This window comes from Macaca fascicularis, chromosome 1 (genome assembly GCF_037993035.2).
Source record: "Macaca fascicularis isolate 582-1 chromosome 1, T2T-MFA8v1.1".
NCBI lineage: Eukaryota > Metazoa > Chordata > Mammalia > Primates > Cercopithecidae > Macaca > Macaca fascicularis.
Window position 1 is genome coordinate 34,005,322 of NC_088375.1, and position 910,784 is coordinate 34,916,105.

The 910,784-nt window shown below is 40.8% G+C and overlaps 4 protein-coding genes and 1 long non-coding RNA gene across 17 annotated transcripts; 2 read left to right on the forward strand and 3 right to left on the reverse strand.

The window, feature by feature from the left end:
• Positions 1 to 89,028: 89,028 nt before the first annotated feature.
• PAPPA2 (pappalysin 2) lies at positions 89,029 to 392,290 on the forward strand. 2 transcript variants are annotated; one of them, XM_005540072.5, is made up of 22 exons: positions 89,029 to 90,952; positions 127,877 to 128,948; positions 210,476 to 210,621; positions 227,510 to 227,803; positions 229,504 to 229,696; positions 233,153 to 233,274; positions 236,544 to 237,033; positions 240,031 to 240,159; positions 243,774 to 243,865; positions 247,462 to 247,655; positions 249,335 to 249,481; positions 276,545 to 276,680; positions 276,899 to 277,115; positions 306,686 to 306,857; positions 310,678 to 310,855; positions 312,039 to 312,252; positions 330,190 to 330,358; positions 331,736 to 331,871; positions 333,822 to 333,931; positions 345,925 to 345,996; positions 386,853 to 386,951; positions 389,061 to 392,290. In XM_005540072.5, the coding sequence occupies exons 1-22, from the start codon at positions 90,037 to 90,039 to the stop codon at positions 389,133 to 389,135; spliced, it is 5,373 nt and encodes a 1,790-aa protein (XP_005540129.3). In that variant the 5' UTR covers positions 89,029 to 90,036; the 3' UTR covers positions 389,136 to 392,290. The 2 variants fall into 2 exon arrangements, with proteins under 2 accessions (XP_005540129.3, XP_073876963.1); XM_074020862.1 differs by lacking the exons at positions 89,029 to 90,952; positions 127,877 to 128,948 and adding an exon at positions 135,904 to 136,120 and having other exon boundaries at positions 389,061 to 389,499.
• Positions 149,929 to 150,441, reverse strand: LOC123573669 (protein tyrosine phosphatase type IVA 1-like). The gene is made up of 2 exons (XM_045393096.1): positions 150,115 to 150,441; positions 149,929 to 150,039 (listed from the first exon to the last, which is right to left on the reverse strand). Exons 1-2 carry the CDS (start codon positions 150,439 to 150,441, stop codon positions 149,929 to 149,931), a joined length of 438 nt encoding a protein of 145 aa, XP_045249031.1.
• Positions 336,978 to 714,361, reverse strand: ASTN1 (astrotactin 1). Of its 6 annotated transcripts, none has more exons than XM_074021135.1 (23): positions 714,048 to 714,361; positions 610,442 to 610,629; positions 581,808 to 582,201; positions 580,164 to 580,310; positions 578,989 to 579,096; positions 573,977 to 574,126; positions 572,815 to 572,982; positions 563,901 to 563,985; positions 512,513 to 512,587; positions 505,702 to 505,839; positions 504,701 to 504,851; positions 496,233 to 496,399; positions 492,981 to 493,175; positions 490,966 to 491,093; positions 482,994 to 483,098; positions 480,898 to 481,086; positions 440,621 to 440,889; positions 434,156 to 434,289; positions 430,413 to 430,564; positions 428,957 to 429,092; positions 423,225 to 423,325; positions 415,540 to 415,723; positions 336,978 to 337,524 (listed from the first exon to the last, which is right to left on the reverse strand). In XM_074021135.1, the coding sequence occupies exons 1-23, from the start codon at positions 714,328 to 714,330 to the stop codon at positions 337,449 to 337,451; spliced, it is 3,723 nt and encodes a 1,240-aa protein (XP_073877236.1). In that variant the 5' UTR covers positions 714,331 to 714,361; the 3' UTR covers positions 336,978 to 337,448. The 6 variants fall into 6 exon arrangements, with proteins under 6 accessions (XP_073877236.1, XP_065385825.1, XP_005540130.3 ...); XM_065529753.2 differs by having other exon boundaries at positions 572,791 to 572,982; XM_005540073.4 differs by lacking the exon at positions 336,978 to 337,524 and adding an exon at positions 407,731 to 411,174.
• Positions 714,362 to 720,626: 6,265 nt separating this feature from the next.
• Positions 720,627 to 831,291, forward strand: BRINP2 (BMP/retinoic acid inducible neural specific 2). Of its 2 annotated transcripts, none has more exons than XM_005540074.4 (8): positions 720,627 to 721,424; positions 778,683 to 779,027; positions 805,130 to 805,320; positions 806,394 to 806,602; positions 822,345 to 822,450; positions 825,057 to 825,293; positions 827,409 to 827,631; positions 829,247 to 831,291. In XM_005540074.4, exons 2-8 carry the CDS (start codon positions 778,759 to 778,761, stop codon positions 830,361 to 830,363), a joined length of 2,352 nt encoding a protein of 783 aa, XP_005540131.1. In that variant the 5' UTR covers positions 720,627 to 721,424; positions 778,683 to 778,758; the 3' UTR covers positions 830,364 to 831,291. The 2 variants fall into 2 exon arrangements, with proteins under 2 accessions (XP_005540131.1, XP_045249069.1); XM_045393134.2 differs by lacking the exon at positions 720,627 to 721,424 and adding an exon at positions 731,761 to 731,853.
• On the reverse strand, positions 793,905 to 879,858 carry LOC102138902 (uncharacterized). Of its 6 annotated transcripts, none has more exons than XR_012426482.1 (8): positions 879,758 to 879,858; positions 858,712 to 858,853; positions 827,014 to 827,799; positions 825,735 to 825,840; positions 811,768 to 811,901; positions 805,682 to 805,882; positions 805,111 to 805,250; positions 793,905 to 794,031 (listed from the first exon to the last, which is right to left on the reverse strand). It is a non-coding gene; the product is annotated as an uncharacterized lncRNA (long non-coding RNA). The 6 variants fall into 6 exon arrangements; XR_012426472.1 differs by lacking the exon at positions 805,682 to 805,882 and adding an exon at positions 856,882 to 857,004; XR_012426460.1 differs by lacking the exon at positions 805,682 to 805,882.
• Positions 879,859 to 910,784: the final 30,926 nt, after the last annotated feature.

Below are 910,784 nucleotides of genomic sequence, written 5' to 3' on the forward strand. Positions count from 1 at the left end.
TGCACAAGGCCCTCTCTGTGTACCCTCATATCCCCTTATCTTTCATGTGAAGGCACACATTGATTTTAAAAGCGGCTAGTCATTGGCCACAGGGGTTGACTTGGCCACTTAGGTACCTATCTCCTTTCCCCCTCCTGCTTCCAGGTGTGCCTTTTCTCAAGAAGAGTTTCCCTGACAGAGGAATGTTGATCCGTGCTAAGATTTCTCTTTGTTCTTTGGGACATATATGCTTTAAAAAGTTTTATCTCAATAAACAAGAATACTATGTTTGTGGAACATACACTACCTCTCTGGTACTGTTTTTGGCAATTCAAATGCATTATTTCATTAAACACTCATCAGATGTTAGTAACTTGTAAGAGCTGGTAGGTGGAAGAATCAGGATTCGAACCTGGAATTTCCAACTTCAAGCTCTGTTGCTAACTGCCATCCTATCCTGCCTCCGGATATTTGCAATGCTTTCATACACTCAGTCGCTTGCATGGTGGCAGCCAACAAGAAAGGAAGAGCATTGGTCTCAATAACTAACATTTTTTGCTGCTTCAATTTCCTTGATAAGCCCAAGTCTTTTGGGTAAGAAAATGCTTTTCCTTCTTCAGGTCTTTGTGGCTTTCTCTTAAACCTAATTGTTGGAAAAATACTTTTCTACCGGAAAAAAACAGTTTCTGATCACTCTCTGGTATCTATTGAACGCACCAGTCCCTTCTTCTCTCCCTCACCTTGCTTTCTCTTCTGTTTCTGGGAGAGGGAGTGGGTGGGGTGCCACTGAACATGAAATCCAGGCACACGCTATAACACACATGCTCCTCTAGTACCCCACCAACATGCCTGTGAGTGGAACATGGCAAATAGCCCAGGATTAACAGCACCATGGGCAGAAATGGGGACTACAGCTTGGGTGATGCCTTGGGAAGTGCTTATTGTCTTTCAGAATTAAGTGAGCAGTTGCATACTTTTCATCCAACTAGGGAGAACACCTCCCACTAGAAAAGGCAAAGAAAACTGACTATGGTATTTCTTGGCAACTGGCCTCAGTGACTGCTTTTGATAACATCCATTGGACCAAAGTTCTGGATTGTTTTGTAGCAAGACTCTGCTCTCACCTCCCAGATACAGGAGGGTCACTTCACACCCCTGCTCCCTTCTTAGGGGTCCACAGCAGTTGTCATCTGGGATGCATCAGACACTTCACCACAGCCCACAGTACACATTCCAGGGCCACAGACACGTGGCTCCCTGAGCTCTTTGCTCACTCTAACATGTGAAATGTGTATTATGGGCTGAAATGTGTACTGCTGGCCATTGGTTCCCATTCCATATTGATACTCCTTACATGCCTTTGCAGAGGAAGCTGCCAACAACTTGATAGGGATTTTTATGGGGTCGAGGAAGGGACTTTGCCTTCCAAAATACTGTCCAGAAAACATGATGGAATTTCTGTAACAGGAAACAAAACGTTCAGTTTAGTTAAGTCTCGAACTGCGAATAAGAACAGAAATTCACACTAATATGTCAAGAAAATCACCTGCCTCCTTCTCCAAGCGAGAAGGTTCACAGTGAAAAAGGTCCGGGGTTTACCGGTGGGGCTCACTCACACAATCACAGAATTAAGCCAGGAACTCTGGACACTGAGAATAAGCAGCTTGGGCTGACTCTCATTTTCCCCTGGTGGGCATCTATTTTCAGCTATTTCTCTGCTTATCAGAGGCCACATAGACAAAAAGGTAAGAATTCTCACCTCTGTCCTCACCTCAATGGACGTTGTGGAAAACAGTCTCCTTCCTTTAGTTCCTGGTGAAGATGACTCCATATCCATCCACATTTTTCACCTAGCCTTTCTAGACCTAAAAGCTGGAAAGGCAGATCAGAAGGACGTGTTCTCAATCCAGGGGAGAGGAGTGATCAGGCCAGTAGACACCAGCCAGAAGTTAGGCTGACTCTACACTGCATGGAACACTCCTAGAGAAGGAAAATAGAACTAATTGGAGGAAAGAATGCTTTCCTGAAGAAAGGCCCCATCTCCCTGAGGGCAACGAAAAAGAAAATTCAGAGAAATACTCAACTCCCAGTGAAAATGGACAAGAAGCAACAAAAATGTGAAATAAAAACACCATCATTTTAAAAACATCACAACAATTCCAAGAATACTTTGTGCTTATCAGCTTTGCGCCAGCCTTTTCCAAGTGGCGTCTCTTCTAATCGTGGCTGGGGCTGATTTCTAATCTGGGGACCACTGCTTTGGGTCAGTGGATTTTTTTTTTTTTTTTTTTTTTTTTTTTTTTTAGTTTTAGGTTGAAAGAGAGCAAGAGCTGGCCCCATGCTTTAGTTCCAAGTCCCCAGTGGCTTCTCAGGTCAAATAGCACATCCTCAGCATGTGAAGGAGCCATTGATTCTAGGACCCAGGGTTTGTCTTCTCTAGCTTTTACAGATAGTGGGTGATAGCTTGTGATATGCCTCTATGAGTGGGGTTCATGCCTTAAATCAAGAACATGGGAAGGGAAGTATTTGTTACTTGGTACAACAAGAACCCATATGGGGGAAGTGAAAAAATAGCAAAGCTCAGTGGAGGAAAATTATGGTGGATTCTGAGCTTGACTGGCTTGGGCCTGAGGGATTTGAGGTACTGCCACCAGAAAGATGAGTAGCTTACGCAGGGTTCAGAGGGACTCCTTTCCCTCTAAGTCAATTAAATTTTCATTCCCAACTCTCATTTGCTTTGCCATTTAAGACTGAATTCAGGCTATACTACCTCTGTGAAGCTTCTCCAGAGACCTCAACACACTGTGTGTGTCTGTGTGCTTTTAAAGTTTAAAGCCTTTGTAAAAAAATTATAAAATAAAACACAAACATAGAAAACCAAACAAAACAAGTGTAGAGCTTAATAGATTGTTATAAGGCAAGCACTCTGTTAATCATCAACCAGATAAACAAACAGAACTTGGTCAGCCAAATCAGAAGCCCTCCATGTGCTTTGTCCCAATTACAATTTCTGCCTCCCTCCCCATGAAAGTAATATACTGACTTTCATAAAAATCACTTTTCTTTCACCACAACTTTAGTTGTGGTTTTACCACCCAAGTGACATCCCTAAACATTATAGTTTAGTTTTTTATCTATTTAAAAATCTTGTGATATATCCTTTCAGTCTCTTTAAACCTATAGTTTTCCCCTCCAAACTTCTCTTTTTTGTACAATGTATCTGTTACTCAGGGCATTTGACCTGTAGAGTTTCTCGTAGGCTGGATGTTGCTGATTGGATGCTCCTGATGTGATTCAGCATTTCCTCCAGCCTCTGTATTTCCTGCAAACTGGCAGCTGGATTTGGAGGCTTGATGAAACTATCTCTTTGGCAAGGATATGGGTGGCACATCAGATAGTATGTAATGTCTGGTTGTCTCTCTTTGTGACTTGGCAGACATTGATTGCTCAATGCCTAGTGGGCTGCAGAATATTATCGCATATTATTTCTTTTCTACTTATTTGTTGGAATATTTTTGTAAAAATACTCATCTCTTCATCTATTATTTGATTTATTGGTGTTACAATTCATATAGGAAAGGCCAATAAAGGCTTGATTCTTTTATTCAATCATTTTCAAGGTATTGAATGTTTCATCTTACCCTCCAAGGATTAATTTTTATCTTAATTATTATGAACTCACGTATCCATGTGTTCCTGTATGTATTCAACATATTTGGTGGATTTCAAGTCATTGTAATCATTATCTTTATGCCATTCAATTTGTCCCATCTTTGGCCAATGAGCGCTTCTTTCATTGGCATTTGAATCCTTTTCACATGATCCTAGTAGTCTTTGATAGCTTCTTTACTATCTCATATGACAAGTCAGTCTAGGCTCATCTTATATATTTTCTGCCCCAAACATGGAATCTGCCATTTCTTCAAGAGTCCCTGGTTTCTTTTAATGGGAAATGGTACTTAGAAACCACAATCTAGGCACAAAGTGTGTTTATCCCGGTTGTGTTGATCATTGTTTCCAGGTCTTTTCAGTGGGCAGAGCTAGGATATATCTATATATTTTTAGAGAAAATATAAACTTATGAGCTCATTTGGAAACTTCCAATACAACTTTTGTGTGATAGGTTTTTACAAACATAACAGGTCCAGAACAGTAATATTAGTAGTACTACCATCAATATGATTACTAAGGGTTACATTTTAAAATTTTCTCTCTGCATTTGCCTCTACTTTTTGTGATTTTTTTGTTTCAAAAATTTCAAATAAACTTTATTTTCTCGAGGAGTTTTGCATTAATAGCAAAATTGAGCACAAGGTACAGAGATTTCCCGCATACTCCCTTTCCCCACATATATGCCAATTCTCTGTCAACATTTCACTCCAGAGCAAAACACTTGTTACAATTGATGAGCCTACAATGGCACATTATTATCACACAAAGTCCATGGTTTACATTAGGGTTCACTTTTGGTGCTGTACATTCTATGGGTTTTGAAATTCATAATGACATGTATCCATAATTATAGTATCCTACAGAATAGTTTCACTGCCTTAAAAATTCTCCATGCTCCACCTATTCATCCTTCCCTCCTCCTAACCTCTGTCCTTCTAACCCCTGACAACCACGTATCTTTTTACTGTATAGTTTTGCCTTTTCTAGAATGTCATATAATTGAGATCACACAATATACAGCCTTTTCAGATTGGCTTCACTTAGTAACATGCATTTAAGTTTTCTTCATGTCTTTTATGGCTTGATAGCTCATTTCTTTTTTAGTGCTGAATAATATCACCTTGTCTGGATTTATCATAGTTTATTTCACTTACTGAAAGATAGCTTGGTTGCTGCAAAATTTTGGCAATTGTGAATAAAGCTGCTATAAACATCTGTGTGCCCATTTTTGTGTAGACATAAGTTTTACAGTAACTTGGGTAAACACAAAAAAATGGAATTGCTGGATTGTATGGTAAGGGTATGTTTAGTTTTATTAGAAATTTCCAAACTGTTTTCTGAAGTGGCTGTACCGTCTTGTATTCATGCCATCAGTGAGTGACTGCCTGTATTGCTCCTCATCCTCACCAGCATTTGGCATTATCAGTGTTTTGGATTTTAGTCATTTGAATAGGTATATAGTGGTATCTCATTGCTGTTTTAATTTGCAATTCCTGAATGATACATGATGTTGCACATCTTTTCATATGCTTATTACCATCTCTATCTTCTTTGGTGAGGTTTCTGTTCCAGTCTTTTGCCCCTATTTTCTAATCTCATTGTGTTTTACCTACTTCTGAATATGTGTCATGTTTAGGATCAGAGTGGTAGGTAGGTGAAACATCCAGTGAGCCTAAGCTGTATCAACCATAGACTTCTGATATTTGATGGAATTTTTGGAACAGGTGGCTAGAATTCTGAAAACAGTAAAGTATGTATTGCTTCTGTTTACCTCATATCTGATTTCTATAGAGGGTGTTGGCTATATATAAAAATGTTTTAGTTCATTCTTTTAAATGATTTCCCTAAAAGCTGTATCTAGTAGTAAAAATAGGCCATGTTATGATGCAGTAACAAATAAGTGTCAATTCCCAGTGACTTATTTTTTGCTTACTTTGCATGTCCAAGGTAAGTTCATGGGGGCTTCATTACCTCAGTCACTGGGGTTCTAGGTTGATGAAGGCTCTACTATTTTTTGATTGCTACTATCTGGAACACATAGTCTTCTTGATCAGAGAGACACCTCAAGAGTTCCACATTGACCTGGCCTGGAAGTGACACACATCCTTCCCATCCATAGTTCATTGATCAGCACTGGTCATATGGCTGCCTAACTGCAAGAGGGCAGGGAAATATGGGAAAGCAGCTGGATGTCTTGGTGATTCTGTGGTCTCTGCCATACTGCATCAGATTTTGTGGGCACAATGGTGGTGATGGCAGTGCCCACTTGGAGACTACAGAGTACAGCAGGAAATGGTGGTATCTAGTAAAATTTAAAAGGATGCCCAGCAGGAGACATCAGGGAATAGAGGGAAATGAGGACATTTAGTTCCTATCCAAGACTCACACAATTACTACAAGTTCTATAATTATTATATTGCTTCATATAAAAGCTAAAATTGTCAACTCCTTAAATTCATATAGTATAAAAATGTGAGGAAGAGGCTACCAGAAAATATGATTGTTTTCAAACCTGAATTGTGAATGAAGAAGCCATAGGAACTATTTGGTGACTTGTCATGGCTCTAGAAATACCTGTGTCTTCAAGTCCCAGAAATAATTACTGGGAAAAGTCATATGTTCTGTTGATAAGTGGGGAAAACAAGCAGCATATAAATTATATGTACAGTATGAATATCTCTTTATAAAGCAAATAAAATTAAAACTGAATACAAAAATAGAATAAAATATAATCAAATATAAGTGGTAGTCATTGTTGGTTGGTGGTATTAAGAGAAATTTTATTTTTTTGTGTGTTTTTTATATTTTTTTATATTGATAACACAGAATGAACTTACACAGCAAGCACAGTACACAAATGCTATGCCATAAAACTGTTCCTGGGGTACATGGCTCATCTAAAGCAAGTGCAATAGGTTTCCCATGGTGAGAAAGCCACAATGTCATTTGCTTCTGGCTGGCACAGAGTAGGTGGTCAATAAATATTTGTCAAATGAATGGATGATTATATATGTGTGTGTATGAGTATGACTTGGCTTACAAATAAACAAAAGCCTAGTATAGGTGAGGAGTTTTTAATGGAGTGTTACTGAAAAGAAAAAGCCCAGATTCTCTGCTCTTGGCCCAGCATCAGTTGTTACTGGCCTCAGTGCATCCTTACAGGAGGAAGGTTACACTGGGGAGAGAGGGCTGCCAGTTTTAGTAAGCACTGAGAACCCTATGTACTTTCACTTTGTCCTCCTGATACCTGGGGATAACCCTGGCTACAGACATTTTTGTCCATATGAAGTCCTCCAGGACGGGAAATGGGAAAAAAAAATGCCAGACATATTTACTTTCTAAAAATCCCACCAGACAAGTTAAATAATTGAAAAATGTCATCCAGTAATATCTTGACTGGGCCAAGAAAATAACCCAACATTTTATATTCCTTTTAATAGAGATTAGCAATTTTAGGGTGTTCTTTTGCTTTGTTTTTTGGAGGATGGGAGAGGGAAGTGGTTTAGGGAAGAGGGAAAGAGTCATGGCCATTTGTCCACTTAATTTAGAAAGTCTGAAAAATTGGAGTGGTGAAATGTTAGAGGGAAGAAGCTGAATTATCTCCATTGAGATACCTAACTAATACTTATGATGAAAATGGGAAACAGAAACCAAGAATAGTTACTGGGCTTGCAGGCACTGTGCAATTTTTCAATATTAGTAGGGCACTGGCTTTTCTGAGTTACTGTAGTTATTTGGTGCTGTGACTTTAAAAGGTTTTTGTAAATTTTGGAGCAAACACTAATTTATAAAGCTGGATCATTTTCCATGCCCCTGATATCTTTTCTGGTTACCATACAGCATCCTTTTAGAAGAGTTAGAGGAGGGAAAATATTGAAAATCCAGTCTCAAGAAAGCCCCTGTCTCTCTCCTACCAATACTCCAATGTCTGAGTCCTTAGTGTTGTAAAATGTGGTTCAAAAAAATATCAGCAAGCATCTGGGTTTCTTGTTTGGAATGTGTGTTCCAGGAGAACAGAGACCTTGCATCTAGAATAGTGTCTGGCACACAGAGGAATTCCATTGTGTATTGTCCACTAAATATACTTTGTTTTCTGCCATACCTGTGGTCCTGAATCCAAAAGCTAAAGCTCATGTCCCCACCATGATAAGGAAAACAGATAGTTACTGTCATTTGCAGTCCTATTTCTGTGCAACTTGATTTATTGTAATGGGACAGTGTCAGGCATGGAGTCTGAGTGGGCCAGGTCAGTAGCAGGAGAGTATAAAGAATCTGTCTGGCATTCCTGCTTAGACTCAAGAACTCTGGCTCACTAGTACAGTTGCTCTAGATTGCCAAAATGCAAAGCTAGCACTTTAGACCTTCACTTCAAGAGGCCTTTTCATTTCCATTGATCTCTTGGCTCAACTGCCAGTTTTGGAACCATGACTAGGATGATTTTATCAACATGATTTAGAAAGATTTTAACAATGACAGATTCCTGGGTTCTTCTTTAGAGGTTATGATTCTATATGTATAAGGAGGATGCCCTGAAATTTGTATTTTTAGAAAAGACTCTAAAATGAAATCAGTTTGAAATCAATAGTCTATTGTCCTTCTGTTTGCACTTGGATATTTGCCTGGGGAAAGCTGGAGTCATGTGCTCTTGGACCTGATGCTATGTTGGTGAGGCACCGGGACCTCGAAAATCCTCTAAATGGTTTTACAAGAACTTTTACATGAGCCACGGTCATCCTTAAGCAATCTCTGTGTTTCCTGGGCACTTTTCTCATCCCATTTAGCCTTTCAAGGGAAGCTTTTCAATCTTATCTAACTGCTCTCGGGAAGAGAAATCAGTTCTACATGAAAAAGTTTTTTATTCCTTTATTTCTACCACCAAAATCTACCACCACACTTCCTCTCAGGATCATAGTCTCATTGCATTTCCTTTCTTGTGACCTTGCTGAATGCTCATACTTCCCTTTGAAGGCTCAAGAATTGGGGGATGTGAGGCTAAAATTGTAAAACCAAGGCTTTCAAACAGTTTTACTCATGATCAACAATAAAATATGCATTTTTTATTGTGATCCATTATTACACACATACACACCAAAATAAGATTCATGTAACACTACTTACTCTAAATACATGTGATATATTCCATTCTCTAAACTATACTATTTAGTTTAATTAAAAATTATGGCCAGGTGCAGTGGCTCACACCTGTAATCCCAGCACTTTGGGAGGCCGAGGTGGGCAGATCATGAGGTCAGGAGATCGAGACCATCCTGGCCAACATGGTGAAACTCTGTCTCTACTAAAAATACAAAAACTAGCTGGGAGTGGTGGTGTGTGCCTGTAGTCCCAGCTACTCAGGAGGCTGAGGCAGGAGAATCACTTGAACCTGGGAGGTGGAAGTTGCAGTGAGCTGAGATTGCGCCACTGCACGCCAGCCTGGGTGACAGAGTAAGACTCTGTCTCAAAAAAAAAAAAAAAAAAAATTATGCTGGCCTAGACATACAAAATTATTTTTATGACCCACAAAAGGGACTCAACCCATTATTTGAAAAACATTGCTATATGGATTCACCTCTCTCTCAAGTATGGGTGAGGAGAGAATGAACAGCAGAGAAGTCAAACTATTTCCAAGTTAACAGCTGGGTTATCTGCTCTTAAAGGCATGGGACAGTTATGGAGGTTCTATAAGTAGCTGTTAGACCATCTAGGCAATACCTAATGTAACAGATCTGGAAGCTGCTGGCCTGATCACCTTGGGTAGGAACTATAGCTGAATATTTTGAGTGGCTTCTCCTATTAAAAAGACTGTAGAATAAGAAGCTTGTGTCAGACTATGGGTCATGAGCCATCAAAGGTGCTTTATTTTCAATAAGAAGACATTGAGAAATCTTTGTCAAGAATCCAGATTGATTTCACAAAACCATTCCAATGGAATATATTCTGATATTAAAAAATTCATTTTAAAAATTACTTGAATGTAATTTGGAGTAAAGGGTAATGGCTAAGATCATAGACTCAGAAGGAGTTGGATAAACCTCAATTTGGTTCCTGGCTCTGCTACTTGTTAATTGTGTGCCCCTGGGCAAGTTACTCAACCTCTCCTAGTTTCAGTTGCCTCATCAGTAAAATGGGGAGAAAAATAGAATCTACCTACTGATGTCATGAGCACTGAATGAAAGAACATGAAGTATTTGGCAGGGTGCATTACAGAGTAACAGTCACAGCCTCATGATAGTTACTGGCATCACATCTGATCCCAGATGTAGGTTCAAACAGTGGACTCATTTTTATCTCAGTTGGGTTTGAGAATGTGTCTTAACCATGAGTATTGTGCCACAATGTTCTTGAGACATTGATTAGGCAAAACAGAGAATGGCCAGGGAGACTGGCCAGTCCTCTCCTTTGAACCCAGTTCGTTGCTCTTGAGTTCAAAGATAAGGGGTAGTCTTGCTCAACCATTGTTGAAGCCTCTCCAGCTGGTCTTGGATGAGGACCAAGTCCTCATTTACATTTATATATACAGATCACATTTTAAGTACACATATTTATATCACAGTCACCTATTTATGTCACCGGAGTTAAACTTTGATGACCCTTTGGTGGTGCTGGATCAAGTTGGATGGAGATAAGATCTAAGTTATATAGGGCCTTGAGGGCAGACTGACTCTTTTAGTATCTTTACATTAACCCATTGATGAGGATATTTTTTCCACAAGTACTTGACAAGGATTTTTTCACTCAAAAAACATTTTGGACCCACCAATAATAATAAGTTAACTCATTTAATGATCACAGCAACCTATCAGGTAGATACTATTATCAATATTTTGAAGATGAGGAAATTAAGGCACTGAGAGGTGAAATAATTTTCCCAAGTCCACACAACTAGTAAATGAATTAAAGCATGGGCCCAGATTCTGGGAGTGTAAGCCAGCAGCATTAGAACCATCTCTTTTGGTGCTCACTGGTTTTTGTCTTGTTGTTCTTCTTGTGGAGGTTTTGGTGGATGGAAGGTGGGGAGAAGCATCTCTTAAGGACTCACCAGATCTTTAAAAAAAAAGGCAGTGGTTATTCTTCTTTGGCCTTCACAGCATCACAGCAGTGAAGACAATTGTATAGCAGACTCTCTGCTCACCAGGCTAGCAGGCAAGTATCCCTAGGAAATCGCACCCCCTGACTTAGGGGACTGCCTTGGGAAGGGAGAGGTGTTAGGGAGGAGACAGTGTGATTCCAGGGCAGGAGGCTATGCGGACCCTTGGGCATTCCTCTAGGTATTTGCTGGGTAATTTTAGAGGGGGCTGGCTTAGAGAAATATAATGAATAGAGGAGGATCCTCTCATGGTCTGTACATTCCTTGCACTTTTCTTCTTGTAGGTCATCTACAATATTCACTACTTAGTAAGTTTGAAGCTTCTATAGAAAAAGTTAGAATACCTTGCTTTCTGCATGAAATATAGGAAATTCCCTTCTTCAAGCACTGCAGTCAGGAAGCCTCAGCATGCAAGGTAAAATACAATAACTTGACTTGTAACATTGACTGTCCTTGTTGTAATTCCCACATTTATAGCACATCAATCTTAAAGCATAGAAAGTTAAAAAAGAATTATTTTCACAAGCTTGGATTGGAAGATTTAGCCTGTAGAAGAGAAATACACAGGGAAGTGTCCGAAGCTGAGTCCCTCTCCCCCTCCCCCTGGCCACAAGTGGCATTTCCAGCTGCTTGACAACCTCTGTATCCTAGTTTTGAACACTGGTGCTCACCAGCTGCTGCTGGAGAGAAGCCGGCTGGTGGGGGAGGGGTCTGTGTGGAGAGCAGCCTTCTCCCCATGCCCTGCAGCCCACACCTACCTCTCTCGACCTGTAACTGGGCCTCCTCCGTGCCCAGCTTGGCTTGGCAGTACTGCTCTGTGCAACAGTCTCCAAGAAGTCTCTATGCGTCCCCAGCTCCTGGGGCACCTGAAAGGGCAGTGCTGCATAAGTCTCAGTAACACAGAGCAGCCCCGGGGAGAGGGCCGCTCCATGGCTTTTGGGCAGGCTGACCTGGAATGAGCTGGCAGGCCTGATTCCAGCCCTGAGGGACAGGTACCCACATCAGGAAACCACTATCCTAACTGGCCCCATTTTTGGCAGTCCCAACTGAGAGGCTAAGCAGGGAAAGGAGAATGTAGAATTCCACCCCACCTTAAGGGAAGGCAAGTAGGTGGTGGGGCGTGGAGGCAGGAAGGCTCGAAGGGCCAGGTGGGGAAGGGGACATGCAGGGGACATCATGAGCACCGGGAGCTGTCTGCTGGGCAAGGTCTGCCCTTACAGATGCTCATCCTGTACCTCTTTCCACACTCATGAGGGGCATCCACATTTCACAGAGAATGGATGAAGGAAAATATTTTCTTTCTCCTGCAGTAATTTCCTTCCGTGACACTAGTTAGGACCACCCCTTCTCTCTCTCCCCACCCCTCCCTCAGGCTCTTGCCAGGAAGGAAAATCCTACGTTCATACCTGGAATCATAGAGCAGACCAGACCAGACGAAAACACTAAAGCCAGTCACCCGACTGTGCACATATTCTCCACCTTCCCGGAGCAGCCGCCCTCAACGCCTCTCCTGGGCATACCTGTGACTGCATCTAGGAGTGCCCCTCTCTCCTAGGCCTGCACCTCTACCCCACAGTGCCTTCCTCTTGTCACCTCATTCTGCCCTTGGCCTACCCGCACCACCCACCCTATTAATGGAGCAGGATTGTGAAAGAGGGGAGGGTTTCTGAAAATAAGTCTGAACTCAAAGTGACAAAGGGAGAAGAGAAGCTTTCTGAATATTGGATTAAGACTGGCTCCAAGAATATTGATATTCCCATAAGGAAGCCGTTAGCTTGCCCACTACTTTAGATTCCATGAATATTTCATTGGTTGATTTAAGCGCTGAGATTTTAAAGCACACATGCACGCACGGACACACACACACACACACACACACAAAGCACCTTTTTGGCAACAGGGCCATCATGCTGTCCTCCTGTGCCAGGGTCTTCGACATGACTCTGGAGTGATGCCATGTGGCAGCTTTGAGATAGAATAATCTGTCTACCTCACAAAGATCTAAATTTATATCCAACCAGGGACATCTCCTAGTGTGGCCAGGGCAAGGTATCCAGAAGAAAAACAGTGGTTTAACATGCACTTGTTACTCACTCAGGAAGTAGATTTCCTCAGCTACCCATTGCTGAGGTGATCAGTTGTCAAATTAGCTGGCTGACTGCTGCAGACTTAATAAAAGGGGCAAATCAGTTCTAATCCTAGCATTTGGGGCTAAGAAAAAAATTGAGGCTATGACTTATACTTCTCTGATCCTGGACAAGAATAGATGCTTTTATTATTTTGTTTTCTTTGTTTGTTTTTGAGATGGAGTCTCACCCTGTCGCCCAGGCTGGAGTACAGCGCCGCGATCTTGCCTCACTGTACCCTCTGCCTCCCAGGTTTAAGCAATTCTCCTGCCCCAGCCTCCTGAGTAGCTGGGACTACAGGTGTGTGCCACCATGCCTGGCTAATTTTTGTATTTTTTTTTTTGGTAGAGATGTGGTTTCACCATGTTGGCCAGGCTAGTCTCCAACTCCTGACCTCAAGTGATCCACCTGCCTCAGCCTCCCAAAGTGCTGGGATTTATAGGCGTGAACCACCACAGCTGGACAAGAATAGATGCATTTAAAAGGTTCTGTCTCTACACATTTCCTAATTAATATCAAAATAAAGAGTTTTTCTAATTCCTTTGATCACAATGCCACACAACTCTGAAATTCTCTTTTCTTCACTGTGAAAAAATCTCATCGCATAGAGGTAAAAGAGGACAGCCATTCAACACAATTCAGAAAAGTCTCCCAGTCATACTGAAATCTATTAGTCCAAATCCTTCTCTTCCCTAAGCTGAATAATGGCAGTTTTTAGGCTTTCTGTGTAAATGTCAGTCATAATGAATGCAGCTGCGTTTATTAGAGGAGCGTTTGATATAGTGGCAAGTACTGTTTATTTAGAGTTAGGAGACCTGTCTTATAGATTCAACTTCGTCATGGATACTTTGGCCCAGTCACTAAACTCATCAATTGTTTTTATTTCTATAGTCACTAATTGAACATTGTTAAGCTATTTTGCTCATAACTTTGTGGTGTTAAGTGAAGATCATTAAATTCTAACTGGCATGAACAGGAAAAATGAGTCTTTTTATGTAACCAAAAAGCCCAGGGGCAGCTTCAGGCTCAGCTAAATACAAGGATCACCGAAATACCATAAGAATTTGTTTTTTTTCCTGGCTCTGTTTTCTCTCTGTTGGCTTCATTTTCAGGCTGACTCTACGCTTTTGGTGGTAAGATGACTGATAGTATCTCTGGGCTTATAGCCTATCTTCTCAGCTTGATGTTCAGTGGGGAAAGAATTCCTCTTTCCCAGATGCTCCAGTAAAAGTCTTTGGTTTGAATCTTATTGGACCAACTTGGGTTATGTGCTCGTCATCCCTGAACTGATCACAGTAACCAAGAAGTGTGGCACTCTGACCAGGCTCTGGTCACATGCCCTGCTATGGGTTCGAACCTACCCAAACTGCATGTAATGAGGGAAGAGGATGGGGGCATCCTAAGGAAAATCAGAGCTCTAGTACCATTAATTGATGAACTGATGGCAAGATGCTGCTTGGTGAAGGTGACGGATGCCCTTTCCAAGGTTACCAAATGTCCTTCATGTGGCTGAAGGCGTGGTCAATTCTCATTCCTCCTCGTACGTGATCATCACTGTCACTGGACATACTGGATCACTTCTCTAGTCTTGCCATATTTTCTGTACTTGGGATTCCAGGTCCCCTACCTGTCTTTGTCCTTTGCTGACTGCTCCTTTGCTGGTTCTTTTTCCCTCTCTGTGACTGTATCAGTCAGCACCCAATCAGAAACTACACTAGTGATCTGAACAGAAACAAATACAATACAAAGAATTGTTTTATGCTAGCCTATTGTTTTGCTAGTATATTGGTTAAGAGAAGAGGTAAAAAAAGGACTCTGAGGGATATAGAAGTACTAAATGCAAAAAGGAGCTACTACTAGGGTCTAGGGAAACTGAAAAAAGGAAGGAACCCTTCTCCTCCCTTAGGTGAAACTCAGATATTTTGTTTTTTTTTTGAGACAGAGCGAGACTCTGCTGCCTCCCAGGCTGGAGTGCAGTGGTATAATCTTGGCTCCCTGCAATCTCTGCTTCCGGGGTTCAAGCGATTCTCCTGCCTCAGCCCTCTGAGTAGCTGGGAACACAGGTGCCCACCACCACGCCTGGTTAATTTTTGTATTTTTAGTAGAGACGGGGTTTCACCATGTTGGCCAGGCTGGTCTCAAACTCCTGACCTTGTGATCCACCCTCCTCGGCCTCTAGAAGTGCTAGGATTATAGGCATGAGCCACCACACCTGGTCTCAGACATCTTTTAATGGGGCGTGGCTGCCTCAGGAAAGGGAAGATTGCCAGTGGTGAGGAGATGTGATAGAGGGAATGGGGAGAAGCTGCAACTTGTCCACGAAGGCTCCTGACGGGAGGGCTTTCCACCCTGTGAACCCAGTCTTCAGTAAATGGCAACTCTACCTTTGTATTTGCTCAGGCCAAAACAGTGAAGTGAACCTTTCTTTCGTATTTCATATTTAACCTGACAGCAAATTGTATTGGTTCTACATACAGAATGTACCCAGAATTGGACCACATCCACTGTCACCTCCCTGGTCCAACCACCTTTATCTCTCACCTAGACACTGGCATTGTCTCCTGACTAGATTTCCTGCTTTGGCACTTTTGTCTCAACACTTTAATTTCAATCCATTCTCCTCCTATGTACATAGTTTCTGAGGACATGTCAGATGCAGTTTTTATCTTGGCTCCTTTGTAGGTAACGTTTTCCCCCCTCTGGATTCTTTCAGGACTTCTCTTTGCCTTTGATATTCTGTAGTTTGAAAATAATATATATGTGTATGTGTAGTTTTAATCTGGCATTTGCCCTTCTTGCTATTGTCTGTTTCCTGGATCTGTGGTTTAATGTGTGACACTAATTTTGGGGAAATTACCAGTCAGTCTTGCAAATATTTTTTCTGCTCCTTTCTCTTTTACTTCTCCTTCTGATATTTTCATTATGCATATGTTACACTTTTTGTAGTTGTACTACAGTTCTTGGATAGTCTGTTCAGGTTTCATTTTCAGTGATTTTTCTGTTTCCTTTGCAGTTCAGAAATTTCTATTGATGTATCATCAAGCTCAGGGATTCTTTCCTCAGCCGTGTCTAGTCTACTACTAAGCCCTTCAAAGGCATTCTTCATTTCCCTTAGTGTTTTTGATCTCTAGCATTTCTTTTTGGTTCTTTCTTAGAATTTTCATCTCTCTACATCTTTACATTACCTATCTGTTCTTGCATGTCATCTGTGTTATCCATTAGAACCTTTAGCTTATTCATCATAATCGTATTAAATTCCCAGTCTGATAATTCCAACTCTCTGCCTTATCGGAGTGTGGTTTTCATTCCTGATCTGTCTCTTCAAACTGTGCTTTTTGGCTTTTCACTTCTTTCCTGCCCGAGCACCAGTTTCTGTGGAGGTTTCTGCTCTGGCAAGTTATGAGTCTCTATATTCACCTATCAGTTTCTCCAATTTAAGGGGCAATGGTTTGCTCTGTGGCTCCACTTCTCTTAGAAGTAAAAAGAGTTGTTGATTTTTCAAGTTGTTCCACTTTTTACTCGTTAGTACAGAGTTCGTACAACTTCCAAGCTTTCCATACTCTGGACTGGGAAACAAATCTTCTGGCCTTTTTGTTACCACAATCTCAGCATCAGCAAGGCAGCTAAAGCGTCCTTGTAAAAATATAAGATAGATTACATCAGTCTTCTGCTTAAAGCCCTCCAGTGATTTCCATCTCACTCAGAGTAAAAGTCCTTATTAATGGCTTTCAAGTCCCTAATGATGTGTCTCCCCATTACCTCTCTGATCTCATCTTTTTTCTTCTGCGTCACTTCATTCTAGCCATGTTGGACTTCTTGCTATTTCTCAAACTCTCCAGGCATATAACTTTTCAGATCTTTGCATTTATGCTTCCCTGTGCCTAGAAGCCACATGATTCACTCTCCCACCTCTTTCAATTATTTGCTTGTATGTCACCTTCTCAGGGAAGCATTTTCTTATAACCATATTTGGACTATTTTTAAAGAATTGTTCACCAACTTTATTTTCTTCATAGCACTTACCACTCCTGGCATACAATATATATACTATATATCTATATAGATATAGATAGATATATAGATATAGACAGATATAGTTTATTATTTATTTCCTACCACCCTACTGAAATACCTAGATATAAGCTGCATGAGAGCAGGATTTTTGTTTGTTTTTCTCACTGATGCATTCCTAATGCCTGTCATATAGTAGGCGGGGGGAGGAAAAATTTATCTTCTATCTTCTTGAATTCAGTGACTGGGAATTTGAAAATTAAAACGACAAAAGACAGATTAACAAGAGGAAAGGCATACAGCTTTCATTGATGTTAATCTTTTTATATGCATGAAATTTCACAGAAAAGAAGTGAAAACTCAAAGAAGCATTTAGACTTGGAGGCTTATGTACAAAGGGCAATAAATTGTAGAGGAGTGACTACACAAAGGAAAGGGGATTGGGCTTCTAGAGGTGACAAATTGTGGGAAAATGACTAGGAAATATATGGAAGAAATTAATGGAAGTTAAGGGTTATTTTAGTAGGGTTTGTTTATATAAGCTCATCTTGGTGTCACTCCCTGTCTCCCGTGATGAATCAGTCTCTTCTTCCTCGCACCATGAGGTACCCTCCTCAAAGGGAAATTTATGCCCTGCTTTTAGGCACATAAAAGAAGGATGGATAACTTTTCTTGCATGTCTTGTTTATTAATTTCCTTTAGTTCAAAATAATCCACATGCTAAAGTAGCATGTTTTGGAGTGGCATATCTTGATCTCCTTTATAGGTTCTCAAAAATACTTTAAAAAATCAAAGAATTAATGTCTTCTTTACTAGTATGTGTGAGAATCTGTGCCAGAGCCTGGGATATTTTAGAGATAGTATAACACATAGCCCTTGACCTCAAAGAGTATACAGTCTAGTAAGGATGCTTAGACAGGTACAGACATCTCTACAGTGCACTGTAGAATATGACATGTACAACAAGAGAAGTTCTAGGCAGCAAGTGTTACTGAGATTTGGAACTTAGAGAAATTGTATCAACTTTATGAAATTGAGAAAGACTTCACAAAGAAAGCAGCTTTTGAGTGGTATCTTAATTCTCTAGGTGGGGAGCAAACTGAGGGCTTTCAAATGGAGGAAAATCACAAGCACAGGCCTAGATGCGGGAAAGCACAGGTACTTTTTGAAACCATTGAGCAGTCCACTGTGAGTATGCATATAGGCATGGATCCAGCAATGGACAATGAGGGGGAGAGGCACACTGGGACTAGATTGTGGTTGGTCTTAAATGTGAGCATGAAAAAAAGTATGCTTGAAGTTTAGGAGGCCTTGGAGAGCCAGTGAGGATTTCCGAAGAAGGGGGCTTTGTAATTAGATAGCTTGATAATGTTTACAGGTGGAGGGAAAGGAGCTAATGTGGGAGGGGAAGCAGGTGAATTTTTTTTAAAAAAAGGAAACAATTGAAGTTAAACCAAATCTGGAAAAAGTGTGAAGTATGAGATTAAGAACCAGGAAAACATGGCCAAAATGGCCTCCACAGATCCTCATAAAAGGAGAGAGCTGAAAAGTCCTCATCTTCTCTCCTTCACCCCACCACCCTCAGATAATTTGACATAAACTATTTAAAAACATATCTTATAAAATATAGGTAAATGTAATTGTTAAGAATCAGCAAAATAAGCATTTCTAAAAAGGTAGCCTTCTGTGTCAATAGTGGCTGGGTTGCTGGTGAAGGCCATCTTGACCAAAGTCTACCCTAGAGTCATCATTCCATGTGCATCCCTCTGAAATAGGCTCTACTTGCAGCAGCATTCAGAAAGTTGCAACTTCCAAATCTCCATATCTTCCCTGGAGCCTACCTTCTTACTGTGGAAGACTGACTCCTGAAAGACCTAATTACCTTGCTACTGTTCTTTGCTAGAGTTCGGTTTGACTTTGACAATCTTGGCCAGGTACTCAGAATCCAACTGGGAAGTGAATTGTTGAATTTCCAAAGTAAAAGTCCTAAACCATGATTAGAAATCAGAAATGGCCAACTGAGTGGCCAGGGCTGGGGTCAGTATCCATGGAATAAACATGGCCTGTTCTGCAACAGCTAGACCTAGTGAGATAATTAGGCTGGATTGGTTCACCAAGAATTCATTCTTTTGACTCTAATAAGCATTTATTGAGTGTGACTATTATAAGGGCCTTGGCTAGGACCTTGTAGGGGTAGAGGTTGAGGCCAAAGACAAATAAGATGTGATTCCTGTTCCCCAAAAGGATTTAGAGTCAAGTAGGGGTCAGATGTGTGTAAATAACACAAGAGAGGCAATAAAAGGGACAGGGAAGAAGTGAAAAATAAGATAAGTTGAGCCAAGGCTGATAGTATCTAGTCTCTAAATTTTAAACTGAAATACTGAGTTAAGAGGACACTTCTAAATTCAACAGAAACAATGAGGTTGATGTGGAAATCCTACCTGGGATTTTAGGCAGGCAAGTAGAAAAAATGGAGTGGGCTGTTTTAAAATTCTGTTTTAAGGATAAGCAGCCAAAGTATCTATGGAGATATTAAAACCCTCATGTTGTTATTCTATTTTCTCTGTATTGTATGATTGTTTCTGTAGCTGTTCTGCATGGATAGAAAATAAGCCCAGGTATTCCTCATTTCCCAGTGTAATTAAACTTTTGTACGCATCTTCCCTGTTTTTTGTTTGTTTGGTTGGTTGGTTGGTTTTTTTTTTAATATAAGAGAATGGTAGAGCTGGTTGGGTCATAAGTTATTACCTCTTAAGGATGTTATAGCTTTATCCAATAAATATATGAATTGAATTGTGGAAAATAATGAGGATTTGAGATTTTATATCTATCTATCTAGCTAGCTAGCTAGATAGCTAGCTATTCCCATATATATTGGCTTATATAACATATAAAATTAACTTAGAAGTATGTATAGAGAAAAAAATGATCATAGAATGGGAGCCTCTGGAAACAGGGTGATGGTGGAAAGAGTGTAAGAGTGGCTTCTAAATTAGATTTGGCTTAGTCACTGAGTAGTTGTGTGACTTAAGACCAGCCCCTAACTCTCTGAGGTTCCCTTTCCTCACCTGAATAATTGGGATGATAAGATTATCTACTTTATATACGGTTCAGGTGCAAAACATCCAGGACAGTGGAAGGCCCATAGCAAGCGGTGAACACTTTGTAAATACTATCATTTGTTCTGCTCCTTTTTGAATGAAACATGGTTGTTCACGGGCTTCAGAGAAATATAGTGTAGTTAGTGTATATTGGTGAGAGAAGACCCAGAGGTTTGGTTCCTCTCTCCCCTACTCCCTCCTTAATCTCTTTTTGTCTTCTACCATCACCTGCCCTCTCTATCACAATCTTGGGTGGATTGTGCTAGGGTTGGGGAGGCACTGAAGTGGGAGTCTGGTTCTAGATTTAGCTAGAACACTGAGTTCTAGTTTTAACTCTGCCACTAATGAACTGTAAAACTCTGGGCAAGTATTTTAACTTCTCTGGATCTGAGCACTCTCATCTGTATAATAAGGTTGGAGTACATGCTAGGAATGTAGTGATTTTCAAACTACGGATCAACACCCATACTTTACATAGTGACCCAGTGTATATGCATGTGATGTGTGCCCATACACAAACACAAGCTGTCACATTCATGAATGTAACAAAAATATAAGTTTTATAAAACAGTGATTAACCCTGCTATGTATGCTATATTCTGATATTTTCTGTCCTGCCCTGTTCTGTTCTCTAATACATAATTTAAAAATTGCATGTTGTGGCCTCGTTAATTGATTTCAAGACCAGCCATGAGTTGGGATTGAAGTTCAAACAACTGGTCTTAGCACCTCCCCACTCTAATGTATGGGATTTTAATGCATAGAGGAGCTTCCCAAGGGCTGCAGTCTCCAAGGCCTCAAGTCAAATACCCTTTATGAATACTTTATAGAAAGTAGATTTCACTCAGAAGTAGCATGCTTTGGAGACGTTACCATATTGATCCACTTAGTTCTCCAGAGAGGCTGGTGACACGTTATAGTTGGCAGGTAAATGCCTGAAATCTGCAGCAGCTGTCCATCTCTTGGAGTCCCATGGCAGCTACTGCAGATTTGGGGCAAGCTTTCTGACTATGTAATCCTCTGTGTCTGCTCTCCCTATAGAAGGTCAGAATCATGTTAGGATTATTAGTTTTGCAGTCTAGGTATATGGGTCTCCTTTTAGTGATTTATTTTTAGTGCTAAGAAATAAGTTTTGAAAAATTGGACAACCTCAGGCCCATTGGTGGTTCCTCTGTAATTTCAACTTTATATTGCCTATGGCATCTATGGCACTAAATTACACTTATTTGTTTATATATGTGTCTACCCACTATTAATTCCTTAAAAGCAAGGACTGATGCTCATTCTGCTATTTAGATCTACATCTTATCAAAGGGCCTAGCGTTTGGTATATGCTCAATAAATATTTGTCAAATTGGTTTAGGTGAATTTGTGAAACAATTTCAGACAGGAGCTCCTTCCAGTTCTTGTTCTATGTCAGCTAGACCAGACTCCAGGAAAAGAAGGCTGGAAAGAGGCAAAGTTTCTTTGAAGTGTCTTTTTTTTTTTTTGCTTTGGTTCTCCTTTTCCAATAATGATAAGCCTTTCTTCCATTGAGGTCCCAGGACCCCTCTGTTCTATCTTCTATCTTTCAAAGGATTTGATAAACTAGTTTATCCTATGATGAATGCATTATCCCTTCCAGGGGAATTTAATAAAAACAAGAAGTGTCAATTCAAGTGAATGATTGACTTTTAATATTGGATCTTCAGTTCTCAGGCAGCCTGATAATGGAGGTATTTTGGGGATAGGGCTGGCAGAACAGGAAAGGTATTTCCACTTTGCTGAAGCTCCACAACAAACATAGTTATCCTCTCTGCTTGCCTGTAAAACTATCCCAGGTTATATTTGTGTGATACAAATGTAGAATCATAAAACCAGGAAACCTATGTCTGTTTGGCATAATTTGATCCTAGGTTATATGTTTCTATGCATTTTCTTCCAAATATTTCATATGTGTTCATCTTCTCCCTCCAGGGATGCAGACTCCATTAGTTCATGCAGATTGCTCAGGAAGCATGTTTGTCTGAAATGACCAGAGTTCAAAGAAGCCAGTGCAGGAATCAGCTGGCTCCTTCATGGCTCAGTTCTCCCTAGTGTGGACTTCCACTATGATGATAAAAGTTCAAAGGACCCAGGCCACTTGACTGTTTCTCCTATGGTCATACCATATCTGTGGTAGGAGCCCACAGTCTAGCTCGACCTCAGGTTCTCAATGCCCCAAATAGGGCTTTGTTTTGGTTTTGTTACCATGCATCCTAGTCTGAAATATGGACTATCTTACCTACCACAAGATGTCTGGTGACTATGTGGTGATTTCCTTAGCCTGAAACCTGATTTACACATGATCACAAGTGCTGGCTCTGCCTGTAACCTCACCAAGGGCTAGTTCTGTAACTGGCTTAGCTGCCCAAAGGAGAAAGAATGAATCTCTACTTCATAACCTTGTTAAAGACTGTAGCTCTTGAGAAGTCAAGATAACTTTGTTCTTTGATCGGACATTTACTACATGCTGACTAAGTGCCAGGCACTATGGAAAGGCTGGAGATTCAAATATACATGGGTCAGTCTCTGTCTTCAAGAGGCTGACAGTCTGGTGAGGGAGAACATAGAACTGCGATATATTCTGGTGTATGTCATTAACTATCTGTGTGGATTAGATGCTATAGGAGTCCTGAAGTGGGAAAAATTAGTTTTGTTTGGAGAGGAGATGGGAGCTGTCTTCTTAGATGAGGTGTGACATCTGGGCTTGGCTTGAACATAAGCATGGAGTTAGAGGAGGGAAGAAGATATTTGCATGAGAAAAAACACAAAGTTATGAACATGTCTGACATGTTTGGAAAATGTAGAGGCTGAGTGTGGTCACAGCATAGAATGAGCAGAGTAGGGGGAAAGATAAAAAAATAAGTTTAAAAATGTAGGTAGGACCAGATTGTGAAAGGTGATCTTTGTCAAAGGAAGTTATTTAATTGATAAGATGTATACATGAGAAAAATAAACATTGTTGCTATTTTATATGCATGCTAAAGACAGATATCAAAAGAGAACGTATTTATCATTATTATTAGTTCCTTAAAAACACTAGTAGTTATTTGTTTTGCTTCTATTAGCAACATTCTGTTTTGGGAAATGCAAGTATTTCTAAGTTTTACTCACTGCACTTTAATCCTGGAGTTTCTGTTTGGTTTCATCTGATACTATTGAAGGAGGAAAATGTGACACAGAGACATGAAATGATTTAGCAAAGGTCACATGAGGAAGTGGCAGAAATGAAATATCAACTGAGGCCTTCCAATTCTATGCCCTGCACTTGTCAAACACAGCAGAACCCAGGCTCTTTTATTCTGGGAAAGCTTGTGGTTTTATGCCCACAGGATGCTCCTGAACACCAAGCATGGAATCCTGTGTCAAAATGCCAATGGGTCAAATGAATGAGATTGGAAACAGCAAGATGTGAGGATTTGCGAATGACAAACATCTCTACAACTCGAGGGCAGACTCAGTGGTGCTCACAGAGCATGGGTGCAGAGAGCCCAGTGCTGTAGGTCTCCCTTGCACAGCCATGAACAGACGGCTGAAGAGTTGGCTTAGGCATGGCCATTCTCCTTCTTTTCTCTGCTGTGCTGCCTCTTAGCTTAGGCAGGATTTCTGTCTCTTCAGTGACACTTCAGTTTCTCCACGAAGAGTAAGGAAAATATTTTCTTGATATTTCCAGAATATATAACAATACTTGTTTTGATGATAATGGTATTCTGAGATGCCAAAAAATTAAATAATTTGCCTCAAGTCATATAGTCAGTCAGTGGAAAAGCTAAATTTGGATCCCAGTCTGTGTAACTCCAAGGTTTGTCATAACTATTATCCTTTTCTGCAGTATAAAGGTGCTTCCAGGTCAGAATTTCCTTTGTTTCTAAGCCCAGCTGATCTGGGGCTCTGCCCATACACTGCGTAGCATCAGTGGCTCCTTAGAAGAGTGTGAGTGTGGTGGTGGTAGTGGTGGGACTGCGGCTACTTTTTCATGCTGGAGAGATGTACAGATTTGAAAGTCAGCTAGCTCAGATGTTTCTCAATTATAATCATAAAATAATCATAAAGTAAGCATAACTATACCTTACATATGGTTTGAGCTTAATGGTTTCCAAAGCATTTTATTTGCATAATCTAATTTATTACTCCTTGGCTTGGTGGATAGAGTGTGTATTATCATTAAGGAAACTGAAGAACAAGTTGAAGGTTGAGTAGAAAGTTAGCAGAACTGAATAGATTTGAAATATTTTTAATTACAACCCACAATAGAAAATATATTTTCTGTTGTGAATCAGGATAATACCCTCTAGTGTGATCTATTTTATCCCATTCTATTTATTTCAATGAAGAATGTTGGTCACAATCCAATACATTGATTATATAATATGCTAACCAATTATGACTTTCAGTTTGAAAAACACTGGATAAGGAAACCTATTAAAGTTTCTCCTACTGCAATGTGTTATGATTCCATGATGGAGTGTGGAATCATGAATTGTTCATGCCATATGAAAACAAGTTTGAACCTTGAAGTAGAGTGAGGGCAGTGATCTCTTACTCTTTCCTACTTTGCACTCCTGAATCTGATTTTCAATGGCAACCACTTTCGACCCCTGATATTTGCCTCCCTATTTCTAAGTAATGGTCTTAGACTGTTAGTTTTTAATATGTCAGTTTCAAGCATTAGCTAATGAGTTTTTGTATGGCAACCTCCACTCATTAAAATGTTGAATTGACAGATGTCAAGATGGCAGCTCTGTTGCTCCTGAAGCTATTGCGGAACATGGCTTATGTGTGCTGGATTTGTGAATACCAATCTCCTGAACAAAACAGACCTCACCCCCAGTCACAGGCAATGCTGCCTCCCTTCTCAGGAGTAAAATCAATAGCATGAGAGCAGAGAAGAATACATATTCTTTGCAGGCAGGAAGATATCACAAAGAGCGTAAGAAGAGGAAAGGGCTGGATTAGATGTGTTCTATTCTCCCAAATTTACCATCCACAAAACCCAGTCTTCCTCTGGAGAGGAGAAAGTGAGAAGTAACAAGTGGCTCAGAAGGCTCTGCGAGGTTATGTCATCCACAAGGAAAATCATCACATGGGAGACACACTTGGGCATGCATCCATCTAAGTTCTAAATAAACAGTTCAGGAGAAAATCCTACTTCTCTGAACTCAAAGCAGGAAATAGGACTTTGAATAACTGGTTAAAGGAACTAGAAACATCTTAGTTAGAGAATTTTTTTGGATGATTGGTCTGGCTCAATATTGCTATTTAATTGTGTTTTACCACTCAAAATCTTATTACCAGATGCTCAGGTCTGGGAAACCCAATTGTTAACATCATTGCATAAAATTAAATTAAATTTCCAAAACCACATAAATATTAAGACAAAGCTATGGGTATGTCTGAACATAAATTAGACTGAAACTTAGACTGAATACTCTAAGAATGCTAGGCTTCTAAATGTCATTACATAATTCACCGATCATCTAAGGTGGGGAATGGAGTCTGTTCGGCACCACCAGCTGATTTCGGTATTGTTGTTAAGGCCCAGCCTAGAAATGAAATCTACAGCAGACAATGAATTAGGGCTATGTGTTAGGCTTTTATCTGAAGCCACAGACCAAATCTTGGAATCATTCTTAAAGGTCTGACTGCAATGGGAGGCCACACACAACACATAGGCACAATAGCATAGGGCCTTCCAAGTTAAGCTTGAGAAATTTAGTCATTTAATTATATGGCCTGTGCAGAAGATGAGATTGCCAACAGAACAGTATTCTGTTGCATTTTCCTGACCCTTGGGGATTACATTTGCAACCTGCACCAGCAAAACTTTTGGCATTTAATTCTATTAAAATCAAAGAGCCAAATTTCTGCCTCCTGTTACATGAGCACAGTTCTTACTGACGTCAATGCAAGCTGTGCATGCATAACTGAGGGCAGATTTTGGCCTGGGCTATAGACATGTGAGAGCTGGCACACCATACTCACATCAGAACTCTGTCCCACCCGGCCTTCTGATAACACGGCCTCCTCATTCGTCACTCTCTCTGCACACACTGGGAGCTGGGCCTTAACCCAAAACACAAATTAGAAGCATCATCTAATACAGAAATCTAAGCCAGATGCAAATTTAATGTAGATGTGGCACAAGCGACCTGAGTGGGGAACCATCTAACTGTAAATTTCAGCAACAGATTGTGGGTCACCTCCCCTTGAAGCCAACTCAGTGTCATTTCTAATTTATGCATTTAATTAGGTAGGTGAAGGAGGCTTGCACCCACTTCCATCTTACTCTTTGATTTTTTGCACTTGAGAATGCACTGCCTACACTAAAGTCAGACCCCTGCTGCTGGCTTAGAAAATGCTAAAAATATTACTGTGCCTGGTACAGGGCCTGGGTCAGAAGATACAGCCTGGTGAATACGTATTGGATGAATGGATTTTTGTAAGGCAACAGATGATGATAATAATAGTTCGCAGTACACATTGCTAACTGTATGTCAGGTGCTGCCTCATATCTATTACTTAACCCTTATCACACCCTAGGTGTAGGTACACATCAGGTAGGTTTACTCTTTTATAAATCAGGAAACTATTAAGAAGTTAAGAAACTTAACAGCTACCTGTAACCCCAGCACTTTGGGAGGCCGAGGCAGGTGAATCACCTAAAGTTGGGAGTTCAAGACCAGACTGACCAACACTGAGAAACCCCGTTTCTACTGAAAATACAAAATTAGCTGGGCATGGTGGTGCACGCCTCTAATCCCAGCTACTCAGGAGGCTGAGGCAGGAGAATTGCTTGAATCCGGGAGGTGGAGGTTGCAGTGAGCCAAGATTGCGCCACTGCACTCCAGCCTGGCAACAAGAGCGAAACTGTCTCAAGAAAGAAAAAAAAAAAAGAAACTTAACAGTTAGTAAGTGGTGACTGGGATGTGCATCCAGGCAGTCTTACTCCAGAGGTCAGGTTATTATTCACTCTGCTGAAGTGCCTCTCAGTTAAAATATAGCTATTTTTTATTACTAATTAGTTATTAGTCAAATAATATTTATTGACAGCTGGGCAATCCCACTGAGAAAGACAGAAATATCTTACCAGTTAGAAAAAAAATAAATTTTGGTGTGAATTTCTTTTTTTTATTAGAGATGGGTGGTGCGATCATAGCTCACTGCAGCCTCAAACTCCTGGGCTCTAGCGATCCACTCCATCTTCCTGAGTAGATGGAACTGTAGGCATGAGCTATTATGCCTGGCTCTGCAGTGAATTTGTGGAACAAATTTTACATATATCACATTTAAACAGATTTTAAGGTTACACTGACTATTCAACTAATGTTTCTGCAGTCACTGTTTTATTTATAAATTAAATATATTCAGGTTATGACAATGTTAGGAGGATTATTACAACTGTTTTTAGTCATGGTAAAAAAAAAAAAGGTAGTGGCCATTTTTTTCTTTGTGGGAGCATGTCAGAAGCTGTAATTGAGTTTAATAAATATATATGACTTGATATATAAATATTCACTTTTACATAGAGGTTTGAGGGGCACAGCTACAACCAGAAGATGAAACCTTTGTCTTTGCCCAAAATTCCACAGACAAAAATGGGAAGAGAACGGTCCTGGTCTCAGAAGTTACCTGTTCTGTGTGGAGGAGTTTTTGAGCTTTGGTTTGGTTTTTGTATTGCTGAGTGTTCCTTTACGAGGCCTGTGGCCTATTTCTCATTTTGGGCACTTCATTGTCTTTGGTGTCAGTTGGAAGTTCCTTAGTTTGTCCTCCTACACTGTGAACCCAGATTTCCTCTTTAGCTTATTGCTCATGAAGTCATCTCAGAGATGTCCCTCGTCATAGTGGGCAAATGATGCACCACAGGAATCTAGGAAGAGGTCGAATTTGACTGCTTCACATGAAATGGGGAAGTCAAGAAAGGGAGCCTAAGAAGAAAGGAGAGTAGGGGATATTATTTTAGCAATATTGAATTTGAGATGATGGTAACTCATTCAAGTTGTTTGGGGAGTGAGGCATGGGGCTTGTCCACGGTCACATTACTCAAGAGTAACATGAGTGAGGACATGAATCCAGGACACTTAACCATCAAAACCTTTATACTAAACATCCCAAAGCATGGCATAGGGCCAGAAACACCCCCTCAACCTTTTTTTTAAACTAGACAGAAAGAGATTTGGACTTATGTCCATTACAATCCTATCCCATTGCCAGGACATGTGACACATATATGTTCCATGTGGTCTTTCCTGTACTTAGAAATACTGTATTGCTTTGGCTTTCATTATGACCTCTTTCACCAATGTGTCTAAGTCCCAGTTAGATTATATAAAGTCTTCACGTGTTCTCTTCTACTTCTTTAGAATCTCTCTCAGAGAACATTTTCTGATCTCATTTAAAAAATTTCAGAGTCAATCTGTAGACCTTCATTTTGGGTTTCTGTGACCACCTAATGCAGAATTCATCTCCACAGTGTTCCTTACTGATGAGCAGCAGCTTCTCCATACATGTTTCTGGGGACAACATACTTACTACCTCACAAGGCATCTACTACATCATTACTGAAGACTTCTAATTATTAAAATATAAATAAATTATAAAGATGAAAAACTTGTCTCTTAAGAACTTTGAGTCACTAGTTCCACCTTTTGGAGCAGGGATTTCAATCTGGAGCCCCCAGCGGGATCTTTTTCAAAACTGTATTTTGCTTGACCCACAGGTGTTTTTTAAAATAACAAGCCAACGTTGAAGAAATTGAGAGATTTCACATAAAAATACGGTTTTTGTGGCTCTTTTTGGAAAAGTAAGGTCTTGCAATATTGCACCCACATTTCCACAGGGCAACAATTAACTGGACCTGAGTGGGGGTTGCCTCCTTTAGATGAAAAACAAGTTCTCCAGGTCTCAACGGCCCTCCACTGCCTAGAGATTTGCATATGCTGGGGCTAATACTTGCCATTCATTATCATGCATGTACTATCATTTTTTTCAACATCTGGTTAGCTTCACTCCCTTATGTTACCTTTCTGAATCCTATAGGCAATTATTTACATTTCTGAGCCCTAGAATTGGGCAACACTGACTAAATATGCATCTTTCCCTACAGAAAAGACTGTTCAAATAATTGAAGTCCATTGTGTCTTTAGTCCTCCTTTTTGTAAGGTAATAAGTTTCAGTTCCTTCTAGTGCCATCACTCCTCTGCACATCCCTTTAATTGTCTAGGCCTCTTTTAAAACATAGTACTCAGAATTGAACACAGTGGTGGAGAGTTGGAACCACAGACTCCCATTATTCTTTTCTTTTTTTATTTTTTTTAAATTTTTTTAATTTTTTATTATTATTATACTTTAAGTTCTAGGGTACATGTGCATAACGTGCAGGTTTGTTACATATGTATACTTGTGCCATGTTGCTGTGCTGCACCCATCAACTCGTCAGCACCCATCAACTCGTCATTTACATCAGGTATAACTCCCAGTGCAATCCCTGCCCCCTCCCCCCTCCCCATGATAGGCCCCGGTGTGTGATGTTCCCCTTCCTGAGTCCAAGTGATCTCATTGTTCAGTTCCCACCTATGAGTGAGAACATGCGGTGTTTGGTTTTCTGTTCTTGTGATAGTTTGCTAAGAATGATGGTTTCCAGCTGCATCCATGTCCCTACAAAGGACATAAACTCATCCTTTTCAAGGATCTAGAACTAGATGTACCGTATGACCCAGCCATCCCATTACTGGGTATATACCCAAAGGATTATAAATCATGCTGCTATAAAGACACATGCACATGTATGTTTATTGCGGCACTATTCACAATAGCAAAGACTTGGAATCAACCCAAATGTCCATCAGTGACAGACTGGATTAAGAAAATGTGGCACATATACACCATGGAATACCATTATTCTTTTCAACTCCAAAGTTAATTTTTTTTTTTTTTCAGAGTCTGATAAACCTTGTATGTTGAGGAGATAGGGTGGATATTTTCTGTTTTGTCTGCACAGTGTTGTTTTCCTCAGGGCATAGCACTCTCCTCTTCTCTGGGACCTGCTCCTCTTTCAAGTCCTACTCTGGGAATTGCTAACTGCTTGTGAGACCCTCTCTCCTTAGCCACCGAGATTCATCCCAGCATAGGCACCTATCACAAACCTAAACAATCAGATTTTCTTTTCTGTGATTTTTCTAACCAGAGCTTATAATTTTGGTTTCTGAGATGGTGAGGATAGAAATCTGAAGCTGGCCAGGCACAGTGGCTCACGTCTGTAATCCCAGCACTTTGGGTGGCCACGGCAGGTGGACTGCTTGAGGTCAGGAGTTCAAGACCAGCCTGACCAATATGGTGAAACCTAGTCGCTACTAAAAATACAAAAAAAATTAGCCAGACATGGTGGCAGGTGCCTGTAGTCCCAGCTACTCCAGAGGCTGAGGCAGGAGAATCACCTCAACCCAGGAGGTGGAGGTTGTAGTGAGCCGAGATCCTGCTGTTGCACTCCAGCCTGGGTGACAGAGTGAGACTCCATCTCAAAAAAAAAGAGGAAAAGCAGAAGAAGAAGAAGAAGAAGAAGAAGAAGAAGAAGAAGAAGAAGAAGAAGAAGAAGAAGAAGAAGAAGAAGAAGGGGGAGGGGGAGGGGGAGGGGGGAGGGGGAGGGGGAGGGGAAGGAAGAAGAAATCTGAAGCTACAGGTGGCTGGCCTCCATGCTTTTTGGAAATGCTGGTCAGAAGTGGCACAAGGAAAAATATCAGGTAGCATCGTTGAAACCTCTGGAGCCACTCACACCTAAAACTGTCCTTTCCACATTTTGCTTGTTTCAGCCAGTGTATTACTTTCCCTTGTTTTTCTTCCTCCCTCTTTTTTTCTCTCCCTTCATTTTTATTTGTTTTTAATTTTTTTTCTAATATTAATTTACATTGCTTTTCTCTAACTGGCAACTAAGTGAGAAAATCCTACCTAGCATATCGGGTGACTCAGGGTGATATGGTGATATGACTGCAGGAAAAGAACACATAGTTACCTGGCTGAATGAGAAACTCTTCCGTTACTAGAATGGGTTATGAATTTTCTATGATTTCTAGTCTATACCAATTAGTTCAGGAACATGTAGTTTTGGGAAACAATTATTTAATAACGTGATTTCAACTATGTCTTCTTAAATTCTCATATCCAAAGACTAGTAAATTAACCGTAAATAATGGTTCAATTTAACTGAGTAGAATTTTGGGCTATGTGGCAAGTCATGCCATGGTCTCAGAGTAGATAATAATTGCCTAAATCTTTGCATATTCAGAATTCTGCCTCAAAGTTATTCCAAAGACCTATAAAAGTCTGCCAGACAGTTCACACACATTTTAGGCAAGTGGTTTTTAGCTTATCCTTGGGCCTGGAGACATGTATTTAAATGATCTTAGTGAGGAAAAGGATGGGACTGCTTTGGATGCTCTGATCTCTACTTCTGTGGAGTGTATTTGTGATCTCCTGAGTTTGACTTCTAGCCCAGATCTGGTTTCCAGCGGGGGAGGGGAGACCATGGTGAACCACTGGCTCTGCCAGCTTTCCTTCATACTGCTTCCCTCTCCTATACACAGAAAATGATTCTGAGGCCAGAAAAACCATTACAAGGAGAATTTGCCTAAGGGTTGGTCTTATCACAGTCTATCATACTTTCTGGACAAGTTGGCTAACCCATGATTTAATTTACTATGTGGATAACTACCTTTTGGGGTTGTGAGTAGGTTACTGTCCCTGTCTTAGCTTGTGTTAACTGAACAAATGCTTGCAACATTTTCCTGGGTCTGAGTCGTGATGTGTCCCTCTGTGTGTATGTATGTATGTATTAGGAGGTCATCGTGTTCTTTCAATAATAAATGAGAACAGCCTGCTCTTGGTTTGGAATGTTTACACCCTTTTGCAATTTAATTAGAAATAAGGATTTTAAGATAAATGAGTGTGTGGGTTTACATGGATAATTGTACTCAAGTCAAAGGAGAGGTGACATTTGTGAAAATTTTCATATTTAGAAATTTGTATAAGTACATAAAAAGTTGTGAGGTTTTGTTTACCCGGTAAAAATAAGATAACTTTCTAGATATTTTCTTTCTTTTCCCACATCTCTGAAATTGGAATATTTTCCTATTTACTTTTTCAGTTCCATGTATTTTATTTCAAAAACAAGAAAAACAATGAGTTTATAGGACAGACCAAATTAAACACAGTATATTATTTTGTTCTTAAGCAAAAGGAAAAATGACTTTAGATACGGAAAGTCACCAGAAGAAAAAACAATTCAATTTCCTAATACATGATATTTCTGAAAGCTTTTTTAACTATAATTGAATTTTAAAAGAAAAGTTAGACCTCTAAATATGTGTACATATTTGTATATACATAAATTTATATATATAATTTATTTTATATATTTATACACATATAAAACTATTTAACTTAGTTCACATCCTATTTATGAACTCTTTACTGTTTGTAATAGCACTTATAATTTAGGCCTATTTATCTCAAATCTGTTTTGAACAGCAACATGAATTCAGAAAATTTCTAGGTAAGATTAGAGGTACATTCTGCAGTCATGCAATAAGTCAAATATAACCAGTTCCTACTGGAATTAACCTTTGATAATGATTCAATAACAATTTCCCCTAACCTATGTATGTGATAACATAAATCTAAACCATAGTTACTGTTGACGTCATGGCTAACATGTCATTGAGAAATCATCCGGAGGCAGCTTATTTAAAATATTGACTAATATGTGCTTTACTTTGCTAATAGCCTTAGCAAATTGGTTTTCATTTATAGTATATTAGTACCCGGAAGGCTGCTAGGTTAGCATTAACTGCATACTGTCAACCTTACTAGTTTCCAAATATTAACCATAAAATATGTTTTATTTTATAGTATATATAGGCATATATAATATATTAATGAGTATATATAATAAATAGAATATACTAATATTTATAATATAATTATATGATATAGACATATATCATAAAATTACATGAAAGAAAAAGAAACCCAGTGGAAAGACTGACTCCAAGAGTTAAAAGCACAGAAGTAGCAGCACCAAAGCAAATTCCCAGAGTTAATGGAAAAGCTTTTTCTAACAGCTTTGTTATCTCTTAAAAGTTAATGGCTTCTAATAAATATCTTCCTATTTTTTAGTTATCACATTTAACAATTAGTCTCTATTATTTTGAATGGTAATTACAAAGAAACAAGAAATGACAGGTCTTTGCTAGAAAATCTATTATTACTACAAAATTGATCTAGGTAAAGTTGTCCTGTCCCTCTTTGTCCCCATTTCCATCCCTCAGGCCACTTTTCTGCAAACCCTAAATTTGCATCCTCACTTCTGTCCAAATTGATGAAACATTTTAAAAAATGACAGAAACTTAAAACGGGAGCAAACAAGCTAGTAATGTACTACTTCCCCCTTGGCACTTGTAAGACCTTTTCTCTCTTGCTAATGTAATTTTCCAGTAAGAAATGGGGAAGCCTTTCTCAAGGTTATGTCAGTATAAATGTTTGTAGAAGAGCCCAGAGACTCCATTTTACTCTTTGTAATAGTCAAAGAAGAGCGATTGCTTCCTTGACTTTGTGGCCTTGACCATTCCTTAAGTGGCTGAGTAAAAAACAACAACATGTCTCTAGAGGAGAGCTTTCTAATGGTTTTCCTGTGGTCCATCGCCCCTGGGATGCTTCCATCACAGCAAATCACCATGGTGATGCCACAGTTCAAGCCTCCCTCTGAACCTTTTGCAATAGTGACACCAATATCTCATTTATAAAATTAATGCACCGTGGTTCAGCGGCATAGTTGCTAAGAAAAGACAATCTTTTATGGAATACATGAGTGAAAAACCAATGAACATAGACTAACACAAACAATAACTTCTTATGTAAGTTTTCTATTAAGCCTGGAATAGCTCTTAAGAAATAAGCAGGATTGACACTACCCGTTTAATGTAGGAATGACCTACTAAACAATGAACAAATCTTGCAAGTTTTATCATTTACTATTCTCCAGACATCTGATTCAAGACTTGATAGCTGTCTGCACCACTCTTTCAGAATCTAATGAACAGTTTGTTTGAAAGCATTGAAACGAGTTGGCAAGGCCCCAAACAAGGTTTTTTGTCCATATATCTTTAAACTTAAACGATATTAGTGAAGTCTATGTTTGTCATTTGGGTGTAGTATAAGTAGCTATAGCATAGCTGTGAAGATAGGGATTGAGTTACTTGTATTTTCAGCATTTCTGATGTACTTATTCTATCTAGAACTTCCTTCATTGGAAATGGCTAATGCAATTGATATGATCAATTTTTAAGAAGCTTTTCTTAGAAAAATATTTATTTTGTTCGGTTATACCAAATAAGCTTGTATGTATTATTCTTAATAGTATCCTTACCTGTGTCTTGCTCCACCCTCGATGAACAACTAGATACTGCATCTGGTCAAACTTTCAAGTAAACAACTAGGTATGTTTCAGGTGGTGGGGCTAGATATTAGGACAACAGTGCTATCTCTCCATATGAAAGGCAAGTAAGTGCTATGGAAGGTGTGCATGGCAAGACTAACTTGTTTTTCCTTCAAACAACTTACTTCACATCTAATTGAAACATGACCTATTATTGGATCTTCCAAGTTACTTGTGTGTCTTGACTATCAAGAGGACTTCCAACATTTAATTCCTGTGAAGAAAAGGGGTACAACCTGATTAGGTGCCTGTAGAGTCCATGTCATAGGTTTTTCTTCCAGTCAATAAAACCGGTTCATGTCCTGAGTATGATGCACCTAGTAATCTATATAGTTAAACACTGGGGAATAAACATTGTATTAGTTTACTATTGCTGCTGAAATAAATTGCTACATATTTCATGGCTTAAAATGACACAAATTTATTACCTTGTAATTCTGCAGGTTAGAAGTTTGAGGTAGGTCTCACTTTTACACTGGGACAAAGTAAAGGTGTCAGAGGGCTATGTTCTTTCTGGAGACTCTAGGAGAGAATCAATTTCTTGCCTATTCCACCATCCAGACACTGTTGACATCGCTTGGCTTGTGAACCTCATCCATCATCAAAGCCCATGGTGACTGGCTGAATCTTTCTTATGTTTCATCACTCTGACAGTGATGAAGATGAGGTATCTTCTGCCACTCACTTCCACTTTAGAGAACGCTTTGATTACATTGAGCTCAAGTGGATAATCCAGGATAGCTTCCCTATTTTAAGATCAGCTGATCAGTAATATTAATCCCATTTACAATCTTAATTCTCATGTAACATAATTTCTTTCCATAATTTGCCATGTAGCACAACATATTTACAAATTTCAGTGATTAGGAAGTAGACATCTTTGGGTGGCCATTCTTCTGTCTCCCACATTAACGCAGAAGAATTCTAAAAGATAGTTAATTAGAATCATAAAAAATTTAAAACATAGCCATAGAGGTAGTTGTGAAATTTCTTGATTCTCACAATAAAACTCAGAACTTCTTAGCTAATATGTTCATTATTCCAGTGTGGCATTGACCTTGTTCTTGTGCCACAGCTCTAATATTGTGAAGTGAATTCTGGAGAAAGTAGTGTCTGTTCTTTGTAAGGGTTAGGCAGAGGATTGGCTCTTGCCATTCTGGAAAGTCAAGTTCCATGCTCAGAAGACAGATATTGCAGAATGGCTTCTCAGATTAGGAATAGTTCATCAGTGGCAATTTTTGCGGGAGAAAAACATAACAGGAAACAAGTAGTACAAATAAGCATTAAGCTCTGTTTTATTTATTTGATAAGGGTATCATGAAATAAACATCTCTACAGAAGTGGGATGAAAAAACTCAGCATCAATATCAGGACCTAAGGAAGTCACTTGAAAGTTTTATTTCATGTATATTTTTTAATAAGTTTAATCTCTGGAAACTATGAAGAACTTCCTTAAGTTCATCTTGGTTATGGTCTTTCTGTGGTATGGTTCCATATCTTTACCCTCTATCACATACTATAACACTGCTGGGGAAATTGACTGACCAATATCAAACTCTTCTATGTACACTAAGCAACAATTTTTTTTTTTTTTTTTTTGAGATGGAGTCTCGCTCAGTCACCCAGGCTGGAGTGCAGTGGTGTGATCTCGGCTCACTGCAAGCTCTGCCTCCCGGGTTCACGCCATTCTCCTGCCTCAGCCTTCTGAGTAGCTGGGACTACAGGCGCCCGCCGCCACGCCAGGCTAATTTTTTGCATTTTCAGTAGAGACGGGGTTTCACCGTGTTAGCCAGAATGGTTTCGATCTCCTGACCTCGTGATCCGCCTGCCTCGGCCTCCCAAAGTGCTTGGATTACAGGCATGAGCCACTGCGCCTGACTGAAGCGCAATGTTTAAAAAGTCATCAGGAAAAAAATAAATAGCCTTGAAAAAATTTAAACAGTACAAAAGGGTGTATAATATGAATATTTCTCTGAATTTACACTCCTATATTATGTTTCAGAGAAACATTTTCCTGCATATTATTTCAGCAGTATCAATTTTCTGTGCATTCTTTTAGAATATTTCTATGCTATACATGCAGATATATGAATATATTCTGTTCTTAACACAAATGAAAGTATGCTGTGTACACTATTATGTTATCTTCCTTTTGTTCACTTAATATATTTTTGTGGTCTCCACGTATCAGTAGATATAGATCACTTTTTAGTCTTGCTAATGGCTGTGGTAGTCACTTAAGCAGAGACTGTGTTCAGGATGGAGTCCACATTCAAACGCTTAGCTGCATTCCCTGATGCTGTGTGGTTTTTTCTATAGGAACTAATCCAAGACAGAAGATCAGTTGCTGTTAATATTCACAAAATATTGTTTTCTTATAGTTCCCCTGTCTTTGGAAAGACTTTGTATTTTTGGCTTGTTAAAGTAATGGATGGAAATGTGACCTGCTTAGACCAATGCAATGTGTGATTTTCAAGGCAAAGGTTGCAAGGGCCATCTCATGGTTTTCCATATCTCTTTTCCTCTACCATAAAACTGTTTATGTCTCAGATGGGTACTGCTCCTTCAGATAGATAATGAAAAGAAGATAATATGGAACAGAGCTATAATCCACCCATAATGGATGGGCAGCATAAGTGAGAATACAATGTAGTTATCTTAGGTAACTGCTATTGGAAGGTTACTTGTAACCACAGAATGATCTAGCCCATTGTATCTAATAGAGGGAGTTACCTAAGGAACAGTAAAAGAGTGTGAAAATGCTTTAAAAAATAGTTCTTCCTGTTGTGAAATGACTTTCTAGTGGCCTTGTCTTTCCTAATTCCTTCCTCCCCAGTTCATTAAATAAAATGACCAAAAAAACCCATTAATAAATAACACAACCCAATACTCATTGACATCTGTAGCATTTTCATTCTATTTAATCAAGTCCTTCAACCCTTCCAAGGCTATTTTGTTCTCAGATCAAAATAATCAATGCGTTTGTGCTTTAAAAGCAAACAAAAGCACATTCAGAGTCAATGTCTGCTTGTGGTCCTCATGGAGTTATTGGGTCCAGATTTCCTCTCCCATTATACACAACTAAAACAACTGAGCTAAGTACGTGAGACAACTGTTTTTTGGAGTTTGGAAAACAGGCAGCACAGGACTATGATTCTTGAAAGTGGAGAAACACGTGAAGTGAGCCATAGATTGCCCAACTTTTGCCTGGAGACACTTTCCACTTTTGGTTGAAAGAAGAATTCTCAAACCAAGTAGTGCAGAATTGCTGAGTTGCAGAGATAGAGATTGGAGTTCATACAATTAGAAAAACTTAGATTGGAGGTTACACAATTAGAAAAAACTATTCTAAAATTCATATGGAACAACAACAACAAGAACAAAAAGCCTGAATAGCCTTTTACAGGGACAGAGTGAGACTCCAGCTCAAACAAACAAACAAAAAAACACTGAGGTGACTTCAGTTTTCAAGATAGAGTATTGGAGAGGAGGGAGTTGCACAGGAAATGAGGTTCAAAAATATCATAGGGATTCTCTTGAGTCTGTTGTTGAATACTTAAACATGCGTGCAAAGGAATAAATCCTACAAGACCAGTAAAAAATGAAAAACTGAAGGGTTCCCAGAGCTCACAAAGGGCTAGAAGATAGTCAGATTTTAAGCAGTTAGACTGGAGAGTTCTTATTAAGAACTTGGGACATCTTGGGTTAATTTGTGTATATAGTGAAAGATAAGGGCCCAATTTCATTCTTCTGTGTGTGGCTAGCCAGTTATCCCAGCACTATTTATTGAATAAGGAGTCCCTTCTCCATTGCTTGTTTTTGTCAGCCTTGTCAAAAATAAATTAGATGGTTATAAGTGTATAGCTTCATTTCTGAATTTTCTGTCCTGTTCCATTGGTCTGTTGTCTGTTTTTGTACCAATACCATGCTGTTTTGGTTATTATTGCCTTATAGAATAGTTTGAAGTCAGCTAGTGTGATGCTTCTGGCTCTGTTCTTTTTGCTTAGTATTGCTTTGGCTATTCAGGCTTTTTTTTTTTTTTTTTTTTGGTTCCATATGAATTTTGGAATAGTTTTTTTCTAATTGTGTGAAGAATGACATTGCTAGTTTGACAAAAATAGCATTTAATCTGTATTGCTATGGGCAGTATGGCCATTTTAATGATACTGTTTCTTCCCATCCATGACCTTGGAATATTTTTCTATTTATTTGTGTCTTCTCTGATTTCTTTCAGGAGTGTTTTGTAGTTTTCCTTGTAGAGATCTTTCATTTCCTTGATTAGCCATATTCCTAGGTATTTTATTTTCTTTGTGGCTATGTAAATGGGATTGTGTGCTTGATTTGACTCTCAGTCTACTCACTATTGGTGTATAGAAATGCTACTTATTTATGTGCATTGATTTTGTATCTTGAAATCTTGCTAAAATCATTCATCAGGGCTAGCAGCCTTTTTGTGTAGTCTTCAGGGTTTTCTAAGTAGAGAATCATATCATCAGTGAAGAGAGATAGTTTGGCTTTGTAAGACCTCAAACTATAAAAATCCAGGAAGAAAAGCTACAAAATACGCCTCTCGACATTGGCCTTGGCAAAAAATTTTTGGCTAAGTCCCTAAAAGCAATTGCAACCAAAAATTGACAAATGAGACCTAATTAAACTAAAGAGTTTCTGCACAGCAAAAGAAACTATCAATAGAGTAAACAGACAACCTACAGAACAGGAGAAAATATTTGCAAACTATGCATCCAACAAAGGTTTAATATCCAGAATCTATAGGGAATTTAAACAAATTAACAAACAAAATAACCCCATTTTAAAAAATGGCAAAAGACATGAACAGACACTGCTCCAAAGAAGGCATGCAAGTGGCCAACAAACACATAAAAAATGCTTCATATCACTAATCATTAGAGAAATGCAAATCAGGCTGGGCGCGGTGGCTCAAGCCTGTAATCCCAGCACTTTGCGAGGCCGAGACGGGCGGATCACGAGGTCAGGAGATCCAAACCATCCTGGCTAACACGGTGAAACCCCGTCTCTACTAAAAAACACAAAAAACTAGCCATGCGAGGTGGCGGGCGCCTGTAGTCCCAGCTACTCGGGAGGCTGAGGCAGGAGAAAGGCGTAAACCCGGGAGGCGGAGCTTGCAGTGAGCTGACATTCAGCCACTGCACTCCAGCCCCGGGGACAGAGCGAGACTCCGTCTCAACAAAAAAAAAAAAAAAAAAAAAAAAAAAAAAAAAAAAGAAATGCAAATTAAAGCAACAATGAGATACGATCTTACAGCAGTCAGAATGGCTATTACTAAAAAGTAAAAAGGTAACAGATGCTTGTAGAGCTATGGACAAAAGAGAACTCTTCTATACCTTGGTGGGAATGTAAATTAATTCAGCCACTGTGGAAAGCAGTTTGGAGATTTCTCAAAGAACATAAAACAGCACTACCATTTGACCCAACAATCTCATTACTGGGTATATACCCAAAGGAAAATAGATCATTATACCAAAAAGACACATACACTTGTATGTTCATTACTGTGCTATTCACAATAGCAAAGACATGGAATCAACCTTAATGCCCATCAATGACGGAATGGAAGAAAATATAGTGCATATGCATCATGGAATACTACACAGCCATAAGAAAGAATGAAATCGTGTCTTTTGCAGCAACATGGATGGAGTTGGAAACCATAATCCTAAACAAATCAATGCAAGAACAGAAAGCTAAATACCATATGTTCTCCCTTATAAGTAGAAGCTAAACATTGAGCCCAATGAACATAAACAGGGATACAGTAGACATTGTGGACTACTAGAGGAGGGAGGGAGGGAGGCATGGGATGAAAAAGTACCTGTTGGGTACTATGCTCACAACCTGAATGCAATATACCCATGTAACAAACATGCACATGTACCACCATATCTAAAATAAAAGTTGGAATTTAAAAAAATTATATGAAAAGCAGAAAAGATACCAGAATAAAAAAGTAAAAATTTGAAAAAAAAAAAAACCCTACAAAACCCTAAAAACCTTGGGGCATTTGGTCAAGACCTCAGAGAAGTCATGCCTTCATAGTGGGGCTAAACTATCCTTATAGTAAAGGCTACTCAACAGAGACTTTATAAAGCTTAAAAACAGTCTTCAAAAAGATCAAGCTGATCTTCTAGTAATGTAATTATCTACCAGAACAAGTGCAACACTCTTTAAAGAAAAACTATAAAATCCATCATTCAAAGCACAAAATTAACCAAGTACGTCATTCCATGAAATTACTAATCATGTGGAAACAGGAAAATATGATCCATATCCATTAAAATAAATCAGTTGGTAGAAACATACTGAAAATGACAGAGATGAAAGAATTAGCAAACAATTTTAAAACAGCTATTGTAAATATGCATAATTATATAAAGAAAAATATAAACAGTATGAGGATAAAAATGACATGTAGAGAAAAACATAAATCATAAATTCTAGTTCTGAAAAATAAAATATCTTGAATGAAAAATCACTGCATGGAATTAATAGCCAATTAGACAATGTAGAAGAAAAAATAGGTGGGGAACTTGAAAACATAAATGAAAACTATCCAAAACGCAGTATATATAGAATAAAAACTTAAAAAAAAAAAGAACAGAGTCTCGATGACAATGATATGGCTTGGTTCTGTGTTCCCACCCAAGTGCCATGTCAAATTGTCATCCTCACATGTTGGGGGAGTGACCTCGTGGGAAATGATTGAATCATGGGGGTGGATTTCTCCCTTGCTGTTCTCATGATAGTGAGTGACTTCTCATGAGATCTTTTTGTTTAAAAGTGTAGCACTGTCCCCCTTCACCTTCTCTCTCCTGCTGCCATGGAATATGTGCCTTGCTTCCCCATCCTCTTCTGCCATGATCATAAGTGTCCTGAGGTTTCCTCAGCCATGTGGAACTGTGAGTCACTTAAACCTTTTTTTTTTTTAAATAAATTACTCAGTCTCAGGTAGTTCTTTATAGCAGGGTGAAAACGGACTAATAAATGACTTTTGGAAAAATTTCAAGCAGTCTAACATAAATATATGTTATATGAAATATGTGTATAGTGTTTATTATATCTAATATATAATTAGATAATATGTAATATATATTTAATTAGAGTTTCAGAAGAATGGAGGGGGACAGAAAAATATATGCAGGATTATGGCTTAGCTGGGCGTGGTAGATCATACCTATAATCCCAGCACTTTGGGAGACCGAGGCTGGCAGATTGCTTGAGCCCTGGAATTTGAGAACAGCCTGGTCAACATGGCAAAACCCCATTTCTACAAAAACAAACAAACAAAAAATACACATTAGCTGGGCATGGTGACATGTGCCTGTAGTCCTAGTTACTTGGGAGGCTGAAGCATGGAGATTACCTGAGCCAGGGAGGTTGAGACTGCCATGAGTTGTGATCATGCCACCACACTCCAGCCTGGGTGACAGAGTGCGACCCTGTCTCAAAAATAACAACAAAATAAACCCCAAAAACAAAAAATAAGAAAAACAAATATGGCTGAAATTTTTCAAATTTGGTGAAAACTATAAGCTCACATATTTGAGAAGTATAAGGCATTTCAAGGAGGCTAAACACAAAGACAAATATACTAAGACACATCATAACAAAATTGGTAAAAACCGGCAATATAAAGATAATTTTAAAAAGCAGATGGGGGTGGCGAACATGTTATGAACAGAGCAACAAAGATAAGAATTATCATAGTTTTCTCGCCTAAGGCTATTTAAACCAGAAGACAATGTAGCACCATCTTTAAAGTACTGAAACTAAAGCAAACAGAACAAGAAAATTAAATAAAAATCTTCTGTTAAACTAGAATGCCATATCGAATGAATATTTCTTTTAAAAGTGGAGTTTAAATAATGACTTTTCAAAGAAAAGTTGAGAGAACTTGTATTTATGAGATCTGAACTACAAGAAATGCTATAAGATATTCTTGAGAAAGAAATTAGAGTTACATACAGACATAAAGAGCCCTACAAATTGTAAATATATGAATAAATAAAAAATTTTATTTAAGAGTTTTTCAAAAGATAACTGAAGCAAAAATAGTAGTGTGTTGTATAGTCTATAATACATACAGATAAAAATATATAATAGTACAAAGAATGGGAAGGAAAACATGGAAGAATGTCACTGTAAGTTATATAATAGCACTGAAGGTAGACTGTGCTAAAATGTATATTTTAAAATTTAAAGCAACACACACACACACACACACACGCACGCACCCAAAAATGAAAAGACAGAGGGAGAGCTAATAAGCCGGAGATAAAATCCAATCATAAAAATATTTAATTTAATCCAAAAAAGGCAGAAAAAAGGAAAAAAAAAGAATTAATGGGACAAATTGAAAACAACTATTAAGATAGTTAATTCAAACATAGCCATATCAATAATCATATTAAATGTAAACTTTCTAAGCACTTCAATTAAAGGGCTGACATTATTAGAATGGATTAAAAAAAAAAGAACTAATCGTTCTTGTTATGTGTTGTCTATAAAATGTGTACAGTAAATGCAATGTCACAGGTAGGTTCAAAATAAAAGGATGGAAAAAATATACCATACAAACACTAATCAAATGAAAGCTGTAACTGATATATTAATATTAGAAAAAAGGAATTTTCAGAGCAAGGTATATTACCAGGGATTATGATACAGAAAAAGCATTTGTAAAAAATACAGCCCTCATTCATGATTAAAACTCTCAACAAATTAGGAATACAAGTCCAGTTTTGTGTACTTCTGATTTACAGGGAATCTGCAAAAACTTACAGTGAATATCATACTTAATGGAGAACAATTGAATACTTTCCATTTAGGACTGTGGCCGAGTCAAGGATGTTTGTTTTTATAACTTTGATTTAACACTGGTGGTCCTAACTGGTTGTGATAATTTTATGTGTCAATTTAACTGGGCTAAGCGGTACCCAGATAACTGGTGAAACAAAATTTCTGTGAAACAGCTGTGAAGATGTTTCTAAAAAAGATTTGCATTTGTATCAGTAGACTGGGTAAAGATGACCCTGACCAATGTGAGTAGGCATCATTCAATCTGTTGAGGGCCTGAATAGAACAAAAAGGCAGAGGAAGTGAATTTGCTCTTTCTGCTTTAGCCTAGCATATCCAATTTTTCCTGCCTTCTGACATTGGCACTCCTGGTTCTCAGACCTTCAAACTTGAACCTGGACTTCTACCATCAGGCTTCCAGTTCCCTGGTCTTTGAACTCAGACTGAAACTTACACTATTGGGTTCTCTCCTACTCGGTAGGTGATGATTGGACTTTATAAATATAAGGTTTTTTTCTTTAAAAGGTGCTATTAAAAAATTAAAATTAACTCCATAGATTAGAATATTCAGAATACCTAGGTCAGACAAAGCACTTGCAACTAGAATATATAAGGAACACTTAAAACTTGATAATAAGAATAAAAAGAATCCCCCCAAAATAGCAAAGTATTTCATACCATTTTTCAGAAGAAGACATAAGTGGCCAATAAGCACATATAAATATGTTCAATAAAATTATTCATTGGGAAAAGCAATTAAAACCACAATGAGATTCCGCTACATCTTTACTAAGACTAAATTTGCAAAAAAAAAAAAAAAAAAAAAAAGACCACATTCAGTGTTGGCAAAAGTGTGGAGCAACTGGAACTTTCATACACTGTTAGTGGGAATGTGAAATGGTACACCACTTTGGAAAAAATTTGGCAGTTTCATTAAGTGGCAAATTATGATATATCCATGAAATGGAACACTACTTTGCAATAAAGGAAATGAACTACTGCTAACATATGTAACAGCATTAAGGAATTTCAAAAGCATTATGCCAAGTAAAAGAAGCTGGCCAAGTAAAAGAAACTAGATACAAAAGAGTGCAGCACTCTGTTTATAAGAATTTCAAGAACAGATAAATCTAATTTATAACAACATAAAGCAGATCATTGACTGTCTGAAACAAGGGGTGAAGAAATTGACTACAAAGGAACATGAGAAATCTTTTTAGGGTGATGAAAATAGTCTGTATTTTATTATCGTATTGATTACTCTGATGTGTGCATATATATATGTCAAAACTTATTGAATTATATACTTCAAATGGGCATTTTAGTTTATAAAAATCATTGTTCAATAAAATTGATTAAAATATTTTTAAAAACATTAATAAAACATATTGGGCCCTTTACATTTCAGCCGGTGTTTACAAATTAAAAAAAGCAATGTAAGAGGTGCAGCACCAGGTCATAACACAATCCTTCTGGGTATCAGACTGAGTACCATTCTCACCAGGTATTTTGCAGGAAGCTGATGAATTTCTACAGCAGTTTCAAAATTTAGGGATAGCCTGATCCTTCTGCAAACTCTGAAAGATTATATGAAGGACTGGAACTTATACCATCGGCTCTCTTGCTTCCAAGGCCTTCAGACTTGAACTGAAACTGCAAAATCAGCTCTCCTGGGCCTGGACTTAGCCTCCATAATTGTGTAAGCCATTCTTTATTATAAATTTCTGTCTATCATCATTATCATCATCATCATCACCATCATCATCACCACCATCGATATCTTCTACTGATTCTGTTTCTCTGGAGAACGCTAACTAGTACAGATTTTCCTTCACTTGTTTTTCTCACTCATATTCCATAGCTTTTTGAATAAACTTGTTACTTGCTAATATTTTTCTAAATTGTTAATAATTTTTTTCTTTATTTTTTCCTTCATTTTTCTTTATTCAACACAAGCACAAAGGTTTTTCCTGTTTCTTTCTTAAATGTTTCGAAAAGAAGAGTCTACCTCTTCTTCTTTCACCCTCCTCTGATTTTCCCTCCCTGCTTCTCACTTGAGACATTTATCAAAATGGAAATAGAACTTTCATTTCTGAGAAGAGAAAGCCAGCACCATATGAATAGAAGTTGGAAGATCTGAGTTCCCATCCTAGTTCTTCTGTGAACCAGTTGTGTTATCTTTATCCAGTTGGCGAATCCCTGATTCACCAGAAAATTTTTCTGATTCTGGTCTCAATTTCGTTATTTGTAAAATGGGAGAGTTGAATTCTATGATCTCTTCTGTCTCTTACAATTATTCTGTGAAAGACTCTAGAACGCTCACAGTTATTCTCTTCTCATTTATACACTACATCATCTGTTAGATAGCAGTTTGTATCTTGCTGGAAGCCCAAGAGGGGTAAGAAAATGCATTTTAGGTATCTGTCTAGGACTCAGTCGAAGGCAGGCAGCTGAAGTGAGCATGCTGTCCGGGAAGTCATGACTGTAACCACTTTCTCCAAAGAGCACCATCCATCCACATGCAGCACAAAAGGCTCTCATACATGCCATCTCAACATGAATGAGTGATGGAGGCTTATTACCACAATTTTATGGATGACTATTTTAGAGAGACAACAAGATACACCCTGTGTTTGTCTGTTTTGCATTGCTGTAAAGGAATATCTGAGACTGCATAGTTTATAAAGAAAAAATGTTTAATTGGCTCACAGTTCTGCAGAAGGTACAAGAAGCATAGTGCCAGCATCTACTTCTGGTGAGGCCTCAGGAAGCTTACAATCATGGTGGAAGGTAAATGGGGAGCTGGCACATCATACAGTGAGAGAGGGAGCAAGAGAGAGGAGGAAGTATCAGACTCCTTTAAACAACAGCTCCTTTAAACAGCTCCCATGGGAACTAACAGGAGGGAACCCACTAGTTACATTGGGAAGGGCACCAAGCCATTCATAAGGGATCTGCCCCATGACCCAAACACCTCCCACCAGGCTCCACCTCCAACACTGGGGATCAAATTTCAACATGAGATTTGGAGGGGACACACACATCCAACCCACATCACTCCTGGATCCCCCAGACCTTAACCCAGGTCTGCTTCTGCAGTCTTTCCCTTCACCACATGGATTTGACTTAAGTCAAAACCCCAGCGGAGCAATCTCGGGCTTTCAATCATTTTGACTCAACCCTTGTTTCACTGCAGCCTAGGCTTGTTACTGACAATAACATTTTGACAAAATATACGACTTAAAAAAAGAGGTGTAAACTTATTTATCCATAGCATTCTTCATGGGATGAATCTGTTTCAAGGAAATTTTGACTTTGAATCAAATTTTAGGCATGCCTAGGACGAAAAGGAGGCTCAGCAGAAATGCGATGACAAAGCCCATGGATTACAGAAAGCCTCTCCGGCTTGTGCATGTTCTGTGGTAGAGTTTGCCCATTCCAGACTGGCCTTGCTGTCTGGAGGCATTTTCCTCCATTCCATCAAGATGATTCTTATTCAGTGTTTACATCTCTATCGAGCTCTTAGTGTATATTAAGCATTGAGGAAGAGATCAGAATGAACACATTGGTCTCTGGAGTCCAAATACTTTGCTGCTAATCTTGCTTTGTTAGTTGTATATTAATGGGCAAGATATTCACAAAATTCACTAGACTAGTTTTATCGTCGGTAAAACCGGGAGAATTAAAATATATACCTCCTAAGAGTAACTGAGATAGTGCCCATAAAACACTGAGTGCAATATTTGACACTTGGAAAGTCTTCAATAACTGTTAGCAAATATCATCATTATCACTGGGGGAGAGGGACTTGCAAATGTTAATAGAGCAGAACACAAAATAAAGAGTCATTATTTCTGACCAGCCTAACAGGAATGGCTTCCCAGAAAGAGAGACACTTGAACTGCCCTGGAGGATGGATGGGGAGTTTGATAGCCAGGAACTGTAAAAGGGCATTCTGGTTGGATGGGTCAGCAATACAGTCCCCATATGATACAATCTAGGAGGATTGTGATCACCCAGACTTTTTAAAAATAAAGAGCCTGAAGCTCACAATGGGAGCAACCACGGTGGAAGGACAATTAAGTTGCAGCCTGTTCACGGGCTTCCTGCTGAACCTAAACAGATTTCTCAGACCAGTGACTCATCAACAAGACAAACTACATGTACCTGTTGCATAAATCCGGTGCTTTCGGTTTATTTTTATCTTGTCCCTGTGACCCCTGTTTGCTCCATTGTTAATACCCACTACACTGGGCGAGGCTGGCTTAGAGACGCAGTAAGCTTCATTTTGGTTTTTTTTTTTTCACTTTTGCATTTTGCGACCAAAAGAGAGTGAGTTCCTTACCTCTCCATCCTTTCTTCTTTCTAGAGAAATGTTCACTGTGACATGAAGTGGCTGTCACTTATGCACTCCATTCCATAGTGTGGAAGACATTTCCCTCTTGCTGGGATAAATAAGTGGAACTGATATTTACTGAGTCTTGCAGTAGGCACTTGAAGACTCTCATTTAGTCCCCACAACAGTTCGCGGAAGGAAGCATTACTAGCCCATTTTATGGATGAGACTAAAAGCAGAGGAGTAAACTTGCCAAAGTCAACTAGCCTAAATGTGAGATATTTTGCTTAGTGACTTTCTCTACTGGCTCTTGTTCTCATCACAGGACAACATGTTCTCAAGATACCCACAATTGGGAAGAGCAACTGTGTAGGGGAAGGTAGAGCCCCCAAACCATTTCTTCCTTCTTTTAATTCAGATCCTCCCCAAGCTCAAGTCCATGGTTGTTGAGTGTCTCATCACAAATGCTGCTCAGATTCCCTTTTCTGTCCTCAAAGTCAAATGAAGAGTTTAATTTTTTTTGTTTGTTTGTGACAGGCTTTCATATACCTGAAGAAAGTTTAATTTGAATACCTCATTCTCATCGTTTACCATCCTCCCCACTCCCCCATCCCCTGCCTTAATATTTCCTTTTTAAGGCAAAACAGTTTCCATTTAGAAGCAAAGAAAGGTAAGTGATTGCTAAGATTTGAATGTTTGTGTGCCTCCAAAATCCATGTTGAAACTTAACCCCCAATGCAATACTATTCAAAGGTAGGTGATTAGGTTATGAGGGCTCTGCCCTTATGAATGATATCAGTGCCCTTATAAAAGAGCTTGAGGGAATGAATTCTGTTCTTCCATCCCTTCTGTCATATGAGGACATAGTGTTTTTTCCTTCTGGGGGACCACATCAACAAGGCACCATCTTGGAAGCAAAGAGCAAGCCCTTATTATACACCAAAACTAGAATAAAGTCCAGAACTGTGAGAAATAAATTTCTGTCACTTTCAAATTATCCGGTCTGTAGTAATTTGGTAGACCAGTGAGAATGGACTAAGATAGTGGCCATGTGTCTATCTCTGGCAATCTGATTGGTTCTCAAAGGTCCTATGTCGGTGAATCACATTCATTTGTGTGGATACTTTTTCTCAGCTACTGTCACTGCCATTTTCAGCTTTATTTCTCTTAAAAATATCTATTATCTGGTTCTCCAAGTTTCTGTTTTGTAATTTCCGGTGTGAATGAAACTTATAGATTAGTAAAATTTCAATGTGACCGATTTAACCTACAATTCCTATCTGTTCTATTCCTACCATATTTATAGAGACTCTTCCTTAACCTTCCGCATAAACGAGGAAAAAATTTCTGTTAGTTAAAATGAGCTTTTTCATTAAAAAGCCAGCACTGCAATGGTATTTCCCCCTTTCTTTTCCTGCCTGCCTTGCTTTGACTGGTGGTGGGATTAATTGGGTCTTGATCAATCTGCTAAAAGACAGCAAATCGGGAATGGCAGGTGGAAGGAGGAAAGCATGAATATTAATTAGCTAAGATTCCAAACAGAAGCCTTTTAATTATATTAAAATGCACAGGCCTGCAGGCAGTGAGATAGTTCCTGCTATAAATCTGTCGACAGGCCATTACCTCAGCAACGTCAATGTCTTTTAATGAATGAATATATACATTTCAAGTGGGGGAGAGAAAAATACTTTGGTGTTTATAAATATTAAAAAGGAAACTATCAATGTGAGGAGATACTCATGACAGCTCTTCTCAGGCAGGAGGTGTTTAGGGAAGGCAGTGAGTCATCCCAGGCTGTGAAACCAAAGCCTGTGGCTAATATGGGGACTGATGCAATTAAAAACAGGTGACCGTGAGGCAGGGCAAGATAGAGGCTCAGCTTTTCTGTAGGTCAGTGAGTGAGGCATTTAATAAAGTTGCCTTGACTTTTCAGCTCACTTTGGAATCACTCACCACCGGAAACAAGGCAGTCAGGCGCCTTTCGTTGGTACTCCTTACATGAAGAGAACATTTAAAGGTTGAAGGGTTTCTGGCCACCATGGCAGAAGGAAACGAGAAAATGAGAAGAGCTCAGAATTCCAGGGCAATAAAGAAAGGAAATTTATGAAAGCAGGTTTCAGTAGGTCTAGAGTTGCCTTGAAAAGATCCATGGAAGAGGACCTCAGGACGAACCAGAAAGTTAATGAGAAGGAAAGACCAGTCATGGATTACCAGACTCAAAGGGCTTGAATAGAACTTAGTGACCAACCATCTAACCCCCTTCATTTTAGAAAACTTGAAACAGGCCAAGGTGGGAGGATTGGTAGGGAAATGTTATTTATCTGCTTACCTACATATCTACCTACCTACTTACCTATTTGCCTGTTCATGTACTACTTGTTTCTATAAAGCCTTTGAGGCCTCCCACAGGTCTCTGACTCACAATCTGGAGAACTTTCTAGGACTTCTTGCCACCTTCCTAACTTTAAATAAGAATGCACTTGAGGAAATTAGGAATACCACATGCTGTGTAGACCTTATGTAATCGTGAAAGCATCCATGTCCCAAGCCAGAATAGTTCAACCCAAATGCAAAGAGTTGACAAAGTCCATTCTGATAAACTGGAATGTCCAGAAGGACTTCAGTGCCTTTATGGAGTTATCCGTAATTGTGGAAAGCTTCACAGGTAAAAAAACAAACAAACTTACCAGAAGACACCCTGAAACTTTCAGGCCTTTAAGTTTGACTTGGTGGGTTTGAAAGTAAGCTAAACAGAAAATAATCCCTTTAAGTGTAGTTAAAAATAATACTAGGCATTTGAAATCCAATCAAGTGTCCTTATTTTGAAAAGTTGTTTTTGTTTTTTAAGGCTAAACTCAGGAACCATCTGCATTTAGTATATTCCTGAACATGAGCCCACATGTGTGTGGAAGTGTGCATGTAAAGGGTTGGTGAAAACAAATCATATCTTGATCCCATCAGCCTGTGAGACTGCATTCCCAGAATGGACATACATCTCAAAAAAACCTGCCTTAGGCTGAATAGGAATTCAGGAGAAAATGTGGATGACTTTGCAAGAGGTACTTCTTACTGGAAAAGCAACTTAAAGGGCACTTAAAAAAAGGGTAGAAAAATACTACTGCTATATCAGAATGAGATAAAAAATGTTCACATATGTTGTTCTAGAGAGTGGAGACCAGGAAGACTTAAAATGTCTGAGATGTACTTAACTTACAATCATAACTATAAGACATACTAATATAACTTATTTGGTAACATGGAGGAGAATGAGGAAGATGGTAAAAGTCACACAGAATATGGTAAATATCCATGCAGTTCAATTCAATGTGGCTTCAATACCTTCCATGTGCCAAACATGAGATTAGAATCTAATTTTGCAAAATAGAGTAAGACATAATCCTGCTCTTTATCAGCCAACTCTTCTCACAAGTCACATGAACAGGTAACTTCAGTACCATGGGTCAAGTGCAGTAGTAGTAGTGTGCACAGGGAACAAATGAGCACAGAAGAGCTATACTTGGCCTACTCTGTAGGACTGGGTGAGACTCCTGGAGAGTACAGAGTCTGAGAATGAGTTGGATAGGTGAGGAGGTGGGGCTGGTGGAAGTGAAGGAGGCAAGGAGAGGAGACAGCATGACCTTTACACCTAACAGCAACAGCAAAGGTATGCTTTTCCTGGCGTATATCATTTTTCTCATTAGGGAAACGACTATTTTGCTGTTCTTGCTTCAGATGAAGGTCCAGGGTCATCTAAACTAGAAATTTCCCTCTCCATGCCATGAAGACAGGAAAAACTAATAAAACATCACATTATATGTGCATTGTCCTGAGTTGCTCATGTTTGGAAGACTTGGCTGATGGTAATCCCCAGGAAGTAGAAACAACATGAGTGCCTGTCAGCTGTTCACATAATTAATCACAACTAATTAATGTAAGCCAAGATATGGTGATTTATCACAAACTCTCTACACTTGCTGGTAGTATTTTTTTTCATTTTTTCCTTTTTAATATTCTTAACCAGACAGTGAAGTTGAAAGTTGGTAGTTGGCTGGGAGCTATAGTGAAAAGAAACCCTTGGCATTGTCCCTTTGGTTATTATCAAGTACTCTTCTATTTGACTGTGTTTCTTCTATAAGGTGAGCAAGAAGCAGAGAAGTTAGCACTGAGGAGCTTGGACTGGAAAAAGCTGTACCTTATCTTTGGCTTAATTTGTTTAATCAGTGATAGTCCTTGGGGCAAGGTCTTAGCAGTTGGCTCAGGTCAGAATTTTGGCTGCACAGAGAGGGGATGAGAAGAAGGTCATCCCTTTGTAATGTTAGCAGTTTTGTCTTACTCTAGACAAGGAACAAAGTGGGAACAAAAAATGTTACATTTCTCTTCTTCCTCCTTGTCCAACTCTGCCTCTTGCTTCTCCCCTTTCCACTCCTCGCTCCTGCTATCTTGGATCCACACACAAGGCTGGTTAGAGACTGTACCATGCTGGAGATTTGTTTCTGGTCAAACGTGTTCACCCTCTTGCTTCTCAGAACTATCAGAAAATTCTTGAACTACCCTAATTCAGTTGGGTTTGGAAACTTGACTTACTGGAAGTCTTTCTAAAGTCATCCAGGTTCTAACAGTTAAGTCACACTTTCAGAGAGCAGAATTATTGAGGTAGAAATAGATCTGGGGAACTTCCAGTGATACATGGCTACCACTGACATTGAAGATCCTGTCATCTCTGTGTCAGTGTTGGATCAGTAGCAGGGACATTTCATAGTTAACACTTATCGAAGATGGCACGTGCAGATCTTTCTGATTACGGTGAACTCATGCTTTTTGGGGTAAGCTAATGACATACAAGTTTCAAGAAGACATGCAAACCCTGTTATTGCAGGATCTGGCCAGCAGCCTGCAATGCAATGGGCCTCTTTCTTTGTTCCCAGGTGGATTGGCAGGTTGAGAAATAATAGATACACACAAGATAGTGAAAGCTGGATACAGGGGGGTCACTGCCTTCTGGTCCTGTGATGCCACCAATGCACTGGATATACCAGCATTTATTACTACATTTAGTGAGGGTGGGGGTAGGTTAGTGAGGGATTTAAGGTCATTTGATTATGAGGTGAGGTGGTCACATGGGGATGAAGTAATTCTTTAACATAACATCTGTATGCAGAAGTACAGTATACAGAGATAACAATATACAATATAGTGTGGGCATCAGTAATTTCTAACAGAGTCTTAAAACAGGAACACAGTCTTTCCATAACCTATGATTAGCAAGACATTAATCAGCAGTAACAGTTGTGGCAAAAGCTGATTGCAAACAATCCATAGAAACAGGACGTGAAGTTAGACAACCAGTTAGACCAGAAATTCTCAGAAGGGAGTATGCCTTAACCCTAAAGCGGCCTAGAAGAGCTGTGGCAAGATAAGGGCGTTTATAGCTCTATCTTATCCGTATGAATGGGCGCCCCTCATGCATCTGTTTATAGGCTCTCCACAAGGGTTGCATTCCATTCCTAGAGCTATGAACATCTGCTTTTCTGGGATAGGAATCTTGGTGATGTGAAACCTCCCTGACTGCATGTCCATTCATAGGCTCTCTGCAGGGGGAAGCACATCATGCATCATTGGCTCATTCTGGCAGTCCAACCTGGCATTGTCTTTACACAATCCTGCATGCAATTTTGTATGTACAATAATCAGGAGCATTTCATCTTTTATTCAGTAGCAATAGTTTCAGGGGATCTCCCTACATCCTATGATAATTGAGTTGCAGAGTAAGTGTGAGTGACTGAAAAGCAAGGGAGTTAGGGGAGAAGAAGACTGCTTGGTGGGGAAAGACTGATTTAGTGGACTGGTCTTGCAACCAGATTCTCCTGGAATTGTTTCTAAGGCTTAAGGACCTGCCAAATGTAATAGGCCAAGTGAGTTGGGCACAGTAGTGCATGCTTATAGTGTCAGGTACTTGGGAGACTGAAGCAGGAGAATCACCTGAGCCCAGGGGTTTGAGGCCAGCCTGGGTAACAGAGCAAGACTCCTTTTCTAAATAAAAAAAATAAAATAAGAAAGAGAAATAGACCTAGTGGTTCTCGTAAGACTTTCTCTTTGCAAGAGCTTGAAAGTGGAGGGATGCCTGAGGTTTGATGTAAGAAAGCATAACATTGGGATGTGTGTGTGTGTGTATGTGTGTGTGTGTGTCAGAAAGAAGGAGAGACAGAGAGAGAGAGAGAGAGAGAGAGAGAGACAGACAGACAGACAGACAGTAGAGTGGTTTAGTGGATTAGAGATAACTACAACTTTTCTTTCCTTTTCCTTTTATTTTTTTCCACTCTTCCCATTAAGAAGCAAAGTTTAGTTTCCTTCCTCTTGGACTTCACCAATATAATGTAGCAGAGATGATGCTATGTAACTTTTGAGGCCAAGTCTTAAGAAATCTACAGCTTCTGCTTTCACCTTTCATGGAATGCTCCTTCTTGGAACTCAGCCACCACCCTGTGAGGAAACCCAAGAAACCACATGGTGAGACCCATTAGCAGGAAACCAAGTCTCCCAGCAGCAGCCCACACTAACTGTCAGCCATGGTGAACGAGGCCATTTTGATCTTCCAGTCATCCCAGTGCCCAACCTATACCATAAGAAGCAGAAGAAATGCTCAGTCAACCCAAGGATCATGAGAAACAATAAGTTGTGTTTTAAACCACTCAGTTTTGAGGTAGCTTGCTATATAATAACAGATAACCAAAACCTCTGGAATTTCCATATTTTGGAGGGAATAGTTTAACTGAAGTGCAGCTTTGGCCAGAGAATGGGAGGACAGCCACCAGCTTACTACACCTGTGATAAAAGCTAGGCCCCCTCACGAGGCAACTGGGGAAGCGGGAAAAGTGATGGCCACCAAGTGGTGGCAGATAGTCCTTATACTAGAATGCATGAAGAATGCCCTGGAGAAACTTCTAGAAAGATTTGGGGGGACTTTGATGAGACTGAAGGTGAGACTTAGAGATTGAACAATAATGAGGAGGTATGAACGAGAGAACCCCAGCCTGTGCTGGTTTTCATGTTAGTATTGTAATCCTGATATTACAATCCTGATATTAGGGCCTCCCTTCTCCTTGAGATCTGAATAAGATTGGTTTAAGTCTCAAATTGCATATCCTGAGGAAGACTCCCCAACATTACTATGAATTTCTAGGGGAACTATTTTCCTCTTGTTAGACCTAGATCCAAACTCTGGCTTCTTCCATCTGTGGAAAGTCTCACTGTTCTTTTTATACTGTTTCTGTTTCACTTAAAATCAACCTGAACATAGCATTTAAACATTCCTTTTATTTTTACAATTTCTACTCATAAAAGCAATCTTTGTGACTAACAGACTAATAAGAAATTTGAGGGTATAAGGAGAAGATTTGAAGTTGTAGCAATATGGACTTCAAATTGAAATTGAGACTATCCTCATTCTTCAAATGCCTTTGGTTGCCCTGCCGCAGGAGATTTTTCCAAGTGACAACTCTGTTAGTACTGCCTGAGCCTCATTCTATGTCATGGTTCCTCTCTCTCCCTTCCAACTTTCAAAAGAAAAAGTCCTCTCATTTTCTCATATAGAATAGCTATCTGCTTATTATACTCAATGCTTTACCCTCCATCCTAAGCAACTTATCTTGGTATGTTACTCCGTAAAGACAGTTGTCCCCCAAGAGACAATTATGATATCAGTTGTTATAGTAATAAAATTAGTCTTGCACTTTCTGCCCTACTCAAATCACTGCAGTTTCCTGCAAGAGTGCCCAGTGCTGGTCTCTCTCTCTCTGAGTATTGGGCAAGAGGAAAATCAAACATAATAAGCCTGGGCTTCACCTGACTCATTGCCATTCCTCTTGCTTCTTCCTCTTAGATGGGGGAGATGAAGTCCTAGTAGGTGCCCTTTAGGGTGTTGTTTCTTTCTAACTCTTCCACTTTGTGTAGATGAAGAGGGAAGAGTTTCTGCAACTCCTGACACAGAGGATCTCTCACCCCACATCAGCCTTCTCTGCTAGACTGGGGGACATCAGAGCATCCTTGTGGCCTTTGGCAAATGAGGGGCAAGGGCGGGCATTTCTCAGGATCAAACACAGCAACTTCTTAGCTTGATATGAAGTATCCCCTTTTATTGCTCTGGATTCATCAGGCAAGGTTTCCCCTGATACAGCAGCTAAATATGACTTCTTGGTATGCCTGTTTACATGTGCACTTGCTTCTCTGTGGGTATGGTGGGCTGAATCTCTAGCCTAGATTTCAGGGGCACCTTAACCAAACCAAATCCAAGCAATTTTGTTCTTGGTGAGCTATTGAGTAGGCTGATGAGTTCTAGCATCTTTTTGTGAAGTCTACACATGTCTGAGGTATAACTGCTGCTATATCTTAACTGATACCAGCCTTTTCCCACTTACCCTACCTCTACTTTCTCCTCCCAATTTCCCAAGAAGTCTGTTCCCTAATCTGGACATGGAAAGAACTATTCCCTTGGATGGTAGCTAAATTTCCCCCAATTCTTCCATTAATCACATTTTAAATGCCCAGAGACTGTTAGATTATCAGATTATCTCTGGTTTCTAAAAGTAAGACTATGACAAGCTTGAGCCTCTCTGCACAGGTTAAGCCTGATTCATCACAGGCTCAATATTATTTCTCTTCTTTGGGAGACCCTGACACTTGGGAAATTTCTGACAAAAATGATCTGTGCTCACAACTTTTGAGTTTGATTTTTTAAACAATTTTTCTAAGTGACATACCAGAGATAGTGAGTGGTCTCTTTCATTTGGAAATTCATTTATTTATTCATTGAATTTTTATTTTTTTGTCATGACTCTGTAGTAGACATTCGAGGAAGTCAAATATGAATGAGACATGGGACCTCTTGTTAAAAGAGCTTACGATTCAGAGAAGAAATAAAACAATTATACCTAATCCATTTAGCAAGGTTGAGGCCCCTGTGGAAATGGGAACTGTAACTGAATCAGAGACATAAGGATTACTTATGGCATAGTCCCTGTAGAATTACATCCCCTTTTGTACCTTGGCAAATGGCTCTTCTCTTCCCTCCAGATTCTCTGAAGTTGTGAACTGCAGTGTTACTTCAGCTTCATTCATATAATTGTTTGCCACCCTGTTAGGTGACAGTGATGTTTTAGACCCTGTAATATATCAAAGAACTCCCACCAGTCCCTACTTTCCCTCTCTGTCTTCTCATTCATGGCCATTTCCTTGAAGAATTTTCAAGCTGCTCTAAAACTTACATTTTAACATTCAGAATGGTACTTTTGCATTTCTTCGCAGCACTGTCATTTTCAGACTTTTTTTTCAGTCATTCTGGCTTAAGACTATTGTCTATAAACACATGGCAGATAGCAGATCTGATGTAATAAGCCATATACACTACGGAGTGCACTCAGCTCAGGGTAGCATGGCAGCACCTTCTCTGGCAGGGAGAATTTGCAATATGGTGCCATGACAATGTCCAAGAATGCTGGAATCTGGCTGCTCTGTTGGCTTTCATGGACTGGCCCTCAGGTCACAGGAAAGAGAGCTATATGAGTAGCACACTTTAATTTTTTTCTTAAATTTTCAAAGAAAACAGCATTATAACAACTCAACACTACAAGGAAGATGATCTTAAAATAAAGATGCAAAAGTAGGATAGTGACCTCAAATAAAACAATATTATAGAATACTATTATTTTTGGCTCTGATGATCGGGGAAGACTTCCTGAAGGAGGAAGCCTTTGGTATGACACTATCTTCTTTTAATGAATAATGAGACTGTTCAGCATGGGGTAAACAAGTTTTTTCTAACTAAATGAGGGGTGATTAAGAGAGCAGAAGTCTGGTTCTTTCTTGTGGAGCTGCATTTGCTCCTTGTAAAATGTTACAGCCTTAAAATTTTAGGAGCATTACACAGGACACTTCAAAGAAGCAAGCTGTGGCTGTAGATTTTCTTTCTTGAAAGATAGGAACTATTTTTATAGGAACTATCTCTTACTTATATTTATATTCCTAGACCCTAGTACAGTTGCTGGCAAATGGCTCAATCATAACTTGCTGATGGATTGGCTGAATAAATAAATGAATCAATCACTCTGTTAAGGAAGACTCTTCTGGTTTCTGACCAGTTCCATATCTTCATTTCAAGCATTTATCTGTGAAGTTTAAAGTGTCCATACTCACAATGGTGCGTTTGCTTGTGTAGTTTGTCACTCCAGAAGGTGTGATACATTAGGACAGTGTTCTGCTTTATAATTACAAAGTAGTTAAATAGGAATATCAAAAAGATGTTCAGGATTTCTTTCAGGACCTTAGGATAGTGGCTCCTAATGAGGTTCATGTAAAAATACCTGTCTGACTACCTTAGAATCACCTGGGGAACATTTTAAAAATGCAGATTTCTGGGCCCCACTTCCTCTGTAATTTTGAAAAGTTCCTCAGACGATTCTGATATACAGACAGGTTTGAAAAACACTGCCTTAATCTTTAAAATACAACTGAAATTTCAAAATTCCTAGTTACTGGAAAATTTCTAGAAATCAATCATGTGGCAGAGGTCCACTGAGGGTATAGCCAGGTTGCTGTTGAGAAGGAAGTCTGGGTCCCTCTGAAAGTTACACTCCTTGCTGCAGGTATTCACTTGGTTCTTCCACTAACAGTATATTTCTTGTGTGTTCAATCTCTTGGAATGGTTTTAGGTAATCCTCTACTTTGGAATTTTGAACCAGTTCTAGTTTTAGGTACTCTTCCCTGTTCTTCTCCTGAGTAGAAGTGGGCTGCTAGGATCTGTATTTTAAGATGAAGCTCCATGCTTATGGAGGTTATAAAAGCTGCCCAGTGACCTGAAGCTCTTGAGGCCATGTTTGCCTCACTATATCATGTTGCCTCTCCTTGGTGACTGTTGACTGAGGGCTTACAATAACTGAAGTTGTGTATGGATTCCTCTACTCGTTGCGATAACCCTGCAAAGAAGATGGTCTCTGGAGTTGTCCATTTTGTGGATAGGGTGTTCCAAGAGTTGATCACCTCCAGGAGATTGCTGCTATTTAAATGCTGGGGCCATTGCTGGCTCTGGAAAAGACTGCTTTGTATTCACTAAACCCCTTGCTGTTTCTTATGACCACACAGCTGCCCTATGTTTCCCAGCATCCCTTGCAGTTAGGTGTGACCATGTGACAGAGTTGTGGCCAGTGGAATATGGGCAAAACTGGTTTAGCACTTTAGGAAGCTCCAGTATAATCCTTTGGGCTTGTTCTCTTTTGCCATCTGTAGGCTGAATGTGGCAAATGAAAAAGCCCTAAAAGATGACAGCACCGCATGGAAGGAGAGCTACTGTGGAGGGAGCCGTGTCTCTGAATGATTGTGTGGACCCTTAGTAGATGATCTTGTGGGGAGAAAACCTTTTACTAAGTTAAGACACTGAGGTTTCTGGGTGATTTGCTACAGCAGTGAGCTTCCCCTGACCAATAAAGCTGCCCTCCCTTTTTTCCACACCTCTGTAGCTGTACTGACAATTTTTGATCTGAGAGTCCTAAGCCAGTGGGCAAAAGGAAGAGGTCTTTCACAGGAGCTACTAGGAAAGTGACACGGCACAGGGCTTGAGGTTGGAAGATGTGAATTCAAGTCTCACTTTCTGCCCAATTGTGTGACATAAACTAATTGCTTGTCCTGCCAGAGATTCTTCCCCTGTGAAATGGGAATAATATGAGATAACATATGTAAAGGTATCTGGCAATGGTGCTCAATACAACTTTTTATTTTTACTTTTTAATTTGTTTTTATTAAACTTCTTTTTGTAGAGATGGGATCTTACTACATTGCTCAGGCTGTGCTGTTGTTGAACTCCTGGGCTCAAGCAATCTTCCTGCCTTGGCATCCTAAAGTGCTCGGATTACAGGCATGAGCCAGCATGCATGTCCTGAATAAACTTATTTAAACCTAAAGAGTCTTTGGAAATGCAGCAAAAGTTTAGCAGAGGTGAAGGACATTGTATTGAAGAAGAACAGGTTGTAGCTTCAAATAGCAAGTCCAGAAAGCCAGTGGATGCCACCATGGCCATATTGTGCAGAGTCTATGTGGCAGGCTCTGTAGCGAGGGCTTAACCTGCATTATCACATTTGACCCTACGACAACTCTGTGAGGTATGTGTTATCATCTCCACATTGGAGATGAGGAAATTAAGGCTCATCAAGAGTAAGTTTGTAGCTGGATAATTTTTTGAGACATTTCTTCCTGCTTCTGCTTCTTTCTTGGTTCAGGATAAAGATAGATAGAATGTAAGTTCCATGAGGACAGAGCTATTGTCTGTCTTTTCCCCCTGTATGCCAAGCATCTATCACAGAGCCTGGCACAGAGTATATGCTCACTGTATATGTTTTGGGCTGAATGATTGGTTAATATCTCAGAAGAATAAAAGAGTGATTTGTTCCTTTGCTTTTGTCCCCACACTCTATTCCTCTCACTTGCAGGTAGAATGGCTAAGCCTGTATATTCAGATTTCTAGACCCCTGTGTTCCTAGTGTTATTTGATGACTGTTTTAGAGCCAAAAAGAAGTTTCCATTCAGAAGAAACCCTCCAACAAGACTGGTGCTTGAGTTAAAGGGGCAGAACTGGCACTGAGAGGAAGGTAGAAGCAAGTCCATTGAAGGCTGGCAGCTCTGCCCAGCTCCCTGACAGAGCTCTGTGTGGGAACAGAGATTCTGCTGGAGTAGATGTAAGAGTCATTAGTTTGGTGGACATTGAATGCCAGGCAGGGTGGCCAACTCATTTCAACTTGCCCTAGACTTTTCTAGTTTTAAAACCCAAAGTCCTGCATCATGGAAACCCCTTTAGTCCTGGGTAAACCATGACAGTTGGTCACTCTACTGCTGTATCTGAGGATTTATAGTGAAAGAGTATCATGCCAAGCTTGGCATGGGGGAAATAGCATGTACTGCATTCAAATGGACCCGGAGGTCTCTGACATTAATAACTCAAGTGGTCCAAGATGGACTGAAGAGCAGAGGCCCTTCCTCATAGTCTGGTGACTATATACTCCTTCTGAGATTTTTGAACTTTCCTATGGAGGGCAGCTCATTCCTTGACCTTCCCACCCCTTACACATGATAGAGAATACATTTCTTGCTTCCTTGTGGAGATCCAGAGCTAGATTTAATTTGACTTGAAGAAAGAAGCAATGTGATGTTTCTTACACCTAAAGAGGTGAGCAAATTCATATCAGCTACAAAAGACGTGCCCAAAGGCCCACAGCTAAATAATAGAACTACCATTTGAATACAGGTGTGTCTGGCCCAAATGTTGGTTTTCTTTCCCTTAGGAGGCACAGTGGCTCCAAACACTGAATGAAAAGTAATTTGTCCATTCTAATGGACTTTTAGATATGCAGTCATTCACAACTCTCTCTTTCTTTGTTTCATCTGACTAATTTGATTTACATACGCACCAGTTTCCCTTCCCTCCAGTCCAAATTTCTTAGTCTCATGTTCAAGACTCCCCTGGTTTCAACCCTAACCTATCTTCTCAGGTCGACAGTCCATGATTTCTTCCACATACCTTTTCCTTCTCCAAATAAGGCTACTTCATGCTTTCCCCACCTTGTGTGTCTACTTTGCCATGACTTCAACCTGGAATGCCCTTTCCTCCAACCCTCTTATCAAGATGTTGCCATCCTTCAAATCCTCGTGATGCCTTCCTTCTTATGATTCTCTGCAGTTAAAAGCACCTTGCATCCAGTTATTGCCACAATAACTTGTCTTGCTTATTGGATTCCAAGTTCCTTGTGGGCAGGAAGCAGACCATGCAGTTTATTTTGTAACCTCCAAAATAACTGAACATAGCAATCTGCACTGAATAGGCACGTACTCTATAAACATTTGTTGAAATGCAGTGGAAGAATTAAGAAGAAAAGGGAGTCTTTAGATTTTCCCTGGAGTGTGACTTAGAATTGGGACAAAAGCTAATTTGGTGAAGTGCATTTGAGGAAAATCAGGTGGGAAAAAAGAGACGATAGAAATAGAGGTGAGAGAGTGCAGCCAGCAGCCCATTTTATTCTGAGTGTCCCTGAAAGTCTCAGAAGGAGCCAGAAACTGATCTCTCTGACCTTTATCCAAGTGTTGGAACACATTGCCCTGTGGTTTGAAAGCCCACTCCGAAGCTCTCCTTCCAGCCTTTAGTAAACCAAGGGAGGCAGACAATTAGGGGAATGCTTTGGATTTGGTCTCCTGGCTGCCGATTTCACCGAGGTCCGCACTTTGAAGTGCTGGAGATGTCAGTTACATAAGGTTGTATGGCATTTTCTTCTATCCTGGGGCAAGGGGAGGAGGAGGGAAGGAGAACAGCTATCACAGCTCAAGAGAGCTACTGCACAAGCTGGTGCCCAGCAAGAGACCAGTGCTGCCTTCCCTTACCACATACACATCTCTTCTAAATACGCCCTGACGTTGCATTCTCCAACCCAAACAAGACACCTGGAGAAAAATAATTTTGTGGCTAGCTCTGTTTTCAATACCATGGAACATTTGGCAGCATGGTGATCCATCACCAAATTTTTTTTTTTTTTAAACCTTCAAGATGGCCACTTGCCTTTTTTATCAGCAAGTTTGCATGCATGTTGCTACTTACCGTCTCTTGAGGCCAATTTTTTTCCCCTGATTTTTTGCCATCTGTGCCATATTTTTAAAGAGTTTTTCTTCTCTAATCCCTTCTTTGATGCCAGGAGAAGCAATATCAATGGGCTGGAGATATTCCAAAGCTTAATATACGGGGACCAGCTAAAAACCTCAACAACATTACTTCACACACATTCTCTCTCTTTCATTTTTGCAAGTGGGCATGTGATAGGGGCCACAAGAGAAGATAAATAAAGCTCACAATTCAACAGGACCGGCAGGCTACCTGCACTTGAAACATAAATCAAGATGCCCAGGGTCGGCCGGGCGCGGTGGCTCAAGCCTGTAATCCCAGCACTTTGGGAGGCCGAGACGGGTGGATCACGAGGTCAGGAGATCGAGACCATCCTGGTGAACACAGTGAAACCCCGTCTCTACTAAAACTACAAAAAACTAGCCGGGCGAGGTGGCGGGCGCCTGTAGTCCCAGCTACTCGGGAGGCTGAGGCAGGAGAATGGCGTGAACCCGGGAGGCGGAGCTTGCAGTGAGCTGAGATCAGGCCACTGCACTCCAGCCTGGGCGACAGAGCGAGACTCCGTCTCAAAAAAAAAAAAAAAAAAAAAAAAAAAAAAAAAAAAGAGGCCCAGGGTCCCGGCTGCTGCCTGCAGTCCCAGGGAGACATGATTTTCCCAGTCATTTGGAATGGCCAAACCTGCAAGTCACAATTTTAAGGAAGACAGGTAAAACCTCACATTTTCCTTGGGCTTTGACTTTTGGCTAAAGTCAGTAGCTATGAACTCTGTGAAGCTTAAGACTCATCTATATTTTAAGAAAACTTAGAAGACCACTGTAACCCACATAATATACTCAATGGGACAGGAACAGTGAGGAACACAAGCAAGGGCCAAGCCAATTAAAAATTGATTAATTAATTAAAAAGAAAAAAACAACTCCAGAAGTTAGCATCCCATCCTCTAGAATTCCTGGCTTACTTTGTGCCTAGAGAGCACTTGGTAACTATTGTTCATTTTTAAGTCTTGTTAAATCAAAAAAATAAAGCTTTGGTAAATTTGTAAAAATATATTCATCTCATGCAAAAAAAAAAAAATCTGTAGAACTCTTCCTTTCCCCTTAAATTATGTGGTAGAACGAAGTTGAGGCTAAGAAATAGCAACGTCCACCAAATAGCTCTGTGGTCTTGGAAAAGTCATTTAAAGTCTCTGGATCTTCACTTTTTGATTGATAAATTACATGAGTTGGAAAAATGACATAATTCTATATTAGGGGCATACATTTCATGGAGTTCCCTTAGAGATAGGGGGTTGAATTAGCATGGAAAATAGGGTCTGAACACTGGAACCCCAAGTTTGATAAGACTAAGAAAGTTTATGCATTTTTTTTCTTTTCTTTTTCTCCCTACTTTTATACATTTCTACTTCTTGTTTCCAACTGGGAGAATCAATTCTATGACCACATGAAAGTCTCATTAGTCCCAATATCTCAGGCCACTTTGGTAGTTCATAAAAGACAACTAAAGTTTTAGTTCTGTCTAGATGAGGCTACCAGGCCAAACTGGAACTGAATGTTCTAATTTGTATTGAATTATTTGCCAAGCAAATATGGAGCTCTTTTGATGTAAACAGGAGTGTTCACACCAACACGGTTTCTAGCAGCAGGCAGGCAAGCCAGATCCAACTTGGATTCTGCCTGTTTCCAGTAGCTCTTCATTAATGTTGATGTAAGTAAATCCAGCTTGCTCCTGTGGGATGTTCAAGGTTCACCATCATTGGTTTTCAGTGTATTGTATCAAAGTCCAAGGCTGCTGGACACATGACTTCCTGAACAAGGCTGGGATCTGAGAAAAGACTCTGTCTGGGCGCTAGGGTGTTGAGAATGCTTATACCATGACATAAAGATGACCCTAATCCTGGAATTATAGTCTGAGAATTAATCAATATTTATTGAGAACCTATCCTAGGTGCTGGGAACATAGCATTGATGACTTTCTGGATGTAGTATTTGTCGGTTTCAAGTTTTCCCATAGTGTCTAGATTTTCAGTCAATTTTATCAAGGAAACTGGCTACTGTTCTACCTTCATGAAGAACAGTAGCTGTGATGCTTTCCTTCCTAGCATTTGTGGGTACTCCTTACAAGGACGTGCTAAGGTCACTGTTGAACAAGCAACTGATATCTGACTTTGGTTAGGGGGTCTAGATGTCAGTATTTCTCTTTACACAGATCCCCAGGATTCTCCTCCCAACTGAAGTGGTAACGGTATACAGATCAGTTAAAAATGTAAAAGGCACAAACATAAAATGGAACGAGTATTCTTTAGTATTTTAAAGCACTCATACTGAATGTTCGCTGGCTCTCCGGCACATGTGGGCACTGACTGACGATTGTTGTTAATGATAGCACATCCATTTCTTGGGAATGGGGCTTCCTAGAGGCCTCCTGTGTTAGGGCTGCCTGGCCTGGGGCTCAAGAACTGGCCCTGACATTTTGGCAGTGGTGCTGAAGAAAAGCTGTCTCTCACTCCGAGGTTTTTCAGTCCATAAACCAGGAGCAATTTGGTTGTGGAAGACCCCGGCAGAAATAACAAGAGAAAATTGAAAACACATAAGCACATTTACCGGTTTAATAGCCCTGCTCCCTCTCTCTACCTCCGGTACCTTAGGCATAAATTGCTGACCTCTATTTAATTTTCTGAACTGCAAGAATTATGGGCCCAAAGTTCAGTGAATTGGAAGAGGTAAGCTTTTATGCCTCTGAGCCAGCTTCCCCATAAGCATTAAGTCTACAAATAAAAGCAGCATTTCTATTTATACTTCCTGGGGTTTGTGTATTAGGGAAGCCAAGCACGTCCCTGCAGCCCTGCGAAGGTGACTGCATGGTCAAATCTGCGTCCAGGTAATGCAGCGGAGCTTTCCCTTCTGGGCCAGAGGAAACAACCAAAGCAGATGGACAAGAGATATTAAAAATAACACACGCAATTTCATTTGGAAAAAGGCACCTGCTTAAACAGTGTTTGTTTGATTCTCCTTCTGGCCGTGGGTAACAAATGTGTGCCAGGGGAAGTCTTACGTGTATACCCTTCCTGGGTACTCACCTTTAATCAGGACAAGGGCCAAAAGGCAACCCAGCTTCCTGTCCCCACGTGGCTGTGGGTCAACGTAGCATCACCCTCTCACGTCAGACGCAGTAGGGGTGTGATCCTGGCTGCTTCCAGTCATGCCTGACACACACCGCCATGTCATGTCATGTTTTTATGTGGCCTGGCCTGACTTTGCTCTCGGCTCCCTAGATCCACCTTTGCCTCTGTGTCTGTCTCCGTCTCTGACACTCAGCATCAGTATAATCACTCAATTCCCCACACACGTATTGCCCACCCCCTGTGGGTGCCCTGCACTAGACTTCCAGCCCCTCTGCTCACTCCAGATTTGCCCATGGCCATCCTGTGGGTGGTTCACAGTGAGGCATATGAGGGTTGTGAGGTTTCTATTTGATTCCTCTCTGCAGCCCCTCTGCCCTTCCTCAAGGTCATTCTTTGCTTGCTTTATAACTCAAAACTTTCCCTTATTCCTGTCGAAGCTTTGTTTTTCTACTCCTTTCCTCTTGCCTGTGTCCTGCCAAACAAATTCTGAACATGGTGTAGGTAAGCCTCCCTCTCCAGGGGTGAACTTTGCATGTTGCCAGAGGCTTTCTGGAAATAACAACTCAACGCAAAGGTGTGAGTCAAATGCTAAGAATGTTAGGCACCTTGGCAGGGTGCTGAAGAAATTATTTTGGGGGCAAGTACATGGTTCTGCTTGAAATATTCCCTGTGACTCTGTCCATAGATTCTGCCTTGGCAAAAGACTAGGTCGCAGTCACCACCACCATAAGCCATTTTATTGAAGCTGAGCCCAGAGTGCTGGATCACTGAAAGGTCTTCAGCTACTGAGGAGATAGTAAGATAAGTGTTTTGTTTCTTCAGACCACTCCATCTGGATCTATTTGTTATTCAACTGTGGTGCTATTTAAATTACTTTTCTTTGACCAACCAGCTGGATGAGTGAGGATGTTTTGTACCTCCTCCCTGCCACTTCTACAGCCATGGTTACACCTTCATAAACACTTGTCACCTAAAATTTCCTTCTACAGGGATTCTGCCTTTGCCCACAGCAGCATTTCTCAATCTTGAATGTACCTATCACTTGAAGAGCTTGTGAAAATGCAGATTCTAATTCAGTGGAATGGCCCTCGATTCAGCAATTTTAACAAGCTGTCAGGTGATGCTGATGGTGCTAGTCTCCGGACCACACTTTGAACAGAAAGGGTGTAGGCCTACGCTGTCCAACAGAGCAGCCACTAGCTGCACGTGGCTATTGAGTTTTTGAAATGCTGCTAGTCTGAACAGGGACTTGCCATAGTGTAAAATACACACCAGATTTTGCAGACTTAACTCATATAAAAGAATGTAAACTGTCTCATTAATCATTTTTAAATGTTGATTTACATTTTAAAATGATAATATTTTGGATATACATATTTGATTATACAAAATTTTTATGTAATGTTTCTTTTTACTTCTTTTAAAAATATAGCTAATAGAAAATTTAAAATTATACAAAGGGCCATTATTGGATAGCCCTGATCTAGAGAACCGTACCCACAGAAAGCAGTAGGGAAAAGTAGCTTCTGTCAGAATGATCCCATGTTCTGGTACCCCCTAGCATTTCTCCCCTGTCGCCCCAGGATATTGGATTCCCATTAACTCCCTGCCTATTTTTCCTAGGTTCTAATGTTAGAGTCTGAGTTGACTGCTAATTTCTCTGTATTCGCTGGGCCCAGCCTACTCACTTGCTTCTATTCCAGTCCCGACCTCTCTCCGTATCCATGATCCCTAGCTTCCCACAGCCTCAGCAAGACAGTGGTTAAAATTTGCCCAGATTGGAAGAGCTATTCTGGCTGCCTAGAACAGGAAAAGAACATATTGTAAGGATCGGCTGTCTTTAGATAAGAAAGACGTAAGAAAACGAACACATTTGAAGATATTTGATAACAGATAGAATAGGCTCACAACTAGGAGGGAATCATATTACTTAGGACTGCTAACTGCAAGAAAGTCAATATCAACCTGAGCTGTGGCTAGTCTGAATGGAGTATATGAGAGGTGTGTGCTTGAGAGAAGCAATGTGGTTTATCTCTGAGAGTAGCAAGAATTCCAGATTCAGAGTGGCTTTCTCATGGGCATCCATTTCTAATGGAGACTCCTAAAACTTTGTGAATCATGTGCTTCAACTGCAAGTACATACTAGATGTGACTTTGAGGGTATCTTGAAAGAAGAACAAAGGAGAAGAAGGAAGGTCAGCAAATAGTTGGAATAGAGATGCTTAGCTCTGGGAATCCTGCTTGAATTACACTCAAATCCTTTGCAAATTGCTGAATGTCTTGCTTACTGGGGTGCAAGAAGATCCAAAATTACTCTTCACTGTGTTCCTTGTGCTCTGGTTCCCATCAGGAATTAGAGAACTAGAGGGAGACTCTAGAAGGCTGCCATACAAAGTAGAGAGTACCAAGGAATGAATCAGCTTGCCACAGGGTGGAGAAAAATGGGAAGAAGGAAGCCAAAAAGAGGTAAAGGATAAAAGAATAAAATATGAGAAAAAAAGTGTCCTCAAAAGAAATGGGCCTATTGTCTTCTCCTTTCTTCCTTACTGCTGGGTAGAATGTGGATGTGATAGCTGGAGCTCCAGTAGCCATGTTGCACTATGAGGCAGAAGCATGTGTTGAGGTTGTAGAACAAGAGAGAGGGAACCCAGATTCCAGATGACTGGGAAGCCCATACCCACCCTATTTTGCTAACTGCTAGATTTCATTTTTGTAAGAGCTGAATTCGATGTTTTCTACCACGCTTTCTCTACTACTTTTTTGAGTTTGCTCTCCTTTGCAGATAAACTAATTGTACTAATAACAGAGACATAACACACAAATAACTTGGGAAAAGGAGTGTGGTTTCCTAAAGGTACATGAGAGATGTGGGGGCCAGTGTTCTGGTATCTTCTGAGAACAGGTTTTTATAGGAGACAGAGAGCAGAAGAGCACCAGGCCAGAGGGAGAGGGTGCAGTGTGGGGGCAGAGAAGCAATATCTATAGCAGCTATGAGAATGGGATCAGACAGACTGAGTTCTAATCTCAGCAATATCACATACTAACCATGTAGGCTTGGAAAAGTCTGTGTCACTTCTCTAGGCCTCAGTTTTCTCATGTATATTTTGGGAATAAGGGTAGTTCTTGCCTTTCAAATTTTTGTGAGAAATACATGAGATATCGCACAAATAGTGCTTATCATAGGGCCTGGCAAAGAGTAAGTGCTGCCCGTCATTATGTGAAAGTGAAGGCAGGAAGCCCCAGGACATGTTCCACTTTGTGCCTTCGATTTTGATGGTCTCCTGACAAGTGCTTTTTTAGAACCTCACACTGTAACGTCCCAGGGAAAACATACACGGCTAGCATCTCAGCTGATGGAAGAAGCTCTCTGCTCCTCACTAATTAAGCTAATTAACAATTCATCATAACAGCCTGTAAGGTTCCCCTGTCACGGGTATCTACTCACAAAAAAATAATAGCATCATTAGCAACAACCTGTCAGGAAAACAAGGCACAAAGTTCTGAGGAAGCAGTCACTTGCTTGCTTTGTCTGATGTTTTCTTTTTTCTCTCTGGAAAGAATAACAAGTTGTGAGAAAGACATTTTGCCTTGGACAGCTAGGTAGGGTCTGGGTGAGCTTTTCTGCACTTCTTTTAAAAGTAATGACTGTAAATAATAATGACAGTAACAACATTGATGCTGAACAACATGTTCAGTTTATCTGTTGCCACCATCATGCTACATAACAATCTTATACAAAACCTCACTGACACACATGGTATAGATTTATTTAGCTCATGAGTTTGTGGGGTTTAGGTGATCTGACTTGGCTGATCTTGGCTAGGCTTGTTCATGCTTTTGAGGTTGGCTACAGGATGGCTGAGTGGCTCTGCTGATCTAGGTTAGATTTGGTTACCTGTGTAGGTATTGGCTAGATCTAGAATGGCCTCAACTGGGATGACCAGGAGCACTTCTTACTGTTCCATGGTTCCCATTCTCCAGCAATTAACCTGGGCATCTTCTCAAGACCATGGCAAAGCAGCAAGAGAAAGCATGCCCAATCTTGCATGCACTTTTCAAGCATCTGCTTGGTCACGTTTGCTAGCGTTCCACTGACCAAGCCCGGAGTCTGAGTGGGAGGGCACAGCAAAAGCCAACCCAGGAAAGAGTAAAGAATTGGAACCATGAAGCAATACAGTACAAATGGCATTGGATACGTATGCTGTACATGAACACTGTGCTAAGCTCGTGTCACATATTACCTCATTTAATCAGTTCATAACCCTATGAGAGAGGTACAATACCATTCTGATTTTGTGAATGAGGCCTGAGGCTTAAGGCACAGACATAGCATTTGGTAGAGTTCGGTGTGAACCCTAGTTATTTAATTCCAGGGCCCATGCATTTAGCCTTCATAACATACTTTCCCCATTCATGACCCAATTGAGGTAGAGCAGATATTTTCCTAGCGATTTGTTTTCTAAAGGAAACTTTCTTTATAGATTCTCCTAGACCTGACTAATAATGAAGGGTAAGCATGTTGTTGAAATAATTTTGTACTCTCGTTGCTCCTTTGCTCTGAGTATACATGGTATGGATTTAATTCTGTTCCCCAGGGCTGACTCAGTGGATAGCCACTAGTTGCTCCCCAGCCCTACTCCTATCAAGGCAGTGGACAAGGCTCAGGTGTTAGAAAGTGAAGGTACTAAAATGTCATCATCTGTGCTGTACCATCTTGCAACTCTGTATCCAATGCTTTCTAATTAGTCCCTTAAGACTTTAGTTCCTTTCATGCCAATTCATCTGGCGTGTATTTTAAATGGGTCCTCTGAAGACAACAGATGCTCAATAAATTCTATACTCTGACATGTTTTAAAATTCCTACACAGTTGCCTGGTGCATCAAAGAAGGTGTACAGAATGGAATACAACTTTCACCTTGTCCATGCACCAAGTCCTGTGTTCTAAAACTTATTTTCCTTCTTTTTGGCAGTTAAGGAGCCAAGTCTTTTGACTTTTGGCTGAAAAGAGAAAGTACACAAGATGTCCGTTTCAAAGCAGAGTAGGTATGGAGTGTGTGTGTGGGGGTGTGTGTGTGTGTGTTAATGCTGTGACCTCTGGGACCCTGGCCCTGATACTCAGGGCCATAATGTCACCTTGATATTTCTGCCTTTTACCCTCTTGGCTACTTGGACTTCTGTTGCTTTTTTCATCTCCACCCACCCCTGCATAATTTAATCTCATGTTTCATGGATTCCTTCTTCTACTGGAGTTCTATGTCCTGAATCCAACCATTCAGCCAGAACTACTATATTTCTCTCTCTCTCTCTCTCTCTCTCTCTGTCTCTCTCTCTCTGTCCCTCTTTCTCTCTCTCTCTGTCTCTCCTTTGAGACCCTGAAAAGCTTTAAGGAAGACTCTCGCCTCAACTCTGCTTATTCATCTTCTCTGCATAGTAATCCAGAGTGTTACAAGCCTTGTTTTGACCTCACAACTTCTCACCTTCTCTTCCTAACATTTCGTTCTGTTCATACACACTCTCACGTGTCAGGATTACCTCTTCCAAATCTCCCCTTTCTCCTTTCCCATTCAATTCCCCAACAGTTGGGATGGTCTCCAGGACTATCACTCTTCACATGTCTTGAGCATGTGTTAGGTGTCAGGAGTGAACCAAGCACTTCACATGTATTTTATTCAATCTTCACAACCACCTGTGTGGTCAGTGCTATACTTTCTCCATGTATAAAAGTGGAAATGAAGACATGGGGAGGTGAAGGCATTCATCCAAGGTCACATTGATAGTAGATGACAATGCCAGGCTCCAGAACCACATCAGAATCATGCCAAGGTCTGTGCCTTGATCCACTCTTCCAATTCAGATTTCTTCCTGAAGTCAAACCAAGTTAGATTTTCCTCTGAACAAGGTCCCATGATTGCTTTTAGAGAGGAGGGGGAGAAATGGAATGTATAACCTTTCTCCGTTTCTTTTCTGTTTCCCTCAGTTTTCTTCAGTCTCTTTCTTTGTGCCTTTCCCCATCTCCACCCATGGTGGCCCAAGTTTCCTCAGCAGAATTCACTGGCAATCAGGCAATCTCCTTTAAAAGTTTCTTTGCCTCATCACTAGACAATACCCCACAAACTCAAGCCACCTATAAACCCTATTGTCAGATCTTCATTTCATGGGTCTTTAAAAAGCAGACTTATAAAAGAGGCCAGCTGAGATCCTGGTTCTGACAGTCTTACAGCCTGTTTTTGCTTGACCTCACAGATTTAAAAAGTTTTGGTTAAAATTATGGCTGTTGACATAACCTTTAAGGATTATCCCTCAGATTCTTGACGAGGCTTCAGTCATCTCTGAGCCCTTTTCCTTTCACCTACATGGTAATTCCCTGGCTGGTTCTAAGGCTCACATATTGATGAGTGAAACGGAGATTCAACTTTAATAGGTTCTAAGTAAAGTCTTTTATTTCCCTTCTGGATAATCCCCTCACCAAACCCTTTCATCTAGTTCAAATGTCTGGGTGCTGGTGCAGCTAGGCAGACAAGAATCATTCTGACAGCAGAGCTTAAAGGATTCGGGAGTTGCTCCAATTTCCTCATCTGGCTGCCAGGATTTGTATGGAACATAGGGTATGAGCTAGGGCTGAATAAATTGTATGGGGTCCAGCCAGAGAGGGGAATGCCAGGGGTAGGCTGAAGGCATGTGAAGTGAAGCACAGGCTCACGTCATGGTGGCCTGATCCAGGAGGAACCACAGATGCCACCCTCAGCAGAGGAGATCCCTTACACATGGCCTCTATTCCTGTTCAATTCTACAAACATTTACTGTAGCTCCTATTTTGTTGTCCAGGCCCTGTTCTAGGCCCTAGGGACATACAGCTAAATAAGGAAAGGTCTACTCCATTAAGTAGCTCACAGTCTGGGGTGGAGGGAAGACCTCTAGAAAGAGAAAGGAATGTTCAAGGTGCTGGTTATGACTTCAGCTGAGTGTCACGTGATTTTTTTTTTCCTAACGAGCTATAGTATGCTTTGGGCATATGAGTAGGAGATTTGTGTACTAGGAAGTGGGTGCTTCTACCCCAATAAAGCACTCTTCCCACTGGGCCAGCAAAGATGCCTTTGGACACCTGATCTTCTGCCCTTTATCCCATGGGAACTCTACTTTAGTCCTGTTCCATTCTCAGGAGAACTCATGCTGGATGGAAAGTCACAGAACATTTTGCTGTGGCCATGCATTGCTTTCAGGTCTAGCCTTGGCTGAGCCTGATGCTGAAAGAAAAAATGCAGATCAGTTAGCTGTTTGCTATTCAAATAGTATTTGTTTTCATTGTCTCTTGGAAAGCTGTGGGTATCATTCTAACCTATGTATACCCTTTCTGATCTTAGTCTGCTGGGAAGGACTCCAGGCTCTTTATTAACAAGAAGAGGAAAGGGAGGGACAATTTGCTTCTCTCTAGGAATTTCTTCTCCTCAATGGTCAAAATTGCACACAGTTTCATACTGAGAATGTTTTTTTCAGATCTCTGGTAATACACGAGTAATAAGACACAAGTACCATCCTCAATTGCTGTGCAGGGTCATTGGGTAGACAGACATAACTGTAGGTAAACTGCAAGACATTGCAATAAATGCTATTTTGGAGGCTTGAATAAAGTGCTACTGAGGCTACCTACATAAGCTGTTACCTTTCTAGACATAATTGACAAATGGGGTCTAATTAAACTAAAGAGCTTCTGCACAGCAAAAGAAACTACCATCAGCGTGAACAGGCAACCTGCAGAATGGGAGAAAATTTTTGCAATCTACTCATCTGACAAAGGACTAATATCCAGAACCTACAAAGAATCAATCAAATTTACAAGAAAAAAACAAACAACCCCATCAAAAAGTGGGCAATGGATATGAATAGACATTTCTCAAAAGAAGACATGCATACAGCCAACAGGCACATGAAAAAATGCTCGTCATCACTGGCCATCAGAGAAATGCAAATCAAAACCACAATGAGATACCATCTTACACCAGTTAGAATGGCAATCATTAAAAACTCAGGAAACAACAGGTGCTGGAGAGGATGTGGAGAAATAGGAACACTTTTACACGTTGGTGGGATTGTAAACTGGTTCAACCATTGTGGAAAACAGTATGGCGATTCCTCAAAGATCTAAAACTAGAAATACCATATGACCCAGCTATCCCATTACTGGGTATATACCCAAAGGATTATAAATCATGCTGCTATAAAGACACATGCACACGTATGTTTATTGCGGCACTATTCACAATAGCAAAGACTTGGAATCAACCCAAATGTCCATCAGTGACAGACTGGATTAAGAAAATGTGGCACATATACACCATGGAATACTATGCAGCCATAAAAAAGGATGAGTTCGTGTCCTTTGTAGGGACATGGATGCAGCTGGAAACCATCATTCTCAGCAAACTATCGCAAGAACAGAAAACCAAACACCGCATGTTCTCACTCATAGGTGGGAATTGAACAATGAGATCACATGGACTCTGGAAGGGGAACATCACACACCAGGGCCTATTATGGGGAGGGGGGAGGGGGCAGGGATGGCATTGGGAGTTATACCTGATGTAAATGATGAGTTGATGGGTGCTGACGAGTTGATGGGTGCAGCACACCAACATGGCACAAGTATACATATGTAACAAACCTGCACGTTGTGTACATGTACCCTAGAACTTAAAGTATAATAAAAATAAATAAATAAATAAATAAATAAATAAAAAGAAATGCCCTTCACTTGAAAACTCCCTGTTCAAAAACACTCTGTCTTTGAAATGCCCTTGATTACTGCATGAAGAGTTTATCCTTAGTGCTTTATCCTTAGTGCCTAGCAGTGCTTCATTAGAAATTCTGAGATAGCATTGATAGCAATATCTTACAATTTATACACTCTGTGTCTTTCTCCCTAATGTATCTGTGAGGCAATCCAGAGCAGTGCTAGTATGTCATTATTGGTGTATCCCCAGAATCTACAGTGATGGCTCATATCTAGAAGGGCTCAACTTATGCTTCCTGGAAGATTAGGTAAAGCCACAATGACTTAATTTTCTTTTCACTCAAGATCTAGTTCAAAGGGCAAGATGAGGCCAAAACGTGAAGTTGAAGTTGAGATGTCTCAGCACATACACTAAACTCTGAGCCATGTGACCAGTTAGCCTAACCTTCTCAATTCAGCCAAGTAAAGTGAGAGCTCCAACACCCCTCAGCAGAGTGCATGTGTAGCATTTTATGGAAATCATCTCCCACCAGAGACAACTAAAACCTGCCCACCATGGCTTCTGAGTTCTTACTGGCTTACCTCAAGAACTTCTCAAAGCCTATGTTGATCCTGGACTCTGTAACTAACATTTTCCAGTGTTAATTTGAGGCACATTATGTGGCACTGGGGGCTAAGAACCAGAGTCAATGATTGGAGTTTCAAGATCTATAATCCTGGACATCGTTCTCTATTATTTTTTCAGTAGTGGGAGCTCAATGGAACTGAGTAAATGGCTACTTGAGCAAGGATAAGCTTCCTGTATGATATTTAGAAAGGTGATCACTTGATAGAATGTGCTGTATACATCTGTGTATATATAGGGGACACACAGTTCTAACCACTATTGAGGAGCATATGCTTCAGCTTTATCTCCACAAACCATACAGAAATGCAGTTAGAGGCTTCCACACGATTTCTCCACTTGTGGATTTTGACAGTGCATCAACAGCAAATACATTTGTCATCAGGATTTAGTCAGAATAATCTGCACAGTATTTTGGCCTTAGTTTAGATGTGTGGTTCTCAATGGGGGAAGTACTGTCCCATAGGGACATTTTGGAAAGTAATAAGGGTAGTTTTGGTGTCACAATCATTGGAAATTACCACTGGCATCCTTACTAAGGTCAAAATGATTGGAAATTACGCCTGGCATCCTTGGGCAGGCACCAGGGATCATTGATATTCCTCTAGTGCATAGATAGTGCCACTGAATAAATTTTCCTGCATCCTGCTTGACTCTTGAATGCCATGCAAAACATCCATGCAGATGAAAAATGCATTTATAATGATCCACATCGAGAAGCTAATTCCATTTTGATATAAACACTTTAATGAAAAGTATTTTTTGTACTCTTTAAATATACATTCCCAAGAAGGCAGCTACCATGTTACTGAAGGAAGCTTGCCTTTTGATTTGTTCACTAATTTCACTAAGACTTGTTCTCCATTTTGGGAAGTCACACCATTGATGCAATGCTGCCCACAGTATCTGAGTCACTCAGACCACACACCAGAATCAGTCTCATTTGGAGCTGTTGTAGTCATGCTGACTCTACAAATACATGCTGATACACTTTTTAGCACTTAATTCAAAATGTCAACGTAAAGAAAAATACCTATCATGTTTGTTGAATAGTTTCTTATTTTCCTGAAGTCTGAACAGATTCACAGGAAGTAGGTTCAAGCATTTGATTACTTTGCCTTTTAATGTAGTTGTGTCAGAAGTATTTACACATGAACATTTTTATTATTTCACTGTAAATTATTTCCTCTTATAGATAGAGCATTCACCTTTTTTGAACTTACATAAGGTAGGTCATACTATGTTTGGATTTTCAATACCAAATGTTTGCAATAAAAATGGGATTTCTGAGACTGACAAGATTGACAGTTTTAGACAAACATAGGAGCAACTGGGACATAGGAAAGGATTAATTATTTGAGTATGGTGAGAATTGATATCAAAATGGACCCTTGGGAGTGACAGAAAATTTAAAATTAAAAAAATGTAGGACTGAAGATTTGAAGCAGCTGACTTCTTTACTAATGCTAATGTATATCAAGTGCTTCCTTTGTGCTGGATCCATTGCTGAGAAATGTTCTTTGTTACAGGCTCTCAGACAGCCTGTGCTGTCTGATGCCACACAGGCAATAGGGGCAGAGCCCAGATTAGAACAATGTTTGCCAGTCTACCAAGCCTGCCCTCTCAACGATACCCCATTGGCCAGTTTAATCTGTGGAATACAAGCTTGAACCTCCCCCTGGTCCTTACTGGACAGGATCTCTGTTGAATGAGTAGGAGGACATCTGACAAGCTTATGGGCTCAGACTGCCTTGGTTTGATTTCCTGCTCCCACTATCGCTGTGATCTGTGGAAAGGTTAGGCTGGAATGGGATTTAGGAAGGGTAAAATGTCCTGTTCAGTAGGTCTGCTCCTTTCCCCAAAGACATCCAGGGGGCATATCTATTTTGAAATGATATTTACACATGAACCATGTTTCATCAGTTAAACAAATTGTTTAATAACAGACCAGCAACAGGAACTCCTTTTCAATGTATTTAAAATCTTCTAGGCTCTACAAAAGTTCTCCAGTATGAGTTCTTTTAATTCCTTCAAAAAGACAGTTTTAACTTTGCATTGCCACAAATTCCTGGACTGTGGCTCCTTTCCTTGGAGTTTCAAAGTGTGGGAGGAATTCCACAACCACCTACAACATCTCTGTTACTCTATTTCAGATAGAGGGAAAATGAATTCTAAAGATCAGTGTTGGCTTCTTCAGGTTCCCCGTCATCTTGGGGGTGGCACTATACAGAAGTGCAGTTATGACGAAGAGGCAGCTAGGCTTTAGGGAGTCCATGTGTGGCCGCCTATTCTTCCATATGTGTGTCAACGGAAAGTGCCACTCTCCTGTGCATGCTGTCCCCAGCCCTGGAACCAGCCCACTCTCACCTCCATTGCTTTGTACACAAGCAGTAGACTCTGTTTAAGAAAATCCTTCCAGAGTCCCCACCTGGAGTTTTCCCTCAATCCCCTTGTTCTCCTTTCTCTGCCTTTTCAATATTGAGCCCCACATTCCAGCTTCATCTCTGCACCTGGCCTCTTCTGTTTGGTCACTTTCTGGAGCCTCAGACTCCCCTTCTAACTTTGTGGTTGATGTCTTTCTGTGTTTAGCTCAGCTGCTTCTTCAATTTTGACTTCTTTGAGGAACTATCCCAAGACTTTCAGCACCTCACTGACTAGGTCAGGACACCCCCTCCTTCCTCTGCTTCATCTCCAATGCCACACCTGGAGATGGGGGAAGGACTGAGCATGTTTCTCGTGGCACAAAGTGTCTGTCAGGGATTCTACGCCCCTTCCATGGTGTAGAGTTGTAAGGATGTTGTTGCCAGCAAGGGATTGTATTTTCAGCCCATTAGGTTTGAGGTGAAGACATTAACTATTTCTTTCCAATGATGTGTGATCTGTGTCACTTTCAAGCTGGAGTGGTTAAGAAGTGGGCCATCTCTCTTTCCCTACTTAGTAGCTGAAGGCAGTGGACTTCAAGGCTGTAAGGGAGGGTGGAGCCCAGATGGCAGGGGTCTGAGTCACTGAATCACCACTCATCAGCAGCAAGTCTTGTACTGGGTCTCAGTGAGCAAGAAATAGACTCTATCATTTAAGTTACTTAGGTTTGGGATTTAGTGTTAGATCAGAGAGCATTTCCCTAGTGTGTCCCCAGTTTCCTCACCTCTAGATGCAGGACTTTCATGAGGATAGGCAGAGCCTAGGGAATACCCCAATCTTGATGTCAGGCTTGTAAAGGCACCATGTAACTGAGACCTGCTGATTTACCTCAATCTGGTTGCTTGCAGTCTGTAATAGTCTTGGACAAGTGGCTTAAGTAGTTCAACTGTCAACCCTTGTATACATAAAAATGACACTATTAATAATATCTAGCTCTGATGCCATGATGCATGGCTAGTGCTTAGTATAGGAATGTAGGAGTTGTTCCATACATACCAATTGTTATATTAACACTTGATTCTGAAACACTGATGGCCTATCTTAGAGTCAGCTCTGATCTAGAATTCCAGGTGTTAGCTCAGGTTCTAAATACTGAGTGGTACTCAGTGTCATTCCTCAACTACTTTTGAGTAGGAAATCCCAACTGGTTTTCTTTATATTCGTATGCAGTACCTCTGGCCACCAATTGAGTGGGGTTTTCTTTCACACCAAGCAATTCTTCAACTCTGTAGATGACAACTGAATGTCCTGCAATTCAATTCAATTCCCACACTATCTACCTGGGCTTAGTGCAGATTCCACAAGTTAAGGGCTCGGTCCTACAAGATTGCTCTCCCCCAACTTTCAGACACCAAATGCAATTGAGGGATTACCCACAACTTCTCTTCAACCTGGCTACAAATCTGAGGTTCCCATAAACCTCCCTGTTTAGGTTCAATCATTTGCTTAGAAAAGATCACGTAATTCAGGAAAGCAGATTATTACTAGATTCCTGGCTTAGTGAAAAAGTATACAACTCAGGAACAACCAGATGAAAAAAATGCATACGGCAAGGTGTGGGGAAGGGGCACGGAGCTTCCATGTCCTCTCCAGCTGGCCACCTGCACAGCTTCTCCATGTGTTCAACAGCCTGGAAGCTAATTGTACCTCTTCCTTTTGGTTTTTTACGTAACTGTGATTGATTAAATCATTAGCTGTTGGTGATTAAACTTAATCTCCATCCCTTCTCCCCCTCTTGGAAGTCGAAGAGGTGAGGCTGAAAATTCCAACCCTTTAACCATACGGCTGGTTTCCCTTATAATCAGTTCCCAGTCTTAGGGCTTTCCAAAAGTCACCTCCTTAATCATGCTCAGGCGTGATTGAAGGACCTTGCTATGAATAACAAAAAATGCTCCTTTCACCTTTGTCTCCCCTATCACTTAGGAAATCTTGAGGGTTTTAGGAGTTCTGTGCCAGTACCTGGGATAAAGACCAAATATAGTCACCACTCTCTGTATGACTGTGTTCTGCATCCATGGATTCAACCAACATCTGAAATAAATAAATACATAAATAAATAAATAAATAAATAAATAAATAAATAAGTAAATAAATGTACCTGAACTGAAACTGTGCAGGATTTTTTTCTTGTCATTATACCATAATCAATATAGTATAACAACTACTTACATAGCACCTACATTGATTTAGGTATTATAAGTAATCTGGAGATGATTTAAAGTATCCGGGAGAATGTGTGTAGGTTATATGCCAATACCACATCATTTTATATAAGGGACTTCAGCATCCTCAAATTTTGGTCTCCTCAGGGGGGGTCCTGGAACGCATTCCTTATGGAAACTGTGGGATGACCATGCATACTTCTTATTATAAACCACAATGTCATAGCCTTCTTTTAGCTAGGATGAAAAGGTGGGCAGTGAACTAGAGTTTCTCTCACTCTTTTTCAGTCATAAATTTTTTCTTCCTGCTTGCCTTCTGGCATCAAATTATTGAGTCTCAGTTGATGCTCAGCCCGGTGCCCGGTTCTTAATGCACCCGAGTCTCCGTCATGGAAACGTAATTTCTTTGGATTCTTTTGATGCACACTTACCAAACTGAGGAAGGTAGCAGTGTGCAAGAGGAAGGCAGAAACAGAGCATTAATATGGCATTTATTCCTGGAATATCAATTTGACTCAAGGTTAATTAATGTCAAAATAAGTATGGACAGATTGTATTGTAGAGTAACATGCACATTTTATTTATTTATTTATTTATTTAAAATAATAGAACATGAGATTTGCTCTCCTTTGTCTAGGGCTGCTTCCTGGACAGTTGGAGAAACACTGCTCTAAAACCTGTAATGCCCCTTGCTGAAGTAGAGAGATTTTTGCTACCCATTTTAATGCTGTAATTTAGATATCCACCTCACCTCACCGCACTCACTCTACCTGGGACATTTTGGTGGTGTTATTTTATTTTCTCTTCTCCTCTGGGGTGGATAGTTGAGTAATTGAAAACAATTTAGGTGGGGAATACAATAGGGCAATCAGCCCTGGATAAGAGAGTAATTCTAGAATATTTGAGAAAAATTGCTCACATTTTTCTATTAGTCAAAAATAAAAATAAAAAACTTTACCCAACTCCTAATGAATATTAACAATAAGAATGGTAGATAAAATCAATCTGATAAGGAATAAAATAAAATTGCACATTTACATATGAATTTACATATGAAAAATTTGTCCTGGGAAAATTGGACTCAGTAGCAATAATTATTACAAAAGATAATGCACAACAGTTGAAGCTGTAATTGATAAGTCTCATGTGAACAATAGCTAAGAATTGGTTTGGATGAAAATTGATTTTAGTAAAATAAACATACAAATAGAAAAGAATGAAAATGCTTAACCACATCGATAGGAATTGATCAAAGAAGTAACATGACTTAATACATTTCCCTCTTGAAATATAATTAGTTTTGGAAAAATGCTGATTTTGTGATTTCTTTTTATTTCTAAATCAATAAATTTCAAATTTTAGTGTGCATTTTTGTAATTTGAGGTAAAATTATTTCCATGGACCAAAAATGGTGGCATTGAAATGATTTAATGGGTCAAAATGATGAGATAAAAATTAATCAAAACAGTGGGCCAAAGTATTCTGAACCTTTGGCTTGCATGTGGAAGTTTTCCTGTAAAAGTTAATTAATAACCACAATCCTCATGAGTGTCTCTGTGCCACCCACTATACAATGAAGTTCCCATTTCATGAATCCTTTGGATAATCTGTGTGATAGATGTTAGCACCTCTCTTTTGCAGATACAGAAACTTCATGTCAGCCTGTTCATATAGCTCATCTGAAAAGACCCAGCTTTTTACGGGTCTCTCTCCTAAGCCTTCAATACATTTTACCCCACTGCCACCCACCACCCACCATTCTTGGATAGCTTGAAACCCTAGGGCATCATTTCATTCATTGCCTCAATTCAGTTAAGTAAATTGTGGTTGATTACACTACTGTTCCCAATAATTTGCTCCTATCCCTGTAGGAAGATTATATAATCATGTCTATTGCTGTGTGACTTCTTGTAGTTTCCTGCCCTGCCTCAATGACATCTGCCTTGGTTGTTCATGACTTACTTTGGCCAATAGAAAACAGGTAGCAATGACCTGTGCCAAACCCATGCAGAAACTTTAACAGCAATTGCATGGTTTGTCATTGCTCATTTTCCCTCTACACAGGGTCTCTCAGGACCAGATAATTCTTGTTGCTGGTGGAGATGGAGTCTGTCCTATGCATTGGAAGATGTTAAGCAGCATCCCTAGCCTGTACCCACTAGATGACAGCAGTATCTGTCTCTCAGTTGTGACTACCAAAAATGCCTGGAGATAATGATAAAGTATTCCCTGGGAGGTGACATCATTTCTGGTTAAGAACCACTACTCTACCACAACAATGGTATGTCCCATAAGAGCTGTTTCTTTTTTCCAGGATTTTTTTTTAAAGTGGAGTGCCAACCCACAACTACATGTAACATGTATGAAAAATCAACCTTTTCTCTTGTCTTTGAGATTTTTGGGTTGGTTGTTAGCACAACATAATCTAGTGAAAGCTGACTAATACAGACATGTAGAGGAAAGTGCAGGATACATTAGAGATGGTCATATCTTATTAATTTTTTAATTAGATGAAAATGAAATATTTTAATAAATGTTAATAGACTATCAACTCAGCAGTTATTAGTATAAAAAGTCAGTATCAGTTAAATAGACAACATAACATTTATTTATCTTGTATGATTCCTTCTAAATGGGATTAATGAGTTGGGGAAATGACTGGTTTTCCATTTATATTTGGTTGGCTATTTGTCTCTTAGATTTTAAAGGGGGCATGTTCGATCTGGGGAGCAAGGGTAGTAGGAACAAGAGCTCTTGGGGAATCTGTGGAAGATACTCTAGCACTGGCAGAAGTGGGACTTTCCCTGACTGCTGCTGTTGGCTGGGCTACATTTCTTGGAGGCATTGGACCCTCACTCAATAGAGACTTTAGGAAAAGACCCAAGAAAGATCTTTCCATTACTCCAGAGGAATTACTGAATTGTCCTCACCAGGAAAAGTCTGGTTTTGTCATGCTGGGGGTCAAATCATGGCGTGTATTTACACCCTTCATGAAAAGGCAGTGCAGTGTGGTGACCACGAGTGAGAGCTCTGGAAACGGGCACTTCTCTTCCAGGTGAGTAAGTTCAGTTGCTTGACTCTATGCTTTGGTGTTTCCATCTAAAAATGGGGATCATAGTGGAGCTATATCACAAGTTTGTTGTTGAATTAAATGAGATAATTAATAGATTTACATTGATGCTACACTGGGCATGTGGTATGCGCTTGATAAATGCTAGCTACTACTGTTACTAGTTGTAAGTGGGGATGAAAATGGGCTACATTTCTTGGAGGCATTGGGCCCTTACTCAAGACAGGAAAGCCTGGTTTTGTCATGCTGGGAGTCAAATCATTTGAAAATGGGGATGATAGAGGCACCCACCTCACAGGACTGTTGTGAGGATTGAATCAATTAGTATATATGAAGTGGTCAGGACAGTGTGTAAGTAAACATTTTTATTATTGCTAATACTATTACCATCTCATGGAAATCACCACATTTTAAAATTCTAGTGCAGTACCAAATTTAAAAAAGCTGTTCTCATGTAAGTGTTTTCATACTAATGCCATGTGTTCTATATTTGAGTTGCAAAATACGTGATAATGCTACAGATGCATAGGACATCTTTTCCCCTACAATAGCAAAGCTCTAAAACTCTTCGCATACTACCCCTGTTTCTGCACATCAGTGTTTTAATAAAGTCACATTTGAATATATGGCTTTCTCTAAGGACCAAAATAAATGTCATAGGTGCCCACTGCTAATGTACACTTGAGTCTCTGGTATATTTATAGGAAGTGAGCACTGGCTGTCTTTTATAAATGAGAAGATAGAATGTTAGAAAAGTGTTGGGCTGAAAAATAAGAGAATCTCATTTTACGGATAGCTCAGAGAAGTTCATTAACTTGCCCAAGATCAGGCAGCCGTTGAATGGCAGAACAGTGGCATAATTGTTTATTTGGTGATAGAGTATTTGATTTATTGAGGCCATCTGGGCTGATGGAGCTGGAACTTTAAGCCAGCTAAGTGCTCCATCCAGCCTGGCTCTGAAGGGTCCCCTCAGAGTCTAGGCGAGATGGCCAGTGAAGAGTTCGGGCACAGAGCAGTGCCTAACCACCACCAAGCAATGTCACACAATCTTTTAGTCTTTGGGCACTCGCAGGATGTAGATAGAAGAATACTGTATTCAAAATTAAAAGACCCTAGACTTACCCCTGGCTCTATCTGCCCACCCCCACCACATCTACTGAGGCATCATCTACCCATAGCAAGCTTTTTTAGTACACAGTTCTTTGAGTTTCGACAAATGCTTACAGTCATGCATCATCACCACAACCAAGATAGAGAATAGCCATGTAAGCCCCAAATCTCTTTGTGCTTTTTCTATTCAACTATTTCCCCAACCTTCAGCTCTTAGTAACCACCGATCCATTCTCTGTCCTCAAGGCTTTGCCTTTTTCAGAATGTCATAGAAATGGAATCGCACAGTTTGTAACCCTTTAAGTCTGGCTTCTTTCACTTAGCATAATGCATTTGAAACTGTTTCTGGCTGTGTTCTTATTGTCTGCAGGTCTGTGGGTAAGTAGTTTAACCTCTTTCAGCCTCAGTGTCCTCATCTGTAAGATGGGCATTAACACTTGCTTTGCATTCACGTTGTTGTGGTTAGAAAGAAAGAATGCATACAAATGTGGATTAAGTAAGAGGAAATGCAAGTGTACAAACGTACTCATTATTTTTGTTATGAAGTTGCCTTTTGAAGAGATTCCAGCTACAAAAGCAATCCTAATTGAAATATAAACCCTGCAGAGCCTTTGTTTGTCTGATGAGCAGGGCAGAACCCAGCATCACTGTTAAACTCTCCCCCAGCCAAAGGGCTCCACAGGCTAGTCCCAAGCCTCAAAATCTTACAGAAAACACCTACCCAATAGGGACTGCCACCAGGGAATGTAGATCTCTGGCATATTGCTTTCACCATACTGCTCCCCTGAGGTGCTGGGAAACCTAACCTGTCTATGACATACTTTGATCTATTTGGATGGAAAGTAGCTTTTAAAACATGACCATTAACACTGCTAATAAAATATAATGGTAATTGTGTTCTGGAAAAAATATGAATATCTGACATATGGAGCACCAAACAGTTCCACAAGAAGATAGGGCTTGTCTTGGCTCAAAAAGCACAGGGAGGAGGGTGAAATCCAGATTTGCATTTCCTTCTGAGTGTTATGTGATTCTGAGTTATAGAACACATATGACCAACATATATTCCCTGGGCATTTTTGCCGGGATGTGGAACCTGGGAGGTCAGTGTCTGATACTGTCTTCCCATCCAATTGACAAATGGCTGGCAAACCAGCCAGACAGGTGAAGACAGTGCATAGCCAGAGAAGGCAAAAAAGCTGGGCAGGGATTTAGGAGACCTGATGCTACGTCTGGCCCTGCCATTAATTGTGTGACTTTGTGCTTGTTCCCTTACCCATGAAAAAAGGGGACTGTCGTAGATTACCCTGAAGGAATCACAAGTTACACCCGAAAGATGGAGCCCGACTCCCATCTCTGAGCACCAGAGTAAGGGGAGCAGAAAGCAGCAACCCTGAGCCTCGGAGTGAAATCCTTCAGAGAAGCTCCCTGTTTCCAGCACTAGCTGAATAAGATTCCAATAAACATATTGCTGAAATGTTTGTTTCCGGGTGTCATTTTAGACTGCAAGTAGCTAAAACAGATCTGGCTTCTATATATAGATTCCGCATTTGGTTGTGTTCTAGGAGGCTTTTATTACTACGCTCCCTGGCTGGCTCCCAGCTGAGCTTTTCCTTCAAGGGATCAGATTTTGGAACCAGAAAGTCAAAGAGGATCAGTGACCATATTAAGGGGCATCTCTCTCTCTCTCTCTCTTTCACTCTCGCTCTCTCTCTCTCTCATTCTCTCTCTGCTAATGCTGTATACTGCAGGTGGATGCCAGCGTGGACTGGCTTCTCTCTTTGTGCAAAGACTCTTAATAATAATGATGACAAAGCTAATGAAAACTGACCAGCCCCACTATGGGAGTAAATACAAGCAAAACACTCCTGACGTCCTGGGCTTAAAGGAAACATCATATAATTTGGGTTGAAATGAAGTGCAGATGATCACAAACAGCCCATTCTTTAGATAAGAGGACCCAGGAACCTCTGTGGATAGAAATAAAGGAAGGGGCTATGAAGAATGGGTTTCTTTGGGGGAGTGGGTGTCTGAATTTTACTCATGAATTCTCCAGGGGAAGATATGTTGGAAATGAAAGGTGAAAGAAGGAAGGTGGAGGTGGAAGTTGGAGGCAGAGATGCAGGGAGGGAAAGCGGAGGGAAGAGGAGTTCCCTTAAAGAGACAATGTTGAAGCCTTGCAATCGGATTTTGTAAAACGTGTCCAGTCACTAAGAGACAGTCCCCTACTGTGTGTCCTTTGTTTTCTGTGCGTAAAACCTAACCTCGATCCCATGTGATAGTGTCTTTTCCCTTCACCTGCCTCTGAGATTTCTTTATATTTAATCATCATGGATCTAACTGCCTTCCTGGTCTCCATATTTTTGTGCCTCACCTCTTTCTAGTTTTTCTTCCTCCCTGTTTCATTCTTCCCTCTTCTCTTCTCTACTTCTCTTTTCCAGTTCTTTCTCCTCCCAGAATCTTCTTTTTCCTAGTCCTCCTACCCTCCCCCTTCCATTTTACCCTTTCCTCCTCCATCTCTCCCCTCCCCCTCGCCTCACTCCCTTCCCTTTTCCCTCTTTCCCCACGCCTCCTTCTTTCTTCTCTTTTCTTCCCCCCTTACCCCTGTCTGTCCTTCTCCCCTTCTTTTCTCTCTCCCCTTTCCCATCTCCTCATCCCCTCTCCTCCCTCTCCTTGCTTTCCTCTTTTCCCTTTCCCTCCCTTTCCCTCTCCGTCCTGGTCCTTGTTTATCTGTAAGCTCCAATTTCTTGCCTTATAGATTTACCTGCAGAACAAGACACCGCTCCTCTTGCAAAAAAACTGTTTAAGAAATCCATATCCTCTCCCTTCATTCCTTGGGCATTTCAGAAATGATATTCCTCCCCCAACTACCCCCGTCAAAATAAAATGAATCCAGCCAGCTCCTGCTGTGTGTCCTTAAATCCATTCCCTCTAGCTTCGCTGGTTTGAAAGCCTGTACCCTAGAAGGGGCCTCCTGCATTTGCTGGCAACCCTGCTCAGTCTGATCGCCACAGATAGTGCTTTGGAGTGAAAAAAAGGGGGAAAAACCCTCTCCTTGGAGATTTCAAAACAGATTCGACCAGCTTTCAAGTCTGTGCACTTGCGGAGTGGCAGGGTTTGGGGAAGAGGGGTAGGGGACTTGGGGTGTGGGTGTTTGTCATAAACAAATAGCAACAGAATTTATGTCTATATAAATTTGGGTTTCCCTTGGCATGTCTGGTGTCTTTCTCCCTGGCATCGAGGGTGGGTGCTGTGCAAGCCTGACTTCCCTCACACTTTTGCTCGGGGGTGTGTATGTGTGATGGAATTGAGGAGGGGGTTGCTGTGTTTTTGATCTGATTCACTTGACAGATTATTTGAATCCAGCCCACCTTTCCGCACATGTCAAACAGATGGGATCATTGTTAAAAGCCTTGAGAGAGCCGAGGCTGAGCGGTGGGTAAGGCAGGGAGGGGGAAGAGAGGAGGGGGGCCGAGGGAGGGAGGGGGCACCTTCTAGTAGCTTTGTGTTTTTCACACATTGGAACTGACAGGAGCCCTTCTTCTCCGTGGGGGTGTGTGTTGCGGGTATGGGGCTGATGAGGGGTGGGATGGAAAGGAGAGGGAGGTGGGGTGTTGGTGGGCAGGGTTATGATGTCACAGCAAAAGTTACAACAGGAGGAAAACACAGAAATGGTTCAACATTTTTTTTTTTAACTTGGGACTGCCAAGAGCTGAAGGAGAGTGGTGAGCAAAGGAATGAAGGGAGAGAGAGAGAAACTAAACTGGAAGCTTGAGTTTTGTGTAGCTTCTTGAAACCTTATGAATGGATTGCTAGAAGCTGAGAGCCAGGAGAGACCTATAGGGGATGCAAGATCCCTTACACATTAAAAGGGGGAGAAAAGCAGGCGGAATTCTTCTTCCTGGCTGTGTTATCCCTCCTTCCTGAAATGAATGGTAGGAAACCTTTTTCTGAGGGTTATGGGGTGGCATGCGGGAGGGGGAAGTTTACTTCTTTTCTTACCTGAGTATCTTCCCTTTACTTGAACTAAACCTCCTGTCTTCCTTCCCTCCTTTCTTTTCTGCTTCCTCTCTCTGTCTTCCCTCTGCTTTCCTGGCTTTCTTTATATCCCCCTCCCCAGAGCCCTAATCTTTATTCTTGAGCTGCTTCAGAAAGAGAGGGAGAGAGAGAGAAAACTGAGTCAAAAGTGAAGGGAAGGAAGAAGGGCAGTCTAGGATTGAGGGGTATCTGCTTAGTAATAGCCACGTGCCTGAGTTGATATCTTCTTGGGGGACTTGCATCGAGGCTCCAGTGGATGCTACATAAGGAAACAGGACATACTGGGAATGAAGTGTTTAAGATACAGCATTTATAATGCAAACAAGTCAGTTCTTAGTTGGGGTAGAGGAGTTTAGAAGATGATGAGGAGACTCAAGGCAGAAGAGGCAGTGTGATCTTACTCCAGAGTATGTGGACTGCATGTTTTAGATGTGGGCAACACAAGCAGTGACTTTAAAAGTGTAAGTGATTTTTCTTATTATGTGAATGAAGGACACAATGCGTTTCTCTACTGTTTCATACCACCTGCGGTCAGACATCCTTACTTGTGTTAAGAATTCAGAACCATGCCATGTGTTTGTCCATGTATACATGTATGTATTTCTGTACATGCACATGCTTTTGGGGGGTGGGGACCCTTTGAGAAAGCCTTTATCGAGGCATTTAGGCAAACATTGCATAGGTTAAAATTATGACATTTTCTTCCCCATCCTTTCTATCCATTTCAAATCAATTGGAAACATGGTTGCTTGGGTCTAGCTGTTCATTTTGGTAAATTACTTATTTTGAACATCTCATTTGTTTATTTGCTCACTCAGCATATGGTGACTTTTAGTAACTTGAGATTGAGAAACTTCTGAGATAAAAAGAAGATCTATGTAGTATGAATTCATGGCATTTCCATTTAATACTTCTCACAGCAGGATACTTGATTTCTCCTTTCTCCCATGTCCAATTTAAAGTGAATTTAAGATATTGTTCTTTTAAATCCCAAATGATTGATCAAAGTGAGAAAAAATACTTCATTTGTTTTGTTTGTGACAAAACAAAAGAAAGATACAAGGGATCCCTGAAAGGTTAGTGTGGGCTTGTTAGGCAGTAGGTAGATGGGTTCACAGTAAGTGTGTGTGTGTGTGTGTGTGTGTGTGTGAGAGAGAGAGAGAGAGAGAGAGAGAGAATACACACAGAGAAGAGTACTCCAAAACAGTATTGATTCTTTGCTATTGATTGTGTAGGCTGCGGCTGCTGAAAGAGAAAGCCCGAGATGTTTACTGGGGAAACCAAGAGTAGTGTCTGTCCCCTGTGCCTTGGTGAGGTGGGGAGGTTTTCAGGAGGAAGGAGGGGACAGGGAGGAGTAGGTGGAGTGATGCATTGAACTTACTAGCTTTGACATCATCATTGTCTTTAAATGAAAAACAAAACTAAACAAAACAAAACAAGAAGATATCTACAGGCAGAGAGAAAGGGAACCAAGGGGAGCAGGAGAGACTGGAGAGAATAGGTCCCCTGAAGTATATACTCTTCTTTTTGCTCTTTTCCCGATCTTCCCAGGAACCCATAAGACTCCTAGAAGGTGAAGTTAAGAGCTCCCAGACTCATAAGGTTATTAGAACAGCAAACTGGCACCCCAAAGAACTTTACGGAGACTTGCAACCTACCAACAAGTTGTATGAGGGATTAAAATCCTTCAACAACCAACAACCCCAAGCATCAAACTGAAGGAAACATTCTAACCCTCACGGACAGACTGGAAGCTGGATGGGGACCTGACTGAGGACATCTGGAGAATGAAAGTTAAGTACCAGCTTGGATTTTTGTGCCCCTAGATTATTTTTGCATTTTAAAATAAGAAGCATGAAATTGCATGTTTCTGTGTAAAAGTTCTAGCAATTTGTTTTAAGGTGAACTTATTTTGACTTAAGGACTACAAAAAGAGAAGGTAATTCACAGGGAAGGAAGAAGAGAAAGAAATGAAAATTAGAGAATAAGATTATTTTGAATGACTTCAGGTAGCGAAGAGTGTTTGTTTGTGAGTGTGTATTTGAGACACTTGGCTCATGCCTGTGGGTCTCTCTTCTACTATCAGTGAGGGGAGGGATTATTGAAGAAGAAGGAAAAAAAAAAAAAAGAAATCTGAGCTTTCTGGGAGGAAATTCAAAGGAACCAAGAGAAATTAAGTTCGTTCTGCAAGGACTAAAATAGAGCAAGAGGAGAGAGGTCAAGGGAGAAGCGTGCAGGAAGCACACGCGCCGGGGAGGCATAGAAGCCACGCTGGCAGAGTGGCCAGCACAGGTAGCCAGCAGAGGCATTCTTGGGGCTATTTGAAAAAGTTTGGTCTGTGAACAAAACAGTTTCCCTGGTGACTGCAAATCCATTGCTAGCTGCCTCTTTCTCATCTGCCCATCACTCTGGTGTGGTACCCAGAAGTTGACTTCTGGTTCTGTAGAAAGAGCTAGGGGAGGTATGATGTGCTTAAATATCCTAAGAATAAGCCTGGCGATTTTGGCTGGGTGGGCACTTTGTTCTGCCAACTCTGAGCTGGGCTGGACACGCAAGAAATCCTTGGTTGAGAGGGAACACCTGAATCAGGTGCTGTTGGAAGGAGAACGTTGTTGGCTAGGGGCCAAGGTTCGAAGACCCAGAGCTTCTCCACAGCATCACCTCTTTGGAGTCTACCCCAGCAGGGCTGGGAACTACCTAAGGCCCTACTCCGTGGAGGAGCAGGAAATCCGTCATACAGGACGCAGCAGACCAGACACTGAAGGAAATGCTGTGAGCCTTGTTCCCCGAGACCTGACTGAAAATCCAGCAGGACTGAGGGGTGCAGTTGAACACCCACCTGCCCCATGGGTAGAGAATAGTCCTACTGGGCAATCTGAGCTGCTGGGAGATGATGACACTTATCTTGGCAATCAAGGATCCAAGGAGTCTCTAGGTGAGGCTGGGACTCAGAAAGGCTCAGCTGTGGCTGCCACCACTGCCACCATTTTCACAACCCCGAAGGAACCCAAACCAGAGACCCAAAGGAGGGGCTGGACCAAGTCCAGGCAGCGTCGCCAAGTGTGGAAGAGGCGGGCAGAAGATGTGTGGGGAGACTCCGATATCTCTTCACATTTCCAACCTTGGTCCAAGCACTCCCTTAAACACAGGGTCAGAAAGAGTCCACCAGACAAAAGCAACCAAAATGGTGGAGAGGACTCCTACCGGGAAGCAGAGACCTTTAACTCCCAAGTAGGACTGCCCATCTTATACTTCTCTGGGAGGCGGGAGCGGCTGCTGCTGCGTCCAGAAGTGCTGGCTGAGATTCCCCGGGAGGCATTCACAGTGGAAGCCTGGGTTAAACCGGAGGGAGGACAGAACAACCCAGCCATCATCGCAGGTAACACCCCTCTCCTGGGCTTTCTGAGATCCTGAGGGTTTGGCTGGCTTTATTTCTGACAGGTCAGATATAAGGAGCGAGGATGGGAAGGGGACCCAACAGGAAAGCCAGAAAGGGCTAGCCAGGGAGAGGGGGAAGGGCCGTTAGTAATCAGCCCAGCAGGATTCCAGACACCATCAAAAAGGAGATAGTGACTCTAGCCATATCAGCCTCTGTACCTTGTATTGATCTCATGTCCTTCTATACATTGTGCTTGCACTTAGGAGACTTTAGCTCTCTTACCTCTGTTTGAAGTCATAGAGCTCCTTGGTTCTTTGCCAAAAGAGAAGGGGTTTCACACTCCATTGCTGGTAGACCAATATGAAATACCCAGGCAACCTTGAAGACAGATGAGAATCCAAGGACCTGAGCAATGAGTCACACCTGGGCTGGTCCAGGCGGTGAGGAAACAAGGCTGCTAGGTACACAGCTGTCAGGTCCTGCCTGGATTCCTTTTCTCTGAGTGCCCTGGATCTTGGCAGAAAGTTACCCTCTGGTCCAGGTCCTGGAGTTCCCTTCACTTTGTCCCAGCAATCATGTGTCCAGCTTAGGAACAGTAGGGCCCACTGGAAAAAGTGAGCACTTATAAGCCAAGATCCCGACTTCTAGGCCTGCTGTTGTAACGACCTAAAAAATGAAACCTGTATAACTCCATGGTTTTGATCAGGAGCACTTGCCTGGGAACATGACCCACATTTGTTTTCCACTATACACAGATCTTGGTTTTCATGGAGAGTCACCCAGAAGGGCAAAGAAAAATTAGGTTAAGAGTAACTGTTTCCTGTTGCCTTACTGGGAAGGTTGTAATGAAGCAAGGGGTCATGGATTAGACATGATATTTCATCATTTAGTACCTTATCCTTTTGAATTCCCCATGACAGAACCTAACACAAAGCAAGGTGCATAGTAGAACCATATAATCTGCTTAATTTGAATTATCCACAGTGCCCTTTCATGTTTTCCAGTTCCATTATATTGATAGGGAAACTGAGGCAATAAAAGGCATGCAATGCAGGCTGGGAATAGAACTCCAGGACACTTGAATTGCTTGAAAAATTTCCAAATTAAGAAAAAATTCTCAGGTTACTGGTTGCCTGCAAGAAAGTTTCAGAAAGAAGGAAAGAAGTTGGCAAGGAGGGAAGTTCTTTCAAGGGGGGTGTTGCTGGAACATCCCTTCCGGACACTCTGTCTCCCCCCCTTTGGCTGTGATTTCTTCTTCGGAAGCTGGGATTCCCAGACACTGAGCATCCTCAAGTCTTGTGGTTTTGCTGTATTTTATTTTTGGGTGGGAGAGGGGGTGGGGAAAGGGGAGAAAGAAGGGTTGGGCTGTAAGTTAGGTGGGGAAGAGAAAGAGTAGAAGGAAATCCTTATTCTGGGGCCAAATGGAAGAAATAATGAGATGATTATCTGATCAGAGTTGGCAGCTCCACAGTTTCTCCCAGATGACATCTTTGTGCTGCTTAATCTTGCTTCCTAGTACCCATCTGCCAGGGAAACTGTGTGCTTGCAGTCTAGACTAAGACCCACAACTCTGCTTTCCCCTCCTCTTGCAGTAGCAACGTAAAGACCTGGGATCAATTCCCTGGCTGAAGAAAATGAGAGAAAGATCCAATAGGAGTCTATGTGGGAGGCTCTAAGGGGCTACTGCTTTGGGTTACTAGAGGCCAAACCTGGGGAAACTTGACTCCTGCCCTGTCCCTCCTGTGTCCTGTCTGATGCTCTGCATAGAGGAAAGCAGTGTCATGATTTGATTCCAGTTACAGCATTTCTCATGGCACCTCCCTCATCCCCACCCCAGGACATCTTTCTCCCTTGCCCACCTGTCCACTGCCACCAACCGCTGCCAACACTGCCACAGCACCCACTCAGATCCTTCTCTAAAGTGCCCATCTGAACTCTTTTAACTGTAAGCATGTAAAATTGGGCAGGAAATCTTTTGCAAACTGTCTAGCTTCTGAGTTTTCCTTCTCTTCAAATCAAAGTATCCTTGTGGTGTACTGACATTTCCCCCCTTAGGTCTACAGCAGAAAGGTTGAGGGCAGGGAATGCCCAGGGCTATCTCATCTCCACCTACCACTCTGTATTTTTCTTTCAATTTCTGTACATCAGAAAATATTCAGTAAAGATGTAGGGTAAAGGTCTGGGAAAGAGGGAGGTTGGGAACATGGTTTCATTCTTCAGGATTCTAGCAACAGGGCTCCTGAGGGCTTGGGCATCCTTGCGTACTCACTGTGTTTAGCTGCTTACACTTCACCTGTGGTCTCCATGCCTGAGAACCATAATGTTGCGAAAGGCATTTGCCCTAATCTACTCATGCCTATGGACAGACCAGACCATCTTCCTTCTCTTCCATACAGCACTTGCCCCTGAGCTGGTCATTGTCTATTCCTAGGATGGTTGGCCTTCACCTATGCAGAATGACAATAGAATCATGTCCCCCTATGCAGAATGACAATAGAATCATGTCCCTGGGAGCCACATACAATTCAGCAATTCTGCTGTTCCACTGGGAATGATCCGAGGTGTTGCGAGACTTGGCCCCTACACTTTTTCAACAGCTCTCAAAGCGTAGCTTCTGTCTACTCAACTTAAACCCAGTTTCCCAATCCTTAATCTACCCAACTTAGGGCATTTTTTTCTTCAACAGAGACTTCAAGCAATGCAGCCATAGCCATTTACAGAGGAACATTCTCCTCCCCAGTCCCAGATGCGGGTGTCTTAGAGGATACTTTCTACACAGGACACTAGGTGGCAGTGTTGCTTCATTCACAGGAGAGTAGGCAGCCACGTAGTGGGGAATGTCTCTGATTTCTTGGAGGACTGTCCTGCCCTGGCTCTGGGCTGTATGTATTTAATTGTCCTCTCCCAGAATGTTGTTCGTAGGCATCCCTTGGGGTCAGCTTTATGCAAGTGTTTTTTGCGGGGCTTATGTGAAAGGGCAAAAGTGTCATTTTTGGGGTTGTGACTAACTTGCACTTTAGCAAGTGGTAAAGAAAAGAAAATCAACTAAAGTTTCCCCTCTCCCTCCCCCACTCCAAACTTCCACATTCTTCCAAAATAGAAAGTTGAATTCCAGAATGAATTGCCAGAATACATTTATTTAGAGTTGAGGACAGCACGGAGCTCACAGGCTTTGGGTGCTGAACGTCTCTCTGGCCCTCGGAAGGGGAGACATGGTACCTGGGTCCCTGCAAGACAGATCTTCTGAAGCGGCCTATTTCCCGTAACAGAGACGGAGCAACCAAGGTGTAGGAGAGGACTGTGTACAACTGCTCCACTGTAGAGTCCTCCATAAGAGTCGCTAGGAAGGGGCTTGGCAGTTCAGGACCATGTAGCCACCTAGGAGTAGACTGAAGTCAAGAGCCCATTTGGTTGGGCCATTGGAACTGAGTACTGGATGTAAGCCAAATTCTGTCCCATCCACGTGTGTAACTTTTAAGCTCCAGCACCCAACCCCGAAACCATCCTGTTCCTTTCCCTCCTTCTCAACTTCCTTTCCTCTCTTTCAACCCCAACATACACAAAAGAGAAGATTTTAATAGGTTCCTCCTCACCCGTAATTGATTTCAAATGTTCCCTGAAGTTGCCCAGCTGAGTAACCACCTGCAGCTCCAAGTTGCAGGAGACTGAGTCACTAAGTCCATGGCAGAATTGGAGCCTGAGCCCAGGATTCTTCATTCAACAAATATTTATTGAGTGCCTTCCATGCAAAGCATGGCAAGGCCCTGAGGGGAGCACAAAGATGTCTAAGAAACTGTCCCTGACATGAAGACAAGTTTTTCTCCTCTGAGGATCTGAGCATTAGAGTATATGCTCGTGTAGAACTTGGGAGGCAGGCTGACCCGGCATCAGATTCCATCTCTGACGCTTATCAGGGCTGTGGTCTTTGGCAATCCATTGAGCTTTTCTATGCCTTGGTTTCCTCAAATGGAAAAAGGACAAAAATATATGTGTACAAAATATCATTCCATTTAAATAAAAATGAAAAAAGCTCCAAAAAATGAAAACTAAGACGATGTCTTGCAGAGTCGTTACAATACTTGAACAAGTCATGCATGTAAAGTGCCCACCACAGGGTTTGGCCGTTGTGTTTACTCATAGCCTGGCAGGAGCTAAGAGTCGGAGGCAATCATTACTGGGAGCAGCAGGTTAACCTGCTCGTCTTTGGTTCTAACCCACTAACCTATCATTTTTCCTTAGGTGGAATATTCACTTTAATTTCTTAGGAATTCAGTTTACTAAATTGTAAAATGAGAATGATAGTAAACAGACCTTTTTACAACACAGTCTAATGTGTTGTAAATGCAGTAGAATCAGAGGCCCCAAAGGGCTCATTTATTTTATTTAAAAAAATCCATTCTTTTTAGCCTGAGCAGTACTATTTTGAATAAATTGGACAATGGTGCTAAAGTTTTTTGGAGGCCATAAAACCTTTTAAAAATCTGATGAAAGCTTTGTCCACTCCCTAGAAAAATGAACATGTTCACATAGTTCACACAACGTTCAGAGCTGTATTAGTCTGTTCTCAAGCTGCTGATAAAGACATACCTGAGACTGTGTAATTTATAAAGGAAAGAGCTTTAATGGACTCACAGTTCTACATGGCTGGGGGGGTCCTCACAATTCCACATGGCTGGGGGTGCCTCACAATCCCACATGACTGGGGAGACCTCACAATCATGGCTGAAGACGAACAAGGAGCAAAGTCATGTCTCACACGGTGGCAGGCAAGAGAGCGTGTGCAGGGGAACTCCCATTTATAAAACCATCAGATATCATGAGACTTATTCACTATCACAAGAACAGCACAGGAAAAACCTGCCCCCATGATTCAATTACCTCCCACCAGGTCCCTCCCACAACATGTGGGAATTATGGAAGCTATGACTCAAGATGAGATTTGGGTGGGGACACAGCCAAACCATATAAAATGACCCTCAATACTCTTCACGATTTCCTGACGGCGAGGGTCTGTTGACATTATGTATAAAACCCATTGTTTAAGGCCTATATTGATAAGTGTTTTTTTTTTGACATCTAAGAAATGAGATTTCACAGAATGCTGAAACATCCCCTTCTCCCAATAAGAGAGATTTATACACAAGGTGGAGGGTGCCATCCACGTAGAATATGGAGCTTCATAGAAGGCAGATTCACATACATGTGAAGAGAATGTAAAAGGCAGGCCATATGTGGGATCTCTCCCTTTATCCGATAGGACTTAGTGACAGATGAAGAGACAAATCTATACTTTTCCCAGAATCTTCCTGAAGATGAGGTTTGCACAGTCATCTCCTTAGTTGCTTCTTCCTATATCACAGCAAGGTTTGAAGTCAGAGTGTTCGTCCTCCAAGAATCCTGTGGAATTGTGCAGTTCCCTCCACATTATAACCCTGCTCCCTGGTTAGGATCCACATGTGCAGCAAAGTCATGGCCACCTGCCCTAGGCATGGACGACCCATGAATGTGAGGGCTTGCTGTTGGTTTCTGGGGATGGATTTACCCACAGTGATGAGTACGAGTTGCACAAGTTGTCTTGTGTGAATAGGGCATAGCCCCTGATGGTTGTAAATTAGCATCTCTGTATAGAAGGTTTTATCATGTGGCTGCATGGCCCCCAAGAAGAGAGGAACGTGGAGAGACTGTATGGTATCTGGTTTAAGAAGTAAACCAGACTGTGACTATGACCCTTCTTCTTACAGCCTGTAGCCATGCCCCTCATCCATATGGGAAAGTAATTTTCTCTATGTCTCTGCCTCCAGGGCTCTTCATGTGTGGTTTTCTAGGGTGCATATTGATTCCTGCCTTATTTGTTATGTGCATGTCTCATTTCTATCCACCGGTAATTCCTCCAGAGCCAAACGCATGTCTGATTAACTTTTGTCATTCCAAAATATCTAGCACAGTATTAGAGACTCTCAGTTATGTTTGTAGAATAGAAAAAATAGAAATTTAGACTGCTGACTGCCCATTAGGGATGAATAAAAGGGTGGGAGGAACTTTCTGAAACTGGAGTCTCTTTGTGGAATCCAGAGCAGTGGCTTTCAGATTCTGTTTTTGCTGCCTACTGAGGTATCTTCCTAGCTTCTGAGGGGAAATCACTGAGTGCAGGGTTCCCTTTCCACCTTCAATAGGAGCATCCCTTCCTTACCTGTTTCACGGGAAGGAGGGGCTTAATTACTTTAAGGAAGTTTAAACCCCACAACTATAGAGCAGGGGTTGGCATGTTATGGCCTATGGGTCACATCAGGTCTAAAGCTGAAGCTTGTTTTTGTAAATAAAGTTTTATTGGCACACAGCCACACCCATTTGGTTATGTGTTCTCTGTGGTGACTTCCCTGCTAACTGGTGGAGGTAAGTAGTTGCAAAAGAGACCTTCTGGCCCACAAAACCCAAAATATTTACTGTCTGGCCCTTTGTGGAAAAAGTTTGCCAACTCATGCTTTAGAACATTGCTTCTCAAACTTCAATGTGAATAGAGATCAGCTGAGACTATTCTTAAGCTGTCTGCCATGGCAATGCACCTGGTAGCAGGTGCAATGTAAGTACGTCTTGCACACTGCAGGGAGTTTCATGGACCAAGGACCCCAGGCGCTGTGCTCTGAAACACATCACTGCATTTGCACTGAGGCCACGGATCCCTGGGGTGGCATGGATAAAGGCAGGCCAGTTCCTGAGAGACAGTCGTTGACTTTGGCTGGAGGACTCAAAAAGGCCTTGCAGGAAATTCCTTAGACTGCACTGTAGTCAACAACACTTCCATCCCACCTTCCTTCCCTCTTTTTTTTTTTTTTTTTTTTCTTTTTGCTTCAGAGTCAGACTTGCAGCAATGACTGATGGCTCTCCCAGCCTTTTCAGGATCTCTCTATATTTCTTCAGAGTTGTCTCCTCCAGTAAGATCCTACATATTTAATCCTGTATTGGCATCTACTTCTTGTACTAACACAACTACCTTATGCAAATGCAGATTTGGGTTCAACAGGTCTGGGGCAGCCTGAGATTCTGCATTTGTAACAAGCTTCAGGTGCTGTTGCTGCTGCTAGTATGTGGACCATGATTCAAGTTGCAGGACTCTAGACTCTTGAGTCCAGGCTCTTGAGTCCAGGGCAGAAGATAGCAGACTTTTCCTGTAAAAGGACAGATAGTAAATAATTTAGGCTTCTTGGGCCATGCAGTCTCTGTTGCAAAAAATTAAACTCTGTTGTTATAATGTGCAAGCAGTCATAAATGATATGTAGACACATTTCTATGCCTGTGTTCTAATAAAACTTTATTTACAAAAACAGGTGGCAAGCTAGATTTTTCTCATGAGCAGTAGTTTGCCAACTGCTTTTTCCACCATCCTTTTGTGCTTTCCTTTCTAGTTTCACGCTATGAAAAATAACTCCAACAGAGAGACTGTGGCACTGTCAGTGGTAGGGACATACCTTTTGTTGAAGTATAAACAAAACTTCCCAGATATTTCTTGCAGGAAACAAGTCATGCTAGTTTCTTGGTATGAGCACTCCAGGTAGAGTTTATATTTATTTCTTTCCTTTTTTTTAAAAAAAAAAAAAAAAGCATACTGAGATGTGACTTATCTTAAAGTTCACATGTTTAAAGTGTACAAATAATGTCTTTAGTATTCTTACAGACTTATCTCAATCTATTATCTCAATTGTCTCAATCAATTATCTAAATCTAATTTTAGAATATTTTAATGGCACCTGAAAGAAATGCTGTACCCATTAGCCCTACCCACTTCCCTCCCTTCCTTTCCAAATTCACCATAGCCATAACCATTGGCAACCTACTCTTTATCTCTATACATTTTGCCCATTCTGTACATTTCATAAAAATGGGATTATACAATATATGATCTTTTGTGGCTGACTTCTTTCACTTGAGACTTATCCATGTTGCAGCATGTATTGGCACTTCATTCCTTTTTATCGTTAAGTAATATTACATGCATATACTACATTTTGTGTATCCAATCTTCAGTTACTGGATATTTTGGTTGTTTCCACTTTTTGGCTTTTGTGAACATTGTGTACAAGTGGATATTTTTTCTATGTCTTTTGGTTAGATACCTAGGAGTAGAATTTCTGGGTCATATGATGACTATATATTTAACATTTTGAGGCCCTCCCAGACTGTTTTCCAAGGTGGTTGCACAATTTAGTAATCCCCATCAATGCATAGAGGCTTGGTTTTATACCTCTGACCCTCTAAAATGAAATGGGGGCTGGGCACAGTGGCTCACGCCTGTAAATCTAGCACTTTGGGAGGCTGAGGCAGGTGGATCACTTGAAACCAGGAGTTCAAGACCAGCCTGGGAAATATGACGAAACCCCATCTCTACAAAACATACACAAATTAGCTGGATGTAGTGGCATGCACCTGTGGTCCTAGCTACTCAGGAGGCTGAGGTGGAAGGACCACCTGAGCCTGGTGAGGTAGAGGCTGCAGTGAGCTGTAACTGTGCCACTGCATTCCAGCCTGGGGGACAGAATAAGAACCTGTCTCAATAAAATAAAGTAATAAAATAAAATGGGCTTCTGTGACATCACTGGTGAGTATGGTTTGGCCACTGCCAGCATCTGAGAGCACCTCAGTGGTCTTGGAGAAATGTGCCATTATTGCACAATGAGAAGAGACACCTGGGGCTCTGATGCTGAGGCCTCTGCAATCACAGGGAGTCCTTCCTAGTTGAAGTGGGTTCTCTCACCAAGCTCCCTCTTCTAGCTTCTTGAAGGTATCCTAAGATGGGCTTTTGCTTCCCTGAACCTTCACCTTTGGCCTGTAGCATATTACTTCCTATTACCTGCAACCTGGCTGAATCCCCAATGCTAGGCATACAGAAAACACTCAGGCACTTAGAAGTCATGGTGCATCAGATTCTGATGCAGCAGCACCTTCAGAAAGAAAAAGAGAAGAGAAACCAAGGGGAGAAGGGAAGATGAAGCTCACATAGCTCACATAGCCATGAACTTTCTCCTAGATTCCAGCTCTATGTCTGGCCCCAGCTGGGTTCTTTGGCAGACTGTTCAGGGTTTGGTGTCTGACTCACAGGGTTAGATCTGGGCCTTTGGGGTCGTCCAGTTGTTTGGGGTGCAGGTGGGGGAAGGAGAATCACTTCCAGGCAGTGGCGTAGAGGGATTTTCTGTAAGAATGGCCTGTGATTATCCTATTCACCACACTCCAGCTTCAGTGCCTGGCACCTGTTACTGCCTTTCCTCCCCTCATACCCCAGTTTTCATTTACTGTAAAATATACTATTCTTGGTCCTTTGCATCTCAGGGAGACAATACAGTGGATGAGGCTTTGACTGACCAAGGTGGCACCATTACTGCTCATCCGCAATCCTCTGGGAGCTGTGTGTTCTTTCTCAGACCAGAGGAATGAGATGGAAACCCACAGAGACTCTCTTCTCGGGGTAGAGCAAAGATTGTCAGGTTGGAAATATTCAGGAGTGACAGAGACAGGGTTGGAAAGTAGGAATCACTTTTGGCAGCCCAAACACATCCAACTATTCTCTTGTCAGCAGCAACAATTTGTCCTTCCTCACCTCCTGCCTCCTCCTTTGTGCACTTCCTTCTTGTTTCTTTGGGCTGACCATGTGATTCACTCAGAATGTGTGTGCCAGGAGGTCTGACTCCTCTTTCCTGTTCTAATCTGTGCCTTGAGGAGGCTAAATAAACACTTTATTTGGTGTTTACTAACAGAAGGGCAACACCTTAGTTTGGCTCCTGAACCTGTATACCGTGCACATCCATTAGCTTCAGTTCCTGATGTCATAAACAAGGACACAGATTCCATACTTCTGCTCTTGAGTACATGGAATTACGTTGCTCTGGGGGCTCATCAGATCAATTTCAGCTCACATCGTACACCCCCTTGCCCTAGCACCTTCCAGAAAGCATATTTCTACGCTGTTTGTATCCGAAAAATAACAGCATCGTTTCTTTCCCATGTTTACTACCTGTCTCAAAACAATCTTCCTCCTTGGATTTTTAAAAGAGAACATCCAGTAAAGAAAACTCAGTGGGCAAACAAAAACATCCTAGTTCTCTTTATGAGTCAGAATTGAGTGGGGAAGAAAAGTGGTTCTGCCCAAATATAAAATGTGGAACCGGGAACCCAAAGTCTCAGAACATTTGAAGTATTGCCATGGCAACTGGTTAGGCCATCAAGATGAGCAAGTATGTTCATTTCTGCATTAGAAATCCAGTTACCTGATCAGAGGGAACATTGCAGAGCCTATAAGTTAATCAGTTAGTGAGTCATCATTCAAGTGGTGACTCAGCATTTGCTATCTTTCCTACAAATAATTGCTCTACATTCTGGGCAGGTTATAAAAGTAGTTTAGTTTGTTCATTCATTCAATATTTATTGAGCTTCTATTAAGTGAAATATCAAGCCTTTAACCACATGTTGGGGAATCAAGAACTACTAAGGCAGGAGTTGTGCCTGGAAGGTGCTCAGAGTTTAGGCCTATAAACTGTAAACAAATTATTAAATTTGTTTTAATAACAGATTATATGTGTATATGTAAACAGATTATTACAGCCTGGCTACTGAGAGTGACCAGTCCTGCCTGGATAAACCAAAGGATTTGTTGAGGCTAGGGAAGGAGAGCTGGTAACCAGAGAAACAAAAAGAGTACTGGGAAGTAGCAGAATTAGGACAAAGAGAAAATGATAGAGTTTTCAAAGTGTCAGATGGCACAGGAGCACCAAATAACACATCAGGCCTAAAGTAGGTGCATTGGATTTACCAGTCAGGAAATCATGGATGACTTTAGGGAGAGTAGTTTCACACCTCAGTTATGGGTGCATCCATATCACATTAAGTAGAGATATGAATGAGAGGTAAGGGAGTGAAGACGGGGAGCAAAGTCTATTGCACTCTATGCAGAAACTCGGCTGTGATGGAAGGGGCAGAGGAGATGTCAGAAGTAGATATGGGTTCAGAGAGATTTTATTTTAAATTCAGAAAGATCCAAGACTCAAGGTCTTGTATTAAAGAACTGGTCATCTAAAGTAGGAGACAGCATAAACACAGGAAAATGATGGTAGATAAAGTAACAGAAATGTAAAGCATGCAAATGCAAGCTCAATCACTCTAAAGAAACTATTGCATAAATTTTCCTTTGACAAGTGGTTCTGTAGCACTTACTCTGTGCCAAGCATTACTGCAGTCTGTTTACAAATATTAACTCACATGCTCCCCAGGACAACTCAAGGAAAAAGACGGAGAATCAGAGCATAGAGAGAAACAGGATACTGTCCAAGGTCACACAGTTGGTGCAGGCAGAGCCAAGATGTGAACCTGGACATTTGTCCTGAGAGTTCTTTTCCACTGTGCTATATTGTCACTATCTTTTATCTCAGGAGCAGTAAGGATTGAAGAGCCCCAACCTTCCTCAACTGAACCCTTCATCCGTCTCACAACCATTGCTTATCCTGTTTCCTCTATCTCAGCACACAGCCAAGAACTCTGGGAGTTCCTGTCTCACATCACTGCCCCTCGCTCTCCACATGACATGTAATGCCAGTAATCAATCACCAAATTCTGTCTGGTTGGCCTCTTCAGTTTCTTTTGGCCCTGTTGTATTCATCCCAATAACCAAACTAAAGCTAAGTTTTGGTTACAATAATTCCGACCATCTCTAAACCAAGGGATCAATTTATTCTTCAGCTGTTTGATTGCAACCAAGAAGAGCATTTTCAAATACAAAGCAGCTCAAGTCACTTTCCTGCCTACAACCATCAGATGACTCCACTGCACCCTCAGGATAAAGTTCAGCTTCCTTAAGTTGTCATATGAGACCCTACTTACCTTTTCAGTCTCATCATTGCCTCTACAATAGACACACACACCCGTGCATACTCATGTGCACACATGCATGCACATATATACAGGCACACTTACACAAACTTGCACACCCATATGTACACATGTGCACATGTGTGCACAGATATACATGCACACCCACCACACACCCACACCATCATATATGATATAATCATGCTCTCACACCATACTCACATGCACTCACACATATACTTCCAGTCCAATTTCTAGCAACACCAAACCACTAGCAGTGACACAGACATACCACTGTCCCTGGCATCTAGCCCCTGATGTCTATCCTTTGTAATTTTTCTCCTAATATGAAACCACTCTCCAAAACCAAATGCACCTGAATTGTTCTTACTTAACCCCCTAGATTTTTAGTGAATACGACATCTCTTTCAGGAACTCTTCCTTGACCTCTCTAAAGACTGATTTAGGTTTCCTCTCCAGTACGTTTTCCTGATACCTTATACTGTGCCTTATCAAGACACTAAGAGAAACCTACTGTAATTTCCATTTTACTTCTCATTAATTGAACACAAGCTCATTGAGCTCCTACTGTCTGCTAGGCACTGGACAGAGTGTTTGATGTTAAATAAGCAGACATGGTTCCAATGCCCAGTCATTTCTATTCTAGGCTAGCTCCCACTGGGCTGTAAGCTGTCTGGGGTCAGAGGCTGCATCTGGTTCCTTGCTGCCTTCCTAGCACCTAGTGCTTTGTCAGTTAATAACAAACAACTCATTCAATATGTATTTGATAAGAGGATGAAGGATAAACTAATTCTCTTTGGAAGTAGGCACATGAAAACCTGGTAATCTTTAAGTTCTATTGATGTTGAAGATGGCTAGGAAGTTTAAATTCCCCTCAGTAGTATCTAGAAGGAGGAGTTATCCTTACCTTCTACCTGAACTCCCCCTTTCTCCTCCCCACAAATCTACATATATCTGACAAATGTGGACTAGGAATTTGTCTCATAGAAAAACTGGATATAATTTACAACTTGGTTTAGCTATGTTTATTTCTAAACTTTCAGAAATTATCTTTTTTATTTATTTACTTCTTCTGGGTTGTCTTTTTCTCATTCTCATAGAACTTTTGTTTGGTGCACATTATTCCCGTGGGTGGGAGGAAGAGGAGGAGTGTATATACCTAGAGAAATGTAGATCTTGCTACCAGAAGAAGAAGCCACCAGGGGGCCAGGAAACACTCCTTGAGTTCGAAGTCTCTCCAACTCCGAAGTTTGCTCCTTCTCCGGCCCTTTGAAAATCTGGAGTTTTAAAAACTCTCTCTCTTTTTTTTTTTTGATGTGAAGATATTTTTTTTTTATTATTATACTTTAAGTTCTAGGGTACCTGTACACAACGTGCAGGTTTGTTACATATGTATACATGTGCCATGTTGGTGTGCTGCACCCATTAACTGGTCATTTACATTAGATATATCTCCTAATGCTGTCCCTCCCCCTCTCCCCCACCCCACAACAGCCCCTGGTGTGTGATGTTCCGCTTCCTGTGTCCAAATGTTCTCATTGTTCAATTCCCACCTATGAGTGACAACATGCAGTGTTTAGTTTTCTGTCTTTGCTCTTTTGGGAGGGTGAAATTATTTTAACATCGAATGTGTTTATAGACTGTTCCTAGCTCAGTTTATTTATTAGCCGTTCGCTCACTCACTAATTCATTTATTCAACTGATGCTTCTTGAGCACAAAGTAGGTATTCAATTACTATTTTTGAAATTAACTCCAACTTTATGCAGAATAATAGTAAACACTAACCACAGCAGAGCTCTATTTTAGACATTGTTTGTTTCAAGGCACATTAGTAACTTGAAATAATTGCACAATAGAATATCCTTATAATCCTTATAATAAAACCCATGGCATGGATCCTGAAGATAAAAGGAAACTTGGGCAACACTCCCTCCTGGGTGTGGCAGCCTCGCTGGGCCTTTGGACCACCTCCTTGTGTCCCCTCCTCTGCCATGGCTGGTTCTGGGCTAAGGTCAGGCAGGTGACAGCCAGGTGCCATGGCAGAGGAGGGGGCACAAGAGGTGGTCCCAGCCCCTCTGGCTCTCTGCTTACAGCATTTCTGGAAACTTAGCATCTATGTCCTCTACTGTGGTGTGCTGCCAAAAGCCAAGCACATTTGAAGAAGGCAGCTGTTCATTTTGCCATTCCCAGCCCTTCTGTGAACATCTCCTCTGCTGACCCTGCCTCCCTACACTGCTACTGTCCTCCTCTCTCCCACACTGTTCTCACTTCCTGAAAGTCCAAGCTGCTTAGCAGTGGAAGCCTTCAGATAGCCTGTAGGCTTCTGGGGGCTTCTATGGATCTCCATCATCTGTGTGTCCCTCCAGCACCTGGGCCTGCAGCCGAATGGGCAATAGCGTTGAATGGACGCATGGAGGACAATCTAGCTCCTCATACACACAGAACTTGATCTCTCCTGACTCCCTAGAATGAATGATGTTCCTTTCTCTTCTCTCCACATGACTCACTCATTAACTGCTCCTTACCTTTGTGCAAGCCATCACCTTAATTTTCCTACCTCCACCTCCTCATCCATTTAAATTCTTTCCCTCACTGTATAGTTAGGAATGCAGGATCTGGAGCCTGAAGGTCTGGGTTCAAGCCCTTTACTAGCTGTGGGAACTTGGCAAATTGAAATCCCTCATCTGTAAAATGAGGCAATGGTAATTTCCGTCTCAGAATTGTTGTGGTTAAATACATTTATACAAACTGTGTGTTGAGTGCCATGCCTGGAACGTTAGGGCTTGGTTAATGCCTGTTGCTATTTCACCCTTCTGTGATGATGTGATGTCACAGAAGGGACCCAGGACTTGCCCCAAAGATGCTGCCATCCAAACTGGCCAGGTCTGGCTCATATTCCTCATTCCCAAGGCCTTCTCTACCCGTTCTAGTCCATGCAAACTCTCCTCCTGAATGCTTGTTGCACGTATATTAATGTGATATAACTTAGCATGAAATTATTTGTAGTGAGATTTTGATTACACAGATTCCACATAACCACTATCCTTAACGAACTCTAATGTTTTAATTATTCTATTTCGTAGGAGATAGAGATATGTGACTGCAAGATAAATTCAAAAGAAGAATCCAGTAGAAACAAAACCTGCCCATTAACTTATGGGTTCAGCCCAATCCTTTTTACCTTCTCTGGCCACAGACTCAGGGTATGGGGTAGTGAGAAGTGGTTAGAAGGCTGATGATCTTAAAGCCCTTCGAGATAAACCTCAAGATGAAGACTCTGGACATGGGCTGTCAGAGCATCACAGCCCAGGTGACACCCCAGCCCATCTCTCCTTCACAGATGGGGCAGTGAGACCCAGAGAAGGAAAGGCAGTTTCCTGACATTACACAGGGGCAGACTGAGACCCCAATCCAAGTTCTTGGCTCCTAATTTGGTGTTATTTCCACTCCTCCAGGATGCCTCTGACTAATTTAAGCCTCTTACTGGAAAGCAGAAGGAAACATGTTAGAAAGATTTTCAATAAGAAAATGTATGGCTTTAGTCCTTACTTAACCTGTGTCAATTCCTCAGATCACTTAGTTTCCTTGACCTTTCTCTTTCTCACTCAGGGGCCAAGCAGCCAAAGCTATTGCACAGCAGAGGTTGACCCAGAGGTCAGCTTTACGCATCCTCTTTGAACACTGGGCTCTGAAGACTCACCTGGGTTCAATTTGAGAACACACAGACTCTGTATCCTCTGGTTTCCTCTCAGACTCTCAAACCAGTGGGGAAAAAAAGAGACTCTGAGCCTTTAGGTTCTGATTGCCATAGTATTTGGTTTTGTGTGATCCCTGGGTTGCCTAACCTCACCAACAAGTTGCTTCTTAGAAAGCAGTCAGAGTCTCCTTGGGTTATTTGTGACCACATGGTAGAGACAAAAACAAAAAACAAAAAACATTCAGGTATTATTGAGTGCGAGTAGGATATGTACACTGAAGCAATATAAGACACATTGGACAGTTACTAAGGCTGTGAAAGTCACACCATATTTCACTTTAAGAAAACCTGACATGCTAATGTCTAACCTTAGCTGATGGGTAAGCTTAGAGGTCATTTTCATTGCAATAGGATTTTCTTCACACTTGCTTTGAATAATGTCTCCTGTAATGTCCCTGGATCACTGAGTATATATTTAACACTATTTAAACACTTTTTAAGGGTAGTATTAATTCTATAAACTGTACCTGGTAACAGGAACCCTGAAGAAAATTTCCGAGAGGGATCTCAAAATTATTTATTTGACTGAGAAGAGGAAAATCTGGGAAATTGGTGTGGTGCTGCCTCATTGGAGTTATCAAAGAGTTCTCAAAAGAACCTTGAGAGAGATGGGGTGAGGGTGGAGAAGTGCTGAGGCACCTTGCTGTGGGTGCCACCAGGTCTCTGTGTCTCTTCCAGGATGACAGGTGCTGGGCAATAAGGTATCTTATGAAGGTTAAGGAATGTGACCCACTTCACGCCCCCTAAGGTGTATGACTTCCTGGCTTTTGCATGAGCTATCCTCTGCATTTGGGGATGTAGATCCTTTCTGTTGTGCTACTGGAATTCCACGCACATGAATTCCTATTTTCGTTTAGGTGGAAGATCATCTTGATAGAAAGAGAAGCCTACGGGTAGCTCTCCACCTCTGTTGAGGAACAGCGCCCGACACCTCCTCACATTCTATATGCTCATTATGGAAACTGCAGCCAGTTAGCCATTGGACATTGATGTGCTGTTTATGGAATTCCATAGTCACAGGACCAGCAGAGAATATAGAATGCTCAGGAAATTTCACACTGGTTGTTCTTGAAGATTATTGAAAATGGTTGAAATTACACTCCAAAAAAATCATGTGTTTAAAATTACTCAGGAAGTTTCTCTTTTTCTCTCTGTCTCTCTCTCTCTTTTGGGGGTAATGACTAGACATAGAAAATATATTACTTTTTCAACTAAATAATTTAGTTGGAGGAAAAATAATTTAAAGTTTCTCAAATGTACTGAGATAATGGATGGTATTGGAGCAAAGTATTGACTCTAGAGAAAATTGTCCAAGATGAGTGGGGAGTGACAAGTCTGGTCGTAACTCTTGATTCTTCCTGATCCCTCGTAGGTAATATCAAAGGGGATGAACAGCTGGCATGCTTTTAGAGGGGAGCACTGTGGGCAGAGCTGTGCTAGGTCAAGTCAGTAACTGTTCTTGTTGTGGAGAGTGACTGGTGTATGTATGTGTGTGTGTGTGTTGGGTGGGAAAGGGTAATAAAGGGATTTTTTTTTTTAAATTAGGGGAAATGGAGTTTTTAGAGTGTCATGTGACACATCATTGTTTTGGAGGATACCATCGACATCTCTGCTAACTATCTCTTGTCGATTCAATCCATTAGTGAATTACTTGTTTTTACCATGGGCAAGATGTTGGCCTTGATACAAATGAATGTGGAGAAGTACAAGGCAGAATTTGCCAGCTGTCAAGTAACTTACAATACAGTTGAAGACATAGGCCTATATATGTTAAGATGATAATAATATTAGCCAGGAATAATAACATGGAGTATTTATTATGTGCTGAGCATAATAAGTACTGTATTTTACATGTACAAATTAGTTTTGTCTTCTCCAAAACTGTATAAATTAATACTATTAATATCTCCATTTACTGGATGGGGAAAATGAGGTATTGAGGATTTCTCTATGTTGCTTGAGATTGTAGAGCTATTATGTTTAGTTTATCTAGTAATTTAGCTAGTTGATCCAGATGGTGGCTCTAGCCCCACCATTTGATGTTTTACCTAGGATATCGTTTACTATTTTAAAAAAATTTTTCAAATGACTGCTGGGCAGCTCCCTTTGGCTATTCTTGGGTCTAGATCAAGGCTTAGAGAGTTTGGGAAGTTGAGAATGGGGCAGACTTGTCCTGGGAGATTCTCATGAGGCTCCTGAAGGTATTGGCCACTCTCTGGAAGGCACAGGATAACTCCAGGTTGACTACCTAGGTAGCTTTTACTGATCCCTGTGGGTTACTTTTTCAGCAAGAAAATACACGGATGTTTTGCATAATGATGTTTTGGTTAACAACAGACCATGTATACGATAGTGGCCACATAAGATTATAATACCATAGCAACGATACTGTACCTTTTTTATGTTTAGCTATGTTTAGATACAAAAATACCATTTGTTTTACAGTTGCCTGCAGTATCCAGTACAGTCACATGCTGTACAGGCTTGTAGCCTAGAGGCAATAGGCTGTACCATATAGCCTCGGTATGTTCTAGGTTTGTGTAAGTGCACTCTATGACACAATGACAAAATTGCCTAATGACACATTCTTCAGAATATATCCTGGTTGTTAAGCAATGCGTGACACCCAGGCAGTAGGTGATGAGCACCTAAAGCCATGTTTATACTTGCTGGATGGCCAAGGAAGCTTCTTTAGGAAGGAGACCCCTGCTGCTCCAGATTTATCTCAGGTCAATGGCATGCTGGACCTGGTTCTTTGCAGTTGTGGGCTTCCCAGTGACCCAAGTCCTTTGCTTTCTTGACTTTCCACAGTGTGCAAAATTCCTCTAATTAACCCCAGGCCCATGCAGAAATGGAAATGGTCGATAGGCAAGCATGTATCTATTTTTGTCCTTACATTGTCATTATTATTATTATTTTTTAATATAATCACTACAATTTTTGACAAATAAATCCGATTAGATCACCATCTGCCATGTTTACCTTTGATATCCTTCAGTGACTCCTGATTTGTTACCCAGAGTGTAAAGTCAAATCTTGTTCACTCTTATTCAATGTCCTTTATGATCTGCTCCAATGAACATATCTGGTTTTCGTGCCAGTGCCCTGCATGCCTGTGTGTAATTCATTCATGAATTTGTATATTCAACAAATATTTATTAAGTCTCTAATATGTGCTAAGTTCTGTTCCAGGCACTGGAGATATGGCAGCAAACCAGACAAAAATGCCCATAATTAATAACAGCTAACATTTTTGAGTGTTTACTATAGTTTGGCTTTACGTGTATTAATGTATTTAATCTTCAAATGAAGTAGATATATCTTTAGTTTTGTTCTAGAGATGAACAGACTCAGATAAGTGGTTTACTGTAGAAGTTTAAAAAATGCTTTTCCTGTAAATCTGTACTTAGGAAATTAACACCTATTTATTATTTTATACCATTTGGATCAGAGCATACGTATTGTCCCAGAACTTACTTTGTTTTCTAATAAGTAGGCTGTGAATATTTTCCTGTGTCCCTAAATATTCTTCTCACGTGTGATTTTTTAATGGTAGGGTAGTAGTCTATTGTTCAGATGGACTGTACTGTTTCTCTATTATAAATAGTGCCGTTCTGAACATCCATGTTCATCTTTAGTTCTTGGGTTGTTTCCCTAACAATGATTCCTAGAAGTGAAATTACTGGGCTGGAGGGTGTGGCTGTTTCTGGCAAATGGTTGCTAAATGGTTTTCCGGAATGGTTTACTAATTTTCTCTCACTCCAGCCGTGCATGAGTGTGCCCTTTTCCCCACAGTGTCACCAAATCTAGAGACTGTTACTATTCTTCCTCTTTGCCAACTTAAAGGACAGAAGTTTTAATCTTGACTTCATTTACATTTTCTTGAGACTAAAGACTTAAAATTTGTATTTCTTTTTTGAGTTACCCCATCAGTGTCTTTCCACCCTCTTTTTTCCTATTGCTGTCACCCAATGTTACTGTGCAGGTGATATGTAAGTAGAGAGAAGTGTCCCAAATGGTCACAACGCAAACATGTCAATGGCGGGGGCGGGGGGGCTGTGTGTGTGTTTGTGTGTGTCTGTCATAAGTGAGATGAAGGTAGGAGTGGAGACTAGCCTGAGGATGTTGATTGTATTGAGCCAGTGGATAAGTCTCTGTCCATTACTCACTGCTAACAAAGGGTCATCCTCAGGACACAGATCGTGGTCTGCTCTGATTTGGAGTCCTGCTCCTCAGTGTATGCTTTGAGATTCAGCAGCATCAGTTTCACCAGATAGTCTATTGGAATGTAGAATTTCAGGTGCCATTTGATACTTGCTAAATCAGAATCTGCATTTATTCAGATCCCCGGGTTGTTCATATCCACAGTAAAATCTGAGAAGCTCCAGACTTGTCTTTCAGGAGGTCTGTGTGCGATTTCAGCTTGACTTCCAGATAGGTGCTGCTGATTTTAGATAGTGTAGAAAATGTTGGTGCTTCTGATTTAGCTCCCTGCACTTCCCCCATTCCTAATAACTAGCAATAATAACTGTAAGAGTAGCTAATATTTATTGACACTGTGCCAGGAACCATGCCAACTGCCTTCTATGGGCATCATGTGCAGGCCACCTCTTCAACTCCTTTAGATTCTTATCCCCCATCTCACCATTCTGTTTTCCTGTTCTCTCAAGCAATCACAAAAGCAAGCCCCGTGCTCTCCCTGCAAATCTGCTTCATTGACTTCCACCCTGCACACGGGTGGCCTAAGGAAGGCCAGGGGAATCTCTTCTCCTGTTTTCTATTATCCTTGCACATGAAAGCATGACTACAATAAAAATAGACTGTAATGAGAAGGTGAAAAATTTACTGGAAAGGTGCTAGTGAAACAGTCCCCAGGAGGTTTTTCCCACTCCGTGCTCTTATTTGTAAAAGCTTGGAGTCACAGACAAAAAGCTAAGCCTAATCCTGTCTTAAAGGAAAGTTATCTAGAACAGCTGAAAAACACCTCCCCAAGCTTCTTTTTTTCACTTTCTCCCACTCTTCCTGCTCACACGGTCCTGCTCTCTGCCAGGTTTGCCTGATCTTTGATGGATGGCTTTTTTTCCTTCTCCTTCTCGGTTGTTTTATTCCCCTCAGGCTCTCTCTGGGGGGTCAGGGTGTTGGATAAGTAGTTCTGCAGAAGGCCGCACGTACGTGTGTGGGACAGCCACAGGCATAACATCCTGAGAGAGGACCTTGCCTCGTAGGGTGTTGATTTATGGTCATGACCTAACCTGGCCCTGTTTTTGCTCATTTTCCTCCTAAAAACAAACTTGCACCACACAGCATGTTTTTTTAGTTACCAGAGTTGATGACACTGCATGACTCCTCTGTTTTTTTGAATAGAGCTTCACCTTCCTGGAAGCTGATGGGGCTTCTTGGAGAAGGAGGACTCTCACTCCTAACTTTAGTCCTCCCAGAGGTACAGAGCAGAACTCTGCCATGGGGGTTTCCTGGAAGTGAGATTCCATGGATGTGTCTGTGCCAAGAGCAGCATTTCTGCCTGGACCTTATCTTCATCTTCTGCCACCTTGGCTTGTTGTTAAATGATCTCCTCTGCGAAACTCTGCCATGGATAAATGTTCCCTCCAGAATGAGGCTTTGTCCAAGAAAAGCTGTCAATAAGATTTATCACATATGCTGTAATCTAACTGTGTAGGATCTAGAAGAAAGCATCTTAGTATGTGATGGCTGTGGAAAAGCTCATCTAACATTATGGGGAAAATCAACCACATGTAGTTGCAGAGCAAGGGGCATGCTTGGTCCCCTTGGATCATTCTTCTAGGTCAGACGCACTTGCAAGGTTACTAGCATTCCCCAAGACTTGTGGGAAATGCTCGTTTTCTGGGTCAAGTCTCTCATGACCCCATTTGACTTCAGGAGCAGAGTGGGAACAAGGAAATACAACCCATCCTTTCTTGCTCCTGTGGTAAATTCATAGATGTCTAAGATAGGCTCTTGTCATCAGGGGACTCTCAGATTGCTTCACAAATAGCAGCAGCTCAACAAAGTTCAGCAAAACAAGATCACTTTGACTAAGGTAGTCAAGGAAAACTTCACAGACAGGATGAAACTTAAGGTAAGTTTTGAAGGGCATATCCATAGAAGGGAGGCATTTCAGACAAAGAGAGAGATACATATTGATAATGTATATCAGGCCTATATAACCTATATAAAAGGGGCAGTTTTTTGCTTTTCCATTCATTTGAACACCCTGGAATAAGTTGGCACAATGTTCCTGAAATACCTGGCTTTGAGGAAGAAAAGGGTATGAGACAGTGCCTTTCCTCTTTTGCACTACCATCAAATAAGAACATCAAATAAGGAGAGATGGATTTCTGACAGTTCTTAGAAGATATTTTCCTCACTTTTTAGTTGACTATTACAATTCCAAGGGTGGATTATACTTTTCCTTCTCATTAGGGTGGTGGGGCACTGTTGAAGCATACCCAGTCTATCTGGTCTTGTGGTCAGGTGACTCCATTCTGTGAAAACCCACAGACAGAAGGTTCCAGTAACTGAGAAGGGAGCTTTCCAGTAGAGAAAGGGTGAACAATTAGAGCATTTGAGGGGCAGAAGCAGTTCCTAGCTGGGCTATCTCACTTTTTTTTTTGTTACATTCCCTTCAAATACAGATTCTATTCTGCCAGGTACATACCAAATGGGGAAACCAGGAAAAAGGAGGAAGTGGGGATTGAAGTCACCTGTTTGGAAGTGAGTTTTCAGTTGTTTGCTCTTCCCATTAGCCCCTCCTTATCTTGGGGTCCTCTAGAAGTGATTACTAAATGTTATGTGTCAAAAGTCTGCAGGGCCACCCAGAAATTTTACCAAATGTTTGGCAAGGCAGCCTGTCAACTTACTAATGGCCAACAGGGAGATATAAACAGCTGGGCCAGCCACTCTGTTCTGTCCTCCAAACTTTCCAGGTGTGGATGTTAGTCTATACATTTTTTTGAGTCAGATTCCAGTCATCTGCAAGTAATGGTCTGCAAATTTGTTAATGTCACACTCACCAGCCCTTGTCACTCTTCTTGCCCCAAAACAACAACCAAGAACTAATTATTTCGTATTTAAAATGTTTTAGTGTAGTAGAAAGAGCATGGGCTTTTTGGTCAAGTAGACTTGTTTTTGATACCTTTCTGGCATTTGCTAACTGTGAGATGGTGGATGACTTGCTCAACTTCTCTGATTCTCAGTTTTTTGGTCTGATACACTCAGCTCATACATTTATGGTAGAGATTAATAGAGTGGCACATGTGCAGCATCTAGAGCAGCAACATTAACAATTTTTCGTTTATTTTTAAAATTGATATGTAATAACTGTATATATTTATGAAGTATGTAGTGATCAAATCTGAGTAATTAGCATTTCCTTCATCTAAAACATTTATCCTTTTTTGTATTGGGAATATTCAATATCTTCTCTTTTGGCTATTAAGAAACATATATATTATTTTAACCATAGTCATCCTATAGAGCATTAGAACTTATTCCTCCTACCTAGCTGTAATTCTGTATCCTTTAACAAATTTCTCCCTATCTCCTTCTTCCTGCCACCCTTCCAAGCCTCTAAAACCTCTATCCTACTTTGTACTTCTAAGAGATCAACTTTTTAGGCTTCTGCATATGAATGAGAACATGAAATGTTTAACTTTCTGTTGCTGGTTTATTTCACTTAATATAATGTCCTCCAGTTCTGTCTATGTTGCTGCAAATGACAGGATTTCATTTTTTTTTATGGCTGAATAATATTACATTGTGTTTATATACTGCATTTTCTTTATTCATCCGTTGTTGGGCACTTGGGTTGATTCTATATATTGGCTATTGTGAACAGTGCTGCAAAAACATGCTGATTTCCTTTGCTTTGCATAAATACCCAGTAATGGGATTGCTGAATTATAGGATAGTTCTATTTAGAGTTTTATGAAGAACTTCCATGCTGTTCTCCATAGTGGTTGTACTAGTTTACACTCCCACCAACAGTATGTAAGAGTTCCTTTTCCTCTTCATCATTGCCAGCATTTTTTTTTTTGTCTTTTTAATAATAACCATCCCAACTGGGGTAAAATTATATCTTATTGTGATTTTGATAGGCATCTCCCTGATAATTAATGATGTTGAGCAGTTTTTCATATATTTGTTGGCTATTTTATGTCTTCTTTTGATAAGTATCTGTTCAGATCATTGCCCATTTTTTCATCTATTATTTGTATTTTTGCCATTGAAATGTTTGAGTTGTTGTATATTCTGGATATTAGTCCACTGTTGGATGAATAATTGCAACTATTTTCTCCCATTCTATAGATTGTCTTTTCACTCTTTCAGTTGTTTCTTTTGCTGTGCAAAAGCTTTCAGTTCAATCGTTTTTTCATTTGTTGCCTGTACTGTTGAAGTCTTATTCATAAAATCTTTTCTCAAACCAATATCCTGAAGTGTTTCCCCTATTTTTTCTTCTAGCAACTTTATCATTTTGTGTCTTACATTTAGGTCTTTAATTCATTTTGAATTTTTTTTTAATAGGGTGAGTGGTGGGGGTCTAGTTTCCTTCTTCTGCATATGGATATCCAGTTTTCTGAGGTGCCCGCCACCACGCCTGGCTAATTTTTTTTTTTTTTTTTTTTTTTGTATTTTTAGTAGCAACGGGTTTTACTGTGTTAGCCAGGATAGTCTCGATTTCCTGACCTCATGATCCACCCACCTCGGCCTCCCAAAGTGTTAGGATTACAGGCGTGAGCCACGGCACCTGGCCTAGGTTTTTCTTTATTTAAGATCACTTCATTTGCCAATGGACAATTTTACTTGCTTCTTTCCAATTTGGATGCCTTTTGTTTTCTTCTCTTGCCTAATTGCTCTGGCTAGGACTTCCAGTGCTATGTCAAATAAGAGTGGTGAGAGTGGGCATCCTTGCCTTGTTCCAGTTCTTAGAGAAAACACTTTTTGCTTTTCCCTGTTCAGTACATGTTAGCTGTCACTTACAGCCTTTATTGTGTTAAGGTACTTTCTTTCTACCTAATTTATGAAAGTTTTTATTATTAAAGGATGTTGAATTTTATTAAATTATTTTTCCGTAAGACATTCATTGAAATGAATAAATAATTTTTGCACCATTTTTGCATGTCTGGGATGAATCCCACTTGATCATAGTGTATGCTTTTTTTGATGTGCTATTGGATTTGGTTTGCTAATATTTTGTTGAGGATTTTGACATCTATATTTATTGGATATTGGTAGGTAATTTTCTTTTTTTGCTGTATCCTTGTCTGGTTTTAGTATTAGGGTTATGCTGGCCTAGTAGGATGAGTTTAGAACTACCTTACCCTTAAACTTTTTTGGATTAGTTTGAAAATAATTCATATTAGTTATTTAAAGTTTCATTTGAATTTTGTAGTGAAGCAGTGAAGACTTTTCTTTGTTGAGATACTTTTTAAATCACTGATTCAGTCTTGTTACCTGTTATTGATCTGTTCAAGCTTTATATCTCTTCTTGGTTAAATCTTGGCAGGTTGCATGCGTCCAGGAATTTATCCATTTCCTCTAGACTTTTTAATTTATTGGAGCATTCATAATAGTTTGTAATGATATTTTGTATTTCTGTGACATCAATTATAACATCTTCTCATTTCTAATTTTATGTATTTGGGCCTTTTTCTTGTTTAACTCTAGCTAATGGTTTGTCCATTTTGTATATCTTTTCAAAAAACCAAGTTTTTGTTTCATTGAACTTTCTTAGTCTCTCTTTTGTTTATTTTTCCTTTTATTTTTATTTATTTCCTTCTACTAATTTTTGGTTTTGTTTGTACTTGCTTTTCTCATTCTTTCAAGTGCTTTGTTACATCATTGTTTTTTGAAATATTTCCAATTTTTGAGGTAGGTTTTTATTGATGTAATCTTGTCTCAATACTGCTTTGGATGTGTCCCATAGGTTTTGGTATGTTGTGTTTCTATTTTCATTTTTTTTTGAGAAATTTATATATTATCTTATTATTTCTTCATCCATTAGATATAGGAGTATCTTGTTTAATTTCCATGTATTTTTATGGTTTCAAAAATGTTCCTATTGTTATTATTGATTTCTCATTTTATTCCATTGTGATCAGATAAGATATTTGATGTTATTTATTTTATTTATTTATTTTTTTAGAGACATGGTCTCACTATATTGCCTAGGTTGATTTTAAACTCCTGGGCTCAAGTGATCCACCCGTTTTGGTCTACCAAAATGTTGGGATTACAGGCATGAGCCACTGTGTCTGGCTGACATTGATTTTTAAAATTATTTTGAGGCATAATGGCTCACACCTGTAATCCTAGCATTTTGGGAGGCTGAGATGGGAGGATTGCTCAAGCCCAAGGGTTTGAGACCAGCCTGGGCAACATAGTAAGACCCTATCTCCACTAAAAAAAAAAAAAAAAGGGAGATATGGTGGCATACACCTGTAGTCCCAGCCACTTGAGAGGATGAAGTGGGAGGATTGTTTGCACCCAGGAGGTTGAGGCTGTACTGCCACTGAACTCCAGCCTGACCGACAGAGCAAAACCCTGTCTCAAAAAAAATTGTGTTGACATCTGTTTTGTGTCCTAATGCTTTGCCAGTACTGGAGAATGTTACATGTACTGATAAAAAGAATGTGTATTCTGCAGCTGTTGTGTGAAATGTTCTGTAAATTTCAGTTAGGTCCATTCAGTCTATGGACCAGTTCAAATCTTATGGGCTTTTTTTGTCAATATTACATCTAGCTGAACTGTCCAATGCCAAGAATGGGTATTGTGGTCTAGCTATCCCTTTAGATCTGATAATATTTGCTTTATATATGCTTTATATATCTGGGTGCTCTTGTATTGGGTACATATATACATACATAATTGTTATACCCTCTTACTGAATTGATCCTGTTGTTATTATATAATGCATTTTTTTTTTTTTAAGTTTTTGACTTAAAATCTGTTTTATTGTATATAAGTATGGCTTCTCCTGTTCATTTTTGATTTCCATTTCCGGGAATATTGTTTTTCACTTTCAGTCTATGTGTGTCTTTACAGGTGAATTGAGTTTCTTATAGGCAACATATAGTTGGATCTTTTAAAAATCCCTTTGATCAATCTATATTTTTTAGTTCATTTTATTGATTGTTTCTCAATGTTTTGTATATTCTTTATTTCTTACTTTCATTGTTTATTTTTATGTTTGGCATGGTTTTTGCAGTGATAAGGTTTGATTTCTTTCCTTCCTTCCTTCCCTCCCTCCTTCCTTCCTTCCTCCCTCCCTCCCTCCCTCCCTCCCTCCCTCCCTCTCTCTCTTTCTCTCTCCCTCCCTTCCTTCCTTCCTTTCTTTCTTCCTTCTTTCCTTCCTTCCTTCCTTCCTTCCTTCCTTCCTTCCTTCCTTCCTCCCTCCCTCCCTCCCTTCCCTCCCTCCCTCCCTCACTCCCTCCCTTCCTCCCTTCCTTCCTTCCTTCCTTCCTTCCTTCCTTCCTTCCTTCCTTCTTCCTTTTTTGAGATGGAGCCTTGCTCTGTTGCCCAGGCTGGAGTGCAGTGGTGCAATCTCAGCTCACTGCAACTTCCGACTCCCAGGTTCAAGCAATTCTCTGCCTCAGCCTCCTGAGTAGCTGGGATTACAGGTGCCTGCCAGCACACCTGGCTAAGTTTTGTATTTTGTATTTTAGTAAAGACAGGTTTTCACCATCTTGGCCAGGCTGGTCTTGAACTCCTGACCTCATGATCTGCACACTTTGGCCTCCCAAAGTGCTGGGATTACAGGCGTGAGCCACTGTGCCTGAACTGATCTGTTTCTTTTTTTTGTGTATTCACTCTACCTGCAAGTTTTGTACTTTCATATGTTTTCACGAACACATGCAGTTACTGTCTTTTTGCTTCCAGAGGGAGTCTTCCCTTAAACATTTCTTGTAAGACTGATCTAGTGGTGATGAATTCTCCAAGTTTCTGCTTATCTGAGAAAGACTTTATTTCTCTTTCATTTCTAAGAATAGCTTTGCTGGGTATAATATTCTTAACTGACAGATTTGTTTGTTTTTTTTCTTTTAGTACTTCGAATATTTCATTCCATTCTCTTCTGGCCTGTATGTTTTTTGCTGAGACATCTGCAATTGGGTTAATGGGTATTCCCTTATTTGTGACTTGGTATTATATTTTTCTCTAGCTATTTTTGTCTTTGACTTTTGGCAAAATTCAAATACGCCTTGGAGAGGACTTATTTGGATTAAATATATTTGGAGACTTTTGAGTTTATTGGATCTGAATGTCTACCCCTTTTCCAAGACATGAGAAGTTTTTCACTATTATTTCATTAAATAGGTTTCCTTGATCTTTTCTCTTCTCTTTCTGCAACCCCCATAGTGCCAATATTTGTTCACTTACTGATGTTTCATACATTTTTGTAGGTTTTTCTTTCTTTAAAATATTTTTTTGTCTGCCTGAGTTATTCCAAAAGATCTGTCTTCAAGTCAAAAAATTCTTTCTTCTACTTGGTCTAATCTGTTGTTTAAGTTATTGATTATACTCTTTGTTGTGTTATTCATTGAATTATCCAGCTCTAAAATATATGTTTGGTTCTTTTTTATGATATTTCTTTATTGAATTTCTCATTCAAATAATGAATTTTTTAATTTTGTTTAATCATCTATCTGTTTTCTCTTGTATCTCACTGAGTTTCCTTAAGATTATTATTTTGAATTGTTTTTGCTATTTTGTATATTTCCTTATAATTGAATTTCGTTACTGGAGAATTATTTTGTTCCTTTGGAGGTGTAATATTTCCTTGATTTTCTATGTTTGATGTGTTCTTACATTGATTTCTGTGCATCCAGTAGAACAGTCACCTCTTGCAATTTTATGAAATAGATTTATAAAAAGAGACTTTTCTTTTTTTGTGTGTTTGTGTGTTTTGTTTTTTATTTTTACATTTGTTTTAATTTATATCTTTGATAAAAATCATTCAAATGTTTTGCCTCAAATACAATTCTATTTTTTGGCAGCAAATCCAGGTAGGATTATTTTTTATTAGATTTTCTTCAAAAAAAAGAAAAGAAACAGGGATACATGTGCAGAATGTGCAGGTATGTTACATAGATATTTGTATACCATGGTGGTTTACTGCACCTATTGACTCATCCTCTAAGTTCCCTTCCCTCACCCCCATACCCCAACAGGCCCTGGTGTGTGTTGTTCCCCTCTCTGTGTCCATGTGTTCTCAATGGTCACCTCCCATGTATGAGTGAGAACATGTGGTGTTTGGTTTTCTGTTCCTGTGTTAGTTGGCTGAGGATGATGACTTCAAATTTCATCCATGGCTGTGCAAAGGACATGATCTCTTTCCTTTTTATGGCTGCATAGTATTCCATGGTTTATATGTACCACATTTTCTTTATCCAGTCTATCACTGATGGGCATTTGGGTCAGTTCCATGTCTTTGCTATTGTAAATAGTGCTGCAATAAATACAAGTGTGCATGTGCCTTTATAGTAGAATGATTTATATTTCTTTGGGTCTATATCCAGTAATGTGATTGCTAGGTCAAATGGTATTTCTGGTTCTAGATCCTTGAGAAATCACCATACTGTCTTCCACAGAGGTTGAATTAATTTACATTCCTACCAACAGTGTAAAAGCTTTCCTGTTTCTCCACATCCTCACCAGCATCTATTGTTTCCTGATTTTTTAATAATCACCATTCCAACTGGCATGAGATGGTGTCTCATTGTGGTTTTGATTTGCATTTCTCTAATGATCAGTGATGTTGAGCTTTTTTCATATGTTTGTTGGCCACATAAATGTCTTCTTTTGAGAAGTGTCTGTTCATACCCTTTGCCCATTTTTTGATGGGTTGTTTGTTTTTTTTTCTTGTAAATATGTTTAAGCTCCCCACAAATTCTGGATATTAGACCTTTGTCAGATGTATAGATTGCAAAAATTTTCAACCATTTTGTAGGTTGTCTGTTCACTCTGATGATAGTTTCTCTTGCTGTGCAGAAGCTCTTTAGTTTAGTTAGATCCCATTTGTCAATTTTAGCTTTTTTTGTAATTGTTTTTGGCATTTTTGTCATGAAGTCTTTGCCCATGCCTATGTCCTGAATGGTATTGCCTAGGTTTTCTTCTAGAGTTTTTATGGTTTTGGGTTTTACATTTAAGTCTTTAATCCATCTTGAGTTAATTTTTGTGTAAGGTATAAGAAAGGGGTTCAGTTTCAGTTTTCTGACAATGGCTTGCCACTTTTCCCAGCACCATTTACTGAATAGAAGATCCTTTCCCAATTGCTTATTTTTGACAGGTTTGTCGAAGATCAGATGGTTGTAGGTGTGTGGTGTGATTTCTGAGGTCTGTGTTCTATTCCCTTGGTCTTTATGTCTGTTTTGCTAACAGGACCATGCTGTGTTGGTTACTGTAGACTTGTAGTATGGTTTGAAGTCAGGTAGCGTGATGCCTCCAACTTTGTTCTTTTTGCTTAGGATTGTCATGGCTATTTGGGGTCTTCTTTGATTCTATATGAAATTTAAATATAGTTGAAGGGTGCAGCAAACCAACATGGCACATGTATACCTATGTAATAAACCTGCATGTTGTGCACATATATCCTAGAAATTAAAGTATAATAATAAAATTAAAAAAATAAAGAAATTTAAAATAGTTTTTTTCTAATTCTGTGAAGAACGTCAATGGTAATTTGATGGGAGTAGCATTGAATCTATACCTTACTTTGGGCCTTATGGCCATTTTCATGATATTGATTCTTCCTATCCATGAGGATGGAATGTTTTTCCATTTGTTTTTGTCCTATCTTATTTCCTTGAGCAGTGGTTTGTAGTTCTTCTTGAAGTGATCCTTCATATCACTTGTTGGCTGTATTCCTAGGTATTTTGTTCTCTTTGTAGTGATTGTGAATGGGAGTTCATTCATGATTTCGTTATCCACTTGTCTGTTGTTGGTGTAAAGGAATGCTTGTGATTTTTCACATTGATTTTGTATCCTGAGACTGCTGAAGTTGCTTATCAGTTCAAGAAGGTTTTGGACTGAGATGATGGAGTTTTCTGAATGTAAAATCATGTCATCTGCAAACAAAGACAACTTGACTTCCTCTCTTCCTCTTTGAATACCCTTTATTTCTATCTTTTGCCTGATTGCCCCGGCCAGAACTTCCAATACTATGTCAGATAGGAGTGGTAAGAGAGGGCAATCTTAGAAAAAGACTTATTTCTATAGATAGGTCTTAGGGTGTCAGTTGGGTAGGGTGTATTGGCTTTAATTCCACATGGACACAGTAGTCTCTAGTCAGTTTCTTCAGCTGTAATTCATGCTAGTGATTTTTCTATCTCAGTGGCCTAGGCTGCAAGAGTTTGTGGCAGCAGTGGCACAGCTTTGCTGGGTGTGTACTTGCTGGGCCGTTTCTTAGGTGGAGGGAGGGATGTGAGTGCACATAATGCCCATGGTAAGTCAGTCAGCTGGGGGTCTGGCTCACTGAGGTTAGGGCTATGGGCCTTTTACTCTGGCCAGGGGTATGGGCATACAGCTCCTTGGCTACCCTGGGGATGTGTCCTTGAGGAGCAAGCCCACTGGGCTGTTTTTCAGACCTCAAGAACAGGCACACAGTCATTTGGTCAGTCTGAAGATGTGTCTGCCCAAGGTGGCCTGCCAAGCTGTTTTTCAGGACTTTGTTATGGGTGGCAGCATGTCCACCAGGGATAGAGTTGCACATAGTAGACAAATTATAAAACACAGTTCAAGTCTCTTTGTCTGTTTTTGGCATAAGCAGCAGATATCCTGAGCATCAAAAAAGAAAAAACAAAAAGCAAAAAACACTCAAGTAATGGAAAGAAGCAGGATTACTACTTTACAGGGGCCACATTAAAAACTTTTGTTTTCATGAAACAGCTGTTTGTAACTCTATCTATGATGTTCAGTGCTTTATTAGAATTTTTCGTAGTTGCTTTGGAGGAATATATTCCAGTTTGAGAGACAATCTTTCTCCTTGAGTATAATTGACTCTATCAATTCCAAGTGCTGGTAATTAATGATAGTAGAGAAGTGGATACAAGTGATGTTTGCTAAGACCCACAAGAGCATATTGCTCTGTGAGATACCCATGGTCTCTAAGTACAATTTTTGGAGTTGAGAGCAGGTATACAATTAACAGGATATCCTCCCTTAATTTACTTTTCTTTCTCTCAAAACTCAGATTAAATACAAGGTAAGGTGCTTGAACAGTTTTAAATTTAGTTAACATATATGATGGAAGCCAGTCACAAGAAAGAGCTGAGAAAATGATTCTTAGTAAGATGATATGGTCCAAATGTTTGGCTTCCACACTACCACCATCTTTTGAGTTACATCATTTGATCTGATTTTTCTAATCCATGGGCTACCATGGTTCAGTTTAGTGTTGAGTAATTTCATAAATCATATTCATGTACTGGTCCCTCTGTTCTTTCCAAGAATGTGGCTTTGATGAATAAACAATAGTTATAACATGTTTGTTTCTATCTCACGTACATCCAAAATTATAAAATCTCAATGTTGCACAAACTCAAGAGTTTCACCACGTATATTGTGTTGGCTTGGACTTCATTGGTTTTGTCAGTCTTTACTCTGCTAGACTGAGAAGAAGTCTCCTAAATGTGGGATTCTGTAATTTTTCCTTTGAAACAAAGTTCATCTTGCTTTTGCTTAATGAGGTCAATAAAGTAGGACTGAGGGTCCCTCCTGAGAGCATGTGGGGAGCTGTGCAGGCTGCTCTATGACCCCAATTTGTAGCTAAAGAATGAAGAAGAGCAGGCCTGGGATGGACACATTTTGTCCACAGGTACAGTTGGTCACTGGGTCTTCCAGTAGACATGTTGTGGCTGAAAACTCAGATTATAGGTAATATTTACCCCCTTTTAAATTACAAAAAAATGATATTATCAGCAAAGCAGCCACATCTAACTTTGTAGTCCAAGGGAAAAGGAGACATTTGGCAGCTTGCAATTGCTTTCCTTTTTAGTCTTTACAGTAATGGAATCGACTCAAACTGGTTCATCAGAGAAACTTGTACATATCTCTTCCCAAATCCATGTTCAGTGACATCATACTGGTAACTTAAAATTGGCCATTGTGGCAGTAATTTATATCACAGAAATTGGCAAATGTTGCAAATCAGGACTTGGATTTTTTTTTAATCTTCAGAGGACCAGTTGTTAAATATTTACTAGCATACCACTGGTTTTATATCTAATTTATTATTTCCTTTGATAACACATCATGAAAGTCCTTCTCCTCATCATAGCTAATGTTTATTAATCACTTTATTTGAGCTGAACACTGTGCTAAGATACTTCGCATATGATATTTTATTTAATTCTCACAGCAACCTCATGCGGTCTAAGGTCTCAGCTTGTGGTTGAAGGATGCTGAAGATGCACAGATTTTATTTCTCAGGTAAAACCTTCAAATAAGGAAACCAGAGCTCAGCAAGGTGATATAACTTTTTTTTTTTTTGAGATGATACAGCATGTAAGTGGTAGATTGTAGAATATAATTTCTGGCTGACTCATGCTTTTAACCACATGCACTATGGTCTTTCCCGCATAGGGTTTGTAGAAAACTGTTCTGGGCTCAAAATAATGATATCTTGGTTCTAGTGTACTCTCTGCACCCAGTCTGACACCTGATCTCTCAAAGCCTCAGTGTCTGCATCTATAAAAGAAGGCCAATGACAATAACTCTGCCTGCCTCAGAGGATGGTTTTACCACTTAAATAACAGTATGCAAAAGATTTATTTGGAAAGCTCAAGGACTATATAAATGGGAGATAACATTATAGGCTAAGTAAAAGTAAATAGAGTCACACATACACAGGCACACACACACACACATACATACACACAAAATTCCAGTGTAGAAGATTTGGCTGAAGTGAGTAATTTATATAAAGGCAGGTTCTGAGGACTCTTGCAATGAATATTACTGGGTAAACTGGCAGGACGTTGAGCTTGGCAATGTCTGACCTTATCTCTTGGAATTCTTTGGCTTTGGTGCTCTCTAGCCTTCCCAGACAGTCTGACTGGTGATCAAGGTAGTCCTAATCTCGTGGGCAGATTTTTATGGTGGATACCTTCTAGGAATCAAATTATTAACAAGACAGGTCAGTGTTGGGAAGTTGACATTTAATGGCTTTAGGGAGAATTTCTGCTATGTTATGTCCATGTTTTAATAAAGAGGTCCTTTTGCTGCACCCATAGCTATTTATACTTTCAGTAGTCAGCCTATTCCATTGTTATTCATTTCAGGTTTATTTTCTGCATTACATTGAACTCTCCATGATATCATATAATTATTTGATCACTATAGAATCTCCAGCACTAAGTACTGAGATTGGCAGATAGTATTGCTTTGTAAATATCTACCAAACTTGCACTTGCATGGGTGAGCTAACTTAGTATGCTTCTGTGCGCTTATTCATAACAGGTCCTATGAATCCTAACTACTTCGTTTATCCTAACTACCCCTCATTCCATTAGTTTGCTGAATTAATGAACAAGTATGTATCACTGTTGCATGGACACCTTGGACAAATCTAAGATTCCTGATCTAGTATAATTTTTAAACAAATGATTTAAAAGAATTCCAGATGATCTTTACATTTTCATGTCTGATTTAACTTACCATTGATATCAATCTTGCTAACTTTCCTTCACTGAATGAAAAATACTAAGGCTCTCAACTTCTGTCTTCTACATTTCATTCTACTAAGCAGCAGTGAGGAACTTGATTTCTTTTGTAATATGGGATAAGCTCTCCATATGGCTTCAAAATAGTCTGTATTTGTGAAAGCTTCACATGTGACTGATTCACAACTAGAGCTGTTGGCACTGAATCAGAGAATTCTATTTGCTAAGTATGCCTTTTTAACTGGAGGGAGTGCAGGATAGTGCTTCAGCAACTATATACTCTATTTCCCTACAGATGAAGTATGAACAATGGTAACAAAGCAAGTAAAATGTAGTTATCTAAGCAATATAGTGAGGTTTTTCATTTGCTGTTTGAACATCCTAAATTAGAGAGCAAATAATCATTACTTTGGTAATCATTCAGAATAATACCTCTACATACTGGCTACATCTCACAAGTAATATAGATGATCTTAGTGCTCTTGGCTATAAATATTTTTTGATATAATTGCTAACTTATATTAATCAGAACTAGACTAGTATAATCAGAGTTTTCCATCTTCTATTTAGTATTTCAAGAAGTTAGAAATATCATTTCAGATACACTATTAATAACTTTATGCCTTTCTATGAGACAAATAAGAACAATTATTTTTTTGATAATAGACTAGAAGTTCTAAGGACAGCAAATTAAAATGTTTAAAATTGCAAGTAGATGCCTGGCAGATAATCATGTTAATTATCTGGTAACTTATATGTCAAGTCTAACAATTTATATCTGAACTCATACATATACCTGTGTGTATGCATCAAATATAAAGTAACCTCCCCAGTACTTTCTCTTAAAGATCAGCAAATAGCTGATAGATGAGTAACTCCATGGTCCTGATATTCAGTATTGCAGCCCATGTGATCATAGGTCAGATAGATAATTAAAACTACTTACTACTTATTAAAATAAGTGGACCAGGAGAAAATATGAATCAGGGAACTTAGTGTTAATCTCACTAGATTTATTTGCTTTTTTTGAAAATCCGCTCAATACAAGAGTTTGTAGAGGAGTATTCCTTACACTTCTTTAACAGATAGACCCCAGTGTGAAAACAATAACAACTGAAATCCCGAAACCCAAATCGGAATACCCCATTGAACTGTAGCTAGTCATCACTAGTAATTCAAAGTATAGTTGCTAGAATTACTGGGTTAGGGAGGAAATATTTTTGCTAAAAAGTACTTCTATTTTGTAAACCATGAGTTATTAATTTATGCTGAAGACAGAAGAGAAGATATTCTATCACTTTTGGAAATATAACTACTTGTAAAGCACTTGCCTACCATCAGAATAGGAATCCTCATGGCTTATAAATCTAGACTGTCTAAGAAGAATTATTGTTGGACTGGATTGCATAGGAGGTCAGGGAACAAATAAAAGTCTTATTTAACAAGCTTGGGGAGAAAGACTCTTGATGTTTACCCAAGTATCTGATCAAAAGGCTAGTATATTTTTCCATCATTTATTCATCGGTGCAAGCAATATTTATTAAGCATTTCCTATGTGATGTACTGACTTCTTGTGATTTATTAGTAAAAGCTATTCCTGAGAGACTATGTACTAGAAGAGGTACTGAGGAAGAGATGGTGGCTAAACTGAAGATGGGTTACTACGAACATTTAAGGCCTCCAAACTGCCTGAGTCCCATCTGCAATCATGCCACATCTGAAAGTTTGTGCCCCTTCCTGCTGCCAACTTATTAATGATCTAACTATTTATGGGTGTTCTATCCTTTGTTTATTCAATTAGATTTAACAGCCCTGTGCCTGTTAAATGCCCTGTGCCTGCTCTGAGCAAGGCAGGTAGTGTATGATAGGACCTTTATTAATCTGGAAACAGTCTGCTTCTGTACTGTGGTGGGTGGTATTGGGTATAGAACAGTCATTCTACTAACTCAGTGACTAGATTTTTAGGCTAGGACCATGGGGCAGTGCCATATTGCTTTCTCTGGGGAGCAGTTGTTCACTGTGGATGGGCATCCTTACCCATGAGAGGTGTTAGAGGGAATAGTGGGCTAGGAATGATGTCTGGGATGTTATCATCTTCTCTAAAAAGAGTCCCTGATTAATCAACTCTTTGTTTTCTCCATGAGTATCATCTTTTTAACGTTCAGTAGAGAAAAATCACCTTCCAGAGGGTAGGAAATGGCTGTCATTTGCAAAAAGTATGACTACTCTCAGGGCTTCTGAGGAAATGGAAAAGCGCTAGGATCAGTGAGGAAAGGCATGGACTCAAAGCCAGTCAGCATGAAGCACATTTGTGATGGAGTGCTAGAGAATTCTTGCCATTTGCATTGAACATCTGCTTTCCAGCTTCCATTTTGGTTATGTAAACATACCAGAATGAGTTAACTTGGCTGGAATCTCAAATCACTCCTTTTGGGGATAGGATATGCCAGAACGGCCTGATATAGGGATATGAGCAGGCATCTCAGATGAGAAGTCTATGTCACTTACTTTATTTCCCATTAAAAACCTGCATTCCTGTTATTTACATGGGCTTTCTTCTCCCTTTCTCCATTCCCCTTTGTATCTGGTATCTCTTCCCTCGATTCTTCCTTCTTTCCCAGGTGTGTTTGATAACTGCTCCCACACTGTCAGTGACAAAGGCTGGGCCCTGGGGATCCGCTCAGGGAAGGACAAGGGAAAGCGGGATGCTCGCTTCTTCTTCTCCCTCCGCACCGACCGCATGAAAAAAGCCACCATCTTGATTAGCCACAGTCGCTACCAACCAGGCACATGGACCCACGTGGCAGCCACTTACGATGGACGGCGCATGGCCCTGTATGTGCATGGCACTCAGGTGGCTAGCAGTCTAGATCAGTCTGGCCCCCTGAACAGCCCCTTCATGGCATCTTGCCGCTCTTTGCTCCTGGGGGGAGACAGCTCTGAGGATGGACGCTATTTCCGTGGACACCTGGGCACACTGGTTTTCTGGTCGACCGCCCTGCCACAAAACCATTTTCAACACAGTTCTCAGCATTCAAGCGGGGAGGAGGAAGCGACTGACTTGGTCCTGACAGCGAGCTTTGAGCCTCTGAACACAGAATGGGTTCCCTTTAGAGACGAGAAGTACCCACGACTTGAGGTTCTCCAGGGCTTTGAGCCAGAGCCCGAGATTCTGTCGCCTTTGCGGCCCCCACTCTGTGGGCAAACGGTTTGTGACAACGTGGAATTGATCTCCCGGTACAATGGATACTGGCCCCTTCGGGGAGAGAAGGTGATACGCTACCAGGTAGTGAACATCTGTGATGATGAGGGCCTAAACCCCATTGTGAGCGAGGAGCAGATTCGTCTGCAGCACGAGGCACTGAATGAGGCCTTCAGCCGCTACAACATCAGCTGGCAGCTGAGCGTCCACCAGGTCCACAATTCCACCCTGCGACACCGGGTTGTGCTTGTGAACTGTGAGCCCAGCAAGATTGGCAATGACCATTGCGACCCCGAGTGTGAGCACCCACTCACAGGCTATGATGGGGGTGACTGCCGCCTGCAGGGCCGCTGCTACTCCTGGAACCGCAGGGATGGGCTCTGTCACGCGGAGTGTAACAACATGCTGAACGACTTCGACGACGGGGACTGCTGCGACCCCCAGGTGGCTGATGTGCGCAAGACCTGCTTTGACCCTGACTCACCGAAGAGGTAAGGGACTGGGGTTTGGGGTGTCCTACTTGTAGGGTGCATTTCTAACATCATTTTATCTGTTTGGTTTTGGAGACAAATGTGTTCACACAGTCCCTGAATACAACATTAATCCACCCCATCAGACAGTATTAAGCTTTTGTGAAGTGCTAGGTGTTCTGTTAGGTAATTAGGAACACAGATGACTGAGACAAGAGACAGCCCTCACAGAACTCACTATTTGTGGTGCAGAAAGCTGTGTACACAGTGTAGGCATATGTACCAGATACTTGGGGCACAGGAAAGCTGAACAACTTGCTCTACCAGAGGAGGCCAGGAAATCTTCGTGGAGAATGAACAAGGTATCCAGACATAGAAACCAGTCAATACTTATTACACGTGACAATACTTCCTATAGTCTTAGGGTCTTGGCAAAGTAATACAGATCTGTGAAAAGGTCTTAGGTCTTTTTAGTCTAAGCAGTTCAACACTTTCGTAAAGTTTCGTGTGACAGCTAGCCACTAGTCTCCTTTAGGTGACTGAGATCTTTCACTGTTGCCCCATTAAATTCCATTCTTTGTGCAGCATCCAGAAGGATCTTTTGAAAAAGGTAAGTTGGATACTGTCATTTCTCGTCTTAAGATTTTTTCCTCCACTGCACTCAGAATAAAATCTGAATCCCCTACCTGACACACAGGCTCTTAATGCAATCTGCCCCCTGTCTGCCTCTCCATCCCCACCCACATAGCACAGCCTCACTGACTTGATTCTATTCCATTGAACAGATCAAGCTTTTTTCTGCCCTCAGGATTTTGCATTTGCTGTTCCATCTTCTTGGAATCCTCTTTTCCTTAATATTCCCTTGGTGGGCTCTCTCTTGTCATTCAAATGCCTACTTAGATGTTACCACCTGGGAGGCCTTTCCTAATCCCTCAGATTAAAGCAGCTATCAATTACTGTTACATCAACTAATTTAAATTTCCTGTTTAACACTTAGTACTTCTGATATTTTTTCTTTCACATTCATGTATTTGTCTGTTTTTCCCCTATTTGGAATATCAGCTCCATGAGATCAGGGCTCTTATCTATTCTGTTAACTACTATATTCCCAAGGCCTAGAATAGCAGCTGACATTTAGTTGTTTAAGTTGATGAATAAATGGATCTGATGTGTCTCTTGTTCTGAGACAGAAGCCATAAGAAGATTCTCATTTGATGGCTGATGCAGGGGTTGGACATAATAGAGGAGGGTAAGAAAGTAGGTAGGTAACTAGTGAACTTGTTAATATGTGTTTGTGGACAAGGTATCCCCAGTACACAACTGGTGCCTTTGTTCAAATTATGAAAAGGCTTACCTGACCTAGGGTACAGGGCTGGTGGGAGTTGGGGGAACAGGATCTCAGCTCCCACCCAATGTCTTGATGGCTGCTTTTGTGTTGGACACCATTTGTACAAGTAGTTCCTGGTACCCCTGTGTGTGGGAAGTCCTCTTGGTATGAGTTACCACTAATAGAGTGGCCTGTACTTTAAGCATGTGGTGTAAAAGACTGAGTATACGATTTGGAATCAAGGGACACGATTAAATTTTGGAGTCCTCACTACTTAACTAGGTTTACAAGTTACGCAAGTCACTTTTGGAAACTCAGAAGTCTTCTCTATGAAGTAAGGATGATTGCAGTAATACCTTGCATTATCAGTATTTTCAGGTTATTTTGTAAATCAAATGAAAGTATAGGAAAGTAGCTCTAAAGTTTTCAATGTACACAAATAGTTCTAAAATAACATTAGTTCTTATTATTAAGGCTGACAGATAGGAAGTCTTTATTTACATAGTGATGCAAAGAGAACTAATCAAATTATCAGAACTATTTGTATAATAAAATTCTGTTTAGAACAATGAGAACACATGGACACAGGGAGGGGAACATCACACACTGGGGCCTGTCAGGGAGTGGTGGGGCTAGGGGATGGATAGCATTAGGAGAAATACCTAATGTAGATGACGGGTTGATGGGCGCAGCAAACCACCATGACATGTGTATACCTATGTAACAAACCTGCATGTTCTGCATGTGTATCCCAGAACTTAAAGTATAATTTAAAAAAAGAAGAAGAAAAGAAAATTATGTTTGGGTTTGGTTTTTAGATTTTGGTAACCTCAAACAGAAGCTAAACCTCACTAACAGCAGTGGTTAGCAACACTTAGGATCCCCCGGAGAAATGAGAAAGTCTGGTCTCCCAGTTTATAGTAATGACCTCCTGCCCTGTCTGAGAGAGCTGTCTTTCAAGGTACCCAGGTATTGTTCTCCTCAGAATTTCCCTTTCTTTCTCTAAATTCCTATCACACTGCCCTTATCTGGGTGTTTATGACTTACCTCACTGCCTGCAGAAGAGGAACTCACTCCTTCTATTTATAGACCCAGTAGTGTTTTGAACCTTTATTCATAAGTGACTCTTTTAGCCCCACATATAAAACCTGCTTTGTGGAATACAAAGGAAATATTTATACTTTTTGATAGTTAAAAATACTAACTCAAAGTGAAAATTGCTCATGGTTTAAAATATCAAATTATACCAAAAGACAGAAGGAAGAAAATCAGTCACCTGCCTAACTCTTCCCCATCCTTCTCCACACTCTGTCCTTGCTTTGCACAGGTTACTATATCTATTTTTTTCACCTTTTTTTTCTGGTAGTTTCCTGTACACCTCCAAATATTGTATTTATATTGCTTGGTTCATCAATTTTAAACATTATCCATTGATTTCTTAAGATAGAGACGGGACTAACTCCCTTACATTATCTCCTTCCTTGTCCTTACATCCTTCCATATAATTACTTTACTATTTTTGTTGAATCAATTGTATGTATTATAGTATTATGACTGTGAAATGTTATTTGTTGCAGAACAAAGTACTATTCTATTATTATATTTCTTTTCTTGCACAGCTTCTTCCCATTCCCAGCCCAACCCCTTGAGTCTCTATTTATTTCCTTCCTTCCTTCCTTCCTTCCTTCCTTCCTTCCTTCTTTTATTCTTTCTTGATATTCTTGATTGCTTTCAAATGCTTTATTTTACCGGCTAATTTGTAGAATAAATTTATAAAAATGTTCCCCTCCTCTGAAGTGTTCTAACACTAAATAAAACTCTTCTTCTTTACCCTTCAAAAAATGTTTTTTACACTCCTCTAGAGCTCTCCCTTCTAGTTAATTGTATTCTCTTCTTCCAATCTTGGCCAGTTATCTTTAGGTCTGCTGCACAGTTGTCATCCTGGGACTTCTCTTCAATGTGTTTTTTTGGGGGATAGAGCCACTGTGTCCTGAATTACATGAATATCTCTTAATTTACTACCTTATTTTACTGGAAAGCATCCTCAAGTAAATTTGTAAGAAAAGATGTTTTAGGTAATCTTTTCTGAAAATGCACTTCTCAGAATGTTTTTGTTCTACCTTCATACAAAACTGATAGTTTGACGGTATAAAATTTTGAATTGAAAAACAGTTTATCTCAAACTTATGAAGAAGTTCATTAATTACTTCTAGCGTCTGTTCTGATAATTGTGTGTACTTTTATAGGTGTGTGAGTATATATATACACACACATATATATATTTATATATTCTTTTAGAATCTTAGCCTTGTTACTCTAGGAATTTGTAAGATTATTTTTTAGGGATTGACTTTTATTGTTCTTTTGTTGAACATTGTTCAGTTTGGACACTTATGCCCCTTGTCTCTGGAAAAATCTCTTAAATTGTTACTTTGATATTTCTTCATTCAGTTTTCTCTATTCTCTTTGTTACCCCTGATACTCCTGGGGATGAATCTACTGAACTCACTGTCTCTTTTCTCTCCTACGTTCTCTGTTAGTTTGTTCTACTTTTTTTTTTTTTTTGAGATTTCTTTGAGTCTTTCAATGCTTTTATTTACTTTTATATTTTAACAATCATACCTTTAACACCTTCTTATTCTTTGATTATTTTTAATATAATTTTAAAAAATTTTAAGACAGACATTTTCAAAGATAAAAACGTGATTCATTTGGAAATTTTTTTGTGTGTGTTATATCTGATACCTCTGAAGTCAACTTTTCTTTTTTTATTGTATTTTAAATTAATGACTGTCCTTTATGCTGGTGACTTTCCTTAAATGTCTAATGCTTATTCACAGTAGAAACCACACTTTTAAATCTCTACCTATGATTATCTGAGAAAGAATAATTATCTATGAATTTTCTCTTTTGAAAAAAGAAATTTGAAGGCAGAAACATAGTGGAGGAGAGAGGCTTTCTTCTCAGCTCTCTTATACTTATTTCATGTGTCGGTCTTCTCTGCCTTCCCTATCCTATTTTTTGTGCTGAATTTTTATTATAAAAATATTAATTTTTTATGACTCTTGGCAAGAGCAATATTTTGAAAAGTAATTATTTATCAAGCTTCTATGATATGCCAGGCATGGCAGAGGGACACATGTAAAGACTACGGAAATGGAAAGGGCTAACAATTTAGAGAAGTTCAGTAATTTTATCTAAATTCTCTGGGTTTAAATCCAGGCTGAGGCATTAAGAGCAGAACATGAGGAATGGCTTTTCTTTGCCATGGCTTAGATTGTTTGAAAGGACTTTTGATTCATAGAGATATAGATCTTTGGGTTTCCATAAGGTCCTGTGACTTGGTGGAGTTAGTCTCTGAACTAGATTGCCTTTGTAGAGCCTGCCTATTATTACAGTTAAATCACAGAGCTCAAGCTCACAATTCCATTATACTGTTACTCTGAAGGGACTCAACTTTGACAAATGCTTTGCCAGGCATCTATTGAGCGGAGTGCTCCAGGCACAGAGTCTTTCCACTCACAGTGGAAGCACCAGAAGCTCACAGTTTAGGGTTGGGGGAGAGTAGTAGAAAGTGGGGGACAGACCTACAAATAGATCACTAACATTTGAGTGCAAGGATTGATGTATGAACAACTCTCCTTACTTCCCAAATCCTGTTCAGTCTTCCTGCTGTGGTTCCAATGTGTCTCCCAAAGTTAAGAAAATGTGGCACATATATACCATGGAATACTATGCAGCCATAAAAAAGATGAGTTCTTGTCCTTTGTAGGGACACAGATGAAGCTGGAAACCATCATTCTGAGCAAACTGTCCCAAGGACAGAAAACCAAACACCGCATGTTCTCATTCATAGGTGGGAATTGAACAATGAGAACATTTGGACGCAGGGTGGGGAACATCACACACCGGGGCCTGTCATGGGGTGGGAGGGGGGTGGGATAGTATTAGGAGATATACCTAATGTAAATGACCAGTTAATGGGTGCAGCACACCAACATGGCACATGTATACATATGTAACAAATCTGCACGTTGTGCACATGTACCCTGGAACTTAAAGTATAATAAATTTAAAAAAAAGAAATTTAATCCCTAAAGCAACAGTGTTGAGAGGTGAAAATGTTAAGAGATGGTTATGTCATGAGAGCTCTGCCCTCATTAATGGATTCATGCTGTTATCACAGGAGTGAGTTTCTGATAAAAGGATGAGTTTGCTACCCCTCTCTCGTGCCTGCTTTCTTGCACTTCTGTCTTCTGCCATGGGATGATGAAGCAAAAGGACCTTCACTAGATGCAGGCCCCTCAACCTTGGACTTTACAGCCTCCAGAACTGTAGGAAATTAATCTCTCTTTTTCATAAATTACCCATTCTCATGTATTCTGCTCTGGCATCACAAAACAAACCAAGATGCATTCCCACCACCCCCAGCAAGAAACCACAAATCTAGCCCAAAGTAGTTCCTCTCCCAAATGCTCTGAGAGGAGAGAAAGCCTGAAGAATTCAGCATCAAACATCTGTAACCCAGATGAGCCTATCAAAGGGAGAGTACTTATCAGGCTCTGGACTGGTCAGGAGGAGATATGAATTATAGATACATTACCCAGCCAGTTGAACAGACCTACCAAGATAAAGGAACTTGGAACTAAGCAGGGCTACATAAGCCAGATGTCTGTTTCTACATAGTAGCTTCCCTGAGAGATGATCTGCAAGAATTAAGGGAAGGAAGGGTGTTGAGTGTCCACTTCAGTAAAATCACAAATGTCATTGACTGTTCCCTGTGGTGCATACTAGGGAGCCGAGCCCAAAGGAATTTCTGTACCCTCAGGGGAACCTGTCTTCCCTGACCTTTGCAGGCTTCAACTTTTTTTTGGTTATTAATTGTTTCTGTCACATTTCTCCCTAAAATTATGTCTCAGAGTTACAGTTCTTTGCTGCTGCACCTACTTTCCATCCCATGCTTTCTCTCCTTTTCACAATAGAGTTGAGCAAGTATTTCACTAAGTCTGGAACTCTGCTTGTCTCTCTTTTTTGGTTTCTATATCTCAGATCTCATAATATTGCTATAATGTGAAGAAAAGTCTCCAAATAAAAACAAATAGTTGAACAAGGATCAATCATTTAGTGTCTGACCATGCTCTGAAGCAGACAATGGGGATACTGTATATTTGTTTTCTGTATATTTGTTTCTGAAGCCTGTGATGGGCTAACATCTCTATATGTTGGCAACTCATTGTCTCTTCTTTGCCTCATTTCCTGAGGTTTCACTGGGGAGTTCAAGGGCAGAGGACTCTTATACATAGCAATACTTGCCCATGGCATACTTCCCTCTATAGAGGTCCTCAAGAGGGTGGCTGGGAATTGTTCTGGGGGATATGGCAGAGAGTGGTGTCTGCAGGTATACACTAGAAAGGGTGTTTCTTGGGACAGGAAGGCAGAGGCACATGGCATCAAAGGGAACAGGTGGAGAAGTTGGTGCTGCACAGACCTGGATGCCTTGGATTAGCTGTGCTCACACTCGTAGGCTGTTGAGCCAAAGGCATGGTCAGGCTGGGCTCTTGCAGTGGCTGGTCTGTTAAACATCAGCCAGGCTTCATTATAGGTTTCTTTTGAAGTTGAGATTCAAAGGTCCCTGAAGCCAAAAAAAACACACGCAGGGAAAATAAGCATAAGGGGTAGAAGAGGGCAGGAAGAAAAGAAATGGAGGAGAAATTTTAAAACTAAACAGCAAAAAACTGTCAGTTCCCTCACTTCAAAATTCACAGGCAGTGTGAACTCTAGAGCGAGTGTCACCTTCTCATGGTCACGTCAACTGGCAACGGGAATAGAAGGAAAGAAATAAGAGGAGGTTCCATAGATAAGCACAGTAAGTTTACCTACAAACAGAAATGTCTCTTATTTATTTTCCTACAAGCCAGTTTCTCCACAGTTCCAATAGGCACTGTATTATGGAGCAAATGAAATCCAAAGTTTTTCTGTTCACCTGACTTAGTGGACTTTCCTTCTCAGGTTAGTGGGGGGTGGGGCAGGGTGGATGTTTTTCTCCTTTTCATAGTTTATTTCCTACCCAAATAGACAGACTGGTGAGTGAGCCGTGTAGTCTGTCTGGGTTAAAAATATTTCCTCTTAGAAATTTTTCAGGAGAGACCCCAGTCTCCAACTATACTCAGTTGTTCAAAATACTTCGGCTTTTTCCTAGGAGTTGGGGTGCTAGCCCTGGTGCCTTGGCCAGATGCCAGTCTGTCTCAGATGATTTCACTTAGAGGTTCCTTCCTAGGATTTAAGCCTAAGAGTTTGAAAGACAGCTGCACACTTACACATTTTCTTTCTTTTTTCCTTTTCTTGGACTCTTGTTTGTAATGACTTCAGTGACTGGTTATAAATGAAATCTTGTTGGTCGGTCTTCCCCTAACCAGGCCCTCATTCCCTTGATGTCAGAGTTGTCGAGTGGGTAGCGGGTGGCACATGTAGTTAGCGTGGCCGTCAGGGGTTTTTCTGAGGTTCCATCAGAGCACCAGCCTCTGGAGGAAGCTCCTGATCTATTATTAATTTCAACTCCAAGGTTTCTCTCACTGCCTACCCAGAACGCTGTCCAATGGTTGTGGATCTGATTTCCAGAGCCAAACACTTAAACAACTACTACTTATCCTTCAAGTCTCAACTAGGATGTCCCTTCCTAATTCTTGGAGCATTCTGTTGTCCTCAAATACAAATTAGCTACCTCATTTGAATCACTTCTCATCCCCCTGTAGCCACCACCGTAATCCAGGTCCCCATCTTCACTCACCTGGATTATTGCAATAGTCTTTTAACTGGTATCCCACTATTGCCCTTGCACTATTGCCTTGAGTCTATTTTTAGCACAACAGTCAGAGTAATCCTATCACGGTATAACTCAGATCAAGTCATTCCTCTCCCCCTAATTCTCCAGCAGTTTACCAGCTTATTCAGAGTCAAAGCTAACAGCATGACTGATCTATACGGTCATATAGCATCAGTCATTTCTGTGGCTTCACCTCTTACCATGCTCCTTATTGCACTCCAACCACACTGGCCTTCTGACTTGCCAGACATACTCCTACTATGTGACCTTTTCAGTGGCTTTTCACTTTTCTGGAATATTCTTCCTCCAGATTTCTACATGGCTAACTTTCCCACTTTCTTCTGGTCTTTTTTCAAAGTTGCTTTCTAGGTGAGGCCTTCCCTGGAGACCTCACGTAAAATTGTACACACTGTCTTGGCTCTTTATGAATTCTTCCCCTGCTTTATTTTTCTTTTTAGAATTTATCACAAACATGCTATTTTGTTTATTTTGCTTAATATTCATTTTCTCCACTAGAATGTAAATTCTACCAGGGAAGGGGTTTTTATACGTTTGGCTGACTATTATACTCTAACACCTACAACAGCAAAAGGAACTAAGTATTCAATAAATAATTGTTAAAGAAAGGAATGTTCTTACTCTAGTACAGTGGTTGGCAAACTATGGACCATGGAACAAATCTGGCCTATCATGTGTTTTTGTAAAAAAAATTATTTTGGAATACAGTTACACTCACTTGTTTACATATTGTCTATGGCTGCTTTCATGTGGCAGAGTTGTGCAGTTAAAAGAAAGACCACGTGGCCCACAAAGCCTAAAATATTTACTATCTGGCCCTTTATGAAAAAAATGGCCAACCCTTCCTTAAATACATATTTATTATACCATACTGTAACTTCCCACTCCTGTCTATCTCTTGCACAAGACTTTAGTTTCTTTGTTCATAGTTCTTGGAACACATTTGATATTTTTAAAATGAATTAGTGTACATATATAAATATATATCTATATGTAGATGGAAAACCAATGACATGGGGAAATGACAATGTAGCTCAAGGGTTTTAGGAGGGTAAAAATTTGTAGGCAGAGTATAATACTATGTATGGGAAAAGAAGGGTATTCAGAAACTACACTCTAGTCAACTTCTCTACTGGTCTCATCACTGTGGTAGCACTGCCCCATTTAGATCTAGTAAGTAAAATAACTGACAATACTTATGGAAGTGTGAACATGTTAGCTAAGGAGGGAATGGCTTTAAGCCATTTTCTTCATTAACTTGTTATTTGAGTAACTGGGCCCCCAGGAGGCTCCAAAAATCTGAAACATGGAGTAAATTTTGATGAGCATAAACACAGCTACAATAGCCAGAAAGTATTTATAACATGAATCCTCTTTACCTAGGGAGTCAGTGAATGAGAGAAAGACCAGATTCCAAAAAAGGAATACAAGATCTCTTGGGCATGATGTTACAGATTAGGCAAGATCCTTGTCAAGCATTTTAGTTAGGATTTTGCAATTGTAAGGAACAGACCTACTCATGTTCACTGCAGAAAATGGATTTATTGTAAAATTACATATGGGCTGGAAGTGGAGCTAGAGAGTTGCAGAGACTGTGGCAGTCAGGAGCTCCATCTCTCTCAAAGCCTACATATTTCGCTACGTCTTAGTTAATTTGCACCATTCATGTCTCATTAGCAATCTGCTAGATTACTCATAGTTTTTGCTTCCTTATAGCTTTAGTTTAAACCGTTGCTTCAGCTTGCTCTGGCTCGTAATTTATCTCATAGAATTTTTCCCTTCAGATTTTTATCCTATTGCTAGTTGCCACAGTTTCTCACAGTACCTTGGTTCAAATTCTAAAGATAGTCAATGTCAACTGGCCTAACTCATCTTTACATGTTAGTTCAGAAGTCATAGGTTTCTGGCCAGCCTTGGGTTTAAGAAACTGTGGCCAAAAGAGCAGGATAGCTGGAGGGCTCCTCAGGGCTACAGGTCCGCAACCCTCTCTCAGCTGATGTCGACTCTGCTCGGAGTAGAATGAGCTCTCTTTTTTTTTTTTTTGAGATGGGGTCTGGCTCAGTCGCCCAGGCTGGAGTGCAGTGTCACAATCTCGGCTCACTGCAAGCTCCGCCTCCTGGGTTCACGCCATTCTCCTGCCTCAGCCTCCCGAGTAGCTGGGACTACAGGCGTCCACCACCATGCCCGGCTAATTTTTTGTATTTTTAGTAGAGACGGGATTTCACCATGTTAGCCAGGATGGTCTCGATCTCCTGATCTCATGATCCGCCCACCTCGGCCTCCCAAAGTCCTGGGATTACAGGCGTGAGCCACTGCACCCGGCCGAATGAGCTGGTTTTTCATCTTTACTTCTTAAGGATGAAACTTCTGGCATGTTTAATTTCTGGTAATGTGCTTTTCTTTAGACCTTAGACCCTGGTATTCTTGGTGATATAACTCCTACTGAATTTTAATGCTAATTTTAGTCTTGGAATTGCATGGTTTAGATTTCAAACCCAAATATGCTAGGATATCCAAGTAAAGTACCTGGTTCATAGTAAAATTATATATAATATTATATATATATATAAATATATATATACACACACACATATATATGTATATAAAATACCAATGAAACAAAGCATTTTGCATGGATTATTTTATTTAATGCTCACCATAGCTCCAAAAAGTAAATATTTTGATTATATGTATTTTATGCTTAGATTTAGATAGTCAAATAACTATTATGCAGTAGCAGACAGAAGTTAAACTCCAACTTCAGAGCTTATTTTTCCAACTGCCATTCTATATTGTTTGTTAAGTATAGGTCTTACACACCAGCAAAATGTTTAGCCTATAGTGGATTAAAAACTAAATATTTGTTGATTTTAACTATGTAATGATTATTTCAGAGAATGCATTCTTGGAGAATGAGGGGAAGGAAAGGATAACTACTATGGGCTTAGGGGTTATGAAATACTTTATAGAAGTCCCTCCCTCCCTCCCTCCCTCCCTCCCTCCCTCCCTCCCTCCCTCCCTCCCTCCCTCCCTTCCTTCCTTCCTTCCTTCCTTCCTTCCTTCCTTCCTTCCTTCCTTCCTTCCTTCCTTCTTTCCTTCCTTCCTTCCTTCCTTCCTGATGGAGTCTTGCTCTGTCACCCAGGCTGGAGTGCAGTGGTGTGGTATCAGCTCACTGCAACCTCCGCCTACCAGGTTCAAGTGGTTCTTCTGCCTCAGCCTCCCGAGTAGCTGGGACTACAGGTGTGTGGCACCACGCCTGGCTAATTTTTGTATTCTTAGTAGAGATGTGGTCTCACCATATTGGCCAGGCTTGTCTTGAACTTCTGACTTTGTGATCTGCCCACGTTAGCCTCCCAAAGTGCTGGGATTACAGGCATGAGCCACCGTGCCTGGCTGAGTTTCTTAAAATATGTACAGTAGAGAGCAGAAGAAAGGTCAATTACATGAACCAAAGTACAGATGTGCAAACATGTTAAGGCCACTCTAAAAAGAACAGCTTGAAAGGAGGAAAATTTCTTAGAGAAAAGTGAGGAAGAAAACTGGAAAAGTTATACTGGACAACAGTCCCTAGATTTTGGGCTGAGGGATTTGAACCATAAGCAGTTAGGAACCATGAATGATATATGGATATATACGTGTCTGTTTTAACAGATATATGTGTTTTCTTTTTCTTTTTATTATTTTTATATTTATTTTTATTGATACGTAACATTTTATGTATTGACTGAGTGCATGTAATATTTTGTTACATGTATAGAATGTATAATGATTAAGTCAGGGTTTTTGAGGTATCATCACTCTGAGTTTATCATTTCTATGTGTTGAGAACAATTCAAGCTCCTCTCTCCCAGTTGCCTTAAAATATACAATGCATTGCTGTTAACTGTAGTCACTCTACTCTGCTGTTGAACAGTGGAACTTATAGCTTTTATCTAATTGTATGTTTGTACCTAACCTACCTCTCTTCATATCTGTTTCCACCCACCCACACTTCCTAGCCTCTAGCATCTATCATTCTACCCTCTACCTTTGTGAGGTCAACTTTTTTAGCTCCCACATATAAGTGAGAGCATGCAGCATTTGACTTTCTGTGCCTGAGTTAGTTCACTTAATATGTGACCTTCGGTTTCATTCATGTTGCTGCAAATGGAAGATGTCATTCCTTTTTGTGGCTGAATATTATTCCATCATGTATATATACATGTTCTTTATCCAGTCATCCACTGATGGACACTTAAGTTGGTTGGACTTTCTATTAAATATATATTACTACCTCTCCCTCTGTCCTCCGTGTGCTCTAATATCTCTTCAGTTTTTCCATGTCTCTGCTGTCCTGTGCTGCATTTGAATAGCTGTTTTTGTATTTGCCCAGCCGACTCTTTCTTTAGGTTTGGCTAACCGGCTTTTACAACCCACCAATAAACTGTTAATTTTTATTAGTGTACTTTTAATCTCCATAAGTTATATTTAGTTCTTTGTCGCATCTGCCTAGCCATTTTTTATTTATTTTTGTTATTAATTCATCCTTTGGATATGCTTTTTTTATTTTTAAAAGCATGTTAAAGTGGTGCATACATGAACTTGCATAAGTAATAAAAACACCCACAAACAAGTATGAGTGACACTGGAGATATCTGAACAAGATTGATGGATTGGATCAATGTCAGTATCCTGGTTGTGGTATTGTATTATAGTTTTTCAATATATCATCATTGAAGGAAACCAGGTAAAATGTATACAAGGCTACTCTGTAATATTTGTTACAATGCGAATCTACAGTTTATTTCAAAAGAAAAAATTTAATTGAAAACATTAAGCATTTAAAAATATTTTACATCAGCTAGTCTGATTCTGTTATTTGTTATTACTGCTTGCTCTTCCTCACAGTGTTTTGTTTCTTCATATGTGATTTTTGATTGTAAGTCCATGTTCCTTAAAACTTTATCTGTTCAATTTCTTTCCAACCTGAGTTAAATATATGCTGTATTACTTCTGGCAATTGCCTAGGGCACTACCTGCATAAAACCACTTTAAAATATATTATCGGCATAATTTCTTAGACCATACCATCTTATGAATTTGAGGTGCAAATCTGTGATATTTGGCTCATAGCTGTAATTGTCAGGGAAGATTTTCCCCCTATATTTTGAGTCAAGGCCAAGGAATACAGGTTTTCTTGCTGTACCTCTTGATAAAGCGGGCTTTTTAATTTTTAATATTTTTGGTACTCTGTTTTATTGACAGTGCAGTCCTCAGGAATTCTGGCTTTATGTGAGGCTGTCTTATCGAACACCCTATCTTGATAAGCCCTTTTTTATCCAAGATTCTCAAAAGGCTGTCAAAGAAGTTCTTGGGCATTAGGAATAGGGAGAGCCCTCATACAAGTTAGTGGCTTCAGAAAATATTTATTTTCTAGATTCCTGTTTTTACTTTGTATGTGGAGTCTGAAGATATCCTTTAATTTCTTTCCAACTTTACAATGCATTTAAAATTTATTTTTGTATATTCACTGGTTTTAGTTGTTTTCAGTGGAGGGATGATCAGGAATTCTAAACCCTTTATACTAGAAACAGAAGTCTTAAGCCATTGAATATTGAATATTTGACTAATTATTCAGAAAACTAATCTGGAGGCGGTATCCAGAATCAGTGTTACGGACCAGCGAGCCTAGAGGCAGGAAGATGTGTTAGTAAGTTCCTATAGTAATCTAGATAGAAAAGGGTAGCAGGTCGGAAATGGTTAGAAAAATTATTTTTGCACTGTGAAAAGAACTAGGAAACTAGAAACAAGAAGAATTAGATTATAGTTTTTGCTCCAGTGTAGTCACATAATTTAATTATTTGCTTATTCATATTCATTCATTCATATTCAACAAATGTTCACTGAGTACCTGTTCTAGGCCAGACACTGTTTTAGGTTTTGTAGTGCAGTGTGGTATACTGTAATGAAAATAAATTTTTCTTCTCTTACGGAGCTTACAATCTATGAACTGTAAGAACGGCAATGAATAAACAAGTGTGTACATCATAGGCCAGACAGTGGTAAGTGCTAGAGAAAGAAATTCAGCAGAAATAATGGAAACAGAGAGTACTTGCCGTGGAAGCAGGGTAAAGTGTATCTGTAGAAAATCTTACTGAAAAGATTATATTTGAGCATATATCTGAAGGAAGCAAGGTAGTGAGCCACATGGAATCTAGACTTATTCTAGGCAGAGGGAACAGGAAGGAGCTAGCGTGCCTGAACTGAATGAGCTAGGCAGAGAGTGGTTGGAGAAGACAGGAGACATAGAGCTCATTAGGCCATTCTCAATGAGCTGTGAAGCTTCCAAGACTTGGGCTACAGAGGGCCATCTGTGGTAGAGTGGGATCTGTGGAGGATGTGTAAAGAAGTGGCTAACTGCCCTGTCTACCTCAGAGGGATATTGTGAAATTCACATGAGATAATGCTTGTTGAAAGTGCCTTGTGACTTAAAGATACTTCATAAGTGAAAGTGTTTGGTGAGACACTGCATTGGATTCAGTGGTGGATTTGATGAGATGATGGATATTCTCAAGAAGACGTTAAGGTAATTGAAGAGGAGATGTGAAAAAGGTATTTATCTCAGTATGGAATTTTACAAGGGCAGGATCATACCTTATATAGTAATAAGGATTCATCATGAGGCAGAAAGCATGAGACATGAATCATCCTGCCCCATAGGGAATCTGTGCCCTATCTCCCCTCAGAGGCCTTTTTCCTATTTGAGTGTGAAAACATAAAGCTGAGTACAATGAGCACGTCCTCTCTACTGTACTCTGTTTTCAGGCAGATGTATTCTTCAGGAATGGCTATGTCTCCTATTCCATAGCCATTTCTAGGAATGCCTATGTCTCCTAGTTGTGCTCAGTACCAGTAGGTACTCAGAATTGCCTGCTGAATTAATGCTTCAAAGTTGTGTGTGTGTGTGTTGGGGGGTAGGGTTTATAGGAATGAAATTAGAGTTTAGGATATAAAAAATGTGTAAACCAAGCTGGTGGAGACCTATGTTTGCAGCATTAAATAGGAAAATAATCATGGGTGTTGGGTGGCTGTAAGCGTCATGTGAGGTCAAAGTGTGATGTGGCCGTTAAAAATATCCAACAATCTTGGGCTCTGTTAAAAAGGAGAAAGAGTACAGATTGCTGAAGGAGATGCTCCCCTTAGACACAGTCCTGGTCAGATTTTGTCTGGAATCTGCACAGTTCTGGGCAGCAGGTTTTATGAGGAACATCAACAACCTGGAGCACATCCAAGGTCTGGGGAAGAGTGGTGATGATTAAGATAGTAAAATGGCCCTGTTCTCTTTTTAATATAGGTTTTCACTTTCCTCTGCTTTGCTGAGGAGCCAATAGAAAATAATTTTAAAAAGAGTCACAATGGCTTTTTTTGCATCTCATTCTATTTATTTATTCATTTACTCATTCAGTTTATAATAAACATTTATTGAATATCTACTACGATTTAGACACAGTAGCAGACACTAGGGGTATGATTCTTGTCCTCAGAGTTCAGGTGGGAGAGACAGACATGTATGCATATAATTGCAATATTGAGTATAATAAAACCAAGTGCTATCTTTACTTATCTTTAGCCCTCTAAGTCTGAATTTTTATGATAACTAACCAACTTGTCTTTCTACTTCCGGGCTCCCTCCATGTTAACCCCAAATTAACCCTGCACACCATCATCAAAATAATCATTCTAAGAATCATTTCTATATTGAGTGCTTTCTGACTAGAAGGACTCAATCTGGGAGGGAATGGGATTTCAGGTTGTTCTTGAAAGATGGGTAGTGAGACCAGTAGAGAGAGTATATTATACGGGGACGTAATGTCACAGAGAATTGGCATCTGGCATCTATAAGAAGGTTTAGGATAATAACCGTGATAATAACTGTCATTTGTTTAATAACCTAACCATTAACAGTGAAAATAGGGTAGCATTATGAGGTATTCACAGTCCAATATTAAAATGGCAATTAATCAGACTAACTTAATGTGGCACCTAATACTTTTATTAAATGCTTGTAATTATATGTAAGTATTCTGTTCAATAGTTTGTTCTAGCCCTTTTCCATAGATTTTAATATAATGGAAAAAGTCATCATCCCTAATTCTGTCATTTCTGTACCTTTCTGCATGATCATTGATCCTTGGTCAGCAAATTGATAAAAATCACATTTTTTTCTTTCATTAGTAGCCTAGTCTGCCACAGGTAGTTTTGATAAGGATATGTAATGAAGATATCCTATGCAGTAGTAACCGCTCCTATCTGTAGCATTCTGGGGGAGCTATTAGAGAATCTTTATGAGATTAATTTGAGTGGCTTATAATATTTCAAGACTTTATTGTGGCCAATATTACAATAAAACTCAAATCTAAGGAATCTTTTTCTAAGGCTTATTCCAATGCCTTTCTTAGTTTTACTTTCTTTCATTTATCCTATTCATTCATCCATTCATTCATTAACTCATCTGAATTTTATTTCCATGCCTAGAGAAATTCTTATATATTTTGATACATATTTCTAAATTAAAGGTTTCTGAAAGAAGTATCTATTCATCTGTTTAGGTGCTAGTTATGCCATACCTTTTTGCAGGTAGGACTTAAGTTGGATTTTATATGTTCATATAATACAAGAATTTAATATAAGAAATATGAATTTAAAAAGGAAAATGAGGACACATAAGAAAAGACTGGCCAAGTGCGGTGGCTCATGGCTTTAATCCAAGCATTTTGGGAGGCTAATGTGGGCAGATCACATGAGGCCAGGAGTTTGAGACCAGCCTGTCCAATATGGTAGAACCCTGTCTCTACTAAAAAATCTAAAAATTAGCTGGGCGTGGTGGTGCATGCCTGTAATCCTAGCTACTTGGGTGGCTGAGGCACGAGAATCGTCTGAACCTGGGAGGCAGAGGTTGCAGTGAGCTGAGATTTCACCTCTGCACTCCAGCCTGGGTGACAGAGTGAGACCCAGCCTCAAAAAAAAAAAAAAAAAAAAAAAAAAGACTAAGGCAGTGGCAAATTCAGTATACAAAATGACAAAGTGATTGCCCGTGCATTAGAGTTAGAGTGCTAGAGAGAGGCCACCATTTTAGTTCTGAGCTTCCCAGAATCAATACAAACAAGGAAGTAGGTAAGTTACATTGTTTATTCTATTTACAAGATGAAAACAAACAGCTTCTCAAGAGAACAACTGCCATAGGTAATCATACTGGACAGAAATTTCTCCTGGGGACTACATATAGAGGAAGCTATGTAGTGTAATGAACAATGCTCTGAACAATATCTTTATGCAAAAATCCAGTATCATCTTAAAGAATCAGTTTTGGTTCTACTCCTAAGTGCAAGAAAAAGGCCACTTTATGTCCTTAATGTCCTTTTCTAGAAAGGTTAAAATAATTGTATTCCAGGACAATTTTAAAGAAGAGGAATCAAGAGAGTAGCCCTTTTCTGGAGGTCGAGGAGGAAGGGGGTCGGAATCCAAGCACTAGTGGCAGACACAAACTGAAGAAAGGACACATCTTTCTCTGAGACTGGAAGGAAGGAGTGGAGGGTGGATGCAGATTTATGAGTTGTTGGCATGCAGGTGGAGATTAGAAAAAGCTTTTCCTGGTAGCCTTGATCTTCTTGATGAAGAAGGCTGTTGTCTCTTGGGAGGGAGAAGATGGCTGGCAGGGTAGAAACTTGAGGGAAGTGGAGACTGTTCACAGCAGCCTCTTTCCAGTCAATCTTCAAGTGCTGAAATGTGAAAGAAACTTTATGTGTCTAACTCCATTTCCTTCTTTCCAAGTCATTGTGGAAAAAAAGCAATTCTGAACCAGCTGCTGCAAACTTCTAAGGAGGTGCAACCAAGGTAAATTCTGAAAGACATAATGAGTCCACTCAGATTCAGAGCCACAGAACTTCATTGCTGGACCTCAGGGACCATCTAGTTCAACCATTTCATTTTATTTATGGATGAGGAGGCATCTCTCAAATTACAGAGCCCGTTGATTATTGGATTAGATAATCCAAAGAGAAGTCATCTGACTCTTGTTTGTTTCCCCAATGCACTGTACTCAGCCACCCAAGGTATTAGGCAAGAGGCAGAGGACACTATGTCAAAGTCTATGACTCAGTTTCTCCATTTCATTCCATGCTTCCACTTCACTCCATAGCCTCAAAAGTATCTTTTGAGGCTCAGAAGGAGAAGTTTGAAATCATAGATTTCTGTCTTAGTAGACTCCCTTGCCTGTGTGGCCATAGGTTTATCATAGTTTTTTTCATCTAGTTTTACACAAAATAATCATTAATAAAGTAGATGATGCTGGGGAAGAAAAAAAAATAAGGAACATGATCAGGTTTGTGAAGAGCGTATGAAGAAAAGTTCAGAATAAGAATAAAGCCGAGCACTGCCTGTCAAATGGGTAATGTGACTTCCAGGAAATTTGAATGAGCTAATTCAGTGTTGTCTGCAGTGGGGCCCCCAGAGAGGCTGCAGGCTTGGTGACCAAACAGCATCTCTTTTTGCAGTTGGCATGGAAAGCAGCCTGCAAGTCCCAGCTTAAAAAGAACAAAGAGCCATATGTCCATGCTTCATTGCAATTGTCGCAGGAGAGGTTGGGAAATAAGGAAAAACTCCAATGATGAGTGAGCTGAGAAAGCCATATCCTTTTTCTACAGCAGGCAGTATTCTCCTTTGAAAAATGAGTAAGCTACTAACCCAACCCAGAAGCAGAGCTGAGAGGGCAAGAGAGATAAAGCAGTTGGATAGTGAAGGGAAAGAGGGGAATGAGAGGAGGCACTTTGTCTTTCTTTTCTTCAACTTTAACTTGTTTCTTAGTTTACCAGCCTTTACTAAGTGTCAAATGGAGATCAGATTGACCCATCTATTGCCACATGGAAGGTATGACTTAGTCATTTTCCTAGAGACATGGAAGCTAACTTAATTGGGCCGTGTACTGTCTTGTAGCAGGATCTGGTGTTAAGTCACCCTTGCTTGAAGCCTGATAAATGTTCGCAGTTATTACATATGAAAACCTGAAAAGTTGGCTGGGAACTAAGCAAACCACTTGAGATCATGTTTCTTTCTTAATTTCCTCCCTGTCAGTTTTCATGCCAGGGCCTTCTCAGATATCTAGAAACTTCATATTGTGACTAAGCAGGGTTTCAAGTATGGGTTTTAATGATTTGGTCCATTATTTCATTTTATTTCAATAGTTTTTTGGGAACAGGTGGTTTTTGGTTACATGGACAAGTTCTTTTATTTTTGCATTTCATTATTTATTTAGATGTTTAAGCTCTCGCACTACATTTTTACAAGCTGGTAAACACTGACAAATTATTTCTCCCACAGTACTGTAACCACACATCCCCAGACAGTATAAATATATGGTTGAACTAATGTTAATACACATCACCATTTTATCAATTATATAATAAAACAAATTATCAAGTATCCAAATATTAAGTTACACAGCTCAAAAGGCATATAAAATATTAGATGTCTGCTCAATTCATGAGCAGATACCCACTTCTTTTTTTGCAAGCAAGGTTGGGAAGAGAAGGAAAAAAAATCACACTTTCAAACAAAAATAAGTTGGTAAACAACTTCTGATAAGTATGGAAAAAAATGCAAGCATTTCAGGAAGTTTATGATTATAATAACAAAGCATCTCTACCTTTAAAAATATTTTACTAAATTAAAGAGCATATTCTGCATGTTCTGCACAAGACAAAGGCAACATTTTGCTAAAAGTAATTAATAGGTCCCTCCCATTTTTTTTTCTCAGGTCCTCCCTGTTAAGCTGCACCTCAGAGTGCAAACATTAAATTAACTGTAAGGCTTTTTTGTCTGAAGACATTAAAGACATGTGCTTTTGTACAATGTAGATTTTCAAAATGGAGGTTTTTTTTTTTTTTTTTTTTTTTTTTGCCCAGGCTGGAGTGCAGTGGCACAGTCTCGGCTCACTGCAAGCTCTGCCTCCTGGTTTCACATCATTCTCCTGCCTCAGCCTCCCGAGTAGCTGGGACTACAGGCGCCCGCCACCATGCCTGGCTAATTTTTTGTATTTTTAGTAGAGACAGGGTTTCACCATGTTAGCCAGGATGGTCTCGATCTCCTGACCTCGTGATCCGCCCGCCTTGACCTCCCAAAGTGCTGGGATTACAAGCGTGAGCCACCGTGCCTGGCCTGGAGGTTTTTAATAAAAGCACAAAGTGAGATTTATAGAAATACATGAAATAATCATTGTAAGGCTTGGTTAAAAAAATATCAATGGCTAAGCAAACCTGATGTCTACTGGTATGAATATGGGAGACGTAAACATAAAGTGAGCAGACAAATCACCATGTAGGCCCTACTTTCAATGTTTGAAATGATTGAAGGAATAAACCACATAAAATCTAAAGTGTTCATAGTTCCTGAGATTTTAGTTCTGTATGGTGCAAAAAATATACAAGTATAGTGCTGGGTATTTTGGTACCTAATTTTCCTAAATTTCTTATGTATCGATAAGATTCTGGCATGGAAATAGATTTAAATAAGTCATAACTCAATACTGCCTGATTTTGGGAAAGGTCAATTGGTACGAATGACAAGCACATTTTATATGCTGACAGAAAGAATCTTTTGCCAGGTGTCCAAATAGGTTGACTGTAACCCAAACACAGAGGTTGCCAAATCTGTCTAGCTTGTGGCCTGGTAAAACTGCCTGTCAATACTCCTACGGAAGCTTCATTAGACTACTCGCTAAGCCAACATGCTGGCTAATGTGTGTAACAAATTAGGTCCTAACTCAAGTTCCACTTCCAAGAGCATTAGGCACCCCGGTTTTATTGAATGCAACAGTTGTTTACATGACCATTGGAATCTTTGAAGTGCAGCCGCATTTTAGGATGATACTTCTCCAAATACAAAAGTTGCTTGCTTTTAAAAGCTCCACGCTGCTTTTATCCTCTGAATTGTATTGCATCTTCATGTTTCATTCCACCTTCAATTAATGCTGGGGCAACAAGTACTGGAGCTCTCCCAAGGCCTGCAATGCAATGAACAGCAATACAACAACCAGGTTCTTCATGAAACTTAATTTTTATGAAATTTAACCTATCAGCAACTCTCTGGTTGGATGGTGGTGCACCATCACCAAATGGCCAATCGAGGACATAGGTACCTTCTTTCTCCACAAGAGTAGTGTCATAAGTTGCTTCACATACTCTTACGATTGTGGTAACTCCATACTTCTTAAGTTCCTCTATAAATTTATTTAAGGTCACATTGTTTGGATTGTGTGCAATAGGAAATCTCATGTTCTTGTATGTGACTTCCACAGGAGCTGGGTGGTTCATTCGAGCTGTGTAAATTTAGCTAAAGAAGACTCAATAGGATTATGAAATAATTAAAAAATGATGCAAAGAAACAGAAGTCTACTTCAACATATTCCACTTGAAATTCTCAGTGCTTTGAGTGTGAAGTTGTAAGTAATGATAAATGAAATGAAGCTCCTAACAAGAAGCAGCAATTCTTCAATCCAGTAATACTGAGGCAACAAACAGAAAAGAAGTGCACTGAGATTTACCCCTTTCAGGTCAGAACTCTTGTAAAATGCTCTGTGGATTTCAATTCAACACTTCTGTGTCCAGGATAACCACTCCTATAGGGGCTTCTTGGTGGAGTAGTAATTAATTTCTACAGTTTACTTGTCTGCATAGAGATCGCACTGTGCCTGGCAGTAATCTCCACTGCCTTTCAGAAACTCCATAAATGTGTGACCAAGAACACCGTAGAACTGAGGAATGTATTTACTCCCTGAAGATTATGGCCTAATCATACAGTTGGTCCCGAGGCAGCAGTGACACAGGGGTTGGTGGGGGCTACAGGGCAGGAGGCAGCAGTTGTCATGGCAGAGTGGAAAAGGTGGTGGCGATACAGCAGACAAGTTCTTTAGTGGTGATTTCTGAGATTTTGATGCACCCATCACACGAGCAGTGTACACTGTACCCAATGTGTAGTTTTTTAATTCTCACCCCCCAAGTCCCCAAAGTCCATTATATCATTATATCATTTTTGTGTCTTTGTGTCCTCATAGCTTAGCTATGATATTTAGTTTTTGATTCCTGAGTTACTTCACTTAGAATAATGGTCTCTAACTCCACCTAGGTTGCCATGAATGCCGTTATTTCATTACTTTATATGGCTGAGTAGTATTCCATGGTATATACATATATATCTCACATTTTCTTTATCCACTCATTGGCTGATCAGCATTTAGGCTGGTTCCATATTTTTGCAGTTGCAAATTGTGCTGCTATAAACATGTGTGTGCAAGTGTCCTTTTCATATAATGACTTCCCTTTTTTGGGTAGGTACCCAGTAGTGGGATTGTTGGATTAGGTCCATTTTTTGAGTAAACTATGGCATATGGAGAAGGAGTCCAAGTAAACTCCATAGGAAATTGAAAAAGTGCTCCTTCTTAGGGAATCAGGACATCTTATTGGTTGAAATGACTTGTCTGAAAATCTAAGCTGACCTAAACTGTGCTCTATAAAGGAAGGTTGAGGCCTGTAGCTATTGGTTTTGGAGCTGTGAGAGTGATGTTTGGAGCAGCTAGATGACATACTAAGTGTGAAAGCTGGAATTTGAGGAATGTAGTTAAGTTGCATCATGAAAGACTATTCCCAGGATGTTTCTGACCCCAGTAAGTACTGATTAGTGTGGCCTCTTAGCCTTAGCTTTTCCATTTTGGAATGTTGGATATTTTGATATTAAGCTAAACCTTGAAGTTAGCCACTATAGATTGAATTTTATGACCTCCATGCATAGTTCATATTCTGAGTCCCATTTTGTCAAAACAGTTTTCCCAGATGTGCCACCTAAGCCTTCAAGGGTCATCAGATCTATGTCTTATATTCAGAGATGGACCACCATTGACCCAATGCTTCTTAGTTACCATACCAAAATACTCAAAGAGACTTAATTGCATTTCAGTCAACCACTCAAACTGAGAAATAAGAAAAGATGTTAGTCTTGTTTGGTCCATATTAGTGGATATTTTAATTAATGAGTTTTAATTAATGAGTTTATTTCTCTATAGTGTTGTGAAGGACAACATGAGAAAAATTATACTGTGTCCATTAGCTCATTTGTTCATCCATTCAAACCATTTTGTAAACACAGATGATGGGGGGTGTGCCCAAGATGGCTGAATAGGAACAGCTCCAGCCTCCAGCTCCCAGCATGAGTGACACAGAAGACAGGTGATTTCTGTATTTTCAACTGAGGTACCAGGTTCATCTCACTGGGGCATGTCAGACAGTCGGTGCTGGTGTGCGAGTGCAGCCCGACCAGTGAGAGCTGAAGCAGGGCGAGGCATCGCCTCACCTGGGAAGTGCAAGGGGGAAGGGAATTCCTTTTCCTAGCCAAAGGAAATTGAGACTCACAACACCTGGAAGATAGGGTAACTCCCACCCTAATACTGTGCTTTACCAAGGGTCTTAGCAAATGGCACACCAGGAGATATATCCCACACCTGGCACAGAGGGTCCCACACCTGGCACAGAGGGTCCCAACCCCATGGAACCTCCCTCATTTCCAGAACAGCAGTCTGAGATCTAACTGCAAGGCAGCAGTGAGGCTGGGGGAGGGGCGCCCACCATTGCTGAGGCTTAAGTAGGTAAATACAGCCACCTGGAAGCTCAAATTGGGTAGAGCCCACCTCAGCTCAAGGAGGCCTGCCTGCCTCTGTAGACTCCACCTCTGGGGACAGGGCATAGCTAAACAAAAAGCAGCAGAAACCTCTGCAGATGTAAATGTCCCTGTCTGACAGCTTTGAAGAGAGCAGTGGTTCTCCCAGCATGGAGGTTGAGATCTGAGAATGGACAGTCTGCCTGCTCAAGTGGGTCCCTGACCCCTGAGTAGCCTAACTGGGAGACATCCCCCATTAGGTGGAGACCAACACCTCACACCTCACACCTCACATGGCTGTGTACACCCCTGAGACAAAGCTTCCAGAGCAAGAGTCAGACAGCAACACTCGCTGTTCAGCAATATTCTGTCTTCTGCAGCCTCCATTGCTGACAGCCAGGCAAACGGTCTGGAGTGGACCTCAAGCAAACTCCAACAGACCTGCAGCTGAGGGTTCTGACTGTTAGAAGGAAAACTAACAAACAGAAAGGACACCCACACCAAAACCCCATCAGTATGTTACCATCATCAAAGACCAAAGACAGATAAAACCACAAAGTTGGGGAAAAAGCAGAGCAGAAAAGCTGGAAATTCAAAAAATCAGAGCGCATTTCCCCCTCCAAAGGAACACAGCTCATTTCCAGCAACAGAACAAAGCTGGACGGAGAACGACTTTGACGAGTTGAGAGAAGAAGGCTTCAGTTGATCAAATTTCTCAGAGCTAAAGGAGGAACTACATAACCAGCGCAAAGAAACTAAAAACCTTGAAAAAAGAATGGATGAATGGATAACTAGAATAATCAATGAGAGAAGACCTTAAAAGAACTGATAGAGGTGAAAACCATGACACAAGAACTACATGACAAATGCACAAGCTTTTGTCACTGACTCAATCAACTAGAAGAAAAAGTATCAGTGACTGAAGATGAAAAGTATCAGTGACTGAAGATGAAATGAATGAAATGAATAGAGAAGAGAAGTGTAGAGAAAAAATAAATGAACAAAGCCTCCAAGAAATATGGGATTATGTGAAAAGACCAAATCTACGTCTGATTGGTGTGCCTGAAAGTGACGGGGAAAATGGAACCAGCTTGGAAAACACTCTGCAGGATATCATCCAGGAGAACTTCTCCAACCTAGTAAGGAAGGCCAACATTCAAATTCAGGAAATACAGAGAACGCCACAAAGATACTCTTCGAGAAGAGTAACTCCAAGACACATAATTGTCAGATTCACCAAAGTTGAAATGAAGGAAAAAATGTTAAGGGCAGTCAGAGAGAAAGGTTGGGTTACCCACAAAGGGAAGCCCATCAGGCTAACAGCAGATCTCTCAGCAGAAACTCTACAAGCCAGAAGAGAGTGGGGGCCAATATTCAACATTCTAAAAGAAAATAATTTTCAACCCAGAATTTCATATCCAGCCAAACTAAGTTTCACAAGTGAAGGAGAAATAAAATCCTTTACTGACAAGCAAATGCTTAGAGATTTTGTCACCACCAGGCCTGCCCTACAAGAGATCCTGAAGGAAGCACTAAACATGGAAAGGAACAACCGGTACCAGCCATTGCAAAAACATGCCAAAATGTGAAGTCCATCGATGCTAGGAAGAAACTGCATCAACTAATGAGCAAAATAACCAGCTAATATCATAATGACAGGATCAAGTTCACACATAACAATATTAACCTTAAATGTAAATGGACTAAATGGTCCAATTAAAAGACACAGACTGGCAAATTGGATAAAGAGTCAAGACCCATCAGTTTGCTGTATTCAGGAGACCCATCTCACATGCAGAGACACACGTAGGCTCAAAATAAAGGGATGGAGGAAGATCTACCAAGCAAATGGAAAACAAAACAAAACAAAAAAGCAGGGATTGCAATTCTAGTCTCTGATAAAACAGACTTTAAACCATCAAAGATCAAAAGAGACAAAGAAGGCCATTACATAATGGTAAAGGGATCAATTCATCAGGAAGAGCTAACTATCCTAAATATATATGCACCCAATACAGGAGCACCCACATTCATAAAGCAAGTCCTCAGAGACTTACGAAGAGACTTAGACTCCCATACAATAATAATGGGAGACTTTAACACCCCACTGTCAACATTAGACAGATCAACAAGACAGAAAGTTAACAAGGATATCCAGGAATTGAACTCAACTCTGCACCGAGTGGACCTAATAGACATCTACAGAACTCTCCACCCCAAATCAACAGAATATACATTCTTGTCAGCACCACATTGCACTTATTCCAAAATTGACCACATAGTTGGAAGTAAAGCACTCCTCAGCAAATGTAAAACAACAGAAATTATAACAAACTGTCTCTCAGACCACAGTGCAATCAAACTAGAACTCAGGACTAAGAAACTCAATCAAAACCGCTCAACTACATGGAAACTGAACAACCTGCTCCTGAATGACTACTGGGTCCATAATGAAATGAAGGCAGAAATAAAGATGTTCTTTGAAACCAATGAGAACAAAGATACAACATACCAGAGTCTCTGGGACACATTTAAAGCAGTGTGTAGAGGGAAATTTATAGCACTAAATGCCCACAAGAGAAAGCAGGAAAGATCTAAAATTGACACCCTAACATCACAATTAAAAGAACTAGAGAAGCAAGAGCAAACACATTCAAAAGCTAGCAGAAGGCAAGAAATAACTAAGATCAGAGCAGAACTGAAGGAGATAGAGACACAAAAAAACGTCCAAAAAATCAGTGAATCCAGGAGCTGGTTTTTTGAAAAGATCAGCAAAATTGATAGACCACTAGCAAGACTAATAAAGAAGAAAAGAGAGAAGAATCAAATAGATGCAATAAAAAATGATAAAGGGGATATCACCACCAACCCCACAGAAATACAAACTACCATCAGAGAACACTATAAACACCTCTACACAAATAAACTAGAAAACCTAGAAGAAGTGGATAATTTCCTGGACACTTACATTCTCCCAAGACTAAACCAGGAAGAAGTTGAATCCCTGAATAGACCAATAGCAGGCTCTGAAATTGAGGCAATAATTAATAGCCTACCAACCAAAAAAAGTACAGAACCAGACGGATTCACAGCCGAATTCTACCAGAGGTACCAGGAGAAGCTGGTACCATTCCTTCTGAAACTATTCCAATCAATAGAAAAAGAGGGAGTCCTCCCTAACTCATTTTATGAGGCCAACATCATCCTGATATCAAAGCCTGGCAGAGACACAACAAAAAAAGAGAATTTTAGACCAATATCCCTGATGAACATCGATGCAAAAATCCTCAATAAAATACTGGCAAACCAAATCCAGCAGCACATCAAAAAGCTTATCCACCATGATGAAGTGGGCTTCATCCCTGGGATGCAAGGCTGGTTCAACATATGCAAATCAATAAATGTAATCCAGCATATAAACAGAACCAAAGACAAAAACCACCTGATTATCTCAATAGATGCAGAAAAGGCCTTTGACAAAATTCAACAGCCCTTCATGCTAAAAACGCTCAATAAATTCGGTGTTGATGGAACCTATCTCAAAATAATAAGAGCTATTTATGACAAACCCACAGCCAATATCATACTGAATGGGCAAAAACTGGAAGCATTCCCTTTGAAAACTGGCACAAGACAGAGATGCTCTCTCTCACCACTCCTATTCAACATAGTGTTGGAAGTTCTGGCTAGGGCAATCAGGCAAGAGACAGAAATAAAGGGTATTTAGTTAGGAAAAGAAGAAGTCAAATTGTTCCTGTTTGCAGATGACATAATTGTATATTTAGAAAACCCCCTCGTCTCAGCTCCAAATCTCCTTCAGCTGATAAGCAACTTCAGCAAAGTCTCAGGATACAAGATCAATGTGAAAAAATCACAAGCATTCTTATACACCAGTAACAGACAAACAGAGAGCCAAATCATGAATGAACTCCCATTCACTGTTGCTTCAAAGAGAATAAAATATCTAGGAATCCAACTTACAAGGGATGCAAAGGACCTCTTCAAGGAGTACTACAAACCACTGCTTAGTGAAATAAAAGAGGACACAAACAAATAGAAGAACATACTATGCTCATGGTTAGGAAGAATCAATATCATGAAATGGCCATACTGCCCAAGGTTATTTATAGATTCAATGCCATCCCCATTAAGCTACCAATGAGTTTCTTCACAGAATTGGAAAAAACTGCTTTAAAGTTCATATGGAACCAAAAAAGACCCTGCATTGCCAAGACAATCCTAAGCCAAAGAACAAAGCTGGAGGCATCACGCTACCTGACTTCAAACTATACTACAAGGCTACAGTAACCAAAACAGCATGGTACTGGTACCAAAACAGAGATATAGACCAATGGAACAGAACAGAGCCCTCAGAAATAATAGCACACATCTATAGCCATCTGATCTTTGACAAACCTGACAAAAACAAGAAATGGGGAAAGGATTCCCTATTTAATAAATGGTGCTGGGAAAATTGGCTAGTCATAAATAGAAAGCTGAAACTGGATCCTTTCCTTACTCCTTATATGAAAATTAATTCAAGGTGGGTTAGAGACTTTAATGTTAGACCTATAACCATAAAAACCCTAGAAGAAAACCTAGGTAATACCATTCAGGACATAGGCATGGGCAAGGACTTCATGTCTAAAACACCAAAAGCAATGAGAACAAAAGCCAAAATTGACAAATGGGATCTAATTAAATTAAAGAGCTTCTGCACAGCAAAAGAAACTACCATCAGAGTGAACAGGCAACCTACAGAATGGGAGAAAATTTTTGCAATCTATCCATCTGACAAAGGGCTAATATCCAGAACCTATAAAGAACTCAATCAAATTTACAAGAAAACAAACAACCCCATCAAAAAGTGGGCAAAGGATATGAAAAGACATTCTCAAAAGAAGACATGCATGCAGCCAACAGACACATGAAAAAATGCTCATCATCACTCACCATCAGAGAAATGCAAATCAAAACCACAATGAGATAGCATCTCACGCCAGTTAGGATGGCAATCATTAAAAAATCAGGAAACAACATGTGCTGGAGTGGATGTTGAGAAATAGGAACACTTTTACACTGTTGGTGGGACTGTAAACTAGTTCAACCATTGTGGAAAACAGTGTGGCAATTCCTCAAGGATCTAGAACTAGAAATACCATTTGACCCAGCCGTCCCATTACTGGGTATATACCCAAAGGATTATAAATCATGCTGCTGTAAAGACACATGCACACGTATGTTTATTGCAGCACTATTCACAATAGCAAAGACTTGGAATCAACCCAAATGTCCGTCAGTGACAGACTGGATTAAGAAAATGTGGCACATATACACCATGGAATACTATGCAGACATAAAGAAGGACGAGTTTGTGTCCTTTGTAGGGACATGGATGCAGCCGGAAACCATCATTCTCAGCAAACTATCACAAGAACAGAAAACCAAACACCGCATGTTCTCATTCATAGGTGGGAATTGAACAATGAGATCACTTGGACACAGGAAGGGGAACATCACACACCGGGTCCTATTGTGGGGAGGGGGGACGGGGGAGGGATAGCATTAGGAGATATACCTAATGTAAATGACGAGTTAATGGGTGCAGCACACCAACATGGCACATGTATACATATGTAACAAACCTGCACATTGTGCACATGTACCCTAGAACTTAAAGTATAATAATAAAATAAAATTAATTAATTAATTAATTAATTTTTAAAAAACACACACAGATGATGTCCAAAGCCCTGTGCCTCTGTGAGGTTTACCAGATGAATGAGGTATAGTTTTAACTGTAAAAGAATTTACAGTGTCAAGCAATTCAGGAAGTTCTTTCTTCCAGTTTAGTATGTGTGAGGCACAATGATTAAAAGAGTAATGGGATTTGTATTAATTGCATCTCTCTTTTGTAAACCATGAATAGTGAAATATAACTTCTCTCAAAGTGTTTGTAATCCAAACTGGGAAGTGGGTTGTGGGGGCATAAATTATAACTAGAAGTAGCTATTATACAAGATAAATCATTTGTCACATTTGAGCCATTAAGTATTATAGGGGTTTTAGAGACAAGAGAGGCCTCTTCCAAATGGGGCCATCAATAGGATAGCTATATAATTTTTCATCCAGATTGGGACACCACTGAGAGTGAAAGGGGGTATGGTTGCTAATTATGGCAGGATAAGAGAAACGAACTGGTATCAGTCAGGTAAACCAGGACGTACTTCACACATCAGGGAATGGCTCAGGGAGGAAGTTGCATTTAAACTGAACCTTGCAGTAAATTTAAACCAGAATCACAAATCCTTTCTCAAATACAATATCCCATTAGTACTGTCTTTCACATGTGTGCCTTGGAGCTGCCTTAGAGTTAAACAGATTGAAGTTAAATTATTTCAGTAAATCAGTAGCCAATCTATTTTAAAAAGAAATCTGAAACCAACTTATATCTACATATGCTGTAAAAAGACTACTATATGGCAAGGTGTTCTCTATGTCAGAGAAAGTGCATAAGTTTTAACTGAGGTGCTAATTTTGACTGAATAACATTAGATTCCTGAAGCATGGTACTGAGAAGGATTCTGAGACTGTAACCTGATTCAGTTGGAAAGAATGCTGTATTTGATTAACAATGTCTACTATGGATACAGAAAGTTGAATTGGTGCTGCTCATTTGCTTTCTTTCATAAAAGCGTTTATATATAATTCAGCAGGTAATTTTTGAAAGTAAGTATACACTGTTCAGCTTACCACTTTCAATTACTAAATCTCTGAACAAGAGTAAAAATAATAAAATTAAATTGAATAACTGTTCTTAGTGCTAGATGACCTGTTCTATGGGTCTTTCCATAATCTGTCATTTTTCTTTTTCATATACTTTTGAATGGACTTAAATATATCAAGTAATATGGTCATCCATTAAGATGTCAATAACATGTTCATGATACTACAGTAGTGCTACAGGAAATTGAATAAAGGGAGCTGCAGTGACTTACTTAAAGTAACAGTAAACTCATGATGAAACAATACATTGATTTTGATGCCTTATCTTACGGAAGGTAGTATGGTATATTGAAGAAACCACTGGATTGAGAGGTAGATGTCTTAGTCCATTTATGCTGCTATGACAAACTATCATAATATAGGTGGCTTGTAAGCCACAGACATTTATTTGTCATAGTTCTAGAAGCTGGGAAGTCCAAGACCAAGGCACTAGCAAATTCAGTGTCTGGTGAGCATCAGCTTTCTGGCTCACAGATGGCACCTTCTTGCCATGTTCTCACATGGTGGAATGGTGTGAGGGGTCTCTCTTGATCATCTTTTATTAAAGCACTAATTTTATTCATGAAGGTTGTGCCTTCATGATCTAATCACCTTCCAAAGTCTCCACCTCCTAATGACCATCACCTTGGGCATTAGGATTTCAACATATACATTTTTTTTTCAGAGATAGGGGAAAAAACACAAATATTTAGACCATAGATACTTTGGATTTCTTGTCCAGCTTTGCTATTAGTTATATTAATGCTGTTTAGGCCACTTACTTCTTAAAGTCACAATTGTTTAATCTGCAAAAAATGAAAATGGATTTCTGATATTCATTTTTCAAATTGATAGTCTAGACATTTCAAATCACACTTCTTCTATAATTATATACTTTCTCAATGAAGAACTAATAGTAAATAATTTAGCCTTTGCAGACCTTACAATTTCTGTCACAAGTACTTCATATTATTGTTGTAGTATGAAAGCAGTTGCAGACAATATGTAAATCAATGGGTATGACTGTGTTCCAATAAAACATTTACAAAAATAGTTTCTTGCCTTAGAGCTTTAGTTTCCCAACCCCTATGTTAATCTGTCTTACCAGATAATAGTTATCTATTGCTGAATAATGAAAAATTATAGCTTAAAACAACAAATCTTTATTATCTCACAGTTTCTGAGGGTCAGAAATCTGAGAGTGGCTTAGCTGAGTACAAAAAGTAATTCAAAGTTTATGTACGTTGTCTCAAGATAAACATTACTTGGTTTCCCCTTTTCCATATTTTCCTTATAAAAGTATAATAATATTTTTATGGACTTCATACTAAAGGTACATTCTGACTTCAGGTATAGAGATGCCAGAGATACCACCAAAGAGGTTAAAGTTTCCACAGAGAGGGATCAAGAAAGAGGAAGGTAGGTGGGCAAAAGAGTGGCTTCTAAGTGAGAGAAGACAGCAGGAGTAGAAAATCCCAGGCCAGAAGGAGTTATTGAAAGACTAGAAGGAAGCATAGCTAATATATTCATAACAGGTAAGAATGTTGCTTCATGAATATGTTAATAACTTAATCTGTTCTTCTGAGGTTGAAAACATCTGATAATCATTGATCTTAAAGCTACTTGGGGTCTTCTGAGATGTTCCCAGACTAAGTCATTGTGTTACTTTTTTAATCTAACAAGCATTTGTTGTAATGAAAGATGACAAGCCCAAAATCAGGAAGGATGTAATGTGCTCATCAAGAAACTCAGATTTGGCCTTGGGCACAGTGATAGACAAACGGGGGACATCCTACCTACCGGCCAAAGCTGTTGTTCTCACCATCAGCCCCCTTGGCACCCTGGCTCCCTAACCCAGTTGGAATGACTGACACCTCTAGTAGCTTCTATCCAGACTTTCCCATGAGACCTCACTCTTCCAAGTAATTTAGCACACCAGGCCTTATTTAAGAAACAATCTGAAACAAAAAGAGAAAGAATGCAATGGCAGTTGTTTTTGACAAAGCCAATTTCTTTGAAGTAAAGATTGAAATTTCATTCAAAACCAGAAATGACCAGTTGATGACAACATTTTTTTTTTTTTTTTTTTTTTTTTTTTTTTGCATAAGCCACTACTGTGAGGAACCTGCTCTGTCAGTGAGGAGTTGATTAGGTTCAATGGCCTATTGTAGTAACTGCCTCTAGTGAACACACCACTCACAAATGCCAGGAAACATTAGTCTTTCTTTAAAAAAATAACAATTAAGAACACTTTGTATGAATTTATAGAGTGTCTTTTGCCAGAGTTTTTATTAATATTTATTATCATTTGACAGCACCTGTATGGTGTTCTCATTAATCAATTATACTTAAATTTAAAATATTTCACAGTTTTCTTTTAACTTAACACCTATCGAGGGTGGTAGAGTTAGGGTTTGGAACACATGCAGGAGAAAGTTCTCATGGTGTTCTCTGCCCAGAATGCTGAGAATTAGAACTAAATTGAGAGTTGTTACTTGCAGAGATCATGAAAGATCAACTATCTGTAGTTCATCTCCATTTCATAGTGCTTCTGAGACACTGGGGTGATTTCGGGCAGCATTTACACTGAGTTCCCTGAGGGAACAGAAGTGTACCAGTTTATCTTTGTACTGCCAGAAATGAAAGAAATGATATGAGTACTGATTTTTGTGTCAAGCACTGAGGTAAATATTTTACATTTATTTCATCATTTAATTTCTATACTGTGAAATTAGTTTTATCCTTATATGATGGATGAAACAACCTGAATCTCTCACAGTTTGCTAGGATAGTATAGCATACAGAACGTGGTAGGTACTCAACAAATTTGTGCTAAATAAATTTGTTGAAGGTACAAATATAAAAACTGTGATCTAAGAAAGTCAAGAATGATCTCTAAAGATCTAATGGGCCTTAGAATGATCAGCTTAGACCATCAACTGTCCCCAGAGGTCACTTACCAGCTGTTTTTCCTCTTGTTTGAGATCAAGGTATCTTGAAGCAAATGCCATTTCTAACTTCATAATGGTAAGCCATAGGAATGCAAAGCTCTTTCTGAGGTTAGGGTGTTGACTTTGAGCACAGCTGATGTATAGAGAGTTGGTAAAACATTGTGTGCTTAGTACAACATAGTGGGACTTCCAAAATCATGCTGCTCTAATTAACTCCAGTTTTGCCTATTTAAGTCCAAGAGAAATAAAAATGGGATAAAATGGTATCTTAGTCCATTTGGGCTGCTACAACAAAATACATTAGACTGAGTAATTTATAAACAATAGAAATTTATAATTTACAGTACTGAAGGCTGAGAATTTCAAGATCAAAGTGCCAGCTAATTAAGTGTCTGGTGAGGACCTTTTCCTCAAAGACAGTACCTCTGTCTTCATATGGAGAAAGGAGAAAGGCAATCCTTTGAGCCTCTTTTATAAGGGCACTAATCTCATTCATAAGGTTGGTACCCTCATGACAATCACTTCTCAAAAGCCCTACCTTTTTAAACTATCACATTGGGAATTAGATTTCAACACAGGAATTTTGGAAAGACACGTTCAGACCATAGCAAATGGTAAGAGAACTCACTGACTAAGAGCTCAATATATTTTGTTGCATTTATTATTATTATAATCATTCTACAGCTGCCCCCAAGAACTTCCATTTTCATTCCCACTCTCTGGCCTATTGATTTTCCCTTTCTCATTCTTCTCTGAGCAAAGTCCTTTTGGTCGGATTAGTCAATGTATCTTTAATTCAGAGAGGTGAAACTCTTCTGTGTGTTTCTGATAATTTACTGTTGCCACACAGCTCATTGGGAAGTAAAGAGTTTCTGAAAGTCAGGAGGGCATTGAAATGAATAGTGCAAACTTTAGCAGTGCCAGGAAGCATTAAAGCCAAACTCATTATAGTAGAGGCATAAAAACAACTAGTCCTCCTTTCACCTGGGACTGTCCCTAGTAAAGACATCCCTCCTGGAACAGCTACATTTTCTTTCTTTCTTTCCTTTCTTTCCCTTCCTTTTCTTCCTTTCCTTCCTTTCCTTTCCTTCCTTTCTTTCTTTCCTCCTTTCCTCTCCTTTCCTTCCCTTTTTCCTTTTCTTTTCTTTCTTTCTCTCTTTCTCTTTCTTTCTTTCTTTTCTTTCTTTCTTGCTTTCTTGCTTTCTTTCTTGCTTGCTTTCTTTTCTCTCTCTCTCTCTCTCCCCTCTTTCTTTCTACAAGGTCTTACTTTGTCACCCAGGCTGGAGTACACTGGTATGAACACAGCTTGCTACAGCCTCTACCTCCCAGGATCAAGTGATCCTCCTACCTCAGCCCCCCAAGTAGCTGGGGCTACAGGTGCATGCCACCATGTCCAGCTAATCTTTCTAATTTTTTGTAGAGATGGGGTTTTGCCATGCTGTCCAGGCTAAAGTTGCATTTCCTACAGGGAACAGATGAGATAGCTGTCCTGGCACTCAGATGAATAAAATAAAATAAACAGAATTATTGGGAGACTTCCTAAGGGACCAGGTTTTTGTTTGATTCAATGTAAATACATTCACCAATACTTCACTGAGCATCACCTATGCTCCTTCCTATATGTTATGTCCTTAAATACACCCACCAAAATTGCTGCATATCTGGGCAGATGCTCTGCCTGTTTCTAGCACCTACCTGAGGAAATAGTATGGATGACTGAAGTAGTACTACAGGGGTTCAGAGTTCCTTGAAAACTAAGCCTTATAAATCATGAGAGTGAGTGAACACTAATTCCCAAATAGCAGAATGCATTACGTTGTTTGAGGTCAGTAATAGCATCATTTTTTAGTGATCAGAATACATTAAATGCATGCCAATTTTGTCACCATTTTTGTTAGCAAGATACTTAAGAACTTCATTTTCCTCTTATCTATCATTCTACTCTCATCTCTCGTCATTGCCTAAATTCTCATTATTTTCCAAACACATCAGGCTTCTTCCCATTTTTGTTTTTTTGAAGAAGTCGTTCCTTCCTGCTGGCATACTGTTTTTCTCTTCTATTTGATAAACTTATTAAGACTCAGCTTAAGTATTCCTTCCACTTCTATCCCCATCCCAGTCCTACCTCTATGCTTTCAGTATCATATTTATTTATATTGTAATGATTTTAGGATGTTTGGGAGCAAAGTCTACTGGGACTATTCAGGAGAAAGGTGAAGAGAAAGAGAACTTGGCAGGGCTGGGACAGATCAACTTAACCAGGTTGCAGGACAGATCCCCAGGAGGGCAGGCAGGAGAGTATTCAGTGGATATATAAGTGGGTGGACAACAGCAATAAGCAGCCAAGGACACTGTGACCAACAGGCACTGAGCCTTCCAGAGTTCCTCCACACAGGGAAGATATCTGGGGTCTATATTGCGGGCGATTATTCAGATCAAAGGACTGTTGTCTGTAGGCAATCCAGCTGTCAGAAGGAGTTTAAGGCCGGTGCTAGGTAAGGAAATTGGCCAGTAGACTTGGTCAATACCACAGGAGTAAGAAAGCCAGGGCTCACTCTGACCCGTTGGACACTGAGTCTGACAGCATCATCAGTTCCACCCTGCTGAAAAAACTCCTGTTCAGATAGTTAACTTAGAAGCTGAAGAGGGAGAGAAGACAGGAGGAGAGTGTCAGAGTCTCCAGCTAGGAGTGAGGAAGGCAGAGAAATACTGTCATTTTGGCAATTTGGAAAGGTGCTACTTTCCTAGCACTAGAACACACACTCAGATTAGTCCTCATGTCTCATTTGTCTGTGTCTCCCTAGTGCCTAATACTCTGCCTGACATGTAACAGTCTTTCAATAAATGTTAAAGTGAAGCAACACATCAGTAAATACACAGATATTCCTCAGCCTCTATAAAACACACTCTCTGTTGCACTATCTATCATCAGTTGAATAGAAACACTCAACTAATATGTTAGTGACACAATACATAATTGTCTGATTATAATTCCTATTCTTAATTTCTCATCCCACTATCTTCCCATACTGAAAAGTATAGTACGTCAAATTTATTTCAAAAATAGGGTTGGCAGAATTTACTTTTTATTATAAAAATATCGTATATGGAGAAGAGTATATACTACATACTTGGCAATGGCTCACACCAGTAATCCCAGTAGTTTGGGAGGCCAAAATGGGAGGATCACTTGAGGCCAGGAGTTTAAGACCAGCCTGGGCAACATGGAAAGATCCCTGTCTCTACAAAAAATTTAAAAAGTTATCCAGATGTAGTGGTGTGCACCTCTAGTCCAAGCTATTTGGGAGACTGAGGCAGGAGGATCACTTGAGCCTAGGAGGTGGAGGCTGCAGTCAGCTATGGCTGTGCCACTGCTCTCCAGCCTGGGCAACAGATTGAGACTCTGTCTCTAAAAAGATTTGTAAAAATAAAAAAAAATTACGAAATACCACATAACTGCATTCTTTAAATAATCTACATAATTTAAATAATTACAAAGTTCACACCACCACCCAGGTTCAGACATAGAACATTGCCAGTGCCTCAAAAAGGCCTGTATATATGTTTCTGTCTGATTTCACTCCTTCTCTTCCCTGATATCCTAATTTTTCTGATGATAATTTCTTCCTTTTTCTTTATGATTTTGTCATTTATGCATATGTTCCTAAAATATATATTTAGTTTGCCTGGCTTGAACATTATTTGAATAGAATCTTCCTATATATATATATATTTGTGTGTCACTTGCTTCTTTGGCTAAACATTAGATTCGCAAGATTATGTTAATTTATTTTGAGATTTTTTTTTAAACATCTCTGTTGCTTAGAGGACTGGAGAGTACGTTTGCCTTTTACCCTTTGGGTGGAAATTTCTGAGTGAGCTATAGTGTACAGCCATGCCCCTCTCTCAGAAAAGTCAAACTGACAAAACAAACATTGAAAGTGGTTATTTATTTTACAAAAATTTCATCATAGTAGTCATTTAAAATGACTGGGTTAAAAATAAAAACTTAGTGTTTTGGAAAGTCTTATCAATGGAGTTATATTCGAATTGTTTCACATGTAGGTCAAAAGGGAGTGCATATGAGAGTGTAATTAGCATGAGGATTAGGGAGGACAGCTGGAAACTTGATGTCCAGACAGCATAAGGTGATGAGAAATCTCACTACCTTTTTGGGCCAGGAGCCCAGAGAAGGAAGTACTGTATTTTTGGCAATAAGATTGAGTGTGTGAACAGCTGAAGATAATACCTGTCTTTCTTTTTTTTTTTTTTTCCACTATGTTGTCCAGGCTGGTTTCAAACTCCTGAGTTCAAGTGATCCTCCCACTTTGGCCTCTTAAAGTACTTGGATTACAGGCCGAGTCAACATGCTTGGCTTGTTTTGCCTTTTGTATCTGAGGAACTTCCTTTATTTCTTCCTATTTTCTTAACAATTCAGGCCTGTACATCCAGACCTATGCTACTGGTACTAAAAGAAAGACTGGTTCTGTTTTTGAGGCATTTAGCTACCAAGAAGGTGCTGTTAATTACTCAAGTGATTTCAGCTATATAGACTTGATAACATTCATATGTGTCCACTGGTTTGGCAGCAAATCCAAAAAGTTATCAAATAAATAACCACTTCTGAAAAAAGTTTGTTGGATTAAGTCAACAACTTGTTACCCATAAGTTGTTTTTTAAAAAGCTATCTGAAAGAATTCAAATTCTAGATAAGAATCTGACAGCTGGATGGGATAGCAAAGATCTCTAAGTCTAATCCCCTTAGCTCAAAAGAAGTTCAATAAATTGCACAAAGAGCAGTGACTAGACCTAGGTCTCTTGGTTCCTGGTCGAAAGCTCTATCCACTGCCTCCAAGTTTTCATTTAATTTATCTGGTGTCTATAACTGAATTTGATTTTAATGCTATTCTTTTAAAAAGAATCTAAAGAAAAAGGCATTATTTTCATTATTTAAAAAATACATTTTTACATTGTAATGTAAAAATTTTACATTATCCTTTCCTATAAGAAAAACTCAAGATACTCTTTGAGGGTGTAGCGTGTCACCTTTAAAATCAGTCTGTTTAGGGGAGAAACAACCTATAGAAGGTGAGAGAGAAATCTAGTGCATGATAGGAAGGCTGTTTTTGGGTTAGAGCCTGTGAAGGTCACCCACGTAACAGTAGGAAAAGCAGAGTGTAAGAGTCCATGGAGAAAGGCAGGTCAGATGTGAAGGTGAGAACTTGCCTAAATGCTCTTCTCAGTTCCACTTCCCTTTGAAATAGGCATTAAGGTAATCAGTTGAGGATTACTTCAGGTTGTGAGCAGAAAGGTGCTGGGGGTTTGAGGAGGGAAGAGAAGGTATGAAATGGTCATTAGGCGAGCAAGAGAATGAATGGGCCAGAGAAATGTAGTAGGATCTGGACTGCAGAAGGGCCACTTGAGATTAAAGACCATGCATTCAAATTGAATCCAGAAAGCATATTTCCATGTTTTTCTCTGGTCACCATAAGCTACATGGGTGCAGACAGTTTGCAGAAAGGTTGATTTATCTAGGTTTGGGATTTTGCCAAGGGAGTACAATGAAATAGAGAAAGCAAGGGCAGAGGGTTCAGAATGTATGCAAGGGAGTGATCTGATGATGAAAAATTATTATGTCTGTGTCTCAGAAATCCTTGTGTCCTGTAGACCCATTTGCCAAATTCAGAGCTGTGTTTAGACAGGGATATAGTAGACTCTCAATACATATCTGTTGAATAAATGTCTTTCAGTTAATGAATTTGTTGTTAATCATAGATTTATACTACCATGTTATGTACTGTGAGGGAGACATAAAGAGACATGTCTTGATTTCCACTCTACAGGACTTTATAATCCAATTGATAAATAGAACATGATGTGAAAAATGTAGTAAAATAGAAAACAAAAGCCTTTTGTGTTTGTATGTTTTGTAATGCTATTGTTTAATTCCTATTGGATATTTTCTTTGAATACTTGCTGCCACTTGAGCATATACAAATACATGTTGTTTTCTGGTTGATAAACCCAAGCAAAGTAGAAGTAGATATGATGAACTGTGTGAGATGGTTTTAAAAGTTCCTTTAAAAACATAATCTTGTTTTTGCCTTTTCATTTGTTTTACCGTTTGAAATTGAAACTGTCTCTCAGTGCTGAATAAGGATTTGCAATCTTCTATTTTTAAAGAGTTTGCTTACGGATACAATTCAATCTTTCTTTCTGGTTCTGCTCTTCACAAGATATATTGCATTTGACAGTTCTTTTATGTTAAGAGTTGAATATGGAATCCTAGGTCGAAGTTGCGATTTATGCTACCCATAAAACTTAAGGCCTTCACTGGCAATGGAAAAGCAATCAAGAATTGATGTAAACAGACCAATCTGACCCCCATCTGTTGCGGTTTAGTATTTTCTCAGAGAGAGACATTTACTCCAATAACTCCCTGTGATGTTAACAGGAGGTTATATACAGTATCAGAGCCAGCCTCTTTTTGAGTAGGGGGATATACGTGGATGCACAGTTGTCAGGATTTCAGAGTCCTCAGGAGAAACTTAGTCCATCAGAAGGTGTTTCCCCCATCATAATGATAATGCCTGACATTTAATTGTTTAGAATATTGTTTTCATGATTTCAGTGAAATAATAATTTGTGATGTGTTAGAAAATGTAGCCTTATCATCATTTAATGATAAATGAAAATATTAAATAATGAGATATCCAAGTGGGTGACCACAGTGATGATGGAAAATTTGGTATTTATATATGAGGTCTGTGGAAATCCAAACATGCAGGTTGGCAGGTGGGCAACTGGCAACAGATGGGTCTGCCAGAGCCTCAGATACCAAGACAGATGGGTCTGCCAGAGCCTCAGATATCAAGATTGGGTTTAGAGTTTTAGACCCTTAAAGTAGTCTGTGTTTGAATTGGGCTGGATTGTAATTCTGGGTGGGTTTAAGGTACTGAGCAGGTAATAAAGAAAGGAACCTAGGGACAATAACACAGACACAAGTTCAGTGGTCAGGACTGTGACATATAGCAGAGGCTGGGTCTTATGATATAGGTTTTCATTCATATATTCACCCTCATTCTTGTATTCTTTAATAAACAAATGTATATTGAACATCTGTGTACCAGGCATTAGGGAGGATACTGGAAAATAAAGACAAATATAACTATTTTGTAATGTGATCAGTGTGACAACAGAATACATAGGTTATATTTTAGAAGCACTTGAGTGAATCATTCAAACCAGACTAGGAGGAAGGGGAGAGAAAGCTTTCTGGAAAATGTAAGATGTAACGGTGTAGTGGCGGGCATCTGTAGTCCCAGCTACTCTGGAGGGTGGGGCAGGAGAATCACTTGAACCTGGGAGGCAGAGGTTGCAGTGAGCCGAGATCGCACCATTGCGCTCCAGCCTGGGCGACAAGAGCGAGACTTCATCTCAACAAACAAACAAATTATTGAATGTCAAATATATGGCAACTAACTAACTGTAGGACACAAAGTTAAGTGGGAGGGAGGGTCCTTTCTTCAAAAGCTTACAGCATCATGTGATCATTATGTAATCAGATATCACTAATGAGAATTGGCTACATCAGATAGGAAAGTGAAGGAAACTTACCTACATAGTAAAACTTGAGTGATGGGAGAATTAGCTAGGTGAAGGTAGAATATATGTTTACATATATTGTGTACAACATATAAATATATTCTAGGCAGATAAGAAGTTTGTGCAAAAGCACAGAGATGTGAAATGACAATCAAGGTTTGTAAAACTGGAGCAAAGGATATATTTGGGAAAAAGCCGATGGTGGTGCCAGGGAAAAAGGCAAGGACCAGATAACGAGAACCTATGTGCTAAGCTATGGAGTGTGGCACTGAACATTGTTTAAACAGATGATGTGACAGGATCAACATTTTGTAGAAGTATGGAGAATGGGTTGGGGGGGGGCATTGTAGAGGTTATTTCAGTAATTCCCAGAAAAAAAGGACAAATCCTTAAGCTGAAAGAAAGCAGTGGCAGTAAAAGTGGAGAAAAAAAAGATGGATGTAGGAGGCATTAAGAGCTAACTATACAGACTCTGTTAGAGGGGCTGACAGGGGAGGTGACACATGTATTCATGGCATTGATTACATGGTGAACGCTATTTGTCATCATAAAGAATTGATGAGAAGCAGCTCGTTTGGGAGTGGGAAGTGTGTATAAGAGATAAATTCAACTTTATTGAGCTGCATTTGAATAGCCCGGGAGTAAATGGGCAAAACTGTCCAGTAGAAAATTAAATATGCAGTTTGAAACTGAGAGTATAGCATGTCGATCGGAATATTTTTTGAGGGTGATCAGCAAATTGGTGAGGGTTTATATTATAGATTTGGATGAATTCATTCAGGGAAAGCCTGTAGAATCTGAACACCAGACAGTTAAATGAGAAGACGTTAGAAGAAAAATCCTTAAAAGAAACTGGAAAAAAGCAGAGGTGGAAGAAAGCTGGGAGGCTATGTGGTCCCAGGAATTTAGAATAAGAGAATTTCTCAAATGAGTATGGGGTCAATAAACAAAATACAGTATATCTATACAGTGAAATATTATTTGGTCACACAAAGGAATCAAATACTGATACATGCTACAACATGGATGAAACTTGAAAACAGGCCAAAAGAAAGAAACGAGTCACAAAAGATCACTATGATTCCACTTATATTACATACCCAGAATAGAAAAATCTATAGAGCAGAAAAGAGGTTAGAGGTTTCTTAAAGCTGGGGAGGATGGAAGGATAAGGAGATAGTAGCTAAGAGAGACAGAGTTTCTCTTTGTGGTAATAAAAAATATTCTAAAATTGACTGTGGAGATGATTGCACACATCTCTTAATGCACTAAAAACATTGAATTGTACACTTTAAATAGGTGAATTGTATGTTATGGAAATTCTATATCAATAAAACAGAAATAAAAAGAGTATGGGTAAAATCATAAACTGCAGTAATGAGGTCTAGTAAAATAAAGACAGGAAAATCTTGATTGAATTTGACAATATGGATAAATCATTGGCAAACTTCATGGGAAATTTTAGTGATAAGGAGGAGTGAAATACAGATGACAGTGGGTGAGGAGTGAATGGAAAGTGAAAATGTGGAGATGAACTCTTTCAAGAACCTTGGCTGAGAAAGGAATAAGGGAACTAAAAGCTAAGGGTAAAGGCAGTATTTCTTTAAAAATGGGGGAGACAACAAAACCTTTTCATAGGGAAAGACCCAGGAGAATATGAAAGTTTTGAGATTCGAGAGTAAGGGAGAGATGGAAAGTGATGGGATCTATTGCACAGGTGGAGGAGAGAAGAGGGGGAGTGTAAGCAAAAGGAGAAAGGATAGAGGATGATGGAGATGTTTGTAGCCGGGAAGTAGCAAGTTAAGCGAAGTGTTGTCATGTAACTTCTGTTTTCTCATTAAGCTAGGAAGCAAATCTGTTAAGGTTGAGTGGGATTTGGCTTGGTAGATGGTTTAGGAAGACAGTGAAGATTTTCACTCATGAAGAAAATGGAGAAAGATGCTTGTTAGAGATATGGATTGCTAGGCAGCAATGAACTTCAACTGAGGTTGAAGACCAATAATTAGTAATGGCGTGTGTGTGTGTGTGTGCGCGTGTGTGTGTGTGTGTGTTTGTGTGTGTGTGTGTGAACAGCTCTTAGGAAACTAGAAACAAGACAGAATGCTGCAATTGATTCAACTTTGAAGTTTTGTGGACTACTGTATGTAAAGAGAATCAGAAAATCAAATATCAAGATGAATAACTAACATAGTGGGGAAGGGATCAAGAAAGTGAAGTCTGAGAGTGCTAATAGTAGTCTAGTGGTCTGGGAGACAGTTACTTAACCCTTATTTTAGCAACAGACCTATTTTGCTTAATGAGTAAGTTTAATAAGTAACCCTCCAAGGGAACAAACAGAGCTTCTTTGGTAAAAACAGGACAAATGACCTGAAGGCATATCTTTAAGCATATTCTTTCCCTCTTCAGCAGTCCTTGAGTTGCCTCACAGGGTCCTAGGGCTCTTACAACAAAATTTAAAAACCACTGGTCTATGGAAGACTTAATGGGGTGAAATAATAAAAACAAGATATGGAGATAATAACAACAACAACAATCAATAAGATGAAGATGGGAGAGGAGGAGAAGGAGAGGAGAAAGAAGATGAAGATGAACAACATAAGAAGAAGGAGGGGGAGGAGAGGAAGGAGGAGAAGAAACAGTAACTGAGCACTTCCTTTGTACTAGGCCCTGGTTTAAGTATTTTCCATCTAATCTTCACAATAACTTGATGAGTTAAGAAAACTTATCATCTCTATTTTTATAGATGAGGGCATTGAAGCAGAGAGAGGTGAGTCACTTACTGGAAGGCACTTGCTAGCATGAGGAGCGGCAGTCAGAGTACATTATGAGAGTAACTTAATGCTGATTATGAGATGCATGCTTTACTCGTAAAGTCTCCTGTGTTGGTCCACAGATGGGAGCTATAGATGGGGCTGAGTGTGGGAATCAAGTGATGCCAGCTCTGGAGAGGATGAAGGACGTGGAGGTTTGGAAACAAGCAAGATCTCAGAGGATAAACAGGACTCAGTGAATGACTTAGGATCAAGGGACAGCAAGGAGTCCAGAATTATTCCAATAATTATTCCAATAATTCCAAGTCCTGGAGAAGTGTTGCATCTTGTAAAATTTTGAAAACCTGAAGAGGAATTTGGTTTAAGAGGGTAGGGAACAATTAGTTGTTATGAAGTACTTAATGAGTGCCAGGAACTATTATCCTTAGTAGACATCATTGTATTTAATATAAGAAAATACCATTACCCAGATTTGACAGATGAAGAAACTAAGGCTTTCAAATATTAGATAATTTTTCTCAAGCGATAGTCTGAAGACTTGAACCCAGGTGATTTTACTTGTAAATGCATTGATTTTGGGAGTGACAATAAGGCGCTATTGAGTACATAGATGAAGATAGATGTCTGTAGTCTGGGAAAAGATACATTCTAGTAATAGAAGTTTCATAAATTTCCACTTAGGACTAACAGATGTAGTTAAAATTTCCAAGGAGATAGATAGATAGATGATAGATAGATAGATAGATAGATAGATAGATAGATAGATAGATAGATAGATAGATGCACAGCAGAGCAAAGGACTGAGGACTAAACCTCGGAAATAATTACATGTTGGAAGCCAGGAAACAAAAGAGGAGCTATCTAAGAAGACAGAGCTGACTTAAGAAGCAGAAAACTTCACTGCTACAGGCGGAAGCTTTCAGGTTTTTATCACCCTGACATCCAGTTAGAAAAGCATTTTGCATGCCAATCCAGTATGTATATGGGTGTATATTTATGAATGTAGGCAAATCAAATGTTTTCAGATACAATATTTACTGTTAACAGTGTTTGATGTGTGCTGACATTTTTCTTCTCTTTTTCTTCATAAAAATACACTTGGGATAACAACACCCTACAATTATTTTGTAACTGAATGATGGGGTCACAAGCCAGTATTTGAAAACATTGCCCTATAGCTACCCTCAAACATTCAGGGTACCACAATGACGTGGTGATGCTGCAAGTTCTCAGGTTTGGCCAGCCGTCTTAGAATAATAGCAAATATGAATGACTCTCAAATGGCTGCCTTCATAATTTATCTTGAGAAATTGTGGGCAATAGTTCCATCTCTAAGATCCACTCACTTTCTAGTTTTCTGACCCAATATTTGTTTTCTCCTCTCTTAATTTCTTGTTTTCCACTCAACTTTCCTTGTTCCCTTTGACTTGGAAATTAATTCTTCCTGGGGTTGTTCTTCTTTTATTGTTTTTTTTTTTAACTAAATGAATTAAAATACTTTACAAGCTGACCTTTCCATGTCATTTCCAATCTTTCCTTGTGGCTGTTTTATGCTTAAGTATACTGTACCACCGTAGGAGAATGAACATTTTATTGTGTGGTACATAGTTTTCATTATATAATAATTTAATTATATGACAAATGAGGTTGCAAAACTGATGTTACTCACAGCACCTCGCACAGATGCCCCTGAGTTAACCTGACATTGTCAAGAATGAATCCTGGAAACCCAGAACCCACAGATCCTGGAATGCCAGATGAAGTTTGTCATCAATTCTGAAACCAGAGCATCACAGTAAATAACATGAAACAGCTGTTCTTCTATGCTCTTTCCTCCCTCTGTGGCATCTACAAGAAATGGCTTCCCCTTGATGCATTCTGCTGTTGAGAACATGAAAGGGACACCATCAATAAACACAATAGTATAGTGACGGTCATATAAATTAACAAAGAAGTTCTACTGGAACTTGCTCATTTTGCAGAGATAATTATAAGATTTTAAGAAGTATTGACTTTGCCAATTTCATTGTTTCCATATTTTAATTGGAGAGACTGAGGTTTGAGAGTCTAAGTGACTTAAACTCAAATTTCTCTGCTATTAATTTAAATAGCCAAACCTAGATTCCAGTAGTGGACTTGAATAAGCTCCAAATGTAAATCTGTCTGAACTCTTTCTCAGACAGGATGGCTGTGTCTGTTAATTCCTACCAATTGTATAGAAAGTCAGAGGAGGAACACTGGACAAACAAACGAATTTGACATGCCTTACAGATGGACAAGTTTTTAGAATTAGTGGGCTGATATAACTTCTAAGTTGAACCTAAATATTTGGGATTGCTGATTCAAACTTTTTTCCCCATTGCAAAATTTTGTAGATTGCTCCCTCACAAATTGTATTGTACAGCAGATTCATCAGATTTTTGAAAAAATTCTGGTGCTTGAACTCTACTAAAATGTATTTTTTAACAAATCTCAGAGGTGATTGTGATCCTTGAAAAACATTGGAAATCTCTGGTCTAAGAAGTAACACATTTCTGGCACATGAAGACCTAGATTTATTCATTTATAAAATAAATAATTATTGAGTGTTGTTTTTAAGAACCTAGGTTCTTCATGAGAGATAAAAAGCAGTCAGGCATGTATGCAATGAACTCACAAAGTGGTAGTGGGAATAGATAAAATAGAAATATGAAACAATGTAAAATATGATTATGTGTTAAAATAAGATATGGGATGTCATTGTAGATATCATACAACCAGAGTGAAGAGGTAGGAATTAGGTTGTACTTCTGAAAGAGGTAAAATCTTATCTGGATATTGATGAATCAAAAAGACTTGGTAAGGGGAGGATTGTAGGAAATGGGGGATAGCATGCATGAAAGTTTGGAGAAAATGTCTAGGTGGAATCAGGGGATAGACAGCAATGTCATTCAGCTGAATCGGGGCACTTGCAGAAGGATAGGGAAATAAAAGATTGAAGAGCAAGATAAAAAAATCTTTAATATAAAACTAAGAGTTTTTGGAACTAATTATTGAGTAATGAAGAGCCATGGTTGGCTTTGAGCAGACTGGCATGACCAGCACTTATTTCTTAAAAAATTAATTTACAGCTGGGTACAGGATGGGTTGGAGGAGGGATAACCCAGATATAAACAGGTGGGTTAGAAGACTTATGATGTTGCCTCAGGCTTTAGCTTCCCCAATGCTTACTTGAGGCCTTTCATCTATAACAATGCACAGAACAACATGTTTCACACGCTCCTTCCCTGCCTTTTGAATCACTGAATTTGTGGGACAGATTCTACAAAGTCTGAGTGCTTTTGATCAAGTGGGTACTGAACCAGTGGAAAGTGGACCTATAGTCCTCAAAGAAAATTGAAAGACTTTGATAGCTTTTTCATGACAATTTGAAGGTGAGAAGGCATGGGATCTAATCCAAACTGTCTGGCTTTAATTGCTTTTCTTATTCTATGTTGTGCATGGGTACTATTGGTAGACAACGCTGGCTCTTGATTCAATTGTTAGTGGCCTTGCTGTATTACAAACATGTTGATTTTCCCTTCTCTCTGCCTACTCTTTTGCTTCTTTTCTTATTTCATGTTCTAATCTCAACTTTTTGTAAAACTCATTTTTCTTTTTTTTCTCCTGACTGCTAGCCTCTTCTTTAGGTTAGCCCAAGAGGGTCACCATGACCTTTTTCCTTTGGGAAAAGAGGGAGTGGGACAACTTGATAATTATTGTTTAGAGTGGAGACTTTTTCTTTTTAGTTGAATTATCTTAGTGTCATCCCAAGTGCCTTGCACAGTACTAGAAAATAATAAATTCTTAAAAAACATTTTTGAAAGGAAGTACAACATACAACATCAGGCATATTTATGTCCTTAATAGTGAAGGTTTACTCAGATTTTTCAGGACAGTCGTGATTTCAAATATTCTATCCTATTGTTTAATAAAATGCCTTTATATTATAAAACCATCTATCCTGATTTTTGGTTTGAAAATATGCATGCCATACCCATTAAAGATAAATATGAATCTGTACCCCCAAACATAATACGTATTAGAAAAAGACAATTCTTTGGGTATTTTACATACTCATCTTGGAAAAAGCCAAAATGAAAAAATAGAAAAAGAAAAAAAAACAAAACAAAACTGAGTGGCAAGAAGAGGAGGTGGTGGGTAGAGATTTGGCGGGTTTCGTTGAGCTCCGGTAGAACGCTCTCTGGAACAGTTTAGCCAGCGTTTTCATTGGCAGCCTCAGCAGAGCCATTAGAACTATTAAACGAATGTATTGTTTTGAGTTTTCTTTGGCCCAGTCTCCCCCAATATTTAGGGAAACTGAATTGCACATTCTCGGGAAAGAGGGAAGGCTGAATGCCAGTGACTTGAACCCTCCTTCATGGCGCACTGTAGATGAACAGGCCGGATTGTTGGGGAGGGCTGAGAATATCTAGCCCCTGCAAAGTCCCATGTGCCAAGTGCTCTACTGGATCTGATCAGGATTCTTGGATTTTTTTTTCTCCTTCTGGTTAACAAGTAATCAGAGTTTTGTGAAAGTTCCTCTAATAAATTATATAGGCCTTTTTATATCTGGCAATGAAACCTTTTTAGAATGTCTGCTCAGGAGCAGAGGGCCCTGATCTGGAACATCCAATCTCTCTGGCCTAAAAATAAACCTGGGTTTTAAGTAACTGTGGTGTGTGTGTGTACATGTGTGTGTGTGCGCATGTGTGTGTGTGTGTGTGTGTGCGTGTTTGTAGGGGAGGCAAGTGGAGAATGCTAAAGGTCCAAAATACTTGGTTAATAGATCCTGGAGTTAGAAATGCTGACTTTAAAAAAATATATAAAAGATGAGGCTAAACAGACGACCCATCCATCCTTCTTTTTAGCTTGTCAAGAGTGTCTCTGGGAGAAATGCCAGATGAAAAAAACTAGGATGAACTCACATGGTTCTTTCTCCATTATGTTTCCATTCTCTGTTAGTTATTTTTGGTTGACCCCACTTTTTGTTCCAAATACTAGAGTTAGGATAATTAGAGATGAAGTAGACCAAATTCTGCCTAGGGAAGCTCTTACACAGAGAAGCATGGCCCCACCTAGTTGCATTTGAAAGGCCCGTTGCTTTAGCCTATGCATACTGGCCCCTCCATTGTGTGGCTGCTTTTGTTACATCATCTAAAAAGATTGCCTGGTATAGGATGAATATTCTAACTTAAATCTAATTTGGCCTTTTTATTCTTTAAAAAATGAGCTTTTCTTCAGAAATAATACATTCTGCTTGTAAATTTTCAAGCAGTAAAGGAATAGTTCTAAGTTCTGTCTTTCTTCCATTTTCCCTGCCTACTTCTTCCCATCTTTCTACCACTTTTGAAAACAAGCCTTATTCTGAGTCTAGACCAGTTTATAAAAGTATGTTTTATTGTTTTTTTAAATAGACACTGTTTGAAACCTAATAAAAGTGGCCCATTTTCTTTTCTTTTTCTTTTTCTTTTTCTTTTTTTTTTTGATACGGAGCTTTGCTCTTGTTGCCCAGGCTGGAGTGCAATGGCATGATCTGGGCTCACTGCAACCTCTGCAAGGAATGCTGGGTTAAATAACAATTGCTTTTTACGTACTTGGTGTTTTGCTGTGTGCTTTACATACAATATTTTATTTATTTAATCAGTGTGGCAGTTATAGAAAGCAGGTATTATTATTTTTATTCTCATATTTTACATTATGTTCATTTTTATATGATCATGATTATTTTTCTAATCATGAAACTAAGACTTAGAGATATTATAAAAATACCTGAGCTCATACAAGAAGAAAATGGCAAGCCTATATTATCTCAGGTTATTTAAACTCACAGCTACAATTTTTGTCACTACAGTTCCTATGCCATTCCCTGGGAATTTTAACAGATTTTGGGTTTATTTAGTATAGGAAGTCTCAGGATTTTTAATAATTTGCATTTTTTATAATAAAGAAACGAATACACTCTTCTCCTATTTTTTGACCATGAAATCCCTTTTATGAAAAGCTTCTTGAGGAACCACTGTTTCTCTTAAAACTTAATATAGTCTGAGCCAGCCTCATCATCAATTTGGTCCTGACTCTGGGTGATGGAGGTGTTATTGAGCTAAGTGTTTACACAAACACTAAGAAAAGTCAAGGACATGTAGGTCAGTGTGTACAATTTTGCATCAAAGCCAGTTCAAATAGTCACATTTCTCCTAGAACTGCCATTTGACTCCATAATGTAATTACTACTTATCCCTATAAGCAATCTGAGATAAAAATTTTGAAGCAGAAAGATTTCATGTTCCCAGAATTTCCTTTTCATTTTAAGCCCTACTGAAGGATAACAATTCTAGTTCTCTAGCTAGTGCCCAAGCCACCCTACCTTTTATAGGAATGTCTCTGAGTGGTATGGAAAAGTATTTTTCTTTAAAGAGTACATAACTGAGGAAGGCATGATTAATAGTTGTCTATGACTTATTTTAATTTAAATAACAATAATTGCAAAGGATACTTGATTGCATATTTGCTATAATTGCATATAACTTTTAAAATTCTTTTTCTGTATTCTAAGTTATTTGATAACATACATGTAGAACTTTTAGAACTAAACAAGAAGCGGCTAGGTAGAAATAACACAAGCAAAAGAGAAAAGACACTAAGCAGCATAGGTGAGTGTGGGTGGAAAACCACAAGTAGTTTGATGTTATTGGAACATAATGCATCAACCTGATGGTGACAAGAGATGAGGTGACTGTAAGAAAGACCAGAGTTTGGTCAGATTTGTGGCTTAAATGAATTGCTTCAGATGCTATGTGGATGACAGTGAAGCAGTAGGCAAGAAGATAGAAGACCACTGCTATAGTTTGAGCAAGAGATAATAAGCCCATGATATTTAAGTGAAGGGGATAAAATTGAACATAACCCATAGCTAAAATAAGTAAGCATCAGTAATTGAGTGTATGTTAGGGGTAAGAATGAACATGGAGGAGAAAGGATCACTGTCAAGTTTCTACTTAGGGTGAAAAGGAACAGAAAATATAACTCTACAATCTTCTCCCACTGAGATATTTGGAACCATATGTGGAAACATTAGTGTCTTGCCTCTAATCTTTGTAGAACCGTATAGCTATAACATTCTCTTCGTTGTTTTTTTTTTTTTTTTTTTTTGAGACGCAGTCTGGCTCTGTCGCCCAGGCTGGAGTGCAGTGGCTGGATCTCAGCTCACTGCAAGCTCCGCCTCCCGGGTTTACGCCATTCTCCTGCCTCAGCCTCCCGAGTAGCTGGGACTACAGGCGCCCGCCACCTCGCCTGGCTAGTTTTTTGTATTTTTTAGTAGAGACGGGGTTTCACCGTGTTAGCCAGGACGGTCTCGATCTCCTGACCTCGTGATCCGCCCGTCTCGGCCTCCCAAAGTGCTGGGATTACAGGCTTGAGCCACCGCGCCCGGCACATTCTCTTCTTTTTGAGAATGAAGAAATTCAATCACAAAATAGTTAACAGACTGCATTCACCTATTGGTCTGAAAATGCCTTGCCTTTTCTGGGGGTCACTTTTTTTCTATATGAGCATAATAAAAGTATAAGACCTCACTGAATCCAAAATTAACAATAACAAGGAATAGCTACCACTTATTCTGCCCATCTTATAAGCAGGCAAAGTGCTTTATATAGCGTGCCATTTTATGTTCACGTCAATCAGGAGAGTTAATTATTACTTTATGCCACAGTTGAGAAAATTGAGGTGCAGAGGGGTTAAATAATGTGTCCAGGGTCACATAGCTAGTAAAAAAATGGCAGAGCTGGACTGTAAATTCCTGTCTGTCTAAATTCAGACCAATGCTCTAAAAACATACCTTAGTGTAGAAAAGAGATTAGTGAATATTTCTGTAAATGGCCAAATAGTAAATATTTTAGGCTTTGCTGGTCTGCAAGCTACCTATGATCTCTTTTGCATTTTCTTCTTCTTCTTCTGTTTTTTTTTTTTTTTCAATGCTTTAAAAATGTAAAAACCATTGTTAGTTCACAGGCCATAAAAAACTAACCATAGGCTGAATTTAGCTCGTACCATCATAGTTTGCAGATTCCTGGTCTAGAGTATACCAGGAGTACCGGTATACATAGAGACCTTTCAGAATCTATCAGTGGTGAAAGGGTCATGTAGGGAGTACTAAAGGGAAAGGAGAAAAATGGAGAAAATGCTTAGCTCTAGATTTCCTGGGGAAAGGGAAATCCAGCTGGAATAGAATATCCATGGTAAACACAGGAAGACCACAAGAGGGTGAGTCATCACCCGGCCATAGTCTGAATACCATCACTCAGCCAACAAACGATCCTCAGATGGCTTCAAAACACTTGTGTTGGGCGGGAGAGGGGGAGATTGATTAGAAGAGATGTGCTCTCCAGAGAACACAGGCTCTGTCCTTCTGGAGGAGGAGCCATGGTAGAGTGGATGAAGGAGGTGTCTTTATGGGCACCAAATCTTGGAGGAGAGGAGAGGGTGAGGGACAGCCAGGTGGTGCGAGTGAGGTGTACCTCTGTGGGTGTGTATGGAATACTCTTTTTTCAACCACCTCAACACTTGCAACTTTCAGATGGATAAGGTTGGTCTGGCATCCTTCTGGAAGGAAATTAAAGGTTACAAATGATGATATAAAAGGCAAGCAAAAATTATTGACAAAAGCTCAGTGTCTTCACCGGGAGGCTTGTGTACTGAATATCTGTATGGAGTCTGTGTGTTTACGAAAACTTAGCAGGGGAGAGGGTGAATTAGGTGCCCTCTGTTCTTTGAGATATGATAATAAATGAGACTCAGGTAGGTTCCAGCAACTTCTGGGGAAGCGGTGAGCACCATCAGAAGGGCCCAAAGAGCTTTCGTGGATTTGGATCTTTTTGTATTGTGTCTCCTTATAACCCAATAGGACTTATCCTGGAGTTTATGAGTGACAGGATTTTAAAAAATGCCTATTTTATTATCCAGCCACTCGTGGCACTTAATTATTTCATCAAAAGGAGTTAAATACGGATAAAAAAGGTTGTTTTCTGCATTGTGATAGTCCATTGTACATATGACAATGGAATTTATTTTAATTCCTTTCTGAGTCTCAATATTGAGAAATATGTAGTCTGTCATTAAAGGCAATATGCACCATGGATAGAGAAAGGGCTGGGGAATGGGAAGAATCTAGGTTCAAGTTTCGGTTTTCCACAGGTCACCAGCATAACGTGACAAGTGCTGTGCTGCAAGAACACAGAGTGTGCTAAGGGAGTACCTAAGCTTGGAGAGAAGTCTAGGCTCAAAGGTTGGGGTGGATTTCAGGAAAACCTTCCTGGATAAGGTGACATCTATACCACCTTTTGAAAGAAGAGTAGTTAGAAGAAAAGGACACAGGAAAATAAAGCATTCTCGGCAGAAGAAATATGCATGCAATTTTATGGAAGCAGGAAAAAGCACAACACAGGTGTAGAGCCATAAATACTTCTGATTTTATTTAATTTCAAAAGTTTTACTTATGTAGAATAGTTGTACATATTTTCAGAGTATGTGTGATAATTAAATACAGTCATATAATTTGTAAAGATCAAAACAGTACATTGAGATATCCATCACTTTAAATATTTGTCTTTTTTATCTTAGAAGCATTTGAATTATTCTTTTTTCGTTATTTTGAAATATACAATAGGTTATTGTAAACTATAGTCACTCTACTGATCTTTCAAACACTAGGTCTTATTTCTTCTTTCAATTTGTACCCATTAATCAACCTCTTTTTATCCTCCCTCCCTTCTATCCTTCCTGACCTCTGGTAACAACAATTCTACCCTCTTTCTTTATGAGATTCGTGTTTATTAGCTCCCACATATGAATGAGAACATGCAATATTTGTCTTTTTGTGTTTGGCTTATTTCACTTAACATGATGACCTCCAGTTCCATCCATGTTGCTGCAAATGACAGGATTTCATTCTTTTTATGGCTGAATAATATTTCACTGTGTATCTATACCACATTTTCTTATCCATTCATCCATTGATGAGCACTTAGGTTGATTCCATATTTTGCCTATTGTAAATACTGCTGCAGTAAACATAGGAGTGTAAATATCTCTTCAATATATTGATTTCTTTGATTTCTTTTCTTTTGGATATGTGTCCAGTAGTGGAATTGCTGGATCATATGGTAGTACTAGTTTCATTTTTTTTAAGGATCTCCATACAGTTTTTCATAGTGACTGTACTAATTTACATTCACCAACAGTATATGAGGGTATGTATCCCTTTCTCCATATCCTCACCAGCATCTGTTGTTGCCTGTCTTTTTGATAAAGCCATTTTAGCTGGGGTAAGATATTATCTCATGTGGTTTTGGTTTGAATTTCCCTAAGGATTTATGATGTTGAGCATTTTTTTTTTTACATGCCTGTTGGCCATTTACATAGCTTCTTTTGAGAAAGGTTTATTTGTTTTTTTGCCTCATTTTAAATTGGATTATTATTGTTATTTTACTATTGAGGTTTTTTAGTTTATGTTCTGTTTATTAATCATTTGTCAGATGAATAGTTTGCAAATATTTTATTTCATTCTGTGGGCTGTCTCTTCACTAGTTGATTGTTTCCTTTGCAGTGCAAAAGTTTTTTAGTTTGATGTAGTCCCATTTGTCTATTTTTACTTTGGTTGCCTGTGATTTTGAGGTTTACAGAATAATCTTTGCCTAAACTGGGCAAATGTCCTAGAGCATGTTTTCTTCTAGTAGTTTCATAGTCTTAGGTCTTAAGTCTTTTATCCATTTAAAAAGTTTTTATTTTTAATTTTTGTGGGTACATAGTAGGTGTATATATTTATGAGGTACATAAGATGTTTTGATTCAGGCATACAATGCATAAAAATCACATCAGGGTTAATGAGGTATCTATCACCTCAAGCATTTATCCTTTCTTTGCATTACAGACAATCTAGTTATACTCTTTTAGTTATTTTTAAATGTATAATAAATTATTCTTGATGGTAATCACCCAGTTCTATAAAATACTAGATCTTACTGATTTTATCTAACTATATTTTAGTACACATGAACCATCCCCCCACCTGACCCCCACTACCCTTCCCTGCCTCTGGTAATCATCATTTTACTCTCTATTACCATGAGTTCAATTGTTTTAATTTTTAGCTACCACAAATAAATGAGAACACAAGAAGTTTGTCTTTCTGTGCTTGGCTTATTTCACTTAACATAATGACCTCTGGTTCCAGCCATGTTGTTGCAAATGACAGGATCTCATTCTTTGTGTGGCTGAATAGTACTCCATCACATCTACGTATCACATTTTCTTCATCCATCCCTCTGTTGATGTACACTTAGGTTGCTTCCAAATCTTGACTATTGTGAATAGTGCTGTGATAAATATGGGAGTGTAGATATCTCTTTGATATACTGATTTCCTTTCTGTTGAATGTATACCTAGCACTGAGATTGCTGGATCATATGATAGCTCTGTTATTAGTTTTTTGAGGTAACTCTAAACTGTTCTTGATAATGGTTGTACTAATTTATATTCTTACCAACAATATACAACAGTTCCCTTTTCTCCATACCTTTGCCAGCATTTTTTATTGCCTCACTTTTTGATAAAAGCCTTTTTAACTAGGCTGAAATAATCTCCTTGTAGTATTGATTTGCATTTCTCTGATGATCAGTGATGTTGAGTACATTTTCACATACTTGTTTGCCATTTGTATGTCTTCTTTTGAGAAGTGTCTATTCAGATATTTTGTCCATTTTCAAATTGGATTATTGGATTTTTTTTTCAATTGAGTTGTTTGAGATCCTTATGTATTCTGGTTATTAATCCCTTATCAGAAGGGTAGTTTGCAAATATTTTCTTCCATTTTATTGGTTGTCTCTTCACTTTGTTGATTGTTTCCTTTGGTGTGCAGAAGCTTTTTAACTTGATATGATCTCATTTGTCCAGTTTTGTTTTGGTTGCCTGTGCCTGTGGGGTGTTACTCAAGAAATCTTAGCCCAGTGCTATGCCATGAAGAGTTTCCTCAAAGTTTTCATATAGCATTTTCATAGTTTGAGGACTTAGATTTAAGTCTTTAATCCATTTTGATTTTATTTTTGTATGTGGTAAGAGATAAGGGTCTGGTTCCATTCTTCTGCATATGGTTATCCAGTTTTCCCAGCACTATTTATTGAAGAGACTGTCCTTTCCCTATTGTACGGTTTTGGTACCTTTGTCGAAAATGAGTTGGCTATAAATGCATGGATTTATATCTGGGTTCTCTACTTTGTAATATTGTTTTATTTTCCTTGCCAGTACCATGCTATTTTGGCTACTATAACTTTATAGTGTATTTTGAAATCAGGTATTTTGAGGCCTCCAGCTTTGTTCCTTTTGCTCAGAATTGCTTTGGCTATTTGGGGTCTTAAGTGGTTCCATATAAATTTCAGGATTCTTTTTCTATTTCTATGAGAAATGTCATTGTTATTTTGATAGAAATTGCATTGAATCTGTCTATTGCTTTGTGTAGTTATTTCAACAATATTAATTCTTCCAATACATAAGCATGAAATACCTTTCCATTTATTGCACCCTCTTCAATTTCATTCATCAGTGTTTTTTATAGTTTTTTGCGTAGACTTTTAACTTCTTTGGTTAAATTGATTCCCAAGTATTTTATATTCTTAGTAACTACTGTAAATAGGATTGCTTTCTTTATTTCTTTTTCAGATTATTTGCTGTTGCTGTATATAAATGCTACTAATTTTCATATGTGGATTTTGTATCCTGCAACTTTCTGAATTTGTTTATCAGTTCTAACAGTTTTTTGGTGGAGTCTTTTGGTTTTTCTAAGTATGTGGTCATGTCATCTGTGAGCAAGGCTAATCTGAGTCCTTTCTTTCCAATTTGGATGCCCTTTATTTTTCTCTTGCCTAACTATTCTGGCCAGTACTTTCAGTACTATGTTTAATAACAGTGGTGAGAGTGGGTATCCTTGTCTTGTTCCAGATCTTAAAGAAAAGGCTTTCAATTTTCCCCCATTCAGTAAATGTTAGCTGTGAGTTTGTCATATATGGCTTTTATTATTTTAAGGTATGTTCCTACTGTACCCAGTTTGTTAATGGTTTTTATCATAAAGTGATGTTGAGTTTTATTGAATGCTTTTTCAGCTTCTGTTGAAATAATCATATGGCTTTTGTTCTTGGTTATTTTAATGTAATGTATCATGTTTATTGATTTGCATATGTTGAACCATCCTTGCATTCTTGGGGTAATCCTACTTGATCCATAGTAAATTATCTTTTTAATTTGTTGTTGAATTTGGTTTGCTAATATTTTGTTGAGGATTTTTGAATCTATGGTAATTAGGGATATCGGCCTGTAATTTTCTTTTTTTGTTGTGTTTTTGTCTGGTTTTGATGTTGGGTAAGGCTGGCCTCGTAAAATGAGTTTGGAAGTATTCTCTCCTCTTCAATTTTTTTGAAGAGTTATTTGAGTAGAATTTGGTATTAGTTCTTTAAATATTTGGTAATTTTGGACAGTGAAGTCATTAGGTCCTGGGTTTTTCTTTGATGGGAGACTTTTTATACTGGCTTAAATCTCCTTACTTGTTATTGGTTTGTTGAGATTTTTTATTTCTTCATGGTTCAATCTTTGTAGGTTGTATGTGTCCAGAAATTAACTCACTTCTAGATTTTCCAATTTGTGGGCATATAGTGAATCACAACAGTCTTTAATGATTCTTTGTATTTCTGAGGCATCAGAAATACAGAGGCGTCTTTATGCTGAAGTCTTTTTTGTTTCTGGTTTGAGTCTTCTCTTTTTCTTAGCCATTCTAGCTGATAGTTTGTATGTTTTATCTTTTTTTAAAAAATCTTTTGTTGATTTTTTTTTGTTCTCCTTTTAGATTTAATTTTATATATTTCTACTTTGATCTTTTTTATTTCTTTCTCCTAACTTGGGGTTTGGTTTGTTCTTCCTTTTCTAGTTCCTTGAGGTGTACCATTAGCTTGTTTATTTAAAGTCTTTCTAGTTTTTCATATAGGTATTTATTGCTATAAACTTCCCTTTGCTGTATTATAAATTTTGGTATGTTGTATTTCCATTTTCATTTGTTTCAAGAAATTTTTAAATGTCCATTTAAATTTCTTCATTGATGTAATGGTCATTCAGGAGCATGTTGCTTAATTTCCATGTGTTTGTGTTTTCTGACATTCCTCTTGCTATTAATTTCTAGTTTTATTCCATTATAATCATATAAGATACTTGACATGATTTTGAGTTTTGAAAATTTTTTGATACTTGTTTTGTGTCCTAACAAATCATCAATCCTGGACAATTCTATGTCCTGCTTAAAAGAGTGTGTATTCTGTAGCTGTTGGGTAAAATGATCTGTAAAGGTCAGTTGGGCATATGTACTATAGTGTACAGTTTAACTCTGATATTTCTTTGTTGACTTTCTGTCTGGATAATCTGTTCATTACTCAGAATGGGCTGTTGAAGCCCCTTACTATTATTGTATTGCAGTCTTTCTGTTTACATCCATTAATGTATACCTTATATAATTGGGAACTCCAGTGTTTGGTGCATAGATATTTATAATCATTATATTATCTTGCTCAATTGTCCCGTTTTTCATTATATGGTAACCTTCTTTGTCTCTTTTTACATTATTTGATTTGTAATATATTTAATCTGAAATAAATATAGCTACTCCTGCTCATTTTTGATTTCTAGTTGCATGAATGTCTTTTCCTACACCTTCAGTTTCAGTTTATGTGTGTCTTTATAAACAAATTGAGTTTCTTGTGGGCAGCATATAATTGGGTCTTGTTTCTTTGTCCATTCAATCACTATATGTCTTTTAATTGGAGAATTGAGTTCATTTATATTCAGTTAGTAATAAATGAGGACTTGCTACTGCCATTTCTTGCTTGTTTTCTGGTTGCTTTGTAACATATTTTGTTCTTTCTTTCTTCTTTTATTACTGTCTTCCTTTTTGGTTATGTGATTTTCTCTGGTAGATTGTTTAAATTTGTTGCTTTGTAATTTTCATAGGTCTATTATAGACTTTTGTGTTGTGGCCACATGAGGCTTCAGGAAAACATCTTATAGATATAACAAGTTATCTTAAAGAGATGACACCTTAGATCACAAGGAAAGTAATACAAAGAATTAAAGAGAAAACTTTTTAAAAGTTGATACTTTATCCCTTCCACATTTTAACTGTATGTTGTCTCAATTCACATATTTTATATTGCCTATCTCTTGTTAGATTGTTGTAGCTCTTATTAGTTTTGATAGATTTGTCTTTTGGGCTTTTTCCTAGTGTTATGAATTGATTGCACACCATAATTACACTATTAGTGTATTCTACATTTTTCAGTATACTTAATTTTAATAGTGGGTTTTATACCTGTAAATGTTTTCTTTTGCATATTAGTGGGGGTTTTTTTCAGATGGAAGAACTCTAGCATTTCTTATATGACAGGTTCAGTAGTGATGAAGTTTCTCAGCTTTAATTCATCTAGGAAATAATTTATCTCTCCTTCATATATGAAGGATAGCTTTTGTAGAGACAATATACTTGAATGGCAGTAGTTTTCTTTCAGCTCTTTGAAAACAATGTCCCACTCTTTCCTGATCTGTATAGTTTCCCATAGGGAAGTCTGCTGCCAGACAAATTTGAGCTTCTTTTATGTGCCATTTGTTCTTTTAGAATCCTTTCTTTGTCTTTGACCTTTGAGAATTTGATTATTATATGCCTCAGAGTAAACTTACTTGGTTCAATTCTATTTGGTGTTCTTTGACCTTCCTATATCTGGAATTTTATCTCTTTCTCAAGAAAGTTTTCTTGAGGAAAATTCTCTTTAGAAAGTTTTCTATCAGCCAGGAGTGGTGACTCACGCCTGTAATCCCAGCACTTTGGGAGGCCGAGGCGGGTGGATCATGAGGTCAGGAGATTAAGACCATCTTGGCTAACATGGTGAAACCCCATCTCTACTACAAATATAAAAAATTAGCCAGGCATGGTGGTGGGCACCTGTATTCCCAGCTACTTCAGAGGCTGAGGCAGGAGAATGGCATGAACCCGGAGGCAGAGCTTGCAGTGAGCGAAGATCGCACCGCTGCACTCCAGCCTGGGCAACAGAGTGAGACTCCGTCTCAAAAAACAAACAAACAAACAAAAAAGAACGTTTTCTGTCATTATTTTTTAAATAAGCTTTCTGTCCCTTGCTCTTGCACAACTTGTTTTTAAACACCAATAGTTCTTAGATTTGGTCTTTTGAGATAATTTTCTATACCTTGTTGGCAATCTTCATTCCTTCATTCTTTTTTCTTTTTTCTCTTCTGGATGTGTATTTTCAAGTAGTCTGTCTTTGAGCTCACTATTTTTTTCCTCTGCTTGCTTCATTCTGCTGTTGAAAACCTCTAATATAATTTTTAGTTCAGCAAATATATTTCTCAGTTCCAACATTTCTGTTTTTTAAAAAATTATTATGGCAATTTCTTTGTTAATTTTTTCTGATAAAATTCTGAATTGTTTTTCTGTGTTATGCTGGAGATCACTCAGTTTCCTTAATGCTGCTATTTTGAATTTTTGGTTAGAGAGTTCACATAGAACCATCTCATTAGGGTCAGTCACTGGTTCTTTGTTTTGTTGATTTTCGAGGGCAGCGGTGGGGGTGGTCCTGGTTCCCTATTTGCTGTTGTTTCTTGTGGATGTACATCTATGTCTTTGCATTAACGAATTAGCTATTTACTTCAAACTTCTCTTTTTGGCTTGTTTTGTTTTATACTGGATATGTTTGCTTAGAGATTCTTTGTAATGTACCTAATTTATCGTTGCTTTTCTTTGTTTTCCACTAGGTTGCTGCCTCCTTTTCAACACTAGATGGCACCTTAAGTCCAGATTTACCTTGGTTCTAGTAAACAATCAGAGTGTGCCCTGCACCAAATTGGAGAGGTCCTAAAGGAAATATACCAGTAGTGTGGGAAAGCTGGCTAGGGATTCATGCCCAAGGCACTGTGGAACAAATCTGCTACAACATGGTCCTGCTGAACAGACACTCTGATTTTGCATCTTCTTTGGCTAAAGTACAAAGCAGAGTTTCCAGGTCTGGGGATGGTAGTTTCACCTCTCTTCATTGTCTCTGTTTTGTTCTCTGTTTTGTCTCTCTGTTGCCTTCATTGTTTTGTATGATAATTTTGTGTCCTAAAGCTTTACTAAATTCATTTATCAAATCTAAGAGTTTATGGTGAAGTCTTCAGGGTTTTCTAGACATAAGATCATGCCATTGGTAAACGGAGATAATTTGACCTCTTCTCTTCTAATTTAGATGCCTGTTATTTCTTTCTGTTGCCTGATAGCTCTGGCTAGGTCTTCCAGTACTCTTCATTGTCTCTGGCTGTCCTCAGGTATGTTTCCCCCTTCAGTCACTCCTGATGCTTCCCATGGGTTGAGACAGGGACAGTTAGTTCTCCTGCCAGGAAACCTAAGATACTGGGGAAGCTAATTATCCATCTTGATCTTAATTTTTCCAGTGTAGAAACCATGAGTTGGGGGAATTTTCTGCATGCATGGTGCTGGGCAGGTTGTAGGGACGAGCATCTTAGATATGGGAGTCCAATTCTCACCTCTCTGTGACCCTGGGAATTGTCTCCATCTCATTTTGGTTCTGGGACATTGCTAGTGATAACCTCAGCAATTTATATTTGTTCTTGGTTTTCTCTCTGGAGAGGAGTGGGAGTGAAGCCAGCTTGCTTCTACACCACCATTTTAAATGCAGAAGTCACTTCTTAGTGACTTAGTCTGCTACTTTTAAGCAGGAGTTACAACAGGATTTGGGAAAAGGTGAGCATGGAAGTATATGTTTTGAGTACCGTCCAACCAATCCTCCTATGTCCCCCTAGTAAGTTGTTTCCTATTCCTTGTTCCTCACAATGTGTGTTCCGTGCCTTCTAAGTCTTCTCAGATCTCCATACTCATCATCTCACCACTCTTAGAGGATCATACCCCTTCCACTTCATTCAGAACACAGCAAAAACTAAAGGAACATTCCCTCACTGGAAGGACACCAATCCTCAAAACTCTGCATTCTTCCTTCCATTACATCCTCGCCTTTTATTGCATTAGCATGTATTCCTCTTTGTCTTTGAGGAGGTTCACAACAAGTGAAGCCTGAGACAGGAATTTGGGCACATGTGATTTATTGAGGGGTTATTTTAGCTAATAGCAATGAGGAAAACAGGATAAGGCAGGACAGGGGGCTAAGCAAGGATGTGGTCTCAGCTGGAGTCTAACTTCAGTCTGATCTTACAGGGAGCTCTGGAGAATGAATTGCAACATGGATTTAGTCCCACCTTGGGGCAAAGAGATTGGCTTTTTGTGCCCTTCTGTCAATCAGTCATTGTCTATGAACTGCTCCTGAGAGGAGGCAAACATAGCCTCCTGTGAGGCAGCTGCTTTGGCTAAGGAAATTCTCTAAAGAAAGGGACCATCCATGAGCTGTTAGCAGTCAATAATCACAGCAGGTAGGAGGTGGAGGTGCCTATTTGGATGGGGCACCAACAGTCTCCTCAACATTCCTATCCAAGGTAGATCTCCCCTGCTGGGCTCTGCATCTCATTTTCTTTCTTATATGGTCTTTTCTGTTATTCTTCATTTTCTTTCTCTTTATTGGGTTCTTCCTTTTCAACAAATTTAGTAATGATTAAGTCTTTTATTATAAAAAGCTTTCAGTTTTTCTCTGCGTGCTGACTTATCTTTCCCTTTCCTCCTTATGGTCTTTCTTTGTGGCTGAGATTCTTGTCTATGCCCGATACCTTTTCTTCCTTATGCCCCATTCTCTCTCGGACTCACTGCAATCTGATTCTGTCTCTATTGCTCTTTTGGAATTGCATTTGTCAAAGTTGCCAACCTTTTCCTTGTTTCTACTTCTGATGGATAATTTTCTGTTCTCTTACTTGAATTGCCAGGAACATTTAGAATGATCTTCTCCCTTGGCTTTGGAGATGCCAATTCTGCTGGATTTCTTTGTATCTCTTCATTATTGTTTCTCAGACCTCTTTGCCAGTTTCTTTTCTTCTGCCTATTTTTTTTAATTTACTATTCCTGTTCACTCTGTTGATTATTTCTTTTACTGTGCATAAGATTTTTAGTTTAATTAAGTCTCATATTTGTCTATTATTGTTGTTGTCGCCTGTGCTTTTGAGATCATAGTCATTCATAGTCATTGCCTAGACCAATGTCCAGAAGAGTTTTCCCTAGGTTTTCTTGTAGTATTCTTATAATTTCAAGTCTTACGTTCAAGTCATTAATCCATCCTTAGTTGATTTTTGTATATGATGATAGATAGGGGTCCAATGTCATTCTTCTGCATATGGCAATCCAACTTTCTCAGCAACACTTATTTAAAAGGTTATAATGTCTCCAGTGTATATTCTTGTTGATTTTGTCAAAGATCAGTTGACTATAGATATAAGGCTTTATTTCTGGGTTTTCTATTCTGTCCCATTGATATATGAGTCTGTATTTATATTGGATATAATATATATAAGTATATACATTTATATATTTTGGTTACCATAGCTTTGCAGTATAATTTTAAGTCAGGTAATGTGGTGCCTCCAGCTATGTTTTTTTCTTAGGACTGCTTTGGCTGTTCAAGCTGATTTTTGTCCCAAATGAATTTTAGGATTCTTTTTTAATTCTTTGAAAAAAAGTTGGCATTTTGATAGAGATTGCATTGACTCTATAGATTGCTTGGGCAATATGATTGTTTTAATGACATTACTTCTTCCATTCCATGAGCATGAGATGGTTTTCCATCTACAATTTTATACATTAGTATTTCATAGTCTTCTGTGTACAGACTTTTCGCTTCTTTGGCTACGTGTATTTCTAGGCTTTTTTTTTTTTTTTTTTCATAGCTATTGTCATTGGGATTGCCTTCTTAATTTGTTTTTCAGTTTGATCATTATTGATATATAGAAACACTACTGATTTTTGTATGATAATTTTGTGTCCTAAAGCTTTATTAAATTCATTTATCAAATCTAAGAGTTTATGGTGAAGTCTTCAGGGTTTTCTAGACATAAGATCATGTCATTGGTAAACAGAGATAATTTGACCTCTTCTTTTCTAATTTAAATGTCTGTTATTTCTTTCTCTTGCCTGATAGCTCTGGCTAGGTCTTCCAGTACTATGTTTGAACAGGAGTGGTGAAAGTGGACATCCTTGTCTTGTTCTACTTCTTGAAAGAAATGCTTTCAACTTTTCTGCATTCAGTATAATGTTGGCTGTGGTTTTGTCATATATGACTTTTTTATTTTGAGGTGTGTTGCTTCTATGCCTAGTTTGCTCATGGTTTTTATCATGAAGTGATGTTGACTTTTATCAAATGCTTTTTCTGCATCTATTGTGATATTGAACAGACAACCTGCAGAATGAGAGAAAATATTTGTAAACTATTCATCTGACAGGGAACTAACACCCAGACTCTACAAGAAATTCAAACAAGTCAACAATAATCACTTTAAAATGGGCAAAGAAAATAAATAGGCATTTTTCAGAAGACATATAAATGGCCAACAAGTAGATTAAAAAATGCTCAACATTTCTTATCATGAGAAAAATGCACATTAAAACCACAATAAGATGCCATCTTACATCAGTCAGCATGGCATCTTCTCACTTATAAGTCAGATAAAAATAATGTGCCCACATGGACACAGATTGTGAAATGATAGACAGTGGAGACTCGGAAAAGTAGAAGAGTGGAAAGGGGGTGGATGACAAGAAATTACTTAATGGGTACAGTGTATGTTATTTGGGTGACAGGCACATTAAAAACTCTGACATCACCACCACACAGTATATCCATGTAACAAAATTACACTGCTTCCCTGTAAATTATACAAATAAAGAAATACAAAATAAAAATTTCTGTTCCTAAGAGTTTATCCTCTTTTCTCTTTTGATTCTACACATCTTTTCCTGGGCCAGTTTGAGGGCTTTGAGAACCTCAGAAAAGATCCCTTCCATCACTGTCCCAGGATATATAAATCAAAAGTAAACGTTTAATTTTTAAAATAAAGCAAAATTAATATTGTCTCTTTCTAGATTTTCAGAATATATTTTTTCAGAAATAGATTTCTGAATATACTTTCTTTTTTTGATGTGTTGTTCTTTTTTGTATATTATTATTATTTTTTTATTATACTTCAAGTTCTAGGGTACATGTGCACAATGTGCAGGTTTGTTCCATATGTATACATGTGCCATGTTGTGCTGCACCCATTAACTCATCATTTACATTAGGTATATCTCCTAATGCTATCCCTTTCCCCTTCCCCCTCCCCACAGTAGGCCCTGATGTGTGATGGTCCCCTTCCTGTGTCCAAGTGATCTCATTGTTCAGTTCCACCTATGAGTGAGAACATGAGGTGTTTGGTTTTCTGTTCTTGCGATAGTTTGCTGAGAATGATGGTTTCCGGCTGCATCCATGTCACTACAAAGGACACAAACTCATCCTTTTTTATGGCTGCATAGTATTCCATGGTGTATATGTGCCACATGTTCTTAATCTAGTCTGTCACTGACAGACATTTGGGTTGATTCCAAGTCCTTGCTATTGTGAATAGTGCTGCAGTAAACATGCGTGTACATGTGTCTATATAGCAACATGATTTATAATCCTTTGGGTACATACCCAGTAATGGGATGGCTGGGTCAAATGGTATTTCTAGTTCTAGATCCTTGAGGAATCGCCGCACTGTTTTCCACAATGGTTGAACTAGTTTACAGTCCCACCAACAGTGTAAAAGTGTTCATATTTCTCCACATCCTCTCCAACACCTGTTGTTTCCTGAATATACTTTCATTATTGAACTTTCTCTCTCTTTTCTGGTTCCCTGAGCACAGGTCCCAGCAACTTAACACATCATCTTGCATATTGTCAAGTGCTTATTCAATAGTAGTTGACTATATTAATGCTGGAGATGAACTCTAAATGGAAAACAAGGCAGATAATACTTCATTGCTCCCTTCTCCTAGGTTTGCTGATATTGCTCTGCTGTAGAATTCCCTGAAACCACAGAGTCTAGTTATATCTGAAACAGCTAAACTCCAAAGAGCAGTATATAGGACCTGCTGCCACTGGTAGGCAGCAAGAAACAAAACTACACTCAAAGCCCAACCTCTCTCCCCACTCTGTCTTTGACAACTCTTTGTGTGGTGACTAAGGGCAGAGCAGATTCTTGGCAAAAACACTCTATGATGATAAGCTCTCAGAGCCTGAGTGGGAATGGGCAATGTAATTCCACAGGCATTACACTAGGGTTAAAAATAGGAAGCTTTTCCCGGGAAGAGTAGTTATTGTTGGTAACTGGAGCGCACATGATGTGTCTCAGCTAATGGTAAAAACTCGTGAAGTCATCCAGTGTTTTAGTCATTTTCTTGTGTTTCTTCTCTCTTCTGTTAAACCTCTTTCCTCAATTGCTTTAGAACATTTTAAAGATTTTCTTCAAATCCTGTTTTCAAACGAAGCATTCTTTCTGTAATCTCTTTCTCTCTCTCTCACATATACACACACAGAGACATACACACCAGAAGTCAGTTATTTTTGACAGCATACATGCACTAAACTGAACTCTAGACTTTCTATTTTATTGAAATAGAGAAAGTAAACTGGTCTTATAAGAACATTGGTCATTGAAAGTTCTTTACACTTTGACTTTAGAGGCGAGGGGGACATACTCATTAATTCAGAGAGGAATTACTGAGCAACTACTAAATCTCAGACCCTGTGCTGCATACTCAGGGCACAATACTGAACAAGCCCAGACAGCATTCCTACTCCCACAGTCTGTGGTTTAATTGGGGAATCCTCAAGAAGCAGCATTCTGCCAGGTGCTCTGGCAGTGAAAGTAAAAGGTGTCACAAAAGCTCATGGACAAGAGCACCTGACCAGGATTTAGGGTATTAGGAAAGCCTTCCCAGAATTAATATCTATATCAAAATCTGTCAGGTGGAAAGAAGTTATCCTGGAGGTAGGTATGGCAGGGAAGGAAGAAGCTATTGGTCCAAAATCCTAGTGGCCTGGATAAGAGAGAGGGAAACATTCATGAGAGTTAGAAGGAAGTAGAAAGATTGATGCCTGAGAGGTTACCAGCAGCCAGATCCAGAAAAGTCTTGTAAACCATAGTAAGACATTTAGAGTTCCTTAAAGCAGAGAAGGAACATGATTAGATCTGCCCTTTTAGAAAGGTCAGTCTTAAGAAAGCATGGAGTTTGTATTCAAGGGGTGCAAAACATGTAACAGAGAAGCTTACTAGAAGGCTGTGGTCGAATTTAAGAGACATTTATAAATAGAACCAACAGAAATTGGCAATTAATTGAATGCGGTGTAGTGAGGAAGAGGAAGAATCCAAAATAATTTCTTAGTTTTTAAATTGAGTAATTGGATAGCTCAGGCAGTATGAAACGGAAAGAACAACAAGTTTGGGTGGGAATTTGAGGCCTGTGTGGTAATCAAATTAGAGATACTTATTACTTATTATCTGTGTGGTTATGTAGATCTGAGTATCATATAAATTTAGAAAATATTAACATATATATGATAGCTAAAGCTATGGGGGTGAATAAGGCATTGCATGGCTAACATCCTAATAGGGGATTCTACAGCAGGACAATATCAGTGAACCTAGGGGAGGGAAAAAATGAAGGATTATCTGCCTTATTTTCCATTTGGAGTCCATCTCCAGCATCAACATAGTCAACTACTATTGAATAAGCACTTGATAATATGCAAGATGAAGTGCTAACTTGCTATCACGCTGAGAAAGGAATGATACTTGCCTTCTGGGATCTTTCTCCAGCTAATGAAATAAGGAATGCTCTCTATTATATATATATGTACATATGTATATACATATGAAATCCACTAATTCAATGAATGCCACAGTGGTGCTGGCCACACCTGGGGGAAGGAAACTGAAAGGAAATCTAAGTTCTTTATTGTGTAGGCCACAGGGTATCAAGAGTAAATAGAGGAACACCAGTGATATTAGAGGCAGAAAAACAATAATACACTATAGAACATCAGAAATAAAGAATCCATTCCAATACTACATATTTTTGATATTATACTATTGTGGTTGATGCATAATTGAAATTCATATAAATATCTTTTTAAATATCTAGAAGTAAGATCTTTATTGTTTGCAAATATTGCCAAAGCAGGCTTAAATATTATTGCTATATTGTGTGTTTAGATTAGACTAAATGACACAGGGATTCAGATATAGGCTGAGTAGATATAGATATATAGATATAGATATTAGTTTAGGCTGGGGTGATCAGTGAAGGCTTCATGGAAGAAGTGTTATAGAAAAGAAGCCTTGAATGTCAGTTAGGATTTTGATAATTACAGATGTAGAAGGAGGACAGCATCAGCAAAGCAGGGAGGTAGATAAAAAAGCAAAGCCATACTTGGTGTTAATGAGTAAATCCACTCATTCAATCAATGCCACAGTGGTGCTGGCCATACCTGAGCAAAGGAAACTAAAAGAAAATCTAAGTTATTTATTATGTAAGTCATGGGGTATCAAGAGTAAACAGAAGAACATCAGTTTTGATGCTGTACAGGGTGGACTAGAATGGATGTGATATTAGAGACAGAAAAATAAGAAGACATTATTGAACATCAGAAATAAAGAATCTGTTCCAGATAGTGGCAGTGGGACAGGAAAAATGCAGATATATTATACATTAGACTTTGGGAAAGGAAATTCTATAGAATTTAGTAAATATTTGGATGTATAGGTGTCTAGCTGTAGCTTAAGCTAAGCAACTAGCAGAATTTTTATGGCATGAATAAAAAAGAAAACTAAGAATGGAGATATGGGTTGGGTAGGAAGATTATACTAATGAGATATATGACCTGTTGACTGAGGTCATGAGGGCTATATTAGTTTCTTAGGGCTGCTGTAACAACGCCCCACAAACTGGGGGACTTAAACCACAGAAACGTATTGTCTCACAGGTCTGGAGCTATAAGTCCAAGATCAGCAGATTTGGTTCTTTCCGAGGGCTGTGAAGGAGATTCTGTCCCAGGTTCCTCTCCTAGCTTTTAGTAGTCTCAGGCATTCCTTGGCTTGTAGCTGACATTCATTCTGTGTCTCCACATAATCTTCCCTCTATGGGAATCTGTTCCTGTGTCCAAATTTCCCTTTAGAAGGGCATAGTCATATTAGATTAGGGCCCACTCTAATGACTTCATCTTCACTTGATTATCTGCAAAGACCCTATTTCCAAATAAGGCAATCTTCACAGGTATTCAGGGTTAGGACTCCAACATCTTATGGGGCACACATTTAACTCATAACAATAGTTACCCCAGTAGGTGCATTCAAAAAGTATAAGAAAATTAAAAAGAGGATATACAGATACATAAATCATTTGTATTAAGATAATCATTGAAATAATGAGAATGTGTTTAATCTTCAAGATTGTGACAATTCAGAATTTGAAGGATGGTTCAATTTAGTATTCTGCTTAATATAAGAACTTATCTTTTTAATATATCTGCCAAATAACCCATTAGCTGCTGCTTAAATATTTCTAGTGTTAGGGATGTAATTTCTTAACAACTATAATTTGGTAAGGCTCTCTGTATACTGAGGCAATATATGGATGTGTATAATTTTGCTCATTGGCCCCAGTTTTTTCCTCTGGAGCTGCACAGAGTGAGGCTCTTACATGAAATCAACTTTCAAATATTTAAACAATTTTAAGATTGCCCCCACCCCTGGCATCTAGACTACATGTGCACCATTTCTTCTACTATTCTTCCCATGGCATGGTTGCCAGATTTTCCTCCTTTTTAGTATACCTCTTCTGGGCATGTCTTCCAAAGTTGTAATGTCCTTAAAGAAGCATAGCATTGATCCAGGACAGATCTGTTCGTGGCAGTACACAGTGTTTGTGCCTAGGATTGCAGCCTAAGAGTCTATACATTTTCCCCCAGGAGAGCCATGGAACACTGTTGGCAACTGAAAGCTATAGGCATTTTCCTCCCATTGATTGGTGTTAAACCCAGAGTTTCTAATGCTGTATTTTAGTAGTTGTTTACGTGTGTGTGTGCTTAAGTGTAGATTTTTTACATCAGAAACTTTTAGATTTTACTTTCTGAGTTTACTCTCATAATTATAACTTTTTTGAGGCCAATTTAACAGTCATGTTGTTTGCAAATTTGACAAACTTACATCGTATGAATTACTGCAAGACATTGATTAAATTACTGAATGAAATAGGGGCAAATACAGATATCGGGTCTAGGTATATAAAAACTATTTTGGGGACAGTCCCAGGATTTAGTGTGAGTTATTATAAATCTATAATTATAGGCCGGGCGTGGTGGCTCAAGCCTGTAATCCCAGCACTTTGGGAGGCTGAGACGGATGGATCACGAGGTCAGGAGATCAAGACCATCCTGGCTAACCCGGTGAAACCCCGTCTCTACTAAAAAATACAAAAAACTAGCCGGGCGAGGTGGCGGGCACCTGTAGTCCCAGCTACTCAGGAGGCTGAGGCAGGAGAATGGCGTAAACCCGGGAGGCGGAGCTTGCAGTGAGCTGAGATCCGGCCACTGCACTCCAGCCTAGGGGACAGAGTGAGACTCCGTCTCAAAAAATAATAAAAAATTTAAAAAAAAACTATAATTATACACGTTTTCCACCCTCCTTATAAAGATCTCATGAGAGATTTATCCAACTTCCTGTTGAATCAAGGGTACACTCTCCAAAACAGTGTCTTGCTCTAGAAAATTCAACAAAATAATCAAAACAACAACAATAAAATGTGATTCGTTTTGCATGATTCTTTGTTCCTGGTGAGCTCATGATAGTTCCAGTAATTACTTCTTCCTTGTCTAAGTAGTAAAAATTTGTTTATTTAATAATGCCTTGAAAATATTTCTGGGAATTGACATTGAGCTGACTAATTTATAGTTTCCAAATCTCGCCTGTTTCCTGTATCAGCAGTTGAAATATCTTTCAGTCTTTAGCCTCCTTGCATCACTCTATTATCTACAAAGATTGGAATTATTTGTTATATAAACACCAAAACAGATCTTTTTGGGGTCTTATGAGTAACTCCTATGATTCTGGAGACTGATTCATTCAAAAACAGTTCTCGCACTATTTCTTCAGTCAGCTATCACTTGTAATTTCTCTTTGTTGCATTGTTCTTTTGCTTAAATATATCTTTCCTGACCTTTCTACCACGAGAATGAATATCAAATATTGAAAACACAGTTGGAATAATGTCTCTGACTCAGTCAAGATATAGTTGCAAAAAACAGAAACCACTATAGCTATTTTAACCGAAAAGGGATTAAATACAGGAATTGAATTGCTTCCAAAATCTTTGTAAGGGCTAGAGTAGTAGAATTTAGGCTGGATATCTAGAACTATCTCTCAGAGTAAGATTATGGAACTGGTCTGTAAGTGGAGCTGCTATACCTGCCACAGAAAGGGAGGTGGGAATTCTGAAGCTTCCATTAGAACTGCCAGTTTCAGGGACACGCTGGCCAGCAGCTGTCTGGAGATCAAGAAACCACTGATGTCATCGCTAAGTCATGCTGTGCCTATATAGATCCACACCAGCAAAGAGGGTTTGCCCCATAGCTTGTCTCTGAAGACCCATATTGCTCATGGCTGGATGCCAGAACACTATTGCCCAGCCATTGCAGGCAAAGTCAGTGAAGGCAGTGAGAAGCAAGGTGATCATCTCACAGTCACCTTTTAGCTCTAACATGAAGAGCTACTGATGGTAGACTGTAAATCTCCTCCAAATCCCTGGGTGCAAAGGAGCTGGAGAAATGTAAAATTTAGCTTCTCTGTCCTCCAGAACAGTGAGACAGACTAGAAGGAAGGTGGAATAATTATGTGCTGACTAATACACAAGATCTACCACATTAATAAGTGTCTTATTAATGTTTGATTATCTAAGCATATTTTTCACTCTGTCCTTTGTTCTTTCATGTAATTTTGTACACACTTCTATTATGGTGCCTGTCACATTGTATTTTAATTATTTGTTCACATAATTGTCTTGCTCATTGACTGAGCTCCTTGAAAACAAGAGCCATGTCTTCTGTATTTTTTCATTGCCAGGGTCTAGCACAGTGACTTGCAGATAATAAGGGAAACCAATTTAAGGTTAGAAGAAAGAATGCATGCTTTGGAATTAGAGGAATCCAGGTTTAAAACTTTCCTCCAAAACTTACAATCTATGTGATCTGGGGGAAGACACTTTACCTCTGAAAGCCTTAATTTCTTTTCTGTAAAATGAAGTAATTGTGCTAACCTCATAAAGTTGTTTTGAGATTTACAGGAGAAAATATATACAAAGCATGTGGCATACAGTTGGGACTGAATTAATTGTGATCACTATTATTAGTAGTAGTAAATAAATGGTACCAGGTAAATAAATTATTGAGCGGATTTCCATTTTCATAATTATTCATCTTGGTAGCAAGGCAGATTTCTAAGAGTTCAGGTTGTTTTTCTTTTCCCTTCTGTATCAGTATATTATATTTTTATCAATGCTCTGAAACAAATACATTTTAAAATTTATCATTCTTTGTGTTTTTTCATGCTTATGTTGGTTCAAGGCTTTATTTTTTTGCTCTATTTTTAACCATTTTATGCTATTACTCCTTCCAAAATCTACACGTGTTCTCTTAAAATTTTAGCTTCCCAGAGAGTTCTCTTTTAATACCTGGTTCTTTTTGATGCTTTATATCTCCTTTCTGTTTTATTGGGACAATCTAGGATTAAATTGATTTTTAAGGTTTCTATCCTTCCACCTCCAAAGGGCCATTTTCCCCTTGAGAGTCCTACGCATTAAATCATTTCCTTTTTGGAAATCTAATTTGCTAAAGCTTGAAATTTTAGTGTTATCAGCCTGAGCTGTTATAAATACTAAAAATATAGAGGTTTATTTCAATAAGGAAATTTACTCACTCAACATCACCAGCTAGTTATTTCTCATTAGTGAGAATTAAAATCAAACTATTATATCTCTTTGTTGTTTCTTGAAATTTTTGAGAGTCAAGAAAAGTATTTATTGGAGGTGCTGTTGCTATTAGCAGAAGCAGCCTTCAGGCAGGGATCATCTCACTTGAGGTTGGGGTTAATCACTGTATCCCTCTTCTGTGACCATTTTGGAACTTGCTTTTGGGAGGTTTCAGAATCACTAATGCAAGTTCCACACTACTCTGTGTCTTACCAGGCCAACGGTAGTTTGTGCACAGGAGAGTTTCATTTCTACTTTATTGTTGTTGAAAGGTTCCCATCATGGATTGACTTTAGGGCGTGAATGGAAGTATACTTTCTTCCTCTCTGCACTGTGGGATTGTCTCCATTCCGTTGCACCTTTTAAGCAAAGTATACCTGCTCCTTAGACATAAGCTATGATTAGCTCTCTTCCAAGTCTTGGAAATAACACTTGCTTTCCTACATTATGACATTTGAACTTTGTTTCTGGCTAAGTAGATATTTGAAGCCATAGGTATTGGTATTCATAATAAAATTTATTGAATGTTTATGTGTGACACTATAAAGTGTCACATTTATGAAGATATTATCCATTTTTTACCTGCCGATAACTGTATGAGGTGGGTTTCATGTAGTTATTTTCATTAGTTACTATAACTATATATTTGTGTATTAGTTACTATATTTTCATATAGTTATTTTTATTATTCCTATCTTACAGTTGAGGAAGCTGAGATACATTGATGGCAGGTGCCTTGCCAATGCCACATAGCCATTGAGTGGGGGAGGTGAGCCTAGAGACTAAGTTCTTCCGGCCTGAGAGCCTGTGCTCCAGACACACTGGCTCCCTCTTGACTGTTTTCTCTCAAGTTCTCCTGGGGACCTCTTTCACTACACTTTTCTTTTGTGTGCTTTATATTTTGTCTTTCTAAGTATCTGTAAATGATGAGTTATCTATTTTTATCCTACCCTTCTAAATAAATTTTACTATATGGCTCTCTTGATATGGTGGGTAAAATATTGCCAAAACCTGGAGTGGTGGAGTACGTTCTTTTCCTCCTCTTGAGTCCATAATTCTGGTCTCAGAGGTTTTTTTTAAACAAATATTTTCCTTTGATACCATCTTTTAAAGCCAGATGTTCACTCTCTTTATGCTCTTTTATTTTCCAATGGTATTACTTTGAAGTGAAAAGAGATGTATTAGCTTTCAATTCTTGCTGTAATAAGTTATTGTAAGCAAAGTGACTTAAGATTACATGAATGTATTGTACTTGTGTAGGTCAGAAGTTTAACATAAATCTCACTAGGCTAAGATCAGGATGTCAACAAGGCTGCGTGCCTTTGTGAAAGTTCTAGAGGACAATCTACTGCTTTGTTTTCTGCAGTTTCTGAAGGCTGCCTGAATTCCTTGGCTTTGGGCCCCTTCCTCCTTCTTCAAAGCCTGCATTCTAGCTCTCTCTGATCTTGTTTCCATCACTACATCTCTTTCTCTGATGACACGTAGGAAAAGTGCTTTTAAGGACTTGTGTGATTAGATTGGGTCCACTGGGATAATCCAGAATAATCTCCTCGTCTCAAGGCCTGTAATTTTAGTCAAATCTAAACAGTCCTTTTTGCCATGTAAGATGACATATTCCCAGCTTCCAGGGACTAGGACACGGACATCCTTGAGAGCATTATTCTGACTACCTTAAAGTGTTATGACACCAGACTTTGAGTCCTTTCAATCTCTGATTATTTCTTTTATTTCAACCTCAAGTTCTTACAACACAAATATTTCTAGAGAAAATTCCATTTTGCTTCTAGTAGTATTCATTTCTACATGAGTCAGCAAACATTAGTTAATATTTTGTGTATAATGTCTTGTCAGGTTTTCCATATTTGAATTTCAAGAAACAAATATATTCCTGGTTGATGATATTCTGGTGATGATACTGTCTGGTCTCTTGTGTGGCTTTCAGAAGGGAAACAATATTCACCACCATGTCTCTTCTTTCTGGGGTCATCAGCAGTTGGTTGATTGTACTGAGGGGGTGGAGTGAAGGAGAGCAAGGAATGAGGGAGGAATTCTGTGTTTTCTACTGGTGTCATAGAAAGAGTATTCGAAGTGGCACCACTTCAGAGAGGGACCAGGGAGGAGAAATGGGTATGGGGAAGATTGTGAGCATTGTCTTAGAGAAACTGAATATCCACAGTCCACATAATGCTGTGGGCATGAATGAGCTCATACTACCATTAACAGTCAAATTACATTAGCTCAATGTGTAACTATAAAATCTTATCCTCATACAGTGTACCTTTTTGGAGTCTCCGGAAAGGTGTGCCTTTGCAATTCATGCCCACCGGTTCCGTGGCTCTCCTGCTATTTACCATTCAACACTGGCAATGGTATTTACCTTGTCTGCTGACACTCAGCATTTCCAGATGATGCGCTGCCCTATTTCTCTGGGGAAAAGCTGGCCTTAGAGAGTTGGCACCTGATGCAATCCAAGGCTGTAAAACTCTCAAGAGTCAGAATGGTGCTGATGTCCCTTAATTCTTGCCAGAAATGGAGACAGCAACCCTTATCCTCATTAGTACTTTGTTTTGTTGTTAGGACTTCAAGCAGAACTGCTTGTCTATCCTGGATTTATAAATTTTTTTTTATGAAGTTTAGTTTCTTCCTAAAAATCTCAAAATCCAGTTTGTAAGATTAGGTAGAGGACAAAATGCCAATGTGTTCCTTCTCTTGTCCTTGATTTTTAAATCTTTCCATGGACACAGGCATATATTTTCTCTGTATTTAACCAAAACTCAATCCTTCTTGCAAATCTACTCATGGAAAAACAAGTCAACAGATTCACCAGCTGGAACATTATGTCAGATGCATTGAAATTCACTTTGTCTGACTTTCTTTTGTACTCAGATAGAACCACCAATTACACTGACATGCTGACTTCAAGGTTTCTGTGCACAAACCAGGTAGAAATATTGAATTGCTAGGAAAAGAACAAGAATCTAATCTTAGAGGAGAGGTAGTACTAGTTACATTTATGTTGGGGAGTTACTCGAATAGTGATGGTGCTTTGAAGTTTAAGAATAGAAAGGTTCCCAATGGTGAGCATGGAGAGTGAGAAAAGAATGGACCACAAACAGAACCCTGGGAAATAACTTTTAAAAATTATAATGGAAAAGAGGAACTCACAATGCAGACTGAGATTGTTGGTCTCTAAAGCAGAAAGAGAACCAGGAAAGAGCATTGCAATGAAAGCAAAGGAAGTAGAGAGTTTTTGGAGGGAGAAATAACTAATAATATAAAAATGCAACAAGAAGTTCCAATAAGAGAATGATTTTTTTTTAAATTTTCTGGGCAGAGAATCTTAAGTAGTCAATGATAACTTCAATGAAAGCAATTTTGATAAAGTGGTACAGATGAAAGCCAGATTATAGTGGGATTAGGAGGCACATGGAAAAAAGTGAATGGGAGATGAAAAAATTATTCCTTTAAGAAGTTTGAATTGGAAAGGAAGAAGAAAAAGGACAGGGTGTTAGCTAGGATTTTCTCGGAAAACCTCATCTTGTGGGATCGGGGAAAGGGAATACAAATAGGTAAGGAAGTAAATGTGTGTGTGTGTGTGTGTGTGTGTGTGTGTGTGTGTGTGTGTGTGTGAGAGAGAGAGAGAGAGAGAGAGACCCAGTGACCCAGTGATAAAGTTCATGATGAATGGGCTTGATTTTATCATCAAAGAAGGAGGTATGAGCGTCTACTAAGAGTCATGAAAATAGAAAAGTTGAGGTGAGAGGAGCAAAAGAAGAATATTGAAAATTTCAGATTACCCCTGGAGAGGAGATGGCCATAAACAATTGAAAGTACAGACAAGTGGAACTGAAAATCTTCATGAGATTAAAAATGAAAAATAAATAAATAAATCTTAATAAGGGTGACAATGAGAATGGATAGGCAAAGGGAAGTGAGTGAAGATCATTAGAAATAGGGAGGTCAAGAATAAGACTGTGTTGGCCAGGTGCGGTGGCTCACACCTGTAATCCCAGCACTTTGGGAGGCCGAGGCGGGCGGATCATCTGTGGTTGGGAGTTCAAGGCGAGCCTGACCAACATGGAGAAACCCTGTCTCCACTAAAAATACAAAGTAGCCGGGCATGGTGGCACACGCCTGTAATCCCAGCTACTCAGGAAGGCTGAGGCAGGAGAATCACTTGAACCTTGGAGGCGGAGGTTGCGGTGAGCTTAGATCGTGCCACTGCACTCCAGCCTGGGCAACAAGAGCAAAACTCCGTCTCAAAAAAAAAAAAAAAAAAAAAAAAGAGAGTAAGACTGTTTTCAGTGGATGCTTCACGCAAGTGTTGAAATTCCTCGGCCGGGCGCGGTGGCTCAAGCCTGTAATCCCAGCACTTTGGGAGGCCGAGACGGGCGGATCACGAGGTCAGGAGATCGAGACCATCCTGGCTAACACGGTGAAACCCCGTCTCTACTAAAAATACAAAAAAAAACTAGCCGGGCGAGGTGGCGGGCGCCTGTAGTCCCAGCTACTCGGGAGACTGAGCCAGGAGAATGGCGTAAACCTGGGAGGCGGAGCTTGCAGTGAGCTGAGACCCGGCCACTGTACTCCAACCTGGGCGGCAAAGCGAGACTCCGTCTCAAAAAAAAAAAAAAGAAATTCCTCAGGTGATGATAGGAGGTGGAGTAAGGGGAGAGCCCAGGAATCAGGTACCGGAACTCTTTACTCCAGAAAACAGAAACCAGAGAACAGTAACCAGAAAACAAAAAATGAAAGGAAGTGAGGAGTATATGGGGATGAGTAGAGTTCCATGCACCTAAGAGCAAAAGGAATTTTACAGGAACAGAGAAAACTATGTGTTTGAGGTTGCACTGAGCAGCCTGGAGAATGCTTCCAGGGGCCCACAAGTCCCAAGGTGTGGGCCCACTGAATGGGGTGGGGGATCAGGTCAAAGGTGATATTCCCTAGAAAGATGAGACATAGTGGGAGAGTGGATAGGGGATGGGAATGGCAGGGGACCCTCCTGCATATTTTGGATAGAGAACCATATTTTACAGTAATGACAGGAAGCCTTAGGATTAACCAAACCCAAATGTCTATGAGGCACACGTTGCTTCTGTGAGGGGAATTGGTTGAAGGTCCTTAGAGGTATCTGTTTTCCTTCTGCAGGTGGCTGCCGTATCAACTGTGGAGTGCGGTCAGGCTCCTCCTTTGGCGTGGGTTTACTCTGACTGTGGGAAGTAGGGCTGTGGGTCCCAGTCTCAAGGTGCACATCCATCCTTTATGTCTTGTTTTCTACATGCCAATTTTTGATACTGATTCAACTTCCTTCAGACAGCAGACAGCTCAGGATCTTTTGCTTATTTCTGGCTTCCTTCTTGAATAATTTCTATCAATGTACAACGAGGTTTTTTAACTGACTAATAAACTACAGCAAAAAGAATCACTTTTCCTACACTTTTACTTTGTTTAGTTGGGAACTAAGCAGTAGTTGCAGTTTGTGTGTACATTTAGATACTGGGATGTGGCTGGAGAGCCAGCTGTCAGGGGCATGGCAGAAGCCAGAGAGAATACACTAAGGCAGGGAGGCAATGAAACATGGTAGACTAGAAACCCGGCAATGGCTAATCCCAAACCAGTAGGTGACAGTCATAGAATGGTGAAGCAGATGTGCACTCTCCTTGGGGCATGTCAGAACTAACAAGCTGGAGCAATGGGGCAGAACAGCTTGATATGTCAGCCCCAAGGACAGCCTGTTACTGAGATAATATTTATAAAAACCAAGACATAACTTTGGTCACTCTGAGTCCTTCAGGGAGACATGTAAGTGAGTATCCTTATCTAGAGTGTACAGAGCATGAGGAAAGGTAGGTCCTGGCAGAAATTAAGCAGATTAATGCAGTTTATCCCCTTTTAATACAAAGTTCTGGTCAATGCATGCCCTTTATGCATTTCACTGCATTTATGTGTGGCATTCTGCCTTCCCTTGAATATTAAGCTAATTTGAATGGCACGTCTATCTCTTAATCATTTCTGAAGTAAGGTGCTAATCTCTAAATTTGAAAATAATGTCCATTTTTTCTCATCCTAAGCCCATGAACTGGGTTCTGGTCATATTGGTTGAGAAGCTAAGACATATATCTTCATTAGCTCCGATTAACTTTTGAAATGGTTACCTGTGTTGCAGTAGACAGAGCAATCTGCATGCAAATCAGACACACTGACTTCTGCATGTTTGCTCTCACTGGTTTAGAGGAAGGTCTGGACGGTAGTCTTTGTTTCCAGCAAAATAAGGGTTTCTTCTATCAATTCAGTTAATGACTCTTTCTAGATTTTTAAAATTTATTCTCTCCCTTATACTTGATGACGTATATCTCTATCTCCAGGAAGTACAGGAGTCTGAGTAACCATACCCAGTTTGCTACCAGCATGACATAAATACTGTGATCTGGAAGGGTAATTTATGGCTGGAGAGAGGATTGGGCAAGGAAGAAAAGGAAGATGAGGAGAACCAGCTAATGAGGTTGGGGGTGGAGGAGGAGGCCCCTTGGAGGTTGCTCAAGAGAAATTAGTGGAACTGCTGGGTTGAGGGAGGGTGGGAGGATGGTGTCCAAGACTGCTAGATGGCAGGCAAAGAAGCCAGTAGCACACAGATAGCCAAAATAAGCCATGCCAGGAGCAGGGAGGTTGGAGAAGTGCCTGCAGAGAAGAGAGAGAAAGCTGTCAAGTTACCAACTCCCAATTTTAATTGGAATCCAAGAATAGGAACAGAGAAAGGGTATGGCTTTTCTTCCTTGGTACCCTGAGCTGAGCCCATGCTCAGTCTCTGATTCTCTCTTCCCCCTTCTTTTCTTTTCTTCTCTTTCTTTTTCTTTTCATTTATTTTATTCTCTTTTCTCTTCCCCTCTCTATCTTCTGACCTATTGAAACATCTCCACGTTGAAGACTCACTTGATATCATCGCCCCCAAACCATCAATTCATCAATAAAGGAAATTATACTTATTTCTAATAAAGGAGAAAGTAAAAGAGAATGTGACTAATGTATCAGGAAAACCAGGCAACAACTCAGAAAACATTGTGTCTTCAGGAAAGCAACAAGAGAACTATCCCCCGATCACATATGACGTCATCTCTTGGAGTTTGGTGATTTCTTGCAGCTGAGAGCTAGTTTTCCAAGATATTATAAGTCAATAAAAGATGGTATTTTAAAAGGTCTTTTCTCCTAAACATCTTTCGTTCTAAAGCAAGATCTTTTTTTTTTTGGCTTTCCTTTTATTCCTATATTTGGTTCTGTTCCAGAAAACAAATAAACAATCTTTGGGATTGCCCTTTCTCAGGTGATTTTGCCAGCACATCTTACACTTGGATGAAATAGATGGCATCAACAGTCGGGAGGCAGAGCAAGCTAGAGGGGAAGGGTCATGCTGTCCTAACATGAGCTTCTGGGGCGGTAGATTTCAGTGTCTGCAGCTTGTCTACTAGAATAGCATCAACAAAGCATAATCTGTAAAAGAAATTTCCAACCTGTGTGGCCAGGCTGTCTGCCCAGCTGACGCTGTGATAAGAACATTCCTATCTCTGGAATGGCAGACCATGGCCACTGTGGGGAGCATCTAGTAAGTCTAAGGGGCCATTGAGCTCTGGTTTAGTTGTTCCTTCTTAAAATAACACTTCAGTGAGAATAGAAAGACCCTGTTTGCTTATGGTAAAGTTTTAAGTTTCACTGATGCTGAGAAGCTAAAGGTCTTTGACTATATATGAGTTTAGAAAGAGACCAAATGTTTGTGTCCTTTTCTATAAGCCACAAGTCATGTGTTTTTAACAGACCTTTAATTCTGTGCATCAATGCAAACATAATATTGCCTAGTGCTTTCAAAGTCACCAATAAACATACTTGGTAAATATCATAAGGTAATAGGAGTACGGTAGAGTTTCTATGGATTAAGGGACTAGAAAGAGAGATGTCTATATAATTGTTATTCTTTGCAGTAGCTTTATTATGTGCTTCCCTGCTTTTAACTCATCTCATTTTTTCCTCTTTTACTTTATGTTTTCTATCCTCTATTTCCTTTTTTCTTTTAAAAAATAATGCTTGAAGTAGGCATACACTGAAAAAGAGTTTGAACTGGAATTCAAGGATCATGCAGTGTGATGGAAAGAACAAGAAACTGAGAGTTGGAAGGCCTTCTTCACTGTGGCCTGAGAATAATTCTCAAGACAAAGAATTCATGGGATCATTAGGTTTATCTTGAAGAAATAATCTGGGTGTAGGGTGGGGAATTGAGTATGATGTTAAATATGGAGTATTCATACAAACATTATAGTGTTTTAAAAGGTCATTATGCTATTTATTGGTATGAGCATCCCAAATGTGTATTAGTGCCTTTTCTTCTGGTCTTCACGATAGGCTGGTCTCTGCCCCATGTCCCTTCAAAAGGTAATGCTGGCTGGGAGTGCCATTAGAATCTGATTAAGTCTGGCTCTGCTATTCTCTAAGTACCAATTCTTTGCTGTGACATTTTCTCATCTTGCACGCTCTCTAGGGCATACATGAGTGTGAAGGAGCTGAAGGAGGCCCTGCAGCTGAACAGTACTCACTTCCTCAACATCTACTTTGCCAGCTCAGTGCGGGAAGACCTTGCAGGTGCTGCCACCTGGCCTTGGGACAAGGACGCTGTCACTCATTTGGGTAAGTGAAATGAAGACCAAACATGGTAGGAAAAAACAGAAGACTGAAGGAAGCTTGTGAAAATAAGTTTGGGGAAAAAAGAAAGACAGAGAAAAAGTAAATTTACACAGTGAATTAACTGCTTTGCGCTGAGAGTGGCTCTTGATAGAGCCTGTCAAAATGTTTCAATATAGACAGGTAAGACGTATTAGAGCAAGCAATGACAAATGTTCAGGATGTTCTAGACTGAATCTATAATTTAGGTGAAAATAAATTGCTGGCATAGAATAAGATCATTTTAAGTCTTGCAGAGCCCCAAGTGGGGAACTATCAAATTATCAAGAAGGTGGCTGGACTGTGAAACCTGCTTTACAGTGATCACTGTTCCAGAAGACTGGTGGGCTTCTTGTATGGTAGGACTCCTGAGGAAATCCCAGGAAATTCAAAAAGTGGGGTTTGCCTGCTCACTGGGGAAAACAGTGGATACCTTAACACCAAGTGCAACTACTGAACACAAGAAAGATAATCGTTTTTACAATGTCTTATTATTATAAAGGGAAATCTTACTGAGCAAGCAATAAGAGTGATTACATCCATTTTATAAACATATGGATAAAGAGTAATTATTGAACGTAATTAGTATATATTTCCAAAAAGTCTTAGATAGCATTCTATAAAAATTTATTTTAAAATAAGTTACTGTAATTGAGAGTAATATTTTGTGTTGGAAAAAGAATGGTTAGACAGACTGGAAACAATTTTATGAATGATTTTTAAAAGGTACTGCAAAGTTGGTCTTCCTAGTAATCATATAAGAAGCAGAGAGGAATAAATTAAAGTAATAGAACATAATGCTGTATACGTCAAATACTTGGTCATAGTGAAGTCTAGAACATATTGACTTGACAATCATAGAAAATATGAGCAAGTATTCAAAAGATAACCAGTGTTGTAGATTGGGGAAGGAGGAAGATGAGCAATGCGTTAGCAATAGACAAAAAAAAAAAAGGTTGCTGTTCAATGCTGTTCAAGTGTGAAATGGTGGTAAAAATCCACAGAGTGAATCAGGTTGAGATCCAAAAGGGTTATATATACCAGAAAATGGAGGATATATGCTAATGTATATATACACATATATGAATGACAAACATGTAAGAATCCAAATTAAATGCTTTGCTAGCATGCATAGCTGGGTTTCATTGGCTCTATAGTATCTGATTCAGTTTTAGAGCCCTTTTATCACTAAACTGTATTTTTAGTTCTCAGTACATCAGAAATCAGAAATTTGTGATGTTAGTGTTGGCCTGAGGCTACCAAGGCAAGAGCATTGCGTGTGTTGATAGCATACTGTCAGGTTCCTCAAGTAAGGACCTGATATTTCCAGGGATCCATTATAAACCAAAGAAGGCATTCAGATTTATCTACAATTACTATGAGTGAAAAACTAGGGAAAGAGAGGTTTCTGGGTGGGATGAGATGTTTTGTTGGGCCTGTCAGAAAACAAATTTGTAAGTCATAGGCTGCACTTCATGGCTATTGGTTTCAGGAAAAGTTCTAAAGGATTTTTGATACAGCTGACAGAAAGGGGCTGTAGATTTCAGTCATATATTTCCAAGATGGTCACGTAAACTGGAGACACCCCTGTGCTTTCCAGATGAAAGCTAGTGTGGGTCATTCTAGCCTTCCTGGTAGCAATGGGTGGACTAGAAAGTCATATTCCTGTAATTCATTTAATAGTGAGTACGGGTGTTTTGAGCTACGCTAATCAAAAGCAACAGTAGCAGAGGGGGCATATAACACTATAAGAAAATATCTCCAACTTGGTGCACACTCCAATCACCAATAGTAACCTTTCTGGTGTATGTCTATGGAGGTCCTGACAGCAAGATTTACCCAGCAGTGGCTTCCATAAGGCCAAGGTCTATCAATAGGAACTGAATCTATTTGGTTAAAAGACCTTAAAAAATTATCTTCCTGGCCATTATGGAGACAAATGATGACTTCTTGATAAGAATTGTTGGGCTGGGGCATACCATTGAATGTTTTCTACCTTTATTAGAATTGGGCATTGGCAAGACTCATTCAACTATAAAAAATGGATAAAATACTTTAAAATTATTTATTTGAAAGCATCAGACTGGCTAAGGCAACAAGGATATGAGGAGTCCAATCTCAGAAAGAAGAAAAATGCATTGAACTGAGTCCTGTATATAATTCAGTCTTTTTCCTTTCAGGGAAATTGCCAAATTCTCAGTGGAAGACATAGAGGCAAAGCAGAGAGCAGCAGCCTAGAGCTTGCTTTGGTCTCAAGACAAAAATTAGAGTTCAGGTTTTCAGGGTAACCAAAACTTGAGGGACCAGCATCCTAGAGAAATGGAAATCAGAAAAAGTAAGCCTGATTTTCTGCTTGTGATTTTCTTTTAAGATATTTGTTACTTACTAAACTTACATTCTCAGGGCCACTGGGCAAGAAAATACGTAGAAAATAACTTCTAAGATATTAAAAAGCCAAACAGTGATTTTAGGAGTCTCATAACAGAAGAGAGAAAATTGGGAGTTGAGGCCTTGTCGAGAAGAAGGGGCTCTGAGACACCCTCTGTGCAAGGGTAAACAGAAGTAGCACAGCTTATACAAAGTCTAAAATCTAGCCTGAAACACTTTTATAAACGTTTCAGTAGTTTTTTGGGGAACAAGTGGTGTTTGGTTACATGGATAAATTTTTTAGTGGTGACTTCTGAGATGTTGGTGCACCCATCACCCAAGCAGTGTACACTGTACCAGTGTGTAGTCTTTTATCCCTCACCCTGCTCCCACACTTCCTCCTGAGTCCCCAAAGTTCCATTGTATCATTCTTATGTCTTAAATCCTATAGTTTAGCTCCCACTTATAAGTGATAATATATGATGTTTGGTTTCCCATTCCTGAATTACTTCACTTAGAATAATGGTCTCCAACTCCATCTAGGTTGCTGCAAATGCCATTATTTTGTTCCTTTTTATGGCTGAGTGGTATTCCATGGTATATACATATACCACATTTTCTTTATCCACTCATTGATTAATGGACATTTGGGCTGGTTCCATATTTTGCAATTGTGAATTGTGCTGCTATAAACATGTGTGTGCAAGTGTTTTTTTCCATATAGTGACTTATTTTCCTTTGGGTAGATACCCAGTAGTGGGATTGCTGGATCAAATGGTAGATCTACTTTTAGTTCTTAAGGAATCTCCATACTGTTTTTTCATAGTAGTTGTACTAGTTTACATTCCCACCTGCAGTGTGAAAGTGTTCCCTTTTCACCACATCCACATCAACATCTATTAGTTTTTGATTTTTTTAAATTATGGCCTTTCTTGCCGGAGTAATGTGGTATATCATTGTGGTTTTGATATGCATCCTATCTACTTTTCTTTGTTTTTGTTGCATTTGCTTTTGGGTTCTTGGTCATGAACTCTTTGCCTAAGCCAATGTCTAGAAGAGTTTTTCCAATGTTATCTTCTAAAATTTTTATGTTTCCTCCTGAAACACTCTTAATCCCTGTTTGGAGAAAGTTTATCTGCCTATATTCTAACTGCCTAGAAAAAGAAAGTTAAATATTCTTTGGAGAAAGACATAATTGAAAGCCTCTACAATTGTTCATGCACAGTGTCTAGCAATCAATAAAGAAATACCAACTATTTCAGGAGACAGGGTCAAATGATGATAAACCAAACAAACAAGTCATACAGAATCAAAACTTATCCAGGTATTGGCATTATTGGGCACTGGCTTTAACTATGATTAATAAGTAAAAATAGATGAAAATGCATAGTTTGTTCATAGAACTGGAATCTCTAATAGTGGATCAAATGGAAATTTTAGAACTAAAAATAGATACCAGTAAGAAAAATTAAGAAATTAATAGATGGGTTTATGAACAGAAGAAAGAATTTAAGAACTAGACCATTTTAGAAAATTTACAAATTGAAGCTCTGAAAAAGGAAGTGCTGTGAAAATACAGAAGAAATCTCAGGTAACATTTAAGACTCCATGAAAAATTTCTATTGTAAATTGGAGTTCTAGAAGAAGAAAAACAAATTGTGGGCAGAAACAATATTCAAAGAGATAATGACTGAGAATCTTGCAAACTGACAAACAATATCAAACCACAGATTCTAGATATTTTACACTTGCCATACAATCCAGTAATTGGACTCCTGGTCATTAATCCTAGAGAAATGAAAAAATATATATCCACTTAAAAACTAGTACATGAATAAATCTTCATAGCAGTTTTCTGTTTTCTATATAGTAGCCCCAAACTGGAAATGACAAAAGTGTCCTTCAGTGCTGACTGCTTAAACAAACTGTGTACATCCACACAATGAAATACTACTCCACAAAGTATTAATGTTGCAAAAACTTGGATGGATCTCAAGGGCATTATGCTAAGTGAAAAAAAAAAGCCAATCTCAAAGTTACATGGTATAACATTTCACATTTGCAGTATTCTCAAAATGGTAAAATTCTAGAGATAAAGAACAAACTAGTGGTTTCCAGGGTTTAAGAATGAGGAGGCAATACATGGTCGGAGGTTGAGAAGAGTATGGATGTATTTGTGACATAAAGGATAGCAGGTGGGACATGTTAATAGTGATAGAACAGTTTAGTATCTTGACTATGGTGTTGATTACACAAATGTATGTATGTGATAAATTTCATAGAACTACAAACACACATACACACACAACTGCATGTAAAAACTGGTGAAATCTTCTGATAGACGTCTATGATCTCTATAAATAAGCAAGGTACTTTGCATATAGCAGGTGCTCTGTGAGTGATCATTGAATGAAGGTATAGATGAGTAAAAGTATTAAATTTAAATGATTTCAAGAAATGCTTAAATTATCTCATGAATCACTGACTTCTAGTGGAATTGTGAAAGAAGCAAGGGATATTTATATTTTATTCTTAATCCTTTGAGAAATAACTGTACTCCCCTACAACATGATTGTTAATGTGCTTTTCAGAAGTAAAAGACTAGACTGAACAGCTCACAGATCTGATTCAATAGAAAATTGTGTTCTTATTTATTTCTTCTTGTTCAATCATAGCTGATTAAACAAAGGAACTGTATTGATTAAAATCAGGTGTAGAGTAGTACAGACAGCTGACATACCATGATAGAGGAAGACATTCAGAATTTTCTAAATAGAGCCTTTTTGAGACTCAAGATGGGATTACCTGTTTGTGTCAGCATGTAAAGGCCCTACATTTTCAGGGTCTGTTGAGTGACCTAGCGGATAAGCACACTAGCCTGAAAGTTTGAAGACTGAATCCAATTTCTGACTATCAATGGCTTAAGTCACTATGTGAAAAGACCAAGGTAATTTGTCATCGTGATTTGCCATCAACACCATTTCTGCCCTTTCGTATGATTTTGTGCTTTCAATGCTGTGTTAACACAAAGAAAAATCTTTTTGCAGATGGATGAATGAGTGGGATCTTCTTGAGCTCTAATATTCAGTAGTTTGAACATTTTTAGCCATAGTAAACAATGCCTGAATTGAAAACATATCTTTAAAAGCAGAACACTTAAGTTAGTCATAAACTAGCCTTTTTATAAGCCTTGGATGCCATACTCATCATCATTGATTCATTCAAAGAAAAGCTTGACTGTGTTTTGTGGCAATGCCATAGATAGAATAATGAAAACAGTCGCTCTTAAGGAATGCACAGCATGATTGGGAGACAGATATGTAATACAGATTTATAATACTATGTGATGGCACCATACATGAAGTTAGGCAGGAACATAGAAAAGAAAGTGCCTAATTGTGCTGAAAGTATTAACAAAGAGTTTCCAGAGGGGCTGAGGCTTGAGATGGGAATTGAAGGATAAGCAAGAGTTTGCTTGGCAGACATAGGAGAGCATTCCAGAGCAGAAGAACTGGCAGATGGCAGGGTTCAGCACACACTTAGAAGTGGGGGTGCTTTGCATGGCTACAGTATTGCTCTTCAAACTTATGTTTTCCCTTGTACCTGTGAAGAGACTCAAAAAACTCAGCAAACCTTCATACATTCTCAAAGTAACATCTAAACATCTAATAATAGGTTTAATAGTAGCAAAAAGAGTAATTGGGGCATGTAATTTTATTTCAAACTACTATCATTTAAAAATAAATCTTAAATTTAGTTTCCTAAGTGTCCTCTCAGTACCATACCAATTTGAAAATCACGATCATTTATTTTTTTAAAAAAATCATGGTCATGTACTTTTTAAACATTGGGCAAGTGTTCATTGTTTTCTTTTTTTTTTTTTTTTTTTTTGGTCTCTTTAAACTTGTGTTTCCATTTCACTTATATAGAATTTTATACTAATGTAACATACACATGTATTTTTTTCAGAGTCTAGTTGGTTGCCTGTTTCTCAGCTAAAAACATTTTGAGTACAACTCTTTTGTGATCACATTTTGTTAAACTAGACTTTTTATTTTGAGATATTATACATTCACATGTAGTTGTTAGAAACAATGCAAAAACATTCTGTATAACCTTTACCCATTTCCCCTAATGGTAACATCTTGTAAAATAATAGTACAGTCTCACAAACAGGATATCAGCATTGAAACTAACATAAGTTATTAAGCGTTAAAAATCACTTCTCAGTTGAGTTCTCATTTGCAATGATTACTCTTCTACAATTGATCAAAACAGTATTTTTAGATGTTGGTTAATCACTAGTAAAAACAAATACTTGGGAAATGTGTATTTTAAGGAGATAAACATGGCTCTCCCAAACCCAAAGTAGTTCTTGTGTCTGTGAATGAATAGTAATTATTGCTGTAATGAGAAAAGATTTAACATAAATTATATTGGTTTCTTTCTCATTTATAGCTGTAAGTGCTAAGAAAACTTGTTCGAATAAATGAGGGATGGGGAAAGAGAAGTTCTGTTTGATTGACTAAGTGGATGATGGTGCCAAGGTATAAAATGCAGGAAAAGGAAAGGCAGATGGGGAGCCAGTTTGCTTTTGGATATGTTGAGCTAGGGGTCTCTAAAATCAACTAAGAAGGGGCTTCCATGGAAGAGGGAGGAGGAAAAGATATCAGGGGGTGTACCAGAAACCAAAAGACAGAGAGTTTGAGAAAGTCTCATGGGGTCCACAGCTACTGCAGAAAGATGAAATCAGCACACAGGCATTTTGGCCAAGTTAGAGAGAAGAATCACTGTGGCACAGAAGCTAGATACTTCCTAGTGTTCTGGTCTGCCACGTTCCTAATTGTTCTAGAGAATGTCTGTACCACCACAGAGCAGTGAGAGCACCCAATCAGCTCACAAGCAACATGCCCTCAGGTGCATGGGACCTGAGGACACTGTGGGAGGAAACTTGAACCTGGATCATGGGGGTTTAAACATAAGGGATCTTCAAATGAGTCTGGATGAAGTGATTCTTGACTGGGGGAAAAGAAAATATTTGAATGATGGAGTGGGTTATGGCTTCACATGGATAGGAACAAACGGGACCTGGGCTTTTGTTTCATCATATGTAAAATGGGGATAATAAGCATGAGGAAGAGTGTCTGGCATAGAGCAGGAGTTCAGTAAATATGAGCTTTAATAGTAGTAGTAGAAGCTTCAAATACAGTGTATCTGTGGTTGCCTTTCCTGATTGTGCCTTCAGCCTTCAAGATAGAAACTTTTTCCGTGCCCTGGAAAAATCTTGGCTCTTTTATAAAGGAAAGAAATGTGTTTTTAGGAATGCATCTGCTTGCAATGGTAGAACTGCTTGTAAGAAGCAGAAAGAGCTTCCTTACAAATCAGAGAAGGAAAGGGTAAACAGTGGTGGGTGATCTGGGGAGGTGAGCGGTCTGTGAATGTCCTAGAGCCCAGTGGACTGCAGTGGAGTAGCTGTCACAGGGTTGGTACGGGTAGGACCACTACCTGGGAGAAGGTAAAGCAGCAGCAGTATAGGTGGCAGAAACTAGCTTGGAGGTGAGATACCCCTTCCTCATGCAGAACTTTTGCAGGGGTTCTTCCAGGACAAACTTCAGCTTTCTTTCAACCGAATAGTTAGATATTGAGATTAAAGTTTACATCAGTTGTGATACATAGATGCACAATGTGAATGAAGCCTCAGGTGCTAAGAACTATTCATAGATATGGTAAGTGGGAAGTCTTTGATAACATCAACCAGATTGTTTTTGTGGAGTCTGGGTGCAGAAACCAGAGTGGGACAGGTAGAGGAACCCACAGAAGGTGAAGAGGGGGGTGTGGATCTTTCAAGAAGTTTGACTGTGAAGGCATACAGCACTAGGGTGGAGAAGGTGATGGTTAGAGGGTGATGAAGAAAGTTTTGGATTGAAAGAGACTTGAGCATGGTTATAGTCCACAACCTGATGGAGGGAGTGCTCCGAGGCACACCAACATTTGTAGATCATGAAGGTGTTAACTGGATTCCGTGTCCTCTGAGGGTATTAGTCATTAAAGGATTGGGCTAGAGCAAAGCCACCATTGAGAGCTAAGGAATAAATAAGATGTGTAAACTGGAGTGCACATGTAAATATTAGAGCTCATAGTCATTCATTAGGCAGCCTATATGACATAAACAAGATGAGAACTGTTCCTGATAATTACCCCTTGGCTTCTGTTGTAGATGATTTAACTGTCAGAAGATGACATTTAGTAAATGACGCTATTCTGGGTGCCTTGGAGTTTGGAAAACAGGGAGCACTCTTGGATATTAAACACTTTAAACAAAATTAGCATAGAATTTGAATGCTGTACTCTGAAATTTGGGTGCCCCAAACAAAGATTCCTACATTTAAAAGCATGTGATGTAAATACCCACTTTTATATATGGTGATTTGAAAGGTCTTCTCTTCTAAAACATGTCCTAGTACTCATTGAATCCTTGATACTCCAGAACAGTGCCTGGCATAGATAAATGCTCAATAATGCTTAATGAATAAATGAATTATAGGAAATATCTTCCCCACGCATACTCTGTAGTGCCTAAAATTCTGTCATGATTTTCCTGCAAAGTAGACAAAAAAAGAATCCATCATGAGGTTGTGTGTGTGTGTGTGTGTGTGTGCGTGCGTGCACGTGTGCGTGTGTGAAGCATTGCCCCCATAATGGAACAAGGAAAGGGTTATATATTAAGTCTCTAATGCCTTGCTAATAACATCTTCAGTTTTAATTCAACAGATTACTTTTCTCCACAATGTGGGAGTGGCTAGCGCTCCCTGAGTGCTTGACTGTTGCAGATAGGAGTAACTGAAAGGGTATACAAGGAGACAAAAAAAAAAAAAAAGACACCAGATTCAGCAAAATCTTCACACTCTACACATGCTTGTCTTGGTTCAGTCTTAACTGGAACAAAGACTGCCTTCTAATGAGACCACAAGCTGTAAAATCAAGCCAATACGAGATTTGGAGATGAATGGCTCCTGGGCTGGTTCTCTTAAAGATTCACTTCTTTTTCTAGCTCCAGTTATTATTATTTTTAATTGTCCCCATTTCCTTCTCTCCCCTTGCCTACCAGTCCACCTACACCACTTTTTCTTTCCTTGTCCTGCCTTGAAGTGCTCCTTCCCTGGACCCCAAGGCACGGTTTTATAACTTTGTCCCTTCATTGTGGACAGTATGTTTTGAGGAGCAGTTTCACCAGTCACTGGAAGTAATTACATAGGCACTTGCAGACCAGCCCTCAACCTCCCCATTTTATGGGCATATAATATTCAGCCCTAAAAATTTTACAGAACTGTTTTAGAGTTTTTCAACCAATATCCTTTTCTGAAGCTGCCCAAAGCTATTTTATTTATGTATTTATTTATTTATTTATTTTACTGAAGGTGGCTTTGGGGATCATTCTCTTTACCGTGAGCCACTTGGGTATTCTTGTGTTAAAGCCTGGAAAAGCCAGTAAGAACTTAGAAATATAGAATCACTTTGGAAGCTTGGCTGTTTACTACTAAGATTTCATCTTCTAATTAGCAGATTCTTTCTTTTCTTCCTCCACACCATCCCCTAGACCACACAACAACTCTGTCTTATTGTTTTGGCTTGTCTTTTGTAATCAAGGCTGAAAGATCTTCTAAGAAGGCATGTGTTCTCCTGCTGCCAGTCCATTAAGGAACAGCTGTGCCACACATGGCCCCCAGTTGCTGGGAGCCCATTCATATTGCGTTCCATGTACAAGTTGATGGTACTGGCACACACTGGGTTCAAGTCTTGGCATACACATTCAGGCATGCAAGAAATGTAACTTACTTTATTCTTCTGTCATTAAACTTTATTTCTATTTTGAGCCCCCATGCTACTGAGTAGTAGTAATTTACTCTCAGTCAATTATGCCTGTTATGCTTGGGGCTGTACCTAACTATGGAGATGGCTTGTATGTGCTGAGACCACAGGGAAAATGATTCATTTTTGTCCTTGGTCACCAGGTGATGCTGGTCACCTGAGATGACCCTGGTTCTCATCACAGGGACATCCTCAGGGAATTTCTGGCAGGCTGTGTTGCCCTTCCTGCTTAGCTCTGGTGGTCAGTGGTTCCTCTCTAGGGCTAAGCCACTTAGGAATCTATTACCGTAATGAAGCAAGATCCCTCTGCTGTCAGATCACACAAACCTATTGTGGGTTTTTATCTCTTTTCCAGCTCGAAAGTCAGGGTACAGTCAACTTTATTGGACCCACTACCAACTATTCATTTCCATTATTTACCTTTCGCCTCTTTCCTCTTCTTTCAGCTTGGGAGAATCATTTCTAGGCTAATGTGGTAGTGGTCGTGTTGGTAGTGTGAGAGCGAGGGTCCCTGTCTTCAATCCATCTACCATGCTGGCTAAACTGTGGATGGAGTCGTTTCAGGACCCAGGTGGCAGAGGCTTAGAAACCCCACAGCCAAAAAAGGATTTCTTGTTTCCTTGCTTTTCATTATGTTGTATTACTTCCTAGTGAGGTTAATACATGTGGAAAAGTCTGGCATTGTGAATTGAGTGGAGTAGGGAGAAGAGAAGCATGGAACCACTAGGGTAAAATGTTAGTATTTCCAAATTTTTTCCATCCTTTTACACTAGTACTTTAAAGTTTCCCCTGAGTAAGTATTCCTGGTCTTGTTATCAGTCCTTCGACAGTCTTGCAGGATGGGCATTGGGGAAGTGAGTGAAGGTGGGGGGCGCCTGAAAGTGCCTCAGAGTGGAGACTGAAGCATTGTGATATAGTTGAAAATATGTGTGTGCATTTCTTTTCTCTTCCTGTTTCAATGTGTCAGACAAAAGCAGGAACACCAAAGAAGGGATTCAACTGTAGGGGATGGAATCTCATCCCTACCCCACTCCCCATTCTACTATCATATTTTATCTCTCATCTGTGTTTCAATTTTGTCATCCAAGATAAGGAATGATAAAAATTAATGGTTTTGAGTATAAAAATGATAATCATATTCCCCATAACTAGAGAGTTGGAAGGGAATGATTATTGGCACTATAGAACAAAGACATCTAGTGTAAATCTGATCTAACAATAATTTGAGGTCTATGAAGAATTATGCCAACAGCCCCAATTTGGTAAGATTTCCTTTCCTCCTGCAATTAGCAGCCTAATTTCAGACTGCCAGGAATAAATTTTGAACCCTAATATGTTGTCTATGAAGAGAATGGGCACTTGTCTATTTGCGGCCCTCTCAAAGTCTTGCTTGTCTTCTGGATGCCTGCAGTTGTTAGGATCAGAACAACATGAAGACAAAGTATGAGCAGCTTAGAGGAAAATCAGAGCTTCTTGTTGAGGTTGTTCTCCTACTGTGCCTGGCAATGCCTGGTTTCACTCTGGGAGGTCTGTCTAATTTATGGTCAGGCCCCACCTTCTTTTTTATTTTTTTATGAATGAAGGTTAGGTGGGAGCCAATGAAGGTTATAGGCAAATGAACGTGTACTGCCAGATTGCACATAGAATAATAATATTGACAAATGGTCTAATACATATTTTGAGTCTCTTTGTTTTAGGAGATAAGCTAAATGCTTATTTATTTACCTTACTACTTTAATCTTCATGAAAATCCTTTGAGGTAGCATCTCTCATTATTACCGTTAAACAGATCAGTAAACAGCCTTGAGAGCTTCTAAGGAGTGTTTCCCCATATCAGGATCAATACCTTTACAGTGCCAGCTAAAGAAGGAGCCCTGGCCCCTCCAAAGGCTACCTTGTGAGAGAGAAGCTTCTGCCCAGTGGTGCAGGAACCACATGTAATCACGCATAGTCTGACCCATGTAACTGGAAGAAAGTGTGTGTGTAGATTCTAGCTTCAGAAGATAATGCTGGTTCATTTGAATATATTACTATAAAATGGTACTGACAAGTAGCATTTCTGACTATTTTTTCATTATTCCTATGATCTTGCCCCTGAGAAAGGATTGCAGCTTTTCCTGAAAGCAGGGGAATGCACAGTCCCTCAGGCCCTCTCCTCCTCATTGGGGGAAGACTTAAATGCTGGTGATGCTTGGAAGGGATTGCCACTCTGGCCACTCAGTTTTTATTTATTATTTATTATCACATCTTGTTCCTTTTAATGAAAAGAAATGCTTGCATTCCTCTTATTAAATTTTGGGCAACATGTCTTTATGCCTCAGTCTGGCTTTGGCATGAGTTCATGTGTATGTGTAACTTTTATTGAAACATGAAAGAACTTTTCTAAACTAAATCACCAAATAAATTTAATGTCTTTCCTCACCCCTACATTGATATGAGTGTGTGTGTATCTCAGTGAGTAATGAAAACCCACTCCTTAATAATGTGAGTATGTGTGTCTGTGAGTGATTAAAACTCATTTCCCTAATAACGTAACAAGTTTGATTTGGTTGGAATAAAGGGTGGGTGGGAAGAAAAGTGTGAGACCCCGTATCTGTGAGAGTGGATGAAGGGTGCAAACCGGTTGTATTAGTCCGTTCTCATGTTGCTATGAAGAAATACCTGAGGCTGGGTAATTTATTAAGGGAGGGCATTTAATTGACTCACAGTTCAGTAGGGCTTGGGGGGCCTCAGGAAACTTACAATTATGGCAGAAGATACCTCTTCACAGGGGGGCAGGAAAGAGAATGAGTGCGAGTATGGGAAATGCCAGACACTTACAAAACTATCAGATCTCTTGAGACTTACTCATTGTCATGAGAACAGCATGAGGGAAACTGCCCCCATGATTCAATTACCTCCACCTGGTCCCACCCTTGACATGTGGGGATTATGGGATTATGGAGTTTACAATTCAAAATGAGATTTGGGGTGGGGACACAGCCAAACCATATCACCAGTGGAGAGGGAGTGAGGATTAAAGGGTGGCTAATCCGGGTCACTTGGAAATCCACAGCAGGTCCGAGAGTAGGATGGCTGGCTTCTCACTGCCAGCTTTCCCCTTTCCCTCAGGCCACTGAGAGTTGGGAGTCTTGGAACACAAACTGCAAGGCCGAGGCAGTGACAGTCCAGGACAATACAGATTCCTTTACGTGTATGTGTTCATGACTGTCCCACAAAGCCTGCATGTTAGCTCTCAGAGTCTGGGAATACAGATGGGAAGAAATCTTAGTGATAAGTCAATCTACCCCCTCATTTTACAGATGAAGAGATTAGGGGAAAGGTTGAACAGCCAAGGCCATGGAGTGAGTGAGGGTCAGCTAATGGTCCACACTCCAAGCTCCTCTCGTTCTAGTCCAGGGGGATAATTTTATAATCTGGTGCTGTAGTAGATATAGAATTACTATAAGAGGTCTAGGACCTTGGGATTTTTGTTCTCAACATGTGTTGGTGTGCACAACAGTCATCCCTAAATTAGAGCAATATTTTGTTCTATATTTTCTGTATTTCTTTATTTTGTGCAATATTCTAGTTAACACACATGTAGTTACTAAACCCGTTGCCATGTCTTCCATATAAGTGAGTTATTAGCATAAGTACATCTCTCTGCAATTGAAAATATAACTTGCAAATGTGTGTTAAAATGCTTATGTTTTTAGTGGAAATGTAAGTGTTGTTTGATTAAAATTTTATTCTTCTGTGTTGGAAATGTGCACCAAGAGTGCTACACTGGAGAACCCTGGCCAATTGTCCTGGGTATGGAGGGGATTTCCTGGGAGTGTCGAGGGCTTGCATTTTTATGCTTCTTCTTCCAGTTATAAACAAGCTGGTTTATTGAAAGATGGCTGTTGCAAAATATTTTTAGATTTGGAAACATCTCATTTGGGGTTGAGGTAGAGACTTCTGCTGGTTGATTAGAAGCCCAATATTATAATGACTGCGCCGTATTCTCAAGTGTTTCCAGTCCACACTCCTGGTCATCCCTCCTTTCTTGGCACATGTTGATTTTGCCATCCTTTCTTCCTAGAACCATCTTTCTTTTCATCTATATTTTCTTTATCTATAACTGAAGGAGATCACAAAAGGACCTGGACCTGGCTGGCCATAGGATGTGGGGATATTTGATGTTTTGCTCAGAGCTAAAATATATGAGCAGAAGGTAACTATTGATTTGAACTTTTTTTTTTTTTTTTCCATCTTTGGTAGTGTTTCTTGGATTGTGCTCTGAGACATCTGGTACTCCAGAGATGTCAAAAGATATTCTACCTCGGACATGTTCTGTGTTCAAATAAGTTTGAAAAGCAAAGGGTAAAACTCAATTGATGAAGGACTTTTCAGGGCCTTTAATACAACAGCTCACTCTCATGTACATTATGGATTTTTCAGGAGGATAGTATGGCATGCTGCATTTTCCTCAAGCATATTTAACCACTGATGCCACTTGTTTTTTCAAAGTATTACCCTGGTTCAGATTTTATAAACCCAATTTGGGAAGAAAGCTAATCAATGTAGATACTTAAACTTTATAGGTAAATTGTGTAGCCTTTCAAAATCCTATTTCTGAATATTAGTTTTATTTTAAGCCAAAACTTACTTAGAAATGGGGGAAAGAAAGGAAAGAGTAGGCAGAAAAGGGATTAAACATATGTAGAGGTTAGAAGTGTGGTGGAGGAAAAAGGATGAAAAAGGCGAAGGCACCTGGAAAGAACAGAAAGCTGTTCTCTTAGAATTATCTCCACTGATGCGAAGGTCGATATTGCCATTAGAGGACTGGAGGAATAATTGTACATGAACATTGGTGATGATTACTGCTGCCATCGGATATGTAAACATGAAGTGTGGGCTCTTGGAAAGTGGAAATACTGTGTTTCTCCAGGTTTATTCAAATAACAGGCACTCTCGAATCAGACCTGTTTTTAAGTTAGTTTAACCTTATGTTGACATCATGATGCACAAATGAAATAAATATTCAGAAAATAACTTTATAAAAAAAGAGAAATAAAAAAGGATAAGTTTAGAGAATAAAAATTTTACCAGAAGTAGTAGAAATAATAAACATGGGAGGTGAGGTCTAGTTTCACCTGAGATGTGAAAGGAGACACTGTATCTTAGATGAGTTTGAGCATGGCTTGAGTAAGGTCAGTATGTTCGAGTAAACTGGGAAAGACTGGAACTTGGACTTAAAAACTGTCCTGTGCAGTAAAGTAGTCACAAGAAAGTCAATTTAGCTGCCTATTAGGTAGATCAGTGGGTGTGGTGCCAGATATCCTGTGATTGTCTCCTGCCCATAAAGCTGTGTATGTGGTTGTCTAAGGGATGTTGAATGGAGGCAGGAATAGGACATAGTCCTTGGAATATGACCTGGCAAGAGAAAGAGCTATTCTCCTGGAGGACCTACTATACTCAGAAGACTATTGATATAGGGAAGACTCAGGTGTGAGAAGTGAAGCAAGTCCTGGGAACTGGGATCAGACCTGGGACAGAAGGGCAGGGCCAGCTGGGCAGCACAGCCAAGGGTGACCTTGGACCCCAGAGGGTTGATCCAAGGATGTTGACATTCCCTGTTTCATCTTTCAGAGATAAGACTAGGCCTGGTCCTGACAATTTTGGGGTGTAAAGAAGGAAAGCTAGGTGGCTCAACCATGGGAGAGGAGGGAAGCAGGAATTAGGATTCCAACAAGCTACACAGATAGAAGTTGGGTCACTCAGAGATCCTTAGCCTTTCCATTTGTAAGTTTCCAATGATACCATTAAGTCTCCCATCTAAGCCTGATTGGATGCAATGAACTCTTCCCTGAAACACATCCCTTCGTGTTCTCATGGAGATTTAGGGGGAGTGAGGGTGGGGAATATTCTCATAGTGACTGTGACATTCCCAATTTTGTGGTAGTTCAGTTGAACTTATCTTTTGTCTAACTAGTTGTTGAGAGTAGGGATTGTTAAATCAGAAGCAGCCTACACAGCTGTCATTTCCTTTATGTGCCAAACACTGAAAAAAAAACAACAACAAATTTTAGTGTTATCATCCCCACTTTACAGACAACAAAACTGAGTTCCAGGAGGTAAGACAGCTGTTTAAGCCCTCAAAGCTGGGATGTGGAGGGGCAGGAATTAGATCAGATTTCCTTGACTCCAAATCCCATGGGCTTTTGCCTAGAGCAGTGATTCTGAACCTGGGAAGTTTTTAAAAATGTCAGTGCATGAACCTTATCCTCGAATGTTTGGACTCAATTCATCAGGGGTAGTATTTGAACCCCTGTATGTCTTCTTTTAACTCTCCAAGGTGATTTTAATATGCATACAGTGCTGAGAATTCTGGCTCTCTATTATGTCAACATTGCTATCCCAGGCCTCTAGTATAACACTCACCCATGTAGAGGATAAAGAAGTGTGTATTAATTTGTTTAGAGGGTTTCTGTGGCAAGAAAGAAGAGCAATGACTGTATGTCATCAGAAGTTATAAAGTGACTCCTTAGAGGCTGAAATGGAATATTTAATGTTTATCAGAAAACACAATTAAGGATTGGAGAGCTGCTGTTCGTTCTGTGTTCTGAAAGGCTTTTCGAAACTTTCATTGCAGGTGGCATTGTCCTCAGCCCAGCCTATTATGGGATGCCTGGCCACATGGACACCATGATCCATGAAGTGGGACATGTTCTGGGACTTTACCACGTCTTTAAAGGGGTCAGTGAAAGAGAATCCTGCAATGACCCCTGCAAGGAGACAGTGCCATCCATGGAAACAGGAGACCTCTGTGCCGACACCGCCCCCACTCCCAAGAGCGAGCTGTGCCGGGAACCTGAGGCCATGAGTGACACCTGTGGCTTCACTCGCTTCCCAGGGGCTCCATTCACCAACTACATGAGCTACACGGGTATCACCACTGTCTTGCTTTGTTTTCTATTAAGAATACATGGGGGCCTTTGAGAGCTGGGAGAGTGGAGGTGTGGGAGCTGATGGGAGAATGAGTAAGTGGTCCTTTGTGTCAGAGAGTTGAAGTGTATTTATTATAGGGTATTATTATTTTTTCATGTCTTTGAAGAGCTTGAAGAAATACTGAAATATTAAGGTACTTTGTTCACTGAATTCTCCTCTACTAGATATTTAAAAATATACTTCTATCCTTGGTAGTAAAAAAGGCACAGAGCTGAAAGCCCTCTTGTGATCCCCTTGACTTCTAGAATGTAGTTTTTTTTTATTTTTACCCACATTCTTAGACATTTACTCTGAAGAAGAGTCCAGTAGAAATAAAGGAAAAGAGTTTATGGGTCAAGGTGGCCCTTTATACTATTTTTGAAGTTGGTCCACGAGGTGGCTTGGTTAATTTAGGCTCAGGATTTTTTTTTACTGTATGTTATTAAAAACAAGCAAAATCAGATTCTCTTTTTCCAGCACTGGCCAAGTACTAATTCTTAGCTGCCTGCCACCCTCTCTCCACCAAAAGGTGACATCTAATTAAAAAAAAAAAATGGCATCTTCCTGGCCCTGGGAAAAACTTGTCATCTGATTTTCCTTCCTTAATTTAGCTTCTGTACTATTCTTCACTGTCTCTCATGCCTTCCTTGTTTCTGGTGAAAAGTAATAGTGACTGGTTTCCTATGATGGACTCAAATTTTTCCCTAAAATTAAAGACTTATTTGATTTGATTACCTAGTCCAATGGTGAAATAAGATATTTTTTTCTATAAGTTTTGGGGTCTTGTTTGGTGACATACTCTTCTAGAACTATCCAAAAAAGAATAAACCACCACACCCTGATCGTGACTTTGAAGGGAAGAAAGCATCATGAGCCGGTTCTGTCTGTCACCTTTCAAGATGTAGGTCTATCTGAGTTTCATTGCGGTGAATAATTCAGGTGTGTCAGACGTGTAAGCACCAGCACCTTTCCTCCCCCATCAAGGGGCAGAGACACCAGACGATGCCATGCAGAAGGCAGAGGTCTGGAGGCAGCACCTTTGAAGTGGGAAGAGGAAACATTTAAGAAGCTGAGTGAGGCAGTACTTGACTGGTGTGTTTTCACTGAAAAAGTCCCTGGCACTAAGAAAACTCCCTTTCCAACCCTATGCAAAATGTACCTGCTAAAGAGACCTTGCCAGATCCAAAAGTAAAGCTGAGACCACCATTCCCAGCCCTGCTGTCTCCTTGACATTTGGCTCTCTTTCCCCTGGAGCAGCTCTGAATACTCACCAGTGTCACTGGGCGATAAAGCAGGTGTCTGCAACTCCACAAATGTTCACAAGTGGAAAGGCCATCTGTTGAAACACTGCCATCTTGTGGTTTGCTGAATAAGCAACCATCAACTCAGAGCAACCTTAGTCTCACCCTGGGATGCCCAACTTTAAGGTCATGACCCTGCTTTAGATGTAAAACTGCTACATCTCTGGTCTCTGTCTTCTCTTACCCTTTCCAGCTTAGACCCTTTCTGGAACAGATTGCATTTGTTCATTCATTTAACAAGTGCTCATTGAGCCTAATAAGTTAACTCAGCTATGAACAAGGCACAATTTATCCCTGCCTTGGTGGACTTGATGGGTTAAAATCTCCATCTCTTGTGCTACCTTTTTTGTCTCCACAGATGATAACTGCACTGACAACTTTACCCCTAACCAAGTGGCCCGAATGCATTGCTATTTGGACCTGGTCTATCAGCAGTGGACTGAAAGCAGAAAGCCCACCCCCATCCCTATCCCACCTATGATCATCGGACAGACCAACGAGTCCCTCACTATCCACTGGCTGCCTCCTCTTAGTGGAGTTGTATATGACAGGTGAGAGAGGCACTGACCGTGGGTGAGCTGTTTTATTTCTCTATGGCGTTTCATATAAATAAGAGGAAGAATATGAAGCCAGGGGAACTCTAATTTGGAACTATAAATGTGTGCACCACTGCTCAGAGCTGCTGCTCCAGCCTGCTCTGTTCTCGTTGCTTTAGCAGAACTCATGGGCTCTCTTGGGAGCCAGTGGCTCATCCTAAGTGCTCAATCCCCCTCAGGGAGGCCTGGAGAGGCTGACCAATGTGACAGGGATAAATTGGCAGAACTGAGAGGGCATCTGCCATTTGCCTCTGTCAGCTGTTCCTTCGTGGCATGAGGGTGGAGTGGTGGCTTGCCACTTGCAGAGTGGTGTTGGGGGAGGGATTACAGCATACTTCTCCAGGCACTTCTGGGTGTGGGTGGATGGGAGTGTGCTCACTGCCATAAGCTGTGCATCAGAGGGCTTCCCTGACTTATGAGGGTGCTTCTGACACCTTCTCAGCCTCCAATGCCTCCCCCTCTTACGGCCACTATCTCATGGAATTGTCATCCTCTGCTTATTTTCCTATCTGCCCCACTTGACTGGTAACTATTGGGGGAGGCAGGATTCTTTTTTGTCTCTTTGTCTCTTGCCCTGCCACAACAGACACCTAATATGTGTTTACTGAAGAAAAGCATTACACCTAAAACTTTCATTCATCCTTTGCATATTGGTTTGAAAGAATATCAGATAAACTGTTGTAGAAAGGAAAGGGAGGAAAATGAATGACATCTGATAATTGGTGGGGGATGAGAGAATATGGTTTCACTGAGAAGGACCAGAACCCCTTCTGTGACCTGTGCGGGCTGACCTCATTCAAAACCTACTGCTATATTCTAAATAACGACAGTCCCTTATCTATTGGTTGCACTGTATGTGAAGTGTTGTGCGAGGTATTTTCCTTGCACTTGTCTTATTTAGTCTTTGCAATAAACACAGCTCCTGCTAAAGAAGTGAGAATTCTGAGGCGTAGAGAAACATACAATGACAAGCCCAAGACCCCACAACTGACTAGAGGTGAACTGGGGAGTCCAGTGGAAATTTGGGAATAAGGAACACGGAATGGATGATTTCTTTTAATTTAGAGCGTTCTCATTTAGCATATCTCTTCTTTGTACCACACTTTCCCTCTGGGTGTCAGGCCTCAGCTAAAGAGAAGGGTGTCCCTGGAGCAAGTTTCCATGCCCTTCAGCTTTGCTGAAGGCCTAGGGAGAGTGGCAAGAGAGAGACAGGGATAGGAGGAAGCTGGTGAATCCTCTTTCACAGTGGTGTTTCAGCCTCTTGGGATCTTGATACCTGTCCCTGATACCTTGATACATACTTAGTGTGTGACACCACTTAGACCTCACAACCCTACAAAGTAGTTTCATGGTCATCAGTGCCCAAACCCTCATGGGCTCTGTTTGTGAGTCAGCACACATCTATGTGATGTGTGTGAGAATCGTCTTCCTGCAAGTGTGACCTTGTGCAGCTTTGGTCGCACTGCCTGAACAGCAAGTCCTCTTTGGGTATGTGCAAACCAGAGTTTTACATCCGTTTATGTAACACATGTAAACAATTTAATCTTTGAATTCTCTCTCTGGTACAAACGTTACGATAAAGCGGACATCAGTACGGGTGTGCTGAGAGTCTGTTGGCAGAAAAGCCTGCAATTTGCTTCCTTTTCTCAGCTAGGTGGACTGCAGTTTTGAGACCTCCCAACATGTGTGTCAGGGGGACTCACGTCACATGCCCAGCAATTTGTGTCATGCTTGGAGTTGTGTTTACTCCACCCCAGCAGGTATTTGGAACCCTTATGTCAGAGAAGAGCCCCAGCTACGCACTTAGCAGCAGCCCCGGAAGGGCCAAGTGCATCAAAAGAATGAGCTTTGGAATTATGTTCACATTAGAAATGAGTGCTGATTGGAGTCGGAGGTTGGATCTTAACTACACCTTTTAGTTTCCAAAGTATTGGACTCTCAATGGTGTTTGGGAACTTGCTCAAAGGAATTAAGGAACTTGTTGTGACCTTAGGCAATTTACTTAACCTCTCTGAGCCTGAGTTTTCTCATTTGTAAACATAAGGTTATTACAGGAATTAGAAATCATTTATGAAAAGCACGACATAGTGGCACAATGCCAGTTATGTGAGGTACTTCAGAAATGGGAGCAGCTGTCATAATCACTACCTTTATTTTATAATAGTATTTTTCTGGCATATTACAAGATGTTATTCTTGTTTTCTTACCTTTTGAGAGACCCTGACTTGATGCCTCCATTTTCAGATGCGTCATTCACAAGTGGGCTTCTAAAAAGATTCTAAGGATCAGAGGCAAGCCCCATGAAGTGACTTACCGTTATTATGTAGTAGCTATGATTGCGTCTACCTCTTCCAGTTACCTCAGTTACGGTACTTGTAGAACTTTTCATAAACTGTATTAATCACCTCATGGATATCCATAAAACAAGCATTCACAGAGGGACTGCTGGATCCAATCCCTGTGCTACCTTTCGGGAATATAAACAGGAATAGGGTTTTGTCTGGACCTGCTCACAGGCAAAGGAGAGGAAAGAATGGGAATGGAAATTCTCAACACCACATAGCAGAGTCCTAAGAGAGGAGCCAGCAGGTGAAGTGGGTGCACAGAGAAGGGAGTACTGGCCACTCAGAGGAGAGAGGCTTAAGTGCTACTGCAGAGTTTACACTTGAATGGTTCTTGAAGGGTAAGTAGGAGTTTGCTAAACAGAGAAGCTTGGAAAGGCTATTTGGCAGCAGAGACAACAGCTCCATGTTTTATGGAGCTGAAGAGCATGATGTATTTGTGGAATGGTGATCTGTTCATTGTGCTGGAAATACAAAACTCAGAAAGGAACTGCAGTAGGTGAGGCTGGAGCTAGCTTGCGAAGGGCCTTGAGTCGTGATAAATAATTTGGATATATCCCCAAGGGCAATGGTGAGCCAAGAGACATTACATTTCACCTGACTTTTATTTTATGTAAGTGATTTAAAGTAGGGAGCTTAAAACATAAGGACACATATAGCTAATAAGTTTATGTGGGAAATTATTGTCTGTTTTAGTGGGGGAAATTCAAGGAGGCTTTGAATGACTTATTGAGAGTCAGTGTAGAAGGGAATTTTATGTTGAAAGATTCAGATTTTAATTGTTTGGTGTTTACTTAGTTCCTAGGACAGAAACTGCCCACTTTCATCTCCAAAGGCCTGTTTTATGACTTAGTTAAATTTTTCTGCTTCATGATCTTGAAATTTTCATGTCACTGAATATTGCAAAGATGAGATCCACACAAGAAAAAACGATTGAGATACAGTTGTTCTAGGTCCTTACTAACCATCAACCCCTCCCCTCCCCACACAAAGGTCTATCTAATTTTCTTATCCCAACTCATCTGATGAACTCTCCTCATCTCCCATCTCCATCCCTTCATCTCCCCAGGGCCTCAGGCAGCATGTGTGGCGCTTGCACTGAAGATGGGACATTTCGTCAGTATGTGCACACAGCTTCCTCCCGGCGGGTGTGTGATTCCTCAGGTTATTGGACCCCAGAGGAGGCTGTGGGTAAAGTACCATGATGCTTTTTCTTTATAACCTGGTGACCACTGAGGATGGGGGTGGTGGTAAAGAGTGGAGTAGTGACGTGGTGAGAAAAAGGCAATGTGTGTGTGTGTGTGTGTGTGTGTGTATGTGTCTGTCTGTCTGTCTGTCTGTCGTCTGTATGTGTTTTGGCTGGATATCTTCAGGAGCCTTGCAAACTGTCTGGTGCTGCTGTGTGCAGAATGTCCCATATGTGTCTAACATAGAGGCCCCATGGCTGTGGTGAAGCAGAGATCAGCATATAGGACAGAAGGGTGGAGAAGTCAGCTGAACTCAGGGTGTGACTTCAGGGTGAGATAGCTGGGAGGTGTAGTGTTATGTGTGCCTACTGGTCCTTGGAGCAGCTGTGCCACGTGACAGTATAAGCTGACCTCTTACTCCTGTATATCAGGAGAGTAATAGAGAACACAGTGCAGAGAACACTCATGCACTGGCTGAGCGAGTCTGGGTGGGGTGGGGGGAACCAGGTGTTCCACACTGATCGTTCTTGTCTATGCTATTTTATGAGTCTATTAATCACTGGTACTGGTTGTGCTTTGGATATGATCTGAGTTAGGCTCCAGGAAGCGGAAAATATTTTTTGTTATCTTTTTTTCTGTACCTCCCCTAACTTTTCAAATAGTCACACATTCACTCACATATGTACGTTAATGCCCCTAAGATAAATTACAGCACGAATCTTTTCCCAGTTCAAGTCAGAAAATACTGTTGACAGGATTTAGCACCTCCTAATGAATGGCTTGACTTCTTCCATCATCATCATCTTTAATGTTTACCTAATTATCATCTTTTTTCTTTGCCTTTAAAATATTAAGACACTAAAAACAATTAAATAAGATGTGTTGGGCAAAGTCCTGTTTGAATTAATCTGCAGTCTTGATTGTGACATGAAAAAAGGAGAATATTGGTCTGAGAGTCTACAGTATCTGCAAGATATAATCCTGAGCTCCCAGTCACTCAAGTGACAGGGCTTCAGGGATAAATCTGGAAGGAGATAATTTACTTGATTGATTGTATATGACTTTTTTCAAGTGAGAATTTTCAGGGAAGAATGGAAAGTGAGTATGAAATTTACTGCTTTGGACTCTAAACAGAGATTCGCATTTCATAAAGAGCCATTTTGTGTGAGTGTGGCAAACAGTCTGTCCTATGCTGGTGTTTTAATGCCTGTTTGATTCCCTGGCCCAGTATTTTTTTCTTTTTTAATTCTAGGGAGGAAAAAAATCAGTTATCTGAGAGAGGTAAAAGGAATTAGAAGTTCTAGGTTCTAATTCTTGTGTCTTGAGGCAAACCAAGTTAACTTTCAGGGCTTCCATTTCATGCTTTAACATGAAGTCATAATAGAAACGTTTTGACTGTCAGTGCCACTGTTAGGCTGATTTCTAAGGACCTTTATTCTGCTAGTATTGGGGGCTTCATAATAATAGTTAAGAGACCAACAGAAGTTTTTAGGACTACTAACATTGGACTTCACAAGCATTAATTCATAAATCATTAATAAACTAAGTATATATGAATAATAAGAAATACTGGTCTTCCTTTACTTTGAAAGGGTGAGGAACCAGGTCATATTTAAAATATACACTATAAAAGTAATTGAATCTCTAACAGAGCTGGCATAAACACATGTATTTATAAATATGTCTAATGAGCACTACTTAACCACCAACTGTTTTCTAAATGCTATGGGGATTAGAAAACTAAAACAGACATATGCCCTGCTTAAGCGTCATCTTCATGGTGAGAATTTTCTGGCTTCATAACCTAAAATAGCTCCCAGCCTCACCTCGTAATTCCGTATCCCTTATGTTCCTCCACTTGTCTTCACAGATATCATTACTACCTAGTATTATACTTTATATCCCTTTATATATTTATTGTTGCATCTATCACTTTGTTGTAAGATATAGAAAGGCAAGACTTTCGTCTCTCTTGTTCACTCCTCTATCTCTAATACCTAGATTAGTATCTCTAATACCTAAATTAGTTCTAATACCTACATTAGAAGTACACTACCAATTTTTGTTGAATGAATGAATCAGCTCATAATAAATAAATCAACTCACAGTATAGGTGAAAAACAATAAAAACCATAAAATGTAACACACCACACACACACACACACACACACACACACATAGTTGCACACACATATTTTTGAAATTAATAATATGTGTTTATGTTTCCTGCTGTAGTTTCTCCCTGCGGCTACCTCCTTGCTCCCCATACCTGAACTGAAAGGGAAATTGCAATGTTTGAACTGGTTTTCTCTGGGCTTTGGGACATAATTCATTTTCCAAATTTTGAAGGGCTAAATACTTCTACTTTGGTAAATGTAGATATTTAATTTCTCTAGAACATTGTATAGATCTACACTGCCGTAGTAAGGCAGAGGTTAAACATTATCGCTTATTTTCTAAAAGAGGAAACTTAGGCATAGAAAGATGTGCCACAGCCACTCAGCTAAGGGCACAGGAGGCCTGACTCTGCTGGTTCTCGATTCAGCACTCTCTCTTCAACTCCCCTCACACGACAGAAAAGAAAACCATTTGGGTAGATTATTTCCATGGAGCTGACTTTCATAGATTTGTGATATTTGATTTTTTATCATTACATTTTTATTGGCTACTGAATCTTCATTTTTTTCCCGCTCCATAGTATGTGTTTCTATTTCCTGTCTGCAGTTACCTACCTGCTTACACATACCTGAACTGAAAGGGAAATTTCAATGTATGGTTTTAAAGTTCATCTAACCATCAGTTGAAAGGATTGCCAGGGTGGGATCTTAGGGAATGAAAGGAGTTTTGTGAAGAGCCCTACAAAGATTGCAGTGACAGGGTGAAATCATTGGTCTTCAGAAGCATTAATTTATCGTAAGTTATGAATGGACTAATCACATGTAATTCTCTCCTCAAGGATTCTTTAAGGATATGACTTTTCTGCAGCAGCCTTATGTTTCCACCTAGGATGTGGGTTGCTCCCTTCCCAATTCCTGGCTGGTTGCCTCTTGCTAAGGGCACCATGTACAGGAATGGGGTAACAAGAGTGTAATGCTTTTTACTTTTACAACTTTGTTCTTACTAGTACTTAAGATCTAACCTGCTGAGATGACCAACTTCTACAGGAATTCTAAGCGTTCTCTCTGTAGTTCCTCTTTCTGGCTGCTAAGGGCTACTCATTTTCTGACTTTTAATGGCTGCTACTGATGTATCTTTCTGCTGATCTCCCACCAGGGCCTCCTGACGTAGATCAGCCCTGCGAGCCGAGCTTACAGGCCTGGAGCCCTGAGGTCCACCTGTACCACATGAACATGACGGTCCCCTGCCCCACAGAAGGCTGTAGCCTGGAGCTGCTCTTCCAATACCCGGTCCAAGCTGACACCCTCACCCTGTGGGTCACTTCCTTCTTCCTGGACTCCTCGCAGGTCCTCTTTGACACAGAGATCTTGCTGGAAAACAAGGAGTCTGTGCACCTGGGCCCCTTAGACACTTTCTGTGACATCCCACTCACTATCAAACTGCACGTGGATGGGAAGGTTTCGGGGGTGAAAGTCTATACCTTTGATGAGAGGATAGAGATTGATGCAGCGCTCCTGACTTCTCAGCCCCACAGTCCCTTGTGCTCTGGCTGCAGGCCCGTGAGGTACCAGGTTCTCCGCGATCCCCCATTTGCCAGTGGTTTGCCCGTGGTGGTGACACATCCTCACAGGAAGTTCACGGACGTGTGAGTTTGGTCGCATGACTATGGGGCTTCCTGGGGCTCTAGGGGTGGGTTTTGTTACTTTTTCCCCGCTTTTTAATATTCAGTCATGCCCTTCGTTGGAGGAATGTTTAGACTCTCAGAGGGGATTTTACTGTAAAGTGACGTATCTGAGGTAAAGAAAAACACTTCCCAGAAAGGGGCAAGCAGGTGTCTGATTGCTGATGCCATCATCATGATTATGGACAAAACAGGTTAGTGTATGAGATTTTTCAGTTGAACTGAACATAATTGCCACAAATGAGTTGATCAGAATCACATACTCCTGTCTGGTGACAATTTAATTTCTAATTCTTTGCTTTAGCTGTCTGATCATCTGCCACAGACCTCATAACATTTATAAGGTATAGTCAATTCTTCTATTGCTATGCAAGGAGGCCAAGGGCCCAGCAGACAAGACGATGCACTCAGTTCCATGACTCATTCATGATATGCATTTCATTCTTTCCCCTTCTCTCATTTCTCCCCCCAACCCCCCATCAACCAACTCTCTTTTATCTTTCTCTTCCAGCTCTCCTCTTTCTCTTAGTTCTGTCTTTTCTTCCTACCTTTAGTGAGTTCTGCTATGTTCCTGGCACTGCATGTTCAGTGCTGGGGGCACAGACTAAGATGAGGTCCTTACTACAAAGAACTCAATGTCTGGAGCAGGAGGCTGGTACCTCCAAAGGCAAATTCTCTCAACCGCATAACCTTCTTTGGAGACTGCCCTGAGAGCAGAATTAGGGCAAAACAAAGTTTTATCAGAGATGCTGTCAGTTAGTTTTTGCTGCATTAGAAATCATCACAAAATGTAGAAGGTTAAAACAACAAACATTATTTCCCATAGGTGGGTTGAGTGTTCTCATCTAGACTGATGTGGCTGGTGGTAGATGACCCAGGATGACCTCCCGCACAGCTGAGACAGCTGGCATGGCTGGAGAGATGAGGGCCTCTTTCCTCATGGTCTCTCAAGACTTGGCCTGGGCTTCTCATGATAGTGGAAGGGTTTCCAGCAGCAGAGAGGGCAAGCCCCCAAATGCTTACCCTTTTCAAATATTTGCTTTATGTTATTCATGATAATGTTCCACTAGCCAAAGCAAGTCACACAGCAATTTTAGACTCAATGGGTGGCAAAATAAACCCTCCCTTTTGATGAGAGAGGCAGCAAAGTCACATCATAGAAGGGTACATCGGGGACAGGGTAGTCATTTGGCAATCTACCATAGCTACAAAAAAAATAGAGATAAATGTCCACCTTGAACTTCATTACATTTTTCTTCCCATATTTGCCTGTCAATTAGAATTAGAAGGTAGTGAAATGACCAAAAAGCTAATACAAATGCAAAGGTAGCTTTAAAAAGAAAAAAGAAATGCCATTTTGAACTTCTTAAATAAGGCAGTTAAGATGACGTTTGTTATCTAGTTTGCTACACACACACACACACACACACACACACAAAGACACACACATGTTTAAGGTCAATAATATCTCATTTTATAGATGAAAAATCTGAGGCTTAACTTTGACTTGGTTCAATAGCTAGTAAATAGCAAAATTGGAATTAAAATCCAATTTTTCAACTGGATCTCATTTTGATCCTCTTGCTTCAGTAACACTGCCTTTTACAAACTCAGATCCTGGAGGGCTTGGGCTACCTGCTGCTGAGTTTTTCCTCAAGAAAAATAAACACATGCTGATGTTTCCATCCAGTCCTTTCCCCAGCCACAGAAAAGTGTGAAGCTTTTATGCATGGCTGGACAAGCCGTCTGACGGAAACCGCCTTGTAAAGGGAAACTGTCAGCATTGATTAGGATGTAAAATTGGTTTTGCTTTAGAAATATCTGGCATTCTCATAAGAGGTTTGCTTCCCTGGGGAATGTGGGGGTAACTAATTTGGAAATTTAAAAGACTTTAATATCTAGGTTTCTTTTCTATTTAAATATTTAAAAGCCAGCACAGAGGTTTTTAAAGATATTTTTGAAACCCTGAGACATTTCCTGGTTGCTGGTTGCTGCATCAGCTGAGGGAGTGGAGGCTTTGTGGGTGAGCTGAAAAGTCTGTTAAAGAGGAGAGAACCATGTCAGAATACTGATGGCAGCCACTCACGGTAGTCCCAGCAACCCTTTGAGATCCTGTTTCACTAAGTAACTCCCATCCTAGCTTGACTTTGGTGATAGTTTTCCAATTAGGGTAGGCACTGGGCAAAATTAAGATGAAGATAGAATTTGTCTTTCGGATCAGAAGCTCCCCTTCTTGAGCCCTTTTCCTCTTCTCAGTGTCCTGCCTTTCACCCTCACCACACAATCAGTGCACCCGGGCTCTAGAGAGTCTGACAAGCCCCTTCCATCTCCAGGGTCAACTGATACGACTCCATTCCTGATACCTACATACTGTAATAGGTTTGGAGGTGAGCAGTTGTTTAACGCATTTCTAATTGTGGAACTTCTTAAATTCCCCAAATTGTGACCAAAGGTGTTCCTACCTTCTGTTATGAGACAGTTTATCTTACTCCTAAGGATTCAGTCTCCTCAAGACAAAAATTCTCTTGAGAGAAAACTATGGTCGCAGACCCGAGAAGGGGGCCTTCCTGAGCCCAAACACTGAAGCTTTAATCTCCAGTTTCTTTGATTACTTTGATGATACAGAAGACTGGCTTTTAAATAGTTTTGTTTTGCTTTAACATGGTAAAAATGCACTTGAAATACCATCTTCCTAGATTGACTAGGACTGTTAAGTTCAGTGTTAACACAGCAAGCGTTTACTGTGCATTTACTCCGTACAACGCACAGGGATACAGAAATAAATATGGTTTCAAACCTGGTAAGACTGTGCCTTGATCTTTGTTTTAGACAATGCAGCATATGTTTAACTTTTATGTTTCCCATAATATTTCCCTTCAACTTCTGCAAACCATCAACGAAGGACTCAGGGCATGCCTCACTTTGTGGCTGTAGTGGTCACAAACCCTTTGGTTTCCATAGGGAGGTCACACCTGGGCAGATGTATCGTTACCAAGTTCTAGCTGAAGCTGGAGGAGAACTGGGAGAAGCTTCGCCTCCTCTGAACCACATTCATGGAGCTCCTTATTGCGGAGATGGGAAGGTGTCAGAGTGAGTATTGTGTGTGTGTGTGTGTGTGTGTGTGTATGTGTGTATCTGAGCAGGGACACTGCTCTGAACAGAAGTTTCAGGAGTCTGACTTGTTTTGGAAATGTAGGGAGCAAGGCACCATTTGATTCTAGTGTTGAAATTCTAAAATCTGGGACTTGGTTTTGTCAGGTCTTGAGATCTGGCATCTCTAAATAGTTATGGAGGAACCCACTTTTATAGCTAACCCCAGAGTATTGAGGTATTGAGACTGATTATCTGGGAGCCCCTTTTATGGCCTCAGCAAGCAACTGCTGGACAGTGATTCAGGGAAGGAATTTATGCAGAAGGTTACTCATCAAATGATGCCGAAAGACGATCTCTTTTGAACAAATGGCCTATTCTACTAACTAGTTGTGTGATCTGAGGAAATTCAGTATAGCTTTCGGATCTTCAGTTTCTCATGTAAGCCTTAGTAGAACTGATAACAATATAATTTCCAGCTATTCTGTAAGCATCACCAAGGTAGAAATGGAATCACTCTTTCTATTTCTTAACATATCATGTTACTTTTCTTGTTGCCCTTTTGTGACATTAACATAGAGGACTAATTAATTCATTCTGGTTTGCCTGGGACTTTGCCGGTTTTAGCACTAGAAATACCAAGTCCCAGGAAATCCTGGACAGTTGATCACCCTACATCAACCTAATTTTAATGCTCATCTAGCCTTATTTATTACTTATATAAAGCTGCTGGGATTAGGAGGCTGGAAGACAGACACTGTGATTTGTCTTAGATTTTGCATCCTAATGAGATGGGTTATTTGTATTTTCCCAGACCAAGTGAAGATATATCGTATCTTGAAGCCCTATTGGGAATCAATTCTGTAGCCTTTCTTGGGATTCCATCCCATCATTTAGCAGTCGCTAAACATTGTTTATCTCCTCAATCGTCTAAGATCCTGAAACTATAGTAAGTCTATTCCTTGTCATAGAAGTATAAACACTAAAATGTTCCCAGCCCTCGATAATATGTAGAAGCCATTGAAGTCACCTCAACCTTGTTCATGTGCTGTCCCTTGCCACCTACCTCAGCCTCAGCCTGCCACCTTCCCTCCTTCATTTCAAATCAGATTTCTCCCTGGGATGCTTCACATTGCAGAGGACAGGTCCACTTGATACTGTTGTTGTTTTCTCTGTTTTGGTTGCTTCATTTTAAACCTACAGCCCACCAGTTAATGTGTTGGGGGGCTGGGTAACCACTACTACACTGGCAGGACCCTCCTTGAACAAAACACTCTGCCCCCTGCCCTAGCGTCTTCCAAGGCAGCTGTCTAATGGTGGCCACCCTGCAGCCCCAGGGTGCCATTTCTGCCTGAAGCATGTGGGGCTGAAAGGGTTGGAGAGCTCTTTTCCTACCCTGGTTTTGCACATTTTCTCACGTGCCTTAAAGCAGCTTCATCTAAGGCAGCACTGCTTGGCTACTGGGTCTCACGAGGTTTCTTATCAAAATGTTCCTTGAAACTTCTGCCTGTGTTTTCTTCTCTGTGTAACTAGTGCTTCCATCCAATGAGAAGGTATGTAACTCCAAATCTGGCTTAACCAAAGGCACCACATTACACATAAAACAAGGAGCCATACAAATCATTAGTGATCACTTAGATATCACTTGTCAATAGGACCATCAAAACAAGCACAATGCAGGGCCCTGAAATTATAAACAGTATTCATACAGAAGTTACTCATTTCAATCTGTGCTGTTCAATATAGGAGCCGCCAACCATAGGTGGCTCTTTTTGCCTTTAAAATATACCAAATGCACCTAAAAATCTGAATACTGAATTTTATTTAATTTTTAGTAATTTACATTTGTTTTAAAAACCAAAACTCAATTTGGTTATTGGAAAATCTTCAAGTATATTTGGAACAACTTGGGCAGGTAAATCTTATGTTTCAACTATAAGTATTATAAAATTTAAATACAGATCAAATAGTTAAATTCAGATGTGTTGTAAGTGAAAAATACACACTAGATTTCAAAGACTTAGTATGTAAAAATTATGTAACATGACTCATTTTATACTGATTGCAGATTGAAATAATATTTTGAATATCTTGGGTTAGGTAAAATATAGTATTAAAACCAATTTTACCAGTTTCTTTTTACTTTTTAAATGACTACCAGAAAAATTAAAAATGTGACTTTCACTACATTTCTGTTGGGCCGCATGGCACAAGATGGTACATAGCATGCTTATACTGATTGTTTAGATTATCTTCAAAATGAAAATATAAAGTTGGCGACCTCCAAGATTATTCCTGCACCCCTTGTAGCAAAACACAGATGAAGGTTAATCTTCTCTCCATAAATAAGCACATTAAGGCATAAAGTATTTGGAGACTTCTTGGATATAGCACACATTTAATTAGGTCCCCAGTATAGTCTCTTTTCATTGAACTGCATTGCATTTATATAGAAAAATGATTTGAAGTTTCCTTAATTTCTTCAATTATGTTGTTTTTATATCTCTTTTAGCCTTCTCCACTTCCAGCTTGCCAAGTAAAATATGATTACTATATCACTGTATTCATAGCATACATTTAATTCATTTTAAACCATTCTCATTTCTAATTATTTAATCTTTCATTCATCCTGGTGAGGAATACTTTAAACAATAGATTAGAGCTATTTGTGATGTTCGGGGTCTGAAAACACTTTAACATTCCAAATCCTTTATCTATTGAGTTAAAATACATGTCCATTTTGAGCATAAACAAAGTCAAGGAGAAAAAAAATGGTAATCCTCATGCATTTTGCAATAGCCAAATGTTGGTTCTTTCATAGGAGCATCAACCCAAACTTATCTATTTTGTTTCCATAAGTTGCTTCATGTCCCTTTCACTATAAACTAACTCACCCACCTCAATTCAAATTTTGTCATCTGCTGTATTAGCTTTTGAGATTGGAAACTAAAAACGTTTTTCTTCTCTTAGCATTTGTTTCTTCCCTGCAATATATGTTAGCTGTCACCAGGTGGTAGTAGGGAGTAAAGACAGGGACCTGAGCCCTAGAGATGCCCTAGACGGAGAGATGGCCCCATAGGGCTACTTAAGTCTCTAGGTATATGAAGAGGAGATTGAATTTTACAAAATCCTAATTTTTATAACAACGGCACCTTTATGTAACAAAACAATGAAATCATAAAGAAATACTAGATAAAAATGAATAGATGAAACCACAGAGACAGGCAGGCTTTCTCCTTACCGTTGTCAGCTATTTTAAGCCTTTATTCATTATAGGGCTGGCAGGGCTTTTCTAAGCTTAAGACCCTCTCCCGAAACGCCATCAAGACCCTCATGGATCTCCTAGATGTTTCTGCGCCATGAGCTACCTGACTTCCAGGAATTCCCACAACCCACTGGATATGCCAATCAACAATCATTGAATAAATTGTATCTACTTTATATATACGTATGTTTGTTTCTATTTTCTGTAAAAGCATTCTTCTAGCTCCTACTTTTTTCCAACTTGCACTTTTTAATATATACTGAGAAATTGTAAGAATTTTAAACAATGGTAGCTAAACAAGAAAAATTATTTTTTTGTGTTATATATGCATGTATATTTTACCCTCTAGGAGCCTGGGAGAAGAGTGTGATGATGGAGACCTTGTGAGTGGAGATGGCTGCTCCAAGGCGTGTGAGCTGGAGGAAGGTTTCAACTGTGTAGGTAAGTTCAGGAGTTCCAGTCTAAGATTGTGTCCTACTTTTAGAGGTGTATTATTTTGTAAGTTCTTGATACCTTGTAACATCTAGCTTAGTGATAATAATAACCTTTGATGTGTCCCTTGTATGCCAGACATGAATTGTTTCACAGGTATTATCTCATTCAATCCTTAGAATAATTGTGGGGAAACCAAAGTGAGCTTAAATAACTTGATTTCATTTATGCAGCTAGAAGTGGTAAAGTCAGCATTTGAACTAAGGAAGTAGAGCTTAAATTTGAACTAAGGAAGCAGAGCTTAAATAACTTGATTTCATTTATGCAGCTAGAAGTGGTAAAGTCAGCATTTGAACTAAGGAAGTACAGCTCTAGAATCTGCATTGTAAACCACTAGGTTATTTTGCTTCCTAGTTTAATGTTACCAAAGATTTCTCTTGGGTCCTCCAGGGTAACGCCAATATGTCAGGTAAGTAGCACAATCATATGGACTCTACATACAAATTACAGTAAGGAAACATTCTAAGCCAAAGCAAAGGCAAGACATATTTTGGTGACTGTGTGTCATAGATTCAATCATGAAGAATAACAGAGGATCCTAACACATTTTAGCCTTGGAGAATCACTGGTAAAAATTTTAACTCTAGAGTATAAGGTGCTTTTTACTCTAGACTCTTGCCACTCCGGGGAGGCAGTCTACAACACTTTTCCAATTCTGATTAAAGCTATCATCACCAGGTTCCTTAGATGCATATATTTTCCATTGTCATCTACATAGATTGCAATTATTTGGTGGAGCATAACCACACATTGAAGTTTTTTTAAATAGCAGTGCATTTAAAACTATTTTAAAGTCTTGAAATCTTAAGATAAAGTAGAATGTGATTACAATTATATATAATTTATTAACGTGTTAAGTACTACACAGAATATACAAATGTCCCTGCTCTCCAGAGCCAGACCTGCATCATAGAATGTTGGTGGTCCTCTCTCCATGCATTCATCCATCCATCCATTTGAAAAAGGCCCGTTGTGTACTATGTGTTCAGCGGTACCATGTATTCTGTGCATGTTGTGTACCATGAGTCTGATCGAGTCCCTGATCCTTTCTTGAGTACGAGTTTATCAGTGACTTAGAGCACAGCTTCTGTCTTACATAAATGCCTCCTACCAAAGCATGAGAGATGAGTTTCTAGCTTCTGCTTACCTAACTCTAGCAGTGAAGAATGCACCTTGAAACAGACCATTCTGTTTACAAATGGCCTTATCTGTTGTAAAATTTTTTCCTTTTTTTCCAGTTTGGAAACTGAGGCTCAGAACATTTTAGTGACTCATCCAAGGGCATACAATGAAATCTTTGCAGAGCCAGCCCTGGAACTCAGCTTTCCTCATGCTTAATCAAGTGCATTTTCCCTGCTATGAAACTACAGAGGATATATATTTTTTTCTGTTTTATTTGACTACCATTCAGATATTTGAAATACCTCTCCATTATTCTCCTTTCCAATCCAAACATCCCCTCATGTGATTAGGATTCCAGACCCTTTCTTATTTACCCCAAACTGGCATGCTTCATGTGGTCAATGCCCAGAAGGAAATCCAATACTCCAGATGTGGTCTGGCTATGCAGAATACATTGAACCGATTACCTCCCTCTTCTGTACACAAGTATTTGTTAACACAACCTCTGTTAGCATTATTTCTTTTTGGTAGCCACATAGTAGTCTCATATTAAATACAATATATATTCTCCAAACACTAAACTTTCCTCAGTGCAGCTCAAGTCTTATTTAACTTACAAGGAGACCTTATATTGTGTCTATCACATTTGATCTCATAAAGTTTGGCTATTTCCTTCAACCCCAGTAAGACTATATTTAAATGGTTTTAACTATACAGGGTAAGGTTAAATGATATATTCCACCATTAGACTTTTTTTAGTGAATCGTAAGTTCATCATATGCTAAGCACATAGTTATATTCCATTATTTCTCAAAAGTTCAGGTTTGAAGAAACCATTGTAAAATATATTTTTAAAGTATTCAGTTATTTTCAGATGAATTTGAAAGAAACATAAACAAAAATTTTAAGTCTGTGCTCAAAAAAATAGAGACAAGAAGCAAGAAGAGTAGTTACTGGGTTATAAGTAGAAAAACAAAACAAAACTATACACACACGTAAAGAGAGAGAGAATTATCATGGGAAAGTCATTCCAAAAGCACATACATTGGCTTTGGAGAGTGCTTTGAGTAGGTTTGATGAAACGTATGAGTTGAAAGCCCAAAATAGATTTTCAACCAAGTCCTGTGGACAGTGGCTTATATCTGGCAAGTAGAGATAGATTTACCACAGAAGGGTCTTAGAGGAAATTATTAAGAGAATAATTAATAACTATATGTTGATGGACAGCTGGCAAATTACTGGAACAGTCCTGTGGTATTGCTATGAAGAATTGAACATGAAAAAAAGGAAATAGTAACAGTAAATTTTAGTAATGCTCTCACTGAATATATACGTAGGTGTTATTTTGAATCTTAATCTTACTTTCATGTCCTAATTTTTAAGTAGAAAATAGAAATTTGAATTGTTCCATTAATATTAATTGCCTCATATTTTGGTAAAAAATGCAACAGAACTTAAATGGCTTTGTAAGTGTTTCTCAGCTATCTACATTTGAAGGCACTGTGTCTATGTATCTATAAAGAGTCAGTGCTATTCATTTACTAGGAGTTATTATATGAGCAAGAATGGAACTTGTCCAGTGCATACCAGCTGGCTTTACAACCCCAGTATATTTTCTCAGATATTCGTTTCTCACCTGTTTGCTTTTGAAGACAGCCCCTCTGTCTTAGTTTGAGGCAGTGTGGAGTAATAGCTGCTGAACCTTCATTCTGGCTCTTGGATTTAAGCCTGACTCAAATTAATGCTCTATTGCTTACCATTCAAGGGTCCTTTATGAAGTCACATAAAATCACTGAGACTCAGGCTTCCTATCATAAAAGAAACAAAATACAAACCTCACAGGGTTGTTCTAAGACTAAAAAAAAATCAATACATATGTAACCCTCATAAGCCTGGAGCCTATATTCTCCAGTTTAATAGCAGTCACGCAGTTGAAGAAACACAAGCAACAAAAAGTGATTGAGAAAAATCCCCCCTAATGCTTTAATATTTCAAAAACTATGAAAAAGATTCAAATATATAATATATGTTAGGATTTATTTATATTCCTTTCTTCTTTTACCATATTATATCTCTGGCTTCCCCTAAATATCTTACTCAACTATTACTTAAAATTTCTTTCCACACCCAGCCTACAGCTGCTTTTTTTCTCCCTGTTCTTTCTTCCCTGATCTCAACCCTTTCTGTACTTTTATAATGTAGATGGTTTCTACCTTTCTCCCAATGAGAAAAAAATCCTTCTTCTTTAGGGATGTGTGGGATGTATGTGTATCTGTGTGTTTGGGGTAGGCACTAGACTGGCAGGCAATTGCAGAATTCTCTTTAGTGGGCTGGAGAAGAAATGTCGTGGACATTCCCATGTTCATTTTTATCATGACATTTATGAAAACACTCTTTCTGTGTCACACAATATTTCTTGGCAGGAGAGCCCAGCCTTTGCTACATGTATGAGGGAGATGGCATATGTGAACCTTTTGAGAGAAAAACCAGCATTGTAGACTGTGGCATCTACACTCCCAAAGGATACTTGGATCAGTGGGCTACCCAGGCTTACTCCTCTCATGAAGACAAGAATAAGTGTCCTGTTTCCTTGGTAACTGGAGAACCTCATTCCCTGGTAAGTTAAGCCAGATGAATAGAGTCGAGGCTGTGCAAATTGTAAAGTGACTCCCCCTACGCTTACACTTGGGGTCTGTGTTTGGATAATTAAAAGAAGAAAAAGAAGAAGAAAGGAGTTAGAAGGCCTAGGCAACATTACTGGATCTACCAGCATTGCTATTATAATTACATGATGTTGGACAAGTCACTTAACCTCTCTGGGACCCAATGTTCTCACATGGAAAATGGGTATAGTAACACCTTTTTCATGTTCAGTGGTTTACTACAGTGATCAAATAAGCTTTAAAGTGTGTATTGAGGATCAAAGTATAAATTGATTTAAAGAAGTTTTATTATTGAAGAAACTGTAGAGTTTTTGCTAGAAGTAAATCCTTGGGTATATAATTTTTTTTCTGAATATCCACCTAAATAGATAGGAGATCCTCTGACAGATCTAAAATGCTATACCAATGACATCTATGAGATAACGTTGAAGACTGAAAAGAAGATTAAAGGCTCATGACTCTTGGGACCCATTCTAGATGCTTCTGTTGCAAAATAAACTCTTCAATTTATTAGAATAGGCAATACAGTCCTTTCACAGAAGTGAGATTTAGGCCTCTAGATAGTGTAGGCCAGAATGAAATAATATGATTTTATACTTGAGAAGACATCTTTGAAGAGATTGAGGAGCCAGCTAAGGTTGATGCTCCAGTTCAAGGATTTCATCAAGGACCCAGGGTCTTCTAGATTCCAGCTCTTTCATCCTCGAGTGCAGCCTTCTTCCTCCTGCTCAAAACATGGCTGCAGTTCTCCTAGGTGTGAAATCAGCATTTCAAGGAAGGAGGGGACAGGCCAAAGGGAAATAGGTGCATGTCAGCTGAGTCTTTCCCTTTTTATTGAGAAAATGATAGCTTTTCTGGACATTCCACACAATAAACTTCCACCCACCTCTTACTGGTCAGATCTAGGCCACTTCATCACCTTTAGTTGTAAGGAACCCTAGGGAGATGAGCGTTTATAGCCAGATACACTGTCGCCTTGAACAAAATTGGAGTTTATTAATAAAAAAGTAAGGGGAAATAGATACCAGTCGGCAGCTAGCCATTTCTGCCACACTCTCTCAGCCTAAATTCTGGCATCTTGCTCCTTCAAGTCCTGGCATCCGATGACAGAAAGCCAGGGAAGTTGGGAGATTCTGAGGTAATGACCGCTCTCTGAAGTGGCTTTTAGTCTAGCCTGTCTGTCTTCCCTAAGTGAAGTGGGAGAAATTTCCTGGAGTTTTACTTCTCTGGCTCCTTTACTTAGCTGAATCCTCAGTGGTTCCCCAACTCAGTAGCCTCACTTTTGGGGCAGTCGATGCTGCCTGGTAAGGGCTTCATCATCACCCCAGACAGACTCCCCTGCTTTGTCCTGGGGCAGTTACCTGAAATATGCCAGGACTATTTGTAACCACCCAGTGGGCAAGACCCGTGGGCTGATGATAAACTGAGGCCTGTTGTGTTTTCTACCCTTGTAAGTTATATCTTGATGTTAAAGAGAGCACTGAGAAATACTTCAATGTTGAGAAAAGTTTTCTGCCAATAATGTGATCATTAGGCATTCAGAGAGAAAAACTTTGCTATGAGCTGGAGAGTTTCATTGTCCTTATATCTTCACACTCCATACTTCAAATTGTTGGTTGAAATTGTATTTCAGATTTGCACATCATACCATCCAGATTTACCCAACCACCGTCCCCTAACTGGCTGGTTTCCCTGTGTTGCCAGTGAAAATGAAACTCAGGATGACAGGAGTGAGCAGCCAGAAAGTAGCCTGAAGAAAGAGGATGAGGTTTGGCTCAAAGTAAGTGGCCCAAATGTTTCTTTTGTGCGTGTGAAAGGTGTAAGCATGTGTGTGTGTGTGTGTGTGTGTGTGTGTAAATGGTGCATTTGGATGACCTGTCAGAAAATTTTCTTTTGTTATCTCAAAGTGCTAATATTGAGTTTATTTTCACCTCTCTGAATTGTGGACTTCTTTCTGTTAATACATGAGTAATCAGTTTATCAAAGTGTAACATACACACAGAAAAGTGCAAAAATCAGAAACGCACAGCCCAATGAATTTTTGCAAAGTGAGCATCCTTTCTAATCACAACACAGATCAAGAAATAGGACATTTCCATCACCGCCCCCCTACAAGGCTCTCTCATGTCCCCTCTTAGTTATTACACCACTGAGGTGGATCTATTTCTATCATCATAGATTAGTTTTGTCTGCTTTTGAAATTTATAGGAAAATGCTTTACAGTATGTACTCTTTGCAACTGATTCTTTCTTATTTGGCATTCTATTTGTGGGATTCATTCATGCTGCTTCACTTAGCAGTAGTGTTCATTTTCATTGTGGTATAAGCATTGCACTGTATGAAAATGCCACCATATATTTAACCATTCTAATATTCATGAATATTTGAATTATTTCTGGTTTTTCTCTATTGTGCTATTATAAGTCATTCTGCTATAAGCATTTCTGTACATTTTTGTGGTGAATGTGTATAAACAGATGGGTATATTTGGAACTGCCAAATCATAAGTAGGCCAGCTTTGGTAAATAATCCCAAATAATTTTCCACAGTGGTTGTACTAATTTATACTCCCACCAGATGTTTTGAGTGTTTCAAATGTTTCACATTTTCATCAACATTTGGTATTTTAAGTCTCCATTTTAATGTTTTATTGAATATGTAAAGGTATTGCCCTGTGGTTTCAGTTTGTATTTGCATGATAACTAATGAGATTGGGAGCCTTTCATATGTATATCAGCTACTCGTACATATTTTTTAAGAGCATAGTCAAGTCTTTTGTTCAATTTTCCATTGAGTTGTCTGTCATTTTCTTCATAATTTATATAATTTCATCATAATTGTATGCATGTTAATTATTTTTCAGCAATATGCTCTTTCATATCTTCCAACACTATGACTAACTTTTCTTGCTCATAAACACATCTTTAGACGAACTGAAGTTCTTTTTTTTTTTTTTTTCGAGAGACGGGGTCTCGCTCTGTTTTCCAGGCTGGAATGCAGTGGTGCCATCATAGCTTACTATAGTCTTGAACTCCTGGGCTCAAGAGATCCTCCCACCTCAGCCTCCCAAGTAGCTAGGACAACAGTTGCTTGCCACTACACCCAGCTAATTTTTAAATTTTATGTAGAGATGGAGTCTAGAAAAGGCACCAACTCCTGCCAGTATCTAACATCAAACTCAAGTTAACCAAAGCCTCTTCTTTAAACCTGAGCAAAGGGATAATCAAAGTAAACTGCTTTCATGAGACACAGGGGCAAGCTTGTATTCACTTAATAATTTTGCCTTTACCTAAATTAATATAACTTATTATAGTCCTTGATACCAAATAATTTAAATGTTTAGCTACCTGTGAAATTCCTTTCCTGTCATTTTCAAAACTAGGCTGGGCTTATGACCTTTTTGTTGAAAGCATTGCTAATTCTTTATGTTTTATTTTGCCTCTAAAATGTAAAACTGTTCAGTCCCCCCAGGCCCAAAAACAATTATGGAAGAAGTGGGCGTGTGAGATTATATGGACCAGATTTTGAGAGATAAAATTAATTGAGACCCTCCAAATCAAAGACAGGCACATAGATGCTAACAAAATGCTTGTGTTTTATATAACTAATTACTACAAGCCAAGATTATAGTAACTCAACACACATAAATTAGTTTTATAACCTTATTTTTTGACTTTTAGTTTTGACTCTTATATTACTTAAAAGAGGTTTAAGAGTTAATAAGTGTCTGCCCACCTTTGTTTCCATCTGGCCTAAAACAATTAATTAGCTATAAGTCTTTTAACTCTAAGTCCCTTGACCATAGGGATCCCAACAGAGGACATAATGGACCTGGGGCAGATAGCACACCACCCCAGCATCAGGGTGAGACAAGAGGAAAGCTTGACTATTAATAGTATTTCTGGAGTGCCTTGACAAAAAGGGAAAATATAAACTGAAAAAAAAAATCCATAGGCCCTCTACACACTGAGTAGATCCCCCACTTTGGCCAAAGGGAATTCCCTCCAAACACTAAAAAATCTAATTCAAGCCTGATGAGAAATAAAGGGTCAGACACACCTCACTATGCTCCCAACCCCTAATGTTTAAGCCAGGATCAGAGGCCATTCCAAATTATAACAATAAAGTATTGCCCTTTCCTACACAAAAAAGAATACTTTTTTTCTTCAATCAGGAGACTTAGCCTTACTGGGAGAAAAAAAAAAAAAAAAAAGGATACCTTAAGGATCAATTACAACCAAAAGGGAAGGGCCCCTATCAAGTATTATTAAATACCCTCACCATATTAAACCTTTAAAACATAACTACTTGGGTACACCTCTCCAGAATAAAACGTGTTTTTTTATGAGTCACAGGCACCATAATGTACATCTGGGAAAGAAGCCATGACCTTTGAAAGACCTCCGCTACCTATTTAAAATAACACACGGCTAAAAGTAATAACATGATACTGTGGATGGGAATAGGAGCATTAATTCTTCTCTTCTTCTTGATTATATTTCTTTTCTATCACTTTGGCCAACTACCTTCTCCTAGAAAACACCTCTTGTATCCTTATTGGGTGTAGAGACTCTTCTAAGGCCCAACTAGACACCATGTTGGCACTATTAATCCTGTTTCCTCTCTCAATTAACCTAATCCAGGGTGGGTGGGAGTAAAACTCTATAATAAAATATTTCAAAAATTATAGCATCAGGGAATCATCTTTGTGATTACTAAATTTGTCATCAACATTTCCAGAATAGCAAATTCCACCTTCTGGCCTATCCAGAAAAATCTCATGGCCATCTCCCCAGACCTCCTGACTAATCACTGCAATCTCAAAGTACCCAGTCCCCTACTTGTTAGGTGAAACTCTTCCCCACTTAATGGATTCCACGTAAACCCCCTGCCACTATTACCCAGACCTGGAAAGTTGGCTATCTTTACCTCTAGTGCACTAATAATTCTATCTTTTGTACCTACTGTTGTGTTAATGACACAAAAACAAAAGTTTCCCTTCAGTGCTCTAATCTAACTCTAAGTTGCCAAGTTCCCAAGGTCATAGCAAGGTAAATGGGATTCCACTTGTGTGCAAAAAATCTGTTTGTAGGTCTTCTCCTCAATCAAAACACACAGGGGAAAAGCAACTGCCTAATTGGGGAAGGTGGAAGCACAGCCCCCTTCTAAAGAACAAGGATAGTTTGACCACCCCCACTGGAGCAGGGGAGAAATATCTCTACAGACCCAATTTGGCCACAAAGGATAGACATCACACCTTGTGGAACCTCTGTGCCCCAACTGGGCTCATTTTTGTTTGTGGTCATGAGTGGGAAACATTCATATCTCATAACCATTCCCGACTTGCTGGGGAGCCACGTGTTCTTTTAGGCATAGCTTTCCCTTATATATCAAAAAGGTGAAATGGGTAAATATACATTAGCCATGCTTACCCCTATGGAGATCACTGTCTATAACCCCTTAAGACCCAGGAATACCAGAAATAAATGAGCAATAGGGTTGATTCTGGCAGGAATTGGGGCAGCAATAAGACTAATGGACCCCTGGGGTGGCTTTGCCTACCATGAGTTAGCCCTGAAATGCTTGACTCAAACCCTACAGTCATTAGCCACCAACACAGATTAGGCATTAAAGGAAATTCAAAAATTCCTAGACTCTTGGGCAAATATAATTCTTGATAACAAACTAGTGCTGGATTATTTAGTAGCTTATTAAGCTCTTGGGCAAATATAATTATTGATAACAAACTAGTGCTGAATTATTTAGTAGATTATTAAACAAGGCAAGTCTATGCAGTTATTAATAAAATCTATACATATATTAATATTAATAACTTTAAACAGATTGAGGTTAACCTTCAAAAAAATCTATGAACAAACTACCTGATAACATAAATACAATGAGGACACTGGCCCCAGCTGTATTTGGTTGACTATCAAAAATGTTCTCCCAAGTCTTACCTGGTTCTTACCTCTCCTAGGACTTTTATTATAAAAGCTAATGATAGCTTTCTTGTTGTTACTAGTTTTTGTCCTTTGCTAATTTAACCTCTTTCTTCTTTTTTTTGTTTTGTTTTTGAGATAGAATCTCGCTCTGGCTCTTGTCGCCCAGGCTGGAGTGTAATGGCGGGATCTTGGCTCACTGCAACCTCTGCCTCTTGGGTTGAAGTGATTCTCCTACCCCAGCCTCCCGAGTAGCTGGAATTACAGGTGCCCACCATTACACCTGGCTAATTTTTGTATTTTTAGTAGAGATGGGGTTTCACCATGTTAGTCAGGCTGGTCTCGAACTCCTTACCTCAGGTGATCCGCCTGCCTCGGCCTCCCAAAGTGCTAGGAAAATAGGCATGAGCCACTGCACTCCGCCTCAATTTAAGCTCTTAAGAAAGTTTGTATCTTCTAGATTACAACAATTCCATGTAAAAATGATAGCGGCAAAAGGCTTCCAACCCATCCCATCTTCTGAGTCGAAAAATAAAAACACCCTCCCTTTAGGCCCCTTAGGCCAGCTATCCAAAGATTTTTCTTCCCCCATTGCTAGGCAGAAAGCAAAGTAAAATTAGCAGAAAGTACTCAGAGAAGATAGACCTCCACCCTTCTGCGGCCCCCTAAGGATTAAGGAGGAATATCTAATATCTGAGGGGGGCAGGTAAGGTAGAAGATCAGTAGGACTTGTTTTGTAAGCATTGGTCAGGGCCCTGCTAATCACAGCAGGATCTGGTTGAAACAGGCTACAGTGAAGAAGCCAGCCAAAACCAGCAGATGGCAATAAAAGTGACCTCTAGTTGCCCTCACTGCTCATTAGCATAAAGACACTTCCAGCAGCACCATGGCAGTTTATAAATGCCATGGCAGCATGCTATGGCAATGACCCAAAAGTTACCCTATATAGTTCTGAAAACTCCTTGCCCCTTTTCCAGAAAGTTCTGAATAGCCCATCTCTTAATTAGCATATAATTAAAAGTGGGTATAAATATGACTGCCAAAAGCTCCTAGGCTGCTACTCTAAGAACACTGTCTATGGGGTAGCCCTGCTGTGAGAGGAGTGATACCTCTGCTGCCTCTTCATAAAAACTGCTGTCTAACACCACTGGCTCACCTTTAAGTTCTTTCCTGGGCAAAGCCAAAACCTCTCCTTGGCTAAGTCCCAATCTGGGGCCTTGCCTGCCCTGCATCAATTTTCTGAGAAAGTGGAGTTGAATTTTATCAAATGCTTTTCCTGCATCTATTGAGATGATATTTTTGTCTCTTTGTTCTGTTACTATATTAACTCACATTAAAAAAAAAATTTAATGTTAAACCAACCTAAGATATTTGGAAAACCAACAACCAATCACATCGTTTTGAATTCTGTTTGAGAATATGTTGTTGGTTTTTCATCTACATTCGTTAGAGTTTGGCCCTAATTTTCTTTATTTTACTATCTTGTCAGGTTTTATGATCAAAACTAAATAAATAGGTTTCTTAAATACGTTTCTTTTTTCTCCAGTTCTCAGTTCTATGAAATATTTTGTGTAAAGTTGGTGTTAATTTTTTGAGGATTCATTAGTGAAACCATCTGAGCCTGGAGTTTTCTTTGAGGAAAAAAATACAATTATAGATTAAAATTGTAAAACAAAGGTGGAAAAATTTGTGTTTTCTACTTAAGTCAATTTTAATAAGTTGGGTTTTTCAAATAATTTGTCTATTAAAAAAATCTAAAATATCAAATTAAGTTTTTCATAATGTTCTGCTATTTTCTTTGTTGTTTCTACAGAATCTGGTATACTTTTTCACTCATGCTATTGTTAGTTTGTGGCTTATCTCTTTTGTTTTTACTGCTCAGTCTTGCTAGAGAGTTATCATTTTCATTAACCTTTTATTAATCTTTTTATATGACCAACCGAAGATATATATGATCTTATTTTTCATTATTTCCTTTATATTTGCATTAACTTGTTCTTTTTCTAGTAATTTGAGGTGATGCATAGGTAATTGATTTTTGTCCTGTTTTTAAATTTTATACATGAAGGCCATACATTTCCTTTTAAACATGACTTTAGCTACATTTCATAAGTTTTCACACCTTATTTCTGTTACCATTCAATTCAAACCATTGTTATTTCTTTTTTTATTCCTGAGTTATTTATAAGTGTGCTGTTTAACTTGAAAACATATGTGGATTTGGGATTACTTTTTTTAAAAAAAAACTTATAGCTAGATTCTTCTGTGGTCAAAAATATATTCTATGTTTCAATTCTTTGAAATTTGTTGAGCCTTGAATTATGGATCAGTCTATGGTCAATATTAGTAAGTATTACATGTGCTTTGAGAGGAATGTGTGGTCTGCAATTGTTGGATAAAACATTCCATATATTTAAAATTTCCTATTTGTCGATCGTGTTGTTGAAATTTCCTATATTATATATATTTTGTATATATTGATTTTTCCCAATATTTTGTGTACTGTTTCCATCAGGTACTGAGAGATATGTATTATATTCCTCCAACAAAATCTTGGACTTCTTTGTTTCTCTTTTAGTTTTGTCATTTTTGAGACATTTAGAGGCTATATTATTAAATGTGAAGGCAGTCTTTCTTTACTTTGCCTGGTAGTGTGAAACCACAAAATGACTATACAAGTTGCAACTATGCAATGTAACCTTAATAATCAATGAGAAAAATTACACTTATTTCATGATATATAAAAGGTTTTTTTGTAACATTAAATGCTCTCTTATTTTTAGTTATAAGTATGTAGAAAAATGGAAAAACAACTAGTGAAACTGATACTTAGTTCACTAGAATTTGAAACAGAAACACAAAGAAATAAAGTGTTTCCTTTTTTGTGAAAAAAAGAGAAAACTTACGAAGACTAGTTTAAACATTGTTTACCTTTTCCTCTTTATATGACTTACATTACAAAGCAAGCAGTTCTTCTGTGTGTTGATGAATTGTCATGTTTCTTGTGAAGTTTGAATCCACTTCCAGCATTTTATCCTTTGCACTTTCAATGTTATGAAATATCTCTGAGAGTTCCTTTAACATACGCTTTTTTCTTGACATCACTTCTGGGACAGCTTCTTCCTTTTTGTCACAACTTATTTTTTTATTTATATCAATAATTTCACTTTCACTGACTTTCTCTGGCTGTATTCCCAGAGTCTCTTGAATGGCAGTAGAGAGTCAACATTCCCAGAGTCAGCTATTTCTTTTATAACTCCATTTATCTTTGATTCAAATTTCACTTCCCAACATTATCATTTTTCATTTATTTGCTGCATGTTCATCATTTTTAGCTAATTCTCTCTTTTGATTATCCATTTTTGTAAAGTGTCATTTAAGTTTATCACTAGGAGACAAAATGGTAACATAAGTATACACTTTTTAGTTTCTGTATGAATGAAATAACAGATACCCAGTGACCAGTCAGTGACAGACTTTGAGTGAAATGATGTGATTGGTCACCCATCATTATTCACATTTGTAATTCACCTGGTGATTTTTGAATTGAAAGACTAATAGTGAAGTGGGTACTTTATACAGTTAAAATTAATATATTGTGCAAACTGAAATATGAATCATGTTCTTGGGAGACTGGTTTTAGTTAGCTAAATTGTTATAACTGATATTCATCCATGTGAGAACTGTGTAAACTGGAAACTGTCAGTATATAATTTTAGATTTTTTTATCTTTTAGGTGAATTATCTCTTTTAAAACTAACTTTAAAAGCCATCTAGCAACACTTCTTGCTTTATCATAACCTTTGTCTGGTTTTATTGTAGCCATGCCGATACTGAATAACATTTTATATTTGTGTATTGTGTCTTCTTTTATCCTATTACTTTTAACTTTTCTTTATAATCATATTTAATATGCTTAGTTTGTTGTCAACATATTATTTTTTATATATATGCAATCTAAAATTCTCTGTTTTCTAGTTGGAGAACTTAGTACAATTACGTTTAATGTAATTAATAATGTTTAGTTTTAAACTTACCAACTTACGGTTTCTTATTCATTTGTTCTTTGTCTCTTTCTTGTTATTTGTCTCTTTCTTGCTTTTTTATAAAATACATAGTTTGATTATGTGATTTCTCATTCTATTAGTTTGTTAGTGTATTAGTCAGTGTTCTCCAGAGAGAAATAATATGATGTATCTACATATAAATAGATAATAAGAGGGTATTCATCAGGAGAATGGCTCACACAATTATGGAGGGCAATTGGTTCACACAATTAAGTCTCATGATAGGCCCTCGGCAAGCAGGAGACCTGGGACGCTGGTAGCATGACTCAGTCCAAGTCCAAAAGCCTCAGAACCAAGGAAGCCAATGGCATAATTCTGAGGCCAAAGGCTCAGGAGCCCCACGAAGCTGCTGGTACAAGTCCCAGAGTCCAAAGGCTTAAGAACCCAGAGTTCTGATGTCCAAGGGCAAAAGAGAAAGAGTTTCCTGCTCTAGAAGAGGAAGAAAGAAAATTCTCCCCTTCTTTCACCTGTTTGTTCCATCTGGGCTCCCAGCTGATTAGATGGCACTCATCCACATCTTCCTCTGTCAGTCCACTGACTCACATGACAGTCTCCTCCAGAAACACCATACAAGCACACCCAGAAATAACGCTTTACCAGCCATCGAGGCATCCCTCAATCCAGCCAAGCTGACATTTAAAATTTACCATCACAGTGAGCTATTACTTTTATTTTCTCAGTGGTTAGTCTTGAGGTTGCAACACACGCACTAACTTGTTAAGAGACTGGTATAAATTAATACTCTCACAATTTTATAATACCTTAGAATGCTTTTCCTCCATTTATTGCTTTCTGCATTTTTAAAGTAAAATGAATTTAAATTCCCTAATATTTACCCTCTCCAGTGCTCTTTAATCCTTTCTACATTTCTATGCTTCTATTATTTTTGTTTAGCTTGAGGAAATTCACTTTTATTATTTCTTTTAATGCGGGCCTGCTGACAATGAGTTCTTTCAGTTTTTGTGTGGCTAAAATATTTTTAGTTGGCATTCATTTTCAAAGGATATCTTTGGTACAAAATTCTAGGTAGCCAGATGTTTTCTTTTATCCTTTGGAAGATGTTATCCTGTTATCTTTTCACTTCTATATTTTGGAGAGTTAGCTGTACATCTGATATATATTTGAAGGCAATGTCTTTTATTCCCTGGTGCTTTTAATATAGTCTCTCTGTTTTTTGTCTTCAACAGTCTTTCTATGATGTTCCCAGGCCTACCTGTCTTCGCATATGTCTTGTTTGTGAAGCTTCTCCAATCTGTGGCTTAGTGTCTTAGTTTCAAAAAAAAAAAAAAAAAAAAAAAAAAAAAAGTTTTGGATATTCCTTCTGCTCATTTACTTTTTTTTTCTTAGTTGCCAAATATACATACATTACACCTTTTTGCTGTGTATCTTTTTAACTTTTCTATTCTTCTGTTTGTTATTCCCTTCCTTTTCATGCTGTAGTCTGATTACTATACACTGAGCTATCTTCTGTTTTAATAATCCCAAATTTTGCTCAATATAATCAGCAATTAAACTATTTATTAAATCCTTAGTTTTGCTATTGTATTTTAACTCTAGAATACCTATTCAGTTTTTCCTGTGTATTCTTTGTGAAATTCTTCATCTTACAGTCTATTTAAAAACATATTAATCACAATCATTTTTAATTCTGCATCTGATAACACCAATATCTTGATGGAGAGGTCTGTTTAGGTTGACTTTAAAATATCGTATTTATTTGGGCTTTTCTACTATTATACTAATAATGTTTTAAGTGAATATCAGATACAATAAATTGTAGAGGCTCTGACTAATAATATCTTCCTTTCAAGATTTTTTTTTGGACGCTTGGTAAGATTTGGGAAAGATCACTTTAATTCAATGAATAATTAAGATAATTCAAGCTTGTGCTTTATTTGTGAGCCTTTATACATTCTTTTTTTCAGTTTTTTCTTTCTTCTAAGGCTTGACTCTTCAGGAGTCTCAACTAAAAGCTTGGATTAGGACCTCCACATTGACAGTCTTTGAAGTACAATTTCTATTTCATCAGCAGTGTGTCTGCTAAAAACTCTCCTTAGTTTTTTGGCCTCTCTATTGCCAATTTCTACTTGGCCTTTTATACTCTTATTTTGCATTGCTTAGGATTTGAAGAATACCTCAAAGGTTAAAGTAACACAGAATATAAAGTTCCCTTCAATGTGTTCTTTTTTTTTTTTTTTTTTTTTAGACTTTTAAGTCCTGACTACTTGGTTGCCCTCAAATGCTTTTCAACTTTTTTGTATACTTAATTCATGTTTTATGATTGTTCTTGCCAGGACAGTTTGTTGTATTACACGCTACTCTATCATAGCTGAAAACAGAAATCTCTGGAATTGTTTTAATATATGTCAATTAGCTACATCTTACATTTCAGGTATGTACCTTGTTTTAGTCTGCCTTCTGATGCTCTAATAGAATACCACAGACTGGTTAGTTTATAAAGAAAAGAAGTTTGTTTGGCTCATAGTTCTGGAGACTAGAAAGTCCAAGAGCATGGCACTGGCATCTGCTCAACATCTGGTGAAGGCCTTGCTGCATCAAAACATGGTACCAGGGTAGAAGGGCAAAAGAGAGCATGTGAGAGAGAGCTCACTTTTATATGAAAGACACTCCTATGATAACTAAACCACTCCCACGATAATGGCATTAATCTATTCATGACATCAGGGTCCTCATGACCCAATTGCCTTTGAAAGGCTCTGTCTCTTGACACAGTGCAAGTAAATTTCCAAGACATTAACTTTTGGGGACTACATTTAATCTATAGCATACCCAGTTCATACTAAAACTGATTCAGGAGTAATAGTCTTTGTATTAGAAAAAATTATTAATATCATTGAAAGTTCAGTTACTATATAAGACCTATTAAGAAAATTTAGTCTTCACAAATCAATACAACACCCAATAACTTAGAAAGTGATTTTTAAAGATAAGGTGGTTAGCTTTAAAAAAAAAAAAAAAACACACACACACACACACACACAAAAACCTTTCAGAGAAATATAGGATTTCTGACTATTCTTCCTTTCAGTACACTTTAATCCTGATTTGATACACAAATATGATTAGTATGCAGTAGTTCAGAGACAAGTTTACTACAAATGAGAAACAATGATAGTGGAAAACATTAGTCTTGAAAATATCTTCCCAAAATCTTTCATTGACTAAAATCTTACTTGCCAAAAAAAATTTCTGTCATTTTAGTCTACATTTACTGAAGTAATACTCTTAGTTTTTCTTTTCTTCTAATCTTGAGCCAATAGACAAAAAGCGTAAGAATTTTCTTAAATATAAAATGTAGAGTCTTATTATTTACATAATAAGCACATTTTATAGCCATTTATGGTTTACAAAGTACATTCTCTTGCACTATTTGTATTTGATCCCTAGTATAGCCTTGTGAGTTTGGCAAGGTAGGTGTTTTCCAGTTTTACAGGTGAGTAAAATAAGAATCAAAGACTCAAAGTACTTTTTCTACATCACTCAAGAATAAAATAATAAATCGGACGCTCACATTTATGCCTCTTGATTCTAATCCAATGTTTATCCATCTATACTATGTTCCTTCCTTCAATCAGCATTCATTAAGCACCTATAATATGCCAAAACCAGAATTAAACACTGGTGACAGACAAGAACATAGCACGAGCAAGAAAACAAATTAAAACATATGTTGAATTGTAAGGAAAGGCATCCTATCGTCTTTTGCTGGGTTTCTTCTAAATTCTTGAAAGACCATGTATCTATTAATCTAGTTCACAGGATTTGTTAAATACTTATTGTCAACTCTTGGTGTCATTGGGGGATTGAGAAAGAAACAGAAGGCATAATTCTTCCCAGAAAGTCCCTTGTATCTAAGTAATATCGACAACAAATGAAGCAATTTGAGAAGCAGATACTCAATAAGTACTTCTTGTTTGGTTTCATAGGGAGCCCGTCAACATATGCAAAATCATATGTTCATGTTTATTTTCATGGCTCCTCTAAAATGTCTGCAATTTGGAATGGTCCCATTCAGGCTGGACTGGTTAGCAATCCTAAAAGCAACCACCACATGCTCACAGTATTTTAAATACCAGGGTCTTCCACATCAGTTATAAATTACAGACCACTGCCTGGAAACCCTTGCTACAATAAAGCCCAAAGCCTCTTAACCATAATTTCCTCTCTTCCTTTGTTTGGGTTCGACTATCCAAACACTGACTGAATCTTTAACAGAAAATGCAATACATGTTTAATTGATTGAATTTCAAAGATGAAAATTTCTAACACCAGGCATCAAAGAAGAAGAAACGCATTGATTGAAATTTACTCTATTCCTGATTTTTTTAAATCAATTCTCATATAAATTCTTACCAGAGATATAATTTTTCTCATTCTAAAAATGATTATCTTAAAATTCAGAGATGGCTAAGCACTTTAGATAACATGGCTAGTAGAGCTACAGATAGGATTAAAATTCAAATCCAGTTTATGGAAAAACTCATGGTCCTTTCTCTCAATACCAGGAAACATTTTCTATAAAGAAAGCAGAGAAAAAAATACTTTAGGGTTTATGGTCCATACAGTCTGTATCACAACTACGTAACACTTCCATTAGCATGAACGTAGCTGTAGTCAATATGTAAATGAACAAGCATAACTATATCTCAACAAAATTATATTTATGAACTCCGAAGTTTGAATTTCGTATGATTTTCATATTATTCATCTTTAAAGTTTTTTTTAACCATTCAAAAATGCAAAAACTATTCTTAGCTCACAGGATGTACAAAAACAGGCAGTGGGTCAGATTTGGCTTGTGGACAATAGTGTGCTAGCCCCTATTCTATATCATGTTTCCAGTAAATATTAAAGATATTTATGAGTGTTTGCTTTATTTCCACACCATGACAACATTCACTTTTAATTCCACTTAGTAAACACTGCCTCATATGAACAATATGTTGTGATATGGAGGGATCCAAAGAATGAATGAATTACCATGTTCACCCTTAAGGTACATACATAGCAGTGAACATGTTTACAAAAATATGGTAGAAGACAGAAAGTTGTGAGTCGTGTGCTACAGATACAGTAAAGTGAAAAACAGACTTGAAAGAACCTGGTAACTGATTGGACATAAGGAGATAGAGATAAGCATTATCTCAGGCTGAATTATTTCATTTGTCACATCTTCCACACCTGTTTACACACACACACACGCATGTGTGCTCACGCACGCACACACACACACACACGGGTTTAGTCATTTTAATCATAACAGATTTATTTTAGTGCTGAAATATGTCAGAGTTTTCACTTTTCTATAACATTCCTGATGGGAAGCTCATATTTTTTTCCTTCTCTGTAAATGATTTACTCATTATGTCTCCCCAAGAAATACAAACTTACCTTCTACTTCTATCATTTAGCTCAAGGATTATTTCCATTATAGAACCTAACCCTTTCTAAACTCTTCTCCTGAGTCCCAGGTGGTATAATTGATCGCTTCATCCTCGATACACACTTCTCACAAAGTGCCTGTATACTCCACTTTTCTTGTTTACCTATTTCTTCATCCCGTGAACTATAAGGATCTCAGGGCAGAGGCCATGTGTGGTCAAGATTGTGTGTTCAACACTGAGTGCAGAACCTACTTATTGTAGTGCTCAAAACTGGTGAACGCATGAATAAATGATGGGATATTAAGTCTCAGCCTTGGCAATGGAGAGTGTATTGATAATATTATTTATGGCACAGAACAGAGGTAAATAAGTATGACTGTACACTGGTCTAGATTGAAAAGAGGATGGCCACTACCATTTCTTCTGAGGCCAGATAATAGTGGCAAACCACCTCTTCTTGCAAAGCCTTTTAAAAGATGGGCTGCAGTTTGAGTGGAAATCACATCAAAGGGAATTTTTCAAGAATGAGGAGAATTGGTGATTCTCTTTGTTTGTGGCAGGTTGGATTTGGATTCTCTAAGAAATATATTCTGAGATGGAATTTGGTATGCAGGCCATTTACTAAGGAGTGGTCTAGGGATCACCATCTGTGAGCAAGAAGGGAAAGAAGCATAAGTGGGTAAAAAAGGAAGTAGAGCAGCTTTAATGTTAGACTCAGCTGACCTCTTCTATGGGAAATAATATATATGATCACAAAGGGCAAGGCAGTTCAAAGTAGAATAATACTGCTGTAAGGTTCTAACATTATTCATGGGGTAGTAATATTTTTTGGAAGTAGATTGCAATAAGCTAGAGATGCAAATTGTAATCTGTAGAATAAAAATACACATATGCACAAATAGCTATAGAGGAAAAGTCAAAGAGAAGATTAATGGAATAATAAAATTAATTGATTCAAAGAAGGCAGGAAAAGAGGAACCAAGAAATGAATAATTGTTGGAAACAATAGAAAATAAATACCAATATGGTAGACTTAAACCCACCTATATCATTAATTACATTATTTAAATTATCGAAAAACTCCATATAAAAGGCAGAAATTGTCATATAAAAAGAACCAATTACAAAAACTGTTTATATAAAACACACTTCAAATAAAAAGACATGTACATCAAACATAAAAGAGTGGAAAATTATGTACCATGTAAATCCTAAACATAAGAAAGTTGATGTGCCTTGTTAATATCTGTCAAAATAGATTTCAAAACAGTGTATTACCAGAGATAAAGGAGCATATTTCATAATGATAAATAGGTTAATTTCTAAAATAGACATAATAATCATGTTACAAATTGAAGCACTTAAGAAGAGAAGCTCAAAAGAAGTGAATTATAAATTAACAGAAATAATGAGCAAACAGCCAAATTCATAATCATAGTTGGGGATTTTTTTCACCTATCTGTTAATAATTCATTTAATAAGTAGGCCAAAAAATCAGAACAGATATATAAGATTTGAAGATCATTATCATATATCATGACCTAACTCACATTTGTAGAAACACTACACTCAAAATAACTGTAGAATGCTCACGGAACGTTCACCAAGACAGACCATATACTAGACCATAAGACAAGTCTCAATGAATTTGTAATGTTTGAAGCATACAGATAAATTATAGCAAGATATCTAGGCCATCTCCAAATTAAGCAATACATTGCTAAATAATTCAAAGGCCAAAAAACATTGTATAGAGGAAATTAGAATATATTTTGAGCTGAATTATAATGAAACAAAATTGAAATTTGTGGATGCAATTAAAAACAGTACTTACAGGGAAAGTTATAGCATTTAAAATGCTACATTTAGGAAAGAATCAAAATAAGATAAACAATCAGAGTTTCTACCTTAAACAATTAGAAAAAGATCAAATTAAAATCAATTAAAATATAAAGTAAAATCACGGAGAAAAGCAGAAGTTAGTAAAATAGAAAAAACTTCAATATCATTACTATTATTTTACTTTCTCTGGAAATAGAATCTAGCCAGTGCCGTTAGACTTTTGATTTTATACTTTATGAGATGTAAAGGAAGTTAAACATCAAATATGAAAGAAGGAAGTAAAATTTTAGTTAGCATTGAAAAGAGAACAACCTGAAAATTATTTCACTTGGTATCACAGTTTAATACAAAATTAAGGTGAAAATAAATATGCTGACTAATTTAAACAATCACCAGTAAAAATGAAAATATCTCAATAGCAATAAAAATGGTAAAATAATTAGAAATAAAACTAAAAATAAATTTGAAAGATCTATATGAAGAAATGCTACTGAGAGATAACATGAGGGCTTGAATAAACGAAGAGGCACAAACTGGTCCTGTATAGAAAGACTCAGTATCATATGAATGCTGATTCTCCCTAAATTTTAAATTTCCCATAATCCCAGTACAATCCTAACAAGATTTTTAAAAGAATTACAGAGTTGATTTTAATCAGTTGATTTTAATGTTGTTGTTTTTTTTTTTAATTTTTTTGTGGAGATTCTGAAAAAGATGACTAATGGAGGCCTGGCCTTATCAAAATATTAAAATACATCCTAAAATTATAGTCCTTAACACATCAAGGTGCTAGAACATAAATAAACAGATCAATAGAACAGGGAAGTTCAGAAATATGCCCAAACATGTACTTAACCTTAAACATAGCAGTTTAAAGACAATGAGACTAGTACATCATTTCCACGTATCCTTGCCCAAACCCAATATTACCCAATTATCTAAATTTAATTAAGATGATGGGAAAAAAGGTGATATCTTTCTTTTGTTATATTTTTTATTTTTCTGATTATTGGTAGGGTATAGCATCCTTTACACAGTAATTATCAGGCATTTAGGGGTTTTTTTTTGTCGCTTTAATTATTAGTTTTTGCTAAGATTGCAAAGATGCCTTTTCATTTTTAAATTGGTTTTATGCTTTTGCCTGTCAAACTTTAGCCTTTAATATATTCAACATTTGTTTTTGTATATAGAATAAGATAGAGATCTACTTTTAAATACATGTATAATCCAATTTTTCTAGTATCATCTGTTAAAGCATCCACCCTTGTCCTAGTGATTGTAGAGTCCTGTGTTGATTACACACCAAGTTCTAGATGTTACATTATTCTAATTTTTAACTCTCTTTTATATTCCACTGGTCTTTTCACCTGTTTCTTTTACCAGCAATACACTGTTTTCATTACTGTAGCTTTAACCATATGAACATAGCTAGCAGGACATGTCCTCTCTCCCACTTTCTTACACGTCTTTTTCAAAACTGAATTAATTTTGAAACCAATGAGAATGAAGACACAACGTACCAGAATTTCTGGGACACATTTAAAGCCGTGTGTAGAGAGAAGTTTATAGCACTAAATGCCCACAAGAGAAAGCAGGAAAGATCTAAGATCGACACCCTAACATCACAATTAAAAGAACTAGAGAAGCAAAAGCAAACAAATTCAAACTTGAATTAGCTATTCGTCATTCATGAACACTTACTCGTTATTTGTGTGCCACTGTGCCTGGCCAAGAAGTCATTATTAAACACACACACACACACACACACACACACACACACACACACACACAATTCAGGGACTTGCAACCTATACTCCTTGTTGAGAAAAAATAATAAAACCAGCCAATTTCAAAAATAAAAAGATTTGAAATTTTAGAAGAAGCTTTAAGTCATTTTTTCTGCCTCTGAACTTAACCTCTTCATTTGTATTAATTGATATGATCGTGTGATTTTTCTCCTTTGATTCATCATTATGTTAAATAGCCTTGGTAGATTTTTTTTTTAGCTGCCAAATCATTTTTGCCTTTGTGAAGCAAAACTACATGCTTATTGTATATTTTAAACATATTGTTGGATTTTATTGGGTAATCTTTTATTTTTGACTTTTGCATGTAGAATTATTTTATATATTTGTTTTTTGAATATTCCAATTATAGAAGCCTCATAGAATTGGTTGTACAATTTTCTTTTTTTATTTTCTGGAACCATTTGTATAAAATAAGGATGATCTGTTTCTTCAAAATTTGGCAGCGCCTACCTGTAAAATCAACTGGTGTGGGGCTTACCTGAGAGAATACTTATGACTGTCACTTAAGTTTCTTTGATTTTTATTAATGTCTTATTTTTTCTATTTGTTTCCAATTTTGAATTTTTTGTTATTTCCAGAAATTTATTAATTTCTTCCACATATGCAAATTTAGTGCTGATATTTGTTCATAATGTGTTTTTATTATATTTCAACTCTTTTAGCTGTAGTCGCTACATCCTTTCTTGTGTATATTTTTGAACCTTCTTTTTCCCTTTTTCTTTTTCTTGATTACATATGCATGGGGTTTAGTCTGGCTTATCAGTGTCTTCAAAGTATAACTTTTACTTTCGTTCATCTCTCTTTTTGTTCTCGTTCTTTTGTATTTCATTGATTTCTACTCTTATCTTCATTATTTCCTTGCTTTTTGTTTGTCTGGATTTACACTGATGTTCTTTTTCTAGGTTTTTGTGTTGCAATGTTTGGCTAATTTGTTTTTGGTGTTCCATAATTTTTCCCTCTAAGTATTGCTTTAATTGTGCCTCATAAATTTTGACATATAAAGCTTTTATTGTCATTCAGTCCTAAGTATTTTGTAATGCTCTTATAATTTCCTTTTAAAACCTTAGATTTTTAATAGCATTTTGTTTGTTTGTTTCTAGCACTTATTTTTCAAGGCATAATAACTTTTTATTATGCCAACTGTGTCTTTATTAGAGATTTTTTTTTCTCCTTCTCTTGGCCCTACATTTTATTAGGAAGCACTTAAATAGTGAGTCTTTATTTATTCAGGAATTAAGGGCCAGTCCAAGGTGAAAATATGTGCTCTGTATCATTCACTGGCCAAAAAGTGTCTACCACTTTTACCAATTTTATCTCTATTTTTGTTTTTATACATAAACATCCACAAGATCCTTTTCTCTATTGCTCTTTTCCTTTTTAAATTTGTGTTCCTTATACTTCTTCCTTTTCTGTCTTCATTTTTGTTTTCCTAATTGTGATTTTTTTTAATTGATGTGTTTCATTTTTTATTTTCTTATAACTGACCAAAAAACCCCCACACACACACACATTGTACACTGTAAATGTACCACTTTGTTGCCCAGGTTGGAGTGCAGTGGTGTAATGTTGGCTCACTGCAACCCCCATCTCCTGGGTTCAAAAAAAGAGAAAAGCGGTTCTCTTTTCTCAGTCTCCCGAGTAGCTGGGATTACAGGTGTGCACCACCATGCCCAGCTAATTTTTTTGTTTGTTTGTATTTTTAGTAGAGACGGGGTTTCACCATGTTGGCCAGACTGGTCTCGAACTTCTGACCTCAAATGATCTGCCCACCTCAGCCTCCTAAAGTGCTGAGATTACAGACGTGAGCCACCACGCCCTGCACAATGTGATACTTTTACACACACACACACATTGTGAAATGATTACCACAATCAAGTTTATTGTACATTCTTATATCTTTTCAACTTTGGGTTGCAGAAAAAAATAGAGCAACCATTTAAATTTAAACTTTAGATACACAGTGAAATTTTTTTTTAGTATAGTTATCTCCATGCAATATTCGGGCATATTTAAACCTCATTGCTTATCAGATGGTCAAATTCAAGTGCCCATCGTGTGTTTTGGTTTGTTTTGGCTAAATCTGGCAAAATAGTTTATAATTTTAAAAATGTAATTAGTCAGATGCTAATCAGTTATTCCTAGATGACTTCAACCATCCAGGAAACTGTCCAGATATCATAATTTAGCAAAATAAGAAAAAGCCCATGTACAGACGGCACCAAGTCCAATTACTACTTTGGATTATTTGACTGTGCTCATAGGAAAGTTGACAAGACCCTTTGTTAGAGCTGTTTACATTGAATTCTAAGAATATTTGTTATCTGAATTTTCAGCCTGTTCTAGAAAAGGAGCAACAAATTAGTAGGGGATTTAGAAACTGGGAGAAAAGATACACTCAGAAGACCAGTAATATAAGCCTTGTTTTTACCATTAACCAGTTAAGTGACCTTATAAAAATCATATTACCTCTCAGGGCATCAGTTTTCTATTCAAATTTGTTTCAAATGATGCGTTTGGATTAGATGATTTCTTTTGGATCTGCATTTAAGTTTAAGCTTGATGGTGAGTTTATAAAAGAAGATAATAAGCAAATATGATGAATGAAAGTATTACAATCTTAGACTACTAAGTGCTAAAGGCAAAGATAATTATATCTATTAAATAACTTTAAAGCCTGTTACTCAAAATGTGGTTGGCATGAAGAAACATTGGCATCGCCAGAAAACTAGTCAGAAATGCAGGATCTCAGCTCTAGGAACTCATAATCTGCATTTTCACAAGATCCTCAGGTGATTTGTATGCATATTAAAGTTTGAGGAGCACTGCTTCAGAGGACTGTTATCTTAGCATTTAGTAAGATAATTGATGTTCAAAATGGTTTGAAATTGTCTCCAATTCATCAAGTGAAAATTCAGTTAAGTACAGCAGGGATTCCCAACCCTCAGGCCATGGAGCAGTACTTGTCCATGGCCTGTTGGGAACGTGGCCACACGGAAAGAGGTGAGAATTGGGTGAAAGAATATTGCCCCCCCCTGAGCTCCACCTCTTGTCAGATCAGTTGTATTAGATGCTCCTAGGAGAGCACACCTTATTGTGAGCTGCATGTGTGAGGGATCTGGGTTGTGGGCTCCTTATGAGAATCTGATGCCTGATGATCCGAGATGGAACAGTTTCATCCTGAAACCATCCTCCTCCATTCCCTCCATCTCCATCTGTGGAAATAATTGTCTTCCATAAAACAGGTCCCTTGAGCTAAAAAGGTTAGGGACTGCTGAATTTCAGGATTCTCTGCTTAAAGAGGCAGAAAATTGTCTAAGGTGCATTTAAATTATTGCTATATCCATGACTGAAATTTCTAAAATGGTCTTGTGCTTCAAAAGAAAATCTTCTGTTGTTTGGAAAATGAACCTATGTGGATCCCTGCATTTTGTGGGAATCCTGCAAAAGCGCAGATGACTGTGTGTATGTGATTCTCATTTCCATCAAAAACTAACTGAGTGCACTGACAGAGAAGCTCCATTTCTCAGTGGGTGAATAGTTTATTCTGAGGGTAAAGCACTCATTTCCTTCCTTCCTGTTTCATTGTTACTAATCTTTTTACTGATTTTTACATGAAAGCTTTTTCCAGTCCCAGACATGGCAACTTCACAGACTTATGAATAATTGGGATAGCAATGCTTTTTTATCCAGAATAGAATCCTACCCAGCTGGGGAACGCTCTCATGACTTTCTTCGTTTATGCATTCTTGTTCCCAAAATAATCCTCTCCAGCTATGTTCCATAACACCTTTTCTCAATTTCAGGCTTTGTCTTAAATGGGGTTTCCCCAGGATTCAGACTCTGAGAGGAGGATTTGCCAGCAGATAGTTTATTGAGAATCTGACTCAGAGCAGCATCTGTGAAGGAGTGAAAGAACCAGCATTGGACAGAGGAAGGAGGGGAACTGAAACAGCCCCCCGCAGGTGTCAGCATCCCACAGAGAGCTGGGATGGCCCTTCAGAGTTGTCCCACTCTGTATACCACTCACCCCAACCAAAAGGTCATTGGACATTGCCTGTCCACTCCACCACCCACTCCAGGAAAATGGCATGGCCTTGTGTAGGGAGGTTTTCCCCCCTCTGAGGGCAGTTTCTGGAAAGATTCTTTCCAATGAGCTAAATGCCAGAGTCATAAAAACGGGGATGCAGATGACACATCACAGTACTCAATACAAATTTGATTTTGTCTCTTTCTGACACTCCTTCCAAGTTCTATAAGCTCTTCTAACACAGAATCTCTGCAGACTTAGCCTTGATGTCTAAAATCACAGTTTGAGGACATGCTCTCAGAAAGAATTGAGCCAGCCATCTGATTCTGATCTAACCCCCTTCCATGGACTTGACAAATCATACATTTTTGAATGTCTACCCCTAGTTGGGGTGGGATTATAGTGGTTCCCCCTTCATTTCAAAATATTATGGGTTGATCTCACCCTTCTGTAAACACACACACACACACACACACACACACAAACTCATGATGTGTTTGCAGCCTCTCTTATACTATGAAAGAATAATACAGGAAATCAGCTGGGTTTTGGCCATACCAAGGTAGGCAGGGGCTGAAACATCAGAAGAAAGTAAAAACAGGCTCCAACCACACCTACCCATTTTGACCCACATCCCCAATCATGTAGATAACCATGGAAGCTCACTGCCTTATACCCCCATTCATCCATCCTTGTAAGAGACATGCTTAAATTAATTTTACATTGTACATTTGTAGAGTTAGATTTCAGGTACAATCCCTTGTAGATTACATCTACATTTGTAGATTTGGATTTCAGGTACGATCCCTTGAAACTTTGATTGTTAAGCTCTTCCTTGACAAAATTTCAGAAGTCCACACAGATAGCAATAGTATTAGATTGAACCAGAAGAAATTGCCAATATTTGATAATTCTTCACCTATAAAAAAAGTATTATGCCAATATTTGATAATTCTTCACCTAAAAAAAATCAACAGTGCAAACATTCTTAATCTGATTTCTTTCAACCTCTAATTGGACCATGAATGGCTTTTAAAAGTGTCTCTCAGCACTCTTAAAATTGTGTAAAGCTTTTATGACTAAGAGATTATGTGACTTTATTTCTGGCGGGGGGTAAAGGCACAAACAACAGTAAGTTTTCTAATCTATGGTTTCCTGCTTACCCCAAACTAAGAACATTGGTTCAGTCAACAGAATATAGAGCTTAAAGTGGGAAAAACCAAGTTTCTTCCTCTCTAGCATTTACCTAGGGAAAGTCACTTAAGCTTTCATAATCCTAGTTTCCTCTTGTATAACATATCCTTTATATCTTGAGGCTACTGTTGTTCAAAAATATCAAAAAGGAGTAAAATCACAATGAGTGCAGTGGACCCACCAGCAGAGCCTATAATCAGGCTTGACAAACTGTGAAGTGCTATACAAACAGAAGGTGATACCTGCCTACTTTCTCCTGTTCTAAGGTCTTCCGTTTCCCTGTGGAATCAGGAAGTGCCATAGATGAGTGAAAATGAAAAGGCACAGAAAAAAAACAACAACCCAGTAACCAAAAGCATTTTAAAACCTCAGAGAAGATTCTTTTCAAGTTTGTGGTGTAGTTTCAGGATCTGCTATCCAGTGAGCACCACAAAGGATGACCTGGAAGTTGAAATGCTTGGCTTGGGAGCATATTGAGTGTGTCTGCACCCAGCAGGCAGATTGAAGGGGGATTTCTTAAGCCCAAGCAGTTCTGCATCAGAGACACTTTCTTTCGATCTTACCCCTCACCGGTGACCAATGGTTAGATTGTGTAGTTAACATGCAGCCTTTGGATGAAAAATCAACTGAGTGTGTGAGACTGGCTTTCCCCATCTCTCAGAATCTATCTATCTATCTATCTATCTATCTATCTATCTATCTATCTATCTATTTATCTATCATCTATCAATCAATCAATCTATCTATCCTTTGTACATGTTCTCTTTGTTTCAAAATATTTTGTAATGAATTTACTGAGCTAATTTTACTAGCAATCCCTCTATCATGATACCAGTTCTCAGACCTGAGAATCACTTGCTTTTCTAACAGGACTTGTCTCCTACCTGATACCTAGCTAAAGTTTTTCTTCCTTGTAAGAGACATGCTTAAATTAATTTTCCATTGTACATGTAATCTATGAATTTAATCTCTTTGTTAAAACAAATAATAAAATGTTGGATATAGCTAATAATTCTTTTGACTTTCTAGCACTTTGATTTTTTTCTTATGGGGCATCAGTGATGCACATCTCAGATCTGAGTAGCCCCTGAGAGGTCTTTCAGGAGAGCTTTGTCATGAAGAGGACAGCTGTTCACAAGCATGCATTTGGAGTGATCAGAGGAGTGTCATACTTGCAGTGGCAAAGGTGACACAGGCGTACCGCAGAGCTTCCTACTGTCAAAGTGTCTTCCTGATGTTTCTGCTTGTCTTTCATGTCTAGGAGCATAAAATTCATTATTTGTCTCTAATAAAGTAAAAATAGTCTGGACTCTCTTTATATATATATAAAATGTATTTCTTTTGTACAATTCCTTATATTTCCATATAAAATGTATTCTATATATGTATGTATTACTCATTTAAATGTATTTTTAAGGTTGCTCTTTCCACAGCCAAGTCACAAATGTATATGTAAATATATATGTATTTATATATTTTTATATATGTTAAAATATATATTTATATATTTCTAAATAAATATCTTATATGTAAATATATTTCTATTTAAATTAAAGTCACATATACATATTTGTTACTTGGTTGTGGAAAGAGCAACTTAAAAAATATATTTATGAATATAATAATGAATACACTTTTAGATTTCTATTTATAGTGCCAATTCTAGAAGTTTCTGTGTCTCTATGTACAGTAAAAATAGATTTTTAACATATACATTTTAAAATAAATTTCTGAAAAACCTGTAAGAAAAGTTATATATGTATTTTTAAGGTATAATTTTATTTTTCATAGACTCAATTTATAAAGTAGAGATATATTCTATACCAAGGGCCTACAATACTGATCATTTCCATGGAATTAGATCTTGGAATACCAATTCACATTTCTACAAGTATCACTTGAAAATAGCATATATGAAATATTTTAGGCTATACATTTCAGAAAATCACAATTCCCTATATATTAAACATACAAATGTATGTTTAATTAAAAATTTTTTTTCACCTTTTTCCTACATTGTAAATAGGCTAATTTTCTTTTTTGAAATACAAGTTATTGAACATTGAATTCTTACTAAATAATAGTCACCATTCTATGTATTTTTACCTGATTTCATTTAATATTCATAGTCAAGCTATCACTGACATCTCTATTTCTTAGTTGCAGAAAAGAGAAACCCTAGGCTCAGAGAAGAGAGATATATTGCTCAGATTTACCAGCAAATAAAGATCAATCCAAGAATTGAACCCAGGGTTTCTGCCTGGCTTACTCTCTCTCTAGGACTGTGAATTTACTTGGTTCCTTTTGCCTCTGCTTGAATTTATTATACATGTATATGCAGATTCATGCTGGTTTCTATTTTTGAAGATCCAGTAGCTGTATGAGAGTTCACACTTTCTTGTGCTAGTTGCTGTTGTGAACGTACATGGGGTCCGAGTGAATAACACTTGGCTACCTTTCTGTGTCCCTGTGAAAGGAAATGCCCAAGACTCAGCATTCCATAACTTGATCAAACACTTGTCTCTGTTTGCTTTGTGTAGCCTAAGACTCCTCTCTGCCTGTGTCTCCTTTGTAAGCCTCACCTGGGGTTTTCCTACTTAAGCCATGGCCTGGAACTCCTGGCATAGCTTCTTCCCACAAATCATGGCACAGAGACACTGCCACCAGGAACAGGCAAAGTGATTTTATATTCAAAGACCCATGGAACAAGGAGGCATATTGCTAGGAGATGAAAAATAGGTTGGAGATTTAGGCAGGACCTTCAAAATGTAGAAACTCACACCATAAGACCTACCTTTATTAACTAGTTTCAGGTGGGTGAGATCTATTTGGGGATCCAACAGAAGGTGGGAAGGCTGGGCTTCCTCCTTGTTGAAACCACCCTACTCTTCATGCCTGAGACAATGGGGTGAAGTCACCGGGTACTTGTTTGGATTCTGTTCCTGGCTCAGACAATGACACAGAACTTTCTTCCAGTACTCAGGTCTCTTTTGTGGTGTATGAAAAGGAAGAGGTTGTGGGAATTCCCAGGGAGCTTTGATGTCATTTGCTGCTGGAGCTGAGGGCATTGAGTTGGGCTCTTGGTTACCTTAGGGTGTGTTTCATGTCTAGCCCTCATCCAGACAGGGACAAAGGACTTCATATGGCAAGCATAACCTTGGGTCTGGATGTTTCTTAAGTTATGAAGAAATATTTGTTACTTCAAAGAGGAGAAATAAAAAGGGGGGAAAAGACACTGTGAAAAGAGAGTGTGTAGCTGGTCTTTCCCTCAAAGAAGGAGAGAAAGAAGGGAGAGCTGTGCTGCTTTGACCACTGAAAATCATAAAATAATCCTAATTAAGCCAGCAGTGCAAAGGAACACTGTAAACACACTGCCAAAGCTCAGGAAAAATCAGTCTGTGGACAAGAAAGAATTCTTGTTAAAATGAAAAACATGTTTTACTCTCCTGCTCCCCACTTTTAGAGGAAGGCCCTGTCATTAGATGTTGTACCCTGCTTTTACACTGGGAACAATTTTCCTGGAGCTTCATCACTCTTAGAACCTGATAAAAAGCTAGAGAAAGGCAGGTAGAACTTTGTAAGGTTCAGTTCCAGATTCTGATCGTACAACACCCATATAACACCAGGGACAGTTGGGATTTATTCTCAATGGAAATTAAGAGAAATATTCAGCTATGGGAAATAAAATGAAAGTAGAATTACCGTATCAAATAAGTCCGGTGTGGAAGATGAACACTAGACTCTCAGCAGTAGCAAGAATCTGCTCTTCATCATCCAACATCTCTAAGATGTTTTTCTTTTTCTATCAAAGGATTTCTAAGGACAACACTTCCATAGCTCACTCTGAAAGCCTGTTTTAGTGTTAATCACCCTAACCATCTAGGGACATACCTGATTAATACATGAATTTTCTTGTGTCCCATTGTTGGCTCATTTTCCTGGCCAGGGACTGGGTATACATGCTTGGTGCACCCAGAAGATGCATAAGGATAAACGGTTGGGCAGATTCTAATTTCAGAAGCAAGAGACTCTGCAACAGCATCTCTACCATGTCAGAGTTCACAAGCTATGTGAGAGGTTCTGATACAGATTTGGGGGAGAGATAGGAAGATGAGGAAAGATAACTAGACATGGCAGTTCAGAACTTGGAACAGTTTAGAGCAAGATGCTAGTTTGATGATTCTCTACTGCTTTCACTTTGGCAATAAGGAGGTACTTATGGCACTGGCTATGCAGTGATTTTATTGTCTCTGGCAATGGTTTCTTTAAATGATTCTTTTGAGAAATTGGTTCAAGTGAAAAAAAAACAGTTGAGGTATCAGTCTCAGAAAAAGATAAGATGTTCAGCATCTAAAAATTATTTTTCCATGTGATCTTGATGTTTGATACAACCTTGAATACCTTTCTGTGTCTACTCCAAATTTTTACCATTTGTGGAAAAAAAAGGAAGCTCTTACTTTATAAATGGTGAGCTCTCCAAGAAGAATAAAAATGGTATGGCACATGTCTTGATAGCTCAATGAAACAATGACTCATACGTAAATGTGCTTATGCTTAGGTGTGTTTCAATAGACCAGGAGTGGCCAGAGCAATTTTTATTTTTTTGACAACTGATGGCCTAGTTCCTGGAGAGCATCGGCAGCCGACAGTGACTCTCTACCTGACCGATGTCCGTGGAAGCAACCACTCTCTTGGTGAGTCTGACAAATATCCCTTTAGGGCCACTGGAGGACAACCCGGTAGACCCAGAAGTCAGCTTCATGTCTGTCTTTTATGTTGTCTGGGATCTCGCCTACATCATACATCTAGGTTTTGGCATCATACACCTATTAAGAGGCTAAAATGAATATAAGATATGGAAACATGGTACTAACAATGGCTGAAAATATGATTCATCTCCATTTATCTTCAGGAACCTATGGACTGTCATGCCAGCATAACCCACTGATTATCAATGTGACCCATCACCAGAATATCCTTTTCCACCATACCACCTCAGTGCTGCTGAATTTCTCATCCCCACGGGTCGGCATCTCAGCTGTGGCTCTAAGGACATTCTCCCACATTGGTCTTTCGGCTCCCAGTAACTGCATCTCAGAGGACAAGGGGCAGAATCATCAGGGACAGAGGTACAAAGTTCCCTTTCTTTCTTTTGTTTCCTTTTCTTGTGGCTGTAATGAATGGCTCACATTTACATAGTGTTATGTATAGAGTGTTTGCTCAATCACTAACTGAAAAATGAATTTAGGAACTACTAAAAAGACATAGGAAGCAAGGAAAGAATAATCTGTGGAAGGCACACTTGGGTTTTATATTTTGTTCTTCTTTCCTTCGCTGACCACAATTTTTATGTAAATATTTAATGTCTTTACAAGGTCTTAACATCTTTTTTACATATAAAACCACCAACTTCAAATCAACAGTGTTATATAAACTGCCAAAAATTCTCTGCCAAAAACTCAATGTTCCCTAAGCAATGTATATTTTTCCACTTATTTCTACCTGGACAGTGTATATAGCAAGTTTAACAATTACTTGCTAGGGCGTGTCATATAATCATTTAGAATTATATGTGGAAATAGGAAATGCATTAGCTACATATGTCTTTCTGTGGATGTCTGTGATTGTCATCGCCTAGACAGATGTGGCTATGAGGTTCACTGGCATCTCAGCAGCAGCTATTGGAGGGATTGTACTCACAGTGTTGGTGTGCCCAATGTTAGGGGAAGGAGCCTCCCAAATACAACAATCTGTTCTGCATTTCAGCTAGAATCATTCTATACATGGTCTAATCAATTGAGTGAGACTACAGGTGACAGGGTTCATTCCTCAGAGAAGGAGGTGAGATCACTTACTAGTTACTAGGTGATTATGATCCTAGTGACAAAAGCTGGGGTTCCGAGAAGTACTCCATCACCAAAAAGAAATTCTGGTGCCACAAAGCTTATTCAAGGTATCCCAGACACTCAGACCTCACAGGGATGGGCAGTAGAGAGTACTAGTATAGTATGTTAGTTATCTATTGCTGTGTAGCAAGTTATACCAAAAGTCAATGGCTGAACACAATAAACATTATCTCACAGTTTCTGTGGTTGAGGAATCTGGATACAGCTCAGCCGGGTATCTCTGGCTTAAGATCTCTTATGAGGTTGTAGTCAGGCTGTTGGCCAAGGCTGTAGTTACCTCAAACCTCAAGCAGAGCTGGAGAATTCACTTCCAAGCTCACTCCTGTGTCTACTATCAGGCCTCAGAAGATCCGCATCCAAGCTCACTCATAGGTGTTGGCAGTGAGCATGCTCACACAGAAGTGGCTCAATTCCTTGTCAAGCAGGCCTCTCCACAACTGTCTGAGTGTCCTTGTGACATGGCAGCCAGTGATCCAAGACAGAAAGAGAGCCAAAGACGGTGAACACATGAGAGGAACACATGCCCAAGAAAGAAGCCACAGTCTTTTCATAACATAATATTGGAAGTGACAGTCCATTACTTCTGGCATATTCTATTCCTTAGAAGTGAGTCAGTAAGTTCAGTCCTTACCCAAGGGGAGGGGTTGGCATAGGGGCATGAATCTCTGGGGGCCAGTAATAATAGTTTATGTTAACTAAGCATTAACTATAAGCCAGGTATTGTTCTAAGTGTTAGAAAGGGATAAACAGTAAGGGGTATTGAATATCATAAGGTTAACTAGTTCATCTGCAACTTTAAAGTCTTCTTTCTTAGTGAACAAATGCCTCCAAATATTAACACAAGAATGTAGACTATTAAAATAACATTTATTAGAATTATGGCCTCTCTCTCTCATATATTTTCAAATTATATTCTCTACTGGCTCTACGTCTGGCCTTAAGCCATACAGCATTTCTTTCAGGTCCCTGAAACATGTGTTCTTGGTGAGCTTTGCACATAATGTTCCTTTCCTACTTTCTTGACTGCCTTCTAATCCTTCTTTACTTAACTCATACTCTACCATCAAGATTCACCTTCTGTGAAGTTTTGGCAAACTTCCTCACTGTTCCCATAGGACATACTGCATGATGCAAACTCTGCAAAATCAGCTGTCACATTAGGTGGTAACTATTTATTTACTTGTTGTTCTTTCTCATTAAACTCTGAGCTTCCTGTAGTGGATAATTCTGCTCAGTATCTCTGAATACCTACAGAGGGCCTAGCACATAGTAGGTATGAGAAACTGTTTTGGATGACAGTTGCCAGCTTTATCTCTAAATACTCCATGGAACAGAACTGAACAAGAAAAACAAAAAAGTAGAAGTTACAGCCTTTCTAGACAAGAGGAACAAGAATTCCCCTTACAATCATAGCTGTGAAGTTTCAACAAAGAAGTTGATTAATTGTAATTACTGCTGCTAGTTCTTTACTTCTTCTCATGTGGCACTGTGGGAAAAACAAGTTTTATATGCATGCATGCAAACCAGGAGAAATAGGATATGATTCTCCAGTTTACACTGTGTATCTGGAATGCATAAGCATTTCCAAACCACATGTGACTGACAGGAGCCATGCAAATTGACTTTTCCTTGTCAGCCAGCAAATCAGTGCAATGTAGTAAATTTTGATATACAGGGAGCCTAGTAAATCTCATATACTTTAATTGTGAAGATATCTGAAACCTAAACCCCTATGTATTCTCAAAGAGTCAAAGTGTTTTTGCAGCCTGTATCGATCACGGTTGTATATGTAGATGTACCACAATATAAAACCCTCAAATTCTGGGCAGTGAGAGGGATTCCTGGCTACCTCCTTCTTACCCCTTATGACCTGAATTCCACTGATACTTACATGGGCAGGGGAGAGCTGACAGATGCCTGCCAGTAGAAGATGTGTTTTCCATTTTGTATTTAAACATTACTGACCAGTGGCCCATCCCTCCTGCAACACTACACTTTAACATCAACCTGATTGGCCCACAGAAGCTCAGATGAAAGCCAGGAAACCTAAGTCTGCCTCTCCAGTGATGTTCATCATGATCTTTGTCTTGGACAAAGTAATTTCTCCTTGCTTCCCACTTAACTACTAACACCACAGAAGAATACGAAAACTCTTATCAATAGGAAAAAGCAAGGCTGGCAGCCAGAATCTGGGAGGATTTCCTCCTGATTACAAATGTATTGGGGTTAAATTGAGAAATATAATTGGAAATCAAAGCATACACTTTTTATTTTCTGGAAAGAAAAAAGCATTTAAAGAATAGAGCCATACTAAAAGAGGAGAGGGAAACAGGTTATTCTTCATTCCCTGGCTCCCTTAACTTTGTTCTGTCTCAGTCTTGTTTCCCATTCTGTTATGATGACTACCCAGTTTATGACCCTTTGGGCTTATTCTACTGATCATGAACCCCTTAGTCTTGAAAACCAAGTTTAGTTTTCCTGATTTTGGCTACCAGTGCTCAAGAAGAGCTCAATTCATTCTTACCCTCCAATTGTTTCCAGCTCTAGCCACTTTAGGGATAGGTTCTGCACAACTTGCCACAGTATCAGGAGCAGGCAAACCTCCAACCATCCCAGGATTGTGTTGATGGCTTTGGGAAGTGGAAACCATCTATTTTATTAACGTAATGGGATTTGCAGTGTGTCTGAAATATAATCCAGACACCATTATGTTAACATACCTAAGTGAGTGAATTCATTTACAGACAAACAGGACTCTTTCTACTTTGGAAATTTACAAGGTCAAGATAGAAGAGTTTACCAGTAGGCAAGAATTGCTGATGGGCATGTGGTTTCTCCTATCGAATTTTGTTCTTCCAATCCAATGGATACAATGAAAAAAAATGATTGTAATTTCTGCGACTTACCTGATAATATATCCATAAGATCTCTGAGTGCTGAATCTTCAAAAGATATAGAAACATTTCCAGGACATGGATTGATGACAATAATTGAGACTTTTGACTACTCTACTCATCTCTTTACAGAATTTACGCTTTTTCTTCAATCTGCATAGATTTCCCTGTTTAGCTGGTTGAGAATGTGGTGTCAACCTTTTATGCAATTGTGCTTCTTTCATTTTTCCCTTGTATTCCAAACTGTTTTTGATTTACATAATTTTATGTTAGATAGTTAAATATATAATTTTTTTGTGAGCCTTTTGTCTTTATTAGGATCATACATCTTGCCAATCCTTTTACCCCTTTCAATGCTTGTGTCTTTGTATTCTACTCTTTCTGGAATTAAAATTTCTATCCTTGCCTTCCTTTTGTTTGTATTTGTTTGATAAATATTTGCCTTTCTTTTATTTTTAACCTTTCTCTGTCTTTGCTGCCAGTGAGCCCCAGGCACATAGCTTCACTGCACTGTTCACAAAGACACTCAGATTTTGCCATGTCCAACTACTCCAAGATTTTATTCCAAAAGTGTATCCCATGATCCTCAAGCTTCTAGGATTCTTTAGGACTCAGTAGCATTTTACCTTTAGGACGTTTATCTCCCAATATATAACGGCTTTTGCCACTAGTTCCACACCCTACCCCAGCTCACTAAGACTTTTATACTTCCTAACCTGAAGTCTTGAAATGAGTAAAGAAAAGGCAATACTGATAGGAATAATGGCTGGAGAACAGATCTCTGACCCATGCAAAACAGGGCCCAGTTTTCTGGTCTTTACAGGGGCCAGGAAATGAAGAAAGAATGACCTGTTTTTTTCTTTTAGTATGGATTCATTACTTATTCTCTCCTTTTCAGGAAATAAAAAGTACATGGTTTGGTTTCCAATGCTGTTTCTCAATTTAACTCCAATATATTTTTCAATCAAGAGAAAATCCTTACAGATTTTGGTTGCCAATCTTGGTTTTTGGTATTGAAAATAATTTTCATATTTTTCTATATTGTTGGTATCTAAATGGGAAGCAAAGAGAAATTACCTTATAGTATTCTTGTGAGATTAACTGAAAATAATACATGTGAGATTTGTAGCACCTTCTAACACCAGGTTGGAGTACCACCTGGGGCAATTTTCACAGTATTCCCCATCTTTATTTTTTGCCAATCAGGTGTGCTAGTTATCAGTAAATTTGTTCGTTTCCTCTTGGTTCCAAATCCAGCCGCATCACCTATGCTGTAATAGTAGAGCTGGATTTTTATCACTATTTATCCTTTGCCAACTGGCATCATGTTACGCATCATCAGTAGAGGGTGCTAGAGAGACAATGCCAGAGGAGGGGTTTTCTCTGCTGTTTCTGGTGTGATTTCTTCTCTTTTGTTGCTGTGACATGCTTGGCCAGTGGTGTGCAGCACACCTACAGTCAAATACAGCAGACATTTTTTCAGTTGGCTCTTCATCACAATCAACCAAACGTGGCAGCTTGGGAAATTGTGATGCTGCTGAATGCCGTGGATTACTAGCATCCCATATTCCAATGGTAAGGGACTCAGCATTGTACTCAAGACCAAACGCACAATCAAACTTGTCCCCAAATCCCATCCTTGTGAATCTATCTTCTAGTATTAACCCCAGTACCATTCCATCTCAGTTGGGATCCAATCAGGACACAGTAATTAAAATAGAGAAGTTCATAAAAGTAATTATTAACCAGTAATGGAATTGACTACTAAAGGGTAGGGAGAACTCTAATGAATAAAAGAATGATTGATAAAGGCAGCAACCATTACTTTTAGGAGTGATAGAAGAGTATCCAAGAAAGGAACAAATATGGAAGAGGCCGCCAACCCAAAGCTGAGGTTCAGATCTCATTGGAAGAGGTGGGCTGTGGCACGTTGTGTGGCAGAGAAGTTGTGGAGGTTCTACAGAATGGAATGGGGCTGGTAGTCAGTAAATGCTCACTGGGGTACACGTAAAAACTCATGAAGAAGCTGGCTCTGGAACACAATTGGGACTTGCTGGAAAGCTGTCACTGTGGTGCTGCTGGAACTTTCTGGGAGTCTCCCCACTGGGCACTAATGAAACTTGATGGGAGAGATCCACGGGGTGCCACTGAGACTTGTTGAGAAGCCAGCTAAGATGCTGGCAAGACTTGCTGGGACATGTGGAGTATCCTTGAAACTCACTAGGTGGTGAGCACCACTGGTTGTCCCACGCGTGGCTGGAGAAGCAAGGAGAGGAAAGCACATAGGAATGAAGGCAAGCCTCTTCATCCTGCAATGTCTCTCCAGTGCCATCTACTGAAGAAAAAAGTGACATGCTAGCTGGTAAAGAGAAATGTTTTCATGGTCCAGCTCTAGTATCATAAAGCAGAGCAATGAAGGGTGGATTTGGAACTGAGAGGCAGTAAGTTGAAAACCAGCAGAGAAAGTCTTGTTAAATAACCAAGAAGAAACCCCTTTTCTCTGTGTCTTTTGTGTTCCACACAGGAGTTCTTTCCTGGCTTCAATACTATTTTTCTTTTTCTTTTTCTTTTTTTTAGAGACAGAGCATCACTCTGTCACCCAGGCTAGAGTGCAATGGCGCGATCTCAGTTCACTGCAAGCTCCACCTCCCGGGTTCACACCATTCTCCTGCCTCAGCCTCCCAAGTAGCTGGGACTACAAGCGAATACTATTTTTCAGTATAATTTCTGAATAGATTTGAGCTAATTAGAAATTCTTTTTTTAATGTTTTGAACTTAAGTCCTAGACCAACATAAAGTATAAATACCTTATTAGTTTATTCAGTATAAATACACATTCTGATTGAGATGGAAAACAAGTAACAGATACTCATAAATATAAAATCCTAGTGGGTTCTAAGGTTTGCCTTAAACTATAACTTATCAAAGCCAAGTGTTCCAGTATAAAATTGAATAGGATATTAATCTTTTAAAATAAATATCCATGTGGAAACTAGGGTTCTTTCTTCTCTCTCTTGTTCTCACTCTCATTATATGTGTATATGTATGTGTGTTTGTTTGCATGTGTGTATTCATGTGTGTTGGTGTATAGAAAGAGATAAACTATTTGTTGTTCAGAAACCATTTAAGTGACTCAGTTGAACAGGAATAATTTTTCAGTTTAGGAAACTGAGACTTAAGTGCACAAATTTACTTTATTTGGGATTAGCAAAAGTAAGACTAGAATCCAAGTAACTTGTTTCTAGGAAGGAAAGCTATTATATAAATGGCAAACTATTTCAGAAATCTACTATCATGTCTACTACTCTTCAAGAAATCCTCCCACTCTCTCTCAAACCATATTTTGATTCAGGTAACAAGAGTTTAACTAGCCCTAGAATAATCAAATGACAGCTGTATTTTACATCTACTTATGTAAACGGGCATATTGGTTTAGAGGAAATGATGACTTGTAAATTCAGGCTCCAAGTAATACAGGTGAGCTGGAGAAACCTGATGGAGTAGGTTACCAAGGGGAAAATTGTAAAGATACTTTGGACTTTTGGGAAAGTGTAGGAAATATTTAATTCAGATTAGGGCAATTTTATGGGCACAACCCAGAGGATTTGAGGTCAATAGAAAAAGAGAAGTTTTGACCCAGCTCCTCTGGGGTCCTAGCCCAGACCAAAAAAAATTTAAAAATAAAAATCTTGTTTCTTAGAAAAGAAAAAAAAATCTGAAGAAACATATTCCACTCTCTCTGAGATTTAAGTACATCTAATCCAGGAAAAGAAACATAATTTTGAAAGCCTGGCTTTTGTGTGTATTAGTTTTCTAATGTTGTGTAATAATACTACTATAAATATAGCAGCTTATAACAATGCTTATTTATAATCTTACAGTTTCTGAGGGTCAGGATTCTAGGCAAGGCTTAGCTGGGTCATCTGTAAGGCTATAATGAGGTGTCAGGAATGTGTTCTCATTTGAAGACTTGACTGGGGAAAGTCCACTTCCAAGTTCACATGGCTGTTGGTATTTGGCTCCAAAAGACTGTCACACTGAGGGCTTCAGTTTTTTTTGCTGGATGTTGCACAGAAGCCACCCTTACTTCCCTGCCACATAGTCCACTCCATTGGGAAGCTCACCTATGGTAGCTTGTTTCTTCAAAGTCAACAAGACAAAGAGTCTCTCAGCAAGTAAACTACAATCTTTTGTAACATAATCACAAGTGTTACAGCTTGTCAACTTTGTATTCAATTGATTAGCATCATGTCACTGGTCCCACCCACACTCAAGTTGAGGAGATTATGCAAGGGTAGGGATTTCAGAAGGCAGGGATTATTTCCATCACAATAGTTTAGCCTGAGATAGGCGAATGTACGTAATACCCTTGGAGTTAGCTGACTACATGTGTCTCATATCCTGACAGAGCCACATGCTATAGCCATGTAGTTTCAACTTACTAGACAGCTTAGGACACAAGGGATACACAAATAACTTGCTTGTAGGAAAAAAGCATGAAGGAAAAGTAGTGATTCCAAGAGTAAGGTCTTTTCATAGAAATTCCCCAGCTCTTGATAGGTAGATTATCCAAGCAGTTCTCTACCAGAGAATGTCCTCGCAACTCTCTTTCATCCAGGAAAAAACACATCTGTTTTATGAATGATACCTGTCCAGATTTTTTCCCCTTATTCTTTAGTCTGCTTCAGAGCCACCTTCTTCATGGCTCACCTGGTATTTTTATAGTATCATCAAAATGAAATTTAATCAGTAATGTTAATGTGTTTCCTAGAAAATAAGATTACAGTCATGTACCACATTACAATATTTTTCTCAGTGAAAGACTGTATATATAATGATGATTTCATAAGATTATAATGCAGTATTTTTTGCTGTACCTTTCCTATGTTTAGATTTGTTTAAATATACAAACACTTATAATTGTGTTACAATTGCCTACAGTATTTGGTACAGTAACATGTGTACTGGTTTGTAGCCTAGGAGCAATAGGCTACACCATGTAGCCTGTGTGTGTACTAGGCTGTATCATATAGGTTTGTGTAAGTACACTCTATATTTGCACAATCAAATCACCTAACGACACATTTCTCAGAACATATCCCAATGTTAAGTGACACATGACTGTATATGAAAATACAAAAATTAAAAAGTTGTGGTTACTGTTTCGATTACGTTTATTCTGATTATTTTTATAATGATGGATAATTGAGAGTTAGCAATTTTGATCCAGTCTGGATCATACGCATATTTGACCACATTGGTGGTCATACACATACACCAATGTGGTCATATATCTGTATGAATATATGTGTGTGTGTATGTGTGTGTTTGTGAATATGTTTCACTTTATGCAAGACAGTCTTGAAAAAGGTTAATGCGATATGCATTGAATTATAAAACTAATTTTTAAAATGATTTAAATTTTTAAGTGGTTGTGCCATTCAAAAGAGCGTTGTTGTTTTATTTTTAAGGTCTTTATTCTTTTAGAGCAGTTATAGGTTCACAGAAAAATTGAAAGGAAGCTACAGAGATTTCCCATATACCCACTGACCTCACCCATGCCTAGCCACTCCTGCTATCAACATCCCCCACCAGAGTGAGACATTTTTTAAAACTGATGAACCTACAATGACATGTCATAATCACATCAAATCTATAGTTTGCATTAGAATTCGCTCTTAGTGTTTGTTGTGCATTCTATGTATTTGGGCAAATGTGTAATGATATGTATCCATCATTATAGTATCACGCACAGCATTGTCACTGCCCTAAAAATCCTCTGTGTTCTGCCTATTCACCAACATACCCTACATCCCTGCTGTCCCAAACTTCTCAGAACCATTAATATTTTTACCATCTCCATCATTTTGCCTTTTCCAGAATGTCATATAGTTGGAATTACACAGTGCATGGAATTACACAGTTTTCAGATTAGTTTCTTTCACATTGTTACATGCATTTAAGTTTCCTTCATGTCTTCTCATAGCTTTATAGCTCATTTCTTTTTATCATTGAATAATATTCCATTGTGTGAATATACAACAGTTTATTTATCCATATACCTATTGAAGGACATCTTGGTTTCTTCCAGGTTTTGGCACTTATGAGTAAAGCTGCTATAAATATCCATGTGCTGGCTTTTGCATAGACATAAATTTTAAAATGTCTTTGACTAAATACCAAGGAATGTGATTGCTGGATCATATGGTTAAGAGGATGTTTAGTTTTATATGAAGATATATCGTTTTTTAAGAAAAACATAAATATTGTAAAGAGCAATGGCATCCTCAGATCTTTTTCCTCTTCTCCTTCTTTTCTTTTTTCTTTTCATCATAAATCTTTATTTTTCTATTTACTTAAATAAAAGTAAGCCTGTACTCTTGAACAACATGTAAATTAAGAGTACCAACCCTGTACAGTAAAAAAAAAATGCATATAATTTTTGACCTCCCAAAAACCTAACTATTAACAGCCTACTGTTGCCTGGAAGTCTTACTGATAACATAAACAATTGGCCAGGCGTGGTGGCTCACGCCTGTAATCCCAGCACTTGGGAGGCCAAGGCAAGCAGATCACCTGAGATCAGGAGTTTGAGACCAGCCTGGCCAACATGGTGAAACCCTATCTCTACTAAAAATACTAAATTAGCCTGGCGTGGTAGTGGGCACTGGTAATCCCAGCTACTTGGGAGACTGAGGCAGGAGAATTGCTTGAACCCAGGACACGGAGGTTGCGGTGAGCTGAGATTGCACCACTGCACTCCAGCCTGGGTGGCAGAGCAGGACTCCGTCTCAAAAATCAAAATGAAACAAAACGACAACAATAACAACAAACAATTAGCACATATTTGATATACTAAATGTATTATATACTACATTCTTACAAAAATAGTAAGCTAGAGAAAGGAAAATATTATTGAGAAAATTGAGGAAGAGAAAATATATTTACAATTTGTTGAGTGGAAGTGGATTATTATAAAATATATAAAATCTGAGTCAAGGAAAAATAATGAATTCATGCATTGTGTTATTATATGGTCCTATATGCAAAGCAAAAATCCTTAAACCGAGAATTTACCTTTTGCATTAAAAACATTTACCAATAGGCTGTTATTATGGACATCATTTGGAGTCCAGCCTCTAGCTCTTGTATATTTATCATAAACCTGAACATATACATATAATTAACATACCTGCCTTACTTTGCTAACCATGCTTATGTAAAGAAGAGTATCAAGTAATTTTCAAAAATGAGTAATCAGTGAATAATGTGTATTTGGTTTGGCTTGCAATGCCCCAGACTCACAGATAGAGACCTACAAATTTGTGACATGAATACTAATTTAGTCACCTTCATCGTCTCTGTTAGCCTCTGCTCTTCAGGTTACTGTTCCCTGAAGCAGGGCCTGTGAAAATAAATAATCCTGGTAGAAAAATCAACAATTAGTCATCCAAATGACCCAAATTTTCCCTTTGCAGTTTATGAATTTGGGTAACATGCCATGTTAATCCTATCTTCAGGTTGACTTACTCCGGCTGCCTGGACTCCTCAGATCCCTGCCAATGGCACTGTGTGCTAGTGACACAAAAGATGTCTTTAGCCTTAGAAAGCTATTCTTAAGAAGGTGAATCTGCTGGCAGAGAAGACATAGCCTTACTCATTAAGTCCAATGCAGGTGATTTATGTGTTAACCTCTATTGTTCATGGAGAATTCACTGTAGACATGGAATTATAGTTAGGAAGTGGGGGGATGTGGTAGAAAGAATCGAAACTTTTCCGTAGAACTTCACTTTTATGTCTTTAATAGTCCCCAGAGCGTTTCTGGGAGGAAGTGGCTGTCTCATTTAGGAGATGTAGAGACTCAGGTGTGAATATGTTTCTTCTTGGTTATACTATAGGTTACAAATTGAGCTGGAGCTAGCTTATAGGACGTCTGAGCCCCAGTCCAGGGAGAGGAAGCCAGGGCACAGCTCAGTACTTGGCCATTCCATCCCTGCTGTGATCAGTCTCTGAGTCTGGTCTTGGGAATAGCATTATTTCATCTCTATTATCTGTCATTCTGCTTCATGCTTTATTTTTCCCTGGAACCCTCAGCTGCTGCTTTACAGATTCACATTGTGTTTCAATTACTTGGAGCTCAGATTTGAAATGCCAATTCTTTTCCCTCCTCTTCCACCTGGATTGGGTTCCAAACCTTTCCAGCCTTCTTCTTCCTCTGCTCGGTCCTATGTAGAACCCCTTTTGATAGCCTCAAGATGTGAAGGCTCCTCCTTTTTTTTTTTTTTTTTTGGCTTAGGAACTGCATTTTAAAGCATTTATTTTTTGACTCCTCATCTTTTATTTTTATCATCAGGTTTCCTTTTAATGTTCCTGAGTGACGGGAAATGTTCTCTCTTGCTGCTGGGAAAGGCACTATAGAAATGAAATATGTATTGCCTTTCTACTTATTTGATTATCTGCTTCCTCAAAGCAGTTTAACATTGAGTCTCTTATTTTCTACACAGTTTCTTTTAAGCAAGGAAAGAATTATAGCTGCTCAATTGCTCCCTTGCTTTCTTGCCCAACTTCCTTTTCCCAGAATGATTTGTCCATAAAATAAGAAGGAAGAAGGAAAACCCACTGGAGAGGATTCTGATTCCCCTGGCAGATGATGGATGGCCGGCTGGATGACAAGTCGGCTTTGGGAGGCACAGTGAGCTATTTGAGCCTTTTCAACTGTTGTTGTTTTTTTTTTTTTTTTTTTTTTCTGACTCATGAGGTTATAGAGGAAAAATGAAGGGGCCATGGACATGGTCTTTTGGGTGGGCTTAATGAAGTATGACTAAGACAATTCCAGAATAGCCTTTATTGAAACATTACTTTGTCTGAGATTGTTCTTAGTGGGATACGTTCTAAGAACTAACTAGTAAAAGCATTGGATCAAATGCTAGGAACAGGTGAAACCAGCTTAGGAAGACTTAGGGTTGAGGTCCACCCCCAAAGGAATAGACTGATTTTAAAACAACTCCTCCCTAGCGACTTATCATAGTGCCTGAAATTCCATTATTAAGAATTATTTTCTTTAAGTCTCTACAATCTCCAGATGTCTCTTTAAAATAGTAAATAACTATATACTAGAACTAAAAGTGTTTTAAGTCTTTATCAACTATTTATAACAGAAGTATTCTCTTGGGGGGGCGGAGCAAGATGGCCGAATAGGAACAGCTCCAGTCTCCAACTCCCAGCGCGAGCGACACAGAAGACCAGTGATTTCTGCATTTTCAACTGAGGTACTGGGTTCATCTCACTGGGGAGTGCCGGACAATCGGTGCTGGTCAGCTGCTGCAGCCCGACCAGCGAGAGCTGAAGCAGGGCGAGGCATTGCCTCACCTGGGAAGCGCAAGGGGGAAGGGAATCCCTTTTCCTAGCCAGGGGAACTGAGACACACAACACCTGGAAAATCGGGTAACTCCCACCCCAATACTGCGCTTTAAGCAAATAGGCACACCAGGAGATCATATCCCACACCTGGCCGGGAGGGTCCCCACACCCACGGAGCCTCCCTCATTGCTAGCACAGCAGTCTGTGATCTACCGGCAAGGCAGCAGTGAGGCTGGGGGAGGGGCGCCCGCCGTTGCTGAGGCTTAAGTAGGTAAACAAAGCTGCTGGGAAGCTCGAGCTGGGTGGAGCTCACAGCAGCTCAAGGAAACCTGCCTGTCTCTGTAGACTCCACCTCTGGGGACAGGGCAATAGCAAACACAGCCGAAACCTCTGCAGACGCAAACGACTCTGTCTGACAGCTTTGAAGAGAGCAGTGGATCTCCCAACACGGAGGTTGAGATCTGAGAAGGGACAGACTCCCTGCTCAAGTGGGTCCCTGACCCCTGAGTAGCCTAACTGGGAGACATCCCCCACTAGGGGCAGTCTGACACCCCACACCTCACAGGGTGGAGTACACCCCTGAGAGGAAGCTTCCAAAGCAAGAATCAGACAGGTACACTCGCTGTTCAGAAATATTCTATCTTCTGCAGCCTCTGCTGCTGATACCCAGGCAAACAGGATCTGGAGTGGACCTCAAGCAATCTCCAACAGACCTACAGCTGAGGGTCCTGACTGTTAGAAGGAAAACTATCAAACAGGAAGGACACCTACACCAAAACCCCATCAGTACATCACCATCATCAAAGACCAGAGGCAGATAAAACCACAAAGATGGGGAAAAAGCAGGGCAGAAAAGCTGGAAATTCAAAAAATAAGAGCGCATCTCCCCCGGCAAAGGAGTGCAGCTCATCACCAGCAACGGATCAAAGCTGGACGGAGAATGACTTTGACGAGATGAGAGAAGAAGGCTTCAGTCCATCAAATTTCTCAGAGGTAAAGGAGGAATTACGTACCCAGCACAAAGAAACTAAAAATCTTGAAAAAAAAGTGGAAGAATTGATGGCTAGAGTAATTAATGCAGAGAAGGTCATAAACGAAATGAAAGAGATGAAAACCATGACACGAGAAATACGTGACAAATGCGCAAGCTTCAGTAACCGACTCGATCAACTGGAAGAAAGAGTATCAGCGATTGAGGATCAAATGAATGAAATGAAGCGAGAAGAGAAACCAAAAGAAAAAAGAAGAAAAAGAAATGAACAAAGCCTACAAGAAGTATGGGATTATGTAAAAAGACCAAATCTACGTCTGATTGGGGTGCCTGAAAGTGAGGGGGAAAATGGAACCAAGTTGGAAAACACTCTTCAGGATATCATCCAGGAGAACTTCCCCAACCTAGTAGGGCAGGCCAACATTCAAATCCAGGAAATACAGAGAACGCCACAAAGATACTCCTCGAGAAGAGCAACTCCAAGACACATAATTGCCAGATTCACCAAAGTTGAAATGAAGGAAAAAATCTTAAGGGCAGCCAGAGAGAAAGGTCGGGTTACCCACAAAGGGAAGCCCATCAGACTAACAGCAGATCTCTCGGCAGAAACTCTCCAAGCCAGAAGAGAGTGGGGGCCAATATTCAACATTCTTAAAGAAAAGAATTTTAAACCCAGAATTTCATATCCAGCCAAACTAAGTTTCATAAGTGAAGGAGAAATAAAATCCTTTACAGATAAGCAAATGCTTAGAGATTTTGTCACCACTAGACCTGCCTTACAAGAGACCCTGAAGGAAGCACTAAACATGGAAAGGAACAACCGGTACCAGCCATTGCAAAAACATGCCAAAATGTAAAGACCTTCGAGGCTAGGAAGAAACTGCATCAACTAACGAGCAAAATAACCAGTTAATATCATAATGGCAGGATCAAGTTCACACATAACAATCTTAACCTTAACTGTAAATGGACTAAATGCTCCAATTAAAAGACACAGACTGGCAAACTGGATAAAGAGTCAAGACCCATCAGTCTGCTGTATTCAGGAGACCCATCTCACACGCAGAGGCATACATAGGCTCAAAATAAAGGGATGGAGGAAGATTTACCAAGCAAATGGAGAACAAAAAAAAGCGGGGGTTGCAATACTAGTCTCTGATAAAACAGACTTTAAACCATCAAAGATCAAAAGAGACAAAGAAGGCCATTACATAATGGTTAAGGGATCAATTCAACAGGAAGAGCTAACTATCCTAAATATATATGCACCCAATACAGGAGCACCCAGATTCATAAAGCAAGTCCTTAGAGACTTACAAAGAGACTTAGACTCCCATACAATAATAATGGGAGACTTCAACACTCCACTGTCAACATTAGACAGATCAACGAGACAGAAAGTTAACAAGGATATCCAGGAATTGAACTCATCTCTGCAGCAAGCAGACCTAATAGACATCTATAGAACTCTCCACCCCAAATCAACAGAATATACATTCTTCTCAGCACCACATCGCACTTACTCCAAAATCGACCATGTAATTGGAAGTAAAGCACTCCTCAGCAAATGTACAAGAACAGAAATTATAACAAACTGTCTCTCAGACCACAGTGCAATCAAACTAGAACTCAGGACTAAGAAACTCAATCAAAACCGCTCAACTACATGGAAACTGAACAACCTGCTCCTGAATGACTACTGGGTACATAACGAAATGAAGGCAGAAATAAAGATGTTCTTTGGAACCAATGAGAACAAAGATACAACATACCAGAATCTCTGGGACACATTTAAAGCAGTGTGTAGAGGGAAATTTATAGCACTAAATGCCCACAAGAGAAAGCAGGAAAGATCTAAAATTGACACTCTAACATCGCAATTAAAAGAACTAGAGAAGCAAGAGCAAACACATTCGAAAGCTAGCAGAAGGCTAGAAATAACTAAGATCAGAGCAGAACTGAAGGAGATAGAGACACAAAAAACTCTCCAAAAAATCAATGGATCCAGGAGTTGGTTTTTTGAAAAGATCAACAAAATTGACAGACCACTAGCAAGACTAATAAAGAAGAAAAGAGAGAAGAATCAAATCGACGCAATTAAAAATGATAAAGGGGATATCACCACCGACCCCACAGAAATACAAACTACCATCAGAGAATACTATAAACACCTCTACGCAAATAAACTGGAAAATCTAGAAGAAATGGATAATTTCCTGGACACTTACACTCTTCCAAGACTAAACCAGGAAGAAGTTGAATCCCTGAATAGACCAATAGTAGGCTCTGAAATTGAGGCAATAATTAATAGCCTACCAACCAAAAAAAGTCCAGGACCAGATGGATTCACAGCTGAATTCTACCAGAGATACAAGGAGGAGTTGATACCATTCCTTCTGAAACTATTCCAATCAATAGAAAAAGAGGGAATCCTTCCTAACTCATTTTATGAGGCCAACATCATCCTGATACCAAAGCCTGGCAGAGACACAACAAAAAAAGAGAATTGTAGACCAATATCCCTGATGAACATCGATGCAAAAATCCTCAATAAAATACTGGCAAACCGGATTCAGCAACACATCAAAAAGCTTATCCACCATGATCAAGTGGGCTTCATCCCTGGGATGCAAGGCTGGTTCAACATTCGCAAATCAATAAACATAATCCAGCATATAAACAGAACCAAAGACAAGAACCACATGATTATCTCAATAGATGCAGAAAAGGCTTTTGACAAAATTCAACAGCCCTTCATGCTAAAAACGCTCAATAAATTCGGTATTGATGGAACGTACCTCAAAATAATAAGAGCTATTTATGACAAACCCACAGCCAATATCATACTGAATGGGCAAAAACTGGAAAAATTCCCTTTGAAAACTGGCACAAGACAGAGATGCCCTCTCTCACCACTCCTATTCAACATAGTGTTGGAAGTTCTGGCTAGGGCAATTAGGCAAGAGAAAGAAATCAAGGGTATTCAGTTAGGAAAAGAAGAAGTCAAACTGTCCCTGTTTGCAGATGACATGATTGTATATTTAGAAAACCCCATTGTCTCAGCCCAAAATCTCCTTAAGCTGATAAGCAACTTCAGCAAAGTCTCAGGATACAAAATTAATGTGCAAAAATCACAAGCATTCTTATACACCAGTAACAGACAAACAGAGAGCCAAATCATGAATGAACTTCCATTCACAATTGCTTCAAAGAGAATCAAATACCTAGGAATCCAACTTACAAGGGATGTAAAGGACCTCTTCAAGGAGAACTACAAACCACTGCTCAGTGAAATAAAAGAGGACACAAACAAATGGAAGAACATACCATGCTCATGGATAGGAAGAATCAATATCGTGAAAATGGCCATACTGCCCAAGGTAATTTATAGATTCAATGCCATCCCCATCAAGCTGCCAATGAGTTTCTTCACAGAATTGGAAAAAACTGCTTTAAAGTTCATATGGAACCAAAAAAGAGCCCGCATCTCCAAGACAATCCTAAGTCAAAAGAACAAAGCTGGAGGCATCACACTACCTGACTTCAAACTATACTACAAGGCTACAGTAACCAAAACAGCATGGTACTGGTACCAAAACAGAGATATAGACCAATGGAACAGAACAGAGTCCTCAGAAATAATACCACACATCTACAGCCATCTGATCTTTGACAAACCTGAGAGAAACAAGAAATGGGGAAAGGATTCCCTATTTAATAAATGGTGCTGGGAAAATTGGCTAGCCATAAGTAGAAAGCTGAAACTGGATCCTTTCCTTACTCCTTATACGAAAATTAATTCAAGATGGATTAGAGACTTAAATGTTAGACCTAATACCATAAAAATCCTAGAGGAAAACCTAGGTAGTACCATTCAGGACATAGGCATGGGCAAAGACTTCATGTCTAAAACACCAAAAGCAATGGCAGCAAAAGCCAAAATTGACAAATGGGATCTCATTAAACTAAAGAGCTTCTGCACAGCAAAAGAAACTACCATCAGAGTGAACAGGCAACCTACAGAATGGGAGAAAATTTTTGCAATCTACTCACCTGACAAAGGGCTAATATCCAGAACCTACAAAGAACTCAAACAAATTTACAAGAAAAAAACAAACAACCCCATCAAAAAGTGGGCAAAGGATATGAACAGACATTTCTCAAAAGAAGACATTCATACAGCCAACAGACACATGAAAAAATGCTCATCATCACTGGCCATCAGAGAAATGCAAATCAAAACCACAATGAGATACCATCTCACACCAGTTAGAATGGCGATCATTAAAAAGTCAGGAAACAACAGGTGCTAGAGAGGATGTGGAGAAATAGGAACACTTTTACACTGTTGGTGGGATTGTAAACTAGTTCAACCATTATGGAAAACAGTATGGCGATTCCTCAAGGATCTAGAACTAGATGTACCATATGACCCAGCCATCCCATTACTGGGTATATACCCAAAGGATTATAAATTATGCTGCTATAAAGACACATGCACACGTATGTTTATTGCAGCACTATTCACAATAGCAAAGACTTGGAATCAACCCAAATGTCCATCAGTGACAGATTGGATTAAGAAAATGTGGCACATATACACCATGGAATACTATGCAGCCATCAAAAAGGATGAGTTTGTGTCCTTTGTAGGGACATGGATGCAGCTGGAAACCATCATTCTTAGCAAACTATCACAAGAACAGAAAACCAAACACCGCATGTTCTCACTCATAGGTGGGAACTGAACAATGAGATCACTTGGACTCAGGAAGGGGAACATCACACACAGGGGCCTATCATGGGGAGGGGGGAGGGGGGAGGGATTGCACTGGGAGTTATACCTGATGTAAATGACGAGTTGATGGGTGCAGCACACCAACATGGCACAAGTATACATATGTAACAAACCTGCACGTTATGCACATGTACCCTACAACTTAAAGTATAATAATAATAAATAAATTAAAAAAAAAAAGAAAAATGTTAATATTAAAAAAAAAAGGAAGTATTCTCTTATGGATTTTGATAATTCAAAAAATGAGCCCCATGGCCCTGCTGAAATGTAACCTAAGGTAGCCATTTAGAAGTTTTAGGGAACAAGAGAAGTAGAAAAAAGTGGTATTGAAAAGAGGGATGAATTAAAAATGTCACCTACTTCCCATTTTGCTCAGGACTGGCCTTGTCGGTATAGTCTGTATTCATGGCAACTGGTGGAGAAAGCACAGAAAATAAAAGGAAACCAGTATTTCCAAGGTTCTGTCATTTTGCCAGCCTGCCAAGGAGACAGATGCTGTAGACAGATTTGACCATAAGCTCTGGTTGAAATGACTCTCAGGCCGTGTCTGGTTTTGTGTGCAACCATAGCTCTGCCGGCAGAGGAAGTCTGGAGATTGAAGTGGCAGCAAACCCAATGCCCAGACCCCTGCTTCTCACTTTTGTCTACATAATTTAGTCTCACCGCATGATTTTAGCACAGTCTATTCCCTTCCTCAGCCCTTGATTTCTCCATAAGCAAATGAGCCATCAGTGTTGCAAGGCTCCAGCGGGTTAGGAAGAGCAAAAGAACAGAAGATAATAATACTCCAAATCTGATATCAACCAAGGACTGGTAAACTCTAGGATTAGAAGATGACAGAAGCAACATGAAGCTTCTGTTGGGGAGTCTAGAAATTTACAAGGAAAATAAACCAAGGAGAAGTAGGGAGAGGTAGAGTCCCAAAGCGACCCCACAGGTGTTTTATGTTCTTCTTACTTCTGCATGTGAATTTGAGAGCCATTCAAGGAGCTGGATCGCAAATCCTTAAGACTTCCATTTAGCCATAGCTTATGTACAGCCCACAGAGAAGCCAGGCTACCCTGTCTTCCTGCCCTGTAGGTACTGTTCTAGGAGTGACACAGTCTGAAGCGTATGCCCATTAAACTTCATCACGGGGCTGTGTTGTTCTCACCTAACTCTATGTTTCACAGTTTCCCAGGCTCAGCCTATGAATGTAGCTGGGGAAGTGTCATTCCCTAGTGAATAGCTTAATTTCTGTGCAGGAATAAATAATAGAGAGAGAGTCGGCAGTGCAGTCCCTTGGAGGGTGCCAGTGATCATTGCTCTTTAGGAAGTGCCCCACAGGGAGACGGCTACTGCCTTTGCAAATCATGTGTGTTGGGAGGAGAAAAGCATGTAGATTTGACGTTTGAACAGCACACGAATAAGGGCCACTGACCTTCATACAGTCAAAAATTTCCCCATAATTTTTGACCTCCCCACAGTTTAACTACTAAAAGCCTACTGTTGACTGGAAGCATTACCAATAACGTAAAGTCCATTAACACATATTTGACATATCAAATATATTACACACTCTATTTTTATAATATTGTAAGCTAGAGAAAAAATCTTATTAGGAAAATCATGAGGAAAAAAATTATTTACAAATTCTTCTTATTTAATTATTTATTTATTTTTGAGAAAGAGTTTCACTCTTGTTGCCCAGGTTGGAGTGCAGTGGTGCAGCACAATCTCGGCTCACTGCAATGCCCACCTCCCGGGTTCAAGCAATTCTCCTGCCTCAGTCTCCCAAGTAGCTAGGATTACAGGCATGCACCATCACACCCAGCTAATTTTGTAGTTTAGTACATGGGGTTTCACCATGTTGGTCAGGCTGGTCTCGATCTCCTGACCTCAAGTGATCCACCCACCTCGGCCTCCCAAAGTTTTGGGATTACAGGCGTAAGCCGCTGCACCTGGCCATATTTACAATTTATTAAGTGGAAGTGTATCATCATAAAGATCTTCATCCTCATTGTCTTCATGTTGAATAGGTTGAGGAGGAGAAAGAATAGGAGGGGTTGGCTCTGCTGTCTCAAGGGTGGGAGAGGTGGAAGAAAATATGTATGTAGGTGGACTGGCAAAGTTCAGACTCACGTTGTTCAAGGGTCAGCTAATATATACATATCTTTTTGTCATTTTAAATAAATGATTCTGCTTCCCTGGGCAAGTGCTAGGAAGCACATTAACTGCATAGTAGTCTGCAGTTTGAATTGTTTTCATTCTTTCTTTGGTATTCCAGAGATTTTATAATCTATGTTAAAATCATGAGTTCTGAAACTTGGTGACAGACAGGGCTTTTGAAAGAGAGCACTTTTGGCTGTGTGATGTAAATCTGTTTCTCTTCAGAAAGGCAGGGGGTCTGTAGATGATACTCTTATTATTATTATTATTATTATTATTATACTTTAAGTTCTAGGGTACATGTGCACAACGTGCAGGTTTGTTGCATAGATATACATGTGCCATGTTGGCTTGCTGCACCCATCAACTCATCACTTACGTTAGGTATTTCTCCTAACGCTATCCCTCCCCCAGCCTCCTACCCTCCAACAGGCCCCGGTGTGTAATGTTCCCTTCCCTGTGTCCATGTGTTCTCATTGTTCAACTCTCACTTATGAGTGAGAACATGCGGTGTTTGGTTTTCTGTCCTTGTGATATTTTCCTGAGAATTATGGTTTCCAGCTTCATCCATGTCCCTGCAAAAGGCATGAACTCATCCTTTTTTATGGCTGCATAGTATTCCTGGTGTATATGTGTCACATTTTCTTTATACAGTCTATTATTGATGGACGTTTGGGTTGGTTCCAAGTCTTTGCTCTTGTGAATAGTGCCACAATAAACATACGTGTGCATGTGTCTTTATAGTAGCATGATTTGTAATCCTTTGGGTATATACTCAGTAATGGGATTGCTGGGTCAAATGATATTTCTAGTTCTAGATCCTTGAGGAATCACCGCACTGTCTTCCACAATGGTTGAACTAATTTACACTCCCGCCAACAGTGTAAAAGCTTTCCTATTGCTCGACATCCTCTCCAGCATCTGTTGTTTCCTGACTTTTTAATGATCACTATTCTAACTGGCATGAGATGGTATCTCATTGTGGTTTTGATTTGCATTTCTCTGATGACCAGTGATGATGAGCATTTTTTCATATGTCTGTTGGCTGCATAAATGTCTTCTTTTGAGAAGTGTCTGTTCATATCCTTTGCCCACATTTTGATGGGGTTGTTTGTTTTTTTCTTGTAAATTTGTTTAAGTTCTTTGTAGGTTCTGGATATTAGCCCTTTGTCAGATGGGTAGAGTGCAAAAATTTTCTCCCATTCTGTAGGTTGCCTGTTCACTCTGATGATAGTTTCTTTTGCTGTGCAGAAGCTCTTTAGTTTAGTTAGATCCCATTTGTCTATTTTGACTTTTGTTGCCATTGCTTTTGGTGTTTTATTCATGAAATGTTTGCCCATGCCTATGTCCTGAGTGGTATTGCCTAGGTTTTCTTCTAGGGTTTTTATGGTTTTGGGTCTTACATTTAAGTCTTTAATCCATCTACAGGCAAATATGGTAAAGCCCATATCCAGAATCAAAAATGAGTGAAGCAATTTGCCCAGCACTGGGACCTCCAAGTCTAGTTCTGAACTTGCAAATAGGTCACATTCTAGGAAGAGATGGACATTTCCTGACAGATCTATTTTGAGGAGCCAAACTCTGTGCTGAGACTTAAATAAAGGGGCAGAGAAACTTCCACTTTCCCAGGTTACAGGAATGGAAGGAGAAGTCGGTTTGGCATAATAATTCAACATTTTTCTATCATGCGAAGGAAGAATCAGAATTACTGCTGAGATTCCTCTGTTTCCCTCAGATGAGAATCTTCAGAGGAGAAGAACTTGAATTAATTTTATTTTCCCAGTTAGTAGGGTTCTCAACACCTCAAAGTACCAGCATTGGTCCTCCCAAGAAGGAAATATATTTAACATTTAACCTGGTTCCTGTCCTACAAAGCAGAGATGAAGTCAGATGAGGAGGAAGCAGAATGGGGAGTCAGAATCAAGACTTTTTTCTCTGTTAGTTTGGATAAATAGCAAAGCTATCTAAGTATGAATGCTGTTATTGTCATTACATTTGGTTTTCAGTTGGTGGTGGGAAAATTAAATGAGGACTCTGTCTCATCCAGTCCACTGTGCATTCTATACATCCGACTCCTATCTGCTGCCAAATTCAGAGCATGTATTCCTTCTTAGCCCATACCCTCTTATTTCCATAAGAATCAATACAATGAAGTAAAATAATAGAGAAAAATCTGATCCTCTTTTACTACTTAACCTTCAAAGAGCTGTTTCTAGAAAGACCTCTGGGATTGCTATTTAGTCAGGGGTGGTACTTCTTGGATAAATGAATTACAATATTTTGTTTAACTAAAGAACTGAAAAGTTGGGACATTACTCTAAAAAAATACACTGGGCAAGAAAGATTATGAGAAACTCTTTCTTGAGTTCTCTACCACATCCTGCCTGTTCATGGGTTTTCTGCACTCCCACCCCAATACCACCATCACCTCATCTGTGAAACTCAATACCATGTTAAAGCTGGAAGGGCCCTTTGATAGAAGGCAGTTCAACCCCATCATTTTACTAATTTGCAGATGGAAGGCCAGGATGGTTAAGATACTTGCCCAAGGTCCTAGAGGCCAGCAGGGGCAAGCCAAGACCAGAACCCAAGTCATGTGGCCTTGGTCTACTACTTTCTTCATCACACTGTATTGTTTCTTGAAAAGTATGGTACAGATGCCAGTTTCTCTTAAGCAAAGCTAGATGCTAGATAAAAGTTGTGATCAGACTTTTATGAATGCCTGGGGGAGGGTGGATATTGACTTTAGAAAAGTTTATGAGCTGATGTCACCCTGATTTTAAGTCTGAGCTAAAACTCAGTTAAGTGCTTCTTTGTTGTTACATTACAATCTTAGTGTTGCAGGAAGTTCTGAAATATCCCATCATTTCTTTTGGGCTAAGTTTTCTCATTTAATACAAGAAATTTGAGTTGAATTCTCTTTAAGATCTGTTTCCATTTTAATGAGCTCTGGTTCCTCTAAAATGGTTGTTAAATGCCCACCATCCCCCACCTCCATCACAGTCAGGAAATGGGGTCTTTAATCTTTCACACATTCTTACATAGGAGAAGAAATGATTTTAGTACTGATTCTGACCGACTCTGATGTATTGTTGTAACCTTCTGAAGTCCTTTCAGGTTGGCTCAGACCCTCAGGGGAACCCTGAACCAAAGCTTCAGGGCAGCTGTAGGCAGAATAACAGGACTTTGCCTATTTGTTAGGAACTACTGAGCTCCGCAAATATGGACTTGGGTTGGAAGCTGTGCCAATGTCCCTGTGATGGTCTCAAAAAATGGATGACTAAAAGAGCTGCCTGGTTTGGCATTCTCTGGGGGACAGTTCTTGGAAAGTTTGTTGGTGGGGCTGGCCACTCTATCTGCAAAGAATGATGTCTGTTTTCTGGTGTCTACCTTACCCTGTTCCTCGCTAACTATTGAAAGATGTAGGAAGACTTTGGGAACCTGCCCCTAAGCCTGAACCTGCCCCTACGTCTGTCTTCCGATATAAAAGTTGACTCCTTTCAGTATAGAATTATCTAACGTTGTTAGTCAGGAGTTAAGAGATCTGCACACACTGAATTTTCCTCAGTTCACAGTTTTAGGGGAAATGATGTTTTTATCCATGTTTTGAGATTTCTGCTTTTCCTTTGTTCTGTCTGTAAAGAACTGGAGAAAACTTTCCAGGCATCTCTTGCCTTTCCAAATTGCACTCATTCATTAAAGTCACATCAAATTCAATAATAAAACTTTCTCAGAAATAGCCATGAATTTATAAGCAGTAACCCATGATTTAATTATTTTTTTCTCTTCAGCTGTATTCAAAGTTTCTTCAGAACAGGGGATATGTTTTATGCTTTTGATCTACCTTGTGGCTTCTTTGTGATAATTTGAGTTTAATATAATAAAACATAATGATGAAGCAGTGAGGCCAATGTTTCCTTCTGGAGTCAGTCTTGGCCTATAGAATTTATTGACATATCTTTCAGGTTACATATATCTAGATCTTTATGGGGTTGAGCTTTACTCCTAGTGAGTATCAACACTTTGAAACTTATAAACATCAAATTCTGGAATCCCCCTGCAGGCCTACAGAATCAACATTGATTTCAGAGGATAGAGCAGGAGTAAATTTTTTAAAAAGCTTCCTAAGTGAGTCTAATGCACAGCTATGGTAAAGCCTGCCTCATGGAATAAGAGGGCCACTCTTAAGGGAGTATGCCAACAGAGGCTTCCCAAGTGCAGGCATCATTCACGTACACAACTAGCAAGGGAAAAACACACATCATTATTGCAGGGCATTGCTAGGATTGTGCCTGGGTGCCCACAGGCAGGTTCTGTACAAGAGGACAATAGCCAAAGGTTAACATACATTTTGAACAGAAATTCCTCAACCAAAAGCATGTTTTAAAACCTTATAACACAATGGCATTGGAAGTGAAGACCAGCAGAAAGAGAGTAGAGGCTTATCAGAGTGGAGAGGTAAAGAGCAAAGCTAGGGTTATGTGTAGGTGGTCATCCACATAGTATGATTTGTAAAGACCTACTGACTTAAACCTCCCTTGTGAAAAAATCATTTGGCTTAAAACACTGACTCTTGTGAGATGGAAATACCTGCGAATCACATCTGACTGGGTACATCATATTCTTACCTGAGAACACATTGTAATGGGGTGGGGAAAGAGCTGGAAACATAGATGGAAAGAGAGAGGGTGTTGCCAAAAGAGGATGCACACTGGGCAGGGCATTGTGCAGACAGTGGCAGCTGGACAAATATCATCACTTGATTTACTGTTATTTAAAAGAGAACTGCTCAAAACTATGGGACTATTAAATATGCTATGTTTTTCTCTTGCCTACCCTGCTGAGAAGCTCCTTGGCTCACTCTGGCCTCTGCTGCTAGCTCCTGAATTGGGAAGAAAGCAACAGGAAAGCAACCTCATCCCACGGGAGATGGCCCGGTGGTCTAGGCTGGCCCTGAGAGTGAGGGCTCTGAGATCCAGCCTGAGGATTTTCCTCTGACTCGCTGTGTGGCCTCCAGCCAGTCTCCAAACAGCTTTAGTTTCCTTGTATGTCAAACCAAGATAAATACCTAACTTCCCACTTCTCTGGGGCATTGTAAGGCTTCACTTCTGCCACTTTCAGTAAGGTTTGTCCAAAGACCATAAGAGGAAAGCTTTTGAGTTTTAAGATGAATTACTTTTAGTACTTATGTAGCATTAGGTAGAGAGGAGAATGTACTGGGAGGGTGGGATAATGGAGAACACAACAACCTCACTCAGAGAAGCAGTGTTTGTAGTGGAAGAGAAACCCAAAAGGGCTTTTGGGGTTGGGGTGCAAGGGAGAGAAGTCTACAATTGGTACCAGATGCCATCAGAAGCTAATGACCTGACAAACTCCGTCCTCATAAAACAAATTCCTTAAAAAGGAAGCAAATGGAAATATAAGCTAGTGAAAGAATTTGCAGCAGCTGCCCTAAAACCATTTCTCACTTCATAAACAGGTCTGGGTTTGGTCCTTTTCTTTCTTTTTTTTCTTTTTTTTTTTTTGGTGTTGGTCTTATTTCATGCCACTTTCCCCTCTCATATTCTCCCCTGTCTCATTCTTCCTCCCTTGCTGCTCCTGCTGGATGGACTTCTCACACTGGCAGTCATAACAACAGTAGTTCCCATTTTGATGGAGGGAGGCTCATTCAGAGCATTTGTTTTGTGTCTTGTCTCAACATGTATTTGTCTTCAATGATGGCATGGATTAATTGGACGAAGTCACTCAAAACAGCACTTGCTCTTTTCACCCTAACTTCTTTCCAATAAACTGATGTGGACGAGAGTATTAATGACTCTCTGTTTTCCAGTACTTCCTGTTTAGCATGCTGAAGAAGAGATTACGTTTGGAACATCCGTGGCATGTGGCATCTAGAGAACTGGAGTTCTTTAGCATCACTAATGAAGCATCATGATCACATTTCGTAAAGGATAGTCAGATTTTAGCTTCCTTGTCAGATAGATTAAGTAAATATTTGGAGACAAAAATGTATTTCCTACATTGCATATCAGCATTGAATTTGGGGAATTGGGGCTGACTCATTAACAACCCCCACCTTATATTTTTCTTCCTTCATCAGGTCTCAGAATGGATACTTCATCATCACAGGAAATAACCAGGGCTTAAACTTGTGAAAACATTTTCTTCACACCGATCACCTCCAATTCTTCCAACTTATACATAATAAACATAGAGAAAAGAAATGAGAGTATCGTTGGCATATAATTTAAATCCCAAGGCCATAAGAGCAGGGTCAACAACTTTAGCATGTTTAATTTGAATCCATCCTTTTGGGGCTAGTGCTTTTTAAGTCAAGACTCAATTATTTCAAGGTAGTAGGTGCATATTCAATGATGTTTATTCTACTTTCTCATATCATTGCCCAGATCTTTGATAGATCTTTGATTTGACCACTAACACAATTCAGGGGGAAACAGAGCACACTACTGATGACAAGATTCATAGTAGTCATATCTTTTGGGCTAATAATTAGCACCAGGGACAACAACATCAAGAGCAAGAAAATATCTTGTTAGTCTTCCATACTAGACTATGTATTCCCTAAGAGTATGGTTCTTATACCACTGGTACTCAGATCAATGCCTTCCCAACAGAAAGTGCTCAGTAAATGCTTATTAATGAATGAGTGGAGAAAGATGGTTGAATCAGTGTTTAATGATATTTTCATATTTCAGATCCCTATTTGTCATTATAACATTTAACAAATTTCTCATTTTGATAGCCAAGGACTGACTTTGCTGTCTATAACATGAACAATCTTAATTTGGCAAATTTTTATTGTGTCGATTACAGCAAGTCATGTATTTAATGTGAAGTGGGTAAGAGCCAGTTTTCCTCTTCAAAATGTCCATAATCTGGTTGGAACATTGAGCATTTAGGAGACACTCATATACTAATTACCTTGTGAATAAAAGGATAAATAAGTTAATTCACTGATTAAAGAATGAGAAAATGCATACATGACTATAATACAACATAAAGCAAAAGAAATGCTAGAAGTGAGCATTTTACTCACTGGGAAGTTCAAAGGAAGAGGGCATCTGAAGGGACTCTGAGAAGGAGGGTGTCTTAGCTCATTTTGTGTTGCTATAACCAAATGCCTGATTGTGGGAAATTTTTAAAGAAAAGAGATTCATTTAGCTCATAGTTCTATAGTCTTGGAAGTGCAAGAAGCATGACGCTGGCATCTGCTCAGCTTTCTTGTTGTGTCATACATAGCAGAAGCAAACACATGCAAAGGTGCAAAATTTGAGAGGCACCCTGACTTTATAACAATCTGCTCTCATGGGAACTAACCTATTCCAGTGAGAACTAATTCAGTCACCACCATGAAAACAACACTAAGCTATTCATGAGGGATCTGCCCTCATGACCCAAATACCTTCCACTAGGCCCCACCTACCAATACTGCCACATTGGGAATCAAATTTCACCATGAGTTTTTTGGAACAAACCATATCCAAACCATAGCAGAAGGCCTTGTAGAAATCTCAACAAATTGAGCAAAGGTACTGAAATGGGAGAACAAAGAAATGGGGTGACTAACAGCAAACAGACCACTGAGGCCTTCTGCAGTGAAGCAGTAGAGGAATAACAACTCTGTGAGGTTGCCATAATTATCCCCATCTTATAGGGGAAGAAGCTGAAACACTTGGGAATGAATAACTCACTCCAAATCAAACAGGTGGTAAATGATGGGTCCAGGATTCAGTTCCAGAGAGCCTGAGGCTAATGCCCTTATTATTAACCTCCATGGTTCTGCCATGGCAAGAGGGTGACACTCATTTTGCTCCAGTGTATTCTTGCTGCTGTTATGGTCCAGGCTGAGTCTAGATTGGCCCTGGCAATCCAAGATAGCAGTTCTCTGCTGAGAGGATGTCTGTGGAAGCATCTAGCATAAGTTAAGCATGGGACATGGATTCAAGATGTGTGAGTTTCCTCTTCCAGTAACCGGTTCCATTTCTGCTGAGTCTGTGCTACTCTTCAGTGGTATGTACTGCTATGGCTTTAGCAGTTGTCAAAATATTTCCATACCAATCGGTAAATTGGTGTTGCCTTTCTGTCATCTCAGAAACCTAGGCCCTTCAGGCGTGGCCTTCTGTGTCACCTTGTGATCAAACATTTGAAAGACTGATGCCTGACATAACTAGGGGCCTTCCGATTTCACTCCTGAGCTTTGTTCTGGATTTGTTCTAATTGCTTGGGACCCAGCAGTACTGGTTGTTAAATATTTTGAGTGTCATCCCATGATCTGTTCATTTCTGAACCATGCAGAGCTCTTGGAATATGTTCTCCACCTCATTTCATCACCATTTGATCCTTCTGGAAGAAAAAACCATAGAAATTCAGCTAACTGTTACTTGTTAGCTGTTAGTTTTTATGTTTATTATTTGCTGCGTGGTGTTGGATAGTAGAGCAAAAAGGGGATGAGTTAAATATCGGTTTTGGAGAAAATTGTTCTCTCTGGTTTAGGAGCCCTCCCAGACGGAGCTGCAAAGTCATCGCTGCTCCTTACTGGTTCTCAATGAGTCCTAAGATGCTTCTGTTTCTCTCATCCCAGCTGTGTGCATCAGCCCTGTGGGAAGCAGGACAGCTGTCCGTCATTGCTGCTTGATCACGCCGATGTGGTGAACTGTACCTCTATAGGCCCAGGTCTCATGAAGTGTGCTATCACTTGTCAAAGGGGATTTGCCCTTCAGGCCAGTGGTGGGCAGTACATCAGGCCCATGCAGGTGAGTGGAAAGATCATGATCACCAGGACCAAGTTCCTGGGAAGGGGGGGTATTCACACTCTTCTCTCTGGCTCCACAGGGAAAGAGCAGATGTTTTTAAGCCATTTGAAAGGAAAACATGGGGGCTCTAACAAGCAGAAAGAAGGATGGCTTAATAGAAATGCAAGGTATATAAAAGTATGTACAGTGCTGATTAAGTGGGTTTTAAATTTCTCCTAAGGTGGGCAGTAAATGGGAGTGCTTATTCTGTTCTTCTCCCTTGTTTGTCTTTCTATCAGAAATTATTTTCCCTCCTTTTACCTTTAAGATGAGAATGCCAAAGTTCAGACTTGTCTGTAATTTTCAGGAAAGATCGGTTGTAGTCAGCATGTCTGTGGTTCACACTGTCCACCCACCCCGCAACAACCCTCCAACAAAAAGACTGAAGAAATAGAATCTGATTTTCTCCCCAGAAGCATTAAAGCTGTTACTGAGGCAGAGATTCTGTCATGATTCTAACTCTGGCCAAATTTTCCAAATTTCTACAAGCTTCATTTCAAATTTCTACAGCACCATTTTCAGAATTTCAAGCTGGTCTGGAGGTAGTAGAATATGTAGATTAACAGGATGGCTCAGGAGACAGATCAGAATTAAATTTTGGCTCCACTGTATATAAGATGTGTAACTTTGGATTAAAAAATAAGCAAAACAAATTAATCTCTTTAAGCTTGTTTTCACATTTTAAAATGATTAGAACAGAGTGCTTATCTGATTGAGTTATGATAATGACTGGAAATAATGTAAATGCTTTTAGCAAAATGATAGGTACATAGCACCCTAACCGTTGTCAGTATTATGAGCATGATCATGTATTCTCAACTAAGAATTCTGTTTTCCATCTTTCCTTTAGAGAGTTCAATTCCCTACAGAGAAATTTTAAACATGATATCAGCCATTAGAAAACATGACCATATTATAAGATAGAAGAAGGATGCCCTAGGGAAGAGATGATGGTGCTTGAGGAAAAAAAACCAGAAAGGTGTGGTCTCATAAAGAAAGAGTGGACACACAACTGTTAACTAGACATCAGTGACTTACAAGAGTTGATTTTTTTTTTTTTTATTTTGTGCCAATTGATTGCTTAACAGATTGGGAACCTGTGGGAGAATTTCACTTGCTTAGAGATGTCAGGATTTAAAGGTATGCACTTTGGCTTCAGCTGGCTTAGTTTCTGCCTAGAGAGAAACAGGTTTAATATACCTTGAGGCACCAACTTCTTGGTCTGTGATGCTTTAGTCAGGATGGCAGAGCCCTTATTACCTGTTGTTCACCCATCTCAACTCAGGCAAAGGAAAGTCCACTCCAGAAAAGAAATAAAAAGACTGGAAAAAAATGCAGGGACTGAATCTACTCATGTGATAGGTGAAGAAGGGGAGAGAAGAAAAGACAACATGTTTGATGCATTAAAATTAGAAGCAAATTCAAAACAAAATGGACAATACCTAACAGAGACAGGAGAAGCACTAGGCAATATACGCAATATATGCAGATTTTGAGAGACATTCTTTGTTTGCTTGTTTGTTTGTTTTGAGACAGAGTCTTGCTCTGTCACCCAGTTGCCCAGGCTGCAGTGCAGTGGCACTATCTCAGCTCACTGCAACCTCCCAATCTCCACCTCCCGGGTTCAAGTGATTCTCCTGCCTCAGCCTCCTGAGTAGCTGGGACTATAGGTGAATGCCACCATGCCCGGCTAATTTTTGTATTTGGTTTCATTCTGTGTTAGCCAGAATGGTCTCCATCTGCCGACCTTGTGATCTGCCCACCTCGCCCTCCCAAAGTGCTGGGATTACAGATGTCAGCCACTGCCCCCAGTCTGGAGAGGCATTCTTTAAGTGATAGTGGCTCGTTGTAGTTAGAGCCAGACTTGCATGCTGTGTTAAGTGAGTGAGGGGCAGCATCTGGGCTGGGAGAAGGGTGGGAGCTCGCCGTTTGCCAACCACTTGGCGCAGTCAGCAACGGCACTCTCCAGCTGACCAAACGTGCTGTCACCTGAGGCTGGCCCCATGAAGGAAATTATACAATTCCTGCTCGTGATCACAAGACAGTGGGAATAATGCTTTTTGTTGACACAAGAACCGAAACTAAACAGAAAAATGTGTCTGGCTTTGAATTGGGTCCTTCTGGCAAGCAACAGGGAAACATTGGGAACCAGGAAGGAGCAGCTAGCCAGGAGTTGGTGTCGGGGGTGACAGGTGCCTTAAGCAGTCATTTTACCTGTGGCTTTGGTGCCACTGTGATTTCTTGGCAGGATGGTTGACTCAGCCATAGAAACTCCCCTTTCTGCCTTTGACCTTTGATAATCCAGTAGCTAGAATGTTGGCTGTGCGTTTTTCAAACAAGTGATAAGCTTCTAGGTCTCCAGGTCCTAGCTTGTTACATTCCCCCCACCCTAGACACCTTCTTCTCCCACCTCCCCGTGTACTGCTGGGAAGTCCTGATCATTTTTCAAAGGCCAATCCTGTATTACCTCTTCTGTGGAGCTTCTACATGCTGTCCTCCCTGGCTGAGGATGGCAGTTCCTCCTCCAGCTCCTGTTGTACCATCATACAGGAGCATGCATTATACAATATGGCTTTATTGTTGCATATTTATGTTTTCTTTCTTCTTGATCTCAGTTTTCTACTTCTGTTTTATGGTTTGCAGTCTTTATATGGCATTCTTTCTAACCATTACAGAAGGGGATAGGATATAACAAACAAAAATGTAGCTCTTAACATTTCCTTCTTTACTTTCTTTTCTGCCTTCCTACCTCTTTTTCTCCTTTCTATTCTTCCTCCTTCACATGTTTTTGAATAATTGTTTCAACATGAGATTTGCTTGCCTGGTCGATTTTTAGTTCCTGGAAGATATCTTGTTTAGGACAGGACCTGGCCTTTCTAGGTGCTCAATAAATATGTCTTCATTGAATTAGTAGCAGTGTGCTCTAGGGCTGCCTTACTGAAATGGCAGGCCCTAGGAAATGGCTAGAATCTCTCACATTTAACTACAAGGTTTGGAAGATGCCTTGTATGCATTAACTCTCAGCACCATTCCCAGTGGAGGTAATTATTTTCAGTAGCATTATCAGTTGGCTTATTAATAAGAGTGCCAGCAGGAGACAGATGACATACTCAAAAGTGGGCAATTTGAGAGAATTTAATCAAGGGACCACTCATAAATGTGTAGGCAGGATATAGGAAAATCACAAGGAGATGGTGCAGTATCCCAGGTGAAAGGGCTCAGTTATCACCCCTAGGCCTGAAAGGTTTACCTTAGGAGTGCAGAATCACAGGAAGAAGGAGCAGAAACTATGTGGAGCAGGCTTCCAGAAGATATAGTCAATCTGCAGTGACCCTTGGGAGAGAGTGGGGAGAATCAGCACCCTGGCCTCCCTCTTCCCCTCTCCCTCTCCAGGCTCCTGACACTGTGTCCTGGATCTGAATGCAAGTACAAGTCAGAGGCATGAAATCCACTGGGGTCAGTTTCTCTGGACCAGAGCAGGGTGGAGAAGAGTTGAGAACAGGTCTGGAGGAGCAACTGGAAAACAGACAACAGAGATGGCCTGAAGGAGTCTTGCCATGTCATGATTCTCTAGCACTAGCAGCCTTCTTTTATCAGCATCATACTGAGTATTGTAAGAATGTATATTAAAACAATGAGGCCTGAAGAGGGAGAAAGGCAAAATAATTTGTCCTGTTTTAAATGTTTAGACAGATAATCACCAAGACTCTTCTAAAGCCTGGAAACTACTCTCATAAGCCTTTTATTGTGACTTTGACAGAAGCAATTTCTCTGTTTCTAGAAGGAAATTCTGCTCACATGTTCTTCTGGGCACTGGGACCAGAATGTGAGCTGCCTTCCCGTGGACTGTGGTGTTCCCGACCTGTCTTTGGTGAACTATGCAAACTTCTCCTGCTCAGAGGGAACCAACTTTCTGAAACGCTGCTCAATCTCTTGTGTCCCACCAGCCAAGCTGCAAGGTATTGTCTGGTCAACCAGGAACTGTATGCAAGTTCTCTTCCATCCCTCGCTCTTGAGGGTAGTTTGGGACTCTTTTCATCACGCCAACACCTTTCCCATTTGCTCCACTGTGTCACCATCTTCTGATAACTCCAGAAAAGTCCCAAAGGGCAACACCACTCTTTGTCCCCAACTACTTGAAAGGATGCACTGGCTCAGGTTCTCATGAATGAAGGAATCTTAGACTTTCCTCTATTTTTATTTGATGATGTGTACCCCAGAGGCAAGCCTACTAGAATGGTTGTCCTGATAATATTCATAATCAAGATACAGCCTATTGTGTACATTTTAAAATTTAATATTTAACAACCATCCCTTGAGTAATGTGTGACTTTGTCCCTGGCTTTAGTGCTGGTTAGAGATAAAGATTGGGTAGAGCCTGCTCTAACTGATGGCTTCTCAGACTTTGGTGTGCTTAATAATGACTCAGGAGGCTTGCTATAATTGCAGATTCCTGAACCTTTTCCAAGAGATTCTTGCTTAGTGAGTCTGGGGTGAGATAATGATGCTATGGTGAGTAGTTCATGGATTGCATTTGGAGAAACCATGAATCGTACTAAGGCATATAGTATAGTGTTTAAATACAGAACTCTGCATCCAAAGTGCCTCTGTTCAAACCCTGATTCTGCCCCTTACTAATTCGGGCAAGTTACCAATCCCCAATTTCCTCATCTGCATAATAGGGGATAATAATAGGATCTATTTCATAGGGTTGTTTGAGGTTTGAAGTTTACACAAGTTAATACATGTAAAATGCTTAGAACAGTGCCTGGCATATAATAAGCACTATAAAAGTGTCATCTATTATTATTTTAATGCTTTCCATGACACCATCACTGCTATATTTTTTATTATTTGTAGGTAGGAAAAGAAGTAATGATTTAGTTGGTAGCCCTTCTTTCATTTGGGTCAAGAAATATTTATCTGACCTCTGTTTTATGTAAGAGCATCACACTGGATGCTCTATAAGTAAAAAGATGTAGGACAAACATTTGACATGGGATTTTTGAGATGCTACTCAAGAAAGAATAATGTGACTTTTGAAAGACACCAGTAAGTTGAGAGGTTTTTATTTCATCTGCTATGATTATCTTTCTGGGCTCTCTGTTCTAAGCATCTTGTGCTTCTCTCTCTTGGAGTCAGGACTGAGCCCATGGCTGACATGTCTTGAAGATGGTCTCTGGTCTCTCCCTGAAGTCTACTGCAAGTTGGAGTGTGATGCTCCCCCTGTTATTCTGAATGCCAACTTGCTCCTGCCTCACTGCCTCCAGGACAACCATGACGTGGGCACCATCTGCAAATATGAATGCAAACCAGGGTACTATGTGGCAGAAAGTGCAGAGGGTAAAGTCAGGAAGTAAGTTGAATTGTTCCTGGTCTTTGGAGTTCTACCTACCTCGCTGCTTGTTATGTTTGTTTTTCTGTACGATCTCTCTTTACCTGCAGGACTATATTCTCCAATCACGACAGGTAGGTGACCTGCTGTGCTTTCTGTAAATGTATTCTGTCCCATAGAAGATCCCACAGTCTCACTTGGGTACTTTTTAAAATAATTTCTGCCCTAATGATCGCTTTCCCTGAAAGTAGGAGTTAGCAGCATCCCAAGTGTTGTATGTGTCACCTGAATCCAACTCTGTGTCGGCCTATACTCGTCAGTCCAGTTTACAACTGCAGGCCTGGCCTGGTCCCCAGTGCAGACCCTTATGAGCTGTGGATATTGGGAAAATTCCTTTCTCTGCCTCAATTTTCTTTCTATAAAAAGGGGATGATGATAACAAAAAAAAAATATCTACCAGTTAGGGCTGATGTAGGAACTAAATGAATGATATGAATAAAACATAAAATTCAGTATATTTACTTTAAAAATATAAAACTCAACTGGCTATTAATATTGTTATTATGTCTTTCTGCTTTCTCCTTCCTGAATTTTAAGTATGTGCACTCCTAGACCTGTGGCCAGAAACACTTTTCTTCCAATGTCGTGGGGGATCTGAAAGAACAAAAACTTTATAATGTAATTTAAGAGGAAGGGCTTCCACTAGAGTCATCTTGGGGTTCAAATCCTCATCTCCCCTTTATCAGCTGAGTAACCTCAGGCAAGTTACTTAACTCCTTGGGTCTTGGTCTCCTTCCTTTCTTCTAGGTCTCCTTCTTATCCTTTTAAGTTTAGAATAATGCTTTCATCAGTATTGAGTTGAAAGATAATTCAACCTTCAACTCAATATCCAACTCAAGGTTAACTCAATATCCAGCCCAGTGCCTGGCTTGTGCCAATTACTCAATAAATTGTTTCAGAAAAAGAAACTTTTTATGAGTGAACAAAAAACTTTCAGGGAAAGAAACTCCTTGCATTTAGGAAATAGTAGCTATTCTTTCTCTACCATAAATTATGAAGCTACAGGAGAAACCAAATCTGTTTCTTACCTAGCACTTACCTAGCTACATTAGTTCAAAGCCTGTCAATATGTATTCTTTTAAGATTTTGTTTTTGAAATAACAAAATCCTAGCCATGGTATTACCAGTGGTGCCGGGGCATACAACCTTTGCTTGTAAGCTAGGATGGTCTAAAGGGACAGAAAAAAAATCAGGAAGCTATCTGACTCCCATTTACCCTTTCTCTAGTTGATCTCTCAACCATGTTAACATTTGGCCAATAGAGCAATGGCTTCTCCCAGGGCCTTCCACTCTAGAAAAGGCCCATGCTCATAAGTGGGAGGGGAAGAGCAAGCCCATACCCTGCCCTTTCCACCAGAGGGAAGGGCCAGGCTGATTAGAACATAAACAATACTGATGAAAAATTCATAGGAGGCAACACTCCCTGGTTCAGTGGTCTCTAGCAGATGCAGTAAACAGTTTTTGACAACCAAGAGCATATTTGCATGTGATTTTCATAGCATCTAGAGGCAATTTGCATAGGCAGTGAGTACCCAGGTAATCTTCAAGTGAAAACGTTACTACAATTACCCTGAAGGCTGCTGTTTTCTTGCTTTTTTTCTCTCTAGTTTTGCCTCTTTTTTCACACACCAGCAGCCACCTCAGATATCTGCAGAATAGTACCATGAAGAATAAATGACCAGGGGCCAGAGAAATGTCTCAGGACTGGGAGGAATTAAAGACAGCAAGATCATCACCAGTTTTCTGGGCCATGTCTCAGCTTTATGTTGGGAAAAAACGAGGCCTCCACCCAGAACTCTGGGTGGAGTTCTGGGTTTGAGGGACATTTTTGGACACAGCTTTTCTGACTGAGAAAGTAGATGCTTGCATCACAATGTCAGCATCAGTTTGGGCTTAAACGTTGACATTCACAAGCACCATGCTGAGGAAAGATTAAATTATTTACTGTGTTATGTAAGCTGATTAAATCTTAGTTTACACCTGTTTACATAGCAGGTGGCGGATTGGTAATCAGAAGTTTGCAAGTCTAGCATAAATCACTGCCACTTGCTGCTCATGTTTACTCAGTGAACTATGTCAGCCTTGTACCTTGCATGTGGAAAAAGCCCAGCATTGTACAAACAAGGCCCTCAACTTCTTTCTAGGACATGCAAGCACAAAGAGAAGAAATTGAGAAAAGCAGAAGGGAAATCAATCCAGAGAGAATGGGCACATGATAATTTTATGCTACTGTACAGTGTAGTAAAAAAAATTTTTTGAGGGTTATATTTGCAACTTGTTTGCATGACCCTGAGCAAAATACTCAACGTCCATGTATCTCAGTTTTTGCATCTATAATGTGGGAAGTAGTAACTATTTATATCCAACAATGTTGTTTTGAGGCTGAATGTCGGGCAATGTCGTGAAAGCATTTTACAAACTTTGAAGTTCAAAATATATGCTATGCCAGATATTACTTTTTGTTCATCTTTTTGTAAAAGAAGAAAACAATTACTAAAATATCAGCCAAATACATTCCCCTCCTGCTGCTTCTCAAGTCCATGGTTTCAAGACAAAAGAATTATAAGTGCTGGATTTGACTTCCTCTGATATCCCTGTTCCAGCTTTGTCTCATTCTACCCAGGGATGTCACAGATGACATATTCATCCCCTGCATGCTCTGTGCCAGTCTCTGGGTTAGGAATAAAGACAGACACATAAATAAGACCTGGGCAGTCCAACCTCAAAAAATGGAGTCAGGATCTTTGTTATAGAGTTGTTGGCCACACCTTCCTTCTTGAAACTCTTCTTCCTTGATTCTCTTCCATCTTGCTCCCTGATTCATGTTCCTTCTTCCTGTCTGTCCACCCTTGATTTCCTTTTCTGCTTTTAGTCCTCTGCCCATTTCTTTAAAGTTGATGTTTTTCTGAGTTCTCTTTTCCAACTTGTCAGGCATGATGCTCATTTACCCTGTAGCCTCAGTTACCATCTGCATGCTGATGGTTCCTAAATTCATACCTGCCAATATAGTATCTTCCCTTAAGGGCCATAAGGCCCATAAGACCAACTGTCTATGGATGTTGCCGCTTAGATATCCTGTCTACATCTTGAACTCTTACCTATGCAAAACAGAGCCTATTATAATTCCTTTCAAACATGCATGTCTTTCTGTGTTCTGTGAAGCTGGTTGAACCGGGTGTGTGCACATCACCTGAGACTCTTCAGTGCCCTTTACCTTCTCTCAAATCAGTTATCAACTCTGTCATTATCTTACTGACTCAGATATGCTTGTTTCTCTCCATCCCTGCTGTCGAGTCTCTATAATAGACTATTATAATTTCTCACCTCTGAACTGATCTTTCTGTCTCCAGTCCTTTTCCCTTCAATATATTCACCACTTTGCAGCAAAAATGGCCTTCAAAAACCTCAAATCCAGTTTTGTTATTTCCCCACATGAAAATGAATGACCAGCCTACCTGCCACTTTATTTAAGGGCAAAAAGTTGAATATTAAGATAGTTTCAGTGCCTGCACAATCTAGCAGGGCCTTGCTTACTTCTCCAGCCTCATTGCTCACTATCTTCCCTGCAGACCACTTCCCTTCAGCTCTTACACAACCTTCTTAGCATAGGCTCTAATAATACTGGAGTTCTTTTATATCTTCATGGAAGCCATGGCAGTCAGGGCCTTCAGACATGGAATTCCTTCTTCCCAGAGCTCTCCCTGACAGTAACCTTTTGCTTGACTAACTCTTACTCTCTTATTTTTAGTGTAGTTGTGACGTTGTCCAGGAAGTTTACCAGGTCTCCCCAGACTGTAGGCCTCCTCTCATAGGCTGCCATTGTACACCAAATTTCTCTGATGATATCACTTATCTCACTGATTACAAATGATCTGGTTACTCATCTCTATTGGCAAATAGACCATGAATATTTTGCTTAGCATCTTGTGCCCAATGACTAGTTATTTACTGGTAGGTATTCAATACTTTCTAAATGGGTAAAAGCATTGCATTTATATGCAAACTTATGATAGAATTTTGATGTGAAAGTTGATGCTAAAAATAGTGAAGAAGAGGAGAGGTTTTCTTACGAGGTAATAGAGATCCCTGTTTCAAATGCTTTAGAGTGAATGAGAACTTTAAACATATATATGTAGTATTTTTTTCTAGCAATTATCTCAACGACATAGAAAGAATGGTCATTCTTCAAAGACAGTTTTAATTTTATTTATTCAACAGACATTTATGCCTGATTAGTGCCACTCTTTGCAAGTTAACGGTAACAGAAAAAGGATTACCTCTCAACAAGCTCACCAGAAAGATGCTTCTCATACTTGGCTGCTCATGAGAATCACCCAGGGAGATTTTAAAAATCCTAATGTCCAGGTCACACCCCAAACCAATTACATCAGAATCTCTGGGGGTGGGGTCCAGACATCTGTATTTTCCAAAGTTCCCCAAGTTGCTACCATGTACAGCCAAGGTCAAGAAGCACTGGTCTAGTCAAACTTTTGTTCCTGTTAGATTAACATCAGTTATGAAATTTTGACTTTCCTGAAAGATCCAGAATAAGGCTTCTCTATTTAAAATTTTTGTAGCAGCACTTTTGCATGATAGATTTTAACACGTCTCTTTGAGACTTTTTTATTTTTGAGGGTAATAGAGAAAATGTAAGCAAAATTGTAACTCCAAGGAGGTTGTAAAGTATATGTAGTTTCAGGAGTTCTTTCCTTGTCACATTGTAGAATATGCACAAACTCTCCTTTAAGACCCTTTCTTTTATCTCCTATGCAATTTACTTCCACATACACATCATTGTTAATCATTCCTTTGCTGTTTCATTAACCTGATTTCCTGGGAAGCTAAAGTAAGTGTGATTGACTTATATTTTATCATTATGACCATATTATGTTCTCCCTTATCTTTCACTTCCATGGTTGCCTTTTTCTCATTATGTGTTATCTTTATGTGTGAAGGTTAGGTTAACGTCATTAGAGCCCATAATTAATTTAACTTCTAAATGATTCAAACCTTCCAACTTTAGTTAGACAATCTTTGTTTCTATAAGTCACTCATCAAGATGCCATCTGTGGGGTGCTGTAGTGTCAGATCTTCTTTTGGGTAATTGTAAACATCCATCCTTTCTGAGGGTTGCCCACAGCATCAACTTTTCCAAAGTATGTAAATCTGTTTAAGTTCTATAAACACAAATGAAAATCAAGGCTGAAATTAACAGGCCTCACATTTTGACTATTTATTATTTAACAAATGTTTGGTTGGTGAATGCCTTTAGTGAAACCTTGTCTGACCTAACTTGGGGGAGAGCCTGAGATGGACTGGAGCTGGGTGTGTATATTTGACTCGTTTCCACACACATAGAAAGATTGGTGTGGCAGTGTTAAAAAGCTTAAAGCCTGGGCTCTGTTCTGTTGGGTATTGATGAGGATGACTATGGTGATGATGATTTGTCACTATGTGCTATATATGCTAGGTATTTTGTTCACAATACCCCATAATTTGTCATAACAGTAATACATTTTATCATTAACAAAATAATAGTATAGTAAAATATATTATTATATAATAGTATATAATTTGATATAGTAATTATAATATTTTAATATATTATTATTATCCCCTATTATAGATGAGGAAGCTGAGACTCAGTGTGGTTAAGTAGCCTGCCCATGATCACTCAGCCAATAAATGGTAAAATTAGGATGAAAACCATTCTGACTCCAGAAACTGTGCTATTGGCTACAAAGGCTTTTTGTTTCAGAAAATCACTTCATTTCTCTCAGCCCTTTCCTGCATTCGTAAAATAAACAGAAATAATTGAGTGATTTCTAGCCCCAAACATTTCTATTTTATTTTCTATCTCCACAATGAGAAGAGCCAACACTTTGGTAAAACATCATTGCAAGAAGTGGTAGATACATAACAATTTATTACCATCAGAAAAAAAAGCAGTGATATATTAAAACACAACTGTTACACAGACATGGACTTAGTAGACAGCACTTAGGGCACTGTTAGAATAATACCTGAATAACTTTTGGTCTGCATGAGGAGCCAAGGTTTTGTTCTCTCCTTCTTGATGGGTTTTGGTTCATTGTTATCCATTCACATCCAAGAAAACTGGATCTAGTTCTCCCTTGAAGTTGGAATATTCGGAAAACTTTTTTAGAATTTCTAGAATTAAGTTTTAGAATTAAACACATCCCTAAAACTTCTAAAGAAGGTAATTTAGTCAAATGGCTAAGAAGGGTTTTCTTAGTCCAAGATTTATCTCTTCATTTAGTGGTTAATTATACAGGGTCTGGCATTATTGAGATCTAAATTTGAATCTCAACTCCACTATTTATTAGCTTTTTGACCTTGAGCAAGTTACTGATCTGTACTGAACATCATTATTCTGATTTACAGGATAGAAATAATAGGTGTACTCACTGGTTTTTGTAAGGAATAAATGAGATAATGGATGCAAAGAACTGAGCGAAATTTTTGGTCATATTATGCTTCAGTTCATCAACACTGCTGCTGTTTATGATCATCACCATCATCATTATCATTATCATTATCATTATCATTATCATTACCATTACCATCATCATCAACACCATCATAATTTCTACCAGGTTAATGGCTCTTACAAAATGACTGTTGCCGTTTGGGCTATCCTTCTGGTGCAATAGGGAAATTTCTTCTTTAACATGGAGTATACTCAGCTACATTTTTATCAGTGGCCATTGTCTCCCATCTGTGGTTGGTTCCTATGCTAAAAACAAAACAAAACAAAACAAATTTTAAAAAAACAAAATAGCACAGAGTCCAGGAAGACTGGAATTGGCATTCGAGGTCAGAGGTACAGGTCTTCAATTACCAGTGGAAAAAGTGCATTTCCCTTGCCTATAAAAGAAAACACACACCAAAATAGAAAGTTTACTAAATTTTTAAAAATGTACTATTCTCCCCCAATTAGTACACTCTCTGTCTGCTTTATATCATCCTGCTGACAACTCAAGAAGTGACCAAGTACTACAGTGGCTTCAAGTAGATCAAGGAAAATGGGGGAAAGAGGGAGAAAAAGAAACCACGTAATCAGCAAGATAGATCTGGTCATAATTTAAAAAATTAGGATGAGCAAATAAAGTCAGGCTGGTCTGGAAGGAGAAGGGCAAGGGCATGTCCTGGAGACATTACCCAGATTTTTAGGCTCTTGATCTTTTTGAACCATAGCTTGAAACTCTGGAAGATTCAAACTGACTTTATCCTATCCTAGGAAGGGAAAGAAAGACTTGGTTAATCAACTGAAAACAGTGCAGATAAGGCAAGATAAAACTCATTAAGTATCCTGGATTCATAGCTTTTAAAAAATTATAAAAGTAATCTACCTAATTGTTAAGCTCTGTGTCATAGCGATGTGCCTATACATAGGTGAATAGGTGCTAAACCTACACACGTGTATACACATGTTCTATCTATGATTGCTCAAGGAAAGAACACACATTAATCTCTATGTACACTCATGTAACTGTGAGAAATAGAAATGTGTTTTCTTTCCAATAAGACCTTCCCTGGCTTTATAATTAGTGTTTATAGTAAATACATTCAAAATTTATCCTTGGAATCCTCAAATCTCTTGCCATTGTAGGATAATGTGAGCTTTAGGCTAATTTATTAAAGCCTCTTTTGGCTTCACAGTGATTGAATCTCTGCCCCAGGCCTTGGCCACTCATATACACACCTAGCTGCAGACCAGATCTTGACTGCAGGCTTCAAGGGGCCTGGTGACCGGCATGCATGCTCTCACTTCAAACTCAGCCCTTGTTGAATTCGTAAATTTACCTGTTAACTTCAACCCCAAACTAGAGAGCATCACATTGTAAAACTTGCAGTTTTATATTGACTACTAATTTCTATTAATCAGAGTAAATTTTTAGAAACCTGAGTAAGAGCTTAATTGTTATATATAAACCAGTAGGACTTTATTCAACCCATAACTTCACCCCCTGCTGTTCTTTCTGGTCTTCGTTTGTCCTACTCCTCCTGTGTCTCTGGCTCACACTTTCTTCAGCCCATTGAGTGAACATTTTGGTTGTGGTTTTGCTTTTGCTCTCTAGTGATGGGGTCAGGCCAGGTCAAACTGATTCATGAACTGTCTCCTGAGGGATTCTGGGTGGGACAGAAATATGAAGAATTAAGTAGGGTGGAGAAAATGAGCAGAATGTCAACATTCCATACTCATCACACACGCACACACACACACACACACACACACAGAGAGAGAGAGAGAGAGAGAGAGAGAGAGGGACAGAGACAGAGACAGAGACAGAGAGAGAGAGAGGAGTGTGGCTGAGCAGATCTTCTGATCATCAGGCATGGCTAGTAATTTCCGCTGCTTGTTGATCGTGGTCATGTGCCATTCATTGAACTGCATACTTTAAATATACTACCTCACATAATCTACTTATGACCCTGTGGAGAATGTATGACTATCCCTATTTTCCAGTGAGGAAAACTGAGAATAATGGAGTTTACGTGATTTTTTTTTTAAGTTAGAGATTTATTAAGCACCAAGGCTAGAGCTCTAACATCTCCTGATTCCAGAGCACCTGCTTTCAGCCACTCTGCCACATGTTCTTCCTGATGAGAATCTCCCAGTGCAGCCACTAAAGGCCTGCTGAAGCCACCGTGACTTCCAATTCTCCCTTTTCAGTCAGGGCAAGGAAAAGGGTAATCAGCTCTTTTTCTTCCAGCCCACATCAAGGAATGTAATGTCAGGAGTATGGCCAATGCAGGATCCACCTGTGTGTATTCCAGGTCCTTAGGTATACCACACCTTTTTAGAGGTTCTGATAACACTTTAGCAGACTAGGGTCTTATCATTGCTGTGGCTTCCAGATAAGGGACCATGCAAATAACATTGCTTTCTCAAGGAACAACAGTGACCTGCAGTGGTTACTTCCCAAGTGAGGGTGTGAGTGTGTGTATATACCTGTGAGCACTTTTGATCATGCCTGTCTGTGAGTCAGACTGATCAGGAACAGAAATATAACAATACCTGGAGGAATTCTTGTGCTAAAAACTTTGTGAAGATGACAAAAGGAGTTCTTACAAATGAGATCACCTGTCCCCTGAAGTTGAGTGTATACAGTGTATTGCTCTTTTCTGCCAGAATTTTGTTCCAGTGGACTTCCCTCAGGCTCTTCCCCTGCCCTGACCCTCCCCAACAAGAGGTAGAAAAGAGAGGGAGGGAAGGAGAGGTAGAGGGAATATGCATATTTCCTCCATTTCTCCATTTACACTTTTGGCTAAGACTTTTTAAAGTCTCTGGGTTCTCACCTGCACTGTTCCCTCTGCCTGGCATATCCTCCTCCGCTTCTCTACCTGGTGAACCCACTCAAAGTCTTCCTTTGCTGATATTCTTCATGCCTGCAGGCAGTGTTGGTGCCTCTCTCAGGTCAGTATTCCAACCCTATTATAATATTTATATTTGTTTTTACAACTGCAAGACCTAATATAATAAATAGGCATATCCTTGGTGCTCAATAAATCTTTGTTGAATGAATGTGTAAATGGACAAGTAACTGAATGGTGAAAGAAAGAGGTTCCTATTAAATGTTGTTTTTAGTTTGGGGTGTAACCTGGGCATATTTGGTAGAAAAACCTGTTGGCTGCATGGAGAATGGAAGAAACTCATGAAAAGAGATGAAGTGGGAGTTGTTGAACTTGAAGTGAGCGAGACTAGGAAAGGAGATGTAGATGATTAAGACATCAGCAATGGAAAATGGAGAAGGGGCCCCAAACTTGGGTTTAGGTGTTCAAACCTAGGGACCAGGCATGATTGTACCTGCCAATCTGGAGACATAAGAATTAGCAGAAGAAAGTCCAAAGATAAAAGTGAGGGGTGGGAGGTGGAAGTAAAATAGTCTACACACTTTTACGAGTTAACAGGTGGCTCATTTTTTTCAGAGAGGCTCTATTTTACATGTGAGGAGAGCTTTGTAAGGGGCTTTTTTTTTTTTTTCTTTGTCAGAGAAGAAGGCCAAATCCAGTATGTCTTGTTGGATGGTCCTGCTGATACTATTTCTCATCTTGTAGAAAGGGCTAGAATAGGACACCAGGAGATCTGGTATTAGAGAGTGCATGATAACTATGATGGGCTGCAGACTTACCATGTCTGAAGTCCACTTACTCTGTATTTAGGAAATTTGTTTGGGAAACCAGGCCCGCAATTTGTTAGAGGAAAACTGGCATGGGCTTTGGAAGTGCTGATGGTTCTGTTTGGGGCTAAGTAGAGAACTGTGTCTTTTAAATTGGTCTAGATCACTATTTCTCAATCTTTAATATGCATAGGAATTATTTGGGGGTCTTTTAAAAGTGCACATTCTTGTTGAGTCAGTCTGAAGTGGATCCTGAGATTTATTTCTAACAAGCTCCCTGGTGATTCTAATATTGCTACTTTAGGTACCACACTGTGTGTAGTAAGAGGTTTAACCGTATTCTGAGTGAAAAGGCTTTCTAACTTCAGTTCAAAAACTGACCATGTATCAGACAAAACACAACAAATTAATGCTTTAGTTTTCTAATTCGTATAATGGAAATCATGCAATTGCCTCTTTCCCTTACATCTTCTTTTTAGGGATATTCTAAATGATAGGATTTGGGGATCCTCAGCACAAACTCACTAATGAGGAGAGGTAATTTATCTGTAGCTCCATTGGTGGAAACATGAGTGCTTCCATATTATAATATAGGCATTGGCATGAGACTCATCATAGTGCACATCTCTGCTGTGCCATCAACCAGTTAGATAACCCCAGGCAAGTAATTTTATGTTTCTAAATCCTACCTCATCTATAAAATCAACATCTATACATTCATTGAACCAATATTTATTGACAGCTATTATGTACCAGGCATTGTGCTGTGCACTGGGAATATCATAGCAAATAATGCTTTGCCCTCACCAAGCTCTTTTCCATGGTGGGAGCTGATGATAAGCAAGTAAAACCAATATACAAAACAATTCAGGGTATGCATCCTATGAAAGAAAAAAAGATGCTTTGATTAAGAAAGAAAAAGTTAGAGGGGCAAAATAAGGATGGTCTGGGGTGGTAAGAATTATGCTTAGATAGGAAGAAAGAGAAGGAGCCAGTCAGGAGAAGATTAAAAAAAAGAAAAGCATCATGACTCGAGAGAATGGCATCAACTCTTGTGGCTAGAAAGGTCATGGGTTGTGCTTGGGATTCTAAGTCCAGTGTCGGTGAAGTGCATTAAGGAAGGTGAATGTGGCATTGAATAAGGTTGGAGAAATTGGGGCCAGAACACACAGGACCTTGTAGACTGAAGAAAGAACTTTGGATTTCATTTTTCCTCCTAACAGAAGCAATGGAAATGTTCTACACAGGGAAATTTATTTTTTTGAAAGTTCCCTCTGACTGGTGTTCGCTGACTGGCTGGGAAGGGATCCAGAGGAGAAGTGGAGTGTTCAGTTAGGAAGTGAAAGATGGTGGCTTGTGTTAATGTTTGTGGTAATGCTGAAGTGTAGAGACAATTTTCAGAAATACCTGGGAGATGGAGCAGGACTTGTTGACAGGTTAGAAGAAAGCAGATGGGGTGAGCAAAAAGGTAAGATTGAGAGGAAGAATAGAATCAGTGATGGCTTCTAAGTTCCAAGTTTGAGCAACAGGGCAGCTGATGGTATCATTTACTGAGCTGGGGATGGTTGAGGAGGCTAATATGTGGAGTGATGGAATCAAGAATCTAAACAATAATAGTCCCTATCACACAAAGTGTGTTTGAGGACAAAATAGTATAGATGTATATTTTTCTATACAATAGTTAGCACTTAAGTGCTCTACATGTTGTTGTTTTTCTGTTGTTGTTATTATTCTTGAGGGAGTACCCACTGGAGACACCAGGTGCCCTTGATCGGCAAAGACATGATAATTCTCTGGGACTCAACAAATCATTCTTTTATTTTCTCCAATGGAAAATAAATGTTGCTCTTGAAAACCTTACAGTGGTGATAGAAGGATGGGGTAGACTATGTGTGCCTCAAGTGACATCAATCAAACTTTCAGCCAACTTTTGATTACAAGATCTTTATTTCTGGCAATGATGTAAGAAGCAGAAAGAGCACAGCTGGGTTTTCAGCACTAGGAGGATACCATAAGTTCTCGAAATTGGAAAAAGCACCTTCTAACTTGGAAATTGTGCTGATTTGTCTAGAGAAGTTAGAGGGAAAATAAATACAAACCTTCCCCCAACCCCAACTCCTCATGATACCATTTACAGAGTAAGGAAGAAATCACAGAGCAAGAACTCTCAATTAACAACCCTAGCCAAAAGGCTGGATGCTTAGCAAAGACCAAATGGAATAGTCACAGGGCTGTGAGGTGGATGATCTTCCTCTCTGGTTTCTACACCTTATTAGCATGAGAAGGTAGCCTGAATTTTAGTAGTTTGCCAACCTGGCTGCACATAAAAACTTCTGACAAGTTTAAAGATACGGAGTCCTGGGCCACTCTCAGGAGGTTTAATGCACTAAGCCTAGCAATCCAGATTTTTTAAAGTGGCTTCTACATAATTCTGATGGGATTGGTCTACACATGTAAGTTGGAAATCATTGATCTCATGATCAGAATGTTATATTATGAATTGAGAACTTTGAAATCTATGAATTGCTGTGTGCGGGTAAATCACTTCATGGTTACTAATGTGATTTCCTGTCTACAAATGAGATGTTTTGGCTGATAGACAGCGAGTAGAATGTTTTACATGGAGGGTGCTTGGCATGGGCTATCAGAGATGTTTTGGAATCTCTGTCCTGGTAAGGGCCTGTTTGTCTAGTATCCAATGCTATCATTCTTTCAAATGCAATCTATTCACTTCATGACTTCAAGGAGTCGTTTGGTTCCTGATGCATAAGCCATACACAAAGGATCATTGTGAATAAACCAGTTTTTTCATTCATGATTTTAAAGGTGTCAAAGGTCACTCCTCAACATCACCAAACTAGAAGCAATGCAGAGGCACTGGAAATCAGTCCATCCATTGCTGTGTCTCAGTCAGTTTGAGCTGCCGCAACAGAACACCATAGATGGGTGGCTTAAACAACATGCATTTGTGTCTCACAGGTCCGGAACTTGAGAATTCCAAGGTGCTGGCAGATCCCTTATCTGGCGAGGGTACCTTCCTAGCTTGCAGATGATTGTCTTTTTTTTTTTTTTTTTTTTTTGAGACAGAGTCTCACTCTGTCTACCAGGCTGGAGTGCAGTGGTGCGATCTCGGCTCACTGCAATCTCCGCCTCCCAGGTTCAAGCAATTCTTCTGCCTCAGCCTACCAAATAGCTGGGAGTGCAGGCGCTTGCCACCTCGCCTGGCTAATTTTTGTAATTTTAGTAGAGACAGGGTTTCACCATGTTGGCCAGGCTGACCTCGAACTCCTGACTTCATGATCTGCCCACCTCGGCCTCCCAAAGTGCTGGGATTACAGGCATGAGCCACCGCACCTGGCCAGATGATTATCTTTTTTCTGTGTCCTCACATGGCAGAGCACAGAGAGGGCAAGCTGTTACGTGTCTTCTCATGAGGGCATTGGGAAGGCTCCACCCTCGTGACTTAATTACCTTCCAAAGACCCTACCCCCTAAAATACCATCACATTGGGAGTTAGCATTTCACCATATGAGTTTGCGAGGGCCACAAACATTTAGTCCATAGCGCTAAGTAACAAAAACATGAGCAGGATGGGTGGCAAGATTTAGGCTTCAGTCTTCTTCAAGGGCCCTGTGGGGAAACCAAATTTCTTGGGACTAGGAAGAATCCAGAACACTCTGAATTCCTGGCACAATCCAACCAGCTCATAGCACTGCAGTGCCAAATTTCATACCATGAAATCTCAAGGCTTGCACCATAAGCTGAGATCCACGACATGAACATCAGGCAAAATGAGACAGCCCTCACTATTGGGCCCCGAGATACTTAACCTATCAAATGCTTTGCTAGAAGACTGAGGGTGGAGACGTTGGTTGTCTGATATAGAGAGATGTGGAAGTCCTGGGAGGCCCATGGAGAGATGGCAGTGCAAAGCTGTCTTCTGTACAAAGGAGAAGAAACTATGAGGAAAAAGAATTGAGGCTCAGAGGGGCAAAGGAACTCCTGCAGAAAGAAAACAGAATTTCCTATGGAATTGGGACTCTGTCTGCCAACCTTTCCCTGCAGTGCCTCTTCGCCGGTCGGGGTCCGGTGTAGCTGTGCTATTCTCTTGCTGCCTTCTAGCCATCCTCCTCCCTGTGTTGATGGTGGTTTGTAGCGCAGGGCCTGTTGCATTGTCTGGGTGCCACGATGGAAGGCTACATTCTTCTTCCCCATCCAAGTTTGATCTGTCTACTCTCACCCCTGAGGTTATTAAACTGGCAAGGAAATATATGAAATCGGCATTCTTGAATGGCTCCTTAACTCTGGGCAAGGAAAGGGAAGACTATTTCCATGGTTGAAGTATTCCAACCAGTTCAGAGAAAAATACCACATGAAGTCAAAATATGATCGTCCTGGCCAAGCAAGGGTTTTCCTTCATAACCATGCTGGCATGCAAGGTTTTTATAGCCATGCCTCTCCCCTGCTGTCAGTGGTATTGCCTGCTTTCTCCAGCTGGGGAATGTCAGTTCAGCAGAGGTAGGAGAAGGATTTCATCTGTGGGAGGTGGTAGAAAGAAGAGAGTCCCTGGGAGGATATAAACTCTGCTGTGTGAAGGAGGAGTAAAATATCCATTCTAGGTGACGGACAGAAAGGAGCCTCGTTAGAGTAAAAAAGAGCTGCAAACCCTTAATTGAAAATAGATTTGGAGAGGCATTTTTAAATGTCATCTTTCTGGAGGGAAAGAAGCAATTTACTAAGCAGTACATTTCATTTGTATAAAGTTTAAAACCAGGCAAAACTCCTCTATGCTGATGAAAATCAGAAGTGTGTGGTGTTGCAGAATATTGTATGCCGTGAGGGTGGGGGGATTTTAACTGGGAAGGAATGCAAGGGGGAATTCTTAGGGGCTAGACATGTTCTGCATCTTGATCTGACTGGTGATTGGTTACCCAGCTGTATTCACAGGTAAAACTCCCTCAAGCCACACGCTAAGATTTGCATATTTTTCTATGTGTAATTCATTACTCAATACAAAAATTTAAAGTTAAACTTCTTTTTTGCCCACTTATGGATGTGGCATTGGGACACAGGGCTTCTGAGTGCTCAGCCGAGGATGAGGATGCGTTAGTAAAACTGTGGAGCATGCCAGAAACAGTTAGAGCCTGATGTGGCAGGAGGACCGGGGGCTTTGGCTGTGAGCAAACCTGGGTCTGCATCCTGCCTGCAGGGTTTGCTGTGTGTTTTGAGTAAGCTTTACTTTTCTCTCAGGTTCAGTTTTCTTAAGTGTGGATAATAACATTTACCTTTAAATGTTGTTTGATCCAAATACCATATGTTCTCACTTGTAAGTGGGAGGGGAGCATTGAGTATACATGGACACAAAGAAGGGAACACCAGACAGTGGGGCCCACCTGAAAGTGGAGGAGAAGAAGAGGGTGAAGATGGAAAAACTACCTACAGGGTACTATGCTTATTTCCTGGGTGATGAAATAATCTGTACACCAAACCACTGTGACACACAATTTACTCATGTAACAAACTTGCACATGTACTCCTGAACCTGAAAGTCGGACAGAACTACGATGCAAAAAAATTCCAGTCATAAAAATCAGATTTTTTTTTTTTTTTTGAGACACAGTCTCACTCTATCACCTGGGCTGGAGTGCAGTGGCAAGATCATAGCTCACTGCAGCCTCAACTTTCTAGGCTCAAGCCATCCTCCCACCTCAGCCTCCCCAGCAGCTGGGACTACAGGTGCATGCCACTGTGCCTGGCTAATTTTTGTATTTTTTGCAGATATGAGGGTTTTGCCATGTTGCCCAGGCTAGTCTCAAACTCCTGACCTCAAGAAACCTGTCTGCTTCAGCTTCCCAAAGTGCTGGGATTATAGGAGAGAACCACCATGCCCTGCCAAAAATCAGATTTCTATTGCAAAATGTTCTTGGGAATAAAGATATGAATCTAAATAATTATTTAATAATAAAACACTCAACTTATTTCTAAGTATGTATTATTTACATGTGTTTAACTATTAAAATATTTTATTATTAAAATTATTTGAAGTTGAATGAATTCTGTGATGTGAGATCTTTGACAACTTATTTAACATCGTTCAGTGTGTTTCTATGAAGTGGGGATTAAAAAGATGATTTCATAGGCTGGGCACATTGGCTCATGCCTCTAATCTCAACACTCTGGGAGGCTGAGGCGGGTGGATCACCTGATGTCGGGAGTTCAAGACCAGCCTGACCAACATGGAGAAAACCCATCTCTACTAAAAATACAGAACTAGCCAGGTGTGGTGGCACATGCCTGCAATCCCAGCTACTTGGGAGGCTGAGGCGGGAGAATCACTTGAACCCAGGAGGCAGAGGTTGCAGTGAGCTGAGATAGCGTCATTGCACTCCAGCCTGGGCAACAAGACTGAAACTCCATCTCATAAAAAAAAAAAAAGAAAAAGAAAAAAAAAGATGATTTCATTAGTATTATAATGATTCAACTTGGTATCTTCGAATGTGCCTTGCAATGTGCCTGACATGCTGTTAGTTTCAGTTCAATGATTCAATTCAGCAGATATTTATTTAATGCTGAATATAAACCAGATATTATTTTAGTTCTTGGGAATTAAAAACAAGACCACCACATAGCCTCTGGCTTCTGGAAGCTTTCAATCTAGTGGGAAAGACAGTCACGAGCATTTATAAAACAATGTGATAAATGTTTTACTAGTGTAAGATTAGAGTACTGCAGAAGCCCACAGGAGGTATGGCACAATAGTCAGAAGATAATATGCAGGGGTTGGTGGGCATATTTAACCCTTAAAAGGGGCATAATGAGACTAGAAAATGGTAATTTAAGGCTACTACATGTTTGGAAGAGTCAATGGCCAAAGGGTTATTTTTATTTTAGAATTACAAGCTTATCTGTAACCAGGAGTGTTTTGCATTAGAAGTGGATATGTTAAAACAGCAACATGGAAAGCACTTTCAAACTGCAGTGAGTCAAAAGGGGAATGGAATGGAATCCTCAGTAGCAAGGACCCTAATTCCATTGACTCCAGTCCACACCAAATGCTGTCACTCTGGTTGGGGACCATGTCTGGGCATGAGAATGAGGACCAATTCTTCCAGGGCAGTATTGAGTCATGTCTACTTTGAGAAGCTGGTGAAAGGTATGCACTCTTTCCAAGGAAAAATAAACTTGTAAACAAATGAAGCAGTCATCTCGGAAGTTATTGTCCTTCTGAAAGTTAGGTTCAGAATCTCTGTTTTAAAAGAAAACTCATATTGCTGCACTTTCTCCCCTCTCTGAAGAACCAATAAATAGTAGCAACTTCATCAATTATATTGCCGTATCAACACTGCTGATCCTCAAATCACTTCTGATCAGTTCTCTGAATATGCGATAACCTTTTCTGTACCCCATCCTACCTGACATTTCATTGTACTTAGTTGTGAGTCTTTTCCAAGATGAAGATCTCAGAGAAAACCCAACTACAATTTAGATGCTGCACTATTTATCAAACCCTCTTAAGAGTAATAGATGAAATATTTCTATATAACATTTACTACTACTTCAAATAATAAATGAACATTACTATTTTTAGTTCCATGATTTAGAAATTAGCCTCGGACAGTGGGACATATGGCTCACAAAAACCATCTGTCCCTGCCTATTTGCTAATTCTTATCCCATATTGCTGAGGATCGAGTCTTCTTTCATGACCTCCTTGAGAGATTCTGATGAGCTCTTTTGTTTTATGTTTTATCAGCAAGTTCCTGAAGATACAATGCCTGGAAGGTGGAATCTGGGAGCAAGGCAGCTGCATTCCTGTGGTGTGTGAGCCACCCCCTCCTGTGTTTGAAGGCATGTATGAATGTACCAATGGCTTCAACCTGGACAGCCAGTGTGTACTCAACTGTAACCAGGAAAGTGAAAAGGTAAGGAACATTTTTTGAACTTATTTTGGATCAGGCTGTGCTCTAATCTTGATGCCCAATCCAAGAAATTTGAGAAATGAAATTTCTAAAGAATTCCAACAGGCAGGGACTTGGGATTCTAATCGGGAGTGTTGGTATTATGCAATAGAAAATTCACAAAATACCACATATTTGAAATGTTCTCTCCTGAGTTCAGAACTTCCTCTGAGGTAAGAAGAAGAATCCAATGGGTGCAGTACCAGGTATATCCCCAAAAGAATGGTAGGATCCTGATTTAGCAATGTGATCCCCTCTCATGGATGGCCATTGACATAAGTTGACTACAAATACTAGTATTATTATTTTTCTAGAACAGAGTCCTGAACAGAAACACAAATTCCTTGGCAAAGCTGGAAGTGCTGTTTGACTATTCCCCTCCCTAGGATTTTGGCACAAAAGGTCTCAAATGAAAAACACAGTCTTATCTTGGTTGTGTGACTAAAAGCAATTTTATTTTAGAATCTTTTCAAGCCTCACACACATACATGAGACAGGAAGTCAAGCAGACTTCCTAGGCAAAGGTCAATGTCCTTGTCTGCTCCCTGGCACCTGTTATCTTAGTTTTCGGTACTCCAAGGTAAGCACCATGGAACAAATGTGAAAAGAATATGGCAGAAAATGAGACCCCTGAGAAATCAAGCACATCCATTTGCACTGATGGGTTAAGGAACCATCGAGTTGACCAGATGAAGGGAGGGCTACCTACATTTCTAAAATCTTACATTTTGGAGTTTTGAGAGTTAGTGCTACTCTCTGTGTTCTAGATAAAGTATAATTTGTGGAGCCAAGAGTTATACAAACCAGCACACATGTGGAGAAAGGGAATAGAATTTTGGTGAGACCGAAAGCAACTATGATGTGTCCATTCAAGCAGAAAGGCAAAAACACACCTTTAGGAAATATTATGAATTGGTTTCACTGGATGAAGCTCATCTTGAAAAAATCTGACATTTGCCACAAGCAGCATTTGTGTGATAGTAGGGATGAATCAGTGCAAAACAACACCATCTGGGAAACAATTCCGAAAATAGCTCTGAATTCATGAGCTTTGGTTGATAGCTGATTGTATTCCTATATATAAAGGAAAATACATTGTTAATACATTTCATTAATGGAAAAAATTTGTCATCATGATTCCTCTGCCTGGAAAAAGCAAAGAATTTTTTTGGCTTTTTTTTTTTTTTTTTTTTTTGACCAGTAACAATATGTTGTTTCAATAGTGTCTTTTGGTCCAGGTTCTAGAATTGGAGAATACTACCACTTAATCAGACCACTTTTTTTCAACTCTCAATAAAGTTAACAAAACGATAATTAAGATGTTTACTTTTGATATTCTAGCTTCCCATCCTCTGCACTAAAGAGGGACTGTGGACCCAGGAGTTTAAGTTGTGTGAGAATCTGCAAGGAGAATGCCCACCACCCCCATCAGAGCTGAATTCCGTGGAGTACAAATGTGAACAAGGATATGGGATTGGTAAGGATAGGAGTGAATCTTAAAGTCAATTTCCATGTCATTCTTTTATTGAGCACAGCTGAAATTTTTAAATTTTTATTTATTTATTTATTTTGAGATGGAGTCTTGTTCTGTCGCCCAGGCTGGAATGCAGTGGCGCAATCTCAGCTCACTGCAACCTCCGCTTCCCGAGTTCAAGCAATTCTCCTGCCTCAGCCTCCCAAGTAACTGGGACTACATGCGCCTGCCACCACGCCTGACTAATTTTTGTGTTTTTAGTAGAGATGGGACTTCACCATGTTGGCCAGGCTGGTCTCAAACTCCTGACCTCAGGTGATCCGCCCACCTCAGCCTCCCAAAGTTCTGGGATTACAGGCATGAGCCACTGCACCCAGGCTGCCCAGCTGAATCTCGAAGCAGAGACACTGTTCTCCCTGAAGAGTGGATTGAAATTGCAAGTTGACTCTTAGCTGCTTTAGTAAAAATGAGATTTATGGCAACTTTGAGGGGCCTAGACCAGATGGATTTGTGGTATGGTTTGTAGCTCCAAGATGAAAGGTGGGACTGTGTAGCCACATAGCATGTGTCTGCTGGGCTCTTCCATTCTTCTTTATTCTCTGTGGTTGTTACTGGAGTGGAGAATTACTGAAAGGGATGATTTGAGATTCCTCTTTCATGCATCATTCTTCAACCATTCTTTCTCTGCAGAGGACTAGGTTCCAGAGCCATGGACAGCTTCTTATTCAAGCAATTACAATTAAAGGTCTTTGTGGCCAGAACTGATTTATAGTGATGTTAACTTTGCCTTGACTGGCCCTAAATATCATAGAAAAGAGTTGTAGCTGATGCGAAACCTTGTAAGATTACTCCTAAATTCTGAACTGCATTAGCAAGGAATAATTTTATCAGACATTCTAACCAATGCCAATGAGTATAATTTGTATTAACTAGTAAGCTCATTGCCGTCTTCAAGATGCTGTCTGCACAGTGATGTCTTGTGGTCAGGCATAGAGTATCAGGGAATTCAGATGTGCCTCTTGGGTGGTGTTTCACAAACAGATTCTCATCCTCCAAGCGTCCAATTTCTGTATTAAAATATCATATACTCACATATCTAGAGCCCTTAAGAGGGATGTAGTTCTTTTGATTGTTTTAAAAGTCACTGAAAACATAGAAACATAGATAGTAGGGACTAAAAAGAAACTTGGAAATCATCAAATCTATAGATGAGGAAATAGAGAACCTAGAGAGTGTATTTTCTCTTAATATAATTTTAGGAGATATTTGGACTCTGTGTGGAAGGGAATACAGCAAGATTTTTCTGCAAGAGACCAATACATACCCAAAGTCTCTGCTTCTGATTCTTCACTGCTTCCTCCTTTAATCAAATAGGTTTGTTGGCTGCCAATGCAATTATCTTTAGTGCAGCAACAGAGAGAATAGTATCGGGAGTAATTTTATAATTTCTGGGTCATTTCCTGCCATCCACCACCACCACTACCAGTATGTCAAGTTCTTAGGTAGTAGTTGTTGCAATTGTAAGCTGCCAGGAGACCATGTAAACAGGAATGATATTAGATATACTTAAAAGGTATGAGCCAATCAGGATAGACTTTGTCTAGCTAGAGTCCTGGAGGAGATCTTGGAGGCCCGCTGGGCCAGGAGTCAATCTTTCAGTTACTAGATGGTGTAGAAATTCAGGCATTCCAGAGGTGGTGTTATCCTGGAAAAGACAGAGGAGGGGACACTTGGGGCAAGTGGAGTTAGGTTGGGGGAAAGTCTCTTTACCAATTTGTGTGAAAGTAACCTTACGGGAACACAGATGACTATCAGCCCTGCCTACAACATCATAATATGGTGACCCATAATGAAATCAATTGTTCTTTAAAAACTCAAAGCTATTGATTCCTGAAAGAAAAAGAACGAGATCTGGGAAGTTCAAGTCTCTGCTGTAAACTTCTGTTCTTTCAGGTGCAGTGTGTTCCCCATTGTGTGTAATCCCCCCCAGTGACCCCGTGATGCTGCCTGAGAACATCACTGCTGACACTCTGGAGCACTGGATGGAACCTGTCAAAGTCCAGGTGAGGAAACGGACATCATTATGTGCCAAAGACGTGAGTCTGCTGAGCAACATTTGGAACATTGTTTTTCGGAGTAATTTCAGAGACTTTCAAAGCATCCTCAAAGCAAACAACCACATGGATTATTCCTAGAAAGAAAAGTTAAACATTGAAAAGCAAAAAGAGGGAGACTTGAAAAAAAAAAAGATAGCTCACATCTAAAGGAAAGTTTGAAGTATAAGATGGAAAGAAATCTTAGAGACATAAGGAACAGAAAGGAAAATTACTACTAATGAAAAATAGGATGGGACAGGTTAGGATAAGTCAAAGAAATATATAAAGATGAAAGAAGGATGGAAAGAAAAGGATGGATTAGAAAAGATGAAAGTAAAACTGCAAGCAGGGGAGTGCCTAAAGGAACTGAGTAAGAAGAGAATTGCCTTTCCTTTATCCATCTCCCACCCTTTCTAAACCTGAAATCCTTTTCCTGGGCCATCTGCTATTCAAAGTCAGTCATCAGCAAAATCCACGACATCCACAGCCTCTTCTCTGGGCTTTCTTTCCATTTGCTTCCTTTTCTATCTGAAATCTGGCTCTCCACTGAGGACTCTGCCTCCCCCGCAAGACTCATTCCTTGCTGCTTTCTCCCTCAGGCCCCTCCTAACCCTGGACCTGCAAGAGGGATAGGCATCATCCTCTCTCCTCACTGCCATTTGTAAACCATTTTTCCTCCCTCCCCTGTAAAATGACTCACATTTGAATCCAATCTCAACAGAATGAACCACTCACTTCCCTCAATGCGGCTGTCATCTTCTGACCCTTACGGCACCCCTCTCCTTGCTTCTGAAACACTTTGACTCCTGGGGCGTGGCCACATTAGCCAGCCCTCCTGTCAAAACTTGCATTGATGTCTACATCTGCACATTTGATTCTTCTGAAATCAGGATTCTCAGCTCTGGGGCTTCCTTTCCTCCTGTGGCTGCCTTTCCCTTTCCAACTCCATCTTCCTTGTGCTTTCCTTGGCTCCCCCTAATCTTGCCTTGGTGGCTTCTTGGCTCTTTCCTAAACATGCCAGCCACACCCTCACCTCAGCACCTTTGCTCTTTTGCTTCATTCAGCCCAAGATGTTCTTCTTCAGAATATCTGCATGGTTTGCTCCTTTCCGTCTTACAGATTTTTAGTCAAATTTCAGGAAGGCCCTCTTTGGTTATTCTATTAATATCTAACATTTTAAGTCCCCTGACATTTTCTGTCTCCTTTCCTTTTATTTTTCCTCCTTAGGATGTATCATTACCAAGAATATTACATATTTTACTTACTTATCTATCATCTTTTTCTGCCATTAAAATAAAAAGCTCATTGATAGATTATTGTCTGTTTTATCATTATTATATCCCTAGATCCTAAAACAGTGCCTAGTATTTGATATGTGCTCAATAAATATTTGTGAAATGAGTGAATGAAAAAGAGAAAGAAAAGGCTATGCAGGAGTTAAATGGAGAAAATCGTGTTGTAAACTAATTGTTTCTTCTTAGAATAGAGGAGGGTGGGGACATCAGAAAGCCTAAGAGCTTGGTTACTTAATTATTAGGCTGTTTAACAAAATTCTTGCAAGTCTGTTCTCATTGGATGAGCAAAAGAGGACTCCAGAGATACGCCACATTTCATTCAAACATTATCCTCAAGTCTCTGCTTTTCCCTCACAGGTTAATTGTGCTTTATTGTGGGCATGGATTTGTGTCAAAGCAGGAGGTTCAGGAAAAAACGTACTCTAAGTGTGATTTGGGTGAGGAATGGAGAATAACACAATCCTATTAATTCAGTTAGTCATTCATTCAACAAACATTTACTGAAGTTATTATGTGCCATGAGCTATGCTGAGTGATGGGATGTGGAGGTGAAAAATAATAGTCCCTCTGTTTAAGAACTTACAATTTGGCCATGAAATCAGATATCTATGATGATGTCACATGGGAAAAGGTTTGAATGTAGTAGAGGTGTTATGGGAACACCTGAGAGGAAGCAACCAAGTCTTCTGCTCAGGAGCCTAGTGGAGTTGGGGAAGGATCAATGGAAACTGACCAAAAAGCTTTTCCTCTGGGTCTTAAACTGTGATCAAGAGGAGCACTCAAGAGGGTAAGAAATAGTAAATGTTCCATCTGGCTGAAACCAGGGTATGTGTGGTACTGAGGGAGAGGAAAGATGGTGGTAAAAAAATGAGGTCAGGAGAAGCAGGCAGGCAAGATCCCACCAGGCATTGCCTGCCCTTCCTAGGATGTCAAGCCTCATGAGAACTCTGAGTGGAGGTGGAGTGCACCTCAGGGCTGAGGGCAGTGTGAAGACTGCATTGAAGTATGAAGGAGAGGGCCAGAAAAACACCTCCACAAGTTCTCCCATCCCCTGGCCTTTCCAGACTTTCACTTTTACTCTCCATTCTGTTGTTAAGGTTTAGCTAAACTACAGTAGCTGGAATTACAGTGCCCTGGAGAAAGACTTTCTGCCTCGTGTTTCATGATGTGCCAGATGGTCTAGACCCTTTCTTTCAGCCCCATAAACTCAGTGTGCCATGATGAAACACTTCTCTTTCTCTATAAGCAGGCAAAGGGAGAAAGCCTTGGGCATGCATGAGCATTTTCTTTCTCTTGGACATAAACTGAAATCGATCCTTCTTCATTTGCTTCACCATCCACTCCACAAGGCGTCTTTGGGAACAGTCAAAGATGCAGGGTCTGTGAGGCCCTAGTGCAAGCCTTCCAGTCAGCAGGGTTTCTTCTACCTCTGTGTTTCTAATGAAACATTCTGGAAAATGGCAGTCCATTTGTCTTCATGAAAACAGCAGGGATACCAATTACAGTGACTTGACTCTAAACTGGAAAACAATTTTCTCTGTTCGATTAAAGCCTCCCTTTTCTCAGCTATCCTTTTGGGGAAATCATTATTGTTTATTTACGTCTATTCCATAGCATTTTGTTCTTGTTTATATTCCTGATGCCTTTTTCAGTGCCTGGCACTTTGTAGGTTCCTTAGAAACATTGGTTGAATGAGCAAAGAAACTGCTATAGCACCATTTTCTTTTTTTCTTTTTAATTTAATTTAATTTTCAGTACCGGGATACAGATGCAGGATGTGCAGGTTTGTTACGTGGGTAAATGTGTGCCATGATGGTTTGCTGCACCTATCAATCAACCCACCACCTACATATTAAGCCTCACATGCATTAGCTATTTGTCCTGATACTGTCCCTCCCTCTGGCCCCCTGACAGGCCCTAGTGTGTGTTAATTTCCTCCCTGTATCCATATGTTCTGATTGTTCAGTTCCCACTTATAAGTGAGAACATGCAGGTAGCACCATCTTCTACTTCAGAAGTAAATGCATATTTTTTTCTCAGTCTGGATGCATTTCAGCAGCTTCTTATTGACATATCCTTGTCAATTCTAAGTTGACCACCTCAGGAAAAAACATGCGGAACATCTTCCTTAAGTCAGTATATCAAACATGATCGTTTCTATCATTGCATTTATCATGACTATGATTTAGTCAGTAAATTCTTGGGTTTTGACGTAGGTTGACCAGACTTGATTTTGAGGATGTTAGCAGAGAAACACTGAAGACCCTGCAATAAAAAAAATACATTTTCTAAAAGCTGAATTTTTAACTCATGAGCTCTTTTATTCACCAACTGCATAACCTTAGGCAATTTACTAGTCAGTACCTCCATTTCCTCATGTGTAAGTGGAAATAACACTGATCTCAGTAGAGTAATGTGAGTATCAGATGAGAAACGTGTGAATAGACCTTAGCTTACTTGATGCATAGTAAGTTTTCTTGATCAGTTGCCATTCTTATTTGAGGCAGGTTGCTTCCCCTCAGTTTGCCTGCCTCTTCTCATCTGTATGAGATTCTGCCCTGCTCTTTATAATTTGGGTATATAACTAAACTCTATAGCTTGTCACAGTTCACAGTATTGATAGGGATGCAATTGCTTTTCTGGAACTCTTGAGGCTTGTGTCACATTTCCATGTGAAAACAAAGTGAAATCATTAAATTAGCTGCTTCCAAAATGTAAGGGAAGAGCTGAGGTAACTTGCGAAATGAGTCTTGTCCTTACCTTAGAAGGATTATTTGTTTCTAGAAAAATTCCCAGCAATCAGAATTTCAGAAGTTGAAAACATAATTAACATTTTAATGTTTTCTTGAACTCCAAATAAATACCCTTTATGCCCAAAGAAAACCAAATAGTTAACCAATGGTGAACACTAATTATCACAGAGTAGCAAAACAAGCTGTTACGTATGCTGTCTCTGCTCTTTCACAGTTGCTATGTTAAAGAATATTGCTTACAAACAAAGCTTGCAAGAGATGCTCTGTGTTTAGGAAATTGCAATTTTATAGTAAAAGAAAAACAAGAAAAAAGAAGTCACTGGATGCAGTGGAAATGATGATGAGATGATTGCCCTTATGTACCTCGGGGCCTCTAGGATGAGATTATGCACCAGCCACAGGTGATCTCAGATGGCTATGGTTCTATGGCACTCAGCAACTCACCCAGGGTGCGAAATCTAACCTTGTCCTCATAAATAAGAAGAAATGCCTCATAAACCAAGGCAATTCGTTAAATGAAACTCCATGTCGAGTAAAATCCTTGTAAGTCAAATTGACTTATCTTGGGAGTTGTTCCATGTTGTACTCAATCTTAAATGTTTGTGTCCTTAAGAATCGCTTGGGCAGTATGTAAAAAGAACAGCAGGATTCCAGCCTTCAGAAAGACTGGAGATGCTTTGGAATGAGCGTCTTTAACAAGCACCTTAGGTAATTCCACTGAAATGCTTCAAGAAACCCTACTATTACAAAATAAAATACTGACAAGATAAATATTATAAATACAAGCACACCTCTCTGAAGCATGGCTCATTTGTTTAGTAAATGATGCTTGCTTATTTCATGAAAATTCCTGCTATCTGCCATTATTTCAAATGCCTTTGTATCTGGCAGGAGTACAGAGTAATGGATTAAATTGCATTATTTTCTCTAGTCTGCTTCCAATGACTTCATTCTTTGTAATAAAAAATGATACCTTACATTTGGATAACACTTTGTTGTCTTCAAAACATATATGTGTGAAAAAATACATATGTGATATATTACACACACACGCATACACATACACATACACATACACGTATATATTTGAGTCTCATCACAAACCAATAAGCCAGGAAAGGAAGATTATATTATATTTATTTTACAGGCACATTAGCTGTTGTTGGATGACCTGTTCAATATTGCACAGCTGGCAAGAAATAGAAAAATAAATGCCACCAACTTTGCTGACTCCCAGTTTAATGCAGTACTCCCTGCCTCACCCTGTTTGCTATAGTCTTTTTTTCCCCCTTGTATATGTTTGAGTTAACTTGTCTATCTCATAGAGAATCAGTCATTCCTCTCAACCATGAGAAGCCCCTCATTTCCATACTTCCCCCAACATGAAACCTAAGAAAAAAAAAAGATTAAAAGCAATATTTCTTTATAATACTATTTTTTTTCTTGTGAAAACAATTGTGTTTGTTTTTAAAGAACAATCAAGTATAGTTTTAGATGCCTACAGAGTTTATTTGCCTTGCTCCAGGGGTTCTGCTTTGTATTCCTGCAAATGATGCCTGACTTATAGAATAATATATTTTTTATGAAAGGAAGAATTTCTGAGGTCTTAGGTAATCTGGGGTTTTGATGAAAAACATCTCGAAGTAGCAACTGACATAAAAGGAAGAATGAGGTCCTCCTGGGTTCAAATATAATGTCACTTACTCCTTGGAGCCTCTCTCTGCTCATCTACAAGGGTGAGGATAATATCTAGCTTGCATGGTTGCTATTAAATTTAAAATAACACATGTGAAATGTCTTGCACAGTTTCTAGCACAAACTTCTTAATTAAATAAAAATGAGATTTCAGTTCACTTAGTACAAATCTTTCCCCCTGGAAATATCCTCCATCCCTGAAAAGATATCACTAGCTATCTCCATGCAAAATAAACAAAAATAGGTTTCTATAGTTTGTGTGTGTGTATGTGTGTGCACGTGTGTGTATATACAATAATGTCTGGGTCATTTGTCTTTTTCTGTCTCTTTTATAAACTGAGCTGAGAAAGGAACTAATGGCTATTCAGTGTTTCCTATTGGAACACCTCTGACAACAGAAGCAATTTCTAAAAGCTTTTAATTGTGAGACTGAGAAGAGAGGAAGGATGAAAATACAGTACTTTTAGATGTTTCGAGGGCATGCTGGATGTGAGAGATAATAGGTAAGGGTTCGAAATTTTCAGATGGACTTTCTAGACCCTTGTCATTGCAATGGTGCCTTCCTTCTTCACCTTCACCAGTGTCACTGGAGCTGTTACACACAATTGTACCCATCAAGAGGACACTTTGGGGGCGGGGCTGAGCATTAAGAGCCAGAGGGAAGAGTGAGGTCATTTGGTTGGAAACTGGTTTTTGCCAGCGTATTACCTTCTCGTTTTCTTCCTGGTGGGGATCTAGATCCTTCTGGTGGGGTAAGAAGTATACTGACAGAAAGGAGGGATGCCAGACCATTCCATGCCTGTCAGCCAAGGTGACTGAGCAGTGGGACCTGGCGGTTGGGACAGGGAGGGGGGCAGCCAAATAGTCAATGCTGATGCCCATTGCACATGTCCTCATGTGACCAGATCAAAGGCCTCCACCCAATGCCCCTGCACCTGCAGCGGCACAGACACTCCTGATGTCCAAGGCACCTGCACCCAGCAAGTGGGTGAAGCTCCCTCAGACTTTCACTAGAGGCACTTTTTTATTTTCTCATCCCTTTTTTCTAGATTCTTATTCTTTTTCTTCTTTTCTACCATGCTAATCCCAATTCCCCAGTAAACTGTACTACTACTGAGGGTGGAAATGGTACCTTCTCCTTCACCCCCGGTATCTCCTCAGTGCGGGATTCATTTCATCTTTTACTCAGGAGGTGGTGGCTGCGGGAAATCAAAGGGCCCACAGAAAAGAATGACTGCCAGGGAATCATTTCTCAAAGAAAACCTTTTTATTTTCCCAAAAAGCCTATGTTAAGTTGAATTTTTATGATTATCCTTAACCATTGTTTCAAGAGAGTGTTTTATTGTATCTGGTGACTTTAAAATAGGAAAAAATAATGTTTTAACTTACAAAGTACTGGTCCTTCAGGAAACTGATTTCATGGATAATTTTTTTTACACATTCTGGCAATTGTTTGCTTGTAAATGTAAATGCTATTTTCTAAATAGCATTTGAAACTGTTTCCTTCTGAAGTACAAAGACATGCATCATGACATCTCATTTCCCCTATTATTTTGCTTCATAAATTCCTTTTTCCACAGACTAAACAGCACTTTTTTTCTGGAGTACCATAATTATGAATTAGTGAGGTCCAAATAAGTGAGATTTTCCTGTGGCGACATGAAATAGGTTTGCAAAGAGCCTTTAACACTATATGAAATCTCTCTCAAATTCCCAGCTTTTCAACAGAATTCTCCAGTTATATCAAATCTTATAATTTCTAACTTTGTTTTCCCAAATTGTTCCCCAAACATAAATAGTCCTTTAAATAAAAATGACTGTTTTAAAGAGAAGAGAGAAGGAGGAAGAAAACAAGAAGATAATACGCTGGCAAAAGCCACAGTTTCCAACCAAATGACCTCACTCTTCCCTCTGGCTCTTAATGCTCAGCCCCGCCCCCAAAGTGTCCTCTTGATGGGTACAATTGTGTGTAACAGCTCCAGTGACACTGGCTGCAGATCATTGGAGACTCAGACATGAGTCATGGAAAGGTCTTCTTTTTCATCATTTTTAAGCATGGAGTCATTCCCTCTAGGCATCAAGTGTCCCATCACTAGAGGAGAGTAGACAAGAGCATCTTGTAGGAAAGGGGAAGAGGAACGGAAAAGCAAGTTGCAGGGTAGTGTGCTATGGTCTAAATAAACATGCAACGGATGTTTTACTCAGGAGCACATACATGTAGCAATAAGGAAATTATCACAAATGTGGACATTGGCAGAACTTTGTGCCCTGATGTGATTAGCAGCCCATTCTGTCAAATAACTACTCCCATTAAAAAATAATTGAGCAATTTTCTGTTAGCCTTTATTGTTGGCTATTCTTGAGTTTTGTGACCTTTAACAAGACATTTACCAGGCAACAGCCTTCATGGTGACTTATGACCATCCTAGTAACCTTTACTCTTCTTTCTTTCTCCCTTTTTCTTTCTTTCTTTCTTTTCTTTCTTTCTCTTTCTTTCTTTCTTTTTCTTTCTTTCTTTCTTTCCTTCCTTCCTTTCTTTTCTTCCTTTCTTTCCTTTCTTTCTTTCTTTTTCTTTCTTTCCTTCTTTCTTTCTTTTCTTTCTCTCTTTCTCCCTTCCTTCCTTCCTTTCTTTCTCTCTCTCTCTTTCTCTCTCTCTTTCTTTCTTTCTTTCTTTCTTTCTTTCTTTCTTTCTTTCTTTCTTTCTTTCTTTTCTTTCTTTCTTTCTTTCCTTCCTTTCTTTTCTTCCTTTCTTTCCTTTCTTTCTTTCTTTTTCTTTCTTTCCTTCTGTCTTTCTTTTCTTTCTCTCTTTCTCCCTTCCTTCCTTTCTTTCTTTCTCTCTCTCTTTCTCTCTCTTTCTTTCTTTCTTTCTTTCTTTCTTTCTTTCTTTCTTTCTTTCTTTCTTTCTTTCTTTCTTTCTTTCTTTCTCCCTCTCTCCTCTTTCTTTCTTTCTTTCTCCCTCTTTCTCTTTCTCCCCCTCTCTCTCTCCCACGTCCTTCCTCCCTCCCTCCTTCCTTTCTTCCTTCCCTCCCTCTCCCTTCTTCCCTCTATTTTCTTTTCTTCCTTTCTTTTCCCTTTGCTTTTTAGAAACTTTCAAATGGTCCAATCAGGAGGAAATTTGTAAACTAAATTCTCTCTTAAACTTTTTTTATGTTGGAAAGTTCAAAACAAATCTTTGGCATTTAGATACTGGAATTCCATCATGCGAAAAGTTGCTTGTCAATAGCATAATGGCAATAGTTTCAATAACATAGTAATGCATAGATTTGCGTTTGTACAATAACAAATTCAGAATAGTTGTTACCAATAGGAAGGAAGTATAATGATGTTGGAGGGACATATACGGGAGACATTAATTGAATCTATAGTGACTTATATTCTGGAAAATCTTAAAAATTTTTGATAAAGTTGGGCAGAGGATATAAAGTTTTTTTTATCATCATAGCTTTCAAATATAATGTATATGATTGTAATTTTTCAAAAGTGTTTCAGAAAATAAGAAAACCAGCCGGACATGGTGGCTCATGTCTGTAATCCCAACACTTTGGAAGGGCAAGGTAGGAAGATTGCTTGAGGCCAAGAATTTTAGACCAGCCTGGGCAACATAGTGAGACCCTGTTTCTATAAATTAAAATTTTGTTTAAATTAGCCTGACATGGTGATAGATGCCCGTAGTTTCAGCTAGTCAGGAGGTTGACGCAGGAGAATCACTTGAGCCCAGGAGACCGAGGCTATGGCGAGCATGATTGTGCCACTGAACTCCAACCTGGGTGACTGAGTGAGACTGTCTCTAAAAAAAAAAAATTATAAATAAATAAATAATAAAAGAAAAGAAAATCATTTCATCTCTCACCAGGAGTCAGCCCTTCCCTGTCCATCTCACTGCTTTGCTTTTCTTCCTGTTTCACAGCCCTCTTGCACCTCAAATGCTCCCATAGAATTGAGTCTTGAAAAACATTTGAAATTTCCCTCCAATTATAATCACGAAGTACTTGTTTTATTAATGGCATATACATATATTTATAAATAGGGAACATCTTTGTGAGATACCTGATTTTCATAGGAGAAGGCTAGAGATCCAATACTACAATTAGTGGCTGGCAAATGCTTATAAAATTTCGCCTTTCTGTAAATCACTGAGATAAGAAGTAGGAATGCTAGATAGTCCCTATTCTAAAGGATTTTGCAATCTAGGAAGGGATATCACACAGTTACCACCAACTTGTGCAATTTCTGTAGCAGTTAAGGAGAATTGTCAGTGTAAATTAGTCTCAAAACTGAAATTTACATCATTAAAAATCTATAAGGTGGGTATTGTCAACTCCACTGTTATGAATTTATTCTTCAGATATACTTGTACATGATTTATATATAAGCTTTGTTTGTTATAACAAAAGACTGGAAATAACCAAAATATTCATCAACATGGATCTGATTAAAGCTTTTGAACTCTTTAAGGGCCTTAACTAGATTTATGGATTTGCAGATCCCTTGCTCACTGGACAATCTGACCCCTAGTGAGTGAGTGAGGTATTTATGCATTTGGTCTGAATTGAATCACTGACTGATTAGGATAGAGAACTGGGGGTCCATAGTGAATACCCTCCTATGAGAAGGAATAAAGTTCTCATGTATTTGCCTTTCAAAGGACAAATTATATTTTGCCATTGTTACTCTCTGGGACCCCAAACTACTACAAACCATTGATATTTTAAATAACAAAATGTATGACCACTGCTCAGTAGAGCTCCAGTGGAACCTGCTTTAAAGCATAAACAAGAATTATTTCTAGTTTACAGAATTACTGTTGATATGCAAATGGTTCTGCATAAATGGCTGTAAGTGCAGGAGAATAACTCACTTTTTCAGTAGGCTGAAGACCCCTTTTGGGTTTACCTTATGTATTTGTTTTGATAATCCTTTTTTTGGTACAATAATGACTTAAACCAAGTCACTTTCTAATAATATATTGCAATATGAAGTTTTGAATATCAAACTTTATAAGGATTTATACTATTTATTTTCCCTCTAGAGAAGCTGTGAAGGAGGACTTTTAGCTTTTAGCAGTATGACTCCAGAAAAATATTGCAGATCCCCATTCTCCTACCTGACTATGAGGTATATATTTATAGACCTGCTATTAGCATATGTGAATGTCTCCAATCTAATGATTACACATTGTTAGCATTCTAGAATTCCTGTAGGTGCTATCTCATGTAAAGCTCCTATGTTGCCATGTATTCTTTTCCTTCTGAATGTATGGAATTTCAGTTGGACTGATTAAAATGTGAATATGCAGGTCTGCAGAAGGGTGGGTTGGTAGCAGGCTACAGAGAGAACCTTCTTTTCTCTTTGAAACCTGCTATGGGACTTTCTTTTTTCCTTAGAAAAGCATATTCTTTGAGAATTTTAAAATATATAAAGAAAAAGAAAAAAGTTTTGTGAAAATGTTTTGTTAAATTATTATTTAACGAAAAGTAGATGACTATTTGTTTAAATATGCATCTGGAAATGGCCATCAGGAATGAGGCAGTCACCAGCATCTCAAGATGAACCTAACTGCACTCCCACCAGCTTGATGTTGGTGTCACTTTGAGTAGCAGTGATTTCACACTAGCCCTGTGTGTCCTGTGTATGTGTTCTGTCCAGTTTCCTACAGGGCAGGCTGTATGATGATACCAGGAATTGCAGAGTGCAATTTCACCTCCAGTCTTGGTGTGGGCACTCACGTCTTATAATCTAGCATTTCTAAGGTCCACTTTAGTTGAAGACTCTTTTGTAAAACTGTATTTGTCAACCTTTAAAAGCCTGTGGTGTGTGATCAACACAACCATCCTACAATTTCTTGTAACATTATTTAAAATTTCAAAATAAGTGGAACTAATATTATGCCTGAAACCAGATGAAACTCATTATAATATTGAGAATGCTTTTTTAAAACCACACTACACCACTCTGAACATTTAGGTATTTTGGGAAAGAGAATGAAAAGTTTTGAGAAATCTCGTCCACCAAGGTTTCTGCCTGAACGACATCTGTCAGGGTGGGCAGTGTGCACGGGAAAGGCTACACAGCCCCAATCCACTTTATGGGACACAATTAGAAACTAGCTGCTTGAGGAATGGAGTTGGACTCCTGTGGTGAGCTCAGGATTTGCCCCTTCTCACACAGAACAAATGTCTTTAATTTTGTTTTCTGTTTTTCCCGTCTTTCCCCTTAGAGCATTGTGTGCACTGGCCGGCGTCAATGGCACCCAGACCCCGTCTTAGTCCACTGCATCCAGTCATGTGAGGTAAGATGGCCTCCCCTTCCCCAATGCAGACGAGAGAACTCAGGTGGATTTAATTTATGGAGCTTGAGTCCTTCTAATTTAGGACCCAGTCCCTCTCCTATTCCTCTGCCCTTTGTTTAATTTCTTAAATTAAGTTGGTTCCACAATCTTAAATTTACAGAAATTAGGAGCTCTGATTTTTGTTTTGTTTTGTTTTAGCAAAATCTTTGGAGATCCCCTTTAAATGACTTAATAAAAGCTAACTTAAAAAGCAAGTCAGAATTATTTATGGTTTTGGGATTCTGTAACTGGGCCTTGTTTGAGCTTAATTGGCTCGGGGTTTTGGAGACTGATGGCCCACTGACAGGTTTGTTTGGCCAGCGCAGTGTCTAAAAACAATTTTCTTTTTGGTTGCCAACGTTTAAAAATCAGGATTTTTACATAAAATTCATGTGTGCATATATAACATTACACACATACACACACATCCCAAATAAAAATAAATATTTAAAACTCTGCACGAAGATTTGTCTCTTGAAAAATAAGACTAGCTGGCAACCATGATGACAATTAGCTGGATCCAAGTAGCAGCTGCAACCCCAGAGGGGCAACTCTCTCCAGTTAGCACAGCTTTTACTTTCCCTATGGCTACTTACCTGGTGGGCGCCCCTTGTTTAGACTAACTGCCTGGGTCATGCAGGCATCTATGTTTGCAGTCTCTTAGGTAGACCTGTTATCTACTGTTGATTAACCAAACTAAACCTTTACCACCTCAAGAAATCTTGTCCACTTCTTCACATAGTAGATTCCCCAATCAGTGCTGGGACATAGGCTACTGTGATTTCTTTAGCTAGATTAACTGAAGTTAATTTTAAAAGTCAGGAATAGGGCAGAGTATTTCTAAGAAACAATGACCCAGAAATTCTGTCATAGGGGAAGGAGATGCTTACACACACACACACACACACACACACACACACACACACCATTTAAGCCCTCCCACCCTAAGAATAGCCAGTGACAAGTACAAGCATTCTCGTCTCAGTCACAACAGGTTTTGTCATCCACATCTCACATTGGAAGGAAATAAGCCACTTAGCAGCAATGCTTGGGTAATTCTGGCTCCTGTAGGTGCTTCAGAGAGACCCCTTTAACTGCCCTGATTTCCAGCTTCTTCCCTGATGCACACCCAACCCACATGCATATTAAGTTCATTCTTCCGTATCTCTGTGTTTCTTGATCTAATTCTGGGAATCCAGGATCCACATGAGACTGGAGAGGGGGAAAGGGTGGGGTTTGAGAGAAAAGGGAAAACTGGGTGGGGAAATGATACCAATAAAACAGCACTCTGCGAGCGCATCAGGAAAAATGCTAGCATGGAGTGTGCTTTGTTATGGTGTGGGCCAACAAAACAGCTCATCTTCTGCCATCATTAGAAAAACAGATGGCAGCGGGGTGGGGAGGCGGGAGAGAGGAGGACTGAATCATCCACTGGGCAGGGGGTAAGAAGGAGGGAAAAGAGGAGGCCAGGGAAGGAGGGAGATAAACAGACAGAAGACTGGGGAGCTGGGAACAGATCAAAGGGATCCTGAGAATTCCCTTCTGCTGCTTCTATGCATGATCTCAAGTGGGATAGTGGATGACAGGGCTTGGAGCTGGCTTCCGTGTTTCCCGGAAGGTTGTAATACAGACCTTTTCCCATTTGTTCTCCCCTCCTCTCTGCACCCCAGCACATCAGCAGGGTCACTTATCCAGAGCTTCCTAGGCTGTCATCAGTCCCTTTGTTGATGTGACAAGGAACAAAAGCTCCAAGTCTCCTCTGCCTGTCTGCTACCAGGCAACAGCTGTTGGTTCCCCTGCTCCAGTGGTTCTCAGCATCACCTGGGAACCTACTGGAAATGCGCATTTTCAGGCCCCCAAACATCTACTCGATCAGAAACTGGGAGTGGGGCCCAGCAGACTGTTTTAACAAGCTTGCAAATGATTCTACAGCTTGCTAATACTTGAGAACCACCGCCCCAACTGAGAGTTTGTTGTGCAGCAATAATTGTAGCCAACATTATTTAGCCACTTTGAGGGTGGAAGGAAGATGCAACAATACAGGTGAATCAATCCCCTAGGAAAGGAAGGGGAACTGGACAGGAGAGGAGAAGGAGAAACAACTCTGAAGAAATAAGTAATAAGAAATGCAAAGAGGCGGGGTGAAAATGAGAAAGAAAGGACAAGAGAGGCTGAAACTGGCATGCTCTAGGGGCAAATTGGCAGACACTTAATTCTTTACTGGAAAAAGTCAGCAAAATATATTAGGGAGAACAGAAGAGTGTCAGGGACAGATGGAGGGAAAACAGACCAGAGGCAAGATAAAGCAAAGCGGGCCAGGTAGGAGAGAGGAAGTTTTTAAAAGTGCAGCACAGAAATCTGAGCTTAAATCAGGTACTTTGTTACCCAGTATCTAAAAGGGTTTTCTTTTTTTTTTTTTTTTTTTTTTTTTTTTTTGCTTCCCAGTACTGAATATCATTCTAAGAGGCCTCCTTTTGATATTTAGCCTTGTAAGGGTGGAGTGCCTCATTCATTATTTCTCCCAATAAGCCCAAGGCAGTAAATCCACCAACTCAGTATCCTCAGCCCATATTGCCCTTCATGTTACTTCAGCACCTTTGTTTGTATCATATTCTCTTGGCATAAGGATTTGCTTTCAATTATCCACTATTCTGTGCTGCTTATGTTTTCTGAGGTGCCACTGAGACTTTCTTTAAAAACTCTTATCTAAATAAGTCCATCTTCTTATGTTAGGTCATAAGCCAATTTTTGCCGCTTATGTTTCCATTGTCCCAGCAAGAACACATGTATGCTACATATCTGCAATCCAAAATTGTTTGTACGTTCAATTCTATTTTTGTAGTTGTTGCTTGCATTTGGCCTTTGTGACATGAATACTCCTTGGATCTTCTGTTTCTTTCGTAAACTTCATATGGGCAAGGAATGGCAACTTGCTTAATGGAAAAGTTTTGAAGTCAAACAACTCTAGATTCCAGTCCTGGATCAGCTGAGTATTGTGAGCCTCTGTACCGGGAAGTGGGGCAACAAAGCTGTTTTAAGGAGTTGTTATGAGGGATGCATGTGATAGCATACATAAAGCATTTAGTATCATGCCTGGCCCATAAGAGATTCTTATTGGTGTCATTTGTTGTGAGCTGTTAGCCACTTCGTGAATGTTTACTGAATGAGTAAAGCAGAAAGCAGGGCATTGCTGCTGGTGTAGCCCCAGTACAATTAGTTGTAAACTCTGAGGATGTGAAAAAGGAAAGGAAAGGAAAAGAAAAGAAAAGGGAAACAAGTCACTCCCATAGAGACGTACTGAGAACCATAATTCACGAATTCACACATTGATTGTGTCCAATCAGTCATCAGGTCAGTTGGTCACCAGATCATTATATGCGTAGCTCTACTCATTCCTTACAGTTGCCCACACTGGTTGGGACCTCAACATTTCTCATCTTTTGCAGGAATTTCCTAATTGCTCTCCCTTCCCCCAGACCTGTGCCCATCAATTTCCTTCATTCTCTCTATTGCTATTACTGGGTTCTTTCTATTGTGTCTCTTCTGCTAAAAGTATCTCAGGAACTCCACATTGTTTTCACATTTAAACCAGACTCCTTTGCAGGTAGTAACTGAGCCTTTGTCTTTCAACCTTCTGTCTCTTCAAATCTCTTTGTGCACACTCTACTCCAGACATAAAAAGCCTTTTCCAACACAGTATTCTAAAAAGTGGTTGGGCTTTGCACTGTCTGTTTGCTTGATCTGGGATTGAATATTTGTTCCACCTGTGGGGTGACACTGGGCAAGTTGCATTAGATTTTTGTGCCCCATTACCCTCAACATAGTTTTAATAGAGTTTTTATAACAGGGTTTTCATTGTAATGCTTATTTCATAAGGTTGTAGTGAAGACAAACGAGTTATTACAGGCAGTGAGCTCAGTCTAATGTCTTGTACATAATTGTGCATTATAAATATTATCTATTTCATTATCCATCACAGAAGTATTGTTGCCACATGTTACTTCACTCCCTGTATCTTCATGCACATTGAAACCCATTCCCGGGACTCATCCTGTGACCTATTTCTCTAAGCTAGTGATTGTCAGCTAGGGACAACTTTGCACCCACCACCTCTCTCACATTAGGGGAAATGTCTGAAGACATTTTTAGTTGTCACAACTGGGCGAATGGGGGGAGCTGCTGAAATATAATGGGTAGAGGACAGGGATGCTGCTGAACATCATACAATGCACAGGATAGCCCACAACAAAGAATTATCCTGCCCCAAATGCCAGTAATACTGCCCTGAGACACTGCTGTAGACTAACTCCTATTGATCTTTCAACACATTTTTCCAGGCATTTTTTCTACATGGAGTATTTAATGACTGGCACTCCACTCACCACACACCCTCAACCACAGATGGCTTATATAATCATACTCTGGTCTCTATTTTACCACTTATCACCTTAGGGAAAGTATTGGTTTCCTGTGTTTCTGCCTTAAGACACTGTAACTACTTACAAGCTAAAAATATTGTCTTTTCCATTATTATATCTTAGCTACTCAACACAATGTTTGAAATAACTGGGGCTCAAAAAACATTTATTGATTGAAAGAGTAATTTAATTTGCACATGGCTTTTAAAATTATAGATAAAATTTAAAATTATAGATATGCAAATATTTTATGATAACTGTATAAAAGCCCTGTTAAATGCTTGTCCAATAAAGTGTACTTTCTTCCCAGCATAGAGAGAGAAAGGAAGAGAGGAAAAGAAAGGAAAAATGGTTTTCCTCATCTCCTGGGGTAATAATTAAAGTGAGTGTTCACTCCATCCATGAACACTGTGATACTATGAGATAATAGATTATCTTCTTCTTTCCCTCCCTTCCTTCCTTCCTGCCTTCTTGCCTTCCTTCCTTCCTTCCTTCCTTCTTTTTCTCTTTGCTTTTATCTTTCCTTTTTTCTCTTTCATAAAGCCATATTTATTAATTCTACCAAAGTCCACAATGCTAGATTCTACTTAAACCAAGAAGATTTTGTTCTCTAGGGAATGTACCTAGGGATAAAGACTTATCTTATACTTATGGTATCCTTTTACATAGAACTGATTAGTTTTCTTCGTACTTATGGGCTGGTTAAAATCCACCTAATTCTTTGACTCTGCTTTCTCTGTGAGCATGTATTTCTTGTAAGTTGATCCTTTTCTTCCCAGCAGTCTCCATTTTGAATTACAGTTTTTGATAATCTCTCTTCAACTCTTTGCTGGTAGAGTTGTGCCCTTTCTTTTTTTCATTTTTTTATTTTTTATTTTTATTATTATTATACTTTAAGTTCTAAGGTACATGTGCACAACGTGCAGGTTTGTTACATATGTGTACACGTGCCATGTTGGTGTGCTGCACCCATTAACTCGTCATTTACATTAGGAATATCTCCTAATGCTATCCCTACAGGGAACCTACAGAATGGGAGAAAATTTTTGCAATCTACTCATCTGACAAAGGGCTAATATCTAGAACCTATAAAGAACTCAATCAAATTTACAAGAAAAAAACAAACATCCCCATCAAAAAGTGGGCAAAGGATATGAACAGACACTTCTCAAAAGAAGACATTCATACAGCCAACAGACACATGAAAAAATGCTCATCATCACTTGCCATCAGAGAAATGCAAATCAAAACCACAATGAGATACCATCTCACACCAGTTAGAATGGCCCTTTCTTTTTAAAAAGAGAAAGCTTCAGAGAAGAACAGAGGCCAAGTGATGTCAGAGAATTAGGTTCAAGTTCTGACTCTACCCTTCATTAGCTATAGGTACTATGGTACCTGTCAGGCTTTCTCTTAGAACTTCTGTGAGAATCAGGGGAAATAACTGATTTTAATGTGTTTTATGAATTGTCAAATAATAGAACATACTAGCAGTGATACTGCCTAAGGAATGATACATATAACTTTGTGAGGACAGGGTCATATTGAAACAAGATATTAAGAAGCACACCGGGGCCTGTCATGGGGAGAGGGAGGAGGGATAGCATTAGGAGATATACCTAATATAAATGATGAGTTAATGGGTGCAGCACACCAACATGGCACATGTATACATATGTAACAAAACTGCACATTGTGCACACGTACCCTAGAACTTAAAGTATAATAAAAAATAATAATAATAATACTAAAAAAATAGTTTCCACTGAAAAGCCTGCTGCCAGTCATTAAAAAAAAAAAAAAAAAAGAATCAAGGCCAGGCACAGTGGCTCGCCCTGGTAATCCCAGCACTTTGAGAGGCTAAAGCAGGAGGATCACTTGAGGCCTGGAGTTTGAGCCCAGCCTGAACAACATAGCAAGACCCTCATCTTTACAAAAAAATGAAAAGTTAGCCAGCTGACTATGGTCGTATGCACCTGTGGTCCCCAGCTACTCAAGAGGCTGAGGTGGGAGGATCACTTGAGTCCAGGAATTTAGGTCATGGTGAACTGTGATCATGCCACTGTACTCCAGCCTGGGTGACAGAGCAAAACCCTATCTCTCTTAGAAGAAAAAAAAAAAAAGAAGAAGCAATTAAATTACATCTAGTTTATATCTTTATGACTTTTTATTATATACTGCAAGTATCCATGGTTAATTGATATCCTTGGGGCTACCAATGCAACTTACAAGGCCTTTTAAAGTTTGGGGGAAAATTTCCAATAACTCTGTCTGAGCCTGAGCTGCCCAAGTCTCTAAATTCAATGCATACCTTTGTAGATGCCTATCCTCTCATCTATCACATATTTCAAGGTTATCCAATAGGTCTATTCTTCCCGTAGTCTACTAACTCCTGAGTGGCAGGAGGTGTGTTTTGTTCACTTTTGTATTCTCTTTGAGAGACGCCTAATTCTTTAGTGACAACTGCTTCTATTCCCCTAAAGACAGAGATGGAAAGTTGCAGACAGAACTTTGACTTTGAGAGTCTTAAATGGAAAAGACTGAATCAGTTTTCCATGAAGTTGCATCATGGAAGTAAAGTAGGGACAAGATAGATGAAGAAGTAGAAAATAAAAACCCTGTCATGAGTGGAATCAAAAGGCCTTGTAACCGCAGTGAAAGTGGCATGGGCTGGCAGAAGCAAAGGCTTTACACACAGCTCCATCTCTGATTAGCTATTTCCTTGGGCAAGTCAGTTAACTTTTCTGAATTTAAGTGTCCTTAGCTTTTAAATTAAACAGATAAAATTCATCTCTTAAAATTGTTGTGAAGATTCAGGTTCAGAAAACTGTGGAGACATGTGGTTTGAGGACTTCAGAGAGGTCACACCTCAGTAAAGCATGGTTGTGCTAATTTTTCAGAAATAACGGCAAACCTGCTCTTGTTTCTGGGAATGTTTTGCCTTCCAAGTAGATTTTGGTTTTCATTACACCCACAGGTCCTTCTCTTATAGGTCTTCTTTTCAGATTTATAGAATTCTTCTTGATTAGCCTCAACTTCTTATTCACTGGATGGATTAGGTTTTGGAAGAAGTACTTCCTTCTTTGACTTTCAGTTCAAGACCAATCCTGGTTTTGGATTTACTACTTCTACCATGGGACTAGCCTGCCTGCAAGAGAGAAAACTCAGTCTAAGATAGGATGGATATGACAGTCAGGACATGATAAAGGATTCACAAGTACCTACTGTATGACTATTTGATAAACATAATTGAGTATGTGATAAAGGTTAGTCAAACTGCGTTTATCAGTAATGCTGAATCACTTCTGTTACTCAAAGCGCAAGGATGCTTCTCCCCACTATTAATTCTCATAGAACAGTGACAGGCAATACACACATGTGTACATGATGAGAGGGCAAGAAGCTGAGCTGGGCTGGAGAGAGAGTTGGTAAAGGACTGTTTAATAAGACCAGTAAGACCCTTTACATCCCCTACCTAATTATTTTGATTTTCTTGAAAGAATGAGGAGCTGTCAAAAAAGCCAAGCAGTATTTGCGATTTTAGGAAAAAAAGGAGTTGAACAATAAGAGCTAGTTTGATATTTTCTTTTTCTTTCTTTCTTTCTTTTTTTTCTTTTTTGAAGGAGCCTCACTTTGTCGCCCAGGCTGGAGTGCAGTAGGACGGTCTCAGCTCACTCCAACCTCTGCCCTCTGCCTCCCGGGTTCAAGCAATTCTCCTACCTCAGCCTACCGAGCAGCTGGGACTACAGGCACATGCCAACATGCGTGGCTAATTTTTGTATTTTTAGTAGAGACATGGTTTCATCATCTTGGCCAGTCTGGTCTCCAACTCCTGGCCTCAGGTGAACCACCCATCTCCGCCTCCCAAAGTGCTGGGATTACAGGCATGAGCCACCATGCCTGGCTAAGTTTGATATTTTCTACTAGAAAAAGTTTTAGAACAAATTTCTCTAAGTACAGGCCCTATATTTGTAAGGAACATGCTCTCCTATACTGATGCTGTGTTCTGTGAAAGAATCAGTGAGGCCTATAAGATAAAGTAGAAGCAACTTCTTACATTTAGTAGATATGCTATTCTGGCCCAAATGATGTACTCCTGCCTTCAGAAGGCAGCTAAAGGAGTTGACACCATCTTGGATTATTACTACATTCTCTGTTGAATTGGAAGACCCAGCCAGTGGAACGTCCAGGGCTTTCTCTGGTCACACCTTGTCTTTAAATGTTTCACATTGGCAGTGGATTCAGCTGATAATGTAAAAAATATACTTAAGAATTACATGAGGTGAGGGGTACTTATTTTTAAAATGCAGATTCTTAGGTTCTGCCCCTCCCTCCCAATTCTTATATGTCAAGTCGGGTGTGAAGTACAAGAATTTGCTTTTTTAACAAATACTTCAGGTGCTTCTAATGCAAGTGGTCCTCAACTGTGCTTTGAGAAACACTAGGCAGGGATTAATTCATATGCTAACAAATAGTTATATGACAGTGTCCAGCTCGCATTTTGGGAGAAAAGGAATCATCTTCCAGTGGTTCTCAAATAAATGAAGAAATCACTTGGAATAGAATAAAGTTCAAAAAGGTCAAGGATAGAAGTAAGACTAGCTGACAAACAGTGATAAAAATGAAATTATCCTAAGCCAGAAAAAGGTGAATTGTTTTAAAATTATAGTTATTTTTTTTTAAAATTATGACTTATCCTGGGTAAACAGCAGCATGGCTCTGGTCTTGAAACAACAAGTCACATGGAAATAACTATAAGTGAGATTATCAGAAAACCTGAGTATTTCATTGTTTTGTCATTAATCTCACCATGGATCTCATTCTACTTTCTCTCTAGGGTTAGCTTCCACAGGCATTAGAAAATACGGAACACGTTGAAGACCAAAAAAGTGATATAAAAAGATTAATAATAATAATACCTTTGGAAAAAATCAAAAGAACTGAGGTTTTCAAGTCTAAAATGAGAAGAATAAAGGTTAATGTAGTAAATATGTTCATGAATTGAATATTTTGCTTAGAGAAAAGTTAGCAGTCACCATCCCCCAGTGAGAACAGAAGAGAATATAATGGGCTTAAAATACTGAATGAACTAGTTAAAGTAAATCTATGTGAGAATATCCTAAAAGTGTTAAACTTTATACAAGGTTATAAAGGGAGGCGTTGAAAAGGCACGTTAGTCTTTGGAGAGTTTTAAAATGATGCATATTCTCCCTCTCTGACATGGTTACACATTTGCCTCTATCTCAAACACCACTGATAGTTTGGTACTCTCTTTCCCTGTAAATCTAGGACTCCATGGATTTAAATGTGTATATATTTGTGTTATCTTAAAGCAGTCAATAGAGATATTTTATGTGTCTTTATCATCTGAGTACTACTTCCAAAGGAATTTATGTAGGAAGGAGCTGAGAGTAGAAAGGTGGGGCCTTGGGACAAATTTAACTTCATTGGAGTGGCTGGATTACTGAAAAGGAGGTGGAAAGTTGTATTGTTTTTACACATTTAGTAGTTGATACCAACAATGGTTCCATCACTAATTCATTCCATCTGTTACACCATTCCTTGGATTCTTTCTTCTCTGTTGTCTTGGACCTCTCTCTGCCTCCCTTTTATTATTTATATTCCAGATGGTAGCCCTGTTAGCTGTGTCTGGAACGCGTGCTTATTGATCACTCATGGGCACTGCCTGCTTTACTGCTGCAACTCTATGGGATGCAGAGGCCAATATATAACTCATGTGGTGGAAAATAAGGGCATAAAAATTGAGGGTTTTGTACCATTTTTCTTGCCCAGAGTTTTAGCCAAGAAGAGGTAGAGAGTAGCTGAAGCCTGACTAACAAGTCCTAATTGAGGGGATATACTTCATTCTGGGATGTGAAAGGCTGCATATAGGCCTGGAAATGAGAGGATCAGAGGAGGGGGATGGGGAAGGTTAGCTTGCCGGAGACATTGACCGAGGAATAGTAGCAATCATGGGCTTCTGCATCGTGTGTGACCCTTTCAGAGGAAGGGCTTTGTCACTTTGTAGAGTTTTGTCTCCTTATTTTTAGGATGAGATGCAAATTGTGTGTGTGTGTGTGTGTGTGTGTGTGTGTGTGTGTTACAGTTCTTCCCATTTGACCCTGTGAAGCACCCCTGTAGTGTGGTAAATCTTTCAGCACATTCATAAATTCTAGAGCTCTTTGTTCTAAAAAGTGAAATGAAATATGTGGCTAAGAGACTCGAGTGCAGACTCCCCACATACTCTGTGGCAGTGGAAATGGGCTCAGGCCCACCTTTAGGAAAACAGGAAAGGGATTTTCTCCCAAGGTTACATACTTCAAGACAGAAGTGAGGCAGGCAGTTTTGCATCATCCACAGAGCTCGGATGCTCAGGACTTCCAAGTGACAGCAGTTGAAACCTGGACCTGTGAAGAATTGGAATGGTTTAATGGGGAGTGGTCCCCCACCTTTTTGGAACCAGTGACTAGTTTCATGGAAGATAATTTTTCTATGGACATTGTGGGCTGGGGGAGTTTCAGGATGAAACTATTTCACATCAGATCATCAGGCATTATTTAGATTCTCATAAGGAGCGTGCAACCTAGATCCCTCACATGCACAGTCCACCATAGGGTTCGTGCTCCTATGAGAATCTAATGCTACCACAAATTTTACAGGAGGCAGATCCAGGCTGTAACACTGGCTCCTCCACCACTCACCTCCTGCTGTGTGGCATGGTTCTAACAGGCAGCAGACCAGGTTGGGGACCCCTGATCTGGGGCAGTAGTGTGGTTCTGAACCAGTGGCAGCAGCCTCACCTGGGCACTTGCTAGAAATGCAGAATCTTAGGCCCCACTCTGGACTTCTGAATCAGAAACTTTGGGGGAGAGGTCCAGCATTCAGTTTTACCAGGCCTTTCAGAGGACTCTGATGTACTTGCAGGTGCAGGATTTGCTGGTCTAGAGTGTGAGGAAAATAGTAGCAGAAGAGTAACAGTTTTGAGGGACCTGAAGAATACATCAACACTAAGGTTGCTTCTCTGATCCCAAATCTCTTCCCTTTCTGTTCCCCTGAGCTTCATAATGAAACCTGTTCAACTCTTCCTTCCTCAGTCTTTTCTGTCTGTAAGACTTCTATTATTACACTTTAGTAATATATTTTTCATCAGTGGATAGTCACGGATTACTCTTAATAAATATCAAGGCTTGACAGCATAATCACAGCCCAAAATGGACTTAGATGTGTGACCAGATGGAATTGCTTCTGCTCTTTCAAAAAGCATCTCACTTGAGTATGTCTCTATGAATTCTTATTATAAAGATAAAAATGAATCTTATTTGTGATATCGGCATAAAAAAACCAATGTTCTATTTCAACATCATCACTTGTGCACTGTGTGATTGTTGTCTAACTTCGTTTCCTTTTTATTTAGATGTTGTCATATAAATAATAGCCAACAATTAAACTTCTCTTTGCCACACTTCAGCTGTTTACAAATCGGATATAATAATCATTCCTCCCCTGTTTCTCAAAAGGCACATCTTCAGGGCTTATTTTTCTTTTAATTCTTGCCAGGTTTTTTAGGATCTATTAGTGAAAAGGGGTTATAAAAATGCTAATTAGGATAGGGATAATAATGGCCTAGAAGCCAATAATAGGGACAGCTACTAGACTTCTAGCAGGGATGGTGTAGGTCCTTACAAATCTAAATCTAAAAAGGTGTTAGACATATTAAAATCCAGAGAAAAATTGAAAAATTGCTTAAGTTGGAACTGTCTTCCAGGCTCACTACCTGCCAAATTCTAATCCCCTTGAGATTTGTTTGTGAATTTCACTGCCAGTTTTGTGCAATATCTGCACCAGCCTAAAATCCCGGCATGTCTTTAAGCTTGTCTAGAGTCCCATTTGGTTCAGGGCTCAACTTCAGATTCTCCAGCTGGAATCTCTGAAAATCAGACTCCAAATGTTAATTAGGACGACGTTTTCATTTTGAAAGCTAAAACCATTGCCCCCACACCCCTACGCCCCCATCTTTCCACCTCCAACTTTTTAAAAAAGTGAAACATTAAAAGCACAACCAACCGTGCAAACTGTAAAACCTCATCTAGATTAACAACATTCGTGAGAGTTTATGCTTGTCTAAAACTCCTCTGGAGCCATGCTGTGACTTCCTGGTGGGCTCTCTGACAGGCTGCATTTTTGCTTCTTTTGTCCTCTTGGCCTCCTGGGTGGGCCACTTTCTCACTCTGTTAATTTTCTTTATAACATCTGTTATCCCTTTTTCCTCCCACTCCACCCTTTTTCTGATTTATTCTGGGCTTCTTTGTTTCCTTTTTTTTTTTTAGGAGGGTTCTTTTTCTCTTTCACTGTCCTTCCTTTTTTAGCCCAGACTTGCAGATAATTTAAATATTACTCGCCTGAAGAATTGCCATCACAGAAATGCTACTACCTTTTCTTTAACCTGCCAGACCTTCAATTGCTTCTCGATGATTTTGCTGAAGTTATAGGAATGGACAGCATGCAAAATTATGTCTATGGATAACTCTAGCTTCTCCTCTTTTCACAGGGACTTTGCTCAACTAAGATTTCTAATTGTGCTTCAAAGATGTGTTTTAAATGCATTCTAATAATGGCACAAATACAATATTGAGATTATTCGTGAATCCTATAAGGCATTGCGTATTTTACAATTTAACATCATGGTAATTGTTATAACTTCTTAATTAAATAATCCAATAGAGAAGCTCTTTCAGAAAGTTTATAAAATTTGAACCATTTCCAATTCATTCTACTAGCATAGATGTTCATTTAAGTGAAATTATTTTATTAAATACTTATTTATTACAAGGACGGAGTGCTAGCAATGCATTTTACTAATTTTCTTACACTTTATTTTTTTTTCCTTAAACTTTTATTTTAAGTTTAAGGTATATGTGCAGGAAGTGCAGTTTTGTTACATAGGTGAACATGTGCCATAGTGGTTTGCTGCACAGATCAACCCATTACCTAAGTATTAAGCACAGTATCCATAAGCTATTATTCCTGATGCTCCTCCTCCCCCAGCCACTCCTGTGGCCCCAACAGGTCACAGTGTGTGCGTTGTTCCCCCATTCTGTTCATGTGTTCTCATCATTCAGCTCCCACTTATAAATGAGAACATGTGATACTTGATTTTTCGTTCCTGCATTAGTTTGCTGAGGATAACAGCTTCCAACTCCATCCATGTCCCTGCAAAGGACATGATCTCATTCCTTTTTATGGCTACATAGTATTCCATGGTGCATATGTACCACATTTTCCTTATCTAGTCTATCATTGATAGTCATTTTGGTTGATTCCATGCCTTTGCTATTGTGAATAGTTCTGCAGTGAACATATGCTTTCATGTATCTTTCTAATAGAATGACTTATATTTTTCTGGATATATACCCAGTAATGGGATTATTGGGTCAAATGGTATTTCTGCCTATAGGTCTTTGAGGAATTGCCACACTGTCTTCTACAATGGCTAAACTAATTTACACTCTCATCAACAGTATAAAAGCATTCCTTTTTCTCTTCAACCTCACCAGCATCTGTTGTTTCTTTACTTTTTAATAATAGCCATTCTGACTGGCATGAAATGGTATCTCATTGTGGTTTTGATTTGCATTTCTCTAATGATCGGTGATGTTAAGCTTTCTTTCTTATGTTTCTTGGCTGCATGTATGTCTTCTTTTGAGACGTGTCTCTTATGTCCTTTGCCCAGTTTTTAATGGGGTTGTTTGTCTCTTGTAAATTTGTTTAAGTTCCTTGTAGACTCTGGATACTAGACCTTTGTCAGATGGATAGACTGCAAAAATTTTATCCAATTCTGTACGTTGTCGGTTGACTCTGATGATACTTTCTTTTGTTGTGCAGAAGCTCTTTAGTTTAATTAGATCCCATTTGTCAATTTTGGCTTTTATTGCCATTGCTTTTGGTGTTTTAGTCATTAAATATTTTCCCATGCCTATGTTGAATGGTATTGCCTAGATTTTCTTCTAGGGTTTTATAGTTTTGAGTTTTACATTTAAGTCTTTAATCCATCTTCAGTTAATTTTTGTATATGGCGTAAGGAAGGAGTCCAGTTTCAATTTTCTGCATATGGCTTCCCAGTTCTCCCAGCACTATTTATTAAAAAGGGAATCCTTTCCCCACTGCTTGTTTTTGTCAGGTTTGTTGAAGATCAGATGGTTGTAGGTGGCAGTCTTATTTCTGAGTTCTCTATTCTGTTCCATTAGACAATATGTCTGTTCTTGTACCAGTACCATGCTGTTTCGGTTACTGTAGCCTTATAGTATAGCATGAAGTCAGGTAGCACCATGCCTCCAGCTTTGTTCTTTATGCTTAGGATTATCTTGGCTATTTGGGCTCTTTTGTGCTTCCATATGAATTTTAAAATAGTTTTGTTTGTTTGTTGTTTTTTTTTTTTTTTTTTTTTTTTTTTTTTTTTTTTACTAATTCTGTGAATAATGTCAATGGTAGTTTAATGGAAATAGCATTGAATCCAAAAATTACCCTGAACTGTATGACGATTTTCATGATATTGATTCTTCCCATCTATGAGCATGGAATGTTTTTTCATTTGTTTGTGTCCTCTCTGATTTCCTTGAGTGGCGATTTATAGTTCTTCTTGAAGAGTTCCTTCATTTTCTTTGTTAGCTGTATTCCTAGGTATTTTATTCTCGTTGTAGCAATTGTGAATGAAAGTTCATTCATTATTTGGCTCTGTGCTTGCCTGTTTTTAGTGTACAGGAATGCTAATGATTTTTGCACATTGATTTTGTATCCTGAGACTTTGCTGAAGTTGCTTACCAGCTTAAGAAGCTTTTTGGCTGAGACGACAGGGTTTTCTAGATATAGGATCATGTCATCTGCAAACAAAGATTATTTGACTTCCTCTCTTCCTATTTGAATATGCTTTATTTCTTTCTCTTGCCTGATTATCCTGGCCAGAACTTTCAATACTATGTTGAATGGGAGTGGTGTGAGAGGGCATCCTTGTCTTGTGCTGGTTTTCAAGGGCAATGCTTCCAGATTTTGCCCATGCACTATGATGTTGGCTGTAGGTTTGTCATATATGGCTTTTATTGTTTTGAGGTATACTCCTTCAATACCTAGTTTATTGAGGGTTTTTAACATGAAGAGATATTGGATTTTATTGAAGGCCTTTTCTACATCTATTGAGATAATCATGTGTTTTTTGTCTTTGGTTCTGTTTATTATACCTTATTTTTTAAAGTATATATGTATACACATACATTATGTGTGTATATGTATGTATATGTATGTATCTGTTCTTTTGACTAACCCAGCAGTAAAGTGATGACAGAGGAAAGGGCAACACTCCTAAATTGATTACAAATATTTGTAAATTGCAGCAAATAGCATGCATAGTGAAAATAATGTACATTTCAAATCCTAAGAGGTTTAAATCTCAGCTTCACCCTTATACTTATTTGTAATATTTTTTTTAATTAATTTTAATTCTATAAAAGTAATACATGTACCTAATTTGAAAAGCTAGTTCACACCTCTAGGTTTATTTGGAAGACTTGCAGTTCCTACCCCTATGCTCCTAACCTCAGCCTCTCTCAGCAGAGGCCATCCCTTCATTTTTGTTGTTGTTGTTGTTGTTTTTGCTTCACCTGTTTCACTTATTTCTTCTGAAAATTATATATATACACATAAACATACATACATGTATATGTATTGTAAACCAAAAAGTATCTGAGACAAGTCTCAATCAATTTAAAAAGTTCATTTTACCAAGGTTAAAGATGCACCCATGACACAGCCTCAGGAGGCTGTGAGGACATGTGCCCACGGTAGTCGAGGTATAGCTTGCTTCTATACATGTTAGGGAGACATGATGTATCAATCAACATGTGTAAGATCTACACTGGTTCTGTAAGGTAAGGCAGGACAACTTGAGGCATGGGCCTCCAGATCATAAGTAGACAAGAGACAAAAGGTTACATTCTTTTGAGAACTTGATCAGCCTTCCACTGAATCCACAATTTAGTTTGGTTCAGTGAATCTGCATTTTTACATAAACAGTAGGATGGAGGAAGTATTCAGATATGCATTTGTCTCAGGTGAGTCTCAGAAGGATGCCTTTGAGTTCTTTCTGTCCTTTTTCCACAAGGAACTTTCTTGTGGACAAATTGTGAGGAAGTAAGGTATGTAGCTTCTTATATTTGTTGCTATCTTATTTAGGAATAAAATGGAAGGCAGGTTTGTCTGGCATAGTTCCCAGCTTGACTTTTCCTTTGGCTTATTGATTGTGGGTTCCTGAGATTTATTTTCCTTTCACAATGTGTGTGTGTGTGTGTGTGTGTGTGTGTGTATACTGTGAAATATATATATATTATATATGTAATATATATACACATAAATATATATATGTAATATATATACACATAAATATATATATGTGTGTGTGTGCGTATATATATATATATTTCACAGTGTATATATATACACACACACACTGTAAATTGCAGCAAATAGCATGCATAGTGAAAATAATTTATATATATACACATATTATATTTATATAAATTATGTAATATATAATGCTTCTACTGCTAATCTTAATTTTTTGATTTAGGACTTTTTCTCCTGATTTCCCTAATACAATAGATGAGGTTTTAGCTTTCTGACATCATCACGCATGCACACACACACACACACACACACAGTCCTGCACTTTTGCCTTTAAAGGTACCAGATGCCTCTAACTCCTGAGCTTTCTGTTGGTTCTAGGTATTCTAGGCATTTAGTTTTCTGCTTTCCTGCATCTGCTGTGTCAGCTACTACTCATCTATCCATTTTCCAGTTTTCCAAGTTGACTTATTTATCAGCTGCCATCATCTCTCCTGTTGTCTTTTTTCTTATGAGTTCATGCCTTTTTTGTTCCTTTTTTATACTAATATTTTAGTGGAACTTCTGGAAGGGAAAGATATAAAAACAAATTCATGTATTCACACTTTCCCAGCTCTAAGCCTGAGAGATAGTGACCAATGTGCTATTACTACGAACTACTTCCTTCAACAGAATCTGTGCCTTTATGGAAGAAAAAGAGGCACCTGATAAAGATGATGCCTCTTACTTTGCTGTTTTTTCTCTCTGTCGTCTCTTCTAAATTCTTATTTCACCTAAAGTCAAGTAAAGATCTCTTCAAGATGGTTAACTCCTGAAAGTATAAATTTTAGATAGAGGAACACTTATTCAAGGACTATATATTTATTGTGAATGAATCATGTTAGACCCTAGGAATATAAAGGTAATCAGTAGAAAGCACAGACCCTATCTCCTAGGAATCCCCACTCTGCCTTGGGGAGAGGTATGTTCTAAGTGCTAGGGGATCAGAGAAAAGAAAGTGGTTGTATTTGGGAAGCAGGCAAGAGGTTGGCATGGGACATAAATTTGGGGAAGATTTCATAACAAAGTAGCACTCATGGGGCCTTGAAGAATATAATAATTCCACTAGTTGGGGACAAAGTGGAAAGCCCCATGGGCAGAGAAAATACTATAAGCACAGGGCACAGGGGTTTGTAAACACAAGATATTTAGAGAACCACTAGAGGATGGAGCATGTGGAAACCTGGAGTCTGCAGAGAGTCTTGGGCCAGATTAGGAAGAGTGTTTAATGCTGCCATGCTTGGGATGTAAACTTTTTATGAAGGCATTGAGAAGCCTGACACATTTTATCACTAGGAAATGATAAGATCAGATGTGGTACATTGCTGGAAATGAAGTCCGTGGAAGAGTGATGGGTGATAAGCAGAATGGCTAGGAGATGGTGTCCGTATTTCAAGAGAGAAATAGTGACAGCTCAGACTTGGCACCAAAATAGTATAGATAGGAAGAAGTAATCATTGAAAGCTTTTCTTTTAAGATATAAAATGGATTCTAGAATTCCATCCAGTGGGGGAAATGAGGTTCTGAATCTAACTCCCTGGTGCTTGGGTAGATGCTGAATGCCATTTACCTCTGTTTTAAAAAAAAAAAAAAAAAAAAAGGAAAGGGAGGAAAGAAAGAAGGAAGGAAGGAAGGAAAGAAGGAAGAAAGGAAGGAAGGAAGGGAGGGAGGGAGGGAGGGAGGGAAGAAGGACAGACAAGAAAATAAAAGAAAAGAAAGAGAAAAGAAAAGAAAAGATGCAGGCTTATAGGAGAAGATAATGGATTTGGCTTTAGACCAAGTTTGTTCCATAGAATTGGAAATAAAAATCTGGATTTCAGAAACAAAGTCTCAGTTGAGGACTTATATTGAGAAATGAGGAAAGTATGGATGCTAATTGAAGGCAGGTAAATGGATGAGGTCATGCAGGGGTGTGAATGGGGAGAGGAGATAGGTGGGGAAAGACATAGAGGCAGGAAGTTAGCAGAGGAAGTGAAGCCAGTCAAGGGGACAGAGGAAGAATGACTAGAGAGGCGGAAGGAAGAAAAGGAAGGTATGGTCTTAGGAAAACCATTTAAAAAGAGAGGCCTAAGGGAAAAAGAAATATTGAAGAGTGTTAAATGCTGGCCAAAAGTTGGCCAGCACAAGAAGTGAGATGGCAGTAACTTGAGTGGAAAATAGTTCATGGAAAGACTTTTGAGATGAAGAGACTGGAACATGTTTATTGACTTTGAGTAATAATCTGATTGAGAGCATGAAGACCAAAGATAAAGAGGGGATATAAGGGATTACAGATACTGCTGCCTCTCAGTCAAGTGAGAAGGGAGTAACAATAACTAAAAACAAAGTGTATACAGTAGCAGATGGAATTCAGGAATTCAAGGTATTGTATATGCAACGGTTTCTTGATTCTCCGTGTAGACTTTCCCATTCCTGTCAATGGCAACGTCTTCCATCCGGTTGCTCAGGACAAAATTCTTGATGTCATCTCAATTTCTCCATTTTCCTCATGTTCCACATTTAATTCATCAGGTAATTCTATTAGCTCTACCTTTAAAATATATCCAGACACTAGCCACATTTTACCATCTGACCCACTGCCCCCTGGTATGAGCCATCATCACCTGCAACATGGCTTATTGCAAGAGCCTCCTGACTGGTCTCACTACTTCCCCTGCCTCTTCACAGCCTATTCCCAGCATAGCAGCCAGACAGTCCTGTTAAAAATATAAGTTAAATCATAATGCTTCTCAGCTGAAGCCCTGTGGCATTTCCCCATTTCACCCAGAATAAAAGCCACAATCATTGCAATGGCTTACCTAGCCCTCCACATGTCCCCTCTCTGAACATGTGATTGAAAATTGCAACCATCTTCACTCTCTTTTTCTCTGCCCATCTCCCCACCACTCCCGATTCCCTTATACTGGCACTATTATTTAGTAGAATTACTACTTTCTAATTTGCTGTCGAGTTATTTGTTATGCTTAATGTCTGTTTTCCCCATTGGAATATAAGCTCCACAGGGCAGTAAGTTTTGCTGATTTTATTCACTGTTATATCTCAAGTCCTTAATACAGTGATGTAGTGACTGGCACATGGCAGATGATCAATAGTTTTTGAGTGAATGATGGAGATAAGAAGTTAAGGGCATCCACATGTCAGGGGGAGGGTCAGCCGCAGGGCAGGGATCTTCAGAAGCCACTTGACCATGATGGAGAAAGGACAATTTTGCTGACTTGAGAAGAGTAAAACTGGCAGGAGATCCTGAATGTCACGAGTCCTTTAAAAGTCTTTTCTATTGACAGTTTTGTTGTTGTTAAATTAAGCCTATAGTTAGCATCACTCTGTGCTGGGACTCTGGGGATGAGGAGGTTTGGTCTTTGAGGGTCTCTTCAGCTATTTGAAGGCTATTTGTGCTTTGGGGAAAAAAGAGATGGCTTCACTTCTTGCCTTTATTCTCTTTGGTTGTGTGACCTCAATCAAAGTCATTTAACATTTAACTCTTATGAAAAAGTATCTCCGTTGCTTGACGTATACAGTTCTTTTGGCTCTCAAATGAGATAACGTTTGTGAGAGCATTTGTAGACACTAAAATGCTACACATACCTGGGATTATCATCATTGTCATCCCTGTGTGAGAAGTCTTTTGAAGCAAGCCCAGGCTGAGCCGAGGCATGGCCATACTCCAGGTGATACATCCTGTGTGCTGCCCACTGGGAGTCCTGACCAAGGAAGCAGAATGCCTTCCAGGAGTTGCATACATAAAGCTGCACCATGATCTGATAAAGAGAAAGACAGCCTCTGCTTATCTCCTTTCAGTGCAGTCCAGCTTAAAGCCTGGAACTAATTTTTGCATCTCTTTGAATCTACCTAAGTGCAGGCCCCCAAACTGGATATCAGATCTTGATTAAGGAGACTAACAACAGCCCGGATCTCGGGCTTCCAAGTAACCCCCCAGCTCCAGCTGAGCAACTTGGGGTAACTTTCCTTCAGAAGCTCCTCTTGGGGGGATGCCCACACTCCATAGGGGATACAAATCTTCTGCCTTATTTGGCCTCTATTTCATTGAACAGAGTGACAAGAAAACAGCAAACAAGTCTTTGGATGCTTAACCAAACCAAAAACAAAACAAAACAAACAAACAAAACAAAACAAAAAAAACCATGCACCTATTTTGAAAACATGGACTTGCCTCATCCTTGTCTCCAAAGTCCAGTGATCCTAAGTAAGCCTCTTGGTTCCAGTAGGTTCTCCATAGCCTTTTCAATCTTATACATTGTTTTTCTTTCTATTTAAGATCAGTAATGAGAATTTGGCAGGAGAAAGATTCAAATGGGTCAGGAGGCTCTTGTGGCTTTTCTCGGGCTTGTTTTCCACAGCTCATTCTAGCCTGCAACATACTTTGCAAGAATAAGTTGGCTGGAGATCTAACCCATGGTGAGAGGCCGCCACTGAGGCAGCATTTCAGAATAGGGAGACTGGAGCCACGATCAGGCTTCCTGAAGCACACAGCTGGGGTGTTTCCTTACACATGCACATGCACACGGCAGCGTACACTGGGGATCCTCATCGAGAACAGATGTTGCTGCCCACTGTGCCAGCCACATGTCGTGCATGGCGTTTTCTTCTGCTAAACTCCTGGCAACAGCGTTTTTCTTTTCTTCTCCCCTTCCTCTGCCTCCTACCCTCTTTTCCCATCTCCTACACCCACTGCATGTGCAAATTCTCTCCTGATTCATACTTGGCCAGCCTCATATTTTTGTTGTTGTTATTGTTATTGCAAACATTAGAGGCTTCCAAAGCTGGAAAAAAAATAAAAAGAAATGAAAAGAGAAAAAGAAAGAAACCACAACAACCCCCAAAGGAAACATGTTCTAACCCAGGAATGTACAATACTTCATGCATGGGAAGCATCTTCCCACCTCTCCAAGCTTAGCTACAGAAACAAAGGCTCCAAATTCCAACACATGAAAAAAAAATTAATCCAGCTTTTTTGTATGTGCATCATACCATTTTTCAATCTACAAGTCTGCTGCTCCCCCCAATGGCTAGGATTTGCAGGAATGTCATAGCCTCTTTCTCAACTTACACCATGGTTACAAAATTATGGTCACTGCTTCCAGTCCATTTATTTATTTCTTCAATGAAGATTATATTTTCTGAGTACCTACTATGTGTTGAGATTACAAAAATGAATCAGTAATTCCCAACGCAGTGTATACAATAGAGAGAAAAACATCAAATTACTATCCAGTGAGTATAAGCCGATAATAGAATCATATGAACAAGGGCATGTGGGAGCACAGGGAATAAAGCAAATAACTTATCCCAATTCCATGGATAAAGTTTCATAGAGGGGTAATCATTTGAAGTAGATTTGAAGAATAAATAGGCATGAAAGGCAAAGATGTGAAAGGAAATGGCATGAAGCAGTCATCAAGTTTTTCTGTAATAAAGCTGCATAACAAAATAATCCACAAATATCAATATCTTAGTAGCAACTTCTCACTCATGCATCTATAAGTTGGCTAAAGTGACTCTCTTAGTTTGTGGTCTGGGTTCAAGACCACAAATTTGTGGTCTCTCCCTCAGGGACCCAGGCTTTAGAGTTTCAGCGTCGGCAGCTACACAGGGCATGTTCTTTTCATGGTAGATAGCATGGGCACAAAAGGGTGAGTTAAGGCATGCTCATACATTTCCAACTTTTTGTCAAGTGTAGCATGTGTCACATACATTTATGTTCCACTAGTCAAGGCAAACCACATGGCTGAGTCCAAAGTTAGTAGGGAGTGAAGTTATGCTCTGCTGACATCGGACTCGTGGCAAAGGAAGGGTGAGTAAAAAGAATATAGACAAAGAATAATATCTACTAGTCAGCCTTTGCAGTCACAAGCATTCATTAAACATATTCACTCCACCCTATGCCAAGACACTCCAACAGTCTTATCCATTCCTAGCATCAGGTTTGAAATCTAGAATCTCATGATTGATATCAGATTGCAATGTAGCTTCTCTTAATCTGGAGTCTTATATACTAAAATCACAAGCTCCCTGCCCCCCACTCACCCCACATGCAAAGTGGAGCAGAAATAAATAACTACAATAAACATTCCCTTTCAAGGAGAAAGAATGAGAGGTGCATAAAGGCCACCTGTCATTCTTTGAGCAAAAGTTGTAAAACCACAACTGGGAGAGTAGGGAGCACTTCTTGTTTAGAAACCTTTGGTTACTCCCTGGGTGTCACTTCCTAGTTGATAGTTCTTCATGGCTCTTGGCTCTGATCTCTAAGGAGTCCTTCATTTTCCACTATCTTATTTGGTCGTGTATTAAGAGCAGTAAAGAACATCCACTTTTGGAAGCTGAGTAGCTTTCTTAGCTTGCTTCCTCCTTGTAGGATATAGTGGGCCCAAAGGTCTCTAACAGTAGGTCTCCTTCAATCCAGGCTGATAGTGATTTTGGCACCTCAACTCCCACAAACTTGATTGATTTTTGTGTATATTTCATAAGCCAAGAGCTATACTCGCAAGTCTTTTCAAGAAATGCCTCTCTCAGTAAATATAGGTATTCTGAGCTTGTGAGGCTTCTCTTGGATGAAGTTCTTAGTCTGTTTCCTCAGAGTCCTTTTGTAAACTGCAAGAATCTCCTAGGTGTTGATTTAATCCAATTGAAGGTCCTAACAAATGATGTAATAGTTCACTGCTTAATTTGTTTCTTTTGCCTAGCGTTGTCTTAACTTCCGTCTTAGAAGGCCCTTCCAATGCAGATTATTATTAAACTTGATCTTTTACTGGTCAGAGGTGAGAAAAGGTTTTATTTTTCTGTACTACAAGTTTTAGAATTTCTAATAATTTATATTCCCGGTCAATTCTACTGGCAAAGCAATAACCTTTTCAGTGCTCATCTCTTCTCGCAGTACCTTATCAAATTAAGGTAATAACCACCAACTAATCCTAGTAATATTCTTCTTCAAAACCTCTTTATTCAAAGCCAATAGGGCATTACTAAATTTTTGGCCTGCAAGTAATAACAATTAACAATATAATTTCTCTCTCAAGTAACTATAGGAAACATTTTATGAAATACTTTGCTACCACATAAATGAATAACATAATTTTTCCAGCCTCCTGAAACATTTATTTTGCTTCCTGCTCCTCCATTCCAGAGCCAATCTCATATATTTTAGGTTTTTCATTTGTTTGTTATGGTAGCATCCTACTTCTGATGCTACTGTCTGTATTAGTCAAGTGTTCCTGCAATAATGTCACATAACAATCCCTAAATATCAATGACATATAACATAAAGTATTATTAGTCTGCTCAGTGAAGTTGATCTTGAGGGAGATGAGGAAGTATGGAATGACGAAGGTTAAAAGAGGTAAGTAAAAGGTAGATCATTAGATCTCTGGTATGCCAATCTAAGCAATTTGGGCTTTATTCTGTAGCCAGTATTGATCCAAGGCTTATAAACAGAAGAATATGAATTAATCAGGGTAGGCTGCGGTCATAAATTAACCCTAAATTTGCAGTCATTTACCATTACATTTCTCACTTACATTAAGTCTGGTATAACTCTTTAGAGCAGCTATTCATTTCTTCCATCTTATTACTCGGCCCTTTCAAAATGTGATCTCCATGGTTGCCTCCATGAAGACAGAGGGGAAATACAAAGTGAGGCCAGTAACTCCTGACTCCCTTGGACTAAAAGTAATGCATCATTTCTGTTGGTCCTCCCATTCACCAGACATGGTCACATGTCCTCAAGCCCATAATAAGTGAGGCAGAAAAACCTAAGGGACCACAGAGATATCTGTGAGCATTAAGTATCTCTGTAAGAGAGAAAAAAAGGTAGGATGTATAATTTAAGAAGAAATCACGGTGGCAAAATTGAACCATGGGGATCAGGGTGTTACCATCTCTCACCTGAACTAATGTAACAGCCACCTCACCAAACTGAAGAAGTGCAGAGAGGAGAAAAGAGCCCGAATACAAAATTATGTCTGCAATAGGATAGTATTTGTTTGCTGGGTGTGATGATGAGAGAGGAGTTAAAGATAAAGTAAACGGGATTGGAAAGGTGGCAGTGGTGGATGACAGTACCGTGGGCTTGCCTCTTAAACTGTCTCAGTTTGCTCTGAAATAAGCTCAGTCAACAGTTTATCAACACACATTGCTTGAACATCTGCTGTGGGGAACAAAAAGACCTGGTTGCTGCCTGCATAGTTGGAGGTGTGTGCTATTTGTATGTGTTTTTGTTGCTGTATCTATTTTGAATGTCTGGTTAACCAGTTTCTAGTTGGCAGGGGCCATGTTGAATTTTTCTGTGTTTATACTGCCACACACCCAATCAAATTTAATAGTAAATACCCTAAAAGTAGTTAATAAATATTCACATTTGGCTAAGTGATGCTCATTTTATTCTCTTCTTTGGCTGTTCTTGTAATATATTTCTTGGGAAATTTCTTATGCATTAAATATAGAATATTGCAGTTCAGAGCTAGAATTAGTATTTTATTTCTAATTTATCTTTTAATTAGAGAAACCAAGTAGTAAACTGAATATGCATTAACCAGATGTGAAAGCCTTTGAACAAACAGAGATGAAATCGACTCCCCAATGTCCTCATCTTTGCCTGCCGGTTTGGAAGTTTAAAATACTTAAGTTTAATTTTCACCTCTATTGCTCATTCCCCAAGTGACCTTGGGGCATGACCCTTTGTCTCATTTTCCCCATCAGTGGAATATGGATAATCATATTAATCTGCCTCACCAGGCGATGTGAGGACTAATTAAAAATGAGATTAGATTCAACTGAAGTCTTTCTAATGTGAAAAATATTAAACTTGGTGATGCATGTCTGAAGTGCTGTTAGGATCTGGGAATGGTCTCTGGCTTTGGAACTGCTTGTGACCCTGATGACATTACAGCTAAGACTGGAGTGCCTGCAGGCTGCCCGTCTTACTCATTGGCCAGATTGCCTCTGACCTGGTTCCATGTCCTGTGGGCCCAGTCTGAGGGCCAGCCCTGTGTAGAATTGACTGGTAACTGAATAACAGAAGCTAATGATCTGTTCACTTCTTACTGCTTCTTCAGAGGCTTGCTTCCTGCCTTTCCTCCTCTTACCTCCTCTTCCTGACAGGATCTCTGGGAATTCTTTGGATTGATCCATCACTAAAATCGTCAGATTGATAAATTTACCAAATAACTTATGTGTTTTGCTCATACTTACTTCACCTAGGCAGACAATGCCCTGATACACAGAGCTGGCATTTCCAATTGTGTTTTATAGGTACCTACCTCTACTAGGTAATTTTAGGGGTGTTATGCATGGTCTCATTTCTCCCCTGAGTACTTGTCTTCCAAATGTGGTTCATAAAGTACCAAAGTTTTTGTAATTAAATTCATATCTTGCCTTATTCTTTTATCTTTTATTTAATTGCAGATACATATTAGTCCTTGACCCTCTAGTATGTCAGCTGCTTTCCAGAGGAATAGGAAAATATGCAGATACTGTGGCAGGGATGGAGACATTGGTTATGAGGGTCGTTAGAAGGTGCAACAAGTTCAGCATGAAGGTGGGGATGATAAGAAAAGAAAGGAGAGACTAGGAGACTCAAGACCAACTTAGATATAGCATTGCTGCTATACCTTAGCTACCAATAGAATCTAAGACATAATTAGGTACTGCAGATAACTTTGATTATTGTATATTTTGTTTGCCTTGAAACCACGTTATGTATTCTATCCCCACAGATGGGCAAGGTAAATGGTAAGATCCGAGATTAGAGAACACCGTTAAGAAAGAGGAAGAATGTCAAATCATTAGGTAGCCACTTTGGGAGGGCTGCGCTCCACTCTCACAGACAGAGAACCATTGATACAAAGAGTATCCAGGCACACTTAGCTCATGAAACAAACAAAAAAGACAACTGGGGATTGTTCAGTATATTTAATAACATTATTTAGTGTTTTTAGCATTCCAGGTCACACTATGAGGAATTATCACCACTGCTACCATCCTTATCTTACTGATGAGGAAACTGAGGGGCTGAGAATTTAATTAACTTCCCAAATCTCCTGAGCTAGCAAATATGAACCTCAGTAAATGAACCTCAGTAGTGTGATTCTAGAGTCCACGTTCTTAGACTAGTAGGAAGATTAAAAGCAAAGGAACAAATAAATGATGTATAAATTAGAAATGACTTTTAGAAAATACAACTGAGAGATGAAGATGGGGTGCTGACCACCTGTTAGGAACCCTTTCTGGGCTTGCAAGATTTAAGCCAGAATAAATGGAAAAGGAGATATGCCAATAAACTCTGCTTAGCAAGGATCAGAGACCAAGAAAATGAAAGCAGAGAACATGTTGTGAAACAGATGCAGTCAATCAGTGATGAGTGGATAAGATACACAGACAAGCGTCCTGGAGATAAAGGGAATGTAAACAAGACACTCACACAGAGAATAGGTTCCATATGGGTGAAAGTGAGACTGGATGGACCAACCAGTTAGGGGAGAAAGGAACAGCTGGGCCAATAAATCAGGATGGTGTAGCAGGTTGAGGATCAGAAGCACAATGATCAGCCACACAAACTGAACTGTCCAAAGACATGGGAACTAAATATTAGACTGAAGCTAAAAGAAACAAGACTACTGGCAAGAAAACATTCTAGAATAAATATGACACCTCCCTCTTGCCATTTTTCAAGTCAACTGGTCCTGGATATTGCTGGGGATGATAAAATGGTTATGTCTAAATTGTAGAAAAAGTCTGGCAGAAACTGGACAGGATAGAAAGTGTGTGGTGCCCCTCTAGACCTGTGTTTTTATATATAGGAAAAAGGAAAATGTGTAAAGCTTCTCACTATGCCCTGGGACAGGTCTTGCTGCCTGATCAAGATCTATGTCCCATGACTCAGACCTTTGATTGTGGTAAGGATACTTTCTAGATAGATTTTCAGTGATCAAATTATTTTAGAAAAGTGTATCATAATTTGAATAGTCAATGTCATAGATAAGCTTTCATCTCCACTGGTCTTCTGCCCACATATGGCCATTCAAGTGGTCCTGACAACTTTCCTTCACAATACCCCTCCTATCTGCCTTTTTCTATTCCATGTTATGACCAGCCAATTCTGTTCTTCTTCGTTCATATTGCTTGAACTCAACTCCTACTTGGCCCTGGCCCCTGCGGTTGTCTCCTGAACGTTCCCTGTATTATCCCCAGATCTAACCTTCAAAACACAGCTTTTACCATTTCTTCTTCTGAAAAAAAAAAAAAAAAAAAAAAAAAACTTTAGTTTTTCCCTATTGTCTTCAGAATACAGACAAAATTCCTCTGGATGGAGATTTTTACTTAGTTCCAGACTTGCATCATTAATATTTGAAGCAGAAAAACGCAGATATATATTTTCTTTCTCCATCTGAAATGTCAGCTTATATTTGGCCTTCCTGCTGAGGTTATTCTCCCCATTTCTCTGCCAAAATCCTATCCATTCTTCAAAGATTAGGTTTAATCCCATGTACCCCATAAAGCTTTTCTAAAATGCTACAGGCAGGTCCTCTTTCTGCACTGCTATCATTCTTATTAGTGGTACCATTAATTACTGTGGGAACTGACCCTCATTTACCTATGATTTCTTTCCTATGGTTTTAGGTGCAGTTCAGATTCTGTATTACACAGCACTTCATGCCACAATGACTTCTTTGAGGCAAATACTTTGTCACCCAGGAACCTTCCGTGGTGCCTTGTACATAGCAGACACACTAAATATGTATTGATCAAATATGCCAGGATTCTAACAACTAACCCTATGCCTGGCTTATAGTAAAATAGATGTTAATTTACTGTATAAAGTAATTTTGGCAAAATGTGAATGATTTTTTCTGGATAATTATAAAAGAGTTTTCTATTTTTCCTTAAAAAAACACTATATAATACATTTCTCATGGCTATCTGTGACACCGACTTTTCCTTAGACAGAAGATGGCTGCCTCATTCTCATAGTTTCAGTGGGAGGTTAGACCAGGTGTACAGTACCGAGCAGTAGAGTGAGGCATATTGTTAATACATGATAGCAATGCTGGAGGCAGCATGAGCATATCAGGATGGTCAGGGTACAGGCCTGAACACCGGACAGTGGCTCTATCCTTGGACACATTCCTTATCATCATGATTAGGCACATTATGATCAGACATATTCCTTAACAGCGCCAGTTTCTATTTTTTTCACCTGTAAAATGGTCATGATAATGGGTCCAATAACAGAGTTATTCCAAGGGTTCATAAACTCACATGTACAAACCTTGTAGTATACACCACACACCTATATAAAATAAAAATAGCATTTTGCTTCTATATAATGGTTTGTAGTTTGTAAAGACAGTTTTACCTTTAGGTTTGCTCCTTTCACCTGAAGATTTCAGATAAATTGTGTCCATCTATATGTGTGTATAATGTAAAAATATACTTTATGTTACAGATCTATAATATAGATTATATATTATTAATTATACACATAATATAATACATGAGAAAGAGAGAAGCATATATATGTATCATATGTATTTACCACATCTATGTGTATGTGTATATAAGTACATACAAATATATACATACAAATATATGTATACAGTTGCATATACATACATATGCACAAGCATTGCATAGATATGAAAGAGAATAAAAGAGAGAAAACAGGTGCTATGAACACTAACAAAAGGCTGGGCGTGGTGGCTCATGCGTGTAATCCCAGCACTTTGGGAGGCCAAGGCGGGTGAATCACGAGGTCAGGGGTTCGAGACTAGCCTGGCCAACATGATGAAAGCCCGTCTCTACTAAAAATACAAAAAATTAGCTGGGCATGATGGTGGGCACTTGCAGTCCTAGCTACTTGGCAGGCTGAGGCGGGAGAATCTTTTGAACCCAGGAGATGGAGGTTGCAGTGAGCTGAGATTGCACCACTGCACTCCAGCCTGGGCAACAGTGCAAGACTCTGTCAAAAAAAGAAGAAAGAAAGAGAGAAGGAAGGAAGGAAGGAAGGAAGGAAGGGAGGGAGGGAGGGAGGGAGGGAGGGAAGGAAGGAAGAACACTAACAAAAACTCAAAGAAATGTAGAATAAAGCTAGTTTACCCCAAAATGAAATGCTTTCATCTTTGTAAAGAGCTGGATGTGGTATCAGAATGGGAAAAGGCTTGTCAACTGCTGTGCTTTCTTTAAACAATTCTCACCCTAGCAGTCTCTGCTTTCTCCTCAAAATTCCTCTCAGTGTACTTGATTGCTGAGAAAGAGAGGGAAGGATGGAAGGAGGAAGGAGGGAGAGAATGAGAGAGAATGGGAAAGAAAAAAAAAATAAGATGCTCAGCAAACAGCAGGAGGGCCAAGAAAAATATTTAATCCAAACAGGGCATATGGTCATTTCCTCCCACAGTCTGCATTCCCAGTCACCTTCCACAGGCGGGCTCGGGGAGCCAAGAAATGCTGGGCTGCCTGGCATGTGCCTGCATGTGGTGGACAGGCAGGGGTGAGCATGCATGCTGGGGCTGTGGTGGAACATTCTGGTCACCAGCTCAGGCCTGCCTCAGCCTCCCATGAACTGAAGGCTGGCTGAGGAACCAGGAGACAGAGACGGAGGGAAGTCCAAACAGGACCTAAGAGACTGTCCCAGGCCTTCTTGCAGGGTCACATGCTTTTCCTTTCTTCCCCCAGCTGCAGGTTATCTATCCCTGACTTGTACCTGTCTCCTCATCCTTTCATCTCCCACAGCTATATGAGCTCCATCCAGACAGAGCATGTACCGCCTCATGTTTCAATTATGTGGGGTGTAGCCCTTGTGCAACAGCTGGCCAAGGGCCCAGAGAAGGGGGGCGCAGTGAGTGGCCACCTAGAGAGGTGACCAGAGAAAAGCACTGGAAGGTCCCACCTTACTGGGCAGGGTGCCTGCAGTGGCCTGAAATTCTTCTCTCAATTTCATTCATCTGTAGCCTTAAGTCTGATATCTGGAAGAGTCTACTGTGAATGAGCCTATGACTGGAAGGCCATTCCAAGCTATTTTCATGTGATATTTTGGGGTGAGTAATTGATAGTGAAAACAAATACCTGGGAGGCAAGGGGACAAGATAGGGGAAATAATTGGGCATAGTGGTTTATACCTGTAGTCCCAGCTACTTGGGAGACTGAGGCAGGAGGATTGCTTGAGCCCAAGGGTTTGGGACCAGCCTGGACAACATAGCCAGACACCATCTCTTAAAAAATAAATTTTTTTAAAAAAACAGACAAACAAATAGATGACAGGGGGAATGTTGACCTTATCCTGGAGGAAAGGTAAGAGGAGTGAAAAACAAGAACTGTTCTGAGTTTTTAGTTTTATAGAGTTAATTCTGGAGAGAATTCACTAGTTTAATCCATCAGATATTCATTAAGCACCTATTGTAATGTACTGGATACTGTGCTGATGCACAGGGTTTATTGCTGATGGAGGAAGAGGGAACAGAAAAGAGACGAAAATGGAAGTGTTCCTGCCCCCATGGTCCTTGCAGAGTTGCGGCCTCTTGTGTTCAATGTTTCTATGCCTGACCTTGAAACACAGTTGGTTGGCTCCAATTAGCTGAAAAGGAAGCAGGATATTCCCTAAACAAACGATTGTTAATCCATTGATTGTTTAAAGAAGAGAGCCAAATGTCATGCAGTAAGACTGTATCTGAAGACCTTGCAGGCCATCACTCCCACCATGAAAGCAAGAAAAAGGAAATTATAAGAACTCATGGGCCTATCAGCCCTGCAATGAAGACACCAGTGAAGTCTGATGGTATGTCATTATTAATTCTTGTAGGAGCCCACGATGAGTCCACTTGATGGACTGCTGCTGTTCCTGGGCAGCGTTTTAAGAAGCATTGCTGTGTGCTTAGAGGAGGAGGAAGGGTGACAGTGCCATAAAAACAGACTTTGACAGCAAAGCAAAGGACTGGGAATCACTGGAATAAAATCTTGACTAATGAATTGTACAGGATCAGCTTCACTGGAGAAAAAGGGGTCACATGGAGGATAGCAAACACTGATGGAGGAGCACACAAAAGTTTTTTGTTTCTTTGTTTGTTTGTTTTAGGACATGGAGTTGGGTTTGGTGTGGAAGGGTCGAGGAGTGATCCAGTGCAGAAGGAATAAAGGTGGTCAGGGGAGTGGAGCACTGGGTGCCTTCACAGCCTTCAAAGTGTGTCTTATATAGTTTGGTAACAGGTGAGGGAAGAGATAGGGCAAAGGGTACCCAACGCCTTACCATCAGCAAGGCCTCTGAGGCAGAGGAGGGCAAAGACACATTCCCATCAGGAAAGGCTCAGGCTGCAGCTCTCAACAGAAGGGCCACTTCTTGCAGAAGTTCTGTTGTTTTCAGTAGGGCCCTATGCAGGGATGTTCTGTCCTTAAGGAGCCGGGCTTCAACTTCGAGCTGGTGTTTTTCTTGCACAAATGTGCACGAATGTCATGTGAACACTGTCTTGCCCATCTTCACCCTTTGGGACTATAACTCCATCCACCAGCACTGCCCCCCTCCTGGCCTTGAGGTGGGCAAGACCACTCATATAGAACTGTGTCTCTCCCAGAGGAGAGACTACATGGGGAAGCAGGTCAGTGTGTGCTTGCACTGAGGTAGAGAGTTTGTGTGACTTTGAGTCTTTATTTGCAACTATTTGAAAGGGGCCGTGAGGTTAGTTTTGGCTGAAAAGTAAGTCCCAGAGAGTCTCCTCACCTTCCTGTTTTCCTTCAGCACATATCAGAGAAGAAATGTCTGTGTGATGGTTTGGGATTTTTTTTAGAGACTAAGACACCCAAGTCACCACTGTGGTTTTTGAAGAGAGCCCTAGTTTCCAGGAGCCAATCAGGCCATTCCTTTTCTGTTTTTATAAGTTTCAAAACTATTTCCCTTGTCACCTGACTGTCTGTTTCATGACTCAGGTACATGCATTGGTGGTAAAAGTGAATGGGGCAGGAGGCTCTCAGGAATGAAGCATGACTGGTTTTGACTCTAAGGTGTTGGTGGCAGAATCTTGAAGTTTTCTGACTAGAGTCTCTAGGGAGACAATTCAGGCACCAACCTGCAATGGTAAAAGCAATGGTAGTTTTCTTGCTGCTTTCATAAAATTATGAATTATTGAATGCTTTCTATGGGTCAGGCATTGTGTTATGTGTTTCACCTCCATTTGCTCATTTATTTCTTGCAGCAATTCTGTGAGGTAGGTGCTATTTTTCTCATTCACTAACAAGAACACTGCTACTCATTGTTAAGAAATTTTCTCAGATTCTAATTGTTGGTAAGGAGCAGAGCTGGGATCTGAGCATAGGTTTATGTAAAACCATATGCTGTGCTTTTCCTTTTCTTTTCTTTTCTTTTTTTTTTTTTTTTTTTTTTTTGAGACAGAGTCTCACTCTCGCCCAGGAGGAGTGCAGTGGTGTGATCTTGGCTCACTGCAATCTCCTCTTCCCAGGCTCAAGCGATTCTCCTGCCTCAGCCTCCCAAGTAGATGGGATTACAGGCATGTGCCACCGCACCTAGAGACAGTTTCACCATGTTGGCCAGGCTGGTCTCAAACTCCTGGCCTCAGGTGATCCACCCACCTCAGCCTCCCAAAGTGCTGGGATTACAGGCATGAGCCACTGAACCTGGCCATATCCTGTGCTTTTAATTGCCATACTCTATAGCCTTGATTGTTTCTGGGGCAGGAACTATGACACCCTGGGTACCTTGGAGTAAGTGAAGTCAATACAGGTGAAAGATGTCTTTTTTATCTTACATTTGCTTGCTTTTCTTTTTTCATCTAATTTCTCTCAGAGGAGATTGCTTTTTGTCCTATTTGATTATTTCTAAGACTTTGCTTTGATCTTGGTGTCAAATGTAGATAAGCTGATTATAATCAGGCTTCTCTTTCAGCCCCTGCTGAGGTACATAGTTGCCTTTTTAGAGGGTCTAGTGGGTTGCACAGGCAGTGGTTTGAGGTCCTACACAGAAGATGTCCTACCACACATGGGCCAGTGATGCATGAGAGGCCACACAAGTAGACGTGCAGTTGGCATCCCTCTCATCATCCAGCAGGAGGTGTATCTTCATTGCCTTCCTTTCAATTACATCTTCTCATCTCTTGTTTGTAGATTCCACCCTTGCCCTTCCAGGAGATACTCCGTACAACTTCAACTGTTGGCTGAAAACACAGAAGATCCTTGATGTCTTACTGTTAGTGACTTAGCCAGGCCTGGATTTGAATCGTGTAGACTTCAGAGCTGGTAGGCAGGAGCAAATCTCTTGGCTCCCAAGTGAGCCGAGCTACCTGTGGAGCATCATAATGTGATTGTGTCATTCCATATCAGTCCTCATAAACACTATCTTTTTATTAAAGTACTAACAGGGTCACATAAAAACTCCCTACCTTACAAAGGGCCAAGACCTAGGCCTTTATTCCAGATCACCTATTAAAACCCAACCACTTGATCACAGATATTTGCAAACATTCCTAGGACAGCCATGGTTTACTGCTTTCTTTCTGCTCTGGTTTACAGTTTCTTCATTTTTGGCCTTTGGGAAATGTTCTTTTTCTTCTTATGATGCCAGATGTGAAACTGAGAGAATATTATTATGTTTTATCTAACATTTAGATGGTTTATAGAGGGGTAATTTTTACATAGTATATTCTACTGCCTTGTCCTCTTTCCTGGCTGAAATGTAAGTATGATACGCCTCCAAATGGATGGATGTGTACCATGTTCTTCACCTAGAAGATGATCTACATATATATTATATACATACACATGACCTGCATATATATGTATATATGTGTATGGGTATATATATGTGATTTATCTCAACTCCAGTGTCTACAGTATATGCATTTATAGTAAGAAATGGACTGGATGCCCAGAAAATCTGGACCTGTGTCTAAGTTATGTGATTCTTATAAAGTAACATACCTAGCAAATTTTCTAGCAGTACAGGAATAATGAAAAGGAAGGATCTGGTCATAAAGTATGCTAAGGAAAAGTAGTTTGCCTCCCACTTCAAAATAGGACAATCATATTTATTTATTTGTTAACAACCTACATCAGTCACTAAACTAGTAGCTGGGACTACAAAGCTGATTAGATCCCAAGCCTTTGAAAATACATTCCAGAGGTTAAGCTCTATAATAAATATGTGGATAAAATATACCGTAACTCAGAGAAGGGACAGCCCTCTGAGTCCTGGAAGCCAGATGAAATTTTCCAGAGAAGATTGTTCCTAAGAAAGTATTCCTGCATAATCCATCTTGATATATGTCTATTTGAATTTTACATTTTCCAAGAAGACTTGCAGACCCACAAATGTGACATCATTGGAACCCTCCATCCCAAGGAATGAACAGTGGACGAGTGGAACAGCACCATTTCCTTTTTTCCGCACCTGACAGCAATGAGCAGCAAAACGTTTGGCTTTAGCATTCTGAGTCTTGGAAATAGGTGTTTCTGGGCTGCAGGCATCTGTTGATGTGATTGGAGCACAGTGTTGCTTTCTCCTGGGGATGTCAGCCTCTAGGGGAATATACCAAGCCCCAAGTCTCAGAAGGAGCAACAGTGCCAGGCAGCCTATTTGGGATAAACCTTGACCCACAGCTGAGAAAAATAGAAGTGAAGTTGTGGGCTGGGTGTGGTGGCTCACACCTGCAATCTCAGCACTTTGGGAGGCTGAGGCGGGTGGATCACCTGAGGTCAGGAGTTCGAGACCAGCCTGGCCAACATGGTGAAACCCCGTCTCTACTAGAAATATAGCCAGACGTGGTGGCTCGATCCTGTAATCCCAGCTGCTCGGGAGGCTGAGGCAGGAGAATCGCTTGAACCCAGGAGGCAGAGGTTGCAGTGAGCCGAGATCGCACCACTGCACTCCAGCCTGGGCAACAAAAGGCAAACTTCGTCTCAAAAAAAAGAGGAAGTGAAGTTGTGGGGGTCCAGAGGAATTGAGATTGTGCATGACCATTTCTTTGTCTCTGTGTTAGATTGCTAGGTTCACTTAATATACCCGTACCACGCCCCTTTTGTAAAGGTGCCGAAAGAACTTAAATTACCCTTATTTCCCAATAAATTAAAAGACTAATGAAACCATCAAATAGTGGTGGTATGGCATAGTAGAAAGAACAGAAGACCTAATATCTAGAGATTTGGAATCTGTTCCCAGGATTGCTACTAACTATCCTTGAAAACAAGACAGTTCACCATTTTAAGACTTCATTTCATAATTTGTAAAATAAAGGGTGTCTACTAAATAATCTTCAAGGTGTTATCTGGCCTTAGAATTTCATATATCTATCGTCCTTCAAAAAAATAACTTCAACATACTGATTTGATTTCCTTTGGATATATACCCAGTTGTGGGATTGCTGGATCACATAGTTTACATTCCCAATAACAGTGTGAAAGGGTTCCCTTTCCTCCACATTCTCACAAGCACTCTCCTTTCATTGTTGTTGTTGTTGTTGCTGTTGTTGTTTTTGAGCCGGAGTTTCACTCTTGTCACCTAGACTGGAGTGCAATGACACAATCTGGACTCACTGCAACCTCTGCCTCCCGGGTTCAAGCGATTCTCCTGCCTCAGCCTCCCAAGTAACTGGGATTACAGGCAGGCACCACCACGCCCAGCTAGTTTTGTATTTTTAGTAGAGAGGAATTTCTCCATGTTTGTCAGGCTGGTCTCGCATTCCTGACTTCAGGTGGTCCACCCGCCTCGGCCTCCCAAAGTGCTGGGATTACAGGTGTGAGTCACCGTGCCTGGCAGTCTTTCATCTTTTTGATAAGCAACTATTGGTCTCATTATCAGGAGTCCCTGAGGAGCCCTACAGGCCCCCCAGGTTCTGCCCCCAAGATTCTAAGAGAGAGCTTGTACTAGGGCTCTAGTCTTAATGTTCTTTGCATTATTTGGATATGAAGCCCAGGATATGTGGGCACAACAAGGTAAATCATGGGATGCAAAGGAGATTGAAGATCAGGCCAGAAGTCACCGTTCATTGAAGAGCCAGAGAAAAAGAAAATCAGTGTACAGATTTGTGTACATTTACATAGAACTGCTATTTGCTGCAAGAACTCCATCAGGCACTGCACCATGCCTGCTTTGCAAAGGAGCTTCTTTGGGGCCTGATAGGACCGAATTAATATGAAGAAATTGAAGTGGCTCTGATTTGTCATTCACATAACGAGAAGATTTTTTTTTGAAAATGATGTGGAAGAGAGAAAATAGTGCTTGGCCTCAAGCAAAAATTTGATTAGCATCCTCTCTTGGTCTAAAACATTCATCAAGATAATAAAATAGGATTCAGTCCCATGCCTTGCCTTTAGAGATACAGTCCCTTTTGGCTAAGATTCCAACCTGTAGGTTAGTAAAGCAGAAGTTCTAAAGTCCAAACTAACCTTTCTAAAACATCAACGCGGTCTTGAGTTCCGTTGCAAGCTGTGGAAGAACGATGTTCTTAATCCGGTTCAAGAAAGAGAGATCTTATCAGCCAGTCAGTCAATGTTTGTGGAACTATTCCAGAGCCTGGGCTCTGTAATAGGCAGCCTGAGACCACTCACCCCTCTATTTCTTCTTCTTCTTAGATGGATCTTTCAGATTCCTCAGAATCATCCAGTCCTAAGCTCTTCTCCATAGGGCCTAGATGTTGTGGAGCCAGCTCCTGAAAGCAGATTTCCCTTACCCCCTAAATCTGGATTAGGTATTTAACTCCTGTTCACATCCTGATGCTACACTGAGCTATCACATGAGTTAAAAAAAAAAATTCTATGGTGGGTCCCCCCAAGGGCTGGAACTATGTTTCTTTTCTCTCTGTGACCCCATAACAATGCCTGGCACATATAGGTGTGGAATAAAGAATATGGAATGATTGAATGGATGACTGTATATACCCATAGACAGCAGACAGGGCCGCACTATCTCTATGGCTAACTCCCCACAGCAGCCTCAAAATGGGAAACTTCGCCAGGTTATATAACATGCAGAAGAAATTACGTTTGCTTTTGAGAAGTTTCCGAAGCGGTATTCGTAGGGCAGACTGACAGCCTTTCCTTTTCGTATTCCACCGCTTGCACACAGTCATTATTTGTCCATTTCGTCTGCCTGGAAAACAGTTAGAAAAGCCATGGCAAGAAAAGGCTTCCTATAGCAATGAAAATCGATATCGTTAGGCTCATACATCGTAAGAGGAGTAGTCCAAGTGCTCTCTCAGATTTAAGTATTCACTATAGGTATAATAGGGCTTGCCTTTCTGGCTCAAAGATAAATCATCTCTGAGGGATGTGTGTGTGTGTGTGTGTGTGTGTGTGTGTGTGTGTGTGTGTTTTAAAGGAGGCACATTTAGCAAAGGGGAGAGTTTTTCTATACAGTGAAATTAATATAGAGTTATGTTAATGACTTTGGGTTGTATATGTTGTTAAAAGGCAAAAAGATGGGTGTTTTATAAAGATATTTTTCTCTTACCAAGATGGTTAAAATAAAAATTAAAAAGTGACCCTTACCAGGATAAGCTTCAGATATTTGAAAAGTGCACTTATGTGAAACGCTTTCTTTTCTGATGTTACAGGATAAGCAAGGTATACATACGGGCGGTGAAGTTCACCTATGTACACATTGTGCAGAGAAACCAAGCCCAGTACCTTTTCTTGGAAAAGATGCCTGTGGGTTAGAGTGATATCCTAAGACTGACATCTTTCAATTATTGAAATTAAAATTTTCTAGTCTATATTCAATCTTCAGATATTTTTAAATTTGGGATCAATTAGTCATTTTTCCTTTCCTATTTTTTTTCATTGTAACCTTGGACTCAAACTGTCAAGCTTCCCAGGCACATGTTGCCATAGGAGACTCTGTTTGTTGAGGGTGGAGTAGTTGTTTTTGGCAGGTTGGGGGAGGAGCAATTAATTCTAATAGGTATATAGTAAATTAAACACTTGGATCTTTCTAGCCTTTTTTCTGTATTTCTGCTCTTTTCTATAAACTTCATTCTCTTTCCAGATGACTCTTTAAGAGCAGAAGAGAAGGAGCTTTTAGAAGTAATTCCCAGGCTATAGCAAAGGAAGTCCAGTGGGGCCTGGAGAAGGTCACTTAGGTCATTACTGCTCTTTTCAACATACATTCTCTAACGTTTTTGAGATTAGAAGTGACCCTCGGTGAAGACTTTAGAAAGAAAAATTCCCTGGGATTCTTTACTAACCCATTCAAATACTTAGATTGTTCTTATGAAAAGAAAGATATCTTTAGATATACCTTTAATTTCCATTCTGAATACCAGACTTATACATGTAAGAAAAGTATTTTGGGTGCTTCTTAGATTTTAATAGACAATTACATGGAAAAAAAAAGAAGAAACTTATTAGGCTTTGCCAATGAGTCAGTCAGGGTTGGAGGGAAAGTAACAGATGTAGTGTTAGATGAATAAGATACACTCCAAACACTTGAAAAAAGAAAAATAAAACTCTGGGGAAACTCCATAGTTGTATCCAGTCATCCTGCGAGAACCCAAGAGCATCTATAGGTGTTAAGGATACACTAGTTATCTTTGACTTCGATTATTTGGCTGCAGTTCAGGACCTGAGTCTTGATTCTATAGTAATTCCAAGTTCTCTAGAGAAGGACAAATGCGCATCACAGAATCTTCGTCTTTTATCCCAGTGAGGCCTGTGTTGAAAACAGAATTAATTTTCACTTCCTGCTCACAACTGACATTGCTATGCAGCTGTGCAGCAGCTGTTGAGTTCCACCCCACAAGTAGCAGCTTCTCAGCAGTTGGCAAACTGGTATACATCTGGAATGATGTTCAAATGACCTCAGGATCCCATAGAATAAATCAAAACATTGAAGTAATAACTTGGATAAACTTGTTCTGATGTAACTCAATTGCTGAGAGTTATTTAATGTCCATTTTTGAGTTGAGTGAACTCAAGAGTTCTGTGGCCCAAAGAGTTTGACCACAAGATGTTTCTTAGGACTTTATGGCTGAGCATCGCTCAGGATGGGGAGCAGCCCATTTATTGAGTAGGTGGGCTGGCTGATGTACCCTCCAGGGTACAGCAGGACAGCGTTTCCCTCCAGAGGTAGTTTTCTGGAGAAATAATGCACTGGGCTGCCGAGCTATTTTTTAACAACTTGTTGCTGTTCTTATTGTACATTCTCTTTTGGGGTGAAACACTCCATTAACTCTGGTTTGGCCTGGACCCCTTTCCCACTTTAGTTCGTGCTGACTTACTGCAGTAACAGTAGTGGATGGAAACAGAACAGCTTTCTCTGCTCTAACCCTGTGTCTAGTTTCTGTGCATGAGTTGGCTGTACCTGTGGGAATATTTGTGTTACAGCACTGGTGTCCTCAACCCGAGCACCACTGCGGGCTGGACAGACACCATTTGAGTCTTTTTAGCACCCAAGGACTACTCAGGTCTCTAAGTATCAGTCTTCAGTGCACCAGGAGAGGGGTGGAGGTTAATATGTGAGAAGCACTACAAAGTCAAGATACATGACATCTAATACTAAGCTCTATCTGACACTTGCTATGTGACCTGGGCAATTCTTATCGTCTCTATGCATCCTCATTTCCTCATTAAAAACCAGGACTTTTAGCGCCAACTGCACTACTGCACAGGCTTTCTCCCATGCTCAACAGAGTTAAAAATATGTGGAACTGTTTTGTAACCTACATAATATAAAGACCTCTTATTACAAGAAGGCAGAAAAGTTGATCAAAGAGTTTAAATGACCTATCTCAGACCTTAGAACAGGCCAGGAGCAGTACTGCCAGTGAAATGTGACAATTACTTGGACCTAGTGGACTTGAGATTTTTTCAACTTCTTGCAAATGTTAGTTCAATCTGTATCCTGCACCTTTGGTGCTTTTCTGTAATATCTCTGGAGTTTTATGGATTATGCTGGGATGGGAGGAGTGGCAGAGTTAAACAAGACATAATAAGACTGTACTGAGATGTTGCCTTCTAACCTCCCTACAGCCCTTCCAAGCAGATGGTTGGTGTGACACTATCAACAACCGAGCCTACTGCCACTATGACGGGGGAGACTGCTGCTCTTCCACACTCTCCTCCAAGAAGGTGAGTGAGAGAACCTGGAGATGGGGGAGGCAGTGGCTTCAGTAATAAAGGCAGGGTCTTTGGCTAGCTCTCCTTCATGGTGTGTAATAATGGGTTTGTATTCAACAATTAGGAGGGAACTATAATGGACAAACATTGGAGCTTTTAAAGTGACAGGTTTAAGGGTAGCATAGGTTCTTAGACAACCCCAGTTCTTTGTCGGTTCAGTGATTCTTTCAGAAAAGCCATGGTTTTTGCTACGGAAAGACTCATACCTGCTTATCATTGGCCAAGAAATGTCTCTATAGGCAGGGAAAGTAATCGTCTTTACCCCTGGGTGAGGTGGGATTACCAACAAAGTGCTGTTCAGTTACTATCCGTCTTCATAATTACATTAAGAATTTTATATAGTGTATTACAAGCATCTCGCAGACACATGTTAAATGGCTGCCACCAATCACCTGAGCACTCTCTGGATTGTATCCTGAGCAATAATCCTTTCTTAATGCCCTTTATCCCTGTCATTCTTGGCTCTGTTAAATTAGCAGATAGGCTCAAGCTAAGCCTTATAAAATAGAATAAGCTGAAATTTTGTAATAATATGGATAAAAATCTAAGTGCTCCAAAGGTATTTGAAGCTAGTTGGGTCAATATGATAAATCTGAAATAAGCAAGAGGTGTTATTTCCTTCCTTGTATGTGTCTCCACGATAAAACCACACCTACCATGATCACCTACATGCAGACTTGAATACTACATCTCTTCCTCGCTGATGTTTAATCCTCACTCAATATGTGGCAGGCACTGTTCTCGCCACTTATGTGAATCAACTTATTTAATGCAGAGTGCTCAGGGGCTCATCATATCACTATTTAATTTGGCTCTCTTTTGCAATAAAAACCAATAAATACTAAACTAAGAAACAGATCAAGAGCTTGGACCGAAGGTCAGAAATCTGGCCAGCTATCTCTGTACAGGAAGACAAGATAACTTAGGAAAAAATAAAGCAGTTCTCTCCCCATCTCACACTCTGAAAATCTAGTAATTGTCTGTAATAAATTTCAGTGCCTGTGGCCAGCATACACAGGAATTAGGATCGAAAAGGCACTTCGCCCGTCTGATGACTCCTAAATCACATTTTAAAGTAATGTGCAAATATGCTGGAAAATCTCCCCACACAACCCCACCCATTCTCCTACCCACTTGCCCAATCACTAAGCCCATCTCTTTAGTGTACTTGGACTAGTATTGTATGTGATATGCCTATTTATTTTTATCTCATTAGATTGTTAATGCCCTAAAGGGAAAAATCATTGCCACTTTTATATCACATTTCCCAAATGCCCAATTTTCTCTGATGCTAGTTATGGACACTTAAAAAGTAGCATTTATCTGTTTGTAGCAGTGCAAGCAGAAGAGAGTAACTTTTTCCAGACTATCTCTGGCATAAGGAAGAGATAGTTACATAGAAGGAAGGCAATACAGCCACAAACAATGGGTGGGGAGATGTATTATTCCACCAAGCCAAAGTATATCCTGGGCTCAAGAAGAGCAAAAACTCATCCTTTATGAGGGTGGCAAAGATGTTCCTATTGTTCCAAGAACACTGAGGATTTGGAGTTGGAGAGCTCGTCTTTAGCTAGTCTCGGCTTCCCACATAGTAGTGTCATTACCTTGAATTAAGTCACCCCACATCTCTTGCCCTTCCCTGTAAAGAGAAAATGCTAATGCCACCTATTCATCTTTCCTACTTCACAGGGAAAGTGACAGTAACAGTAAGAGCAGGATTTGTAGATATGAGTAGTAATATTAGAACTGATAGAATAGTAGTTATAAATGCTTGGCAATATAGAAGAGCTTTATACTCATATTATTTAAATCACACAAACACTCTCTGGGGTAGTTTCTATTGTCCTCCCCAGTTCATATATGAGAAAAGTGAAGCAAGGAACAACTACCTTGCCAAAGCTACATGGTGACATGATGTGTGAGTGGGAAAACTGTGTGTTAATTTCCAGTTTGTGATATTAGCACATAATTCTACAGTTCCTCTGGGACCAAGTGAGGAAAGTGAAAGCTGGTTGAAAAGTGTGAAGCTATCACATTTCAACTTCCCTTTCATTCCCCTAGGTCATTCCATTTGCTGCTGACTGTGACCTGGATGAGTGCACCTGCCGGGACCCCAAGGCAGAAGAAAATCAGTAACTGTGGGAACAAGCAAGCCCCTCCCTCCACTGCCTCAGAGGCAGTAAGAAAGAGAGGCTGACCCAGGAGGAAACAAAGGGTGAATGAAGAACAGTCATGAAATGGAGGAAGGAGGAAGAGCATGAAGGATCTTATAAGAAATGCCAGAGGATATTGATAGGTGCCAACTAGTTCATCGAATAGCCCAAGTAGGAGAGAATCATAGGCAAAAGTTTCTTTAAAGTGGCAGTTGATTAACATGGAAGGGGAAATACAATAGATACATAAGGACCCTCCTCCCTCATTTATATTCTATTAAATCCTATCTTCAACTCTTACCCTGCTCCCCACTCTACACCCTGCCAACTATTCAGTCCCACCCAACTTGTAAACCATTACCAAAATACTAGAGGAGAAATTGGCAGGGATACTCTGTTAATGCCCATTTCAAATGAATTGCCATCTTTCAGAGCTTGTCTGCTCTCAACTGGCTTTTTTTCTTTTTGTGTAGTTGCCCTTAAATAATGAAGTTAGTTATTAATTCTTTATAAGTATTTAAACATAATTATATAAATATATTATATATATTATATTTTTTGCTGTTTACTAAGCTAAAAGTTATTCATTGTTCCACACATGCTGCTGTGAAGTTCACATTCAAAATGAATGCTGAGACTTTGAGGACAGAAAGGCAACTTATTTTCCCATCTTTCTATGGATGGGGATTGGCAGGTTGAATGGGAAGTGCAGAAGGAGAGGCAGTAGTTAAATGAAATTCTGGATGCTAGCATGTAAAGCTAATCATCTTTTTGTTATGACCTGGGAGTTGGGCCCATTTTATGACCAAGGAGATGGAGAGTTGGAATGGTGGTACTAAGAGGCAGAGGAAGTTGGGTCTGAGTACCATTGGTGATGGGTCCAGGAGAACTAGACTATGGTTCTTGAATATCTGTCCACAAAGAATATACTAACTTGTGTCCACTTCTCAGAACTCCCAATTGGAGTTGGTGAGACCCAGGATTTTCTGCACTTCCATACATGCCTGTTCCAAGTGTGGCTGTCAGCCAGTCAGCAAGTTTGTACTATGGCCCATTCTCTGATCACCAGGATTACAGGAACTCACACGCTCCTCATACTTGGCCTGTAGTCCCACTTCTTGTTAGAAGTCTCCAAGTCTGGCCATCACTCACAGTCACATGACCAAATGTTGATTTTTCTGGGGGAAAAATGTTATGGAAATGATATAGGAGAAAGGTAGGAGGAGACGAAAGAACAGGCAAGAACTGTCAGGGTTAAATCCAGGCCCAGGGAATGAGAATGGAAGTGATCAGGGAGACTCGGTCCTTGTTCCAAGTCTCCAAAGAAGACCAAAGTGGGTCCCTTGAGCAATGAAGAATCTGAGATAAATTCTCTTGAAGTATCATGTACAAAATCTGTGAGCTGGAGATTTTGACTTGAGCAAGTTATAGAAATGCATGGAGCAAGGGTGACACTCTGTGGGGAGACAGAAGAATTTCAGCTATTTAAGGTCCATTTTGTTGTTTTTACCCTTTCTTACCCAATAGATGGACTGCACATGAAATGACCACATTAAGCCTCTCTCTATTTACGTCCCAGGCTCACTGGGATGTAGTCTGTTGCAGTTACATTTTCTTGTAACGGTTTCTGGATTAGACCCTAGGGAAAGAGAGTAAGGAGCCAATTTCTGTTTAACATTCTAGTTTTACTCATTTTAGGAAGGCTATGAGGCTTGTCTCCCTTGAAGTTTCTTCTCCAATGGAAACCAAGAACAGACAAAATTTAGAGCTCAACTGTGGTCTCTTCCCATCCTTCTGCTCTTTTTGCTTTGACCACAGTTTTTCTACTCTTCCCATCAACACTAGAGCAATGGCTGTGCAAATAGGAATAGGAAATACTACCACAACCATAGAAATATTATCCATACTATCATGTAGGGAAGAACAATACCCTGAAAGGGAGTAAAACACGAATAAGGCGATGTACCCACATTAATCTGTGGGTTTGTGGAATGAGGGTGGCAAAGTTATTGGGAAAAGGAAAGAGCAGAGTTCACCCATTCAAAAAAAACCTTTTGTCCTCTAATCACTAGCATAAAGAAAGTGTCGTTCAGATACCATTCATTGTCTTGGATCATGCTTAGTGCCTCCAAGAAGACAAACATATTTATTATTGGGATTCTGATAGGCTTCAATATGCAAAGGACAATGGAAAAGTTTAGACACTCTATTTTCAAAATTTTATAAAATTGCTTTCTTGGGGAAAATGTCCAAATTGCTGGACGTGTGCTAAGTTCTGCCTTGGGGAATCCTACCTTCTCTGAGATTGATGCAGAGGAATTGTTATCCTGGGCATTACTCAGCGCAGGAACATGGAGCCTGTGGTTCACGCCAGTGTGTGTCTTTATACGGTCTCTCCACAAGAGCAACAGTAAGAACATTTCTGTTTTAAACTTCTTTTTAAAATATTTTATTCTCTGCAATTCACCACTGCTCTGGGAAGGCAAAAGGAAAGTTCCTGTTGTGTGTGAAAAGCCTCTTAGGCTATAAGGCTTCCCAGCCATAGTCAGCTGTAGCTATTCAGAGACAGCAGGTTCTTCCAGTCTTTGTTCCTGGGACCTGATGTTTTGGGCAACTCAGGTCACCGATAAAGTGGAAGGACTAAGACGCTGTGGTCACAGATCCCAGTAACATCAACTCACACTCACTCCATGTGGTGGTCCACATTCTGCTGCTCTTATCCACCCATGTGGTCATTGACAGCCTTTCTCAGAGACTCTTCTGTGTGTTTGATTGTGCCCAGGTGGCCCAGGGCTAGCTGGCTCTGACAACTGGCATGACAACTTCCAATCAGAAAGGCAGCTAAGGGGACAGGGTGAGGAGAATGGGCAGATTCTGACAGAAATGAAAGTAAGGGGATTGTGAAAGTAAAGAGCTCTTCCTGATTCTCTTCTTCTCTTTTTTCTATTATAAGGCATTGAACTTGGCACTTCCTGTATTCTTTGTGATCACTATTGAGTGCATTAGTTAACACCCAAGGGGATGGCTTGATTGGGAATGTAGTGAAAGGAGCTGATCTACTGTATTGTAATGTAAAACAGCTACAGCCAGTTATTTTGTAAGATTATAAGATGTTCATTAAAAAATCAGCACACAAAATATGATGTGTCTTGGTGTCTCTTTGTTTAAATCATTTCATCACTTTCTAATCACTTTCCATTGTCTTGTGCCGGGTCCGGGCAACAGTCATTATTTATTTGATTGATTAGTCATTTCTTTTAGTCATTTAAAAATAATTTGTTAAGTAAATAGAATGTGTAAGGAAGATGAACATGAAAGCCCATAAGAAGACATGGCATATATGAAAGTAGAATGTGAGGTAGGAATGTCAAATGTCTCCTGAGTTTTGAAATAAAGTGCAAGAATGACTTACAGTTCAGAGGAAGTAGGGCTCACTCCTGGATGCCAAAGGTAGGCAGCATTTAGAAACTGGTTGGGGAAGGATGCATATGATCTGACAGGCAGAAATGGGGGTGGGGAGAGGAGAGTCCAGGCAAGGTAAATAAGAGGGTTGAAGCTGTGGAGGTAGGACTGGGATCGGTGTGCATTATGGAACATCAGTGAGGCATCCAGCTTAGCTGGAAGGTAGAACTAAGCTAGCATGTACCATACGTTTGGTAAATACAGAATCTTACTTAATTCTTACAACAGAGCTGCAAATAACATATTCTCACTTCACAAATAAGAACGGTAAGCCACAGCCTGGTAGAGAAAGTTCTTCAAGATCATATGAAGGGAGTTAGCCTGGTTCTGTGGGACACCAAGATGTTAGAAGGAAAAGAAAAATGGTGATTAATAGGATGGAGAGAGGTGAAATGAAATGTCAAGGATGATGCCTCTGCATTAAATACACAATCTGAAAGCTTGTCAAGAGGAAAGCTAGCAGGAGCAGGCTTTTAAAGGAAGAGTATTCATTTGCTCTTTCAATAAACTCAGGTTGAGGGCCAGATAGGAAATGCCATCCAAAGCAGTATTCAGAATCCTAGAGGAGGCTTCTGCAGTTGGGGCCAGTTTGCAGAGTTTTCTGGCCACACCAGTCACCACCTGGCTACTGGAAGGGCTGAGTAGATATCTCAGCACACCTATGAGCCCTGTGGAAAGAACTGTGAAATGGACAGTTGAGAATGTGAGCTTGGACTTGGGAGAGAGGTTTGTGGTTAGAAATAAACATTTGAGAGAGAGAAAAAAGCATCTTCTTTATGATTTACTAAGTGCTTTCATATGGTTTATGGCTACCCACAGGTTAGGCAGAGCAAGGACAGTTTTGTTTTGTTTCTTTTCATTTTACAGATGAAGAAAGCGAGTGTCTGTGAGGTTACAGGAAAATTTAAGTTCACATATCTAAATGCACGTTGGGGTGGGAATCCAAGTTCTTTGTCCCCAAATGTAATATTTTCTATTGCACAGTGTTCAGCCTGCTAGGCCAAAGAGTAAACCCAGATCCATTTGCAATGTGAAAGTTTAATGTCTTTTTACCAGTTTATGTTTCAAGGTGCTCATTGCTTTCCTTGTGGCTTTTTTAGTAGCTAAGCCTATTTTCTCTCCTGCCTGTTGTTCATAGCAAATGGTAGGAAAACTGAGGGCAAACCTTCTTGAGCACCCTTCCAGGGCCCTCTCCTCATGCCAGGCCCTGAGTATAAGCAGATGCCCTTGCACATACCAGTTAGGCCAGCTGGACAGAAATGTCTGGCAAGGCAGCATTTTCCTTAATAGCTTCCCTGGGGAGAGTCCTGGACAGAGACTTTCGAGCTCTGGTTTCCATTGACTGACAAACTTAAATGACATGATGAGTCATCTGTCAGCTGGGAGACTTACTACTCTTAGATTCAGGCCATCCAGATGATGAAGGGCTTAGGGTAGGGTTGGGTGAGGTAATGAGAAGGGCTCCAGGGCATCTCTGAAGCTGACTTTGGGTCATTTCTTTCTATGTTGCTCCAGAAAGACCACTGAAATACTTTTAGTATTTCAGGTTTCCCAGTGGTTAGCTCAGAAGGAAAGGGTGGTGGTGGTGAGAATCTTGTAACCCATAATGATCCATGCCCATAAAAGCTTCTACATGTACCTGGGATATTTGGCCTGGCAAAACACAAGACTAGTTTAGAAAATAGATGGTTATTCTCAAGTCTCCCATAGTGTGAGCCTACCTGAGATTGAGTACATCTTTTCCAGTCAGAATTCAGTCTGGTGGTCAATGCACTATGGTGTGTGATTTGCCACATTTGGCTCCTTGCTTAAGACAGTTTGGTTTTCATTTTTAATCTGGTCCTGCCACTCAATCTTTAGGTTACACTGCTATGCATTAGCAATGATGAAGCACATTCTTGAAAGAAATCTACAGGTCAAATTTTTATTCCAAGTGCGTATAATAAAAACATTTCTAACCCCTGAAAGATAGTTCCGCATAATGACAATAGTTCACATTAACTGCAATTTGTTAATGTTCTTCAAATTCAATTTTCTTCTAAGATAATTTAATATAGACAAGCTTCCTTTTCTTTGTCTTTGTCTACACAACAGTCAAATTTCAAATGCAAAAAAAATGAGTGAAAAAAAGGGACAGTGTTGACTTTTTAATGACTACCAATTATGTTGCGTCAACATGCCCTTCTGAAGACAATTGCCGGTTTAAAAATGTTTATACACATAAAAGACTGTTCAAGTTAGAGAATTTCCCCCATACTACAATTTAATACGTGCAACTCAAAGTGCTTCCTGAACAGTTAGGCAAGTTATCTTAGGGTACAAATGACTTCCAATTAACAACTTCGTAGGTAGCGAATCAATAACCATTAGAATAATCCGTAAGAAAATTTAGATAGCTTTTTAGAATATCCAAGTGGTCTTCACAATGGGGAAATATCGCTTATTAACTCAACATTGTTCATGCTTTCTCTACCTTGATAGGTGACCTGGCACAGGGAGGCTGCGGGCAGGGATGACTGAGCCTGGACCTAGAAAGTCAATATGTAGGATGTATTGGTGACTTGTGACCCATGGGCAGCAGCATAATGATCTGCAAGGATGACAACCACAAAGTTTCAAGGCTGACAAATCTGAGTTGAATTCTGGGTCCATTACTCACTAGATAAGTCATCTAGTTACTGAATCTCTCTGAGTCTCAGTTTCCTAAATATCTGCTTTTGCAGCCCCATACCCAGCATAGTGCTTAAGAAGTGCCAGACAGGAAGGGGTTAAAGAGTGATTGATGGAGATGATGTGTATAGATTATTCTCTCAAAAAGTTTGCAGCTGGGCATGGTGGCTCATGCCTGTAACCCCAGCACTTTGGGAGGCCGAGGTGGGCGGATCACTTGAGGTCAGAAGTTCGAGACCAGTCTGGCCAACATGGTGAAAGCCCTTCTCCACTAAAAATACAAAAATTGAGCCAGGCATGGTGGCACACACTTGTAATCCCAGCTACTTATCAGGCTGAGACAGGAGAATCGCTTTAACCTGGGAGGCAAAAGTTGTGGCCAAAAGAGGCAAAAAGAGATTGCACCACTTCATTCCAGCCTGGGCAACAGAATAAGATTCCATCTTAAAAAAAAAAAATAAAAAAGTTTGAGGGTGAAGAAAAGGAAGTTGGGGGTGGGGGAACTGCCCTTTTGTGGCTTCAAATTCTCAAACACCATGCTTCCCTGACATGAGAGAGACTAAGATATGTGCCATCATTATTTATGTTCCCAGGACAGTTAGAACAAATGGAGACTCCCAAGTAGTTTGGCTGGCAGAAGATGTTCTATCCCACTGATTCAGAGAGAAGCAAAGGGGATCTGTAGGGTAAAGGTTGTAAAGCATGGAGCTGAAGAAAAGAAAGTGGGCTAGGGTAAAATTTTGGAGTTGGCGGAAATTTTTGTTAACTCAGCCGGAATATGCCTATAAAGTTGCATTAGCTATGTGGAACACTGGTTATTTTCTTCAAAAGACAATTGAATTGCCGAATTTATCCAGTTATACAATAGCACAGTCCAATGCAACTTTCGACAATGATGGAAATGTTCTACATCTGCATTGTCTGATGTGGTAGCCACTAGGTACTACAGGTTGCCATCTAGCCTTTAAAGTGACCAATAAGACTGAAAAACTGAATTTTAAATGTTACTTAATTTCAGTGGTTTAAATAGCAACATGTAGCTAGCCATGCCACTGGCCAGTACAGTTCTAAAGTATTACGCACATATATAATTCAATTTGCTTTTTAAATCATGCTACTTATATCTCATGGCTAACGTAATGTTATATCATGCTTAGGTGGATATTTTGGGTTATATTATTCTAGTTTGGAAAAATACATTTAAATAAATCATCTACAAATTATACATCTAGACACCTGAAACCATAAATTAAAAAACAAATAAAAAGATCTCTTACTGACTTGTAGCTTTTATAAAGCCATTTTTTGGTAGCTGAGATAAGTAGTCATTCCTGGGACCCTAACTTTGGGAAGTCAGACAGTGACTGGAAAGCAGTGCAGCACTTAATATAAATGAGACATAAGAAATATTGAGAGAGCCACAAAGAAGCCCAAGATGGCACATCCAGTAAGTGGCAGAGCCAGGGTTTGGACCCAATAGTCTGGTTCTAGAGTTCGTGCATTAACCCGCCATGCTCTATTACAACACTCCATTTCCTGAGAAACCACACACATAAAGCACCATACTTAGTTTTGCAGGTTCTCAGGCTTGAAAGGGTCTCCAAAAGTTCATTATTATTCACTATAGCATTCCTTCCAGTGAGTTGTCCTGCTTCATTATGAATTTACCTCGTATCAAGGAACTCAGTATCTCCCAAAGCTATGTGTTTTATATCTGGCCTTCTCTGACTTTAATGAAGTTAAAAATACTCACATAGCTGATAATATCATTATTTTAGTCAATATATTTTTGTTGAACAACTATTACATCCAAGGCACTAGGGATACTATAGTGAGTAAAACAAAGTTTCTGTCCTCAAGAAACTTGAAGTTGAAGGAGACAAATAGTAGGCAACAAACATGTATGCCAGCTGTGGAAGATTGCTATGGAAAAAAATGCAGTGAGTTGGGGTAAGGAGTGGCAGGGCTGGAGAGGAGCTAGTTCACATAGGGAAGGTCCATGGATGCTTCTTGGAGATGTGAAGGGAGTGAGGAAATGAGCCAAGTGATACCTGGGAGGGAGAATGAGCCAGACACGGGGAACAGCAAGTATAATGTGGGAGAGACCTTCGTGTGTGTGAGGAAGACCATTGAGGCTGGTATGGCTGGAGCAGAGTGAGGGAGAGAGGTGACGTCAGAGTTAAGTGTGGAGGGGTGGAGGGGACCATGGAGGGTCTTGTTAGCTATGGTAATGACTCTGGCTTTTACTCAGAGTAAAATTGTTTTCTACAGCAGTTTCTCTGTACTTGTAAATAATCCATGCATATCCTTCATATCTTTCACATCCATCATCCTCTTTCCATCTGCTGTGCTCTCACTCTGGCTGGGGCTGGCATCACTTCTGGAACAGGCCATGGTAAAGTCTCCAAGCGAGTCCTCTTCACCTGCCTCGTCCCCCTCTGATTGATTCCAGCACAGTGAGTCCACACTGTTCCTCTGAATGCACAGCTCTTGTGGAGTCACCCATTACTTATGGAAAGAGTTTGCTGTCTCTGTGTCCTTAAGGTTCGAACACAGAGACTTTTCACACTGCACAGCCAACCTTTCACACTGACCTCCCCCTACTTCTGAACAAATACTCCATACCCTTGCCAAAGGTGATACCTCCCCAGTCCCTGAAGTTCCCACTTCTGTGCTCATGTTATTTTCTAACCTGGAGTGCCTTACCTTCTACCTTCACATGCCAAAAAACCTGCTCATTTTTTCAAGAGTTTCTCACACATCTCTAATCTCATGAAGACTTTCTTCATCTTTCTGTTTGATGAGATTTAAGGTTCCCATAACCCCTATTGTCCTTTTCTAGGATAATCAATATATTTGACTGATATTTTTATTAGATGTGTGTTCTTGTCTTTCTTCACTATTCAATTGTAACCTCTTTAACAGCAGGTGAACTTGGGGCTCCACTAGGCCATTTGATGCCTTTTGGGAGAGTTAGAAAAAGGTATCCTTTTATCTGAATAAAGGCAAGTCAGCATCAGAGACTATGGCTTGAAAATCCAGGTAGCATGGCTGGATTTCTGGACATATTCACTCCTTGGATCAGGCAGCCTTGGGCAGGACACAACCTCACACCTTTATGTGGTGGCTCTGAAAACACTGTATTACCCATTTTTGGATCTCTGGCACTGCCTTACATAGTGTTCTTTCCTGCCCTAAATAAAACCTTGAAATGTGTCGAATTGAATTTCAACTCTGATTTGATGCATGCGAAAACCAAAAGAAAAGAGCATGTTGTATTTGTGTGTTTGCGGTTGATGGGTGGGTTGATCTGTGGATACTAGAGTTTTATGTTTTGATCACTTCTTGAGCAATAGTTCAAGGACTGATGGTAGTGCAAGGCCAACATAGAAGACTGTGGGTTTGGAGTACACAGCAGCAAAATGATTCATTCTCAAGTTGATCACTGTATTCTGGACTTGAAGATCAGTTTTATGTTGAGGCATGCTTTTGCCCAGCTAATAGACTACCAGGTGCACATAAACATCTCAGGTGTAAGTAGTTCACGTGGATGGGGGGGGAAAGTAGCAACTGTCGATCAAACAAGATAGAGGGTCTAAGAGGCAACTTGACCCGAGATCAAGTTGGGAGATCTTGAGCAAATTAGTTAATGGCTTGAGACTCAGTGTTCCCATCTGTGAAATGGCAAGATGTTAATAAATTTCCAACTTACAGAATTGTTATGCAGACTTACTACAATGAATGTGAAGTGCCTATCCTGGAGCTGGCACTTCAAAAATAGTTTTTCTGTGTATCACTACCCTAAGTAAACAGAAGTATCCCTGGTACAGAAAGAACCAAGAAGAAACAAATTAGTGGAGATGGTTATTGGTCAGCTTTTGAATTCCTGTGCACTTTCTGGCCTGGGATATACATCATTTTAACAGGCTGGTTAATGTTTCTCTCTCTCTCTGTTTCTCCCTCTCCCTCACACACATGCATGCTCACATACAATTAAGTGTTCTATGAACTTTTGGCTATGTTTTAAGTATAATTTCATTTAAAGCCATGCTGTGTTCCAGTTTGAGGCCCCAGATTTAATAGAATGTGACCTTGATTCCAAGTTTTAAGGGAGGAAAAATTTTTTAAAAACTATGTCAGCGAGAGTGCAATTTCTCCACCATTTTAGAGGGTCATGCTAATGCCAGAGCATGTCCCGGGGCTCTTCCTGGGCAGCACACTCGCTAATGAGCAATCCATAACCACCCGTCATAATTTTAGAGTTAGACAGTTTACCTTCATGTAGGGAAGAGTGCCCCAGGCGATGGTCATTGCTTGGGGAGAGTAGCAGAGGTTCTCTCTAGGTATAAATGAAGTCCCCGGAGGTAACAAGGCATTTTTGTATTTCAGCCCTTGTCTCTCTCAAAGTGATGTTTGGTAGACATTGCAAGCACTTAGGTATTCATGTGTGCTCATCCAGGGAGTACAGACTTCAACATCAAGACCTAGTTGGAATCCTAGCTCAGGGAGACCTTGAGCAGATGATTGAGTCTTTTAGGGCCCATTTGTAAAGTTGAGGGATAAGCTTAAATTTTCTTGGATGTTTTACACATTTAAATGGGCAATCTAGTCATCCTTGAAGGCATCTGGCACACACGAAACGCTCTGCACAAGTTTCTTTCCCTAGTATAGCTGGAGCTAAAAATACAGTTATTAATACACATTGATTACATTTTAAATTCTTAAATATTTAATATTTGATTACATATTTATTAGTAAATGGATTTTGTTCCTTCTTTTTCGGTGAAGTACCCTACATCACCTTATTAGCATTTCATAAGTGCTCAAAATCTCACTACTTGTTTCTAGTTTCCATTCATGGCACACTTTAGACATGAGTTTCTTCTAAGCTGGTTAAGGTTTAGGAATGATGACATAGGACAGAAGAGTTAGTCTGAAGAAGGGAACTTAAGTAGCAAGACTCAGAGGTGAAGTCAAGTTGAGATTTTGGCAATATCTGTTTTCCAGGCTCTTCGGGGGGCCTCCAAGTCTCCTTCCTCATCGGCTACCTGGCCAGCAGCTGACCTCACTGTTACACTCTTATCAGAGTTTCTAGGAATCTCTTGGCTAGTGAATGCTTCATTCAACCACTGGACTCTGACACCCGACTCTGCCTTGACCTCAGGCTTTTTTGTACTCTCTAAATCCAGTTGCCAGTGCCATGCCAGCCCTAGTCCTTCCATATATTTATCATCTTGTCTTTTCTGGATCCAGCATCTTTCCAGACCTGCCTCTTCAACTCACTGTCATCTACAGTCCCACTGCTAACATGTCTTCCGTTTGATCAAACCGTGAGGTCTCTCAGACCCCAGGGCCACTGCCACAGTGAGAATACCATCTTAGAGTAGGGTAGGGAGCAAAGAGAAAGCCAGAAGTAAACTTCTGTAAGGAAGGACTTTCAAAGTGCCTTCTCATACCCCAAAGAATGTCAGTGTCAGAGTTTTTAGGGAAAAAAATAATTTGTAGATCAAGTCCCTTTTGGCTCTTTGAGGAGTTTTCCAAATTTCTTCTGGGAGGCCCCAATTTCTGTGGCTGGAGTATGGAAACCCACACCTGGGAGGCCTGCTTGTCTTTTCCGTGGCTGTCTTTATCCTGAGCATTCCTGAGAGGTACGGATAGTCCCTGCTAGTGGGCTGGCCCCAGGCTCTGTGGGAAGGAATGCAGCTATACTCAGACATTCCAGTTACTGCTTAAACCCAGTGGCACTTCATTAAGTCCTAGGCCACTCCTTCTCTCTTTTGAGTGTTTGCTGGCTTGCCATGGCAACCAGATACCCTTTCTTTATGTTCCCCCCACTTTGCCCTACTCTAGTCAGCTCCATCACCAACACCTCTATGTGGGCATTTTCTGATCCCCTCCTAGTTGCCAAGGGACATAGAAGCTACAGGGTGAGGATCAAAACATCTTCCTTCATTGGATACCCAAAAGTGAAACTGTTTGGAAGATCCAGAAGTCTGAAGTGCATTACACTGACCTTCCTGGTCAGGAGTTACCATGATGTACGTGCAGCAGATCAAAATGGGTGTGGTAGAATGTGCCTGTCCTCTGACTGTATAGACATCCCAGTAGCTGGAATGGTCTGTCTGAGAATGTGGCCAGGCCAGGATGATAGTTATACTTGGTAGGTTAAGCCAGTGTAGGTTAAATTTCAGTGAGCTCAAAGATGGGAGGAGTTCTGGAGTTTCCGTTTCTACCTATGCCAATAAGCACACATCACCAGGAGCCTTGAAAGTGCACAGGCCTAGAGCCATAGTCATGGCTCCTCCATGGCAGGACTGCCTCTGTGCTAATGACCTGGATGCAGCAGCAAGGCTGGGAAATATAAAAAAGATTGCTACGTCTTGTTTATCAGAAGGCTCCCAGTTTTGCTGTATGCAAGAACTGTGTGCATTGCTCCCTCCTCCTAGATTACAAAACAAACAAAAAAAGCATTTCATCAAATTTTGCTGTTAGTTCAGTTCACTCACCATGTTGAACGAATGTAGAAGGGAAGGTGATTTAAGTGAGCTACATGGCAGCTTTGCAGAGTGGTAAAAAGGGGATATCCTAGCCTCCCATGCTTAATGGTGGCTCCCAGCTGTATGGTCCTAGACCATTTAATCTAAGCCTGACAAAAAGGAACTGAAGTTTGTAACATCTCATGTAGATAGTGGTAGTATCTTTTTATAGGGTTGTTTGGTGATTTAGACTACAGACGCTATGCAAAAGTGCTTATATGGTGCTTGGTACGTAATTAGTCATCAATAAACATTAGTTGCTATTAAAAATATAGCATCTTCGGCAACAAAGAAACCTCACATACGATAATCAAACCTCTTAAAGGAAGTCCAATTTCAGATTCAAAAGATCTTTGGCACATAAAAAAAATGATGAGCAATGGAAATTTGGAACATGTTTTCTTGCTACCCTATCCTGTTATGAAGAGAAAGCAACTGGGGAAGGATAATGTTGGTGAAACATGTGGCCTCATTTCAGTGTCTAAGGGACACTGAAGAGGATCCCAGAGTGATAATATTAGTTGAACACCTGCTAGGCATATTCTTGCCACTGCACTAAGTAATTTCAAGAGTCTTATCTTGTTCCACCTTCAGGCTGCTTGTTGCAGTTAGTAAGCTACTGTGTCATGGCTGAAACCCATCATCTGTCCTCTGCTTCGTGATGCTGCTTTTGGAACACTACAAACCAGTTCCTTTTTGTCAGTCAGACCATGTTAGATTTTGTCGATGGGGGCATCAGAGAGACTGGAAGGAAGAAGGGAGAGGGGCTGGTGCCTTCCTGTCGGCTGGATGTTCAACTCAGTAGCTTCCAACCAATGGCTTCTCACAGTGGCAAAAGCAGTGTATTCCTGTCTCTTTCATCTTTGTGCATTAAAGAACCAGCCTCGGATAGGCACGGTGGTTCACGCCTGTAATCCCAGCACTTTGGAAGGCCGAGGCAGGCAGATCACTTGAGGCCAGGACTTCAAGACCAGCCTGCCAACATGGCAAAACGCTGTCTCTACTAAAAATACAAAAATTAGCCAGGCATGGTGGTGCCCAGCTATTCAAGGAGTTGAGGCAGGAGTACCACTTGAACCCAAGAAGCAGGAGTATTGCTTGAACCCAGGAAGCAGAGGTTGTGGTGAGCTGAGATTGTGCCACTGCACTCCAGCCGGGGCAACAGAGTAAGATTCCGTCTCAAAAATAAATAAATAAATAAACAAAAGAAAATAAAGAACCAGCCTCATTATGTTCTTCCAAAGAAATCCCGGCACCAGGCAAATGACCCCTCCTTTTTGAAGGAATCTAGTTTTGAGTCAACCAAATTCCTCCCTTTGCTCTCCCAGCCCTAAAGGTTGTGGCTGTGTCCTGCAGTTAGTATTAATACCTCTGTACTTTCTCAGTGTTTCAGATATTTTTGTTTTGTTTGGTTCTCCAGAACCTTTTCACCAATTCCTGATATTAAATTCTCTCTGTCAAAGTCTTGACTGCAGCCCTACTGATACGTTGCTCAAGTGGCAGAAACAGATGGAGACTGAAATTTTTCATTTTCTGCCATCTAAGATACCAAATCAACACTGTTAGGTCTTTAAAAAAAATACTGATTTATACCTAAAAATGGCAGCTCAGAAAACGTAAGGGAAATGCTATGAAATTGATGTGTAAGTAGTGGGGTTAGCAAATCTCAAAAACATTTGTTCTCACTCTATTTCCATTTTCAACATGTAATGAACTTATGTTCACCTTTGTATATGCCATAAGTTATGTACAATATGTGATGTATACATAATAGATTTTCCTAAATAGTACGGACTTTGAGTATTCCATGCCTATTTTAGCTCTATAAATTACTCAAGACAAATGCACAGCACATATCTTGCTATTTGCCATTTCAATATCTGTATGAAGTATTGATCATGCATCTCATCACTCTTTCTGGCCAGGTACAGATCCATTCTCAGAATCTTTTTCAAGTCAGTTTTCCAGGCAGCCACTGCTGCTTTATCAAATTTCGCACTCAAGTGGAAACCTATTCGTCACCCCTGCAATCAATCTTAGAATTCATAAAAATGTACTTACTTTTGGCATAAAATTGTTATCTTCCAGATTGTCTTTCAAATCCTAAAGAGTTACAAAATTTCCATGTCAGATGATATGTACTAACTTTTAGTTTGAAGTATATATTAATCAATACCTAGTCAGGAAAGCAGAATACATTTTAGGTAATTCCACAGAGGAAGCTCAAGGTGAGAAATCAATTAGAAAGACTTTGGGATTGTAGAAGGACAAATAGGAGCAACCTATCAGATTAGCAACATCAGGGCGCAGCTCCTGCTTTGAGGGGATGGAGGATCACATGGAGGAGACAGAGGTCATGAAGAAGATGCTGGAGACACCATCTGAGGCAGGGAGAAGGGGAAATACCCCTGTTGCCTTCTTCTTCCTTTCCTCCAATCATCTACAACTCCTCTGACTGTCCCAACACACTGGAAGCCTGTTGACAAAGGAGTCTGGGAAAAGTTCCAATAGTTTGTAAGAGTCAGCACTATGTGATACAGAACAGTGGAAGGTTGAGAAATGGATCGGAGAACAAACAGGCAGTGGTTGATTAGGAGTATGTGCATTACTGTTATAGTCAGTGGTCATCGGGGCAAAATGGCATGTAAGGCACATTCAGCCTTAGTTTTATCTGTGGGCACTTAAATCCTTCCACACCACAGGGACAGGGCATGAGCGGTTCCATCTCTAAGTCAGTATTTCAGGGAACACTGCCTGACTCATGGGACACCAGTAGCCTCAGGGGCACTTGACATTTGAATTATTTGAAACAAAGCAAGTTGCTCCTAATTATTAAGCACAAAATATGGCTAAAGTTCTCCCACTGAGAAAGATAGTAAGGAATCAATTACACTAATTTGTACTCCCATGTGAGCAAGCATATCATAGACTCTAACAAAAGGCAGATTTGGTGAAGAAACATGATGTCAAAACCTGTCTATCTCTAGGGGAATCAATCCAATTACAGCAGACACTGCAAACTACCAGAACAAAGAGATTTATTTATTTATTTTCTCACTTTGGAATAGTGCAGACATGAGCCAAGTCCTGGACTCCCACATATGTCAAGAGAAATTATAAAATTTTATTATATAATGTTGAGGTTTCGTTTGAAACCAAACTGCTCATTAATTGCTTACTTGATGTGACAATAAAATAGGAGTTGCTGGTGGGAGCAGGGTTAGGAGGCATTAGGTTATCAAAACATATCAAGCTATGCTGTCCTCAGCGCAGCAGGCATTTGTTGCCTGAGTTCTCACCCAAGCATTGAGTGTTACCATGGATGCATGCAGAAAACAGAGACTGGGACAAAAAGAACCATTAAAGCATAGTAAAAGGCAACATTGAACATACGGAGTGAGAGTCACAATTTCTTGGCTCTGAATAATCCTCACGTGACAGATGGAAAATAAAATAAAAAACCCAAATCAAGCTAAACAACTAAACAAACAAGAAGAGACAATCTGCTCAGCTTGTAAAGGTAATCTATATGCCCTGAGTTGATTTACTAATGGCATTACTGAGTTTGCACTGGCCAACCACACTCTCTCTTATTGTCTGACATGGGGTAACTGGGCTGCGATTTGCAAAAATCTCAGTGGGATGAGTCTTTCCCTTGTTAGGACAATGAATGAGAAACAAACTCATTAATCATGATGGCAGTATGGTGTAAGGGTTAGTGTCAGACAGCCCTTGGTCAAAATGCCTGGACTTCCATTTAGCTGTGAACTTGGGCAAGATATATAAAGATACCGAGACTCTGCTTCTTCTTTCTTAAGAGTATTTACTTCAGACTTGCAATGAAGATTGATGAATATTATGCAGTTCAAGTGTTTAGCACAGTGCGTGGCACATAATAAGTATGGGGTATGCACATTTGCATCCAAAAAGTTCCAAATACAAAGGGACAGAAAAACAAAGTAAAATTGGAAGAAACTCTTCTCTTCCAATGTTTTTCCCTTGTCCCAAATTGTCCACTCCCTTCTCTGTCTTTCTTTTCCCAGCTCTGGAACAATTCTCTTCTTCTCCTGGAATTCCTATCTGGGTTCTAAGATTCACCCCCTCAGAAGTATTAGGATACAGTGCCCCACCCTTCTTCTTGCTCCCCTCCATGGAGGCAGAGACCCACTTCATTGGTAACAGGGACATTTTGGATGTAGCCCAGTCTTCATAAGTTCTCATCTCCTTTCCACAGTGAATTCATGCCCAGAGCAGGGCTTACCTAAATGTTCTGTCACTGAGTGGATGGAAAGGCACTGTTGACCCCTGATTGGATTCTTTTTATTTAAAAGATCCCTGGCTGGGAACAGTGGTTCACGCCTGTAATCTCAGCACTTTGGAAGGCCAAGGCAGGTGGATCACCTGAGGTCAGGAGTTTGAGACCAGCCTGACCAACATGGCGAAACCCCATCTCTACTGAAAATACAAAAAAAAAAAAAAAAAATTAGCCAGGCATGGTGGCAGGTGCCTGTAATCCCAGATACTTGGAAGGCTGAGGTAGGAGAATCACTTGAACCTGGGAGGTGGAGGTTGCAGTGAGCCGAGATCACATCATTGCACTCCAGCTTCGGCAACAAGAGCAAAACTCCATCTCACAAACAAAGAAACAAAACCCTTAGTGGCTTAAAGCAATAACCATTTTATTATGTTACATAATTTGGTGGGGGGGCAGCTATTCAGGAGGAGCTTGCAGGGTGATTCTTCTCTTTCATGTGGTATTGGTGGAGGTTGCTTGGTAGCATGCAACTGGGATACCACCTGTCTTGGGGTCTCAATACAGCTTCATTCGCCTGTTTGGTGCTTTGGCAAGGTTATCTGAGCTGGGACTGTGGACCAGAGCCCTGCCATGTGACCACTCCAGCATGGTGGTCTCAGCACAATGGCCTTGAATTTCTTAGGTGGCAGCTCAGAGCTCCAAGAGCAAGAGTTTCAAAGAAGGCAGAAGCCCTAAGGCCTTTTTCGATTCAGACTTGAAAGTCACATAGTGTCACTTCCATTACCATCTGTTGGCCAAAATACTTAGAAACCTGCCCAGATCCAAGGAGAGAGGCAGTAGATCATACTTTATATGGGAGGAGTGTCAAAGAATCTGTGGCCATGTTTTAAAACTGCTAGAGTCATCACCTTCTTTTAATTGTCCCTGCTTGGGCAGGGACTTGGATTCTGATCATTACTTTTCAAGGGGACCTATTAAGCCCAGGCACTTAACACCTGATTATTGAAGAATTTAAATAGAATCACATATTTTGATGGCAGCTGAGATAATCTCTATTTAAAGTGGCATTGTAGAGAGAAAGAAAGAGATTACATATTTTGGGCTACCCGTCTTGAAGCATTTCATAAGCCAGCCTGTCTCAAATGCCCCTACACAATGTAAGACAGGAATGTGTCTGGGAGGGCCTTTTGCAACATTTTTCTTCAATGTTTTTCTTAAATGGCCAAAGTATAAATTTCAGCAGCTTTCACAGCATCTTGTACTTTTCTGTCATAGTCTTCCTCACCCTTGTGATGATAAGTTCAATGCCTAATTTTCCCCATAGGATGCCACGCTCTCTGATAGAGAATAAGCCTGTATCCTCTGCATCATGTGTAGTGTGTAAAATATAGCAGCTGTGCAACAAACATATTTCACTGGCTACTTATTTGGAGAAGGTTGTAGAGAGAAGATGGGACTCACTACTATTTAATGTTTATAATTTGCTATGAAATATTTGATTCTTTTTTTTTTTTTCCAGTTAGAATGATGACTATGAGGCCCGTATGTCTGGAATCTGAAGTGTAACATTTAAAACCTTAACAAGTTCCCTGGTGAGTCTAACCAGTTCACTCAGATTATTGAAAGACACAAGATAACATCCACATACCCAACACTTACTAATAGCTTTGTTTTATTATTCAGTTAATTATTTCATCTTTTATAATCATACAATAATTCTCTTTTAAACAACACTGTTATACCTGAAGATGGTCACATGATATTCTTTCTTCCTTCTACAGTAGTAAAGTGTTTTTCTTCATACTCAGTTTTTTAATAGAACATTTGAATATCAAGAAGTGTAGTTAACTAAAAAATAATGAATGGACCAAACTCCATGGAAAACAATTGCACACTCAATTAAAAGTCTAATGCTATTACAGCGGTTCATGTACATTCAAGAGGAAACTCCAGAGGTCTTGGGGACACGGGAGCTGGGAGAGTGTTGGTGGGATATAAGCACCTCCCTTAAGACCTGTTTTGCAGCTTGAAAACTCGAGGTTGAATACTGGTCCAGTACCATCACCCTTTCTAGCCAGGATGGGTTCCTTCTGGCAAGCATCAGGAAAAGTCAGCAGGGTGCGATCAATAGTGTCTCAAGGGGAAAACATCCTCCAGTCAATTGTACAACCATCCTAAGACTTTCCCCTGCCCCATTCATATCAGCCTTTTTAACTTGAATGTAAGTAGGAGCCAGTCATAGTTGTGTGCATTGTGTGTGCACGCATGTGTGTGTGTGTGCACATACATACACACATTCAGTGGGGAGAACTCAAGGGGAAACTGGAGGAAGAAAGTCTTGGGGAAAGAGGGGTCTAAAAAAGGAGGGTCACAAAAAGAAGAAGTAAAAGACAAAGGTAAAGAAGGTAGAGGAACTTGGGAGACTGAGGGAAAGATAGGAGAGAGGAAGATAGTGTGTCTAAAATAAAAAGAAGGAGAGGGTGCAGAGGAGGGACCCTGATACCTGCTTCACCCTCTCCCTGGTCTGTCAACTTCCACATCATCCACTTCTGGGCACGAAGGCATCGGCAGCCTCACCCTCCTTCCACTCAAGCTTAAAGCACCATGTTCTGCACAGACGTGAATAGAAGGATGGCAAACAGTAGCAGCAAAGAGATGCTCTGGGCCCCGTCCGATTGGCCTGTCACATCTTCTCTGGCAATGGTGAAATATTTGCCCCTTGAGGCACTTTAACTGAGGCTCCAGCATTTGCCACAGGTGGGACAGTCAGTTTTTCTGCTGATCTTTTCTTTGAAAGTAGGGGAATCTCTGAGGCAGGTGCATTAGAGAGTTTGAAATAAATCCTTCAGCGTTTGGAAATAAGGAGACAGGAGAGTGAAACCACCCTGTGCTTTATCTCAGCCTCATCACAGGCTTCCTTCTCAGTCATGAGGGTGGGGAGGAGGGCCATGTGCAGTGGAACTGAGGGTCCCAAGGGTGCTCTAGCTCCAAAGGCCAAGGGCGCACTTTGGCCCCTCCTCCTTCCACTGCACAGAGGACACATCCATGCCACAGATGCTTGGGATAGGTAAAGCTCTCTGGGCAGGCTCCCTGTTGGGCTGAGGGCTCGGACAATTGTGTGCCAGATGATACCAGAAACAGAACTGAGTATTGCAGGGTAGCTAAGATCCTGTGCCCTGGAGACCAACAGCCTGAACTCACACTGAAATTCAGTGTGAGTTAAGTGCATGAGGGATTTGGGGCAAGTTGTATAACCTCCTTGCCTCATTTTCCTCAACACTAAAATGGAGACAAGAATAGCACTTTCCTCAGGAGTTGCTGTGAGAATTCAATGACACCTAAAGTGCTTAGAGCAGTGCCTGGCATACAGCAAACACTCAATAAATGTTGCCTGTCATTATTACTATTTAGAAAAAAAACCAGTATAGCTCAATGACTAGCCTTATAGGTCCTGCATCTGTTTCCTGACCTTTCTCATGTGTTTCCAAATGAGGAGCCCTGGTCAAAGGCATGATGGCTGAAGGTGTGTGTTCAGGCCACTGAGTTGTATGGGATGGCTAAGGCCATTGCTAGTTAACAGGGCCTTGCCAGGCTCTTTCTGAAAGTCTGGGCTTCCTGTTGCCTGGGTCACTATTCGTGACCATGCCAATGCTTGGGCGGTGGGATGGAAACAACACTCTAGTCCTTAACTGCAATCAGTGGTGCTTCCCTACACAGAATTCCAGCAACTGGATGGGCAGTGACCATGGTGGAATCCTCCTGCTTATGGTTATCAGAGAAACGATTTGCAAAACTAGCAACACAAGCAAATTTAGCAAGGTGGGGATGAACAGACGTTTTTTTGTGATCAATAATAGCTTTAGTTCACTGTAACACTGATATGAAAGTGTTGACCCCTCCTGGACCCCATCAGACATCCGCCAAGCCTTATCTGCTCAATCTAAGAGGTGTGGGGGTTAAAGATAATCCAGGCACATGGATATATATTGGTAGGCTGGAGAAGTCCATCCAAAGGAAGCATGGATTTTTTTAAAAAAATAATAAACTCCAAGTCTTTTCTAGAATGTGGACTGCTAACTAGTCTCCCAGGTAGACTTTTCTGAAGGTGCATTTGACAGATGGCATCTTGTTCCCTCTCAAAGATCATGTTGTTCAGAGGAGGGGACAGAGATCTGACACAGGGAGATTTAATCCCAGTCCTGGCTTAAAATAAGGAAGGATCTCAAAACCCAAGTGGCCCACTGGGGCCTATAATGAAAGCTGGTTACACCTTTCAGGTATGGAAATAGTGACAGCAAGGCCTAGGAAGAAAACCAGGAGGCACAGACAAGGGCCACCTTCCCCAGTTTTCTAATTGTCTTTCTCTGTGAGCAGGGCCAAGGCTCCCAGAGTGAGATGCTTCCTGAGGCATGTTTCAGCGTGGGGCCTGAGGCAGGCCTAACAACTTTCTGACCTCACCTCTATCCCCGGTTGCAGTGGATTTAGGAACTCAGTGAGCACAGGGTGCCTACTTAATAGACTTTTCATGGGGATCACAGCAGAGCTCTTGAGCATTTTGGTAATCTTCTCGGGGAAAAAAATGAATGGAACAAAGTAACGGCAAAGCAAACCCCAAAGTAATCCTCTAAAGAAATATGGCACTGCATGAAGCCACTAGCTGGCAGATTTCCCAATCATGCAGATGGAGAACATCATACTGAAGAAGTTCTGCAGGGAGCAAGGATCACTTTCTCCCTGGTTTTGATGTTGCTGTGGAGGTTTTAATGTTCCATTAAAAAATATTAAAAATCCACAAACCAACCCAGATGGATCCCTCCTCTTTCCTACTTCATTCTGGCAGCAGCTCCCTGACCTTATGGTGCTAGATCTCTTTGCTGTCCCCATAGTCGTTGTAGGGGATGCTCAGGGTTTGCTCCTCACACGTCTTCCTGAGGTCCCGGCTGAGCTCCGCCCAGTCAAGTCCATAGGGTTTGATCTCGCTGTAGCGGCACCCCAGGTACTTGAGTGAGCTGCGCCGCAAGCTTATCTTGGGTTCCTGAAGGAGTCCATTGCACCAACTGCTGAGGTCCCCAAGCTGGGAAAGGATGAGACCAGCTTTCCTATGGATCAAGCACAGAGGATACTTAAGTTAGAAAGAAGAGAGGGTCTGGATGAACACAGCTACTGTTAGTGTGAGACTCTAAACTTCAAGAGGGCAGAGTGTGGTGTGTTTTCTCCCTATTTTACCTTTGGCACTTAGAACAGTGAGCCCTCCATAAATATCTGTCAAGCAAATGAATGAATGAATGAATGAATGAATGAACGGGATAAATGTTCAAAGTGAGCAAGCACCAAAAAGAAACAGACAAAATGTAGTAAGGAAAAATAAGAAGAGAAAATAAAAAAAAAACTAATATTTTAGTGGAAATGCATGCCTTCTAAAAATCATAGAGTTGGCAGGTTTGAAAGACAAATCAAATCAAGTTTCTTTAAAGCTAGTCATTTATCATCACTAAATGACAAATAATGTGCTCGACTGAATATTTCCCTTTCCAAGGCCGCTTCTGACCTAGTAGAAGCAGCCATTATGTTGAACTGAAAAGGATATTAGATGTGACCAATTATGCCTGGATGGAAGTAGCTGTAGTGTAATAAAGGCAAGGACAATAATACCCTCAGTTCATGTTGACACAGGATTATCCTTTGGGAAAATGAAGACTGTCAGTTGCACATATCACCTAGTTAACCTCCAGGTGAGCTCATGCTCCATTTCTCCACCTCCCTCAGAAAGTGAAGAGGCCATTATCATTGTCACTTAGCCCCAAAGGAGAGGGAAAACAAAGAAGGTGATGAAGGTCACCTGAGCCATTGCAGATTCCTGAGAGAGAAGGGAGAGAGGAGAGCAAGGTGCCCCAAGTTGCACACACTGGAAAGGAGTGATCTCCCTGGGCCAGGAGCACAGAGTGTGAGAGCCTCTGGCATCTAGTTTGGGGGAAAGGACTAGCAACACTATGTCACTGGTGCAGACCAGTGGCACTCACTTTTGGTGTCATAGATAAAGAAAGCCTAGAGTCAGTTCTCAGACCTTACTGGATTTGACTCTGAATACAGGAAGAGTAAAAGATCAGGATCACCTCATTCAGTTGTGTTTTTCTTATTCTTTAAAAATGCAAGTAACCAGAGACCCATGAAGGAAGATACTCTCATTTGAACAAGGTCTTGTGACCTGGAAAACTCAACAAAGACTACTGACTTGGAAAACTCAATAAACACTATTCTTTGCAGCATTTATTGACTGCTAGTCTAACTCATGTGTGGAACCACTCTTTTCTAGTTTCATCAACAATTTGTATTAGTCTGTTTTCATGCTGCTGAGAAAGACATACCTGAGACTGGGCAACTTACAAAAGAAAGGTTTAACTGGACTTACAGTTCCACATGGCTGGGGAAGCATCACAATCATGGTGGAAGGTGAAAGGCACATCTCACATGGCGGCAGACAAAAGAAGAGAGCTTTTGCAGGAAGACTCCCATTTTTAAAACCATCAGATCTCATGAGACTTATTCACTATCGCAAGAATAGCACGGGAAAGACCTGTCCCCATGATTCCATTACCTCCCCCCAGTTCCCCCCCCAAACACGTGAGAATTCAAGATGAGATTTGGGTGGGGACACAGCCAAACCATATCATAATTCCTTCCAGAAACTGAAATTTTATTCACCTTATTTAGAGAGAGGTTTCAAAGAACAATAGCCACATGCCTTTCATTTCTCCTCTACTGTCCTGGCAGAGAACATCACCAAGGGATGACCTCCCTGCATTTCTAAAGGGTGAGCTGGGAGAAGGGCGGAGATTGCAGTCCATCGGAGGAAGGGTTTGAGCTTCCGCAGCAAAGTCAAGGGCTAAGAGTGGAGTGAAGTCATGGGAGGTACAGTCATATTTTCTCCAACTTCAATAGTGGGTCAAAAGAAATCAAACAAACACTCTGCCTGCTGACTAAATCATCTTGGGCGGATGATCTGTACTTTCCCTATCAGCCTCTGCAGTTTGGCCAAGCAGGTTTTCCAAAAGTTGTCATCAACAAGAACTCTGGTGGCCCTGCCTCCCAGTCTGTCCTACTGTATGCCATTAGTTGTTGACAAGTTCATGGGAGGTGGAGAAAGGGGAGAGGCAGAAGAGGGAGGGACAACATCGGCATCATCTTCAAGAAATGAACAAAGAACTCCCATCATCCTTCCAAAAGAATGAATTTAATTAGCCCATACAGCCTTTGTTGCTGCTTTCAGTGCTCACTTTAAATAATAATAATAATAAATTTGGGATTGCCGTTGACCATTTTGGAGCCTGTGGCTTTCTTTCTTATTCGTAGAGCAACCAGTGTTTTTCTCAAACTATTTTCAACCCTCAGCTCAATCTGGAGGCCTCATTGAGTTTTAATGAAATTGGATTGTGGTGAACTGAGGGAATCCTCTGTTTGCTCAGAGGAAGTAAGCAGCCATAGACCCTTTTCTGCTCATCTTCACAATTAACCCCAAAGTGAGTTGATGTATTTCAAAACAGAGGATTTTTCCTTTCCTGTGGTTGTCTCTGAGATCCATGACACTAAAAAGCCAAATTTTATTTCCTGCAGACTAATGAAACTACACAATGTTTTCTAATATATAGCCATGAAAGACTAGTATTACACATGAAGGAGCCTCCTGGGAGGAGACTGTGCAGTCAGTGGTGGCCTTACTTTACAACAAGATCTACATTTCTTCCCCTGCTCACTTTCTTCATTAACCAATTTTGCTTCTGACTCTTGAGTCACAAGAGAGAAATTTTAAAAGCACTCCAAATGCCCTTAGAAATCAAGATGATATATGCAATGTTAGTGCTTTTCAAATTGTGACATTTATGTTCCCTGACAAAGAACTGTATATATACACTCAATAAATGTCAAAAGAGAGAAGGGAAGGGAGAAGAAGAGGGGAGAGGGGAGCAGAGAGGAAAGGAGTGGGTGGAGAAGGAGGTAGAGAGAGTGGAGAGGAGAGGAGAGAGTTAGAGAATGGAGTTGATATTAGGGATGAGTAAGAATAAGGTAAAGACAAAGATAGGGTATGAAGTGAAGGGGACATTTTTAAACATGTATCTACTTTCTAACCCAGGATTTGTCTCTTACCAAAACTGAGACAAAGCAAATTAAAAATCCCTTACATTTTTCTCTCTGGTCTATAGTGGTGGCTCTCTTTGCCCAAGAACTATCACTCTTTATAAACAGGAAATTATTTATGGATTGTAGAAAAATCCTGCCAGATCTTACACATAAAATCATTTTATTTCAGGAGATAAACCTAATTTTCCTCTTTCCTTCAAAAGTAAGAAAATAGAATGTCCTCAATGACGGTCTTCTGGGAAAGTTTATAACTGCAAGTCACAGCAGGCCAAATGAGGCTGATTCTCTCTCCAGTTTGGTCAGAGGTCAGATGGATGGGATGACTTTTGGGTGGTACTTTCATTCTGCCCTGTTGGCTGGAGTGAAAGAATTCTTTAAGAGACAGAGGATTCTATAGTGTTGATTTTCTTCATTTCCTTCCTTCCTTCCTTCTTTCCTTCCTTTCTTCCTTCCTTCCTTTTAAATTTGCTCCTTCCCTCTTCATTTTCTTTCTCATTCATTCTTTTTTCTATTCTCACAGCCCTTCCCCTATTTTTATTGTTTCTGCATGAGCACCTAAATAATTTGGGGACATATAGGTAATAACATTCCATATGAAAATCCTTTTTATCATACTTATCCAAAAATTAAATCTTTCCAGGGAAGTCTGTTTTCTCAAAGCAGCAATATACAGTTATGATTAACAGAACAAAAGAAAAGTGAAAGAGAAGAAAGTGCACATTCTTCTCATTTCTTACTTTCCAAGCACACTATTCTGTTTGTGCAACCTAAAAGCGGTGGGTGTGGAGTATTAGGCAGTTGTGGCCCTTGGGGCCAAGAGAAGTTAGCACACACTATGTGACCCTAGCTCTGGCCAAGATTGACGTCAAGATGGGTCTTTGTCTACTCTCATGTTGCATTTCAAGAGATGTGGAATTTAACTCAAAACAAGTATTTACAATGCATATAATATATGAAAAACCTAAATGCAAAAAATATTTTTGGATAACTTCTTTAATAAAATTCCAAATTTTCTTTCACAAGACCATGCTTTTGGCTCTTTGAGTTTTAGAATGCAATGTCAACATGATAAAAAAGGAGGGTAAAATAGGTCATGAGCAAAATTGTTTTTCAGAGTTCAGGAAAAGCATTCATGGCTGGACTGCTTAAATAGAGCTCATCCAAAACTAATCTGCATGGGCTGAACTGTCTTAAATCAGGGGACTTACTTCTCTGATTGCCTAAGCTCATCCAGGAAATCTCTACAACTTCATGGATGCAGTATTACAGCACAAGATATACAAAATTTCAAGAAGTCTTTAAAAGGGTTGACTTAGTTTATTGATTACCTGGGACCTAACTCATCCTCACATCGCCAGGTGAATTCCCCGAAGCTCTCGTAGTGCTGGTTATAGTGGTAGAGGACCCGGTGTAAGGTGGGGGAACCCAGATCCAAGAGGGTATTGTAGGCGGTCTGCTGTTCCTTCCCACTGGTGTAGCCATTGAAGAGATTGTAGATCTTGTCTGCTATTTCTGAGGAAGCAGGAAAAGGAAAATAAGTTCATATTTACATATATACAAAATAATGTATGTATACACATACATTATATATGATCTATATCATATAGATATATCATAGACACATGTAGATCATTTATAATGTGTATATAATATGCATATATATCATATAGTATATGCATACACATAAATGTGTGTATGTGAATATGTGTGTATATACATATATGCATGTTTGCTTATGTGTGTGTGAGTATGCTGTTACTGAAAGAGTATTGAACCCAAGGCCTGAAGAAAGTGATTTGAGTAATTCACTTTGTGTCTGCCCCACCAGGCTTCAGTTTTCTATTCTAAAATGAAAGCCTTTGACTAGAATACCTCTAAGGTTTGTTTCAGTTACAATATTCTTTTTTTAACTCAGGTTTTCTAAAAATACCTAGCTTGAGGAAAAAGCTCATATATTAACACTTTTTTGGCAAGTGCAATTCCAGGGAAGCAGGAGCGAAGATAAAGAGAAATGAAGCAAGAAAGAAGAGAAAGTAAATATAAGGGAGAGCATGAAGGAGCTGGTCATGCCTTCCTGATGAGCTGATTGCCATATTTTGCAGGAGAGGATGTGTGACTCACTGGATCTCCAGTGGGTCATTCGGGGTAGAAGGAAAGAATTTATCTCCAACTTCCATCCGTGATTGGTCTGAGTGTGTTCCCATGGGTCATTAACAACCCTACACTTCTAGGTGGCACGTGCTTGCATACCAGGGTTCCTGCCAAAGCAGCAGGGCAGCCCTGGCAGCGAGTGGTGGGCATTCGGCTCAGGGATGAAGTGAGGCACTGTCAGGCGGTGCTTGCGAGTGACATGAAGAGTCTGAAGTGGCCTCATGACTGTGGGAAAGCAGAACCCTTGTTAGGACCACCTAGACCAGACGCAGAGGCAGATCTGTGGAGACCCAGAAATGGAATCTAGTGTAAATGAGTAATCTTTCCATGGAATTTATGTCTCTGATATTTCTTCCTCAAAGGCATAAATTGCTAAGTCTGAAGTTGGTGGTGTGGCAAAGTGGAAATGATTTTGTATAGACTTGGCATTTTTTTCTTACAGAGCTCAAAGTACTTCATCATTAAATATTTTCTCTTTTAACTTGTCATAAAGGAGATGTATTTACATTTTTCTCACTAAACAGCTGGGAAACTAAGATCTGGAGAGCAACACTTTGTCTTGGATGCAGTGTTAATTCTGGGGATGAAGAAATGAAGTCCACAGGTTCCTAAGCCACAACTTGGCCAATGTGACTGCCTGTTAGCTCGCAGGCATGGTAGCCTGATTCCTTGTCAAACTTCCAAGTGACTTCAGCACTGCTGGTCATGACAAAGTCATCCTTGTAGCAGTTTCCAGAGTTGGAATGAATAAAATTTCTACCTCTATCCTGCCCAGACACAGAAATTATTTCTTTACATTTCTGTCTTACCTGCTGCCTATGAGGACAGGAGCCAGATTTTACGCCCTTACTGTCCTGAGTGGCTAGCACAAGGCCAGGCAATCTAGTAGATCCAAAAATGTTACCTGAATGAATAGAACTTAAACCTTGGGGAACAATTTAAATTTACTTTGGGGAAGAGTTTCTCAGTGATATCTCTCCATACCAGGTCACACCAATCCTGTAGCAACCAAACTTGCAGCCAGCATATAACTTGAGTATAGAAGTCCACTTAGATTTTCAGGTTGCTAAAGTTCTCATATTGTTAAAACTGGAATCAAGAAACAAAGAGGATAGTGATTTAGAAAATAAATATCTATGGTATCTCTAGTTGTTTATCGAAGGCCTATGATTGCCAAGAACTTTGCACATGTGAATTCCAATTCTCACACTACCGCTGAAAGATGGATATGAATGTGCCTGTTTTACAAATGGGAAGATTTGGGAAAAGGTCAAGTTACCCACCTGCCCAAGGTCACACTGCCAGTGTGAGATGGAGTCAAAATTGAAAACTACGCCTATCTGCCATTGCTATTGTGTACTGATGCGTGGAAATAGGTGATGTATAACCAATTTAAGGTACAGGAGGCAGAGTCATGGGATGGAAAATCTGGGATGACTCTCTCTAGTCAAGGGCATTTCCCTGATTGGGCCACAGATGTCAAGAAAGAGGGAATCCTAGTAGCTGTGCAGGCGGTCTGTCGTTTCTGAAGTTGAGTTAAGAAGAGGCCGAGGGACTCTTCTTCTAAGAGCTGTGTTGTGTTCCATGGGAGGCAGGGAGCGCTTGCTGAGAGAAGAATGACCAGGGGAGGGAAAAATGCTGGTCATAAGACCAGAGCTGAGATAGGCAGGTCTGGACTTCCTCTCCCGCCCCTGCACTGGTGCCAGTCTATGCTTACTTGTTGTGATGAGAAAGAACAGTCCACATGCCAGGCCCTGGTTGTGGTAGTCTTTGCTGAGGAGCAGTGATGGCTGAGGAGATGCCAACCATCCTCATAACATAGCAGTCATATCCAGCTAGAGAAGACTAAAGGCTCCCAGCTTTTGCAGCACGTGGGATGAGACCAGTTTCCACCACAAATCTCCTAAAACCACAATATTCTAGCTCTTGGGTATGCTTAAGAGCCCACATCAGTAAGTGAGATGCTGTTTTCAGAAAGATCTATGCTCCAGGCTCCTAGCGCATGAATATTTCTGGCTCCTCCTATTTTCACAGAAAGAATTGAGAGAATTTATTTTGTTAGTCTTCATAGCATCTCAAGAATTCACTAACTCAAACAATGGAAAATAGTAGAGGTATTTTTAGTTATAATTTTACTCAATTGCAGGTTCACAGAAACCTCAAGCTATTCAAGACAGATACCTGTCTTTTCTCTCTTTAACGATCATGATGTTTGGAAATACATAAGACGCAGGTGAAAATATGGCAAAGAGCCTGTCTACACAGTCTCATCACAAAAAACTTGATGAGAAAAGAACTGAGATCTCTCAGGCGGCAGGATAAATTAACAAGGCTGAGACTGAGGCTCTCAGGCCCAGGCACCATGGCAACAAATGGAGTTGGGCCACACCCACTGTGTGACTGGGGACAAGTTACTTAACCTCTGTGGGTCTCAGTTTCCATGCCTGTTCAATGATGGTTAATAATACATACCCTCCAAGATTCTTGTGAGAATAAAAGCTATATTAAATGTCAAACCTTTTTTTTTTTTTTTAAAGCACAATGTCTGGACATAGTAAGCTTATATTTATTCGTTTATTAAATAAAATTGTTTTCGAGTACTTACTATGTGTCTGACAGTTTTCTATGTCCTTGGGCTATGTTGGACAAAAATCCTCACCCTTATGGCACTTACAGTCTGGTGGTAGGAGACAGTCAGGTCAGGTAAGCAATAAACGTAGTAAATAAGTAAAATATAGTGTGTTAAAAAGTGGGGAAAAATAAAACAAGAGGAAGTTCCTCCTTCCACAGCCTTTGTATTTCTGTGAAATCTGTTCTCCAATAATGAAAAGGAGAACCAGAAGGATTTGCCAGTGGGTTGGATGTAGAGCATGAGAGCAGGCAGGGGTCACTCCACCATCCATCAAGTCAGCCCCTTGCTCACCGTCCTCCAGGGCTTCCCAATCCAATCCCAGGCAGAGTCCAGTGCCCTGTTTTGATGACCAGGCCCTGCGGGATCCTTCCCACACTCTTGGAGCTCCTCTCCTGCCCTTCTCCCTCCCACTGTGCCTCCTTCCTCTTCTTCAAACACGAGCCAAGAATCTCTGTACCGCTGCTCCTCGATCTGGAAAGATCTTCCCCTAGATTTCTGCATGACTTACTCCCTCACCTTCCCAAGCCACTCCAGTTAAAATTCCACTCTCTGCACCTCCTATCCCACAGCCCTGCTTATTTATCTTCATAACACATATTGCCATCTGAAATATTACACCCATTACTGTGTTGTTGTTGGTGGTCATCCTTGCTAAGATATAAGCTCCATGAGGCAGGAGGTTTGGCTCCAACTGCCTAGGACAGGTATTTAGTAAGGGCTTAAGGTATATTGAATGATGTAATGAACTCATGAAATCAGATTGTAAATTTCTTGAAAATAGATTTTGATTCTAATTACTTTTGTATGTAGCATCTAATAGCAGGGTTCGCTAAACGGCTGTGGAAGGAGCAAATAAAGGGATGGATAAACATTTATGTCTGCATCAGGAAGAGAGAACGGGCATCAGGGAGGGATGGATGAGAACTAGCCTTCCACGGATGAAGCTTCATGAAGAAGAATTCTCAGAAGGCCATGCCCCAACCTAGAGTCTAGCCAAGAGGGTTGATCTTATTACTCACATGAGCCTGAACCTACTGTGGGAGGCTGGTTTCGGCAAAACATCAGTAGAAACTTATTTCCACAGTGGCTTTAGTGTCATGATGCAGGAAAATTCTTCAGAGAAAGTATCTAGTTTAGGATAAATCTTCATATAAGGGATGAAGTCTGGCTTTTAGCTAGATAATGAGGAGCTGAAGTCATGCTCCAGGTCACTTAAAAGGTAATTCCCATTTGTTATTAGATTTAAACTTAGAACTGAGTGCAGCAAGATCGTATTTATGATCACCATCTGGGTGTGAGGAAGACAAAGCATATGGTATTTTGGTAGAACTTCTAGAACTGTATTAATTAGCAAGGATACCCTCAATTAGTCTAACTCATTAATTCTGGATTTACCTGCACAGGACACCTTCCTGGCTGAAGGATAGCAGGCCCTGGGAGTGTTATTTCACTGTCTCAACACTAAATTGGTTCTTCTGCTCCCAGTTCGTCTGCTGGGATTTCAGAAACTCTCTTTATTAAGAAGCACAAGGAGGCAGAGCACGTCCTGATGTACTCTGGAGGGCTTGGGCTGACCCGAAGGAGCCCCACATGGAAAACTGTGTAGTTGTCTGCTCCCAGCAAACTTCCCTATATGGGCCACTCTTTATTCTAGAATTACTTTCTACCTAGCCATCTCTGCAGGTAGCATCATGCTGCATCCCCTCCACCTGCTAATCACCTCCCTAATGTCCCACCACCTGCTGCGTACTCCCTGATGTCCCACGACTCACTGCAGGCTGTGCTACCTGCAAGGACACCAGCATACTCTCCAACACAGGAATAGCGGAGGCACCTTCTCACCACCTGCCTCTCTCTGGCTTAGAAGAAGAAATCAGCAGATAATGAAATAAGGGTGTCATGGATCCTCTCCAGACAGTCTCTCATCCGGGAGTTTTCAATTCCAGTTTTCCCCATCAGGGAATTGCAGAGACCTTCGAAAGTCATTCAGTCTAAATCCTACAAGCAAGCAGCACTCACTCCAGAGGGTCTAAAAAGGGAGATTTTCGGTATGTAACTTGAACAGTCTTTCAAAATGTGAGCCTTTTCTTCTTCATCAGTATTTAGAGACAAGGGGAAGTGCTTCAGTCTTTGACATAATAACTCTCTAACCATTTTTTGGTAACCTGGACAAAATGGGAATTGGGTAAAGTAACAAATGTGAGTACTGGTTCTGCCAGATGCTTTGTGATATTGATCACTTTACTTACTCTACTCTGAACCTCAATTGCTGCATCTATAACATGGGGGTACTGTGTCATTCATTCAGTAAATACTTGTTGACTTCCTAGTAGACAGCAAGCTCTATGGTTGGTTACTCATAATAATAGCAGGTTTTACTGAATAATTATTATATGCCACGCATTGGGTGGGTTTTTTTTTCTATTTTACATTAATTAAGTCATTTAATTTTCACTAGAACCTCATTAGCTAGGATACTACCTCCGCCATTCCCACTTTACAGATGAGTAAACTGAGGCATGGGGTGAAGTAACCTGTTGAAGATCAAGCGGTTAGATGGGAAACAGGCATTTGAACCTGGGATGTTGATTCCAGGTTCTCTGCAATGAGTTGGTCAACCACACTGCCTCCCAGGTGTTAGTGATTTAACAGTGGACAAAAACAGACTGGGAGCCTGATCTCATGGAGCTCACTGTCTTGTGAGGTAGACAGGCATTGAACACATCATTATAATAATAAATATGATGAATGTTCTGAAGAATGAAACATGGTACTGTGAGGATACCTCATTATGGCTCCTGGTCCCTTCTGCCCTGAAGGAGGGACACTTGGTCTGAGATTTGCAGACTAAGAGGTGTTCATCAGTTGACAGGGTAAGAGAATTCTAGGTAATGGGACCCATGTGTGCAAAGGCCTCATGGCAGAATGAAAATGGTGTTGGAAGAACTGAAGAAGGCAGCGAGGCTGGAATGCAGAAATCGGCTAAGGGAGGGGGCCAAAGTGCTGGAGAAGTGGGCTGGGGCCACTCCATGTAGGTCCTAATGTACCTGTTTAATGTTTTTGTCACAAGAGGAATGGCAATACATTAAAGAGTTTTAAGAAGGGCCCTTGATATGATCAGACGTCTGTGTTGGAAATAACCCTACCTTAAACATGCTCTGCAGATTAAAGATGAAAATCTTTTCAGACCTTGTACAGCGCTACAATATTAGTGGTTTTAATTAATGGGAATCCAGGTCACTCTTTCACCTGTGATTTTGCATCATCATAATGTCACCCCTTGGACATTCTGGGATTATGTCCCTCCTGTCAATCTAATACACCTGGAGTCAGGAGCCTTATACAAGGTGATTTAAGGAATGTCAGCAAATCAGACTGGACACAATGTTTCTCTTACTGAAACTACTGAAACTTGCACAACCTAAAACTTTCAGCATCAATGTCTGTTAATATGCAAATACTATCTGTTCAATACTACCATGTTAGTGGTTGATAAGATCACTTAAATTAGTGCTGGAGGCCTGTAGAAGTGTTGACCAGGATGAATAACATTCTGGTTATAAATAGGGTGTAAAAACCTTAGAACAGGGGGTGATGTCAAGACCAGCCAGGTACTGTCATGAGGAAAAGGTGAGCTTTATGCAAGGGATGCTGACTGAAGACAAGGTTTTCTTAATTAACAGGGACTGACCCTGCAGGGGAGCATGTACTGAAGACAGCCAGTTATTTATCAAACAACTGGCCCATAATAACTTCAAAATATACAATTAAAAATTTTGATGCATTTTTGTCAGGGATGGGGGGATTTAGCAATTAACTCCAAATCTGCAGCCTTGCTGTACATGTTGATTCAAAATAAACTTTCAGGTGTACAAAAACCTGTAGACAGAGTAAATGACCATATCAGCATCTTGAGGGCAGAGATCACAGGTACTTCACTATGTATGTAAGCACCTGGCATATGATCGTGTACGCTAGGGGGCTTCACCAGTGTCTCCTATGGGCTCCTTGACTTATGACTATGTGGAGTAATGCAATACGATGAGAACTTTTGCCAACAGCTGAGGAGTATTTCTGGAAAGGCAATGCTCCTGTACTGGGCCTTGAATTCTCCCTCCCTGCTGAACTCCAGGTTGCTCCATTCAACTCTCTTGGTCCCTCTGTCCTCATAGCAAGGGGGAGTACCTGGGGCATCCCTTCAGAAACCCTGCTAACTTCAATGCCTCTTACCTTGAGCTTTGACATCATCCACCACGGGGCATGGGGTCTTCACGATCACATCGCTTGGCCTGGAGCGCCGTCCTGTGTTGTCCACTCCCCACAGCGTGAACCTGGCAGGGAGTGGGAGGGCGTGGTTAGCAGAAACAGTATGGCTGGAGACTAGATCTCTGTGGCCCTACTTCATGGCCCAGCTCTGCCTGGATGGGTGACTACAGACCCAGATACTCTCATCATCCTGGTTCACGTTTACTGCCACCATTCCAGGAAGAAAGATGCAGCCCAGAGCTCCTTACTGCTTCCTAGTGGGTCTTGGGTTGTAATTTGCTGCCGTGGGTATATTTTTTGGCAGAAAGCATCACGGCCTCAGGCACTGGTTCACAAAGTGGGGGTTCCAGACCAGCAGGACCAGCATTACCTGGGAAACTGGGAGCAGCAGACCCTAGCCCAGACCCACTGAATCAGAAACTCTAGGGATGGGGACTAGACCTCTGTGCTTTCCTGGGCCGTCCAGGTGACTCTGGTGCCTGTTAAACTTTGAAAACCACTCAGGGAAACAGTTTACATCTTTGGAAACGGATGGTCAGAACTTGGGTCTGAAGCCACATAGTTATAGTGAATGCCTGCGAAATGGAGATGATAATAAGACTACTTGTAAGCCACTATGAGAACGAAATGAGACAATAATGTACAGAAATACCTGAAAGATAATATGGTTCATGACACTACATATATCACATTAGTCCTCTTCAGTGCTGTGCCATGTGCAGTGAACCCAGAGGAATTCTAGGTTCTGCCACTAAGAAGGGAATCTGAACATAACCATGACCGACAGCTCCAGTGTTTGCACCAAGGGTCTCTGATAACCAACCCAGTCGGTCTAAAGAAAATCATTAATGTTGCCTTTCTTGTCGCTTTACTTTCTGCTGTGTCACCACAGGAGGCTGCGTTTATTGACAATTATTGATTTTCTTTCCTTTTGGCAGAGTTACAGGGAGGGAGAGAGGTGAAAAGGAGAGAGAGGCCCCGAGACACAGTAGTCCAGTTAAATGTCAGCTGGGCGTGGAACAGACACACTGGTGAAGTAGAAAAGATACAGATAATTGCCTAATGATACCAGCAAGAAATATGCATTTCTCTCAACAGAGAAAAAGCAACCATGGTCCACCACTCCCTCCCCACAAAGACATCCACAGAAAGGTCAGTGTGAGAGCCTGTGTGCCGTGATACATCATTTACCTTCTCTCTACTTTCTCCAAATTCTCATGCGAATCACGGGGGCTTCACACAGGCAGGTCCCATACCACCTGAACACTAGTCTGCTGGGACTCAGAATGTGATGACCTGCCTGGATTCAAGACACAGTAGGTTGGGCCACACCTGCTGACCTCCTGCAGGACTTCGGCCCCTCCTTGCTGTCAGACCAGGACCAAGTGTGCAAGCCTTCACTCCTGTCTGCAACACAGTGGCTCAATCCACTTCACTGGCCTCTGCCTCATCCCCTGTTCCTGAGATCTGATAAATGGTCTTACCTAGTACTCAAACCCAGCCTGACCCTGATTCCAAACCCAAGGTCTTCTCGCTCTTGTCTCCTTGCCATTCTTCCCCTCTAAGGTCAGAGGGGGCCCCTCGCACCCAGCCCCTACAGCTTCCCGGTGGCAATGCTAGGCTGGCTGGACCCATAGCAGTGGCAGCCATGAAATTTTCCATCATTTGGCCCCACACGCCATATGCTGATGCCTCATCAGCTTCTGGTACTGTTTCTAGAATTGCGAATGGGGCCACCAAACCCCAGCTGGTGTATCTGACCAGCCCTGTGTAGAGCCAGCTCTGTTCCTGGTTCAATCCCACAATCCAGTCTCAGGTCAGGCACCAACTCCCTCCTCTGTCCACCTGCTCTAGACCACCTTGACCTCTCTCTCAGGAAGGGCCCCAAAGGTGCAAGGACCAGAGGACTGGGCCAGGCCCATGCCCCAGCTCTGTGACCATGCTGGCCCGAAAGCATCAGCCTGGGAGAGAACGGGACTTCCTATCTCCTGACGCTGATGAGAACTCACAGTTTGCTCTCCCTCTTCCTATAGGGCCTGCATCCCTGACTGTGTGTCTGAGTCTCCGTGTCTAGGCCCCTGCCCTGGTTTCCATTGCTGAGGCCCTGCCTGCCTAGTGCCCCATCCCGTCATTCTGGCCCTGCTCTGCCTGTTCCTGCCTGACTTCCAGAGCCCTGAGCATGGCCTTGGAACTCAGGGCTGCAGTCTGGCTATGTGCAGCTCTGGGCCACATGATGCTGCCTGCCATATGTTAAAAGGTCACCTGCCCTAGACCATTTGTGGCTGCATTCCAGCCACCTTTTGTAGCCCACCATTCCTTAACCCTGGACCTTTAATTTCTAAGTGTCCTTGGACTATGATAAGAAACATCCTAATTGGTTGTCAGATGGACCCCTTCTCTCTCAGTCCCCACCTCTTCCCTCCCCATGCTTGCCCAAGCTCTGCCTTGTGGCCTGTCTTGCTGTAAGTTCCAGCTAAACTGTATTGGATGCTGACCTAGGATGAAAATACCTGTCCTCACATTAATTCTCACATTACCCTGATGGGGCAAAATTTAAGTTCTCAAGCTCTTTCCACTTTGAGTAGTGTATTTTATTTTTAACATGAAGCAGGTATCAGAAAAGGAGATGCTTCAGTTAACCTTCCAAGGAGGGTTGGGGCTTGATCTAAGAGCCATTATTCAGTAGTCCCAAATCTCTCAGTCTTGGAGGGCCACTGAAAGAGCGGTCAGTTTATTTAACCATTATGGCCCGGGGAGCACTTTACACATTTCATGTGGAAATGCCTCGGCTTACCATTAGCGTTATCGTTTCTACCACTGAAGACTCAGCACCCTCAGAGGGTTAGATGGGATTACTGGGCAGAAGAGATAAGCCCTGTTCCCAGTTGGAGGGCTCATGTATAAGTGTATTTACTGCTTTGTCCAAAACTTCTGGGCTTCTTCCACCGTGCCTGGCTGGGATTGTTCAGCCCATGGCTAGAGACTTGGTGATGACCCCGACGCAGGCCGGTGTGCGTGCGCACCGACACAGAACAGCTTTGCTTCTAGAGGTGGGTCTTATAAGGCCTGAAACGCGATGTGAGTGGAGGACTCGTAAGCCCCTGCTAAGGACTGACTGTCTTGTCTGCTACTTTCCCACTTTCCTTCTCTGGGCATGGTGGTTTCTGCCCATCCCTCAGATTTGGCTCCCTTTTTTTCTGAATTATCTGTCTGCTGTCACACATCTGGAAAGAGAGCAGCTCTCCTGTGAGCATGCATTGTGATGATGGCGCAGTGGGTTGAAAGGCTCGTGAGTCACTTCCCTACCCTGGCCTCAGTTTCTTCATCTGTAAAATGAAGAATGCTGGACCAAACATACTTTAAGGTCTCTTTCAAGTAGGAGCTCTTCACTGTTTTTGTACCATGGATCCTTCTCAGAATAATGTCTTGAAAAGCATTAAATAAAATATACAGAGTGACAAAGGAAGCCAGCTAAGCAGAAATGCTGTTCCACCTCTGTGGATCTCAGGTGCAGAGCCAGCTCTCTGCTTTAATATGAGGTAATGAGGTCATGCTCTGAGATTCTCACAGTAACCTAGAGCAGTGGGGAGTAAGATGGAAGGCTTGCAGAACCCAGGCAACTAGCTGTGTGATTCTGGGGCAGATACTCCGTTTTCTTGCACCTGTTTCCTCAATTATAAAATGGAAACAATACCCCTAATCCCATAGAGTCAGAGAGGATTCTCAGAGACACTGAGTGTGAGGCACCCACGTGCGTAGTCAGCACTCCATTAATGAAGGCCACCCTCCTGCCAGTTTATAGAAAGAAAACTTAGTTAGAGAAAGTTTAAGTGTCTTGCTTACAGCCATTTAGTAGTTAGGAACAAAAAACCAGGCTCACAGCCCATGTATTCTCAACTCTTAATCCAGGCCTCTCTCCCTATCCCGGGGCTGAAGCGCAGCTCTCCTGGATCCTTCAGGGAGAGGAATGCCACTCCTGGCCTCCCACACGGCCCTCTTCTTGTGATCTGCAGCGCCACCTGGTGGAGATTTGCTGTTTCTTCCTTAAACCCCTGCATTGGCTCCAACTTTTCAAAAATCAGCATTCATAGTTTGCATTTTATAAGATGTAGGAGGGACATAATGGGAGATCACCAAAGACAGCTGGAGTGAGAGACGGTATTGGCCTCGGTCTCTGATCAGAAACGCAGCCAATCAGGCCAACATGAGGAGGGTCGCAGAGTGGGTAATGGCTGCACTCGTAATACCACCTCTTGTACATAGGAACTTTGGAATTTCTAATTAACAGTGTGACTTAGTCACAACTGAAGGACTATGAGTCTTTACTGTAAACAATAGTTCAAGTTTCACTGAGTTTGAGATGCTTTACAGCAGATTAGGTGGTCTGCACTCTCGAATCCTTGTTCCTTTCACCCGCTCCCCTCCAATAAAGGGGCCACAACTGCCCCCCATCAAAAGGGCCAAAGAGAATCATGGCATTGGTGGAATCACCCAAAAAATGGACCAACATGGTCTTAGTATTCTCATCTGTGTCTATATATACTGTCGAAATCCTCTAGAATGTCACTTGTGTTTATGTACTTTACTTTCATCATGCATGGCCCATAGCAACATCCCTTTTTCCTATACTGAAGACATTCAGCCTGAGCACTGAAGTTCATCTTGCAATCAATGCCACTCAAATTTCTAGTGCTTTTCATCTCTGAACTCTTTAACTGTAGAAATAGAAATGATTTATTCTGGAAACCTTGACTCTATTCTCATGACCTCCTCTGCAAACTGTTAAATGTTTTTCATACTGATGGGGTCATGAAGTCCTACAACAACATCACTATGAATTCTGCCTTAGCACCCAAATTTTTCCATCAAGATTTAGATTCTATCATTATCTCTCCTTTTCTGGCATCTTTTACATCTCTGCGTCACAAACATTTTACAATTGTTTCCAGAGCACAGGGAGAAATGGGGAAGAGTTCACAGAAAGAATAGGGTCATTCCAAGGGCCATGATATAGTTCACTGCATTTCTTTGAAGAAAAATGCTGCCCATTTCTAACCTTTATAAATTACTTCAATGCCATCGGAGCTAGCTAGCTTTCCAAAGCGAGTTCTTGGTATTCTATGCCTTTCCTCAAAAATGACTCCTTGGACTTAGAGCATTCTATCTTTCCAGTCTCACTTTCTTCCTTTCCCTTTTACTCACCATCTGCCTCTGCCCTACTAGACTACTTGCTACTCACCTTCATGCTTCTTCACCTTTGCTTTTGCAGTGTCCTGAGCCTAGTATACCCTTTCCAACGTGACTCTGTCAGTTGAAATTCTACACAACACAGTTTAGATGACATCCACTCTAGTTAGAATTAATCACTTCTTTCTTCTCTTTTACAATCTTTTTTTCATTTTTTGCTTTTCTATCTACATTATTTAATTCTGCCTTAAGTCAAAGTTAGTTTTTTATATTTTTCCACTCTATGTTGCAAACTCCTCAAGGGACAGGACCGTATTATCTCTCTAGATCCCCCCACTCCAGTGCCTAAGTACTCGAGAAGATTCTCTATAATGCCACCTGGGATAAGACTTAAGAGACTCAAAATATTTTACTGAGACTCTAAAGGAACTCAAGTAGTAAGAAGAAACCAGTAAGAAGCCTTGGGACTGTCAGGGTAAGGAGTCACTATGTAGGCATGTGTTACTCACATGTAAATGGTGTCAGGTTCCAGGCATCGTATGATCAGAGAGATGGTGGTGAGCTGCTTGTCCGGCACCTGAGACGGCATTGCACAAGGAGACTTTGCTCCAGAGATGATGTCATCCACAAAGCTCAGCACTGTTTCTGCCCAGAGGAAAAGGAATGGAAAAGGCATGAGAAACAATGATGGCCAAGCAATGAGGAGATGGAGTCAACTCAGTGAGAACTTAACATGACAATGACTTGGTCCTCAATCTCTAGGGTAGAGAAAGGAGACCTATAAGGAATGGCCTTTTCTATTTCATATTTAATCACTCAGAGCCATTTGTCTAGAGTTAGTTCAGACACAACTAGGGCAAGAGGTACACATCACATCTGAGGGCTTTTTTTTTTTTTTTTGAGACAGAGTCTAGCTCTGTCGCCCAGGCTGGAGTGCAGTGGTGCGATCTTGGCTTACTGCAACCTCCGCCTCCTGGGTTCAAGCAATTCCCCTGCCTCAGTCTCCCGAGTAGCTGAGATTACAGGCACGTGCCGGGGTTTCACCATGTTGGTGAGGATGGTCTCGAACTCGGCCTCCCAAAGTGCTGGGAATACAGGCGTGAGGCACCATGCCCGGCCTGAGCGCTCCTTTATAAAATGTTCTTGGCATGGACAGAGAAAGCATTCTGGTCAGTGGCTCCTACTATACCTCAGCAATACCTGTGCACATCAGGCAAAGGGCCTTGGAAGAAGCAGTAGGCAGCTCTCTATGCCTGAAGGCAGCTGTGTGCGTCTCTAACCCTAGTGGCAAGCTCACCAGAAGCTGTTTATTTTGAATTAGATTGTTGGTGCCATCATCCTGCTAGTGACCACATCCCATGCATAAGTTTTTGGGATTATGAATGTTGACCTTTCACTGTGTGCATGTAGTGAAATATTAAGGCAAGGAACATTTTTCATGGGGTGTTTCCATTCAGTTAAGGCTTCCCTCTTCTAGCTGGACCTGAGAAAAGCAGTTTGCTTCAGGAAAAGACATGGGCCAAACACATCTGTTTGCACATGCTTTTGCCTGGAGGGAGGTTATTAGCAAAGGAATTTTTTTTTTTTCTGTAATCACGGCAGTGGTTAGCAGAGAATTGTTTCCTAATTGTGGGCTAGGATAACTAGTGTACTACATTGTTGTTTCTTTGTGAGTGTGCCTACAGGCAATGAAATGGACACCTCTTTTATAAACAAAAAGCAAAATCAAAACAAGGCTTTGTCAGATGCTCACCAGGCAAAAACTCTTAAATGGACAAGATGACTGCTGCTTGGAAGAACAGCTGCTTCTCGGAGAAGCAGAACAGCTTCTTCTTCTCCCTGCTCCTCCTGCACTGCCCTGGGCTACTGGGGACCTGGAGCAAAGCCATGACGCAGGGCATTTTTCTCTGTTTTTAGTTCTATCACCTTGGATCAAGACAAGCCCATGAGGTAGAAGGTGCTCACCTGTCTCCACTTTGGAGTGGTCCATCCTGTCAGTGACTTTCTCTTGACGGAGGAGGTAATCTACAATCTGCACCCCGATTGGTGGCTCTGAGTGTTCCCACTCCAGGACCACAAGAGTGCTGCTGGGCTCATGAACCGTGGAGAGTCTCAGCCTGTGTGCAGATGAGAAGGAACATGAAGCAGGGACACAACTGTGACTCACTTTGGGCACTGACTACCTCAATTGTGATACTGTAAACTTTTCTTTCCCAACCAACTGCAAAAATGATGTCTTTGAGGGCCTGTCTCTTTCAAAAGATAGTAATGTTTTTGAGGACTCTTGAGATCTAAGTTTTATGTATTAAATGCCTGTTACATATTATAAACTCAGCCAATAAGTGTAAATAAATAAATCAGTAGGTGAGTCAAAGATGAATGAATGTCTGCATATTACATGGGTCAGAGGATAGGGCTTTTGGAGTAGTACCTTTTATATGGCTGGAAAATATCATAATTTCTAGATTTTCTCTTGAAAAATATCAAGAAAGTATGTGTATACTGCTCATATAAAGACATATTGAAGGTGATGTCCAGAATCTCAAATTAATAAGGCCACAGTTGGTTTGGCTTCCATAACCTTATCAGGATCTGCCCTGCCAGTGGGGGAAACCCCAGCTTCCCTTCTTGCTATGGAAACTAACCTATCCTTTTATCCATGCCATCTGCTAGCTGGACCTTGGAACAGGTTCAGTTTGGAAGTAATATTCATAGGGGGCTTTACTGGACAAGAGAAAGTTGAACACATGTCAAGTTCTCCTTGGAGTGATGACCTCTGCCTGCTTACCCAGATTCTGATTTCAGCTTCTGTCTTTGCTCTTGGGTTTCTGTGGATATCCTGGTTCCTGATTCCAGCCTTTCCTTGCTTTTCTCACTTCATACTCTCCTCATTCTTTACAAGTTGTCCACATTTACCACTGTCTTGCCTTGACAGCTCATACTTCTCTGTACCTCACAGAAACTTAGTAATCCTTGTTGGCATTCACTGCTATGGATCTCTTAACTGTCCACATGGTTTCAATTCACAGCCACCTTCTTATTTCTTGTATGTGCCTCACGTTTCCCCTCTTTCTTCCAATTCTGTGTTTCTTTCAAGACCATTGGATTCTGGGAATGTTCCCCATTCCTGCTCACTCCAGCCTCCCTCCCTTACAAGTATTCCTGCCATTTATCTCATCCTTGGTTCCCAGATCTCATGATCACTCATATTCCTGACCCTCCTTTCCTCTGCTCAGCTCACAGGTGCCTGTCGGTGGTCTCAAGGATCACTGTGCAAGGTACTAAGAATGAATGACACCAAACCATGTGCAATCTTGAATTTTAATTCAATAGACATTTGTGAAGCACCCATTTGTTGCTGGGGATGCAGTGGTACACAAGCCCATCCAGTCCCTTCTTTCATGGAGCTTAGTGAACAATAGAAGCATATAATTATACATGTGATTATAATAATATGTGATAAGAGTTTCAAAAATAAATTATAGTAGGCTGTGGGCACAAAAGTAAGGAATTCAACTAGTGGGAAAATAATACAAAACACATGCTCTTCTGTTAGTGAAGGAGTGCATAGTTTGCATATGACATTGAAGATGGAATAGACCCAAAACAGTGCAGATATTGACAAATTCATTAATTAGAGTCATATGCAGAGTGCTATTTTGAAAAAAAAAAAAAAGCATTAGGAATATTAAGTAAGTTAGACTTCTGAGAACACAAATTCTGTGAAAATATGGACTAAACCCAGTCTCTTGTGAGAAATAGAAGCGTATATGATTTACACAGACTTGTGTAAAACTAGAGTATATTTTCATTTCCCACTGAAATTAAGGTTTGCTACTGAAGGAGGTGATCAGTTGTCAAGAAAAGGAAACTCTTAAATAGACATTTACTGTTTATGAAAATTTAGCCCAATTTAATCTTCTGCAATAAGATCTAGTAAACACAGGTTTAAAAACAAAATAAGCCCTAGGACATTATGGCTGGATCTTGTGTCCACCTGATAACCATTTAGTAGCTTCAGTATTGTTTCAGAGTTAGCTCTCTTATCTGGTGAATTAGCCTAACAGCAGCAGTTCTCCTAGCAGCTCCCTTTATATTAAATGAAAGAACTTTTATTAATAATGAGCTTGATTCTCTTTTAACTCAAGAAGTCCAAATTGTGACTATGAAGAACAGGAAGCCAAAAGTTGGTGGATCTATAGCCAAAGGCTGTACGTATCTAACACCACCTACAGAGAGAAGGAAGACTTTGGACAAGAGAAGAAATTGGCTTGTAATGACCCTCTAGCGCTGCATTCTCCTCTTTCTCTGATTTCTTCTTGCTCTGTCCTGGTCCTATAGTGCCTACCCGCACCTGCATGAAACAGGCCTGAGGGCAGCCTCTCCATTGCTGGTTTCCTAAGTGGTCTGTTGATCCTGCCTACTCAGCCTTCCACTTTTGCAGGTCCTGATCCTTACTTCAGGATTTCTTTGCCTTACCAGCCCCTGGGGTCACTCTCTTCCAGCTTGTCCTGCCAGCACTCTTTATTAGATACAATATTCCTGTGGCTTCAGTCCCATGGCAGATGCCATATTAGAGGCTACAAGGGATTCTTGTCTCAGGTCCCAGCCCTCAGCTTGGCCAGTTCTGTTTAGTCTTCCATTGAGGGGAAGGAAATTGGGCATGTCCATTCTCAGACACCTTTGTAGCACTTCATCCTCTTCACCCCTCAAATGCAGACCCTCCTATTGTTCATCCCCAGCCCTCTGCTCTTCCCACTTGATTCTTGTTCTGAAGCATTCTTTCTAATAGCTGTGGTTTCATCTCCCATTTCTCTGGGGTTGACTGAAATCTCATCCCTAGTATTTACTTTTTTGCAGAGCTCCATCTTTCTTTTGGCACAATGAACATCCCCATATGCTCAACTACCCCATGACAGCTCCAAGGCAAGCCCAAATGAAACTGGCCTCCTCCTCAAACCTGCATATTCTTTTATTCTTCTTTGCTCACTGGTGGCCTATTCATCTTCCCAGCCACCAGGGTTAGAAGCCTTAAGTTCCCTTTCCACTTATCCTTTCTCCTCACCACTACTTCATTCAGTCACCAAGCCCTGTTGGTTCTACCCCAGACAATCTCTCAATTTTATCCTCTCCAATTTATAATGGCCAAGAACATGCCTCTTCGCCAATTCTGCTTCCTGCTCTACCACTTTGGAAAAATCATTCAATCCATTTGAATGCATTTTTTTTTTTTTGTCTATTAAATGAGCAGTATCTAACTGCTCCATACAATGCCTGGCACCCAGTAAGTGTTCAATGAGTGGTTATGCTGTTGGTCTAGTTAAGCTCTCAGTGTAGATCTCTAACTTCTTCTGTTACAATGGCACTTTTCTCCCCATTGTCTTCTAGTTATGCTGTCCGACTTTCTCCACCTTCAAGGAGAAGTTCAAGTGTCACCTCCTCCACAAAGCCTTCACCACGGCTTCAGTTCAGACTTGACCATTCCCTCTTCACACTTTCTTTAAATGCCACTCGTTAACACTTGTCACACCCTTTCTTCTATCAAACCATCTGTGCTGCCTCCCCTGGTAGACTGAAAACTCTCTGAAGGCAGGTATTGTGTCATATTTTTCTTTATGTTTCCCAGTACCCAGCCTATTTCTTTGCAAATAGTAGACACTCAGTATTTGTTTCCAAAATAATGCTGAAAGAGAGAAAGAGAACCGTACACAGGCTGCGGGAGAGGTGCACAGGTGGGCAGTCCATCAGCTCCAAAAGCAGTGGAGTCACATCGACACCAGTCCTCGATGACATCTCCAGTCCCGGAGCACCAGAGAGAGCTCATGGTAGCCTCCTGCAAGAGCTGCGTGAGAGAACAGGGAAAAGATTGAGCGTTGAGAAGCCAGGGCTAGGCCATCAGAATCAAGAGGCAGAGTGTCAAGGATCTGCATGGCCCTAAATTACTTCCGGCAGCAGGTTGTGTGGCCACTTTATCACTGTGGAGTCTCAATTTCTGATTCCAGGAGATTGTTTCTGGGAAGCCTGAACCTCTTAGAACCTCTAGGGTGTCCCTCTCCCTTTACCGTAACAGTTCCCCCTTGTGGTAACGGGCTGCCACTTTGGGAGCAAGTCATATTCCGCCCTCCATCTGCCTCATATGCCACTCCATCACTCCACAACTTAGGCTCTAGAAAAAAATGATGCCTCTACCACACATCTTCTGGGTGGCTACTCTTCCCTCCGCCCAGAGCATTAGCCTTTTCCCAAATGCCTCTCTGTGCATCCTTATCTACCTGCCCCAGTATTCCCTTTGCATTCCTTCAGCATGCTTTCTAACCTGCTTACAATATTTTTGCAATGCTGCCTTGGGTTGTGATTAGGCATTAGGCATTTCTTTCTTAGTAAATCATGAACAGGAGAAGCAATGTGACACACAGGCTAAGAGCTGGGCTCTGGAGCTGTCGGCCCTGAGTGAGAACTCCCACTTTGCCAATCACTGCCATGTGACCTTGGGCAAGTTACATAAGCTCAGTTTCCTCAATAATAAAATGGGATAAAAATAGCACTTTCCTAATAGAGTTGCTGTGATAATTAAATATAATAATATATGCCAAATGAAATAATGTATGCATAGTACCTGGAACACATTAGTCACCAATAAATGCCAGCAATTATTATTGTCTTTGAATAACAGGGTTGAGTCTTAGGTAGAAATTTGTAACCAACATAGAACCTAGCAGAATTCTTTACATGCAGAGGGTTCATAGAGATATTTACTTTTAAGTAAAAGGACAGAAGAATAAAATTAGACCAGCGAAGTAACAGAACCCGTAATAGGGCCAGACCCTGGTGAGGACGTGGATCCTGATGGAGTACTGACCCTTCAGCGGGGCACTGCTGCCTCAGCCCCATCCCAAGGGGAGGGAGAGGGTGGGACTTGCTGCAGGGAGCATGGCTGGTCCAAGCTGACCAAGGTCAGGACTTTCTCTCTGGGTGAGCCCAACATCTGCAGCTGTGGCTGTTTCTTATGATTCTCTTCTCTTTGTTTCATTCTCACCACATTCACATCTAATCCGTGAATTAGAAAAGTGAAACCTAGCTATCCTTGAAAATTTTAGACCAAAGAATTCAAAAGAAAAAGAGACAAAGGGAAAAAAGGAGATAACTCTACAAAAATCAGAATGTCTAAACCTAAAGCCAGCAGCCTATATTCCATTCTTTCAGAACTTTACATAGGCTACCTTAGGTTAGAATGGTTAGAATAAGGGTCCATCCTGCCCCCTCCCCGGATTGGAAGACTCTAGGAAACAGAAACCAATGAATGAGTATAACTATCATTTGTGCAGAGATTTATAATTTACAAGGCCCTTTTCGATGCTAACACTTTGATGAATGGTTATCATGATTTACAGTGGAGAAGACTGAGAGTCAAAGAGGTGAGGTGACTTGCCCAGGGTCACAGGCTGGTGAACAGGGCAATGCCAGAACCTGAGTTCAACATGACTCACTGGACATCTTAGGCTCCCAGCATGAAGCCTGGTGCATATGCGCCCACTTTATGCTTTGCCTGACTGATCCAAATTCGAAATTAAAAGGTGCATTGCTTAAAACTAGGAAAACAGACGTTCTTTGAGATAGGTAGAATAAAGGCAACATTGTGACTACTGCCTTGCACAGCCTTCAATCAACAATTATTTGCTAAGCACCTGCAAGGGGCCATTTTCTACGTGAAGCATTAAGGATACGAGGATGCACAAGACACCTGTGGCCCCTGTCTGCATAAATCTTAAAGTCAGATGACAAACAAACAAGCAAAGTTACAATAACCAAATCACCACACCTGTGGTCAGAACCGCAAAGGAAAAGGTTGAGCTGCCATGAATGCATATGGTGGCAAGAGAGACAAGGAAGAGTAGATAAGCTCACAGAGGGGTACGCGGAGGCCTCTATGAGGGTGCAACTTTTTATCTGAGCTCTGAGGGCTGGATCAAAAGTTATTTACTCATGAAAGTTGAAGCAGTGTTCCAGGTTGAAAAAACAATGTCAACAAGACCAGCCTGGATGGAACTGGACTTCTAAAATCAATGGAAAAAAGGTGGGTCTCTCTGTAAAAGACAGCCTGAGGGAGAAAAGACATTCTCAGCAAGCAGGAGGGAGACAGGGCTGAAACACAGAGGCCTGGTGTGTTGTGGTGAGGCAGGCGGCCACATTTCAAGACCACTGGTAAGTAATTGCAGTGTTTAAAAGAGTGGAGCAACAGGATCAGATTTTCAATCCAAAAGAGAAAGGACAAATACCTGTGATGACAAATATGCTAAATGTCATTTTGCAAAAGCTTTCACTCTCCATCTTCGATTCACACCACTGCATAAGAGTTCCTACTCTGGGCGGGGTGTGGTGGTTCATGCCTGTAATCCCAGCATTTTGAGAGGCCGAGGCGGGAGGATCACCTGAGTTCAGGAGTTCAAGACCAGCCTGGCCAACGTGACAAAACCTTGTCTCTACTAAAACTACAAAAAATAAGCTGGCCATGGTCGCGGGCACCTGTAATCCCAGCTACTCAGGAGGCTGAGGCAGGAGAATCACCTGAGTCTGGCAGGCAGAGGTTGCAGTGAGCTGAGATCATATCACTGTACTCCGGCCTGGGCAACAGAGCAAGACCCTGTCTCAAACAAACAAACAAACAAAAAAGAGTGCCTACTCTCTGAATCCTGGGCTGCAGGTAACTGCAAACTGTTGGATGAGGATAGAAGAGAGGAATTAAGAAGGAACCCATTTGGAAAGAAAGAGAAAGGGAAATTACATTTGTCTGAGTATCTACAATGTACCCAGCATTGCATAGGGAATCCACATTTGTTATCAGACTTAATCCTTATTCCGGGAAAGAAATAAAATTTTCCAATTTTTGTTATTGTTATCTCCAAGGAGAGTGGTTGAACTTCAAGCTAAATTCATCTATCCATTCATTTATCTATTTATGCATCTGTTCATTCATTTATTTAGCAGAAAGCGAACTATGCATCAGCCACTTGCTAGGCACTGGGATTCTGGAGAAGAAAAACATCCTCATAGTCTAGAGGGGAGGAAACAACTATGTCAACAGCTGTGATAATAGGTGATGCATGCTGTAAAAGATGTAGATACAAGTCAGGCATGGTGGCTCACGCCTGTAATCCCAACACTTTGGGAGGTCAAGGCTGGTGGATAACCTGAGGTCAGGAGTTTGAGACCAGCCTGACCAACATGGAGAAACCCCATCTCTACTAAATATACAAAATTAGCTGGGCATGGTGGCACATGTCTGTAATGCCAGCTACTTGGGAGGCTGAGGCAGGAGAATCGCTTGAACCTGGGGGGAGGAGGTTGTGGTGAGCCAAGATCATGCCATTGCACTCCAGCCTGGGCAACAAGAGCGAAACTCCATCTCAGGAAAAAAAAAAAAAAAAAAAAAACAATAAAAAAACAAAAAGATGTATATACACACACAATGGGAATTACATGAAGGGATACTTGGGTTGGCCTAGGAGTGTAAGGAAGGGCTCTTGGCAGCTGGTGATATTTGAGCTGAAACTGAAGTAACAGCAGGACTTTTCCAATGGCAGAAATGTGGGCGAGAACATTCTTGGGACAGAGAGTTTGAAGTCTGAAGGGCCTTATGCAGGAGAAAAAATGTGTTTGAGGGAGTAGAAAGAGTTAAATTTTGGAGTGCAGAGTATAAGATATAGAGTGGTAACAACCTAAGTAACTGAAGACAAAATTGGATCATGAATTGCCTTGTAATGATGTTCTGAGGACATTAGATTGTATTCAATAGATTCCTGTGGAGCCATTAAATTACTTTGATGCCAAATTATCCAAAGTCCATATTAGATATATAATTCTGGGTGGTCTGTTAGGGAGACCAATGAGAAGGTTACTTTAACAGGATAGTAGCCTGATATCACAAAGGGTATCAGAAACAGGTTGTGATGGGGGTATCATAAAAAGAGAATGAATTCAAGAGATATTTGTGGCTCTTGGTGACAAAACGGATGCTGGGAATGATGAGGAAATTCTAAGAAGTGTCCCTAGTCTCCAGTTCAGGCAACTTAGTGGAAGACAGTGCCATTCACTGGGATGGCCACACAACAGGTATTAGTTTGTGCTGGAAGATGATGAGTTCAAATGTGTTGGGTTTGAGATACCTGGTTCATTATATGGTTTGAACTATTTGTTGGTTTCTTTATGATATTCACAGATTAGACTGAAATATAGCATCAGAGATTATTTAGCTCAACAGGAGGACAATGAGACCAGCAAAGGTCAGAAAATGGACCCAACGATGCTCCAGAGATAGAAATAAAAACATACATTGAATTATACTCTAATGTCATGATTTGGCACTCCTCTACTTCTTAGCTTCTTCACTCATCATCTCCATTCTTTAGGAAAGGGCAAAATTAGAAAGAAAAACAGAACGGCGGATGGCAAAGACAAAATATGTCTAAGGAAGAAACATGACAGTGACTAAAGTCCAGCTAGGACCACTTGTCTATGTGTTTAGAAATTAAAGAGTTCAAAAGACGGCCAGATGGAAAGCATTTCTCAACTCATCTCTTAAAACTGGTGCAGGGAGAATGGGAAGGGCCTGAGGTATGGCCAAGTAGGGGATCCAGAAAGGGAGTTGCTAAAGACAAACTTCCTTCAGCTTCCCCATTTTGCTCGCAATGCTCCATAGAAAACACGATGCACTCTCTCATCTCCCAGCATGCCTGCTCCATTCTGCAGCTCTGCATGCCCTGTCGCAAGGATGGTTTTGCATTAGCTCTCTGATCCCACTGCTCCCAGGCAAGTGGTCTGGGAGCTCTTAGGGTATCAGCAGCAGCAGCCTTGAGACAAAGAGGGGCAGGTAACGGGAGAAGAAGAGGGCTGGGCATTGGCTTAAAGACATTGCAGCTCTGGGTCTCCATGGTGACCCAAGCCCTCTGCCTTTCTTTATCCTTTCAGACCCATCCTTCCAAAGGTCTCTTTTCTCCCACTCCTCTTCCCATAGCCACCTTTATCAGAGTGAAGACAAATGTGTAGGCCACGAGAACAATTTATCATTTTGCTCCTGTGAAAAACCTTATTTTCAAACACGCGGTGAAATATCTGTGGCAGAGGCGGGTAGGCGAGAGAAACACACACACCTACAAAATCCTTCCTGTTGGTCTGAGCATTACCTATGAAACAAACACCAGGTGTTCCTTAAGGAGAAAACAGAAAGCAATTATCACCCCACCTGGATGGGCACACCTCTCAGGCAGGTAAGCAGCTCACTGCTGCGACTCCTGCTGCCTTGTCGCCTTGTCCCCAAGGCTGCCTTTGCCATAGTTCCAGAAGTCCCACACTCAGCATCTCCTTGTTTTTACTTTTGTTGTTGTTGCTGTTGCTACTGCTTTGTGTTTAGACTCACTCTGATCTCTATGTCCTTGAGGAGGTTGGAGAGCTAGGAAAGGAGCTGAGCTACGGCCTCTGACACAGTTCTCCAGCCCTTCTTTTTGGTTCCATACATTTTCTCCTGGCATCTTTGGAAAGGGAGAGGCAGAGGCAAAAGAGGAGTGGTTGGGAAATGTAATCACCCAGCAGCATAATAGAAAAGCAGAAAGATCTGCCTGGATGTGGTGTTTTGTTCTTAGAGCCAGAGTGATGGGCAGGAAACCAACCCCTTCCAGGCTGAGGCTGCCAGATTCTTCCCTTTGCAACCTGTGCCCGATATGCTCCTTCTAGTCCAGCTGCAGCTGGTCCAGGCTAAGGGATCAGCGAGGGAAGCTGGCCCACCTCCCAAGCCAACCAGAGTGAGGCAGAGCTGAGCATCCTCTCACAACTGTCCCCAGGGCATGAGGGTTCTCTGAACAAAGACTTTGATGATGGCAAATGTTGTGCCTCCCTACTTGCTTCCTTCCAGCCCTTTGTGTAGGGCTCAAAGCCCTACACAAGTGCTCAGTTGTGACTCTTGAATCATATTTTCCTGGGTGTTGTAGATGTAATGATTTGACTTAACATGCAAACATGCAAATGTAAGCAAATTAGGTGCCCAGATTAGCTAAACAAAAAGCTTCACTATCTATATTCTAGTATGGCCCTCAACCGCACCCTGTCACTTCCTCACACCATTTGAAAAGCCCTCTGTTGTGGTTGACGCCGCCCAGAGCCAAGAGTCCCAGGCCTCTTACCCTCTGGGTCTGGTTGTTGGTCACTAGTTCATAGATGGGGGCTGCTTTGGTCACCTCCAGCAGAACCGGCTCAGCAGGGGTGTCAGGGCTGGATGTCACATGACACAGGGGGCAGGACGAGGGGCATCGTCCCTTGCTCTGGCACTCCATGCGGACTCCGGCCGCCATGCGCTTGGTGCCGGAGTCTGACAAGCTCGCGACATATTCTGGGAACGTCAGCACCTTGGGGTCTCTTTCCCGCTCCTCAGACTCATCGGATGGGGAGTTGCCTGCAGACACAAAATGGAAAGAAACAGTGAGGGAGTCAAAACAGTAAGGACTAGCATGACCTCATGGCCCCTGAGTGCTGGGGTCCAATCTTTGGGATCAGAAACAGCTACTGAAGGGGTAATTCTGTGATTTTGCCATCCCACTTAATTTGGAGCACCCAACCTTCCAGTGACACACAGAGTTGGAAATGGCCCTTTTCAGTGAGAATCTAGGCTGTTCCTTTTCTGAGAATCATCAGCTCCACTGAATCTCTAGAGAGATCGGGCTCTGTGCTGATGACCTCAGTAAGAACACAAATCATAACAATGGTTGTTCTATGACTCAGTTTCCTCATCTATGAAGTAAAGATGCGAATAGTAACACATCTAGCACTGGGTAATGAATGAATGGCAAATCCTTTTATAAAGCACATAACACTATGGCTAGTACATGGCAAACCATCATCATAACAGTTTTAATTATAAATATAGCTAAGATTTAGAGAGCCTGTACTATAAAAGTGAGATCCGTTCAAGGTCTACTTTAACCATTATGACAACTCTCTGCATGGAGTTCTATCATTACACTCAGTTTACAGATGAGGAAAATGAGGCCAAGAGCTTCAAGGTCACACAGCTAGTACACTGTGAGAGCTGGGGTTTTAATCTACTTTTGTCTGATTCTTAAGTCTTTTAGGTCAGAGAGGAAGACAGCTAGAACTCTGTTTCATTATTAATCAATGTATTGAAGATGGAAAGGGAATTTTGACTTTTTCAAAAAGATTTGCCCTCCAAAACTTGAGAGATGGGTCCACATCAATTTTGTTTGTTGAGTAAAGGATAGTTAAAGAATCTTTTTGTCTACTTTGGTAACAAACATAGGAATTGCCTGCCAGAGAATAATGGTTTGTTCTTTATACAAGAAAGCACTGCTTGGTATTTCTCTTCCCAGTCCTCATGATTGTCCATTTAACTTATTAATTCTAAAGGAAGATCGAAGTAGTGTTTGCTGACAAAAAAGCACTGGGTTTCTGAGATTCATCCCTCCTTTTTGCACAGTTGCAGTTCTGAATGTGAAACAGCTTCAGAGAGACCACTAGGCTTTTGGACATCCTGGGTATATACAGAACATTCATTCTGGCCCTCTCAGACTCATGAAGAATGCAAGAGACGATGGGCTGAACCTTTGGAGGCACTGGTTGGAAGGATTTTTAAAGTGGTTCCAGAAGGTGATTGTAGAGATGACTCATTGACTTTATAAAAGGGTTATCTCTTATGGGGTCCAGGGAGCTCTTTGCGATTCCCTTCTTGTATGCTATGTAATATGAGCCCATTTAGAAACATTACAAGGCATTTCAGCATTGTTGTTTCCCAGAGGAAACAAAGAGGAAGTTTTACCTAGCACGTTAAGGCAAAGGACTCCCTGACTATAAATATGGCATATAATTCATCACATACTTGCATTTTGTTTAATAATTGACCCAGAGCCAAGCTCAAGCCCATCCTAGATTATAAGAGAACTGCATAACTACTCACACCAAAAACAAAAATGATGCCTTCAAATAGAACTAACCCTCAAATCACTTCACCCATGGGTAAATCTTCACTGACATGGAGGTTTATGCAACCCAGTCAACCACGTGGCTACCAGTATTTGCAAAGTGGCCACAAGCTGACCCAGGACTCCCCTCCTCCAGCCCCTGGCCAGGCCCCCAGTCTTTTCCAATATATTGTATGGATTGGGCAGGAGCGAGTGCGGGTGGGGTGAGGTCTTTGATTCCTGGTGTGATTTCTGGACAAACAGCCCTTCATTAATGCCTCATGAAGTTTCTAAATGGGCTCATATTACATAGCAAACAAGAGCAAAATAGCAGAGAGCTCCCTGCATCCCATAAAAGAGAGCTCTTTTTGTGAAGTTGACGAGTTGTAGCTCATAATCACCCTCTGGAACCACTTTGCAAATCCTTCCAACCAGTGCCTCCAAAGATCCAGTCTATCAAGCATCATGTTCTGCATCTGAGAGGAACAGAATGAGTGTTCTGTGTGTGTCCATCATTCCCCAAAGCCCAGCGGTCTCTCTGAAGCTGTTTCATGCAATGTATGGAAAAGGGCTCAAGCATTTCAGAAACCCAGGGCTTTTTTTTTCAGTAAACTCTACTTCATTAAGAAAGTAAGTAAAGGGCGAATGTGGTGGCTCACTCTTGCAATCCCAGCACTTTGGGAGGCTGAGGCAGGTGGATCACGAGGAAAAGAGATCGAGACCAGCCTGGCCAACATGGTGAAATCCTGTCTCTACTAAAAGTACAAAAATTAGCTGGGCGTGGTGAAGCACACCTGTAATCCCAGCTACCCGGGAGGTGGAGGCAAGAGAATCGCTTGAACCCGGCAGGCGGAGGTTGCAGTGAGCCGAGATCGCGCCACCGCACTCCAGCCTGGGCTACAGAGCAAGACTCCGTCTAAAAAAAAAAAAAGAAAGAAAAGAAAGAAAATAAGTAAAATCCCCCACCCTCCACACACAAAAAAATCAGTAAAGATACAGTTTCTTTTCAAAAAAGATTATTGAAATTTCGCCATGCAAGTCTTGCCAGGGGGCTTGAGGGTCTCCTAGCTCGCTCTTACGCACCTTCCAATCATAGGCATTTCCTTACTGTCCTGCAGCCCTCCTTGTTGAGAATCTGTTCGAGTCTGGGAAAAGAATTTCCAGGAAATGACCGCTAGATGGTGATATAAGTCTAAAATGACTTTCGTGAGCGGGAGAAGGAAAAAAATGGGTAAATCTCACTTTGGCACCATAGAAAATAAACTATGAAAAAGTAACACATGGCTACTTTAAAAATGTTGTGGAGGTACAATTTTTCTTCAACCAGAGAATAAAAAATTAGAGACTAAAACAATTCCATAACATTTACCCTAAAGAGAAAAATACAGAGGGGCATAGGTGATGGCAGAATAATTAAAGGAAAATTACATTCCGAAGGGAAAATAACCCCTACCCCCAATATCCTTAACATGGAGTAAACTTCATGTTTTACTTCTTCAAAGGGGAAGTAATATGCCACCAATGTCTTTTTTCGCACCTTGAATCCCCAAATACCGAGGCAAGCTCTCCACGCCCCCTCCCCTCATTACTAAGCGTGTACAATTCTCATGACAAACGCGGCCACTAGAGGGCGCTGCGACCACAAACAGCCTGGAGCTGAGGGTCCGAGGGCCTTCCTGCCCTCCAGCTGGCCATCACTGGGTCTTGTCATACCTGTAAACATCTGAGGGGCTGCTCCCCTTGCTACTGTTTTCTGGCGATCCCAATTAAAATCAAGATGCAGCGAATCTCCCTCAAAGCCCTTCAGTCCTAGATTCCTGGCAAGGTTAGGGAGTAGACAGGAATGGGAATGATGCAGAAATCCGTGGAGGGAACCCACCAAACTCTTGCTTTAATTCAGAATTATATTTTCTGTCTCCGGAAAACCTTCAGGTCCATATAAAAAGAACCCTGCCGGAGACCAAGACCCACTGCCTTCTGGTCCGCTCGCCATGCAGCATAGGGCTGTCTGGAGAGGAGATGGATTCGCACAGGAGGGATGAGCAGCGAGCTCCCAAAAGCTATTCAGCTTCCAGCAAAGAATAGAGATGTGTGTGTGAGGGAGATTTTTCAAAGAAGAAATGCATTTCCTATGTGCAGTTAAAGATACAATTGGGAAGTACTCTTTAAAATGATGGAGTCCAGTGGTGAAAGCCCAGATAAATCTCCCTTAGCTCAAAGAGAGCACCTATAACCATCATGTCTGTGGTAAGCGAGAGTCTATCAGGTCCTAAAAGCTTCAGGAGAGGCTGATCTTTGACCCTTGCTTTTAACTCCTCCTGTGTGGGAGTGAACAGTGGGGGAGGCTTGTGCCTGGAGAGTTTCGGGAGAAGACCCCACCTTACTTCCTTGTGAGTCAATGGCTCACCCCCTCCACTGCCCACACCTATTACAGTTCTTTGGGGCATCTTCCCTCTTCTACCCTCTAGAGTCTGAGTAGAACTGCTCTAGAGGTTAGAGACACTAAGCAATCTTTTAGCAAAATAAATATTCTAGTCCAATAAGTACACTATCTCACTGGACAGAAGAAATAAGCTACAATTAAGGTCTCAAAATCTTTTAATTGACAAAGGTACCTTTTGATAAAGAATACCCAGGTGTGGCTCCCTCCCACCTCTGCAGAATTCACTCCACTGTTGTCAGAGAAGGTTCCGGAGTCCAGTCAGGATACTTCAGTTTCTTACAAATAGAAGAACATTCAACCTGAATGTAGTTAACAATCCTAAAACTGCAAAGCATTTTGCAAATACAGTTTGCTATAAATAAATGCCATTTGCTTTAGGCTAAATCTGTATCCTAGAGCATACAGTGGATGAGTTTCCCCAATAGAACATTGTGGTATGAGAATATTGGCGTCCTTAAAGCTCATCATGTCATTGTGGATGTGCACATGGCCTTAGGCATGTACATAGTGGCCCACCTAGATTCAGGAGCACATGAGGGTGACAAAAGTGACCCACCCATTCTCATGCAGGATCTGCTTTTCTGGTGGTAACTGATAGGCCATGAGGTGAATTAGTTGTTATGAAGTAAATTGGTACAATTCCTATAGGATTCTGAGGCTGCTTAAGAATCTGTCTCCTGAGCTGCTGCCCAAGGCAATGAGATGCTAATGACATCACAGCTAGAACGACAGAAGCAGTTCATTAGGCAGCAAAGAAATCAAATGCAAGCTAAACAGATCCCAGCTTTTGGAGATAGCTTAGGATCCACAGGAAAGAAGGCTTGATGTGGGGCAAATGAAGCACGGGCCACCCTGAAGCCCACCAAAACCCTGCATTCCAGGATCTACCCCAACCCCCACCCCAGTCTACCGCTCCAGCCAGATGTCCTAGAGTCATCAAAATTCACACAGAAGTCCATCTACTCAGGCTCTAATAAGTCTCTTGGGATGTTCAATCATGTCTTTGGACAGAGAGATCACTATGGACTTAAAATGAACTGCTAGACCTGCCATGATGACATACTCTCTGAGCTCAAATAAAACACAGTGCAATGGATTAATAATTAGGGAAAAGAAGATAGGACATAAACTGACCATCTTTTTCTCCACTTCTACATGAAATAATAAGTGCCTTGGGGTCGGGAACTATGTCTTTTTTATCTTTGAAACGTCTTTGCCTAGTTTAGTTCTAAGTATCTATCTCCATATATCCATGAACATGTTGGAGTGAACATATTAAGTCATGATCTTAGGTTTACATTTTTAGAAAAAGTCAAACACAAAGAAGAAAACCAAAGCATTTGTAAACAGTTCTCTAGTCCTTTACTAACACATCAACTAATAAAGGGGAAAGAGAAAGCATTATTCTGATCACAGCCAACTCTATATCCCTGGCCAGGATCTCTCCCACAAGGAACAAAACCTCAATATGCTTGCTTGGACATCCACTTCTATGTCCGATAGGCACCTCAAACTCAGCATGTCCCAAATTGCAGTCGTCATTTCCTCCACACTCTCCTCAGCAACTGTTCCTCCTCGTGCAGGTCCTAGCTCAGCAAAACACACTGCTAACTTCCTAGTTGCTCAAGTCAGAAATTACAGCTTCCTTGCTGGTGTGTCCTCTCTCCCTCCCTACCTCCCTCCCTCTCTCCCTCCCTCCCTCCCTCTCCCTCCCTCCCTCCCTCTCTCTCTCCCTCCCTCTCTCCCTCCCTCTCTCCCTCTCTCTCTCCCTCCCTCCCTCCCTCTCTCTCTCCCTCCCTACCTCCCTCCCTCTCTCTTCTCCCCAGTCACCTAATCTAATGAAATTTACATTTGTTTTAGCCCCCACCTTCCACTTCTCTTGCTCCATGCCCACGGCCACTCAATGGCTGTTTAAAGTGTGTGGCCTGAGGCAGACTGCCTGGGGTTGATCTCTGACCTTACCACTTGCTGTGAAATTTGGGGTGTATTTCTTAATCTTTCTGTGTTTGAACTTTCTCATACATAAACTGGAGATAATAAATGAACTGATTTAGTAAGAATGTAGGAAAGGCTAACTAATATAACTCACAAAGACAGTTTAGAACTGAGCCTGGGACATACTGAGTGCTTTCTAAATTTACTTACTCTCTCAATGCCTGTTCACTTACCTGCCCTGCTCACCACCAACACCACTGGATGGCAGATGCCTTGAAGGACAAAATTATGCCTTGTTCTCCACTATAATATTCCACATGCCTAATATGTAACATACACTAATGTATTCAACAATTCATTAAACAAATATTCATTAAATGACTACAAGTATTTGTTGAATTAATAAATCATGTCTAATGACTTGTATACAAAATGACTACACTATATATTCTGCAGGTACTAGCTAGATAGGCTGGTTTTAAATTCATCTGGGGCATTGCTGTCCTGTGTTCTTCTGAGATTTTCTGGGTTCTTTTAAGAAGAGGGGCATCAATCCAGAGTGGGTTCCACTACCTTCAGGTACAAATAGGTATTCTTCAAAGGTAACCTAGTTGCTGAGATTTGGGGAAAGACTGCAAAAAGTGCATTTTGCAAATTTTGTAAAACATACAAACACATACAAAGATCATTAATTCCCTTGGGATGTGAGGACTTAAGTTTAAGAAAGGGAGCAGCCAGGTCTTGTGCTGAAGGGCAGACAGTGTGGTTCAATACGGCGAGAAAATCTGGGAAAGTTGTAGCCAATAATGTCACAAAGTGGCAAAAGGGTATGTCTGGTGTCCTGGGTCAGTGAAACCATGGGTACCAAACAGCAGCTGGGGTGAAATGTAAACTTCTCCCTGTGGGAGCAGTTGGATGTAGCTCTGGGAGGCACAGTGCTTGTAGTCATACTGGGATTTGGCCTCTATGCTCCCCATCACCAGCAAAAAAGGCAGTGGCTGTGGTAGCAAGAGACAGTCAATCTGAACCCAAGGATGGTCATGTGATGCAGCATGAAAACCTGCGTCTTCTGCAGTTTTGTTATGCTGCCCAGTCTCGGCCTGCACACAAGAGCCTTCCCAGTCTCCAACCTCACATTCAGCTATTCATCAACTCAGAGTAAACACACTTTTCTTGGGATTAAATAATGGAAAAACTAGCGGTTCACAACTGTCCAGCACATCCAGAAATAGTCCCGAGTCCAAAGGGTTTATGTTCTTGTTCCTTCTTACAAATGAATTTGCACAAGTTGAAAACAAATCTTTTGTCAGCATGTACCATTACTTTTTGTTCCAAAATTAAGGTTACTGTATGCTTCAGACCCTGTTCTTTGGTATTTGTTCAAGAAGTTTCTGGAAATAGCAGGAAGTCTTTGTCATAATCATGCCCTGCAGCCAGTCCCTCAAGAGCAGTATCTATAGGTGCTGTGAGGTCCAGTGAGATAATTAGCAGCCATCAGATACCCACAGGGCACCTCCGCAAAAATGTCATTAACTGGGATGTTCGAGAAAAGGTGTCTTCCAGAAAAATGAATTTTTTGTTTAACTGATACTTACCCAGAAAATGCTAATGTTCCCTCCAATCCCTGTTGACATTTTTCTTTTCTAAAAATGCAGTTTTCCAAATTCCTGCTGCCTCATGAAGCATTGCCTACCAAACAGCATTAAACCTTTCCCCAAGGAGCCTCCAGGTGATGATTTTATTCATCAATTATGACTATGCGGATTTGGAAGCTGTAGGATACAGAAACAAAATGGTATCTATACCCCGAACAGCTTTTTAAAAATGGATCGATAACATACGGTGGTATTTTCTGAAGATTTTCCCTTCTTAATCGGCATGTTGTCAAACAAATAATGGTCTGGTTGAGGTCCCTGGCTAATTAGGTTTATGTTAAACAGGTTTTGGTGTCGATGCCGGGGTTTGTCTTTGCCAAAAGGTGTTAGTCAGCATTGGCATGGAAACAGTGAATTTCATAACGAATTGACTAAACTGCCTCCCGTATGCTTCTTTCTGCTCAGTAATGGTCAGTTCCATTTGGAATGAGAGATTGGGTCAAAGAAATCGTGAGACAGTAGAATCTACCAAGAGCTTAATAAAAACACAAAAACAGCCTTTGAAACTTAGCTGTGACCCCAATTGCATCCCTTTATGAATCATAAACTTAGTGTAAAAATGAAAAGAATGAATTGCTCAGCGAGGCAGACACCTCTGTAAGGATTCCTGAGATCCAGCTCTACACAGCCTATGCATCTCAAGAGGAACAAGAATTAAATCCAAGAACTGCTGGGAAGTCTTGAAGCTTTCACTCCTCAAAGGAAGTCTTCTAATTAGCTAGACTGTTAGTTCCCAGTGGGCAAGAAGCTGCCTTATGCTTGGGTTGTCACGGCTCTCACCCAGTGCTCTACACTTGGACGCATTCAAGAAATACATGAGGACGGAGAGAAGCAAAGGGGATTTAGGCTAACATCCCTCAAATGACAACCCAAAGCCTCATGACGACTCGCCACAGGCAAGACTGGGAATGTAAGGCGCCTCCATGGGATTTTCCTAAAGCATTTGCTAAGTGCATATACGTGGGGCGGGTATGGGAGACCAAGCTGACACCATAGCTGCCCCCACCTTTGCACACCCTATAAAGTGTTTCCTTCTCTCTCCCCCTCCCTTCTTCCTATATATTTTTTGAGAGCTACTCTGCTCCCATCATTCCTTGCAGAACTAATTCTACTGGTACTTTGTGCCTGAGTCCACAGGAGCCCCGACCTCGCTGTGCCAGTGTTTGGCTTTATGGCCTCTCTGTCCCACTCACTCCCAGGGCGAAGTGAGGACGTACTCCTCTGCATGTCCTTAGAGCCTAGCACTCGGTACTCTGCAGGAGCTCCCTCTGTCTCGGCTGAATTATAGTAAATTTGTGTGTGCGTTATCTTATACCTACATTTTGAAACCTTTCGCTTGGCAATTTTGAGTGTACTTGATTCCATTTTTTCATTTGCCTCCTACACTCCTCCTTTTTGATTCACCAGATGCCTTTCTTGTGACTCAGAGCTAATCACCAAGGCTCTTGTTCTTATCAAATCCCTTCCTCTTAGTTTCCCAGGGCTGCTATAACAAGCCATCAGCAATTTAGGTGCTTAAAACAGCAACATGCATTCCCTTCCAGTTCTGGAGGCTCCACATTCAAAATCAAGGTGTGGTCAGGGCCATGCCCCCTTTGAAATCTCTAGGGAAATATCCTTCTTTGTGTCTTCCCAGCTTCTGGTGGCTCCCAGATGTCCTTGGCACTCCTTGGCTTATAGCTGCCTCACTCTAATCTTGGCCTCAGTTATCATGTGGCTTTCTTTTCTGTGTGTCTGTGTCTAAATCTCCCCCTCATTTCTGTTATAAAGACACTAGTCATTGAAGGTAGTCTAGGATCACCTCATCTTAGTGTACTTACATTTGCAAAAACCCAGGTCCCATTCTGAGGTTCCGGGTAGGCATGAATTTGGAAGGATACTAGGATACTATTCCAGCCACAACAGTGTCCGTAGCCTTTAACATTGTGGCATAGGGAGCCCTTCCCTGACCCACAGCCTGTGAGGACTCACTTGGTGGCCATGTAGGGGCTTGCAGTCCATCCCCTCAGCTTCCTACCGGGGCTTCAGGGCAGTGGGAAGTGAAAAGAAGTTCCTGGCTCCATCGGCGTCCTGCTGCCGAGCAGCAGCTGTGTGCAGCTTCTTGTCAAAGTCAAAATAAACCTGACATAGAGATTCAGAGACACAGCTCCAGGATGTGGAGAGCTGTGCTGGATTATCCCTGCTGTGTCGCCACAGACAGAGCAGCATGGGGAGAGGGAGTGCGGGGAGAGGACGACACTGAGAGAGAGGCGAAAATGAGGAACACCTGCGGGATTTGCTATTTCCAAATCTCCATTAGCAGAAAGACAACGTGAATGAGTGGGCATGCTCAGCACGCTGCCAGGAAAGAGCCTCCCGTGCACTTGTCTGGAGATTAAGGCTTCCTCCGCACCCCCAGTCTTGTTCCTGATGGGAGGCTGAGCTGAGAAGCCAAGTGTGCATCCCCAGACCACTCAGGAGCAAGTGCCTCCCATCTTTCCTGGTCCTCCCCAAGAAGGAGCCAGGAAAGCTCTCAGGAATAGCCCAGGACACGGCAACTGTGGCACAGCAAGGCAGAGGCAGAGAGCGTGCTGAGGAAGGGGCGTCCAGCACCAGCCCGGACCTTGGCTCATGTTGAGGGCCCCACTGAGCTACAGAGTGGAGTTAGTGCTGCTTTTCTCTATCTACCCTGCGGCAGTTGTTTCTCGACTAGGGAGCGCACATGAGTCCCTTGAGTTTGAGCAGAACCATCAGCCCAGCAACGCTCTCTCTATGACTCCATTTACCCCTCAGAGCACCCCTGCCTGTTTATCTGTTCTCCACCTCTCCCTCCCTATAAGATCCAGCTCCTACCTCAACATCTCTCTGTTATTCCTACCTTCAAATCTGGACAAGAAGAGCACAGGACAGGGAACCCCTGGATAGTTCTACAAAGGGTAAAACTGACAAATCGCCATTACCTGCCCCAGCTCCACAGTACAAAACCTCAGCTGCATGTTACAGTATGACCTGTGTCTGTGTGAGGGTGCCTGATATGAGTGTATGCAGGCGGGTGTCTCTCACGGTTTAGGCAGCACCATAGCGGGAAATTCAATGCCTTGCTGAGACGCTGCAAAGGCTGGCTCATAAATATCTTTAACTACCAAATGGTCTAGAAATGTTTAATAAAAATATTATTCAATAATAATAGTACTCCAACTGGCAAGGGAATGTTGTAAGAGTCTCCATTTTCCTCTGGACACTCATCTGGCTTCTGTTTTTAAAATGGATTTGGATGTTAAATCCTCTTGCTGCCCTGACCAATTTATTCTGCAAATTAACTATATTTGACAGAACTTAAAGTCCGTTACCATTTAGCTTTGCCTCACTGAAATTTATGCTGCTTCCCTGCCTGCTGGAGCCACAGGCTCAAATAGACATGGCTCTTGGTGGCGACTTGGGATTCTACACAGTTCTCTCACCGCTTAGTCCTTATCTCTTGAGTTCTAAAATGTGCTGAGTGGACCAGGCTCTTTTCACCTCTCGGTGACCTGTGCCCTCTGTTTTAAAATACTCTGGTCTCTGCAGCTGCCTCTCCCAGCCTTAATGAAGCTGTCATTATGAGATGTAGTTTCACCCAGAGCTGCGACCCAAACTGGTTGGTGAGGGAGATTCATGTGGCTCTGACTGGGTTGCAATACCATTTGCAAATGGTAGAGACAGCTGGACATGGGGAGAAACAAAGGGGACAAAAGGAAGAGACCAGTGACGTAAGGGCCATGGCCGCTAGACCGAGGGATGGATCTCAGATTGAATTAAAAGAGCATGGTGACCAAGGTGACACAGAGAAATGGTGTGGTGGCAAGCCATATACCAGCAGTTGGTTTACCTCTGGGTGCCCAAGCTGAGAGTGACTCTGGCAGTGAGGATTGTGGGCCATCCAGTGGCAGTGCCATATGAACAATGGTTGAAGGAACTCGGGAAGTTTAGAGTGGATACAAGGAGACTTGGAGACAGACTTAGCAGCTCTCTCTTTGAATATTGGAAGGGTTGTCTCATGGAAACAAGATCACATGAATTCTATGTATTTTCAGAGAGCAGAATTAGGATCCAAAGAGAGAAATAATGAGAAGAGTTTACTGAGCCACAGGTTTTCACTGAGTGCCAACATGTGTCAGAAACAGTGCTCAGTGCTCAATAAGAAAAGTACTCTGATAAATAAGAAATAATGCTCATTTTCCAGTTTGCAAGGGGTTGGGCAGACATATGATATGATAAGAGGTGTTATTAGTGGCATGGGACAAGGGCTTTTGCTTACACAGGAGGAAGTACTAAAGTCTACTTTGGGCCAGACACGGTGGCTCAGGCCTGTAATCCTAGCACTTTGGGAGGCCAAGGTGGGCAGATCACTTGAGGTCAGGAGTTCGAGACCAGCCTGGTTGACCTGGTGAAACCCCGTATCTACCAAAAATATGAAAATTAGCCAGGCATGATGGTACGTGCCTATAATGCCACCTACTTGGGAGGCTGAGGCAGGAGAATCACTTGAACCCGGGAGGTGGAGGTTGCAGTTGTGTCACTACGCTCCAGCCTGGGTGAGAGTGAGACTCTCTTTCAAAAAAAAAAAAAAAAAAAATTAAAAAAATTCTACTTTGGTGGGGGAGGTAGGCTAAAGAAAGATATGTGATTTCTTTCAGGATAATTTTTGTGATAGTTTATAGCTTGTATAAATTAGGAGAGATGCCTTAGAGATGGTGAGCCTTTGACTAGTAGAAGTATTCGTGTAGAAGCATTCATGTAGAAACCAGTCAATCACTTGCCAGGGATGCCAGAGCAGAGGGAACATTCCAGAGAATGAGTTCTATTTTCCTTTTAACAGCCAAATGTTAAAGTTATATTATTGAATGACCTGATCTGCTCCGTATTTTCCTAAATCCATGGAGCTAGAGAATCTGCATTTTATCAGGTACTCCAAGTGATTCTGACTTAGGCCGTCTTCAGACAACCTGTTGAGATCCACCACCCTGGGCAAAGGTAATTTATTAAATATGGTCAGAATGTTTTTTATAAATCTTATAAATAACCCCAATATGTAAGAGAGAAAAGGGAGGGGGGAGAATATACTCCTTAGGCATTTAATATCATTACTGTTTAGTAAAAAGAAACAACTCCATTGTTGATGCAGCTATTCCAGCAGCTACTCAAATCCCCAGGGTACAAGTGGCCTGATTTGAAAACTACTGACATTCGTCTGAACTGTCCTGGAAGTAACCAAAAGTACTACTTCACAAGCACTTTGCTTCTTGAATTTTTCTAGACAAAAAGCACTATGCAGTCAGTCCCGCTTTAGGGGGAAATAATGCAAGTCAGAAAACTTTTCTATCCTTGACCAAAGAATAGATCTACATAATCATGTAAGTTCGCCTTCTTGTCAAGAAGGGACTTCCTGGAGAAGTTAGAGAAGAAGGCAACACCCCTGTAGACAGCCCCATTCAATGGGAGGAACCCCGACAACACAGAACACAGAGAGGGGCAGACAGAGAAGCCAGACCTAATGTTCTCCTCCAGACAATGGCTGGAAAGGCATGTATGAGTTAACAGATTACAGTATCAACTCATCCCATTCCAATGCCATGAAGAAAACTTTATCATTATGTCCAACCAAAAGAAGGTGTTATGGTTTTAGGTCACCTCCCTGCACTTTTAACAACAGTAGATATTAAAACAATTAAAAACATTTAAAATAGCATAACAGAGTGGTCCCTTTACAGGCTCCTACTGAGGAAGGTGGAGGCTGTTATTATCACAGCAGGGCCTACTTGGGAGTTATGATCACCAATAAAGAGGGCTATCTTGTTACTTTGCCTTCAAAAGCTTCTGCCACCAGGACTCCCTTTAATATCTAGCTCTCTTATGCAACACACACACACAGTTAGCTTTTTAATTAAAGAAATTACTGGATGAAGGTTGACTAAGAAGCAACAGTAGCAGCCATAGCAGCAAACAGACAGACAGACATACAGACCTGGCCCTGCTCAGCCAATGTGCCAGCAGAGGCTCGCACACTCACTGGCATGTGAGGACACGGTCTGTAAGTAGACCAAGTCTCTGAGACCCCTGAGGTTGGACAGCAGGTGAAATCAGGAAAGCAGACCCACGTCTGGCCCTAGGAAGAAAGGAGAAGGCAGGAGAGAGATGCAGCAGCCCCATCATGTCTGAGTAAGCAGCCAAGGCAGAGGCTATAGCATATCATATCCCAGGCCACCCCCTCAGCGGGCAAAGATATCTTCACCTGGAATTCCTTAGATCATGGCACAAGGCAGTCGGCCTTGGGTTCAAAGTCAAAGCTCTGAGACATCATAAGATGCTTTATCTCTTTGGCCTTCAGTTGCCTTATCTGTAGAATAGGTTAATAACAGAACTCATCTCACAGTGTTATTCTGAAGGTTAAATGGGATAATACATGCCAAGCCCTTAGCATGGCTTCTGGTATATAAGCTCTTGATGGTAGGAGCCATTCTTCACCATTTTATCCTTATTACCTGGCACAGTCTTGGCAACCAGGAGGTATAAACATGGGATGAATAAAAAAAAAAAAATAGCACTGTTCAGAAAGAAAACAAGAATCTCTACACACTAGGGACAAAACAAGAACATTTAGTAGTAAATAAAGGCAAAATTAGTAGGCTTCACATCTGCAAGAATGTAGCCCACCAAGGTGGCTGTGAGGTCAGTTCCTGTATAGTAAAGGGACCAGAAGTCTCCTACATTGGTGGTGAACCAAAGCCAAAAGGGTGAAAGTAGGATTAGGAAAGGCTCCACCACTTGCCCCCCAAAATGTGGCTGAAGAAGCCTTGACTCAGTCCAGGTCTCTGACAGCAACGAGTTGGGTGCCTGTGCTGGCAGGAGGGAGGAGACTATGGGCCCAGATGAACTCTGCTTCAGGCCTGGAGCCACACAGTCCTCAACAGCCTCACAGGTTGAGAAAGAGGGAAGGAAAAGATGATGTTAAATGCATAACTAGTTGGTGACAATGGGCTTCCATGTAAAGTTTTGATGCATGAGATCTATCAAAAGATGTGGCTGTTTTGCATAATGGTGGCATCTCAGACATTCTCATTGTTGCAGGCATGCTTGTTTAGAATGACATGATGCCTGTGGTTCCAAAGGGACCCTCAAGGCTGGTAACCATTCTCTCTAGGAGTTGGGCGATCCTTTAATACATAGTAAGGGGAAAATGGGTATAAAAGATGCTGCTGATCATCCTGAGCTTTAGCTCCTTCGAATAAAAATGCTACCCTGGCAGAACAGAATTAAGTTTTGGTCCCCCAAGCCAACCATTTTTGTTACAAAAGATTTCTCCCTGAAATGTAATACTAGTTGGATGCTGCTCACGTGGGTGAACGGTACATAAATGTCAGCCTCTGAAGACCTCCATTCTGAGTCTTGAATAACTATTCATGATACCTAGCTGTTAGCACTAAGAGAGTGCCAAGATTTCTAGATTCTTTTTAATTTTCACAGAAAAGAGAAAAAGCCTATCCCTCCTAGTAGCGGTAAGACCCTGGGGGTACCTTTCCCCTGCCTGAGTCTGGAATCACAACCCACAGAAAATAAGCCACTCAGCTATATTATGTCATGAACTCTATTTCCAAGGCTCGTAGTTCTATAGGATTCTGTATTTAATTTTCATTCCTACAGTGACAAGCCTACTAAAGCCTAGTCTAGAGTCAAAAAAACCACACAATGGAATGCCTGCCTCTGCATGTATGTTTGTGTATGCAACCATCCCCCAACAAAACACCCCCAATTCCAGGAAATTAAATGGTGTTGTGAAAACTGAGAGAACAAAACCCTTCTAAATGGTTGATAAGAAAATTCACTGTTATATTTCCAAATCTCTGAGGCGCATCTAACATTTTACTTTCAGAAGCAGTAAGAAGCAAATGTTGTCAACAAGCAACCAATGCTGGAATTTTTCACGTGTCCTGGTAAGCACCTATCTCAAGCTCGTTACTATTATTTCTGTTTTTGAGTGCACATCTTTTTAGGCCTTTCTTGTGCTTCTGTCCTCAGTCTCCCAGGGCTTTGTTTTCTATCAAAAAGTTTGTTGACAGCAGTCAAAAGTCAGAAGACCCAAACAAACCCCACCCAATTGGGTAGAGCAAATACAAAGTTATTGAATGTCCACTCACAAGATACGATGCTGGTCTTCCAAATATACCAATATGAATTATGTGTAATCCCTACATTCGATGGATGTGTTATCTTGTTGAAGAGATAAGACAGACACTCAGAATATAAGCACAGTCACGCATTGCTTAACGACAGGGATACATTCTGATAAATGTGCCGTTAAGTGATTTCATCGTCATGTATACATTACAGAGTGTCTTTACACAAACCTAGATGGCATAGCCTGCCACACTCCTAAATATATGGTGTAGCACAGGGGTCCCCAACGCCAGGGCCACGACTGGTACCAGCCTGTTAGGAATTGAGCTGCACAGCAGGAAGTGAGCGGAGGGCGAGGGAGCATAAACACCTGAGCTCCACCTCCTGTCACATCAGCAGTGGCATTAGATTCTCATAGAAGTGCAGACTCTATTGTGAACTGCACATGCAAGGGATCTAGTTATGTGCTTCTTATGAGAATCTAATGATAAACGCAATGCTCTTGAATCATCCCCAAACCATCCCCTCTGACCTGTCCGTGGAAAAATTGTCTTCTATAAAACCCGTCCCTGGTGCCAAAAAGGTTGGGGATCGCTGGTGTAGCATATTGTTCCTAGGCTATAAACCTATACAACATGTTACTGTACTGAATCCTGTAGGCAATTGTAACACACATAAGTATTTGTATGTCTAAACATAGAAAAGGTACCATAAAAACATGGTATAAAAAGATTAAAAAAGGCCCACCTGCAAAGGGCACTTACCGTGATTGGAGCTTCCAGGACTGGAAGCTGCCCTGGGTGAGTCAGTGGGTGAGTGGTGAGTGAATGTGAAGGCTAGGGCATTACTGTACACTCCTGTAGACTTTAGAAACACTGTACACTTAGGCTATACTAAGCTTACTATTGTTTTTCTTTCTGCAATAATAAATTAACTTTAGCTTACTATAAGCTTTTTACTTCATAAACTTTTTAATATTTTAAATGTGATCACTCTTTTGTACTAACACTGAGCTTAAAACACAAATTCCATAGCCATATGAAAATATTTTTTCTTTATATACTATATATATATGCTTTTTCTATTTTTTAATTTTTTTTTTTTAATTTTTAAACTCTTTTGTTAAAAACTAAGACACAAACACATACATTAGCATTGTTTGCCACCTCCATATCTTGTCCCACTGGCAGGTCTTTAGGGGAAGTAACATGCTTGGAGCTATCATCTCCTGAAATAACAATGTCATCTTCTGAACTACCTCTTGGAAGACCTGCCTGAGGCTGTCTTACAGTTAACCTTTAAAAAATGAGTACACGCTAAAATAATGATAAAAAGTATAGTATCAGAAATATGTAAACCGGTAACTGCCATTTATTATCAGGTATTACGTACTGTACATAATTGTGTGTGCTAGACTTTTATACGACTGGCAGTGCAGTAGTTTTGTTTACACCAACACCACCACAGACATGAGAGTGACGCATGATGCTGTAACATTACAACGGCTACGTCACTCAGTGGCAGGAATTTTTCAGCCACATTATGATCTTATGGGACCACTGTCACATATGTGGACTTGCATTGACCAAAATGTTGTTATGCGATAAATGATGGTGCTCTTTCATAAAATATCAAATAAGGACCAGATTATATCAGGAGACTTAAGCAAGGGAAGATTCACTGAGAAGGAAGCTTTTGGGATAGGCTCAAGGATACAGGCATCTTTAATGACAAGAGCTACCATCTATGGTGGAAGTCGGCAAACTTTTTCTGTAAAGAATCAGATAGGAAATATGTTTGTCCATGCAGTCTCTGTTGCAACCACTCAACTGTGCCTTTGTAGTGCAAACACAGCTATGGGTATTATGTAAACAAATGCACATGGCTCTGCTTCAATGAAACATTATTTATGGATGCTAAAATTTATTTATGATGCGCATGGCACATAATATTATTTTTCTTTCTTAGTTTTATCTTTCAATCATTTAAAAAGGTAGAACCCAGTTTTAGCTTGAGGGCCATATAAAAACAGGTAACAGACCAGATTTGCCTGCAGGTCATAATTTGCTGACCCCTAACTTTTCATTACACATACATGCTTTAGTACACCCATTCTCATCGAATTCTTACACCTGCTCTTTGAGGCAGGTACACTCATTTCCATTTTCTGGATATCCAAAACGAAGCTTAGAGAATTTAGGTCACACAGATCTCAGAGGCCTTTCTTTTAACCACTAGGCTATACTACCTCCCATAATGCTAAGGAACACATGGGGATGGTGGAATGAACAGGTTTTCTTTAGCCAAAAGAATTTAAAAATCTAAAAGTAGTTTTAACAAAGAATATGAGGTTTGCTATCATGGCTTTCTTAGAGCAAGCTCATTTTAGATCTCTGCGATTACTACATTCTCTGTTTTCACAAGTCAAGCACGGGAAAGATAAAATGTTAATAAACTCTAGTTTTCAGAATATAATATTCCCCCATATTTGAAGAAAAAAGAACAGCCTTCTAGCATTTGTTCCAACTTCTCTCCACCATCCATGATCCCATGGAAGGTCGTGCCCACCCCTGCAGGCAACAGATATGCTTGAAGATCTTGCGCTCCCCTGCTGGAAGATCAAATTCTATCAAAGTTGCCCACTTCTCTCTTTCCTTTTCTCACTGTTTTGAGCAACAATTATCTCTTACTTGGCTTCTTTGCTTTCTTCTTGTTTAAAGGTAATTTTATGTGTCAGAGAGAATGGAAGGAAGACAGAGGTTGCCATGTTCTCTCCATTACCTATTAAGATTACAGGAGATGGTGATTTCAGTTCTTTTTTGGTCATCTTCTTTCTCTAAACAGAGCTAAAACGTCCTTTACACTGTCTGTGGGTTTTTTCACAAATGTAGGATCACATGTGGGTTGTTGGCTTCCTGATGCTGCTATTCATAGGTTCATCAGTTAGTGCATGTCCATTAATGCACGTGCCCAGCATTGGGCTAGGTACTGTGTGAGCTGCAAAGGTAGGATTTACAATCTATGTGGGATACAAGACTAACAAACATGTGATAGTAGTAATAATAACAGCTGCTCATTATTAAACATTTTCTATGTCCCCAGCACTCTGCTAAATTCTGTCAAATAAAAAACAAATTTGGATTTAGAAGAATTTTATTCTAAGGGATTATTTCTGGGGCAGGGTAGGGGAACCATTGAATTTGGGAGAATGCTCTGATAAAGTCTGCAAGCATCTCTAGAGTTGAACAAAAAGAGTTTTTAACTTTTATAGACAGAAGTGAAGAAGGCTACAAAGAATCTGGTGTGGCGAAGCATCATGATTGGATAGTAGATAAGAGAATGCTTTACCCTGAAACCAGCCTACATTCAGGAGTCACTATACACAGCTCAGGCTAAGGGTGAGCCAAAGCTCAAGGGCTTGGGGGAAGAAGAAAAGTTTAACGAACATTTGATTCACAAGCATTTTGTTCTGATTGATTAGAAGACAAACAATTTAGCTCATGACTTATAAGGCAAACAGCGGGAATTTGAAGAGTGTGTCTGGCTATATTTTAGGTAAACAAGGGGGGCATCATAAGTCTTAGCTAAGTCTCATGGGGAGGGGTGAAATTAAACATTGTCAGTTCTCTATATGAACCTCAGTGGTTGGTGCTAAAATAGTTCCTATTTCACAGATGACAAAACTGGGCAACAGAGAGCTTTATTACTTTGCCCAAGGTCACAGAATTATCAGTAGAAAAGTTGGAGCTTATATCCAGGTCGGTCTGACCCCAGGGTAGTCAATCAGTCCTAAATTATATGGTAGAGACTGTAAGTGTCACAGGACTTTGGAGGAGAGAGGACAAGAGTAAGGCCCAGGGGAGTCGCCAAAGGCCTCATGGAGGACTATGTTCTGAAGAATGGGCAGGCTTCGCTGACTAGGTAGTTAGAAAAAGTGTAAATTATTCAGGGCAGAGTTGATAAGATCAAAGAAACAGAGGTGAAGGCGGCCACAGAGGTCATTACAAAGTTTAACTCTGTGTTATGGAGGTTTTAACTGGATAAAGAATAAGCATTAATTTACATAAATAAGCTAGGGTCAGACTGTATGGGGTCCTGAAGAACCAGACCAGGAACTTTGAGCCTGAAGCAAGTTAGGAAGCAAGCAGTGTCTTGCCTTGGTCAGAAACTACACAGGAATGGCACTAAACCGAGTTAAACTGAGCCAGGCAGCGAAATGACTTACAACAAATGAAAGTTTGAGGCTGGGCACGGTGGCTCACGCCTGTAATCCTAGCACTTTGGGAGCCCAAGGAGGGTGGATCACGAGGTCAGGAGTTCAAGACCAGCCTGGCCAAGATGGTGAAACCCCGTCTCTACTAAAAATACAAAAAATTAGCCGAGTGTGGTGGCGGGTGCCTGTAATCCCAGCTACTTGGGAGGCTGAGGCAGAGAATTTCTTGAACCCAGGAGGCGGAGGTTGCAGTGAGCCAAGACCGCGCCACTGCACTCCAGCCTGGGCGACAGAGCAAGCAAGACTCTGTCTCAAAAAAAAAAAATAAAGTTTGAATGAATGGTAGACCGGAGGGAAAAATAGCCAAAGGCTGTAACAACAATACAACCTTGGAGGTCTGGGGATCAGACTAGGGTAGCAACCGTGTACAGAGAATGAGGGGCAATCTAGGGGATATTTTAGAAGAAATGAAAGGATTTGGTGCTAGATATGGATAGAGGAGGTTAAAGAGAAAGCTTATTAGAAGATGCATAATAAAAACTCAGAATTTTTCTAAGTAGGTTTGTAGAACTTTTGTCGTTTAGGATCCTTTAATATCATTACTCAAAATTACAAATAGACAAAAAAAATTTTCATGCTCTGATGCAATGGGAAAGTCTAAGTTAAAATTAGCAGGTTTTCTGTAAACCTTTGTAAAACCTTTAAAATTCTAATATTTATTACAAGTATCCAAGGAAAAAATAGAGCATACAGTGTTGGTCGAAAATAATATAGCATACAGTGTTGGTCAAAAATAATTTGAACATAAGAATCACTTCTTGCAGAACATTTCATTGAATTAGGGTGCTACTGAGCCCACTTTGGGAAATACCCTAATGGTTACATTACTGAGGACCAAGGTGCTCCTCCAGCCTATGTCTCTTGGTCCTTACAATATTCTCATTATCCTGTTTTGCAGATGAAGAAACTAAGGCTTGGAGGCTTTAAGTCATCTGTTTGATGATCAGGCAACCACTGAGTATCTAACTACCAAACCCTCCTCCCCTCTTTGCATCAAGCCTCCTTCCACATCACAGATGTACAAGATCTTCAAAAGCAGACTTTCCCAGCAGCCTCCAGAACACCTGATTATTGGATTTTTCACAGTTGTTTTCAACAGTTTCTGAAATCCTTTCCTGGATGCAGGATTTCATGCATTCTGGGCCTGCTGACACCAGCTTCCAATCTATTGGCATTCACCTGCCGTTGTACACGGCTTCCGGTGGTATCATTCAGATTTTAGATTACTCCTCTCCTTTGTTCCCCATAACCCAACATCTATAAACATGAAAACATAGGCAGGAAGGGGCACAATGAGCAATCTCCAGCTTCTTAATGCAGGCGGTGTGATGCGGGGAGGAGAGGGAGGGCACGATAAGGTGCCGATGTCTCACATGTCCCTGGAATTGACATGCACCAGGCTAGTGCTTGCAGTCACTACCATCACAGACCGTTTAGTGTTAAATTTAGAATAAAAACCAATTAAAAGATAACAAGGAAACATATGCTTGGAATGGCAAGAATCAAACATGACTGCTAGCTACTGCAGGGAGGTATTAGTATGTTTTACAAACCCGAAACTTCCCTTGCCCATTCTCAGTCTTTCACCCATGTCCCTGGTTTATCTCCACCCAAATGACTTTCAATGGAAAAAAATCACTGCGATCTTTACTACAGTGAATCTGAAAACTGGAGTTAGAAAAGACTCACCATTGACCCTTTCTCTCTTTTGTTTTTGAGACTGAGTCTCACTCTGTTGCCCAGGCTGGAGTGCAGTGGTGCAATCTCGGCTCACTGCAAGCTCCCCCTCCCGGCTGCACGCCATTCTCCTGCCTCAGCCTCCCGAGTAGCTGGGACCACAGGCGCCCGCCACCAGGACTGGTTAATTTTTGTATTTTTAGTAGAGACGGGGTTTCACCATGTTAGCCAGGATGGTCTCAATTTCCTGACCGTGTGATCCACCTGCCTTGGCCTCCCAAAGTGCTGGGATTACAGGTGTGAGCCACCGTGCCCAGCCAGACCCTTTCTCTTGTGCTAGGCCAGATGACTGAGTCTGTCTGGATTCAAGGTTGTGTTTGAATCACGGCTGGAGCTAGGATTGAGGTGCTTCTCCTTGGAGTCACGGCCAAAGCACAGGTTATTTGTGAGACAAGGATTCGGGGGAGTATGTAGGTTCCCCATTGCTCCCTTATATCTCAAGAAGGTAGGTGTGCCTGCAGCTCTGGAGCTTGAGGTAGACACCCCAGAAAGGTGAGTCTGCTGCCTTTGGCATCCCCGGACATGTCAGCATCCAGAAACAAATTGTACTGTCAAAAAAGGCAATAATTCTGCCGCTCAGCAAACCAAGTCAGCCAGTTTAATGTCTGGGCGAAAGGTCTCTACATTCTTACCGTGCCATCATTGAGGGGGTTCCTGCAGAGCCCACAGGTTTTCCAGGTATGTCTCCCTAGGAGATTTCCACTGGTGGGCACTGCTGTGGCTCACTACATCCTCACCCTCCACATCCAAAGAGTCACCTACCGGCGGTATTTCCTAAGTTAACGTCATATCAACTTTCCACTAGACATTTCTTCCCTCTTCATCCAGACCCTCAGCAGCTCCCACCTGGTTTACTCCAAAATTTTCCTGACTGGTACACTTCCCCTCTCATTTTCACATCTCCCAATCATCCTCCACGCTGTCATTACATGTATGTTTCTAAAGCACAATCAGAACACATCTTTTCCTCCTGAAATCCTTTAGTAGCTCTCAAGGGACTTGAAGATAAAATTGGGCAAGAGGGCATGGCAGGCTGGCCCTTTGAACCTGCACTTCCCCAACCCACCCACAACCAGCCTCTCTCCAGCCTCACTTCCCCTACTTTCCCCACACTGGCCAGGTGGACAGCACTTTCTTACAGCCCAGGGTTGCGCCTTTTTCCTTTTTAGAACTCCTTTTGCAGAGTCGGCCTGAGGTTCCCTCACCCTCCTTCGTTCAGTGCAGGCAGCACTCCTGCTAGGAAGGTTCTCCTCAATCCTGCCCCATCCAGATCCACAGCCTCCTCTTTGGTGCTTCCTTTTTTCAGGTCTCTGGTAGTCTCTATCATACCTCATTGTAATTTCTGGTTTCCTGGACTCTTCCCAGAGACTTCATGAACAACTTGAGGGCAGGCATAGTTCTTATTCATCAATGTATTCCTAATGCTTTCCACAGGGCCTGGCACTCAATCACAAATAGCTGTAGGTATGTGTGGAATGGAACTCTTCCCAAGGTGGGGTGGCACGGTGAGAACTGGGCAGAGTAAGGATTTTCTTTTGTTTGCTATCATGTTAATATTGACTAGCAATAATAAAACTGTTCCATGGATGACCATGCTTCATCTGGCATCCCCATGGGAAAACGTGATTCTCCTGGGGCAGCAGTGTGGGCAGATCCAGAAGCCAAAGACATGCCCAGGCAGTGGGACAAGCCTCTGGAGTTCTGGGTTTTAGCAGAAGGGAAAACAAACGCACTGCTTTGGGAGGGAAGGATGATGAACTATGAAGCCTTGGGTTCCAGTTTCAGTTCTGCCCTGTGGAGTAAGGGGTGCTGGGCTACCAGCAGATGAGATAGAGAGCCACAGTGCAAGGACACGGGGTCTGTGGACAGATGTCCTGTGTGTGGACTGGTCCTACTGCCAGCATCCTCACATGTGGGACAGCACACTCATCTTGGAGACACCTCAAGGGACAAAGCTCTGTTCTACAAGGTGCCCTTCATGACTGGGCACAACTCACCACATGCCTTCACCAAACAGAGTCATAGAATGTAACCTACCTTCTCACTTCATAGGGTGGTAAGAAAACAGTATATGTCAAAAATAATAATTTTAAACTCCTGCGTATCTATTTCCATCATAACTATTTCTCAGAGCTTTTGCAGTTATAATACTTTATTATTCTCCAAGTGAACTTGGCAATAATTAGTAGGCTTGACCTACTAATCTCATTCTGCCTCTCAGCCACAAAAGATACGGCTGGTCACTCCTTTTGTCACTGCAGCCCTCCTGTGATCCGCCTATCTCCTGACTGTTTCTTCATAGTCTTCTTTGCAGCACCCTCTACCCCAACCTTTCCTTTATCTTACCTCTTACGGTGGGAACAATTCAGGGCTGGGTCCTGAGCCTATTTCTCTTCTCTGTCTTCCTCCTTAGATAAACTCATCTATCCGCAGGGATTTAGATACTAGTTGAATTCTCCAGAACTCACAGATTTGCATCTCCAGCTCTGACCTCTAGTCTGAGCTCCAGACTGGCAAATCCAATGGCCTCCTTGACTTTTCCCCTTAGATGTCTCTATGGCAACGCAAAATTGACAGGCCTACATGAAGCTCTTTATTGCTCACCCTCCCCCAACGTGTTCCTTCTCATTGGCTCTGAAATTATTATAGTAACTAGCACTTCTGCATAATCAGTTACTCAAGCAAATATCTAGGAATTCTTTGGTTCCTCTTCCTCTGCTTTTCCCTCCCCAAGCCTCACTCTATTGCCAAGTTTCTCTATCCCCTAAACAAACCTAGATCTTTTCTTTCTTCTCTGTGTCCTTTCTTTTCCATTGTCCAGATTACTGCTTTAGGTCACTAAATGGTGTCCCTGTGTCCACTGTGGCTTCCCCGAAGCCATTTTCCATCCAGTGCAGGAGGGATTCAAAGAACAAAAATCTAAGTGGTACATTCCTCTTGGTGGCTTCTTACCCATGAGCCTAGCTGGGGTCTGTGTGGCCCTGCATAGCCAACCTCAGCCTTCCCAGCCTCCAGCTGGGCCACTGTTCCCTTACTCGTCCTGGCCCAACCCCACCAGCCTTCTCCACCACAGGTTTCTACACTGGCCATTTCCTCTTCCTGGGACATCTGTCCTCCGGCTCACCGTCCACATCTTGGCATAAGTGCTATTCAGCCAAGCTTTTGCTGACCACCCTTTTTAAAGGGGGCCACTGCCCCTGTTATCCATCATAGCATCCTATTCATTACCCTCATAGCCCACCCAACACTCATAATATTTTGTGAATTCTTTATTTTCTTTTTAATATTCTGTCTCCTTCACGCCCACTCTAACAAAGCAGGGATTATGGCTCTCGTGCGGTGTTGTTTGCCCCAAATCTGCACACGTTAGATACTCAGTACATGTTCACTAAATGACTCATAAAGAAGAACAAGCATTTTAAGAAAGAATAACTGATTGAATTACAAAAGAGATTTTCTTCGGTTTCATTTTGCCTTTATGTTTAACTGTAGATCATTAATGATCTCTACCAGCCCAAGGAATGCAGGACACGTGCTCTATGCAGATCCCAACATATTACTTACCCCCAAAAGAAAGAGTAGTGTGGGAATTTTGAAGGAAGCTCACTTCTTGTTTCTACTCTACAGTGTAAAAGATTCATAGACCAGTAAAGGCTGGCAGCTGGCATTTCCTGATTATCCTCATCCACCTTACCATGGTCAGTATTGAATGTGAACCCACTGCGAGCAGAATCTATCACAACACCCACCGGGAGTTGTAAAGAGGTAGAGACGGAGTCCCTGCTCTCTAAGGGAAGAGGCAAAACAGACCAAATAAAAATACAAAAAGCTGAAAATGCCCCCCAAACACATCAATATATATAGAACCAATTACCACAGTAATCGACTAGGTTTATAATAAACTGACAAGAGGGACCAGGGCAGCCTGCATGGGCAATGGAGGCACACATAAAGCGTGACTTTATAAGCCGCCTCTGCGGAATAAACCTGACTGAAGAAAAACCCCAAGAACAGTGAAGAATGTCAGGGGAGTGCCGGCGTCGGGTTTACCCTATTAACGCTGGTTTCCCCTGGTCCTGGCACTCACGTTTCACCTACAAAGCACATATTTTAACTGGCAGATTTATCGAGAAATTGAGCTGGAGAAATGCTTCTTTCTACTTTTCTTTTTCTTTCTTTTTAATATGCAAAAGCAAAAACATTTTAAGGCCCGCTTGAACTTGCGTAGTTTTTGCAATTGCTCTAAACTGAGGGCTTTTGTAATATTACATTCTAAACGAGAGGAATGGTGCTCTCCCTTGCCAGGCTTAAACACGCTGATGGGCTTTGTATGGTTATGACTTAGTGCAGCCATCTCCTGCTTTCTAATTATGGTGGGCTTTAGGAGGAGATAAGGGTGACTGCTTTCTCAGTCCCAGGGTATGAACTTGTTTAGACAGGTACTGTCCCCACTCCAGCCTCAGTGGGTAGCCACTGGACCTCTAGCAATCTATTAACAATCCTTCATAAAACTGCAAGGGAGTGGTCCGGGCATCCCACATGACCTGGGAATGGCCTAATCTAGCCGGATAAATCCTCTCCCCAGAAATGCCTTACGTTGCAAGGTCTTTCATTCATTCAAAGTTCCCCATACCTCCCCACTTGTTTCCCCTTACAGTGCCTTTCGGAGTCTCTCCGAGAGCAGCTGCCTTTGGTATAGGCACTTTGGTACTTGAAAACCAAATCTTTTCCCCTGGAAACTTTCCAAGAAATGGGATGAACAATGAATGTGGGGAGCGTGTTCTGGGTCTTACAACAGGTTTTCCTGCTTCTCCCATGGGTCCTGCTGAGGGCTCAGCAACACTGTCCTATGGATACTAGCTCACCAGCTGTCAGCTTTGCCTTCAACATCTAGAATTCCACGGTGGTTTATAAGTCTTCTTTTATTAACCACTGCATTCCTAGCACCTAACACTGTGCCTGATCTATATATAATAAACACTCAATACATCTTTTTTAATGAATGCATAAACATCATTATTGCAAAGGAATTCATAGATTTCCCTCAAGATGCTGCTAATTGAGGCCTACATACCAGTGACTCTGCAGACAGCAATATGTCAACAATAAAGACAAAGTTCATCTGGAAATTTCCAAGAGAGAGAAGTTAATCAGATTGGAAAACTGTCTACTTATCAGTAACACAGACTGAAATGATATATTCTGCGGCCTTTGACTAGTGTAGCATTGATTAATGCATTGATCACCTGCATTTCGCAGAGTAGCTGGCCATTAGGGCCAGATTTGAAAATGATGTGACTGCCCTCATTTTCAAAAAATGAGTTACTTACCTGATTCATTTCTTGCTGATTTCCTTAACATTAGTTTTTTCTTATATATTTGTATTTTTCCTTTAACTTATATCTTCTATTAATTGAACCAACTTTCAAAGAGTTTCATGAGATTCAGAGAATCTCATGTTGTCTCTGACAACAGAGAAATGTAAACTAGAAATGGACAGAAAATGGCTAGTGGCCAAACAAACAAGAGCTTAGATGAAAGGGGTTCCATTATTTGTTGGTTTAGGTCAAAGTATTTTTGTGCCTGTTGTTTCAGTTTAAACACAGGTTGCATGTTATACCTAATACACACTCTCTCACCTTCTGCAAAGAAAACTTTCCTACTCACTTTGTAAAAGAAAGGAAAATATAAAAAAGGTAGTAAAAGAAAGACTATTGTTGACTCCTACAACATTAACTGGTAGCTGGAAACTTACAATAACAATCACTAATTGGAGGTACACAAATGGATCTAACCCAGGTCCTAATAATTAATTCTAGTCTCACCTTGTGTTTAATCAGTTGGTTTTTATGTCCAGCTTGTTCTTTTAATGCCAAATTCCCAGACATCACATTATCTATCCCCCAACCCCAACCTAACCTCACACACACAAAGCAGCAAACATGGAGATATGAAAGGAGGGATGAGCAGCTGGAACAAGACCGCCTTCAGCATGATAAAAGGGTGAGCTGCTGCCAGGAGGTTGGAGGGGAGGGTGTTTGGGGAGATGCTCTTTTAAGCGACATGCTATCATTTCTGGGAAATAGAAGAAGAAGAGAAAAAATATGGCATTCACTCGTTTATTAAAAAAATATTAACTGTCTGCCTGCTAGATGCTATACATTGTAAAATGCATTGCAGGAGATGGGGTAGGAGTAGGAAGAGAATTCAGAGATTTGTGAACATGGCCCCAACCTTTCAACAATTGTTGACCCTCTTATGCCTCAGAGAATATAAAAGTGTTTCTCTAAAGCAGGATTGTTCATTGAAATCAGGACAATAAATAAGCCTAACAAAAACACAAAACTACTAATGGTATCTCTCAGCCCCCATTTGCACTTCTGTTGAAACTGGGTTGTTAATGGAGCTGGAGTCCCCCCTGTGAGGAACCAGAGGTATCTGCACCTGCATTTGTATGCAGCCCGTGGAACCGGCCTGTGCAGACTTTGTGTCATAGGTCACAGGGAAGCTGACACAGCTGGGCACTTTTATTTTTCCCACCTTTGGAGGATGTGCCTGACAGCTCCTTTGCACTTAAAAGGGAGTAACCCCCAGGCTGCTTATCAAAAAGCTTCCCCAGGGAGGCTGAGACGGGAGGATCCTGAGGCCAGGACTTTGAGGCCAGCCTGGGAGTCTTTTCTACAGACAGCACATTCTTACAGTGTCCACTCCAGTCCCCACTGCCAAAAAAAAAATTCTCACATGGGTGGGAGAAGTGGTATTTGTTTCCTGGTCTTTTCCAATAAAACTGGCTACAACAAGGTCTGAATATGGTTGGCAAAGGAGGTGATCCTGATCCTGATTTTTGGAATGGAGATTTGACCCTTCTGTTGCACTAACCACAAGTTAGTAGGTGATTTGTGACTTCTGCAATATACATATGTGTTGTACAAAGGGTGAATTTTACCCAGGGCAAGTTTTACTAACATCTCTTTTAAATTTTTATCAGTTGCTATTTTGTTCAAAAATAGGGAGATGAGTTTCAAATTTCATTCAAATAACGCTAATAATAGTAACGTAGTAATAATCAGTCCCAATGCACTGAACACTTAAAAAATACTAGACATTGTGCTTTATGTATAATTATATCCAATCCTGGTACAACCTTTTAATATAAGTATTGCTAACCCTATTTTACAGACATGGAAACTGAGGCTCACAGCCATTAAGTAAACTTCTCAAGAACCATATCTAAAAAAAATTTTGAAGCAATTCTGTGTAATAATAAATCCTTGCTACAGACAACTACATTCAACTACTTCCATTGCCATATCAACCGAGTTAACCTATTTAACCTTGAGTCAGGCAGTATTAAATGGTTGCATTCCCTTATCAGAAGTAGAAATCATTTGCTGAGTTTATAGAGTCACAGAACATTAGAACTAGAAGAAACTCTAAGTATAATCTAATTTCATTATTATACAGATAAGAAAATTATTTTGAAGAGAGTTAATAATTTACTCTAGGTCAGCTGGCTGGCTACTGGCTCAATTGAAACAAAAAACCCAGTTCTCCCAGATCCCAATCCAGTACTCTTTCCCTCAACATGTTGTCTGAGAGTAGGATGGGCAATACAGCAGGCCCCCATAATCATCAGGTTTGTTTTCTGCCACTTCAGCTAATTATAGTCAACTCAGTCCAGAAATAAGTAAGGTGAGACATTTTGAGATAGAGAAACCACATTCATCTAACTTTTATTACAGTATAATTATCTTATTTTATTATCAGTTATGGTTGTTAATCTCCTACCGATTTATAAATTAAACTTTGTTATAGGTATGTAGGCACAGGAAAAAAAAAAAAAACCTAATATATGTAGGGTTCAGTACTATTCAAGGTTCCAGGCATCCATTGGGGGTCTTGGAAAAGATTCCCTGCAAATAAAGGGGACTACTGTATAGACATTTTATTGCTTAGGACATGAGGTACTCACCCCAAAAGATGTGAAAACCCCAATGATGTCAAGTTCAGATTCTCACATCTGATGTAGAATCTTCCCTTCCCTTACCCTTTATCTTGTGATTTTTTTTTTTTCCTTAACACATTTCCTGCAGAGATAATTAGTGATGGATTGGAGCCTATAACTTAATCAAGATAATATGCCTGGTAAATATATGTCTTGTACTATTTAGCCTCTAGCCATATGCTTACTTCTCCTGGGTCTGTATTTCCATGGCCAGCCCAGTTGCACATTGAGCTACATGTTGGATAAAAGAAAATGCGCTAAACAAATTGGCCCCAGTTTAGCTTGGCCATAAATAGAGTTTCTTCTCTACATACCCCATCCGGGGATCTACGCTTCTCTCTTTTCCACAGTCATGTTGGTTATCATTCTGATAGTTAGCAATTATTTCCTATAGGTCCTACATTATTCTAGGAGCTATGGGAATTCAGAAAACAATTGTAAGGGTTTTGCGTTTGCTATTTCATCTGCCTGGATTGTTCTGCTTCCCATCTTTGCATGACCAGCTCCTTATCTTTCAAGTCTCAGCTCAAAATCACCGTCACTGAGGCTTTCTCTGTGCTGGCCATCTGGATTTACTCCAGTCCTCCAGTCAAACTCTGGTACGTCAACTGGCTTCAGTTTCCTCAAAGCATCTATGAGTATCCGAAATTATTGCTTTCATTTATTTATTACTTGACATTTCTCTCTCTTCTCACTAGGATATGAGCTCCAGAAAAGCAGGAAAAGTTTCTGCATCATTCATTATCATAGCTCCAGAGCCTAGTCTAATGACTAGTAGAGAAGGTGTTAAATAAATAAATGAACAGCCCATTCCAGGAAGCAATCAATCAAGTTCTGAAGGCAAAGTTTACATATCTGGAGTAGTTGGGAATAGTCCAGAATATGATAAAATTAACTACTAAATTGTATGGTAGAGACAATATGTTACTATTGTCAGGCTCATAATTATATGAAAGGAGCTTTCATCAGCACTAGAATTTTCCCATCAACCAAAATACTATCCAGGTTAGGATGCAAAACTCTTCAAAAACTTTCTAGAGGAAAAAATGAGGGCCTCATTTGAACACTGCTTTTAGCAACCTAGACAGAGATTTCCTGAGATAGTAAGATTAGGACAATGTTGCCTAGAGTAGTACAAAGCTATTAAATAAAAAAGTCAGCTTATTGCCTTTAATACTGATTTTTGGTATGTTTCCAATTCCTTTCAGTGCCTGAGGGCTTTAGATAGTTCAATTCTTCAATTCTGCACACAAACTATTTTCTGCACACAAGCCTAGTGATCAATGGCCTAATCAAAGAAAAGCCTTGGTCCAAAGTGAAAACCACTCAGGATAGTCCTCCTGCCTGACACTCCTCTGTGGAGTTAACATCAGGGCATAACCCTGGAGACCACCGTGCCATGGCTCCAGTGTCAAAGTTTCTGTATTAGACAGGATGAAAAAAGACAGTAAGAGAACCCACTGCCTGCAGGTCTTCAAGAAAAATATATAGACTTGCTATACAAAATGTGGTCTTGGAACTAACAGCTTTGGCATCATCTGGGAGCTTGTCAGAAACGCAGAATTTCAGGACCCACCCAGACTTACTGAATTAGAATCTCCATTTTAACAAGATCTTAGGTGATACATATGCGTATTACATTTTAAGAAGCACTGTTGGATAAGAGACAAAAACTATTCCAACAACTGTGTCGTCATTATGGATCATGGCCAAAATAAATCCCACAACACTCAAAAATACAAAAAACTAAGAGTTAATGGCAGTGGATCACCATGAAATCTACCTAGGGTTGATTTCTGTTTCTGTGGTGGGTTTACCTTTGACCAGTTTCCTGGCTTCAGTTGTTTCTTATTCTACCTCATTTTGTTCACAAACTTTTCTACTTTGATCTGTTTTTGTGCAATTGGCAGGCTAAAAGGCAAGAAGCGATTCCCAGTCCATCTCAGTAGGTAAAGGCATTCTTTTTTTTGTTTGTTTTTTGAGAAGGAGTCTCCCTCTGTCACCCAGGTTGGAGTACAGTGGCGCAATCTCCGCTCACTGTAAGCTCCGCCTCCCGGGTTGATGCCATTCTCCTGCCTCAGTCTCCCGAGTAGCTGGGACTACAGGCACCTGGCACCATGCCCAGCTAATTTTTTTTGTATTTTTTAGTAGAGACGGAGTTTCACCATGTTAACCAGGATGGTCTCGATCTTCAGACTTCGTGATCTGCCCGCCTCAGCCTCCCAGAATGCTGGGATTACAGGCGTCAGCCACCGTGCCTGGCCAAGGCATTCTTTTAAATCCTGACTGTATTACTTACTATTTCTGTGACCACATGCACATTATTTAAGCTCTCATTATTATTATTTCCTAATCTATAAAATGGGGAGGGTAAGACTTAAATGATATGTATGTTTGAAGGTTAAATGAAAAAGGCGATATAACATGCTTAGCAAAGTGCCTGCTCAAAGTAAGTGCTCAAAAAGAAAAAAAAAAAAGGTAGCTATTTGGTAATATTATTCTTAGTAACTTTCTCCCTCAACCTACATATCTAGTTTACTCTGGACTCATTGCATCAGAGCCAAGGGACTTGGAGACTCAAATTAAATCCTCACACATATGTTTAGGAAAGCTTTAGAGTGTCTTCAGGAGGCTCTGTCTATGACACCAGTGGGCTTCGCTGTGGCAGCACCTTCATCAGGCCTGTCTGCCTGTGAATGTCATTGAACAGCTGCCTTCTCTAAATCCCCTCTCTGCTCACTACAGGTCTTTGCATGTAGCAGGCCCTCAGCAAACATTTGTTGAATGAATGAATGAATTAATCATTTAGAGAAAATAACTATATGCCATAATTGCTTTGCTACTTGAGTGCTAACTTTGTTGTTATAAATGTATAAAGAAAGATCCTTTGGAGCTAGTTTGCAACTTTGGGGTTGTAAAACGTAAAGCCTTTTAGAAATTTGTTATGACTCCTCATTGGATTTCTATAAATTTGTGTCATTTTTATGACACATGTTACAATGAAGCAAGTTAGCCTAAGAACTACGTCAGCCTCAAATACACAAGGACAGGTCTAGGCTGACCAGCATTCACAGAGCAGGAGTAGAAGGCATTGCTGATTCGGCTGTTGTTTTTGGTTCAGCCAAAGCAGAGGTCTGTTTACTATCTTGGGAGAGGAACCAATTTAGTCTTCCTGGGCTTTATCCACATACAAACGTGGAAGACATGGCATCTTGTCTGCTGGAAATACAATGCCATGTAGCTGGTTTACTCCTTTCTTTGACTCTGATTTACCGCTGCTTAGAGCCTGAGCATCACATTAGAGAATGAACTAAGCTTGTGCCTCAGAGGGAGAGCAAGTCATTCTTCTCAGCTTTCCCGATGGGAAGGAAGAAACTGGCCAGAAAAAAAAGATGGATTATGTAGAAAAAATGTGGATTACGAACGAGAAGGTGCAGTGGAATGGAAGAGCTTGCTTATTACAATTTGTCCACCCAGATAACCCCACTGATATGCACCAAAAGCAATAGCAAGAAAAGGTGATGGCAAAAGTCAGATCTAAAGCAACAATGAAAGTGATATTGGAAAAGGAAGGGAAGAAAGATCCAAGGAAATCCACTCCTGAATGAAGTATAAAGAAAAGAAAAAGAAAAAAAATGTACCGTGCTTAGTGCATCAGGTGAGGTACAATTAAACCCCTGAAAGTTCTAATTTAAAATAGATTTCCTTTTTTCTTGGTTATTTCTCTGGGATATACAGATTTATATCTCTTTACTGGTTTCTCATGAAGTAAGAAAATATAAAGGATCCATTCCTTTAACAAAATGTGGATGTTAATTACATGCCAGGCACTGTGTCAGGGATGAAGACTCAAAGATTAATAAGACGTGGTCATATCATTTTGTAATTCCTCCCAGACTTCAGTCCAAAGCTCAGCTTTCTGCAGATAAAAAAGTATGTTTTCCTTTGTTATCAGTTACCTCACTGATACAGTTAACTCAGGATAACATAAACTTTCAGAATATACTTTTCAATCTTTTAAAAGAGTTTTATTATAACAGTGGCAGATGCTTGTGGGAAAAGCAATTTGGAAGTTTTTAGTCCAAAAAATAAAAGTCCCTCATCCATATCTCTAATCTTGGAGCAAACAGATAATTTATTTTGAGATTATATGTTCATGTTTCTCTATAAATATGCATATTTGTATGTATGTGTATATTATATAAATATACACACAAACTCATATACATATATAACATACATTATATATAAATATATATTTTTTGAGAAAAAGGATAACATAATTAAATATATATATATTTATAATTTTACAGAAAGACCAGACCCTAGTATATCTATTCTTCTAAAGCTTGCTTTGTTCACTTCCATTGGCTAGGAATAGACTATCTTTGGGTGGATAGACAATAAACTGGTAGCAGTGGTTGCCTGATTGCCTCTAGGGAGTGGAACTGGATTACTGGGAAATAAGAGTGGGAAGAAGATTTACTTTTCATTTTATTCTGTTTTCTGCATTTTGATTACTTTAAATAAATAAACTTTTGAAATTAAAAAAAAGAGAAATATGGTAAATACTGTCAAGTCTATTATTATGGAAGACAGTCGTGCAGGGAAATGACAATCCAGGGAAATGTGGAGAGTGCTGCCAAAGGATGCATATGAAGAGCTGTGAGAGCATAAAATAGGCAGCAGAGAACCCTGTCTGAGTATCAGGGGAGGCTTGGTGGGAGTGATGTTGGAGCTAGCTCTTGAAGAGTGGGAAGGAGGAGATGGTAGAATGGAGGGCGGGTTAGATAGATTGAGAATCACATGCTCCAAGTCTTGGAAGTGTGAAAAACCTTGATGCCCTCTTTCAAACTAGGGAAATCTTAGTCCTGGACCCATGATGGGGCCTGACATTTGGCAGGATATTATTTAATTATTTAAGGTCTAGCAATTTATAGAACTTTAGGAGGTGAAAGAAAAATGCAAGCAAGAAACATAAACCATAGCCAGGAAGACTAATGTGTTGATCCTCAGGGCCTGGAAAGAGAGATAGATGCCCCCAGGAATTACGCAACAGAACAGACACAAAGGGACAAGAGAGTTTCAAGTGGAGGACAAGAGAAGCATTCAAGAGAGAAAATTTCTGAGTAAGACAGAGTAGTGGTGGAGACTTCAGAGAGCAAATCTGTGACCTTGGATTGACGCAGGAAGGAAGTCTCTAAGGACCTAAACTGTGCAGAGGCAAATGAAAAGGTTTAGGATTGACAGAAGATAACCTTATGTCATCAGAGTGGAGGGTACTCGGGGTAGGTAGCAGTCAGTGATGCAATGGCTGGAGAGGTGAGAGGGGGTGGTAGGCTGAAAAATGGCTCCCACAGTCCTAATCTCTAGAACCTGTGAATGGCAAAGGAGAGTTTACAAATGTCATTGAATTAAAGATCTTGAAATGGGGAGATTATCTTGGATTATCTGGGTGGGCCTAAAGCAATCAAAAGGGTGTTTATAAAAGGGATGCAGGAGGAGTCAAAGTCATAGAGAAGGCTATGTGGCTCAGAGACTGGAGTGATGCACTTTAAAGACGGGGAAGAGGCTGCACACTAAGGAATGCAGGTGGCCTCTAGAAGCTGTAAAGGACAAGGCAAGAGATTCTTTCCTAGAGCTCCCAGAAAGAACAAGCCCTGGTGGTGCCTTGAATTTAGTCCAGCGAAACTGAGTTTGGACTTCTGGCCCCCAGAACTCTAAGAAACATAAATATGTGCTTTTTTAAGTCACCAAGTTTGTGGTAATTTGTTGCAGCAGCCACAGAAAACTAATATAGGGAGTGCAGTCAATTGTTCGTGCTGAGAAGGCAGAAAGGAGTTACTGAAGGGTTTCAAGCTGAGGAGTGATGTCATTAAATAGCATTTAAAAATAACAGGCCAGGCACAGGGGCTCACACCAGCAATCCCAGCACTTTGGGAGGCCGAGGCAGGCGGATCACGAGGTCAGGAGATCAAGACCATCTGGCTAACACGGTGAAGCTCCATCTCTACTAAAAATACAAAAATTTAACCAGGCATGGTGGCAGGTGCCTGTAGTCCCAGCTACTCGGGAGGCTGAGGCAGGAGAATGGCATCAACCCAGGAGGCGGAGCTTGCAGTGAGCCAGGATCGCACCATTGCACTCCAGCCTGGGCAACAGAGCAAGGCTCTGTCTTAAAAAAAAAAAAAAAAAAAAAAAAAAAGGTAACAGACGGTGAACTGTAGAATGTAGAATGGAGTGGAGTGGCAGGAAACTGAAGAGGAAGAGATACATGACGAGGTGATTGCAATAGTTTTTGAGAACCTTGAAGAAACGGAGAATGGGAGATGCTGTTGAAGACATACTTAGGTGGTGAAAAGGACGTTGTAATGGTTTAATGTGGAGAGTAAAGAGGAGGATCAAGAAGGAATCCTCACTCTACGCTGTGACCCATCAATGGAGTTCACAAATCTACCACAGTGTAGTACTTATGGGGAAGAGAAAGCATCCATCATTGAGGTGCCTGGAGAATTTCCAGGTAGAAATGCTAAACACTCAAGAGCAAACGAGGTTTCAAGCCTCAGAAAAAAGGAGAGAATTAGGAGCGCCAGTGGAGGTGGCTGCAAAAGGACAGTGCCCAACAATAGGAGGGAGAGACTCACTAAGCACAAAACCCCATGAAATGACCAAGATGCATATGGTTTCTTTAGAGGGATATGCACACACACACAAAAAAGAGAAATAAAGGCCAAAGATTTATGGAGAGAATCTGCACAGAATTACATCTGGGGCATCAAGGAAAAGAGGATTTTCAAGAAAGCTGCCCTGGTCAAGAGGGACACAGTCTTCTGCTGAGATACATGGGATGGTCACAGGATTGACATCAGGGAATCTCCAATTAAGAAGCCCTAGGGTAGATTTCCTTCTCCCAGCGTTGTTTTTGTAGAGCAAAATAGCTGATAGTGATAATTGGAAGAGTGAACTGGAGGTGAGGAAGTAGAGAAAAGAGGTACAAACTACCCTTGTAAGAAATGAGGTGCCAATACATTGAAAAGAAACAGCGGTAAAGAGGAGTGCGTGTTTATAAAAGGATTATTTTTTAGGAAGATACAAGGTTGCAGAAGAGAGAGTTCAGTGACTGAAGAGGTTGTAAAGATTAAAAAGGAGGAGGGTAATGAAGGAGTGAGGTCTAGAGGAAGCAGGGAGGGATGGGTGCCAGCACGCAGGTGGAGAAGTTAGTCTGGAGAGGAAGAACCTCCCGACATTTTCTGTGGCATGTGGGCAAAGAACGATGGGAGAAGATAGGAGTAAGATTAGACATGGGGACGGGAGGTTGAAAATTTCGCTTCTGAAATGTTTTACTTGCTCTGTAAAAACAAATTAAGACAGAAGCCAGGTGCAGTGGCTCATGCCTATAATCCCAGCACTTTGGGAGGCTGGAGGTCGGGAGTTCAAGACCAGCCTGACCAACATGGAGAAACCCCGACTCTATTAAAAATACAAAAATTAGCCGGGCTTGGTGGTGTATGCCTGTAATCCCAGCTAGAGGCAGGAGAATCGCTTGAACCCGGGAGGCAGAGGTTGCGGGTGAGCCGAGATCGCACCATTGCACTCCAGCCTGAACAACAAGAGCGAAACTCTGTCTTGGAAAAAAAAAAAAAAATTAAGACAGGCTTCATCAGACTTATCTTGAGCAAGATGAGCCTCAACGTTGGTATGGCAAACCACATAGTGTTAGCATGACAAATAAGTGCCTGTTGAATGGGAGGCTGCCTTCCAAAGATCTGGCCCAAAACACCCATCTCTGAATTTTCCTCAGTCAGGCATAACTAAAGCAAGTTACATATCTGCAATAAAACCCACATGGAAGTCACCACCTCAGGGGGGCTTTTACACCATTACTACCACCATCACCACTGTCAGTGACAACAAAGCAACAGCAACAGCAAACACCTTGAGTGCTTACCATGTGCTTGGCTCTGTGGTTCTGTGGCTCTGAGAATTTAAAGTTGCATAAGGCAAAAAACCTACTCATGAGAATTCTATGACTTTGTAGAGAGAAGAGGAGACTTTTATCCGAATACCTAACCTGAGAACACATCCCATGTAAAGGAAGATTCATAAGGATTCCTAAACTGTCGGGGCTGGAGAATTAGAGAGGGCATTACAGATGAGGTCCAGATAAATGATTGACTAAAGCAATATCACCCGGATGACTCCAGACTTCCATCCTTAAGTCCTGTGCTTTTTCCATTTCACTTCACCCTGGTAAAGTTCCTTTCCTATTCAATCCATACATAATTTTAGGTATCTGGTCATAAGTACAGAAATAAGAAACAGAGAAACTCATTTTACGAGAAGGGTTTTCAAGTCAGAGCAGGCAATAACATGTAATCAAAGGACTCAAGCCCAAAAATAGTGTCCCTTGCATGTCACAGAAGGTATAGCCCTCGCAGCACACTTGTCACTCCTAGGGTAAAGTTTCGTTCAGTATCAGCCCTCTCAGAGAGCAGGACAGAAGAATATCTCCCTTTGTCTTACGCACATATCATTCTTTATCAGTGACATTCCCTCGTGCAGCATTTTGGAATAAAAGGAAATGGATGCCAAAAGAGAAGAAATATATTTAAAGAACCAGACTAAAGAACAAAACACATAAACCCTATAACTTAGAAGTAAGTTTTAGGAATGAAGGTGGTAGATAGAGATTGACGTAGACCTACTAAAATGTTTGAATGTCTTTTAAGATTAGTAACAAGCAAGGAGCTTAATATAGACCATATTTCAGAGAACCAAAGTCAACACTTAGACTGTGGCAAAACTAGCTCCTGAGCAGCAAGAGAGGATTGCAATCAAGAAGAATAGGGCATAATGCCAAGGCCGTGGACAGAATTCCCTCTTGGATTCAGTATTTAACCTTAAGGACATTGCATTGCTTGGGAGAGAGGCAAGGTCTAGAACCAGGAGCTCTTGGTAGGGTCAGACTCTTATCTCCCAGAAATCTGAGACCCTGGCAATCCTTGAACCACTGGCAAACAGAAATAGAAGAGGATTCAGCCCTCTGGTTCAGTCCTCAGGCTCTGGCATGAAAACATAAGAAAGCTTTGCCAGCTGGAACTGGTAGTATCTACAGTTGCTTATATTACATTGCTCTCTTGGCAAATTGGAATCAGAACAATGTTAAGATCCTGAAGTTTGAAGAGATAGCAGAAGCCTGTGGTTGTGTTTCTGAGTTTACAGGAACCAAGGCTTGAGGGGAATGAATGACTGCAGCCACTGTAGCCCAGACACAAATCTCTTGTTTCTTCTGGGAGAAAGTGCCCAGCCAGAGGAGAGACCATCATAGCCCTGCTACCTCTTGAGCAAGGGAAAGCAGGAATTTGTGTGGAGCTCAGAGAACCAAGAGCACCTCAGTCACAGAGACATACTTGCCCCTGTGGCAGCCCTGCTGACAGTAGAGGTCCCTTGTCTCAGAAGAGCCCTGCCTTGGTCATTGAGTCTTAAGATGACCCATTTCTTGAGTTTTTATTGGGCTAATTCATCACTTGCCCTTTAGCAAGTCCCATATCCACAACTTGGCCTCATCAGAATGCCATGTGGATAAACTCAAGAGAAATTCCATGAATGGCAATTTTAAAGCAGTCTTGGTTGATCAGATACAAATATACTGGCCACTATGTCTGCTATACCAGAGAGTGAATCAAGAAGGTATAAAAAAATTCCAATTTCTTATACTTACTTGAACTGAATACTAACTTGCTGTCAAGACAGTAGACAAAGATTTGTTTGTGAGGCTGTTATTCAGAGCTATATAAACGCTTGGCCAATAGAGATTCCCTCATAACACAAATCAGTCGGAAAAATGAGCCTACGCAGAGGGCAGGATGAAGCAAGAAGGGGTTTACTATGTATGTAGCTGCTATAAAGGGATTCCAGGCAGAGTTGGGTGTGACTCCTGGAGACTGAATCACGCTCTCTGCTACTTCTCTCTTACTTTATACAAGCAGTCTGATACTTTGTCCTCCCTAGGGTAGCAAAATGGATGGTGGCTGGCAAGAATCTTTCGAGGACTCTCTCTGTGATAACTAACATAGTAAGCCTACAGTTTTGACCCCATTCTGCATCTAAAATTCCCTAAACACTTTGATTTTGAGATTTGGTTTTTGCAACCAAACCTTGGAAATGTTAAAGATGGGCACAGAGCATTGTGGGAAAATCTGAGTAAGACCCGTTATTACAGACTCCTTAAAATCGGTCTTATAGATTGTATGCAGGCAGCCGGTACTGACATGAGGTATGGAATTTGCCAACAAGCATGCCACTCACCTTTACTGATGTCTTCATACTCCAGCCAGAGTCGCCGCTGGACCTGCTTGTTTGGGTACCAGATAGAACAGGACTCCTCAAAGCCGTAGATAGCTTCCTGGATGTAATGGTTGCCGAACTGGTCCAACAATGCCACAAAATCTGCACGAGATGTAGCCCCATCCAGCGAGTGGAGAGCATTGCTGAGGGCTATGGAGAGGCATCACCCAAGGGTAAGAATGAGGGCTCACACTTTGTGTATACAGATTCCCAGGCAATTCAGTCCCAAACATGGAAGTGCCTGTGTAGCTCAAAGTGATGTGGGAGAGCTAGCTAGAAGTGTCTGGTGAGTATTTCCATTTAGCTAAATCAGACATTTCAGTTCCTAAGTGAGTATCTTTTAAGCCAGTTGGTTGTATTAACTCTGTGCCAAGTTAAGCAAAACGTTGCCAAACCTCTACTCCTGCCCTCTTTAAATCAATGTTTTTTCTTTTTTTAATCACAGGTCATGACATTAAATCAATTTAGTGAGTTCAAATAATAGCATTTGAAAAAAGCAGAAACAATTAGCATAGTCTAAAATAGAAACACAAATACCAGTCGAGAACATTTCACATCATGAAGATAAAGTATCGCTTCATGAAACTTCTGTTGTGTGCATGTGGGAGTATGTGTACGCACAAGGTCACGATACAAAATGTGTTCTAACTGTGGGTAGTGATCAAAAAAGGCAATTGCAAAATACTGCCTTCAGACGTAGACATGGGCAATGAGAAGACAATGACAGAAGAAAGGAAAGAAAAGTCACTAATACACGCCTATTTTATTGCAGAAATTCTAAAATAAAAGGACTGGGAAATGACAAATGGAAAAGAAAACTTGTTAGCCTCCTCTCCCCCAACCCTGCAGGCAAATCTTGGATTTGCTGTCTCTCTTTAAGAGAATTACTGTATATCTGTCTGAAAGATGGCCTATGGTAAATCTTCCAAATCCAATACCTTTTGGATCTGGCTAGCTTTTAATGATCTCCTCTTCTACATACCTGTCTCCCATGAAGGCAAAGTCAAGTCTAGCTCAGCTTGAGACTTCAAGTGCTGAGATCCACATCACAGTGACACCATTGTGTGACTTTGAATGGCATGTGGCAACAGCGATATTTGTTGTTAACTCCTGACATGCACAGCATCTGTGCTGGGTGCACACTGACTATGGAAATGGAGTAAAATCTCTAATGTATTTTCCTAGAATGAAAAGTAGCTTAGTTCTTTCTAGATGTGCTGCACCAGAAGAGTTTCTGTCAGTAAGGTCCCCATCCCAATCACTTCTTGCCAAGAACTCTTTTGTGTTAAAAGAGAAAAAGTTCTGAGTCCCCTGTGTCCTATGAAAATGTGCTATATCCTTAATGCATTATCTTTATGCACAAAACTTTACCCTTTGTGAGTTTCTGTCTCACTTAACTTCATAACTTCTCTATTTGTCCTCTACCATTTATCTTCCTCCCATTGGCCTTAAGGCTCTACCTCCCTATTGCTGACTCTAAAACCCTAAGTAAGTTTGGAACTCACTACTCCTTAACTTACTAACTATACAGAGCGAGCTAATATCGATTTCTCTCTCTCTCTCTCTCTTTCTCTCTCTCTCAATCCCTCAGTCTCTTCATTTCACTCACTTGCTGTTTAGGAGTGTTAGGCTGATTTCTGGTTTTCCTTCCCCGCTCTTTCTTGCTCTCTTTTTTTAGTTCATTGTATGGAGTCTCTAAATTACGTTCTTTGCATTTGGAATGCTTAATTCTGTCAATTTGTAAAAAGTCTGCTTTTATGTATCCTCTCCACATACTGGATGAGCCCAGGAAAAATTATACCTTCATTGGCTCCGGTCTTGCCCTTTCCTTCTCTTCTGTAGTCCAAGATAACATGTGCAATGTAATCTCTACTTAGAAAAGAATCCGATTCTAGCCATCTGCTCTTTTGGATAAATCTGAGTAAATAGCTCTCACACCTCATGTAGTAGCTACATTTTAGGCTGCATCTTCGACAATGGGACCAAAGGCTTCTCCCCTTGGAAAGGACTTCTAAGTTCCAGAGAAGGTGGGCAGGATAGGCCGCAGCAGTGCTCACCCTGAGAGATGGCCACTTGGTTGAGTTTGATGTGGTACATCACAGACCGGACCTTCCAGTGCTGCAACACAGGGTACCCAGACACTTCACTGAAGTTCACCATCCCTAAGGACAGAAGAGATGTAAGCTCAGTTCTGAGACTGATTCATAAGTCCCAAATCAAAAAACATGACCCACCTCTATGAGGAGAAGTGTTGTAATTGTGAGAAAATGATTAAATGTTCTTTGATGAAGAGAATTTCTGGAACCACAGTAACAACAGCTATCATTTATTAAACCCTTACTCCATGCCAGGCATTTTGTTAAGCACTTTGCATACATATATTAAGCCATTTGATCCTTGTGGGACAGTTGTTATTATTTGAATTTTTTAAATGAGAAAATTGAGGCTCTAAGGCTGGCTATGTTACTGCAGTAGGTGGTTTCAGAATGATAGTCACTTTCATACACAATAACTTCTTGTTCTCAAAACCTGACTAGCCTCTCTCTGGCTACCTGGCAAATAGACTTTTTGGTGCCCAGTCATTTCGTCTGTAAAGTGAGAGGCTTAACTGAGATGACCTCTTGCTTCCTTTTCAATTCTGATTCCTACCAGCTGTATGATTTGGGGCCATGCAACTCATTTGTTTGCATTTTGATATCTGAAAAATGGGGATAATGGTATACATCCAATCTACTTTATAGGCAGGTTGTGAGAACAATACAATTATGGGCATAAAAGTATACTTTGAAAAAAGATAAGGTCCCTAAGACACCAGGTAAGCCAGGATGGGGCTCCAGATGAGTCTGAGGCCAGGCGGCAGTTCTTACTCATTCTGCTATAATATCCCCATAGCAAATTTATATTAAACCCTAGGCTTACTGTAATACACCCGATTTTTACTCTTTTTAATGGTTGCAGTAATTGACTCAGCTCACACACCTGATAACATTGATTTTTCTGTCTCGTTTAACTGATTTGTGTTCAGTATTTAAGTTTTAATTACTCTCAGGCTGATAATGCTTATTTCTTCTTTACCAGAAGGAACAGTATCAGGGTGACTAAATCATTAAGTGGCAGGAACAGCCAAATATTGAGTGCCATCTCTGTGCCAGACATTGTGATAGCCATGTGTTGTCTCATTTCTACTAATGGAAAAACTGAGGCTCTGAGAAGTTAAGTTAGTTGTCCAAAGTCACTCTCAATAAACACAACCTTACAGCCTCTTAGTGATGTTATTAATGGGCTGTTCTTCCTTGAGTACCTTGAAGGAAGAACGTCACCCTGTTTGAATTCTAGCTATTACTATAAATATAAATGCTACCGAAACAAAATAATTAGGTCATAGGAAAAAAAGTTGCCTTGCTAGGTTTAGAAAACCAATTTTAGCTTTATTTCTATGCTTAATCTTTGCTATATGTGTAAGTTATAAGAATATATACACACTTGCATATGTGTGTACATATTTATATATATACAAATATAAGAGCAATATATAGTACATTTATATATATTATGCATAGAATGTGTGGTGTGTGTGCATATTTACAAATATAATGGCAATAATACATATGTAGTGAATTATCCTGCCATTTTGACCCATGTTTCTTTCAGGCTAAACCAACTAATTTAATACTTAAACTGGATGAAGAGTCAGTAGGATTAATTAGCTGCTTGTCAACCCTGATCAAATTAGGTGAGTAACTGCCAAATTTTCATTTCTGTGTGAATTATATGGGAATAATTTTTGGTAAGGCAAAAAGAAAACAGGTCAGGAAACGTGCTTAGTGAATCAATTGCTTAAATTTTATCTTAGGCAATCAAAGGTAAGCTATCTGAAACTAAGAGAAGGTTTTTAGTATTCTTTTCTTTCAAATATTCTTTTAGGGCATTAATCTTTGTGACTACCAACAGTCATACTACTACATACTTTGGCTTTTAACTTTCACGTTAACTTCAGAAGCATACAAATGGAATTCTAACTTTACAAGTTTAAGACTTCAGTCACATGCTTTAAAGGTACATTTTATGAGAGCATAAGATGTGCATGATATGTAGAACTATTTAATATAACAAGTATTGTCTAATTAGGTCAGCTCAACGGCTTTGCTTTTAGTTTGAAAAGTTTATTTATAAAAAAAAATAACAAGTCCACTAAATAAAAATTTTTCAAATTATTAGGCAAAGCCACCTTTAATTGAATTATTTCATAGGGGAAAAAGAAACAGGAAAGAAATCACAAAGCCTGAGCTCTAAGGTTGGCTGTGATGCTGCAGTAGGTAGTTTCAAAATGACCGTCACTTTCATACCCGTAACTTCTTGTTCTCACAACCTAACTATCCTCTCTGGCTACCTGGCCCAGGGATCTTTCTGTTCCCAGTTGTTTCATCTGTAAGGTGAGAGTTTTAGGTGAGATGATCTCTTGCTTTCTTTTCAGTTTGGATTCCTACCAGTTGTGTGACTTTGGGGAGGCCACTCATTTACTTGTGTTTTCATGTATGAAAAGTGTAAATAATAGTATTCATCCTATCTACCTTACAGGCAGGTTGTGAGAACAAAATAAAATTATGGGCATAAAAGTTCTTTGAGAAAGCTGGGCGCGGTGGCTCACGCCCATAATCCCAGCACTTTGGGAGGCTGAAGCGGGCAGATCACTTGAGGTCAAGAGTTTGGGACCAGGCTGGCCAACATGGTGAAATCCCATCTCTACTAAAAAAAAAAGAAAAAAGAAAAATAGCTGGGTATGGTAGTGCGTGCCTGGTGCGTGCCTGTAGTCCCAGCTACTAGGGAGGCTGAGGCAGAAGAACTGCTTGAACCCAGGGGCCGGAGGTTGTAGTGGGCCAGGCTCACGCTATTGCACTCCAGCCTTGGTGACAAAGTGGAACTCTGTCTCAAAAAAAAAAAAAAAAAAGTTCTTTGAGAAAAGAGAAAGTATCATACACATACATGGCCTCCATAATTTTATCATGATCACCCTCCTTACCTCTCTCTCATCATACCTAACTGCGTCACTTGGCATTTCTTAATTAGTGCTTTTGTTAAAACTTCCTGGGCTTTTTAGTCCAGAACAACAGAGGGAAGATAAAATAAAGAAACAAGCACAGATGTTGGGTGGGGAAGAGGGGTAGGGTGTTCCATATCCACACAGAATGAGCCAAACAACTGAACTCCATTACTTAGTTGATCAACATTTCTCCTGGATGCATTTATGCCACACCATAGACAGGGAACAGTTACATAACTGTTCATGCTTAGAAGTGTTTTTCCATGCCTACTTACAGATAATAATTCTGTTAGTTAAAACGAAAGGGGTATTTTAAAATATATATTTTCTAGGTGAGCCATATGACATACTTTCTCAAGGTGCCCTTGACAGGCAGTCAGTGTCATGCGCGTACGTGTGAAGAGACCACCAAACAGGCTTTGTGTGAGCAATACAGCTTTTTAATCACCTGGGTGCAGGCGGGCTGAGTCCGAAAAGAGAGTCAGCGAAGGGAGATAAGTGTGGGGCCGTTTTATAGCATTTGGGTAGGTAAAGGAAAATCAAAGGGGGGTTGTTCTCTGGCGGGCAGGAGTAGTAGTCACAAGGTGCTCAGTGGGGGAGCTTTTTGAGCCAGGGTGAGCCAGACACAAGATAATGTCATCGCTTAAGGCAAGAACCGGCCATTTTCACTTCTTTTGTGGTGGAATGTCATCAGTTAAGGCGGGGCAGGGCATTGTCACTTCTTTTGTGATTCTTCATTTACTTCAGGCCATCTGGGCCTATACGTGCAAGTCACAGGGGATGCGATGGCTTGGCTTGGGCTCAGAGGTCTGACAGTCAGGTTCAATTTTTTAAAAAATTTTATTATTTTGGGACACATTTCTGCTGGATGACTATTTTTCAAGCAATATCTCTGACTATGTTTTCTCAAGAAAAAAACACTAATTTTTCCTACCTATTCTTGAAAAAAGAAGAACTGAAAAGACTTTACCGGCAATATTCAAAGCAAGAAAAAGAAAGAATAAGGAAGAAAGGAAGAAAGGCAGGAAGGCAGGAAGGGAGGGAGGGAGGGAAGACACTAGCTTTTTCTTGTTATTTTTTCTGAAATGTCAGGGATATATGTATATTGCCCCAAAGTTCTAAAGCCAAGAGTCCATCCCCTTTGGATGGACTTTAAAAAATTCTAAAGAGCCCAGAGGTCCAAACCTTCACATAGATTTGATGACTGTGGCACCCAACAGGCCTATGAATGCAGCCAGCAGCCTCCTCTACCTCCTCTGGACTTCCTTCCCTTTCTCAGCTGAAAGACTGAATACACAAATGGACAACGGCCAGATTATATATAAAAATAGAACTCTGATTCACAATCCTCAGCAACCAGCTCAGAAAACCAACCCGTTATCTAGAGTAACCAGCCTAGGAAGTCAGTCTACTATCTGTAAGTCAGACTGATAGGAAATCAGACCACTATCCATAACAAACAGCCCAAGAAGTCAAAAAATAACTGCTATAACAATTGACACCAAACAACCCAGACTTGATGAGTAGCTGACAACTTCCCTGTTTTTTTCCCAGTTCCACTTAAGTCCAAACAGAGAAAGTACAATATGCACCCCTAACCAATCACATAGGATGCTCACTTCTAGTTAAGCCACCTACAACTTTCTCAACCGACAGCCTCCAATATGGGCATACTTGAAGACTTTCCTATTTTTCTCTCTAAAGCTTTTCCACTCCTCTGCCTGTCTTTGAGTCTCTGCCAAAATACAAGTGATGACGGCTATAGCAAGCCTCCAAATAAATAGCCTTTGCCTGTTCTTGTTTGCTTGGTCTTTGTTTATTTCCATACAACATGTAACACCAAAAAGTCCTGTTATTTTGATGAAGAGGGAAGCCAGCAGCAAGATAAGACATGTAGTTCAGTATTTTCCAGTGTGTTCTTCAAACTGATAATTCTACAAGATAGAAATAGGTGTTATGTGTGAAAATGACTCTCTAGTTAAATGGACTTGGGAATTGCTGGCTTAAAGTGAAAAGGATTTCTTTACTGCAGGGCTTCTAGGAAACTTCTCTAATGTTGAGGTGTTGTGTATTGCTGAGAGGAGGATACGCTTTCCAAACATATTTGAAGGCAGAACCCATTTATGAATGGAGCTATGACTTTTCATAAGAAAAACAACAAATAAAAAAACACACTTGGAAATGCTGATATAGAAGATTCTTAAGATCACTTTAGCTCTAAAATTCTCTAAACTAAATTTACGGGAATTATGACCTATAATAGTAGATAGAGTGAAATGATATAAGATTCCCTGTATAAGTCTAGGAAAGATACAATTAAAATGTTCCCAGAACTAGAGTTAACATGGGGAAGATTTGGCCAAATATCTCTTTAATAGATTCTTCTAGTTATTCTGGGCTTTAAAATAAACCCATTCCCTGCTTACATCAAAGGAAATATGTGATCTTGGCTTAACTGGTACCACTTCTTAACAAAAATAGGTTAAAAACAAACACAAGGTAGAAAAGTAGCCAGGTTAAGATTCCCATACATTTAGCTTAGAGGATTTTAGAGTTAAAGTGATCTGAAGCTTAAATTTGACTGCCTCGGGACCATCAAAATAAGTGTCCCGTCTGGGCATCCTTCTATTCCTTTTACCTTCAATGGGCCAAATTAGGAGAGGACCAATGGCATGTGGAGGAAGAAGTTTCTATCGTGAATGAGGACCAGGTTTAGATCTTTCCTTGTTCCCACAGATGGGGAGTCAACCACATGTTTTCCTGATATTTTTCAGCTCTATCCATGCTCTCCTCCCCAAAAGCTTCAGGTAACATCCAGGACTTTTTCTGGCTATCTCATAACTGAAGTAAAATCTCCTCCCTCTACCATAAGTAATATTGTGAGAGAGGTGTCCTGCAGATCTTTAAGCAGAGCCATGTATCTTATTACCAGTGTGTCACCTATGCTATTTGTATGTGCCACCTCACACGTCTTCAAGGCATTTTACATACACATGTGGAATGTGTCTGCCGAAATGGTTTGGCAAAAAGGAAACTAGATTCCTTAATGCCAGAGATGCAGGCTTTAGAGATATGTCCAGAAGTTGCAATTTAATTTCTTCAGATGTGTGTATGTGTGCATGTGCATGTGTGCATGTAGTATTTCATAGGGTCACTGATTTTGAAGGATTTATTCTTGGTCCAGAATATATCTAATTGTTTTTTCTCTTGCTCTTTCTTTTCTATAGGGTAGATATTACTTCATAGTTTTCATACTATTTTCTTTCTTCCTTTAAATATTTATTTATTCAACACACATAGATCTCATTATGGGTCAGGAACTGTTCTAAAAACTTTACAAATATGAATTTATTTATTCCTCATATCAATACTGTGAGGAAGAGAGTATTAGAATGCCCATTTTTACAGGTTAAAGAAATTGAGGGACAAAGAAGTTAAGTAATGTGTCCAGATCATGCAGCCAGTGACGAGCTAAGCCTTGCTGACCCGCTCCAGAGCCGAGGCTGTTAAACACTATGCTATATTATATCAGACAGACCTACATTGCATCCCATTCAGGTCTAAACTCACATTTTTAACATAGCTTGATGCCTGGAAGAGACCTACCCTTAGCTGAACTCATTCTTTAGAAAAGGAAGAAAAAAGGAGAGAAAGGTGTGAAAGGAAAATATCTTGGGCCCCCCAAATCACTAAGCTAAAGGGAAAAGTCAACCCGGGAACTGCTTAGGGCAAACCTGCCTCTCATTCTATTCAAAGTCACTCCTCTGCTCACTGAGATAAATGCATATCTGATTTGCCTCCTTTGGAGAGGCTAAGAGAGGCTAACCAGAAACTCAAAAGAATGCAATCATTTGTTTCTCACCTATCTGTGACCTGGAAGCCCCCTCACCTCTTAGAGTCTTCCTGCCTTTGCTTCCAGTTGTCCCACCTTTCCAGACCAAACCAATGTACTTCGTATATATATATTGATTGATGTCTCATGTCTCCCTAAAGTGCATAAAACCAAGCTGTGTCCCAACCACCTTGGGCACATTGTCAGGACGTCCTGAGGCTGTGTCACAGGTGCACGTCCTCAAGCTTGGCAAAATAAATTTTCTAAATTAACTGAGACCTGTCTCAGACTTTCTGGGTCTACAGAGGTATAGAATAAGGAAGACAGAATGAATAGGGAGAAGAGTAACAGAGAAACATACAAAGCAATCAGTGGAATTGAGCTCATGTCTAGTTTTCTAGCAAGTGTTGCCAAATCTCAGTCAGCTGCCTCTCATTAATCCATGGGACACCTTGAAGTCTCTTCCTTGGCCCAGGAGGTGCCAGCTGGGGGTCTTCAGAGGCACAGGCAAGCATACCCAGAGATTCCTGCCTCTTCTAATTAATCTGTGTGTTTGTTCCATAATGAGTCTGAAGGAAAAATACTGCTGGGCTCAAAACAGTACTGAGGGGCAGGCATTATTATCCCCATCTTATGATGGTGGACCATGAGGCCACATAAGACTCTATTGTCTAATGGCACACAGCTTGAAAGTAGCAGAGATGCAAACCCAGGGTCATGTGACAACAAAACTGTCATTTTCTATTTCCTCATGATGGCCGGTAAATACTTGCCAGGAAACCCAACAGTAGCAATGATGGATATTTAGGTGAGAGTAGCAATCTAGCTTCTCTCTCTGCCTCTGTGACCTGGTCACTTCCTCTACTCCCCCAAGAACTCCAAGCAACTATTATCTTATTTGTTTTCAATGCATCTCTGTGAAACTAACAAGAAAATACACTATTAGGACCACTTTGCAGGAGATTATATGATAATATCAACAATTTTATTGAAAAATAATCCTAACAGCATTCAGTTTTATGGCTGAGCTTTTATTGTGTATCAAGGAAATCACTGGCTTAGAAACCAAAATAAGTGAGGTCAAATCTTAATTTTATGAAACTGCAGGAAGCTGCCTGTTTGTGCCAGTTGAGTAAGGTTGAGAAGGCACACTCACCAGTCAGGAAGTCAGGGTCAGGGGTGGGCTCCGAGATCTCCTCTAGGCATTGATTCTCCAGGGGGACAGTGGCCACCACAAGACCATCTGGCAGTTGCTGGTCTAAACCACGAGCAAAGTTGTTTTGCCTAGAAACAGGGTAGACCTTCATTTCTTAGTGTTCAGGGGAACCTGACTCCTTACTGAGCATTTTTGGTTTTTTTTGTTTTTGTTTTTGTTTTGAGATGGAGTTTTGCTCTTGTGGCCCAGGCTGGAGTGCAATGGCATGATCTTGGCTCACGGCAACCTCCATCTCCCAGGTTCAAGCAATTCTCCTGCCTCAGCCTTCCAAGTAGCTGTGATTATAGGCATATGCCACCATGCCCTGCTAATTTCAACCCACAATGTAAGTGCAGTGGCACAATCATAGCTCACTACAGCCTTGACCTCCTGGGCACAGGTAATCCTCCCACCTCAGCCTCCTAGGTAACTGAAACTACAGGCATGTGCCACCACACCTGGCTAATATTTTGTATTTTTTGTAGAGATAGGGTTTCACCATGTTGCCCAGACTGGTCTCAAACTCCTGAGCTCAAGCGAACCACCCACCACCTTGGCCTCCCAAAGTGCTGAGATTATAGGCATGAGCCACCATAAATGGCCTCCCAATGTAAAATTCTTTCTGAACCAAGAAGTTCCCCTCACCCTGAACCCCATTGTAAATACACGTCAGGAGTAAGACGTAATGGGTATGGTTGGTGGGGTAAGGGCTGGCAGATATGGGAAATAAACCAGCTGAAAAGATCTACCAAAAGGGTAAAGAATATGCTTTCCTCTTTCCCAACTCAGTCCCTACTTCCTGACCCCCTCTCGACAAGATCTAGACAGAGTCAGTCTCATTTCTAGACTACAGTGAAGACTTCAGCCACCACTACATTAGTGATGACACCTCACTTCTTGCCTTTGGCAAACCAATTCCCAGGCTAAAAAGGGAAATGTTAGTAATGTCTCCTGACTACAACAGAAAAAGCAGCTGATTCCAAAAACTGTCTTGAAAATTTACTATCAGTTTGCTCATAAGAGTCTAGGCCCAGGTTTCTGTCAACTGCTGGTCCATATCATAATACTGACATCCTCCTCCTCTTCCTCTTTTCCTCATCATCATCTCCTGGAAAATATTTCCCTGTAGGTTCTAAGAAGATGTATTTAAAGAGTCCAAGGCAGAACAGGGACAGGCATTAAATGGAGAATCACCTAGAAATATTCTAAATCAATGATTTGAAACATTTTATTCTCAGGATTCCTTTACACTCTTAAAAATAATTGAAGGCCCCAAGCAGCTTTATTTATTTATATAAAAAGGCCCAATTATGTCTGTCAATATTTACAATATTGGAAATTAAAATAGAAATTTTAAAAATTTATTAATTCACGTAAAAACAGCAACAATTAATTCATTCAATATTAACATATTTTATAAAACATGAGAAGTAATATTTTATATTTTTTGCAAATTTAAAAAATATCTAACAATTGAAGATAGCTGGATTCTCACATCTGAATTCAATTTACTGTAATATCTTGTTTGGATTAAAGTATGGGAAGAAAATTCAGCCTTTCTGTAGTTGGAAAAGGCAGGACCTTGGATATACCTCGAGAGGGGACCCTTAGATATCCTTGGATGACACTGTGAAGACTGCTGTTCTAGACTGACTCACACACTGATGCTTCCATTCATAGGGAAATGGAGCTTGAGCATTTTCGTGTGGGCTTCCATGCAAAATCTTCCAGTCCCTGCCTGGGCAAAGTAAAATCTCATTTAACACTTTACTGTTAACCCAAGCTAAGCATGGTTCTTGGATTCCGGAAGAAGGAATGTATTCTTGGAGAAGACCAAGGGCAAGAATGTAGTCGATCCCTTTAGGCATATCATATTTACCCTGCTTCAAGATATAAAGCTTTATGCTAGTACAAAACTCTTTAGAGAAAGTCCACCAACAACCTTGAATAATCACTTCTATGCATATGAGGTTTACCTGAATGTTCCTTTCAGCACCTGTCCAGCAGCTACTTCCTTGGAATGGTTGTTGTAACCAAAGAACATCTCCCCAAAGAGGGTCTGGTTCATGGGAAGCTCCCTGCTTTCCCCACAGTCACTTCCCTCTGGACAGGTCTCCGTGATGAGTTGGCAAGAGCGTCCATCCACACCAAGCTTGTAGTCCTCGATGCACCTAGCACAGAGGAGAGCTTGATATAAGAAGTTATTACATCAGTGACCCATGCAGGCAAGTCAACCCCTGCATTGGGAGGAAATGCCTTTGAGAGCATGTTGGATCACCAAAGATTAGATTTCCAAATTAGATTCCAATTTGATTTTGACTCATTGGTTTTTTAAACCTGTAAACTGAGGCTTCTTTCGTCATGTGATCAGACTAAATCTCTCTCCTTTGCTGTGCAGACAAGTGCTGTCAGAACTTTAGAGTGCCCTCTCCTCTAATAACTGTACAGTTTCCCAAATAGGTCAGGGTAAGAATCACTGAAGATAAGCTTGCAAATGAGTTAACACATTTAAATCCAAGATATTCTAGAGCTTTTCTTAAGAACCATCTACAGGTCAGACCCTGCATTTGTTTGGAGGCTAATTAGGCAGCAAAAAGAAAGACACTGTGCTTAAGAAATTAATAACTTTCTAATCTGGTCCTGTGACAAGTCAACTAAGAAATTAGAAAGATTTATCATCTCCTGGCGGTGTTCTGTTTGAATGTATCCAAACACAATATCAACCCATAAAAACTCCTCCTCCATTAAGAGTAGCCTTCCTGAACTAAATAGACCCTAGGGCACACAGTGTGAATGCCACGTGCACCATTAACCAACAACTGCCTCCTTGGCATCCTCCTCATTAGGATGGAAAAGCAACATCAATGTTAGTAAATATGGGTCAGCAACTCATAAGTCATTAATTGGACCTTATTTGCAGTTATAGTGAGAAGAATATACATTTGTTAGCTAAAGTAAGAACTTCTTTCATAAGGCTGTCATTAAAAAAGAATATTGATTTAATTTGGGTCTCTCATTAGACATACACCAAATTTAGAATTTAAAGATGCTCATGATATTAAAGCACATCATTTATTACTATCCACAGCCATTGTTACGATAAGATAAAGAACTCTGTCTTATGTAGAGGAACAAGGAATAATACAGTGAGAAGCAATATTGTAATAGCAGTGACTTTGTCCTTTACAGGGAAACCTTGGGTCAGCTGATTAACCTCTCTGAGCTTCAGTTTCCAAAACTGTAGAAAGAGGAAAAAAGTAGCTGCTTCACTGGGTTGTTGAGAAGATTGAGAGACTGCACGTAATGAGCTTATGCGGTGCCTAACATATAGCTAGTGATCATTAAATGTTGTTATCAGTAGCAGCAGAGGTGCAAATGAGGCCCATGTTCATGCAACTTTAACTGTTTTTTCCATTTCCCATTTATATATTTGTGTGAACAGGTGTGATGAGAGCTCTTTAATTATAAATGTATGTGATTTGGTCTTTATACAAGAATCTCAAATCAAGGACTTCTTTGGCAGGCTATATATAGTACCTTGGATAGTGCTAAACACACGGGTGTCTGATTCTTATTGAAACAGGGAAGAAATCCAGTCCAGGTCCTACTACATTAGTCCAGGAAATAGATGTGACTCAAAATTCCCAGAGGATTCCATGGCACCAGCTTAGATCTCAGACAAGTTAGTGAAGTGGTTCCTTCCTTGAGCAATAACACAGTGTTTCTAGGAAGAATTTTGAAGCTGTGTGGTGCCCTCTCAGTCCATCTTGAACATCTGGACAGCTTCCCCTTTTATGCTGCCTCATCTTCCTCATTCTCCTGACCACGTGTCCCACTGTAAACTCCTTTGAGGAGAGAGATTGGGTCGGGTATCCTGTTTTTTTCCCTACACCTGACACCCAAGGGTCTCTGTGCAAAGTAGGTGCTCAAATATATGTTTATTAAATAAATATATTTATGTAACTTTGGCTGAATTGACCTCTGTTAATTGAAATGGGTCAACCCTAATGATAACATTACAGAGAAAATTAAGATACAGAGCAAGCTTCCATTTATAGTATGAGAGTTTACAAGAAACTGAATATGAAAATGGCTGAGTTACAAAGAAATAAAACGAAACACAATAAAATAACATTACATGATTATTCAGCAGGCACTGGCTTTGGGCAACAATCCAGCCTAGTTTTATGACTATAAACATTGATTTTCATTGCAAGCCTATCAGACTGTGAGATCCCTGAGGGCAAGAACTATGTGTTATTTATCTTTGCAGCTCAGTGGTCGGCACAGTACGGGGCATAAAGTAAGTTCTGTCCTTAGCAGGCCGGAAGAGAGAGGGGAGGGGAGGGAGGGGGGGAGAACAGAGAGTGGGGAAGGCTAGACAAGCTAACTATGGCTGTAGAATAGATGAATCTTTGTTTACTTTATAAATATAGCATAAAATGTCTTTAAATATAATTCCAGTCAGCAGTGTAAATTTAAATTTTTAGAGAACCACAGAACTTTTAAAAAAATCAGGGAAGGCCTGAATCTAGTCCTAATCTTCTCACTCACCATCTTCCCCGCTTTGAGGGAATCACTTAACCTCACTGTGCATTAGTTTTTCCATCTGTAAAATGGGGTTGCATTGCCTGCCCTGCTCCCTCAGAGAGTGATCCTGAGAAGAGATGAACTGAGATGGGTGGGAGAGCCGGTCTGCAGGAAAGGGCTCTTCACACACAGGAGTCACTGCGCCTTAGGAGGAGTGGCTGCACACAATGCTAGGACTTTGGGGCCAGAATTTAAATAAGTTTCCATTTGTCCAAAGACCAACCCCTTTTTTTGAGAATTGACTAGTTTTGCACACTCTTTCCCAAGTTTTAAACAATGAAAATCTTTTGTCACAAAACAGCTAATTAACATAGCCTTTCAAAACACAACTTGGAAAATGCTGGTTTAATTGGAGAATGATTTAAGTAAACCATGTAGTTAACTTCCCCTTGCAAGAAAATACCCCAGACTCAGTTTCCCCATCTATAGGGGTTGGACTAGACTTAGGTCCCACCCAACTTTAAAATGTTCCCCCTCGACTTTAAAAATGTTCCGCCTCCAGTCCTAGAGGCTCTTTCCTCAGAGACTAAGGGATGGCCTAGGGTGACCTATTCACTCACATTTCCTGGATTCAGCATTGAAAGTCCTGCGTCCTGGGACAAATGGACGCCGGGTGGCCCGCTGGCAACTCAACTCACCCACAGAACATGAGGATGTTGTACAGGGTGGGGTCGTCCGGGAAGGGCGCCATCTGCTGGAGGCACAGCTGCTCACAGCCGCCGTTGAAGCCGTCCGAACAGTCCACCCCGATGTGACGGTCATAGCAGCCGGAGCTGTCCTTCATGGGACTGAGTCCAGATGGGCACTGGCACAATCAGAAAGCATCCATATACGTGGGTGAATCGGGGAACTGAGTTCTCTGGGAACTGAGTGTAATCACTGACACCAGTTTGTAGCACTCAGCCTTGAAACTATTAGCATTGGCAAGTAATCCACGAATTTCCCACCGCGGCGGACTTCTTTTAAAAACAAGTGACCTTTTATGACACCTTGCTTCTTCTCTCTGGACACGGATCACACACATTTCCATTAAAGACACTTCCTCCAAAAAGGCTGGAAGAGAGCATTGTAGCAAGACACAGCTGAGGTGTGCTGACCTCCCAAATGGGCCTCTGGCTAGCAGGAGAGTGGAAGTGATGGGCCAGAATTAAAATGCATTTGCAAAGATTCCACTGGGCTACAGGAAGGGAGTGCTGCTGTTTGGCCTTGATATTAAGAGTTTTTTAAATGTCTAAAGTCCTTTGTCAACATTGGTACCAAACAGCAGTGTTAGGGGGAATGGACTGAGCCAGGGCTTCCAGCCTGAAGGAGGAAGTGAACTTTCCCTGTAAGCTTGGAGGGGGATTGCTCTCATAGTGGGAGTAGCTGTATCATCACCTTCCTATGTCAGGGATGCTCTCTGGAAGACACACAGACAAGGGTACCTACTATGGGGTCACCCACAGGTGCTGCACTTGGGTTTGGCTGGATGCTTTTAATGCAAAATATTTAGCTTTTCTGCACTACCTTGTCCTCAGTAGTATACTCCCCAAGAATTATAGCAAAGAGAAAATCTAAGAAGAGATGTCTTTTCCCAGGAGAAGACAAAAGGACTTGGTGAGCAATGGCGGCACTTACCCATCACCTATTATATGCCAGGCAATTGTCTAACCTGCTCACTAACTCATGTGACCCTCACAACACCCTGAGGAGGTAGGCAGTATGATCATCCCCATTTTACATATAAGGCAACTGAGGCACAGAGAGTTTCACTTTCCTAAAGTCACACAGCTGCTCCTGGCAGAACCATGCTTGAACCCTTTGTAGCTTGGCTGTGGAGTCCATGACTTAGCTGCTTCATCATTAGCGCATACCACACTCAGCCGTTTACACAGTAGTCACTGTTTACTGAACACTTATGAGGAGCTGGGCACTGTGCTTAAGTACTTTAGGTATTTTATCTCACAATATCCTATATTATCCCTATTTGGAGATAAGGAAACCATTAACATTGCCAGTTAATTCACGAACTCTTCTCATTGCACTGGGCTCTGTTTAAAAGTCAATGACTTTTTTCTCCATCCTGTTCCTTCTGCTTGTGCAACAGATTCTGTACATTTGCATTAGCGCCAATCCTTTCTAACAGGCTGGAAGCAGGTAAATAACTTGCACAAGGTCAAGCAGCAAGAGTTGGGCAGAGCTGGGGGTCTGTCCAGATTTGACTCCAATGCTGGGGCTTTTAATGACTATGCTATATACATACCGTCAACAAGTTAACACACTCCTCCAAAACCAATACCAAACTAAAACAAAACTTTCTAAACTCAATGAAACACAGTGTTAAACATCTCCCCTCCTCCCTACTGCCTGGTTTGCACTTTCTCTTTGCTGCCAACCACCTTATCTTAGTAGCCCACGGCTGCTGCAGGTGTGCCTCTGAAAACTCACCTCTCCTTCCTCCTCCTTCTTAGTTGAAGATCATCACGAGGCAGGATATGCACTGTTTGCTAACACTCATTCTGTAATTTCCCAAACAAATGCCCCCCTGTGGGCCTGCCAGGCTCCCAGCCTGGTCCATCCCCCTTTTTCCCCATGAAGGCAGCTGGAGTGCTGGAAGGTGACAGCATTTAAATAAATTTCCAAGGGCTGCCTCGTGCTGAGCAAATCCAGCTGTTCCAGATGATGGTAAACAAGCAAATGAGGCAGCTGAGGATTGCACCCCATGTTTTGCTAGCCTCCCACTAATCATATTCCTTGGCCACCCAGCTGTTAGGCCAGATGTGCCACCAGAAGGGAGCTGGCCCCAGCACTGTGCGGCTGCCCAGGCATGAAGGCAGGATGGAAACATGGAAGACATGGAAGTTTGACTGGAATTGAATGGGCTGCACTGGTTGCCATGAGTTTGGTTTATTTTTTTCTCCTTCTAGACAGCTTGCTAGAAGCCATTAAGCAGATAAAGTCAGTCCTCCTTTTATTCCCACCCCATATGATTTCAGCCCTCACACCAGCTAGCTACCTCAGTCACTAGCCAGTACTTTCCATCTTTCTAACCACCCACTTTTTTTCAGAGTTCTCCTTCAAGCATGATTTTTGACAAAGACTTTGTTGAATGAAACACGAGCAGGCTTTGTTTCAGAATTCCAAAACCACATCTTGCCTGACTTTAATGTCTAGATGACTACTGCTATCCCAAATTGGACCAGCTAAAATTCATACTCTCTTAGGAAACTTGCAGAAAACACAGTTAGCTGCCTCGTGCAGGTTTTTTTTTTTTTTTTCTTATCAGTAAAACCAAAAATAGTATAACAGCTATCAGAAATTAAGCAATTCTTTGTGTAGAATGATCTACATATATTATCTTCAACCCAATAACACAGGTACATTTTGTCTTCCACAATTTAAAGATGAGGAAAATTAGACTCAGAAAGATGAGGTAACTTGTCTAGGTCACAGAGGTAGAAAATGGCACAATCAGACTTTGGGCCTAGATTGCCTATCCTGAAAGTGTGTGTGTTTTCCATCCACTCCGCCATGCTGCTTCTCTAGTATGATGAAATCTGGATTCATGAGAATCCCTAAAGAAACAAAGTCAATGTGTCAACAAAGCAAAGCAGTCCTGTAGATTTGTTGATCGCTTTAAGGAATTCCCAGAGTATATTCTGGGGTCAATTATGGATTTGTAGATTCAGTCTAGTATTTTCTTTCTCTCTTTCTTTTTTTCCCTCTCTCTTTTCAAACATACACACACACGCGTGCACATGCATGCATACACACACACGAAATACTATGAATGTAAATATTTTAGGACAAAACATTATAAAATGTCCAGAGTGATGACCTTGATTGTGAGTCAAGATCCTCAATCACTGAAAAAGATGCAATTATCCCTACTGCACTGGAACTTCCTTGGGCTGCAGTTCACAGTAAAACATTTTAGAAAGATTTCCAGAAAAATAAAAAGGCTAAAACCCAAAATAATTTCCTTCTTAACCTTTGGGAACCAGAACACACATTCTTTAAGGAGTTTCCTATGGTATAAATTTGTTTTTTGCCTGAATCCTCTTTCTGCTATTGCATCCACATTCTGGGTTCCCTCAAAATCTATAGCTAAGTACAAAGAAACCAGAGTCTCCAAACCATGCTCTTCTTCTTAGAAGTGTTTGTTGCCAGAGTCCTGTTGTCAGAAAGAAATCCTACCTCCAGGAGACACATGCATTTTCTGTTTGCAAGAGCTGGATATTCTTTTCTCCTGGCTGTGGACAATCCCTCCATTTATTCCTTGAAAGAGAACTGTTTGCTCAGGAGAGATCCCCAAGGTCATATATTAATCCTTCTTTGCAAAGGTTATATTTAGCATTCCCAGGGACTTTGTAAACTACGGACTTAAGAAGAAAACTCCATTTATTATGGCAACAGCCCTCCCCTATCAAAAAGGTTGAACAAATGAGCTCACATTTCAGCTCATATTTTAGGTTCACATAACCTAAAATACACAAGGTTAATCATCTTTCATGAGATGCTCATGGCTTCTTGACTTATTAGTGGTCTAAGGCATAATTTGCTAATGAGATTAAAATGATTTTTCCCATTGAATTCCTTTTCTTTGTCATCTTTTCCCTCTTTTCCTACCAGTGATTTTTGGTTGATTAATTACTTAGGAGGCTGGTCAAATCTCACTAAGACTCACTAAGATGCATACTTCTGTTCCAGATGATGAAGTGGGTGCTCTGTTGGGAGATGAGTATGAGAGATAAACACACGAACGTATTCAGGGCCTCTGGAAGAAAAGGGATAGATTCCTGAAGCCGAGCCTCCTCGCCTTACCTTAGATGATTCATAGGACATGCAACTATAATTCCTACTAGAAATAGGTTCTCTTTTACTAGATGGCAACCTCACTTCTTTCACAAATAATGATTCCCAAACTTTTTGATGGGCTCTGACATGCAGGCTCAAGCCATGCAGGACTTCTCCCAAGGGTAAAAGTTTGATGGAGTTAAATTTATATTTCAGCAGTGATACCTTCCTGCCTCCATTTCTCTGGAAGCCTCCGAGGCACACTCTCCTGCTTACTGTCCTATAGAGAGAAAGAGAGATGGTAATCTGTGATGGTCTCCACATATCTGTGCTCCAGTAGAGGTGAAATGACACATTTCCTGGGAAACCATTGTAGACAGCATGTGGAGGGAAGGGCAGCAGGGTCGCTGGGTAATTCAAAGCTCATTAGAGCATAATGCTCTGACAAGGAAGGTCGTGTGTTCAATACATGAGGAAGTGGGCACCTGACTTCTCCCCTTCCATGGCACAGCCTGCTCACCTGTGTACATTCTTACATCTTACAAAGCTAAGGCATTTTTTGGCCACTTTCAGGATGAGTGTGAAGTTAAAGAAGGAGCATTAGAGCATGGGTTTTCCTCTTTTTTCATTGCATTAGAAATCATTTTCAAAGATTCAGACAAAATTTTATATGAAACCTCAGTAGATAGACTTGATAAGGGTGACGATATCCTGGCTAAAGCTCAGAGCAGGGAGGCTGAAGTCCTGCCAGCCAATCCTGCTCCAACCCCTACTGCCATCTCCCATGGATGCTCCCTCCAATGATGTCCCTGGCATAATCCTAGAAACCTGGAAGATACCACCTCACATGGCAAAAGCAACTTTGCAGATGTGATTAAATTAAGGATCTTGAAATATCCTGGATTATCTAGGTGGGCTCAATGTAATCACAAGAGTCCTCGAAAGCGGAATGAGGAGGCAGAATTAGAGCGGGGGGGGGGGGGGGGATTTGCTACAGAAAAATGGTCAGAAAAATTCACTGTTGCTGGCTTTAAATATGGAGAAGAGTCATGTGCCCAGAAATTTGGGTGGACTCTAGAATCTGCAAAAGGCAAGGGAATGGATTCCCCCTAGAGCCTCCAGAAACAATTGCAGTCCTGGTGGCATTTTGATTTTAGCCCAGTGGGACCCATGTTGAATTCTCATCTACAGAGTTGTAAGTCAATAATGTGTGTAACTTAGAGCCACTACATCTGTGGTAATTTGTTACAGAGGCACTAAGATTATAAGTACTCTTGAAAGACCCTATAGGGCTCACTCAATAGACCAGAGAACTGCTGCTCTTGTACATCACCAGTAAGGAAGACAGCTCTTACCTTGCACACTAAGAACAAGGAGTAAGATTTCGTCATCAGCAGTGGGTAGCTGACCATGATGCTTGGAACCCTCATGAAATTTCAGCAATCCATGGCTATTGGAGAGCAGTCTGGCTTGGAATGCTGTGACTGTGGTTTGTACAGGTCTGTGCCTTTCACGGATATTTGTTTCCTGTCCTCAGAGACTATATAAACAATAGGGCAATTAACTGTGTAGCAATTAACCCTGTGGGAGTCCATGCATAACTGAAAAACATGTCCTGCTTCTTAGAAAGAATGAAGGTTGAACAGCCTATGCGGACCAAACATGAATCCCACCTGTCAGGTTTGAATTCAGCCAGGAAAATATAAAGGTATATTCTCTGCCTCTGCCCACATCTCTGCTCCTTCCTTAGGTTCTTTAAGAGTCAGCGTGTTCTGAGTTTCTTATCTCTCTCTCCTTTCATAAAAATAGGCCTTTCTTGGGAAGCCTTTCAGTTCAGCACCCAGAGGAATGAAGGTAAAGTTTATGTGGAGAGGAGGAAGGCAGGCCAATGCTCTGCAAACTACAGTTGGTTCAGCTGATACCTTTGTCCCTGGTCCAATTCCAGATGACAAGGGACGACTCTGCTGACATATCAGAGCTTTAGGACAGCACCGATGCTCACTGGAGACGGGTCAGGCTCAAGGTCAAGTCTCTGACCTTCTTAGTGGGGTCACAAGGGTCATGGTGGGACACATCAGCTCTCACCCATCCATCCTCCTGCCTCAGGAAGCCTATGCTTCACAGCCAATGAGAAAAAGGAAATCGAGTGTGTCTGCCAATCCTCCTGCCCCTCCTTCTCCAGAAGCCACGTGGTCCAGTGGCTTCAAAGTATTATGCTAATACCAAGTACTGGTGTAACTGGGTGACTTTTTGCAGTGGCTCTAATTCTAAAATGCAGCAGCCTTATTGCAAATGCATATTCATCAGAACTATTCCTGCTAGCTCTGTCTCACAGATCCGTGTTGAAAGTACAAAAATCCATCAGCATAGCTATGTGCCAAGTAAAAGGGGCTATCACCAACAGAAGGCATCTGACAGGCAGACCCTGAGGGGTTCAGGAAGGGGCAGAGAAGTGGCAAAAGAGGGAGAGCCTAGCCCTGTGTGTGTCTGCTAATGCATGTACATGCTCAAACACGTATTGCAGTGGCTACAGAGGGTAGGGAGGGAGGTGCACATATGAACACACAGTGTTTCAGCACTTAGAATGACTCCAGACAGTAATAAGACATGAAAGGCTGAAATCTGGATGAAGAAATATAAGCTGAATAGCTTTTTTAAAAAGTGTCTCAGCTGGGAGCTCCATTAGATAGTGAAATTGTCTCCTGAGGATCCCAGCTGGGAGCACGTTGCTTAAGACATGTGAGAGTGGACCAGCCAAAGGGAGGGTGGCACTGTGGGACATCAATTTCCTCCTTGGCTGCCTTTGGGAGGCGTGACCTAAAGAGCACCGTTCTTTGCATTTTCCTGACAGTCTTTCCCCTCCTTATCATGGATCCACAGGTTCTCCTCCTATCTCCCCTCAGTGCTCTCTCTCTCCCTTTCTTCTTCTTCATTTTCTCTTCCTTCTCAGATGAATCACCCTCCTGTCAATAGGTAAAAGTTTGGGGAGGCCTTAGGACTGGGAGCACTCCACCCTGTACCAGGCACATATCTGTCTTTGACTGAGAGCAGCTCCCTGAACAGAACAGGTGCTCAGTGATGGGAAAGAGGGGAGGGGAAAGATGGCATCAGCACAGCATCCTCACAGCTTGTCCCTGCTCGGGGTCCTCTCACACAGCACAGCTGTCAGACTGGAAAGCGAGACAGGGCACCATATCCTCCCTAGAGCTGGAAGCTCCTGCTCCAACCCCCACTCCAACAGAGCGACCAGTGAATCATCTCTTCCTCTCCTCTGCTCTCAGTCTGAATGGCTTTCCTCCCTGCCTCCTCTGTCCCATGCCCTTTCTTGAGAACTATATCATTCTGCCTTCAAAGAAGGGAGGGACGGAAATGGACAATAGTGCTAAGGGCATAAGAGTGGCCCACATAAAGGAGCCAGCAGGCAAAGGCTTCATCTGCTCCTGCCTCCATTTCCCTGCATGGCACAGTACAGCCTTCACATTCATGATGTGGGAGATAGCTGAGTCCACTCTAGTCCAAATCGTCTTACTAGTTAATAGAATCACATTTTTTTTTTTTTTACGAGACAGGGTCTCACTCTGTTGCCCAGGTTGAAGTGCAGTGGCGAGATCATAGCTCATTGCAGCCTTGAACTCCTGGGTTCAAGGAATCCTTCTGCCTCAGCCTCCAGAGTAGGTAAGACTATCAGCATACACTGCCATGCCCAGCTAATTTATTCCATTTTTTTTTTGAGAGACGAGGGTCTCACTATGTTGCCCAGGCTGTTCTCAAACTCCTGGCTGCAAGTGACTCTCTCACCTCGGCCTCCCAAAGTATTGGGATTACAGGTGTGAGTCAGCCACCATAGACACAGTCCATAGAGCTGATAACAAAGTATTTTAGAAGCCCACCTTTGAAGAAGCAGGTGCCCATTGCTGTGGTCACAGAGGGGACAAAGATTTTTTCTTTTTTAGTTTTTATTTTTTCACTAGCATTCCTGGCATAACTTACTTCTTTCATCACTCTAGCTTTAGGTAGGTTTCTCCTAAAATTTTCTATTACATTTAGAATCAATGTCATACAATTAAGCAGTTATTTAGTTCTTATGAACTAAACTTTTTCTTGAATAGTTAAAGTGCACACAGTAGGTACTCCATAACAACTTCTCGACTAACTGACTCATGATTACCTTCTCATCCTTATCAAGAGAAAATCCCTAATTTAACTAGCTGGTGTTTACAACTGGGGATCACAGCACATTTTTACCTATATATCTGCATTGTGTCTTCCCCTCGTGCTTTTCCTCCCCATCCCCCAAATAGAAAGTACTAGCTTGGCAGGGCAGACCTACCACGCAACCAGTGGAGTCCAACTTGCGATCTGAAATACAGCGGAAATTCTTACTGCAGCCCCCGTTATCTTTGCTGCAGTCGCGCACCGGCCCAAAGGAATCTAAGAGAACCTCCAGGCTGTCGAAGGAGGATGAAGTCATCAGCTCCTCTCTGTGGGCAGAAAGAGTGGGAGGCAGGGAGGGGTCAAGGAGATTCCAGATGCAACAAGTGGCGTGGCATTACATTCCATGCTCCTCTCTAGTCAACTGAATTGTATCTCACTCTCTCTTATAAGAATTGAAGATTGGCCGGGCGCGGTGGCTCACGCCTGTAATCCCAGCACTTTGGGAGGCCGAGGCGGGCGGATCACAAGGTCAGGAGATCGAGACCACGGTGAAACCCCGTCTCTACTAAAAATACAAAAAATTAGCCGGGCGCGGTTGTGGGCGCCTGTAGTCCCAGCTACTGGGGAGGCTGAGGCAGGAGAATGGCGTGAACCCGGGAGGCAGAGCTTGCAGTGAGCCAAGATCGCGCCACTGCACTCCAGCCTGGGCTGGGCGACAGAGCGAGACTCCGTCTCAAAACAAACAAACAAACAAACAAACAAACAAACAAACAAAAAAGAATTGAAGATCAACTATACTCCAAGCCTTGAACTAACAAATGATGGGCATTCTCCATATCTGGGAAATGAGCCAAGGCTGTAACGCCTGGTCAAAGAAAGAGGTCTAAACTTGGGCAAGTAAATTAACATTTTATTGCCTGTCAGTCCTTAGTGTATGTGAGAAGTGCTTACAAACTCTAATTTTATGTCTTCTTCCAGTGAATGAGCCTTGGGATGTGCAATATTGACCCAGATAAAAAGCAGATCCTGGCACAACATAGGGGGAATTAGCAGGTTGCCTGCCAGTTTTTCCTTTTAGCTTGTCGTGACTCCTTCCCCAGCACCTAGAACCTACAGGTAGTTTCTCATTCTGCTTCCCAAGCCAATTGCAGGCCTCAGTCCTGAAGCCAGACTCACCTGACCTCCACAGCATCCTCCATCACGGTCATGTCCGTCTTGCACTTTGCTGATGGATTGATGGCCAGTTCGGCTGGCGGAATCACAAAGCTCTTGCTGAGGGGCAACCACATGCCCTCCCCAAGGGTGTAGGTGAATCTGCAGGGACATCCAGTGCCAGGTGGTCATGACTGGAGGCATCACCACTCACCACTGGGGGATCTGGCATTTCATTACCAGTGCTTTCTTCTCACCCTTTGCAGTCCTCTTCAGAAAGATTGCCATTTTATGGGTGCAATGACTAAGTTCTAAGGAGGTAGAGAGACCAACCCTTGCTCACATGGCCAGGCAGCTGGAGAACTGATTATGGTGCCTGCTCACTAGTTGTTAGAAGTAGTTTTTATCAAGTCATAAAAAGCAAGTTCCAGCTTTCTTCGGATTTGAAGCTGGGCTTCCCCAGTCTTGAGTCAGATATAATTGGAAGCATTTTAATTGAAGAGAGATGCCAGCCTCCCACCGTCCCCATCCCACGGCTGCACACCCACAGTGGCGGCAATGGCATCTCTCTGTGCCTGGAGGAACCCTAACAAAGAAAAGAAAGAAAGAAAGAAAGCACCCCTTTACAGCTTCTGTGTGATGGGAACAGAAATGACTGAAGCCAAGAGCCTCCAGGGAGGAGAGAAGAGCAGATGAACAAATGAACAGAACAGGCCCAGATTTATTCTCTGCACTCCTACCCACACCCTTGGCTAAAGGTGTTAACCCTGGGGATACAGGGAAGATTTTTTTTTTTATTATTCTTACAACAAGGGCTAAAAGGAGTAAAAGAATCAATCGGCATTTCAAGGGAGAGCTTAAGAAAACCATGAGAGATTATTTGTTTATTTATTCATTCATTTCATTTCAAAGACATTCAAATGCTCTGTGTTCATAGTCAAAAATAGTCTGCGGGATCAAAGCCAGTGTGGGTGGGATATGAAGAGGCTGTGGCAGTCTGGCATCCCCTCCCCACTTAATGTGGAAGGAGGAACAATGGAAGGATGTTACAATTAAACAGAACCATTAGCATGCTCCTCACACAGCACCATTTCAGAATCCTGCTCCTTTCTCTATCTTAACACATACATAACCCTCTCCCCTCCCCAGGTTGCCTGAAATTCTAGGAAACCAGATTGATGACTTCAGATCTTTTATTTAAAAAAAAAAAAAATGTAGCCCTCTCCAGTAAGCTGACCACTGACTAGCACCAATGGGACAGAGCAGACCCATTGACTAGGGCTCATGAGTTAGAGGGCAGCCAAGCCACATGATTTCTGCCCACAACATGAAAGAGAGTCCTGGGCCCTAGAGCAGCTGGAGGGGTGTGGGACATGTGCCAGCTTAACGCAGGGGATTTCCAGGGGCCAGGCAGAGCCACTGGTAGGAAGGAAGTGGCCAGGATTTGGGGGATTTTCTCCCATTTCCACCCTGACTCTTGGGCCCCTACTTCTCTGACCTGTTGGTGAACCTCTGCATTAAGCAGCATTGAAATGTTAGAGATGCTTCTGGCTCTGTAAGAGTCACTCAGTTCTCCCCACTCACAGGAGTATCAAGCAGTAAGTCTGTGCAGGGAGGTGCCTGCACCAGGGGAGGAAAGCTTGTTACTTAGAAGACCATGACCATGGCTTCATTCTTCTGTGAAGCAGTTAGCAAAATTGGAAGCATGACAGTCCCTTCATTCACACACACTCACACAAACACACACTCACACACTTCATCTGGTAAGATTAAGGAGCCCATTCAGGGCTGATTGCCTCAAGGTATCTGGAATCCGGGACTTAAGGATAATGTAAGTTGAAGAAAACAACCTCCAAGAATTTGTATAATTTCACTTGGCATTTCACAATGAACATCCTTGAGATAGAAACATTATAACAGGCAGGCTGGAGTGGGGGCACCTCCGCTATTATATTATTTTAGAGAGAATGTCTACAAGTAGTTTGAATGGTACCAAGGAGGAGGCAGTTTATTGGACATAGAAATAAAATTTTGTTTTCTATTTTGATTTCAAAATTACAATATTTGCATTGAAGCAGAGCAACAAATCTGTGACCTGTGGTTTATAATTTATGTAACTGATTTTAGGAAGCCGTTGGCAGTTCTGGTACATTTCCGATGGTTAATTTTTCTTTTGAAAGAGAAGGCTCCATGCCCATCCATCTCAGTTTTCTCTTCCTCCTCTGAATACACTAATATTTCTAAGAGAAAAGCAAATCACATCTTCTCCCAACTTAAACTGTTTATGGCACCCTGTACCTACAGAATAAAGTTCCAACCTCCATAGAGGTCATCCTCGATAGCTGATAGCTTCTTCAGCTTCTTTTTTCACCAAACCCTGGGTCACCCTCTGCTCTTACAATGAAATCTGACTATAGTTCCTAAAGTAGTCCTGATTTTCTCACCTCTTTGCTTTTGCTCCTAATAGACCTTCTTTCTGGATTTTCTTCCCTCTCTTCTATGTCTGACTTCTAATCATTTGCAGACTCAGGTAAGATCCTATCCCTTCCAGAAACCTGCCCAGGGCCTTCACCCTGCACCCTCAGGCTGAACAAGGGGCTGAGCCTGTGCACCTGACTCAGAGCCCCTTGCTGCTCCTGAAACGATGAGTTGTGCCTGTCTTTTCATGTGTCCATCACCACTCAGAAGAATGTGCTCTCTTGGATGGCAAAGGACAGTTCTTTGTCACCTATGTATCCCCACTGCCTCACACAATTTCTGCCCCAAAGAGGTCGCTCCATAAATATGTATTGACTGATCGATAATGATATTTCATTAGGTTCTTTAGTTTGCACAAGTTTCTGGGAAACACAATCTCCATGTTCAAATTTAAAGGTGGAAGCAGAGGTTAAGATTATCCTCTACGTAGAGCAGGCTATAGGTTAACCTCTAGGTTTATACGGATTTAAAGGTTAAGGTGGAAATGCATCTGATATTGTGAGAAACCTCCTATGTGCAGAGCAGCTCCTGAGACACTGCACTGGACCATTTTAATAAGAAAAGCAGCCTCTGGTAAGATCAAGGTGAAACCCTGTAGGGGAAGCAAAGTCAGGTGTTGGGTGAGACTAATCTTTGCAGAGAACTGTAAAGGGGCAGGTGCTCTGTAGTGTGGCCTCATTTATCCTTACAACAGTCCTCTGAGGCTGGTCAACTGGCCCCACTTTACCAATATATCAAGTAATTTTTAAGGCTAGTAACCTCTCCAAGGTCACCCTCTGTAAATGGGAAAATTGGGATTGGTCTGATTCTCAGGTATGGATCCCAGCAGCTTTCTAGTTCATGCTGGCTCAGGCCTATGGAATTCTCAAGTTTTCTTTCATCTGCAAAATCTACTGAGTAACTCCAAAAACCAAATATAGAACAAACTGTCAGAGAAAAGCTGTGTCCTAAAATCTCATCTGTCCCTCATTCATGCAGATTTGGCAGGAACAACTTCAAAAAGCTACCCAAGAGAAGCTGGGTGAGCATCTAGAATGCTTTCCCAACTCAGGCCTTCTCTGGAGACAGCTGGTGCTGACCAGTGCAGTTGATGGCTCAGCTGTGCACTGAGTCCTGCACACAGCCCTGTGTTCAACTAGAGCTAGAAATTCCTGTCCAGAGGCAAACACTCACCAGAGAGTGCTGCACAGAACAAGACTGTGCTGTCACCATGGCTTGCCATTAAATGGAATGTGAGGAAACGTATCAATTGTTATTGATCTGGCATCTCCTTGCTTTCTCAGAGCAGGCTATTCCAGGACAGGGAATTGTTCCATAGGATGCAGGCACTCACTTTGAGGGAAGGTCTCTGTGGGATCAATTTGGTCTGTACCAATCCCTACCCCCACAGTCTAGTGGAAAGGAGTGACCCTAGCCACAGTAGAGAGGACTTCTTGGGCACTGGAGTGGGTTTGGTGGGAAGATTCAGTCGGTAGATTCAGGGTCCTCTTAGATCCTTTGAGTCTAGCTTGGGCCCTTCCCAGGTTATTTGGATTGCAGATTATCAAGGTTAGGTTGAACATCAAGGTCTTTTCTTACTCTGGGTTCAAGTTTTTAGGAAATAACTGAAATGATTATCTACATATATCTATTGAAGGCCTGCTGTGTTCAAGATTGTATGTTAGATGTTAAATATTTAAAGCGATATAAGATACCGCTCCTTCACTCAAGAAGAACATCATTTCATCGGGGAAAAATAGGCAGTTGAAAAATAAATATTAAATAACATAATTGACGAATACATATTACAATCCATATATGATGGGCTTTTGCAGGGGTAAAGTCATTGCGGATTGCTACAGTGGATTGGAGACATTCTAGAGCAATATTCTTCCATCCTGGCTTCAGGTTAGAATCACCATAGGGCTTTTAAAAACGCTCATGCCCTCGCCACACCTTCCAGAACTTAGGAACTAATTGGTTTGCTCTGGGTATGATCGTCAGTCATTTTTAAAGCACGCTGGGGACTCTCATAGAGAGCCAGGGCTGGAGACTGCTTTTTGGATGAGACTGTAAATGCTTGAAGTCAGAGACTATCTTGGTCATATTTGTTTGGTTATATCTGCAGCATCTGAAACAGTACCTTGAAGGAGTAGGTGCTCAATAGATGCTGAGTTTGGTGGAGACTTGATCTGGATCCTAAAAAATGGTAGTATTTATATTGTGAGAAAAATGTGCATTCTTGCTAGAGGAAAGGGTATGAGCAAATGAGCAGAGTGGGAGACATTCAGTTTATTGCGGATATTGGATCACTTAGAAAACAGATTCAGCCAAGAACGAAAGGTTCTCTAGAAGAAGAGTGGCTCATTTAGAGGAAGTTGTATGTTGGCATTCGATAGTAAAAAGATTTAAATGGAGGAATTTAAACTCGATTTCAGAGTCTAGAGAGATGTTCAGGAGCTTGGAATTCAATAGGACACTAAATCATAAGTGAGCATAGTAGCAAAATAAGTAGCCAATTATAGTGACTGACCAGGTCACAGAATTTTTTAGAGTGGTCGTTGGTAGGTGGTTTACTCAGATGCCAGAGTGGTTTCGATTAAAGTTCCTGGTACCTAAAATAAACAGATTGTGACCCATTGCTTTCATTTGACAGGCTAGTTGTTTCCACGTTAGGGATACAAATTCTTAGTCACTTATTGATTAACCCACTGGTTCCTAAGATATCTGACCTCATGGGTCAAACCACACAATTGGTCCACTCTGCAGTGCTTGGATAAAACATCCAGTTGACAGCCAGCAACTTTGAAAAAAGCATAAATGGAGCTTGTGGGGATAGAAACAGTTTTTGTGCAGGTTTTGCTTGAATAGCAATTTTATTAAGGCCCTTGTTTTTCAAACTGCTAGTTTCTGACTTTCAGGGAATGAGGAACTTATCCATGTCAATCAGCCAAATTCCACCAGGCTCCTCATCTGCCTTATCTTTATTACCCTCTGAAGTTGTGGAAGATCAGCAGTAGGGAAAAGAAAGAAAAAGTCAGCCGAATGATAAATCCTTGTTGGAAAGTTTTAATGCCCATATCACAGTCCAAGGAATGGAGCTGACATCTCTTGCGGCACAAATCCTCAAAAGCAGCCTGTAACCAATGCCATGAGCGTGACCCAGCCTTCCCTGGGACAGACACTCAGGAGAGAAAAGGACAAGGGAAAGTCCTTTGAGGAAGTGGTTCTGTGAATCCGCATTCTAGCTAGGAGCATGCCTAAGAGAACACGGCTGTGGCTAAGCTGAGTCCACAACCAGCTACAGGAGGAGCAGTAGAAGCTTTGCAAAAGAGTGAGCCCTAGGAGGCAAATGCAGGAGCAAAAATTAACACCTAGGCCAGGAATGGCTGACAGGGATGGTCTGGGAAGGGGCTTGGAAAGGTGGCAGTGAAGAAGTGAGACTCAGCAAACTGTATGGGTGCAAGTCTTCCATTTGTCCTACACTGCTCACCATTTCTCCAGAAAAGGCATGCAGTAGCTGAATTCATCAGCCGCTTATGCAGGACTACTCACTTCCTCTACTAGACGACTTACTCAAGGAGGGACATGTATTCATGCCCATACTGTCAAGCCAAGCACTTAGAAGGAACTCAGCAAATGTACGTTAAGTGAATGATAGATTGACAAAATGAATGGATAAGATCTTATTTTGGAAATAAACTGTTCCAGCTAAGGCCTAGTATGAATTAAACTTTATGATAATCGAATCGCTCCTGGCTGGCACTCAAATTATTCCTCTGCTGTGGGCCTTTCTAATATGTGCTATTCCCAGGTATGTAGGTAGAAATTTGGGAGGGACTAAAAGCATCCAATTTGATCAGGCAAGTAGTAGGTAAAAGAAAATAATAATGAGGCAGAGTTTAGAAAAGGGGAAGGCAGGGGCGGGAGAGATTCATTTTGAACAACTTAAGACTCTATGAGGAAGGTGCAAATTAGATGCAAAAATGGAGTGGCAGAAACTGACATTAATTGCCCACTCTGTGCCAGGGATTTTCCCTGCATTATCTCATATATCCCTCACAACAACCTAGCCAGGCATGTAATATAGCCCCATTTAACAAATGCAGAGACTGGAGGCCTCAGGAGGTTGAGTAAATTAGTGAGGTTCCCAGAGCTGGCAAAGAAGGAAGCCAGGGTCCAAACAGAATCGGTCTGACCTCCAAGTCCTCCATGTTGTCCCTGGGCATGACTGGGGGCAAGCACTTTTGTTAGTAGGTGGCCATGACAACTCAAGGTGTTTCCCATTTTATACTTTACCACTAGGAAGTAAGTTCAGGTGGAAGTGGAACACAGGGTTTGCAGACATACATAAGCAAGTCCCTAGACAATCACTTACCTAAATATTTTATCAGAGGGCTGCTCTCCCAAAACCAGGTCAAAGCCTCGCTGAAATATTGTGTAAGGCCATGGCCTAAAAGAAGAAACATCATTCAATTAAATTCAACTCAACAAATACTCACTGAACGACCACTTCGTGCCAGGCACAGTGCTGGGTGGTAGAGACCCAGCCATCCAGGGCATAGCCCCTGCCCTCAGGAAGCTCACTAATATGAGCTCACACATGACCTTGAATCCTGGGACCTGACAAAGAACACAATAAATGTAAAAATCACTGAACTACTAGGAAAATGGAATTTAATAGCCATGACAATTGGAACTACATATAGAGTAAAATTATATGAAGATAGACCTCACATATTCATAATTCATGGTCCTTCAGATGTAGATTTGCAGAAACCTAGCTAGAAGAGCAGTGTGAGTTCTTGGGAATCAGACAGTTCTGGATTCAAACTTCATTCTGACATTGAACCAACTGTCTGACTATGGACAGATAATTTGCTTGCCAGTCCTAATTTCCTATAGGGTCAATAAATGATAGCTCCCTAACAGACCATTGTGAAGATTAAGCAAACCTCTTAGGCCAAAGACTACAGCTCATACAGGATATTCGATATGTTTTCTTTTCTTATTCAAAATGACAATAGGATGCTGGGTCTTTGATAGGTTTCAGACATCTTCAAACATTTTAATGTCACTCACTCAAACAGAAACAATTGAAATTGTTTTTGCAAATATTTCTTAACTGTAATGCTTTCTAGTGAACATCCAGGTATTGTCATATGTATTAGAAAGTAACAAGACTATTTCTTTTAAATAGTGTATATCTTTTCACTAACCCAGATCTCTAAGCCCATTATTTAATCATTAAAGCAAGAATTAGCAAAGCCCAGATCTTGTGAGTACTGAGCTATTGCACACACTAGGTGGATTTAGCCCTTACACTTGTGCAACTTACAGTCTTATAATGAACCCGATTATTGACAATTTTACTGTAGACATTCCTTTTGTTTTCAAGGACTACAAAAAGCCAGGAGAATAAATTATTAATTATTATTTGGGACTAATTCTAATACTAGGAGTTAATCTAGTGGTTTTCAGTGCAGAGGGTGTCACCCCATAGAGGGTATTTTGATAAATGTATGGCAGTTGTTCTTGAATGACACAATGACTGAAGGTCATTATTGCCCTTTAGAAGGTAGGGCTAGGATGGCTAGAATAGTGCATTGCTCAGGGCAGTTCTGCAGAACAAAAATTTCCCCATGTCCTACAAGCTTTTGACTGTCATGCAAGACATTTATTTAGGTTTTGAAAACCCGCTTCTAATGGTATGAGCATAGATGCTAATTCCATTGACATATAAGCACAAAGTACAGTTTGAATACAGTGAATTTTCTAGGTCCATAACTACTTTATAATTTGAGGGGAGGTTACACATTGTATAATCACTTTGAAGCACCAATACAGCACATGTGTATCAGTCTGTATTATTCTCACACATATCATAATATAATATTGCATTTTATATTATATATTATATTATGGTGAATCTGCACTAGGTACAAATGTCTATCAAATTTATTATTTATTTTCTTGTAATGGAGCATTAAAATATTTATTATAACTAGCATAGGAAGGTACAATTATTAAATATTAACAGTTATATCATTATAAATTATTCTTATTTCTCCCTTAATTAATATTAAGATGCTATATTTGTTAAAATTTTGTATCTACGGGTTTTATTATTTATAAATTTTATTTACACATAATAAAAGGGGTTAAAAATATTTGTTTTTTTTTGTTTTTTTTTGAGACGGAGTCTTGCTCTGTCGCCAGGGCTGGAGTGCAGTGGCCGGATCTCTCAGCTCACTGCAAGCTCCGCCTTCCGGGTTCACGCCATTCTCCTGCCTCAGCCTCCCGAGTAGCTGGGACTACAGGCGCTCGCCACGGCGCCCAGCTAGTTTTTTGTATTTTTTAGTAGAGACGGGGTTTCACCGTGTTAGCCAGGATGGTCTCGATCTCCTGACCTCGTAATCCGCCCGTCTCCGCCTCCCAAAGTGCTGGGATTACAGGCTTGAGCCACCGCGCCCCGCCAAAAATATTTGTTACAAAATATTGATAGTGTTGGAAATCACCAACTTAACCCAATAAGCTAAAGAATTAATTACCCAGAGTCTTTATTTGTTGCAAGGGAAAGCCATTGGAACTATATAAGGAAGTGGCTAGGATGAATGTGTTCATTATTTAAGCTTACTATTTATAAATGCATTATTCCTGGGATTCAATTTGGAAATACCTAGAGGCAAGAACTGGCTCCATAAAGTATCCAAACAGTGTATTGTGAATAACTCTTGCATCAAATAAAAGGCCCCTCCCCAGGTGTTTTTATGTTTGTTCGTCTTTGTAGGTGAACCCACTGAGTAGGGTTTGAATTTGATTCTTTTTTTTTTTGCTGAACAGAAAATGGTGGTCTATGCACAGCTAAAAATATCTGTTAATTCAAGAAAAAGTCTAGAAATCACGAGAAAAAAATATTCCATATAATCCCAGACACCTAGAAAAGGCAATAAAAAAAGAGGGACATGCAATTTTATTTATCTCTATTTTGGGTAGGATCATATTTTATTTACTGTCAGTTTAACATTTTAAATAACATACATTTTGCCTTCCAACCATTTCCAGCACTCAAAACTGATACAATGTGTAATTATAGTTAATTGTTGGCATAGTTCCTAGGTTGTTTGAAAATATATTTTCAAGAGCCAAATGACTGGCATTAAATACTATGTGAACAATTAGCTATGCAGAATGACACAAATAAACCTGTATTCAAGCCAAAGTTAAGGAAGCAATGAGCCTGGATGTATTTATTAAGCACTCATCCACTGTTGCTAAGTAGGTTAGGTCAAGGAGACCTCCTGCTTTTGAGGGCCCTGAACATTAAGAATATCAACTCAAATTGGAAGGATGTAGAGGAGTGCAGTGTAGACCCCACCCTGATCACATTTAGAGGCAGCAGAGCACAGTGGTTTTAGGACATGGATTCTGGAGTTAAGCTGCGTATTTCAAATGCCAGCTTAGCCACCAATCACTGTGTGACTTTGGGCAAGTTCCTTCATCATTCTGTAACCCCATATCCTCATCTGTAAAATGAGGCTGATGGTAATAACTATCTATTTGACAAAGTTGTCATGAGGAGGAACTAGCTAATGTAATTAAAGTGCCTAGAACAGTTCGTGGCATTTAGTGAGTGCCACACATAGAATCATTTGTTAAATAAGTTAAATTGATCAATTATATGCATCAAATATAAATACTATAATAAGGAGTGGTTCCCAAACTTCAACAGAGGAAGAAGTGTCTTGCCCTAGGTGCAAATGCAATGCCAACGCAGGCTTTAACTCAGATTGTAGATGTCTTCACATAGGCTGGAGAGGAGGCAACGTGAGAATGGAAAGACCAAAGCCCCGACACCCCACCTCCCATCTCCCACTTCCCACCCAGTGGTCACTTCACTGGGCAACTAACTCTACAGCATTGACATTAAACTCAAAGAGCGGGGAAGAGCATATTGTGAAATGGCAAGAGAATTCAGCAAGTAGCAAATTGCACCGGCAAAGGAATAAAGGGGAATTTACTTAATTTCTTCCCTCTAGTCCGGAATGATCTGCCAGAGAGATGAGAAATCTTACTTGATTTATTTAGCAAATATTTGTGGAGGCCTATTGTGTGTGAACTGTGATATTAGGCAACAGGAATTGGGATAAAGAGATTCTTGCCCTCAAAGGAATCTAAGGTCTTTGTGAAGAAACACATATAGATCCAGACAAACCACTGAGAATGTTAAAAGGGAAGAGGAAGAGGTTTTTAGGAAATAAGCTAAGTGGTAGTGGCTGGTGGTAGAGTCGCCATCCTGGGTGCAAGGAAGGCTGGTGTTGGCAGTGCATAGAATGACAGTGGAGGGTCTGGCAGGGGAGCTTAGTGCACACAAGTAGAAAGCCACAGATGGTCATACAGGAAAAGGCGGGGCAAAGTAATGAAGAGCTGGACGTAAAAGCACTCATAACACTTTGAAAACGGACCTGCTTGAGACCCACTGAAAGAGGAAAGGCCTCTGTATTTGGGCTCTTTGAGTGCAAGAGAAAGTAAGAAAACCCAACAGGCCTCACTAAAAAAAAAAAGCCTATCATGAAGTCTTGTATCCAGGTTTAAATGGAAGTTGCCTCTGAGATACCTGCAAGCAGGGTCTAAAGGTCCTTCTAGGTGCCCCTCGCCTCCCTTTGCTCTGTTTTTCAGACTATGGACTTCACTCCAAACAGCTAAGACACATGGTGGAGATGCCCCCTAGCAGTATGGGCCACAGAGGAAACACTTTGTCTCCTCATTAGGAAAAAAAAATAATCTCTGGGAGAACTGCCTGACATATTCTGAGTCAGATGAACAACCTGGACCAATCTCTCGGCTGGGCAAGCAGAGGCTTCTGAAGAGATAGCAACTCCTATCTGGTTTTCTGGGCTAGAGCTGGAAAGGAGTGTGAGTGGCAAGCCTCAGCTCCTGTCTGCTTGTAGTGGTAAGAGTGTTGCCTCCATTAGAAGTGAGCAGCATTATTGAGCAGACTGTGCCAATATTCGTTTTTTGGAAAGGGCACTAGGCCATCAAGGAGCCCATGGATTGTGTCAGGTCAGATGTGGGGCAAGAGGTTGAACCCTGTCATTGGAAGGAACCTTCAGTCTCTCGTATCCACTTTGATATGTGGTCTCCAATATTCATTCAGTGCAGGGCAAACCACTCACATCTTTTTAGTCAGAATAGAGCATTTTTGTTTGTTTGTTTGTTTGTTTCATTCATTCTAACAAATAAAGACCCTGAAAATTGTCGTCCCATGTGGGCAGCTACAGGTGGCTTCCATTCAGGCATATCACAGGAAGCACCGCAGACCCATGCCCATGCAGGAACATAGCCTGTGCCACAGAGGAACCCATTGTAACAGATGCACAGCAGCCAGCAGGCACACATGCAAACACGTATGCTAACTAGTGGTAATCTTTTATTTGCCTTTTCTTTCTTCCTCCTGTCTCACACAATACCCACAGTCTATTCAGAGTCTTCTCTAAGCACTGGCAATTTCCAAGCTTTCAGTTTCTCTCCCAATTCTCTCTCCTCCCCCTTAGGACATATCCACTGTTGCAGGGATTTTTCCCTTAGTCTAGGTGATGTGTTGCGTCAGAGGTTGTCTGTGGCCTTGACTCGACTTGATGCTTGTCCATGCTGATAGCTTAGGCATTTCTTTCACTCTGTAACCTAGTGAGTAAAGACCCTGCATGACCAGGCTGACTGGATGCTCCCTTCATATGGGCTTTCTCAGTGCATCAAGGGACTACTCTTGCTTTAACAAGGGTCCTTTAAATGTCACTTTTTGATTAAGTGCTAGTCCCAACTTTCCACCTAACTGTGGCACTTGGAAACAGAGCTCAGAAGCTGTTAGCCAGCATGTCTGGTGATAGGCTTCCTTGTATAAGACTTGCCATCCAGGGAGAGGGAGGAGAAATAGAGAGAGACAGGTAGGTAGGTAGGTAGGTAGGTAGGTAGGTAGGTAGGTAGGTAGATAGATGATAGATAGATAGATAGATAGATAGATAGATAGATAGATAGATAGATAAAAGAAAGCAAGCAAGAAAGAAGGAAAAGTAGGGAGATAAGCAGAGTGAGAGAGAATATATGTATGTATATATGTATTTGTGTATATATGAATGTGGGTATGGTGTGTGTGTGTGTGTGTGTGTGTGTGTGTGTGTGTATTCTCTTTGATACAGTCCAGCATAGATGGGATGTTTCATTCAGAAGCAGTGATGAACAGGGCATTTCATTATGGACTTTGAGAAACTATAAGCTTTTTCTGGACTTACATATTATTCTACCTGTCATAAAAGGAACTTTCACAAATGGAAATATTTGTCCACAGTTAAATGAAAGCACATTCTTTCAAGCCTGCCTCTGGCCCACATTTGGTTGAGTTTCTGGTAGAAGCATGGTTTCCAAAATTTCTGCCCAGCTATTCACAGCACTTTGGGGTCCCAGTATGGGATATTATATTTATATGTAACGTGAGAGCATTTAAACAAATATTCCTTTTCTAAACTACGTAAATAAATCGCAAGAAGGGTGCAGTGAAACAAAGAGAGAATAGAGGCTCATTTTAAAAGTGCTTGTGGAGAAAGGCAGTTTGCAGTATATACAGGAGAAAGGTGAAGAGAAAAATGGCAAAAATGAATTTTTCTGCTGTGCAGTTGGCTGAACCATCACATGCTTCAATGTATCCTAATGGTAAGATGGGGAGATTATTACATGTCACTATCTTCACAATCATTACTAGTTCTGGGAAAAAATAAGTACTTAGAATGACCAATCCCTAGATTATCTGGTAAACCTGTGGCTTTATCAGAAGTTAGTAAGCATAATGATGAATAATGATGCCTAAAGTTTACAAAGGATGCTATAGGGCCTTGAGGCCTTTGCAAATGTTGTTTCTCTACCTGGATTACCACCCCCGACATATCCCCTGTCCCTCAACTGCTATTTACTTGGACAACTTACACTGTTCTGAAAGTCTAACTTAAAAATGATTTCCTAAAATAGGCCTTCCCTGGCACTCCTAGACTAGGTTATATTTCCTTGTTGTATTCTCTCATGGCACCCTGCACTTTCCTTTATATATATCTAGTGACTATTTTCTGCTCACCAGATATAAAGGACCTTGTCATCGTGTCTACTAAACCCACCATGTGCAGAGTAGTACCATTACATAGCAGGCGTTCAAGAAAAAGCTCCACTGTATTGCAAATGAGGTTGAGGGTTAGACAGAGTTGAATTTAAGCCCTGGATGAAGCAATCATTGAATTATATGACCTCAGATAAGTCCTTTGATTTCCCTAACCTCAGTACAATCATGAGTTGCTCAATGATGAGGATACATCCTGAGAAATGCATCATTAAGTGATTTTGTCATTGTGTAATTACAGCACATTTACACAGACCCAGACAGTATAGCCTACTAAACACCTAGGCTATATAGTATAACCTATTGCTCCTAGGCTGTGAACTTGTACAATGTGTTACTATACTGAACACTATAGGCAATTATAATACAATGGTAAACGTTTAGGCATCTAAACATTGAAAAGGTACAGTAAAAATATAGAGTTACAATTTCATGGGAACACTATTGTACATGTGGTCCACTGTTGACTAAAATGTCATTATGTGGTGCATGACTGTATTTTCATCTGTAAAATGTGGATAAAATGGTGCCTCGAGTTATTACATGTTGATCACCCAGCAGTATTCAGAGCCCACTTGAGGTTAGCGGTCAGGGATATTAAATGAGACCGATCAGTGTGGTGGCCAGCTGCAGTCATTTGTGCAAACACAGATGTGGAGCCACAGGGTTGTTGAGTTTAACCAGTGTTGAAGTGTTTCAATGAATAAAATAAAATGGTGATAGGCCGGGCGCGGCGGCTCAAGCCTGTAATCCCAGCACTTTGGGAGACCGAGACAGGCGGATTACAAGGTCAGGAGATCGAGACCATCCTGGTTAACACGGTGAAACCCCGTCTCTACTAAAAAAGTACAAAAAAACAGCCGGGCGTGGTGGCGGGCGCATGTAGTCCCAGCTACTCGGGAGGCTGAGGCAGGAGAATGGCGTAAACCCGGAAGGCGGAGCTTGCAGTGAGCTGAGATCCGGCCACTGCACTCCAGCCTGGGCTGCAGAGCAAGACTCCGTCTCAAAAAATAAAATAAATAAATAAATAAATAAACAAACAAAATAAAATAAAATGGTGATAAAATAGTGCCTACATTTGCTAAATGAACTACTACTTTTTTTTTTAATTTTTAGTTTTCTTAGAGACAGGATCTCACTCTGTCACCCATGCTGAAATGCAGCGGTGCAATCATAGTTCATTGTAGCCTCTAATCCCTAGACTCAAGCAATCCTCCTGTCTGTGCTTCCCAAAGTGCTGGGATTACAGCTGTGAGCCACCATGCTTGACCTCAAACTTACGTTATCTTTTACCATATAAATCTCATGCAAAGAAAAATTAAATATTGATGTGATTGTACTATTTAATGTCTATTAGTAGTAAACAAACTCATTTAGAATTTTTTTATACAGAAAAATAACACACTTGTCAGTAATTAGAAGAGTAGTTCATGTAGGTGCAGGAGCCAGACTGAGTCGGTTTAAAACCTGGCTCTACCACTTACTATCTCTGTAACCTTGGGTAAGTTCATTAATTCATGCGATGAGAGTATCCTATCCACTTCCCTCCTTGCTGCAGTCATACTTATACTGCTCTGCCCCCATCTTCCCTCCTCATTTCAGATCCTGGATCACTGTCCTCTCCCAAAACTTCTCCATAATTTTTGGTAACTTAAGTATCCACTAAAATCAAGTCACTCTGCTCTTTGACCTTTCTCCTCTAATGATCCTACCTCTACCCTCCTTTTCCCATGGTCATGTTCTAGATAACCAATATCTGCAGCCCCTCCCTGGTCTCAATTTCAAAAATCCCAATATCTAAGCATCATCTCCTATTTTGCCAACTTATTGTTTCTAATGCCATAATTTTCTACTTCCTGGATGCTTAGAATTTATTCATTCTACCATTGTTTTCCTGACCTTCACCCACCTCGTGTACGTTCTTCCTTCTTTTTTCATATTAAATTATGTCATCCATTATTGTAATCATTCCCTTTCATGTAACCTCAACTGCCACGCTCCTCCATCACTTCATCATACTTGTCTGAAACACTCCAACACTGGTTAAACTCAACGACCCTGTGGCTCCATTTCTGCGTTTGCACAGATGAATGCAGTTGGCCACCACACTGATTAGTTTCATTTAAAATCCCTGATCGCTAACCTCAAGTGGGCTCTTGAATACTGCCCAGTGATCAAACTACATTTTCCTCATTCATTCACTCTCCCTTTCTCTAGATCACCTTTTCATACTTTCTTTCTCTCAAACCTCTGACACCTCCTCCCCCATTTTCTCCTTTGGCACATGATGTGCTTCCTCAATAACTGAGAAAACAGAGGTAATCAAGATGCAAAGCTTTCACCACCACATCCACCTGCCTGCCTGCCCATGCCTATTACTCAGGTCTCCTTCCAGTAATGAGGCACGAACAGTTTCCACTCCTGACTAGAGTGCTGCCATCCCGGCCCACTCCTGGCATTTCATAGGCAATGGGATTTAAGAAGGCCCTCCAGGGAAGTTACCAGTGCAAACTCCCCATTGCTCCCATGTCCCCAGGCAAATAAGAGCACAGATCCTCAACTTCTTCACATGTAAAATGGGAATTCTCAAGTACAGTATACTCCACAAAAACATGATTATTGTTGAACACCGTGTATAAATAAATTGCAAATTCTTGATAATCTTTGGTTATTAATTTTTAATTATTATTTAGGGTAACTTTCAGTCTATCTTTTATGTATATGTGCACACATGTGCTTTATATAAATTATCTCATTTAAAGATAGAGCAATAAAAACCTGACCGGATCCCTTCCTTCTGTGGCTCAATTTTCTCATCTGTAAATTAGGGATAATAATATTATCTACTTCATCAACTGCATAGGGTTGAATACTCTTTTAATATATGCAAATAACTTTCAATAACCTTGGGATGCAGTCAATTTTTAATAAATATTAACTGTTATTATGCACACATTAATAGGAATTTTGATTCTAAATGCTGAAATTTTTTTTTTTTTTTTTTTTTTTTTTTGAGACGGAGTCTTGCTCTGTCACCCAGGCTGGAGTGCAGTGGCGCGATCTTGGCTCATTGCAACCTCCGCCTCCGGGGTTCAAGTGATTCTGCTGCCTCAGCCTCCTGAGTAGCTGGGATTACAGGTGCCCGCCACCATGACTGGCTAATTTTTGTACTTTTTAGTAGAGACAGGGTTTCACCATATTGGCCAGGTTGGTCTCGAATTCCTGACCTTGTGATCCATCTGCCTAGGCCTCCCAAAGTGCTGCGATTACAGGCATGAGCCACCGCGCCCAGCCTGAAAATAAATTTTATAGATATGTCAAATGATTTTGAAATGGGTAGTAGTGAACAAAATGTTGTACCTTTTCTTCTAGATTTTGAAACTCAAGGATACAACCTTGTCCCAAAGCATGGCAATAAAGACAAATACACATGTAACATAAATGTGATGTTCACACTTGAACTTTTTGTCATCACACTCGGCCTTTTAGCCAAGAAAGAGCAAGTGAGAGAATAAGAAAAGTGAGGGGCACTGTCATGGGCCCCAGTTACGCAGAAGGCATTCATACCTTGACTCCCAGCACCTGACTTGGAGAAGGGCTAGCTGCTCCTTTGATTTAAGGATCATCATAGAAGGCAGAGACAGAGTTCATCTGTCCCCAAATAGGGGAAGCTTAGCCCAGAGAACTGTAGTTTCCCTGCATATTTTGGGATCAAGAGTTATATAAGGCAAAGGGAAGAAATCTTGAGTGGGTCAGAAAAAGCTGGTAATAGCAGCTGCCATTTATTGTGCATTTCCACATGTCAGGCAGGTACTCTGTTGGGTGCTGTCTATGTGTCATTTCACAGCTACCTAGAGAACTCTACAGCTGTGTTATTATCCCCAAGTGGCAAAGGTGAACAAGGGTTCAGCAAGGTCATGTTAGTTGCCCAAGGTCACACTGCTAGTAAGGGGCAGAGGGAAGGATTGTCATGGAGCACATATCCTGGGATTTCTCCCACACCTTGCTCTGCTCTTCTCCCCATCATAGGCATAAAGCTGTTGGAGAAAATACACAAAGGCAGCATTGGGTCTACACACAGGACTGTTAGCTGGGCATCAGCTTAGCGTGTCCACCACTGGCCTCTGGGTACAAAGTAGTGGGTGGAGCAGAAGTTATCTGTAGTGCATAGAAAGAATTACTTGTCCCCTTGCCTGTGTTTTCATGGGGCAATATTAGCATACATGGCGTTGTATTAGAGTCACTTACCTGTCTTCCTTTATAAATATTCTCTCATTAAAATAGCTACTGAATCTCATTTATCATGGCATCTCTCATAAGCAGAATTATTCTCAAACTTTGGTACATCAGATTTACCCTACATATGGGTAAACTGGTCCTCAAATTTTGATGGCTCTCATTTCACCAATCTAGGATTGGGTCAAACATCAGTATTTTTAAAATGTTAGATGGATGATTCTAAAGCACACACTAGGTTGGGAATTGCTGACCTAACATGTATACATTCACACCTTAGCTGATCTTTATAGATGAGTTTGGCATTCTGTATAATTGCATAGAAACAGAAATTGCAATCTAGCCTAAGAATTCATTGGAATCCATTTTTTAAATTTCTGGATAATGAGAGGTGAAGCATATTGAGTTCCTCCCTGTTCCCTTTATCGATGAATTAAGATATCCCAAATCTCATTACAATTATATGAGATGCACATTCAGTTTTGAAAACCTGTCAGTCATTTCTATTTCTGAGGATCAACAGTTCCATGAAAACAGTATTATGCAACATTGAGATTTTCCTACATTCAGAAATTCATCTACAGGTACAGATGCCCCCACCTATGTGCACATACACACATGTGAGTTGTGTACATGTGACACACACACAAACACACCTATGTCACAGCTGCAGCATTTTCTTTGTGGGTAGGGAGTCAGACGACTGGTGAGACTCACGACTGCTCTCTTCCTCCTCTCTCACCCTGCTAGCAGCTGCTGCAGACACTGAAAGCAGTCAGGCAGAAAGAGCATGCTGAGAGCAGGGTCCCTCGCTGATCAACACTGAGCCTGCAGTTTCCCACACAAATCACCCCAGGAAAGTCTCACCATGGCTCAGGTTTTGTGGGTGAGCTCTGAAGTCAGATAGATCTCCATTCAAGTCCAAGTTCTGGATTCAAGTCCCTTGCTAACTTCATGCAACTGATATAGCTAAATATATTTGATCTTTCCAAGCTTCAGTTTCCTTTTCTGTAAAATGGTGATAATAGTAACTACTGTTTTCTTCCCTCCACTTCTCTCTGGTTCTGCATCTAAAGGTTCAGTTGACTTTTACCCTGGGCTAATACAGCCGGGGCCTCAAGTTCAGTGGTCCTGAAAGCTTGTTCGTCTTGCTTACTCCTGTCCATGGGCACAGCCTGCCATGTGTCCCCGGACACCCATCTTTGCTCACAAATGAACAGGACAAGAGCTCGGCAATGGATCTGTGCAAATCCATCCCTGTACAAGAAAAACAGTTTAACACATATTCATGACTGAATGTTACATCCCTGTACCAAGTAGGGTGAAATTCCTCCTCCACCACAGACACTAACATTAAATTCCAGTGACAAGGTAGGAGAGTGAACAGTACCAGCACAAGAGACAGTGAATAATAAGGGACAAGATGTACAATAGTAAAAATAGCTTCCTACATTTCTGTGATTTTATGCCAGGAAAAATTGACAAAATAAGTAAACCAGGGAAGAATAAAATATCCATCAAGGAACTATATTTAATATAGAGCTTTTATCGTTTTCCCAAAGTCTTTTTCTATCTACTAATCTGTTTAAATTCAACATATTTAGCAAGTTTCACTATTAATTCAATCACTCATTCATTTCTTCATTTATCTGTTTATTTAAAAAATATTAACCAGTTGCCATGTTAAAAAAACATTTGACTAAACACAGTCAAGGGACACAGAAATGATTAATACACATTTTCTGCTATCAAGAATGTCATTAATGTACTGATTCATTCCTCAAGTGTTTATCACACACCTCTGATGAGACAGGCGCTACGGAGAGTACTGGGCTACGCAGATAAAAGGCCGGGTCCTTGTCCTGGATCAGGAGCCGATGAAACAAGGATGGCAAGTAAACAAACTATGGCATTTATTTTGTCAATTTTGATGCCTGAACAAGTAAAAGCTATTCGTTTTTGTGCACTTATACTAGTCAATGAGCCAAGCACTTCTTTTCACTTAATTCTCATAAGACCCTCTGAGGCACAGCTGTTACATTAGTCTTATTTAACAGGTGGGGAAAGTGAGGACTAGAGAAATTAAATAACATAGCCAAAGTCTCACAGCTACCAAGCAGCAGAGATCAGGGCTCAAGCCCAGAGCTCTCAGACACCAGAGCCCTGGCTAAGACCTCTGTGAATTATCAGCACTTGCTCCTGCAGGAGAACTAAGGAGAGTCACTGGGCTGCACTGGCTGAAGGCTAATGACTTGGGGTCACATCCTCATTCCTGGGCATGGTGGAAGAGATTTCAGGTGAAATGGGAGTGAGTGGGTTCAGAGGAAGAAGAAATCACATCCTGTTCAAGGGTCATGGAGAAGGCTCAGTCAGGAAGAGCTATTTTAGATAAGCTTTAAGCTTTGAAGGATGCACTGAGTCAGCATTGAAGATGCAGAAGGAAGGGAGGTTTGTTGCAGAAATAATGACGAACAAAGGCATGGAGGCGTGTGGATGTGAGAGAACATTAGAAACAGTGAAAGGTTCAGTTCATCTGAAGTGTACGATACACAGAGATAGAAAAAATAAATTAAAGCCATAACATGATGGTACCTGAAAGCAAATCTATACTTGGGTAGCCAATGGGGAGCCACTGATGGGTTTTGAATACAGGAAGATAGCATCAAGATTTTGCCTCTGTGAAAGCAGGATAAACGAGAAAGAGAAACCCAGAGGGAGAGGAACCAGTAGAGAAGCCTTTTGCAATCAAGGTAAAATGAGTACTTAGGATCTGAATTCGGTGGGAAGATGTAGATTTGGAAGAGAAAGACAATTCTTAGGCAGAATTTCTTGGAAGATATTTTAAGCAGTGGTTGAGGAAGAGGAAGTAGTGTAAGATGGCCTCAGAGTTTTGAGCTAGAAGGACTAGGAGAATAATTTTGCCATGAATAGAAACAAGTAGTTCCAGAGGATGATTTTATGTGTGTGTGTGTGGGGGGGGGTGGGGCTGGTAAAGGGAGGTTCTTGTGGGGCAAGAAATGATAAGATTAAAATGAAAAGACTGAGTGCTATCTGTGAACATCTGGCAAGATGTGCAGCAGGTAGCTAGGTAAGCAGAGCTGACATTTAAAAGAGAGGCAAGTACAGAGATAAAGATTGGGAGTCAACATAAAGGACACAGAAACAGAAGACAGTAAAAACAAGTTCAATGACTGATCACTTAATATTCCTGTTGTATAGATAAGCTCACTGAGGCTCAGAGAGGCGGAATTGCCAAAAATCACACCTAAGAGAAATGAGGAAATATTCACTATTTGTTCAGAAAATATGCATTCAACAGCTGGCATGGCCAAGCTCTGTGCTCTGGAGACACAGAGGTGAAGAAAAGCAAAACTGATGGAGGTCTGTTATAGGGAGTTTCTTGAATATATAACCATACGTTGAGGAAAGTGCTCTGAAGAAGGGAAACAGTCCTTGAGCACGTATGGTGAAGGGGAGCCTCTCTGAGAAAGTGAGGGTTAAGCCCTGGGCTATAGGGGGATCATGCCACTTCCCTGCTTTAAATCCTCACCCTGGTCATCAAGACTCCTGCATGCTCTAGCCCTTGCCCACCATGCCGACCTTGCCCATTGCCTCTCTCTCCCTGCTATGATGATATAGCAATGGTGGCTATCATCTATGATGATAGAGCAATGGTGGTTGACAATCCCTAGAAGGGGCCTGACTTTGTCCCCCTCCAGGGCCAACCAGGGTGCCCTAGGTCTGGAAAGCTCTTTCCCTCCCTTCTGACCTGGTTGGTCCTTTCTCATCTCTCAGTGTCAACTTAAACACACTGCCTCAGAGAGGCTCTGGTTCCCCCATTTCAGGTTAGTCCACTCTTCCCTGTCTTTTTACCCCCTTGTATTTTTCACAACCTGTAAGTACTTGTGATGTATTTATTTAGTTGTTTGTTTTAGTGACTCCCTTGACAGAGCGTTAGTCCCTTGAGGGCAGGGACCCTGTGACCCTTCCGGTCACTGTATTAGCAGCATGTGGCAGAGTTCAAAACCCAGCAAAGCCCTCAGGAAAACAAAACAAAACAAAAAAAACAAAGCCAAACTGTTTAATGAATGATTCTGGTGATTATAAGTTAGCAGAAGTGTGTGATATTAGAACAATTTCTATGAGTGTGCTGTTTGTATGTGTGTATGAGAGAGAGTTTGTTTGTGTAAGGGAGATGAAAAGAGGAAGAGGAAGAGAGGGAGAGATTGCTAAATTGAGTTTAAACTTTCAAGGTAATAATTATAACACCAGCATCAACAATCTTCTTTAAGAAATTAACTGGTGATAAAATTAAAGACAGCATGTGTATGCATTTTTCTTAGGAAGTACAGCAGTGAAAATCACTGAGAAAAACCATATGGAGAGTTAAAGGGTCAAGGGATCACTTGACATTTGAGTAAGGGATAGAGGATGTGTGGGTATGATCATAAAAGCAAGAAGTGGCTGACTAGGGGGCAAAGACTGGAGAAATTGAGGAGTTAAAACAACAATTTAGGGTAGAGAATTTAGCTGTGACACGAGACCACATCCACTTCTAAGAAAGGAGTGAGAGGGGATGAAGACAAGGAGAGGTAACAGGAAGTAAGATGACAGGAAGTAAGATGACAGGAAGATAAGGGAGCCAGGTTTCCATTTCACTAAGTTAGATCTGAGGTTCGGGGCTTAGAGGGAGGGTCCAGGACAGAGCTGAGGCCTGAGGACAGTGGACAGGTTTTTGGCACATGACAAGAAATGAGTAAGAAGAGTTCGATGCTGCTGGAGTCCCTGGCTGGATTTACAGAATGCCTACCCACAGCCAGTTTCTATGAGACTCTCCCAAACTCCAGGAAGCTCCAGAGCAGCAGAAACACACACAGAAAATCAATGCAAGGCTGAGGATGGGCCAGGCAGGGTGGTAGAAGATAAAAGGGACGAGGATTTGGGGGTGAGATCTAGGTTGGGTAGGGAGGAAATAAAGCCAGAAATGTGCCAATGGACTTGATGACACTGGGAAATAAGATCAAAGAGAGCAGTTTTGGGTGGGATGGAATGGGGCAAGGAGAAGCTGAGAGACTGGAGAACTTCAGGTTCAAATACTAAAAGGTGGAATATTTTTAGGATCATGATGGCCTTGGTAACTACCTAAAATAAAGAAGAATTTGAAGATATTGAAACACTGAGAAATCTGTTAGAAGGGTAATTAACATGTACACTTTTCCTTTCATTCAATCAGCAATTACTGAGGGTTTATTATGCACCAGACACCACAGTAAGCACTAAGGAAATAGGCTCGGTGTGGTGGCTCAGCCTATTTGGGGTGCTGTGGTGGGTGGATCAACTGAGGTCAGAAGTTTGAGACCAGCCTGGCCAATATGGCGAAACCCCATATCTACTAAAAATACAAAAATTAGCTGGGCGTGGTGGCAGGTGCCTGTAATCCCAGCTACTAGGGAGGCTGAGGCAGGAGAATCACTTGAACTCAGGAGGCAGAGACTGCAGTCAGCTGAGATTGTATCACTCAACTCCAGCCTGGATGACAGAATGAGACTGTCTCAAAAAAAAAAAAAAAAAAAGTAAGCACCAAGGAAACGAAGTCAAATAAGATATGGCAACTCTCCTTCAGGACCTGGAGCTTAAGGAAAGAAACAAGTAAGCAGATGATTATTATACCTGGTGACATGAGTTGCATTTTGTCCCCCCAAAAAGATATGTTGAAATTCTAACCCCCAGTACTTCAAAATATGACCTTATTTGGAAATAGGGTCTTTGCAGGTATAATTAGTTAAGATGAGGTCAGCCTGGAGTAGGGGGTCCCAAAATCCAATATGACTGGTGTCCTTTTAAGAGGATGGCCACGTAAGACATAGACACACACAGAGAGAATGCCATGAGAAGACGGAGGCAGAGACTGAAGTATGCATCTCCAAGCCGAGGAATGCCTGTAGCAATCAGAACTGGAGAGCTCCAAGTAATATTGAGGGAGTAGAGCAAGCATGATGTGGTGATTGATTGGATGTGAGGTTGAAGGAGAGACAGGAGGCTGGTATGATTCTCATAGTTCGGCTTGGATACCAGGTGGTGGCAGCTCTGTTCAGTTCACTGTGCTAGAGAAGGGAGGAAAGCATTTGAACTAAGAGTGTCAGTTGTTTTAATGATGTGGCATAGTTAATGTATGTATCAAATCTGAAGTGAAATGTATGTATCAAATCTGAAGTGAAATGAGAAATGTTATCAAGTTTTGGATTGTTATGCTGGGTAGGAATTAGCTTCATGAGAGGCAATGAGATGAAGATTGGTGCCTGTTTCATTGTGCCAAATAAAAAAAGTCTTGAGAAGTCAATAGGAGGTAACTAACTGGAAGGGGAGGTCAGCAGGAAGACGGAAGAGGCCTGCGTATGCAGAATTCAGTCAGTAAAGGGGCTTTACAACTAAATGTGTGCAAGGTTTCCAGCTTCAGGATAAGCACGAGGCTGTGTCTCTGCAAATTTCCTTCTCCAGAGGACTGGCCAATCCGAAGAAAAGTCCTGTGAGTTAAGGGTTTGTTATTAATTGATTCCTGTGAGAAAGAAATAGGGGGAAGACAGAGAATGAGATTCCAAAGCCATGGCTTTAGCAACTGCATTTATCCTGGGAAGTACTGAGGGCTATGCAAACCGAGGGGCTGGTAAGTCAGGATGAAGGGAATGCCTCTATGGTCCAATTCAGGGATGGCTTATTGGATGCCTTTGCTAGAGCAGCCGTTCACAAACCTTGGCATGCATCAGAATCACCTGGAGGGCTTATTAAAATGTGAATTTCTGGGCCCCACCTCAAGAGTGTCTGATTCAGTAGGTCTGGGGTGGGCTGGAGAATTTGCATTTATGACAAGTTCTCAGGTCTACAACCTACCACCCTGAATGTGCTCGATCTCACCTGATCTAACAAGTTCTCTGGTGATGCCATGCTGCTGGACTGCGAATCAGACCTTGAGAACCACCATACTATCACTGGGCAACAGAATCACCTGGAGAACTTTTGACCTTCAGAAATTTCTGATTTAGTATGTCCTATATGGGGCATAGCCATGGGTATGTTTTAATATACCCAAAGAGATTCTATTGTGCAGCGTAGAGAGAGAACACTTGCTTTACTTTGTGCCTGACCCCATGATAGACAACCCAGGAACACAGAGTGAAAAGACCTAGTGTGAGCCTTTAGGAGTTCGTGATCTAGCAGGGACAATTATATGTCTGCATATCTTTATGTAGGGTAAGGAAGGTAAGGAATAGAGGGACGGAAAAGGGCAGTGTGAAACTAAGGGAAGGCAGGGAAATCCACAGATGATGACTGAGGAGGGATTTGCAAAAGTACACTGGAAGACAGAAAAGGTCTGATGTTTCCAGGTATGCACACAGGGAGGAGAGCAGCCATGATGTTGGGGTGGGTGAAATTCAGTGATCAAAGAGGGAGGGTCCAGTCCAGGAAGGGGAGAACTGAAGAATGTGTGACAACATGGTTTGTTTGGATAATGCAAGTGGTTCAATGTGGTAGATGCAGCAGGGTCATGGAAGGCAGAGACCTGGGATGAGGCTGGACAGGTTGGCAGGTTGATCTGGGCCATTTAGGGAGTCATGACAAGTCCCTGGAGATCTCCCCACACTGTCTCCAGCACTTCCACTGGGCTCCTTTCCCTGCCTCGCAGCCACAGCCTCCCCCTGAAAATCATCACAACTTTCTCAATTTTCTTGTTATTTTCCACGTAAAAGACAGATAGGAAAAAGCAATTCAGCACCTTGGTCTTGTTAGACTCACAGTAGATTTCAATCCCCTTTACTTATTTATGGACCTATTTTCCCCAAGCGCTTCTTTTCCCTGGTATATTTGTAAACACCATTTTTATTCCACTTAATCCTTTTGGCAGCATTAACTCATTCTGCACTCACTTCCCTTATCTTTCCTAGGAAAAATATTCACAGACATAGTTAAAATTCACAGGGTTGTTTTCTGTTCTCTTCCCAAACTTGTTCTGATTTGGGGTGTGAGGATGTTTCCTTGCGTGGGCCATTTTTTGCTGAAGGCAACTCACTCAGCAGCTCAAAATGTTTTCTGCTTTTTGCATCTCAGTGCCCCTGTGCTGTGCATGCCAGCCTCTTTCTCTCTCTCAAGCCTAGTATGTATTCACGTTGACCTTGGACTTGGGCACAGTGGTCGGGCAGCCTCAGGCCTCTGCACTAACAAAAGATTTCAGATCCCTGTGGCTGATCATCATGCATCTCCCACCAGCCTCAATCCACTCATTCAAATGACAGATGCTGGGCCTACCACTGTTGAATTGTGCTGTTGTAGAATGATCCAACCAGAGCCTAATCCATTCTGTCAAGCCGACTGCAAGAGGAGACTTCAGGAAGTCCAGTGATTGTAGCAGCCCAGCCAGAGGCAAGGAAGAGAAAGAGACAGCAGCAGAGGCTGTCCTCCATACCTCATCAATACCGTGAATGCTTTGCAATTTCTTGGGCCTCTTAGCATTCGGCAAGATGGGGCCTTTATTCTTCCTCCACACGGCTGGTGCAGCAGCCAGCAACAAAACGCTGAGGTTCAGTAATTGTTTAGTACAGACAGCAAGAAGAAAGAAGTGTTGGAAAGTGCCATTCTGCAGTGCATGGCTTTTGATTTCCTCTTTCTCCAATTTAAGTGATAGGAGATGGTAAGCATTATTCTGGGGAAAAGGAAGTGGAAGGACTTTACCTCCATTAGAACCATCTAGAAATAAAAATCAGTGCCTTGTAAGGTAGTGAGGTTGCCATCACACTGAAAGCTCACAGGCTGGACCCTTTTGCTTGTGGAAATGCTGTTGAGATGATTACAGTCTCCAGGGAAAGACTAGACTGGAGGAGATTACAAAATTAAAGGACTTAGCGGCTACAACCCTCACTGCAAACCCACTGCCATGTGTCCACTGAACAGTCATGAGCTTCAGTCCCCACATTTCTTCTTCTAGGGAAGACCATTCTATTTTGAAATGGTGATAAGCATTCAATGTTTTTCTGATTTGAGCTCAAATCTGCTTCTCTCTAACTTATACCTTTTATTTTCAGGTCTGTCTTTCTGGGACAAAACAGAGCAAGCATAACTTCCTTGCTACAGTTATTAGCATGTCCTCCCTTCATTTCTTGTCCATAATAAATATTCCCTGGTGCTTTACTCACTCCTGCCACATGACTGAGCCATCTCTGCTCACGCTTGCCTGAACGTTCTCCAGCTGTCACTGAACTGCCTTGACTTAAACTTTGAACTCTGAATGATCAGACCAACATGCCATACAGCAAAATTCACAGAGCCTCCAACCCCCTCCCATCCACCTTTTACTGGACATGCTGATCCTATCAACTCTGTACAAGACAACCTTAGACACGGCTCAGATGAGAGCTCTTACACTACCCGTGAGTTTGGCACTTGGGGCAAGTGGCAAGCAGAACACCCACATTCTCACCACTCTGCCCTGCTATTGTGGATGTTCTGGGAACCACCCAGATCCCCCTTTCAGGAACCAGGCACTCGGCACCTCCAGGTGCAGCAGTATGACTGCTGCTGAACCACACGGAGTCCCTGTCTGGGAACTGTCCTCCGTTGAAGGGAGTTGATTTGCCTCATAGAGGCCTCCTTCTCAGGGCAGTCCACGTCCACTGGCTAGCTGATGTGGGAGTCAAAGGCCCAATCCTTTGGCCTTCGTTTGAGATAACTGAAGGGCCATCCCAGCTCCAGAGCTCCCCATGGAACTGGCTGAAGCCTTTCTTGTCATGGCCTCAGTGTTGAGCATCTCCCACTGCTTAGTCAGCTCCTCTCACTGCCTCGCAGGAGTTGCTCTGAGAACTCTCCCCAGGAAACCACCTGCATGCAAGTCCTGCCTCCAAGCTTGTACCCTGGGGAGTGGAGCCTCTACCTGCACCCACACACCTCTCCCTCCCTACAGGACTCAAGCCCAGCTTCTAAGCAGTGGTTGGAAACCAACTTCGTGCCTTCGTGTCCCATAAGTCCTCTTCTTCTCCAAATGTAGGGATTTTTACCCTCCAAATACCAGTGTGCTTTGTGAGGAGAAGTCACCTGTTCTGTGTGCACCAAAGGCCCTCTGTCACTCTCATCTGCCAGGGGTAAAATGAAGCATAGATAACATGAAAAGTCTTTTCCTATGGCAAGGAATTGTCAGTGAGGAAGCCCAAAGTTTCTTTCCCATTGACCTGTGCAGGACTCGGTCTCCACCCTCACATCTGTGGTCTTTGAGTCCTCCCCCAGCACTGCCCCACTGCCCATGCATTGACACTCTCCTTCCCCTCTCCGCATCTGGTCTCCCCTCTTCCCAGTCCTCAAGGTAATTGGAGCTTCTTCTGTTCTTTGTTCCTTCTCTTGGCTGTCACTGCACCCCTCACACTCTTTGCAACTTAAAAAAACAGGGCCAATCAAACAAAGACTCTGGGCTAAATCAAGTGGATCCGAGTGCCTGAATGGCAGGGTTCTGCTTTCATTATTCCCCTTTGCTGTTTGTTGCCACCTGGTGGCTTCCTGGTGCCAGCTCAAAGCCAAGGAAGCAGGTCTGTGGGTGCAGATCCTTTGCTGCACCTCATTTCTCTGCCCAAAGCTCCAGTCCCAGATGCTAAAAGCCCCTCTACCTGGACAGGCATTGACCACTCCATCCTGTCCTTCTGAAGTACAGCTATTTGAACCCTGTTCTCTAGTAAATAGGATTTTTATTTTATTTTCAAACTGTCATCTTTAGTCCCAGCTAGTTTATTGCTGCTCTCTCTCTCTCTCTCCACACACACACACACACACACACACACACACACACACATACACACAGCCTTTTCCTCCCATCTAGGGTATTTTCTGAGGTGGCCAGCTCTGGCATTCAGGCTGAAATCCTGATACACTCAGGCAGCTGGTGAGCAGGGTGAACTGGATGACAGGCTTCCAGAGGGCGCAACTGAGAACCACCTCCCTCGCCCGCCTCTGAAGCTGCTTCTCCAGCCTGCTCTTTTGTCCCTAGAAGCATTGTCTCCCTTTATGGACACCTTCCAGCTTACTTCATTTTTTAGACTCATCTTCAGCCCATTTCTCTTCACAACATTTGCACTCTTTGTGGACAGAAAAACCAGGAAGATGGCAAAGCGATTGCTAGGTCTAAATAACAAATAACTGCAGAAAAGAGGTTCTGATCGCTCCAGAAGTGGGAATAAGAAATCACTACTTTAAAAATGTTGTAGAGAGATAACGATTATTAACATCAAGAGAAAAGCAACCATTTTGAGCATCCAAAACATAGGTGCATTATGCCTGATTGATGTACATTTCTGCAAGGAGGTACATGTGGCTAAGGAGTACGAGGGTAGTTGGATGTAACACCTTACAGGTACAAAGGGATATGAAAAGATTATGTGGGTGTTCGTGTTTAAAGGGAAGTAAAAGTGGTTTGGAAGTCGGGGGAAGGAGATAGTTCAAAATGTCTATTTTTTTCTATTCTCATATTCATTAAGCGACGAAGACATAGCAGTTCCTTTTTCTTGTCACTCAATATAGTCTCATGGTTAAGCATGTGAATCCAGGAGCCAGACAATCTGAGTTCAAAGCCTGAATTTGACAGTTATAAGCTGACAAATCTTAAGTAAATATTATCTCTGTGTCTCATTTCCTCCTATGTAGAACAACGATAATAATGATATTCACCTTACTGGATACTGATAAGAAAATAATACCCACCTTATAGAATTATTAAAAAGATGAAGATAATTAATACATGTTAAGTGCTTATGGTGGCAGGCACATGTTAAGTACTATGTAAGTACCTGTCGTTATTATTCTCCTCATCATTACCTGTTGCAACTGTCTCCTAAATTATCTTCTATACTATGATCTAATCTCACTATAATCAAATGCAGTGGTTTACAACAGGAGCAACAGTGGATTTTTACCCCCCTCTTAACTAGGCAATGTCTGGAGACACTTTTAGTTGTCAAAACTGGAGGGTGGGGTGCTACATGTACACAGTTGAGGGAGTCAGGGACACTGCTAAACACCTATAATGCACAGGACAGCCTCTCACAACAAGGAATTATCAACCTCAAATGTCCATAGTGCTGAGGCTGAGAAACCCTGATCTAATGCAGGGGTCATGACACTTTTTTGGTAAGCAGCCAGACAATAAATATTTTTGGCATTGCAAGCCATACAATCTCTGTTGCAACTACATAACTCTGCTGCTGCAGCACAAAAGCAGCCATGGCCAATACATACATGAACAGGTATCACTGTGTTCCAACAGAACTTTATTTACAAAAACAGGTGACAGGTCATATTTGGCCTGAGGGCAGTAGTTAGCCAAACCCTGATCTAATACCTCCTGTGCTTTCCTGTAATACCATATTCATTATCCCCTCTCCTGCTTAAAATATACTCTATAGCTTCCCATTTCCTACTAGGTAAAATCCAAGCTTCTCATTTGAAATTCAAAGCCTTCTGACCACTGCCTATATTTCTACCCTTACCCTCTCTGCCTCTCCTATCAGGATCCATTGCCCTGTCATTCCCACTATTCCCTGAATAAGCCATGTGCATTTCTTCTTCTCCCCTTTCACTCTGCTCATGGTAACTTCCCTATCAGGCATATTCTCCAATTAATTCCCAGGCTCTTTCCTTCTTTTCTTTCCTTCCATCTTTCATTTCAACAGATGTGCCTAATGGCAGTGAGAGCAGTTAGGAAGATGTTATCAAATTTTAAAGGCAATGGATTGTCCTAGAGTAAGACAATAGCTTTGGGAATAGCAAGAAGCAGCTAGGTTTGAGAGACACATCTGAGGTGAACAAAGAGGATTTGGTGACTAACAGGATGTGTGTGAACTCTGGAAGGTGTGAACCCTGTTCACACCAAACAGAGGGTTCACACCAAACAGAGGATTCACACCTTCCAGAGTTCACAGAGGGGAGGGTAATTCTGGAGCAGTTATGGAGAATAACCCCCAAAGTTTCTCATCTGGAAAATGGAGTGGCTATTGATACTATTAATACAGGTCAAGAATGATGGGAGTTAGAGCAGGCATCAGGGTGGGAACAGGTCTCATGCTCTATTTCGGACAAGTTAATTTGAGATACTTGCAGAAAATCCATGAACAAATATCCAAGAAGTAGTTGAAAATGGAGCCCTGAAACCAAGAAAAGAGATTAGGACTGGAGACAAAAATTTGGAAAACATAATCATAGAGATCTGGGAGAGGGGGAGGTCACCCAGGGAAAATGTGTTGTCTACTAACAGAAGGGAACAAAGGACTCTACCAAAACTCCAGGAAGAGGTAGAAATTGCAGAGGATGCTATTGGAACAACAACAACAACAACAACAACAACAAAACCCTTCCTTTTAGATCCTCAAATGTTTGAACTTTGTCCAGGACAGTTTTATTATGAGAAAAGCTGAAGGCCAAGGTCTTATTTTAGGTTATTTACAAATTAATAGACATGAAGAAAAAATAAACTTTTATCCCTAGTTATAGAAACAAAGCAATTTCCAAATGAATTTCTGACTCCTTCAAAAGATCTTGGCTCTGGGTCTAAACCTACATTCTATCCAAACATAAATGTGTTTGAGAGTCTCCAACTGATGTTAATTGTACCCTTGAATATGAAGCTTGGAGGCAGCACTTATTCCTTGAAAGAAACTAAGAGATACAAATCCATTTGCCTCTCTCCACTCTTCGGAGGGATTTTGGTTTAAAGATCTTGGAAACTTTTCAGAGTTGCATTTAATAATTTTATGTATATTCATATGCCTGGCATCTGGTACCAGGTCATGGCTATAAGTACAGGGGAAAGAGAACTCACTGATGAAGGAAACCAAGATTCAGCATTAAGATGAATAGCCTACATGCAATTTAATGTTTCTACAAATATACACCTCCTGTCTATTCAGATGAGGCTAAAATAATTGATTGTAAGTATAAGGAATATTGAGCTGCAATTGTCACCCATTTGTTAAAATTGCAAGGCTTTAAACGATGGAATTAGTATCAAGTGTAATTTATGAACTGTTGACAATTATCCAGGTTGATACTTCACAAATGGAGAGGTCTTAAGTAATTAATAGGCTGAAACCCAGGAGTAAAAAGGGACATTTCCCAACTTCGACTTTGCCCTAGACCTCTATAAAATTGGATTTGCGGAAGTAAAGTGGATTTGCCACTGTGTTACTCACATGTGATTATAAGTGCGATGGGGACAGAGTTCTGACAGGATGATTCATTTTAGTGTTTGGGATTTGTGTTAACTTGTGACTGACTCCAGGTTTAGGCATTCAATTTATTCTTATTTAGCAACTTTTTATCCAGCTGTCAAAGGCATTAGATCTAATCACTGCCATTTTCTTTAGAGAACGGTAACCTCTGCAAGGAGATATTTTTTCTTCTTTTCAGTGCTAGGAAAAGAGCCAATTAAGCTTCGTCCTGCAGAGGTACAATGGCCTAACGAACAAAACATAAACCTGGCAACTCCATTAAACTTTTGCATTCGTATCCCTAGAAAAACAAAATCCGGAAAAATGATGTCAGCCACTTCAGGTCTCAGAGGTTCACTTTCTTTTTCTAAATGAAGAGTATGTGGGGCCCCCTTTATTTCTTCTCCCTTCCTACAGAGCTTTATTTCTTCTCCCTTCCTACAGAGCTTTATTTCTTTACTTATTCTCCCTTCCTATAGAGCTCAGAGAGAAGAGGAAGAAGAGAAGAGAAAATAAAAGAAAAGAAGGGGTTTGGCAGGGCCATGGTATTTTGCCGATAATGGACGAATAATGGCTCATTCCAGGAAGACAGAGAAAATGGGCTAAATTAGAAAACATTTCATAATGTTGAGCTTCAGTATCAAATTGAGCCAAACTCAATCCAGCACAGCAATTTCCCACCTCCCAACTGTTTCTGCTTGTGCTCAAAGCTCCAATTATCCAGCCTGAATGCTTCTTATGAGACTACTACTCTTGTCCGCCTTCCCCCTACCCCCATCTTGAGCTCTCTCTGGCTCCAAAAGGGAGTTCTGACTCTCTGTGGATTTGGGTTCCCTCCCCTCCTTCAGCTTTCTTGGACTGCCTGTCTTTTCTCCAGTGTCCTTTATTAAAAATGCTAATACTACCATTTTCGGCCTGGATTTCCAACAAATGCAGTAAAAAGGAGCATTGCTGAGGATGGGAGGGAACACGAGAGCCTGAGATGATCTGAACCAAGGAGCGGCTTTTTATCTGGCTGTCCCTCAACTGATGTTCACAGCCCAGAAAGCAGTGAAAGCACAGCAGGGGTGGGGGGTGGGAGGGGAGAAGAGGCTGGATTTTTTTTTTTCCTTTTAAAATTAAAACCCCTAAAAAGAGAAAATGCTGTCCTTGTAACTTTGGCAGGGACTTTTAGCTTTTGTTCTCTTTGTCAGAGTGGCAAAATTCATCTTCTATTTTGGAAGAAGAAGGAAGAAGTGCAATGGCCTGGAAACCTGGAATAGAGCAGGTACTAGAGAAAGACAAGGAGGAAGATGAGGATGGGGGAGAATAAGTAGAGGAAAAAGGGAAATCAAGAGTGAGTGTGAGGCAGTGGGGTCAAAAGGAAGTAAGAGGGGAAAAAAAGGAAGGAAGAGGCTGGGCTGGATATAAATGAGCAGGAAGTGAAAATAATGGAATGGGTAACTAACACAGTAGAAGATGAAAGAGAAAATATGGCTATTAAAGGACTCTAAAAATTGCAAATAGGAGAACCTACATAATTCCCCCAGTGATGGGTGTAGTCTCCCCACAGATATTTCCCAGGGTGCTTTCTCCAATCCAACTTTACCTAAATCAGGCACTGTCCCCATCCCTCTCACCCCCATCTAATAAATATCAACATCACATTGTCAGCCTAACATTTCTTTCTTCTTCTTATCCCATTTCCTGGTTATATCCTCTAAACAATCTCTCTTCCCTGGTCTATGACTTTTTATCACTTTGATATTAAAGGTGATGGCCACATCTCATTTAAGTATATTTAAGTATATTTAATCCAAATTATACATTGCATGTTTGTTCTTTTCATCTCTCCCTGTAAGCCAATCCCTTTGCCCTCATAATTAGCTTTGCTGCTCTTCCTCAAAGTCCCTCATTTCTCTGTACTTCAGCTAATAAAACATCTTCAACATTTGACCATAAAAATTATAGAGTTGGCTGGGCACGGTGGCTCATCCCTGTAATCCCAGCACTTTGGGAGGCCGAGGCGGGCAGATCACCTGAGGTCAGGAGTTCAAGACCAGCCTGGCCAACATGGAGAAACCCCATCTCTACTAAAAATACAAAAGTAACCGGGTGTGGTGGCACATGCCTGTAATCCCAGCTACTCAGGAGGCTGGGGCAGGAGAATCGCTTGAACCTGGGAGGCGAAGGTTGCAGTGAGCTGAGATCATGCCATTGCACTCCAGCCTGGGTGACAAAAGCGAAACTCCGTCTCAAAAAAAAAATTATAGAGCCATAATGAGTGGTTGTCCAAAGCTGGAAAGAAAGAGAATTAAAATGGAGTTGAAGTGATGTAGAACCAGGAGCCAGGAGACCTGATCCCTTGATAATTCAAACACTAATTAGTTGTGTGACCGGGCTAGATTGTGAGCCGGACTGGATTACTGCTGAAGCCTGCTTTGGCTCTGACAGTCTAAGATCTAATCTTCATAACCCCGCAGTAGGGCAACAATTTGGAGGAACAGGTTTCAGAGACTAACTATCTTGGGTTCAAATCTTGGCTCCACCACTTACAAACCATTTAACTATGTAGTCATTTATTTGACCCTGTGATCCTTGGTATCCTCAGAGGTAAACTCGAGAAAATGATGTCAATCTTATTGGGGTCATTATAAAAACAGAGGTTCTCAAACTTCTTGGATCATAGTATTCAAAGTAACCCACTAATTTTCACAGCTCCCCTAGGCCAAAAGAAGTATCTACTAGTTTTATGTATTAAGTAGTTAGGTCTGAACAATGTAATAAATCTTTACATCTGAAAATGTATTAGTAGACAATAGAAAAAATACAATAAGTACAAATTCAAAGTCGTTAGTATGGTATCAGACTGATATTGCCATTTTTGTTGACATTTCAAAATATCTCACAGTGCCCCTGTAAGATTGCTGCCGTCCCCCAAGTCCCTCAATGCATAGTTGGGAACCATGGAAGTAAAGTGCTACCAATAGGAACATTTCCCTGGCATCCAACACAGGACCTAAATAAATAAACTGAAGTTATTTCTGAGAGGGAAGAGTAATGAGTTTTTCTTGCCCTTTTGAGTCTCTGTCTACTCCTGCATTCTCCACCAAGTAATAGCTAATGAGAGATTTTGCAACAAAAATCATCTTAAAAGAGATGCCAAGTCTAAATAATAAAACTGAAGTTATTTATCTGGATTCATTTACTTCTCCACAGTGTCAATTCAAGTCTGGAGGAGATGGGCGAATATTGAAGTGACCTTCTGGGTTGGATCCTGCCCTTAAGAAAAAAATATATGCCTTGAACGTTGTAAAAAAAAAAAAAAAAAAAAAGAGAGAGAGAGAGTTAAGAGAGAGTGGGAATTCTGCTTCTAAACTCATTAAGGACCCCCAACTGGGCTGTTGTGTCCACTGACATGAAGAAGCAAGCTAGATGAAGATTAGAAAGCATTCTCAACTTGCTAAACTGAAATAGCAAAAGAAGCTCTTGTCTCCCTTCCTTTCCAAAAAGACTTGGCATCTCTTTTAAGATGATTTTTGTTGCAAAATCTCTCATTAGCTATTACTTGGTGGAGAATGCAGGAGTAGACAGAGACTCAAAAGGGCAAGAAAAACTCATTACTCTTCCCTCTCAGAAAGTGACTCCAGTGGACCTATCAATCATCTGGCACTACTTGGTCATTGATTCTATCATTGATTTAGTGTTTATTGAACAGTGCTGTGGGTTGAATTGTCGCCCCCTGAAACCCCACCCAAATTCGAAGACCCAAATCCCCATGTGACTCTATAGGAGCTACGGCCTTTAAAAATGTCATTATGGATAATCAGGTTATAAGAGCAGAGCTCTAATCCAATAGAATTGGCTTTGTTATAAGAAGAGGAACAGATAATGCCAGAGCTCCCTCTCTGCCATGTAAGAACCTGGCAAGAAGGCTGCCATCTGCAAACCAGGAAGAGAACCCTCAAAAGAACCCAGCAGTGCTAGTGCCCTGATCTCGACTTCCTGCCTCCAAAGCTGTGAGAACATAATGTCTCTTGTTTAAGCCACTCAGTCTATGGTATTTTGGGGGACAAATAGACAAATAAGAAAACTCAAGACAGTATAACCATTGGTGTTCTGTCTGTTTTCCCACTGGACTATAAACTCCTTAAGGACATGGACTATACCTTCTCTGGCTTTGTGTTTGTGATACCTTACTCTCTAAGTCATACAGTAGGTGTTTGTAGTCGTCAGCTCAGCCTGCCCATAACAAAATACCATAGACTGAGTGGCTTGGGGGACAGCAGCAATCTTACAGGGGCACTGTGAGATATTTTCAAATGTCAACAAAAATGGCAATATCAGTCCGATACCATGTCTATATGTGGGTGCTATGGAACTCCAGGGAGAATCTTTTAAATTGTGACAGCAAAAACAAGGAGCAGAACAGAAGCAAGTGTTCTGGGAAGGCTTTCTAGAATAGGATTTAGATCAAATGGGAGCAGGAAGACATTTATCCTTAATCCCCCAACTCCCTTACCTCTACAAATCTAGTATCTCTCCCAAGAACAACCTCCTTTCAGAAAAACACCTGCTATAAAGTCTAGCTGCATTCATCTCACTAATACACACTTAAGTCACCTAATCGATGTCAGTGGAGACTCTATTAGCTTGTCGTTTTGCCATTGAGATAGCCATTGTCCCATCTGCATTAGTACTCTGGTAATCTATGGGGTCATTTCAGGACTCTTCTATTTTCTTCTACTATGTATACCTAAATCTCTCTTTAGGATGCTCCCTTCTCATTTATTCATTCATTTATTCATTCCAACTGATTCATTCATTCACTCATTCATTCAGTAGACATTCACAGTCCGCTTTCAGACTCTCTGGTAGCCTATACTGTACTTTATACATTGATCTATGCCAAAAGTGAATTTTCATTATAGTTCCAATGGAGATTCCTCGCTTCCTCAATTGAGGTTGATCCATATCAGAGACTCATTTGGATGTGAGAACTGTGTGTGTACGTGTGTGTGTGAAGGTGGTGAAAAGCCTCGGCTTCATTCATTCTGACATTATGGAGGTACTTAAAAGTTTTCAACCCCGCCCCCCCGCCCCCCCCAATGAGAACTAAGAGATTGGAAAGAAAATAGCAGGTAAATTCCTCTCCTTTCCTGACTGACCTTCACTTTCTATGGACTGTTTAGTGGTAAAAGTTGCTATAAGGTCTGTTTATAGTACATCCTGTGGATCTCAGAGCTTGTAAAGCTAAGGTCAGCTTCCTAATGCAACACCTTGCATTTACTTTTCCTCTTTCCTGTCTCAATTATCTTTTCCCCTCACTCTTGCTGACCTGGAATTATACTTTTTTTTTTTTTTTTTTTGAGCTGTTTCCCAGGCTGGAGTGCAGTGGCATGATCTTGGCTCACTGTAACCTTGCTGGGCTCAAGAGATTCTCCTGCCTCAGCCTCCCAAGTAGCTGGAACTACAGGCATGTGCCACCACATTGGCTAATTTCAGCATTTTTGATGGAGGTGGGGTTTCATCATGTTGGCCAGGCTGGTCTCGAACTCCTGACCTCAAGTGATTTGCCCGCCTTGGCCTCCCAAAGTGCTGGGATTACAGGTGTGAGCCACCCGCCCTGTCAAGGATTTTACCTTCTTATAAATCATTAGCTATAACCTTTGTTTCTAGGGTACTTCAACTAAAACAGCCTTTGTGCTTCAATTTCTTCACCTATAAAATGGAGATGGATAATGATAGTACCGATTCATAAGGTTGTAGTGAAGATTAAATGGGTTAATACTAGATGCTTTGAACAGTGTGTAGCATGTAATAAACCCTAAATGATTGTTGGGTATTATTACTCATCTTTTTTTCCAGGTGCCTAACACAATCCCTGAGACATAGAAAGTCATCAGTAAATGTTTATTAAATGAATAAATGATGGATGTATTCTACTATAGTCGTAGGTGGAACACAGATGATTTACCTCAGTAAAGAACACCATGCCAAATATTAAATATAAAAATCTGACTTCTCTTTTGTGGATTGAGAGACCTAAGCACTGGGAAATGCACTGAGACAGTCAAGCAGAGATTTGATAGAACTTGCACACATAACCTTATATGAAACCATTCACCGATTCATTCAATGAACATTTATTCAGTGCTTAATAATGAATGTGACAGGAAATGCCATAGGGTTACAAAGATAAGTAAGACGCAGCCCTGAACTTGCAGCTCGGGATAGTAGGGGCAGGGGCAGACCAGTGAACAGATGATTATAGTTATCAGATCATTATAATCACAGTTTGAAAACAATGGCAGAGATATGCAAGGATGTCACAGGATCACAGAAGAGGGCCACTTTATTAAGACTTGATAGCATCAGATGGGTATCTCAGATTAGACTATCTGGATGCAGATTTTAACAGTAAGTAGAAAGTAACCAGATAATCTTGGGATCGCAGAGGGAGCAAAGTAGGAAAAGCCATTCTAGGCACAGCACACTCATAAGCAAATGCACTGAAATGTAGGATAGCATGGCACACACAAGGGCTCTGCAAGAGATTCAATGTCATTGAAACAAAAATTTTCAGGCAGGGAGAGATTGAAGATGGGGCTGAGAGGGTTGGCAGGAACCAGATCAGGAAGCACTTGTAGTTTACCTTAGGAAGCTCCAAATTTATTTTTTGTAGGGCCATATGGGTCATTGATGGATTAGGGGCAGAGGGTAAAATGGACATACATTTTAGATAGATCTTTTGGTGGCTAGAGAGGAAGGACTTGGGGATAAATCAGGGGGCAGGAAGCCAGATGAGAAGACCATCATGGTGGTAAAAGTGAGAGATCGCCAGCCCGAGAGCAGTGGTGATGGCAGGTGAGTCTGTGTACATGTGTAAGGGCAAATGTTGCAGCGATGAAGAGGAGATGCCCCATGCTGGACCCTGGCAAGGGCCACTGAGATCTGGATTCAATACTCTCCCCCAACTTAAGAATTCCATAATGGAGCTCCACCAACTGGTCTTCCAAAAATAGAACAGGTTAGCTTAGTCTGGTCCTTGGACTTCAGTGCTGATATCAAAAGCCTAGGTTCATGCCGAAATTTAAAATCTGGGTCTAAGTAATGGCTTTGTTAAAAATTATTTCATTCACAATAGCCACAGAGCTTCAAAGGGACTAAGAAACTGAAAGTCAGAAAAAAAGGAGGCTCCCCAGTTCACCAGGTAAATGGCAATTAAGAGACAAAGCCATATAACCTCTCTCTCTTTCTCTCTCTATCTCTGTCTCTCTCTCACACACATACACACACACACACACACAGAGAGAGAGAGAGAGAGAGAGAGAGAGAGAGAGAAAGAGAAAGAGATTTCTAACTTTACAGCAGATTCCTCACAGTAATTATCAAGTATATTCTCAGTATCCAGATCTTCCCAGGCAGTTTCTTTCCCTTCCCAACCCCCATCCCATGGCGCCTTAGATTACCAGCTGGAACCTCACTATGCCCTACATTCTGTACTGCTGGCCCTAGGAAGTTTAATTGCTAAATTGGTTGAAGACTGAAAGAATGGGGAGAGGTTTTGCGATAGCATCACCAGCCCTCTCTCTGGGCTTCAGTTCAAAGGAATTGCAGTTCAGGGCTAGAGGAGAGAACAGCAGACTTAATACACGTGTAGGCTCCCCTCTCCCCACATCTGCAATCCTCTGGTGCACAAGGGCACAGCAGGGGTTGCTGGGAAACAGAGTCTTTGATGATGTGCTCTCCCTGCTGTGAAGACTAATGACTTCAAAGAGGGCATCCTGCCACGCTAGGGGCTTCCATGGAAAATCTGACTGCAGCGTAATTAGGCAAGAGGCTGGAGTTCAGGTTAGTGTGTCCAACAACACCCTCCCCTGCCCCCTGGAAAATGCAATTTGGGGAAGGGAGACACAAAGCTTTTGAAGAGCAGAAGTGTGTCTTTGATGCAGGCAGAGAAAAGGAGAAAAGTTAAAACCAAACCAATTCAAACAAAAAACAGCCTGCCCAGGGACTGTTGGCCAGTGGTCAGCTGAAAGGTTTTAAATCATACATGCAGGACTTCCCTCCTGAAAACCATCTCCCTGACAGGGGTTACAATGCATGATGCTGAATTTCTTGATTCTTACAGGAAGAATCATCTGATCCCATTGGCACCTGGGATTACCAAGCACCCTCCACAAGCCAGGCACTCTCACTTTCCACAATTCTTTCGTTTACTCCTCACTGCAATCCAATGAAGCAGGCACTATCGTGATCCCTAGTTCACAGGGGAGGATGTTAAGGCACAGAGAACTTTTGTAATTTGTCCCTAGCGAAGCGAGTAGTTAGTAAGTGGTACAGCCACGATGTGGTACCAGGTGGTCTTCTTATAGAGTTTTAAAACTTATGTTCTGCTGGCTTGGTTCCCTTCAGATTCAGGCTTCTCATCTCTAAAATGGAAAAGACCCTAGAGGACTATGGTGAGGATCAAACAGGGTGTGTGACACAGAGGATATCCTCAGAGGAGGTGATGTGTTGTGAGTGACAGCAACACATTCCCTTGTTCTTGTCCCTAATGTAAACAGTCATCTTCCCTGTAAGTCCATTTCTCATGACTTACCAGAGAAATCTCACCAGTAGCAATTATTCTATTTTTATTGATCACCTACTGTATGTACTTGAGAATGAGACCCAAAAATAAGCCCTTGCTCCAAAGTCTTATGGTCTAGCACAAGTCAAGACAAGGGATAGAAATAAGACAAGGCACACTGGGGCGATTGCCACAAGAGACAGTCACAGGCCTGAGGCACCCCAAGGAGGAAGAGAGGGCTTCCAACTGGGGAGTTGGAAAAGGCTTTATGGTGGAGCAGGTATTTGGGCTGGGCCTTGGAGAATGAACAGAATTAACCAGGTAGGGTATTAAAGGGAAGGAACTAGAGGGAAATAAATGACCTGAGCAAAAGTGGGGAGGGGGTAAAGTAAAAGGCAAGTGTGATCAAGAACAAGCAGTTCAATCGGGCTTAGAAACAAATGCTGGGTCTGTCTTGCTAGGAGTCTTAAGTGCCAGAAGGAATCTATCCTAAGAGCTCACATGGTCACCATATTTGTCTTCATATATCACACTGAGAGCCAGGATTTGGAGTCAGACTATTAGGGTCACTCTATCTCCTTCTATTCCTACTGTGTCCTCTCAAGCCAGTTATTGCACCCCTCTGTATCACAGCTTCCTCATCTGTAAAATGTGAGAAGAAAATAATGTGAATACTCATAAAACATTTACAAATAATGCTTGTCACATGGGAAGCACTCAATAAATATTACCTAGTATTATGTAAATGAGGCTACAAATTTAAAGCACCCAGAAGAGTGTCTGACTCATGAAAGCTTATGGTATATTCATCTCCCTCCCTCTCTTATACAGACCATGAGGCACCTCAAATATTTTTCCAAATGGACTTCACTGATACCTGGGGTATCATTCCTCTGGGGTAAGCTCTACTTCTCTGCAGGCTTCTTTCCAAGGGCAAAAGCTCCTGGGACCTGGGCGGGGAGGTGGCGGTGGGGAGTTCATTAAGTGACTGACGGTGGAGAGAAGATGATTACATAACCTCTCAAAGAAGAAAAATCAGAACACCAGGTGGAGGGCAATCCTGGAGTGGGAACTTCACCCACCCAACCGCTGTGCACACAGCCAGCTCAGCTGTCTGACTCACATTACCCCGCATTTCAAAGGAGGATGTGAGAGGGAGAGCAAGACATAAAATGGGGGCCTCTTGTCACCCACAAATCTGCTTATCCATAGAGTGATAGAGTGTACTGCCTTCTGTGTCAGGCAGCACCGTGAGGGTTTTCGTGCATGGACTCCAGTCAGAATGCCTAGGCTTGAATCCCAAATGATGCCACTTTCTATGGGTGTAACCTTTGGGCAAGGTACCAAACTTCCTTGTGCCTTAGTTTCCTATCTATAAAGAGGGGATAGCCTCACATAGTTGTGGTTAGATTAAAAATATATAGAACTCTTAGAAGTGTGCTAGGCACAGAATAAACTGACAGTAAATTATTACCTATTATTATTATCTTCACCTTCACTTATCAAATAAAAAACCATTGAGGGTCCCGGCATCAGAACTCCTTTTAAAGCAAGACACTAAATGACATAAAACTACATAGCTTAGAGAAAGACAAGGCCTAAGACACACATGGAGACTGTGAAGGCAAAATCTCAACAGCTTTGCATTATCCAGGGAAAGAGGATGGATCAATCCTTTAAAAAAAATAAAGAATCCAAAGATGTCTAGGAGCTACAATTGATTAACTAACGAGACAAAATCCCAAGCTAGGGGCATGGCCATTGATGGAGACTTCTCAAGGTTGGCACTGACTTCATCTTTGAGTTTTAGAAAAGCATGCACTCACTGGTTTAGAAAATGTATTAAATGCCTCTTCTGGTCCAGACAGGATGAAATCTTTGAGATGGACTAGATGGAAATATGCTCAATGATCATCAGTATATTTGATGAATTCATGTGGAACTGAACAAGCACAGCCAAGAAGTTTTGAGTAAAGGGTTTAGTTCAATCTTCAGGAAGATCTCTAAGTGAAGCAGGGCTTGAACTTACTTGCTTTCTTTAACAATTTTGTCAGTGACTTCGAGAAGGTGACTAAAGGTGATACGGTTTGGCTGTGTCCCCACCCAAGTCTCATCTTGTAGTTCCCAAAATACACACATGTCATTATGGGGAGGGACCCAGTGGGAGGTAATTGAATCATGGGGGCAGTTTCCCTATATTGTTCTCGTGATAGTGAGTGGGTTCTCACAAGATCTGATGGTTTTATAAGTGTCTGGCATTTCCCCTGCTGGCACTTATTCTCTCTCCTGCCTCCGTGAAGAGGTGCCTTCCACCATGTTTGTAAGATTCCTGAGGCCTCCCAGCCATGTGGAACTCTGAGTCAATTAAGCCTCTTTTTGTATAAATTACCCATTCTCAGGTATCTCTTCACAGCAGCAAGAGAATGGACTAATATGAATGTATGTTAATTAAAATGGCAAATTACATAAAGAAGAAGGGATAGCTAATACATGGGATAACAAAGTCAAGATTCAAAGAATTTCAATGGGATAAAGCTAATATTTAATATGATTTTATATAAGATCTATACCAAGGTTAAGAAAACAATTGACTTCAGTCTTGAATACACTTTGCCTTTCTGACAACAGTTTCTGCGGAAAAGATCTTTAGTTGACCACAAACTTACTATAAGAAAACACCATGACTTTTCTCTTAAAGGTCCTAGCACAAGCTTAGCTTAGAATTAACTAATAGAAAATACAAGGAAAGAAACAGGCATGCCATATTTTACACAGTGATTTGAACAGTCCTGGGCAACATAGTCTAAAAGGCATAATGACAAACTAGGGACATGCAAAAGACAGCTAGTAGGATCTTTAAGAGACTCATAATACTTACAATCTAAAGAAAAGTTGAAGGAACAAGCTCTATTTATAAGAGAAGGGCCAATAGAGACATCATCCTATACACAATTATCTGAAACATTAGCACGTAGCCAGCCTGTATATAGTGGTCCTATTTGTTCACAGGTATCTATCCCACACTTTACAGTAGATGAGTATATCTTTCTAATGCACACAAAGGTACTATATATGCCAGTGGTCCTGAGCATAGAAGTAGGAAATCAACATATTCTTTATTGCTCCAAAGGATGGAGCTGACCAAACAAATGGAAGTTACAGAAAAACATATTTTTGCTCAGTCTAAAGAACTATCTAAGAATCTGCATTACAACGATGGAATGAGTTGCCTCTTCAAAATAATGTAGCCCACATTGCCAAGAGTGTTCAAGCAGTAGTTGGGCAGCCATCTGATGAAATGGCCATAGGAGGGATTTCTACACTGGGTGGCAGATTGGATATTATGACCTTGAGGTGGGTTTCCACCTCTGTGTGTCTGGAATTGTCAGCGATTCAGCTGGTATTCCTACTCTTACTTCCTGAAATTAGGGAAGTGATTCACCACTCCATGAGAGAATCTAAAGATCCAATTAGGTTCAGAAAACAGAGGTCTGAGTATGATCTGCCCAAACAGCCCCCAGGCTTGGTAATACTGGAAAGGTGGTAGCTACTATTATTCTTAGGTATTGCTTATGAAAGACCATGGGAAGATGGACACATTTTTGTTGTTGTTGTTGTTTAGCAAGTACTTCTGGAATATCCACTATTTTCCAGGCAGTGTACTAAGGTATGACAATACAATTTTACATAAGAGACATTGTTTCTGCCTTCATGGAATTTATGTTCTAGAGGTAGGTTACTCTAAACTCAACTGCCAAATTGACATGAAGGTTGACATTTTGGTGAAAGTTCAAAGAACATAAATGAGGCTGTGACCAACGCAAAGCATCATCAGTGTGAATAGGCCATCACTTATTGAGTACCTACATACTTCATGTAATATTATTGAGTGCAAGTCATCTTATTTAGGTTTTTAAAATAATCTTTATAACAATTCTATGAAGTGGATACTATTATTCTCATTATTCTCATTTTTAAGAAATAAGACTCATAAAGGTTATGAGGTTAGCCAAAAACACAAGGCTTTTAAGAAGACGAAATGAGATTTGAATCCAAGTCCATCTGATTCCACGGTTGTGTTCTTCCCATTATGTTCTGCTGCCTCTCTTAAAGATACAAATGTGAGCAGGTGAACGTTAATCCTCTTAGAAGTGAGGTGTACATAATCTCTTGAATAGGATGAAATAGGTGGTTACTCCCACACCTGCAGGGCAGAATGTAGTGGGTACTATAACACCAGCATGCAAAGTACAATGGTTCACAATGGCATTGATGTTAATTCAACTCCTCATAGGTTTTTCCTAGTGTGGAATATGTCTCCACTTGTGACCATCCAACAATGGTGAGCACTTACTCCTTTCAAAGTCAGCCTTCTTATGTGGTTATACACTAGGGAGTCTCTAAGCATGGAAGACCATGCTTAGAACTGTGGTCTGGACAGCCCCATGAGAGACTTTCACCTATAGTGCTAATTGAGTTAATGCAATCCTAGGGCTTTGAACAACTATTTACAGCCTCACAGAAGTCTAGGGACCCTCTGACATCTAAGAGTCTTAAATCTAAAGGCCAACCCCAATTGGCAAGTCTGGTGTTGCCTATGTTTCTTCAAAATAACAATACTAGTCTCAGTGTAGAAAACCACACAGAAAGGTTAACAAACCTGTTGAGAAGGGCCATAAAGGAAGGAAAAAGTGACCCCAATTGTTGAACTTCATTGTGGTTTAATGAAAAAAGCCTAGATGTTGGCATCAGACAGTTCTGTTCACTAACTGTGATTCTGGTCAAGGTACTACCAACCCTTAAATAATAAAATGTGCCTCTCTCTCTCTCTCTCTCTCTCTCCATACACACACACACACACACACACACACACACACACACATATAATGAGAAAGGCACATTATATATATATATATAAAATATATATATACACACACACATATGAACAAATCAAGAGACAGAACAATACAACGTTATTTTGTTAACAAAAGCATTATATCTAAACAAATATACGAAAAAGTCAGTATGAACACTCTCTAGGGAATGGTACTTTGGGTGGCTTGGATTTTCTTCTTTTTGCTGTTTTGTTTGTTTCTAGATTTTTTATCAATCACATGCATTCCTTTTGTAAAAAAAATAGATAAAGTAGAAAATAAGATATGCAATGGTAAAATGTTTGCTCTTTATTTTTGAAATTACATAAAGTTTAAAACTTAGGAAAAATGGTTATAGTGTGTGTGTTTGAACAAGAATCCATTGAACTGGCATAGGAAGAATAAACCTTAATATTATTTTTACTAGCATTGTTTTCACAGAAATTGTAGGTGAAATAAATATAATTAATTACTCACCTCTTTTCAAATATCCAGTTTGACCTCTATGCACACAAACTAGAAAATCTAAAGGAAATAGATTCCCGAAGACATACAACTCCTTTAGCTTGAATCAAGAAGGAATAGAAACCCTGAACAGACCAATAATAAGCAGTGAGATTAATTGGTTAAAAAAAAAATGGCCAAAGCAAACAAACAAACAAAAAAGCCCAGGGGCAGATGCAAATACATTCACAGCCAAATTCTACCAAATATGAAAAGTAGCATTGGTACCAATTCTACCAAAACTATTCCAAAAGACTGAGAAGGAGAGACTCCTCTCTAACTCATTCTATGAAGCCAGTATCACCTTGATGCCAGAGCCAGGAAGGGACATAACACACACACACAAAACTGCAGATCAATCCTTACTGAATATAGATGCAAAAACCCCAACGAAATACTAGCAAACCAAATCCAACAGCACATTTAAAAAAAAATCACCATGGTCGAGTGAGTTTCATCCTAGGGATGCAGAAATGGGTCAACATATACAAGTTAATAAATGTGAATCATCCCATAAACAGCATTTAAAAACAAAAGCCATATGAGCATCACAATAGATGCAGAAAAAAATTTGATAAAATTCAGCAACTCTTTATGATAAAAACTCTGGAGAAAATAGGCATAGAAGAAACATATCTCAAAATAATAAAAGCCATATATGAAAACCCACAGCCAGGCTGGGCGCGGTGGCTCACGCCTGTAATCCCAGCACCTTGGGAGGCCGAGGTGGGCAGATCACCTGAAGTCGGAAGTTCGAGACCAGCCTGACCAACATGGTGAAACCCTGTCTCTACTAAAAATGCAAAACATTAGCCGCATGTGGTGGCAGGCACCTGTAATCCCAGCTACTCTGGAGGCTGAGGCAGGAAAATCGCTTGAACTTGGGAGGCAGAAGTTGCAGTGAGCCGAGATCACCCCACTGCACTCCAGCCTGGGCAGAAAGAGTGAGACTCCATCTCAAAAAAAAAAAAAAAGGAAAAAAGAAAAGAAAAAAGGAAAAGAAAGGAAAACTCATGCCAACATCATACTGAAAAGGGAAAGGTTGAAAGCATTATGCCTGAGAACTGGAACAAGACAAGTATTCCCACTTTCCTCACTTCTATTCAACATAGTATGAGAAGTCCTAGCCAGGGCAATCTGGCAAGACAAAGAAAAAAAAGGCATCCAAATTAATTGGAAAAGAAGAAGTCAAGCCCTCTCTGTTTGATGATGATATTATCTTATTACCTAGAAAACCCTAAAACTTCCTCCAAGAGTCCTAGATCTGATAAATGAATTCAGTAAAGTCTAGGTTACACAATCAACGTATAGAAATTATTGGCACTGCTATAAACCAACAATGACCCAGCTGAGAATAAAATCAAGAACTTAATCTCTTTTACAATAGCTACAAAAAAAAAAAAAAAAAAAAACACACACACACACCTAGGAAAATACTTAACCAAGGAGGTGAAAGATCTCTACAGGGAGAACTCTATAAAACACTGCTGAAAGAAATCAGACATGACACAAGCAAATGGGAACACCCACCATAAGCATCAATTGGAAGAACCAATATCATGAAAATGACCACACTGCCCAAAGTAACCTACAGATTCAATGAAATTCCTACCAAAATATCAAGACCTTTTTTCACAGTTAGAAAAAACAATTCTAAAATTCATATGGAACAGCAGCAACAACAACAACAAAAGCCCGAATAGCCAAAGCAGTCCTAAGTAAAAATAACAAATCCTGATGCATCATATTACCTGATCTCAAATTATACAAGACTATCATAACCAAAATAGCATGGTACTGGTATGAAAGTGTACACACACACACACACACACACACACACACACACACACACACACACATACACATATATATATATATCAATGGAACAGAATAGAGAACCCAGAAATAAAGCCAAATACTTACAACCATATGATCTTTGACAAAACATACAAAAACAAAAATCGAGGAAAGGACACCCTATTCAATAAATGGTGCTGGGAAAGCTGAATAGCCACATGCAGAAGAATTAAACGGGATCCCTCTCCCTCACCATACATAAAAATTAACTTAAGATGGATGAAAAACTTAAATCTAAGATCTGAAGCCATGAAAATTCTAGCAGAAAACCTAGGGAAAACCCTCTGGACATTGGCCTAGACAAAGAATTTATGACTAAGACCCCAAAAGTAAATGCAACAAAACCACAAACAAATCAATGGTACTTAACTAAACTAAAAAGCTTCTGCACAGCAAAAGAAACAACCATTTTATTTCATAATCAAGAGTAAACAGACAACTTACAGAATGGGAGAAAATATTTGCAAAATATGCATCTGCAAAGGACTAATATCCAAAATCTACAAGGAACTCAAATAAATCAGCAAGAAAAAAAAATCCCATTAAAAACTAGGCAAAGGACATGATTGACATATCTTAAAAAAAAAAAAAATGACCAAACAAACATGAAAAAATGCTCAACAGTATTAATCATCAGGGAAATGTAAATTAAAACCACAATGAGATACCACTTTACCCCAACCAGAATGGCCATTATTAAAAAGTCAGAAAACAACAGATGTTGGCATGCATGTGGTGAAAAAGGAATGCTTATACACTGCTAGTGGGAATGTAAATTATAACAACCTCTATGGAAAGCAGCATGGAAATTTACCAAAGAATTAAAAGTAGACCTACCATTTGATGCAGCAATCCCACTATTGGGTATCTATCCAAAGGAAAAGTAGTCACTATATCAAAAAAACACCTGCATGTATATGTTTATCACAGCACAATTCACAATTGCAAAGACATGGAATTAATCTAAGTGCTCATCAACTGATGAATGAATAAAGGAAATGTTATATATATAAAATATATATTCATACATATATGTAATGTGTGTACACATATATATAAAACGTGTGTTTGTATATAGTAGTGTTCCATGGTGTGTGTGTGTGTGTTATGTGTGTGTGTATGTGATGGGATTACAGGTGCCCGCCACCATGGCACCCGCCACCATGCCCAGCTAATTTTCTGTATTTTTAGTAGAAAGATGGGGTGTCACCATGTTGACCAGGCTGGTCTTGAACTCCTGACGTCAGGTGATCCACTCACCTCAGCCTCCCAAAGTGCTGGGATTACAAGCGTGAGTCACCGTGCCCTGCCTAATGACAGCAATTAATTAGCATTATGTGAGGGATTACTCCAAGCATTCAGTGACATTGAAGTTGTAATGCATTAAATATGGTGTTGAACGTGCAGGATGCTAGATGGTGTTCCTACAACTTCTTCTTATACACAGACTTACAGAGATGTTTATATTAAAGGAGTTTGACTTGAATGCTAGGCCCTGTGCTGCTGTCTTCTTTCCTCTAAAAATAGTTTGAAATTGAAGGTTTTAAATTAGTCATTAAGAATAACATACTCAAGGAAAAAGTTTTGAGAAAAATAATATATCACAAAGATACTTTTAATGCTTATTTCTTTATATGTCACCCTATTTTGTGATTATAAAATCATACATGCTCATTGTTAAATTATGAGAGAGAACAAAAATATATACAGAATCGAGGTGGGGGGTAGTAAAAAGCAAGCATTTGATGCATAGAAAAAGAAATTGGGGAGAAACACGCCAAAATGGTAATGGCAGTTTTCTCTACACATGGGATAATGAATGTATTTTTGTCTATTGACTTAAAAAAAATAAAAATAAATAGCCAAAATCTCCAAAGCCAGGAAAAATAACAGCACTCTCAAACCTAGTATTTTTATACGGAAACCCAAGGAAGGTGAAAGTCTAGGGAGCATTCCTAGTGGAATGCCCATGCATGCAGTAGAATATATAAATGCAGGACACTATCTGGAAAGCATAGGCAAGACATAAAACATTCATTTCTATAAAATTGAAACAATTTATCTTCCATTCTTGAGCAGATGGGAGGGTAAATTGAGGTTGATTTTTTTTCACCCTGGTGGACATGTTGGAGGAAATATGAGTGTTCCTGCCTCTGGCACCGTTTAAAATAAGTCTCTTGGTACCGTGACTGGACTAGTCAGAGACAACGGCGTGACACAGCCTCCCCACTCCTCTGGGGGTAGGCAGCACTGTAGGTGGACTCTTGTCACCATGGGGAGGGGATGGGATGAAGATGGATCCCTCAGTCTTGGGGAAGTGGGATGCAGAGAAGCAGGCTGTCAACCGTAGACTGTCCACCTCCCATCTACAGCTGATCCCTGACTTTCAGAGTATTATATGCTCTTCACATTGCTCTCTCTTTTAAATCTTTATTTAGCCAACTGACTTGTCTCCAATACCCAGAGGTTACTATGAAGCTTGACTACCAGCTATGTGACCTTGGGAAAGTTACTTCACTTCTCTGGCTCCCTATTTCCCAATTAATAAAATGTGCCGGGGGCAGTGGCTCACGTTAGTAATCCTAGTACTTCGGGAGGCTGAGGCGGGAGGATCACCTGAGGTCGGGTGTTTGAGACCAGCCTGACCGACATGGAGAAACACTGTCTCTACTAAAAATACAAAATGAGCTGGGCTTGATGGCGCATGACTGTAATCTGAGCTACTCAAGAGGCTGAGGCAGGAGAACCCCTTGAACCTGGGAGGTGGAGGTTGCGGTGAGCCAAGATCGCACCATTGCTCTCTAGCCTGGGCAACAAGAGTGAAATTCCATCTCAAAAAACAATAATAATAATAAAAAAATGCAAAGATCTTTAAAACTGCACTTAGTCACTCGTCTACAAGCTCATTCTTATTTTCATCGGAAAAAGTTAATTCACTGATAAAAGGATGCCTTCTTGAGGTGTCTGGAGACTCCATGTCTTGCTTAAGAAGTGTTCTTATGTCTGGCTGTGCTTCAGAAACATCTGGGAGAGCTTGTCAAATGTAGGGATTCTGGGCTCTCTCCCAGACTTGTGAAATTTAAATCTCTGGGGGTAGACGTCTGAAATCAGATGATACTTAGGTAACTGCTCCATGAATCGGCATGCAGGAGTCACTCATTACGGCACATTTTGTTCTTGTATCATCCTGAGTAACCAAGAAGGTTACAATTGCATCTAAGAGGGGAGCAAAGGGCGTCACTCAAAATGATCACAGATTCAGCACTAGCTCATCAAGGGCCTTTGTGTAAATCAGAAAAAAGTACCCATCTGGACAGATGCGCCCTTTGTCTCAGAGTTGGCTTGTTTTAGCAAGCATGGGTTGGGTTTTAGCCCTCCATTGCTGGAGAGATGTCCTCTTAGCCTGATGTCCTCTACAAAGAACAGTGTATCACTGTATTCAGCTGACTGACCACAAAGGTTTTGTGAAAAATCGGTCAAGTTAAATATGTTTTCACTTGAGAAAATCCCTGAGAAGGAGGTGCAGAGTTTCCCAAGCCAACTGGAGGGGACGATTCTGTTAAGTCTGTCTGTGGAGGAAATCCTGGTAGGTGGAGATTTACTTTCAAGCACTCAGTTCCTGCCTGAGGTTTTTTTTGTTTTTTTGTTTTTTTTTTTTTTCCTTTTAAGGGATGATGTTTCTGCTAGAATCAGGTTTCAGCAGGGCATCTCTAGAAAGAAGAAACAGAACTTTAGGTTAAATTCCAAGAGCCCCTTTGGTCTGTTGGACACAGAAAAATGTAAGATTCCTAGGGGAAGAGGAGAAGATAAAGGTAAAACAGAGAGAAAGAGGGGAAGAGAGAGAGAGAGAGAGAGGAGGATAACAGAGAGCAAGAGAGAGTGGGGAGAGAGGAAGAGTGAGAGGGAGAGGATGAGAGAGAGGCAGAGGAAGAGAGAGAGGGAGAGGAAGAGCAAAAGAGGGAGGAAGAGAGATAAGAAGGAGGAGGAGGAGAGGAAGGAGGAGGAGGTGGAGGAAGAGGAGAAGGAAGAAGAGGAGGAATAAAATAAATTGCTAAATGAATATGCTGGAAATCCTTATTAGCAATAAGTGATAATGATGAGAGAGGAAGAAGAATTAAAAGAGAGCTAATGGGAAGATAATCCCATTTGTAGATGGCAAGGCAATGACAGAAGCTGGGCACAGACAATGAAGTCTGGGCTGGAGGGCAGGAAAGGAGGGCACCCAGAGATAAAGAAGCAGCCACAGTCTGGCCAGCAAATCTTGTTTGAGGGGTTGGATGAAGGTGAACGGGACAGCAGTGACCTGGAAACCAGCAAAGGGGTGGGGGAAGTAACAGTCAGATGATGAGCTAGAAATAAGCAAAGAGTCAGAAATTTCCTATGTCACAGCAGACTGTCTGACCCCACCTGAGTCACTTTGGAAGAGACTTTGGGCTGGTCAAAGAAACAAGACATGGCCCAAGACCTGGGCTTGGAATCAGAGCTACAGCTGAACATGCCAGTCGCTGCCCTAAGATGGTCTAAGCATTTACACTTTGATGACAGCTGAGAGGAGGTTCTTGCTCAGTTTTAGGTAGACAGGAGAAGTCAGGATTGATTTTGGATCTTTTTGAATAATTAGTGAAGTTTGGCCTCACCTCAGTCCTAGAACTCAGAGGACTCTGGTAGAGAGTCCTAGAACTCTCTACCAGATGTGGCCTTTGCCATGTTAGTGGTCTCTAAGGAACTGTTAAGAATGACATCGTTCAGGCAGGACAAAATAAAATCACTTCCTGTCAAGGACATGTTTTGAGCAAGACAGAGGAGCTGAGGCCAGTCATGATGACACAGTCCTCATTCTTGGCTTCAAGTGGGAACTGGCTCCTATGGTTTGGGACATTTGCTCCTTATAAAGATATGGAATCCCTAAGCAGTCACTCCTGAGTGGGTGAGAAGTAGGAAGAAGTTGCAGAAATAGAAGGGGAGACAGTAGGCACCTGGGACAATGAGGATGACATATTAAGGCAGCGTGGGCCATGTATGAGTGAGTGAATGTGTGTGTGCCTGTGTGCACCTACCTGGCATGTCATGGTAAGTGCATTGCCTCCAGAGCAGGCAGTATAAGGAAGAAGTACTCTGATGAGCAGGACCACTCCTGACAACTTCTAACACCTGGGAGAAACACCTGTTCATTTTCCACAGCAGGTCACTTCCCATCTCATGAATGATCACTCTGTCTCCATCCTTCAGCATTGAAATCTAGTGATATTTTATATCTCTCTAGTAGGGAATCTCCTTGGTATTGCCCTCTGTATCTTAGATGCCAGAATAAGAAATCAGGCTATTATTTAATGGGAATCTTCAAATGCATGAATTTAAACTAATTGTGATATTCTGAAAATTGTATCCAGAGGCCCTTGGGTGTACTTTTAACTTAACAAAAAAACATGATTATAGTCTTTCATAATCATTTCCAAAGTAGCTACATAAATCTGTTTTTCCTCCTCTAATATTTTCATGTAAATCAATCTCTCCTGCCTCCTCCACCCTCATTTATTGTTTTCAGTTCTCTTCTGTGAAAATTTTCCAATTTGTCCTTGTTGTCCTAGCAAACAAATATCAAACACAGACTTTAATAGTCCCTGGCTGTGTCTATGCAGCCACAGGGATGGCAGCCTGAGGAGTTATTCAGTGAATTCATACAGGGGAGACAGAAGACAAGGTAAGCCACTGTGCAGGGGTAAGACCTGTCCACCCTGGGTCCTGTGCCTGGCAGCAGGGTCACAAGGGATGTTGTGGCAGGGAATGATTGATTTTGTTGCCAACCTCAAAGACCAAGGCTGTAACCTCAAACATTCCATGTTCTTTTAATAACCCATTAGAAATCTGTCATCTGTGACTTTGTTTAAATGTTTCTGAAGCTATTTTTACTCTTAGTGAATAGGACCTTCTTGTGCACTGAATTCAATGATCTTGTAATCTGCCACCTGGACCCTGTCACCTGGCTGAGCTGGAGTGACTAGCTTCACCACTAAGACCAACACACAAATGTTTCAACCTGCCTCATTTCTCCCTGAGCAATTGTGGCAGAACTGGAGTCACCAGGAAATGATTGCAACCTCCTCGATTCACATGCTTTCTGCATATGGTCTCTAATTCTCTGTCATTCTTGGTTGTTTGGTCTTGACTTTTATCTACAGGATAATTTTAGGACTATGTTTTACTGAGATAATCCAGATAAATGAAAGTCTAGATAACCCCAAGAGGTTTTGCATTTGTTTCTTTGCTTTTTAGGATCATTTAAATTTAATATGAAAGGTTCCAAAAAAGTAATGTGTAGTGAAAGTACACCTGGAACGCCTCCCTCCCTCCTGCTAGTGGGTCTAGGGTCCTGTGCATTGGAGCTGCAATGTCCACAGCCTTAGTAAAAGAGATCTCTTTCCTACCTAGTCTTTTGCCACCTTACCAGCCTCTTGTCCTCTCTCTGTAAAGTGAATTCTTATGCTACATTGAGCTTTTAATTTACCATTCCTGAAAAAACCATGTTTCTCATGTCTCCATACCTTTCTACATTCTGGTTCCCTTTGCTTAGAATGGCCTTTGTTATCTGGTGAGTAGAACAGTTCACAATCCAAATTCTCCATGAAACCCTATTCCATATTCTTTGACCTCACATAACTCACCCCTTAAACTTCAATCCCACAGACTTTTGCTCACACCTTTATTTTAATAAGTCTTAGATTTCATTGCAATTACTTGTTACTTTTTCAACTATCTACGTAGACTGTTAGCTCTTCCATAGCAGGAACCACGTCTTCTTCTATAAACAACCTAGCATACCCTGGACCACAATAGGTAATGGGGCGAGTATCTGTTGAAAACACAAATGAGTAGGAGAATAAATGATGGAGCAGTGAGAGAATTACTATAAACAAACTGGCTTCCTGTCATGCACATACACACACACACACACACACACCATACAATCACACATATACCACATGTGCACACATACAACACAGGCACCACTCACACTCACACACACACCACATACACACACATGCACACACAAACACACACACACACATGCACATTCAGGACCAGGTAACTAGAACAAGGCAGAGGCTGTGTAAAGTTGCAGGTGCCACTCCTCTGCCTCAAAAAAAATAATCAATTTGTAACTTCTTGTATTAGTGTCCTTGATCAATTTTCTTCCTTGTCTGAAAGTCATAAAGACTTATTTTTACTTTTCTCCTGGTACATTTGACCTTGATATTTCACTAAAGAATTTGTTTTAACTATTACTGGCCTAGGATTTGGTTGTTCTACTTCAAAGGAATCTTCAGCTATTTTAATATACGTAATATAAGAATGTGAAGTGAAAAACATTCACACATGGGCTGCTTACCTCCACTTCAGGAGAATTAAATAAAATATTCAGGAAAATCAGACATACCATTGATTTTTCCATAATACCTCAATACGTATCACTAGTTGGCAATCTGTCAGGCAGTTTTCAATTCGAGTGACAGTCTTCATGTTCAAACCAATTTCGATTACTTTTTTGAGAATCATTTAAAGAAACATGGCATTGGATCCCTGATTTAAATCAAGATGTATGGCATTTTATACTTTTCACTTACCTTGTCATTTTATGAGGAAAAATACAGTCATTTGTCTGGCACTTTTTTAAATACTGTGTACATATAAACTCACACTGCTTATCACTCTTGGTTCCATTATCCTCAAGGGAGTCACTTTTTTCCTGCTTCTAACAGTTGCTCCATTATTTTATTAGTGTCCAAAATGAGACCTCATAGACAGTGATGATCATAGAATAATGGAAATTAAAGATGGAAATGACAGATTAGGTCTTCTTGTCTATTTCCTGGGGCTAATGTTCCTGTCAGTCTATAACTCACTGCTTTAGCCTGTCTTGTTTTCAATGACACTTATGCTGGGACCTCAACCATTTCCCTTGAGGCTCTTGTCTACATCCTAAGACTGTCTCTACATACAGCCAGAGGGAACGATGAAGGCTTATGCAATTATCAAGTGAAGTCAGGCCCATCCTCACATGATCTGTCTACAAGGCTAGGGATGTGGAGGCTTGAGCGATTAGCCACCAAATCCAATCACTACAGCCAGCCAGCCTGGATCACTCAGAGCAGAAGTGAAATATTTTGTCATTGTTTTCTCCAGCAGCAAGTCAGCAGCTAAGAGACAGAGATTGGTTATCCATCAGTTTTTACACTATTTTAATTAGTAAGAACCACAGTCCAGTGTGATTCTTAGCCATCCCATAAGCTAAAATTTTGGATCCCCAGAAACTACGCAAACATTTCAGAGGCGAAGACGGTAAGGGGACTCCATAGAATTTAAATAGCCAGTAGTATTATTCGCTCATATCCCACTGCACATCTGTCAGCCAAACCTTCTGCCCTTCTCCCCAATCTTTCAATAACAGGCTGCCTCATATGTAGCTGCCCTTTTACAAACACCTTCCTCTAAATTTTGTGGGTTCTCTCTGTGATATGACCTCAAATTCTGCCCAAACTGAGCAATCCTTCATTTTCACGAACAGAAAAATTTCATGGCATTTTGATTTCCCCAAGTTTTCTGAACTGTGACTCAGATTTCCTTTCTCTAACTTCATTCTCTCTTGTCCTTATCCCTCAACTTCAACCCGTTCCAGAACATTTGCCCTCCCCTAACATCTATGGGCATCTATCATGCCTTGACTTAGTCATCAGCTAGCTAAGTTCTCAGAGTTGAGTTCTTCTATCCCTTTATCATAAATCACTCCGTTGGGCTCTTCAATCATTTTTATTGCTCTTCTCCAAACGCTCACCCATTTGTCACCATATTTATTGCTTTGAGAGTCCAGAACTACATTCAATATTCTAGGTTTGGTCTCATCAGAATCACATGGAAGGAGTAGATCATTGACCTCAGGGACGTGAGTCCTCCATGGCAATGTCTGAAATGACATTGGTTCCTTTTTTCCACCTGTCAAGCTGCAAACACATATCTAATTTGCAATCCAAGGAACCATTCTGAGATGGCTTTTGCCTTGATTTCTTTCTAGTTTTTCCTGTTCCACTGATTACTATTATTAGTTTATTAGTTCACATTTATTGATCCCCTTCTTCTCCCACCCTCCTTCAGGACCCAGCCAATGCAGAAAGTAAACTCTCAACATCTAAAGGAAAGTAGAAAGTTGCTTTTAAAAAGTAATAGAGGGCAGCGCACAGTGGCTTATGCCAGTAATCCTAGCACTTTGGGAGACTGAGGTGGGAGGATGGCTTGAGGTCAGGAGTTGGATGTTACTGTGAGCTATTATCATGCCACTACACTCCAGCCTGGGCAACAAAGCAAGACAATGTCTCAATTAAAAAACAAAAAGGCAATAGAAAGTGAATAATGGGGATGCTTGTATAATGTGAGTGTACTTAATGCCACTGAATTGTATACTTAAAAATGGTTAAATGATACATTGTATGTTATATATTTTTTATCCCAATAACAACATTCAAAATGTAAAAAATGAAAACAAAAAAGGAATACACTACTGGCTAACACGGTAAAACTCTGTCTCTACTAAAAATACAAAAAAATAGCCGGGGGTGGTGGCGGACACCTGTAGTCCCAGCTACTCGGGAGGCTGAGGCAGGAGAATGGCGTCAACCTGGGAGGCAGAGCTTGCAGTGAGCCAAGATCACGCCACTGCACTCCAGCCTGGGCAACAGAGTGAGACTCCATCTCAAAAAAAAAAAAAAAAAAAAAGGAATACACAAGGTAACTACTTTGTCCCACTTGTGTGTGTCTAGGGGAACACAAGTCTCATTGAGAAATGGTAATTGGGGATCAGGGAAAAATACTCTCTTATTCAACACAGAGTACTTCCTGAGTCTCTGTATGTCACCCCTGCTGACAGTCCTGGTGAAAACAAATTTCCACTCATGTCAGTCTTGCAAAGCTCATCAGGCTCTGGGAGAGCTACATTGGAGTCTCTGTGGCTTCATGTGTCTCCAACAAAATTATCAGCTAAATTCTGCCTGTGGAATCCTCACGGCTGGCGGCAGTGTGAAAAGGAAGAGAGGGACAGCTTGATTTTCAGATCCCAGCTGGAAGCCGCAGGGCTGCGAGTCAGAGGCATCATCCCTTGACTCGTAAATGGAGAAAAAGATGATATGGACGTCACTGGAATGGTATAAATATGGAAAGGCATAGTGACATTTTTACCCACTTGCTGTTCAGAATATACCCACCCTTTAGCTCTATTCCTCTCCATGCAGTTGCTCCACGTCATGTCTGTGTAAGGAGCAGTGACATGTGGGAACCAGCTAAGTCGTCATGCCCTCACTTACCCCTGGTTTGTCCCCCATTCGTTCCGAATGCAAAGGTGCTTATGTACGGGATCCTTCATGTAGCCTTCGTAGCAGAGGCATTCCCCTTAGAAGCAGGGTAAGGAGGAAGAAAGAGAAACATGAAGGAATTGATTAACATGTCTGTGTTTGTAAAAATTAACATGAAATAGTCAGGGTAAACTCTTACTCTGATATTAGCATGAGTGACACAGTAAGTTCCATTATGTCATATACTCCCGTCTCCACCACTCACATGAATGGATACTCCCACCAATCTTTCCATTCTCCGGTGTGTGATACTTTTCATAAAAGAGGAATCTAATATTTAGAAAGCACCTATTATATGTGTTCTGTAAGCACAAAGACCAACAATCCTTTGAGGAAAATGACTTTTTCATCTTTATTTTCTCAATGCCCAGTATACTACAAGGCACATACTAGATGAATAATAATGTTTAAAGACTGCATAAGTGAATGATTTCACCAAATATTTCTAGGAATCTTGGAAAGTAAGTATTATTGGCTATGTTATATTAATGGGAAAAATAGGCTTGAGAAAATTGAAGGCTTGTAGACAGCTTGTGAGTGGCAGAGTTAATGTTTGAGCCTATGTCCGTCTGACTCCAGACCTTTTTCTCCCACCATGCCAGGCTGCTAGCTCACAGAACAACTACTATATGCACAGGAGACCTCTTACAATGGTTTTAGAGGAACTCTGCATTTTAGCTTTTAAGTAAAAATAATTAATTATCTGGGAGTGGGTCACCAGAAGAATCATCTACAATTCCACATTTGTTTAGGATATCACTATGTTTCATTATAATTTGTTATTCCATTAGTATACCAAGGGATCCATGAGCCTTCTGGAATTTCATGCAAAACTGTACATGTGCGTATATGCATGTTTTTTTGAGGCAGGGTCCCATAACATTCATCTGATTTAGCAAATCCACGATCCCCAAAAGATTAAGAATCATTGCTCTATTCACTACTGATTTTGAAGAAAATTGTTGCTGCTTCATTATTATTGATAATTCTTTATGCAATGACATGTAGCCCAAACTACTGAAGTCAGTTATACTGCAACACTAGTTCCTACTATTTAAATGTCTGCTTGTTTAATTTATAACTTGTGAAAGAGCAAAGTGTGACTTTTTGAAATTTGTAAATAACAAAAGTGCCATGTCCTAGTGAAATGATGGGTATACCATTTCTTTATCTCTCCAGAAAGAAACACTTTAAGATGATATAAATAGAATAATAGCTTTGAGTGCTATTTTCTCTTTCTGAAGATAAAACCCAGTAAAAACGAAGTGAAGGGGCCTTACAGTTAAGGGGGAAGGTATTGGATAGGGCCTAAGCAAGAGCTTTTTTTAGCATCTTAGCTTAGCCATTCATTTCAAGATTGATCTACAAGCGGCTGTCCATCAGAGCCTCACTACCAGATCACACCATTTTTGTCCCCCACAGCCGTTCAGCTCAATGTGCTGAGAAGTAGAGTGAAAACCTCCTCATTTAAAAAAAAAAAAAAATCCCACAGGGAGTATTTGATCAGGACATTGCCTCCTGCATGCTGAATTCTGGCTTCCACATGGGCTGGATCCACAGTAGGTTCAAGTTTATTGGCTTCAGTGGTACTGAGCTATATCTAGAAATGGTCAGGGAGCTCTGAGCCAAAAATAGGAAAACACAGCTTGAAATTAGGTGGCTGATGAGGCCAGGCATGGTGGCTCACGCCTGTAATCCCAGCACTTTGCAAGGCCGAGACGGGTGGATCACAAGGTCAAGAGATCGAGACCACCCTGGCTAACATGGTGAAACCCCATCTCTACTAAAAATGAGACCAAAAAAAATTAGATGGGAGTAGTGGCGGGTGCCTGTAGTCCCAGCTATTTGGGAGGCTGAGGCAGGAGAATGGCATGAACCCGGGAGGTGGAGCTTGCAGTTAGCTGAGATCACGCCACTGCACTCCAGCCTGGGCAACAGATTGAGACTCTGTCTCGGGGAGGGAAAAAAAAAGAAATTAGGTGGCTGATGATAAGGTTTGTGGATGAAGGCTGTTTGTCTGATAACAGGAAAGATAAAGAAGGCAATTACTGGGGAGGGCAAAAGAAGAGAGTACCAGGAGCCTGGCTTCATTGAGAAGGCTTCACACCTTCTCAATTCCAAAGAAAGCATGGATGCTAGCCTATAAGCTATACAGGGCAGAAACAAGGAATGAGGTTGGTCTTCCCCCATATGAGTAGGTCTTTGACAAATACTGCACAGTAGAAAATAAATTAATTAAAGGATGTGCCCTATATTTGCAGATATTTACAACCCATCCCGAAGATGCAGAGAGGTAAGCCAATTAATAGGTCAAGGTCTCAAATATACTTTTCCTTTTGGGAAAGATACTCTCCCAGTTGTCTTTGTGTGGACAATTAGCCATGGGCATGATATTTAGAAGCAGGAAGTAACCTTAGGAGTTTGTTAAAGCCATCACTCTGACTCTTAGAATGGTCTTGGCTAGCTGCCTTGCCTAGAATTAGGGATTGACAAAAATGGGAGTTCTCTTCCTCATTTGATACCTAGTTACCACAAAACATGTAAAAATAAATGCAGTAACAACTCAGAGTTCAAGCCGAGCCTTATTTTCCTAATGATGGCAATACCTACCATTTGTATAGCACATTTACCTTCTCAAATTGCCTTCGTAGTCATTATCTCCTTATGAGGCTTCTGTCACTCATTACAATGTGGGGGCATACTGCCGACAACCAATAAAGCTTTCCTCCACATAATGTCAGACACAGTCCAAAGTCCAAAAAACAGAGAAATTTTCAAACACATCATGCTAGATTTTGAGGATCTCCAAAATTTGCCTCTCACAGGATCCTCATTTCTGGAACCCACCAAGTGTCCCTCGTCTGTATTCCTCCACAAAACCAGTTTGGCCATCTCCAGCGAAAGGATTTCAGACTTGATGGGGGAAGTTGCTATGGCAACCAACTGCTAAATCTTGACTTTAAGAGGGGTTTTGTGAAAGCACAGGCTCCGACTGTTAGCTGTGAATTTTAAAGACCCCACAAGGGTGTTGGATGCCCTCATAAGCTAGAAGTGTTACAGTCTCCGCATCTGCTGTGACAGATGGCGGGAATGCATGAGGCGCCGACTCCATGGTGGTGTACATAGGACTCCAACGGAGAGACGTGTCATGGTACGGAGGAGAGCCCAGCCAGATAGAGTGTGCCCTGCAGGAGCACTCAGGCAACCACACTGCCAAAGAGAAGAGGCCCTGAAAGGTGGTCGTGCAGGGTCTGGAGACAGCTGCACTTGATCTGTGCTTGGTACCCTGACAGTACATGCCTGGAGGTACCTTGGATGATGGACAGTGCCTTTGGGCACTTCCCATTCTACAGCTGAAGGACTGAGGCACAAATCTCATTCAAAGATTGAGGAAAAACCTTGATGCTAGGGGTCGTCAGACATGGCTGGACTCACCATAAGTTCTCCATGAGGAAAATGCAGATCAAGGCCAAATGCCCTCAGCCACTTCTATGCTTCATGTAGGGGTGGACTTTTATGAAATGAAATTGGGTGTGCTCCTTCTAAAAAGGGAAATATTTGTAAGATATCTGACTTGGGTAGTATCTCATTGTTTGGTCTCCCTTCCCAGCGGAGACATCAGAAAAGAGGCAAGTCCAGGGTCAAATAGCCCCAAGCAACTCTGGGAAGGGAGTCAGAGGGAAGTGTGCCAAAAGAACATCCTAAAGGAATGTGCTTTAACGGAGTCACAGAACGGAGTGTAGAACGCGTGGGCAATCCGGGTATCAGGAACAAAATCGAGACTGAGCTACCCTGCCAAATTAGGTAAAAAGCAAACCACCAACCAACCAACAAACAAAAACAGGGAAGGTTAGAGAGAGAGGCAGTGGTTCAGAGCAAGCAAAGAAGAGGGCAGCTGGTTTGACTCTGGGAAGTGGGTCGGATGCCCCTCAACAGGTTTACACATTTCCACATGGTTGGGTCTGGCCTATGGAAAGACCTGGGACAGAAGAGATTTCAGTAAACATCTTGGATAAAGATTAAAATTTAATTTAGCTGGGAAGCCTATGCTCCTTGCAGAACCATAAAAGCTATGTATCTTGAAAATGGCAATGAGGGTCTGTGGCCAGGATTGATGGGGGCTGTGAAATAAAGCAGGTGTGTGAAGCCTCCACGGCTGTCCATATGGCAGAACCAAGGCCAGGGAGAGAGGAAAGAGAAAGGCCACTGAAACCAGGTAGTCTGTGTCTCCATCAAAAAAAAACAAAACCAAAACAATCAAACAAACATACAACCATAACAAAAAACCCTTGCAAAGTGCAGGGAAAGTCAACCTCTGGCTGCATCCGGGGAGCATCAAGTCATGCAGCCCTAGTGCTTTGCTGTTAGCCCCACTTAACCAGAGGCACACCTGGGGTTACAAACCTGGGGACATGTGGGAGAGAATGTCAGAGTGCAGTTGGCAAAGGGGGCTAATGGCAAAGCATCAGGGGGCTGGGGCTCTGCTGCAGTCACACAGAAGTGAAACAATTCTAAACCTTCTGCCTTAGTTCCTTTCCTGCAGCTTGAGCAGTGGGAACAGGTTTGAATAATGGTCAGGAGTGTGAGTTCTGAGTCAGGCAGCCTGAGTTTGAAGTCCAGCTAGGTCATTAAACTAGGTAAGTGATCTTGGGCAGATAAGTCAACAATTCTGTAGAATGGGGATAAGAGTACCATCTACTTCATGGTGTTACAGTGAAGCTCCAATTACATAAGCTAAGTAAAACACAATGCTTGACACATAGTGAGCTCTCAAACATCACCTATCCTTATTTTTACCGAAAACCATTTTTTTCTAGGCATTTCCCACCAGTCTCAGCTGACCTGGAAGGGCACACAGTAGGCTTTCTGAAATTGTCAATGCAATGAACCTAACTCACATGCATGCTGAATTACCAGACAGCTAAATGATAGGAACATAAATTGTCATAGAATGAGAATGGTTAGAAGAGGTCACAGTGCTCAGCAGAAGACTGGGAATGGCGGGCATACCTTGGGGCACCAGCCTACCATTTCTCAAGTGCATCCAAGTTCAAATTGGAAAGACTTTGGGCACTTGATGATCTTAAGAGCATTTGCTAGTGCTTAGTATATCCCATGCATTGGGCTGAGTGCTCTAGGTACGTTACATCCCTCCCAGGTAGCATGTTGCTAGAATAGAAATACAGAGGGAGGCTGGAATGAAAAACACATCAGCAAGTTTTCTCCAGCTCCAGTTCTTCCATAGATTCCTGATACATCTTTAAAAGGTCTATAAATTGCACAAGAAAGATATAAAGAGGGAGCAAAACAATGTTTTTTCTATCTTTATCTTTTCTTTTTATTCTATTTATTTATTTCTTTGAGACAGGGTCTCATTCTGTCACTCTGGCTAGAGTACAACGGTCCAATCTCTGCTCACTGCAGCCTCGACCTCCCAGACTCATGCAATCCTTTTGCCTCAGCCTCCCAAGTAGCTAGAACTACAGGTGTTGCACCACCCACCATGCCTGTTTAATTTTTTGTATTTTTATTAGAGACGGGGTGTATGTCATGTTGTCCAGGCTGATCTCGAATTCCTGGGCTCAAGCAATCTGCCTCCCTCAGCCTCCCAAAGTGCTGGGATTATAGGTGTGAGCCGCCACACCCAGCCTGTCTTTGTCTTTTCTCTCCTGCCTTAGAGTATAAATTTGCTATTGCTACAGTAAAAGCATACCACAAACAAAGTAGTTTAAAACAACATAAATTTATTATCTTACCAGAATTTTAACATGAGTTTCACTTGGCTAAAATCAAGGCGTCTATAGAGCTATGTGGTCTTCTGGAGTCACCTGGGAGAATATATTTTCTTTATTCTTGCCTTTTCCAGTTTCTAGAGGCTGCTGACATTCCTTGGCTCATGCTTCCTTCCTCCATTCTCAAAGTCTGTAATGGCTGCTTGAGTCCCCACATCACACCACTCTGACCTCCTCTTCTACCTCCCTATTTCACTTTTAAGAATACTTGTGATTACATTGTGACCACTCAGAGAATCTTCCCCCAAAATCTCCGTTTTAAAGCTAGTTGGTTAGCAACCTCCATTCCATATGCATCACTAATTCTCCTTTGCCATGTAACATGACACATTCACAGGTCCTGGAGATGAGAATGTGGACAATTTTGGGAGTGCATTATTGTGTGTCTCACGCCTGGTGTTCTGGAGCATGGTGCAGGTGACAGGTAAACAGACTCCCTCGGGGACGCTTTTAGGAAGGATGCCTGAGGAGAGCTCCAGGCACCAGGAAGCTGCTCCTTTGCAGTGACTGAGCATCTGTGTTTGTGTGTTTGTGTGTGTGTGTGTGTGTGTAAAAGTACACAAGTGCACTGCACAGCTCCATGCATCCATATGGGCAGACCCCTCAGTATGGCTGGGAAAGCACATGTCCCAACACTATGACATTTCCAAGTAAGCTAGCTAGAGGATTTCAAAAATAACGTCGACTTGACTTGAAGCCAATTCCCACACTCAGCTCTTGGGAGAAAGGCTCTGGGATGGAGTGTGGGAGGCGATAAAGTTTCTTACTGATGAGCGTGTGGGATGACCACATCACCAATGCTTTCCAATTCCAGCATTCATGAAAAGGAGAGTCTTCGCAGTATTGTTTCTCAGCTGCTACCCAAAATGAAGATGCTGCACCTTAGTTTTGTCTTGGGGTTTGGGATCTTATTTTTAGTCTTCCTCTGTGTCTTTCCAATTGGAAATTCATTCATTGTCACAGACACTGAGAAGCCATTAGCAGGGGAGGGGCTTCCCAAAGTCATTTTCAGCAAGGATTAGAAATGAGACATCTGGAAGGGACTGAAGAGTTGATGGGAGGGCTTTGCTGTGGACAAGCAGCTTCCTGGTGCACAGAACAGTAATGCTTAGTAATGGTTGTTGTTTAAATAGTTTTGAATGACAAATATGTTGGATCTGACATGTCTGGGGAAATTAAGCAACCCTTTATAAGCCCACCTTTGCAGATTTCATGATAAATAAAACACAGACTCTGCTTTAGGTAGCTGTGGGACTTTGGGCAAATCATGTAACTTCTTAAAGAATTCAAATGTGAATGTAAAGCATAGAGGCAGTTTATCATTGAGACCCCTCCAATCCTAAAGCACCAATCTCTTGTTTTCACATGTAACTGAAGGTGCTTCCTTTTCTTTAAAATCCAAGTAGGAGCATCCAAAGTTCCTCTGGGGATCAAGCTTCTCTCAGAAGTGAGTGTAACAACTGAGATTGTCCCAAATCCTTCCAATCCAAGCCAGCTGGAGAACTAGGGTACCAGAGACTAGCTCAGTTGCATGGAGAGCCCCCACCTCTGAGATTAGCTCTTTTCAATTTCTCCCAAGCACACTAACTTTGGGCATGGTACACAGCCCATCTGTTTGGTTTGGTGTTTGCCTGACAGCGTGGGAGGAGCAGCAAGTAAGCACAGTCTTAGACTTCAGATGTTTAAAATGTTGTACTTTCTCCATATGGGGGCCTAGAATCTCTGTGATGGGCCCACATAAAACAACTTTAACACCTAAGATGGTGAATTTTAGATGTTTCAGTTACCTGCTACTCTCCCAGAGGGATCTAGTCATAGATTATAGCAGAAGTAAGGGCTAGATATCTTAGACTCATCCTCTATTAAGATCTCTCCACCTCAGCACCTGAAGAAGATACGAGTGTGGTGGGCTGGGGTAAAGGGGGTTGGCAGGGGGTGGCTGCACATGATGTACAAAAAGCTCCAGGGTTTGGGCCCCAACTCCAGCAACATTTTGCTTGGGATTCTTAGATATCACTGTAACGCTTTCCTTTGCTCTAAGGGATCATACTACTTTGGGAAGGATCTATTTGTGGTACTCAATTTACCAAAACCAAGTCTTCGTAGAGACTACTATAGGTGAATGTCTTCTACAGTGAAAGTGCAAAGCAGCCTGAAATAAGAGATCCATGCTCCTGGCTGTATTGGAACCCAAGAAGCAATGGGAGAGCTTTAATTCATGCCACACCAGAATTTGAACCCTCCCTCAGGGAAACCCCAGCTCCATTTGATAATATAACAGACTTGAAGACATTCCTACTCTTTGACCCAGTACTCTCTCACTAAGATTTTTCTGAAGAAAATAACTTCAAATGTGTCTAGCATTTATGTGTAAAGATGTTCATTTTAATAGTATTTATAAACATTAAAAATTTAAAGCATCCTAAATGTCAAATAATAGGGGACTGTTTAAATGAGCTATGATATAGACATACAATGGAATACCAAATGGCCATTAAAATTATGTGTTTGAGGATTATTTAATGATTCTGGAAAAGTTATGATGGAATGTTAAGTGAATAAAGCAGGAAAACTCTACTAGACATAGTATGCTTCTAGGAAGCCCCTAAAAATCATGCATAGAAAAGAGATCAGAAAGGAGGACATTAAAAATTTTAAAGTGACTTATCCAGGAGATAGAAATATAGATGATTATCATTTTCTTCTATAAACTTTTCTAATTTTTAAAAAGTTTTCTATAATAAACATGCATTAATTTTATCATCATAAAATGTCTAGCCCCAGTAGTTAAATATCCCCTGGCTGTGTGACAAATGGGTTATGGAACTCATCCTAAAACTGAGTTTTCTGGCTTGGAACTACAGTTAGGATCCTTCCAAGTCTTCTGCCAGAAAATGACCACAGTTTTGGCCAATAAGTTCTACGGCCCAACCACATGCTGGCAGTCCACATGGTCTAGACTCGAGATGGCAGTGGGACAAGGGAGTTGGGAGGCATGGTCTGAATTTCAAGGGAGTGATTGTAAAAGGCATGATCTCTCTGACAGTTACCCGCTGCCCGGTGCTCCCGCCTACCAGTTTCGGGGTCACATTGGTGTTCACAGGGGTCCAGGAGCCGCCGGGCACAGAGGTCCATGGCCCAGGGTCCACTGGAGTTCTGCTGAGAGAAGAGAACCACTTGGGCAGGGTTCAGCCAGTCACTGGCATCCAGCTGGCTCCCCTCCAGCAAGATGAAGCGGCTCCCTGCAGGGTGAGAGAAAGGAAGCATGCCTATGTGTGCAACACAGCACACGTCCACAAGCCACTGAAGACAAGGAAATCCCAACCTGAGAATTAGTACCAATCAGAGATCCTAGCCCATCATTACTCCCAGAGCAAGGGATCAGCAGACAGAGCCTGGGCTATCACCTGGACCTCTGTGAGGCCAGACATTGAACTCTCCAGCCACAGAGTCCCCTGCTGCCTTGCTCCATTCCATCTTTCCAGGGTGTTCCTAAGGAACACAGGGACAGAAGAGCCCTGTGATGGCCATGGCATGGCTCCATCAGACCCAGCCACAGGCCCTGGCACTCCTCCAAGGAACAGGGGCTGCTGCCTGTCTTCTCGTGCTATGAGAATTGCAGGCCCTCTAACACTGCGTGAAGTCTCCACCTCTTTGCAGCCTTACAGCAAGTCAGAGAACAGACATTAACAAGTCAATTAGGTGCTCTGGGCTTAAATGATTCAGGGACTCTCAGAACCTATATTACTCCTTCATTATATTGGGGTCCCCCTGGATGAAAGCAAATTATTACTTCTGAGTTCTAGGCTTACAGCAAGTTACTGCAATTAGGAATTTCTCACCCAGGCATACCAAACTAAAGCATGGCTAATTCTTAAACATCTCTACTACTCCACTTAGCTTTTTCCTTCTCAAAGGCTAAGGGGGTCTTGGGGCCTTCCTACCTCTAGCCAGTGGGCTGTGCATTTCTCTCAAAGACAGAGACATATTAAAAACAAACAAAAATGGGAGAGGGCATAGAGAAGAAGAGGTGATCACTTTAGTTTATTTTTTTAACTTGCTTTCTAAGTTCATCTATGGGCAATACAATTGTATCCTAATCCTTACTTATTTCAGTTTGGTTTTCCCCCGATAGAGTAATAGGTAACAGTGACTCCTGTCTTCTCTAGCCTTTACCCAACTGGAAAACTTTCCTTTTTGGGGGGCAAGGTCGCATCCTCAGAAGAATGGGCTCACCATCAGCAATCAGGTGCTCAGGGACATGCAGGGTGATCTTGACAACGAGAGGGCAGTTGACGTGAGAGGAGCACACGAGGCCAATCACACAGCTGGTGATGCTGATCAGGGTCAAGGTGGTCTTATTCACAGGACTTCGGGGAGAACCCACTGAAAGTGAGACAAAAGCAAGATACACGGTGGTAAAAAGTTTGGCATTGAGAATCCAACTTGGGCTTTTTGCCACCCATCCTGGCAAACAGGGGAGACAGCTGGCAAAACCAGCCCATGGAGGGAACTGTCTCTGGCTGCATGACCTCAGTGACCTTCTTCCTCACAGACACCATGCCATCAGTTGGAGTCAGAGGGGACTTGGCCAACTGGTGGCCCTCAAGGTCAATAATAGTCTGTTGACCATTTTCAGTCTTCCTGGGCCAAGTTCACAGGAGAAGTCATAGAGGGGGCATTCTCTTCCCCTAGTTGCCTTACTGAGCTCCAGGCATTTGCCAAGGGTGGGAGGGATGCTTTAATCCCACACTGTACCTCCCATCGCTCTTCACAGAGGGCACTCTGCACAGAGCAGCTCCACCCCCATGGTGCACACTGCTGCTCCAGGAGGAACTTCCTGAGCTGGAAGAGCTTGTGCTTACTCTGTGGGCAAGAGTTCTACCAAGTGACTCTTACTCTGTGAGACCTGGAATGAGGAAAACGGGGAATGTCTGCTCTGTATGAGCAGACAACGTTGTCACACCAGGATGCTCTCCACAGTCCTGGAATCACTGGAGGAAATAATCATTGCTGAGGATTAAGAAACACTCCCAGGGAGGTGGAAATAGGGATAGGGAGGGAAGGGGGTTTTGTTTCTTTATTTTTTTACGTACCACTGTTAAATTTTTTTAATTTTTTGTTTCTTGGCTTTTTTTTTTCCTGTTGGGGAGAAGATGAAATGCTGTTAAGCAGGGGAGCCTTATGCTTATGGAAGCAGAACAAATGTGGGAAAGTAAGAAAGCAAGACAACAAAATGTGTGGGTCTTTTGGAATTTTTTTCTCTTCTGTGTTAATATTTATTACTGATAGTAATAAAAGGCTTCCATTAAGGCAGACGTTGTGCTGAGTGTTTTACATATCTTATTTTATTTTTAATATTTGCTTTCCAACAATAAGCCTATGAGTCTGTATGGGAGCCACCTGCTTTACAGATGAGGCAAATAGATCTGTAAGAGGTGATGCTCCTTGTGGCAGTTAACACTCATCAACTGGTGGTTGTGTGTCAGGCTCCAGTGCTCAGGGTTTGATGTGGCTCGTATCATTGACTAGTGTCCCCAGTCTTATGAGGCAGCTCCCCTGGAGCAATAGAGGGTTGGAGAGGCTGGAGAGCATGCCTAGTCCCAGGAAACTACTAACATGTGGAGCCAGATAAAAAAGGAGATCTAGGTGAGGTTTCAGGCTGCACGAACAATGCACTACTCAGTCTTTGGGCCCACTGATGCCTTTGGAACTGATGTTCTCAGGAACACAGGTATGAGTTTTTGGTTTATGGATATACTTGTCCTTTAGGGGAGCAGTTTCCTCTGGGTACATGTGTTGGCAGTAGCTGGAAATGAGAGACTTGAAGGCAGAAGGTAGTCTCTGGGTCCTCCGTCCTTGATAGATGGAAATATTCTGTTCATGTTACTATCCTTTCATAATAGAGTCTATTTTCCTAAGCTTACAGGTTTCCAGCCCAGCCCAGGCCTCAGATGCAGATTCACCTTCTCTCAAAACCTCACTACCTCCTCTCGCCACCTTCTCCCAAACCCCGCTCCTCCAACTACTTCCATTGCCCAGCCAATGGCACTGCCACCTATTTGTTTTCTCAAGTTTAAAAACTCCATTATATCCAACTCTTTCCTCTTGCTTACAAGCCACACCCCCACCCTGCCCTCACCAATGCCATTAAATCTTTGTCTCTTTAGGGTATGTACCCAGCAGTAGGATTGCTGGATCATATGGTAGCTGTATTTTTAGTCTTCTGAGGGACTTCCAAACTGTTCTTCATAGTGGTTGTACCAGTTTACATTCCTACCAGCAGTGTACAAGGGTTCGCTTTTCTCCACATCCTCATCAGTGTTTGTTATTGCCTGTCTTTTGGGTATAAACCATTTTAACCGGGGTTAGATGATATCTCATTGTAGTTTTGATTTGCGTTTCTCTAATTTCATGTCCAAAACTTATCTGGCCTCCATTCTTTCCATCCCTCCCTACCGATATCATCTTATAGCTAAACCAAAGTAAAAGCCATCCATCTGTTCCCCTGCCTCAAGGTCACCCTGCTGTCACCTATTCTGCATGCTGTCCCTGGAAGGATGCTTCATGGAGCAGAGCAGACCAGGACATTGCTCTTTCATCAGGTCCAAGTCCCTTGGAATCAAGCTCATGTACTTTCTGGCTTTTGCTGGTCTTCTAACATTATTTCCTAAGAAACCCACAAACCTGCACCCTCAGCTCTATTCTAGTAAACATTTTACTGCTCCCTGACAAGACCATCATAGTTTATGTCTCAGTGACTCTGCACAGATTATTTCCTCCTCCACAGAAGGCCATTTTGTCACCTTGTCAGCCTAGTATACACCTACTCTTCAAGTCTCAGCTCAAACAACATCTCCCTGTAAACACTTCCCTGAAACCTCCAAGAACAGATTCTCACTAATTCCTTGGTGTTCTAGCCCTCGGTGCGCCCTGCCGTTATAGCTCTTATCACATAGAATCATCACTGTTTACAGGCAATTGCCACTGCTCTCGTGTGACTGAAATGACTTGCTACTGATATTCCTGTCTCTATGGTCTTTCTGCATCATCAACCCATAATCCAGCATCTCTACCTGGTTTCAGAACCTCCAATGGTTCCTTACACCCAACCGAGGCAAGCAGAAACTCAGTCACATGGCATGTGCATGGTCCTTTGTTAGCCATTTTCCAGCCTCATCCTTACCATCTCGTGTGCGTATGTATTTATAACTTGATGACAGCTGCCATATTGAATGACTTTTACTTCCTTTAAAACACCATGTTCTTTTGTCCCTTCAAGGCTTTTTATGTGCTATTTTCCTTTACTAAAATGCCCTTATCCTAGACTTCTTCTCTTTTGAGAAACCTGGTACAGTGTGTGTGTGTGTGTGTGTGTGTGTGTGTGTGTGTGTCCGGGTTCTAATTACTTTCTCCCTTTTCGCCTCCTATTGCTGCCAGGTAGGATTAACTGTCATCTCTTCTGAGTACTCTCTTCACTTTATTTATATTATTAAATTAAGCCTTATCACTGCCATATTTTCATGTTTCTACCCCCTATCACAAACCTGACCCACAGCAGGAGGGTTATAAAATGTTTTTGTTGGTCTGATGGATATATCCAATCCAATTCAACAAACACTTACAAGCATCTGTTATAGGAAAAATCCTTCACTAGGCACTTTGCAAAAATAAATTAGGCATTCCCCACTCCTAAGAAGCTTACAGTCTAGTTAATAGCAGTAAAAAGTTGATGCATTAGGAGAGCTTGGTATTTAAAAGAAACAGTTTCATACTGTCAAGAAACTCTTTCTAATTCATTACCATGGGTTTTTCTGAAACAAGACTTTACTAAAGCAGGACACTCCCTGCTTTGATCAGGCCTGGATTAGCTGGGCCTAGGTTGGGTATCCACTGTCTATAAATATGTAATAAGTATCAAGGGAGATTGGGAGACCCTAATTCACATTATAGCCTCAGAGAAACTGGCCATTCAACATTAGAGTACCCAGGGCCCCATTTATCTCTTGAGAAAAATGATGGAAATAACTTTTATTATGCTGATAGCAGTTAAGCCTATAGAAACTGGAATTTACAATCAAAAAGGCTTCTTCCAATCTCTGGGAAGAACACTTGTTATGAAGGGAATTCAAGTGGAGGTACGAGAGAGTAAAACTCTATATATCTTTCAGGAGACACTGGTTGACTATCAGTTGAGGAAAATGTTATCGAATGTAGCACAAGGAGATGCCACTCAAATATCCTCTACTGCATCTTACAGGGACTCTGCCTAAAATTCTTCAAGATGGGGCACTGTATAAATATGGGGCTGCATGATGGAGAGTTGTAACAGCAACAATAGGGATTTCATAGTGCTTTAGCAGTCTCCAAAAAGGCACATTTTAATATAATTTAATCCTGATAAAGCTCTATGTTCTATGCACAAGGTATTGTTGACTCATTTGACATGTGAGAGAACTGAAGCTCAGAGAATTTGTTTTCTTACCCAGTATCACACAGCAAATAACTGGTAAAGCTGACTGGAGCTTGTGCCCCAAACTCCCCTGGTGTGGCAGTGATACCAGTGAAGACAGAGGCAGTGGGAGCTATGGCCGCAATAGCCACAGTTGAAGCCACTGATCATGACAGTGAAGTGGCACACAGTGGCTCCATGGAAGGATAGCTCTGTACACGTGGAGGGGAATGGATTAGCCACCTTAACCCTGCTAGGGGGAAGGAAGGAACTTGGAGGCTCAGGGTCCTGTGATTCTACCAAGCAGGGGCTTAAAGGTCAAAGATAATTACACAGATTTTGAGGCCATAGATCATTCCTCAACTGCACTGCCCCAATCCTTACCTAGCTCAATCCCAAGGCCAATGTGGTAGAGGAAGCAGGGGTACATATAGTATCCATCTTTCCACATACAGCACACTTTATTAACTTTAATTCATTTGTCTAAACAGTAAAATATGACTACTGAGTCTTCCAGAAGAAATTGAGAGTCATCTGACCAAGAAATAGCCTTTCAAACAACTTGGAAACTTGTTTGAGAGTGCCATTATCTGGGAGAGATGATTCTCTGAAATTTTCCACTCTAGGCTCTTCTTTCTTCCTTAGGAGGAAACACCAGTCATGGTCCAAAAATTCTTCTTGCAGAAACTGGTTTTGTTCCATAGAGCCCACAACCCAACCCAACACCTCTTCACCTTCATGCGCCTCCCTCACACCAAGACCCTTTACCACTTTCTGCCACTTCTATCATTCCTACCTCTACTACGCCTCCTGCTCCTTGAAGGATCCGTGTAAAAGGTCAGCTGGGGGTCATTTTCTGCCTCTGTGCCAGAATCCCCTTCAGGGTTCAAGAAGGCGGAACCAGCTGTAATGAAAGCAGCATGGCCAAGAAAACGTTTTCAGTTCTGATTTCATAATACCAAACCATTGGGCAAGTTCAATAGGAAAATCAACAAAAATTAAAGTAAGTTGACTGACAATCTGGGAGAAGTAGCCAAGGGGGTTGGGGCTTCCTCATACCCCCTTTGGAGATTTGTTGGAGAAGTAGACCATTAGGACAGCAGTCACTGGAGCTCTACCCTGCCCAGCCCACTTCCCTCTGACTAGGGCCATTTCTGGCACCTGCCAGAGAGGACCTCCAGGGAGAGTGGGTGGAATAGAAGGAAAGGGGAATTTCCCTCATTACAGGTTATGATTCTGTTAATATGAGACTATCTAAGGGGTATAGGAAATTACATCTTTGTGTTTTTTTCTGGCTCTAGAATTATATATATTTAATATAAAAAAGACAGAAGAGAATAAAGGAAATACATAAAACTATGTAAAGGGAACAATTCTAATGCCCTCTAAATCCTTTAAATCAGAGATAAACTCTGCTAACATTTCATGTGTATACTCTCTGGCTTTTGCTGACACAGAAACAAGTAACGGTTTTTTAATTTCTCTTTTAAAATGGCATTATGCCGTATCTTCTACTTTATAACTTCATTTTTTCCCATTTAATAGATGGGTGGTCAACTTTCCATATTAACAAATATAGATCTGTATTATTTCAAATGGCTGCATGGTAAGTGCTGGACAGTAGACAGATGTGCCAGGTAGTTAACCAATTCCCTGTTGATGGACATTTAAGCTATTTCCAATTTTTCGCTTGTTTAAACAATGCTGTGATGAACGGCCTTTTACACACTTCTTTGCATACTTGTCCAATTATTTCCTAAGAATAGACTCTTGTTGGTGAAATTACTTGGTCAAAAGGTTTGCACATTTACATTTTTTTTGGTAAGTAGCTTTTAACTGGCCTCCAGAAAGGCTGTGCTGGGGCATACCCCCTCTAGCCATGCGTGAGAGAATTGGTAGAAGATATTAATGGCCCTGCCTCTACCAATATGAAGGAATCCACCCGCAAACCCTAGCATCAGACATGCATACCTCTCGCTTTGTTGTTGATCCGCTTTCTCTGGCTGCTAGAGGTGTGAGAGAGAAGGGTGGCTTGCTGGTGGTTGGAGTCCACAGGGCTAGTGGCGATAATGTTATCTTTATACTTGTTCATCAGTGACAGCTTGGCATTGTCACTTCCTGTATAAGGAAAAGATGAGGAAAAAACTTCAAGAGAAAAGACCAAAAGAAAGGAAAAAGGAAATTTGCATAAATCAAGAAGATAAGGTCTCACAGAATTGAAATAAGACACGAGCCAACTGAGAGACTGGCTGCAAGAAACTGAAATACTGCTTTTTGATTTCTGAGGGACTGCAAAGTTACAGGAGAAGCAGTGAAGTCAGGGAATTACAACTGAAAATCCAATTCAACTATTATTATATTATGTATTATAATAATTCTGTATTGATAAGGTCAACACTTGTAACCCTTTGGCTAAATACAGACTGCAGATTTCTTTATTTTGGTCAGCACAGAGTTTTAAAAGAATTTGAATTTGTGTGCATTCAGGCAGAACATGTCCCTTCTCTTTCATCACAGTCTGCACCATCCCCTATTGTCTGACCTCCTTCTGCTTCACATATCTGTGTTATCTGTTGGCCTCCTAAAGGCATTTGAGTTGATAATAACCCCTGAGTACCATACGTCTACTTCGTGGGCTTAGCACTGCACCAGGTGTTATGGGGAATATGAAGAGATGTTGATGATATGTCCCCCATATTCTCAAGGAATTCGCAGGTTTTAAATCTTATTAGAAATTGGCTTTTCGTGTAGAATTTCCTGTAGAGAACAAGAAGAATAAAAACCTCTACATGTTTCCACTCTTTCAAGCCCCTCTGAAAGTTCATATATAGTAAGCAATGTTCAGCATCAAATATGTCTTCCTCAAAGATAATTGGGCAGTTCTTTGAAGGATCACCGTTAAGGGTTTATCTATGGAGATTTGCTGATTCATAGAAGTTTTAAAGAGAAATAGGTAGGCTACTGTAAAGGAAGAGTGCAGTCTTTCTCTCTCTGCAGTTTTGACCCTGATCTTGTTCATCTGGATTAGTTCTTCCAGCCAGTGTCTCCATAGATACACAATGCATCTAGGGTCTGATATCATGATTGCAATCCTTCATATTCTTTGAAGAAGTGCATCTCTTGTAGAGAGCACAGAGGCATGAGCAAGATAACATAACTAAAACATTCCAGGCCCAATTCTCAGGAGTCATAGGAAAAAGCAGATACCACTGTCCCCTCCACTTCAGTGGAGAGTTAAATTGCCTAAGCAAATATACAATATACAAGAAATCATATACACATGTTCATTTTTCTTGCTATCTCATTTCCCAGAGGGTTGCTCATTACACACTAAAATGGCTCTAACTCACTCCTCTGTTGAACGTTACAGTATGTTGCTTCCAGTGCCTGGTGAAAGTGAAAAGAGATCCAATTTACATGGTTCTTCTGGTTTTCTAGATTAGAAAACAGCTCTCATCATCTCAGGCAACAGGTTATTCTTGCCTATCTAGGGAAGGGCACTGCCACATCACACTATGTAGGACAACCAGCTGTTGTCACACAGCTGTTCCTACCCACTCCCCGGCTCCTTGGGATGAAGGACCAAACAGCCCCTTGCCTTTCTCCCATCCCCACCTGGTGTGAGGTCCATCCCTGACTTTTCATTGCAGCCCTGCAGGGAGTCGAGGGTGCGCGTGACCTGGCTGGCAAAGTCCTCCCCTCCGTTCATGCACTCCCTCTGCAGGTGGTGGCGCAGATCAGTGATGTCATACTCATAGCCGTCCAGGATGGGTGTCTCCCGGATGCTCAGGGTGCCACTGGAGTTGTGGCCCTGCACGCGGGCGTTGCGCAGACTCTCCCGTCCGTGCCCGCCAATCAGCACAGAAGGAATGTAGTGAATCTCGTTGGCTGCCTCGGCACTGGCACTCTTCTGGGGCTGGGGGACCCGGCGGCGTTTGCACCAGCGCCGGCGAGTATACAGGATCATCACCAGGCACAAGATGGACAGCAGCAGAGCGATCATGCCACCCTAGGAAGAGAGGACCACAGATGGGTGTGGGAAGATGGGCAGGCTCCTCCCACAAAGAGTCATTGCTCCTTCAGCCACCACCATTCATCACTTATTTATGCATTCATTCATTCAACTGTATTAAGCATTTGTAGCAAGCATCATTCAGCAGTCAAGGGAAAGTCTGCTGTGACTGGTATTTAGGGTGAGAGAAAAATGGAGCGGGGATGACCAGTGCATCATTTCAAGTGATCCAGTTCCTTTGGGCTTAGCAAACAATTTGAAGAAAGAAGTCTTTGTGAGTGTGTGTGAGTGTGTGTGTGTGAGTGTGTGTGTGTGTGTGTGTGTGCGCGCGTGTGATTTCAGCTGCAAAAACAGGGGAAAGGGTTTATTTGTTAAATCAAATCTGCCACACATAAAGCTGGTTTCAGGACTTTATTTTTTTAGCAATTTGGGGTGGCATCTGGTTTCTTCCTGTCTCACGTCTAAAGATCAATCATAGATTCTAACAGTGGTTCCACCAATTATCAGTGGGTCCTATAAATTCTAAACCTCAGATCCCTCATCTGTATAATGGAGAAGACACCACTTAACTACCCAGGGTGGTTGTAAGAATTAGGTTAGCTAACTATGTAAAGTGCCTAGCATAAGATATCTCACATAATCAAAGCTGCTCTCAGCATAACCTTAAATGTCACCGTCTGAGTAAATGGCCCAGCAGGAAAAACCATTGACAAATCTGAATTGAAATTTACATCCATCAGGAATTTACCACCAAGTGTGGGGAGGAATCTCATCATTTGAACATGACTTTTTGGGTCACAGATTTCCCTTAACCATACAGTCCTGAGTGATGTTCCCCCTTCTTACTAAAGCTCAGGGGAAGGGATTGAGACGCAAGTCCTGAAGTCAGGCTGGTGGAGGAGTTACTTTCCGGTGCTCAAAGGCCAACACCTCGAAGGCCATTCCTTACAAATGAGGACACCACGCTGCTGCCTATCAGAGGTGAGGATGCAGGACTCAGTGAGACTGAACACATGGCCTTGACGTCACCGGGGCAGCATTTAGAGGGACAGCCTTTAAGCTTGGTGCTGCACGGCACTCGGTGGGCATAAATCTTCCAGTGCACAATCTCTATTCACTCCCTTTATTTTGGTCAATATCTTTCCAAACCTATTTAATTACGCTAGCATGTGCCAAATGATTCTTCTCTCAATCTTGGGCTTCAATCATACCTCCCTATCAAATAAGCTAGAGATAAAAATCCACTACTAATTCCCAGAGGGCCCACCTGCATAAGACTAGGTCAAGAGTATGCCCTCAAATACATTAAAGGGGCTTTTCCAGTCTCATAATAATTATGCCTTAGATTTATAAAATTCCTTTCCCTGAATATCTTCCTATTTATCCTCCCTCTTTCACCATCACTGTAAGCAAAGGAATAGACACACACACACACACACACACACACTGCCACTTTCAAGCAGGCAGCACAGAGGAGCAGAGACACGAGGCAACAGAGTCAGCTGCCAAGTGACAGGATATATCATGTGACTTGTTGGGGACAGATGTATGCTGACCTCCTGGTTTTCAATTCTTTCTTTTTTTTGCAGAACCCTTTCTCCTGGTGCAAGCTCTTATGCAAGTAATGCAAGCACAGAGAAAGAGTAAACATGCTCAGGTTCCATTGTGGGTAGGAGTCCAAAGCCAAGTATTCTAGGTCCTTGCTAACTGCTACCTCCACTCCCATCTATCCTGGCAGCCCTGCAGACACACACGCAGAGCTCCTGGGACCCCACAGAATACTGCCTAGAAGACACAGCGCCTCCACAGTGCTGTGCCACTCATTGACAGTGACTGTTTGTGTCCAAACCAACAGTTTTTTTTTTTTAAACAGAACCTGTATCTCAGAGTCAGAGCTAACTTTTCCTTCACCTCAAATTGAAATTGCAACAATAGGTAATTAAGCCACACGGAAGGAATAACTTCCCAACTGAGAGAAGTTGTCAGACATTGAATTAGGCTAGTGAAAACGAGAGGTAATTTTATTCCCTAAAGAGCTCTAAGAGTAGCGTAAGCATCAATCTCTAAGGAATGGCTTAAACACCATGTTTTTTGCTCACGTAGGTTTTTTTAGGAGCTCCTTCCACTGTTCCTCTCTAATTCTCCTTTCAGATGGTCACAATAGTGTTATGATGAGGTCTGGGGCATAGGCTCATTCCCTATATTATGCAGTAATAAAACAAGATTAGCTGTCCATTATCATCCTTTTACCATGTACCAGATACTTGTTCAAAAGGTTCCTCACTTTCAACTCAATTTCCCATTTTACATTTGAAAAAGATGAGGCACAGAGGTTAAATAACTTGCCCAACATCACACAGCAAATGAGCAGTGGAACTGGAAGAAGACCACAACTCTTATTTCAGAGCCTATATTCTTAAGCACTAGCCTGCAGTCACCCAGAATGAGCATGGCTCACTGGAGAGACATCTACACCCCGGCACCTATCTTACAGATCATAAGAGGACAGAGTAGGAGAGTGTGGATGAATACATCCGGACCTATTGTCAGTGCTGGAAGAAAAAGAGTATTCAAATACTCAGATTTCAAATATTCAAAGTGCACATCCAGCTGACAGTGGGTCAAAGGAGGAGCTATCATAAACAAAGGACCTTTAGTAAGCACCTATGAAGCATCCAAATCCAAGGTTAGTTGGTAGTAAAAAGACAACACTCACGTTTTAAGTTATCTGTGTTAAAATAGGACTATTTATATCACTACATGCCTGAAAGATACCATTAGGCCCTCAACTGGGCTGAATTTAGATGAGAAATGTGTACTTTCTTTCAATTTAGGGATGCACTGCCTATCCATCTCTAGGTTCAGCCCCTTCCTTTTCTGATGAAAAAACCAAGGCTCAGAGAAACTACAGAACTAGACAGTGCAGAACTGGCTCTAGTCCCAGATCTTCCTTCACTGCTCTTCTCACAGGCCATTTTGGTAAGTTCATCCAAAATTCCCTTTACCATGTGTGGAGCCTAGACACTAAATTAAGAATATTTTATGTTCATTTTTCTTAAAAACATAACTTATAGGGAGCTAGAACAGAAGCTTTTGTTTTGCTAAGCCAGTATATTTAGCTTCTCTAATTTTGCTTTAGTGAAAAAACACATCCTCTGCTTAGAGTCAGTGACTCTCGATGACCTCAGCTTTCTAATAATCAGTTACCAGGAATAAGCTTCAGTCAATAGGTGAAACTCAGCACAAGCATTTGAAAAAGGATTCTCAGGTACTCAAGCTGTGGTATGGGTTCTCTGCTTCTGTAACCCAAATTGGTGACAGATGTCAAAATGCTTTGCAATGGCTTACTAACTGTGGACTATTTTATAAACAATAATATACCATAATGTGGTGTGACATTAATATGTGATATTATTTAATAATATTTTGTAATAATTATTTGTAAAATCACTACATATAAATTCCTCTGAAATGCTCTACCTGCTTGAGCAGGTAGTAAGTAGGAAGAAAATATAGGCCCACCACTGTACTAGGAAAAGGCAGGGGTCTACCACTTTGGTAACTGTCCTTCTACAGTGAGGACTTGGCTCACATTCAGTTACTGTCACATTTTTCAATAAACCATAGGTCTTGGACAATTTCTTTCTTTCTTTCTCTCTTTCCTTCTCTCTCTTTCTCTCTTTCCTTCTCTCTCTTTCTTTCTTTCTTTCTTTCTTTCTTTCTTTCTTTCTTTCTTTCTTTCTTTCTTTCTTTCTTTCTTTCTTTCTCTCTTTCTTTCTTTCTTTCTTTCTTTCCTCCCCTCCCTTCCTTCCTTCCTTCCTTCCTTCCTTCCTTCCTTCCTTCCTTCCTTCCTTCCTTCCTTCCTTCCTTCCTTCCTCCCTCCCTCCCTCCCTCCCTCCCTCCCTCTCTCTTTCTCTCTTTCTCTCTTTCTTTCTTTCTTTCTTTCTTGACAGGGCCTTACTCTGTCACCCAGGTTGGAGTGCAGAGGTGTGAACTTGGCCCACTGCAACCTCTGTCTCCTGTGTTCAAGTGATGCTCTCATCTCAACCTCCCAAGTAGCTGGGATTACAGGCACATACCACCACACCTGGCTAATTTTTGTATTTTTAGTAGAGACAGGGTTTGAACATGTTGGTGAGGCTGGTCTCTAACTCCTGACCTCAAATAATCCACTTGCCTCGGCCTCCCAAAGTGGTGGGATTACAGGTATGAGCCACTGAGCCCAGCCAATTTCATTATTCTTAACCTTACTACTTTCGTAGAGAATTTTAAGCAGTTTCAGTAAGTGTCATGGATACTCCAGGATTTTCCTTTCAAAGAGTCTAGTGAAATGAAGAGGGGGCAGATGGAATGGAAAGGAAACCCTAGGCCAAAGACTGTGGCTGGAAGCATCCCAATAGCCAAGTCGAAAAGAGAAAGGCAAGATGCACACATCTTACACAGCTTATTGGGGGCACCAATTGTCCTCTGGATACTCAGCTCCCAAAAGACTTCTACTTAACGTCTGCTCATGAGCATGCTGACAAACAGAATGGGCACTTATCACACAAGGCTTTACAGAAAGTGTACAGGGGTTCTTCACATGCACATGTCTTGCTTTGAGTTTCTGTTTTACCCTAGATGTGTTCAGAAAGTATTCTTCATTTATTTGTGTTAGCTCCAATTTTTATAGCCATTGGAAAAACAAAGACAAAACATTACAGTATATCTGGATTCAGGCAACAAGTTACAAGTTGTAAACTCTGAATATTAAAAAAGAAACACTGACTGTAAGCACTGGCTGCAAAACACAGAATTGTTTTGTTCATTATTCATCTTTGCATGAGTTTTCTGATTATTCTATTGATTTTTTTCTCAAAACTGTTAACATTTGGTAACTAGAAGCATGTTTGGGGTATATGAGAAACCCACATCTATTAACGAGTTCCTTGAAAAAAAAAGCGGCATTTTAAAATACATTTTTCTTTTAAAAAATCAATAAATCATTTCTACTGGCTGTAATAGATACCACACAAATGAAATCAGCTTTTATTTTATTATGAAATTGACATTTTCAGCACTTACTTAAGAGAGTAATATGAGGTTTGTCAGATAATTTGTAGATTTTAGGATTTTTATGTAACAATGTGTTACATAACATTGATGGTAATTGCCGAAGGATGGAAAATTCTAAGCAGATCTCTCCTTTATGCTTATCCCAGTCCTCTGGACCAATGACAAGATTGTCTCATTATCTGACCCGTATATTCATCCTGGGTCCTGGGTCATACTTTCCTCCTTCAGCTAACTCCTATTCATTCTTCAAAGTCAATTCAGTGACACAACTTCAGCCAACCATTCTCTAGTCTCACTGCACTTTCCATAGAACCCTCCACATAATTCTAACCACAAGTACATTTACCTTTGATTTTCTTGTCTATCTCATTTGCTAGACTACAGAGGACAGGGGCCATGGGGCAGAGGCCATGTCTAATCTCTCTCTTTTATAGCTCCAGGGTAAAGCACAGTGCCTGGCATAAAGCAGATGGTCAATAATTGTGGGACAGAGGAAGGATGGGAGAGGGGAAAGAAGAAATAAAGAGGGAGGAAGGAAAGAAGGAAGAGAAGAAGGGAAGGAAAGAGAGAGGAAGAGAAGGAAGAAAAAAGAAAGGAAAAAAAGGAAGGAGCATCATCAACTTTCAATATATTTCAATATGGTCATCTTCTCTGTGCCTACAAGCTAATCTTGTATAAGTTAGCTGGTTGGGTGACTCATTTATTCAATTTATTACTAAATCATTCAACAAGCACTTACTGATGCCTACTTTAGCAAGGCATTTTTTTTCAGTGGTCACTGTTATGAAGATAGTGCAGTGAGTAACACAGGTATACTTCCTGATCTCATGTAGTTTATATTTTAGTTATAGGAATTAATCTACATAATTTGATTTTTAAAGATAAACGCAGGCATAAAAGGAAGACAAAAACAGATCACAGGTGCTGGCCAGTCATTACTTCTCTTCTTCAAACCAAAGACACTGTGGTAGATGAAGATATCTTGGACTAGAGGTAACACTCTGGTAACAACCCCATGGACCAGTGGAATCCTTCTCAAATCAGTGTCACATAATCAATAAATCCTAAAATAAAAGAATCTGGATCTATTAAATGTCACAAAGTTTAGAGAGTCACCTGGGCTTTCTGAACCCTTGGCAGAGAAATGGAAAAGCTGAGATTATGCTTCCAGCTACCATCTGTCAAGAGACTACAGCCAATCAATCAGCTCACATTTCAAAGCTTACTTTTACCTTAGGAGTAAGCAGAAGAGTGAATTTGAGACAGAATTAATTATTCCTCAAGGCAATGGACATACTGAATTCAAATTATATTCCTAGAGGAATTAAATAGTGGTTACAAAATAGGAATCATATACAAGAGTTTGGTAGCTCATGTCTCCTGTTTTGTCTTAATACCAATGCCCCAAGGTCAGGGGTAAACACCCTCTCTCGGATACAGCAACAATCACTCATATTTTTTTCTGGATGTCACTCATATCTTTTATAAGAGGCAGAACAAGAACAGAAAAACTGTGCAAACCCCCATGGAAACTCTGGGCATATCCTAATCTAGAACCAAAATGTTTCAGGAATAAGGAATGGATAAAGCAGGTGGATAACTTCTTAAGATCCTTTCTGATCCTGTGATACTATGGAGCCTACTGGAAAACTAGACTTAAATTACTAGCAACATGAAGAACCCCAGTAAAATAATAGGGCAAAGCAGCTGTGTAATTGTGTGCAAATTGCAGACCCTTTGAACCTAACCCAAGCCTCCATCGATAAAATTCAGTGATTGAAAGAAATGCATGACTCTTCCAATCTGAAAATTTTCTGATTGTAACACTGATCCCTGTCAAACAGGAAATGGCCCTGCATTGGTAAACTAAGGGTAGACAAAATGCCTGTGCATTCTTCCTGCCCAGCAAAGTCACAAACCACAGACCAAGGAGATGATGGAGCTGACCCACCAGAAGCAGGTCATCAACCCCATGTAGCCAATGATCTCCTCACAAGCAGACCCCCTCTTCCCCAATTGCATACAAAGGCCTCTGAAATGAGTGGATGTCATAAAAACTGTGATAACACATTCTTGACCATGAAAATCCCTTTCCTGCCAGAAGGAGTCACCCAAACTAGAAGAGAAAATGCCCTTGCTTCTCTGGCAGATTCTCTTTTCTATGCTGGTTGGTGAATAGAAATCCATTATCCCCTGCCCACCTCCTTTGCAGATGAAAGACAAGTGAAAACACTTTAAGCATATTAAGTAGCAAGTTCGATTTATAAATTATTAGGAACATTACCTCCCCTTGGGAGTTTTCTGAAGTCTTTAATCGTGTGGAAAGGCTTTCCAGTTGCCACGGGCCACCATGTTAATTAAGAGGCCTCAATATGTCTTCTGGGGCTCCTGGTGTGAATTGCATGCCCCACTGGCAGGGCCCAGCCCGTGCTGCTTGGTTAACTTCTCACTGGGGTAGTTACTACTGCTGACTGCTGCCTCAAGATGCTTCAGCATCCCCTTCTCCCATGCCCCTAAGACCAAGTATCCAAAGCTTAGGGAAGAAATAGGATATTCCCCCAATTCTGTCTCATTAAAATGCCATTGGTGGGTAAATATAGGGATGAGGCAACCTTCCACAAACAAGAGGCAAAGGCTAAGACCAAGAGCCTTTCAAGGTTAAGCAGGTTGGTATTTGAGTCCTTCCAACGTAAAGAGTCTATGTTCCTCTTAGGAGGAAACTCAACTCTCTAGCCTTGTAATTACTTTTTAATTTAATTTTGTTTTATTTTGTTTTTCCTAGCTCTAAAAGTTTTAAGACCGTTAGGTTTGATCGTCTTTCTTCTTTAATCTGGAAAGTTTGTCCTCAATTCCTGTATGAGACTTTAGGAGTTTCGTCTAATGAGAGCCTGGAGCCCTACAGGGACAGTGGCTGGAGGCTAGTGTGCTGGAGTCAGCCTGGGCTATTTCAAGTTGTACTCTTTCAGATTCTGTTTATAGAACTGCTTTTTACCGTTCTCAAGATTTTTTTTTTTTTCTTGCCTCAGACCCTTGACTCTGTCATCCCAAAGAAAAGCAAAGGAGCGCATTTCTCCGTGAGCTGCTTAGAACTCTCTCATCATTAGTAGCTACAGTTACCTGTTGTTTGCCTTAACAAGAGTGCTAAGGCCAAGCAGGGCTGGGTGAAGCAGGATGACAGAGAAACAGCTCGTCATGGGCTGGGTTTTCAGCCCATAGATCCATAATTCCAAAGACTGACCTATACCTCTGCAGTGTAGGAGACCAGTAAGGAATCAGGCTACCTGGGCAGACCTGAGGTCCTTCATCCCTCTGGATGCAGATGTAATAATTTTCTAAGAGATGACGCTGCCTAGTCAGACATCATGGATGGCACCCCAATTAGTATCATGTGTTAAGAGGCTGGCCCCACATATAACCCATGTGTGTGGATATTAGTGTGCATGCACACGCACAAATGTGTGTATTATGCACAACAGACAGGCTGGAAGATAAAAGGGTCCACACGGAAGCAGAAGCACTCCAGGTCGCTGTCTCAGCAACTCATGGGCAGAGCTGCATGAGACAGGCTCCCTCCATGGGCTGTGGGCACCAGCCCTTCAAAACTTCACAAGCCAAGCATGAAGCCAATAAATAAATATCACCAGCTGGATAATGCTCAATGCCTATTCTGGGCCACGTTCCTTTCCTCCTTTCTTCTTTGTTTTTTATGCAGTAGGTGATCTTGATGAAATAAAATAATAATAATAATCTACTCCATTAGGACCAAACATTAAGGGAATTATTGAACGAGTAGGGGAAGAGGCAGCGGGCACAGTATATGCTAATGACCATTAGACTTTATCCCTATTTTTCTCTGATCATAAAGGAGTTATTAAATCCCTCTTCCTCTCGTTTCCTCAAAGTCAGGCAGACCAGTTTAACGGGGGAAAAGAGGTTCTCAGAGAGCTGATAGTTCCACAGGCAGCAGCTGGGGCTGAGTACATGAAAATCAACAGCATTAAAAACTAGTCACTGCAGGAAGACCTTATGCAGGGCATGTGTAGGGATTCCAGTGACTTCAGAGGTAAACGGCCTATAACATAGTTGGGAATAGGAGGGGAAAGAGGGCCAGGATGTCAAAATTTCTCTGAATTTGGTACATATTCATCAGTATCACTATCTGAACCAGGGAAGACCCTGAAGATCCGTTTCCTCTCCAGCTAACACTGAGATGGATCCTTAAAGGCTGCACTATTCATAGATGTCTGCGAGTCGGGGTATAGGTAGAAGGCCTTTCACATGGAGTGTGGCCTTGATCATATTCTTGTCCCACACAGAGAGGTACAACTTGATTTTCATGATTGCCGTGAGATCTGGTGTGCCAGGATCCAGTCAAGTATTCAAGGATCCTGCCCCTGTTCTCTTTTACAGTGGGACTTCCAGCAGCACAGTCCCTAGACTGGGAGAGGTAAAGATCACATAGCTGATGGCTAGTTTTGTGATGATCTCAAAGTCCACAAACCACTATAAATGAATTAAGCATTTCTCAGCTTCCTATAGCTAATCCCATTACATGTGCTTAATTCTTCCTCCAAACTCCTGCCTCATTTTGTTAGTCTACTCACACAGTGCCTTATTCCTAGAGTACTGGTACAATAAAGAAGTAATACTAATGACGACTACTATTTATTGTGTTTGCCACATGCCAGACATAGCACCTAATGAATTATACTCATTATTTTATTTAGTCCTACCAATAAGTATAAGTAGTAAAAATTACAATTTCCATTTTTAGAAAGTAACTTATCCAAGTTTACATACTAGTATGAGGCCAAACTAAGACTCAACCACCGACATTAATGATGGTGTTTTACGACCATGTCACATAGAAAGAAGCCCACCACTGTGGTCTGGGTTCTAATCACTCAACTTCCCATTTTCTTTAAATTAAACCCCAGACTTCCTTGCTTCTACAACTAACTCTTGAGGTTATGCAAATGAGGATCCCTAAATGTCTACACTCAGTACTGTCTACACTGCCTGATGCCTGCAATCTTTTCCAGTTAAGCTTGATCATCGGATTGGCCAAATACAACATTTTAAACAATAATTTAACCAATATGGACAAGGAGGATCACACTTGTCAGGTTGTCATTTTGACACAGGCAGCGAAAATTCTATGGAGATATCTGCCCTTGGGTAGATGTAAAGTGAAATCAACTATCTTCAGAGTCTGAGAGTACAGATGCTCAACCATTTCCTTGAGAACAGTCTGACACTAATGCACACAGACTCAGGTCTCTTTGTTCTCTGTAAGCCCTGTTCTGGGATGGGAGACATAAGAAGAACAATAAACACTTTCCACAGTATAACAACACACATGTAAGACAGACTGGGGAGAACTGTCAGACTTAACTTTCAGGGAAACTAGGAACTTCATTACAGTCAGGTCACACACAAAAAACACTGTGCTAGCCGATAGATTTGGAGAAGACAGAAGAAAGCCCACAGGCCATGTTTTGCATTAGAACCCAAAAGATGATAACGGCCATTCCCAGTGCAAGTCATTTAATGCCAGTCAAAAACAGAGGTTAACAAAACTTGTATACATTGCTTTGTGCTCATAAACTTCCTCCAACTGGTAACTGATTTGACCCACCACAGAAAATTCTAATCACAGCCCCCAAATTCTAATCCAAACCCTGGGAGAAAAATGGGTATCCATGGTCATATCCCTTGTAATGTTCCAGCTGTGACTCAATCTTGGCATCCAAGTAAGATGCACATTAGAGCTCAAGAATTGTAGCAAAGGGAACAGAAGAGGAAATTAAGGGCTGAGAGGAGATGCTGACGTACAAACACGATTAGAGCATCATATGCCAATATCCCTTCCAAGCCCCTCACTCCTTGCCAGCAAGCTTTGTCTGGCATCAAACAGGGGAAGGAGGAGAAACCCTGGCAGTCCAAAAAGTCTTCTTTGGGGCCCCACACTGAGTGCTGTGGCTCTTATTTCTCCCTCTTTAAAAAATTATTAAATTGAATTTGTTTTTCTCTGGAACTAATCAAGCACAAAATCTGAAGAAGAGGCCTGGTTTGTGAAGGCAATCTCTGAATGAGGTACTAACATTCTCATTAGGATGGGCTTCGTTAAGCCACCAGCTCCAACATCAGCAGCATATTGTCTTCAGCTAATTACATTTTTTGCTGGCAAAGCTATTGTACAAGTCTTCAAATCCTTCCCATCATTAATTTTAAGAAATGAAACACACACACACACACACACACACACACCCAATTGCCCTGTCCTACCTCCTCTCTCCCTGGCATTCTACCCACCCATAGCCCCAGGCTGTCAGCTTTGTTTTTCTGTTTTTTCAGGCTTCCTCTCTTGTGCTGGCATTTGTTGTTGTTGTTTGTTTTGTTTTGTTTTTTGAGGTGGGGATGGGGATTGTGATGGAGTGGGGTGCAGGTAGAGAGTCTGTTGCTTAGGCCTGATTTCTTCACTAGCTGACCATGGTCCCCTCTGTTCCCAGCAGAACAGCCAAATGCTGGTTGCTCCCACCAAGACCTCCCGCGCAGGCCTGGTGCTCACCAGCCAAAGATGGGCAGGAGCAAAGGGAAGCTGGAAATTGAGCCCCAGCTCTTCCCCACCTGCCAGAGAAAGTGACAAAAGGCTCAACTCTGCTATTGTTTGTCAGGTTTTGATTTGCTGATGAGTGGCTCAATCATGCAGGGAATCCATAGGTCAGCCAGAGACTTTCACGTGATACAAACGCAGTCAGGGGTTCTTGCTTCCAAGACAACTGACGAGACAGACATCATCTGCTGGGCCAACTGCCTAATTCTATACCTGTTTTCCTGAACCCATGGGGTCATTCCCAGCCAACCTGCAACATCATTATAAATTAATTCAGATCATAGTGTTCACAGAGTTTCTTCTTTCTACATTTTAATAGTTGTGATTTATTTTTTCTATTCTTAACATTCAGTTCTGTTGTAAGGGAGAGAGAGACAGAAAGAGAGAAAAACGGGAGGGAGAGGAAAAGGGAGAAAGAGCAGGTATGGGGTAACAGGCCTTTCTCTGCCTATCTCCAAACCTTTGCTTTCTCATTTCCCTGAAATGTCCTTCTTTGTATCTCCCCTACCTATGCCTTTTCTGTGCTTTCAAGTTGCAGCATACATCCGTCTCCTTCCTGAAACCTACTTTGATTACTCTGATCCTCAGACATATTGTTCTATTCTAATTCCTAATGCATATGTGGACATTTATCAATTAATCCTTAATCCCTAATTCTGTTGCTCCCTGTATCATGGCTCTGACTGGACTTGCAGGCAGAGACCAAGTTCTAAATTCCTTCCACAGCCCCAGCCTTAGCAGAATGTCCAGCACGGGGCTGACACTCAGTGAATGCTACATAGCTTGATTAACTCCAGGGAGGCACATTCAGCTGACTTGCTGAGGCTGACAAAACACAAACAGCATTATGTTCATACTGTTGGTCAGTTCAGACTGAAGACCTCCATCTGAAAATCTCTCTTCCTTCTTTTCTGCTGGTTCCTGGATCGCTCTGAGGGGCACTCCCTTGGTCATGGAGTCCTCCCAGGAGAAAGTCAACTATAGTCAGGTGGTGGTTTCCTTACCCATGAGGATGCTCAAATGTAAGGTGCATGCTACAGATCCATCACCCAGAGGATACAGCTGTGTTTTTAGAGCGTGTGAAGACTTCTCTTTACCCAACCTCACTCTAGCTCCTATCTTTTGGTGCCTTTAGCCAGCATTTGTGAGACGGCTGAAGGCTCACTTATAGTGACAGATTGTTTTTCTAGTAAAATAAACTAACCTGCACGTTAATCTAACTGTTCTTGCTCCACTCCTTAGAGGTCTGCAGGAATAGAGTATCAACACCAGAGAAGTCAAAACTTGTAATCACATTAAAAATGTCTATTTAGAATCTAATTATAGCTACATACATGTAGCTGCATTACATACTTTATAAAGTGAATGGTGCAAAAATAAAAGTCCCTTCCCTTAGAAATGAAAGTGTTAATTTTGCATTTATATTTCTGTTTCTGCAGAGTGACTACAGGTAGGATGGAGAAGTTCTTCTTAACTTCATTCTATAATTGGGGAAATTAAATTTGGCTTAACAGGAAAACCAAACACTGTCAGGACCAACACTTCTCCATAGTTGTTTCTGCCACCATACCATGAGAGATACAGGCTACAAACCGGGTAGACCCCATTGGCACACTGAAGGCTCAATGTTCCCCTGGCACCGGCTGTAACTCCAATTTTTTATCTCTCTCAGTCAGCAAAGTATAACACAATGTAAGTTGAGTGAGAATGACCTTATTATAGGTCATTTGTAACTCTGACTCCACTCTAATGGAGAAAAGAAAACCAGTCACAATTTTCAGCACTTTACCTATTATTAGTATCAAATGCACTTGGCACATCTTACAAATGATGCAGACAGACCAGCCATCGTGACACTGTAGTAGAAGTGTGAAAGCAGCCACTGAGAACAGGAAAACCAGGAGCTGTTGGTTTTGCCCAGAAGGCTGAGTCAGGGACTTCCTGGATATTCGGGCTCTGGGAGGGGCCCTCTTCATTGCAGAACACCATGTGGTCTCATCCCACCCCTTATACCATGCCTCGTGACACTCAAAACTAAAGTTCCCACTCTGGCAACCTTTTATAGCAATTTTGCTCAGTATCAACTTAAAAATTATACGTATACACGCACACACACGCAGAGGGAGAGTGAGATGGCCTCATGATCTAGCCACTTCTCGTGTGTGTGACAGCCTTCCCCTAAGGTTCCCGTTCCATGAATATGTGAAGGGAGGAAGAGATGTGAGGGTTCAGTGGAGAAAAGGGAGCACAGGACTAGAGAGGAGGCCTGAGAGAACATTTTGCTGAAGATCCTCCAGGACAGAGGGGAAAATACACTGACTGATCACCTGCTCCCCATCCCAATAGTGCCACTGACCAGCCATTCAGCCATCTAACCTCCTTGAGCCTCAGCTCTCCATATTACCAGACTTGCTCAGCCTTCCTTGCAAAGTTGTCTGTTCATTCCCAAAGTCCCTTTCAGCCTCTCAGCAAAAGGCCAGGCCCTCGGTTAGGACTGAGAGAAGCATAATCCCTCCCACCAAGGAGCTTACACTCAGGGGAGGTAGGCTTATGCACAGGTAAGGATGATGTAGAAATATGCACCACGGATTGCACAAAACTACTTCACCCAGCCGGGAGAGAAAAGGGGGTCAGAAACACTTTCCTAGAGGGAGTCATGGGGCAAAACTGAATTTTAAGAAGAGTAGAAAGAGGTGACCTCACTCAGAGGAGAGGAAAGACATTCTCAGCCAAAAGGCCAGCATAAGTGAAATCACAGAAGTATTAAATAGCAAGGGAGGTTCACAAAATATGACTGATGGTCAGGGTAGCTCACAGAGAGGAAGGCAAGGAGTGGAGGAGATGAGGGCCAGGCATGAAAGGTTTAACACCCTGGAAGTTAGCTTTCTGAGTGGAGGGACCTACTCAAGGTTTTCCACCAGGGAGGGGACATAGTTCAAGTTGCATTTTATTAGATTCAGCCTGATGGTGATTGAAGGGAATTGTTTTAGGGGAACAAGTCAGAAGACAAGAGTGAAGAGGGGGGAAACCACTGTATCAGTCCAATGAGAGGTGAGGGGGGCCTGCACTTATAGTGGTAGTAGAGAGGGAAAGAAGAGAGGGAGTCTAGAGATGTTTACAAAATAAAATAAGCAGAGTATGGTGAAAAGGAGGGCACAAGAAGAGGATCCCATGGCCATGCTGGGCATAAGGACAATGAGTCTGCAGGTACAGAAAGTGGAAACCTGGGTAATAAGAATGAATGGGAAGACTGAGATCCATCTGTTCCTAAATAATGAAAATGCACTACTTGTTCAGAAGATCTTCAAGTGAAGTAACTGTCATTTTCCTTTGGAGTGTTCTTTCTTTTCAACCCTAGTGACCTGGAATGATTAGCTAGGTAAGGCAGCATCTAACACAGATGCTGATGAAAATTTCTGGATGCAAAATACAGGCCTTTGAATGCACTTACAGTATCACACAGGAACAGCTACATGGCCCACTTCCCACTCTTAACTTTTTTCATTAGATGAGATCAGGTGAAAACGAACATCAGAATCAAGCCTGATCAAAGAGGCAAAGGAACTCTCAAAGGGCGGCCGCCAGAGGGGCTCAGGATGTAGAAGAGGAAAGCAAGAAAGAGGAAAAGGCGCTGAATCTCCAGTACCTCAGAGGAGCCTCTCACTCCTAATGGCAACATGGGACTGACTTGTCCTTGTCTTCCCCTGATCCAGGGACTCTCCTGAGAACCAGCAAGGCCGGCCCAAAAAGGGAATCTGAGACATGGCCTGCAGGTCCCAGCATGGTTACTCAGCAAGGCAGAGTCCACCATCCTGCCAGAAAGTTTCCTTCTAAAGCAAATATTTTTCCCCCTAAGACATAACTGTTATCCTGGGAATAGGGCACATGGGGCAACTAAAACAATACTTCCATAAGAAAGAATTATATTATATAAAGACTGGCTGGGCTTGACCTGCCAGGAATCACTCTGCCTCCGGCTTTACCTGAGTCATTTTAGGGAGGAGGATAAATGTCTCCTTCTGGGAGTATTCAAAGGCCTCCAGAGGCAATTCTGGGAGATTTCCCCTTCCCAAATCCCCCAAAGCTGGAGGCTGAAGGCTCTTCCTGTGGCCTGCTCCCTAATGTGGGGGAGCCACTCCATCCTAAATCAAACCAGGAGGCTCCTAGAACACTTCATGCTAGCAGAGGCTAACAGTATGTCAGAGAGACTCGCTGGAGACACAGACACAGAGGAGCAGAGCAGGCCGAAGGCAATGGCTCTGAACCAACAATTCACAGATCAAAGGCGCCTGCAGAGAGCCCCCACTGGGCCATGTGAAGGGCTCAAAGTCACCAGCCTCCCTCCAAAGGACCAGCCAAAGATTCACAATGGGATGTGATAGCTCCCTCCCAGGATGGATCTTCTTCCATTCAACCCAACCTGTATACAAGCCCGCCAAGCCCAGCATGTTGCCCATAGACCATCATCTCATATTCATAAATGGAAAAAAGAAAAGCAGAGTTGCTGCAGGGAATGGAAGAAAGTTTCTTCATGCATTTCTTTCTGTGTCAACCAGGGATTGCTAGTGTCCCATATGTCCTTCATTTTCACATTCCTAGAATGTGGGAGCTGAAGGCAACTTACAAGTTCAGCTAGCCTGGGACCCCCAAGGCACAGGACATAGCCCATCTATGTGCTCCTGGTATGGGTGTGCCAATTGCTGTTAAAGGGGTGGGACATTTTTATGTTATCATTTATTTGTATAAAATACTATCTGCCTAATCTGTATTGAAATAATCAACTATAACATCAAACCCCTGATTTTATTGACATATTTCTCTCAGATAAGGCCAAAATAAGTTTAAATTGAAAAAGCAAGTCAATTTAAATAAGAATATTCAGAAAATACTAACATAGGTTGCACAAAAATATGCCAATAAAACATGAATGCCAAAGTTTTGAGAATACTTATCTCATTCCAGCCTCTCCTGTGTAGATGAGCAAACTGAGGCCCAAGAAGGTCAAGGAGCTTGCCTGAAGTTTCACATGTTTTTGAGAGAAAAAGGTCTATAATCAAAGCTTCCTGACTTCAAATCCAGTAGTCTTATCGCAACATTAGGCTGCTTGCCTCATCAGCAAGCTTTCGTCACAAGTGAGAAGAGGAAGATGTAATGCTGTCTGCGTGAGGACAGCTGGGTCCTAGGCCCACGTCACTCTGCTATGAAAGCTACAGCAGAGCCCTGGCTGGGACCTGTTGGTGCTGCCTTATCTGACCCCAAGGTGGAGTCCGAGGAGGGTGGTCCTGCCATGGAAAGGCTGGGGGCCTCAGAGGCCAAGGCTGTTCACTCTGAGCCACAGAGCACTGAGGAAAGAGGGGCTGGGGATGGACACAGCCAGCTGAAATCCCAGGGATGATGACTAGGATGTATACATTCCATGACACTTAGGAAATAAAAAGAGAATGAAAGATGGATGCTTTCACATCACTGTTGGGACACAAAGCTTTTCTGAGTTTCCTCTGTATGACAGCTTACTTCATGTAAGAATGTGTCTGAAAACCCACAAATGCCAAATTATGACATGTTCACTCTTACAAATCCCAAGGGCCTATATATCTAAGTCCCAAATCCTTCTCACTTCTTCCTCAGACAAGATACAGACATGGAGGAAATGAAGGTTGAATCCTTTCATAAGGATCTGATGACTGATATCCCATATGGATCTCCCATATAGCCCATATAGCCCTGTCTTCTTTACGGTATTAGGGTAGCAGAACTCACATCTCAGGCCACCTTAAGCAGTTATACAAATCCCAAATGTCAGAATTGGGAGCCAGAGCCCAGCAGACCCCAGATACAATTCTGTGAAGCATCCACTACTGTCAGCCATAGTACAACATATTAATAAACTGACATCTGATTCATCCCAAGTGAGAAGGCTACTTGACTCATCCTTTGCTATTCATGGACATCAGCAGCAGTGATAGAGGTATCATCAGGAGAGAAATCATAAATAGCAAGGCAGCAGCAAGAGGCTCCTGACTTTCCTAGATTTATTAGAGAGAGAGAGACCCCTTCCAATCTTGGGGAAGGCTACTGACATCTGCCTGTCACATGGGTAAGCCATTTAACAAACTTTAGCAGATACTTAAATGTGTCACAGCTAATTTTATAAGGCAAGGCTAAAAATGCTTTGTTCACCCTAAACTTTAGCAGCAAGACCAAGAGCCACCACTAACTCTTAAAGATATGTAACAGTCCTTACACAAACCAACTTTATTATGACATCAATGTCTGGAAGCATAATTCCACTTCTATTCTTATATATTTATATGAGGTATTTTGCTATAAGGGGGTATTTTAGCATATCCAAGCATGTCACACATGTCTACTGTGCACTCAAAGTTGAAACCAAGCAGGAGCCATCAGACTCACAGGGAAGAAAAAATAGCATATTTGCTAATAAGTATCCTGTTTATACTTTTCTTGTCAAGTCTAAGCATAGTTTTGTTTTCATTAACATCTGTCTTTGCTAAACTCATCAGTGTCTCTCAGGAGAAGCTAATGTGCTTGCATTTCACCTGAATTTGTGAATACCACATGTCTTGAATTTCTAGCAAGAACAATTTTTGTCAGTGCTTTAACTGACAATTATAATCAATCTGTGGGGGTCTGGCTAAAACTAGCAAATTATTTTCTTTCACACTGCAAATAGAACCCTAACGCTTCTACTGAGTTGTTGGGTTGTAGTCTTTATGTGGGTTCTGCAGACAAAATGGGGAGAATGTACTAGACTGAGGTCAGCAAACCTATGGCCTCCAGGCCAAATGTGGCCTACTGCCTGTTTTAGTAAATGAAGTTTATTGAAACACAGCTACATGCATTCAGTTATATACTGTGTATGGCTACTTGGGCACTACATTGGCAAGAGATAAGTAATTGAAAAAGAGCTTGGATGGCCTATAAAGCTAAAATTGTTTAACATCTGGTCCTTTACAGACTCCTGGCCTAGATAATTCCTGCCATTGTCCATGTTAGGGTTTTCTCTGTGGACACATGGCTGGCTACATTTACTATACCTAAGTCTAATTCATCTCCAGCCAAGGCCCATAGGTGTGTGTTTGAGATCAGATTTAAAGGTGACTTTGGGTCTGTGAGACAGACCCCCAATTTTAGAGATGGGCAGAGGGTGGGGGAAAGATAGTGTGATCTGGAGAAAAGGTAATGGCATCAGAACTCAGAATCTCTGAGTTCTTACATCAATGCTGGCCATGAGTATCACCCACTTCTCTAAGTCTTCTTTTTCCCATTGCGAATGAGAGTAATAACAATCTCGTATGTGTGGATACCTGGGCAGTGATGGAATTCCCTAAATGACATCACTTGGTTTGATTAAAAAATAAATTAGTAAACGAAGTTCTTCCAGAGAAGTTGGAGCTGAAATTATCACCCTAAATTATAAGATACCTGGTAGGTATCAGATGTCAATTATCAGACCCGACCTCAATTATCATCCTAAATCATAAGACACTTGGTAGGAAACCCTGTAAACAATGAAACAGAAGTGACATAACAATTCCCTGAATGGACATGACTGCATCCCAGCCTTGTAATGGCGCTATTCTGTTGTCCTGATACCCCTAATTGCCTCGGTCTTTTCCCTGAGCACAATCCTCTAGGACTCCTCTGAGAGGTTGCCATGATCACAGATTCTTTTCTGACTCCCTAAGCTGGTGGCCCCTGGGTCACACATTGTAGGCAAGATTGTTACAGGCAGCTTGCATGACCCTCCCAAGAGTTTACCGAGCTAATATTTAATGGGTACTTCCCTATGGGCCAGGCAGTATAGGAAGTGTTTATAAGAATCATCTCACTTAATAATTAAAACAGCCCTATAAAGTAGGATTTAATCGCATGTTTGGAGAGGGAAAGTGAGTTTAGAGTGTTTAAGCAATTTGTCCAAGGTCAATAAAAAGATCGAGTAAGTGGCAGAACTAAGATTTAAATTGGTCTCAGAGCAAAGCCCTTGCTGTAAACTGCCTCACTAAAATTCAATACCATAAAACTATAGTCTTTGTTGGCTTCTCAATGACCAGTGTCTTCTCAGAGCCAATCTCAGTCTTCTTTGCAATATTTGATCTTCTTGCCCAATCCAGCTCTTCCTTTACCTTTTGAAGCAGCTCATAGACCTCACTATGACAGCACCTTGTCCAATTCACTATGTTCCTTCCTAGTCTTCAAATAAAGGATTTCTACTGTGCTAGCTAAAAGAAGTAAAATTATTCCATAACCTGGAAAATTGGAGAAACTATCCAACCCTAATACCACCAAGTAGCAGAATTGTGTAGCAGAGTCAAGTTTGGAGTCAGATACACTTGCCTTAAATCTTGGCTTCCCTTCTCGCAGCCTATGTGACTTTGGGCCTATAATTTACTTTCTCTTAGTCTCAGTGTTCACATCTGAAAGATGGAAGAAACGATAGCTATTTCACAAGGTTGCTATGGAAACTGATTGATAGTATGTATGCAAATGATCCCATACAGTGCTGGAGACACAATGAGGGCTTAGTGAGCAATAGCTTTATTACTGTGAATATTACCAGTTTCTAATATTGATTGAAACCTCATGGAAATTATGACTCCTGCTTTCAAAAGGATCTTCAGGGATTTCTGAAACTGAGTACTTGAAAGTAAATTGCTAGCTTCTATATCAAGTGAACTAGATTGCTGAACAGAATATTACATCAACTTGTTAAAAGACATCAGCATCCTTTTGAAAATTTGGCCTCTTAGCTATTTTTCTTGCTGTCTGCAGAGATGAGGGTAGCAGAAGGCCTCTGTGAACTTCAGGAAAAAGAAAAACAGATTTACAAAGAAGATGTAAAGACTGAAAAGGAGTGAAAAAGATGATGGAAACTACTTGTCTCTCAGTTCTACCAAGGGCCCTCTTCAAATAGTAAGCATTAATAATGTGATTAAACGCTCCCTGAACGCAGAACTTTGTCTTATTCATTTCCTATCTACTCAGTAGCTAAAAAACTCTGAAGCCTGAAAACAGTGTTAAATAATCAATATCTAAATGAAGGAATGACTCAATGATTTTAAAAAATCAATGATGTCAATAATGCTTTGAAAATACTTTTCTAGTTTCTAAAAATTTCCTGCAAAAGTGCGAAAGTTTGCATATGAAGAAGCAAAGTTCATTGTTTCATGACTTTCACAATTTTAGGCTGGAATTCCCCAACTACACTTTTCCCTTCCCTGCCAATAAACCCACCACCAGCTGTGAGGTGGTGTGACTGAAGCCAAGGTTAGCAGGTGGGATTAGCCAAGCTGAACAGAGTCTGAGCTTCTGGGGTTAGTTGCCTGGTGTAGCCACAGAAAGAAAATTTGTGTTCCATCATGGTTGTCGGTCCTAGTGCTTGTAGCGTTCTTAGTGTCAAAGTAAAAATGGAGTAAAGTGTCAGATGAGTCTCAGCAGTCAAAAGTCAACAAAACATCAAAAGTTGGTGAAATGACACATACTAAATATACATTGTGTGCTCATTACGGGTCAGGAGAGGAGTGCTTCTCAAAGTATAGCGTCTGGACTCTGCCGACAGCCTTGATTCAATTCATGGTCCTGCAAACTAATAGTTGTTTACCTTTGGATAAATCACATAGCCTGTTATGCTCTCAGTCTCCTCGTTTGCAAAATGAGTAATAACATTACTACAAAATGAGTAATAACATTATTTTTTAAAATAAATAAAAAATAAGTTAAAATATATTGAAAGCACTTGAAACAATGTCTAGCACATAGTAAGTGCAAAATACGATTTTGATGATGATGATGACAACGAGATGGTGCCTAGGTTATATTTTGATTCTCCTAACATCTCTGCAAGTTAGGTCTTAGTCTGCCTGTTGTACTGAAAACAAGAAATCATGAAATCAGTTTTTCAGCCTCTGCTAAAGGAAATGGCTCTGACCTATGCCTGGAGCAGGAGTGTACCACATAAGCCCACCTCCCCACGATAACCACCGGAGGAAGGCTAGGATCACATTCACCTGTGGGATAACCTGATACGAAAGCTTTGAATAAACAGGGTCTATGGTAACAAATTAGACCCATCTGCTTCTTTCACTAAGGAGTCAGAATAAGGGAGGAAGGCAGGACATTTAACAGCAGTGGGAACAAAGTTGGAAACAACTGTGAAGCTGTGAAAAGTCAGAACAGGTCATGAGTGAGGTGACTTGATGAGTAAATGGAGTGTCAAACATATAAAAGTGTCGCAATTGAGAGAGATGTATAGAATAGACTAGACAAAGAAGTTAATTCATAGCAAGAGGAGCAATAGAAACAGGTGTGAAAGGGCCAGACCACAAGCTATGGAGGCTGAGGGCTGATGAAATCACTCAGATCCTCAACAACTTCCCAGTTCCAGCCTTCATGAAAATCTGCTCTTTGAATATACTTTTCAAAATCAGGAGAGTGTTGTCTCCTTTATCTCCGTATGAATTTCTACAGTACAACTCTATTACACAGAAGGCCTCAGTGGATCTCCATTCTCTAAAACTAAAAAGCCTGACCAGTGCATTCATTTTATAGGCGAGATAATGAAGCTTCCAAAAAGCTCAGCAAATTACCTAAAGTGGTAAAGCCAGCACATGAAGCCCACTCTTCCAACTGTAAATCCAGCGTGTCTTTCCACTATATCTCAGCTCTCATTTTACTGGAATACGAAAGGGCACCAAACAAGAACAGAATAGATGAGCAATCCAAATGGCAAATGAATTCATGTATACCTATGCCCGATGCATCTTGGCAAGAGATGCAGAGCATCCCATGGTGCCAGGTGAGGGAGGTTTGTAAGCCAAACCTTAGTTGGCACTTGACATAGCCCCCAAATGGACCCTGGCATCTCCAGGCTTTTGCACATCAGCATTTCAGAGAGAAACAAAGAGCAAAGAGGTTTTGTTTCAAGAGATCTTACTGATTATCTTAGGAACTGACCACAACTTTCCTAATGGAAGGTAAAATAGACAGTGACGACCCTGGAATGTGGGCAGTATGACCAGTAAGTCAGTTCGGCCCCATGAAGGATGGCTTGGATTGCAAGAAAAGTCTTCTTTGAACCAAATCAAGACCTGTCTTTTTGTTCTTTCCGACTTATTACTCTATCTCTGTCCTTTCTAGGAACACACAACATGCTTAAATGTCTCCATTTGTTGCTTAAAGACGAGAAGGATTGGTTCTGATAAATTAGGGCATCCTAAGTTGAATGAAACAAATACTACAAATTGACCATAAAGATGCAAAAGTGACCTTGATTAATGAATTTGTTAATGAGTTTTTGTAACAGATCTGCTGAAGGCAAAAGGTGCTGACAAAAAAGACATCTAACCCTCTTTCCTGGGCCCACAGACACTTAATAAGAAACTAATAGTGTTGATGACACACAGTGACTGCCACGCTTAGAATTGCTCCTCTCTACATTGGAAGTGGCTGTGCTCTAGGAATGAAATGAGGCACGGCTTCAAGCAAACTCACACGCGATGCTCAGGCAACTGGACTGAATGAACTTGAATATAACAGTAAGGGCAAGGATGAGGCTTTGGTAGAAAGTTGTTATGCAGCCGTGGAAACATGATCCTGGAGGCTTCCACAGGTGTGTTCTGTGGGCTCTGTACTGACTCAGCCCCAAATACTACTTTTCCACACTGGCACTTTCCCACGGTGCCCATTCTATTTGCTGAACTCTGGGACTGTATAATGGCACCTGCAGCCTCTTTTTGTCTCCAAATCTTGTTCCCAACATTGTTTCTCCCAGGAGTGAACTCTGTACATTGGGTTCACCTGGAGATCCCAGAAACAGGGAGCCTGGGGGCAGGCTAAGGCCTCTGATGGCAGCCAGCAGTAGAAGGCCATGGGGGTCTCCAGATACTGGCCAAGGAGCCACAAACAGCTGGGGCTACTAAGATTTTTCCCCCACAACAGTGCCTAAGAAGGCTGAACCACAAAAGATATTCTCTACCAGTGGGAGTTATCAATACAGAAAAATTTCATATATATATATATATATATATATATATATATATACACACACACACACACACACATATATATCTCCAAAGAATTTTAGAAAGGCTACTTGCTGTGAAAAATGTACTTAACCAACTCATATGCATATAGGAAATCTATTAACACTGCCATCTTTAATTAAAAAGATGAAATATATAGACAATACATTTAAATTCTACTGTGCACCATTAAACTCGTTTGCATACTTTAAGAAGAAAAATGTACATAGTATGGTACATTAGCACAAGTACAATATGAAAATTTAAATCCACACAGAGTCTGAATATCTGACATGAAGTCATATTGAAGCCTGGTCTTCTATGGAGTAAACCATTTGCCTTATAACTGACCAATTGCTTGACTTCTGGTTTAAACTCACACTCAGTTTTCATTTGCTGAATCTGCTTTCATTTGTTGAAGAGTTTGCAAAAGAGTATCCTTGTGTACTTTCATAGTTCTGATGTCAATTATCTTGCAAAATTTGAAATAAATCTCTTCAGCCAAGTTTGAATCATGCAAGGAGGTTAAAATACATCATTTGACCCTCAAAGCAATAATGTAAGATTTCAGAAGGGAAATCCAATTATTCTACGCAAGGAATAAATGGTACCTCTTTGGAAAAAAATAATTCAAAAATTTTAGGATGTGATTGAAAAATAAGAAAAGCAAAAGGTTTTTCAAAGTTTTAAATTGCCCAGCTCCCAGCTGGGGTATTGGTTTTCTGCAAGCCCACAATTTTGCTGATGGTTGATTTATACTGGGCATGGTATAAAAGAGAACTTGCAAATTCTCATTCTTAGAATGCCATAAGGGTCCAAAAAAAGGTTTCTTTTACTTCTCATTCTCTCGTTTTTTATATTTTGTGTTTAAAACAAAACATAATATATGCAAAATATAGAAATAAACAGTGGTCTCTGCATTGAGGAAATATGGATAAAAAAGTATACACACAAAATAAGAGAAATGTAAACTTTAAGATTTTCATAAAACCATTAATTCCCTCTTGCACATATTGGGAATATTTAGGATTATTAGTTAAGCTTTTAATTATACATTTTCTTAACAGAAGGGAAAAGGTTGGATGTGTTCATGTTTCAATAATCACTTTATCTTTTCTCTTTTCCCAATTATGCTATTTTGATGCAATTTGAAAACTGTATCCATATTGAGCATTAGAGTTAATGAAAAATAGTTTTGCTATTGTTATTTCATAACTAAAGGGGTTTGGGTAATAAGATTTCATTTAAGTGTATTTCACCACTCAATATTGTTACAAATCAAAGACTTTTGCTATCTTCTGGCATTTATAATGCTGTCATCCAGATGCCTCTATTAGCTGCCTACCTTTCCTCCAAAGGGTATGGTATAAAGTGTGCCAAATACAGTCTACCAACACTTGAGTCTCTTAAGAGGAAGCCATCAGAGACTCCAAGAACAACATCTTCAAACAGGATACCCTCAGGCTTGATTTCTAAGCTGAAGGCAGATACACAACTTCAGACTTTGAAACTGTTTCTAGAATAGAATCCTAAGGATGAGAAAGGCAGTGTGTGGGGTGTGTGTATGGAATGGTAATGGAGGACAATGAGATGTCTAGGTGGGCTGCAGTAGGCTCCACTAACCAAACCATCTTTGATAGGGAAAGGAGGGGGTAGGGAGGAAATATTTATATCTCCAGTTCATCCTGAGATTCCTGTTCTGTGGAAGTGAAAGGCCTTCATGATTTTTTTATGGAGATGTTGGCCTGTCCACATACAAGAGGCCAACCCAAAGACAACACAAGTCTTTCCTACCCTTACGTTTGCCTATGCCCTTTTGTCCTCTGTCTCTTTAGCCTGGTTAAAAACAAAAGAGAATAAATTAAAATTAAGCTGAAGGAATCTTCTCTTCCATTTTATTTGAAAAATAAACTATCATTGGTGGTCTGCCATGGGTGACAAGTAGCATATGAAGGAGAGGTCTCAGAGATAAGTTTAAAGTTGACTCTTGTTCTTTCTCCATTTCAGTGTCCACTGTGCACTAATTCTTGCTCAGGGGATCTTATTTGAAAAAAACACTACAATGTAGGATTTTTCATAGAGGTTGTTTTATTTTAAGGGCACAACCTATTTCCTAAAGTCTTTGGCATTTTTGATCAGCATACATATTTTTTAAATTTTTTATTTCCATAGGTTTTGGGGGAACAGATGGTGTTTGGTTACATGAGTAAGTTCTTTAGTGGAGATTTGTAAGATTTTGGTGCACCAATCCACCCAGCAGTATACCCAACCCACAAACATACACACACACACACACACACACTTCTCTAGAGAACTGACTGAGCACCTAATTCCAGGGATAGATGGTAGGGTGCCTCCTACACTGAAGATACAATGCGACAACAAGTACAAGTTTCAGGCCGTTTGTCTTTCCGCAGATTCTCGCAATATGCCCCCAGCCCTCCCCAGACTCCCCTTCTGACATATTGTTTGTCTCAACTTCTTCTATTTAGGGTCCTTCCTTAAAATATAATCGCAATATTTATTTTTGGAAATCGCTATACACCTTTCTTTACCTTAAACATTTCATCAGTGTGACAAAGACTGGTTCTTTGAAATGGTCTCAAACCAAAACAAAACAAAACCACCCATGACCACCATTGCTTCCCACACTGATGGCAGGATGTGGATGGCTGGCGAGAAATCCACCATTGTGCCCTTCTTTTTAGTCAGACCATATTATAAATTTGAAGACCATCTGGCCTCTAAATTAATCACTCCAGTCAATGCCAGGGTCAATTCAGCTGACCTGCCTGAATCCTGCCACTCTCTGGACATTACAAGCTACAAAAAAGAAGACAACCTTCTCAGGGAGGAAAAACACTGTTCTTTAATAAGGATATGCAAGTACTGTACTCCCATGCTATAAACCTTGATTAATTTGTAAATGTGAGTAATAGCAACCTCATTTACCTGCCTGACATCTGACCTTATCTGGATATTAAGGCTCAACATTTGCAATTCAAGAACTGTTTTCTCCACCATATAGTTTAAACAAAGTGCCTCGTGTACATGCAGATAACCTGTCAAGCCAGTTACTTATGGGGACGCTGGTTGAGGAAGAAATAGAAGGCTTATATTTTGAGATTTATCGGAGATTTTATAGAGAGATTTTCCATCTTTGGATAATGGGCATTCTTTTATATCTAAAATGCACTCAGTTTCCCTCAGTCTTATATATAAAACTAAATAGCATGTAGTGATGGTACTAGAGCAACAGATGAAATAAGGTTTGAACTAAGACTCAGGTTGGTTCTGTGTTGAGTTTCCTAACAGTGAAATAATCTACATCCTCCCATATACATGGTTCATAAATAATCAGTCAGGTCTCAACCTGCTATTAGGCTATCCTAAGAGTAGACAATGTGTTTATTTACCAACACAGTATCAGCACATAAAATACCCAGTGTAACAGGTTTTATTCATCTCTTCACTGGGAAATTCATTCATTTATTCCACAAATATTAATGAAGTATCAACTGTGTGAATGCATTGTTCTAGGTGCTGGGGACACATCAGTAAACAAAACGATACTAAACAAAAACCCTGGCCTGCAATCATAGCACTTACTTTCCAGTGAGATTCTAGAATACAAGTTCCTAGAATGTTAGAAAGAACATTCCAACTTTTTTTGAGGCTTCAAATTTCTAAGTAGGAGAAGGAATGTTAATAGTAAAGGATCTGAGTTGAGCTAGAGAGAGATGCAAGTGTCTATTGACATGCCATCTATTGTAAGAGGAGAGAAAGCCAGTTTACTGGCTTCCTCCTGGCTGGGAGAAGAGAAAACAGAACTTGGTAGCGGCAAGCAGCTTGAAGAGTCAGTCATTTAATAAACATTTTTGGAGCAACTACTCTAAGATTCTCCAATATACTAATTGGATAATTCCCATCTATGACAATCCATTACCCTCATCTAATTTTGTTGTTGTTGTTGTTTGAGACAGAGGCTCACTCTGTCACCCAGGCAGAAGTGCAGAGGTGCAATCTTGGCTCACTGCAACCTCAGCCTCCTGGGTTCAAGCAGTTCTCAGGTCTCAGCCTCCCAAGTAGCTGGAACTACAGGTGTGCCCAGCTAATTTTCGTACTTTTAGTAGAGATGGGGTTTCACCATGTTGGCTAGGCTGCTCTTGAACTCCTGGCCTCAAGTGATCCGTCCACCTTGGTTTCCCAAAGTGCTGGGATTACAAGTGTGAGTCACTGTGCCTGGCTGCCCCGATCTATTATTATCTCTGGTTTGTTAAAGTTTCTTCATATATGAGCATGTTCCTAGAGAAAACAGTTGGGGAATGGTACTGTTAGAAATAGTTGCAATTATCACTTACATCACAAGTGGATGCATTTCCCACAAATGGGAAATTTGCTTATTAACATGATCAATGATCATTACAGAGTTGGGTCTGATACAGTGGTATCTATGACACCAAGACCCTTAATGTCAAGGTAACATAAGCTATGGCCTGACAGGCTGAGGCTGTGCTGCTCTTACCATGACTGAGATGTGGAGGATCCTCAGCTCCTCTTCTGCCGACTCATGTTGGGGTTCTTCAGTGGGGTCTTGTCCAGGAAGGCTTGGGGCACCATCTTGGTGATGAATGTGAAAAAGCAAAGTGCCATTCTCCAGCCACTGCTGCCTCCAGCGCACCAAAGGGATATCCTCTGTGTTCCCTGAGATCTCTAGAAGATGAACACCAAAGGCACAGGTGAGAATTTGGATGAGACCAAGTTTTTCATCTTCTTCCTCACCACTTGTACCAATTAGTCAGTTTCGTCTGAAGCCAACAGAAGTTTCCAACAGTGTATAGTTAGGTCAGATTTTGCTGCTACTCCAAACCACAAGGAAGAGAAGAGACCCTGAGAAGAAGACAATTATCTCCCGTAGGTCTTTCCACCATAAATCTAGTAAGCCAGGCTCTCACCCATTGAGAAAACTATTAAGGTGAAAAATCAAGTTCTTTCCCTTATTTCTATGATCTTTTACACAGCTCAGTTTGAATACCTGATAACCCCCCAAGGTAAATGCAAGGTTGTTTGCCTCTTGTAAGTTTGAAAGTATGAGTTCCCCAGCAATTATTCCTAGACATACCAGTAAATTTGCCAAGGAGAGAGTTGGTAATTACTATGCAGACAACTGGCATTTATGGAATAGTCCTGGGAGGTTACTGCAGAGCAACTGGGGCTGGCAGGTTATTTCTAAAACCACAATCATTTGCTGCATAGTCCACTGGAGATGTTTGCTAACTTGCTGTGACAGGTAAAGTAATGTTTTAATTCCCTTTAATTTTTTTTCTTCAGTTTTGCAGAGCAGAGTTGGTATACATGAAGAAAACGGTGAAGAATCGGGCCTTTATCACAGATACACTCACTTGGTTGTCAGGGATGGAGACTGAGGCACGAGACAAGCATCAATGATGTAATAGCAAAATACTAAAACTGACTATGCCCCTAGCACTGTAGTTGGTGCTAAGGTAGTACTGCAAAATACACCGTGTGTATGTTCTTCTCTTTGGCATTCTCAAGCAATATTGTATCAAAGCTCTGAGACATAACACAGCAGAAAAACCCGATTAACCTCGTCTTTCCCAAATTTCTAGGGAACTAGTATTCTGCTGAACACATGTTCTATAAGCCATTGCTTTACAAATTTTTTCTTTTTTTTTTGGCTTTTTATTTTTGAGCAAGGGTCTCGCTCTGTCATCTAGGCTAGAGAGCAGTGGTGCAATCACGGCTTATTGTGGCCTCAACCTTCTAGGCTCAAGCAACCTTCTAGGCTCCCACCTCAGCCTCCCAAGTAGCTGGGACTGCAGACACACCTCACCATGCCCAGCTAGTTAATTTTTTATTTTTTGTAGAGACAGGATCTCCATACGTTGCCCAGGCTGGTCTTGAACTCCTGGTCTTAAGCAGTCCTCCCACCTTGGCCTCCCAAAATGTTGAGATTAGAGATGTGAGCCATATGGCCTGGACACTTTTTTATTTTAAAGGCAACGCTTCAAAAATTTATTACCTTTGGCCAAAAACAAATAATAATTTCACAGACATAAAAGAGATTTAATAAGACACACTTAGAATGTGTTCTCTCATCAAGTACCACAACCATAAAAAGGAAAACAATTTTAAGTATTTACGGAGTTTATAAATATATTTCAGTATTTGTGGGAGGGCACAACTGATGTTATTTATTTAGCGATTGGTTTGTTTATTCAACAGGCATGAATTGGCCATGTATTATGCACAGGCACTGTCCCAGGCACTCAGATACTAATCTAAACGAGATCCCCAACAAATTCTACAAAGCAGCCCACCATGAATGAATGTGACAAGTGTGACACCAGTGGCAAAGTTTTGTGGGAACACAGAAGAAGAAAAGAGTAATCTCATCTGGGTAGAGGGTAGAAGAGGGGAGGAAAGTAGCCTCTGAGGATGATGATACTGGTAATGGGTTTGATGGGCAAGTGGACTTCCTTTCAATAGGTAGAGAAGTAGGGGAAGTATGTTCAGGCATTGATAGGAGAATAAGGATAAGGAAAAGGAAGAATATCAGCTGGTCCACTAAGGGTAGGGCAATGAGAAGGTTTTATATGAGCCACAGGTCATTAGCCTGTCTCAAAAGACACTGATATGATTCCCTGTCTTGTCCTACCATCCCACAGACGAGGGAGAAGGTACAATTAAGAGTGTGAGGCAGGGCTAAAAGAGAAAGGGATCAGAGCTCCCTTCCATCCTTGGCCCCTCCCTAACTACCTAGAGGACTCAGTCATCCTACTGGGTTGCTAAGCTGTCCATGAACTCAGACAAAGCATCCAGGAAGCTGTAGTGGGCAGAGGGTGTGAGGACAGATGATCCCCTGAACCCCAGTCCTGGCTTTCTATAAGTATGGCCCCATTTATTAAGCGAGGCTGTGACACAGACTTCTCCAGGAAAAGAGTCCCTCTTTCTACTAAGGAGGCTTCCAGATTTCCATGTGGGAAGAAACCTGTGGGCATGTCTGTGGGGGTGCATGCTTGGAGCAGCAGTGACCCACGGCTCTTCAGAGGAGGCCTGACAATCGCAAACTCCATTTCCCACACGGGCGCTTATCCTTCCAACTACTTCTCATGCCTTCACATCAAAGCCCCAAAGGCTCCTCCCGAGACACACACCCTCCTCTGTGAGTGCCTGTCCTGTTATTGCAGCGGAAACCAAACTCTGTCTCCTAACCCCAGACATAAAAATCACAAGCTGTCATAGCTCCTACCAGAGCACCTAATGACAATTAAATCACCCACAGCAGGGCACCTCCAGCCTCCTGTCTGCACCTGTTCCACCCCAGTGTAGGATTTATCTAATACACATCTGAGTGCCACTCAGCCCTTCCTGTAGCTATTCCAAAGGATCTAGCACCTCATACCTCTAAAGCACTTGGCAAACCAGATTTTTATTTCCCAGGAGATCCTCATCAAGTAGGTCAGGCTTATTACCTCTGTTTCCATGGTGGAAGCAAGACAAGGTTCCTAGACCAAGGTCACCCCAGTCTGACACAGAACAAAGGCTGAGGTGGATGAACAATTAGTCCCCTCCACTCCCAACACATGCACCAGACAACATAATCTCAGAGCATGCACAGACAGAGAGCACATCTGAGTAGATAAATCCATGTAGTCTTTTAGGAGTTTCTGTGTTGCAATCTTTTAAGTTTTTGTACTAGGTCTTCATATCCCATGATTTCTTTGAAAATTGAGATATAATTCACATACCATAAAATTCACCCATTTCAAATGTATAATTCAGTGGTTTTTAATATATTCACAACGTTGTGCAGCCACAGTCTAATCCCAGAACATTTCATCTACTCAGGAAGTTCCATACCTATTAGCAGTCCAAGTTTTTCATGAGGAAGAAGGTCTTCTGCTCCAGCGTCCTAGGCATGGTAGCACTAATGGAAGAACAGGTATAGTGAAGGTTTGACAAAGTACCTCCATGGGAGGTGGGCTGAGAGCACAGCCTCTGGCCTCAGCTTCCAGACCAACCCTCAGAACCTCTCTGTGGGTTATTCATGCCCATCTTTACAGTGAGTTCATGATTCTGCCTGGACTAGACTCACCATAGAGGGCAAAGGATGGAAGGAAGAGGGCACCATGCCTACCAAGGGTGCCCGTCATTTTTCATTTTCAAGATAATTACCTAATGATAGCTTCCTCCTTGGCTTTTCTTTTTCCTGGCAGATCTGACACAGAAGCGCTACAGTGCTAAACCAGGAACTTACTTATGTATGCTACATCTTGCCTGGGTCAACCAATGAAAAACCACACAGGGCATAGTAAGTGTCTTGTGAGTTTCCTCACCGATAGGACTGAGATCAGAGCTTGGAACGTCAGTGTAATCGTACTGGTCTAGATGCCAGCAGAATATCTCAGGAAGAGGAAATGCTCAGAAATTGCTTTACCAATGCAAGCCTGCCATGAGGCTCGCAAAAGCAAATTTGGGAGGTGATAGTTATGCCCGCCCAAGGCTAGCTGAGGTTGCTGAGGAGGCTCAGATAGAACCTTTTTCACACTGTACAGTCAAGTCTCAATGAGATCCTACACAGTCATCTCAAGTCACCACAGGTGGCAGGAGCACCAATGCCCTCATCACACTGTGGGGTTGAGACATCCAGAAAGGGAAGGTATCCTGACTTCTGGTGTGTCCATTTTCCTCCACAAACCTCACATCCCTCAGCACCCCCTAAATGTCTGGAACTTCCCAGAATCTATGGAAACCATGGTGCTAGTTACTCTTGTATACAATACATATTTTTGGAGCACACTATATTTGCCACATTCAGCAAATTGTGTTACAAGGTCCCCACTCTAAAAGAGATTTCAATCTAATAGGAAACTTAAGACATGACCATGAAGAAGTACTCTAAGCAGTAATAGCAGTGCTGAATGCACAGTGGAGCTTGGCAGGGCATAAATGGATGGGAAGGAACCAAATGGGAGAAAACATTGGAGAGGCAATTCCAGATGAAGAGAACAGTGTGTACAAAGGAACAGAAGGATAACACATGTTTGCAGAACCACAGGAGGTCTGGTTAAGCTGCAGGGGGGATGAGGTGGACAAGAATAGCCCAGGACAGCAGTGAAAAATGCAGATTGGTGACAACTGCGAACATTGTGAATGCCCATTTAAGGAGTTCAGAAGTAATGGAAAGTCACCTATGGTTTTATTACGCAGAGGAATGAACTAGGCCACAATTTAGAATGATTACGAAGACCCCGAAAGAGAATGGCAGGAAACCAGATTCAATAAGGTCTTACTATAACTCTAATCCTATATTCTGCGGTGACTAAAATAGTGAGTTGAGGTGCAGGAGGCCTAGGTATGGTACGAGTAACCTTGAATGAGTTGCCTTGATTTGAGTTTTCTTGTCTGAACAAGGAGGATCTGTGTCAATGAACTTGAAGATTTTGTTGTAACTTTGACATTCTATGATTCTAAGTCCACAACGGTGTGCCTCATATGACCACCTATAAAGAAAAGTTTATTATCTCAAACCACATCAAACCTTCCCTAAGTCTAACCCAAACTCCACTTCTCCTTTCCCTCTGCACACAGGGTGGACAGGCTTGGGAGGATTTGATCAGAGCCTTCAAGAGCTAGGCCATGTTCCCACTGGACCTCAGGCTGATGAGAAAGACTTTCATTCATGCTGGTACAGATGCGTGGTTTCTAAGAAAGATAATTTAGAGCTTCTGCATGCAATACAGAATTGGAATAATGAGATCTTGGGCAGGGAAAGTCGCAGTAGAGAATAATCAGGGATAGGGAAAGGCAGTGGGAAGGAGAGTGAGATGAAATCACTTTTAGATTAGCCTTAGTCATTGTTCTAATGTTAGCTTGTGGATTGTGAGCTTGCAGCACTTTTTGTGAGGTTAGATTAGGACACTGGAAACTTTGCTTCAAAAATTCCTCTTCCAGGGATTACAACTTCCCCATACCATCCAAGTGCCCTGTTCCTTCTTTGGGCATTCCTTCACACTGGCAGTCCCTGAACTGAGCTGCTAAGAAAACACATCATGTCAGGATCAGGAATTCCCCCAAAATACAACCTCACTGAGGACCAGATCCACGATGCCCTCTTTCAAAGAATTTCACAATTTGAATTCAAATATGAATTTTAACCTGGAAAATTGTCAAATAACTGTAATTCACTGGAAGGCTTAATGTGGCTTAGAGCAGTCCTGGCATTCTGGGGCTCTTTCTCACTCTTAGCAAGGCTGAGTGCAAGCTGAATCCAGCTGAGTACTAATGAGGCTGCTGTGATTGCTGAGGTCAAGCCAGGAGGAAGCATTAACTAGTCAATTTTTAGCCTCATGTTGAGGGCACCTGATGAACTAACCCTGCAGTCTGTCAAGGTTGAGGTTGACACTCCCTGATGGCTATGACTGACTATTAAAAGACTTCGCTTAAATTAGGAGTTTCAAAGTTGCTGTTAGTCTAAGAACCGTTATCCAAACCAAGTCTAGTATGGTTTCTGAGGGGGGTTTCACAGAGCAGAGTTAGGGAAGAACTGGATCAGTTGGAGGACAAATAAGATGTACTCCTATGAGGGGAACTTGCTGTTGGGGGTTGAAGGCTGTCTCTGGGTTATTACTTTTGCTGGTTGTTTTCAATTTTATTAAGTGTGGTATTATGAAGAGCCTTAAAATCTCTATGAAAGAAATACAATGGAAAGGAAAAGAGGCATCTCTAAAAATAGAATCTAGCTACACCTCCACCCTCTGCTATCTCAGCAGCCATTATGAGCTTCCCTATGTGATAAAGATTGAGCTCCGAACTTTAGTAGTGATAAGCCTACTGTCAAACACCAAGAATAACAAATGGGTCTTGTCTATCAGATACTTACTATCATTAAGGTAACCAAAGATAGGCCTATGATAGAAATATCCCCTCTTCTGTTCTTTTTTACTTTCCTCTTTTTCCTTCTAATTTCAGAGTTTGAAAGATACTGATGGTAGGTCTAGTTTCCCACATGGTTTCATAATGGTCTTCTCACTGAAACTATTAACAGCAGTATTAACTTTCAACATCTTTGTAAGAAAATAACCTGCTTAAGTCAGGGGTTAATAGCAGTAGGGGATCACTAATTATCCTGCAAATCTTCACCTTAGTATCAAGCGTGACCCAAATCTTAACGTCTGTGGAAAGGGATCCTCTAAAGACCCCGACGTGTTTCATAAACATAATGACAGGAGCACAGTAATGTCCTGGCCATCTGTGAAGGAAGATGCGGGACAGATGAAAAACAGACAGAGGAGAAAGATGCAGAGAGGAGGAGTCAGGGAAAGTGAGGAAATGAGACTAACCCGGGAAACAATGGCCCATGGACTGAGCTGGTTGAGCCTCCCTGCCTCTCGCCATAGGGACCATCTGGTATGGAGTTCTGAAGTGCTAAAATCCCGCATCCCAGAGTGAGAGCCACAGAAAACAGGGCACCCTGCTGGGCCTGAGCCAGCACAGATGTCAGAAACGTTGGTGGTTTGCCTGAAGTTTGTGCCTATATTGGCCTGGCTAAGTGAACAACAATATGGAAGACAGCATAGCCAGGAAACTCTTTCGCAAAGATGTTCAGAGAACAATTGGGAATGCAGTTCTCATTGTGGTTCCTGTATTCAACTCATTGCCATAGAGCTGCTTCCTCTCATCTCATTCTCATTTCTCTTTCTCCAAACAGGCTTGAGCAATGGCCACAGAACTATGTGGAACAAAAGCTTTAGAGCAAAATAGCTTAAAATTTCAAAAAGCTTTCATCCAACAGAAGCACAGGAGGTTCATTTTTCAAGGAACCAGAATCTTCTTGACTTGCTGGGATTTGGAATAGAAATATCCACTTGTGACTGGGAGAAGGATAATTGAATTTCTATTTCCCTGCTTGGTGACATTGCCCTTAAGGGCAAAAACAACAGAGCCTCAAAGCATGAGTGATTCAGTGATGAGAAACGATGGCAGGGTAGAGAAAGCACTGGACAGGAAGCCTGGAGAATGGGACTGTTGTAAGCTCCCTGGAACTCACTTTCTCATCTTCAAATCATGGGACTAGATTTCTCCAGGAACTGTCCAGCTCTAACCATGTTATTCAATGACACAAAACCAGACATGGCACTTGGCTCTAGTTAGACTCCAAATCAGATGCAGGCTGTTTTGTTTTTTGTTTTTTGTTTTTTTCTGTATGGCACCTGGATAAAGGTCTTTGCAGAAATTTTTTGAATCAGATGATTTTTTTCTTGGAGTTGGATTTTTCTTTTCTTTTCTTTTCTTTTCTTTCTTTCTTTTTTTTTTTTTTTTTTTTTTTGAGACAGGATCTCACTCCACTGCCCAGGCTGGAGTGCAGTGGCATGATCTCAGCTCACTTCAGCCTCTACCTATGGGGCTCAGATGATTTTTCTACCTCAGCTTCCCAAGCAGCTGGGACAACAGGTGCACGCCACCATGCCCTGCTAATGTTTGTATTTTTTCTAGAGACGAGGTTTCACCATGTTGCCCAGGCTGGTCTCAATCTCCTGGCTCAAGAAATCCACCCACATCAGCCTCCCAAAGTGCTAGAATGTTTCAGCTGTTTCAGCTCAATCCAGCCTATCAACTTATAAGGTAAGGAGTGGCTGTATTGAAACTCATGAGAGTGACCTATTGAAACTCCAATCAAGAGTCCCCAGTAAGAAGAAAAATCACCCACATATACCTATAGATGCTTCCAAACACTTTTCAATGAATTATTAACCTTTGATCAGTTGTGTTTATGTGCATAAGGGTAGCCTGATCTCTCTCTCAGTGACTCCATCCTTCACAGAGCTAGACCCTAAAACTCTGAATATTGAAGCTGCCCATCCACCTGCTTCTCTTTGCCAAAAGGCTAGGATGGACTAAAATGAACCAACACAAGAAGCAGGAGTGATGAGAGAAAGGAAATAAGCACCCTGGAGAGTCCATAGTTTGTTGTCTCTGGGGGCAGTTGGGGGTGGGAGCTGTGGGAAGCAGAGGGTGGCTTTTTAAATCAGTCTTGATGGAAAGCCGTGAAGCTTTCTATGGATACTGCTGGAAGTAGGTCACTCTACGCTACTCTGTGCTGGCATGAATAGCAATCGAGCAACTACACGAACATTCTATTTACCTAGCCATGGAGATGAAAACATTCCTGTAGGGGAAAAATGCAGCCAAAAGGTTCTGACACAACCAGACAGATGAGGAGGCATTCAAATGACTTGTGATTTCATCCAAAATGATTTGCTTGTTCCTACCACAGTGTTTCTCTGGATCTTTTCAAACCTCTGCAAAGAGTTTATCCACATGATACTCATTAAAGTCTCATTTGAAAGGGTAAAAAAAAAAAAAAAAGCCCAAAGCTTTTTGAAAAAGGCAGGGTTATCTGAGTTGCAAATGTACTGGTAAAAGGATTTTTTACTTATATCTATTCCTATTCTCCACTGCCACCCGACTGACCTTTGTAAATTGAGATAACAGCAGGCATTTAACAGAATCTGACATCAAGTAAGGTATGTAATAATATTTAAACTTCATAATGTTAAAATATATATTTACAGATCATTTCATACATTGTAATGAGAATAAGTCATTTTGAAGCCTGAAGTTTCACGACTGGAATTCTGATTTGAGCTTTGCAAGTCCTTGAGGTCCACTCTCCTGCAGTGATGCATTGGAAGCAATGTGGATGCCGGAGTTTTGGAAAAGCCAGAAGACTGGTCACAGGGTGATTGTAAGAAAACTGTAAACTAGACCCAGTGAGCGATCTGTTCATTCTAAATCCTCTCTCTTATACTCCAGGTCTTTCATTAACAAAGAGATTAGTATGTGCTATAATTTTCTGATTCTAAACGATTTCAGTAAGGTCCTCGGTATGGCTCTTGCCTTATAAAATGAATGGAAAAAAGAATTGAAAATGACAAAATATCACCTGTAAATGGGTTACAAAAGAAGAATAGCCTGTCGCCTATCCTAAACTGTTTTGATTCATCTCCATTTCTAATTAGTTCTCATCCACTTGTATTTCTGTTCTTATCATCTAGGATTCAACTCAACAAGTAATAATGTATCTATTATGCACTGGCTCTGCTAAGAAGCCCTTTCAATATTCATGAACTAACTTAATCCTCAATGACCCTTTCATGTGAGTATTTATATCTGTATTTTAGAGATGAGGAACTTGAGTTCCAGAATAGTCAACCTACTTGACCGTGTTCACCCAGTGAGTAAATATTAGAATGGTAGGGGTGGGAGTGGCAATTAAGTGGGGAATATTAGGTCTTCTGGTTTTAAGGCCACTTGTTTTTCACTATCTGAACGTTCATTCCCTCACTTCGCAAATCTCAGTCTTGGGATAATACAAACTAAGTGCTTAGCAGTACTTGGAGTTTAATAAATACTAATATCATCATCATCATCATCTTCATTAATACTGTTTGTTGTCGTTATTACTATCACTCACATAAATCCTAAAATTGAGCAATAATCTTTGACAGAATCAAGCAAATTATACCTTTAAATAGCTTCAGCTCTTAAAAGTCTTCCTAAGTCCAGGAACTATAAGTCCAGGAATCAGCTCTGTTCAGTTGAGAAGTCCAGACCAAGTCACATTTGTACATTTCTGTAAGTGCTGCTTAGCAAGTTGAACAATCTTTAGATGCCTCTGATAAAACTCCACTTACACTCTCTATGCTTTAAGACTTGGCCACGGGGGCTTTCACAGAGGGATGCCATGCCATCCAGACCCCTTCAAGGCTTGCATGCAAGGCCAGCCCCAGGCAGCTTGTTGTCAGGCACTTAGCAAGGCACTCATGAATTCAAATGGGCAGGTCCTTCCAGGACATGGGGGTGGTGATTGTGGTCAGAGAAGAAGGAAGGAGCAAATGGGGGCGATATTAAAATAACAGCTATGTTTTTACCAGTAGTAAACTGAGTCCTTCTCTGTAGACTAGTCTGTGCGAGCACCTGTTATCATAAATGCCAAGAAGTACCGCACTCAAGTAGAACCTTCCATTCTCATCCTCACTCTAGGGAACAGGCTTTCCACCCCATTCCCACAGAGACCTGAGCTTACCTTGCTGACCCTAAGCACTGCCTTCTGGCACATACAAAGAGCCAGGGAGCCCAAGCTGGAGGGCCAGTCATTTCTCTTGGCTCTTATTTCTAAGCCATTTTCTCCTACAGAAAAGGGGGCTTAAGTGACCTCTAAAGCTTATTCTCACTGTAAAACTTTCTGGTATTTTTTGTCTCTCTGTGATTTGCAATTGCCATAATGGGGGCTGAACCTCAAGTTCCTTCAGAGTAAGGCTGAGACATGATAGTAATCTTAGGTATCTCTGTTGCGTCATTTAGTGTGGGAAAGTGGAATGGAAAGGGAATTCCACAAAGACTCAAGCACGTGAAGAATACCTTATTATCATCCCTGTGTTACAACTTGCAAAGGCCTTTCTTCTAAGGTCCTCTTTTCATTCATCGTTCCTGTGTGGTAGGCTTTACAGAATTAGAAACCAGAAGGCCAAGGAGGGTAAGTGACAGTTTCAAGGGTTAGAGCTAATGAGATGGAGATAACAGCCTTCTGACTCCTGGCACAGTGCTCTTGCTACAGACTGTGCTGTCTACGAAACCGATGTTTATTTACAGTGAGAAATCATGAGCCACTGTGCTTGTATTTCAGCTTAATGACTTAGGTATACAGAAGATATACATCAATAGTGAACACTGTCAGGAGTTTGAAGAGTTTGGGCTTAGAGATCCAAGATTGAAATTGAGTTATTAACCAATTCACACTAGTGTACAAATCATACGGCAATCTGATGTGATTTCATTGTGACAGACTCTCCTGAAGAATCACATCTGCATAGTATTTGGTCTGTTACTGGTCTAAAGACTCTCCACACTGCCTTGGGCCTATTTCTATAGGCTAATTTGTGTAAGGTGCTCATTACTAAAGGGCTTTAAGATGACCTCTAAATGACCTGACAGGCATATCTCCATGGAAACGTTGATCTAGCCATCTAATCCCTGCTGGGAGAATGATTTAAAAGAAATACAAGGTCACTTGATTGCTACGGTGTCTTGTTGCTCAGCTGGGAATAACATACATTGACAGGACATTTTCTTTATTATTGCCCCTTCTATATTTTCTATCATAATTCTAAAGCCCTCTCTCCTCTACAAGCCCTCCAAACAAAATACGCTTTAAGGGGCTGATAATGAGAAACAGGAGCCATACATTCTACACGAATAATGTCTTTCAGAAAATAGATGAAGACTATGTACCATGTGGCACCCATCAGTGATGCCACTCCTCACACCTACGTGTGCTGGTCACTGTACTGCTGCTTGTGTCTGAATGTTTGTGTTCATATTCTCATACTTCACAGTAGCACTGGCCCATTAGTTTGAGATTTTAACTAAAACAATGTTAGTTGAGTTTTGCAAACTGAAAAAAAGTGCTGAGTTTTCTTCCTCTGATGTGTAAGAGCACGTCCCAAAGGAATATGGCTGTAGTTTCATATATAAGCTAGATTGTAAACAAAAGTGACAGTAACTGGAATGAATGGATGATTCACCTTAAATCGGGACACAAAGACAGAAATTAGGGACAGGTATACAGCATTGGTAGCTTCTCCATCTACTCCTCATTCTGGAGCCAAAAAGGCACAGAGCTGGAGGTAATTCTGTGCCAGGGAACATTCATCCTCCCAGACATCAACCTTAAAGCTGAGGTCAGTCTTAGCTACTTGGCAATGGACTCTGTCTCTTTCCTTCATAAACTGCTTAATATTTTTTTGTTTTGTTTGCTCTAAACTCATCTTCCTTGGGTTTCAAAAACTTTGAGTCCTAGCAGTTGAATATTTGGTGAACAAGGTCATGTATACTTTAATGTGATAAGCCTAGATCACATTCCTCTATTAGTCTGCCTTGTATCAGAAGACTCATTCATATTTCTTTCATCCTTATTTGGCTATTGCATCTAGTATGTGCCAGGCTTTTTATTCTACCTTCATAGAACCACACCTACTTCCTACTGATGATTACGGTTCCTTTTCTGTGCATGTTCACTGGGTTCATTAAATGCATTCCCTAGAGCGGAGTAATGTAGCACTGCAGAAACAGGGAGGGTTCTAATATCAGGAAACCAAAGTCTGAGGCAAGGCTCTTGCCCATACTACCTCTGAAAGCTTTATGCCTCAGTTTCTCTATCTTTCAAAAAGTGAAGATAACACAAACATCTGTCACAGGGCTGTTACAGTGAAAATGCACATGGAAATGCTTAGAAATATGAGTTATCATTATTAGTAATACTAATATTATCATTCAAGATTAGTGACAAGAATAACCTTTTTAAATTCCTGGTTAAAAAAAATTCAATACAGTTCTACATAAGGGTAGAATACTATTGTGTTCCTCATGTCCTTCATAAAGACACTTGTTCCCCTTTTTTAGCCACGACTTCATGTTGGGTCAATGTTTTCAGAGAATGATTTTAATGAACTCTAAGTCATTTCCTGAATCATTAATGATATGACAAAGATCCTTTTATTTCATAACTATAGCTGGAGTCTTTACCTGTGAGGGCATTACCTTGAAGTTGGTCACAGGAAAATCATCTCCCTCTTTTCTGCCCTCTAACACTGATCTTCTTACAGTCTGTCTCCATTAACTTGACTTTTTAGTACAAGGTTCAGTATCATCTAAATCATTTATAAAGATTGTTAATCATATTGCTTTCATAAAAACTGAGGCTCCATGCCCAACAAATATGGTAACTCACCATTTTTTCAAAAAATAGATCTTAAAGGGAGGATCTATCAAAAGCTTTTTAAAAATCTAAGTCAATCTCCTTGATCAGTATGTATGGCACACCCCTACAGAACACTCACTCACACTTGGTTTCTCTGTACAGATTCCCACCGTTACCATGCCCTCCTTCACAACTGTACCCCCTTACACTCATGCTAGGTTCCATTTACAAATCTCATCTGTTGGTCATCAACGTTAATGGTCTAACTCATTGAGGGGACACAGTCCTTGCAGACAAGGATCTTTTGCTGGATAAGGTTGAATTAGATAATTTGATGTCACCTTTCCTAACTTCTCTGCAATTCTTCATGATGCATGTATGTATTTTATGTAGTACCAGGAATTTAACTATTTTTATTTGGTTGCCTGATTTGTGGTATTCTCAGTATTCATTATTACTTATTTTAGTACTTCAATTTCAAGAGGTAACATGCTGTTGAAATATCACAAATTCTTCAATAAAACTGAAAATAATATTTCATCATTACTTTTCTCACTTTTTGCCTCCACAATAATAAAAGAATTTGGTATTTTCTAACTGGCACCATTTTCTCATATCTCATAGGATCTCTTATTTGTAACCCCTGGTGGTTACAAATCTCTATTTGCAGTCAATTAATTTATATTTAACACCCATTGTTTTGTACACAGTTATTTAATAATCCATTAAATTCTTCCAGTTTCTTCCTTTTTTTTTTTTTGAGATGGAGTCTTGCTGTGTCTCCCAGGCTGGAATGCAATGGTGCAATCTTGGCTCACTGCAACATCTGCCTCCCAGGTTCAAGCTATTCTCCTGCCTCAGCCTCCTGAGTAGCTGGGATTACAGGCACACGCCACCACGCCTGGCTAATTTTTGTATTTTTAGTAGAGATGGGGTTTCACTATGTTGATCAGGCTGATCTCCAACTCCTGACCTCCTGATCTACCCACCTCGGTCTCCCAAAGTGCTGGGATTACAGGCGTGAGCTGCTGCGCCCGGCCATTTCTTGCTTTTTTAAAGAAAAACTTGACTTTTAAAAGGTTCGGAAAAAAAACAAAAACAAAAAAATATACTAAGTAGCTTTGCTTTCTTTGCTGGAGGTTTCCTTAGTCATTTAAAGGAAGAATGATATTCCACTTTGTGTTGTCTTTGGTTTTTCATAACAAGTTGAACCTGAATTTGGAGGGAGAAAGCTTCAGGCAAGAAGATTGCTTTTCTTTGTTTGAACAACATTTTTTCTTTTTCTTTCTTTCTTTCTCTCTCTCTCTCTCTCTCTCTCTCTCTCTCTCCTCTCTCTCTCTCTCTCTCTCTCTCTCTCTCTTTCTTTTGACAAGGTCTCGCTCTGTTGCCCAGGCTGGAGTGCAGTGATGCATTCATAGCTCATTGCAGCCTTCAACTTCTAGGCTCAAGCAACCCTTCCATCTCAGCCCCCCGAGTAGCTGGGACTACAGATGTTCACCACTGAGCCTGTCTCTTTTTCATTTCTTTGTAGATGCAGGGTCTTGCTATGTTGCCCAGGCTGGTCTCAAACTCCTGGCCTCAAGTGATCCTCCTGCCTCGTCCTCCCAAAGCACTGTGATTACAGGTATGAGCTCCCAGCTATGAACAAACCTGTTGATCTTATGTGAGGGATCCTCAAACTGCAATAGAAATCCCTCATACCGGTAGAACGCGGTGGCTCATGCCTGTAATCCCAGCACTTTGGGAGGCCGAGAAGGTGGATCATGATGTCGGAAGATTGAGACCATCCTGGCTAACATGGTGAAACCCTGTCTCTACTAAAAATACAGAAAATTAGCTGGGAGTGGTGGCATGAGCCTGTAGTCCCAGCTACTCAGGAGACCGACGCTGAAGAATCACTTAAACCTGGGAGGTGGAGGTTGCAGTGAGACGAGATCGTGCTACTGCACTCCAGCCTGGGCAACAGAGCGAGACTCTGTCTCAAAAAAGGAAAAGAAAGAAGAAAAAAGAAACCCCTTACACCATCCACCATCCTCACAGAAGCAAGCCAGAAAACCTACCCTGCTTTGTCTATGCTGGGAAACAAATGAAGGGGGAAGCGCATCCTTGGTCAGAATGAAGGGTCAGTCATTTGAGGAAGGATGGGAGAAGGAAAGATGTTTCCTTGCTAGAGTTTCTTTTTTTTTTTTTTTAATTTTTTGAGATGGAGTCTCACTTCATCACCCAGGCTGGAGTGCAGTGGCAAGATCTTGGCTCACTGCAACCTATGCCTCCCAGGTTGAAGTGATTCTCATGCCTCAGCCTCCCTAGTAGCTGACCACAGGCCCGAGCCACCATGCCCGACTAAGTTTTGTATTTTTAGTAGAGACGAGTGTTTCACCATGTTGGCCAGACTGGTCTCGAACTTCTCACCTCAAGTGATCTGCCTGTCTTGGCCTCCCACAGTGCTGGGATTACAGGCGTGAGCCACCATACCTGGCCTTAGAATTTCTAAGACTGTGTTATAGATGATAGAGCTAAGACGAAGGGACTTTGAGAAGTAGCTCATTCTGCCTCTTTAATTACCCTGTCTAGAAAGAAAGTCTGTCATCAGGGTCGGAGACTGGCTCTGCTAGAGAGATTGATTGGAGTAAGAGACTTTTTCGCCCAATCTCAATTGCTTCAGTTTTCCTGGAATTGAGGCAGGCCATAAACCTATCAGTGACTCAAGAAAATTGAAGCAATTAAGTCTGCAGGTGTGCATATTTGTCATATTAATGATGGATCTGTGTTAATATAAGTCACAGAAGCCTTCTGCATGCCGCGTTCACTTCTGCTGGGGGTGAAACCACCTGGAGGAGGCGCTGCAACTCCATCATGCTGATATCAGGGATTTTCCCCTTTGGTCTCAGAGTGACTCCCCTCCTTCCCAGTTCTGGCTTGGGATGCTCTCCCACTGCTGCTCCGATTGCAGTCACATTTTTCAGGGATGCCTAATTTGACTCTGGTGACGAGCACGCTAGTTACTTAAAGATACCTAGTTAGGTATAGAAGGAGTATAATTTGCCAGCATAATTTTGGAGTCAGACAAACCTGGCTTGACTATCAGCCTTTTTACTTCATACTAGCTTGTCTCGAACAGGTTATTTAAGCCCAATAAGGATTATAACATTTATTTTATAAAGTTGTTGTGAGGAGGAAATAAAGTAATAAATGTAAAGCTCTAAATTCAGTGTCTCCTGGTTATGGTCACTTTAATGATTTCTCCTTTTCTGACCTTGAAAACATTTTAGCTCTTAGAAAATTAATTTCCAGTCATTCCTCATAGGCTGCCAGACAACTTGAGGGTGAGGAACAGTATTAGCAAGGTTCATGAGAAGACAGTAGGCCAGTGCCTCGGATGTGTCAATCTTGGTGACTGTCAACTGCCCTCTCCGGAGGACGCTGCCTCTTCCTTTAAAAGCCAGCCCTTTCCTGAGGCCCTTCATTCCACATGACCCCCTAGGGATGGGCACCTCACCCAAGGGCAACCTGTCTGTGGGATGAGCAGTGATCTACAACGTGGTTTGACACAAAAAGGTGAGTCATCAGATTCTCACTCGCAGGAATGTGAAATCGGGAATATGGAACAAATCAGGCATAAGTCAGCAGAAGCAGAGCTCAGAGAGATGCACAGGGAAAGCACAGACGGGGAGTCTGGGCCGTAAGAGCCACTTCAAGCTGGAGAGACAAGGAAATAGGAAAAAGGTGAGTAAGCAAACGCTTCGCGGTAGAGAAAAGACATGGGGTGTAAAAAGAGAAGCGCCAGGTACAGTGGTAGGGAAAGGAGAGGAAGATGTATGATAGGAGATGGGCACATTACTGAAATGCAGCCCAGGAATCTCCCAAAGCCCTACCCCAGAGCCCCAGCTGTCCTGGATTCAGGCCAACCTGTCTTGAGGGTTGGCTGACGCACAGCTCCTGTGCCTTCATCCCTGTGGGGTCACTGCCCCTCGTTGACATGTGTGTCCTCACAAACATTTCCCAGCATTGAGCAACTTGAACAGGCCACTGTGCATAAGCAACTGTGCTCACCCACTGAGATGTGAACACCCTTTGGGAGATCTGGAATGCTCAGAGAATTCTGAACATCTAGGCACCTCACTCGACGGCCTAGATCATGGAATCCCATGGAGGGCTCTTCTGATCCTCTGTCACATATTATAGGGAAGTCTTTCCCTCAAAAAACAAGTAAATACATGCCACTCTATGGGAAAGAAGTGATAAAAATGCTTATTTAGACAATTAGGGAGTAAACTAGATCCCAGATTTCTTCATTATTGTAAAGTCTAGGTATGGCCCTTTTTCCAGTCGGCAAAATGGGAATCATGATAGCACCAACAATGTCAAACCACAATATGCTGCATCTATAAGGTCATAAAAACACACCAGCAGATAATGATGCTGGAAAGGAAATACATTCCTTTTTATTATCAAAGAAAAGATTTTCCTTTGCCAACCCACATAACTTAACAGTCAGCAATAATGAGGAAGGAAACAAAAAATGCACTGTACATGACAGCCAAAATCAGAATTTGATAAAATATCCTACTTCTAAAGGGATACTGTCATGTAAAAAAAAAAAATCAATTTGAGTAGAAAAAGTCTGGTTTGTTTATTAGTTTTGCTCCTAATGCCACCAAATGGACTTCAATCTGAAATGGCTTTTGAAATCAAATTTGCTGTTCTCCAATTCTGCAACTTACTCTTTATGCTAATTTGTCTGCACCTGCAGGGACAAAGAAACTGGCAGCATTGAGCATGAGATCCAGGAAGAAAAAGCAACACAAAGATTCAGGAAATGAAACCAGGACTAAATCATATTAAGTGTATAAAGGTTGGACTTTTATAAAACAAGGAAAGAGTGGATCAAATGCCTGAGAGAGTGTTCTGACTGTAGAAAGTGCTAGAGCCTTGGTGAGGGAGCTGATGTCTTCCCAGGTCCTAGAAGAAGAATGGCAGTGTGGGGTTTGTGGAATCAGGAAGGCCAAGTGCTGGGACCAAGCTGGGTCTCCCTCAGCCTTCACATCCCTTAATTATGAGAGTCATTACAAAAACGTCTTAAAAGTTTCCTCCTCAAGAACTTAGCCTCTATGAGTTGGGGTTAATTCTTCCTTCCAACTTAAAAAATATCTTCATTTAAGGCTCTAGTTTGAAAGGAGAAGTACCACAATTTCAAGGAATAGACTGCCATCCTTTTCCCATTGTTCTCTGTTATATGGGCCCTCAACTCTCTCCTTTCTCCTGCTTCTTACTGCCATGCCATTGGGTGTGGTCAGAGAGTATCTGGAGCCCAAATCTATTATCCCAAACATTATAAAACTTGAGAACACAAGTACTACAAAGATACTTGAAAATACTCTCCTCACTTTACAGATGCCCAATTCCTTCACAACATGAACTCCACGCCCCCACTGAAAAGATAACAAAAGCTCAGAGAGTTAAGCATTTTGCACAAGGTTATACAGAGCGTTCACTCATAAACAATCCAGAGAAAGAATCCCACACCAGGCCTTGTTCTGTTATGTTGCCTCTCAAAATTCAGAAAAAAAATTAAAAATATAATTCTTTATATTTCTATGGTGCTTCCACTTTGAGTATTTGCTCCATCACTCTATCCAGTATATTTAATTTTAGACTTTTTACATTTCTACATTATAAAGCACTGTTAAAATTCAAGTTCTGTCAACAGCTGGTAGCTGTTGAAATACAATGAATGCTGTGAATGTTATGTGTTTAATGCTCAAGCAAAAATGTCAATTTTCACCTTGGATTTATTAAACTAGGGGAAAAAATCAATTGGGAACATAAAATGTTCAATAGCCACCTGCCTACTGTCCTTCTTCTTCCCCTCCTAAGTGTGCCTTCATTCCTCTCATTCCTCCATCTTTTTTTTTTTTTTTTTTTTTTTTTTTTTGGTATATCACCAGGCAAAAAAAAAACAGGTATCACACTCTCAACTAAGATTTTGTTTAAAACAAAATAAAATGAGCATCAGGCTTTTGTCCATTGTTTGATTTTCATTAGAGCAGCTGCCTTATTTCCTTTAGACCAATACTAGTTTCTTGTAGAAGTAAGAGTACTGTTATGGTTAGTATTAAATAATTGCATTAAATGCATTTCCATAGCAAATGACACAAACTTATTTGTGAAGTACCTCTTTTCTGTTAACTGATAATGAAAGTCTGTGTTTTCCATATTTGTGAATATGAAGAAATGGAAAATAAGAGGTTAACTGACTTTCTCAAAATCATGCCACGCAACAGGATTAGAGTTAGAGTTCATAGCTCCTGCCTCTCCAGTCCAATTTGTTATTGGAGTCACAGAGGAATGTCTTTTAGTGAAACTTCTTCAGATTTTATGTCCCTAATTCTGTTCTGTTTCCCTAGGGAGGAAGTGTAGTGAAGGGGAAAGAGAATGGGCTTTAGAATCAGACAGACGTGGTTAGACTCCCAACTCTGACATTTGCTAGTCAGATGATCCCAGGCAAGTTACATAACCTCGAAGCCTCTAGGTCTTCATTTGTTAGGGTAGATAACAGCACACACTTCAGAGGGGTGCATGAGGCTGAAATGAGACCATGTATGAAGCATACTGAAGGCACTCAATACATGTGTGCACCCTCTGTCTGTATTATTTTTCTTGGACAATTAAAATATAATTGACTCACCAGAGAGATAACAAGTTCTAGAAATTGGGGACCCATTTTCTCTTGTTTTCAATTTGCTTGTGAGTTCTAACATTTCTAACATTTCTTTTTTTTTTTTTTTAATTTATTTATTATTATTATACTTTAAGTTGTAGGGTACATGTGCATAACGTGCAGGTTTGTTACATATGTATACTTGTGCCATGTTGCTGTGCTGCACCCATCAACTCGTCATTTACATCAGGTATAACTCCCAATGCAATCCCTCCCCCCTCCCCCCTCCCCCCTCCCCATGATAGGCCCCGGTGTGTGATGTTCCCCTTCCTGAGTCCGAGTGATCTCATTGTTCAGTTCCCACCTATGAGTGAGAACATGCGGTGTTTGGTTTTCTGTTCTTGTGATAGTTTGCTAAGAATGATGGATTCCAGCTGCATCCAAGTCCCTACAAAGGACTCAAACTCATCCTTTTTGATGGCTGCATAGTATTCCATGGTGTATATGTGCCACATTTTCTTAATCCAATCTGTCACTGATGGACATTTGGGTTGATTCCAAGTCTTTGCTATTGTAAATAGTGCTGCAATAAACATACGTGTGCATGTGTCTTTATAGCAGCATAATTTATAATCCTTTGGGTATATACCCAGTAATGGGATGGCTGGGTCATATGAAACAAACAACCCCATCAAAAAGTGGGCAAAGGATATGAACAGACATTTCTCAAAAGAAGACATTTCTAACATTTCTAACATTTCAACCTGAAAACAAGATAAATTTTGTAGAGAAAATGCATTGGTGGTACCACTCTAAAAGCCAAGGCCTTCTCATTGGTCAGCACAGAGTAGAAAAAACATAACCTGGCAGAAGAAAGGTCAAGGAGCTCTTGCTTGACTTGATCTCTGGTGGGCTATGTGAACTTTCTTTTATTTGGTTATTCATTCATTCCTTTAAAAAGTATTTTACTTTTTATGAATTGTATTTCATGCCAAATACTAAAGATTACAAATATGAATGAGCTTGCCCCTAAGAAATTTATAGATCAGAATGGGCAGCGGAAAAAATTAGTAATGAAATAAAGGGTCAGTTGCCAAGAAAACACAGGATGGAGTCAGGGTATAAAACAGGAGGGTATAAAACACTCTTATAAAACAAGAGTGGCCGGGCGCGGTGGCTCACGCCTGTAATCCCAGCACTTTGGGAGGCCGAGGCGGGCGGATCACGAGGTCAGGAGATCGAGACCATCCTGGCTAACACGGTGAAACCCCGTCTCTACTAAAAATGCAAAAAATTAGCCGGGCGAGGCGGCGGGCGCCTGTAGTCCCAGCTACTCGGGAGGCTGAGGCAGGAGAATGGCGTGAACCCGGGAGGCGGAGCTTGCAGTGAGCCGAGATCTCGCCATTGCACTCCAGCCTGGGCGACTAAGCGAGACTCTGTCTCAAAAAAAAAAAAAAAAAAAAAAAAAACAAGAGTGGCCCATCTTCTTAAGAAGAGAGCATCAGGAGGGCTGAAAAGAAGAGGCAATGTGTGCATGAAGTTTAAAGATAAGTGAGCTACACTAACTAGCAGGATGTGGGTGGCAAGGGGAAGACACCCTGGCCACATCTTGGCTAAGTTACAGAGTCATGCAGTGATGGCAGGGTGCCTTCTGAACACACCAAGATGGCTCTTGGTAGGTTGTACAAAGATGGGGAGCTCACCAGAAGCCAGGCTACAGGGGATGATATGTGCCATATTTAAGAGTTTGAACTTTACTCTCCAGATGAAGGGGATTGAAAGACATGGCTGCATTTATGCTTTTAGAAAGATGGCTGAATAATGCAGAGTCAAGCTAAGAGTGGTTTAAGGGCTTGCTCTTGGAAAGGAGAACAGGGAAAACGCAGAGGAGAAGTGAAAGGGGAGGAATTAGCAGAGTAAGTCACTGCTTGGATGTTGGGGTTAGGGCAAGGAAAGACATGTGGACAACCCCAGAAGGTTAGGTCAAGGTTTATGCTAGAGAGGAAACACAGCCTGGAGGAACAAGATTGGCTGAGGGAGCAGAGGTCTGGATATGCTGAGTTTGAAATCCACATTGGATTGTCAGATAGGAAAATTTAAATGGACCTTTCAGACATTTAAATGGACATGTCAGAAGTGCATGGGAAAATTCTTGTCTAAAGGAATGCACAAGTGATGGTAAGTGGAAGCCATGGTCATGGGGATGGAAGAATCTACCTGTGAGTGTGCAGTATGTAAAGATGAGGACCCCAGGATGATAACAGGCACAACACTATCTGTTAAGGGAAAGGCTTCTCTGGACCTGAGTTTCCTCCCCTATTAAATGGAAGGGATGGGCTCCATGCTTTCTTAGGTTCCTTTCACCTCTAAAATGTCTCATGCCATGCTTTTTTATTTGGTTCCAGTTTTCACTCCCATGGCTCTCTTTTCTTTCTTCCACCTTTGTTATTTTTGGAAAAAGCTGTTTGAAGCTGAAGCTCCTCTGAAGTAGCCCCTTGATCTTTCTGTCATAAGGACACTCACACAAAGGGTACAGCATGGAGACTTTGCAGAAGAAGAAAAGGCAAGCGAGAATCAGGGCAGGTATCAGCTCCAGGACGTGGACCTTCCCATGCCTTCAAAGAAGCCACAACATCATGGATTTCCCTCCCACTCCTCAGTTGTTCAGGGGAGATGTTTTTGATACAAACCAGAAGAATAACACTGGCCCCTTGCATTAAATACTCCTGGCTTCCCTGTAATACTCTCCTTCCCTATGCTGGAGGGAGCTCTGCCACCATAGATTATGCCTAAGGTATTGGTACCTCATTACTTGCTAGTAGATTTAAAAATTACTAGGATCATAAAACTTTCATGGGCTATATTCCCATTTATCATTTAACCCACTCATTTTCTTATCAATGCACAATATTTCCTACTTTTCTACATCCTGTCTGCATAAGGCATATGTGGATGTTCTCTGTAGAAAATACATCCAAATTCCTATTAAACCCAAGATAAAAGAGAAAATTCAATTTATTTTTTGTATACTGCCAGTTTCTCATTAGCCTTGACTTCTTAAGCCCTCGGGTTATGGACCAGTGCTTATTTTCATGGCTGCATTACTAGATTTTATTACATTTGTACCGAGAGGCAAGATAGTCTCATTTTATATCTGGAGAAATAGGTTTAGTGACCTGGTGACAGCAACTGGCCATGGATCAGTATATTTTCCTTATTATGTGAGTCTAGGGCCATATGTTTTTGGCTGTCTGGGCAGAGTATAAAACCCACTGCTCATCACATACAAATTCAACACTAGTGATCTATCGCCCTCTTTCTGGAATCACCCAATGTCAGGAGATGATGGCGTTCAGGATTACAATTCTGGAAGGGAATCTGTTGTTCTAAAAGCAACAGTCTTTTCTCTATGCCAAATCAGGTCATGCACCATTGAGAAAAAAAAAATGCTTCATCTCATCTTTGAAAATAAAAACATTGATTTTAGGCTTTGGAAGTTAAGAATTCCAAGTATGAAGTCAGAAATTAAAGAAATTGCATCAACTGGGGCTTTCCCTGTATAAAGCTGTGACTAAGCATTAGGTTTCTAACCCCTGGAATAAAATACTTTTCCTCTTATGAAGGACCTTTGCACAACAGGCAAGCAATAGAAAAACCTTTTCATCCTCTTTTGTAAGGATAATGGAATTCAACAAAGTACCCCAAATCCTGAATTGTCAACACATTCTCATAAGTGGACAACTACTCTCAGTGGTAACCATCTGGGGTCAGGAGATCAAAATTATAGATTAAATACGGAACTGCAAGGAAGTCCTAATATCACCTGGCCCAAACTCCTGCAGAAAGCACTTCTGCCTCTCAGAGAGTCAGAGGTCTCTAGGGATAGATGTTCTACATCCTTCTCCAAATCCTTTTCTGTAGCATATTTATCCTAACTTACTAAAGTATTTTTCTTCTTTTGTCAGAGTAAATTCTCCCTTGCTGTCATTTAAGCCTGTTCCTTCTGGCATTGTCTTCTGTGGAGATGGAAAATAACAAGTTTGGAGGCTCCTTATAATACCTGCAAATACATGACCACCTCCCTTTGCAGTGCCATCCACCTCTGACTCCAAGGCACAGTGCTGCTCTAGCTCCCCACTGAGTGGGAGTTAAATTCTCAGAGCCACACTTCCAAAACTCCACCAGGGAGTGACTGCTTGCAGGTGTCACAATTTGCACTTGGGAGGAAAGAAAGGCAAATGGCCACACTGAACAAGGGCAAGAGACCCATCTAGTTATGCTTTACCATGACTCCAGCCCCTACATATCTCCCACTAAAGGCAGAAGGCTGCTATGTAAGCTCCAGGGGTTTATGTACCTTCCCAATCACAGAGGTGCCAACAAGTGTGTCTCTTCCCAAAGAGAAAATCTCCAGAGTGGGTATATTCTGAGCCTAATTCTTGCCTTCATAACTCGAACCTATTATCCCAATCCAGATTTGTCTACATCATTCTCAGCAAACTATCGCAAGAACAGAAAACCAAACACCGCATGTTCTCACTCACAGGTGGGAATTGAACAATGAGATCACTTGGACACAGGAAGGGGAACATCACATACCAGGGCCTGTTGTGGGGTGGGGGGAGGGAGGAGGGATAGCATTAGGAGATATACCTAATGTAAATGACGAGTTAATGGGTGCAGCACACCAACATGTCACATGTATACATATGTAACAAACCTGCACGTTGTGCACATGTACCCTAGAACTTAAAGTATAATAAAAAAGAAAAAAAAAAAAAAGGTGAACTCTGTTAACTTCCTGTTTTTCACTTCAAGAGTTTTTCATTTCTTCATTTTCCTTTCATATTCTTTCCGTCTTAGAGGGAAATCTAGTTCCATGGTTAACCCCTCTACCTGTGCCCTTGACCCCCTCCCTCACTTGCTACCTCCTATGATTTTGCTCTATTTTTGTGTCTCTTTCAACTTCAATCTCTCTTTCCACTGTCTCTCACCCCTTGGTCTAAAATAATGATAAAAGTAATTCCCATCCCATCTCCTTACAAAATACTTTTGACCTTGATTTTAGCTTTTCTTATTGCCTTTTTTTTTCATTAATTATCCAACCCTTAAAACTTAAGCTTGTGAATTTGTTTTTTCTCTTCATTTTTCCCTTTCACTTCTTAACCCACTGACATCTGTTTCTGTCCCAAACAACATAGGGTGTGAAAAGAAGGGCATTGGCATACAATACTGTGAACTTCTAACTGGACTAAGAGCCTCCTGAAGACATGGCTTGGGCACAAGTGAATGTTAATGAATGGAGAAAAGAACACAGGAAAGGAATGGAATAGCAGAAGGAAAGCGTAAGAAATGAGACTTACTAAATGGTTGCTACTAGTCCATACCAGACACTATGTTAGGTGTTATAAATACTTGCTTGTCTCACTTGATTACAGATGACATTGGCTCCTAATTCAGCTCTGCTCCTAACCATCTAAATATCATTTAGCTTTTCTGGACCCTAGTTTCTTAGCTATAAAACAGTGGTTGGACCAAAGGATTTCTAGTGCTTCTTGACACCTAAAGAGATGAAGGAAAAGTATTTGGTTATATATGTTGGAGTAGACCTTAGAAAAAAAATAGCCCCATGGTGTCTAGAGCATTTTTATCTTAAACCTGACAAGGATCCTTGTATTTTGTCTTCCTGTTTACCCAACATTTATTGGGTAAGGATTCATATTTTTCTCTCTTTTTATTCAAAGACATATATGACTGGATCCCCTGTGGTCCAGTGACAACATCATCTATTTGAAGCTAGGTAGCATGAATTTAAACCCCACTTTGCCACTTACTGGCCACATGACCCTGGGCAGGTTCCTTGATGATCTGAGTCAACCTCAGATCTCTCACTTGGCAAAACGTAGTCCAGGTGGTAACATGCACCTGCACAACCCCTGCCTGCCAGGGTTGTTGTGGCAGTTGACCAGAATAATGCATCAAGGGCCTTGTTCACACAACTGTTGGCACAGAGGAGGCATGCGTACGTGTGTGATTCCCTGGTTTTCTCCTTTTCTCTTTCTTCATGAGCATGGGCATTGTCTTCACCAGGTTTGTACTTTCTTGGAGGCTCCTAGGTTGGCTAGTGCCTTTCGTGGGAACTACAGACCTACACCAATCTCCTCGTTATAGGATGACATAACAGAGTTTAGACACATGTCCAAGTTCCTTGGACATGTGTCTAAAATGATAACCCCAAACTAAACTAAATAAAATGATAACCCCAAACTAAAAAAAAATGATAACCCCAAACTAAACTAAACAAATAAACCAAACAACATCAACAATTAAAGTTAAAACATATATTTATTGTGGAAAATAATTAGCCTAAAAATGTTCCTCTTTGGGATAAACTAGCAGATGCTGGATTCCATTTAGATGCTCAGCCCAAGGGATAGATAAACGATGTTATGCACGTATGATGGAATACTACATAATACTAAATGCCAAAAACCATCACATGTTTCAAAGAACATTTAATGAACATGAAAAATCACTCGCAAAATAGAGTCAAGTGATTTTTTAAAAAACTTTTTAAAAATGTGCAAAATATGAGCTCAGTTTTTAAAAAAGAAATTATATATGCATAGAAAATTGGCAGCATAATGTTTACAGTTTGTTTCTAGAAAATAGATTCATGGGTGATTTTAAAATTTTTCTGTATATTTTTCTGTTTTTTCTATTGTTCCAGTGTATCCAAGTTCAATAAATAGTTTGTGATGAAGAGGAAATAATAGTTTTAATTTTGAGAATATACATTGTTAAGTATCTTTTATGATAACTAATATGCATACTTTGGGTGTTTTGTTTGTGAAACTCAGAAAGTTATTTGCATGGATACAGACTATTATAGCTACAGAGAACTAGAAAACAGCATCTATTCTCAAACTTTTTTTTTTAGAATTTTTCCTAAAGAAACCTTACAGAGATGCTTACTGTATCAACAAAGATAAAGAGCTGTTCTCCTCCTGGCAGGGATAATGGGCACTGAGTCCCAACATGCCCCTTCCTCCTGGCAGCTGAAGCATGTTAGTGAAATCCTTTGGACTCTGAAGAACACAATTTGCAAAGATCCTGGTTTAGTACAATACCTCCATGACACAGATGATGAAGAGTCAGGCACCAAGAAGCACCGTGACTTGTGTAAAGAAAGCAGGTTTCCTGACCATGCCTAAACAGAAAACCCTAGTTTTCAAACCCCTAAATTGGTTGCATTAGAAACTTGCCTAAATGTGGAAATCATCTTTCTTGAGATCCAAGACCAGTAATAGTACCTGCGATGCTGACCATGAATAGCCATCCTCAGCAGTGCGCTCGGCAAGCCATATGCCAAGTTCTGCCCGTTCAGCAAGAGCCTGAACATTATTTATTATTCGGAGGTGACCATGGCCTCCTTTACAACCTTCAGACTTTGTGAATCTCCTCTAATACCCACCTCCACCCTCAGGCTGCCTAGGTTTACAAGAAATACTAGTAAATCCTTTCCCCTGGTTGCAATGAATCAATGTCCCCGTAGTCTACTAGTCCGCAACCATGTTTCACGCAGAGCCAACTTCTGGATGGAAGCATAAAACCCCAAATCTTGCTGAAGCTATTCAGAGAGCCCAAGGTGCTTGTGGGAGTTGGGGAGTGTTAATCCCCACTTGCGAGGCCAGCTCCTACTCTGGTAATTACATTTTGCCTTGAAAAAGCGTCCCTGCTGCTGCTGTTAGATGCAGTCTTCTTTTTCACCTCACTGAGTGAGGTTCGGAGTTAAGGTCTCTCTGAGGGTGGTTTGCTGACACCGGAGGCTGCTTCATTCAGGGGATGGCTGCATTTCAGCACCAGCTCAGCTGAGCTCTAGGTCCTGGGATTTACTGAGTTGTTTGCAAAGAGCTTTGGATTAATGAAGTTGTGTACCTGTAAGGTATTATTATCACTTAACCTTTTTCTACCTTCAACTCCAGTGATAGTGATGGGGAACCAACCTCATGTGCCTCAGAGTTTCCATTTAGTGTAAGCCTAAAGGCTTAGATTTTGAAAGTATATCTGAACCCCTCAGATGTGACAGAATTGGACTGGAAATCTATTTAAGCACCTAAAGAGAATGGAAGATTTCCCACCGTTACACATGGGGATGCCTGCCTGCCTGTCACCTCTGCTACCTTGGTGAAGCCAGAGCAAAGTTCTGTTGCCAGAGTTGAATGATATTTACTCCTAAAGTGCTCAGTCAAGCTCTCTTGGTGCTCTGCATTCCACAAAAGGGGAAATCGAGGCAGTTCACTTAAGCTGGGAAATCAGGCCAATAATCTAAAGAAGAGAGGGGTTGAAATAGTCCGGACATTCACCACATGCCCGACTGAATATTTCTCTGAATGTGGCTAGTGTCATCCTCTGTAACAACAAAGAAGGCAACATATTCACAAGGGAAAAACATGCTTTTTTGTGAGTTATCAACAACCAAGAGATGCTACTTAAACATTTTTGAAAAATCCTACACTCTTTTGAATACTACTTTTAAAGTCATATTAAATTTATTTAAAAACATGGCCTGGATTTTGAAGCAAAATTTTTGCCCCTCTGCCTTCCAGTCTTACTCCCAGAATAAACTAATATTCAAGCTTGAAACATATCTTTACATTGCTTTCTTCAATTCATGTAAATATATGCAAACATATATGGAGTTTTCTTCCTTCCTTCCTTCTTTTTTTTCTTCCTTCTTTCCTCAATAAAACGGTATTAAAAATACCAAAATGCTTTCCTTAAGATTAATAACAGTAATATTCATCTGAAATGAACTATTTCACCTGGCTCGGGGGCAGGGAAAGTCAAATTCCTACTCCTGTTTCTCCTCTTTCTTTTCCCACCACACTCCTTCCCTTTATGAGCAGGACAATGGCAGACAAAGGCAGTGTGAGCAAGCAAGAGAGGATGCTGGTTTTTCTTGGCTATATAACTAGCCACAGCCAGTTATTTGCCTCAAAAGCAGAGGAGGTGACCCAGAAGCTGTTGCCCTAATCATCCATGTGGAGGCATGGAGCAGGCTGAGCTCTGTGATGTGTCAGATGCCAAGAGTCTTTCTGCTCAGCAAGGAGCTCACGATAGAGGGTAATCCCTGAGAGCCCCTTGAGAGTATCTGGATTATTTTTGAAAGAGGCCAGATGTGAACCGTCTAATAACAAAAGCTCCTGTGAGGGGAAATTAAAGCATTGTTATTATTTGGTTAATGTATTAATCTCTGACTCATAGCTATAACTCAAGGGGGAGGTAGAGAAATAGATAGAAAAAGAGAGAGACACACTGCGACATCATACCCTGAAAATGTTTGAGACAAGTAAGATCAACATTTGCTTCTTGACTCTCAGTCCAGTTCATCAAATACTAGAAACCTTATGCCAGCCAGGGTACATATGCTTGCACACTCATGCCATCCTTTCTTATGCACACCCACTGCTCACACCCAGACAAATGCATGAAGGGCTGTTTTGTCTTTGTTCCCATTCTAAGGCCTCCTTCCACACTGCCCCAGCCCCCAGCCTGCCCTCCACCTGCATATCACCCTCCCCCAAGTACTGTCAGGCATGCTGGGCCCTCTGGGTTCTTTCTCAACCCTACAAACCCCATCAAAATGGACTCTTAGCAACAGGCGTGGCAATAGAGACATGAAAATAGAAATGAGAAGTCACTGACATTTGACACCTTTTCTAGAGGTATGATTAGTCAGAGGTCGAGCAAAGTTTTTACTTCAATTAATAAAATAGGGCATCCTGTTCGGTTCTGACATCAAAAGCATCAGTTGTCCATATGTTAATTTGGCCTTACTCACATGAACCTACATGTACACACACATAAAACACACACACAACACACACACACTCCTCAATCAGTGCCACCATCATCAATACCATACAAAACAATATAAAACAAAGGCCCTAGCAAGTTAGAAAGTTATGATTTACACACAATTATATTCATAATCTTTGTAATTCAATTTTTACCATAAGAGCCAACCACCACAATATGATAATATCCTGGAATAAGGGATCTCACAGACCAGCAATCAGTTACCCACACACAGTACCCTGTTCATCCAGTATAGACATTCACTGTATTTATTACTGTCTGTCTTCCCTAATTTAAAAGATCCCTAACATTAATTGAGCATATGCAACATGCTAGACATAGCTATAGCTTTACAAACATTATATCATTTAATCCTTAAAAGAACTGCTTGATGTTGATATTCTTATTATCTGTTTTATACTGTGAGCTTCCTAAAGAACAAGATACATGAGACAGCCTTAGGTTTCCAGTCTCTGGTAGAGTGTCTAATGGATAAATAAACTATCAGAATTGCTTGACATATCATTAGCATCATAATGAAAGCTGAAAGCTAGAAAAGATTGCAAAGATCATATAGACCCAATACCCATTTGATAATAAATTCCACCTAAATGGTCATTAACCTTGTGCTAACATAGCTCAGCTGACTCTCCACATTTGGATGAAGGCCACACATCTATGGAGAGCTCAGTTGAAATGCTCTCTACATTGAGTCAAAACACCTCTTCTCTGAGGCTTCAATGTGTAAATTCCTTGTTATACTCCTTTTTCCTTTCCCATGTCTATAAGAAAACCTTCAAATATTTGAAGTCAACTCCCAAGGCTCCCACATTTTTTTCTCATCAAATAAAACTAGTTCATTCCGTTGTTCCTTGCCTTTCAACATGCTTTGGGACTCCTTTACCATTCTGTCTACATGCCCTTGATTTCTAGATGGGTTGGGGGATAGGGGAGCTAAACACAAATATTTATAAGAAGCTGAAGGGTAACATGCGTGTGTTGAGTCTGGTCCTGCTTGATAACGAAGGAGTGATGAGGCTGGTGAAAGGGAAAGTCCTGCCCCACCAAAATGCTTTCAAATGAAAAAAATAAACTTCTAAAAGCCAAATATGCATTTGGATTAGGTGCACATACTGAACTAGATGCTTCCTGAAACACAGCAACCAGAACTGACCTAAATGTCTAGGTGTCATCTGACCTACTCTCAAAAAAGGGATGTTAATTCCTCACTGGAGTTACTATACTCTATTAAATATTGCAAACATTACATTAACCTTTTAGAACGTGACATTCTGTTGACTCACATCAGGCTTCCTGTGAACTAAAGCCTGGAATTATTTTTATTGGGCTGTTATTAGTTGTGTTTCTTGAATGCAGTTTTAGGATTCTATGTTTATTTCTAGTAAATTTTACCTTGTCAGATTCAGCCCATCTTTCCAATCTGTCAAGATTCTTCTGAGTGCTGACTGTCATCTTTGCCATCCAATGCAAATACTCCCTTTGCTAACTTCATGTAACTTATAATTATGATAAACATGTCTTTTTTTATTGAGACATAATTTGCATACCATAAAATTTACTCTTTTAAGATGTACAATTCAGTGATTTTTAAAATATTCACAAAGTTGTGCAACTATCACTATTCTCTAATTCTAGAACACTTCTATCTCCCCAAAATAAAACATTCCCATTAGCATTTCCCATACCCTAGCCCTCTATCCTCTAGCAATCATTAATCCACTTTCTGTCTGTATTTGCCTATTATGATATCTCTTATAAGTGGAGTTCTATAATATGTTTCTGATTTATTTCACTTACCACAGTGATTTTATGATTCATACATGTTGTAGCATGTATCAGCACTTCATTTTTATGGCCAAATAGTTATACATTGTATTGATATAACACAACTTGTGGATTGTCTCTATTTTTTAAAAATATTATGAATAATGCTACCATAAAATTTTATGCATAAGTTTTTTTTGTGTGAACAGATATTTTCAATTTTCTCAGGTATGTACCTAAAATAAATGACTGGGTCGTATGGTAATTCTATGTTTAACTTTTTGAAGAAATGCCAAATTGTTTTCTGCATCAGCTGAACCATTTTACATTTCCACCAGCAATGTACAAGGTTTTCAATTTCTCCACATTCTCTACCACATTTATTATTGTTCCCATTTTTGACTGCACTCACCGTGGAGGCTGTGAAGTGGAATCTCATTGTGGTTTTATTTTGCATTTTCTAATGACTAAGGATGTTGAGCATCTTTTCATCTGCTTATTGGTCATTTGTGTATCTTCCTTAGAGAAACGTCTATTCAAATCTTTGATCAATACCTAATTAGAATATTTGTCTTTTTATTGTTGAGTGGTGGGAGTTCTATATATATACTGCTACAAAACCCTTATCAGATACATGATATACAAATATTTTCTCCCGTACTGTGGGTTGTATTTTTACTTTCCTGATGGTGGATTTTGAAGCACAAAAGTTACAAACTTTGACGAAGTCCAATTTACCTAGTTTTCTTTTGTTGCTTTTGCTTTTGGTGTCATATTTAAGATGCATTGCTTAATCCAAGATCACAGAAATTTATACCTATATTGTCTTCTAATAGTTTCATAGTTTTGGCTCTTACCTTTAGGTGTTTGGTCCATTTGGGGTTCATTTTTGTATATGGCATGGGGTAAAGGTCCAACTTCATTGGTTTCCATGTGATAGGCAGTTTTGCAGTTGTCTCAGCCCTTTTTTTGACAAAATTATGATTTCCCTCATGGAATTGTCTTGACACTCTTGTCAAAAATGAATTGTCTGTAAATATAAGGGTTTGCTGCTAGGCTGTAAAATGGCATCTCATCGGGTTTTTTATTTTAGACTTTCAATTCTAACCCATTTCTATATATCTATACTTATGCTAGTACCACACTGTTTTTATTGCTGTAGCTTTGTAGGATAAATATGTCCTTGACTGTTAAAGAAGTTAGCTATAGAAATGCTGAACAAGACGGAACTGAACAGAGAGCTCTGTGCCATAACACTAGAATATGAGCTCCATGAAGGCAGGGGCTTCATTTCCTTTGGTCACTGTGCATGACCAGTACCTAGAAAAAAGTCTGGTACATGGTAAAGCTCTGAATATGTATTTGTTGGCTGACTGAATGAATGACTGAATGAAAAATATAACTAGCATCCCTTTCACATTTCAACCATATAATCTACTTACTTGGACTAGCATTTTGCCTTCTCCTTTCATCACATCTAGAAAGCTAGCGCAGAAGGCCTTGCCAAATGCCTTGCTGAAGTCCAAAAGACATTTGTTTTTAGCCTCAGTGCCAGGACACTGTACGTGATATCCATAACCTTAGAGTCATCAAAAGAATGATTTTGCCCATTTCTGGCACAGACAGGATTTCACCTGGTAATTTAAGAAGGAAATAGTCTATTACCCATTTCTCTAAAACCATTATTTTACCAACTTAAAAAAAAATTGCAAAATTCTAGGGCACCCATACTTACTTCATTTGACAGGTCAAAAGGAATAAAAAAGAGCCACTATTTAGAGAGTTAATATTCGGAGGTGTCACTTTTGCCCTTTGTGTAAAAAGGGTAAGCCTGGAAAGCAACAATAAAAAGTCAGGAAAAAAGATCCTGCACACACCCTCAAGACTGGCTCTGCCAGGGCTTTTCCTGCTTCTGAACAGGGCCTGAGTGAGTTGAAAAATGACACAGTGTACAGATTTCATCAAAAGACAAAAGAAACATCAACAAAGAAAAGGGTAGATTTCAATCATTTTCCAAGGATTAATGATTCAGAGTTCGTTTTTGAAAATTCAGTTGTTCTCTTAATTGTATGTGGAAGAAGACTCTTCAGTTATGTGTGTATACATGGGCCTGTGAGGTCACTGCATTTAATTGAGGGTTTGTGTTTTGGGGCTTATGTTTTGGGTTCAGATCTACATAAAAATACTGATACTGATGTTGGCTCCCAAGAGCTCCTGGCTTATAGAAATGCCCTTACCTAAAATTTCAGGAACTTCCAGGCAACTCCTGCAACTCAGATAGTTACTTCAGTCTCATGTATTAGTGCTGCTTTCATATTAACAAATAATCACCATTGTCATTTGAGATTGCTACACAATTACTACAGATTATCTCATTTAATATTTTCAGATGAGATAGATATTATCTTCCACTGTACAGATGATAACATCAAGGCTCATAGATGCTAAGAAAATTGTGAATTCATAATCAGAGGAGCCAGGACTCAGACTCAGATCTGTCTAACACCAAAATGCATGCTCTTCATCACTGTGCTATCCTGACTCTTAAAAAGAAATAATGCCTCATGAATATGCACAGGGCAGTTTTAAGTAAAGGGAGGCTGCCTATGCACATGATTGTTTTCTAGGTATAATCCAATTGCTCATCTTCCTCCAGTGCCCTGCTTTGGGCTTAGGATTAGTGTCCTAAAAAAAAGAGGCTCCAAAGAGCTGCCTTACCCCTTTCATCATGTGGAGCCACAGTGAGGAGCCACCATCTTTGAACCAACTCACCAGATACCAAATGTGCTGGTGGCTTAATCTTGGACTTCCCAGCCTCTAGAACTGTGAGAAGTAAATTTCTGTTGTTTATAAGCCACCCATTGTATGGCATTTTGTTACAGCAGCCTGAACAGACTAAGACAGAAAATTGGTACTGAGAAGTGGGGGTGCTGTTGTAACAAATACCTAAAAATGTGAAAGTGGCTTTCGAATTGGGTAATGAGTAAGAGGCTGGAAGAGCTTTGAGGTGCATGCTAGAAAAAGCCTAGATTGCTGTGAAAAGACTGTTAAGGGTAATTCTGATCAGGGCTCAGAAGAGAAGAGGCGAGTGGTACAGAAAGCCTTGATCTTCTTAGAGAATACCTAAGTGATTGTGAAGAGAATGTTGGTAGAAATATGGATGATAAAGGCCATTCTAATGAGGACTCAGATAGAAATGAGAATCATGTTATTGGAAACTGGAAGAAAGGCAATTCTTGTCATAAAGCAACAAAGAACTTGGCTTAATTGTGTTCGTGTCCCAGTATTTTGTAGAAGGTAGAATTTGTCAATGATGAAATTGGATATTTAGCCAAAGCTATTTCTAAGGAAAGTATTGAAGGTGTGGCTTAGCCTCTCTTGAGTGCTAATAGTAAAATATAAGAAGGGAGAACTGACTTAAAAATGGAATTGTTAATCAAAAGGAAAGCAGAATTTAAAAATTTAAAAGATTCTTAGCCTATCCATGTTGGAAGAAATGAGAAAGCCTTTGTAGGAGAGAACAAGAGTGTAGCTAAGCAACCTTTTCATAAGGAGATTAGTATGGATCTGCCATCTCAATAACAATCTGCTACTATTTGTTGAGATAATGGAAGAATGACCCCAAAGGCATTTTAAAGATCACTGGGTATGCCCCTCACAATAGTGGCCCAGAGTGCAAGGGCCTGGGGGGAAGAACAATTTCAAGGCTCCACTCCCCGCCCTGTAGTGCAGTATCCTCAGCTGCCCTATGTGTGGCTACAGTAGGCTCAAGGCCCTGTGGTAACCCTTCTGGAAGGTACCAGTGGTAAACCTTGGTACAGTCAGTGTGGGGCTGTGCATGAAGTGCATGAGCTGTGGAGGCACAGCTACCTCTACCTAGATTTGAAAGATGGAGACCTGGAGCCTCAGCATCACAAACCAGGCAGAGGTCCACTGTGGTGATGGAGCCACCTCAAAGACTCCCCCTCAAAGAGTCCCCACTAAGACAAGGCCTAGTGGAGCTATGGGGCAGGACCATCCTTGCAACTCCAGATAAGCAGAGACACTAGATTGCAATTCCAGTCTGGGACAGCCCCAGGCAAGTGACTCCAACCCAGGAGAGCTGCCTCATCGTCTGTACTGAGCAAAGCCATGGGGGAATGGCTGCCAGGAGCCTTAGAGAACCAACCCTAGTCCTAGTGTTTTCAGAAGGTGGAACATCAAGTCAGAAAAGACTATTCTGGAGACTTAATGTTTAGATTTAAAGATTTAATGTTGTTTCCCCCATTAGGTTTTGGCTTGCTCAGGACTTGTCACACCATTCTTCTTCCCTGTTTATTTCTTTTGGAATGAAAGTATCTATACGATACTTATCCCACCATTGTATTTTGGAAACACATAACTTGTTTGATTTCACAGGTTCACAGCTGCAGAGCAATTTGCCTCAGGTTAAATAATACCTTAGTCTCACCTATCTCTGATTTAGATAGTATTTAGACGAGATTTGGACTTTAGCTTTAAAGTAGATGCTGGAATGAGTTAAGACTTTGGGGGCTATTGGGATGAAATGAATGCATTTTTCATGCAAGAAGGACATTCAGGGACCTAGGGGTAGAATGCTATGATCTGAATGTTTGCATCCCCCAAACATCATATGTTGAAACCCAATAATTAATGTGATGGTATTAGGAGTTGGGGTCTTTCGAAGATGATTAGGCCATAAGGGTAGAGAACTCAAGAATGGGATTAATGTTTGATATAGTTTGACTGTGTCCCTACTCAAATCTCATCTTGAGCTGTAGCTCCCATAATCCTCATGTGTTATGGGAGGGATCCAGTGGGAGGTAATTTTATCATGGGGGTGGGTTTTTCCCCTGCTGTTGTTCTCTTGATAGTGAATACATCTCACGAGATCTGTGGCTTTGTAAAAGGCAGTTCCCCTGCACATGCTCTCTTTCCTACTGCCATGTAAGACATGCCTTTACTCCTCCTTCACCTTCTACCATGATGGTGAGGTCTCCCCAGCCTTCTGGAACTGTGAGTACATTAGACATCTTTTTCCTTATAAATTACCCAGTCTTGGGTATTTCTTCATAGTCGTATGAAAATGGACTAATACAGTGCCCTTATAAAAGAGGCCCCAGTGAGCCACTTTGCCTTTTCTGTCATGTGAAGACATAGCATAAAGGCACCATCTCTGAATCAGGAAATGGCCCTCACTAGACACTGAATCTGCTGGCACCTTGATCTTGGACTTCCCAGCCTCTAGAGCTGTGAGAAATGAATTTCTGGTTTTTTTTTTTTTTTTTTTTTTTTTTTTTATAAGCCACCCAGGATATGGTATTTTGCTATAGCAGCCTAAATAGATGAAGATAAAAACCCAGTTTAGAGCAACCCATACAGAGATCTTAAGTGGTTTCCTCATTTCCTCCCCAGGCTCAACAACACTTTCATCATTTTTACTCATCACTATCATTTCTTGAATTATCACCACTGCTAGGAAGAAGATGCTGTGAAAATTTCAGTGAAAGCTCCCATTATTATTTTTTTCTCCAACTGCCAAGTGCCTTCACTTTATTTCATATGATAATTTTGCAATATAGATTCAACCTAATGATTCCAGCTCCCGTGAACACTGAGGTTAGAACCTGGGTCTCAGGTTAGAACCCGATTTAAACTCTAGTCCCACCGTCTATTGGCTATATGTCTCTATACAATTCATTTAATAAAGTTAAGTATCAATTTCCTCATCTGAAAGTGGCTATAATAATAGTACTGTGATATCATGATATATTAAAAAATATAGAAGTATATCTTTGGTCTTTATCTCTGTTCCTGGCATAAAGCTCCTAAACCCTTGGAATTTCTTAATTAGGAAGTTCCTTATCAATAAGGAACCCTTAATGATAAGGGTAAGAGGAGGAACATCTTTTGCTATTCATAATAAGATCCTTTCAAACATCCGAGTTTATGCTAATGAGATAAATGGGGTAGGGGAGTTAGTTGTCAGAGTAACCAAACTGGTGATTAGATGGTTGAAACCTTGGAACCTTCTGCCACACCCTAGACCTTCAGTGAGAAAAAAAGGGCTGGAGATTGCACTAATCATCAATGGTCAATGATTTAATCGATTATACCTATATAACGGAACCTCCATAAAACCCCTAAATGACAGGGTTTAGAGAGCTTCCAGGTTGACAAACACATTCAGGTGCTGAGAAGATAGCATGCCTAGTGAGGGCATGGAAGCACCTCGCATCTTCCCCCACCCCATGCCCTTCCGTACCTATCTCTTGACTATTTCTGAGTTGTACCCATAAAAATAAACTGGTAAATGTAAGTAAAGGATTTTCCTGAGTTCTATAAGCTGTTTTAGCAAATTATCAAACTCGAAGGAGAGGATTGTGGGAAATCTTCCCACCCTCAACTTTATAGGCATTTGGTCAGAAGTATGAGTAGCCTGGACTTGCCATTGGCGTCTGTAGTGGAGCAGTATTATAGGAATCTATGGGGTCTGATACTAACTCCAGGTAGTTAGTGTCAGAACTGAATTGAATCACTGGACACCCAGTTGGTGTCCAAAGAGTTGGCTAGTTGGTTGTTGGCATGAAAACCCCCACACATTTGGTGTCAGGAGTGTTGTGAGTAGGCACAGATCATCATAGCAGTGGGAGTACCTATATCAAAGGACTGTTATAAAGATGAGATAAAATAATACAGTGTCTGACACTTAGCAAAGCCAACATGTTAGCTATTTTTATTTTTTATTATTTTCTTTTCTGAACCCTCCAGATCAGTCACCTTGCTTTGCCTGATAACGCCTTTCCATACAGTGACAAAGTGACTTCTCATTACTTAGCATTGGATGTGTGGTGGTCAACATAGCAAATGTTGGGTGGAAAGAAGGAAGCAAGGAGAAACGCTAAGCATATGGAAGAAATAATGAAGGGGAAACAGAAAGACGAGGTAGAAAGCAGAAGGACAAAGTAAACAATGATTTGAGATAAAAAAAAATTATCGGTTATGATCTTCTGTGATAAACTAATCTCCATTCCTTCTCTCCATCTGCCTCAGGATAAGGAAATTAATATCACCTTGTAGATCATGAGAAAAATAAAGGTGAGAATGCTTCTTGGTGACCTGTCGCTAACTGACCATCGACTGATCCCAAATCTCTTAAATAACCCCATCTGTGATTTAGGTTCTAAGAGGTCAGGAAGGAACACAGATCATCTTCTATTAATGTGAAATGAGCCTGTAAGTGCACTGCAGGCAGCAAATCAAAACCTCTCTCAGCAGCTACTCCAATTCATGAGGCTCTGTCTCTTAAAGGACCAGCTGCCCTTTCATAAAGACCATTTTTTTCTATGAATAATACATATACTACTAGGGAAGAATATACATTCCCATTAAGCAACATCATTTCTCAACACACTGGATATAATCTCTTATACTGCTATAATTAAAAATTAAAGACAAAATATTATGTTGAAGAAACTCCAAAGCTGATTTTTATGTACTCTCTTTTTTCCTCCAAAAGCATCATTCTTACGAGCTTTTTAATATAATTATATTCCAGAGAAAAACAGGCTGGCAAAAACAAATAAATCAATATATAATCTTTTTAAAGTCCTCGCTTAAATTTTATGATCTGTACAGGCGGTTAAAAAAAGTCAGGTCTGAAGTTTTCTATAACGAACATATCCTAGCTCCTTTTTTTTTTTTTTAATTTTAGAAAGGGAAAGCACATAAAATATCAGATCAGTTGTGATTTTGGACGTAAGAAATAACCACAGGCATTCATTGACTGTGAGGGCTTCTGTTAACCTATTTCTTATCATAAGTGCCTGAATTATAGCTGGTGCTTGATGAATTTTTCTGAATGAATAACCATTAATATTAAAAATTAAAAACTAAGAAGATATTTGAGGTCTGGAAAATTCAGTATTTTGCCAATATAGTTGCCTAGCAGATATTCCCCTCCTGTGCTCCACTTTCTTTGCTAAAAAGAGAGAGCAAGCCCAAGGAAACTGCCACTGAGAAGCTGGAGGATTCTTCCAGCTTCTCTTAATTGGTCTTAATCTACTTAGTAGGAGCATTCTCATCCTGTTTCTCTAAGAAGGCCCACGAAAAAGCTCAATGAAATCAGAGAAGTGTGAGCATCTATCTTTCTAAACTATGCAGGAAAATCATATATTTTATTAAAAGGAAAATTTGATTATATGCATTTTCATTGATGTATCCAAACTGCTAAAAATTCAAAACAAAAGATTTTTAAAGCTGGATGGACTCTTACATGTCATGGAACCCAACCCCTCCTTTCAAAATTGTGAATCCTGAGATGTTAAGAGTTAAGTGATTGTCTCAAGGACACAAAACTAGTATATGGCAGACAGGACTTATTCCTAGGCACCTAATTCCAATTCTAACACATGTTCCATTACACCACACTCTACTATAAACCCCTTAGTGCTTTATGGGCAGATAATAAAAAATTAGTTAATACAGATGATGACGATAATGAAATTTCACTGTACTGAAAACAGAAATGTGGTGAGTTATAATAGTTGGTATTTGGTGAAGCTTATGTTAAGCTGGAATGTCTATTATTTTCCATCTCTCTCTGCATTTAAAAAAAGCCTATGTCCTTTGCCTTAAAAAAAAGCCTTAGGCAACTAAATATCATTCATTAAAACATTTAAGACAAGTGACAGCTCCTAGTCATACATTTCCAGAACAGAACAAGCAGGTTAAAGATAGCTTAGAAACCGCATACACATAGAATTCTTCCACTGATACCCCAATCCCCTGATGGCCAATTTTTTAAAGTGGGTTTTTATTGTACCATAAAAATGAACAAGCTGAGGCTTTGACATCGAAAGAAAGGTTGGTGCCTCCATGGAAAATATTTTGCCTTCAGTTTAGGATGAGACAAAATTACCACTGGGTAAGGGTAACTAACTATTGTGATGGAACTCAGATATTGAAATTCTACTTGTGAGTGGCACAAAAATTACAGCGCAGGGAAGATGATTCCATTTCTAAGTATAAGTTGATTACTGATGCAAACTTGGTTTCAGGATCCTTTCACAATGTTACCACTAACGTATCCTTTCCTTTAAAAATGTGAAGACTGGCTGGGTGCGGTAGCTCATGCCTGTAATCTCAGCACTATGGGAGGCCGAGGTGGGTGGATCACCTGAGGTCAGGAGTTCTAGACCAGCCTGGCCAACGTGGTGAAACCCTGTCTCTAAAAAAACAGAACAATTAGCCGGGCATGGTGGCGGATGCCTATAATCCCCGCTACTGGGGAGGCTGAGGCAGGAGAATCACTTGGACCTGAGAGACGAGTTTGCAGTAGCTGAGATCACACCATTGCACTCCAGCCTGGGTGAAAAGAGTGAAACTGTGTCTCAAAAGAAAGAAAGAAAGAAAGAAGAAAAAAAGGTGAAAACCTAGCTTTGGAGAACTGTTTGGCAGCAACTGTAAAACCTAAGTACTTGCACCCACAATAAGCTGAAATTCCACTCATTATTGTACATCTAACTAAAATGCATTTATCTATAAGTCAAAAGACATACATAAGAATGTTCATAGTTGTCCTGTTCAAAATAGCCCCAAACTGGAAACTACAAAAATGACCATCAACAGTAGCATGGATAAATATATTGTGATAAATTCACACAATGAAGTGCTATTTTTTCAGTGACAATGAACAACCTACAGCTACTCTCAACAACATGAAAAAATTTCGTGAAGTCCATGATGTTGAGTAAAAGAAAGCATGCCCACAAAAAGTTTGCTTTGTAAGGTACCTTTACATAAAATTTAGAAATGGTCAAATTAACCTAAGGTGTTCAAGTTATTGGTTTTCCTGGGGGTGGGGGTGGCAACTGGAAGGGGCACTGGGAGGACAGGGGGTGCTGGTGCTGTTTTCTTTCTGGAAAAGGATTCTAGGTACATAGGCTTGCTATCTTTGTTAAAATCCATTGACCTATATGCTTGTGATATGCTTTACATGAACGCATGTATATGTCATTAAAAAAAATTGGAAGCCCTAAAAACTATTCTTTAAAAACATGATAGGGAGATAGTGACAAATTAGATGTCCTATCAATAAAGCCAAGAATGATTGCACCCACAGGCACCCTTTCCTTCCCTGCCCTTGTCTTCCCTCATCATTGATTATGAAACTGGTCACCAGCCTGCAAATAAGAATCCCAAATGTACAAATGTCACATTCTCATGCAGGAGCCAAGACACTCACTTCTTTGTGCCCCAAGGCATGATTGGGTCTCAGTTTTCATACACTAAAAACGGACCTGTTAGGATAATGAGTGAGTTCACATCTGTCATTTTCAAATTGACGGCTGGCAGTGTGCAGTATCTGAAATGGGTCCCACTAATTACAAAGAGAAATCAGACACATTCGGGAACATACATCATTTTGGGACATGGACTAATTAGGCATTTATCCTTTGTGCTCCATCTACAAGGTCTATTGAGGGTACATAGAGGTCTATCCTCAAGGTTAAATAAGGGGAGGAAGGAAGAGGAATAAACTTTGTTAAGTATTATAAGTCAATACAGGGTTAAACATTTATATAACCTTCACAAAAGCTTTTCAAGGTAGGTACTATTGGTCTCTTTATACAGAGAAGGAAGAAAACTCTGAGAAAGGATAAAACCTATGCAAGTTATACTGCCAGTAAGGAAAGAAGAATTCAAATTCAGGACCATTTGACCCATCAGGCTCTTTCCATGCCATCACACGTCTTCCTACTGAGGTCAATGACCCTTTGCAAAAATGTCTGCATTCCCCATCAAAGTTACTTTCAACTTCACTCCAGTTTTAGCCTAATATCTGGGAATATTCCAAATGCAGGGAAAAAAACCCACAACCACCATCTTGCCTAAAAAAATACAATACAATAAAATAAAAAAGGCTTAAACAGCTGGGATAATGAGGGTGTAAAATTATAATGGACATAATTGGGTCAGACTACTTTTTCAATCCAGACTAATACTCTTTTATAACTGATGGTATCCAATGGGTAGTCTATAAGAGAGCTTCCAAAAATCAGGTCTCAAAAGGTTAGGTATCCACCTTCAATGTGTCTAATTTCTTTTAGACCCAAGAATAAATTATCCTTAACATTATAGAACTGGCCAACATCCAAAGAGGAAAATGCCAGTGGTGCCAACCCAAAAGACTTCAGAGAAACCGCAAACCAGATATATTGCTTTGAGTTATCAGAACTCAGACTGGGAACAGGCTATTCTCTGACCATAATGGCTGCTACTAGAACCTGAAATAAGCACTTGATCTTTTATGCCTCAGTTTTCCCATACTGCAAAAGGATGATAACAACACCTACCTGCAACTGTGTGCATCAGAAAAATGAACTAATGTCTATAGAAAGTTTTGATGGTAAGAAGCACTAAGGAAGTGCTAAGTACCATGTGCGCATTAGTGCAGAAAGCCCTGAGCGATGCAAATTGGTGTTGGTCTTATACAGACCTCACATGTTCACAGCTCCCAGCAGAGAAGGTTGGAAAACAACTTCCTGACTCATAATGAGATGCTAAGGCAAATAGATGATGTGAAGTTATATTTGGGAACTGAATAGATCTAGAAGCCAGAAAAAAACCCTTACAGTGAAATTTGCCAGGCTAGAGGAGATCTACAGTCAGCCTTGCCCTTGCATACAAAATCACAGGATGAACATTTGTCCTCTGGACTCTCTCAAGCAAGATTAGCAGGATAGGGCACTGGGTGAATTGACTGAAGCTACACTGGGGAGGCTGGTAAAGGGAGAGCACCCATGGAGACTTTTTGACCTAAAACTGGATTTTACATGGGAACAGGGGAGAGGATACACTGAGCTACAGAGAAGCAGCAGCAGATACTCAATCATAATCATGCAAATATAGCAAAACAATAGATAAATCAAACTTAATAGCTGGCACATGACTGGGTGACTCTCTTCTCTAAGGCTTCCATCTGATGTCAAGCAGAAGTGAATAATAACAACCTCCTAGACCCTGAGTTAGGTTGTTTTACATGTTTATCATACAGTCTTCGAATCAGCCCCTGAAAAGTGGGTATTATCATTTTTAAAGAAATGAGGGTCAAAGTGACAAAGTAACTTGCCTAAGACAGTAACAGACAATCACTAAAATATAGGTCTGGCTGACACAAGAGCCCCTGCTCATTAAACTGGGTCCTTTTGTCTCTTTCACAGTTATTTACAGTGTATACTAGCTCTGAGCAGATCCCTAGGCCAACTCAGTAAGAAATCCAAAGCATGGTGCTGCTGCTTGGGAGTTAAAGGGTATGGCCTGGAGTGCAGTAACTCATCCAACAAGAACTTGTGGGGCCTGCTATTGGCCAGGCTTGTGCTAGACATGACTGATGCAGGAAAAAAGTACCCTCGCCCTGTCCTCTGCAATGCCCACCAACATCCTAACAAGCACAGCATGGCAGCCATCCTGGGCAAGTTCTCCCCAGCACAGACTTCAGTCATAGCTAGCAAGACATGGAATCAACCACAGAGGTTACAGCCCCTTTGAAAGCTTTCAAGAACCCCTCAGCAAACAGAGCATACTCTTTATTCTGCATTTCGACAATTATTTATTAATCTCCTGAAGATTATGGCTAAGAAACTGCTGCACATACCTTAACTTTTAATTACCATCCTATGATTGGGTTTGACTTTTTGAAAACCTAAACTAACAAAATTACTGCAAAAAGAAAAAAAAGCCCTTAATAATTTATTCATAATGTTATTAAAACAGAGTCATGTTTTATTGGACCACATGTGTTTGTGCTGTGACACAGGAGTCAATAAGGAAGAGCTTGAGTAATATATAATATCCATTAATATTCCCCACATACATTCACCAAACAGTGTCTCAGCATCAATAAATAATTTCAATAATTAAAAAGTGTGATTTTCCCAGTTTAACTCTTTCCTGCTTAAAGACTGCCAAGATGCTTAGACCCAAGCTTTTCCTTCCCAGCAAAAGCAACTGTACTATGTGCAGAGAATAGTAGAGTGAAATGAATGCTAGTCCAAAAAAGGGACTTGTCTCAGCTCCGACACCAGCTGCCAGTGACTTGGGGTCTAGACCCTTCCTCCTTCTTCTATCAGTAAGAGGAAAATATTTAGATGAGATGATACCCAGGTCTTCCCAGATTTTACAACTGTGAAATCACACTCCTCTGGGCCTTACTGTTATCCCTTCTTGATCACCACTATCTTTCACGAAGGATCATTTTGAAATGAGTTCCTCTTTTCACAGATGGGCATTCCTCTATGACTACTTAGCCTGGCTCACAGAGTTAATAGACAGCGTGGAGACTCACTGCCTAGGGAGTCAAGTGGTGGTTGTCTCTCCGATTTGCCATTTGCCCTTGAACAGTGAGTCACTTAGGAATTCTAGGCCCATCATTTCCTCACTGATGGGGGATTATATGACAACACTCAGCTACCACAAAAAGAGTGAGAGAAGATTAAATAATATGCTTGTACGGGATTTAGCCAATACTTTCTGTCACACTGGATACTTGGTAGTAATTGCCTTTTGAGTCTCACAAAATTCACCTGAAATACCTTCCAGATTCAAGGGCAAATGATTCCTTAAGAGGCTTTAGTTTCTTTTCATTCCCCATGGAGAACTTTGCCCAAAAGTGAGAGCCTTGGTATGACATTGAAATCATGGATTTCCCTCACCTTAATGTCTTCTTTCTCGTCTCCGAATCACTAAAGAATCATGGCCCACTGTACTCTACATTCTAAAATTATTTTTCCCATATTCCTTTCCAGATAGATGCTTGTGAAGCTTAGAGCACAATTTGGAAATGTCCTGTGGCGATTTCAACACTATTAAGACCCCTCTTTCCCACCATAACAAACATGGTCATCCCACTGTAAATTATACTTTCACTAGGCTGAAGAGATAATATGGCTTCATGGGAAAAAAAAGCCTCACATGTATGCAGGAAATAGAACTTGGTTAAATGACAATAATTATTGCTAGCACTGATTGATAAATTGGTATATTCTGGCTTTGTTCTTAGTAATTTCCACTTATGAACACCGTTATTCTTCAAGACAACCCTAGGAGGTTGCTTCTATTTTCATGTCCATTTCACTGTACAAAAGAACATGTAGCACTAGCTGGGTGCGGTGGCATGTGCCTGTAGCCTCAGCTACTGAGGACGCACAGGGCGGGAGAATCACTTGAACCCTCGAGTTCAAGGCTGCAGTGAGCTATTATTGCACTACTGCATTTCAGCCTGGGAGACAGAGCGAGACCCTATCTCTAAAAACAAAAAACAAAACAAAAAAAAACATGCAGCACAGAGGGGTTACGGACTTCTTAAGGCCATGTTTCCAGGAACTGGTGCATACCAGATTTGAGTCAGCCAATCTCATTTAGAGGCAACACTCTTCATCTTTATGCTATTCTTCCCAGAAGGTGTGATGATCTGAAAGAGTATGTGTAGAGAAATGGCCACATTGCAAGCACTCTGTAAATAGTATTTTTATTATTTAGGTTAAAATAGCTACTTTCTTAAATGTTGTTGCTTTTCCCAGTTGATGATGACAGAAATGTACCCTTTATACTCCTCTTCTCTCCCTTCCCATATTTTTAACTCCACTGGCCTCATTGCTGTCTCAGCCTATGAATGCAATGTCCCAGGGGCATCCACAATCATCCCAGATATTCTGTTTTGTAACTTTTCCTAAGTCCTGGCTTTCAGAGTTCTGCTGCAGCTTACTATCTGATATAAAGTTCAGGAATAAGTCATTCCCCACCTCTGCTGTACTATTTCTACTCTTTGTAGAGGCTTAAGCCTCTGCTAAACTGGTCATTTATTTTGTAAGTGCTGCTTATAAATTTTGCTGAAAGCCCATTAAACAATAGGGCCAAAGATATGTTAACATACACAAAAATTTGAGTCTATGATACCTCGCCCTGCCAAAGGGAAGTTTACTCTAAGATTATAGACTTCTCATTTCCTGCAATTCACAGATCCAATCAACGAAGCATCATCAGCTTATTTGGCTCAGGTAAACCTCAAGCTGAATGCGTTCAAACAAATGACAGCAACAGTGAGGCAGATAGGACTTATAAGACACTATTCTCAGAAGATAATCATAGTAATTTGCTGTTCTAATTCCCTCCCAAGTCCAGGAAAAAGAGCAGCAGGAAATCACATACAGAAGGCAGAAATGTTGAGGCTTGGAGAAGCACATGGTACACCTGAATCCTGGAAGCCAGTGGCAAAGCCAAGAAATAATGAAATAGCAGATGGCAGGCCATGCAGCAGTGGGGTGGACCCTCCCACTGACTCACCTAGCAAATTTAGGGCAGCTGGCAGTTTATCTAAAGACCATTTTTAAATGGTTCAGGGCCTTGCTCTTCAAATTTGGTCCATGGACCAGCTGCATGGGCATCACGTGGGAGCATGTTAGAAATGAAGAATCTCCCCAGACCTGCCGAACCAGAATCGGTCTTAGGAACTCGTCATTCCTGAGTGCAGTATTGAGAGGTGCTGGTAGAGGGTTCATAACTCTGGTTAAGACTGGCAGGTTCAGTCCAGCTATACAGTAATACGATACACTCCATGCTTAAAACTTGAACAAATAAATAAGTAATTTAACAACATAAAACCCAAATTAGAAAAGGAAAAAAAAAAAAAAAAACTATGCTCAGGATAAATGTGGCACCAAAGTGGAAATGGCAAGAGATCTATGTGTAAACCTAGTAAGGATATTCCATTTGCTACTCCAGGATTGCCACCCACTTTTCTTCTCCTTGCTCTGTGCTGAGGGAGGATGACTGGTATGGAAATCTTCAGGAGTCTCTTGCCATTTGGCTTCTGACTGGGTTCCCAGGAGAGCAGAGGGAGGAAGAATAGTGAGATTTCCTGTGGGCTGGCCTTGAGCTGGCTGTGTCTCTCAATGAGGGCTACAGCTCTCCCCAAACAGCCCTCACCACCTCTGGGTTCTAGTAACTGCCTCCTTCTTCACCGCTTAGGCCTAAGCCTGGCCATAGCACCTTGCTGTTATCAGCCTCTGTATACTGCACTATTCCTTCCAGAACTTCTGTAACAATCCCTCAATAAACCCAATACATTCAATTGGAGTATATCACCTGTTTTCTTCTGGGACCTTGACTGATGAATTTAGACAAAACTGTTCACTCAAGGAAAAAGGGAGAATGGAAAGCAATCACATATTGTTGGGAGGATTCTTCCTTCCTTCCTTCCTTCCTTCCTTCCTTCCTTCCTTCCTTCCTTTTCCTTCCTTCCTTCCTCCTTCCTTCCTTCCTTCCTTCCTTCCTTCCTTCCTTCCTTCCTTCCTTCCTTCCTTCCTTCCTTCCTTTCCTTCCTTCCTTCCTTCCTTCTCTCTCTCTCTCTCTCTCTTTCTTTCTTTCGGATGTTACAAAAGGGAAAAAGTTGCAATCAATTTAACCAAGGGTTGATGCTCCACAAAGCTACGAAAAATATATTCTGAACATGTTTAAGAATATTCTCACCCTTCATCTGTTAAGAAATCCTAATTATCGGCCAGGCGTGGTGGCTCATGCCTGTAATCCCAGCACTTTGGGAGGCCGAGGTGGGCAGATCATGAGGTCAGGGCATTGAGACCATCCTGGTCAACATGGTGAAATGGTGAAAACCCGTCTCTACTAAAAATACAAAACATTAGCTGGGCATGGTGGTGCATGCCTGTAGTCCCAGCTACTCGGGAGGCTGAGGCAGGAGAATCGCTTGGACCTGGGAGGTGGAGGTTGCAGTGAGCTGAGATCACACCACTGCACTCCAGCCTGGTGAAAGAGCAAGACATCTCAAGAAAAAAAAAAAAAAAAGAAGAAAGAAAGAAAAGAAAGAAATTCTAATTCTCTGAGGGGGTGTATGTATTTGACTACTCTAGTACCTCGTACAAGTGAAATCATACAGTACTTGTCCTTTATGACTGTTTTTTTCCACTTAGCATAATGCCTTCAAGGTTTCTCCATGGGGTAACATGTGTCAGAAATTCCTGTTTGAGGCTGAATAATATTCCATTGTGTGTGTATACCCACCCCCTGCCCCAACACACACACATCATATTTTCTTTATTCATTCATCTGACAATGGCAGGTGTGTTGCTTCCACATTTTGGTTATTGTGAATAATTGGTGGTGTCATTTATTGAGATAAGAAAAACTGAAAGAAGAAGTTTGAAAGGTAAAGGGAGAAATGAAGAATCCAGCTTGGGGCATGTTAAATTTTAGTGACTGTGAGACAGATAAATGTTCATATTCAGGACACAAATATACACATACAAGGCTCTCAAGCTCAGAAAAACATCTGGACTGAAGTTATATAGTTGTAGGCATTTAGGTGGCAATGGAAACCAAAAGAATGAATGAGATCATCCAGGAAGAAAAGGCAGAGAGCCTTGGGCCGTGTCCTGAAGAACTCTGATTTTGTAGCTAGGTAGAGAAGGATAAGCTGGAAAAGCATGCAAAAAAGAAAGAAAGAAAGAAAGAAAGAAAGAAAGAGAGAGAGAGAGAGAGAGAGAGACAGAGAGAGAGAGAGAGAGAGAGAAAGAAAGAAAGAAAGAAAGAAAGAAAGAAAGAAAGAAAGAAAGAAAGAAAGAAAGAAAGAAAGAAAGAAAAGAAAGAAAGAAAGAAAGAGAAAGAAAATCAACAGACTGGAGTTATCTGAGTCTAAAGAACACTTAGAATAGATAAAGGGATAGAGAGATTTTCATACATACAAGATGCCAGTCCTCATCAGTTTGGTAAAACTAAGATTGAGAATAGATATAATTAAAATTTATTAAATTATGAATACTGGATTTTTTTGTACATATAGTATATCAAAATTAAAAGAATCTGCTTGAAGCTTTGCAGGAAATATGTAGTAAACCTAAGAAACCCATTTGTTCAAAGAACAGAAGAATATAAATACCTACTAAGAAAGTGTCTATAAATTCATTGATGTTACAATTGTGATAAATTGCTAGAAGATGTTTGAAATGCACCTGACGAAACATCAAAAGTGTTTTAAGGGAGAGAAATCACGCTTACACACACACACACACACACACATTCACACACAGTATCTAAAGAGGCAGACATTCCATTGCTGTATTGGATATAGGGATGTTCTAGGATGGCATTTTGAAACTGTAGCTCTTAGCAGTGTATTATCTATAAAATTAAATGTTAAACAAGAAACACAGGACTTAGGTTAGATTTCAGAATGAGCTCTTTGTGACTGGAAATTGTTAAAAGCTGAAATGCTGATTGGAATCAAGAGACCATGGAATATCCTCCTTTCACATTGTTTAAAAGCAAAAATGGGTTCTCATCTGTCTGGAACTGTCTAAGTGTGAGCATGCCTCAAGATAAAGAAGATAGACTTGAAGATCTCCCATGGGTCCTTCCTTTCATAATAGGGAATCACAGTTCTCTCCACTGTTTTACTGCTTTGGGTGGAAGAGCTTTCATCCTTCCAATTTCCAATCTACTAAAATAGATAGTTCAGCCAAGTTTCTCAGACTCACTGATTTTTCTATTCCTTGAAAAGTTCAGCTGAAGGCATTTTTCATCTTTAATTATACTTCTGAATATTTTCCTCTTATTCTACGTAATATCATTCACTCCTTATTTGTCCCCCTTTCTCCATCCTTTCTCTACCTTATTTATCTACCAATAAAACACATTAATATTTGATTCTTTCTCACTGAAGTGTGATATTTGGAGAGCTCAAAGTTGGTGGGTAAACATGAACTACACATGACGTGTGAAAAAACATTAATTGGGATTTTACTAGGTCAGAATTTTATTGCTTTTGGCCAAAGGCCATCATAAGACATAAAGAGGAAAGATTACGTGCAAAAAGACCTTTAAAATAAGTTATAAAGATCAAACGAGAACTAAGTTAGAATGAGTTCCTAAGTGTAAAACTAAGTAACATTTCAAAGTTAATTTATTGAAACGAGTCATAAGACCAATACATCATTGTACCATTTTGGCTGGAGTGTCTAACATAACATTAGCTCTGAATCTGAAGTGGCCAGTGAGTAAGAGTATCAAAAATAATGCCTGTGTCCCTGACACACAAACCTGTCTTTTCCAGCAATGCTCTAGAATAAAGCTTAGATTACCCTAAGAAATGGTTAGAATTAATTTTCGATACAAAGGGGGAGGAAATAAACATGCATAGAGTACCTACTATGTGCAAGGTTTTGCCATTTCAGCTGAATGTAACTTTTCGCTTAATCTTCATTCACAATGACCCAAGAGATAGGGATTTACTAGCTTCATTTCCTAGATAAGGTATAATCCCAAAGAGATTAGACAATGCCTCCAGGTCACACATTAGTAAATGGCAGAGCCACAGTCTGGATTCGAGATTGTTTAAGCTCATACCCTGCGCTGTTACACCAAGGTCCACTGTAGAAAAAAGAAATGTGAAAAGTCTTCTGATTTCAGGTTGCCTCCAATATAGGATCAATGGACCAGGAAATAAGCCAGTATCTTACCTTTAATTATGAAGTGGGCTTGATTTCGAAAAAGATTGCTGTGAAAGCCTGGCTGAGTTTAACAGAGGTGAGATCAAACAAGCGAAGTGAAATTCAGTGTAACCCTCTAACTCTTCAAAACACTGGTTTCTATAAAAGCTAGCCTCTTGGGGACTGTGGGCAGGATATTTTATTCAAAAGTCCTTTAACAAGAAGAGCTGGTAGTTGGGACACTAAACTTTGTTCAGCCCCTCTCTTTGCCAGGCACTTGATACCTATTAGCTCACTGAATTCTCACAACCATCCTGGTGTTCTGATTTTACAATGGAGAAACTGAGTCTAAGAGAAGTTAGAATTTTTTTTTTACAACATCATTAAGTAATGGAGCTAAGATTTGCATCTAGGACTAATTCCAAAGACTGTTTCTTTTTTTCTTTTTTTCCATAATGTTGCCAATTGAAAGAGGCAATACTGATGGCACCTAAAGCAGTGCTTCTCAGTCTTTCATGTGCACGTGAATCACCTGGGATCTTGTTAAAGTGAATGTCTGATTCACGAGGTCTGGGGTGGACCCTTAGATTCTGCATTTCTAACAAGATCCCAGGTGATGCTGATGCTGCTGTTTGAAGACCACCCTTAAGAGTAGAAATAACTTATTTATTTACAAACCAAGCCCTCCTAGGGTATATCTAAACACACATTCTTCTGCCAGGTGGCTTCCATGGAAGCTTAGTGCTTTCTGTTTGATCATTGCTCTAAATGATGAGATGATAATTTCTGATAGAGCTGAAAAGATATAGAGTTGGAACACACAAAAGATTGGTACGAGAGTTTAAGTGCACCATCTATGTATCACCTCAATCTCTCACCTTAGTTTTGCAAACATCTAGACAACTGCTGGGCATGGGAAGGACTCTACAGCAGTAGAAAGCAGCCCTTTTGTATGGTGGGCTTTTGGTATATCTCCTCTGATCTTAAGAGTCTGTAGCAGTCCTTACGATGACCATGAATCCACCCAACAGGCCCACATCCACAGGGGTCAGCAGCACTGGGCTTGGGGAGAAGGATGGCAGCTCAGAGGTGTTTGGTGCAGTTATTCTGTAGCCTTTTTCCAAGCCTTTTCCCCCTGCTCCCTCTCAAGATCCCAGGTAGGTTTCAAAGAGCCTCCTTAACAGAGCTGAATAGCAAGTGACCCTCCTCTATATGTGTAATCTGGGTTCCAGGCTGGCTTCCATAGAATGTTTTGCTATTTCAGTGGAAACCAACTTCATAGCAAATTGCTCTGGTTACTGTTGGGGTTACTTAGGTGTTTGCATAGTCTGTGGTAATTGCTTTATTTCAGCAGGAAGAAAAAAATACTTATTACCATGTTTTTGCTGCTGACAGTGGCTTTTGTGTAAAGACTCTTTCACACCAAAGGAAGAGGGAATATGTTGAAGGCACACAAGCCAGCTATTTCCAGGACCTCTTGCTCCTACCTGTCACGCCTTCTCTGAGCACCTGGTGGAGGCTCTGCCTGCCATAAGGAGGAGTTCCTAGAGGATACTGTGCGTTCCACCCATGTTGAGCAGGGGTGGGTGCCACATGGGCAACAATCAGACCGGGGACATTGACTCAAAGGCAGATGTGGGTAATGAGGTCTGATGGGAGAAATGGCTTCAAATAAAGCTTTCTGCGCTTCATCAATATTTCCACAAGGAGTAGATTTTGCTCCCTCCCAAATAGGCATCTCTTTTCTCTTCATCTCACATCCCTAATGCCTTTGGGTTTGAGATTTTAGCCTACGAAGGAAGGTAGGAGAGAAAAGCATGCAGCGCAGACATCCCCCATTTCTAATAAGATGGCTGAGTTACCTTTTATCTGTACATTTCACACAGCTTAGACAGTCCCGGGTAGCCTAGAATCTTTCTCTCTTTTCCTTTTTTCGAGTCAGTCTGTTATGCCCAGTGCTCTTCTCATTAATTTTTCCCCACATCATCTCCTGCTCCTCCCTCTGCAATGACCTCTCTCTCCTGTGACTGGTTGTGAAGGTTCTCTTTCATTTTCACTGTAAGGCAATCTTTGTAGAGCTAACTTTAACTAGCCAGACCAATTCTTTCCCAACCCCGAACAAAGCATTCCATGAAAAGAAACACATAAGCATGCACAGAGCCGACCTGCATGAGGTCAGCAGCCCTCCTGACTCTCCAGCCTTCTCTGCACACACTCAGCATCTTCCCAGCAATTGCCTGAAAACTGCCTCTCTTTATCACATGGAGTTCAGGCTCAGCGAGGCACGGGGGCAGTCAATTCACCACAGGAAACAATAACTCATAACCACCGCACTTGCTCCAAACCAGGGCACAGACACCTAAGGTTGTTTCCAGCTTCCATACAGCAGGAAAGAGCCCACTGTCCCCCACCACCCCGCTTCCCCAGAACTGAAAAGGATCACATATAACATCAGGACTTTCAAGGTTCAGTGATTAAAGTCTTCCGGCAATGTGGAACCAGGGCTAGCTGGGTGACAGTGTTGCTGTCCACGTACTGGAGCTCGTGGCTTCTCATGGGAAGCATATCCAGGTTGAGCAGCCCTTCCTTACCTGAAATGCCTGGGACCAGAAGTGTTTCAAATTGTGTATTTTTGGATTAGGGGTGCTCAATCTGTATGAGAATATGAGCTATGGAGAAGATGTCCTCAATACTGTCATCCCCTTGACCTTGGATTTGTTATCCTCCTTGCCTTCTTCGAGTACCACCTTGTTTCCTTTAGATGTGCCAGTGCCTGAGCTGGGCTCATTTTTGTCTTTACTTGTTCTATTTTCCCCCTGCCAGTGCACCTAATTGGCACACCCTCTTTTTTGCTCTCAACTACAGTGGACTCACCAAAATACTGCCCCAGTTCCAGAAGCTGGGGTCTGCCCAGATTGCCAGTTTTGGGGCCCTCCCAACGTTGCTGCCGTCTCCCAAGTCTCACCACAGGATTCATCAATAGTCAATTACATGCCCTGCACAAACAGATTATGTAGACAAGCTCTACCTAATCTTGATAGTTAATTCGTGGGTGTGGAAGGAGTGGGGAGTCTCCCACAGAAATCTAAGAGAAAGAGTTCAATTTTAAAAGGCATATGTCTCTACATAGCAGTGAGTAAACTTGATTTACTAGCCATAGTAAAACTGGCTCATAATAAGTGTAGTATTTAGATAAACTCATAGGGGACTCAGCTTCAAAGGATCAAACAAAGAAATGATGACGGAGAGAAGTCAAGACACCACTACCTGTCTGACTTAAACATCATTCAAGGCAAACGTGTTGCCTCGCAGAGCACAAAGCGGGTACAGCGTATTGATTAGATGCACACACTTTGGGGTCAGCCACCTGGGTTGCTTCCTCACTTTGAAATTACTAACTGAGTGGGCACCAGTAAGCTACTTAAGTTTGTTAAGTCTCCATTTTCTTATGTATCAAAGGAGGATAATAAAAATACCCATTATAAGGTTGATGAACTGATTAAAAGAGAATAATACATGTAATGTGCCTAGTTATCATAGTGCCTAACATGTAATAATTGCTTAATGTATTTGTTTTAAAGCCATTTGTGTTTCCTATCAGAGCAGAATCCTAAACCACATGGGCAATGGATTTTACATGACATGAATGGTGCACACATATATATATATATAATTTTTTACATTACATTGTTATAATTTTGAGATAATTATAGATCTATACACAGTTATAAAAAGTAATACAGAAGTATACCATGTATCCTTTACCCCATTTTCCCCAATGGAAACATGGCAAAACAACAGTACAATATTGCAACCAGGTGATAGACACGGATACAGTCCACCCACCTTATCCAGAATTCCTCAGTTTTTCTTATACTTATTTGTTTCTGTGTATGTGGTGTGCATGTGTGTGTGTGTGTGTGTGTTTAGTCCTATGCAATTTTATCACATGTGTAGGCTTGTGTATATGCCACCACAGTCAAGATAAACAATAGTTCCCTTGCCACAAACATACACCTTTTTAAAATCAATTTTTTAAATGTCCTAATTTCAGTGGCCACAGCCAAAACTCTCCTTTTGCCTTTCCTCTGGTTCCTGTTGCATTTCATCAATGATGACCATGAACTTTTCCTGACCCAGTTCTTCATCCTCCAGTGCATATGGTTCAAAATCAAGAGAGCATGGGACCATTAGGAGAAGCAGTGTTTGCCAGAAAAGGAAGAGGGCAGAGAGCAGAAGCAGGAGGAAGAGGAGGAGAAAGGAGAAGTAGGAGGAAGAGGAAGGGAAAAGAAGAGGGTGGGGGACCAAGAAAAGAAGAAGGGGCAACAGTATTGACAGTCCTACTCTGTTCAACAGACCAGGAGGAGCACGACCACCCATTTCACTCACAGGAGTACATATCTAATAAACAGTTGTGATTTGCTCTTGTCCATAGTCTAAATGGAACCTGTTCTGATTCAATACTGAGGTGTGGTTGTAATCACAGGTCCCAGGGGTTTTAAAACTAGCCCCCTCCAAACTCAGACCTTATTCAGAGTGCAAATTAAATGAAAAGATGGATATGGGAAGACACATGTGCAATTATACTTTTGTGATACTTAAGTTGTGGTTTTAAATACTTTTATAATCATAAAGGCCTAGTGCAATGGCTCACATCTATAATCCCAGCACTTTGGGAGGTCAAGGCGGGTAGATCACCTGACATCAGGAGTTCAACATGGTAAACCCCTATCTCTACTAAAAGTACAAACATTAGCCAGGTGTGGTGGCGCACACCTATAATTACAGCTACTTGGGGGACTGAGGCATGAGAATTGCTTGAACCCAGGAGGCGGAGGTTGCAGTGAGCCAAGATGATGCCACTGCACTCCAGCGTGGGCAAAAGAGAGAGACTGTATCTACATAAATAAATAAATAAATAAATAAATAAATAAATAAATAAATGTATGATAATGAAAATAATGTATGCTCATTGTTTAAAACTTGGCAAGTATATAAAAATATAAAGAAGAAAATAATAATCTCCCACATAAACCCATTCCCATAGATAACTATTGTTAATATTTTTGGGGAATAATATTCCTTCAGGTCTTTCTCTATGCAGATGTACCCATATGTGCAACATTTAATTTTATAAAAATTGTATCATACTACATAGAGATTTGTAATCTGGATTTTTCCATTGAACATTTTATTGGATTGCCTCCATGTTTTAGAATATGGTTAATATCTTTACATGATGAATCTTCATGAAAATCTGGAGGGTGAGATGAAAGGTACAAAACCTTCTAATGTATCTCCACATCTAGGATTCCTAACATTGTCATGAAACCCAAATTCTAGGAAAACCAAGTTCTCATCCCATCTAACCTGATTGTCTCTTGCTTGGGACTACATAGCCAACACCAAGGCAAATGGTGAGACAGAAAAAGATTGCTCCCTTTGAGCTTTCACCATCCCTTTGACCTCACAGCATTTACAGAAAGAAGCTCTTTTACCATGGCCAGAAACTGAGACTGCCAAAGTGATAATTATTAGCAAGACTGAATATTATCTTTATGGGTTGTATTTTACACTATCACATTAAAATTGTGCACAGATGTATTATTTTATGTGTAGATGACAACACATGTTTCATAATACCTCTTTTCTCAGAATCGAAATACTTTTTCTATACTATAGATAACAAAGAGTTTATCATTAAATCTTTAGGTAACAGTTTCCTTCCCATTGGCTTGTAAACATACATCCACTCATAAAAATTAAAATGTCTTTCATCAACTCTGATTTCCCCTGAAGCTACCCCCTCCCTCTCTTTTCCTTCATTGCCAAACTTCTTAAAGAAGCATTCTACATTTGTGCTCTGTTTTCACATCCAACATGTGCAATTTCCTATAATGCCTTCTGCCTCCACCGTTCTACTGAAATTGCTAGTACCTTTTGACTACCTAACCCAGTGGGCTCTCATCAGCCTTCACCTCAACTATACTGAGTACTTATGGTCACATCCTCAGTCAGAACACTCTGTTCCTTTGACTTATTTGACCCTTGTTCTCCTAATTTTAATCCTGACTTTTCTACCATTTTTCACGGTTTTGTATTTCCCACCCATTAAATGCAAGCTTTCCCCAGATTCTGTCTTCTAACCTTGTGAACCTTGCTCTCCACTCTTCCCCAGGAGACCCGGGCTTCCACTACCTTAGACGGCAATTATTACCTCTATCCTAGTGACTCCTACCTTCATAACTCTAGTCCCATGTCTCATACTGAGCTCTACTCGCCAATTTTCTCCTAAAGTAGGTGTCTACGTGCATTTTTCAAGGCACCTCAAATTCAGCCAGTCTAGAAGCAAAGCCGTTATCTTTCTCGGCTCCACCCCTCCCCAGCCCCACCTCCTCTTTGGTGTTCTGCATCTTGTTAATGACAGTCTAGCCAGTTGTTCATTTCTAGATACACAAGGAACATTCACTCAGTGACCAAGTCCTCCAGCTTTCCTCAGTCTTCCCATTTATAGTTCTGTTCCATTCTCAGAGTTACTCCTGGCTTCAATCCCACCGGTTTGTTTTTTTTTTTTTTTTTTTTTTGAGACGGGGTCTGGCTCTGTCGCCCAGGCTGGAGTGCAGTGGCGCGATCTCGGCTCACTGCAAGCTCCGCCTCCCAGGTTCACGCCATTCTCCTGCCTCAGCCTCCCGAGTACCTGGGACTACAGGCGCCCGCCACCACGCCTGGCTAATCCTTTTGTAATTTTAGTAGAGACGGGGTTTCACCAGGATGGTCTCGATCTCCTGACCTCGTAATCCGCCCACCTCGGCCTCCCAAAGTGCTGGGATTAGAGGTGTGAGTCACCGTGCCCGACCCCCACCGGTATTCTTTACAGCTACTGAAATCATTTGCTAGAATCTCCTGCAGGAAACCCTTCCTGATTCCCAACTCTCACATTATCTCCAGAAATAAATTCCCAAAGCCCTGGCAGAATCCCACCAAAAAGATATTTACTGAGAATCTACTGCGTGCCAGGCACTGGGTTGAGCTCTTGGGGTACATGAGTGAACAAAGCAGACAAAAAGCCTGACCTAGTGGAACTGAAGTTCTGCTGGGAGTAAACAGACAGTGAACAATAAACATAATTGCATCAGCTCCTTCTTCAAGCATCATCAATGGTTGCTCACTTCCCACCCACCCCCTAATAAAGTTCAAATTGGATATCATGGCATTCAATATGTCCCAAAATCAAATGCCCAATTTCCAGGTTTCCCACACCATACCACTCCCTGGACCATTCACCATTTCCCAGGTACAATCTGCAATATCCCAATTCCCAGCCTTTGCCTGGGCTGTTTCTTCAGGCTGTACTGCCCTTCACCTCTATACCTACTAAAATATCAATCACCCTTTGAAATTCTATGTAAATGTTACTTCCTCTATAAAGCTTTTCTGTCCTGCAAGCCCTGGACACCCATCAAAATGAATCATTTCTTCTTTGCCTGTTTATCACATGTTTATTTATCCTATCAATCATTTTACACTTACAAAACATGTTATGCAAAAGGCATAGTGCTAGGTTATATGTATATATATTTGTATGTATAGCAATTGCTTCATTCTGCTTTGTATCATATTTATTTATACATCTCCACCCTCCCTTCCACAAACACAGTAAATTGTAAGATTCTTGGAAATAGGACTTGTTCTTTTTCATATTTATATTCCCACCACAGTACCTTCAATATAGTTGTTGGATGAATGAATAAAAGAGTAAATATATATTAGTAGTAATATTGGTTGTGATGACAATCTGAATAGTTAGTGAATCTGGGTAATAACAATGATCTTTGAATAAAAGTGTACAATCACTTGAGATAATTTTCTTCTTTAAAAATGGCAGGTGTTATTTTTCAATTATCACCAATTAATATGCACAGAGTGTTCATGGGATGACTGGCATTGATCCTAGGAGGGGCTGTGGAACATTACTGAGGTGGGCCTTACTCTCCCGTGCTCTGAAAGAATTTATCTTCATATTTTTGTTGTCAGTATGCAAATTAGTATATCCCTAGAAGCATAAAGAAAACAGTTAGCAAAAGTAAAGACCACTGAGGTAGTTCTGAACAGGTAGGCCCGTCTTCAAATAAGCCATTACACAGACAGTGAAACTAATGGTGGGATTTCTTAGGGAGAAAGTATTCTAACCCCCAAACAAAAGTATTTCCAAATGTTTACTTTCAGGCTGTCTTTAAAAATCAGGCCTATCCACCCTCTCAGGCCCCATGGCATTTGGTTTGCCAATATTACATGTGTATATAATGTTAGAAATGTAGGTATATAGGTAAGTGCCCCAGGAAGGCTTGGGAAATGCCATTGGTCCACTACCTCAACCAAATGTGGTAATGCTGCAGCCACAACCTTCTAGTTGGGGGGCTGTGGCTGCCAAGAGGGCAGACTTACCAGGTGGGGGGCCTTGGGAACACGTCAAGAAACAAAAATCAGAATTTGGTTTCTTTTCTGCTTAATGATGTTATTCCCGCAGGAATTCCCTTCTTCTTACCTTTTCCACCTGGAAAACTCCTACTCACTCCTTTTTGTGAGTTCTTGAATGTCATCTTCACTGGGAAGCCCTCCCAATTCCCTGCCAAATTAAGCTGCACCCACCTCTGTGCTCGTGAAACACTCAGCACCTAAATCCACTCATCTCATGGCATGGTGACTTTTTGTTTCTTTGGCTGTGTGTATTTCCCCACACCCTATCACAGACAGTACCCTCATCAATGTCAAGGACTGTGCCTCATTCATCCTTGTATCTTCAGTACCTATACAGTGCTGGCGCCTAGTAGGTGCTAAATAAGTGGGCAGAATTCATGGCTTTTTAATGTCAAGGAAGAAAAACAGCATTTGCTACTGAATTCACAGATTGTTACATACCTCCATGTGTATATACTTAATGTTAATAATCCAGGAAACGAAATTTCCCCTATAACATTTTCTGGTTCGGTAGCACTAGCTCCAGAGTGAGCTGTCACAGCCCTGCAGGCTGCCGGTGGGTTGCCATGGTAACAAGGTTCTGGATGGAGGCTCTGGCTAAAGAGTCCTTCTCAACTCAAAAGAAGCTGCAGAAATGCAAAGGGTATTTAGGTTTCCCTTCCTTCTCTCCTACTTTCCTCTCAAACCTCTCATCCTTCAAGCAACTTGAGGGCCAAAATGAACTAAGTTCTGGGATCGATTTTTTCCTAGGACTCCATACACTCCTGGAGTGGCCTTGACCACTACGGACTAGTGTGAATGTGTTTAATCTCTCTGTACTTCATTTTCCTCTCCTCCTTCTGCCTTTTGTTATTACTTCTCCTTCCTCTTTGCCTCATTCCCATATGCCACAGAACTGCCCCAAGGATGCCCCTTAACATCCTCCTCTTCCTGATGGCTATTAACCAGCAGAGGCCACCCCCTCAGTCCTGAAATAGCAGAGGAAGAATTGGGGCAGACTGGGGGAGAAGCTTTCCATATAGAAGCCAGGTGCCTTGTGGCATGGTCCACTAGAGCGTCAGGCTCAGGAACTTGATAAAGAATCCAGGAAACAGCCTCCTCCTCAATCTTAGCAGTAATGTTTGGCTCATGTTTATTTGTTCCACTCTACACAAAATGAAACCTCAATGTGGCATCAGAGCCAGAAAATAGAGCAGCAATGGAGCTCCTATAGCTGGTCTCAAGCTCAGAAGTCCCCTAGAAATATGTTTCTTTGATTGTTTGATATTTAATCAAAGTATTCAAATGCTGAGCTGCAACAATGATACCTTAAAACATCCTCAACTGCCCCAGTGCATTGAATCGTTGGGAAGTTTTATGTAAAAACACTACAGAAATCAAGCCTTGAGCCTGATGGGCACTGCGAGCCCCACTGATTACAAGGACACCTGCTTGCCCTCTGGTCACAGAAAGCCTTTCTCCTCACCTCAGGCATCCCAAAGGGGTTTGCTTCATCTAGATTCACACAAAGCTAAAAATCCAAGGCAAAGCCCTGACAGAAACTTACTTCCACAATCAAATTGAAAAGCCCTTCCAAAGGCTAGTTCCCAGGAGTTACTTAATTCTCCCAGCTTCTGGGTTTCTTTTTCCTTCTCTTAAACAAGCCAATTCTTTTGATGCAATATTCATGACTCCCAGACACAAGGAGGGCCCTCCATTGCAAAAAGACAGCACTTTCTTCTATAATGAGTTTTCGCCCTTCCTATCTCACTCACGCAGGCTGTCTCCCAGTTTTTCTGCCTGCGTTGGTATTCGCCTTGGCTTTCCTCTGAGCTGCTGGGATTCTGAGGGAGATATCTAGGCACTGAGTCCAGGCACCAGAAAGGGGGCATTCACCCTACTGGACAAGGTGCCCAAGCCGCACTAGATCCCTAGCAGCGGCCTTCCTCTCTCTTCTGAACTGAACTTAGAGATCTAATACGGATATTGCCTCTGACCATCCTATTGCTTGTATGTTAGATTATTGTGAGCTGAGGTTTGGAAATGGAAGGTGCTTACAAGCACGGAGTATTTTCATCCTAGGGAAATCAGATCTGTGAATTAAAAACACCATAGGCAAGTTTTTGTTTGCATTTTGTCTGTTGATGCTATTGCTGCTGGTGATATATATATGCACCATGTAAAGTCCATGTGAGTTCTATAAGAAGGAACAAAAGGTTTTGGGTTTCAATAGACGAAGAGATAGGACACCAAATATCATCATAATCCTACACAGGATGAAGGGGGAGTGCTGAGTGCTTTTTAAGATGGACACTGGGTAAAAGACAGAAAGATCTATGCCCCTAAAAAAAGCTCTGTGACCTGGAATAAGTGATACACAAATGATCCATTTTCAGTTTGCTCAGCAGCACAATGGAAGGAGGGGCCCTGGGGAACTGTAAGGCAGGAAAAGTCCATTTCATGGGAGAAACGTGGCCCTTGACATCAGACAGACCTGGGTTTTCAGTGTCAGTTCTGCTCCTTGAGGGCTGTGTGATGTTAGGCAAGTTACTATCCTCTTTCTATAGATGAGAATCCTATAGGTTTCTCATCTATTTAAAAAAAGTCTAATAATACTCACTTCTACTCTTTCTGGGGCTTGGGGTAAAATAAGGTATAGAGCATTTTACTTCCATTAGCACACAAAAAGTGATTTGTAAAAGTTAGCATTTCCTCCACCTCCTTCTTCCCTTCCTCCAACTTCTTTAAGGCTCTATGAGCTCTCACATTTCATGACTCCATGATCTGCTGACCTGAGGGCCCCTGAAGTTAGTTAAAAAGACTCACCTATGGAGATATTCCCCACGTCCCTGACAAGAGTCTAGGTTTTGTGATGAGGACCTAGATGTGATCAGGGAGGAGGGTAACATGCGTCCAGAGCTGCGGCTGAGGAAGTACTAATGGCAGAACTGAAATGGTGGTCCTGCAGGCAGTGCAGAGCAGCTCAGGGATGTCGTCAACAGGGTTGAAGCAGATGCAAGGAAACGAGAGGCCCTCTTGACCCGCTTAGCACAAAACTGGCAGTTTCATTTCTTGGCTCGAGCAGAAGGCATCAATGCTGAGAGGAGGAAGTGCTGCCACTACCCGGGAGCACTTTGGAGTTATTGGGTTAAAAAAGACATCGATGGGGACCGTACTGTTACCTGCCAAATCCCATTCTCCTCATGCCAAAGTGGTTTTAAAATGAGTTGCAACAAGGAAGTAGCGAGGGTAAACTTGGGGTTGCAGAGGGACTGAGAGAAAGCCCAGTGAGTTAATGTGGATGGTGGGAGACTCAGAGCAGGAAAAGACATGGGTCAGAAGTGACAGGAGCCATATCTCACCCGTTCTTCAAGAGGCATAGCACAATGCCACCCAAAACAAAACCCAGAGAGTGGAACTGTCTTTACTTCCTGTCAACCTGATGAGTTGTAATATCTGGGCACACTAGAGCTGAGCAGTGATGGCTCAAACATACTTGATTGCTGCTGGAATGTGGCAGCAGGGAAGAGCCTCAACTTTCAAAGTCAAGGATGCTAGAGGGAAGATTGTTAAGAAGCCAAATGGGGACCCTCCCTTTTCTCTCTTCCCTACCCTGCTGCCTCTCACCACTTCAGGACACTACGCTCAGCTCAGACTCCTGCTCACAAGACAGGGCGACAGTCCTGTCCTGGCAACCTGACTGCTCGTGTCACCACCTGCGGTTTTTGCATCTGGCCACTCTACACTGCTTCTCACTTCACAGTGGTCAGTGCTCTGTCCAGACATTACCTAACTCATCAGACGCGCTGCCTTCCCGGAAGAGAGGTGACGGGAATTATCCTCCTTATTTCAAAGAACTGGAGGCAGAAACGCCCAGGATCTAAAAGGTCTTCTCAGTGACTTTCAATAAATTATGGAAAGGCTGAGAGAGAAGAGCCCTTGAGATAGTGAGCTAGGATCAGAACAACAAAGTGCACTGCCCCTTTTGGAGGCCTCAACCTTCTTCTCTCTAGGGATTATCATAACTGAAGCACTTCCTGAAGCACCAGCCCCTAGCTGCAAAGCCAAGGCTCCTCTCAACACTCCAGGGAGTGTGCAGTGCAGCTGGTTCTGCCTCGTTTATTTTAATACCACACATAAGCCATATGCAGCGGCACTTGACCGCAGGGTCAGGTGCTAGTCAGGGGTGCAGAAACACATTCTTCCACAAGGCTTCAGCAAGAGTCAGGGGAACCAGTGCATGCTGAGTAGAATGGATTCATTACTAGTGGTCCCATGCAAACCCTCTTAGTACAGGTGATGGCTTCATTCCAACAATCAATCAACAGGAAATATAGAAGGTCAACACAAATTTGCACAAAAAAATGTTAAGGCATTCATTAAGAAACAAAGGGAAAAACTCATGAAATAACAATAATTATCAAACTTTTTGCCCACACTAATGACAACTAATACCCAACAACCGCCTAGTACATTTTGTGGTTTACTGAGTTCTCAAAAATATAACACCTTAGAGCATCTGTTCCTCAGCAAAATGCCATGAAGGAAGAAGGGTAGGTACTATTTTTCCCTTTTTACAGATGAGGCAGGCAACAGAGTTTACAAAATATATAACACCCCTTACTCAACATCCCAAAGATGGTGACCACAGATCATGGAAGGTGGAACCTCACATTCCTATCTGGCTACCCCAACTTCCTACCCTAACCTCAACCCAGTGGGCTCCTGGTGGCCCCTGGGCTACTTCTTTATGCTAGGAGTTCAGGGTTCTCGAGAGCAGACTTTCTCTACAGATAGCAGTCATTCACTGCAAACTGCCTCTTTCCCACCCTGGCTCTATGAGCTGATTACATTTTGGCCAGTGATGCAGCAAGAAATTGGCATAGCCAAACCTTTGGGAGGCCTCAGGATCGATTTGTGAGCTAACCCCAAGCAGGAAGCCGAATTCAGTGGCCGATTAGCAAAGAAAGGAGAAGTAAAAGAACTAAGCCCCAGAATGGCAAGTCTATTTCCATCTTGCCCAGGAGGAGGACTGGTCCATTGTGTAAAAGGTTTGATTTCAGGGCATTTAATTCTGTTCTCTCTGACGGAGCCATTTTCGAGGAAGCCTTTCAGCCGCACTTCTGATTGTCACAGGGCTCAGGAGCTACTTCCCACGGAGGGCTTGACTCTTGCTTCCATGTATACCACATTTCTCTTTCTAAGAAGCACAGGGTGCTAGCTCAGCATTTTTTCCCTGCTAGGATGAGTACATCAGCTTCAAGCAGGTAGCCAGCATTTGAAATCCCGGTTAGGATCCTAACCTGGCAGTGGAGCATCTACTCTCCTCATTTACCCAAGCATTTCACACATTTTCATCTCATTTCATCCTCACAAGAAGCATCTGGAAGATAATGAAACTGAGGCTGATAGAGTTCAGTAGCACAGTTGAGGCCAAATTATTCAAGTCATTCTCACTCCAAGTCTTTCCTCTGGCCTCTACTACAGATGAATCCTCTCCCACAAAACTCTCACCAGGAGGGATGAGATAAAGAAGGCCCGTATGAGAGATTTAGTAAGGGTGTGAGTGTGAGCTTCATGGCGCTTTAGCTAAACACTGTATCATCTTAGATATTAGCTTGGGAGGAACTTAGCCATGATGGATTTCTATGTCTGATGTATATCGCCAGAAGCATTTTGCTAACAGCTACCACAGAAGCCACTGCCCAGAGGAACAAAGAAAAAAGATAGGGAGAGAAAATTCTGTTCTTAAAAATCAGGTAGGAGATTAAATTCTCTTTATTGTCAATTAGGAGGTCTTTAGGATTCACCAGCATGTTTTGATAGAGGAGGAGGAGTGGGAGGAAGTTAGCGCCACTAAAAGGGGCAATAACTTTTATTACTCTCAGTGAAAATTAAGGACTGCTTTCATTATCCAAATGCAACGAGAAAGCATTTTCACATGGGGCTACAGAGAGCTGCCTGCTATCTCAAGTTGGCTTGTGTGGTAGTCCGTACACTCCTGTCACACGCCAACCCATCACTTGGCAAGTGTTCAGCCAGCATCAACTAAGTGCCTAGCATTGTGCCAGATGCTGGCAGAAGATGGCAGTGCTGTGAGACCTCACTTCTGATCTTAACAGGGCTTAAAATCTAGTTAGAGTAATATGATCTATGTATAAACAAAGTGATTAGCAACCAATTCAAGACAGCATAAAGCTGAGTATTTACGACAAAGAAATAAATGCCAAATGATTTAAAACAGTGAAAGGCCACAAGGAATGAAGTAGTTAGAGATTTTATGGAGAAATGGGAATTTGCCTGAGTCTTTTGGTGCACAGATTGGATAAAGAGAGAGAGAAGGCAATCCAAGTATAGAGATTAATTTAGGCAAAGAACTAGAGTTCAGAATGAGTATGATGAAATTAATATATATTATATTTGTGTTTCAAATGACTGTGCAAAGATTAAGTGGACTGATTGCCCATTTAATCCCTCACTGGTTTGTAGAGGAGAATTAAATGCTAATAGATGAAGTATTGACAAAGGCCGAGTAATCCTTAAAGAGAACACCATTCCTTTATAAGAATGTAGGTTGCTTACCTAGATGTACAGGCAAAAATTCTGTTGCATCCTTCACAAACCCTCACACCTCCCTTGTGGGGAAAAGGTCCCTGAAATTACTATGGATATTAATGATAAAAATAGGTATGTACAACACTTTATTGGCTCAGACCAATGATCCATTCAGACCAGGATTCAGTCATTGAAAATGACACCAAGTATATTATATGAAGGACATTACTGTCTTTTGTGACCTCAATCTCAAAAAGTTAGGGCTAGTACCCTAAACACCCTTAATTTCCTCATAGTTGCCGATTATGGCTCCATAAAATATGAACTTACCTCGATTATTCTTCAACCAATTTGTATTTTATTCTGACAACATCTCTTCAGAGGATAATATATTCTATGTGTTTACTACCCACTATATTAAATAATAATAATACTCTCATTTCTCCCAAATTAACTCTCCTTCAAGCTTCAAAGGATGCCCATTATTTCTAATATTCCAAGATGTTATGAACAAATCTATATCCATTTAATTAGGACTACTCTTGGCCCCTACCTATCTAAACTGAAGAGTGTTTAACCTGTCCTTACATTAAAAATGTCTTCCACCTATTTGGTGATTCCTGCTTGCTTCCTCAGGTGCTTTCTTGGCTCATTTCTTGCTGCCAGTGCTTTTATTTTATCATCATCATCATCATCATCATTATCATCATCCTATCAGATACATCTTATGACCATCATCTGATTGCCTTGGGCTTCCCACCTCTGAGACCCTCAGCTGCTTGCTCCATTTTAGCTGCCCTTAGTAACTGATGAAGTTGACCTAAGCCAGCATGGCTTTGCTGCTTAGGAATAGCTACTTGCCTGAGAGTGACAAACCCTCTCTCCCTTGGCTAGAGACATACACCAGGCTAACAGGCTGTACCCCTTATGTCTTAGCATCTCCTGCAACTTCCAGATCAAATGAAATGCCATTCGTTAGGGTCTGAGATATGGCTTGCTCAGTGGCCACTGCAGGAGCCAGGTGATGCAACCCAAATGCACACGAGAGTTAATAAAGGACCAATGGAAGACAGGAACAAGGAAGGGGCCAAGTGGATAAACAGTTGTTCCTTCCTCTCTTCCATGGACTGCTCCGAAGAGTGGGATACCTCTGTCCAAAGATTTCCCATTTGACAAGGCAAACGTGCATACTAAGTAACTTGCTGAGTCTTCTTGCTGCCGTCCTGAAGCAAAGGTCATTACGATAACGTATCATCATGCATCGCTTCTCATTCTTTCCTTGCTCACCGCTCTTTCTCTTCATTTTTGTGGTCCTTGCCTTGCTATTAAAAGCAACATAATTTAGTGCATGCCTCAATCCCTGTTTTCTAGGGAACCTGGGCAAAGGTAATGATCAAGAATACCCAAAAGGTTCATTGATGATCCAGTGCTTTCTGGGCTCTGTGGTAGATTCTGGTGATACCAGAAGGAAAAATACAATGTTACTGAGCAGTCAAGATGTATATGGAAAAAGACAAATAACATTTTGAAGCTAACATATGCCCCATGCCAAATAGACAGCATAAACAATAAGCATAAAAGGCTTTTAGAGGGTGAGCAATCATTGGAACAGTCAGACAAATCTTGTGCAGGTAGGTCACACTCATATGGGCTGCAAAACATGACGTTTTATTATTTTTTTAAAGAAGTTATTCTTCAATTCTCTCATTTAAGCTTCTCTGATAGTTCTGAAATTTATTTCCATTGGCTTGACATTCCTGTATGTGGAAGATTTTAGTGTCAATTGCGCACTAAAGAAATTTCATTATGACCTCTCTCTTCCATAAAAATATTAAAATGTTAAATTAAAAATTTGAAGTACTGGTTTCTAGAAGACTCCACGGTTAATGCTTTTTATTCCGAGAAGCACTCATTTATTCTCTTCTTTGATGTCTACACCAGTTTTTCACCCATGTCGCAATACTTTCCACTATTCCACCCATGCCCATGCCTTCTCCGTAATTGAGCAGCTTCCATACACCTCACCCACCATGTCCTTTGGGGTCTGAAGCCCAAGACTCTTACCACCATGCTGTCTTTCCACTCTGCCTACGGTTTGTGCCCATTCAGTGGTACTTCCTTGGTTAGTGCTTCACCTCTGTCCTTCAATGGAAGGTGACCTGAGGGTGCAGAGGTCCCCTCTGAAGATCCCTGGGTATTGCTGATACTTGCACAGGGCAGCCAGTGACTCAGGGTTCTCATTCAGGAGCCATCTGACATATTTGGCCCACAGTGTTACAACTTTACTTGCAAACTTTTTCAAAACTGTTGGATGGATGGCATCCTATTTTGATGATTTATTTAAACAGTTTGTCAGGTCAACAGCATTCTGTACGCATATGATTCAAAAGGTAAATGTTTGCTGTAGATGTAATTTTTCATGTCAACTTATGCAGCAAAAGAAAATGACCTTTATTCCAGAGAGATACAATTTCTTTACAAATAATAACTTACAATGCCCTGGTGAAGCAATCTTCAGGTTCTAATACAACAAAACAGTAATAATAATAATAATATAAATGTAAGTTTCCATTGACTAGCAGAAATGGTTTAGGGGGCTTGATCTTTTCTTAATTACAACCCTGCATAGGAATTTAAGGGTTATTCACATAATTTTCTGTCATTAGGTGAATGAGGGAAAACAAGATATTTTTGAAAAGGAGTCATAACTTAGAAGTACTATATGAAAAAAAGAAAACAAAAGAGTGTCCATTTCTTTTTCTCACAAGCCTCTCTGAAGATTATTTTTTAGCTCCATAGGCTATCCTCACCCCAAATTTTCTCATTATGCATCACACAGCCTCTACGCCCAGTACTAGATTTTTATGGTGAGTTCAAAGACGCAAATTGCATTTAATCTTTGCTTAATTTAATCAAAATTCTAAAAGTCAAAACATTATTAGCGTTAAAATTGTTACCCTCAAATTCTCCATATATTTCTTTCAAAAGTCAAATGAGTTACTTTTGAACAAGCTCACAATTTTAAAAATATTCTTACCCTTCATTTGGAGAACTAACAGTACTACTGCTATTTTTGAAATTGGTGCATGTCTGTTCATGTGTATGCACCAAATATGAGATCTCTAAGTGACTCCCAAATCAAAATCTAGAAGAAACATCTGTGAGAAAATCACTCTTCTCTTTCTTCTGTGATTTCAAAAGTGTGTTTATGGTCTTTGGGTATTAGACAAGAATCTAAAAGACTAATCTCCTCTGGGTGCAACTGAGGGAAAGAGTTGTTTAATTTTATAGAATGGATTGAAAAGAAATTAAAGAAGTCGGTAGAATTAGCAACCCGACCCAGCAAAGTCTGGCTCAGCCACTGGCCTAAGGAGATAGCAATCACTTATCTCCACTCTGTATACGATATGAGCATTGAAATTTCTTATCATCCATGAAATAGGAATATGATAAACAGTCAAAAAAGAAGTATGAATGTAAGAACAAAGAGGGAAGTAGCCTCTGATTGTCAAAGGTGCCAACGAGCTCCAAGAAAGGATGGTGTTACCATCAGGATTATTTTAAGAAGACCAGGTCAGTATGCTAAACCAGACCAATAGATGACGATGATAAACCAGATCAATAGATGACAGAAACCAGACCACATTTCACCAAATAGTGGAATTCATCTTATTTGGAAAACAACAGATAAATATGCTTCAAGCAGTGTAAGAAGTTCCCAGTAGGCATATGTAAGGGATAAGAGTGTCAGTTCCTGGGCTATATAATTACTGCATTCATTGAACAAGTTGGCATGAATTCCAGGTGAGAAACTGGGGACCATTCATGAATGGAAGAGATTATTATAGTTTCAAAATCAAACTACAAATAAGTGTAAGGACAGAGGAAAGGCTTGGGGAGGTGAAATGTGAAGAAATAACACTGCAGAGCAGCGTGTAGGTCCCAAGGATCCCACCAAGCAAGGAAGCAGGATGTTGGGAGGGATCAATGCCACTGCCAGATCTAGAAGCACTGTCAACTCAAATCTTCAGCCTGAAGGCTGAATATCTTTGTTTAGCTTCTACCTGAGAAAGAGAGTTGAACAGAAACAAAGGAATGGGGAAAATAATAACCACCTAACAAAAAAAGAGAAAAATGCACTTACCATTCTTGAGACCCAGTGACGTGCTAAAAGTCATGCTATATTCTCTTTCATGCATTCCATCTTCTAATGTTAACAAGAACTCTTTGCTGGGCGTAGTGGCTCACACCTGTAATCCCAGCACTTTGGGAGGCCGAGGTGGGCAGATCATGAGGTCAGAAGATCAAGACCATCCTGGCTAACACAGTGAAACCCCGTCTCTGCTAAAAATACAAAAATTAGCCAGGCATGGTGGCATGCGCCTATAGTACCAGCTACTCAGAAGGCTGAGGCAGGAGAATCACTTGAACCCAGGAGGCGGAGGTTGCAGTGAGCCAAGATCGTGACACTGCACTCCAGCCTGGGCAACAGCGAGACTCTGTCTCAAAAAAAAAAAAAAAAAAAAAAAAAAAAAATTAAAAAAGAACCCTTCTATGTGAGTAGTATTATCTGCATTTCACAGATTAGAAAGCTGAGGCTCATAAAAGTTAACTAACTTGCCCCAAGGTCACAGAGTTTATGAGTGAACAATCCCTTTCATGGCTAAACCTTACTTTGTAAACTCATCTACCTTTGCAAATATAATTGACATTTTCTTTTTCTATTATATCTTCCTGTTTAATTTCCTTTTACAAAACAGCCATCTTGTCTCAGTCAACAAAGAAGGCCAGAGATAAAACGAGGCTTTGGCAGTGCATGGCAGGGTGGTCTGTGTGACCCTGGTTATGAGGTTAGGATATCCTCCCAGAGTAGTGAGCAAGTGTACCCTCCCTCTGCAGACCTATCGTACATCAACAGGAGGCTTGAAATGAATAGCAAAGTAAAACAGTCTGTGCCCCAGGATGATGACTCTATGGCATGAGAGGTGGCATGGCACCTACCTAATGCTGATACTCTTAAAATTTTTCCGGGAGTGCTTCTTTTCTAATGATTTAGGTCCAGAAAAATACCATGTTTCACCTCCCCACTTAAAAGTGTCACGTTGCAAGTCACTGGATGGTGCGCTGTCATTTTCATTGAATCTCTGAGCTGTAATCTGGTTTTCTGCACCCACCAGAGTTAGCCTGGGTGAGGGCCATACCTTTAGGTAATGCTCTAAACCCCCAAGATGCAGTTCATCAGGGACTCCAGCTTGTTAAGGCCCATCACACACTGCCAAGGGTAATTAAATCAGGAATTAGTGTCACCTAGAGACTTTGGTGTGAGCCTGGTCCACGTTTAAGTGTTTGACACCGAGTGGTGGAGGCAGACAAGGTTACCATTAGCTCCTGGCATGGAGCATCCTCTCCGAAGTTTGCAGAGACTGGTTGTTAGGTCCCTTGAGAAGGAGAAAGCTTTATATTTCGGTTTTGCTAAAATGTTATTTTTTCTATCCTTAGACCAAGTTTGCACTTATTGGATTTTTTAATTAAAGGACATGACAAATTTCACTCTTCAGATCCTATTAAAAAACACCTTCCCCTCAAGTCACCAGAAGCTGCTCTTGTCTGTCCTCCCAGATGGATGGAGCTGCCAAAGTGGTCCTTACTGCTGTATTTACTCCCTGTCTGCCTGGGCTACAGTGAATGTGCCTCTCATCCACTTCTGGTGGAAATATGAATTAATACAACCTTTCTGGAAAGTCATTTGGTAATATGTTCCAAGAACTTTAAAACGCTCATACCCTTTTGACAGAGTGTGTAATTGTACTTCTGGGAATCCATCCTAAGAAAATAATCAGAAATACAAAAAGAACTTTGTTATACCATAGATGTTCACTGCAGCATTAGGTATAATTGCAAAAAAAAAAATGTGAAATTTCAATATTATCCAATAGAATACTTAACATCCATATGCTAGAATATCATTGTTTATTTTATTCAACAACTATATATTGAGAGATCGTGTTGTGTCACAAACTGATAGGAACTGAGAATTTAATAGTAAACCCATCTGCTGCCTTCCCAGAATTCATAAAATTACATTTTTTAGATTTTTATAGTACGGAAATTTGTGTATATTAAATTTTTAAATGAAAAACCAAGATTTTTAAAATACACAGACAGTAGGTAAAAATTAGGCTTTAAAAGAGGAAAATATACCTATGTGTCAGAAGGGTTCTGTCAGTCTGTTTAGTGTCGCTGTAACAGAATACCTGAGAGCAGGTAGTTTACAAAGAAAAGAGACATATTTGGTTCATGGTTCTGGTGGATGGAAGGTTCAGGACTGGACAACTGGATCTGGTGGGAACCTCAGGCTGCTTTGTCTCACAGCAGACACCAGCAGAAGGGGAGCTATCGGAGAGAGAGGAAGCAGGGGTGATGGTGGAGAAGCACCAGGCTCTTTTTAACAATCAGCTTCTGTGGGAACCAATAAGGTGAGAACTCACTCACCCTGGAGGAAATGTATAAGGGATCTGTCCCCACAACCCAAACACCTCCGACCAGGTCCCACCTCCCAACATTGCCACATTCACAATCAAATTTCAGCATGAGGTTTCGAAGGGACAAACATCCAAACCATAGCAAGTTCCCTCTGGTTGGTAAAGTTATGGGTAATTTTCCCCCTCTTTATTCTTTCCTATCATTTCTAAAACAAATACTGTGAACATATATTACCTTTATAATCGAAGGAAGTGAGGAAAGTCTCGCATTTCTAAAAACATGTGAACAAAGACAAATAACAATCTAATCAATTCCGTTCCCCTGAGCAGGACACATGATTCTTATCTTGGCTAAGAAGATTCATATCTGCCTTTTGGGTTACCAGTTACTATCTTCAATTTGAACTTTGTCGCCAGTAGAGATGAGTAGGTACCAAATGAAGTCATCCAAGAGGAATGATGGCAGTATGCTTTTCTCATCCTGTGGCTTCATTCAGGTAACTTCGTGATCCTGCAGCTGAATTTTTGCATGCCCTTTCCTGACCCCAATATCTCCTAAGCCCACTCATCAGGAGGCAGGTGCAGATATACCAGCAGCAGGGTCTCCTTTCTGCATTAGATAATTATGTCAATGGAACATCCAAAGTCTGGAAGCTGTAATCTGCAATCTAGAATCCCACCAAGGTTTAAATACCATCTGGGTAATGACTGGGACCCCCCCGGGACTGAACTCCAAAGGCCCTGATAGAAAAAACAGAGCTAATAAAATTCCACTCTGCAAGCCACCTTGTATCCTGCCTTGGTATACCTTCTAGCACTTGCTTAGCAAACTGCCTGTGTTTAACAGGTGTAAACTGCTATGATGCCAGTAAAGCTGTTCATTGAAGACCTGGAATCACACATATTTGCTTATGCATTTTCCAAGTAAAATGATGTGTTAAGGGATACTCATACTCAGAGTGAGAAGGGGGTAAAAAACGTGAGGGAGATGTTCCAATATTGGCGGTCTCCCTCTCCTTGTGACTCAGCATGGGTCAGATTCTCCAGGAAAAGAATTCTTTTTGGTTAGTTCATAAATCACAATGATTCATACACTATAATTTTAAAGACAGCCTTTAAAGTAACTCTCATATTTCAGCATAATATCTGTGCCTGTCCAGCTGAATCCTGCTTTTATCACATGTATCACCTTACTTATCCAACTAAGATATCTATAAAGATGCTTCTAAGCATTGACCTAGACAATAATTAGAATAGGAAGAACTATTAGGCAATAATTGTGTGCAAGGCACTTTACCATTTATAAACTTCTCAGAGGTCAAAAGAAAATCGAGGATCAGAGTAGTTGGATAACTGGATAGCAATCACTCACAGACTGAATTCAAAACAGAGTCTGTCTAGACACAAAGCCCAAGCTCTTCTTCTCTTTCCACAACACCTTGTCCCTTAAAAATATTAGTTTTTTTTAAGAGACTGAAATAATTCTCCTCTGTATCAAAAACACATGGCTCAAAGTCTGTGTGCCATGTAAGCATGAACGCCCCATAATCCCAAACTCATCAAGCCTTTCTCTTTTCTTTAAGTGGCGATAGGTCAAGATGGTCAAAGCATAATGATGGGGGAGGAACGGGGCTATATCTTGTCATTAATAATACTTGCACACTAGTATCATCAGAGCAGACAAAGGTCATTATTTTACCTATAGTCCAACTAATGTAAAGACTCTCTACTCACGCATCTAACAATAATTTGCAGGTAAGCATCTCCACTCATCCAAAAGGGTGGGAATATACGAGTTCATAGTTTAGCCCTGTAAAAGTCTAGTTATTTTTATTTTTGAAGTGGGGAAAATGAAACTCAAGAAGATAACTAATTTTCTATAGATTATATGCTTATGCTATAGATTGCATGCTCTATGAAGGAAAGGAACAGGTCACATTTGCCTTAGCACATACATTAATTCATTCAGACATTTATTTATTCCAGTAACTTATCCTGAATATTTACTATGTATCAGATGCTAAGGAAACAAAATTATCTGGAACTAGAACTGTGTTATGCCTACAGTAGTCACCCAGGGAATGTGTGTTGAAAGCATTTATTGATCGCAGATAACAGCAGCAGAAATGAGGGCACAGATCTCCGGATCCACAAATCCCAATCCATTGTGCTAACATCTACAAAATTCATCATTCCATGTACATAGCTAGCCCCCGTGCTTCCAAGCAGCACTGAGATCCACAGATTAGTAATGGATTGCAAATACAGGAATGTCATTGCATCAACACTAAATGAGTTACATTTTCATTTCACTGAGTGCCTTCTTGCTTCTGAAATGCAGGCTCCTGAAAGCAGTAGTACCTAACTGACCTCTCCACCATTCATTATCTACTCCTGCTCCATCGCACGGGTCTAATCAGCTCTTACAGTTCTGATCTTGTTAGAGAACACTGATCTTCCACCTCTGGAGTCCTGTCTAATGTACTACTGGGAGCAACCTCACTGGAATGGAGAATCACAAGGTGTCTGGATTTTTATTCTTGATGTTGGTCCGCTCCCCACCAACCCGCTGGAGTGGACTTACGCAAACACCAAATCACTATGATTCAGTCTTACTATTATTCAGCAGGGAATGAAAGGGGCTATCCTCCTTAATGCTTTAAAGAGATACAAAGGATATTTATTGTCTGATGTCTGCAGAAATCCTCAAAGAAAACTCCTGTGAAAAACAATGCATCTTTATTGCTTAAAATATCGATTTTTCCTCCAAGTTTTAAAAATGGCTTCACTGTATGCTTCTACAGAATGCAAAAAGGAAGCGGTAAAAATGTATACAGGAGGGAGAGGAAACTTCGGCAATAATGATCATCCTGTGAGAAGAGGTGTAATCATTATTTTCAGATAAGTTTTGAGAAATGCCTTAGGAATTCCCAGAGGGATGTCCAAGGCTAACTATTTTGGTTAGTTATAATAATGACCTGAAAAAGAACAAGACGCCAGAAAAGACATTATAAGCAGATGAATAATGAAGAGGTTCAAGTGAATGAAGGCGCAGGTCTCCTCTCTCTTCTTCCTTTTCCTGTCCTCAATGACCTTCAACGCAATATTAATAGAAATTCCATCCTTAGGATTCTAAGAGAACTTTTTCTACATGCGGAGGGGCAGGTGGATGTGCTTACTGCCACGGGACGTTGCTTTTGCTTTGTTGTGTCTCATTTCTCAGCAGCAAGAAATGTCAGTTCCCATTAAGCTCTGTGTATTTCATCACATCAGTAGTGGCCCTGAACCAGCTCGATGGGTGCTAGGATTCATTTGTGACCAAGGTTAGATCCTAGTTCATTCATATGACGAGTGTACTAGATACTAGATCCTAGTACACTCACCATATGAAGACAGTACCTGCTAATCCAACCAATACCCCAGCAGCAGTCCCCAGCAATCTTCTGCCCACCCAGCCCTGCTTCCTGCATTCTCCAGATTCACTCCCTGGAGGCAGCAGGAAAAGAGCCACAAGCAACGTGACCATGGGCATCCAAATGACAGAGGCATGGAGGAAATGACAGCCCCAGTTACAGCAGAATTCACAGGGACTACAGCCCCCTCATTTTTAAAAACAGAAGCCAAGGCCCAGCAACAGGAAGTGGCTTGCCGAAAATTGTGCAGCAAAGTGAAAAGCTTGGGGGTAGGGGAAGAGGGGAAGGAAGGGCATGGGAACAGGGCTGGGCTTGGACGTCTGTTCACCATGCTCTGTCCATGACTGCTCTAGAGTCTCCAGGCCTCAGTTTCATCATTTGTGATATACAGGCTTGGGGTAAATGACCTTTAAAACACTATACAGCTTAAATATTTAAAAACTTTGCCACTCAAAGTGTTCTCATGACCCAGTAGCATGGAGCTTGTTAGAAATGTGGCTTCTTGGTCCCCACCCCAAAAGTACTAAAGAGACTCTGCATTTTAACAATACCCTCAGGTGATTCATATGCACATTAAAATTTTACAAGCATTGTTCTAGAATATGTTATCACAGGTTTATAGAGAAGCACCAGTTCTAACTTGAGAATTATAAAACGAAGCAAAACAAATGTCAAACTAGATGACCTCTCTTCCTAAAGAAAGTAGTACCACTGCTCATTAAGAGAGCTTGACACTGTGCTAAAATTTGCCACCAAATGAAATCCCATCCTACTGAACGATTTGCTCTTTGTTTCCACTCACGGTAAGCACTCCTATGCCTCACAAGTCACTGTGACAGACCTTGTGGCTACTCTCATGAGGAGTGTCCTCTCGTGAACATATCCCAGCTGGATTGCCTTAGGGTCTTCAGTCTTATTGTATTTGACTAAATATCCCAACAGAATAGTCTTTACATGTTTCAAAGTATCATATGAAATATCGTAACTGTGGTTTTTTTTTTAATTTTTCTTTTTCTTTTCTTTTTTTTTGAGACAGGGTCTCACTCTGTCACCTAGACTGGAGTACAGTGGCGCCATCTCAGCTCACCACAACCTCCGCCTCCCGGGCTCAAGTGATTCTCCTGTCTCATCCTCCTGAGTAGCTGGGAGTACAGGTGCACACCACTACCGCACAGTTAATTTTTGTATTTTTAGTAGAGACGGAGTTTCACCATGTTGGCCAGGGTCATCTTGAACTCCTGACCTCAGGTGATCCACCTGCCTCGGCTTCCCAAAGTGCTGGGATTAAAGGCGTGAGCCACTGTGCCCGGTCGTGGTTTTAGTCAGACCTTGCTATCCATCTTCCTGGCTGTGCTATTGTAAGATGGCACATGACTAAATTATATCACTGAGCCACGGTAGCTCTGTTCACCTACCCAGGGGCTAGTTAGGCAAACAATAACAAGCAATGTCTTTTCTTTCTTGTTGTGTAGCCCTGTGCTGCATCCTATTCACATGGAAATAGACATATACTTGGTTTCTGCTTTAAAGAAATTAAAAATAATTCTCCAAGGGTTTCTCAACCTCAGCGTTATTGACATTTTGAACCTGACAATCCTTTGTTGTGCGGGCTGCCCTACACACTGTAGGATGTTTGGCCGAATCTTTGGCCTCTACCCACTGGATGCCTGTAGCACCAAATGTCTCCAGCCATTGCAAATGGGAGGGGGTGGTAAAATCATCCCTGGCAGAGAACCGTTGGGTTAGAAAACACTGGTATGAACAAGCAGGAAAGCATAAAGAAGGAGTTTATGGGGATGTGATTCTAAACAGCCACAACACAAATGCTGAGCAATTACATAATGAAATAAACAGAGGGGTATTAATAACACATGCAAGGAAAGGGCTGGTGAAGACAGGAGAAAGGTTCAAGACAGACACATGGCTCAAAAAGGAAAACATAAGTGGAACAGGCCACATCTAATTCCAGCCAACATCTCTTCTTGAAGAGAACAGGTCCTCATCACAGGCTTTTCTCAGCCATAGACATTATTAACTAAGATGGAAATAATGCAAGAGACAAAGAAGAGTTCAAGGATATCAGACAAGAAGGGTTATTACAATAGGAAAATATTACTTTGAAGTATTAATTCCCAGAGGCAAGTCTGCTGAACATAGATTCATAAAATCTGCAGCTAGAATGAGCATTAGATTCACCTACTCCAATGCCGTAATTATACACATAATCCAGAGAGGTAAATGCACTTGTTCAAGGTCACAGTTACTGAGAGGTGGAGCTAATTCACAAACTGTCAAGGTCTGTGAAGGCTCAGCCTTGGCATTAACTCTTTTTGGATGCCCAGCACCCAAGCTAGGCCTAGAAAATACTGAGGACCAATGATAGCTGTCCAGCCAAACTGAACCTGGGTCTCCTGCCTCTTAGCCTAAAACTCTACCATGCCACTCTGCCTGTTGTGATTTATGGTGATTTTTATAATGTGGAAAGTCCATTAATAAAATGCTAACTAAAATAGCATCCAGTGTATTGGAAAACATAAAACATGCATTTATGGGTCTTAGAATAGAAAATGATGAGAATAGGGTTCAGACGAGGTTAAAATATCAGCACTTAAAGGAGGGAGGAAGTGCCATTCAGGGTACCAAGGGCAGGAAACATGGCCCTCTAGAGGCTGCAAGAGGATTATAGTAGTAGGGTACTCACTTTTCCACCCACCCCCTTGCCAATCACCAAAACAAGCTCCAGACCTGGTACTCAGATCAACTCTTCCCAGGGAAAAAGGGAACGTAACCATCAGGGAGAAAGAGAGATGTCCCTTTTGAGCCAACATATCCTATCACCTTAAAAAGGCTAAATTTGGTTTATGTTCAAGGTCAACCTTATAGCCAGCAGATTGGGACCGTAGAATTTTCCTGCCCCAGAAAATCTCTCTGCTTGCTGATGCTAGAGATCTCTTATCATGGGACTATAGACATAAAAGGCCTAAAATATAACTGCTGGTTGGGATAACACACTAGCTGAAACTCATTCACATTCAACTACAATCAGTTAATCAAAGAGCATTAATTATATCAGATACTTCTGTTTTTGTGTTAGGGTGGAGGGGAAGCCATTGAGGAATCTCTGGTCACCGAGGAGTGGAAGGAAAAGGGAAAGCACAGAAAGAAGAGGCTGCTGACCCAGATATATTTAGAACATTTGGTCATTTTGCTAAGCCAACATGGCTCCACCTTCAACTGGACTGGGACAAATAGCTGTGTCCTGAGGTGGTTTTGTCATGCTAATGCACCCAGACAGCTCTGCTTCGCAAGATTTAGAAGAGGTTTTGTGAGTTTGTTTGCACCAAGCTGAGCTTCCTTAGAAAGCTTTCATTAATCAGGATATCACTGAACAGAAAAGGAAAGAGTGCTTGGATGCTACCTGAGTAAAGGCACAGGAGAGGGCGCAGCCTGGGTGGATCTTGTTGGTGCCAAAAACTGTGCCAGCTTCCCTAAAATATGATTTCCTGCTCTCTTGTGAGAAAAGTACTATCTCTCCCATACAGATTAGACAACCAATGTTCAGGAGCTTTGAATAAAACTTGGCTGTGGTCATTTAAAATAAGTGGTGGATTCTCTGACACCAAAGCCCATGCTCTTTCCACTCTGCCATGCAGAAAATTGAGGAAGGAAAAGAGAGTCCACTGAAAAACTTTTCCCAGTGTGAGTTAACAACAGAGTTCAGGATTTAGCAAATCTCAGCAGATGTGAACTCATGCATTTATTCTATAACTATTCATTGAGACTTTTAGATGAGCATAGCATTGGGGATCTAAGGAAGACAAGGGAACTAAAAAAAGACACACACAAGATGGTACCTCTTATATGTGAGCTTACCATCTATCTGGGAGGAAAAATAAATGCAGAATGAACAATTAAGTAATATGAAATAATGTGAGTTAGATAATAAAAACTGTGGGACTTTTGATAGAAGGGATATCTATGTGAGATAGGGCAAATGTGAAAAGTATTTATTAAAGAGAGGGACTCATTCTGGTTTTTGCAGAAAATCTAGCATTTCAAGGGGCAAAGAAGGAGAAAAGAGCATTTCATAAGGAAAGACATGCCATAAACCAAATCACAGCCAATGCATGTAAGTCCTGAATAGAAGCTTATAATTTAAATCAAGGAAGGTACCTTGGATGCAGTGATGAAGGCAGCCTTGTTACAGCACAGTCATTGTGGAAATGCTTGAGAATCTTGAAAATCAGGCAATCTATTAGAAATAAGGGCAAAACCTAGTGGATTTTTAGTATTTATCTGATAGTATTATTCTAATTTTAAAGTGGAAGACTCAAAGTGTTCATAACTCCAGTGACTTTGTCCACAGAGAGAATCAAGAGGGTATGATAAGGTGAGGAAAACCTTCATTCATCTTTCTTGCTTTTCTTCCAGGGGCCCCACAGAGAAAACATTCCCAACAGGATGGGTCATAGATCTTTGGCTTGTCCCATCTAGATATCCAAGGCAATTTCACTGCTTTCTTTATTAGGGTATTTTTATCACCTACAAAATCAATCACTGTAAGAAAGTTTTTCTGTATATAGCTGATAGAAGTTTGCATTTGGCATAGAAAGAAGACAATCTATTTGCAAAAGGCCAAAGCTCACTAATCACCAAATGAGTGACAGCATCCTCCAAACACCACCATTTTGAACTCAAAAATGTCCAGTTGGCCCCAATCTGAAAAAATCTTAAAAAATAAACATATGGCTTCAGAGTCATATTCAAGCATGTAACTGAATGAATGAATGAATTCTATCATCAAAGTGATGCTACAGGAAGTCAAATGCAGTGAATGTATTTTTGAGAAGAGGAAGAGTTATAATATCTGAAAATAGCTCTGCCAAGAAGCCACTATGGTTGAAAAGACATTATAATCTTTTAACTACCTTTCTTTTTATGGGTATGTACAGGACCTCATAGTCCTGGATTATTATCCCATCAAAGCATCCTCCTAATTTAGCCCTGAGCCTCCTGGTACAGAATTGACCCCTGATAAGTGTTTTATGGATGGATAAGTGAATAAAATACTCTTCTAAGTACAATGTGACCCAATTTACCACTTTATGGGAAATAAGGCTAACTTCCTTTATCCTGCATGTATCAGCTCACAGATAAAGAAAATTTTGAAAAAAAGCCTGGGTACATTCTGTTATCCACATTATAAGTGCTTATCCTTCACCTATAAGTAGATTCATTGGGTGTCCGTGTGTGTATGTGGCTAACTGTAATTTACAACCATTCCTTACTGTCTATTCTCTATAAGAGTCCTCTCATCTAAGCCAGAATGGTTCTCACCATTGGACACATAGTAAAAACAAGGTATAGAGAGATAAGGTACCAGAGTGCATGTTAAGGTGAAAAGTGCTGTTAGAGCTAAGACTTCTGAGACCTCATAGTGCTCTAGTTAGGAGCAGAGGCTTTGGGGTAAGGTAGACTGAAGGATGTATTTTTTTCACCCACTTTCTAAGCTGTGTGACCTTGGGGAAACTATTTACCTTATGAAGCCTTAGTTTCTACATTAATAAAACAGCACTTACTGGCCAGGCACGGTGGCTCATACCTGTAATTCCAGCACTTTGGGAGGCCGAGGCGGGCAGATCATGAGGTCAAGAGATCGAGACCATCCTGGCCAACATGGTGAAACCCCATCTCTACTAAAAATTAAAAAAATTAGCTGGACATGGTGGCAGGCACCTGTAATCCCAGCTACTCGGGAGGCTGAGGCAGGAGAATTGCTTGAATCTGGGAGGCGGAGGTTGCAGTGAGCTGAGATCATGCCATTGCACTCCAGCCTGGGCAAAAAGAGCAAAACTCCGTCTCAAAAACAAGCAAACAAGAACAACAAAAAACAAACAGCACTTACTTCCTAGCATTGTTGTAGTAGCTGAGCTAATAGAGGAAAAGTACTTAGCTTAAGACCTGGTGTGCAATGAGTGATGGGGGCTTGGGGAACTTCTCTTCTCCAGGATTCATGCTTCCATATATAATACGTCTCCAGTAAGGTAGCATGCCTGGTCTCTCTACCCTTGTACACATTGTTAAAAAAAGAGAAACAGATCTGATTGATGAATACGGGGGAAAAAAACTGATTGGCAGCACTCAGCCCTTTTCATTCCTCTCTATGTTTTTGGTATCTGCGTGCCTGAAAAAAGTGTTTTCTGCTCTGCTGTCTAAACTCTGTGGGGACTTGTAGGGCCAGCTCTATTTCCATGGAAACCTGATATTTGGAGACGTAAGTTTAGTTTAAAATAATGTTAAGCAAGCATCTTGACCATATCTAAGCCACATCTTCCAGTATAGTTTGATCAGTAATAAAGGTGATATTTTCATTTCCAACTGCCTGGCTCTTATCTCCGTCTCTTAGCTGGTCCTGAAGCTAGGTGGAGAAGAGAGGTGACATTAATTGGGTCTACTCAACTCCAACAATAGGTATTTTGGAAATGTCACCTTGGAGCAAAACCAAAGCATAGTTATGTGCTATGCTTTCTTACTTGACTGTATAAAATAGCTCAACAGTTTTGTTAGTATTGGTGTCAGTGGTTAGCAAGACATTACAGTCCACATGAAGTATAGTAGCTCCCATCTGCCAAGTTAGAATGAATAAATGACCCAATTTACTGGATGCCCCTCACGCATCCAAGGGGTAGTATCAGTCTCTACCAGTATTACAACAACTAGAGGGAAATACATGTATCACTATACCATGAATCCCAGCTCTAATGATTATGTAGACATGCTCTGAAGATGGCTCCCTCTGGTCATATTTTTCTGAACTTATTGTTATTTGAGGCAATAAAAATAATAATTACACATTGCTAGCAAATTTACAAATTCTAAGCAAGGTGGTCAGCATGTGGCTCAGTGGTCAAATTTGCTGTTGTATTTTTTTTTAACTATGCCTGTACCAGCAGTTGTTACATGATATGCAAACTCAGGAAATAAAATCTAAAAATAAAAAAGTTAATAAACAAAAGCCACCATAGAAACAGAGGATTACGTTAACCACAGTTCATGTGCCTGACATTCAGAAATCAGAATACTTATCCTATTATTCCAGAGCACCCCAGGATTTGGAAAAAGTACTTCAGAATCCCAGACAATGTGGAGTAGTTTGGAAAGCCAGGCAAATATAAACAAAAAAATACAGAAGACTGTCAAGTAGTAGTTTCCAATCAAATGGTTCTTTATACATCACTGCTACTCTTCACATTCAAAATTTTACATAAAAAAATAAAATGAGGGAAAGGAGGAGGATCTTAAAAATCAGCAGACTGAGTCAACTTTCACTAAGAAAGATTCGGCTTTTAAAAAAATTCCAAAAGCATACCCTGCACCGAAAAACAAGTTGCTCTATCTGGAAGTCATTATTTAATCCAGCAAGTTCCTGATTTCTAGAAGGACAATGAAATTGTGGTGACCTGAACTGAAGCCCTATGTCTCACCAAACCTTAATTCACTAACAATGAGAACATGCATGGGAAATCAGGATTCTTTGAGCCAGAGGAAAGGAGCAAGGAGGAAAAAAAAAAAAAAAAAAAGGCTGAGTTTCAAGAGCCACAAATTATTATAAGTGCCTTTGAGTACTGAGGGAGGAAGAAACACTGAACTTCATAAGGCAGATGTGGTCAGCAAATTCCACTCCAGATTAAGCAAGAGTCCTTCTGGCTATCTGCACAGCCCTCATGGCCATCTCAACCCCTAAATAGCTACCTTGCTCCAGAGTTCTTACCAATCATTTCTGCACAGAACCTGAGAGGATGTAAAACTGCCAGGCAACAGCGTGATTTACATGGTGACTTGAAGACGAAAGCAGTTTTTGCATTTATATTGGAGAAAACCCATTAACTGGATAATTTACACTTCCCTCTCAAATCTCCCTCTAGTACGAACATTTCCAAGTTGTTGTCAATGCCCAGTCTTTGGGAGAACATTAACTTCCATCATCACTACCATAATCATCAATCTACATTGTAATGTGAGAATTATAGGGAAGTCAGATTTGCTATGGCCACATGCAGGGACTTTATTCTGGGCTGAACCATCATGGATGGAGAATGCAAATCACTGAGAAGTGGCACCCTGAAGTTGTAAAGCCCAACTTGGGAAGCCATTGTCCTAGGAGCCTCTACCAAGGTAGTAAGGGAAAGGAGGTAAGTTCTTAAAATTCCTAAATCACACATTTATGTTGACAGAGATTCCGAAAAGTCAAATAATATCTTCATAACTTAATTTTGCCATGTCAATATGCCACTTGAAATCAAAGTCACTTTTATGTTTTTTAACTAAAATTTACTTTAAATCAACTTTCTGCTTATCTGAATCTTAGAGACAAAATGAATGAAATCATAGGTTTCATATGCCTATTATTTTTCTAATACATATATTTTCTAATATATGTTTAAATATTATAGTTTTAAAATGATAACTCAAGTACCAACTAAAAATATTCTCATACTGATGCTAATTTCTTAGTTTTCAACATCGTACTACAATTAGGCAAAATGACAATTAGGAGAAGCTGGGTGAAAGGTATGTGGGAATTATTTGTATTATTTTTGCAACTTTTACATAAGCCTAATATTATTAAAAAATAATAAATTACCATTTATTGGGCAACACTGACAGTGAACAAGTTTCCTCAGGTAAACAAATGTCTTTTCTTTGCCTTTAGGGTTATCTAGAACTTTATCAAATCCATGTGGAAATAATGGCTACTACATGTCTTCACGTGCTCTAATTTGTGTTGATGTCATAAGAGATTCTGGAACATGATTTTTATTTTTTCTGCCAGGTTACTGGACTAAATAGGAATAGTCCCTAAGGCTACTACCAAAACAGGTCCTGAGATGAGATGGAAGTAGAACTCAATGATTTTAAGTTATCTCTGAGCTTGTTTAATATACTAGATTACAGCCTCAGTGGTTTATAGAGGTAATCTGGTCTAATTTAGAGGAACCACAGCTTTAAAATTTTGGAGAAGGTTATTAGTGATTTCTCACTACACACAAGGAATCTACATAGTGTGCAATGAGATTGCAGCCCCCTCCCACACAGATGCTTTAGACTAGAAAATGATTTCCCAATAGATATGCCCTGGCATCCCAGTCTGCTGCAAATGGATTCAATGTGCAGTGATATTCACCCCCTGCCTTCAGGGTAACTGGTGGGATCTGGCATAAGCCACAGTCCCTAAAACCCATCACCTCTAACCATGAGAAGACACATGATTCACTCCAGGGAGATAGAGAAAAATCATCATTTTTAGGGATGTCTTGTCATGAAAAAGTTTGGGAAGTATTGACCTGGCAGTTTTCAGGGTGCCTTAAATCTTTAAGTCTCTGAGTTTTCTAGTGTCCGACCTCAGGATAGCCTAGCCCAGCAAAATCTCTAAGATTTTGAGGAACTCAGATAACTCTCAGATTCCTTTAACCTGCAACCTCGGAAAAATCAACTTTCAGCTCCGTTCCTCTGGAGGTAAATGAAGGTAAAAACATCTTGGATTTAGGTGTTCTGTCTTAAAGTAGCTCATACTTTTCCGAGTGGCTCTGTAGCAACAGCCATCTCCTATCCTTTAATACCAAGGCCCCTGGGAAACATGCCAAAGTTGCTTTAAATGTCAGAGTCTCTCAATTGGTCTCCCCTGTGACCTTTAAGTAACCATAACAATGCGCCTTCCAGGCTCACTGTATGTCCAAAACCCTCAAGATAGTGGCAAAAGAAAAGGACCTCTGAAAATCTCTTTAAGTTCCATAATTACGAAATTCTCAACCAAGCACTCTTCCTTTCTGACCCACAGAAATTTCCCATATGGCTGAAGGGAATGGAAGCTGAAGGCAGCAAATCTAATTAGAAGAGGTTATTGTGTGTGTATAAAGCTCTGTTCTCCATAGGACCCACAGGACTCTTATAACAGTTCAGGAACAAAAACAGACCTCGGGGTAGAAAGAGCAGATCAGGAACTCTTACTCATTCAATCATTCAGTCAGTCAGTCAGTCTGTGTGTCTATTTGTTCATTAAACACTGAATATCAGGTATCTGTCAGCACTAAGTTCACAGGCAGACAAACCAATATGCTATTCTGTGGGCATGTTGTAATAGAGATGTAAACCAAGTGCTGCTACATTCACATGAAAGACAATTAATTCTCCCTGGGATACCAGGGTCAGTTCCCAGCTGAAGTACCATGGGAGTTAGGTTAGCAGTTCTCAAAATTCTTGGCCTGTGCAATCCTTTACACTCCTAAAAATTCTTGAGAACTATAACGAGCATTTCTTATATGAGGTATATCTACCAATGTTTACCATATTTGAAGCCAGAACTAAGAAATTTTTAAAATATTTACTAATCCATTTCATTACAACAATAAGAAACCCACTACATGTTAACATAAGCCATATATTTTATTTTAAAAAAACCTATATTTTTCAAAACAAAAAATGGTGAGAACAATAACACTGTCCAATTTTTTTTGTAAATATTTAAATACTGGCTTAATACAAGACAGATGGATACTCATCTCCACTTCTTTAGCGAATACACTACACCATGTTATTTTGGATGAAATCGATAAAGAAAGTTCTGTTTCACACAGATATAAAGTTAGAAAAGGAAGGAGTATTTTAATAGCCACCTCAGATAATTATAGATATTCTTTAATACTACACCAAAACTCAACAAGCATTAATTTCTTAAACGTGACTGGCAATGCAGAAACAGAAGTCATACACTGAACATTTTGTACGCTCTTTATCAAAATCATTGTCCATGTTGAAATTTGAACTTTTTTTATACATGCACTGGTCGCTTAGAAAATATCAGTTCATGGAGTTACACAGATCTTCCAAATGCTGGTACATTTCATTACACAATTTCAAAAACCCTCACGCATTAATAGCATTACTGGTTTCATCAGAAAAGTCTTCAAGTATTGGAAAGTTGTCAAGCTCACTATGGCATTTACAAGTTTCCATAATACGTTAATTTTTATCTTAAAAGCTTGAATTTTATCATTGGCAACACACACTGTCAGTTGTTTTCCAAGATCACTTAGTTCACTTTCAAAAAAATTTCAGCCAATTACTCGAGTCTGAATAATTACAGTTAGCTTGTCAGTTGTTCTTTCAAGTAAAAGTTGTGATACAAGACAAAAGTAGATAGTTGAGCCTGCAAATCAAACAATCTCACTTTAGCTTGCAGCAGAAGTGCTTTCTGTGTGTACCCCACATTTTGTCACTTGGAATATTAAGGGGACATGTACTCAAGGGTGAATTTACAATAAATTAATAATTGTTACTGCTTTATTTGGGTTATTCTTAAATGAAACTGGATTTAAAAAAAAAAAAAAAAAAAAACCAGTGAGAGTGGTGAAAATACAATGACTGCTAGTATATTTTGGTGGTGTATTAATTCCTGCTAAGACACCAACAGTTTTTCCCACTACTGTTTTGCACCATGATTGTAAATATCAATTCAGTGAAAAAGATAACTGATAACTTAATATTATGATGAAAATAGTTTTCACTTCAAAGATACCCTGGAAAGGGTCTCATCAGTCTCTGGGAAGGTCTGTGGAACACTTAGAGAGCTGCTGAGCTACACTATGGCTTCCCAGGAGTTAGTCTGTTGAAGTTCAGTGGTACCAAGCTCAGCATACATTCACTAAGTAGGTACTCCATGCCAAACAGCACTGTGCCAGAACCTGTGGACACAGATAACTAAGAAACTGTCTGCCTTTAAGGAGCTTACAGTTGCAGAGGCAGGAAAATAGAGAAGAAAATTATTTTAGAAATAGAATATTACCAAGGAATATAAGTGCATGGAGTGCTATGAGAATACAGGAGTACAAAGAGCCCTCAAAAGATTCCTAGAAGGAGATTTTATGTAAGACGTATAAGGCAGAATGAAAAGAATTAGAAGGAAAAATAAAAGAGCCAGTAATAGCCCATTATTCCTGAAGTATGAAGTGGAGGAGAGTTGCTGAAGTAACTTTGAGGCTGTCGCTTCACCTTACTGCTTGCCATGATGTCTGGGTGGGTAACTTCAGCTCCAGGAATGGACTCTGATTAGCCCAAGCTGACCAGTTACTACCTTCTTCTTAACACAGAGACTGGCCCAATGAAGAGTAGGCCTAAGCCAACATATGCCAAAAAGTAGCAAGGAGTAGCTTGCAGGAGTCTGCTGGTAGAAAGATGCCTCCTTCCTTTTAGGAGAGCTTTCTCAGAAGCAATCCTGACTCTTCCTCTGAACATTTTCCATATGAAAGGGATGCCTGAACTGTTGCAGCTATCTTACTACCAGCCTGAGGATGAAGTTCACACCCAGAGGTCAAAGTCATGAAAATTGCAGAGACCCACAACTGGAGCCCAGATAAAGGCAAGCTGCACTGCACCTTCATTGACCTGAGCCTATGCATCTTCTTTTCCGTTTACATCACTTTTTGTTGAATTTTGTCTTATAATCGAAAATGTCCAAACTAATATGAGGTTAATTTGAGATGGTGCTAGAGAGGTAGGAATCATCAGTTATAGAGTCTTTTAATGCCTTGCTAAGAATTCTGGGTATTCTTGGGCAGGTTCTAAGAGTCAAAATATCACAAGCTGGGAGATAACTAGGCCTTTGAAGTCACCACCAACTGATTTGGCAAGGACTCTTTTTTTTCTTCTTCTTTTTTTTAATGCACTGGCGCTTTTTTTTTTTTTTTTTCAGTTTTACAAGTTATTTTCCTTCCTATAAAGAGATTGTGCATTACCCAAGAAAAGAAGAGACAAATTTGAAGGAAGATCAACAGTGACAAATACAACTGAAGGCCACTGAGATGATGATAGAAGTTCCCTGGATTTAACATTAGAGGATCAATGGTGACTTCAGTGCAATGAAGCAGATAGGACTGTGACTACTATTGTGATTGGGAGACTGATAGGATGCTTGGTGAGAGGGTACACAGGTAAGTAGAAGTTTCTTTAATGTTTTAAGACAAAGGAAAGCTGAATATGCTTATAGGCTTAAGGAAAAGATCTAGGAAAAAGAAGAATAGAAAAAGTAAAAGTCTAGAAGACAGGAAGGAGATATATATATACACACACACATATATACACACACACACACATATACATACATACATATATAGTTCCTATGTTCCTAGAAGAGAGAAAACTCCTGGTTCTGTAAAGACAGGACTATGTCTGTTTTATTTCTCACTGTCTTCCAAAAGCCTACTATCATGACTGCTACTTAGAAGCTGCTCAAAATACATTGGAAATTGGAGGTAAGAAAGTAACAATGAATTCCAAAGTGGGTCTACAAGTTTATGTGTTGGAAATATATGAAACTGGAGATAATATACCTGATAACCTCAACTACAAGGCAACATCTTATGCTAGGTGTAAAGATAGGAAATTCAGTTGGGAGCTTAACTACCTTACTAATGGTTTGAAATAGTCACTTGGGGAAGTGAGAGGAAGGGACGACCAAAGTCAATAAAAAGTAATAAGCAATTTTCAGGACCAAATGTAGACTAGAACCCAGATAACTATAGTACCTTGAATGTACACAAACAGGAGAATTTACACACAAATCTCAGCATTCAGTCTGGGGGTAAAGGTAAAGCATGTAAATTCGGGAAATTGATCCACCTCTGGACATTCGACTGGTAGATGCTGTATAATGACAAGAAGAAGCACTGAAATTGAGGATTCTAATAAAAAGGTAGTTCAGGAAAAGGAAAATATGTCAGAGCATTCTAATAGACATGGAGAAAATAAGTGTCGTTGAAACGGTGAATTTCCAAGGACCAATTATCAGGCAGAGTGAAAGAGCATGAGAAAGCTGGAAAGAATTTGTGGTTCGAGTAGGGGCAGTTTCAGGGTTGAAGAATTTTTAGGGATGAGAAGGGTGTGACCATAGTTGTGGGTAAGTAAAATGGAGTTATGAAGGCGGAGTTGCAGGAATCAAGGAATTATAAAGTAGAAAACTGAACGTGTTGTGTACTTCAGGGGTTGGCAAAATACAACCTATAGGCCAATTGCTTATTTTTGCAAATAAAATTCTAATGGAACACAGCTATATACATTAACTTACATATTGTCTATGGTGGCTTTTCTGCCAGTATAAAGATATATTGAGTAGTTACAACAGAGACCATCTGGTCTAAAAAGTCGAAAATATTTAATATCTTGCCCTATAAGAAAACATGTTTTGATCTAGGCCTATATAGTTAATAAAGTGTTCTTGTGTAAAGGCAGGAGTTGTCATAGCAGAAAATACAGAGAGGCAGTACTAAGCACATTGGGGAGTGACCTGGAAGACGATAAATAGAGGTCGTTAGGAGAGGCAGAAGACTACCAAGCCAAAGATGTGTATTTTCAAACAGGAGGTGTTTCCTGGAAGGAGAGTGAAATTGTATGGGCCTAGAAGAATGATTTTTACTTTTTTTTGAATCCTTATAGTAGGGACTGACTGCTATTTAAAATAAATAAATAAATAAATCTATTCTCTCTTTCCTTCTAGAATTTAAGTTGAGCACATGACCACCCAGATAAGACTGCTTTTCCCAGTATCCTCTGCTGGGATTTCAGGCATGCAACAAAGTTCTTACCTATGGCATTGGAGTAGAAGGGATGTATGCAACTTTTGCCTTACTTTCTTAAAAAAAAAAGAGAGAGAGAGAGAGAAAGAAAATTGTTACCCTGAATGGCTGTCCTTCCCCTTCCTGTGAGTGTAAACACACATACTGGTGACTCTGCAGAAGAGGATAAGGGCCTGGGGAATGGCAGAGCAACAAGGTGGAAGAATCTGGGGTTTGTGAATACTTCATGGAGTAGGGTCTTGCCAAGCTGAATCACTCTGCATAGAATTGTCGCCTGTGGGAGAATAAGCTTTTCTTCTTTAAGTCACTTTCTAAGAACTGTTTATTCCAGAAAAGAAAAAGTTCATCTCTATCCCACTTATAGGACCTTTTTAAAAATATGATTTAAGTTGTGGACCCTCTTTTCAAGAAATTGCCCTTATGCATAAATTTTATACTCAATTAAGTCTGTAGCCTATATGTAGTCTTGAAGCTAAGAACATGTGGTATAGAAGCAGCAGTGGAGAGAAAAAGGAAATAGCCACTCCTCCCATGTGTTTGTACAGAAGGAACTTTTCAATAAAGCAGTCATCCTTTGCCATTGTGCTTTTTCAGGTTATATCCTTGACTGGCGGTAGACTGAAAGAGCCAGCCAGACAAATCAGGAAGGACAGGAGAGGGCATATTGTAAAGATAATGAGGTCAAGGTACAGGATGAGACTATGATGGGAGACATGAGTAAGAAAGAATTTGAGTTCTCAGAATCTATATTTGGGAAAGGTAGATATCCCAGGGAGAGTAGGACAATCCAAAGCCATCAGTCAGTACCACAGAAAGCGTACAGATTTGCATTGCATAACTGCAAAAGATGCTACAGGTACACAGGTTCCATAGTGCGGCAGATTCACCATCAGAATTTTCTCGTATTTAGAATTTAAAAGCCAGCTAGAAACTGATAACAGTAAAAGGATTTCACTGGGTACTGCTGTGATTTACATGACTAACATCACGTTCCCTCAACTAAAAGTAGTCAATTAACACACAACATTAATAGCTTTCATATACAGAAAGTATAATCCTTTGGAAAATAAATAAATCAAAAAGAAAACACTGCTTTTACAAAAGCACAAACAGATAAAATACCTAAGAGTAAATCTAACAAGAAATGTGCAAGAACTATATGAGAAAAAAAAAAAAACCTTTAAAATTCTACTAAAGGGCAGTCAAAATTGGAACAAATGCAAACATATAAATTTCTTAAGTAGAAAAACTCAACATCTTAAATATTCAGTTATTTCTTAATCAATTTAAAAATTTAACAAGGTTTATGATTAAAAATACCACTAGCTTTTGTTATTCTTGTTGTTGTTACATTTTTAGAACCAGATAAGCCAGTTAAAGTTTATATGGAAAAAAGGAACGGCTAGGAGAACTCTAGAAAAGAATAGCAGCAAAGGGTGACCAGCCCTGTGAGATATTAAAACACACTACAGAGTTTTAATAATTAACACAATATGATATAGGCACATTAATATATCGACATAGTAATAGAACAGAATAAAAGCTCAGAAATAGACCTAAATGTACTATGGAATTTATTATATGATAAAGGTGACATCTCAAATCAGAGGGGAGATTATGAGCTATTTAATAAATGGTAATCAACCATCTGAGTAACCATGTGGACAACTGCTACAGCTTGGATGTGTGTCCTCCCAAACCACTTATTAAAATTTGATCCCCAATGTTGGAGGTGAGGCCTAATGGAAGGTGATTGGGTTGCAGGGGTGGATGCCTCATGAGTAGATTAATGCCTTCCTTGGAGGTAAGTGAGTTCTTGCTCTATTAGTTCCCTCTAAGAGCTGGTTGTTTTAAAAAAAAAAAAAAAAAAAAGTTCTTGGTACCTCTGCTTCTCTCTCTTGTGATGATATCTTACCAGGTAATCTCTGCACATTCTGGCTTTCCTTTGTCTTCCACCATGAGTGGAAGCAGCCTAAAGCCCTCCCCAGATGCAGATACCCAATCTTGAACTTTCCAACCAACAGAACTGTGAGCCAAATAAGCCTTTTTTTCTTTATAAATGACCCAGCCTCAGGTACTCCATTATAGCAACATAAAATGGACTAAGACACCAGCTAAAGTTGGTACTTCATATACCATACTTGGATAAAGCCATATATCAAACTACATACCACAATAAATTCTAAATATACCAGGTATTTAAATGCAAAAAATAAAGCCATTAGAGTATTCAGGGAAAAAAAATGATGAATACTTCTATAACTTTAAAGTGAAGAAGACCTTTCCAATGAAGACATAAGGTATAGAAGTCAAAAAGAAATAATTAATATCTTCACTTACATAAAATCCAAAGACTTCTGGAAAACCAGCCAACCAATAAACAAGCAAACAAAAACATAGGCAAAGTCAAAAAACACACAATAACCTGGGAAAAATAGTATTTGCAACTCACGTTACAGTCAAAGAGATAACCTCCCTCGTATCTAAAATGCTCCTAAAATATGAAAGGAATAACAGTTAGATGTCACTTTACACTCAGTAGATTGACAAATATTAGAACACTGTACAATGCCAACTGTTGGCGGGAGTATGGGGATTTAAGAACCCTCAAATATTAATACTACTGATGAGAGTACAAACTGATCCAGCCAGTCTGAGCACAGTTTGGTAGTATTTAGCTAAATTAAATATGCATAATCTTTATAAACCAGCAATTCTGCTCCTGCTATGTATCCCAGAGAAATTTTCACAAAAGTCCTTGAGGAAATATGTACAAAAATGATAACTGCAGTATTATTTATAGTGATGGGAAGCAGGAGGCATCCTGGATGTCCATCACTGAGAGGACTGGCAAAATGTAATAGGTGACCATCATGTAGTGTTCTGCAACAGTCAGAATCAAGGGATAAGACTTGTGTTTTCCAATAAACCCTTCTGCAATAGTGGGCAAGTTTTATGTATTCACTGTTCAATATGGTAGCCGCTAGCCACATGAAGTTATTTGAAATTAAACTCATTAAAATGTAAACATAAAAATTCAGTTCCTTGGTTGTACTAGCTATATTTCAAGGGTTCAAGAGTTACATTTGGCCAGAAAGTACCATACTTGATAAGGCAGAACTAGAATACTACCATTATTACAGAAATCCCTATTGGACAGTGCTGGGCTATATTTATACTAAGTAGTATGAGTAGATCTTAAAAATATAGTGCTGAGTGAAAAGAGTCAGTATCAGAATAACAATATCACATCACCATTTCCTTGAATTTAAAATACATTAACACAGAACAACTATTGACTTATTGCAAGAACACATACCAAAAAAATAATAAGCATTAGGGAAATTAGAATATTTTCCTATGGGGAACAGTGAGTGAAAAGGAAAAAAAGCAAATAGGCAAATCAATAAATGACTGGAAGCAGTAAGGGCTTTCAGAGACCTATAATAAAATATGCTGTGAATTGAGGAATACGATTAAGTCAAATCTCTGCATGAGATTACAAAAAAAGGAAAGCACACAAAAATCTGCATACTAATGTTCATAGTATTTTTATTCATAATTGCCAAAAACTGGAAACAACCAAGATGTTTTTCAATAGGTAAAAGGACAAACTATGGTACTTCATGCAATAGAATATTATTCAGCAATAAAAATAACTGAGCTATCAAGCCATGAAAATATGTCAATAAATCTTAAATGAATGATATTAGGAAAAGATGCAAGTCTAAAAGGGTTACATACTTTATTACAACTATATGGCATTCTGGAAAAGGCAAAACTACAGTGATGGTAAAAAAGCTGTGGTTGCCAGAGTTTGGAAGTAAGGAATGGAGGATTAAATAGATGAAGGGTAGGAGATTTTGTAGGGTGATCAAATTGTTCTGTATGATTCTATAACTGTGGATTTATTACACCATACATGTGTGAAAATTCATTAACTTTAGGGAACAAACGGACAACTTTATATGTGCAAATGAAAAGAAAATAAATCATTTAGGAGATTGGGTGATCCCAGGATGAATGCAGAATGTGACAAAATGCTAACTATATCAGAAATGTATGAACAACCTCACTGGAAGGAGGTTGGGGGAAAGTGTTGGCCTAAGCAACTTTAGAGTAATCTGTAAGACTAAAGACAAAGGAAATTGTACAGAAAAACTGCCCTACAACTAATAAAATTGTTCCCCATAGTGGTATGGACAAACAATTCCAATACTGTAATACATCCACAGTGAAACTGAAAAATTAAATACATGGATGGTAGATGGTGGGAGCCAGGTTACTCATTGTTGGAGTAGGATAAGCACGGTGAGGAAGTGAGATGATTCATGAATTAGATGAGACCTAATGTTAATTAGGTAATGATAATTAGATAATGGATTAAAGCTGGAGACATCAGTATGAACTCATGATTAGCTTAATACAGACACATATGGTTACATATAGAAATATTTACAGATAGATGTACACATATGTTAGTAAAGATATATATTTCCTTGCTCTGTCAGCTGAGAGAGCCTAGAAGCAACAACACTCCTGCAACAAGCCCACCTAGTTCCCAGATCTTGGTTTCTAACATCATCCTCCAACTAAAAGAGTGATGGGGGCCAGGCATGGTGGCTCGTGCCTATAATCCTAGCACTTTGGGAGGCTGAGGTGGGCAGATCACAAAGTCAGGAGTTTGAGACCAGCCTGGCCAATATGGTGAAACCCCATCTCTACTAAAAATACAAAAATTAGCTGGGTGTGGTGGCACATGCCTGTAATCCCAGCTACTCAGGAGGCCGAGGCAGGAGAATTGCTTGAACCCAGGAGGCAGAGGTTGCAGTGAGCCAAGATTGCGCCACTGCACTCCAGTGAGACTCCGTCTCAAAAAAAAAAAAAAAAAAAAAAAAAAAAAAATCATGTGCTGCTTGGAGAAATAGCTGATTCTAGAATAGGGGCAGGTAATATGCAAGATGACCCTGGAGAAGCCTGTAGTGACAAGAAGTAAAAAGGTGCTCACAAAACAAAAACCCACATTGACTGGGGTATGTCAAAGTTTCACAGTAGCCAACTAAAAGAGCTTCCATTAGCCAATGCTGAGACAAACAATTTGAGCAATAAAATCAATAAAGTAGTACTGAATTAAAACCCAAAGTATAAAATAAATATTCATGAGTCCATAGGACATAAATAAGTAAACAAATAAATGGAAGAAAAGAAACAATTCTCTTATGTAGCATAATTCAAAATAATTTATGTAGATACTCAGCCTTCAAGAAGGTGGACCACAGCTCCCATTCCTTTGGAATAGTCTGTGCACAGTGACTTCCTTCAAAGGAGTGGAGAGAGGGTAAAAAAGGTAACTTTACAGTGGAGAAACCTGGCAAAGACAACCTCAACAAAGTGACTGAGGTCAGCATTAACAGTGAGAAGTCAAGTTGATAGAATGTACCCTTGATATGATCTGATGAAAATGACACTTTATAGCTTCCTTCTCCAAACCTTAGTTCCAGTCTAATGATGAGAAAAACATCAGACAAATACTGATTGAGGAACATTCTACAAAATGCCTGACTAGTATTCTTCAAACTCTCAAGGTCATCAAAACCAAAACAAGCCTGAGAAAGTGTCATAGCCAAGAGAAGCCTAAAAAGACGTGATGACTAAGTGTACTGTGGTACCCTGGATGAGATCCTGGAACAGAAAAACAATGTTAGGTAAAAACTAAGAAAATCTGAATAAAGTATAGACTTTTGTTAAAAATCATGAATCAACCTTGGTTCTTCGATTGTAACAAATGTATCACACTAATATAAGATGTTAATAGTGACAGAAACTGAGTATGGGGTATAATATGGAAACTCTCTGTACTGTCTTCCCAATTTTTCCATAAATCTAAAACTGTTCTTTTTGTTGTTGTTGTTGTTTGTTTTGTTTTGTTTTATAAGGTCTTACTCTGTTACCCCGGCCAGAGTGTACTGGTAGGATCTCTGCTCAACTCCACCTCCTGGGCTCAAGCCATCTTCCCACCTCAGCTTCCCAAGTAGCTGGGACTACAGGCACACGCCATCACATCCAGCTAACTCTTGTATTTTTTGTAGAGATGGGGTTTTGCCATGTTGCCCAGGCCGGTCTCAAACTCCTGAGCTCAAGCCATTCACCCACCTGGCTTCTTAAAGTGCTGGGATTACAGGTGTGAGCCACCACACCTGGCCTAAAACTGTTCTTTAAAACTTAATTTGCTTTTTTTTTAAAAAAAAAAAAGGAAAACAAATATCAGGTACTGCTGCAAGCTTTGAGGCCCTCTTTTTCACCCTCTCCCTTCACACAATCTTCCCTTTCCACAAGAGGTAACACTCGTCTTTTATTTTGTTTTTGTTTTCTTGCTTTTCATAAAAATTTTGCATTTGTATGTATTCTTAAACAATATGTTATTTTAAATTTATATAAATAAAATTGTACTATATTTTTTTTCAGCTATTTTCTTATTTTCACCTAACGTTACATTTGTGAGATTTACCCACATTGATATACGTAGCTACAACTCATTTATTCTCCTGGTTAGATAATATATCACCGATGAAGGTGCCACCTTGTACATTTCTAGTCTCCTGATAATGGTTGCCTCCAGGTTTTGCTATTCCCAACAAATATTCTCATGTATACATGTAAAAATTCCTGTGTAATGAAAAGCTAGAAGTGGAACTGCAAAATCTTCAGGCATATACATTTTCACCTGTACTATATAATACCAAATCGTTTCACAAAAGTTGTCATGTCAGTTTAGATTCCGGTCAACAATTTGATTGTTTGTTCCTTGGAAATCTACAGATCTATACCAATACTTTGGGGTTTTTATTAACATTTTAAAGTGTACATGATTAAAAACAAAATATCAACTATTTCATATTTTTAGTAGGAATAAAATAGTGATAGATGACCATGTAACAAAAGCGATTGAAACAATTTTTTTAAAAAGTAATTAATTACTTTTTAAAAATAATAAAATGATGATAGGTGTCAATTTGTAGTACATTCGAAATTTCCATAGACCTTAACTGGCCCTGGGAGATTAACTTGCTCATAACAGAGCTCTTTTTGCCATCTGTGTGCATAAGCATGAACTGGTTTAAAAGTGAAGAAATGAGGACTTCGCATGTCCCTGCTGAAAAGTTGCCAAGTTTTGTTCTCATAAACTGGCCGTAATGTGAGAAACTACTAGTCTTTTAAGTTTAATTACATTTCTAAAAAAAGAAAGAAAAAAGTACGTGTGTGTGTGTATATGATATATATGTGTATATATAGAGTGTCTATAAGACAAGACCTCAATCTTGCTTCCTCAGATGAATAAAGAAACTAAAATTGGCTGGGTGTGGTGGCTCATGCCTGTAATCCCAGCATTTTGGAAGGCCGAGGTGGGTGGATCATTTGAGGTCAGAAGTTCGAGACCAGCCTGGCCAACATGTATGTATGTAACATGTATGTAACAAAAGTATCACTGCCTTTAATGAAAATACAAAAAGAAAAAAAAATAGTCAGGCATGGTGGCGGGTGACTGTAGTCCTAACTACTCAGGAGGCTGAGGCAGGAGAATTCCTTGAACCTGGGAGGTGGAGGTTGCAGTGAGCCAAGATTGTGCCACTGCACTCCAGCCTGGGTGACAAAGTGAGGCTCCATCTCAAAAAAAAAAAAAAAAAAAAAGAAATTAAAAATTTATTTTTTCTTCAAAAACTCTAATTACTTGAATTTGAGTCATATCAAACATATCTAAAAAAGCATTTAAAATGTTGTAAAATTCATCATTCACATTCAAAATTCCTTTGTTGTAAACATCTAAATTCCTGTAGAGAAACAGTAAATAACAACCCTCTCAATACTATAAATTAGCACATTCTGCTAGCATGAGTTATATAAGTGCTGAAGAATCTACCTTAGGATTGCTACCATTCATCTATTGTGTCTTGGATAGGGCTGCCAATCTATACAAATGCATTTACTGTTGACTTAGGCAGCTCACTGTAGTGGAGAGAAAAAAAAAAAAAGGAAAAGAAACATACTTCAAAGTGTCCCCTCAAATGGGAAGATGGAGAGATGTGTGAAAAGAATTGGGGATACCTGGGTATTTTAACTGTTTCCTATCAGGCCAAAGCTCACCCATAAGTAACATTATGTCCAATATTACCTTTGAAGCCAACTGAAAAGCTCAGTAACTGCTATTTAAACAGTTCCACTGAGCTCTCAAAATAAGTTCTAAGCACAAGACCACCCAATACAAAGATCATCGGCTTTGGACAAGTAGCTAAAACCATATTACTTTCTGGATAGCTCCATTTAACAAGGGAGCCTTCCCTCTGGGACTCTCAGTTTGCATTTCTGTAGGGCCCTCCTCAGAAGAGCACTGAACATATTACCTTCATCCCCAATGCAGCCTACCTACCTTGTTTATCATGATTGTGAGTCCCATATATGTCACCATAGGGACATGGAAATATGGCTACATGAACCTGAAAACTATAAATAAATAAGAATTTCCAAACTCTTCTTAGCAAAGTATATGTACTTATCTAACTATTTTTTGATGAAGTTATTAAGGCTGGTATGAGAAATCACTCAATGGGCAAGGATATTCAAGATGTATTTGCATAAAGACCATAAAAGACTCCTCTGTACAAACTAGGTGAGTGTGCTTTCCCTATTTTAACTATTTTCAGGGCTCCTTTTATTCAACCATGAAGAAGAAATGATTTTGAAAACTTTTAAGGCATGTAAAATAGTAGCTCAGAGAAAGGCTTAAACATCATATTGACCTGAGTTCGAATGATGGATCCATCAACTGTTCACGAAGTGACCTGAGTAAGTTATTTAGCTCCCCGATTCTTCTATATTCTCCACTGCTGGAATTAGTAGAAAGCCAGAAGTTGACAGCAAATCTGTCTTCAAAGCCTGTTCTTTTAACCGCCACACTTGCCTGCTCCAGACACTTTAAACAGCACCTTGCATGTGGGAACTTACTACCTCTCTGCAGGCTGATTGATTTATCTTCAGGAATACCTTCTTCAATCAAAAACCATGACAGCTAAAGCAAAATGCCAAGGCACAAGAGAAACACCTTTCTTCACTAAGTTGTACACATGCAAAAGCTCAATAGTTGGGTGAAATAGAAGGGCTTCTCCTTCAAATAGTAATGAGGCTGATATAAAAATATATTCTATTCACAGCACAGAAAACCTGGAAGTCACATTTCAGGTTAACTCCTTATCTCCAAATCAAATATGCTCCAAAGCAGGAATGTCTACTATATTGAAGGCTGAAATATGAAATTTTAGTTCAGATATGAAATATTAGTTGACTAATTTGGCAAATCTCTTAAATCTCCTGAGAGGATGCTAAGGCTTATGTGCCTAAATATTTTAAATTAGAAATGACAGTTATTTTGCAACACTTTTGAGGCTTTCACCGCACATCTGAAAGCAGGGGTTTAGGTTTAGATTACATGGCTTAGAGTTAACCAGATAAGTACTGTGAAGAAGAATATCAGGCACAGAACCATCAGTATCTGTGAGAAGTATAGCAATCTAGACGTAACTAAAAACATTCATATTCAAAGCATTTTAAAAACCATGTATAGTCAAACAAAACATACCTAAAAGTCATATTGGGCTCTTGAATCACAGTTTGCAAACCCTATCTGAAAGAAAAGGAGATATTGACTCCTCTTCTCTACTCAGAATTACACCACAAGCAAAACTGCCAAGGCTGATGGCTGAGATAGCCTCTGGGAGCCAGACTTTAATGCTTTCTATGTCAAGTCAGCCCTCCCTGCCTAGTTTTGAAGTGGAAAGCCATGTGCCACTCTACAGAGCCAAGCCCAGTCCCCAGTACTGTTATGCCACAAGGCTCTGTCCAGGCAGACTGATCCCCACACTATGCCATATGCACGCCATTTCCATATTCACTCCCACCACCAAATGCCTTTGCTCATCTTTTCTCCATGACCTTAAATGTCTTCACCTTTCCTAGTCCAAGCCAAACCTAATATACCTTTAATTTTGCACATTTGTGGGTGTTTTTCTGTTTTAATCCATGCAAAGAGCACAGAAGTGGGATACAGGCTTCATAGAGAGATGACACGTGCATTGTTTAGAAGGAAGAATGGATACCACCTAATAGAGAAAAGGCAAAGAGCCTTCTAGGCAGAGTAGCTACATGTGCAAAGTCTTGAAAGAGTCCAGAAGGCCATGGCAGGCTTGGAGGAATAAAGGGCTGGAGAAGCTGGCTGCAATCAGAATGAGAAGACCCTAGTTAGCCTCAGTGAAGTTACAGGACTTGATCCTAGAGGCAAAGGGAAGCCAAAGCTTGTTTTTCTTATTGTTTGTCTTTTTCTTTCACTCAAAGAAGTGACAGGTCTGATTTTAGTCAAAGCTTCCGGTCCATAATTACCATGGAATCTGCTCTTGTCATGCAAGCAGATCCCTCCACAGCATCCCTATACCCCTTAACAGCCATACCACACAATTAGGTAGGTACAGCTCTTATAGGTATCTTTGTGTTTCCAGTGACTAGAGACTACTTGAGAGCAAGAGACATTTTTTTAACTTCTGTTTCCTAGTAATGCCTCTGAGTGCTGAGCAAGTACAGCTCAATACATTTCCAGAATTGACTGATTCAGATTCTTCCAGGAGATGGATTAAGTAAACAAGGTTCCAAAGATAGGAGTAGGGAAATCCGAAAACCAGCTTCACTACAGCCCTCACCATTGGCCAAGAGCTGCATGATCAAGACCACAAAAGTTAAATTCAAAACTACCTTTGAGTCTATCCTCCATAAATTTGGACTCCTCTTCCTTTCTGCCCCAATCTGTTTAACCACCCACCCAAACTGAAATTCATTCCTTCTTCCTTTGAGCATAATGAACCAGAAAGAATAGGTATCAGCCCGTCTCTGGTTCTGAGCATACCCCACTGACTGGGAGGGTGGGAGACAATCGAGGTATTTAAATAGTGCATCTGGCCCTGAAGTTAGAGAGTGTGTCTGTGTGCCTGTGTGTAAATGCCAAGTTGCAGCAGGTTACCATAGCAACCCCAACAGGACACTGCAGTGGGCAGCTTTGCACAGAGGTGCAGAAAACCCATTCTTACAACATCTGGGCTTTCACTGTGCACATTGGTTCCTAGTAGGCACATCACAGCATTAGGCCCTGGATTTGGGATTCTGTAAAAAAGAAATGAAATGTTGAATACCTGCTAGCCCTCCCTTTTTTTAAGCACCATGCATGTACCTTTTCATGCACAGTAAACACTACAAGCAGAGTGCAAAACAGCCTCCTTAGAAGCACATAATTCCCTCTACTCACTTTTATATACTATGATGAACAGACTGTACTTTGCACATCAGCATGATTTCAACGTGAACTTTCCATCCTCTAAATAACCCAATAATTGTACATTTTGATGAGCAGCATATCCACAATTGTCCCATTTCCAGCTAATCCCCAGTTTTTATTATGTTATTGCTATTTTTGAATGTAAAAATAAATAATCCTGTCAAGAGTGTAGGTTGGGTTTAATGGGTTCAACTGAGCTGCACTCCAGGAACTGTAAAGCAACTTTTCAAAGGGCCAGGCAATTTTTGAAATTGCTTTTCCATAGGGGTTGGGGAGTAGGGGTTTATTCACTCACTTTCTAATGTTTTCATTGTGAAGACATCTCCTGTGATGGAAGAGCAAGAGGGATGTGTTAGAATTCCACACGTGGCTCCAGCCTACATGTGGCCATCAGGAAACCATGTTCCTGCAAATGGAACTCTAGTTGGTAGGGTATTAAGTAGATGGAACAGCCTCCTGGACATTTTCTTTTTTTCTCTTCTTGGATCTAGAGACTAAAGTGTGGTTTTCTTTGAATTTCTCCTGGGCAAAATAAGAATAATTGGCAACATCACTAAAGAAATGGATTGCATGGTAGGCATGCACAGCAGGGTGAGAGCTCCATCTGTACCTGGGAAAGTGAGGAGAATTTGGCTAAGTGACATGAACTTGTGGTGCTTTGCAAGATACTAGAGCAGGACCACAATATCTTTGCAGCTTAGTAGTGGAAAACAGGGATGATTTGAAGTAATGTGTGGGTTCCAGTACCTGAAGTGACAGGAGTTCCACTACTTGAAGGTGACCTAAGAAAATTACAGTGGGGGAACCAAAAAGAGAGAGATGTAAACAAACAAAGGAAGGAATCGCCCCTTGCCTAGAAAGGTCATTCTGTATGCAGGAATGCCTATGTCTATCTAAGGTGGCCCTGGGAACAAAGAAGAGACCAATATTAACAGACTACAGTTGTATTATATCTTTAACCAACTGTGATGTGACATGGATGTATGGATGTGGTTGAATTAGGGGGTTGTGACTTCTAAGCATCTAATTCTGGAGGACTTCCCAGAATGAACAGTTGGGGAATAAGAAACTTGAGTGTTTGGCAGGGAGGGTGTCAGTAGCCTGGTGATAGATAAAGGGCTCTCCATGAATGAAGACTAGAATCTGGCCTGCACATAGCTGGCAAGGTGATGACAGGATACCTGTTTCTAAAGCCCCCAGGAAGTGCTGTGAGTGGGTGTGGGTGCCCAGGGTGTGTGAAGCAAAGAGCTGAGCATGTGGCTAGGGAGTGGGGAAAAGGGATTATGGGAGTTGAGCTGGTAGCAAACAAAAAGTGCTGTGTGGATGTGCTTCCGAATCAAAGCTGGGAGGTCAAGGCTGGGAGAGGTTTCAGAGAGACTCCTGCAACCTGTTTCTTTGGGGCAGGGCAGCTGAGAGGAGGCTCAGCATCCAGGTCGGATTTGGGGAGAAGTCAGGTGCAGAGGCGCTAGTATGCAAGTGGGTGTGGAGAATGGTCCTGGAGTGGGGCGGATCCGGGAGGTAGGAGTGGGGGAGGGGAGGTCGTCGGCGAGTGGGTGTGTAGAGAGAGCTGGAGTGGGGGGTGGGGGTGCCGGTCCAGCGCCTCCGGCCGCCTCGACCTCCCCCGGGACTCACCCAGCACGAAGTAGGGCAGCTCCGTGTTCTCCAGGTCGTCCACTACGACCATTTCTCCCGGGAAGTCGTTGCGCACCGAGAAGAGGAGCTTGGGCTCCGAGGCCGAGGGGCTGTGCATGATGCTCAGGTCGTTCTCGCGCAGGAAGGGCAGCGCCGACACCGTGATGCTTTTGAGCTTGCACTCCAGCTCCTTGGATGGATCCACGTCGCCGGCGGCCGTGGCCAGCACAGCTGCTGGCCCCCAGCAGCAGGCGAGCAGGGCGCAGAGCCCGGCTAAAGCCATCTTGAGCCCCGGCCGCCTTCCTCCTAGCGCTGCGATGGTGGGGGAGGAAGCGAGCGGGGAGGGAGCGAGGGAGCGAGCGCGGGAGGCGGGGGAGGTTAGGGAGGGGATGGAGAGCCGGGAGAGCCCTGGACCCCGGAATGAGATGCCGCTTGCAGAGTGATGGGTTTAAGCTCTGATGTCTGGAGAGCCCCGGATTCTTTGTTTCCCGGAGCTGCTTATCTGGAGAAGAGAAAGCGGGGGAGGGGAGAGAGGAGAAAAAGGGAAGGAAGGACGTCGAGAGGAAAGAGGAAGGGAGCTGAGGATTCTAGGGAATCAGGTCAGCCCCCAGCTGGCTGCCGGTGCTCCTGCCTCTCTCCTCCGTGGCATCCTCCAACACGAGCAAGGCTCTTGGCTATGAACTACCTGCACGGCATTTTTAATACATTGGTCTTTGCAATGTAAAATCTTCCCTCTAGCATCATTATCCAGAAGGCTTGAGGAAGGCACACACAGGCACACACCTTAACGGGCGCTTCTGCAAAGCGGGGCGGTGGGGGTAGATGAAAATTCCCCCAATGGTTTTGTGGATGTATTATAGCTTGTCCGAGGCTTGCTTTCCGCCCTCTCCCCGCCCCACTAGTTGGATTTGTACATAAGATGAACGGCAGCTGGGAATGCACATGTGCATATTTTTACTTAGCACTACCTTTGCAAAATATTTAAAGAAAATATTTGTTATACTGGGTTAGATGGATGGATAGATATGCACAACAGAGCAAGGTGCACAGTTAAGCAGGAGATCAAAACTTTTACTTGTAACTTCTCTCTGCTTCCTTTCATTTCTATCACAAATGTTATCTGTAGTAACCAATAAAAAGATGATTTGGGGAATACTATAGATGATAGGAAAAAAAGCAGAGTTAGCTCAAATAAATCTTGAATTTTTAATTTTAGAGAATCTAGTAAATAGGACAAAGCTAGAAGGAAATTGTGAGAAAAACCAAAGTTCCTAAGCATTCTTAACAGATGGAAAAGTAATAAAAGAATATCCTTGGATATGAGCTAAGTCAATCCCAGTCCAGTCAAGGGTACAACAGGGCAGATATTCAGCACCCTGCGTAAGTATTCTGAAGAATAACACTACCACCACCAGCACCAAAACCCATAGAAGATCTGTTTCCAGTAGTACTCAACAATGTTGCCTTTTAAAAATGATGACAATATGCAATAAACAGTGGTAGAAAAGTGACATTGTCTATTCTGAAATCTGACATTTAACTGAACTTTCTCTCACATGATAACCAATAACTTATTTCCAAAGCATGTCCCTCCGATGTTATTGGGTCAACGCTAACTTCAATACCAGGTGCTATGAAGACTGTGTTATTTGTAGTTCTCACTCTAGAAATATAATTCACTACTGGTCTAAAAGAGGACCTCTGCTTAAGAAACAATTACATTTTCATTCTACCTGGTGTCAGTTTGTTGGCATATGTGAAAATATGTTCTTTAAAGGATAAAAACGCTTTTGCCATATATTTTACAAGGTTTAACTAATTGAATAGAGAAAATAAGCCATATTTAAGGTAATGTTAAAGTAGTGAAAGATCATTTACCACATATGCAAAGGAAAGAAGAACAAAGATACTTTATTAGTTAAGTTTTTATACCTAACTTACTTGGGAATTAACCCCAAGGCATCTTACCATGCAGCATTGCAAACTACTGTAAACTACTGTAAAAAATATGTACCAGCTAACGACCTTTTGAAAACTCATCCTCATCGTCATTGCTCCCCTAAGAGAAACTGAGTCAGAAAAAAACAGAATATCTCTTTCATTCTGTTCTCCCTAGCATAAAACAATCTATTATTAAACTTATTTATGCAAGGTTATTTGCCATTGGATAATTATAGTGGATGCCAGGAAAACACCCTTGATACTAGAATGTGAGAAATGGCCTGTAAGTACTTGATCATGTGTTCATCCAATCTCTCATTTAACAGATAAGGAAATTGAGGCCCATGAAATAGTGATCTATCTTCTGTGGAGCTAAGACCACAAACAAGATTTCTTTGCCCACTGCTCTTTCCACTATATAGTTATGGTACACTAGGGTACACCCATGGATAAATCACTGGGCTTTATGGACCACAGTAATTAATTCAGCAAATGTTTCTGTACCTACCATATCATAAGCATTAGGCTTAGCACAGCCAGAAGAATACTCCTACTGCTTTTGAGTAGCATATAATCTACCGTCACTTTGAAATCTTTCTTCCTAATTCTCTGAAGAGTCTTGAGTCACGTTAGAAAGCCCAAGTGAATCACTTAGGGTTGATTTTCTAATAAGTCAATATCTAGTCTTCTTAAAATGTACATTGAGTTGGGAATAGTTGGTAGTTGGTATCTCAAGTCTTTCTAGACCTTCTCTCTCTCTGTAAATAAGAACCAAACAAAAGAAACTGTAGAATTTTCTTAAAGGGAATATATTATTCCAGGGTACTTGATTCCTGTAAAAATGGAAATAATGTCACATGGCCTTTTCTTAGGGAATTAAATACCTAGAGATGTGGATAAAGTTTGAAGTGCATAGAAACCAGGCCATCTCTAGTGCATGATGTTTCACATTTGAATGAGATGGGGGAAAATGTTATGCATCTCGATCATCACCTTTGTGTAGAGGCATAATGATACAGTGAAATTATAGAATTGGATTAAAGACTTAACTTCATAATATTCCTATTTGGAGATAAACTTGGACCATTCTTGTCTTTAGTTCCCCATCAACAAATGGGGCCAATCATCTCCGCTCACCCCTGCAGGTCACAGAAAATGTTTCTGACTTCCATCACCAAAGAGTAATGTTACTTGCTCTTGAATTTTATAAATACAGAATCTTAGAGTATATGCTCTCTTGTGTCTTAGTATTTTCACTCATCATTATGTCTGTGAGATTTATCCATGTAGTTCAATGTTTTACTGCTGTGTACTAGTGCATTACATGACTACATGGCATTTATTCATTCTCAGAAAATTTCTGTTCTTTAAAACACTATAAAAAGCAAGCTCTGTTATCTCCAATCTTCACTTTTCTCCTGAGGTACACCTTCGTGTATTTAAGTGCCAATGGCCTCTTTCCTCGACTATTAAAATAGATTTTGATTCCTTTCCCTCCTAGCAACATATGCTGTACACAACTACCAGGTTGATCTGCATGAAATCTCACTTTCATTATGTCATTCTAGTTTTTCTTTTTTCTACATGATAAAACTCAAACCTCATGGTTTAGAAATTTAAAAATCTTGTAAATCTCACATTGTTTGTCTAGATAGATTGCTCACTGCACAATATCTCTATCCTCCCACCACACGCACGCGTGAGCGCACGCGCACACACACACACAATCTCTCCACCAAATTAAAGTCTTTCCTATTTTCACTCCCATAACATTCTGTCCACCTGAAATGCAACACTCTTTATTCTTCAGATTGCCCCATCTCTCCAAGCCAATCTCCTGCTGCACCTATGCAGTGAGAACTTCCATCACTTCCCTTCCTCTAGCTCCATTCCCTAGGCATTTATTTACATCTCCCCCAACATCTACATATCTACACATATACATACACTCAGGAAAGCAACAGCTATTTCCTAATACAGGGTCTTAAATTCAATATTCTTATCTGCAAAACAGGAATAATACATAGTTTTGGGGGTGGTTGTGAGGAGGAAATGAGATTATGTATATAAAGAATGTGACACATTTTAGGCATTTAGTTGGTACTCAGTAGCGATAGTCTTTCCCAATATCACCTTATTCAGTTATTTTGGCAAGATAATAGGCTTCAGAGTCATCTTCAGGTGATTTTCTCCAGCATAGTAGTCAAAGCAAATTAAGTAATTTATATTCCTTGGTGTTTTCCCAGAGGAAATGATTACATACATCCACCAAAAGACAAGCACAAAAACATTTATAACAAGTTTACTTAAAATAGCAAAAAAAAAAAAAAAAAAAACCCAAATATCCATCAGGAGCAGAATGAATAAATGTCATGTAGTCATGTAATAGAATGGGGCACAGCAATAAAACATGCAACTACATGACTAAATCTCAGAGACATAATGATGAGTGAAAGAATCAAGATACAAGAGTGTATACTCCAAGATCCTATATTTACAAAGTTCAAGAACAAGTAACATTAGTCTTTGGTTATGGAAGTCAGAATATAGTTATCTCTGGGGACTGGAGGGTTTTGACTGAGAAAGTTCAGGAACATGCTTCCTGGGGTGCTGGAAATAAAGTGAGTAATGGTTACATTGATGCATATATAGGCAAAGATTCATCAAACTATATACCTGTGGCTATTCTTAATGCATATTCTGCCTCTTTAAAATTTTTTACATGGCTTCAGACTTTACAGGAGAAGAAAGCACAAGCAAGTTTTCTTTTTCAAGTTGTCTTCTTATCTGCCTTCACCTCTTTCCTCACTCTTTTACAGATTTTGGAAATTTTAACTTTCTTTCCATTGAAATTAGCAATGTTCAACCCCTCTCTCCATTTACCCACTCCCTTGTGTTATTTTAACATTTCAGTGTGTTATCACTTGGGACAAGTTCAGTGGGTCTCTGTCTCTAGACATCACAAAAGTAAGTAACTCAGCAGTTGGGTAGCAATATATTTAGGTTTTCAGTGGCTCACTTGGATACTTTATTCTATACAGAGAGCTTAGGACCCTGTGGGACCACCATTCTCTGGCATGTTTTGTAGCTTAGGCAAACAGATACTTGCAGTATGCAGAAGGAAGTTCAAAGTTGTATAAGATACAGAGAAGAAAACATAGGTGAAAGTGATAGATGTGTGAGTCTGAGGGGATGAATAAAGAAAATTTCTAAATTTCTAAAATTTCTAAATTTTCTTTATTCATTCAGAACTTAGAGCTACTTGATGCAATTTAGCTAATCTCCATGTGTACTTCTTAAACATTCATTAAATCTCTGCATACTTTTTTTCTAGTTCTTTACAAAATAATCTCTGATGTTGCTTTCCATTTAAGGAAACTAAATTGAAAGACTCCTCTCCCTTTCTGACTATATATTTATCTTCTTCATACTTCCCCCACCACACGACATAGCATGGATCTCCCAAGTTCCTTCCACAGCTCCAGTCCCCAGCTCTTCCCTTGAATTGGATTTCTCTTCAACTATTACTCTCTTTCCCATGCTCTTGCCAAAATCTAGTTTAGTACACTAGTTAGTGGGACATATTTCAGTTTTGTACCCTCATGAGGACATCAAAAATATATACTTCACACTTCAATGTAAAGTTAATATTTTCTTCCCTTCTCATTTCCTCCCTTTTCCCTCCACCTCCCTCTCTTTTTTCCTCCCTCCCTCTCTCTCAATTCACAAGCCCAGTAACAGCACCTGCTTCACAGAAACAAGGCTGGTCCTGTTCTGATTTCTCTAGTCTTCCTTTAAAAACTAAACGGAGATGCACAGTCCCTCTTCCTGACACACACAGAAGTGAAAGAAGACACAGAGGGAAAACACCACAGGCAAAACAATTCCCTTTTTTGGAAGGACATTTTTAAAACTTAATCTCTCCCCAGAAACCTGAAGTTCTCCTCTTTGCCTTTGTCCTTACAGTCCTGGTGTGGGGACAGAATGTTTCCTGGTTTAGCTGTCCTGGCCTCTAAATCTCTTTCACTCTCTAGCCATCTTACTGGGTTCTTGCTCTCTTTTACCTCTCTCTCCCCTTGGATCTCGTGTGTGTGTGTGTGTGTGTCTGTGTGTGTGTGTCTGTGTGTGTGTCTGTGTGTACTATTTCTCACTTGGGGGCTCATTTCTAATTAAGTAATCCAAGAGGCTAAAAAATGCACAAAACAACCAAATAAAACCTCAAATTAGATGGGAAATGGCTCAGATGGGTCCCAATCTCTGGGAGTTCTAGTTAAGCAAGCCAACAAAATGGACTGGGACAAATGATTATTGTAACTCAGGAAGATTAGAAGAAAATGTAATTAGCTCCCCAGCTACTTCTTGTTCCCCAGCCTTCTTAGAGTGTCGAACACCCTACCCGTGAATGCACCCAAGGCTTCCTTATCCACACCAAAAAGTCCCCACTGCAACACTGGGAGGGTTAACAGAGCTGGTACCCCAGCCTGCCAGCTCACCAAAGGAGACAGCGGTGAAGCTCAGAGCCCGCCCCCTGCCAAGCCGCCCAGCCAATGGGCACCTGTGGGGAGTGTGGCGCTGTGTCCCATTGGCTGCCAACCTACGTGCATAAGAAAGAAAGAGAGAGGCAGGCAGGGCAGCATTGTTATCTTAAGACTCTCATCTGGTGTCTGAGTCTGCAGGTTATACTGCTTAGGTACAGAGCGTGGAGTCGGAGCGGGGACGCGCCGGGCTGCAGCTCTGAGATGCAATCCGCCTGCCTCGCAAGCTGCTCGCCGCGGCGCTGGCAGCGCCTACGCTGAGCTCGGAGGATCTCGTTAGGACTTGCCCAGGGATGTGCACCTGCCGTGCGCTCCGAGGTCAGAGGCAGGTCTGCAGGCAGCCAAGGGAGCGGTGAAGCCGGAAGACCTGTCTCTGCCCATGTGCAAGTCTGTGATTTCGGGTGAGAGAGCTGGTGGGTGAGTCTCTTTAGAGTTGGAAAGAAGGCAAAATCTTGGGTTTCTCCTCGGCGGAGGGACAGGGGGACTCCCCCAGTTGGGTCTTGCACTTTCCTTACCTCTCCCACTCCGCGTGCGCCCCGGTCCAGTGCCCAAGCCCCACTTCAAAGATGCTCTGGGAGACCGGGATCCTGGCTGCTCAGCGGGAAGGCAGCAGGCAAGTGGTCTAACGTTGGCGGCGGCGGCAGCGGCGGCGGCACCGACAGTAAAGCGGGGAGCAAGAGAATTTGAAAAGAGACATCCGCTCCCTCTCACACGCTGAGGGGGAGGCATTCGCGTTTCCCCAAATGAGAAAGAGCCACAAGAAATCATGAAGTAAAAACTTTGGAAAGCTGCCACTGGAGATGTTGCACAAAAACCTGGAATCTTTTAGGAGTCTCCTCCCTGTCGTTGAAGGTTTGGGGAGCAGCTGATACAGCAAGGAGGGCTCTTGCAAGGATTCAAGGTAACAGTGCAGGGTTTCGGTGATTTTTCTCCCCTTTTTCATTGTCCTTTTTGGTGTGTCCATTGGTAAAGGGACCATTTGGCTCTCATACAACCCTCTTGCCCTAGTGCCTGGCAGTTGCAGGCAGAGGGAATGATGACACCTCTCTTAGTTGCTGTCTTGTGGAGCTGAGCAATGGACTTTGGGGTTGAGCGAGAGATCGCTCTGGTATTGCCTCCTGGTGTTGCATGGCTGTCACAGGGTTTGGGCACCCTGCCTGACCTATATTGCTTTTGCCTGGTTTAAGTCCTCAAAGTTAGTGCAACTCCTATTAGCTTCAGAAAATGCAATAGGGCTGCATAATTGCAGAAGATGACGAGGACTTTTGCCTGCCCAGCTGACGCTGAGAGGTTCATTATGTTTGGGAAGGACCCCAAAGAGCAGAGGTTATAATGCACGATATCTATATAATCGTGCTCATAGAGCCCTATGGCATGTTTCCCATGCGCATGCAGTCAGGAAAATAAAATTCCAAACAGTGAACCCTGTAGGTTGCAAATAGTCTCCCCAGAGTGGTGGCAGAAGCCCCATTGATTGAGTTGAGCCTGGCAGAGCACTGGAGACACTAGGGAAGAACACTGATGTGCTGAAAGGTGGGATGTGCTGGTATCATCTAGCAGATCTCTCTCTCTGTTTCTGTGATCATCTGGGTACACTGTCGAATGCTGCCTGTGGTGTGTGTGTATGTGTGCTTGTGCTCACAGCTGTATGCAGGAAGCAGGTTGCCCACAGAAGAACCAAGCATGTGCAGCACCCTGCCCAAACCACGGATGCCTGGAGTGTTCCTGCCTAGTAGGAACATGAACTTGTGAGCTGTTTTTCCAGCCCAGAGGACTTTTCTCCTCGCCAAGCAGTCCCTCTGCATGGTACATATTTATCCAGGGTATATAGACCTAAGCCAAATATTAACTAATATTCAAGCGAATGCACTGTAACGTGATTGAACAGACCCCTCTGTAAAGAACTGTGTGTGTGCTCTTTGCAGCCCTGGGAGCAGGGTGCTAGGAGCAGAAACAAATGTTTTGTTAGAAGGATAACAATTATAAAAGTCCAAGCTTATAGTTGGGTAATCTGGGCCTTATTCAGCAGGGACAGTGTTATGTCAGCATAGACCAATCAGAGGGATAAAAGGTAGAGTGTAAGTCAAGTATTTCTGCCTCTGTCCTTCTCCAGACATGTGCATGTTGAAGTGACTCTCTCTGACCATGCTAGCTAAAATACATGCAATGCCAGTATTGACCAAGCAACTAAAGTATTTTACCAAATCCCCTGGGGGGCAGTCTGATGACATCAGACAACAGCAAAGTGATGCTGGAGTTTGTGTGCTTTCCCTCCTGACTCACACAGTTGTGTGTATGTTATTTGTTTAAGGCATGACCCCCTGGAGTCCTCCTTCACCCAGAATAAGTTGTTTTGCAGCACTGAGGGCATGACCAAGAAATGCTGCTACAATGATCCTGTCTTATCAATATCAGAGCTGCTGCCTACTCTAGGAAAAGATGCATGCCTTGCTTTTTTGAGAAGGATATGATTTGAAAAGGCACAGAGCATGTATATTGTGAAATGTTTGAGAGAAAGGAAGCAAATGTCACACCATAGTCTCCCCTTCTGGAGGTCAGCTGGCTCCAAAGTGTTTGACAGCTGGGCTGCAGCCATGGAGAAGACAAAGCATTCTTGACTCTTACTTCCCCTCTTCACCAAAAATGGAGCTGGCTTTGTCTCCTAGAATGGAGTGATGTGTGCTGCAGTGTGGGCACAAGAAAGGAGGTGAGGAAAAAAGGGCTGGGGAAGGAGGAAGGTTCCTGCTCTGTCAGCATGGGGCTGGTCTCGAAGATGGGGAGCATCTTCTCTTTTTGGCCCTCAAAATTATCTTCTAGGTGCTCCTTTCTGGCCTCCTGACAGGTTGTTTACTGAGCAAGGCCAAAGGGCAAAGAACAACCCTGCGTCATCACCTTCTCCTGATCCCCTTTCCCAAGACACAGGCTAGCCACTGGGGAGTATCGCAGAAAAATGATACACTCCTTTGAGGCACTGCTCTGAAATCCCTCCCCAACTCACAAACAAGAGGTAATCTGGAGGGACTTGAGACATCTGCGTGGGCACTTTCTGCTGACTGGGATGCTTAGTTGAGGTTTCCTGGTTAGTGTTTTGTTTTCTCCACTGCGCAGTGTATTTTTGGCGATTCGACTCTTTCTCTTAAATAATAAGACCTTGTATACATTTTATGATGGCATCCTCTTCCGAAGGGCTGAGAGCACTTTACAGGGCTCATTTAATTAATCCTCGCACAGCTTATTGTCTCATTTATCTTTGATTACCCTAAGAAGTAAAGCTAAAATGATTTCAACCCCCTTCTTGGAAAAGAGAGGGCAGAGAACCTCAGAAAGAGGAACTGCTTTATGCAGGGTCACGCAGCACTTAAGGGACACTATGGAATGGGATCCGAGTCTCATCACTCTTGAACCAACCCCAGACTCCATGGGCTTCTTCTAAGGAATAGTTTGATTTTAGTAATTATAATCTGAATTAGTTGTTCTGTACTTTATAAGGATGGAGATTTACAATGACACAGGGTTTCTCCTCTGGGACTAACTTAAAAGCCGTGAAGAATAAAAGTCTTATAGGCCTTTGCCCTTGCCTTCAGTGATCTTGCAGTCTAGTTAGGAAACTAGGCTCACATCTGACAAAAGGGAAATGACAACGTAGGTTCTAAACAGCAATTCAGTACCAGAGAATTCACAAGGCCGAACTAGTTCATCTGTGATTGATATGTACAGATAGTGAGAACTATCAGTATTCAAAGGAAGGAGAATTTGAGTTGAGCCATGAAGGATGGGGTGGGATTTGTTCGGATAGAAAGAATGAGGGAAAGGGTTCTAACTGACAGAAATAATAACTGCAGCACTGTTGGGAAGGTTGGAAACTTCGAGGCTTGCTTGATTCCTTGGGCCACCTCTTTTCTTGCATTCTGGAAATACTATACACCTGGTTAAATTATTATTATTATTATTATTATTATTATTATTTGAGATGGAGTCTCGTTCTGTCACCCAGGCTGGAGTGCAGTGGCGCGATCTCGGCTCACTGCAAGCTCCACCTCTCAGCTTCACGCCATTCTCCTGCCTCAGCCTCCCGAGTGGCTGGGACTACAGGCACCCACCACCATGCCCAGCTGATTTTTTGTATTTTTAGCAGAGACGGGGTTTCACCGTGTTAGCCAGGATGATCTCGATCTCCTGACCTCATGATCTGCCCACCTTGGACTCCCAAAGTGCTGGGATTACAGGCGTGATGGTTAAATTATTTTAAACATATATTGGTCTACAGGAAGTTGCCCTAGAACCTAGGCAGGGTGCTCTGGAATGCTGGGCATCTAATTAGACGTTGAAAATTGCCTGGCCTTCCACCCATCCTCAAGTCTAATCTATATATTGTGGGAAAAGTATTGCTCAACCTCAGAGAGCTTATCAATATCATATCAAAAAATCTGAATGAGGATATTGTGGACAAGCAAGCAAATTTTAAGAGAACACACACACAAAATTCTCATATTTTAGAATCAGAATCTCCTAAGAGAGAGCCTTGATTTTCCTCCATTTCCTATTTCTCCACCCAAATGTTCCTCCTGGGGTTTTCTTAGAGCTGGCAAAATGCCAAACCCCTTAGGCATTTAGCACTGAGAGGAGATTTTCAATCTTAAGATTCTTGAGCATGCCCATGCACATAACCTCTTGTCTCCCCTTCTCTCTCCCTTTTAATAAAACATACGCTGTAGCAGTCACTAAGGAGGAGACCATGGAAAAGCAGGGAGGGGTGGGATGCAGTGTTGCCTGAAGCTGTACCACAGGGTACTGTGCTTGCTCAGCTGGGCAGGACGGGGAGAGGCAGCTTGCCAGCCTGGGCAATGCCAAGGAAGGGCCCACCAGGAGAGAGCTGTGACCAGCCAGCCACACACATTTGCTCCCACAGTGGGCATCTCTCCCAGAGGAAAGGTCAAGGCAAAGCACAGGGCCTGCGAGAGGACTGGTAACACAATCACGCTGGTCATTGGTCTTCACAAGGTTTGGGACGTTTTTCAGGCTGCAGGTCACCGATGGCTTGGGTGGCCCCATTCCAATATAGAAGAAGTTCCCACTGAGCATGAAAGTGGAAAGGATTACCTAAAGTCACTCCATAATTGCTCCCAGGTCAAAAGTAAAACTCCCAAGAACCCAGTCTGTTTGGTTGCTTAGCCCTAGGAGTTTATTCAGGGAACAGGTCTCAAAGGACATTACTTTCCCTTGAAAATCCTTCCCTGAACCTTGCTGTCACCCTTGTTTCCTGTGTTAAATGACTGTGCAGCTGGACTGTGGGCATGATGCCTTTTCTCTTTACTATTCAGAAGCATCCACTGCTATATTTGGGGGCTGAGTAGAGATCCGGGCCCAAGGGCATGTGGTTAAGAGTTGTGAATTAAAGTCTCTTCTATCTAGAAAGGAAGAGACAGACAGCTGAATTATGCTTCAAACTGGGGGCTACGGTAAACCAGTCTCGTCTGACCAATTAGGATGCAGGTCAGCCCCTCTTTAAATTGTCACTCTGTCATGGAGAGAGAAGTAAAGTTGAGTAGCATTAACACAGCATGGAATCATCAACAGCCAGTCCCATTATTCCTCTTACTGAGGCTCACATGAAATGCAAACATTTCTGGAATTCTGGATTGGGCAAAGGGAGAAGACAATTTGGTACCTTACAGGACTAAGCTCTAGGCACTTGCCAATATGATAGCATATTGGCAACATGTGGGTCTTGAGCACTTGAAATGTATGCTGTAAATATAAAATAGGCATTGGGTTTGGAATACTTGATTTGAAAAGAAAAGCAATGTAAAATATCTCATCAATATTTTTAATCTTCATTACATGTTAAAAAGATAATATTCTGAATATATTGAGTTAAATCAAATATATTAACATTAGTTTTACCCATTTCTTTTTTACTTTTTAATGTGGCTACTAGAAAAGTTAAAATTATGTAAGTGGCTGGCATTATTATTATTATTATTATTGGATAGTGTTAGCAAAGGCCTTGCAAAGTAGTGACAGGTTAATGGGGAAAAGGCGCAGAGGCATGAAATAGGAGGAGTTAGAGACATTAAAAAGAGAAAGAACATGGAGGGAGGGGTCAGGAGCAGCCCAGAGCGAGCCTTAAGGCATGTATTTCTAAAATTTCAAGTCAAGAAGGGCACAAATAGCATAGACCAACCTATATTTATTTGAAGAGGGACCTTGTTAACTGTAATTAAGCCCACCCAAAGCCTTTGGGAAGCATTGCAGCTCTCAGCTCACATACAAAAAATGAACCGGTGGGTGGCTTGGTAATTTTATCTTAATATTTTCGAGTTTTTGAATGACAGTAGAAATAACCAAGTAACTAATCTTTAGGGTCTTACTCCAAAGTGTGAGGACACAATAGTGGGATCAGCTGGGTATGTCTGTCTTTCAAATTCCCTCCTTTCTTCTCATCTCTACCACGTTATGATCATTCCTTGTGAGAGCATTTTGTTTTCATATCAGATATGTTGATAGTGTGGTAGGGAGAAAGAAAGGCACGGCCATGTATTAAAGATTATTTTGTGAAATAATTAGCTGGGTGTGGTGGTGCAAGTCTGTAATTCCAGCCACTTGGGAGACTGAGGCAGGAGAATTACTTGAACTCAGGAGGTAGAGGTTGCAGTGAGCTGAGATTGCGCCACTGCACTCCTGCCTGAGCAACAGAGCAAGACTCTTTCTAAACAAAACAAAACAACAACAAGAACAAAATTTGTGGACCAAGAAGAAGAATGGAAAGAAGACACAATAATTGAATTTTAAAAAATTACAGATTTGAATATTATAACTCATTCATTGTCATTATTGTCATTCACTGCAATAAATTTGGCCACAACTTGAACTCATATTTGCTTATCATTCTATAGTTCACAAAAGGTTTTCACAAGCTTTCTCTCACTTGATTCTCATTCAAGGTTTTTCATAACCTGCCCCAAATTACCTTTGTTACTGTATTTTCTAATCCTTCTCTATTTAGTTCATTCAATCTTGCTTAATCAAACTACTCTACTTACTGTTCGTACATGTTAACCACATAAAAGAGGGATTATTACCTCTTTTATTTTCAGTTTTATCATCTATAAAAGTAAAAAATAATAATGCTAGATCTCTCAATGGGTTATTCTAAATGTTAAGTAAGATAAAATAGGTAAGGTGCCAAACATAGTTTCAGGTACATTGTAGATACTCAACAAATGTTAACACTCTTTCTTACTAAAGGCCTTCACTTTGACATTACCAAGATTAAAATTCAAAACTAAACTCAGTATGCACCAGTTCACATCCCAAACTATTCCTTTCCCCAAATTCCTGCTTTGGTTAAAGGTACCAAAATCCACCTGACTTCCAGAGGGATAATGAAGAAATGTAAATTGTCCTGGGCTCTGCTTTCTCTCACACTGCCCCTACATGCAATGAATCCTCTAGGCTTGACAGGGTCGACCGCATAATGATTTCTCAAAGCCATCCTCTCCTCCTCACCCCTCCTGCCACTCTCTGATGCCAGGCTCTCATCCTTCTCTCCAGCATCTTCCCAGGACTTGATCTCTGTATCTCTTCCCTTGAAGGCTAGCCAGTCCAGTCTCTTCCCCGCAGCCAGGAGGATCTTTCAAAATGGTAAATTTGACCATGCTTTTCCTCTTACTGTAATTCTCCAGCGACTCCCCACTACTGTCAGAATAACAAGTTGCTTAGCATAACAAACAGGAGCTCCTTCATGAGCTGGTCCAATAACCTCTCTGTGCATCTTTCCTACATCCTGCTTCTCACAGCAGCCACTTCAAACGCCAGGCAACTCCCTCAGCACTCTGGAACCTTAGAGGTCTTGAATTGTTTTCATGCAGAATCTTCCCCTGTCCTATTCTCTGCTTCTTGAAGGGTTACTGAGCTTCAAGACTCTGTAAATAGTATCCCTCTGTGAAGTCTTCTCTGAGACTCTGGGACAGAATTAATTGCCTCCCCCTCTAGACTCCTACACATCTTGTTTAAATTCTGTTTTTGCTCTGTACGCACCACACCATTCTGACTTGTTGATATGGCCATCTCCTGCACCAAGCAGCAGGGCTGGGATCGAGACTCTGAGACATACTTCTCTGAAAATATTTATTGAGTATATTATTAAGAGTGTGTAGTGCTGGGTCATATTCCTAGGCATTGAGGATTCAGCAAACAGCAACACAGATAAAAGATCTGCCCTCAAGTTGCGTCCATTCTAGACAGAAGATATGATTATAATCATGATAATCATGGTTATTATGGACATTGCCGATAATAGCTAACACTTTAATAGTACTTAAGTGTCAGGCAGACACCGTACTAAAGTTTTACACAAATAAACTCATTTGATCCTGTAAGGTAAGTAGGTTTGTTATTTTATAGATGATGAGTTGAAAGCCCAGAGAGGTTAAGTAACTTACCCAAGGCCACACAGCTAGTAACTAGGGGAGCTGGCATTCTAATCAACTTTAGACCCCGAGTCCACATTCTTTATTACTATGGTATCCAGAAAAATAACAATATAAACAAATAAATAATTTCAAGTGCTGATAATGAAGAAGATAAAATAGAGTATTGTCAGAGAGAGTGACTGAGGCATTGGTCAGGGAAAGTCTCTTAGAGAAAGTAACATTCAAATTGAGGTGTAATTTGTCAATTGAGAAAAGGAGAAATTCTAGAGTTGGATCTGGGAATCTAAAGAGGAGAAAAATTGTTTCTTCTATGTAACCAAGACACTAGCTGCTGTGATGTTTACCTCTCACTGCTGGAGGTACCACACTCAAGCCTGGATGGTCTTGGGGTACAGCAAATAGCCCAAATGTTCCCAAATCTATCCCCTATAAATCTACTTGTCCCTCCTGTTCTTTTGGGTTAAGACATATCTCAGAAGGTGTCCAGTATGGGGCATCCTACAAGGGTGGGAAGCATGGTACACACACACTTTCTCACACACATACACCTGTTTTGCTGAACCACTTTATTTCACTTCTCTCCTGTGAACAACGTGTCACTCAGAACCTTAGCAAAGTGACAGACAGAGGCAGAGCAAAAGGTCTGGGGACAACCCAGAGGCATGAGTAAAAGGGGAAAAGACAATTATTTTTTAACAAGATGGGAAGTGAATTGAACTGGAGGGAGAAATAGGAATTTGATCAAGGAAGGATGTGCGGAGGGGGTTGATTCTGAGATGCTGGCAGTGTTCTGTTTCTTGACCTGAGGGCAGGTTTGCTCTACAATTTTATATCTACACACACACATCTATACACACATACATACATATGTATTCACATACACGCACACCCCGTATATACACAAGCATGCAACTATACCTTCTGAATGAATATCTCTTATAATAAAAGGTTAAAGAAATTATTTGGCGAGCAGATGAAATGGGTGGGACAAGTTCATACATATTTAATATACTCCCAATGCCTATTTTATGATAAAAATTGTACTAGGTTCATTTTTACTTATATTATCTCATTTAATTTTTATTACAACCTTATGAAGTAAGTGTCATTTCTGTTTTGCATATGGAAACTGAGGAAGGCAAAGGATAGAGGAGCAACCAACATTCAGACTCTGGGCTTTTGCCCCTGCACCATGCCCTCTGCCTTCCACCCTGGGTGGCTCTGAGGGTCAATGGGGTGGGTGACTTTTGGGTGAAACAAACCTGGGCATCAATCTGGTCATGGTCACTTACCCACTGTGTGACCTCAGCTATGTGTGACCTGTACCAGCCTCAGTATCCCCACCTAGCAAAATGGATATTACACCTTACGTTGTGCAAAAACTGTAAAGATTAAAGACAATGATTGACAAATAGCAGAGTTGAGCATCCTTAAGCTTGAAGGAAAAGGTTTCCCTGAATTATACAAGGACACATTCACAGTGGTTTTCACCTCTCAAAAAAGCAGTGGAAGACTTTAATCAACAAACCCTTACCTAGAAGTCCAATATATAAAGCAGATAAAAGGGCAGCTCTCTGGCTGGAGCAGGCCTAGGGGGTCTGGAGCTCTGCCACCTGTTTCTTCCCTTTCCTCATCCACAGGTGTTCGCCAGGGCAACTCCTTGGAACCTAAAGGTATTCAAAACACATTGAAAACCGCTGCAGAAGTCCTTTGAAAAGCAAAACTTGTGATTCATTTAAAATCACAGGTGATATATTAAAACTGATTTTAAAATATAAGACTTTCACTAACCCAGAAACATCTGCGAAGTTCTGTGAGACTAGGACCAATCACTGTTGTTCTCCCTTGTTCTCAGTAATTGAAAATGCAAGGAGTTCAATGTCTATGAATAAGCACCTGCTGTGTGCCAGGCACTGTACTGGATGCTGAGAGTATGCACTGTAAGATCTCTTTCAAGTCTAACAACTCTCTATGAAGTAGATACTATTATTCTCGTTTTGAAGATGAAAAAATAAAATTGGTACAGAGAGGTTAAGTCAATTACCCAAGATCTCACACCTGGTGAGTAGTGGCGTTGGGATTCAAACCCACGTTGCAGGATGAATTAGAAAGCCAGAATTCTGCCATCAACTCCTGCAGCCTCTTCAACAGTGGATTGGGAGGAATGGTGCCTCGCTCAAAGTTTCGTACTTTTTTCCAGCACTCCTCAGTTGTGATTTTCTTTTTCTTCTGTTTTCATTAGGGCACCCAGGTCTCCCAGAACGAAGGCAGCGGTCCTCCCTCGCGGGGAGCCCCAGCCCAGGGAGGGCAGAGCATCAGGCCCAGCTGCAGCCGGGAGCTGGTGACTGGGGCCTGCCCTGTCGCTCACTCGGCTTCATGCCCCATCCCCACCACGAGGCTGCCGGGCTGAGAGCGCGGAGACTCCTGCTGGGCTGTAGTCTGGCAGCTCCGGGGACTGGGTTTACTGGAAGAGTGTGAGGTGGGGATGCAGAGGGAAGCCCTTGAAATCCCCTTGAGCCATAGAAATACCTAAGCACTCAGGGAGGACTGTGGGGGCAGCTAACGTCTGCTTCCCCCTCACTCGGTGTTCAGCCATTTATCATCAATACGTCGTTAGGCAGGAGCAGGGGCAGGTGGCTGACTGGTGTGCCGGCGGGTGGCCGGGTCTTGGGAGGCGCCCTGCACGCGCCTCTTCTTTCTGAAATCTCCGACCTTTGGGATTTGAGCAGCGAGGGACGGCGGAGCAAGGGCGGCCTCCTCCGGAAGCCTCGGGGCGCTAGAGACCCCTAGAGGCGAAAAGCTGTGTTACAAGCCCCTGGCAGCGGAGGCGCAGGCGAGATTCTTGCCCCGGAGGTTGCCGAGGAGTGACCGGTACCTTTCCTAAAACCCTTACCTGTAAGTACACTCCCGCAAGCTCGAAAGGGACAGCAGGGGACCCGTGTGTGTGTGCGCGTGTGCGGAAAAGGAGTGGAGAGGGACAGTTACATTTGCAGAAGCAATCCTGTCTGGAACTAAACTGATTAGCCCTGGTCCCGTCCCTCCCTCCCTCCCTGCCCCACCCCTCCCATCCTCCCTTAGCTACCCGCCGGCGCCTCACTCAGACCCTGCAGCAATCCAGAGACTGCCCTCCTTGGCAACTGCCCTCCTTGGCAACTCCCCACCACCTCCATCAAGATAATATCCTTCCCCCAGGGCCCTTCACACCTCTCAGTAACCTGATCAACTAATTTGTGTTAAGGTATTAATGACTAATAATGATTTAATGTGCTGCCCTCCCAATTAACACTGGAGCATTTCAAAAGAGAAATTCACAGATTTTAACCCAAGTGAGACATGGTGCTTTTCCTTTTTGAGAGGAATGGTAGGCCCTTCAAAACGAACCATACAGACAGCTGCCGATTCTTTAGATTCTTTATATACGCTGCATCACTCCTGAGCTTAGCAATGTTTGGAGGCTTCATGCAGAGGCTCAAGCAGAATTTCCCAAAGAGGGCTGCTCTGATCTACAACCCTTACAGAACGCGCCAGTACAGCCTTAATGAAGAGAAGAAAACGGGTGCCTCAATACCATGTCTTTAGAAGTTTCGATGGTTTTTTTTTTGCTCACACATGTGACGACATAGTCATTGAGAGAAGAGGCTCAGGCATGGTGAACTTGGGTTCAAGTCTTTGGCAGGCTCTGCTATGTACCATGTATTTGATCTTGCCAAGTTTCTTTACTACATTAGCTTCAGGGTGCACATCTGTGAAATGGATGTGGTACAACTCACTTCACAGGGTTAGAGTATGAAATGAAATAATGCAGAATTAGCACTCATCAAGTCTGATATATAGAGTTCTCCATAAATGACAGTTCTTTTTATTAAACTTAGTGTTTTTTTGTTTTTGTTTTAATTTTTGCCCTGTCTCAAACTCTCAGTGCAGGACAGCATGCAAATGCTGTATTTATTTATTATTTAAAAGCAGGGTGAAGCAATCCAGCCTTCTAGGTGTGGTTGGTTTGGTAATGAACTAGATTTCTTTCCAGGTGACTGCAGTGTTTGAGCTTTTTTTGATTGATTGATTGATTATTTTTCTGCTTGTTTTCTTTAAATGTATCTCACAAATGCAGTGAGCAAAATGGATTTGGCAGTGACTTAAAAAGACTTAATGTATTTTGGAAAGAAAAAAAGCCACAACAAAAACTGGTTTGTTTTTGTGATATATGGTTCATGTGATATGACAAAAATCCATTTGTATGCTTAGGAAAATTGGCTAATTTTAAAACAGTTGACACATGCCATATGCATATAGAGTAATGATGGATTTTGCTCAGGCAAACAACAGAAGAACACAGGGCCAGCAATATCTTTGTTAGGGCTTTAGTTGGTTAAATTCTTATTTGATGGGCAGATCTGCCCCATGTAGGAGAGGAGAGTGACAGGAAAAAATGGTCATGGCCTCAGGTGATGGAATCAGATATTTGATCATAGAGATACTAAGCTTAGGACACAGACACTGTGTTTTCATTAAATCAGTGAGAAGAAACTTGGGAATGTACCAATGTAGCAAGCTTATGTTCAAGAAAGCAAACAGTTTATGAAGATATTTTCTGGATAAAAGGTGTAGATGGTGCAAAGGATACTGAATTGGTGAGCCATCATGTTAAACTTTCCCTGGTCATTCTTCCTGTTGGAGACATGAATAATTTTTGAACTTCAAATACTGTTTATAATGTGCTTTGGGTTCCTCTGGTTTACAGTTCTACATAAATCACACTGAAAAGGGAATCCCACATATTTTCGATTACTGCTAGTTAGGGAAAAGAGACTGCATATGAAAGTAAGGTGCTACAAAGATGGCACATTCAATGAGAAATAATTATGAAACCTTTTTTTAAGGAAGAGACAAGTGCTCTATTTTCTTTGTTTCCTTCCACTTTCAGTTCCCCCTACACATCAACCAGATACCCAGCTCCTTATAGGCCAGTGGTATGTAATCTACTCAACTCAAAAAAGCATTTGGCTTTTACTTTATTTTACTTTATTTCTTTCAAGGCATGATTTAATTAGTGACTGTGGAGAAAAAAAGCTGAACAGCTTAGAGGAGGTTTATGGTTAGGTTTGTAGGACTCAGCAATTTGACATTCTAATCCTGTTATTTCTCACCTTAAACTGAACAGAGTCAGCGGGGTTTTTTTTCCCCATAATTCATCCAGTTATTAGGTCTCCTCTCCCCGCTTACTCTTCACCCTCATCCTTTGCTTCATCTGATTTTTTTGTGTATGCAGTCCTCTACTACATGGTTCTCCCCAGACCCACCCCAACTCTCAGGATAGCAACAAACAAACAACACCAATATCTTGATGGCTCATTCATGACTGAGCCATCTAGAAGATAAATTCTTTCTCTCCCTACTTTGATTCCTAGAATGAGCCATCTATCTCTCATGTGAACTTGACTTCTAAGATGACTGCAGCCAAGGTCCTACAATGATGCAAAGAGGCCAAGTACTGTCTGCTTCCCTTTTTAATTATAAACTGTAAACATTTTGAAGGTAGAGCCTGAGTCTTTTTTTTTTCTTTAATCATTTTTTCCCCCAGCTCCCTGGCTCAATACTGAGCACAGGGATGACGTTTATGTTTATGCAGTTAAAAATAAAACAACAAAAACCCCAATACCTCATCATCTACCCCACCACACCCATTTTCATTAAGATATAGGTTACTAGAAAGTTAACAAAACTATCTTTCCTGTTAAGGATAGTGTTCAGGATTTCAAATGTATACATTGCAAAATTAGGGATGTGTTTCCTTTAAGGCAGTGGTTCTCAAAATGCAATGTGCACCTGGGGAGCTTATTAAAAATTCAGAATCCCCAGCCCCTCCTCCATAGAATCTGATTCTGTAGGTCTTGTGTGAGATTCAGAAAACTGAATTTTAACAAACAGATGATATACAGGCCACACTTTGAGAAATATCATTTTAAGGCAATCCAAATGAAATGTTACCCATACTCAATTTGGTAGAATGTTAATGTCGCCTAAGTGGTTAATGGTTGTCATGTTGCAAAAAAAAGGTTCGGAGATTAGAAAAGTTGGAGAACGTGCCCTCCTTGCCACCCATCCCCTCATACGCACTCAGAGGTTCACAACGCACTTATCACATTAGAGGGGTCTGAAAAGGTCTGCAATAAAGAAACATGTTTTATCTTTGTTTAGCCAAGTATTTCCAATATATCTTGACCATGAAACTTTTTTTGATCTTATTGCCAAACACCTATTAAATATTAATGAATTTTTTATGGAAAGTACTGCCATAAGGGAAAGGGAACCACCTACAGGAGGAGGGTGATATTGCAGCCCAGCCATATTATCCCTATTAAATTTCCAGAGGAGAGAATGGACAAAGTGCGTGCAGAGTTGGGGGAGAATCGCTAACCATGTGGAATATCTTACAGCCTGAAGAAGTATTTATAAACAAACATAATCATTCTTTATTGAGCATTTAATATTGATCAGGCACTAGTCTATGTTTTTAATATGTATTAACTCATTTAATTCTCAGAACAATCCTATGAGTCAGACAGTTGTATTATTCCCATTTTACTGAAGAGGAGACTGAGACATTGAAAGGCTTATAATTCCCTAAAGATCACAAATGTAGGAAGTGATAAGGTGGAATTTGAACCCAAGCAGTGTGCCTTGAGAGCCTACCCTGTTCACAGCTCTATCAGACAGCCTTTCCTCTAGTAGCAGTGTTCTGGAAATTACTGCCAGTGAGGAGCGAGCTCCCAATAGACATAACCTGTTCCAGAGCTATGCTGTCTCAATGCCGCAGGATACTCCTTTATACATGAGGGCCTGTGATCATTGCCCTTTATTCATCAGATAATTTATTATAATGACTGCCTGAAACTCTGAAAGATTTTGCTATACTTAAACACAAAATATGCTTAGCAAAACAACCTGACAAGGATGATTCATGGATAGCAATTAGGTGCAGAATCCTGTGCCTACCAAATCCCAAATTGGGTTGAAGATCTGGCCATCCTGCTGACAACTTGATATGGAATACAGTAGGCTGGCCCTTGTCACTCCACCCTACTCTCAACCCTCTCATTGCTCCTGGGCACAGGAGGTATCCCTGAAGGGGCAAGCTCTATGGATGACACAATTCCAATTCCAATTTTGGCCTTTGGCAAGTTGCTTCACTTCTACAGCCCCGAGTTTCCTAATAATACAGAAAAAAATAAGGGGGAGGATAGACTAATGATAACTATTAGGTTAGTGCAAAAGTAATTGCGATTTTTTGCTATTGAAAGTAACGGCAAAAACTGCAATTACTTTTGCACCAACCTAAAACATTGTTGTATGCCATATATATACATATGGTTTATTCCAATGTTTGCCACAAGAGCAGTGCTTGGCCTCTGGTGCTGTTAGGTCCTGAGGGTGAGATTGCTCCTTGTCTGTGCCTTCATAGGTGTTTATGTAGAGGTAATGGAGGTCAAAGTTAGGACCCTGGGAAGTGAGAGGGAATTGAGGAAGAAAACTCTTGGCTTCCAGATCCTGGATCTCTTCCAAAATGCATGTGGGATGTGGGTCAGTGGCCCTTATAATCCAACCAGGATTCCTGGGTACTTTAATTTTCTCCTTTGTAAAAATATGAATAATGCTAGTTGTAGGCGTATTCCACTGGGAACTTCGCATCTTCTTCATTAACAAATGCTTAAGAAGTATCACATCACACTAAAGGGGCATTTCTCAAAGAGCCAACACATTCCAGGCATCATTTAGACACTCCACAAATGTGAACTAAACAATATGCCCTTTTAATGGCGATTTAGGCAAGTTTGTTCTTGGCCTGAGGTTACACAAGTGGGAGAGGCAGAGTCCAAACCTAAATCAGATCTGTCTGACCCAAACTGCCAATTCTTCCTCTCAACCAGTTAGAAAAGGTATGAGGACGGGAAGTGGCAGGAGGGAAAACTGAGGTCTGGCTCTCCAGTGGTGGATGCTTAGAAAGAACCGTTTCAAAAGCCTATCAAGATCTTAGGAAAATCAGTTTTCCCAGTGCCTTTTCCCCTTCTACCCCAAATTTTGTGGCTTCTCTAAGTCAACTGTTTCCTGCCCTAGTGTGTTGTGCCCCCCTAACCCTCACCCCGCCACACCTAACAGAAAATGCTTATGGCGCATCCAGGCTGGCTGGCCTATCATCAGTCACCAGTCCCAGAAGCCCAGATTGAACTCTCTGGTGTTGGTCCTTGGTCTTCATCCTTGGCTACTTTATGAACTCGTTCCTTCAGACCCAGACCTTTTGGAAATGATGAAGAAGAGCACAAGTTTTTTTTTCTTCCCAAACTAAGCACATTCACTTGCCAAAATGGGTCCTTCTTATGCCATTTTCTTTTGAATCAGACCTCACACATCCTGTGCACAAGGTCAGGCATGGAGTGAGGACAGAGCCTTGCTACTTCTGGGGCTTCTTATGAAACCTAGAGGATCAGCTTGCAAGGAGGAGGAGAAAGTGGAGTGTAGCCAAAGCAGACCTCATGAAGGCCTCTCAACCACTCATGTGTGTTGACTTCCACTCTTGTTCTGCTCTTAAACAATGAATGTTCTATTCCACTTATTTAATTATATGGCAAGTAGTTAGGACTATGACCTCTCAAAGCCAGGTAGGCCATGGATTTGTCATTTGTTGTTTGAAGCTAAGTGATAGGATAGGGATAGAGGAGTTAACCATATGATTTTTTTTCTATTTTTGTATGTGTTTGGAAATGTTCTGTAATTTAAAAGGTTAAAAAATAATCCATGGATTCTGGAGTGACAGAGTCTTGATCTAAAATTCCAGCACAACTGTTCTCTTGCTGTGTTACCTAGGGCCAGAGATTTACATTTTCTGAGCTTCTATTTTCTTATCAATAGAGATAACATATATCTCAAAGTATTACTGTGAAAATTAAATGAAATAGTGAAACAAGCTATGCACAGTGACTGGCTCATAATTGCTTGATAAATAACAACTATCATTCTTGCTGTTATTATTATCTTTCTAGTTAGCATCATTTTGTGACTTCCTTACAGCAAGAACTGTAACTTACTCAGCTTCATACTTATTCCATCTAGTTTAATTTCAAGCTCATATAACAAGAATAACAAATATTTATTGAGCTCTTTCAAGGTGCCAGGCATTTTCTAGGAACTAGGGAAATATTATTACTATTAGTAGACATATATAGCAGACAATATATATAGCAGACAAAAAAATAGAACCCCTACCCTTGTGAAGCCTATGTTTTGGTTGCAGAAGACAAATAAACAAACAAACAAAAAAAACACCATAATTAATGAGTTGTATTTGTTGTTAGAAGGTAATAAGTTCAATGGAAAAAAATATAGCAAAGAAGATTGGAGCCCTGGAGAAGGGTTGCAGGATTAAATGGAATGATCAGGGTAGACCTCAAGGAAGAGGTGACATTTAAGCAAAGACTAGAAGAAGAAGGTGGGAGGATGAGCCATGTGGATAACTGGAGAATTTCCATGGAGTGGAAAATTAATACATTTTTTTCTAGTAACTGCCCCATGACACTCTTTGATATTTATTTAACTCTTCATTACTTCAGCTTCTGCGGTACACGTGTTTCTTCCCACAGTAGGCTTCTTGAGAGCTGAGAGCATGTATTACACTTGACATTTCTGTTCATTCACAGAGCTCCCTACTCAGTATTATGCATAGGTTAAGAACTCAGTAATTGTTTATAGAAAATAAACCCACACCTGTCTTTCCTGAGAGCTGTTTTTACAAAAGCAGAAACTGTAGTGTATAGGTTTACAGTAAAACTCACCCTATTCACCCATACCTTGTAAAACACTCATATTTTCTAAGTTTCATTAGCTGGATATTTTCAAGTTAAAAATACAAGGTACACACTAATAGTAGAGAAATCGGTAGCTCAAGAGGATTCTTGCAGAGGTAAAGAAGGCCAGGCTACAGGAATGAGGGAGAGACACACTTAATGTCTTTAATGCAGTCATAACTATGATAAAACATTTTAAAGATCTTAATGCAATTAAGACTTATGATTATACATTGTATGATCTTAATTGAAAGCAATAGTTCCAGTTAGACTTGATTCTGAAAACCCTAATGACCAAAAACTGTAAGTAAGGAAGCTGAAAAAAAAGGTACTTTGGAGTTTCTTATGATGCAGTCTGTAAGATTTTCTGCCATTGAGTCACTTGATAGATGAGACTTGTTTGTCAACAAGGTCCATTTGGTAACTTCAGTGACCAAACCTCCCAGAATAAGGTTCAGGACAGTCCTGCCTCTGGCCAAGCGCCTGTCTACAGTGAATGTTGTAGAGAGGTGACAGAATGATTCATTTGGTCACTACCACTCTCTTCCAGAAAAGAACCATAGCCAACAATGGTAAATTACTTCTGGGGTGGTCATTTACCTTAAGACTTGTTACAGATCCAAACAATCAGAGTTACTAATCTGTTCTTCTTAACACAGACTTACCCTGTCTGGAGCTAAGACATCTTTTGATCTTTTACCTCCAGCAACTGTGTCAATATAAATACTTCTCAACTTGGGAACTAGGTAACATTGATCATTAAACAGAGGCCTCTACATTGAGATGTTTTGTCCTCATAAAGCCTGATGGAGTAACACATTGTGCAGATGCCACTCTCCAGAGAGACTCTCACTAAAGCAGGTTGTCTATCTCCTGTCTCCTAAGGCAACCTCATGAATAAACCATCTTAACGTTAAGTCATGTGCATAAATAATTTAAAATTGGCTTGCAAGCAGAAAGGAAAGGGGAGTATGTGGGACACTGATCACACCATCAGCATGCTCTCAGCCAAGACTGAGGAGAGTCCATGGAGCTCGGTAACAGGTGGTGAATCTATAAGTTTCAACTGAACAGAAATTCCCTTACATCTCATTGTCCTCCTTTCTGGAACTCAGTTAACAATGGACAGGGCCTGATAAAATTCAAGCTTCCTCAGAATACCCTCACCTTTTCTTTTCTGCTAGGCTGACTCTAGACTAGAATGATGGGCAAGTTGCCTTCAGAAGTAAATATGAATCCCTGACTCCTTATTTGGGGGAACCCTCCATAGGTCTCTCCTGGTTTTCAGCTGAAAGGCTGCAAAAACTCTATGGAGAGGAACTCACTCCTCTTGTTTCTGAACCTGTCTCTCTCCTCACTCACTTTTCCTCACTAGGCTGGAGTTATGTGACATTTAAAACATGTCCTTTCAAGACTATTTACCCATCTGTCCCCTAGAGCAGTCCCTATCCCTCAATCTTTCTCTCTTCCTGATATATTTCAAGTTTAGCTCTTTCTGCTTATGTCACACTTCTCTGCAATCTCTTTCTCTTGTTCTTTGTCAGCCAGCAAAAATCTCCCTCTTCCCGTCTCCAAAACAGCCCACGTACCATCTGTTGAGGTTGGCAGTCTCCCGTTCTCTCCTCTCCTTGTTCCCCTGGTGGGAGTAAGTAAAGGGGGAGTTAGATCCCCCTTTGGAGAAGCTATAGGAAAACTGGACCCTGTTGATAGTTCTTCACTAATGGACCTTAGTTTCACAGGACAAGAAGTGAGCACTGGGCCCCAGTCTATCTGCTTGGATTCAGGCAAAGTGGATACACAGTTGGGTATGGTTAAGACAGCAGACTCCAGGGTCAGATTGCCTGGTTTCAGTTCTGGGTTTCATTAGTTGTGTGATCATGGGTGAGTCATTTTAACAGATCTAAGCCTCTTCATTTAAAAAATGTAGATGCTCTTTGTGTATTTTCCTCATAGGGTTATGGTGAGGACTAATAAGACAATTTAGGGCTCAGCACAGTTGCCTGGTCTATAAATGGTAGTCCTTATTATTACATCATCCTTAACCAATGGTATAAAGTCCAATATTTCCCTCAATAGTCAAGAGAAATACCCCAACACATTTATATTGCAAAGGGCCCTGGCTGTGTCATCAACTCTCCAGAGAGCATTGTCGAAAGTATAATGTCTTTATTGGCTTTTCAACTGCAGAGCACTAGTTTACAAATCCAGGATCTCAATGCTAAAAAACTCTATTGAAACTTGTGTTCTAACTGAATAAGTGGTGATTTGCACATAGAACATTTCTGAGGCTAAATTTCAAAGGACAGCTGAGTCTTGGTTTGGGAGTGCTTTCTAATGGCAAGCTCTGTAATCCAGTGCTCTTCATCTGGGAAAACCATTGCTTAAGATATCTCAAGCTAAACTGAATAAAACTCGGGAGAATATGAGGATGAGAACAAACTGTAGGAGCCCTTGGGGAGATAGGACTTAATGGCCTGGCAGTCCCTTCCTTTCTTTCCTTCCTTCCTTCCTTCCTTCCTTCCTTCCTTCCTTCCTTCCTTCCTTCCTTCCTTCTTTCCTTCCTTCTTCCCTCCCTCCCTCCCTCCTTCCCTCCCTCCCTTACTCCCTTCTTTCCTTCCTTCCTTCCTTCCTTCCTTCCTTCCTTCCTTCCTTCTTTCCCCCCTCCCTCCCTCCTTCTCTTCTTTCCTTCCTTCCTTCCTTCCTTCCTTCCTTCCTTCCTTCCTTCCTTCCTTCCTTCTTTCCTTCTTTCCTTCTTTCCTTCTTTCCTTCCTTCCTTTCTTTTTGTTTTGAGACAGAGTCTCACTCTGTCACCCAGGCTGGAGTGCAATGGCGTGATCTCTGCCCACTGCAACCTCCGCCTCCTGGGATGATCAAGCGATTCTCCTGCCTCAGCCTCCTGAGTAGCTGGGATTTCAGGCATGTGCCACCACACCTGGCTAATTTTTTGTATCTTTAGTAGAAACAGGATTTCACCATGTTGGCCACACTGGTCTCAAACTCCTGACCTCATGATCCACCTGCCTCAGCCTCTCAAAGTGCTGGGATTACAAGCATGAGCCACCGTGCCCAGCCTTGGCAGTCCCTTTCTAAACCTGGTTCATTTGATTCATGTGTCTTTCACCTCGAATGTGTACAGAAGGGACCTAAACTAGAAACACCAATAATGTGCAGTTCTCCAACAACAGATTTTTAAGCTAGAAATTTACAATGAATTGCTTTACAAAGAGAAAATCTATTTTCTTTGTTATATAAAACATGTATTTTTTCTTGTGTTTTCTTTAACGCATATCTTGATTTAACCTCACATTAAAAATAAAAGAATACAATGAAAGACCATATTTCTTTCAAATAGGTTTAAAGGTGGCATCAATCAGTTGGAATAATGAAAATAATGGGAAATATCTTTAAGTGTGGGATTCATTTTCACAGTGGAGCGGTTATTCCAGTAATTGTTCTGCTATGAGCAGACATAATACGGGTCTCTGTAAACCTAATTTCCTCTTGTTACTTCTCATCTTTGGTGGTGAATCTTCATCAATCTCCTAAAGTTAAGAGTGTTCTGATTTGAATCTCCTTTAAATGGAGAGGGTTGACCTTTTGTGGTGGAGACAAGATACCCGGGTTTTTCAGTGTACCAGGGCATGCCCACTTCTGCTATAGGTGAATGGGTCTGGTTAATTATCAAAGGATTAGTCTAAGAAGGAAATTATTTACCTAAATACAGGTCTGAGATTAGGGAGACCCGCTGTGAAAGCTGTGTGGTGTCCAACTCAGTCTAACTTACTTTTTTTCCCTTACTACTGCTGGAATCTGTGCATACATATTGGTTTGTGGGAGAAAATGAGCCCATCCTAGCTCTAGTCTTATTAAGAACATCACTCATCTCCCTGGTACAGCTGAGTTTCAACTTTTATTACTACCAGTGACCAATGGCTAGACCTTAAGCTCAATTTTGGATTATTTATAGTGGTGAGTGAGAACATGAAGAAATGTAACTCTCAGAATATTTAAAACTTGTTTTACCCAATCCTTTCTACAAATATCTCATTAGAGCAATGAACAAAGGCAAAATTATCCTGCTCTGCCAATATGCAGAAATGAATACGCCATCAGGTAGTTGAAAAGATAAAGTAGAGAAGCCAATATCTCAAATAACTAAAACACAGACTAGATTTAGGAGCTATCTAAGATTGAATAACACAAGAATAACTAAAATTTTACTGAAGTAGGAGCCAGCCTACAAGGACCGTATGGTGAATCCGTTACATTGAACATAACACCCTCACAATAGCAAACCACTACCCATGATGGGTAGAGGAACCTCAGAGGAGGAAACCCACCTGGACTGTGAAGCATAAACTGCTTATGGATCCAGTTTTGTGTCCACAGGCAGTGTGGTAAAAACTGGGGCAGGTTCTTTCTTCTCCCTTTCTATTTGTGTTAATGATGAAGATCTCATTACAAACCGTTTATTTCACCTACCCTACAGTCAGAAGCCACAAGCATGTGATGGGTGAAGAATCCAAATCTCCCAATAGCACTGTCATGTTTCCAAACAGTTTTGATCAGCAATAATAAATGCCTGCATTTGAGCAATTGCAAGCTATTTCTCAGGCTGTGAGGGGGAAGGATTAGAGACAATTAGACAAAAATCATCAGTGTTATCTTATTGAAAGCAAATGTCTGCCTTATGTTAATGGCATTTATAGGATCTAAAGAGGTAATACTAATGGAATTATAGGGGATGTGGCCAGGAATGCCCAACAGGCACCTGTGGTAATTCAATTGGAGGAACCTTCAGGAACCATATAATTGCACAAAATTTTTAGTTTCCCCCTTGTTGAGTGATATAACAAAATTTTTATCTGTCTTTCTTAGCATGGAGAAGGAAATAAAAGAATGCCCTTTCCTGAACTTGAGCCATGCCACTAAAGCATTCCTCAGGTAGAATTTAACAGAGGAAACACTGCCACGTCCAGCACGTGCCCTCACTAAAGGCTGAGGTCTTTACAGCAGACACTGTTGGGGCATTTATAGAATCATATGGTTCTGTGCTTATCTCTCCCATCACATGGTGAAACTGTGTTTAAAAAGGCTGTTTGTGTTGGGAGGAGACCCAGCTATGATCTGTTTCAATCTTCTCATTTTATTCAGGAGGGAATAAAAGTTCAGGGGAATAACTTGTTTAGAAAGGTGAATGGCTCAAGGTCACTGAAATAGTTATTGAGAAAATTGGCAAGTAGCAATTGGAACCCAGTTCCCATTCTTTCTAATCCATGGCCCTGAACTATTACATACTATTGTTGCAATGGAAATGCTGGTGTTAGCCCTAGACAGACACTGACATAGAAAGACGTTAATATGTCTATGAAATGTTTCGCTGTATTTCTTATTGTTTGTATCATGTAGAAAGGAATAACAGTGAAATTCTTCTCCCATCATTATTCAATAGGAGAGACTGGGAGGCTTTTTGTTTTCTGTTTTTCTCAAAAACATTTTTAAAGCAACTTGTAGGAAAACAAATTTTCTATTCCTCCCAACACCTTAAAAATCTTTTTATATGACATGATCTTAGTCCTGGTTCCTTCTATGAACAGGATATTTCACTTTGCCATTGTTTGTTATCCACCATCCAAGGAGGATAGATAATGGAGTTCTTTCTGCCAAGTAAATGTTTCTGAGAACCTGGGTTCAGATAAGGACACTGTGCTATATCTTGGACTCTGCCTGAAAAGGACATCCATGTTTTAAATGGACAGGATCACAAAGATGAGAAATGTTCATTTGCCTGGTATCAGGAATGGGAATGAGATGCATTCTTAATTTGCAGGCAAAACCTTGTGTCTAACCATTTAGTGTATCAAATCTCCTTCTATCCCCTTTTGATTTTAATAAGCCTTCATTTTTCCCTCTCTCCTGAACAGCTTCCCATGACTAAGAAGATTTAACTGTCTTTCCATACATTTATGGGTGTCTCATACATATTTGCATATGGATAGAAAATGTAGGACTCTTAAGTGACGAGGCTGTGTGTGTGTGTGTGTGTGTGTGGGTGTGCACGTGAGTGTGAAGCATACTCATCAGGACCTGCATGACCCAGTAGTCTCTGGTCCCCTTAAGAGGCTCTGCACTCTCTCTAGTGATATTCTACTGGTTGGAATATTTTTGGATTTTCTTGTTAAGATATCACCTTCCGGGCCTCATAACAAAATAACTTCTACTCATTCATTAATTTTCTCATTGCTTCACCAAATACCTCTCGATCATCTATTGTATGGCAAACAAGATGGCAGAACCTGTGGGTATAAAATTTTAAAAATGACCTGCTCACCACCCTTAGAAATCTCACAGCTCAGAGTTTTTCTAAACAAAGCCTACTCTTCTTCACTGTCCTCTTTCTTATTCATTGTATTTGGTTCTAAATGACTTTTTATCTAAATATAAACTATTCTCTCAAAGGACAAATATTTGCCATCATTAATTATATTTACAAGAATGTGCTTCAGGTTTTGGAGGCACTTCCAAAAATATTATTGGGCCATTGCCATATCCCTGGAATAAAACAGTGTACCTAAGGCACTTTTGTGATAAGCAAAATTCTCCTTTTGGATGTTTCAGTTCCAGCATATTTTGCAAAGATTGTTACTATTTTATAGCCTAATCTTATGCTCACATACTCAGGAGCAGCCTGAGGCAGACACGCTAAGGACAAAGTACGAGTCCAGCACCCTGCCTTTCCTTTCAGCATTTCTCTCCCTCTTCTGTGACCGCTCTCAACCTCAAAGCACTGAGTCCTCCTACGCTGTGTCTTACTTCAACTGAGTTTGAATCTTCAACTGCCACTCACTGATTTTTTGGCTTTCGGCAAGTTATTTAACTCCTCTGGCTCAAGCAAAGTCAAACCAACACCAGCGCTGGCAAGTGGGGAGGGAATCAGTCCCTGAAAAGCAGCTAACTGAGAGCCAAGCCAACCTTGGGATGTCAAGGGGCAAAGCAGACATCATTGAGCAGCCGGAGAACAAAACACACCAAAAGCCAAGTGGAGAAAAACGTGTGGGACCCAAGTCATGGATGAATGGCAAAAATGCCCTGTAGGTAGCATTGTTGATAACAGACAGGCCAAGAGCAAAAAAACCTGGCAGATGGCATTTTGCTGATTTGTTGTTTCTTTTAAAAGGGTTTGGTGTACTCCCCTCTCTGGGCTGTTGCCTCAAAGCACTTGTAAAGAATAATGATACCTTCCTCCCTGGGTTATTTTAAGATTTTGATGACACACTGAATATGAAAGTGCTTTGAAAACTGTAAAGTGCTCTACACATGCTAATTTCTCTATTTACCCCTTTTCAAAACTGCTCAAAGCTGGCAATTTATAGTAGGATAAGAGAAACAAATTCATGGTCAGGACAATGACTGATAATGTTGAATGAAATGTGCATTTTAATGGATTGCATTTTCCTAGCTCAGTTGGTTCAACCCGGATATACCTTAGAATCACCTAATGAACCTTAGATGCTTACCAGTGCTCAGAAACCTAGTTCCAGAGATTCTGCACTGATTGGTTTAAGGAGGGGTCCAGCCATCCATGTGGCTTAAAAGGTGATTCTAGGCCAGGTATGGTGGCTTACCTGGGATCACGCTTGTAATCCCAGCACTTTGGGAGGCCAAAGTGAGTGGATCACCTGAGGTCAGAAGTTTGAGACCAGCCTGGCCAACATGGTGAAACCCCATCTCTACTAAAAATACAAAAATTTGCCAAATGTGGTGGTGCACGCCTGTAATCCCAGCTACTCGGGAGGCTGAGGCAGGAGAATCGCTTGAACCCGGGAGGCAGAGGTTGCAGTGAGCTGAGATCACGGCATTGCATCCCAGTCTGGGCAACAAGAATGAAACTACATCTCAAAAAAAAAAAAAAAAGAAAAAGAAAAGAAAAGAAAAAGAAATGCCAGGAGGCTGAGGCAGGAGAATGGCGGGAACCCGGGAGGCGGAGCTTGCAGTGAGCCGAGATCGCGCCACTGCACTCCAGCCTGGGCAACAGCGTGAGACTCCGTCTCAAAAAAAAAAAAAAAAAAAAAAAAAAAAAGAAAAAGAAATGCAAATTCTTAGTTCCCACCTCAGACCTGTTGACTCAGAAGCTCTTTGGGTGTGCCATAGTTACCTGCTTTAATACGCCCTTTGGTTGATTCTGATGTACACAGATGCTTGAGGATCTTTGCAGTAGGGAAACTGAAGCAGAGGTTAAGTAACTTGCTCAAAGCCATTTAGAGACTAAATAGCAGAAGAATTCAAACCCAGGCAATCTGGCTCAGAGAACCCACTCTTAACTTCTGTGCTGAAAAGAAGAAAAAAATTCTCCCATCCTGCTATGAACTGAATTGCTCCCCCACACCAGTCCCCCCAGTTCATATGTTGGATCCCCACATCTCAAAAGTGACTGTGTCTAGAGATAGAGTCTTTAGGTGGTAATTAAGGTTGAATGAGGTGAGAAGGTTGGGCCCTGTATTAGTCCATTCTCACATTGATATAAAGGAATACCGGAGACTGGGTAATTTATAAAGCAAAGAGGTTTAAAAAAAAATTGGCTCACAGTTTTGCAGGCTGGATAAGAAGCACAGTGGCTTCTGCTTCTGGGGAGGCCTTAGGAAGCTTCCAATCATGGTAGAAGGCAAAGGGGGACCAAGATGTCTCACATGACAGGAGCAGGAGGCAGAGAGAGCAAGGTGGGAGGTGCTACACACTTTTAAACAACCAAATCTCGCAGGAACTCACTATCATGAGGACAGCACCAAAGGGATCGTGCTAAACCATTGATGAAGGAGCCATCTGTATGATCCAATCACCTCCCAACCAGGCCCCACCTCCAAGACTGGGGATTACAGTTAAACGTGAGATTTGGGTGGGGCACAGACTCAAATCATATCCGATCCTAATCTGATAGGGTGTGGCTTTATAAAAAAAGAGAGAGAGAGAGAAGCCATATGAGGACATAGTGAGATGGTGGCTGTCTGCAAGCCAGGAAGGGAGCCTTTGCCAGGAAACGAACTGTCCTAGACCTTGACCTTGAACTTTCCAGCCTCTACAACTGTGAGAAAATAAATTTCAGTTGTTTAAGCCACCCAAACTTTGGTATTATGTTATGGCACCTGAGCAGACCAAGACGCATACCCACCGAAAAGGAAGGAAGAGCATATGCAAAAGGGTCAGAGAAAGGAGAGACCATGGAATTTACCTGAAGTCTTGAATGAATTGGACGGGGAATAAGGTGTGTTGGATGAAGAGCAGATGATCGGGTATGAGGATGTGACAAGAAAGAAAGTTAGAGAGAATGAAGGTAGGTCCTAAAGGCCTTGAAATCAAGAGAAAGGTGTTTGCACTTTTTAAAATACGAACGTTGAGGAACCACTGAAGGATTTTAAGCAGATCAAATTTGCATTTTAGAACAATAACTATTAGGGGAAAAAGATGGATATGAATATGGTGATTTGCTGGGGGTGGGGGGTGCGACAGTGGTAAATTGATGAGCTAGGAGGCTGTTGCATGATCCCAGGTTCAAAGCAAAGAAAATGTGAACTAAGGTCAAAGAAGTTTGAGTCTAAAATATGAATATAAGATGCATTGGGATTAAGATGTCTATGGAAAATATATGTAGACATGTTCACATATATATTACATCTAAACAGACAAAGGTATAGATTTGTGTGAGTATGGATGGAGAAAGTTGCATGTCTTTAGACATGTATTAAGCTGTTAACATTTCTTCTTCAGAGAAGCAAAACTGGAGAGGAAAGGAAGAAATAATTACTGTTCTCTTATGCCCTTGCATCGTTTCACTTATTGCAATGAGCATGCGGTACCTATTTAATTTTTCAGCAAATTCAACAATGATTGTATATGCACACACACACACAGTTCTGGAGGTCAGGTATGAGACCTTGACTTGAGATGTAAAATTGGGAGACATTGCTGTATGGGTACTAATGAATCATGTGGGAATTCAGAACCCTTAGGAAGTACTCCAAATATGGCAGGCTGGGGTCCACCTTTTTAAAAAAATGGGCAAAGGAAAACAGATGAGCACAGAAGAACTAGCCAGAGAAGGGACATCAGAAAAGAGTTCATTATTCTGAGGAAGCAGTTTCTTCATCCCTCCTTGTTTTCCCAGTTCTTGACACATAATAAATTCTCACTCAGTCGTTCTACAATTGTTGGATGAAAGAATGCATTTCAGGAAGAGCAGTGACTCCAGTGTTACATGCTGCTAGAAAAGTCAGGTTAGCTCTGCAAACACCTTTTGAATTTGGAAATTAGGAAGTTTCTGAGAGTCAAAAGAAAGAAGAGCCACTTTTAGTTTTTTCACCTCTCTCAGTCATTTGTCATTTCTCATGTCTCCCTTCCTAACTCTGAAAATAAATTATACTCACAGATACATGAACACACACACCATACACATAAGCTTCATGTAGACATTGCATTCTGTTTTTGTTCCTGAGGTAATATTTTAGATAAGGAAAAAAATCCACCCTTCTAGATTTTCATTCATTGCAAGATGGGAGTAGGAGTCAGGGAAAGCGTATGTAAAGATCTTTGACCTGTTTTAAGATATTTCACCTTATTGCCCCCAAGTGGTTGCAGTCATAAACCTTTAAACTTGGCAGCATGATAATTCTCTGAGAGAGAGGAATTGTAGGCCAAATTTGAGGAAAATCAATGACCTATTTTCAGTAGGGTGGTGGTTTTGGTTTCCAACTGTGGCCACATACACTAGAGCACTTTTGTTTGACTTTTTAAGGACAACTTTGCCCCACATGAGTCCAGCAGAGAGGATGACTATCTGATAACATTTGGTCATCAGCTCCTTCTGAGGCCCAAGTCACAGAGATGAAAGGAGAATGGAGAGGCCACCAACCCTCCCCCAAATGTCCCAGGCAGACTGGAATTGAGAACTATTTTAAGGATTCATTCCCATATTTAGTAACTCACAGCATCTGATCTAGATTTCCTTTGTATTCAAGTGGAGTCCGTCAGGCTACAGCTGAAGTCCTTTCTTTTCCTTTCTTTAGTGAAGATTCAGAAAAGGCAGACAGCATTTTCAGGGTGAAAAGAACTTCTCAGCATTCTAATTTTAAAATTTTATTTAGGTTGAGAAATTTGAGATTCAAGCATGTCCCAAGATTGTTTTGTTGATGTACAAAAGCAGGACAGGAAAAAAGTAGAAGACTTTTTTAAAAATGCACTCAATTATAGAATATAGCCAAACTCCTTTATTTTCCTTATTCTTCTCATGCAATGCATCTGCAGATATTGATGGCTCTATGTGCAAAATATGTAGAGAATCCGACCGCTTTTCACCATCTTCACAGCTACTGTCCTAGTCTAAGCCACCATCATCATTTACTTGGTCCATTATTCTGACCTATGACCTGCTCTCTACTTTTACCCTTGGTATCCTAGAATGTATTCTTAGGCCAGGCATTAGGCATGGGTCACACCTGTAATCCCTGCACTTTGGGAGACTGAGGCGGGTGGATCATTTGAGGTCAGGAGTTCGAGACCAGCCTAGGCAACATGCTGAAACCCCATCGCTACTAAAAAATACAAAATTAGCCGGATGTGGTGGTGCATGCCTGTGATCCCAGCTACCTGGGATGCTGAGGCAGGAGAATTGTTTGAACCCAGGAGGCAGAGGCTGCAGTGAGCCACGATTGTGCCCTTGCTCTCCAGCCTGGGCAACAGGAGTGGAAACTCTGTCTCAAAAAAAAAAAAAAAAAAAAAAAAAAAGCATTATCAACATAGCAGCCAGAGCAACATAGCAGCCAGAGTGAACCTTCTACAGCACAATGTCACACTCAGATGAAAATCTCAAGTCCTTACAGAGTCTTGCAAAATCTGCTCATCACTGCCTATCTGACCCCATTCCTCATGCTCTCCCACTCCCTGCTTCATCGCCACTCCAGCCTCTTGGCCATTCCTCTAACAAGTAAAGCAGGTTCCTATGTGCACTCATTCCTCCCTCAACTTGTCATACTTTTTTCTTCCAAATGCCCTGTTTGGTTTCTATCTCATTTGCTTCAAGTCTTTGCTCAAATACACCTATTTCTTGAGTACTCTATATAAAGCAGCACACCCCCTCTCCCCTTGCCCTGCTTTCTTCTTCTTCCTGGCATTTATGATCACTTAATACTTCATGTATGTATTTATTTATATGTTTACTGTGTATACATACCTCCCCACCAGAATGTAAGCACCATAAGATGAAATAATTGATTACTGATTAACATGTAGCAATTACTCAATATTTTTTGAAATAAATCTGAAATAAAAATAATATTTATAGTGCTTCATTATTTATAAAACAAGTATTGTTGTTGTAAGTGAAGTAACTCAGGAATGGAAAACCAAATATCGTATGTTCTCACTTATAAGTGAGAGTTAAGCTATGAGGACACATAAGAATGATACAATGGACTTTGGGGACTCAGGGGCAAGCGTGGGAGTTGGTGAGGGATGAAAGACTACACATTGGGGACAGTGTACACTGCTCAAGTGATGGGTGCACCAAAATCTCAGAAATCAATGAAGAACTTATCCATGTACCCAAACACCACCTGTTTCCCCAAAACTATTGAAATAAAAAAAAGAAAAAATAAACAAAACAGGCATTGAATAGAACTGGACATCTAAGAGATTCAGAGGTCTAACCTGATTATGGCACAGCTATACCTTTAGTTTATTTTCTTCTAACATGTCTCTCTTTTAATTGGCTTGGACGGGACTCTTCAGGCAATTTCAGCTTCATCTATTGTGTCATAAAGGACTATTTCTTTAATAAGGGAGAAGGTACGCTATTTCTTCAGTTTTCTCTTGAGGCCCTAAAATGAGTCCTTGCCTGTCATTGGAAGTCAAAGATTTTGCCTTGTACTTTTTGTCAGCCTTCATATTAACAAACACTTTGCTTAGATATAGTTAGTTAACGCTGAAAATTTTTTGCTTGAAGATTAAAATTTGTTGGATATTTGGCTGGCTGAAGTTTGCCTGTCTCAAAGCCTGTGTCATGAATGGAGTTCCCTGTGGTTAAATCTGGACTGAGGATCTGGACTCATACACCTTGATCTCATTAAGACCCATTGGGATAAGGCAAGATTCATGTTCTCATCTGAATGCACTGATATGAAGTGGGGTCCAATAAACCATAACCAATTCACTTTTTATTGATTTAAGGAACATTTTTGAGTGCCGCTTATGTGTTAGTTAATATGAGAGATGCTAGGGATAAAACGAACCAAAATAAGTAATACGCAGACTTTTTGGAACTTACTGACTAGCAGGGGAAACAGACTTTGACCAAACAATGATCCAAACAAATATGTACAATCATAATTGACACGTGCTGTGAGTACAAGAGATGTGATGTTTCAGGAGGCTATAATCAGGAATTTGACCCTGACAGAGAGATTCAAGGAACGCGTCCTTAAAGCAGTGATGCTAGAACTCAGAATTGTGGGCTGAGTAAGAGAGAAGTGGACAGATCCCACATAGGAGTGCTAATATCAGGAGCAACTGCCCTGTGGTTGAAGGCACCAGACCCCTGGATTTTTAAACCAGAACCTTTGGGGATACAGACAATGGTATGTTTTATGGCTTTCCAGATAATTCCAGTATGCATGCTGCATTATAAGAACCACAAGAATAGATGTATTATTTTGCCCTTCACTGTGACAGAAACCACTCGAGATTATGAAGCTGGTTGGGTATATTGAATATGAGGCCTTTTTGAGACATCTAGTTGAAGCAGTCAGTTAGGTAGAACATAAATCATGTGAGTTCAGGAGAGGGCCTGGGGTGGAGGTGTGAATCTCATATGCTCTGTGGCTAACTGCCTTGTGAAGCCATAGATGGAGGTGAGGTCACCAGGGGATAAAGTATACAGCAAGAGAGAGAAAAGGCCTAGAGCTGAGCTTCGAGAAACTTCAATTGAATGACTTGATGTAGAAGCATGAGTTTATGAGGAGTGGCCACAGAGCAAGCAGAAAAAAAGGAGAATGGGGCCAAGGAAGCTAAGAAAAGAGGTTTAAGAAAGAGGCAATGGTCAATGGTGTCATATGGGCTTATGCAAGTGGGCCGGTAACACCAATGCCCGGCTCTCTCCCCAAAAAAGAAGGTTACAAATTTCTGATTACTTTTAATTGAACCCCTGAACCAGCATCTGAAACTCTTTCTCTTTTCTTGTCTCATTACAAAGATAATGAATGTAAAATATAGGAAATTTAGGAAAAACAGATTAGCCAAAATGAAGCAAATTTTAACTACCTATAAACCTACCAACCAGTGATACTTATAAATGATGTTTTTGTGTCTATACATAGTCTTTTTCTAAGCAGATATACATTATGTTTAATGGAATAAAAACTTGCATACTATTTTATAACCCGAATTTTTCACTTAATACATCCTAAATTTTTAATATCATTAAGTAGTCTTGTATGGCATACTTTTAAATGATTGCATTATACTGTATCATATGTATATGTCATAAGTTGCTCAAGCAATCTATTATTTGATATTTAGGTTACTTTGGATTTTCCACTATTGTAAAGATCGTATTATAAAATACAAAATGTGTTTAGGAATGTGGTGGGGGAAATGTCAACAAATAGCACTTCTTTCTTCACGTGTACTCTTTTTTTTTTTTTTTTTTTTTTTTTTTTTTTTTTTTTTTTGAGACGGAGTTTCATTCTGTCATCCAGGCTGGAGTGCAGTGGCATGATCTCGGCTCACAACCTCCACCTCCTGGGTTCAAGCAATTCTCCTGCCTCAGCCTCCTGAGTAGTTGGGATTACAGGCACCCACCACTATGTCTGGCTAAATTTTATATTTTTAGTAGGGACAGAGTTTCACCACATTGGCCAGGCTGGTCTCGAACTCCTGAACTCTGACCTCAAGTGATCTCTTTCCATGTCCCAAAGTGCTGGGATTACAGGTGTGAGTCACTGAGCCTGGTCTCCATTTTTCTTCAATAGAATTCCAGTTGAAAAATAAGACACAAGTAAAGATCAGCTTCATTCCTGAGAAGAATGAGTAGAGATCCTAGGATAACCTTGATCTGGAGCCAAATCAGGCTAGACAACACAGGCCTTCCCACTGCTACTTCCCTAAATCTGTGGATTTAGCAGGCTGACCACAGAGGCAGAGCCTGCTATGCTAAGTTTATTGGGTAACAGAAAACAGGCAGAATGCCCATCCACTGCAGGCTGTCTAGCTGGCAAAGAGAAAAAAGTCTAGAACTAACAGGTCAGTGTGAGCTCTGTACTTCTCTCAAACTCACAATACAAATAGTTCTTGGTGATGAGAGAGACCAGGAGTATTTTTCTTGGTGAAGTCTTCTGCTATGTGGCAGCTAGCCTTCAAGATGGCCTTCAATACTCCTTAGTTCCTGGTATTCGCACTCTTGTATACTCCCCTCGCATAGCGTATCAGGGCTGGTCTATGTGACCAGAAGATACAGCAGAAATGATGGTGTGTGACTTTCAAAGCTAGGTCATGGAAGTCATTATAGCTTCTGCATTGCTATCTTTTGGCTCACTCTCTCTGAGGAGGCCAGATTCTGTGAGACGTGAGATGTTGTGAGAATGAATACTCAAGCTGCCCTATGGAGCAGACCACATGAAGAGAAATGGAGACCTCCTACCAACAGCCAGCATCAACCCACCAGCCTTGACAATGAACCACCCTAGACCTGAATCCTCTTTCCCCAGTCAAACCTTCAGATGACTGAAGTCTTGGCTGACATTATGACTACAACCTCATAAGAGACCCAGAGTTACAGCCACCCAAATTTCTGACCCACAGAGATTATGTGAGATGATAAATATTTATTATTATTTCCAATCACTAAATTTTGTTATAAAGTAAGAAAATAATTTGTTACACATTTGTTACATAGTAATAGGTTGTTAGTATATTCTTTAGAAAGAAAAGGCCACGTACATGGTGCTTTCCCTTTCCCAACTAACATCCTTGTAGCTGAATCTTTGTGTACATCTTCAAAATAATTGTCCAGATGTAGACTTGCTAGGTGAAAGGAGATGCAGAACTCTGATGTTTTATAGTTAAATCTTATATTATTTTAGATATCACAGCATTGGCCTTAAAGCACACAGTCATGCCACCACTACTCTTGCCCCACTCACACACATGCCTGAAGAACTGTGTGGAGACAGTGGGACAAGAAGAGGGATAAGGACATCCAGTGATAGGAGTCCCCAGATGTTAGTAGGAAGCATGAAAGGCGCTAGGACATGTGCTGACTTATGGATACTCAATGTGGCTACATTGGCAAATGAGGCTTCATAGAGTGACAGAAGTATTTTGTGGGTGAGATGGAAACACGCCGATAGATGGAAATTCAGCCTATATCTAAGACATATGTGGCTAGAAGAGATTGGGGGAAAGAGTAAAAGAAACATAGAGCACCAAAGCAATAGCTAATACATATGGTGTTAGAGTTAGAGGAAGACATAACAACCACAGGAGAGGGAGATTTCTGCTAGTGATTCCACCCATAGCAAGCTGCTCCTGTTTATGGGCAGGAAGCTATAAAGCTCCAACAGCAGCACATCCTGCCTTTCAAAGGCCTATTTTTAGAACGCTCCTGATAATGCCTCAGGAATTGCTAGATCTGAATTAAAAACTCCAGGTCTCTACCTCCCCTCCTTTTCTAAGTAAAGGGTTATTGATTTACTAATGGCCTTTGTATCCTGCTGCAAATAAATCCTATAGAAGAAGAAAGATGTTACCTAGAGCCTGAGTGGCTAACAGCTTGGAAAAATCAAGCTCACAGGTAGACAGATAGAAGGCAGACTCTGAGAAAACTTTGAGCCTGGGGCAAAGGAAGGAATCATGCCGGGTGGGAAAGACGCGTTTAACGGGGAAGAGTAGGGCTGCTGAAAACAAGTGTTGTCATAGGATGCAACCGTGTAAGGGCGGGCATGTGGAAGTCCTGTGTGGATAACAGAGTCCTGCAGGCATTTGTTGGAACCAGATATTTGTCAGAGGAGCGGGGCACAACCACGGGTCTCTGGGCTGAGTGGCAAATATACGCCTCGAATCTGGTCCCAGCTCTGCCATTAGTTGCCTATGTAAGTCTAAACCTCAGAATCTGGACTCTGCATCTTTCTCTATGAAACAAAGGGTCTTTGCGATGAGTCTAGAATTCCAGATGTCAGTTGCCGACATGGCGGCCGTTTTCCTGGAATGTTTCTCTAGCTGCATCACTACAATTTCTCTCTGGTTGCTTCCCTTTCCCTGCTCCCTCAAAAAAGGCTGGTTTCTGGGGCTGAGAGTTAGAATAGGCCCTGTAGGTGGAAGGAGGTGAAGTGAGGAAAGTGAACCAAGAAGCTAAATCTAGACGGCAGGCAGGAAAAGCAAAATAAAGACAGAAAGACAGAAGCCAGGGAAGAGAAAAGTCAGGCCAGAGTGGCCAGCAGTGCCAAATGCTGCAGACAAGTCAGGGTAATGAGGGGGAAGTGGACTGAGGGGAGTAGAACCTGGTGGTTACAACCTGCACTCCGGACCCAGACAACCCATTCTGGCCGTGAAGTGCTGCTTTAGAAATTAATCTCTTTAGCTCCTAATTTCCTCATCCATACAAAGAATCTAACAGTAGAACACAAACCTTTTTATTGTCCTGTGGATCAAACGAGACAATGTATGAAAAGCAATAAGAGCAATGTCTGACACCCAGTCATCACTCAGTAAGTATTAGCCACAGGTACTAAAATGCCTCCTTGGCTTGGAGACTGGAAAGTTGCCGCAGGTTTTGCAGAAGTCAGGCTTAATGATGTTTGTGGAAAGATGGGCAGGCATTGTATGTAAGTTGGTTAAAGATTGGTGTTGAGAAGCAAATTTGGGAAGGATAGTTTTGTGTTTGAAACAAACATCCAACAAATGAGAATAAGTAGATAAGTACTGTCTTTTAAAAAAGTGTACTTAACCATTTCCCCTACTCCCCTTATCCCCTGGTGTGGTGACGGTTGTAACCCACTAACTGCTGGTAACTGCCCTTCAGAGAAATGCGTCCCAGGTGCTGAATCTGTAGAGAGTAGGCATTATTCTAGGGCCCCTTCTCCACTACATTCTACATTTGCGTCATAGCCACAGATTTTTTTTTCTTTTTCTTTTTTTAGCTGTTGTCCTTTAACTGTTATTTCCTTAATGAATAGGTAACATTTGATTTTAATACGGTTATCACAGTAAGTGCTGATAAAGAAGGTGTCTAGGAGTGACACTGACGTGTTTGGGTTCCAGCCTCAATACGAATCCTTTGAAGGCACAAATAACACAATTGGAGTTTATCAAAAAGCCTCAGATATTTGAACCCTGGCAAGCCACCTCAGGGTACTCTAATCCACGGGTGTGTTGGTGGTACCCAGAAATGTACGTGGTCAGACAAATGTACTTTTCTACTTTTGTTTGCTTCTTGGGTCCTCTCTTGCCTTTATTCCCTGCCCCTCTTGGTGATGCAACTGTGCTGCATCACCAAGAGTGGGGTTTGTCATTCTGGAGTTTAAGAGGCAAAACATAGAAGTGGCAGGACCCGGCCGGGCGCGGTGGCTCAAGCCTGTAATCCCAGCACTTTGGGAGGCCGAGAAGGGTGGATCACGAGGTCAGGAGATCGAGACCATCCTGGCTAACACGGTGAAACCCCGTCTCTACTAAAAAATACAAAAACCTAGCCGGGTGAGGTGGTGGGCGCCTGTAGTCCCAGCTACTCGGGAGGCTGAGGCAGGAGAATGGCGTAAACTCGGGAGGCGGAGCTTGCAGTGAGCTGAGATCTGGCCACTGCACTCCAGCCTGGGCGACAGAGTGAGACTCCATCTCAAAAAAAAAAAAAAAAAAAAAGAAGTGGCAGGACCCTGTGTGTGACCGCATGGGTTGTGTTCTGCTCTACAACACAGGGTGCCATTCACTTAGGCTACAGTGTGAATGATGCCTCCTGGTGTGCAAGGACAATCTGCATCCCAGTATGTGGTGGAAGCGAGGGGTTCTAAGTTAGGATATTAAAAAAAAAAAAAAAAAAAAACCAAAAACTGAAAGCATCTTTAATTGAAACTTCAGGGATCGACAAGCACAGAAAGCATATGGGTAATTGCTCCCTATGCCCTCCACACCAGCTGAGATGTCAGGAGGGCAGTTGCAGCCTTTGGGCAGCTCATTAGGGCAGAGAGTGAGGATGGATGGAGTGAGACAGAAAGCCCCTTCCTGCTGAATCACCAGCATCAGTTCCAAGATCTGCCTGGGCCATCCTCATAGGGTGCTTGGCCAAGGACTGATGAAGCACAAGGCTGTAGAATTGGCAGAGAGTCAAGAATGGTGGGGCCAGGCAATAGTTAAAGGAGCGACATTTGTGAATAAGTGTGATGAATTGTTTCTGTTTAGACTAAACCCCAGCTCCACCTCACACAAGTGGAGCAACCAAGTGTGAGACACTGAGATCCTAGAAATGAAAGGATTGTCTGACCAGCTGTTCAAATTGGTAGCTGAAGCTCTCCAGTAAGAACAGCTAACACTCAGGTCTCACTCAGAGTCTTATGGATAACAACAACAACAAAAATGCAGATAAAAGAGTACTCATAATACCTTGTTCTAATTTTTTAGTTAGAAAAAGAGCTTTATGATTATAAAATCCTAACAAAGAAGGTAAAGAGTATCCATAATTTCAGCACTTGGCAACAATTATTAATATGAATTGATTTGCAATACTTTTGTTTCTTGAGAGCATAGCATTTTGCCGACATTTTCTAATTCATTCTGTGGTGTAGATGTGTGAGGGTTGTTGGAACAGAACGGTGCATCCTTTTATTATCATTACAGGAGAGAAGTCAAAATAGCAAATTCACTGACTTCTCCAAAGTCAGAAAAATTTGTGATGGCAATATCTTCTGTCCTCTGCTTCTGGTCTCTAAAAATAAAAACAGCCTAACCAGTTAATATTTATCTAGTGCTTTTCGGTCACATAATCTTTCCCTTGTGGTGCCATTCTGCTGTGTACTTTCTATCTTTACTCACCTAAGTTCTAGAGCACAGACAGTCATGATTCTAGAGAGTTTAACCAAGCAGTTGGAGGTGGAAAATCAGGAACCAGGCCCTCTGATTCCTTCACTTGTCTAGAACCATGCTTCACTCAAAATCTTTATGCCTGAGGCAACAAAATGAAGAGAGTACACTGTTCTTCATAAAGTTACAGTACATATTTGTATATAGGAATGGAGTGAGCAATGTACCTGCACAAAAATAAACACATAGAAATATATAGGAACGGATGAAATCTGGACCCATCCAGCCCTGTGTTGTTCATTATGATAGCCACCAGCCACATGTGGCCATTGAGCATTTAATATATAGCTTGTGCAACTAATAAATTAATTTTAAGTTGTTATTTTTTTAAGTTAAAGACATACTCAGTTTAGATGTTAGAAAAATTTTAAGTATTCTTGGAGTAACTCATATAGGTTAATCTATTTTTTAACTATAAATTATTTGATCTCTAAATAGAGAATCAAAACTTTCTGAGGAAAAATTATTATCTAAACTGAGATGTGCGATAAATGTGAAATACATACCAGATCTCAGACTCAGTGTGAAAAAAAATCTCAGTCATAATTTTCTTATACTGATTACATGTTCTGATGACAATATTTTGGATTAATTAGTTTAAATAAAATATTATTAAAATTAGGTACATTTATTTCTTTTTATATTTTTAATATAGCTACTAGTAAATTTAATATATATTATGTATATATATTATGTACATATATATATATGGTTTTTATTATATTTCTATTGCACCACTCTGGATACAACCAGATAACAAATCTCCAGTTACATCTATAAAGCTGTAAATTATGAGGATCTGTCTTATAACATCTAAGATATTCCTCATGTATTTCAATAAAAGAGCATATATTTTAAAATAGTACATTGGTAAATAGCATAGATGTCAAAATTAGAACCAAGGTGTCAATGTTGGCCCCATCAACTGTGTAACTATATATAACTTTATTTTTTTCATTTTTTTCCTGTGTGCTTCATAATAATTTCAGCTTCATAATAATAATAACAGGGAAGTTATGTAAGACTATAAATAACTCTCATGGGCCCTTCACCCAGTGACCCTTTCAAGGTTTACAGCTGACCCAGTAACAGCCTGTATGGCAAAAGATCCAGTTCAGGATTGTACATTGCACGTACTTGTCATGCCTCTTCGGTGTCCTTCAATCTGGAACAATTTGTTCCTCTATCCTTCTTTGACCTTCATGACCTTAATATTTTTGAAGATTACAGGCTTGTTATTTTGTAGGATGTTCCTCAATTTAGATTTGTCTGTGGTTTCCTCGTGCTGAGATTCAAGTTATGGCTTTTTGGCAGGACTATCACAGAAGTGATTCTATGATCTCACTGGATCCTATCAGCTGGCACATGATTTTCATTTGGGTTATTACTGGTGGTATTAACTGACCACTTGAGTAAGATGGTAGCTGTCATGTTTGTCCACAGTACAGTTATTTTTTTCTCTGTATAAGTGTTTTGAAGAAATACTTTAAAACTGTGAATTATCTCATTCTACATCAACTTTTATCTCATCGTTTAGCAGTGACTTATGTTTCTTACCTCAATGGATTATCACTGTGATGATTACTAAATAATAATTTCTAATTCCATAATTTTTGTGCATGTATTAGTTGACATTATATTGTAAATAAAGATTTCTTTTCTTTCTCTCTTTGAGTGTATCAATCAATCTAGCTACCTACCTACGTGCCATCTATCTACATATCTCGATAGATTAGATAGATAGATAGATAGATACATAGATACATAGATACATAGATAGGTAGGTAGACAGATAAAATGTGGCCTCATGGATTAGTATTTTACTCACTGAAATGTCATCTATTTGCCATTGTCCTGGAGTTCATGAGGGGAGCCCTTTTAAGGTGGCTCTGTGTCCTTTTGACATGTACCTATTATTTTTAGGGTATTTTAAAAAATTTAGTGGTGTGCTGGAGTTGGTTTCACACTACCTTAAAAGAGCCCATTGTAAAATTTTCAGGATATTTGTGAGCTAATCATATCAAGTCAGTAGCTTGGAATCTAGTATGGTGAGGGTATTTACATCACAGAAGTCTGCACATTTTACAATCAGAGCTTTTTCCCCAGCTCTGAGTGTTAAAAATTCACGAACACACTACTCTATTTACTAAACTATAAACAATTGGAAGGAAGGAGGGAAGGAAGGAAGGAAGGAAGGGAGGGAGGAAGGGAGGGAGGGAGGGAGGGAAGGACAAATTTCTTTTTTTTTTTTTTTTTTTTTGAGACGGAGTCTCGCTGTGTCACCCAGGCTGGAGTGCAGTGGCGCGATCTCGGCTCACTGCAAGCTCCGCCTCCCGGGTTTACGCCATTCTCCTGCCTCAGCCTCCGAGTAGCTGGGACTACAGGCGCCCGCCACCACGCCCGGCTAGTTTTTTGTATTTTTTTTTTAGTAGAGACGGGGTTTCACCGTGTTAGCCAGGATGGTCTCGATCTCCTGACTTCGTGATCCACCCGCCTCGGCCTCCCAAAGTACTGGGATTACAATCTCTCAAAATCTCATTTTTTCTTGTATTAATTCCTCATGAATTAATAATACCTACCTTGTTGGAAATAAAGCATAGTTCCCAAAAGAAAATATGCACTTAATAAATAGATATTTTCTGTTGGTTTTATTGTTATTGTTATGATGGACCTATTAAGCGTGAACCCAGAGGTCTAAAAGGAAGAGATGTGGAGATGTGTAATCTTTGATCTTTGGCTCCATGGTGTGTGTTGGTAAACTAGAAACACATGAAAAAGTTATCCAAAGAGTTGGTCTTACATTTTTCAGAGACATTTTATGAGTCTTGATTCATTAGAATTTGTTGGCATAAATCAGGGTTTCTCGATCTTGGCACTACTGACATTTCGGGTCATGGAATTATTTATTGTGGAAAGTTGTCCTGTGCATTATAGGATATTGAGAAACATGCCTGGCCTTACCTCACTAGATGGAGCACCCAGCCTTCATTTATTACAATCAAAAATGTCTCTAGATATTGCTAAAGGTCTCCTGGGGGTAAAATCACCCCTTCTCCCTTCCTAATTGAGAACCACAGGAGTAAATGGTTGGCTCTGTCTTAAGTAAATTTTCTATTATTCACCATGTTTGAGAAATAAAATATTTAATTTAATTTTTAAAATACTGAATAATAAAGTTACTTTATACTATTTTCTAAAGAATTGACTGAAAACCACTGATGCAATTCAAAATTAGGCTGAGAATAATTTAATCTGTTTTGATTCAGAAGTGACTGATTTGAACCTCTATTATCACTGAGTCGTGGACGTGTGCAAGTCCTGGTCAGCATGGTCCTCTTGATGTGACTTTGGTTAATAGGGCTTGCTGCAAGAGCATTATAACAAGGATTTTCACACAGCTTTCTTTCAAAAAAACTAAATCATTACATTTCAGCCTTTTCTCCCATCTTCCCTTTCTTCTATTTTATGTCCCAGCTAAATGGAATGTTCTCTGTCTAATAAACATTAATTGGATGAATGAGTAGATATTTTTTAACTTTCTTAAAAGGAAAGAAGTGAGAAAATTATTACCACATTTTACAAAAGGTTTCATTTGTCAAGAATAGTTTAGGAAGTTAGCAGCAGTCTGAGCCAAAATTAAGTCAGGTTTCTTTAGAATTATTCAAGTTCTTCTATTGGGGGCTCTTAATTTTGCACAAGGACCTTCAACCAGTGCTCAAATTGCTGCAGTCTAAGTCTATAGTCCCACTTTCTAATGGAGAAAAAACTTGATGTTAAAGAATTAAAGTCTGGGTGCGGTAACTCATGCCAGCACTTTGGGAGGCCAAGGCGGGTGGATCATCTGAGGTTAGGAGTTCGAGACCAGCCTGGCTGACATGGCGAAATCCCATCTCTGCTAAAAGTACAAAAATTAGCTGCATGGTGGCAGGAGCCTATAATCCCACCTACTCAGGAGGCTGAGGCAGGAGAATCACTTGAACCTGGGAGGCAGAGGTTGCAGTGAGCTGAGATCATGGCACTGCACTCCAGCCTTGGCATAAGAGTGAAACTCCATCTTGGAAAAAAAAAAATCAAAGAGGAATACAACAAACAAATAAATAAAATTGGAAACAACATAGCAATTGCAATAAATTCCAAATGATGAATACAAGTAAACCTTAACCCTTAGGACAACATTGAAGTTTTCCTGAATGCCAAGTACCCTTCATTTTGCACCACCACCAGGAGTGTGGGGAGTTCCGTGATTTAGGCAGTATGATGGGAGCTTTGCATCAATGACCAGGATTATATGGCAACAAACTTTGGTTGAAGGCTAAATGAGAATCATCAGTAAACTCTTACACGGGGCTGATTTTCATGCACGAATACCAACTTTTCATTATTTTTTAGCATTTTAAAAAGTACTTATTGACAAAATATAGCTTTATATATTTATGGGGCAAAAAGTGATGTTATGATTTTTGAATATAGGGTGGAATGATTAAATCAAGCTAATTAACCTATCCCTCACCTCAAATATTTGACATTTTTGTGATCAGAATACTTGAGATTTACTCTCTTAGTAATATTGAAATGTATAGTACTCAATTATTAGCTATATTTAGCACACTGTGCAATAGATCTAAAAAAATCAAACTTATTTCTTCTATCTGAGGCTTTGTACACTTGGATTATCATCTCCCCAGTCTCCCCAGTCTTCAGCTTCTGGTAACCTCCGTTCTACACTCTGCTTCTATGAGTTCAATTGTTTTAGATTCCACAATTAGTTGAGAACATGCAGTATTTGTCTTTCTGTATTTGGTCTATGTCACTTAGCATATTGTTCTTCAATTCTATTTGTGTTGTCACAAATGAGATAATCTCTTTCCTTTTTAAGGCTCAATCATATTCCATTGTTTTTCCTATATCTATGAAAAATGATATTGGGATTCTGATAGAAATTTTACTGAATTCATATGTTGCTTTGGGTACTATGGACATTTTCACAACATTTATTCTTTTAATTCATGAACATGGGCTATCTCTTATTTATCTGAGTTCACTTCCTTGATTAAATTTACTCCTATTTTTTTAATAGCCATTGTAAATAAGATTGTTCTTTTGATTCCTTTTTTTTTTTTTAGAAATTCTGTTCTTAGTGTAGAGACACACTACTGATTTTTGCATGTTGATTTGTATCCTGAAACTTCACTGAATTTGTTCATCAATTCTAACATTTTGTTGTAGATTATTTTGGGTTTTCTATATAGATAATCATATCATTAGCAAACAGTGACAATTTCACTTTTTCTTTTTTTTTTAATTTTTGTGCCTTTTGTGTGTTTCTCATGTCTTATTGGTGTAATAAGGAATTCCAAAACCATGTTGAATAGACCTGGCAAGAGTGGGCATCCTTGACTTGTTCCAGAATTTAGAGGGAAGAGTTTCAATTTTGCTTTACATATTTAGTGGCTCCACTGTGGGATCATATGAATTTACAATTGTTATATCCTCTTAATGAATTGACCTCTTTATTTTTATATAATGTCCTTTTTTGTCTCCTTTTACAGTTTTTTACTTAAAGTTTATTTTGTCTAAGTATCACTGCCCCTTCTGTCCAATTGCAAAGAATATCTTTTTTTTATTCTTTCATTTTTAGTATATGTGTGTTCTTAAGGAGAAGTGAATCTCTTATATACAGCATTTACTTGGACCTTGGATTTTTATCTATAAATTTACTCTATGTCTTTTGATTGGAGAATTTAATTCATTTATTTTCAAGTAATTATTAACAGGGAAAAACTTGCTATTGCCATTTTGTTAATTGTTTTCTGGTTGTTTTGTAGATATTTTCTTTCTTCCTCTATTTCTGTCTTGTAGTTTGATGGTTTTCTGTAGGGTATGTATTTTGTTTTGTTTTGTTTTGTGCATCTCCTATAGATTTTTGATTTTTGGTTGCCATAAGGCTTACATAGAACATGTTACACTTATGTTACACTTATAACAGTTTATTTGAGGCTAACAGCTTAGCTTTGATTGCACACAATAACTCTCCAGTTTTCCCCCATTCCAATATTTTATGTTTTTGATGTCTGAATTGTACCATTTTTTAAATATGTTTTACTTGACAATTTATTTCAGCAACTGTTGTTATTAACAATTTCATCCTTTAATGCTTGTACTAGGGATAAAATTACATACTACTATTACAGTCCTAGGCTATTCCAAATTTTGCTACATATTACTTATACAATTAGGTTTTGTACTTTCATAAATTTTATGTTAATAATTAGCATCTTTTGGTTTCAGTTTAAAGAGCTCCCTTTTGCAATTCCTGCAAGGCAGGCCTAGTGATGATAAACTTATTTGTTTGTCTGGGAAAGTTTTTATTTCTCCCTCATTTCTGAAAGACAGATTTTCTGAGTGAAGTATTTTTGGTTGGTAGTTTGTTTTTTTTTTCACTTCACCACTTTGAATATATCATCCAACTCTCTCCTGGCCTGCTGGGTTTCTGCTGAGAAGTTTGCTATTGGGACTCCTTTTTATGTGATATATTTCTTATCTCTTGCTGCTCTCACAATTTGTTCTTTGTATTTAATTTTTGATAATTTGATTATTACATGCTTTGGTGAATTCTTCTTTGGTTAGAGTTTTGTTGGTGACCTCTGCATTTTCTATACCTAGATGTTGGCTTCTTTTCTTGATAAGAGAAGTTTTCATCCGTTATTCTTTAAATATGTTTTATGGTCTTTTTCTTTCTTTCCTTCTGGAATGCCTATGATGCATAGGTTAGGTTTCTTGTTTGATGATGTCCCATTATTCCCACAGATGTTTTTCTTCATTTTTTATTTATTATTATTATTTACTCCTCTGATTGGGTAATTTAAAATTTTCTGTCTTCATGTTTACTGATTTTTCAGCTTGATAAAGTCAGCTGTTGCAGCTTTCTATTGCGTTTTTCAGTTCAGTCATTGTAATCTTCATTTTTAAAATTTCCATTTAAAAAAATTGTTTCTATTTATTTGTCAAACTTCTCCTGTTTGTGTATTATCTTCCAGATTTTATTTAATGTTTAATCTGTATCTTCCTGAAGTTTACTAAACATTTTTAAGAGGATTATTCTGAATTATTTTTTTTCTGTCCTTTTATAGATATCTCTTTCCTAAGAGTCTATTGTTAGAGCTTTGTCACTTTCTTTTGGAGGTGTTATGAGTCTTTTTAATCCTTGTATCCTTGCATTGGTGTTTATGCATTTGTGGAGACCGATAACTTTTCTGGCTTTTACAAGTTTGTTTTTTTGGCAGGGATAGAAAGTCACTAGTTAATCTACCCCTATGATTCTGGATGGGTCATTCTGGATGAGTAATGATCCTGGGAAGGCAGGCTTGCTTTTAAGTTCTCTAGATGGCTGGGCTACTGCTTTTACCTGGAATTTGTGTGGGGCAGCTGGCTAGGCTTTGCTATTTGGCAAGATCACTGGCTGAGCTCTAATATTAGGCTGAGCTGCCATATGGATGCTGCAATCACATCTGATCTGGCAGGGCCACAGGGTGTAATTCCCTGGCCAGGTACTGCTATTTGAGTACAGGAGTTGACCAAGGTTGCAGAAGAAGCCCCAAAGTTAAGTAGGTTGAGATGAATGGACTAACTGCTATGTTCAGTAGAAATGCATGACTGAGATTTGCCTTCCTTCATGGGTGAGGTGTGGGGTGGGCTTTGAGGCCAAGAGAAGAACTGATGAAACTCCCAAGTGTGGCATAACTAGTGCCTACTTTTTGTCAGTATTTGCTATAGTGGTCAGCTCTCTCCTTGGGCAGAGTCTAGGGGTAAGCTTTAAGGCTACAGGGAGTATAGATTAAGCTCCTGACTGTAGCAGACCTAGTGCCTGCTTATGGAAATTTGCTGCAGGGGGTCTTCTCTTTCCTAGGCAGGACCCTAGGGTAGGGTCTGAGGCTGGCCATCTAGAGACTCAAGCCATGTAACCCTTCCCACCTCTTCTGGGAGTGACCAGCTCAGCTTTGTGGGTGAGCAACACTGTTAGTTGATACCTCTGATTGAGCACGACTAGTGGCAGGTGCACTGAGCTTTTACCAAAATCTGCAATGTCTAAATTTGCATAATTTTTAAATATGTTTCACTTGACAATTTATTTTACTGTTCTCTGTGGGCTCCACCTCCTGACTTTGTTTTTACCTGACCCCAAATAGTCTAGTCATGTGGTTTTCTCCTACATTCCCCATTTCCAATGAGGTGACAATGGGGTGAGTTGCCTGGGAAGCATCTCAAAATGCTGGGAAAGTTGGATATTTGCTTTCCCGCAGTAGAAACCATGGGCCCTAGGGAATTTCCTCTGTGTGGCACTGTGCTGACTTAGGGGAGAGAGGAGGGGCAATGTGGTCAAAGCAAAACCACTTCTCTTACCCCTTCCATGTGGAGTTTGATTCAGTTCCGTGGAATACACAGGTGACTCAGGCTTATTCCCACATTTTCACCAAGGTGTTTTTGACTGGATAGTTGATGTTTCTGTGGGAGCAGTGAAGCCTGGGATCTCTTCTTCCACCATCTTGCTGATGTCACTTCAACTTGCCATTATTAATTAAATAGATTGCCAATATATAAGCTTTGGTTGTCTGTAAAAATCAGTCTAAAGGAAGGAGAGATATTTGGCTTAATAACTGAAGAGAGAACTTGCAGTGATTGAACAGCTTGCTCCCCATCAGTAGTCCCTTGCAAACTACCAGTGAGCCTTGGACCATACTTTTAGAAATGATGCCTTGTGGTCAGCAATTCCAGAAGATTAACTGTGATATTCCAGTCTACCTGTGGAACCTCCAAGCTAGCTCCTGCCACCACACAACATTTCCTCAATGCAGCAGTTTTATTGATTGCACCCTGTTGTCTCCTTACCCACTCTATCCCCCTAGCTGTCCACTTATACCAGTCAAAAGCCTGTGGGGGCCTAAAGAGAGAGCCTTTTGTCAAACAAACAAACAAAGCACTTAGGGGTGGGTGTCTTGGACTATGCTACAAAAAGGGATGATTCTTTCTCTGCGTACTTATTGACATTCATTGAGCAGCATATAGTTTATTTTAGCTAGAGTTTGTGATGTAGCATCTATATTTAATTCCACAAGCTGTCAGGCAACTCATATATTTACAAACACAATCCCGGAAACAATGTGTTTGCTGGTCACAGCTGCATCTGTAACATCTCAGGAGCTCTGTGCTGTTCAGTACAGCTCAGGGCATTATCATTTTACATTCTGGTCTGTGCCAAGGTCCAAATAGGGCAGAGCTTGGGCTAAAAGTTCAGATTCAATGACAGGCCTGGCAGAAAGCCAAGAGCAAAGGTAACATTGAGGCTGCAGGTCACAATGGAGAGCTGCTTGTCAGCCCCTCCTCAGGTTTTCAGCCTACACAGTGATGAGCAATTTCTCTGTGATTGGCTTCGGTTTATTTTGGCTTCCTAGGCCTTAAACCACCCTATGTATATACAGAGACTCAGCTGGGAAGTGAGCTGGGGCTTAAGCAACAGAAGCCAGTCTGTTGGGAGGAGGCAGGGACAGAGAAGGGTCTCTCTCTGGAGTACAAAAGCAGCTGTCAACAAGGGATTGAAGTAGATGACTAAGCCAGCTTCAGTAGCTAGATCCAGGGAGATGGGCAGGCCATGCTCAGGGACAGGGGCCAAATGATTTGATTCAGGCAATCTTGGTAACAGGAGGTCCAACGGCCAGAATACATAAAGAGGAACCCTAAGAGGGGGTGCAGTCCAGAAGCAGGTAAAAGGGCAGGACATTCCTGGGGGCCTATCTATCTACAGCAGGAAATGGGGGAGCAGAGAACAGGAGGCATAGAAGCCAAAAAGAGTGTGGTGTAATTTGGATATTTGTTCCCACCCAAATCTCCTGTTGCAATCCCCATTGTTGTAGGTAGGGTGTGGTGGGAGGTATTTGGATCATAGGGGTAGATCCCTCATGAATGGCTTGGGTCATTTCCTTGGTGATAAGTGAGCTCTCACTCTGAGTTCACACCGATCTGTGGTTTCAAATTGTGCAGCACCTCCCCCACCTCTCTCTCTCTCTTGCTCCTGCCTTTGCCATGTGATGTGCCTGTGCCCCCTTCACCTTCTGCCATGATTATAAGTTTTCTGAGGCCTCTCTAGAAGTAGAGCAGATGTGAGCACCGTGCTTCCTCTAAAGCCTCTGGAACCATGAGCCAATTAAACCTTTTCTTTATCAATTACCCAGTCTTGGGTGTTTCTTTATAGCAATGCAATAATGGCCTAAAGCAGGGTACAAGCCCCTTACACCTTAGATGGACATGTGGAGACTGGGCAGAAAGGAGGGGGATGAGGAACCTGGGCCCAGGCTCAGTTGGGTTTGGGGATATGAGGGAAGAGCACTGTAACTCAAGGGCATGCAAGAAACCAGCAATTGTGGATTGGCCTATGGTGGAGGAGTACACCTAACCTATGGTTTTCAGACAGCACAGGTGAAATACCACTGCATTCTTATGAGGCCATGCTGACAGCCCATCTAAACAGGAGCCACACAGCTTCCAAAAAAGCAGGATGCTTATCCAAGCTGGAAAAATGATTTTAGGTGAATCCTGCTTGTGTACTTTAAGATTTTAGACTTTTCTTCAATCTTGCAATTTTTAAAATGAAAATGACCTAGAGGAATCTAGAATAACCTCATGTGAAAACAGCTACCTTATTCAAGTCTGTAGCTGTTAGATTTATAGGTCATGTAAATGGTATTAAGGACTCCCCTTGGAAGAACATTATTGGCTTCTCTGTTCCTGAGTTTTCTTCTCTGTACAATGGGCATAATAACAGCATCAACCTTCCAGGGGTTTGTGCATAGTAAATAATGCATGGAAAGTGTTTAGGTTGATGTTTGGTATACAGTAACTAATATGTAAACATAATTAGAGGTGATTATAATGGCAACTCTGGGACTCATGAGTTTTGAATTTTGAAAATTTTACCATTGACACACATAAAACAGAGACAGACAAGCTGTAGGCTTAGTGTTAAGAGACCCAAGTTCAAGTTCTGACTTTTCCCCAAACCAGTGGTGGGTCTTTAAATAACATATTACACTTCTGTGACTAAAAGTTTTCTCACTTATGATACCATGTGAAATGAATTTTATCATTGACTCTCATCAGAATGTTGCATCAAAATCTCCTGGGAGGTTTTTAAAAAATATTCCAAATTATTAAAATATACCCCAACCCCATATCTCAATTATTTCCCTCTTTCCTCCCCTCCCTATTTCCATTCCACTCCCCACCTTCCTCACATACACACACTACCACACATGCTCCAGGCTGCTGAGAACCACTAGGCCAGGTAATCTCCAGGATCCCATCCCTTCTCCCCAGTTCCAGGCCATGATCAGGTGGAAATTAACCAGGGAACAGAGGTGGTAGGAAGCCAAAGCGACCACGTAATCAACGCACAGAGCTTTGAAAGGCTTCTTGGAGAAAATGAGTCTAAAAGATGTGAGAGACCATTGTAGACTCACAGAGAGGAAAGGCAGGAGTGAGTACAATGGCAGGGCTCATAGCCAGACAACTGGGGAATCAAGTGACCGCAGGATGAAGGCGAAAGGGCCCTGGATTGAACCTATTACTACAGTTATCAGCTGCAGAGGACTAGGGGTGGGGGGACTGGTGAGGTTATTCAGAGTGACCTGTAGAAACCTCTAAAAGGCTAAAATGAGGACGGTCTTTTAACAGAAATCTTCCCTTTTCAGGCTTCAGTTTTTTCACCTGTAAACAACAACAAAACAAACAAAAACTAAGATTGGATGAGTCTATGAACTGTTTTTGGACTCTTTTTAGTGCTAATAGCCTCTGTTGGAGCAATGGAAAAAATAATGGTGAACACATAGCACTCACCATGGGCCAGACACCTTTTTTTCTTTTTATTTTCTTTTCGAGATGGAGTCTCACTCTTTTGCCCAGGCTGGAGTGCAATGGCACAATCTCGGCTCACTGCAACCTCTGCCTCTCAGGTTCAAGTGATTTTCCTGCCTCAGCCTCCCAAGTGGCTGGGATTACAGGTACCTGCCACCATGCCCAGCTAATTTTTATATTTTTAGAAGAGATGGGGTTTCACCAGGTTGGCCAGGCTGGTCTCAAACTCCTGACCTCAGGTGATCCACCCACCTCAGCCTCCCAAGGTGCTGGGATTACAGGCATGAGCCACCGTGCCCAGTCAGGCCAGACACCTTTTAAAGGATTTACAAATATTAACTCTTTTAATCCTCACAATCCTGTGGAGTAGCACTATTATTGTTATCTTAAAAAAGCAAAAGAAAAACAACAGACAAAAAAACAGATGAGGGACTTGAGGCAAAAGTGTTGGAACCAACCTGGGAAGGTAGGCAGCCAGGTTGTGCAGTCTGTTCTCATAACCACTCTGCTTTGGAATAGCCGATCTGGGGAGCTCAGTGACTGGAAGTGGAAGGCAAATTGGTTCTCAGGGCCACAAGGAGTGGCTGGGGTTTCTTAATGATGGAGGAGGATGGAAATGGTTTTGAGGAAGGATGGAGATGGAAAACTGCATGGAGATGAAGTTTTAAAGGTTTTGAGATGAGCAACTTTTTATTTAGAAGTTCTATTTGATCAGCAGTACCATCTTTCTATTTGCTAGTGATCCCCCTGACTGGAAGGGAGGCTCTGGAGGAGAAGGGTCTTCCTGGTCTGCACACTCAGCCCCTGGCTTTATCGCTCAGGGCTCTGGGCAAGCCTGTCAGTTAGTTCGTCTCACCAAGGAAAGCACCAAGGACACCCGACAGGCGAGTATGAAGCCTCAGCAACTGACAGATGCATCTGTCCTTGATAAGTGAAGGGCTAGTTATCACACAGAGAAACCTATAAATTTGGGGCCTGAGAGCAGGGAGCCTACTAGGTCTAATGTCACTAAAGCTGTACATGTTTGTGAGTGCTGTGTGTGTGTGTGTGTGTGTGTGTGTGTGTCTGTGTGTCTGTGTATCTTTTAAGCTCACTGCAGGATCCTCAAGTCCTATGTTTTGTTCCTGCCCTATGAAGACAAAGGTTGGGTCCGTCTTGTTCATGAGATTTACTCCCATCCCTTGGGACAGTCCTTGTGCATAGACATTACTTAATAACTGATTGACTGTTTGATGAACAGAGGTGAGTGAGGTTAAGGAGAGCTGAGTTATAGGTCTCAGAGTCAGAATATCTGAGTTTTACTTCTGTTTTATTGTGGAGTGATCTCCAGAGGGTGTCTTTGGCTCTCTCGGCCTCCTTTCTTAAAGGTCTTCAATTAATGTAAGAATATTTAGTAAAGAGTAATTACGATTAGCTCTTACCTTTGCATAAATAATTATTAATATTATTAACCTGAGTCTATACAGTGAGGATATGTATACCCTCACCGGTTTTAAGTCATTCCTGACCAGCAGTGGGGAAATGCATCACCTATAGCTTGCCAGTTCCATGCCAGTCCTGAGGATGACACTGAAGGTCGAATCATGGAGCCTGGGGAGGGCAGTGACAAAATGTGTCACCCCTACTCAGGTTCAAATGGGAGAATTATGGAAGCTGATGAGGCTCTACAAAATGAAACCAGGAGCACATTGTCAAGGCAAAAGCACCACGATTAGTCTCTGTTGAAGTTGACAGTTTATTGCAACAAGACGGAAGAATAAAAGTCATAGATCTGAGATGATAGCACCCCCACATCCACCCTTGCTCTTAAGAATGTCCTGTCATCTCTCCTATCTACCCTCCCTTTCTTGTAAAAACAGGAGGTTTTGCATCAAGATATTGTGGATGACAAGAACAAATAACACTTTCTGTGATTTTTTTTTAACCACTGACACCCTCAGATTTATTCAAGAAAAGATCTCCTCAACAGAGTTGGCCAATTAACCACTTAAATGGCTTGAAAACTTATTTAATGTCACTGCCTAATCACTTTATGAAATGTCACTGCTCCAGTAGGCAAAAATTCCTGCTTTATATCCTGCTTCTTTTTTCTTGTTTTGTTTTATTTGAGACAGTCTCGCTCTGTCACCCAGGCTGGAGTGCAGTGGTGCAATCTTGGCTCACTGTAAGCTCTGCCTCCCGGGTTCACACCATTCTCCTGCCTCAGCCTCCCGTGTAGCTGGGACTACAGGCACCCGCCACCATGCCCGGCTAATTTTTTGTATTTTTAGTAGAGACGGGGTTTCACCGTGTTAGCCAGGATGGTCTCGATCTCCTGACCTCGTGATCCGCCCGCCTCGGCCTCCTAAAGTGCTGGGATTACAGGCGTGAGCCACCGCACCTGGCTACCCTGCTTCTTTTATGTCTCGGTCCCTTTCTGAAACACAGAGATTCCTTCCGAAGAACTCTAAAATCATAATGCCTCTCCCCTTTCATATAAGCCCCTTATATTTACATAGAATTATGGAATTTCAGCAGCAGGTGGGGTCACCTGACCTCATAAATCATTTTACTGATGATACAGTGAAGCTCCTAGAGGGAAGTGACTTGCCTGAGGGAGCCAACTTGTAAGTGGCAAAGGCTCCTTTTTTTTTTTTTTTTTTCTAATAGCTCTAAGTCATATAACTGATGCTGTGAGGTGTAAATACTATGGGATCTAGAATAGGTCGACCTCAATCTACCACTGAAATCTGTGACCTTGTGCAATTTACTTATCCATTTCTAGCCTCAGCATTCTCATCTGTTAAAAAGATTGATTTTATTGTTTGTGCTTCATAAGCAGTAACTACCTTACAAATATGAAATGATTTATATTGGTATTTATTAATGATAATTATCATTAATAGTCTTGTTACCTACAATATTACTCTCACACCTATTTTACCTTTTCTCCAGGCCTGTAACCATAGCTTAGCCAAATCCTTAACTCGCCAAGATATAACCCCTCCTTGGCAATAATTTTCAATGAAGAAATCTCTATCTCACTTGCCAAGATATGGTACACCAGCAGCTAATGCCTCAAATCCTGAGTGCTTTATCTTTTGACATACCTAGCATAAATAGATATTAAAAACAACGGGAGGATGCAAAAAAATTCCCAAGAAGTCTTCAGCTGGGTAATAAATAATCTGAGAGTGATAGAGACAGGATTCCTATAAGCTCTACCATTTGAAGACTGCACTGCCTACGTCTCATGTGACTTCATCTATACATGATTTTTTTCATTGACAAAGCTGTGACCCATTTAATCCATGGCTTAAAGAACAGATTTGAGCTGATGCAGTCAACAAAGGAAAACCCATGACTTAGTTTACCTGTACCTTTGGTGCAAAGCTAATTTATTATTTCTTTAGATGTAAAACTGTCTTAAGTGCGGTCTAATAAGTAAAATGATTTGGCTTTCACAAGTAAATTTATAATTCTTTTCGTAAAGGAACTCACTTAGCCATTACTTTAATATCCTAGCATATAACACGGAGGCTTACTTATGCGGTCAGCTTCAGGACAAGAAGGAAAAACTGAAGCACAGTGGGGAAGGTACTAACTATTTTACTTTTCTGCTTATTCATAGTTCCACCAGAAGTTGTGAGGATTTAGACAGTTAAAATTTGCTTGACAGGTTGCTGCAGCAAAATTTCTAGTGATATTATTTGCGGAGCATAAACAGGAAATGGCCAAAAGCTGTTCCCCTTAAAAAGCCTGATGGTAACACAACTGTCAATGCAGCAACTATTTTGTCCTTTTTTAAAAGGTGAAGGAACATGTTCTAGGGATTTCTTTTAAAGAAAGTTTGAAACCTGTTTAAAACTTCTCTTTCTTCAACAGAGATTTTTTAGTTAAAATGTCTTCAGATCCTGAGAAAAATCAGTGAAGCGGAAACCATATGATTCCAAGGCCAGGTTTTTGAGAGGAGCAGTCAGCTCTGAATTCAGACGTTCTTGCTGTGCTCAGCAGACTTGGCCCGGCAATCAGAACTGTTTGATTCTAAAGCTGATACTCCTATAACCAGGCAGGTTCTAGCACATTGTGAGTTCTGAAAAAGCATAATTACAAACAAAGAATGACAAGAAGCACCCGTTGACTTAATATAGCTTTCTTCTTTCAAAGAGCATACAGCTTTTTCACATGTGTGCTCTCACCTGTCCTTAGAAAACCCTCGCCTGCTAGGTGAGGTGGTGACTATAACCACATATTGCAACACAGGAGATCAGTGCACCACGGGGTGAAGTAGCTGGGCCAAGGACACGTTTTCAGTAGCTCACAATGACCGCACGATGAAATGCATGGAATTGATTCATCCAATATTTTTGAAAACTACTTATGGTCTCTGACCTGAAGGGGTCCATAAACTAGGCAGGCAGGGTGCGATGTGACTCATCTGAGTTAGGGGAGATGATCAGTCTCATTCTGCTCAAGAAATTGCCACACTGGCTTCTTCTCATGCAGAGAATAACAGCTGGTCTGCAGGGAGCATAAAGAACCCCCCCTAGGCCAGGCCTTATGCAGAATGGGAGAGGCTACAGTTATCTTTTATGTGTCTGCATTATTTTTCTATTGCTGTGCAACAAATTACCACAAACTTAATGACATAAAACAGTACAAAAGCATTATCTCACGGTCTCTGTGGGTCAGGAGCATGGGTACAGGTTAACTGGGTCCTCTGCTCAGGGTGTCACCAGACTCAAATCCAGGTGCTAGACAGGGAAGCAGTCCTTATCCAAGGCTCTGGGTCCTCTTTCAAGCTCACATGGTTACTGGCAGAATTTGTTTTCGTAAGGTCATATGACTGAGGTTCCCATTTTCTTGCTAGCTGTTGGCTAGCAATTGCTCTTAGATTCCAGAGCCTGTCTATAATTCATAGCCGTGTGGCCTCCATAAGCAGTTCACCTTTGGCTGTTTGCTACTCCCCAGGTCAGCAGAAGCTTATCTCTTTGACACTTCACTTTCTTCTAAAGGCTCACTTGAGTAGGTCAGTTCTACCCAGGGTGTTGCTCAAGGTTATTCAGAAACCTTTGTCCTCACTGCCACCACCATGATCTAAAATATTATCTGCCATCTGGACTTTCAATGCACTCTGTATTCATCAGATCATAACTCAAAGTCAACTGATTAGCAACCAGATCACGGGAGTGACATCCCATCATACTCACAGGTCCTGCCCATATTCAAGGGGAGGGGGTCATATAGGGCATGCACAGAAGGGTGTGGGAATCTTGGTCATTTGGGAATTCTGCATTCCAGTGTCTTCCCACCCACGTCCTTGCATTTCCACCTTGATGTGTTGGATGTCTTGGCCTCCAGAATCAGGTAGCTGCAGTCTTCAGAATGAACATTTCCCCATCCCCTTTGTCAATATTCCTTTAAACAAAATAGAACAATATTTTATAAAAGGAATTAATTGGTAATGTTAGAGTTTCAGGTAATGTAATGAGCACTTGCTTTTGTATTGTCAATGCTTAGCAGAGTGTCTGGCACTTAGGAGCCCTCAATTTATGTTTCTTCAATAAATGAATATGTGAATGATTATATGAGAAATATTTTGGGCATCCTCATCAGATTGCATCCATGTAAAAAATGCCTACACCCTCTATGTACAAAGCTGATTTCATTTTTTAGTTTCAAATGAGTTTTTTTTTTTTTCCTGGTAATGCATGCTTATTATAAAACACTTGGGGATTTTCCTTCTTTCTATGATTTTATTTTTTATATTTAACTTTTTATTCCAACTGGAACTAATTTTCCAATATTAGGTATAAAATATTCCATCCTCCATGCAATTAGTCTCTGATGCTTTTTTTCATATACTTAAGTTCTAATACATAAAAAGGTTTATTTCTAGCTATCTATTCTATTGCATTGATCTGCTGTCCAATTTGTGTGCCAGTATCACCTGTTTTAATTATTGGAATTTTATCATGTTTGAAGATCTGGTAGGGCAGGAGCTGCCGCATTATTCTTCTTTCTTCTTTCAGCCCCCACCTCTAGTTTATTAAGTGAGGGTCTGTCTTACTGCCTGCTCTAGTTCCTTAGGCTGTACCACATTCTTTATCAAGGCCTGGACATGCAGCCAGATCTAGGCTCATATTATACTTCTGCAGTCTCATAGGCTCAACTATTCTGGGTCCCAATAAAATATAAACATACTAATCATGGCTATTTAACAAACTTTCTGTGAGAACTGTGGTAAGTTCTAAGAGCTGCCTAGCACATGAGAGGTGGTCAATACCCACCAGCTGGAGTGAAGGAATGACGCTGAACATCCAGCCGCTCATGCTGTGTCCTCCATCCTTCTAAGCAGGGGTTGCAACTCTTCTGAAAGCATCCTGTATGACTGGTGAGGCACGGATCTCTCAGACTCAGGCCAAACTTTAGGCTGGGAGAGTTCCAGAATTAATGTTTGTTTCCAGCCTCTGTGCAGCCCCTTTGGGATTCACACTGATCTGATGGAAGTCAGGTGGTTTTGTGAACTGGCGCCAACCCAGAGTGCCCTGGGGGACTCTGGCAGGGGGCATAAATCAAGTGCTGAAGTCCACATTGTCTGCCCTTACCAGAGTCTGGAACTGCCAGGGAATTAACGCCCCTTGCCTCATCCCCAGGGAGCCTGTCTCTGCGCTTTGGTAGTCAGAGAATGTTCTCAAGCCATGAACTACAGGTGCTGGGGTTGGAGGTCATTCTGGCACACACTGAAGTGGTGCTGACAAGGAGAGATGGCCAGATTCTGACAGTATGTGCTAGGAATTAAAGACTGAGGAAATGATCACAATTCCAAGAAGCCCCACAGTACTGAACAGTCCTGTGCATCTGCCCAGAGGTTTAAAAAGGTGACTCGCTATTCTCAGTCCAAAGAGTAGGCACTGGAAATCAGAGACCTGTGATGAGTCACAAGGCAGCCAGGAATTTCGAAGGCCAGAATCTTACTACTTTCTTGGCATCTTACCCCTAACTCAGAGAGGGCAGGGCAGGCACTCATTCATCCCTTCAAGAACGGTCTGTGAAGGTCTGCTCCCAGGAGCTGGTATAGAAAGATACAGCAGTTATTGCTCAGCCCTGCGCCTCGTGGTGCTCCCAAGCTGCATAGTGAGGTGAGAGGATGATGGATATCCTTGAGTGCATGATCCACTCTGATGATGCTATATGCAGTATCTGAGTTCCCCATTCCAACTCCATCCCACGTGACCTTCAGTAAGAGAGGAGATCAGATGTTCAAGGCTGGAAGAGGTCTTAGAAATTAGCTCTTCAAGCCTGTCTATACATTAAACCCAGAGAAGGAAGCGATTGCCCACATTCACTCAGCTTCACAGCAGCAATGGAAGGAACTTCAGTACTTTTCTACCTCACAATTCTCCACCAGAAAAATAGGGTTGCTTCTCACCTTACATCAAATTTCGAGAGGCAGCCCACAGTCTGAGGCAATTGCAGAAACAGATTGAGCATTTTTGGAAGAGGAAGACAGAAATGGATGGTGTTGAGTGGGCCAAGGCAGGACGCATGGACACAACATAACATAAGGGTTAAGAGTCAGATCCCCTGAGTTCAAACTCTGGTTTTACCACTTAATAGCTGTGTGAACTTAATTAAGCATCTTTCTTAAGTTTCTCTCTAAGCCTCATTTTCTCATCTGTGAAATGATGGCAATACTGTTTCTTCACAGGTTGGTTTTAAGGATTACATGAAATGATGTACCTCAAGCACTTAGCTAAATGCCTAGAACCAAGTTATGTTACTAGGATAAAGGATTTCCAGAATGGGCCCAACCCAATTATGAGTGATGCTCACAGGCCCATGGGGTAAGACCAGGGTGCCCAAATGACATCGCCTTTTGTACTTTTCTAGCTCTGAGCCCTGGAGGAGCAGCACGGAGTGGGAGAGCGTGGCGAGAGAATGAAGAAACCAACCGCCCGGGAGAAGCATGAGGTGGCAGTGTGGCACTCGGTTTAGAGGGCTTCGGCCGGCAGTGGCCCCATGGACAGCCCTGCTGGCACTGGGCCTGCCTGGCTGGGTGTTGGCCGTCTCAGCCACGGCGGCTGCTGTGGTCCCCGAGCAGCATGCCTCCGTAGCTGGCCAGCATCCCCTGGACTGGCTGCTCACAGACCGGGGCCCCTTCCACCGCGCTCAGGAGTATGCTGACTTCATGGAGCGGTACCGCCAGGGTTTCACCACCAGGTACAGGATCTATAGGTAAGTGGGGCCTCCACTGAGACAGGGGCTTCCCTAAGAACCCAACCTGCACAGCCCCTGCTGGTGTGCCAGCCCAAACCCCTAAGCGGGCTGGTATGGCCCTCAAACTGAACTAGGGGTGAAGGTTGGAGGAACACCAGGCAGGGAAAACAAGCCTACCATGTTAGTTTTTAAAAAAAGAAAGAAGAAAACACATACAAGCTGGAAAACTTGCTGATGCCTCCTGGGGAACTTAGCACAAGGGTTTCTATTTATAGGTTGTGCTGCTTATAAATTGAGGACAAATCAGGCAGCATGGAGTCAGCGTGTGGCCCAGGCTGCCGTAGGAGGTCAGAGTCAAATGCTGGGGCCGGGTTTTAACTAATGGGTTAGATAATTTCATGAGTTGTAATTACTTAGACATACAAACAAAGGAAGGGCAGCTCCAGGTCCTGCCTTAGAGGTCTGGGGAGCCATGCAGGGTCAGGAACAAACCTGCCCTTACACTTTGTCAACACCCCAGGCTCTGCAGGCCTTGTGGGGAAAAGGGGTTAGGCCCTTTAGGCCCATCCCCAGAAGCATCAGAGCTGAAAGTCAGACTCCTGAGACCTGCCTAATTCATCATCAGGTGGAATAAGCCAGGCACATATTCCTGGCTGCTGGACCAGCACTTCCAAAATAGAGTGCTCCTCCATGTGCTCACCTCCAGGGCTCCCACAGTGCACCAGTGAACTCAAACTTCCCTTCGATTCCTCTGTCCACCTGCCCCCTTGTCATCTCTCCCCTTGCCTGCATCTTTAGATAACCCTGGGAGCTTTGGTGATTTTTTTCTTTGTTCAAAGGCATTTATTTTCTAATTCAAATTAGTTAATTAGTTTTTAACGGAAAAAGAAAAATAAACACGAAAAAGCACAAAGAGAAACAAAAACACAAAACCATCCATTCTTTTGGCAACTAAAGGTTACTGTTGTTAACATTTTGGCATAAGCATTTCTAGTCATATGAACACACTAATGTTTTTGGACCTCTTGCTAGATTTAGCATCTTGCACGCCTTATGTAAAGTAGCTCCAACCCTGTGCTGGAAGAACAGTTATTCTCCCCATTTTACAGATGGGGAAATTGAGGCCCAAAGAAGTTAAGCAACTTGCTGAAGGGCACAAAGCTAGTGAATAGTGGTGCCAGGATTAGCTCGCAAGCAGGCAGATTGCAGAGTCTGGGTTCTGAAAATATATTTAGAGACATTTTCTTTTTTCTGGGAGTTCTTTTTTAATGTCTGCAGTAACAACACAACCACTTTAGATTTGTAAGGGGTCTCAGAGGTATGGTTTTAAGAGTATTCAGTACAGTATTAGAAGATTCCCAAATGGTAAAACAGTGGCTGTTTATAGAGGCCATTCACCTGCTTCAAAATTCCCACACTTGGGTGCAGACAAAGGAGCAAGGTTGGAGATATTTGAGGGGGCTGGTACTTTGTGGACCCAGAGATTCCTAGAAACAAAATCCTACTCTTAGGAACTGCCTGCCCAGCTATCCTTTCAGGCCATTTTTCTCCCACTGGGCTTAGATGCAGTCTGGTCCTGGAAAAGACTGCAGTTCACACTTCCTGGTTTGGTGATTCTGGCCCTTGCCATCTTCCAAGGGCCACAGCAGAAATTCACACAGCGTCACCAAAGCAGAGAGCACCAACTCAGGCTGGGAGAGACTGAGTTTATACCTGCTCAGGTAAAAGCAGCTGAGTAGAAGAGGAACAGAGTAGAGGGTTAACTCAGCTGTCAGTAAACACCTAAGAATCTCAAAGAGATGGCAAATTCAGGGTGACCTTCTCTTTATTAAAGAAATTTTTTCAATCTTTCAAAAAAAAAATCAGAAAATCCACTCTAGAATGTGCTTAAGCAGAGAATCCCTCCAGTCCAGTAAAATAAGATTTAATTTACCTTAGACTTTTTAGTTTATCCCAAATCTCACAGAAGCATTGTTATCACCAAAAATAATTTTTTAAAATTTTACTGGAATTGAAGTCAGGCTGGGAGTCCTAAAACTACTCTCCACTTCAAGGAGCTATAGAAACTAGAGGGAACAAACTCTCAACTTCCTTCTCCCCTCAGGAGAGTTTTCTTCCGGACAGCCTGGTAGCCACCTAGCGCCTGGGCGGCAGCTCTGAGCGGGCCCGCAGGGAGTGTCTGTAATCATCTCTGCACCATCAACTGTTCTATCAGTTGGTAATGGTTTTCTGATCATTTAATGTGACAAGCTCTTACACTGTGCCATTCTGTTTCTCTGGGCTCAGTTATTGCACATGAACCTGTACTTGGGGAAACAGTAACCAGTCATTCTGACAGGAGTGTAGTATTCTGATTTGTGGCCCTTTGGTGGGGCAGAGAGAGGACAGTCACACACCGCTGCTTCAGGAGCATTCCTCGAGTTTTGCCTTTAGTGATGAAGCAAAATGGCGGCTCATGGGCCCTTATAGGGCTCTACATTATCCCAGTGGGAATTCATTTTTATCCCTTCCCGCTTTGTATCTAGTGGCATTTCCTCTGGCAAATTTAGGACCTTGTTGGCATTGACTAAAGCAGGTCAAAGAAAACTGGTAAAACATACGTGGAGAATCATCCTCAAATTTCTCTCCCATTATCCAGAAGAGTTGAAGGATTTAAAAAAAAAACAAAGAATATCAGAAATGCTTTGAAGGAGAAATATTGGGTCTCAAACAGAATTAATGTTTTGTTTCCCCCTTTAAGGAAGCTTTTGGGACATAGAAATCAGATAGTAGCCACATGTGTCTTCCATTTAAGGACATGCACTGTGGTAGAGAAGAATAAAACTATTATTCCAGGGGGTCAGAATATTTGGCGCAGAATCACTTGAAGGTTTCTTGCATAATAGGAAAGAGACCCTCTGTTGTCTTCTACCTGTTGAACAGATCAAAACCATTGCACAGCAAGGTTCTAATATTTAACTACAAATTCCATCTATTCTTATGAGGATGTTGGAGTATGCTCTCACTTTGAGATGACTAGTCACTCTAGAATAGGTGCAGCCTCTGTAATCATGGACCTCCAGAGATTGTCACTCTCCTCATTACAAATTTGTATCCGTACAGACATAGGTGCTTAAGAGTGAAGGTCCTAGAGCCAGGTGACCTGGGTTCTAATCCTGGAGCTGCAACTTTCTATCTGTATAATGTCAGGCAAATTACATAATTTTCTTGTCCCTCAATTTTCATATTTGTAAAGTGGGGACAGTAATAGTGCCTACCTAATGGATTAATGTGAAAATTAAAGGAGGTAGTTGATGTAGGCACTTAGGATAGTGCTTAATAAACACTGCCGATTATTATTAGGTTGTTCTCTTAAAATTAGCCTATGCAGGAAGGACAATGAGATGAGAATCATAGGTGCTTTTTTGCTTTAATGTCTGCTGAGGGCCTAGCATTCAACAGCATATATTAGAGGGGGGAACACTGTTCTCTTGCTTTCTTTTTTAAAGCATGTTAACCTTTACCCTTCAATCCAGCTCTTTGCTGGGAGGGGAACTCCATTGAAGAATAATTGGATCTTCTCTGGGGCACAATCTTACTGGCCTTGTGGGCTACCAGAGGAAGCAAGATGGTTTCCAGCATATGTTAAAGTTGCCATAGGCCAAGCCCTTGTGTCTAAAGTTAAGGATGGCTCACTGAGGAGGCCTTTCTTAGGCATGTCCTCCAGTGGCTGGTGACTGCTGGCTCCTTTGTCCCAGGGATGAAAATCATAGTCTCAGGATATACTATGAAGAGAACAGAGACAATATGTACTCTGGTTAAGCCCTCCTAGATAACAGGATGGGCTTGGGCATCTCACCCAATTTTTGACAATCTTGTAAATTAAACATTAACCAACCTCTCAGCATATCTTTGAGCCTTGTCAAAACAAGATCTGATCTATTAGCCTATTTCTCAGATCTGTCTCTTAATAGGCTCATGGTAAGAGCTAGAAGAACAGAGGTCCTGTCTCCAGTTCCATGTGTGACTTCTGGGCTCCCCATACCTTGCTCCATTCCATAGCCCCCACTGCAATAAACACTTAGAGACCAACCTTTCACAGCAGCCTTACGATGGGCTACCAGGGTCTAAGGCATGTGAAATGCACTTGTTCAAGGTCAGAGAGGTAGCCAGTCACAGCCAGAAATAGCACTCAGGGCTCCTGACTTGAAGTCTCCTGCTCATTACTCTAGACCATGCCACCTCCCTTTGACTGGTAAGTGCATCTTCATCATAACACGTACCTAATCAGGCACCTAAATTGAGCTGATGCAAATGTAAATATGGTTTCTCGAAACACTCTAGTGGTAATGTTCCATTCTCTCTTTGCTACAAATCAAAGTAATGAGCAGTCTGGTTTTTTTTTTATTTCTTTTTTGTATTAAGGTTTTAATAGAGAGATAATCATGGAATTGGAAGAAATCCAAGCCACTATGATGAAACACTTAAAACTCGGAAAGAATACATTAACATTAACAGAGAAAGTTGGAAATCATAGAGAATGATGAGTGGTTGGGAGGAAAGCAATGCTGGATGCAATTCCAAAATATTGACCTAAGTCCTTATTACATCTATGTCTAGCTACCTCTTTTTGGAAAGGGATGGTCTGGGGATACATTAGAAGCCAAATGTTAGAAGTCAAAACAAAATAGAATTAAATAAATATCTTTATTGACTAAAAGGGACATCATAGTCTTATCACATTGTGGGATATGTATGCAGATTTGTAGAACAAAACTGAACACTAAGAAGCTGTAGGGCTACCAGGGATATAATCAGGTGAATGAGGCAGTAAACAAGGCACCAGAGCAACAACCCTAAGAAAGAATATCTGGAATTCATCAGGATGAAAAATAAGACTTGGCAATGGCTTAGACGTGAAGGAAGTGCTCACCTAATTTTTGGCAACCTTGTAAATTTTGCTGACCAACCTCCCAGCATGCTCAAAGTGCAGTCTTTGGACCAGCAGCATTAGCGTCGCCTGAAAGCTTGTTAAAAATCCAGAACGTCAGGCTTCTCTCCAGACCTAAGGAATTAAAATCTGCATTTTAACAGGATCCCCAGATGAACAAGATGGCATCAGAGCTTGAGGAGTACTGCACTTGTCTACACTAAGTATTTGGAGATGGAGAGGGGAGCAAAAATGAAGAGGGTGGAGAAGCACAGAACGTGTACTGGAAAGACAGCACCCCCCATGATGCATTTGCAGCAGTGAGACTATTTACAGGAGGCACTGCAAATAAAATAAAATAGGAGTCCAGAGACGGTAAATCTAGGAGTTATTAGTGCCAAGACATATGAACTCATAAGAGTAGGTACAGCAGCTGGGAGAAAAGTTGAACAGCAGAAAAGGCTGGAGGGCCTAGAAGCAGCCTGTGGGTGCCTCCCGGGAGATGGGGAGCTGAGGAGGCAGACAGCAGCTGTGGAAGCAATCACAGGAGGAGCTCCAGAGCTGATTTATCATCCGGACCACGTCTCTCTGACTAACAAATACTGATTTGGATAAACAGCGAACCCTGGGAGAGGCACCATCTCCAATTAAGAGATCACAGTCCACATAAATAAACGGCAACCAAAGACAACTTCAGTCTGCCTAGGTAAATCCCAGTGATTTCCAAGGTGTGCATTACAGTCACTGAGGTAGAGAAAGGCTACATTATCGCACGGCTGCAGGCCTCCAGAAGGGAAGCTGTAGTTCTCAGGTGGATGGGAAAAAGGAAGGAGGTTAGCTCTTCTGCATAAACCACCCGGCCCAAAGTAAACTGGCTGATATCTGATCTTCTCACTGGGTTTGTGTTTTGACCATAAGGGAGTTTCTTGAGATGCAAGGAGATAAAGGAATGTACACAAACTGGTATTGTGATTTAAATTAGAGTGAAATTAGAGGTAATATGGCAACAATGAGCCTGCAGTTCTGGTCACAGGCACTATTTCTCAGTCCACAGGAGTGAGAAGGTAGGAGAGGGACAGAATAAAATGTTTCGAGGTTGCTTAAGCGAAGAGTCCAGTACTGCCTAAACACACAGGCCCTATAACATAAATACCTAACCTAGCACAAGGCATCTTAGGCCTTCCACCCAAGGAATTTTAACCCAGAAGTATCTGGACGACAAGCCCAGCATGTCCTTATCCTTGGGCAGAATTCTGTTTCCACTTCTGGCATAGAAACATACCACATCTGTGCAGCAGACCCATATGGAACCCTCTTATGTGCATACAAAGAACCGAATGAAAAGGCATTCTGCTCTCTTGGAGCAAGGAGAAATATTACATAAACAAACAGCTATAATTCAAGAACATAAATAGAGACATAGTCATTCATTCAACACCCATTTCTGAGGGCCAGCTTAGTGCTTATTATTTCACTAGATTCTGATAATAGACTATAAACAAGGTGGACAGAGTTCTTGATCTGATGGCACTTACAGATAAGTAAGCAAGTGCTAGATTGCTCTGCACAGAAAGGTCAAGGAAAACTGGAATAAAAAGTAACACACAGGCAAAACCAATGGATGACTGGAGACTCCAGGTGGAGGCTTGTGGAATGGTGGTGTAGTCACAGGAGCCGTGTAACCAAAGGCATGGGAGCACTAGGTGTGGTTTAGGAACTTAACCAGTCCCATGTCAAGAAGTGCATGACGATGCCTCTCCTTTCCCTGTTCTTCCCCACTGGTTATTTATGCCATATTTTGTCTCTCTGAAATGCCAAAAGTGTCTCTTAGACACTGATTTCTTCCAGGGTGCAAACAAACAAACAAACAAACAAAAAAACAAAAAGAAAACATAAAACAAAAACAGAACAAAAAACTCTCACCTGAAGAGGCATGTCATTTTCTAGTATTAGGGGTAAGTAAAATGAAGTAAAAATCACTGCATGTGTAGAGAAAGTAGGACCAAAAGCAACTCCTTACATTTCTGCTTTGGAAAAATGGAGCGTGAATTCTCACCTGGTGAGAAGATGGTACATAGTGCTGTAAGGTCCTATGAGACTACTGGTTCAAATAAAAATTGGCATCATTTATGCTTGAGCAATTGGATTCAGGGTAAGGTTACCACACCGTACTTTTGCACACTTGGTCCTCTCTCAAGTATTTATGGAGCATCTCCTTCGTGCAATGCATTATTCTAGGCACTATAGCAGAACACGAAAGACAGACAAAACAGGATACTACTGATTTCTGGGAGATTAGCAGTCCAGTTTGAGTGACAGCATACACACCAGAAAACGCATTGGGATGCATCACCTCAAATGCTAGAAAGAAGACATTTAATACATTCTCAGTGATTGATGGACAGGTTTGGTCTATGGATGCTGTGTCAGAATGAATTCTCAGGATGCCAGTCCCAAGCATCCCTAGGACACAATGGCTCTTGCCACACATTTTCCCATGTCTTTGGTGGCTATACCCAGGTTAGCCACCCTGGCTTGAGATAAGATTGCAAAGTTGATCTGTGAAGAGAAAATGTGAAAATAAAAACTTGGAAGAAACGAAGGGAGCATTCAGGATGGCCAAGGTGGGCAGACAAGATCAGTTTTGTTTTCAGATGAGATTTGGTAAGAGATCTTGAGTCAGTCAGGCAGAGGAAAAGAGGATTAAATTTTGCTTCGAGAAATAATTAATTTTATTCATGAATGAATTGCTTCTTAGAGACGTGTGTGTGTAAAAAGGAGTGAGGTAGACTTCATCCAGAAACTGTCACGACACAGATACAGGCCAACAGGGACGCTGTCTAGTCATACGGTCTTTCTCTCTCTCTCTCTTTAAAGAGAATAGCTTTTTCTAGGTCAAGGATTCTCAATATTTTTTTCTTTATTCAGCTTCTGCCACATTTCTCTCACCCCAGAGCTTCCCACATATCCCACAAGAAAATCATTTCAGTACAGGGAGCTTAGAACAGTGAGTGGCACAGGGTGGGGTGTTTCTTCATTCAGCCCATGTTTATTCAGGATTTGTGTGTGTTGGCCACTCTACAAGGGCTGGGGACACACCCTGAAGGAGACAGAGCCCAGGCCTCAGAGAGTTCTGCTTTCGAGGAAGATCCATGTATGCAAAGGATTAGAAGTGGGCGAGGCATGTGGTATAATAAAAAGTCTGGGTGAGAGGAGCTTGGCTCCCATGCTAGTTACCATCTTCTCCTCTGGGAGTAGAAACAGCTGAATCTGCTCACAAGGAACTGAAGATAAGTTGGGCTGCAGACAACAGCTTGGACCTGAGTCAGAGCTGGCAATGCCAGTCCTACAATCCTGCCTTTGTCCCAAACTAAAGTCAACTGGGTTGTCCATCAGATTGGTTTGACCAATCCTAAGTGAAGCAACTAGAGAACCCAGCACTAGATTGTGGGGATGGGACAAGCCAGAAACCTCAGAGGGACAGCTCTGCCAAGTGAGCTGATCGTGAGGAGGGGGACATGATCAGAAGCGTTTCCCATTGCCGGGCTTGAATGTCCAAGAGACAAGAGCCTTTTGTGAGCTGGGATCTGAATCCATGCACTCTACACAGTATTGAGAAATATGGATGAAAACAGCAGGCTTTCGCCAATCTCCCCAATTCTTCCATGGGAAGAAAAGAGTAAGGTGATAAAGAAAATAGATGGTATGAAAAAATAAAAAATAGTTGGTCAAAATTTCTATTTAACTTAGGGAAAGCAATCATTCTCCCTGTACTATGAGATATTAATGACATTAATGAACACTAGTAGCTAACATATATTAAATGCTCATCATATGCACAACATTTTACTAAGTACTTTATTAACATTAATTAAAATTATCCTAGTAAGAACCCCGCGAGGGTGTGCTATTTGTACACTTGTATAACAGATGAGGACACTGAGTTTTAGAGGGTGTCACACAACTGATAAGAGGAAAAGCCAGCACTCAACCAATAAGACAGGGAACCTGTTCATTAATGATCATTATTTAATGAAATAAATCACTGAGCCTGGGCTTGCTCTGAGAGAAACAGTGTCTCAGGTTGTGGCCGGGGCTCTTTGCCCTTCTTTCTTTAGGCATCCTGGTAGGTCTTTGAGATGCAGAAGACAGGCCTCAGAAGGCTGGAGGGTGACCCATCTCCCTCAAAGACCCTGTCGTTCTCTCTTTCCGCAAGAGTTTTCCATCTGTGCTTAGGCTCCGGGGAACCCTGAGTGGGAGGAAGCCACAGATGGATCTTCCTGAAACAATGCACCCACAGCAACTTCTGTATGTGTTGGTTGTGCACTGCTGGTGTGTTTCTACAAGGGTGCGATGTAAATGGAATTTCTGTAAATCAAATCCTCTACTGGAGGAACACTTAATGCCATTTCCAAGATGCAGTATCTTACTTCTTGCCTGGCCATGGCTTATAAACATTCAGTGTTATGTAAATCCCTACTGCCTGACTTTAGAATCAGGTAGGTACTGATTTGTAAACACACATGTCCACTTGGAAATGTCTTATGATGTCAAGGAGTATTTTCAAAAATCCAGAAGAAACTTTTGGCATTGCATGCAATCTCTACTGATTGGTCTACTTGGTAAATTTGAATTTTCCTACAGCGATGAGATTGGTGTATGCTCTGTTATAGTCCCACTTGCCTTCACATCCACAGCACTCAGGTGAAGCAGTGAGAGAGACATAGAGGCTGAGGCCCCTGAGTGTATTTTAAGATTTGTAGGCATAGTTGTGTGCAGATTAGGGCTGTTATATATTTTGGGGAAGATGCAGGAATCTGGCAGGGGTTCCCAACCATGTCTTCTCCTCTGTACCTGTTTAATGCTCTATGATTCTGCCACCCTGCCAAGCTCTCCTCTGAGCCAAGAAGTGTGCCTCTTCCTCCTCCCCTGCAAAGAGCAAATAAGCTCTGGATGTGACAGTGAATCAGAGTAAGTAAGAAGTCTTACTGGCTGGGCAGGAGGCCTGGTGAGAGAAAAATGAGGTAGCCAGAACTGCTGCTCACCAAGTCCTTTGTTATGAGCCTCAGTGCCCTAGAGAATTCTCATTTTCCTTGTCTCCCAGGAGAGCCTCTGCCTTACTTGGGGACACACTGGTGACGAAGGAGGGACAGGAAGAAAGTCTCTTTGGGGAATGAGTTCTCCTGGATCCACAGAGGCATGTAAACACCTAATGATCCTTTGACATGAGTTACACAGTTGGTTTACTAGTAACACAGGTAAACTTTAGCACCATAAGCCAGCCTCTTGCTTGGCTGGTTCTGTATATGTTCTAAATTGTGAGTCCGATAAAGAGGGCATTACCCTGATTTGATCATTACATGTTGCATACATGGACTGGAATATTACACTGTACCTTATAAATGTACCATTATTATATGTTGATTAAAGAATAATTTTAAAACTTAAAATTCAGCAAACTACCCTTAACTTAAAAAGAACTACACTAAAAAAGAGGAGTAGAGAGGAAAAGAGGCTGTGAGAGTCCCTGAATGTTGGCCGGGTTCATTGAGAAACTCAGGAACAAGTGGAACTCCATAAAAGAAATGTGACTGGAGGCTGAGAATACATTATTTTGTCTTCTGCAACCACTAGGATAGATGTGTGCATGTTGGTGCCTGCATATCACAGTCAGGCTAGAAAATGAAATCTGAGAACCACAGGGTTTATTAGCCTGGGGACAAGAGGCCAAAGCTTCACAGCGTTTGGGCGTGGAAGGAAGCTTGACAACGTGGGATGGCAAATCAGGGCTAAGTGATGCCAGAATCTGTGAGTTAGAAGGAAACTTAACATCACTTATTTCCAAGCCAGTGAAGACAACCACTCTGCAGACACTCAAGAAGGTGGTCAATCAGCGCTAGCTTGAACGGTTCCAGCCATGAGGTGTTCACTGAAGCCAATTTTTATTCAGCAGCCTAAAACATTATGAAGATCTTTTGGAAATTGAATCATAGTCTTTCTTCCGATAACCTTCCCTTATTGGTCCTGATTTTGCTTTCTTTTATTTCTCTAGAATAATTCTAACAGTCTGTTCCTCACAATAGGGCTCTAGATATTTGAAAACAGTTACTATTCTCCCCAGTTCCTCGTCAGCACTTTGTAACTTCCTTCCAGAGGTTCTTTCCTCCTCCTTCCCCTCCTCTCTCATTCTCTTTCACAAGCTGTCCTTGTTTGTTTTTCCCCAACTCTCCCTTTTCCATCTTTCTTCATAAAGAAAATACATGAGACTTATTTTGACATAAGGTTTTTCTTCCTAAACCAATTCTGACTCCTAGGGAGCTTGCTTGCTTGCTCACACTTCAAAGTACTCAAGAATTTTGTCATGGATCAATATCAGTTTTTCATTTTAGAGTTTTTCAGGTCAGGCATTTCCCTCTCCCCAGACTTCTTTAACTTCTTGCATTCTGTGCCATTGTGGAAGACTAGCGACAGTGATGCCAGGTCACAGGCACACCGCAGGACACAGGGTGACTCTTCTGGAGTTGAAATCTCAGTGCTTCGAGGAATGTTGGAAATATGCTGGAGTTGTGTCTAGAGAATAGAGGTTTCTCATCCAAGTTCAAAGATTATATCCAGCTGTTATTCAGTTTGCTTTTGTATACCTAGATTTAGTTTGTGTGGTAAAATCGTAGCCAGAGCTGAACTCATGAGGTCCTAATACACCTGTATCGCCTACACTGTTTGCCGTGCTTCTGGTATGAACAGCCACCTGGCTTTCTCAGCTAAGGGGGAGCCTATTCACATGGAAACAAGGCTACGTGATTAAGGGAGAGTCTAAAAACAAGGTTAGGTATTACATTAGCAGCCGCAGGCCCAGGTGGCCAGGGAGAGACAACCTCTTGAGGATCTACAGCTGTTAACCTTAAAGTGTTAATTGAACGCAGACCCTGAGAAAAGCAACTTCCTAGGCATGCAAGTTGAGACAAAATGGTGAGGTATGACCTCCTGGGTACACTCCACTAGAAAAAGGAAGAAAGCCTCAGATGGGCATGCATACGACGCCAGGTCACAGGCACACCGCAGGACACAGGGTGACTCTTCTGGAGTTGAAATCTCAGTGCTTCAAGGAACATTGGAAATGTGCTGGAGTTGTGTCTAGAGAATAGAGGTTTCTCATCCAAGTTCAAAGATTATATCCAGCTGTTATTCAGTTTGCTTTTGTATACCTAGATTTAGTTTGTGTGGTTAAAATCATAGCCAGAGCTGAACTCATGAGGTCCTAATACACCTGTATCTCCTACACTCTTTGCCGTGCTTCTGGTATGAACAGCCACCTGGCTACTGTAACTCCTGCCTCTTCTCCATTCTCTCCCCATCTGAGTTGTGTGGCTTCCATCTCAGAACTGCCTTTCAAATCCAGCCCCTTTTCTTTTCCCCTGGCTTCATTGTCTACCACTTGTAGTTTCCTTGCTTCTCTAATGCAACCTGCCTAAGTCCCTGTTGGTCTGTCTGTACCCAAAAAATAAAACCCAAACCCATTTTCTTAGCCTAAAAGTCACTTCCAAATCCATTCATTCCCTATTTCAACAAATAGTCAATGAACACTGACCTTCTGCCATTGACTGTGCCCCACCGTTTCTTCCTGTGTTTCTTTTGTTCCAGTCCCAATGAATACCTCTGATTTGCCCAGACACAGAAGGCCCCCTTGTTGTCCTGTGTCTTTCCATAACCCATTTCCTCTAGCCCGAAAGCTCTTTCCATCTTCTCTGAGCACCTTCTCACCTTTCAAACTCATCTAAATTATCATCGCCATGTGAAGTCTTCTTTGACTCCTACAAGAGTTAGTTTCTCCTACCTATGATTCCCCATCAGTTTGTTCGTAGTTTTGCCATACAAACTTATTTTTGTGCACTCGTTTATTTCTCTTTGCTCTTCACTAGGCTCGGAGCTCCTTCAGGCAAAGAGCATGTTGTATTTCACCTTTATATCTCCTGACCCCAGCACCATGTCTGCCACACATAAGGGCGTAATAAGAGGATGAAACCATTCTGTAGGAGCAGGATGTTCTGGGATGAAGTTAGATGAAGGAGTAAACAAGTGGTTGAGACTCAAGGCTCTGGAATCAGACTGACTGGGTTAAACTGCAGTTTAAATTGCAGAATCAGACTGACTGGGTTAACTGCAGTTTAAATTGCAGAATCAGACTGACTGGGTTAAACTGCAGTTTAAACTGCAGAATCAGACTGACTGGGTTAAACTGCAGTTTAAATTGCAGAATCAGACTGACTGGGTTAAACTGCAGTTCTGCTGCTTTTAGTTGTGTAAATTATTTTGCATCTCTGAGCCTCATTTTTTTCTCATTAGTAATAGTGGAATAATAGTACTTTCTTTATAGGATTATTTAGTGATAACTGAAAAAAAAAGATTTGGTTTATTTCAAGCTAAATGCTTATTCTTTTTGTGAGGGGTCACCCATTAGTAAATATGAAAAAAAGTGAGAAATCTAGAGAAGAGTACAGGGAGAAAATAAAGAGATTAATTGAGAAAGAAGAAAGAATAGGTAGTTTTACTCTATCAGATTTACTTTATGCATAGAACTCTGTACATTAATCAGATTTATCACTTACAGTCTACATACTGCTCTCCTTAACTGTAGCTTGAGTTAATCTAGCCACTGATTTTATAGTTATAGATAGTTCAAAATAAATCATTAACAGTGACAGGTATTCTCCCCATAGAGCACGACTCACACACCAAGATCCCACAGCATAAAAGACAAGGGCTCAAGACCAATACCATCTCCCCCTAGACCCAGAAAGCAAGAAGAAGGGAGACCACATACAGGATTGTTGCTGAGCTGAGAAGTAATGGGAGCATGGCTGCTTGAACAATAATTGAACCCTTATCCAGCTAGGCAATACAGTTAAGAGATCAAGAGCCAAGATGGTTTCATCAGGCTAGAATATTGGATAGATACAATCAAGACAGTATTAGTCAAAGCAGGCTAACTGCTGAAACAAACAGTCTTCAAATCTGAGTGACTTAATGAAAGTTTATGTTTTTGCTCATGTCACACTACAATACAATTTATGAGGGACATAAAAGGAGATTGCTTCACGAAATCAATTCAGGACCAAGACTCCTTCTGCCTCATCACTCTGCCATCCCTTAGGGCCTCAGAGTCCTGGATCCTGGTAGACAAGGGAAGAGAAACAGCATGAAGGATTTCATGAGAGGTTTGATGGTATAGACCTGGACTCATATTCTACTGTAGAATTCAGTCACATGGCTATGTTTAAATGCAGAAGAAGCTGTGGGGGTGGGGGTGGGAAATTGTCCATCTGTGAGCCCAGGAGGAAAATGGAAACATCTTTGGAAACAACTTGCCAGCCTCTGCCACAAAGGGTGGAATGCAAAAAGAGGGTGAAATGTAAAGCCCTAAATTGAAGTTAAAAATGTCAGTGTCACAAATATAAGAGACCTGACTTGACTGTGATACTTGAGAAAAAAAAATTCTGGGGCTGGAAAGAAATATGGGATACCAACTGCTGATATGATTACTGTTAGCAAGGAATATTTTTGTCTTTAAAAAATGAATGTAATATTCAAGTGCATTAATAAAAAATATATAGCAGCAACAGCATAGACTGCCTTCACCTCTTACTTGTCTTTGTGTCCTTGTGTGTGTTATCTGAGCCTCAACAAGCTTAGCTATAAAATAGGACTAACACTTGTGGTGTGTGTCATTTAACTATTGCTACAATGATGCGTACAAAAATCAACAAAATTCAGTAGCTTAAAAATAATTTATTCCTTAGCTAGGTGTGTTGGCATGTGCCTGTAGTCCCAGCTACTCAGGAGGCTGAGGCAAGAGAATTGCTTAAACCTGGGAGGCAGAGGCTGCAGTGAGCCAAGATCATGCCACTACACTACAGCCTGGGTGACAGAGTGAGACTCCATCTCAGAAAAATAAAATAAAATGAAATAAAAAATAAAATGTATTCTTACTCACGCATGTGTAGGTTTGCTGGGTTAGCTTTGCTTCATGCTGCAGGTCTGCAAGGAGGCCATTAGGTGTTCCTTCTAATGGTGTTTATTCTGGGACCCAGGCGAAAAGAGCAGCACCTGCAGTACCTGGGGGAAGCAATTCTCATAGTAAGGGCAGAAATGCAAGACAGAGAGTGGAAATGTGCAGTATCTATTGAGGTCTTGGTCCCGAATCAGCACACAATCACTTCTGCCCTCATTCCTTTGTCCAAAGCAAAGTTACATAGTCAAACCCAATATCCTTGAGGGAGGGAAATAAGCTCCCTCCTCACAAGTGAGTGATATTGCAAAGTAACATGTCAAAGGGCATCCTAATACTGGCAAGAATGGTGATTCAATCAACCACATTGACATCTGTAAGATTACAGTGACAATTTAAAAATATATAAAGCATCTACTTCCATTCCTAGAAACAGAGGGTCTCACTAATAACTGAAACGATGATAATGGTCATAATGATGGTGATAATGATGTATTCAGATCTTGTATCCTAACGTACTTTCAGTGGCTCAGAATATATCTACCGGATTGCGTTCAAATTTGGTTTCCATCTTTAAAAAGAAATACCATTGATTGCAAGCAGAAAAGGTTGAGCATGTAGGCCTAGGAATCTGGAAACTGTGTTGAAGGAACGAAAACTATTTAGTCCAAAGAAGAATGACCCATATAAAAATTAAATGCACCAAAATACCAGAGGGGCTATTTCTTTGCAAAAGGAATAAACTTGTAGAATAATGGAAGGAATTACCAGTCTGCGGGAATTCTCTGGAAGTCAAGTAAATAAAGGAAGCTCAGGAAGACATCTGATGGGAGAAGTGTCTCATGGGCCACTTGCTGAGCAAAGACAAGCACAATGGGAGGCAGATAGTGGTGAACAGAGCCATGCTGTCCACAGTTGAGCCGATGAGATGCTGGGGAGCAGTTTGGGATGTCAGGAAAGACCTGAGAGTGTGTGCCCGGGAAGACACAGGTCTCAGCTCCCTCTTCAGTTCCTTCTGGTTGCACAGATTCACTGGGCCCTCATTCCAGTGAGTCTGTTGTCTTTCATGTTGATTCTATAAACACACCACTCTCAGTGCCCTCCCTATGTCCCCAAGCCCCACCAGGGCAGTGTGAGACTAGCCAAACAGTGATCTCTTCCTCCTCCTTTAAGCTTGACTCTCCCCTCCCCCATTTCTCCCAATCAGCCTTAATTAAACTGTTTGAAAGCTGCAGCTTGATTTTAATTAGAGCAAAATTGGGAAGATTAGAATGAAATTGGCCAATCATTGTTTACGGGCCGTTGTTTGAGAACACAGCAGGCTGCTAAATTACCTCCATGCCAGGCTTCTTGAATTCTCCCAGACAGTGAAAAGATGGAGAGCACCAGGACATCAGGGAAGAGATGGCCTCATTTCTGCTCTTGTGTGTCTAAGAGTTGCAAGGTCTGAGATATTACTTAACCAAATGACTCCTGGACTGAAGCCTTCCTGCCTGGGGATCTCTCCCAGCCACAGTGGTAAACAAGCCAAAAGAATCACCTGGGAAGTATGACAAAGGTGGACAGTAGTCCCTGAGCTTGAACACGGGTCACAGACAAAGGCAGAAAATCATTGGTAGTATGGTGTAGGTTCTAGTTAAACTCTACCACTAGTCAACTGAGACTTGGGGCAAGTCATTTCTCTCAGTTTCTCTGTCTCCTCATGTGTTAACATGTAAAAGCTTAATAGTTGATCAATGATATTTTCTCTCCCTTTCTCCCAAGGTCCCTGTATAGATAAAATAAGCGTGTATAAAAATGGTGTGCAAAAAACCAGTTTGGTTCATATCAAGACAACTGTTCGGAGAATAATAGCCTCATCCCTTTCAGTACTGTAGTCCTTTTGAGCACTAAAAGTTAGAGGGGGTGCCCCCAAAAGAGAGACTACTGGAAATAGATCAGGAGGGCCAAAGAATAGAGAAGGTCAATGTCCCTACCATGATAGCTGACTGCTTCTGTCATTGTTTGCAAAGTGGGTTCCATCACTACTTTACCATTTCCCCCCAATCTCGCAGGAAAGCACTACACCAATATATGGGATTATGGTTTTTATTATCATTTCTTTTTATAGCTCAGATTTATCATATCCTATTTGTTATAGCAGTAAAGTCTCTAATAGCCAAGTACATTACAGTAATCTGTTGTTGAGATAGAAATCTCTTGGTGATGTGATGTGTCTGGAAATACTGCCTCTGTATAGGAGCCAAAGTATGATATATCCTTAAGCCCCTAAAATGTCCAGCTTGATAGAGAATGTGAAACCATCATAGCTGAGTCACTGGATAAAAAACTGGCATCACTCAATGTACATGTTGGCTTTGGCTATTCTTGTTCATGTGAGTTTTTCAAGATGAAAAATGTGAGTCCTATGAAAAAGACAAAATGGTGATGTCATTGCTTGGTGGATTGAGTTCTGTGATGGGAGCAGTAGCCCTGGGTGTGAGGTATATTGGTAGAAAGATGAAGAAAGAGAAGGCTTCCTGTGTCTGAAATTCTTTAGGAAAATCAGCGGTGTGACACTCAGTGGTATTTACTGAGTTTCCTCTGTCCGATTGGCAAGTCTCAAGCTAATTGGGGAAAGGCAAATCTCCAAGACAAAGGCTCTGAGAAGAAAGGCAGTTGCACTTACCCAGAACTGGTTGGTATGTGAGAAAATTTCCCATGGGTCATTGGTTGACAGTGTAAGTAGACAAAGTAAAGTCCTAGGAAAAATGACAAGAAAACTATGTGCTTGGCTTAAGGCCAGTGCTCCAGAGTTCTTAAATATTTTATTCAATAACATGTCCTGTGTTTACCTTCATTTTTCAGGGAAAACCAGTTTGGTTCATATCATGACAACTGTTTGGAGAATAATAGCCCAGTCTCTTTCAGCACTGCAGTCCTTTTGAGCACAAAAAGTTGGAGGGGGTGCCCCCAAAAGATAGATCATTGGAAATAGATCAGGAGGGTCAAAGAATAGAGGTCAATGTCCCTACCCTGACAGCCCACTCCTTCTGTCATTGTTTGCAAAGTGGGTTCCGTGGCTGCCTTAAGACTTTCCCACAGTCTCTCAAGTCCTATTCTGAGAAACGCAGAATAGTGAGCAGGCAGTGATTGGTTGGCTCTGCTGGAAGCAGCATTGATTTCCTCCTCAGTAAACCCAGCCTGGAGTCTAATGCAGGAGGAACAAATGTCTCCTAGTATGCAGGGGCACAGTGACACCGGGATAGGTTGGTGCCAAGCCTGCAGGGGTGCCGCGGTGGAGGGGGGTGGATAGAGCTGCATGCTTAGGATGCAGGATGTGACTTTCCAAATGACAGCCCTATCTGTGGACTTGGAAATGGGCCTGAACATGCTTCCCCCGCAGAGGTGGAAAGATGAAAGATCTATTAAAAAACTGGTAACAGAATAATCCGGCTGTTCGCGTGAAGTTATAGCACAACCACCCACACTGTAGGCTACAGTCTTCATTACAGGTTGAGTATCACTTATCCAAAAATTTTTGGGGACCAGAAATATTTTGAATTTTTTTTCAGATTTTAGAATATTTGCATTATACTGGATCGGCATCTCTAATCTGAAAATATGAAATTCTAAATGCTCCAGTGAGTGTTCCCTTTGAGAATCACGTTGATGCTCAAAAAGTTTTGAATTTTGGAACATTTTAGATTTCAGATTTACAGATTAGGGGCACTCAACCTGTACTTCTAGATTTCAGCTTCACTGAGGTACAGTTTGTGTGTGTGTGTGTGTTTTCATACTCTTCCCCTTAAGGCTTCATAGGGAGGGAGGCTTCATAGGTAATGACTCTTCACAGGGGCCAGGTCAATGTTCTCAGTTTATGAGCCTGGAAAGTGGTGCTTCCATGTGCAGCTGCTGGAAACAGCACCTGGGCTGGAAGACCCCAGCTGTGCTCTTTCTGAGCCTTTCATCTTCAGGCACGAGACCCCGCAGGGGGATTCTTGCTGGGAGATTTCTTGTTGACCTTGTGTAACATAGTGCTGCAGGTGGCTGCTGACATAAGAGTCAGTAGCTTGAGTTGGAGGCAGCACTTTTTATTTACATCTTTTGAATTAGGAACATTTGTAGTCATTTAGTATTCTCATCGGAGACCCTTTTGCCTCAAACCCAGAGCTGGCCCAGTCTCAAAACCCTGCTGAAGCTCCTGTGCCTGAGATCTGGCACGGCCGTGGTTCAACTCTCCTATTGCAGGGCCCCTTTGGATTTTGGGGAAATCCCTAAACTCACGTACAACCAGAAGCATCACTTTTTGGCAATCTGGCCACCAGTGTTATGCAATTTGGGATAAAGATAACTACAATTACTTCAGCACTGATTATTTAGATATCATCATATCTAAAATATTCTGAGTGTCAGTATGCTGGCTGATTTAACACACTGGATTATACCTTCCAGGCTGGGTTATCCCTTCCCTGGACATTGTTTTGGTTTTTATTAATGATTTTATGTGTATGTTCACCCTTTCACAGAAATACACATTGTTCACTCTAGGCTAACCTAAAGCATGCTAGAGGAAGATGGAAAATTGACTGAATTTTTGGTAATTATAGCAGTTTACTGAAGCACCCTTTATATGTGCAACGTGAATGCATTTTACGGGCAAAGTGCACAGGGAAGAGCTCTCTTTACCCTTTGGCTGAACCTGTGAGCCCTGAATGCAGTGGCCGCTCCTATTCTAAAGACACTTTACACAGGGACTATAGTGCTGTTAGAAATGTTTGCTTTCTCAGATTGTTTACTGTGTAACAAACACAGTGGGAGAAGATTTTAGGAGAAATGGCTAAATTGAAATGGAGATTTACTTGATATCTTAATTGAAACAAAGATGATGGCTTAATTGAAGCAGTGTGCGTTAATATAATTGATATATAGAAAACATCCTTTTCTGAGTTAAAAAAAAAAGAGCCTTGATTATTCTATTACTGGGGGGAAAACTGCTAAATGAAAAATCGGAAATGAACATTTCTTCTTTGAATAGCTCAGGCTGCCTTCCAGTATTGCCTCTAAGGTTTGCAGATGCTGGAAAGAACCAGGTTAATAAGTTCTGTAAGCACATTTTTACCACTTTCTGGCTCAAACACCACTCACAGATGTTTCTCCATTATTTTGGTTCCATGAAGGGCCCCAAAGGGCAAGGAAGAAGTTGGGGCTGAAGAGAAAACCACTGGGAGCCCTTAGAGTCTGGACCTTTCTGTGGCTGAGTACTTATGCCTAATGTTTCTTTTTTGAGACAGGAGTCTTGCTATGTTGCCCAGGCTGGACTCGAACTCCTGTGGCTGAGGTCTTATGCCTAATATTTTTTGAGACAGGGGTCTTGCTATGTTTCCCAGGCTGGACTCAAACTCTTGGGCTCAAAAGATACTCCCACCTCAGCCTTCTGAGTAACTGGGACTACAGGCACTAGCCACCATGCCCACTTGAGCCTAATTCTGAGTTGATAGCCCGCTGCAGTTTGTGATGAAAGTAGATTTGGGCTTTTTTGTTTTTTGTTCTTTGGCAAATGTAGCCACTTGTATGTATTTTTTTTTGTTTATTTGTTTGTTTGAGATGGAGTCTTGCCCTGTTGCCCAGGCTGGAGTGCAATGGCACAATCTCGGCTCACTGCAACCTCCGCCTCCCAGGTTCAAACTATTCTCCTGCCTCAGCCTTCCGAGTACCTGGGATTACAGGCACCTGCCACTGCGCCCGGCTAATTTTTGTATTTTTAGTAGAGACCGGGTTTCACCATCTTGGTCAGGCTGGTCTCGAACACCTGACCTTGTGATCCACCCGCCTCGGCTTCCCAGAGTGCTGGGATTACAGGTGTGAGCCACGGCGCCCAGCTGCCACTTGTATGCATTCTTATGGATTCTTTCTCCAGTGAAATTCTCCAAATATAGTCCCTATCCTTATAGTCCCTATATGGCACTATTGAAACTCTCTCCCCCACAAAAGAAGTAGAAGCACACACTTCTACTCCATAGCACAGTTGTTCCTTAGAGTTTCACAGGTGAAAGTAGTATAGCCTAGTGGCAAAGACTGTGTGTACTGGAGTCAGACAGTCTGTGTTTAAATCCTGACCTTGCCACCTACTGGCTTAAACTACTTAACTAGTAGTTAAACTACTGGGCAAATTATTTGTATCTCAATTTCATCATCTATAAAATGAAGATAATTATATTTTCCCCCTTATATGGTGTTTTGAATATAATATTAACTAATCCTTGTAAGATGCTTGGAATGCCTATCACATACTAAAAATTCATTAAATGTTAGCTATTATTTTTTATTATTTGCTCATAAAAAGCTTCCTTAGACGGTATCATTCCTTTTTCTAGGTCATTCATTATTCTGTGTTATGATTTCTTTAGCAGCCACAGGAGCTGGACTCAGGCCTTTATCTGTGATTCCCCCCATGAACCTTCTGTATGGACTTGGCTTTTTGAGGCATCTCAATTTCTTCTCCTGCAAATGGGCATGTTAAAATTGCCTTAATCCAGGAACATTTTGCTGTGGTGCAAACGTTATGCTATGTTTTGAATATACAATTAATCCATGTTTTATGTAGAAAATGTAAAAAGTGGAATGTTCTGGGTAATAAAATTATGTGTGTTAAAGGATACCAAACACAAAAAAATTAGAATTTGATAAAATACACTTAATACTTAACCTCATCTACTCGAAGGAAAACAGTGCTATAGAAACAGCAGTACGATATTGGCCTGGGTTTTAAGCACAACTCTGTCATTTACTAACCGTGTGATTTCATCCACACTACTTTCTTAGTCTCTCTGAGTCTCAGTTGTGACTATTGTCACCGCCATCATAGTTTCTGTTAATAGCATAGAAGGAGGGTCAGCACACTAGCTTTTTGTTCTGGTTCTATTATCAACTGGCTGTATTGCTTTAGGTAAACCTCTTGCCCTCTCTGTTTTACAAGAAACATGAGAAAACTAGAGAATACTAATTCCCATCCAGACCCAGTGTCTGACTGGGCCAGACAACTGACTACCAATTTTTATTTATTATATTTAATTAAAGTGGGCCCCACCTCTATGCTAAGTTGGCCTTTCCTTTCTGTGAGGGGCTTTGACCATTGTAAGAAACTATGGAAAAGGTAATAATGTCTTTTTCCCCTAGCAATCTAGAAAAATAATAGGTTAGAAATCATTAGTTAATGAAGTCTAGCTGTGCCCTATCCCGAAGCAAGGGCGCTGGGTTTGATGACCCTAAGGTTTTTTGTTTGTTTGTTTGCTTGTAGTAATCTGATTTTATGATTCATCAATGTAATTATCAACTAACCAGTGAGAGGATTCCAGTTTCCATCCAGCCAATTAGAGACGAGATTAGGTAACTGTTCTTTACCCTGCAGTGGGGTTTGGGATAGAAAATACTTTTGACAAATACTCTGTACTTAATTAAAGTTTAGCACTTGCTGCACAAAGGAAATAACTGACAATATGTGATTATGAACTTACCTGCTTAGATAAATAAAGCTACACAGCAGGAATTTTGAAGACCTTGTTGGAACCATGAATTATTAGTCACCCGCTTTTCTTTGTTTCCCTAGTAGCATTTGACATATGCTCCTCCCCTGTCAGCCTCCAGAGTTAGATGGAGGGATTATGCATCAAATGTAGCATGGATTTTTATTTATTTATGTATTTATAATTTTAATTTAAAAAATTTTGTTCATAATTGACATATCTGGCACAACAGTGTATTGGTGTGATGTTTCAATACATGCATACACTGAATAATGATCAAATCAAGGGAGTTAGCATATACATCACCTCAAACATGTATCATTTCATTGTGGTGATAACTTTCAAGATCCTTTTTTCTAGTTACTTATAATCTACAGTACATTATTATTAGCCATGGTCACCCTACTATGTAATAGAGCACAGAACTTATTCTTCCTAACTGTAACTTTGTATCTGTTAACCAAGCTCTCCCCGTTTCCCTTTCCTACTACCCTTCCTAGCCTCTGGTAACCACTATTCTACTCTCTAATTCCATGATATCAACTTTTTTAGACTCTACATATGAGTGAGGTTATGTGGTATTTGTCTTTCTATGCCTGGCTTATTTCACTTAACATTATGTCCTCCAGGTTCATCCATGTTGCTGCAAATGATAGGATTTCATTCTTTTCCCAGCTGAATAGTATTTCATTGTGTATATCATCAGTTTGTGGAAATTTAGGTGGATTCCATATTTTGGTCGTTTTGAATGGTGCTGCAATAAACATGAGGGTGCAGATATCTCTTTGATATACTAATTTCAGTTCCTTTGAATATGTACCTAGTAGTGAGATTGCTAGATCATATGGTAGTTCTATTTTTAGTTTTCTGAGGAATCTTCATGCTGTTTTCATAATGACTGCACTAATTTACACTCCCACCAACAGTGTATTAGAGTTCCCCTTTCTTTGCATCCTGGCCAGCATTTGTTATTTTCTGGCTTTTTGATAACAGCCATTCTAACGAGGGTGAGGTGACATCTCACTGTGCATTTGATTTGTATTTCCCTGATGATAGTGATGTTGAGCATTTTATCATACACCTGCTGGCCATTTTTATGTATTCGTTTGAGAAATGTCTATTCAACTCTTTTGCCCATTTAAAAAAAAATTGTTCTTTTTGCTATTAAGTTATTTGAGTTCTTCACATAGTCTGGATATTAACCCTTTACTGGACTCATAGTTTGCAAATATTTTCTTCAGTTCTGTAGGTTGTCTCCTCGCTCTGTTGTTTCTTTTACTATGCAGGAGCTTTTCAGTTTGATGTCATCCCATTTGTTTATTTTTGCTTTTGTTGCCTGTGCTTTTGAGTTCTTATCCAAAAAATCTTGCCCACATCAATGTCATAAAGCTTTTCCCCTATACTTTATTCTATTAGTTTTATAGTTTTGAGTCTTACATTTAAGTATTTCATTCATTTTGAGCTGATTTTTGTACATGGTGAAAGATAAGCTTTATTCTTCTGCATGTGGATGTTATGTTTTTTCAGCACCATTTATTAAAGATATTCTCCTTTCCCAAATGTGTGTTCCTGGCATCTTTGTCAAAAATCTATTTATTTATTTTTAATTATTTTATTTTTATGCAACCCTATCATTTGCATGTCATGGACATTTGGGGATGGTTAGACCAAGGTTTGGCACTGTTACGATGAGCAGATTTGGGATGGGTGAAGAGGGTGTAAACACTTTACATTTTGTTGCTTCCTAAGGCAGTGGAGCTGTTCTTACCAGTACAATTTGGGGGACAATGTAAAACTCATTTCTCATTGATGGATATGATTCTTTAAATTTCATTCCAAGGCAAAGATTTATAAACCTGTCCCCTTTAAAATGCAAACATTCCAATGAGGAGCAAAGCTTGAAAATTAAAATCTTCAACAGGATTAGAAACGAACAACTTTGCAATCTTCTAAAATAAGGCTTCTTAAAATATGGATCCTCTTAGTCTATTTCAGAGTGTTCATGTTGACATTTGCACTGAAGGTACAAAATAAAACTGCTGGTACCTTAATTTGAATAAAGGCAGTGACACCACATAACACTAGGAGTCATGTATTCTTCATTACACACTTGCACCTAAACACACAACCACACATGCGCGCACACATACACACACACGCGTGCACGCTACACACACAGAGACATTTATTAATTTTATTAAATCTTGACCCTTGGGTACATGTGTTTTTAATATTCTGTAAGATGAAATGGGAAGTGCACATAAAGCAAATCTCAGGCTACTTAAGTACTATAATTGTCTCAAGGAAAAATACTTTTGTGGTTGAGTTGCAAGCTGAATTAGCCACTTTTTCATGGAACTCCATTTTTCTTGAAAGCACAAGCGACAGGCAAACTATGATTATTCAGACTTGAGTGTCTGGCAGACGTTTCTCCAAAAAAAAAAAAAAAAAAAAAAAAAAACCAAATGAATTAACTAAGCCAGCCTCTGCAAGGAAAAACACCTGACAGTATTTGTTACCAATAATACAATTTAAACTTTTAAATGAAAATTCAAATTTTAGAAAACTTGCATTCATCCTCATGAACTTGACATTGTCCTAATATTTAAAGACTTTGAAGAGATTGGTCATGATATTACATAGTGAGATGTTTTAATATTACATAATGAAAAGTGTCAAAACGTGGAAGATCTGCATAACTCGGTGACCTGATATTTTCCAGATGACCAACACATGATGTTACAACATTATGCAGGATAGAAAGATCCATTCAGATTACAATATGGAACACTGGATTTAATGTAACAAAGCATGAAAAGTTCACTGATATGATTTCAGATTCCATATTGTAACTAACCTTTAAGAAACTACCATCTGTTTAGTTTAGCGTAGTACCAAAGATGAAAATCCACAATTATGAAAACAGATTGAATGTAGAAGCAAATATGAGAGTGCAGCTCTTTTCTGCTAAGCCTGATATTAAAGAGATTTGCAAACATGCAAAGTCATGCCACTCTTCTTGCTAAATTTGTTTTGTTTCATAACATACAGTTGTCATGAAAATGTTAGGTTTTATGTAATGGGTTTATTAATGTTATCTCTAAATGAAATAACAAATGTTGATTTTCTTGGTTTTAATTTCCAAAATGGTAAATCTCAATAGCTCTAATCCACATATACAAATATGGGGATTCAATAATTTTTAACAGTGTGAAGGGGATCAGAGATCAAAATATGAGGGCAGTGGTTCTAGAGCAAGCCTCCTGACTTCACAGTTGAGTAACTGAGGCCATGACAGGTGATGTGACTCATTCACTATAAGACAGCTGTGATTAGATCACATCTTTGCAAACCACTGTTCCGATGTGTGTTTTTTCTCCTACTCGATACTGTAAACCATGACTTCATGTGAATACGCTAATCAACTACTGCCTGATGAGAAAGTTGGCTGGGAGAGGCTCTGATGGAGGTCAGTGGAGACAGAGCTTTCTTACAGCATGTGAATGACAGGCCAGGTGAGAGGCTAAGGGGCCTCTGCCAGACACTGGGCACCTCCAGCGGGTGGAGGCCGGGAGGGGGGATGTGGGCTGAGAGGAGATGAGTGGCTGCAAGTGGAGGAAGAACATTACCTACTTCAGATTTTATGCCTCTTGCTCTGAAACGCGGTCAGCTTTTCCTTACCGCTTGGCTTTTCCTCCAGGGAGTTTGCCCGTTGGAAGGTGAACAACTTGGCTCTAGAAAGGAAGGACTTCTTCAGTTTGCCATTGCCTCTCGCCCCAGAGTTTATCCGGAACATTCGCCTCCTTGGAAGGAGACCCAATCTGCAACAGGTTACAGAAAACCTGATTAAAAAGTACGGCACTCATTTCTTACTTTCTGCCACCCTTGGAGGTAAGCAACATCACAATCCTAAGCTAATTGGTTGCCAGACCATTGGAAGTAACATTAAGACTTATGTAGTATAGCTCCAACAGTCTTTTGTTCCTCCTGGCCTTTTATTGCCTCAGAAGTCTTTCTGGTGCATTTGAAAACAGCGTAGTCTCTTGACATCTCAATTTACCCCAGAGCATCTCTATTTGCTTATAAGGCTCTCCTGAGGAGGGGAAGTTGTGTATGGCGGTTGGAGGTGGACAGGCTCCTAACAAGCACTTGCCAGCAGGGGGCGCTCCCAGTTTTCGCTTCGCTGAGTCACCCAACCCCTGAGGCTTCGCCACTTTCTAATGTTTGCTGTGGCTACAATGGTCAGACTCACAGGCAAAGAAGTCGAAGTTCCTGGAGTCCCTGACCCCTCTTCCTCTCGATAAAGATTGGAAACTGTCCAAACAACTCCAGTGGTTCTGGGCTGATGAATCACCCTCTTGTGGGGCGGAGCGTGGGGGCAGGGTGGAGCAATGTGGGCTAGAACCTACCAGGGCAGGATCAAAAGCTCTGAAGATGCAGAGTTCCCTCTGCCCTGGGAAGAAGGAAGCAGGATTTATTATAACATTTAGCTCACTGTCCAATCGACCCAAACAAGCTCTCCCAGGGCTCAGGCCAGCTGTCGGCATGAGGCTGGTGTTGAGTGTTTGATGGGGAGGAGGGAGATGGAGCTTCAAGTCTTTTGCCCTTCCCGAGGGAGCAGAAAAAGCCACGAAGACTCCTCGTAAACAATTTGAGAGAGAGAATTATGTCTCCCCTATGGAGGAGAATTGCTTGAGACAGAGTTCAATAGAAGATGTTAAGCAAATAAGCTGATGGCAGGGGGACTGAGCTTTGGAAGAGGGCCTTTCAGGCAGCGAGGCCGCTGGCTTGTGGCTCCCTCTGATGAGCTTCTTCTAAAGATGGTAAGGGCTGGGGGACGAGCTTGGCAGCAGGGGCTGCACTCTCTCTCAGCTGGGTCTGCCCTGGCCAAGGGTTTATGTTCCTATTGGTAGGGGATTCGAGAGCAGAGAGCCTCACCAATACACTCGTGTTGTTCACCATAGGAGAAGAGTCCCTGACCATTTTTGTGGACAAGCGGAAACTGGGAAGAAAGACAGAGACAACAGGAGGTGCCTCTATAATCGGGGGCAGTGGGAACAGCTCGGCCGTGTCCCTGGAGACCCTGCACCAGCTGGCCGCCTCCTACTTCATTGACAGAGAGAGCACCCTGCGACGGCTGCACCATATCCAGATAGCCACGGGGGCCATCAAGGTAACGACCTGAGAGGTACTGGGCAGGGGGTGCGGGAAGCACTGAGGAACTCGGGGGAGGCCCCAGCCTCAACCAGCTCTAGGTCAGCCGGGCGGACTGATGGAAGAGGAGACGAAGCTTTCTGATGAAGACACAGCCAGCCTTCAGACACGATGGGGTCACTCATTCCACAGCAGACGCTCACAGAGCGCCCACTCTGAGGCAGGCTGCAGCACTCTAGTGGAGGATGGAAAAACAACAAAGTCATTTCTAATGATAAATAAAGAAAAGCAGAGTCATAGGTGCACATTTCCTGGGGCGTGGGGAGGGAGCAGCCCATATGATTATTAGATTGATCATGGAGGGCACTTTGGGGTTTAGACTTTGAGCTCTGAATTATAAGAAACCAGCTGTGTGGAGAAGTGAGCGGAAAGTGTTCAGGCAGACAGAACAAGTGCTAAGTACTTGTTCTAAGTAAGTACTAAGGCCTTTTAGCAGGAACCAGCCTCATGCCTTGTTGGGCCACAGAGAAGACTGCTGAGATGGTGGGGAGGTGAATAACAAAGACAAGATGAGGTTTGGAAGTCAGCTGGAGCCAGATTATGTGCCATGAGAAGAAATTTTAATATAAGTCAAAGTGCAGTGAAAAACCACTGGAGAGATTTAGCAGGGGAGTAACATGATCTCATGTATGTTTTTAAAAGATCGATAGTTATTGTGACTTTATAACCTTCGTCATATCTTCTCTACTTACACCTAAGAGATTTCTAGTAAAGTTCATGTTGTTTTAGGGAAAACCAGTGAAAATACTGTACTTGAGAATACAGGTTTTTAAAAATTCTAAGCATAATGTTAAGGTGTTGAAAAGACTTCATAGTTGTCTTATATCCTGCTTTTATCCCATCTGAAACTCACAAGCAAATTTTATTTACTAATTCATTCAATAAATATTTACTGAGCACCTATTATTTGTCAGGCACTCTTTTGGGTCCTGAGAATACGAGAGTGAACAAAAGCTGTAAAGTCCCTGCCCTCATAAAGCTTGAATTCCAATAGCAGAGAGATAATTCATAAATATACAGACAATAGCTCATTTTGTTATGGTTTGCTTTATTGCACTTTGCAGATACTTTTTTTTTTCTTTTTTACAAATTGAAGGGTTGTGAGAACCCTGTGTCAAACAAGTCTACTGGCACTATTTTTGGCACTATTTTTCCAACAGCACGTGCTTACTTCGTGTCTCTGATAATTCTCACAGTATTTTAAACTTTTTCATTGTCATTTTGTCTGTTATGGTGATCTGTGATATGTGACCTTTGATGTCACTTTTATAATTGTTTTGGAGTGTCACAAATTGCACCCATATGAGATAACAAACTTCATCAATAAATGATGTGTGTTCTGACTGGTCACTGTATGGAACTGGCTGTTCCCCCATCTCTCTCACCCTTCTCAGGCCTCCCTATTCCCTGAGATACAACAATATTGAAATTAGGCCAATTATTAACCTTACAATGGCTTCTAAGTTTTCAAGTGAAAGAAATAGACATCTCTCACTTGAAATCAAAAGCTAGAAATGATTAAGCATAGTGAGGAAGGCATGTCAAAAGCTGAGAAAGGCTAAAACCTAGGCCACTTGCATCAAACAGTTAGCCAAGTTACAAATGCAAAGAAAAAGTTCTTGAAAGACATTAAAAGTGCTACTCCGGTAAACACATAAATGATAAAAATGCCAAACAGCCATCTTACTGATATGAAGGAAGTTTGAATGGTCTGGAAAGATCAAACTAGCCACAACATTCCCTGAAGCCAAAGCCTAATCCAGAGTAAGGCCTAACTCTGGTTAATTCTATGAAGACTGAGAGAGGTCAAAAAGTTACGGAAAAATGTTCAAAGCTAGCATAGGTTGGTTCATGAGATTGGAGGAAAGAACCCATCTCCGTGATATAAAAGCACAAGATGAAGCAGTAAGTGCTGACTTAGAAGCTGCAGCAAGTTATCCAGATCTAGCTAACATCACTGATGAGGGTGGTTATACTAAACAACAGATTTTCAGTGTCAATGAAACCACTTTCTACTGGAAGAAGATGACATTGAGGACTTTAATAGCTAAGGAGGGCAAGTCAATGCCTGGCTTCAAAGCTTCAAAGGACAAGCTGACTTTCTTGTTACAGGCTAATATAGCTGGTCACTTTAAACTGAAGCCAAGACTCATTTAGCATTCTGAAAATCCTAGGGCCCTTAAGAATTATGCTAAATCTCCTCTGCCAGTGCTCTATAAATGGAACAATCCTGCCTGGATGACAGCATATTTGTTTACAGCATGGTTTATGAACTATCTTAAGCCCATTGTTGAGACCTACCGCTCGGAAAAAAACTTCTTTCAAAATATCACTGCTGATTTACAATGTACCTGCTCACCCAAGAGCTCTGATGGAGAGGTACAAGATTAATATTGATTTTATGCCTGCAAATACAACATCCATTCTGTAGCCCATGAATCAAGGAGTAATTTTGATTTCCAAGTCTTATTTAAAAAATATTTTGGTAAGGTAAAGGCTGCCATAGATAGTGATTCCTCTGACAAATCTGGGCAAAGTAAATTGAAAATCATTTAGAAATAACACTATCCTAGATGCCATCATGAACATTTGTAATTCATAGGGGGATGTCAAAATATCATTAACAGGAGCTTGGGAGAAGTTGATTCCAGCCCTCATGGATGTCTTTGAGGATGTCTTTCCTCAGTGGAGGAAGTAATTGTATATGTAGTGGAAATAGGAAGAGAACTGGAATAAAAAGTAGAGCCTGAAGATGTGACTGAATTGCTGCAATCTTATGATAAAACTTGAATGAATGATGAGTTGCTTCTTATGAATGAGGAAGGAAGTGGTTTCCTGAGAGGGAATCTACTCCTGGTGATGATACTATGAATGTTGTTGAAATGACAGCAAAGCATTTAGAATATTTTATACACTTAGTTGATAAAGCAGTGGCAGGGTTTCAGAGGATTGACTCCAGTTTTGAAAGAAGTTCTATTATTGGTAAAATGCTATCGAATTGAGTCACATGCTACAGAGAAATCTTTCGTGAAAGGAAGAGTCCATTGATGCAGTCAATGTCATTGTTGTCTTAGTCTAAGACATTGCCACAGGCCGCCCCAACCTTCAGCAACCACCACCCTGATCAGTCAGCAGCCATCAACATCAAACCAGGACACTCTACCAGCAAAAAGACTCCAACAACTGGCTGATGGCTCAGATGATCATTAGCATTTTCTAGCAATAACATATTCTTTAATTAAGGTATGTACATTCTTTGTTCAAACATAATGCTATTGAACACTTAATAGACTACAGTATAGTGTAAACATCACTTTCATATGCACTGGAAAACCAAAAAGTGTGCGTGACTTGCTTTATTGTGATATTTGCTTTATTACAGTGGTCTAAAATTGAACCCATAATATCTCTGAGGTACACCTGTATAATGCCAGGTGGGATGAATGGCATGAAAAAATGAAGCCAAGTAAGAGGATAAAGGGTGATGGGAATGTGGAGTTTAGGGAAGACCTGTCCAAGGAATGCCACTTAAGCAGAGACCTAAATGAAGTGAGGGAGTAAGCCCCAAACATCACAGACAAAGGACAGAGCAGGTACAAGTGCTGTAAAGGGGCAGGGCAGTGTACTTTGTATGATCCAGGACTACCAAGAAAGGCAATGAGGCTGGCATGCAGTCAGGAGAGAAATGAAGTAAAAGATGAGTTTATAGAGGTTGCAGGGGACATATCATGAAGGCCTTACTGATTAGGAAGTAAAAAGAAAGGGGGATCCTGGAGACCAGTGCAGTGGCTATTGCAATAGTAAAGGTAAGACATAATGGTGGCTTGGACAAAGCTGGTGTTGCAGAGGTGGTGAGAAGTTGGCATATTCAGAATATGTTTTGATGGTAGAGCCTACAGAATCAGACAATGGATTGGAAGAAAGGAGTAAAGATTTACTGCAAGATTTATGGCCTGAGCAATCAAATGAACAGTGATTCCATTTACTGAGAAGGACAACACTGGGAAGAAGTACAGATCTGAAAGAAATAAATCAAGAATTTGGTTTTAGACATTCCTAAATGTGACATTCCTATCAGACGTCTAAGTAGAGAAATCTAACAGTCAGTTGAAAACAAACACCAAGATTTCAAGAGAAAGGCCATGATTGAATCTGGAAAGTTGGTATACAAATATATACACATGTCCACCTGTGTAGTTGGTATTTCCAGCTATGGGAGAAAATGAAATGAGATCACTCAAGGAGTGAGTGCAACTACAAAAGTGGCCTGAGGACTGAGTTATGAAGCACTCCAATATTCAGAAAGGGGGAAGAAGAGAGGATCCAACTAAGAAGACTGAGACAGAGAGTATGAAGAGGACCAAAGCGGGCTCACAAAACCATGTGAAGAATGTTTTTCACAAAAGAAGGAACTGGCAACTGTGGCTGTTGAGCAGTCACTAAGGTGGAGATTGAGACTCGACCTTCAATTTTGTGACATGGAGGTAACTGGTAACCTGAAGAAGAGTAGTTCAGTACATGAAGGGTACAAAAGGCCGAGTGAAGAAAATTCCAGGAAGGAAGAAAAGTGAGAATCAGATATGAGTAGAAACAATCCTTTTGCTGTAAAGGCAAATTGAAAAACAAGTGATAACTGGGGAGCAATGTGGGGTCACAGGAGGGTGTGTTTTTGTTTTTAAGATGGGAGCTATTCCAGCATATTGATATAGTGATTAAAATAACTCCATAGGCCAGGCGCGGTGGCTCATGCCTGTAATCCTAGTACTTTTGGAGGCCAAGGCGGGCAGATCACAAGTTCAAGAGATCAAGACCATCCTGGCCAACATGGTGAAACCCCATCTCTACCAAAAATGTAAAAATTAGCTGGGTATGGTGCTGCATGCCTGTAGTTCCAGCTACTTGGGAGGCTGAGGCAGGAGAACCGCTTGAACCCAGGAGACGGAGCTTGCAGCGAGCCAAGATTGCACCACTGCACTCCAGCCTGGTGGCAGAGCAAGACTCTGTCTTAAAAAAAAAAAAAAAAAAAAAAAAAAAAAAAAAAAAAAACTCCGTAGAGAGGGAGAAAGAAAGTGATGATGTAGGAGAGACAGAAGATAATCGCAGGAGCAAAGAGGTTGTTCTTACCCAGGAGCTTGAGCTCTTCATCCTTCGAAACAGGAGGCAATGCAGAGGGCACAAGGACAAAAGTAGCAGGATGTTAGTTGCATGGTGAGAAGATGCCACTGTTTTCTTCTGATTGGCTTCTTCTTCTTTATTTCCTAGGTGAAACAGAAGGAAAGTCTTTGGCTAAAAGTAAGAAAACGGAACAGTTGGGAAAATAATCTATGAAATAGTCTTTTGAGAATAAGAGTTAAGAGTGTTGGTTAACTAGATAAACATAGTAGATTTGTGGGTAGCACTGAGAGCCCGCTTCAGTGGCTATAATTATAACATGAGACCAGTCAGCATAGTTGTAAGTTTTATCAGCTACATTTAGCAGTTCGTGTATAGGTAGGCATGGAATAGACAAAGAGTTGGATTTAACCAAGATGTGTGTATATACATGGTGAAAGATAAAAGAGGGAAGAGAGTTGAGAATATACACAAAGGAGTGATTATAGTAATGGACCATGGAATATAATTCAGTCAGTGAATGAAAAGAGGCCTTTGAGGGATGCTAGAAAGTGAAAAGTTGGTCAGGTCTAAAGGTTAAAAGTCTAAGTAGGTTTGACAATTCATTACGGAAAGAGACTAGAGCAAGTATGATTGGGTGATGCCTAATGTTGAGATTATAGAAGGAATACTATGCCCGGGAACCTAATTTTATTAGTAACTGCATTCCCTCTGTAATCACTTAATGGAAATGAATGAGGGGAAGTAACAAGAAAAATAAACTGCAATGAGGATGGGTAGTGGGTACTAAGAGTCCCATGGTTCTGGCTTCAAAGGAGCCAGAGATCATTAGAGAGGATGGAGGAATAGTGTTCAGGATATCACAAGGGAGCACCTTCCTTACTTCCATGCCCAGGAGCATGGGGGGTGGGAAATGAGATGGCCACTGCTAGAGAAGGCTGCAGGGGAAACCATGTCCTCAGGGTCAGCTACACTGTGGTTAGAACTGAAAGGCAAAGTGGATTCTTGAGAAGTGGTTGAGATTATATGGGATTTTGCTAAGAACTGATCGTGAGATCCAGAGAGCACAGTGGAAGTTAACTGAAGAGAAGAGGTGAGATTAGGGAGTGTACAGAGTTTGGAGTGAGAGTAGAAGAGATGAGGATGACTTTCTATTAACAGGAAGGTAGGGTACATTTGAGAGACTAGTATCTTAGACAGTTTAAAATGATTTAAAAAATCATTGGTGTGATTTTTTTAACTCTTAACTCTCTTCCCTCTTTTATCTTTCATCATGTATACATACATATCCTGGTTAAATCCAACTCTCCATCTATTCCATGCCTTCCTGTACATGAACTGCTAAATGTAGCTGATAAAACTTACAACTATGCTGAGTGGTCTCATGTTATAATTATGGCCACGAATCTCAAGCTGGCTCTCAGTGCCACCTAGAAATCACTGTGGCATGGAGTAGGTTTTACCAAGAAGACGGAACTCTGTGAAAGCCTCTCTCCCCATTTAGTCCTGTGGTGGACTGTGTCAAAGTTGGAGAAAAATGGATCATATCAGAAAATGAAAGGTAGGCATTGGGTCTACAATTTAAAGATCCCATTTATGTTCCTTCCTATTCCTTGACCTGACCAACTTTATACTTCTTCACTCTTTAATGGCCTCATTTTCTTAAATTCCTTGATTTATCACTATAATCTCAATAAACTAGGTATTGATGGACCATCTCTCTTAATAATAACAGCTATTTATGACAAAGCCACAGCCAATATCATACTGAATGGGCAAAAGATGGAAGCCTTCACTTTGAAAACCAGCACAAGACAAGGATGCCCTCTCTCACCACTCCTATTTAACTAGTATTGGAAGTTCTGGCCAGGGCAATCAGGCAAGTGAAAGAAATAAAGGATATTCAAACAGGAAGAGAGGAAGTCAAACTATCTCTGTTTGCAGATGACATGATTGTATATTTAGAAAACCCCATCGTCCCAGCCCAAAATCTCCTTAAGCTGATAAGCAACTTCAGCAAAGTCTCAGGATACAGAATCAATGTGCAAAAATCACAAGCATTCCTATATACCAATAATACACAAACAGCCAAATCATGAGTGAACTCTCATTCACAATTGCTACAAAGAGAATAAAATACCTAGGAATACAACTTACAAGGGATGTGAAGAACCTCTTCAAGGAGAATTACAAACCACTGCTCAAGGAAATCAGAGAGGACACAAATAGAAAAACATTCCATGCTCATGGAGAGGAAGAATCAAAATCATGAAAATGGTCATACTGTCCAAAGTAATTTATAGATTCAATGCTATCCCCAACAAGCTACCATTGACTTTCTTCACAGAATTAGAAAAAATTACTTTAAATTTCATATGTAACCAAAAAAGAGCCCGCGTAGCCAAGACAATCCTAAGTAAAAAGAACAAAGCTGGAGGCATCACGCTACCTGACTTCAAACTACACTACAAGGCTAGAGTAACCAAAACAGTATGGTACTGGTATGAAAACAGATATATAGATCAATGGAACAGAACAGAGGCCTTAGAAATAATGCCACACATCTACAACCATCTGATCTTTGACAAACCTGACAAAAACAAGCAATGGGGAAAGGATTTGCTATTTAACGGTGCTGGGAAAACTGGCTAGCCATATGCAGAAAACTGAAACTGGACCCCTTCCTTACACCTTAAACAAAAATTAACTCAAGATGGATTAAAGACTTAAAGATAAGACCTAAAACCATAAAAACCATAGAAGAAAACCTAGGCAATATAATCACTCTCTTGCATATGCCTTCAACATGCCCTTTGTCCCTTCTTCATGCCCACTGCCATTTCCTTAATCTAGGACTTCATCAACTCTTACCTGATTTTCTTGCATTATCCTGTTAAGTAGTTTTCCTATCTCTATTCTCAGCTCTTCTCCCTGATTCAACCTCTGGGTTGCTACCATGAGTGCAAATCATCATATCATATTGTATCATATTACTCCCTGCCTAAAATCCGTCAGTGGCCCCAAACTGTACATGGGACAGAGCCCAAACTACTGTTCCCCATCCTGGGTGGCAGTGTGATACAATGGAAAGAACATAGGCTCCAACCCAAGAATCTAAGTTCTGCCATTGTTCATGGTGGGACTTTGAACAAGCCAAACTTCTCAGACCCTCAGTTTACTCATCCTAAAATTGTTGTACAATTAGAACAGTTTCTATCTTGAAGTTTTCCATGAGGTTTAATAAGAAAGTATAGGCCGGTGTGGTGGCTCATGCCTGTAATTCCAGCACTTTGGAAGGCCGAGGTGGGCAGATCATGAGGTCAGGAGATCGAGACAATCCTGGCTAACACGGTGAAACCCCATCTCTACTAAAAATACAAAAAATTAGCCAGGCGTGGTGGCAGGCTCCTGTAATCCCAGCTACTCAGGAGGCTGAGGCAGGAGAATGGCGTGAACCCGGGAGGCAGAGCCTGCAGTGAGCCCAGATTGTGCCACTGCACTCCAGCCCAGACGACAGAGTAAGATGCCATCTCAAAAATAAATAAATAAATAAATAGATAGATAAATAAATAAAAGAAAGTGTAGATAGTATTAACCATAGCACTGTTGGAGTGTGAAAAAGATTAATTCCTGTTCTTAACTAAACTATGTGACTATTGAAAATCTGTCTCTGCTGTCTTTCTAGTTCCATTTTTAACCAGTCCTTTGGTACTTTTCTCAACCCCCGTACTCCCCACTCTACTCTTCACCTTCCACTCATATTGTGTAAACCATTCATACCTAAATATCAGGCTTTCCTCAAATATGCCATGTTCTCATATCTCACTTTCCTGGCACTTGCTGTTTGCTTTACTTGTAATGCTTGTCTATTCACCTGAATGGCTCTTCTTCACCTTTTTTTGCTCAGCTTAAAAAGGTAACTCTTTTGTGAAGCCTTTCCTAACTCCCAAGATAGTCAAATGCCCCTCTTTAGGGTTTCAAACATATGCCTCTTTTATAGGGCATATCATTTGAACTGTAAAACTGAACATATGTCAGCTAACACAATGACCTCCACATGAGACAATGAGGTTCTTGTGGAAGAGGCTGGGTCTTGTTCAACTATGATTTCCCAATAAGAGTACAGAGCTTCCCACACTGTGGGCAATGGGTAAAGGTTTGTTGAATTAATGAATGAGTCCCTGGACATGGCATTTTTCACACAGATTAGGCTCTTCTGCTTAGTGTGTACGCAAGTACATATAAGCATGCTTAGTTGAAAGAAACAGAAATCTACTCAAGGTAGCTTGAGTATAAAAATAGTTTAAGAGAACTCTGGTGAAAAATACCACAGCTCTCCAAGGACTAGGCACTAAATCTAATGCAGGCACATGGAACTTGGAAAAGTATGGTCATACTCTCAGGTTATTCTTTTTGTTTTTTGTTGAAATACATGTCACTACTTTTTCATCGGTGTCATCTTCCTGCTTCCCTAGTTGGAAATCTTTTATCTATTTATTCCATACTTTTCTGTACCTCGATGACTTTAACTTACATGTAACTTTGGCTTGCTGTGGAGTTGACTCTGGCTCTGCTGAATATTTTTCTGTTTTATCTCTTGGTCAGTGCCACCACGGCAGAGGTCACTACTTTGTTCATTGCCATGTCCTCGGTTCCTGGCATATTTTAGGTGCCTTATAATTGTTTATTATTTGAATTTTATGAGTATCTACAATCACCTTTTAAATTTTTTCTTTCAGTATCATAGTTTTCAATTCTCTTGAGAAAGAATCTGGTTCAGAGTCTACCCTTAGTTTAATACAAAGAGTTGGGCTTGCATAGTCTTAACTATGGTTTTCTGGACCCACCTCTTAAGCAAAATCTGTGGGTGGTGGAGCAAAAGGTGGTTAGACATCCCAAACTACATTTTTTATAGTGCCTATGAATGTACTTTCCAGAATTAGAGCCACTGCCCATCTCTTCAAAGAGGTCATCATCCTTGGAAGCCACTTTTTGAAGATTCTCCAAGAACACATTGAAAGTGAGATGAATATTCAACTTCCACTGGGCTGACTGATCTGGTAATTTTTTCTGTCTGGGAGTACAATGGGTTCTCCCCCTAGGAAGAAAACCATGAAAAAACAAGGATGATTTTGTATTTTCTTCAACCTTCATCTCTTCAAGTTTTCATATTTACATAACTTAGCAAGGTCTAGAGACCTGATGTGGCCTGTTCAAGGACCCATTGCTAGACTAAGGAGCAAAGGTGTGTGTTGGCATCCCACCCCACAGTTCTGCTCACTTTATGGGATTGACCTGCCCATTTTGTCCTGGCAGTAAGGTTCTCTGCCAGGGAACATTTCTTTGCTCTCACACACTTAGTACTTATAGATCCATATAGCAAAGACCAATACACACAGCAGCACATCCTTCCTAGCTAACATTCTTTTGTTGGTGCTACAGTACCTGCCACCTACCTCCCTCTATGAATATGCCTCAGCAGCTGGCTTCCAGCACATTCATTACTCTTGAAAGAGGTGGATGGAGTTGGGATGGAGGATTCTGCTTACCTGCTCTGCCTTGGTAGAAGAAAAGTTCTCTAGCATATCTGCCTGTTTCTTGTTCCCCTAAGAAGATGTGCACTTACTACCCTTTCTTAGCAACTTCTTTGCACTAACATGGACATATGCACCTTTTTGTTTATTTAATATATTCCTTAAGACCTCACTGAGCATCCCTCTCTGTTGGAAGGTTTACCCGAATTGGCACACACCTCTATTGCAGAAATTGTCACATTACATTGAGGATGTTTACATGCCTATCTCCCTCCTGACACATACACCCACGATGACACCAGGTCTTAGAGCAGCAGAGACTCTGTGGCAGATACACAGCTCCAGGTCCCTTTACAGTGTTGTCTGGCATGTGGCGAGGTGAAGGCAGACTAACATGGTTTAGTGGGAAACAAACTTACTCAAGTAAGAAGACTTGGGATTGGTTTTTGCTTTGATGCTGTCTATTTCTATGACCTTGAGAAATCATTGAACTCTATTTCTCTCATCCATGATACATATTACCAACTATCTGATTCACCTGCACACAGGGCTTACATTCAGCTGGTATGGTTACATCGGTTTTTAAAATATTGAAACACTTCTATACAGCTGGTGAATAGTCTTCACTCCAACCCCCATGTACTGCCCTAACCACACTTACTCCCCTTCTGTAGCCCCCAGATTTCCTTTTGATGGTAACCAAAAGGAGAGTATACCTCAGGACGCCTCTAGAGCCCTGCCCTGGCACTAGGGCTGCCATCCCTTCTGATGAGTCAATGCGCTTCTGTTCTACCTGCTGATAAATACTGTGAATGTCACTCTTGGCTCTGCCATAGGGTTGGGGTGTCACCAAATGATTCAGAGCACATGCAAACACTTTGCACACTGTGAAGAGCTGTATACATAGACATCCTGTCCATAATATCCCAGAAGGGATTAGAGCCACAAATGAGGGAAGGGGCTTGTTTCTAAATTACAGCTCACCCTGTATTTAGTTGAAGGCTGAGGGAGGACTTGGTGGGGAGGGCTTGACATGCTCACCAGCTGACTGAAGGGAGTTCACACAAAAGTTCAGGTGGACCCCAGGATGAAAAAGAGTGTTTCTCACAAAACCTCCTTAAAAGTGACTTGTCCGAATTCCTCGCTGCAGCAGCCTGGGATTCAATTTGCAGGTCTTTTAAGCACATACACCATCAACTCTGTTCTCCCATGCCAGCCCGATTGCTCACAATTAGAAGCCCATTTCACTCTGCCCTTAGTTTGCAGGTGTCTCCTTAGGTAGGACAAGAGCAGCCTGGAAGTGGAAGGTGGAGGGTGGGGAGAGGAGACTGGCTGGAATGACGGTTTGCACGATCTGGTATTTATGGAAAATTTGATGTGCTAATGAACCTGAGGTCCATCAGGGCTTTCTCAAGGCAGGATGGTCTCTGTCAACAGACCAGTTAGCACACAATTATTGGCCCTTTCTGAAAGCTTATCTGAGGCATTCTTTGAACAGTGTGTGCCTGAGTGAACTGCACTCTCCATTACCTGTATAGGCTCTCTTTATAATCTGCCAAAGCTGTCTGCGTCTTCTACAGAGAAAAGTGCAGGATTCTCTTGAACAATCCTCCAGAGATGCTGAGGTTTTCCTCACTTTGGGGCGAGGGATTGGGGGTGTCTCAGGCTATTCTGCTTACTCAAGTCAGTACTCAGGCAAAAACTGCAACGGGTCCCTCTCCAGCTCCCTCTATTCTTTTCACCTCCTTACTTCTGAAGGGAGAAGACAGCATCTCAGAGCAGAATAGCAATGAAAAGCACTATGACTTTGGGAACTAGTGAAACTTGAGTGGGCCTTCCTCACTCTTCAGGTTCTTCACTCTAACAGGAAATGAGCATAAGGATCATGTTATTTTTCTCCTAATTCCCATCCTTGTGCCACAATTAAAGTGAAGTTACTCACACCCTTTCAATGACTTACCGAATTGATTGTCCTCTTTTGGGACTGACCTTTAGAAACAGCAAAGTAAAGGTCAGAAAATTGAATCAAAGATAGCCCAGCATGATGAGCAAGATGATGGTGGTTGGGGGAGGGGGAGGGTGGGGAGCAGATGCATTGGTGGCAGGTAGGGCTGGGGGAGGGAGAAGGGGAAGGAAAGGAAAGCTCCTATTGTGGCTGTTCTCTAGCCTGTCCTCCTCTTTGGGTCGCATCTTGTTCCCACTTAAGGCTTGTTAGCTTCCTTTTTTCCTGGACCTGATTGGTGAGTGGCCAAGTCAGGAGTAAGTGGATGGATAAGCCAGTGAAAACCCCAATGATGATGGAGTGGCCAGCTTACCTGTAGGCAGGGACAGGCAAGCCTCCAAATACCATACCCCTGTGTCCCACCTCTGTCCTTCAGCCCACCCTAACCTAGAGGGGCAAACTTCCCCAGAGTAGCTGGGACAGTCATTGGCCATGGCTCTTCATAGGGGGAATTCGACACCATAAAGAAAGTGAAGACTTCACCTTGAAATGAGGCTGTCTCTGCTTCCCAAGTACAGTCTGACCAGTAGTCAATCACCCACTCACCCAATAAAGAAACATGATTCAGCACCTGTGTCCACATGTGGAGGGAGGCAGGCTCATGTGTAACAGCCAGAACACTGGGATTATTTAAGTACATTTCCACTTGTCTCTAAGCTCCTTACTGGCCATGACTATGTCTTATTCATCTGTGAGTTCCAGATGCTCCTTGAATATTTGTTAAATGAACAAATGAGTAAATAAAAGAATGAATGAATGAGCCAAATAAATCTTATCCTTGCGGGTGACTGTATGACCTGGAATAAGTCATTTAACTTATCTGAGCCTTGGTTTCCTGGTCTGCATTGTAAGGATAATCAAACTGATCTGAAGTCAGTACAATTTGTTTTGCTCAATGTTAACATTCTGAGGAGAGAGCAGATCACTAAAATATTTTGGGTGGACTGGTCTGTTTAGAATACTTGTGTTTGACAGTGATGGCATGTAAAGGATTTAGACTCTATTTTCTATAGTCCTTTGACCTGCCTGCTCAGGAGACAAAAGGGTATTGAACTGGAGTCTGAGGACTGTAAAGTTAGAATCCTGTTTCTGCTACTCATCAGCTCTGTGGTCTCAAGGACTATAACTCTCTGAACTTTACTTTCCTCCTTGGAGAGTGATAGTAATGATATTTTTTCCGGTGAGTTCTTGGGAAAGTTAAGTAGGATGCTCTTGGAGGAATAATTTGGAAAACTGTAGAGAAGCTGTCCCTGCCTCTGGCGTGGCCTCGGTCTAGTTCTCCCTGCTGCCTCTCACGCTTTGTGCCTATTGCTACCCTTTGGTATTTGTGTGGAGTTACCCTTCTTTATTTAATTTCCCCTCCCTTCCTTGCCACCCCTACTCATTCTTGAAAACGAATTCATGGCTTACTTCCTTCATAAAGCATTCGTGGACTACTTCAAGCTACAGGAATCCCTCCTGCCTCTCTCCTGATTGTTTATGCTCAGCATCACGCAATCTCTCACTTTATCACTCTGCTCTATGTGTGTTTTTTAAACCTAGGTCTACTAAACTCCCTTGAACAATGTCCCTTACACTTTCATATTCACCATGGTAACAAGGCAGGGTGCTAGACACATGCACTATGCACTTCCAAGCCTGTGTGCTGCAGAGATCACACTGCCCCTTCTCCTTTTCCTCGTAGTACATTTCCTCTCTTCCCACCTGTCTACTCCCTACTTCTCCTTAGGGACCAACACAGATGGTGCCTCCTCTGCTACTTCCTCTCTTGTTTCCCTTTGTTTAGAGCTGTGCTTCCTTAGAGCTCATCATGATGCGGGCTCCTACCGTGACTTGGATGTCTGTCAGTCAGCTGTGTATGCACCTGCCTCCCCCACAGGTTATGACCTCCTGGAGGTGTGTACATTGTTGCACACACTTCCCTACCCTGAAAAGCCTGGAACATATTATATGTGCATTCTCTTTTTATTGAGTACCTACTATGTGCCAGAAACTGTTAATTGCTGTCGACAAAATGGTGAGCAAAATAAACATGAGCTTCCCTCTTTGGAGCCTATAGTGTGTAGGATCCAGACATGGATCACATTCTTGCAGAAAGAGATGCAAAACTGCAACTCCTGTGCCTACTGCAAAGCAGGGGGTGCTGAAACCAGAAGAGGAGGTCAGACGTGTCAGATTGGGCTTCCACGATGAACTTCAGGAAAGGTGCTCTATAAATGTTTGAAGAATTGCATGGAATTAAACAGTGGCTGCTCAATAAATACTCGTTGATTGGTTGATTGATTGTTGGCAAAGCCTTCAGAGATCCTGAGAAGAAAGGGCCTCTGGTCCCCATCATTCTTATTACATAATTATTTCAGTGCATTTAAAGCTTCCCATTTTTCATCTTATACTTTAAACATCAGGGAAAACTGATGGGCCAACTTTATAATATTTTAAAATGACTCTATGGTGTTTTGGAATATTACATGGCTATAAGAGTTTATGTATATTTAATATATGTATTAAAATATGCAGTAAGCCCATGGCTGATTTTCTCTAAGGACGTCTCAGTGCCGAGGTGGGACTTAAATGTTTAATACTAATACTAATACTCATAACTCATATTTCTCTAGTGCTTTTCATCTTTAGGATCCATAAAGCCTGTGAGTAGCACATCAAGTGGATGCAGCTGGGCTTGCCAGCAGGCTGACAGGGACCACATATGGCCTCTTGCCTTCTTCTGGAGGGAGAAGGGGTGACTCGAGCTTAAGGTTTCACTCCTTCTCCAGCATTCTCCGCCTTTCCAGACACAAATTCCCTTTGGCTCTCTCTGAAAGGCTCTCACTTACATACAACTGCTGCTGCCAGCCAGCCATATGTAACAGACACTCACTGCCTCAGGACAAGGAAGAAAGTGACTTTCTACCTCTGGAGTACGAAAAGGCACGTATCACTGCTGTAGCTGGTCGAGGACAGGATGTGGAGCTGGAGCTGGAGCAGCTGGAGAAGGGAAGTACAAAGGGAGTCTCCACTTGTTATCTAAACCCACTCCCTACTCCTTCCTTTTCTAGGTCACCGAGACCAGGACCGGTCCTCTGGGCTGCAGCAACTATGACAATCTGGACTCAGTCAGTTCTGTCCTGGTACAGAGTCCGGAGAACAAAGTGCAGTTACTTGGTAAGCAGCACTGTGATAGTTTTCATACCTTTCACACCTGATTAAAAAACAAAAAACAAAAAAAACCTAGATCAAATAGCAGGATAAAATTCTGCCTGTTCCATTTGATGAAACCTTTCTTAAGACAAGCACTACCACAAGTTCTGGGACCTGTATTTAACAACTTTCCATCATGTTTTAAGAAACTTTCTGGTATGGTTTGCCCTATACCCCAGATCTATTGCTCATATCACATGACACCTCAATCATCCCGCTTCACATTCCATCTCAAGTCCTCTGTCACAATCCTGTAAGGAACAGCATACCCATCCTTATAAGCCTTTACCTAGTTCAACGATCTTCATTTCCCAAACTCTCTGCTTTATCCCAAAGACACATTGAGGAATAGCTGGCCTTTACAGAGTGGTTATAAGACTACCATCCAGCTCAACTAAGAGCTATACAAAGTGGGGAACCACTACTTACTGGAACCACAGTTTGAAGGTGGCCCCTGCTTTCTGTTATCTGTCTGTGATCTTGCAAATGGGTGATTCAAAGTCAGGAGATGAGTTTGAGAAGAATAAGAATTTGATTTGAGACAGAACAAGCAAAACTGTGAAAGAAAAGGGAAAGAAAACTACACTAACTCTGGAGGTTGGGGGCTAAGGGCAGACGTGCATCTCTTGCTCTCTGTTCCCCACAGACATCCTGGGGGCAGGGCTATGCAAACTGGTTCAGTGGGAAAACTTCATTTTTCTCAAGGCCTAACTGAATTGTACTCTGTTTAAGATATTACTGTCTCAGCATTACAAAATCAATAACCCTCACCCAGGATCTACGATTACAAATTCCAGGCAACCTGAGTCAAATGCGACCCAGCAATGCTTTAGGAATAAAGAAATATATAAGAAAGAGGATTAAAAACTCATTTATTTAGAGCTACCTAAGGCAATTAGCATTCCTCTTCACTGAGGTCCCTGGATGGGTTGGGTTTGTGTCTGGAAAGTAGCAGTGAGTGAAGTTCAATATGTCTAGTTGTTCATTTGGAATAGTTTATGCTATTTAATTTTATAGCCCATCACTCATGCAGACATTTCTCGGGGCACTTATTTGATAGCATGGGAAGTGTTCTGGTGAGGAGGAGGGATGTGATGGGGGAGGTGAAAGGAACGAACTTGGAAAGGGTGAGTGCTGAAAGCAAGCATGTGGACGGGGTGTGTGAGGACAACCACTCAAATGCCACAGTAGGCACAGTGCCAAGAAAGGAAAATTTAGGGGCAGTTCAGAATTGGAGGTAGACCTCAAGAAAGAACAACAAACACCCACTGCTGCTGGCAATTTTAAGTTATATTTTGAGGCCTGCTGAGACTGGGATACATACTTTGAGTTCTCTGGTTTCCTGCCAAGGACAAGGTCAAGGGCCTAAAAATAAACAGCTGGCAGACATTTGAGGAAAGAGGAGCTCGCCATATCCAGAAATTCTTATATTCCTCACTTTCCTGGCACAAGGTTTCACAATGTCCCTACTGGGGGAGCCTCCTGCAGATCTGACCTCGAATGTGGCCCAGACTGCATCCAAAGGTGTGCCTACCCTTTGTTCATCCTTTGGTAAGCTTCCAGCAGCCGCCTTGTGAGTGGCTTGAAGCCAACTAGGAGTATGTTTTGCTATAGGTAAACTGGTAGTTACTGCAGTTGGGTGAGAAAACTGAAGCTCAGAGCAATTTAGTGCATTGTATCCAAGATCAGAAGCTAATTGGAAGAGAGCTGAGAGCCATTCATATCTATCCAGGCATGACTGATCTCAGGGCATTGACCACCATCCCATCTTCAAATCTTCTTAAGAGTTAAATCCTATTGAAATAGGACAGGCAGTCCCAGTTATATAGTATTAGCTGATGAGACAAGGGCAGGATCTGAAACTAAGCAGATTCTATGAGTGCTGTGATTTGGGCAGGTCACTGTGGTCTTAGGGCTTGGATTTCCTTACCTATAAAAACCTCAGTATGAGCACAAATGTTATTTGCAATCATATATAAAAAGTACTCAACATAGCACCTGGACACTGTATACCCACAATATCTGTTCCTATCTCTTAACCAGGACAGCTTCCCTGGTCATCAGGGCTGGGGTGGAAGGCCCAGAAGGGTCAGAATTCAACAATGTCCTAGGATGCCTACTGCTAATCTCAGTTAAGCTAAAAACAGGAGGATGGCTACAGAAGGCAGGGCAAAAAGCCCATCAAACCTTGTTTTCTTGCCCAAGAGGGCTGTAAGCTCTTCTTTTATCTGAAACATCTTCCCGTTTCCATCCCAGAAATGCTGATGTGTAGCCAATAAGCCTGTGCTTATGATATGCACGCTCTCAATTTGGCTGATCTGAGGGGTTTGGCTAAGCCTTGGGCTTTGATGTTCCCATCTGCATTTTCAGATCCTCCCCCATCTGTCACTGGGGCAGCAGTAGCCTTCTCTCCCAACAAGCTCAGCAGGATCAGGCCCTGGGGTGACCATGCTTGGACGCAGGATGCACAAGTCAGCAGAACCCCAGCTGGGGTTCCTGCAGCCTTGGGCATGGAAAACTGAGTCCTCACTGGTTCTTCCCAGAGATTCCTTGACACATCCTTTCCCCAGGCCTTCAGGTGCTGCTGCCTGAGTATCTGCGTGAGCGCTTTGTAGCCGCAGCACTCAGCTACATCACATGCAGCTCTGAGGGTGAGCTCGTCTGCAAGGAGAATGACTGCTGGTGCAAGTGCAGCCCCACCTTCCCTGAATGCAACTGCCCTGATGCTGACATCCAGGCCATGGAGGACAGCCTGCTGCAGATCCAAGACTCCTGGGCCACTCACAACCGGCAGTTTGAAGAGTCAGGTGAGCAGCCAGCTGACCCAGAATTCCTCCCTGTCAATGAGAGGTGGCTGTGAGGTGCAGAGCAAGAACTTGGGGAGAACAAAACTTGAGAGGTGAGGATCCTCATGGGGATCCTGACACGGCCAGTTACTATGTCTGTAACCTCAACCAGGTTATATCACCACCCTGAGGCTCAAGTGGTTTCATTTTTTTCTAGGACATTGGTATTATGTCCATTTACATAGGTGTGTTTTAAGGACTTAATAAACTAAGATAAACATAATTAAGGACATAGACCTTGTTTGTCTTGTTTGCTACTGATTCCACAGTGCCTAGAGCAATGCTTGCACATAAGGTTCACTATAAATATGTGTTGAATAAATGAAGTGCATAGAATGGTTCTAGATGACAACCAATACAATTCAGTTGTTGTTTGTTGCTGTTAAAGCTAATATCAGTTACCTTGAGACCCAGATTCAAGAGAACTAGTTTTGCATCCTTGCCTGGTTTGACAAGCTTTATGACCTTGGATTAACCGTGCAGCTTCTCAAGGTCTGAGTTTCCTCATCTGAAAAAGAGGGAGGGTGATAATAGTGAATGGAAGGCTCACATGAGATCATGTAGATGAATTCAATGTATAAATAACTCTGCATGGTATATTTGCACATTTCAACACTAAATGAATGATATTTATGTGGTTATAGTTCAAAAACATAATATTAAATAAAACAAACCAAGACAAAAAGGTTACATTATATATATTTATATAATGTCTTCATATAATGCTATAATTTATTAAATATAATACATGTTTAATACTATTTATATAATGTTTACAAACAGGATACCCAATACATGATACTTTTATGGATAACTACATTTGTAAAAAAATTAAAAATATGTGATAATGGAAAAGAAAACATCAAGAGAGTAGTTATATCTGGATAGAGAGAAAGGGAAGTTTAGGGCCCTCATGTGCAGTATATTTGGTTTGCTTTATTTCTTAAAGAAAAAAATCTGAAGCCAATATGGCAGAATGGCAAAAGCTAATGGCAGACACATGGGAGTTTGCCTTTTTGTTCTGCATGCTCTTCCATATACTCAAATGTTTTAACTGTGCACATACTAGATGTTAGTGCCATTACTAGGCATGCTTCTCCAGTCTTCCGGGGAAATGAGGAACCAGGTACATGAGAAATGAAAATGAGCTGAGGCCCCAGGGGTTGCCATTTTAAGTCCTGGACAAGGCATTTAGTAGCTAAGGAGAATATCACATTCCAGTCCCCAGCCCCATGCTTTGGGCTATGGTGGTGGGTTATGGTCCATAACATGACTTTGGGCCTTTACTACTATGAGTTACTGCTAATGAATAAATCAGGGCTCTCTAGACCTCCACCAGGAGACCTGGCAGCTGCAGGTCCCAAGGAAAAGCAGAGCAATGCACAGAAACCTGCGCATGAGTTCAGAAGCCATGGTGTGCCCAGGAAGCTCTAAGGAGAACCTAGACTCAGCAGGAACTTAGAAGCAGAAGGCAGATTGCTTCTAAATTTGCTGTAGGGCAGAATGGGTATCTGCCCAAGAACTGAAGCCGAAAAGAGAAGAAGAGTATCTTAGACAGTCAGAGAGGAGGATATGGATGGGAGAGGCCGGTCTCAGGGACTGGAGGATTTCTAGAAAGATTTCTGAGCTAGGTGCTGCATCTTCTCTGGGCCTACTTGTGCCAGTCTGGGTGCACACTCACCTTCACGAGGGCCCCACATGTTCCATATGGGTGTTGTGGTGCTACTGAAGAGGATTGGCCTGAGATAGTGTTGTGGATGTCTCAGAAGGAAGTATAAAGGGGGAAAGAGATGCATCCAATGTCATTTGCAATAGCAGGAGCTCTGGCCCCTCTGAGGGTGGCAGAGATCTATTTTGAAATTCAGAGGCATAGGGGTAGAAAAGATGAGAAAATTCACGAGGCCATATTTTACAACTTGTTAATTATTTCTCAATAAAGGTGTTGATTTTTAAAAAAGCAGCCTCCTTCCTCATGCAGTAACTCTGAAGGGCCCTGGATCTGGGCAGTGTCCACCTGTCCCTACCAGAGCTCTGCATAGCTGCCCCTCAGCTCAGGTCCTGCGTTCTTGTTCACAGAAGAGTTCCAGGCCCTGCTGAAAAGGCTGCCCGATGACCGGTTCCTGAACTCCACAGCTATCTCCCAGTTCTGGGCCATGGACACCAGCCTTCAGCACCGCTACCAGCAGCTGGGAGCTGGCTTGAAAGTGCTGTTCAAAAAGACCCATCGGATCGTCCGCCGGCTCTTCAACCTCTGCAAGCGCTGTCATCGCCAGCCTCGCTTCCGCCTGCCCAAGGAGAGGTGAGCGCTCCCTGGATGCTAGAGCAGAGCTCAGCACCTCCCCCGACAGCTGCTGAGGCCAAGGAGAACCCTCTGTCCAATGTAGGGGATCTGGGAGTGGTGACTCACACATAGCCTTCCAGTTATCTCAGCCTACTCATGTGTGTCATTCTCAGCTGTGAGCTGTGTCTGAAGTGAGACAGAGAAAAAAAAGATGGGCTGATTTTACTTTTATCTAAATTATAGTTGATTCAAATGTTATTCTAGTAATGCTCTAATTCTCATTTACTGATTTCCATTTTAATAAGTCTAAGAAAAAAAGGGATGGAGTTAAATTTCATCCAGCTATTGCATCTGATGAAAAACACACACACTGGCTTGTGTCAAACAAATGATTCTGCTCTGGGTCACAGGAGGAAAGAAAGTAGAGACCTGCACCCTCAGGGATAGAGTGGGGCTGTATCATTACAGGCATCCACTTGTTCATCCACTCATTCATTTATTTATTTGACAAGTTTTTGAATCCATATTCCATGCCTTACTATTAAGCTGCAGGGGTATTCATGAATTGGAAAGATTTAACAAACAGAAACATAAAAACTAGAAAATTATAACTATGTGGCAACCACTTAAATTTGTGGTGGTGGAACATAAATCAAAGGGATAGTCTCCTAGAGGTAAAAACCAGAAAGGAAAGCTTCCTTGGAGAAGAAAGTCTTGGAAGAGAGGGAAATTGCTCTGGTACACGTGAGGTAGGACAGTCTTCCAAGTCAAGGAGGCCACCTTCACAGCCAGCAACCCAGTGGTGCAGCTCTATCAGAGGCACAGGTAAGAAGGGAAGCGTACAAAGAAGAGGTTTTGAGAGGAGTTCATTTATTCTTCTTTCAACAAATAATGATTAAATGCTTACCATGCATAGAAACAATTCTCATTTCTGAGAAGCTGTTGGTCTCAAGACAGTGTTCCTGCTTTCATGGTATTTATTAACAGGGAAGAAGTTTATAAACAAGTAAACAATAAATAAATAATTTCAGATACTGATAATTGTCATGGATTGAATAAAACAGAGTGATGTGATGGAGAGTGAGTGCAGTGGTTCTTCTGGCAGGGACATCAGGGTAGACTTCTCTGAAGAGGTAACATAAGAGCTAAAATCAAAATTTTAAGAGAATCAGCCATAGAAAATTTCTGCTCTTGGTGGAGGAGTGAGAGGAGCAGAGAGAAGAGAAAGGACAGAAACCTTGAAGAGGGAATGAAAATTGGCAAGAAGTTAGAAGATTTGAAGAGCCATCTTATTTAGAAGACTGAAAACAGATTTGACACAAAAGATGCTGGAGATCCTCTGTAGGTTTTTGAATAAGGGAATGAAGGAGGACTTGGGAGAGATGAGCCTAGTTGCTCTCAGTACAAGTTTGGTGTCCAGTATTTCTGGTGCTGACCCATCAGACACAGAACTCTAGGCTTTGCTCAGTTAGTCCAAAGTAGTAAAGTAGAGTTTCCACCACTCAGAGATCTCAGGGATTTTATCTTCCTCATTGCCTTCCATGCCTAGTGGTCAATGTCTTGCTACCCTTAGGGAGGGTGTCAGTGTGTGACTTCTTTTCACTCTTACTTCATTTTATCTCTGCTCCCAAAGGTCCTTGTCCTACTGGTGGAACCGAATCCAGTCCCTCCTCTACTGTGGGGAAAGCACCTTTCCTGGCACTTTCCTGGAACAGAGCCACAGCTGCACCTGCCCTTATGATCAATCTTCCTGCCAGGGCCCCATCCCATGTGCCTTGGGCGAAGGGCCCGCGTGTGCCCACTGTGCTCCAGACAATAGCACACGCTGTGGGAGCTGCAATCCAGGCTATGTGCTGGCCCAGGGGCTGTGCCGGCCAGAGGTGGCTGAGTCCCTGGAGAACTTTCTTGGGCTGGAGACAGACTTGCAGGACCTGGAGCTAAAGTACCTGCTGCAGAAGCAGGATAGCCGCATTGAGGTACACTCCATATTCATCAGCAATGACATGCGGCTGGGCAGCTGGTTTGACCCTTCCTGGAGGAAGCGCATGCTGCTCACCCTGAAGAGCAACAAGTACAAGCCTGGGCTGGTGCACGTGATGTTGGCCTTGTCCTTGCAGATCTGTCTCACCAAGAACAGCACCCTGGAGCCTGTCATGGCCATCTATGTCAACCCCTTTGGGGGCAGCCACTCTGAGAGCTGGTTCATGCCTGTGAATGAGGGCAGCTTTCCTGACTGGGAAAGGACTAACGTGGATGCAGCTGCCCAGTGCCAAAACTGGACTATCACCTTGGGGAATAGGTGGAAGACTTTCTTTGAGACAGTTCATGTTTACCTACGGAGCCGCATCAAGTCCCTGGATGACAGCTCCAATGAGACAATCTACTATGAGCCCCTGGAGATGACTGATCCCTCTAAGAATTTGGGTTACATGAAAATTAACACCTTGCAGGTCTTTGGCTACAGCCTGCCCTTTGACCCAGATGCTATCCGGGACCTAATTCTCCAGCTGGACTACCCATATACTCAAGGTTCCCAGGACTCTGCACTCTTGCAGCTCATTGAGCTCAGGGACCGGGTGAACCAGCTTTCTCCACCTGGCAAAGTCCGACTTGACCTTTTCTCCTGCTTGCTCCGGCATCGGCTCAAGCTGGCCAACAATGAGGTGGGCAGGATCCAGTCCTCCCTGAGGGCTTTCAATTCTAAGCTGCCAAACCCTGTGGAATATGAAACCGGCAAACTCTGTAGCTAATGGGCGGCCCACTTCAGCACTGGGCAAGGAGGCGATCCATGAATCTGGGGTACAAAGATAATCTAAGCCCTCACCTTAGTGCCAACAGGGTATGCTCCCACCACGAGACTTTCGGCATCCAGCAGATGGGACCTTGAGGCTCGAGCTGAAGCAGGCGAGAGAGACAGCTACTGTGCACATGCGCGTACACAGACACAGACACACACACACACACACACACACACACACTGGCACAGGGAGGCTACAGCTCAGCAGCCTCGGATCTGTAAAGTCGATCGGTGCTTTCTAAAATGAATGCAATTGAAAGAAAGGAGCCAAGGAAGAGATTAAGAAAAAGAACCAGCCGAACCATGAAACAAACAAAAATCCTTAAAAGTGATTCTTGTCATTCAAGAAAGCAAGAGGGGACAACAATGGGAGGGGTCGGAGCTCTTCCTCCCCCTCTGTGGAGTCACTTTTGTATTCTTTTTAACCAGATTTCTTAAAATGTTGTTGTTTTGTGAATCCTGACATTGGTTCTTACTTTTGTATGCTGCCTCCTCTGTGCCCTCCCAAATGCTGACTGGGAAACATGAGAAGTACAACCAACAGAGGAACGAGTGCCAAGGGCAGGCAGCGGCCTCCTTGCTCCCCTCCCTTACTCCTCCTTCTCTGCTGCCTCCTCCCCCCACCAAGTTTCAGGGCCCTGGATTGTTACCAGTTCCCCTTGTGGTTCCTTCAGAGCTCCTTTCCAACAGCATCTCTCTGTCCAAGAAAGCAGCTCTATCAAGTTAGAGAGAGAGAGAGAGAGACAATGTGTAGGAAAATGTTCTTTTTTTAAAAAAATAACAAAAAAACAAAACAAAATTATTTATTTTGTGATTGTTTTCCTTGTCAATCTGCTCCAACCACCTGAACATCTAAGTAAACATTTACCTGGTTTAATATATTTTTGGAAAGGCCTTTTTTAGTGGGAAAAATGAGAGAAAAAAGAAAAAAAGAGAGTATCGTTCCCTGGGTTACCTGGATTTTTCTTTTTAATTGCTATTTGCATGACACAAGAGTGTCCATGAAGCAGAGATAGTACTGTGTGGGAGGCTGGTTGATTGACAGATACGCAAGTTACACAAGGGAATGAGTGCCTGTGCTGACTGGGGTGTGAGGGGTGTATGAGAGAGAGAGATTAAATGAGAAGTGAGGTAGAACTATCCCAGAGAGTTATCTCACTACACTCCCACCACCTTTTCTTCTCTCTGGGTGTGAGGGTTAACATGGGTCCTCAAACCAGGATTTCCCATGATGGGGAGAGTAGTTAAAAAGGCCTTGCTTCGAAGAGGAACTGCAGTCTTTGCACTGGAAAAAGTCCTGCTAAAGGGGCTCCTGTTTGCCGACACTGCTGCAGACATCAGGAGAATTTCCCATACGCTGCATCTTATGGTATGGGATCACCCTTTGAGAAAACTGGGAAAGACGGAAATGTAGCATCGGCTCCCTCCATTCTGTCTGATTACCACATTCCCAACCAAATAGCAGCTTTGACGTATAGGACACAGAACAATGCATCCTTTTCTCCTAGTGCCTCCCTCCAGGTGGTATGAGAATCACTTCATAGCATCTCTTTTGGAGAATCACTTCTCTGTCTATGCTTCACATTCCAACCACAATGCATAGGCATGACAACCCCCATTTTATTCAGGAGAGAGTCACCACATAAATATGAAGTATCTCATTTCCTATCTGTGGTATATATCTCAGTTGGCATAAAGTGAAATGGAAGACAATGAGACGATGATTATGTCTCTCTGCCCGGGGGCCTTCTATGTTTATTATTGCATGTGGAAGAATTTGACATTATATTTAATCACTGCATGGTCTTTCAACCTATAAGAAACTGAAATCCTTGGTAGATAAGCAGCCTGGGGCATTTCTTTCTTCATCACTTTTCTGAAGGCTTCCAGGGTAGCAATACAGAGTGATAGGATGATCTGGGGTGAGCACGGTTATTGGCTGTCTATTTCTAGTTAAAGCCACTGCTTGCTTTGGGAAGTTTGTACAGAGCTCCTCACCCATGGGAGATGGAATAGGCAGATGACACCATCAGCGGGAGTGTTGAGATGTAACCGATGAGGGTGCTTTTGGTGGGAAGGGGGTGACAAATGGTGGGAAGGCTTTGATACCTTCCAGTGATGGGGTTTGAGTGGTAGATACCGGAGTCTGATTTTAGCGCTCTGAAAGTGTATGTCTACAGGCAGTAGGAGTGTGGACAGGGACTCTTACTCATTAATTAAAGGTGCACCTTTAGCAAACTGTCAACTGCCAGGCACAGCAATATTCAGAGTGGGGAGGACAGCCATTGAGAATGTACAGTGCACAGAGCAGTGTGGAGCCTCAGTAGCACAAGCGTGACTGTCCTAGTGGGAACAGAGTCATCACATGAGGGCTCACATCCCACCTAGGGTATTCCCACAGTTGTGGTGAGGGGTGGGAAACCTCAGCCATCTGTCTTTGTATCAGTGACCAGACTGGGACAAAATTGCACCTATGGAGTTATTAGTAAGGATGCTGTGTCTGTTTATTTCAGAAATACAAGATCTCTTGTCTTGGGAGGGTTTCAGGAAGATGATGGTGTGATGTATTGTGGCTTTAGGGAACATATGCATCCATTTCCTAAGCTTTCCACATCTTGCCTGTCTGGAGGTTTAAACTATGAAGCATAGTGTACCAACTCCATCTAAAAGTACTACTACACACTGGTAAATATTTAGTGGTGCCTTTGATTCCAGATGCAAGTATCGTATTGATAGAGGGCCTAACAAATATTAATTACAGAGGTAGAAATGTCTATATTTGACCTAGTCATCTGTTGTCTGTGATAGATGTCTGATTTGTCTGTTCTGGGACAGTGATAGGGTGCTTGGTGTAGAAGAGCTTGTGTAAAAGGAGCAGGCCAAAGACTTTGCTTCTAGAACACAGGTGGAAGAAGAGGGGGTGTAAGGGATGAGTAGCATCCTTTAAGAAGCTTTCAAAGGCTTGAAACCATGAGTTTAACACAGAGTTTTTTCAGAAAGCTTGGCTAAGAAATGCCATAATAAGAAAAGGCTGTCCTCAGTTGAAACTGTCACCTTTAAAGTCTATAATAACCAAAATATGTGAACCACCTATTCACAGACACAGTTACAAATAAAGAATTGTCATGAATTAGTACTGGATTATCAGTGTTGGTGAACTCATTGTAGAATTAAGAGCAAAATCACAATATACTTCCTACTATGCATTGGATAATAACAATTAGGAATTCAAGTTTTAATTGTAACCCCAAAGAACTAATACATCAAATGCTAATCTGCCCTAATACTTGAGACTAATATTTCTAATACTAAATAATATATTTAATACCTGCTGCTAATAAAATATTGCTATGCTCTGGAAGCACACTCATGCATCAACAGCCAAAAACATAAATGAAGATCACTTCCAATACTGGGTATTACTAATAGTTTAGTTCCAGTTCTTCTGTGTTATTTTTTTCTTTATCAAAATATAAAAATAGTGGTCATGATAGGCAAAGCTGCCTTGTAAGTAGACAGAATATGTTGCCTACATGATATCCTGTCCCAAAATGCCACTTGAAAGTCTGTAATTTCATCAGATAGGTCTATTCTTTTGCATGTCAGAAAAATCTTTTTTTATTTTTATTTTTTGGCCATTATATTCTGCATGAAAACTAAAATACCCTGAAAAAGAAATCAGTCTTAGAAGTTAACCCAATGGCAAGATAGAAAATTAGATTTTTAGAGTTGGAAGATTTTTAGAAGTCATCTAGTAAAACAGTCTCATTTTTGACATGAGGAAAAAGAGGTTAAAAAATTGAGAAGTTGGCTGGGCGCAGCAGCTCATGCCTGTAATCCCAGCACTTTGGGAGGCCAAGGCAGGTGGATCACGTGGTCAGGAGTTCAAGACTAGCCTGGCTAGCATGGTGACACCCCGTCTCTACTAAAAACACAAAAGTTAGCCGGGCATGGTGGCACATGCCTGTAGTCCCAGCTACTCGGGAGGCTGAGGCAGGAGAATTGCTTGAACCCAGCAGGCGGAGGTTGCAGTGAGCCAAAATCACACCACTGCACTCCAGCCTGAGTGACGACAGAGTGAGACTGTATTCCCCCTCCTCTACCAAAAAAAAGAAAAAAGAAACAACTGAGTAGTTTGCCAGGCCTGGTGGCTCATGCCTGTAATCCCAGCACTTTGGGAGGCCAAGACAGGTGGATCACTTGCGGTCAGGAGTTCGAGACCAGCCTGGCCAACACAGTGAAACCCTCTCTACTAAAAATACAAAAAACTAGCTGGGCGTGATGGTGTGTGCCTGTAATCCCAGCTACCAGGAAGGCTGAGGCAGGAGAATCGCTGGAACGTGGGAGGGGGAGGCTGCAGTGAGTCAAGATTGCACTATTTATTGCACTCCAGCCTAGGCGACAGGGCGAAACTCCGTGTCAAAAAAAAAAAAAAAAATTGAGAAGTTAAAAAACTTTCTCATGGTTGTGTCTATTATCAGAGCTAGGAATAGAAGTCTCATCTGGTTTCTTCTCTACCTCTCTTTGCCAGTAAGTGACATTTGGGTCCTAGAGATGACAGGGACCTTGGCCAGGCCTTAGGAGTGTGGGGATGGAGGAGAGAAGGCAGTTTTCCAGGGAGGAGAAGAAGGCTTCTATGAGATGGAGGTATCTTCAAACTTTTCCCTGTAATTGATTTTAGCAAAAATAATCAGCTACTGTGACAAGTGAAAGAAAAGGACTGAAGTTTCACCCCTTAGAAGCTTGAAGCACAGAGTAGGCCTGTTTCTATCTAGGCTGGAAATAGAGTGATTAACTTGCTGGTTTCCTGATGACCACCATCTCAGCTCCATGCTTTTTAATTGCAACATCCTGCCTTCAATTTGTTGCTGTTTTCTATAAACCACCAATTGGAGAGTTTGAATATCATTAAAAATTTGATAATTTCTGAAAACTTCCTCCATGTGAAGTCTAGAGGTGACTGGGTCCCACCAGCATCCAAAGGTCTTGCGCTGTGTAGTTCCTGTGGTCTAGATCTAGGGTCATGGCCAAGGAGAGTAATGCAGTGATACTCTGCTGTATACTAAGAGTCCTGGCTGCTACCAACAGCAAATCACAAAGAGCAAGGGCCAAGGGAGTCATCTTACCCAAGAAACAAAACTGTGGCTTGAACTCCTGGCATGCTTTCCTTCTCTCTAGAACATGCACTCCGCATGTTAAGGAGGAAGGATAGGTTGGGAAATTTAGGTAGTCTGATGGCATTAGACACACAGATTTCTTCTGGTTTCTCATTCTGGTGCTGCTACCAGCCAGCTCTGTAATTGTGAGCAAGGCTCTCCACTTCTCTGACCCCCAGTTTGCTCTCCTATGGAAGAGTAAGTTGGACTTCCCATGCAGGTACTGATTGTACTTCTGTTATCATTTCATGATGTTACAAGCAGTGTGGCACAGGAGACTGTGTAGGATGTAAAGTCAGATCTGGATTTGCATGTTGGATCCACACTTACCATTTAAGTGAACTTTATTCTTGATTTGTCTCATATGTGACTCAACTGCTACATCCTCACCTCCCTAAAATTTTTCATTCCCTTCTCTTCCTGAACATTCACCTCCTTGCATATGTTTGCTCCATACTCCCCAACATCCAAAATGTGTCCCTTCAATTCCCTAAAACTCAATCAATATTCCTTCGTTCCTTCCTTCCTTCCTTCCTTCCTTCCTTCCTTCCTTCCTTCCTTCCCTCCTTCCCTCCCTCCCTCCCTCCCTCCCTCCCTCCTTCCTTCCTTCCTTCCTTCCTTCCTTCCTTCCTTCCTTCCTTCCTTCCTTCCTTCCTTCTTTCCTTTCTTCAGTGATAGGCACTAGGCTAGGTGCAGGATATTCAAAACTCTATAAAACATGTTTCCAGACCAGAAACAATTGTGCAATATGATGTGGGGTGGGGAGCGGGGCAGTGGGATGTATGAACAATTCAGAGTGGCGCATTCTTAGTAGGGACGTACAAAGTATTGATGGAGCATAGAAAGAGAGCATGTCACTCCCTGGAAGAGACTCTAATGGTATTTGTTGTGAGCCTTCTAATAAAGCAGGAGCAATGTCCCAAGTATCCAGATGCTTTACATCTCAGTAGAGGGAAAGACTTAAAATATAACAAGTGCATCCCTTCTCAGAGAGCAGAAAAGAGCAATAACAGCAGCAGAGCCCCATTGAAGCCACACACTACGTGTTGGGTACCCTAATTTCTGACTCCTGAGCACCAAGTTAGCACTTGTTATTCAGTTCGAGGAATACTTGTGGGACTTCCATGGGAGCTCTGTTTGGTAGATGAGATGCCTCCACTCCTTAAGGTGCAGTGTTGCATAACCAGTGCTTCCCTGACTTAAATTAACCTGCAGATTCTGATGCACTAAGTCTGTAGTGGGCCCCAGATTCTGCATTTCTAACAAGCTCCCAGGTGATGCTGATGCTGCTGGCCCATGGACCACACTTTGAGGAGCAAGCTCCCAGAGAGTCTTATTATATTATGTTCTTATTATGTTATATTCCTGCAGTACTCATGGCTCAAAAGTAAGAGCTTCACAGGAAGGATAGAGGCTAAGAAACCAAAGGGTCAATTGCTGGCTCTGAGGTGGTGACTTCACTTATGAAAATCTTGGTGCTCTACTGGCCTTTATTTTCTTAACCAATGAGAAGCCAAGTGTCTGACCTACACAAATGGAGTGAGAATAGGGAGCTGAGAGAAAAGAAAGGAAACTTAACTAAGTCAAAATTCTGAGGGCTCTGAGCTAGCTTGCTTATCAATGTGTGTTTAAAGATAAGCAGCCCCATGGACTGGCTGAATCATGCTGGCTGAATAGAGGTCTTTTCCCCCAAGCGTATCAAAGCAAATATGTTCAGAAGTGGAACAGCAAGTATCTGTCACTCTATGAAAACATACATCAGATGAGGTGATTAAATCCACACCAACAACATACAAGCACCCAGAACTCCCAGACTTTAGACTACGTAGGTGCCAAGTACCCCCTAGGCACCCCATCTGAAAACTGAAATGAATTAGTTTTGTTTTCAGTTCTATCCTTCTCTCCTCCAACCTGTGTGATTACCACCCTCGCACCATTAATAAAAACAACTGCCACAATTTTTGTAGGGTTATTCTTCCAAAGATTTCAGGACTTGGAAGAATGAATCAACCCAAAATATTTATTAAGCATTTTCAGCTAGGAGCTGTGGGAAACAACACAAACATGGGTTGAGTATGTACATTTTTTTAATTCTAAAGGTTTGCAGATGACTTAGAAAATGAAACTTGTGGGGAAGTTCCATGGCTAAGTGAAAGAATGAACAGGATTTAACATGCTTTCTGGAATCAGGCTGCTTTGACTCAACCCCATCGCTGCCACTTACAAGATGTGAGGGGCTGGATATGTCATTTAATTTATTTCAGCCTCAGTTTGCACATCTGTAAAAGAACAGCAATGAAGTGTGTATCTCTTAGGATATTGTGATGGTAAAATAAGATAAAACATATAAAGAGCAGGGTCACGCTTGGAGCACATGCTCAATAAGTGTAGGGTTTTTCATTCTGTTAGATAGTTTCCATGTTTGAGGAAAAGGCAAGGGAAGGGAAAGGGAGAGAAGGAGAGGGGAGGGGAGGGAAGGAAAGGAAACATCCATATTATCTACCTGCAGAAGCAAACTTCCTAGAAGCAAAGAGGAATTTATCATCTGGGCCCTTACAAAAGAGTCATCGGATAATGTAATGAAACGGCTCTTCAATTACAGTTTCGTGGAAGACACAGATAAGCCATTGAAATAGATATTTTTTATGTAGACCCTCTATTAAAGCAGAGAATATAATATCACAGCATAACTCATTGCTGAAATGAGTTATGCTGTGCCCTGCTGGGTCATGTGGCCTGGGAACATTGTTTTGATGATACAGCTTATTACAGTGATAGAGCTTGGAGTGTCTAAGAAAATGGCTAGTTAACATGCCCATTAGACTGCCTCTTTCAAATAGCACATCTTAAGTGCACTTACGGCAAGTACCGGATTGCAGTCAATCCCTGGTTGAATTCTTTGATGAGGAACCAGGGTGCAGTACTGCCATAAGGTTTTTAGATACAGACAGAAGGGAAGCAGAGTTTATATTCCTGTTATAATAGAAGTATAAGAAGTGCATAGGCTGAAAGGTGAAGGATAATGTTCCAAGCAATGGGAGCACCTATGTCTAGGCACATATTCCTAGACACAATGATAAGTTAGCCTGATGTTCACATTCCATACCCAGCCTCCTGGGCCAATGCCTTTCATTTCATTCCTCTTTTATAAATAACAGCTTTATGGATATATAATTCATATACCAAAAATTTCACCCCTTTAAGGTGTACGATTCAGTAATTTTTATTCAAAATGCTGTGCATAGATTGCCACTATCCAATTCCAGAACATTTATATCACCCAAGAAAGAAATCTTATACCCAGTAGCAATCATTCCCCATTCTTATCTAGGCCCCAACCCCTGGCAATCTCTATTTCCTGTCTCTGTGGATTTGCCTATTTCAAACCTTTCGTATAAATGGAGTCATACACTATGTGGCCTTCTGTGTCTGCTGTCTTTCACTTAGTATAATGTTTTCAAGGTTCATCTATGCTGCAGCATGCATCATGATATCATTCCTTTTTATGACTGAATAATATTCCATTGAATGAATATAGCACATTTTTGTTTATTTATTCATCAGATTATGGTTATTTGTATCATTTACACTTTTTGGCTATTATCAATAATGCTGCTATGAACATTTGTGTTTTGAGTTGTTTGGGGTATATGCCTAACATGGAATTACTGGGCACCATGGAACTCTATAATGTTTTAAGGAACCATCAGTCCATTTTCCAAAGCAGCTGCACTATTTTGCACTCCCATTATCACATTCTTTTCAACACATGTCATTATCTGTCTTTTGATTATTGCCATCCTAGTGGGTGGGAAATGGTATCTCATTGTCGTTTTCATTTACATTTCCCTAACAACTAATGATATTGAGCATCATTTCATATGCTTATTGGTCATTTGTATATCTTCTTTGGAAAAAATGTCTATTTAAATATTTTTTCATCTTTTTAAATGGGCTACTTTTCTTTTTACTGTTCAGTTCTAGGAGTTCTTTCTTTATATATTCTGCATACTAGACCTTTATCAGGTCTTGATTTTCTCCCATTGTTTGAGTGGTCCTTTTACTTTCTTGATAGTGTCCTTTGGACCATAAGTTTTAAGTTTTGATGACGATCAATTTTTGTATCCTTTTGTTGCTGTTTATACTTTTGGTGTCATATCTTAGGAAGCATTGCCAAATCAAAAGTCACAAAGATTTATGCCTATGTTTTATTCTAAGAGTTTCTTAGTTTTATGTTTTAGTTTGAGGCCTCTGATTCATTTTGTTTTAATTATTATATATGGTATTAGATTGGGGTCCAACTTTATTATTTTGCATGTGGATGTCCAGTTGTCTCAGCACCATTTGTTGAAAAGGCTTCTTCCCTTGTGGAATTGTCTTGGCACTTGTATCAAAATCGATTGACCATAAATGTATGGCTTGATTTCTGGCCCCTCAATTTTATTTTATTGATCTATGTGTCTATTTTTATACCAGTACAAAAAGGTATTGTCTTTATTGTTGTATCTTTGTAGTACAGTTGGAAATGAGGAAATGTATATCCTTTAACTTTGTTTTCCCTTGTCATGATTTTTTGGCTATTCTGGGTCCCTTGCGTTTTCATATAAATTTTAAGTTTAGTTAATCAAATTCTGCTAAACAAAGACAGCTGGGATTTAATAGCAATTGTGTTGAATCTTTGAATCAATTTGGGGACTGTTTTTATCTTAACAATATTAAGTTTTCTGATCTGTGAACACAGAATGTCCTTCCATTGATTTAAGTCTTTAATTTCTCTTGATAATGGTTTATAGTTTTCAGTATTCAACTCTTATACTTCTTTTGTTATATTTCTTCCTAAGTATTTTATTCTTTTTGATGATACTGTAAATGAAATTGTTTCCCTAATTTCATGTTTGGATTGTTCTTTTTTTTTTTTTTTTTTTTTTATCTCAGCTCACTGCAAGTTCCGCCTCCTGGGTTTACGCCATTCTCCTGCCTCAGCCTCCCGAGTAGCTGGGACTACAGGCACCCGCCACCTCGCCCGGCTAGTTTTTTGTATTTTTTTAGTACAGATGAGGTTTCACCGTGTTAGCCAGGATGGTCTTGATCTCCTGACCTTGTGATCCACCCGTCTTTGTTTATGTGTAGAACTACACTTAATTTTTGTATGTTGATCTTATATCCTGCAACCTTGCTAAACTTATTAATTCTCATTCATTAGGGCATTTTTGTATGTGAATTCCTTAGAGTTTTCAATATATAAGATCATATCATCCCCTATTGTAGATAATTTTGCTATGCCCTTCATATGTAATGCCCCTCCTTTGGCCAATGTATTCTGGCTCTTGCTTTCAGAGTAGGGGCAGGAGAAATTCTTTCTTATATTCTTACTAGAAGCATCTGAGAGAATTGTTTTACTGTAGAGTCAAACTGGCTTACAAAAAATATTACTGTCAGCACTAAGGCACTCAAAAGCTAATATGGTAAAAGGATGAGAACAATTAATAATCCAGGGTATTTGTTCAAAAATCTTAGCCCACCTCCAACATTCTTAGCTGTCCCCAAGGACCACTGTACACTAGCAGTAAATGAATCAGGCTTAATAAATGGGAACCCCATTCATAGTCTCTATCCTTGCCATGTAGCTATTTAGTTCATGCACCCATTTTACCAGTACCAGAGTTGCCAACAAAAGGGATTGGCTTTCATCAGCTGACCAAATCGTTACATCTAGTTGTTTAATACCTTTTCTATAATAGATTTTTCTCTGGTGGGCACTACCATGCAATTCAAAAACCTTCATACTTCCTGTCCACTTCCATAGATCTATCCGCATGTCTCTTTCCCAGACCTCCTTGTCTCTGCTCATCTAATCTTTCTCTTTCCATGTTCTTGACCAAACAACCAAGCCATTCATCATTGCCCATCAGTTCATGTATCTGTATTTCTGCCTTTGGCCACTGTTCTTTCAACACAAAGTTGATGACCAATAGCACACTACGTCAGATCTTTGCCCATTGGGAGGATTTCCCTCATCACTATCTGTCAGAAGCTCACTATAAATAAAGCTTGGCCTTTTTACTTCTCTTTTAGGTGGTTGTTAAGGCCCTTCTATTAAGCCATATGTGTGAGCTTTGAGAGAAATGCTAGTGCAACAGTGAGGGATGGCATGGGGCTGTGTGTCAACTATTGCTTAGCTTACTTATGCTCTCCAGCCCTGCTTGTGCCAAATCTTGGCTGTACCGTGTCCATCTTAGAATGGATTGCTGCAAGACAGGTCTCACTTGATGATGGGATGGCTTTGACTCAACTCACCTAGTAATAGGTAACTCTGGCGCCCATAAGGTTCCTTGATGCTTTATGATCAAAAGCTCTATGTTTACTAGGGCCCAGTATCACAACAGGAACTAATTTTGGATGGTATATAGTTCTTTGTTATAGATGGCATGGACTTTTTCCAGAACCCCAGAATTCTACAATGTGATTCTTCTATTGAGGCTTTCCATAAACTCTATACATGATGCTTCCTGTCATTGATGTCTCTACCACTAAAGGTGCTCCTAGGTTAGATGGTTCAAGTGTCAAGACCATTTTTACCACAGCTTTGTCCTTCTTCTGAGAGCTCTTTCCTGCTCTGAACAATACTCAAAGCTCACAGATTTTTGTGTTATCCAGCAAATGGCTTAGGGCAGTATTCCTTCATACAAAATATGCTCCCTTCTGAACTAGAATAAACTATCAATATTTGTGCTATTTTTTTTTTAGTAGTGAGAGGTGTAAGGTGCAACAACTTTTAATTTAATTTGGAGGGAATATCCTAGTATTCTCCAGAACAGTGGACTCTGTCTTAGTCTATTTCATGCCACTATAATGGAATACCACAGGCTGGATGATTTGTAATTAATATAAATTTATTTCTTACAGTTCTGGGTGCTGGGAAGTCCAAAATCAAGAGGCCCACATCTGGCAAGGGCCTTCTTGCTACATTATCCTATGACAGAAAGTAGAAGAGCATGAGAATGTGAAAGGGGATGGGCTGAACCCATTCTTATATCAAGAAGTCACTCCTGCAATAACCAAACCACTCTTGCAGTAATGACATTAATGCGTTCATGAGTGCAGAGCCTTCATGACATAATCACCTCTTAAAGGTCCTACCGTTTAACACTCTTGCATGGGAGACTATGTTCCCAACAAATGGATTTGTGGGGGGACACATTCAAACCATAGCAGACCCTTGAAAGTTTTATTGATGTGCTGAGTTATGAAGCTTTAATCTCCACCTCCTGCAGCACATGTGCTTTGCCCAGGCTTCCAATACACTTGCCACTTTTTGCTAATGTGATCTGACTACCATGATACTGGGCCAGTGTGATGTTCTGAAGAATGCCAGACACCCCATCTCCCTTCTAGTAATATTATGACAGAGAGTCAAAGTGTTAACAACCTGAGACAAGATCACAATTGTATACTCTTGTTCTTATCACACAAGTGTGAACTTCTTCTGATTCTCCTTTCTGATAGGGATGGAAAAGAATGCACTTACCAGATCAATAGTCAGGCTGCAGACTGGAGGCTGCAGTAATCAGCTTTTGTAAATTTACATTTGGCATAACAGCTACAATTAGGGCCACTATTTGATTAAGTTTGCAGTAGTAATTCCTTCAACTGTGATTCATTCCATTTTAGAAGGGTCCATTCTGGTTAATTGAATAGAGATTTGATACAAACCATCACCCTTGAATTCTTTGCACCTTTTAAGTTAGCACTAATCTCTACCATTTTCCCTGGTTGCAGTATTAATGTTTTATTTACTGTCTTAGTTTGAATGAGGGCACAGATTCACAGACATCCACTTGGCTTTCCCTACTATAATGTCTCTTATTCTACAGTTTAAGAAACCAATGTGAGGTATGTTCCTTCAGTGCCTAATCTGTTAACTGTCTTCATCATGAAGGAATATTGGATTTTTTTTGAGAGTTTTTTCTGCATCTTTTGAGATAATCATATGATTTTTTTATTTTAATTATGTTTATGTAGTGAATCACATTTATTGATTTGTGTATGTTGAACCAGTCTTGCATTCCAGGAATAAAGACTACTTGATTGGTATACATTAACTTTTTGATGTACTACTGGATTAAGTTTGCTAGTATTTTTTGAGGATTTTTGCATCTATGTTCATCAGGTATATTGACCTAAAGTTTTATTTTGCCATTGTGTCTCTGCCATATTTTGGTACCAGGCTGATGCTGTCTTTATAGAATGAATTAGGGAGGAGCCCCTTCTCCTCAATTTTTTGGAATAGTTTTAGTAGGATTAGTATCAGCTCTTTGTATTTCTGGTAGAATTCAGCTGTGAATCCATCTAGTTTGGGGCTTTCTTTGGTTGGTAGGTTTTTTATTACTAATTCACGTTTGTAACTTGATATTGATCTATTCAGGGTTTCAATATCTTCCTGATTCAATCTTGGGAGATTTTGCATTTCCAGGAATTTATATCTTTCCTCTAGATTTTCTAACTTGTGTGCATAGAGTTGTTCATAGTAGTCTATGAGGATCTTTTGTATTTCTGTGAGATCAGAAATGCAAAGTTGTAATGTCTCCTTTGTCATTTCTGATTGTGTTTATTTGGTTCTTCTTTTTTTTTTTTCTTTTTTACTCTAGCTAGCATTCTATCAATTTTGTTTGTTCTTTTGAGGAACTAACTCTTAGTTTCTTTTATCTTTTGTATAGATTTTTTGGTCTCACTTTTGCTCAGTTCTTCTTGAATTTCAGTTACATCTTCTCTTCTGCTAGCTTTGGAGTTGGTTTGTTCTTTTTTTCTAATTCCTTTAGGTATGAAGTTAGATTGTTAATTTGAGATCTTTCTAACTTCTTGATGAAGACATTTAGCACTATGAACTTACCTCTTAATACTGCATTAGCTGCATCCCAGATATTTTGGTAAGTGGTGTTCCTGTTTCATTAACTTCAAAATTTATTCTTTATTTCTGCCTTGATTTGAATGTTCATCGAGAAGTTATTCAGGAGAAAGTTTGATTTCCCTGTATTTGGGTAGTTTTCAGAGATCTAGATATGAATTTCTATTTTATTGCATTGCGGTCTGAGAGTGTGCTTGGTATGATTTCAGTTTTGTTTTTTTTTTTTTTTTTTTACTTTGTTGAGACTTGCTTTATGACTGAGCATGTGGTCAATCTTAGAATATGTTCTGTGTACAGATGAAAAGAATGTATATTCTGGTGTTGTTGGGTGAAGTGTTCTGTAATTCTGTAGTTGTAGTGTTCTATTAGGTCCAATTGGTCAAGAATCGTGTTTAAATTCTTTGTTAGTTTTCTGCTTCAATGATCTGTCTGACACTGTTAGTGGGGTGTTGAAGTCTCCCATGATTATTGTGTGGCTAAGTCTTTTGGTAAGACAAGAAAAACATTGTTTTATGAGTCTGGGTGCTCCAATGTTGGGTGTGTATATATTTAGGAAAGTTAAGTCTTCTTGTTGAATTATACCCTTTATCATTTTTTAATGCCCTTCTTTGTTTTTCTTAATTAATATTTTAAAATCTGTTCTAACTGATATAAGAATAGCAATTCCTGCTCTTTTTTGTTTTCTGTTTGCTTGGTATATCATTCTCCATACCTTTACTTTGAGTCTGTGGGTGTTTTCACATGTGAGATGGGTCTCTTTTATCCAGCTTACCATTTTTTTTTTTAGATGGAACATTTAGCCCATTTACATACAGGGTTAGTATTGATATGTTAGAAAGCCATGTATGACAAACCAACAGCCAACATCACACCAAAAAGGCAAAAGCTGGAACCATTACCCTTGAGAACTAGTACAAGACAAGGATGCCCACTCCAGTCCTATTCAACATAGTACTGAAATTCCTAGACTGAGTAATCAGGTAAGAGAAATAAACAAGTCATCCAAATAGGAAAAGAAGAAGTCAAACTATCTCTCTCCTTTGATAATATGATATATACCTAGAAAACCCTAAAGACTCCAACAAAAGGTTCCTAGAACTGATAAACAACTTTAGTAAAATTTCAGAATAACAAATCAATGTACAAAAATGAGTAACATTTCTATACACAAACAACACCCAGGCTGAGACTGAAATCAAGAACACAATCCCATTTACAATAGCCACAAAGAAAATGAAATACTTAGGAATACAGATAACCAAGGAGAATACAAAACACTGCTGAAAGAAATCAAACATATCACAAATAAATGGAAAAACATTCCATGCCCATGGATTAGAAGAATCAATATCATTAAAATGCCCATACTACTCAAAGCAATTTATAGATTCTATGATATTTCTATCATACTACCATCATCATTTTTCACAGAATTAGAAAAAACTACTGTAAAATTCATATGGAACCAAAAAAGATCCCAAATAGCCAAAGCAATCCTAAGCAAAAGACCAAAGCTGGAGACATCACACTACTTAACTTCAAACTATACTATAAAGCTATAGTAACTAAAATAGCATGGTACTGGTGCAAAAACAGACACATAGACCAATGGAAAAGAATAGAAAACTCATAAACTCATAATTAAAGCTGTACATCTATAATAATATGATCTTTAATAAGGCTGACAAAAACAAGCAATGGGGAAAGGCTTCCTAGTCAATTAATTGTATTGGGATAACTGCCTAGCCATATGCAGAAGATGAAAACTAGAACCATACTTTCTACCACATTTAAAAAAAAAAAAGGCTCAAAATGATAATAGATTTAAATGTAAGACCTCAAACTAAAAGAAAACTTAGGAAATACTCTTCTTGACATCAGCTTTGGCTAATAATTTTTGACTAAGTCCCCAAAAGCCACTGCAACAAAAACAAAAATTGAAAAGTGGGACCAAATTAAACTAAAAGTTCTACACAGCAAAAGAAACTATCAACAAGTAAACAGACAACCTACAGAATGGGAGAAAATATTCATAAACTATTTATCTGACAAAGATCTAATATCCAGAGAAACTGGTCTGTGAGAAACTTAAATAAACAAGTAAAAACCAAATAACCCCATTAAAACATGGGCAAAGGACATGAACAGACAATTCTCAAAAGAAGACATAAAAGCAGCCACAAACATTTGAACAAATGCTCAGCATCACGAATCATCAGAGAAATGCAAATCAAAATCACAATGAGATACCATCTCACACCAGTCAGAATGGTTATTATTAAAAAGTCAAAAAACAACAGATGGTGGTGAGGCTATAGAGAAAAAGGAATGCTTATACATTGTTGGTGGGAATGTAAGTTAGTTCAGCTACAGTGGAAAGTAGTTTGGAGATTTCTCAAAGAATTTAATACAGAACTACCATTTGATCCAGTAATCCCATTCCTGGGTATATACCCAAAGGAAAATAAATTGTTCTACCAAGAAGACACAGGCACTTGCATATTTATACAGCACTATTCATAATAGCAAAAACATTAAATCTATTAGGTGCCCATCAGTGGTAGATTGGATAAAGAAAATGTGGTACGTATACACTATGGAATACGATGTAGCCATAAAAAGAATGAAATAACGTCATTTACAGCAACCTGGAAGCAGCTAGAGACCATAATTCTAAGTGAATTAACACAGAAACAGAAAGCCAAATACCACATATTTTCACTTACAAGTGGGTGCTAAACATTGACCACACATGGACATAAACATGGGAGCGATAGACACTGAGGACTACTAGAGCGGGGAGGGAAGGAGGGAGGTGAGGGTTGAAAAACTACCTTTGGTGTACTATACTCACTACCTAGATGATAGACAGGAGCATTCACACCCCAAACCTCAGCATCATGCACTATACTCATGTAACAAACCTGTACATATACCCCTTGTATCTAAAATAAAAGTAGAAAGAAAAAAATAGAAGAAACCAATGTGAGGGTTTCTGTCAAACCCCAATATCTAATCCAATTATACCAGTAAATGGCCACCAGGTGGGTCTGTGGGCCCACTGCACCCACTGCGAGCCAGACCTAAGATTCTAGGATAGGATTCCATTTATTTTTTGGTCCTATACAGCCCCACTCTGACAGCAGGGCCATTGTAGATATTAGGTCTCATATTGGGTATCAACGCCAATTCTGCTCCTATGTCCGACAATCATTGAAAAGTCTTGGCATTCTTTTCCCCAAAGTATTCACTTGAGTAAAGGGCTCGTATTCCCTTGGGGAAAGGACAGGGGAGTTTCAACTGAATACAACTGCTATGTACTTGCAGGATTCCTTTACATACAAAACCAGCATCTCTTTCTGCCGCCAGTGTCCTGGGTCTGAGAACTGACGCAAGCTTGGAAACTGTACCAAAAAAAAAAAAAAAAAAAAAAACAAAAACAAAAACCCATAAGGTTTAATTTGAGGGGCTTTTTCTCAGCCTTCTTAACATTCAGTCTTGATATATATTGTGGTGTAAACTAAGCAATATTCACTTTTACTGCTCTTCTAATTGTCTATGGAAACTCCGAGTTCCATTAATACTTCTGAAGTTCTTTGAAGGATATAGGCCATTCCTCTAGTGCATCCGAAATGCCACTTGAATTTTGCCACACATTGTGATATCTGTGGTCACTTTGCTTCATTACAATAATTGCAACTACTTTGATTCTAAGGGTTGAGTACCTCTAAATGGACCTTTATTGTTTGGGGGAACTAATTAGGCTCATTGTATTTAGGAAGCCCAGTTTTGTATTACCCTCTGCTAACATCAGCCTTGGCCTATAGAGAACAGTCATCACTGAGCTGATCCCACTCTTACCAATGCATTGCTTATTGTTTTTACACTTGGAATGTCCTTCAGACCCTCCCATGGTACATATTGAATGATGGGTTTCCAGCCGTACATAGTATACGCACTCTAGCATGCCAGCTCCTCTGAACCTTTTCACCTCTCCCTTCCCTATCCTCCGTGGCAGTTCTGGCACTTCTGCTTCACGTAGTGTAGGCCTTTACTTTTTCCAGCATCAGAGAGCCCTTCTAGCAACTTATTGGCATCACTTCCTGAGTCCTTGTCCAGGTGTCAAGTTATAAAAAGGAGAAGCCTCCTTTTTATAACTTACCCAACCCTATGTTCTTCCCCTCTTGACCCATTATCCCAGAAGCTAGTACCATGCATATGCTACCAGCTACTACCAATGCATGGGAGCTGTACCCTGCAGATCCTTTGATGTATACTCTCTCTCCTTTTACAGCAGTCTCAGCACATTATTAGTCTGGGTTGTACCAGCAGGATTTGATCTTCCTTATTGGAGTAGTTGCCAGGGGGAGAGCTAGGGGTAGATCCTGAAGTCGGCAAATATTGTCATATAAAATGCATACCTAATTTGAGGTTTCTGTACCATCTTCAAGCAAGGGGAGGGCTATTATCTTCTAACACAGGAAAGGGGGTTATCATGGTCATAGTGTGGGGGGGTACTACTGAAGGCCCAGCAAGTCAAGGTTCTTAACTGCATCCACTCAGACTATCCTATATCAAGTCTCAGTGCCCTTACTCTTTCTCTACTAGGACCCAGCAGTTGGCATAGGAGACTTACTGAGGCTGAGAATTCAATCCTATCTGCAGCTCCACTACTTTAGTGGTTAAGTCCTGAGCCTGGTTTTCTGTTCTTTTGATATTTTGGCTGCAGGAGATTAGGATTTCCTTAAATGTTGCTAAGGAAGCCTTTTGAGCTTTTCACATTTTGCCTTGAAATGGTAATTAATCATCTGAGCTTCTCATTATTTATCTTTCACAAATCAATGGTTCTCCATAACAGCCACCCAATTCCGTAACCCTTATAATTACCATTTCCCTTATGCCTCTCAAGCACAAGAAACACTGCAGCAGGCCATGTATCCCCCTTTAAGGCTATCTCATATCAGTCTACCGCTGGTGAAAGTCTTAACAATTTCACAGCAATTTCCCTGCTTTTAACAATTATACTGCTGCAACATCTCAGAGTCCAGCTCTACTCCACCCACTACCAGTGATGGGGTTTACAATTCCAGAGAGCCAATGATTGGCCCATCTCCAAAATCTCATTTTAAAAGTCAGCTTCCTAAAACCACTCTTAGTCCCAACAAATTCTTAGATAGGAAGTCGCACACAGAGGAATTCTTGAGGGATACATATGTAAGGAAGTAAAGAAGGTAGGTTTGGGCAGAAGGAGAAGCTGAATTAAAATAAGGTAGTAACTGAGGCCTAAGCTGATTCTCTGGGAGTTCTGAAGCCTGAATGGCCCCTATAGAGTTGTCCCCAAATGAGGCAAGAGGGCCAGGCTTTCAATATCCCCAACTAGGCAGTCACTGGCCAAGGGCTACCTCCCTAGGAGGAGGCATAACTTTGGATCAGGCAGTTTCCTGTGACTGAGAGCAATTCCTCGCAAGAGGCATAGCTACAAGCAGACAGCAGTCCAGGAAGCTAAGGGATGTATGTGCCAACCCTGAAGATGGCAGCCCTGTGGCACACCACGATATCTGTTACAATGACCATTTCTGTCATAACTGTACCAGCACCACTGCCTGTTTTTCACAATGGAATGCCCACACCTTTGCAGATAATGCTCTTATTCTGGACAGTTGCTTTTTAAAGCAAAAAGAAAGCACTCTTCCACCATATTATCACTCAAATGATTCACTAAGCTTGACTGGCAAATGGCGGCTGTGGGTGACAATGTGGTATCACTTAGTGAGGGGAAGAGCAGCCTGGAGGTCTGCTCTGTTGGTACTCAGCTTGCAGCACCTTCTGTTGGCTGAGGAAACTGATAAGATAGGTTCATAACACAAGAGAGAAAAACTTAGTTTGTCATTACAACTGCTTGACCATCACGTTGTCCTGATTAATAATCACCTTGCAACTCCAGGGCATCACCTTCTAATTAATGTTGCCCCACTCCTGCAGCCTCCTGACTCTAAAACCTCCAGGGTCAAGTCAGAGCACAAAAAGTCTATCTTGGTCTCATCAGCAAAAGAAAAAAAGAGAATGACTGTGGCAAAGATTGACTAGATGTTCAACAAACGTTTTCCCTATTTCTCCTTGGCACATAATTAGTCTATATTTGCCAGCCTGTCTTGGAGTTGGACGCAGCCGTTTGCCTGAGCTCCAAACAAAGGAATTGGTCAGAGGTGAAGTATTGCCCGTTCCCAGGCCTAGTCTGTGGATGCTCACATATGCAATTCTCCTTTTCTTTGCCATCCTAGGAGGAGACAGAAAAGGACCTTGAGGAATAAAGGTTAGTAAAGGTTAGAGTCCTGATATGGAAGGTACAAGGTACCGAAGTCCTGGGATTTCTGTTTAGAGGAGAACTGTCTAAGGAGAGCTGCTCCTCCATATCAGGCTGCTATGCAAATAATCATTTGTTATGCAATCCCTGTGGAATGATGGGGTTGTTTGTTACAGCAGGTAGCTCACACTGACTAACACAGAGGCAGCAAATTAAGGTAACTCAGAGGGATTCCAAGGGAACCTGAGCTGTACTTCTCACCAGCTCTAGGCCCTAATTACTTGGTAACTTTTTTAGATTCTCAAGTGACTTAGGCTGCCCTGAAAAAGCATTTTGAAAATAAACAAATATTCATCTGAAAGTCACCTCGGTGAGAATAATAGGAGATAGGCAGAACTTTCTTGTGCTCAGAAGGACCTTAATGCAACTAAGATTTGTAGCCTCTATGTTACTTCTTGGACACCCTACATAGACACTTCAGGGACTAAAGAATAAGCTATCTTCCTTCCCCTTTACCCCAGCCTCTCTGCTAAGCATAAGCAGCTCTGTCTACAGAGCTATGTCCTGCATCTACTTGGAAATGCATTTTTTTCTTCTTCCAGGCAACATAAAAGCTGTTGGTCTGTGCACAGGGTTTGGCTGGGGGCATTTCCCAAGAAAGCATGTGCACATCAACCTAAGTCAAGGAATACAGGCTCTGGGGAAACGTTCTCACACTGAGCCATGCCAGCCTGGCACTCCACAATGTTCACACTCCTGCAATTAAGCTGTTCAGTTCTCAATCATCTGGAGCTGCTGCCAACTGCTGGCTGCTGATAGTCAGAGTGGCTGCTGCCTGGAGTGTCAGCAATTCTGCTTTCTGCCTCTCCCGGACTGGCTTCACTGTTCTCTCCCAGCCTTCCCATGACAGTTAGGCACTGACGTCCCTTTACCTGGGTGATATCGAGAGAGAGGCCTGGGAAGGTGCAGTGGGGCTGCTCTGTAGGACTTCTAGTGCCCACAGTCTATGCCTCCTGCTGTGCCATTTCAGTGCTTTAAGCTCCACCTCACCCAAGTGGGATGTTAATTCCTGTTCCCGAAGAGAGCAAACAGCCTGGGTAGGTGGGGAATGCCACCGAGCACACATTCCCTACCAGCCTGTGCTAGCTGTTTCATTCACATGATCTCAAAAAAAATCTTTACATGGCCCAGGAAGTTAAGTGCTGTATCATGATTTCACAAAGATACTAGGAAAAGCTCAGTTACTTGACAACCTGTCATCTTCTCTCCATTCCCACTACCAACACCCTGGATTAGAAAGGTATCATTTCCCCTTGACTCTTGTAAAGACTGCCTCCGGTTTTCAGCCTCCAGATTCCATCCTGTAGGCCTGTGCTGTTCCACGCTGTAGCCACACGTGGCTATTGAGCACTCGAAATGTGGCTAAACTAAATGGACATGTGGTATACATGTAGCCTGCACAAAGGAGTTTGAAGATTTTCCACAATAAGGAAGAATGTAAAATGCCTCATTTAATATTGTTTGATATTGATTACATTTTGAAGTGATCACAGTGATTATATTTTGGATCTATTATGTTAAATAAAACATAGCATTAAAATTAATTTTTTTAACTTTTTAAATGTGACTACTAGAAATTTAAAGTTACATATGTAGCTTTTATTTGTAGCTCACTGTATGTGTGAATTGGATAGGACAGTGTCTAGAGATTGACCAGAAAGTTCTGTTTGAAGCACCACCTGCCTGTGTCTTTTCCTGCTTCCCACAACCGGGAGGACAAATTCCAAGATCTTTAATATGGCTGAGAAGACCCTCTGTGTTCTGTACCTCATCTCTCTCGTATCTCCCAACTCTCACCTTTAATGTGATACTTCCGCTGACTCCCAGTGGGGAATTCTTCACCCGCACCATCATGTTGCTAGCACCTCTGCTTTGGTTATGTGCCTCCCTCTGCCTGAAATGCCTTTCTCCCTAAGAGTCACTGCACAACGCCTTCCTGTTCATCTTCTCAGACTTGAGGAGTCCTTCTCAAAGCCTTTTCTAACTCTTCTCCTCATCCCAGGGCAAGCACTAGGGTGAAGCAGACAAGGCACCTATGATGAGAATTTAAGGAAGCACCCACACAAACTTCTGAGTGGTGCCTCCTTAAGTTCTGTGCCTCAGGGCCTCTCCTGCCTCCCCCTGGTCTTGCCATGCCATCCTCTTGGGATATTCTCTCCATGCATGTAAGGCCCCACCTGTAAGTCTATGGCTGCTCTTCAGCAACATGATATTCAGTGTCACTGTTTCGGGGTGAGAGGCCAGGCCTTATTCATTAGTGAGTCTCCCACCTTCTCTCAAAAATCTATTGTGACACTCATGAAGAAAACTGCATCCTGAGGTATCAATGTGTTGTTTGTCAGGCACGGTTCTATGTTCAGGGATTCAATGATTCTGTCATTTCTACCCTTAAAAAATATCACAAAATTTTGTCATCTGCCCTCTGCTTTCCTACTTAGAACAGAAATGTCCCAATTTTGAGACATTGACTAGCTGTGCAGCCAGCTGAGATACAGATCCCTAGACCCCATCTTTGCGCCTCTGATTCTGTAGGGCCACAGGGAGTCCTGTGGGGTCCAGCACCTACCAGCTAGCCTCAAGGCTGCTGTTGCTTAGTCCCAAACAATCTCCCTTGCTTCTCATAAGCAAACACAGGGGAACTTTTCTCTACTACACCCATTCATCCATGTGTTTATTTGTTCATTTGACTATTATTGCATGCCTATGGTGTAAGTCTTTGTTCTAGGGGCTGTCAAAGAAATAAAGGTAAATCAGAACAGAATGTCTTATAGGCTCTTCTAGTTTATGAAATGTCTCCATATGCACAATTTTGTTTGATTTGTGGACTAAAAAATATCTCCCTTGTAGAGATAAGACTGATTTGCCCAAGATCACACCTGAGCAAGCATTAGGGACTGAAATCAAGGTCACATAGTAAGTAGTGGGGACTGGAACCAAGCCCAGTTATGTCTTCCAACTTGACACAAGAATTTGCCCTGAAGAAGGTTATCTTGCGAGTGGTGGAAATTTCATACTTAGGAATTTGGAGCCAGGAGAAGGAAAAGGGAAGAAGAGAAAGGAAAAGGATCATGCAAGCCAGTGTGTATAGATGAGAAGTAGAAAGGGCCAGCTAGCCCTTGGAGTGGCTGTTAGCTAGCCTCAAGGCTGTTCCCAGTACCAAGGTGGCAGAGGCCAAAGGAAGGATTTCCTTGCACCTCTGAGTCTGGACTGAGCTCTGGAAGCCTCTGGAAATCTTCACTCTCTTCTTCCTCATTTCCCTAGCCGTAAGGAACCTCTCCTGTCCCAATGAAGGAGGGTGTCCTTCAGTGGCCTGATCTATCCATAGCCCAGCAGCTTTGGACCCTGTGGCCCCTCTGCTCCATGACGACTCGTGGAATAGAGTGGGTCCTACTGCACACCCTGTGCCCCACCCCCAGGCTTGCTGCTTAGCCTTGGGCCTTGCCCTGATGGGCCTGAACTGGTGGGTGAGGCGGAAACTCAGCATGTAGTTGTGTGCAGGCTGGCAAAGGCCCCACAACCCAGACTGGCCCTCACTTCTTCCTCTCCTTCCCAGGCCCCCTGGGGCTCTGGAGAACAGGTTGTCAGTTAAGCAGACCTGACAGCTGACAGCTTTCCCGAACAGCCGGAGCACGGTTAGCTTTCCTTCTTTTTTTTTTCCTCCTCTTCCTTTCCCCTGTTGTTGTTGCAAGACTGGAAGCCTGACTGGAATTTAAAGCAAGGCTTTGGGATAAAAATATATGCTAGCACCAAGCCCTGCTTTCAGCTTCCTTCTCAGATTGGCAGCTGTCCACTTTCTGGGGTCGAAGAAGAGAACAGCTGCAAATTGTTAGAGGAGGGGTGGGAGCAGGGGAGTGTGGGAACGGGCTCTCTGATGCCCCAGTAACCTTCTCTGTCTGGACACTGGTCTTGTTTTATTTGGGGCACAGAAGGGGCAGGAAATCCTTCAGGGAAGCTCTGTAATCTGTCCTCCTGATGCTTATCTGCGGGTCCCTTTGCTCTCCTGGAATCTGAGATGCCACGAGGCTCCCAGTCTGCTGCTAATCCATCCTTCTCATGTTATCTGTCTGTTCCCCTATCAGTCCCTGCTTAAGGCAGATAGATAAATAGATGGATAGATAAGAAGAAGAGACTCTAAGCAGCTTAAATAAACTATCGTATTTACATCTCCAGGTCCAATCTATCAATCCATCTTCTGTCTATTGTGAGCGTATTCTCTCTCAATCTGCCCCTTCAGCCTCCATTAACCACTCATCTGTCTTCCTTTTGCCCTACACTTTCCCCTTCTACTCTCCATTTCCCGACATCAAAGTAAATCCAAAGCTGAGACACAATGAGGCATGTCTTTCCATTCCAGTTATCCCAGAAGGGTAGCCACAACGGCTGACTTTGGTGGCTTCCTGTGACTCTCCTCAGGAAATACACAAATGTCCTTTTGAATGTCAGGGGACAAACACCAAGTGTCAGATCTGCTGGGCTAGGTCTGTGTTCACAGTTTTACAAATAGAGTGACAGTTTCCCAATCTAGTCTCTCTTGGGGTAAGGAAGGTGATGGGGAATGGTGGTGGGCTGGGGTGGAGGAGAAGAGGCAGGTGAGCTATTTGAATCAATAAGGAGACCTAAGTGTTGTGCATTTGTATGCAAAATAGTTTTATCACTGTTCAAATGATTTGGACTACTGGTTGAAGTGGAGTAGGAGAAGAGAGAGGAAAAGGTGGGGATTTTCTAAATTTCATAATTCATACTATCTATTAACCTTCAAACAGTTAATTTCTTTGTCCTCTGAACTTCTGGTTTTACTGCTAACAGCATAAGGGGCTAGTTTGAATAATGACCTTCCCAGTAAATGAAATGAAAATTCATGATATTAAGTGTAAATGAAAATGTCAACAATTTGAAAGAAAGGGAGGAAGAAAAGAAATAAAAGGAACACCAACCTCATCAAAGCAAAAGCCCTTTCTACTTGTCAGACACACATACCAAAAAACACAAGTCATCTTGCCCTTTCCTTGGGGCCACCAGCATGTAATTCTCTTCGTCTTGGAAAATACAGCAAATCTGTAGTTTCCCATTGACCTTAGGAAGACCACCACAATCTTATGGCCATAATCTATCCCCAGACTTGAGTCCCAAGCTGTTGGCCCTGATCCTTTCTCTGATACCTACACATTCCTTCTGTTGACTTCTGGATAAATGTGAGCAAAAATAGATAGCACCTTCATTCAGAGACTCTTATGTGGAAGAACATAATAAGACACGATAGACCTTTGTTAAAAGTGGAAGATAGAAATTCTGTGATTGGCATGCTTCTCTGACACACAGGATGTGACTCACTACAGGAGGACAGCACCATCCTTGGGCCCTGCGAAGTTTGAGTCCAGTAACAAAAGGAAAAGGGACAGCGAGGCTCCCAGCTGCTGCACCCCTACTCCAGCAGATCGCATGCCAGCTTTCAGAGCTGCCTGAGAACCTGCCTCCCTGCCAGCGTTGGAGACTGCTGGTGACAAATGATCAGAGCATCCCTGGAACAGAGGCAAAGTAAAGACAGGAGCAACAGGGCTCAGGTGCAAGCACTTTTACCCTCCAGTGCTGGAGAGGCTCTGAAAACAAACAAACAAACAAACAAACAAACAAACTTGAGGTCCCACTGCAGCCTAGGAAAATATAGTTAACAATATTTTACTTATCCACCACTTAATAGGTATTAGCTAGCTCAGTTTGGGGCACGTGATACTTATTTATAAGCATAGGCTGGTGAGTATCAGAAGATGTCAATAAGTAATTATGAGTTCTGCAGAAGAAAGGGACTATTCTTCAACCCAGTCAGACGAATATTTGAAGGATAGTATTTTTGAAATTGGAGAACATTGCTCTCATGTACATAATTTTAGAATCAAAAATTCTGAATAAATATTACTTTAAGGAATGAAAGGGGATAGGAGCTAGGAAACCTAGGCCATACGTGTCCTGATTCTGACATCAGGAAAATCATTCAAAGCTCCTGACTTATCTAGATTATTTTTAATTGGGGAAATGGAGATTATGTTACCTTACACTTTAGAGGACTGCGTTTCTCAGGGACCCTCCCTGAGAAATGATCCATCATTCTGAGGCATTCAGTGATTCATCATTTAGGGGAAGAAATGCTTCCTCCTTACTTTAGAGATAATCCCTAAAAAAGAGAAAAGCAGACAGTAAAGCAGAAAGGCAAGCCCTCCTATATCTCTACTTACTCAAGGCAAAAAAGGAGAGAGGCTTTAAATCATGGCGTTTGTGACGACAAGGGACCTCCTGAGAGGAAATGCCGTAGAGTAAGTAGTAGGTACACAATCAATGCCTGTATGAATTGATGGATGAGTAATGAATGATTGAATGAGCCAAAAGGGGGCTGTGGCTGTCTCACATGACCACTTGGTACACAGCACATCTCTAGTGAAGGAAGTTGCAAGAATTTCATGAAAATCTTTAAAATAGATTGCTTAGTGTGATATTTTAGGCATGGTTCTATATGAAGGTGGTGGGAAAAGTTAGATCAGTGTATGAAACTGCTGTATCACGTCACCCGGAACTTCTTAAAATGCAGATTCCCAGGTCCCATCTCAAACTCACTGAATCAGAATCCCCAAGGTGGTGCTGGCAACTGTATTTAATGGGCTGCCAGCTGCTTCTCATGTAGGCCAGGTTTTGCAGGTCCCTAAATTAGCATTTGGGAGCTATTATTCTAGACAACATCACAAGGGCCCTTCCAGCCCAAATATTCTATGATTCTGTGGAACGGATAAAAGGGAGAAGAGATATAGGCAAGGACAGTTCATTCCTTTCACATTTATAGAACACACACTGGATTCAAAGAATTGGAAATATAACAGTACATGAGAATGCACAGTTGTATTGCTCTGGGCTTTTGCTGAGAAAGAACAACTTGATCTCCAGAGAAGAGGAACAGAGCTCTACCCCCCGTCACCAAGACCATCCTGTAAGACAAGAACTTTTTTTTTAAAGTTATTTTTCACATAATAAAAATAATTTCTTAGATTTTATAAAGTTTTCTTTTAATAAAGCACTTTTACAGATGGTATTCACATGACACAAGCAGGTAGGTGTGGTTATTATCCGTACTTCATAGACGAGAAAACAGAGTCTTAGGAAAGTTGAAATACTTTCCTGGGATCATGTAGCTTATATGTAGGGGGACCAAGAATCCAATCCAGGTTTTGAAATTGTAATATAATGCATAATGCTATCTTTACCATTCCCTAGAGATTCTTCACCTGTGGAGTCTGGCTTAGGTGTCCCTGTGAAATTGCTGATTTTTTCCCTAGTTTGTCTGTGTGATGATATCATCTCCTGAATCAAGGAAAGTGCCATCTGCCTCAGTCAAATAAAATCCAGATCCACAGAGAGAAGGGCAGCTGGACTGATTGGCTTTGACTTTTCTCCAAGACTCATCTTCTCTTGCTAAGATTTTCCAAAGTGTATTCCTCAGAATACCAATCCAGCAAAAAGTACGTGAAAGGAGAGTTGCCTTGTCACTGAGGTTCAAGAAACACTCTGTGACTCTCAGCTCATCCTAGAGATCCACAGTACTCAGAACGTATTAAAGGTTGCGGTGGGTTGAACAGTGGCCCTGCGAAAAGATATATACACTTCTAAATCCCTGGAATCTCTGAATGTTACCTTACACGGCAAAAGATATTATGAAATTCAGGGTCTTGAAAGGAGGAGCTTATCTGGTATTATCGAGTTGGGCCGTAAATGCCATCATATGTGTCATTACAAGAGGGAGACAGAGATTTCACATATACACTTCTGAGGGTGATATGAAGATACAGTGGACAGAGATTTGAAGATCCTGGCCTTGCAGACTGGATATACTCACAAGTCAAGAAATGCTGACAACCACCAGAAGCTGGAAGGGGCAAGAAATGGAGTCTCCCCTAGCCCTCCAAGAAGGAGCACAGCCCTGCCAACGCCTTGATTTCAGCCCCGTGACACTGCTTTCAGGTTTCTCGTCTCCAGAACTGTAAGAGAATAAATTTATGCTGATTTAAGCCACCAACTTTGTGGGAGTATGTTACGGTAGCCGCAGAAAACTAATACAAAGGCCTTGAGAAGTATTACTGGGAATAAACCTGTTTAAATTGCTTAACCCAGTATTCCCCAAACTGATTGGACCATGGCCTGCTTTGCCCCACAAGGCTTAATAATAGCCCAACAGAACACACATAATATACAACCCACTTTGGAAAACGCTGCCTGAGGGAAATCTTTTGCTAATTACTGGGGCTACCACTGCTGGTCTGGGGACAGAGATACTCCTATTTAGCGTTCTGAACAAACATGAGTCAGATCCTGTCCTGCCAACCCTATAGCACAGCTGAGAACAGAGGGAATACTTAAATAAGATTTCCTGAAGGCTGGGGGTAACAAAAGAGAAAGCCCAAAAGGGATATAAAGATGCAAAATAACATAAAACTGGATAATTCTGATGCCAAAGAACTTGTTTGCAGTGGTTTTGATTTGGGGAGAGTATAGGGATGCTGCTTTGGCTACCCCTGGCCAGTACCATGTAGTCCCAAAATATCTCTAAACCCCCACACCCCAGAGCACATTGCAATGCCTCTAGGCTTCTCTCCAGAGAGCAAGACCCAACTATGCAAGAAATCTTTGTCTCAGATGGTTTTTCTCAAATGACCAAGATCTGGACAATGGCCTTTTGGGCCTCTGTAGAAGAATTGTGTCCAACTATAGCTGGGTGACTCTGGTATTAGTGCAAAAGATAAACACAATAGAAGGCAAAGAGGCCAACTTCTTCCCTTCACCTGAGTCAGGATGGCAGCCTCATCCTCACCATGCAGCTGTGCACAATTAAAGACCACATCAAAAAAGGGGGCACAGGCTTAGTGCAGGTTTCCCCACACAGGCAGGAAAGGCATCACACTTGTTTCGCAGGAGTTACACAGGGAATCACATGAATGGGAAAGATCATTTCATTGCAGCCCCCATTTCTAGCCTTCCTTCCCTAATATCTACTTGTTGTTATGACTATTATCATTATTTTACATACCTCTTTCACATGAATGGTTGGCTATAAAGCAGCACTTGTTTTGCTTTATTGCCATTTGCCTTATGTAGGCCATTAAGACTTTACCGCTCAAGCAAAGAGGCTTAATTTTATTTTTAACTAAGAAGGTTCTATGACTTTGAGACATTTGTAAACTCCAGCTGGAAGGTGTTTGGTCTTTCTATGGAGAGAAAAGGACTCAGTGGTCCTGGCTATTGAGCAGGGGGTCACAGTGACATTTCAAAAGTCCCTTGAAGGGTTAGCCTGGCTGTGAATTCTTAGAGAAAGCACAGAAAAAGAGCAAGAGAGAGAAATAGATAACTGCAAGATGAAAAGAACATTTAGAGAAGAAGGAACTCATGAAGGATATGTGACAGACACACACAGAACAGCGGCTGCCGGCTCAAGAGTCCAGGTTTCAGAGTAATTACTTGAAGCTAGACTGCCCACGCTCCTCACTGAGCTGATTCGCCTTGACAAGGAGGGAAAGAGGCTGGGGAGGGGAGCCGACTTATTGTCTCCACTACACTGGTGAATATTGTATGAATGCTTCTTTATGATAGGGAGAATGGTGATGTGAACTCTATTGATATTCATAATATGCCAAAGCCAGCCTCCCCGTAATAGACTCTAAGAGCATTCACAAAAGCTTTAGCAAGGGGCACCGAGAGAGGTGTGTGTCTCTTCATGGGATCTGAATGGAGCCCTTTTTTTCTAAGGGCGACCACAGGCTCATACCAAGTTACTTTCCCCCCTGAAGCTACAGAGTTGCTTTATTAATAAGCTGAACAGGTGAGCCAGAGGGAAATATCTTTAGGGAAGTTTCTATAATTTCTATTCAATGATGGAAGAGGACGCCACCTCCTCCCACCAGGGCAAAGGATAGCAAGCACTCCCCAGGCAGCCTCAAGAAGGGAGGTAAATGCATTCTGGGGATTGGCAGGGTGGTCAGAGAAGGGAAAATGTCACTCTGAAGACTGAGCAGCAGGCAACCCCTTCCCCTCTGGCTGAGCATTCGGCAGCTTTGTGGATGCTCCTCAGAACTGTGACAGCTGGAAGCAGGTGAACTGGTGCAGATAAAAGAACCCACCCCCGCCTTTGGAAGCATGAAAACAATCTCCACTAACCTTTATATGAGGCATTTATTCTCTTCCAACCATTGTCTCTGCCTTTCCAAAGCACTGGATAGAGCCAGCCTCGTAAATACCAATGTGCCGATTAAAAATGTAAGGATGCAAGCCCAACTGTGCCAAAGTCCCTTGGTCTGCAGCGGTACAGCAATCGAGGGGAAAGAACTGAAATCAAATGGACCCCTTGGGGATCACCTGCCTCTGCACATTGTTCTCTGCAATCATCACTGACCCAAAATGGAACCATCTGACGGGGAATGGGCTGTGCGGTCCAGACAGAGTCAGTGCCATATGGAAGAGGCATTCCAATTGCCCATTGCAATACATAAAAACAATTCAGGATTCTAACTCTATTTCCTTGGCAATCGACTTTAACTATCACCAGGCTCGCTATAATCAAATACCGCTGCTGTATTTATTAAATATAAGTTGCTAAACATATGGCTCAAGAGATGGGAAATAGGACGTGCAGTTGGTCTTAGCAGGGTCTGCCCCCAGGTATTTAAGGCCAGCGGCAATCACCAGGCCAATGGCTGCCCAGAGGCTATGAAGAATGGATCTTCTGTCATGAAAGGGGGTTCTCTTAATAGTATATACATGGTTAGAAATTATGACTAAAGAGGTCAAGACTGTGGGTCCAATTCTGGGAACATATAGCTCTTGTCTCCTCTTTATTCAGCCAACATTTTACTAAACACCTACTATGTACCATGTCCAGTGCTAGAACTCAAAGATACTGAGCTAAGTAAATAATGAGCAAGATACTTGCCTAGAAGCAGCTTTGTCTAATGTAAAGAACAGAAGAATATAAATTTAACTGTAGTGTGGTTTGTGCTGTGAAATAGATGGGCACAGATTGATATATTTGGGAGCTAAGATGGGCGATCAACTAAAATAGAATGGCTCCCAATATTCACACAGAAATTTACAGTTTATATAATAGCTAAGTCTCATACAAAACTGAGAAGTAGAGATGTGTTTATTTTCACAAGGGAGGTAATGGAAGTCAGAGTCTCTAACTGTCCAAGGTTATAAAGCCAATGAGTGGCAGTCCTGGGAAAACACACTGCCACCCGAGCCGTGCCAGCCAGTCCACACACGAGGTGCTATCCCATCCTGAGAGCCCGTTGGCAGATCAGGGCAGTGCCTTCCCAAGACTCAGAGCTCAGCTCCCTGACTGATGACTCTGCCATAGCCTCTTCTGTTTACTAATCATGTGGACTGTGGTCCTCATTATTCATGGTTCATTGCACAGAACCCAAAATCATTAGAAATGCACTCAAAAGTGTTCATTGTAAAGAGTGGCAGATTTTTAGACACACACGTGCATTTATGTGTCCTTCCCAAACTTCAAAAACATGACAAAAAAGAGATTTTTTTTAAAGCTGCATGCATTTATAAAGATAATGAAAAAATGAAAGAGGAAAATAGTCATAGAATTTTAGAGCTAGAAGCAGATGAGCAAGTGATAATGAACTTAGGAGTATTTGTTAAATGTCTATATATGAAGCAGACAGGTTCTCAGATTCCCCTCTACTATTCTGCAGAACTAGGCAATTGTCAGCTCCAACCCTAACGGAAGACTCTGAAGAGGTACTTCAGGCTCCCTGACATGAGGCTCAGCAGAGGCAGTAGCATCTGCTGAAAGCAGTGGGGATAAGTGGAAGTAGGCCTAGTGAACCAGAAGACCTGGGTCCCCTTACCCAGCTCAGTTCTAAGAACTCTGGCTGCCAGGTTTATACCCTCAGGCAAGAAACTAAGCAGCCCAAGACCTCCTACACTCGGGGGTTATACAATGGAATGTCCAGCGGATTACCTACAGAGAAGCCCACCTGCCAGCAAATCAATGCAAACACACAGAGCATCCAATCAGCATTTTAATTCCTCACTGTTAAAATATGAAATGTTTCAGGAATGCCTCTAATATGAAAGAAAGAGGCCAAAACAAAACAAACAGCTAACTACAAACAGGAAAAAAGGGCAGAGACGAAGAAGGAAGGAGAAAAGCATTTTCAAAAAAAAAAAATTCCTGTAATTACTGTATTCACAAAGAGGAAAGGAGCTACTGCATGTATAATAACAATAGTTGAAGTGTACAGAGCACTTTCTATGGGTGAGACACTGCTCCAAGTGCCTTCACAGCAGCTTACTGAGTCTTCACAATAACCCTACATGAAGTGGATGGTATTATTATCCCCATTTTACAGTTGAAGAAACTGAGCCACATAACATGTAAGCATGTTGTCAGATGTCACACAGCTGGTTAAGCAGTTGAGCTGCAGTTTGTACCCAGGCAATCTGCTTCTTCGGTTTATAATCTCAACCACCATGCAAACTATGCTGCTCTAATGCAAATAAGAGGCCATAAAAAGGAATATTTAGAGAATAAGAAAGAGTTACTGGGAATTAAAACTACAATTGCAGAAATAAAACATTCATTCTTGAAAAATAAAGTTAAGGAAGTATTTCAGAAAGCAAAACACACTGAGGAAGAAATAGCGAGAATAGGAGGGAATATATAAAAACAAACACCACCCCCTTGTGCAAAAATCTACAGGATCAACCCAGTGGGTCCATCCAAAAAAAAAAAAAAAAAAATAGGTGTTTCAGAAAAGAAAAGATATTATGAAGAGGAGGAAACTACTACAGAAGTAATGAGACAATTTCACAGAACTGAAAGACCTGAAGTTTTAGAGTGAAAACACCCACTATGTGCCTCGTGTTATTAATGAAAAATAATTCATAGGCACAACATTTTGAAATTTCAGAATGCTGGGAAACTGAGAATATGCTAAATGTTTTCCAAAGACAAAAAAAATCAAACATAAAAGATTGGGATTCAAACAATCTCACTTTCTCAACAATACGTGGAAACTAGAAGACAGTGGAGAGATGACTTTAAGGTTCAGAGAGAAAACTATTTCTATGGGCAGTTGATTAGGGAGAATAAAATCAGGATTTATAAGAATAAAATAAGGATCCTTTTTAAGGATATAAGAGTTATCTGAAATGTATCTCTGACTCATGCACCCTCTTGGAAAGCTACTGGAAGATCTGAGAGTGAATTGATAAAGGGAGATAAATGGGATCTAGAAAATCAGGGACTCCAACACAGAGGCAAATGTCAGGGACCTGTGAGGATAAGAGCTCAGGAAGATCCGAGAAGCAGGGATGTGCGAAGCAGACCTAGAGAGTAGTCATCAAATGTCCAGAGAGATGAAGGCTTTGAGACAGATGTAGCCAAGAAACAAAGGGGAGCCAGTGGATTACCTGATGTGTTTTGAAGATGTTGGGAGGAGATCTAGGTAGTCTCATGTGTAACTCAGTTAAAAAGTATATAGGCAAATTAGGAGTTAAATTATTAACTCCAGGAGAAAAATGTACAGGAAAAAAGTTGTAGTGCTACCTATGACTCAGCAGTGTAGGTAAGTTATTTTTAAGCCCAAAGTAATATAAACAATGAAGAGTAATAAAAACTTGTGATATAACTATAGTGGGAAAATGTGGGCAAGAGAATATGGATGTGTGTGCATGCAATCTCAAGAGCCTGTGTGTGTGTGTATCAGTCCAATGTTTATTTTTTTATAGTAGAAAACTCATAGAAAATTATGCCTAAAATGGAAAAACTAGTAAACATGTTATTTAAAATTATTGAGGTAATCACCAAAAGAATAATTAAAACAATTAAAAGCGATTGCCTCTGGGAAGAACCTAGGGTTGAAGATAACTGAGAGTTTTATTGTAAGCCTCATAGAACTATCTGAATTATTTGAACTAGGTATACCGTTTCAAAAATTGAAATGTTGAAAAAGAGAACTATAATTGTCTTACTGAAGGCAGCAGGCAATACGCACTAACGGGTCGTTTTTGACTGGACTAATACAGCTCCTTAAAAGTGGAATCTCACTTATTAAGTTGGAGCTGAGTAATGAGAACTCATGGACACATAGTGGGGGATCAACACACACGTGGACCTGTCAGAGGGTTGTGGGGAGGGACAGCATCATGAAGAACAGCTAATGGGTGCTGGACTTAATACCTGGGTGATGGGTAGATCCATAGCAAACCACCATGGCACACATTTACCTATGTAACAAACCCGCACTTCCCGCAGGTGTGCCTTGGAACTTAAAGTAAAAGTTGATTTTTAAAAAGTGGAAGCTGGGTCCAACCAGTTTCAGGGGAAGGGTACCCAGCCTGTTTGTGCCAGAATTCAACTCTCAGTGGGACGGAGCCTGTCTGGCCAGGTGATCTCATTTCTGCCAGCCACAAATGCCGAGAAACCCATTGTTAATAGATCCTAAGGGAAGCAACAGGAAGAACCGGGAGAAGCAGGATTTTACCGCGTGTGAATCAGACCGAGCCCAGTCTGCTTTCCCAAAGGATGAAAGGCTCTTTTCACTCTAACTAGGATTTTTTTTTTCCCCTTCTATGCCAGTTGTTTCTCAGCAACAGCACTGTTTATGGAAGGAGGATACAGGTTTTGGATGACATAAGGAAGAGGTAACTTTTCTCATCGGCCTCAAATTCTCAAAGCCAATGTTGAATAGTTTTGTTCTTCACCTTATTAATCAGCAAGTCAAAGAGCAAAAATTGAATTTGTGTAATGGAACCACACACTATGGGTAGATATAAAAGCAACCAATGAGGTTTACATACTGGTAGAAGAGACAGTCAACACACATAGGCCAGGACCCTACCTGTGTGCATAAACTTTCTTCAAATATCCAAACGAAGAGACCACTAATCGAGTAGGCTGTCTGACCTCGCCTCTGGTACCCAGGAGGAGTGACTTCTTTGGTTGGTGGGTTCCAGAGAAGGAATTGAGTGTATGCAGACCAGCCCCTTCTTTTCTCTCTCTTTTTGGAGTGGCAACTTGCTCATTGGGAAGACGCGTTCTCTGCTTTTCTCAGGGGTAAATTTTAGATGAAAAGCCCATTGGGGTGGCTGGTATCTTTCAACTAGGCTTGGGTTGGCAAGTTTAATTCTGAGGTGCACTTAACAAGACCACTTACCCAGGATCTATACCACGTCCTCTAATCTAGGTTTCTTTTCGTTCCAATAATGGAGCTGCCTTTCTGATCTCCAACTGCCTGTTTCCCCTTGTACCTCAACGGTATCGTGTGTCTCCCACCAGGCTGTCCGTTTCGGGGACATGCCAAGCTATTTCTTCTTCTGAGCCACTACATCTGCTATCTCCTCTGCCTCTGCTGATTTAAACCTCAGTCCTACAACTTTGTATGACTGGTTCCTCACTTTTTTGTTCTCAAACATTACCACCTCAGGGAGGTCTTCCCAGATTATTCTATCTAGAACAGAACCATCTCTGCTTGCTTTTTAAACCAATCACAGCTCCCTGTTTATAGTATCTATGGCACTAATCACAGTTTAAAATCAGCCCTCTGTATCTGTGGGTTATGCATTCACAAATTCAATCTACTAAAGAAAAGAAATATTTGGAAAAAAATTAAAGAATAGTTGCATCTGTACTGAACATGTACAGACATTATTCCTTGTCATTATTCCCTAAACAATACAGTATAACACCTACATAGCATTTACATTGCATTAGATATTATAAGTAATATAGAGGCAATTTAAAGTATACAGGAGGATGTGCATAGGTATATGCAAATATTACATAATTTTATATAAGGGACTTGAGCATCCACAGATTTTGGTGTCCAAAGGGGTCCTGAAACCAATTCCACACAGATAATGAGAGCCAATTGCATATTCTCATCTAGTTACTAGTTTATTGTATTCTATCTTCCCTCTCTAATGAAAGTTACATGGGGGCAAAGACTTCATCTTGTTCTTTATTTTATCTCCAGCACCTGACATAATGTCTTGCACATAGTAAGTATGCAATAAATATTTATCCACTCAATTAATGAAGTTAATGTTTTCTACAAAATAAACTTAATTCAGATTTTATTCATGTATTTATTTTGAGACAGGGTCCTGCTCTGTCACCTAGGCTGAAGTGCAGTGGTGTGATCTCGGCTCACTGCAACCTCCTTCAAGGCTCAAGCTATTCCCCTACCTCAGCCTCCCAGGTAACTGGGACTACAGGGGTGTGCCACAACTCCCTGCTAAGTTTTGTATTTTTTGTTTTTTTGTGGAGATGGGATTTCGCCATGTTGGCGAGTCTGGTCTCAAACTGGTGAGCTCAAGTGAACCGCCCTTCTTGGTCTTCCAAAGTGCTGGGATTACAGGTGTGAGTCATAGCAACTGGCTTAATTCAGGTTTTGAAGCATGGAATAGCTCTATTGCTAAAATTGGCAAATAGCTCAACAAATGATACTTCTTCAAAGATCCCTTTCCCTCTGTTTCATTAGTTCACCAGTTGACTCCTGGTCAGCAGTAAGCTGATAGCACTGGGGCTTCTCTTACCACCCTGGTAGGTATACCTGGTTCTTACTTGGGATATTCTGCCTTATCTACCTCTATTGCGGGATCTGGCCAGCAGCTCACAATGCAAAAGGACTTTCTCTTTGTTCCCAGGCTGATCAAAAGGTCGAGAAATAATAGACATACACAAGATAGTGAAAGCTGGGTCCAGAGGGGTCACCGTCTTCTGGTCCCACAGTGCCAACAATGCACTGGATATGCCAGCATTTATTATTAAGTTTAGTGAGGGTGGGGGTAGGTTAGTGAGGGATTTAGGGTCATTTGATTATGAGGTGAGATGGTCACATGGGGATGAAGTAATTCTTTAACATAACATCTGTATGCAGAAGTACAGTATACAGAGATAAGAATTTACAATATAGTGTGTGCATCAGTAATTTCTAACAGAGCCTTAAAACAGAAACACAGTCTTTCCATAACCTATGATTAGCAAGATATTAATCAGCAGCAACAGTTACAGCAAAAGCTGGTTACAAACAATTCATAGAAACGGGATATGAAGCTAGACAACTGGTTAGACCAGAAATTCTCAGAAGGGAGTATGCCTTAACCCTAAAGAGACCTAGAAGAGCCGTGGCAAGATGAAGGTGTTTATAGCTCTATCTTATCCATATGGACTGGTGCCCCCTATGTGTCTATTTATAGGCTCTCCATGAGGGTCACATTCCATTCCCAGAGCTATGAACATCTGCTTTTCTGGGATAGGAATCTTGGTGATGTGAAACCTCCCTGACTGCACGTCCATTCATAGGCTCTCTGCAGGGGGAAGCACATCATGCGCTGTTGGCTCATTCTGGCAGTCCAACCTGGCATTGTCTTTACACAATCCTACATGCAGTTTTGTATTTATAATAATCAGGAGCACTTCATCTTTTATTCCATAGCAGTAGTTTCAGGGGGTCTCACTACACTACCTCCTCTCTCCAACCTATGACCTGAGTCCTCATTGCAGACTATATTTAGCTTCTGAATGCATCAGCATCCAGCCACCATTTTGGTTATTATTTGCTGTTTCATCCCATTAAAATCTATCTTTTGGATTGTTTTCCTATTTCATTCCTTTTTTCCCATTTTCACTCTACATTCAATCTTGCTTTTGTAATACTCTGTCTCAAAAGAGTCTGTACCACTGCCTTTCAACTCCTCCTCCAATCTGGAGATCATACTTTCCTTAGTACTTCTCCTTCATGGCTTCACAGCACTTCATATTTAAAAATTAATATCTATATACCTTTAAAGATTTTAAAAAGTCATGAAGACTCTACATGAAATCATGAAGCTACTAATTTATATTTTATTCGAAATAATCTTCATCCACAGTCTAAGTGGCATCCCTCAAATTTCTAACCATAGTTCTAGAAGGATTCTATGCTATCCCTTGAAGGGCTTGTGGGTCAAACTCTGCAGTTGGAAGGTAGAAAATGGGTCAAAGGACTCCTCTGGAGCTAGAAGTCTCTATGGATCCTCTACCTTAGATGTTCCAGTCAGAACAAGGACAAGGCAAATCACAGCAGATTTTGTTCTCATGAGATTTTGAGTTCAACCCATCTAAATGTGACCTATAAGGCTCCTAGGTAGTTCACAGTCATTTTTAACTTTTCTGAAACTAATGTGAGATGTAGTTTATAGAGATTTACCCATCATGACTCATTCATGTATATAAATATATGGCTGAGTGTGTGTGTGTGTGTGTGTGTGTGTGTGTAAAACTTATTTAAGGCAGAGCTGTAAATGCCCTCGAAAATAGAAAATTAGATATCCAACTGAAAGCAGGGCTCCAAATTAGAATATACTTCACTGGGGGGTATTTTCTTTGATCCTTCTTTCCTAACAGTGTTCTAGAAATATTGAGAGGTAAAGCCAACTGGACTTCCTGGGTCGAGTGGGGACTTGAAGAACCTTTCTGTCTAGCTAGAGGATTGTAAATGCACCAATCAGCTCTCTGTAAAATGGACCAATCAGCAGGATGTGGGCAGGGCCAAAATAAGGGAATAAAAGTTGGCCACCTGAGCCAGTAGTGGCAACACACTCGGGTCCCCTTCCATGCTGTGGAAGCTTTGTTCTTTCGCTCTTCACAATAAATCTTGCTGCTGCTCACTCTTTGGGTCTGCACTACCTTTATGAGCTATAACACTCACTGTGAAGGTCTGCGGCTTCACTCCTGAAGTCAGCGAGACCACGAACCCACTGGAAGGAAGAAACTCCAGACACATCTGAACATCTGAAGGAACAAACTCCGGACACACCATCTTTAAGAACTGTAACACTCACCGTGAGGGTACGTGGCTTCATTCTTGAAGTCAGTGAGACCAAGAACCCCCCGGAAGTAACCAATTCTGGACACATTTTGGCGACCACAAAGGGACATCTTTTGGCGACCCAGATGGGACACATTTTGGTGACCATGAAGGGACCATCACTAAGCGGTGAGTACCATCAGATCCCTTTCGCTTGCTATTCTGCCCTATTTTTCCTTAGAATTTGGGGGCTCAATACTGGGCATCCGTCAGCCAGTTAAAAGCGACTAGCATGGCTGCCGGACTAAAGATACAGGTGTCAGGCTTTCTGGGAAAGGGCTCTCTAACAACCCCCGACTCTTTGGAGTTGGGAGCACTGGTTTGCCTGGAACCAGCTTCCACTTTTCTTGTACTTCTGGGCTGAGCTGAGGGTTGACAGAGAGGAAAGCCATTCAGCTCTGGGGTCCCAACAAAAAGTTGGTTGATCCTGTAGCCATGAGCGGAACTCTCAAAGTCATGCTGCCCAAGTGAGACTCGCCCATCTATCCTATCTGTCCTGACCCTTGCCTCCTAGGTCCTAATGCCTGTCAGACAAACTTCCTCTCACCTCTCTTCTCCGAGGCTAGCCCCACTTCTAAAAATTACTCCCTGTCTCTGGTGCTTTTCTAGTTTCTCCTATAAGAATGATTTCTAATATAAACTTCAGGACTCTATTCCCTTCTTTAGGCACCTGGGCTCACCAATCAGAAAGACATAATTTTTGCCCAAAGCTCTGTTGGGGGTTGGGGGGACTATCTTACTTGGAATTTTGGAATTCCTCCTCAGACTAGCAGGCCTAACAAAAGCTATTCCTGAAGCTAGGATATGGGGAGCCTCAGAAGTGATATTCTTTATTCAAGTGAGGACAAAAGGCATCACTCTTCCAACCCTAGAGTTCCCTTCCCTACCTCAGGGTATGGCCCTCCACTTGATTTAGGGGGCATAACATCTTTATAGGACAGCAGTAAAGTCCCATACTAACAGGAGAATGATTAGGACTCTAACAGGTTTTTGATAATGCATCGGTAAGGGCCACTAAATCCAATTTTCTTGGTTCTCCTTGTGGTCTAGGAGGACAAGCAAGGGTGCAGGCTTTTAAGAATGTGTTGGTAAGGGCCACTAAATCGACATTCCTTGGTCCTCCTTGTGGTCTAGGAGGGAAACTAGTGTTTCTACTGCTGTGTCGGTGAGCACAACCATTCTGATCAGCAGGGTCCAGAGACCATTGTGGGTTCTTGGGCAAGAGTTGTTTCTGGGGCTGCGTCAGTGAGTGCAACTATTCCGATCATCAGGGTCCAGGGACCGCTGGTGGATTCTTGGGCAGTGGGAGAAACAAACCAAAACCACAGGCTGTTTTGTCTTTCAGATGGGAAACACCCAGGCATCAACAGGCTCACCCTTGAAATGCATCCTAAGCCATTGGGACCAATTTTACCCACAAACCCTGAAAAAGAGGCAGCTCATTTTTTTCTGCACTATGGCCTGGTGCCAATATTCTCTCTCTAATGGGGAAAATGGCTACCTGAGGGAAGTATAAATTACAATACTATCCTGCAGCTTGACATTTTCTGTAAGAAGGAAGGCAAATGGAGTGAAATACCTTATGTCCAAGCTTTCTTTTCATTGAAGGAGAATATACAACTATACAAAGCTTGCAATTTACATCCCACAGGAGGACCTCTCAGTTTATCCCCATATCCTAGCCTCCCTATACCTCCCCTTCCTATTAATGATAAGCCTCCTCTAATCTCCCCCACGCAGAAGGAAACAAGCAAAGAAATTTCCGAAGGACCACAAAAACCCCCGGGCTATTGGTTATGTCCCCTTCAAGCTGTAGGGGAAGGGGAATTTGGCCCAACCTGGGTACATGTCCCCTTCTCCCTCTCTGATCTAAAGCAGATCAAGGTAGATCTGGGGAAGTTTTCAGATGATCTTGATGGGTATACAGATGTCTACAGAGTCTAAGGCAAACCTTTGACCTCACTTGGAGAGATGTCATGTTATTAGATCAAACCCTGGCCTTTAATGAAAAGAATGAGGCTTTAGCTGCAGCCTGAGAGTCTGCAGATACCTGGTATCTTAGTCAAGTAAATGATAGAATGACAGCCAAAGAAAGGGACAAATTCCCGACCAGTCAGCAAGCCGTCCCCAGTACGGATCCCCACTGGGATCTAGACTCAGATCATGGGGACTGGAGTCATAAACATCTGCTGACCTGTGTTCTAGAAGGAGTAAGGAAAATTAGGAAAAAGCCCACGAATTATTCAGTGATGTCTACCATAACTCAGGGAAAGGAAGAAAATCCTTCTGCCTTCCTTGAGCGGCTATGGGAGGCCTTAAGAAAATATAGTCCCCTGTCACCTGACTCCCTCGAGGGTCAATTGATCCTAAAAGATAAGTTTATTACCCAATCAGTCACAGATATCAGGAGGAAGCTCCAAAAGCAAGCCCTGGGCCCTGAACAAAATCTGGAGGCATTATCAAACCTGGCAACCTCAGTGTTCTATAATAGGGACCAAGAGGAACAGGCCAAAAAGGAAAAGCAAGATCAGAGAAAGACCGCAGACTTAGTCATGGCCCTCAGACAAACAACCTTGGTGGTTCAGAGAACAGAAAATGGAGCAGGCCAATCACCCAGTAGGAGTTGTTACCAGTGTGGTTTGCAAGGACACTTTAAAAAAGGTTGTCCAACAAGAAACAAGCTGCCCTCTCACCCATGTCCACTATGCTGAGGAAATCACTGGAAGGCACACTGCCCCAGAGGACAAAGGTTCTCTGGGCCAGAAGCCCCCAACCAGATGATCCAACAACAGGACTGAGGGTGCCTGGGACAAGTGCCAGCTCATGTCATCACCCTCACTGAGCCCCGGGTATGTTTAACCATTAAGGGCCAGGAAATTGACTTCCTCCTGGACACTGGCGTGGCCTTCTCAGTGTTAATATCCTGTCATGGATAGCTGTCCTCAAGGTCTGTTACCATCCGAGGAACCCTGAGATGGCCTGTAACCAGGTATTTCTCCCACCTCCACAGTTGTAATTGGGAGACTTTGCTCTTTTCACATGCCTTTCTTGTTATGCCTGAAAGTCCCATACCCTTATTAGGGAGGGACATATTAGCCAAAGCTGGAGCTATTATCTACATGAATATGGGGAACAAGTTACCCATTTGTTGTCCCCTGCTTGAGGAGGGAATCAACCCTGAAGTCTGGGCATTGGAAGGAACAAACTCAAGCTCCAGCCTTAAGCCTTCCCACAGGATGAAACTTCTCTTTATACGTCACAGAGAGAGCAGGAATGGCTCTTGGGGTCTTTACTCAGACTCGTGGGACAACCCCACCACCTGTGGCATAACTAAGTAAGGAAATTGATATAATAACAAAAAGCTGGCCTCACTGTTTACAGGTAGTTGCGGCAGTGGCCGTCTTAGTGTCAGAGGCTATAAGGAAAGGATCTCACTGTCTGGACTATTCATGATGTAAATGGCATACTAGGGGCCAAAGGAAGTTTATGTCTATCAGACAGCCGCCTGCTTAGATACCAGGTGCTACTCCTTGAGGGAACGGTGCTTCAAATACTTGTACAAAGTACTTGTGTAGCCCTCAACCCTGCCACTTTTCTCCCAGAGGATGGGGAACCAATCGAGCATTACTGCCAACAAATTATAGTTCAGACTTATGCCACCCGAGATGATCTCTTAGAAGTCCCCTTAGCTAATCCTGACCTTAACCTATATACCGATGAAAGTTCATTTGTGGAAAATGGGATACGAAGGGCAGGTTGTGCCATAGTTAGTGATGTAACTGTACTTGAAAGTAAACTTCTTCCCCCAGGGACCAATGCTCAGTTAGCAGAACTAGTGTCACTTACCTGAGCCTTAGAATTGGGAAAGGGAAAAAGAATAAATGTGTATACAGATAGCGAGTATGCGTATCTAATCCCACATGCCCATGCTGCAATATGGAAAAAAAGGGAGTTTCTAACCTCTGGGGCAACCCCCATTAAATACCACAAGGAAATCATGGAGTTACTGCACACAGTGCAAAAACCCAAGGAGGTGGCAGTCTTACACTGCCGAAGCCATTACAAAGGGGAAGGAGAGCGGAGAACAGCAGCATAAGTGGCTGGCAGAGGCAGGGAAAGACCAGCAGAAAGGAAAGACAGAAAGAGACAGAAAGTCAGAGGGAGAGAGAGAGAGAGAGAGGAAGAAACAGAGACAAAGAGGGAGTCAGAGAGAGAGAGAGAGAAAGAGAGACAGAAAGTGAAAGAAAGAGAGGAAGAGACAGACAAAGAGGGAGTCAGAAAAGGAGAAAGAGAAAGGACAAAGAAGAAGTCAAAGAGAGAGAAAGAGATAGAAGTAATAAAGAAAAAATAGTGTACCCTATTCCTTTAAAAGCCAGGGTAAATTTAAAACCTATAATTGATAATTGAAGGTCTTCTCTGTAACCCTATAACACTCCAATACCACCTTGTTGTCAGTGTAAACAAGGGCATAGCCTGAAAGCACTGAGGCCACTGACAACTCAGAGCCTTCCTGTCAAAAATACTTAACCCAGCAGGTTTCCTAACAGGGGATCTAAATTTTAATTAATTACCATACAAAGGTCCGACCACACCTAGGAGGAACTCCCTTCAGGACAGGAGGATAGATGGTTCCTCCCAGGTGATTAAAGGAAAAAGACACAATAGGTATTCAGTAAGTGATAAGGGAACTCTTGTAGAAGCAGTTAGGAAAATTGCCTAATAATTAGTCTGCTCAAACTTGTGAGCTGTTTGCACTCAGCCAAACCTTAAAGTACTTACAGAATCACAAGGAGACATCTATACCAATCCTAAGTTAATATGGACTGAATGAGGTCTTATTAATAGCAAAGAATAATTGAAATCCCAAACTTACAAGGTTTTCTTTTCTTTTTTGTTTTTGAGACAGAGTCTTGCTCTGTCACGCAGACTTGAGTGCAGTGGCGTGATCTCAGCTCACTGCTACCTCTGCTTCTCAGGTTCAAGTGATTCTCCTGCCTCAGCCTCCTGAGTAGCTGGGACTACAGGTTTTCAACAACAGTTAAGTTCGCTACCAAAACCGCCGAGGCCTAGACCTCCTCACTGCTGAGAAAGGAGGACTCTGCACCTTCTTGGGGAAGAGTGTTGTTTTTACACTAACCAGTCAGGGATAATATGAGATGCCACCTGGCATTTACAGGAAAGGGCCTCTGAAATTAGACAATGCCCTCCAAACTCATACCAACCTCTGGAGTTGGGCGACATGCCTTCCCCCTTTCTAGGTCCTATGACAGCCATCTTGCTATTACTCACTTTTGGGCCCTATATTTTTAACCTCCTTGTCAAATTTGTTTCCTCTAGGATCGAGGCCATCAAGCTACAGATGGTCTTACAAATGAAACCCCAAATGAGCTCAACAACGTCTACCGAGGACTCTTGGACCGACCCGCTGGCCCTTTCACTGTCCTAAAGAGTTCCCCTCTGGAGGACACTACAACTGCAGGGCCCCTTCTTCACCCCTATCCAGCAGGAAGTAGCTAGAGTGGTCATTGCCCAATTCCCAACAGCAGTTGGGGGTGTCCTGTTTAGAGGGGGTTTGAGAGGTAAAGCCGGCTGGACTTTCTGGGTTGAGTGGGGACTTGGAGAACTTTTCTGTCTAGCTAGAGGATTGTAAATGCACCAATCAGCACTCTGTAAAAATGCACCAATCAGCACTCTGTGTCTAGCTGAAGGATTGTAAATGCACCAATCAGCATTCTGTAAAAACGCACCAATCAGCGCTCTGTGGCTAGCTAAAGGATTGTAAATGCACCAATCAGCCATCCATAAAAATGCACCAATCAGCACTCTGTGTCTAGGATTGTAAACACACCAATCAGCACTCTGTAAAATGACCCAATCAGCTCTCTGTAAAATGGACCAATCAGCAGGATGTGGGCAGGGCCAAATAAGGGAATAAAAGTTGGCCACCTGAGCCAGCAGCGGCAACCTGCTTCGATCCCCTTCCACGCTGTGGAAGCTTTGTTCTTTTGCTCCTCACAATAAATTTTGCTGCTGCTCACTCCTTGTGTCTGCACTACCTTTATGAGCTGTAACATTCACTGTGAAGGTCTGCGGCTTCACTCCTGAAGTCAGTGAGACCACTAAACCACTGGAAGGAAGAAACTCCAGACACATCTGAACATCTGAAGGAACAAACTCCGGACACACCATCTTTAAGAACTGTAATACTCACCGTGAGGGTCTGCAGCTTCATTCTTGAAGTCAGCAAGACCAAGAACCCACCAGAAGGAACCAATTCTGGACACAATATCATGTTAACAGTAGACTTTCCTGGATTTCAGAAAAATCTCATTCTTTTTACCCTCAGCTGCCTTGGATTGACATGGGCAGCCCAGGGACTTAAGTGGGTGCTTGCATGTAATATTCTGATTTGAAACACAAGTGGGCCCATATGGTATGTCTAGTAATGTTTAGAAAGTCCTAAACTACTTGTTGAGTTTATGCCCTACACCTGGAGAAAGTGTGGCAAGAAAAATATATTCTATTATGTTTTTCGATTTTGCCTTGATTTTAATCTCTTTATCCTGATATCTTCTGAACTGAGCATAGTTCTGTTATGTCCTATATTACAAATAGGAAAAAACAATATATACACACATATATAATGTATTATGTATTTATGTATAGTATATGCACATATGCATATATATGTATAACATATATGTGTATATGTATGTGTATATATGTATGACTATATGAGAGATAATATATGTTGAGAAATTATCTTATAATAAATGCCTAGATTCAATAAAATGTCCTTAACATGACAATCTGATCTGACAAAAATACTTTAAATCTTCTATCTATTAAGACTTATTAAATCTTCTGGTTATAAATGTTGTTTAAAAATGTTCTGTGGTAAGAGATACAAGGCTTATGGAAAACAATTCTTGAAAAGAGAATGTATGTCTGATGATATGCATAAACTGAAGCTGATGCTACAGGCAACCTGAATCACTGACTGCAAATAAAGTATTGATCAGAAAGAAAGAAATCTGAAGGACTTCTCAAGAAAAAAAAATGGATGGCAGAGAAAACTGTCATAATTGCAGGGGAAGTGGTCTTGAGGCTCAGTTATGTGACTTTTCCTACTCCCTGTGTGCCATTCTAGCCTATAGGAGAGAAGACACAGAGCTCTCAGGAAGAACAGAGCTGAGACCCAGGGATTTAAAAGACAAATGAAATCTGTTCCTCTAATTCAAAAGGAAGCTGGGTCTTTGTTAATAAACAACTAGAGACACAATCAGGACTCAGGATTCTGACCTTCAATCACTCTTCTCTGGAAAACTTCCAAGGAATGAGAGCCTAAGTACCCCTGTGCCTAAAATAGAAGTTGGGTAAGCCAACTTGGAGTTGGGTAACTCCAGGCCTTCTCAGAGCAGTCCCAGACCTCTTTAACTGAAATCATGTAAAAGAGAGGACCTCAAAGGAAATATCATCCCTAAAGAGAGAAAGAGACTATCTCAGCATCTGGACCCAAAAAAATCCCCTCAACTTTCATCCATTAATAGCATCTCTTCTTCACTCTGAGATGGGGTGGGCTAAATGTGGGTAGGAGGGAGCAGAGGGAACACTTGGATGTCCCTGAGCCTTGCACAATAGCTCAAAGCTCCAAACAGGGCATGTAGATCAATAATAATTGGGATGAAGGAAAAGAAGTCTCTGGATCTCTGGCAAGGAAGGAAAACCCCCAGAGTGGCTGCTGTGGCAAAAAGGCTCCAAAGTGAGGTGACAGTGCAGTGGAGCCATGCCAAGATGGGATTCAGAGTTCATAACAAAGGAGGAGGTAATTTTAATCAAGGTATGAGGATAAGATGAGAATTAGATTAGCATAATTTGTGAGAAATGTTCTACAATAGCTAGTAATTTCTGATTAGGTACATCATCAATGAATTAGAAGTTGATAGTATAAGGTTTCTACATAAAAGTAGCAATAAATATATGCTTACTTTCATCTAAGGCAAAATTATCAAGGTGCAAGTAGTATTGTTTTCAACGTTTCTGGCACATGGTAGTTCTACTAAATATGTTGAATTAATTATTGAATAAGTTATCATCCACATTTTTTAACTTCATGGCCTTATCTTGCATACTGCCATTTAGTGGCAGCATCCCTAATTGTAAGCAAAGTACCAGTTGAAAAGAAATTCAATTTTGAAGTATTAGTACATACTATGGGGAAGGAGTTTGTGTGTTTGTTTTTATTTGTATAAGTTTTTAAACCAAGGAATATACTAGCAATAGATTGTATACATGTTTTTATTGTTATCCTAGATGATTCAGGGGAGCCAAAAAATTCTCAGAAGTCTTATCTTTTTCACCTGGAATTTATCTTAGCCTTTCCAGCATTTTCAGAGTTAGACTGTGAAACAGTAGAACTCTTTTAATATTTCTAATGTCTCTTGACTCACAAGTCACAGGGGAACTGATGAGTTAACATTCTAAACATTTCAAAAGAGTTTAAGGAAATGTTCATTCTCCAGCAGCAGGAGATGAATGCAAAGGTCCAGAGGGCTTTGTGAGCCACCTCCTCACTGACAATGATGGACTCTGTTTCTACCTAGGAAGAGAACATAGGGGGCTGACACAGGCGTTCTATTTTTTACTCTAATGAATGCTATTTTCATTTGCTTTAGAGAGCAGTCCCCAAGAAGACTAGTGACAAGATGAAGGTTCACTGGCTTCCTTTGTCCCTGACAGGTTCAAAAGTGCTGTGCAGGTGGCAAATTAGACTTGGCTTCCCATTAATTGATAGGAAGAAACTTTCTTTCCTGCTGTTCAGATTGTCTTTGGATCCTTTAGCACACATGAGGTTTCATGGAGTTGTTATTATATTTATTATTGCTGCTGCCAATGCTGTAGGCAATATATTTGAGAAAATGATGAAGGCTAATAGCAATTAGAAGCCTCTCTGAATAAATGTCTTAAGGTAGCAAGAAACTTGAGATTAGGTAGGGTGAAAAGCGTATCAATTGATATCAATTCTGATTTGGGGTAGCTCTGGGTCTGGGTAAATAACTTATTCTTTATTATATTTAAAGAATTAGAGAAAATAATAATATTGATGATGATAATTATGATATGCTATCACTTTTCAAACTCCTACAGTGTTCAGGCAGCCTGCACAGTGCTTTACATACATTTGGTCATTTAACCTACAGAGCAAACCTAAGAGGTGATTATTCTTTGAGCACTGGAGGTGTAAGGGATTGGCCCAACTTCACACAGCTTGTAAGTAGTAAAAACATCATTCCTCCTCAGTTTATAATAAAAGAACTACAACCAAGCAAACCACAGAAATAAGAGTGTAGCTCTTTCCTTCCTATGACATTCAAGCAAACAGAAACAAAGACTGACAAGGTGAAACGAGAAGGATTTAAACCCATGGAGGACAACTAAAGGAAGAAAAAGAGAATGTGTCTTCTCTAAAGCCTGGCAGCCTTTTCCATGAAAGTCAGGAAAGAGTTTTTTTTTTTTGTTTGTTTGTTTGTTTGTTTGTTTTTTAACAGATCAGCCCTACATGTTTTGTGGAGTAAAAGCTTGAGAGTGAATCACAATGATATATGTGAGTATTGGACACTGTCATGGCTTTCTGATGTGTTAACAAGGCTAAGCTAACCTACATTCCCCAGAATCCCCTTTCTGGCATGTTTCTGGTTAAGGTGGGATTCCGGGGAGATTCTTTCAAGAGAATGGAAGTATCAAAGAGGAACAGCAGCCAATCTGTAATACATATAACCTTCTCCCAATTATTCAATCAAATGCTATTCTAGGTGCCACTACAAAGAAATTTTGTGGGTACAATTAAAGTCCCAATCAGTTGAGTTTGAGTTGATAAAAAGAAAGATTATCATGGGTAGACCTGACTCAATCAGGTGGATTTAAAGAGGGACTAAGCTCTCCTTGAGTATGAAAGATTCCAAGCAACAGAGGAGAAATAAATTATAAAATATTTCTACATTCTGGGGCCTCCACACTCACCTCATTGTTGCAGATCTGCTGATTGACCTCATTGGCATGACGCAACAGTTGGAGCTGCAACTCTGTTACCTCTGGATCCTTCCTTCATGAATGTTTACTCTGTGGACTTGGGGCGCACGCGCGCGCGCACACACACACACACAAACACACACTTACTTCCCATTGGTTCTGCTCCTCTGGCTGTACTCTGATAAAAACACTGAGAGAGGGTGAAACCACAGCACATTTGAAAACCAGCCTGTCTACCAAATAAGTAAGCTTATATAAGAGATTGTTTTTTTACAATAGGAGGGGCCACTGACTGGTACAGCATTCTAGGCAAAATCACATGCAAGAAAAATTAATATAAAGTCATATCCAACTGTGAAGAAGAGAGAGCTCTTTTAATGGAGCAACACATTTTATTAATCAGCTTGGGCTTCTATAACAAAATACTACAGGCTGGGTAGCTTAAACAACACAAATTTATTTTCTCACGGTTCTGAAGGCTGGAAGTTCAAGATCAACATGCCGGCAGAGTTGGTTTCTGCTGAGGCCTCTCTTCGTGGCTTTCAGGGAGCTGCCTTCTCACTGTGTCTTTGTATGACCTTTTTCTCTGTGTGTGAGTGGAGAGAGAAAGAGGTCTGGAATCTCTTCCTCTTTTTATAAGAACACCAGTCCTATTGGATTAGAGCTCCATCCTTATGACCTCATTTGTCCCTAATTACCTCTCCAGTGGTCCTGTTTCCAAATTTAATCACATTGGGGGTTAGAGCTTCAACCTATGAATTAGGGTAAGGAGACAGTTCATTTTATAACACATATCTAGCAAACAAAAAGAAGAAAGAAAAATGTTTATAAAAGTAGGGAATTTGAAGGCCGGACCATTCCTTCCAAGAATTAGCTGGTTATTGGTAGAAAGAAACCTTCTGCTCTTCAGGTGGTCACTGGATACTGCAGTACATTTTTTACCCACTCTCCCTCCTGTTGCCTGCTTCCCACCAACCACATAGAATGTCCTCATCTTCTCTTTACCAGATTATACATCAATATTGGCCTCTTCACTGTTTTTTAAAAGAAAAAGTTCATGCTTTGTTAATAGATTTACTGAAGAATCATAAGAAAAACAGAAAAGATAGTTTACATCGCACATCCCACAGCAAAGTATTTCACAGTTTTGCAGCCAATATAGCTTCTTGTATTTTCACCGTAGTCTCCCTCCAGGATCCTACACCCCAAGTTAGTCTTTGGCTCCTTTATTGTCCCAATTAATTCTGCCCCTAACCTGAATACTCCATCAGGCTACTGTTATTTAACATAACATACATTTGTGGTCCCATCCCACCAACCCAAGTGATACATCAAACAACACACAGTGGTCTTCCTCAGAGGAGTTCTAGTGAGACATGCCTTTCTTTATCTTGCTTCAAGAAAAACGGAACTCTAAAGGAGTTTCATGCTCAGGCAAGACAGGCAGGTGCACCAGCCAACAGCACACCACTGAGTGGATGACTGTAACACAACAGCTCTTTAGTCATCGGTGTAAGGTGGGCTGATTTGGGTAGGGGACAAATATAGAAGGAGAGGTAGGCTTCAAGTCACTAAAGATAAGCAGATATTATTTCCCAAAGACAAGGCTAAATTCTTCAAGAAAGAAGAAATGGAGCAAAGCTAGTTTCATTATGGTCTCCTGCTCCTAATCAGGAAAGAGGAACAGGCATCGTCTTGACAGCTGGTTGGGACAGTTGGGCTCATGGAAGATAGTGCAGGTCCCCCTGAAGGAACTCTCTCTACTGATCATAAAATGGCCAATTTAACACAGCATCAAATTAATAATGGAATAAAGCTTTGCCACAGCCTTGAAGGCCTCACATTCATCAGCTGCACTGTTGGAATGCGGCCTTTCTGTGCTCTTCCCTCATCTTTTTACACAAACACCTCTTTCTGGGACTCACCTGTGAAACTCTTATACTCGGGTGCCTGAAAAATGTTTCTGTGATTCGGTTTGGAGAGGCAACATGGTGCAACAGGGAGAGTTTGGGGATAATGTGTGTGAATGTGCTTTGTTAAGGGTGAAGACAACACATAAAATGAAGCATTTCTTTTAGAGTCAGGAGACCAGAGTATTAGTACCCATTCTGTGCGTGACTTTCAGCAACTCATTTTACCTCTTGAGAATTCAGTTTCCTTCTTTGTAAAATTATGGTATTCAACTAGATGCCCTCTAACATCCACTCTGGATCGATAATGGCCATCATCATAATGATGACTTGATATTTATCACACATTCAATATGCTTCAAGGTGCTCTTATAACTCTTCTAAGGTGTCACCTCGTATTTTTCACAACAATCCTATGAAAGTATTCTTTTCATCATCATCCCTACTTTTCTAACCCAGGTAATTGCCTCTAGTGCCTACACCCAGCCACTATGCTATATTGCCACTTCGAGTGTATTTTAATGATGTGTTCTATAAGAAACAAACACAAACAAACAAATGAAACCCTCTGAGACTGCCAACAAAATATCCAGTACTCAGCTGTGGATTTTTTCAGTGGTGGTGGCAGATATCTCCTGCTTCGTTTATGTTCTTATCCAGGATTCTTATGACCAACATGGAAGAGTTGGCCTAGAGTTAGCAGCACAAACTCAGAGTGAGAAACAGGCAAAGCTGACTGGCTGTCCCGGGATTGAACTCGTGACCTTGGGCTCTTTATCAATTGGAAATGTTTCACTTCCCAAGTTTTTGACAGGTATTTACATGCGCTGTGGCTAGAGAACCAGGTTTTAACATCACTGGCACGGTCTATATTGACTGGCTGTGCACGGACAAGTGTCATCTTGCCACATCTCCTTGGGAGTCTTCAGAGGGGGAAAAGCAAAATTCAAAAGAGGTAGCCTTTCCCTTAGTACTTAGAGATGGCTCAGAGCATCAGCTTTAGGTTAACTCTGATTTCTATTGCCCAGCACAGTCACCATACCACAAGTGGCCTTCTCCTTCTCCCTGCTCACCCCAAACCCACTCAGCCTTCCAGAACAGCTATCCACATTGGCTTCCCTGACCTCTATAGCATTGTTAACTCTGCCCTAAAGTTTAGTGCCCAGTTATGAGCTTTGTCCTGCTGCTTCATGACTGTTTCATATGCCTTTAAATCTTATGTGTACCAACAGGGACCCTGGAGAAAATGAAGCATTCATTTTTAGTTCCTCTGTAGTACTCAGGTCAGTGGTAAACTGAACTCATGTTTCCATTACCACTAGCCAAACACTCGTTGAATTGGATTGAAAGAAGGAATTGCAGGTAGGGCACCCTCCTGAAGAAGAGTCCTCAGGATCCAGGGTTCTTTGTGGAAATGAGAACCCCTGACCATGATTTGCGTGTAGACTCTTTTGGGGCTAACCTCTTACTTGGCATGTCCACCACTGACATTCGTCAGAGTGTGAACATCAACAAAAGTTTCTAAGGAATACATATCTGGGAAGGATACTGTGAACTGCTATTGACAGTCATCAATATCTAAATTCCAATTACACTGGTGGAAAACCAAGCAGAAAGTCAAGTCCCCATGGGAATCATGCTTGGGGATCAGGTCTAAGGAGGGAGAGTCAGCTCCTAGACAACAAGAATACAGGAGGTGAGGATGGCAGGGTAAGAAAGGCAGGAAGACCATGAAAAAGGCAGTGAGGTAGCCCATGGAGATGTCTTGTGATGAGGCCAGCATTTGGGGAGACCTCCCAAGTGTATTTCTGTGAATACAAGAAAGCAGGACGGATACCTGCACAAATAATATCTCATCAATTTACAGTCTAAGGAAGTCCAGGACTCTCCTAGTGTTGCCCTTTATTTGATTTAGCATTCTAGGAAGAAATGGAGTAAGGATGATTTTTATTGATATCTTATTTTGAAGAAACTGCCTTTGAATTATCTAGCTCTTTCTGTAAAATATAACCTTGGTTCTCAATAAAGACTTACTGAGTTGAAGGGGCGTGTGAGCATCTTCCCTTCACGAGGCTTCCTATGGGGATAGAGGAATGTCTAATTTGCCTAACCAAGTATGTATACTCAGACTCTCTCTTAAGTATGTATGTACTCAGGTCAGGGTAGGACAGAAGAGAGAGTCTTTGTTGTTTCCATCAGAGCATGTGCGAGGTTGACTGTGAAGCAAATAGAGGCAATTCTGGGCCAAATGGCCATCACTGGCCAAGGCATCTGCAAATCACATTTGTTTTTTGGCTGCAAGGGAAAGGGCTTGGCTGTCTCTGTCCTGTCTTCCTCTACTACCTTGATCCCCTGGGCCAGAGGAAGGTGTTGCTATTGATGTCTTTCCCAGACATGGCTTATTGTTTTTCTTTGTAGATTTTATGCATTGGCAGCCAAAAACCTTGAGTAAGGAAATGATGCTTTAAGAACAAAACAAGCTCTTTTGTATGGGACATTCAGGACATCAGACAAAACGGTCTTTCCAGACGAAGCTGGCTGGCGATGGGAAGAGTGGTGTCTGTGGGTCATAAAGCACACTGTCTGTACATATTTCCTGCTGACAGGCACTTACTGTGCGTGCCAATCCCATGTGCTAATGTCATTCCATCCATCTCCACCGCGGTTTAGGTCTTTGCTGAATAACTGCCTCGTGTAAGGTCCTATGGTCGAGCTAGGAAGAAAGTACACTGGCCTCAACACCTTCTCAGCTGATTTTATGTTTTTGTTGGCTGTCTCTAAATGTTTCATTTTTTTTCTACAAAGTAAAGAAGAAAGTAGAACCAAAGTAAATAAACTAGCTATCCATTTCTTGACTGGATTCAAAACTTGGAATTTGATTGCATATTGAATCTAGCCCTACTGCATACGTTTAATAAACTTTAAACAATGTGACAATTTCCCTTTAGAGTCGAGAGTCCCAGTCCCCTATAGGACTAGAAGTGTCACAGAACAAGGGAGCCAACATTAGCCAAGTCCTAAGAGAGGAGGGTCTTGTCAAAGTGGCTTGACCGTGTTCAGAGACCTTTGCTTCTTTCTGTTAACCTTGTCATATCTCCCAAACTGTTTCATTTTGTTCTTTTCTATGGACATTCTATAATCTTTTATAGCATGAGAAAATATACACATGAATCATCTCCTTAGGCCCAAACTGGAATTACCTTTCGGGGATTTGGAAAAAGAAACAATGTTTGGTGAGGATGGGGAACAAAGGTCAGAGGAGGAGAAAGCAGTTTTCTCCCCTCTACGGAGTCTTTCTTTTTTTTTTTTTTTTTTTGAGACGGAGTCTGGCTCTGTCGCCCAGGCTGGAGTGCAGTGGCGGGATCTCAGCTCACTGCAAGCTCCGCCTCCCGGGTTCACGCCATTCTCCGGCCTCAGCCTCCCGAGTAGCTGGGACTACAGGCGCCCGCCACCTCGCCCGGCTAGTTTTTTGTATTTCTTAATAGAGACGGGGTTTCACCGTGTTAGCCAGGATGGTTTCGATCTCCTGACCTCGTGATCCGCCCGTCTCGGCCTCCCAAAGTGCGGAGTCTTTCTTATAAGGCAGGGTGGAGGGGGGAAGCTGCAGACAGGTGAAAAAACTGTGAGCTTGTGGTAACCAATCTTTCCCCCAACATACTAGGCAGCTGTAAATCTTGATTGAGTAATGAGTAAAAGGAGTCAATTGCTTTCATTGATTTGCATAAGTACAATATCATTACGATTGGTGACTTTAAAAAATATCCTATTAGTTTTTATGTGCCTCATAACTGTAGGTTAGATTTTTTAAAAACTGAAATGTAGGGCAGCAAGAGGAAATTGAAAATATATGTTTCCATTCTTAAGTGAAATCAATGTGAATCTTTAATAATATTTATTTCAAATATGTCACACAGGAAAGAAAGGATCTCTTTAGAATTTCCCTGTGATGCTGTCCTCAGGGTCCATAACTCAGAACTGCTTCAGTCTAAAAATATTTCATAACTCTGGTGCTAAAAGGACAGAGAATTTAGTGTGAGGCAGAGAATTCTGAAGAAAGATATATAAATTTCTTTCAATTATAGAGACCAGTATTACATGAAGGATAGTGATTGCGTGTTCTCTATTCCTATTAAGACAATGAAAAAAAAATTGAATAAAGAAATACTGTAGTTAGATACAAGGAAGAACTTCCTAACAGTGAGGCTTGTTAAAAATGAGAGTATTTTCTAATCTCTCTTCGAGAACAAATTTTTTAGCTTATAAGGATACCAATTGACTAGAGGTTGTTTATGGGGAATATGTAAGGGAACTAGCTCTTCCAACCCACAAAGTCAAAGTGACACACACACACACACACACACATTAGTACAAGTGTTCACAAACTTTGATGTCAGGAAAAATTACCTGGAGAGTTTTTTAAAAATATAGATCCCATGGCCCATTTCCAGAAATGGTGATATGGTAGATTTGGGGTGCTATCTGGAAATCTGCATTAATTTTTGAAGCACGTCAGAGCTTGCGAAGCACAAACGGTCATGTTAAGGCCTCTGACCAAGGTGCCAGCAGACTGGGCTCCTCCCCTAGTCTGTCACTAATTCATTAAAGGATCTTGTCAAGCTGCAGCTTCCTTGCCTAAAAAAATCAATATAAAACCTCTTGCTCGGTCTCCTCCGCTTGGTCCTTCTATCCTATTAGATAAATCTGTGAAAGGTTCTTCAAAATAGAAAAGCACTTTGCAAATCTGATGGCATATTCTTTTTATCAAATTTTACATCCCTCATTAATCACTCTCCCAAATTAATCAAAGAAGGTCTTCTCTTCTTCCAGCTAAATTTGCCCATGGAATTTCAAATCCACAGATATTACTTAGGAGTCTGCCCTGTGTGCAGACCTGCAGGACCCAGTTCTGCTACTTTCCACCTCTATGATCCTGGGCAAATTATTCAAATGACCTGAGTTTCTATATCCTCATTTGTGAAATGGGGATGCTTTTACCTGCCTCCCTGGTTGAGTAATGATAAAACCTGCAAAGTCCCTGCTGCTTTTCATGAGCCTGATTCTTCTGACCCCCAAATCCTTTCCCTTATTCAGGCACAGATTTCTTCCCCTACAATTGAAAACGACCATCTTGCAACGGACAGTATTTGGAAAAAGTTAGATTAGTAGTTTACCCAGAATGAACAGAAATAAGTTTTTTACCTTCTCTGAAAACTCAACAGAGTTCTCATTAAAAAAACACATCTATTTAAAGGAATGAGAAAGTCAGGCCTGTCCCTGGGTATGAGGTGAGGGCCGCCGAATTCCCTTGGGGCTTCTGCAAATTCAGCTTTATTGAGAACTCAAGGCCCTCAGCAAACAGAACTCATGGAATTTCTGGAGGCTGGCATAATAGTGATAAAAAAAAAGGCAAACAAAGACCTATTCAGTGGGGTCTTTTCTGGCTTCAGCTCTGGCATGTTTTTTGCACTCATTCTGCTAAAAAGAGACTGAGGAGAGTAATAGCTTGTTGGATCTGCAGAGTAAGTGAGAGAACAACTGCCTCATGTTTTGGGTGGGACTTTAAGAAATGAAGATATGGAACATTTCATCTACAAAAATCTCTGACATCAAGAGAAAGCAGATACAGCAGGTGCCTTTGGGAACATGAGTTTTGTTTTTCTTGGTGAGTCCTTGTTGAAAATATATCAGTGTATCTGTAGCCTGCTGCCTAACTGCAGTTCTCAAAGAGCATGTAACACCCAATCAGAAATTGCCAATGATTTCTCTTTTATTGCAGACAAGTTCAACACAATGGGGGAAATGTCCTTGAACCCTCAACTAGAGTGTCTTCATAGGAAATGGTGGCATGGCCACCTGGCAATCAGCTGAGTGCCTGCACCATTGTTTTGGTGCCACCCTCATACCCCAAATGCTTAGTGGCAGAAGTGATGCAGCAGCAGAGGCTGGCCCAGTCACTTCCCTAAGTCTGGGGTGTGACACATCATCAGACTGAAGCCCCAACTCCCAAGACTGTCTCATGAGGCCTTTCCTGAGGTGCTACTGGCTGGCCTCCCCATCATGTCCTCTTGCTGTCCCCACCCCCAACAACCCACTGCATCAGATGCAGCTCTGTGTGTTCACAGGAGGAGGGGCCCTGCACTGTCCTCTGTACACTCTCACCTGGCCAATGCTTACCTCTCTTTCAATTCTAACCTCCCACTTCACTTTCTCCCAGAAAACCTTTTTAACTACCTTGATTCCCTTCCCTCCAGCAGGGTAGGAACCTTCCCTCTGTGCTCCATCGAAGCACTTAACTCACAGGTGTGTTTGTTTATATGCATGTCTTTCTCCCTTATTAAACTGGGATCTCCTGAAGGCAAAGTTTATGCCCTATCCATCTCTATTTCTAGCTTTGGCACTTGTTCAAAAGGATTCAATAAATGTTAACTGATTAATTAAATGGATGCATTAATGGATGGATGAATGAATGAATCCTTTTAAACTGCTTCTAAAAAGTAAAGATCCCCCCGGGCACAGTGGCTCATGCCTGTAATCCCAGCACTTGGGGAGGCTGAGGCAGGTGGATCACCTGAGGTCGGGAGTTCGAGACCAGCCTGACCAACATGAAGAAACCCTATTTCTACTAAAAATATAAAATCAGCTAGGTGTGGTGGTGCATGCCTGTAATCCCAGCTACTCAGGAGGCTGAGGCAGGAGAATCGCTTGAACCCAGGAGGCAGAGGTTGCAGTGAACCGAGATCGTGCCATTGTACTCCAGCCTGGGCAACAAGAGTGAAACTCAGTCTAAACAAACAAACAAACAAAAAGTAAATATCCTAGCCTCTCCACTCGCATCTTCTCACAACTCTCTACATTTTGGGAGGTGGAGCTATTTCACTTTATATATTTTAGATCCAAGATCATTGAAGTGAGGAGCATTGCTCAGAAATAATCCTTTGTGTTGATCTGAGCTAAATACTCTAATCCCATTCCCTAACTGGCCTGGCCATCTTCCTTTGAAGGCTTTTAAATCTGCTAAGAACCTGGCTTCAGCTGCCTGGGCAAAGTGGAAAGGCAGAAGGCCTGGATCCTGCTCAGTCTGGTGGCAAAGCCTGGCTTCTAGGTTTCAGCACTGAAAGGAGGGAAGGGTTTTGGAAAGTCAACCTGGTATCTGTTTGCAGTTTGCAAAATTATCGTTAAAATGGAGAGAAAAATGTCATAGGGAAAAGAATCTTGTAGGAGATTAAAGTGGAAAACATGGAGAGAGAGTGAAAGTCAAGGAGCTCGTTTGAGGTTTATAGGAGAGGCATTCTCCTGGGTGATGTCTTTAAGAGTTGTCAGGAAAAATGGCGCAGGCCCACAGCCATTGGTTGAGGGGCCAGGAACCCCTTTGCTAGCCTCCCCTGACACCAAACCCACCTTTCACTTGTTATAATACTCGTACTAATCCAACAAATACTTTACGGTGCATTCGGCATCGTGTAAGCCTTATGGGCCATATAGAAAATGTAAGATACACAGTTGCATACCCAAATGGTTTACAGTCTCAGAGGAAACAGGGTTGATTCATGTGCAAACAGAGCATGAAAACAACAGAATATAATACCAGACGGCACAGCTTAGGAAGTACTCTAGACTCTAGACTTTGCTGCATATTAGAATCGTTTGGGGAAACTTTTAAAAATCTTGAGCCCAGGCCATACCCATATCAATGAAACCAGCATCTGTAGAAGTGGGACCCAGATATCAGTATGCTTTAGTTTCCCGAGTGATTTCAATGAATAAGTTTGAGAAACTATGCTAAAGAAAGAGCATTAGCTTTGACTGAAAAAATCACGGCTGTCTACTCATGAGCTCTGTAACCTTGGGTTAGCCAAGGAACACCTCTGGACCTGGCTATTCCAGAAATTTTTTAAGCCCTATGAAGACAATTTATATCCCCAATGCTCAGCATAATGTTTGACACAAATAAGGTATCCCATAAAGATGCATTTATTTGAATAATATATAGAAAGTTATTTAAGAAGCCTGCAAATGTAGTTATTAATAACGGCACTATTTGCAAAAACACAATGTCAGTAATCATGGCCATGGTGATCCAAGCAAGTTCCAAGGTATACAGTAAAGACAGTCTTCATGTTTAACATGGTGGCTGTACATAATGGTGCTCCATACATGTTTGTTAAATTAATAAGCACCTTGAGTGGATTGGAAGAATCAAGAACAAAGCTTTTTAACTCACCTTGGGAAATTGCCTACTCTATTGCTGTGGTCTCCGTCCATCTGTCCATGCACCACTGAGATGCCAAGCCAATAAACCCTATGGCAGAGGTTCAGAAAACTGCAAAGGAAGTGAGAGGGAGACAGACGGATAAATTAAAAGAGGAGGGAGAAGAGGAGGAGGGAGTACGGAAGGAGGAGGTAAGAAGTAGTCTTAGAAGGGAAGGAAGAGGAGGGTTTTGATGATGACTGGGAAGAGATGTGGGAGTGGTTGGGGGCGTGGAGAGTGACTGAAGAGATAGTGAAACACTGGATGGGCCCAATAGTTCAGGGAAGTGAGATGATAATAAACATTTTGTCTTATGGTAATTCAGAAATCCCAGGAGATGGGGGCAGAGGAGAGAGGGGGTTGGACTAGTAAAAGGGGGCTGATTAACCATAAGAATTCAGAGAACAGGAATATATAGCCCACCAAAAGCTTGTCAGATTTTACTTTTCTGACACTTTGAAAGTCTGAATTTGTTAAATTGCCTCCCATTCCTGAAAAAGCCCAGTCAAGCAGCTCCCTCTGGGACTCGCATTAACCCTAGTGCTCCATTGCCAGAAACATGAGCTCATTCCACTCATGTGTCTTCAGTCCTAGCAAGCACGATCAAACTTTATGAGGCTTGTTACAAGCAAATTACATGGGAAACTGCAAAGGATCGGAGGGAGAGAGATGGCAGTGGGGGGCCGCGTACACTGCCGGGAAAGGGAAAGGGGAGTGGGGTAGGGATGCTGGGCACAACCCAGACTTGGAATGCATGAGAGCCCATCACTGAGCAGCTGGCAGCTCCTGCCTCCGGGGCCCAATTTTCCAAGTGATGACTTGAGTGTTCACACCTGCACTGGCTGCCACCGAGTCCCTCCCTCCACAGAGTTAATGGGGCAGACAGAACCCAGGAACGCTTTTGGCCACGGCAACAATTTCTCTCCTTGGCCCCACCTTCTCTACTGGCAGAGAAGATTCCTCTCCAGCTCTGGTGTGGGCATCACCTTCCAGGCCTCCCTGCTTCTGAGGTGTGCAGATGCCTCAGGCAAGGCAGCCTCAGAGAGGACTGCTCTGAGACACAAAAGAATCCCAGCACTTTTTTTTTTTTTTACCTTAGGTGGGTAGCTAACCTCCTTCCCCATTACCTTCCTCCTCCCCTTCCCAATGAATAGATCCCAAAACTATTTAAGATTTAGCCTTTTTTTCCTATGAAACTCAAGCTTGGGAAATTCTCATTATTATTATTACTTTGGTTTCCCCAGTGCTTTCTGCTGGAAACAAACTGGAGACAGAATAACTGGTAATATTCCAGGATCTGGGATTGCTGTGGCTTGGGGTAGCTCCTACAAAGAGAAGCAAAAAATGCATACAGATCATTTTCCTTGAACACTTACTTTCCCATAACAATTGCTGCTGGGAGAGCTCATAAACAGGATTCCCCGCTCTTCGCTTGCTACACGCTTGTGTATGCACATGTGCGCGCGTGTGCGCGCACACACACACACACACACACACACAGGTGAATCTTGCTGAAACAGAACCAAATTAGAGTGCCCAGATAGGTCTCATGCTTTTGGAACAATTTAGGAGATAGATGCAGGCTGAGTTCTACCTGAGCAGAGGCTTGGACAGATGCCTTCCACCAATCGGAATGCAGGAAACCAAAGAAGCAAAGGAAAGATGCTGTGTGAATGTTATTATATAAATTTTCTCTCCCAGCATAGCTCGGGGTGGTTAGATGCTGTTTCCATCCAATGGGAGCTCTGTAAGCTCTCCTACTAATGCTGGAAAAACATTCACTTAACAGGCTTGTCCAAACAATTCCCTTCTAAATTCAGACATGATGAACTGCAGGGGGAAAGCAGAGCCCCAGGGCTGTCTGCCTCAATACCATCACTCCTGACAGGGCACAGAGCCACACGGTTCACCTCAAGAGTCCATTAAAAAGCCTGATGGAGAAACTGTGTTTATGGTCAGGTTACGGAACAGGCAGCAGCAAGCAATTAATGCCTTCCCAGTTTCCCTGTCCTTCAATTTTCCATCCCTCCCAACACCCACACAGGACACACACACAAATCCAACTCTATTCCTTGCCTTCTCTTAAATGCTCTTCCACAAGCTCCTTCCCTGACACCCACCCACCTCCCTGTTCATGCTCCTGTGTCTTTACAATGGCTCTCTCAGAGTGCAACTTGCAGGAGAAACCAGCCTCACACACCGATCCAACACTCGCACTCCCTCTCAGATCATGACTACACTCACAGCCTCTTTCTCCTTTCCATCCACATTCTTTCTAAACACGTTGATTTTCCATGTCATGTCCCCAGCTTTGAACCTGCTCCCATCTTCCTTCAAAAAGAAAAGAAAAGGAAAACATGTCTGCTTCTGTCCCTTCTCCAGATCCTGGCATCCACCATTGCTCACATCTCCCTCCACTCTCAGTGGCCAAGTCAGCGGCCCTCACCCTTTCTGACACTCAAAGAAAACTTGTTTGTGAGGAATTCTGATAACTACTTTATTGTTCTGTCTCTCTCTCAATATATTCCTGTCCTTCCAACTAAACTAGATTCCCCTGAGTTAAAACCTGACTTTGGATTATGTAACGAGTTCCTTCGGGAATATATGAGGACTCAGGCAGTCACTTAGAAGTAAAGCAAACTGCCAAAATAAAAATATACATATATTTCAAAAAAGGGCTAGTTTACACAGGAATCTAATTAAGGAAAGATCTAGTTGGTGGAAAGCAGTGGGGATAAAGACAGTCCTAGGTTGGGTAATGTTAGTTTCTTGTCCAACAGTCATTTTGCAAGTGCTAATAGGATAAAAAATGCCATTGGGGAAAACACGTATCTGCGAATACCTAGTGTGTGCTTCAGGTGGTATAGGGCTGTGTGGAATGTGGTAATATTCACTGTAGCAATACAAAATATATTTCACAAATGTGATTAATTAGCCAGACTGTCGATACCATATGACATAAAACATTCACTATTATGATAAAGTTTAATAGCATTGCATATCATATGGATTAATACAAATTTAATCATTCAAATATGGCTGTGCTGTGCTAATAGTTTCTTTGTAAAATATGGAAATCGTGTAACACATATTACAAATATTTCCATCTCTAACTTTTTCTGTGATATTTCAAAAAGTGGGATGTCGTTCTCATGTGATGGTACAAATAAAAATCTTGTATACATTGAGTTCAACTAGGGTAGGCTGGCTTCCAAAAAGAGCAGCGAGAGATGCATGTGGAGTTATGCAGGTAGTTGAAGGGCAAAACAGAGCTGGAGAGAAAGTGGGAAAGGTCTTTCTCTACCTGCCTTTGCAGCTGTGGCCCTGGATTTATCAGAAAACAGACACAATAACAAATAATTGCTAAGTGCTTCTTGTTGGGGAGGTTTAGACTGCTAACCCAAATTTACAGGCCAGTGTTTAAAACACTATCTAGAGCAGGGGTCAGCAGATAGTAAATCTGCCAGGAAAGGGGCAGACAGTAAATATTTTTGGCTTCGTGGGCCATATGGTCTCTGTTGCAATTGCTCAACTCGGCCAGCAGCAGCAAGAACGCAGCCATGGGCAATCAACAGTGGGCGTGGCTGTGTTCCAATAAAACTTTATTTATGGACGCTGACGTTTGAATTTCACAAAATTTTCACATGCCACAACATATTCTTCTTCAGATTTTTTTTCAGCATTTTAAAAGCAAGAACCATTCTTAGCTCATCGACCATAGAAACACAGGCAGTGGGCTGAATTTGACTCATGAGCTGTAGTTGGCTGACCCCTGATTCGGTGTTTTACTGAAGGCATCTACTGACTCTGTGAATTCTTTCTTGACCTGCCTTTTTCACCTTGCCCCCTTCACCTCCTTTCTGTCTTTCCATTCTGCACCTTTCAACTTCTACCTGTCACCACTTCCAATAGATGTCAAGGGCTTACTGATACACCAGATGCGCTCTTTCTGTGGTTAGAGTCCATGTTTTGTGTGTGTGTTGTTTTTGTTGTTTAGAGTGGGAATTTCTGTTACTTCCTCAAGAAAATGCCACTAAGAAAAGGCCTTTCTGGACCCCTCATCAAAAAAGCTACTTCTTGCCTCCAGAAGAATTCTTTGTTCCTATTTGGAAACAACAATCACAACCAGCAAAGTGGGAAAAGAGAAAGAGCCTTCACGTAACTGATGTTTTAGCTTGGTGATGTTTCTTTAAATTCTTCTACAATACAATCAGGGAAAACATTTTGAGGAGTTCGTGGAGGGAGAAAGGGTTAGGAATTTGAAGCCTTGAATAGGGTATCACAAAATATAGGGACTAACAACCACCTTTCTTCACATACCAATTCCCCGCTGGGGACCCCCAGAATTTGCTTCAACATCCACTCTGCGCTTGGGAGTGGGAAGTGTCTTCGTCAGTTTTGTGCTGCTACAACAGAATACCTGAGATTAGGTCATGTATAAAGAACAGAACACAGTTTTGAAGTCTGGGAACGCTAAGATCAAGGTGCTGGTACCTGGTGAGGGCCTTCTTGCTGCACCAGGCCATGGCAGAAGGGCAAGAGTGCAGAAAGGGAACCCACTCATAGAACCCCTGTGAGCCCTTATTATAATAGCATTATTCTGTTCATTACCTAAACAGCTTCCATTAGTTCCCACCTCCCAACACTGCCACATTGGGCATTAAGTTTCCAACACATGAATGCTGGGGAACACGTTCAAATCATAGCAGGAGGCAATAGGCAGTCATTCAGAGGCTGGCTGTATCTCCATCTCCATGTTTCTCCCCCAACAAGCACAGAGACAAATTTGGAATGGACCTCTAAGTCTGTTAAATAACATTGCACGGAATATAATTTTGCCTCAGGTCAGCCCTGACTTTTGTAGGCTATCAACATTTATAAAAGCTAAATGATAATGCAAAAGGCCACACAAGGTGTTATATTATCCCCAATTTACAGATAGGGACACTGAGGTTCAAAATCAGAAAGTAATATACCCACAACTGGAACGTGAGATCCAGTTGCAGCAGAAAATCAAAATGACTTCTCTGTATTTACCAGTATTTTGTCTCTATTACAACAGTCCTGTATGAGTATGTGTGATTTTATTTGTCCTTGGTGGGTATTCTTAGGTTTCTATAGCCATAATATTTGCCAAAATGAAACTGCACTGGATAATTTAACATCATACTCTAAGCATCGCCCACATTGACCCCCAGATCCTAGGGGTGGGAGAAATTAGAGTAGATCTAAAACAAGCAAAACTACAGAACTACAAATAAGAGCACATCGTACCTGAAAAATGCAAAGTGTTATTTTCTGCTCTGTGCTCTTCTTCTCCCCATGACCCATGATCCCTACTGAATGATCCCTGCCTGCAAAGAAAGCAGTCAGCAAGGGGAGGGTTATGAGAGCTGGTGAAATTTTGAACAGGTCCATACATTTTAAATTTATCTGCATAGTATAATATCACTGCAACCCCACACTCTATCTCCAACTAGTTATTTTAAACCACGTCACCAAAACAACAGCAGTACAGCTATAGCAATGGGCAGCCTGAAAGGGCTAGACCAACCACCAAATATCTTTTTTCCTGGCAAGCAGACAAATAAGGCATTCCTCCAGGGGCCTAGAATCCACATCAGTGTTAAATAAATTGGTCAGGTCTGCTAGAACAGTTGGAAAACAATAATACCATGCTACTTTGCATTGTAATAGCAAAAGGGTCAGGATGGATTTGCTAAAAGTTCACATTACATGGGCAAAAGGCAGGAGTCAAGATAGGAAATAAAATTGATATGCAGAAAGGGATTATGATCAGTCAGTGTCTAGTTACTCTGAATCAAAACAACATGGTCATGCACAGAGTAGCTGGGACTGCTGAGGACTCCATTTAGAGTATGTAATTATATTTCTCCAAAGTATGATTTATATATTAAGCAAAGGTTCTAAATGTTCCATGAATCAAGCTATCAAAAGCCAACTGTTGACCTTGTGTGTTATCCTTTAGAAAGAGCCAGAACACATGCTTGGTCCAGAAGCCCAGTATCTAGGACACTGGAAAAGAGGGATGGAAATACTCATCATACTCACCAAGACAGAATTTGCAAGGTAACCTCAACAAAATTGTGCCTAATCAACTCTTTAAAGAAATAGCGCTAACATTTAAGTCCCAAAGGAAAATACTTCCTAAACTCCTCATGGTAACTATTTCAATTGATCCCAACTCTTCAGAGCCAGTAATAAAATGTTGCAGTCAGAGTCATCCAGCACCCCGACCCCAGGAGGAATGTATTATTAATTACTACAGACGTGCCCACTTTCCTAAATTCATGTATTATTTCACTTAGCAAACATTTATTTTAACATCCACGCTGTGCTCTATAGTAGAGACTGGGAAACAAAAATAACAACAAAAACAGACATGATTACTGACAGATATAAAAGTAAACAATTATAGCGCAATTAGATAACATCTGTGAAAAAAGATGTATAGCAGAAATAGTTACTATTTGTGGCAAGCAGACTAAGTGATTTGGGGCCAGATTATTTACATTATTTACATACAATAAAAAAGAAGTGAGAGCCAGGAACAAGTGTGTTAATATTCCTGAGAAGCTGAGGGAAGACTCTTCAGAGGAGATGACATTTAACTTTTCCAGAAAGGCGTGCAGGACTGGGAGGATCTCATGCAGAGGGGATCGCATATCCAAAGGCATGGAGACATGAAAAAATATGGGGCATACAAGCAAATACTAGTAAATAAGAGGCTTCTTGAGGAACTCAGTAAAGTGAGAAGCCAGATCAATAGCACCTCTCACTAAGGAGATGACAAGTGATTCTATAGCCCTCTGCCCTGATTGCTCTTCTCCAGCGGGAGGTGTTGATGGCCCAGCCCACCTCCTGCAGATCTGTATGTAACCTCCCCACACCTCCCTTCCTTCTGTGCGTGTTCTGCATTCTTCCCACACTGATGATCCATCCGAGAGAAGTGACAGCCTGCACTCCAGTTTTCCAGCCAGTGACCAAACCCAAGCCAAGCAGCGCTGCCACAGATCGGTCTCCACTTAGACCCTGGACCACAGCCAGCCAGGAGTAAACACCCTCCAAGGTCCAAAAGTCCAAGCATATTTCACTGCTGCTATGTCTACCTTACTCCCAGATACTTAAGATTTCTGCTGACTAGAAACACAGCATTTTGCGATATGGTCTGTCAGAGTGTAAATAACACTGGGTTAGAAGAAAGAAGACCTAGGGATCTCTGAGGATCTACTTTTAGTCAGCCATGGTACTTCTTCCATGTTTCTTAATCTCTCTGGACCTCGGTTTCCATGTCATTAGCATTAGAGTAGGTGACTTCTGAGGTCCTTTCCAGCTGTTTCTCTGAATTATTGCTACTCAGGGGATACGGTGGGTAGAAGCTGCTACCATAACTACAATTCAGCCAAACTGTGTGTCATGGAAGATTATTCCAGAATGTGAGCTGGCAAACTACAGTCCATGGGCTGTATCTGGCCTGCAGGCCATTTCTATATAGCCGGCAAACTGGGAATGGTTTCTACATTTTTAAAAGGATTATAAATAAAACAATAATATGTGACAGAGACTATATGTGGCTCACAAAGTCAAGCATGTTTACTATCTGGCCCTTTACAGAAAAAATTTGCTAACCCCAGTTCTAGAACACTCAGAAACTGGTCAGATTGGACGCCTTAGCTATTTGGTACTCTGCAGCAAAACACTATTTACTAACTCTGCATAGGCAGATTAAAGAAGTTTTACACATTCTTCTCATTGAGGGGTGAGCCTGTGTCCCTTCCTCTTGGTTCTGGGTAGGCCATGGAACTGCTTTGTCCTGTGGAATATTGGAAAGTGGTATTCATGCAGTTTTGAGACCCGGGCCGTGAGAAATGGGCAGTTTCTCCACCCTGTTTCCTGGAATACTGTCTCTGGGAGCCTTAAGTTGCATCCCCAATATGGAGACAGACATGTAATGTGAAGCTTTCTTGGACCCTTCCAGACCAGCTCGTCTGCCAGCTGAATACCTCGAGGGATCTCAATCAGCCCCACATGGAACAGAAGAATTGTCCAGTTATGTTCAGCCCAAATTTCTGACCACAGAATCTTGAGATATAACAAAATGGATGTTGCTTTGAGCCTTTCAGTTTTGGGGTAGTTTGTTACACAGCAGTAGACAGATAACTGGGCAGGATCAGAGTGTGAGGTGCATGTGAAATAGACACCAGGCACTCCTCTGTCTGTTGTGGGCGGAGCCCTAGATCTGAATTTTACTAAGTGCCTCTACATAATTCATAGTTTCAAACAAGATTGGGAATGCATCTTCATCCTGGCTTGGTTCTTGTAGCATGATTTTCCAGGACGTGCATGGGATTGTGGAAAGAGCACCCAAACTCTTCCACGGTACCTCCTGGGAAATGTAGGCACAGTTAAGATCTGCTCACAGCCTACTCCCCAGTGCTATTCACCCCCGAAAGATGAAGCTGCTTCTTCAAAAAGAACACTCCTAAAGACACTGTAGGGCCCAAACTGATTGTGAGATATTTGAAGGCCAGGGTTTGGTGGTATTCGTCATCATATCCCTAGCACCTAGCCCGTCACAAAGTAGTTGCTCACTACATGTTTATGATTGAAAGTAAATAATGATAATTGCCATAAATTTAACAATCCTTTACTTCACACTAGCATAGTACTAAATGTTTTGTATGGATTTTCTCATTTGCTCTTCACAATAATCCCAACAGGTAGATGCCATCAGTCTTATGTTAGAAATAGCAAAACTGAAGTTCAGTGGATGAATCTGCACAAGGTAGCTGGTAGAGCAGCTATTCTGTTTGACTTGAGTGCTTTTAACCACTCCACAGTACTCCCTCTCACAGGTGAGGTATCCATAGTCCCTGCCTTTGAGGGGCTCCAAATCTGGGGGAGCCAGAACATAACTGCACACCTGGAAACATTTTGCAGAGCAGATTATGTAAGTGGTTCAGCTCTGTCAGCAGAGTTCTGTAGGGATCTTTGAGAGCTATATTAGTTTACTATTGCTGCATAGCAAGTAACTACAGACTCAATGGCTTAAAAGAAATCCATTTATTAGCTTACAGTTTTGTAAGTCCAAAGTCCAAGCACAGTCCAGGTGTGGTGGCGCACACCTGTAATCCCAGCACTTTGGGAGGCCGAGGCTGGCAGATTACGAGGTCAGGAGTTTGAGACTGGCCTGACCAACATGGTGAAGCCTCATCTCTACTAAAAATACAAAAATTAGCCAGGCGTGGTGGCACACACCTGCAGCCCAGCTACTCAAGAGGCTGAGGCAGGAAAATCGCTTGAACCTGGGAGGTGGAGGTTGCAGTGAGCCGAGATCATGCTACTGCACTTCAGCCTAGGTGACAGAGCAAGACTCCATCTCAAAAAAATAAAATAAAATAAAATAAAATAAAAAGTCCAAGCACAGCAGGACTGGGTTCTTTGCTGAGGGTCACCCCAGGCTAAAATCAAGGTATTGGTCAGGCTGCTTCCTCATCTGGAGCTCAAGGTCTTCTTCCTAGCTCGTGTGATTGTAGCAGAATTCAGTTCTTTGTGGTTGGAGAGCCAAGGTCTCTGTTTCCTTGTCAGCTACAGATGGGGCTGCTATCAACCCCTAGAAGTCACCCATATCTCTCATCCACTGGGTCTTCCATCTCCAAAGCCAGCAATGGAAAACGTCCCTGGGGTCAAATCCCTCTCACACTTCCGGAAGAACCCAGTCTCATTTAAGGGCTCACCTGATTAGGTCAGGCCCAGCCAGGATATTCTCCTTAAAGTCAACTGATTTGGCAGGTTGATTACATTTGCAAAATTCCTTCGTGGCAGCACCTAGAGTATTATTTGCCTGGATAATTGGGAGAAGGTGTGTGTGCCCCAGGAGGTGGGAATCTTGCAGACCATCTTAGAATTCTGCCTACCATGAAAGCACAGAGCAAGGACTGACTGACAAATAGAAGCTGCTTCACAGGTTTGTTCTCTTGCAGAGACTTTATCTGTTTCTCTATTCAGAGGCCCCAGTGGAGAAGGATTCGTTCTGGAACCCTAAGGCAGACGATTATACAATACGTCTTAATCTGAGAGTGGGGTTTGGAGAGGAGGGGTGCAAGGCCCATAAAACAATGCCTTTGCATGTTAATGTGCTGTACAAAGGTAGAGAGGCTGCAAATTGTGGTACCCCATGCTGGTTCCCCATCTTTCTCCTCTTAATAAGGTCTCTGTGGAGAGGATTTGCCCCAGAGGGTGTGAGCTGGACAGGGTCTGGGTTTGTCTTTCTCCACAGCCCTATGTTCTCAGCAGAATCTGCTACTTTTGCAGTTGGAGTTGATTACTGAATAATGAATTATCATTCTTTTTTCATTTTCTAGCCCTTTTCAGAAGTGTGCTGCTATTTTTCTACTTATTGAGTCTCAAAATGGAAAGAAAAAAAGATTTTTCTGTTGGCGGGGGGAAAACACAATTTAACAAACCCATTTTGGTCCTGCAGGTGATAGTAATAATTGCTTTAATTAATTCAGTTTCTGATTTGGAGTAATTTCATTTCTTCCTTGACTGGTCAATAACATGTCTAATGAAGTGAGCTTCATTGGATAATACCAGGCAGGGCCACTTGGTCAGATCAAAGAAGTTCTTGCCCTCCTGGAGGGCTGCTTCCTCCCTGCTGGGCAGGAGGGAGGACATGAAGCGGGATCGGGAAATGGGTGTTCCATTCAAGGAGAACAGAGCCACACCTGTGTCAGAGAACAGAGGCTTGCTCCAAAGCCCTCATGGGGTCGCGCTGGAGAGCTGCCCCGCACATCACAAGTCATGGAAGTTCTATAATGTGAGATTTGTTTTCCTGGGAAGGAGGCTGCATCCAGGCTGCCTCTCACATCCACTGAGAAAGATGAGGTCAGTGCATCAAGGGCAGGTGGCCACAGATGAGAAAGGACAATGTGGCTGTGTTAGTCAGCTGTATTAGGCTCACTAACAAAGTAGGGAAATAACAGAAATTTATCTTCTCACCATTCTGAAGGCTGGAAGTCCAAGATCAAGGTGCCAGAAGGGTTGGTGTCTGGTAAGGTCTCTCCTTGGCTTGCAGAGGACTGCCTTCTTCCTGCATCCTCACAGGTCGGCCCTCAGTCTGTGTGCTTTTTATATCTTAATCTCCTCTTTTTATAAGGACCCCAGCCATATTGGGCTGGGGCTCATCGATACGACCTCATTTTACCTTAATCACCTCTTTATAGACCCTGTCTCCAAACACAGTAACATTCTGTGGTAGAGGGTTAGGACTTCAGTGTGTGACTTTTTTTGTTTTGTTTTGAGGCAGGCAGGGGAAACACAACTCAGCCCCAGCAGTTACCCCACAGACACTGGAATGAGGAAACCTAGAGTTCTTGGATGGCAATGCAAGCAGAAACAGCCCGGAGGTGGCTTTGTTAAAACTGACCTGTGACCCAGCACCAGGCCTTAAGTTACCACATTACAAAGTGTCGGGATGGGGGGGTGGAACGGCGGCAGCTGCGGACTGTGGCAGCCTAAGCGACCCTCTTCACGGGCTAATGACAAGTAAAAAAGGAGAGTGGAGCCTCTGCTGCTGGGATTTTAGTGTGTTCGTGAAAGGGTGTGTCTGTGCGTGTGTGAACAAGTGAGCATGTGTGTAGGAGAGTGTGTAAGGAAGGGTGAGTGTGTTGTGTGTGTATAAGGGTGTGTGTGAAAGTCAATGTGTACATGAGTGGCGTGTGGGTGTGTGAATGTGGGTGTTGTGTGAATGAGCGTGAGTGTTGTGCAAGTGTGTGCTATGTGAGTGAATGAGTGTGTTTGTGTGAATGTGTATGTGCTGTGAGTGAATAAGTGTGTGCATTGTGTGTGCTATGTGAGTGTGAATGTTGTGTGTGAATGTGAGTTGTGTGTGTGCTATGTGAGTGTGTTGTGTAAGTGAATATGGGTATGAGTTGTGTGTGTGTTGTCTGAGTAAATGAGTGTGTGTATTGAGTGTTGTGTGAGTGAATTAGTGTGTGTATTATCTGAGTGTTGCATGACTGAATGAGTGTGTGTGCTGTGTGAATGAGCATGAGTGTAGTGTGAATGAGTGTGTGTGCATTGGGTGTGAGTGGTGTGTGAGTAAATGAGCGTGTGTATTGAGTGTTGCGTGAGTGAAAGAGTGTGTGTGCTGTGTGAATGAGTATGTGTGTGAGTGTTGCGTGAGTGAATGAGTGAGTGTGCTGTGTGAATGAGTATGTGTCTGAGTGTTGCGTGAGTGAATGAGTGTGTGTGCTGTGTGAATGAGTATGTGAGTGTTGCGTGAGTGTGCTGTGTGAATGAGTATGTGTCTGAGTGTTGCGTAAATGAGTGTGTGCTGTGTGAATGAGTGTGTAGTGTGAGTGAATGTGTGCTGTGTGAATGAGTGTGTGCTGTGTGAATGAGTATGTGTGTGTGTCGTGTGAGTGAATGAGTGTGTGCTGTGTGAATGAGTATGTGTGTGAGTGTAGTGTGAATGAGTGTGTGCTGTGTGAATGAGTATGTGTGTGAGTGTAGTGTGAGTGAATGAGTGTGTGCATGTGAATGAGTATGTGTGTGAGTGTAGTGTGAGTGAATGTGTGCTTTGTGAATGACTGTGAGTGTTGCATGAGTGTGTGCTGTGTGAATGAGTGTGTGTGTTGCATGAGTGTGTGCTGTGTGAATGAGTATGTGTGTGAGTGTAGTGTGAGTGAATGAGTGTGTGTGCATTGGGTGTGAGTGTTGTGTGTGAGTGTGTGTGTGTGGCGCTAGCAGGAATCATAACAGTGGCTAGGTTGCCTGAATCACCTTTGCACCTTTACCACAGGTTACTGGGGAAGGCAGGAGGCAGGGCGAGGCATCTGCAATGAGGAGGACCCAGGTGTTCATGTGAGAGACGAACGCAGAAAAAAAAAAATCCTTCAGTCCCATCGAGGGAAAGAAATGCACAGATCTAGATGCTAATATTCAGGTAGAAGCTACAAGAATTTGATATTGCAGGCAGTTTGCAAAATCATTTCTTTATTTTAGATGAACATTTGCTCAGACTCTATTGCTCACAGACCATAGGTTCTTCTGAGTCCCTCTCACTGGAGGGTCAATACCAGATTTTTCAGACATTAATGAGTACTATCTAGATCTCTTGCTTCTCTCAAATTTATTCATCTCAAGTGTATCCCTCCATTCCCTTGTCCTGAAATTTTAGAAAATTCCCCAGGAGAAGGAACAGCTCATTTACTCAACACACATTTCTTCACATCCCTCCTCTAGGTGGGCTTGGGTTTTCTCCTTGGCACTCATCACTGGGTCACATAGTATGTTTTTGCTATTTATCGTATTTACTCTCTGGCTCCCCCACCAGCATGTATGCTCCATGAGGGCAGATAATTGTCCCCCATGGTGTTTTGCTGCTACATCTCTAGGGCCTTAAATACTCCCTGATACAGAATAGATGATTTAGAAATATTTGTTCAGTGAATGAGTATATTTAATGAAAATCTAATATGCTGTAGACATTCTGCTAAGGGCTAGAGAGAAGAAAATAAATGAGATCTGGACCCTTTCTTCAATTGCCTTGTTGGTGGTAGGATCGGCCCTGCATGCAAATAATAAGAGTACAGGTGATAAAGGGCCAGCAGAGATCTATGAGGTCTTTAGAGAGTGACTGGGAAGGGGAGGAGTGTGCTTTGCATTGAGAGAAGTAGAGAGCAACCTAGGGAAGACATCACAGTGAGCTGGTACTGTTGGGACAAGTTGAGCTTTCCTGGCACAAACAGAGCTTGCAGGTGCAGGAGTGAAGTAAGGGGCAGACTGGGAAAGGGCACAGGGGTGTGAAGGCGCTGATGTGGAAACAGTATAGCATCAGCAAGGAGCGGCACAATCTAGTGTGCAGGACGTTTTGTGTATAGATCAAAGGGGAGAAGAAATGACACCAGAATATCGAGGCTGCATACCAGCTAGGGATTGGGAATTTTGTTTCATAGGAGCCTTGGAAGATTTGTTTTTAATATTTCAAGCCTATTAGTAACATGATCAAATTGGCAATTGTGGTAGAATAAAGGACGGACGGGACAGGAAGAGACCAGCGGCTGAAATGAGTTAGGAAAGCCCTGCAATAGACCTGGAAAGGCAGGGGAGGGAGAGAAGTGGGCATGGAGTCAACACTGAGAAAGCAGAAACGACTGATCCCGTGACTAAGAAAGGCAAAGGAGAGAAGAAGCCAGTGGGGGTCAGGAGGAATCTGCACCTCCAGCTGGAGCAACTGGGTTAACAGTGGCACCATCCATTCATATGCAGAATAGAGAAAAATGGGAGGTGTGATAGGACGTAATTTGAAATGCGCACACACTGTTGAGGGAACCACGTGGGTCTTTAAGAAGTATTTCCTGTCCATGTAGTCTGCAGAAGCCTTGGGATTGTCATCATCTCCCAACTGAACCAGCAAGAATGTCATTTTCCGCCTCAATCATCCTTTCATGCCTCTCAATCCACCTTCCTCTTTATGTACCAAACTGTTCCTTCTGCTCTGCCTTTTTGAGCTGTGCTTGTTTCCCTGCTGATCATGTGTACCCTTACTATAAAGCTAGCATTATCTCCACATTTTGTTGCCTCAAGACTGAACACAATCATAGCCAAGGTACCAAGGAGACACCACTAGCTCTTTGTTGACTTGAACTGCACAGAGCTAAAGATTCAAAGGAGAAAAAGCGTTTCTGTAGTTTTTATATATATTTAAAACTTTCTTAGCTTAACAGCTGTTGGGAAGTTTAGAAACACACACACACATACACACATACACACAAACAGAAATAAAAAGCAGGGCTTCTTCTACTTGGGAGAGACCTTGCCCCTCTCTTTTGTTTGCATATTTAGCTGATTGTCATTATTAGAACCCCACCTTCCAGACAAGCTGGTAGCAGCACCTAGAGGTTTAAAATTTATTGGGAAGGTGGGGAGACGAGATGGCATCACTCTTCTGTGTCAGGGACTCTGAGTAAGCACAAGTAACAATGAGACCTTGAGATCAGGGGACTGGGTGTGGCAGCTTCTGTGAAGGGTGGGCAGGCAAGCTCAGTCCTAGGAACACCTGGGCACATGACTCTTTCCTAAGTCATAGAAGGCTCTCACTGAGAGAGAGACTGTCTTCTCAGATGGTCAATTACTGTAGGATTACAATTGTAAGAATTAGCTTAGACCCCTTATGAGAGGGACCAGATTGAAGACAATATGCTGCTTAGTTTCCCTAGTTCTCTTCCATTGCAAACAAGGCTCTAAAAATGCTCTGCAGAAGTAAGTCATGAATCATGCAGGAGAGAACAGGAAAGTCTAGGATGAAGGAGACACTGCTACCAAAAAATAAAAACAAACCACAGGATGGGGACTCAATGGCAAGAACTGAAGGGTAAAAGGTCCTATAGCAGGAGTCCCATGGATATGTACAGAGACATGAAGGAAAGAAGTCTGAGGACTGAGAAAAATTGGGGAAAGGAGCAATAAGAGTTGCCAGAACACTGTCTTATGAGTTGTGAAGTAGTCCTAAGACAGGTAGACTCACATACCTGAGTGGACACAGGGAGAGTTATTTGCAGACAGAGATTAAGCTAGTCTCCAGTACCACCCCCACCTTCCCTTCTGGCCCTGAGGTCATTGGCATCCCAGAGATGAGCAGTGGTCTTAGTTTTCTGACTTGGGGTCACAAAGGCAAAACTCCAGAGGCCTCATGCAGGTTATGAAAGTGAGTGAACCCAACTAGGTATAGGAAAAAATCATCCACCTGGATCTCACTATTGATAGAAACCTGGATACGGACAAATATGTCTTGACCATCAGGGAATTTGCAGTGTGAGGGGATGATAAAAGGGACTTGCAGTCAACCACAATGTCAGAAGACAATGGAGTGTGGCGGGCAAGGTGGCAAACAAGCCTCGTGCCAGGCCAACAGCACGGTCACCCTCCAACACACCATCAGCATCAGACACTGTGTGTCCAGTGCTTGTTACATCTGATTTTAGAGAGAAGTTATACTAATTTTTAATATGATGGCTGCCAACTTAAAAATATTCAGATTTTTAAATGATACAATTGATATACATAGGCATGTTGCATTCAGCCTGCAAGCAGTCAATTTAAAATCCCTGCTCTGGTCCAATCTTCTCATTTTGTATACGGGGAAACAGGCCCATAGAGATGTCTTGCCCTCTGTTACACTATGAATTGGGGCAAAGACCACACCCAGAGCCTAGATCTCCCCAAACCCAGGCCTCCTGCATCTCCTATTGTTCCAGGTTGTTTCTTTCAGAATCTGTTTTGGCTTCGTATGCTGCCCCCTGGTTGTCAATAACATCACTGCATTATCCCACTCAGCATCCTGTGTACCACCCACACATGTATTCCACCTACCCCCCAAAAATCAACAAAAAACTTAATCCTTCAGGACCTGTAGTGGGTTGAGTTGTTTACATTCCCACAAACGTGTTCACATCCTAATCCCAGAACCTGTGAATGCTAGTTTATTTGGAAAAAGAGTCTTCGCCAATGTAATTAAGTTAAAGATGTCGAGATAAGAACATCATTCTGAGTTAAATGAGTGGGTCCTAAGTGAGTGGTGTCCTTATAAGAGGAAGGCAGAGGAAGAGCACACAGAAGAGGAGGAGGTAGGGTGACCCTGGACGCAGAGACTGCAGTGATGTGGGCGTAAGTCAGGCAAGCCAGCAGCCACCAGAAGGTGGAAGAGGAAAATAATGGATTTCCCCTCAGGGCCTCCAGAGGAGGCACAAACCTGCCAACAGGTTGATTTCAGACTTCCGGCCTCCAAAACTGTGCAAGAGCTAACTGTGTTGTTTTAAGCCACCTGGTTTGTTATAATTTGTTACAGAAGCCACAGGAAACTAATACAGAACCCTTTCTTCTGCTAAAGGATAGGAATTTCCTGTGAGAGTAATAACAGTAATAACTACCATTTTGGGGGCATTTCATCTATACCAGGTCCATATGTTTCCTACAGTCCCCATACCATTTTTAAAAATAGATGTTATCTCCTTCCTTACCCCTCTGCCCACCTATTACAGAAACAGGGAAACTGACCCCGAGAAGCCACATAGCTCCTAAGCAGTAGAGTCACGATTTGAACCCCAAGTTTTTTATTCTTACTACGTTACCCATAGGGAACTCCCTCAAGTAAGCTTATATAATATAACAGTGAACTTGCAAAGCTCCAAAGAGTGGCTTTTATGATGGAAGTTTCCATTGTAACAGGTCAGTGTAGATGTTTTTGTTTGACAGTGACTACGCTTCTAAGATTTAATATGTTAAGGTAAAATACGCTAATTAATATTAACAGAAAGAGTCATGCTTGGTGCACAGCTCTGTGTCCTGGGCTCGTGGTTGAGGCAGAGCTGTGCTAATGCACATGACTTCCAGTTGCAGACATTGTTGGGCTGTTTCGTAAGGTGAATCAACACGAAGAAAAGCCCTGGCTGCTTGTGCACTGATAACTTCAACTTTTCAGACATCTGGGAACTACCACCACAATGTGTGGAAAAAAATGACTTCACACTAACACAGCAGAGGTAAACCATGGGTTGGCCCAAAATGGAACAGAATTTACAAGGGAAAAGGGAGGTTCCTGGAGTAATATGGTGGGTAGATTCTGATCCAGAAAAATAAGACTTAAGTATGGATTTTAAATGTTAAGCTTGAGTAGTTAGAGAATTAAAGTTAATCTCTTTAAGCCTCAATTTGCAAATCTGTAAAATATAAAAATAGAAATAATATGTACATATTATATGGAACAGTTTCTGGCACATATTTGGTTCTGAGTGAATAGCGCTTATTAAATTATTGATGCTGTTGCTATTAATTGTGCTGAGCTCACCCTCTGCCTTATTATACAAAGTTTTGACTAAAATATTCTGTAAGAATAGATCACAAAAACTATCCCATCACCAGCTTATTTTTTCTTTTTATAGTTATATAAAGAATTGCAATCCCGCACCAGAAATAAGCACCCTTTCAAATTATCCTTTAAAATAACTTGTTGCAAGCTTACATAAATTCACTTCACGTATAATATTTTTTCAATTGACTTAGAGTCTGTGAAATCAGACTTGTTAGAGGAAAAAAAATCTATAAAGGCTGTACTCATTCATCCACCAGATATTTATGGAGGAACATCTCCAGAATCAATGCAAAGTGCATAATTGCCCTAAGAGCTATGGGTAAAATGCCATGGGATTATAAACGGAAAAATACAGAGAAGTTGGTTAATTAAAAAATTAAGTGTAAATTCAGAAGACAGAGAATTACCTTTCAGTAATACATGAGGTTGGGGAGGGAACAAGACAAATGACAGTGAGAAAAGCACAACACAAGGTGAGGTTGTGTGAAGGCGGCTGACTTCTGGTTGGATCCTAAAGGAGAGGTCACGTTTCAATGTACAGAACAAGGGCTTTCTAATCAAAAAAGAGAGAAAACTTCTAGATGCCTAGGGGAAACAGCAAATGAGTCTGCTTCACGGGGTAAAGGGTAAATAAAAGTGGGTATTTGATTTGATATTGAAAAGGTAAGTAGGAGAGGCTTCAAATATAACCTGAGCATTGTGATCCTTCGTTGTTAGATTATGTGTGTCCTTAACAACCTTAGTCAATGAGAGATATGATCAGAAATGGGTATTTTGCAATTTAAGTGTGTAGTCTTTGTTGGTGAGAATGAAGGCAGAGAGGATGGTTAGGAGACCATTTTAATAACCTAGGTGAGAAGAGAATGAATGTTTAGTTGGGTGGATAGGAAGGGAGTGAAAGAAAACAGGGAGTTAGCTGAGAGACCGCCAAATGATTAGATGTGCCAGGCCAAGGGGGGGAAAAGTCAAGGATGATTCAAAAGTTTTAAATCTAAATGTCTGAGAAAATCTTCTGATAGTAACCTGAATAAAGAACACAGAACGGTGGCAAACTTTTCTGGAATAAGTGATATGCTTGGTTTGGGATGCATGAAGTTGCCCATCATGGAAAAAAAAAAAAAAGAATTTAGAGAAAGTTTGGCCCTGAAGACTGAGAAGGATAAAGCTCTACATAAGATAATAGTAAATAGCCTTGAGTGAGCTTAAGATTACTAAAGAAGAACATAAGGAAAAAGAAAAGAAGGAGACATAGACAGACTCTTGAGGGCAACATCTAATTTCATGTGGGTAGAAGTAAAATATCATGCTGAGAAAGGGCAATCTGGGAGGCAGGAAGAAAATAAAATTATTCCAAGGGCTCTATATTAGTCAAGGTTCCCCAGTGAAACAGAATCAATAGAAAGAAAAGAAAAGGAAAGAAAGAGAGAGAAAGAGAGTGTGGGAGGAAGAGAGAGAAAGATAAAAAAGGAGGAAGGTGGGAAGGAGGGAAGAGAGAAAGGGGGAAAAGGAGGAAGGAAGGGAAGAAGAGATAAGAAAGGAAGAAAGAAGGGAAGAAGAAGGAAAGGGAAGGAGGAAGGGAAGATAAAGGAGGGAAGGAAGGAAGGAAGGCAGGCAGGCAGGCAGGCAGGAAGTTATTAGAGGAAATAATGTACAGGATTATGGAGACTGAGAAGTCTCATAAGGCCATCTGCAAACTGGAGACCCAGGGAAGCCAGTAGGATGGCTCAGTCCAAGTCCGAAGGCCTGAGAACCAGAGGAGAAGACAGTGTAACTCTCAGTCTGAAGCTGAAAGCATGAGAACTGGGGGCACTGCTCACATAAATTGCAGAGTCCAAAGGCCATAGAACCTGGAGTTCTGATGTCCAAAGATAGGAGAAGAAGGTTGTCTTAGTTCCAGAAGAGAAAGAGATAATTCATTTCTCCTCTGCCTTTCTGTTCTATCTGGACCCTCAGCTAATTGGATGGTGCCTGCCAGGTTGGGTAAGGGTGGATCTTTCTTACTCAGTTCATTGATTCAAATGCCACCCTCTTCCAGAAACACCCTCACAGACAAACTCAGAAATGATGCTTTAACAGCATTTACGATGTTTTCAGAAACAAGATATTACTTGCCGTTCAATTAATTGTTCCTAGATGGCAACTTCCAGCCTATAGCAAATCTGTATACTTAGTATTGTTGTCTTCGTAAAATACATTAACAGAGTAACAGTAATACGGCTGCTGGAAAATGCAATGCCTAGATGAAGTGCTCAGAAGATTTTATGGAGTGAAGCAATCAGATGAAGAGAAGTAGTGCCTTTGCCCTTAAAAAAATTTCAATGGAGTTTTTATATTAATTTCATATTTAAAAATTATTAAAAACAACTATGCACAAAATATAATCTCATTTATGAAAATGACGCCTAAAATCCTATTTCAGAACCAAGTTTCAATATATGGAAGTTGTTCGGGAGCTTCTAAGTCATATTAGGATATTCTTGTTACAATTACTGCAGTTTGTAGAGAAAATTAACTTTCTGAAGTATTTCATAGGTACAAAAATTATAGGCTTTTTAAAAGTGCACATTCAATTTTCTAAAATATATTAAGTTTTCCTAATCCTGCATTGTATATTTAAATATAATATGCATTATGTATATAATGTATATAAATTTAAACTATATACATTTTATTAACATGGTATAATTGTATATTACATATCTGACATATCAATTTCCTTACATATGCATCTTTCTCTCTGGCTATTTAAAACAAAAACATTCAATAGTGTTTTATTAACATATCTCTAAGAAGAAAGAGGCAGCGGCAACTGCCTTCCCTGACAATCAGCTGCTCTCACATTATTTTCAAATTTTCATCATGAAATTGCATTTAGGAAAAGAAGAAGCCATTGGCGTAGGTGGGTGAATATTACAAGAAACTAAGTGAGGAGGCAAAAATAAAGTCAGAACCCAACTATCAATT

Bases quoted from the DNA above. Each gene is read 5' to 3' on its own strand.
- BRINP2 (XM_005540074.4), top strand. From the start codon at position 778,759: ATGAGGTGGCAGTGTGGCACTCGGTTTAGAGGGCTTCGGCCGGCAGTG. The intron at 822,451-825,056 runs GTAAGCAGCACT...TCCTTTCCCCAG, and splicing joins GAACAAAGTGCAGTTACTTG to GCCTTCAGGTGCTGCTGCCT. The intron at 827,632-829,246 runs GTGAGCGCTCCC...CTGCTCCCAAAG, and splicing joins TTCCGCCTGCCCAAGGAGAG to GTCCTTGTCCTACTGGTGGA.
- LOC123573669 (XM_045393096.1), bottom strand. From the start codon at position 150,441: ATGAACCACCCAGCTCCTGTGGAAGTCACATACAAGAACATGAGATTT. The intron at 150,040-150,114 runs GTACTTGTTGCC...GGATAAAAGCAG, and splicing joins CAGGCCTTGGGAGAGCTCCA to CGTGGAGCTTTTAAAAGCAA.
- ASTN1 (XM_015446023.3), bottom strand. From the start codon at position 714,330: ATGGCTTTAGCCGGGCTCTGCGCCCTGCTCGCCTGCTGCTGGGGGCCA. The intron at 491,094-492,980 runs GTAAACCTCATA...CCCTGTTTCTAG, and splicing joins GTGCTGAAAGGAACATTCAG to GCAAAACAACTTTGCTCGTG. The intron at 415,724-423,224 runs GTAAGAGGCATT...CTGCTTCCTCAG, and splicing joins GGATGATGTCAAAGCTCAAG to AAATAGCAGACAAGATCTAC.
- PAPPA2 (XM_005540072.5), top strand. From the start codon at position 90,037: ATGATGTGCTTAAATATCCTAAGAATAAGCCTGGCGATTTTGGCTGGG. The intron at 210,622-227,509 runs GTAAGTGAAATG...CTTTCATTGCAG, and splicing joins GGACGCTGTCACTCATTTGG to GTGGCATTGTCCTCAGCCCA. The intron at 312,253-330,189 runs GTAAGTTGAATT...ATGTTTTATCAG, and splicing joins GCAGAGGGTAAAGTCAGGAA to CAAGTTCCTGAAGATACAAT.